A 1,153,433-nucleotide genomic window follows, 5' to 3' on the forward strand; every position below is an offset into this window, starting at 1 on the left:
ACAGATCTTAGAAGGCTCTTTTCTGGAAGCTGGAAAGCAGTCTGGCAAAGAGCAGAAAGTAAAGGACAGAGGGACTCTTTTGAAGTGTATCAGTTATCCAGTGCTGTGTAACAAATTTCCCCTAAATTTAGGGGCTTTTTCTCAAATTTCTGTGTCAAGAGTTTGGGCGTGACTTTGCTGGCTCCTTTGCTTCGGGCTGTCTCACGGGCTGCAGTCATGCTGCTGGTCATCTTCACACCTGCCTGGAGAAGGGTCAGCTCGAGGCTTACTCACGTGGTTGTGGGCAGGATTCATTTTCTTGCAGGCTTACAGGATTGAGGAACTCGGTGCCTTGCTCACTGCTGTCTGGAGGTGGCCTCCAGGTCCTCGTGATATGGGGTGCTCCACAGGGCAGCTCATCACACGACCGCTTGCTTCCCCAGAGTGAGCAAATGAGAAGGTCCAGAGAGAGGGCAAACAAGGCGGAAATCACAGTTTGTTTTTTGTTTTTTGGGTTTTTTTGGTAACAACTTTAATGAAATATAATTTATATGCCATACTGTTTACCCATTCAATTTGTACAATTTAATAGCTTTTAGGGTGTTTGAAGATTTGTGCAATCACCTCAGTCAGCGTTAGAACATTTTCATCACTCTCCAAAGAAACCCCGCACCTTTTAGCCACCACCCAACCTTCCAGCCCTAGGCAAACACATAATCCACTTTCAGTCTCTATAGACTGGTCACAGACTTTTATAACCTAGTTCCAGAAATTACATCCCTTCACTTTTGCCATATTCAGTTGCTTAAAAATGAGCCATTATGTCTTGAGCTTCCCTGGTGGTGCAGTGGTTAAGAATCCACCTGCCAATGCAGGGGACACGGGTTTGAGACCTGGTCCGAGAAGATCCCACATACCGCAGAGCAACTAAGCCTGTGCGCCACAGCTGCTGAGCCTGCGCTCTAGAGCCTGCATGACACAACTACTGAAGCCCACACGCCTAGAGCCCGTGCTCCGCAGCAAGAGAAGCCACCGCAATGAGAAGCCCACGCACTGCTGCGAAGAGTAGCCCCAGCTCACCGCAACTAGAGAAAGCCCACTCTCAACAGAGACCCAATGCAGCCAAAAAAGTAAATTAAATAAATAATAAATAAATTTAAAAAAATGAGTCATTAGGTCTCACTGTAAAGATGAAAGGATTCTCTGTGGCTCATAGGAGTGTCTTGTGAACAAGGCAACTTGAAACCAGATATGGCAAGACTTGGAAGGGGCTTGATTCTCCTGCAGTCACCTTCCACCTGATGTGACTTTGCCCTTCTGGGTGTGCTCTGGCTGGCTAGAGTAACTCAGAACTTGCAGGGCCCCCAGAACTGAATTTAGCAGTCCAGAAATCTGGTGTCCAGGGCAGATCACATTTTGATTCTTAGCTTTTTAAATGTAGACATTGCACTGATTAGCATAGTTGGAGGCTGTGGTGGTTTAGTTTTTCCCTGAGATTTTCCAGAATCTAGTTGCATGAGAGTCTCTGTGAAACTACTGTCCACTCTTTGATATTCCAGATACACACTGACATCCTGAAAGCTCATAGTAAAGAAACTCACTTAACCTCATCCGACTGTGTCTTTTCCACACGTATTTGACCATGAGATACTTTTTCCCACTCGTTGCCATCTATTAACATGGTGGGACACAGATGCTACACAGAACATTCTCGAAGGAGTAAAAAAAAAAAAAAAGCCATTGTAACTCTCAGTAACTCTCTGGCTCTTGTTCATACTGGGCGTTGAGACGGCTAGAACTGTTGGAGTTTATCACAGGGAGGATGGTAAGCCAGGGATTTCTCACATTGCACTTTCCCAGGTGAGGTTTTGAGCCTTTGTGGAGAAGTTTACTTTGATGTGTTAAATATTATCAGATTAAAGATCAACCATGTGCAAGTCAGCATGTGATACTGATGCTCAATTATGTCAACGGTTGCCCATTGGTTAAGCCTTAGGGATGATGTTGAATCTTAGTCTGTGATTTAGTTCGTGGACCTGTGTTTACAACATAGCCAATCCACAGACCCTTCAAAATATTAGTTTTAATATTGAGCCAGGCCAGTGCTGAGTGCTTTGTCTAACTGCCAGATGCCACTTTTCAGATTAACATCCATCTCACTTCGGTTGACGTGCTTCCGGGTACAGCAGTTAAGAAAAAAGAACACCTGAACACGTTACATCAGATGATATTTCTTCCTTTTCCCCATAAGGAACATCTCTGTGAACTAGCTTACAGTCAAAGGGGACCATAATTTCAACATTTTCTCCAAAAAGCTGTCAAAGGAATGGGTTAGACTGAAGGGAATGGTATTAGTAAACCAACACTAAGTCCTGGTAATTCACACAACATTTTCTAGGAGCTTACAAAATCTGTCTAATGTATTTTAGATTTTGGAGGAGGATTAATAATCAACTCATGAGTCTTTGGCTTTGAGTCTACTTGCTTTCCTTTTTTAGAGTTTGTCCACTTTTGTAAACTTGCCTGTATTCCAGGATTACAAAGGCTGGTTCTTTGTAGTTCCTGGGGTGCACTGTTCCAGTGAAGTCCAATGGACTTAGAATATTCACCTGAGTCTAGAATGTTGAACTAAGTTTAAATTAGATTGTTTCCTTTACTGTCCTTGGTTTTGGTGCCGTCTTAACTATGTTATTCCTTCCTTTCTAGCTATGGTAGGCCGAATGCTAAACCAGCCCCTGAGATTGCCATATCCTATAGGACATGCCCTGTATACTCCTCTCCCCTTGGGTGTGGGTGGGACCTGTGAATATGATGAATGCCATTCCCTTGATTAGGGCACCTTACAGGGCATAGATGATGGGATGGCACCCCATGATTATGTTATATAAGACTCCATTGGAGCAGACCGGAGAGAGACTCTCCTGCTGCCATTGAAGAAATAAGCTCCCCCATTATGAGAGGGTCACGTGGCTAGTGCCTGAGGGCAGACTCTAGGAGCTGACAGCCAATGAGAAAATGGGGACCTCAGTCCTACAACTGCCAGGAACTGAATTCTCTCAACAACCACATGAGCTTGGGAGAGGACCTCTGTCTCCACACAGCACAGGCCACTGACCCCTTGATGAAAAGCCTTGTGGAAGTGTGAGTACTGGGCCCTGTTAAGCCATGCCTGTACTCCTGACCCACAGAGACCGAGCTAATGACTGTGTGTTGTTTTAAGACACGAAGTTTGTGGTAACTTGTTCCAGAGCAATAGCTAACACATACCAGGTTAAAAACATTCTCGCAAATACCACACACTTGCTCGCTTCATCTGACAGTATTGTGTCTGCACCAGGCAAGACATCTGTTCCTACTGGGTCCGATTCTTCTCCGCCCACAGTTAGCAAAGCTTTGGAGGTTGACCTGGGGACACTCTATAAGCCCTAGCTCTTTGGGGGCTTTACCCTTCTCAGTTCAATTTCCACACTCCTCCTTCCAGCTTTTCTTCACATTCCTTTAAAATCCGAGCTCATTAAAGGGTTATGTCTGCAACCACAGCAGGGGTGTTACCCTCTCTATGCATTAGAATCATTTGCAATACTGCTGTCTAGTTGAAAGCGTCCTTCAAGGCTGCCATGCCCATCTTTCTTCCCTGAATTAGCATTTGCAGTGTTGCCCCAGAGCTTTTCTAGTTGCTGCACTTTTTAGTAGCTGCTAAAGCTTAGCAAAGCAGCAGAGGATGCTCGGAAGGGAAGCACCTGGGCAGACTGAACTGGGAGCCGTGTACCCTGTCCCCCACCATGTCCACACGCTGCATCCAGTTGGGCAGTGGTCAGGGGAGCTTACCCAGGTGAATTAAAGGGGCGTCTTCCAAGGGGAATCCCAAGGCCAGTAGGACCTTCACCTGTGAGGTCAGTGGGGCTGGGACTCCACACATATTACAGCCACCTACCACTGGACACCAGAATTCTGTTATTGAAAAGTCAAATATCTGCGTGAAAAAACTAACAGGGAGCCTAAAATACAACAGAAATGAGGCCTTGGTAAATGTGAACATTCTCTGAAGATCGGGTGCTGAAGGTTAATGGACCTTCTGCTGAGAAAATAGCCACCAGCGAGACATCTGCTGCGTGCGCCTGCGTTATGCTTACTTCCTCAGTGCGATGGCTGTGAAATCTGCCTGCTGCGTGTGCAACTGGTTTCCTTGCTAGAGGGGAAGGGAAATCAGTTTCTTGCTTGTAAATAAGAATGCAGTTTCCCTACCCAGGAAGGATACCCAATCTAAGAGGGAAGAATAGAAAAGAAAAAAGACTTGGAAGAGTCAGTGGGTTGTCAGATCTCGTGCAGAGATGATGTCGAGCAGAAGACTGTTGCACAGAAGCAAATCTCAGCGAGGAGAAACTCCCTGTCAGGCTGGCATAGACATACAGAAAGCTCCGCCTACAGGGACGTGTTGGTATCTCCTGAGAAGTCACCCATGTGTGGCAGGGCGTATGCCTAGAAAATTGCAGACCCGTTACCAGCTGCTGAACGAAAAGATGGCTTGGTTAGGGGTCCTGTTGTAAGTCTGGGGGTCCCCTTGTAGAGCTAGGGGTTGGCAGTTTTAATCCGGGTTTGACATAAAGTAGCGCGGTTGCCTAAGCCACCTTCTGCGAAACGTAAAGCCCCACAGATAAGGCTAAGAGATGGTGCCTGTTAACCCAAGTACAGTAGCCTGTCCAAGGGAAAGATGAACTTGTCTTCTTCTGTAGCACGGAGTTTCTGAACATCGTTTCTTTTTGTAGAGCACAATTTTACAACCATTTTATTTATTGGATTACTTTTCTCGGAGGTGGACAGGTTTCTCACTGTAATGTAATCTCCATGAGGGCATGCTGTGGGTCTCACTTGTCCAGCACTGCAGGCCCAGCACCTAACCCAGTTCTCGGCCCAATAGCTTTTCCTTAAACGTGTGTTTAATAAATGGAGAGAGGAGGCTTGATTGTTTAGAAAAGTTTTTTAAATTATATTTTCAGTCCTTCCTTCTTCCCTCCCTCCTCCCGTTTCTCCCGTCTTTCCTTCCATTCTTCCTCTCCTCTCTATCCGTGTAACACCTGACAGTCCCCTGTAGGGTTCAGTGGTCCTTGGAATGCTGCGTGGAAGTCAGTGCTGTAGCGGGCTCTGCCAGAGCCTCCCACACCCACAGCAGCTCCCCATTTCTGCTGAGTCATACGGGCCCAGGTGACATTACCAGAAGGGATCTGCAATGCATTGCTTGTCACTTTGAATTTCTGCTTCCAACACTAAAGGACTTGGAGCCACATTTCTGTGTTTTCTATTTGGATATCGTGGTTGTTAGAAGAAGGTGGAGATTTGGTGGGCAGAGTTCTAAGATGGTCCCAGAGATTCCCACCCCTTGGTGTATATCTACTCTGTGTGATACCCTACCTTGACCATGGGCCGAGCGTTTGAATGTGATGGACCATCACTTCCATGTTTAGGTCACCAATCAGTTGACTATGAATTCATCAAAAGTTGGGTTGTGATATGATAGCTCTGCCCAGCGAGTGGCTGTCTTCCGGGTGGGGTCCTGGAAACCTTTTGCTGTCCTGCTAGAAAGAGAGAGTCCATGGAGTGCCCTTGCCCCTTCATGCATGGATGTCTGGGTGTATGTCAACCGTTGTGACCATGAGGCCACAACCTTGAGAGACAAAGCTAGATGCTGAGGGTAGAGGGTCAGATATAGAAAGAGCACAGGTACCTGAAGGCATCAGTGAGCAGGTGTACCAGCGCTTGGCCACCCACCTCCTGACGTCTTGTTTTGTGAGGAAAAATAAGCCCTTCTTGTTCAAGCTGTTGCTTTCTCGTCACTGTGTGTTCTCATCCAAACACAGACCTTGGGGCTATGAGATACCTGTAGCTTCTCCTACTGAGGGAAGAAGGTTGGTGGTTGTGAAATCTCTAGAAATAATGAATAACAGCAAAAAAAAATTCATCCAAGATTTAGCACTTATCAAAGCAAGAATATGTGTTGCTCTCTAAGAAATGTAGTTTTAAGGGAGTCATACTTTATTTCTTAAAAAAAAAAGAATTGTAATTAGTTTTCCTTTCCTAACTGTGCTCTGGTATCTGATATCTGATCAAACCTCTAGTTATTTGTTGTGCTGGGTTAAAACCAGTTGCTTTTATTTATACTTTTAATGTACATAACATTAGGACTCCTTGTGAATGTGCTGCCTGTAATGGAGTTTTATTCTATGTAAATGATATCTAGTTAGTTACACAGATTCTTGTCAGGGTAATCACAAAGGGGGAAATAAAGCTGTCCGTGCTCCTAAATTTTGAGAATTACAGTCATTTGGGATTCCTATTATTTTACTATTATTTTTTGGAGACCCTCCAACACTAGCAGGTAGGTCTGGTTCAGTCTCCCCTGGGATCACTGCTCCTTCCCCTGGGTCCCTATGTGCACACTCCTTTGCGTGTGCCCTCCAAGAGTGGAGTCTCTGTGTCCCCCAGTCCTGTCGAAGTCCTACAGTCAATTCCCACTAGCCTTCAAAGTCTGATTCTGTAGGAATTCCTCCTTCTGTTGCCGGACCCCCAGGTTGGGAAGCCTGACATTGGGCTCAGAACCTTCACTCCAGTGGGTGGACTTCTGTGGTATAAGTGTTCTCCAGTCTGTGAGTCACCCACCCAGCAGTTACGGGATTTGATTTTACTGTGATTGCACCCCTCCTACGGTCTCATTGTGGCTTCTCCTTTGTCTTTGCATGTGGGATATCTTTTTTGGTGAGTTCCATTGTCTTCCCGTCGATGACTGTCCAGCAGCTAGTTGTGATTCTGGTGCTCTTGCAAGAGGGCGTGAGCGCACGTCCTTCTACGTCCGCAATCTTGGTCCCTCCTCCTCAGGAGATCTTTTTGAGAGCAGCAAATGAATTTTTTTCTTATTTATGAATCTTTAATCCTCGCACTGTTGTTATTATAGCTGCATGAGTTTTCCCAGTTATATCCTCATTCAGCATTTATTGATCCAGAATTAGTGCAGATTTAGAGCTTTAAAATTTTATAACAGAGTTAGAGAAGCTTGGAGTTGTGATCTTTCCTTTCAAGGTTACTGGTAGGGGAAACAGGTCGGAAAGGGTCAGCGTTGCTGGCCAGGTGAGGCGGTGGAGGTTAGACAGCGTTGAGGTGGGGGCAATACTATTTCTCTCAGTTTCTCCTGCTACTTACTAGTGCCCACGTGTGACTTTGTAGCTCAGGGGAGGCACAGTGGGTGGGTCGGTGGTGACAGTATCCATAGCTCTTCCGGATATTGGCTGTTGCTTCTATCATTTATGAAAAGCTGATGGGCGGTAACACCTGTGCATGTGGACATCTTTCTTAGACCTGGAGGAATTCCACTCAGACTCCAGTCGCCTCGTGACTTGTCACAGGCATGGCACACTGCTGACACCAGGCAGGGCCAGGCAGGCTAGAAGAGGCAGGCCTTGGCGCCGGGTGCCTCTGATGGGCTTGGAGAGTAGTTGGCACTGGCGAGGGAAATGGGGCTTCATTCCTGGGAGTTTTTGAGGCATGGAGGAAAGTCGGGCAGAAATGGGGGTTAGGAGAAAAGCAAAGGAAGATTGCACATAGGAACAGTTAGGGGTAATAAATCACAGGCAGGTTTGGTGAAGGAATGATTTTTCTAGAGAGGCATGTTTGCTTCATTGTATTCTTTGGAATTTTGACCACATTAGAAAGCCCTCAGAATTCCAAGACTGAATCAGGAAGAAATAGAAAATATGAACAGACCAATCACAAGCACTGAAATTGAAACTGTGATAAAAAATCTTCCAACAAACAAAAGCCCAGGACCAGATGGCTTCACAGGCGAATTCTATCAAGCATTTAGAGAAGAGCTAACACCTATCCTTCTCAAACTCTTCCAAAATATAGCAGAGGGAGGAACACTCCCAAACTCATTCTGTGAGGCCACAATCACCCTGATACCAAAACCAGAAACAGATATCACAAAAAAAGAAAATTATAGACCAATATCACTGATGAAAATAGATTCAAAAATCCTGAACAAAATACTAGCAAACAGAATCCAAAAGCACATTAAAAGGATCATACACCATGATCAAGTGGGGTTTATTCCAAGAATGCAAGGATTCTTCAATATACGCAAATCAATCAACGTGATACACCATATTAACAAATTGAAGAAGAAAAACCATATGATCATCTCAGTAGATGCAGAGAAAGCTTTCGACAAAATTCAACACCCATTTATGATAAAAACCCTGCAGAAAGTAGGCATAGAGGGAACTTTCCTCAACATAATAAAGGCCATATATGACAAACCCACAGCCAGCATCGTCCTCAATGGTGAAAAACTGAAACCATTTCCACTAAGATCAGGAACAGGACAAGGTTGCCCACTCTCACCACTCTTATTCAACATAGTTTTGGAAGTTTTAGCCACAGCAATCAGAGAAGAAAAGGAAATAAAAGGAATCCAAATTGGAAAAGAAGAAGTAAAGCTGTCACTGTTTGCAGATGACATGATACTATACATAGAGAATCCTAAAGATGCTACCAGAAAACTACTAGAGTTAATCAATGAATTTGGTAAAGTAGCAGGATACAAAATTAATTTACAGAAATCTTTGGCATTCCTATATACTAATGATGAAAAATCTGAAAGTGAAATCAAGGAAACACTCCCATTTACCATTGCAACAAAAAGAATAAAATATCTAGGAATAAACCTACCTAAGGAGACAAAAGACCTGTATGCAGAAAATTATAAGACACTGATGAAAGAAATTAAAGATGATACAAATAGATGGAGAGATGTACCATGTTCTTGGATTGGAAGAATCAACATTGTGAAAATGACTCTACTACCCAAAGCAATCTACAGATTCAATGCAATCCCTATCAAACTACCACTGGCATTTTTCACAGAACTAGAACAAAAAATTTCACAATTTGTATGGAAACACAAAAGACCCCGAATAGCCAAAGCAATCTTGAGAACGAAAAATGGAGCTGGAGGAATCAGGCTCCCTGACTTCAGACTATACTACAAAGCTACAGTAATCAAGACAGTATGGTACTGGCACAAAAACAGAAAGATAGATCAATGGAACAGGATAGAAAGCCCAGAGATAAACCCACGGACATATGGTCACCTTATCTTTGATAAAGGAGGCAGGAATGTACAGTGGAGAAAGGACAGTCTCTTCAATAAGTGGTGCTGGGAAAACTGGACAGGGACATGTAAAAGTATGAGATTAGATCATTCCCTAACACTATACACAAAAATAAGCTCAAAATGGATTAACGACCTAAATGTAAATGAAACTATCAAACTCTTAGAGGGAAACATAGGCAGAACACTCTATGACATAAATCACAGCAAGATCCTTTTGGACCCACCTCCTAGAGAAATGGAAATAAAGACAAAAATAAACACATGGGACCTAATGAAACTTAAAAGCTTTTGCACAGCAAAGGAAACCATAAACAAGACCAAAAGACAACCCTCAGAATGGGAGAAAATATTTGCAAATGAAGGAACTGACAAAGGATTCATCTCCAAAATTTATAAGCAGCTCATGCAGCTCAATAACAAAAAAACAAACAACCCAATCCAAAAATGGGCAGAAGACCTAAATAGACATTTCTCCACAGAAGATATACAGACTGCCAACAAACACATGAAAGGATGCTCAACATCTTTACTCATTAGAGAAATGCAAATCAAAACTACAATGAGATATCATTTCACACCAGTCAGAATGGCCATCATCAAAAAATCTAGAAACAATAAATGCTGGAGAGGGTGAGGAGAAAAGGGAACCCTCTTGCACTGCTGGTGGGAATTTGAATTGGTACAGCCACTATGGAGAACAGTATGGAGGTTCCTTAAAAAACTACAAATAGAACTACCATATGACCCAACAATCCCACTACTGGGCATATACCCTGAGAAAACCATAATTCAAAAAGAGTCATGTACCAAAATGTTCATAGCAGCCCTATTTACAATAGCCCAGAGATGGAAACAACCTAAGTGTCCATCATCGGATGAATGGATAAAGAAGATGTGGCACATATATACAATGGAATATTACTCAGCCATAAAAAGAAATGAAATTGAGCTTTTTGTAATGAGGTGGATGGACCTAGAGTCTGTCATACAGAGTGAAGTAAGTCAGAAAGAGAAAGACAAATACTGTATGCTGACACATATATATGGAATTTAAGAAAAAAAAATGTCATGAAGAACATAGGGGTAAGACAGGAATAAAGACACAGACCTACTAGAGAATGGACTTGAGGATATGGGGAGGGGGAAGGGTAAGCTGTGACAAAGTGAAAGAGCAGCATGGACATATATACACTACCAAACGTAAGGTAGATAGCTAGTGGGAAGCAGCCGCAGAGCACAGGGAGATCAGCTCGGTGCTTTGTGACCGCCTGGAGGGGTGGGATAGGGAGGGTGGGAGGGAGACGCAAAAGGGAGGGGATATGGGAACATATGTATATGTATAACTGATTAAATTTGTTATAAAGCAAAAAATAAAAAATAAAAAAAAAAGAAAGCCCATTTAGGCAGCGACAGTATGTAAAGGCAGAATGGGGCTGCTGCTGAATATATTTGAAGCATGCAGAGTTTGTCCTTCTGTGACTGCCTTACTTCACTTCGCATCATGTCCTTGAGAGTCATCCATGTTGTCACATGTGGCAGAATTTCCTTCTTGTTTAAGGCAGAATCTATCAGATTTTCTTTACCCATTCATCTGTTGATGGGCATGTAGGTTACTTCTACATCTTGGCTATTGTGGATAGTACTGTAATGCACATGGGAGTGCTCATATCTCTGTGAGATCTGATTTCAGTTCATTTGGATAAAAACCCAGTAGTGGGATTGCTAGATTTAGTCAACAGGAATTAAGTTTCAGCTAGACGAGGTGAGTAAGTTCTAGAGGTCTGCTCTACAGCGTGGTACCTGGTACCTTGTGTAGTTAACAAGACTGTACTGAACACTTAAAAATTTAAGAGGGAAGCTCTCATGTTAAGTGTGCTTACTACAATAACGTAAAATTTTGTAAAGCTGTATTTGAGTCTTAGTGCATGCTGTGTATTTGAATAATTGGTTTAATCTGGACTCCTAGGACATAGGTTTTATTACCTCCATTTAATAGCATCAGAGCTCAGAGAGGATGGTGATTTGCTCAAGGTCACACAGCTGAATCAGTGGCACAGATGAGTCACACCCGATCCTTTTGGACTCCACAGTCCATGTTTGTGGCTAGCTGGAAATAAATGGAGAGGGACCCTGGAAATACATAGTCAGGGTGAATAACCTAAGAAGCTTTGGGAGAGGCAGTGGGTTAAAATGTTGGTGTAGGGATGCATTGCCAGCTGAACTTCCAGGAAATTCTCATTTTTACCCTCATGCTTTTCCAATGGACGCTGTGAGACTTTGCTGAAAAAGATTTTCTTGCCCTCCTTTGAATTAGCTTGACATGTAAAATTTTCTCCTGTCAGTACTGGCTGATTTTCTAATGTAGCAGCAGGCTTGTGTCATGCAGATAATAGTTGTGGTAAACAACTTCCTTGTGTCCTTACTGCTTCTATTTTATGCTTTTATTACTTTTCTGGCTTGTTCATCTGTATCTTTGCCAGCCGGCTCAGGGTGGAGCCTGTGTGGCCTGCGAGGCCTCACCAGAGAAGGTTGTCTTCTGACAGTACTCTGTTGCATGGAATCCATGTTTCATTTCCAACTTAGAGACTGAAAAGAGTTTCACATTATTACCCCTGAAACTATCCAGAACAAAATAGTGAAGATATTGGTCTTCCTAGATCTAGACCTTCAGATTGAAAAAAAAAAGAAATTAAATTAATAAAATTGAGAATGTGAGAACCAAAAGAATAGACATAAAGATGAATCTAGTTGTCCAGGCTGTTTTTTACACAGATATCAGACCCTAGTGTAATTTTCCTGTCTAATTACTCAGATACAATGTACTCACACCTGCAGCGCCAGCGTGACAAGTCCTAGAAGTTATGGAGACACCAGAAAACACTGCAGAGAAGCCTGTATGGTGGTAGTAACCATCAGCTTTGTGTGGGTGCAGGTCCTTGGAACGAAGGTGGTGTCTTAGCTGCTCTGAGTGACAGACCGGCCCTACCACAAGCCACCCCAGCATGATCCTAGGAAGGGTGGCATTGGCAGCACCTGAGAGCTTGCCACCCCAGAGCCCCTGAATCAAAAGCTTGGACTTAGAGCCCGGGGATCTGGGGTGAAAAAGCCTGCCAGCTGCTGCTGCTGCTGCTGTGCTCACCGGAGCCTGAGAACCAGCGCCCGGACCAATCAGATCCCAGGCTGGTTTTTAAAAAAAAAATTTTTTTTTAACATCTTTATTGTGGTATCGGGTGGAGCCTTTTGTCTTAGAAAATGCCAGTATCTGTGATGCACCCAGGGCCCCCCCATGTGTGCCACACTTATTCAGTGATGCTGTGGAAAGTCAGGTTTGACCTTTCACTGAGGAGGACACTGAGGGACTCCCAGGCCCCTGCCAGGAGAGACTGGCATCATAGCAGACTCCGCTCTCTCTCTCTTCGGCAAGTAAGTTCAGATTCCCAGTCAATCTAAGGTGCTGACCCAACGTGCCCTCACTTTTCTCAAATCTGTGTTCACCTTAAAGCAAATAAACGAATCCCTCCTCGGGGGTCTTAATGAGCTGCAGGCGCCTTCAGTGCTGTTCCAGCTGATGGACTTTGAGAAGGCAACTCCACATGTGCCAACTAGTTTCCTTGGCTACGTCGCAAAACGAAGGCTAAGATGCAGCCATCTCTGTGAATCATGTCACCCCGAGTCTCTGAAGGTGGGCTCAGAAGTGCTGCGGGCCGCATTGGAGGCCATCCACTGCTGAGTTTCTGAGGCAGGTGTCCTTGGTCCTCAGGGACCAGGATTCAGGACACCTCCTAGGATGTTTACGACACAGGATGTGGCTTCCACGTGCAGCCACGCACGGCAGCTTGGTGCCTCTCACTGTTGTGGCCTCCCCCGTTGCGGAGCACAGGCTCCGGACGCGCAGGCTCCGGACACGCAGGCCCAGCGGCCACGGCTCACGGGCCCAGCCGCTCCGCGGCATATGGGATCCTCCCAGACCGGGGCACGAACCCTTATCCCCTGCATCGGCAGGCGGACTCTCAACCACTTGCGCCACCAGGGAGGCCCTCACTGCTGAGTTTCTGAGGCAGGTGTCCTTGGTCCTCAGGGACCAGGATTCAGGACACCTCCTAGGATGTTTACGACACAGGATGTGGCTTCCACGTGCAGCCACGCACGGCAGCTTGGCGCTCATGCTGCTGGTGTCATTTTCTCTGTCTCCTTTCACCTATTGAGAACCCCGTCGACACACAAGACCACAAGAATCTTTTTGCCCAATTAAACATGTCACCCTCACAGAGTGGGAGATGTCCCTGGGTGTTCTCCTGAGAGCATTAGTCATGCTTTCGGATGCATTTAGAACAAATGTATTGTGTCCTTTTCTAGGGTCAGAAAAGGTTTCTTGGAAGCAGTGTGCTTCCTATGTTATTTTTCTTGCAGTATCTTACATCGTTTGAAAGCAGCTTGAAATTTTTAAACTAAGTGATAACTTATGAACAGTAAAGGGCATGCAGAGTGCCAGTCTTTAGTGTACAGCGTGATGTGTTTTACCTCTGTCTGCACCTGTGTCACCGATACCAGGATCCACGTCCAGCTTCCGTGCAGCACCTGCCATCGCCCTCCTGCTCCTGCCAGGCTCTCTGTCTGCACCAGGCTGTGTATCTTCTGATTTCCCTCACCATCCATTAGTGTCCTGTGTCCTTGAAACTTCATGTGAGTGGAAGCAGGGAGTGTGAACTCTTCTCTGTCTGCCCTCTTCCCCCCCCGCCCCACATGTGTCAGTGACGCCCACCCACGTGGATGTGTGGATCACTAGCTCATTGTTTATTACTGGAAAGCACCTTGTGTTTTTATCTCGGAGAGGAAAGTAGTGAGAAAGCAAATTGGTTCTACTGGCCTTAGATGTGAAAGCAAAGTTACTAAATGAGTCAGTCCTAGGAATTTGGTTGGGGAAATAAATACCCCAAGTGGGAGAATACCTTTGGCTCCCTGAGTCTATAATATTCTGTTTCCTCTGCTTTTAGATTCCTAGGGTCTCTTGGTTGAAGGGTAATTGACTCCAGTAGGTGAGTGGGTGGTGTGAGGTGCTGGAGAATCTAGACTTGTGGACAAGTCAGAGACTTCCCAGAGGCAGGGAGTGTGGCCGTGCTCTGAGGCAGCCCTCCAGGGGGCAGGCAAGGAGGGGGAGGTGCGGCGGGCCACTCCTGTCTGCCCAGCCCCCGCACATCCGTTTCCCTTGAAGCCATCTTTGACTCCTCTCTGGGCCTGGGCCATGTTCCACAGCAACATCAAAAAGGCTCTGAGGAAGGCCAGCCTCGCCTTGGGACGTGGGTGTGATCTCGTGCTTTCTGTGGGTTAGCGCCTGCCCTGTGATTCGTGCACGTGGGGACTGTGGATCCAGCCTACTTAAACCTGGATCATCGAACCACACCTTTGTGACTCAGTAGGCCCCTAGCAAGATGGTTCTGTGTCATGCTTCGATAGCCTGCACCTGCCTTAGCCCAGTCCTCCTGCGTCTCCCCCGACCCCTGACTGCCTGGCCTGCAAACTCCATCCCTGCCTTTCAGCCCTGCCTACTTCTCCTGTATCATCACCTCCAAATGTCCCATCCTTTCTGCTCAGAGCGATGCCTGGGTGGCTGTGACTCCAGAGGGAGAGGACCCATGCTCTCTGGGCATTGTTCATACTCTAGTCACATGCTCAGGGCAGCCCCAAGCTGGTGTCTGAGGAAGCCCTTTGTTCAGCAGCCCAGATGACCCTGTTCCCCAAAAAGTACACTGGACAGACACAAGGAACCTTTTCCCCAGTGTTATGTGGCAGGTGGTTTCAGTGGGGTAGTGTGTGATTTTTGTCCCCTCTCCCCAAGGGGTGTTTGACAGTCAGGAGATAGAGCTGGGAGGTGGCCGGGGCTACCAGCATCTAGTAGCGGGGGAGGCCAGGGATGCTGCCGGACTTTGAATGCACAGGATAGACCCTGACAACAAAGAATTATCTGGCTCCAAATGCCAAGAGTGACAGGTTTGAGGGACCCTGATGTTAAACAACTTGGGATACCAGCTTGTGGTGAAAATGAAGTCATAGAGGAGGTAGATACAGAGAGGGATAAAGATGGGATTGTCATGTCAAGAAGTCACGAGCTGAATTGGCAGGATGAGAAGTAGTTTCACATATGCACCGAAGACAGGCTAGATGGGGTAAATGTAGATAAGGGTGAACATAGCCAATTAAAAATTATATCAGTGGCATTAAGGTCTGGAAACCTCGGGATGATGCTTGTAGGGTTGTGAGTAGGAAACCAATCTTTATAAGGAGAAAAAAAAAAAACTGTGAAGGAGAGCCTTGAACTTGGGGAAATCCTGTTGGTCTGTTGGGACATCACCCATAGGTAGTTTGTATCCACTGACAGGGCTGCAGGATGGGAGCAGCCTGGTTTGCGATTCTAAATCAATTGTATCAAAGCAAAGGCAAAACTGACAGACCCTTTTGTGCCAGATTTTAAAAAGGGATAAGAGTCTTGGAAGAGAGAACCTTCTCAATTATCAGCCGTGCATTATTAAAGGAAGCTAACGGGGTAGCAGAAGAAAAGCAAACTGTTTCTTCCCACTGGCTCGCATTGTTGCCTAGTTCTGATGCTTCCCATGGGAGTTACCACTTGTGACTTTGTTTCAGGCGCACGTGACTCTTCCTAAAGAAGCCTAAACATCCTCCTCTGCCTTGAGTGACTAAGATGAAGCATAAAGGAGACTGTCCTTGAAAGGAAAAGTTAAGCACAAATGCTAGGATTCTGAAGCAAGAAAACGGCTTGACATTAGACGTCAAATTGTGGAGAATTTTTGGACCATTCACATCACTGTTTGCTTTTGTTGGCAAGGTTAGCTTAGAGCAAGCAAAGCACTTTGAAGTATTTTGTTTAGACAGGAGGAATGAGGAATTCATAGACTGTGAGTTGGGGAGGACTTCAGAGGTTTTCAACCTGATCTCCCACCCAGTGGAAGAATTCTCTTCCATGGTCACCGTTGGCCTCCAGCCTTGGCTCAGTGTCCCGACGTCCCAGTGTTCCTGCCTCTCATGGGTCAGCTCTTTGTTTGGCAGCCCTGGTCATTAGGAATAGTTTTTCAGCCTTGGGATTTCACCTCCTTTGCTCTGGGCTTTCTCTCTGAGCAGGAGAAACGAGAGCTCCTGCATTGATGACTAACTGGGCAGTGGTTCAGGAAGGGTCCTGGGCAGGACTGAGGATTCTCCACTTGCTGAGAAATAAACATGGAACTAGTTTTATTTTCTCTAGTAACAGCTATCATGGGCATCTCTGGAGCCCCTCTTTTCTACTCGATGCTGAAATCTCTTGAGGATGTCTTTTGTGGTATCTTATTTAATTCCCGTTACTTACCTGTAGTGCTGTCCATCTTGAACTTACATTTCTTACTGAAGTAAAAACTCTTCCTTCTTGTCCAACCCCCAAGCTGGCTGGACTTGGGGACTCTGAGGCCTGGAGGGCGTGACAGTGAGGATAGGACCTGTACTCTGTCTCTGTGTCTGAACTCCCCTGGTATTCGTGCAAACATGAGCTGGGTGGAGGGAAAATACCAGCCGCTTCTCTCCGTCACTGCCCTTGGCCGCATGTTTCAACCCTCTCTGTTGTCTTTATACCACAGGCCTGCAAATATTTCAGCACAGCTTTCATGTATTCTTCCTTCCATTGCTTCTCATATAACAAGGCCTCACATACTTTATATTTTAGTTCCCTAAGATTAAAGAGTCTACCAGTAAAAAAAAATAATGTGAAATATTCATATTTATAAGACTATCAGCTCTTCCCAGAGTGTGTTCCACCTCACAAAACAGAACAAAATGTAACTGCCCACATGCATTCTATGGTGAAATGTTTTTAGGAAAATGCTTCCTTCTGTTTTTTGCCCGTTTTCACTGAGGATTTCCATGGCATATTAGCATATTAAAATCCCCAGTAGGCTTGTTCACGTCGACCCCAACTTGTCTTAAACTTAATTGGCCATGGAGCCGTTTTATCACATAAAATGTATTACACACACATTGCGTAACCCTCTAATACATGTTCATATACATCTAGTAACAAAATATGTAACCGGACAATGTGTGCCAATTATACCGTTACTGATATTCACCATCTTAAGTTATAGACAAAAGTAAAAATTTTGTTAGAAATCCTGAGTCTGGCTGAATCTTTAGGTACCCCATTAGGAGACCCACAAAGGTTTCCAGCTTGAGCTTCTACCTCTCTGAGTTCTAAGCCACTTGAGGGTTTAACTGCTGGCTTGAGCCATTTCAGGTTCATGATCTCACCTTACTTTTGTAAACGGACCATTTTTTTTTTCTTTTTACAAATACTTCCCCTCGCACATCATTTTCCTTTTCAGTCTCTCTTCACCAACCAGTTTCAGACACATACAAGAACCATGTAATGTGTTGCCCCAAGGTGGAGGAAAACCTGGCGAGAGGCTCAGAGCTCGGTTTTCTGGAAGGGAATTTGCTAAATTCCTTCATCTTCCTTTTCAGCATGAGTTCATGGGCTCAGCCTGGAATACCTACCTCCCAGAGGGCAGGGAAGAGTGAAGCCTGCCTTCAAGCATTAGCCAGGCGGTAGGAGAGAGAAAAGTAAACCTCTGAGCCTCAGAGCCTACCTGTGTTTACTGAAAGGCCCTCACCACTTGTGCCCGCCCAAGTTGGCTTAGGTCAGTTTGCAGTTTTAGGTGCTGTGAGCAAAGTGATATGTAGCCAAGAACCAGTCACACCTGAGCTGGAGGATTAAAAACTTCAGAAGAGGCAATCAGCATGTTAGTAATCTTCTGGGAAACCCAGACATGCTAAGGGGGCTGAAGAAGTTAGATATCAGGTATTTTGACAATGTAGCTTACATTTGCTGTCAAAACCAAGTCAAAAATTGCAAATAGCTGGGTTTTCAGAGAATTTGAAATGGCAACATTTAGATAATGAGTGCAGTAGGGACAGCTAGTTGTCCTGTAAATTATTCAGGAATGCTATTTTTCTTAATAATAAAACCTCTGATTTTTAAGTGGGCACATAGACTCCCAGAATGAAGACTACATTTCCCACTCAGCCGGGCAGCTTGTTGAAGTCACGTAGCTAAGCTTTGGCCAATGGGCCAGATGTGGACAGGATGTGAAAACCTGGACTGTGGCTTTCAAAGAAAGGAGTCTGCCTTCTCATTGGCACAGGGGTGGTTAGGGATTCAAACTGGCAATTATGCTCATGAGACACAGTCTGGTTTAATCTAATATTTACTTAGATTTTAAAGTATTTTTATGTTAAAAATAATTACAGATTCAAAAGAAATTGCAAAAAAAAAAAAATGTACAGGAAGTCCCATGTAAGCTTCAACTAGTTTCGCCAGTGGTAGTATCTTCTATAACAACTATAGTTAATGTAAACACTAGGAAATTGACATTGGTACAATCCGCAGAGCTTATTCAGGTTTCACCAGTTTCCATGCACTGACGCATGTGTGTATTTTATCACATATGTAGATTCTTGTTACCACCACCATAATCAAGGCACAGAACTCTTCCGTCAGCACAAGGGCCCCTCATGCTATGCTTTTATAGCCACACCCATCCCTAAACCTTGGCAACCACTCATCTGTTTTCCGTGTCTATGATTTTGTCTATGATTTCTGGAATGTCATTTAAATGGCATCATAGAGCACATGACCTTTTGAGACTGGCCTCCCCCCCACCGCAGTATTGTTCATTCAGATGGTTCGCTTGAGAATCATCCAAGCTGTTGTGTGTATTAGTAGTCTGGTTAGTTTTTTGTTTGTTTGTTTGTTTTAATTTTTATTGGAGTATGTTTGCTTTTTTTTTTTTTTGCTGTTAATTTTTATTGGATGGTTAGTTTTTAAGATGATGTGGGACAAGATCTATAAGTAGAAGAGATCTTGCATTTTCTCTGGAAGCTCAGCAGCTCCCCCCAAGAACCCAGCTTCCCTGGTCTCCTTGGCTACACAGAGCATGGATGGTTCATGCATGTGAAAACCAAGATCTTGATGTAGAAAAGCTGCTGCTTCAGTTTCCCATCTACCTTTTACGTCATGGCGGAAAAACACAAGAGAGGGGACCTCAATCCCTGCTGACTTTATGCAGCAGGGCCACCGTGCCAGTCTGGAATTAGTGCAGGACAGAAGTCAACCTTTATCTTGTTTAAACCATTAACAACACGAGCCTCCTTTACAACACTCTGACCTACTATACTTAAATACAAACTCCAAATGGAGGTTTTTTTCCCTTTGGGGTTGGGTGAAAACACATTCAATACACTTCTAATCATGAATAAGGCTAAGGGACAGTCTGTCAAACTACCCAGTGCTAAGTACATAGTTAATAGCCAGAGCTAGCAATAGAGATTTGCAGATCTGCAAATCATTGAAGGCTTGGAAGAGACAGGCGTCATTTGTAAGAGTCTACAATCATGCAGTTCATGATTGGAAAAGCCAGAGGGTCATGGAGACTTATAATAGATTATCTGTTATTAAATAAAGCAATAGAAAGGGAAAACTCTTTGATGTGGTCCACATTTCTAAATAAATAACTAATAAATAACTTTGCTGACATATACATGGCAGCAACCCAGTCCAATTGGTAAGATGTCTCAGAGTCAGATTGCCTTCATTTTACAAGTGGGCACAATATACCTTTGCTCACCTGGGCCAGGGTTATGCTAAAAGATAATAATTGCACATAACTCAGGTGGACAAGATACAGGACATAGGAAGGTCACTCTTAGACCTGTACATACTCCATTATATTGATGATACCCTTGTCAAAAGAAAATTTATGGGAAGATAAAACGTATTATTCAGGGACTGAAAACCTAGAGGATGGAGTCTTAACACAGAAGAAAATAAAAGGAACTCATAATTAAGATATATTAGGATATAATTTGGAGCTCTGAGGCAATGCAAATTGTAAAAGGAATTAAGGGGGAAAAATGGTTAAGTGAACAGACCCTCACTTCTCCTGCAGCAAACAGAAGCAGCTCTTCTAGGATTATTTGGCCTGTGGATGTCTGTTCTTAATATGGGGGTGCCATTCACATCATTTAAAAAATACCTTGGGGAGGGCTTCCCTGCTGGCGCAATGGTTGAGAGTCCGCCTGCCAATGCAGGGGACACGGGTTCGTGCCCCGGTCCGGGAAGATCCCACATGCCGTGAGCGGTGAGGCCCGTGAGCCATGGCCGCTGAACCTGCGCGTCCGGAGCCTGTGCTCTGCAAAGGGAGAGGCCGCAACAGTGAGAGGCCCGCGTACCGAAAAAAAAAAAAAAAAAAAAAATACCTTGGGGAAACAAGAATTTTATCTGGAATCTAGATTAGTTACAAATGGCTGTGGAGCAGTGTGCCTTTGGTACACCAGTCTTACATGAATCCACTTTTGAAGTGTAGGTGTTTGCATCTCACAGTAGGTGGATGGTGTCTTCCAGGTTGGAAAGGATTGATTAATTGCAGCTTGTGGGGTTTCAGGTCAGATTCCAGGGGCTTTAGGCAAAGTATACAATCTTAGAAAAACAATGACTATCTGAAATCAAGGCCTAGTGGGATGGCTGTTACAACGCTATGAATGGGGCACCTACTTATGCAGAGGTCTGATTAAATTCAGAGCAGCATGTAGGCATCGGCCAAATTTTCCCAACCGGAAAGCCAGTGGACATCAGGAGAGGCCCTGGAGGTGTGTCTGCACTTTATGATGGGATGAGCAGTCAACACCAGCATGGTCAGGACTCCAAGCACTGTCCATCTTCCTAACTGGAAAGAGACATCTGCCCATGGGGACAAGTCTGAGAGGATTATAGAGGGAACAGAAAAGGCAAATGTAGTCCCTTCATAACCAAGAATGTGTCTTAATGGAAGAGCTGTTCTCCACCTCATGAAGGGATAGTCCCTTGACATGAAAGGTCCTGGTAGCAGAACAAAAGGCAGAGAAATTACCTTACTCATCATTTCATAGTTTTGAAGGTTTGAGAGTGGAGGTAGAAACAAAACAGTAGATCTGTTTGGAGACAGGAACTCTGGGAAACAGAGATTAATAGGGCAAAACCAATTTGGATATTTCATGAAGCCCTTCCAAAAGGGAACTAAAAAGTAATTATTAAGTACATAACCTCACTAATGCCATAACAACTCCATGTAAAAAGAAAGGGCAAAGGCAACAGGAAGTACCCCATTATCTGGTCCTTTCACAGAATGGTTAAAAGTTGGGCTCACTAGAAATCTGTGCATTTCAATTTTAGCGTTATAAGCAAGTGGAGAGAAAAAAAAGGGGTGATTGTCATAAAGAGGAATTTTACTTTTATATAGGTAAGGTCAATAACGTTTTATTTTCTTTTATATCTTATTGATTTTATATTCGAGTAAAAAGACCTCCTCTATTCCCAGTTTATGAAGATATTTAGTTGTGTTTTCTTCTAGCACTTTTATGGTTTAATAACTTTAGACTTAAATGTTTGATCTATTTGGAATTCATCCTATTGTGTGGTGTGAAGTATAGATCCAGTACCTCATGGTTAACCCTTGTCTCAACATTATTTATCAAAGAGCTCATTTTTCTCTAGTAATTCAAGATGCCACCTTTATCATGTATTACATCTCCTTAGGTATTGTGTCTATGTCTGGACTTTCTATTTAATTCCATTAATCAGTCTCTTCTTTAAGCCAGAAGCCATCTATGGCTTCATGATATATTTTAATTAACCTGGCCTGGTTAATTACATTAATAGGGCCTGGCCTCTGTTTGCTTTTCTGGATTAAAGTTTTCCTGCTATTCTGTTTATTTTGCACATAACCATCAGAATCAGCTTTCTAATTACTCTCACCACTCTCTCCTCCCGCCCCCGCCAAAGTTGGTGTTTTTATTGGAATGTTGAATCTGTTAAAACATAGGGTGGGCTGACATCTTTACAATGTTGAGTCTTCTTCGCCAAGAGCACCATGTGTATTTCCATCTATTCAGACCTTCCGTCTATTCAGACCTGGTCATAACCCTGACCAGGATTTGTTAATGGAGTTTTTTTTAAAGTTTCCTTCTAACAGGTGTTCACATTTCTTGTGTGTTGTTAGATGTTTTACCTTTCACTGCTATTGTATAAACATTTCAGTCAATAGTTTTTCTAAGCTTTTTAAAGAACGTATATCAGAGCTATTGATCTCTGACTATTGATTTTGTGATCCTGTTATGTTACAGCATTCTCTTTAGTTTGTTGTAGTTTTTTTTAGTTTGTTTCCAAACCTTTTCCTGGTATACAGACACATTTGCAAATACAGATGATTTTACCTTTGCACTTTAACTTTATATTTAGTATTTTTCTCTTATATAATTTTTTTTTTTTTTTTTTTTCTTTTTGCGGTATGTGGGCCTCTCACTGTTGTGGCCTCTCCCGTTGCGGAGCACAGGCTCCGGATGCGCAGGCCCAGCGGCCATGGCTCACGGGCCCAGCCGCTCCGCGGCATATGGGATCCTCCCAGACCGGGGCACGAACCCGTATCCCCTGCATCGGCAGGCGGACTCTTAACCACTGCGCCACCAGGGAGGCCCTCTCTTATATAATTTAATTGGCTAATACCTCTATTAAAATATTATATAGTAGAGGTGACGGGGCAGATGTTTCTTTTTCATTGTCATTAATACTTAGACTAAGTTTACTATATTTTATCAAGTTAAAGGATATTCCTCTATTACTACTTAATTGAGTTCTTTTGATAAAGAATGATGCTTGAATTTTGAAATATGCCCTTTTCAGTATCTGTAGAGATGATCATTTAATTTTTCTACTTGGATCCATAATATGAGGAAATATAGGCTTCGTATTGAACTAGTGTTTAACTATCCTTTTATTTCTGAGAGACAATATGCTTGATCGTGTTGCATTATTTCATTAACCTGCTGTTGGATTCTGGTGCTCATACTTCACTGGAATTTTTGCATTAATATTTACAATTTACAATTATACTTTATTTACAATTTATGGCATTTACAATGATAATATTTATACTTTACAGTATTTACAATTGCAATATTGTTGATTTTGGAATAAATATTATATTCACTTCATTAAAAGAATTTTTCCTTCTTATTCTGTGCCCAAGAACAATTCAGATAACTTTGGATTTATCTTTTCTTTAAGGTTTGGCAGAATTTGTCTGTAGAACTCTCTGCCTGTTGTTGTTATTATTATTTGGTGAATTGCTGTATTTTCTCTATTATTTCCATTTAAATGATCTGATTTTCTGTCTTGTCAATTTTGATATTCTGTGTTTTCCTAGAAATTACTCATTTTCTCCAGGTTGAATCTCTGATCATCATTATTATTCTCTCTTTATTTTTATATATTCTCCTTTATTTATTTCTTTGGCTGCGTTGGGTCTTTGTTGCTGTGAGCGGGCTTTCTCTAGTTGTGGCGAGTGGGGGCTACTCTTGGTTGTGGTGTGCGGGCTTCTCATTGCGGTGGCTTCTCTTGTTCTGGAGCATGGGGCTCTAGGTGACCAGGCTTCAGTAGTTGTGGCTCATGGGCTCAGTAGTTGCGGAGCACAGGCTCTAGGCGTGAGGGTTTCAGTAGTTGTGGCTCGCGGGCTCTAGAGTGCAGGCTCAGTAGTTGTGGCACACAGGCTTTGTTGCTCTGCAGCATGTGGAATCTTCCCACATCAGGGATCGAACCCGTGTCCCCTGCATTGGCAGGTGAATTCTTAACCACTGCGCCACCAGGAACGTCCCTATGTATTCTTCTTTTTTTTTTTGCGGTACTAGGACCTTTCACTGCTGTGGCCTCTCCCGTTGCGGAGCACAGGCTCCGGATGCGCAGGCTCAGCGGCCATGGCTCACGGGCCCAGCCGCTCCATGGCATGTGGAATCTTCCCGGACCGGGGCACGAACCCGTGTCCCCTGCATCGGCAGGCGGACTTTTAACCACTGCGCCACCAGGGAAGCCCTGTATTCTTCTTTAAAAATGAGTTTTTCTGGGACTTCCCTGGTGGTCCAGTGGCTGGGACTCCATACTCCCAATGCAGGGGGCTCGGGTTCGATCCCTGGTCAGGGAACCAGATCCCACATGCCCCGCGACTAAAGATCCCGAAGGTTGCAACGAAGATCCCATGTGTGGCAAAGAAGATCCCGCGTGCTGCAACAGAGACCTGGTGCGGCCAAATAAATAAATAAATAATTTTTAAAAATGAGCTTGTCTTTTAAAATTTTTTTTTCAAAAAAACTCTGAAATTAGTTTATTAGTTGTATTGTTTTGTGTTGGCAACTCATTTACTTCTTTATGGATTCCTTATGATTTCCTTTGGTTTCTTTCATTATTTTCTTTCCAAGTGTTTGAACATCATGTTTAAATTATTTGTTTTCATTCTTTCTTAAGAATAAATATTTAAGACTACACATTGTCTTCTAACGTTACTTTAAGTGCATCCCAGGGGGTCTTAAAAATAGTGGTTTTACTATCATTGTTTTCTAGAAATTCTTCATTTCCATTCTGAATTTCCTTTGTGACTAAAGAGTCAAAAGTTGTTTTAAAATTTTTAGACCCCAAACCCATTTATTTTTTTTCTGATTTTGTTTATATTTTGATTATAGAATGTTTCCTGTACTGTTAATATTTTAAAAAATAAATTAAGATCTTATTTACAGCCTAATATATGGTCATTTTTTTGTGTCTGCCCCCATAGGCAACTGAAAAAACGGTGTTTTCCATTTTTAGGTTGCCAAGTTTGATGTCTTTCAATTAGATCTACCTTCTTAATCATGTTAATGAGGTCTTCAAAAGTATACAGGTGCTCTTTCATGGACAGGGAATGATGAATTTTTATCTCTGACTCGTCATGCATTTTTGATTCCTGTAATTTCTGTTTTATGAAAGTTACTTATTTGCTACGTTAATATTTACAGCTACTATGTATATCCTAAGAACCACAATTTTTAGTATTTTAAAGTGTCCTTCTTTGTTTTGTTAATGTCATTTTGCCAAGTTCTACTCTGTACACTCTTCAAATGGCAAGTTCAGCTTTTTTTTTTTTTTTGGTATACGTCTGGCATCTTGACCATTCTGTTATATTCTGCCTTTCTGAAACACATTGAGTTATACGTGTGGTTGTTAGTAGCAGGTGTCTGCATGAAATATGGCCCTGCCTTTCAATGAACCATGCCCCCCAGTATGCATCCCCTTATGTTGTCCCTTCCCGTTGATTCTTAAGGATTCCTGGCTGGCCCTGGGACTTGTTTGTTTCTGGTAGGGTGTGGTGGAAGTGATGCTGCCTGACTTCCAGTGCCAGGTCTAAAGAAGCCTACAGTTGTCACCTGGGTCCCTTAGAGCACTCATTCTGGGGAAGCCAGCAGCCACATAAGAAGATTGTTCTGAGACTGCCATGGTGTGAGGAATCCCAAGCTAAGCTTGTGGAGAGGCTCCTCAGAGAGAAAGAGATACCTGACCAGCCCCTAGTGTTCCATCCTTCTAGGTGAGAGGCAAGTCATGATGGGGAGGAACCTTCCCTATCTGAGCCCTCAGATGACTTCAGCTCCAGCCACAATTTGACTACAACTGAGTGAAGGACCCCAGGAACCTCCCAGTGGAGCCAGGTGTACCTACAGAGCTGTAAAAAAATATACATAAAGTATGGTATTAAGCCATAGTTTTGGAGTTGTTGTTATGCATGAATAGATTACTAAATCAGTGTGTATTTTAGAGGGTTTGGTTAAGGATGTGTTTATTAATGTTGACTCCATGTGCATTTGTTAATGAGTATTATTGTTCTCTCAAGTAAGTTTTCATTTTCTATTTTAATAGCTATGTTTTAAAAAAATCTTTCACTAAGTGATCTGTGTGCTTTGGTTTTTGTGCATACTCTGTCTTAGAAGACGCCTTTGTTTGTTTTAAGGGTTACCTTTACACAATACATTTAACCTTTTGTTTCTTTATACATCATTTACTATTTTTCTACTCTAAGTAATGTAAAAATAGCAAGTTTCTCTTCCTTCCTCTTTCTTTCTTCTACCATCTGATTTCAGTCAATAATATAATTTTTAGTGTTTACCTTTGTACTTTCCTAAATGATTGTACTTCCATGCTTTCTGCATTAAAGTGGCAAATCATTTTTATACAGTGATACTCTGAAGGCAGAACCAGACTACTTGACAGTTGAGGCAGTTTACTACAGGTTTCTCTTTCATGTCAAGTGATGGGATGGTAATGAGTCACATCTTGAACCCTTCTCCGAAGCAATTCTGCCGCCCAACTTACTGATTCTTATACGTCCTTGTACACAAACACGTATACCAAACAGCACTCATGTCTTTAATTAATATGCCTTCACCAGTTCATTTCAATAACAATATCTGAAGTGCCTGAAAGCTACCTCTGAGGTGTGAATTCCTGATTCTGCTAAGTAACCACCTCTGGTGTATGAATTAAAGTTAACTCAGACACTTATACATATATTCACTGCACTGTTCTCTACTGAACAGTTTTAAAAGTAAATTACCTCATGAGCAATACAACTTACCACCCTCAGAACACTTCAGTATGTTCCCCAGTTTTTCAGGCCATGTCTTACATACAAAATCATCACAGTTGTGGTGGAAGGCACTGGAGTAAATTAGGTGAGGTTCCTATTATTGGGACCAGGTTTCCTAGGCAAATGTGTGCTTGTAGAATTTTATCAGTGATAAACTCTCCTAAACTTGGAAATGCAAAAAAAAAAAAAAAAGGTGGGGGGAAGGGAAAGAAAAAAGATGTGAATATTGAAATAGTTCTCACTTGTGAGCGTCTCAAGCACACTACTTCTTGCACTCATTTTTCTGTTAAGTATCATCGAAGTCATGTTGCTTTCCCCCTCCCGCTTGAAGACAAGCCCATTAGCAGATCATTTATCTACATCTTTATCTTAGTGAGGAAACTGTGTTGAGTCTGTTTTCAGCAGATGAAAGGTCAGCAGATAGAAATGGTTGGCCTCTCTTAGAGGCCTCAGGAGCTTGCTGTAAGAATTTGCAATTAGCAGAAACTAAGGATGTTACAGACACGTTGGGTTGGTCACAAGAAAAGGAAAATGAAAACAGAAATGGGGTGGGGTGACGCAGTTCTGGTAGAATAAAGTATTATCAGTTTTTGGAAAAGATGGTAGAAAGATAAGTCTTGGGCGACTGTATTCTAGTTTTGGATTTATTAGGTAAACAGATCGTTTAGGCAAACCCGGGAAAAGTGTATTTGTGGTGTTGGTCTTGGTTATGTAAGTGTTCCTGACAGTCTCACTATTTACAAAGGCATGTGGTAACCAGATGGCCCAGCTTTGAAAAAAGATCCTGGATACCTCCCAGAGCAGATAACCGAAATAGAGATGATTGTGATTTGACTTTATTTATCTTAACAGAAATTGCCTCCTTAGAGTGAGATAAATTTCAAAACTTTTCTCCTCTCCTTTACCTCACCAAAAATTCTGACCACAAATTCTTTTTTTTTTTTTTTCTTTTTGTGGTATGTGGGCCTGTCACTGTTGTGGCCTCTCCCGTTGCGGAGCACAGGCTCCGGACGCGCAGGCCCAGCGGCCATGGCTCACGGGCCCAGCCGCTCCGCGGCATATGGGATCCTCCCAGACCGGGGCACGAACCCGTATCCCCTGCATCGGCAGGCGGACTCTTAACCACTGCGCCACCAGGGAGGCCCCTGACCACAAATTCTATAAGCGATCTTTAAAAAACCACTCTGGGGCACTTCACTCTCTGAGTAGATCCTAAGTAGGTATTGAGGTTTCTTTGTTTGTTTGTTTTGTTTGTTTTGGGTATCTATTTTACCTCCTGAGAGTAGACTGTCAGCTCCTTGGGTTGCTGTCTTCATCGTCTCTGATCTTTTCAGGATCACACGCATGCATTTTTATGACCTGAAGAAATCTCAGTGATGATCTGGTAAGTCAACAATTTAGTTTTAGAGATGAAGAAACAAGAGGACAGATGTTATGCTACTTGCCCAGGTCATTAAGCTATTCAGTTGAACCTTATGAATTTGCCGTTTTGTAGGTCAAAGCAAGTCTAATTGGCAGTTTCACATATTGTTTAATATACATGGCTAGGAATGGAACCAGGAGGGGAATGTGATGTGGGGTGTATTTACAAATCTTGTCACCTCAGATATTTATGGACACAGTCGTAACATAAGTATTTGCTGAGGGGTTAGCAGAAAATTCAGAAGCCTCCAAATTAAATACTATTTCTATAACCTGTTGAGTTTCAGAAAGGGCCTATTTGAAAAAAAATCTAAATACCAAATGAATGTTTAAAGTTGACATTTTTTTAGTTATGTCCTAAAAATTATTATAAATATTTATAATATTTAATTTAGAACCAGCATTACATAGATAGATCTATAAATATCTCTAGAGCCCAAGAAGTCTTCTGATCTCAAATGTGAATATGTTATGTAGTGACCAGTTATTGGAATCTAGAGGTGGAGAAAGATGGTAACAGTGTATTGTTTTTAAAAGAAGTGGAATTATGACTAATTCTTATTCTATAAACCTACAGGTATGTTATAGTAACTTTAAATTTGTTTCCATAGTGAGCATTGAGGTACTGCAGGTACATTTACGGAATTTTGGGACTGATTTCTCTCTCATGGGGAATGTTCATGTCATGCTGATGAAGCAGGCTGATCATTTAGTTTTATACTGATATATTTGACTCATGTTCAAAGACCAAAATGAAATGAAATGAAATTGCTTTTATTAAGCTTTTTCTAGAGAAGCTTTCCCTTTGTGTATCAGTAATTAAAGGTCAAAGAGGATAGAGTATTAAAAATGCAGGTCAGGAATGTGTGATTCAGTGTGAAGCTGAATTAGAATCAATAGCTTAAGTTGCTAGATGGATAATGTGACCTTTTGATTAGATAGCTTGTTCTTTAAACAGGAGGGCTCTGTGTCACAGCTTATTTTTTTCAAATCTTCAGTCATGTCTGTAACTAGTGTTTGTTCTAATAGTTTAACTTAATTTTTAAAAGATAAATGGTTATTCTTTGCATTTTATTGATGGTTATTGCTGGAGATCCTTAGAACCTAGACTGGATCCTTAATTTCCATGCTTGCTTCCATATATTTAAATATATATATTTTTTAAAGCCCTTAGGAAGGTCTGGTTTTTCCTTATTTCATGGTATATCAGTTATTTTACTGGTCTTGATAACTTATTTTTTATGATTCAGTTTTACCTCTACTGTTGCCTTATTATCGATACCTCTTAAAATTTTATTGATTGTCCTATGGTTTAAAATATACTTCCTTTATTAGTTACAATCTACCGACAAATAGTATTGTAACACTTCAAGTAGTGTAAAGACTTCACAGCAATATAACCCCTTTCCCTCTCTCACCCTTTACACTGTTTTTTTGGAATACAGTTTACTTTTACATATGCTATAGACACACACTACGTTGCTTCTATTTTTGCCTTAGAAAATTAGATGTCTTTTAGAGCAGTTAAAAGTAAGAAAAACATATGTTCTGCATTCATTTTTAAAATAATTTTATTGGAGTATAGTTGATTTACAATGTTGTGTTAGTTTCAGGTATACACCAAAGTGAATCTGTTATACATATACATATATCCAGTCTCTTTTAGATTCTTTTCCCATATAGGTCATTATAGAGTATTGAGTAGAGTTCCCTGTACTACACAGTAGGTCCTTATTAGTTATTCATTTTATATATAGTAGTGTGTGTATGTCAATCCAATCTCCAAATTTATCCCTCCCTCCCCCCATACCCCCCTGGTAACCATAAGTTTGTTTTCTACATCTGTGACTTTATCTCTGTTTTGTAAATAAGTTCATTTGTACCATTTTTTTTTAAAGATTCCACATATAAGTGATATCATATGATATTTGTCTTTCTCTCTCTGACTTACTTCACTCAGTGTGACAATCTCTGGGTCCATCCTCGTTGCTGCAGATGGCATTATTTTGTTCTTTTTTATGGCGGAGTAATATTTCATTGTGTATATGTACCACATCTTCTTCATCCACTCCTTTGTCATTTAGGGCAATTAGGTTGCTTCCACGTCTTAGCTATTGTAAATAGCGCTGTAATGAACATCGGGGTGCATGTATCTTTTCGAATTATGGTTTTCTCCAGATATATGCCTAGGAGTGGGATTGCTGGATCATATGGTAGTTCTGTGTTTAGGTTTTTAAGGATCCTCCATACTGTTCTCCATAATGGTTGTACCAATTTACATTCCCACCAACAGTGCAGGAGGGTTCCCTTTTCTCCACACCCTCTCCAGCATTTATTGTTTGTGGATTTTTTGATGATGGCCATTCTGACTGGTGCCTCATTGTAGTTTTGATTTCCATTTCTCTAATGATTAGTGATGTTGAGCATCCTTTCATGTGCTTTTTGGCCATCTGTACATCTTCTTTGGAGAAATGTCTTGTTTAGGTATTCTGCCCATTTTTTGATTTGTTGTTTGTTTCTTTGATATTGAGCTGCATGAGCTGTTTGTATATTTTAGAGATTAATCCCTTTTCAGTCGTTTCATTTGCAGATATTTTCTCCCATTCTCTGCGTTGTCTTTTCGTTTTGTTTATGGTTTCCTTTGCTGTGCAAAAGCTTTTAAGTTTAATTAGGACCCATTTGTTTATTTTTGTTTTTATTACTCTAGGAGGTGGATCAAAAAAGGTATTGCTGTGATTTATGTCAGAGAGTGTCCTGCCTACATTTTCCTCTAAGAGGTTTACAGTGTTTGGTCTTGCATTTAGGTTTTTAAACCATTTTGAGTTTATTTTTGTGTGCGGTGTGAGGGAATGTTCTAATCTCACTGGTTTACATGTAGCTGTCCAGTTTTCCCAGCACCACTTGTTGTAGAGACTGTCTTTTCTCCACTGTATATTCTTGCCTCCTTTGTTGTAGATTAATTGACTGTAGACTTGTGGGTTTACTTCTGGGCTGTCTATTCTGTTTCTTTGATCTATGTGTCTGTTTTTGTCCCAGTTCCATGCAGTTTTGATCTCTGTAGTTTTGTAGTGTATTCTGAAGTGCTATGTTCTTTTTTCTCAAGGTTCCTTTGGAAATCCAGGGTCTTTTGTGGTTCCGTATGAATTTTAGGATTATTTGTTCTTGTTCTGTGAAAAATATCATGGGTATTTTGATAGGGATTGCATTAAATCTGTAGATTGCTTTGGGTAGTATCACCATTTTAACAATCTTAATTCTTCAAAGCCAGTAGCAAGGGATATCTTTCCATTTCTTTGTATCATCTTCACTTTCCTTTATCAATGTTTTATAGTTTTCAGAGTATAGGTCTTTGACTTCTTGGTTAAGTTTATTCCTAGGTATTTTATTCTTTTTGATGCAATTTTATTTTTTTAATTTTAATTTTTTTTTTGCTTTATTTATTTTTTTGACTGCGCCTCACGGCTTGCAGGATCCTAGTTCCTTAATGAGGGATTGAACCCATTACCTCTGCAGTGGAAGCATCAGAGTCCTAACCACTGGACCGTCAGGGAATTCCCTTTTTGATACAGTTTTAAATGGGATTATTATTATTATTATTATTTTTTTTTTCTTTTTGCTGTATGCGGGCCTCTCACTGTTGTGGCCTCTCCCGTTGCGGAGCACAGGCTCCGGATGCGCAGGCCCAGCGGCCATGGCTCACGGGCCCAGCCGCTCTGCGGCATATGGGATCCTCCCAGACCGGGGCACGAACCCGTATCCCCTGCATCGGCAGGCGGACTCTTAACCACTGCGCCACCAGGGAGGCCCGGATTATTTTTTTTAACTTTCTCTTTCTGATATTTCATTATTAGTGCATAGAAATGCCAACAGATTTGTGTGTGTTGTTCAGCTGCTTGTGGAACTTATTGGAATGGTGGTTTTATATCATTTATTATTTTAAAAAAGTGTCTGCCATTATCTTTTCAAATAAATATTTTGCTATGTTTTGTCTCTGTTCTTACTCTAGGAATGCAGTCACCCTTATTAGATTATTTGACATTGTCCCACAACTCTTGTATGCTTTGGTCTTTTCTGTTTTGTTTTTCTCCATTCTTCTTTCTCTTAGTGTTTTATTTGGGTAATTTCTATTGAGCTATATTCAAGCTCACTAATTCTTGCCTTTGCTGTGATGAGTCCACTGATCAGCCAGTTGAAGGCATTCTTCATGTCTGTTACCATGCTTTTAAAAACAAATTCTAGCATTTCCATATGAGTCTTTCTGAGTTGTCATATCTCTGTCAAAATTCTCCATTTCTTTTTCTGAAATTTTGTTGAAGTATAGTTGATTTACAATGTTGTGTTAATTTCTGCTATACAGCAAAGCGATTCAGTTATATATATATATATATTTATATATATATTCTTTTTCATATTCTTTTCCATTATGGTTTATCACAGGATATTGAATATAGTTCCCTGTGCTACATAATAGGACCTTGTTTATCCATCCTGTATATAATAGCTTGCATTTGCTAGTCCCATACTCTCAGTCCTTCCTTCCCCCACACCCCCTTCCCCTTGACAACCACAGTTCTGTTCTCTATGTCTGTTTCATAGATATGTTCATTTGTGTTGTATTTTAGACTCCACATATAAGTGACATCCTATGGTATTTGTCTTTCTCTCTGACTTACTTTGCCTAGTATGATCATCTCTAGGTCCATCTGTGTTGCTGCAAATGGCATTATTTCATTTTGTTATGGCTGAATAATATTCCATTGTATATATAGACCACATCTTCTTTATTCATTCTTCTGTCGATGGACATTTAGGTTGTTTCCATGACTTGACTGTTGTAAATAGGGCTGCTATGAACATAGGGGTGCATGTATCTTTTCAAATTATAGTTTTGTCTGGGTATATACCCAGGAGTGAGATTGCTGGATCACATGGTAGTTCTATTTTTAGTTTTTTGAGGAACCTCCATACTGTTTTCCATAGTGCCTGTACCAATTTACATTCCCACCAACAGTGTAAGAGGGCTCCCTTTTCTCCACACCCTCTTCAGCATTTATTATTTCTAGACTTTTTCATGATGGCCATTCTGATTGGTGTGAAGTGGTACTTCATTGTGGTTTTGGTTTGCATTTCTCTAATAATTAGCGATGACAAGCATCTTTTCATGTGCCTGTTGGCCATCTGTATGTTTTCTTTGGAGAAATGTCTGTGTAGGCCTTCTGCCCATTTTTTGATTGGGTTGTTTTTTTGTTATTGAAAAATTCTCGATTTCCTCATGCATGTTTTCCACATGGTCCACTAGTACTTTTAACATATTATTCATAGTTCTTGCCTGATATTCATATATATACACATATGAATATAAATAGATATATTTATATAACTATTCCCTGTTTGATAGTTCCAACACATGATTATCTCTTCATCTGGTTATGTTGATTGCTCTTTCTCCTGAATGTGTTTTCTTTTTTCTTCCCTTGCTTTTTTTGTATGCCTCACTTTTTTTTTTAAACTGGACGCTGGACATAATGTGTAGATTAGTATGGAATGAGATAAATAATATTTATGCCTGGAACTGACACATGTCTTCTAGTGCTAGGCCATTAGCTTGTGGGTTGAGTCAGTCAAGAGAGGAACTGGACTTTTTTTCCTGTTGTTGTTATGGTGTAACTTCAGTGCGCCAGGAGCTTCAAATTCCTCTAGCATCATCTTTTGCTCAGGATTGAGACTGGTTTCCTGGAGGATTTTTCTCAGTGTTCCTGTCCACCCTCGGTTTCAGGCCTTCCTTGTATTCCTGCACCTCAGAGAGGGTTTCTCTTCTTGCTTTGTACCTCCTAAACTCTATTAATCACATATTCTTTTTTTTTTTTTTTTTTTTTTTTTTTTTTGCGGTACGCGGGCCTCTCACTGCTGTGGCCTCTCCCCGTTGCAGAGCACAGGCTCCGGACGCTCAGGCTCAGCGGACATGGCTCACGGGCCCAGCTGCTCCGCGGCTTGTGGGATCTTCCCGTACCGGGGCACAAACCCATGTCCCCTGCATCGGCAGGTGGACTCTCAACCACTGCGCCACCAGGAAAGCCCAATCACATATTATTGATGATCTATTTTGCTAAATGTAGTAGGGCATTCAGAAAATTATAAGGCACAGTCCCTGCCTCTCGCGAGTTTGTCAATCACAGTTGAAAGATGAAATGTAGATCCATAGAGCAATGTGTGATATAGACAAGGTGTGATGTCAGCCCAGGATTTGTGAAGGACGTGAAGACCAGAACAGGAAAGTCTCTGATTTAGCTTGCTCATGTACTTCCTCTCTCTTTACCATTTTTAGCAAAATATTTGACTTCTGTTCTTTTTTACTTCTGTACTTGGACAAGTTGTCAAAGGTGAGTGTCGGTGCTGTGAGTTGTCACAGTGATCCAGTAGACTTTCAGATCCATTAACCTCTTATCAGCCTGATGTGTGGGTTATCCTCAGGGGTGTGAGGAAGTGTGCCAGGGATCTGAAAAGCTATAGCATAAACCACTCACCTCTCCATAGACCTAGGTCTGTGGTTTATGTGACTACAAGTAAGTTAAAAAATCCTGACTGTATTAAAACTTAAAATTTACCATATTAAAACTCAGCTATAGGGACTTAACCTGGTGGTCCAGTGGCTGTGACTCTGTGCTCCCAATGCAGGGGGCCTGGGTTCGATCCCTGGTCGGGGGACTACATCCCACATGCCGTAACTAAGAGTTTGCATGCCACAACTAAAAGGTCCCCCATGCTGCAACTAAAGATCCTGTGTGCTGCAACTAAGGCCCAGCACAGCCAAATGAAAAAAAAAAAACAAAACCTCACCTATATAATGACTTGGATAAGTTGTCAAAGGCAAAATTTGTATTAATTTCTTGAGATAAATCACAATTAAAAAATATAATTCCTTTGAAAGAAATTCCACACTGGTAGTATTGCTATGGCCTTCTTGTTCCCAAGGGATGTGCATCTTGGTCTGGTGCTGTTGGGGACACTTGGAGGAAAGACTTAAGAAGCTCTTAGGTTAGTTAAGCCTCTTGTTGATATTCTGTGTTCTGTCTCTGGCCTAAGATGGGGGTGGGAAGAGGCAAAGAGAGGAACATTTCTCTAGTGTGGATACTTGTGTCCTTTTATAAAGAGGGGTAGGGTAGGTAGAAGGGTGGGTAGTTTCTTTTGTCTCCGTACTTGGATCATGAGTCCTTTTCCTTAAATGTATACACACTAGGTATGAAACAACAGGTGAGAGGATTTGTGTTTCCTCTTGGTTTAGTAGTTTCAGGATGGCAAATTTATTTGAAAGGAACATTTTCATTTTATTTTTACTTAGCATTTATCTTCCGTAGTTCATGTTAACTTTCTGTGTTCTGTTGATCGTACAGATTGGTTAATTTCTGTGTTTGGAATACAGTGACTTATTTTCCCACTACTTTTTTTTTTTTTTTTTTGCGGTATGCAGGCCTCTCATTGTAGTGGCCTCTCCCGTTGCGGAGCACAGGCTCCGGACACGCAGGCTCAGCGGCCGTGGCTCACGGGCCCAGCCGCTCCGCGGCATGTGGGATCTTCCCAGACTGGGGCACGAACCCGTGTCCCCTGCATCGGCAGGCAGACTCTCAACCACTGCGCCACCAGGGAAGCCCTCCCACAACTCTTAAACAGAAAAATAAGCACAGTTAACTGTGCTGGTTTTGTCTGAAGCATCTTCTGCATGAAAGGACTTTTCATTAGAAGTGGCAGCTGAGTCCTTAGGGGACCTTCACAGCTATTCTTGTCCTCCTTTTACCAGAAAGCCTTTCTGATGGGAATTTGGATGATTAGTCCCATCAGGAGGTTCCTTCTAGCACATATTTACATTCATACATGTAAATTTAGCAGCAGTAACATCTTCTGAACCACAAGCCATCCTCTCTCTAACTTGCTATGCTAACCTGAAATTAAACAGGGTGAAGGTATAATAGGGGAAAGAGACCATTTCTAAACTCCCAGTATCTAGGGTATATTTTCAGAAAGTTGAGTTACATTTTAGCTGAACAGGGGAGAATCGTGGCTTAAGATTTGGAAGTACTATTTTTAGAATGTAGAAAGTTTAATATATCTAGTTAATACTTACTCTTGCTTAGATAAAATTCTACTCAGTTATTAGTGGCTTACCAAAATATTTATTGCTAATTAAGTTCTAATTCTCAGGGTATATGCCTTAGTGTTCAAAAAGTATTTTTAATTTTATTACTGTACCTGCAGCTGTTTAGCTTTGATGTTGTTTTGGTGAGTCATCCAAGATATCTCATTTCTCAATTTATAAATATCCTATGTAGATATTTGTAAATTGAGGGATATTTGTAAATTGTTGTGTATGGAAGGCGTACACAACAGAAAAGTGTACCACGAGCTCCATTTTAATTTCTCTATTGTAAGAGAAATAATAAATTCTACTCACAATAGATAGGAAATTTGTTCAGTGCACTTCACTTAACAAGCTTTTACATTTATATTATCTCACAACAAAGAGAGTCAGGGCTGCTATCTGTACAAATGAACATACCTGAGTCCCTGCAAGCTGCAGGAGCCCCAGGAGTTAGATTTCTTCATCTCCTCTCTGATTCTGAAAGATACTCCAAGGAGATGAACTTGATGTTTCTGTAACTTTGAATGTAGTATCCCATATCACAGAATATAAGAGAAGGCCTGGAAAAAAACACAGAGAACTAATGCTTCAGTGACAGTTGGAAGAAGAGTCAACTCTGCTTTTTGGTTTCCCAGCTATTCAGGTTGTCCCATCTTGGTACTAGAACATGGTGGAGGTGAAGTAAGTTATGATTTTAGGTATATAATATAGTGTAATGAGGAAGGACACTAGTTCCAAACACAATATAATTTTTATCTCTTTCAGAAAGGTTGTCTGACAACCTTCTTTCCATTAGTAGATTGTCATTGACTATATTTTCTCATTTCTAGAAATTGACTTGTCTGATTTTCAAATAATCTTGTTCTTTTCACGTAGTGTCCTATTTTTTTTTGGTTGTTGTAGTTTCTATTCCTTTTTTTAAAAATCTGTATTAGGAACTTAATCTTTAAGTAATTATCTCAGTTTTTAGGGTACAAATGATCTCTTTCATAGTGGACCCTTTCATTGTGCACCTTTACATTTATTATGGGTTCGTCTTCAGTAGGGGTAGTTTTTTCCCTTCGTATTCCAGGTAAGGTTCTGGAGGAACTTCATAGAATGATTTTTGCATCTGCTTCTGCTGTGACTGATGAATTTTTTTTTGTTTTGGGATTCTCACACCATGCAGTTAATCCACATTTTGACTGTCATTTCTCATATAAGTGATTTCCCCCAACTCAGAAGTCCAGGAGGGTGGTTATAGTATACTTCCCTCTAGTAGGAAGTTTTTCTAGTCAATCTTTAGTTGACAGACAACTCCATTAGGTTCAATTCTGTCCTGGCACCTCATTAAGACCCAAGGCTACATCTCCTATTCCACTAAACCCTCATCTCTTATTCCCTGATGTACACTCTGTTCCAATAACTCTTTCCCCTCCCCTGAATTGAGCATCTCCTGTTATCCCCTGGAAGTGGGAAGGGTAACTGTAGTCAGTTGGGATTATTTAATGACATTACCTGGGACATGACATAGCTTCCACGCTTATGCCTGTCGAGGGCTTGTGTCTACATGGGAATATCCATTCTCAGTTCCCACTGAGCAAGGACCTCTCCAGGAGAAGGAGCCTGAAAATCTCTTGCATTTCTTTAGTACAGTAGCACACACTCAGACACAGGGCAGAGTGCTCAGAGCCAAGAAAAAGTACATAAGCATTAACGCAAGTTCCTACAAAAAAAGGGCAGCCTTTATAGAATATTCTGTTAATGGAGTTTATACTGGTACACGTGTGATAGCAAGATACCCACAGATTCTGTCCAGCTGGTCCTGAAAAAGATATCTGTCGTAGCTCAACAGCCTACAGATTTCAACAAATATTCCTGAGATCATTACTAGCAGATGAGAGTCTGCCCTTGAAAGCGCTTGTGAACTGCCAATGAGGAAGAAACACAGTGACGTAGCAGATAGGCAATGGCTTTGCAACATCATGGTTTGACCATTACATTGAAGAGTGTTAAGATGTCACTCCAGCCCTACACGTGGCGAATATTTTTCATTAGCATTTCAGAGCATAAGGAAGTTGCATAATTCTAGTAGAGGCCACAAAGAAACACAAAAATGCAGTTAAGAATGCCAGCAATCCTTGGAGAAATTAAAGTCAGACTATGGTGCAGTGTGATTTCAAAGAATTAAGACCTTCAGGGCAAGTGAACCAGTGAACAAAGCTCTCTAGATAATGGGTGTCTGGAGGAGCTCTAGACAGTCTTAGTCACATGTGTAGTTCGTCTTCTTCAACAAGAAAGCATGAAGCAAATGCAGGTGTTGGAATACAGGTGATCACTTCTCACTGAAATACTAAGTATCCCGTTAGACTTCATATATCCAACTCCAAGGAAATATTTTGAACTTTGGACTTCCAGAACTACATATTAACATTTATGTTGTTTTAAATCACTAAATTTGTTGTAATTTGTCCCAGCAGCCATAGGAAACCAATAACCAACATCTACAATATGATGTATTTTATTTACTTTGTCTGTTATCTATCTTCCACTGCTAGAATGTGGATGCCAGGAGGGCGTAGAATTTTGACTATTTTATTTCTTACTGTGGCCCCAACGGTTGGGCCATGGCTTGGCATAAACGAAGTTCTCCATAAATACTTTTCAGTGGGTGTCACGATGAGAGGCTGGCTTGCGTGTCCATACAGGTTTAAGACGTCCACCAACATGCCTGTTGCAGACAGGTTCGTTTATTATTCCTTTCACTTGCGTTAGGATCACAGTAAACATTAAGAACTACTGCTTCTAAGTGAGTTATATGTGTTTAAGATCTGTAATTCACATCTGCTAAATATGTGGGTTATTTAAGTTAATTTCTATCAAGTTTCTCTTGTTTATATTTCAGATGTGTATGGGTATTTAAATAAAACTGATTCTCCCTGCAGTGAGGGAAGCATTTTTGAAATTTGTGGACCATGATACAGACAGGTTTTAAGGACAAAAGGAAAATTTAGAGTCATATTATTTAAAAATACTTCTTTATCAGTTACGACTGTGTCCATCTGGGCTTAGAGAAGGTTAGCTGTGTGCATTTTTCTCATGGGCTCACTTTTGTTATGAATCTTGTTAATGACTCCATAGAGAGGACGCCTCTTCATGCGAAGCCCTGGTGAATCTGAGAATTGCCTTTGGTGGAGCGGAGTTTGCAAGCATGCCGGTAATTTCTTTTTCAGGGGCCCAGCCTGGATGTTTTGTAAAACCAGCTCTCTTTGAAAGCCGTCAAGTGAGAACTAAGAAAGCATAGTCCACAGTTAAACAGGACAAAACCTCAGGCAGTTTCTTTGAGGAGCAATGTTTTTTGCCAGCCAAGGCACCCCCTGTCTTTGTCTCTGGACTCTCTGTCTGTCTGTCTCTCTCATAGTTTGTTTTACCGGCTGTCCACTGGAATTTGGCAGGCTTTAGCTAAGAACCTTTGATTTAAACATAGCTTTCATTATTGTGACATATATCCCACTTTGAATATTCGTTGCTTTAGTATGTTGCCTTGCCTGAAATAATGCATTCTTCTTCTTCTTTTTTTTTTTTCTCCCAGAATATGGATCTTTCCTAGCCTTCTGGCAGTGTTGCGATTTTTATTGTTATTCAGTGAACTTAGAATGTTGTCTCTGCTGCTTCACAAATCGGTTTCCGTCTATTTGCTTCCATCCTTTCCATGCAGTTTTCTGCTGCGGTGATTGCACTGTTGTGCTTTGTTCCAGAAAGTTCATTCCAGTGGACATGGGAACATCTTGATGTGATCCTTCCCTTCAGCAGCAGAGACATCCACTGCATCACCCGGCTTGTCCCTGGCTTACCAGTTGTCCTCAGGGGCAGCCTTAACCCAAAGTCTTTGGTTTCAGAGGCTTTGTTCTTATGGAGGGAAATCAGGGCTGCGTGGAATGAGACCCCCACAGGCACACACCTGAACAGTATTAGAGCAAACGTAGTTCCCGTGTTGAAAGAAAATGGAGCTGTTTTGGGGACACGAGCTTGATTCCTGTGTTTCTGCAGATAGCTGCTACCCACCATCCAGGGAGATGAAGTCTTAATTCACCATGTAGGCCGCACTCAGGAGGGACATCTTGCATAGCCCCTGGCTTCATGTGCTTCATTTCTACTATTGTGGCAGCTGCTGTGGGCCTGCAAGTGAGGATTGTTTATGAGTTTTGGAAGTGTATCCTAGGCTGTGACCCCTAGAATAATTTTACTATCTTCATGTTTCATTATGGATAGATTCGGTGGAGAACTGGGCTACAGGACAACTGAGTTACCACCTCCATTTGGGATTTTAATTAGCCTTAGTTGTGATTTATGTGGATGAACTAAAAAGTTCATCTGTAAACAGTGCTGTGATTGAACTTAGCCAGTGCCAGGTTATACTGGCTTCATCTAATACCAAGTGGACATGTTTTTAGTGCTTTGGCTTTTATTATGTTTTCTTAAAACTGATAACAAAAGAGCAAAACCATAACAAAAAACCCCTCCAGACCATACCAGACCCCACAGCTGCATAAATGATAGGCAAGATGAATGGTACAGTTATAGCCTCCATTTGAACCAAGTAAAAAAATATGCAGGAATTATTTTGGTCTGGAATGAACTTTTGATTTCAAACACTGAGTCTATGTCTGACTAGTATGCACTCTGTATCTAAATGTCCCTCACTGTGTGTTATGGCTTTAATCGTGTCCCCCTCAAATTCATATGTTGAGGTCCTAAACCTCATGTCTCTCAGAATGTGACCCTTTATGGAGATTGGGTCTTTACGAGGGAATCAAGTTAAAATGAAGTTATTTGTTGGGTCCCAATCCAGTATGACTGGTATCCTTGTGAAAAGGAGAAATTTGCACAAAGAGACAGACACACACGAGGAAGACCAAGTGAGGAGTCGTAGAGAAAAGACGGTCATCTGCAAGCCAGAGAGAATGCCCTGGAACCGTCCCTCCCTCACAGACCTCAGGAGGAACCACCTCCAGCCTCCATAACTGGGAAACAGTAGATTTCTGTTGTTTAAGCTTCCAGGCTCTGGTGCTCTGTTATGGCAGCTTTGGCAAACTGGTACCTCATGGCACACTGTCCCTTCTCCACCGACAGTCAGCCAGATGGTGGATTATCCATGCCTCTTCCTCCCCCAGCGTGTGTTGTATCTTCATTTTTGAATTGCTGACTAGTGCCTCTATTTGCTGGCCGGTAGAAAAGATGAATGCTAACTGTATTAGTGGTCTATTGCTGTATAACAAATAACCCCCAAGCTTAGCAGTTCAAAACAACAAACATTTATTATCATGTATCATCTCGATTTTGTCATTATTACGCATTTATCCTTTCACCATTTCTGTAGGAATGTGGGTACAGCTCAGCTGGGTCCTCCAGCTCAGAGCCTCTCACAGGCTACAGTCAAAGTGTTGGCCTGCAGCGTCTCCAGGCTCCCTTGGAGGAGTCTCTGCTTCCCTGCTCTTTCCTGTGGCTGACAGCAGGATTCAGTCCCTTTTCCCCCAGCTTCTGTCTTTCTTGTTGAATATCAGCCGTCAGCCTGTCACTCCTTCCAGGCCATCTTTCTTTTTTCTTCTCTTTTTGAAGATTTTCTTTGGTGTTCTCAAATTTTGCTATGACTTGTTAAGGTGTTCATTTTTATTTATGAATTTTCCTTAGAATTTCTAGGAAATCTTGAATTTGTAGATTGATGTTTTTTTCCCAATTCTGGGAAAAGAAATTTTTTTAAAAAAAATATTATTTCCTCTGCCCTATTTGCTTTCTTTTCTTCTGAGACTCTGAGAAACCATTTTACGTCATCTCTGCCCTCTGTGTTTCTAAACTTCTCTTTCACCTTTTGCATCGCTTTGTTTTACTGTGCTGCATTCTGGATAATATCTGCCCTATGCTTCTGTTACCTAATTGTCTCTTCAGCCATGTTTAGTCTGCTGCTACACTCATGTATGGAATTTTAATTTTCTTTTTTAAAATTAATTTTTATTATAGTATAGTTGATTTACAATGTTGTGTTAGTTTCAGGTGTACAGCAAAGTGAATCACTTATACATATACATATACCCACTCTTTTAGATTCTTTTCCCATATTGAGTAGACTTCCCTGTGTGATACAATAGGTTCTTATTAGGTATCTATTTTATATATAGTAGTGTGTATATGTCAATCCCAATCTCCCAATTTATCCCCACTCCCCTTTTCCCCCAGTAACCATAAGTTTGTTTTTTACATCTGTGACTCTATTTCTGTTTTGTAAAAGAGTTCATTTGTACCATTTTTTTAGATTCCACATATAAGCGATATCATATGATGTTTATCTTTCTCTGTATTATTTTACTTTCCATTTCTGTTTGGTTCTTTTCAAGTGTGTTAGGTCACTTTTCTAGTAGTCTCTTTATATTTCATTCTTTTAAACATACTCAGCAAGTTTGTTTTGGATTTGTTGTGTGATAATGGCAGTATCTGAAGGTTTTGCAAACCTGGTTTTCTGTCTTGTTAATTCCCCCCTCACGGTGCCTAGTTATCTTGTGTGTTTGGTGATTTTCTCTTACTTGTGACATGTGCTTTTTCCTTGGAAAATGATTGTGAGAATTCCCTAAGGCTTAAGAGGAGAGTGTGTTCCACAGAGAGGAAGTGTACTTCTACTGGATTCTTGGGACCAGCTCTCATTCCACAAAATCTTGTAACCTTTGGTACAATAAGTATGGAAAATTTGAAAATTTTTATGGTAGCTTGACATTGCTATAGATAGCATCAGTGTGCTGTGTTTGTCCTTTTTTCCATAGCATTTTTTGTGCAGTTCACTTTTATTGCATTTTACAAATGGAAAATGAAACAAACAGCCCAGCACTTCACCGTAGGTAGTTTTAGAGGTTCTGTTTTGAGCTAAATTGATAGCTTAACATTATTTTGACTTCCCACATGATATGTATACTTGGGTTGCAAATCCATATGAGTGCTAGTTTTTATTACAGCTTCTCAGTATTTATTCTTTTGCTGCTATTCTCAGGATCCAGGAAAGTGTCCTTGTAGTCCTTTTATGGTGCAGTTTGGTTAAGAGTCTATTTTGCTCCAAACTTACACTGAGGGTGTAGCATTTCGGATATCCCACATTTGAGTAGAAATGTCCTCTGTTAGATTTCCCACCCTGGGTGAGCCCTGGGTTTTGTCTTCTATCTCCTGCACCCCATGAGAAATTAAAAACAAAAACTAAAATTCACCAGGTTGACCAGATGCCCTCAGGGAAAAGAATGGCTTTAACATTCTGGTATCCTTTCTTGATTCTTGGCTTCAGTTTGATCTTAGCCTGATAAATGCACATAATCTTGTCAACCCTTTAATATTAAAATGCATATGTATATGTATACGTGTAGTTGTGTCCTTTTAACAAATGCAGAAAGAGGCTCAGTAAGAATAGAGGACCTCACTCAAGTTCTCAAATCAGGGTGAAGAGTGTGAATCCAAAACTAGGTCTGCTGAGGGTCTTCTAGCATTGTTCCTCCTGCACTCACTTAGAGCAGGACTTCCTGGTGTCCCGCAAAGGGGACAGCCTGTGGGTGCATATCACTCACCTGACATTTACTTCAGGTACAGAAATGCTATAAAATAATGTTAAGGCAATAACACATGCAGAAGGTATGTGGGACAATGGGCGCTTTCATATACTGCTGGTGATGAGATGAATGTTTATAGCCCTTTATTATTTTTTTTGCGGTATGCAGGCCTCTCACCGTTGTGGCCTCTCCCGTTGCAGAGCACAGGCTCCGGACGCGCAGGCTCAGCGGCCATGGCTCACGGGCCCAGCCGCTCCGCGGCATGTGGGATCTTCCCGGACCGGGGCACGAACCTGTGTCCCCTGCATTGGCAGGTGGACTCTCAACCACTGTGCCACCAGGGAAGCCCTATAGCCCTTTTGATATTAATATGTTGATCGCTCCTAAAATGTTCAACATATATACTCTTTGACCCTGCCATCCCAGCTTGGAGCTTCATCCCTAGACATAAAGCTCAGTAAGTAAGGACCGGTGTTTCAGGATATATAGTGACCCTTGTTCAAGCTGACAAGAACCCAGAAACAAAGAACATGCCCTTCTACGGGGAAGTTAGACTAAATTAGAATATATTGACAACACGGCGTCTCATGTCATGCAGCCACTCAAAAGGGTGAATTTGAATATATCAGCTGGCGTACAGGAAGTTCTGCAAGACATTTTTGAGGGGGAAAAGCAAGAAGCAGAAAGGTGTATATAATGTTCCATTTTTATAAAACAAGGACAAAATTCTGTGTGCACGTGTATGATTAAGTATGAAGAAGAACGTGGAAAGATACACTGTAGATTCTTCACATGGGTTACCATGGAGGGCATTGGCAGCAGAGTGGGCGGTAAAGAGGAATGGTGTGGACGGCAGACAGAAGACAGGCGAAATGGCGTACACACATACACACACACAGAAGGCTGCCGAAACCGTGAACTAATATGTGTGAGATAATCACATTTGGGCATTATGTAAAATTGTATATATATATATATATATATATATATATATATATATATGTATAAAAAGATTTTAAAGTAAAATAAATTGACAAGAAAGACCTTTGTTAAGGCAGAAAAAGAGTGCTGCGGTGAAGGCTCAGGGCTGGGGGAGGAAGATAAAGAGGCTGCCTCTTGTCTCATTGCCTTCCGGGTGGTGGGCGTGGGCATGGGCCAGCTATGAGCGTCCTCTGCAACTTTGTCTAGCTGCCTTCTCCATACCTGGTGACGGTAGAGAACACCGCGGTGCATTCCCCCTCTTCTCAGGGGCACTGTGTGCGTATTGGCCCCATGTAGTCAGTGTATCTGGAGAGTCCATGGTGAGGACTACAGTGTTGTCCCTTGTACTTGGTAAGCATACATTGAGTACCAGCTGGCTGCTGGGTGCCATGCCACACACCATCCTCACACAACTGAATATGGAACCTTGGCCTCGAGCTTGCTCATGGATTTGCTCAACCTTAAAAAGGAACCTTAAAAACAATCAGAACAAGTAAAAACGGAGCTTCCTTAAGAAACGGAGCTGTTGAGTAAATTTCGCTGATCTTTTGAAAAAGAGAAGAAAGGAAAGGCGGGCTCTTCTCTGTCATCCTCTAACGTGGAGGAGCTGACCTTAGTGAAAAGCAGTTTTCGGTGTGTCATCCCTGTATTTCACTGTGCTTAAAGACATCGTTGTTGCTCATTTAGCTTTAAATAGTGCAGAGGCAGGCGCCGGGTTTATAGACTTGTTTCTGTACCATCTGAGTGCAGTAAACATGCCTGTTCCAATCAGGTGAATAATACACAAGCTATTGCTTTATTTTTGCTTCCGCTTGTGGAATCATAAAAAACCCAAACCCTAAAAACCATAAAACAAAAAACCCCCAGACCAAAAACTGCCCCCACAAGTTGCAGCCAAGTGTTGAGTTTGAGTGGCCTTAGCAATCTTAAAGTGTCTTGCTTCCCCTCCTTTTAGAGAGTGGGAGGCTGCTTGAAGACTGGAACATCCAGGATGATAGCTGCGGTAATTTCTGTGTTTGCTCACCCCTTCCCAACCCCGGCCCCAGAGCCCTGCCTGGTGAAGCGCTCATGCCTTTGTCTAAAGCACCATGTCTTCGGCCTGTGCTTTACCACTTGGGGAACATGGATCTAGGCCAGCTGTTTCCACGTCAGATGAGGCATGTTGGTGAAGTCACCTGACCAAGCCTGCACAGTGAGTGAATGAAGAATAGATACAGGTGAAGGAGTTGACTGTGCACCCTTGAAACCCGTACTGTCTAGCCACCAGCGATACGGGGCTTCCGAGCTCTTGAAAAAGCATGAGTCTGAATTGAGATGTGACCTAGGTGCAAAATACACATGAGGACTTCCAAGACGTCGTGAAAAAGCAGTGTAAACTACCTGTCAGTAATCTCGTATATCGATTACATGTTCAAATGATAAAATGTTGGATACGTTGGGTTCAGTAAAATGTATTATTAAAATACATTTCACATGTTTCTTTTGGCTTTTAAACGTGGTTACTAGAAAACTTAAAATTACATATGTTCCTCGCATTATATTTCTTTTAGAGAACACTGCTTTAAACAGTACTGACTCTTCTCTACCGAATTCCTACCCAAAGCATCTTCTTGTGCTATTCATTCATTCATTCACCCACTCATTCACTAGCAGAGGTTACTTGTTTGGGGTGAATTTGTGTGATGTTTTGGTGATTTGTTTTCAGTCCCCACTATTTGGGAACATATCACACTAATCTTTAATCATTGGAATAATTGTCGTGAGCAAGTCGGAGGTTTAAGAAAACTGTTCAGCCAGGGACAAAAAGGAACCCCAGGCACGGTAGCCATGCTTTTAGGGGCCACTTGGGGAACCAGGCATGGCCAAGCACTGCCTGTGGGGAGGGACCCAGACACTGGAGACAGATGGCCTGTGACCCTCAGGGTGCTTAGTACAGATGGATGTCTTTGGTTGATGTGCAGTGGTCCTCTCTCCAGTTGTGCCCGTCCTCTCATTCTGAGTGTCTCCCCATCGAGGACATGCATCACCTGCTTTCTAATTCTCTCTAGGTCCACCTCCTCCACAGCCCACTCCACCCACACGGCTCTCCCACCTCTACTGCCGTGGGCTCCGGGCAGAGTTTTCCCACATCACCATGTTCTCACACGTCTGCCCTTTTGACCCTGCTCTTTCCTCCTCCCAGACTGTCTTTTCCCATGTGGTCCCCTGGCAGATTCAGCCTGTCCTCAAGACTTAGCTCAGGCATCACTTCCTTGACTTCACGGACGAAGTTAGGGTCTGTGGAACCTTCCAGAACTTGGCTCCGCAACGTGTGCTCCGTGGACCAGCAGCAGCATCACCACCTGAGGGGCTGGTAGAAATGCAGAATCTTCAGACCCTCTGAAGAGCCCAGTCTTTCTGAATCAGAATCTTCATTTTAACAAGATGCCTAGGTGTTTTGGTTACACACTGAAGTTTGAGCAGCATCTCCCTAGAGCACCAGATTTACGCTGTAACTATAACACATACTGTGTTGTTACCCTTCCTGAGCTGATTAGCATCTTCCACTAGGTTGCAGCCTGAGGTCTGAGGTCATCTGGTTCATCTAGGCACTTAAGATGCCTAGGAACTTAGTAATTTAATAAATGTATCTGAAGAGATAAAAAGACATGGTTCCCAGTGGAAAGGGTTTGGCGGTGGATACAGATTGTGGTCAGTGGTGTGTGCATAGGAAGTAGACTCTTGCAAGTGCTGTGATTGATCAGGGAGGTTACACACAGCGGCAAGAGAAGGCACTTTTGATTACAAACAGTGTCAACATTTAGTAAGAAGATGATAGGTTAAAAAAAAAAAGAAATAGATGCTGTTGAAGTAGCTGGAGAGGGATCAGAAATATTGGAGGCAAGCCATCGTGACAGAGAGGAGGAATGCTCGAGAAAGAAGGGGTGTTCAGTTACATGGAGAGCCTCAGGTCATTGACATTCAATGATGCTTAAACTTCTGGGTTTGCAGTGAGTTAGGAGATCTCACATGGTTTCACAGGGCTTTCATTCAAATTCAAGAAGAGTGCTTGTCATGGGCTGGCAAGTGAACAGCAGGGGATGTGCGGTCATCTGGCCGTGTAGGTCATGAGGAATTAGGACCCAAGTCTGAGGGCAGAGGATGGTCCAAGCAAGGCTTTCCTTAGGAAGGAGAAATCTGCGTGCTCTCTTCCCTACTGGAGTGTAAGCCCTTTACAGCAGTAGCCACAGCTTCAGGGTCCTTGTTTGTGCCCCCAGGCAGTCCGTTATCTGTAGGAACCCACTGTCTGTGTTGTAGTTGTCATGGATTGAGTAAAAGATCCAAGGAGCACAATAGGTAGGAGTATAGAAGTCCAAAAACAAGGGAGCAATTTAACGGCTGAGTCAAAATTAGGTAAGAGGCCATTTCAGGGAGTATAGCTCAGATGTCCAACTGGGGCCAGGACGAGGGTGAGGCATGTGGGGCACCCCTTGAAATTTTGCGCCCTAAACACTTGTCTCACCCTCGCCACGGCCCTAATGGAAATATTTTTCTTTGAGATGACTGGGTTGAGTACCCTTTGGGAGAGTTGACATTTTGCAAGTTTTTCAGAAATATAGTCCCCTCCTCTTGAGTATTCTACATCCTCTTTGCTCCAAATCAAATATTTATTTCATGCTATCTCATTTCTTACCATAAGAACAAAAATTTTATGACTGAGGGTTTTTTTGCAGAAGAGATTAACTACAGAAATAACCAGCAATTTTAATATATCTGCATCAGGGAACAAGGCCATATTATCTTCAATTAACTAACGATGAGCTTCTTTTGTTAAGCCATATAATGAGTAATTTAGAGCTTTCAGCCTATCTTTGGAGGATAAAATGTTCCATGATGCTCAGAGTAGGCTTGCTCCTGAGAGACAAATTTAGAAAAATGTTTGTTCAATTTCATGATAAAGGCTATATTTACACCAAGGGAAAAAGTTGAGCATTTGGAAAATCTGTGCAGCATTGCTATGGAATTCCTTCATTTGTGTGGAATGCTTCATTTTTCTCTAAGCCCCAGTTTAGCTTTGATTACTATAAAAACAAAGCAGCAGGTTACAGAGGTTTTCAAGGGGTTTCAAAACCTGAGGGAAAATAGTGTACGTTTTTCTGGCCAATGTAGACTTTGTCATACTTGTTTTGATCATGAGGAGAGGAATAAGTATTGGGAAAGTGTTTTTAGCAATTTCTGAGAACATGTTTTTCCCCCCAAAAATATCAACAACAAAACTCCTGTTAAAGAAAGTGCATCATAACAACTCTTTTCTTCTGCTTCAAAAAATGTTGCCTTATGGCCAGTAGGATCAAATGGCTTGAAAGTACTTCAAGAAACTAAGGTGTCACCTCTCATTTGTTTAAATATTTAAAGATGCTCCTTTCCGACCTAGCCGTATTTTAAAATTTGTACTGTTGTGATGTTATCCTTGATCACTCTCATATGACCTCAGTACAGAAATGGAGCACTCTTCCATAGGTTTGCAATTATTAGTTTATTCACATGCCAGCAGAGAAGAAACCATCTGGATGTGGAGGTCAGGCAGCAAGGGATCCCTGGCAGGGCTTTTGAAAGACAGATTGGATAGAAAAAGCATCAACTCATAGAGAAAACTTACGGTAACAGTGACAATTATTAGCCAATGGACCCAGCTTTCTGGGGAGATCAAGTGACAAGTAATAGAGAAAGGCATGAACTTCAGTATAAAAGGGGTGAGAAAAGAGAAGCAAGGCAGAGAGAGAGTGTCTGGGACTCTGTAAAGAACTGGCACGGCCCATAGCAAAACAGTGATTTGACCAAGTGTAGCTAACGGTTAAATAGTATTCGTGATCACTGATGTTCCACTCCAGATATTCTGAACACATGCATCAAAAGTCAGAGGATAACTTTGCAATTTAATTTAGTTGTAGCTGTGTCCCCTATTCTGAATTGGATGAAAGATTCACTTATCAAGATGCTAAATAATTTAATGGTATTGATAGTCTGGTAGTGATGCTGTTGGCCAGAAGAGGAAGAGAGGGCCATGATTAATGCAAGAGGTGGTTCTCAGCAGGAAAGAGATAGGTGGGGAGAAAAATGGGAGAAAATCTACATGAAGGAATGATACAGGGAGAGATTATGAGTGACTGGGAAAAAGCCTGTGGCATGAGGACAGGTTGTGCACAGGATGCTGAAAAAATTAATACCACAGACAGGGAAGTTGTGAGGTCTCATGGGAACAATGTGGGTGGTGGTGAAGTAGACACTTGGTCAGTATACATCACAACTCAGTGGATCCCAAGCTGCATCTCATACATTGTAACATCAATTTCTACATCCTAGTAAAATCCATTTCCTCCCAGTGGCCCACCAGGCCCTATGTGTTCTCCCCCACTGTGGTAAGCCAACTTTAAAGATGGCTCCTGGGGACTTCCCTGGTGGCACAGTGGATTAGAATCCACCTGCTAACGTAGGAGACACGGTTTGATCCCTGGTCCGGGACGATCCTGCATGCTGTGGAGCAACTAAGCCCGTGCGCCGCAACTACTGAGCCTGCACTCTAGAGCCCGCGAGCCACAACTACTGAGCCCGTGTGCCGCAACTACTGAAGCCCGCGTGCCTAGAGCCCGTGCTCCACAACAAGAGAAGCCACCGCAGTGAGAAGCCCATGCACCGCAACAAAGAGTAGCCCCTGCTCGCCACAACTAGAGAAAGCCTGCGTGCAGCAATGAAGACCCAATGCAGCCAAAAAAAAAAAAAAAGATTCATGTGTCAGGGACCTTCAAGACGGCAGAAGAGTAAGACGTGGAGATCTCCTTCCTCCCCAGAAATACATCAGAAATACATCTACATGTGGAACAACTCCTATAGAACACCTACTGAACACTGGCAGAAGACCTCAGACCTCCCAAAAGGCAAGAAACTCCCCACATGCCTGGGTAGGGTAAAAGAAAAAAGAAAAAACAGAGACAAAAGAATAGGGACAAGACCTGCACCAGTGGGAGGGAGCTGTGAAGGAGGAAAGGTTTCCATACACTAGGAGCCCCTTTGTGGGCAGAGACTGTGGGTGGCGGAGGGGGGAAGCTTTGGAGCCACGGAGGAGACCGCAGCCACAGGGGTGCAGAGGGCAAAGCGGAGAGATTGCCACACAGAGGATCGGTGCCGACCGGCACTCACCAGCGGCACTCACCAGCCCGAGAGGCTTGTCTGCTCACCCGCCGGGGCAGGCGGGGGCTGGGAGCTGAGGCTCGGGCTTCAGAGTTCAGATCCCAGGGAGAGGACTGGGGTTGGCTGCGTGAACACAGTGAGAGAGTGGCATGGACTTATAAATACTACCAAATGTAGAAGAGATAGCTAGTGGGAAGCAGCCGCATAGCACAGGGAGATCAGCTCAGTGCTTTGTGACCACCTAGATGGATGGGATAGGGAGGGTGGGAGGGAGACGCAAGAGGGAAGAGATATGGGGACATACGTATACATATAACTGATTCACCCTGTTATACAGCAGAAACTAACACACCATTGTAAAGCAATTATACTCCAGTAAAGATGTTAACAAAACGATGGCTCCCGATGGTCCCTGCCTCCTGAGAGGCATAGCCTTCTGTGCTCCCATCCTTTGCAGTGTAGGCTATGACTCAGTTCTAAAAGGACATCCAGCAGAGGTGACGGGGTGTCACTTCTATGGTCAGATTACAAGAGATGGTGACTCCGTCTTGTTAGAAGGTCTTCCCTTGCTGGCTTTGATAAAGCAAGCTGCCCTGTTGCAGAGGCCCACGTGACAAGGAACTAAAGGTGACCTTCTGTCAATAGCAGCAAGTAACCAAGACACTAGATCCAAGAATCCTCAGGCAGCTAAATTCTACCGACAGCCACGTGAGCACATTCTTCCCCAACTGAGCCTTCAGATGAGGCTCTCAGATGAAATCACAGCCCTGTGGGACTCCCTGAATCAGAGGATGCAGTTAAGCCATGCTCAGACTCCTGGCCCACACAAACGTGAGATTATAAATGTGTGTTATTTTAAGCCACTAAGTTTGTGTAGTGTTACACAGCAATAGATAATATAATTTGGCTTATTGTCAGTTTCTCCTCCATCCCTACTAGGATGTAAACTGGTAAAAAAAAAAAAAAAAAAAAATGGAGGCACTGTTGTCTGTTTTTTCCCCCCCATTGCATTCATGGACCCTATAATCATGCCTGACATGCAGTATTTGTTGAATGTACTGGTTGAACAAATCAACATGTATTTAGTAAGGGCATAACTAAGCCATATTCTTTCCAAATAAGCTAAAACTATATTCTTTCCAAATTCATTTCATATGCAAATGAATCCTGTCTTTATTGGAATGTATATATACATACAAGAGTAGCTGAACCAAATATTTTAAGCATATACACACACGCACATACAAATACAGGTATATTACAAATATATGTGTGTACATTGGATGTGGATGCAAACCATTTCACTGTGTACCTAAGGGAACAATGGTACCACAGACGTTAGTCAGGAATTTGGTTGGTATTTCCACTCCTCATTACTCTGTTTCACATAATTATCGTCTCTGTTTCCAGAGAGTAGCTATGCCAATGTAAACCCAATTAGTGGATGTGGAAAGCTGCTTTCCCGTGAAAGGCAGTGCCTTCAAAATACAGACTATTCCTTCTTGGTGTTGACATGCTTTTGCATGAGAGAGTCGTCCATTTGCATTTTTCATTTCATTCATTGTATTTTTCAGCTCCAGAATTTCTGTTTGGTTCCTTCTTATGATTTCTACCCCCGTGTTAAGTTTCTTGTTTTGTTTGTATGTTGTTTTCCTGATTTTGTTGAATTGTCTTTCTGGGTTTTCTTGTCGCTCCCTAAGCTTCCTTAAAACAACTATTTTGAAGTCTTTACTGGGCAAATCACAGACCTCCATTTCCTTGGAGCTGGTTTCGGGAAAATTACTGTGTTCTTTGGTGGTCACGTTTCTCTGATGTTTCATGTTCCTTGAAGTCTTGCAATGCAGTCTTCATTTTTGAAGAAGCCTTCACCTCCTCCAGTCTTTACTGATTGGCTTTGGGAGAGAAATACCTTCTGTCAGCCCTGCTAGGGATTCTGAGGCTTTCTCAGACCTTCTCTATGGATACAGCTGCTCACACTTATTGTTCCCTCTTGGGGGGAATTCTTGAGGTTGTGTGTCTTCTCTTGATCCTGTGAAGCCAGGCTGAGTGCTGACAGCCTCCCTTTTCTTCTCCTAGGGTAACGCTGCATGCTCACGTTTATGTGCTTTCTCCCGATCCCGCAGACTCAGGCCGGCTTGTGCTCATGTGGACGCTAGCCACAGTGTGAGGGTGTGTGGGTGAGGCGTACAGAGTGTTAGGGGTGCCCAGGGGCCAGCTGGGGGGATCAGCTTCCTGATGGAGTCCATGAAGCAGTTCGTAGGATCTGCATCCCTTGGTCATCCTCTGAGAGCCTGTGGCTGTTGTCCTCTCCACCCCTCCCTTCCCCCAAGTCATGCAGCCCCTCTCAGTTTTCTGGATGGGGCAGGAAAGAGCTGGGTCTCTTTGGCAGCGTCCTGCACACCAGGGAAGGCCAGGTGCTCATTCACAGGCTCTTTCTGCCCCAGGAGAAATCATGCTGGGGTTTCTCTCCTGGGCACTGAGCTGTGCCGCCTTGGGGAAGGGATGATGTGGTAAAATCAAAGTGTTCCTCTTACCCTCTTCACTGTGTCTAACTGCAGATTTTTTTTCTCTCCAGGGCTGTGCTGGAACTTCTCTGCTGGACTCCTGGACTTCCACAAAGGTACTGTCCTCTATGAGTGGTGGTCAAAATCGGTGTTCCTTCTGGGGAGGGTGGTAGGAAACTCCTGCCGTTTTCCCAGCACTGCTCTCTCTGGTTTTCAATCTCTGCGTTTATGAGTTTAGATTTCTAATTTTCTTTTGATTATTCACATTTGAACTTTTCTGGACCAAGGTCTTTTCTTTCCATGTCCTAACAAGGGATTGGCACTTTTTTTTTTCTGTAAAAGGCCAGGTAGTACATATTTTCAGTTTGTGGGCCATGTAGTCTCTGTCACAACGACTCAAGTCTGAAGGCAGCCGCATCTGCGGTATGTGAACGAATGCGTGTGGCTGTGTTCCGATAAAACTTTATTTACAAAAACAGGTGGTGGGCCAGATTTGGCCCATGGGCCATGGTTTGCTGACCCCTGCTCAATCTGTGACATCTTCCCAGCCCAGTCCCACCCAGGGAGAAGAATGTGGATGAAGGAGTATAATAGCTATTTGGTTTTGGCCATGATAATTTAAAAGGGAGATGACTGGGAAAGTGTTGAATGGAGCACATCACAGTTCACATCGTGCCCTGTGACTTCATAGCTGTGTGACCCTGCGTGCATTCACTCATCTGTCAGTGTGCACATGTTGATTATGTTGTTCATCAGCGATAGTATTTTTTGGTATGTTTTCTGCTGAAGGAATTAGGCAGAACCCAAAGGGGATAGGTTTGAAGCTGACTATGCAGTCTTCCCGGGAATAAAAAATCAGGGTTGAACAGAAGATGAAATAAAGAGAACATCTGGTGTTTGAAAGGAGGGACCCTCCTGAGTTGATGTTAAAATGTCACATCATAGCTCTGGCTATCTCTCTTGAAAATCACTGTTCAACCTGGCTGAGGGCAAGGTCTCAGTGTTTGTTCTGCCTTTGTGTTCTGGTAATTTCATAGTCCTGGGTCTTGCCCTGGAATATACTTAATATTTGCCTGTTTACAGAGGCTTTCGTTTCTTATTCCTCTGTGTGGCTGATTTGAAATTACTCCAGACGTTCCGTGACGATCAACTGCCAGTTTTCCTTTGCAACTAGATAACCTGGAACTATTTTCAAGCTGTACAGGAGGTCAGCTTCCAATTTCTAGCTGTCTTAGAAAGTCTTAATTATTCATTGACGTTTGTAGAATTTGCAGTATAATCGAATTATCTTTCCAATCTGATGACATGGGTAATATTTTAAAAATAAGTGAACAATTAATTTTCTCTGATTGTGAAAGAACTGACAAGTTATGGAAGCTGTGATGCATCGTTGAGACTCTGGCTTTGGAGCTTGAGGGCTCTGGGTCTGACTGTGCCCTCACACTATCATCTTAGCTCAATGGCTTAATCCCTCTGAAGATAAAGTCATGCATCTAAAAAATGGAGATAATAATTCTTACCTTGTAGAATAGCTGTAAGAGTGAGAAATAATGTAAATAAAGCTACTCACACAATACATTGCCTAGGATACTTTCTCAGTAAATGGAAAATAGTATTATAATAAGAACATATGACTGGAATGCAATATATATTGTCCTACTGGGTGAGTGATGAAAATTCTTGATTTAGTTTAACCAAAGTGTTGCCGTGAAGCCATTAAGTTAAGAATTATATTGGAAACAAGTTTTTAATTAGTGTAAATTAATTAGTGTAATTAATTAGTAGTGTGAACATGAAGTAGGAGACCATAAATAACTGTAATCGTCTGTTATTTCTTTCTTTCTTTCTCTTTCTTTCCTTCTTTCTTTCTTTCTTTCTTTCTTTCTTTTACAACTTTATTGGAGTACAATTGCTTCACAATGGTGTGTTAGTTTCTGCTTTATAACAAAGTGAATCAGTTATACATATACATATATTCCCATATCCCTTCCCTCTTGCGTCTCCCTCCCACCCTCCCTATCCCACCCCTCCAGGCGGTTACAAAGCACTGAGGTGATCTCCCTGTGCTATGTGGCTGCTTCCCACTAGCTAGCTATTTTAAGTTTGGTAGTGTATATATGTCCATGCCACTCTCACTTTGTCACAGCTTACCCTTCCCCCTCCCCATATCCTCAAGTCCATTCTCAAGTAGGTCTGTGTCTTTATTCCTGTTTTACCCCTAGGTTCTTCATGACTTTTTTTTTTCTTAAATTCCATATATATGTGTTAGCATACGGTATTTGTCTTTCTCTTTCTGACTTACTTCACTCTGTATGACAGACTCTAGGTCTATCCACCTCACTACAGATAACTCAATTTCGTTTCTTTTTATGGCTGAGTAATATTCCATTGTATATATGTGCCACATCTTCTTTATCCATTCGTCTGTCGATGGTCACTTAGGTTGCTTCCATGTCCTGGCTATTGTAAATAGTGCTGCAGTGAACATTGTGGTACATGACTCTTTTTGAATTATGGTTTTCTCAGGGTATATGCCCAGTCGTCCGTTATTTCTAATTCACATGAACCAGTCATCAGTGGTCTTTTCAACAGGTTTTTGCTTACTAATAACTGTGAGAAACTTTATTGAGGTTCCCCCTTCTATGTTCAACTTTTGCTAAATCCTGAGGTGCAGAGATTTTCTCCAAAGCAGGACAGAGGGAGGTTCCTGATGGAATACCCTTTCATCATGAATAGGCAGTTAGCTTTTGAGCACGTGAAAAGCAGGTCTTTCTGCTACCATACGAAGGCAGCTTGCATTGCTGTTTAGACAACAGCAGTAATAGAGAAAATTATTTACATTCCCTGACTTTGAATTTTGTCATCTACGCAACAAGAAGGTTTGGTGCTTTTGGCCTCTGAGATCTTTTCTCAGTTCTAATATTCTATGATTCCAAGGCATTTCCACTGCTAGCATCAGGAAAGTTGGAATTTCTCCCCAAATGCCCATTTTACCAACGCAAACCCAATTTCATTCTTGGCTCTCTGAGACAAGGGAACTGGTTTATTTTGTATTCCCTCTTTCCTGACATCTATTTTAGTGCTAGGAGATTAGGGGTGCTTAGTAACTAGGATAAAGTGTAAAGAGACCAGAGTATATAATTCAGCATTAACTAGAGGGGAGGATACTGAGGTAGGTCCGTATCATCAGGATGTCACTGCTTTGCATGTGTAGACTCCTTATCTAACTTGAGACAGGATGAATTGTAGGGGCCATGCTGTACTGTGCTTTCTACCCACAAACAGGGCCCTGAAACAGTATGGTTCCCATGAATGACTTAATGCCTAGGCCATTAGCCAACTAATACTCGCTCAACTATGACCTCACACTTGGAAGGGCATTTGTTTGGCTTTGATTTCCTCAAATGAAGATTTGAAAAAAAAGCCTCATGCATATGACAACATGTCTCCCCATCAGTTCATAATCTCTCCAGGCAAAAGACAAAACCCCAAACTAACCAACAACAAAACAAAGCTTTCTGGTGCACACTCTGTGGTTTCAATCCTGGACTCTCAGCGCTAAATACGAAATAACTAGAGAGTGACTTAATACATCATTTTACAGTTGATTTTTCAAAATTTCTCTCAGTGTATGCAGAAAGTCTGCCATCATCATAAGCTCTTAAAAAATAAAATAAAAAAATAAAGAGTCCACTTCTACCTATGCATCTGTTCTCTAGAATGTTAAATAATCATGGAGAAAAGAAATATCTGAAATGTAAGTAACTCCTTTTGCTGTGGAAAGTAATTGGTCATGGGAGATTATCCTCAGCCAGCCCTTGAATTTCAGATATATAACCTCTGCAGAAAGGTTTCAAAACAACTAGAAAAATGCTACTGCCTGTTTTTACAAAAGTTATGCAGAAGACATCGAGGGGTACACGTTTATCTCCTAGAATAGCTGACCTATTTACTCATCTTCCTGCTGTTATTTCAGCTGATAGCTGCAATTATTCAGATTGTGTGAATTCATCGCATCATGTTCTTTGACTAAAGTCATGCTAGAATTAATTTCCTAGTCATTTGATATCGTCTAAAATACTGTGGGCAGTGGTGGATTCGTTAAGTACTGTAATTGCATTTAGATCAACCATTCCCCCTTTGCTTGTTTCTCTTTCCCCCTATTTTCAGTAGAAAACAAAGAGTTCTCTCTCCACTCTGCCCTCCTTTCCATGCCTTCTTTGAGATCTCTGGTCTGGCAGCTGCAGAATCCACACGGCAGCAAGGTTCTAACTCCTGCAGCTGTTGGCTGTGCATCCCCTGAGCTCTGGACTCTGAACTTCATCTAAGAGCTTTCTTGTCTCCATAGCAACTGGGACAGCCACAGGTCCTGACATTTCCTTTTGGAAAATGAGACTGTGGACATGTGCTTTGTATAACAGATACGTGTGTTCCTGAAAACATTCACTCTAAATCCCTGAAAATCAAGTGAAATTTCAGCATATCAGGACGATTTGGTTTGGGGAGATACTCAATGAAGAGTCGTTTAATGAATTGGATATTTCCATTCTCCCAAGAATTTCTTTTTAGTGTAAAGCCATGTCGAATGTGAGCAAGTTACATTTGTTAAGTTTTATCCAGTTCTGTTCTGCTAACTCCTTAGTGTTTAAAGATGGACCTTATAGTTATGGAAGATAGAGTTCTCCACCCACTTCCCCTGTTTGTTGTGAGTGACCTATGGCTCTGGAAGCCTTCACGTCTGTCGATATTTATGCTCCTCCCTGCCTCTCTGACTGTGGTTTGTGCCTGGAGGGGAACTTTCTATCCATTCCTACCTTTGGATTGTGAATGAAGAATCAGTTGCTGAGGTTTTCACACCCATTTTTTCAGATAATTGTGTGTCACTATTTGATATGTAGTATGTTTAATATTTACAGGAAGCACTCCAGAACTATGCATAGAGTTGCATTAAAGCCCTGCTGTGCAGGAGACCTGATTTGGAAAATGCTGACATCTTCTGAGCGTATCCTGTATGCCTGACTCTGCTAAGGGCACTGCTTTTTTTTTTTTTGCGGTACGCGGGCCTCTCACTGCTGTGGCCTCTCCCATTGCGGAGCACAGTCTCCGGACGCGCAGGCTCAGCGGCCATGGCTCACGGGCCCAGCCGCTCCACGGCATGTGGGATCTTCCCGGACCGGGGCACGAACCCATGTCCCCTGCATCAGCAGGTGGACTCTCAACCACTGTGCCACCAGGGAAGCCCAGGGCACTGCTTTTTAATCTCCTAATCCCCCCAGCCCTGTGAGCCAGGCAAGGCTGGTTGATGCCCCTTGGTGTGGCTTGCTGTGGTCCACGGCCAGAATGAGTTGTCACTGCCCTTTCTCGTTGGTTAGAGCCCACATCATATTTGTAGTTGAATATTTTGCAAACTTCGAAAGAGTTATCTTATCCCTCTTTTATAGAACCTAAAGAAACCCGCAAATTTATAGGAAAAGACTACCGGCACATTATCTTTCACAAATGGCTAAGCTATGTTGATTCACCTTTTAGATTCAGTTAACAGTGGTGCTTCAGTTATACATTTTTGTGAGCCGTGTTGCGTAAAGAACCTACGGAGCTTCCTCAACGTTTAAAGACAAAGGTGTTTTTGTATTTTTACAGGAGTACAGTTCACAGACTATTTATTGGGAAATATGTGTATACTTCTCTTTTCTCTTCCATTGTGTGTAGTTACCTTGAGAAACTATTTAACAAGATTTGTGATGGGATACGTGAGCAAGACTTTGTGCTATTGATCAAATGGCCAGGTGAGGGGCTGCTGTAATAGTGATGGGCACGTAATGTATATACTCAGACTTGAGGAATGTATTCTGTTCTCTAAGGCTGTTTGCCACAGTTGCATTTGCTGAAAAGCTGAAATGCAAGCTGATGAGTAAAGGCAGAGAATATAAAGTGATCCTCCGGCTTGTAGGAAGAATGCACGCCATTGTCTCAGTGAGGACACACGCAGTGTCGTCCAAATTATAAATTTAGATTTTGGTCTGATCGTTTTATTTTAAAAGCACAATAGGACTTGAGAGTTCTTGCTAACCACTTTCTCCATGCCTGACAAGGGGATAAAAATATATAATAAATCCAATTGCTTTGAGATAGCAAAGAATGTGCAAATCATTGGTATTTTTAGAAAATCATTATACTTTAAACTCCTCACGTGCTCTCCTCAAGTGCACACAATTCACAGACAGTGTTAAGGCAATTTAAATACAGCACATTTTGGTGGAACTGTATTTGAGATGGACTCTGTAAAAAACCGTTCAAAATGAGTAGTTACTTACTCTCAAATTAGAGAACTAGGGTTTGCATACTGAGCATAAAACCACTTGGAAACCTCTACTATTAACTTTAAATCTTCAGCATGGTCTTATAGTGTATGTTAGTCGTTTACAGTGTGTGCCGATCCTTTCCCTGTCTGCCGTATCTCATTGCTGAAGACTGGGAAACACAGGCTGGCATTTGACTCTGGAAATGAACAATTCAGAAAACTCAACGGGGAAACTCACTTAGAAATAAAATGTTCATTTATGTTTTTATTGCTCGTTACTTTCAACTGGTCCTTTGATGCAAATGTGAACATGATGATTAGTGATTCTAGTTAGGCTTTCCTCTAAAAGAGCAAGAAATTTGTGATCAAGTTTAGCAGCAAAGAAATACCTCTTCTTCAGCCTCCCACTTTTACTGACTCCCTCAAGGGGGAAGAAAGTGAAGAATCAGAGGATGCGCTTTGGGAAAAAAGCAGTTGCTGAAATGTGTATGTGTAGACTTATCTGCATATATATTTTATTTCGGAAAGGGACTGTCAGGAATTCTGTGCTGCTCTGAGTGACCTATAGAGAGTGTTTCTTTTGCATAACACCCAGCGCACCTAGAGGAAGTGCGTAATAATAGTCAGCATGAGGAAGGTGAACTGTGCTGAAGAATAGGAGTGGATCACAGAGGGGTAAGAGTGCCCAGATAGGGAAAACAGTTAGGGGACATTTGAGGCCCTCAGCAGCATCATTAGGAAGTCCAGCCAAGAACTTACAGTCATAAGAGGACTGAGCAGCGACAGAAGCTGACGTTCCCTGTTGTGGTTTCCGGGGAGCCTGGTCTGCCAGGATGAGAGAGCAGTGGAGGGGACTGCAGATACCTAAAGCCATGTCAGGACTCTGACCTGCATCGGTTCATGCCTCAGTAAGACCTGGATCATATGTCACGTTCAAGTGTATATGGTTAATGACTTTCCAATCCTGAAATAGTTTTTCTTAGTGGATTTCTGTTTGGGTTTTTCAAATACATATTTTGTTTTTATTATTGGCAATAGAAAATTCTCTCTCTACTTAAATATAAGACATGACACTATAAAACTCCTAGAAGAGAACATAGGCAAAACATTCTCTGACAAAATTGTAGCAGTGTTTTCTTAGGTCAGTTTCCCAAGGCAATGGAAATAAAAGCAAAAATAAACAAATGGGACCTACTTAAACTTATCAGCTTTTGCACAGCAAAGGAAACCATCAACAAAACGACATATGGACTGGGAGAAGGTATTTGCGAATGATGTGACTGACAAGGGCTTAATTTTCAAAACATACAAACAGCTCATAGAAGTCAATAACAGAAAAACAAACAACCCAATCAAAAAATTGGCAGAAGGCCTAAATAAACATTTCTTCAAAGAAGGCATAAAAATGGCCAATAGGCACAGGAAAAGATGTTCAATATTGCTAATTATTAGAGAAAAACAAATCAAAACTACAATGAGGTATCACCTCATACTGGTCAGAATGGCCATCATTAAAAAGTCTACAAGTAATAAATGCTGGAGAGGGTGTGGAGAAAAGGGAACTCTCCTGCACTGTTGGTGGGAATGTAAATTGGTGCAGCCACTATGGAGAACAGTGTGGAGGTTCCTTAAAAAAACTAAAATTGGAACTACCATACGATCCAGCAGTCCCACTACTAGGGATATATCTGGACAAAACTATAATTAAAAAAGATACATTCACTCATATGTTTATAGAAGCACTATTTACAATAGCCAAAACATGGAAACAACGTAAATGTCCATTGACAGATGAATGGATAAAGAAGATGAGGTGTGTGTATATATATACATGTATGTATGTATGTATGTAATGGAATATTACTCAGCCATAAAAAGGAATGACATAATGCCATTTGCAACAACATAGATGGACCTAGAGATGATCATGTTAAGTGAAGTAAGTCAGAGAAAGACAAATATCATATGATATCACTTACATGTGGAATCTAAAACATGACACATATGAACATATCTATGAAACAAATAGACTCACAGACATAGGAAACAAACTTATGGTTACCAAAGGGGGAGAGCAGAGAGAAATAAATTAGTAGTTTGGGATTAGCAGACATAAACAACTGTATATAAGGTAGATAAACAACAAGGTCCTACTGTAGAGCACAGGGAACTCTATTCAATATCCTGTAATAAAACATAATGGAAGAGAATATAAAAAAGAATATATGTATGAAACCGAATCACTTTGCTGTACACCAGAAACGAATACAACATTGTAAATCAACTATACTTCAATAAAAAAAGAAAATTTTCTTTCTTCTAAAAAATGTTATAAGAATACTTAACAACTTAGCATGGGATTTACACTCTTCACAAATCTCTAAGTGCACAATACAGGATTGTTAACTATGGGCCCCAACTTGTACAGCAGGTATCTAGAACCTACTCATCTTGTATAACTGAAACTCTATACCCATTGAACAGCAACTCTCCATTTCCCCTCCCTCTAGCCCCGTCACTTAGAGAATCTTATACTTTCCTGATAGTTCCTTACAGAGTAAAATAAAATTTGACTCTCTGCTTCTATGTGTTTGATTATTCTAGGTACCTCATTTACGTGGAATCATGAGATATTTGTACTTTGGTGACTGGGCTTATTTCATTTATCATAATGTCTTTCAGGTCCATCCGTGTTGTTTCAAATGACAGGATTTCTTTCTCTTTTAAGGCTGAATGTTTTGTTGTATGTATGTATGGCATTTTGTTTACCTGTTCATCTGTCAGTGGACACTTAGGTTGTTTCCGTATCTTGGCTATTGTGAATAATACTGCAGTGGACATGGGAGTATAGATATCTCTTTCACATCCTGATTTCAGTTCTTTGGGATATATACCCAGAAGTGGGATTGCTGGATCATATGGTAATTCTGTTTTTAGTTTTTTGAGTAACTTCCAAACTGTTTTCCATTGTGACTGTGCCAGTTTAATTCCCACCAACAGTGTACAGGATTCCCTTTTCTCTACATCCTTGGCAACACTTATATCCTCTCTTTTTGGTGATAGCCATTCTAACAGGTGTAAGTTGATATCTCATTGTGGTGTTGATTTGCATTTACCTGATGATTGTTGATGTTGACTGTCTTTTCCTGCGTCTCTTGGCAATTTATATGTCTTTTTGGGAAAATGTCTATTCAGGTTCTTTGCCCATTTTAAAATCAAGTTATTTATTTATTTGTTTTTTGCTATTGAGTTGTAGAAATTTCTTTTATATTTTAGATATTAACCCCTTATCAGATATATGGTTTGCAAATATTTTCTCCCATTCATTAAGTTGACTTTTTACTTGTCGATTTTTTTCCTTTGCTGTGGAGAAGATTTTTAGTTTTAAGTAGTTCTTCTTGTCTGTTTTTGCTTTTGTTGCTTGTGTTTTTGGTGTCATATCCAAGAAATCATTGCCTGGACCAATATTATGAAACTTTTCCCTTATGTTTTCTTCCCGGGGTTTAAGTTTAAGGCCTTAATGCATTTCAAGTTAATTTTCGTGAGTGGTGTAAGATTAGGGTCTGATTTAATTCATTTACATGTGGATATCTGGTTTTCACAACACCATTTGTTGAAGAGTTCTCTCAAGTTTTTGAAGTAGATATGTAGACGTAATTATAACCCCAGTGTGCTTACTAATCACTGCACTGGCCATATTATGCTGTTGCTATCCAAGTGGTATGCTGAGCAGCCCAGGTCACATACACACACACAAAGATACATCACATGCACACAGCACAAATACACGCTCTCAAGGCAACCTATAATATGTGCTTGTCACTGCTGTGACAGCTTCACCTTATTATTTCCAAAGCCATAGGCTTTCTGGTTTCCTCGCAGAAGATCAGTTTTTCCCCTTCTGGTTTTTTTTTTTTTTTTTTTGGAGATGCCTTTATTCCTTAAGTCTGAGGATTCTTCTTCCTGCAGCTTTGCTGGGTAACGGAATGAAGAAGCTGACACTGTCTCATTTCTCTCCTTTGCCACTCTGTCCAAAACAGAGAGACTTTTGTTTTGAGGATTTTTTTCAAAATTTATTTATCTATCTATCTACCTATCGATCTATTTATTTATTTATGACTGTGTTGGGTCATCGTTGCTGCGCATGGGCTTTCCCTAGTTGTGGTGAGCAGGGGCTACTCTTCGTTGAGGTGCTCGGGCTTCTCTTTGTGGTGGCTTCTCTTGTTACAGACAGAGCCCAGGCTCTAGGCGCGCGGGCTTCAGTAGTTGTGGCACGTGGGCTTAGTTTCCCCACGGCATGTGGGATCTTCCCAGAGCAGGGTACGAACCCGTGTCCCCTGCATTGGCAGGTGGGTTCTTAACCACTGCACCACCAGGGAAGTCCCTGTTTTGAGGATTTTTATGCTAATAACTTTAGGGGCTTAAAAAATGGATAAAACATTAGCGAATGTACAGTTTCAAGTCTCTTCTTAAATGTCATCCATGCTTGCATTCTTTGCATTTTCTTATGATTCCTTTATTGGAGTGCTTTATGGAAATATTTACCTCTTCAGTTTTATTATCCAGAGATTCGAGTTTCTCAAATGTACTTTTCCTTCTGCTTCTCCTTTAGTTGTAATTAAAGAATAAATGTGCAAATATACACAAAAAGTTTGTCAATATTTCAATGAGCAGTTACCATCTGTAGAGCCCAGGCTGGATCAGTCCTCTGTGGTGGTTATCAGGTCACAGATGTTCTGGTTCTCCTCCTTTTCTGGACACTGGGTGGATTTTAGGCCCTGTGACATAATTTGGCCAACAAAATTGAGTGGAAGAAACATGATTCCCTCCTGGGTCTCTTCAAGGCAGTGCATGATTCGTTATGCTTCTGTCTTTCTACCTAAGTGATCCTAAAAATACCTGCTGTTTCTGAGCCTTCGTAAGCCTGGGTCCTCAAGTGACCTTAATGAGTAGGGCTTACTTTGTGTTGGGCAAGGAGCATGAGTGAGTAACAAAATGTTTTATTAAGTCATTAGAATTTCAGGATTATCTGTTATACAGCCTAGCTTAGCTGTCTGACACAGCAGTCTGTGGAAACTCTCTGTCCTTATACAGGACTCTGTAATGTGCTCTCAGATCCCCCTTCAGGACTGAGGCACTGATTTCTCCACCGGTTGGGATGTTGATAGCTGGATCCCTCTCTAGGGAATGCACTTGGTGAGGGGAGAAACCTTGCATACGTCTTCTCGGCTCCCTGAGAACAACTCCCACTCAATTATTGACCGTTTGGGGGTAGAAATGTGCTGTCCCTTTACTTCAGTTTAGGACAACTCTAAAGGGCCATACAGCTCCAGAGTTTCCCTTTGGGTGCGGGGAGACCTTGGTGTAATGACTCACAGTTCAACGTTTCTGTGTCCCTCACTTTCCCATAGGTCTCGGTTTTAAGGTTGCTGCTGACTCGGCTCCCTGCATGTCTCCATCTCAGGGTGTAACTGCCTGGCAAGAACTAAGACAGTTCCGTATAGTAATCATCACATTTGGTCTTTTTTTTTTTTTTTTTTTTTTTTTTACAGTGACTAACGATAAAATCATTGTGTAAAGGAAGGCTAATTTCACATAATAATGATATTGTAATAAATAATTACATTGGTCTTTTTTTTTTACATCTTTATTGGAGTATAATTGCTTTACAATGGTGTGTTAGTTTCTGCTTTATAACAAAGTGAATCAGTTATACATATACATATGTTCCCACATCTCTTCCCTCTTGTGTCTCCCTCCCTCCCACCCTCCCTATCCCATACATTGGTCTTATATCATGTAGTTAAAACGAAGCTTTATGGCATCCGATAAGTGAGAACAGTGCTCTTTATGTAAATTATGCCATCACCCAGCACTGAACACGATGGCCCTCGGTCGAGCCATTGTAACAAACCAGAGTGAGTGGTGCTGTTATTTTAGTGCGCTGGTGAAGCTGCTCTGTGGATGCAGTTCAAGAGAAAAAGGCAGGTTTAAAACATAGCATGAGGAGGATTTAGGGTGTGGTGCAAAGAGGAATTTCCCAATGGACATGAATCATGAACTTTGCAAGAGCTTTGTTGTGGGTGCTGGTGAAATTGCATATCTTTTTTTTTTTTTTTTTTGCGGTACGTGGGCCTCTCGCTGTTGTGGCCTCTCCCATCGCGGAGCACAAGCTCCGGACAGGCAGGCTCAGCAGCCATGGCTCACGGGCCCAGCAGCTCCGCGGCATGTGGGATCTTCCCGGACCGGGGCACGAACCCGTGTCCCCCTGCATCGGCAGGCAAACTCTCAACCACTGCGCCACCAGGGAAGCCCCCGAAATTGCATATCTTTGGACCATTTAAACTTAGGAAAACGTGTCATCTGCCCTGAACAGTGAAGCTGTAGTACTTTCGGCAAATGAAGAAAAGTCCTTGATGAGTGGTCTTCTGAGAATGACTTTAGAATTAAAATAATAGTTTAATGGTAACGTATCCATTGTGCCTTGTTCTTTAGGAATGGATTTCAGCTTAAATCACAGGGAAGCCCTTCCACATGAAAGTGATTTCCAGCTAAACTTCCTGCCCTGACTCTGCTGTGCTTCTCACCCTATTACCTCTGAAAATCGACAGCTAACCTAATGCCACAATACGTTTTGAAGAATTTCACCTGATAGAACTAGCTAGAACACCACAGGTCTTTTGGTTCACATGAAAGTAGTGGCAGATCTTTCTTCTTCCACTTCCTGTCTCTGAGGCTAGGCGGAGACTCCAAAGCAAAGACTGAATTATAACTTTTCCAGGTAGCTGTTGTAACCCCCCATATTTGTGTCTGGACACCTGACCTCAGAAATATTTGGCAGGAAGAGGGCTGGATGGGGGCTGGTGGTTGCCTGCAGTATCCTGGGGTGGATGGTCACCATAAATAAAATGGAAATGCACCTGGAGGATTAGTTGTACACAGATGCCTTTGGAGGAGAGTGCGGATACTCTGGTGCTGGAAACCCAGGAAGATCTCATTTTCAGTATAGAAGGCAAGTGATAAGTGAACACTTGCTGTACGTTGAGATTCAAACCGGAAGCTGTGGATAGCAGTCAGTGGGTCTTAATGTAAGTAAAAGAATGGAATTTGAAAAGTACTCTAAATGAATATAGAGTGAAGATGAGTGTAATCCACGTGGCCTATTTGGGTACAGAAGCCACACATGGATGTCTCCTTTACATGTGATAAGTAAATAAGAACAAAACTAAGCAAAACAAACAGAGCCTATGGGAAAAGCTGCAGAATTAAAAGCAATATTACCCTGAACACTCAGAAGGAGAGTGAACTTCTAATGTTAAGCAAGTCAGGAAATAGAAAAGAATCCTAGGAAACTGTTTGGAATTCAAAATATGGTGCAAGGCAAAAAAGCCAGAGAGTGAAGTCCTAAGGGGAAGATAGGATAAAATAAAAACCAAAGGATAACATGAGAAAACAAGATAGGTGAGATAAGAGCGGAATACAAGGAAATAAAAAATGTAGTGGTAGAGTTAAAATGGGCATCAGAGACAGTTAAGGTTGCTTTGAGGTCAAAAACAGAAAAAAAAAAGACATAATTGAAAAATTGCTTTAGTTTAAAAAAAGTACTCCTAAGAAAATGGGTTGACAATCTATGCAGTATAAGGAGACAGAACGGTTATATACATGGCATGAAACATTCAGTGGAATTTCCATCTGTATCTGCAGCCCAGGGTCTCTTCTTCCTGTTTTAGGTGACACAGCCCTTCATGTATTTTGGGAGCTCTCTACCTGGGGTTGCCAATCAAATGAAACTGTCACCCCGTGCAAAATTGACCTTGGGATTCAAGCTCTTTGATTAGGATACCCATCCTCTGAACACAACCTAAGCGAGACCAGTGACATTCATACCTGGACTTCTGTGCCCACAGCCCCCTCTGAGAAGGTCAGAGAGGTCATCCTTTTTATAACACAAGCCTGGGACACAGGTCAAAGTTGTTTAAACCAAGGATGGAAGACTTCCACAAGTGGCATGTTGTGTGCTTGATTTACATCTCTGCCCGCAATCTGCCCCCTAAACTAGGTAATAATGGACTTACCTATGAGACATTGTCGAAAAAATTTGGATATGAATATGATACCTTCAGAAAGAGTCAGCAAACAGAGAAACACACAGAGAAAGCTCTATCTATACTGATTTAGACCATTTTTTTCTTTAAGTTTTTTTAAATTAAAAAAATTAACAATGAACACATTATTTATAAAATGATACCTGTTGATTTATAAAGTTTATGTAACTTTGAATATTCCATGTAATCATCATATGGAAAAATATCCATAGCAAACATCAAGTACATCCAAACACTATCAGTGTGAATGTTTATGATCTCTGTTTTACTACTTTTTGAAAGATTTCCAATTTCCATAAACCTGTGCTACTTTAAAAAAAAAAAAAAAAAAAAAAGATAGTCAGTTAAAGATGAGAAAAGGCCATCCAGGAAATACCTGAAGATACTCCGCTGAGGAGCAGCCCTGGATTTCTGGCCACGTGACCTGTGAGGAGGGCCTGGCTTTGTCTTTCTCTCTCCAGAGGATGGAAGTGATAGGGAGTCCTTGGCATCGAGATGTGCATTGGGGCTTTGCCAAGTGTGGGCATCCTCCATGCCCTGTCTCTGCTGATTAAGGAGAAGAAGCTGCCAGCCTCCTTTAATTGCTTTGTCATGTCAGCACTGTCCATGGGTGGTGTATAATTATCCATCTGTATGGATGCCTGATCATGATCTTTTCCTAAACCATGATCTTTTTCTAAACTACTCTAAGTTCAGTTATCATCATGGAAATCCAACATTTGGGGATATTTTGCAATATTTCTAAATGTAAAAATAACCGTAATTAACAATTTAAAAAGTATTTACACTCTCTCCTTATCCCATACTATCTTTTTGTGATCCACGTGGCATGTCAGTGCCTTACCCTCAAGTCAAGAAACTTCATTTAATTGGGATGACAGACTAATTTAAATTACATAGCACAGCATCAATCACACAAATGAATCTTATCACTTATTTCAAACCGTGGGCGTGATAGAAGTCCAGGGGAAGGCATGTGATAATGCTGGAAGTGAAATTCAAATCGGATGTAAATGGAGTTATAGGAGAAAGAGTTGCACCTGGGAACGTGGACACTGCCGTCATTGGAGAGACGCAGATATGCAGCCACAGAAACTTACTGCAGGCAAAAGTCCGCTCCCGTGTGTATACTTTCATTTTATAATAATTTACAGGCAGTTTATTGCCTGGCCATCTGCCCTTCCTGTCCTGGGGCTCAGGCGGGAGAGGTAATATTTGTGCCGATGTGAACGGACGGGCAAGCCAGCTTCCCACAGTGGGTCCTGGTGCTTCTTCCTTTCTATACAATTAACACTCAATATCAGATTTAATGAACCAGAAAGTTAAAGAAAAATCAGTTTTGTGGCTAATGAGCTTTTCAAATGTTATAAATTTTTAGTGGACTTGGTGATCTTTGCACAATTTCTGGCAGCTTGAATCCAAAGGATGTGAGGAAGATGAAATTCTTTCTGTTTTCAAGTTGATTTAAAAAATACACAATGCAGATCTTAAGTCATACATTTCAAAGCGTTGTGTTGTGAATACAAAGATGCTTATAAGTCACCAAAAAGATTTCATAAGTAAAATATTTTTGATTGATCAATAATTGGTTAGTTATACAAACCAGCTCTATATCAGTAGGGTGGCAAGAAACTAGTAAATTGGATTTTATGAAAGGAAAATAGGGTTTGATTGATTTTCGGACTATCCTACTGTATTGCGTCTTCCTACTCCTCAATGTAGACATTCTCCGGGGAACTGCACTTTCCTTCTTAGCTTCTTTTCCTTAGTGTATCCTTTTGACTTAATGGACTTAAGATTAAGATTAAGATTTCAAATATTTTGTTGACTCCCCCATTTTTGCCTGTTATTTATTAGTTCAATGTGTACCTTTAAAATATCTGCGCCATGCCAATCTGTTTTGGAGGTATAGAGGAAACAGTACTCAACAGTACAGATGGGGTCTCTGCCCCCATGGTAGAAGTCAGCATAGAACTTGTTTTGGGGGCATCGATAGGGACCGGAGCATGAGGGGGCTTCTGAGGTGCTGGCAATATTCTATTTCATGGCTCGGTGTTAATTACATGGGAGTGTTCACTTAGTGAAAATTCATTAAGCTGTACGCTTAAAAACCTTTCATTGCAGTTCCGTGTATAGAAAATGCACATACTGTACAGTTGGATGAATTTTTCACAAATGGAGCACAACCCGTAATCTGCAGCTACATGAAGGAACAGAGCCTGTTGACACCCTAGAATCACCTGTTTCACTCCTTTCCAGTCACTGACTTCTATCCTGCTTTAAAATAATATAGATGAACCGTGCTGCTTTTTGTACTCTGTGTATCACACAGTCTGTTCCCTTTGTATTGACTTCTTTCACTCAGTGTTACGTTTGAGATTCATCCACACTCTTACGTGTGGTATGTTGTTCATTCTCATTGTCCAGTAGTATTCCATGGTGCAAGTATAATGCCATGTATTCATCCATTCAAGGACTGACGGACATTTGGATCATTTCCACTTTTTGTTGTAATGATTCAGGCAGCTCGGAACGTGCCGTGCGTGTTTTTTGGTGAGCTTCCGTCAGCATATCTATGGGGTGTATTCCTAGGAATGGCATTGCTGGGTTCTAGGGGGCGTATGCGTTTAGTTTTATTTGATACTGCCCAACGGTTTCCCCAAATGCTGCAACAAGTTATGCTCCAGGAGCATATACGACTGTTGTCGCACATCCGTGCCCACAGTTGGTGTTGTCTGTCTCTTCAGTGTTAGTCGTTCTGGCATGTAAGCTGCACACGTACACAATTTCCTGTACATATGTTCTACATCAGTAAAAAGTTTGCTTTAAAAAATAACCTCATAGATCTTCCCCCTTCTTCTCAAACCTTATCCTTCTTTTTCTCTAATAGTTGTTCGCCATTATGCTTGGCTTCCAGGATCAGAACCCTAGAATTGTTTGACTCATCTTATGTCCAAACAGTTAAGTCAAATCGTAGGCTATTTCAAGGGCATTTCTCAGATCCCACAGGAGCACGGATTGACATTTTTCTGGGGGCTCATGAAATGCTTCCAAGAGAAGAGATCGTTGAGTTACACTTCAAGGGACAAGTAGGGCTACCATGTAGGCAAAGGTATCCTAAAGGCATATGTGGAAGGGAGAACAGGATGTGTAAATGTGTGGAGAAAGATAATGATATGATATGCTTAAAGGTAGTGTAAGCTTTTCAGCATGGCTGAGGCCTGGAGAAGGGCAGGAGATGAGATTGGAAAGATAGGTAAGAGGTAGATCATGCAGGAGGCTCTACGGTTACGCTGATCAGCGTGAGCTTTTGTGATTACAAAGTGGGAATAACTAGTGATCTCTTAAGTAGGAGAGGGACTTGCTTGTGCGTTAGCGAGATCAACATCATAACATAATGAAAAATAGATTAAAATGATGAGTCCGTTCTTAGGGAGACCAATTAGGAAACACTTGTCATATTCTCTAGATGATAAGTTTTGAAGATCTTGGCAAAAATAGTATATTGACTAAAGTCAATAGTATATGGTGAGGAAGAGATGGTTGTATAGTGTTAAGATGATAAAATTGACAGGAGCTAGTGACTGGAAAGGTGATGGAGAAGAAAGATGGTATGAATGACTCTGAAATTTTTTGCTGTGGGTAATGAGGGTATAGTGGTGCCATGAGTGGGAATGGCATCTTGAGGGTGATGAGAGTAGGGAGGAAGGAAAAATAATGCATCGAGTTTGGACTATGGTGGGGTTGACATACAAATAAAGCATTCAGGTGGAGAAAGTCAAGTAGGCAGTTAAAAATTTGATTCTATAGACTAAGAAAAAGATGGACTAGAGACATGTCATTGGCAGTTGTAGACAGTATGGGGGAAATGGAAACGAGAACGAGGTCCTTCTCATCTCAGAAAGGATGAGAGAGATGAGAGTTGAGGATGGAACCCAGTCTTTAAGTGGTAGGCAGAGGGATCAGAGCCCATGAAAGAGACTAAAGCTAAAATATATGTAGCCTTGACAACCAAGGGCGTAAACTGTTTCAGAAAGAAGGAAATGACCAACCAACAATGTCAAGAATTGTGGAACAGTCAAGCAAAACAAGGAACAGAAAGCAAACCATGGTCTTGACAAAGGCACTTTCAGTGGGCTGGTTGCAGGTAAAGCCAGATGGAAACAGATCAAGAAGAAGTGGGAGGTGAAGAAATGAACTTAACAATGACTGTTCTTTCAATGAAGTTCTTTCATGAAGTCTCTGAAGAGAGGTGAAACGGGAATATAAGTAAAGGAGTCTGAGGCGCTTTTCCATCTCGGTTTTCTAAAACGTGACGCGGTATCTTATGGATAGCAAGGATTCAATAGGAGAGAGCTGGAGTAAAATATATATTATTTCTATTCCCTTTGCTGGCTTATTCTAATGGTTTTTATGGACTAATGAGCATGAGATCACTGTTTAAACATATTTTTGCCTCAATACTATAAGTTAGACTTTTGAATTTATGTACTCTAGATTCAAATACATACAAATCTCTAGGTGTCTTTTTCCCAGAAATATTGTTAAGTGCTTGTATTTAAATATTTTGTGGGACCTCTAGTTCTCATAAAGAGGTAGATTTTATACTGACTATTGTCATTATGTATCGGTGATATTATAATTGAGAAATGGTTTCAATTAAGTGGAATTTTGAAATGGCAAATGCAGAGAGAAGGAAACATTGGTTTAAACATTTGACTAGAACTGTTTTTGCATTCTAGAGAGGAGGCAGAATCCATATCAAGATGGAAGCTGCTCTTTTGCTTAGGAAAACACTGTAATTGTTCTTTTGGTTATAAAGAGTAAAGCTCCTTGCCTAGGTTGAAAGGGGGAGGTTAAAACAAAGGGAGGTGAAAATGCTCAATGTACTAGGGCAACATGAGTTTTCCATTGTTTCTTTTTGATCCAGGGCTCAAAAAAGAAGGGATGGATACAGAGAATGTAATTTCGTAATGGCAGAGCTTGTTTTCTTTACTGCTGAATCTCTAGCACATAGACCCAGACCTGGTATATAAGTAAGCTTCTAACAAATGTTTGTTGGATGAATGAAAGATCTTTTTATAGAGTAAGGAAGAGCAGACTCCAGACATATGGGAAATTTTAATAAGGAATTCTCTGTAAAATAAAGGGTGATGGGCTTTTAATGTGGTACCTGATACTCAGTTTTTAGTCATTTTTTTAATTCTCTGCCACCATTCCCCTCTTTTTTCCAAGTCTTTGGCAAAGTGTGTTGGTTAAGGTAGGGTCGGGTTAGTGGTGCTTTAAGAAAGGAGAAGGGGGCTGGGGGAGGGAGGCAGGGGAAAAGGCCAAGGGGGGACAGCAGGTAGGTGGAAGGTCACAGACACTGTGAAAGCAAGTAAGCAAGAGCTCAGAGCAAGAGGTGATGGGCCACAGCCCAGAGATCCTCAGCCTCAGAGTCTGCAGAAATATTTGATAGCAACGTGAAGTTCCCGCAGAAATGGACGCACGTTTATTTACCTGGGTATCAAAGAAAACAGTGGTAGAGGATCGGTACCTACGTTTTACACAGTTAGGATTTTAAACATACACACAAACATACACGTGCCACCACACACTCACTTCCACTCACGCTCTGCTGCAGACACTTTACATACTGTGCGGTGTCGGGGAGCAGGGGGTGATTTAACACTCGGCCTTTTTCCGTTCTCGTTTGTCACTGTTGCGTGACGTGAGAGAAGCACGTCAGAAGGGCCATGCGGAGTTCTCCACGTCCCAGGATCTCAGGGCCCTGCCTGTGTGTTCAGCGTCTTGAAGGAGAATGAATTCCTGTGGAGGACTCAGAGATGGGGAGTGTGGATTCCTCCTCACTACCCCCATGGCCCTTCCTCAGGGGCGTCAAGGACCAGGTTGGCAAGCCACTAAACTCAGAGCCCATCGTTGGTAATACATCTGCATTTGGACAGGTCCTTTCTTAAGACTGTATCTTAACTGTCCCCACACCCACCCGCCCCCCAATTTCGACCACTTGGTGGGAAATGAGTGGTGCTGGTGAGAGAGTTTGTGGAGAAGGAGCGTCGAAGCATGTCCTTAATCCTCTGTTGGTAGAAAAGGACACCCTGCTATGTTGGGAAGTGTGGATCGTGGCCCTGGATCGGCGTTTAATTAACTGGATGACCTCGGGCCACATCAGTGGACTCTCTGCACCATGATGTCTAGCAGGGTATAGAATACTTGTTCTCAGGCACAGTCTTACTCAAAAGCTCTGTGTAGAAACCAGAGCTAGCTTTGCATGAAGCTGGTTGATTGGGCACAGGTGGTGGTGGTGGTGTTCATTCTTTCGTGCCCTAGTCTCCTGCAGGACCCCCCTGAGAAACCCCTCAGAAGTCTTGGGGCCTTTCAGAGCATGGGGTGGAGCTCAGTGAACTCAGGGACCTCCAGGGTCTCACCTAGCAGTAACAGCCTTGCTTCGTTTGTGGATGCTTGGGCTGCCTGCATGGAGTCTACCCAGTTAGATTAGGGTCCCCTGGGATGAGAACTAGTGAGTTTTGTTTTAGGCTGGATAGGTGGAAGTTGAGGATGTCAGCTCACCTGAAACATTAGGCAAGTCCTATCACCAGAAATGTGAGGAATGGTGTGGGCCAACCAAGGCTTTTATTGTCCTACTTAGAACTCTTCAGGAGAAGGATTGCATAAATGCCATCCATTATCTGCACCTCCAATGTGGTGGAAAGTCAGCAGTAACCTTCATTGTGCTCTTCCTAAGAGTTTTACTTCCGGTGCTGTGTGGGTGGGTTATACACAGGGATGCACAACGAATGACTTTTGTTAATCTAAGAGATTTTCTCAGCACATCTGAAGAAAATGGTACATGTGAGTGTTGGTATTTTCATCAGATTATATGTCAGATTTTGTTCCTTAAGCAATCAGTCAAGTGGAAGAAGAAAGAAAGTAAAACAAAATCCAGCTTTTGTTATATTGAAGGACAATAAAATGACAGTAAGGATCTAGAAATATACAAACAGTAGCAAAACGCAGCTAGACAATTCCATAGCTGCAAGCTGCATGTTAGAAGTCTGTAGGAAGGGCGTAATATTACGCATAAGGGAGAAAAATTACGTGCTTTTATGTTAATTGGATTCAAGGGACAGTAGTGTTTCCCTAAAAGACAGACAAGGAGGATGCGATGGCACGTCGGTGGGGAGAATTGACAAGGCACGTTCGTTCAGTGACACTACATTTTTGTGCCCTCTGAGCACTGTTTTAGCTGAATCCCACAAAACCTGGTATGTTTTATTAACATATGAACATATGTTCATTAACCTTCACTTCAAAATATGTTTTATTAACATATGAACATATGTTCATTATCATTCACTTCAAAATATTTTATAACTACAGTTGTCATTTCCTTTTTGGCCTTTGGGTTATTTAGATGTATGTTGCTAGGTTTAAAAATATTTGAAGATATTATATTTATCTTGTTTCATGATTGATTTCTATTTTAATTCCATCGTAGTCTGAAAAACATCATCTGTATGATTCCAATTGCTTTCAACTTATTTTATGGCCCAGCACATGGTCTGTCTTGGTGAATGTTCCAAATGCCCTTGAAAGAAATGTGTATTACTCAGTTGTCGTTTGTATTTGTCGTCTATAAATGCCAATTCAGTCAACTTGGTTAATAATGTTGTTCAATATTTCATGTTAACAGAGAAAAATGTAGAATGTTTAGACAGTCTTCAAAGGTAATGTCACATGATGGTAAGGATAATTGGATAATTTTCCAGTCAAACAAAAACACCTGCTCACTCAATAAAGCCAAACTGAACCCAACTTTTTATTATTGAGGTAAGAAATAAGGGTATTTTATTTAGATTATCTAAATTGACCACAAATAAGTTAAACTTCCAGTTTACTTTTAAATTACAGTGAGATGATAATTCTGTACTTTATAGTTAAAAACAGCTATTCTAAGGACACCAAATACTGGTAATATGTCAATATCTATATTTGTCAGACAGTAAAAAAGGATAATATTTACATAAGAATATATTCTGCATTTTACATAGACATTCTACAACTCTGTTGACAAGCTGCTCCTGGACCATGTAAAATATGACACCATTTTCAATACTCTGACATCATACATTTTACTAGTTTTCTGTTGTGTAAACTAGTTAAGCACATTAATCAGACATGTGCTGTTAATGCTGATCTAAGACTGCTGAAACGTATAACAATCCATACTTTTACCTCCATCTTTTCAAAGAACAAACTGTTTTAGTTGAATTTTAAATTTCACCAGATACTTTTAAAAATGCTCTTTCCTTATTCATTTGCATAGTTGCTGTCCTCTACTATAACACTAGAAATATGCAAATAGCTTGGATCACATAACTCTTTCCTGTATAATTTTATAGCACATAAGTTGGCATCTTCCCTTTCCATGTACTAGTTTTCTGTCACAATATCAAGTAGACTCTGTATAACAGGGATGCTTTCCCTAAACATGGGTCAAACTGAAGTTTGCTAACATGCTAAAGAAGACACTTTTAGTTCCATCTGTCCACCCTTATGCATATGTACCCACTGTCTCATCCACACAGAAAGCGTTCCGTTGAAACTTGTGACGTGCGATGGCCATTTTTTATCTTTGAGCTACACAAGGTTGTGTTGGGGTCACAAGAAGCACTGCTGCATGAAGAAAATAGAATATATTTTTAGTCCCAAAGAAAGGGCACCTCCTTTGAACTCTTACCTTTGCAGGAAGTTGGCATTGCATTTGGTATCTGAAGGAGGATGGCGCTCACAGGCACTGTACAGCTCTGCTGTCTGTTTATCAGATGCCAGTGGCATTTCTCCAAGTCAGAAACTCATTCACACTAGACGGCTTTCTAATTGACTGTGACACACCAAGCGTGTTTATCAGAGCCCAGGGTGTTTAATGCTTTGGAAATAAATGACCACCATGCTCCTTCTGTTTAACCTTTACACATGAGTCAGGTCATTGAAGGGTTTGTTCCAGCCAAGAAAGGTTTTTACACCAAACTAAAATATCTAACACATTACATGGCAATGAATTTTCACTGAGCTTGGTGGTTCGCCCCCAGGATACTTTTGGATATTTATAGAGTAGTCTTTTATTGCCTTGATGATTGGAGGGATTTACTGCATCTAGTGGGGGATATGGCGAGCCCGAAAAATACCTTGAACAATGCAGCATGATAATCCAGATGTTATTTTGACATCCAAGTGAGTAAAAAAAAAAAAAAAAAAAAAAAAGGTATAATTTGTATGTATATACAAAACTATGTATAATGTAAAGAAATACAAATTGGAAAAGAAGAAGTAAAACTGTTACTGTTTGCAGAGGACATGATACTATACATAGAGAATCCTAAAGATGTCACCAGAAAACTACTAGAGCTAATTAATGAATTTGGTAAAGTTGCAGGATACAAAATTAATGCACAGAAATCTCTTGCATTTCTATACACTAATGATGAAAAATCTGAAAGAGAAATTTAGGAAACACTCCCATTTACCACTGCAACAAAAAAGAATAAAATACCTAGGAATAAACCTACCTAGGGAGACAAAAGACCTGTATGCAGAAAACTATAAGACACTAATGAAAGAAATTGAAGATGATAGCAACAGATGGAGATATATACCATGTTCTTGGATTGGAAAAATCAATATTGTGAAAATGACCATACTACCCAAAGCAACCTACAGATTCAATGCAATCCCTATCAAATTACCAGTGGCATTTTTTACGGAACTAGAACAAAAAATCTTGAAATTTGTATGGAGACGCTAAAGACCCCGAATAGCCAAAGCAGTCTTGAGAGAATAAAACGGAGCTGGAGGCATCAGACTCCCTGACTTCAGACTATACTATAAAGCTACAGTAATGAAGACAATATGGTACTGGCACAAAAACAGAAACATAGATCAATGGAACAAGATAGAAAGCCCAGAGATAAACCCACGCACCTATGCTCACCTACTCTATGACAAAGGAGGCAAGGATATACAATGGGGAAAAGACAGTCTCTTCAATAAGTGGTGCTGGGAAAACTGGAAGCGACATGTAAAAGAATGAAATTAGAATGCTCCCTAACACCATACACAAAAATAAACTCAAAATGGATTAGAGACCAAAATGTAAGACCGGACACTATAAAAGTCTTATAGGAAAACATAGGAAGAACACCCTTTGGCATAAATCACAGCAAGATCTTTTTTGATCTACCTCTTAGAGTAATGGAAATAAAAACAAAAATAAACAAATGGGACCTAATGAAACTTCAAAGCTTTTGCACAGCAAAGGAAACCATAAACAAGACAAAAAGACAACCCTCAGAATGGGAGAAAGTATTTGCAAACGAATCAGCGGACAAAGGATTAGTCTCCAAAATATATAAACAGCTCATGCAGCTCAATGGTAAAAAAACAAACAAACCTATCCAAAAATGGGCAGAAGACCTAAATAGACATTTCTCCAAAGAAGACATTCACATGGCCAAGAAGCACATGAAAAGCTGCTCAACGTCACTAATTATTAGAGAAACGCAAATCAAAACTACAATGAGGTATCACCTCACACCAGTTAGACTGGGCATCATCAGAAAATCTACAAGCAACAAATGCTGGAGAGGGTGTGGAGAAAAGGGAACCCTCTTGCACTGTTGGTGGGAATGTAAATTGATACAGCCACTGGAGAACAGTATGGAGGTTCCTTAAAAAACTAAAAATAGAACTACCATATGATCCAGCAATCCCACTACTGGGCATATACCCAGAGAAAACCATAATTCAAAAAGACACATGCACCCCAGTGTTCACTGCAGCACTATTTACAATAGCCAGGTCATGGAAGGAACCTAAATGCCCATCGACAGACGAGTGGATAAAGCAGATGTGGTACATATATACAGTGGATTATTACTCAGCCATAAAATGGAACGAAATTGGGTCATTTGCTGAGACGTGGATGGATCTAGAGACTGTCATACAGAGTAAAGTAAGTCAGAAAGAGAAAAACAAATATCGTATATTAACGCATATATGTGGAACCTAGAAAAATGGTACAGATGAACCGGTTTGCAGGGCAGAAATTGAGACACAGATGTAGAGAACAAACGTATGGACACCAAGCGGGGAGAGCGTCGGGGTGGTGGTGGTGGTGGTGGGATGAATTGGGCGATTGGCATTGACATGGATACACTGATGTGTATAAAATGGATGACTAATAAGGAAAAATATAAAGAAAAAGAAAAAAATATATACCATTGGAATTTCTCTGTTTTCAAAATCATATACCTGGGGATCATTATTAAAAAGGAATCGGACCAAAACGAGAATAACAACAGGAATTCATCAGTGAGCGGAGAGTGTTAGGGGTCTCATCCCCCACACTCAGCAGCTGACCACACCGTGGCATCCCAAAACATGTGGCCTCTCTCTGACCTCAGAAACCTTCTGGGGCTTCCTCATTAAACTCTGTTTAGTGTCCTCACCATTCAACCATCCACCTGTCACATGTGGAGAGAATCTGTTGGCCGCTCTTGGATTCACTGCAGGCTTCTACTTTCCTTCTCCCATGCCAGCCACGGAGCTGGCCGAGGAGGTCCCTTCTGCGTGTGCTTTGGAGGGAAATTTTCACAAGAGATTGATTCACACCACCGTGAACAGACCTCCAAACCTCAGCACTATAATCAGTTACCCAACAGCCCTTGGAAAGTTTGTTTTGGAAGTAGGAGATGTTCAACTACTCATTATCAGTAGAAATGAAAAAAGAGAAACGTGATTAGTGTTGAGAGAGAACGCTATCTACCTGTGAATGGATGAGGACGGAAAACTTTAGGAGAGTCCACACAGAATCAGTGTTGTCAGGGTTAAAAGATAAGTCCTGAAAGGCTTTCACCGGGTCCTTAAGAATAACATTACAAAAAGGGGCATTAGCAACCATTCGAGAAGAAACACACAGCTGCCAGAGTCCAGCTCCAGCGAGTCCAGGGATACCCAAGGGATGGATAGTGTCGCGGAGGAAATAAATCGATTACACTTCTTAAAGTATCAGCATCTCATGTCTCTCTCTCCTTTATTGTTTACAATCACAGGTTTATATATTGTAGTTGATTACATTACCAGGTACGTGACCAAACAACCTTAGCACAATCTAACCTCAAAATGTTCTATAAAAATTAAAAAAAAAAATATCCCCTAGTTTCTAGATATCCCATTAAAATATTTCCCCATGTTCCCATGAAGCACAGGTTATTTCTTAATAATCAAGCCAAGCAGTTATATAATTTTTTAAATTATAGAAGTTGGATCTATTTGTTCCTATTTCTCTTCTTGCATGGGCAACCTTTTACAATGGTTCCACGAAAATATTTACAATATACCCTGCATGCCCTTTCTCGTTCTTTCCTCCAACTGAGACAGTGTCTTCTCCCTATCCTAACAACCAGTTCTGCTCTAGGCATTTGCTTTTCTATAATTAATCTTCCTTTATAATAGAACCATAAACTTCCTATGTCATCAGGAACTCCGGCCCATGGCCATAACTCCATACTAGAGGGTGTTTTCCATAAAAACATCCCCTTAGTTCCGGGCTCTTAATTCTTTTTTTTTTTTTTTGCGGTATGCGGGCCTCTCACTGTTGTGGCCTCCCCCGTTGCGGAGCAAAGGCTCCGGACGCGCAGGCTCAGCGGCCATGGCTCACGGGCCCAGCCGCTCCGCGGCATATGGGATCCTCCCAGACCGGGGCACGAACCCGTATCCCCTGCATCGGCAGGCGGACTCTCAACCACTTGCGCCACCAGGGAGGCCCCGGGCTCTTAATTCTTTACCCATCTCCCCGGGGCTTTAGTGGGTACTTCCCATTCTGTGGTAGTTTCAGGAGGGGGAGTCCTAGAGGAATTTTTCTTTCCCGTGGAGCAACATCCCCCCAAAATTGCCCCTATATGTAAATTTAGTATCATAAAACATAACAACAGAGCTGTAGTCCACCCTCCTGGCACGGCGCTGCCTTGCAGTTTCGCCTCCCGTTGCTTCATGACTTTGTCATGGTGCAATGGCTCCAGGATGGCTTCCGACACACAGCCTCTGTAGAAATACAAGTAAATTCGCTCTTTTTCCTTAAAGGAGCATTCAAGTGCATTTTGTTCATTTTTACGGTAATGAAAGAGAGTGCCCTTCAGTCAATTTTCTGTAATTTTCAGGACCTGGTACAAATTATTATCTTTTCTCCCTTTAAATGACAAGGGCAAAAAGTGGAGGGCTCCCCCGCCACCCAGAGCCAAGCGCCTGGGCCAGCAGAGGGAGCGGAAGGATCCCCTGTGCTCAGAACACAGGGGCGCCCCGCGAGGCCCCGAGTCCGCGGGGCGCTGGCCTGGCGCGCGCAGAACCTCGTGCCCAGAGGTTCCGACGCCGCACGAGCCATCACAGCCCGTTGCCAAGCGACGCCTCAGGGATGCTAAGCTTCGCGTCTACAGACTTCCGGGACCGCGCAGAAGCCAAAGCCCGTTGAAGGTCCGACCCCGCCGACCTGCGAGCATGGGCAGCTACCTGAGCAGGTACCTGGCCACGGCCAAGGCCAGGCAGCCAGCTTACGCCCGGAAGCGCCGGTCCACATGGTTCCGATGGTTCCCACGGACCACGCCCGCCCGCTGCACCTGCCTCCCGCTGGGCCGGGACGGGGGCCAAATGGTGCCCCGCCGCCGCTGCCGGGACTGCTGGCTCCGGGTCCGCAGGTCGCTCCCCGCCACCCTGCGCCGCTGCAGGCGCTACCCGGTCCGCGGGTCCTCGGCGCCCCAGGCCTGGAGGCGCCTTCCCAGCGGGCCTCCCCTCCGCACCTCCTCGGGGCGGGGGTTTTCCGGCCATGGCAACAGTTTAAGGATCAGGTCCCTGGAGAACGCCCGCCACACGCAGAGCCTGCTGGACATCCGTCCCGCCCCCCCTGACAGCCTAGGCAGCTTGTACACGTCCCCGGACCCCTGTGCCAAGGAGACCGTGCTGAGGGCCGTCAGCCGATGCGAGAAAGGAAGAAGGCGGCGCGACGGGCCTCTCAGGTCTGAGGGCCCCGAGCCCAGGCCATCGGCCTTCCGGCCCGTGGGCAGGCATGGAGTGATCAACGTCTATGCGCCCAGGCCGGGGCCTCTGAGAAGCAGCTTCTGCTCCCAGTGCAACAGACTCCGAGAAGAGGACACTGAGCCCCGGCCTGACCAGCAGCCCTGCCTGAGCCTTCCCTGTCTGCCGCCCACCCTGCGGTGAGGCCCCCCAAGCCCTCCCAGCAACGCCCCCCCACCCAGCCGCCTAGGGCACAGTCCCAGAGCCTCCCTGGAGAGGCTGTGGGACTGGAGAGATGGGAGCGGATCAGCACTCCCGGGCCTGGGCCTCCTGCAGCCTGACGTCCCCCTTGAGTCCTGAGAGCCAAGGCCACCTCCTCCTGACACTCAAACCCACATTTCTTTTTACCCAGCTGACCCCTGCCCTACCCCTGCCTGAGTCAGTGGCATGGACCGCCAGGCCAGCTCCCTCCACTGCAGCCTGGGGCTGCCAAGCCCCAGAGCCACCTCTCCTACCGGCAGAGCCCGCCCCGAGGAAGCACCGCTGAGGTCCAGGCCTGCACTCCCTCCTGCCCACCCACCCTTCCTGCCTTTGCCCCTGAGAAGACCCTTCTCGGAGGACCCTTCTCAGGAAGGCGTGCTTCTCCCCTATTGCCCACTCGTACGGTTTAAAGGTTGTTCTTATTTTAAATAATACTAAAATAGCTTCATTATCCTAGAGATTGTCATGGTCTTTCTTTGAAAGATTCAAACATTAGGATTTCATCCACATGATGGTTTCTCCACCCTGGCTCTGTTGGGGCCAGACAGGTCTTTGTCTGTGGCGTGCAGACCTCTGCATTGTAGGGTTTTAGCAAAATCCCTGGTCTCTATCCTCTAGGTGCCAGTAGATAATGCATATTGTAAACATACAACGTGTCTCCAGGCACTGCCAGATGTTTGGGGGGGAGGGGGCGGTGCGGGCGGTGCACAGTGGCACTGGTGGAGAGCCCCTGAGGGACAGTGACCTCTACTGGCAGAAACAGTCAAGCCCGGTCTCCCAAAATGTGCCTTTTTCAAAGACACAGAGAGGAACAAAATGAAGTGGTGTGTGCTTGGCAAAAACATATCCCCCATTTTGCAGAATGCTGTGGGGTGCGAATGACTCATGTTTTGGGCCTTATTAACAATCAGACACCGCGGTTTTTTTAAAATGAGCTACTCATTTATCATCTTCAGGTTGGCAAAAATTGAAAAGTTAAAAAATATCAAGTGCTGGAAATGATGCAGAGATTTGGCATCCCAGGCAGTGCTGGGGGTGTTGATGGGTCCAGCCCTTCTGAAGCGGCATTTGGAAGTGTTTCCTAGAACACAGTGTGGCCACCAGAAGCACTCTTACACACACACACACACACACACAACGGTGAGGATGTTCTTCGCAGCCCCCTTTGTCAGAGCAGAATATTGGAAGAACCTAAATGTCCACCGACAGGGGAAGGGATGAAGTAAATATGGTATTGCTATCAAGGGACTACTGCTCCACAGATTAAAGGAAAGAAAGAGCCCAGGGTTTCTGCACTGTTCGGTCTGGGCCAGATGATTCTATGATGTGGATGCCCTGTGCGTTGCAGGATGTTTAGAAGCAAAGCTGGCCTCTGTGGACTCCACATCATCAGGACCTCCTCCGGTAATAACAATCAAACATGTCTCCAGCCACTGCCAGACACTCCCTGAAGGACAAAAATCACCCCCAGTTGGGAACTACGGAACTAGAGTTACACATTTTTTTTAAAAGGTAAATCTCAAAAATACAGTGTCAAATGAAAAAAAAATGGGAAGTGGCATATTATGGGTAGCACAAGCCATTTATATAAATAATAAAAAAAAATACAGGGCCTCCCTGGTGGCGCAGTGGTTGAGAGTCCGCCTGCCGATGCAGGGGACACGGGTTCGTGCCCCGATCCCGGAGGATCCCACGTGCCGCGGAGCGGCTGGGCCCGCGAGCCATGGCCGCGGGGCCTGTGTGTCCGGAGCCTGTGCTCCGCAACGGGAGAGGCCACAGCAGTGAGAGGCCCGCGTACAGCAAAAAAAAAAAAAAAAAAAAAAAATACAAAGTAACATTGCTGGCATAATAGAGGGGCTGGAAACCAAGTAAATGGTCATTTGGACACTTTGCCTGTATTGTTCCTTCCACCTAAAGCCTCTTCAAATACTGTTCAAACATGAATTTCAAGGTTTCCCCTTAGGAGAGTCAGAGAATGAGCTGTAAACATAGCAAAGTCCCTTCTCCCTCCCATGGAGCACGCTTTCTAAGGGGGCGGAGACGGAAGGTAAACATTTAAATCCATGTCCAAACGGACAGGTGGGGAGAGGTGCTATGAAGAAACCAAGGCAGGAGGAGGGATGCACACAGCTGCACCGACACACTGTAGCCCAAGGGCTTCCTCTGTCCTCATCGCCATGGAACCCACTATCCCTTACTACGAATTCAAGGCCTTCATTCCGTGTTTCCACTGGGGGGCAACACGTCACGCTTTAACACGGCACCTCAGCAAATAAAAGGAAAATATGTTATCTACTTAGAAATAAAGATGTCCAAAACATTCAAATTGTTGGCTGAAAATATTAAACTCAACATTTTCAATGGAGACAGTTACTGTTACATACGAAACATCCTGGGCTGAAACTCTATACATCAAGCTTTGATTTTGAAGTTTACTACCTGCCATTTGCTAGACAGGAGACAAGGCATTGCACTCTGCATGAGTTATCAGAAAGGGCTTGAGACCTTCGTGTGTCAGTGAGGGTACGGTTCACTGCTTAGGGACTTCCTCAGTAGAAGAGGAGTAAGTATCCCTCCTACATGATGGTTTGGCCAGGAAAAGTAAGTCAAAGATTTTAAGGCCACAAAACAGTAAGCTTCTGCTCTACAAATATCAGCTATAGAAACAGAACTACAGAGATGTGTTTCCATTTGGTTCCGATCTAGACAGTTGAACTGCTAATGAGCAAACCCACTTCCCAAAGTAGCAAGCTTGTGGGGAAAGGACCAGGGGAAAGCACACCCCTGCTTCTGGAGCCAGCTGCAAGGCAGGGGCTGCACAGGACGATGGAGACACCCTCGTGGGCTGGGGCTTCCTCCTGGTCTGGATGATCCTTTGGGAAATTAACGGATGTCCTGACTACCGCAAGAGTAAGACATTGAGGTCCAACAAGAGAAAAAGTGCAGGCGGTGGGGAGCTCCTTCTACTGTGGCCATTCCCGCCACCTTCACCGTGGGAGTATCCGCCCAGGGGACTCAGGTGCAACACGAGGGAGAAATGGTGGGTGGGACACCGTCTGCTTGTGTCCACTGCAGCCCAGTAGACGGGCCCCTGGTTTAAGAGCCAGGACGTTAAGCCTGCTTCATTCACTCACAGATGTTTACCAAGCGCTAACACTGATTGGCCACTATGGTTAGGGAGCGTTAGGAAAAGAGCTCTACTGCAGGGGCATTAGATTGCAGGACCCTGCCCATAAGTGCCGGGTCTAGGAGTTTAGTACTATTAAGACGCTTGAAGATCAAGGTCACAGCGTGAGCTCACCAGAAGATTAAAACCAAAGTGGGGTATTTGTGTATTATAAAGGAACTAAGCCACTGGTCTGCGGCATTATTTTCAGAGACCCCTTCACCCCTCAAGTTCTGGTCACCACATCCTTGTGCCTCTATTTTTCTGTATCTGGAGATAATAATTTCTTTTTAATTATATTTTAGTATCCCCTTTAATTCCTTAATACATTTCCACTTAGATTGCCTTAAGAAAGCAAATGCTAGTTTGCACTCAAAAAATAAGTAAATGATAAGGCATTAGACAACTATTGTTTTTAGAAAAGTATTCATTTCAGAATTTACTAGTGAATTATATAAAGCATAGAGGTTAGAAGGAATATCTTTGCAAATTTTGAACTAGGCTAGTGCTATTCCTTCTAACTCTGTGTCCAGGTTTAGGTTCTGATATATATTTTATATATATATATATAAATATACATATATATATATAAATATATATATATATATATATAATAATTTTGAACCACTCCTGAAGCTTTCAGTGAGAAGTTGTTAAAAAGTTGAATTTTAAGGACTATGGCGAAAAGTAAGAGAGATGTATGGTTTTCAGTCTGGAGGAAATGTAGCCGGGTGTTCAGTACTGTATCTCCTACCAAGACTGAACTGTTTCTGCAGCTTCTAGAGCAGAGATTCAGAATGGCATGGGACTTCTCTAATGTGGCTTTTCTTCACCTTCCTTGAGCAGCAGTTTTCTTGCTCTTTTCTCCAACAGAATGCTATTATGCTTTATTTATTTTTATTTTCCAGAACATTTTTATTTTTAAATTTTTATTGGCGTATAGTTGCTTTACAATGTTGTGTTAGTTTCTGCTGTACAGCAAAGTGAATCAGGTCTATGTATACATATATCCCCTCTTTTTTGGATTTCCTTCCCATTTAGGTAAGAGTACAATGCTATTATGTTTAAAATGCATCAGAATGGAACACTGCCGTCTATGCTTTACTAATACTGAAGGAGAAAGAGCATGTGAACATTTCTTTCGAGTTGTGGAGTCTCTTTTAAAGATCATTTAGTGCTGATTTCCATTGTAAAGAAAACGTAGCCAGCAAACATGACATACATACATTCACATGTGGGCATGTTTGTAAGCTTCTCCCCAGCTTTGTAGTCCTTTGGGAAAGTGCAGCTGGTGCAGAATATAGTGCTGGTGGAGTAAGTACGTACAGGGTGGTAAGAGCTCGCTGGTCGAAAGTGAAAAAAATGCTCACTCCAGTGCAACGCCAAAAGAGCAATAGAAGATACCGCTGCTGTACAGATGGCACTAAAGAAAACATACCAGCGTTTGGTCTCCCAGGGCAGACAGGGATTGAAGTCTCACAGCACTATCCATTTTCATTGGATATGTTTCTTGTTATTTCCTGCAGGTTTTGTATTTAGGCATGTGGATGCTATGTGAAGCACAAAGTGATTTATGTCAGATTATTGCAGTGATTGTGCCCTCTCTATTTAATGTGCTTTAACTTTGATTCATCTTCTTTTGCATTATTTTAAATTTGTGAGATATAAATATCCAGATCCGTACTTTCTTTTTCTTTGCATTTTCTGACATGTCTTTGTATGCCTATAATGTTGCTCTAGTTGCATTCTTACATACAGCACGTACTTCATTCCGGTCCAAGATGGAAATTCTTTCCTTTTGGTATGTGAATTTATCCCATTTGTATTTGTTGATGAATCGATTCACTTGATCTCAATTCTGTCACTTTATGGTATATTATGATTGCTTTTTGTTATATTTTCTTTGTGTACCGAGTTTTGACATATGATCTGTTCGCTTTGTGTATGCTCTTTGTACAGAAATTTAAGGCTGTGTATTAGGTCTGATAACTGTCTTTATAGTTTAAATAACATAATAAACCTCAGTATCGTGGTTTATCAACTTCAGTCTTTAGACAATATCCATTCATTCTCAACTCTGGGATGACTTCCCGTCCTATTAAGGGGGAGCAGAGATGGGAAGATATTGTGGGTTTTTTAGTTGTTTTTTTTTACAGGATAGTCGTTACATTTATTTCCATCCCAGGTACACAGTTTTACAAATTTAAGAATTTTTAGTTTGTGTTAATGGTATATATTAAAGTACCAATTCAAGGGTGATTATTGGGGAAGATAAAAGTGTGGGGCATGAGGATGAGGAGAAAAAGTGAGGAAAGAAAAGTTGTGAACCGGTAGCATGTGATGTTTAATCATGCTAACTCCTGTTTCCTGATAAGGCCCCCCAAAGCACAGCACGTCTCTCTCTGTATATGTGTTCACAAGGCATGCAGGATTTATCTGGTAGATCTGCGAGCAGGAACTCCAACTTGAAGGAGTCCATGGAGTGGACAAAGGAGGGGAAGTTTATCCTCCGTTTCCCACAGGACTAGTTTCACTCCATGGGGGACGTACTATCCTACAGTTTCTGAAAAGTGGAGATAAAAATGCAGTGTCTGCCTCTAGAAGTATAGATCAATTATTAAGGTCCAGTATGAACTGCCCCCCACCTCCACCAACTTATCCAGTCCCTTTCCCCACCGTTTCCACATTCAGTCTCATCTTCACGTACGTCAATGTTATTTTTGCAAGCTGAATGTATTCTTGAGTCATGGCTTTTGGCTGCTTTGTCTCACTTCCCTCAGGGACCCACTCCTTTCTTCATCTAATTAAGCATTCAGTACCCTCTCTTTCCTCTGCAACCTTTGTACTCACAGTCATATGACATTAATCTCTTAATTGTGCTCTAATTATTTCACGTGTATGCATTTTATGTCCTCCACTAGAGCATAAGTGCCTGAAGGTCAGGCACCATGTCTATAAACGTAAAAGGGAGACAGGGGCAGGAGATGGGGACTGGGGTTAGTTGTGAGATAGATGCTGTGTGTGGGTCGATTTGTATGCCTTGAGAAAATGCTGCACGGTGTTAAGGGCTCCTGAATTAAGCACAAGGCATTTTTTTCACACCTAGGGATCTGAGAGTGTCTTTTTGAACTCCTTTGAAGACTTCTAAAGTGGGTAGGTTTTGCCTTTAAATACAATGACCTCAGCAAGGGATCTTAAATAGTTTCTGGAGCAAGAGTGAATATAAAATTTTTTAAGAACCTGCCACAGGTATTGGGGTTATTCAGACAAATCAAAGTGATTTATCTTTATCATAATTTTTTAAGTGGTCATAAAAATAATTTTGGTGACACTTTTTGGAATGAGTATTGCAAATGAAAAATAATTTTTCTTTAGCAAAAGGTGAACAATTAGAAAATTATATGAAAAGTATTGTTAGGTTTTTATTGTGTGCCAATTGATGTATTTGTATAATTTTATGAAATTATGTACCATTATATTCCGCAGAAAATTCTCCCTATGTGATTCTGTTTTTAAACTATAGTTATATAATAATGGTCCTAATGACCACTTTGCCTTCTTTTTGGAACTTCCAAGTTATTTTACAACTTCTTTTAGCTTTTACCAGTGTCAGGAGGATGGTGACGGTCATTAAGCATTTGCAAATGAGAAGGTCCAGTGACACTAATATAGAGCTATAGAAATTGTATTTCTTTAAAGTTTCAAAGTATTTCAGGACAAGGTATTTCGGGCTAACTTAGCATGACACCCTTGTTTTGCAGATAAGGAGTTGAGGGCTGGAGAAATTATGAACTTGGCCAAAAGAATGAAGTTAGTTTGTGGCCAATTTGGGAATAAATCCAGTTGTACCAAGTACTCGTCAAGAAGTATTAAAAATTCTGGAAGTTTTTGTCCTCATATATTGCCTGATGGCTAAGGTCAGACTTCTTTTTAAAACCAGGCTGGATATCTGCCTCAATTTATAGAACAAATATAAGGAGAAGACAGGAAGCTTCTGTCCTATTTTAGGTTCTACATGTGCATATACTTGGTTTATGATATGTCAATTCTAAGAAGTGTGATTTTTACATTACTGCCTATTCCAGGTAGTGATATACAATACTAGCTAAAATAGGTAAGTTGACCGATAGATAGATAAATAGATGAATATCACATGGCTCGGTGGAAAATGAATGAGGGCCCGGAGTTAGGAGGGTCTGGGTTACATTTCCTCCCACTAGTCCCACTTGATGGCTGTACTCCCTCGAGTAAATCTTTAATGTCGCTGACTCTTGTTATAGGGTTCCCCGGAGATAAAGGCTTTGGAGAAATATGCCACTTACGCTAAGCAAAGAGGAATCTGCTGGTCTGGATATTTCACAGACATCTTCATTTATTACCATTCATTTTGCTTTCATTCCATTTACTGTCCAATGCTAGATACCATTTCCCATCACCTGAAGTGAACTGATTCACGCTCATTTTTGCTTTGACCTGGCAAAAGTCAAGGCACAGAAATAGCCATCTAAGGAGAACGAAAACGTAAGGAACGGGCCCATTATTTCTCACTTGACGAGGGAGAGTGGCTGGGAGTGGGTGGGAGCGGATGGATGACAGAATGGGTTGTCTGTCCTGCCACCCCTGCGATGTCTTCCTATTTCCCACCCCGCCCAGCATCCCCACTGGGAGTCTACACCACTGAGCACGCCAGTGCTTTGGGCTCTTCCGATGGTGGTGCTTTGAGTTGATTCCTACAGGTCTCGGGCCTGCCGGGTTATCAGAAAGGATGCATCTGGGGTTACAGAGCCCGGTTTGAAAAACATTCCTCCCCCAAGCCAGGGGCAAAGGGCCTGTGCTGGCGCCCTTAGAGGTTAGAAGCTAAGGTAATTATTCAGTACATAGAAACATTGGTTATTTTACCTTCCTTAAAGAAACCATGCACCATCACGTCTCTCGTTTGGGATGGACAGTGAAGAAATGGTAGATATTTCAATAATAAACTCACTGAATGAGGGATACCGCAAAGAGTAACTCTCTAAATCCAGTCTGGTGTCACTGTGAACTTTTGTAACTGGGTTGACCAAGTGAAGGCAATGGCAGCCCATTCCAAACCTGTCTGTGGTACATTTTTAGCTCCTCCATATGCTCCATAGATATTAATGCAACTGATCTTCATATTCTCTTAGTGAGGACGGGCTAGTAAATGTGGAACTGAGAGTTGTGGCATATTCTATATTACTCAGTAAAACTACCAGTTATGCAGTTGTTCTCATAGGTAGATTTACTCCTTGACAATTTAAGGGAGTAGAAATAATAAATCCTGCAAGTTTGGAGCTCAGATTGAGATCGGATGTTCTGCTGAGCTACCAAACAAGCCTGGTCCAAGTGCCACTTGCTCTAACTTCGTGTGCCGTGGATATGCCCGTCGTTTAGTCACTGGTTTAAAAGTCAGCATTGCACATAAAATGGACCTATGCTGCCTGTAGAGCAATAATTGCCCCTGCAGCTTCCTCCAGGACACACTGTTTGCTTCACAGCCTCCTGCTCCAAATGTGATAAGCACATGGGCTGATTCTGTTTACTTGGAGGTTGACAGATAATTTCTGTATAAATGCAGACTAATGTCAGTCTCTTCAGCATTGTGCTTCACAGATGCACAGACAACACCCAGTGCCCAGGTTTATGAACATGTGGATCAGCAAACCTATAATCAAGTCACCCGTGCCTGAGGAGATGTCTTATGGAAGGGGCGAACCAACAGCCATCACACTCTAGAACTGTGTCTCCACAGACAAACATGCTCCCTGGGCTACATTCTTCACCATCCTGCCCTCAACCTCAACTCTTCCCTCCTGTCCCCACCCCCCACCCCCCCGGATTTCCCTTTCACTCCACATGATGTGCAACAAAAAACAATAGGATAATCAGGAAGAAGCAATTCAGAGCCTGGAGTGCATACTTAAAGGAGGCTGGTTGGGATGATGAGAAGCTTCTGTGGACAATGTGTCCTGACCTACGAGTCCCTTCAGTGGATATTGGGTTAGTATAGACCCTTGCTCCTTCTTGAGTCCTCATTGCCTGGGCCTTTTGGGGTGGCCCAGGGATCTGCCTGGTAACAGGCTCTGCAGGTGACCCCAGTGCATGCACGGTTGAGAAGTGCTGCTCTGTTGGCTGCTCTGTGAGTCTGGAATGGACACAACCCCCTGGACCCATGGCCTCTAAGGACTCAGCCCCTCTGTGGGGAGCAAATTCATTACCTAGTTAAGGATTTCATTTTCATTTCTCTTTCGTCAGATGATGTCACGTGGACATACATTCTCCTGAAATCAAAGAATGATACAAATTAACAAAAACCCTGCTTAGATATTTTATTGTGTAAATCTGATTTATCTCTCTAAAGAAAAAATAATAGCCAAACTGCATTGCCGGAACTGTGCCTGACTAAGCTGTCCATTATCCTATGGACAATGAACAGACTTTTCTCTCTTCCTAGCAACCTCTTGGAGAAAAAAAAAGGGAAGAAATGCTTAGAGAGGCTCTATAGCAACCTAATGGGGGAATCCCAGTTAGATTGAGCATAGAAACAAATTCATGAATGACCAAATAAATGAGGAATGAATAGGTGCTTGAAGAATCAATTGCTTTTTGGGTTTCCCTTTGGGGGCCAGTGAGATAAATGTTTCAATTATTGGACTGCTCCTCCAAGTTAAGGTTTCTCAACCTTGGAAGACATGGCATTTGGGACCCATATTATTTGTGCTGGGGGCTGTCCTGTGCATGGTAGGATGTTTACCAGCATCCCTGGCCTCTCCCCACTGGTTGCCAGTAGCAACATCCATCCCCAGTCCTGAGAACTAAAAATGTTTCCTGACGTTGCCCAAGGTCCCCTGGGGGTTGCAGAATGACCCCAGGTTGAGAACCGCTACTGTAAATGCATCTAGACCTCCTGTTGATATTTCTTAAATGCTTCTTAAATTTAATAGGAATGTTGCTTGTTCTCAGTGAGCCTGGCAAATTGACAGTGACAGGGAAAGCCTTCAATAATCTAAATTTAATGGGAGCTGCATACAACAGCTGAGGGCTGACCTCTATGAGCCCATTAGAAAAGTTTTGCTTGCATTTTAAAGAGCAAGCAAAGGTAGGACTCTGGAATCTGGAAGGGCTTTTCCTGCTCACTGGCCTGCAAAGCTTCTCCATTTACAGGCCTTCCTGGGAGACCGGGGAAGGCCGGCAAAGCAGCATTGAGGGTTGGGCGGTCTTATTAATCCATTGGTTTTGCTGGTTGGTTTAAAGGGATACACTAAGTTTAACTGTAGCTAGACCTTTGTTAAGACCGTAAACTCAGCCAGGTACGTCTGACATTTGTGGAAGATGACAAAGCCTGTGCTATCCGTCATTCCACCTTTCTTTTTAGGGCCTTGTTTTGGTGTTCTTTGTAACACAGTGGTCGTGAAATCAATCCGGTGAGTTAAGTAGAGGCCGAGGGCTCACCGTTGGTTGCATGGTCTGAAAATACGGCCAGGGTCGCATTCCTGGTACATTGGTGGCCCTTCAGTGAGACTCGGCTCTCTTTGCTCTCCGTAAATGAAGGATGGTGTCTGACGTGTGAGTCCTTCACCTGGAAAAGAGCAACAAAAGCTGCAGCAGGTGTTAGATACATTCTGCAAAATGTGAGCCTTTGTCTTGACTTGCAGAAGGACTGGACGCGCTGCTGCGTAGCAGGGAGTCACCCAGGTCAGGACAACCGTCTGCTCACATTCATTAAAGAGCCTACTGTGTGCGAGGCGTGTTCGTCTGTTTCTCCCTCTGTGCTTCCGAACAATCCTGGAATGCAGCCCTCTCCACTTGGCAGAAAACGACACTCAAACACAGCTCGCCTGGCTGGTCGTGAGGAGACTCAGGATCCAAACCCAGTTTGCTTATTGTTAAACTCTGAGATGTTCACAGCGCTGTGCTCCCAGAAATGGGAGAATAGGAGTCTGATTCCCTGGCATCAAGAGTGTTGTTTTTCTTTCTTGAGCTTTTTTTCTTTTTTAATGAGGTAGAATACACATAACTCAAAAATGGACCATTTAAATCATTACAAGGTGAACAGTTCAGTGGCATTTAGTCCATTCATGGGATTGTGCAACCCTCACCTCTAATTCCAGAGCATGTTCATCACTTAAAAATGAAACCCTGTCCCCATCGGGTCTTCACTCCACATCACCTCCCACCCCAGCCCCTGGTAAGCACTAATCTACTTTCTATCTCAATAGATTTACCTGTTGTGGATATTTCATATAAATGGACTCATACAGTATGTGCATTTTTCGTTACTGGCTTCTTTCACTTACCACAGTGCTTCCGGGGTTCAGCCATGTCGTAGTGTATATATCAGTACTTCTTATGGCCAACTAATATTCTTTTGTGTGAATGGACCACATTTTGCTTACCTCTTCATCTCTTTGTAAATCTTTTGGTTGTTTCCATCTATTGTGAATAATTCTGCAGTGAACACTTGTGTACAAGTATCTGCTGGAGCCACTGTTTTTTTAAACATTTTTATTGGGGTGTAGTTGATTTACAATGTTGTGTTAGTTTCAGGCGTACAGCAAAGTGAATCCGTTATGCATATACATATATCCACTCTTTTTTGGATTCTTTCCCCATATAGGTCATTACAGAGTATTGAGTAGAGTTCCCTGTGCTCTACAGTAGGTCCTTATTAGTTATTCATTTTATATACAGTAGTGTGTGTATGTCAATCCCAATCTCCCCATTTATCCCTCCCCCACTTTTCCCCCAGTAACCGTAAATTTGTTTTCTACATCTATGACTCTGTTTCTGTTTTGTAAATAAGTTCATTTGTACCATTTTTTTTTTTTTTTTTTTTTGTGGTATGCGGGCCTCTCACTGCTGTGGCCCCCCCCGTTGCGGAGCACAGGCTCCGGATGCGCAGGCTCCGGATGCGCAGGCCCAGCGGCCACGGCTCACGGGCCCAGCCGCTCCGCGGCATATGGGATCCTCCCAGACCGGGGCACGAACCCGTATCCCCTGCATCGGCAGGCGGACTCTCAACCACTGCGCCACCAGGGAGGCCCTGTACCATTTTTTAAGATTCCACATGTAAGTGATATCATACAATATTTGTCTTTCTCTGTCTGACTTACTTCACTAAGTATAATTTCTAGGTCCATCCATGTTGCTACAAATAGTATTATTTCATTCCTTTTTTTATGGCTGAGTAATATTGCATTGTATATATGTACCACATCTTCTTTATCCTTTGCTCTGTTGATGGACATTTAGGTTGCTTCCATGTCCTGGCTATTGTAAACAGTGCTGCAGTGAACATTGTGGTGCATGTGTCCTTTCGAATTATGGTTTTCTCTGGATATATGCCCAGGAGTGGGATTGCTGGATCATTTGGTAGTTCTATTTTTAGTTTTTTAAGGAATCTCTGTTCTGTTCTCTGTAGTGATTTTACCAATGTACATTCCCACCAGCAGTGTAGGAGGGTTCCCTTTTCTCCACATCCTCTCCAGCATTTATTGTTTGTAGACATTTTGATTATGGCCATTCTGACCGGTGTGAGGTGATACCTCATAGTAGTTTTTTTTTGTTTTTTTGTTTTTTTTTGCGGTACGCGGGCCTCTCACTGCTGTGGCCTCTCCCGTTGCAGAGCACAGGCTCCGGACGCACAGGCTCGGCGGCCATGGCTCACGGGCCCAGCCGCTCCGCGGCATGTGGGATCCTCCCAGACCGGGGCACGAACCCGTGTCCCCTGCTTCGGCAGGCGGACTCTCAACCACTGCGCCACCAGGGAAGCCCTTCTCTCTCTCTCTCTCTTTTTTTTTTTTTTTGAACCAGATAGACCGAAGGCCATTCTGGCCATCCTCTAGGTAGGAGGCAATGGGGAATTAACACCTAGAGGAATAGTCATCAACCAATGGTTTTCAGGGATTTGCGTTAAATACCTCCGTCTCTCACTCCTGGGGGCAGGTTGGGGGGTTGGGAAGAGGGTGGTAGGGCGAGGGGGAAATTGGCCTAATTCTGAAGGAGCTGTTGCACCATTTACCAGAGCTTCCCTGAGCGATTAAGTGTCAGGAGCCCAGGTTGTGGGTGGCTTCATGATGCAGATTGTGCTTGCTTTTCCCATCCCTGTATCTCTTCCCCACCCCCATGGATATCCTCTGGACCTCCCAAGTCACTCTTGCATGTGGATCCTTGTTTTAGGGTCTGCTTCTGAGGAGCTCCAAGCTAGACAGGTCTACACCCGTCTTATCCTCTTTCAGGATAATAGTTTGGGAAACTTGCCTAAGGCCAAAAGCTAGTAAGTGGCAGAATGGGTCCACATCAAGGCAGCCTGCTTCCTGTCCCCATCTCCTAACAGCCAGGCTGCCGTGATGCCGAGACATCACTTTGATTGCTGCTGTAACAAACTACCACAAACCTAGTGGCTTAAAACCACAGAAACATCTTATCGTACAGTTCTGGAGTCACAGGTCCAGAATTGGTCTCACTGGGTGTGAAGGTTTATTTTCTGTGTCAACCTCACTGGCCATGCGGTGTCTGGATGTTACTTCTGGCCGTGCCTGGGAGGGTGTTTCCTAATGAGATTAGCATTTGAACCGGTGAACTCAGTCAAGCAGATGGCTTTCCCCAGGGTGGGTGGATATCATGAATAAGTTGAGGGCCTGAATGGAACACATAGTGTAGGACGGAGGAGTTCATCCCTTGTTTTTCCTGCCTTACTAGGTGAGCTGGGATGTCTCAGCTCATCTTTGCCTGCCCTCAGACTGGGATGTACACCATCGGCTCCCCTGGTTCTCAGGCCTTTGGACTCAGACCCAGTTGTAGCACTGGCTCTCCTGGGTCTCCAGTTTGCAGGTTGCAGATCATGGGGTTTCTCGGCCTCCAGAATCATGTCAGCCAGTCCCTCATTGTAAATCTCCCACTGGTCCTGTTTCTCTGAGAACCCCGACTACCACACTATGCTAAAATCGAGCTGTCATTGGGGCTGTTTCTTTTGGATCATTCTCTAGTGGAGAATCTGTTTCCTTGCCTTTTCCAGCTTCGAGAGGCCGCTTGTATTCCTTGGCTTGTGGCCCCTTCCTCCATCCTCAAAGCCAGCAATGGCTGGCCGAATCTTTCTCACGCTACATCTCTCTGATACTCCTTTTCTGGAGTCAGATCTTCCCTTCTGCTGCCCTCCTATGAGGACACTTGTGGTGACATTGGGCCCACCTAGGTGATCCCTGCTTCTCTCCCCATCTCTAGGTTCTTAATTCAGTCACATCTGCAGAGTTCCTTTTGCTGTGTCACAGAACGTATTCACAGGATCTGGAGATCATGATATGCATATTTTGGGGGTCCCTTATTCAGCCCACCACAGTAACCTCCTCTGAGCCCTGAACAGAATACAGATCCCTACCTTGGAGTAAAAAAACAAAACCAAACCTCCAGGTGCTTCTCTCTTGGCCAGCTCTAGCTCTGCATCCCACATCACGTAGTGTTCTCTGAGAGCTTTCTTCATTTCCTCAGCGAGCCACTGCTCTTGGTCCCCACCCTCTGTAACCCCAGAACGATGGTGTCTCTAACCCTGATGGTCCCGAAGCCGCTCCTGGTCATTTGTATGCATGGAGTTTGGCGACACTGAATCACAGCCCGCTTCTCTTCAGGCAGAATGTACAATGAATGGTGTGCATATCAAGTATGAATTGAAAAGAGCTATTTTATATTATACAATACAGGAAAATAGATTCTTTGTCTTGGAGCACAAAACAATGGCTCTTGATTACAGGTACTGAGGCGCTTTGCTAAACATTGCATCTCATATTTTGTGGTACTAAATTTGATAAATGTATTTCCAAAGGGATTTATTTATATGTTAATTCATCGAGGCATAAAATTGTAAGGGAAAGACTCCAGCGTATACCGAGGAATTCCAGATTTGCATTTATTCTGTAGCAGCCCTCCTTGAAAGCGATTTAAAAAGTAAAATAGGAATTTTTTTTTTAAATGGTACTGCATCGCAAAGAAGATGAGATAAGAAATGGATGACAGGCCATGGCGGAAAGGCACTTTTTGTGTCTGTGGTTAGTTGAAATAAATGGAGTGTTCAAAACAAAAAGCAAAAACAGCAAGCAAGGGAAGTGTCCAATCTTTGCTTTGATTCTCTCAGTAAAACTTCGACAGGGAATGTCTTTCACATGTGCAAAATACAGGTCTCCGAAGACAATCCTTGGAAAGAATTGAGTTACCAGACCCCTGTGGAGAGCTGCAACTAGTGTATTAATGAAGCAGTAAAAGGGGAAGCCAGACCTTGCACGTGAAGAAGGAAACGTGGATGAGGAAGAATGCCCGGTCAGTGTCAGACCGTGAAAAATTAATCACAGTCACGAGGGTGTTTGGGTTGTCAGTCCTTCACTTTTTTCTGCAATTCCTGGAAAGCTCAGAGCACTCTGAACCGTGGGCTCATAGACGGAGCTCTGTGTTCTGAGCAGAAGGACTGGAGTCTGTTGGAGACTGTCGGGCTTGGCCACTGCCTCTTCTTAGCTGCTCTCTGGGGCCCCTGTGGAAGAAAGAGAGCAAACTTGGTTGATGAATAGCGGACGTTTTCATTTCGGTTGGGGGAAAAACCCCACCATGCCAGGCCCTGCTCTAGTTTTGCAGTACTCAGGCATTCTCTGTCGATAGCTCCCTGTCTCAGAAGGATAATTAAAACCTTTTGTTCATCTCATACCCACTGTGGCGTCGCCTCCTTTCAGATACGTCAGGCTCCTGTGTGGCGGTGCCTTCCGTCCTGGGCCCGGGCTAGGCCTGTGAGGTGTTCTGTCTGCGTTTCCCACTCCCACCCACGCTGCGCTTTTCCTCACTCCTCGAAACCCCCCTGCTCCCGCCCACCTCACCGTTTCCTTTTTGTACTCACACAAGCGTGCAGTGTCTTTTTTATTTCTCTTTGCTACAGCCAGGTTCAGATCTACCCACCAGCCCCAGCGCTCACTGGAAAAGTCTCAGTGAGCTCGGGAAGGTGCGGGTATCTAACCCCGTTGCCCAGACAGGCGCGGCAGTGTCACTCAGATGCGTCCCGTGATTATCTGGTACGTGCGGGTGCCAGTCATTACAGAGACCACTCGGGGCACCTCCTTCATGGAGGCACAGAGCCCCTGTCCTCCTAGAAATTCCAGTCTTGTTGGTGGAGACGGGCAAACAACCCAGCAATTGAGTAACATACACAACTTAATGCTGGAACGCAGCAATGGCTACGGGGAAAAGGAGCTCCGGGGAGCGCGCGTTTCGTCCTGTGACAGGGAAGGCCTCGCTGACGAGGTGGCTTTTGAGCAAAGACTTGAAAAATTGATTCCATGTGTGGCATCCTGGCATCACAGGACCACCTGAAAAAAAAAATCTTCGGGCTTCTCTGGTGGCGCAGTGGTTGAAAGTCCACCTGCTGATGCAGGGGACGCGGGTTCGTGCCCCGGTCCGGGAGGATCCCACATGCCGTGGAGCGGCTGGGCCCGTGAGCCATGGTCGCTGAGCCTGTGCGTCCGGAGCCTGTGCTCCGCAACGGGAGAGGCCACAGCAGTGAGAGGCCCGGGTACCGCAAAAAAAAAAAAAAAAAAAAAAATCTTAGCGTGGGTGTCATCAGACCACACAGGACGTCATGATTTGAATTCTCAGCCCGTAAAAGGAGAGACCTTCATTTATTAATACTCATGCCACCCCTTTTCCACACCAGAGCCCACAGTGGGTGCCAGAGGGTGCGTGTCTCTGAGTGTGCCCACTGCTCCTCCCCAGGGGCCCCAGCTCTCCACGGGGCATTCGAACTGCCATCTCCCTGGATGCCAGCATCTCTCCTGGCTCTGGAGGTGCTCACAGACGCTTACTCAGGACTTTCTTTTCAATGTCCTTGTCATGTTTGAGTCCCTGGGGGATGTCCTTACTGTTTTTGTTCCCCGGGTAAAACTAAACATTGAAAGGAACGTGGGTTATATTTTATGTGGCATTTTTACATGCTCTGTCGTGACAACATCTCAAGTTTAGTTTCCATATTGTCAGAGACAGAAGGTAAGAGTTACCTGTGTTGTTGGAAAACATCGTGGGCTGCACTGCGCAACCGTGGAGGTTGTCCTGACGCAAAATTGTGAGCCAGGAGCCTAGACTGTGTCCCCAAGGAAATCCAGTCTCCTGAAAGTATGCCCCTGTCCTAGGAGGTGCTCTGAATAACTTCATCTAGTGTGGCGGATTCTCCCTAAGTGAATTGGTGAAATTAGCTTGTGCTCAAAACTTGCCTTAGAAAATGTGTATTTTTGGATAAAGGCACTTTCATTGCATTCGCTTGCCTGGGTAAGCCAAGCTGTCTGAAAACAGCCGAGTCTGATGATCATATGGTCAAGGTTGTGATCACACTAAGAAAAAGGAAAGCTTTTTCATTTCAGGCAAATATTTGTTGAAAAGTTATTCAATTTTTGTAGATCTCTGCTGAAGGAAAAATACCACTTAAACCCTAAAACCCCAATCATCTAATCACAATATAAAGCTTTTAAAGAATGTTCTGCTCTTTGGAATACACCACTGGGATTAAAATGACCTTAAGGCATAAACTCATTTTAGCAAGAGTGTGCCTTTTATCTTTCCACTGAGATGGGGGTGGAGGTCACCGGCAGCTCAGCCAGACTCTCAAATTAACTTTACTTCTGAATTTCATGACAATATGACAGAAGAACGGGCCCTCTTTACTTTTCTGAATGCTGTTTGAATTGATCATTGTGGGCCAAATTCTTAGCGCCAGACAATGTCTCTTTTGAGGAGCTTCTTGCTCCTGGGAGTGAGCCGCTTGCTGCCAAGAACTCCAGCACTTCTTTGGCTTCATGGGAGAAGGAATGCCATTTGCTGCAGTTTTTTGTAACTGCAGGGAATTGAAGAATAATTGTAAGGGCCAAGAAGAGGGGGCCTAGTAAACCTTAGCTTCTGTGATTCATCTTCAATTTTAATTTAAACCAAAGCAGAGTTTCCATCACCGTGTATTTCTCAGCGGTTTGCAGAGAAACGTTAATAAGCACACATGAAGCATGTCCTGTTTTCAGAATAATTGAGGAATTGTACTCCTCCATTCTTTCTTTGTTCTTATTTCACGTGGAAAGACACTGATGCTCAGAGCACCGCCTCTTGTCACCAGCGTGTTTGGGTTCAGAAGCAAGAATTGGACAGTTATATGAGAACATAATGCATTGTCCCTCTCGGCCAAATTTGAGTCTAAGGACAGATGAATTTGAAGTTATAGTCCTGAACCCAGTGCCCTCCAACTCTCCCCTCCCCCTCGGGCTTTCTGATACATATTTTACAATAGAGCAGTTGAACATCTAGAACAAAGCCTCACAGTTTTTTTTTTTTTAATTAACTTATTTTATTTTTGGCTGCGTTGGGTCTTCGTTGCTGCACGCGGACTTTCTCTAGTTGCAGTGAGCAGGGGCTACTCTTCATTGTGGTGCGCGGGCTTCTCTTTGTTTCAGAGCACAGGCTCTAGACGTGCGGGCTTCAGTAGTTGTGGCGCATGGGCTCAGTAGTTGTGGCTTGCAGGCTCTGGAGAGCAGGTTCAGTAGTTGTGGCGCATGGGCTTAGTTTCTCCACGGCATGTGGGATCCTCCCGGACCAGGACTCGAACCTCTGTCCCCTGCCTTGGCAGGTGGATTCTTAACCACTGCACCACCAGGGAAGCCCCCTCACAGTTGTTTATAATTGTTTTTCATCCCTCAATTGCTAGTATTTAGGCCAGTGCCACACATAGCATTCTCCAGTACCTTAGTTCTCACGGAATTTTAATTCAACCGAGAACATACCTTGCTAGCTACATAGCCATGCAGAGCTTCGAATGAGGAGTTGGTCAGCCAGGATGTGCAGTGGGAATCCAGGCCAGAGAGTGGATTCTCACGGCAGAACCATCTCTGTGCTGGAGTCACAGCTCTTTCATTTACTGGCATGGACCTCTCTGTGCCTTGATTTCTTTGTCTTTAAAGTGTAGATAATGAAAGTACCCACTTTATAAGTTTGTTCTGGGGAGCAAATGAATCAATGTCTATAAACTCCCTAGGACAGCCCCCGGCATAAGGCAAGCAATGTATATGTGTTTATTAAATTAAGTGACTCCAAAGGCAGGCTGCATCTCCTTCACTCCAAAAGTTTTGGTTGAGGCAGCTCAGATTGCCTCTGTGTGTGTGTGTGTGTGTGTGTGTGTCCCTATGTACGTCAACCTTTGTTATTATATCTTAGACAAAAGCAAAAATGAATTGTTTTTCTGATTTCTGAGATTAAATACAAAATTACTACTAATGAAAAGATAAACTCTTTTGGTGACGTTCGTAATAGTTATTATTACACTAAATGTTACAGACTACTTATGTTCCAGACACTGTTCAGTGAAATTGCCACATAGTAACATATCTAATTATCAAGCAGATCCTGTGAGGTGGGTTATATCGACTCTGTTTATTGATGGGAAGGCTGTAATGAGCCATTATGAACTCTTCTTGTAAGTATAGAAATATACAAACCAACTGTCTGTAGCTTGTCATTTATTAATTGGGAATTAGTGATATGAAGGGATTCACTGAAGATATCTCCTGCCTTTATAAACAGTTGTTTTTTTTTTGTTTTTTTGTTTTTTTTACCGGTAGATATCACATGAGGAATCACCAAACTTCACAAATGATTTCTATAAATTTAAAGCTCTGTAGAATTATGTTGTCCGACGGTGGTTCCTACTCCGCATAAATATGCCTTTTAAACGTTTCCTTCATTGTTTACAGTTGTGGTGTATCGTACTGCACTGCATTGTATTTTCTTTTGCCACTTCACTCGGAAGACTGTGCCGTAGAGAATCCCACTTTAGAGTGGTTGTATCGAAGTCCTGGAAGGTGATGGCGGCTCTTAGTTCATCATCAGTTTTTTTGTCCAGGCTTGGATGGGACTGGGCTGGGTGGAGGTGTGAGGGATTTTTAATTTTTTGAAAATGAATTGAAATGGCCTTGGATCCTTTGCAACTCCTTTATCAAGAGGTAGGGTCTCTTTTGACTAGCAGAATGAGACACGGTGAACCTTCCAGCCAAGACCTCCAGACATTCTGCAGCTTCCACTCTTATACTCTTAGAATCCTGAGACCCCCCTTTCTGAGGCGTCTAGGCATGAGAAACCACATGGAGAGGGAGGCCAACCATCCCCACCATCCTAGCATCTCCACGAAAGCTTCAGACGGTTGAGTAAGGCCCTCAGGACATTCAGCTCATAACTGCTGCTGCATGAATGAGCCTGGGCAAGACCAGCAGAAGTACCCAGTCACCCCCCACCGTCAAGTAATATATCACTGTTGCTTTAACACACTGAGACTGGGGACATTTGTTATGCAGCCACAGCTAACTGACCCAGTGGTCTTGGGATATACCCACTTCTGAGGCACAGCTCCTCTAATCTTCTTTGAAAAGGCTCTGCCCTGCCAGAGGTCAGCTCTGCTTGCAAGGCCCTAGCAGCCCTGACGTTCGTAAGAGTTTCTAAGACATCGCTCAGAGCTCCAAGAGATTGAAAGGTCACTGCTTCTGAGTTAGTTTTGGCCAGATATATATGCTGAAAGGAATGGGATCTCGAAAAGATGAATCTCAGTAGAATTTCATTCTTTCCATTTAAAAGAAAGCCATGAGTCATTAAAAAGCAAGTTCTGTATTTCTTTTCCTTTGTAAAAATCTTGTGATACCTAAAATCACATTTTCAACGATCTGTTAGAATGACCAGTTATTAAATCTTTCCTGTCCTTGCCTTTGTAACTTTTCCATGAAAAAAGAAAAAACAGGGAATTAGAGGGCTTTTTTCCTGGCTTATTATGTTGGGGGAATTTAGTAAAAAAAATTATAAGTATTTGAATATTACTGAACTTACGCATTAGAGCCAACCAATTACATTTAAGGGTATGAATGAAGTGAATACAAGGTAAAATCAACATGACCTGCGCCCTCAAGATTACTGCTTGAGGGCACTTCCCTTCACCTTTGAAGAAAATGCTGAAGCAGAAGAAGAGGATTTTTAAAAATTCAAATGCTTTAAACAATGGGAAATAGTTAGTCTATGCAGGCTTTGCCTGGGGGCATGAAAACCAGGCAGCTGTTTAAACTTAAGAATATTTCTATGATATTTGAAAGAAGGCAGGTAGATACATTCAAACATACTCAAATTATCCAGTTCAGATATTTTTCAATCAACCAACCACCAAATAGAATTTCATTCACCTGTTAGTTGAGCATTGATTAGTGGGCATATTTGGTTACCTGTGCTCTTCTGGAAGGATCTAGGGTGTTTAGCTATTTAGGGGTGTTAGAAATACTCTCCTGGGTATTTGTGTGGTGTAAGACAGAATTGAATCTCTTAGAAATGCACCGCCAATTGCATTTTAATGTTTAACACAAATACTGGTGGTTCAAATATTGATGGTACTTTCCTTGCTCCCCTGTAACTATGCAATCCATATTTTGCAAACCAAAAGTTGACTTTTTGGAACGTAAGAATCAGGAGTTATTTATAAGATTTCCAGTGTTATAAAAATTAAAATGCATTTCGCTGTACATTTCATAAGCTGCTTTTATGGAAAGGAATAGAATTCTGTTTGTATACAATATATGCATTGAGAAAAGCTTGGCACAAGGCACATAAAACTGTTACCAGGGAGTGTTATAAAATTAGGTGGGGAGAGAGGAGAATGTTGGCTTCTTCTTCTTTTTTTTTTTTTTTTTGGTATTATTATCTTTTTTTCCATGAGCGTACTTTTGCAGTTTGGGGAAAAAAATCTAATAACCATATTTTTAAAGTTATGTGAATTTAAGAACCCAGAAAATAATAGTAAAAAGTAAGACTCAAACTTAGAGTCACTCTTCATGTTATGAAGAGAAGCTGGGGGCTCAGTTTTATGTTTCATTATGATTACAATATTCACCAGGCAGTCTACTTTTCTGCTGGTTTCCTGCCCAGAAATAGATGGGGCCATACAGCTTCTCATCTCTGTGGCTCTCTCCTAACGTATCTTTCTTTTTTTTTTTTTTTTTTCCCTTTTTGCGGTATGCGGGCCTCTCACTGTTGTGGCCTCTCCCGTTGCGGAGCACAGGCTCCGGATGCGCAGGCCCAGCGGCCATGGCTCACGGGCCCAGCCGCTCCGCGGCATATGGGATCCTCCCAGACCGGGGCACGAACCCGTATCCCCTGCATCGGCAGGCGGACTCTCAACCACTGCGCCACCAGGGAGGCCCTAACGTATCTTTCTTAAGTCCCATTGCCACATTGAATCCCTAGAGTTGTGAATTTTCAAAGTGGTAATTATACATATTTTCCAAAATTAGGAATCAAAGCAAGACCTGCATTTTTTAAGAAAAAAAAAAGAATATTTACTTAAGTAGATGCCCTGTAGGTGAATTTACAGTTTGACATCAGGTGAATTAACATTCACTAAATTACATAAATAAGGTTTCATGTTTTAATCAGATAAAATGTTACCATAGGGCTAACTCGTCCTGTATTTAATGTCACATGAACCAGTATTGGGTGAAATATCATCAATAATAAATGGTGAAATCAGCTGTGATTTCATGGGTAAGAAGAGACGACAGTCCAACATTCAGTGAATGTTCCCTATATTACTGGTACTTGAGTACATGGTGAGAGGAGCTAAGAATTTCCTTTTCTTTTATCAGAAGAGATAACTTGGAATCAAGAGTATTGTCAGAATTATATTCCTGGGACAAATATGCCTTCTTGGAAAGAAAACAAGCCACACTTTGGATAGAAAATTAATAAATGGGGGAGGGACGTGAGCATGCTGTCAGTATTAATCAGGGAGGAACTGATCCAGGAGATTGCTGGAGGCAAAGGCCCTACGTTCTCCTCTGCCCACATTTGGTGCCACAGCAGAGCCTTGCAAAGCCTGCAGAGAGACCTTGGAGGCACCAGCTAAAGCCAAGCTTGAGACACAAAATTGACCCCAAACTGAGAGTTCCTTTTCATGGAAGAGTTCTAGCAGTTCTCTAGGAGGGCTGAAGTCTTAATCATGCTCAAAAGAGAAAGACTGGGAAGACTGAGGTTATAGAAAGAAGGTGGGAGAGAGAGAGAGTCTCCAGATGGGTCACTCTCAACATTCGAAAGCTTTGCTTTCCAACCTTGGGCAGTACATTGGAATCTGCTTATGCAGGTAGAGTCACAAGCCCCACTCATGTTGCTTGGTGATGCTTACCTAATGCCTTAGTAAAGACTGCCTAAATCTCCATTGTAATTCAGCTTAGGATAACTGAGGCAGGTTCCAGAATGAACATTTATTACACTGCTTGAAGAACCTTTTCTAAGTATATGCGACTGTGGGTTCCACTTACATAATACAGTGGTCACAGCGTTATCTGGAGTTGTGGGGTCTCAGTGGTCCTGTGTCTTCACCTCTTCCCTTCTTCCTGTGGAACAAACTTCATATGATGATGCTTCAAACAGTCTAACCTCACACCTCTGACTTCCTTCATACCAACAGCTCTTACTTCCTTTCTGATTCCCATGGCCATGGCCATACACTTTCTTCAGACATAAATTGGGATTGCTTAAGGCCGCAAGTAACAAAAAAAGGGCAACTAGCAATAGCTTAAACACAAAAAGTTTTCCTTTCCTTCACAAAACAATAAGTCTAGAAGTAGGATGTTTAAAGCTGAGGCAGTGGCTTAAAGATGCCATCGGGGACCCATGATCCTTTTATCCTTTTGCTGTGCCATTCTTTGCATGTTGATTTCAGCCTCATGGTCAGAACACTGGACTCTGTTCCTACAATGTCATGTTTACATTCAAGCAGAGGAGGAGGAAGCCAAGATTCTGTGAAGTTTCATCTTTTGATTCACACATGGATTCCTGACTCCGGGACTTTTCCCTGTATCTCATTATCCAGAACTGTGTTGCATCCCACCTTCTTCCGTACCTCCTTCAGCTACAAGGGAGGTTTTGACAATGAGTACTGTTAGTTCAAAGTATTGCTGGTCTATGTAAATATGGGATTCTGTCAGTGAGAAAACAAAAAGGCAAATAGATATTGGGAAAATAATAAGTAGTGCATGCCAGAGCTCCAAACAACGAAAAGGGGATGGTTCCCATTGCAAAAAGGGGTTGCAGAGGTGAACCCCACTTCACCTGGCTCCAAGCAGCCAACACCAATATCTTGGAAATGTTCTCTGGCCACAAATTCTTATCATCTCATCTGTCTCCCCAGAGCCTCTCTCTCTGCCCCCTTCTCCAGCTTTTCTTCTCTTCATTAAAATGTTGATGTTTTCCAGTGTTCCACCGTGAGCCCTCCCCTCTTATTACTGTCATATGTTCGTCTTGGAAGCTGTTGTACAAATTGCACCCCATTAAATACAAAGTCGGGACCAAGGGATGCAGACCAGGACTAAGGAGGTCTGTGAGTGTCTGTCAGTGGGGAGAGGTTCAGTTCATGAACTGAGATGCCACTTTGAATAAAATGACCAGTACTGGAATTGCAAAGAAATGCCAAAATCCAGTCAGGGACATGCAGACATTTCTCCTGGTAGAGAGAGGTAGTAACTGGGATTTGGGGACCATAAGAAGGAGAGAAGGAGGAGGACATTTTCCCAACTGGGTCCACACCTCGCCTGGGGCTTCTTGAATTGCCCCTCTTCCAGGGGATGTGTTAAAAGAACCGCTGGATCTTTATCAAATTCCATGTGATGGTAGTGTTCAAGTCTACTTTCCATCTCTAGTCCTCTTCGGAGTCCTTTCCTAATTGCCTCTGGTCATACATACCCACCTGGATGTCCCACGTCCCACTCACGATCAGTGTGCCCCGGAGATGACATACCTGTCCCCATCAGGTTCCTCCCCACGTGCATCTCCTCCAGCATTCTGTAGCTCAGTGAGTAGTGACAGCCTCCAGTTTCCTAAACGAGGAGCTCCAGTCTTTGGGCCCCTCCTTCCTGAATTCACGCCTCCATTTGGTCATCAGGTGCCCTCAGTTCAGTCTGTAAATCTCTCAGATCTTCCCGCCTTCTACTCTGCACTGCTCTTGCCTGGATGATCCTCGTCATCACTTCGTCCCCCAGGTGGTCTCCGGGCCCTCAGCATCTCCTCCTTCTGATCATCCCCCACGCTGAGCTGTGGGTCGTAAAACACAGAGCCCGGCAAGCCACTCCGCGAGGATAAACTTTTGGTGAGTCTTCACGTCCTTGTCCCACTCTTGGCTTTCCAGCTCCTGCCCTGTATTCTCCTCCACGTGTTGTGTGCTCTACCTGCCTACCTGCCCTGGATTCATCATGGTGCCCAGGGCACATCCTCAACTCCATACCTTGTGCCTTGACTATTCTGCTCTTTCAGCCGGGAATATCCATCCCCATTTCTTTTAAAACCCAGAAGACTATATGCCCAACTCAAATGTCACTTTGCCTTTAACTTTCTGATATCTTCCTCAGCCTCTGGTGAGGCAAACAAAACTTGTTTTCTTATTCTTCTACGAGTAGCATTTATCATATTTCATTTTAATTGGTTGCTTATGTATTTGTCTTTCCATTAGGCTGTGAGTACTCAGACAGCAGGGATGCTATTTTACTCTTTTATCTGCAGCAGTTAGCACAGTGCCTTGTGATATTCAATAATTCTGTTGAATTGAATTATAGATCATCTTCTTGAGGCTAATGGAGAGTTAACTTGATAAAAGGTCATTCATCTAAGGAGACTGCATGCCCTATATTTATAATGTGCATTAAAAGCTAATGTTTTCACTTAAAAAAATCTTGAACAAACCTTGAGATAAAAATAGTCTGTTAGTGCTTTCTCTACAATAATACTTGTAACTCTCCCAGCCTCTGTAGGTTTTGCCACAGTAAATATCACTAATATAAATAAATGTTAACTAGCTCCAGCTCCAGGGAATCCCGCTTGTAGACTTCAGCTGGGAGAATAATGTACGGAATTCTCAAGGAACAGTCTTTTCAAGCCACCTCTCCCACTGTCTTCCTTGAATCTTTGCTGCAACTGTGCGTAAAACTGGCACAAATGGCATTTGACTTACTGGATATCACTTGTGAACATTTTTTATTTCGATTGCTTGTGAACACCTGTTCACCATCTTTTTCTTTAGGAATCCTTATAATTTCTTTACTAAAAGTGCTATTCACTGCAAGTAGATTCTGTGTGTTCTCTGAAAAATATATGAAGGTTATCTAATCGTGTTATAACTTAAGTGGGTCCAAATGAAACTTAAACACCTTGACTTACAGCATTCATTGAATTAGATTCTTGGACACAGAGGCCCAGGCTCTAGAATCCAACTGGCCTTGATTAAGCAATGTTAATCCAAATTAGGATTGTCAGAAAGCCTTAGGACATGTCTTCTTTTGCCAGGTGGTTAGAGAGTCCACAGTCAGTCACCTCTGGTGTAGTTCGACTTCCTTTAGAAATTGGATGCCAAGTTTCTCCTTGATTTTTCTCTTATTTAATAGGGTCATCTCTCAGATGTATAAGAGCTTTTAATAACAAAGATAAGGAGATTGTTTGATTTCTCTGTGATAGATTTAATGTGCAAGTAAATAAAATTATACATAATTGAAACAGGCAGCACAAATAGCAAAGTTATATTGAAAATTACGATCCTACTTACATATTTTGGTCGTGGGTGATTTTATTTCTACATTCTCAATGAGCAACATAAACTCTAAATTGCACTATTTTCTACACATGCTGTTACTTTATTTACTTATTTGTTTATTTATTTGGTTGCACTGGGTCTTAGTTGCGACAGGTGGGCTCCTTAGTTGTGGCTCAAGGTCTCCTTAGCTGTGGCATGTGAACTCTTTAAGTTGCAGCACGTATGTGGGATCTAGTTCCCTGACCAGGGATTGAACCCAGGGCCCCTGCATTGGGAGCATGGAGTCGTATCCACTGTGCCACCAGGGAAGTCCCTGCCATTACTTTTTAATCGATATGAACCATCCAAATTATTATTGTTACAGTGACTCACTAAAGTCCTAATAAGTGTAATGTCAGTGTTATTTTTTTGTTTATGAAGTTTTCTTGCATTGAAAATATATGTCTTGGGCTTCCCTGGTGGCGCAGTGGTTAAGAATCCGCCTGCCAATGCAGGGGACACGGGTTTGAGCCCTGGTCTGGGAAGTTCCCACATGCTGCAGAGCAACTAAGCCCGTGCGCCACAACTACTGAGCCTGCGCTCTAGAGCCCGTGATCCACAACTGCTGAGCCTGCGCACCTGGAGCCCATGCTCCGCAACGAGAGAAGCCACCGCAACGAGAAGCCCGCGTGCAGCAACAAAGACCCAACGCAACCAAAAAAAAAAAAAAAGAAAAGAAAATATATGTCTTGGTCCTTCTATAAAAGTAGGCTTTTTGTAAAATCAACGACTATAATGTGTAAAGAACACATTTAAAGAAAAACAGTACCCGATATGGATTCCATTGAGATGGACAAGTGTATTAACACCCAGAGAACAGGTTCCGCTGAAGCCAGCAGCCTGTGGACTGGTGAAGGACACAGTTCCCCAAGGAGATGGTGGAGGGAAGACAGGGGAGCTTTGGAAGGGGGATGGGCCTTCACATAAGCCAAATCCAAATAAAAACCCCTCTGTCTACTTATCATCAGGTGAACAAAATCAGAAGGGTGGACTTCTCCTCGGCTTTAGGGCCAGCTCCAGGGGGAATTTACAAAGGGGAAGCTCGTCTTGGCTGCCTTCCCATTCTTTCTCTCTACAACTCCACGCCTATCTGAATCCTGCTGATTTCTGATCAGCACCTACCTTGAGGTCCTTCCCAGAAGCACTGACCTTTTAAAGGGGAACATTACATTTTTTTTTTTTAATGAAGAATAAAAGGAAATGACTCTACAATGGTGGAAAGACAAGGGGCGAATTTCACCTCCGTAGTCGTCTCCTCAGATCTGGTCTCCAAGATCATCATAAAGCTTATGTGGCTCAAATATTTGATATTCCTATACATTTTAGTCTCCAGGAAGCTCTAAATGGTGGGGGGAGCTTGACATTTTCACAGTCATCTAGACCGTTAGTGAAATTTCCAGCCACATGATTTCTCATTCTCCTGACAGAACAGCCGTTATTTGATTTCAAGGAATTACAAATGGGTTTGTCTTATTTGTGTGTTTTTTCCGGGGAAAGCAAGCTTTCCTGGTTGCTTAGATCCTCAGTGTGTCCCACTGAAGGGCCCTGCCTTGTCTTTTGATTATATATTTTTGAATTTTCTTTCATTTGTACTGACAATATCATACTTTACTCAAGCCCTGAGCCTGAAAAATAGTGATGGTTAAGAAATATCTCGGGGCTTCCCTGGTGGCGCAGTGGTTGAGAGTCTGCCTGCCAATGCAGGGGACACAGGTTCGAGCCCTGGTCCGGGAAGATCCCACATGCCACGGAGCAACTAGGCCCATGAGCCACAACTACTGAGCCTGCGCATCTGGAGCCTGTGCTCCGCAAGGGGAGAGGCCACGATAGTGAGAGGCCCGCTCACCGTGATGAACAGTGGTCCCTGCTTGCCGCAGCTAGAGAAAGCCCACGCACAGCAACGAAGACCCAACACAGCCAAAAATAAATAAATAAATAAATAAATAAATAAACAAATCCACTTAAAAAAAAAAAAATATCTCCACGCTCTGTGTTCTGGAAAATCACTGACTGTAAGGAAGCAATCCCTGTATTACTCACGTAGGATTCACAGGTGTCCCCCTTGTTCACCTAGGACTCACCGATGGCCCCCCACCCCTGCTTCCCCTGTTTACCTAGGACAAGGCCACACACAGTCCTTCCAAATTCCCATTCTTTGCCTCTCAAATGATTAGCCAAACTGCTTGTCCCCAGTGATCAGTTGGGACAAAATGCACATTGGTATGGTCTGAATGTTGGTGTCCCTCTCCCCGAGTTCATGTGTAGAAATCCTAACCCCTAAAGGGGTGATACTAGGAGGTGAGGGCCTTTGAGAAGCGATGAGGTCATGGAGGTAGAGCCTTCTTTTTTCTTTTTTTTTTTTTTTTTGTGCGGTACGCGGGCCTCTCACTGTTGTGGCCTCTCCCGTTGCGGAGCACAGGCTCCGGACGCGCAGGCTCAGCGGCCATGGCTCACGGGCCCAGCCGCTCCGCAGCATGTGGGATCTTCCCGGACCGGGGCACGAACCCATGTCCCCTGCATCGGCAGGCGGACTCTCAACCACTGCACCACCAGGGAAGCCCCCCTCTGCTTTTTTCTTGTGATGAGAACTTTTTTAACAGGAGCACAGGCTCCGGACGCGCAGGCTCAGCGGCCATGGCTCAGGGGCCCAGCAGCTCAGGGGCATGTGGGATCTTCCCGGACCGGGGCACGAACCTGCACACCCTGCATCGGCAGGCGGACTCTCAACCACTGCGCCACCAGGGGAGCCCTGAAGGTAGAGCCTTCTTGAATGGGATCAGTGCTCTTATCAAAGAAACCTCAGAAAGCTGCCTCCCCGCTTCCACCCTGTGAGGATGCCAGCTGAGAACCAGGAAGGGGGCTCCTACCTGACCACCCTGACACCGTGATCTCAGACTTCCCTCCTCCAGAACTGTGAGAGCTCAATTTCCATTGTTTATGAGCCACCCAAGTCTCTGTTATTTTTCCCCAGCTTTACTGAGATGTAACTGACATGTAACATTGTGTAAGTTTAAGGTGATGATTTGATACAGGTATATATTGTGAAATGATTCAGGTGCCATTTTGTTACAGCTGCCAAAACAGACTAAGACACTTGTGAACCAAACTTGGGTTCAGCGTCTCTCCTTCCTCCAAGTCCCACCCTCATCCTGAGCCTGCAGGCAGTCCCCCCTGAGGACAGGCTGGCCTCCAGGTAAAATGTTCTCTGATCTCCTGTCCCATCAGGCCACCCTTTCATGCACTTCAGCACACCTGGTTCTTTCCAGCCTGGCTCACTCCTTCTTATAATAGAAACCCCCTTGCTCCCTAACCTTGGAGGCGCTGCAGTCCTTACGGTCAGCGTGTTTTCCTTCTTGCACTAGTCACTCTCCCCGATGGCAACAGTCCCCTTCCTCCCTCCCTTGCAATAATCCTTTCCAAGAAAGTCTCTCCTTCCTAAGTCCAGATTGGTTTATTTGACAGTAGCCTTTAAAAATGACAACACCTGAATCACTATTTGCGGCTTCTTGAATTCATGCCTCACTGTACAGAGGAAGACGGTACCCGACAGGAAGGAGAGATGATGAAAATCTTCATGATGAAGGTGTGATGTGCTCTCACCAGCAGAAAGGTTCCATTCCAATTAGTTCTGAAAGCCTAGGGAAATAGCTGAGAAGAACTGTATAAAAACAAGCAGATGAGCATAGAAAAGTATAAGTGGAATAATGGACCCCTCTTGTTTCTGTATGATTTAAGAGTTTGAAAAAGACCCACTTAAAACAGTAACATGAATCTTGTACCCTCAGATTTTGTTGCAGTCAGATCTCCCAGTAAGTGAATCTTATGGGGAATGTGACTTGGGCCTCTCCAGCCTCCTAAACGATGATATAGGACTCTCTCTACGGGACTTATGAATGCTGTGTTAGGCTTGAATGGAGAGGGGAAAACGTTCTCATTGACCAAACTAAATCCTGTGAACTTTGCCTTTGGGGGTGGGTTTGATTTACTGAGCTTATTATTTCCTTAAGCCAAAAGAGTTTTCCTGAATATCCAACCCCTGTCATTACCCCTGTCAGTGGTAGTTATGTCCAGACGAAGCCCTTTGGCATAGAAAATTTCCTCTTTGTTACTTGCATTTTGCTATGCAAATGGGTTGTAAATGAATGGATGCAGCTGATAATGAAAAATTTCAGGAATCCCCAAGTATCTTGGAAAGTGACCTATTTTTTTTTTTAATTGAAGTACAGCTGATGTACAACATTATATAAGTTACAGGTGTACAGTAGTGTGATTCACAATTTTTAAAGGTTATACTCCATTTATAGTTATTATAAAATATTGGCTATATTCCCCATGCTGTATAATATATCGTTGTAGCTTATTTTATACCTAATAGTTTGTACCTCTTAATCCCCTACACCTATATTGTCCCCTCCCCCTCCCATCTCCCCACTGGTAACCACTAAGTTGTTCTCTGTATCTATGATTCTGCTTCTTTTTTGTTATATTCATTAGTTTGTTGTGATTTTTAGATTCCATATATGAGTCATATCATACAGTATTTGTCTTTTTTTGTCTGACCTATTATTTCACATAGCATAAAGTCCATCCATGTTGCTGCAAATGGCATTATTTGGTTATTTTTTATGGACAAGTAGTGTTCCATTGTGTTTATATACCACATCTTTTTTTTTTTTTTTTTTTTTTTTTTTTTCGCTGTACGCGGGCCTCTCACTGCTGTGGCCTCTCCCGTTGCGGAGCACAGGCTCCGGACACACAGGCTCCGCGGCCATGGCTCGCGGGCCCAGCCGCTCCGCAGCATGTGGGATCCTCCGGGATCGGGGCACGAACCCGTGTCCCCTGCATCGGCAGGCGGACTCTCAACCACTGCGCCACCAGGGAGGCCCTACCACATCTTTTTTATCCATTCCTGTGTTGATGGACACTTAGGGTGCTTCCGTATCTAGAGGCTATTGTAAATAATGCTGGTATGAACATTGGGGTGCATGTATCTTTTCGAATTAATGTTTTGTTTTGTTTTGTTTTGTTTGATATATACTCAGGAGCAGAATTGCTGGGTCATAGGGTAGTTCTATTTTCAGTTTTCTGAGAAACCTTCATACTGTTTTCCACAGTGGCTGCACCAATTTACATTCCCAGCAACAGTGTACAAGGGTTCAAGAGGGACCTATTTTTAAGGAAAGACAGTGTGCAGAGCGAAATACATACGTGTATGTGTGTGTTATACTGTGTATATACACACACACGCACACTTATACCATTCCATGACAAACTCGCACCCCATCTGCACTGGCTATTCACCATCCTGGCTGTGAAGGCTCCATCAAAAATCCTTTTGATTTGTGAAAGCCTTAGATAGGTTACAGGAGTTTTATCTGGTGATGGACCGGACTGCCTGCTGACCTCCCTCCCTCCCTCCCTCCCTCCCCCCTCCCTCCCCCCCTGCCCTGTGCTCCTGTCCTCCCTCCTTCCTTTCCTCTTTCCCTCCAGAACACCCAGTCATTCAGTCTGTATGGGGCTTGCTGTCACTTTCATGGGGGGTTATATACCTGTTGTTGATGATGCCCCATTTGTACCTCAATCTCTGATCTCTTCGGAGCCCTAAACTAATTCATTCCAATATACTGGCTTTGCCTCTCTGGTCAGACTGTTAACAGGCATCTCAGACTTCAGACCTCCAGAATGAGCTCTTGGTTTTTCCTTGAGCCCTGCTCCACGTGCTGTCTGGCCCGTCTCACTCACTGGCACCTGCATGCTTCCTGTGGCTCAGGCCCCGGGTTTTGAATCAGCCTTGACCCCGCTTTCCCTCTCATTTCTGATATCCATCCCATCAACAACTTCCGTGGGCTCTTCCCTCAACATGTGTCCCGAACCATCCCACATGCCATCACCTCCACTCTTCCCAACCTCCTTTAAGTCACTTTTCACATCCAAGTAGTCCTCTTGCTGTCGTACTTGGCTCTGTAAAATGGCCACGGTATCTCTCTCTCTTTTTTTTTTTTTTTAACAAAAACCCTTTTTATTTTAGAATAAAAAAGTTTAGAAGAATTGCAGATACCACAGAGAGTTCCCATATATCCTTTGCCCAACCTTCCCCAATTTTAACATGTTTCATGACAGCACATTTGTCAAAACTAAGAAATGAACAATACCGTTAGCAATTTTACAGACTGTATTTGGACGTCCCAGGTTTTTCCACCAATGAACTTCCTCCATCCCAGGATCCTATCCAGGATCCCGTTTTGCATTTAGTCATCATGTCTCCTCCTCTCCTCTGAGCTGTGACCATTTCGTGTTCTTTCCTTGTCTTTCATGACACTTTCGAGGAGAGCTGCTCAGGTATTCTGTGGAAAGACCCGCCATTTGGATTTGTCTGTTGTTTTCTCACAATTAGGTTGGGTTTGGGGACTTGGGCAAGAACATCACAGAGGCGAAGGGCCCTCCACACCGTGACAAGGATATGGGGTATTCACTCAGCATTCTGTGATGTCAACCTGGACTGGCTAAGGAGCCTGTCTGTGCATTCCTTCCCTGTCAAGTTCCCCTTTTTCTCTTTGTATACGGAGTGATTCTTTCAGAGCATAAGTTAGTTCACGTCCACCCTTTCCTCAACATGTTCTAACAGCTTCCATGTCGTTCCTACGCTGACCTGCAAGGTTTTCCACGGCGGCCCCTGCTTCCACTCTGACTTCCCCTCCCATGATTCCCCCACCCTCCCGTCCCACCTCTCAGCTGCAGTGGCTTTTTGCTGGTCCTGCAGCAGGCTCTGTCTTGGAGCCTCTGTCTGGGCACTCTTCCTACTACCCTTGTATCTCCAGGACCCACTGCCTTATTTCTCTTCAGATCCCTGCACTGCATGCTCCATCTGTATAAAACCTCTCACCCACTCGGTACTCTCTATCTCCCTTTCTCTGAGCCATTGTGTTTTCTCCACCAGCATCCATGCTTTTTGATAGCAGCATATCAGATTCTGCTGCCTGCGCAGTTTACAGCCTTTACTGCTGGTCCGGCCACATAGGAGGCACTCAAACGTGTACAGTCAAGTGAATGAATAAGTGATGGAAAGTGGATGGCTAGAAATCTCTGTATTTAGTTTTCCATGCTTGTTGGGAAAATGTGGAACTTTCTGCTCTGGTGGTGTCCAAAAGAGAAATGTTCCAATTGCAAACGACGAAACCAAAAGGGAGCTCCCTTTTAACCAGACTTTCAAGTCTTCGTGACAAAGTTTAGAATTAGAGTAAGCTACATATGATATATACCTGGTTTTAAATATCATAATATTGAATCAGTTAGTTAAAAAATTGAGAATTTCCTAAGCCACTAAATAAGGCAGTTCTTTAATCAGGTATTTCTGTGCACAAACACCTCAGAGAATTAACCTTGTATGAGGTTAAGGAATTTGGGGCACATTTATAAGTGGCACTTGTAGTCCTCAAAGGGTTAACTTGTCTCACTCAGGTAAACCCTCAGTATGCCAGGGAGTAGTGTCCTTGTTCTGGGATTAAGCAATGAGTCTCTGTCAGTGTTCATTACCCGATAGAACAATGGGAATTCTCCCTGTGGAGCATCTATTTAAACAAAAGAAAACTGGCAGGGGCACTTTTCAGTAATATATTTTCATATGCTCATCTAAATTCCTGGATTTTTCCCTTCCAATCCTTTGGATCTCTGGTCAGCGAGGTTCACGACCACCTCTCCTCAGGATGAATTTGGGTGATCTGGAGGTACTTGCTTTTATTTTTACTAGAAAGAACCAGTTTGTCTTTCTTCTTTCTTTTTATTTATGAACAGATATTTGGAGGAGGACGATGGTACACCAAGCAAATACTATACCATACGGTGTTGATGGGCTGAAGGAATATTCTGAAGACAGGAAGCAAGAGAAAGGCAGAAGCTACATATAAAATGCTTTATGACTGACTTTCCCCATCATTTGTGTTGAGTTGGTTCATATAATGATTGCAGATCATCCCCCAAATGAGATCAGTACAGGCACTCTGCAACATTTCAAATAAAGAATTATAGAACTAGCAGTGAATATTTTTATTTATTATCCCAGTGGAGGTAAATAGAAACCTTGTTATTAGAAATGTCACTCCTGCTAATGATATGTTTGGAAAACATAAATAATAACTATAGACGCTCTTTATTTCCCCTTGTTACTGCACATTTCAATTTTATTTTACCAATTTTGAAACTCAGTATTACCATATTTACAATTTCAGTGTCATTTGGGGAAACGGAAGAGAGAAATTTTCTTACCATCTGTGATAATAAGAGCTTACTCAGGTTCAGCAATGCCATTACATAATATTCTTTAAACAACAGTGAGCAAATTCCTTGCTAACTAATCCAGGTCTGTTTTTGCTTTTTTTTTTTCCCTAGCGTTTTTCTCTTTTTCAGAAACTGCAACCCACATTTCTGTTCAAGAGATTTCTATGTTCCTTCTTATGAATAATACAGAACCACTGTTAATAAGGCATCAGATAAAACAGTAGGAAATGCATTCTCAGGTTACTAGACAATTCATAATTTTTTAAAAAGACAAACATGAGATTACTTGGGTAGAGCTTGAGGTCGCAATTCTTTAGGAAAAACAAGAAATTTTTAATAATATGTGAACACTGTTCATTATGAAGAGTTGTATTGTCCCTTCGGCAATGCAGCTGATGTCGCATTTATTTTTTAGCAACCAGAGTTCCCCACTAGTAAGCAGCAGTGACCGCTCCAGTTTCCCCCAAATCTTTCTGCTGCTGAGTTGAATTATGATTGCTGACAGAACCTTGAATGGTCCAGAATCTCATTTACGAATGGTATCTGAAGGGTACCCAGCAAAAAGGTTTAATGCAATTTTTACATTTTGTCATTTTGCTTTAGAGCATTTTAAAAGAAACACAGTGTTACAGGTATAGTTCTGTAGCCACCATTCCTCCCCTCCCTCCCTCCCAGAGTCGGTCAGTGCCATTTACATGATCTTTCTTAGATTTTTACAGCATGTGGATTGTTCTGAATTTCTAAAAATTCATACAAATGGTCTATTTTATCAAAGACTTTCCAACTTTTTTTTTTTTCATTCAACATAGTGTTTCCAAGTTTACCCGTGTTTACACAAGTAGCTCTGGTTTCTTTGTTTTAATTGTCATGAGCTATTTCACTTTATGAAAGCATCATAATGTGTCAATTTCCCTATTGCTAGATCTTAGATTTTTTTGCTTGATTTGCTGTTTGCTATAATAAGCAATGACAGTAAACATCTATGTCCCTCCCTCTTTGTGGGCGCCTGGGAGAACTGCTCTAGGGCATATGACTAGAAGAAGAATTGCTGGGTTGTGGATTATACCCGTCTTGAACTTTATTAGATTTTGCAAAATTGCCTCTAAAGGGGTCGTACCAATTCTCCTTTCCACCCAGCAAGGGTTCAGGTTCCCATTTCCTCATATTCTTGCTTTTATCACACTTGTCATGTCTTTGCCAGTCTGATATGTGTGAAATCACACCTCGTTCATTTATTTATTTACCTATTTAGTAAGCTTGCTTCTTTATCTTGGAAGTTCCAGATCTGGGCAGTTCCAGGCATCTTTCTATTCTGAGTTTCTGTTATAGCTTATGTAAGTGATATGCTCAAAAAGAGAAAATGAGGTGTGGTTGGGTATTTCTCTTCTTGGTATAATTGAATCTTCCCTTCTCGGATTGCACGTACAAGGCAGGATTCAGGGAGGAAGCTCATGCTATAAATGATGATGACAAGCCTTCCCCAGCAGGCTGATAACTCCACACGGTAGAGACTTCCCCTCGCCAGGGACAGGGAAGCTGTCCTGGATGAATGGATGTATGGTGGGCGTGAGGGTCCTGGATGAACGCCATGGTATTGTTATTAGCAGTGACATCCAAAGGCCATTATATAATTCCCTTACTTTTGTTGGAAGCCTCAGAGAGTACACCCCAGCTCCCTACTCCGGCTGCTGTTCGTGGAAGGGCTCTGCTACGTCTTCAACTTCATTTCCTATCTCCTCTGAGCCCCAAATTGTACCCCAGCCATGCTGGTCTTCTTCCTACATCTTCATGATGCCAGGCCATTCTTACCACAGGGCCTTTGCACGTGCCACTCTTTCTACTGTCTCTGGAAGACTTTGCTTCCTAGGTCTTAACACGACTGACTTTGCTTCCTAGGTCTTAACACGACTGACTTTGCTTCCTAGGTCTTAACACGACTGACTTTGCTTCCTAGGTCTTAACACGACTGACTCTTTTTAAATCATTCCGTTCTCTCAGTTCAAGTGTCACCTCCTTGGAGAATCTGTCCATGACCATTTGTCTATCTATTGATATTTATCCCCTTCTTTATCACACTCCCTGGTTTTATTTTCTTCAGAGTACCTATCGCTCTATGAAATCACCCCTTTCACGTGTTTTTTTTTTTTTTTTTTTTTTTTTTTTCTTTTTGCGGTATGTGGGCCTCTCACCGTTGTGGCCTCTCCCGTTGCGGAGCACAGGCTCCGGACGCGCAGGCCCAGCGGCCATGGCTCACGGGCCCAGCCGCTCCGCGGCATATGGGATCCTCCCAGACCGGGGCACGAACCCGTATCCCCTGCATCGGCAGGCGGACTCCCAACCACTTGCGCCACCAGGGAGGCCCTCACGTGTTTTTTGTTTGTTTGTTTTGTCTGTCTGCCCTATTAGAATTTAAATTCCAAGTGAGCAATGCACTAGTCTGCATGGCAAGGTCCCCATGCCTGAAGCATAGTTGGTTCTTATTTCATATTTATTAAGGGAATGAATGGTGTCTATTTTAGGGGAGAATATAAAATGATTCCCACTTTATCCAATACACATTTGAGAATCTACCCTGCACTAGGCTCTGAGCAAGGTTTTGAAGATATGAAGATACACAAGGCACCTTTCATGCCTTCAAGAAACTCACAGTCTGGAAATGTAGCATGCTTAGGAACATTAAATAAAACAACAGTCATTGTCTCAACTTTAGGGTAAAGCCTACTCCAGGCTCAGTCCTCAAGGGGAGAAGAGTGATTTACCAAAAGATGATTCCTGCTACCTTGGTTTGCAGCTTAGTTTGGACATCCAAAATTAGATAGAAAAAAAAAAAATGGAAGGAAAACAAACTCAAGTGGGAAATAAAAACCCTAGAGGATAAAATATAGTGAAATGGCTACTCAAAGAATGAGGTAGAAGAAATAGCAAACCTTGGTGAGGATGTGGAAAAAGGGGAACCCTTGTGCACTGTTGGTGGGAATGTAAATCAGTGCAGCCACTACGGAAAATAGTATGGAGGTTCCTCAAAAAATTAAAAATAGAGCTACCCTATGATCCAGCAATCCCACTCCCAGGTATATATCCAAAGAAATTGAAATCAGTATCTTGAAGAGACATCTGTACCCCCATGTTCATTGCAGCATTACTCACAATAACTAAGCTATGGAAACAACCTAAGTGTCTGCCATGGGTGAAAGGATAAGGAAAGGGTGTGTGTGTGTGTGTGTGTGTGTGTAAATGTTCAGCCGTGAGAAAGAAGGAAATCTTGCCATTTGCAACAACTTGCATTACGCTAAGTAAAATAAGCCAGAGAAAGACAAGCACTGTTTGATCTCACTTATATGTGGAATCTACAAAGACACACACAGAAAAAACAGAGTAGAGTGGTGGCTGCCAGGGGCTGGGGGTGGGAGAAATGGGGAGATGTTGGTCAAAGGATACAAACTTGCAGTTAGAAGATTCACAAGTTTGGGGACCTAATTAATGTACAGCATGGTGACTGTAAGCTAATAATACTGTACCATATACTTGAATGTTGCTAAGAGAATAATAGATCCTGAGTGTTCTCAGAACAAAAAAGAAATGCTATCTATATGAAGGGCTGGAGACGGTAGCTAATACTATGGCAGTAATCACACTGCAATTTGTAAATGTATCAAATCAACACATTGTACATTGTAAACTTACATGGTGTTGTGTGTCAGTTATATCTCAGTAACAATAAATACATGCTGAGATTATAGCAAGTGGGGTGACAGAGAACAAGGCTCTGCTACTACCATTTATTTTCTTCATGTGTACATTTATTCACTCAACAAAGATTGAATGGCTGAGAATGATAAAAAATGAGGCGCAAGACTGGCTGTAACTAGAGGCTTCGAAGCAGGGTCGGGCAGGCTGAGAGGGAAGGTCACAACTGGAGTCTGCCTCTCTCCTCCAGCACTGGAAGTCCCCCCCCCACATGGTGACACATTCTGCCTTTAGTTTCCCCGTAATAATAGGAAAAGGCATCAGTGAGTGTCCAGTGAGATCAAGAACAAGAAGCAGCTTATAGACGACCACAGGATCATCAAGATGACAACAGAAAGTCACAGTTGCTGAGCAAGAACCCAGATTCAAAGCCAGGGAGAGCCTACATTCCTTCAAGTTAGAACTTTGTCCAACCGGATGCTGGAAAAATAGGAAGCGGTGCCTAGAAACACAGGCTGTGTTTTTGGACAAAACCTGGAAATTCCATCTCATTCTTAAAGCTTGTTTTTGTGCAGGAGACGGGTTGGAGGTGGAGCAGGCGTTTTATATGAGTGCCAAGTGAACCTGGGTGATGGGTCATTTACGGTCACTAGTCATCAAGCTGATTGGAAAATAACGAAATAAGATGCCATTTGGGACATTAATAATTATTACGTGTCATTAGCGGCACTGGCTGAACAAAGGAGACTCACGGTGCCTTCCGTGCGGATAGAGAAAAGGTATTTACTTCCCTAAACCAAGGGCTGCGCTACCATTGCTGCTCTGTGGAGACACAAGACGTAATCCCTGGGTTGAAAAGAAACCCTGCAGCTTCGCCACTGGTGGGAGTCTGCACTGACTTGAGCATCATTCAGTAAATGCAAAACAGATTCAAGCTCCAGGGCTGCTGCAGGAGCCTCCTGGTCTCTCAGTCACAGAGCCGCCTCTGCGCCTAAGACGTCCTCTTTCCATCCTTCCAGCTGACATCTAGCTGGAAGCGTGCCTCTGAGCCTCTCGCAGGCCCCAGAGAAACGCCGCCTTGTGCGGGGACGTGACCCGAAAGGAGAAGGGAAGTTGGTGGAGCTGTTGAAGATAAGTACTCATCTAAGAAGCACAGAACCCAAATGATTGACTTTTAAATAAGGCCTGTGACCAGTGAGCACTTGAGGCGAAAGCTTTGCATCCTTTGCTCGAGTTGTCACCATTCAGCAGCAGCACAATCGCATGCTGATCGGCCAGGTCCTCGGTCCGCTTCTTATTACAAAGCATTGTGTGCAGAAGCTCCTCCGCCCAGACTTGGGGAAGGCTGCTCCCTCCTGCAATGCTCGGACAGCCCCTACTACACAAACCGATCTGGCCTGGGTGCCCCCGGCGCCAAGGTTTCCAGCCTGCTCTGTCTGAGCAGGCAGATGCCAGCAACGCACTCTCCAACAGTCGGCTTACCACTGTGTGCCACCGTCAGTATGCGAGCAACACCTGTGACCAGTTAGCGGCCTGAACTTGTACTAAGTAAACATGACCACAATTTCACACGTTGACACTGCAGTAGAAAACTGACACTGCATTGCGTGTTGCTGCGCAGAGAACGCATGTCAACATCACCTGCCTCCTCTTTGGGAGGCGGCTGCTGGAGCGTGTCTGCAGCTAGTGTGGATATAGGCAAGTTATAAGTGCATGGCCCCAGAGTCGAGATATGCTTTATTTATCCTCACCAGCAAGACCCAGGGTACCTGTCCTTTCAGCCAGATCATGTGTAAATCTTACGTTATCAGGGTTCTCCTCTTGATTTTGTCCAGCGCATTTATTTCACCAGCGTGGACATGTAACTTTCTGTGCTGATTTCCTCCCAGTACATGTTGAATGAGGGTCAGGAACTGTGCAACAGACGGGATAAAAGAGGGTGTGAGATGGACGGAGCACCTACCCTTCTGGGGAAAAGGTGATTCTCATTCAGGGTTGGGATGAGGGTCTGCAGACTTCAACAGCCTTTTTATTAAGGAGGCATAACGAGATGGTATTTAGACAGAAACCAGGGTTATATCTGAGTGGTACCTGTGCCACAAGTAAACGTAGCCCACAACAGAAAAGCTCTGTAGGAAGGATGACGCATGTGGCTGACGGGGTCTCCTGTCCCAGAATGTCTGGAGGCCCAGTGGTTAGGACGTAAGAAGGGGGCTGCCCACCCAGCAGGGAGCAGGGCGGTGCCACCCAACTTCTGGGCAGCATCAGCCAAGGCAGCCCAGAGGGAGACTGGATTCTCAGTATCGGGTTCGTTAGCAACCTGGAGGTTCCTGAAGTAAAGAACCTGGCAAATCAGCAGTGCTTCATCATTGATGAATTTAATTTAATTTTTAATTGAAGTATAGCCGATTTACAATGTTGTGTTAGTTTCTGGTGTACAGCAAAGTGATTCCGATATATATATATATATATATATATATATATATATATATAGGCACGTGTCTATATATATATATATATATATATATTCTTTTTTAGATTCTTTTCCCATATAGGTTATTACAAAATATTGAGTAGAGTTCCCTGTGCTCTACAGAAGTCCTTGTTGTTTTATGTCTTTTATATGTAGTAGTGTGTCTATGTTAATCCCAAACTCCTCATTTATCCCTCCCCCACTCCCTTTCCCCTTTAAGTTTGTTTTCTATGTCTGTGAGTCTGTTTCTGTTTTGTAGATAAGGTTATTTGTGTCATAGTTTAGATTCCACATATAAGCGATATCATATGTATTTGTCTTTCTCTGTCTGACTTACTTCACTCAGTATGATCACCTCCAGGTCCACCCACGTTGCTGCAAATGGCATTATTTATCCTTGATGCATTTTAAATGTGTAAGAGACCTGACAGTGGGGAGCCCAACCATGCACTTGGGCACATTTCCAGATTTGAAGGTCAGGGCTGTGCTGGTCTTTTTACCCCTCCAAAGACACCCTGCACTCTTCTCATCTCCTCTCCCCGCCAGGGGCTGACCGCCGTGGACTGCTATCCACTGGAAGCATGCCCTTGGGCTTCTGGTTGGGTCCCACCTAAAGTGGCCCAGCAGTGAGCCCTGGCAGGAGACAGAGGGTGGCAGAGAGGAGAGGGAGGTCTGGGTACTTTTCCCCCAAACCCCTCCCCAGGAGGTCACCTCCAGATGGTTGTGTTCCTCTACCTAGGGTGCAGCTCACTCGCTGACTGCATTTCTTCACAGAGCTGTTCACGGGTGGGGACTGTGCCCTGCGTCTGGGTTTGAGAACAAATCACTGTCTCTCCCTTGTGGAAGACGGAAGGTTGGAGGCCTGGTTAGAAGGCAGAGAGGTCAGTTAGGGGGGCACTGTGGCACAGAAGGAAGAGACGGGAGAGAACAGCAGGTATTTGTGATGTACTGCAGCAGGCAGACTCCTAAGGATGACCCTCAGCCTCAGATAATCCCTTAACCATTGAGTGTGAGGACATCTGTTATGGGATCACATATCACTTTCTTAATATGTTGCCTTCTTGGCAAAACAGAGATTACTGGGGCGGGGCAGGCTTAATCTAAGCACACAAGCCCTTTAAGAGCCGGGATGTCTTTCCAGCTGGTAGCAGAAGGGGAAGTCAGATTTGCAGTGTAACAAGGACTCAAGGTGCTGTTGGTAGTTTGAAGAATGGGGGGGCTGTGTGAGGGAGAGTATGGGGTGGGGTGGGCCTCTGGGAGAAGAGAGTGATCTCTGGTTGACAGCCAGCAAGGAAATGGGAACCTCAGTCCTACAACCAAAGCAACTGAATTCAGGCAGCAACCTGAATGGTCCTGGAAATGGATCCTTTCTGGACACTCCAGATAACATCCTGAACATTAGATAGTTTGTTGAGCAGCAGTAGCAAACAAATACAGACGTGAGGCTAATGGAACCTGGCACAGGGAGATGTGGTGGAATGGGGGAAGGGAAGAGAAGTGAGTTTGTGTTCTCTCTCATCCGAGGTATTCCACATCCGTTCTGCTGTGGTTGATTAAGTAGGCTGGGAACGTCCCAGCCGCACTTCCCTTTCAGGGTGATCCATGCATTGTCACCATGGGCCTGAGGGTGGGCCCTTCCTAGACGGGTGTGACACGGCTCTCTGCTTGCTCCTGGCGTCACCAGGGCACACGTTTCTCCTGATATTCAGGGACACACTTCATTAAAGCCACTGGGTCCTGGAGAATGAGGACATCCTAGTGAATCAGAACAGGACTTGGTTTTCGGTATATTGGAGTGGAGGTCTGGCTGCTTCCTTCAGTGTGACCTTGGGCAAATTCATCACAGTGAGCCCCAGTGCACTCATTCATCAACTGGAGCTGCTAATGGATATTGTTTGTATTCGCTCAGAGAATGTGCTGAGTGATGATGATAAAACCCGTTGTCCTGGGCCAGGCACATAGGAGGCCCTCAGTAAAGGGAGGTTCTGAAACCCCCCAAAATCCAGTAGTTGATGGGTTGGTTTGCCATAACAAAGCACCACAGACTGGGTAGTTTAAACAGAAATTTATTTCTCACAGTTCTGGAGGCTGGAAGTCTGAGATCAACATGTTGGCAAGGTTGGTTCCTCCCGAGGCCTCTCTCCTTGGCATGTAGACAGCCGTCTCCTCCCTGTGTCCTCACACGGTCATCCATCGCGTCTGTGTCCTAATCTTCTTCTTAAAAGGACGCCAGTCTTAGTGGATTACGGTCTGCTCTCCTGACCCCATTTTAACTTCATTACCTCTTTAAAGCCCTGTCTCCAAATACATTCTGAGGTCCTGGGGGTTAGGACTTCAACCTATGAATTTGAGAGGGACACAATTCAGTTCATAAAAATATATGTAAATGTTTTCTTTATAAAAAAAAGAATATGGGATGGTCAATAAGATAATGATGATAAAAGACCTTCAAAAAGTTTAAGGAACTAAATTAATATAGATGATGATATTTATATAGACCTAAAGTGAACATTTTTCCCCCTTAATGCTTCACTCTTCCCTTTGAAGCCTTGAAACACATTCACAGACCACAAGATGCAAAAATCGATTTGCTAATTTTAAAGCCAGGCTAACAATTTCTACTCTTAATTTTTGGTATATTTGCTATAAATGGATGCATAGTGGCCCCATTTACCCATTTGTCAATCATAACAGAGTTAAAAACGTGGGACACATCACCTGGTATCCGAAAGCATGCCATAGAGATAGATTTGCAGTGACGTGGAAGAAGCAGTCTAGCGCTTCATTTTGCAATCCTGTCAGTCCTTGGCATGATTCTTACACAGTGACCTAGCAGTTGATCTGACATAAAAGCTACTCTGTGGGGCTTCCCTGGTGGCGCAGTGGATAAGAATCCGCCTGCCAATGCAGGGGACACGGGTTCGAGCCCTGGTCCAGGAAGATCCCACATGCCACAGAGCAAGTAAGCCCGTGCGCCACAACTCCTGAGCCTGCACTCTAGGGCCCACGAGCCACAACTACTGAACCTGGGCTCTAGAGCCCATGAGCCACAACTCCTGAGCCTGCGTGCTGCAACTACTGAAGCCCGTGCGCCTAGAGCCCGTGCTCTGCAACATGAGAAGCCACCGCGATGAGAAGCCCACACACCGCAACGAAGAGTAGCCCCCGCTCGCCACAACTAGAGAAAGCTTGCGCACAGCAACGAAGACCCAACGCAGGCAAAAATAAATAAAGTTAAAAAAAATTTTTTATGTAAAAAAAAAGCTACATTATGGAAGGATGCCTTCTCACGTTGAAAACCTGACAGATATGTGGCCTTTACGTTCAACCTTATTGTGTATTGTGGGGCAGTCACAGATGAAAAAGGGTCCAATGTGGTTTTTGTTTGTTTACTTTTTTTTTTTTTTTTTTTTTTTTTTTGCGGTATGCGGGCCTCTCACTGTTGTGGCCTCTCCCGTTGCGGAGCACAGGCTCCGGATGCGCAGGCCCAGTGGCCATGGCTCACGGGCCCAGCCGCTCCGCGGCATATGGGATCCTCCCAGACCGGGGCACGAACCCGTATCCCCTGCATCGGCAGGCGGACTCTCAACCACTGCGCCACCAGGGAGGCCCTGTTTGTTTACTTTTTAAAGCGTTTCCTCGGTGTTGGAAAGAAGGAGAGGAAGACCACACCCCGTGTTGTGTGTGGCTAGGAGAAGGCACTGTGCTCCCCTCTCACCGTGATAAACTGTTGCCAGTCAGTGCCTCCCTTGCTGGCAGTGGGAGCTGAAACGTCCGCGACTACGCACTTCCATGGGGACCCTTCCCTTCACGGCTGCTGGCGTGTTCCTCACACCCACGCCCAGGGATGAGGATGGTGCTGGTGTGCTCCGCTGTGCCCTGGGGTCCAGGCATGAGCTGGGCAGCTGCCCCCGCAGCAGGGTCTCCCAGAGCCCGGCGGGATTCCAGGTCGGGGTGCTCAGCTGCTTGTGCTTCTTTCCACAGACAGGACCTCGCGGGGTACACACGGAGCCTCAGCCGGAATGGATTTTGTTCCAGCAAGACTCAGTCGCGGAGGCTTGCGCCTGAGCTCCTTCTGCTCTGCAGGGCCATCCTTACCACGTCTGACCCCATCTGCAATGCTCTGCCAGGTGTCCTCTCCACCTAGAAAGTGTGCAGAATCATTTCATTGTCTCTTAGTTATTTTTCACAAGGGGATTCCTTTCTTTGGTTGGACATGTGCCATTTATATTCGCCACGATAGTCACTTTGTATGCAGTGGTTTGAGCATGGGGCGGGTTATATGCACATTTCTGTAGACTTCAATAACTTTTCGTAATCCTTTCCCCAATTGTTGTCGTTGAAGTCTCACGTTTGAGCAACATTTGGGCGTATGTCCTAGTGAAAGCTGCTTCTTTGCTTGTTTATCTTTTGATCTCACCTGTATTGGTTAGATGTCAGTGTCCAGACATACGTAGGTCTGGGCAGTTTCTAAGACAGAATTAAGTAATGCGAAGTCCCTGCCTTCTGGGAGAGGCCACCTGAATAAGACTGAAACAATTAACAGTTGGGGAACGAACCAGGTGAAGGGCCTGTTACCCACATCACGTTCCAGGGCCAAACTCACCTCTCTGGAGAACGTGTGACTCTTCTCACTTTACAGATGAGGAGACTGAGGCTCAGAATGAATAAAGCAATCTCCCTCCCACGCCCAGAGGAACAGCAGAGCAGGTTCACCTGACCCTGCACTGCATGTACTTTCTATTAAAACTGCCCCAGGGAGGAGAGAACTTGTAGAAAACAACACGCTTGCTCTTTAGTTATTTAGACCCGTGGGCCACCATCTTGCTTTCCTACTCACAGGCTCTCTTTCTTCCTCGTCACCACCCACATACTCATTCACCACTCCTTCCAGACATTGCCACATGTTCCCAGGGCGGAAAAATCAGCTTCTTCCCCACCTGAGGAGCGCTGGCTTGCGAGTATCGTGGGTCACTAGAGAAATGGCGGAAACGCCGCTCCTTGCAGTTTTTCTTCCAAGTCTGGTCTGCAGATCGCTCGTGGTAGGCAGAGTAATGCCCAGTCTCTCCCCGCAAAAGATACCCACACCCTAATCTCGGGAGCCTGTGGATATACTGCTTTACAGGGCACAGGGACTTAGCAGATGCCATTAAGCTTAGGGACCTTGAGATGAAGAGACAATCCTGGATTTTATGGGGTGGGTCCGATGTCATCACAAGGATCCGTGTAGGAGGAGGAAGGCAGAAGAGAGATCTGGCTACAGAAAAGGAGCGTAAGAGGGACGCGGGGTGAGAGAGGCAGCCTTTCCTAGCTGAGGTAGGATATATATGTATCTCCTACATCTATGGAAGCAAGGTCAGAGAGCTGCAGCGGTGCCTGCTTTGGGGACGGAGGGAGAGAACCGTCAGCCAGGGCATACCAGAGCCTCTAAAATCTAGTTGAAGAGCAAAGAAACACATTCTCCCCTAGGGCCTCCACCAGGGACACTGCCCTGCCCACACCTTGAATTTAGCCCCCGTGAGGCTCTTGTCAGACTTCTGACCTCCGGAACTGTCAAAGAATGAATTCGTGTTTTAAACCATCCCGTCTGTGGTACTTGGTGATAACAGTGGTAGTAAACCAACACACCAGCTCCATCAGAATTACAAATGCAGCTTCCGAGTGCTCAGAGCCTTCTGGAGGTGGAGCTTGGGAATCTGCGTTTTCAACCAGCACGTAGCAGGTGACTTTTGACATCTTAAAACCTCAGAACCATCGAGTAAGTGTGTCTAAAAGTCATCCTCCACTTCTTAAGGAGAAAAGATTTCTAAAAAAAACTTTCTAAAAATGGTCAGCAAGTTTCCCCTAAAATTACAAATCAAGGATAAAATTTTCATATGATGTTTGAACCAGAGTTGGGTTTGGAGCAGTGGATTTGGCTGTTTTTCAAAAAGAGCTGCCACTTGTTTTTGTCTTGGAAGTCATCTGCTTACAGGCTGGGTCCAGGGCAGTTGTGTCCGACGGGACTTCCAGATTGGATGCTCTTGGTGTTAGTTAAGCCCTGCTTCTAAACACATTCAGACGAGTGCGTCGGTCTCCCCAGGGCCCCTGCCATCATGGAGATCTGAAGACCAGAGTGGACTTCAGAGTAGATGTTTGCGGGAGAAGCGCCGAGTTTCCTGGAATTCATCTGACAGTCTTGACGAAGGATCAGACAGGCTGTGCGCTCCCCGTGTTATCATCTCTTTTCAAGAGGCATCTCCACACCGACGTGGTTACTACACAGGGGTGTGCAGATGACATTGTGTTCTGACCCCTGCTTCGAGTGGGAATCGCCGCCTGGGAGATTCTGCACCTGTCTTGCCAGACGATCAATGACTTCCTTCTTATTTGTGAAGCAGACGCACAGTTATCCCCGATATTTTATTAGATTTAATGAGGGAGAAAAGCCTGATAGAGGAGCTCCGGATTGGGGCAGGGTGGAGGTTATTTTAGTGCAGGTGTGGGCTAAAAGATCGCAGGAGTGAAGGAGTTTAGTCTCTCTCCCATCTTGTCTCTGTGTGTAGGTGTGGCAGGGCTTTCATTTTCAAAATAAGGATTTTTTTTTCCCCACACAATTATATCCCTAAAAATAGTAGTATAAAACTGACTCTTTCACCAGAAATAAAGTTTAACAAGATGTTTCTGAAACTAGTTTCAAAAGAAAGATGATGTATCTGTTGTCACATTACTACATTGACAACAGTTATGTAATCAGCCAGGTGCCAGGAATTGGATCATTACCCTCCCTAAGTGCTATGTATTTTTTTTTAAAGCTCTGTAAATGGTTTCACTGGAAGTTCTCACAGGTTTAGTATCTATTTATTAAAATTACATAATAACGGATATGTTGGTCAAGGGTTTTAACCTTTTATTTTTTGTTGTGAGGAAAAGAACAAAACTCACGTGGAGATCCTCAAAAACTCAATACAGGATTACCATATGACCTAGCAATGCTAAGTTCTTATCCCACAGCGTTGAAAACTGGGACTCAGATATTGTATATTAATGATGTTCATAGCAGCATTATTCACAATAACCAAAACGTGGATTTAACCCAAACGTCCATCAGTAGACGAATGGATACGATGTGATACGTACATATCATGCAGTGTGGTCAGTCTTAGAAGTTCTGATACCTGCTGTAATGCACATGAACCTCGAGGACCTTACGTTCAGTGAATAAGCCAGACACGTGAGGCCAACTACCGTGTGACTCCACTTCTGCGAAGTACTTTGCGTCGTCACTTTCATGGAGGCATAAAGTAGAAGGTGGTTCCCAGGGGCTGGGGGAGGAGGGTTGCAGAGTCAGTGTTTAATGGGCACTACAGAGTTTCAGTTTGGAAAGATGAAAAAGTTCTAGAGGTGGATGGGGGGGGATGGTTGAAAAATAGCGTGAATGAATATCGCCACTGAACTGTACGCTTAAGAATGGTTCACGCGGCATAGTTTACATGTATCTTACCACAGTAAACAACACGAGAACCCTGAAAGGGAAGACGACTGTCCATGGCTTGTCCTGAAAGGGCTGTACTTCATCACAGGAGCCTTATCTGTAACATGGACATAGTTACCCTGTCTCCGTGGAGAAATGACAGGTGTCACCCAGATGTTGCCGGTCTTGGCATGTGCTAATAAAGCTGCATGGTCTTGCTGCTGCAGCACCAAAGCACAGAAGGCAGAAGCCTCAGGGGCTGACTGAGGGTGTGGACCAGATCTCAGGCGCTCCCCCAGTCATTCTGGGGACCCTCCATGTGCTGTAAATGCTCACGGGTCAGCCTCAGCGGCGGTCTCCCTCTCCTGTCCCGGGGCTGCCCGTTCCTGAACTAGAAGCCGGAGGCGCAGGAACCCGCAGATGCAGCCCGGGGAGGTCAGACTCGCAGAGCATAGACAGGGCAGCAAAGAGTAGAAAGTGCAGCTGGGCACAGACAAAACCCACACAGGTGGGCACGTGACGTGGGTCCAGCCCGTCCTCCTCTCCAGGGGAGCCGTGTGCGCACCCGGAGGCGGTCCGCCTCGGAGCTGGGAGGAGCCCCGACCCCATACTGGGCCCACTCCCTTCCCCCACAGCACAGCCCTGAGCCCCAGCCCGCCGGCCGACGTGGGCACCTCGCACGGATCGGGCCTTGGGCCGGAGCATTTCCTTTTCCTCTTCGATCCAAGGCTCGCTCTTCATCATCTGACTCTTCTGTCTCATCACTAACGAGCGTGCGAGATCCCAGTTTACCACTGCGCTTTTCTCTCCTGATGCCTCCTACGTGTGATAAAATAATCCTAAAAGTTCCTCTACCCTCTTGAGTGTCAAGACCCCAATGTGACGTTTCGTCTGTGTGTGTCTTTCAGAGCTCCTGTCGTTGGACTGAATTGACCTCACTGAGCCTTTTTTAAAAACATGGCTGTGTTCAGGACATCTCTCTCCCCATCTTGGGCTCCTTAATCAAAAGTACCAGAATTTTAAAAAAAAAGCACCCACTGTAGGGGGTTATGGTGGTGGTGGACTCATCACGGGAGGAGGGAATTCGTTAGGGACTGAACGCACAGTCTGGTATCTCTGAATTTTTCCATCTCCTTTCACTAACGTAGGCAAACACCTTTCTGCTTTGCATCTTACCAAACCAATGGCTTCTTAGGGCCATTTATCATTGGCTCTTTTTCCTGAGTACCTCTGGGTTTTATTCCTGAAATTATTCCCTTCTGGGTTACATTTTATCAGGTGGCTCACTCTGCCTTTTATGTCCCTTCATATTTTTTTACTAACTTAATAAATTAGCATCAGCAAGATTAGCTATCCCTCGACTTACCTTTTCCCTGAGGTCGTTTTAGTAAATTCATTGTGCACCATGAGTTTCGGTAACGTGCCCCTGTAGGGCGTCGTTGCTGCAGAAACGCTGTGTGCTTCCTTGTCATTTCTAGAGTTGAGTTCTTCCAACTGTTTACCATGAAGGCCTCCACTCTTCCCAGGCTGGCAACGCAGTTTGTGAATCATCTAATTTCCTTCCTTCTATCAGCCTTTCAAAAATTGTTTTCGTGTTTACACTAGTCTATAAAGGAATGGGCGAAATGAAAGGGAGAAAATGAAAACAGTATTTGGGCTGGGACACGGGTGAGGAGAGCGAAGCACTTATCTAAAGCACAAAATTTACACCCCCCCAAAAAAAAAAACCTTTATCATCAAGATATGTAACATGATAACGCAGTATTTTCAGACATCAAGTTGGTAAACTATGGCCCGGGGGTTGGCCACCTGGGTTTTTGTAAATAACATTTTATCACAGAAAGGATTAGGGGATTCTAGCTTACAATTCGAGAGCTTTTGTGTTCATTTAAATTTTTTTTTTTTTATTTTATTTTTTGCGGTACGTGGGCCTTTCACTGCCGTGGCCTCTCCCATTGCGGAGCACAGGCTCCGGACGCGCAGGCTCAGCGGCCATGGCTCACGGGCCCAGCCACTCGCGGCACGTGGGATCCTCCCAGACGGGGCACGAACCCGTGTCCCCTGCATCGGCAGGCGGACTCTCAACCACTGCGCCACCAGGGAAGCCCTAAATTTTTTAACTATTACATTACAGTATCAATTTTCTTGATGACTTTTGTACTGGAGGCCAGTGACTTTCTTCACCTAGTCTTCACCTTGCAACAAATGTTGCCAGTCAGAGACCGGAAGAAAAAAATGGTCCATGATGTTAAAAAGGAAAAATAGACAGAGAGCAGCTTTTGAAGGGTTTGTGAAATTTACTTTGACCGGTTATTCACGGAGCTAAACTTGGTGTGAGGGGTGGTAGGGGCCAACTAGGGGGAGTATGGGGCTTATTTCTGGTGGTGAAGTGCTTCCCAGTTGACTGTGGTGATGGCTGCACAACTCTATGAATGTGCTAAAAAACCACTGAATTGCACACTTTCAGTGAGTGACATATATGGATATGTGAATTACATCTTAATAAAGCTGATTTACCTGGTCAGCCCAGGTTGGCTGAACCCTGAGATGGTATGCTGCTCTAGGCGGCTTTGGGACTTGCAGGAGAAGTGGAGGCGTGGCTGGAAGCCTCTCCCCAGCCCCTTCCCAAGGGCTGTCATACCAGTGGCTGGCGATGGAACCTCCCCAAAGCACATTTGGCCTGGAAGGGGCCTTGATGGTGCATTGGGTCCATTTGCAGATGATGAGACCACAGGTCTAGGAGGCCCCGAGTCATGCAGCTGAGTCAGGCAACCTGCTGGTCAAGCTAAAATGGAGTTACATAGTGTTGCACTCCACTTGTTCACATCTACCAAGACAGTAAGGCTGGGGAAAAGGATCTGAGGGGATCAAACACTTGTTGAAGTCACACTCAGTGACAGGACTGTTTTAGTACTTTCCTTTTGTTATCCTAGGTTAAATCTATAGTGATCCTCTCACACTCATAGAGTCTATCTGAACTGAACTGATCTCAATGGGTGATTAGCAACATTTACAGTGTATTTTAAGATTCCAAAAGATAGTTTTTTTGTGTGGTGAAAAATGTGGAAATATTTGCTTTTTAATTATTTTTAGCATGGATGATAATCATACTAGGACTCTAGAAATAGCAGGGTTTTCAGGGGGAGCTTCAGAAAATCTTTGGACATTAACATTTTCTTAAGAAAAAAATCAGTGATGATTTATTTTGATTACATATTCACTTCCTTGATTTTAGGATAATACAGAATTACTCTTTTTGAGGGGTTTACTTGCCTTGAATTTTTGAGTCACTTGAGTAATATGCTGAGTTTGAATCAGTATCCTTTCTAAAGATGATGATGATGGTAATGATGATGATATAGGTATTTGTTGAGTATTTTCTGTATGTAGACCAGGGTTTCTCAACCTTGAAGTTAGTGAAGTCATTTGGGCCTGGATAATTCTTTGTTGGAGGGGCTGTCCTGTGTATCGTAAGATGTTTAGCAGTGTCCGTGGTCTCTACCCATCAGCTGCCGCTAGGAGGACCTCCCTCAGTTGTGACAACTGAAAATATCTCTAGGCGGTGCCAAGGTCCCTGAAGATGGGATTGCCCTGGTTGAGAGCCCCTAGTGTGGACTCCGGCGTAAATGCTTTAGCACCAACATCTCGTTAACTTACGTGAACCATGTGAAAAAAGAACCAGGGTCATCCCCATTTTTAAAAGTAGGTGACCGTGTTAGAGCCTGAAGGGCTTGCTCAAGAAGATCCCTCAGCCAGTACGTATGCGAGCTTCACGGGCTGGATGTTACTTCCCAATGTGGAAACATAATAAGTGCAGTGATTAGAAAACCTCTATAGTGGATAAAGGATTGGCAGTTTTGTATAAAGTAAAATATACCCTTACTATACAACACAGCACTACCAGTCTTTGGTATCTACCCTAGAGAAGCGAAAACTTACATTTCCAGAAAGTTCTCTAGCCGAATGTTCACAGAAGCTTTCTTTGTGTTAGTCAAAAGCTAGAAACAGCCCAAATATCCTTTAACAGGTAACTGGATTAAAAAAAAAAAAAAGCTATTTGGATATGATTGTTTACTACTCGGCGATAAAATGAAACAAACGATTGATATGTGAAACAATGTGGATGCATTTTTAAGGCATAATCCTGCATGAGGGAGAAAGCCAGTTTCAAAGAATTACATGCTGTATGATTCCATTTATCTGACATTCTCAAAAAGGCAAGCTGTAGTGATGGAGGACAGGTCAGTGGTTGCCAGGGGTTAGGGATTGGGGGTGGCTCTGAAAGGTCAGCAGAGCACAGTTGTCTGTCTTGGGAAGCTACTGAAAAATACAGCCAAACTCAACACTTTGAGTGACGTTTTCTGAGGCTGCGCACATGCATTTTAGTTTACTGTTTTCACTTCTCGAGCTGTCTCTGTTTTGGATTAGTGATGTTCTATTACAGGGGTCAGCAAATAACCAAAAATGGGCCACATTTGGCCCACCGTCTGTTTTTTTGTTTTTGTTTTTTTAATAAACGTATTTATTTATTTATGGCCGCGTCGTGTCTTCGTTGCTGCACTCAAGCTTTCTTTTAGTTTCAGCGAGCGGGGGCCCTTTACGTTGCGGTGCGCGGGCTTCTCATCGCGGTGGCCTCTCTTGTTGCAGAGCACGGGCTCTAGGTGCACGGGCTTCAGTAGTTGTGGCTCGCGGGCTCTAGAGCGCAGGCTCAGTAGTTGTGGCGCAGGGGCTTAGTTTCTCTGCGGCATGTGGGATCTTCCCAGACCAGGGCTCAAACCCACGTCCCCTGCATTGGCAGGTGGATTCTTAACCACGGCGCCACCAGGGAAGCCCCCATCTGTTTTATTAACTAAAATCTTATTAGAATATGGCCTCACTCATTTACTGACATATCATCTATGGTTGCTTTTATGTTATAATAGCAGAGGAAAATATTTACTACTAAGCCCTTAAGAGAAGAAGTTTGCTGACCCACTGTCTATATAGTATTACCTAAACTGAAAAATTGGCCTTTGTGTAGTTTCAATGCAATAAAAAATTATACACTTGAATTATCTAACTAAAGGGATACTTTAACATAATAGTATGATTTTACACCAAGTTCCATACCTTGTATGCTCCGCCCCTGCAAATCATCCGAGTGTCCCCTCTTTCCTTTTCTTCAAGTATGTAATTTTCCTTCACATGGGCTTTACCTTCTTGATACCACGCGTTTTATTTGCAACAATATAACTTGCAACTATCACTACAGAGAGGTGAGCAAAAGCGTAACTCAGTGTAATGTAAATATGATCTCAAACATATTTCACCTCTCTTCTAGCTATCCACAAATTGGCAAGAGAATCTTGAGTGTGAAAAGGAACTACTTTTATTTTATAATTCTCCTGTCCTCTGGTTCCTATTTGGGACAGCTTTTCATTATTTGGTGACTGGATCAAAAGCTTGGTAGCAGGAGGAAGAAAAATAGAATAAGCCAGTGACATGTGTGACTTATAAACCAGATCATCTCCCTTCAGTACACGAAACTAGAGGTTATTGGTATTTGAAACATCTTTCTTAATATTCTTCTGAAAGGCCAGTGAGAGCAGCGTTATTTACCTACATTAAGTCTTGGTATCTATTTTTTATTTGTCTTCATGGTTCCCAGAGTTATAATATTGTCAGTGTTTATGATGTATTAGCTTGCTGACAAATACCAATTCTTTCTCTATAACCTTTTTTCGTCAGTGTAGTTTAGAAAATTAACAGAGGTCAGCCCTGCCTTGTTTTGATGGCCTTAATGTACTGATAGAGTATGACCATGCTGTCTTCCAGGGCCAATTATGAATCACTTTCAAGCCAACTCAAAGCATCTAAACGGAAGCATTTTTCACTTCTGTTATTTCACATGGAATTGGAGCACTGTGTTTCCTGTGGTCCTTTCCCACGTCCTTTCATTTCCTCTTTGTCTGAAAATAAAAGACAAAAGTTATCAATTCACTTAGACGTAAAGCATGTCTCATACATAACGTGTAGACTTGAAGAATTGGATACACTGTCACTTTATAACCACAGGCATTAGCAACTAGGAAAATACCATACATTGAACATCCACCTCCTCATCCCCTAGACTTGGCAACAAGTTCTTCATGTGGATTATCTCAGTTAATACAGCTCTTTGGGCTCGTGAGCTACATTGTAGAGGAGAGATGATTGGCTCAGAGGAGAGCCGTGACTTGTGCAGGGTTGACTGCCCTTTGTCTTGTCACTCTTACCCCCTCTAGCTGGGCCTTAGGGAGGTCAACTCCCACGGTAGGAAACTTTCTGCTAAGTGGCCCATCGTTACGAAGCAGAAGGGACAAGTACGAGGGGTGTGAGTTTTAGCACCTGTGGTCTTCTCCAGTGGCCTTTCTGATATAAGATGGTTTCCACCAAAAATACATGAAAAATGGGCCTCCAGTGACCTTCTGAGTGAGGACCAAGATTGTTATTATGGTTTATTGACACTCTGTGAATCCTATATTGGCTTTGGCAGTGAGAGAAGTTCAAAAAGGCATCGTCGCGTCATATAGAAACTTTGTCTAATTTAGGAGGCAAAATTAATCCCTACGGATCTGTGAAACAAGAGACTCTCTCTCTAGTTTGCACACTTAAAAACTAGCATCTATTCCACTCCATGCCCTGTGCCTGGAGCTCAGAATACAAGGGTGAGCTTGTCTCCAAGGGGCTTGTATTCTAGCAGAAGGGTAGTCAGTGAACAACCAGACGTATAGACAAGAAATCTCAGACTGATACATGTGTTGAAGGGAATAAGCACTGTGACAGAATCGCTAGTGGGGACTGTGCAGTTTAGGTGGGATGTCTCAGAAAGGAGGTCTTTCTGAATGTGTCATTTAAGGTGGAGTCTTGAGGGAGCTTGTCCTCCAGATGACCACCATCAATTTTGCTGTCCCTGTGTATGCATGGCATCTCCCCGTTAAGAGAAGGTGTCTCTACCCCTGTCCCCTTGAATGTGGGCTGGCCAGTGCCCCTTTGATGAGTAGCTTACAGCAGACGGGACATTTAAGGACTTCTGAGACTTGGTTAAAAGACTCTCTGCAGCTTCTACCTGGAGCTGTGGTTTTCCTTCCTCTGTAAGGCACTCACGTAGGAAGTTTGACTGTTCTGAGGCTAACATGCTACGAAGAAGCCCCAGGTAGCCACAGGGAGAGAGAGAGAGAGAGATGCTGGTCAGCCCCAGGTATTTCAGCCGTCTCAGTCCAGGCACTAGGCACGCAAGTAAAGGGGCCATTGCAGCCCTAATAGATACTACATGGAGAAGAACCAAGAGCCCGCCCCTGTGACCCCAGCCGAAGCCCCAGATATCACGGAACAGAGACAGGACGTATCCTCTGACCTCTGCGTGAATTCCTGACACATAGAATCATGCATAAAATACAGTAGTTGCTGTTTGAAGCCACTAAGTTTTGGAAGGTGTCTTATACAGCAGTAGCAAACCAGAAGAAATCTGAATGTGGGACAGTGCCCGCCACTGAGTGTGTAGTGATACCTTGTCGTAGACTTGAGGTATAGACTATGCATGTGACCGTCGCCTTTGAAAAGCTCACGTCCTAATGGTGGAAATAGATGGCAAACACACCATTACAATGGGGAACAGAGAATAGTACATGGTATGATAGATCATCACCAAGGAGAGGCACCTAATTTAGCAAACACACCATTACAATAGGGAACAGAGAATAGTACTTGGTATGATAGATCATCACCAAGGAGAGGCACCTAATTTAGCAAACACACCATTACAATAGGGAGCAGAGAATAGTACATGGTATGATAGATCATCACCAAGGAGAGGCACCTAATTTAGCTAAAAGAAAGGGATGCCCTATCTGTGAGCAGGAACTGATCCGGAAGAGAACAGTGGTGATGACAGAGAGAACTGAAACATGTAGAAACGTATGTCGTCCATCCATGGTACAAATGGGAATTCGCAGAACAGAAATATAAATGTTGGTGATGTGTGTTAGTCCGAGTGTCCTGAGAAGTCGACATCAAGGCAGCGTTACACTCTCAAGGGTCTTATTAGGGAGAATACCTGTGTGCTGTGAAGTGAGAAAGGAGCTGGAGAAGGCTGGAAGGGGGCTCTGACCACAGTGAGGTCTGGCCTGAAACGAAGGAGAGAGAAGAGTGGCTAGAAGAACCCTGGACAGCCGTGAGCTCTCAGGAAGGTTCAGCTGAGCCAGGCGAGTCCTGGAGCCAACACAGGAGTCTCAGGTCTCCCAGAAATGGCTCTGGGTTAGGGTTTCCACCACGCTTAATCGTTGGCGGGGCGCAGCCCGTGGGACCTCGCTGCGAATGTAGTGATAGGTTCTAGAGCCGAAGCTCTCTGTCAGTCAGTTACTCCAAGGCAGTGGGAGGTCCGCAGGGGGCACGAAGTTCCGCTGGCTTCTCCAGGAGGCGCCTGGCGTGGGGACGGGGCGGTGTGAAGTACTGCCGACAAGATTTCGGCTTTAGGAAGATCCATTTGCAACTGCGGGGAAGGTAGATCGGAAGGAGTAAAGTCTGGAGGTCGTGGAAATCAACAGAGTGGTTATTTGCAATAATTTGATGAAGGTATGCAAAGAATCTTCTTTGTATGTGGCTGAAGTGAGTGATTCAACAAACATGTCCAAGGCAAACTTAGGTGACTTGTGATCAGCTTATTGAGAGCAGGGGATGAAGAGAAAGGGTGGACAATGGTGGTTCTTTGTAGCTAATGACAAATAAGGGACTGCGGAGTCTAACAGGGACGCCTGTAGGGGCAGGGGCTGGAGACGTGATGGTTGGGTTTTACGGAGACGCTAAGGAAAGGGGTCTCAGGTGGAGACACCCAGAAGGTTGTTGACATATAGTTTGGGGTTCAGAGGTGATGGGGGTCAAGATCTGGAGGCAGGGACACACGGCAGCAGAGGAGATGAGCCAGGGACAGTACTGCTGGGCGACAAGCCTGCAAGACGCCGCGTGCAGTTGTACTTTGGATTTGAATTGGAAGAAAGCCACAGAGTACACGTTGAACCAAGAGAGGTTTTTCAGACAAGGGCTAATAAAGTCCATGAGAAAGCTGTAGAGACGAATCCACTGCATTTAGCCACCAGGAGGGTAGGGGTCACCGACAGAAGCATCTGGTGTTACTCGAGCAGCCGTCATGTGCAAAAGCAAATTTTGGATAGACAGCAACTTGCCTTAATAAGGTGCTTTCAGGACATGGAAGCAACCTAAGTGTCCATCCAGAGATGAATGGATAAAGAAGATGAGGCACATATATACACTGGAATATTACTCAGCCATAAAAAGAAACGAAATTGAGTTATTTGTAGTGAGGTGGATGGACCTAGAGTCTGTCATACAGAGTGAAGTAAGTCAGAAAGAGAAAGACAAATACCGTATGCTGACACATATATATGGAATCTAAAAAAAAAAAAAAAGTTCTGAAGAACCTAGGGGCAGGACAGGAATAAAGACTCAGACGTTGTAGAGAATGGACTTGAGGACATGGAGAGGGGTAAGGGTAAGCTGGGACGAAGTGGGAGAGTGACATGGACATATATACACTACCAAACGTAAAATAGCTAGCTAGTTGGAAGCAGCCCCATAGCACAGGAAGATCAGCTCCGTGCTTTGTGACCACCTAGAGGGGTGGGACAGGGAGGGTGGGAGGGAGGGAGACGCAAGAGGGAAGAGATATGGGAACATATGTATATGTATAACTGATTCACTTTGTTATGAAGCAGACACACACCATTGTAAAGCAATTATACTCCAATGAAGATGTTAAAAAAAAGGTGCTTTATTTCTAGTGTTAGTTTTTCAAAGATCTTTTCATTTATTATGTCTTTTAATTTTTCTCTCTACAACATCCCTGTCACTGGTATTATTATTTCCATCTGATAAATGAGAAAAGGAAGATGTGGAGTAGTTGCACAGTGGTCAGAGAGGTTTCCTAGGGAACCAAGCTGCAAAGCCTCAAGCTCTGCCCTTGCTTTGGAAGGAGGGTCATTGCCAAACAGGTCTCACCTTCTACGCACTGAGAGGCTGCCCTGCTCAGGATGCCTCTGCTCTTTCCCCATCACTGGAGCTAGAAAAAGCCTTTAAATCTGCCCTTAGATTGTGTTTCTCTGTAACATTTAATGACTTTAAGGTGACTCTGTCATGCACCTTACGTAGATGGGCTCGCTTCTGCCATGCGTGCAGCTGAGATCATTTTACAGAAAGATTTCTCTTTGCCCGAATTGTCCAAAAGTGAAACGAGTCACTGAACTTTGAGAAGCTTCCATCTCTCATTACAGCTATTAAATCAAAGCCTCCCGTGAATGGAGAAACACAGTGGAAAATTAAAAAATCTGCTATTTGCATCTGCTCAGCAGGAAAAACCCACAGTAGCTTAGATAATCTGCTCCTTATTTGCGCAAACACATTGGATAATTGTGCATTTCGCTGGCCATTTGCACATACTGTTACCCAGTTGGTGCCTGCTCCTGCCTTTTCTCTGGTGCATCAGCATGTGTCTGTCTGTCTTTGATGCACCTGTATTATAAACAAATCCACTGGGCTCTTTGAGAAATTTAGCCCAAGGTAGAGTTTGGGTTGTTTTATTCATTCCCCCACCCCCACCCCAATGCCTAGAACATGCAGTTATTTTACGTCCAAATTATCTTCATGACCATATGGACAGTTAAGGTGAAATGGATTCTCGGCCTAGTTACAGTGGGTCTGGAAATCCAATTTAGAAGAAAAGAAGAACAAATTTAGTAACTGAAATCGAATACACTCCTGGAGGTCTCACATTCAAACAAAGACTGAAGAATATCCAAATTTTGCCGAGGTGACCAACCCAGTACAGCGACCACAGCCTATAGACAGGCGGTGTCATAGTCAGTGCCTGATGTCAGCTCGCTCTCAGGAGGACACGTGGGCAGTGGCTGGTGAGAAGAGACACGGAACAAGCTCAAGGCAGTAACCTTCTGAGGATGCTCCTGTCACCTGCAGAGCTGGGCCTGGGAAAAAGCGTGACGGTAGTCACTTATCTTTGTTTTGGACCCTTCCATCTTCATTTCTGACCTATTTCTTTTTGATCTCTCTTCCCTTGTAAGAGCCAATCCTCGCTTGGTCTTCCCCATCTCTTTTTGTCCCAGGAAAACCATCTGATAAACAAACAGCATGTGCGGGTAACAGTCCATTATCTTTCCCGTGACAATTGGCATTTGGAGACTCTGACGCTCAGTGAAAAATAACTTATTTCTCTCCGTGGCATTTCTGGTGTGTAGTGCTGAAGAAGGACCTCAGATTCTGCCCTTGAAGGTATAAATAGATCATACGCCCCAGAGGCACGCCTGCTTTGGCAGGGCAAGTCAGTAATCAGAATGCAACGCTTTTGTGATTGAATGCCTATTTCAGCCGAGGCAAGAAATGAGTTTAGAATCACAAGGAAGTCTCCTTCCCTGCTTTTAAGGAGAACTGGAGGAATAAGCTTTCAATACAGATAGATAAATATCAAGGAGAAGGTGATAAGTGTCGTTGGGAGGACTTGTAAAGAATCCTGGGGGTTGGCATATCAGAGAAGCCTACGTGGAGGAGGCGGCATTAGAGATGGGTGAGGGGGTAGGTAAACTCTTAACATGTAGGAATTGTGTCCTTCACACACAGGGAGAAGCACAGACCTCTGCACAAGGACCCAGAGTGCAAATTCTGGAGTAGAGACAGCGACAGGCATTTCAGGGGAGATTAAGGGGGTGGGGGGAGCAGCAGGGCTAGGGAGACCACAACTTGACAGCACGCAGTGGAGAGAGGACATTCACACGTCACTGGGTTTGCAAGGTCCCAGCCTGTACCTACGGCCAGAAACTCAGCTGCAAAGGGCGAAATCCTCAGCCAAAGCTATACTATGTTTACGTTAAGGGATTTTAAAAGGTTAGTATTGTTGATGTGGGCACAGGGAATAGCACGTGGACTATGAATTAAATCACGCTGGTAGTATTGGAAGAGAAAAACAATGCTGATTGCTGTAAAACCCACTCATTTGGAATTTTGAATGCCATCCCTGGCTGGTCTGGAATTTACCTTTCCCCTGCTGATGAAGATGTATGTAATGAGCGAATTAATTGTGTTAGCAGAGCTCAGCCTTCTCAAGCATCTTAAACCAGGGTGGGGTAGCTCATATGTGCAGACAAACATTAAGAAGGTGCTAAGGGATTTTGTCTATTCATGAGCATAGGTGCTGTTTGGCAATGGTATCTCATTGTTTTTGCTAGTATTTTAGTTGAGGGTGACTAGGTAGCCACAAAAGGAAGAGTAAATAGACAGAGATCTAAATTCCCTGACTCTGTGGTATTCAGATGAGCACAGAGAAGGCTGATTGCTTACCGTTCAGGCAAGGAAGTCACATGTTCCGCAGGCTTCAGGGAAAAGCCGTAGAAGTCAGGCGTGTTTCCAGATGCCTCACAGAAACTAGGCTGTAGCAGCCTGCCGCTTTGGGACTGCTGCTGACACCCGTGCCCCTGGGTGCATTTGTGCCGATGGTTCACTTTCTGTGATCAGGGAAGAGAGTCCAGACCAAGTCACAGCCTTTCACCTCATCCCCATTTGTCCTGTCATTGTCCCCAAGGTGAGGGGGCCTCCTGTGTTTGGCCAGAACCGGCTTTTCCCTGTCACCGTTCAGGTCCTGTCACGAGCCTGGGGCGCCAGCCCGGATGCTCCCATGCTCAAAAGGTGCCCTGTTCCTGCCAACAGAACCCCCTCACTTTGGCTAGAGCCTCCAAAGAAAAGGACTTTTTGACGTTATCCCTATGATGACACTCTTTGGTGTGTGTGCAAACCAGCCAACGGCTGTGATCATTGGAAAGGGATCATTGGAAAGGTTGCGGTTTGTCAAGGCAGATGGGGGAAGAGAGAAGTTCTGTATACCCTCCTCCCAGGGCCCTGGGTCCTGCTTGCCTTAGGTTTGCTTGATTAAGTTGTACTCGGTAAAACAAGCATCTGCAATTTCCACTTAGAGGAAGGCAATGAGAATTGCACTGAGAAAATGCAAATCAGTGTTGCATTAAAGCTTTTACTCTTTTCTTATCTTACTCACCAACCCCTAATCTCCCTTCCCTGCTGATACCATCATTGTTTCAACTAGTCTTTGCCCCTTTAGATGGAAACCTCATAATAAAATACTTGAAAGCAACTTCCTTCTGTGGCTTAGGGCTCAGGATGCTTATATGAACGTTAACACAAATCTGTACTCCTGTGGGTTATTTGATAAGTCATTGCAAATTTAGTACTGAAAAATATCTATTACAGTTTATTTTGAGAATCTACTGTTTTCCTTGAGATATTCGGATGTCTATGTGATGATGCCTTTATTTCCCTCTTACCCACCCTTTTGAAAAAGCAAAGAACCTCAACACATTTGAGTCTGAGGGAGAAAAGAAATTTTTGCCTGGAATTGAGTCTCCGTTTCTCCCTGTTTTAAGCCACGCGTCTTTTCAGGTGCTGGTTATGTAAGGACTGTTCTGCATTGCATCATCCTCCCTAATGCCTTTTGAAATGACAGTCTGCATGCGTTTTGAAGAGTTTTCCAAAGGTTAATTGGTGAAGACCTGTGGGCGTGGGGCAGCTCTCTCCGAGAACTCATTTCAGTTATTGTGTAACGGCCTGGCGTAATGTGTTTGAGGTAAGAGTGATGATTTTGCCTCCTTGAGGTCCCATTTCCTACACAGGCTCTCTGGGCCCTTCCTAACCAGGAGGAGGCGGATGCTGTGATCAGTTCAAACCTTTCTGCCATCACATCAGACCCCTCCCTCCTGCTCTGAGCCCTGTGCTGACTTTCTGAGTGGAGGATGTGTGAAAAAAGTTTTCACAGAGTTGCTTATGTTTTAAATTTGCTTTTCTGTAATCATGTGTTCAGAGTTCCACTGAGATGAAATGGCCTTTTTCTGAAGTGCTGGTCAAATTTCTAATTTGTTCCAGAGCCACGTAATATTCAAAAAGGCTCAGACTTTTTTCTAAGCTGGAAGTCTTCTTGGATTTGCGTCACCCTCCGTAGGAAAGTATAGGGGAAAAATCATAAACAGTCAAGCTCCGTAGACTGGGGTAGAACAGCATGGAAGGCTGAGGGGAGCTAATCCCACGCAGGAGAAGGCTGAGGGGTGTGCAGAGGAAGACAGCAGCGTCGCCAGGCACCAGAAAAAGACGGTGTCTCAGCGAATCAAATGTTTGTTGTAAAACATACAGTCTCATGGGAATGGCTTTGTGCTTAGACCGTAAATGCTCAGGAATAGCAAGGCTATTCAGAATGAAGAGAAGCCAGTCGGCTCCAAGAAAGACTAATTGGGGGCTAATTATGTGCAAATCTCGGGTCTAGGCACAGCCAACTCAACTATTCGTAAGGCAGAAGAGGTTTCAGCCCTTAAAAGATGTACATGTTAGTGTGAGTGACACTGATCATAAGCAAGCTATAACAGTACCCTCTGGAATGTGCCAGTGGGGTAAACCCTGGGTGTCTTAGGATCAAGTGGAAGAGAAATTAAGCCAGTTATTGGTAGTTGTGTTTGGAAGGAGGAGTGAGGTCTAAACAAGGCAAAAGCGAAGAAGTGTTTAATCTGCGATCTGAAAGAGGGACAAGAGGCAGCCAGGTAGAGGGGTGTTCTAGAAGAACACCGTCTCCCTGTAGCTTACCACATCATCTTTTTATTTATTTTTATTTTTTATTAAAAAAAATTTTTTTGGCTGGTCTTCGTTGCTGCATGCAGGCTTCCTCTAGTTGTGGCGAGCGGGGGCTACTCTTTGTTGCGGTGCGCGGACTTCTCATTGCAGTGGCTTCTCTTGTTGCGGAGCACAGGCTCTAGGTGCGCGGGCTTCAGTAATTGTGGCACGTGGGCTCAGTAGTTGTGGCTCGCGGGCTCTAGAGCGCAGGCTCAGTAGTTGTGGTGCACGGGCTTAGTTGCTCTGCGGCATGTGGGATCTTCCCTTACCAGGGCTCGAACCCGTGTCCCCTGCATTCGCAGGCAGATTCTTAACCACTGCACCACCAGGGAAGCCCAGGAGTTTCTTAAGAGACAGATGGCTGGAGAATGGATAGAGTTAGATGAAGTAATATTCAAAATTATTCAGAATTAAAATATTCCCATGAAAAATGCGCTCTATGAACTGAAAAGGTGAATAAATGTAAGTCTGTTCCATGGCATATAATAGTTCGTTGTAAACCATTGAGAATGAAGAGAAATTCTTAAGGTACAACAGTGAAACCTACAAGGAAATGACAATTCAGCTAACAGTGGACTTCTTTTGTACAGTAATCCAGGTTAGAAGGAAAGCACTGCCATCTTCACATTCAAGAGTAAGCATCAGGGGACCTCCCTGGTGGCACAGTGGTTAAGAATCCACCTGCTAATGCAGGGGACACGGGTTCAGGCCCTGGTCTGGGAAGATCCCACATGCTGCAGAGCAGCTAAGCCTGTGCACCATGACTACTGAGCCTGTGCTCTAGAGCCCGTGAGTCACAACTACTGAGCCTGCATGGCACAACTACTGAAGCCTGCACGCCTAGAGCCTGTGCTGCGCAACAAGAGAAGCCACCGCAATGAGAGGCCCACGCACCGCAACGAAGAGTAGCCCCGCTGGCCGCAACTAGAGAAAGCCCACACACAGCAACAAAGACCCAATGCAGCCAAAAAAAAAAAAAGAGAAAAAGAGTAAGCATCAAAGACGGGCATTTTTTCACAGGCAAACTTTATATGCAAAGACTATAGAGCTACCATTTTAAGAACTAATCAAGGATGTTCTTCAATAAGAAGATAAGTGAGAGGGTAAGAGAGAAGAGTTGGGGTTCAAGAAACAGTGTGTACAGAAATGGATGGAATGATACCAACTAATTTAATTAAATGCTAAATGTAAAAATAGCATTGTGCATTGAAAATAAAAGCTCTGGCAACAGTAACAAGATAGTGATGAAGTGTTTTGATGAAGCATTCAATTACTGAGTAACTTCAGATTTTATTAGATAAATTAGTGTATAGTATATGTAACGAAAATAACCACTATAAATATAAAATAAGATAAATAACCAAAATTGAGAAGAAATAAAAGGAAATGAAGTTAAAATAAAAAAAAATAAGTAGAAGGAGAGAGAAAAGAAAAGAAAGGGAAAGGATCGCAATATAGAAAATACAATATAAAGTGGTGGGAATAAGTCCCAGTATATCAGTAATTATCATCAGTATAAATGGATTTACCTACTAAAAATCCAGCTATATAAAGATGACACAGCTAAACAAAATCAAGGAGAACACTAATAAAAAGAAAGTTTAGAAATACTAATATCCCACATTATAGAATTTAATATAGAGATTGTTGTAGTAAAATTAGATGGTATATAATAAACGCAAAAGGGCAAATCTACCAAAAAGATACAACAATATGAAATTGTATGCACCTTGAGCTCCAGAAAGAAAAGTGACAGAATTACTAAGAGAAATGAACACATTCATCAGCAGTTTAAGATTCTAACATGCTTTTGTCAGAAACTGATAGATCAAGATAACAGAATATTAGAAAGTAGATAGAAGGTTTAAGTAATGACATTAAGAAGTCTGGTATAATATAAATACAAAAACTTGTACCCCAAATATAGAGAATGACCACAAGGCAATACATTGGAAATCAGTAATAAAAAAATAGTTAGTAAAACCCCATGCACTTGGGAATTTAAAAATGTGGTCCTAAATAACTCGTAGGTTGCAGGAGAAGTAACAATGGCAATTAAAAAATGCTTAGAACCATAACAACACTAATGATTTTGTAAATCAATCGTATGCTACCAGTATCTTGGAAAAAAACAAAAAAATCAATACCTTTCAGTATGCATTCACCCCATTTCCCTAATAAATCAAGACCATATCCATTTACAAAACTCTGCTATAAAGCTTTGTTGGAAGCATTTTAAATTAATGGCACCTATTTGATATTATTGATTCTAATCAAGGTTCTCATTTCTCCAACAAATGTATAAATCACTGCTTGTCCAAGCTTAACACAAAGGGAATATTTTTGCACATAATTTTAGAATAAGTCAAGAATGAAAGTGTAAGATCATTTGGAAGCTATTGGAAGCATCTCCAGTGTCAGGGAAGAGTGTTCATGCCAGCCCACAGCAAAAGAGAGTACTTGATAGTAAGATTCATCACATCAGAGATGCAGGGAAGGCTCCGAGACAGCCTTCCTGAGGTAGGGAGAACATTCCAACCACCACTAGAGGCGGAGCAGTGGAGAGCATGGCGGCCACTTCCATATGCGTTTGTATATTTGTTGCCTATGACAGCATTCAGCTAGCAAGCATCAAAGACAAGACTTTCTGTAAAGGGCCAGACAGCAAATGTTTTAGGGTTTGTGGGTCAGGTGGCCTGAACCCTGACACCTGCAGTGTGAAAGCAGCCATAGACAGTTTACCAGCAAGTGGATGTACTTGTGTTCCAATGAAACTTTATTTACAAAAACAATGGTGGGCCAGATGTGGCTTGAGAGTAGTGGTTGGCTGGCCCCTGAAACAGAGGGCCAGAATGGAAAACTTGAACTGGGAGACACTTGTTTTATCTTGGTTAGTGTTTGTGTTATCTGGAGAATGCACAAGTTTTGCATGCTTTCTTTACTTGTTTTTGTCCTAAAATATACTTTGTAGAACTACATTACATTTATTTGAATAAAACCTTAACAGCTATCCAGGTTACTCTTGCATTTACTCTGAGACTATCTATGTGCCACTTTCATCAACTTTGGGTTTCTTTTCTCCCCAGCAGTGCTTATGATACAGTGGAAGTTGTAAAAAATATTTGTATCCACAGTCGTTATTTCTAGAGCTTGATAAATAATTGGCTGTAGTTTACCAGTTGTTCTTAACTGGCAGTTTATGGAAAATTATTGTATTCTAAACCACCAAGATAAATGATTGGTGGATAGATAGATAAATAGATATTTAGGTGGAAAAAAATAAAGTAAGTTTTCCCTTAGCCATTTGAATATATACACACCTAATTTCAAGAAAGAGTATTTAAGCTTACTTTTAATTTTTTTCTGAAATGCATATTTGCATTGTATATTACCCATATATGTGAAAAACTGCTTCATCATGAAAAAGTGTTATTAACGTCTGAGTTGTAAGTTTGATTATAAGGCACGCAAGTAATTTCTAACAGTAAAATAGAGGGTAGGCCATGAAACCCGTCTTTGAATTTCCATAAGCTTCTTCTTCCTTTACATTGCCGTCACGCTACCTTGATATCCTAAGCAGTTTCCTTTCCCTGAATCAATGGCTAAATAATGGCAGTGTGGTCACAGGAATATATGACTGTGATAGATACCTAGTTTTTATAGATCATCTGTATTGTCCTTGTGTGTGTAAAGGAAAATTCATTTATTTAAATGTCATGAAAGACTGCTTTGATTAATGTTACTAGTGGCTAGGAATGAGATTGTGTTCCCTGAGATAAAAGAAGGACGTGTGATGTTAAACAGTGTTCAGTAGAAACTGAAAAGTGGGAAGTACATTTAGTTTTTCTTCTCATGTAGATATTTACGTGTATGGTAACTGTCACAGTTAAGAGAAAAATAATTTTGCATCTGAAGCAGGGGAAAATAACAACTCATAAATATATCCCACATCATTAAACCATATTTATAAGAATCTATGATATCATCTGTTAATGAAGAATGTAATTTATAGAAATATTTCAGTATCATAGTTTTCACAAGGCACCTACAGTTCATAATTTTTTAGGTAGTGAGTTTCTTATGAAACGTCAAGAACAAACATAGACAGCTATGGAAGCAGAAGGAAAGGCTGGAAGAGAGGGGATAACACCCCATAAAAAAACCCCACAGAGCTACCTGGGGTGACTGAAGGATGTTGGAAGTGGAATTGCATGTCTCTTGGGAGTGACAGGTGGGAGGTTGCTTCATTCAGCTAGAACCAGGGTGCCCAAGGGACAGTGAGAGAATTGGCAGAAAGAATTAATTTCTGCTCTTACCTCTCTCCCTGATATTGCTTTGTGTGTGTGTGTGTGTGTGTGTTGGTGTGTAGTCCTTGCCTGCCCCATTTGCTGCAAGGAAACCATTTCAATAGCCAGGCCACTGATATTCCTGGGGTGGGTGATCATACCAGGGCAGCACAGCATCCCCACTGTGGTGAAGAATTGATGAAAGGGGTCTCCTTGGGTCTGACCTACCCTCCTTGGGCATCTTCTCTTCAGCCCACACCCCTTCTAAGCCCCCAGCAGTGGTGAACCCCTCAACCTCCAGAGACAAGATTTAGACAAGAGTCTTAGAGAAGACCCTGGGCAGAGGATTGTCTGATATTGTTGAGGGAAAAGAAGTGGCCACAGTACTTCTGAGCTGCCAGGGGCTTTCTCCCTTAGGACTCAGCCACTCGCCAGCACACAGAGCAGCTGGGATTCCTAGCTCAGAGTTTATCAGCCTCGGCAGTAGTGACATTTGGGGTCAGATTTTTGTTTGTTGTGAGGCTTGGGGGGCATCCTGTGCATTACTGAGCAGCATCCCTGGCCTCTACCCACTAGATGCCAGTAGCATCTCCTTTCACCCAGTTGTAACAACCGGAAGTAGCTCCAGACGTGTCTCCTGGGAGGTGACAACGCCTCCAGGTGAGAGCCCTGACTTGGAATAGCACACAGTCCTAGACTGAAATGACTAGAGACACAAAGAGTACAACCTGTACAGAGAAAGCAAATGGAAAAACATACCTACTGAAGCAGAATTACAGAGAGAGATGGCCCCAGAATGTAAACATAATAACTATACTCAGGGAGATAATGAAAGAGGGTAGCAATATAAAGCACATAATGAAAAGTCACACAAATGAACCAAGTAGAAATATGTAGTATGGAAAACACTATAGTTAAAGAATAAAGGCATTGGACTGAGTAGCAGGATGAATGCAGCTGAAGAGCACATGAGTGAGCTGCAAGATAAGTTTCAAGACTCTCTCATGAAACATTAGAGAAGGCTAAAAAGGAGGGAATTACAATAGAAATGCCAGGAGCATGGTGAATAGAAATATAATCAGCAGGAAACAGAGGAGACCCAGAAAGTGTGAGTGAAAAATGGAGAGGAAACATTGCTTGAAAAAATAATGAGGAGAATCTTCCATTATTAAAAAAAGAAAGATGAGAGATCTTTGATGGAAATGGCTGCCACAGTTCCCAACATGATAAACAAGAAAAACCACACACGCATATTAAGAGGGAAAAATTTCCTTCAAGTGGCAAAGCAAAGCGTATTCAGGAAGTTCTAAGGAGAAAGCAGTAGACTTCCCAAGAACAAGACTCAAACTGACAACGCAATTCTCAACATCAACCCTAACTCTAAGGAGTTAGTCATGACTGAATGTTTGTGTCCCTGCAAGTTCCATATGTTGAAGCCCTAACGCTCCGTGTGATGGTATTTGGGAGGTAATCAGTACACAAGAGTGGAGCCCTCATGATGGGATTAGTGCCCTTATAGGCAGAGAGCTTGCTCTCTCAACCTCTGACTGTACTCACAGAGGAAAGGCCATGGGAGGACACAGCGGGAAGGCAGCCACCTGCAAGCCAGGAAGAGAGCTCTGACCAGGAACTGAATTGCCTGGCACCTTGATCTGGCGCTTCTGCCCTCCAGAACCGCCAGGACATAAATTTCTGTTGTTTAAGCCACCTCGTCTATGGTATTTTGTTACAGCACCTTGAGCAGACTAATACAGTCAGAGTAATATTTTAGAATAACTTCGAATGTAAAAACTCTATATCTAATCAAACTGTCAGTTAAATGTGAGAGTGTGATAATATTTTCAGGCGTGCTAGTTTTCAGAAGATTTTCTACACAAAAATCCAGTTTGAAAATAGTCTGAGAGGAATTGCTCAACTCTAGGAAAAGGCTGTAAGAAATATAGATGAAGGGAGGTGACACCTGTTAGGTACATTTATTGTTGTCTAATTAGACCAGGATAAGAAAAGAAAAAGGCAAACAAGATCTTAACCCAGAGCTAAAATTCTAGCCAGTTGCAAATAGTGAGAGACAGCGGGGAGATTAAAGGGATATGAGAACTTGGGCTTCCCTGGTGGCGCAGTGGTTGAGAGTCCGCCTGCCGATGCAGGGGACATGGGTTCGTGCCCCGGTCCAGGAGGATCCCACATGCCGCGGAGCGGCTGGGCCCGTGCGCCATGGCCGCTGAGCCTGCGCGTCCGCAGCCTGTGCTCCGCAACGGGAGAGGCCACAACAGTGAGAGGCCCACGTACCACAAACAACAAAAAAAAGGAATATGAGAAGTTGCTTAAACATGTATCCTATTGGGGAAAGATCTACACACTAATAAGTTTAAGAAATCAGTAGTGAATATGGATCTTAAGAAAGAGTGATCACGAGCAGAAGAAAAATAGAATGTGTTACATTTACATCAGCTGGGGGAGAAAAAAAAATTCATCTGTCAAGAGAAAGCAGAACAGGACAATAGAAACAAAGATAAAATATAGCAAGTGGACATGTGACATAAGATGGTAGAAACAAATCAATATAAAAATTTAGAAATCCTATACTCATCAGTTAAAAGTTGGAGCTTACAAAATAAGATTCAGTCATTTGTTGCCCAGAAGAGTCATGCTTAAAAGATAGAGAAAACATGAAAATAAGGGATGTCCATTATAAACCAGTGAATGATGGGGTAACAAAATGGGACAAAACAGATTTTAAGACATATCATAAAGGACAAAGAGGTTTACTAGATTGTATAAGAAACAATACTATAAGAATTCCAAATCATTGTGAACATATATTACGGAGAAATAGATCTACCAACAATTGTAGTTTGTGATTCTTCTAAGAAATAGTTTGATGAAGCTGCCAAAAAATAGCATTATAAAGATCTGAGTGATATAACTAAGAAGCTTGAAATATTATAGTTCGTTAAAACTCTACAACCAGAAAACAGTATATATAATTTTTGAAAACTCACAGAGCATATACCCAAATAGTCCAGTCCTTAAACTTACCATTTCTTTTATTCTTCCTTTGCTATGGAACAGGTAGGTCATTTGCAGATGAAACAATTATCTACATACAAAAAACAATACAATAAATAGACCATTATCATTAGAAAGAGTTCAACAAGCTTGCTGGAAATGAGATAAACTTAGAAAAATTGAAAGCACTTCTCTACACCAGCAGCTTGAGTATATAATCAAACATAAGATACCATTCACAATAGCAATAAAAACGATCAAGTATCTTTATGCACAATGGCTATGGAGAAAAATGTAAAATTCTCCTAAAGGAAATAGAAGGTAATCTGAATATGTGAAGAGGCATTTCTTTCTTGTGATGATACAATTTGAGTATTATAAAGATGTCAATTCTCCTAATTAATCTGTAAATTCAGTATGGCTGTTGGATTTCTCTAGAAACATGATGAACCTAATCTAAAATTTTTATTGAAGAACTTGATTTTTTTTGTCATTTCCATGGAAATGACAAAAGTCTGACAAAAAATACTAAAGGGGGAAGACTTGCCCTAACAGACATTAAGGCATACACAAAAGCTATTGCCATCAAAACAGCACAGTTTTGATTATAGACAAAAACATAGACAACTGGGGTACCAGAGAAAGACCCATATGAGAACAATATAAAAATATGTAGTGTTTAATCACCTTCAGTATCAAAAGATCCAAATTTATACTCTGAGTATTTACCCCAACAAATTCTCACAACAGGTCTTCTGGGAGCCACGTACGAGAAGGTTCATCCTGGTGTGGTGTGTACTGGCCAGGAACCGCAGGCATCCCTGGGGGCTGTGTAGAATGCAGAGGGTGCATACGGAGGGGCACTGTCCTACGGTCAGAAGCCAAGCACTGTGTGTGTACACTGCATCACACGAAGATCCAAACAGTACAGTGTGGAGTGAGAACAAGTAGGAAACAGGATGTAATCTATTACACAGAACAACTGTGCTCATCGTACAACGGCGCATACCAAAAAATACATCCTGTAGACGTACATCTGTAGCTGAAAACAGTGATGCACATTTTACACACACAGGTTTGACAGATGTACGTTAGGAAGGCTATTTCTGTGGGGACAGGAGGAGGAGTGTGGACCAAGGAGAACAGGCACATGTACACTTGGGGTAAACACACGTGTGCATTTATACCTAACACACTCAACCATGAGGAAGTTCCCTTATGCAGGCAAATAATGATCACGTGTCGTGGTCTGAAAGAAGATGAAAAGGTAGTGATCTCGGTCGTCCAACGTTCAGTTCATTTAAAAACCTTGTGACAAAAAGTGGGTTCAGACTGCACAGGGAAAACATCTCCGTATGTTTGACATAGCTGGAAGGCCCTGGGAAACTTAACCTTCCACCAGTGTATCCTAGGGGAGGTTTCTGCAGAAGAGCATCCTTAGCTTCATATAATCAGAGGAAATGGCTGGGAAGCGTTTGTTTATCTCCCCAAAGAATTGCAATTCCAGAGGAGCAGAAAAGATTGCCAGTTGCATTACTTTTCACTATGTGTGCCCCTCCTCGGCAGAGAAAATGACTTTCACAGGGCTCCTTGGGCTGATAAACTCATCGTGCATGAGTTGACCAAGAGTGTCGCCTACCTTCTTTTCCTGGAAAATGCATTTACGGTTTGAACGGCCAGCTCAACTGTTCAAAGAAAGCACCTCCTGGCTTAGCTTAGACAGGGGGTGGATGAAGCAGAGAACTCCAGGAAAAAGCAATTCTCTCCACACTGTACGAACAAAAGCTGGAGAGATGAAAAAAGGCCAAGGTTTGGAGCAAGTCCAGGCTTTCTCTGGCTTCTCGAAACTCTTTCACAATCCTAGGGGAAAACAGTGTATTAATAACGCGAGGGCCTGCCAGTGTCCTAAGGTTGCACTCATATTTTCAAAGGACATTAATTATAGGATCAAACACATGAGCATTAAACTTAGCCATGAAAATTACTTTTCCCTTCCCAGTTGCATAGAAAGGTCGACTCTGGCCACAGAAATCAGAGGCAGTGAAATGTGAGCACACTTTGTAAGGAACCTTTGGATATGTCCTGAAGGGAGTACTCAACTGAGAGAATAAAGACCAACTGTCTTTGGAAACAGAATTATCCCCCAACACAGGTCTGAAATGAGGCAACATTATAAACAAAGCCAGCGCTGGGTATGCTGCCTGCCGTACTCAGTCTCCCTTTTGTTGCCGTGTCTCTTGAGCCCCCCTTGGGCTTATTGATGGCCTGGCATCCTGGTGTGTGGGCTCTCAGCGTACCCTGGATGGTGTCTGAATACCCTGTTCCCCAGGACCAACCAAGACCCCCTTCTCAAGGCTTCAGTGGGATCCTCAGGGCCGCAAAGCAGAAGGGGCTTTGGATTTATCTGAAAGGAACACTGGGGTTCTGAACATTATTTCATGTTACGAAAATACCCTGCTGTTAAAACATTAGCAATCGTAGATTATCAGATTACCTTTTCAGAGTATGGAACATATATCTGGCGTGGTTAACCAGAGGATGTTGGTTTAAAACGCTTGCCCTCCATCCAGTGTGAGCTCGTTAGCATCCTTGAATAAGTCATTTAGCAGCTCTGAGGCTCAGTGTCCTCATCTTAAAATACCTGCAGTGACACCCACCACTTCTCAAAGATGTAAGACCCTTGGAGGTGGTGTCTCAGGTGGTCAGCAATGGGAACGGTCCCTCCGGGGCGCAGGGCCAAAGCAGCGTCTCTAGGAGGGAAGGTTAGGAGCAGCCTGGAATGCCCTGGGCAGGAGTTCCAGAGAACTAAACGCAATGACGAAACAGACTAAACGTCTGCCTTCTGTCTGTTATCACCATGCACTAGCACTTCTGTACAAGGTCAATGATAAACGATTCCACCTCTCAGGGTGGGTACCACCCACTCCAAGCCCCCACCCTCACAGTCACTGCTGGGAAGTTTAATGCTCTCTACACACATAAGAGGATTCCTTGGTATTAGGTACTTGTGGAGAAAGGGTTTAACCCAGTGGAGTGTATGTGGAGTGATCACTCCACATTCTTGCTGCCCACTCATATATATATATTTTTTGTGGTACGCGGGCCTCTCACTGTCGTGGCCTCTCCCGTTGCGGAGCACAGGCTCCAGACGTGCAGGCTCAGCGGCCATGGCTCACGGGCCCAGCCACTCCTTGGCACGTGGGATCCTCCCGGACCGGGGCACGAACCCGTGTCCCCTGCATCGGCAGGCGGACTCTCAACCACTGCGCCACAAGGGAAGCCCTGCCCACTCATATTTTATTTGAGGTCAGCTCACGTCAGTTCTCTGAGGTGATGACCACAGAGCAAAATCAACAGTCATCCTTCAAGTCCACTCATTCTTTGCCTGCAAGAAATATTCTATCCTCCACAATATGATATAATTGCTTACATAACCACTGACATCAATTAAAGCCGAATCATTACCTTGGAACACGGATTTGCACGTTGATTTTTCTTTATAGAAGCTTGCCATCAATCTGTATTTTAGCTCTTGGCTCTTTTGTTTGTGTCCTTGGAGATGAAATGAAATATTTCCAGTCGAGGGAGGGACAACAATACCCCTTAAGTTTATATGTAATTTGAAAAATAATTTTAATTAACATAGGGAAAAGTTAGCCAGTGAAAGAAAAATCTATAGATTCAAAGATGTATTTATTTGTAGCAGGAGATACACTGCTGTCCATTTTTGTTTTGGATTTATTTAAGTGGTCTCTTTTGGTGAGAGGATTGGGAGTTTTGATTTATAAAAACCTTATATACAAGCACTGACGTCCATAACCAAAGATCTTTTTACAGGTCAGATTTGCACACGAACATTCCCACCTATTGATATTCAGCGTTTGAGTTTTCAGTAGACATGTTTTGTGTTAAGCTTACATTAAGAACCTTCAAAATCATTTGAGTGTCTTGCTACACACATTCTACACTGGGTTTTATCTACATGTGAGCAGAATAAAGCACAGTGGAAAGATCCTAACAGACTCTCCTTTTGTTCCATTTCCAATAAGAACAATTATTCCATAGACTCACAGTTAGAACTGCTCTGACACTATCAGCTGCCCAGCTGGGAGAGCTCCCCCTGCAAGGGCAGGTCGCTTTGATAACAGGAAGAAGGCATCTCATAAGTTTAGAAAGAGAAACAGACACATATCCCCCGTTACTTAAGGGGGGATAATTTAGACGAGGAAAACGCTGAGAGCTAAGTGCTATGTGTGGTGGAGGGCACCTTGGAAGGGAGGTTTAAGTAGTTATGTCTCATTAGCGTTAAGTCAAGTAGTAGGGTAGAATTTTGGACTTGTAATTATCATTGTAACTCGTGCTGAAGTCATTTAGATTCCGAGAGCCGCGGTTACCCTTCAGGGCGCAGGACCAAACTAATGTCTGTAGAAGCAAAGGAGGAACAGTGGTGTGGATTTCCATCCCGCCCTGCGCTGTTGTATGGGGCTTCCATTTACAGTTCCCTTTGCGCCTAGGGATATTTACACTGTTTGGGAGGGAGGGAGGGATTTAAAACTGCCTTCCAGCAACCCGGATGTGCATGGTCCTGTTTGGACAGACCGGCTGGAACGGTGATGAGAGCCATACGGGTGGGCTGTGAGCAGAGACCCTTCAACCGTTTCCGTGTTCAAGGCTGTGGGCCTCAGAGTCTCTTTAGCATTGAGCAGAGCAGGAAGACAGGCATTCTTGCAGAGTTCATGATTTACTTGAAGATTTGCCTGAGTTTTCTGTTGAGGATCCGGACTCTTTTGACCAAGAGTACTTGTCATGTGGAGTTGAATCCAATTAGTTGTAAGCAGTGGGTGCCTTTCTCAGTGAGGGCAGGTCCTGAGGTCTGTGGGTGTCGCGTTTAACTAGAGACTCACCTCATGAAGTCTTGATGGCGCCTTTACAGGGGCAGTCAGAAGGCAGAAAAAGGCCTTTTCGAGCACGGTATTTCCCTTGGGTGGGGGTGGATTGTGTGTGCCTGAGTTGGCCAACCTTGGCGATTTAAGGTGGTGTGAGCGGGGTCCACCAGCAGGCGGAAGGTGTTCCTCAGAGGTGGGCATCGTTCAGGAACCCTTCCGGTGGCACTAAACACTTCTGGGGAAGGGAAGGTGGCGTGGACATAGAATTGAAGACTCTGGTGTCTTTAGAAGAGCTTGTTAACCTATTGAAAATCTGCCCAGACTAAGAGTTGGAGGATGGCATTGGCGTGTTTTTGTATCCACCTGCCTTTCCCCAGCAATGTCCTAGAGCCACTTGTCATTGTGTTTCCAAGTAAATCTACTCCCCAGAGCATTTCTGTGACTGTGCTGCTCAGCACAGTTATTACCCAGCAGGTGGCTCTCCTAGAAAATGCCTCCTTGCTCAGCCTTGAGGAGAGGTCTGTGACATAAATAATGCTCTTGAGAGCTTTCCTGCCTTCTGACTTGGATGAGTGACCCTAAAGGGTCCAGCAAAGCTGGGGGAATCAACACCAGAAACAAAACGAAATGGTTCTATAACGGTATCTCCTAGCTCCCTTCATCCCTCTGATTTAAACATTTTTATTTTCTGGTTTTCCAACTTCATTTTTATTAATCATGTTTTATTGAACACACACACATGTACATACTTAAATAAATAAAATAAAATTCCAAAGTAATCTAGAGCCACCATCCCCAGAAATTGCTAGCAGCCTTATGAGCGCTTTCTGAAATTATAAACGTATGACCAGGTAGAGACGAATGTATATGCATGGTGCTCATGCAAATGGGGCATGTTATACACACCCTGCTGTGAACAGCCTCCGTTTGTGAATGGTCTGGTTGTGTAATGAGGCAGGATGATGCGCGTCCCCTTAGTAATAACCTGAGATGGAGGGTGATGAGGCTCACGCCCCTTTCCTCCTGTCTGTCTTACAAAACTAGCCAACTGTGTCTTCAACCATGCATATTAATATTTGCCAATCTGGACTTGTGAAAATAAAGTTCTCTTTTTAAGGGACATTTCTTGAATCAGAATTAGACTATCGTTTTATGATTATAAGTCATTGTTGTTTCTTTTACGTGATCTGGCTGTTTGCATCCTTTGCTCATTTCTTTTGAGTTGTTGAGTTTTTAAAATTGATTTGAAATCTTTATATATTAAGGGAATTAGTCTCTTTTCTTTTGTGTGTGTTACATATATTTTGTCTGTTTCCTCATTAAGCAGGATACTGACTTTGAGATACACACAGTCACTTTTGACATCTTAGAGATGGGCACATGTATTTCTTCCTTAAAGAGAGTCTTCATGGTGAATAGATGTTGAATTTCCTCCAATGCCTTTTCAAATTCCTATAAAAAATGGCCTTTTGGGGCCTCCCTGGTGGTGCAGTGGTTGGGAGTCCGCCTGCCGATGCAGGGGATATGGGTTCGTGCCCCGGTCTGGGAGGATCCCATGTGCCGCGGAGCGGCTGGGCCCGTGAGCCATGGCCTCTGAGCCTGTGCGTCCGGAGCCTGTGCTCCGCAGTGGGAGAGGCCACAACAGTGAGAGGCCTGCATACCGCCAAAAAAAAAAAAAAAAAAAATGGCCTTTTGTAAAAAATGGTTAATGATTCAGTAGCTCTCCTTAAGCGACTACTTTCTTGGGGATGATGCTTTAGTCAATGAAATTGCTTCTGATTTCTGCTAATATTTTGCTTGTGGTTTTCGCTTGCGTTAATAAGTATGATTGCTTTTTTCTTTATTTTACACATGTGCCAAATTGATTAGAATTTTGTATCAGTATTAATTCAGGGGACTTCCCTGGTGGTCCAGTGGTTAAGAATCCACCTTCCAATGCAGGGAACATGGGTTCGATCGCTGGTCCGGGAACTAAGATCCCACATGCCGTGGGGCAGCTAAGCCCGTATGCCGCAACTACTGAGCCCATGCGCCACAACTAGAGAGGAGCCCTCGATCCACAACAAAGAGCCCGCGTGCCACAACTAAGGCCTGACACAGCCAAAAATAAAATAAATAAATAAATATTTTTAAAAAATATCAATTCAGATGTTACAAAGTTAAGAGAATTTTTATCTTGCTATACTGTGTCTCAATTTAATTAGTTTAATAGTCCTATTTAAACAGTAGAGTTTCATAGAATAAACTCACAACTTACCTTTAATGTATTCCTCAGTTTACTAGGTTTGTTCTTTCCCTTCCCCTGGATGAAATGTCTGGCAAGACCAAAAGCTTTTCTGTTTATTCTTGGGTAGTACTAGTAGTAGTACAGTATCTATATTAATTATTAGTGTGTGGGTAATACCATTAGTAATAGCAATTATTAATTAGTAAGTTAATACTTAGTTTTAAGTAATTAATTAAATAGTATTAATGTTAATATTAAAACTACTACTGTACTCAAATTCCTGTGTATTTCAATTTCAACAATCCTGGGGCTTCTTTATATTCTGTGCCCCTCTCCTCTCTTACACTGTTACAACTTTTCTACCGTGTATTTTTCCATTAATGTCAAGGGTTACATAATCATTCTGCCTTCCCACTACAGAAACAAGAAAACATCTTTTCTATTTTTAATTCTTCCCCTCACCACAAGTTGCTTCATACGCTTCACCATCATTATTTGTAATTTTATATTATGCCGCCTCTATTTTAAGAATACTTTAATAACATTTAGTATACTTCTCAGTGGTATTATTATTCATCATTTAATTTTGATTGTAAATTTTCCCCGTTTAATTGTGCACTTCTATTTCTTCTCCCTCTATTGTCAGGTCCATATTCTTTGCATTACAGGTTTTTGCTTGATTTTCTTTTCTCTGGAGAAGACACATGGTTGGATTGAGTCCTTGGATAATGATAGGATTTTTTTTTTCTTCTCTTTCATCCCCACCAAAAAAAGATAGATTACCCAAGTGGAGAAAGATTCCAGAGTTAGGAGGAGACCTTAAAAATAAACCAAAAACATAACTATAAAGACTGACCCTCACAAATCAAATTAATTTCTCTTAGCAACAAAAGGATACTCCCATCAACCTGGCTTGAGGAGCACTTAAAAACGAAAACAATCCTTGCTGACAAGACCACACATTTTCAGACAGTAAGAATTGTTTCAACTTTATGATATGTTTTAGATGTCATTAAATCTTAAATTTTAGCAAGTCATGATAGGGATGATATAGCTAAACCTTAAACTGCTTCTTCACCCAAGTATAAGAGTGTAACCTTATGACATAATCTTTTCTTTGGATTTCAGTATTTAAAAATTTTTGAGTGGCTTACCAACTTTAAAAAATGAGAATGTTTCACATTTTTAAAAAATCCAGAGTTTTCAGCTTTTCTTGAAAAACTGGAAAAGCCGGTAATACTGGTCTTGCACGTGCACTGAGTATCATCTTGCTGGCGCTAAGTAAACACCCACTGTGATGATCTTTGAATTTCTGCCCAGGTGTTTCTTTATATTTTGCACAGCCAGTAAGCACTGGAACCCATGATGCCTGATTCTGCGTGGTAGAGGTGGATGCGCCTCATGCAGCTGAGGGGAGAAACGCAAAGTGGAGTGCAAACGTCACTCCTTTGTGACTTCTGCTTTGAAAGGCCCTACCCCCCACTGCCCCGTTTTTCTCTTTCCTGTTTTCCTTTGTATTGTAAACACATAGCTATTTTAACACTTCTCCAAATGCACGGTGATTTTGTTTTATTACCAACACCGCAGTGAATGAACATTTCTTTCTCCCAGTTGTTCAGAGACAAACCACGGAGTGAGTCCATCCTGAGGGGCCTTGCTGACGTTTAAGCAGACTCGAAGGAGCCTGCTGAGGGTACCCGCAGGATGTCGGAAAGAGGGGATCGTTGGGCCGCGCCCTCGGGCAGGGCTTGTGTTGGAGAAATGACAGGGCCTCCAGTATATGTAGCTGGTCTTGAGTGACACATAACCTCAAAGCCAAGGAGGTTTGTTGACTGAGTCACACTGTAATGCTATTTTCCTCTAATCATATTTGTTGCATTTCTTTCCATTATTATTTCTCTAATACCCCTTAGGGGCCACTTTTCATTGCATTCTAGGACTTCTCTCCAGTAAAAGTCATCTTCTGTGGTGGAAAAAAAATAACGTCCTGTCCTGAAGGCATTCATCTCAACATGGTTTTTTTTGTTTTTATTTTCCCCAGTATGAAATTTTTGATGTTCAGTCAGGTCTGGGTGGTGCACAATGGTTGTTCATATTCAGGAGACCTTTTTTATCTTTCCCAGTGTGGATTATTCATATCTTAGATGGTGTGACTAACAAATGGAGCCTTTTCCACGTACAGTATATATTGACAAGACATTTTCCCCTTTATTTGGATCTGGAAAAAGCAGGAGCTCCTGTCCCTTAGAGGTGTGTGATCTTGGGGAAGATTCCTAATTTTTCTATGCCTCAGTTTCCCTCATTTGCATTGCAGATAATAGTAGTTGCAACTCAGCATTGTTTGGGGGATTACATGAGCTCTAACATACATAAAAATGGTTAGAACAGTAGCTGGCACAGAACAAACTGTATGTAAGTGTTTATTGTTGTAATAGTAATAATAATAATAGTTTAATAATAATAAAATAGTAATTAAATATCAATAAAAATTATAACATGTTCCAGTGGAAGCTACTTCCAGATTTGTTAGACTCCTGGAATATTTTTCCGAGGGAAGATGTATTTCTGAGGTGTTAAGCTGCTTGATTTTTCCCACTTTTTTTCAAAATTGCCCCTATGTTGACAACCTCCTCTGAAATGGAACTTCACAGTACCAAGGAATTGTGTCTTTTCTTTGTCATCCTCTGGAATGTGTCTTCTTACTTATTTTTAAATAAATTTATTTATTTATTTGTTTGTTTGTTTATTTATGGCTGCGTTGGGTGTTGCTGTGCGTGGTCTTTCTCTAGTTGTGGCGAGCGGAGGCTACTCTTCATTGTGGTGTGCAGACTTCTCATTGTGGTGGCTTCTCTTGTTGCAGAGCATGGCCTCTAGGTGTGTGGGCTTCAGTAGTTGTGGTGTGCGGGCTTCACTAGTTGTCGCTCACGGGCTCTAGAGCGCAGGCTCAGTAGTTGTGGCGCACGGGCTTAGTTGCTCCGCGGCATGTGGTATCTTCCCGGCCCAGGGCTTGAGCCCGTGTCCCCCGCATTGGCAGGCGTATTCTTAACCACTGCGCCACCAGGGAAACCCTGCAATGTGTCTTTAGGAATGTCTGCCGCGAAGACAATTCTTAGATCTTTGGCCTCATCTAAGTGTGGGCCAGGTCTGTCTTCACTGTTCAGAGCTTCTCCCTTTGCCCAGCAAAGCTAGCATTCAGGTTGGACTAATGAGTCTACATGAATCTCTCAATCTCTTCGAGCAGGTTCAGCCACTGCATGTTTCCTCGAAGAAGTCTGCCCTTGGGGTAAGGCTCTGAAGAACCTCACAGAGATTTCTTTTTCTTCCTTTGTCTTGGGAGAGGGCTGGGCGCTGGTACCATAGAGGCCCTTGATAAAGCAATGACAATCTGTTCGACCACAGCAAATGTATGGCTCAGGTGCACCTTGCCCCCATGTCCTGTAACCAGAAGCAGAACCCCGCTGTGGTGCTGGACCCCAGGCCAACCAGCTCACCTACTGATCACGCAGTTACAAAGGCAAAATGAAAAGAGCAGAGTCTATGATAAAAGAAGAGAAGGTGGTAAACTTTCCCAATCTTTGCTGTCATCCCGTGACTGTGTTTCTAGTGCAACCTATCTATGATTTCATGTGTGATTTTTATTTCTGCAGTGATTTTATGTTTCTCATTCATTTCTTTCCAAGCCTCCGAGGGCCCATTCTTCATCTCCATTTCTGTTCTGGCCTTTCTTGTAGTCCTTGCTCCTCTTCCATGCTCCTTTCCTCAGAGAATCCGTATTTAATTGCATTTAATTGACTCCATTTAGTGTGTTAATTCATTTTTTATTTTCTTGCCGTAGGTTTGTGTGGGTTCCATGTGGATGACTGTCTTATTCAAAAAAGGAGGGAATTTCCTTATTTTATGCTGGTTCTCTGGGGAAATGTTACGAGGAAAGGGGAAGGGAGAGCCAGGGTGGGGCAGCTGGGCTTCCGAGTTGATTCCTCAGAGCATTCCTCTCCAACACTCGCCCTGAAGCCTGGCTTCGCGTTTGCAGCCCCCACGTCACAGGCAAGGTACTGTCTGTCTGTCTTCAGCCCATCAGGGGCTGCCGAGCTGCTTGCCACTCTTTCTCCTCCACCCTGCCTCACAGCAGCCTGCTTCCTGCACGTGCGGGATGCTTGCATAGGTTCTCACTCATCTCTGTGTCCCTTGCGACTCTGTGGTATACGACATCTCTTTATACATGATCTAAAAAGCGTATTCAAATGACTAAGAGGTGAAATAGAGAGGTCAAAACAATGAGAGGTAAATACACATTTGAAGCAGCCACCTGAATTGAGGTGTTTAAACAGTCTCATTCTCTTCCCTCAAGCTTTGCCACATGGTTTGATTCAGCTAACTATTCCTTGGTACTCACACAAAAGGAAAAAAAAAGACTGTTTCCTTGGTAGGGACACAACTAGCCCTGGTAGGTATAGTGGACAACATAAAAAATCACTTCTTTCACTGACCTTTCACTTCAGGTCCCAGGTTGACCTGTTTTCAGGTTTGGCTGTTCCTCCCTAGGGTACCTGTGGCTGCCAGCATGTGACTGAAAATTCTAAAACCTCTCTGTAGCAGGGCCTTGGGTGGCAGACCTATTGTTGAGGGTGAAAATGGAGAAAACAGGAGAAAATGGAGGACATATTTGCAGGCAGAAGCAGCAGAACCTTTAAGAAATGTGCCTTTCCTGTTACCAAACTCAGGTTCAGCTGCTCATTGCTCAGGAATTCAATACTGAGAGATGAGTGTTGGGCGAAAGGCAAGATAGCTTTATTGAGGAAGCCAGCAGTCCTGGGGAGAAGATGGACTCCTGTCCTAAAGAGCCACCTCCCCAGGTTTTGCTCAGAGATTTATAGGGAAAAGAGGAAGGGGCTTCGTGCTGGGGAGAGAGCAGTCATCTATTTTCAGAGATGATTGTGTTGGTCATGCAATTCCAAGCAGCCATCAAGTCTTGCCGCTAGAACATCAAGTCATAAATCTCTCACAAGCAAGTCCTAAAAAGCAAGAAACAAGGAACAAAAGCAAAGAGCTGAGGGTCCCCAGCTACAGTCTCACTGCCTCAGTTACATTCCCTAGAACGGTACAGACTTTGGGAGTTAGAAGCACTCTGATTGTGGGACGTGCTCGTTTTTGGCAAGACTCTGCTGTAACAGGAAAGACCTATTAGAAGTGATTTCTCCCCTTATCATTAAAGGGTAAGAGGGATGCGTGAATGGGAAAAGCAGTCCCCAGATTCAGATTCTTTTTTTTTTTTTTTTTTTTTTTTTTTGCGGTACGCGGGCCTCTCACCGCTGTGGCCTCTCCCGTTGCGGAGCACAAGCTCCAGACGCACAGGCCCAGCGGGAATGGCTCACGGGCCCAGCCGCTCCGTGGCACATGGGATCCTCCCGGACCGGGGCACGAACCCACGTCCCCTGCATCGGCAGGCGGACTCTGAACCACTGCGCCACCTGGGAGGCCCCTGAAGTGGCCACTGAAGTCATTAGTTAAGGCTTCCCCATGTGTCACAATGCTGGGGGTTACTAATACACAGTAAGCTTGACTTACTGGCATCTCCTGTTTCCCCACAGTGCTAGAAAAAGCAGTGAGATGCAGTGAGATACAAGGTAGTCGCAGAGAGATGGGGAGATGTCAGTGGTCTGGAAAATCCACAAATTTGTAAATAGCCTATGGATAATTGTACCTTGCCTTGATCTGTGATATGCTTTGGAAGCAATAAAGCAGTATGAAGATGCAGGTTATTATTAGCGGCTGTATAGTGAATAACATTTTACTGTTTAAAGTAGGTGGTTCTGAAATGCATCCTTGCTTATATAGAGAGCTGACCCGTGTCAACATGACTTGCAGGAACGTGTAATTGTAGCTCTCAATCAATTACACTTATACTGACAACCCAAGATATTTATAGCCAGCAGACAGCTGGTTGGAATTTTCTGGAGCCCCTCTACACAGGCTCTCTCTCCTTTTCCTGTCATCTGAACGCATAGCTCTGGCCCCACCTTTCACCTGGCTTGTTCCTAGGGTCTCTTAGTTTAAGCCTCACCTGTAAAGTTACTCTTTTTCCAGAAATAGAGCAGGGAAGAAAAAGGAGAGGAGGGTGAAGCAATTTTGAGGCCAAGGTGAAATGACTTAACACAAAGCATTGCTTCTTTATCTCTCCAACAATGTGCTCAACAGCAAATGAAAGTAAATCTCCAGGGCCTTCCCTGGTGGCCCAGTGGTTAAGAATCTGACTGCCACCACAGGGGATGTGGGTTCGAGCCCTGATCCGGGATGATCCCACATGCTACGGAGCAACTAAGCCCGTGCACCAGAACTACTGAGCCTGCGCTCTAGAGCCCGTGAGCCACAACTACTGAGCCCATGTTCCACAACTACTGAAGCCCGCGTGCCTAGAGCCTGTGCTCCACAACAAGAGAAGCCACCAGAATGAGAAGCCCGCGCACCGCAGCGAAGAGTAGCCCCCAATCGCTGCAACTAGAGAAAGACCGCGCGCAGCAACGAAGATCCAAAGCAGCCAAAAGTAAATAAATAAATTTAAAAAACAACAGTAAATCTCCAAGTTTGGGGGGTAGGGATGTGAGTTGCTGTACCCATTGATGAAAACAGTCTGATATATTCACCCACATGTTCAAAGTGTTGGGATTCTTCAAGTTTTCTTCTGATTTAAAAAATTCATGCATACCTCTTCTATGTCATAGTATTTTTACTGGAAAATAATATTTTATCTTTTCATCAGGAAATTTCCTGCCTGTCTCTTAGTTACTGGTTGAAATACGATTACACTGAGTTTATAGATATTGGGAAACTGGGCTAAAATGAAGAAGGTGACATTTATGTCAGGTGTAACATAAGGACAATTTTTCTTGTCTGTCTTGGTTTCACAGTATCTCTAGAAAGAAATGTCATATAAATATGATATACAAATGCTAATACTGGTTTAATGCTTTACCACTTCTCAGGGTAATCTCTAAGGAAAGAGGTACAAATTTCCCGAAATGCCTGCAGGACACTTTGTAATATTTTTAGGTCACACTGGAGAAGTTTTTGATCAGTGTATTTGCTGAGAAATCAAGTCACTTACGCCATACACTGAAAGGGCCAGCTGGCTAGTCCCTTGTACTTAGAGATATGCTCTTTAAAATCTTTTCCAGCAGAGAGAGTGATGGGTGTTTTTTAACCAACAGAATAATTTAAAAAATACTAAGTCTCCAAAGATGCAGAATGAATGTTGAAAAACGCATGTCAAACTATCTTATTTGTTTCTGCAAGTGGTAGAAATTGGAGGGTAGTATGGGGAGGTCATTAATTTCTTCTGTAAAAATCTCTGATTGGTTCCATGATCCCAGGATTAATGGTCTTCATTCAAATGTCAAACTTTGTTATTTCAGTTTCCAGATCTTTCCATCTCTGCTTGTCTTAAATTCCCCAGATCTGAAGGTCATGTCATCATATTATTTCACCAACTTCCAATCATCTCTGCTATCATTCCACAAGTCCTGGGTCATCCATGCCAATTTCTGGATGGCTTTAGCTCCGGGTTCACTGTCATTTTCTTTAACATAATTTTGTTTTAATTCTTGGTCATTTAAAAAATATATATACACAGGGCTTCCCTGGTGGCACAGTGGTTGAGTGTCCACCTGCCCATGCAGGGGACACGGGTTCGTGCCCCAGTCCGGGAAGATCCCACATGCCGCAGAGCGGCTGGGCCCGTGAGCCATGGCCTCTGAGCCTGCACGTCCGGAGCCTGTGCTCCGCAGCGGGAGAGGCCACAACAGTGAGAGGCCCGCGTACCACACACACACACACACACAAAATATATATATATGACTTTCCCATAACTTTTCTTTCTTTAATGACTGTGTCCTCTACCCTCACTTAGCCACTCACGCCATTCTTTCTTTTTTTTTTTTTTTTACTGTACGTGGGCCTCTCACTGTTGTGGCCTCTCCCGTTGCGGAGCACAGGCTCTGGACGCGCAGGCTCAGCGGCCATGGCTCACGGCCCTAGCTGCTCCACGGCATGCGGGATCCTCCCAGACCGGGGCACGAACCCGCGTCCCCTGCATCGGCAGGCGGACTCCCAACCACTGCGCCACCAGGGAAGCCCATTATTTCTTAATACCAGTAACTGTACACTTTCATGACCACAATTTCATGAGTCAAGCTGTCCTACCACCACTGTCCATTTTGCCAGCATATGCCTCGTAGTCCTATATTCCAGCCAGTGTTTCTGTGGCTTCACTGGGAATTCCAACCCATTAGTCCGACCATCTTTGACTGTCCTTCAACTCCCTGAGACTTCTCTGCCCTCCATAACCATCTTCAAATCCATGTCAGTCATCACCTCTGCATATATCCCACATTCCTTTCTACTTGCTTGGCCAAATGACAATGTTGATGAAATGAAAACCTCTACCTGTGCCACACAAACACGCAGCTGAACATGGATGGAGAAAAACGGCTTTCTGGTCTCCTTCTACATCCATGACTCAAAGAATTGCCCTTGATGCTGTCAAAACATCATGTTGCAATTCCCTACGCTAGTTTATGGTTTTACTTCCTACGTGGCTATTTCCCACCTGCCATCTCTTGCTTTCTAAACTCTGACATTTCGTTCTCCCATGTTCATGCATAGCGTATGGGCTTGCTTCTGACATCACTAAGGAAGTTAAAGCCATCAGAAAAGGAATCCCACAGACTCCCACTAGCACACCTACCCACACACCAGCATCTGCACTGCTCCCACCCGCTGCCAGAACCTTCCCTCTAATTAGGGTGAATGATCCATGGTCACATCTTATGCCAACTCCTTCCTTCATTCACTAGATCCTACACTCCACTGACTCAAGGACATTGTCCCAGCATTTGTTTCCCCTGCCTCTCTCTTATAAATTATCCTTTCTTTCTCCCTGCTGGATCAGACCCATAAGACACCTTGCTGTTATTTCTCCTAACTGAAACCAAAATCCTTCTCTTGCCTTGCTCAACTGCTGGCAACTCAGTTCAACTTTTAATTTTTTGTTTCTAATATAGAGAAATATTGTTATATACAAATACAATTTGTATATTAATATTGTCTCTTGCAACCTTGCTAAACTCATTTTTTATTTCTACTGGCTTTTTAATGGATTATTTAGGATTTTCCACACATATTGTTATGTCATCTGTGATTAGAGAAAATTTTAATTCTTTCTTTAAAAATTTGTGTGCTGTTAATTTTTATTTCGTTGCTGTAGTATATTGGCTAGGACTTCAAGTACAATGTTTAATAGGAGTCTTAAGAGAACATGTCCTTGTCTTGTTCCCTCTTTTGGGGAGAAAGAATTCAGTCTTTCACTAATTTAGTAGTTCAGTAGATGTCCTTTATAAGTTTAGGAAGCTTCCTATTATTCCTAGTTTTCTGAGACCTATTATAAATTGATGATAAATTTTGTCAAATGCTTTTTCTGCATCTATTGAAATGATTATATGGCTGGGTTTTTTTTAGTGGGTTGATATGGTAATTTTTGTATGTTAAACTAGCATTGTATAATTGGTATTATTTCTTTCAAAACTATTTTATAGAATTCACCAGTGAAGCCATTTGAGTCTGGAATGTTTTGTCAGAACGTTTTTTTTTTTTTTTTTTTAACTAAGAATTCAATTTCTTAATTAGATATGGGACTACTTTGATTTTCTATTTCTCCTTAAATAATCTTTGACTGTTTGGACAAAGAACTTGTCCATTTCATTGAAGTGGCTGAATTTATGGCTATAAAATGTTAATATTTTTTAAAAAGTATCTTTTAAACATCTCTAGGCTCTCTAATGTTTTTTTCTTCTCTTTACTTTGTGATATTGATAATTTGTATTTTTTTCTCTCTCCTGTCTCTCTCTTTCATGATTTTTCTGGTTAGGAATTTATCAATCTCAAAGAGAAAGTTTCTGGTTTTATTGATTTTCTGTTTTATTGATTTCTGCTATTTATTTTCTTTCTTTTTTCCTGTTAGTTTGAGTTTATTTTTGCTTCTTTTCTTAGTTTCCTGTGGTGGAAGCTTAGATCAGAGAGCAGCAAACTACAGCCCATGGGCCAAATATGGCCCAGTGCTTGCTTCTGTAAATAAAGTTTTATTGCAATCCAGTCATGGTCATTCCTTTTAAGTATTGTCTATCGTCGCTTTTGTGATACAATAGCAAAGTTGAGTTGTTGCAGCAGAGACCATATGACCCACAAAGCCTAAAATATTTACTTTCTGGCCTTTTAAAGAAAAAGTTTGCCAACCTGTGGCTTAAATCATTGATTAGTGACCATTTTTGTTTTTTATACATATGTATTTAAGGCTGTAAAGTCCCTCCTCTAAGCACTATTGTATGTACTTCCTATAAGTTTGTCAGTATGGTGTATTTTCAATGAGTTGTTTAATTTCCAGGTATTTGCTGTGTTTATGTTGATTTCTGAGTTAATTCCACTTTGGACAAAGAACACACTCAGCAATATTTTGATATTTCTAAACCCCATGGCACTTGTTTTATGGCCCATCATATGATGTATCTTGGTTGACATTTTCTTCCAATAGGTCCTTTGTCTCCATCATGGCACGTTCACTTAGATCTCTGCCCTGTTCTGCTTCTTTCCACTTCTACTTTTTTGGCCTGGGCCTTGTGGATCTTCCCTGGGCCTGTGCAAACTGAGAATCAGCCGAGTGTTTGGGAAGATAGAGGGCTCACCCTCTGTGTTTGCCTTGCTTCTAGGGACACTATTCATTTCCAGCTGCTCTTCAGGGTTTGGGCTCTGGACGCTGACCCTTCTGGCTTTCTGTTGCCCAAGCTGTGCATGTTTAGAGAATGTTCTCATTAAAGAAAATCATTAATTTGGCATATTTTCACTCCCTGTTGCTCTAATGTTTCACCAGGGTCTCTCTGTACCTCTGTGGTTAAGCAGTCTGTCTGCTAGTGATTTAGGCAGGTTATGTTCTGAATTTGGATTTTAATCTGTCGAAGGTTCTCATGCTCCCAAGATTTCCCATTTGATTTCCAGCTGCCCTCCCAGCCTTTACCCAACAAGGCCATGTGGATGGGGCAAGAAGCCACAATCTAGCAGTTCTTACTCTTATAGCTGCCAGTGTTTGAGGTTTAACTCCCCTCCAGTCTGTCTCTTTTTAGAAGCTTTCAAGCATATTTGTAAAAAATTTAGCCAAGTGCATGGGATCACTTCACTCCACTGATATTACTAAAAGCCTATTACTGAATGATTGATTTTTAAGTAAACTTTTTATTGAATTAAAACACACAGACAACTACACATATGATTCTACAGCTGACTGAAATTTTCCTGGAATTAACACCTGTCTGTAACCACTGCTCATATAAAAAGTAGAAAATTATCGGCACTTAAGAAGCCCCCTGGGAACCTTTCCAATGACTAAACCCTTCTCCCCAAAGGTAACCATTCTGCTGACTTCAAATGCTGTCGTTTACTGGGTTTTTTTTTTTTTTTTTTTTTTGCGTTTTCTATAAATGGAATGATATAATAGGAACCTTTTGGTCTCTGACTTCTTTTGCTCAAAGTTAGGTTTTTGGAATATGTGCTGTTCTGTGTAGATGCACTTTATATATTTTCATTGCTTTATTGCATTACCTTGGGTGAATATAACCTAGGTTACTTTTTCTCCATTCTGCTGTTGACAGCCAGTAGTTGGGTTGACCATCTATGGACGAGTTGTCTCCAGTTTGAGGCTGTCACAGGGATGGGTGCTGTGACCATTCTTGGATATGATGCCCCCTGGTGTTCAGAGTCACATCCTGTTGCATACGATCCTGGGCGTGGAGTGGCTGGGTCGTGGGACATGTACATATCCAGCTATGACAGACATTGTGAAACAGTTTTCCAAAGTGGTTGTGCTTTTTCTACTCCTTCCAGCAATGTAGGGAGGTTCTACGTGATCCATTTTATTTTATTTTATTTTATTTTATTTTTTTTTTTTTTTGCAGTATGCGGGCCTCTCACTGTTGTGGCCTCTCCCATTGCGGAGCACAGGCTCCGGACGCGCAGGCTCAGCGGCCATGGCTCACGGGCCCAGCCGCTCTGCGGCATGTGGGATCTTCCTGGACCGGGGCACGAACCCGTGTCCCCTGCATTGGCAGGTGGACTCTCAAACCACTGCGCCACCAGGGAAGCCCTACATGATCCATTTTAAATTGTATTGGCCTGTGACGGTTTCATGCAGCTGCTGCTCAGGGTTTTCTTAGTGGAACAGTACCCCCATTTCCACCTCCCCAACCAAACGCACATTTAACAGCATTTAGGTACAGCCAACCATCTGGATTGACAGCTACTGCCTAGGACCCCCTGTGACCTACTTTTCTTTATGACAGGAGACTTATTTCTGGGAACCCCAGACATAAGTCCATGACTCTCAGAATCTCTCTACATGACAGACTGTTATGAATTTCCCTTATTATCTTATGTTTTATTTCAATTTTGAGATTCAAGCTTTGTATTTTAATCCTGGTAGAAAATAAAAACTTAACTTTGTATGCTTGCAAATAGTGTATGGACAAGGGTACTAATCATAAAACCCAGAAGTTTTGATACTTGTTTCATATAGATTTCTCCATAAGGTTTTTTTCCTTTTTACTCACCTATTTTCATTATCACAGTTGTAGCCGGACTCTGAAATAATTTATGGCAACAAGTAATTCTTCATGTGGTGCACAGATGTGTACCACTCACATCTGCTAGTAGGCAGAATTCTAGGGTGGTCCCAAGACTTCTGCCCTTTGGTGTATGTACACACCTTGTACGATGCCACACCTTGAGGGTGAGGAGGACTCATGAATGGGATGGGAGACCCCACCTGTGATGAGGTTACCGGTCGCTGCCCTTGAGTCACTCGAAGGGTGATTATACCCCATGGGCCTGACCTCATCAGGTGAGCCCTTAGAAGGAACTGAGCTTCTCCTGAAGTCAGAGGTATTGGGAGTGTGAGAAGGATCCTGGAGGGGCCTCCTAGCTAAGACCTGTGAGCAGTCTTGAGGAGCCGAGAGCAACTTCCAGCTGACAGCCAGGAAGAAAATCAGGACCTCCGTCACACAGACACAAGGAAATGGATTTTTCCCACAGCCAGTAAGCTTGAAAGAGGGGCCCCAGCTTTTGGATAAAGATACCGCTGCTGACACCTTCATTTCAGCCTGTGACACCGAGTGCAGAGAAAATCACCAGCCTTCCCCTTAACGCCTGATGGCAATCTATGAACTAGCGAAAGGGAGTTGTTTTAAGTTGCTGAGACAGTGGGAACTTGTAACACAGCAACAGAACACTAATAGGCCTCTCACAAAAATACTGAGTCACGGGGTAGAAAACCGTTTTATGCAAAAATGAGGTAGGATTCTGTTGACACTTCCCCCCAAATCACATGTTGCATCTAGAAAGTCACTGAAATAATTCGATTTTACTGTGGGGCTGCTCTTGGCTCTCAGGGATCTAAACTCAGAGCTCACACCCCAGTAAGGGAAGCTCCCGCGTTCTCTCACTCACGTGTGACAGACGCTGCAGTTTGTCTTGCTGAAGAGTCTTTGACACAGATTCAGACTTTCCTTCCCCAAGCTTTGGGTGAGTTTGGTGCTTCAGGCAGACCCTTGCTTATTCCGTGGCTTCTCCCACCCTTTGGTGAAGCGCGCTTCCCCAGGCAGGTCATCGCTGGACTTAAGTAGCTCGGCTGTGAAGGAGGAATGCTGGCCTCATGGCACCACAGGTCAGCTGGGTCTGAAGCCACTTCTGAGAATGAGGATGAGGGGCCCAAGTGGAGTGACCATGGAGGCCCTCGAGGGAGCACAGTGACGGAAAACAGGCACCTGCTTATGTAAACCCCGCTAGACTGCTTGAAATGCAGCTGGCTCTTTCTCTATCACAGCCCATGATCATGCTTATGCAAAAAAAAAAAAAAAAAAAAAAGGCACAATTAGAGTTGTGGTTATGGCACACAGATATAAGGCAAGGTGCAAATAGATCCTCTGTTTTGCAGATTTGAAATCATGTACATTTTTGTTTAGTTGCTGTTGAAACTTAGCTCTGGGACTTTTCGCCTCTGTAAAGCATGAATGTGGTAGGAGATCAAAGTAAAAACACACGTGGAAATAAGGCCCATTTCTACCACTGGTGAGGAACTCTGAGCCCAAGGGGGCTGCATTAAAAAAAAAAAATTGTCCAGCAGTAAATTTTTTTTATTGAGTTAGTTGACTTTTTTTTTTTTTCCAGCTAAAAAAGTAGCATTTTAAGCGTGCTAGCCACAATGTGCTGCAGCTGAGTATGTTTCAGTCCAGACCGGCCACCTGATTTCTCTGCCCTACCTGTCGTCTCGGTGACACCACGGCTGAGCATCAGGGACTCCTATCATTGGGTTGATGCTGTTTCTTTCTCCCACACATGTGGCCCAGTCCCTTGACGTACAGGAGTGTGACTGTGCTGTAGGCGTTCGGGCAGGGGCGGGGCAGGTAAGCCAGCCCTCATCTGCGGGCACAAGGGGCATAGTGAGGCCCGTCCTCCACCCCCCCGTGAGTCCTTCGCTTCCTCTCTGATACCATTGCCTTTTCCTTCCTTGCGTGTTCCCATTCGTCCTTAAGAATAGGTCTCAGAGCACTTAAGACCTCCCGATGATGCCCGTTTTTCACGGATTCTGTATTTGTGAATTCGCCGACTCGCTAAAATGTGTTTTTCACCCTAAATCCACGCTTGCAGCACGTTCACTGCAGGTTGTTCGGTAATGTGGGCACAGCAGCGGTCAGCTCGAGTTGCCTGATGCGCATGTTCCCAGCCGAGGTGGCACAGGGCGACGCGCTCTCTGCCTTCTTGTTTCAGCTCTCACACGGGAGGCTCGGGTCCTTTCTGTTGTCTATTTAGCGCCACAGGGTTTTTGTTCCGTTTGGGTAACGTTGCCGTTTCACATGGCCCCCAAGCGCAGTGCTGAAGTGCTGTGTCACATGTCCCCACAGAGGTGCAAGAATACCACCGTGTGCCTCAGGCAGAAAATACAAGCGTGAGACAAGCTTCCTTCAGGCGTGCGCTACGGTGCTGTTGACCCTGAGTTCAGGATTAATGAAGGTTTCCCCCTAGGAGCACGGTAGGTGACTTCAGAGAGGAGCTGCATCGTGGTGGCTGCCTGGCCTCTCCGTCAGCGGCAGGGTCGGTCCCCGTCTGCTCAGACCAAGGGCTCTCGTGTCAGTCTTGTCTTCTCTGTCTGTCTCTTTCACACTCCACATGGAGCTGTGATACACTTCTGTAGGCTCTACCATTAAAATGTATTACGCCTGAATGGAACTGCTTCTCACCGTCTCTGCCGCACCCACCCATTCCCGTTGCCTGGATGATTGCAGAAGCCTCGTACCCAACCCGCTTGCTTCTGCGCCTCATCCACAGCTACCGGTATCCTGCTCCTAAAGGATCACACGGCTCCTCTCCTCAAAGTACAAACAGAAATCCAGAACATATGCCGTCTGACGTCAGCCTTGACGGCTGTTTCCTGCTTCTCTCTGTCTATCTCTGCTTCTCGTAGCACGGTCGCTGGAATACAAGGAACAGGAAGATCTTAGGCCTGGGCTTGGAATTTCCCAGAGCACCACTTGTTCATTATTATTAATGAATAAACATAATGTTTAGAACAGGTTGAGGTTCGCAGCAAAGTTGACTGGACAGCACAGAGAACAAAGGCCCTGCGCCCCGAGCACACACAGCCGCCTCCACTGGCTCCACATCCCCCCAAAGGGGTGCATTTGTTACCGTCCAGGAGCCTGCCTGGTCACGTCACTAGTGCCCAAAGTCCATAGTTTCCATTCGGGTTCGCTCTTGTGGTCACCCTGTGAATTCTGACAAAGAGCATCCCGTGTTCTTTTGCCAAAGCGAGTTCCAAGACCAGCCCACAATCCAGGCAAGGGAAACAGGTCCATCTGTTGATGTACGGAGCAGATGTATATCCAGGAAGAGGAGATATTTGGGGGCTATCTTTGGAGCCTCTTTCCCACAGCGACTGAAACAAACAGACCTTGTGCTTGATAGCTTGCGTGGCTCAGGTCAGCATTTCTCACACCTAAGTGTATGTATAGAGTACCTGAGGACCTTCCTGAACTCCAGATCCGTTTAGCAGGTCTGGGAGGGCCTGCTAAGATAGGGCTGGGGAGTCTGCTTGTGTGCCAGGCTCCCAGGGGGTGCCATGCTGTTAGCCAGTGAAGCGTGCGGCCAGAGTGACTGACTCTGAAAGGTTTGCAGCCTTCCTGGTTGCCACGTGACATTCTCTCCTGACTTACCAGCTTTGTTCTCCTGTTCGCTCAACTTTTTTTTTTTTTTTTTTTTTTGGCTGCGTCGGGTCTTAGCTGTGGCATGCGGGGTCTTCGTTGAGGCTTGCGGGATCTTTCATTGCGGCGTGGGCTTCTCTCTAGTTGTGGTGCTCGGGCTTCTCTCTAGTTGGGGCGTGCAGGTTTTTTTCTCTCTCCAGCTGTGGTGCGTGGGCTCCAGGGCGCATGGGCTGTGTAGTTTGCGGCACGAGGGCTCTCTCGTTGAGGCGCGCGAGCTCAGTGGTTATGGCGTGTGGGTTTAGTTGCCCCCAGCATATGGGATCTTAGTTCCCCAACCAGGGAGTGAACCCGCATCCCGTGCATTGGAAGGCAGATTGTTTACCACTGGACCTTTACCACTGGGAAGTCCCTGTTTTCTCTACTTTTGACGCTGGTAGGCAGTGTCGATGCGGAAGAGCCTTAAATCCAAATTCAGGGTCACCCTCCCACACAACATTTCGCTGACCACCCAATTCTCTAGTCATTGTCCTATTTCATTTTAACCCACTTGGGGCTTGCAGTGCCCACTTGGCATATATTATAAAACCCTGACATTTTTATTTTATTTTTCCCACGTTTATGTCTCTGGCTAACTGATAAATCTTTTGGTTGACACACTTACTTAGATTATGGCCCAACAAGATTCAGCCCAGCAACTGCAATGATAATTATACCCACCAGATCAGGGATGCTTAGGATGTTCTAGACCTTGCTAAGTTGTTTTGTTTTTATTTTTGTTTTTGCACAACAAGGCGTTGTGGCGTTGGGATTATTGAGCAGCTTCCTGCAGTGATTATTGCAACCCTTGTGAGTATTGTTTCCAAATCACAGAGGAGGCAGCTGAGAAGTTAGCCCTGGGTGGTAAGACCAGCTGGACTGGAAGCCAGGTGTGTCTGACTCATTGACCTGTGTCCTCAGCCACTGTGCTTTTAGGCTTCTGGACATTTCTGGAGCAGATTTGTTGAATCATCCATTGTCTTTTGATCCTTTTCAGGAATGGTGTATTGGGTAAGTTTCAGGGATAGTTAGGTCCTTGTAGGGGCAGTTAGGTTCTTACAGAGTAATATCCAGCCCCTAGTGATAGCTCATGCTTCTGTTGCCATCCCTTCGGCCAATGAGAGTGTTTTTCCTTTAAAAGATCTCATACTTTTATGACCAAGTAATGAAAACTGAAGGGAAATAGCGTGTCCTTCACTTCCCATATGTCAGAGTTTACATTATGGAAATGATACCAGCTAAGCTAGAGTAGCAACATCCTCAGAAGGAATCCACATCTGTGTCTATTGCTTTTCAGATCCCCCACGACAGTTGTTTCCTGATAACGCATGTTTTGTCTGCTACCTTCTTCACCAATTAGTGTCCGTTTCTCAGTGCAGATCTTCCCCAGCTAGCCTCTGGTAAAACAGAAGAAAACTGTTAACAAGACAAGCAGACTCTGCTGAAGATACATTTCGTATAAAATAAATACTGTTGCCTGTAAAAAAGCAATTTTAATGGGGCTCTTTCTTGGAAGGAAAGAGAGTTATTTTCTAAGTAAGGAAGAAAAATAGCTCCAGTTGTCAGCTCGTGGTTTGATGGACGATTGCTTCTCTTGTTGTCTGTTTGCTCAGTATCTCCACACGTTCATGGTTGTCCTTGCAGCGAAGAAAGGAAGAACCGCCACCGTTATTGAAAGTGAAAATGGGGCTTCCCTGGTGGCACAGTGGTTGAGAGTCCGCCTGCCGATGCAGGGGACACGGGTTCGTGACCCGGTCCGGGAAGATCCCACATGCCGCGGAGCGGCTGCGCCCGTGAGCCATGGCCGCTGAGCCTGCGCGTCTGCAGCCTGTGCTCCGCAACGGGAGAGGCCACAACGGTGAGAGGCCCGCGTAATGCAAAAAAAAAAAAAAGAAAGTGAAAATGGCAATCTAGTCTATTTAAATTTAGATGCTATATCAAATTATTTTCTGTGCATTCATTTTCACTCTTAGGACAAAAACTCTTATGTCCTGAAGAACAGTTTCTGAAAGACTGCCGTGATAGTCACTTACCCTTGGAGTCATTGACTTTGATGTATTATAGACGATTTTTATATACCAACATGACTAATGATACTTAAAGCCTGTTTCTGGCTTGACGGCCGACCTTCCACTCAATGGCGCTGCCTCCGGGGTCACTGAGTGTCCCATCCCCACCCGCTGCCACGTTTTGGATGTCTATGCCCTTGCTAGAAGTCGTCCAGAATCGTACTTTATTTTAGAGACTGGCTTTATAAGGCTCAAGTGAACGTATGGCAGAATCAATAGAACCCTAACCGTCAGTAGTGGGAGAGAGTTCTCGCCTTAGAGAGTGAGGAACTGAAGCCTAAGTTGCTTTTAGGGGCTCTTTGCAGTAAACGATGTTTAACCCTTTAAGCAAAAGCAGAGAAAGGAGGTGCAGCTTGTCACGACAGCTGTGTTTACTTCTTCCACGGAGGGAGGCACTTGGGAGGCAGACAGTTCCCCACGAGGACCGCAGGAAGTTGCTCTGGCTTCCAGGGGACCTCAGAGACTTTTAGACCTTTCCATTGACCTGCACAAGAAGGCTTCAGGCGCCAGAGCTTTCCTTACACGAGGACAGAAGTTGTGGGGAGAGGAACTGGCTGAACAAGTAATTCCTTGAAGAACGTTAGCTTTGATGTGTCAGAGCAAGCTTTAGAGAACTTTCTCATTCTCTGCTGTTTTATTTGGACCAAACTGTTACTGGATTATGTTTAGAAGTGCCCCATAATTCTGCATTTTCTGGCTCCCTAAAATGAGTGTGTTTCCTTTTCTTTTAAAATCTCAAGTCTTTATACACACTGCTGTGTCATTTTCTTTCTTATCTGTACTTCAGAGTAAGTCACAGTGATTTCACAAACAGATGAAAAAAAAAAAATGTTCCCCAAACAGTATCATCTCTACCCAGACACCCCTTGTCTGGGCTTGTGTTTCAGAAAGGAAATAGGACGGTACATCACGGTGATCAGGCATCCTAGAGAAGAAGACATCTGAACCTTTTTTCTATTATTACTCAGCATCTCCAGCATTTGATATCTCAGTGAGCCCGTCTTGCATTCTTATTGGTGTCAGATTGCAGTGCTGCGTCTTTGCCCTGGTAACCTTCCCATCTGGTGGTTTAGGAGAAGTGCAGCTTGCTTGTGACAGCGCTGTAACCATCAGTGGAATATGCTTGGTCACCTTGGAGGGAGGCTGATGGTCTGGTGTAAACTTGCCCTTAATTATAAAAACACCGAGTCTGTGGGAGAGTGTTGCTACAGGCCGCTTAGGCATGTTGGAAAAAAACATGTGTGTCATGTGACAATAGACGGTTCGTGCTCCCTGTCTGTTTAGTGGGCGTATGCATGGGCTGGCATCTCCTTGTAGCAGGCAGAGAGTTAGAGCAGCGAATGGCAAACTCTTTCTCTCAAGGGCTACATACTAAATGTCCTAAGCTTTGTGGGTTCTGTGGTCTCTGTCACATCTGCTCAGTCCTGCCATTTCTATTAAGATAATAGTGACTTTTTTTTGCTCTAAAAAGATATATTTTTATTATGAAAATAATAAAGCAATGCAAAAAAGTATACATTAAAAAAACTCACTCCAATGACCACCATCCAGAAATCATTGTGGTCAGCACTTGATCACTGTTAACAGGCATCTGTCTTAAGAAACATTCAGATTGAAAGAGCCATAAATTGTTCCTAAATGATAGATAGCTAGGGGGAAAGTACATTAAAAATGGCATCAAACTGATACATGTTATTTTTAGTAACAAATATTTTATTAAGTTTTACTTAAGTTTAACCAAAAACAGTAAGTGGAAATAAAAGTAAAGGAACTGTTAAGTGTTAAATGAATATTTCTTTTTCAAAAGGTACTTCATTTCCTAGAAGAGTTATACCCAACTCATAAACTATGATGAAGGAGCATAAAATGTAAAAAGCTGGTTTTGTAAAAATGATGCTTTTTAAAAAAAATTTATTTTAAAAATTTATTTTATTTTAGGCTGCGTTGGGTCTTTGTTGCGGTGCATGGGCTTCTCACTGCAGTGGCTTCTCTTTTTTTTTTTTTTTAGATTCCATATGTATGTGTTAGCATACGGTATTTGTTTTTCTCTTTCTGACTTACTTCACTCTGTATGACAGTCTCTAGCTCCATCTACCCCACTACAAATAACTCAATTTTGTTTCTTATTACTCATGGCTGAGTAATATTCCACTGTATATATGTGCCCCATCTTGTTTTTTTATTTAATTTAATTTATTTTTTTATACAGCAGGTTCTTATTAGTCATCCCCTTTATACACATCTGTTTATCCATGTCAATCCTAATCGCCCAATTCAGCACACCACCATCCCCCCCCCACCCCCCGCTTTCCCCCCTTGGTGTCCACACGTTTGTGCTCTACATCTGTGTCTCAATTTCTGCCCTGCAAACTGGTTCATCGCTACCATTTTCAGTTCCACATTTACTAGCCCGTCCTCACAAAGAGAATATGAAGATCAGTTGCCTTAATATCTATGGAGCATATGGAGGAGCTAAAAATGTACCACAGACAGGTTTGGAATGGGCTGCCATTGCCTTCCCTTGGTCAACCCAGTTACAAAAGTTCACAGTGACACCAGACTGGATTTAGAGAGTTGATCTTTTCGGTATCCCTCATTCAGTGAGTTTATTATTGAAATATCTACCATTTCTTCACTGTCCATCCCAAACGAGAGATGTGATGGTGCATGGTTTCTTTAAGGAAGGTAAAATAACCAATGTTTTTATGTACTGAATAATTACTTTAGCTTCTAACCTCTAAGGGCACCGGCACAGGCCCTTTGCCCCTGGCTTGGGGGAGGAATGTTTGTCAAACCGGGCTCTGTAACCCCAGATGCATCCTTTCTGATAACCCGGCAGGCCCGAGACCTGTAGGAATCAACTCAAAGCACCACCATCGGAAGAGCCCAAAGCACTGGTGTGCTCAGCGGTGTAGACTCCCAGTGGGGATGCTGGGTGGGAAATATGAAGACATCGCAGGGGTGGCAGGACAGACAACCCATTCTGTCATCCATCCGCTCCCACCCACTCCCAGCCACTCTTCCTCGTCAAGTGAGAAATAATGGGCCCGTTCCTTACATTTTCGTTCTCCTTAGATGGCTATTTCTGTGCCTTGACTTTTGCCAGGTCAAAGCGAAAATGAGTGTGGATCAGTTCACTTCAGGTGATGGGAAATGGTATCTAGCATTGGACAGTAAATGGAATGAAAGCAAAATGAATGGTAATAAATGAAGATGTCTGTGAAATATCCAGACCAGCAGATTCCTCTTTGCTTAGCGTAAGTGGCATATTTCTCCAAAGCCTTTATCTCCGGGGAACCCTATAACAAGAGTCAGCGAGATTAAAGATTTACTCAAGGGCGTACAGCCATCAACTGGGACTAGTGGGAGGGGATGGAACCCAGAACCCTCCTAACTCCGAGCCCTCATTCATTTTCCACCGAGCCATGTGATATTCATCTATTTATCTATCTATCTATCCATCAACTTACCTATTTTAGCTAGTATTGTATATCACTACCTGGAATAGGCAGAAATGTAAAAATCACACTTCTTAGAATTGACATATCATAAACCAAGTATATGCACATGTAGAACCTAAAATAGGACAGAAGCTTCCTGTCTTCTCCTTATATTTGTTCTATAAATTGAGGCAGATACCCAGCCTGGTTTTAAAAAGAAGTCTGACCTTAGCCATCAGGCAATATATGAGGACAAAAACTTCAAGAATTTTTAATACTTCTTGACGAGTACTTGGTACAACTGAATTTATTCCCAGATTGGCCACAAACTAACTTCACTCTTTTGACCAAGTTCCTAATGTCTCCAGCCCTCACCTCCTTATCCGCAAAACAAGGGTGTCATGCTAGGTTAGCCCGAAATACCTTGTCCTGAAATACTTTGAAACTTTATAGAAATACAATTTCTATAGCTCTATATTAGTGTCACTGGACCTTCTCATTTGCAAATGCTTAATGACTGTCACCATCCTCCTGACACTGGTAAAAGCTAAAAGAAGTTGTAAAATAACTTGGAAGTTCCAAAAAGAAGGCAAAGTGGTCATTAGGACCATTATTATATAACTATAGTTTAAAAACAGAATCACATAGGGAGAATTTTCTGCGGAATATAATGGTACATAATTTCATAAAATTATACAAATACATCAATTGGCACACAATAAAAACCTAACAATACTTTTCATATAATTTTCTAATTGTTCACCTTTTGCTAAAGAAAAATTATTTTTCATTTGCAATACTCATTCCAAAAAGTGTCACCAAAATTATTTTTATGACCACTTAAAAAATTATGATAAAGATAAATCACTTTGATTTGTCTGAATAACCCCAATACCTGCGGCAGGTTCTTAAAATTTTTTATATTCACTCTTGCTCCAGAAACTATTTAAGATCCCTTGCTGAGGTCATTGTATTTAAAGGCAAAACCTACCCACTTTAGAAGTCTTCAAAGGAGTTCAAAAAGACACTCTCAGATCCCTAGGTGTGAAAAAAACGCCTTGTGCTTAATTCAGGAGCCCTTAACACCGTACAGCATTTTCTCAAGGCATGCAAATCGACCCACACACAGCATCTGTCTCACGACTAACCCCAGTCCCCATCTCCTGCCCCTGTCTCCCTTTTACGTTTATAGACATGGTGCCTGACCTTCAGGCACTTATGCTCTAGTGGAGGACATAAAATGCGTACACGTGAAATAATTAGAGCACAATTAAGAGATCAATGTCATATGACTGTGAGTACAAAGGTTGCAGAGGAAAGAGAGGGTACTGAATGCTTAATTAGATGAAGAAAGGAGTGGGTCCCTGAGGGAAGTGAGACAAAGCAGCCAAAAGCCATGACTCAAGAATACATTCAGCTTGCAAAAATAACATTGACGTACGTGAAGATGAGACTGAATGTGGAAACGGTGGGGAAAGGGACTGGATAAGTTGGTGGAGGTGGGGGGCAGTTCATACTGGACCTTAATAATTGATCTATACTTCTAGAGGCAGACACTGCATTTTTATCTCCACCTTCCAAAAACTGTAGGATAGTACGTCCCCCATGGAGTGAAACTAGTCCTGTGGGAAACGGAGGATAAACTTCCCCTCCTTTGTCCACTCCATGGACTCCTTCAAGTTGGAGTTCCTGCTCGCAGATCTACCAGATAAATCCTGCATGCCTTGTGAACACATATACAGAGAGAGACGTGCTGTGCTTTGGGGGGCCTTATCAGGAAACAGGAGTTAGCATGATTAAACATCACATGCTACCGGTTCACAACTTTTCTTTCCTCACTTTTTCTCCTCATCCTCATGCCCCACACTTTTATCTTCCCCAACCATCACCCTTGAATTGGTACTTTAATATATACCATTAACACAAACTAAAAATTCTTAAATTTGTAAAACTGTGTACCTGGGATGGAAATAAATAGTAACGACTACCCTGTAAAAAAAAAAACAAAAACACCCACAATATCTTCCCATCTCTGCTCCCCCTTAATAGGACGGGAAGTCATCCCAGAGTTGAGAATGAATGGATATTGTCTAAAGTCTGAAGTTGATAAACCATGATACTGAGGTTTATTATGTTATTTAAACTATAAAGACAGTTATCAGACCTAATACACAGCCTTAAATTTCTGTATAAAGAGCATACACAAAGCGAACAGATCATATGTCAAAACTCGGAACACAAAGAAAATATAACAAAAAGCAATCATAATATACCATAAAGTGACAGAATTGAGATCAAGTGAATCGATTCATCAACAAATACAAATGGGATAAATTCACATACCAAAAGGAAAGAATTTCCATCTTGGACCGAAATGAAGTACATGCTGTACGTAAGAATGCAACTAGAGCAACAATATAGGCATACAAAGACATGTCAGAAAATGCAAAGAAAAAGAAAGTACGGATCTGGATATTTATATCTCACAAATTTAAAATAATGCAAAAGAAGATGAATCAAAGTTAAAGCACATTAAATAGAGAGGGCACAATCACTGCAATAATCTGACATAAATCACTTTGTGCTTCACGTAGCATCCACATGCCTAAATACAAAACCTGCAGGAAATAACAAGAAACATATCCAATGAAAATGGATAGTGCTGTGAGACTTCAATCCCTGTCTGTCCTGGGAGACCAAACGCTGGTATGTTTTCTTTAGTGCCATCTGTACAGCAGCGGTATCTTCTATTGCTCTTTTGGCGTTGCACTGGAGTGAGCATTTTCTTTCACTTTCGACCAGCGAGCTCTTACCACCCTGTACGTACTTACTCCACCAGCACTATATTCTGCACCAGCTGCACTTTCCCAAAGGACTACAAAGCTGGGGAGAAGCTTACAAACATGCCCACATGTGAATGTATGTATGTCATGTTTGCTGGTTACGTTTTCTTTACAATGGAAATCAGCACTAAATGATCTTTAAAAGAGACTCCACAACTCGAAAGAAGTGTTCACATGCTCTTTCTCCTTCAGTATTAGTAAAGCATAGACGACAGTGTTCCATTCTGATGCATTTTAAACATAATAGCATTGTACTCTTACCTAAATGGGAAGGAAATCCAAAAAAGAGGGGATATATGTATACATAGACCTGATTCACTTTGCTGTACAGCAGAAACTAACACAACATTGTAAAGCAACTATACGCCAATAAAAATTTAAAAATAAAAATGTTCTGGAAAATAAAAATAAATAAATAAAGCATAATAGCATTCTGTTGGAGAAAAGAGCAAGAAAACTGCTGCTCAAGGAAGGTGAAGAAAAGCCACATTAGAGAAGTCCCATGCCATTCTGAATCTCTGCTCTAGAAGCTGCAGAAACAGTTCAGTCTTGGTAGGAGATACAGTACTGAACACCCGGCTACATTTCCTCCAGACTGAAAACCATACATCTCTCTTACTTTTCTCCATAGTCCTTAAAATTCAACTTTTTAACAACTTCTCACTGAAAGCTTCAGGAGTGGTTCAAAATTATTATATATATATATATATATATATATAAAATATATATATATTTTTTTATATATATATAAAATATATATCAGAACCTAAACCTGGACACAGAGTTAGAAGGAATAGCACTAGCCTAGTTCAAAATTTGCAAAGATGTTCCTTCTAACCTCTATGCTTTATATAATTCACTAGTAAATTCTGAAATGAATACTTTTCTAAAAACAATAGTTGTCTAATGCCTTATCATTTACTTATTTTTTGAGTGCAAACTAGTATTTGCTTTCTTAAGCCAATCTAAGTGGAAATGTATTAAGGAATTAAAGGGGATACTAAAATATAATTAAAAAGAAATTATTATCTCCAGATACAGAAAAATAGAGGCACAAGGATGTGGTGACCAGAACTTGAGGGGTGAAGGGGTCTCTGAAAATAATGCCGCAGACCAGTGGCTTAGTTCCTTTATAATACACAAATACCCCACTTTGGTTTTAATCTTCTGTGACCTTGATCTTCAAGCGTCTTAATAGCACTGAACTCCTAGACCCGGCACTTATGGGCAGGGTCCTGAAATCTAATGCCCCTGCAGTAGAGCTCTTTTCCTAACGCTCCCTAACCATAGTGGCTAATCAGTGTTAGCGCTTGGTAAACATCTGTGAGTGAATGAAGCAGGCTTAACGTCCTGGCTCTTAAACTAGGGGCCCGTCTACTGGGCTGCAGTGGACACAAGCAGACGGTGTCCCACCCACCATTTCTCCGTCATGTTGCACCTGAGTCCCCTGGGCGGATACTCCCACGGTGAAGGTGGCGGGAATGGCCACAGTAGAAGGAGCTCCCCACCGCCTGCACTTTTTCTCTTCTTGGACCTCAGTGTCTTACTCTTGCGGTAGCCAGGACATCCGTTAATTTCCCAAAGGATCATCCAGACCAGGAGGAAGCCCCAGCCTACGAGGGTGTCTCCATCGTCCTGTGCAGCCCCTGCCTTGCAGCTGGCTCCAGAAGCAGGGGTGTGCTTTCCCCTGGCCCTTTCCCCACAAACTCGCTACTTTGGGAAGTGGGTTTGCTCATTAGCAGTTCAACTGTCTAGATCGGAACCAAATGGAAACACATCTCTGTAGTTCTGTCTCTATAGTTGATATTTGTAGAGCAGAAGCTTACTGTTTTGTGGCCTTAAAATCTTTGACTTACTTTTCCTGGCCAAACCATCATGTAGGAGGGATACTTACTCCTCTTCTATTGAGGAAGACCCTAAGCAGTGAACCGTACCCTCACTGACACACGAAGGTCTGGAGCCCTTTCTAGTAACTCATGCAGAGTGCAGTGCCTTGTCTCCTGTCTAGCAAATGGCAGGTAGTAAACTTCAAAATCAAAGCTTGATGTATAGAGTTTCAGCTCAGGATGTTTCATATGTAACAGTAACTGTCTCCATTGAAAATGTTGAGTTTAATATTTTCAGCCAACAATTTGAATGTTTTGGACATCTTTATTTCTAAGTAGATAACATATTTTCCTTTTATTTGCTGAGGTGCCGTGTTAAAGTGTGACGTGTTGCCCCCCAGTGGAAACACGGAATGAAGGCCTTGAATTCGTAGTAAGGGATAGTGGGTTCCATGGCGATGAGGACAGAGGAAGCCCTTGGGCTACAGTGTGTTGGTGCAGCTGTGTGCATCCCTCCTCCTGCCTTGGTTTCTTCATAGCACCTCTCCCCACCTGTCCGTTTGGACATGGATTTAAATGTTTACCTTCCGTCTCCGCCCCCTTAGAAAGCGTGCTCCATGGGAGGGAGAAGGGAGGGACTTTGCTATGTTTACAGCTCATTCTCTGACTCTCCTAAGGGGAAACCTTGAAATTCATGTTTGAACAGTATTTGAAGAGGCTTTAGGTGGAAGGAACAATACAGGCAAAGTGTCCAAATGACCATTTACTTGGTTTCCAGCCCCTCTATTATGCCAGCAATGTTACTTTGTATTTTTTTTATTATTTATATAAATGGCTTGTGCTACCCATAATATGCCACTTCCCATTTTTTTTCATTTGACACTGTATTTTTGAGATTTACCTTTTAAAAAAAATGTGTAACTCTAGTTCCGTAGTTCCCAACTGGGGGTGATTTTTGTCCTTCAGGGAGTGTCTGGCAGTGGCTGGAGACATGTTTGATTGTTATTACCGGAGGAGGTCCTGATGATGTGGAGTCCACAGAGGCCAGCTTTGCTTCTAAACATCCTGCAACGCACAGGGCATCCACATCATAGAATCATCTGGCCCAGACCGAACAGTGCAGAAACCCTGGGCTCTTTCTTTCCTTTAATCTGTGGAGCAGTAGTCCCTTGATAGCAATACCATATTTACTTCATCCCTTCCCCTGTCGGTGGACATTTAGCTTCTTCCAATATTCTGCTCTGACAAAGGGGGCTGCGATGAACATCCTCACCGTTGTGTGTGTGTGTGTGTGTGTGTAAGAGTGCTTCTGGTGGCCACACTGTGTTCTAGGAAACACTTCCAAATGCCACTTCAGAAGGGCTGGACCCATCAACACCCCCAGCACTGCCTGGGATGCCAAATCTCTGCATCATTTCCAGCACTTGATATTTTTTAACTTTTCAATTTTTGCCAACCTGAAGATGATAAATGAGTAGCTCATTTTAAAAAAACCGCGGTGTCTGATTGTTAATAAGGCCCAAAACATGAGTCATTCGCACCCCACAGCATTCTGCAAAATGGGGGATATGTTTTTGCCAAGCACACACCACCTCATTTTGTTCCTCTCTGTGTCTTTGAAAAAGGCACATTTTGGGAGACCGGGCTTGACTGTTTCTGCCAGTAGAGGTCACTGTCCCTCAGGGGCTCTCCACCAGTGCCACTGTGCACCGCCCGCACCGCCCCCTCCCCCCCAAACATCTGGCAGTGCCTGGAGACACCTTGTATGTTTACAATATGCATTATCTACTGGCACCTAGAGGATAGAGACCAGGGATTTTGCTAAAACCCTACAATGCAGAGGTCTGCACCCCACAGACAAAGACCTGTCTGGCCCCAACAGAGCCAGGGTGGAGAAACCATCATGTGGATGAAATCCTAATGTTTGAATCTTTCAAAGAAAGACCATGACAATCTCTAGGATAATGAAGCTATTTTAGTATTATTTAAAATAAGAACAACCTTTAAACCGTACGAGTGGGCAATAGGGGAGAAGCACGCCTTCCTGAGAAGGGTCCTCCGAGAAGGGTCTTCTCAGGGGCAAAGGCAGGAAGGGTGGGTGGGCAGGAGGGAGTGCAGGCCTGGACCTCAGCGGTGCTTCCTCGGGGCGGGCTCTGCCGGTAGGAGAGGTGGCTCTGGGGCTTGGCAGCCCCTGGCTGCAGTGGAGGGAGCTGGCCTGGCGGTCCATGCCACTGACTCAGGCAGGGGTAGGGCAGGGGTCAGCTGGGTAAAAAGAAATGTGGGTTTGAGTGTCAGGAGGGGGTGGCCTTGGCTCTCAGGACTCAAGGGGGACGTCAGGCTGCAGGAGGCCCAGGCCCGGGAGTGCTGATCCGCTCCCATCTCTCCAGTCCCACAGCCTCTCCAGGGAGGCTCTGGGACTGTGCCCTAGGCGGCTGGGTCGGGGGGCGTTGCTGGGAGGGCTTGGGGGGCCTCACCGCAGGGTGGGCGGCAGACAGGGAAGGCTCAGGCAGGGCTGCTGGTCAGGCCGGGGCTCAGTGTCCTCTTCTCGGAGTCTGTTGCACTGGGAGCAGAAGCTGCTTCTCAGAGGCCCCGGCCTGGGCGCATAGACGTTGATCACTCCATGCCTGCCCACGGGCCGGAAGGCCGATGGCCTGGGCTCGGGGCCCTCAGACCTGAGAGGCCCGTCGCGCCGCCTTCTTCCTTTCTCGCATCGGCTGACGGCCCTCAGCACGGTCTCCTTGGCACAGGGGTCCGGGGACGTGTACAAGCTGCCTAGGCTGTCAGGGGGGGCGGGACGGATGTCCAGCAGGCTCTGCGTGTGGCGGGCGTTCTCCAGGGACCTGATCCTTAAACTGTTGCCATGGCCGGAAAACCCCCTCCCCGAGGAGGTGCGGAAGGGCGGCCCGCTGGGAAAGCACCTCCAGGCCTGGGGCGCCGAGGACCCGCGGACCGGGTAGCGCCTGCAGCGGCGCAGGGCGGCGGGGAGCGACCTGCGGACCCGGAGCCAGCAGTCCCGGCAGCGGCGGCGGGGCACCATTTGGCCCCCGTCCCGGCCCAGCGGGAGGCAGGTGCAGCGGGCGGGCGTGGTCCGTGGGAACCATCGGAACCATGTGGACCGGCGCTTCCGGGCGTAAGCTGGCTGCCTGGCCTTGGCCGTGGCCAGGTACCTGCTCAGGTAGCTGCCCATGCTCGCAGGTCGGCGGGGTCGGACCTTCAACGGGCTTTGGCTTCTGCGCGGTCCCGGAAGTCTGTAGACACGAAGCTTAGCGTCCCTGAGGCGTCACTTGGCAACTGGCTGTGATGGCTCGTGCGGCGTCGGAACCTCTGGGCACGAGGTTCTGCGCGCGCCAGGCCATCGCCCCGCGGACTCGGGACCTCGCGGGGCGCCCCTGTGTTCTGAGCACAGGGGATCCTTCCGCTCCCCCTGCTGGCCCAGGCGCTTGGCTCTGGCTGGCGGGGGAGCCCTCCACTTTTTGCCCTTGTCATTTAAAGGGAGAAAAGATAATAATTTGTACCAGGTCCTGAAAATTACAGAAAATTGACTGAAGGGCACTCTCTTTCATTACCGTAAAAATGAACAAAATGCACTTGAATGCTCCTTTAAGGAAAAAGAGCGAATTTACTTGTATTTCTACAGAGGCTGTGTGTCGGAAGCCATCCTGGAGCCATTGCACCATGACAAAGTCATGAAGCAACGGGAGGCGAAACTGCAAGGCAGCGCCGTGCCAGGAGGGTGGACTACAGCTCTGTTGTTATGTTTTATGATACTAAATTTACATATAGGGGCAATTTTGGGGGGATGTTGCTCCACGTGAAAGAAAAATTCCTCTAGGACTCCCCCTCCTGAAACTACCACAGAATGGGAAGTACCCACTAAAGCCCCGGGGAGATGGGTAAAGAATTAAGAGCCCGGAACTAAGGGGATGTTTTTATGGAAAACACCCTCTAGTATGGAGTTATGGCCATGGGCCGGAGTTCCTGATGACATAGGAAGTTTATGGTTCTATTATAAAGGAAGATTAATTATAGAAAAGCAAATGCCTAGAGCAGAACTGGTTGTTAGGATAGGGAGAAGACACTGTCTCAGTTGGAGGAAAGAACGAGAAAGGGCATGCAGGGTATATTGTAAATATTTTCGTGGAACCATTGTAAAAGGTTGCCCATGCAAGAAGAGAAATAGGAACAAATAGATCCAACTTCTATAATTTAAAAAATTATATAACTGCTTGGCTTGATTATTAAGAAATAACCTGTGCTTCATGGGAACATGGGGAAATATTTTAATGGGACATCTAGAAACTAGGGGATATTTTTTTTTTAAATCTTTATAGAACATTTTGAGGTTAGATTGTGCTAAGGTTGTTTGGTCACGTACCTGGTAATGTAATCAACTACAATATATAAACCTGTGATTGTAAACAATAAAGGAGAGAGAGACATGAGATGCTGATACTTTAAGAAGTGTAATCGATTTATTTCCTTCGCGACACTATCCATCCCTTGGGTATCCCTGGACTCGCTGGAGCTGGACTCTGGCAGCTGTGTCTTTCTTCTCGAATGGTTGCTAATGCCCCTTTTTGTAATGTTATTCTTAAGGACCCGGTGAAAGCCTTTCGGGACTTATCTTTTAACCCTGACAACACTGATTCTGTGTGGACTCTCCTAAAGTTTTCCGTCCTCATCCATTCACAGGTAGATAGCGTTCTCTCTCAACACTAATCACATTTCTCTTTTTTCATTTCTACTGATAATGAGTAGTTGAACATTTCCTACTTCCAAAACAAACTTTCCAAGGGCTGTTGGGTAACTGATTATAGTGCTGAGGTTTGGAGGTCTGTTCACGGTGGTGTGAATCAATCTCTTGTGAAAATTTCCCTCCAAAGCACACGCAGAAGGGACCTCCTCGGCCAGCTCCGTGGCTGGCATGGGAGAAGGAAAGTAAAAGCCTGCAGTGAATCCAAGAGCAGCCAACAGATTCTCTCCACATGTGACAGGTGGATGGTTGAATGGTGAGGACACTAAACAGAGTTTAATGAGGAAGCCCCAGAAGGTTTCTGAGGTCAGAGAGAGGCCACATGTTTTGGGATGCCACGGTGTGGTCAGCTGATGAGTGTGGGGGATGAGACCCCTAACACTCTCCGCTCACTGATGAATTCCTGTTGTTATTCTCGTTTTGGTCCGATTCCTTTTTAATAATGATCCCCAGGTATATGATTTTGAAAACAGAGAAATTCCAATGGTATATATTTTTTTCTTTTTCTTTATATTTTTCCTTATTAGTCATCCATTTTATACACATCAGTGTATCCATGTCAATGCCAATCGCCCCATTCATCCCACCACCACCACCACCACCCCGACGCTCTCCCCGCTTGGTGTCCATACGTTTGTTCTCTACATCTGTGTCTCAATTTCTGCCCTGCAAACCGGTTCATCTGTACCATTTTTCTAGGTTCCACATATATGCGTTAATATACGATATTTGTTTTTCTCTTTCTGACTTACTTTTCTCTGTATGACAGTCTCTAGATCCATCCACGTCTCAACAAATGACCCAATTTCGTTCCATTTTATGGCTGAGTAATAATCCACTGTATATATGTACCACATCTGCTTTATCCATTCGTCTGTCGATGGGCATTTAGGTTCCTTCCATGACCTGGCTATTGTAAATAGTGCTGCAGTGAACACTGGGGTGCATGTGTCTTTTTGAATTATGGTTTTCTCTGGGTATATGCCCAGTAGTGGGATTACTGGATCATATGGTAATTCTATTTTTAGTTTTTTAAGGAACCTCCATACTGTTCTCCATTGTGGCTGTATCAATTTACATTCCCACCACCAGTGCAAGAGGGTTCCCTTTTCTCCACACCCTCTCCAGCATTTGTTGTTTGTAGATTTTCTGATGATGTCCATTCTAACTGGTGTGAGGTGATACCTCATTGTAGTTTTGATTTGCGTTTCTCTAATCATTAGTGACGTTGAGCAACTTTTCATGTGCTTCTTGGCCATCTGAATGTCTTCTTTGGAGAAATGTCTATTTAGGTCTTCTGCCCAATTTTAGATAGGTTTGTTTGTTTTTTTACCATTGAGCTGCATGAGCTGTTTATATATTTCGGAGACTAATCCTTTGTCCGTTGATTCGTTTACAAATACTTTCTCCCATTCTGAGGGTTGTCTTTTTGTCTTGTTTATGGTTTCCTTTGCTGTGCAAAAGCTTTGAAGTTTCATTAGGTCCCATTTGTTTATTTTTGTTTTTATTTCCATTACTCTAGGAGGTTGATCAAAAAAGATCTTGCTGTGATTTATGTCAAAGGGTGTTCTTCCTATGTTTTCCTCTAAGACTTTTATAGTGTCCGGTCTTACATTTAGGTCTCTAATCCATTTTGAGTTTATTTTTGTGTATGGTGTTAGGGAGTGTTCTAATTTCATCCGTTTACATGTAGCTGTCCAGTTTTCCCAGCACCACTTATTGAAGAGACTGTCTTTTCTCCATTGTATATCCTTGCCTCCTTTGTCATAGATTAGTTGACCATAGGTGCGTGGGTTTATCTCTGGGCTTTCTATCTTGTTCCATTGATCTATGTTTCTGTTTTTGTGCCTGTACCATATTGTCTTGATTACTGTACCTTCGTAGTATAGTCTGAAGTCAGGGAGTCTGATGCCTTCAGCTCCGTTTTTTTTCCCACAAGACTGTTTTGGCTATTCGGGGTCTTTTGTGTCTCCATACAAATTTTAAGATTTTTTGTTCTAGTTCCATTAAAAAATGCCATTGGTAATTTGCTAGGGATTGCATTGAATCTGTAGATTGCTTTGGGTAGTATAGTCATTTTCACAATATTGCTTCTTCCAATCCAAGAACATGGTATATCTCTTCATCTGTTGGTATCATCTTTAATTTCTTTCATCAGTGTCTTATAGTTTTCTGCATACAGGTCTTTTGTCTACTTAGGTAGGTTTATTCCTAGGTATTTTATTCTCTTTGTTGCAGTGGTCAGTGGGAGTGTTTCCTTAATTTCTCTTTCAGCTTCTTCATCATTAGTGTATAGGACTGCAAGAGATTTCTGTGCATTAATTTTGTATCCTGCAGTTTTACCAAATTCATTCATTAGCTCTAGTAGTTTTCTGGCAGCATCTTTAGGATTCTGTATGTATAGTATCATGTCATCTGCAAGCAGTGACAATTTTACTTCTTCTTTTCCAATTTGTATTTCTTTTACTTCTTTTTCTTCTCTGATTCCCGTGGCTAGGACTTCCAAAACTGTGCTGAATAATAGTGGCAAAAGAGGGAATCCTTGTCTTCTTCCTGATCTTAGAGGAAATGCTTTCAGTTTTCCACCATTGAGAATGATGTTTGCTGTGGGTTTGTTGTATATGGCCTTTATTATGTTGAGGTAGGTTCCCTCTATGCCCACTTTCCAGAGAGTTTTTATCATAAATGGGTGTTGAATTTTGTCAAAAGCTTTTTCTTCATCTGTTGAGATGATCATATGGTTTTTATTCTTCAATTTTTTAATATGGTGTTTCACATTGATTGATTTGTGTATATTGAAGAATCCTTGCATCCCTGGGATAAATCCCACTTGATCATGGTGTATGATCCTTTTAATGTGTTGTTGGGTTCTGTTTGCTAGTATTTTGTTGAGGATTTTTGCATCTATATTCATCAGTGATATTGGCGTGTAATTTTCCTTTTTTGTAGTATCTTTGTCTGGTTTTTTTACCAGGGTGATGGTGGTCTCATAGAATGAGTTTGGGAGTGTTCCGTCCTCTGCAAATTTTTGGAAGAGTTTGAGAAGGATGGGTTTTAGCTCTTCTCTAAATGTTTGATAGAATTCACCTGTGAAGACATCTGGTCCTGGACTTTTGTTGGTTGGAAGATTTTTAATCACAGTTTCAATTTCATTATTTGTGATTGTTCCATTCATATTTTCTGTTTCTTCCTGGTTCAGTCTTGGAAGGTTATATCTCTCTAAGAATTTTTCCATTTCTTCCAGGTTGTCCATTTTACTGGCATAAAGTTGCTTTTAGTAGTCTCCTAGGATGCTTTGTATTTCTGCAGTGTCTGTTGTAACTTCTCCTTTTTCATTTCTAATTTTATTGATTTGAGTCCTCTCCCTCTGTTTCTTGATGAGTCTGGCTAATGGTTTATCAATTTTGTTTATCTTCTCAAAGAACCAGCTTTTAGTTTATTAATCTTTGCTATTGTTTTCTTAGTTTCTATTTCACTTATTTCCGCTCTGATCTTTATGATTTCTTTCCTTGTGCTAGCTTTGGGTTTTGTTTGTCCTTTTTTGCCCATTAAAAAAAATGAGTTGTCTCCTCATTATTGATTTTAAGAGTTACCTATATATATATATATTTTTTTTAATTTTTATTTTTTCTTTGCAGTACACGGGCCTCTCACTGTTGTGGCCTCTACCGTTGCGGAGCACAGGCTCCGGACACGCAGCCTCAGCGGCCATGGCTCATGGGTCCAGCCACTCCGCAGCATGTGGGATCTTCCCGGACCGGGGCACGAACCCCTGTCCCCTGCATTGGCAGGCGGTCTCCCAACCACTGTGCCATCAGGGAAGCCCTGTAACCATAATTTTATTCCTGAATCTAAAATTATTTGATTCTTCACCTCAGCCTGCTGATCACTGTTTCTCCATTCCTGAGTTATTCTAATTGGTCTTTTCTTGCCTGGAATTTGTCACCCAGGGACGTTTTGAAGACAGGTCTGTGTGTGCTGCATTCTTTCAGCATTTCCATGCTGCAGAATGTCCATCTGTGGCATTTATAATTGAAAGGCAGTGGGGCGAGGCATGAACTTTGGAGGACACTTCCTTGCCTTCAGCCTTCTGTAGTCATTGCCTGGTGATCTTCTGGCATCCAGTGCTGCAATTGGCAAATCTAAGATCAAATTGAGGCTTTCCTTTTTACGTACCTCTACCTTTTCCCACCTGCATTCCCACGTGATTCTTTGTTTTTGGAAGTGGTGAATTTCGTGATGTCTTCCTTGTGATAATTCCTCAGCTAATTCCTTGGGATATGGTGTCCTCTTTATCAACAGGTGTTTACTGCAGAATGAAATGTCATTTATTATAACTCTGAATTGATTTGCGTGCCTTTGCTCTCCCATCTCCTGCAGGAATATCAGGGATGCTCTACTGGACGCCTGTCGTGTGGTGCTCATCAAACCATCTTCATACTTCTTTTATATCACTGTTCTCTTCTGTTTGCTATATTTCATGGACTCACCTCTAGTGCTTATGCTTCTGAACTTGCTCTCTGTTACAGGCACTTGATCCGGTTGTTCTTTTCACTTATGTTGTATTTTTGCTTCTTTCCCATTTTTTTCCTAGGCTCCATTGGCTAGGTTTTTTCGATTTTCCTTTTGTTGTGTTATAATTTGATAATAATCTCATATCTCTTCTGTATAATTTATTTGAGACTCTGGAGAAATATTTGTCTGATATCTGTGGTTTTCTCTTTTGGGGGAGATAAGTTTGGTCATACATGTACTTGTGTTGCTTGTGATCTCTTCTCTCTCTTCCTCACTCCCTTCCTCTGTGTGCAGAAGAGTCAGGGCCCTCCTTTCACACTGTTGTACCTTGTTGAATGGGACCTGCTAGTCGCTCCAGACACTGGGAGGAGGCTCCGAGGGTGAGGAGGAATGGAGGCTGTGCACAGCCTCCGCCTGGAATCCATGGTCCTGAACACGCTCTTGCCAAAGCAGTTACTTCTGTGCCCTGGGACTGTGTCTCCCTTTGCAAAATTCAGGCGGCTTGGTGGGTTCACAGCGAAGCCCTCAGGAGCGTAGTTACTGGTGCGGTCACCAGTTCCTCGTGGCCTCCTCTCCGTTTCCCCTGAGCGTCATCTCTCATGGGCTTCCTCGCTGGACAGCTGCACTGCAGACCCTACGAAGTGCCTGTCACGATGGCAGCTTCTCTTCCTCCTCATCTGGCTGCTAGGTTAGGTCTCCTAGGTTAGGTCACCAGAACAGGGATTTGCGACCTCGGCACTGTAGACATTTGGGGCTGATCGTTCTCTGTTTTGGTGGGGAGGTGTCCTGGGCGCTGTAGGAGGTTTAGCAGCACCCCTGGCCTCACCCCGCTAACTAGGTGTCAGTAGCACATCCCAAACTGGGACAACCCAAGCACGTCTCCACTTACAGCCAGCAGTCCGCTGGGTGGGGAATTGCCCCCACTGAGAACCACTGATTAAAAGGAGCATTTTCTTCTCGCCCCACCCCCTGCCAAATTTGGGTCTCAGGACTAATCAAAGACGTTTGGGGAGGGACCTTTCAGGATACCGGCAATTAACATGGGGAAGCACATATCCTGTTAGGAGTCCAGTGTCCCACTCTCTGCCTTGGTCCAGACTTCACAATCCTTGTCAAGTTTGTTCTATTTGTGGTAGTTTCACTGATGAAATATTTCAAGTCATTGATTGTTTCTATTTTGCTGTTCTCGGTGGGATTCTGAGGCAGGGAAGAGATGGAAAATGGTCTCACTGGATCTCTTTAGCTAGAAGTCTCTTGCTTTTCTTTCAAAACACAACCCTGAACTGCTTCTATTAGTTTTTCTTGTTCGGAGGGAGAGAATGAGACATTCACGTCCAAATGATCGTTTTTGCCCACTAGACAGTTCTTCACAGTGAACGAAGAGAGTAAATGGAAGTAAAATGCGCCTGATAAGTTGTATGTTAAAACATTGACTATCTCAATAGTGGGGTAATCCATTTTTGTTCTGGACAAGACAGAAATGCAGTGCTATAGAATTGAAACACAATTGGTCTATGATGATAGTGTAAAATGTATTTTTTTTAAAAAAGTCATCAACCTCTTGACTCAGCCCTAATAACCCTTATTACCGAAGGGTTATTACAGAAGTGTGAGGCGTCATCCTAGTATTAAATTGATGCTAGACCTGAATCTAAGTGATGGGGTATGATATTCTGCAGATGGAAAAGTTGTCCTTTAATTTGAGGTGTTTTTTCTCTCTCCACTGAAAGCAATAGTTCCTAAGCATCTATATGGTTTTAGATTCTATAAGGAATAGTCTTTATTCACAGGGGGCTTAGCAGGGCTTCATCCTATAGATACACTGTAAAAAGATGACAGTTTTCAATTCCATGGAACTGAAGATCAACTTCAAATATGGAAAACATATACCTCTACTTTGCCTTAATCTCTGACTATATTTTATCAAGGCCTTAATGTTAGAATCATGTTTGCTGTTATTTTATGCTCTTAGCATAGAAAGTCTACATTGTGTATTCAGTGGGTCCCTGTGGCTTCCCGTGATGGGTTATATGTGTTATTGCATTGAGCATGCATACCTGCCTGTCAGTTTGTTCGGAAGTTGTGGGAAAATACAGTGGCTATCACCGTTGCACTCCATTGGCTTGGAGAGCAGAAATTGCAGAAAAGTTTGATGTCAGCTTAAATACATTTCTGTATTTGTGGACAGAGCTCTATTAAAAAGGTTCAGGGTGACCCATTTATGAATGGAGAAATGATTATTTTGCATTTTGGTAGATCTGGGATTTAGTGTTGGGCACTGAATAACATTCCAAGGTAAATTCAGTCTGGTATTTTCACTTCTGTATGTTCACAGTTAAATCAGTACTTGTGTAGGCTTTATATCCATCATGACACAGAAATATGATGAGAGGATAAGCACATGTGACTGGAGTTTGTTGTGTCAGTAATGTTTCTTATAATAAAATAAAAATATTGGGAATTCCCTGGTGGTCCAGTTAGTTGGATTCTGTGCTTTCACTGTGGGGGGCCCAGGTTCGATCCCTGGTGAGGCAACTAAGATCCCGCAAGCTGCGCAGCTTGGCCAAAAAAAAAGTAAAAAATTAAGTAGACCAGTTTAAAATAATTTCATAATTCTTATTTTGTAGGTAACTAGAGTTAAGTTTGGGTATCAAATAATAATACAAATCCAAATTAGTGGATTGTACCTAGAGACTTTTTATCATTTCTAATGTCCTCCTAATCACATACGAAAAGCCATTTAAAAAAGAACTCAAATTCCATGCTGGCCTGAGTGCCTTCCTTGGTCAGTCTATGTGAAGGCACACTTTTGTCTATGATCTGAGTATACATTTTATATCTTTACCTGATAAACTCTTAGAGACACACACATACATAAGCCTAAGTGTGTGAGTGTGTCTGTGTGCCTGTGAGCGTACCTCACATATTTTAAATACAGTGTCTGGTAGGTAGTAGTTGAATAAATGTGAGATGAGTGAATAGAAGTATCCATAAAGACCCGTCAAGTGGCATTTTGTCAACCTCAAGCATGCTTAGCTGCCAGTTTTCTTCCAATCCCTTTCACAGGCACTGAATTTTAAAAGGGCTGAGTCTATCATTAGATGCATTATACAACATATCCCAGAGCTGAAAACAATTACGTAGTTGCTGAATGCTGAATTCAAGCAGAATTGTTGAAGAGAGGTACAGGTTGATTGACCTCAGTTAGGAAAAAACTGCCTGAAATAGGAAAATCCTATAGAAGTTGAGCTGTAACACAGCGGTCCCAAACCCTTCTGGAGCCAAGGACTGATCTGGTGGAAGACAATTTTTCCATGGATGGGCGGGGAGGGAGGTAGTTTCAGGATGACTCAAGCGCATTCAATTTATTGTGCCCTTTCTTTCTATTATTATGACATTGTAATATATAATGAGATAATTATACAACTCACCATACTGCTGACAGGAGGCGGAGCTCAGGCAGTAATGCCAGCGATGGGGAGCGGCTGTAAATACAGATGAAGCTTCACTCGCCCACCGCTGACCTGCTGCTGCGCGGCCTGGTTCCTGACAGGCCTCCGACCGGTACCAGTCCGTGGCCCAGGGGCTGGGGATCCCTGCTGTAACAGGTAGTGAAGTTTGGGCATCCATTCGAGAAGGTTTGAAATAAATATAAATGTTTTTAAAGTTCCCCCTATGTTAAGGCCAGTTACAACCTAACAATATAAACTTTCTAGACCTAGAAAATGATCCTCAATCTTCTGATTCTTATATATCACAGTCAAACTCACTTCAGGTGACTTGTATGCGTGGCTCTGTCTTTGCAAAAACCTATAAAAGACACCATTTTGAATGCACCAATAGGGCTTGAAGCCTGTAGCCCAGGACATGAATTCTGTGTGTGCTTTGGATACGTGCACAGCAGAAGGTGCATGAGTGGCTGTGTGCAGGGGAACCTCAGAGAACGCTGCCGTGCCTGGCGCCTTCAGTCACAGCTACCTGTGATCTGGTCCGTGGAGCCTCAGCTAAGGAAACTCGATGTCTGGCGAGGGGGATTCATAGGAAGGGGGCTCTTAGAGTCCGTCCCCACAGAGACAGGTGGGGGCACGCATGCGTTTGCTGAGAAGCCTGGAGGCCCCCAGCACGTGTCAAAGAGAGGTCAGGAGACCAAGAGGTGGAGGAGAGAGAGGGATGGAGGACAGGCTACAGGGAGCTCAAGCAAGGGGATGCTGCCCACTCCGGTCCAGTGCACACTTGCTTGAGGGTTTGGTTCATTTAATGACGGGAGGAAAGGCCTGTGGGACTTGGCAGTTGTTCCGTGGTTGAATGGGGATTCTACAGGCAGTGTTCACACTATTGGCCACATCTCAGCGTTTAAGCCAGGCTCTGTCACTCACTGTTTCTGTTTGCTTGTTTATTTGCTTTTATTTGTTTTGTTTTAACTGCCTGAACTCCTACTAGAAAATTTCCTCAGTTTTCTCTCTGTGTATCTACAGCACTTTTCCCCTCAACTAACCTGTGTATTGTAACCAGCTCTTTATTGGCTCAGTTCTCCTGCTGGACTCTGAGCTTCTTGTGGAAGGTCTGGCTGTGTCTTCCTCATGTGTGCCTTCCATAATGCCTGGCACACAGAAGACTTGCATCCTTTGACACATCTCTCATTGAGAAGTGGGGTTTCTGTCTTCTCCCAGTGATTCTGGGTAGATGTGTGACGGCTTTGACCAATAAAACATCACAGAAGTGGCCCTGTTCCACTCTCCATGCCCAAGTCTTAAGAGACCGGCAGCTTATAGTGATACTTCCCGTCATCTGAAATACTTCCTTTTGGAACCCAGCTACCATGTTCTGAAGAAGCCCAAGCAGCCTCAGTGAAAGGCCCAGGTGGAGATGAATTGAGGCCCCAAGGCAGCAGCCCCACCTAAAAAGTTCCCAGTAGGGCCTCCCTGGTGGCGCAGTGGTTGAGAGTCCGCCTGCCGATGCAGGGGATACGGGTTCGTGCCCCGGTCTGGGAGGATCCCATATGCCGCGAAGGGGCTGGGCCCGTGAGCCATGGCCGCTGGGCCTGCGCATCCGGAGCCTGTGCTCCGCAACGGGAGAGGCCACAACAGTGAGAGGCCCACATACCGCAAAAAGAAAAAAAAAAAAAAAAAAAAAAAAAAGTTCCCAGTAAATAGCCAGCACCAGCTTGCCTGCCCAGGAGAGTATCTTCCGTCCCTTTGTTGAGCTGCCCCAGCTGGTACTACTGGGAAGGGAGATGAGTCATTGCCACCTAATCCTGCCCACATAAATGAATGTTGCTGTTTTAAGCCACTTGATGTTTGGGGATAGTTGTTACGCAGCAATAAAATACTGGAACACTGCTCAATAGGTATCTCTTGGGTGAGTGATGAGGGAAATTGACATGGTTAAAACTCTGGAATTAGGACAGTAAGATGACTTTGAATTATTTGAAGCATTTGAACAAACACTTGGAAAATGGAGAGACGCTGGTAAAATGTTTTTTGAAGAAAGGAGAGGAAAAGACTGACAAGAAAAAGATGCACTGGTAACACAGTTAACAGGCCAACAGTTTTGTGAGAGCTGTATACAGAGCTTTGACTAACTGTAATTTGATGTTTCTAATTTCATCATTAAGACTTTCCCTTTATCATGTTTACCCACATTAGAGAGACAGGCTCATTAGAATGCAAGTTCATCTTGGTTAGGGGTATTTTGCTTTGCTGTTGGCAGCTGTACTCTGAGAATTTGAACAGTGCTGGGCACATAATAGGCACACAATAAATATTTGTTGCATGAATGAACAAATTGCAATTGGCTGTGGTCCCACCTGAGAAAATGTGTGTATTAATCTAGGTTACTTGGTTTTGTTTGGTACATGTGTTTTGAAAAGTCAAGCTACTGAGAGTAGGCAAACTGACGAGTCCCAGGCTATAATCCAAGATGTTTCCCATTCACTTAAAAATTTTTTTACACTTTCCATGAGGAATGTTCTATGCCCCAAATCCCACGTTTGTGAGAAAGTGGTTGGAAATTATATCTTGAATACTCAGAGACTTCAAGACATCTCCAGAAATACAGTAGAGACACTTTTGGTGGACTTGCTTCCTTCTTTGTTTCCCTTTGTAGTCACGGTGCTAATAAACAACAAAAAGGTAAATAGCAGGAGTGACAGGTGCATAATTCAGTAGGGTGATCAGCTGGTGAATTGTCAAGAGCAATAATATAGGTGCGAAAAGCCATAATAGCATTTGTTCTGGTTATGCCATAGGCATTGTATTTTCATCATCCAAAAGGCAGGAACGGCTGTTGGAGTTGGGATAGAGGAAGCCTGAGACCATGGACGGAAGGACCCATCTCTGTTTATAATACTTCCCTTTGAAGGTTTGGATTCAGTGGTGCTAGCATCCAGATTGTTCCTTTGCAAACAGTAGATTTGAGGGTATGACTCAGGAAACTGACACGTGCTATACAACCAAATCCGTCACATACTGACTTTGCAAACGAAATGTTAGTTCACATTTACTGAAACATATCTTTTCAACTTTAAGGCTTGGGAATAAGTCAATATGTTGCATGTCCTGAAACCAACAGGTCAGATTATGAGAACAGAAATGAACAAGACCCACGATAGACATGCAGATACTTACATGTAAACGTACAGTTATTTAAAGCACCCCATATAGGTATGTAGTTCCTGAAATGTGGCCTCTGATCTCATTTCACGTTGCTTGTGTTGGACTCAAAGGTAAAGTGGATTTGTGGTTTGTTTGATGTGAAACTTGTGACTGTTTACATCCCACACAGGGATGCTATTTGCTGTCTTATGTCCTGAAAATTTTTTTTTTTTTTTTTCTTTTTGCGGTATGTGGGCCTCTCACTGTTGGGGCCTCTCCCGTTGCGGAGCACAGGCTCCAGATGCGCAGGCCCAGCGGCCATGGCTCACGGGCCCAGCCGCTCCGCGGCATATGGGATCCTCCCAGACCGGGGCACGAACCCGTATCCCCTGCATCGGCAGGCGGACTCTTAACCACTGCACCACCAGGGAGGCCCTGTCCTGAAAATTTTAAATATAATATAAATATTACGTGGGGATTATGTTGTTTGTTCTCGCTTTTATTGAGAGAGAAGCCTTAAAATAAGAGTTGGCGAATGTTTTCTGTAAAGGACCAGAGAGTAAATATTTTCAGCCTTGTGGGTCACATATACTCTGTTGTATACACGTATACTCTGCTCAGCATTGCTGAGGTAGATCAAAGCAGCCATATGTAAGTGTACTCTGGCTCTGTTACAATAAAACTTTATTTATAATGACAGGTGCAGGCTGGTCCTGAGTGACTTAACATATTGCCTTCAACTGATTCGCACTATGGTGTGAAGAATTACAGAGGCAATCCTGAGGGCAGGCTTTGGCAAGGAAGGGAGGGGAAGTACAGCTGAGAAAGAGTGGGAGGGGCTTCCTGAAGCTGCAGAATAAATGCAGGAAGCAGTAGTGAACATGTGGGCTCCCTAAGAGACTGAGACCAGTGGCTTGAAATTATTTATACCATCAGTGAGAATCTGAGTATATTATAGCTGTCTGAGCAACATTCCAGTAACGTTGAAAGGATCCACTTGTTTGGTTTAGATTCTGTCTTAACTATTTGACAAATGAAGTATTTTTAAGAACCAGAAGAAATAGAAATAACTTGCAATACTGATAATTTTTATGAACTTTGATTCTTGAAATATTTGGAGCCTATTTCATATTCCATGAGGAATTTTAATTTAAAAAACAAGGAGACTGTTTTCTTCAGTAGGTTTGAATGGGTCAAGAACCTCAACCCGGGGCACAGGAAATGGGTATTTGTTTAGTAGCACACATGAGTGGAAGAATAGGGTCATGAATATTTTTGTGCATAATTCTTAGAAACATTTTCATCTGAATATCGTAATTGATAGCTGCTAATCTGTAATGTGTCACCGGAACCAAGGCAAATTTAATATGTGTATTCTCCTAAGACTGTAACAATATATCACAAGCTGTGTGGCTAAAACAGCAGAAGTTTGTTGTCTCCTGGTTTTGGGAGCCAGAGGTTCAAGATCAAGGTGTCAGCAGTGTTGGTTTCTTCTGAGGGCTGTTGGGGACAGTCTGTTTCATGCCTCACTCCTAGTCTCTGGTAGCCTCAGCTATACCTTGGCTTGTTGGTGGCATTCTCCCTCTGTCTTTACTTTGTCTGTCTTCTCTGCCTGTCTGTCTGTGTGTTCAAATTTCCCCTTTTGTAAAGATACCAGTCACATTGGATTAAGGCTCACCCTAATGACTTCATCGTAACTCAGTCAGGTGAAAGCCCCTGTTTCCAAATGAGGGCACATTCACACGAGGGTTAGGACTTCAACAGCTTTTAGGGAGATATAATTCAACCCATAACAAACTCACATGGGGAAACTTCACTTCAGCTTTGAAACTATATTCATTATTGCAGAAATGGTTGTAAAAACAAGAGAAAATTTATGATCAATTATGATTCTGGTGCTAAATCAGCTTCAGCATTCATCTTAGCAATTAAAATTGCATTTCTGAAAAAGCTGAGATCTTTATGTTGAATACTTTCCATTTAGGTTTTAAGTGTCCTTTTGCAAGTAAAAATTACATCCAACTTTCAGAGGAATGTGCGTATCTTAGAGTTAGCCCCTTTCTTCACTTAATTGTCTCTGCATGGAAAACACATTCAATATTTTATAGAGATTTTAAAAAATCAGCTCACTTCTTTTCTTCTTGGGATGGAGAGTAAATGGTTAAAAATCTATAAAAAGCCATCAAAGCACCGTGCTCTTATACCCAAATCAGGTCACACTGGCTGTCCAATGACCTGACATGCTGACCAGGATATCTGAAACTGGGGGTTGTCCCTGAATGTGAAGAATGAGGGACATTCTGATCTCAAGTCTCCAGCTTCCGTCTTTCAAGCCCAGGATCTGTGCAGCAGGGAAGTCTCCCACCAACAATGGGAGACACTACAAAGTCACATGACAAAGGATGGGGCTGCTGAGAGGGATGAAAAGTCAGGAACAGAAGTTAACCAACACAGTGGTCATTGAATTGTATTCCTTGGTTAGCACATCATGGAATGATAGGGAGGAGGGGCAGAGTTTTAGAAGAAGCATAAGAAGCTGGCTGTCTTGCTCTTTGGGCAAAGGCGGGCACATAGAAAGGCATTCCAACATGATGTCACGCCGTGGACCACTCTATAGGTCTAGAAATGCAGTCTAACCTAGAGACTTGGCTGTACCGCAGACATCTCCACTGGCTGCTTGAGTGTTCATCCTAGGGAACTTTCAGTGACATGATGATATCCCAGAATATGGCCAACCAACTGGCATTGCAAATAAACTCATCAACACGAACCCCACAACTTTTTGATTTGGGCAGTCTCTGAAGATAAAGTAACAACAGGGTTCTCGGGGAGCGGGTGTATGGAAGAGATGTGGAGGACTGAAAGAAAAATATAAGGATTCAGGGCCAAAATAAGTCTTTAGGAAAGCTGACCTAAGTAAGCTACCTACATGGAATTTCAGTTGACTTTAGTAAAGGTTTATGGATCACCAAGAATCTATCAACGTGTGCTTAGTGGGTGGTTGTTAAGCTTCTTCATCAGGAAAGAGACAGGTTTCATGTTGAAAAAACTATTTTCCCCTTCAGACTGTAAGCTCCTTGGAGGGATAATGTGAGTCAGCTTTATTGTACCTCCAGTAGTAGAATTTGTGAAATAGGAAGTTTGATCGGTACAAGAAGATGTGAATTAGAGTCACTGAGAACTGGACCCACACATTTATTTTCACAAGCCCCACCATATTAGTTTCCTGTTGCTACTGTGACAGTCTAATAGAAACTGTGACTTAAAATGACCGAAATATATTATCGTTGTAGAGCTCAGAGTCCAGAATGGGTTCACACTGGGTTAAAATCAAGTTTCTGAGAGGCTTTATTCGTTCTGGAGGTTCTAGGGGAGAATCTGTTTTCTTGCCTTTTCCAGGTTTTAGAGGCCACCCACATTCCGTGGTTTGTGGTCCATTCCTCCATCTGCAAAGCCAGTAACATAACATCGTCAAATTTCTCTCTCTCTCCAACCTCTGCTTCCATCTTCACACCTCCTTCTCCCACTCTTATAAGGGTCCCCTCTTATAAGGACCCTTGTGATTATACAGGGCACACTTAGACAATCCAAGATCATCTCCCAATTGCAGATCCTTGACTAAGTCACAACTTCAATGTCCATTTTGCCATGTTAGGTAATATATTCACAGATTCCGGGGATTAGGAAGCAGACCTGTTTGGGGGGGCCATTCTGCTTCTCACACCCCCAAAGTGCTTCTGGTGGTTTGGTCTCACTACCCTCTTGTGTCCCTTGCAAGCGCTACAATTCTAGCATCATTAAACTGATAAGGCAAACCAGAGATAGGTATACATCTTGGGGGTTTAGGGGAGTGCTACAGACATTTTTTGAGGAAGTTGAATTAATAACGAGGAAAATCTGAGAAACTTTCTAGATAGTCTTTGCTGGAGCAGCACGAACTTCTTAATATTGGAAAAATCTTTGTCTCTTCTTCTGCATGTTTCACTTGCTGTAGCTTCTCTGACATCTGAAGACTAAAGAGTTGGATTCAGATCTGCCCAACATCATAAACAAAGCTGTGACTGCCGTAGAACCCCTACAAGGCCTGAGAAGAAACAGAGTGACCGGCGACTTCTAGTTTGTTGTTCAACTTTCATCACATTCCTTAGTCTTTCTGGGCCTTATCTGCCTTACGTGTAAGAATATGATGCTCTGCTAAATGACTTTAAGTTTTCTTACAGCGGCAAGATTTTTGTATTAATCAGGGCCCTCCAGAGAAGGAGAATCAACAGGATATGTATACTTTCAGAAAGAGATTGATTATAAGGAGTTGGCTCATGCGGTTGTGGAAGCTCGCCGGCCCCAGGATTTGCAGGGTGTGTCCGCAAGCTGGAGGCTCAGGAAGGCTGATGGTTTAGTTCTAGTGTGTGTCCCAAAGCCTGAGACCCAGGAAGAGCCAGTGTTTCCGTTCAAGTCCGAAGGCGGGAGAAAAGTTGATATCCCAATTTGAAAACTGTCAGGCTACCAGCATTCATACCTGTGGGTAGTCAGCCCTTTTGTCCCAGTCAGGTCTTCAGCTAATTGGACGAGGCCCATACACGTTATGGAGGACAGTCTGCTTTCCTCCGTCCCCCAATATGTTAACCTCATCCAAAAACAGCCTCATAGACCCACCCAGAATAATGTTTGACCAAATATCTGGGCACTCGATGGCCCAGTCAAGTTGACATAAAATTAACTCTCAGCATTTTAAACTGAGGTTTTTGAACTCAGTCCAGTTCAGTCTTCCAGCTGTGACCCATGCGTAAATGTACATGCCTGGCCTCTCTAGGGATGGCGGTGCATCAGCTTTTGAGCTGTACAAGAATTTACTTGGAAAATACTGACATCACGTTCAGCAGTGACCAGTGATGGTAGGAAAATTCACAGCATGGAAGGAAGATTCTTTACTATGTTACAATGTATTGCTTGAATGCTGAATACATAAAATTAGAACATTGCAGGCATTGGCAGGGTGATACTTTTTCTATTTATTTCATTTCCAGCCAGTGCCCAATTTGCCCTACCTATCTTTTCATGCAGCTGCTCGATCTCTCTTCATAAAAATAGGCAGAGCTGGGCTTCCCTGGTGGTGCAGTGGTTGAGGGTCCGTCTGCCGATGCAGGGGATGTGGGTTCGTGCCCCGGTCCGGGAAGATCCCACATGCCGCAAAGCGGCTGGGTCCGTGAGCCATGGCTGCTGAGCCTGCGCATCCAGAGCCTGTGCTCCGCAATGGGAGAGGCCACAACAGTGAGAGGCCCGCATGTCACAAAAAAAATAAATAAATAAGCAGAGCCTTTCTTTGTGATTGTCACAGCAGGGTGTTACTCATGATTTAGGCCACTGCTCATGGAATCCCAGTTCCACTGCTGGCTGCTCGTGCTTGCTCTGTGGACGTCACACAAGTATGTAAATAACTGATAAATTCAAGTCAGCACATCAGAGGTAGAAAGGAAAAGAGGGCTCGAAAGAAAAGAATGAAGCAGGAGGAGGGAGGACTATAAAGAGAAGGATAAAAACACCAGACAAAGCAGCCACCAAATTGAAGAAGACTGGGAAAGAGAAAACATCTAACGTCTCAGTAGAAGGGGGAAACAAAATGTAGGCAGGCCGATAAAAGTGGAAAAGTACCAAAGAAAAATTAAAAAAAAAAAAAAAGAAGAGAAAGACAAGCCAAAATGAAATGAGTAAAAATAGAATGGTAATTTCTTTTCACAGGGTAGTCAGTCCAGAGAGTCTAGAAAAACAGCTCTCGTTTTCTCTCTCTCTAACCTGATAATCCCCTATATAATATTTCTGCTCCCCTGACTCTCCTGCCTATATTTCAACATGAAAAGGAGGCCTTCAGGGCAACAAAAGACTGAAACAAATGATGCGATCCCATAGTAGCCCCAAAGTTAATACTTTTACAATTATTTCATAAAAAGGAGCAAAATAGCAGCAGGGGAGAAATACTGATGGGGGATTCCAATGTTATCACCTGCATTAATGTGTATTTGATAAAAGTGATGAGCTCACTGAGTCAAAACAAGTTTTATTTGAGATCTCTACTTCAGTGATACATTTTGTTGTGTTTGTTAAGCATCTCTTGAGTGCCCGGGTGTGTAATGTGTGTGGGGTTGTGAAATGAAGGCTCAGTGTTTGCCCTCAGGTAACATACAGCTTAGAGGAGAAAGCTTAGAGGTTTGGCAGGTGGTACTTTTTGATGAAAGGAGGGGGAAAGAAAGTTTGGCAATGACATTGGTTTGTGTTACTTGTGTTAATGTTGGAATTAAGGCAGTAGTGCCCAGAGGTCCCTGGCCAGTCCAATATAGGACAGCTTTATCAATGACCCTTGAATGTGGATTGATTTCCTGCCAAGTTTTTTGGACAGGGCTGCTTACTTTGCTGCCAAAAGAAAGGACAGAGGCTTTTTAGGGACAAGGCATTCATTCCTCATCCCATTTCCCCAAGAGTAACAAGAGACGCACTTGAAGTGATCTGGTGCCTTTAAGCCACTGTTTTCTGATTGATATCGCACAGGGTGGGAAACACCTAGTTGGAATTCAAAGGATAACTAAGGACTCATTAGATAGATCTTTGCATGTTCCTGTTTTATTCCATAGGGACTGTGTTTTTCAGTCTTGTGTTTTTATACTGCTCATGCTGCCCTGAAGTAAGAACATTCTCCAGACATTCAGAAAAAAACCCTCTATTTTACTTAAAAAGCAATTTTTGAAAGTACCGTCCTCTGCACACCATATCGAATGTTGTGGTTTTTTAAGCTATATTTTGGTCTATTCTCTGACAGTTCTCATCACAGCTGGTCTCCTTTGATTATTTTAATTACTCAGAGAGTAAGTAAAGGTCATTTCATTTCAATCACATTTATTAATCACCCACATTTTCTCTTCATTAACATTTTTTTCTATTTACACGAAGCTGGGCTCCTAAGTGATTCTGTCGGAGCTATTAGGATGTTAATGTCAAGTCTGGCTGCAGGAAAGTGAGTTCTCAATGAAGGCAGTGGAGGTTTATTTATTTCCCCTAAACTGTGTTTGTTTTCATTTGTTAAGTATTAATGATGGGGCCCAGGAACAATCCTAGGTCTAATGGAGCACAAATTACTGGCTACCAGTGGGAAATTAATCTCTTTCCCCTTTGGAAGGGGTACTGCGGAGATGTGCTTCCTGGTTTCACCAAATGGGGTTTTTCTTGATGATTCTGTAGGTTGTCAGTACCGGGTCATCTGAACAGCCTTGATCCTATAAAGGGTATGAAGACTGTGTTTGTATCCATTAGGATCTGCCACCCCAACTTCACCACAATAAATGTGTTTGTTTAATATGTAGATATACCCAAAATGTATCAGTTAAAAGGAGTTGAAACAACATTTTGGGTCATCTACTTGCAGGCTAGTAACTATGCAGTTACTAGATACACACACAGACACACACACATGCAGTGGTAGGCACGCACACACACACACGCACGCAGTGGTAGGCAGCTTCTAAAATGGCCTCTAGGATCCCCATCTCTTGCTATTGTAAAAGAAAAATTGCACTGGACCTTTTTTTTAAAGCGTCAAGAAAGATTTTATTCAAGACTATTGCAGTAGGGGAGAGAAATTGAACTCAACTCTTCTGACACAAAAATTGAGAGAGATTTTAAGTCCTGGGGAAAACTAGTTGAAAAGTATTGGAAGATGTTGGGGGAGGTTGGTCAATGTGGCGAGGCTGTCTGTGTTTGCTAATTGGTAGGAGTTAGGCTCCTGCCCTCCTACAGAGACTGGGAGATAAGGGCCCTATCTTCCTTGATGATTACATTTCAAAACCAGGGCTCCCAGGTGCTTGAGAAAGACTTTCCTGGGTGGTAAAACTGGCAAGAGGCTGGAAGAAGTTGCACACCTCAACGGGCCAGAGAAAGAGTCTGCAATTCCAGTTTTCTTAAGTGAGTGCTCTGAGAAAAGGGAGGTCAGCGGCCTTGAGTCAGGAAGCAATCTCTCTAAAGTTTCGACAAGCTGAAGGGAACGTTTTGGTCTTTTGGATCAGTATTTGTATCCCTGTGTAATCCCTTCCTCTTGAGTGTTGTCCAGATCTACTAACTTGCTGCCAACAAATAGAATAGACGAAAAGTGATGAATGTCACTGCAAGATTAGGATGTAAAAAACTGTGACTTCTGTCTTGCGTGCACGGTCTTTCTCTTGATTGTGGCTCTTCTTGCTAGCTTGCTCTGAGGAAACTCATTGTCACATTGTGAGCTGCCCCGTGGAGAAGCCCACGTAGTAAAGAAATAAGGGCATCCTTGGTTCAACAGCCAGTGAGGGGCTAAACACTGCAAACACCCGGCTGAGTGAGGTTGGAGCACGTCCACCCTGAGCTGAGCCTTCAGGTGGTCACAACCCTCGCAAACACTGGTTAGCACCTCACATAGGATCTGTGAGATAATAAATGTTTGTCACCTTCAGCCCTAAGTTTTGTGGTATTTGTTACGTAGCAGTAGATGATTAACACACAGAACACACGCACATGCACAATATCTACCTGTAAAATCATAAGTACTACATACATTCAGTACTGTGTGTTTATGTAGGTATGTTTATGTGTAAGAAAGACACGTAGGGCCAAATTCTCTAGCGGAAGGTGTAAAGTCATTCATGAGAGGTAGAGTACATAGGACTCCCAGATGGACTGAATATGAAGAAAACGGCTAAATCGAGGAAGGCTTGTGAGCTGCTTGAGCAACGGGGAGAATGGAGAATAGTGATAGTTATAGAAATAGGGAAAAAGTAGAGTCAGTATGTATTTTTGGACTTTTAAGTGAATATGTTAAATAGGGAGTTGAATAATCAATGTAGACATCAGGACAGCATTCCAGATTTGGACGTAGAAGTTTGAGTATCATTTTACAGGTGATTTTTTTTTTTTTTTTTTTGTGGTACGCGGGCTTCTCACTGTTGTGGCCTCTCCCGTTGCAGAGCACAGGCTCCAGATGCTCAGGCTCAGCGGCCATGGCTCACGGACCCAGCCGCTCTGTGGCATGTGGGATCTTCCCGGACTGGGGCACGAACCCGTGTCCCCTGCATCGGCAGACGGACTCTCAACCACTGCACCACCAGGTAAGCCCTACAGGTGATATTTAAGCCATCGGAGGTAAACTTGTAGCAAGAGAATTTAGAAAGAGAAAAGAAGAGGCCTGGTAATTGAATCCTGGGTTAGCCAACACTTAAAAGGTTGACATAGAAAGAGAACAGTAAAAAAAATGGAAGAAATCACAAAGAGATGGTTATAATGCACCTGTTCATTTAGGGGGAAAGTGCTGTAGGTACACAAGGAGAAAATTGAGGAACATTCTCTAATGTTAAAACAAAAATAAAAACAACAAAAAACCCGCAGTGAGTGCAGAACCTGGCTTAAATGCTGAGATGTGGCAATAGTGTGAACACTGCCTGTAGAGTCCCCATTCAACCACGGAACAACTGCCAAGTCCCACAGGCCTTTCCTCCCATCATTAAATGAACCAAACCCTCAAGCAAGTGTGCACTGGACCGGAGTGGGCAGCATCCCCTTGCTTGAGCTCCCTGTAGCCTGTCCTCCATCCCTCTCTCTCCTCCACCTCTTGGTCTCCTGACCTCTCTTTGACACGTGCTGGGGGCCTCCAGGCTTCTCAGCAAACGCATGCGTGCCCCCACCTGTCTCTGTGGGGACGGACTCTAAGAGCCCCCTTCCTATGAATCCCCCTCGCCAGACATCGAGTTTCCTTAGCTGAGGCTCCACGGACCAGATCACAGGTAGCTGTGACTGAAGGCGCCAGGCACGGCAGCGTTCTCTGAGGTTCCCCTGCACACAGCCACTCATGCACCTTCTGCTGTGCACGTATCCAAAGCACACACAGAATTCATGTCCTGGGCTACAGGCTTCAAGCCCTATTGGTGCATTCAAAATGGTGTCTTTTATAGGTTTTTGCAAAGACAGAGCCATGCATACAAGTCACCTGAAGTGAGTTTGACTGTGATATATAAGAATCAGAAGATTGAGGATCATTTTCTAGGTCTAGAAACTTTATATTGTTAGGTTGTAACTGGCCTTAAAATAGGGGGGACCTTAAAAACATTTTTATTTATTTCAAACCTTCTCGAATGGATGCCCAAACTTCACTACCTGTTTCAGTTCAACTTCTATGTGATTTGCCTGTTTCAGGTGGTCTTTCTTAATGAGGTCAGTTTGTTCCTCTTCTCAGCTCTGCTTGAATTCAACACCTATGTAATTGTTTTAAACTCTGGGATATATCATGTAATGTGTCATTTTACCTGTCTGTGGGTTGACTCAGCCCTTTTAAAATGCAGTGCCTTTAAGAAGCATCTTGACTAAAACCCACAGCTAAACATGCTTGTGGCTGATAAAATGTCAAATGACAGCTCTTATTTATGCACTTTTTTTTTTTTTTTTTCTTTTTGCGGTATGCGGGCCTCTCACTGTTGTGGCCTCTCCCGTTGCGGAGCACAGGCTCCGGATGCGCAGGCCCAGCGGCCATGGCTCACGGGCCCAGCCGCTCCGCGGCATATGGGATCCTCCCAGATCGGGGCACGAACCCGTATCCCCTGCATCGGCAGGCGGACTCTCAACCACTGCGCCACCAGGGAGGCCCCTATTTATGCACTTTTATTCACTCACTTAAATAGACAGAAAGCAATAGTGTTTTACTACACCAGAACTAACCAAATTAGTAAACATAAAAGGAAAATGATCTCATTCATTGTAGCAGCAAACTCTGTAAATTGCCTAGGAATATACCAAACAAAAGAGGTGTGAACTCTGCATAGAGAAAAATTATGAAATAATGCTAAACAATATAGACAGACCCAATAAGTGAATAACATAAGTTGTTTGATGGGTAGACTTTATAATAATGATATTGATTCTCCAGAAAGAGGTGAATAAGTACAAAGAGCATTTAATAAAAATCCTAATAAGTTTGTTTTGTTTGGTTGGCATTCGGCAAACATGGTTAAGTTTATGAATAATAGCAATCTTCCCAGAATCACTAGAATAATACTGAAAATTCTGAAAAATAAGAACATAATGAGGGGTTCTTTCATAATTTGAAATCAAGATTTTTGCAAAGTGCTGTAATAAAATCATGGATGTCTGGGTTCAGAAACTGACCCATAAATATATGCCCTTTCATAGATTTGAATTCAATATATGATTAAAACCTAAAGATGAAAAACAGAGCTTTGAAACTCTTTAAATGAGAATGGTTAATATCTTTATAATTTTTAGGGTAAGAAGCAACATTTTAAAGCTATATTCAAATACCAAAACTCATAAACAAAAGATTGCTAAATATGTTTTTATCAAAATCTAAAATGTTTTCATGACATATCACCATAAATTTGAAACTTAAAGGCACACAGGAGAACAGATGATGGTGTCTGCTATCTACATAGCTATTCATCTATCTATCCATCCATCCATCCATCCATCCATCCATCTATCCATCTATCCATCTATCCATCTATCTATGTGTCTCTACTGTGTATCTTATCAGACCAAGGGATTATTGTTTCGGATATAGAAATCCAACAAGTCAATTGGAAAAAAGATCAGAGGAAAAATAAAGACCCTGCAGGGAAAATTCACCAAAGTATGTAAATCAACAATAACAACAATCAAGTGGAATAGCAATAACAACGTGAAAGGATGCTCAAGATCAGTAGCATTGGGGAAAATGCAAATTGAAATAAAAATAAGACATTTTCAAATCCATCAGAGTGGCAAAATCTCTGAATCTGACAACACTGTATTAGCAAGGCCGGTACATGTGAACAGTTTGCAAACATCTAGGGAAGTGGCCCCAGTGCCTGCTCCGCGTCCCAGCAATTCCACTCCTAGGATGCACCCTAGAGAAGTTGACGGGTGCAGAAAGACACAGCCAAGGGAGGGGGTATCTGAGAAGGTGATGGCATGTCAAAGCAGACTAGAGCCATCATCTTTGCCCTCGTGGTATCTGGCTTACGCAACCACTACAGGAGTTACCATCTTCTGCAGTTATTTGCTGAAACGCGTAACAAGAGGGTCAGCTTGGAGGTTGGGTCAAGGCTCACAGAGGACAGATGTCAGACACAAAAGTGAGGTGAAAAATCAAACAGCACAAGAGATCCATTCAAAGATTTTGACATTCTTCTTCAATATCAAGGATATGTAGATAAGGGTTAGGAGTTAGACATTTTTAAAAAGCTCAGAGTCTTTGTCTTATAGTATTTAAAAGGGAACCTGTGAGTTAACAGGGCTTCCTGACTCGCAGCATGATTTTTTCCATGCTGTGAGGCTTTCTCTACTGCACTCCAGCCTTTCACTTTCCACGCCTAGGCTGCTGTACAAACTCACGCCATAAAAACATGTTGCAGTGGTTGGCGGTTGGCCAAATAATAACCTTCCAGTATTTGTCTACACGGAGAGAAGGCATTTATGCAGAAAGGATGTTTAAAGGTTAATTGCACAGCAGTCTGTCTTACTGAACTCAACCACTGAATCTTCAGTAAAGTACCGGCTACTGGCCAGGAGGTTTAAGGTACTTACGGAATGAAATTCTCAATTGTCCTCTCTCCAAAGTTGTTTTCTAGCTACGACCACACCCATACATGTCATTGATACAAGTGTGTAAGTCAAAAGTCAGCCTTCTGATGATGAACCACAGCTGATCTCGGCTGAGAGGATGCTGTGAACTCCTTACACCTACATCATGGTGATTGTGTATGTGGACATGCACATCCCGCCTTTCCTGGCACGGCGCAGGCTTATGCCTGCAGTCCTGGCGTAATTAATAATAACTTTCGCTTTTACTAGTAAAAGACTCCAGGTCTGGATGATAAAATTATACAGTCATCTTTTAGAAATTAACAGTGGTAACACTAGCTGATGTTTATTGGCTACTTTCTCTTTGCCAAGTCCATGGCTGAGCAATTAACTCATTTAATCTTGTTTAATCCTATTAAGTGGGACTTTACAGAAGGAGAAAATGAGACTTACGCATGTCAAGTAACTTGTTGAAAGCCACAGATCTAATGTACATGCATAAGGAAAACAAATTTGTGACATATATCAGAGAATCAGCGCTTCACACATTTTCCAAGTAACTGTCGTCTCTGTTTTGATAGTAATCTTTAGAAAAGTTAGTATTGTTTTAGGATTCCTTTTACTGTTCTCATAAATGCAGTTTTGGAGGGTGTGAATGAGAAAAACTTTTAAATATGCTTGAAATCCACCACAGTCTTGGATCCCTGATGAGACAAAAATAGAGCCCACAGCTGGAGCCAAGATCTTTGGTCTTGAATGACAGAGACATCTTGGAAGCCTCTGTGTGATGTGGTTCCACAGCACTGGGTTCAGGGATGTGTGTGGACCAAGGTGTGCCTGCCTGGGGAATCTGAGGGTAATAAATGCGGGCTCTGTGCAAGCCAGAGGGGTGTGGTCTCCCATACTGTGCCCTGCGGTCATGTCGTGTGCGATCCAACCCCGTGATTAATGAAGTAGTGTTGGCTGGGGCGGATGCTATGTCACACATATCCAGACGGGCCAGTATACGGGACTCCTTCAGTCTCGTGTATGTGAAGGGAGCCCGGTGATCCTTCCTCACTCAGTACTGTCTTCCACAGCTGTGCCCTAGCCAGACCCCCCTCCCCCATCCTCACTCTCCATGTGGATTTGGAGGTCCTGAAGCACATGACTTGTGCTCATCGCCCCACTGTGCAACCTGACTGCACTGACATCTTTCTTCTTCTAAAGAAGTAACCCTGGTTTGATGTCATCAAATCGGTTTCTGTTAAGACTTTCCTTCAGCTGAAGTTGTCTTTTATCACTACAGTGCTTGAGCAGTAAGATTATGCCCAGTAGTACATGCTGTCCATGTGTGACTCAAATCCCTGGGACCTTAACCACTTCACTGCACCGGTAACTTCCAGGGCCATAGAAGGCTGATCTGCCTTTGTGTGCCACGGGCCCCAGAGTGCCGGGGAGTTAACACTCCCTGGGAAGCATCTTCCACAGATGACAGATGCAAGTTGTTACACAGTGCCCCAGCCTGCTCGCTCCTGGGGTGAGATAATTCCAGAACTGGCATTTTGCCCCATTCTCCACGGCTTGCTGATGGGAGTAAGCTCCAGTTGCCACCCATGATGGCTTGCTTGCCAGCGCCCCCCGCTTTCACGGGCTGCCTTTCCTTCCCTAGCTCACCTCTCCTCTTCCCAGCCGGAGTACCAGTCCCTCTAAACAGACCACTGTTGCTGGAGCCTTTGCAGCAGGACCTGTTTCTGTGAGAACCCTGCTTAAACAGGTCCAGCTCTGAAATCCTCTCCAAGCGCTCCATTTCTTCATTAGCCCTCATCTCAATTGTGACTGTGTGGTTATTCGTGTATTGCACACCTGTCTCCCTCACTACGTGACAGGTGTCCGTGTGTGTGTCTGGTCCACGTGATGCTTGGCAGATGTAAATGCACAATAGGTACTTACTTGAAAAACAAATGAATGAATTTAGTGAAATCTGTATCTGTGGCTTAAACACCAAATGGGTCCTGAGAAGTCTAGTCAGAAACATAAGACGGTAAACCAAGGTAGATTGCATTCTTGGCAGGGGGCGGGGACAGGACAAAATAAGGTCTTTAGAATGGAGGCTTGAGGATGAAAGGGCACATAAAAACCACTTCCAGACCCCCGCTTCTGAGTAGCATTATTCCATCCTTTTTTGCCTATGTTTTAAAAAATATTTATTTATTTGGCTGTGCCGGGTCTTAGTTGTGGCACAACGGGATCTTTTAGTTGTGGCACGTGGGCTGTTAGGTGTGGCACGCGGGATCTAGTTCCCTGACCAGGGATTGAACCTGGGCCCCCTGCGTTGGGAGCGCAGAGTTGGAAGTCCCCCTTTTTGCCTCTTTTCATCTGAAGAGTTTCCATTGAATCTAAGGGTAATGCACTGAAACTCAAAGTAAGCCCATAGTTAGAAATAGTACAGCAAGGGCTCACTCAGGTGGCCAGGTTAAAAATCCTGGTGTCATTGATTTTAAGAGCCTTAGAAATCTTCCAGGAAGTTTTAGGAAAAGTCCAGACTGGTACGCTGGTACCCTGTCTTATTAAATATACTTGGACTCTGCAAACAAAAGGATGGACCTAATTCTGAAAAATTACTTTAATAGACATTTTATTTAATCTTTGAGATATTTTAGCTAGCTTCCCTGAACCATGGCTGTTTTCTTAGCTTTTATTATTGCTGCTCTTATTGTTCATATATTATTAAAAGTCCAATTTATTTTTTGTATGCTTTCCTGGCAAATGGAGGAGCCATAATTTACTTAGCAATACCTTAATCTTCTATGTTTACACTGTTTCTGATTTTCTACTATTATAAATAATATTCTGAGAAGAATCTCTGTGTACAAGATTTTTCTATATTTTTGGCTTTTCTCCTTAAATAAAAATCCTCAAAAAGATTTACTCCTTCTTAGTACTTCTTTAACTCCAGTTCTGCTCTTCCAAAGCCATGATCTTCTAGAGGAGTCCCATGACGCTTGGATAATACTTATGTATTTCTTCACCAAACAAGTGTCTGTTCTGTTTGTCCTGCTTTGTCTGCTGATCAAGCACTTGGTCGTCTTCACCTGGAATTTATCCGCAGTTCCAAATCCATGCCCTCGTTCCATTTTGCATTTGATAAATCGACCCAGATTCCAACTCTTGTCTGCCTTTTGCACTGATTTCACCTCATGTACAGGGTTTTACATGGAGCCTTCAGCCTTACCTGCTCTGGTCTTCTGCTTCACTACTGCTGTTTCATCTGCATAATTGACAGGTCTCAGCTCTACACCTTGACCCCAGGCTCAAATCCAGCACTAGTATCACTTCCTTCCCTGGAGGACTCAAATCTGTGGTTATACACGTGTCCTCAAATGAAGGAAGGCTTATTTGCAGACCATTAAAGACAATGGTGCATGAATTTCAATTGTTTTCAATAGAATACCTACTTTTTAAAATACAAATTGTGTCCTATTTAATTTTGTTGGAATTAATTGGGGAAACATAAGACAATAAAGTAAGATATATGATATTTAAGGGTCCACACCGAATTTTATGTTGTATACTAGAAATTTGAATTATCTGTATTTTCTAGAATTTAAAATGGATGCCACTTTTCATAGTTTTCTAACTCTATTTACTCTGACAGTAGGTCTAAAATAAACCTGTAGCCATGGATTATATTTTATAAAGAAATGTTAGTCGTCATTGTTTAAAATATATATACTCAGGAAATTAATAATTTGCTTTTGAAGTGAATGCAGAGTGAGTGTGACAGATCATTATGAAGTCATTTAATAAGCCAAGGTAATTATAAATCTCTTTTCCCAGGTACTGCGTAAACAAAGGTATTGTATTTTGATAGCTGGTTGTCATGGCTACCGTATTTTTAATATGCTCTTAAATAACTTAGTTTAAGTATTTTGGGCAAGTGTATACAAGAGACACTTCTCACACCTAGTCAACATCATGACTAATTAGAGCTCGTAGAACTAAGGCCACAAACTAATCTGAAGCATAGGTTGTGCTTCAAGGTAAATATTTATTTCATAGCTATGAAGACAAGACTGTGTTGCTGATGCAGCAGGTAGGTGCTGGGTAGACCGCGGTGCTCATCTTGTCCCTCCTCACCGCTTACTTTATGTGGGTCAGAGGAAGAGTATGACGATGCCTAAAACATCCCCGGAGGTGCGTCTGTTCAGTGATAGCACTGAACTCATGAAAACATGTGGGCGTTCAACTTCAATATGTTTGTCACTGTAAGTTGAAAGAACCCAGGAGTACCAGCCCAGATATTCTGTATCTTTATTTATGTCTCCACCTACGACTATGTGTATCTACACGTATAACGACTTCTATATCCACATCTATTTCTAAAACTATCTTTTCCTTTATCTGCGTCTATGGCTGTGATGATAACTTTTCACCGATATCTAATCTACATCTGTTCCTATGCCTAAGTCTAAAGTCACATCTACACGTGTAACTACATCTGCATGTATGTCTACATACCTCTCTCTGTATGTATACTCTCCGCCACCCCTACACTGTGTACATCCACATATGTGTGTACAGCTGCATCTCCATGTACGTCTGCATCTATGCCTACACCAGTACCCACATCTAAGTTTACATCTTCACATCCTCATCCGTGTCCTGGATGAACTTGCCCTGAAGCTGTGAGGCTGGTCTCCGTAAACCAGTGCATTTGTCACGTTTCATGCATCCAGGCTCCCCAAATCCATCTACCTCGCCTTTCTCCCGCCCCACTTCCTGGCCTGCTGCCAATTCCAGGACCTTGTTTTCGGCCACCACTGGGAATTCAGGATCTCTTTCCCTTCGTCCACAGAGAGAGCAGGAAATCCTTCCTTTCCCCAGTCAATATCACGATATGGATGGTCCCAGCTTACGGTGATGTGAAAGCAATACACATTCAGTAGGATTCGTACTTTGAATTTTGAATTTTGACGCTTTCCTGGGCGAGCGATACGGGGTATGATACTCTCTCAAGATGCTGGCAGCGGTAGTGGGCTGCAGCTCCCCGTCAGCCACGCGATCACAAGGGTAAACAACCTGTATACTTACTACCATTCTGTACCCAGACAGCCATTCTGTTGTTCACCTTCAGTACAGTTGTCAATAAATTGTGTGAGGTATTCGACCCTTTATTATAACGCAGACTCTGTGTTAGACGATTTTGCCCAGCTGTAGGCTAATGTAAGTATTCTGAGCACATGTAAGGTGGGCTGGGGTAAGCTGTGGAGGCACATACCCCGTTGTAAGTTGAGGAAGATGTGTTATCTCTCTGGGACCACACCTCTGCTCACAGGGGCAGAAGTCACCTATGTTGACATGCAGAATTGCTTAACTCCTTGCTACTTTGAACTTTGCCTTTTGAGAATATGATGAAGCTTTCTCTTTACATATCAAGACGACCCAATGAGATATTGATATTCCCAAATGAAAGCTCAATCTTCCTCCAATAATGAGATCTGTCTCTCCTGCTAGAATAAAGGAAGAGTGCTAAGAGCTATATATCCATTTCCACTTCTCAAGTGTACAGGAGTATTGGGGTCTGGCTGCAGAAATAAATATATCATATTTTTTTCATTGCCCCTAGGAAAACTTATCATCAAAGTGTTATTTAATTTCAGTGCACTGTCAGGATGCATCCTGGGTGCAGCCAGGCAGGCCTTTCAGAAAGGAACTATGGAGCCAGGGTCAGTTGGAAAAGGTAAAGTGCCAGCTGCAGCCCTGCCTACAGCTTCCTCCGGCTGCATCCGCCCGGTTGCTGAGCTGACTGACCGGCCCTGGCCTGGACCCGCTGCCCGTCCTCCATTCTGGTCCTTCTAGCTCCACTACCCACTCTGAACCCTCTCTTTCCAACCTCCACTGAACCATCTGACACAAATCTTTTGTTTTCTTTCCTGCCTCTGCTTTATGCTGGTCTCTTATCCCCGTGCGTGTGACCCCAGCTTGGGCTCTGATCCCAATTCTAACATCTTCATCCTCTTTTTTTCCCTGCATGAGATCCTCCAAAGAATCCTCTTTTCTAAAAGTAGGCTCAGACTCCCAGCAGGACCAGTTCTTCTTCATCGTCCTCTTACCACCTGGCACATCACCTGTTATAAGGAATTGGTGCACTAAGTTGCAGAGAACTCACCTGGCGCTCAAGTCACCTAGCCTAGACCCATCTAACTTCCCGGGCTCACTCAGCTCCTTTACACGGCTGACAACCTGCTGATGGGGTCTGCTGGCCATTTCCTGGCCAGACGTTGTCCCCGGCCTTTGTGTGCTTCCATATGTGTCCGTCCTTGGACCTGGAATTGTGTCCCTCATTGGCATCTGCTAAGGTCCAGCTGCGGCGCCCAGATGCAGTGATGCTGTGTCTCCCTCCCCCATACTCAGTGCTTTTCCCTCTTCTCCGTGGCTCGTTGTACTTCTTACACAGCACTTCCTCTCACGCTGCCTTGTGCTTTTGGTCGTTCGGCTTGCATCTTGTCTCTCCCAGTAGGCAAGCAGCACTAACTTCTCTTGAGAACTACTTGGAAAAGCAAATTCTCAGTCCCACCCCAACCCTGCTGAGTCCAAAACGCCGAGTGTGGGGCCTGGCAACCTGCATTTTAACACACCCTGCCCACGATTCTGATGCACGACTCTCGTTTTGAAAGTGCTGACTAGACTAGATAAAGGCTTTATTCTTCTCCTGACAGGGCAGTAATGCACTGCAGGTGATAGTTCTATCCCAGGAGCAATATTATTAAGTGACTCCTTTTTTCCCTTTTTGTTCTGTTTCTCATTTTGGGCACAGCCTCTCCCGTGGCTCTCTGACGTCATCCCTCTTCCTGGTAGTGATGACATTGTGGGTGAAGGTTCATCCTCTTATAGAAGAAACGAAAGGAGAAGCATCAAGGGAAGATTTGCTTTCTGATATCAAACATGGGATTTTCCAACCAGAAAGTAGCCTGTGAGCCAGACTATAGTGCCCAGTAAGAACTACTAAATTCCTTATTTACACCTTAGTATTTCCAAAGCTGTGCTGGATGGGTCCTGACCATTGAGTTTTATGCAAGGGAGAAAGATCCAGGAATGAGACAAAAAAGGGAGGAGGGTCATGGGTCTTATAGAAAGGAGCAAAACGAGTGAGATTGAGAAAATGAGTTGTATTCGTTTCCTGTCACTGCTATAACAAATCACCACACTTGGTGGCTTAAAATGACACAGATTTATTACCTACAATGCTGGAGATCAGAAGTGGGTCTTATGGGGCTAAAATCAATGCTGTGTCCCTTCGGGAGGGTCTAGGAGAGGATCCATTTCCTTGCCTGCTCTGACTAATACAGCTGCCCACATTCCTTAGCTCGTGGCTCTATTCTTCTGTCTTAAAAGTCAACAGGGTGGCATCTTCAAATGTTTCTTCTTTGATCTCTGCTTTCATCCTCACTTCTCCTTCTCTCAGCCTGTCGGTCCTTCCTCCCTCTCGTAACGATCCTTATAGTTACGTTGGGCCCATGCAGACAATCCAGGATCATCTTCCTGTCTCAAGGTCCTTAACTTCATCACATCTGCAAAGCTCCTTTTGCCACGTGAACTAACACTGTCGTTGTCGTTTTGGAGGTGTGCCTCCTGGTGAGGGATCTGCTTATCCCACACATACCTGCCCGGTGTCGTGTGATAGCTCAGCCGACTCTGCAGCTCCTGAGGAGCCCAGCAGTGGGTGGGAGTAGAAAGAGTTCACCTCTGTTGCTTGTCACACCGGTGGGCTGTTGACTTTTACCTCATCTGCTGTAAGAACGTGAAATTTGTAAAGTGGGAGCCTGGAAAGAACTCTGGAGGAAATTGCTGCTGAGAACCTCGGGAACATCTTTCAGAAAACACTAACCTCAAAGTTATCTTTTCCAGACTAGAGTGATGGGATTATATAAGCTCCTTTACACCATGGTGCCAGCAGAGTGCTCTCAGAGGAGATTATATAACCGGGTTCGCAAGGCAAAGTAGAGTCTTTGAGAATGTATGATTCAGCCGTATAAGACTTTCTAAAATTCCTCAATCTGCTTTAATTAGCATGGCGGTGTTTGGGGGAGACACCAGAGGCTGGTTGATACTGTAGGAAATGTGTGTATTTGGTGTAGAGCTAGGAGCATTTGTAAGAAGAATGAGCAAATAGATCTTTCAAGGGATATTGCAGTGACAGAAGTCATTTAGAGCAGCCTGGAGTGGCTGGCTAGCAAGAGCTTATGCTGGGTACCCTTTGTCCGCCCGTCACATACACCTTCATCCTTCTCCATTCTGTCTGTAATCTAAGAGGAACACCCAGTGGACTGCAGCTGTGGGCATCTGCCAACTGGCTTCATGCTGCTTCTGGGAGGAGGTTGGTGGGAAGCAGGACGCCAGCCTGGGGATGCGGCTACCACGGGGTTCTGGTCACCGTGCCTGTCCATTGTCACTGGAAGTCTGCAAGTAGTAGCTGCTCATCAGTGGTCCTACCCCCCGTGCTTCAACATTCCTCTCCAACATCTTTGAAAATAATCAGTTTATGAAACTCTCCTCAGTTTCATTTTTTTCTGCTGACATTTGTATACATTATTAGTATACTCTGAGGCTATATGCTGTAAAAATTCTGTAGGAAACACTGTGTACTCTATTCATTTCAACTAATTTCTTTAAACAAACTCCTCAGCTGAAAGCTTTCAGATGAGAACTGAAAGCAGTGTTAACCTAAACTGGTGTTTCTCCAGACCCTTACAATCAATGCTCAGGAAAGTGGCTCCCACGGATAAGGGTCCCTGAGCAGGACCCAGCTCCTGATGGAGAAAGCCCTGGCAGGTACCCTAGACACGGTGAAGAAAGGTGGTGAAATGCCCAGTTTCCTGCGTCAGAGAAGGTTAGTTTCAAGCTGGGCCTCCCTCACCTTGTGTGTGCAGAGTTGAGCAGGCTTGCACCCAGAATTCCTTGTCTATAAAGTGGAGGTAAGGATACATCCCTCGCAGGGTATTTGGGAGGAGGGAGGGATGAGATTAGAGGTACATGTCGTCATCATCACCGTCATGTCCTAACACAGTAATAGAACAGTTTGACCTGCACTTCACTGGAGAAAGATGATCTAATCGTATTTTAGATCTGCATCAAAACCATCGCTTTGTGTCAGTGTCACTGATACAAACCGAATTGCACACTGTAGGATTGTCACCTTAGATCCATGCATCTCATTAGTTCTTTACATTTTTTTTAAAAGAAAAAGTTAACCCTCTTATCTAGAGCGTCCTTTTTGCCAGGATGGCACCATATTTACCTTAGCCTGGAAATTTCTTACACTGCGCTCTTTAGAGATTATTCAAGTCATTCCATTTCTGGAGTCACTCTTGTTAAAATTGTGGGCATGGCCAAATAGTTCTGCTTCTGGAAAGCGTCCTGGAAAATATTTTTTTTTCCTTCTGAGTGCCAGCTAGCGACTCAAACCTGTCATTCTGGTGGAATTTTAAAAACCTTGTAGGCTGAGTAACATTGCTTGTCTTGTGCTTGGTTCCTAAGTATAAGAATTCAGGGTTCTGTGTGTGTGTGCAGAGGAATTCTCATATGGGGCAGTGGGTTTGTCATGATGCGAAAAAACAAGTCTTCACGGGTCCATCATTAGTAGATTGACCAACTCATCTTGGTTTTTAAAACCCCCTCAGTCCCGGGCAAACCAGGACAGTTGGTCACCCTACCTATTGAAAACATTCAACACATTTTCAACTTTAGGTCTATGATGCAATAGAAACAGGAAGCCAGAAAAGCAAAGGATGTAGAGTTGGGTCCTTCCTCTCTTCCAGCTCCACTGTCTTCTGGGGGAACATTTTTCTAAGCATCAAGGGAATGGTGTATTTTGCAATGTTATAAAACAGAGCATATGTGCAATCATTAAATTTCATGAGTAGGCTATTTGCATTTCCCAAATTCTCACTTTTTATCAGGTTGAGAAGTATGCAAATGGGGAAAAGACAGGAAGAAATGTAAGTTGTTGATGGGTCTTCTTAACGTTTCCCTAATGGTAAGTCATGTACAGGGTGCTTGCTGTCTCCTTGCCGAATGGCATCTGGTTGAGGAGAACGCTGCCCTGTCAGGCATCCTTCAGGATCCTTTATAGTTTCCATTTCTCTATGTAGAGTTTCCTTAGGCTATTTAATAATGAGCTGCACAGTGACATCTAGTGTAGGAAGGAGAGAGAAATTACAGAGAACACGCATAAGCTGCTCACCATTCAGTGCAAAGTCCAAAAGAATATAACGAATGCTACTGAGAACAGGGCTCCCTTTCCTGAACTACAATTCCCTGACTTTTCTAAACTAACACCCGTGAACAACCTCATGGATATATGCTCACCTAGGATGTCTGAGTCATAGCAAGGGAAAAAACTAACCTGTCTCTGTGGGTGCTGTCAAAACTAAACCTGTTACAGTGGTCCCACAGGATTCCAGGGGAGGATTGGTTCCAAGACCCCTGGTGAAACCAAAATCCCAGGATGCAAGTCCATAATATAAAATGGCTTAGTATTTGCATACAACCTGCACAGTCCTCTCATATACTTTAAATCATCTCTAAATTACTTCTAATACCCAGTACAAGGTAAATACTGTGTAAATGCTTGTAAATACAACGTAAATAGTTACTAGCACGTGGCAAACTCAGATTTTGATTTTTGGAAATTTCTGGAGTTTTAAAAAAAATAGTTTTGATCTGTAGTTGGTTGAATCCGAGGATGCAGAATCTGCGGATACAGAGAGCTGAGTATATGTAGCTCAGATATTTTCTATCGTGTGGTTCTCTTTTAAAGAACAACTATGTAGGGAGGTTGTCATATTAACCCACACATATAGTGTATCTCTGATCCCTACACAAAGCAGTGATTCACCACGGAGCTTTGTTTGGGTAGGAGCACCTTCGTCTTCAGATGGTGCTGTTTGGTGGGGTTGACCCAAGTCAGGAGCACAGCATGAAAAGAGTGGAGCGCTTGTGCCCTGTGATGCAGAGGGGAGCAGGGAGCAGAAAGGGAAAGAGTGTCGTCATCGTGACAAATTGCCAACCTCATCATTGTGCTCTAGGGCAAGCAGAACCCAGGATCATCAAGTACCAGTCAGCAGTAAGGGTATTTTGATCAACATAACAAAGAGGAACCATTTAATAAGTACCTACTTGCGTGCAGCACTGCAAATGCAACATAGTTTTCCAGAGTCTTTATGAGTTAATGGGCAACAATTTATTTTTACAGCTCTCCTGCCTGACCTCTGTACTCAGCCCACTAGCCTTTCTGCCAGAGCTCAATCACACCAGGTGTGTTCCCACCTCAGGGCCTTTGCACTTGCTGTTCCCTTGGAGCTTTGGAGCTGATGTGGAGCTTTGGTCCCTCTGATTTCACATGCCTGGAATCAGGTCACTATTCTGGTTTCAGCTCAGATTATCCTCCAGAAAAGCCTCTCTAATCAACCTGTTGTCATTTCCATAGCACATTATACTAGCAGTCCTACTGAGCACAAAATAAAAGGAAAACAAATAAAACCTAAAAATTGGAAAGAAAGAAAAACTGCCAGTATTTGCAGATGATATGATTAATTACACAGAGAACACTGAAGAATCTAAGAAAGTATCAGGATAAATAAGACACTTTAGCAGGTTGTCAAAAATAAGACCAAGATACAAAAATCCCATTTCTGTGCATCAGCAGCAAAGGTTGTCATTTAACACACAGACACACGACACAAGAATCATCAGAGAACGGTATGCAAGGATTTTCATGTACTTCAGTAATGCAGGTAGAGAGAAACACGGTATCTTTATTAAAATTTTGGCTTAGGGTCTTTTAGGCATCACTTGTACTGTGCCTTCAAATCTGGAAGCATGTAAGTGAGGACTTAGGGTTTGAGAATGTTTGGAAACTATCTTCTGCTTTTCTGCAGTCCATCTAGAGCCAGGTCAGACAAACGTAGTTCTCGGCCCCCTCAGAGCATTTTTCCTCGTCCTTTTCTCCCCGAAGTTCCTGCCCTTGGAGGCTCAGGGTTATGCAGGAGTCTCAGGATCGGTTTCCCCGCCACCTTGGCCTCATCTCCTGGGTGCTGAGGACATGGGCGCCAGGCCAGCAGGAAGCCGCAGTGCCCCACAGTGCTGTATGGGGCACTGTAAGGGCCTCCAGTGCCCTTGCAGCACCCAGGTCACGCATTCCTGTCGTGTCTGGCCTCACTTTAGTGTTGTGCATCAGTTATTCCAAAGATATTGTAAACATGCTTATCCAGAAAGTAGAGTTGTTCTACGCCAAAAATGCTTTCTGGAAAGGAAAGTCTCTTTTTTATTGTAAGTTGTACAGATTCACTTTATTTCACTAATATGTGCTTAATAAATATTTGATGAACGAACACATGGAGAGAGCGTAACTTCAATCTGAGTTAAGCTAGTCATTGATCAATGATGATGTGTAGATACTTACACGACATTCGCCGTGTTATCCTTGTAACACTATATCCTTAAAAACCTGTGCCACTCACGTTTTCATGAGACATCTAGCCTTGGTTGGCCAGTGTGGTGAACAGATGCTTCAGACAGCACTGCTGATCCCTGCTCCTGCTGTTCACATTCTTGTGGAATTCCCTCCCCGTGAGTGTCTGTGGGGCCTGTAACTTGCGTCTAACCAATAGAAGACGGCAGGGTTGAGGGGAAGTTAGTTTCATGATTGCGTTATGTGACAGTCGGACCTCTCTCTCAGAACCGAATTCTGCCCGTGACAGCTTAGAAGCAGACCCCTCCCCACGCCAGCCTTAGTGGAGTCCCCAGCCCGAGTTTCCTCCCTGCTTGCAGACTCACGAGCAAACAGTGAGGTAATAACTGCTGTTGTAAGCTGCCAAATACGGGGACCTCTTGTGACGCAGCAGTAGGAAACTAATACAGTGAGTGGATTGGTTATAGAGGCTGTTCAAACACAACCCTTTTCTGTAGGCGAGGACATTTTTCCAATAAGATACTTGGGTAATTGATATTAAACTACAGTATTTTGGGGATGACACCTAATGCTGTTAAATGAAGTAGAATTCCTGACCGTGGAAACAGCCTGGAAAACTCCCACCACAGCCGTCTTTATTAGCCATCCACAGAATCACAGGTCCTGAAGAGCTCCCCAGAGTTCAACTGCCTGATCCTAGATTAATACCTAAACCATTCCTCTTTGTCACTCCCTTCATGGCTTATCAGTACTGTCTGATGATGAGTTTCAGTCCTTGCAAGGCCAGAGAGGAATTAATGGAGGCCGTTAGGAAAGGTTAAGGGGAAAGGCAGATTAATCTGGTTGAAACGGAAGCTGAACATGAAACAGAAAATCACTGCACTCCATCTCCCTTTCCTTCTCTCCTCCCCTCCCCCTCCCCTCTCCCCCCTCCCCTCTCCCTCCCCTCTCCTCCCCCCTCCTCTCCTCCCCTCCCCCTCCTCTCCCTCTCCCTCATGATCTCCCCTCCCTCTCCCCCTCCCTCCCCTCCCCTCCCTCCCCCTCCCTCCTCTCCTCTCTTCTCCTCTCCCCTCCCCCTCCCTCCCCTCCCCTGCCCCTCCCCTCCCCCTCCTCTCCTCTCCTCTCCCTCTCCCTCATCTCCCCAACCCTCCCCTCGCCCTCCTCTCCTCTCTTCTCCTCTCCCTCATGATCTCCCCTCCCTCTCCCTCTCCCTTTCCCCTCCTCTCCCCTGCCCCTCCCCTCCCCCTCCTCTCCCTCACGATCTCCCCAACCCTCCCCTCCCCCTCCTCTCCTCTCTTCTCCTCTCCCTCTCCCTCATGATCTCCCCTCCCTCTCCCTCTCCCTTTCCCCTCCTCTCCCCTGCCCCTCCCCTCCCCCTCCTCTCCTCTCCTCTCTCTCTTACTTAAACATTTATTGAGGTCCCTTATGTGACAGGTATTAAGCACTAAGTTAGAGTATGACCTATGTCTAATATGTCTTATTTAATGAAAGACACAGAGAGGTCTTATTTATTAATGTATGTCTTCAAAGACTCACTTCCAAATCAGGGGTGGGAACAGATATATAGTCAAATAATTGTTACAATCAGATGCCAATAAAATCATGTGCAAATACTAGAGAGCCAGGATTTGGCTGAATGTGTTTGGCTGTTTTTCTTCCTTTCATACCAGGACTTACAGGAGAAGGGAGTAGAAAAGAAAGATTCACACGTACTTCAGTTAGGAAAATGCAGTGTATGGTGTCATGGGTTGAATGGTGTCTCCCCAAAAGATGTGTTGAAGTCCTAATCCTCTGGATCTATGCATGTGACCTTACTTAGAAACAGGCTCTTTGCAGATAAAATCGTGTTAGGATGAGGTCATCAGGGTGGACCCTAATCCAGTGACTGGTATTAACTGAAGAGGGAAATCTGGACAAGGAGACACACAGGGAGGATCCATGTAACAACAAGGCAGAGATTGGAGTGATGCAGCTGCAAGTCAGGGAATGCCAAGGACTGCCAGCTACCTCCAGAAACTAGGAAGAGGCAAGGGAGGGTTCTTCCTTAGAAACTTCACATGGACACAGCCCTGCTGACAGGTACACTTTCTACTTCTAGCCTCCAGAACTGTCCTGCAATCAGTTTCTCTTGTTCTAAGCTGCCCAGTTTGTGGTATTTTGTTATGGCAACCCTAGGAAACCAATACACATTGTGAAAGCACATGCATCTGGCCCAGGATGAGGGAATGATTGGAAATACGCTGTATGAATCAGCAAAAACTCACAGCCCGTGGAATGCAGGTGTCTGCCCTTTTTAAACCCAAGGCAGTTGAGATTCTAAAGTCTGTGGGTGCATTGCTGGCGTTCAGCGGGCAGTGTTTGGTACGCACAGTTGGAAGCAAGTATTCACGCAGCCCTTATCTTGAACTTGGTAGTTGTTGTGAGCCAGAGACAGTGTAGCTTCTTGGAGAGAGGCACAGGCAAAGACATATGCAGTCAGCAAATGCAACAGACTCCCAAAGGGTTCCTATGAATTATTGGGATTCATCATGCGTCCTAATGTGTGTTTGAAACACACACACACACACACACACACACACACACACACACACACACACACACTAAAGCAAAAAGAAGCTCTTCTTGTATCACTGTTGTGGAAAGATTGCTTTACTCCAGAAGTACGCTCAGCGCCCCCCGCGGTGGGCACTAGGTGACTCTGCGCCGGCCACCTCACCGTGTTCCCTGCAGCCCTCACAGTGCTCCTCTCGGGAGCCCCACGGCTTTTCTCCCAGCGAGTGGAGGCTCCATGACACCCCACAGGGCATCCCTGCCATGCCCCCAGCCCCCTCGTTACCTGCTCGCCTTCCTTCCCCAAGGCCTCTCCATGTTACCCTGCGAGTAGTTCTCAGGTCCGCTCGCTTCTTTCCTTCCCGGCTCTGATCACTCCCCTGGACGGCTGGCAGAAGCATCAAAGCTGGATGCGCCATTTACATGTGGCCCGCCAGCCTGTGTCGCCCTGGCAACCAGAGAGTTCATTTCAAACGCGGGGTGAGTTCTGCCACACCTCTAGTTCCCTACTGTCCCCTCAACACTCTTATCTTTGACTGCCCTCCCTTGCCCCGCGCTTGTCTGGGGACGGGGTCCAGAGCCCCTGCCCCAACTCTCAGGCCCAGTCCTGCACACACCGCCTGCCTCCGCGTCCCTCCCTCTCCTCCTCACTTGTCACCCAGGTGCTCCCTCGCACGAATTGGCAGCTGCTGCTACTCTGTTCTCATTCTTGAGACATCAGCCAAATATCACCCCTTCTTGGGCAGTGCCACGCCCCTTGGTCATATGCCCTCAGCGTGCCGGCACGTTTGCATGACTTGTAAATGGTTCTTTGTTTCTGAGGTTCCTTGGTGATAATGTCCGTCATCTGCGTGTGATGTCGGCTCCCTGATGCAGTATCTACGTTTGTTTCAGTTCATTCTTTTTTTTTTTTTGAGGTGCGCGGGCCTCTCACTGTTGTGGCCTCTCCCGTTGCGGAGCACAGGCTCCGGACGCGCAGGCTCAGCGGCCATGGCTCATGGGCCCAGCCGCTCCATGGCATGTGGGGTCTTCCTGGACCGGGGCACGAACCCGTGTCCCCTGAATCGGCAGGCGGACTCTCAACCACTGCGCCACCAGGGAAGCCCTCAGTGCATTCTTGAGTCTGCAACATTAAGGGTAGTGTTTTCTTGCATAAATAAGTGAAAGAATGCAATAAAGACAATGTATTTTTTAAAAATATTTATTGATTGATTATTTATTTGTTTTGGCTGGGCCAGTTCTTAGTTGCGGCATGCAGACTCTTAGTTGTGGCATGCATGCGAGATCTAGTTCCCCGACCAGGGATCCAACCCGAGCCTCCTGTATTGGGAGCCCAGAGTCTTACCCACTGGACCACCAGGGAAGTCCCAAGGCAGTGTCTTTTGAATAATAATTGTGTTCTCAATACATGAGCTTGTTTACTTTATAGCAGGATGGGGTTCTTCATTTTTGGTTGTTTAGTGTTCTGGTTCATTTCTTTCTCTCAGTGAACATTTGGATGAAATGATCTTTTCCCCTTTCTCTGAAATTAACCAATAAACAATGAGTGCTTGGGCTTCCCTGGTAGCGCAGGGGTTGAGAGTCCGTCTGCCGATGCGGGGGACACGGGTTCGTGCCCCGGTCTGGGAGGATCCCACATGCCGCAGAGCGGCTGGGCCCATGAGCTATGGTGGCTGAGCCTGCGTGTCCGAGGCCTGTGCTCCGCAACGGGAGAGGCCACAACAGTGAGAGGCCCGCGTACCGCAAAAAAAAAAAAAAAAAAAAAAAAAAAAAAAAAACAATGCGTGCTCAAATCTGAATCCTCTGGGTACAAGAGGAAAAAAAAGACACTTGGAAATTCACAGTAAAACCCATGTATGTTCATGGCAGGGGCATGTCAAATAGAAAAAGCTTGAATTACCTTCAGATAAATATCTAAAGTGTAAAATCCATTAAAATAATTTAAAATCATGAAAGCCTCTACCACTATGTGATCATGGCTCCCAGTTGCATGGAAAATTTTTGTCAATAAAAGCAAAACTGGGGCTTCCCTGGTGGCGCAGCGGTTGAGAGTCCGCTTGCCGATACAGGGGACATGGGTTCGTGCCCCGGTCTGGGAAGATCCCACATGCCACGGAGCGGCTGGGCCCATGAGCCATGGCCGCTGAGCCTGCGTGCCTGGAGCCTGTGCTCCACAACGGGAGAGGCCACAACAGTGAGAGGCCCGCGTACCGCAAATAAATAAATAAATAAATAAATAAATAAATAAAAATAAAAGCAAAACTGATTGCAATTATGTCTTACACTTTGTCATGCTATTTCATTATGTGTAGTGATTCAGTTTACTGATCATCATTGATATTTATTGAACTTCTGTGATGCTTCACGCTGTATATTTGCTTAGATGATAATGAGCTGCTTTGTGTGCAAATTTAATAACCCATCATGGACAGTGCATTCATGAGTAGAGTGGTGTGGAAGAGCCGTCCACACAGGACACAGTGTCTGTGGCTGTTCTGTCCAATGTGGTAGCCACTCAAGAGCTCTTTACCTTTAAATATAAGTTAATTAGAATTAAATTAAAAATTCAGGTGTTAATATGCATTCAGCATATTTCAAGTGCTCAGTAACCACAAGTGGTTAGTGGCTGCCATGCTGGGCAGCACAGACAGTTTTCCATGATCACAGGAAGTTCTGTTAGACATTGCTAGTCTAGGGAGCTTTGTTCACTGTACCCTCAATACACATGGGTAGTGTGCTTTGGGTTTTGTTTGTTTGTTTTAAGTTAAACTAGATTAGCAGAAGCGTAGTATGCAGAGAAGAGCATTCATAGTTTCCCAGGGATCTTTTCCGTTTCAGACTCATCTAGATGAGTGCTCAGCAGACCATGCACATCAAATCTAGCCTGATTGCTGTTTTTGAAAATAGGGTTTTATTAGAACACAGCCACCCTCGTTCATTTATGTATTATGTACATCTGCTTTTGCAGACAGTGGCAGAGTTGAGTGGTTGTGATAGAGACCATATGGCTTGCAAAGCCAAAAATATGTCTGCCAACCCCTGGTCTAAATACTTGTGTCCCACTCTAAACAGAATCTTGTTGGATTGGCGACCCACTAGAGGATGAGCAGCAGTGAGGCATCGTTAATAGAGACACTTATTCTAGAGGAGAAGTGCTTTGAGATGCTAGCTGTCTTCAAATACTTTAGAGGCATCTTTCACCTAGAAGAGAGAAGAAGACCACAGGGTAGAACTTATGATGAGGAAGAATTACAGTCAACATGTTGGGGCAAGTTTCTAACACATGCACTCTTCGATGGGTGATGGGACAGGGGCTCTTTCACAGATTAGTTAGAGCCTCCTTACTACGAACGTTGAAGACAAGTGGAGTAAACATCTGATGGGCGTTTGTAGAGCAGATTCCAGCCCAAGTGAAGCTGGATGATGTAATCTCCCAGGTGCACCTTTCTGCTTCACAAATCCACTGAAGACCCTTTTGAAAACCCCTTTCAAGAAAAATACCCTCCGCCGATAGCCACAGTGCCTTTCATGAAATGAGTTCATGAACCCTCTAACTATGCATCTCTTAACTCTCAAAAGAATTCTTCCATTCTCAATTCCTATGAAATAAAAATATTTTCACTTGTTCAAAATCTACATCTAAAAAGAATTCAAGATAACTCATAATTATCAATCCACTGTTACATGGTACAAAACTTGGACACACACATAAATGATGTGCAAATGCCTTAAAAACATTGTCTTCTAGGAATGTTAAACCAAAGACTGACAACATATGTCAAAAAACATAATGCTGACAACATTATCTTCTCATTTTCATGGGTATTTTAGCAGTATATTTAAGGTGAAAAATGGAATATATGTGAAATAACCACATTTCGTACAAACATTATCTTGCATTGTAGCCATTAATTTCTGTTTAGGGTCATTGTAATGACTGACTTTACACTCAACTTCAAATCCTTTATCTCTTCCTATCCACCTTCTCACCAAGGGTATTATGTTGGATAATATTCAGTTTTCCTTTCATTGAAAAATACTTTGGTTTCCTGTGTGACTGAGATTTAAACCCAGAAATTTTAAGAAAACCAAATCAAGTACTGAGAAAATTCACAAATGAAGAATATCTTAATATTGTTATGGGTATTTATTATATATCCAGATCATGTTATATTATCAGAAATCATAATAACACCATTATGCTCTGCAATTACATGCTTCAGTGGCAACTTATGTGTTTACTGTAATTACACCATTTGACTAATTACAGCAATTATGCCACTTAGTGGCTGAATTCTTAACTCTGAATTCCATTGATTGGGTGGACTTTCTCCATCATTCTGTGAGGTTTTGGGCCTTAAATTTGGTGAATGTAGACTTGAATTTTGTGGTGTTAGATTTCTCTCAACTTCCAGTGATGATTTTAAGGTTTGAGGATGAATCCGTTGTTTACATTTTTTATTACCGTATCAGAATGTCTAAAGGAGAACAGATTGTTCCTTTCTGACGCTGTGCTGAGCTGTTGGATGAAATCCTCTTCTTCAGAGCAGGGACTCAAGTCTGTGTCATTCCTGGGAGCCAAAGGGTTGGGTTGGACTGACAGTCTGCTTAACTGAAATGAGAAGCCAGTTTGGTAACTTGGTAAAAATAGTCACTCAGTTTGATTCTTTTTCATTCCACTGATCACTTGTTAAGCTAAATGGATTAAATAGATTTTTTTTCCTTGAGCCTTGTATAGCCAGAATCTAAAGGAGGGCAGTCAGTCATTAACACATGCTGCACGTAAGGTCCAGCTACAAATTCCATCCACAGGTAGCATCTAATGTCTGCGTCACACAAGGCACTTTACCAGCTTTTGAGGAACAAAAGCACTGAAGACAGACTTCCCATATTCAAAGACTGCCTGTCTATCCCATACTCTCCTCATGACCACTAGGATAACTTAGACTTCCAATGAAGGTCACATTAAAGATGGTTTACATTCCATGGTCAAGTTCAGTGTTATGTCCCTGTTCACCTTTGGGAAGAAGGGAAGCCATCATTGGTGTTGAGTCCGATCTTCAGTCCCTTTCTTCAGTCACAGCGGTGGCAGGGTAGGTCGAGTAGACCTGGCCAGTATTTCGAACACCTGGCTTTGCCATTTCAAAGCTCTTAGACTGTGGAACATTCACTCAATGTCCAAACCTCAATTTTCTCAGATCCAAGAAGGAAATTAAATGTAGCTACTCCATAGGACTCTTGTGAGCTTTAAGTGAGAATATGAAAGCTCTTGGTCAACGATGTGATATGTGAATGTATGGAACTTTTGCCTCACATGTTTCAAGGGGAAAATTGACTTTATGAAGGAACTCACGCTTCTCTGCCGGAGCCAGAGTTCTTAGAAATGATGCCGTTGGTTGCAATGACATAAATATCTGCACCTCTTTAGAGCCTTTCTCATCAGATGCATATATTGAAATAAGCAAAAGCTTTGGAATGGAAGGCTCTTTGGGGTTGAGTCTTTTTTTTTTTTTGCAAAATTAGAATAACAAGGATTCAGATGATCACATAGGACTACTTGGAACTTGAGATCTTAGAAAAAGTATCAAATATTTACCAGTAATCAAAATTTTATAAACAACCTGAGAACATAATAGAATGTCACCCCATATCAACTTTAGTATCTGATATTTAGGTTGCAGTGTCTATTTCCAAGTTGTGCTGAATCATTAATTACTTATGGAGTGACTGAATATGATGATGAAAGAGAGAAACAAGAGTGGAATAGAGCACACACATTTGTCTTCTTTTTAATTTGATGGTGGGGTATCAATAATAAATAATAATCGACATTGGGCTTCCCTGGTGGCGCAGTGGTTGAGAGTCCGCCTGCCGATGCAGGGGACGCGGGCTCGTGCCCTGCTCTGGGAGGATCCCACATGCCGCGGAGCGGCTGGGCCCGTGAGCCATGGCTGCTGAGCCTGCGCGTCCGGAGCTTGTGCTCCGCAATGGGAGAGGCCACAGCAGTGAGAGGCCTGCGTACCGCAAAAAAATAATAATAATAATAATAATCGACATTGATGGGTATTCCTAAAATATTCCAGCATATTCTGAACAAAACTTAGAATGTATTTCATTTGATTATTCTGTATTACTAATTCAAGAGTGGTAACAATTATGAAACTGTGTCCTGCATATTTATTTGCTTCTTTTGGCTACTCTTGCCCTCTTAAGAGCTCATTTTTATTGGCTTGACCTTTTACTTGGCTATTATAAGCATCCAAAAATCCTTCCAGGGTTTCTGGGGGCAATTCAAAGTGGCTTTATCTTTAGATTATGATCATTCTTTTCTGCCACATTTATAAATGATAATTCCCAAATGACAGTAATGATTGAAATAGGCCAGGTAGTTTTATAAACAACAGAATTGTGAATTAACAAAAAGCAAACAATGAAATGTTATTTCCTCTAATATTTCAAGCAGGACTTACTCCTGCTCAAGAAGTCATTTAAACAGTGTTTGTGTGACAAAATAGGAGGATTACATTTTGCTTTGTAAATGTATAGCCCGGCTCAGACGTCAGTGTGAGCAGCCATTTTACAGAATGTCTACACTGGAAGGCACCTTAGCATTCACCTGCTCACTGCCTCCAGCACCATTTGGTTTTCCCTTCTTTAGGTGAGTCAGCACCTACCTACACACTTCCTCTGAACACCTCAGGCAGTTGTGCTCTGTGGGTTGCCTTCCATTTAAGGGCTCGTTTCATCAGTCCCTAAAAGTGGCTCCCAGAACTGGACTATATTTTAGATGTGGCTTGTCAGGCACAGAATATTATTACCTTTTCTTCCACCAAACACGATATCCCCAGTGGTACAGCCTAAAATTGCATCCGCTGCTTTTGCACGACATGTTATTAGTTCTTAGGGTGATGTATACATTTTTCCTTGTTTTGCATAAAAGTGACAAAATATTTGGACATGTGAATTACTCTTCATTACTTAGGGAACACAATAAGGGTGAATTATTTTCATCACAAATTAGGATCCTTTTTTTTCTTTCAGTGAAATGTCCATTGTTTGTTTCTTTTTTTAGGGATATAGAATACCAGGTGTTAAATTTAGTCAGTCCAGGATTTGATTCCTGGTTTATCCATATACTAGCTAACTATGGGTACTTTACACACTTCCCATAACACACTTCTCATTGGAAAAATAGAGATAAATTAGTTTGTGTCTTAAAGGGTTGTCATAAGGATGAAAGTGGTGATAGATGTAAAGTGCTTACCACAGCATGGAGAACATAATAGTTACTTAATATAAGCTGTAATTGCCTTTTCAATTATTCTGGTGGCTTCCGTGAGAAAAATCAGTTCTTTTACACTGAATCTTTGTTCCTATCTTCTGTGTTTTTTTGTTTACTTTTTATTTCTGTTCTTTTTCTCTGAGTTCTTGGAGTGTCTCTTGTTGGTTTTGTACGTCCTTGATTTGGGTTTTTCTCTATGTCAGTTTTGTGGTTTTTTTGCGGTACACGGGCCTCTCACTGCTGTGGCCTCTCCCGGTGCGGAGCACAGGTCCCAGACGTGCAGGCTCAGCGGCCATGGCTCACGGGCCCAGCCACTCCGCGGCATGTGGGATCTTCCCGGACCGGGGCACGAACCCGCGTCCCCTGCATCGGTAGGCGGACTCTCAACCACTGCGCCACCAGGGAAGCCCTCTATGTCCGTTTTGATCTTTTGCTGATCATCCAGTGTGGGTTTTAATTCTGCCTTTCTCATTCTGGCTCCCTTGAAAGCCACGTGACCTGTATCACTCAGCTTACTCTCTGTCCCTGCTGGTTTTTGCATGTCACTCTCTTAGGCTTTTCATTTTCCCTTGTTCTCTCCTTGTGGACTTCCTGCCTCTTTTTCACAGAAACCATGTCTTCTTTAGAGGCAACACCTTAACTCCTTTTGTTCCAGTTCCGATAATAAATACTTTTGCAGAAGTTCCCGTATTTGAAGGTTTTCTGTTAATTTTCTCTTTCCTCATTCTTGAGAAGCAATTCATGTCCAACTTTAACTGACAGCCGTACCAAAGAATGGAGTTCCTGAGGTTTAACTACCCTGTTATGCAAAGGTCTGCACCACGGGTGAGCCAATTTGTTGTATACGGAACCAGAGAGTAAATAAATATTGTAGACTTTGTGCGCCATGTAGTCAACTCGGCCTACGTAGTGCAAAAGCAGCCACAGACAGTAAGTCAACATATGGGCGTGGTGTGTTCCAATAATACTTTATTTACAAAAGCAGGAGGCAGACCAGATGGGCTTGTAGCTTGCTGACCCCTGGTCTAGCCTGTCAGCACCAGGAGGGCAGGGACCATTGGCTCACTTCTGTGTCCATAGCACCCAGCATGGTGCCCAGTAAACATTACTTGACCAGCTGCCGTTATTTTATTATGAGCTGCTGAACGAGAGAAGCATGTTCTCCTCTAACCCAGTTTCCATCATCTCACATGCCTTCATCAAGTGGGGATCTGCTGGAATGTTTTAGGGTGTGGTCTGCCTTTCTGTCACTGGACTGTGCTGGTCACTCTTACATGTCCCCTTGACTAGTATTTGGTGACAAGATGTATGTTCAAACCCCAGTCTAGATGTTGCTGTGGAGGAATTTTTTAGATATGATTGACACTGACAGTCATTTGCCTTGAAAGCAGATTGCCCTCCCTAATGCTGTGCGGGTCTCATCCAATCAGTTGGAGGCCTTCATAGCAAAGACGGAGATTTCTCAAAGAAGAAGGCATTTTGCCTCCAGACTCTGCAGACATCCTGCCTGAGTTTCCAGCCTTCAGACCCAAGACTAGAGACTGCAACATCGATACTTACCTGAATCTCCAGTCTGCCAGCTTACCCTACACATTTCCAACTTCCCAGCCCCCACAGTTGTATATATGCATATCTTATTGGTTCTGTGTCTCTGGAGAACCCCAGGGAATACCTGCATTGATGGAGTGCATGAGAAAGTCTGGTTCCTTGCAGGCCCTGCCAAAGGCCTGTTCTTCTCGACCCCTTCGATCAGCGAGTCCCACGCTACTAGATGTGCATGCGTTGTCGTGATTCTCCTTGCCCTGTGGCCTTCCCAGAGCTGCAGTCTGCAGTGAGCGTGAGCACACAGTAACTGGTGTGGATGGGGCAAGGGAGAGGAAGGGGAAGCCTGCTTCAGCACTGCCTACGCGGTGCCAGCGGGCAGCCCGTCTGCTTCATCTTGTCTTCCCGTCTCCTTTCCCTTTCCTCGTGGTTCCATCGGAAGGGCCAGGCTTTCCTCTAGCTGCTGCTCCCAAGCAGAAAGGACTCCTGGGGTCCTGGAGGAGCACCCCAGTCAGTTGGTGGGCTGCACAAGCCCTGTCTTTCAGTCTCTCCACCATGCTTGGTGGAGCTGGTCGGGTTGGCTGTGCCCAGTGGTCCGACTTGGCTTCAACTCAGGAGAGACGGCTGCGGATGCCACACTTGGGCATCAGTCCTGGGCCATTTCTCCAAACTAACTTCGGCCACAGAAGTGTGAACTCTAGGGAATATGGAACACTGGCTTGGCCACTAAAGACAGTGTATTTTTGACTCCTGTTTGGAAATCAGTTCCTTTAGAGAATCCTAAAGGGAAAGGAGATCTTCTAATATTCATGGAAGCCCTCTGTGTTCTCACCTGGAATCTTATACATACCTGTGTGCTTTTCTGTAACAGCCCTTACTTATCACAGTCAGTGTAGCACATTCTAACCAGAATGCTGCTTTAGAGCAAGAGGTTGAATTGGAGTCCTCTTATGTACCATGTATCTATCATAGTTAGTGGCTTGGGTGGTAACCGTATAAGTAGTTGCTGAATGAATGGATGGATGGTTGGATAGATGGATAGTTCTACAAGGATCTTTCTCTCTAGTAGCATAGTAATCAGGGACATTTGCATTATTTGTTTAAAATCTACTCAGGAATTAGTGTGATTTAGTGTGATGCTAAAAAACAGGTAGTTGAATATACCCATCATTCCCTTTATGAAACCTGGGGTGTCTGCCTGAAGTCCGGAATTTCACCCACTCTCTATCATCCTCAAACTATTTGATGGTACTTCTGTACTCTCGTCTTCATGTCTCCCAGTAGCCACGATATCGTTTGTCCAGGCGTGGACATACTGATTTTAAGCAATTGAGCATTCTCTTATGCTCACTCATAGGAGACTTTGGTTTCCTGTGAATCATGTTTTCCTGCGTATCCACTCTGAAGACTTTTCAGCCACACACTCAAGACATAGTAATACAGAACTCTAAAGCTCTCTCTCTGCTTCATTCACCGCTCTTTCCTCTACCGCAAGCACTGGGTCTGTACTTCCTTTGCTCCACGTTTTCCTTCAAATCTAGCTTTCAGAACAATTTTGGTTTGAGAATTTTTGCCAAACCTGTTAAATGATTCCTAGGATTTACCACCTGGTGTATTATTTGGAGTGAGAAGCAAAGAAATGAACATTGTGACAATGTGTGATACAGTTATGATTCGGGGCCTGAGGGAAAAATACCCTTCGTGTCTTCACCGTTCCTAGTGACGTAGAGTCCCCACTACAGTTTTGTCTGCTGGAGAGAAGCACTGCATTACTTATGGAAACAGTCAAGGGAAAGAAAGACCTCCCTCTATCGAAGTTCTCCCAAAGGCAACTTGAATAGGCAGCATTACCCTTCCAACAAGCTTCTGACTGGTGTTATTTACTGGAAAATGTATATTAAGGCAGGTTTATCCAGAAGGCAATTACTCTTTAAATCACTTGAAAGAACTTAATTTTGGGGAGAGAGATCTAGAAATTTACATGTGAATGGGCTTGACTTCATTAGCATTTCATAGGCTTGCCTCTTCTCAGGCGTGAGGAGTGAGAGAATTTTCCAGCTGAAGTGGAAATTCCACTCTCCGTACTTGCAGTTTGAATGAGCAATCTCCTTTACTGCTTCCAAATTCCTCTCATTCTTTGGCGCTCACTCTCAAAAAGTCATCGTCTGTGGGGTTTGCTAATGAGGTGAAAAAAAGTGCCTTTGCTACGAGGAAATCTGTGCTTTTCTCTAGCGAGAAATTGTAGAGGCCATTCTTTGTTGGGTTCTAATACCCCATGTCGGGTGTGGGGTGTCTAGTCTGTTAAACTCCAGGCAGCTCACAGAGGCACGACTTACTCTTGTTCTTCTTGGCTGACAAAAAACCTGAATGGTGGAAAAATGGCATTTTCAGGGTATAGATGAATTGAATCATATCATAAATTATCATATTTGGTCCCATGTTTCCAGAGCAAGGGAATAAACTTTTATTGAACACTTGGTGGTTGAAAGGCCATGTGCAAGGTACTTTTAGATAAACTGAATCGTGATCTTCACACATCTCCTCGTGTTGTATGACTACCATTATATCTGGTGCAGAGAGGGTAAGCTACTTTCCATGCAAGGTGAAGACATTAAGTGGTATATCGGGACGTAAACCAGCTCTTATGATTCCACGTCCTGCCTTTTTGACCAGGCCTCTAGAGATTTTCACATCTGTTTGGGGCCATGGAACCTACCTTTCCCAAAGGACAGGTGATTCCGTGAGTCTCTCATGGTGCACAAGGTCCAGTGAGGGACAGAGACCACAAGGCCATGGGACATGACAGGATGTGGAAGCCAGAGTGGACAGCAGTGTCCCAGAACATCTTTAGTGTATCTCCTCGCTACCTGGGCTGGTCTGCCATCCAGGTGAACACGTAGGTGTCCACCTAACGTGTGGAGAGTGGAAGTGACATTTATTCTGCAGAAAAGTAACTCTTCCAACCTCTTGTTCTGCTCAGACCACACCTTCTTTTCATTCAGAAAGCATTTCTCCTGCTCTGTAGCATACTCAAGGTTATAAACTATTAATAACATAGTTTAATTTTACCTGTTTAGTGATAGCTAACTGAGCAATACTTTTTGCAAGGTGATGGATTTATTTTCTCTTGCTGCATAAGCAATGACCACAAACTTAGTGGCTTACAGCAACACAAATGACTGTTTCCCAGTGTCCATGAGTCATGAATCCAGGCAGAGTTGAGGTGTGTCCTCTGCTTTGGTCTTACCAGGTAGAAATCAAAGTGTGGGCTGGGCTACATTCCATTCTCATGCACAGGGGCCTCTTCTAAGTTCGCAGGGCTGTTGACAGAATTGGTTTCCTTGCGGCTGTTGCTTGAGGTCTCTGTTTGCTTGCTGGCCATCTGCCGGGCCGCTTTCAGATTTAAGAAGCTGCCTGCAGTTCCTCGCCACGTGGTCCCTGGGGGCACTTCACAGCATGGCTTTTGCTTTCTTCTTTGATTAGGACCGTATCTGCTGTTGCTGCGTGTCACTTTTCTCAGGCCAGCACAGATGATCTCCCTTTAGATTAACTCAGAGTTAATTGATGAGGGGCCTAATCATTAGAGGGATGTCCTTCATATTCACTGGTTCTGCCCATAGTCATGGGGAGGGGATGACATAGGATGCATACACCAGCGGGTGGGAATCTGGGGGTCCATGTTATACTTGTGCCCATCACAGATTGAAAATAAGAGGACGAAAGGATACAGGTCTCTGATGGGATAGGCCAGAGCTTTCACCTTGCTCACTTACAAGTGGCTGCCTGGAGAAGGATTATGAGACTGTATCAAGGCTTCACAGGACATAGTGTACCCAGGACTGAAGGGAATTGTTTTCAGGTCCACCCTTGCCTTTTGTGGTTGATCACAGCTCGTATCAATCCATGGACTGTGGCTCTAGAGGTTCCACAGAGTTATTGCAAGAAGTATATGAAGCTATATATGCATTGAAAGTGTGTAGATTGAATAAATAATCATTTTCACACTAAATTTGCACACTAACTTTTCAAATGTATTAGGTAGTGTATCAGTCTCCTATGGCTGCTATAACAAATTACCACCAACTTGGTGGCTTAAAACAACATAAATGCATTACCTTCCAGTCCTGGGGAATCAGAAGTCCAAAATGGTCCTTACTGGGCTAAAACCACAGTGTCAGCAGGGCTGGTTCCTTGGTTCTAGGGCAGAGCCTTTTCTAGCTTCTAGAGGCTACGTGCATTCCTTGGCTCCTGGCGTCTTCCTCTGTCATCAAAGTGCATCACTGCAAACTCTGCTTCTGCCATCACTTTCTCTGTTTATTTATTTGTTTGTTTATTTATTAATTTATTTTTGCTGCCCCAGGTCTTAGTTGCGGCATGTGGGATCTTAAGTTGCGGCTTGTGAACTCTTAGTTGTGGCATGTGGGATCTTAAGTTGTGGCATGTGAACTCTTAGTTGCGGCATGTGGGATCTTAAGTTGTGGCATGCAAACTCTTAGTTGCGGCATGTGGGATCTTAAGTTGTGGCATGTGAACTCTGAGTTGCAGCATGTGGGATCTAATTCCCTGATTAGGGATCAAACCTGGGCCCCCTGCATTGGGAATGTGGAGTCTTAGCCATTAGACCACCAGCGAAGTCCCACTTTCTCTTTCTGATTTTGGTTCTCTTGCCTCCATTATTGGGTCGACTCAGATAACCCAGGAAAATCTCCCTCACTTAGCGTCAACTGATTATGGACTTTAATTACATCTACAAAATACTGTCATTGCAACGTGTAGATTAGTGTTTGATTGGATAACTGGGAATTGTAGCCTACTCCATTGACACATAAAACTGACCATCACAGATTGGGGTGAATAAAATACAAATGTATTTGAAAGCATTACTGACTTATTAAAAAAAAGTGTACTTTGTTAGTCATGACTAGCATGTATTGTCACAGGGAAGAGAGTCTTTTGAAGCTATACAGTTGTCTTTGGCTGCAAAGAACAGGAGCACTGGTTGATGAGGGAGGCCATCTCTTAGGAAGGAGAACCTCTTGGGATCCTGCAGGGGAGCCTCAAGGCACTGGGTACTAAGCCACCCACACCAAAAAGCAGGTCGAAGAGAGAAGGAAAAACACAGATGACAGGATGCTTGGACAAATTTCACCTAACTCATAATTCCCTAGAAGTTAGTCTCTGCTTCTGTAGCCTTAACCTACTTTGCACGGATTCTTTTTGTTTGCTTTGGTCTTGGCCCAAAATGAAACGTGAGGCTGTCATCAGAAATTTAGTGCATTAGCATTCAGTGTCTTCAGAAATTTACTGCCTAAAAATCACAGAGAGAACCATGAGAACAATGATTTGATTTTTTTCAAAACCCTTCATCAAGCAATTAAATGTGATGAATATGTTATCCACAGTGGTGAATGTTGGAATTAATAAGCTGAAATGTCAATGCATGACTATTTGTATACTTGACATCTAACAATTACATCATTTATCATTAAAAAAATCTTGCAATCTTAAATAGAGAGCATTTATAATTAATTTTCCTGGCCTGGAAAGTCCAATTCATTCCACAGTCAAAAAGAGTCAGTGTTAATTTCTTTTCTGTCAGCCGTGGGCCACAAGTTAATGTATTAAAATCAGAACATTTACAAAAACAGACTAATTAAATTATCTCCTCTACGGTAGTAGACAAATGCATGGTTCTTATGCTGATAATCAGTCACCACAATAAACTCCAATGAATGCTCCTTGAAAGTCACATTCTTCCCAGTGGCCATTTTATACTGTCAAATGGCTTGAGAAATTCAGTTTGCTAGAGTAATGAAGACTATTGACTTTTTTTTTTTTTTTTTTTGGCAGTACGCGGGCCTCTCACTGTTGTGGCTTCTCCCACTGCGGAGCACAGGCTCCGGACGCGCAGGCTCAGCGGCCATGGCTCATGGGCCCAGCTGCTCCATGGCACGTGGGATCCTCCCAGACCGGGGCACAAACCCGTGTCCCCTGCGTTGGCAGGCGGACTCCCAACCACTGCGCCACCAGGGAAGCCCAAGACTATTGACTTTTGCATATCATTATAGTTACTATACTTTAAATGAGGCTGATAGGGAACTCATTAAAACAGTATTTTTCAATAGATGAGCTTGAGTTATCAGCAGATGAATGAAGCAAAAAAGAAATTATCTTAATTCTATAGAATGAGCACAGATTTTGAAATGTTTGTGCCGATGGGCTTTCTCTAATACATATAATTCAGCAAGTAAGATATATATTTTTAAAGAGAAATGCAGGGCATCTCCTGAGAACTTTCCACTTGAGGGCAAGATCCCCAGGAGCAATAGAAGAAACGTGAGGACATCAGTTCTGGATATTCAGAAGTGTGGCAGGAGAAAGTGAGCTGTCCGGAATAGTTGTTCAGAAAACATAAGCAAGAAGAAAGTGACACAGGTGGTATGTATGTGTTCTAAAAGTGTAAGAAAATCTTTGTGTGTTCTAAAAGTGTTAGGAAAAAAGTGAGTGTCTACATAAGCTGGTTTTTAAAAATTAATTAATTAATTTTTTTTTTTGGCTGTGTTGGGTCTTCGTTTCTGTGCGAGGGCTTTCTCCAGCTGCGGTGAGCGGGGTCCACTCTTTTTTTTTTTTTTTTTCTTTTTGCGGTACGTGGGCCTCTCACTGCTGTGGCCTCTCCCGTTGCGGAGCACAGGCTCCGGACGCGCAGGCCCAGCGGCCAGGGCTCACGGGCCCAGCCGCTCCGCGGCATATGGGATCCTCCCAGACCGGGGCACGAACCCGTATCCCCTGCATCGGCAGGCGGACTCCCAACCACTGCGCCACCAGGGAGGCCCGAGGCCCACTCTCCATCGTGGTGCGCGGGCCTCTCACTGTCGCGGCCTCTCTTGTTGCGGAGCACAACCTCCAGACACGCAGGCTCAGTAGTTGTGGCTCACAGTCCAGGTTGCTCCGTGGCATGTGGGATCCTCCCAGACCAGGGCCCGAACCCGTGTCCCCTGCATCGGAAAGCAGACTCTCAACCACTGCGCCACCAGGGAAGCCCCCATAGGCTGATTTTATGCATGACATGACAATAATGAGAATGACATAATGGCACAAATCTATTTCAGCGTCCCCAGAAGAAAAGAGAAAAGAATGATATTCTTTGGTGACTCTAGGTTAAGATTCAAAGACTCTTGTCTCATCTACTGTCTGGTAGAAAAGGAATTTTCCAGAGAATTTTGCGACTACACTAAAAACATTTCCTTAATAAGAATCACAAGGCCTCCCTGGTGGCGCAGTGGTTGAGAGTCCGCCTGCCGATGCAGGGGATACGGGTTCGTGCCCCGGTCTGGGAGGATCCCATATGCCGCGGAGCGGCTGGGCCCGTGAGCCATGGCCGCTGGGCCTGCGCATCCGGAGCTTGCGCTCCGCAACGGGAGGGGCCACAGCAGTGAGAGGCCCGCATACCGCAAAAAAAAAAAAAAGAATCACAGAGGCTCATCCAGGGAAGATGGCCTTCTTGATATGGCCAGTACTTCCCAAATTGCCTGGCATATGAGAGGTGTTTGATATATATCGGTGACATAATTGTAATTTCTTCCATGATTCATTATTTATCAATGTCATATGGTAGGCCAGCCAAGTTTTCATATGATATGCTTCTTACTTTGCAACAGCTCTGTGAAATCGGCATTGTCGTTAAGTGTTACAGACGGGGTGGGTGACATTCAGAAATGTTCATGAGGGTCACATAAGCTGGTACTTGGCAAAGCAAGGATTTGAGTCCATCCACTTTTCTTCAGTTCCAGACTTGATACCTCCCAGCTGTCAGCTATGCGTTATGGATGCAACAATCACCAAGGCACATCTTCCTACATTCAAGGAATTTTTTAGCACAGAAAGACTGGGAGGTAGCTTACTTTCTCTTATAGTCGATGAAGAATCTGTATATATCTGTAAGGAATAAGGAGGAGGAAAAGGAGGAGAAGGAGAAGGGAGAATTGAAGAAGGTTGAAGAAGGAGAGTTTGAATTAGAAGCAGAATCAGAATTAGAATTAGTAGTAGAAGGGTGGGTGGGAATTAACTCATGGCAAGAGAGACCCAACTACAACTTAGAATCAATATTTTACTTTTGGTGAAGATAAAGGGCCTAAAAGAAACTCATGAAGGAAGGTGTGCAATCTTTAGTACCTTTAAGATCTTTAATAAGACCTCAGGACTTTAATTCTCATTGAGGATGTCCTGTATGCCAAAGACTTTACTTAAGCGTCAATTTTGTTTGTTTGTTTGTTTTTTGTGGTACACGGCCCTCTCACTGCTGTGGCCTCTCCTGTTGCGGAGCACAGGCTCCGGACGTGCAGGCCCAGCAGCCATGGCTCACGGGCCCAGCCGCTCCGCGGCACGTGGGATCTTCTCAGACCGGGGCACGAACCCGTGTCCCCTGCATCGGCAGGTGGACTCCCAACCACTGCGCCACCAGGGAAGCCCCTAAGCATCAAATTTAATCCTCCTAATCCTGTAAGGCAACTCTCCTTATTTACATTTTACACAAGAAAAATAGTTTGCACTCCAAAGAGGTGAATTCACCCATTTAACAATGGACAGAGCTAAGGTTTGAACCCGGTGAGGATGCAGGCAGTGGAACTCCAAAGCAAGGGTTTTCGGGCCAGTTGGGATGAGTCTGGAGTTGGAGCTCCAGCTGTGGCCGTGGGTGTCTATCCAGTCCCCGGGGTCGCGTCCTGAAGTGGGCGGAGAGTATGTCCAGAAGAGGTATAAGCACTGGCATTGGTACTGGATGGGTCCCCTTCACCGTCCTATTTCCAGTTTTGCCGCCAGCAGCCAGGACCTGTGGCTCTTCCTCAGAGGCTCTGAGCGGCCTAGGAATTCCCCTCCTTCCCACCCAGAGGGGTTCAGGTGTCTCCATCTTCAAGGTACAGGGGAGGGGTAAGAACACATATTGTAAAGATGCTGGTCCTTCAGAGCGAGGCCAATGGAGAGTCAGAAAAAGGGTCTCTAGAAAGACAGCGTGGAGCATTTGGAAAATAAACCACCGGGTGCTCTTCGGGGAAGGCCTGGGTAACCAGACCTATTATTATTATTATTTTTTATGAGACTAAAGAATTTCTTGACTACCAGGGGAAATATAACTATTCAGCTGGATATGTAATATATGGTAATTTTTATACTATTTCATATAACCTGTAATATATATATACAGGAAAGAATTGTGGATTCTACATTAGAAATTGCAGGTGACGTTAATAAAATGAGCACCTGAAGAAAAAGAAAGATTTTATCCATTAGAGAAAAAGGTAACTGTATTCAACACAGAAACACTTTTAAGGAGAGGAGTTCGTCATGGAGATGAGACCTAAGGTTCCAGTGACTAGTTCTCCAAGCTAGACAATAAAGAGAGAGAGGAATCAAAAATAGGATACAATTTTCACAGCAGAGATTGAACAGGAACTGGAGCAGCGTTCCTCTGGGCACTCTGAATCCCCTCCCAGACATGCCTTATGTTGCCCTTTGGCTCTTGAATCCTCTCTTCCTTTAACTGTTCCTTTCAGTAAATTCCAGGTCCACATTCTCAACTCTGACACGAGCTCACATGCCCCAGGGAATGACCGAGGCTTCACTCTCCCGCTGGGGATTTTCATCCTTATGTTAGGGGAACTGTCAAGAGTCAGACACGTACTCTTTTCCTCATCTGCAAGTGAATCTCCTATCAGCATGGACTTCAGAATTGCAGATTAGCTCACAGGACTTCGTCTCAGCTGCAGCTACCTACTCTATGAACCATCCAGCTGGCACAACACCCCGACTCCTGGATTCTAGCCTAGGCCCCAGGACGGTAACATCGTCAAATGACCCGTAAGTTCAGGGTCCCCATTCCTACAGAATTCCATCACCATTCTTCCCTTCTCTTCTTGCTGTCTTGCGTAAAATCTGTTGAGCACCTCCTAGGTAGTAGGCACAGTAATTTAGAGAGAAAGTTGTCTTTATCCTTAAAAAGGTATTAGTCAAGGCTCTCCAGAGAAACAGAGCTAATAGGATACATAGAGATATATAAGAGGAGATTTATTATTATGGGAATTGGCTCACACAATTAGAGAATCGGAGATAGGCCATGTGCAAGCTTGAGAACCAGGAAAGCTGGCAGTACAGTCCTGTCCACATCCAAAGGCCTAAGAACCGGGGAAGCCATGGTGTAGCTCCCAGTCCAAAGCCAAAGGCCTAAGGACTGGGGAGGGACACGGGTGTAAGTCCCAAAATCTGAATCTAAAGGCCCTGGAGGCAGGAGCTCCAATGTCCAGGAGGAGGAGAATATAGATGTCCCGGCTCGAGAACAGAGAGAGAAAGTTCATCCTTCCTCCACCCTTTTGTTCCATTTGGACGTTAAATGAACCGGATGCTGCCTGCCCATCGGTGAGGGAAATCTTCCTTGTTTTCATTCTTTTCTTCCAATAGACTTATGTCATTGAATTTGAAGTGAGTTTCTTATAAGCACTGTATGGCTGGGTCACATTTTTTAATCCACTTTTTTTTTTTTTTTTTTGCGGTACGTGGGCCTCTCACTGTTGTGGCCTCTCCCATTGCGGAGCACAGGCTCCGGACGCGCAGGCTCAGCGGCCATGGCTCACGGGCCCAGCCGCTCTGCGGCATGTGGGATCCTCCCGGACTGGAGCACGAACCCGTGTCCCCTGCATCGGCAGGCGGACTCTCAACCACTGCGCCACCAGGGAAGCCCTTAATCCACTTTTTACTGATATATTTAGATCAATTACATTTAAGATAATTATTGATATGTTAACATTTAAGGTTGCCATTTATGATTTGTTTTCTATTCTGTTTTCTCCAGTCTCATTTCTCTGGTTCTCTTTTCGTACCTTCCTGCATAATTCTGAACATATTTTAGGATTTCATCTGGATTTATTCATAGTGCTTTTAAGTGCATCTCTTTGTATATTTTTAGTAGTGCTTGTTCTGAGTACTACTATATCTACTTATCTATATATCTATCAGTCTACGAATTATACAGTCTAATATAATAGCGTTTTACCACTTTGAGTGAAGTGTGGAAACCTCACTCTTATTTAAGTCTCTTTGTCTTCCCCATTTAAAAATATTATTGTCTAGGGAATCAGAAGGTGCTACAATTTTTGTTCCGGTCATCAAATATGTTTTTTTTGTTTTTAACATCTTTATTGGAGTATACTTGCTTTACAATGGTGTGTTAGTTTCTGCTGTATAACAAAGTGAATCAGCTATACACATACATATATCCCCATATCCCCCCCTTCTTGCATCTCCCTCCCACCCCCCCATCCCACCCCTCTAGGTGGTCACAAAATACCGAGTTGATCTCCCTGTGCTATGCGGCTGTTTCCCACTAGCTATCTATTTTACATTTGGTAGTGTATATATGTCCATGCCACTCTCTCACTTCGTCCCAGCTTACCCTCTCCCCTCCCTGTGTCCTCAAGTCCATTCTCTACGACCAGACCTATTATTGGTGAGGGCAAACATTTTCCAGAACTCTGTCATTTATACTGCTCCGCACTCTGTTAAATGACCCACATTCAGTTATTTAATATAAATGAGGTGACTTCAAATTGGGCTGCTTTCTGAAACCGACAGAAAAGGGTATTCCTCTTTGTTTTTCTTATTTATGGGGAAAAAAAAGCATATATGGAAGCGCCATCTGAACTCACATTATTCACAGGAGCCCTTTAGAATGTGTTCTTGAAACCATATTGCATAATCGAAAACCTGACTCACTTCAAGCTTTGCTTGCAATAGAAGATAAAGCCCTTCCTTCATTTTCCTCACATTTTCCACCATGCAACTTATGCAGGTTCTTGTAAAGCACACACACTAAACTATTACACACACACACACGCACGCACACACCTTGTAAGCCAGAATCCATGCAATGACTAACTCAAAAATCTTTATGGATTTTGTGTCTTCAGATGTGACTTTGCAGGATGAAATTTAGTAACTCAACCAGTATTGCTTAATCATCTCAGAAAATGCAATTGTTTATTTATCTTCTGAAGAGTTTCCTTGCTTCAGAAGTTGCAGTAATTGTTTACCTTATGCTTATTTTGACCTAGTATATGTTTGGCATATGTCGATAGAGGGTATAGAATTCAGCCAAGTTTCTATATTTCTTAGAAAATCAAACTAAAATAAAACTTTACCAGCTTATAGTAACAATTGATATTTCAAACTCCAGTTGAAGAAGATCTGGCTTTGAGAAAGAAGTGGTTCCTGGCAACTCTTGCTAAAATGAGTAGATAAATTATATGCTTCATTTTATGCCAGCAGCATAACCAGTGCATTTATACCAAAAACAAAAAAAGCTATTATGCCAGTCTCAGATAATTATACACTTTAATTTTGAGAACTACTTCTTATCACAAAAAGGTCATTACTTTCAATAGACTTGAAGTTTTTTAGAATGTGTTACCTCTGTTTTAGGCCACACATGTTACTTCTGTGTGTAAGGAAATTACTATGGAGTGAGCTGAGCAGTCATAAACCGAACTGGGCCCTGAACGTTTAACAACCATGCACACAGAGGGTAGGAGACCAATATTCATCGCCTTCTTTTTTTTTTTTTTTTTCTTTAAGCATTGACTAATTTAATCCTCACCTCCACGGTGGCATTGGTACTTTTGTTTTTAATTAATTTATTTATTTTTGCTGTGTTGGGTCTTCGTTTCTGTGCGAGGGCTTTCTCTAGTTGTGGCAAGCGGGGACCACTCTTCATCGCGGTGCACGGGCCTCTCACTATCGCAGCCTCTCTTGTTGCGGAGCACAGGCTCCAGACGCGCAGGCTCAGCAGTTGTGGCTCACGGGCCTAGTTGCTCCGCGGCATGTGGGATCCTCCCAGACCAGGGCTCGAACCCGTGTCCCCTGCATTGGCAGGCAGATTCTCAACCACCGCGCCACCAGGGAAGCCCCCATCGCCTTCTTGATTACATCTGCATTTCAAAGGGGAGACATTTCTGGGGACCAGCATGTGAATGCATGTTGAAACATGCCTTAAGGGGAACAGGAGAGCTGACGTTTTTCTTTCCTTTTTTTTTTTTCTTTTCTTTTTTTTTACGGCTGCGCCATGCGGCATGCAGGATCTTAGTTCCCCAACCAGGGATGGAACCCGCGCCCCCTGCAGTGGAAGCGCGGAGTCAACCTCTGGACTGCCAGGGAAGCCCCTGATGTTTTTCTTTAAAGTTTGATGCTTCCTAAATAACACCAACAAATAAATACTGTATTTCCTCAACTCAAAGATAAGGAAATATTTTATCTTCTTTCCCCATCTACATTTTTTGTTTCAGAAACCAAGACACATCTTACCTTCAGTTTAATGTAACAGGTTTCTTCTGTCTGAAAATCTTCAGTATTAGACTTTTGCTATGATATACAACTTGATGGTGTCTTGGAGTTAAAGGAGTACCAGGAATTTGTAAGCACTGTTGAGAATTCGGTATTCGTGGCCTACTGCTGCTATAAACATTTATCACAGACTTAGTAGACCACACACATTTATTGTCTCACAGTCCTGTAGGGGAGAAGTTTGACATGGGCTCACTAAAATCAAAGTCATGGCTGGGCTGAACTCTTTTTTTAAAATTTTTATTGGAGTATAGTTGACTTAACAATGTTGTGTTAGTGGCAGGGCTGAACTCTTAACTGAAGGGTCTGGGGGCTGTCCGCTTTCAAGCTGTTGGCAGAACTGAGTTCCGTGCTGAGGTCCGAGGTCCCCATTCCCCCCTGGCTGTCAGGTTCTCAGCTCCTAGAGGCCCCTCTCTTTCCCCGCCTCACGGTCCCTTCCGTCTCCCACGCGAGTACTGGCAGGTTGTGTCCTTTTCATGCCTCATCTCTCTGACTTTGTTCTGCTGCTGCAGCTCTCTGAGCCCAGCGGGGAGAGGTTCTCTGCTTTGAAGGGCTCCTCTGATTCGTTTGAAGCCCACCTGGATGATCCAGGGTACCCTCCCCTGTCAGTGTCCTTTACACATCTATAAGATCCCTTTTGCCATGCAACGTAACATATTCCTAGGTTCCCAGGATTAGAAGGACATGGGATTCTTTGGAGGCCATCATTCTGCCTGTGACAAACCATAATGTGTCCTGCGTGAACGGAAGTCTTCTTAAAGCCTCAAGGCAGACTGAAGGGCCCTGCAGAACAGCGACAGGGCCAGCGTGAGCGCAAGGAGATGCTGGAGAGAGGCTTTCAGTCCTACAGCAGAGAGCACTGCTAACCCTTTGTGAAGCACACCGGTGAACACAACTTGTGTGTATGTCTCTGTCGAGTTTTCTGTATACTGAAGGAATGTGTGCCAATGGCGCAGAAAAGCCGAATTCGGGTTACCTTACCTCTGGTGTTTTTTGGGTGCCGTTGACAGCTTTGGCTCCTGTTTACAGAGGAAGTGGCTGGCAGCCAAGCCCCTGAGCAGGTCACTTGCTAACATTCACTTCGTGGAGTAGCAAGAAAATAATAATGTGTTTGGTAAGAGTGGACCATATATCCAGACAATTGAACATTGCTTTATTACCTTTTCTTGAAAGAATTGGCCTAAAAATGTAGCTCCTCTTGGGGTCAGTGGTGTGTCCTACTGTTCTAAAATCTAATACTCTCTGCCGTTGTTTTGCAAAGAGTAACATTATTTCCATTTTGTAGATAATACCGCCCCTTTAATGAGCTGTCTCGTTTGTCCTTCAGTATTGGCGCTGCAGGTGACCCTACATGGGGAGGCATAATGAATTTCAAGGCCATGCTATGACTGCGTAAGAACCTCAGAAAATGGAAGGCACAACGCCTGTTCCATAAGGGCAGGAATGGACCCATAGGGAAATTCGGCTCGTAAATTTCCTCGTACCTATAGCTCCATGACTGTGCGCTAGAAACAGGAAAGCACTTTTATGACCCCAAACTGCCCGCATACGTTGTCTTACACAGGGCAGATTAGTCATATGAGTGAGTCAGACATCACCTCCTTAAGTAGAAGGTTTCATATAAATGGTTACCACACTTACAGGAAACTTATCTATGTTTAGACATGTTTAAACCCACTGTTTCACCACTTAAGCTCAGTAATATTGAATACTGAGTCTCCAGTTCTGCAAATGGCTATTTCAGAAGACAAGCTGTAATTTCCAGCTGAAGTAAGATTGGATAAGTGGCCGAAAGTAAGAATGTTCTGCCTTTCAACAATTTCCCAATCTTGAGAGGCAGTAAAAGGGGATTTTATGGGCTCCCCTGGTGGCGCAGTGGTTGAGAGTCCACCTGCCGATGCAGGGGACGCGGGTTCGTGCCCCGGTCCGGGAGGATCCCACATGCCGCGGAGCGGCTGGGCCCGTGAGCCATGGCCGCTGAGCCTGCGCATCCGGAGCCTGTGCTCCACAGCGGGAGAGGCCACAACAGTGAGAGGCCTCTGTACCGCAGAAAAAAAAAGGGGGGGATTTTATGGGACCAAAAATGATAGTATTTACATTATGCAGCTTAAAAAGTGCAACAAGGGCTTCCCTGGTGGCGCAGTGGTTGGGAGTCTGCCTGCTAGTGCGGGGGACACGGGTTCGAGCCCTGGTCTGGGGGGATCCCGCATGCCGCGGAGCGGCTGGGCCCGTGAGCCACGGCTGCTGAGCCTGCGCGTCTGGAGCCTGTGCTCCTGCGACGGGGGGGGGCCGCGATGGTGAGGGGCCTGCGCACCTTGATCGGGGGTGGCCCCCGCTTGCCGCGGCTGGGGGGGCCCTCGCGCGGAGGCGGAGACCCAACACAGCAAAAATAAATAAATTAATTAATAAACTCCTACCAACAACATCTTCTTAAAAAAAAAAAAAGTGCAACAATAGGCCTTTTTTCCCATGTGAAGAAATTTTAAGCAGAGACTATTATATTTCCGTAGATAACATGACTTTTGATTCAGTGACAGAATTGCATACCCAACAGGGGTGCAATGATAAAAATACCCAGCATCTGCTTTGGGGAAATATGACTCCTCCATTCTTCAGATGAAAGGTAATCAATTCTGGCACCCATTTTATTGCATCCGAATATGTGATGTGTACCTCTGTGCATTTAAACTATCTCAGTTCTGTGTGTTCTTTCTCCCTGCCGACGGTTAGAAATGCACTCTCCTTTCAACACGTTTCAAGCCCTGACTTCTCAGGATGGTTGTTTCCTCTGATTTGCTCCCTGCCCACTTCCCCAGGCAGGACCATCCTTTCCTTACAGGAAACTGGGTTCAAGCCCTGGATCCCGCTGCCCTTTGCTCTTCTGGGTTCGCCATTGGTGTTGACTGCTGGCCTACAGATGTGGGTAATGAGACCTCTGTCAAGTGTGATTATTCTGAATGGGCTACGACACTGTGGCTTTGCCCTGTGTCCCCCTAGTATTCTCCCCAAAACACCACTTTTTTTACAAAACAAAACATTTTTATTTGGTCCATCAGAGCCTGAGTCTGGAAACACCCATGGAGAATCATCCTACAGGGATGGTACTGACAATTGATAAAATAGCCTCTGTGTCAGAAGAGCTGCCATATGTACAGGGTTAAAAATACTCACAGCTCAGAGTAAAAGGAGGAATATAAAGGAGGCCCAAAGGGGTGTCTCGTGCTTCTGGGTGCTTCTCCCACCCGCCCTGCAAGCCCCATGGGAAGCGAGGGGCCACAGACTGGGCCACCCGCTGCCTGAGGGCTGCAGGACAGTGAGGCCAGGCGGCCCAGGAAGCCGGGTTCCGTCATCCTCGGGCAGACGCAGAACTCAGGGCTGAACTGCCCCCACCCAGACTGTGGACCACAGGGAAATCCCCGGTTTAGTGCAAAACCTGGGCACGTCAGCCAGAGTCCTTCATGTGCGCGAACCTCCGTGATGAGCTTGCACGGAAAGCTGGGGGCCTGGGATGGTGGAGCTAAGTGAGCAGAGGGTTGACGCTTGCCGAGGTGGAGGACGGGGAGAAAGGGTGCCCACGAGTTGGGTGATGGGGTGGCTGGTGGCGCTTGTTCCTGAGCTGTAGCGTCCTGGAGGGAGGGGCAAGTCAGGAAGAAGATGGGAAACACAGTGGGGCTTCAAGGGTCTGTGGCATATTCACGTGCAGCTTCCTAATATGTAGTTGGCTTTATGAGTCTGAAATATAGGAGACAGGCCACATGAAAAGGCTGTTAATGTTGAGAGGGCAGCTGGGGAGACTGGCGTAACCTGGGGCTGAGCATACTTTTTCTATAAAAGGCCAGAGAGTGACTATTTTAAGTTTTGTGCACCATAGGGTCTCTGTTGCAGCAGCTCAAGAGCAGCCATAGGCCATATGCCAAACAGTGGGTGTGGCTGTGTTCCAATAAAACTTTATTTACAAAAATGAGTGGTGGGCCTGAGTTGGTCCTTTGGCTGCAGTTTACCACCTTCTGCTATAAATTGTGCATTGAAGACATGGAACAGGTCTCTGAGGAATATAAGTACTTATAACAGAGGCTCTGAAAGTATAAAAGTATAAAAGAATCTCCTGGGAGCTATTTCAAAGGCAGAGATTTCTAGGCCCCATACAAGTTTCCCTTGCAATAGAAATCCAAGCTTGGATTTAAGGGATGGACAGTGAAATGAGCATAAAGAAAAAGGGGAGAGGGCAGCTTCCTGGAGCCTGGTGGAAGGGGCTGTGTACAGCACCCCTAAGAAATTAAGAGTAATTAGGACCACACTTCATCCATTGACCATAGCAACAAAAAGTTTGGGTTTAGTGTTGGGCGCAGAAGCCTGCCTATGGTGGGTGGAGAGGCACAGGGAAATGAAAACAGAAAATAGTGGCTCTAGCAGCTTTTTAATGAAGGAGAAAGCGAAGGTGGTTTTTAATTGGAAGAAGAGTTTCCAGGGAAATGTTTGTTTTAAGGTAGGAGAGACGTCATCACATTTAAAGGCTGATGACAAGAAGCCAGTGGAGAGGGGAGGTGAGGAACTCAGGAGAGAGGGGACAGCTGATGATCAGAGCCAGGATGCTGAAGATGCAGCTGTTGGGCGACCAGGGTTTCATGGGAATAAGCATCTTTATAAAGAGAATAAAAGTGAAGTGTCAGTTGCAAGTAAATTTAGAGGCAAGAAGATAAAGTGAAAAAAAAAAAAAGATAAAGTGATTGCAACTGACAGCCTCTTGGGTTTTCCTAAGCCAGGCCTTAGGTCATCTGCTGAAGGTGAGTGGGGAGGTCCTGTAGCTGGTAGGCTGGAAGGGATGAAGATCCGCTGCAGAAGGTGGGAGAGAGAAGCAGGTAGGAAAGAGGAAGAGTTGTGGGTGCGCTCTGCATCGGATTCAAGTCCAGGTCCTCCAACAAGCCTACATTATCCCCTCCTGGGTGGTTTTCACTTTCGTTCATTCAGTCTAAGAATACCCATGGTGTGCCCATTGCATGCCGGGCTACAGTGGAAGATGCAGCATCTGTGGAACATCATCCTTCCTCTCAGGAAGACATAGAATAAAGAAGTGCGAGGTGATACCTGTAGGAAGAGGTAACCAGAGCTCCACACAGACAGACAGACAGACAGACACACACACACACACACACACACATGTGGAATCTTCCCAGACCAGGGCTCGAACCCGTGTCCCCTGCATTGACAGGCAGATTCCCACCAGGGAAGCCCCAACAGGGTATTTTTGATACTGTACATATTGTAAGGTTACAGCTTGGTGAATTTTCACTACTGTGAACATATGCAACCACCACTCAGATAAGCGAGCAGAATATTCCCAGCCACACAGACCCTTTCTCATGCTCATTCCTGGTCACTAAGCATCTCCCTCTCCACAGCTAACTGTACAATTGACTTGACGTTGTACGTAACTTTTGTCTGTTTTGAACTTTACCTACATCATACATCATACTGTATGTTCTCTTTGTCCTGTCTTCCTTCGCTCAGTGCCAAGTGTGTGGGATTCTTCCATGTACCTCCATGGAGCAATAGTCCCTTGATTCTTATTACTGTCTTGCAGAATATTGTTGTAATTTTACCACCATTTATTTATCCATTCTACTGTTGGTACACATTTCCCTTTTTTTCTCTATTACAAATGGCACAGCTCTGAGTAGTTATTTATTTATTTATTATTTGTACATTCACAACAGTGTGTAACCGTTCCCTCTATCAAGGCCTGTACAAGTTTCATCACCTGCAAATGCTCTAAGTATCCTTCCTTGTGTGCGTTTTTGGTGGATGTATACATGCACTCTGTTGTGTATGTACATAGGAGTATAATTTCTGGGTCACAGCTATATATTTGGGTTGGCCAAAAAGTTCGTAAGATGCTCTGGAAAAGCCTGAACGAACTTTTTGGCCAACCCAATATGTATTTAAAAATAACAATCACGAGAGAGGAGATATGGGAATATATGGATATGTATAGCTGATTCACTTTTTTATAAATCAGAAAGTAACACACCATTGTAAAGCAATTATACTCCAATAAAGATGTTAAAAAAAATTTAAAAATACATAAAGATAACGATCATGAAACTGCCATGTAGCTTAGACACTGATATTTTACAGGATAACACTGTTTGGGTTTTAAAATACTGTGGTTCATTGCAGACAATTTGGACAGTTCAAAAGGTCATGAAGTAAAGAATAAAAATCATGCATAATGCTCACATCCAGAGACAGCCACTCTTAGTGAGTCAAGGTGTCCTAGCTAACCTTTTATGTGTGCATTTCACGGACTACTTTTAAACCATTTATTTTTACTCAATCTTGAATTTTGTTTTATAGCTATTCCTTTACAAAATATTTTTAGTGGTTGAATAGTTATTCTATACTACGTGTCTATCATGGTTTATTTTCCAGTTTTTGGACTTATAGGTCATTTCTAATTTTCACTGTTTTAAAATACCAATGTTGTGGGTCAATGTGCATCCGTCTTTGTGGGTATATATCTCTATTTTCTTAGAATTACTTCCCAGAGGTGGAATTGCTGGGAATAAGGGTATTATCAGTCTTAAGGTTTGGTATATATTTCCACCCTGACCGTCAGTTTGTGTCTCATCTTAGCAGTGTATGGAATGTATGAATCACCGTTTCTCCACACCTCAGCTCATGCTGGTGGTCTAATGAAAATTCTTCGGCAATTTGGTCATACTGGAATACTGTGTGTGTCCTAAAATACAGCAGCCAGATTGTTTACACAGAAATGCATCAGTTTCTTGTAGTAGAGACGAAAATGGAAGTTTAAAAAATATTAGAATGGTTCAAAAGAAATATGCTGATCTATAGGCAGTGTAAATGTTTATCAGACTAGTGATATGTAGAATGTTCTAGAACTGTCTCCTGTGCCTCCATTCTCATATAAAACATTTACCAGCATTTTATTATCAACACAAATATTCATGCTGTGCCTGCTGGGTATTATTTTAAAAACAGCACACCATCCTTGCCCTGTGTACAGTGTAGCAGGGAAATCTTACTTAAAGTCCATCAAAGAGTTAAACAACATTATAGGAAATAAGAATTCAGGACAACAGCAGAAGCATTTTCATGAGGCATTTGATGATAATAATCACAGGCGTTTCAAAGATAGGTGGCTGTTACAGCGAAGAAGGTGAATTGGACAGATTTTCAGGGAAGGAGGGACTGAAAGTCCCTGGACTGTTCCAAGTGGGGGAGGCCTTCTAGGAGTTCTGAAAAGTGTGAACAAAATCCCCAAAGAGGAAAACTCAAGGCATTTTTTTTCAGCTTTACTGGGGTATAATTGACAAAATTCTAAGATAATTAAGATGTACAGTATGATTTTATACACACACAGACACACACATAGTGAAAGAATTTCCCCCATCAAATTAAACACATCCATCACCTATCCTTCCCCCTTTCCTTCCTTCCTTCCTTTCTTTTTTTGTGAGAACAATTGAGTTCTACTCTCTTAGGAAACTTCAATGATATAATACAGGGTTATTAACTATAGTCACCATTTTGTACATTGGATCCTCAGATCTTATTCATCTTATAACTGAAAGTTTGGACCCTTTGACCAACATTCCCCTGTGTCCCCCACCCCAACCTTCTGTTTCTAGGAGTTTGATTTTTTTTTTTTTTTTTAAGATTCCACATATAAGTGAGATGATGTCATATTGTCTTCTCTCTCTGGCTTATTTCACGTAGCGTAACTCTAGATTCATCCACGTTGGCTCAAATGGTAGAACTTCCTTCTTTTTTATGGCTAAATAATTCAAAACATTTTGGAAAAGTGCAATTAAATCTTCGGACCCAAGGATTGACTTCTTTGAAAATCTGAATTCCGGAGTTGAAGAGTGGGTTAAGAAAAGAGAGTCCATCGGTACTGAGCCGCCAGAGACGCTGGTCTCAGTGCAGACGGGTTCATGGTCTTCTCCTGCGGGGCAGATCTTAGGTGACTGTGAGAAGTGGGATTTAAAGGAACAGAGAGACAGGACGCAGAGGGAAGGACACTTGTGAAGCCTAGTGTGGCTAGGTGATTGCTAGGCTAGATGCAATGGACAGAGAATTGGTCACCTGAGAAGTTAGTGTGCACAGATCAGGGGAGTGAGAACAACGGGTAGACAGGAGTATGCAGGCACCTTTTACTGATTTAGCGATTTTGCCTTGTGCTTGGCATCGTCATCTTATGATTGCCCCTGAAATGGGCGAAGGTTTCCTGGTGAAGACAAAAGAAGGGAGGTACTGTGCCGTATGTGTATAGGTTTTTGCAGAATTGCCGGTGCACACCTGTTCAGGAAATTATGGTAGAGCAGCAAATACATTTGCATGTGTACCTGTGTACAGCAGCTAAGGAAGTTATGAAAATGAATCAAAGTACAGGCTCCAGAGAATTCAAAATGCTACTTCTCTCCCTATTCTACTCTCCGCCAAAAGCTTTATTGATCATCTTTAGGACTCCAACTGTTTATTCTGAAATTTAATAAATGGAAGGAAAATATCACACGTATATTCTGTCTTTTCTGAATGGATTTTACTTCAAGGATTTTAATTCAAGATAATTTTACTTCAAGACTATCTGGATTTTACTTCAGATAGTCTATGATGGAAAGCCATTCTTTGTAGAGAAGCACATTAATAAACAAAGGAGGGATATAATAGAGTTAGAGCATCACGCTTTGCTACCCCTAATGATGTCATACATCAAGGCAGTGATCATTGGTGGCTGCTAAAATCTTTAGGTGCAAGGTTGATGGGAGCTTTCAGATGGCTCCATCAGGGTGACCCCTCCAGAATCCCATGTCAGTCTTATCCGTATTAGCAGTGCCTCCTGCTGGGATGCAATAAGCTTCACCAAGGAAGTATTCTTGCCTTCCCCCCAACAAAAAAAAATCAAGCCTCACTCTAATCAAGTCTCTAGAGCTAAACGGCACTTTGTATAAAAATACACATGATAAAGGAGCATGTAAAAAATCACCACAAGAACACAACGTGTAACATTCTAGATTGTGGGAAATCTTATAGGAATATTGACTCAGGTTCTGAACGATATAAGTGACATAAGAGAGGAGTGCTGGGGCGCTGAAAGAAGCTTAAGTGACGTATCAATCATAAGAATCCTGACGCAAACAGATTAACTGCTGAAATTTTATCTTTCTGCAAAAAGTCAAAAAATAAATGATGATGGCTGGTATTAAATGATGCTTAGGAATATTTGTTAATTTTGTTTGATGTGGCATTGTGGTTAAGTTTTTAAAAGCCCTGATTAGAGATATCTGGTGAAGAAGTTATAGGTAAATGATGATATTTTGACTCAGAGGGTAGTCAACCATTCTTGTTTACCTGCGACCGAGTGGATTCCTGAGATACAGGACTCTCAGTGCTATGGGCTGGTCCAGGGCAAATATGGACAGTGGGCCTTTCCATCTGAGGTTTGCTTTAAAAAGCTCCATTAAAGGAAAAATAGAGAGCGCTTTAGAAAAATGTTGATGGTGAAATGGAGCAATGGATAACTAGAGGTTTATGACTCCATTCTGTCTATTTGGGACTAGGTTTGAGAATTTCTGTTCTAATAAAAAATAAGATAGTAAAGATAATAAAATGATCTCTACTTTTAATAGTGTTTCTGAATGATAAGGGTATCTTTTCTCCATTTTGTCATCATCTGGGGAATCAAGGAGTCAAAATAAGAAGGAATCTCAGGCAATTTGTGGATATGATGAAGGCCACTCAAAGTGTGTGTTATAGGGAGAACTTCTGGCAAAGATGCAAAGCTGGGGAGATTTCCTTCTATTTGGACCATATGTATTTCCACCGGACACGCCACACCAATGATTTACTTGCTGGCTAGACGATGGCAAACTCAGGAAATAATTTATTTACAAAGAACATTATTTATATCGGAGACTGGGTGTGAGGTCTTGTTGGAAATACAGGGTCTATATACTCATATAGCATCTTTCTCCAAGGAGTGCTATCAACAGCGAGTTAATGCTGTGGTGCTGAATGTGAGGTCGACAGGAAACAGATATTTCTGCGAAATTGAATTGAATCTTTTGAGTCCAAATGACAGTTTAATGGCATAAGGAAAAACTCGTGAAGGAAACGGAGACCCCTGTCACGTCATCTAATATTTGACAAGTTTTGCACAAACGTTTTGACAACTTTCAGGTCAATGTTGGACAGTTTTCCGGTTATTCAACGTGAAAGAGGCAACCAAATGCCAGGTTACCTGTATAACGTTAAAGAGATAAAATAAAACGGTGTGAGGAGATTACAGTCAGCCCCAAATATTTTCGCTTTCTAGTTGCGTACAAGTTGACGCTTATTTCTAAAAACCCTTTCGGCTTACGTCAATAAAGAGGATGTGAGAAAAGCAAAGGCGGCTGAAAACGGCAGGGTTGGGCGGAGCAAGCCTGGAGGAGCCCCGCCACGCACCCCGGCCTCCGAGCTTCCGTGGACACCGCATGGGATGCCATCCACACGCGTGTGCACACGTGCTCGTGCCGAGCCCTGCGCCCGGCCAGCGTGCTCATGCGTGGAAATGCCCGACTACACGAGTGGAAGTGACCGGCCGGGCCCCGGGTCTCTGCAGACCAAGCTTCTTGGAACCGGGTCATTCTATGTCGCAGGATGGCTGTGTGTGGTCACGTGCGTGTCACAGATGTGCATGTGTCCATCCCCAAACCTAGACGTGAGCTAGGACACCACATCCGTATCTGTGGCAGGAAACCACAAAACCTGACCATCAGAACAAGGTGGCTGGGGAGAGAAGTGACTAGTTTTTTTATTTGAAGCTGCCGTCAGCACCCTGTGGGAGGAAGTACTGGGATCCCAGTATTGGAAACAGCCAGCTTTGCTTTGTTTTACTGACTACAGATCCTTGAAAGTCTGATGACTGGGATGAAATAGGACCTTTTGTCTGTGATGGCGTTCAGGTGAGACCAGCTGCGATTTGGCTTCTGGGAGCTCTGCAGTAATAGAAAATATCATTTGTTTCAAAGGCTCAGGAAGCAGGCTGTGCCTTCTGGAAAGGCCGGTTTGGGGGTTTACATGTACACAGCGCCATCACCAGGGCAATGTGGGACTTGCATGATCCCCAGTTGGGAAGAGCCCTGCAGGGAGGAAACACCTAACCTATCATCATCATCATCATTAGCAGCAGCAGCAGAAGCATCAGCATCAGCATCATCAATAGGACCAGGAGAGATCAGTGTCTGCAGCCTCCACGCCAGAGCTGCAAATAAATAGGGAGCTCCCAGTCCAAGGAGCTTCGCTGGGGAGAACTAAGAGCATGATCTGAGCAGAGTTAGGGGATGCACGTTTGGAGTCAGAGAAGAGGCGACGGGTGGAAGCGGGAGATGGATGGAGCGGATGGAGCGCTTCCTCCGCGATGGCTGGGCTGGGCTGGGCTTTGCCCCTGAGTTCCAGAGCAAGCCTCACTTGCAGATGATAAGCCCCAACTCCCAGCAGTCTTCTCCAAAACTTGTCTGCTCCGCTGGCCTCTGTGTTTCCGCTAAGGAGGAGAAAAAAATGTCCAAGGGCAGCGCGGAGGGTTAGCCAGTATTGTGGGAATTGCCAGAAGACAGAGGTTTGCCGAAATCTCGGGGATTCACCCTTTCCTTGCCCTGTGACCTAAGTCACAACACTTGCTCTGTTTGTGTTGTCGAATGACCACAATGGGATAAAATTTGCAAGTTTGTTTCGCAGATTAAATGAGATACAAAAAGCACCAACATAAAGGTGCTGAAATAGTCTCTTTTATTAAATAGTTAATAATAATGTATAAAATCCAGTCTTGATGGCGAGAGATCCTGGGTGCAAATTGGTCCAAAAAAGGGTGTAATTGTCTTGATATTGCATTTGTTGGGGCAGCAAAGTGTAGAAAGAAGAGGCTCAGAAGCTATAAGTCCCTGATTTCCCTTGGGTCGGCCTTTTTATTGAAGAATTCATACACTACATGCACGTTTTAAAGAGGATCCTAATAACAAGCAATAACTAATCAATGATGATTATTATTATTTTAATGAGCACCTGCTATGTGACGTGTGCTCCATTCAGCAATTTCCCACTGACTCTCTCTTTCACTCTTGAGAACCAGGTGGGTGAAATTATACCTCTTTTTAGAGAGGAAGTAATTGAATGAGGCACCAAGAGATTTTTTTCTTGTTGCTGTAAAGTTCATTCAACTTGGAAGGAGCAGGCCATGAGGTCTGCCTGGCTTTACAGACAGAAACTTTTTCAGGTGAATTCTGACATCAAAAGAGTGTATAAAGTATTTTTTACAATCAGTTATGGAATATGTATTTAAAAATTGTGACCCTTTCTTAAGTGTGTGTCTAATTTTCGTGTAATATATAAATGACTACAAATAATCGCCTATGTATTAGTCATCTATGTAATTATATTAGACTTGGGTAAAGTTACATGGTTTGTTACTTAAAGAAAAACAAACTTTAAGCCATAATTTGCTGATATCATATGCTAGTTTGTCAATTTCACTTTCTACTTTTTTCTTTATTTTTCCTTTTTACTCTCTGTCAGTATTAATATAGGTAACCTACCTATACCGTGTTGCCTTCATAAATTAAAAAAAAAGATTGATAATTGTGAAATACTTTTTAAGTGAACTCTGGGGAAAAATGTGTCACATATCTAAAGTATAAAGAGAATTCCCTGATTTAAACATCTGTACTTAATGGCAATACTGATTTTAAAGTCTCCCCACCTCACTTTTGTCACCGTAGAAACACCGACTCTTTTTCTACTTGAGTATGTATGGGAATTAAAGGATGAAATTACTGCCATCTTGTGTTGCATTTGTTAAACGTTTTTCAACTGCCTTAGAGAAAAATGGAAATAAATCTTCACATTTCCAGCCCCTGGGTTTCACTAAGTAGGGAATGCTCTTCTTCGTCAGAGGATGAGGATTATAAATATATCTTAAGTTCACTTAATGAATATTTAAATTTTAAATCCAACAAAGCACCTGCGTGATCATTTCTCTTCGTACAGAAGAATCACTCTTTAAGTCTGACAATGCAGAATTTTTTTTTTGCCTTGATCTCATTACATCAAAATATTCCTTACTTATCTCAATAACTTTATTTACGTGATAAAGTTACCTGTATTATTTAAAAGCTGTTAGGGTGAATGACTAGTACAGGCACACCTCATCTTATGGCACTTTGCGTTGCGTAATTGCACTGCTAGTTACTTTGAATTTTACAAATTGAAAATGTGGGTCAACCCTGTGTTGTCAATTGATGGTTAGCACTTTTTAGCAATAAAGCACTTTAAGGTATGTACATTGTTTTTCAGGGTTTTTTTGTTTGTTTTTTTAAAAATGCTATTGTACACTTGATAGACTACAATAGAGTGTAAACATAACTTTTTAAAAATAGATCTTTATTGGAGTATAATTGCTTCACAATACTGTGTTGATTTCTCTTGTACACCAAAGTGAATCAGCCATATGCATACACATGTCCCCATATCCCCTCCCTCTTGAGCCTCCCTCCCACCCTCCCTATCCCACCCCTCTAGGTCATCGCAAAGCTCAAAGCTCCGAGCTGATCTCCCTGTGCTATGCGGCTGCTTCCCACTAGCTATCTATTTTACATTCTGTAGTGTATATATATGTAGATGCTACTTTCTCTTTGCCCCAGCTTCCGCCTCCCACCCGTGTCCTCAAGTCCATTCTCTATGTCTGCCTCTTTATTCCTGCCCTGCAACTAGGTTCATCAGTACCATTTTTGATTTTTTTTTAGATTCCATATATATGTGTTAGCATATGCTATTTGTTTTTCTCTTTCTGACTTACTTCACTCTGTATGACAGACTCTAGGTCCATCCACCTCACTACAAATAACTCAATTTTGTTTCTTTTTATGGCTGAGTAATATTCCAGTGTATATATGTGCCACATCTTTTTTATCCATTCATCTGTCGGTGGACATTGAGGTTGGTTCCATGTCCTGGCTATTGTAAATAGTGCTGCAGTGAACATTGTGGTACGTGACTCTTTTTGAATTATGGTGTTCTCAGGGTATATGACCAGGAGTGGGATTGCTAGGTCATATGGTAGTTCTATTTTTAGTTTTTTAAGGAACCTCCATACTGTTTTCCATAGTGGTTGTATCAATTTACATTCCCACCAACAGGGCAGGAGGGTTCCCTTTTCTCCACACCCTCTCCAGCATTTATGGTTTCTAGATTTTTTGATGATGGCCATTCTGACCAGTGTGAGGTGATACCCCATTGTAGTTCTGTTTTGCATTTCTCTAATAGTTAGTGATGTTGAGCATCTTTTCATGTGCTTCTTGGCCATCTGTATGTCTTCCTTGGTGAAATGTCTATTTAGGTCTTCTGCCCATTTTTTAATTGGATTGTTTGTTTTTTGGTATTGAGCTCCATGAGCTATTTGTATATTTTGGAGATTAATCCTTTGTCAGTTGATTCATTTGCAAATATTTTCTCCCATTCTGAGGGTGTCTTTTTGTCTTGTTTATGGTTTCCTTTGCTGTGCAAAAACTTTTAAGTTTAATTAAGTCCCATTTGTGTATTTTTGTTTTTATTTCCATTACTCTAAGTGGTGGGTCAGAAAAGATGTTGCTGTGGTTTACGTCAAAGAGCTTTTTTCCTATGTTTTCCTCTAAGAGTTTTATAATATCTGGTCTTACATTTAGGTCTCTAATCCATTTTGAGTTTATTTTTGTGTATGGTGTTAGGCTGTGTTATAATCTCATTCTTTTACATACATGTAGCTGTCCAGTTTTCCCAGCACCACTTATTGAAGAGGCTCTCTTTTCTCCATTGTATGTTCTTGCCTCCTTTATCTTAAATTAGGTGACCATATGTGTGTGCATTTATCTCTGTACCATTGATCTATATTTCTGTTTTTGTGCCAGTACCTGACTGTCTTGATTACTGTAGCTTTGTGGTATAGTTTGAAGTCGGGGAGCCTGATTCCTCCAACTCCGTTTTTCTTTCTCAAGATTGCTTTGGCTATTTGGGGTCTTTTGTGTCTCCATACAGATTTTAAGATTTTTTTGTTCTAGTTCTGTAAAAAATGCCATTGGTAATTTGATAGGGATTGCAGTGACTCTCTAGATTGCTTTGGGTAGTATAGTCATTTTCACAATATTGACTCTTCCAATCTAAGAACATGGTATATCTCTCCATCTGTTTATGTCATCTCTGAATTCTTTCATCAGTGTTTTATAGTTTTCTGAGTACAAGTCTTTTGCCTCCTTAGGCAGGTTTATTCCTAGGTATTTTCTTCTTTTTGTTGCAATGGTAAATGGGAGTGTTTCCTTAACTTCTCTTTCTGATTTTTCGTTGTTAGTATATAGGAATGCAAGAGATTTCTGTGCATTCATTTTGTATCCTGCAACCTTAACAAATTCATTGATTAGCTGTAGTACTTTTCTGGTGGCATCTTTAGGATTTTCTACTTATAGTATTATGTCATCTGCAAACAGTGACAGTTTTACTGCTTCTTTTCCAATTTGTATTCCTTTTATTTCTTTTTCTTCTCTGATTGCCGTGGCTAGGACTTCCAAAATTATATTGAATAAGAGTGGCAAGAGTGGACATCCTTGTCTTGTTCCTGATCTTAGAGGAAATGCTTTCAGTTTTTCACCATTGAGAATGATGTTTGCTGTGGGTTTGTTGGATATGTCCTTTATTATGTTGAGGTAGGTTCCCTCTGTGCCCACTTTCTGGAGAGTTTTTATCATAAACAGGTGTTGAATTTTGTCCAAAGCTTTTTCTGCATCTATTGAGTTGATCATATGGTTTTTATCCCTTAATGTAGTGTATCACATTGATTAATTTGCATATATGAAGAATCCTTGCATCCCTGGGATAGGTCCCATTTGATCGTGGTGTATGATCCTTTTAATGTGTTGTTGGATTCTGTTTGCTAGTATTTTGTTCAGGATTTTTGCATCTATTTTCATCAGTGATATTGGCTTATAATTTTCTTTTTATGTGACACCTTTGTCTGGTTTTGGTATCAGGGTGATGGTGGCTTTGTAGAATGAATTGGGAGTGTTCCTCCCTCTGCAATATTTTGGAAGAGTTTGAGAAGGATGAGTGTTAGCTCTTCTCTAAATGTTCGATAGAATTTGCCTGTGAAGCCATCTGGTCCTAGACTTCTGCTTGTTGGAAGATTTTTAATTATGGTTTCAATTTCATTATTTGTGATAGGTCTGTATATATTTTCTAATACTTCCTGGTTCATCCTTGGAAAATTGTACCTTTCCAAGAATTTGTCCATTTCTTCGTAATTGTCCATATTATTGGCATATAGTTTTTTGTAGTAGTCTCTTATAATCCTTTGTACTTCTGTGGCATCAGTTGTGATTTCCCCTTTGTCATTTCTAATTTTATTGATTTGTGTCCTCTCCCTTTTTTTCTTGATGAGTCTGGCTAAGGGTTTATCAATTTTGTTTATCTTCTCAAAGAACCAGCTTGTAGTTTTATTCATCTTTGCTATTGTTTTCTTCATTTCTATTTCATTTATTTCTGCTCTGATTTGTATGATTTCTTTCCTTCTTCTGACTTTGGGTTTTCTTTGTTCTTCTTTCTCTAGTTGTTTTAAGTGTAGGGTTAGATTGTTTATTTGAGATTTTATTGTTTCTTGAGGTGAGATTGAATTGCTATAAGCTTCTCTCTTAGAACTGCTTTTGCTGTGTCCCATAGATTTTGGGTCGTCGTGTTTTTGTTGTCATTTGTTTCTATGTATTTTTAAATTTTCTTCTTTGATTTCTTCAGCGATCTCTTGGTTATTTAGTAGTACACTGTTTAGCCTCCATGTATTTGTGTTTTTTATAGTTTTTTTTCCTGTAATTGATTTCCAATCTCATAGTGTTGGGGTCAGAAAAGATGCTTGATATGATTTCAGTTTTCTTAAATTTTCCGAGACTTGATTTGTGACCCAAGCTGTGATCTATCCTGGAGAATGTTCCATGTGTACTTGAGAAGAAAGTGTATTCTGCCACTTTTGGGTGGAATGTTTTATAAATATCAATTAAATCTATCTGGTCTCTTGTGTCATTTAAAGCTTGTGTTTCCTTATTTATTTTCTGTTTGGATGCTCTGTCCATTGGTTTAAGTCCCCTACTATTATTGTGTTACTGTCAATTTCTTCTTTCATGGTTGTTAGCATTTGCTTTATGTATTGAGGTGCTCCTATGTTGGGTGCATAAATATTTATAATTGTTATATCTTCTTCTTGGTGTGATCCTTTGATCATTATGTAGTGCCCTTTGTGTCTTGTAATAGTCTTTATTTTAAAGTCTGTTTTGTCTGATATGAGAATTGCTACTCCAGCTTTCTTTTGATTTCCATTTGCATGGAATATCTTTTTCCATCCCTTCACCTTCAGTCTGTATGTGTCCCTAGGTCTGAAGTGGGTCTCTTGTAGACAGCATATATAGGGATCTTGTTTTGGTATCCATTCAGCCAGTCTGTGTCTTTTGGTTAAGGCATTGAATCGATTTACATTCAAGGTTATTATCGATATGTTTGTTCCTGTTACCATTTTCTTAATTGTTTTAGGTTTGTTTTTGTGAGTCTTTTTCTTCTCTTGTGTTTCCTGCCTAGAGAAGTTTCTTTAACATTTGTTGTAAAGCTGGTTTGGTGAATTTTCTTAGGTTTTGCTTGCCTGAAAAGCTTTTTATTTCTCTGTTGAATCTGAATGAGATGCTTGCTGGGTAGAGTAATCTTGGTTGTAGGTTTTTCTCTTTCATCACTTTAAGTATATCCTGTCACTCCCTTCTGGCCTGCAGAGTTTCTGCTGAAAAATCAGCTGATAACCTTATGAGGATTCCTTTGTATGTTATTTTTTGTTTTTCCCTTGCTGCTTTTAATATTTTTTCTTTGAATTTAATTTTTGATTGTTTGACTAATATGTGTCTTGGTGTGTTTTTCCTAGGGTTTATTCTGTATGGGACTCTCTGTACTTCCTGGACTTGGGTGACTATTTCCCATGTTAGGGAAGTTTTCCATTATAATCTCTTCAAATATTTTCTCCAACCCTTTCTTGTTCTCTTCTTCTTCTGGGACCCCTATAATTCAAATGTTGGTGCCTTTAGTGTTGTCCCAGAGGTCTCTGAGATTGTCTTCATTTCCTTTCATTCTTTTTTCTTTATTCTGCTCCTCGGCAGTTATTTCCACCATCTTGTCTTCCAGCTCACTTATTCGTTCTTCTGCCTCAGTTATTCTGTTATTGATTCCTTCTAGTGTATTTTTCATTTCAGTTACTGTGTTGTTCATCTGTGTTTGTTTGTTCTTTAATTCTTCTAGATCTTTCTTAAACATTTCTTGTATTTTCTCAATCCGTGCCTCCATTCTATTTCTGAGATTCTGGATCATCTTTACCATCATTACTCTAAATTCTTTTTCAGGTAGATTGCATATTTCCTCTTCATTTATTTGGTCTTGTAGGTTTTTACCTTGTTCCTTCATCTGTGACATATTTTTTCCTGTCTCATTTTTTTTTTTTTTTTATGAGTGGGATTGTGTTCCTGTCTTACTGGTTGTTTGACCTGAGGCTTCCAACACTGGAGTTTGTAGGCTGTTGGGTAGAGCTGGGTCTTGATGCTGAGATGAGGACCTCCATTAGAGCTCACTCTGATGAATATTCCCTGGGGTCTGAGGTTCTCTGTTAGTCCAGTGGTTCTGACACGGAGGTCCCACTGCAGGAGCTTCAGCCCAACCCCTGGCTTGTGAACCAAGATCCCACAAGCCGCGTGGGGTGGCAAAAAAAAAAAAAAAAGAGAGCAATAACAAAGTAAAAAATTAAATTAGACTAGGAAACTAACAGATACGTTAGAAAGAATATAAAAATAAAAATATAGATGAATCAACAACCGGAAGGTACATCAGTACCACAATAGTAGAAAAAAGAGTAGGAGGGAAAAGAGAAAAAAAAAAAGGGTGGGGGGGAAGGCCTTGGCTGTGAAGGGCGGGGCCTAAGCAAGTAGGAGTTTTGGGCAGTGGGTGGGGCCTATGCTCAGGACCCACAGGGCTGGAAAAAGCCCTGGGGACTGTTGGGGGTGGGGCTTAGGCTCAAGGAGGAGAAGGGGCCCAGGCGTTCCCCCCACCCCTGGTCTCAGAGGGCAGAGTTCCTGGGCTCCAGTGGGTGGGGCAAACGCCCTCCGCTCCTCTCTTCCCAGAGGGCCCCTCCCACCTGCCTCTCCTGTTCTCCCTTTGGCCTCCTTCCTATGCCCCCAGGACCAACATGGCTGGGGGGATGGGGGAGACCTGGAGGGCAGGGGACCGGCCTGGAAACTCAGCAGCCTCCCCAGCCAAGTGGGCAGGGCAGTCACCCTCCGCTCCTCTCCTGCCCCTCCTGGAGGGCCCCTCCCGCCTGCCTTTCCTGATCTCCACGGCCTCAGGGGCGCTGATCCTACCTGGCCTCCACTTCTCCTCCCCCCTCAGTCCTCCCCCATGTTCTACCGGTTCACTTGGGGGTTCCTCCCGTCTCCTTGGGCATCAGGTTCCCTCACCCGCGGCCAGCAGGCACCCTAGTTGTGGGGAGATGCTAACTCGGCATCTTCCCACACCACCATCTTGACTCTGCCGCATAAACATAACTTTTATAATACACTGGGAAACCAAAAAATTAGTTTGACTCGCTTTATTGCAATATTAGTTTTATTGTGATGGTCTGGAACCAAACCTGCAATATCTCCAAGATATACCTGTATATTTGGATGTGAAAACTTGCTATTCAAAATGCTTTTGGGCTACAAGGGTAGAAAAGGCATGAGGACTTTGACTGGGAAGGGGTTTATCCCTGCTCATCTGTCTGGAGCCCCCTGTGCTTTTTGTGAATTGGATTGGCCATGTGTCCAGCCATGGTCTTCAAACATCCTCGCTTAAATACTCTCTAAAAGGATCTTGTCATCCTGCGCAACTTCTAGCACACGTTGGTTACATCCAAAATTATACATCATCGTTTTAACTAGATAGAAAAAATAAAATTTCCAGCGTACTGTCCATATAGACAGCTTAACACAGAACTGTAAGATCACTCTTTTAAACATGTTCAGTGTAATCTAATCACTACAGCAATTTGATACCTATTATAAGCAATTAAAAACCCTGAAAAGGCACTTTTCTAACAGGATGAAATTTTACATCATTTGTTTGCTTCCTTGAATTTTAGTTTCCATTATGATTTCTGCAGAGAATTTTCTCTTAAAGTAATATTATATGATGCTCGAAAATCTTTTATTGATAACTTGTTTTACTTACTGCTGTGGTCTGAATGTTTGTGCCCTAGCCTGCCACAGTTCATGTGGTGAAATGTTAACCTGCAGTATGATGGTATTTAGAGATGGAACTTTGGAGGGGTGATCAGGGCATGTGGGTGGGGCCCTTATAGATGAGTCCCCAGAGAGCACCCTCACTGCCCCCCCTCCTCCCGTGTGATGACTCAGCTATGAGCCAGGAAGGGGGCCCTCGCCTGACCATTGTGGTGGTTTGGTCTTGGACGTCCAGCCTCCAGAACTGTGAGAAACAAATTTCTGTTCTTTATAAACCACCCAGTTTCTGGTATTTTGTTATAGAAGCCTGAACAGACTGAGACACTTACCTGAAACAATACTATAAATTATTTTAAACGTTACTTTTAAAAAATGCCTTGTAACCATAAGACTGAAGAGTTTAAAATTTTTTTCTAGTTTGTGTTTTCATTACATTTATTATTATTACATAGTTAATCAAAGCAACATAAACAGATATTGTTTAAAGCATAAACATGCATAATTATTAAATAAAATTTCTTTAAGTGAGTCTTTTAATAAGATAAATAGAGGTTTTTTTTCCCCATTTTAAATTTATTTATAAATCCATATATAAGGGTTTCTCAACTTGGACACTGTTAACATTTGGGACTGGATAATTCCTTGGAGGCTCAGGAACTGTCCTCTGCATTGTGGGATTTTCAGCAGCATCTCTGGCCTCTTCCACTAGATGTCAGTGGTATCTACTCAGTTGTGTCCTCCAAAAATGCCTATAGACACTGCCAAATCTCCCCTGGGGAGCAAACTTCCCCTCCCCTCCAAAATATCCCTGCTGGCTATTCCATCAGGTCATCCTTCAGTTTTATGAAAACAAACACTTGGAAATAGCGATCTTCCAAAGGATTTATTACCCATCACTAAGTTAATTTTTCTCAAATTCTCATAATTAAACCAAAAATAGTTATGAGGACTTGTAAAATGATTATTAATTTTACATTTTTTCCCTTAGAGGTACTCTTTTAACCCAATGAGCAGAGTTGAGAACAATCTAAATATTGTTGAATTACAATAAACCTTTCCCAACGCTACATTTTTTAATAAAAATGTGCCCTACATGCGCTTTTGTCAAAACCTTGGATCTGTGTATAAGCCTTTCTCAGTAAATGAGAAATTTCTACCGTGAAACTAATAAGCAAATCAGCCTCTTTTTCAAAGTAATCAACCATATCAGACTTCCTTTCCGTCAAAACATTCAGACAAAATAGTTCAAGTGAAATGCATGAGTTAATTTATGTTTCAAAGAACATCATAAGACCTACTGGGGAATAAATTACAGCAGACATTTGTAAGACTAATTATCAGAAGCAGTAAAGAGCTAATGAATTTATCCATTTTTATTGTAGGTTATATAAACAAGAATAAATCTATATCCTGTTACTCATTATTTATTTATTTATTTATAATTTAATTTAATTTTTTTTTGCGGTACGCGGGCCTCTCACTGTTGTGGCCTCTCCCGTTGTGGAGCACAGGCTCCAGACGCACAGGCTCAGCGTCCATGGCTCACGGGCCCAGCCGCTCCGCGGCATGTGGGATCTTCCCGGACCCGGGCACGAACCCGTGTCCCCTGCATCGGCAGGCGGACTCTCAACCACTGTGCCACCAGGGAAGCCCCTGTTACTCATTATTTAATTTGCAGTAAATGTAGTGTGATGTGTTGTATAAAATTGCAAGTTTTTATTAAGCAAGGGTTGTGATAAATGACATGATATTCCTTTGGTAAATATGTGTGCTGTTGATAGGCTTTTGGGAATAATTAAGAACCATCTATAAAAATGCAGACATAACTCTCTTAATTCTGTGAGACATCATGATCTTTTCCTCTTTGTTTAATGAAAAAGAAAAGATTAAAAAAACTAAAAATTAATTATCCCAGGAGCCTGTATGTTTTATGTCTTATTAATGAGAAATAAAATGTTAAACATTTTATATGATGAAATGAGGTGGGGTTGACTGTAATTTAAGGAAACACAGCGTTGCTTTTTTTGGTAAAGTAGGTTTCCATTGTTATTGGATAATGCACCAAATCCCAAAGAAAGCACATCAGATTTTTTTATTCTGAAGGTTTAAATCCAAAGTAATGTGAAGATCGGGTAGATCCTGACTCCCGTCAGTTGCATTTAATAAAATCAAGGTTACTAGCCTGTATCGATTCACCTGCTTGAAGATGTTTTTCTTTCTAACTCATGACACACCACTTGCCCTGGACCGGGTGTTGAGACCCTGAAAAGGATTGTTTGCATTGAGCTACATGGGAAAAATAACTTTTCTTATTCAACATTTTAAAATAATGTTCTTTTTGCTTTGTTAGTAGCAAAGGATGTCTCTTGAAAGACAGCCTGAGATAACGGGACAGGTGAGCCTGAGGTTGATTAAGGAAAGCTGACATCAGCGTCACACTGCCCAGCCTCTGCAGCGTATCTCAGGCCTGGCCTCTCTCCTCAAACGGAAACAGGGTGTGTGAGCAGAGCCCGGATGGTAATTCTACTCGCTTTCCTACTCAGTGAGCATCTAACATTCACTTCCCAGGTTCCAAAATGTGTTAAAATCTCCTCTGTTACCGTCTCCTCCCGCATTCCGTCTGCCATTATGAATTAATACATTGATTGACATACCATCATTGTGAGCTTTGAAAAGGAAAGAGGGAATATGTGTTGTTAATCCACCATGGGTACGTAGACCTCTTAATTTTTCCAAACTCCAAATTTAGACCTTAGTTAACAATCTAGTTGATTTCATTAACAAGGTAACGAACTCCTCCTCTTAACTCTAATGGAGAGTTTGAGTTTTTATAATATCACCAAACCAAATCCCTTGTTATTGTATTAGAGCAGATTGACAGCATTAAATAATTCTTGCAATTGCTGTTTCTTCCTCTGAGTAAAAAGCTCATCACTGGTGTAAGGAGCTCCTAACAAACTCTTTGTTTGCCCTAGGTCAGGGGATGGCACACTAGAGCCAGTGGGTCAAATCCACCCCGCCCCATGTTTTTGTAAATGAAGTTTTATTGGGACACAGTCACACGCCTTCCTTTCTATACTGTCTGTAGCTGCATCTGAGCTACAGTGATGGAGTTGTGTAGCTGGGATAGAGACTGTAGATTTCTACATAGGGCATGTTACCCCGCTTGCTGGTGTTGGCTTGGTCTGTGCCAAGCTGTGTTAATTCTTTGTAGGAGATTTCAGATGCTGCAGTTACGGCTTCGGAGGATCTTTCTGACTCTAATATATGTACCATGCTTTATTCTCACCATGCACATTAACATATGTCTGGCACATGTGAGCACGCCTTTCATTTTGCAGCTGATCAAAGGTTTGCTTTGATGAAGGGATTTTCTGTCCAAGTCTTCCTTGTTACAACCAATAGGATTATTGACTTGTATCCTACTTGTATTTTGTTATTTATATTATTCATGAATGGAAAAAATATTAATTCACTCTCCTCGAATGCTCTTTTATGGACGTGCACAATTTGCATTTATGGCTAGCTTGGCCAGATTTAGCAAGTAAAAATACAAGATGCCTAAAGCTGAATTTCATATAAAATTCATCAGATCATTTTTTAGGAGAAGTATGTCCCAAGAAAATGTAATTCAAACTTAATACAGCATCTTGGGTTATATCTAGTAACTCTGTTTATGAGTTAAATTTATAGTATGTGTTTTTCTAGCATGGTAGACCTCTAGGAAATTACCCCAACGATGGCACATAGACTTGAAATAAAGAACTGAAAACTCCACTTTTACAAATGCATGCCATTGTGGTACTTGAGGCCAGCCATTGAAGAAACAGATTTATGCAGACAGTAGTTGATTCCTTGTCGGAAAGGAATTATGCTGTAACCAAGATCGATTAAGTATTATATACACTTAGGAGAAACAAGGGAAAAACCCATGTTCCACAGGTAGGAAATTAACACAGAGTCCGGCACTTCATAAATACATGTGGAATCGTGTCTGGATGGTAGGTACAAATGGAAGCAAAAATGAGAGATTTGGGAGTGTGCCGAAATTGCCAGAAAGTAAAAACAACTTGCGGGGTCGCAGCTACAATGATTTCCTGCACGCTTCTGCCAGCACAGCTCCATTCCGTATCTCACCAATGTTTTTTTGTCTCCTTCCTAAATCTGTGTTCTACACTGTTTTCTTATCGGCTCGCTCTCCAAGAAATAGTAAGGGAAAACACCCTCAGATTTTACCATGAAAGTATTTTAGAAAATAGAGACGGTAAAGGAGTGAGTGAACGCGTGTAGCGTCGACACATGCTGCTCGTTGCTCGTGAAGGGTGTGCCGGGGACTTCCCGTCAAGGAGGAATCCTGCTCTGAGAAGAGCATCTGGATGCTGTCCTTACCGGAACCTGATATACTGAGACTGTAGGTTTCAAATGGATGTTAGTGAGCTCTGGTTTTGAATATATTTAATGTTTCATTCATTAATGGCAGCGTCTGTAACGTCCCATTCATAAACATAACCTTACATTCTATAAATCCGACTCTGAAATATTTTGCATGGGGCTCTTCTTAGCAACTTGACGTGACATTTACATCTAAGGATGTTTCTCATATATTTTCAAAAGCCCCATATGGTGAGAAATGCCTGCCAGATTTCTCTGTTTTGATAAACAGAATGACATTTATTTAAAGAGTTCTGAAAAATATCTTCTTTCTCTACTTTATACTCAGGAGAGTTAATGCAGTCCTGTTTCAGGCAACACAATGCCACATTGCCTGGACCTGTCCTACTGATGATTCTGATTTTCTCCCTCACATGTCATTCTGGAGAGACCCCAAGGACACTAGCCTTCAAAGATTTAAGGGTTTTAAACCAAGGATGGATGATGGCGAGTGTCTGTCCTCAGTGAACTGGTTGGCACTGAGTTTTTAAAAAGTGAGTTGTTGCTTGTTGCCTGTGAAACTTGGTATTCTCTAAAGAGGTTGTTACTTTTACCGCATGACATTCAATATATTTACCATAAATTCCAATAATAGAAATTCAAGCAGAATGGCTGAAGCAAAGCAGATAGGAAAAGGAGTAAATACTTTGGACATTGTTATGTTACGTTGACATATTTTCTACTCTGGCTCTACGGGTCACTGAACCCCATTATTTTAGCAAGGAAATCTAATTGAACTGAAAGCCTCCATCCTTGAAACATGCGCTGTTTTGTTTTGTTTGGCTTTTTCCCTGTCAACCTTCCCCATCTCTGAGGTTTGCTTTGACAGCTCGGAAGTTTGGTTTATATACAATAATACACACAAAGTAAGGAAATAATTAGGTTGTATGGTACATTTTCATCCAGAAAACCACAGCTTTAAAATATTCCTACTGTCTTCCCCTGTCCTTTGCTGCTTGCTGATAGTTAGCAAGGCCTTGTGGGCAAAGGGTTGGAGGCGTGTGTGCCATGCAGAGCTCTGCTTCTCCTGTCGTCCCGCCAAGGGAGTCAGCGTGTGCTGGATTAAGTACAGGTGTGCGAAAGTTACATCCCAGTGCTATCAGTGAATTAGAAAAAGGGCCTTTCATTCCAAACAAAACACGGAATAATTGGGAGAATTGTGTGTTGTAGCTGATTGTTGAAGGAAGTCTCCACATCGTTTACTCTCAAAGAAATGTGGGCAAGACATACCATGGTATCAGAATACCCAGGGTCTAGAAAACGTGGATTCATCCTGCAGAAGCCAAGGACAATCTAGAGAGTGAGCTCTGGCTGGCGCCCCACGAAACGTATTTCCATGGGAGTTTCCGAGCTGTTCAGCGGGTGTTCTCCGTTCTTTTTGGCTTCACATTTGTGAAACTGGGTTCTCACGGCTTAGTTTCAGGATTCGACTTCCATGTTTTCTTTATATTTATCTGTATCATTTCAATTTCTTTGAACGATAAAGTTTAAACGATGCTCCAATGACTCCTTATGAGAAGCTTCGTAAGAATGATAATACTTATTTTATCTTACACCAATACTTATTTAGGCTTATACCAATCCATACTTTGCCACCTTTTTATAACTCTCAGAGATTATGGGCGAAGCTTTCTTTTTCAATACTCAAAATGTCTCTTCAAAAATGTCATAGTGTGTTTTGATAAAAAGGGCCTACATTAGGTAGCCCTGGTAGTTACTAAAATGAATGCTTCACTCACTGAGATGATTTCCACTCAGTGAAAATGAAGCAATGAAGCAAGTTTTGAAAATAGACCAAAAGGTATTTTCAGATAAATTCAGGCAAGTCCATCTGCTACTGGAGATTGAAAATTTCTGTTTTAAAACTGCTGAATAGGGCTTCCCTGGTGGCGCAGTGGTTGAGAGTCCGCCTGCCGATGCAGGGGACGCGGGTTTGTGCCCCGGTCTGGGAAGATCCCACATGCCACGGAGCAGCTGGGCCCGTGAGCCATGGCCGCTGAGCCTGTGTGTCCGGAGCCTGTGCTCCACAACGGGAGAGGCCACAACAGTGAGAGGCCCGCGTACCGCAAAAAAACAAACAAACAAAAAACCCCCTGCTGAATAAAATGCTATTTTTATTTGCAATTAGAGAAAAAATGTTGATATTGCTTGCATTAGAGGAACTTCGGAGCCTAGAAATTTTTAAAAGAAAGACTTGGTCTCTGACCCAACAACTTCACTGCTGAAGAATCAGAAACAGACGTATATCTGGGATCAGGTGGGGTGAGCATTCTGCTTTTTCGCAGTGAACTGACAGAAAGGGCTTTCAGGGGATGTCTGTTAATCAGCCCTGTACCTGTCTGACAGGTGCATCACCGTTGCTTGCAATCCCATCATTTGTTTCAGTTTCCCAACTGCTAGAAAACTGTAATGCTGTTGGGGAGAAATGAATAATTCAGCTTAAATTTAAAGTAGCAATGTTGATTGTCTACATTTTGTAGAATTAGAAAATAATTTTGAGTAATTTCATAAGAAGATAAGACCAAATCTGTAGAAAAGGGAGCCTTTATTGTAAAAACACAACTCTTAGAAACAAATGAAAAATAACAATGTGAAGTAAAAATTAAAGAAAAAGGTAGGAAATAATTCAGGTAATCTCCACATATAAACACATATTTTTAAATAATAGAACATCTGACTACCTTGCTGAATTCAAAACATCTGAATATGTTGCACAGAAAAATGTTTTGCAAGTCTTATGAAAATGAGTAGCCGAATAGAACTTTCTGCTCACGGGCATTTCTGACTTATCTTTGTAATAAATTTTTGTTTTATAACATGAATAGGAAACCCATTATTCATGTTGTCAAAGGCAATCAATTTTTTAAAAGTCTTCCCAATACTGATGGGATATTGCATGGGGTTTTACTATTCTCTGTCAAAAACTGGTTCTACTTTAATGTCTGAAAACACTGCACCAGAGCTCCCCCAGATACAAATGTGAAAGATGTACAATCAGGTAACACTCCTTGTATATTCCAATAAATCTTGGCAACAAAATATTTACGAGGAGAATTGCATTTTAAAACAAGCAAACCGGGCTTCCCTGGTGACGCAGTGGTTGAGAGTCTGCCTGCCGATGCAGGGGACACAGGTTCGTGCCCCGGTCCGGGAAGATCCCACATGCCGTGGAGCGGCTGGGCCCGTGAGCTGTGGCCACTGGGCCTGCATGTCCAGAGCCTGTGCTCCGCAAGGGGAGAGGCCACAACAGTGAGAGGCCCGCGTACCACAAACAAACAAACAAACAAACAAACAAAAACAAGCACAAAGGAGAAATACAGAAGAATACATGAATATTTTATTATCTCTTCCAAGAGCCTTACTTGAAAAGACCATCAGTCCATGGCATATGGACCCAGCTGATCCTGAAATAACCTTGAGTTGGGTGTGTCCCTTGACCATCAGCAAGCCAACTGTAAGGCAACGAGAAGGAAGACCCAGGCCACCTTGGGGTTCCTGTGGCCAACTTAAATGGGAAGCAGGAGCAGGGGACTAGCTGACGTTTACTGAACAAGAAAGGGCAAAGGTCTTGCACTTGGTACCTTTCAGTCATCATTGCTTGGAAACAAAGTGTACTTGTATGTAGGACAATAAATCTAGTGTGCACTTTATAAGAGACCCAGGCAATTAACAAGTGGCAATGCCAGTCCCCAGAATCTGTATAGTCTTTGTGTTGGGCAGCATTTCGATAGAAGCCTGGTAAGAAACCCAAATCAGACAGAGGCAGGCAGGTGGCTGGATGTCTCTACTCTATGCAATCCCATCACTTCTCAGTGAACCCCCTAATAAACCCTCCTCACTGCCTTCCAGTTTATCCGAGTCTTTGCATCATTGCAGTACATCGCCCTCCTATTACTACTGATGAATGTTGCCCGTATTAAGGTCTGAAGATGATTTTGACTTTCTTTTCTTAATTAACAATAGTAAGCACATTATGTAACTTAGGGGCCTCTTTTGCATGTGAACGTCTCTTGTAATAGCCCTTGAAGAGTAAGGACTTGAGAAGAATGATATTTCAGTCTCTTTGCAGCTAAAAGGATTTTAATCATATTCCTCGACATTTTCTTGGCTTGTAAGTGGACTGTGTTCCAGAATGCAATGCACACAAGGACATTTATGTGTCATAGCATCTTTGACAAGTGAAATTCCCCCATTAGCCTATAAATAAAAACAGCTGTGCAATCTCAGACAGTTACATAAACTGAAGATGTGTCAAATGTAAAAATGGAACAGCTATTATGGAATTAAACTCCTCCAGCTTTTAAATATCATTACAGACAACTTAATAATGCATTTCAGACTGACTGTGGCTTTTCAAAAATAAAACCAGAGGCTTCCAACTTTAATCTAGAAAATTGTTTTGGTTGGAGATCCTTCCCTATTATTGTTATGAAACAGAAAGCAAAACGAAAAACATAGATAAAAATTATCTATGAGTAAGATTGTTAAATTTCATATTTGATTAGAGTTTTTTTAAAATAAATTTATTCATTTATTTATTTATTTTTGGCTGCTTTGGGTCTTCATTGCTGTGTGCAGGCTCTCTCTAGTTGCAGCAAGCGGGGGCTACTCTTTGTTGCAGTGCGCGGGCTTCTCATTGCAGTGGCTTCTCTTGTTGTGGAGCACGGGCTCTAGGTGCGCAGGCTTCAGTAGTTGTGGTGCACAGGCTCAGTAGTTGTGGCTCGCGGGCTCTAGAGCACAGGCTCAGTAGTTGTGGTGCGCAGGCTTAGTTGCTCCGCTGCATGTGGGATCTTCCCGGACCAGGGCTCGAACCCGTGTCCCCTGCATAGGCAGGGAATTCTTAACCACTGCGCCACCAGGGAAGCCCCGATTAGAGCTATTTTAAAGTAAAATCGGAAATCCAATGAGGCTGAGAATACATCTACTGAAAAAGCCAAGTTGAAAATGTTAAACAGTCTATCGTCATTTAAATAGAAGCCATTTATTATGTAGAGCTCTCTACTAGATGCTGTAAATATTTTATAAATGATGCATACCAGCCTAATCTACTGAGAGTTTAGCGATGCTCTCTTAAAAATCTGGGTGAATTGAGTCTTATTCAAATATAAAACAGAAGTAGAGATAAGTCACGAGAACAGTTTGAAAAACTGTATGTGGTGGAGGAAAGAGACATCCGTTAACCTAGTACAGGAATCCTGCAAAATAATATATGGTTCCCTAATGAAGACCAGAAGACTGCAGTCCATGACCTCATTACTTCATGGGACTTCAAGGTTAAATTAGTCAGTCCAGGCCCCTCCGTTTCACAGAAACTCCAGGTGCTTTATTATCTTGCCCAAAGTTGCACAGCTAGTTAGAAGCAGACTCCAAACTGGTCTATTTGTTCTACACCTGATTGATTTTACTGTAATAGCAGAATATTTACATTTTAATATGAAGGTTTCCAAAGGTTTGTATTGATCTACCTAAAAATGTTATAGTTGGATTCCTGAAGGTGTCCCAAGTTGCCTGTTGAGGGTCATTTTCTTTGATTCTCTTTCTAGTTGCATTTTCTTTAACCAATCGACCCCTTACACTGAGTAGTCCCAGGTATCATGGGAACAGTAAGCAGGACTGGTGGTTTTGGATGTTTCTGGTAGGAAAGAAGCTACAGAAACTCTGGAGCACATGCAGAGAAAGGAGTTCTCATTTTGCCCCTAAGATTGCAACTCCTGATGCAACCCATATAAATATCAGAGCATTGCTTGTAGAGATTTTCTGAGGCAGTGGGTGGTGAGGCTGTTCGAAGCGTTTTGTTCTCTGTTACTGACACTGAGGATCATAAAAGTAGATCTCAGTCTCCTGTGCATTTCCTACATGACCAGTCCCCATGCACATGCCCCCCTGACCCTGTCTAGTTGAGCCCCATGTGTGTCTTTGCTTGAATGTCCCTCAGCTCTGAGAAAATTGACTGGACCGAGTGTGGGCAAAATTCATGATTCACCTAAACAAGATGTCAGTGGTTGGGTTATGATAATAAATGATCCCTGCATTGCAATTGTCTGTAGATTTCTATGCACAAAGGTAAAATTAAATCCAGCCACAATGTTATGTACATACTTTGAGCCAAAAACTATAAAGTAAGCAAAGATTTTCCTTTTATTTTCATATAAAGGCTAAACAGTTGGGGTAATTATACTGATGGCATAAAATGCACATATTTAAGCCCTCAGATATTTGAGCCAGGGAATATACATAAGCAAGGTTTAAGAACTACTGTTGCATTGCTTCTCTTTGTAATTGTCTTGTCAAACATTATAGAAATGCTTATAAGTTTCATCTTTATTATCCGGATTGATTTTAACCAAAGCCTTCAGGTAGATCAAATAGATGTAATTATTTATTCCTTTTTTTAATTTCAAATTTGCCGAGGCCTGTGGCAGCCACGGAAGACATACGGAGATGAAAGTCTTGTTCCTGTTTAGGGAAGTCCCTTGAAACCAGGGACATGATATTTCATGTCTTTTAAACCATAAAAAGGTGACAAATACTCCATTTGAGCCCTCTTTTGATGTCCTAAAAGCTAAGGAGATCAGCCTCTCCTGGTTAACTAGACAGACCATCTGGTTCTGGACAGAAGTCTCAGCAGGTGTGATCCGTTGGCCTAGGCCAGACAGGTCGAGAGGGGTGATCACTAACAGGGCTCCAGGATCAGTGATTCTAACCTTATACAAAGTTCAGGAGACTAGATCTAGTGAAGAATGTCTTCTTGAAAATGAAAACCTGCCGGGAAAGGCAACACAGCCCACTCCTAAGGGGAGAAGAAAGTAGTAGAGCTGCTTTAGCAACTACCAAGATGGAATCATCGTATATTTTATTAGTAAGATGTTCACACTTCTGGGCTTGGATTCATAAAAAGGACATACTGATTAAACTACGGTATTTAGCTTAGGACCAGGAGGACGTTTTGTTGAAGAGAACGCATCAGGGATAAGTAGCATCCTGTCTTTGTCCATTTCTCTCTCACCTCCGGGCCTTCCAGGAGCCAACATGATGAGAGAGGGGTGTCATGTTGAACCTGTAGTGAGCTGGAGGTATGACCTTACCCATCTCGGTCATTATTTTAGGTCTAGTTAATTTCACTTGTGTACATCTTGCCTCTCCCTCAAAGTTGTGAAAATTGTGTTAACTGGGATTATATTCCTTTGCAAGCTTCAGCCCTCACATCACAATAGGTTGTGTAATAGATGTTTGGAAAACCTCCTTTTGGCAACTGAGGGAATTCTGCCCTATAAACGGCAGCTAGGTCACTTGCTATCTAACCTCAGCTCATTCTCTCTGCCCATTTCCCAGTCAGTCCTTTCCCTCTGCAGTGACAATCAACAGTGTCTGGGAATCATGGTGTCCTTGGAGAATCCGGTGGAAGCTATGGACTTTTGCCACAGGAAATATCCAGTACACACGAAGCTTTGTCCTCAGGGTGTTCCTGACCCATGACTGCCAATCCAGGATCCCATGAAACACCCAGCTGCTTGCCACCCAGCCCTGTACATTTTGGTGTGGTCTGAGGCACACAAGTACTCGTCCATGGCCCACCATATCCTCGAGTTCTTAGGTCAAGCAGAGGTGGCTGCTGCTGGATGCCATGATCTCCTCTCACGGGTTTATGCTTCAAGTTATATTAATCTGAAATCAGGAAAAAACAGGAAACAGGAAAAAATTCTGTTAATTTTTTTCACTAGGCATTTCTGTCTTTAAAACTTTTTTTTACTGAGGAAACATGGATATATAACATTATATGTTTCATGTGTTCAACATTATATTTCTACTTCTGTGTGCCCTACGACATGCTCACCACCCAACTTTAGTTTCCATCCATCACCATACACTTGACCCCCTTTACCCAGTTAACTCTCCCGTCACACCTCCCTTCTGGTAAACACCACTCTGTTCTTTGTATCTACATACTTGTTTCTGTTTGATGTGGTTTGTTCATTTATTCTGTGTGTTTGTTTATTAGTATTTTATACTCCACATGTGAGTACAATTATATGGTATCTGTCTTTCTCTGTCTGACGTATTGCATTTAACATAGCACCACCTAGGTCCGTCCACGTTGCTGCAAATGGCAAGATTTCATCTTTCTTTATGGCTGAGGAGTCTTCCATTGTGTGTGTGTGTGTGTGTGTGTGTGTGTGTGTGTGTGTGTGTGTACATACCACATCTTCCTTATCCATTCATCCATGGATGGGCATTTAGCTTGTTTCCATATCTCAACTCTTGGTAGATAATGTCATATGAACATAGGGATGCATATGTCGTTTGGATTGGTGCTTTCATATTCTTTGCATAAATACCCAGAAGTGGGATAGCTGGGTCATTTGGTAGTTCTATTCTTAATTATTGGTCACTCAGCATTTCTTAAAGGGATAGGTCTGAAACCTATTTTGAATGATGTTTACTAATAGCTGGATGCAGTGGCGTTAAGTGGCCAAGACCTCCCAGGCTGAGGGAAGAAACTTCCAGAATGTTTGGGTGAGGCGCTCAGCAAACCCTCTCGGCCTAAAGCCTTGATAAAACTGGAAGAGATTGTCAAAAGTAACATTTCAGGTCTCTAAAATCCAGCCGGAGGATGTACAAGATCCGGCAAAGCATTTCCCCAATAGTTCTCCCGCCAAAAAGTCGAGATCTCACATCGTCTTCCTGTTCTGCCCATTTTGCCAAGCCCAACCCTAGACTGACACGACCATCTGCTCTTTCTGATCCAGCATCAGACAACCATGCCCTGCTGGGAAAAAAAATAAGTAACCAACCAGAGCACCCCCGTGGGTGCCGATGGGGCACTGCTGTGGATTCCAATTCCACCTAGGCCCTTGACACCACTTAGAGATGCTTCCATTTTCTCCTCACAGCTTCTTCCAGCATCTTATCCAAGATGGTTATGCCACATTTCTACTGCTCACTTAAGCATCCTTTCCTATTCTTGCTTCCCTGGATTCTCAGGTAACAAGTTTCCCTTTTATTCTAGAGGGGGAAAAAAAAAAAAGATCAAGTCAGAGCTACCTGGAAGTGCCTGCTTATTTAGCCTCTTCTCTTTCTTGCCTGTCAAGGTCTTCTCCTGCTGGAGGGCAGAGCCCTCTCCTCAGCATCCCTTCTGAGTTCTGTCTCTCCCGGGTTCTCCAGCTTCAGCATTTCTATTTGCCCCTTTGCTTCAACTCATTGAAACCTATAGAAATGTACAATTTTCTCTTTCCTAGGGAAAAAGTGTTCCCATCACCTCACACCCGTCTCTACCTCTCTCATTATCCTTTCCTTTCATAGCCATATTTTTAGTGTGTGGTCAAACACACACAATGTAAAATAACCATTTTAACCATTTGAAAATGGCATTCAACCTTTTTTTTTTAAGTGGGAGGTTCTCCTTTTAATTATTCTTTTTGGCATGATTTGTTTCTGCTTTTTTTTATTCGTTTAAATTTTATCTTTATTGGGTTATTTTAGACATTTCAGTATTAAAATCTAAGCTCTTTTAAAAAATTTTATTGGCGTATAATTGATTTACAATGTTGTATTAATTTCAGGTGTACAGCAAAGTGAATCAGTTACACATATACGTATTATCCATTCTTTTTCAGATTCTTTTCCCCTATAGGCCATTACAGAGTACTGAGTAGAGTTCCCTGTGCTGTACAGTTATCGATTTTATATATAGTAGTGTATATATGTCAATCCCAATCTTCACCCATTTTAAAGTGTACGATTCTATGGCATTTAGTACATGCAGTGTTTAGCAACCATCGCCACTGTCAAGTTCCAGAACATTTTCAACACTCCAAAAGGAAGGAAGGTAGCCCTGTAATCATTAGTAGTCACTCTATCCCCCCGCCAACCCCTAGCAACCACCAATCTGCTTTCTATCTCTGTGGATTTTCTGATTCTGGGTGTTTTGTATAAATTCACAGCCCTAGTTCTTGCAGAGATGATAAAATCTACCAGCATCCATGAGTTCACTTTCCATGACCTTCTCATCCCGCTCTAACCTAAGCTTGCTCTTTTCCTGGGCTCCGTGCCCTGAACCTGCTCTCTCTAGGACCTCCCAAGACAGTCTCGGTAGCCATCCAGTGGGTTGTCTTGTCTTTTTCCTTCTTCATACCTCTGAAACACTGGAAATGGATCACTGGCTTATTTGGGGCTTTTGCTGCAATCCATGTTTCTTTTTGCCAGCCAGGAATAAAAGATACCAACATCCCTGTGGGAGCCACTCAGGACATCACATCCACTGGTGGAAAATTGAAAACTATTGCAGCTCTGATGCCAGGTACCAAGACTGACTTCTCGCCCCCTGTGCTTATCCCGTTGTACATTAGAAAACGCCATCTTGGGTTCATTTGCGTTTTAGATTTTTCGTATACGTTTTGATTTCATGTGTTAAGGCCAAAGTGATTTTTTTACATGCTACCGTTCTCTCCGGAGTTTATATTTTCTACGTATGTGAATGGTTTTTGAAGGTTTAGGGCATAAGCAAGTGTTGAATTGGCTGTTTGTAGACTTTCAGGCTTTAGGAAGAATGTTGAGGTCTCGTGAAGCTTCAGGAGAAAGACTAACCCTAAAGACATAGGTCCTGTTTTATCATGTACCTTTAAAAAATTTTTTTTAACATATTTATTGGAGTATAATTACTTTACAGTGTTGTGTTAGTGTCTGCTGTATAACAAAGTGAATCAGCTATACATATACATATATCCCCATATCTCCTCCCTCTTGCGTCTCCCTCCCACCCTCCCTATCCCACCCCTCTAGGTGGTCACAGAGCACCGAGCTGATCTCCCTGTGCCATGCGGCTGCTTCCCACTAGCTATCTGTTTTACATTTGGTAGTGTATATATGTCCATGCCACTCTCCCACTTGGTCCCAGCTTACCCTTCCCCCTCCCCGTACCCTCAAGTCCATTCTCTACAATGTCTGAGTCTTTATTCCTGTCCTGCCCCTAGGTTCTTCAAAACCATTTTTTTTAGATTCCATATATATGTGTTAGCATACGGTATTTGTTTTCTCTTTCTGACTTACTTCACTCTGTATGACAGACTCTAGGTCCATCCACCTCACTATAAATATCTCAATTTCGTTTCTTTTTATGGCTGAGTAATATTCCATTGTATGTATGTGCCACATCTTCTTTATCCATTCATCTGTCTATGGACACTTAGGTTGCTTCCATGTCCTGGCTACTGTAAATAGTGCTGCAATGAACATTGTGGTACATGGCTCTTTTTTTTTTTTTTTTTTTGCGGTACACGGGCCTCTCACTGCTGTGGCCTCTCCCATTGCGGAGCACAGGCTCCGGACACGCAGGATCAGCAGCCATGGCTCATGGGCCCAGCCGCTCTGCGGCACGTGGGATCTTCCCGGATCGGGGCACGAACCCGTGTCCCCTGCATCGGCAGGTGGACTCTCAACCACTGCACCACCAGGGAAGCCCTATCATGTATCTTTTTTTTTTTTTTGCATTATGCGGGCCTCTCACTGTTGTGGCCTCTCCCGTTGCGGAGCACAGGCTCCGGACGCGCAGGCTCAGCAGCCATGGCTCACGGGCCCAGCCGCTCCGCGGCACGTGGGATCTTCCCGGACCGGGGCACAAACCCGTGTCCCCTGCATCGGCAGGCGAACTCTCAACCACTGCACCACCAGGGAAGCCCGCCCTATCATGTATCTTTTAAAAAATACAATTTAAAATATATTCTCTCTTCATTTAGAAAGCGTTTGTGGGGCCACTACCTATGTACAGAGGAGGGAAAATATTTAAAACTGATTTTAAATGAAAAAAATTCAATATGATAGTAATATGGTAAAATGGGGGTGGGGTGGGAAATAGATTTATTTTTGTTCTTAAAATTTTTTTCCTAAAATAAGAGAGATTTTCAGTGCTGGTCTGAAGGCTAATGTCAGAAGTAATTAAGAGGCTTCCAGGGACGCTTTGGTCTTGCGAGAAGTTGACATTTACAGTTTTGGTGAAGGTCATCTTTTCCCTTCGGCCAGAAGACAACATAACATTAATTTTCCTGTATAATTAAATCAAACAAAGGGATGAGTAATCCCTACTGCCTAAAAATTATCCCCCAGTTTGGAAGAGTAATGGAGAAAACAAGAGGACATTATTTTTTAACGTCAGTGAATAATAAGGTGGTGAGTTTTGTTCTCACAAGTCATTCTCTCAACACACTGAGCTTTGGTTTCCTAGTATCAAGGTCATCAGCTTATGCTAAAGTCAATAGACTAGGTTAAAAATATTTCTTGATTTTAACATGTTGGCTGCTGAAGTTGCCACTTTCTTTATGATTGGGGTTTTTGGAAGTACTCCTTATATGTAAAATGAAATTCAGATAAAAAAAAAACTGTCTATGCTGTAAGGGACAAGTATTTTGATTGTTCAAGGGTTTTGGACCATACTGTAGTATTAAAACTTCTTTCTTGTCATCAGATAGACGAGATGTCTTTTTTCTCACCTATTTAAACCGTATTTTAAGCTTCTGTTTAATTCAGAATTAAGTAGTGATTGTCCATCAGTTCTAAAGATGCAACCGCCTCCGTCCTTCATAAATGAAAGGGGTGGAGTTGTTGTTTGCTTGTTTGGGGTGTGTGTGTGTGTGTGTGTGTGTGTGTGTATGTGTGTGTGTGAGAGAGAGAGAGAGAGAGAGGGAGAGAGAGTGCATTATTTATTTGTGACAACATGTGTGAAATGTCTCCTACCAGGGAAGCTCATTAAAGAATCATCACCCAGGGTTTTAACTGGGGCTGGTCACGTAGGCACCCTCTGCCTAGCTCGTACCAAAATTCCAGATTGTCAGGGGAGCAGGTGTTTATCATAAACCACATTGTTTGTACAAACAGTTTAGCGCAGTGAGCCATTCTTATCCGGAATGGCAACAACATTTCTGAGCTCCACGTTCCCAGCTGCCAGCCAAGGGCTGACCTTGCAAGTGGGGTTTCCTCGGAGCGCCCTCTCAGGTCTGCCGTGTGAGACTCTTCTGCATCACCATCACGTCCCTCGTGTCTGGCCCTGCTTACCCAGACCTCCAGGTCCATCCCCCATCCTACGTCTCATTGACTCTTATGCTCCATCTGCGGGAACTGCTTGCATTCCCTGCAGCCCTCCCTCTTCCCTGCCTCTTACTCCTGCTTCTGCCTGTGATGTAGTGGTGATGACGGACACCTCAGTAAAGCTAACCTAAAATACAATGCAGTCACCCTAGACACACAAACATGGGCTGATGGAACAAAAGGCCTATGTTTTTGAACATTAATATTTGGTCCATTGATGTTTTTGAACATGAACGTTTTGCATTATGTTTTGAAACAGGTATGTTTTTATACAGATTTTACTATTACTTCATTTTATAGATGATGCCATTAAGATTTCCTTCTGAAGCTTGTCTTAAAATTTGTTTCATTTTCCTCTGATCATGCTCTTAAAAGGATGAATTGAAATGTAGTTATATAATAACCAATTATTGCTAACAAATATTAATGTTATATTTTTCTTCTGATTAATTAAGGAGACTTGAACTTCCTGAATTGCCACACTCTTTAGTTTTTTCCCACTTATAATGTGAAAATCAAACATTAGGTTATTTTTGTCACAGTAACTCCTGTCTCTATGGAATATTCATCATTTATTCTCAGTGCTGAATTTCAAAGTGTAACAGAGAAACAGGTGTTGGTGATGATGTGAGGAGTTTAGACTCCTCAAATACTGCTGGTAGGAATGTGAAATGGAGCAGCCACTTTGCAAAACACTGGCAGTTTCTCAGAAAGTGAAACATAGATTTTCCATGTGACTCAGAAATTTCACTCCTAGATAGATACCCAAGAGAACTGAAAGCATATGTTCCCCAAGAAACTTGAATATGAATGTTTGTAGCAGCATATTCATGCAAGACAATATGTGGAAACAACCCAAATGTCCATCAACTGATGAGTAGAAAAACAGGATGTGGTCTACTACAATGGAATAGTATTCAGCCATAAAAAGGAATGGAACACCGATTCACGCTGCGACATGAATGACCCTAGAAAACAAGATGCTAAGTGAAAGAAGCAGCCATGAAAGGCCACCTATTGTATCACTCAATTTATATTAAATATCCAGAATTGCCAAATCCATACAGACAGAAAGTAGATTTGTGGTTGCCAGGGGTTGAGAGGAGGGGGAAATAGGGAGTAACTGCTAACGGGTATGGGCTTCCTTTTTGGAGTCATGATGATATTCTGGAATTCAAGGGAAGTGATGGCTGCACAACCTGTGAATATAGTAAAATCCCTGAATTGTGCACTTTAGAATGGTGGATTTTATGGTATGTAAGTTACACCTCAATAAAAAAAATGAGAAAAAATCATGAATTTCCATTTGAAGATAAAGAAAATAATATTTTAAGTTTCTCTGAAAGAATTTTACAACAGAGGATCTAACGGAAGTTTAAAAAGAAATGAGAAATGAGAACCAAGGTCAGTCCTACTTAATTCAACGACAATTTTTTGAAGAATCATTTAATTCAGCAATCGGTGTTTACTTTGTCAGAGAGTCCCCAGTCACACCTAATAATGCATAATGATGTACAGCTAGTGATCCTGTTAAAGTAAATAGCTTTCTTCATGTCAGTCTTCACTCTGCTTCCAATGTTTTGAGGTATTGCAGATTTTTTCACAGATGCATGAATAGTGTGAGGGAAAGACATATTGAGGGCGTTTGGAAAACCTCAATGTCTCCTACCACTCCATCACCAGTAAAAGTAAAAAATGTGTCTGATGATGTATACATAAAGCTCATGTCTTTCTCTCTCCTTACAACTCCACTGAAGCGCTGTTAGGTGTTTCACCCTCGCTAGCTTTGGTAGCTTGCGTTTGCACTAAGAACAGTTGGTCAAGGAGAGGAATTAGTTTAAGCAATGCCACAGTTAATATTGCATTTCCAGTTTCCGGCTTTTTAAGTCTGATGATTTTGTTGGACCATGAGGTAGTTTCTCAGTGTTTTTGGCTACTTGGAGGAATGTAATCATACTTTCACATTTTTTCAGTGTTGGTGCTTTTTTTTTACTTGCAACTTGTGCTTAAGATAATTTTATCTTTGTGCTGTGCTATGTGATAAGCTAAAATTGCAACAAACTACTTTACTGATAACAGGGAGCAGTTGGAATACCTTCACTCTGTGAACAGAGGACTAGTGGAATAGATTAAATGTCCAAAAATGATGACAGTTGTTTTGTTTTGTTTTGTTTTTGCGGTACGCGGGCCTCTCACTGCTGTGGCCTCTCCCGTTGCGGAGCACAGGCTCCGGACGCGCAGGCTTAGCGGCCATGGCTCATGGGCCCAGCCACTCCGCGGCATGTGGGATCTTCCCGGACCGGGGCACGAACCCGTGTCCCCTGCATCGGCAGGCGGACTCTCAACCACTGTGCCACCAGGGAAGCTCAATGACAGTTTTTAAAAGATCTTTTTTTTTGGTTTCTGTTTTGATTAAGATGTTATAAAATTAGTCATGCTCCTTTACAGGAAAGTAAGAATAAATATTCACTTACTTAAGGACTATTACAAACTAGGCACCATCTGTGAGACTCAGGGACTAAGAGAATGGGTAAGCATAGAAAGCAGCTCTTCAATCTGCCAGTGCACCAGAGGGGCCTCCAGTGGGCAGTGGGTGTGTCCCACATCCCTGAAGCAGCTGACCATGGACTTGCCCTTACTTTCTTTCTACAGCTCAAAGTTCCAGCAGCTTCCCTTGAACCTAGAATGAACCCAGAAGTGAAGTCATGCACTGGTGCCAGGAGTAAAAATTGCCGAAACCTAGCAATTGTATATGGTCCACCTTTGTTACTTGTAATCCCGTAAGATGATAAATCAATGACAAAATACCAGAAAATGTGAACTACTTGGGAATTGGAAATACTTCAAGAGAAATCTGAATCAGAGCATGAGTCAACATTTTAGGGAGGGGATCGGACCACAGTTCTGCCTCCTTGAAACCTTTTGCCAATAAAAGACAATGTAAAAAATGGTACTAAAATGACAAGAAATTCTAGAAGAGAAAAATCGGGGGTATGACATACAGTACAGTCTAGGGAGCCATTGCACATAGCTTTGGATTGCTTCATGTAAACAACAAGAACAGAACTTTCATTTCCTGCTCTGTGTTGTTTACAAAGTTACTTGCATCCTTCTTAGGGGAGAGGAAGAGAGAACAGAAAACCATTCACCCACCATTGGTAGTGGAGGAAGGGGCGATAACCTAACTAATTGGAATGTTCCCCAGGACCAGTCTTTCATGGCCATGCGCTAAGCGTTTAAGGCTTATTATCTCAATTGATCCTTTTAATAGCCTGTAAGTTAGGTATTATTAGTATCTCTATTTTACAGATGTGAAAACAGGATAGAGAGCTAAGTGTCGATATTTTGCCTGGGAATGAATTGTGAGTATTTGGTAAGGATGGATGTAATTGATGTTTAATCATCATAACTGGTCTGTTCTCTGTCTATACTACACTTTCTTTCATCTCCTGATTCGTTCAAGACTTGGGTCAAAAATCACTTTACACTTCACCTTTTCTAGGAGACATCATCTGTTGGTTCTCAAACAAAATTGTGGTTTTCCTTATTCTTCTCTCTGTAGTGTTTCCGTAGCTCTCAAACCACATATTATGGCTGTTATTTACCTAACTGGTGCCCAGAAGTTTTATTGAATTCATAGTTTTATTCCTGGAACCTGGCATACTCCCAGGCGTATAGAGGTGCTCGGTAAACATTTGCTGAGTGAATGATTGACCATTGAAGGAGTAAATTGGATAATGTTGAGCAAACGTTAATTCTCCATCCTCTGTGTTTACATACATATTAGAATTAACTTCACCTAATTAAAACGTTGTCTTGAAATTTATTCAAACTTCCCATTTTCTATGAATTAACCAGAAATCCTCTGTCTTTAGATTTTCACTAGTTAACGAGTTAAATCTCTTTTGAATTACATCATTTGAAAATATCAAGTGGGACAAAATCCGACAGTTCAGATAGTTCACGTCTCTTTAAGGAGCAAAGGTCGCCCAGCCGTTTGCTCCCCTGTCTCAGAACTCAGCCAACACTTGCCCTGATGTCTGTTAATGCACATTAAATCACATCTCCTTACCTGGCCTCCAAGTGTGCCTTATTCAACAGGTCACTTGGTTATTATTATCTTCTACCCAGGAACAAGATAAAATATGTGCCAGAGAAAGATGTCTTATAGAGATTCTCGAAATGGGCTAGTTATACATAAACAAATAAATTACCAGACCGAACGCTCCTACCTTTTCGAAAGAGAAGGTTTGTTCTAGGGGTTGAGAGTGAAGAAAATCGATCCCTGTTGAACTGATAAATGTCCCTTCTAGATAGTTTATGTTGCCATTAAAGCATAAAGTTGCCACTTTCCTTTATCTGTCAGCTACTTACTTCCTGCATGAGCTATTCAGGCTTTCTAAATCATATCTGTTGGTCTCTTGCCAAATGCTTGGCTGTTGGGTGCATATGGAATAAATTATACAATGAAAAACATCTCGATCTTTCCAGCTATTTGATCAAATGCACCTGTAAATCTTGAAACGCCTATAAAGAAATGTCTAACAAGCACCTTGGACACAAGATACAAAAATCTCACACAGGACAATAGTAACTAAAATTCAGAAGGTTCACTGGACTTAGGAGACTTCAATAGTTAGGGAGGAAACATCCCCAAACCAAGTCTTGAAATTCTAATAGATGGTAACCACTATTTATACACATTTACATTACTCTTCGTCTTTGGGAAACTGATGGGGAAATGGATAGTGGTATTTCCTTTTTAGGGTAGGAGGGGGAATTCCCCAATAATGGAAGGGGAGAAATACCCAGGAGAAAGGAGCACTCTTTCAAGGCCCCTCTTTTCTCAGCCATGGGAAAGGCTCCCATTTCTGAGCTGTGCTGTCCTGTGTTACTTGTTCTCCTGTAGTGGATACTTGTCGAGGCTGCCTGTTTTGCGAGAGCTGTGTCCTCAGGCCCAGCATACTAGAAGAGTATTAAATATTGTTGAATAAATGTATGTCGCTGCTGGTTCCTACCTGTGCACCTCTGTCAAGGCCATCCGTTCCTGCACCGGTCTCTCATCAATACCCCAGCACGGATTATCTGCATCCTTCAAGGGGAAGACTTTCTTTCTCTGGGGGACATTTTCTGAGCCTCCCTTGCAGCCTACCTGGGGGAAACTTCTCCATCTTTTTTGCTTTGTTCTCCAATTTGCATGTTGGAAACCTTTACTAATGCCCTTGTTACACTGCGTTGCTGTGTTTTACAGTATTTGTTCCTTCAATTACATGTGTTGTTTGCATTCTGAGAGTCCAGTACATAGTTTTGTTCAATAAATAGCAAACGAACGAGTGAGGTAATGAGGGAGTGAATAAGGATACGATGTCCCTCACTGCCTTTTCTCATTGAAATACGTCCTTGTTCTGTGGCCTCTTCCAAAGAAGTGCAAGTTCACTGAGCATAGGGTTGCCAGATTTCGCAAAACGAAACAAAGTCTTACCATACGATCCAGCAATTGTACTCCTTGGTGTTTACCTAAATGAATTGCTAAGTTCTATTCACCTGAAAACCTGCATGCAAATGTTTAAGCAGTTGTATTCATAATAGCCAGAACTTGGAAGCAAGCAAGATGTCCTTCAGTGGGTCAATGGATAAGCCAACTGTGGTCCATCCAGACAATGGAACATTATTCAGCAATGACCGGAAATGAGCTGTGGTGCCACGAAAAGACATGGAAGAACCTGAAGTGTATATGGCTGAGTGAAAGAAGGCAATCTGAGAAAGTTATATACTACGTGATTCCAGCTCTGTGACATTCTCAAAAAGACAAAACTGTGGAGACAGTAAAAAGATCAGTGGTTGCCCGGGGTTAAGTGTGGGGAGGAATGAACTGGCCGAGCACAGTGGATCTTTAGGGCCGTGAGACTACTTTATGTGGTACTGGAATGGTGGATACATGTCACCGTACATTTGTCCAGACCCATAGAACACAGCACCCAGAGTTAACCCTCGTGTAAACTATGGACTTTGGGGGATGATGATGATGTGGCGGTGTTGCATCACTGATGGTAACAAGCGCACCGTCTGGCGTGGGATGTTGATAGACAGGGAGCTGTGCGTGTGTTGGGGAGGGATCTATGCATATGGAAACTCTCCACTTTCCCCTCAGTTGTTAACCAAAAACAATTCTAAAAGGAAAGGTCTACCTCCAAAATGCAGGGAACCCAATTAAATGTGAATTTCGGATAACAAGACCTTTTTAGTATAAGTATGTCCCATGCAGTGCATGTGTGCATGTGTGTGCTTGTGTGTGTGTGCACAAAGACCTTCGCATACTGCTAAGTGTTATTTGTTTGTTTTAGTTGAGACATAGTTTACATACCGTAACATCACCATTGCGAAGCATACAGTTTGGTGGTTTCTCGTGTATCGGCAAAGGGGTACGACCATCACCACTGTCTAATTCCAGAGTATTTTCAACACCCTGGAAAGAAATCCCACAGCCACTAGCGGCTTACCCTCCTTCACGCCTCGTCCCAGCGACTGGCAGCCACTAGTCGTCTTCTTCTGTCTCTGGATTGGGGACTGGTTGCTATTTAAGGCTCCCTTGAACTTGGGGATTCCGTTTCTGTGTCCCAGCTCACAGACACAAGCAGGCCTTTCCTGAGGGCAGGGAAGGCTCAGCAACTGGAGGTACTGTTACACTCATGTTCTGAGTACAAAGAACTGACAAGATACCTTCCTTATTTATTTATTTTTTAACATCTTTATTGGAGTATAATTGCTTTACAATGGTATGTTAGTTTCTGCTGTATAACAAAGTGAATCAGCTATACATATACATACATCCCCATATCCCCTCCCTCTTGCGTCTCCCTCCCACCCTCCCTATGAGGCACCGTCTTTAAATCTCACATTGATCTCAGGGCACTCACTCTCCATCTGAATAACCCTTAAGTGTTTACTGCACATAAACATGCACTGGTGAGTCTGTGACTTAAAGAATCCTGAAGTCAAAAAGTGAAAACTCCATTTTACTCCTAGCCTCATTTGGTTCTACAGGAAATCTTAGTTTCTATTCTTTTCTGACTGTTATGCAGTTACGGCTTGGTTAAAAGTATGCGTTCCCTTCCCCTCTCCCTTCCTTCCTTCCTTTCTTTCCTTCTCTCTCTTTCTATCTTCCTTTCGGAACTTGTGATTCTGAAAAGGGGAAGCAGGAAATTTAGAGCGCGCTTGCACTAAACCTCCTTGACATAGAGTGACTGGAGAAGATGTCCCTGGTCACAGTCATGATGAAGACGGGGGCAGGTTCCCCTTGTTCTGTGAGGACACCGGGTGGCACCCATACTTGTGCTTCTTGTCTTTGCTTCAGCAGAGCATGCAAAGCCCGGCTACAGTCAGGCACTGAAGCGCCCGAGACATGCAGGATCAGATACGTTTTATGATAGGAGCATTTTTAGGCTATGGTGGAGAGATCTGCTTTTTATTCCCAATATATCACATCTGGGTCGTCCTTAGCCAGAGGACAGCCATGTTATAATTAAAAATGAATTTGAGTTCTTTTAGAATTCAAAACTAGCAAGAGCCATGATTGAAAGCACATGACAGTGACCGCTGGAAAAGCCAACACTTGTATTTATTTACTGTAAGGCTATCGTAAGAAAAGGGCTTACGTGGCAAAAGTAAAATACTGTGCAGCTAGACCCAAGTACTTTCCCTGATGCTGTTCCTACTCCTGGGGCTGTTCAGAGGGCTTTATACATATTTGGAGTCTAGGAGAAGTTTCTGTTCAGTTCATGTGTAAGTTATGCACTCTGTGACGAAATACAGCGGATTCTTGGCCTCTAAATTTCATGAACTCACTTTTTTTCCTTAAGGAACTATCTTTGAATTTGATATAATTGAGGACAGTTAGTAGAGTCACCTCATACACTTGGAGCCATACGAGGATCTCGTGGCATCAACTGTTGTACCACATAAATGCCTAGTGAATGGTGCATACGAGCTCTGGGGCTGCACAAGGAGAATCCTGACCTGCAGACCCGTGGGAAAGGTTTGCAAACCATTGAAAAACAGCACAAGGTACTAGTGGCTATGTCACTGAGAGGACATCCTACATAATTGTGGCAGGCCACGACAGCCTGTGCTACGGAGCATCGGGACCCCAGCATGGGGCACCGGAGTCCATTAACAGAGGGTGCAAGCCAAGATGAAACCACCATGTGGTCCTGCCATCACTAAGCACGGCCTGCAGCGTCTGCTGTCTGCTGGTCGGGCTGGCCACTCCTCCATGGACGTGGCCAGTGGGGACACAAGGAGCCCAGATGGATGCAGGCAGGGAGCAAGGTCAGCATGGCATTGGCTCCCCAGGACTCTGGTCTCGCACGACAGCAAAGAACTCAAGCACGCAGATGGCAGAGGCCTTGAGCTGTGGGTGGCTGAAACCAGGGACATGCAGCAGTGACCCTCGGTGGGGGGAAGGGCTGGGAACGTGCCTCATAGCAGCTGCTCCCCAGGCTTCACTCCACCAGCTCCCAAAGGAATTGCAGGGTCTTCCACCAAGACGTGGGTTGGGGTGTGGTCAGCCTTTGCATGGGCGGCCTGTGGAGCACACACGAGATGCCAGGACACCACCACGGAGGTGTTGCCTACAGAGAATTGCTCAGTGTCGGCAGGGGGGCATCTGTGCCTCCACGGCCCACAGCCCGGTCCCCTCGAATCTATCAGAAACTTGCAGTAGTAACTCTCCAAGGAATGTCTGGAGCCAGGCTTGGCTACGGGGGTGTTTAAGATTGCGCGGGGCTATGTGCTGGCGAAACTGGGACCAGAACTCAGTGAATCTTCCTTATCTTTCTTGGCTACTCATTCAGGCCTGGTGATAACACCCTGGACGACAGGGTAAAATAACTCCTCTGGCTTCTGTCCGCCCCCCACCCACCAAATCTCCTGTTCTGCGTCCTGCATCTATTTCAGTGTTTGTCCATGACATGTCAGTGCCCTGAAACGTGCATGGAAGCCATGGGGATGACCTCCCCCGTACAGGTCTGAGTTCTGAGTATTTCTCTCTCCATCCTGAATATCAGTCAATCACTGTGGCCTGTTCCAGGATGTCTGGAGACTGAGGAGAAGGCAATGACCACAGCTGTGGTTACTGGGGGTTTGGCCTGCGAGGTGCCCTGAGATCCACCAGAAAGGCCGTCCTCTCGTGATTCCCATGCATCAGTACAAACGTTTGCCCTCAGCAATTTCATGCTGCAGACTGGAGGGATTTTTCTTCATTCAGACGCTCATAGGTTGTCAGAATTCTTGTGCTATCTTATACTGTAATGCGGAAAGCGCAGCGGATGATGAGGACACCGAGATAGATTTAATGCGTCCCTTTGTGTAATTAAGGCCTCATGACGAATGACTTTGCCATATATGACTGTGATTCTACTGTACGTCGGATTATAGCTCTTGTCTACAATGGTGATTTATAGCGCATCTCTCTTGTGGTAATGGAGGAAACATTAAACCAGAGCTTATCTGCTAAACCTACTGAGAGGCTAAGTCACTTGGTTTTAGTCCGTGGTGAGTCATGAGTGTATCACTGGCCACTGCCTTGCTTCACTTTCTCCTACCTGACTTCCAAGAAGGCGTTAAACACAAGAAAGATAAATGTGTATTTCAAGGTCTACCAGGAAATCGGACAGTACTCTGAGTATTTAAAACAGAGGGCACTTAATTCAGGAAGGTGGTGGCAGGGGATGGAAGAACTAAACAGCCAACCCGGGATGGGAGGGCAACGCAGAGCACAACCTCCAAAACCAGTAAGCCCCCTCGGGATGGAATGCAGGACGGAAGCAATGATTTCCAAACCCAGGGCCAGCACCGCCTGCTGGAAAGTGGAGGCACTGGGATCTGTTAAAAGACACAGCAGCCCAGACGCACCGCCCATTGGGCAATCCCAGCTGGAAGCCTGCTCCTTGGAGAGCCTGGGGACCAGCCTGGGGGGACCAGCCCCAGTACCAGGAAGGGACGACAGTGCAATACACAGAATGTTTGTGCCCCCTTCCGCTGCCAAAGTCCCCTGTTGAAATGCTGTTGCCCAGTGTGATGGCATTAGGAGGTGGAGCCTTTGGGAGTGATGAGGTCATGAGGGTGGAGCCCCCCCATGAATGGATTAGCTCCCTCGAGGGTAAAAGAGACCCCAGAGAGCTCCCGCACCCCGCCACCATGTGACGTTGTATTGAGAACGCAGCTATCCATGAACCAAGACGTGGGCCCTCACCAGACACTGAATCTGCCTGCACTTGATCTTGGACTTCTAGTCTCCAGACTGTGAGAAACAAATGCTTGTTGTTCACGCCTCCCAGGCTAGGGTATGTTTATATAGCAGCCCACACAGATAGGTACAAGAAATGGAGCAAATTGACAAAGACTTGAGCCTTCTTGAAGCTTCCCTTTTAGGGAGACATGATAAACAATAAGCATTTTATATCATTCATCATTACATTGCACATTATTATTCTAGTTTACCTAATGATAATTTTATGCTGCATTTTTTAGACTTTAAAAGGGTGGTGAGTGTCACAGGGGAAAACAAGTTCAGCAGAGGAAGGGGGTCAAGAGGACTGGGGTGGAGGCAGTTCCCAGCCTTAGACGTGAAAGGCAGCGTGTGCTGACCTGACACGCTTGCCTCTGAGCAAAGACTGGACGGAGGCAAGTGTCGCTTACGTGAAATTCTTTCCCCTGGTGTATTTCAGGCAGAGGACACTGCAAGGACAAAGACCTCAAAAGAAAGGCCAGAAATGTTCCAGAATCACAAAGAAAGAAAGAACGAAAGAGAGAGAGAAAGAAAGGGAGGGAGAGAGGAAGGGAGGAGGGAAGGAAGGAAGGAAAGAGAGAGAGAGAGACAGACAGAGAGAGACAGAGAGGGAGGGAGAGAGGGAGGGAGGAAAGGGCAGTTTCGGAAGAGGTCAGAAAGGGAAGGGGCACCAGATCCCACACCCTGGGGAGAGGTACGGGCGGCTGTAAAGTAGAATCATCCCTTCAATTTGGTCCAAAGGAGGTAAATTATGTCAACAGAACAACAGGATCTGTGTATTATCAAGTAATATTTTATCTGTAAACATGGACAACTCACCCAATATTCGATAAATATTGAGTCCTTGTTGTGTGTCGAGTGGCAAATTTGATAGAAAAAAAGAAGTTCTTTCATGGAGATTCTATTCTAAGTAGACATAAAGAGCAAACAATAAAATAAATAAATGTACAAATGCAGAATACAACTTCAGGCAGAGATAAGTGTTAGGAAGAAAAATGAAGCAGGGTCCAGTGAGTGATTGGGGGTTGAGAGTATATACGTGACTAGAGATGGAGAAATCAGAACTTGACAAAAACATATTTTTCTTGGCTTCTTACAAGCCATTTTACAAATTTTTTCGGTTAAAGTGATGATAGGGAAATCAAAATCAACTTACGTACCATCTTTTATGTATTGAGGATTTTGAGGAAAGTTGTCATTTCTTGTTTGATGACATTCAAAATGCAGTTCTCGTAAAGACTAGGGGAATTTCTGCTGGAATTTGTGGAATTCTTTTCCTTGCGGCAAAGAGTGCGGTGGTGACACTGGTATGGGTGCCGGAGGATGAAGGGCTGATGGGGTGTAAAAATGTCTTTGGCTCTGGGAACATTTGCTCATCTTCTGAGGAGGGAACAAGCTTGAAGTACAGCAAGATATGCCCTGGGGCCGGTGTGAACAGAACAAGGAGAGGACACGAGGGAGCCCGGGCCAACCAGGAAGGGCTGGAGGACAGGAAAAGAGATGGGGTTTAATCTACAAGTGATGGGGAGCCATGGTGGGTGGGGAGGTGGAGAGCTACATCATCTCCTTTGTGCTTTGAGGGATCAGTCTGCTGACCTTGGTCAGTAGTGGGAAGGGTAGGTGTGAAGGCCAAGACCCCCTCGACAGCTCTCGAAGTAGTGAACAGAAAAGAGCAGTGTCAGAGGAGGTGCTAAAAGAGGTCAGGTGTGAAATAGGTGTGTCAGGGCTGTGTAACACCGTATCGTTGGCAAGACTCGGGCAAGAGTGCACAGGCAGGAGGCAAGCCACGTGGTTCCATCACACTGAGAATGCCATCTGCCCAACACGTGGTCTCTGCTTTATGCTAGGGGTGGGCAAACTTCTTCCATAAAGGTCAGGTAGTCCACCTTCTAAGCTTGGTGCATCATAAGGTTTCTGTGACAACTACTCACCTCGGTCCGTGTAGTGTGAAAGCAGCCATAGATAATATGCATATGAGTGGAAGTGGCTCATTTTTTGTTCCAATAAAACTTTATTTAGAGAAACAAGGCAAGCAGTATTTGGCTCCTGGGCTCTAATTAGCTGGCCTTGTTTTAGAATCTTGGACCACCCGTAAAATTCCCTGACCTCTGCTCCGTGTAAGAGATTGTGGCCATGTTCTCTGGCCGTCCATGTGTCCAGGGACCCATGCTTCTGCACATTTTGAGCCGTTCAGTACCCGCCACCACCACCCCCAACTTCTGACCTCTAGGTTCACTTAATCTCTGGACCACAATGAGTCTTTTGAGCAGTTCACTGAAATAATATTATTCTTCTTGGTGTTTACTTACAAATCTTTCACTTCTGTGTAAGATTTTAATGCTAGCCTTTAACTTCAGGTTATTACAGTTGAAGCCATAGGTGCATTTATTCTGCCTCCCAATTACTTTCTTCCTTCTATTAAATCCTTTTCTGCATTTTTGGTGTCTGGAGGGATGGTCTAATGCAAAACGCGTGGAATTTGGAGTACCTGGACCTGGGTTTGGATAACAGTTCCACACTTACCCACTGGGATTGGGCAATTGCTTAACTTCTGTGAACCTTCATTTCCTCATCTGAATACTCAGATAATATTTCCTTTGCAGCCTAGTTAATATTAAACGATAACCCTAAAGTACCAAAGTACCAGACATTGAAACAACTTAGGATTTCTTTCTTCTTTTTTAAATTAATTTATATTGGAGTATAGTTGATTTACAGTGTTGTGTTAGTTTCTGCACAGCAAAGTGAATCAGTTATACAGCAGAGTGAATCAGTTATACACATACATATATCCACCCTTTTTTAGATTCTATTCCCATATAGGTCATGACAGAGTACTGAGTAGAGTTCCCTGTGCTATACAGTAGGTCCTTATCAGTTATCTGTTTTATATATAGTAGTGTGTTTATGGCAATCCCAATCTCCCAGTTTATCCCTCCCCTCCCCTTCTTGCTTGGTAACCATAAGTTTGTCTTCTACATCTGTGATTCTATTTCTGTTTTGTAAATAGGTTCATTTGTACCATTTTTTAGATGCCACATTATAAGCGATATCATATATTTGTCTTTGTCTGACTTACTTCACTCAGTATGACAATCTCTAGGTCCATCCATGTCGCTGCAGATGGTATTATTTCATTCTTTTTTATGGCTGAGTAACATTCCATTGTATACATGTACCACATCTTCTTTATCCATTCCTCCGTCAATGGACATTTAAGTTGCTTCCACGTCCTGGTTATTGTAAGTAGTGCTGCAATGAACATTGTAGTACATGTATCTTTTTGAATTATGGTTTTCTCCGGATATATGCCCAGGAGTGGGATTGCTGGGTCATATGGTAGCTCTATTTTTAGTTTTTTAAGGAATCTCCATACCATTCTCCATAGTGGCTGTACCAATTTACATTCCCACCAACAATGCAGGAGGGTTCCCTTTTCTCCACACCCTCTCCAGCATTTATTGTTTGTAGATTTTTTGATGATAGCCATTCTGACCAGTGTGAGGTGGTACCTAACTGTAGTTTTGATTTGCATTTCTCTAATAATTAGGGATATTGAGCATCTTTTCACGTGCTTTTTGGCTGTCTGTATGCTTTGGAGAAATGTCTATTTAGATCTTCTGCCTATTTTTTGATTGGGTCGCTTTTTGGATATTGAGCTGCATGAACTGTTTGTATATTTTGGAGATTAATCCCTTGTTGGTTGCTTTGTTTGCAGATATTTTCTCCCATTCTGTTGGTTGTCTTTTCATTTTGTTTATGGTTTCCTTTGCTGTACAAAAGCTTTTAAGTTTAATGAGGTCCCATTTGAATATTTTTCTTTTTATTTTCATTACTCTAGGAGGTGGATCAAAAAAGATCTTGACGCGATTTATGTCAGAGAGTGTCCTGACTATGCTTTCCTCTAGGAGTTTAATAGTATCCAGTCTTACATTTAGGTCTTTAATCCATTTTGAGTTTATTTTTGTGTATGATGTTAGAGAATGTTCTAATTTCATTCTTTTATATGTAGCTGTCCAGTTTTCCAAGCATCACTTATTAAAGAGACTGCCTTTCCTCCATTGTATATTCTTGCCTCCTTTGTCATAGATTAGGTGACCATAGGTGCATGGGTTTATCTCTGGACTTTCTATCCTGTTCCCTTGATCTATATTTCTGTTTTTGTGCAAGTACCGTACTGTTTTGATGACTGTAGCTTTGTAGTATAATCTGAGCCTGATTCTTCCAGCTCTGATTTTCTTTCTGAAGATTTCTTTGGCTATTTGGGTTTTTTTGTGTTTCCATACAAGTTATAAAATTTTTTGTTCTAATTCTGTGAAAAATGCTATTGGTAATTTGATAGGGTTTGCATTGAATCTGTAGATTACTTTGGGTAGGATTTCTTTCTTAACACATATCAAATAGAAGTCAAATAGAAGGCAGTGAACCCACTAGAAAATGCTAAGATTTGTGAAACCTCCAATTAATACTTTACTGTTTTCTAATATTTTCATAAAGTTCCAGTGACCTCTTAATTTGACTGTTTATGAATATTATGCAAATAAAGCACATAAACTCTAAGTATATATTTAGAAGAGATATTCAACTAATTGGTTATTCTTAGGGAATACAAGATGTAGAGCAGGAAAACCACATTTTCTAAATTTTTGTTAAAATGTCCTACCAATATACAGTGACAGAAACAGTGAATAGCTCTATAAGGGCAGAGATTTTTAATGTCGTGAGATAGGTGACAGTCACAAAACTCAAAATGTTTTAAGCCATTTACCAGTGCTTCATACGTAGATATAAAAACAGCTATAAGCATCGACATTATAATAGCATCATAAAAAGCGCCACACGTTTTCTTTTATTCATTCCTAGTAGATCAACTTAATGTTTATGCTAGGCTTGGAAACCCAGCTAATGATCATCTACCAGCATCTTTATGTCCCAAGTTTCATTACATTCTTTTGAACCAACAATTTCTTTTTCACTTAAATTTCACAGTTACTAGACTAGTCATTTAGCATGAAAAATAAAAGTCAATACAGTCAGTCAGTGTAATTGCAAAGTCTGGGATGATGGTTCCATAATTGCTTTTATACTGTCTTCTAGGTATCTTGTGAGATTGGAAATAAATAATGGCCACACACATTTAGAGTATAGAGAGAAAACGCAGCCGAGTTGTAACCAGAGTGGCAGTTGTCGTCATACTGACGACAAGTAGAGTTGAGGTGTGTTCGAGCACCGTATTAGAAATCACAGCATCGGGTTAATTAAGGTTTTTGAAGAGACTTGCCCTCTTAACTCATTTTTATAGCTTAATTTTACAGAGATATTCCATTTTTCATCCTATAAAGGATATTAACATCATATGACAAATGTGGGTTCCTTTCTTATATTCTCTTCTGTCTTCATGGAAGGAACCAGGGTGCAGACAAATTCAGCTGGCCCAGAGAAGACAGCAGGCAAGCGGTGCATGGCTCAAATGAGAATGACGCTGAGTGTGTGCTGTGACGTCCCGTGCTTGTGTGCACGGGATAAAGATGAGTGCATTGCAGCCTCACAACCAAGCTGTGAGCAGGACTCTGCCCCCTAGTTCACAGATTCAAGAACATCTCTTTTTACACATATTAACCTCTCTGAAATGGAGGTGGGGCTCCCAGCACAACCACAGCGTCTCACGGTCACGGGTGGCCCGATGGCAGGTGGGAGACAGTCGTCTTCACCCGCACATCGTCACAGCCGTCGTTCACTTCTGCTGGGTTTTGTGAACTGGTGGTACCACACACGCTGGTTCTCCATGCCCAGCAGATGACACGAACAGTGGGAGAAGTCCCCGGCTCTCCCCTTTGAGGAGCGGCTGTCAGCGTGCTGCTGGGCCCCTGTCCGCGCTGAACGCGGGTTCCGCAGAGGTTCTGTGCGTCTCCCACCTGACAGCCCCGTTTCAGGGCGGGTCACCTCTGACTCAGTGCCTAAGGACGTGGGAAGGGCCCAGCAAGCCGCCTCGCTTGCCCCGCGTGAACGGGGCATTCAGGGAGGCACCTCGGCTTCCCACAGGGGCTGCTACCCCTTGGCGGGACCCTCTCGCTCCCACTGTCATCACCTGAAGCAAAGCCCTTGGTTCCCAGAGTTTCCCCTAAGTGCCGGGGTCTGGTTCACCAACGGCTTGGCCGAGATGAAACCCAGCAGGGTCCACCGGGCTGCAGTGGCTGTCCACCCTCAGCACCAGCAAGGCAGGTCCAAAGGTGGACAGCCCGCAAGGCCATTCTCACAGCTCTGAGCAACACTCGACTTGATGAACCCGTTTTATCTTACTGATCCTCGGGGGGTTGCCATTTAGACCACTCCAGACTTGACAGCTGTGATTAAACCCCGTGGCTCACCAACGCGGGACCCCAACCAGGGCCCCTTCTCTGCTGAGAGACTGATTGCAGTAAAGCTGCACCACCCAGATGGTCCCCAGTGCTACCTGGTGATGGGTGCCCTTGGCGCTGCAGCCCCCCATCCGGGTTCTTCAAGGTGCCCTCCCCTGCTTGCTGTCAAAGCATTCATCGCGTTTGAACTTACTCAACACAGTGTCAGGAATGCTTGTCAGACACCTCAAGACCAAGTGCAATTTGCTGGCTGGTTACAAAATAATCCCAGCAGACCAGTAACAGCCTTCACTTGCCTTCAAGTAGCTGGGTAGGCAAGTTCAACATTTTTTTAAAACCCTCGTTCTTAGCATTCTTTGGAACTAGAAAAGTTCATTGGTTGAATATTTGTTGAAAAGAGAAGCTCGTTCAATAAGGAAATGCAAACTGTAGGACTGAATATCATTGTCTAGAGTGATGTAAACATCTCCACCTATGAATAAGGAACCTCCAGAGGGTGGAGACTTTATTTTGTCTATTATTGCGACACAGTGTCTGGAACAGTGGTTGAAACATAGTGAGAGGCTCAGAGAGTCACTGAATGAATGAAGATTATTTTTAACTTGTTGCTGGACAAGTAAAATATAAAACTAATCATGTTAAAATCACGAGGCGGAGAGAGGAGAGCAAATGAGAAACAGAAACTGATTTAACTGTACTCCTGTCCTGCCAGGCGGAGGACAGGAGAAGGACAGCAGGTGAACGCATGGTCTTCCCTCCCGGGGGCTGCTTCTGGTCGCTGATTCAGGGGCAGAGGCCAGTCAAGTGCAGCCTGTGGGGACGGAGCTGTGGAGCCCTTAGCTGGAAGTAAGGCTGTGGAAGGGGGAGCTAGTTACAACCTTCCAGTAGTTAGCGAGAGAGAGAGAGGGAGAGGCTTTTATCTTCACAAGAAGCTCCACTGAGGCAATTTGAAGAGGGAGTGGAGTGAAGGCGGGGTAGGGGTGGGGATCCAGAAGTGAAACCGTACAAGAAACGGAAAGCTTTTATATGGTTCACTTCTAATTCAGAACATCCAGAACTTCATTTTGAAATATTGTGTCTCCTTTTTTTTTTTTTTTTTTTTTTTTGCATGGTTATATATTGTTGTTTTAATTGAAGGACACATTTATTTGTTTCATTTTTCCTAGAAGTACTGCTTGGATATCCTTCATGTAGGAATTAGTCACACTGGTGGTTCTCAACCTAGGAAAGGGAGCAAGATTGTCCCCCAGAGGCACGTGGCAGTGTCTGGAGACACCTTCGGTTGTCACACTGGGGAGAGGGTGCTACTAGCATCCAGTGGCTGGAGGCCAGAGATGCCACTCACCATCCTACAGTGCACAGGACAGACCTCGCAACAAAGAAGGATCCTGTTCAAAATGTGAATAGTGCTGATGTTGAGAAATCATGAGTTTCCTACCATATTCATCAAATTCTCATAATTTTTCGCAAATCTATCATTTGAATTCACGGACAAAAATTCTTGTCGATTCTCAACTCTGGTGGCATCAAAATCACCTAAACGCTTTAAAAATTACTGATACCTAAGCCACCCCAGACCATTAAATGAAGATGTCTTGAGTTGGGGCCTTGAGTTCGGCATCTGCATTTTTAAATTACTCATGGTCACAAGCATTGAGCAGCACTGATTTAAATGATGCAACACAAGAAATTAAAACCACCAGAGTTGATTTACCTTATCTGTGTTTAAAATATCTACAAATAGGGCCTCCCTGGTGGCGCAGTGGTTGAGAGTCCGCCTGCCGATGCAGGGGATACGGGTTCGTGCCCCGGTCCGGGAGGATCCCATATGCCGCGGAGCGGCTGGGCCCGTGAGCCATGGCCGCTGAGCCTGCGCATCCGGAGCCTGTGCTCCGCAACGGGAAAGGCCACAACAGTGAGAGGCCCGCGTACCACAAAAAAAAAAAAAAAAAAAAAAAAATCTACAAATAAAATGATACAACTCTCCAGCTTAAATGAGAATATAATAGCTACCATTACTCCATGGCTTCCTATGTGCTTGCTTATATTTTGTAAAAGGATTTTCTTTCACTTAGATATGGAAAAATGTGCATTAAAAATGTTTCCTGTCTTGTAAAGATAGATCTGGAATAGGATAAAAATATTTACTTCTTTGTCTTGACATGTTGGTAGCAATGCTTAATTTCTAAGTCCTTATTTTTTTTAGTGAACATTTCAGTGACTTATTGGAGATACAAAATAATAGTAATAATAATAAAAGTTATAGAGTATTTTATGCTATTAGTGTGCTAGGCTGCAAGTCCAAATATAAGACCATTATAATTTCTCTATAAATAAAAACTGGAACATAAAATACCTATGGCTTGGTAACTTTAAAATAACTTTTAGAATAATTGTGGTTTGGATTTAAACATTTTAGTTTTGGGTTGGATTATTAGTTTATTTACTTTCCTTTTAACTAAGTTTATGCTACTGTGCAAGTGTTGTGTTTTTGTTTTTCTTTCTCTTCAATGCCCTAGACTTTTCCAGAGTTACTTATGAGGTTAGAAATAGAAGCAGACTTTCATGTATTAGGATTCTCCAGAGAAACAGAACCGATAGAAGATAGGTAGGTAGGTAGATAAACAGATAGACAAACAGATGATAGATAAATAATTAGATACATGGATAACAGATAACTAGATGATACTGTAGATAGACAGATAGATAGACAAATATGCTAGATAAATAGAGATAGCTAGCTAGGCAGATAGATAGATAGATAGAAGAGATAGAGACTTATTATAGGAATTGGCTCATGTGGTTATGGAGTCCAAGAAGCCCCACCATCTGTCAGCTGCTATCTGGAAAACCAGGAAGGTCCATGGTGCAATTAGGTCTCAGTACCAAGACCTGAGAACTGTGGGGCAGATGACGTAGGTCCTGGTTTGAATCTGAAAGCCCAAGAACCAGGAATGTGGATGTGTGTGAGCAGAAGCAGAAGAAGAAGCAGAGAGAGAGAAAAGGGCCCTTCCCCTGCCCTTTTGTTCTGATCAGGCCCTCGGTGGATTGGATGGTGGCCACCTGCACTGGTGAGGGCCATCTTTGTTCAGTCTACTGATTCATACGCTAATATCTTCCAAAGACACCCTCTCAGGCACACCCCGAAATAACATTTTGCCAGCCATCTGGGCGTCGCTTAGCCTAGTCAAATCAACACGTGAAATTAACCATCGCAGTTCCTTTATCATATTAATAAATGGTTTCCCACTAACATGAAAAGGATCGTGTTTGAAGAGAGTCTTTCCTAAAACTCACTCAAGTAATCAAAAAGGTAGATAAGTCTAACAAACATGGAGAAAACAATTCAGTAATATCATAGTAACAGAAAACCCTCAGATGGCTCATAGAAGGATTTAGTTTAGGTTAGGTTGTATCTGATATAGATACAATTAGGAACATATCTTTTCCTAATATTACATTACTTGAGACCTTCCCCAGATTACAGGTCTGGGTTTTCCAGACATCACCAACCCATGAGTCTAGGGAAGGCTTTATTACAGTAGGAACTATTTTCCTGGCTTGTGATGGTCTTTAATCCTTGTAGCTCTTCCCTTTTACATATACCCATAATTGCTCCCCATGTGACCTCATTCAGCCCGTGGTTTTGAGTATCATCGGTATGACGATGAGCCTTAAAATTTTCTGTTAGGAGAGTGAAGAGGTGAGAAACAAGGTGTCCCCTATCAGTGGGCAGACAGGAGGTGCACAGGAGACCATGCCATGGGCGGTGGTTGTTTAAACCCTGCAGTTCTCATAGTCTCCCAGTGAGTCAGTTCCCTGTCTTGTACTTTTTACCTTCTCATTTTTCTCACAGTCACGTATTGTCTTCCTAGGGACACAAAACAGTTCTACACCGTCTGGAGCTATTGCATTCTCAAGGTCAACATTCTTCAGTCATTTGAACGCTACCTTTTTGTTCCTTATTACTCCCAAGAATAACTTTCGACTACTAAGACTTATTCTTCTCTGGCTTTGTACTCAGAAAAAACAAGAATTGCTTTTTGACTCATTCTTTCAACAAGAATACATTTAATACTGCTCTAGAAGACCTGGGCCCTGAATTGCGGCTTAAATAAACATGTAGTATCTGGTAGTTAATTTTACTTCATTATATATATGTATATATGTATATATTTAAATTTATTTATTTATTTATGGCTGCATTGGATTTTTTTTTTTTTTTTTTTTTTTGCGGTATGCGGGCCTCTCACTGTTGTGGCCTCCCCCGTTGCGGAGCACAGGCTCCGGACGCGCAGGCTCCGGACGCGCAGGCTCAGCGGCCATGGCTCACGGGCCCAGCCGCTCCGCGGCATATGGGATCCTCCCAGACCGGGGCACGAACCCGTATCCCCTGCATCAGCAGGCGGACTCTCAACCACTTGCGCCACCAGGGAGGCCCGGCTGCATTGGATTTTTATTGCTGTGCGTGCAAGCGGGGGCTACTCTTCGTTGCGGTGCGCAGGCTTCTCACTGCGGTGGCTTCTCTTGCTGTGAAGCACAGGCTCTAGGCACGCAGGCTTCAGTAGTTGTGGCACGTGGGCTCAGTAGTTGTGGCTCGCGGGCTCTAAAGCACAGGCTCAGTAGTTGTGGCACATGGGCTTAGCTGCTCTGTGGCATGTGGGATCTTCCTGGACCAGAGCTCGAACCTGTGTCCCCTGCATCAGCAGGCGGATTCTCAACCACTGCGCCACCAGGGAAGTCCCTCATTATATTTTAAAATTAAATTTCAGGAACATGGAGTTGGATGAATTATAATTCCTGGTCCAGACATTTCCACCATTTTCTAGATATGGCACCTTTTACGTGTTCAAGTAGCTATTTAATTAGTTATTGTTAAGAGTGTAATGGACACGAGAAAATCCCATTACCAACAACAAAAGCCAGGTCTTTCACAATCAACCAACCCTCTTGCTTTCTTCACCATAACCCTGCAATCTAGGTCAACTATCCCTTTTTCTTTCTTTTTAATGTAGATTTATTGCATATGTATGCTTACTAATTAATTTGATTCTACTTACCTTTAAGTTTATGAAAAGGATATCCTGCCATACTAATCTCTTGGCAGTTTTTTTCACTGCCAAGTTGTTTTCAGTTTTTAAGGTTGATCTTTAACATGTACATCTCAGTAATTAATTTATTTTGATAGCTGTATACGACTTCATTATGTGTATGCATCTGCTCTTCCACTGATAGACATTTTGTTGGTTTCAAGGTCTTGCTAATTTGAGCTGTGCTATTATAAAACTTGCTTGTCTGTGGTTTTTGCAATACACATGCAATAGCTTCTCTTGGGTTGCCCAGGAGTGTAATTGAGTGATCATCAGCTGTGTGAGTGGTTGGTTGTTTACAGGTGATGTCTGGCCCTTTTCCCGAGTCATTGCATCAATTTACAGCCCCACCAGCAATGAATAAAAGCTTCTGTGGAGCCACCTACTCTCTGAGACGTAGCATGGTCGGACTTACAGTTGTAGCCGAGAGAAAGGGTGTAAAATCACATGTGCTCTGGTCTCATTTTAGATATTTTTTCCCCTGATCATCAATGATGCCAAACATCCCTTCATCTGTCTTTTAGAAATATGTGTTTCCTCATCTGCCTGTGCTTGTTCATAACTGTTGCTTATTTTTCTTTTGGTCTGTTTGTGCTATTTTTATTGATTTGTAGGAATTCACTCCCTGGTCTTCATTCTAATATTTTGTCAGTGGTGAAAATATTTTTCTTCCACTTTGTAATGAGTCTCTTTTCTTTCTTTAAGATGTTCTTGATGAACACTATGTCTTAATTTTTAATAGAACTGAATATATCTTTTTTTAAAATAGTGAATGCATTGTGTGTTTTATTTAAGAAATGCTTTTCTAGTCTGTAGTTCTGGATTTATCTTTGATCTAACCTCTGATTTGTCCTCTCATGTCAGATGATGGTTTGAGGACTTCCTCACTTTCCCGGGCCTAATTCAGGTTTTGCTGGAGGGTAAAGCTGAAGCTTTGAGCTGGAAGCTCTCTCACCTGGGACCGAGCTTCTGGCCCCAGTTCCACGTCTCTGACTCTGGGGGCAAACGTTGTTGCTGCATCCCAGCCCTTTGCCGCCCCCTGCAGGCAGCTGTAACTAGAGTTGCTGCATTAAATCAGCCAAATTGCATGCTGGGAAGCAGAGAGAAGGGTGTGGCCTGATGAATTTCCATTTGTTTCAGGTCTCAATAATTTCAGATAATTCTTATGCGGTTCCTGAATCCCCACCTCCTACTTTCAGAACCTCCCATAGTTACGGGGATAAACTATTCCTGCATCAAACATGCTGAATTCAGAAACAGCATGCTCCGTGAAAAAAAGCCAGAGACAACACTTCATACTGTCGTTTATATGACGTTGTGGAAAAGAGAGAAATGGAAGGACAGAAATCAGATCACTGGGAGCAAGGGCAGGAAATGGATACAACAGGGCACAAGAGAACGAACTATTCGTGGTGCTGGGAATATTCTGTATCACAGTCACATCGGTCGTCACACAACTGCACACTTTGTTAAGGCAAATTACGTCTTAACAATCCAATTGCTCATTTAAAATTTACAAATTGTATTTTATATAAGTTAATTCTGTTTTTAGTAGATTTACCTCCATAAAGCTGACGAAAAAGTCAAGAGTTTACTGAGGAAAAAAAATGTATAATTTAACTCCCCAACGATCAAATTTTATGCAGCAGGCACCTAAAGAGGTGTGTTTAAGATCAGGTAGAGTGTTTGACCAGGTGTAGAAAAACGGCTCTGGTGTTCACATCTGCTGTGCGAGTTCTTTTTTGGATAACATCCGAGGTTTGACCGCTTGTCTTGGATACTCTGGAGAGGCAGGTGGTCGTTGTACCTGGGTATTTGCTTCTCTCTTTCGTCTGTCATCATTTATATATCGTCAAATAAGCTGTTTGGAGAAATCCTTTTAGAAAGTGGACTTGGTTTTCATGTTCGGAAGCTAATGTTCATTTCAGAAGTCATTTGAAAATCATCTTTACCTTTCCATTAGTGGGAACTGACTCCTTGCTCTAACACAGTGGTTCTCAGCTGGGAGTCATTGAGGAGACACGGTGCTATCGGGAGACAATTTTGTTAGATATGATTGTGTGGGGATGGGGTGTGGATGCTACTGACATCTAGTGGGTGGAAGCCAGATCAGCTTCCCATGGTAGAGGAAGCTCCCCACGGCAAATTATCCCCAAATGTCAGTAGCGCTGAGGTTGGAAACCCTGGTATAAAATTTATACTAAAGGAGTAGTTAAAAAACAAAAACAAAACGTACATTATAAATCCGTTGGTAAATACTGTGAATGCTGTATGTACCTTGCCTAGTTTGGGCACTTATTATCAACTGAAGGCCTGTACCTAATCTTTTCCAAGTATTACTTCAGAATAATCCTGGGAGGTAGTTTCTGTTACGATCTCTGTTTTGCAATGGGAAGATACGGGAACGCAGGGAAGGGAAGGAATTTGCCTGGGTGGCACATCCCTCGTTGCTCCTGTTGAGATTTTAACACCAGGTTGGTTCCGAACTGATATTTTTCACCCCTTCTGGTCTTCAAACTACATCATTTCTCACAATCCCTTAGCATCTGAAGAGGCACGTATGAAGTCACAACTTTATAATTTTTACAGTCACAGCTATCATTTCAGTTCATTATTTGGCAGGGAGGGAAAAATCTCTAGGGTAAAAAGTCTTTGATATGAAATTAACATTGATTAACACTGAACATGTGCACCTAATTCTCTGAAAACAGGAAGGGGCTTAGATCACGTTCATTTCTTTCATTGTTTGTAATGCCACGGAGCAGTAATGCACTTAGTGAGATCCTGCTAATGTGACAGAGTGAGCCAGATCTCGGTGATCCGAGACTCCGCTCACCTCCTCTTACTCTGCATCAGTGACCCAGGTACACGTCTGCCGGTATGGTTTCTCTCAACTGAACACTTTTCCTAGCACGGTCCTCACATATGAAGAACAGTATGAATATCAATATGTCGAACATACATTTCTCCAGGATGACTGTGGTCTGTAATCATCCAAAAGGGTAGCTACTAATTATTTGCAGGAGAAGAAAAAGAAACGGATTCAGAGTTCTTTTTGAGCTGAGAAGTTGTTGCATTGTCACCAAGGACCTTCTCTACATGGTGCAACATCCAGAAGGACTGTAAGAAAAATGTTCCCACTAGGAATCCCACTTAAACACTAGGGGAACCCCATTTACCATCTTTGATATCCAATTCTTGTCCACCTGTGTCCCAGAGAAGCACAGATTGCTAAGAAAACAGAGCACACAGAGCAAAGCAGGCTTGGCATTCCTTGTCTCGAACTCAACGTCAACCTTTTGTGTGAGCCTGTGAAGAGGGGTGGGCAGGAGAAGGTCCAGAATCAAGTGTGTGGAGAGAGGAGGGAAGGGAATGACCTTTGATTTCTGATTCCTGGAAGCACCCAAAGGCAATCAAAGGGCAGAATAGCCTCCAGCTGGTTCCTGTTAGCCACTATAGAAAATCCTGGAAGTAAACCAAAACGTTTTTGTTTTTTGTTTTGTTTTGGTGCTAGGGGACACTTTTTTTTTAGCCCCTGCAGATTCAGAAGAGAAAAATATTAATTCCGACCTTAGTTACATTCATCAGTCTATTTCCCTTGGTCCCAGGGTATCACAGTGCTTCCCTCAAATTCTTCAACGTGTTTATCTTAATCTCTTGACTGTTGGTTCATCTTGTGTAAAGTGGCCAGTGAGCGATGATGAAAGGCAGTTTCTGGGTCTTCCTTCTGTTTGCTAACACTGAAGATAAAGGCTGTCAACTTTATTTGCTTTAGTTTCCCCTTGTGTTGAATTTTATTCACCTAAGTCTCATATTTTAGGAAATCTTAACAAGCAAGCAACGCGTGAGCTGCAAAGGTGTTTGGAAAAGGAGCTACTTCAAATACAATTCACGCACAGGCTGCCTTTGTCATGTAGTTTTGTAGTGAATAGTTTGAGAAGTGCTTAAAAGCTGGGAAAAAATTCATTTGAAGACAGCTGTGCTCGTTTCCCTAGTTTAGTTCAGTGGGACCGTAGTTAAAGAGGAAAGCTTTGCTGTGTTGAAGTCCACAGTGGAATTAGTCTAGTTGCTATTAATTGACAACGTCGCATGATTATCCCAGTCAGATTTAGGCCTTAAAGTTGACGTCCTCAAATTAGCTTATCAGAGGATCCTGTCGACGGCCGTCATGTTTTATTTAGGTGGCCAGCATGTGGCGCTGTTTCCTGCTAAAAGTTGCCTTTTTCATTTTCAGAAACTTCTCCGAATCAATGGTATTTACATGGCTCAGTGGAAATTTCCATGGGCTGAACAACATCAAAGAACAGCCCCACTTCAGTCTTTCAACAGAATAGAGCTTCAGTTTTCTGAGGAGCACCTGTGTAGGTTTCTTTTCATGTTTAGGAATGAAAATCCGAATAAAAGTCTGATTATGTGAGCTTCATTTTAAAAAGCCAAAAAAGTCTCATTTTACAAAATTTTAAATATGAATTTTACTGCACAATTTATCATTCATTTCCCATGAAAAGCAGGCCCTTCAGAAGTGAGAAATGAGGTTTTTAGTTAAAGTTATCTCATTTAAGATTTGGGATAAAATTATATAATTTACATTTCTTTTAACTTGCTTATGCTGCTCAAAATGTATGTTTGGGGGCAAACTGGTCATATTTTGGTCATGTCAAGAACCTGAAATACACAAGTTACTTTTTATATTTTAGTGTCCAGCATTTGGCTGTTACATAGTATTTCTTTTATGGCTTTTTATATGTTTTTCAGTATCTACAGCTTGTCTATAAAATCAAAGGTGAGAACCCTGACTCTTTCTGGTTGCTCACTGTTGTGTTGCTAACATTAAAACTTGTGTAAAATCAGTTAATTGCCTGGTCTTTGGGACAAGTGTTCAATTCTACTGACATTGAACATTCTTTGAAACCATGGGGTTTTAAAAACCCAGTGTTCCTTGCATGGGCAGCAGCTGTTATGCTCAATAAGACACTAAAATCAACAAAAGCCCTCAAATAAGCTACAGTTAAAATTTTCTGGGGCTGGGAGGGTAAAAGCATTTACATTTGAACATCACCATCACCATACAATTGATCCCTGAAACATAAACATGCACACACTCCTATACATTTTTTTAGTAAGCATTTAAATTTTAGTAATTATTGCAGGAACAGAATAAAACTTTAGTGATGACTTAATCTAGAACAGGCTCTTAGCATGACTGCAGAACAGGCACCAAACAACTTTAACACTAACTGATGGATTGATGGTGACTTTGGGGGAGGGAAGGGAAAAAGGGCAAGGAGACAAATTCTTGAAGCGTAGTAGTAGCTTGAAATTGGGATATCTGACAATTTGTATATTTTGCAGAAAAAAGTTTAAAATTTTCATTAAAATATCCTTCAGCACGCAAAAGTAACAGCAAACACATTTCTGATACTTGTTAGTAATAGCTTAGTAAACATCGAGGTAATTAAAAATAATACCTTTAAACCTGTGTATATACTGCAACTGAATGTTTATAATCTTGCTGAGGAGGAACATGTCTTGTAAACTACAATTATCTCCAAATAGGATATTTACATTGCAAGATGAAAAAAGCAAGCAGATAATTGGAAATGGATATGCGTGTCCTCTTCCAAAAAGCTGAGTGTATATTCAGTGACCCAATGCAAAAAGCTGTAATTTTCGTTTGTAAATGATTAAATTTGCCATCAGGGAACAGATTGGTACAGCGCCACAGAGGTCCACCCCATTCTTACCTGAAATCATATTACAAAGGATACAAATCTGATATTTAGACATGCAGTTCTTAACTGCATCCGAGCTCCCCATTTCACGCTTTTTTTTCTTTTTTCTTTTTTTAAGAGCTCTCTCTATGTTCCCTGGATCATGCAGTTCAAAGCTGAGCAGACAAGAGTTAAGTCTGGAGGAGGGGGAAAGCCCAGTTGAAGAAGAGATCTGGAAGAGTCTGGCTACCAAATTCTGACAACTCCGCATGCAGATGTAGAGGTGAGTATGGGGCCAAGGCTCTAGCATGGCTCACTTCTTGTTTTTTCTCAAGATGTTAATTTTTAATTTTTAAAAATTAATTTTAATTTCTCTGGATGTTAACTGCAGTTTCTGAGAGAAGATGCATGTTATTGCATCATCCAATGAAAGCAATTAAAAGGAAACTGGGCCCCATATGTGAGTTCCCTGCCCTCACGTCACTGTCCCCTATAACCCATAACCAATGACCATGGACCACACTAGGTTGAAAACTCATAAATGCCATCGAATTAAAGTATTGGTCTTCTCCAGTTTTACAGCAAGCTCTCAATTTGCTTTTCCAAGAGGGGAATGTCAGAGAAAGATTGTGCTTGCTTCCTTCACAGTTTAGTCTTATTGAATGCAGCTGAAAAGCCTTTAAAAAGACAAGCCGCTGGCCCCCAAAATGAGTCTAAGAGTGTCTTGGCTAAATGTTTTGGAAAAAATATATCAATATGATTATTAAGAAGTAGATAGGTATGTCCAATCTATATCAACACACATACCTAAAAAAGGTACTTTAAACAAAATGCAGTCATAGATGCTACTGAAATCAAAGCTTCCACTCCATTTTAAATGGGGCACAGGTTTTCTAAATCAGTTCTCTCTCAAACCTGTCCGTGGCTCACTTGCTCTGGGATCAGGTGTTGTTTCGAAGCTGAGATTCCAGGGCTGCCTTACCTCAGATATGCTTACTTAGAATCTCTGCACGTGGCGTCTTGGAGTGCACCTTTAGCAAACCTCTCAGGGGCCTCTTATTCTCTGCTTAAGAAAAAAAAAAAAAGTATAAAAAGGAGAAGAAACTGATAACCTAAATCAATTGCAAGGAAGAGCATAGCTAACTTTTTGGAAACTGGGAATGGGGGCCTTGTTTTGTGTTTCTTCTGTAACCTGACTGAGATGGACCACACATTCTGGTCCAACTGTGTTCATATACATAGAGATAAGAGTTAATTAAGGCCCTTTTCTACTCTCTTTCATAGGTGGGTGTTTTGTCTGTTTAAGTCCCACTGAAGTCAATATGAGGTTCATTTCTTCTCCACATTCAGACCGTGAGGTCCAACTTGGCTTTGAGGAAAGACATACTAAGCGCTTTCTTACTAAGGCACCTGGACGAGTCTCACCCATTCATTTACCTGTCATTCCTTCCACACCTACTTCTGGTTCCCCTCTCATGTGGTTGGCCTTCAGGATCGTAGGGTATGGCTTACCCAGTCATGTCAAAAGTTAGGGAGTCTCTGTGCCAATTCAAAGGGTGAGCTGTGTAATAGATTGCGCATATGTGAGCAGAATAAAATAGTAGATTTTGACTGTTATTCTGACTTTACCAAAATGCTTTCCTTTTTAAAGTTACTTTAAACTGCAATTCAAATAAATAACATGAAAAAAGCCAGCATAATCACAGAAGATGTCTGTGATAATTCTAAAAGAAGAAAGCAATATAACCGCAAGTATTATTTTAACATATGCATAATAAAGCAGCCCTATATGTTTAATCCTAAGCTTTTTGTGCAACTCACTAGATGTTCTTTTGTGGCTTATCATAAAATGCATTTATTCATGGAAATGAATATATTATGTAACCCATATAAGCAGAACACACGTCGCTTTTTAAAAAAATACAGTGATTCCTTTGAACATTTAAAAGCTGTTTTAAAAGCTCAGCATGCTTGTCCTTGTGACTTCACTTTCTAGAATATAAATTTCACGATATAACATGCAGAGTTATAAATCAAAGATACCATAAGAAAATATAGGCATGCATAATATCCTTGCCTTCATGAAGACCAGGTATTTGCTTAACTTTAAAACTCAAACCCTGTGGGAAGGATCCACTGCAGCTTTTGGAAATGTTTGTAGTAATTCCTGAATGAAACCGATAACATTCAGAAGACAATCCCGGTATTTAGGTGCTTCTCCTCCGTTAGTTGACCTAAGGCTCAATGCACCTTCCTGCTTGGGGTCACCACGGTGAGCTTCTTTGCGCTTAGTCAATACTGAGTATGTTTAACATTCTTTAAGAATATTTCCATCCACAGTTCTGAGCATCTTTTAAACAAACTTATGAGTTCATGTGAGCTCATGTCTAAATTTTTTATGTTTCCGGCTCACGTGTAGCACTGTAATGCTAAAACCTACAGGTGCCGCCGGCTCTGTAATTCGTGGGACCTAGGGCGAAATGAGAATTCGGAGGACGGTGTTGAAAATGAACGTCAGGGTTGTGACAGAAGAGCATTACACAAGGTATGGATCCTTCTGAGGTCACACACCCATCAGGCCAGCTCTGCCTACAGAACCTTTTGAACAAAACAACTCTGGTTTTTAAAACTCATTGGGAAACACGCTAAGCAATTAATTTTATTGGCCTTGCTGATTTAAACTCTATGAAGAAATATATGTGTAAGATGATGTAAAAGAAACATGGGTATAATAGGATAACTGCAGATGCTTGTCTTTACCATTGAACAGGAAGATCTCAAAATCTCAGAGTGGAAAATCTGCAGAATTTTAGGGGGACAGGACTGGAGGTTGGAAAAAGCCACGGGCTCTATGGGAAGAAGACTCCAGCTTTGCGCGGTATCTTCGAGCAGGTTGCGTGCATCTAGACGCTCCAGCTACGCTTAGTGGCGTATTTAGGGAGATAGTGCGTTTTGGAATGTGTGAGTGCAATTCTGTATGAGAATGTGGCAGTGCCAGTTCCTGGGAGTATCAGTCAGTTGTCCCGCATCCGAATGCGTGTGCGTGAGTCTTTTGGACTCTGCTGCGTTACATAAATATCCCCAAGTTTGGAGCACAGACTTCCTCACATCCCAGCCCCTCTGTAGGCTCTCCTACCGGCAGGGGGCTGGAGCACAGTCACTTCCCAGTGGAGCTCAGGGCAGTCCAGAGCTTTGTTAGGGGTGGTGTGGCGTAGATGCTGCTGCGTCTCTTCCTCTGGTGGGGCCCTAGCTGGGGCTGGAGAACGCGCGTGGTGAAGGAGCATTGGAAGAGAGTACAAGAGGGGACGGGGCAGCAATTTTGCTGCTGAAAAGGCCCAATCAGAAGACTTGGGGCAAAGACCAGGAGAAGAGTGTAGGAAAGGTTTGTGTTGAATTAGTCACTCAGGCTGGGCGGGTGGTGCTTCCTAGAACAACAGACACCTGAGGAAACTAGCGGTGTGGGTCTCTGTAATAAATGCTCCCAGCTGCGCGCTCAGATCGGTTTCCACGGGACAATAGGAAGGAGGGAAGGAAAGGCCTGGAGGAAGGTCTGAAATGGAGGGAGGAAGAAGAGAGGGAACGAGGGAGGGAGGGAGGGAGGAGGAGGAGGGTCGTGTCGGTCAAACGTCCCCGCCTGGCCTCTGTCTCGCCGTATGACACCCACCACGGTCCTGTCACTTGGCTCCTTCCCACTCCTCGGGAAAAGGGAAATTCAGACAAGCGAAAGCGTGAGCGGAGCTGAGCGCGGGGTAGGAACCGGGGAGAAAGCCCACAGCGTAGGGGCGCTCCGCCCTTCCTTAGCCTGTTCCCATGCCCTTGTGGGTGCCGAGGCCCTGCTGCCCGAGACAGCGCCTCACATCCAGGCCCGGGCTTGCTCGCACCTGACGTTCACCTGGACGGCGGGGGGAGGTGGGGCAGGAAGGAGCGCAAGCGGACCGTGGGGGAAGCTGCGTGGGAGCGGACCACCTGGAGAGGGGCGCGCGGCGGCGCTCGGCCGGCCTCCCACTGCGCCGGCGCTCGCGGCTCGCTGCCCCTCAGACCTGCCCACGGCCCTCCGCCCGCCCCCCGTCACTCACTTCCCTTCCAGCCAATGGCGCGGCCGCCTGTCACCCTCGCCCCACCCCTGGAGGCAGAGCGGGGAGGGCCTTGGCGGGGAGGGCGCGGAGCCGGGGTTGAATGATTGAACTTTCCAGCGGAGTTGCGGCGGCCGCGAGGTTCCCGGCAGTGCGGCCCCGGCGCGGAGCTGGGAGCCTCGGCCAGCGCCCGGCGCCCGCGCCCCCGACCCGCAGCCATGGTGCCCGGGGCGCCCCTGACCCTCTGCCTCTGGCTGGCGGCCTCCGGGGGTTGCCTGGCGGCCGGCTCCGGCGCGACGGCCGCCCGGCGGCTGGACGAGTCGCTGTCGGCCGGGAGCGTCCAGCGCGCCCGCTGCGCCTCCAGGTGCCTCAGCCTGCAGATCACGCGCATCTCCGCCTTCTTCCAGCACTCCCAGGTACGAACCGCCGCCCGCCCGGGTCCTCCCCGGCGCTGCGGGCCGCGGCGGGTGCGCACGGGGCGCGCGCCTCCCAGCCTCGCCGCCCAAACTTCTCGCCCAGCTCAGCCGGCAGATCCGGCTTCCCCTCCGCGTGGATTTTACAGTCTGGGTGCGCGAACCTTCTTTTCCAGCCCCCTCCCTGCCCCCGAAAGGAAGAAGAAGCCTGCGGCGTCTTTACCTAACTCCCTTCTTCCGAGGGGGAGACGAAAGGCGGTTTCTCGGGGAAGGGAGAGCCGTTTTGTGGCTTCCAAGGGTGGGAGTGTGGGTTTGTTAGTTGCCCGGGACTTCCGCGCGGGACTGCGGGCTGCTGACCAGTCCCGCAAACTCCTGGGCGCTCCGGGCCCTCGGCGCGGCGGGCACAGCGAGCGAGGCCGGGAGGCGCGCACCGCTGCGCCCGGGGACCCGCGCGACGAGCCCCGGCCCCGCAGGTGCCGGCGGGCGGACACTTTTGTCTCTTTCGAGCTTTGCTTTCCCCCTCGGCGGGCCGAGAGCTCGCGGCCCACCCTTCGAGCCCCGGGCGGGGCACTTGGGCCAAGCCGTGCGTTCCAGCGCGTTTGTGTTGGGGCCCGGGGAGGCGGTGGTGATGGTAGCTGTGCGCGCCCCAGTTCGGAGCCCCAGAGCTTCCAGGTCTCGCCAGCGAATGGCGTGGGGAGTAAGGGAAGGGATGCAGGGGATACGGGACTTGGAGGCGCCGTGTTTGGATGCTCTGAGCGGACTCCCGGGGGCCAGTATCTGCCCCCAGCCCTCGTAGGTTCTGTCGGCTTGAGGGTAGGAGAGCTTGTTTGTGGGAGCGTGGGTGTTGGGTGTGTAGAAGGTTCAGAGAACGGCACGCTTTTGGTGCCGTGGATGGCCGGGATCCTGGGGCGGGGGGCCGGGGGGAGGGAGGGCGCCACAGAGGGGAGGACCCCCGCGGGACTTGCTCAGGGACACTGGCTGAGGGTGGGCGCACGGGAACCGCTCCCAGCCCCGACCGAGGTGCGTCCCACAGCTGCCTTCCGCAGCTGACCCGAGTGCGCGCACTCTGGAACCATTCACGCAGATATTAACCGAATCCCTCTCGTCTGCCCTGGTTCTCGCCCGCCCTGGTTCTCGCCCTCTCGTTTCGGTCCTATCCTTAGTTGCTCACCTGTTCCAGACTCCCAGCTTCTCGCCGCGGGGAAAACTGCGGAGGCCAGAAGGAGAGCCGGGCTCCTGGGTGGGCTTCTAAGCCGAGCCCTCTGCCCTTGAGAAATAAACTGGGCGTCTCTTCCACTCGGGCGGGATACATGAGCCTTCCCAGAGGCCCTGGGCACTAAGCTGCGACAGGAGGCCATCGTAATGACCGTGGAGGTGGGGACGAATTTCCGAAGTCTGAAGCGATGTTCATTCTGGCATGAGAACTCCAGAAACCTCGCGCCGAGGGGCACGAGGAGAACTAAAAGTTGGGCTCTGCAGAGAGTGAACCAGCAGGCGAAGTTTGCATGCGCCTGAGTGCGTGCTTCTCTGTCTTCTCCAAGAAGCGACATCGGTGGTTGTCAGAGAGCTCGGCGCGCTCTGCTGTCCTCGTGGGTCTTCGGGGAAAGGGAAAAGGCAGTGTGGTCTCGTGCGCTGAAATTACGCGGACATCCTGGAGAGGGCTCCTTCCCAGCCCGCTGGTTTCCAAACCGCCGGCCCTGCGCCCGCCGTCGCTGTCCTTAGGAGACGCCACACTCTTGTGTCAACGACAACAGAAAACAAAACGAAACGGCAGCCTGTTCCCAGGGAGAAAGAGTATCTTTTCTTTTTCTTCTTCCCTTCCTTTCTTTCTCCTTTCTTTCTTTAAATGGAATTGTCAGTTGCTGTAATTTATTTGTTTTACAGTTTCAGCGGCTAAAGAAGCAGTTTAGATCGAGCCAATTCCCGTGAAAGGCTTTTCTTGTGGTCTCTTGGCATGATTTCTCTTCGGAAGAAAAACTGCTGACAGAATACACATTGCCAGACAATCCTGATTACATTTTAATTAGCTGGGTGAAATAAGCTGCAAATTACTCAGTTAGGACTTAATAACTGCTGTTTTTGCAATCAATTGCAAAGCCATTCTTGGAGGTTTAACCCTCACCTGGTAATGCCTATCTGATTTATCTAAATTGCAGGGATTAAGCGTTCTTTAGATTTGAGAAGACAGAACCACACACTCCTCATAAAGCGTCAAGCTTCCCTGCCCCTCCCCCTTTTAAATAATTGGAAGGATGCGGAGGAATCAGCCTGCGGGCAACTCATTACGCCGCACGTGGGATTCATTAATGGGCGGGAGAGGCTGGGCTGGGGGAAGGGTTCGGAAGAGCCCCTTCTCTCAGGGTCACCCCGCGCACTTGTACAAATAAACTGGAGCAGAAGGCTGTTTCTGGAGCAGGTGCCGGTTCCCAACTTCTCCTGCACAGCTCCCGGCCTCCCTTAAAGGAGCTGCCAGGGCCAGTGACCTGGGATAGCAGGCCTGCAGAGGAGGCTGGGATCCAAACGTCCCCGCCCCAGTTCTGCACACGCTCCGGTGCCTCCCGGCCTTGCAGCTCGAGGCTGGAGGTGGATGGAGCGCACGCGTGCCTCCCCATGTGTGGGGCTAGGTCGGCTTCACTCGTCAATCATGTGGCTGCCAGCCTTGCCTGATGGCACAGGGGACTCAGTCCTGATGCCTGGAAGTGGGGGTGGTGATGGGGATACTGGAGTATCTGTATCCTGAATGGTCTGCCCACGGCCCCCCTACCTGAAGGCTCTTAGCATTTCATACTGCAAGGGAGATGGATTCTGAACTGAATCATTGATTTCACCACCGAGGGCTGCCTCTCAGTTGTGAAAAGCAGAAACGGCTAGCATCTCACAGGTTATCAGTACCCGGCTCCACGATGCCGTGCGCAGGGCATTGGGCACGTTGCCATTTCAAGTTCACACGTATCATGCGTGCACGTGGCTAAAAGCCTGGCAACGGAGGCAGCTGGGAAGGGCGTCCTTTGCTCAGTGAATGCAGCCGAGGTCCGAGCTGTGGGGTAAGGAGCAGGGAGGTGGGCTCTGCAGCCGGGCAGGTGGGCTCTGCGTCAGGCTGAGCCACTTGGCAGATACGTAGCTTGGGGAAGATCACCTTCCTGAGCTTCCAGCCTCTTGTGTGTCCGGTAGGACACCTGCCCAGCAAGGTGGAGGTCATAAAACCTGTTGGGGATAATGAAAGCGATGGTAATAAAGGGGTCACTGTTCTGGGGGTCTTACAAGTCTGTCTCATTTCATCCCCATCACCGTCCTACAAAGAAGGTACCGTTGGTGTCCTCCTAGAGCTGATAAGGACCCGGGATGCTGAGACGCTAATAGACGGGGGACCTGGGTTCCCAGCAAGGACAGCTACAGGTTTGGGATTTGTTCTTATTTTTAGGATCTTATTGGTTAGTGGTTTAACTTACTTCAGAACCGGCTGCCTTTTTCTCAGGCCGCAGCGCCAAATGGAAACGTGCCGTCCATTATTCAGACAGCAAGAAGTGTTGTCGAAGGAACTGAAGTATAAAGCTTGTTCTTTCTTCTGTGACCCGTCCCTCTTGGAATTTGCTATCCAGTGCTGTTCTCGGTAAAGCATAATTTAAACATGAAGTCATTCGCGTGGATTTCACTGTTCATCTTTCTCTTGTGCAGCGCCAGTGTTACACGCAAACATCAGAGCATTTCACTTGTATGTGGACTCACCAGCAGTACACAGTTTTGATGTCCTGGGTCATCCCTGGAGGGAAAAGCGGGGACCAGACTCAGGAAGGTGGGAAGGAGGAAGCGAGGACCCCCAAAGTGCCCTGTGTAGGGTGTGCCCAGTGGGTGCCCCACAAGGGGATCTTGCAGGTCATGTGCAGACCGTCCTGGGCACTTGGGGTCTGGCGAGCGCATACGCCTGCTCAGGCACGGCACTTGCCCAGTGCCCTGTTCTGCCAGCTGCTGGACCAGCGCACCACACTTTGTTCTAGCCGGATCCTCAGGAAGCTGAGCTAGGGCTCTCCCCCTCCTACGCTCAACCCATAGCAGATGGTCAGCCCCCAGGTGTGCTTAGATCTGCTTGCCAGATGCAATTAGCTACCTGCCTGAGGGACGGGCAATAGGCTTGTACCCGTGGAGTCTTGGACTCCGGCTGGCCATCCACCAAACACAGTATGATGGTCGCAGCCTGGGCCGGGGACAGCCACTACGAAATTCTGGGACACATCCACGCATGCATACGCCACCCTGACCCTCGTCGTGCTCACTCAGGCCCCTGCAGAGGGTAGAGGATGACAGTGACTTGGGGGTGAGCAGTGGGAGGCTGGGAGGGTTGGGGTGCCAGTGGGCCAGGGAGTGGGCAGCCGAGACTCTTCCCCGGGGAGGAGGGGGGTGGGGAGAGGCCGCATCATTCATGCCAAAGCCTCCGGAACACACTCCCATATCCCACCAGACCGCACACACGAAACACAAGCTCAAAGACACGGCCGTTGAGGAGTTCAGTGTGGCCATCTTGGCACCTTAACCCTCAGGTGTGGGGCCCCTTCTGAGCGAGGGCCACGTGCGCTGGTCATTTGTCTCTGAGGCTGGCCCCGGTTTGGGTATTTTAACCCTTGGAAGAGGTAGGTTAAGCCCACTTGTCCTGGCGGTTCTTCATAGTCTTGCATCGTGTTCAAGGGCGCAGTGCTGACGTGCTCACTTGGGAATAACCTGCCGTGCACTTGTTTTCTCAGCCTCGCTAGGAGATTAAAGAAGAGGGGGACAGTGACAATGTGCCTGGAATAAGCTGTCTCTGTTTGGGTGACTCTCATTTAGCTCGAGGGTGGCCGCCTCCTCTGTGCTCCTTGGGACCTTCAGGGTGGAGACTCTGCCCGTCTCGCTAGGTTCCGCTCATCCTGGCAGTGATGGAGCTGAGTCACAGAGCCTTTCCACTAAGTATTAGCAGACCTGCAACCTGCTCTTTCTCTGCCCGAGTTTTCTCAAAGGTGGCTCAGTAGAATTGGGCTTGAGGAAAAAGAGGAGCCCACGTGTCATAAAATAGGAAGAGTGCGTCTATTTCTTTGCCAGATTTTGGGACCAGAGGGGAAAAGTGGGTGGAATCTTGTTGGAAGATAAGTAGCAAGTTGCTGGCACCCTTGGTCCTAGGGCTCTAGAATTTTATTAGTGTTAAGAGATTCCAGCTTAATGGGACATTATTCAGTCTCCAAACTACTGCTGATAGACTCGTTTAGGTAGCTGATTAGAGATCAGAGGCTTTTTTTCTAGCAGTAATTGGAAGCTGTTTGTTTTGGCAAAAGAGAGAAGTAAGCTGGTGATTAGCTCATTCTGCTTAGAAGACTAGCCTCTCCTCTCAGAAAAAGTAAACAAACAATTAGCGCATCAGAAACCTTTAGCAGCCACAGAACTGCCCCAGGCTTGCAGGTTTTTGGAGGAGCGATTTTGTGGTGAACATACTCAGCTGTGGCCTGTCCGTTTGGCCTGCCGTGAGAAAGTCTCTGGGAAGAGAGGCCATCCTCAAGTTTGACCTTTATTTTTCCTGGTCTGGGTCACTGGATCTCTGGCTGTGTTTCTAAGAATTTCTGAATTTGACCCAAACTAAACATTAGGTTATTCATGGCAAATTTTCATGTTTTTAATACAGCATTTCTCCTTGAACCGTGATTTACCAGTGTATCTTATTGTGACTATTACAGAACATTAAGAAAACACATTAGAAAATACCGACTTATTTATTTATTTGTGCACTGTACTATTAGAGGAGAAATATATTTATATTTATATATCTATATGTTTATACATTGAGTATAGTATATATTTATATATATTTCAATATATTATATTAATAAATACATACATGTATGTATGTTTGGAGACCTACATTTAAAAGTTAATGTTGTTAGTTTAAGCATTCCCACCTTAATAACCTCCCAACTTACAATTTTTTTAATGTTTTTTGAAAATAGATTCATCAGATTTCACTGTATAACCTACCTGAGTATGTTTCGGCAAATGGGCATAAAACTTTCAGGCTAGGTAAAGAAACTTATCAAAGTGTCAGTGGGCGTGGCTTGTATTCACTCAGAAATGGAGAAGTTCCTACGTGTGACTTGCTATTGCCTTCCGGAAATCTGATTCTTACACGATTTTGAGGGTTGGGCTTGGGACGGTGATCAGTGAAGCGTATCTGTATTATTGAGAGACATGTTTTATATGAACAATAGTACTGGGGAAAATAGCAAACGCCCTGTTGGAGTGCTTTGTCACATTACCCCATAACTCATGCTGTTGCTCCAGTGTCTGAGCTCCAAGTCCTTTCGAGTGCTGAAGCCAGCCACCTTTCAACATTTCCACTCAGCCTGCCCTCCATATTTTGAAAGTATGTTGTCTGTCAACATATGGCCTTTATTAAGTATGACCTAGTTTTTCCTCTTCACGTTAATCAAAGATATCCATAACTCCTTCAAACCTCAGATCAGCGTGAGGTCGCCCACAGTACTACAGCAGACTGATAAAACTGACATTCTTGACATTTTAGCTATTTTTGTACTATCTATCTTAGGAGAACGTGTAATTTGTTTTGGATTCTCTGAATATTGCAAATGGGTCCTAGACACCTATTCCTTCTCAGGAGACGCTGTTGGTGACTTTCTGTCCCTCACCCCGCCAGCCCCCTGGCTCCTGGATCGGCAGCTAATAGCTTACAGCTGCTCCCCCTGAGAGACTAACCTTTAGCCCCTGGGCACCATCTTGCCAGCAGGGCAGTGTACCCTCCTTCCCTGATGAGGGCAGATCATGGCCATTGGCTCACTGCTGGGGGATCCAGGAGGCCAGCCCTCTGCTGGGATCAACTCTGGTGCACTTTATGCTCCAAAGCATTGCACGGGGCCAGGCTTATCAGGTCTCTAGCCGAGACCACATGCCTACTCAGGTCCTCCTGCATCCTTCCCTCCCCTTCCATTGAGAGCTTCCCCCCGGTACATCACATTCACAGAAAGACCCCCTTTCAGCCTCAGCTTCCAGGAAACCCAACCTCAGACACCTACCTTCAGATACCTCATCTAATTCAACCCTTCTGTTTTGCAGATTAGACAGCTTGATGCTTATAGGAATGATTCATTCAAGCACATACAGATAATAGATAGTAGAAGTAAAGCTATAACCCAGCGTTCACAACTCTCAGCTCAGACTTTCCCCACTATCCCCTTTGCTGGTTTTCTTCTTATTTATTTTTTTAACTTAATTTTTATTTTACATTGGAGTATAGTTGATATACAGTGTTGTGTAGTTTCAGGCATACAGCAAAGTGAATCAGTTATACATATACATATATCCATTCTTTTTCAGATTCTTTTCCCGTATAGGTTATTACAGAACATTGAGTAGAGTTCCCTGTGCTGTACAGCAGGTCCTTGGTGATGATGGAGTTTATATACTGTATAGTGGTGTGTACATGTTCATCCCAAACTCCTAATTTATCCCTCCCCCTCCTGTCCCCTTTGGTAACCATAAGTTTGTTTTCTAAGTCTGTGAGTCTGTTTCTGTTTTGTAATCCACCATTCCCTTTAAAAAAAAAAAAAGTGAGAGTTTATACAAATTAAAAAGAGAATCCTTCTAGACGAGGAAGCACGTAAGAGCCAGTACGTTTTCTGTTATTTGAATTTAGTTTCTCTCTCCTGATGATTTCAGTAAAAAGTCTCAAATCTTCATCCTAAGACATAAGCACATCATGCGCCTTCATTGCCTGTGTGAAAAAATATATATAGTCGGCGCTCCGTGTGTTCTGGTTCTGCCTGGCCGCAGCTGGTTGAATCCGCCAGTGAGGAACCCGTGGATACAGAGGACCGGCTATACTCTTATTATAATACGGACCGGCTGTCTGTATTACATAACGGACTTGAGCATCCGCGGATTTGGTATCCACAGGGGTCCTGGAACCAATCCCCCAAGGTCTCAAGGGATGATGGTGCTGTTAAAGCCAGCTTGAAATAGTGGCCTGGTAGGTGGACAGTAGGTGGGCTGAGGGGACATCATTAACCTCAGTACCCCTGGCAGGTCTAAGAGGATGGCAAAGAGGACCAGTTAGTTCAGATATTAACCAACTTTGCATTTACTCAGCAAGTGACCAGGCTGCCACATTCCCCGGACCTAGAGTCCCCTCCATATCTTTAAAAGATTATGCACATGGTTTCAAAATAGTGAGCAGAGGCATTTTCCCTGATGGTGATGGAGAAGGTTAGATAAAAGTGGTTACCCCTGATAGCCGATAAGTAAGGATAGATTTATGGAAGCAGTGTTTATGGCTCATTTTAATGTAAATCTCAGACCGTAGATGCTGGGTCTGTTTCTCCCTTAAAACAAACAAACAAAAAAACCCCCACAGAAAACGCCACTTGAATCATTTCTACTTATTTCAGCTAATATCGATGGATTGCTGCAATTTCAAAGAGGAGGTGGTAAAATCCCTACTCCTGGGGGATTTATAGTCTGGTAGGGGCTAAGACTTATAAACAGACCACTGCAGTCCACAAGGGAGGGCTCAGGGAGAGTTATTTGTGTGAGATCTCAGGCTTGTTGCTGTAGGGGACGTGTCCTAGGGGAGATGACACTTGAGCTGAGCCTCAAAAGCTGGGCTCTTCCAACATAGAGCAGCCGACGTGAGTAAACGCAGAGTCTTGCAGGAGTTCGGTCTGTCTGTTGGGGGCTCTAGGTGGCTCCTAATGGACGGGATGCAGCGTCAGCCCGCCCAGCCAGCAGCCAGGCCTTGGGAACTTGTTGGTAAGAGCTGTGACAAAACTCAAGTGCTTTGTTCTCCAGGACGGGTTGAGAGCAGGTCATCACACTTAGTGGTGTCTTCCTGCTTCTTGCTGATCTGGTTGAACATCGGGCCACACTACCAGCTGCCCTCATGCTACTGAGTTGATCTCTGTGGAGATCCTCGCCAGCACCCCTAAGAAAGAGCCCCAGATGAACATAAAAAGGAGAGAAGGGGGCTGCCTCTCCCATCTCCCTGCCATCGTGCTTTGGTTTACGGAAGGACCCCAGTTCCGATTGGTGGGGCTGGATCCTAAGTAAGAAACTCTCCTGAATCACTGAGCCACAGGTTAGAAGGTATTTAGCGTTCATCGCATTTTTTGCTGTCTTGGTGCTGAGAAAGTAGTTTCACATGATATATCTATTTGACCTTCACAACAACTCTTTGAGGTCAGGAGTGTTATTTTATTTTTACAGATAAGACAACTGAAGGTTGTGAGCTATTGGGAAGTGAGGTAACCAAGTCTTTGTAGCAGAAACTCAAGCCCTGATTGTCATGTTCCCAAATATTTATACTAAATGATCTGCTTCTCAGCATGTTGACAGTGAGAGAAGACAGAGTGAAAATATCAGCTGTAATGTCATCGACAATCATGGAGTTTTTTTGGGGGAAAGGGACCTCCATGTCTCACTCTCTCCTTGCCTCTTGGAGGTACCACTGCATCACAAAGTGGCACAATTGTGGACGACTGAAAGGTTGCTGGTGTGATAGAAAAAACCCATTCAAAATAGCAGTCCATCAACGACACCCGCTGTGCATCTGTCTACCCCAATCCTTCTTCCAACCAATATGGATCTGTCACACACAGTTGTTTTTCAGGTAGCTTAGATTCTTGGGACCCAGCATCAGTGACACGTGCTTCCTGCCCACAAAAGAATTATTTTCTACTAGAGAGAGAGGGAGAGAGAGAGAGGGAGAGAGAGGGAGAGAGACAGACATTTACACAAATAGTTGCAAAGAATTGTTAAAGTGAAGAAAGTGTTATAATCATGAATCATCTTTTAAATCTTTACAGAGAATTGTTTAACACATTACCATAATTTCTTAGATGAAGAACTTTTTTCCCCCGTATAAGTTGATTTTGTTGAGGTCCACCCAGAATCCCACTTGTCTAGCAAAATAGCGGAGTAGTATTGTGATCCTTGCAGGAATGTTTCACGAACAGCTGAACGCCTTGATGCCATGGAGGATGAGTTTGTTGTCTGGAAATAACAGAGGTCTCAGGGCTTCACCCTTGACCTTCATTCTTGGCTGCCTTTGCTGTTTTGTGCAGTGGTGGGACACATTTGGAATATTTGCAAGTGGTGTTCATGGCTTGTAGGTATGTGACAGCTACTTCTAAGAACTCAGTGTGTCTTATAAGTTTGCTTGCTTTTGTTTTGGTTTTGGGAGAGAGAGAGTGTGTGTGTGTGTGTGTGTTTACATTTTATCATTCTTTCCATCATCTCTGTAAGATATAAAAGTTGGGCAATAAGGAATTCTGAGAAGAGAATTTAGAAAATTCTCAAGGCTGCACATGAAAAGAAAATGGTGATGAATTGGGGTTCTTTAATCCCCCAGAGTGCAAAAATCTATCCTCAGGGGAATCTGAGAAACAATGGCTCATCAAGAGGGAAGAAAAGCTCTTAATTCACATGCTATTTATCCTTTTGTTTTTTTTTTTAACATCTTTATTGGGCTATAATTGCTTTACAATGGTGTGTTAGTTTCTGCTGTATAACGAAGTGAATCAGCTATACATATACATATATCCCTATATCTCCTCCCTCTTGCGTCTCCCTCCCACCCTCCCTATCCCACCCCTCTAGGTGGACGCAAAGCACCGAGCTGATCTCCCTGTGCTATGTGCCATCCTTTTGTTTTAAATTATAACTTTCGTCATTTAATAAGCTTTTCCGTCTCCAAGTGATTAATATCCTGCCAACTTGAGAAAATAGCATTCTGTTAGAGTGACCTCAAAATTTATAATTTTGTATTTCATATTACCTTCTTATTTTGAAAGATAAAGCACATATGCCGTCACCACTGAATGTCTGGTGACCGCCATCTTCATTTTAGGGAAGTGCGTGTTCTTACTGGCGTGCATAGGATCTCAAATAACCTTCAGAGAACAAAAATGGATGTTTCCCCTCAATTCAGTATCTAATTATCCTGGATGACTTTTTAAATTTCATAGCTAATTTCTGGTTATATCCAAAGAAGTGACAATTTTATAAGTCTGTAAGTGCAAACACAAAACAGAGGGTCCTTTTAATGAAACAAGAAACATTAATTTTGCACAGTAATCCATCACCTTACGAAAATGTCATTAATCCTACTGGTGCTGGGGACAAGAAAAATGCTGGGAATTCATTCACTTAAGCAACTTAGAGCTCTTTTCTCCATATTCTGTTTGCAGTTTACACCTTTTTTCAACCCACTTTAATATTCTAATGCATTAATAATTCTTATGTGTGAAACGCATCACAGTGTTTTTGTTCTTCCTCTCTCCCTCCAATGCAAATGATGGTCTTGTCTGAGGACTAACCAGGTGGATCACATTCTTGGGAGATTACTGACAGCTTCTCTAAAAGAAAGACTGAAACGGTTGAGAAATTCTAAGTGCAAACAAATATAAAGTTTTCAGGTTAAAGGTGATTTTTCCCGATTACTTATTGTGTCTCTGTTGAGTTCATATAAATGGTTCATCTGATGTATGTTTATCAACTCTTGTTTAATTCTCTGATAATGCATAATTGAGAGAGAGAGCACCTTCTAGACTTAAGTAAGTGCCTCTATTCCTCTCTTTAAATGCCTACACTACTGGAATGAATAGCACTCTTTTGAAATTTATGCTGTTTGTTATACTTTGTGGACTGGAAACAAAACTGACAAAGCCTTGCGATAGTGACAGATTTTGAAGGGGATGCACATCTTGTAGTGATATGTCACCCCAGCCGCTGAACAGGTTTCCAAGTGCTGTTATAGCAACTGAAATATGGCAAGGATCCTGGCATCTCAGGATCATTAGCTTGCTTTCCAACAGATGAGCAGACCCCTTCAGAATGCAAATGCCAAGACCATTTCCAATCATGAGGGAATCATCACCACCACCACCATCATCATCACCACCATCATCACCACCATCATCATCATCATCATCATCATCATCATCACCACCATCATCACCATCACCATCAACACTATCACCACCATCATCATCATTATCATCACCATCATCACCACCACCATCACCATTCTCACCATTATCATCATCACCACCACCATCACCATCATCATCATTATCACCATCACCACCATCACCATCATCATCACCACGTTTGAAAATATGACACTGTTCCTTGAGAAATCTCTGTACAAACAATTCTGTTGAGATACTCAGATTACCATGCCTATCCATCATGACAGGCTACTTGTTTTTGCTCCTGCTTACTGATGTCTGTTCTTCCCTTGATGGCCATTCCCCCAGGAAGAGGGTTTTGCTCACCATAGAGGAGAAACCTCTTGTGAAACAAGGATCAGAAGACCACCCAGGCATCTGGGGTGGCCCATTCTTGCCCAGCAGTCCTGCCATATGGATGATTCAAATGTAGGTACAGTTACGAGCTGCAACATAGCGTAACTTGGAGCTTGCTTTCTGGAGTGGAAACGTGTTAGCGATAAGGATGCCAAGCTTATGGAGAAGTTACTGATTACTTTGAGGAACGATGAGCAGAAAATAGGAGACCGGTCTCTGCTAAAATGTTTTCGTAACTGCAGTTCTTTTACATTTCTTCTGTGGCAAGGAAGTGCAGAGAAATCCTCCAAGATGCTGTCCACGATTAAAGATAGTCATTGGTTGAAGGTGAGCACTTTCTTGGCTTCTCATTTTCTCGTTCACGTTTTGGGCTATTATAGCCGTTTAGAACTAGAACTTTGCCTTTAAATCCTAAGATATGTACCCCAGTTCCTTTCTTCCTCTTTTAGACATAGGTAGGCCCTTGGTAGAGGTCTGGCAAATATCCCTGGCGCATGTTTGACTAGTAATGCACTTTCTCTCCCTTTCTGTCACCCCCTCCTCTCTCCCTCTCCCTCCTTTATTTTGACACTTGGCTGTACCATTCAGAAAGCAGCACAGCCAAACCCATTTGCTGATCATTCCAGAAATGGCCTGCATCTGGGAAGTTATTTTCCCATTGGGCCAGAATGTAAAAGAAAGTACAGAACATCTTTTCTTGTTGTTGTTTCCACATTTTTTGTATCCGGAATTATGAGATAATGTCCTCACAGCTGCCAAGAAATAAAAAAACACTTCTGGACAGGATATATTCACTTGTTAAGTATCACCAGAGAAAAATATATTTAGAGGTGAGACTCCATGAGAACAGACATCCATTTGTATTTTGATGTTTCTCTTACACAGGGGCCATGGACTTGTATAATATTTTAAACCTGTTTTTTTATTGGGCAAGATTGGCATACTCTAGTCCCATTTATGACTCCACAATTTTGAAAAAAAAGGAGGAAGTTTCTTCTTTTTTGAACAGCCGTATGAAGTTAGGGCCAAAATGTTTTTTTCCATATATATGTCTGTATGTGTATGATCCAGGAGTGTCTAGTTCATGGTTTCTCACCCTTGGCACTACTGACCTTTGGGGCCAGACTATCCTTTGTTATGGGGTCTGTGCTGTGCATTGTTGGATGTTTAGCAGCATCCCTGGTCTTTACCCACTAGATACCAGTAGCATCCCTCCTACCCCAAGTCATGACAAAAAAAATATCTCCAGACATTACAATATGTGCCATAGGACAAAATCACCCTTGTTGAAAGCCACTGGTCTAGTTCTCTCTCTTTTTACTTTACATCTGTCTCGGTTGATGTGTCTCTAGTTCAATATCTGTATTCAGATATGTATATCCATATCTAAATGTATATGTATGAGTCTTTTATTACATATTCAGTTACCCTCTTTGAAAGAAAAAACTCAGATATATGAGTCAATAAATTGATTGCAGTAACAGTGTTCCTTTTCACTTATAACATGAGAGTTTGGAAAGGTGCTCATTTATGTCTCCATTTGAGAATCTAGGAAAGAATAAGGCACTTATTTTGAAAAAAAATGCTTGTCTTCCATTCTATAGCAAACCTTCTCCTGAATGAAAACAACAGTATCTCTGTCTTTAGCAGTGATGATTCTGAAGACATGTCATGGCATTTGTGGATGTGATAGCCTATAAGAAAATCGGGGTTTTTCAGCCATGACCAGTCTAATGTGTAAAGTTGGTCATATTGCACCTTTGCCTTTAAATACCTGTTATGTTTTAAAATTTTGGTGAGCTGGTCCGAAAGTCTGATTCCCTTGGAACTTCTTTGCAAGTGAACTGTCCTTTCCTTTTAAGAAGCTTTTGTCTCTGAGCGTTCGTGCTGACTGCTCACGTGCTCTTCACCTCAAGTGCCTCGCCTGTAAAGCGGTGGCGATGGTAACACAGCTTCACTGGATCGTGCTGTGATGCCACACAATTCACTCGGAGCAGAACCTCCCGTGTACTTAGCTGTACAGAAGTACTGGCTGCTGTTGTTTAGGTGAGTGAGTGCTGGTGCTGAAGATCTTGGGACGGAAAAATGAGTCGTGTGCCCTCCTCGATCCTCCACAGGCTGGTCTGAGAGCAATAACAGGGAATTTGAACAACCTGATTTTCAAGTGTGCCAAAGACCTCAACTGACACCACACCGAAGAAAATATATAGATGGCAAACAAGCATATGCAAAGACGCTCCACATCACATGTCGTCAGGGAAATGCAAATTAAAACATCAAGATAGCACCACGTACCCATTAGAATGGCCATAATCCAGAACTCTGACAGCACCAGGTGATGCCGGGGCTGTGCAGCAACAGGGACTCTCCTTCCTGCTGCTGGGACTGCAAAGTGGGACACTCACTTGGGGAGGTAAGCAGTTTCTTACAAAACGAAACGTACCCTTACTCCTCGGTGTTTCTTCAAATGAGACGAAAACTTACGTACACGATGTAACTTGCACTTAGATGTGTAGAGCAGCTTTATCCATAATTGCCCAAACTTGGAAGCAACCAAGATGTCGTTCAGTGAGTGAATGGATAAAGAAACTGAGGTACATCCGGATTATGGAATATCACACAGCACTAAACAGAAATGAGCTATCAAGCCGTGAAAAGACATGGAGGAACCTAAAATGCATATCACTATGTGAAAGAGGCCCATCTGAAAAGGCTGCACACTGTATGATTCCAACTGTCTATCATTCTGGAAAAAGCAAAACTATAGAGACAGTAAAAACATCAGTGGCTGCCAGGGGTTGGGGCTGGGGGCTGGGTAGGAATGAATAGATGGAGCACAGAGGATTTTTTCAGGATTTTAATTTTTTGGGGGGGAACCAACATGGTTTTCTTGTCAGCAGAACCTGCCTGGGGAAGTAGGGGGCCCACTCTGCCCCAAGAGGGGCTATGGACCTTGGTGGTCTGGGGCCCGTAGGAGAGATGGGTCCACCCAGTGAGAACAGCTCTGGCTACCACTGGCACCTGGGTGGTCAGAGGCAGGGTCTGGGGGGCCAGCAGGGGGCATGGGAGCCCCCCGGCGACCTGAGTCTTGGTTCCCCCTGGCTCATCTGCAGGAAGCCAGTGAGGGCGATCAGCTCAGGCCCACTGAGCCAGGCGGTGGGGCAGCCAGAGGATGGAGTGGGGAGAACCCAGGGGGACATGACTGGGGGTGGGACTGGCAGCTTCAGAGAGCCCATCACCTGCTGAGGGGCCTGAGACAGGTGCAGGGGAACACACTGCCCACAGGGCAGCGGAGGGTCAGAAAGAAAGACATCTTCACAGCACATCCCTGAGTGGCTACTCTCCACTCTGATGTCCTGCTAGACTGGCCCTGAGGCCTCTGCCTGAGGCTGCTTCGTACAGAGGCCAGAATGAGGGATGGCACAAGGTATGATACTATAGTTACGGACATGTCATTATACATTTGTCCAAACCCATAGAATATACAGCCAAGGGTGAACTCTAATGTAAACTATAGATTCTGGGTGATAATGATGTTTCAGTATAGGTTCATCAATTGTAACAAATGTGCCCCTGATTGGGATGTTGATAATGGGAGAGGCTATGTGTATGGGGGAACAGGGTGGGTATGGGAATCTCTGTGCCTTTTAATTTTGCTATGAACCTAAAGTGCTCTAAAAAATAACTTTTTAAAAATAAATATTTTAAAATTTATTTTTTTAATTTAAAAAACCCTTTGAAGTTTCTTGGAAAGTTCTTAGTTCTAGGTGGTGAATGAAATTCAGATCTCTTATATGCTCTTGTCACTTAAAGATTTTCTGTTCCCGTATGATGCATGGGAATAGCTTAAGTAGATTTTTAAATTGAAATTTGAAATCCAGGATAGGTATTGTGTATGTAGAAAAGGCCATTGAATTCTAGGTCATCTATTCTATTAGGAAAACATAGTTGACTTCCCAGATGCTGGGTGCTTATAATTCTGCAGATAACATATTTTTCTTGAAATTGACTTTTTTTTTTTTTTTTTTTTTTGCAAAGCGAGGTCTTTTCTTGGGGTTATTGAGCTTTCTCTTGTATCCCATTTAATTCATCATGTTTTCTCAAGTGATCTCTCATTAAAACATACTATTTTTTTGAAGTTCATATTAAAATAACCCAGAATCATGATGAATGGACTAGAATATCATGTAAGTCAGGGTATAATGGACTATGAGGTGTTCTGTATTAGTTTGATTAATTATTCTGTACTCTCTAATGAATAGCATAAATTAGCACAATGAAGAAGCATATATCACAAGAAAACCATGTGACAAAAATCTGACTTAGTAAAGTCAATTAGAATGGGAAAACCATGCATCTCTAGTAATTCTTTTTTCCTGCTTAGGTTTTCTCCACTACAAATGAAAGTCAACTAAACTACATCCTGAGCCTTCCAGCCTATATGTGTGTATCAAGGTGGTAGACTTTGCTTTAGTATTAAAATAAGTCCTTCTAGGATTTATTGAGTGTATTCCAAAACGGGTTACTAAACTCTCGTGTAGGAATGCAAATAGTTTTCATTTATAGGGCCTTGTATGTTTTTTCAAGTAACATTTTTTAAATGGTTGTAGTGATAATAGCAATAGAATCCAGTTCATGTATCCAGTTCATGTTATCTGGCAACACATTGTCTCTGGTTACTATTAATGCTTCTGAGTAATTAGCTCGATAATTTAAAATTAATCCTTAGTCTCTGCTGGTCAACACACCAGAAACCAGGCCATAATGAGTCTCTTGGGAACTGCTTATTATGAACCACGGATCACCCCTGTCAAGTTTCACAGCTGCCAAGGATCTATTTTGAAAAATAATAGGGGACTTGAGAGTGCCTTTAAAGACTGCTGCGGTTTTTCTCCTCACCGTTTTCCCAATCAATACATAGCATCTTCCTCGAGTTGTTTATTTTATGAAGGTACCCAGAGACTGAGGTGAGGCCGAGACACAGTGGAGGCCAGCGTGGCCTGGACCTGCTGGGGATCATTGCCCTGGGTGATGCGTGCTTCCCGAGTTAGTGTCGGCCTTCAGGCTCAGAAGCAGAAACGGACTTGAGTTGGAGGAAAATTACATGTGTGCGCACACACACATACACACACACACACGCACACGCACACAGAGACATCCAAAGATCAATTTATTACTTGATCAAGAGGATTGTATGTCTCAGTACCCAGAATGCTATGAGATACCTGAAGAGCTGGATGAAGTACTCAGGACTCTTCCTGGTAACATGGAGAGAGAGAAGGAAGCAACACTTGGAGTGGGATTCCGTGAAGTGTCCTGTGTAGCAAAGTACGACCAACAGTCCTCCTCCCTCTGCAGCCAGGTTCCCTAGCTTCAGCAAGCCTCAGAATCATTGGGTAGCCTTGTTAAAACACAGCTCACTGCACCCCACCCTCAGAGCTTTTGATTCTGTGGGTCTCGGGTCACACTCGAGATGTGCATGTCTGACAAGCTTCCAGCTGAGGCTGACAGTGCTGGTCCCGGGACCCCACTTTGAGAACCACTGATGTAGGGTTATTTATGCTCTGGGGCTTCTCTCTAGGGTCCTTCTCTGCTTGGTAAGTTGTGCCACGTTCCAGCATGGAAACTTTACGTTCTCTGCCCCCTGACCTCAACATTCCTCTTCTGACCAACCTTCCTCCTTCGTTCAAAGTTACATAACATTTATTAAGATTTAGCTTATTAAGTAGGAGTCGGTGGTGGCTTCCTCAGCAGGAATGTCACCGAGGGCACAGTTTCAAAACAGTCACTTGTCTAGGGGGAGGGTTGGAGTCTCCGCTGGCCGTCATCTCTTTTGAAGCATGGGTCACGGCTCCAATCTGTTGATGGGGGAAGAAGCTCATCACTGCTTCCTCTGACCATATGTGTTCAGGAAATCTAGGTGTAGGGGGAAGACGCCTTCACAAAGACCTCAGAGGGCAAAAGTCATTAGCAGTCAAGGTTTGTTATGAAATGAAGTCAAGAACATGACGTTGGGGGTCTGGACAGGGTAGAAAAAGCACTGTAAGAATGGACTGGTTCCCCTGTGGGGACAGCAGATGCTGGGCATGCCCACATCATCTCCTTGTGCCTGTGTGGTTGCTTATTTAAGAGGGCTGTTTTCTCCACAGACTGGACCGCTTGATCCTAAAGAGTCTACTTTATGGTTCACAAGTGTATCCTTATGATGCAAGCCTATGCCTTAAGTCCTTTCTGTAAAACACGAGGGACCGGTCGTCGCTGGCGAGATGGACAGACGATGGGACGTACGGAGACACTGCGCTCTGACCGATGCCGGGGGGGTGGCAGGGAGGTCAAGGTGAGGGAATAAACCCCGACCGTGATTTTCTGAAGCAAGTGGAAAAACTGCGTGAAAACATGAAGGCAGATTCTCAGTTGGGGTGGAGGTTGGCGTTTGGTTGAGACAACGTAGCATGTCTTCCATGGCTTTGCTTTAGTTTTAGTCACTGTTATGGGATGAACTGTGTCCCCCACCCCCCAAATCCATATGCTGATGTCCTCCCCCGCAGTACCTCAGAAAATGAGCTTATGTGGAAATAGAGTTGTTGGACATAGCATTGGTTAAGATGAGGTCACACTCGAGTAGGCTGAGCCCCTAATTCAATATGACTGGTGTCCTTGTAAAAAGGGCAGATTTGGACACAGACACGCATAGATGTGAGGACGCAGGTAGAAAACCATGTGACGATTGGATTTGCAAGAAGAACAGGCAGCTAACGCTTAAAGGACCCGCACTCCCTGGTGGCTTTCAGAGGTGGGGGCGGTTTAAAGGCATCATTTGGGGTGAGGGTTCCAGGGTGCATGACTTTCTTCTGATGGGTTGGTGGTGAGGGAACAGGAATCTTAATCATCAACCTCTGGTTCCAGCCCGACTGGGTCTTGTGCTCTGTAGGCAGTCACCGTCCTCCACCCGGGTGGGAGCCTTCGTTTCTGAAGAACAACTCAAACATATGTGTCAGATGGTGATGTATGTTCCTTGAGCAGCTAGGACTCTGTTTTATGCTGAAGTAGTGTTTAAGCTATCATTACTTTTTTTGCTTAACTGCTTTTCCTATGTTTCTGCCTTCCCTCACTTCCCTAATTAGTAACTACTTAAGTCTGCCCTTTAGAACTTAGCGAAGGCTTAGAAGACTAAAGCCTTTTTCTGTAAACAAGGAACAGGGTACATGGAGGGGCTTTTGTACCAGGGAGGCCCCTGCAGGGTCCTGCTCAGTTCCAGTCCTCCCTTTTCTTTGCTACTCCTTGGCCCTAATGGGAACAGGGACAGGACAAGCAAGGGAATAACGTTTTGGATAGAGAGGTTAATTTTGTACTTGGCGGGGGAACTCGGTTTTAGGGGGACTCAGTTTGACCATAAAGCAAGGAACGGCTAAAAGTTAAGAGAAGGGCATGGACCACATTCTCCCCTAGGGCCTTCGGAGAGGGTTTGGTTCTGCTGACATGTTGGTCTCAGACCTCTGGCCTCCAGAGCTGTGCGATGATCTGTTTCTGTGGTTTAAACCATCTACTTTGTGGTACTTTATTACAGCAGCACTAGGAAGCTTATTGTCACTGTGTTTCATTTTGAGTTTTAAATACTCTTAGGAATAGTGTGATACTGTGATTCATAAGACTATATATTTGGTTGTTCAGGTGACCAGAATATTTCTCATATTATGTATTTGGTCTTCACCCACGGGTTCCTGACTCACAACTCTTAAAATCCTTGCAATTGGGCTTCCCTGGTGGCGCAGTGGTTGAGAGTCCGCCTGCCGATGCAGGGGACGCGGGTTCGTGCCCCGGTCCGGGAAGATCCCACATGCCGCGGAGCGGCTGGGCCCGTGAGCCATGGCCGCTGAGCCTGCGCGTCCGGAGCCTGTGCTCCGCAACGGGAGAGGCCACAGCAGTGAGAGGCCCGCGTACCGACAAAAAAAAAAAAAAAAAAAAAAAATCCTTGCAATTTCCTGTAATAAGAGTGACGAAGGTATCTTTTGTTATGTTAATGAGAAGGGGGTGACTTTTGGAAAGCTCCTGGGCAATCTAAAGAAGGGGGTTGGTTGCCGCCCCCTTCAGACATCCTGGGAGGGGAGGTGGGCTGGAGGTTGGATCAATCACCAGTGGCCCATGACTTAATCATACCTATGTAATAAAAATAAGCCCTCTGTAAGAACTCAAAAGGATGGGATTCAGAGAGGTTTCGGGTGGGTGACCACGTGGAGGTGCTGGGAGAGGGTTGAGCTTGGAGATAGCACGGAAGCTCCGTGCCCCGGCCCCATGCCTTGCCCTGTGCATCATTTCCATTTGGCTGTTCCTGAGTGATATCCTTTTATAATACACCAGTAATCTAGGAAGTAAAATGTTCCTCTGGATCCTGTGGGCCGCTCTAGCAAATTAATCAAACCCAAGAAGGGGTCATGAGAACCCCTATTTGTAGCCAGTTGGTCACACGTATAGGTAACAACTTGGACTTGGAACTGGTGTGTAAAGCCAAGGAGGGATTGTTGGAACCGCCAATCTGTAGTTTGTTGGTCAGAAGCTCAGCTGATAGCCTGGGCTTGCTGGTGGCCTCTGAAGGCGGGGGGCAGTCTAGTGGGACTGAGCCCTGATCCTGTGGCATCTGGCGCCGTCTCAGGGTAGATAGTGTCCTAATTGAATCACGCTGTTGATGTGCAAGAATTGCTTCGTGGGAGAAACTACCCTCCCCCTCGCAACACACATGTTGGAATCGGGTCCAGGAACTGCAAAGAAATAGTATTTGTTGTTATTAGATTTTTAATGTTCCCCCAAATGGGGTTATGAGTTATGAATTTAATTTAGTGCAGCTCTGCACTGAAGTACTGGTCTGAGCTATGCTTTGCATGGACCTCGTGCCTTTGCGAAGACTCCAACCAACCAGATGACATAGAAGTTCATGACTGACCTTATTCCTAAGCAGTTGAAAGTCACTTTCTTTATCATTAAATCAAAACTTATTGAGCGCTCTTAGAATTCTGACTTCTGCACAGTTAATCAATCACAGGAGCCAGGCAGGACTCCAGAACTCTCTGTGAACTTTTTCTAAGTTATTAAGAGTCACTGCTTGTGCGATGGATTTGCATCTTGCCAGCTAGACAGCAGCCTTGACTTTAGAGGATCCCAGGGGTCTTCATAAACATCTCTGTGAGGATCTTTATAAAAACACTCTTCTTCGCATTTTAGAAAAGAAGAAATTAATTTTTCCGAGAGCTCACAGTTTACGACGGAGAAGTGGCCTGGGATGCTAAGTAGGGTCTTCTGACTCCACATGAGGTGTGCTTTCTATTAGCGTATTTTGATTTGAATCCACAATGTGTTACCTATTTTTAGACTTCCTGGGCTCCACTGTCTGCATGTCTAAAGAGAGGGCATCGGTCTTGAATCTCCCTTAACTGTCCCAATTCTCATGACCTAGAATTTTCCTCAGAACCTGGTGTTGCCTGTATTGCTGATGGCTTTCATGTGTCATTCAAATCCATGATAATGAGTGACCCAAGTGGCGAGACAGTGCTAGGCCTGGTCATTCCGAGGTTTAGTGCCATCACTGGACACTTACAGCCTCCCTCCCCACCCATTCTGCACTTTCCTTTCTCCTCAGACCCTGGTGGGCGTTTCTCAAAAAGTTGCCCATTTCACGTTCACTTCCAAGATGCGGGTTGTCTGCCTCATTATCTTGGTCCCGCTGTTGAGTTTCGTGGGGTTGAGGAACATCTCTGTGGTCTTCTCTCTTGGGACTCAGACTGAATGGACCCTGTGTTGTGTCTTTCTCATGTGGGTTTGGCTGTTCTTTGTAGGCGTTGTAAATGTTTTGGAGAGTTATTATTAGAGGCGCTAGTTAATGAGAGGATAAAATATTAGCAGGCAGAAGGTCTGAAAGTTAGTAACTTCTTACCCCTTTGCTCTTAAATGGTTTTGAGAGGTTTAGGTAGGAATTCAGGGATGGAAGCGTCGATGAGACAGGGTAACATGCGACTGGGACACTGTAACCTCTTTCCTTTGGAAAGTGCCTTGTATTGTAAGACAATGGCGTGTCATTAACAACTTACATGTGTCTTGTTTTCAGCAAGAAGATGGATTAAATGACCCTTAAAGGTCTTCTCTGATTTGTAATTATATGGTAGCGTCTGAGTCAGAATTCTACAGTTTACAAACATTTTGAGTGGGTATTTGCCATCATGTCTTCGGTCCCTTTCCTTGTCCTGGTTGTACTTAGACAACAGGCTTGGTCTTGGTCGAATAGATCTTATACTTTCACAGAGAGGGATTGACAGAAACGCACACTGATGCAAATGCTTTGCACAGAAGGTGACTTACTGATGTTGAAGGAGGTCTCAGAGAGCTCTGGGATCCCACAGGGCTCATGGGATGAACAGTGGACAGCCCTCAATAAGTTTTTTTTTGTTTGTGTGTTTTTTTTTTTTTTTTTTTTTTTTTTGCGGTACGCGGGCCTCTCACTGTTGCGGCCTCTCCCGTTGCGGAGCACAGGCTCTGGACGCGCAGGCCCAGCGGCCATGGCTCACGGGCCCAGCCGCTCCGCGGCATGTGGGATCCTCCCGGACCGGGGCACGAACCCGTGTCCCCTGCATCGGCAGGCGGACTCTCAACCACTGCGCCACCAGGGAAGCCCCCCCTCAATAAGTTTTGATATAATAAATTGGTTTTCAATTGCTTATGAATAAGAGCAGCTTTTATATACTACCCATCCCAGGTAGGACAAGATTGAATCCCTCTGTAGCTCAGAGATCTTGTGAAGTCATTGTTTTAGTAGCTGACTACATCCCTTTAGATTCTGCTAATATTTCTCCTAATTTTCTGTTTTGTTCATGTCTAAAACATCCCACAATAAAAACACAACAGCAACAAGAGCAACAACAATTAAGGAAACAAAAGACCTAAGAAGTCTCCTAAACATTACTAATCATTTAACGTTGCCTAAGTATACTTCAGTGAGTTGTAAATATGTACCTTATCACTGTTTTTCCAGACAATGATAGTAAAAGATGTAATTAAGAGTTGTGTAGGGCTTCCCTGGTGGCGCAGTGGTTGAGAGTCCGCCTGCCGATGCAGGGGATGTGGGTTCGTGCCTCGGTCCAAGAAGATCCCACATGCCGCGGAGCGGCTGGGCCTGTGAGCCATGGCCGCTGAGCCTGCGCGTCCGGAGCCTGTGCTCTGCAATGGGAGGGGCCATAGCAGTGAGAGGCCCGCGTACCACAAAAACAAAAACAAAAACACACAAAAAAAGAGTTGTGTAAAGTTATGTTTATAAATTGCTGTTCCACATTGCTCTTGCATTTTTTTTGCCTTTGATGATGGTTTGAACTCTTCACAGGAACTTTGATGTGTCTTTTAAACCATATTTCCACTGTTCCTTTCAATTGTTTGGTACACAGCCTCACACGAAAGTTGCTTTCAAAAGTGCAGATTAACATAGCTGCCAATAACAAGTGGAAACGTGTTGGAAGAACAATACGTTCTTTGGTGAATGTGCTCAAGAGACCACAATTCTCTTAGTTTCAGGAAAAAGGTATTAACCTGCATTGAAATTGTGATGGCTCCTAAACTAGCTTGGTTGATTGAGGAGCATCTTGTTGGGACGTGAAATGAAGAGATGTGTCCTTGGGCTAAAATGCTGACCCCCTCACCAGCCTTTTCGTATGAACCCACTTTCCTCTTCTGCGCTGGAGGGGCTACACTTCCGTGCTGCTCTTAACACCTTCCCACTATGGGATTCATTTCTTCGACACCCCCATCTTTTTCGAGAAATACGCCTCATATCTGCTTGCCTTTTTTGAGACTTAGCTTCTTCCAGAAGCCCTTGCATTGGAGAAAGTGCATTCCCTCATACTTGATGTCTATGGCAAGATGCATACTTTTCTCGGGTTGTGTTATTCGTGCAGCGTATTCTGAGATTTTGAGATCTGAGCTCAGAACATTCCTGGGTGGTGTTCTAAGGATCAGCCCTGAGATGCATACTTTTCTCGGGTTGTGTTATTCATGCAGCGTATTCTGAGATTTTGAGATCTGAGCTCAGAACGTTCCTGGATGGTGTTCTAAGGATCAGCCCTGGAGGGGAAGTGGACGGAGCCTGGAGCGGGAGGCGGATTCGGGCTGCGGGCCGGAGCAACTGCAGCCACCGCGGGTCCCATCGCACGCCCTGCAGCTTAGGGTGCCTTGAAAGTTACCCTGAATGGGACAAGGTTGGTCCTTTGTTCCCCAGCATCAACCAGGCATTGGATATGGGCTTCTCCCTGAAGAAACATGGTCTTGGGTCGGCTCTCTTCAACCAAGTACCACTTCTGGGCGGGGAGAGAGGGAGCTTAGCTGTGAGCTGTCAGTTCTAACAGTCTCAGGAGCCAGGAACATGTTCATTTCAGTCACGTGGTTGGGATGTGGGGCCATCTGGGTGGTCCATGCGGTATTTCCTACAGACAATTACTCTTATTTTGTAGAACAGAATTCTCCTACAGTTCCAACCATTGGCACACCTTGGCCCTCTCACCCACCAGAACTCTTCTGTCTTACGCCTTTTAAACTCCACTTTTCCATGCTGAGCACAAGCACCTACCGTTTTAGTGCTTTTATTTCCTTTGCACAAGTGCTCTCTCTCGTTCACCGCAAGACCTTCATTCTGGAATCCCTCAAAGTTCAGATAGTCTCTTGGCCTAGTGTTTACCACATGTGCCACATTGTAAGGAACGTTCGGGGCATCTGTTAATCTACAGGTTCCAGGGTCACGTCTAGGTCTACTGAGTCAGTCCCTGAGAGCCTTTATGTTGAACACATTTCCCAGGTGATTCTTTTTTTTTTTTTTTTTAAAGAAGATGTTGGGGTAGGAGTTTATTTATTACTTTTGCTGTGTTGGGTCTTCGTTTCTGTGTGAGGGCTTTCTCTAGTTGTGGCAAGCAGGGGCCACTCTTCATCGCGGTGCACGGGCCTCTCACTGTTGCGGCTTCTCTTGTTGCGGAGCGCAGGCTCAGTAGTTGTGGCTCACGGGCTTAGTTGCTCCGCGGCATGTGGGATCCTCCCAGACCAGGGCTCGAACCCGTGTCCCCTGCATTAGCAGGCAGATTCTCAACCACTGTGCCACCAGGGAAGCCCCCCAGGTGATTCTTGAACCAGGGAAGTTTGAAAGTACTCTTACATTGACCCTTGTAATTTCCTGCTGAGTCCTGTCTAGGACCCGTGATGCATCATTTTAATCTTTTTTTTTTTTTCCCCCAGTAGTTTCATTTTCTTGCCCTTTGGCTACTCTCTAGCTATAAAATTCTAACTCTAAATCTGTCAGGCCCTAATAGCTGCCTACTTGGATGTCAGTTCAGTGCTGGCTACTGCCCGAGAAGATCGTACACCTGTATGGAGTGGTGTGACTGTAAATCCACAGTCTCAGCCGCAGGTAAACATCTGAACTGTCCATCCATCCTCCGAGTGTACCTCGGGTCCACTCCAGCTCTCATCTTCCTCCAGCAACGAGTGCACTTTTCACTTCTCTGCTTAAATTCCCTCCCCCATTACACTCACTTCTTGTGGAAAATCTCCTCAGTCCTGATCTCATTGGGAAGAATGAAGGGCACGGGAATCTCCTTCCTCCAACTTCCCGTCAGGACAGATGCTGTACTCACATCGCACGTAGACATCACCGGAGCTGACACTGGGTTTACCTTCGGTGTTTGTGATATGGGCAGACCTTCCTACATCCGCTGACCATGCCCTGCTCTTGATCAGCACAGGCCCACTTTCTAGAAAATAGTTACCAGTTTAATAAATTACTCACTAATTATTTCCTGGCTGCAGATTAGGGAAAGGGGGAATAGTCCCCAAAAGAGTAACTATGAAGATATGTCAGTATGGAGGAGAAAGGGATTTGTGGAGAGCTCACATACATCTGTGTACAAGATTTGACAGGATCTAAGAAGCCATGGGCAAAACATCCATTTTTACATAACCCTAAGATATTTATTTATTTATTTATTTATTTATTTTTGCGGTACGCGGGCCTCTCACTGTTGCGGCCTCTCCTGTTGCGGAGCACAGGCTCCGGATGCGCAGGTTCAGCAGCCATGGCTCACAGGCCCAGCTGCTCCGCGGCATGTGGGATCTTCCCGGACTGGGGCACGAACCTGTGTCCCCTGCGTCGGCAGGCGGACTCTCAACCACTGCACCAGCAGGGAAGCCCAACCCTAAGATTTTTTAAAAGTGATTGTAAATAATGACAGATGGTTTAATGATGGTCATTTATGAAGCATCATTTGGTCTCACTAATATCTTGTTGCTTTGTTTTTGTTTTTTTTTTTTGCCGTACGCGGGCCTCTCACTGTTGTGGCCTCTCCCGTTGCGGAGCACAGGCTCCGGATGCGCAGGCTCAGCGGCCATGGCTCACAGGCCCAGCCGCTCCGCGGCATATGGGATCCTCCCAGACCGGGGCACGAACCCGTATCCCCTGCATCGGCAGGCGGACTCTCAACCACTGCGCCACCAGGGAGGCCCTTGTTGCTTTGTTAACAGCTTTCATCTGGTCCAGCAGATTTGGTGATTTCTTCTGCCTTCATTTGCATTTTTGCATGAGATTGTGAATCCTTTTGTTCATATATTAGTAAGAATGTGTAGCACAGATTCATCTACCTGTGACATACTCCTTCCTTAAATCCTATAAAGTATTAGTTATTAATTACAAGAAAATACGAAAATGTGCAAGTTCAGTCTTTCCACCAATGAATATTTGCCGCACCTCTTTAGTCTTTGCATTTCTGAGCACAGAATAATTTTTCCTTTCAATGTCCAATCTTAGTCTAATTATTTTAATCACATTTTTTAAAATTAGTTTTTACTGGAACATAGTGGATTTACAGTGTTGTGTTAGTTTCTACTGTACAGCAAAGTGAATCAGTTATACATATGCATATATCCACTCTTTTTTAGATTCTTTTCCCATATAGATCATTACAGAGTACTGAGTAGAGTTCCCTGTGCTATACGGTAGGTTCTTAGTAGTTATCTATTTTACATATAGTAGTGTGTATATGTGAATCCTAATCTCCCGATTTATCCCTCTCTCCTTCTTTCCAGCTTGGTAACCGTAATTTTGTTTTCTGCATCTGTGACTCTATCTCTGTTTTGTAAATAAGTTCATTTGTACTACTATTTTAGATTCCACGTGTAAGCGATATCTTATGGTAATTTGTCTTTCTCTGTCTGACTTCACTCAGTATGACAATCTCTAGGTCCATCCATGTCACTGCAAATGGCATTATTTAGTTCTTTGTTATGGCTGAGTAATATTCCATTGTACACCTGTACCACATCTTCTTTATCCATTCCTCTTCAATGGACATTTAGGTTGCTTTCCTGTCTTGGCTATTGTAAATAGTGCTGCAGTGAACATTGGGGAGCATGCATCTTTTCAAATTACGGTTTTCTCCGGATATATGCCCAGGAGTGGGATTGCTGGATCTTATGGTAGCTCTATTTTTAGTTTTTTAAGGAACCTTCATACTGTTCTCCATAGTGGCTGCACCAATTTACTTTCCCACCAACAGTGTAGAAGGGTTCCCCTTTCTCCACACCCTCTCCAGCATTTACTATTTGTAGATTTTTTGATGACTGGTATGAGGTGATACCTCACTGTAGTTTTGGTTTGCATTTCTCTAATAATCTGTGACGATGAACATCTTTTCATGTGCTTCTTGGCCATCTGTATGTCTTCTTTGGAGAAATGTCTGTTTAGGTCTTCTGTCCATTTTTGGATTGGGTTGTTTGTTTTACTGATATTGAGCTGCATGAGCTATTTGTGTATTTGGGAGATTAGTCCCTTGTCAGTTGCTTCATTTGCAAATATTTTCTCCCATTCTGTACGTTGTCTTTTCATTTTGTTTATGGTTTCCTTTGCTGTGCAAAAGCTTTTAAGTTTAATGAGGTCCCATTTGTTTACTTTTGTTTTTATTTTCATTACTCTAGGAGGTGGATCAAAAAAAATCTTGACGTGATTTATGTCAGAGAGTGTTGTACCTATGTTTTCCTCTAAGAGTTTTATAGTATCTGGTCTTACATTTAGGTCTTTAATCCATTTTGAGTTTATTTTTGTGTATGGTGTTAGAGAATGTTCTAATTTCATTCTTTTACATGTAGCTGTCCAGTTTTCCCAGCACCACTTATTGAAGAGGCTGTCTTTTCTCCATTGTATATTCTTGCCTCCTTTATCAAAAATAAAGTGACCATATGTGCATGGGTTTATCTCTGGGCTTTCTATCCTGTTCCATTGATCTCTATTTCTGTTTTTGTGCCAGTACCATACTGTCTTGATGACTGTGTAGCTTTGTAGTATAGTCTGAAGTGAGAGAGCCTGATTCCTCCAGCTCTGTTTTTCTTTCTCAAGATGGCTGTGGCTATTCAGGGCCTTTTGTGTTTCCATACAAATTGTAAAATTTTTTGTTCTAATGCTGTGAAAAATGCCTTTGGTAATTCGATAGGTATTGCATTGAATCTGTAGATTGCTTTGCGTAGTATAGTCCTTTTGACAGTATTGATTCTTGCAATCCAAGAACATGGTATATCTCTTCATCTGTTTGTGTCAGCTTTGATTTGTTTCATCCGTATCTTATAGTTTTCTGCATACAGGTCTTTTGCCTCCTTAGGTAGGTTTATTCCTAGGTATTTTATTCTTTTTGATGCGATGGTAAATGGGATTGTTTCCTTAATTTCTCTTTTTGATCTTTCGAATCACACTTTAAGTAGTAATTAAACCCAACATGTATAGAACCAACAAGGTACACAACTCAGTGTCAGTGGTGGTAGCGTGCACAACTGGGACCATCACGTTCACGTGTGTGAAGTGTTGACCTCTATGTCATGATTGCCCCCTGGCCAGCAGTGATGGTGCACATTCATCTCAGTTGGGGTAAGAAGCACCCCGACTTCAGAAACAATCAGATTTTATGTCTTCATGGTGTGTTATCTCAGGACTTTTCCTTTCAACAGAAAGGGTTCGTTCTAGGTCCAAACAAGCGGATCCTGGTTACTAATCATGTTTCCAGAACCCATTGCCTCCTTGTGTCTACCAGACTTTCTTTCTGTGCTTTGTCTCTAATTCCTGTGGACTGCAGGTGTAGCTGGGATACTCAGATTCTCGTGGGGACCCCATATCCAAAGTTGGACACGATGGCCCGGTGGTTGCCATGGAGACCGAGCTGAAGCTACATAACTGAGCATAGCCTCCTAGTGTCAGAAAGTGCCACCTCTTCATTCAGACACCCACCAAAGGGACCGCTGAGAGGCAGCCCATTGGCAGCTGATGGCAGTCCTCATGCCAATGGCTTTAGTGTGGCTGGGTTATAATAATCTTAAAGAGTGCGGAAGGTTTGCTTCGCCTCTTGATGACAAAAGCAAAATGTGCTTTTATATTAAATTTTAGAGAGGTTTTAACATCTCATGTTTATGCCCAAGGACTTAATATGCCACTTACCCCAGACTTTTGGGACCTTTTCTATCTTTCTTGCCTATTTCATCCACTTCCTTCCCTACGGCTCCTTCTCTTCTTCCCAGTCTTGTCTTTCTCACCATCACTGAGACCAAAACAAATGATCAAAACTAAAGTCAGGGACCCTTCAAAGTAAGGGTTGGAAACAGAAGTGGGTGTGGCCACCTCAAGCCACCCACCTTGGAGATAACCCTTCCAGCACTTTGAAGCAGATGGTCATTCCTACATGATGAACCGTTGTACCTCTGCCCTGCCGGCCTGGGCACTTTATTCCATAGGCATTTACTTTCTAGACAGCAGGTGTGGCGACTGGGGAGAGGTTCCTGGAATTGGGAGAATCCACACAATTTACCAGCGAAGTAAAAACTTGAGAGTGATGTCTGAGCATGCCTGCCTTTATAATCTGCGATCATCTTCATCGACACTGTTTCTTGTCCCTGCTGTGAAGGAGGAGCTGGGAAGAGAATGAAGTTTATACCGACGTTTCTTTATTTTCTAGGTTTCCCAGGAACAAGGCTGTAGTTGTTTAATTTATATAGGTACTCTATTGCTTATGCTTCCCTTACTTTGTAAGACGAGTCATTTACTAAATTTTAGTTAGTACATTGAATGCTGCCTCTAAACCTGCCTAAGGTCAGATTTCTTTCAGCACAAGTCATTTATTCAGTCTTGAAATCCTCCAGGGCTTTATGTGATTTTGTGGAGAATGCACAGTTTACCAGAATTTTCTCCTGAAAATATAAATTTTACGACCAAACATGGTTCAGTGAATACATATCCAAAATCATAGCCGTGGTAAGAAGGAATTCAGAGCTCGCACATCCTCTTGGAGGAGATTACAGTCGGAAGGCTACTGCCTGAAGTGTGCTAACAGAAGCTAGTATCTCCGATTCTGTGGTGGGTCCCAGCCTTCTGTCAGATACAGTAAGCAGTAAAAGCTGCGTCCTCGTGTAGCGCTCTCCCACAGACAGAATTTGTAAGCATATTCCTGATTAAAATTCATAGTCAAGTGTTCATGAAAGTAATGTTTTCCCATATGGCATCGTTGAGCCCTTGCCGTTCTATACATTTTTCTTTAGATGACTCTATTTACATCTATAAAAAGCTAATGAGCATGATTCTTTCTTAAGTAATTTGTACTTGATTCTGAATACAAGTTTTTGTTCAGATTTTCATATTCTCAGGCCGAATCTCTTGGACATTGACTCTACAGGAAACAAAATAATGTAGCCGTTTCCTAAAAGCTCCACCCAGAGAAGATGAAAAATTTGTTCAGCTCCATCTATTTATTTCCTTCTTTTCAGTTCCTCATGATCTAATGATTACGTTTAAATGTATTTGTATGACTCCGTATTCCATTCATTTATTTATTCAGTCAGTATTCATTAAGGTCATGAGGGAGCCAGTGGTGAGGGGGAGATATAGACACATTCTGTCTTTAAGGAGGTCATAGGCGGGGCTGGGTGGGGAGCGGTGGTGATGATCACTAAGGAAAAACAACACGAATATGTTTCTACTTGACAACTGTGTAGAGTGCCTTGGAAGAGAAGTACAGGTAGGTGCAGAGCATGTGCAACAGGGGAGCTGTTGTAGTCAGGGAGTGGGCGTCAGGGAAGGCTCCTGGAAGAAGTGGCACTTGCAGCGACCTGAAGTGTGCATGGGAGTCGACTTGGGGAGGGGACAAGTTCTGGGTGGGAGGACAGCACTTACAGAGGCTCTCATTCCTGGACAGGCTTGCCAGGTGTGAAGAAGTGAAGCAAAGAACAACGTGGCCAGGCCCTGCATTCCATGGTGGGGGCCAGAGGGGAGGGCTGGGTGTCTGGAGAGGTATATTTGTATGGTCCAGTACTGTTTTCCTATAGAATTCAGTTCACTGTGAGAGATTTGTAGAATCCAGAGGGAAATGTTTTAGGGGGACTGGTTAATGAAAAGACTGTTTATTTACTGAGGATGATCCATAACATTTGAAAGAACTCCTACTGTAAACAACAAATGTAAACACAGAGCTTTTTTTTACCTTTTAAGTAGACTTTGTTTTAGAGCTGTTTTAGGTTCACAGCAAAATGGAGCAGAAAATACAAAGAGTTCCTATATACCCTCTGACCCTGTACATGCACAGCCTCTCCTGTTATCACCCTCCCTCCCTGGTGGTACATTTGCTACATTGATGAACCTTCACCGACATGTCATCATCACCCCAAGTCCATAGTTTACATCAGGGCTCGCTCTTGTACATTTTATGGGTTTGGACCAATGTATAATGTATCCACCATTACAGTATCATACAGAGTGGGTTCAGTTTCCTAAACACTCCTCTGTGCTCTGCCTGTTATCCCTCTCTCCCCTCAACCTCTGACGACCACTGATCCGTTTACTGTCTCCATAGTTTTGCCTTTTCTAGAATGTCATGGAGTTGGAATCTTACAATACTGTAGCCTTTTCAGATTGACTTCTTTCACTCAGCAATATGCATTTAAGTTCCCTGAGAAATATTTTGAATGAATGTATAGTTGTGATGATCACTAGCAAAGATTCATTTTAAAACATATTTTGAGGGCTTCCCTGGTGGCACAGTGGTTGAGAGTCCGCCTGCCGATACAGGGGACACGGGTTCGTGCCCCGGTCCGGGAAGATCCCACATGCCGCGGAGCAGCTGGGCCCGTGAGCCATGGCCACTGAGCCTGCGCGTCAGGAGCCTGTGCTCCGCAATGGGAGAGGCCACAGCAGTGAGGGGCCCGCGTACCGGAAAAAAAAAAAATTTTTTTTAAATTAAAAAATTTGAGCCATGGAAATGCTTAGTCTCAATTTAAGTCTCCTGAACTCCTCTTTTAGCTGTTGAATACATGAGAAACTTTGTGAGTGTATCGACAATAGAAAGGAATATCCTTATAACAATAAATGAAATCAACTATTTTATTTCTTAATTCCAAAGTAATAGGAAAATATTCTGGATTAAAATGAACTGCTAAATTCTAATCTATGCCTTCATTTTAAAAACCTTACATTTAACTATGAAAAGAAAGTGATCGGTTGAGTCACCGCTGATTACTTGTGGTTTCATAGGGTTGATTTGCAAAGTTTAGGTCTATGGTGGGTTTTCTGCAATGGTTCCAACTCAAATGTTCTGTCCTGCTGTTGGACGGTCACTCAGTGTTGAGTTTCCGAAACTGCACACTGGTTAGTCCTTGTGGCTCTTCCACACCATCACCTGCTTATGCTAAAAAAACAAGTGCGATCTGTTCTAATTCTCTTTTTTCTTTGCAAACGGTTGTATCTAGATAACTAGTTTTCATCTCTCTTTATCCTTCCCTTGAGGGCTGTCTTTGAGTGAAGTGTTTACTTGAAGCTTTTGAAGAATTGTTTTTCTTAAAGGAAAAAATCAAAAGGCTAGAATGGAGGGACTTTGAAAATATCATTGAAATAGTGTCTGGGTGCAGTTGATTGAACTTATGTAGACTCTTTGAAAGTTGGATTGACTGGCATTCATGTTTGATCTAGTTAAACCAATAAAATACAGGATATAATCTTTATATAATTACAAAACTCCCGCTGTCTGATCCTACCTGGAGGTTACAAGGATGATTCTAGAAGCAGATGTCTTTCATGCCTAATGTACTTTGTCTCTTTATTTTGCTGGCTTTTAGCCAGAGCGAGACTTTTTTATTTTTGTTGTCAGTTGGCTTTACTGGTGAAGGCTATTGTAATCCAACTAAAAACTTCCCCCAGGCGGGATGTTGAAATGTACCGGATTCTTGTCTTTTTCCATTGCTTTCCTGCTCAAAGAGCATTCCAGGTAAGCAGTGTAGGTGGATGGTGCAATGTACGTGCACACCTGGCCCAGACACAGTGGCTGGAGTTACTCAGCCACTTGATGCCATGAGGTAGGATTCGTAGAAGTTCTTTGTAGAGATAAATTGTATTGTATGGCCGATGCTGATTGATAAAGGCAAAAGCATAGGGCAGCTGCAATACCTTGACGTGGGTGGGGGGTGGGGACTGTTTTAAGAAAAATAGGAAACCCAAAACCCAAAAAGGAAATAGGGTGGAAATGTGTGTGTGTGTGTGTGTGTGTGTGTGTAGAAAATTTCTGCAGAGAGAAAACTCAATGAATAAATTCAAAAGACAAATGATGCAGTGGAAACATTTTACAACACCTATTACAGACAAGTTATTATTAAGTCTAATTGGTACTAATAGCTGCTACAATTGCTAAGAAAAGAGTAAACCATCCAAAATAGAAATGGTACAATGCATAGACAGTTCACCGTAAAGGAAATACAAATGGCCAATCAAAGGCAATTAAAGCAATTGCCGTCTCATCACATTGGCAAACATTGGAAAATTGCTACCACCCAGGGAAAAATCCATGATAATTCCCCCCGCCCCCCCTCCCACCCCCCAAGCCTCAGTAATAAGATGGAACCGTTTAGCATAGGATGAGTGCTACACACAGGAGTTGGGAGACTGTAAGTCCAGGATTACTCCTCAGAACAAACCTAATGGCAAACAAAGAAAGTAACATCAATAATCACAATGGCCTTTAAAAACCCCCCTTTTTTTTTTTTTAATCTAACTCTGTGCCAAATGTTTTGCTAAATACTTTGCATGGATTACCTTTTTAATCTTCCCAAGCAAACTATGACATACTATCTTCAGTAATGAAAAAAGAAATGATTATAATCACAATCATCTTTCATGCCTGCTTGCTGTTGCCCTGAATATTTCTTTCTAATGACAGCTTTTCATTTTATGATTAATGGGAAATTTTGCTTAAAATGAAAATGCTTTGGTTGAGGAGATGCATTGATATAAACTCCCAGTAAAATGTAGACAACAGATGGGCTTTGTGGCCATTGGGGTATACGAGCCAATAGGACAGGGAACACTGTTTCAGCATGGGAGGGGTTAGCAGAGTTCGTATTTGCTGGGCGGCTGAAGACAGGCTTTGCTGGATTCTTTTATTGTTGAGGTTGGACCATTTCATCTACAAAGGGAACAAAAGGATTCTAACCAAGGTGTGTCATGAACAGAGCGTCTCACAGATCTAATCCTCTTTTTTTTTTTTTAAACCCTCTGACATGTACTAAATAAAATACTTTATTTCCAATAAGTCAAAATCCACTGTAATCTGCTTTCTACCTATTCAGCCGACCTCCTCTCCTATTGTCTGCTCCAGCCCATCCATCCGATCTGCTGTTCCCTGAGCTTACAGCGTTCAGGACTGTCTGGACCAATTCTACTCTCCTTCCAAGATTATAAACCTGGGGATTCCTTCACAGCCCACTGTAAATCTCACCCTGTGTCTCACTCAGCTTTCCTCACTGGGGTTCTCACGGTGGAGTTAACCACTGGCTTCAGGATGTCCGTATTTTAGTTGCCGTCTTTGACTCCCAGTTTCTTAAGTAGAAAATGGGTAAATGAAACTTGTGTCGTATACGGGATGACTATGTGGGGCTGAATGTGTCTAGCACCAGGGCGAGTGCCTGCTCTACAGATGTGGATGGTCATGCAATCATGGTAATATTTATAGATAATAATTGGGTCAGTGGCATATTACCCCACGGGTAATATTTTTGTCAGCCACTAATTGGGGGCAGGCAGCAGTTGCCACGCCTACTTTTGCAGGCCCAGTCACCTTTGCGTGGCCTTTGATGGAGGCCACCTCTGTGAGAATCAGGAGCTGGTCCAGTGGCTCGTGTGAAACTTTGAAGCAGAGAACAAACAGGAAGGCCAGTCTGCTGGACCACCTCTAGCTGAGGAGCAAAGGCTTAGGTCAAAGAAAACAGATGCTACAGCAGGAGAGCGTGTGATACATCTCTCAGGAGCAGTGCAACAAATGCAGAGAGGCAGACATCCAGAGGTCCTGCCCATCTCTCCAGGAAAAGGAAGACCTGGAAGGGAAGGAGGTGGAAGCTGGTCCGAGGTCAAGGGTCCCAGAGCAAGGGGCCGGACCCTCTGACCTGACACAGGGAGGCAGAAGCTCCTCAGACCTGGTGCAGGAGGTTGTCAGGATGTGGCCCTGACCTAGTCTCTTAGATTGGCGTCCATTCACTTTAGCCCTGAGTCTCTTTAGAAGGAACCTCACTGGTTCCCATCTCTGGGCTGTGAGCACAGAGCACTGAAGTTGGGGCCAGGATGTTCTCTGACAGACGTGGTCCTCGGAAGTCCCAGCAGGACCCAACCCCGCATGGACCAGAGACCCTTCCGGGAAAAGACAAGGAGGGTGGACGTTCTCCCAAAGCTGCCCTGGACCCTGTTGTCAGCTTTCCTGTGATAATATACTCCTCAACGTTTGGCCCCTGCTTTTTGTTGCCGTTGTCACCCTATTTATGACCGACAGCTCAGTCTGCCTGACCCCCTCTGTGAACTCTGAGTGTGTCACCAGGCCCAGGGCTCCGTTTGTGAAACACCAATTTGCCCGTCATGCCCTCTCTCTTGCACCCTTTTTACTAACACGTCATTTCCAGTAATTAAACCATGTCCACTGTTTGTCCAGCTTTGGCCTCTGCCCAATCTAATTATTTCTCTGATGTCAGCCTTGCCAAAGATCATACTTAACCTCAGCCCAGGCTGTTCATATACTGCTCCAGCTTCAGCCCTTGTTTGTCGGACTGACGTACAATGATACGTAGAGAGAGATGAGGGCCCCCTGAAGATGTGTGGACCTTAATAAGGGGATGAGTAGGTTGATACCAGATTATCTAAAATTGCAGAGATTTTCAGCAATTTGGGGGCGTTAAGACTGTAAAGGAGAAAGTTAGGGCTGCATGGTGCAGAGATTTAATAGCTGAAGCCTTACTGTGGGACTGAGATTTATAGCGAAGTGGTTTTTAGATAGGAGAGGAAAATTTCTAATCCTAAACAGTTGAGATCTACCCAGTGGTTTTGGGAATCCTGTAGTATTAAGATATATTATTGTGAATGGAAGAGCAAATATCCATACAATGGAGCGTGACAACGAAAAAGAATGAAGTATTGACATATATGACAATATGGATGAAGCAAAAATAGTATATCATTTAACATCATGTGAAACATTATGAAGTGAAAGAAGTCGGACACAGAAGACTACACATTGTATGATTCCGTTTATAAGAAGTGTCCAGAGTAGGTAAATTTATAGAGAAAGAAAGTATGTTCGTGGTGGCCAGGACCTGGGTGGAAGGACTGCTAAGGGGTACTGCTTTCTGTCAGGGGTGATGAGAAAGTTCAGAAATTACTGGTGATGGTCGCACAACCTTTCTTCTGAAAACCACTGAGTTACATGATTAACTTTTGTGTTTGTGAATTATATATGAATAAACGTGTAATAAGAGTATTTTTCGAAAGATATATCATTGGTTCAGTTTTTTTGGGTTTTTTTTATAGTGTTTATTTTTGTTGACAGTTTGCTTTATTTATTTATTTATCTATGGCTGTGTTGGGTCTCCATTTCTGTGCGAGGGCTTTCTCTAGTTGCGGCAAACGGGGGCCACTCTTCATCGCGGTGCGTGGGCCTCTCACTGTTGTGGCCTCTCTTGTTGCGGAGCACAGTCTCCAGATGCGCAGGCTCAGTAATTGTGGCTCACGGGCCCAGTTGCTCTGCGACATGTGGGATCTTCCCAGACCTGGGCTCGAACCCGTGTCCCCTGCATTGGCAGGCAGATTCTCAACCACTGCGCCACCAGGGAAGCCCCTCAATGTTCTCTTAACTGCAGACAAAGGTGATACTATTCTGTTCATACCGATGTTCTTAAAAGTTTAGGCATTCATACATAGGAAATGGACTACTTTATCTCATACCCAACCTTGAACTTCAAAGAACAAGAGGCCACAGCATCTTAATTTTTGGGTGACTGTTTCTGTTATCTGTTACAACCACCCCAGCCTAGAACAATCTGATGTAAATATCACAGTCCAACCATCACCAAAATTTTAGTCATGTGGAGTGACAAGTTTCAAGCAGAAATTCAAATACTAGGGATAATAAATCATAGTCCTACAAAACTATATTCAAAAAGATACAGGCACCCCTATCTTCATAGCAGCACTATTTATAATAGCCAAGACATGGAAGCAACCTAAGTGTCCATCGACAGATGAATGGGTAAGGAAGATGTGGTACATATATACAATGGAATACTACTCAGCCATAAAAAAGAAGGAAACAGTGCCATTTGCAGCAACATGGATGCACCTAGAGATTATCATACTAAGTGAAGTAAGTCAAAGGCAAATACCACAGGATATCACTTATATGTAGAATCTAAAATGTGACACAAACGAACTTATCTACAACACAGAAACAGACTCACAGACAGAGAGAATAGACTTGTCGTTGCCAAGGGGGAGGGGTGTTGGGGACGGGAAGGATTGGGAGTTTGGGGTTAGGAGATGCAAACTACTGTATATAGAGAATGGATAAACAACAAGGTCTTACTGTAGAGTACAGGGAACTCTACTCAATATCCTGTGATAAAGCATTACTGGAAAAGAATATGAAAAAGAATGTATATATTTATATAACTGAATCACTTTGCTGGACAGCAGAAATTAACACATTGTAAATCAACTATACTTCAATAAAATACATTTTAATAAATAAATCCTAGTCCTAGTATTTGGTACATGTTGAGTAGCTGTCAAGCTGTGCGAAGTGGATTGTGTCTCAGTTATCCCACTGACCTCATGCAGAAGGTATTGTCCTTATGCTTTGCAGACAGATACAGACTGAGGGACAGACATAGTAAGCCCCTTGTCCAGAGTCACACATCCCAGTGAAAGGGAAAGAGGAGGTTCTTCCCGTGGGATTTGACTTCCAGGCTCAAACACTTATTACTGAATTGGTTAAAATTGAAAGCCTCCAGGATGCCAACTTGTACATTTACCACAGGTACTCACTACGGAAGAACCGTCTAGCGGTCATTTTCCTGTTGGTCTGTATTCTGTTGCTCAGCACACCTGAGAGATGGCTCAGACGCTTTTCCTTTTGAAACACCTTGAAATCTTCATTATTTTATATGTATTTGTATCATAAAGTCCAGGGCAAAAAATGATATCCTATTTTAGGAAGAGGGACATATATCAGGGTGCCAAAATCGGTCTTTCATTAATGCAGGTATTTTAAAATGATAGTAATACACACAGGTGTATGTAGATTTCAAGTAGAAAATTATTTAATGAGTCAATATTTCTTTTTCTTTTTGCAGAACAACGGTTCCCTGGTTTGGTGCCAGAATCACAAGCAATGTTCTAAGGTACGTTCCCTACAACTATATCAGTATTTTAAAAAACGTTTCATTTTGTAACAACTGTAGAGTCACAGGACGTTGCCAAGCTAGTACAGAGAAATCACATGTACTCTTCACTCATTTCCCACCAGCGGTTACCCTTTACGTATATGTAGAACAATATCACAAGCAGAAAATTGCCTTGGTACAAGGTATGTATATAGTTCTATGAGATTTTATCACATGTATGGATTTAGTTAGTGTAGCCACCACTGCAATCGAGGTACATATATCAACATTACTGTATACTACCTTATTTCTCTCTTTATTCTCGAATTATTTCAATCAAAAGTATTTTTAAGGAGAAAACATCTTCTGATTACACGAGAAGATTTAATGCATTCTCCTTACGCCTAAGTTGTTTTGTATGCGTTTATTGTGTTTGTGTGTGGGAATTGCTCGTTCGCTAATCTGATTCTTTAACTAAGCAGTCTCTTTTCTATCTCGGAGTATTTCTTGTTGCACACACATGCTCTAAAGTTATCATTATACTCATTCATATGTTTCATAGCATAGATTTCTTACCTCAGTCCCCAAACATCACCATCTTTAAATATATTTATATGTTTATAGAGAGAGTATATATGTATGTATATGCTTTAGCTCCAGTCTCAAAGTCGGTTTTATATTCAGAATACTGCAGCACTTTGGGATTGTAATAGCGTTTGATGAGATTTCTTTCATGGTTACAACTATTAGACCGAACATTGAAGCATTCCTTTATTTTACAACCAAAATTTCATCTGAGCAATACACGATAATATGGAACAGCATATTTATGAAGAACATTATTAGTTTGAAGGGTCTTTCAAACAAATTATCTCAAAGTAAATGATTGTAGAATAATGTTCCTAAACCTAAAACTTCACTATAATGATACATTCTGACATTCATGCATGCGTTGTGTCATTTAATCCGCATGAGCGTTATTAAAAACAGAACAGAATTATTATGTGAATGTGAAATAATTTGGTGAAAACAAACTTTGCTTAGCTCTGACTCTCTAGATCCTGGGCAGACATGAAATGTCTGGTTTATGATCCTTCTACTCTTTTTATATAATATCATACATATTTGCTCTGATTAGAGATTTTCTGCTTATCTATTATATTAATTGTTCTTCAGTTGGTGTTTTGGGTAATTTGTTTATGTCATCACTGCAGGAGAAGATATGTGTGTGTGTGTGTGTGTGTGTGTGTGTGTGTATTTATATGAATGTATGGCTATGAGGCTGACTAAATTTCATAAGTAGTGTTTTTGTCCAGTTTTGTTCGTTGGGTATTACTTGAATGATAATTTGTTGTATGAGTATTATTTCTCATAAGCACCTCTTTTCTCCTTATGCCATCAAGAAATTAATTTTTTTTTTACACACTTGAAATTTGAGTGGGACACGTTCATTTAAACTGCTTTTAAAATATCCTAATTAAAGAACATTGCAGCCCTAGGGAATACAGATTGTTAAACCATATTTTGTAATTGAATGATCAAGGCTGACATGAGAGACTGAACTTGACAAGAAAAGAAATCAGTTCCTTTTGCCTGAAAGCAGAAATGAATCAGTAAGTCATAGATAACTTCAACAGAAACTTTGGAATATATTACAAAGCCAACATAAATTTAAGGATTGTCTTTAGTCTGAATACTTGGGGATGAATCTTACATGTTAATCACAGTTTATCCCTTTTGGATATTATCACCATGGGATACACTTGCAGATAATTACAGTTTGCACTTCTTCTGAGATTCATGAAGCATTGTGTAGGCTTTTCCTTTGCTTTTTAGGTTAATGAGGTGAAGGGTGAGCGGTGGTAACTCCATTTTACACATGGGGAAATTCAGGCACATACGTATTGGATAATGTCCTGGAATCACTCAGCCAATCAGCAGAGGTAAACTAAAGTTTGGAATGCCATCTCCTAGGCTGTGTTGTATAGAGACCAACAACTTGAAAAACCGTTGTGAGCAAATATTGGGACCTAAGAGTGAAAACACCTCACCAAATCAAGAAGTAATGCTGATGATATAACTTTCTGAATATATGTTAAAAGGTAAAGTTCACATAACATTTTATAGAAAGTACACACTTTCTAATTCGTTCTCGTTGTGTTTGCAAAGCCCATCACCTTCAGGATCCCCCCAGAAGGTGAGTTCTTCTTCCCGTCTAACTGTCTGCCTTGTCCAATCTGCCATCATCTCTTGCCTGGACCAATCCAGGAGCATCCTCTTGGGTCTCCCAGCTTCTACTGCACCCACGTGGCTGCTGGAAAGACCCTTTAAACATATAAGCTGAATCTTGCTGCTGTCTGCCTCACACCTTTTAATATCTTCCTACCTCACTCAGTCTAAGACATCGATCGGCCCTGTCTTGTCTGCCTGTGCTCTCTCTCCAACTTCCTCCTTTGCTTTACCCCCATCAAGCCTGCTTTTCCCTCCACCAGAAGGCTCCTTCCGCAGTCCCCCAGCTCACCGCACCCCATTCATGTCTCAGCACAAAGGCCCCCTGCTCAGCCTTGCCCTCCCAGGCCACCTCCCACCCATTTACACACTTCCTCGGCCGTATATTATACCCGCACGACATTATATAGTTGTTCCGTTATCTCTGAGAGTCTGTCTCCTTCACCAGAAAGTAAGCGCCGAGGGGCATCGACTGAGTTGTCTTTGTTCACTGTGGTATTTTCAAGCCTAGAATGGTGTTTGGCACAGAGTAGTTGCTCACCAAATATTTCTGAATGAATCCATGAATGAAGTCCATATAGTACATGTTCTTCCTCCCCCAAAGTACATCACTACTGTATTACCTTCAGGAAAAAGGTTATAATCCATTTTGTATCCATGTAACTTAGCATGATTATTTATTATTAATTAGGAAAATCTTCCTCCTAGAATGAAGCCAGTACTATGAAGTCAGGGGTCTTTGGCATCATTTAGCTCCTAGATGATGGAGAGCAGTGACTTACTGTCCTGCATGGTTTGAGGCCAGTGGTTCTCAAGCTGGAGCCATTCTGCGCCCAAGGGGTCATTGGGCAATGGCGGGAGACATTTGTGGTAGTCACTACTGCCATCCAGTGGGTGGAGGTCAGAAATGCTGACAAACTACGATGCACAGGACGCCCTCACAGTGAAGAAGCTGTAAGCTCAATAGCGCCGAGGGAGGGTGAAAAACCCTGGTCTGTGCACTTTGCGCGTTATAAAGGAATTGAAGAACACACTCCTATTCTCAGCAGTTTTACTTTATTATATGAAGGGAAATAAACATATAACTTACCGAGCATGTGGTATGCACCAAGCACCTTTTCAGGGGCTCACTATATGTTAGGAGTTCTAATGCTCATCATATACAATTTCTTTATTTTAATATATTTATTTATTTATTTATTTATTTGGGGCTGCATTGGGTCTTCGTTGCTGCGCACGGGCTTTCTCTAGTTGCGGCGAGCGGGGGCTACTCTTCGTTGCAATGCCCGGGCTTCTCATTGCGGTGGCTTCTCTTGTTGTGGAGCACGGGCTCTAGGCACGCGGGCTCAGTCGTTGTGGCTCGCGGGCTCTAGAGCACAGGCTCAGTAGTTGTGGCGCCTGGGCTTAGTTGCTCTGCGGCATGTGGGATCTTCCAGGACCAGGGCTCAAACCCATGTCCCCTGCATTGGCAGGCGGATTGTTAACCACTGCACCACCAGGGAAGTCCACATCATATACAATTTCTGTAAAAGGCCAGATAGTAAATATTTCCATCTTTGTAGCCCATAAAGTCTCTGTGGCAACTACTCATGTGGCCACTCTAGCATGAAATCAGTGGTAGATAGTACCTAAACAAAGGACAGTGGCTGTGTTCCAGTAAAGCTTTATGTTTGGACACTGGAATTTGAATTTCATGTAATGTTCATGTCATGAAATTTTATTATCCTTCCCAACCATAAAAAATGTAAGAACCATTCTTTGCCTGCTGGCTGTACACAAACAAGTGCCAGGCTGGATTTGCCCATTTGCCAGAGTTTGCCATTGCATTCACATATGCAAAATCAGTCAAAAACAAAACAGTAAAGTTGCATTTGTCTCTCAATACAAAGACATATCTTGATGTATTCAAACTAAAAGATGGACAGTTTCTAGCTTCCTGTTTGGAACATTTTCGGTCAGCTTGCGAGGATTTGTTGATTGAATGAAGGAATGGTAAACAACAGTAAGAAAACATCAAATCACAATTAATTTTTGAAAATTCAGTGTTAAAACGCAATTATTAGAGCCAGTAAAAATTGCACTTTAAGATGGGCAAAATGATGGCTGGATGTCCCCTCTTGCCCCCTTGCAGGTTATCTGCATTGTTCATTGTCTTTGAGCTATTTTCGTACTCTGTAAATGTAGAAAGCTGATAATAATGCAGATGATTCTTGTCCATGGAAATGCAAGTGGTTGTGTGCAGTGTATTGCAATTGATGCTTCCCCCATCAATAGACTGTTTTGCATCTAGTTGTAAATCCATTTTAGCATTTGTTTTTGTGTGTGAATATATTTATATTTGTATTTCTTGGATTTCTCCTTTGAACCACACGTAACATACTACTGGTTCTTGCACTGTTTCATGAGTTAAATCTTTGAGACTTGTTCATTTTATATTTGCATGTGAGTCGTGCATTTACTTTATAAAATAAGCATCCTTTGACCTTACGCTGCTCAGTTACCCTTCTAAACATTGCATCTGAGAATGGCATTCTTGTTGACACGCACCCCTGTCTGGGGAGCAGGCATGCTCATCCTTCTCCTTTTGGGTGTTATAACTCACTCACTTGACTTTTGTTTCCCATTTGGTTGTGAGGATTTGAGTTGAAAAGCAGTAATTTAGGGCTCAATCTTGGTGCGGTGGCATGTTGCTTTGATCTCAGTGGGAGTTCGGTTCCTATAAGGGCTATAACTCCAGATTCTTAGTGATTTTCCAGGTTTATTCAGAGCCAAATTTAGAGGTGAGGAAGATTGGTTTTGCTTGTATGAACATCTGGACAGTTTCATTTGACATCTCTGAAATTTATTGGATAAAGGTCAAACCCCAGAAACATAACTGAATGTGACCGTTGAAGGTTTTTGTGTTGTGTTAGATGCTTTCTATGATTTATGTGGTAATGACAGTAAATCTATAGAGCCCCAGGAAAATACATCTTAAGGAGGAAAATGAAAACTCAGGCACCCATGGAAATGCGCTATGTCCAAACACCCAAAGAACCAAAGTCGAACAGTTTATTTTTTGTAATATTCTAGTATCCAACAGTTTGAAATTTCAGTTGTTTTATATCTTTTAAAACATTTAAAGCCTATTGTAATACTTACTGATATTCCTGCAGTTTTCCCTGACTTTGTGTAATCAACTTCAAGGACAAAGTTGATGTATATCGAGCATCTCTTGTCCAGCATACTGATATCTTTTGGGAGGTACCAATTATTTCATAGGCAAAGCCACCACTGACATTGATTGTCAAGAAAAGTTGTAGGTTTGTGCCACTGGAGGAGTAGAAAACTTCTCCAATATTATAATTAATTCCCTTTATTTTGGATACCGATGTTATCATTTCCATAAGTAATGATCATGATATTATTTCTAAGTAAATGGGATGTGATAATCTAGGAAGAGAAGAGAAATATTCTATTTCCTTACACCAGTGGAATTAAAATGTGTATGGAATGCATATGAAAAGAAATTGTGAGGTGTGTGAAAGTTTGGCTAGTGTTCTTTTGAAATACCAGTCTGTACATGCAGTATTGTACTAGCATGATGAATAAAAATTGTCAAATGCACATTTGTTAGACTATCCTATAACATCATGCCAGTACATGGCGTGATTTTAAGTACCCCAAAGGCCATTATGTGCTTTTGTGCTTACCAGGAGATGAAGTCTGTCCTCCGGGAGACCTGAGCTCTTGGATTTCCTGGTCTCCATGCAGCTGAAAAATCACATCATCAGCAACCTTGAGTCAGGGGTCCATGTGTAACTGCATTCTCAAGTACTCCATCCAGTGTCCCTGTAGGGGAACATTCAAGATTCAAGTCGGTATCATCTCTGAGGTGAAGGCAGAAATGGAGAAAAAAAGAAAGGACAAAGTGAGAGAATGTGGAGCAACAGATAAAAACAAAAAGAACTTACAAATGGGGGAGCTAAATGAATACCTAGTTTCCAAACTTCATTTCTGAAGTGGTAGGTGCTGAGGTTTGTGAGAATCAGCGAAGGCTCCCATCAGGGTCCCTGCTAGGGCTCAGGCAGGTGGATCGGTGAGTTGATGATTTTAACAATGAGAGATTTGCCATCTGTCACCGCCTCCTGGAATGCAAGCTCACAGCTCTAATTGGAGCCTTCAGCATGGAAGGCAGCCTGAACTGGTGTCACTGATTTGCTTTCCCTCACACTGTCATTCTTATGGTAAGTGTTTTCTGCCCTCACGCTGGGAACTTTTATCAAACATATTAGTGTGCTTTGGGGTGATCATTAGCCATCAGTAGCTGGAACATTCCAGGGTTTTTTTAGCCTGGAAACTAGCCTGTGTGCTGCAGTAACTTGCAAACCTTGGCCAGGCTCACAGCACAATCAATATTTAAGGAAAAGAACAGGTTCGTATTTGGATGTAAATCCAACATGTGACGTGTTAATAGCCCATCGTGTTTCTGATTTTCCATATCAGTTTTTACGGATGCGAAAGACTTCCACCTGCTGTAAACTTCAAAGCAAAGACATGTGGAGGGGAAAAAAACATCTGTATACAAGTCTTTATCCTCACCCCTTCCTCAGCTCTTCCTATTAATTTCTCCTTCCATCTGATGAAAGAAGATGCCAACGAAATCTCTTATTTGGTTCATGACTGATCAAGGGTTCTTGAAAGCTGGCTTTAGAAAGGGGATGCATTTTGAACATATGAAACACATATACATCAGGATGCGTCACATGGTGATTATGGTCTGACAGACGTTTTGAAGTTGTATTCATCAGAAGGTACACAGAGGAGCCTAGATGAGCTCCGATTGCTTGAAGATGTTGGGTTTGAGCTGGCAACTGGCAAAGAGCACCAGTGTCGATTGAAGGATAGGAATGGTTGTGTTTTAGAGAGAAGATAGACTTGGACTTCAGTAAGCTGGGGAGGGAAGAATTTGTGGGCACTGAATACGTCATTGTGCTGAGTTGCCCTGCCTTCTCCAAGGAGAAGTAGTCTCCCCTGAGGTGAAAACTCTCACTTGAATTTGGGGGGGGGGGGGCGCAGTCAGCATTTGTTTTTCTATGTTCATGATTGTGACCCCATCCTGTAGGTAATCCTTGACATGAGGGTCAAGTTGTTCTACCGAATCATACACAGGAATTCCTCTTAGAAGCCTAATATGTGTTGGTACATGGTCTGACTTGGAAACATTATTGCTTTATGTTTGTAAAAGAGCAGTTGTTATAGGGAAATAAATCTAGGTATTAATTTCAACTCTGTTTTTACTACCTGACACTCTCTTTAGTAGGAGATGCTCTTGTGTCTAATTTGCCTAAAGAAGGAATATAGGCTAATTATTTGAAAAATTAATTTTCCTTTCTCAAGATTTCTCACTTTTTATCTATTTGATGTGGAAGAACTTCCTTCATCCTATAAATAATCACATTCAGTTACCTTAGTTTATTTGTTTTCTAATCTTTGGGGTCATAGGACTTTCTGTAAGATTCATTGCTCAAAGCATGACGTTCTTTGGGTGATGTTGTTACTGAACCAAAAACTTGGGTCTGATTGCCTGTGCAGTAAACCCAGTCTACTGACACTGGGTTGTGGTGAAGGGAAGTGTAGTGTTGATTGCAAGGCCAAGAAAGGATCATGGACAGCTCATGCTCAGAAGACCCAAACTCCCTGATGGCTTTCAGGGAAACGTTTTTAATGACTCGGTGAGGAGAAGGGTTGCAGGTGTATGATCAGCTTGTGGACATAATTTTATTGGTTGGTGGTGAGGTAATCTGGTGGTATTTTGGGAGTCAACGTCATCAACCTTCTGGTTCCAGCTGGTCTAGGGTCTACGTGCTTGTGGTCAACGTGAAGTTAACTTCTTCCACCTGGTGGGGGTTTCAGTATCTCCAAAACAGCCGAAGGACATGGCTCAGAATATTATCTATAGCCCTTGAGAAGGAAACAAATGTCCTTGATTTTGTTTAATGGCTAAACTATTATTTTGTCTTGCTTGACTGTTTTCCTTTGTTTCTGCATTTTTCACTTCTCAGATTAAATTTGTTCTTTGGAACTCAGGGAAAGCCTAGGAGGCTAAAGTTTTTCTACAAAGAAGAGGAATGCAGAGGACATGGGGGGATGGTCTGTCCTGGGAAGGTCCCATAGGGTGCTGCTTGGTTATAATATGAAGTGTGTGTGTGTGTGTGTGTGTGTGTGTAATGGCTAAGCTGGGCATTTGTTCTAAACTCTTTTTCAGCCTAAAATTACCGTAGCTGTGCATGGGATCTACCATTGAGTTTGTACCTTTTGTTTTCTTCTGGGTTGGAAGAGAAAATTTTTCCTAAGGAGGAAGTATCAAGTACTCCCTTCATCTTCTTTGGTGCGTGTCTAGGCAGAGTTAGGATGACGTTTTGATTCAGGCAGTCATCCTCATTAGGATCTGTAATTTTTGCTGTGGATGTCAGAGCTCACAGCAGTTCTGCTGGCTGTGAAATGACAGTGATGTATCAACAAGCCGCTGCTCTCCTGCTACTTGCCAAGAACTAGGATATCAAACCTGTTGTATCCTTGCAGTACCAAAAGGCACCAGAGAGGAACAACGTTTATACGTGCCTGATAGATATATAGTTTCCAGATGCTGTACAATCCATGCTTCCATTACAGGACTAACTATGTCCTTTCACAACCTCAAAATTGTCCTTTGACAAATGACGTTTACTGAATCCCATGTTGCTGCAATGCAGCACGCGTAATATTCTCAGAAACTATCTCACAAACCCAGTCACCAAGGCCACTCTGAGGAACTTGCCAAGGACATCGGTCTGTTATTCCATGCCATCTTTAGGAGAAAACTTGGGAAAGCATTCATCGTGTTCACTTTATCAGTACTAATTATGCGTCCCTTAGAAACTGGTAGATATTTTAGCCTGTGGACACTGTGTTTTCCCCTTAGAACTGACTGTTAGAAAGCTGAATGATAAATAAAATCACCTACTTTAACAAGGTTACTGAAATTTATCCCGTGTATACGGGGACTAGCTTCATCCCTGACTCCAGTTTTTATTTTCCTTTATCTCGTTTTTATCACACACACGTAAGATTTGTTTTCTAGCTGTATCCCGTGGATCTTTGTAAACTGTCTTGAATCCTTTTAGGAGTGAGAAAGGCAATAGATAAATCCATACATCCCTAAAATAACAAATAACTAGAGAAATGCCCCATTGTGGCTGACCCTTGCCTGGTGCGTCCTTTAGTTTCCTGAACCATTTGATCCACAGTTTCATGGTTCACTGAGGTGAGATGACAAGACATCTCTATTCCTAGCAGGGCTCTTTCAGCTGGTGGTGACAACTAGGGTTTCATTCCTTGGAAAGGCGCGAAGGTGGCCCCTTGTCATTTAGGTAGTGGCTGTGACTGGGCCGAAGAAAGCAGAAAATGCAGTTTAAGTTGTGAAACCAGGGGGTGAGTATGGACGTGTTCTGAAGAAAATGCAGTTTAAGTTGTGAAACCAGGGGGTGAGTATGGACGTGTTCTGAAGAAAATGCAGTTTAAGTTGTGAAACCAGGGGGTGAGTATGGACGTGTTCTGAGGGGGAATGAGGTCAGTGGAACAAAGGTGAAAAGCTTTTGTTGGTGAGCGCCTTTTCGAGCCAAAGGGGTTTGGCCCTGTCTTCACAGATCTTAAGTCATAAATAGCAGAGGTCAAAGAATAGTCTTTAAAACCGCACAATAAAGAAAGAACTTCTCTCAACTGGGTCTTTTCAGAGCAGAGCTACCAATGTGGGTGAGTTCATTTTCCATTCGCATGGGGGAGGCAACGACTCAAAGTGCGCACTCTGTAAAGATGGCCCTCCCTCCCTCCCTCCCTCCTTTTCCCTTTTCTTTCTCTTTACTTACTTTTTCTCTCTCTCTCCCTTCCTCCTTCCCTCCTTCCCTCCCTCCCTTCCTTTTTTCTTTCCTTCTTTCTCTCTATTATAGTATCTCTTAGAGTAGCAAATGTTGATGTCTATGAAGAACCTTCCCAATCTGCCTTAGGTGATGGGAGTTCCTCTTGAAAATTTTAGGCGTAGAGTAATAGAAGTGGATGAACTGGGCATTTCACCTTCGTTAGCTACAGCAGAAATCCCACTCAAGCTACAGCGTGTGCATCTCCATGCGCTTTTCCTTACGCCACTAGCGCAGTTCACATGGATGTTGACGTATATTCGTGTTGGAAGCCAGGTCGCGGTAAGGCGGAGCTGAAGGAGAGACATGTGCTGGTGGTTAGAAAACTGGGGTCACATGGCATTGCCTTACTAAACACTGGGCGTTTTAAGTAATTACAAGTGACGGAGGCTGCGTCACATCCCACGTAGGGAATGAGAACCGTGGAAGCTGCCTGGGCCAGGACGGGCTTTGCGCTGTGCAAGCAGAGGCCACTGGGTGTTCGGCCGCCTGCAGATGTGGCCCGTTCAGCCTTTCGTAGACGTTTCTCACGTGCCTCGATGGCAGCTTTGTGGAGAGGGGCCGGGGAGCTGCCCGATCTTCCTCCGGACAGAATGCAGCTCTTCTGGAGTCCATCTGTGGATGAAGGTGGGGCTCTGGAGGGCTGCGCGCCTCCGGGTTCTCACAGCTGCAAGGTTGAACTTGGGCGGTTGCAGATGAATGAGCCGCCTTTCCCAAGAGAAGCTGCATAATGGCTTCGGGACTATTAAGCTGTGAAGATTCATGCTCTGGCGTTTGGGAGTGTGTGTTCTGCATCTTTTCCTTGGGGAGCGAGGGGGGCATTGCGTTTTTGGCTTTTTACATCCAACTGTATGCACATTTTCCCTTTTTGTATGAGGAAATAAAGCCTGCACTAAGGGTAAACCCTCCCCTCCTCCTAAATCCTTCCACAAAAAGATACTTATTAAGGCTGGCATTCTGAAGAACTAAATGCTTCTTTAACTTTGCTTTATCTGCTTCAATGAGCACAGTGTACCGAGTCCGGGGAATTCACATTATGGCCGCGAGCCGCCCTCCCTATTCTCTGGGGCCCTTTGGGCACAGAAATAATCCCTTCCTAGAAGCTTTTGAGAAAGGAACTGAACTATGCGGGCTAATCAACTGTAAATCTTGGCCATCCCCAAAGTCTTGCATGAAGTTGCATCGAAAAGTGTCCCGATCACCAAGAAGCCTAATTTCAAGACCTAGGGCAAATCTGCCGCAAACGTGTTGATTTGCTGTGTTTTAAAACTCTGGAATGCTGCTCCTTTCTGCAGCCATCCTCCGCTTTTGTTGTTTGCATGCTGTGTATGGTTCTTTCGTTTCTTTGTCATTTGGAGACAAAAAGACAATGAAACTCCTTAGAACTTTTGTTTTCCAACTGGTAATGGAGAATATTATAAGGAGAAGTGAACTCTGATGGAACGTTGAGTTACAAACACTCGGAGGCTTTTCTATATGACTTCTAAATCATTTTCTGCTCAGTCAGAGGACAATATTGGGGAGGAAAAAAATAACCTAGGTTGGGGGAGTCACATCTCCAGGCCTCTGTGAGCCACCGTGCTGGAATCCCCCATGTTTTCACAGAGGCTGTCATTCTGCTGAGAGGTTGTGTCTTGCTCAGGACGAAGGCAAAGCTAGGTTGCCTGCCTTCTCCTTGGACATCTAAGATAGTATCAGCAATGCATTTATAGTAGCATAAATCAGGCCTTAAGACACTTAACGTACAGAGGTGAAGGCTGTCTTTCTGAATCACCAAAACCTAATGGAAATGGGACAGTAGCATTGGCTCTCTGATATTTGGAAGGCAGGATGAGACCTTCATTTTTGGCCAATGAAATGCCCCCTCTTTACCTGCCTCATTCTTGCTGATAGTCCTCCGTCTCTACGTGCACAAACCACGGCCATTATTTCTATCCTGAGCTGTGGGTTCAGCTCCATACTGATCATTTCTGATTTACGGTCTGTTAAAAACCCTTTAAGTTGCTGTGTCCTCATGGAGACACATTTCTTCTGCCCTTTGCATGCGAGGTGGTGAGCGTCATGTGGAGAGTCTGGTCTTTGGGCTCCAGGGCTGAGGGTGTGACTTACAAGCTCTGTGACCTGGACCAAGTTGCCTCTTTGCCTTCTCCAAACCTGTCCCTCACCCTGGATTCTCTATAGTCATTAAAAACATGGATATTCCCTCAATCACTCAACCTAAAAACTCACAATTCTCTTTAGTGCCATCCTCTTCCTTTACCTTTATACCCATCCTTCTGCAAAGTTCTTCCGTTTCATGCCTCAAGCTAATTTGCCATCCTGTCTGCTATAACTCACACATGTATCGTCCTTGACATATACTTGTCTCATGGCCTCTGTTTTCTCCCTCTTTTGACTGTTTTATGGCTCCCAACTTCTTAGAGCAATGCTTCTCAAACGTTAGCATGCTTAAGCGTCTCCTGGTTAGCCTACTCTAGTACAGATTCCTGGGTCCCACCTCCAAAGATTCTGATTCAGTAGGTCTGGGCTGGGGTTTCAGATTCCGTGTTTCTAAGAGACTTCCAGTGGCTTCTGGTGTTGCTGGTCCAGGGTAGCTTCAAGTTTCTCACCATTAAGTCTGATGATAGCTGTAGGTATTTTTGTCAATAGTCTTTATCAAGTTGAGAAAGTTTCCCTCTATTCCTAATTTACTGAAAGTCTTTATCGTGAATGAGTGTCAGATTTTGTTAAATGATTTTCCTGCATCTATTAATATAATCATGTGATTTTTCTCTTTTAGCCTCTTATCGTTATGGATTACATTAATTGATTTTTGAATGTTGAGCCAGCATTGCATTCAATGCTGGGGTAAATCCCTGTTGGTCAAGTGTTGTGAATTCTTTTTATACATTTTTGGATTTGGTTTGCTAATATTTTCTTGAGGATTTCTGCATCTGTGTTCATGAGAGATAATTTTCTACAGCTTTCTTGTAATGTCTTTGTCTGGTTTGGGTATTAGGGTAATGTTGGCCTCATAGAATGAGTGAGGAATTATTCCCTCTGCTGCTATCCTCTGAAATAGACTGTAGAGAATTAGTATAATTCCTTCCTTAAATGTTTGGTAGAATTCACCAGTGATCCCTTGTGGGCCTGGTGTTTTCTGTTTTTGAAGGTTATTAATTATTGATTCAATGTCTTAAGATAGATATAAGCATGTTCAGATCATTGCTTCTTGTGTGAGTTTTGGAAGGTTGTATCTTTTAAGGAATTAGTCGATTTCATCTAGGTTATTGAATTTTGGGGCATAGAGTTGTTCATAGTATTCCTTTATTGTACTCTAAAGTTCCATGTGATCCATAGTGATGTCCCCTCTTTCATTTCTGATATTAGTAATTTGTGTCCTCTCTCTTTTTCTTTGTTAGCCTGACTGGAGGCTTAATGATTTTATTGATCTTTTTAAAGAAACAGCTTTTGGTTTTGTTGATCTTCTTTATTGATTTCCTGTTTTTAATTTCATTTACTTCTGTTCTAATTCTTTTTTCTTCTCCTCACTTTGGATGTAATTTGTTCTTTTTTTTCTAGTTTTGTAAATTGGAAATGTAGATTATTGATTTTAGATCTTTCTTTTCTAATATAACAGTCAATGCTATATGTTTTTCTTTAAGTACTGATTTCCGTACATGCCACAGGTTTTGAAAAGTTGTGTTTTTATATTCATTCAGTTCAAAATAATTTTGAATTACTTTTGAGATTTCTTCTTTGACCCATGTGTTATTTAGAAGTGTGTTGTTTAATCTCCATATGTTTGGGGGTTTTCCAGTGATCTTTCTGTTATTAACTTCTAGTTTTCATTCCATTGTGATCTGGGAGCAGACATTGTATGATATATCTTCTTTTAAATTTGTTATAGTGTATTTTACGGCCCAGAATGTGGCCTGTCTTCATGAGTATTCCATGTGAGCTTGAGAAAAATGTGTATTCTGCTGTTGTTGGATGAAGTAGTCTGTAGATGTCAATTATATACAGTTGACTGTTGGTACTGTTGAGTTCAACCATATCTTCACTGATTTTCTGCCTGCTGGATCTGTACATTGCTGAGAGAGGGGTGTTGAAGTCTCCAGCTATGAAAGTGATTGCACCTACTTCTCCTTGTCGTTCTACTTGGGTTTGTCTCATGGAGTTTGTTAAGAACCGTTATGTCTTCTTGGAGAATTGACCCCTTTATCATTATGTAATGTTCTTTTTTTATCCCTGATAATTTTCTTTACTTTGAAGTCTGCTCTGTCTGAAATTAATATAGCTATTCATGCTTTCTTATGATTAGTATTAGCATACTTTTAATCTATATGTGTCTGTATATTTAAGGCACACTTCTTATAGACAACATATAGTTGGGTCTGGTTTTTTGATTCATTCTGACAATCAATGTCTTTTAATTGGTGCATTTAGACTATTGACATTCAAAGTGATTATTGATTTAGTTGAGCTAATATCTATCACATTTGATACCATTTTGTTTGTTGCTGTTGTTCTTTGTACTTTTTGTGTTTTTTTAAAATTGAAGTCTAGATGATTTACAGTGATTCAGGTGTATAGCAAAGTCATTCAGTTTTATAGATAGATAGAGATACTCTTTTTCAGATTTTTTTCTGTTGTAGGTTATTACAAGATATTGAATATAGCTCCCTGTGCTATACAGTAGGTCCTTGTTGTTTACCTGTTTTACATGAACTAGCGTGTATCTCTTAATCCCAAACTCCTAATTTATCCCTCCCACCCCTTCCCCTTTGGTAACCATAAGTTTGTTTTCTGTGTCTGTGAGTTTATTTCTGGTTTTTTTAATTTGTATTATTTTTTTAGATTCTACAGATAAGTGGTATCTTGATACTTGTATATTCTGACTTCACTTAGTATGATAATCTCTAGGTCCATCCATGTTGCTGCAAAGCATTATTTCATGATTCTTTCATGACTAATATTCCACTGTGTATATATACCAAACCTTCTTTATCCATTTATCTGTCAGTGGACACTTAGGTTGCTTCCATGTCCTGGCTATTGTGAATAGTGCTGAAATGAACGTTGGGGTGCATGTGTCTTTTCGAATTATGGTTTTCTCCAGGTATATGCCCAGGAGTGGGATTGCTGGGTCATATGGTAATTCTATTTTTAGTTTTTTGTGGGACTTCCATACTGTTCTCCATAGTGGCTCTATCAATTTACATTCCCACCAACAGTGTAGGAGGGTTCCTTTTTCCCCACACTCTCCAGCATTTGGTGTTTGTAGATTTTTTTATGATAGCAATTCTGACCAGTGTGAGGTGGTACCTAATTGTGGTTTTGATTTGCATTTCCCTAATAATTAGGGATGTTGAGCATCTTTTCATTTGCCTGTTGGCCATTTCTCTTCTTTGGAGAAATGTCTGTTTAGGTCTTCTGCCCATTTTTTGATTGGGTTTTTTTTTTTTTTATTGAGCTGTATAAGCTGTTTGTATATTTTGGAAATTAAGCCCTTGTCTGTCACATTGTTTGCAAATATTTTCTCCCATTCTGTGGGTTGTCTTTTCATTTTGTTTATAGTTTCCTTTGCTGGGCAAAAGCTTTTAAGTTTCATTAGGTCTCATTTGTTTATTTTTGCTTTTGCTTCCATTACTCTAGGAGAAGGATCCAAAAAAATATTGCTGTGATTTATGTCAAAGAGTGTTCTGCCTATGTTTTCCTCTAGGAGTTTTATAATATCCAATCTTACATTTAGACCTTTAATCCATTTTGAGTTTATTTTTGTATATGGTGTTAGAGAACATTCTAATTTCAATCTTTTACATGTAGCTGTCCAGTTTTCCCAGCACCACTTATCGAAGAGACTGTCTTTTCTCTGTTGTATGTTCTTGCCTCCTTTGCCATAGATTAATTGACCATAGATGCGTGGGTTTATTTCTGGGCTCTCTATCCTGTTCCATTGATCTATGCGTCTGTTTTTGTGCCAGTACCATACTGTTTTGATGACTGTAGCTTTGTAGTATATTCTGAAGTCAGGGAGTGTGATTCCTCCAGCTTGATTCTTCTTTCTCAAGATTATTTTGGCTCTTTGGGGTCTTTTATGTTTCCACACAAATTTTCAAATATTTTGTTCTCCTTCTGTGAAAAATGCCATTGGTAATTTGATAGGAATTGCACTGAATCTGTAGATTGCCTTGGGTAGTATGGTCATTTAAATAATATTGGTTCTTCCAATCCAAGAACATGGTGTATCTTTCCATCTGTTTGTGTCAACTTCACTTTCTTTCATCAGTGTCTTATAGTTTCTGGAGTATAGGTCTTTTGCCTCCTTAGGTAGGGTTATTCCTAGGTACTTTATTCTTTTTGATGCAATGGTAAGTGGGATTGTTTCCTTAATTTCTCTTTCTGATAGTTCATTGTTAATGTTCAGAAATGCAACAGATTTCTGTATATTAATTTTGTATCCTGCAGCTTTACCAAATTCATTGATGAGCTCTAGTAGTTTTCTGGTGATGTCTTTAGGATTTTCTGTGTAAAGTATCATGACATCTGCAAACTGTGACAGTTTTATTTCTTTCTTTGCAGTTTGGATTCCTTTTATTTCTTTTTATTCTCTGATTGCTGTGACTAAGACTTTCAAATCTATGTTGAATAAAAGTGGTGAGAGTGGGCATCCTTGTCTTGTTCCTGATCTTAGAGGAATTCTTTCAGTTTTTCACTATTGAGTATGATGTTTACTGTGGGTTTGTCATATATGGCCTTTATTATGTTGAGGTGTGTTCCCTGTACGCCCACTTTCTGGAGAGTTTTTATCATAAATGAATGGGGAATTTTATCAAATGCTTTTTCTGCATCTATTGAGATAATCATATGGTTTTTATTCTTCAGTTGGTTAATGTAGTGTATCAAATTGATTAATTGGTGGATTTTGAAAAATTCTTGCATCCCTGGGATGAATCCCACTTGATCAAGGTGTATGATCCTTTTAATGTATTGTTGGATTCAATTTGCAAGTATTTTGTGGAGGATTTTTGCATCTATGCTCATCGGTGATATTGGCTTGTAGTTTTCTTTTTGTGGTATCTTTTTCTGGTTGTGGTATCAGAGTGATAGTGGCCTCGTAAAATGAGTTTGGAAGCATTCCTTCCTCTGCAATTTTTTGGAATACTTTGAGAAGTACTGTTATTACCTCTTTTCTAAATGTTTGGTAGAATTTGCCTGTGAAGGCATGTGGTCCTGGACTTTTTTTGTTGTTGGGAGTTTTTAAATTACTGATTCCATTTCAGTACTGGTAATTGGTCTGTTCATATTTTTTATTCCTTCCTGGTTTAGTCTTGGGAGATTGTACCTCTCTAAGAATTTGTCCATTTCTTCTAGGTTGTCCATTTTATTGGCATAGAGTTGCTCATACTAGTCTGGTGATCCCTTGTGTTTTTGTGGTGTCAGTTGTAACTTCTTTTTCATTTCTGATTTTATTGATTTGGGCCCTCTCCCTTGTTTTCTTGATGAGTCTGGCTAAAGCATTTTATGATTCTAGTTTCTCTCCTTTTTTAGCATATTAGTTATACTTTGTTTTCTACTTTATTTAGTAGTTGTGTTAGAGTTCACAGTCTACATTTACAACGCATCCAAGTCCACTCTCAAATAGTCCTATACCACTTCACTGGTTGTGTGGGTACTTTACAATAACAAACTAATCCTAATTCCTTTCTCTTGGCCCCTCTATCATTGCTTTCATTCACGTTACTTAAATATAAGTATACAGAAATATATATATCTACAATTATATAAATATATTTATATAATATATAAATATATATTTAGGTATAAATATATACATTTTATATACATATATTTTTATATATGTTATATAATAGATAAATGTATACATTATAAAATTAAAAAGCACATATAAATATATATTTATAATGTATAATGTATATGTAAGCACACACAAGTGAATAACTTGATGCTCTTATTATTTTGAAGAAACTTATCAATTAAGAATAAGATAAATAAAATTTTAAATTTTATCTTCACTTATTCCTTCTTTAATATTCTTTCTTGCTTGCTTTATGTAGATCTGAGTGTCTGATGTTATTTTTTTCTCTAAAGAACTTAACACTTCATGCAAGGCAGGTGTCCTGGCAAAAAATTTTCTCAGTTTTGGTTTGTCAGAGAGTCTTTATATCTCTTTCACTTTTGAAGTTTAATTTTACAGGTTAAAGAATTCTAGTTGGTGGTGTTTTTTTTTTTTCATCTCAACATTTTAAATATTTCTGTCCACTCTCCTTGCTTGCATGGTTTCTGAGGAAACGTTGGATGTAATCCTCTGTTGCTCTATAGGTAAAGTATATTTTTCTCCTTTGGCTTTTTTCAGGCTTTCTTTTTTTTATCTTTGATTTTCTGTAATTTGAAAGTGATATGCTGAGGTGTAGGTTTTGGGCATTTATTCCACTTGTTTATTGAGCTTGTGGATCTGAAATTTTGTGTCTGATGATTTTTTTTCCTGAGCTGTGCACTTACCTACTCATAATTCCATCAAAGGCATTCTTCATTTCTGTTACAGTTTTTGATAGCTAGCAGTTCTTTTTGGTTCTTTCTTAGGATTTCCACCTCTCTGCTTACATTGCCCATCTGTCCTGGCATACTGTCTCCTTTATCCATTTGCGTCCTTAGCATATTAGTCACAGTTGTTTTAAATTTCTGGTCTGATATTTATTTATTTATTTACTTTGTGGTCCACGGGCTTCTCACTGCTGTGGCCTCTCCCGTTGTGGAGCACAGGCTCCGGACGCGCAGGCTCAGTGGCCATGGCTCATGGGCCCAGCCGCTCCGCAGCATGTGGGATCCTCCCGGACCGGGGCACGAACCTGCGTCCCCTGCATCGGCAGGCAGACTCTCAACCACTGCGCCACCAGGGAGGCCCTGGTCTGATATTTCTAACATCCCTGCCATGTCTGCTTCTGATGCTCGCTTTTTCTCTTCAAATTGTGTTTTTTGCCTTTGGATATGGCTTGTAATTATCTCTTGAAAGCTGGATGTGATCTACCAGGTAAAAGGAACGGCTGTTAAACAGGCCTTTAGTTACGTGGTGGTGAGGTGCGTGGGGAGTGGAAGCATCCTTAGTCTTACCGTTAGATGTCAGTCTTTTTGTGAGCCTGTGCCTCTGGACTGTGACCTTCACACGTCTTTCTGAAATTTTTTCTCCTCCCTCAGGTGGGACAGAATGGCTGAAGCCAGCTGGCATTGGGTATTCCTTGTCCCCAGGTCAGGTAGGCTCTGGTAATACCCTGGCCAGTTAAGGTCTGGTGAACTAGTTTCCCTGAAGCTGGCCCTCTTGGGAAGAACAGAGTGCTCCAGCATATTTCAGAAGGGTTCCTTTTGGAGTCCCTCTGGAGTTTTAACCCTCAGACTTGTCCCCTGGAGCCTCCAGCAGTTGGTCAGTTAGGTTTGAGGTTCCCTGCCCTAGCCCTGGTTCCCACGGTGGCTTCCACCTGTGCATCTCCGCTCTGGGAAGCTGTGACTGCCTGTATCCGCCTGGCTGGCTCTCCAGTCTTGGGAGCACTGGTTTGTTCTGTGTCCGCCCTTGCCTAATGGGTCCAAGAGCAGTTGTTGATTTTTCAGTCTGTTCAGCTCTTTATTTGTTGTTAAGATGGAGAGGCAACTTCCATGTTCCTTACATGTGGCCCTGAAAACCGGATGTGCCCGTTCCATATGTTTTTGCTGTGAAATTCTCCTTTTCCTCCAATGGCCAGATTTAATTCCTTCTTTTTTTTTTTTTTTTTGCGGCACGCCGGCCTCTCACTGTTGTGGCCTCTCCCGTTGCGGAGCACAGACTCCGGACACGCAGGCTCAGCAGCCATGGCTCATGGGCCCAGCTGCTCTGCGGCATGTGGGATCCTCCCAGACCGGGGCACGAACCCGCGTCCCCTGCATCGGCAGACGGACTCTCAACCACTGTGCCACCAGGGAAGCCCTAATTTCTTTCTTTTGTGCAGCCTTTCCTGACCTTTATATTTCCTCAGCTCCAGGACTGATGACTCAATCCCTCCTGGGCGCTGACACGATGCTATGTTCATGTTAATTGTCTTGGAGCTTTCTGCTTCTGTGTGTTGGCGTGTGGCACCCGAGATTCTCGAGGCCGGGAACCTCGTTATCCTCACGCCTCTTTATTATAGTTAGTTTATCCTTCTTCACTCGCTTTATATTGGTCCAGCTTTAATTACATTATATCTGTGTGCCTAGTCCAGCTTGTGGGGGGATAAGTAGGACGAGGGGATGGGGTGTGGGTTGGATGTAAATTTCATCATCTGATCAGAATTCTTCAGTTTTCTGCTCTCAGAATTACTTTCTGATCAGTGTAATTCTTTCACTTCCTAAATGTACATTAATGGTAATTGGACATTTTTATTCTAGATTCCTTCCGAAATGTGTTGACAGCAACTTTGGCTTGGTCTTCAGTCCTGATGTTAATATCTTTTCGCTTGGTTAAGATTTACAGTCTGCAAAAGTCTTCACATAAATTAATACCATTTGCTTTTCAAAGCATCTTTCTGAAAAGAGAAGGGAAAATATTCACTTTCTTTTTTGTGCAAGATACGGTGTAGTGGATAGCCTTCTCAGTGTCTTGTGGCTAATAGGGTGTGAGGACAGTGGAATGTACCCCAGTGGCCTTGGTGACTTTGAAGGGGGGTGGTGGGAGAGCCTGGCTAGCAGGAGCCTGGCTGCCTGTGAGTTGAGGAAAATGTGGAAATGGACAGATTTATTTCATGTTACAGTGCCTCCTCCTTTTGATAGTGTGACCATAAGGAAAAGAGGGTAACAACGGAAATCAGGGTTTTGGGAGCCAGGACAGTCTCTCAAACAATAGATTTAGCTATATTTTCTTGAGTATGCATACATTAATATTCCTCCTCACGTTTTACTAGTTTGTATGGATACTGATTTTCATTGCCTGCTTTATAATTGCTGGTTTCCTAGACTAGCGTAGAGGGAAAACACTGTCCCCTTACCCTCTTAGGTTCCCCAGCTTGGTCTCTTGGCTAAACTTGACAAGTATGCTAGTTTTAAGGCAGGGCGTAAAGAACTATGGCAGAATCTTGGGATGGCTCTTAAAACTTCTGCTCCGATGTGGTACTTGGCACTTCTCACAGCCCATTGGCCAAGCAAGACACAGCACCCATGGACAGAGAAGTGTATGTAGTCATGGACCATCCCCTTCTAGGTGGGGCAGAAAACATTTGGGATCAGCGTACAATCTGCCTTACTAGGAAGATGACTTAGAATGATGAATTATTGGTTTTCATCATTAAACATGTTTGCAGGTCTGCAGAGAATGGCAGTAACGGGAGATAATTTCACTCACTCATGCTAACATATCCCACCTAAGCCATTGTTTATTTAGCTGGGTTGGAAGCCGTGTTCTCTTGCCCTGACATGGGCGTGAACCTCCTGTGAGAGAGGACTGGTTCCTGCACCTCACCCGGATGCAATGGTGTGATTTCTTTAACGTGTGAAATTTCAGGCAGTGTTTAGTTAATATGCACTATATGCATAATACTCTGCTACACATAATTTTTCTATCAGCTAAAATTTTTGAATTAGTTTACATGTTATTCTGCGTGACATCTTGACGTCTTAATAGTGCTTGATGATCCCAGGGGTGCAGACCTTTGGGTCTGGCTTTGGCTGTATCTTTTCCCTTCTCCCCACTTCGTTTCCCAGTCAAGGAACCTGATAGAGACGCAAACAGCTAAGATTCTCATTTTAGATGAAAAATCATGGATTTGCCCACATGTACGTATTTGACATTTTTAACTGTTTTTGCTATTACAGACCACAAATTATTAGTGCCATGTCACACAACATAGTGCAGTGCACCAGTGTGTCAAGGCCCCGTTTGGGGGCCTACTTACGTAGACCAGATTCCTCAAACTTGAGTGTGCGTCACTTGGAGATCTTGTTCACGTATAGATTCAGATTCAGCGGGTCCGGTGGGGCACAAGGGTCTGCATTTCCAGCAAGCTCTCAGGTGATGCTGGTGCCGCTGGTCCATGGACCACATTTTGAGTAGCAAGGGTCTAACCAATTAACTGGAAATACTGTGCAGGCCTTCAGGGGTGGCGTCATGTCTAGAATAACATTGCTCATTCGTTGCAAAGGTTATGACATGTAGTTGAGTGAACTTTCCATTTTACTATGTGTAACTGGGTTTCCTTTTCCTCCCTCCCTCCCTCCCTCCCTTTCTTCCTTCCTTCCTTTCTTCTCCTAATGGAAGTGATTCTGTTGCCCAAGGCATTCATTTATTTTATTTCACCACAAACTAAAATTAATCCGGACAAGCTGAGTTCCAGGAACTTTTAGTGTCATTATTTACAAAAGGAGATATGTGCCTAAAATACGGATTGTTAAAGTGTTTTTCTTCTTGTTAGCAGTCTGCTTGGTCATCCACCAGAAAAGCTTCTTTGATGTGGCTGCAAGACAAATGGGTCACGCTACACCACAGGACGTGGGCACCCGGCAGGAGACAGGGGCCCTTTAAGCATCGTACCCGCAGCAAGGAGTATCAGCTAATATTCTCTCCTTAGCACTGATTCTGCAGTTCAGCCACAGTCGAGATGCGTGCCACAGGGCGTACTTTCAGGACTGTTTGTTTCCTGTGGGTGGACTGTGCTGGGAGGGGCAACCAAGAGGTTTCTCTGCCGTTCTCTCCTATCTCAGTGCCAAGGGGCCCATAGGTGCAAAGTGTGTGTGTGTGTGTGTGTGTGAGCCTGTGTGTGTGTGCATGTGCCTGCCTCATAGCTAGGAGTGCTGCATAACCAGGCTGTTCATCTTTTTTTTATTGTGATAAGATACACATAAGATTAAAATGTTACCATTGTCATCACTTTTAAGTGGCATTAAGCACATTCCCATTGTTGGGCAACCATCTGTGCTATCCACATCTCTAGAACTTTTCCATCATCCCAAACCCGAAATGTGTACTCACTAAACACCTGACTCCCCATTTCTCCCTCCCCAGCTCCTGGCACCCCCCCTCCTACTTTCTGCCTCTGTGAACATGGCTCCTCTGAGTGCCTCATGTAAGTGGAATCGTGCAGTTTGTCATTTCGTGTCTGGCTCCTTTCACTTACATTATGCACTTCTTTTAAAGCCAAGTTGTTACTTACTTGACCATTATTGTTATTTTTTATGCTAAATTGTCAAAACAAAGGTTGGTGGGACAGGGTGGGTCATCATTTCATCTCTAGGACTGTTAAGTTGAATCAGTGCCCATGAATCAATGGTTTTGAACTATTTGTCCTTTGGAAGAGCTCTTGAAACTAACAGATGCTTGACCCTTTTTGTTTTACAATTACAGAGAGTTGTTTATTTTGCTCTCTTTTGGTAGCTGTTCACTTAGGGGGCATTTCCTCTCCAGATTATATGAGCCGTGGCGTCCGGGTTGCTCCCACAGTAAGTGGTGTGTTCCCACTGTGGACCTCTTTTATCTACTGCGGTGTTTATGTGCCTGTCTCCTTAGATGGGCGTCCCTGGAGCCGAGAGACGGTGCTGACAGCCACTGGGGCTCCGTGAGCTCCTTGCTGGGCAGGGCAGTCTTTATTCTTTTCTGTATCTTCTAGCACCACGAGCATCAAAATACCCTCGGTGAAGGGAAATTGAAAGTTAGAGCACGTGAAATGGGCGAAATGTACAGGGTGGCACATTCTGAAAGGTGCTCTTTTCAGTTTTTGCAGTGACCCCAGGAAGTGGCTATTATTTTTCTCACTTTACAGTTCAGAAAGCTGGGCTTTGCTTGGAATCACGAGTTGTCCAAGGTTCCCGAAACTGGCCAGTTGTGGGCTCGATGGCAGGACTGTTTGTCTCTACAGCCCATGTTCTTTCTTTGTACTTTAACTGTTCCTGGCATCAGAAGTGTTGAGTAGGTTCCCCCTCCAAGTACTTGGGAGGAAATATAAAACGTTAGTGTATACCAAACGTAAGGTAGATAGCTAGTGGGAAGCAACCGCATAGCACAGGGAGATCAGCTCCGTGCTTTGTGACCGCCTGGAGGGGTGGGATAGGGAGGGTGGGAGGGAGACGCAAAAGGGAGGGGATATGGAAACATATGTATATGTATAACTGATTAAATTTGTTATAAAGCAAAAAAAAAAAAAAAAAAAAGAACTCACTACTGATTAATGATCAATAGGCCAATTTCAGCTTAAACCAATCTGTAACATTTAATGATCCTTAACCATATTTCACTGAGATTACAAATGAAATAAAGACCTCTATTATGAAGTTGAAAAAAAAAAAAAAGTTAGTGTATTTCACCACACTGAATATTGTTTCTCTCCAGAAGTACCCGTATATTTCTTGGGATGTAGAACTGGGAAGCGAGACATTTCAGCCTCAGGGCTCTTGCTGTTCAATTGCCTTTGACATTCCAGAGAGGCGGATTGCTTTACGCGCCACTCCCTTTGAACTTGGACTCCTTCTGGGGCCCTTGGTTGTTTATGGAGTCTCTGACCTGACACAGTTATCTCATGTCCATGGGGGATTGTCTTCCCTCCTCCTTGTCACTAAACTTTACACGGTATCCTGGGATCCTGTGTAACCCCACTTGAAAGGCCCCGGCGTCGGCTCAGGGTCCAGTGATGGAAATGAGGTGACCGTGGCGGGCTGAGGGACAGCTCGCCGGGTCAGGTCACTCCTGCTGCCCCAGAGCAGCCGCACCTGGTCCCACGTGGTGGAGGTGTTCGCAAAGAGGGGACAGCCAGCCAGCAGGCACAGCTTGGGGTGGTCGCGGCTGTTAACTCCCTCTTTGGTTCCGGCCCCTGCTACTGACGGATCTCTGCTCATCTCATTATTCCCTCCCTGGGTGGCAGGTATGGATTAAAAAAAAAACAAAAAACAAAACAAAAACCTGTGGTGGTTTTTTAAAAATCTCCTTTTCCTATTAATTTTGTACCTTTTTACACATTGCTGGGTTAGGATTGCTGTCAGTGCTCTGAGTTGAAGACAGCAAATAAAGTGAAAGCTTACATTGTTTTAATCCTTAGCCCTTTCAGGAAAAAAAATTCTGAGTGTCCCATCATATTTGTTGACTGTCAGCCTAGCCTTTTTTTTTTAAAAAATAAATTTTATTTATTTTTTTATTTTTGGCTGTGTTGGGTCTTCGTTGCTGTGTGCAGGCTTTCCCTAGTTGCGGCGAGCGGGGGCTACTCTTCGTTGCGGTGCGCGGGCTTCTCACTGCGGTGGCTTCTCGTTGCGGAGCACGGGCTCTAGGCGTGCGGGCTTCAGTAGTTGTGGCTCGCGGGTTCAGTAATTGCGGTGCATGGGTTTAGTAGCTCCGCGGCATGTGGGATCTTCCTGGACCAGGGCTTGAACCCATGTCCCCTGCCTTGGCAGGAGGATTCTTAACCACAGCGCCACCAGGGAAGCCCAGTCTAGCTTTTTATACTAATTTCAGGAGTTTTAAGACAGTGCTGTCCAAAATAGTAGCTGCTTGACACATTTGCTATTTAAATTAATTTAAACTGAATGCAATTAAAAATTCAGTTCCGGTAGCCCCATGGTTCTCAACCAGAGATAACTTTGCTGCCCCCAGGGGACATTTGGCAGTGTCTGGGGACATCTTCGGTTGTCACAGCTAGCAAGAGGAGGTGCTGCTGGCGTCTAGTGGGTAGAGCCCAGGGTTGCTGCTCTAGACATCCTACGGTGCCCAGGACAGATCCCACCCCAAAGAAGTATTTGACCCAAAATGTCAGTAGTGCTCAGGTAGAGAAACTCCACATTAGCCAGATTGCAAGGGCTCGGTGTCCACTTACCGCTAGAGGCTGCAGTGTGGGGCAGCCCAGGCAGAGAACATTTCCAGCCCTCACTGTGGACAGTCTTACTGGACAGCACCATCTAAGGTGAGAGGGAAGATGTGAATAAAACTGAGGTGAGGAAGAGAGAGAGCAGGGAAGTAATATACTTCTAAAATAGATTTCTCTGGACAAGGTAGTACAGTTTCTGTATTGCTTCTCCAACCTCTGTCTTAAGTTTTGGAGATTACGGTCCTCATTGAAGTCACACCATTAGTAATGTTAGTGCTCATCCTCGTGTAGAAGTCCGTGACTGACCATTACTTTACCGTCAGCTGTCTCATTTAATTTTTGCAGACGTCTAAAACAGATAAGCTTTCCATTTTACAGATTTATAAAAACGAGAGAGCGATTTATTTGACTGTCTTCATACGTGAGTGAACTAATATATTTTAAACAGAAAACTGGTTTGGTCACGCCCGTGTCACAGGGGTGGAGCCCAGGTCTTCTGGTTTGGGAGCCGGTGCCCTTTCCACTTTGTCACCGATGTGTCCTTTGAGAAAGTTTTTAAAGACTGCACTAGTCAATGTCTAATGTTTAGAAATAGGCCAGCTCTCAAAACCCCCAATCATTTTTGCATCTCAATTTTCCATGGTCAGTCTTGGAAGGGAAAGAAAGGTATAAAGGAAAGGTCGTTCTTTTCCCCTCACTGAACATTTATGAGACAGTTATGGGTCTTCCTAAGTTTATAGACCATGTTTTCATAAATACATTTTTACTGGAACATCTCAACTGAAGAAGAGAAGACATACCCCGCCTCCCACCTCCTAAGTTCAGTGGAACTGATGGACAAATAATGCGACATTTTACAATAAGTATCAACTCATTTTATTTTTCATATTTGGAAAGCTCATTTTCCCCAGATTAGCTTATGCAAATAAAGATAACATATGCATGTGCCTTAGTTTTCTTAGTTTCTTTCCAAAGGAAAACCAGTTACAGTTATGCTCTTTCAACAAAATGAGCGATTTTGGAGAGGAAATCCAAGTATATGATATTAAACCATACATAAGGGAACCCAATTCTCAACTTCGGCTGGTTTGCCATTTGAGTTAAATGAAAAACAAATCCGTCAAAACAGCAAGACATATATACTCGGACACCCAAGGAGAAACTCCTCTTAACCATTTCTAAACAAAATCGTTGATGTCGATACGCTTAATTTTAGAGACCAAAGACATGGGCTTCTTATATTTAGATATCTTGATGATTGCGTTCTCCCAAAGGTTAAGACCCATGGCTGTTTTCAGCTCCACGTTCAGATAGAGACTGCCGTTGTCATTAATTTCTCAAGACTTTACCTGGCATCTGGGTGGACTCTCTCTCTGAACACCAGCAGAGAGGACGGGATTTCTGGGGTCATGGTTACCATGCCTTTCTTTGAGGAGATCCTTTGAGATCCTGCTTCTCTGCTTTGAAGGTTGAAGCCAGCATATGATCAGTTTATGTATCTATGTGTTACCACATGTTTTGGCCCAAAAACGATGCCTAGGAAAATACGGAATACATTGTGTTACAAAATACTTGGGAGATTCTCTCTGTTAACTTTTGTGCCAGTTCAGGGGTGCCAACTTTTGAAAGGAAATTTGTGCTAGTTGAGGGTGCTGCATTCATAGCTTTTGGATCTTGAGACATTCCTTTCTTGTATAGGATGTACGGTAGTTCATGCGTGTAAGACTCAATTTCTAGACTTCCATGGCCCACACACGCCTTTCAGATCGTATTTGGTAAGAATAACTCTACAATCAAAAAGGGGCTGAGGAAGTGGGAGCTTGCTATTATGTTACCCAGAGCTGATTGCATGGAGACGGGGCAGAGACGGCCTAGTCGGGAGGTCAAATGCACAGATACCACAGTTTGCCTGAGAAAATCTGTTTGGGATTCCTCTGTTGCTCCTGGGATCACCCACATTTTAGAGGCAATTCAGGGATTTCTGTGTGTGAATTATGAATTTCACATGGATGAGGCACGTGCATTTTATTAGGAACTCCTCAGGCCTAGAGTTTTATGCTCATCATTTGAGTCATCTATGTCTTTAAGACCTTAGAAAGTAGATAAAGCAATCCTATCACTCAATTAGTAACGTGTTACTTTCTTTGTGAGGCTTGTTGATTTTATAACTCTGACTTAAGGGGATCACAGAAATGTTAACACAAACAACAAAACAGACAAAGTGGGCATTGTTTTCATTTCTGAAAAGAATAAACAAGAGTAGTATTTTTGAAACCTAAATTAGCGGAGACCTTGAGGGAATGCTTTCTGTGCTTTTGCAACAGATACGCACGTGGATTCTGCACCTCCCTTTTCTATCACATAAAAGTGAAGGGGCTTTGTAGAGTCTTCCCATGTTAAAAAAATAAATAAATCCAGACCATGAGTTTCTTGGTGGAAAGTCAAGAAATAAGCCAAAAGGTCCTTACATTTGGTTTATGTGGCCCTTCTCGGGAGCTTGTGAAGTTTCCTTTACTGTTGGCATTTGGAACGCGGTGACAGGCTGGTTGACACCTTGGGCAGAGAGAGACAATAGGCACCCTCGCAGTGCAGAGCTTAGGGTGGTGGGGGTGGCCCCTCGCTGAGGCCGGCCTGCCTGCAGCGTCAAGGTCATCACAGTCTACTCCGCTTTCCCTTTGCCCTTGCTGGTTGCGTTCTCCAAGCATGTGCACCTTTGGCCCTATCAGTCTCACTCAAATGTTGACTGCACTCAACCTGGACAATGAATTAAGCATCGTCTCTGTGGTGATTTGGGGAAAGGACCCAACACAATCATTTCAAAAACGTGAGTTAACTTTACCTGACATTTCAAGGCAGAACAGAGTTCATTGGCCATTTCTTGACACTCGGACATGGGGTAGGACCGTCTGTAAGTAGGAGTTGGTGTGTGTGCCGTAGGGGAGACCCTCAGACCCACCTTTAAGGCGACATCACTGCCCGTGCCATCCTGGATCCAGAGGGCGGATGTGTCTGAAGGCTGCTCTGACTCTTTGTACAAACCAGGGTTCTGTTTTTGACAACGTTTGGAAAAACTCCCCAGCTCTGTCAGACAGAGATTTTCCTTTTCCATGGAGATTGTAGTAATGGCTAGCAGAAATGCGTACGATGGCCAAGTTCCATGGTTGCGAACGTTTTTGAAGCACCATCATGTCCTGTGAAATCTCTTGTCAGTTTCCGAAAAAGAACCAAAAAAAGTCATTCCTGGGGGCATCAGTGAACAGAGAAAAGAGCCAAATTCAGTGTGACACGCGTTTTAAAAATACATTAGATCAGCGGCAGGTAGTCAGTCATGCATGAAGCATTAAGTAGCGTTTACCAAATTAATGCCAAAAGGTGAACGGATGTTGGTGGCACAGAAACAGTTTTTAAATATGGGTTTTACCTTAAAATCATGTTACATCACCTTCCTATTTTTATGTTAAAGGACGTCTAAAGTAACAAATGATTTCAGTGTAAAAAAAAATAGCTGTCTTATTCCGTAATGTGCATAATAAAGTTGAATACTGCGTCGATACTCCATTTTAAGTAATATTTATTTAGTTATATGCTACCGAGATAAAGTTCTAACTTCTTTGTTGGTTCTATGATTTTATTTATTTTTATGTCCCCTGGAACAATTAAGAAAATGTCCTTTTACTCTTGTTTTTTGCTTCCTGGAAGAAGACTCATCCTGTTGAGATCCATCGTGATCTGCTGCTCTGTGAGACCAGCCACCCCCTGGGCAATGAGTTTTCCTGTTATAATCAGGATATGACTGGTGTTCAAGTTGAAGACCCCAAGATGATGAATTAACGGATTGGTTAGCCCTGTCATGGGCCGGTTAAGGGCGAGGGTGTCTGGCACTGAATTCTCATCCAGGGGACAAGAGATGAGCCCCTGTGCCCAGTGCTCCCGGCTGCTTAGCTGCAGCAAAGCTTGTTAGTAATGAATGACTCACATGCTGGGAGCAAGGGCACCCCTGGCCCTGGCGGAGATTATAAACTGACCCCCGTCCCTTGACGGGGAGCGCTCTGGCGTGGGTCGTTCCCACTGCTTCAGGCCAAGCCTAAACAGACCGTTCGTGGGAACTGGGCTGATAGATTTGGAGTTCATATGCACAGGTTAGGGCCTGAGCAGCAGATGGATTCCATGTACACTGATCCCCTCAGGCAGCGCACATGCAGCCACCACCGAGAACCTGACGCTTTCCTGCTGTAAAAGTAGGTTTCTAAACTCTCCTTGGCATGACGGGGTGGGTCCAAGTTTTAATTCTCTTTAATGTCAGGGGAGGCATGTGGTACAAACGTGTGTGTGTGTGTGTGTGTGTGTGTGTGTGTGTGTGTGTGTGTGTGTGTGTGTGTGTGTGTGTGTGTGTGTGTGTGTGTGTGTGTGTGTGTGTGTGTGTGTGTGTGTGTGTGTGTGTGTGTGTGATTTCTCTGGGGAAGTGATTTTTTTGATCCAGTCAGGAAAATTGATTTCTATCATTGGATTTTTTGAATGGTCTTCTATACACACATAGTATATATACATATAATATGTGCCATCATAATATACAGCATGTATAAATGTTGCTTTATTTGAGAGAAGGTTGGTTTTTATAAGCATGCCGAGGCATTTCCTAAGTCAGAGGAACACTCGTGACTACTGATGGGTCTGGGCATTTGGTCAGGTTACATCCTGGCTCAGCACAGAGGCTTCACAGCCATGTTCTTTTTTTCTCTTTTGAAACCAGCAGGAAATTACTATTCAGAAGAGTAATTTAGCACTGTATCCTCTGGTACCAACCAGAAAGGAAATGTAATTTGCACCTTTCTACAAATATCCTCTTATCTGATTTGTACATGCCTTGACCCACTTTTCTGGAAAAAAATATATTTGAATGTTAAATATTTAAATTAAGTAAATTAAGCCATTTCCCTTCATAGAGATGAAAACATCTTTCCCCAAAGTAAATTATTTGACCTTTTATAAATGCCTCAGATGAAACATGGAAATATTAGTAAGACGCTAGTATTTAACCTCTCTCTTCTGGAAGTGAGGTTCTCTCCTACACAACAGGTAGCTTGATATCATGTAATGAATGACAAATATTCAATATTATGAAAAGGGCTTTTCCCCTTCCTACGACAAACTGAGGGGGAGGATGGTAAATATTTACTAAATGAATGAATGAATTCTGATACCTAACATATTTCTCATGTTTAAAATCATTCATTCATGTATTCATTCATCCATTAACTTAAAAAAACACTCATTATGGCACATCATAGTGTGCTGATTCATTCATTTATTCATTCATCCATTCATTTAAAAAACACTCACTTTAGCACATAATAGTGTGCTAATAAGCCTTTTCTCTGCAGGTTGCTCTGCATATAGGTACAGACTCGGGCTTTATGGAGTAAAATCAGTATTATTAGCAAAGAAGGAAGTGAGGAAGGCAGCCATTTCAAAAATGGACAGACATTTTATCAAGTGTTTTGGAAAAAATAGGATACTAAGATAAGAAAGATAGGAGGGCTTCCCTGGTGGCACAGTGGTTGAGAGTCCGCCTGCTGATGGCAGGGGACACGGGTTCGTGCCCCGGTCCAGGAGGATCCCACATGCCACGGAGCGGCTGGGTCCGTGAGCCATGGCCGCTGAGCCTGCGCGTCCAGAGCCTGTGCTCCGCACTGGGAGAGGCCACAGCAGTGAGAGGCCCGCGTATCGCAAAAAAAAAAAAAAAAAAGAAAAGAAAAGAAAAGAAAGATAGGAGATGTGACATATTGAAAAAGTTCTCTGACGATGAAATTTCTTGGAAATTTTGAAGAGCAGGCAGAGTCAATGGTGTGTACCAAGGCACTGGGGCAGGAAAGAGCTCACTGTCTTTGGGGGAGTTTAAGAAACTGTTACATGGCCACAGGAGTCCTGGAGAAGAAGGCCAGGGCCTGCGCTCTACAGGGCTTTGGAGGATCAAGTATTTTATATCCTGTCTGAAAGTTCAAAAATAGAAGCCAATGAGGAGTCATAACTTGGGGGTGGGGTGTGATGTGATACAAGTTATATTTGGGGGAGGTTCTTAAGACAGAGACTGGGAACTGGGGACCCGTTCTGAAGCACATGAACTGATTCAGGCAGAAAAGAGAGACTGTGGTGAAGGCAGGGTGAAGAGGATGGATGTGGGGAACCTCCACTCAGAATGGGCCAGGCTTGGATATGAGGTCTGAGGGAGAGGGATGCCTGGGTTTCTTGGGAAACTGGGGAGAAGCGTGGGCCAGTTACTGAGATGGAAGAGACTGGAGGAGGGGCTGGGCTTTTCCTCTTGGGGAGGGGAGGGCCGTGTTGAAACTTCCTTTCGAACATGATACATTGAAGCCTGTGAGATAAGGAAAGGCAGCTCTTAGAGGTCGCTCAGGTCTCTGGCTCAGGAGCAGTCAGGACGAGAGACGTGAAGTTGAGCTGTCAGTGGTTGTGTGACGTTTACAGCTTCCTAGGAGAGCCCCTTGGGCAATTCCACTCTCTGTGCCCGTGGAGAGTGTTTGTCACTTTTTCCCTCTGTGGTAATTTAATAAGCACAGTATGTTGGTGAGGATGGGCGGGGACTCAACCTTGGCGGACAGTTAGGGTGGTTCATCGGATGGGCGGGGCCAGAGGCCAGGTCAGCGTGACGTCCACGTCCCATTCCTCACACCTGCTGTGTGGCCAACACCCGGTACCTTCATCTCCTTGCCTTTTTCTTCCCCAAAATGAGAATAATGAAAGTTAAGTTTTACCTTGCAGGTTCATGTAGTTTCAACCACATAGGGAAACCTGGGTTTAGGTAAGTTTTCTGGCACATCACGGGTGCTGTGCTGATAGATGCTTTATAAACGCACGGGGAGAAGGAAGTGATAAGCCCGAATGCGGGTGGCTGGTGGACCACTGCTGAAGCGGATTCATTTCACAGGCAATGTCATTCCACAATGTACAGACAGGGTGAACATCCTACTTTTAATGGAAGTAATGACATAGTTGCAATACCTATTTTAGAGGGCATTTCTGAATCCACAAAAAAAGGCAGGTGTTTACTTGCTTCTTTTCTTTCATTGATTTCCTATTTGACATATTACCTTCATGTCACGTGCATGTTGATGAAAGATACTTAATAATGTGTGCAAGCTAGCATTTTTACCATTTATAGATGGTGGTAAAATAATTCAAACAATAGTTTCTTGTGTTTTTTCTTGAATTTCTATGTAGAGTTCTAAATTGTGTTTTCTTTGTCGTCTACCTTGTCAACTCAGTCCATCCACCTACTTGGAGTGGCATTAATTTCAACACAGTTTTGGTACTTGTGTGATAGATTTCTTACTAGAGATATCGTGTTTGATGGAATGTTTGCATGTTTGCCATATGTCTGAGAACATTAGGAGATTGTGGATTTTTTAATGAATAGACTTCTATTGGGTTTTCTTTTTTTTTTAGCACTTCCACCCAAAAATTGAGTGGAAAATACATTGAGTTCCCTCTGCACGGTTTTCCCTACCATTAGCATCTTGCTTTAGTTTGGTACCTTTGTTACAATTGATGAGCCAATATTGATATATTATTATTAACTAAAGTCCATAGGTTACATTAGGATTCACTTTTTAAAAAAATATTTATTTATTTATTTATTTTGGCTGCGCCGGGTCTTAGTTGTGGCACGTGGGATCTTTAGTTATGGCTCACAGGCTCTTAGTTGTGGCATGTGTACACTTAGTTGTGGCGTGTGGGATCTAGTTCCCTACGCAGGGATGGAGTCCAGGCCCCCTGCATTGGGAGCCCAGAGTCTCACCCACTGGACCACCATGGAAGTTTCAGGGTTCACACTTCATGGAACCAAGAGTGGGGTCTGGCTGCTCACCCCTCAAAAGCCAGTAAAGAGGCCAGGTTGGTGCAAAGGAAAGCTTGCTTTATTTTGGAGGCCGGCAACCGGGGTGGGAGGGTGGACGCCTGTTCAAAGGCTGACTCTCCCCACCCCGCCAAAACTGACAGTCAGTGGGCGAGAGCTTTTATAGCTAGAGGGAGGGAACTGCATGTAGAAACAGCACAGTCAGCTCTGACCGTCATCTTGAAATTGGTCATTGGTGGTCTGACCAGCGTCATCTTGACGGTTTTAGGTACAGTTAGTCTTCAGTTCCAGGGTCGGTTTGTTCCCATTTCCTTAGGCCAGTTCTCGGAATTGTGGCAGCTTATATGTCATGGCTACAGTCTGGTCATCATGCAATTCACTTCTTCCACCTGCTGGGGGTTTCAGTATTTACAAGACAGCTCACAAGATATGGCTCAGAATATGATCTATAGCCCTTGAGGAGGAACTAAAGGTCCTTGACTTCGCTTAATGACTAAACTATTGTTATTTGGTCTCGTTTGACTGTTTTCCTTTGCTTCTGCATTTTGTTACTTCTCTCATTAAATGTATTCTTTGACTAAAGTATTTTCACAGACAAAAGGCTGTGTGGGTTTTTTTTTTGTTTTTTTTGTGTTTTTTTTTGCGGTACACGGGCCTCTCACTGTTGTGGCCTCTCCCATTGCGGAGCACAGGCTCTGGACGTGCAGGCTCAGCGGCCATAGCTCACGGGCCCAGCCGCTCTGCGGCATGTGGGATCTTCCTGGACCGGGGCACGAACCCATGTCCCCTGCATCGGCAGGAGGACTCTGAACCACTGTGCCACCAGGGAAGCTGCTCTGTTTCATTAATGTTGTGCATTCTGTGGGTTTTGACAAACATAAAATGCCATGTATGCACAAGTACAGCATCATGCAGCCTAGTTTCACTGCCCTAGAAGTCCCCTGTGCTCCACCTGTTCATGCCTCCCTCCCTCCCTCCTCTCCTGGGACCACCGATCTTTAACTGTCTTCTTAAGAGGCTTTGGATTTTTACTCTCACCTCGCTTTTTTGTTAGTTTTCATTGGGGCCCCAAGGAAAGGATTTGCTGTTACACCTTTGATGCTGAGACCCTCCTGCCTCAACCCAAAGCTTTCGGACCATAGTTGTTGATTCCAGCCATTGGGTTACGGGTAGGACAGGGGAAGGTTATGGCTCCCACAAAGTTGACGTAGCTTTCCTGGGTCAGCGTTGTTTTGGAAAGTGGCTCCACGCACTTTGGTTTATACTGTAATACTGACCCTGCTGCTGTGGACATAGAGGTTTTCCTAGGTGCTGTTGTAATTTAATGGACCTTATGTGCTCCAGGCAGTTGGAAGCACTTTGCAGGTATTAACTCGCGTGGACCCCATTGCAGGCCTACGAAGTAGCTTCTCTTCCTTCCCTGATTCTACACGTGGAGCATCTGGAGGAGACAGGATTTGAACCCAGGACACCTGGCTCCACAGTCCATGCTCTGAGCTTCCACCCGCTCCTGCTTCTGCACAGCTGCAGTCTCGCCCTCCTGACCCAGGCGGGATTTGGGGGAGAGCCTACCAGAAGGAGGGTGGTCCTTTCTGGTCTTTGGCAACTAAATTCCTTAAATTGCTCCCCCCTCCCCCAAAGAAACCCTCCATATCCCTGATGATGTGTGATATCAAATAAACTTCACAGTGGAGTTAAGTGGACAAGGACAGTGACCCGTGATCCCCTGGGTCCCCTGCCTGCTGTGTAAGCCAGGTCCCAGCGTCGTGTTCATTCTCTGGAACTCCGATCTTCTACTTGAGAACTCAAGGGTTTTCATGAGATGCTCTCCTGGGTTTGACCTCTAAGATAAAGTTCTAAAACTTGCATGAAATTAGGGAAGAATTTCATTTGTGCAATATCAGGAAGGCTTGAATCTCTTATAAAAAGCTAATGTAAACTCATTTTTCTCTTCATTTTAGACTTGAACTTTCTTAGATATGTCCTAGAATTTTGAGGAAAAGTGTCAGCAACGCTGAGCGTCTGATGGGGTAGGGCTGGGTGAAAGAATCTGGACAGAGTTGATAGCTCCCATACAGGTCGATACTATTCAGCCCAAGGCTGTGGGTGATGGCTGGGGTTTCCGTTCTTTTCACGAGTCTGATTGGCCTGGAGCAGGATGTGTTTTCCCCCACGTGGTTCCGCCTGTGGGCACTTGATGTGCTTGTTCGGGGTGGGTCGCAGGAGGGTGGATTGCTGGCGTGGGTGATCCTGTCAGCTCTCGGGCATCCCTGGCCCTCATCCCAGGGCTCAGAAGGAGAGTCGAATTTTCCAGTTATCAAGAAGTCTGGAGGCTGGGAGGAAATATGGAATTAAAGGGCACTTATCACAAGCGATGTAAATCTCCACGTTTTGGAGAGATGCCACTGTTTCATTTAGTACAAAACCAGTTTGTCCGTTTTTACTTCTCGGCCACTGCAGAATGTAGAGCATTTCCTCTCGAGGTTCTCACCATGTCATAGACACCAGCCCATGCACTCCTGAATTCCTAAATTCTTAAGTTCCTCTGTAACCAACTATAATGATGCGTCAACACGTTAAAAGCTAAAACTTGAAAACATCACAATTTTGCAAATTTTCTGACTCCATTTTCTGTGTGTGTGTGTGTGTGTGTGTGTGTGTAAATTTTCCTTCAGCTCACAGTAGCAGCATTACTTAATTTCTTGTTACAACACCTATGATATAGGAAAAGATAACCTGTTACTGCTTTGGGAATTCCTGAATTGTTAGTAGTGAACACTGAACACTATTTCCTCTTTCCTTCGATTCCCTGTATCGACATGTTAATCTTTCAAATTTGTGAAGAGTGAACAAGGAGATTCTTCATACTGGTACATATGTGACAGAGATTACACAGTAAGCTGGAAATACGAGACCCCTTCCCTTCCCTCTGTTTTTTCTTTTCTTTTCTCTCTTCTTTTCTTTTCTTTTGTTTTCTTTGTGGAGTGTTTACGAGTCAGACTGAAGAAATGTCAGTATTTTTAATTTCAAAAAATATCATCGGGCTTCCCTGGTGGCACAGTGGTTGAGAGTCCGCCTGCCGATGCAGGGGACACGGGTTCGTGCCCCGGTCCGGGAAGATCCCACATGCCCTGGCGCGGCTGGGCCCGTGAGCCATGGCCGCTGAGCCTGCACGTCTGGAGCCTGTGCTCCGCAACGGGCGAGGCCACAATGGTGAGAGGCCCGCGTACCGCAAAAAAAAAAAAAAAAAAATCATCAAAAGGTGTTCACTTTGGGGCTTCCCTGGTGGCGCAGTGGGTGGGAGTCCGCCTGCCGATGCAGGGGACACGGGTTCGTGCCCTGGTCCGGGAAGATTCCACACGCCGCGGAGCGGCTGGGCCCGTGAGCCATGGCCGCTGAGCCTGCGCGTCCGGAGCCTGTGTTCCGCAACGGGAGAGGCCACAGCAGTGAGAGGCCCGCGTACCGCAAAAAAAAAAAAAAAAAAAAAGTTCACTTTTCCAGTGTGAGCATGGTAAATACTGCCACAGTTACCTGCTATAATATTTTGAAGGTCAAATTAAGTGACCGCTTTATTTCTCAATAGTCACTTATTTCTCAGTAGTCGCTTATCCAAGAGGAGAATTTTTTTAAGTGGTTGCCTCATTGGGATCCCCAACATTTCAGCACCTGAAACATCTACATCCTTGTTGAGCAGTTTTAAGAAGGAAAAAATTTGATACTTTAGACTTCAACAGTTGTCTTAATGAGTGCATAGTATAAAAATGCTGCTTCCATGTTGAAGGCAATATACACCCCTTCAAAAACACGTAGAGAATGCGAATGGGGAGAAAAAATGTCGCCCATAGGTCCACTACTCAAATATGAGCCTTTGCTGGCATTTGCTTCCTGTATTTTTTTCTAGGACTAGGAAGCCCTTTGGTACCAGTGGAACCTTTTTGCTGGTGATTCTGGCGCATGGGGCTGAGACTAGCTCACGTCTCGAGCACAGCTCTGTCTGGCAGAGCTCTGGGAACCACTGGGGTCCTCTTTCCTTCTGCGTTTATTAATTTGCATCCTGTTTTAAGGACGAGTTTACTTTCATATTTGTGTTTGTGTTATCAGTGTGGACTCATGAATTTTTATTCACCTTGTGAAAGAAAACCAGAGCCTGAGCACTGCAGAAGGGCCGGCTGAAGCATGGACGTGCTCTTTCTCATGCTCTGGGAGGGGCACTGCTAATGGTGATGAATGCCAGTTGTGTGTGCGATGGCACAGGCCCACACCATCAGGACCGCTGGCCACACCGGGAGCCCAGGAACGGTGGCCTTTATTATTTTTACTATGGCAGCAGGCACTCTTGGTTAGCATCAGCTTTTTGAATTGTGGTCAGAGCCAATCCTTTATAAAAATTAAACAAGCAATAGAATTCCCAAAAGTCTTCCATTCTGGGCTGAATCGTGTCTCCTCTCTCCTGCTTTATATGTTGAAGCCCTAAGCCCCAGAACCTCAGAATGTGAGTATTTGGAGATGGAGCCTTTAAAGAGGGAACTGAGGTCAAGTGAGGTCATTAGGGTGAGTCCTAGTCCAGTAGGAGTGGTGTCCTTATAGAAAGAGGTGATCAGGGCACAGACACGGAGAGGGGTGACCACGTGAGGATACAGGGAGAAGACAGCCGTCTTCATGCCGAGGAGGGGGGCCTCGGGAGAATCCCACCTTGGTGACACCTTGATGTCAAACTTCCAGCCTCTAGAACTGTGAGACGGTGAATTTCTGTGGTTAAGCCCCCGGTCTGTGGTACTGTATCATGAGAGCCCTAGCAAACTATACATCTACCTAGATCCTTACACTTTCTTACCTGGTCGATCGGTCTATTGCTGTAACCTTTAGCATATTATTGAGAAGTGCCTTTAGTAGGTATTGCTGTATTTCTCTTGTGTCCTCTGCCTGCTGTTCAGCTTCCTGGTCTGCCCTGGCATGCATCACTGTCTGGGCCATTGAAGTTCTTTCTGTTTTGATAAATGTACAGTGAGGCCCTGCTGTTTACAGGGCACTCCCCACCTCCTCTAGGGTGTACATGCATCCGAAGTGTGAAGCACAGTGTGTATATGCAACAGGATTGTGACATGCTGTGGGTTAAGGTAGACATACCTCCTTGTTTTCTACGGTGTTCTGGTGTGTGCCTTTTACCTGCAAATCAAGAGCAGAAGAGGTGGACATCCAGGGCGTGTGAGCTGAGGGCCCGTGAAGATATTTTCCAAACGGCCCTCCTTCAAGGAGATTGCATCCTGTGTGCAGTTCTTCCCCTAGAGTTTCTTGGGATCCCTTCTAAAATGACAGTGCTTCTGAGACCAAGTTTTAAATCAGTTCTATACCATTATTCCCAGAATAAATTCCTTCATTTATACTATCAACAGGTATTCATTGAACAATTACTAAATATCTTAGTCTCTGGGGATAAATCGGACAAGTCACATATTATGGGGGGAAAACAGGCGATAAAGAGGAAATGGTAACAGAACTTGAGAAGTGCTGTGAGTGGATAGGGCACATCAGACAAGGCCCCCAGGCCCTGGGACGGCACTGGAGCTGAGCTGACTCCGGAGGATGAGTCGGCCAGCTGGGAGGGTGGGAGGTGGAGGGCGTGTCTGTGTTCCTGGGAGTTGAACGGCCGCTACAAGAAAGCCAGATGGACCAGGCTCACTGGAGGAAATAGAGCTGACCAAGCAGATGCAAATGGGGTCTCCTGTGTCCCCTCTGTGGCGCTGGCTGATCCCCTCACACCCACGGCTGCTTCTGCACGTGTATGTCACTCTGCCTGGGAGCCTGGACACAGGGGGGACCCCGCCCTCCGCCATCTGAGGGACGGCCGGGAGGGCTGGGAGTTGCCGCCCTGAGAGCAGCCCCCGAGCCCTGACGCCGGGAGCTGGTGGACGATAAGGACCTGGGCTTCCCTGTCACTGGGGTGGGAGAACAGTCCGCCGTGGTCCCCAGGGCCGCAGAGCCCCAGGTGCTCGGAGCAGGAGCTCTGCGTGGGTGCGTTCGGGCTCCTGCCCTCGCCTGCCTCACCCCCCTGCCCCTCCCTGCTCCGTCCCAGCAGCGCGCTGACCAGGGCTCCTCCAGACCGGGAGGTGACAGGCACAGTCCTCCTGACTGTCACGTATGTTCTGCTCGTGTGACACCGACTATAAGTTCAGAGGTTCCGCAGACCACCCTTAGGCTGGAAAATTCACTGAAAAGATGCAGCATTCGATGGTTCCTGTTTATTACAGGGAGGGGATGCACATGTGGACCAAAGGAAGAGACGCACAGGGCAGAGTCTGGGAGGGTTCCAGACAGAGCTTTTCCCTCCCGGCATCCCCGTGTGACACTAGGCACCGAACGTCGCCAAGCCTGAAGCTCACCTGTGCTTCGGTGCCCAGAGCGTTTTCTCAGGGCTTCAGCACGTGGGCATGGTTGGTTGAGTCACTGCCCACGTGCCTGAATCTCCAGGTGCCCCCGCTGACCTCCCTGGAGGCTGCGCGTGTACCATGCGGCCGCCACGAGTCAGCCATCTCATCAGTTAAACTGTCCATGAGTCAGAAGGGGACTCCCACCCCTCAGGAAATTGCAGGGGTTTAGGGGGAGGCCACCTCCCGGGAGCTGGAGGACCAAGGCTGGACCTCTCTGAGGGAGGCCACCTTCCTTACCACGCAGCTCCCACAGCATGAAGCTGGGGGAACCGAAGTCAGGAGCCTTAGGTCTCAGATGCTGGGGAGCGAGGGGCCTGCTTTCCAGCTCTGCTGACTGCGCTGATGTTGCTGGGCTGAGCTGAACGACACCGCTTCGGATAAAGCCACCTTCTCTCCTTCATCCTGGCTGGGGCGCTTCCTACAAGCGATAGACTTGCTTTGTATCCGCCAGAGCCCCGTTTTGCTGATGCTATTTAAGGTACTTTACGAGATAAAAGAAAACAATTTTGAGGTCTCAGATTCTTTCCAAAGGTCAGAATCCTGCTGGTTTGAATTTGATATAGGTTTGAGGGGGGCCCTCTGTGTTCCAGGTCCCTGCTGTATTGTGGGGAGGAGTGATAAACAATTGATAGGACAGGGCTTGGCGAGTTTTCTTTAAAGGGCCAGATAACAAGGATGGGGGGCTTTGTGGGGCTGAGTGCCGCGTTCCAGCTTCTCAACCCTGCCTGCCTGGAAGCAGCTGTGGACAGTATATCAATGAATGGGAGTGTGTGTCAGTCACACCTTGGTTTGGACATTGACATTTGATTTTCATGTAATTGTCACATACTATGAAGCTCTTCTTTTGATTTGTTTCAACCATTTAAAAATTTAAAAATCATGGTTAGATTGTGGGCTGTACAGAAACAGGAGTCAGGCTAAGTTTTGCTGTTGGACATAAGTTAAAGGCTTTTTATGTTCAGTTCTTAAAAACCTGCTACAGTTCCTATATTGGATGAATTAATGGATATAAAAAGGAAGAATCAAGGAATATAAAATCTTGTTTGCTGAACATGGACTTTTAAAAAATAATTAATTTTTCACTGCATTGGGTCTTCACTGCTGAGCACGGGCTTTCTCTGGCTGCGGTGAGTAGGGGCCACTCTTGGTTGTGGTGCATGGGCTTCTCATTGCAGTGGCTTCTCTTGTTGCTGAGCATGGGCTCTAGGCGTGCCGGGTTCAGTATTCATGGCATGTGGGCTCAGTAGTTGAGGCTCATGGGCTCTAGAGCTCAGGCTCAGTAGTTGTGGCACGTGGGCTCAGTAGTTGTAGCTCGCGGGCTCTAGAGCGCAGGCTCAGTAGTTGTGCCACACGGGCTTAGTTGCTCCGCGGCATGTGGGATCTACCCGGACCGGGCTCGAACTGTGTCCCCTGCATTGGCAGGTGGACTCTTAACCACTGCGCCACCAGGGAAGCCCCAGACTTTTTTCTTTAGGCCACAGCACGATGAATTTTTAGCAAAAGATCAGAAATATTTTTTGTTGCTCTTGGGCAGGTGGCGTAGAGACAGACCTTCACCAAGACCACAGTTTATCGTTTCTTTAATGGTGTTATATTTCCTACTAGCAGAGCACAGGTTTCTTTTTTGGGGAGGGGGAGGGGTTTTGTATTCAATTTTATTGAATGCTCTTTGTAAATATCCAAATGCTAATACTGACGTCCTGTACCGGTAGACTCTGCCCTCCTGATGCAGACCGATGGGGAGAAGACACCAGGTCCGGTTTCAAGGGGGCATGGCTGGCAAAAGAGGTGTCAGCTCTGGGGCTGGACGGCTTGGCCTTGAAAGTTAGAGCAGGGACAGTGTCTGAGGCTGAAGCTGAAATGCAGAGCCATTAATTTCATCCCGCTCAGGGCCAGTGCCAAGGGATTTAGCTGAGACGTTCCCTGGAAGCTACAGCCATGTCTGTTTTCGTCACCACTGAATCCTCAGCACCTGGCACCATGCGTGGTACTCACTACAGTTCGGCTGGAAAACAAAGACCTTGTTTCATACCTGGAGCCGCGTGTCAATCTGGTTTATTCTTCAGTCGTACATGGATCGTTTATTGAGTGCCAAAGACTGCGAGAGACTCTAGTGATTCTAGAATGAAAGGGTGGACACGTTCCACGTCCTCATGGGGGGACCTTCTAGTGCAGAAGAGAAACCAGAAACACAAGAAGCAAATCTAAATACTGTGGTTGGCAGGGAGCGCAAGGGAGAAAACTGAAGGCAGATTAGGGGAAGGTGGAGTTTGGCGAAGGTATGTTTATTGTGCAAAAGGTTCCCGCTAAAGGCCTTTCGTATCGGCACATCTGGAGAGAGTGAGAGAGAACGTAGGTGTTTGGGAAGGATTTTGAAGGTGGAGCCACCAAGACCTGAGAGGGTGGATGGATGGCAGTTGGGAGATGAGAGGGCAGAATGTCCAGGACGACTCCAGGGATGGAGGGGCGCCCTCCCCTGCTGGGGTGGACGCCACGCCTTCACCGTCTGGGCACTTCCTTGCCACCTGGGAGAGGAACCCAGCAAAGGGATGGTGGGTTCACAGAGACGTGTTCACGCATGGCTCTACGATGAGCTTGGTTTCTTCTCTGTTCCTCGAAATCAGCAAACCCAGAACACGTCTCACGTGACAAACGTGAGAATGAAAGCATCAAATCTCAGGGTGAGTGGTATGAATGAAATGGAAGGAAGACGGGCTTCATTCACTGGACAGAGGACTGGCTGTGCTCACACAGTTGGCCAGGCCCTGTGGAGTGGAGGCTCCTGACTTTGCTCTGGAGAGATGCTACCCTGCGGTGACACAGCCTGTGAGAACGGGCTCTAGGACACCCCCAGCGTCGCTCCTAGTAGGTTCCTCTGGCATATGTTCTGTTACCAGAAGGCACTCTGCCTGAACTTCAGCAGGACCTTCTACTTAGTATTTGTATCGGCAGTAATTGTTCCCGCAGGCTGCTTCCTTACTTTTGACTTCTACATGTGTGAACCATGTGGACCGGTCAAGGTCTCCTTTCCCTGTTGGGTCATTGAAAGCTGAGACCAGTATATGTGGCCTCTGTTCAGAGCGTGTTAAGGCCTTTGGAGGGTGGAATTTGGTATCAGATTATTGATTCCACTTCATGACCTCATTTCCTGTTATTTCTTCTCATTGACTTCCAATTTAGGTCATTTTTCTATTTTTATGAATATGTATATCATTTAAAGTTATTCCTAAGAACAAAACCCAAGGCCTCAATGTACCCCAGCCGTTGCTGGTGACCTCCGCCTTCTCTGTGGCTGCTGTCTTAAGTGCCTGTCCCCTGGGGAAGTTTCAACCTGACCCAGGACCTCTGATCCCTTTGCTCACTAACTATGATGGGAGCTTTAGGACAGTAAATGCAATTTCAGCTAAACTACTGGTTTGACGGGAGTTTATCTCACATAGGTAAAAACGTGGCAGCGATCTGCCGAGTTTTGTATGTGCCGTTTTCCACTCTGAAGTGTTTTATTGTGTGACCTTGTGGAAGCCAGTGCAGAAATCTCAATGGGGGAAATTGTTTCTTGATTTAATATCATTTTAAATGGTTTTTAGCGCACCCGCTTTAGTATTCCACAAATCAGAGGCCCGGCCCTCAGACACACTCCTGTTCTAAATCAGATAAAAGTGATGACGCTTGGTCGCCTATTACATGAGAATATCGTTCTGAAAAAGGTTTTCTCTTTAAGCCCTCCCAAGTAATCTTCTTTTCCTCCTACAGTTCCGTGACTTTGCTCATCTCTGGCTAATTTTATTTAACATTCCTCCCCCTCCGCCCCCCCGTTCTTCAAGGCCTTAACGTGTCCTGTGCTCCTTTTCCTGCAAAGGGTATAGTATTGGAGGGGTCTGGGAGGCGATTTGCATTGGCTTGAAGACAGAGGGCATGAGAAGGCCGCCTGCTTTGGAGCAGGCTACGTGTTTTGCGGTTTGAGAGGTGGCGGGCCACCTTGGAGCATCTCTGAGTCCCTCCGGTAGGCTGGGAGGGACCCGTGTGCTTGGCCGCCCCGTGCCAGCAGCCCCGGCGTTCCCAGGGTACGCGGCACAGGGCTCTGTGTCCCGGCCAGGCCATTTCTTCCCAGTCATCTGTCCAGTCTGGAGACACTGTGTGCTTTCTTTCAGGTGTCAGTGTGGATCAAAGCCACCCGAAGGACATTTGCATGAGAATCTGTGGAATGATTAATTAGCAATGGTCATTAGGAATTTTCCTTTTAAGGCTTTGAAATGTCTTTCATTGATAAACTGGTTCTGTTAAGCCTTGACTCCTTTTCGCATAGTTTTCACTTGGTCCTCCCTCTGTGACTACAAATTGGATTTCCCCCGTCTACACCTCTCCTGTTACTTGGATCCGGCAGTGCGGTTGAAAGGACAGCCTCCTGTGAGGGTGGAAGTCTTCATCATCAACCTACACCTCTTTTTCAGACTGTATTTTATAGGAGGGTATCTTCGGTCCTCTCTTTTTTGGTAATTCCTACAGTTCTGTTTACCCCATCTTCTGGTTCTCTCTGAATTGTAACAGTTCTGTTCTCTTTTTACAAATAGCACTGATGTGACGCTCTCATTCTCACCTGCCTTTTCCTGATGGTTCAGGAGCCCTTGGGGATGTTCTCGTAAAGGGCAGATGGAAAGTGCATCATCAGACAGGGTCACAGGCATATCCTGAGGCAGCAATTTCACACCCAGGAGAGACCCTGGAGAACTCTGGAAAACACTGCAGTCCCCACAAGGGGATGGTGGCAGGTCCCCCAGGCAGCTATCATGGGCAGCAGATCAAACTAATACTAGCCAACCCTTTGCCAAAAATGAAGCCTGTCGGGCTTCCCTGGTGACGCAGTGGTTGAGAGTCCGCCTGCAGATGCAGGGGACACGGGTTCGTGCCCCGGTCTGGGAAGATCCCACATGCCGCGGAGCGGCTGGGCCCGTGAGCCATGGCTGCTGAGCCTGCGTGTCCGGAGCCTGTGCAATGGGAGAGGCCACAACAGTGAGAGGCCTGCGTACCGCAAAAAAAAAAAAAAAAAAAAAAAATGAAGTCTGTCACCATCACACAATGGAGGTGTGTGGAATGGAAGCTTACATAGTTAAGAAAAACGAATGAAGCTATGTTAGTTTTGCAGATTTTATATGTGGACACATAGCAAAGACTTCTTCCAGGGCCTTGGAGGGGGCTTATATGGAGTGAGGTGCCGTGAGCTTTCGACTTGGGGAGCATCCTGTGAAATTCACTTCACCCAGGGAGGGGGGCTCAGCCACCTGCTGCCCCCGGGAGGTGTACCTCAGAAGTAGCTGGTCCTTGTGGGAGCTCCACTTGGTGCTGGTGAAGCGTGAGATGACAATTCCTGTTTGTGAGAAATGTTCAATTACAGGACTTGGTCCTGTGGAGGTTGGGGGCGCTGGAATCTGATTGCCGTCTCATTCGTGGAGTACGTCCTGCTCATGCAAAGTATCCCTGAGGACAGAGACAAAAATCTCGTCCTCGTGAGCATAAGAAAAGACGGTGATGGGGCTATGGCAGAAAATATAGTGAAGGATGTGTTGGTAGCCATTCTCCGTGGCTCAGGAAGATGCTGTGACCACTGGGTGAGTGAGTGCCGGGGGCATATGATGGGGGGCTGGAGGGGAGGTGAGGAGATGGGTCTTCAAGTCCTGGTTTTGTCATGAGACGGTGTTACTCACACATGTCAACTCCCTGGACCATAACGTTCTCAGCAGAAAAATGGCATCCTTTAGACGCTTCTGGATCATTCTTAGGATTTATGAAGTCTTGTATTTTGTTTTCTCCATCTCATGTCTGGTTTCAACAATTCCATCCCTGTATACCTCTTACCATCAGAGATGTTGGGATCCTTTTGATTTTGCATTTTATGACGTGTCTTGGAGTTAAGGATGAACCCCTTTGTAAATACCTGGGGTACTAAGGGAAGTCAGGTGTCATTCCTGGGAGAGACGTAGGCTAGAGCAGTGTAGCGTTTTTCTAGTGGATTTTCACATCTTTAAACCTTTCTCTATTGGAACCACTTTAATGGACGGTCTGGTGAGAAAGGAATTGCTGGCTTGGGACACTGCCATTCCTTGCTTGGTTCTTTATATTAAAGAAAGGAGATTTAAGGCAATGTTCAGTCATGGGTTCAGTTTTTATTCATTAAACATCTAGAGTGCACCTGGTTCTGTGTAGAATCCTTTAGAATACCATATGTCCATGTCTATAAGTATATATTAAAACTGCTTATTAATTTTTAAAAATTTAATTAAATGAGCATATGTGTTAACATTGGCTATTTAGTAACATATCTGGAAATTAAATTAATAAGTAAATTAATAAGTAAATAAGCATATATGTTAAAACTGACAGTTGAGTAACTGGTTCTCTTAGAGATTCATAGGAGTATTTTAAATACAGTGTTGTTGCTTAATATGAGTAACAAATTTCTATGGTTCTTTAATTTTATGAAGTGACAATATATACTGAAAATATAAAGGATATAAAGTTAACATGTGTTAAAGAATTGTTCTTCAACTTGGATTAGGTATAACAAAATGAGAAAAAATTGGCCCACTTTTGAATTACTTTGCTTCTTTTAGACTCCAGAATTATGGCCAATAGTAACTTAGTTTGAATGCTTATTGGATGCTTTCTTTTAGCATTTACTTGACCTGATTAGATTTGTTTCCTTTGCAATAAAATTATCTTGATATAATTATTCGGTTTTAATATATCATATTGGTCCACTTTATAAGGAACATATAAATTATTTTACACTATGAAGATTAACCCGGGAAGCATTATTTTAACTGGCTCATCTAACAATTTATAACATCATTACAATTTAATGCACTTCACCAGGTTTTGAATGCTTAGTGGAAATGGGAAGTTTTGATGATGTTTGTTGCCCTCAAGTAGACGGCTGAGTGGAAGAGAACAGAGTGACTAAATGATGTACAATCAAAATGTGTGCGTTTAAGGTGCTCCTTTGGCTAAAGAGAGTGTAATGAGGGAATTTCAGTGATGTAACGATTCATTTTTCTCTCTGTCCCTCATCTTCCTGGAAATCTTAGGTCTTTTCTCAAGGTTGAACATAGTAACTTATTTGCTTACTGCTTACAGCTAAGAGGGAAAGTATCTCTCAGAGAGCCTCTAGCTAGAAACATTCTGTTCACTGAAAAGCTAACAGATTTGACTTCTTTACATAAATATTCCAAAGTACCACAGAAATATTATTCAAAACAATGTTGATCTGCGGAAATACTTTTAAACTCTACAGTTATTTTCAAGTGTTAGTTATAATTGTTCTTTATTTTCCTTTTCTTTCACCCTTTGAATTGTTGCAGTGAATTACTTCTATTCTGACCTACTGGTTTTAACAATCTGGATTATATTGTTGAGAAAACCATGTTGTGGGGATGAGCGTTCCTATTCAGAATCAGTAGGGCGTGCTCTGAATGCTTTTCCCCTTGGTGCTGATGGTTTTAAACCCATTTATTCATATGCTCTTACCGCATCCTATTGGTTCTCTGTTGGGGACTTGGCAATATTTTGAGATATTTTGGGTTTTCGTACGTGGGGCTGGAGGTGCTGCCGGCCTTTAGTGGGTAGAGGTCAAGGATGTTGCTAACATCCTACAATGCACACGGCTCAGCCTCCCCCAGCAAGGATATAAAGTCCCAAATGTCCAGAGTGCTAAGGATGAGAAGCCCTGCCTGTTCCATAAGGTGAACAGTATATTACTTAGCAGAGGCCTGCTCAGAAGGTAGAAGAGAGTTTGCTTTGCATATGACAAATTGTGCCATTTGGGGGTCAAGCCCTCAACCTCGGTTTCATTAGTAGCCTCCAAATGACGCATGACGTAGTCTCTTAAAATATGATTCTATCTTCAAGACTTTCCCTTTTTTGTGGGGGCGGGGGTGAGGAGGGATAGCCTTTACTGATAATTGCAATCTACAAAAGATATAAAGCTTTTATCGTAGCCAAGTAAGGATGCAAGATGGGTGTTATGTTTTACATTTATGTTCATGCTGAGACATATGATGTCATTTCCTTGTAGCCATTCTTAAAGCACTTCAGTATCCTGGCAGCAGTTTCCAAAATCATTGGGCCACAGAATTCAAATTTCACATGGCTGAACACGTCTTCCTTGATGGTCCCGCATTTATTACTCTTGTTCTTGAACTCTGCAGCTTTTCCTTTGCTGTTTGTTACTATTTTGAAGCGTAGAGTCTACGATAGACACGTTGCATGCTACTACTCTTCTTCCCCAGGTAAAGACTCCCATAGGCTAAATGCCTAGATACAGCTAAGGATAGCCTTGCCTCTTTTGAAAAAGTAAATTATGGGGAATTTTAAAACAGTCTTTTTCCAGAATCAGAGGGAATCTCTATATCTGTATATAGCCACCCTCCCTCCCCAGATCTTTTTGTGTAAGAAGAAAAGACATACGAAACTACATCAGGTAGACCCAGCTTCCAGGCAATGTTTGAGTTCATGTTTCTTCTCTGAGAAGAGAAAGATAGGATGAATTCCAAAATAAATGGAAAAAACAAAAGAGCGTCACGATAGCACAGTAAAGGTGAGTGGAGAAATGTAATAAGAGGAAGCGATAGTAGAAACACAAAGTACACTGGTCTACGTCTACCGCTGCATTAGGTCGGCAGGGTTATTGAATATAGGATCTCAGGGTCCACACAAGAAGTCTTCCTCCAGGGAGGCCAGCAGTTGGAAATCTCAGTCAGTTCGTGCTTTGCCAGCGTCTGCAGAGAGCCCTTTGGGTCACCCTTCTGGGTCCGGCGGGCGTGGACGTTTCTTCTCCTGCTGGACAGCTGGACAGCCGGACACGTTGACCTCCCTCCGTTGATGGGAGGTTGCACACAGCGCCAGGGTTCCTCTGCCTCGTTGCACTTCTCCCCCAAGGAGCCTTGAATTGCATGTTGAGGAACATGCATTTGAAATTGGGTGCTTTTATGGTAAAAGCATTTCACTTCAAAATTACATATGGGAAGCCCATCCAATACAGTGTTGAGGCCAAAAGGTACACCACACAAGCCATTCCTTTCAACCTAGCTCTTCAAAAGAAGCAGAACAGAACACTAATATAACTTAGAATGGGAGGGCCCGATTCATGAGGGCAGTGGAGGGGTTTTAGCTTAAAATTGTAGTCACCAGTATCTCGGGATGATACGTCATTTTGCTACATTGATTAGAAGAGAGTCCAATGATTACAAGTTGCAAACGCACCTCCTATTTTTTTTATTATAAAGACCTTTGCTGGATAACGTATGCAATGTCAGGAATCCATAAAGGAGTGCCAGTTCTTGCACTGGTATGTCTAGAATTTATTTTTCAAGAGGTCATTTCATTTTCAAGAGGTCTTTTTTTTCCCCGGGTGACAAACAAATAGAAAAAAATGTTTTGACTGCCCTATAAAACTTAAGATAATGTCAGTGTTTTCTAGCATCTTCTAGATTTATTGCTTGTGGGTGGTTAAATATGTTGTGTGGAAAATAATTATTCCAAAATTAACATGGAAGTAGAAACATTGAAAGTTCTTCAGAAAGAGTCCCGTTTTTATGTGGCCAGGTCTTCTTCCGGTCTCAGAGTGATTTGAAGTAATCGTTGTCATTTGGATCGTGGTCCTCAAGTCCAGCCTGCATAAGCATCACCTGGATTCCCTGTGGACACATCTCCCTGGGTGCTCCTTCAGACTGAATCCCAGTCTTGGTGAGGTGTTGGGGAGGGGACCAAGCTCACACTCTGAGAAAGACTAATCTCTGTGGTCAGCCCACTGAATGGGATGGATGCGTCTGACAACATGAATTTATTCAAAATGGGACAAAGATGACTAAATTTTTAACCTACGTGACTTTCATTTTCAATTATTGTTCAATAAAATTATATATTGGTGGATTTATAAACACAATTTTAAAAAATAGTAACATTATTGAGATATAATTCACATGCCATACAATTTACCTATTTAAATAATTCATTGGTTTTTCGTGTCCTCGCAGAGTTGTGCAGCCATCAGCACCATTACAGGATATTTTCAGCACCATCCTCAGAAAACACCGTAGGCATTAGCAGTCACTCCCATTTCCCTCTCATTTCCCCAGTGCTAGAGAACCACTCATCTATTTTCTGTCCCTGTGTAGATTGGGTCCTTCTGGACATTTCATATAAATGGAATCGTACGCTACCTTGTTTTCTCTCTCTGGCTTCTCTCACCAAGTATAATGTTTTTAAGGTTCGTTTACGCTGCAGCACGTATCACATCAGTGTTTCATTACTCTTCATTGTCAAATAATATTCCATTGTACATTTTCATTTTTATTCATTCATCAGGCAATGTACATTAGGGTTGTTTCCACTTTTTGACTATCATGAGGCGTGCTGTTATGAACATTTGTTTACAAATTTTGGGTGGCACGGATGGAATTACTAAACCTACTGGACATATTTTATCCTGAAATTTTTGCATTAACTTTATTCTAGAGTTGTCTGTTATACTATTAATATAAACTCTTTTCATTGTTTGTCCTCACTGTAAGTTCCTGACATAAGAAAACTCACGCCTGACATTAAAACAATAACAAAACAAAACAAAACCAGAGCGGATGCCTTTCTGGAACACTAAACACTAACCTTAAGTCAGCTTGTGGGGAAATTTGCTTAGTACTGATGAGAAAAGATGAGGAGGCTGCGTGCACACACCCACCTTCCCTCAGAGTCACATTTCCTTGAGCACACGGGCATAACTGGGGTCTACATTTGGTATTTGAGGTGATATCTTGTGGGCTTTAAGAGATCCATGATGATTTCCAACAAAATAGCATGTGAATCTGTGTGTGTGTATGCCTGTGTATGTTATTTGCTTTTCAGTCTTCTGATTTTCAGGTCTTGTACTTTCTCTTTATACTATTCTAATGGGTCAAAGAAGGTTGACAGTTGTTAACGAGATGGATTGATTTTCCAGTGATATTGTCTTTCTTTTAAGAAGATTGGTGGGATAATTGCATCTACCTAAGTGACAGTGGGGAAAAAGGATCACAAGAAATAATAGTTTAATGAGAAGGTACATATGAGGATCCCTATTTTATTTCACTGACCACTGTCCTGAAGCCTCTTTTTCTCTCTTTCTACACGTGATCATTGATTATTCTCTCATTTAGCAGCGATGAATTAGATAGTTGGCAATGTGTTGCTTTTATTTCTTTGCTCTGTGTGTGTGTGTATGTATCTGGTTATGTTTATGACTCTTCAGAGTCATAAAATATATTATTTTTTATTGCTTTCTCCCCTGTAAAATTCCTTACTCTTTGGGCATTCCATATGTCTGACTAACCCACTTATTTCCAGTAGTTTCCTCATACTTTAAAAATGTTTCTTTTTCTTCATATAAGCTGAGCTATTGAAGTATAGTCTTAAAGAACATCGGAGAAGGAAGTACAGTCGTGTTACAGTGAGAAAGCATTGCTCTGTTGATTATAACGACATTAGAAAACTCTGTTTTTTAACTACTGACTTGGGTCATAGTCAGTGATGGGGCCATCTCTACCAATTGGTTTCTTTCTGGAGTAGAAACTGTAGCTATAACTTATAGAAATAATCAATGTGAATCGTGTCCTGTAAAGCTTTTCTCATAGAGACTGTCTTTAGATAGAATGGGCTCTTTATTCGCCTCGAATAGCAAATGTCTCTTCACAGTCCAACGGGGTTCCTGAATCGAGAAGAATTCATTTCAAAGTCCTGTGTACGATTTTATTGCAAGCAGAAGAAAAAATAGCCCAAGAAACAGATCTTCAATATTTCCAATACTATTTTTTGCAGGTTCTTTTTGCTAATTAAAAAGTGTGAGCAAAAGGCTAGGCTTTGCTTTTTTTTCTCTTTAGAGCAACACGTTGAGAGCCGAGTCTGCAAGACAGAGAAGGCTCCGTGTCTCACGGCTTAATCGCGTTGATTTGGTAGGGCCCTCAGTGCGGTGGGCAGCCGATTTACATGTGCCTGATTTCTGTCGAGTGGCAGGCGGGGACTTGCCCCCGCGAAGATGAAACCCCCTCCCTGCAACGGGTTCCCTCCCCCCCCCCCCCCATTAGGAGACCTCACTGAAGACAAACAGATGCCTGCTGCCAAAACGCAGGACTTAACCTGACCCTCCACGGCTCACAAAGGAGGGCTTTCAGGTCCCCCGGGAAACAGCCCCTGCATTTTATCAGGCCGTGAAATTCGGAGTGAAAAGCCCTTGCCTCTGGCTGCCTAGCCATGCGGGGCAGTGGTGAGGGTGTCCGGGAGGGAGGCGGGGGGGGGGAGGTTGGACAAAGTACCCCCGCACAAAGGCAGCCTGCCCCCCCTTCTTTGATTGCTAGGTGGTCTGTAAGTCTCCTGAGGAGCCGTCCACCCGGCCCAAGAGCATTTTGTTGTCACTGGGTCACTGTGGGGGGGGGGGTTGCGGGGGAGGGCTGGAGAGGAAGACTGGAGTCTTCTCTGCACAGGAAGGCCCCTGGCGTCTCCTCATTAACAAACAGCAAGGGCAGCTTCGTGTCCAAAAAATAAAAGCTAGAAGAGGGAGAAACTCCTCACTTCACGGGGAGGACTTACCTTATCGGACAAGCCTGGAGTCTCTAAAAGTGTTTAGCAAACTCTCTCTCCTGCAGGCGCTGGAATGCTCTTTGCAATGAAGTCTGTGTACGCGTCAGCCACATTTCCTACTTAAAGTTAATAACGGGGTACACGTTTCGAATGTTTTGTATCAACACGTAGAGACGTTGCGAGCGTGTTCAAGAAATGGGAGAAAAGCCTTCCTCAGAGTGTAAAAGTGCATTCATTAGGTGCCGTCAGGAAGAAAGCGGAGTGGCTGGCCATCCGTGATGTGGCTACATTACGGTGTCTTGGCTGATTTCACTTCTACTTTATTCTGCAGATTCAAGGTGTTTTAAGTCCCTCTCAGGAAATAACAAGTGGACAACACACTGAATGAACTGGGAGAAAATAATAGAACCTGTGGCAGAAATACCCTTTACTTTTCCTCTTGCGTGTCCTTGGCCAGCTAACCTACCAAATTTAGTGGTGCCCAGTTATATTGAGCTGCCAACTCAGATTTATGGGGTTTGTACACCTTCTCTGAAATTTCCAAAATAATCTTATGTGTGGGTGAGACGATTTTTAAGCTCCCCTAAAATGGAAGAAAGCCGTCGTAATATACCAGCTATGTCATAAATACCCCACGTGTCTGTTATAATATAGGAGCGTCCTAATATACGCTGTTTTCAAGTGCATGGAATCTTACTTAGGAATTTTACCATTTCATAAAGCAGCTCTCTCCATGCTGTATTTATTAGGTAATTGAAGAATTGGTTCTATGAACGGCGCTGGATATCTGGAGAAACGGAAGCTAGATCATTTGTCTCTGATAAAGGGAACATAAATTTCTTTAATAACAGAGTCATTTTCTTTCCTCTGTTCTACACTTTGACATCATGTCTGCTATGCTTTTGGAAACACATTCGGCAATTACTCTAAGGACTGCTAAGATCCCAGCTTCCATTTGCCCAGCAGCTAAAGTTTACTCTCAGTAGCCTGTGTGTTATAAATCATGTATGTTTCCCATCTCACAACCCAACAGAAACTACTGGGGTGGATCTATATTGCCGAAATTTACAGCTTTATTTTCATGCTTCTGAAGGTCAGATTTGACAAGAACATCCCACTTGCTTTTGCTACGCATTCTTCTCCCACTCATTATTCTTTTTACAGCCTAGACATCCCTTCACGCAGAGAGCTTTGTCCAGCTCTATGCTAGGGTTACGTTGTCCCCGTCTGTGCTTCTCTCCATCCTTATTCCATGGTATTGATCCCACGTGTTGCACTGGCTTGATTAATTTTGCCCTCCATCACACTTAAGAATGAAGCAGGCAGACTGCCTGTCTTATGTGCCCACGAACTTCCCGTGTCTCTCAGGGTGTCGGACACACGGATGTGGCTCAACAAATACGTTTGCAGGGGCTAGGGAGGTAACAAAGTGAAGGCAGAGTTTATAAACTAATGCGGGTGACACAGTAGACAATGGGAGAAGCCATGGGTACATTTTGCATTTTTGATGGCGTAGGGGTTAAACCTGAATGCACATCTGTCTTCCTAGTTGCTTGTGTCAGCCAGTGTCAGTGAAGAAAACAAACCACTCTAGGTACATAAACTAGAAGGAATTTAATACAGGGAATTAAATGCTTCTAAAATGATTGGAAGTGTTGAAGGAACGGGCTCTGTGCTAAACCTCCAGAGGTGACTCCAGAGCGATACAGAGCCAACCCCCTTGCTCGTTCTGAGGTTTCTCTAGAACAATGACCTCAGAGCTAGGAATCTCCCCCAGGGAAGTCTCTTCAGACATCCAGGAAGCTGAGGAGTGAAGACAGAAGAAAACCTGCACACATCCACAGTAGTTCTGAAAGGGTGAAGAGGGGAAAAGCAAGAAAATACCTTCTGCTTCACTTCCGCCTTCAAAGTTTGCCCTGGAGCGTTCATTACCGTGGCCAAACTGCATTCCGAATCTGAGTGATACAGTCATCTGGGAAATGTAGTTTTTATTTGCTTTCCCACTAGAAGGAGTATGTATAGTGGATATTGAATGTGCACCCTTGTACTTTCTTTTAACACTCTCCAAGGTGGTTGCCACTAGCCACGTATGGCTCTGCAAATTTAAATGAATTAAAATTAAGTAAAATTAAGTGTTTACTTTTTCATTTACACTGGCCACATTTCAGGCTCTCAATTGCCTCCGATGGCTGATGGCTCCCATATTGGACCATGCATACCTAGAGCATTCGCACTGTGGTCTTACGTTGGGTAGCCCTGGTCGGGATGATGCAAATGCCTTCTTCTTCTGGCCTTTTTGGTCCAGCAGAGCCACGGATGAATGAGCGGGTAAGGTGGTCGAGAGAGTCAGCATAGAGTTCATCAAACGGGGTTGAATTAGCTGAGTTGGAACATGCAAAACAGCAAGAGGAGACTTCTTTGGTTGGGTCCTTCATTGTGTGTTTCAGGTCAAAAGAGGTACAAGGGGAAATTGGCAAAGAAACCCACATCTGCATTGCCCACAGTGTAAAGAAGTCTATTCTAGACCTTGTGCAAAATCTGAATCGTTAAACAAATCTTCATTCTGATCCAAACTTACTAAGTTTGCTCTTGCTGCTAGTTTTGTTTTGTTTTGTTTTGTGGTACGCGGGCCTCTCACTGTTGTGGCCTCTCCCGTTGCGGAGCACAGGCTCCGGACACGCAGGCTCAGCGGCCATGGCTCACGGGCCCAGCCACTCCGCGGCATGTGGGATCTTCCCGGACCGGGGCATGAACCCGCGTCCCCTGCATCGGCAGGCAGACTCTCAACTACTGCGCCACCAGGGAAGCCCTTGCTGCTAGTTTTGATTGGGCTCACAAGTAGGTTTAATTGCTGTTTTATTATAATGGAATTCCACTGGACACAAGAACCTCAAGATCAGTCTTTAAAGGGAGAACAAAATTTAATATCCACGTGAGATTGTGCAAGTTCCAAGTTTGGTTTAAAGGGCAAACAGGGTCTATAGAAATAGGGTCTCCCACCCATAACTAACGTATATCCTCCTCCCCAGTGTTTTCAGCTTCCGGAAAGTTAACGAATATTACGACTCACTTGTTAATTTTGAGCAGACCTACCGCATAAGGCCTACTTGAATGGGTTTGTTCAGGGATGCCCTAATGTGCTAGAAGTCCTTTACTGTCAACAAAGCCGGGCTGATTTGATCTGGCCCGGGAGACAGGAAACATGAAAGTCCTTATGAGATTCAGCACCCCCCACCCCATCCTTTCAGGAGCACGCCATGCCTTCCTGGAGCTTGACGTGTCAGACAGCCGAACCACACAGATACATATTAAGCTGTCAGTGTAACAAGCTGCTTCTCTCTGAAAAGGATTAGCACTGACATTCCTGATGATTTGTCTGACTGTAAGGACTCGCTTCATTCCTGGGTCCTTGCTGAGTAGCTGCTACAATCACTCACCTCTCAGACAAATAGATTCGACTTCTTGGAAATAATTAGCCACAGTGTACATCTGCCTAAGCCATTCATATATATTGCTGACATAAATAACCTCATTAACCCAGAGCACGTATTATAAATAAGTTCAAAAGTACCTCCGTGAGGTTTACTATAGGGCCACATTGAAAACTCAATTACTCCTGTGACGTAGGCAAGATATCATAAGGCCTGTAGCTCAGGGCAAAAGGACAGCAGGCCACCCAGCTTGGGGGTACGATTGACACGGTTCTCTGACACCACCAATTACGTGATTTCTTAGGAATTGTGTATTGTTAAGAAGATGTGTAGAAGAAAATACATACAGAGATAAGGATCAACGTTGGACTTGCCTAAGCTTTTCAATGTAGCATGAAGGCAGGGAACTCCTAATCTCCATTCAGCCTGTGGCATGTCAGGAGCAGTCCCTCAACCTGGGCCTCCGTGCTGGCGGAAGCATGCTGTGCAGATTACATTCCGGCTTTCATGAGGGAGCGGGGCCTGGCTGGTTAAACCCGCAGGATGCTCTGACCAGGGATTCCTCTTGAGCTGCGCAGCATCCGATCGAATGAAAGCACAAGACCGTTCTTAATTCAGTCTCTAAAATCTGACGTATGTTGGGAGACAGGCTTCCCAAGTTATTTTGATTACCTGGGGGTCAATACTGGAGAAAGATGAGTCGTTGATTTGCTAGCCTGCAAAGGACACATGCCTGTAATCAAACTATAATAAAAAACGGTGTGTGTGTGCGTGCGTGCATGCATGCATGCATGTAAGAGAGAGAGAGAGAGGGAGATATCTGACTTTGAAATGACATAGAGATAATATTCTCCAGCCATTGTTGATTTGCTGAGCGCCCTGATGAAATATACATTTTTAATTTTCCCAGAGGAAAGGCTGTCTTGTCGTGTACATCATTTGGGTGGGCTGTCTGCTTCTGCAGTCCGTATCCCACTGAGGGCCCATTCTCAGGCGTCTTTAGGGAAATGTTCAAGTTAGGATGAGGAAATGGAACACACCCTTCTGTTACATCCCTGCCTTGGCCAAACACCAGGATCAGTTTTTCCTCGTTGGACTTGTAATAGGGATGGGCTGATTCTGCTGATTTTAGAATTTAGGTATGAATTTAGGCAGCAGGTGCAGATACTACTGGAAGCTGATAATTATGTAGGACGTCTCACTGACTGGTTTGCAAAGGCAAAATAAGTAGGTTATACTCATTTCCTACTTTCATTGTGAGAAACATTTTGCTTTGATGTTGTAAGAATGGTTCCTTTAGTACAAAGGAGGGAGGGACATTTTCAGAGGCAAATTGGACCACAGGGCTGAGTGAACTCATTTCCTGTGTTTATAATCAGAAACCAAGACAAGGGGTTGGGATGATTGGAGTCGTCACACCGCCCCCCCCCCCCCCCCCCATGGAATTACCCTGGGACTCCAGGATGACGGGGCTGCTCCAGCCTCAGCGCCATCAGGGTTCCTGAGGCTGTCCTTAAACCACCTGTTTATAGAACCTGTTAGATACAACTTTGCAGAGCCTAGACGGTTTTTGTTAACCATTCTGTGGGAAGACGTGCCCCTCAGTCACTGTGAGGTTTCAGGTCTCAAGCCTTTGTCCCTAAGTCTCCATTTCTTCCCACAACTTGTTTAGAACTGCTTTACTAATTTTAAAATCACCTTTTGCTCATAGGTCTATGTCCATAATAGATTTCAGTGATGCCTGCTGAAGAAAATTTGTGATTTTGAGTAATTTTAAGATTACTTGATGTGTTCATTTTTAAAAATTTGAAGTATAGTTGATTTACAATGTTGTGTTAATTTCTGCTATACAGCAAACTGACTCAGTTATACACATATATACATTCTTTTTTGTATTCTTTTCCATTATGGTTTATCTCAGGATATTGAATATAGTTCCCTGTGCTCTACAGTAGGACCTTGTTGTTTTGATCTATTCATTTTTTACTTCATTTAGAACACTTCAGAAAAGTTACGAGAATAGGACAGAGAACTTCCATGTATCTTTCATCTAGATCAGGGTACAGCAAACATTCTTACAAAGACATAAATATTTTTGCCTTTCTTGGCCATACAAACTGTTTCAACTATTCAACTCGGCTATTGTAGCCCAAAAGCAACCAGTGACAATACATAAATGAATGGGTGTGTCTGTGTTCCAATAAGTTTTATTTACAAAAACACATGGTGGGTCAGATTTGGTCCCTGGTTTCTAGTTTCTGACCCCATCCTAGATTTACCAGTTAAGTTTTATTTGCTTTATCACATTCTCTCTAGATAGATAGATAGATATAGGTGTATGTGTGCATTTACAATTGTTATTTTTTTCCCAACCGTTTAAAAGTAAGTTGCAGACATCATGACTCTTTACACCTAAATGTTTCAGCATGCATCTCTTGCATAACTGCCGTGGAATAATCAAATTAAGAGAATTTCACATTGATGTAATCTTAAGATCTCCCATTTGGTCTGAATTTTAAATTTCACTAATTGTGTGAATAATGTCCTGTCTGGCATTGTTTTCTCTGATTCAGGATCTGGCCCATCAGCGTGCTTTGCGTTTAATTGTCACATGTCTTTACTCTCCTTTCATCTGGAAGCAATCCTCAGCCCTTCTTTGCCTCTCATGATATTGGTATTTTTTTTTGAAACTAATAATATGAATTTTAATGTGGGTAAATTCAAAGTCCTACAAATACGACCACATAGATACAAAGATGAGACCAGTTCTTACAAAGGAATCGTCTCGTTGTGGCTTCTTCTTTGTCTTTGGATGTAAGGTCTTTTTTGGTAGGTTCCAGTGTTTTTGTTTGTTTGTTTTTGTTTTTTTGATTTTGGTGTTTTCCTAAGAAGGGGTGAGCTCACGTCCTTCTATTCCGTCGTCTTGCCAGCAAGTTCCCGATGTTGGTATTTTTTAAGACTAGAGGATTGTTGCTTTGTACAAGGCGCCTCGTTCTGGGTTTGTCTGATACTTCCTCATGGTTCAGTTCAGGTTCTGCCCTTTGGGCAGGACACTGCCTCAGTGATGGTGATGCTTTGTTTTTTACCAGTGCATCACATCAGGGGCACACCAGGTGGGTTTCCCTGTTCCTGGGGATGTATCCTTTATCACTTAGTTAAGGTATTATCTCCAGGTTTCTCCACTGTAAAGTTGTCACTTTCTCTTCATTATTAATATTTTTTACCTTTATTTTTAAAAACTTTTTATTACAAAAATTTTTAATTGAACTATATTTGATGTACAATATTATATGTTACAGGTATGTACACAGGTATACATAGTATCTTTTAAATATGAGAAGTAACCATGGGCTATTATTTGGAACTTCAGTACTATGCCAAAATGCCATAGCAGATGATCAGGTGGAAAATCTGGATGCTAAGAAAGTCTGTTTGGTCTTTAATGAAACAGAATCCCCTGACGGATCTATTTCAAGAGACTGAATAATAGGCATAACGGTATGAGAAAGAATGACAGTGACAGGATGGTTTTCTGATAATAACTACCTCAATTCGTTTCTTTTTTCCATTTTAATTGTTTTTGTTTGTTTCTAAATACTTTCGCTGAAACTAAAAGAGCTCTTGAAGTTAGAATTCCCTTTATTGTGAACAGTAGTTGTGATAAAATGAGGCCCAGATTTCTTTTTCCTTTCTTTTTTTTTTTTAACATCTTTATTGGAGTATAATTGCTTCACAGTGGTGTGTTAGTTTCTGCTTTATAACAAAGTGAATCAGTTATACATATACTTATGTTCCCATATCTCTTCCCTCTTGCGTCTCCCTCCCTCCCACCCTCCCTATCCCACCCCTCTAGGTGGTCACAAAGCACCGAGCTGATCTCCCTGTGCTATGTGGCTGCTTCCCACTAGCTATCTGTTTTACGTTTGGTAGTGTGTATATGTCCATGCCACTCTCTCACTTTGTCACAGCTTACCCTTCCCCCTCCCCATATCCTCAAGTCCATGCCCTAGTAGGTCTGTGTCTTTATTCCTGTCTTACCCCTAGATTCTTCATGACATTTTTTTCCCCTTAAATTCCATAACTCAGCATCGTGGCAGGAGAGTAACTATCCTTTGAGTGTTTCAGAGAAAGTTGACTTCTGATGTGAGATGTCTGAGGTGTGACATTGCTGTGCTGGGCTGGCATGCTGATCCTCTCGGGTATAGGCCCTGCTGCTTGTTCAACTGTACTTCCGTGGGCTGACTGCCAAAAGATTTCATTATTTTGGCAAGACATGGTACACTTTTTGACACAACGGGATTGTAACAATTTCTATACCAATTTAGAGCTGGAGAGAGTCAGTGAATACTTCTAAAGCCAGTATGGTGCACATATTTCAGGAAATATATTGGGGGAAAAAACGCTTCCATCTAAAAAACAGATCTACAGTTTCCTAGAGAAACTTGCTGCCATTAATTCAGGAAACAGAAAAGGTCTTTGGAAACGTCTATTGCTGGCATTATTATATACTATGAGTATATACCTGTATGAAATGAAAAGTGAATTTTTTTGTGTGGAACCCCAAATTTATTCTTTACATCCAGCCAACCATCGAGAGAAAAATTAAATATAAATCACTATTTAACTTTTTATTTTTAACAGAACATTTTTTGTGTGTGAGAGCATACCATATGTCCTATAAAACGTATGGTGCTCTAGTCTCAGATTTTTTCCTTCTGATTCCACCTTCCGGCCACATATGCAAGAACATGCCACCCCACCCATCCATAGCTGTTGGAATTTGGGCAAAAAATTGGCACTTTTAAAACAATTATTGGAACATGCTTGAGAGACTAGACTTAAAAGAAGATTTATTTTCTTCTTTAATTAAAAGAAACAAAGGTAGATATCAGGGAAATATGAAAGAACTAAAATTAATTCTCCTTTTTGGTCTTCTAGAAATGGAAGGGAATCTCATTCACTGAGTACCTACTACCTACGGGCATTTAAAAATGTGATCATTAAAGTTTTTATTCTGAAAGAATCCTCTTGGGCAAATGTTACTCTTTCATGTATCAGAAACCTCAGACCTGGCTGGAATCGTCAGTTTCTGTGTCCCTCACCTGTGTTGTCTATCAACTCAGGACCTCTCAAGCGCAGTCACCAGAATTGCCCCTAGAAGGGCACACACATCTAATCATCAGCACTTTCTCACCACACTGGAAAACTAGGGACAGATTGTGCTTCTCATGACCATTGTTGTGCGTCTCTGCCTCCAGATTCTTACATCCTCTAAGCTCAGCAGTGAATTGAATGGTCTGTGTCCAATCACAAATGGAGCCCTGGACTTGAATCCTGCTACCCAGCCATTGCTCCTGTAAAGATGCTTTAGTTCCCAAATCTGGAAGATGTAGGGTTGGGTTAGATGCCATCAAAGACGCTTGCCTTTCTAAACTTCTGTGTTTCCATGTTGTAACCCCTGCACAACTTCTGGGACCTAGATCTATTGATTATTTCCCATTTCTCCTACATCTTCAGTCAGACCCCCTCCACCTGATCCTTTTTTTCTGCCTACCAGTATGTTCCAGTCCCTTCTTTTTCAGTCTCCCCGGGCACAAATACAGAAGAGGGGGCAAGAGAGATCACACAGAAACATTTTGCTGAACTGTGAGATCGCCTCAGTGTTGCCATTCTAGCTCTCATATATCCCGGCCCCCCAAATTCTCGACCTGCCAACTTCATATTTTCTCTGCTTCCTTTTGACATGTATCATCTTGGACTTTTGCTTAAAAGTGAACATGCCTTGTTTACCTTTCTAGACTGTGAAGAACTTGAAGGCAGGTGTGTGTGTGTGTGTGTGTGTGTGTGTAATTCATACATTTAACAGACCCATCACTTAGCATGACGCCGTGGTGATGGCAGTCAGCACATGTTTATGAAAGAAATGAATGAATGATGTAGAAAGAAAGAGAAAAGAAACCTGTACATGCTTGTCATTAGCTTTACCCTTTCTCCAGAACTGTGTGTCCATAATTCCAGTAGCTCGGTGGGCATCCTTCCCTGTATATCCACTTGACAGCTCAAACTCATCAGGTTAAACGTTTAATTCCACCTCTTGCCCCATGTTTGTTTCACCTGCACCCTCCGTCATATTGACACAGTCAGCTCCTTTCCGATTGAGGTTAGAAAGTTGGGTGCCTTTCCCATTCTCACTTCTCCCACGTTGCCTTTCATAGGTTGATTTTTCTTTTCCTTTCACCCAAGGTCCTCTTCCATCCAAATGGCGTATTGGCACTAGAAGTGCTGGAGAGAAGGTTTGGAAGAAATTGTAAAAACTTTTGCTCTGGTTTCATTTGCTGCATATTTTGCCTCCGTAATCCATCTCCTGTTCTAACACTCAAGTCATTTTAAGCACAGATGGGGGCAAGCAACTCCTTTCTAAGACTGTCAGTGGCCCTCATTGAATTCCAAGGGCCATCTTCCTAGCCTTGGGTTTTATTGCGTCTTCTTTTTTAGCTCTCACACTCCACATATTTACGACATTGTCCAGGCCCCAAATCTATTTACAATTGATCAGGTCCTCCTCAACCTTCTAAGCTAATTCATGAGCCCTCAGTTCTGTGAAATCCTCTCCAGTTATCCCATATGGAACAACATACCACTTCTTTGGTTTCTTAGGGGACTTTATTCTTCTGTCACTTATTGTATACTTTGTTGCTGTAGACTGATTTATTTGCATGCTTTTCTCCCATGGAGATTATAGACTACCTCAAGGCGGAACAAATTTCGACCAGATTTCCCCCACCTTGGTGAGTCAATGAGCACTTAACACATAGGAAATATGAATCCACATTCATTGATTTAGCAGAAGTTAATTTGATCAGGTTGAAAAGTATGGAATGCTGGCTGCTTTGTTTTAACGTGGGTTCTGTCTATTTAGCATAATGTAATTATGGGTTCTGTTTCCTTGAGGATTGGGCATGTGTGAAAATTTGAATTTTATAGGAAACTTTTTTGCCTCAGAATATTTTGTGATTGCCATTTAGGTAATATAATTTCCTTTTCTGTACTTTTGCGTGGAAGTTTTGGGTTAAGTGTAAGGTATGGAACTTTGTGCTAAACTGTCCAGATGGTAGTTCACCAGAGCAATATCAATAATTTTCTTCTTTGTCAGTACTTTGGCTCAGAGGAGTGAGATCTCTTTGTCTGTGGTGTACATAAATACCTTGGAATTTGTAGCACCTAGGGCATTCTGGAACTGAATCCTCCTTGGGATCATAATAATTTAGTAATCTCATAGATTTGCAGACTGCTCTTCAGTTTCCAAATCCCTGTCGCATATCTCATCTCTTTAAGCTCTTGTAGCATGTGGCGTAAATGGGGCAGTGCTTTATAATGGAAATAACATTCCTTGCAGTGTGCCAAAGCATGGCTCCAAATTCCAATTCCCATAGCCTCACCCACAGTCACTTGCTTTGTTTCCTCAACCTCTCTAAACTGCAATTTCCTCTCTCTAAAATGTGAGAATAATAGCACCTAATTTTACACACTTCCGTAGTTTTGTTGCTCCACTGAACAAATCATTTTAAACATGCTCCACAAATCTGTAAAGATTCTCTCACATTCAGTAATAGTTTAACAAGTTAATATGGAGGATTGTGTTCTCATATTTGAATTATCAAGCTGAGGTTAAATAGATAACGTGATTTTCTCAGTTGTAGGTCAGACACATGGCCAAGTTAGGGCTCAAACCAAGGCTTTCCATTCCGTGGTGCACATGGCTTGTTTTTTATAATCTGTTCTCTTGTTTGCATGCTCAGTCCCATATGCCTTGTGAGGGATTATAAAAGGGTTAGCAGACATATTCCCTCCTCAAGAGGATCTGGAGGTAGTGTAACTTTAATACAAGTCACAGGCTCCACAAATCATTCAAAAATGTGAGAATTCTTGGGGGGAACTCTAAATGCTACATGGCTGCAGAGAGGGCAGATAGATCAGTGTGCGCCGTGTGGACAGCAGTGGCCAAACGTAGATGGTTTGAAGCAGCTACTGATCTGAGTGGAGAAGGCAGGATAGCTTGTCTGTCAGGAAGACATATCGTAACGGAGTGGAATTAGAAAGGATCTTGTTTTGGGGGAACAGAAAAGCAACCAGCTTCACTGGAAGCAATTCACAGGAGGTTGAAGGAGTTGGTTGGACAGGATTTGCTGGTTGACCAGACGTTTTGAATGTAAAACCATGTACTTCAGGTCAAATTCGATAATTCTTGACTAATTGTATCAGTGACCTCACATCTTCAAAACCGTGTTTTAGAAGGATGAACGTGCCCAAAATGTGTAGAATTGTTCCATGATTGCAGGTCATGGTGCTGAGTAGCATTTACTCCTCCATCCTGGGGAAGTTGATTCTCAGGACCAGCTCTGTTACTGTGGGTCCTTTGCATGTTGTTCAAAAATTCTCAACCTTGGCACTGTTAACATCTGGAGTCAGATAATTTTTTTTACCATGTGAGTGCTGTCTGGGCCCTGGAGGATGTTTAAGCAGCATCCCTAGCCTCACCCCCAAGAAGCCAGTACCTCTCCCCTTAATCATAACAAAATGATTTCACAGATTGCCAAAATCACTCCCATTTCAGAACCACTTACTTAGAGCAATTTAAAAAATTTACCTACTATTTTTTTTTTTTTAAGCCACGCCACGCAGCTTACAGGATCAAGCCTGGGTTCCCTGCAGTGGAGGCATGGAGTCCTAACCACTGGACCACCAGGGGATTCCCTCTAGTATATTATGATATAAATTAATTACAGTAAAAAAGACCTATACAGTGTTGTACAATATATTTAAAAATTGGAAGGGTTTATATAAATTCTGCATCATTGGCTTCTCTGTAAAGTTTGAGTGTCAGGCAATTCTGGAAAACAACCAGAAGGCAGTAAAGAGCAGCTGTTTCCTGGATATGGGCTGACCTCTCCAGTTTCCCATTCTTTTTGTCACCCCAGTTATCCAGAATTTACCCCCTTCACTCTTCCTCATTATTTGCTTCGTCTCTAGAAGTACTTGGGTATCCCAGTCCTAGGTACTAGTTCTAAAAACATTTCAATTTATCAATAAATTTATTCAGCAGGTGTTTATTGAGCTGCAACTAAATGATAAGAATATTATAGTAAATGTAGTAAATGTCACAAAGTCTCATTGCTCACTACGCCACGAGTGGAATATTGTATGAACATGTTTTATATTATGGTACATTTTATTTTTTATTTATGTATTTTAAACACAACATATCTCTCACTTTATTTCTTTTTCTTTTTTTTTTTTTTTTTTTTTTTGTGGTACGCGGGCCTGTCACTGTTGTGGCCTCTCCCGTTGCGGAGCACAGGCTCCGGACGTGCAGGCGCAGCGGCCATGGCTCACGGGCCTAGCCGCTCCGCAGCATGTGGGATCTTCCTGGACCGGGGCATGAACCCGTGTCCCCTGCATCGGCAGGCGGACTCTCAACCACTGCGCCACCAGGGAAGCCCTATTTATTTCTTTTTTAACTTCACTTAAAAGTATTTTGGGTTTTCAGCATATAGGTCTTGACATTTTTTAATCAGATTTATCCCTAATTTTTTTGAATTTATTTAATTTATTTTTCTTATACAGCAGACTCTTATTCGTTATCTGTTTTATATGTATTAGTGTATACATGCCAATCCCAATCTCCCAGTGCAACCCACCACCACCACCAACCCCCACCGCTTTCCCCGCTTGGTGTCCATACATTTGTTCTCTACATCTTTGTCTCTATTTCTGCCTTGCAAACCAGTTCATCTGTACCATTTCTCTGGATTCCACATATATACATTAATATACGATATTTGTTTTTCTCTTTCTGACTTACTTCACTCTGTATGACAGTCTCTAGGTCCATCCACGTCTCTACAAATGACCCAATTTCATTCCTTTTTATGGCTGAGTAATATTCCATTGTATATATGTACCACATTGTCTTTATCCATTTGTCTGTCGATGGGCATTTAGGTTGCTTCCATGACCTGGCTATTGTAAATAGTACTGCAGTGAACATTGGGGCGCATGTGTCTTTTTGAATTATGGTTTTCTCTGGGTATATGCCCAGTAGTGGGATTGCTGGGTCATATGGTAATTCTATTTTTAGTTTTTTAAGGAACCTCCATACTGTTCTCCATAGTGGCTGTATCAATTTACATTCCCACCAACAGTGCAAGAGGGTTCCCTTTTCTCCACACCCCCTCCAGCATTTGTTGTTTGTAGCTTTTCTGATGATGCCCATTCTAACCAGTGTGAGATGATACCTCATTGTAGTTTTGATTTGTGTTTCTCTAATAATTAGTGATGGTGAGAAGCTTTTCATGTGCTTCTTGGCCATCTGTATGTCTTCTTTGGAGAAATATCTGTTTAGGTCTTCTGCCCATTTTTTGATTGGGTTGTTTTTTTAATACTGAGCTGCATGAGCTGTTTATATATATTTTGTAGATTAATCCTTTTTCTGTTGATTTGTTTGCAAATATTTTCTCCCATCCTGAGGGTTGTCTTTTCGTCTTGTTTATAGTTTCCTTTGCTGTGCAAAAGCTTTGACGTTTCATTAGGTCCCACTGTTTATTTTGGTTTTATTTCCATTACTTTAGGAGGTGGGTCAAAAAAGATCTTGCTGTGATTTATGTCAAAGAGTGTTCTTCCTATGTTTTCCTCTAAGAGTTTTATAGTGTCCGGTCTAACATTTAGGTCTTTAATCCATTGTGAATTTATTTTTGTGTATGGTGTTAGGAAGTGTTCTAATTTCATTCTTTTACATATAGCTATCCAGTTTTCCCAGCACTGCTTATTGAAGAGGCTGTCTTTTCTCCATTGTATATCCTTGCCTCCTTTGTCATAGATTAGGTGACCATACGTGCATGGGTTTATCTCTGGGCTTTCTATCCTGTTCCATTGATCTATATTTCTGTTTTTGTGCCAGTACCATACTCTCTTGATTACTGTAGCTTTATAGTATATTCTGAAGTCAGGGAGTCTGATTCCTCCAGCTCCATTATTTTCCCTCAAGATTGCTTTGGCTATTCTGGGTCTTTTGTGTCTCCATACAAATTTTAAGATTTTTTTGTTCTAGTTCTATAAAAAAATGCCATTGGTAATTTCATAGGGATTGCCCTGAATCTCTAGATTGCTTTGGGTAGTATCTTCATTTTCACAATATTGATTCTTCCAATCTGAAAACATGGTATATCTCTCCATCTGTTTGTGTCATCTTTGATTTCTTTCATCAGTGTCTTAAAGTTTTTTGAGTACAGGTCTTTTACCTCCTTAGGTAGGTTTATTCCTAGCTTTTTTATTCTTTTTGTTGCAATGGTGAATGGGATTGTTTCCTTAATTTCTCTTTCTGATTTTTTGTTGTTACTGTACAGGAATGCAAGAGATTACTGTGCATTAATTTTGTATCCTGCAACTTTACCAAATTCATTTATTAGCTCTAGTAGTTTTCTGGTGGCATCTTTAGGATTCTCTATGTATAGTACCATGTCATCTGCAAACAGTGGCAGTTTTACTTCTTCTTTTCCAATTTGTATTCCTTTTATTTCTTTTTCTTCTGTGATTGCTGTGGCTAGGCCTTCCAAAACTGTTGAATAAGAGTGGTGAGAGTGGACATCCTTGTCTTGTTCCTGATCTTAGAGGAAATGCTTTCAGTTTTTCACCATTGAGAATGATGTTTACTGTGGGTTTGTCATATATGGCCTTTATTATGTTGAGGTAGGTTCCCTCTATGCCCACTTTCTGGAGACGTTTTATCATAAATGGGTGTTGAGTTTTGTCCAAAGCTTTTTCTGCATCTATTGAGATGATCATATGGTTTTTATTCTTCAGTTTGTTAATATGGTGTATCACACTGATTTGAGGATATTGAAAAATCCTTGTATCCCTGGGATAAATCCCAATTGATCATGGTGTATGATCCTTTTAACCTGTTGCTGGATTCTGTTTGTTAGTATTTTGTTGAGGATTTTTGCATCTATATTCATCAGTGATATGAGTCTCTAATTTTCTTTTTTTGTAGTTTCTTTGTCTGGTTTTGGTATCAGGGTGATGGTGGTCTCATAGAATGAGTTTGGGAGTGTTCCTTCCTCTGCAAATTTTTGGAAGAGTTTGAGAAGTGTTAGGTCTTCTCTAAATGTTTGATAGAATTCACCTGTGAAGCCATCTTGTCCTGGACTTTTGTTTGTTGGAAGATTTTTATTTTTTTATTTTTTATTTTTTTTCTTTTTGCGGTATGTGGGCCTCTCACTGTTGTGGCCTCTCCCGTTGCGGAGCACAGGCTCCGGATGCGCAGGCCCAGCGGCCATGGCTCACGGGCCCAGCCGCTCCGCGGCATATGGGATCCTCCCAGACCGGGGCACGAACCCGTATCCTCTGCATCGGCAGGCGGACTCTTAACCACTGCGCCACCAGGGAGGCCCTGTTGGAAGATTTTTAAATCACAGTTTCAATTTCATTACTTGTGATTTGTCTGTTCATGTTTTCTCTTTCTTCCTGGTACAGTCTTGGAAGGTTATACCTTTCTAAGAATTTGTCCATTTCTTCCAGGTTGTCCATTTTATTGGCAGAGTTGCTTTTGTTAGTCTCTTGTGATGCTTTGTATTTCTGCGGTGTCTGTTGTAACTTCTCCTTTTTCATTTCTAATTTTATTTGAGTCCTCTCCCTCTTTGATGAGTCTGGCTAAAGGTTTATCAATTTTGTTTATCTTCTCAAAGAACCAGCTTTTAGTTTTATTGACCTTTGCTATTGTTTTCTTTGTTTCTATTTCATTTACTTCTGCTCTGATCTTTATGATTCCTTTCCTTCTATTAACTTTGGGTTTTGTTTGTTCTTCTTCCTCTAGCTCCCTTAGGGGTAAAGTTAGATTGTTTATTTGAGATTTTTGTTGTTTTATGAGGTAGGATTGTATTGCTATGAACTTCCCTCTTAGAATTGCTTTTGCTGCATCCCATAGGTTTTGGGTCGTTGTGTTTTCATTGTCATTTGTCTAGGTATTTTTGATTTCCTCTTTGATTTCTTCATTGATCTCTTGGTTATTTAGTAATGTATTGTTTAGCCTCCATGTGTTTGTGTTTTTTACATTTTTTTCCCATGTAATTTATTTCTAATCTCACAGCATTGTGGTCGGAAAAAATGCTTGGTACAATTTCAGTTTTCTTAAATTTACCAAGGCTTGATTAGTGACCAAAGATGTGATCTTTCCTGGAGAATGTTCTGTGTTCACTTGACACAAAAATGTAATCTGCTGGTTTTGGACGGAATGTCCTATAAATATCCATTAAATCTATCTTGTCTACTGCATCATTTAAAGCTTGTGTTTCCTTATTAATTTTCTGTCTGGATGATCTGTCCATTTAACAATGAGGTGTTAAAGTCCCCCACTATTATTGTGTTACTGTCAGTTTCCTCTTTTTTTTTTTTTTTTTTTTTTTTGCGGTAGGCGTGCCTCTCACTGTTTTGGCCTCTCCCATTGTGGAGCACAGGCTCCAGACGCACAGGCTCAGCGGCCATGGCTCATGGGCCCAGCCACTCCGCAGCATGTGGGATCCTCCCAGACCAGGGCACGAACCCGTGTCCCCTGCATCGGCAGGTGGACTCTCAACCACCGCACCACCAGGGAAGCCCAGTTTCCTCTTTTATAGCTGTAAGCATTTGCCTTATGTATTAAGGTGCAGCTATGTTGGGTGCATATATATTTATAATTGTTATATCTTCTTCTTGGATTGATCCCTTGATCATTATGTAGTATCCTTTCTTGTCTCTTGTAACATTCTTTATTTTAAAGTTTATTTTATTTGATGTGAGTATTGCTATCCAGGTTTCTTTTGATATTCATTTCCATGGAATATCTTTTTCCATCCCCTCACTTTCAGTCTGTATGTGTCCCTAGGTCTGAAGTGGGTCTCTTGTAGACAGCATATATATGGGTCTTGTGTTTGTATCCATTCAGTGAGCCTGTGTCTTTTGGTTGGAGCATTTAAAACATTCACATTTAAGGTAATTATCGATATGTATCTTCCTATTACCATTTTGTTAATTGTTTTGGGTTTGTTTTTTAGGTCCTTTTCTTCTCTTGTGTTTCCTACTTAGAGGAGTTTCTTTAGCATTTGTTGTAGAGCTGGTTTGGTGGTGCTGAATTCTCTTAGCTTTTGCTTGTCTGTAGAGTTCTTGATTTCTCTGTTGAATCTGAATGAGATCCTTGCCTGGTAGAGTAATCTTGGTTGTAGGTTCTTCCCTTCCATCACTTTAAATATATCATGTCAGTCTCTTCTGGATTGTAGAGTTTCTGCTGAGAAATCAGCTGTTAACCTTATGGGAGTTCCCTTGTATGTTATTTGTTGTTTTTCCCTTGTTGCTTTTAATAATTTTTCTTTGTCTTTAATTTTTGTCAATTTGATTACTATGTGTCTCGGCATGTTTCTCCTTGGGTTTATCCTGCCTGGGACTCTCTGCACTTCCTGGACTTGGGTGGCTATTTCATTTCCCATGTTAAGGAAGTTTTTGACTATAATCTCTTCAAGTATTTTCTCGGGTCCTTTCTCTCTCTCTTCTCCTTCTGGGACCCCTATAATGTGAATGTTGGTGCATTTAATGTTGTCCCAGAGGTCTCTTAGGCTGTCTTCATTTCTTTCCATTCTTTTTTCTTTATTCTGTTCTGCAGCAGTGAATTCCACCATCCTGTCTTCCAGGTCACTTATCCGTTCTTCTGCCTCAGTTATTCTGCTAATGATTCCTTCTAGTGTGTTTTTCATTTCAGTTATTGTATTGTTCATCTCTGTTTGTTTGTGCTTTAATTCTTCTAGGTGTTTGTTCTTTAATTCTTCTAGGTCTTTGTGAAACATTTCTTGCATAGTCTCGATCTTTGCCTCCATTCTTTTTCCGAGGTCCTGGATCATCTTCACTGTCATTATTCTGAATTCTTTTTCTGGAAGCTTGCCTATCTCCACTTCATTTAGTTGTTTTTCTGGGGATTTTATCTTGTTCCTTCATCTGGTACATAGCCCTCTGCCTTTTCATCTTGTCTGTCTTTCTGTGAATGTGGTTTTCGTTCCACAGGCTGTAGGACTGTAGTTCTTCTTGCTTCTGCTCTCTGTCCTCTGGTGGATGAGGCTATCTAAGAGGCTTGTGCAAGTTTCCTGATGGGAGGGACTAGTGGTGGGTAGAGCTGGCTGTTGCTCTGCTGGGCAGAGCTCAGTAAAACTTTAACCTGCTTGACTGCTGATGGGCGGGGCTGGGTTCCCACCCTGTTGGTTGTTTGGCCTGAGGGGACTCAACACTGGAGCCTACCTGGACTCTTTGGTGGGGCTAATGGGGGTCTCTAGGAGGGCTCACGCCAAGGAGTACTTCCCAGAACTTCTGCTGCCAGTGTCCTTGTCCTCACGGTGAGACACAGCCACCCCTTGCCTCTGCAACAGACACTCCAACACTAGCAGGTAGGTCTGGTTCAGTCTCCTATGGGGTCACTGCTCCTTCCCCTGGGTCCCGATGTGCACACTACTTTGTGTGTGACCTCCAAGAGTGTGTTTGTTTCCCCCAGACCTTTCAAAGTCCTGCAATCAAATCCCAGTAGCCTTCAAAGTCTGACTCTGGGAATTCTTCTTCCCATTTCCTGACCCCCAGGTTGGGAAGCCTGACATGTAGCTTAGAACTTCACTCCGGTGGTGGACTTCTGTGGTATAATTGTTCTCCAGTTTGTGAGTCACCCACCCAAGGGTTACGGGATTTGATTTTATCGTGATTGCGCCCCTCCTACTGTTTCACTGCAGCTTCTCCTTTGTCTTTGGACGTGGGGTATCTTTTTTGGTGAGTTCCAGTGTCTTCCTCTCAATGATTATTCAGCAGTTAGTTGTGATTCTGGTGCTCTTGCAAGAGGGAGGGAGCCCCCTCTTGCAAGCCCCCTCGTCCTTTTATACTCCACCATCTTGAACCAATCTCTATTACTGTACATTCAAAAAACATAAATTTAATATACAGTTATCATCTGAGCAAGTGATATTGTAAATGTATCTTTCTAGATTAAGTAAAAAAAAAAAATTGATAGCTACCTTCCAAATGATGATCAATGTGATTAGCTTGCTCAACCTTTTTTTTTTTTTAAGTTTCTCTGAAATGTGAAGTTTTTCTTCACTGGGCTTGAAGCAGTAGCCTAGGAGGAAATGATTTCAAACAGTTGATCAGCCTAAACCTTGAAAGCCTTAACCACTTGCTAAAATACTAACTTTGATTACTGTTTTTGTGTGTTTGTTTGTTTTTGTAGTTGGACGCAGGACGTGATCATGGCCCTTAGAGTTGCAGTTGTTTGCTTGTAGTATTGGGTCTCTACTGCTCCCTTCACACATGGAAGAGAGTTTTGCGACTACCTTTTTTTGGCAGTACTTTTTTATTATTATTACTTGGAGAAATAGAAAGTGTTTTCTCCTTGTTCAAAGTGTGTGAGAAATGGCTGTCATGTTTTTCCTCTTTGGCTTTTGTTGAAACCATTTTACCTGGCCAGTAGCACCATAACGAAATAGAGCTTTGGAAAATTTATCCTGCAAAGATTTACTCAGATGTTTACATCTAGGCTGTTCTTGTCAGGTAGTTTTCACAGAGGATTACTAAAAGAAAATGTTGGCTGTCTTTAGTACCATTTTGAGATGTGTCTTTAGGTGCTACTGGTTAGTGGTGACTGGAAATGAGGCAAGCATGCGGTTAAAATAGAACTTTAAATGAATCGCCTATACCAATGCTAGACTTGACAGATGGAGATTCTGGATTAACAAGAAGACAAGTGCATTATGTATTGCTGTTGTTAGCATTTCAGAAATATGCCCACTTTTGTAAATGATATCTAGTTTTTATAAGGCATTTATTCCACAAGTTGTCAGGAATACGGTTATTTGGAATCGTGGACATCACAAAGGACTGACTTTTTTAATGCACTCATGCATGTCTCTAGTTGTGAAAATGCAACTGTATACATGTAATATCTTGTTTTCATAATTTACATTTTCAGCAGCGACAGAAAGCAAGAATCACATAATTATTCTGAGACATTTTTAGCCACATTTCACTGAACAGTTTTTATATGGAATAAATGCTTGTTGGATGTTTCCCAAGTGAAATGACAGATACTTAACTTATAAGTAGCTGAGCCTCTGTCCGTGAAAAATCCCCAGGTCTTGTGGTGCAGTCCTGCTCCGTTGTAGGCCACTTCTTCAAATGAAAAAATTGCAAGGTATTTTAAAGAGTGCCATTTATTCATTTCAAGTAGTCTTGAGAAGGAGTTAGGTCTAAGCATATTTATTAAATGACCAGTAAAGTTTTTTGGCTAGGAGCCAGTGTCTTGCAACAAATAAGGATAGCTCTGTGGTAAGGCATTGGATGTACCTTTAGGAAACAAAATTCACTGTTTAGGGAGCTCATGAAGTATGTAAGGTAGACAAGTTTTAAACTATTTCATTGCTATTAGAAAAATGGTATTCTTTTAAAATTGTTATATTGGTGAAAAATTGTGCATTTGTTTTAGAACATGCTTGGAAGAGCTGAACACTAATAGACTTGGGACAAGCTTATATAGGTCTTGGAAAAGCATCACTGACGAGCTCAAGTTTTTTTAATTAAAATAACTAAAAATGAATTGTTCATATGCAACATTAAATGATATAAAATCTAGAATATTCTCACAAGCAGTAGACTGATTCTTAAATGATATTTACATGAACCAAGAAAGAGCCATTACAGACTCTGTTTCCATCAAATTCTACAGCAGTTCTTTTTTCCCCCCAGCTTTATTGAGATATAAGTGACATATATAACGTTGTGTAAGTTTAAAGTGTACAGTGTGATGATTTGATACACGTATATATTGGGAAATGTCTACCACAATAAGGCAGTTCTTTTTAAAGTTTAGTGTAAGCACCAAGATTTTCAGGAGAACTTGCTGAAAGAGATTCTCAGCTCCCAACCCCAGAGACCTGACACTGTATACCTAGTGCCTTTCCCATGAACTCCAAGGTGATGCTCATATTCTTGGTCATTTATCGCACTTTGAGGGCAGTGCTGTGACAGACTGACAGCTGATACAGTCAGTAGTTTGTTGTTTTCGTATATGCATTTTTGATTGAAAAAAGTAGCAATGGATATTTGCAAAGTCAATTTCACCATAGAGTCTTCCAGTTCATCTTTAAACTGTACCTTTATTTTAAAACAGGGAGGTTACTAGAAAGTCAAGTGAAACTATAGTACAGGTGTATGTTCTGAATTCTACATTATATATGTCTGAAATTTAACTGAGAATTTTGATATCAACTGGAAAATTTATCAATAATGAAAGTCAGATACGTAGAATTACCATGAGCTTATGGGAACCAGGGTATGCCAATATTTAGATAACTGTCATTTAACTCTACGAGATGATTAATTTGTACTAATTAAAATTTGCATTAAAATATAATTTTGAGAATCACATATCCATTCATATGAATGTAAGATTTTAATTTCAATCATGAGGCCTGGCTGTTATCTCTTATTTATTACAATATATTATATAGATACTATATATAGTACTATATTTTAAGTGTTATAATTATACATTATATATAGTAGTATGTATACAAAACCTACATTTACACGTATATATACTTTGTTCATTCAATAATATATTGTTTATTATTACAATTGTTACTGAACAGTGGATCCTGGCTGTTATCTTTGATTTATTAAATCATATGTGTAAATTATATATATGTATTCAAACTTTATTCTGAAGCTCTTATGGCAGAGTCTCATATTCAGGTTTATTCCATATACTTTAATAGAGTAATTAAACTGGATAAATGTGAATGCTGCTGGATTCACTGAGATAAACACATAAGTTAACAATAATGGGTGTGATATATATAAACATATATATATATACATATACATATATTTAATGTAATACTTCAGTCACTTAGAGAAGAATATTCAAAATATAGCCCTATATTGTCAATTTAAAAGCAAGTTATTGTTAAGGTTGATGAGAAAAAAATTCATCTATAACAACAACCTTTAGAAAATATTTTTTACTGAATAAAAATAAATATCCAAACTGCTGTGCCTGACAGTGAATATAACTGCTTCTCCTACATGTCGCCTCCAGACTGTGCAGCTTTCCTTTTTCGACTGTGTGGAAACGTATGTCTTGCTGTCCCTGGTCGGTCATGATGCCCTTGCTCGGGTTCCTATGATACACACAGTTAAGATGAGCTGCTGATTAACTGGATTTCCTAAAGTCACTAGGAAAAGTAGGCCCTGAAAAGTCAGGAGTGTGCACAGGTGGGTTCTTTCCTTGTGGGCTTTGTTTCTTTCCCATGTTTACTGACTGGTTTTCACTGTTCATCTCTCCTAGTGCCTGGAGCCCTGCAAGGTGTCCTGGGACCTGCGGAAGCAGCCGTGCCAGAGCTTCTGTGAGGTAAGAGGCCCGGGGCGTACACAGCCACAGACACTCAGGACACACTTACAGGCTGACCACGTGCCAGTGGGTCCTTGCCATGGGAGGGCATCATGTTCTTCTGTGGCTGGGGAAGTGCACTTTTCCTTCAGGTGTGTGTGTGTGCATGTGTGTGTAAATTCACATTAAAAAAATTCTCGAGACTTCTTAAAACCTAGCCACCCACTGCTTCCATTATTAATCAGACAGTAAAACTTTTTTTTTTATCACCATTGAAGAGGGTACAAGCTGTTGCCATCCTCCCACCTCACATCATGGCTCTTCTGTGGGTGCTTCTCGGCATGATGATTCTCATGCCTTTTGGAGGAAGCCAGCATTTTATTAGTGGTGGGGCTTCTCAGAGATTTTCACCTGACTGTTCACCCTCTGGGCTGCCCATACTCTGGGCTGAGGCTTGCCCACGTTTTCCCGTATGGAAGGCACCTTACTTTCCCTGTGCTCTCAGGTAGATGATAGAGCGTTGCTGTCCCAGACAACCACTGTCTAAAATCATCAGTTGTGCTGACGAGGGGGAGGGCTGCTTTGCTGCACTGTGTCTTCCAGGGCAAACCAGGGACCCAGGGACCTGCTGTGAAGCAGCCAGGCTGATGGTACGGTGGCTGCTCAGAGTAAGAGCAGTCGGAAAGCCCACAAGGGCCATGAGCACAAGAGTTGGAAGAGTCCACTCTGGGGACCAAAGAAACACCGTGGAGGGTGGTGGTGAGGGAACGCCAGAAGACATGCCCGTGCGGCATCAGAGGGAAACGACGCTGCAGGGCTTCTTTGAGTGGAATTGGGGGCTGATAGGGCGCTTCCGAACTTCTCCAAACAGACACGGTGGTCCCACCACCGTGCGGGAGCTGCCAAGGTGGTCCTGTTGCCTGCGTTTCACCTTGGAGGGCACACAGATTCTGTTCTGCAAACATGCCTGTGGACCTGGGGTCATAACAGTGCCATCAGTTTTTTTGTTTGTTTGTTTTTAATTACTTTATTTATTTATTTTTGGCCGCATTGGGTCCTCATTGCTGCGCGCGGCCTTTCTCTAGTTGTGGTGAGCGGGGGCTGCTCTTCGTTGCGGTGCGTGGCTTCTCACTGCAGTGGCTTCTCTTGTTGTGGAGCACGGTCTCTAGGTGTGTGGGCTTCAGTAGTTGTGGCACGTGGGCTCAGTAGTTGTGGCTCGTGGGCTCAGTAGTTGTGGCGCACGGGCTTAGTTGCTCTGCAGCATGTGGGATCCTCCCAGACCGGGGCTCGAACCTGTGTCCCCTGCACTGGCAGGCTGATTCTTAACGACTGAGCCACCAAGGAAGCCGCGGCTCCATCAATTTTAAGGTGCGTGAAATACATCCTCAGTCCTGATACCGTCTGACTTTCCCAATAAGCATGGAGATAAGCAGGGCACACTGTAAGTCCACAGAGCTGTGTGTGGATGTGTGGAGGCCTGGGAAGCTGGAAATTATCAAGTCACGTGGCTCACCCACTGCAGGTGGCAAGACCGGCTCTCAACTGCATCTCTGACCCCTCTCCCCACGTCCATGTGCTGCTGTGGCTGGATTCCCCTTGGACGGTTACAGGGGCTCACTGCGTTACAGGGTTATTTTAGAAAAGTGTTTAGTGTTGTTTTGGAAAACTAGGATGGAAGTGTTTCTCAAATGCTAACGTAATCAGTAGGGGATCTTCCTAATCTCAGTTTTATTTTGCTCCAAAAGTTTCTACTCAGCATTTTGTGAATGGCTGGAATATGGGTGATTTGCAAAGTCTTACCTAATGACATCTGTTGCCAGAAGTACCTGGGGGCTGAGGATTTTACCATAAGTGAAGTCTTTGTAGTAGTGAACTTTAAAATGCTTCCAGTAATACATAGGACTGGCAGATATTTGAAGTTACATAGCCAACTGCTCTGCTGCTGACACACACAGCTAAGCTGATGATTCAGTGTCAAATCAAATAGAAGAGCTCTCCTATGTCTTTTTGTATCTTGTCCTTTTCTGGACGTTGGAGATGACGCAGCTCCCTCAAGGGAGCGGACATATTACACTTCAGGTTTTCCAAAGTATCTTCAGGCTTCTTTAGGGATCCAATCCAAACTTTCCCAGGAAACGTGCTCACCTGCCATTCACATGAATGTTTCTTTATATTACTTACCTCTTCCTGCATAAAAAATTACCCCCAAACTTAGTGGCTGAACACAGCACACAGTTTCTTTGGGTCAGGAGTTTGGGCACAGCTTAACTGCATTCTCTGCGCAGGGTCTGTCAAGTCTGTAATCAAGGTGTTGGCTGGGCTGCCTTCTCATCTGGGGGCTCGATTGTAGGAGAATCTGCTTCTAAGCTCATTGCAATTGTCGGCAGAATTCATTTCCTTGCAGTTGTAGGACTGCGGTCCTGTTTCCTTGATGACTCTTGGCTGGAGTGCACTCTTAGCTCCTGGAAGTTGCCTGTGGTCCCTCCCCATGTGGCCCCCCTCATTGGCAGGTCACAAAACAGCTATGTACTTCTTTAAGGCCAGAATCCTGATTTCCAGTCTGCTGAGATGGAGTTTTATATAACACAACATAATCTCAGGAGTGGCAGTGCTTCACCTTGGCCATGTTCTATTGGTTAGAAGCAGACGCACACGCACACGCGCACACACACACACACACACACACACACACGGAGGTGATTACACCAGCGCAGCTCATGACTCAGTGGGGCTCATTCTAGGCTGTGCAGGGATTCAGGTCCCTTGAGACACAGAACAGAGAAGATTGATCAGAAACGGAAACAAACAAGCAATAAACAAAACTGATGAATCTGTGCAAAGACAAGGGAGTAAGGCCATCCCTGTGTCTCCTACATTCTGTAAAGTGCACTCCTACTTTATTTTGTATTCTATCTGGTACACAAACTGTAGATATATATGCTGCTGTAGAATCTAGAGGAACAAGATGTGCCCTGCTGTTCGCTTGGTGAATACTTTATCCCTTAATATCACTGACTCTGTGTTGATAGTTTTCCCTCTGATCCCTGAGAAGGGAGATATAATTGAAACCTTTCTCCCTGAAATTCCAGATGTGATAGTGGGCTTCTGTAATTGCCGTTCTCTCTGAAGTAACCGCGAGGACTTCTGAACCACATCGGTTTATTAAAATGGGACTCGTGTGTACAAATTGTGATCTGCTGTGGCAGAAAGGTTAATTGAAACTTGAAAGGTGGGAAAAACAGAGGCCAGTTAATGTGAGGGACTTTGTGGAGAGACCTCAGCCCACTGGTCCAATGACTCAAAGCCTTAACGTTCAATTTTAGTTGCTTTGATTGTTTTTATCTCTCTCTGCGTTTTTTGGCTTCTGTTTTATTTTGCAGTAAATGTCTGACTATTATGCTTAAACAGACTGCATCCTGAAAGGACTCGTCCCTGTTTCAGTATTTTTAAGGCTAGTCATTCATTGAGACAGACCCATCCATCCCCCTGGTTATCACATTATGTACTAAGAATGCATACAAGTTCCATATTGTCAGGAACCTAAGCTTTCCCTTTGTAAGAGTTGGGACCCAGAAGGACTCCAGGTTTTATTCTTCTCCAACAGAAACAACTAGACTGTTAGATATATTTGGCCCAATGTGTATATTTGCAAGATGGTCTGAGCTTTATCTTCTAAGGCACGAGCTTGCAAACCACACCCCACAGAGCAAAACTGGTCTGCCTCTTGTTTCTGTAAGTAAAGTTTTGTCGGAACTTGGCCAAAGCAGTTTTTTTTTTAATATATCATGTATGGCTGCTTTTGTGTTACAACAGCAGAGTTGGGTAGTTGTGTTATATCGTATGGTCCACAAAGTGGGAACTTCCCAGGAAGTCTGGCCCTTTACAGAAAGCGCGTTCCAACTCCTGCTCTAAGAACCACAGTCCTAATGATGTCCCACAACCTACCTGACCATTCCGACTGTCATGATTTCTTAGTCTGTATTACCAGCACCAATTTCTAAACATAAAGTATTTATTTTCTTGGTAATTTTAGTCGTAAAGTTGTGCTATGTGGAAAAGATTTTCGGGGGCATGTTAATAATAACATACCTAGAATTCATTCATGGCCTCCTCATGTATTGATCTCTTTAACTTCTCATATGATTATCTATACAGTTCTACTTTTGCTACTTTTTCAGGCTGATGGCAGAGTTAACAATGTTATTTTTTTTAAATGACATAGTTAAGTATATTAGAACAGGAATCTTTTTTTTTTAATTTTTCACATTTATTAACTCATCATAGGGGTTCACTCCAGAGTATGTTTTCTGCTTTTGGATAACGTATGAACTCTGACAAAAGTCACCATCACCATTCATTGGGAATGTCTCCAGTATGAATCTTTGGGGGCAAATTAAGATAAACATCTTCATCTTGTCTCAAGAACCCTTTGGGATCCTGATGTAGCTTACAGGAAAAAGAGGCAATTCTGATACACAGAGTATTAGGACACTCTGTTCACCTTTCAGTGTTTGGGATAGATGACAGCGCAAGGCTATGGATGTCTCTCAAGCCTAGGTCTGACTCATAAGGGATGATTTCTCTGACTCATAGGGGATGAATTCTCCTGTGTCCTTTTATGAAACGTGTTATTTTCCACGATAGAGACATAGATAGATGGTGCTTCATCGCTTTAGTTTATTAACTAACCATTAGCCCCTTCCTCTTACTTTTATAAAACCTTAAGAAACATGATAAACTATTATAATTTTCATACTAGTCATAAAATGCATGTTTTCCCATGTTTAAATGTACTTTTCTTACAACTGATGTAATCGAATTATAAATGAACATGTCCTTTTAACTTGTTAATGGTATATAAAATAGTCACGTGTGTTCCAGCTGTTGTTGTCTTAGTTTCATTCTTTTTTTAAGAAGTAAATTTATTTATTTATTTATTTTGGGCTGTGTTGGGTCTTCGTTGCTGCGCGTGGGCTATCTCTAGTTGTGGCGAGCGGGGGCTACTCTTTGTTGCGTTGCGCGGGCTTCTCATTGCGGTGGCTTCTCTTGTTGTGGAGCACAGGCTCTAGGCGCACGGGCTTCAGTAGTTGTGGCTCACAGGCTCTAGAGCGCACCCTCAGTAGTTGTGGCGCACGGGCTTAGTTGCTCCACGGCCTGTGGAATCTTCCCGGACCAGGGCTCGAACCTGTGTCCCCTGTATTGGCAGGTGGATTCTTAACCACTGTGCCATCAGGGAAGGCCCCTGTTGTCTTACTTTTGATGACACCTGATACATCGTCGTTTATGAATGGCCTTCTTGCTGACGAAACACCTCCCATCTTTAATTCTGATGTTTTTGACTTCATAATATCCCCACCCTAGTAGGATGTCAGCTGAGATGTCAACCTTGGCTGTATGAAATGTGCACTAAGGGTCATGGAAAGGTGAGACCTCACCTGCATCATGGGTCAGTCAGTGAGGGAAGCATCCATTGTTGTTATTGAACTTGTCATTCGATCAGCCTGGATTCTCATCGATCCAGCCCTGGTCAGGATGAAATTAGGAATAAAAAAGAGGTTTTCACTCTGCCACAGATAGCATTATTGATTCATTTCTTTGTGCTTTTTTTTTTTTTTTTTTTTTTTTGCGATACGCGGGCCTCTCACTGTTGTGGCCTCTCCCGTTGTGGAGCACAGGCTCCAGACACGCAGGCTCAGCGGCCATGGCTCACGGGCCCAGCCTCTCCGCGGCATGTGGGATCTTCCCAGACCGGGGCACGAACCCGCGTCCCCTGCATCGGCAGGCAGACTCTCAACCACTGCGCCACCAGGGAAGCCCGAGAAGGAGGTTTTGATGATGCAGAATTATAGTTAGTTAAAGGTACTTCAAGGAACTGAAGGAAGAACAAGCCTCCTTACAAGGTTCTTCCACGGCAGGGTCTCTTTGGCCGTGGGATGTTCCAATGTGACTGGGAAGACACCTCGAAACTAAGGTGTCAGATGTATCACACTCCTCCGCCTGCTGTCAAAACTTGTCCTCCATCCGCTGCTCCACAACCCAGTGTTATGTCTTCAAATCTAGGGTATTAAGTAAATGCATCACTTCAAGAACTCAGGCAGAGCCATCACCTGTGTGGGAATGTCTCTACAAGAGGTAAAGGTACTGAAAGAAGCTGATGAGAGCTAAACAGGAAAAGGATGTAATCTGCCCCAGATGTTTGCATGCCAGGGGAGGGACCGGCACTTAGAATTTAATACAAGTTAGCAATCTTTTGCTTTCGTGTACCAGAACAACAGCTGACCTGATTAGAATATCCTTGTGAAGGGACGAGTGGAGATGGACCTTGGTGCTGTTTTTTGAACGTAGTCATGTCTTTTCTTTCTTGGGGGTTGGGGATATTCCAGAGCGTAATAAAATAAAGCTGGCTTTGGGTGCCACACCATGGGCGTCATGATACAGTCACCTCTAGTCTTTTGAAAAGTCAATTAGTGAATCGTTCTGAGTCCATTAAATTAAGGTCCAGTGTACAAGATGGACTCAATTTTTATTAAAAAGGTTTGCTATGTTGGAATATTTTCCCTAAGAAAGGTATATTATTATATGGCTCCTGAGTCCTCCCTTTAGGGGAGTCGTTCATATTTGGGGGGGCACCAGGATGGCTCTTGAGGTGTAGGACTGGTGGGTAAGAAGCACAGGTTCTTCTTACTTGTACAGTGTGAGTGCTTGAGCAGAAGAGAGATGTTGGTGGGTTAGCCCAGGGTGGCAGTGGTGGAGGTGGTCAGCACATATTCTGAAGGTAGAGCTGACAGGATCTGATGACAGGTTGCATGGGATGAATCGGGGGAAATGAAGCGTTGATGGTAATGGTGGGTCTTTGTCATGAACAGCTGGGTGAGGGAGCTGGCATGACCTTGAGCAGATACCGACATGTGGGGTGTGTGAGAGGCACAGGTTTTGTGGGGGAGGCGGGGAGAAAGGACGGCCAGAGGCTTGGTGTTGAGCTTGCTGTGTCTGAGATGTAAATCAGACCTCCACTCCAGATATGTCATGGGCACGTAAGATACCTGAGTCTGGCGTTGAGAGATCAGGCTGGACATAACAGATGTCATGGTTGATAGATGGTATTTAAAGTCATGAAGCTGGATGAAGTGGTAGGAGGCCAAGAACATCATGGGACATGTCCTGAATCACACCAGTGTAAGAAGGATGGGAGCCAAGGAAGAGCCAGCAGGTGGACTATGGGGGGCCGTTAAGATGGGAGAAGGTCCACGCGAGGGTGGAGTTCTAAAGGACACATGGCAACAGCTCTTCAAGAAGGAAGAGGTGGGCCTCCCTGGTGGCGCAAGTGGTTGAGAGTCCGCCTGCCGATGCAGGGGGTGCGGGTTCGTGCCCCGGTCTGGGAGGATCCCATGTGCCGCGGAGCGGCTGGGCCCGTGAGCCATGGCCGCTGGGCCTGCGCGTCCGGAGCCTGCGCGTCCGGAGCCTGTGCTCCGCAACGGGGGAGGCCACGGCAGTGGGAGGCCCGCATACCACAAAAAAAAAAAAAAAAAAAAAAAAAAGAAGGAAGAGGTGATCGGTTGCATCTGCAAGACTGTGGAGGTCTGGAGATTGCTCACTGGGTACCGTGATGCACAGGTCACGGTCGACCTTAACAAGAGCAGAGTTAGCGGGTGGCTGCAGAGAAAGCCTGACGGATGTGTTCCAGAGGAGTGGTGGGGCGAGAGGGAGAGAGGAGGGGGTATGAGAGCATTTCAGAGAGCGCGGATTGCTGTGGAAGGTTGTGGGTGAAGGGGTGAGCAGGGCGACCCCACATTACATCACGTTTGGGGTGAAGCGATCATCCCATAGTCTAAGCGGATGGGAACTGTCCTGAAGAGAGAGGGTGTTTGATGCTGGAGGAGAAGGGAGAACTGCAGAAGCACGTGACCCGAAGCGGCAGCGGCGTCCACTGCACCACGTGAGGAAGGTTTGACGTGGGAGTAAAGGACCGCGCATGCCTCCTTGTCACAGGACGAGGTAGCGAATGAGAGCGCACGGGCCAGCTTCCGGTGCGTAGGCGGGTGTGAAAGGGAATTCGTGGAAGTGTCCTTCTCAACACTTCACTTTTCTCCATGAAATGGGGTGTTGAGCTGAGAGCTATGGAGCCTGGGGTGACCAGCACGTAGCGCATTTCCCAAAAGCGCCAGCTTTTGAATAAACTTTTATTTTTTACAAATGATAAACATTTACCTTTTATATTTTTATAGTAAAGAAAAGTGTTAATGATATAGTCTGGATTGTGGTCCTTGGTCAAGGTGCAGATATGGTCCAAGTTTTCTTTTCCACTTAGTGAGGGTGGGAGTAATGGAATCGAAATGTTTCAAGGAAGGCTGAAGACTTCTATAATCGTTAGGAGATTTCCTTTACCACCATCTTATAAAGCAAGCTGTCCTTATGAGATCAAATTTCACAGTCCTGGAAAATGAGGATATCAAGAATATTGAATGACGTTTTATCGTCGTTCAGTAAATTATTTACTGGGTGGAACGTGTTCTCCACGGAATGCAGCCTTTTTTTTCTTTTCATTTTTTTAAACAGTGAGGCTCAATTTTCATTGAATTTTTATGTGTTGCTGGGGAGTATACCATGAGACTCTATTGAGGAGAATTGATGAGTTTTGAAAATTTATAAGAGGCTGAGACTGGAGGCTATTTGGAATGATTTAAAGCCCTATCCTGTCTGAAAAGAGGGACTAGCCAGGTAGCTACACAAGGCATTAGGGGAATATCATAGAAATGACAAAAGCATCTAATTTAGGTAAAAAATCAAAGGTGCATGTAAAGCACTTCAACGGTGTCTGAACATAACAGACGTTAGATAAATAGTAGCTCTTTTTATTATGAAGGCGGAGGGCCAGGTCGCCCCTTTGGAATTCTATGACGGGTCAGTAGAACACAGCCTTAAAAGGTCCCACTCGAATAGTGAACGTACAGGAGGAAATGTACAACAGATGCACACAACTCTGTCCACAAGTGGCTTGGTCAGGGGCTTTGATTTGGGGGAAACGGTTTTTGTGTTTTTACCTTGAGAAGACTTGAATACATTTATAAGCCGAGGGGAAATGACCGTCATCGGGAGTGTGAAGTGGGAGATTCGCTGGGGGAAAAGCCCAGGTTTCTGGAGTGAGAAACTAGGCTTGAATCAAGTTTCAGTGTCGAGATGGAGAGACTCAGCTTCTGCAGATGCCAGCTGCAGCTCCCCGGGTCCAGAGCAGCGCTTGCCAGACTTGGTCCTTCACACGCATCGCCTGGAGTCTTGCTAAAGGGCAGATTCTGTCTTAGCAGGCGTGGGCTCTCGGCACGAGAGTCTCCGTTTCCCCAGCAGTGCTGATGCTGCTGGGTGAAGTGTGGGCAAGTGTGTGGATGCTCCTTCTTTGATAGTGGGGTTCCCTGTAAGCTCTCACTTTGAGGTGCCTACTGATGAAGTCTTGTGGTTTCTTCTGTGGTATTCTATAGAGAGAAAATGTGCGATGGCCGAGAATGATTGAAAATAAACAGATGAAAGTGGTTTTTAAAAGTGGAAGGGCTTCCCTGCTGGTGCAGTGCTTAGGAAGATTCCCACATGCCGTGGAGCAACTAAGCCCACGAGCCACAACTACTGAGCCCACGAGCCACAACTACTGAGTCCACGTGCCTAGAGCCCGTGCTCCGCAACAAGAGAAGCCACGGCAATGAGAAGCCCACGCACTGCAATGGAGAGTACCCCCCGGCTCACCGCAACTAGAGAAAGCCGGCGCGCAGCAACAAAGACCCAACACAGCCATACATACATACATACATACATACATACATACATAAAGAAATCAACCCCTCACACTTTTATCATTCAAAACGCAGAATTATAATTGTCGGTTTGTCTCTGTCCCCAGACAAAAGGTATTTCACTGGGTACAGAATTTCCAGTTAGCAATTTTTTAAAAATTAGTTGTTTAAAAATCTTTTCTTCTGTCTTGTATATTTTCTGAAAAATCTCCAACATTCTTTTTTTTTCAACTGTTTATAAAGAATCTTTTTATTTCTCTGTCTGCTTTTAAGTGTTTCTTTCTATGTCTAGTTTTAATATGATTATGGTATACCTTGATGGGGTGACCTTTATGTGTTTTCTGTTTGGGGTCACTAAGTTTCTTCTAATTGTGGGCTTATACTTTTAATCAAATTTTAAGCATATGGGCCAATTTTTTTTCTGCCCCATCCTCTGTGTCTTGTCTTCTGGGGCCCTAAATATACATGACAGACTTTATGTGGTCTCCTGGGTCAGTCAATCTCTGATCATGTTCTTTGCTCATTTTTTCCCCCACTGTCTGCTTCATTTTGATCGTTTTTATCATTGTGTCTTCAAGTTCCCATCAAGTGATCTTTTCTTCTACAGTGTCTGAGACTTTTTAAATCCTCTCTGGCATGTTTTTGTTTCTTCATTTTTACTTCTGGAAGTTCCATGCAGGTCTTTCCTGCATCTTCTGTTCCTCTCCTCTCTGTGTCCATGTTTTCTTCTACATTCCTGGGCAAATAGAGCATATTTATAATATCCTTTTATCGATAAATGTCCTTTCCTGCTAATTACATCACCTGTGTTGTTTCTGGCTCTGTTTCTTTAGATTCTCTATTTCCCTTTTGGTTGTGTGTCATAGTTTCCTGCTTCTTTGCATGCCTGATGATTGTTTTTTTTTTAAAGAAAGTACTTTTTTAAAAATAATTAATTTTTGGCTGCATTGGGTCTTCATTGCTGTGCACGGGCTTTCTCTAGTTGCAGTGAGCGGGGGCTACTCTTCGTTGCTGTGTGCAGGCTTCTCATTGCAGTGGCTTCTCTTGTTGCGGACCGCGGGCTCTCAGCACGTGGGCTTCAGTACTTGTGGCACGCGGTTTCAGTGGTTGTGGTGCATGGGCTTAGTTGCTCCATGGCATGTGGGATCTTCCCGGACCAGGGATCGAACCCACGTCCCCTGCATTGGCAGGCGGATTCTTAACCACTGCGCCACCAAGGGTGTCCAGCATGCCCGATGATTTTTGATTGGATGTCACATTTTCGTGTTCTGAATTTTGCTGTATTTTGTAAAAAACATTCGATTGTTCTGGCATGTAGTTACTTGGGATCAGTTTGCTTTTGTAGAGACTTGCTTTTAAACTTTCTTAGGGCAGATTCAGAGCAGCCTTTAGTCTAGGACTAATTTGTCCCCATTACTATAGTGATATTTTTCTGAGGGCTGTATCCGATGCCCTGTGTATTATGTATCCTTTCTGCTCTGACGGTTAGAATGTGAGGTAGTAACCTCCCTAGAACTCCAGGACTTGCTTGCTCTAGTGCTTTCTGTCTGTTCCTTCCCCGGTCCCGTGTGCTTTCACCTCATGCATGTTCAAGAAACAGACTTGATGGACATAGAGAACAGACTTGTGGTTGCCAAGGGGGAGCGGGTTGGGAGAGGGGTAGAATGGGAGTTTGGGGTTAGCAGATGTGAGCTTTTACATGTAGGGTGGATAAACAACAGGTCCTACCGTAGAGCACAGGGAACTCTCTTCAGTGTCTTGGGATAAACCATAATGGAAAAGAAGATGAAAAACAAAAAAAAGAATGTTAAAAGAAAGCAGTATTCAGCCCCAAACTTGAGGGGTCCCTCACAGCTCTCTGGGTTTCTCTTTGCCTAGTTCCATCCTTCCTGATTTTCTGCCCACAAGACCTACTCGTTTCAGCCTCCTCAAACTTTGATCTCTTTCTCTTCGACTCAGAAAAGCTGCAGGACGACCTTTGGGTCACCCGTCCTCGCACTGTGGACTTGAACCTACCCCCAGCCGTGCAGTGTCGGCCATCTCCGGGCTCACCTCATTTGTGTGCTCTCTCAGGCCGTACAGCCCTGTGCTAGCTGTTGGCCATGGTCTGCTGTTACATATATTCTGTCCAGGTTTATGGTTGTTTCCAGAAGGTCAGTTCCCACATTCCTCAACGGGCCTACGTAGAGGGTTTTTGCCAAATAAACCAAATGAATTGAAGCCCTCCAGACTGTGCTCTGACTACTCCGGTTTTGCACAATTGATTCTTTATGGCTGAAAAAAGCACTGACATGCAAACGGTCCTCTTCACTCCTGCCTTTCTTAACTTAAGACACCTGTCACATCTCCTGAGCGCCTTCTTTGACCTTCCTGTGAGCTCGTGTCTCTCCTGTGTTTATTAACTGATATGGTTATTGACATTTTATCGCCCCTGAAAGGCAGGCAGCCTGGGAGCAGAAGCCGTGACTTCCTTCTCTCTGTCCCTGTCGTATGACACACTGCGGGACACTGTCGAGATGTTTTTTGAATACGTGCTACCAGTCGTTCTGGCTGGACGTGTACGTGTCTGTTACAGCGCTTATGACATCGTGGTTTGGTTCTTTCGATGTCTGTCTCCTACAGAGGATTCTGGACTTCTCCAGAGGGTGATGGGAACTTATCTCCCTTTCACATTTGTGCTTTTCTGGCTACTTAATCAATATATTGCTCTAATCCAGAGTCTTTGAACTCCGACACTATTGACATTTTTGGTTAAGTACTTTGCCGTGAGGCTGTCCTGTGCGCTGTAGGATCTTTAGCCGCATCCCTGGGCTGTACCCAGTCACGAGATGCCAGGAGCACTCCCCTCCCGGTTGTAAGGACCAAAAAATGTCTCCAGGCCTTGCCTTAGAATACTCTCTGTGGGGCAAAAGTCACTTCTGCTGAGAAGCCTTTTGCTAACCTATGGCATTTTTAATTTCCCTTGCACATTATAATGAGGAAATAACATTCTGTTCACATTAATTCCTAGTTCACTTGGCGATGGTACAAGCAGTCTAAAAGTGTGCTATCCATATAGTAGTGTATAAACAAAGGAAGAGAAATGTCAAGGAAGATTTCTGGGATCCTGCGATTTATAAGAAGAAATATATGCCTTTGGTCTTAGACTCCCTGCTTGGCACAGAGGTCCTCGGGAATGTCCTAAGTGGTGAGACCTCTCACCAGGTGTCTTTTGTTACTTTAATGAGGTGACCTTTGCAAAGCACCTGCTCACAGGGGGCTGGTTGCCGGTGGACCGACCCTGTAGTTAGGGGTTGGAACTTTCCTCCCACCCTCTGACTTAAGGGAAGGGGGGAAGAGCTGGACATGGACTTCAGTCCTCAGCGGCTCATGAGCTGATCAGTCATGCCTGAGTAATGAGGCCTCCATCAAACCCCCAGGGGACTGGCTTCAGAGAACTTCCTGGTTGGTGAACACGTGGAGATGTGGGAAAAGTATCTTGTGTCCTTTCCCCATACCGTGCCCTATGCACGGCTTCCACCTGGCTGTTTCCGCCTTACATCCTTTTGTAAGAAACTGGTAATACAGTAGGAAAATGTTGCTCTGATTTCTCTGAGGCACTCTAGCAAACTAATGGAACCTGAGTGGGGCTTGTTGGAACCTCCAATCTGTAGCCCTTTGGTCGGAAGCACAGGCGACAACCTGAACTTGGAACTGGCCTGTGCAGAGGCAGTGGGGGATGTTGTCCTGTAGGACTGAGCCCGTGACCTGTGGGGTCTGATGCCGTCTCCAGGAAGATAGTGTCAGAATTGAGTTGAGTTGTGTAAACACCCAGCGGGGGGGTCTGAGAATTGCTTGGTGTTTGTGCGGGGAATGCCCCCCGCCCCCGGATGACATTGGAATTGGGGGTACAGACCTTTTATAACTTCTAAGACTGTGAAAGTGTATCTCTTTTCTGAAGTATGATTGTGCTTGTAACTTGGCTGGGACAGTGTTTGCAAAATTCTCTGAGATGGAAACATGTTAGAAACTTAAAACTACAAATCAGAGTAAATATGTACATTTAACAACTTGACAATTTATTCCTCCCTGAAAGAAATTTTTCACATGAGGATGTTACGTACTCTATAATTAACCTCTTGTGTTTCTCATTGTTTTTTTGTTTTTGTTTTTTGGTAGAATTTCTAGAATGATGTTTTAAAACTCCAATACTTCTTTTCGGGGCTAGCCCTAATTTCAGCAGGATTATGTGGCCGAACCTGTGCCAAGTGTTTAATACACGTCAATGCTTAGGGTCATAGAACACAATAAGTATTATCGTTATTCCCCTCTTACATTTGGAGAAACCAAGACTTGGAGCACTAACTGCTGTCACCACAGCACGCAGCTGCTGCCTTACTGATGTGTTTGCCGTGCCGTGCATGGAGTGCCCTGTATTTGCTTCTGCCCTCGTACTTGTCATCGTTGCCTTCTAGAATAGTCCTCGGCCCTCCCACACCACGCTTACCCAGTTAACTCACGCTAAGCGTTGGCAGCCTATCTTAAAAGCTTCCTCCTTGTCTAATCATCTTTTGACCTCACGTGCGTGGACCTGCGTTACCTCCCGTGTCTCGCTCTATTTTAATACAAGTGAAAGTGCTTAATGATGTCACCTGTCTGTTAGTAGAGACATAAACTGCAAGCATAGTGCCTCCCAGCTGTCACGCTCGTCTTCTGTTCATCAGTACATCCCTAGTACCTAGAATGCCAGTTTGGCTTCTGAGTCAGTCTGTAAAGGCTTCGGGGTGGGGGGGGGCGCTCATTATTCATAGACATGCCTGGTAGCTCCTAGTAATGAAGTGCAGGACGAAGGAGAGAGCAGGAAATGGTGGTTTATCAAGTGTCCCTGATTCTCTAGAAAACTTGGAATTTTTGGAGTTATTTTTGTGCCTGGCGATCTTCCGAAGATCTTCCAGCATGACTCTGGAGGGATGCTCCCAGTGGAGGGTTTGACCGTTGTTACCCTCATACAGCGTGTCACATTTGCCTTCAAAATAAATAGAAGAGCCAAGGAAGAGGAAGCTGAGAGAAACACACGTAAAGAGGACTCTAGGGCCTCCCTGGTGGCGCAGTGGTTAAGAGTCCGCCTGCCGATGCGGGGGATACGGGTTCGTGCCCCGGTCTGGGAGGATCCCATATGCCGCGGAGCGGCTGGGCCCGTGAGCCATGGCCGCTGGGCCTGCGCATCCGGAGCCTGTGCTCCGCAACGGGAGAGGCCACAACAGTGAGAGGCCCGCATACCGTAAAAAGAAAAAAAAAAAAAGAGGACTCTAATGTAGCAAAAGGGGCATGTACTCATAGGAAAGTGACTCTTTTCAAATACATGTTTCTGATTTTCTCCTAATTTTACAGTATTCATGGCCAAGGTCTACAGTTTGCCTGGGAACCAAATTAACTGTAATCACATTTAATAAATTAGGATGTGTAGCTGAGTTTCCAAGCAAATTATAATTTCATTTCCAAGCATAAATTAGAAACATTTGAACTGAGGAGGCTTTTTCCTATTTCATGCATGCTTAGTATTTAGTTGCCTTCTTTGAAAGATACAACTGGCAGTGTGGGTTGTTTTTTTAAACAGTATAATGTCTTTATTTTTTATAGAAATTATATATGCCCATTGAAACATTTATATAACAAACTGCACAGGAGACTAAAACTTAACCTTTACTGCAAAGTCTACCATCTGGAAATAGCCATGGTTACCTGAGCGGAGGAGTTATCATAGCAAACCTGTCCTTAGAAATTCCTGCTTAAAAGGTTGGCCCTTGGCTGGCTTCTGGAAACTTAGACTTGGGCGGGGGGAGATTTTCCCACCAATCCCCAACTGAGAAGAGGGGCTCACTGTTCTAAACTATTTTTCTTTTCTTCCCTGTATTTTATTTGTTTATTTATTTATTTTTAACATCTTTATTGGAATATAATTGCTTTACAATGGTGTGCTAGTTTCTGCTGTATAACAAAGTGAATCAGCTATACATATACATATATCCCCATATCCCCTCCCTCTTGTGTCTCCCTCCCACCCTCCCTATCCCACCCTCTAGGTGGTCACAAAGCACCGAGCTGATCTCCCTGTGCTATGCGTCTGCTTCCCACTAGCTATCTCTTTTACATTTGTAAGTGTATATATGTCCATGTCACTCTCCCACTTGGTCCCAGCTTACCCTTCCCCCTCCCCGTGTCCTCAAGTCCATTCTCTACGACCTCTGAGTCTTTATTCCTGTCCTGCCCCTAGGTTCTTCAGAACCTTTTTTTTTTTTTTTTTTTTTTTAAGATTCCATATATATGTGTTAGCATACGGTATTTGTTTTTGTCCTTCTGACTTACTTCACTCTGTATGACAGACTCTAGGTCCACTACAATTAACTCAATTTCGTTCCTTTTTATGGCTGAGTAATATTCCATTGTATATATGTGCCACATCTTCTTTATCCATTCATCTGTCGATGGACACTTAGGTTGCTTCCATGCCCTGGCTATTGTAGATAGAGCTGCAATGAGCATTGTGGTACATGACTCTTTTTGAATTATGGTTTTCTCAGGGTATATGCCCAGTAGTGGGATTGTTGGGTCATATGGTAGTTCTATTTGTAGTTTTTTTTTTTACGGAACCTCCATACTGTTCTCCATAGTGGCTGTACCAATTTACATTCCCACCAACAGTGCAAGAGGGTTCCTTTTTCTCCACACCCTCTCCAGCATTTCTTATTTGTAGATTTTTTGATGATGGCCATTCTGACCGGTGTGAGATGATATCTCATTGTAGTTTTGATTTGCATTTCTCTAATGTTTAATGATGTTGAGCATCCTTTCATGTGTTTGTTGGCAATCTGTATATCTGCTTTGGAGAAATGTCTATTTAGGTCTTCTGCCCATTTTTGGATTGGGTTGTTTTGTTTTTTTTTGATATTGAGCTGCATGAGCTGCTTTTATATTTTGGAGATTAATCCTTTGTCAGTTGCTTCATTTGCAAATATTTTCTCCCATTCTAAGGGTTGTCTTTTCATCTTGTTTATGGTTTCCTTTGCTGTGCAAAAGCTTTTAAGTTTCATTAGATCCCATTTGTTTTATTTTTGTTTTTATTTCCATTTCTCTAGGAGGTGGATCAAAAAGGATCTTGCTGTGATTTATGTCATACAGTGTTCTGCCTTGTTTTCCTCAAGAGTTTTATAGTGTCTGGCCTTACATTTAGGTCTTTAATCCATTTTGAGTTTATTTTTGTTTATGGTATTAGGGAGTGTTCTAATTTCATTCTTTTCCATGTAGCTTCCAGTTTTCCCAGCACCACTTATTGAAGAGGCTGTCTTTTCTCCATTGAATACTTTTGCCTCCTTTATCAAAAATAAGGTGACCATATGTCCGTGGGTTTATCTCTGGGCTTTCTATCCTGTTCCATTGATCTATATTTCTGTTTTTGTGCCAGTACTATACTGTCTTGATGACTGTAGCTTTGTAGTATATAGTCTGAAGTCAGGGAGCCTGATTCCTCCAGCTCTGTTTTTCTTTCTCAAGATTGTTTTGGCTATTCGAGGTCTTTTGTGTTTCCATACAAACTGCAAAGTTATTTGTTCTAGTTCTGTGAAAAATGCCATTGGTAGTTTGATAGGGATTGCATTGAATCTGTAGATTGCATTGGGTAGTATAGTCATTCTCACAATGTTGATTCTTCTAATCCAAGAACATGGTATATCTCTGTTTGTATCATGTTTAACTTCTTTCATCAGTGTCTTATAGTTTTCTGCAAACAGGTCTTTTGTCTCCTTAGGTAGGTTTATTCCTAGGTATTTTATTCTTTTTTTTTTTTGTAATGGTAAATGGGAGTGTTTCCTTAATCTCTCTTTGAGATTTTTCATCATTAGTGTATAGGAATGCAAGAGATTCCTGTGCATTAATTTTATATCCTGCTAATTTACCAAATTCATTGATTGCTCTAGTAGTTTTCTGGTAGCATCTTTAGGATTCTCTGTGTATAGTATCATGTCATCTGCAAACGGTGACAGTTTTACTTCTTCTTTTTCGATTTGGATTCCTTTTATTTCTTTTTCTTCTCTGCTGTGGCCAAAACTTCCAAAACTATGTTGAATAATAGTGGTGAGAGTGGGCAACCTTGTCTTTTTCCTGATCTTAGTGGAAATGGTTTCAGTTTTTCACCATTGAGGATGATGTTGGCTGTGGGTTTGTCATATATGGCCTTTATTATGTTGAGGCAAGTTCCCTCTATGCCTACTTTCTGGAGAGTTTTTGTCATAAATGGGTGTCGAATTTTGTCAAAAGCTTTTTCTGCATCTATTGAGATGATCGTATGGTTTTTCTCCTTCAATTTGTTCATATGGTTTATCACATTGGTTCATTTGCATATATTGAAGAAGACTTGCATTCCTGGGATAAACCCCACTTGATTATGTGTATGATCCTTTTAATGTGTTGTTGGATTGTGTTTACTAGTATTTTGTTGAGGATTTTTGCGTCTGTGTTCATCAGTGATATTGGTCTGTATCAAGAAAAAAAGGGAGAAGACTCAAAGCAGTAGAATTAGAAATGAAAAAGGAGAAGTAACCACTGACACTGCAGAAATACAAAAGATCATGAGAGATTACTACAAGCAACTATAAGCCAATAAAACGGACAACCTGGAAGAAACGGACAAATTTTTAGAAAAGCACAACCTCCTGAGACTGAACCAGGAAGAAATAGAAAATATAAACAGGCGAATCACAAGCACTGAAATTGAAACTGTGATTAAAACTCTTCCAACAAACAAAAGTCCAGGACCAGATGGCTTCACAGGCAAATTCCGTCAAACATTTAGAGAAAAGCTAACACCTACCCTTCTCAAACTCTTCCAAAATACAGCAGAGGGAGGAACACTCCCAAACTCATTTCACGAGGCCACCATCACCCTGATACCAAAACCAGACAAAGATGTCACACAAAAAGAGAACTACAGACCAATATCACTGTTCCTAAACTATTGACACCTGTTTCCTTCTGGGAGTCTGGGTTTTGGTACATGGTATGCAGGAGGTGCCTATGTGACCAGCCCCCCAGAAAAGCTCTGGGCTTCAAGTCTCCCCTGGACTTCTCTGGTTGACAGCATTTCACACGTGTTGTTACAACTCATGGCTGGAGGAATTTAATGCATCCTGTGTGACTCCGCTGGGAACGTTTGCACCTGGTTTCCTCTGGACTTCTCCCCGTAGGCCTTTTCCCTTCTGCTGATTTCGCTCTGCACTGTTTAGCCGCAGTACATCATAGCCCTGAATACAGATGTCCTAAAATTAAGTTCAAGATTTCTTGCTCCATTCCTTCTAACCTACCGGTTTTTTAAGACATATTCTTTTAATTTTATTATATCATATTATCTTTTAAAACTGTAATTCCTAGTTTTTTCAATTTTAGTTTTACGTTTATGTGGATGACAAAATGATTAGTAATTCTTTTATGCTAATTTCTTTATTTTGGGCTTTCTAAATTGGATCATGTCTCAGTGTCTTTTTAAAATATACCATTTTCTTTGAGATTATTCATGACAGGCTCTGCCTACTGTTATACCTGATGTCCACATGGGTTTGCACAAACTTTTTTCTCACGTCATGTGTAAGTACACGCTTTATATTTTTTTTCAGGGGGTGCTGTGCTAACCCACCTACTCTTTATCTCTGAGAATTTGTGGAACAGCTGAAGTTTACCATTGCATAGTTTTGCAAGAAAGGCTCGTGAGTGTTATATTCTCTGAGTCTTTATGTCTTTGAGAATATTTCTGTCACATGTTTATTTGCATAACAACTTAGCTGATTATATATATATATATTCTTCAGTATTACATAGCCACTGCTGTATTGCCGTCACACATTAAATTTTATAGAGACAAATGAACCTGGGAGAAACCTTATTTTCTCCATCATAACCAACTTGCCTTCTCTACCTGGATGCCTGAAAAATTATATTTTTCTCGTCGACATTCAGTGGTGCTAACTATATCTCAATGTTGCTCATTCTTATCAGTATTTGTGGACTATAACTGCCCTTTTGATTTATATATATATATATATATATATATACACACACACACACATATACATATGATTTACATGTATACAGGTATGTAAGTGTGTGTGTTTGTGCACCCGTGTGCATTCTTCCCCTCTGGTCTAGTCCTGGATATTTCCAGAATGCTAGAAGCCCCCAGGTTATCCTAGTAGGGAAGCAAGTTGAAAGCCACTGGCTTAGCCATCTTCTAATTTTACCCGGAGATACGGGGCAGCCCTTAGATAAACACTGGCCCACACTCTTACTTGTTTGTGATTTTGGATACATTACAGCCTCCCCGAGCTTCTGTCTGCTCATTTGTGAAATGGAAATAATCCTGGCTGTAGGGCCTGGGGAGGAGTACGTGGGGTGAGCTAGGAAAGCAGCTGGTAGAGGTGACGGGGTGGGAGACCCTCGGCAGCTGTTAGCGATGACCTACCATGGCTGGTTCCTCGGCTCGTCACTGGTGAGGGTGGCGGGGATGGTGGTGATGATGGTGGAGAACTCATTTCAGGGGTCCACACTGAAGGTTGCATGCCTGTGTGTTGGCTGGAGCCAGGAGAGAGCCCCCAGGCCCTGGCTCCTTGCCAAGGCTGTGTATTGTGATTGCGCACATGTGCAGGTCTGGTGAATTGAACCAGACACCAAATGCAGAGTTTTCTCCATATCTGAGGCCTCATATTTATATGATTTCTAACGTATTAGTGTATGTTACTGAATTTGATGTGTTTGTGTTCATCATTCCATGATTGCTGCACAAATTATTTTATTGTGCAATACCTTGCATTTTACACCAAACAAAATGAAGATCATAGTATCTTTTTATTTTATTTATTTATTTATTTTTTTTTTTTGCTGTACGCGGGCCTCTCACTGCTGTGGCCTCTCCCGTTGCGGAGCACAGGCTCCGGACACACAGGCTCCGCGGCCATGGCTCGCGGGCCCAGCCGCTCCACGGCATGTGGGATCTTCCGGGATCGGGGCACGAACCCTAGTCCCCTGCATCGGCAGGCGGACTCTCAACCACTGCGCCACCAGGGAAGCCCATAGTATCTTTTTAAAAAGCACCCAAGAACAGTTAGTGACTATTGTTAGTATTTCATTTTGTTTTTACCATTTGCCACAAGAAAGATGAGCTTACTGTGTTGCCTAAGTGAGGCACTGAAAACACATTTTAGTTTTGGGCTAAGAGATGGGATGTAGGAGAGATTTATAAGAATTTATTAATATTGTGTAGAATGTTTATTAAAACATGGAGGAGTTTCCCCTTAATGCAATGCACCCAAGGGCATTTTCCTTCACCTCTTTGCTTTTTTGAGCCCGTCTTTGGATGCATAATGACATCTTTTAGGCACTAACTACTCTAGAAAAATACATGATCTTTGAAGACTGTTCCGCTCTTATTTTTGTGTATGGACAGGGCAGAAAAAAACAAACAAAAATTAATCAGCATAGTAACTACGTTTTCTCCAAATTTTAAACTCGAGCCAGTGACCTGGCGAAATGGTTATTTGTGTGAAATTATTCATATGAATAGTTTTATAAAGGAATTGTAGTTACATAGTTTTACAGTTCATAATTTGCCTTAACAGACTGCATGCAGTTGTATAAACAAGAAATGCAGCATTTAGTAGATGCATCTGTTGTTGCCATGCGTGTTTTCATTTCTGTAAAGTTGAGGGGCATGACACTCCTTGTGGTTTGGGTAACCCGCACCTTTACTAAAATGTTCACATCCCTCTTGACAAGTCTATGAGTTATTAACTTGTAATAGCCCAAGAAATATGACACGCTTAAAGGTCAGAAGTTTCTTTTCCTGCACCCAAATGATCTTTTGCTCACAGGATTTCCAACTGGTGATCAGGGGACCAATTTACACATTTTCTTTATACCTAGAGTACTCATGTTCACACATCGTTTTCTATCACCTATGAGCATTTTTGCCTTACTCCATTCAATGGTAAATTCTCATTAAGCAATGATTAAAGACATGGGCAGAGACCTTGTGTACAGATACCATATGTTCTCTAATTTATATTCAGACCATTAATAGTTTTCAACCTAATCCAAGAGGATTATCCAAGATAATTGATAGAGAACATCAAAATTTGCCTTCAGGAGAGCTGAACAAATAGAATTGTTAAGTAGAACGCCTCTATACGATTACTGTACCAAATCCACGTATTTGTAAGATGATCTTCATTTAAGTTCAAGGACTGAAGACTATTTCTTTATTATAAATTCCAAGGGGCCCCAGTTCCCTCCTTGCAGATTTCAGTGCTGGGCCTGGTGGGGGCATGTTGGAGACTTGTGGATGGTCATGCCGTAGGAGAAGTGGAGCCACCTCTATGTCTTTGGCTCTTGTAACGTATGATCAGAATAACAGAAGAATTTGGAAATGTTAAACAGGAAACATGGAGCAGTGGGAAAAGAAAAGATACATCCATGCGTGCAGTCCTGCTGAGTAGCTGTTAGGAGCTAACTTGGTACAGCCCTGCCTAGTTCTCCGTGTACACAATCTAATATAACACTCATAATGTCATCTGGAACACCGCAAGCTCAGGGACCAGTCTAGAAAGCGCCAGTGCAGAGAGGAATTTTCTTTGATTCCTGATTTGTTTCCATGGACCTCAAAACACCCACCCCCCCACACACAAAAGAATCACATGTTTGAATCCATAGCAAAAAGGAAAAGAATTGTACAGAACAACCCTACATCAACTGGAAGATCCAAATTACTGTGCTAAGTATGATCATTCTTCTTTTACACTCAGTGGGAACAAGTGTTGCAGATCTGTCTCCACCAGTGTTTTTGTTTATTTGTTTTTAATTCTGGCCCGTTAGCTCGGTGAGTAAATCAGTAAAGGGAGGGGATAGCAGCTCCTGCTTTCCTGTTCCTCCCAGTTCAAGGGCGTGGCAGTTGGCTTGAAGATGATTAGAGTCATATGAACAGACAGCCCTTACTTTATTATCTGATTCCCAAGTTATACTCCGTTTTCATGTGTGAAGAAGTTTGCCGTGAGTTGATTTGATTATACATAGTGCAAACTAAGTCCCTGTAATTGCTAACTTAGCAAGCAGTGAACACTTGCCAGATTTAATAAAATTATGCCTACTTGCAAATCTCAGCCGGTGTGGCAGGGGCCAATGATTTTAGTAACTTAAGTAGCTTCTTTTAGTGCATGTAATGTATACATGTTGTTGAAAGAGGAAAGCTGGCCAAAACTGTAATTGTTCCAGGTCCTTTCACGTGCTTCTTTGATTCCTAACTTAGATTTGGACCTGAATTTAGAACTTCAAAAACCAATGAAGGGCTTCCCTGGTGGCGCAGTGGTTGAGAATCCACCTGCCAATGCAGGGGATGCTTGTTCAAGCCCTGGTCTGGGAAGATCCCACATGCCACGGAACAACTAAGCCCGTGCGCCACAACTACTGAGCCTGTGCTCTAGAGCCCATGAGCCACAACTACTGAACCCATGTGCCACAACTACGGAAGCCCACGCACCTACAGCCCGTGCTCCACGAGAGAAGCCACTGCAATGAGAAGCCCACGCACTGCAACGAAGAGTAGCCCCCACTCTCCCACAGCTAGAGAAAGCCCGCATGCAGCAATGAACACCCGACACAGCCAAAAATAAATAAATAAATATATATATAAAAACCCACACCATACCAACTCAGTATCCTTAAAAAAAATAAAAAAAAAAAGGGACTTCCCTGGTGGTGCAGTGGATAAGACTCCGCACTCCTAATGCTGTGGGCCTGGGTTCAATCCCTGGTCAGGGAACTAGATCCCACGTGCATGCCACAACTAAGGAGCCCGGGAGCTGCAACTAAGGAGCCCACTTGTCACACCTAAGACCTGGTGCAACCAAATAAATGAATAAATATTAAAAAAAAAAAAACAAGTAAAACACATCTAGCAGCTAACAGAAAAATGAGCTGTGAAAGTGAATAAGAGAGAAAAGCCTTAAGAACTTAAGAACTGATGATGCTTTAAATGTTTATAAAGTTTTTTTTAATTTAAATTAACTAGCTACAGATTTGTGGTACTTCAGTATTGAAAGCATGACCTTTCTTCTGTTTTTACCTGGAAAGTTCTTGAATTGAGACACTGTTTTAATCCAGTCAATTTATGTTATTTTCAAATTTTATATATCATTAATATAAAAAAATTTTTAACTTTTTTTTTAAATGAATTAATTAATTTATTTTGGCTGTGTTGGGTCTCCGTTGCAGTGTGCAGGCTTCTCATTGCCGTGGCTTCTCTTGTTGTGGAGCACGGTCTCTAGGCGCACGGGCTTCAGTAGCTGTGGCACATGGGCTTCAGCAGTTGTGGCTTGTGGGCTCTAGAGCGCAGGCTCAGTTGTGGTGCAAGGGTTTAGGTGCTCCGCGGCATGTGGGATCTTCCCGGACCAGGGCTTGAACCCGTATCCCCTGCATTGGCAGGCGGATTCCTAACCACTGCACTACCAGGGAAGCCCTATATATGATTATTTACAATCAATTTTATTCTCATCTACAGTTCTAATTCAAACCTTGAAATTATACTTTTTCTAGCTAGAGTTTCTAGTTTTCTACCATTGGTAATTAAGAGTGTGAAATTTTCCCCTGGTATTTAATTGTCTGAGTATTTATGTCTCGATGTACATTAAATGTACAATATCAGAACTCAGAATGTAACAATAATCTGTGAATGCGTGTATGTGTAATTGATGTGTATCTGTTGCATGTAAAATAAAGTTCTAAGTCATGGGTCATAGTCCTTTAAAAAATTAGCATAAAAGATCACTTCTTTAGGGGGAAAGAAAGCAAGTACATTTACTCTGTAAACAATTCAAGGGAGAATTTGATGCAGTAAGAATTTTGACCTGCCTTTCCGATGTCTTGGAAATCAGACTCCGTGTGTCTTTAACGGGAGAATTTTTTTTTCTATTCTCTCCCAGCCTCTGTTCCCCAAGAAGAACTATGAATGCCTGACCAGCTGTGAATTCCTCAAGTACATCCTGTCGGTAAAGCAGGGGGATTGCCCAGCTCCCGAGAAAGCCAGTGGCTTTGCTGCCGCCTGCGTCGAGAGCTGTGAAGTGGACAATGAGTGCTCTGGGGTTAAGAAGTGTTGTTCCAATGGATGTGGACACACCTGCCAGGTGCCCAAGACTCTGTACAAAGGTAAGGGGCAGAGTGGAGTAGATGAGGGGACCTCCAGGGTCACAGGGGGATTTGTGTGCCTGTGAGGGAGGGTGTCAAAGATGTGACTTGGAAGGAAAGAGAGAACTGTAAGAAAATTTACCTTGTGCCACCTACTAACATCTGAAAATACTTACTGGGCTGTAGAAATCAGCCCCAGTGAACTCATATTGGGCTGGAGTAAATCCTTCATGGGAATTCTTCTTATTTTTTATTGAAGTGTGGTTGATTTACAGTATTCGTTTCAGGTGTACAGTATCGTGGCTCAGTATTTCTATAGATGATACTCCATTTAAAGTTATTATAAAATAATGGCTCTATCATATGAATTCTTTTAGAAGTTAACATGTAGGAAGGCCACCATCAATTCAGGAACTTTTTTTGTGTTTTTCTCCAACATGAGTAAATGAATGAAGCTCCACTGGCTACCTTGGAGTGACTGTATTCAAATCCTTGGAAAACAGGCTGGCGATGGGGCCCAGCTGAAAAAGGCTTAATAGACGCATGAATTTTGTGGGGTTTTCTGTTGGCATAATCCAAGAACAGAAGTGTGCTTGCAGGGAACTTTCAATATTTTGATTAGTATCTTAAGTTCCCAGATGGAGGAATTGCCCTCTTCCAAAAGATAGGGATGCAAGTTACCCAACAATTTAGCCGATGTAACGGTTTACATCCATAGGCAGTTTCTAGAGCGCTTAACTCCTTTATGCTGTTACATGCCTCTTTCTGTAAGTGTGACAAAGTTCTTGTATGTTAAACCGATGCTGTTGTATTATGTATAGTTAGGCATGCCAAAAAGTATACTATGGGAGACATAACATTTCGTTACTTTTTTAGGTCTAATTGGAAGAGAAAAATAGAATCAGTCGCTAGGCATTATTCATTATAAGTAGAAAGAGAAATCTGTCTTGCTTTCTCTCACTTTCCCTCTCACGCATCAAGCATATGTTGTTGCAATGCCGGTTCTGAATGATGGGCTTCTTGACTATTTTCACAAGTCCATTCTTAGGCTTATAACAATTCAGGTCTCCCAGAAGTCACATACCTGCGCCATCCTCCTCCAGCTGTCACTTGGAAATACTCTTATGTGAAATCTATGGAATCCATCCAGTTTTCCATTTTTTTCCCCTAAGATCCTTGGAAACCTGGCACAAATACTGTCTCAAATTCAGAATAATTGCTGCTTTCCCTTTCTTAACAGACTGACGTTTCCTTAATGGATTTAAAGTTTTATTGTTTCCATGCCTTTTATTAGAAACTACGTAAAATCACTTCTGCCCAATCTAACACCATTTAATTTTTTAAAAGTCTACTACTATGAAACCTGTTCAGTTATTATAGATCATTTGCTCTTTAAGTATCAGCATTTACCATAAAAATAGTATGCTTTTAGAATGATTGTTGAAAACCCATTTGTAAAACCTTTTTTGTTTTAAAAGTAAGGCGGTTAAAGGGCTCAATATACATTAAAATGTGCTTTTCATGTGAAAGCAGTGAAGAGTCAGTATGAATTTCAAGTATGCCCGGTTCACCGAGAATCTGGGAAATATTCTATAAAGGGCCAGCATAAATGATTAACGATTAAAAGATACCTGCGATTTAAACTTAATACGATGGGCTTTTTTCAAGTGCTGAAGTCACCTTTCTACTACAAGTAAGTCTTGACCTGGGTGTTTGTGGACAGAGGCAATTCACGGAGCACTAACCACAAATGGAATAAAAAAGACTCTCTTGACCTGACGGTGACTTTTGCATAATGAGCACAAGGATAAAATAGTAATATTTTGAAAATATATATATATATACACACACACACACTACATAGAGATTTTTTTTCCTTGCTCTCTGAATGAAGGCTGGCTTCCATGTCCTGGGAGCATCTGACCGTCATCAGAAGAGCGTTCTGGTGCTGATGGCCCCGGCCTCTCTGGGAAAGGGTCCTTCCTGACCCAGCGCTTGGCTTTGTGAGGAGAAAAACATGTATGCAGCCAGACAACATGCATGCAGATCAACCTGGCAATCTGTGGAGGCCCAGCTGTCCCTGTCCTTTCTCACCTTCATAAGGGGCCCTCTTACTGCTCCCGAAACAACTGGCGGGAAATGAGCTTGCCTGCCTGTCTCTGCTCACGCCACGTCTGTGCAGGCATTTTCCTTAGGAAGAGGGAGCTGCACCGCTGGTGCAGCTGGACCAGTCCCGCTGTCCGTTCACAAGGGCTGAGGCTGAGGCCACAGGCCGCCTCTGAGGGGACCCAGTGGTTCGCAGCAGCAGCGCCTCTCGTGCCTGTTCCCGCCCGGGCCAGCTCTCCTGTCAGTTTTCTTTTGACTCTATCCAGCTACTGTGATAGGACCCTAAACTTCAGGCCCTCTTTGGGCACCCCTGTATTATTATATTATAGCTCAAGTCAAAGATAGATCAAGATCAAATAGATTAAATCTGATACAGTCACTGATTGAACAGTATTTTTTAGGCTCATAAATAACATGGAGCTGTTTTTCTTTGAACTTTATTTCCAACTAGTTTGTGGAGTTGTAATATTTAAATTACATACAAAGGATCCCTCGTGAAGAACCAACTTCTACTGGGCAAACCTGTAAGTTCCTCATGTCCACTTCATTTATTCATTATTTACTTATTGAGGTGTCATCTCATAGGAAATCCCAGAGGGCACCTTCTTAATGTCTTCCCCATTTTGAGTGTAAGAGGGACTGATGTCACCTGGATCTACAAGTACTGACCCATTTCAGCTCAGTTGGTAATTACTGACTGTGTGTGAGGAGTTACGGGCAGTGCCTGACATTGGTTATGACCTGTACTGGGTGAGCACCGGGATGCAAAATCAAGGGACACCAACCTCCACCCGGCCCAGCAGTTCCTCGTCAAGGTGGTCACACACACACACTCACTGAAGTGGACCGATCACTTCCTTAACTTCTGCCATAAATTGCTACATGTGCCATCCGCTGTCCTGTTTTTCCTTTTATCGCTTATTGAGTTAATGAAAAAATTTTAAAATACATGGAAATGCATATATCCTTTCTGTCCGGTCCACTTTTGTAGAAAGGAAGATGGGCTGTGGGCTGATTTCATACCTTTGAAGGCTTCATATGCTGGAAACTTGAGTTTTTCAAAACACTGTGTATTTTGAAAAAACGATCAGCAGAATGTCCCGCGTGACATTTGCGCATCTAATTTGGGTTATGCTGTGAGAACTGTCCTTGGCTGAACGACGCCTGAGTTAAACTTTACAGACTGGTGTTAGGGTTTGAGACAAAGGAAAACAAAAGAGAGCTTTTCCTTCACCCTTCAAGTAAAGACGATGAGAAGCAGCCCCCTGGAAGACTTGACCATGTTACCGTGGGTAAACCAGGCCCAAAGGTGCTAGTCTCTGACACGCACACCTTCGTGAGAGTGTGGGAAATTCACAAGCTGGTCTTCTACGGGTGAAACACAAGCTCCAGTTCGTTGGGGCACTGGTTTTCCTTTGATCCTCTCCTATTTTGGGTCTGGTTTACAGCTTAGTTGGACTGTCCTCTGTCTAGAGGTGATGCTTTAGTACCTTACTGCCTCTCCTCACCCCCAACTGGGACATTTGGTTTGGGGAGGGAAAGAGAAAAGCTGAACTTGTTTTCCAAATGTAAAGATTCAGAGTAGTCTGTGGCCTTCGGTTAGGTAGCTGGCCGTTACACAGCAGTCATTTTTCTTTACCAGGTGCTAACCAGGAATTAATCCTATATCAGTTTGTTTCTTCCCAAAAAGATCTGATGTGATGATGGAGTTGATTTACTATTTCCATGAAACTCTTAGTATTTGAAATACATAAACCTCAGGATTTTAGAGGTGGGCCGCTTTTCACAAATTAACTTTTCACATTTTGAATATAGTGACTGAGTGCCTTAATGTGATGTAAACACAAATTCCTTGAGTACAGTTGTCCTTATGAGAGATATTATCCCTGGAACACAATATCTTTTTTTTTTAATTAATTTTATTTATTTTTGGCTACGTTGGGTCTTCATTGCTGTGCGCGGGCTTCCTCTAGTTGCGGCTAGCAGGGGCTACTGTTCGTTGCGGTGCACGGGCTTCTCATTGCGGTGGCTTCTCTTGTTGCGGAGCACGGGCTCCAGGGTGTGCGGGCTTCCGTAGTTGTGGCACGCGGGCTCAGTAGTTGTGGCTTACAGGCTCTGGAGCACAGACTCAGCAGTTGTGGCGCACGGGCTTAGTTGCTCCACGGCATGTGGGATCTTCCTGGACCAGGGCTCGAACCCGTGTCCCCTGTGTTGGCAGGTGGATTCTTAACCACTGCGCCCCCAGGGAAGCAGCCCTACAATATCTTTTTAATTTTAATTTTATTTAATTTTATTTATTTTTAGCTGCGTTGGGTCTTTGTTGCTGTGCGTGGGCTTTCTCTAGTTGCGGCGAGCGGGGGATACTCTTCATTGCAGTGCATGGGCTTCTCATTGCGGTGGCTTCTCGTTGCAGAGCATGGGCTCTAGGCATGAAGGCTTCAGTGGTTGTGGTGCTTGGGCTTCAGTAGTTGTGGCTCACGGGCTTAGCTGCTCTGTGGCATGTGGGATATTCCCGGACCAGGGCTTGAACCCGTGTCCCCTGCATTGGCAGTCGGATTCTTAATCATCGTGCCACCAGGAAAGCCTGGAACACAATATCTTGCTGCATTTTCATACCTAGACTTGTGACAAGTATATTTATATGAATAGTCAGATCTTGTGGTGATTTGCAAACTGCTGATGGTCTGTCTTGATTGAGTTTTCTGTCAGTATAGTTTCAACATTTTTTGAAGCATTGGGTTTCTGTTCCTTTGATTTCACCAAAATACTTGTTATGTTTTAAAGAAAACAAAAATGCACCAATATTGTCCTATATTGTGGGATGTTATATGATAGCATTTTTGAAGTTTTTAACAGAACAGTTTAGATTTCAGATGACTAATATGTTCAAAAATACTAAAAAAGGAAGATCCTAGTCATTTACATAATAAAAACCACACTGAGGACAGATCCATCCTCTGCATCTGGTTATGCAGCGGGGATGCTGGGTGAGCTCGCAGGGACTATGAAAGGACTGACGTGAGGGCTGAGGGTCCAGGCCTGAGCCCCATCTGCACACAATTACAGCAAGGGCTGCAGTTACTCCCAAACAGGGGAGCCAGCTGACCCTAATGCAAACCAGATGGACCATTTCTTAAAATGCAAATTGCAAGACCATTGCACATCATAATTAAAGAGATTCTCCAATGAAGGAATTTGAACTGACTGTGCCCTGACACTCGTCATGTTCCATGAAGGCTCTTGGTAGCTGAACGATATTCAAGACTGAAGCCTCAGAGCACGGGATGCGGATGCAACTCAGCAGCGGCAACTCTGCTGCTGACGGGTTCAGGGTGCTTCAGTGACTTGAGGATTTACTGTAGCTGCGTTTACGCCAGAGGATTAGACATGGAGAGCCAAGAAAGTGCTCTGTGAGGTTTAGGAACTAGCCAGCCGTCTTCTCTTCAAACAGTAAGTAAAGGAATGTTTGAGCCATAGGACCTTGACAGAAAAGGAGATGTGAGCTCCTTGAAAGGATACACACGCCAGAGAAGGTGGCACCGAACGCCTGCGATACGTCTTCTCCTTCCCCTCCGTGACTCTCAAGCAGAGAGGGGATTACCATTGTCACAAAGATGTGTGTAAATGTTCCGAGTCCTCTTACGTCCCCAGGTGTATTCTTGAGAGAAGAATAAGAAAGCGGGTTGGGCTGTTTCTTCAGCGAACAGTTCCGGGCCATTCCCTCTTGCACAGTGCTTTCTACGAGGACATGGTGACGTGGAAATTGAGGAGACGTGGTTCTTGACCTCTGAGGCTTTAGCTTTGTGGGGAAGACAGACATCATTACACGAGCTGGCGGTGGGGAGAGGCAGTTAAGTGTGCTTCGACGGTTACAGGTTAAACGCTGAAGAGCTAGCAGAAGAATGGAGCCTTTATTTCCAATTGGGAGCTTTAGGGAAAGTGGCTCCGAAGGGTGGCATTTGGCCTGAGCCTGGAAGTATTCCAGGGTCTGTGGTCAGAAAATAGAAGGAAGGAGATTTCAGAGTGAAGAAAACACCATGAACAGGCCATGGTCGTAGGGAGTGCCTGGCAGTGTGTTTGTGGGAAAGCTGGGTGTAAAGGCAGGATGTGTGACAGACACGTAAAAGGTACCACGAGATCAGCTGAAAGATAACTGGTAGGCGGTGGTGAAGATGGATGCCTCGAGTGAGATGCAGAGACGTTTCCCTCCCTGCTGTAGAAAACGGATGTGCTTGAACCTTCTGAGAAGGAGAAGGAGACCCCCTCTCCTCCACTTGAAGAAAATAACCACAAATACGGTGAAGAGGGAATTAGAGAAAAGAGATTGGCTTCCAGGGAGATGGGTTAGAGGCTACGGTGAGGGTCCAGACAGGAGAGGAAAGTGCCTAAAGCAGGTGGTCACCATGGAGACAGGATGACTGAGGTGTTCCTGAAATGATACTCTGCAGTAAAACACCAGGATGTTGGTAGGTGCAAGCACAAGACAGAAGGTTCTGGGAACCCTTCAATGTCCAGGACCCTAGAGATGTCATGAAGACCTGAGTCTCAGGAGGAGGGATGTATCCGGGGAGAGGCATTCGAGAGGGGACTTACGCAGGTGGATGAGGTCCCACAGCCCCGAGAGGGACTGGGGGTAGATGTGAGAATCACTCGCTCTGCAGAAATATTCCAGGCATGGAAGCGTAAGTGTAAGTTACGAGAAGTCTCTGACATGAGCTTGAAAAGGACTCTTGCAGGGGCACAGCAGGAGCAAAGACTAGGAGGGAAGTCCCACCCCAACCAGGAACTTCAAGGACGTTAGAATCAGAACGTCCAAGGGACTTGCAGAGCTACGGAAACCACTTCGTTTCTCTACCTTTCTAAGTGGCTTTTCCTCATCCAAAATGCGGCAGAAAAATTCAGAGAGAAACCGGGGATGGGTCATAGCTCCAGGCAATTTATTTAATCGTCCTCAGACTCAATTCCCTGGTGCTCAAAATGTAGCTGCTTCACCCTTCACCCACTTGATGAGGTCACAGCAAGGATCCCATGAGACAACTTTATGGTAAAGTGCAGGGCAACGTACAGATACAACCCGCCAGCAAATCAACACGGAGAATGCAATAGGGGCGGTGACCGTGGTTGTTTAGAAAATAGCTTTTTGGGTTTTTTTTAAATTTATTTATTTTATTTTTATTTTATTTATTTTGGGCTGCATTGGGTCTTCGTCGCTGCACGCGGGCTTTCTCTAGTTGTGGCGAGGGAGGGCTACTCTTCGTTGCGGTGCGCGGGCTTCTCATTGCGGTGGCTTCTCTTGTTGCAGAGCACGGGCTCTAGGCGCGCGGGCTTCAGTAGTTGTGGCACATGGGCTCGGTAGTTGTGGCTCGTGGGCTCTAGAGCACAGGCTCAGTAGTTGTGCTGCACGGGCTTAGTGGCTCCACGGCATGTGGGATCTTCCCGGACCAGGGCTCAAACCCGTGTCCCCTGCATTGGCAGGCGGATTCTTAACCACTGCACCACCAGGGAAGCCCTAGAAAATAGTTTTTAAGAGTCAGTGAGCTTTTGACGAGATATACATGTGCCATTTTTAAATTATCCAACTGTGTCCACCTCACTGTTTAATGACTTTAAAAGTTCCCAGCACAGGATTTGGCTTGGATTAAGATAAAAATGAAATGAGTTGAATTCAGCCACATCACTAACATGCATCAGAGCTCATATTTTATATTTGCACATTTTCTAGTTTTCTCAGTTTAAACTTAAGAAATGGAAAAATTAATGCCGCATTCTGAAGTAACCATTTCAAATGATAAGTCGTCAGTGCTTTAGGCAAATGCTCATTCTCAGCAGAGAATGATTTTAATGCAACTGGTGTTCTTGGTTTGGATGGCATTGAACATCATGATGCCATAGACTCTACCTAATTCAGTTAGTTTCATATATCCTCTTAGTATTATACATTTGTTTTAAAACTCCCTTTCCATAACGGCTGCTATTTTGAACCGTGGTTCTTAAATCTTTCAGTTACCAGGCAACTTGCATGCACTGTAGGGGGAAAAAGAAATCAAAATGATGAACTACTTTCCAATGAGGCACCTGTGAGGGGCTTCTGAAGCCAGGCACTCACTCATGCCAAAAGCAAACATTATAAATTCATCTTTTTCCAATTTTAGACGGTAAGTCAATAAGGCAGAGGCCCAGCAATCAGTTGGGGAATCCACAAGACCCATGCTTTGGAAACCATTCTTGTAAGATTTGACCACATGAGAGGACTGGGCTTTATAATGTTTTCCTTAAGAGGAAAACTCATTCAGATAGAGAGGAGAGGAAACTTGAGAACCGTGCTTGAAGGACCCTAGGATCTATCAGCAGAGACGGAGCGTGTTACGTGGGAAAAAGGACTCAAGACTCCTCATGACTGTCGCCTCGTGTGGATTCCGGGTTAGCCTCCAGTGCTGCAGCTTGGTAACAGGATGTCCTTGGAAGAACACACATAAAAGAATTGCTCTAGAGGTTACCTTGTCCAGAATCAGGAATCAGTTTAGAGCCTCTAAAAAAACTGGGAAAGCGAAACTGAACCTAGTGTCAGGAGATTTCAAATGTGAGCCCCTGATAGGGAGAAGCTGCTTTTAAGAAAGGAAATAGAGGATCTGTTGTTTAGATGAGATTTGTCTCTTCCGTAGATTTTCTTCTTCAACCTTCACCGCACTCCGAGTCACACACAGGCTGTTTTAACTGGCGCGGTTCTGTTTCAGGTGTCCCCCTGAAGCCCAGGAAGGAGTTACGATTCACAGAACTGCAGTCCGGGCAGCTGGAGATTAAGTGGTCCTCAAAATTCAATATTTCAATTGAGCCCGTGATCTACGTGGTACAGAGAAGATGGAATTATGGAATCCATCCTAGTGAAGACGACGCCACGCATTGGCAGACGGTAGCCCAGGTTAGTGCTTCCTAGGCTTTGTTTTCCCCTTGAGGTAGTGTCTCCTTCGCCTACAGAGAGAAACTTAGCTTGCTGGGCCCCAGTCAAAACAACCTGGGCCCCGAAATCACGTAATCCGAGGTGGACGTGCCCTGCATGTTGGCGGAAGACGGGGTGGGCTCTGTAGGCATAACCGGGTACCACGAGGAACTTGGCTGAATGTGTTCACGGCGCACGTGGAAGGGAGACGGTTTTCTAATGAGTGTTCACATTGGTTCCGAGAAGTACACTTCCCTGAGATAAACTTAACACCGACTAGAGTGAGGGAAATGCAACACCCCTAGGACTGGTCAATGTGCTATTTGACCATCTCAACGACTTCTCTGTTTCTCCTACATTTAAGCCTTTATTCCGCATGGGACTTTCGTGGCGGGAGGAAGACTTATATCACACAACTACTTAGTGGGAAGCAGCCAGCAGCTCATCAATCTCCCCTAAGTGCTTTCTTCTTCTTGGTCAGCTTACCAACTGGGAGGCCACCTGGATGGCAGCCCTCCTGGAGTTTATCTTCCCGGCGCTTTTCCTCCTCTGTCTTGTGGATGTGAAAAGCAAAATATTTTCTTTCTTTTTAAGAGCTGTTAAATGGACTACCAGCTGCAAGCAGACTCCACGGATGGAGAAGAGAATAAATTCTCAATATGCAACTGCTTCATGCTTTTCAGCAACTGAAATGCCTTCTCTACATGTAGGTCTGTAGGGGGAAATTCTTTCCTGAAGTTGATCAGGTCATTTTTTTTCTCCAAGGACAAGATTCCCATGATTTTTTTTTCAGTAAATATAAAATAAATTTCAGTATTCAGGTGTTTAGAAGAAGAATTTAGTCCCTTTTGCAATAGTAGTATCTCAGAGAGGCTAAACACTAAAATAATTTAAATACCACCCAAATCAATGAGAAATGTGATGTTAAGAGAAGCATCTTAAATTAGGGAGGGAAAAATGGTCAGATAAATTTAGCAATTCTATTCCATACCTATTTTGTTAAAAAATTGTGCTTTAACAAAACATAAAGATCTTCAGAATACAGCCTAAAAGTATATTTGGTTTACATGGCATTCTCCCTCAAACAGCGCTACGGTATCGTTTGTAACTTTCCCAAATTATGCAATTTCCAAATATTTCCAAATTACAAATATGAAGATTTATGAAAGTAACTGATGATAAGCCCTTCTCTTTCATATCCTCTTATTCGGAGAGAGGAAAGACCTTGCACTATCGTTTCTGTTATTATTACTATTTTCACTAGTTAATGCCACATGTAATGCTTCCTTTCTCTGTCTGCTAAATGCTGTGGCTAGCATGCTGGCTTTAGTTCCTTAAATTGAAGGCTAAAACTAGACAAACTAGTCAATGAAAATGTTGTCTCAAATTCTGCCAAACGAGGTAGAAAGCCACATTTGAGGTCATCTTCTTCCTTTGAGCTCGGAAATGCTTAGCTTCTTTTGAATGTTAAAGTACACATGACGATCCTTTTCAATAAGTTATTATGAACTCAGGTTTAGGAGGGTTTCCATTCAGTTCTGTTGCCCAGTTTTATCCATCGAGCGCCAAGCTGAGCTCAGCCCTTGGCGCAGATGAGGCATAGAACTCGGGCGTTTACCCCTCGGAGTCAAGGCCAAGGTTTCACGTCTACCCTAGGACATTGCTGGAAGCAGGCATATCGCCCTGAGTTTGATGAAGAGGAGGGCAGTGGGAAGATGCTCAAGTTGTTTGATATCTTGGGACGTAGCTGTAGGGACAGCAAGACCTGTGGACCTGTCCCATTGTCCAGTTTTCCTCTCTGGACCTTTTATTGGACGAAACCTACCTCACCCTTCAGGAACACGACTCTTGGCAGATCTTACATGATTTACTCAAATTAAACAAAAAAGTCTTGGGTTGCAATGTACTTCCAGAATTTAAGTGTGTGGGTTCACATACATACTTCCAAAATTATATTTGGCACGCAAGTAGGAGGCATTTCCCTTCTATGAACTAAAGTTGATTTCATTTTCTCTATACTGTAATGATTACTTCATGTATTTATTCATTCATAAGTATAATTTATTGATGAAATCTCTCCAATGCTGTATTTAGTCACCAGATTTTAAAACAGCCCAAGCATTTGTCACGAGATTTTGACTTCCGGAGAGCTTTAACTCTTCGAGGTAAAATACCTATGAATGGAATCAAGCAGTTGGAACCTTCCCTAGGAATTCCTTGGTCCCCGACAGCCCCTCCCGTACCTGAGCAGGATGGGCTGCCCTCATCCAGGAGGGCAGGGGAGGGCAAGGCTGTGTTGCATGGGCTGATGAGTGCGTGTGTTTCTAAAACAGACCTGATGGGCACGTCAGGATAAAGGGGGTCTCTGTGCTCTGTGACTTTCCCCTCAGACCACGGATGAGCGGGTCCAACTGACGGACATACGGCCCAGCAGGTGGTACCAGTTCCGAGTGGCAGCCGTGAATGTGCACGGGACCCGAGGCTTCACCGCCCCCAGCAAACACTTCCGCTCCTCCAAAGGTCAGTTTTGGTCACCTGCCCCTCTATGCCCAACTCGCCATGGGGGCACATCCATCTCATCTCCAAGTTGTTGTTTTTTTTTTTTTTAATTTATTTATTTATTTTGCCTGTGTTGGGTCTTCGTTTCTGTGCGAGGGCTTTCCCCTAGTTGCGGTGAGCGGGGGCCACTCTTCATCGTGGTGCGCGGGCCTCTCACTATCGCGGCCTCTCTCGTTGCGGAGCACAGGCTCCAGACACGCAGGCTCAGTAGTTGTGGCTCACAGGCCTAGTTGCTCCGCGGCATGTGGGATCTTCCCAGACCAGGGCTCGGACCCGTGTCCCCTGCATTATCAGGCAGATTCTCAACCGCTGCGCCACCAGGGAAGCCCCATCTCCGAGTTCTTATGTGTGGTTGGCCAACAGGTGGCTGTGCTGTGCTTAGAGAATGGGACCAGATGGGTCTGAAGGTGCCGGCGAATTTATGATTAGGACCATCCCTGGGCTTCTACCTCTGAGAGGCTGCAGAAGATAATGTGATGGGGTTTTCTCAACTCTGAAGTCATGGTTTTCCATGATCAACTTCCGTTGGCTGTCTCAATATCTTCTGAGTCGAGCAGCATTCAGTTAATTTTTGGAGAGAAAGGTTTAGTTTCTGCCACATCAGACTATGCAGGTTTCTTGAAACAACTGCTATGCTGAGTGTGAATTAATCTCTTTTGTTTCATAAGAGGCAGAATTTAAATCCCTCCCGGGTCACTTTATCATGGCTGTCATTTTGTTCAGTTCCTACTTCAGTGCTATTTTAAAACCTCTGTGGGATCCGATGAATACTAAGTATATTACATTTGTGGGTAGTTTAGTCTGTGACAGTGGGAGGACATCATTTGACTGGATATTCATAATAGCTCCGCGTTTATTTCTCCAGTTGTGTTGAGATGGCTGTGTGTGCTCTGAATTAATGATACATCTGCTTGGCTAGTAGTCCGTGAGGGCCAGTTTCATGGATGGAGATTCGTCAGGTGATTCCCTTACCAATTAGCAGTTATCCTCTTAGGGAGCTCGTTTAAGTTTATTTTAAGAATACATTATGATATTAATGAATAACGTGAGACTGGTAACATCAGTCATGTCTTTCAAAACGGGAAGGTTTGAACTGGCTGCTATAAATTGCAGTTTCCATTCCATTTTGGGTAAAATGTATGTTTACATTAGTCCATTTCTCACCAGATAATATTGCCACACCTTTCTCTGCATAATCATAGGTCTCAAGTGGAAACCTTGCAACCAGATCAATTGAGTATTTGAATTCTATTACAGTGTATGTTGTAGATTTTTAAGTCTTTCTTTTAAAAAAGTCCTTTTAAGAAAAGAAAAGTGCACTGCACACACCCCCGCCAACCCCGAGGCAAATACACTGAACAGGTCCAAAAATGAAATAAGAAATACAGACATCAGACCTTCCTTGTCTGAGGACTGCCTCCAAGTGGTCTGAGGACTGAGAGAGGCCGTGGGAATAAATAATTCACAGTGGGTTCAGAGGCAAGGATCGGTACAGGGCTCGAGAAGTCTTCACCTTGACCTTGGCAGTTCAGATGCCGTCCAGGCGCGCGGTGGTCACAGCGCGTTCCCATCTCCTCCCTTGCCGGCAGGCTTGGGGTCTGGCGCTCTCAGATCATGGCTGCCTGTCCAGACGTGACGCAGAGCAGCTCCCAGCCTCTGCAGACAGAGGTGGAATCCCTGTCAGAGTCGGACAGGGTCTGGGCAGAGGCCCTGCGACAGTCCCCAGGGCCGGCTCGGTGGCTGCCAACCAGCAAAGAGGCATCCGTCCTGGGCAAGGAGCAAGGCCGTAGTGTCCCAGCCCTTCCTGCATGTCTGAGGACCGTGTTATGTCTAGAATGAGAGCGGCACCCCTCAAATTTCAACAGGCTTTTGTTGAAGGAAAGTGCACCAGTTTGGGGAAACCTTGCAGTCACCATTTAATTGTTCTGTTTCTTGGTTTTACAAATATGCCCAACATTCAGCTTTCCAGACTTCAGTTCTTGCACTTCTGAAACCAAAAATACATGCCCAGAATTTATGGCAGATTGTACTGTTTCCACTGAAGATGCACCACAGAATGATGGGAATATAATAGACCCACTAAACGGTTGAAAGCATTTCCTCCAGGATATGGCTAAGGATACGTCACCGTTTACAAGGTGGTACCCCGTGTTCCCTCACCTTAGTCAGTTCTCATCAAGCGTAGAAATGTGTCTTACTGGGAAAATAACTTTTAACAGCCTTATTGAAATATAATTTACATACCATAAAATTCAGTCATCTTAAGTGTGTTAGCCAGTGATTTTTAGTATTTACCATAAAGTCGTGCAAGTATCCTTTATACAGTTTTAGAAGCCTCCAGGAGACTCCCCGCCTCACTGGGAGAATTTTAAGGTAGAAATAAAGTGTTGTGGGGTCTCGTTTTATCACTCACATTTCGTTCCCTTTTTTATTAAACAAGTGTTTGTTGATCACCTGCTCTGTGTCAGGCACTGTGCTAGGCACTGAGGTAACAAGTAAAAGACAAAAATGTCTGCTATTGTGGAAAACACACACACACACACACACACGGATTCACTCTAATTGGGGGCGAGAGGAAACAGTAAACAAGATTAATACATAAAATACTCTTTTTTTTTTTTTTTTGTGGTACGCAGGCCTCTCCTGCTGTGGAGCACAGGCTCCAGATGCACAGGCTCAGCGGCCATGGCTCACGGGCCCAGCCGCTCCGTGGCATGTGGGATCTTCCCGGACCGGGGCACGAACCCGTATCTCCTGCATCGGCAGGCAGACTCTCAACCACTGCGCCACCAGGGAAGCCCTCCCTTTAACTCTTACATCTCCCTATAACTTAATCTTAACCCCTTAGAATACCTGTTTTCTCTAAGAAAATTCTGAGTTGTTCATAGATTGGTAAGTCAGCTTCAGGCTTTTTCTTTTCCAGGTGAATACCGTTTCTGGATATTTTTATTGCTAACCCCTGCCAACCCCCCCTCCCCAAGGTTGAGGTGATTTCTGTATTTACTTATTTAAACGCTCTATACTGTCTTTATCCGTGGTACTTGAGAAGGAAAGTTGGCTACAACCTTAAAAACTAAAATTACAGATAATTTAATAGACTAATGTTTAATGTCCCTTTCTACTTTTTGTCTCTTAATGGAGAAAATGGAAATGGTAACCGTTCCACATGGTGAATTGCCTTCCTAGGCTACTCCTGGGATGAAGCGCTCGCTTTTCTGGGCACCAAGCCTGCCAGACCCTAGGGTCTTGGAAACTTTTCCATCCCGTGGCGTGGGGGGTGAACCCTAGGAAGCATCGGGAGACAGGTGTAGATACGTGTGGAATAACAGGGGCGTTTGCACGTGGGACTCCTGACGCGGGAGATGACCTGCCAGGGACATGATCCCCAGACGCCCATGCAAGTTAAGGCTCCGCATGGAAGCAGTTTACAGAGGCAAGGATCCAGGACACCGGGTGGGCAGGGGCGGGGGTGAGACGGGAAGGTGACCGGGAAGGGAAGGCGGAACACAAAGGCGTGTTCTCACGCTAGTTGCCACTGTGGGCAGCGCTTCGCCCTCTGGGGAACTGGGGCGTTGCAGGCGGGCTGCTCCGGGGTGTCTGTGTCCTGCACACGCACAGAGCCTGCTCTGGGTGCAGACAGAGGTGCGGGCGTTTACAAGCTAAGCGGACGTGCCCTGAAATAGCACAGGACAGGGGACGGGTGACACCCCGAGAGCGTCTGCTGTCTGCCTCTTGGTTTACTCCATATCTGCAAGATTCCCATTACAGACGTGTCTACTGTAGTTTGAATTATGGTTTAAAACAAAGATACAAAGAGTTTGATGGACGCAATTCGGTGAGATCATGAAAGGAGTCCCCCCCACCCCGTGTTCCCAAATGTGGGACAGACGTCATAGTAAGTGGAGACAGACAGGCCTTCCCAGGCTCGCTTTCTTCCCTCCCCCGTCTGCCGTCACCCTTCCCAACATCAGATCCATTTCACACTGTCGTCCGCTGCTTTGATGAAGACGCCCCTGACTGCTAACCCACAGAGCGCCCCAAGGTGGCAGGCATCAATGTAGAGTGACGCTTTTGCCAGCAGAAAACATACTTTGGTATACACTCGTCTTTAACATTTTCTCGATCATGTTGATATTTATGGACGGGGCAAAAAATGTGCATATACTGCGTGCTTGGTATTGGAAGTATATGTTACTAGTACTGCTTCCTGTTACAAGGGACTGCTTACAAGTTGACTGAATTTGGGAAATAAAGTGCTACCGAGACTTCTGTGTGTCGACATCAGCAGTGAAAGCAGGTAGACGGACAGTTTCGCACATTATATTAAGCAAAACCCAGATTCATTTTTTTGGGTGTTGCCAAAAGCAGGCAAACATTTATTTGGATGTTTGAGATTAGTCAGTATCCATTTAACACTAAATTAATGTGCTTTTAAGAGATCTTATAAAGAAAAATTTAAAAATCCACCTTCCATTGTCATTAACCTAATACGTCTTCTAATGTACATAATACAGTTATTATATTCACTTCCTTCCAAATTCAGAGTTTTCCATCCATCTTTTCCCCCTTATTTCCCCATGTGTACAGGATACATTAAAAAGGAGAAGAAAAGCAGACAACATTGTTTTCACAGCGTACAAGTATCACACGGGATGTTATTCCACGCATACGTTACAGAGTGTTAGGAAAGCGAGAACAGACTCCACTGTGGTCATAAAGTTCCCTGTTGCTCCACGGGGACCCGTGACTTTCTGCACAGCTGCTCTGTGTGCCATTTCCACTGGATAACACTGTGCTGAGCACATGTCCTGAAGCTATTTAATAGCTGGAAATTCGCCTGCCGTGCAGCTTCTGCAGCTTCTCTAAGCTGTTGTGTGTCTAGATACTGCAGGGGGATTTCTTCCTTCTTCCCTTTCCCTTTCCCTTCCATTTCCCTTCCCTTTCTTTCTTTCTTTCTTTCTTTCCTTTCTTTCTTGTCTTTCTGTCTTTCTTTTCTTTTTTTTTTTGTTAATGAGGGAAGTAAAATTATTCCAACTGCTGTGTCTGGAAAGAAAAAACAGTTTAAATACCAGAACTAACCTACTCATTAGCTGGAGAACGTGTGACTGGTTGTATCATTGATTTGAAAATCTAACTGCCCTTGATCACTGCCCCACACCTAAGAGGCAGTCCTCTGATGCATTTCACATGGGAAGTCTGTTCCCTGGACATCCTTTGAGGAACTCAAATAAGTAATAAAACGAACATTCATGCTCTTAAAGCATATCTTGTTCCTCTCTCTGTGTCTCTGTATATATACGTACATATATATATCCCTTCATGATCATGTATTTATAAAGGTCTCTCTTTTTTTACTGAAATAGTGTTGATTTATAATATTGTGTTAGTTCCAGGGGTACAGCAAAGTGACTCAGTTATAAGTATATATGTTTTCCGATTATTTTCTCTTGTAGGTCATCACAAGATACTGAGTTTAGCTCCCTGTGCTGCACAGTAGGTCCTGCTGTTTATCTATTTTATATATAGTGGTGTGTATCTGCTAGTCCCAGGCTCCTGATTTATCCGTCCCCGCCTTTCCCCTTTGGTACCCGTGAGTTTGTTTTCTGTCTGTGAGTCTGTGTCTGTTTCGTCGATGGACTCATTTGTGCCGCATTTTCGATTCCACGTGTACGTGGTATCTTACGATGCCTGCCTTCCTCTGTCCGACTGACTTCACTGAGCACGACCCTAAAGGTCTCCCTCTTCACTGCCATTGGCACCCCACTCTGCTGGTACGCTCACACGCACGGCTGGGTCTCCGTGTTTAACCAACAGGATCGTCTGGACACGTGGAGGCGCCTGCCTCACAGTCAGTGCTGGGCGTTCCCCTGGGATGACAGGAAGGGCCCCTTTCCCATGAGAGTTCACATCAGTGTGAGAACAGGCCTGCCTTTCTCCAGGGGTGACAAGTGATTTCATTTGGCACTTTACCCGTGGTAGGCGTAAAGCTGTTCCCCCGTGCCTGTTACTTTGTCACAAAAGGGTCAGAGATGAAACCGTAAATCTATCTGCTGAAACCCAAGGTTCCATGTTGCTTTGCCAAAAGCACTACCTATGATCGTTCATAGAAGGAACTATTTTTCTCCAAGGCTGCAGTTGGTTATTCCTGCTAAACATTGAATATATCTTTGCCCTGGAAATCATGCAAGCTGTAAAAGGAGCCGATACGGGCTTCCTATTACGTTTATCTTTGAAAGTGTCCTTGCCGTCTGCTTTGTGAGTTGTGTTTCTGCAGATAATTGGGAAGGTGGCAAAGAGGGAGTGGATGAAGCACAAAGAGAAGTGAGATGGGGGAGAAATGCTCTCATTTAAGCTTCAGAGGGAGGGGTCCGGGGAGCTCTGGTCTTGTGATGGGCCTCTGACCTTCTCCCCCTGCACTCTTGAACTAGTGAATTAAACTCTCTGATCCTCAGTTTCCTCATCTGCAAGATGGGAACAAAATGCCAACATTAAAAAAACAAAGTACAACCATAGGCATATAAAATTGGAAATAAGCTGTGCTTATGTCCAGTTCCAAGAGACGAAAGGGTGTCATTGCTTTGGAAAGACACTAGCTCAGGGGTTGACAGTCCATGGCCTGTGGTCCCTATTTGGCCTGCCACCTGTTTCCGCAGATAGCGTTTCACTAGCACAGAGCCGTGCTCGTTTGTTTCCATATTCTCTGCAGCTCCTTTCAAGCTACAACAGCAGAGTGGATTCGTTGCAACAGAGACTGTCTGGTCTGCAAAGCCTTGAGAGTCACTGTCTGCCCCTTTACAGAAAAAGGCTTTCAGTCCCTGTGCTAGACTGTAATGGGCACTTTCCCCAGCAAACGGCTTCACATGTTGACTTTCTGTAGAGACGGTGGCCCATCGTGACGATGATGATGATGATGATGTTGATGACACATAACAGATGTAGAGATGTGGCCTCAAACCCCCCTTTCTCCCCTTATTGTCATCCTCACGCCTGGTTCTGCCACCAGTTATGTGAATGACCTCGGGCAGGTCACTGTACCTATCCAACCCCTAAGATTTTTTTTTAAAAAAGGTCATATAAATAAATTATAAAATCCCTTAGGGCTTTATCATAATGTGGAGTTGCTCTATGCATATAATTTTTCCCACAAGCTTCCAACTGCATTTCAGTGTTTTAATAGAATGAAAACATTACGTAAACTGAAAGAAAAGATTTTGTGTATTTCAACAAAGTGAATATACTTGATTTCACACCGCAGGGAAGCATTTCACAAGGCAGTGAATAACAGCAATCTGGGAATTTGTTGGGCCTGAATGAAATCCTTCAGGTTAGACAACCAGGACAGACCCTCTCATCTGAAGTCTTCAGTGACTAGACAGATAAATGAGTAGCTCGTTTACAGAGGGTAATTGGGGTGATAAACAGATAACCTCTGCTATTCCCCTTTGGCTTCAAAATTTTAAAAAGTGGTAATTTGGGGGGAGAAAGATTGGGGGTGACTCACGTTGGTAATGGGAGTAGGCCACCTGGGTATTGTGAGTACTCAAACGGGCCTTACTTTTAAGAAAATGTGAAGCAAATATTACTAATTCATTTATTGGAAAGCACTGCTTCCTAATGCCATTGTCATAAGTTATGTTGTTTCATATTTTATCATGTGTCATAATAAACTAGATGATGTTATTCTGAATTATGATCACATCTAAGGTATGAGAAATTTTTCCAGGGCAGTAAGAAATGATATCGTGAATGAAGTAGATTAAGGAAATGATGAAATACCAAATACTAGTTGCCTTCCTTAAACCTGGAATTTCTTTAGAAAAGGAGATGATTTTGAGCTTTTCCTATGAACCTAGACTCTCTGGAAAATTCACATAACTACTTATTTTCAGCATGTAGACATCCAGGTGCATCACTGAAAACATGAATGGCTGTAATTATCTTTACACATTGTGATTTTTCTCTTGCTTTGAAGTGACGATGAGCTTGCCAACCAGCTTTCTGTAAGAAAGGTCTGCAGTAACCTGCTGTAGGTTAAGGGCTGAGTCATACCGCAGAGGTTGATCTTAAGGGCGTTGGAGAAAGCAAAGCAGGAGAAAATCACGGTGAAATTCTGCTGGTGTGCGGAGGAAATCACATGTAACCGTTTTGAATAGGGTGACATCTGGTCGACCTGCAGTAGGTAAAGACTCTCGGGGCGGGGGGCGGGTAGGGAGGGAGGCGTTTAGGCTAAACCGGTGGAAAAGCTTCAGTAGCTCCTGGTTCTCATCTGCACGTAATCAGATGGGAACCAGTGTGGCCAGGGCAGCAGGCTCAGGTGGGGACAGGAGAGGAGGTTTGGGAGGTTATGTGTGGTAAGAACGCACAGGACTTTGGGGAGGCTGCCAGCACTTGGACTGTAAGTGAGACTGGAGGCCATCGAGAGCTTCCAAGCTGAGGAGCCTCAGCTTGGGTCGTAAAGAACCACCAGCTGCCACACTGAGAAAGGCTCGGAGGCCTTTGCCGTCGTCAGGGAGCAAAGACAAAGGCTTGGCACACGGTGTTCTTCTGGTGGAAACAGTAAGATTCCAGATTTTTAAAAATTTATTTATTTGTTTATTTATTTTTGGCTGTGTTGGGTCTTCGTTGCTGCGCGTGGGCTTTCTCCAGGCGGCAGCGGGGGCTACTGTTCGTTGCGGTGCGCGGGCTTCTCACTGCGGTGGCTTCTCTTGTTGCGGAACGCGGGCTCTAGGTGCATGGGCTCAAGCTGCTCCGTGGCATGTGGGATCCTCCAGGTGCAGGGCTCAAACCCGTGTCCCCTGCATTGGCAGGCAGAGTCTTAACCACTGCGCCACCAGGGAAGGCCCCAGATAGATTTTTGAAGGTACCTGTTAGCTCAAGGAATGAAAGCAGAAGAAGTATACGACCTCGAGGTTTGGGGCGGGAGCAGCAGGAGAGAGGAGTTTGTGTTTCCTGAGACGGGGCGTCTGTGGTGGCAGCAGGGGCTGGGAGGGACGGGGACTTTGGTCTTGGGCACATTCCTTTCAAGCTGCCTCTGGGACCTCCAAGTGTAGCTGACGCAAAGACCCTTTAGTACGTGAATCCAAGTTCAGGGGCAAAGTCTGTGTTGAAGCCATACCTTTGAGAGTTATCAGCTCAAAGACTTTTTAAAGCCGTGACTGGTGAGATCTCTAGAGGTAGGGTATAGATGCTGAGAGGCCCCCGAGTTCAGAGGCTGGATGCTCCCCCGCTTAGCCACGGTGGGATGGGGAGGTCAGGAGGGGGAGGCCGAGGAGGGACACGGGACCAGAGGGACAGCCAGTGGGGAACGGAGGCAGGCAGAGAGCACGATGCAAGGTGAAAGCGGTGAGGCGTGTGGCGCCTCCATGGGGGTGACCAGAGCGGGGCTCCCAGGGGCTCCGCAGAACCTGCAGAGCGAGGAAGGCCATGCCTCCTGAGCCCGTGATAACAGGACCCAGCACTTCCCTCCTCGCGGGAGCCGAGGGCTGTTACGCCTTTGCTTGGCCGCCACCAGGTGCAGGACTGTTCAGCTTCTGACCTGTGGATCATCTCCTTCAGAGTAACGTGTGTGCTTTACATAAAAGTGTATTTTACATAAAACATGAATATATATTTAACGTGAATATATCAGTGGGCCACACCTGTGCTCACTGAATCGGCATGCCTCAGTACAAGTCTCGGGCGCTCCCAGAGGGTTCCCCACAGTGACTGAGAACCGCCTTGGTCAAGCATGTCAGGTAATGTGCTTCGGATGAGCCATGAGCCTAGGAAAGCAACTACAAAGCTTTTAAAAATGACACAGCCCAGCACACCTCCAAAACTTACCTATCTTACAGAAAAGCAACAGATTTTTAAAAAATAATTCATGTTTCCATCATCCCTGAAACACAAGCCATCCCAAGAGTAAAAACCATGGGTATTTTTCCCCAGTCTTCTTCATTTATAGGGAGTTAGATATAGCGTCTTTGCCCCTCTGATGCAGATGGTATTATAATTAGAATTATTGACAGCATTTTCCCGGGCAGGCGTCTTAAAACAAAACCATCTGTAAATCATCTGTGGTGAGTGGCATCTATACTTGCTCAATTTGGGGCAAAAAATGAAGGAAAGACCCTCAGCTTTACAGGTACTTGTCATCTTCATGTATATATTTCAAATGGAGGCTTGTAGAGAAATCACTCCAGAACCTAATCTCTCCCTTGACAGCTGAGATGGTTTTGGCTTATGCGACAAACTAGAAATGGTGAAATTATAAAAATGTTACCCGTCTGTCATCCACTTTGTAATGTGGATAAAAAATAAATGGTTTGTTTTTGCTGATGTTTTCATGTCACTCTTAACTTCTGATTCAAGGATCTAAAGCTCCAGGACCGCTCGGATGAAAACAGTTACTTGAATGAGCTGGTCGTAGACTTCTGTCTTGTCTTTTCAGAATTTTCAAAGGCATTTCAACCTTGCTGACCTAGTTAATGCCAACCAACCTAAATGGAATTTGACCGTGTTTTACCGAACTTTATCAATTTCGGACAGTGAAAATTTGGCTGGGTTGTCTTGGTGTGGAAATGCCTAGATTACAGATATGGCCCAAACACATTGATCTTACTGTTCTATATAGGCTGTATTTCAATTTGAGGCTTAAGAAGGGGACCTTCGGGCCTCCCTGGTGGCGCAAGTGGTTGAGAGTCCGCCTGCCGATGCAGGGGATACGGGGTCGTGCCCCGGTCTGGGAGGATCCCATATGCCGCGGAGCGGCTGGGCCCGTGAGCCATGGCCGCTGAGCCTGCGCGTCCGGAGCCTGCGCGTCTGGAGCCTGTGCTCCGCAACGGGGGAGGCCACAACAGTGAGAGGCCCGCATACCGCAAAAAAAAAAAAAAAAAAAAAAAAAGAAGGGGACCTTCCTTAGTGCTTATCTTCAGCTATTCTCCATATCAAGGGCAGTCTTCCTGCGTCAACCCTGTAGTCATTCCATGTCCAGAGGCGATGCTTTTGTGGTCATCCTGGGCCCTTGTGTCTTTCTCCTGGGATTTCAGATCCATCTGCACCACCGGCCCCAGCCAACCTCCGGCTTGCAAACTCCACAATAAACAGTGACGGAAGCTTGACTGTGACGATCGTTTGGGATCTCCCCGAGGAACCGGACATCCCAGTGCATCACTACAAAGTCTTCTGGAGCTGGACGGTCAGCGGCAAGTCACTTGTGCCTACGAAGAAGAAGAGGAGAAAGACCACGGGTGGGGTGAGTGAGAACTAGGGGAAAGAGGCCCATGTCCTCGCAGTGGTGTTTGAACTCAGGCACCTGGTCTGAGAGTGGCCTCTGCTGAGCCACAAAGAGGGACGCATGAGGGTTCCCATCCCTCCCCTTTGAACGAGGAAGTTCAGAAAACAGAGGACGACGCCAGCCGTTTAGCCGTGCACATTTTAGGTGACAACGGTTGAATTTAGTCTGTCGACTTACTCATATCCAAATGGCTGGCACCACTCCAGAAATCACAGGAACAAAAATGTCTCCATCTTAACCTGTCTAGCCATTGAAAACGAGACAATTCAAAATGTCCTTGACATTTAGGTCTCTTTTTTTCTAAAGAGATCCTTGTAAACTGAAGAGTAAACGTTCATGGCTTTATCTGTTGTGTATGGTAAGGTGCTCCCATCTATAATCTAATCAGTGCAACAGCAAACAGTTTAGAAAATGCATGTTGGACAATATGATTTTCTTATGGATTAAAAGACCTTGGAATGGCTTATTTTCCACATGCCAAGAAATAAAATCTTCACTGAACCGTTTTATGCGATGAGACCTCTATAACACTGAACATTTTGCATCATATGAAATGCTTAATGCATAGAAATGAGTGTTCGGTGTCCTTTTAGTACACATTCTTTTATCTTGTTGTTATAAAACTTAACACCTTTTCCCCTAATTCATAAGGTTGAATTCCATAAATAAATGTTTGAAAGTGCTTTAGAAGGACACCAAGACTTTTTTTTTTTTGCACTGAAGATTCCAATATCTGTGCCATTGAGAATTATAAAACATATCTCCACAGGTCCATATCACTGATGTTTAGCTGTGATACTGTTTTGGTTTTATTTTCAAGAAACTTTCTGACAGTTCCAGCTTTTATTTTGTAGGACTTTGTGCAACAAGTGACCATTGGTAATATGTGCTTATCTCACAGAAAGTGCTGAAAGAGATAAACTTGTTCAAGCACAGGGGTGGAAAGCAAAAAGTGATGTGATGAAATGCTGACAGACCCCTGCCCCTGCCATGCCCTTAATAACCAAACAGCATCAAGGATTAGTAGGGAAGTTTGCAATTTATTTCCAGTATATGTCAATTAGATAAATAAAAAATGAACTGCAAATTTAATTATAATTGTTAACAGGCCCAGAGTAGCCTTAATCACAGTTCACTGTCTTACGGGTGACATGTTTTTTTGGATCCACAAGAGGCGCGCTGTAGGTCATGTGACTCATTAAAGTTCTCAGTATTAAAATTTGACCAACTGAGAATTAGGATCAGGAAGTGGAAACATATAGAAGAACATGAGAAATTGTGAAATTTTCTTCTTGGGGATCAGTGTCTTTTCATTTCCTAAGAGTCCATCCTAATATCCGTGAAAACTAAGAGGAGTGGGGATTTTCAAGGAAATGCTCTTTCGAAAGTGAATTTTATTTTACTTGTTTGAAGATAATAGTTTAGGAAGAGTGACGCAGAACATAACAAGAAACCCTAACTCAAAAAAATTGGGAATTGGTAGTTCATAGACATACTGTAGGTAAAAGGCAGAAAGGACACGAAGATGCACGGTTCATACCACAGTGGGTGTGGCTGAGAGGCGGCCCAGCCTCCCCTGGGAACAGGGACCACGGTCCACAGCCTGCCTCTCAGCCTCCACTTGTGAAGTGCAGTCCTTTCAGCCATCCAGAGCCAACCTGCTGCAAGGTGGCCGAGTTCTGATAACTGATCCCTCAAAAGCCTGAATCATGTAAGGGTGCCAAGCTATTAATTTACAGGGAGCGTTGTGCTCAAGGGTCTGAAATGCCCGTGGAAATCATGTTCTCTCCCTGAAAAGAGATCTCACGTGACCCAAAATGATGCGGAGAATTCCGACAGGTCATTGTGGTATTTAAACAAGGGACCGGCTTATGTGATTCAGTATTTGACAGTTTCAAGATGACGATACCTTCATGTAGCACAATGCACGCATACAGCTGGCCTACTCTTTGCGGGGAAGCACGTGCTACTTACTGACTGCCTGATGTCTGGTGTCGCGTTAGTGATGGACACATTTTTCCCTTCATAGGTGTTAATACCACCAATTAGACCATTTAGGGCCATGTGATATCACATGTACTATATTTTGATGAATGTTTGAATTCTAAGACAATAACCTTCTTTCTCTTAATTCTGAGTACTTGTAAGGGACTTTATTATGATACCTGCAAGCCATAAAAAAGTGCTTTAAGCATTTTGTCAGGTTGATTTTTCTTACAACTTTTCGTGGAAATTTACTCATAGAAGATTTAGGATAAAATCAGAGAAATACAGGGAATGCCAATTCATAATCTTTCCAGGTGTGTGCTAACACGAGCCTTTACAGCTCTCTTCTCTCTGTAAGGAGGGAGGGGACATAATTATTCATTTTCTTGCTACCAGAAAGCATCCAATGATGGGATTAGGAATACAATTTCAAAAAAAACCCTGTTTGTGCTTTTTGTATGCCATTTATTTCGATCCACGGTAAAAGTGGATTTTCAGATGCTGAAGATGTAGAACGATCTGTGATCTTAGATAGTCCGGGCAGACCTCAGAGAGGAGCTGGTGTGCTTCATGGGGACACAGCAGCTGGGCAGGGAGGCGGAGAGGCAGGGAGGCTTGTAACGGAGTCTGTGTGTGTTCCCTCCACCTGCAGTCTCAGAATTCTGTGACCCTGGAGCCACTGCAACCCGACTGCGACTACACGGTGGAACTGCAGGCTGTCACCTACTGGGGCCAGACACGCCTCAAGAGCACCAAGGTCTCCCTGCAGTTCACGTCCACACACGCCGTCCACAGCAGTAAGTGCTTCGAGTTCCTTTTTCTTATTTGCGGTCTTTACATGGAGAATCTTCATACCCGTGTACACGTAAATATGTCCTTTGAACTATGATGTGTACAAATTTTACCTTTGAGTCTTTCTTAGGGTTTTTATCCGTTTTATGTGCAATATTTTGGCGTCATAATGGAAATTTAAGAAGAAAGGGTGTCTCATTCAAACAGATGTTTATACTTCCATGGTTTGGGGTCCTTATGCATATGCGTACTTGTTTTTAAGGAGGGTCCACACAGTTAAACTGTTAGAAACTGTTGCTTCCCTCCTAAAAATGCGACATGCCCCCCCCCCCTTTTTTTTTCTACTGGTTTTACACAGTGGTCACAATTACTGCAGAAGGCTACCTAATTCTCCACTGGGGGCAGCGACCAAATCATTCCCATACCCGCTTCCTGTTGCCAGTGGTTCTAAACTAGTCTGTTTGCCATGAACTGAGCAAAGCAAAAGGAGAGTCTTAGGAGACATTCATCTCTGAGCTGGAAACTGCGTTACGTGGTGTTTCCGGCTTTGCTCAGAGGTGGGGACTGGTGAGAAGAGCTGTGGGGAAGTTCCTGGTCAGGGATCTGGGGACGGGCAGATAGAAGGCGAGCCTGAGAGAGGCCGCCAGGGGTCTCCGCGGGTGCTGCTTCCCCAGGCTCGCAGGGTCCCGTGGGATCTGCCTTTCATCCCGGCACGGGGCCTGGTCAGACACGGAAGGTGTGACAAGGTTGTTGAATTTAGGAAAGGCAAGGCTGGCTCCGCACTGTTAGATGCAGGGATTGCCCATAAGTATCTTCTACCACCTGGGAAACAACAGGATCGGAACGAGCGGGTCCATTTGAAATGAAGCTTTCAAAATAGTTCTAGAAACAGAGCTTCCTACCTATTTGAGAAATAGTCCTTTTGGAGATTAAATGGATTTGAAAAGTCTACTATTTCTATGTATAAGTTTACATACAGTACAATTTTTACATAAAAATTCTCATGGAAACATTTCTATGTGTTTAGTAACTTCACTGATTTTTTTATCAATATTTTTTATTGAAGCCGAGTTGATTTACAATGTTAATTTCTGCTGTACCGCAAAGTGAGTCAGTTATGTGCACACAGATACACATACACACACACACACACACATATATATATATTCTCTTCCATATGGGTTATCCCAGGAGATTGAATATAGTTCCCTGTGCTCTACAGTAGGACCTTGTTGTTTATCCATTCTCTATATAATAGTTTGTATCTGCTAATCCCAGACTCCCACTCCATCCCTCCCCCTTGGCAACCACAACTGTGGTCTCTATGTCTGTGATTCTGTTTCATAATAGGTTCATCTGTGACATATTTTAGGTTCCACATGTAAGTGATATCGTATGGTATTTGTCTTTCTCTGACTTACTACACTTACTATGATCATCTCTAGGTCCACCCATGTTGCTGCAAATGGCATTATTTCATTCTCTTTTTGATGGCTGAGTAACATTCCATTGTATATATGTACCACATCTTCTTTTTATCCATTCCTCCGTCGATGGGCATTTCGGTTGTTTCCATGTCTTGGCTGTGCTGTGACTGTGCTGCTATGAACATAGGGGTGCATGTATCTTTTTTTGGATCTGTAAAATTTTTATTTTACATTGGAGTATAGTTGATTAACAGTGTTGTGTTAGTTTCAGGTGTACAGCAAAGTGATTTTGTTATATATATACCCGTATCTATTCTTTTTCAAGTTCTTTTCCCATTTAGGTTATTACAGACTATTGAGCAGAGTTCCCTGCACTGTACAGTAGGTCCTTGTTGGTTAAAACCACCGTTACACAATTCAGTTTTAACAGCATTAATTTGTGTGCCTAATTTCAGCTTGACTGTCCTTAGGGAGGTCCAATCTGACAATTTGTAAATAGGCCCAGTATGTCCATTATATGATTATGAATCAATTTCAAGAGTAATTTTAGAGTCAGATTTAGTGATATCTATGATAACACTTATGGAGTACGTGGCATGTTAAAGGCAAGATATTATGCATGAGAGACAGCTTTCAGCTGAGCGGAAGAATGAGGCATAAGTCAATTCTAGTGTTATAGGTGTGATGAAACAGGGCCAGAAAATCCTTATATGCATTGGACAATATATACCACACGTGTAGGGTCTCAATAGCTTTGTTGCTTGAAGTCATTTTTTCTTTAGCCTGGTTGCACATTATGGTCAACTAGAGAGTTGTTTGTAAAAATGTTAGTGGTAAGGCACCATGCCCAGAGATTATAATTCAATGGTGGCAGGAGGCGGGAGGGTTGGCGCAAGATGCCTCTCAATTTCTTTTTCTTTTCTTTTTTTGATTCTACTGAAGTATAGTTGGTTTACAATATTGTGTGTTTAATTTCTGGTGTCCAGCAAAGTGACTCAGTGATACATATCTATTCTTTTTCATGTTCTTTCCCATTATGCTTTATCACAGGATATTGAATATAGTTCCCTGTACTGTAGGGTAGGACCTTGTTGTTTATCCATCTTATATATACTAGTTTGCATCTGCTAACCCCAAACTCCCAATTCCTCCTTCCCCCACCCTCCTTCCCCCTGGCAACCACAAGTCTGTTCTCTATGTCTGTGAGTCTGTTTTTGTTTCGTAGATAGGTTCATGTGAGTCATATTTTAGATTCTACATACAGCTGATATCACTTGGTATTTCTCTTTCTGACTTACTTCACTTAGTATGATCATCTCTAGGTTCATCCGTGTTGCTGCAAGTAGCATTATTTCATTCCTTTTTATGGCTGAGTAGTATTCCACTGTATATATGCACCACATCTTCTTTATCCATTCATCTGTTGATGGACATTTAGGTTGCTTCCCTGTCTTGTCTATTGTAAATAGTGCTGCTATGAATATAGGGGTGCAGGTATCTTTTTGAATTACAGTTCTGTCTGGATATATGCCCAGGAGTGGGATTGCTGGATAATATGGCAACTCTATTTTTACTTTTCCGAGGAACCTCCATACTGTTTTGCATAGTGGCTGCAACTTACATTTGCACCATTCATTGATTTCTTTAATGCAGTCCTCCATTCATTCATCAAACTGTGTCTAATGATGGGAATAATTACTACCTTATGCCATTGTACACTGTATTATAGTATAAAGATATGTACACTGTAGGATATATACTGTATAGACTGTACATTATATAGTATATGTGTACCATGTATTTATATATGTATGTGTGTTCATGTATATACACACATGCCTACATATACATGTGCAAACACGCTCATACACACACATTACTGCAGCACTAGACACATTTCCATCTCTGCCTTCAAAGCGCCTACTGTTGAATTTGGGAGATAAACATGTCAGCATGATTACACAAAGACCAGTCCGTTGCACACAGGGCTGCAGGGAAACGTGGCGCAGACAGAGAGACATGGCGGTGGGGACCAAGAGCACAGCACTCCTCCTGGGTCCTGAAGAATGGGTGCTCCGTGGGACACAGGGCACAGGGTGTCACCCCACACAAGCGCAGAGTTGGAAGAGAGCATCGTTTGTGCAGAGAATCAGCTTGGGGGTGGGGAATGGGGGGGGGGCAGTTCCCTCCCTGGGAGACCTCAGTGACTCCCGTGGGTGTCATAACTATCCACGTGCGAAGGCCACCCTGTGTCTCCCACCTGATGCTCCCTGAAAGCCGAGGTATGTGTTCAGCTGCCTGCTCAGCACCTCCACTGGGATGGCTAACAGGTACTTCGAGTGTAACATCCCCAACACCAAGCTCTTCACTTCCCTCTCACACCTGTTCCTCTCCCAGGCTCTCCTGCCCCCAGAGTTCCCACCGTTCCCCCTTTTGTTCAAGCCATCCATGGAGGTCATTCGTCATGCTTTGCTTTTCTTTCTCTCCAGAAATCCAGTCCATTAGGAAGTAGTCCTTCTGACTCTTAATTTCAGATTCTGGGTGGGATCTGTCCAATTTTGCCCGTGTTCAGCCCATTGTCACCTTTCTTATAAAATAATCTCCTAATTAATATTTGTTTCCACTCTTTCTTAAATATCCATTTTGTAGATAGCTGCCAAAATATTCTTTAGAAAATATTAACCATATCTCCTGAGTTGCACTCTCAAGACTGTCACCTACATCTTCTCTTTGCAGGTCTCCACAGGTCTCATCCTTTATTGCTTTCCCATGTTTTCCTCCCCAAATGTCTTCTCAAACCAAAATCCTTTAAACTTCTGCTTCTCCTAAGAGCCTTTTTTTTTTTTCTATTGGTGATGGGGATTTCCTCTATTGTGTAAAATAAGTTTGCCTTTTAGTCTCCTGGCTTTTCCAGTAAACCACATTCCTTCCCCATTAGAGACTGGTATGGGATTGCAAACGCCCATAATTTAACATGTGTTTCTGCCCACAACCAAGAACGAGGTGAGGAAAACCCAGCCTCGGCTTGCCATTGTTGAAGTCACGTCATCGAGAATCTCTTCACGGTCCAGCCCACAGACACAACTGTTACACACTCTGGGTCTCCAGAGCACATCTAGGGCTTTCTCCCTCTTCCCGGGGCATCTCCCCACACACCCCTGGTGAGATCCTCTCTAATTAGCCCCCTCTCCCTTCCTCTCAGGTATGATTACAAACCCTTCTCTCTCCCTTTAAGCCATACGGCATCACATAGACTGAATTCTTCCCTCTCAGTGAGCCACTCAGATCCCCCCCCCCCCAGATACAAACACATCTGTCCTTCACCCCTGTCTTCCCCTGTCCTGTGGACTCTCCGGTGGAAGTGTCCTTCCTGTTGCACACGACAGATTCCAGTCTGGGGGGTCTAGACCCACCCCTTGGAAAGTACATCCGCTCAACTAAGGTCTCGTGTAGGTCAGAGAACAGGGACTGTCTGCGTGTGTGCCCACAGCAGCCGTCAGAGCCCACGTGCTCCAGAAGCCTAGGCGTGGCCTGTAGCACTGCTTCAGGAGCTCCTGTGACTGCAAACCGGTCAGGTGTTCCCGCTCTTACCTGCACACGCAACCAACTCCTGTTCCCGCAAGACGCTGGTGCTGAGCGTTACGGCCACTTTCTAATCATCGTGTACAGTGAGGTAACGTTTTACCTGACCAATACAGAGATGTGACACTTAACCTACCAAAGGCCACTGTATGCTAGGAGTAACTGGTGCCTGTCATGCGGATTCAGAAAAATAAAAAAAGAAGTGATAGTGCAAAGGACCTGTCATAATACGTATTATTTGGGTGTCAGCATAGCCGACAGAAGAGACTGGTTTTACAAAGGATGAGGCAGGATATAGCTGAATATGTGTCACGATGTTCTTTATAACCCAGTGTTGATATATAATCTCATAAACACTAGTATATGACTTTTACAAGAACACTATATATTTCATCATGAAGCAACTAAAAGTAAGGAATAATTACAACTTTATAGTATAAGCAAGGGAACTTATATTTTATAGGAATGAGTGTAGTAAATGTCAGCACATAAATTACTTTCTGAATTATAGTTTTCCAGGTCTGCGGGCTGCTAGGTGTTGTAATGATAAATATTTCGACGCAAGCAAAGCCTGAATGTTCATACAGTTTTATAAAAGGGTCCCTTGAAGGAGGAAGGACATAATACTATCTTTAATGGAAACGTAACTTGCTTTTTTGGACGCAGGAGGAGTATTTCCAGGGTTGACAGATTCCAAATGTTTTTCATAGTTGCCTCATGCAACTGGAATATACTTCCAGCTCTCCAAAATAAAAATGGAGTGGAGAGAAAATACTCTGAATCTCTCATTCTGAAAAGGTAATCGGAGTTTTGACATCTGGAGAAATAGCACAGTCACTCAATTCTTTTAACTTTTAGGACTATTAAAGAGTATAAATAAAGCAAACCTCATACCTCTTCAGAATGTGAAGGAATTTTATTCCATTTTTGTTTCCTGCTTGAAGTGGAGGACACACTCCGAGTCAAGAACGTGCTCCCAGGACTGAACTATCACGTCTGTCCCTACAGGGGGGATGGGGCATGTCCATGTGTGTCTATGCTGGAAATATTCAATAAAGCAGCAAAGATTCAATCTTGAGAGAGATATATATATATATTATATATTTTTATATATATATGATCTATATAATAGATATATTCTTATATTCATTATATATATATAAATATATATATATATTCATACGTTCTTACTTCTGTAATGAGAAGTGAATGTTTCCATGGCATATAAAAGACAGCAGGAAGACAGAATTCACAGAGAGATGAAACACGGTTATCTAAACTGTCTTGGTAGTCTGCTGGTGACTTCTTCCCATCCCAGGTTCTTAAAGGAATTAGAAGCATAAATGGGCTTGTGAAAATCTGAAGCCTTTAATTCTTTAAAAGAAAAATGCTTTAGGTGTTAGCAGCAGGATCCTTTAACCGCCTGGTGGTGTCAAGAAAGGGATGCGTTTGGGGGCGGAGCCTTGTGAGGGCTCCAGCTGCGCTGGCGTCTGCAGGCTGGGAAGCAGCGCCTCCTGCTATCTGGTCTCGGCACATTCCTGGCCCCCAGAACGCTTGGAATTTCCTAAGTGAGGAGGAGCGATAAAGGCATCTTCTGGGATGTGAGAGAGGTGACTGGGGGGAGCGGCTGAGGATGGGGGTGACCACAGAGGAACCAAGGAGTGACTGGAAGCCTGGAAGGTTCAGTCTCCCGTTCCCACCTCCACCTGCGAGCTGAGGATGGAGATCAGTCATCAGTGGCTAGTCATTTAATCAGCACGCCCGTGTGATGACGCCTCTGTAAAAATCCAAAAAGACGGGGTTCAGGGAGCTTCCAGGGTGGTGAACACATGCTGGGGGAGTGACTCCCTTAGACCCTCAGAGGTGGAAGCTCCGCCCCCTTTCCCACACCCTGCCGTTTGCATCTCTTCCAGCTGCCTGTTGCTGACTTACAGCCTCCTTTTCCCACTTACTTTCCATATATCTAAATCAAATTTTATGCTTAGACATTATTAACTTTGAAGATAGATGTTCTTGTTTACGTGAGCTAAATATGAGCTTACATGGCAAGCAATATCGATGTGAACATTTCTATACAAGGTCTTCTACGTTATAGATCCTCATCCCTAGAACGGTCTTGTTTGTTACCGTTGTCTGTGGTTTTGTGTTTCTTTTTTTAAATTGAAGTATAGTTGATTTACAATGTTGTGTTAGTTTCAGGTGTACAGCACAGTGATTCAGTTATACACATGCACATATTCTTGTTCAGATTATTTTCCATTATAGGTTATTACAAAATATTGAGTATAGTTCCCTCTGCTATACAGCAGGTCCTTGTTGGTTATCTCTTTTATATAGAGTAGTGTGTATATTTTAATCTCAAACTCTTAATTTATCCCTTCGCTTCCCCCCTTTCCCCTGTGGTAACCATAAGGTTATTTTCTACGTCTGTGAGTGTTTCTGTTTCGTAGATAAGTTCATTTCTGTCATATTTTAGATTCCACATGTAAGTGATAACATATGATACTTGTCTTTCTCTGTCTGGCTTACGTCACTTAGTATGATTATCTCTAGGTCCATCCATGTGGCTGCAGATGGCATTATTTCATTCTTTTTTATGGCTGAGTAGTATTCCATTGTATATATGTACTGCATCTTTATTCATTCCTCTGTCGATGGACACTTAGGTTGCTGAGTTATATCCTTTTATTATAAACGGGTAATCTAGCAAGTAAAATTTTTCTCTGAGTTCTGTGAATTGCTCTTGCAAATTATTTGAATCTGAGGAAGGGGTCTTTGGAACCCCCCATCTATAGCAGGTCATCAGAAGCACTGGTGGCAACCTGGACTCGTGACTGGCATCTGAAGCTGGGGGGGCGGGGCAGTCTTGCAGCACTGAGCCCTTACCCTGTGGGATCTGATGCTGTCTGCAGGTAGAAACTGTCAGAACTGAGTTGAACTGTAGGACACCCCGCTGGGGTCTGAGAATTGGTGGTGTGGGGAACCCCTCATACACACACTGGATTTGGGTGCAGAATCCTTAACCTAATCAATGTCTGAGTTATCCAAACATTCATTTGAATTATTTAAACTAAAATGTAAGTACCAAATAATGTACGTATCCCATTCCTTTTAATCAGATCCATTGCATGGATGGTTTGACAGGCACACACCCCTGTAAGGAGAAGTGCACATTCGATGTGCTTTTTCTTCTGGGTCCTCAGTTTTCCCTTCCTTCTCCTGATTCACCGCAGGTCAGCATTTCTCTGCATTCATCCTCATATTTCCCTCTTCCTCCCACCTTCTCAAGAATGCAGACCTCACAGCTCTATCGGAAAAGTTTTGATAACACGTTTCTGACTGCTTTATAACCAATACAGCTTAAGCTGTTATCTCTCAAAAGGGCTACTTGGAATTCTGAAAGCAGAAAAGTCTTGTCTCCAAGGACGAAATTTCTAAATGTGCAACTTCTAAAATCAATGAACTGGTAAAGGAGAGATGTGAGGGCAGGAATTTTTGGTATTCTTCCTACTAAGCCGTATAAATTCTCATTTGGCTTTCTAAAGATGGAGGAACATAACATGCTGGTACTTCTGTGAAAAGCCACCTATACTGTTTTCATGAAATGGTATTTTAATATTACTTCATTTACTTCGTAACGGCAAAAAAGTCTATCTATGGTGAGAAATACTACTTCCCCCTATTACTGAAATCAGAGCATCTTTCTGGGCTGCTGAATGTATGTTGATTCCCAATTTAAGTTCGGGGGATTCCGTGTAATATATACAGTCTACTTTTAGGTATGCATTCCAGCGTGTGAGGGGGGAGGTGTCATCAACCTGAGCGGAAAGGAACGTGTAGTCACATTACATTTTACTTTAAACATCAGGCACTAACTATGAATGAATAGCAGAGTGAAATTAAATACACTGGGATTACTATCAGGTTACAGATTTATTTTTAACAAGTAAATCAGAATGTTGTGCTTTGTTGTAGAAGAGCAACTTGGGAAAACTAGAAAAAGTGTGATGCAAATCCAGCCTCCGTTTCAAAGACGACGGCCCACTCGCCTCCTGGAAATCGGAGCTCCGTTCTATCAGGACAACCAGCTGCAAGTGAAGGTGTACTGGAAGAAGACCGAAGGTGGGCAGATGCTTCTGTTTATTTGTTGTTGTTCTTGCTAAGTGTTAGTTTATATCGGAGTCGAGTTGATTCACAGTGTTCTTTTAGTTTCAGGTGTACAGCAAAGTGATTCCATTTTACACATACACGCGTGTATTCTTTTTCAAATTCTTTTCCCATTTAGGTTATTACGGAATACTGAGCAGAGTTCCCTGTGCTACACAGTAGGTCCTTATTAGTTATCGATTTTATATACAGTCGTGTGTGTATGTCACTCCCAATCTCGCAATGTATCCCCCCCGGCCACCCTTCCCCTTTGGTAACCATAAGTTTGTTTTCTAAGTCTGTGAGTCCGTTTTTGCCTTGTAAATAAGTTCACTTGTGTCATTTTTTTAAGATTCCGTACATAAGCGACATCAGATGATATGTCTTTCTATGTCTGACTTCACTTAGTATGATCATCTCCAGGTCCATTCAAGTTGCTGCAAATGGCATTATTTCATTCTTTTTTATCGCTGAGTAAAATTCCATTGTATATATGTACCACATCTTCTATATCCATTCATCTGTTGATGGACACTTAGGTTGCTTCCATGTCCTGGCTATTGTAAATAGAGCTGCAGTGAACACTGTGGTGCATGACTCCTTTTGAATTATGGTTTTCTCAGGGTATGTGCCCAGGAGTGGGATTGCTGGGTAGTTCTATTTTTAGTTTTGTAAGGAACCTCCATACTGTTCTCCGTAATGGTTGTACCAACTTACATTCCCACCAGCAGTGCAGGAGGGTTCCCTTTTCTCCACACCCTCTCCAGCATTTATTGTTTGTGGACTTTTTGATGATGGCCATTCTGACTGGTGTGAGGTGATACCTCATTGTGGTTTTGATTTGCATTTCTCTAATAATTAGCGATGTTGAGCAACTTTTCATGTGCGTCTTGGCCATTGGTATGTCTTTGGAGAACTGTCTATTTAGGTTTTCTGCCCATTTTTTTCACTGGGTTGTTTGTTTTCTTGATATTGAGCTGTGTGAACTGTCTGTATATTTTGGAGATTAATATCTTGTCAGTCACATCGTTTGCAAATATTTTCTTCCATTCCGTAGGTTGTCTTTTTATTTTGTTTATGGTTTCCTTTGCTGTGCAAAAGCTTTGAAGTTTAATTAGGTCGCATTTGTTTATTTTTGGTTTTATTTTCATTAATCTAGGAGGTGGGTCAAAATGATTTTGCTGGGATTTATGTCAGAGAGTGTTCTGCCTATGTTTTCCTCTAAGAGTTTTATATTTGTTGTTTGCTTTGAAGAGCGCTGTGATGTAAGTAAGGGTGCTTGTGCAAACGTCACCGTCAAGCCACACTATTAAGGAAACAGTAGCTGAACAAAACACATGCACGCTTTTTTAAAAATTATTACTAAATGCCTTGCTCTTCTGAAGTCTGAATGGGTTGCCTTTGATTCCCAGGAATCTGTATCACATACTGAAATCTGCTGCTTACATTTTATCATTTCAGGGATATTGACCTGTCTTCATGTCTTTCCTAAGAAGGCTGATCTTGTGTCCCAAACACTTAAGGCAGTCATTATTTTGCACTGTAAATTCTTGTTCTAAATTAAAAGACCTATAATGCAAATAATTTGGAAAATAGAATAAAAAAGCCAATTCTCTTCTCAATATCATTTCATGGAAATAGCATTTTACTGGGTTTTCTTTCAGAAGTCTCCTATACCTCTGTTTCTCACTCAGTTGTTTTATATGTATATGTGTGTGTTTATAAAGCACAACACATTTTCATAAAATACTAATTTGCATTCTACATTGTTAGTATTTTTAATAACATTTTTAAATGGCTGCCTTGATGGATATTATGTCATAATGTCAAATGTCAAACATTTAGCTGCCTTCAGAATTTCCATCTTACAATCAATACTGCAATGAACAGTCACCCTTAGAATAGATTCTTTTTTCTCTTTATCTTTGGGATAAATTCCTTTTGTTTTTTTGTTTTCTGTACTCTTAGAATATTTATTTTGCATTATTGAAATAGTATTTTTAGAGTTACTTGACATTTTTATATTTTTCACTTTTGTCCATTTTAAGGCATAAACTCTATTTTAAGCAAAAAACAATAGATTGTTTCAGCAATTCAGTTTTAAAAATTCTTATTTTTTTGAAGTGCTATTTTACTCAGGGTATCGGCTCACGAGCCATTGGGGATATTGGTGTTGGAGCTCTTCTTGTTCCGGAATTTTCTTCCAAGCTGCTGAAATTCATTCTCTAGCTAAAATAACATTACCAATCATGTTAATGTTTTATGACTATCATATGTTAATTTAAATTAAATTTTATTTATTGAATATTCATTATTAAATTAAAATTGTTATATCCATATTATGACATTTAATGATAGTTTTAAGTTAATATTAAATTGTAAAATTTATTTGATCTATTGTATAGTCAAGCCCCCCACATCATTGGGTTCTGTATCTGCGAATTCAACCAACTGGGGATTGTGTACTATGTTTAAGATTGGCAGTTGGTTGAATCCAAGCATGCAGAACCCACAGATACGAAGGGCTAACTGTGGGACTCGAGCAGCCTGGAATTTGGTATCCAGGGTGTGGATCCAATCCCCACTCTCCAATGGGTACCAAAGCATGACTGTATTTATCAATTTCAAATTAGAATTGTATGTCAATATGACATATTAATATTAATAAAACAACATATTAATATAATACTGAAAATGTACACATCTCACGTAAGGAAATGTACACACACGGGAGGTGCAAACATCTTAAGCACAGAATAGTAACCACCATTTCCTGACTTCTAAAATTGAAGATTTGTTTTATGTGTCCTTGAATGTATACAGATGGAATCATACAGTTTGCATTAGCCTTCTCACAGGGAACACTGCATGTGGGAAACCCATCCATCCTGTTGCAGGAAGCAGTGATTCATCCATTTATATCACTGCATAGTCGTCCCTGGTACAGCAGTTGACGGAGATTTGGTTTGTTCAGATCTCTTCAGCAGTTGATGGAGATTCGGTTTGTTCCAGGGATGGGCTATTCAGAATGGCCCTGCTGTGAAGAGCCTATGAATACATGTCTGTTGATGCACATGTGTACTTGTTCCCCTACAGAGGTGGGATTCTTAGGTCACAGAGGATGTTGACCTTTAGAAGATAGCGAGAATTTCCAAAGTGGCTGGACCAATGCACATTCCCACCAGGAGGGTAAGATGGTCTCCACTGCCCCACATGCTTTCCCCCATGAGGCATGTTCCGTCTTTCTCAGTTGAGCCTTTCCGGTACGTGTGACGTGATGGCTCAGTGCTGTTTGAATTTGCATTTTTCTGGTCATCCAGGCATTGAACACCTTTTCATAAGTTTACTGGCAATGGAGCTCCTGTTTTTCAAAGCACTTTTCAACTGTTTAGCCAGCCTGTCCTGTAAGAGTCCTTTACATGTGGAGTGTATGAGGCATCTGCTGGTTTCATCTTAGTATCTTCTACTTTTATTTTTTTCACATTCTTAATAGTTCTTACTTTTAGAGATGATCAGTTCATCATTTTGTTTCCTTGAGGCTTACCGCTCTTTGTGTCCTGTTTAAGAAATCTTTGCTTAGGCCAGGGTCACAAAGATACTCTTATCTCCTAGGACTTATACTGTATCATCTTTCTCTAGCTTTTACCCAGACTTGATTATTGTTGTAAGCAGCTAGTGTAGGGCATCAATGTCCTTTCATTTTTTCTTTCCCTCTTTTTTTTCCCCAAAACAAAGAACTTTTTATTGAAGTATTAGTTGATTTACAATGTTGTGTTAGTTTCAGGTATACAGCAAAGTGATTCAGTATTACATATATATATATTCTTTTTCACATTCTTTTCCATTATAGGTTATTAGAATATATTGAATATAGTTCCCTGTGCTAAAAAGTAGGATGTTGTTGTTTATCTACTTTATATACAGTAATTTGTATCTGCTAATCCCAAACTCCTAATTTATCCCTCCCCCACCCCCTTTGCCCTCTGGTAATCATAAGTTTCTTTTCTAAGTCTGTGACTCTATTTCTGTTTTGTAAGTTCATTTGTATTATTTTTTTAGATTCCACATATAAGTGATATCATATGGTATTTGTCTTTCTCTGTCTGACTTACTTCACTTAGTATGATCATCTCTAGGTCCATCCATGTTGCTGCAAATGGCATTACTTCATTCTTTTCTGTGGCTGAGTAACATTCCATTGTATATTTGTACCACATCTTCTTTATCCATTCATCTGTCAATGGACACTTAGGTTGCTTCCATGTCTTGGCTAGTGTAAATAGTGCTGCTGCGAACACAGGAGTGCATGTATCTTTTTAAATTATAGTTTTGTCTGGATATATGCACAGGAGTGGGATTGCTGGATCATATGGTAGCTCTATTTTTAGTTTTTTAAGGAATCTCCATACTGTTCTCCATAGTGGCTGCACCACTTTACATTCCCACCAACAGTGTAGGAGGGTTCCCTGTTCTCCACACCCTCTCCAGCATTTATTATCTGTAGACTTTTTAATGATCGCCATTCTGACTGGTGTGAGGTGGTACGTCACTGTAGTTTTGATTTGCGTTTCTCTAATAATTAGTGATAATGAGCATCTTTTCATGTGCCTATTGACCATCTGTATGTCTTCTTTGGAGAAAATGTCTATTTAGGTCTTCTGCCCATTTTTGGATTGGGTTGTTTGTTTTCTTGTTATTAAACTCTACAAGCTGTTTGTATATTTTGGAAATTAAACCCTTGTTGATTGCATCATTTGCAAGTATTTTCTCCCAGTGCATAGGGTATCTTTTTATTTTGTTTATGGTTTCCTTTCTGTGCAAAAGCTTGTAATTTTGAATAGGTCCCACTTGTTTATTTTTGCTTTTATTTCTATTGCCTTGGGAGACTGACGTAAGAAAACGTTTGTACGATTTATGTAAGAGAATATTTTGCCAATACTCTATCCTAGGAGTTTTATGGTGTCATGACTTATATTTTAGTCTTAAAGCCATTTTGAGTTTATTTTTGTGTATCGTGTTAGAGAATGTTCAAATTTCCTTCTTTTACATGTAGCTGTTCAGTTTTCTCAGCACCACTTATTGAAGAGACTGTCTTTTCTCCAGTGTATATTCTTGCCTCCTTTGTCATAGATTAATTGACCATAAGTGTGTGGGTTTATTTCTGGACTTTCTATCCTGTTCCATTGATCTATATTTCTGTTTTTCTGCCAGTACTATAGTATTTACTGTAGCTTTGTAGTATAGTCTGAAGTCAGGGAGCTGTGATTCCTCCAGCTCTGTTCTTCTTTCTCAAGATTGTTGTGGCTATTTTGAGGTCTTTTGTGTTTCATAGACATTTTAAAATTTTTTGGTCTAGTTCTTTGAAAAATGCCAGTGGTAATTTAACAGGGATTACATTGAATCTGTAGATTACCTTGGGTAGTATGGTTATTATAACAATATTGATTCTTCCAGTCCAACGATATGGTATAACTGTCCACCTCTGTCAACTTCAGTTTCTTTCATCAGCGTCCTATAGTTTTTGGAGTACAGGTCTTTTGCCTCTTTAGGTAGGTTTATTCCTAGGTATCTTATTCTTTTTTTCTGTCCCCCTCTTCACGGAAATCTTTAGTAAAAGGCAAAAGATTTATATGATCTGAAGAGAAACCAGAGTATGAATGGTATTTTATTCTTTTTGATGCAACGGTAAATGGGATTGTTTCCTTAATTTCTCTTTCTGATAGTTTGTTGTAGTGTATAGAAATGCAACAGATTTCTGTATATTAAGTTTGTATCCTGCAACTTTAGTGAATTCATCGATGAGCTCTAGTAGTATTCTGGTAGTATCTTAAGGGTTTTTTAATGTATGGTAGCATGTCATATGCAAGCAGTGACAGTTTTACATCTTCCTTTCCAATCTGGATTCCCTTTCTTCTCTGATTGCTGTGTCTAGGCCTTCCAAAACTATGTTTGAATAAAAGTGGTGAGAGTGGGCATCCTTGTCTCGTTCCTGATCTTAGAGGAAATGCTTTCAGTTTTTCACCATTGAGAATGATGTTTGCTGTGGGTTTGTCGTATACGGCCTTCATTATGTTGAGGTAGGTTCCCTCTATGCCCACTTTCTGGAGAGTTTTTATCATAAATTGATGTTGAATTCTATCAAAAGCTTTTTCTGCATCTATTGAGCTGATCTTATGGTTTTTACTCTTCAGTTTGTTAATATGGTATATCACACTGATTGAGGATATTGAAAAATCCTTGCATCCCTGGGATAAATCCCACTTGATCATGGTGTATGATCCTTTTAATATACTGTTGGATTTGGTTCACTAGTATTTTGTTGAGGATTTTTGCATCTATGTTCATCAAAGGTACTGGCCTATTATTTTCTTTTTTTGTGGTATCTGGCTCGTTTTGGTATCAGGGTGATGGTGGCCTCATAGAATGAATTCGGATGTGTTCCTACCTTTGCAGTTTTTTGGAATGGTTTCAGAAGCACAGGTATTAACTCCTCTCTAAATGTTTGATAGAATTTGCCTGTGAAGCCATCTGGTCCTGGACTCTGGTTGTTGGGAGTTTTTTAATCAGTTTCAATTTCAGTACTGGTAATTGGTCTGTTCATATTTCCTATTTCTTCCTGGTTCAGTCTTGGGGCATTGTACCTGTCTAAGAGTTTGTCCATTTCTTCTAGCTTGTCTGTTTTATTGGTATATAGGTGCTTGTAGTAGTCTTTTATGATTCTTTCTATTTCTCTGGTGTTGGTTGTAACTTCTCCTTTTTCACTTCTAATTTTATTGATTTGAGCCTTCCTTTTTCTTCTTGATGAGTCAGGCTAAAGGTTTATCAACTTTGTTTATCTTTTCAAAGAACCAGCTTTTTAGTTTCTTTGATCTTTTCTATTCTTTTTTTAGTCTGTTTATTCAAAATAAGGATTAGTCAGAAGCACTTTTTTTCCTTGCTTTCTTCTTAGTTACTTAGTTGCTTATTTACTAGTAATTCACCAGAATATTTATATGGAAACAAGCTAACAGTATTATTTACAACTAAGCAAAGTCACTGCAAACAAGTGTCTGTAAGCAACTATTACAGGTAAAACATTGTACAGTTGTAAAGTAGTACTTGGACCTGAATAAGGTAGACTTTAAGAATAAGTTCTTAAGTAAGCGTGGGATCCCCTAGAGAGAAGAGGGGCCAGGACCGGGTGTGAAGGAACTCCAGTTTCAGGACAAAGAGGGGTGATGCAGCAGAGGACAGTGCAAGTGAGTGCGGGGAGACGTGAGACGGAAGCCAAGGCGGGCCAGGGGCTTAAGAAGAGGGAGGGGGCTTCCCTGGTGGCGCAGTGGTTGAGAGTCCGCCTGCCCATGCAGGGGACACGGGTTCGTGCCCCTGTCCAGGAAGATCCCACATGCCACAGAGCGGCTGGACCCGTGAGCCGTGGCCGCTGAGCCTGTGTGTCCGGAGCCTGTGCTCCACAACGGGAGAGGTCACAACAGTGAGAGGCCCGTGTACCACCAAAAAAAAAAAAAAAAGAAGAAGAGGGAGGGATGTCAGACACTGCTGAGACTGCAGGTAAAGTGCCGGAAACATGGGCCTGCAGTGATCACTATTTAAATCAAATGATAGCACTGGAACCACTTCAGTCAGTACCTCTGCAGCAAAGGGTGAGGACTGGCTTAAGGGTAACATATGAAAAGGTTGTGGAATTGGTTTTTTAAAAAGCTACCTTAGGGCTTTCCTGGTGGCGCAGTGGTTGAGAGTCCGCCTGCCGATGCAGGGGACATGGGTTCGTGCCCCGGTCCTGGAAGATCCCACGTGCCGTGGAGCAGCGGCTGGGCCCGTGAGCCATGGCCGCTGGGCCTGCGCATCCGGAGCCTGTGCTCTGCAACGGGAGAGGCCGCAACAGTGTGAGGCCCGCATACTGCAAAAAAAAAAAAAAAAAAAAAAGCTACCTTATGCTACTGATTTTAAAATGAAAGGGGACACAGTGGATGCTCACTACTCACAGAGTGTGTATTTGAAGATTCGTGTCGTCACTAAGATTCATTTGTAACCCCTATAACCAGTACTGGGGAGCGCTTGTGTGGTCCTTTGTGGGGGTGCTCGTGCAGGGCGTGGCGATGGGCTTGAGTTGCCCCACGTACACGTTCCCACCTGACGCTGAGGGGACGCTGCCCTCTCGTTTCCGCTGTCATACTGGCAACACATCCTTTGCCCGGTCTGTTTAGCGCCGGGGGTTTCTGGTCTGTTTTGTTGCATTTCCTTGCTTTTTGTTGGAGGTTTGTTCTGGTTAAGTGGCCCCAAGCACAGTGGTGGAGCGCTGCATGGTGTGTCAGCCTTCTCAGTAAGAAGGCGACACGGTGCTTTCTGGTGAAGATATGTGGCTGGCTTGTCTTCCTCCAGGTGTGAGTTCAGTGTGAAGGAATCAGTAATATGGTGCACCCAGAAGGAGGAGAAAAATTGCTGATTTATACATGAGGCTGCCTGGGAGGTGCTCGTCACATTGGTAGTGTGTGATGAAGTTCTGAAAAGGTAAAAAAGTGGCTAAATGTGTCATTTTTGAGATGGTGATGGATTAAAAAAAAGAAGTACAGTGGAGGCGTTATTGTGAGGCTGAAAGCAAAAGAAATTTACTGTCCTGCTACCCAGGATCATGAAAATAATTTCAACTAGAGTTTTTTCAGTAAAGAAATATTACAATTAATTATGACTTTATTAAATACGTTTTTGAAAAAGAAAAACACACATAAAATAAGATTATGTATTGACTGGCTGGCAAAAATGTGGTGACCAGAAGCTCACGGGAAACTTAACACTGTATTTCTCCAAGAAACAGCCATCCAGGATTTGCTAATTCGGCATTCACGGTGATTTTCTAAACCCTCACTTGTGTGAATAATGAGAACCGATTGTGTAGACCTGCATGAGGAACGCATGCCAGTTTTTGATTAAGTTTGGAAGAGAGTGGACTGCTGTGTATGTGCCTGAAAAAGTGCCATGAAGGACTGCTTAAAAGACGGCCTGTTCATTTTAATCATGTCTTAAAGAGTGGGTTTTATTCGGGTTTGGTGAAGGCAACAGATCCAGAGACAACGGCCACTGAGAAGATAGTTTGTTACTCACAGCTCCCAGGAGGGGGGACCCTCCACACCACTCGGGCCAGACGGGGAGGCACCAGGGTCGGTCAGGAAGCAGGAAACTGTGCTCAGGAGCCTTTACTCTGGCGCGTAGGAAAGGCAAGATGGTCTCAGGATTGGCTAGTTTGAATACTTGTGGTGGGCTCTGGCACTGTCCCCAGCTGCCTGGCCCTGGGGTGACGAGGGTGGTGGCCCAGAGTGTGAGGGCCCCATAGAGGAGGTGCTGGGGAGGGGCTCTGGGTCGGCTGGTCTGCACGGGACACACAGGCGTGCGGGTGCGTTGTCTGCTATCTGGGCAGCAGCCACCCTGCGAGGGTGGTCCCGGCAGGGTCAGCAAGGCTGCAAGATGTCAGAACATCACAGATACAGAAAGGCGTGATTAAATAAGAGGCAAGCTGAATGCAAGGGCAACTGAGGGCAGGGATCAAGGGTGTGGTTTTAGAAGCGCTGAGTTTGAACAGCATCTACATGGGACAGGAAGTCGGGAACACCAGCTCCTCCAGGGAACAGCTCAGGTGAAGGGAGAAACGCAGAGCCTACTTGGAAAGCCTCGGGCTTGGGTGACATTCTTCACGGAGGTGGCAGATCCAGAGAGCGCGGGCGTGGACCCGGGCGGGGCAGCCTTGAGAGCTGAGGGGTCCGATGTGCCGCTCGGTGCGTCCTCTTGTGAAAACACGGTTACGCCGTCAGATACGTGTGGGGTTCTTTGGAGCCACGGGTATCAATTACACATCACAGCACTGGAGTGCAGCGAACTGGACTCCAGCCCCGGCTGCTCCAGACCAGGGACTGTCAGGCCTGCTCTGTGCCCGACTTTGGAACTTGCTACTCCTCTATCCAATACGCAGCTGAATCTTAAATGGATTTCAGTGATTTAAGAATTTGATTCCTCAGCGGCAGCAGCAGTGTGGTGACGCGGGGTCACCACATACAGAAGCTTTCGTCACGGCAGACCGTTGTGTTGGGCGGTGCCCTGCCCCCCGTCATCCACACCGACCAGGCCCAGTGCCAGCCTCCTTCCAGGTCCCCCTCCGAGGTCAGCGCCTCTGTGAGCTGCGCCAGCGCTTCAGTGACAGCCGCAACCCTCTGCCGGGACGCCGTACCTCTCTCGCCCTCCGTCTTCAGCTGTAGGCTCATCTCCCTCCGCCCTGGCTGAGACCTGACTCATGCGCTTTATTACTTGTCCAGCCCCCTTAGGATTTAAGAGGTGTGAGGGCAGCTGCTCCTGGGAGGTTACTTCACGACGATGCCTAGAGCGGCACCACTTGTTGAAAGAAAGGGTATGAATTCACTCAGTGATTGACTTCAGACTTAATGTATAACGTGCAATTCTTTTCTTAAAAAAAAAAAAGCCCTTGATGTCTGCCCTATAAAGAGTTAAAAAAAACCTCTAGTTTTAGCTAAACACCATCGGTGCCCTCTTGCTGTTTATTTTCTCAGATTGAAAGTTCTTCTTTTCTCGTTCCAAAGTGCTCGGAGCAAGTTCCCACCAGACGCACCCAGTTTCATCCAAGAGTTTTCCCCTCGGAAAACCTCCATCAAACGCTTGGCGTGAGCATTCGGACGAGATGCTAATCACCCAGGGAAGCAACGCCTTTCCCACCCAGGGACACACTGGGGTGATTATTAAGCCCAGGATTGCCCGGATCTCCTTTCCCACACTCAGAGACCGGCTTCTCATCACGGTGGCTTTTTCCCCCACTCGGTCGGCCCGAGTAAAGACACGTGCAGAAAACGCGCTGCGCCAGCTGGAAGTAAACGTTTAAGGAGCCCGTGTGCTGGGCTGGCTCTGCGAGCAGGCCTTGTTTCCGTAGCGATCGCACACACGCACTGCAAGGATGCACTTACCGTAAGGCTCCGGGAGGCTGTTCACCCTGTATCTTCTGGTGAGGGGACCCTGTCACAGCAAGGCTTGAGACAGGGCACATCTGAAGGGCCAGGTCTTCAAGTTGAGGGAAAGGCTTGTGTTCCTGCCTGGGCTTGACAGCCTCTCCATCAGCTTCGTCAGAAAAACGTAGGATTCAGAGACTTGAGACGAGTCTCTCTTATAGCCTAGGAAGTAAGAGAATGGCTGCTGAGTGTTACCCTTTGTTGGGGGATTTACTTCCTGTGGACACCATGGCTAGGTTATTCTCAAGACCTCTGTGGAGTCATTTTGCTATGCCTTTTCTAATTTTTTTCTATGTGGTTCTTGTATTTCAATTCACTTTTCCTTTGATGGTTTATTACTTTCCCCCCCGACTTAACTCGAGTCAGAATTTGGGGAGACCCACCTCCTCTGGTTGGTGTACGCAGTTCTGGATCACCTGCAGGACTCTGTCCGTCCTTCCTGGTCTGTCGTGCTTTAAGAACTTGGGGCTGCGTGCACTGTGACTTGCAGACTGTTCTTTTTTGCTGATTGGTGTTGACCTTACAGATCCCGGTGTCAGTCGGTATCACGTGCAGTGGTTTCCAGAAGTCTGTGCCCACAACGAATCTGCCGGGGCGGAGGCATCCTCGGGCATGACCCAGGTGAGGAGGTGGCTGAAATGCCGGATTCTGAATGGCTTCTAGACTCACCTGATCGGGGGCAAAGCTGGACAGAGAGAGGTGCAGGCTGTGTGTCCAGTGGGTAACTCGTCCTCACCGGGCTCCCTACGGGACCCACGACCAGGTGGGAGCGGGAGACACAGGGTCACCTGTTCACTCATCCCTCGGCCCTTCACAACCTCACACGTCATCAGTCAGCATAGGGCGGGCCCTGAGATGCAGACATTCAGGACACAGCTCGTGGGGCGCTCCCAGGACACAGGGGAAACGCTGCCAGCCTCTGGGTATCTCAGCTTAATTGCACGAAAGTTCTGAATTGTTTTCTGGATTTTGACTCGGGAGGACGACCTAAAAGGTCTCATTTCCCCGGAGAATTTCTATACGACGCTATCATTCAGCATCTCCTTTGCTGCGTCCCTAACTTCCACCAGCTCATCCAGGTGGTGAGAGGTACGGCCCGTCCTGTGATGCTCTGCCTTTAAGGGTCCCAGAGATGCTGCAGCTCTCGTACATGTACACGAAGCCCTGACAACCACACCCAACAGCCAAAGGCGAAGAAACCTCGCACAAGCTCGTGAGGCCCGTCAGCTCTCCTGTTAGCGTAAGGTTATACCCTCAGCCTCTCACTCCGCCGCAGTTGAGGCTGGTTTTTGTAATCCTGTTTAATCGCAAAGTTCCGGCCGGCAGCAATCACAGTCTCCCCCCAGCAGGGGAGGAAATACACTGCTCAAGAATGTCTTCCTTTCCGTAAGGAAAAACTCACAGCTAAAGCACGCCTGTGTCTCAGAGAAGCCCACGTTACTTCGGTGTCTGTTTACAGCGTTGCCCACCTCCCCGCCTCCCACCTCCCCCCACTGCTGCTCACCCAGGCTGGTCACGAGGGCTGCAAGTCGGCTGCTTTGACGTGAAAGCGCTGCCATCCTGTTGGGTTCTGGAGCCTGTGTCCCACCCCATGGGAGCCTCTCACAGCTGTAATAAATGAAAGCAGGGCCCCTGTCTCCTTTGCACTTGTTATGAAAGCCGTGTTGCACACGTCCCATATATAGGAAGACAGCCTTGGTGGAGGTAGGATTTCCTCTCCTGCCAATTTCGTACCCTCGTGAGAGTGACTGTTCGCATATTCTCTCTCTCTCTAGGAAAATTACATGATTCTTCAAGATCTGTCATTTTCCTGCAAATATAAGGTGACCGTCCAACCCACACGGCCAAAGGGCCGCTTGAAAGCAGAAACCGTTTTCTTTACGACCCCGCCGTGCTCCGCTCTGAAGGGCAAAAGCCACAAGCACGTCAGCTGCCCCGGCGACGCAGGTACGTTTCACGCGAACTTCCAAGGTTGCGGCTGTGATGCTGGCAATTCTACACATTTCCGGACCGCATTTCACAAGCGCCTACAAACCCAAAGTATCGCCCTTTCTAAACTGCAGCGTGCCGGCCCAGTTGGGAGGTAACATACGTATGACGGCACGCATCACTTCCTCATTGCAACAGCTTTGGCGAGACGGCCTTTGCTGGCGTAACAGCCCTTTACAAATGAAGCCAAGGGTCTGTGTACCACTTGTGCTCTGGCGCACTTTATGTCAATGATTTCACTTTTATCCTGGCCCTCTGCCGTGGGCGTTACCTCCACACGCTTTCCGAACGCCCCGTCTTTACCTTCCCAAGCCTCTCCTACAACGGGGGCAGCTATTCCCAGATGCAGACCCCTGAGCGCCTTCTAGTAACTTCTGACGACTCGTGTAGTACCTTGAATATTCACCCGTCTCACCGCAGTCTCTCCTGTTCTCTAAGTGGCCAGGTCCCGCCAGATCACAAAATTCTTCCTCCGTCTCCCACCTCCAAAGCAGGACTCTCAACATAGCGCCCAAGGGAGCGGAAGCATGTGGCACGAAGGCGCCGGCCTGAGGCTGCCTCCGCACAGGGTGCCAGGGCGACCGTCGGACCCCGTGCTCCCGAGGCGGCCGCCCGAACCCCACGGGACGTACCTGCTGCCCAGGGCCCCGCTCATGCTCTCCATCCCCTGACCCGGCCTTCCTCTTCCCGCTGCTCCAGGTCACATTCATTCCAAAGTGCAGGCCAAGCCCGAGAACCTGTCGGCCTCCTTTGCGGTCCAGGACACGAACGTCACGGGGCGCTTCTCCTGGAAGATGAGCAAGGCCACCGTCCAGCGGCCCGTGACCGGCTTCCACGTGACGTGGGCCGAGGTCACGACCGAGAGCAGGCAGAACGGCCTTCCCAACAGCCTCATCCTGCAGTCCCAGATCCTCCCGGCGGTGGGTGCCCCTCCCTCCCGGGCCCTCGGGCGGGTACCTGCACCGCAGGGGGGTTACTCACTGTCGGCGCCCACGTCCCGTCACGCTGGGGCGAGCTGTTGAGCCGCGTGTGTGCGTTTTCTTCTCCCGAGTGTATTATTTCACAAGTACTGAAAGACACCACAAGTGTGGCTGTGAACAAACTGTCATCTAGATGAACTGTGATGACTAGAGCCCCGCTTCAACACACGTCTCCTGTCGACACGGGATGCACGCGGTGTAACCATTTTCTATTCCTTTGTGAAGCCCGTGTCCCTCTGGCCCAAGTGGACAGGCCCTGTTTGAAGGGTTAAATTTGGGGGAAAATAGCCAAGAGAACCTTATTCTTTCTCTTCGTTTCCCCGCTTCAGATCTGGCCAGAGCCCATAATGAGTTGGCCTGTCTTCCAGGCCACTAATTCCTTGGCTTGAAAAAAAAACCCATGTATGTACGGGCTTTTACCTGCTCTAAAAATGCCGTTAGAATGTCCAACTCCTGCTCCAAAAAGAAAAACAAAAAACAAACAAAACAACCCCTTAAATCCTGGAAGGAAAAATTCCATGGAATTGGAAAGTAATTTTTCTATGTGTGTATATATTAGGTTATATTGAATTTTGAGAAGAATGTGTTGGCATAAAAATAAACACTGTTGGCTATGGGCACTGACAGGTAGATACTGCATCTTAAGGAACACAGTTGGCTCGCTCACGGAAATGTGGATTATCAAGCATTCACATCACAAGATGTGCAGATGAAAACTTTAAACCAGGGGAAAGTCTTGGGTTGAGGAATACAAAATGCGGTCCCAGGGGTGAGCCCTGAGACTGGCCCCGGCCCATCTTAACTCTGCAAGTGGCCCCGGCTGCCAAGAGCTGGCCTCTCAGCGTCGAGGCTGCCCGGCAGGGCAGGACTCTAGCAAACAAGGACAGACGTTCGACCGACCACGCTGGGGTGTCAAAGCAACCGCACCCGTGTCTACACGGTGATCGCGGGCGTGCGGGCGGGAGGAAACGGGCAGAGAATGAGAGAGTCCGTCGTGCGCCTTTGTGGTCAAGAGGTGCCTGACGGGCCCATCCTCTCCTGTCCCCCCCCCCCCCCCGTTCCCCCTCAGGATCGCTCTGTGCTCACGGTGCCAGGTCTGCGGCCGGCCACCCTCTACCGTCTGGAGGTGCAGGTGCTGACCGCGGGCGGGGAGGGACCCACCACTATCAAGACCTTCCGGACCCCTGACCTCCCACCCTCAGCTGCACACAGTGAGTGCCAGGGGCCCCCGCCAGCCCTGGGGACACAGAGAAAGTCTTGGTGAAAAAACGAAAATCAACAGATCACTGCAGGTTCCTACGGACAGGGAATTCTCTGCACCTGAACTTCTTCCAGCCCTTTGTATGTGCTTTTCCTGGCGGCCACGCCTGCTGCCCGCAGCCCACCTTACACGCTTCCTGGTCCTGCTCCCTCCTCCCTGCCTTCCTTTCTGTTACTTCCTTTTCCATACTTCCATTTTTTTTCCCTACATGATGCATGCTTTCTCCTTGTCTTTTAACCACAGATACACATGGGGGGGGGGAATCTATCGTCTCATATCAATCTGAATTTTTTTTTAAAATTAAGATGTTCAAATATGACTAAATAGCAAATAGTATTTGGCTACAGAGCTTATCTTCTTATTACCTATATTGTTACTATAATCTATATTACATGAATTTTCTTCATAACATGACCCAAATCAATCTACTTGACTTACTGCTACGTTAAAAATAATTGTCATGTATTGTTTCAAAACAATGAGCCTCTTGTTGGTTTTTAAATTATGCACTTTGCTTTTCTAGCTTAAACCTCTGACATGGCTTTTTAAGTTCATGTGTTGATAAGAAAACTGAGAAGTCGTTCTAGTTTTACTTCTGTTTTTTTAAAAAATGATGGATCAAATTTGCCCCCCAATAGCTTTCTGCACTTTGCATTTAAAGGAAAAAAACCATCACGTGGGAGAGCTCGATGGCCCCTTACATTTATAAGGGTGAATGCGGTCCCCATGTGCCTCCACTGAAATTCTCTGTAATAAGAGCATGGGTTAAGTTTTAAACTTTCTTGAGGAAATGCAAAGGATTTTGGCTTGCTTATATAATGGTGAGCCTAAAGAAAGGGGCTTGTCTTCTTTCTCTTGTGATTTTTGGCATTAGGGAGGGAACCAAAGAGCCGGGGGAAGGCGGAGAGAAGAGAGGGAATGTCTGTCCCCCTGCACGTTCAGAGCCGGGAGAGGAGGGACCTGGCCGGGAGGGAGCGCGTGCCCGGGGCCAAGGCGTTCACCAGAGTCAGCGCGTTCCTACTGTGCGTTCAGCCAGCCGGGGAAAGCGTCACGACCGCCGCATGTGTCTGTTCTGTCCCCCTAGGGCCCCACCTGAAACACCATCATTCACACCATTACAAGCCTCCTCCAGAAAGATACTGACCTGTTCCCGGAGATGTCTGAACCCCGAGCGAGCGTGTAAGCTTGCAGACCTTCGAGGACCGGCCGCGCCCGCTTCCGGGGGTACCAGGCCTTTCCCATAGGACCTCCCGCCCCATCTAACTTTACTGCACTAAACGCTTCTGTCTGTCTCGGACGCGCCTGGACACCAGGGACAACTGGTGAGACGGTGGACGTGGACACGGTTTCCTGTGAGAATGGAGAGAACACGAAGGCCAGGCCTGTTTCACTGCAAAATCTGTTTCCATACATGGTTTAGCTATGACCTCAAGTGAGTTACTACAGATCTGAGACGTCCCTGAATTTAGAGCGGCAAATTCTCAAGAGAAACCGGCGTAACAAATACACAGTTTATACACGTAATAAGCATGCTAAGCGTACACATAGTAAGCATCACGTTACTCAATAAACATTTTAAAATTAAATGATTGGTTTGCTTTGCAAAATCGACTGAAGACTATACAGTTTTTTGGCCCTATTTATTCAAATACTACTTAAGATGATTTTGATCACGTGATTTTTTTAGCTGAAAACTTGTAACCTGAAATATGCCAATTAATTTAGATTTAAAATGTTCCCACTTGAAGCACCTAGCTTCATTTTCTACAAAGGCAAAGAAGAATGCAGCCTGTCAATGGGGATTTAGGGAAGACATCCACAGCAGAAAGGAGTCAGTGCCTTACGCTGCTATCCAGAGTCTGCCTTGGAGAAACTGAAAGTCTTTTCTGGGGATGCTTTTTAATATTTCATCCTGTACTGTAAGAGATTCTCCTGATACGCTACTTAACGCTTTTCCTTAATGTGGGAAACGGCTGCTGATGTGCTTTGTTTTGCAGCTTTCACGTATCTAAGACTTTACAAAACCTCTTGCTTGAAATGAAGGAATCCCAACGATTGAATATTTTCAAATCTTTACCGAGATTTGCCTTTTCTTAACGAAAGCAAGCTCTTTACATGGTAGAATACTGTCCGTAATGTAGAAAAGGCGGAAGGGCTTTGGTTGCTGGAGAAGGACAGCTACTTGCCTTTGACTAACCTTCCTCCACTCCTACAGATGTATTATAGCTTATTTGAAAAATTTCCCAGGTTCCACGCTAAGCCCTCGGAGCATGAACGCAAGTCAAACGCATAGTCAGTATATAGTATAGCAGGGTATGTCGCGGCAGCCTTAAACCAAAATGTTTAGTTTAATATAGTTTTTTTCTGGAGGGAATACCCATATGTATGTTTTGAAACAGGCATGTATGTATGTGTGTCTGCGTGCTTCCGTGTGTGTACGTATACACATAGGCGCAAACACACATACATACACACACTCATAGATTCACACATACACACATATACACCTTGAGGACAGATCTCTGAAGAAATGGTTTTCCCAGCTTGGCAATGGTGGATAAAGACACAGTTCTCCTAACTATCATTAGGGTCATCTATTTTCCCCGTCAGTATTGACACTATGAGAAAAGATCAACTTATCAAAATTGAACATTTTAAAGGATAGGCCTCCTCGTTTCATCACCTACACAAGTAAAACGAGGAAATTTTCAGTACGCTTTTCTTGGGTTTTCATGGTGGGACTTGGAACTGGTAGTTTTGTTACGTTTCCTGAAACCCTGCGGGCGCCCTGACTACTCCTGGTGGGGTGAAGAGGAGAGAGAACGTGTTGGCTTTGTGGGGCTTCCCACGCTAAGAGCAGAAGCCATGCAGAACGCAGACGGACTCTGTCTGTTAGCAAAGCGATGCCTAGCCTTAGGGAACACAGTCTGTAGGCATGGATCCCTGAAAGAGGATATTGAAAACTGCTTCCTGCACGTTAAAAGTGTTTAAAAGTCGAGAAGGCAGACGGTGCTCTGTGGCTTTGGACACGCGGCTCCATGGGAAATCTCAGAACGGAAGTTCACGGTGCTTCTGGCTGTTTCTCTGCAGCTCCTAACGTGGCCTGGGATGGACTTTAGCACAAGGTGTCCTGAAATCACCTGCTTCCAAGAGTTCCAAATTTTGAATGGAGAGAACAGGAACACCCTTCATTTCAAACGCCCTCGAGCTTGAGCAAACGCAGAGATCTTCTCTGAAACTATGATCTACTCTAGGGCCATTCCCAACATCTGAATTTCAAATTCTTAAAACTTCAAAAATGAAAACTCCACATTATTGGCTACAAGTTTATCTTTTACCTTAATTTGTCATGAAGAAATCCACCAGGTATTCATGCCAGCAAATTTTTGTACTGTTGTATAGTTTAAAATGCAGGAGTATATACATAGATACAAAATATTATTAAATTATTAAATAAGCTTAATTTTATAAAATTTAATTATGTTTCTTTTGTCTGGGTAAGAGACATTGAGCAAATATATTTTCAGTTCAGATAAAGGGTCTGTAGCTTACACCTTCCTTAAAAAAATCTGAAGCAGCTCTTATGAGCATTTCATTCTGCTGTAATATTCAATAATTTAAATTTTATTAGTATTATTGGAAGAAAATGCTATTAATTAGGCAATGAAAGAAACCTGAGTTTCTTTTACGAATTTCAGTAATCTCCAATAATAGTCAAATGAACAAAAATATAATTACTACTTTTTGAATTTTTAAAATTTGAGAGCCCTAATAAAGGGCTAAAAAGATCTGTTTCTTATTTTAAAACATAGCTTTAGTGGCTGACTCTCTGATACGTTTTATCGAAATTAGATGCATTTCTCTCACGAGAAAAAGTATATTAACTGATAGTATTTACTCTTTAAAAAACTGAGCTCGTCAAACATATGACGTCATCAAAGACAGGCGGCTAATTCCATGTACATCGAGGCTACACGTGCTCTTTTTACTTAGAACATTCACTCCTCAGTGATGGATTTATCTGTGCTACCCCTTATTCTAAGTGGCCTCTTTGGAGCAATTTTTATAAACGAATGTGTGCCCTTCATGTCATCCAGTGTTTTAATATGACATATTTATGACAGGTAATTTTCTGAAATGTTTATTAAACAAAATTCAAAGTTGAAAAACAGATCTATGTCCTAGAAAGCTGAAAGAACCTATACCCAATCTATAGAGCAGGGTTTCTCCACCGCAGCGCTGTTGAGATTTGGGGCTGCACGTTTCCCTGTTCGAGGGGCCTGTTTGAGCGGCATCCCAGGTCTCCACCCAGCAGCTGCCACGAGCACCTCCCCCAGGGGGTGACAGCCACAAGCTCTCCAGTCATGGTCCACGCCCTCTGGGGGGTAAGGTCACCCCCAGTGGAGAATCACTGCTTCATAATGTTTACTGAACAGATGAGAATTTGAGGAACCCAGTAATTCGCAGGTATAGGAACGGCTAGGAAGTGATTACACTGGACTTCAAAGCCCTTGATTGTATCTTTTATCGCCACTGAAAAATCCGATTAAAAGGCTGAATTTGGACTTGTGTCTGTATCACGTGAGTACAAATATTAATTTTGTCCTACGAATCGGTCAGTGTCATTTGTGATAACAGCTTATTTACTTAATGCCCTTTCTGACACCGCGTGCTGTGGGGTTCCTCAAGTTTACTCCTTCCTACGATTGCAAATATCTCAATCTTGTTACTCAAACTTTGACGACGTGACCAGAACACAGAGGCTACATATCTGTTGCATGGACTTTAAGATTCATTTAAAATATAAATGCATAAAGATGGCGACTCTTACCTACGGTTTTGCATGGCCAGACTGAGCTGCTTACCTCTACTGAACATTTTATAGCAAGTTATACCATTCACAGGGTGATTAACAGAGGCCTGTATGTAAAGCTGTTATGACTTTTTCTTGACTTAATTATAGTGTGCAGATAACACAACGGCTACCTTCTCATCCAAATGGCCTGTAGAAACCATGTCCCTTAGAGAGGTCATTTAAAGTCAATATTTATTTATGTATGTAATAAAAAATGTTTGATTTCTGTGTGTCTATTATGTTATTTTAGGGAGAAGTAATCTTGTAAAAAACATTTGTAAAAAACAAAAAAGCCCTGTAAATAGGCTGATACCCTGTGACTCATTATTTTCATGGTAGAGTTTGTACATACTGATGCCATAATAAAGGATCTTTAAACCCGCGCAGTGGACTAGACTCGTTTCCTGAAAACACACACACACACACGCACGCACATTTTCTTTCCATTTAAAAAGAAAAATTAGCAGTTTCCTACGGCCCTAGAGAGATGCAAAAAGCCTCACTCTCCTGTCAGTATGAAGGGAATTTGAGGTCTGGTAAGTGCCACAAGGCAGCACGTCATCCTGAAGAAAGTACCCTGGCCTTGGACAGTCAGCGCTTCCGAGTTCTTTCATCGCGTTTACAACCCTGACTCCTGATGGTTTGGTGGCATTTTCTAGCAATAGTCTACAAGTTTACATGGCTCCCCGCCCCCAGGATGTATCCATAAAAGGCTAGGTATGTGCAGTGCTAATAAGCTTTCACCCACACCCCGGTGTTTTCAACACCAGAGGCCACTGACGGCTGCGGTCTCCACTCCCCATGCAGCGTCTGGACAGGTTCCTGCAGCCGCCACGCTGGCAGGCGCTACGCCCACAGCATCTCCACAGGGGACTTAGAATGCTGTTCCATAAAACACGAGTAGGAAGGTGTTAACCTAGGTAAGCCGGGATTCTTTTTCTCTCCATAAAATCACCTATTTATTTATTTATTAGACACTCACTCAGCAGAAATGTCCTTGGTCTCTGCCGTTGCCTGGTCCTGCTCTACAGGTGGGACACTGACTAAGCACGGCAGGTTCCAGGTGTTCAGGGGTCTTCCTCTAGGAGAAAGACTGGCAGTAAGTAAGGACATCGTACATGTGAAAAGCCAGGGGTGGGAAGGATGCGCGGCGCCGGGCTAGGGGGCGGCCGTGGGGTGCTGAGGGTGGAGTTTCAGGCAGGACGCACTGTGGGCTCACAGGTCAGATAAGCCCCGAGGGACGGGAAGAAGCCGGGGCAGGGGGCGGGGGGGGGACCCACACTGAGCCAGGGGCCCGGCCCTGGGGCACGAGCCTCTCAGCTGTGCGTCTGGGGTTACTGCTGAGGGTCTTCCAAGCCGTGTGTCCTTCCTTGGGTCTTTCCTAGTCGCTACTTCAAAATGATGGGGTTTGCCTGACAAAAATTATGTAATCGTTTCTTTCCTTTCTTTGTAATCAGAAGCCGTGACATGGACAGAGACGGAAAATTACTGGGCGCTGCCCCGAATGAACAATGGTGATAGGTTCTTTGTAAAGAGTATTAGCAACACCTAAGAACCTGGACACAAACGGTTCCCTATTGCATGACTGCATTTTTGTGAACATTCTAGAACAGGAAAGTCCATGGAGGCAGAAAACGGATGGGCGGTTGCCTGGGGCCAGGGGGACGGGATGGGAAGTGACTACTTCATGGGGGGCGGGATTTGCTTTTGGAGTCAGACCGTTTTGGAACTGGCTGCGCACTGGAACGTGAACTAAAGGCCACTGAATTATACACTTAAACTGGCCCAGTTTGTGTCATGCGAGTCTTAACTTCAATAGATACAAATACTGGCAATACCACCTAATTTCCAAACACAGACACGCGCATATATCATATTCAGTTTTAGTAGTAAGTGAAACTTATTTGCAGGATAACTTATCCCTCTGACTTTCAAATGAAAAGTAAGCAGAAGTGACGCCACAGACGGAACGTTCCTGGTCTTGACCTTGACTAGGGAGCGTCTGGGTTTCAGTCCCACTCCTCCCGGGCATCCTGTGGGAGGTGGTGGCCCTCCGGCCGCTGAGCCCCACTGCCCGCTGGCTGAGCCACCGTCACCACCGAGGCTTCAGCGCCGAGGTCCCGCCGGCCCCGGCCCCCCAGTGTCCTCCCCGCTGTGATACTGCCCTTGTACAAGCCGGGGTCTGAGGCGTCACCGCCCCACAGCTGCAGGGCCGTGGCCCCTCTGACTGGCGTCCACCCTCCCTGCTTCTAGCCACCCCTGCCAAGAGCGGAGGGACCGTGGGCTCCTGGCCCAGAGCCCGGGCTTGCGACTTACAAGAGAGACTCGACTTCCACATATTCTTGAGCCCCTGAGCTAGACTACGGGGCCCACAGCGGTGGAGGGCTGGTGGAGGGCCGTGGCAGAGACGCGAAACCAAGGAACGTTTTCAGTATGGTTTCCTTTGGGGAGAGGCTTCCACACAGGTGTGTCTCGGGAACATGACTGTTATAAATTGGAGAACGTGTTTACATACAAGAGCTGCTTACGGAAAATGTCATGCTCGGCGAGGTAGCTGTGGGTGACGGAGAATTTTTAAAAGAGTAGGAACTGGGCCCCCTCTTGTGCTGCGGCACATGGAGTGTGATGGTCCCGTTCCACCCCCCCACCCACCCACTGCAGTTTGCGGCCAGATCGGGGCTGACAGGTCCCGGGAGACCCAGGCCCCAGGCGACGAGAGCACCAACAATTCAACTCCTGCAGCCACTGCGCCCCGGCCCCAGCGCCACCCAACTCCACACTGCAGCCACGCGCTAGGTCTGCAACGAACTCAACGGACAAGGGGACGCGACCTTGGCCTGCCTCTGGGCAGGACCGCAGATGCCTGCACAGGCAGTGGGTAGGGTGCTGTGACCATGTGGGCCTCATTGCTGCACCGCTCACCTCCTTGGGGACACAGCACACACTTAAGGGCGATGGAGCCTCATCACACCTGACCTTCAAGGCTTCTACGCCAACGCCCAGGGAGCAGACCCTGCCCCCGATAGGGCTGTGACAGCCGTTGAGCAAAGAGAAGGCCCCGCCCGACATCCAGTGCAGGCTCTGGTCACAATGCCCGTCGCACCCCCTATCAAGGGGATAACGGCCAGCACTCCAAAGAAAGATGTGGCTGGCAGCCATACCAAAGAGAGTCCTCACGCCAAAAATACTGGACTCACAGTTTACGTGGAAACACTCCCACATACAAATACCCCTTCAGACCACAGAAGATAACTGTTTCTCCTAAATTGACAGAGACAAAGAAAGTAAAATGAAAAAGCAGACAAACGACACCCAATTAAAAGAACAAGAGAAACCCCCTGAAAGAACAAATAATGAAACGGACCTCACCAGTCTACTAGACCCTGAGTTCAAAAAGAAGGTAATAAAAATGCTAAAGGAATTAAGAAAGATGATTGATAGAAATGCCGAGTACTGTAACAAGGGGGCAGAAAGTATAAAGAGGAACCAGTCAAAATTAGACAACTCAATTGCCAAGATAACAACCGATCTAGAAGCAATGAACAGAAGGCTAAGTAATGCGGAAGAATGAGTAAGTGATCTGAAAGACAGAATAAGGGAAATCAGCCAATCAGAATAGCAGAGAGAAGACAAATGAAAAAAAATGAAAGCAACATAACGAGATCTATCGGATAATACAAAGCATGCCAACCTACACATAATAGGGATCTCAGAAGGAGAAGGAAGAGAAAAGGGAATTGAAAATGTATGTCAAGAAATTACGGCTGAGGGCCTCCCTGGTGGCGCAGTGGTTGAGAGTCCGCCTGCCGATGCAGGGGATACGGGTTCGTGCCCCGGTCTGGGAGGATCCCATATGCCGCGGAGCGGCTGGGCCCGTGAGCCATGGCCGCTGGGCCTGCGCATCCGGAGCCTGTGCTCCGCAGCGGGAGAGGCCGCAGCAGTGAGAGGCCCGCATACCGCAAAAAAAGGAAAAAAAAAAAAAAAAAAAAAGAAATTACGGCTGAAAACATCCCAAACCTAAAGAAGGAAACAGATATCCAGGTACAGGAAGCACAGAGGGTTCCAGACAAGATGAACCAAACAGACCCACACCAAGACATACCATAATTAAAATGGCAAAACTTAATGAGAGGATTCTAAAAGCAGCAAGAGAAAAATAGTCAATTACAAGTGAATCCTGACAAGGCTACCAGCTGATTTCTCTGCAGAAACGTTGCAGGCCAGAATGCAGTGGCAAGATATATTCAAAGTCCTGAAAGGGAAAAACCTGCAACCTAGCACACTCCACCCAGCACGATTATCATTTAGAATAGAAGGAGAGAAAGAATTTCTCGGTGAAGCAAAGACTGAAAGAATACAGCAATACTAAATCTATCCTAAAAGAAAAATGGAAAGGCCTTCTCTACATAGAAAAGAAGCAAGAATCTATAGGAAAGGGAAAATCACAATAGGAAAAGCACATACGTAAAAGGATTGAAGATCACCTAAGTAAGCCAGTACACAGATTAAAAAAGAATCAAAACAATTCTGTAAAAGTGATTATAACTACAATTAACAGCAAAAGGATAAACAACATTAAGATATAAAAGAGGACATTAAAATTACAAAATGTAGGAGAGGGAAGTAAAAAAATGTAGATCTTTTAGAATGTGTTTGAACTTATATTACTATCAGTCAAAAGCAAGTAGGTGTAGTTATGGGTTAACATACCCAGGGTAACCACAAATCAAAAATATACAAGAGATTCACAAAAGCCAAAAAGAAAGAAACTCAAGCATATTATAAAAGAAAACCATCACATCACAAAAGGAAAAACAAAAAAAGAAGAAACGAACAGAGAAGAACTACAAGACAAACTGCGAAACAAAGTTTAAAAGGGTAATAAGGACACACCTATCAATAATTACTCTAAATATCAGTGGACAAAAGGCTCCAGTCCAAGGACACAGAGTGGAAGACTGGATAATAGAACAAGAACCTACAATATGCTGCCTACAAGAGACACACTTTAGGGTGAAAGACAGATACAGACTGAAAGTGAGGGGGATGGAATACCTATCAGAACGGCTATCATCAAAAAGAACACAAATAACAAATGTTGGTGAGGATGTGGAGAAAAGGGAACCCTTGTACACTGTTGGTGGGAATGTAAATTGGTGCAGCCACTGTGGAAAACAGTATGGAGGTTTCTCAAAAAACTAAAAATAGAATACCATATGACCCAGCAATTCCACTCCTGTGTATATATCTGAAAAAAACAAAAACACGAATTCAAAAGGATACATGCACCCCAATGTTCATAGCAGCACTATTTACAACTGCCAATATATGGAAGCAACCTAAGTGTCCATCAACACACACACACACACACACACAGGAATACTACTCAGCCATAAAAAATGAAATTATGCCATTTGCAGCAACATGGATGACTTGGAGGGCATTATGCTAAGTGAAATACGTCCGACACAGAAAGACAAATACTGTATGGTAACACTTATGTGTGGAATCTAAAAAATAAGACAAACCAGTGAATATAACAAAAAAGCAGCAGACTCACAGATATAGAGAACAAAGTACTGGTTACCAGTGGGAGTGCGGAGGGACAATATAGGGGTTGGAGACTGGGAGATACAAATTATTGGGTGTAAGACAAGGATGTATTGTGCAACACGGAGAATATAACCAATATTTTGTAATAACAGAAAATGGAGTGTAATCTTTGAAAATTATATAAAATTTTTAATTAAAAAATAAAATATTTAAAAATAAAAATCATAAGTTAAAAAATAAAGATATTTTCCTGCAACCTGAAACAAATGGGTCAATGATCAAATTTAAGAGGAAATCAGAAAATACCTTGAGACAAATGACAATGAAAATACAACTTTACAAAAATCTATGGGATGCAGCAAAAGCAGTTTTAAGAGGGAAGTTCTTAGCAACACCTGCCTTCCTCAAGAAACGAGAAAAATCTCAAACAACCTAACCTACCACTTCAAAGAATTAGAAAAAGAACAAACAAAACCCAAAGTCAGAAGGAAGGAAGGAAATAATAAAAATCAGACAGGAAATAAACAGAGATCACAAAAACAAAAAGATCAATAAAACCAAGAGCTGGTTTTTCGAAAAGATAAACAAAACTGACAAAACTCTAGCCAGGCTCATGAAGAATAAAGGAGAGAGGACCCAAATAAACAAAATAAGAAATGAAAGAGGAGAAATAACAACTGGTACTGCAGAAATACAAAAAATCATAAGAGAAAACTATAGTTTTCTATAGTTAGTTACATGCCAATAGTTACATGCCAACAAACTGGACAGCCTAGAAGAAATGGGCAAGTTTCTGGAAACACACAGCCTGCCAAAACTGAGTCAAGGAGAAATACATAACTGTAATAGACTGATCGCTAGAAGTGAAATAGAATCTATAAAACAAAAACAAAACAAACAAAAAAACCTCCCAGCAAACAAAAGTGCAGGACTGGACATCTTCACTGGGTAATTATACCAAACATAGAAAGAAAAACTTATACCTATTGTTCTCAAACTATTCCAAGAGATTGAAGAGGAGGGAACACACCCAAATTCTTTCTATGAAGCCACCATCACCCTGATACTAAAACCAGACAGAGACACTACAAGAAAGAAATATAGATGCAAAAATTCTTAACAAAATATTAGCAAACCAAATCCAACAATACATCAAAAGGACCACACACCATGATCAAGTTGGATTCATTCCAGGTTCACAAGGATGGTTCAGTATACACATATCAATCAACATGATACACCACATTAACAAAAGAAAAGACAAAAACCACATGATCATTTCAACAGAAAAAACATTTGATAAAATTCATTGTCCATTCATGATAAAAAAAAAAACCTCTCACCAAAGTGGGTATAGAGGGAACATATCTTAACATAATAAAAGCTATTTATGATAAACCCACAGCCAACATAATTCTCAACAATGAAAAGCTGAAAGGCATCCCACTAAATTCAGGAACAAGACAAGGATGCCCACTCTTGCCACTTCTATTGAACATAGTATTGGAAATCCTAGTCACAGCAGTCAGACAAGAAAAAGAAATAAAAGGTATCCAAATTGGAAAGAAAGAGGTAAAATGGTCACTATTTGCATATGACATTATAATCTATATAGAGAGCCCCAAAGACTCCATACAAAAACTATTAGAACTAATAAATGAAGTCAGCAAGGTAGTAAGATAGAAAATCAACATACAGAAATCTGTTGTATATCTTTACACTAACAATGAAATATCAAAAAACAAAAAATCAACAAGCCAATCCTGTCTAAAATTTCATTAAAAAAAATACCTAGGAATAAAGTTAATCAAAGAGGTGAAAGACCTATACGTTGAAAACTATAAAGCATTGATAAAGGAAAATGAAGATGATTCAAAGAAATTGAAAGATATCCCATGCTCTTGGATTGGAAGAATTAATATTGTCAAAATGGCCATACTACTCGAAGGAATCTACAGATTTAATGTGATCCCTATTAAAATACCCATATTTTTTCACAGAACTAGAACAAATAATCCTAAAATTTTTATGGAACCACCAAAGACCCAGAATTGCCAAAGCAATCCTGAGGAAAAAGAACAAAGCTGGAGGCATAACTCTTGCAGACCTCAGACTCTCCTACAAAGCTACAATAATCAAAAACAGTGTGGTACTAGCAAAAAAAAAAAAAAAAAAAAAACCCAGACATATAGATCAATGGAACAGAATAGAGAGTCCAGAAATTAACCCACACACCTATAGTAAATTAACCTACGACAAAGGAGACAGAATATATAATGGAGAAAAGACAATCTCTTGAGCAAGTGGTGTTGGGAAAGCTGGACAGCAGCATGTAAATCAATGAATTTAGAATACTCCCTCACACCATACACAAAAATAAACTCAAAATGGCTTAAAAAGCTAAATGTAAGACATGACACCATAAAACTCCTAGAAGACAACATATGCAAAACATTCTCAGACATAAATCATATCAATATTTTCTTAGATCAGTCTCCCATGGCAAAACAAATAAAAGTAAAATAAACAAATGGGACCTAATCAAACTTAAAAGCTCTTACACAGCAAAGGAAACTATCAACAAAATGAAAAGACAACCTAATGAATGGGAGAAAATATTTGCAAACAACACGACTCACAAGGGATTAATAGCCAATATATACAAACAGCTTATACAACCCAACGACAAAAACAACAAACAACCCAATCAAAAAATGGGCAAGGGGGCTTCCCTGGTGGCGCAGTGGTTGAGAATCTGCCTGCCAATGCAGGGGACACGGGTTCGAGCCCTGGTCTGGGAAGATCCCACATGCCGCGGAGCAACTAGGCCCGTGAGCCACAACTACTGAGCCTGCGCGTCTGGAGCCTGTGCTCCGCAACAAGAGAGGCCACGATAGTGAGAGGCCCGCGCACCGCGATGAAGAGTGGCCCCCGCTTGCCACAACTAGAGAAAGCCCTTGCACAGAAACGAAGACCCAACACAGCCAAAAATAAATACATTAATTAACTAATTAAAAAAACAAAAAAAACCCCTAGAAATCCAAAATATCAAGCTTGCTGTTAACATTTGCCTCTTAAATTTCAGTTAAAAAAGAAAGATGGGGCTTCCCTGGTGGCGCAGTGGTTGAGAGTCCGCCTGCCAATGCAGGGGACACGGGTTCGTGCCCCGGTCCGGGAAGATCCCACATGCTGCGGAGCGGCTGGGCCTGTGAGCCATGGCTGCTGAGCCTGCGCGTCCGGAGCCTGTGCTCCTCAACGGGAGAGGCCACAACAGTGAGAGGCCCACGTAACACACACACACAAAAAAAAAAAAAGAAAAAAAAAAAAGAAAGAAAAATGGCATAAAATTATTTATAATTAAAAAAAAATGGGTAGAGGACCTAAATAGACATTTCTCCAAAGCAGACATACAGATAATCAACAGGCACATGAAAAGACACTCAGCATCGTTAATTATTAGAGAAATGCAAATAAAAGCTACAATGAGGTATCACCTCATACAGGTCAGAAAGGCCATCATCAAAAGGTCTACAGTTAAAAAACGCTGGAGAGGGCCTCCCTGGTGGCGCAAGTGGTTGAGAGTCCGCCTGCCGATGCAGGGGATACGGGTTCGTGCCCTGGTCTGGGAGGATCCCATATGCCGCGGAGTGGCTAGGCCCGTGAGCCATGGCCGCTGAGCCTGCGCGTCCGGAGCCTGCGCGTCCGGAGCCTGTGCTCCGCAATGGGGGAGGCCACAACAGTGAGAGGCCAGCATACCACAAAAAAAAAAAAACGCTGGAGAGGGTGTGGAAAAAAGGAAACCCTTCTACACTGTTGGTGGCAATGTAAACTGGTACAGCCACTATGGAGAAAAGTATGGAGGTTCCTTAAAAAACTAAAAATAGAGCTACCATGTGATCCAGCAATCCCACTTCTGGGCATTTATCTGGAAAAAATAAAATCTCTACTTCAAAAAGATACATGTACCCCAATGTTCATAGCAGCACTATTTACAACAGCCAAGACATGGAAAAATCCAAGTGCCCATCAGCAGACAACAGATTTAAGAAAATGTGTCATACACACACCCGTGAACGCAGGCACACATGCACACAGAGGAATATTACTCAGCTGTAAACAAGAATGAAGTATTGTGACTTACAGCAACATGGATGGACCTAGAGATTATCATACTAAGTGAAGTCAGTCAGACAGAGAAAGACATATGTTATATCATATCATTTACATGTGAAATCCAAAAAGTAATACAAATGAATCTATATACAAACAGCCTCACAGACATAGAAAATAAACTTATGGTTACTAAAGGGGAAAGGGAACAGGGGGATAAATTAGGAGTATGGGATTAACAGATACACACTACTATACATAAAATAGATAAGAAGCACAGATTTACTGTATAGCACAGGGAACTATATTTAATTTCCTGTAATAACTGCAATGAAAATTAATCTGAAAAAATATATATAAATATATAACTGAAGCATTTTGATGTACACCTGAAACTAACACAGTATTGCAAATCAACTATACTTCAACAACAACAAGAAAGAAGTAAAGGGAAATTATTACCCTAGAACTTCATCCGGTTTCCCCCAATGGTTATGATACTGTAGTACAGTATCATAACCAGGAAACTGCCATCAACACCATCCACAGAACTTATTCAGCTGTCACTGGATTTACATGCACACGTGTGTTTGTATTTAGTTCTATGTGATTTTATTATATGTGTACATGCCATTGTTTTTTAAGCAAAAGAATATCTAAAATACCATAATTTAAAGAAATTCGTTTTAAGGAAGTATTGTATATTTTTGCAATTTCCCTCAGGCTGAATGCTATTTGCTTCATGGATGATTTTAACTTTAATGCTATCGAAATGATCAACTCAATATGCATTTGATACTGTCTTGAATTTCAGGCAATGAATTGTTTTCCTAAAGCTGCATGCACACCAGTTCTGTCTATAAAGATCTGTCTTGGGCCTCCCTGGTGGCGCAAGTGGTTGAGAGTCCGCCTGCCGATGCAGGGGATACGGGTTCGTGCCCCGGTCTGGGAGGATCCCATATGCCGCGGAGCGGCTGGGCCCGTGAGCCATGGCCGCTGAGCCTGCGCGTCCGGAGCCTGCGCGTCCGGAGCCTGTGCTCCGCAACGGGGGAGGCCACAACAGTGAGAGGCCCGCATAATGCAAAAAAAAAAAAAAAAAAAAAAAAAAGATCTGTCTTGTCCAATGAAACTAAATTTATGTATAAGTAAAATCCACAGATTTGAAAACTCATTTCATGGATTGAGAGGAAGGTAGGTGCATATTTATGATCTAGAAGTGGGTTTTAGGGAGGAAAAAAAAAGGAACAGTGAAATTCATTCCTGTTTAGAAAGTCAGACCTTGCCTAAAGTAGGAAATAGATTTGGGTTTCAGATGAACATAACACTAAAAGATAAGGTTTGAACAAACACCTCCAGTTGTGAGCATGAGTCCCGCCCCGGCTCAGATGCTTTCAACACTAGTTGCCTATTAGGTCCCAGGGGAGTTTTAACCCATGTCCTCCGGCACTTTCAGGTCTGGACTGAAGCGTGGACATCAGGGCTGTTTTAAAGGGTCCCTTGGTAATTCTAAGATGTACCCATGGTGAGAACCAGTCCTCCTGACCCCGAGGAGGTGCTGAATAGTACATGTTATAAACATCCAGCTTGTGGAGCTGAAGAAGTAAAAGTCATACCAAAGCATCACATTCTGATGACACCAGAGTGAACCGAAGTTTTTCTCCCCTAGTTTATGCTTGAGTAAATGATACCTAAAGATGTAGCTGCAGATCTGAGGATGCATGCAGATATATACAGGTGTAGACGGATGGAGGTATTCCTATCCACAGACGTCTCCCATTCAGTCTTTTGGTTGTAATTGAGAATTTATTGTGGGACCCATTGATAAAACACAGGGTAGTCAAATATAGTTTTGGAGATTCTAGTGTGTGTGTTAGTAGAAATTACATTGCTTTCCTAGCTGTTGTGGAAGACCTTTCACAGAGGCAGCTTAAGTGGTTTAAATGCAGTCCTGGGGAGCCAATTAGAATGGAGCAGGCGGTGTAGTTACAGCCCCAGGTCGTGTGGGATCCAAACCTGACTCTGACTGACCTTTTCACCCTGGGTATCTCTCTCCTCATCTCAAACAACAGCCCATCACACGCAGTTGGGTTCATTACCAATAATGGAAACCATCCCTCATCACTTTGTTGATTGGACACGCCTGGTATTGCACTGGGCTGATCGTTTGGTTGTAAGACACCCTTTGTATTTTACTAGAGAAACGGCTAATAGAATCAACCCCAGAGCTAACACTGAGAGGACCATCTGTAAAGCCCTTGGCTAAAGGTGCTCTTTGCATTAACTCATTCATTTCTACCATCCAGGAGGCAGACAGCATCTGAAAGCTCAGAAGTATGAGACATAAATTGTTTAAGTCAATTGCTCAGATCAGGTAGCGGGTGAGTTCCTGAGTATGAAGATGAACCCAGGCCATAAACGTCAGGCCAGCATCCTGGCCGTTAACCACTGAACTCTGCCTGCCAGCCTGTCTTCCATCAGCTCCAGTTACAAAAGGTACCATGTAGCCTTTATAAGTAAGCACGTGATCTTATATATGTGTGTGTAAATAGATGCTTATGAAATACTATGTATATATGTTTATAAAATACTATGTATATATGTGTAACATACATAGATATATATATGAAATGTAAATGATACTAAATATATCTTTTTATGTATATATGTGACTTGCTAGGTAGGAGGGGTTTTGCTTGTTTGTTTAACCTGTTTTGTTTTTGTTTTTGGAGTTACCCTCACAGATTCTCTGACAATCTTGATGGTGGAATGTCCCTAGGGCTTCTGGATTGATTGTAACATGCAGCAAGACAGAGAACCACTGCCTTACGGGGTTGTCCAAACTCTCAGACAGAACTGAAGCCTTCTGCAATGTGCCCACAGCATAATTTTCTGGCAGTATGGCTTGGGTTTGGCGACTGGAATGCAGACTAATAAATATGGGTAACCGTGAAGTTCTTTTACGAAATCTTTTCCTTTTTTCTCTCCTCCTTCCCCTACCCAGATAGCAGGGGAGAAATCATAACTGTTTTATTATTTTACACAGAAAATCGTCCTTACATGTTTGTTTCTGAGTAAATTTGGGAAACCAAGGAGACATACTTTTAAGGACTTGGTTGACCAGCTGAATAAAAGTGCTGCATTTATACAGTCATCAGTTTTGTTTGCAATGACTCACTCTGGGGTTGGCAAATAATTTGCCAGTCAGATGGTAAATTTGGAAGTCTGCCTAGAGGTTTTAAGAAAAGAATGAAAAAGAAGCTCCTTTTTGCAGGTTTGATGTGACTGAATGTTCCGGATGGTCTGGAATATAGAACAGGTGGTGAGGTCTGTACTCTCGGCTCATGCCATGTTTCTGAGCTCTCGATATCTGCCCAGTCCTTAGACTGCAAGTTGAAGATGCATTTACAGGGGCAGGTGTTTCCCAGTCCTTTTTTTTTTTTTTCACTATATTTGTATATAAATAAGTGATTATTGGATGAACTCTATCAAAGGTTAAACACATATATCATGGGGTGATTATTTTCCTTAAAACACGTTTATTGACTAAGCAGTAGATGGAAGACCCAGTATCACTGTTTGTCTATGTGAGGATAATTACAATTTCTTCCAAAATAATTGCATGCAGTGGTTTAAGATTTAACAGCGAAAGGATTTACTAGTCCTCCGTTCCCAGAGGTAGTCATGCAAGAGGGAAGAGTGCTGAAAGACGCCCCAATATTTGCAGGAACAGTGACGCAAAGCATTTCCGTGCTTTCCTTATCATCAGATTCACTCACACTTCTTCCTCCAAAACATCAGGGTGTGACTCTGGTTCCAGGCTGACTCGTTGTCACCCGCCTCCCCCCAACCCCATCTATAAGACTGTCCCTTGGGATCTCCCAGAGGCTCCCAGAGGTGTTCCAGACCGAAGCCCAGGCCCAGTTCTGTTCACGTGGCAGGAAAGGCACAGGCTGGCCCTGCAGCTGTGGTCCAAGTGCTGGCATGAACGCGCCACACGGCGTGCACAAAACCCCTGGGCACCTTCACCCCTGTGCGTTTACAGGTGTGGACTGTCATCTGGCCACGTGCCAGCTTCCTCAAGGAATCCCTGAAGCCAAAACATCAGCATTTATCCAGTTGCTGACGAGCCAGCCCTTGTAAGAAGCAAAAGAAAACACCGAGGGATGGGGGTGGCAGTCACACAGGGCGCAGCATCTCCATCCCGCCCACGGGCTTGGCATCGCAAGCTGGCCAACGGCAGCCCCGCTGCGTTACATGAGATCAGCTTAAATCAACACGCATTTTACAGCAGACAGCACGGCTGAGGGCCTGAAACCTGCCTCTTATGGAGATGGACGGTGAGCTCTGTGGAGTCTCCAAAAGTCTTCAAGAGATGAACCTTGGGCATGATTTTTTTTTTTTTTAACCGCCTTCAGAAGTCATTTTTGAGGGTTGCTTTTTGCTGTGGAGTTTTCAGTCCCTCCTCAACACCCCCCCACAGAGCATGTAGGGCTTGGCTGGAGCCTGTTTTCTTGATGTCTGTCCAGAATCAAAAGGCAAGGAAGCTTTAGTCCCAGAAACAAAGGCTGGGCTTTGGGGGTGGGAGGGGGGCCTTCCAGTCAATGCTGGCTTAAAGGGGGAGAGCTTATTCGTGTCCACAAGCACAGCTTTGTCGACCCAGAGAGGCCTGTACGGCTGACCGCCCTGCTCAGTGATGAACTGCTGATGGTGGGTGGGAGGTGGGAAATGGAAGCGGGACATCTGATCAGGAAATCAATCGGAAGCTCCCGCCCACTGGGGAGCCAACGCAGACAACGGGCCGCGTGCCAATGGCACAGCGGCGATGCTCCCGGCCACCTGGGAAGCTCTGAAAATGGAGCTTGGGGTCCAATCCAGTAACTCCCCAAGCCACGCTTTCTCGAGAAAGCCAGAGTCTATGCATCCCCATGAGTGTCTACACTTTATCACTGCATTTGAAATTTGTAAGCCACTCCTTATTACCTTGCTTAAAAATTGGTGCTCTCAACCACTGCATGACCTTCCAGATTTTTCCGTACAACGGTATTGCAGAAGAAAACTTTGATTTGCTTCTCTCTTTCCCTCTGTTTTTTAACTGCAGCAGAACATTTGGTGCTTGACATGCCATAAACTCTATTCAAATGCAGCCAAAGTCCTTGACTAGACAGATCCAGAAAACCTGAGGATGTGAGGCCAGCCCTGGAGAACCTGTTTTCTTGCCTCTTCCGTCTTCCAGGGGCCACCTTGCTCCTCGGCCTGAGGCCCCCTGCCACACCTCCAAAGCCGGCCACGGTGGTTGGAGTCCTTCTCACGCTGTATTCTTCTGCCTTCCTCTTCCACCTTTATGGATTCTTGTGGATCCATCCAAATGAGCCAGGATGCTTTCCCTGCTTTCAGCTGGTTAGCAACCTTAATTCCATGTGGAACTTTAACTCCCCCTTGCCCCATAAGGTAATATATCACAGATTCCAGGGATTAGAGAATGGACCCTTGTGGGGCAGCATTAATCTACCTTACACAGGACCTGGATGTGTTCTCAGACTACAACATTCAGGTGGGAGACACACACATCTCTATTAAATACGAAAAGTTCCTGTTTCTTACTCCCTATCTTCTCAGTGACACAGAGGTACACGTTGCCAACATTTTCATGTGTATCCTTGCATCCCTTCCTCTATGATTTTACAGAGCAAAATCTTTTTACATAAATTCAAACGATATGCATTGTTCTTCAACTTGCCTTTCTCATCCATTAATACATCTTGTTGAACTGTCCATGTCAAGGCATATAAATCCATCTTCTTCTAATCAGAATGTCATGAATTTGAATGCCATGAATTACATAATCATTTTTCAAGGGATGGAGTTTGAAGAATCAAAATTCTTCCCTTGAAGACTGGTTAGCTTTAGTGATGCATTTTTTTTATGAACACAATAGGGGTGAAAGTGACCCTGCATGACTTTTAAATCTAGGTCATGCTTCAGACTATACTACAAAGCTACAGTAATCAAGACAGTATGGTACTGGCACAAAAACAGAAAGATAGATCAATGGAACAGGATAGAAAGCCCAGAGATAAACCCACGCACATATGGTCACCTTATTTTTGATAAAGGAGGCAAGAATGTACAGTAGAGAAAGGACAGCCTCTTCAATAAGTGGTGCTGGGAAAACTGGACAGGTACATGTAAAAGTATGAGATTAGATCACTCCCTAACACCATACACAAAAATAAGCTCAAAATGGATTAAAGACCTAAATGTAAGGCCAGAAACTATCAAACTCTTAGAGGAAAACATAGGCAGAACACTGTATGACATAAATCACAGCAAGATCCTTTTGGACCCACCTCCTAGAGAAATGGAAATAAAAACAACAAAAACAAATGGGACCTAATGAAACTTGAAAGCTTTTGCACAGCAAAGGAAACCATAAACAAGACCAAAAGACAACCCTCAGATTGGGAGAAAATATTTGCAAATGAAGCAACTGACGAAGGATTAATCTCCAAAATTTATAAGCAGCTCATGCAGCTCAATAACAAAAAAACAACCCAATCCAAAAATGGGCAGAAGACCTAAATAGACATTTCTCCAAAGAAGTTATACAGACCACCAACAAACACATGAAAGAATTGCTCAACATCATTAATCATTAGAGAAATGCAAATCAAAACTACAATGAGATACCATCTCACACCAGTCAGAATGGCCATCATCAAAAAATCTAGAAACAATAAATGCTGGAGAGGGTGTGGAGAAAAGGGAACACTCTTGCACTGCTGGTGGGAATGTGAATTGGTACAGCCACTATGGAGAACGGTATGGAGGTTCCTTAAAAAACTACAAATAGAACTACCATATGACCCAGCAATCCCACTACTGGGCATATACCCTGAGAAAACCATAATTCAAATAGGGTCATGTACCAAAATGTTCATTGCAGCTCTATTTACAATAGCCCAGAAATGGAAACAACCTAAGTGTCCATCATCGGATGAATGGATAAAGAAGATGTGGCACGTGTATACAATGGGATATTACTCAGCCATAAAAAGAAACGAAATTGAGCTATTTGTAATGAGGTGGATAGACCTAGAGTCTGTCATACAGAGTGAAGTAAGTCAGAAAGACAAAGACAAATACCGTATGCTAACACATATATATGGAATTTAAGAAAAAAATGTCATGAAGAACCTAGGGGTAAAACAGGAATAAAGACACAGACCTACTTGAGAATGGACTTGAGGATATGGGGAGGGGGAAGGGTAAGCTGTGACAAAGCAAGAGAGAGGCATAGACATATATACACTACCAAAAGTAAGGTAGATAGCTAGTGGGAAGCAGCCGCATAGCACAGGGAGATCTGCTCGGTGCTTTGTGACCACCTGGAGGGGTGGGATAGGGAGGGTGGGAGGGAGGGAGACGCAAGAGGGAAGGGATATGGGAACAGATGTATATGTATAACTGATTCACTTTGTTATAAAGCAGAAAGTAACACACCATTGTGAAGCAATTATACTCCAATAAAGTTGTTAAAAAAAAAACTAAAAATAGAACTATCATATGACTCAGCAATCCCACTACTGGGCATAGACCCTGAGAAAACAATAATTCAGAAAGAGTCATGTACCACAATGTTCATTGCAGCTCTCTTTGCAATAGCCAGGACATGGAAGCAACCTCAGTGTCCATCGACAGATGAATGGATAAAGAAGATGTGGCACATATATACAATGGAATATTACTCAGCCATAAAAAGGAACGAAATTGAGTTATTTGTAGTGAGGTGGATGGACCTAGAGACTGTCATACAGAGTGAAGTAAGTCAGAAAGAGAAAAACAAATACCGTATGTTAACACATATATATGGAATCTAAAAGAAAAACAACAACAACAACAAAATGGTCTGAAGAACCTAGGGCCAGGACAGGAATAAAGACACAGACCTACTAGAGAATGGACTTGAGGATATGGGGAGGGGGAAGGGTAAGCTGGGACGAAGTGAGAGAGTGGCATGGACATATATACACTACTAAATGTAAAATAGCTAGCTAGTGGGAAGCAGCCACATAGCACAGGGAGATCAGCTCGGTGCTTTGTGACCACCTAGAGGGGTGGGATAGGGAGGGTAGGAGGGAGGGAGATGCAAGAGGGAGAGGATATGGGAACATATGTATATGGATAACTGATTCACTTTGTTATAAAGCAGAAACTGACACACCATTGTAAAGCAATTATACTCTAATAAAGATGTTAAAAAAAATTCACCTCCTTGAAATGTACCATAATGCTAATATTTGAGAGAAACTCTGCAGTTCAGGATGGAGAGAACAGAGAATGAAACTCCAAAGGGAAATCTTTATTACCAAGTTTTACCAAAACACTATCTCATGTCCAATGCCAAATGATTAGCAGATGCATTATACCTTTCCTTAGAAATAATCATGTAGACAAAAATGTTGACTAAGATCAATGATGGTATGCATCCTTGGTTTTTTTTCTTGATTTTAATAAGAAATAGCCCATTGCTTCTTTCTTTCTTAGGATAATTGGTGGTAAGCAGCCTTCTTCATGATTAGGTTGCTTTCCTCTAGTCCTATCTTTTTCTTAGGAGTAGCTGCTGAATTTATCACATGCCTTGGATCATGAGCCACCATGAATAGGAACAGATGGTTTTCTCCTTTAGTTTGTTAGGACAAAAGATCTTCAACCATCACTGCATCCTGGACTTAAAATATCAGTCATCTTCTTAAAATACCTTAGACTCTACTGAGTAATAATCTATAATTTTTGCATCTGATCATAAATGATAATCATATATATTCTATAATGTTTCCAATTATTTTGTGCCCTAGCAAGTATTAGCATTAAAATTACACTAATATCATGGAACTGGACAGTTTCCCAGTTTTCTTCTATAGCCTAGAAAAGTTTACATTACATAGAATTGATCTGTACCTTAAAGCTCAAATAGACTTCAGCTGTGATACCATCTGGGCCTGAGGTATATTATTTTGTGAAACTTGCATCTCTTTAAATTACGTTTTCAGCACCTTCCTTGATTATTTGTGGATTCAGTTTTCTGCCTCTTTGGGAAGAAAGTTTGGATATTTCTTCAGGAAATCAACCGTTCTCTTCAGAATTCTCATATATATAGCAATAGAGGTGTACAAAATATGCCCTTAAAATTCTTCCCATCTCTTTAATATGTGATTACACTGCTGTTTTTATTCATAATCTCATTCTTTTTTTTTTTTTTTTTTTTTTGGTGGTACGCGGGCCTCTCACTGTTGTGGCCTCTCCCGTTGCGGAGCACAGGCTCCGGATGCACAGGCTCAGCGGCCATGGCTCACGGGCCCAGCCGCTCCGCGGCATGTGGGATCTTCCCAGACCGGGGCACGAACCCGTGTCCCCTGCATCGGCAGGCGGACTCTCAACCACTGCGCCACCAGGGAAGCCCTCATTCATTTTTTGCTTCATCTAATTTTCCCTAATCTAACTTTCTGAAAAAAAAATATTTAAGTTCAAAGAAATGGCATTCCAATGTATTTATGACATGTTTATGATTGCTACTATTTATACTACCTTTAGTAATTTATAGTTTTATCTTTTTTTTTTTTTTTTTTTTGCGGTACGCGGGCCTCTCACTGTTGTGGCCTCTCCCGTTGTGGAGCACAGGCTCTGGACGCGCAGGCTCAGCGGCCATGGCTCACGGGCCCAGCTGCTCCGTGGCATGTGGGATCTTCCCGGACCGGGGCACGAACCCGTGTCCCATGCATCGGCAGGCGGGCTCTCAACCACTGCGCCACCAGGGAAGCCCTATCTTTATTTTTTTACTTTGCCTTTATTATGGATATTTTTTATCAAGTTGAGGAAGTTCACCTCTATTGCGAGTTTACTGAGAGTTTTTATTATGAATATGTGTTGGATTTTGTTAAATGGTTTTTGTGCATCCATTGATATAACTACGTGGTTTTTCCTTTTTAGTCTGTTGATATCATGGATTACATTAATTGATTTTTGAATCAATTGCACCAGCATTGGATTCAATGCAGGATAAATATCACTTGGTCACGGTGTATAATTCTTCGTATACTTTTTTAGATTTGATTTGCTAACACTGTCTTAATGATTTTGCATCTATGTTCGTGGGAGAGCTACCTGTCTACAGTTTTCTTGTAATGTCTTTGGTTCTCATAGAATGAATGAGGAAGTATTCCCTCTGCTGCTATCCTCTGAAGGAGACTGTAGAGAATTAGTATAATTCCTCCCTTCAATGTTTGGTAGAATTCACCAGTGAACCTGTGTGGGCCTGGTGCTTTCTGTTTGGGAAGATTATTCATTATTGATTCAATTTATATAAAAGAGATAGGCCTGTTCAGATTGTCTCTTTCTTCTTGTGTGAATTTTGGAAGATTGTGTCTCTCAAGGAATTGGTCCATTTCATCTAGGTTATCAAATGTGTGGGCATAGAGTCATTCATAGAATTCCTTTATTATCCTTTCAATTTCCATGGGCTCTATATGATGTCTCTCTTTCATTTCTGGTGTTATTAATTTGTATCTTCTCTCTCTTTGTCTTAGCCTGGCTAGAGTGCTTTGACTGATATATTACCAAAAAAAAAACACCCCAGTTTGAGTTCACTGATTTTCTCTATTGATTTTTTATTTTCAGTTTCATTGATTTCTGCTCTGATTCTTTTTTTTTTTTTTTTTTTTTTTTTTGCGGTATGTGGGCCTCTCACTGTTGCGGCCTCTCCCGTTGCGGAGCACAGGCTCCGGACACGCAGGCTCAACGGCCATGGCTCTCGGGCCAAGCCGCTCCGCGGCATGTGGGATCCTCCCAGACCGGGGCACGAACCCGTGTCCCCTGCATCGGCAGGCGGACTCTCAACCACTGCGCCACCAGGGAAGCCCTCTGCTCTGATTCTTATTATCTCTTTTCTTCAGCTTACTTTGGACTTACTGTGTTCCCCTTTTTCTAGTTTCCTAAGGTAAAAAAGTTAGATTATTGATTTTAGGTCTTTCTTCTTTCCTAACATTATACATTCAATGCTGTACTTTCCCCTCCAAGCACTGCTTTCATTTCTTCCCATAAATTTTGCCAAGTTGGGTTTTCATTTTCATTTACTCCAAAATAGTTTAAAACTTTTCTTGAGACTTCTTCTTGGACCTATGTATTATTTAGCACTCTGTTGTTTAATCTCCTTGTATTTGATTGTCTTCCTGTTATCCTTCTGTTACTGATTTCTAGTTTAATTCTACTGTGGCCTGAGAGCAGATATTCTACGATTTCTACTCTTTTAAATTTGTAAAGTTGTGCTTATGGAACAGAATAGGGTCTATGTTGGCAAATGTTGCATGTGAACTTGAGAAGAACGTGTACTCTGCTGCTGCATAAAGCAGCCTACAGATGTCAATTATATTCACTTGATTCCTGGTATCTGAGTTTCTTTCCCCTTCCTCCTACTGGAATCATGAGGCCATTTTTCTCTGATATTTATTTTAAGAACCTAGTTGAGCTCCTTGCAGTGAACTCACAGAAATCCCCCACTCCTGGACTTTTTACTCTCAGACTTGTCCACGTGACCCTCCAGCAATCCATCATCCTGGGGGCAGTGGTTTGGTCGTGTCCTTCTCTCTGTCACACATTTAAGAAGAGCTGTTGATTTTCCTCCTTTCTTATGGAACCAGAAACCAGACGTCTTATTCTGCATTTCCAATTATGTCTTCTAGTTTCTTATACTGAAGATGTAGTTCATTTATATTGCATCTTTTTCATTTTAATAATGAAAGCTTAGGTGGATATAAATGGGTCTGTCACAGGCTTTGCCAGATGGATTAACCTTTTCAGTACTTGCTAGATAATTGACAGTTCTGTTAGGATTTTCCCTTTGATCTGGGTGTTGTTTCACAGAACACCTCCCCCCGTTTTTTCCCCCAATTTACACATGAATCAATTTACAAATGACTAGGTTTGTGTGTGTGTGTGTGTGTGTGTGTGCAATTTGTACTGCTGATATCTAGCTTTGTGTATGAAAGTGTTTTGTAAAATCTGGACATTTTATATTTTATTAGGATTTTTTTTTTTACCAAGTCATAATCAGAATGTGGATAAACATATGCAGACATACCTGTATGTACAGATATAAATGTATAGCTATAGATGCAATTATAGATGTAGATTCTGATACAGATGCAGATATCCTACCCCTAGTTCCTTAGCCCTTATGATTTTCATGCACACTGCTCTGGTCCGTCTACCAGTCTTCCAGCACCTGTGTCCCCTTGGCAGGGCCACTGGAACCTGCTCCGCAAACCACACAGCATGCCGGAAGTGCCCAGGGCTTAAGGCCTCCTACACTGGCCCCAGCCAATGGCTGATGGGAGTCGATGCAGCTCCCTCTTCCCTTGGGAGTGAGAACTCTGAGGTTTGTGTTCTGTACCACCCCCCAGAGGCCCTCAAGGGAATTAAGCTCCAGTTGCCCACACTAGAAACTTGCTGGAAAATCCACCTTTTCTTAGCTTCTTTCCTTACTTCCCTTTTCTCTGATATTTCTTAACACCACACCCTAAATAAATTTATGACATTCAAAATCACTGTCTCAACATCTGTTCCTGACACACACAGACACATACACACACACACACCCCACATACTGGAAAATAAAGAAAGCACCGCTTTGTCTCCCACTATACTAATAAGGACAGGTAATTCCATTACTTAATTTGACCAGAATAGAAAGATCTGGAATGATCTACTCACACTCTTTGGTGAGTAATACATACACTACAGAAGTTAACATTTGTATTCTAAGTCACATCTCGACCTATTCTCTTGAACAAAGTCACATGACATCAAGCTCGGCAAACTGCACAGAAGGACCTTCTCCGTCTGTTGCGTAAGCAGCTGCGTCTGGCGTCCCTCCCTCTTGGTCTGATAACGCTTCGCAAAGCAATAGCTGACGGGGTTCGTTATCCCCACCTTCCACTGGGGCATTATTTCGACCTGGCTAGAAGCTGATGTTATCTCAGTTCAGTGCCTTCTTCTAATAGAAATCCAAGTTGGGACCATCCAAAATCAGTACTTGAGGCTTTGAGGGGGTAAAAAAACAGCATGAAAAGTCTGGCACACACCATGATGTATATACAGTACGACTTAGCCTAGGTCAATGCACAGTTGCTGGATTGAGAAAGAAAACCCGAGAACCCAACCAACCAAAAAACGAAAAAAAAAAAAATCAAGTAAATCTAATACATTCTGCTGAATTACACTTCAGTAATCATTTCAAACTAGATGCAGCTGAAGTTGGACAAAGTCCATCAATGTTTCCTATCTCTGTAGCATCCAAACTGATACAAATTGACAAATTGAGGGATTCCTGGAATGTAAGCCTTTTAAAGTTCTTCATGAATGGTTTGGAGCTCGGGCAGTGCCACGCCGGAGGCGGTTTCCCGGAGGACCGGCCAACTACTCTTCCCTCTATCTCCTCCCCATAACCGCCCTGGGCCGATCCGAAGTCCTGCAATGCATGAACTGCTACCAGAGATTAAATGCTTAGAAAGGAAATGGATACAAATTGAGATGAAAGCCCCTATTCTGCTATCTGGTCTTTCTCAAGGGGTATTTAAAAGAACAACAAGAGCATTTCTACTTTAATACATTGAAGCCTCTTTGAGGCTTATCCAGTCATCCGGTGTATATGAGGATTTTCAGGAGTTCTTACTCAACGCTGATTGCAGAGGCCATGAGTTCACCTGCATGGCCAAGTGTACACCGTGACCAAGGTATTCATCTGATTCACCTCACTCCATGAAAAACTAGTCAGAATTATTAAGTAGCCTTCCTCTTTGGGGTCACGTGGATATGATGTTTAAATAGTTAAAGTATTCTCCTATTCCACTGAACAGTTCCCTACTCAGTTTGTGGTTATGTTGATGAAATAAACGCTTGGTCTTTTTTTTTTTTTTTTTTTTTGCGGTTCGCAGGCCTCTCGCTGTTGTGGCCGGTCCCGTTGCGGAGCACAGGCTCTGGACACGTAGGCTCAGCGGCCATAGCTCACGGGTCCAGCCGCTCCATGGCATGTGGGATCTTCCCGGACCGGGTCACGAACCCGTGTCCCCTGCATCGGCAGGCGGACTCTCAACCACTGTGCCACCAGGGAAGCCCTTTTTTTTTTTTTTTTTTTTTTGCAGTACGCGGGCCTCTCACTGCTGTGGCCTCTCCTGCTGCCAAGCAACAGGCTCCAGACATGCAGGCTCAGCGGCATGTGGGATCTTCCCGGACCCGGGCACGAACCCGTGTCCCCTGCATTGGCAGGCTGACTCTCAACCACTGTGCCACCAGGGAAGCCCAACGCTTGGTCTTTAAACAGTCCAGATAATGTTACATTCTTTGTTACCTAAAGTTTCTCAGTGCACACACACTGGGTCTATGTGGATACAAGCAATTATTATAACTACGATTACGTTACTTGTAACAAACACTCTCAATAAAGCCAGAGGACAATGTTTGATTTTCCTCTAGTGTAATGTAGTTTAACTCAGACTTGCTGTTGGTGTTGTTTTTGTTTTTAATATACGCTCTTACTAGAGCTGGGGAGACTAAAGCAATGGATAAACACATCGCAGGACCTCCAGAGACTTATGGAGAACAATGCTAAGTAATCATGAGTGGAAGACTGCATCGCTGTTTCCATTATTCCAGCTCTCCTGGTCCTAAAATTATACACCTTTCCACGGGAGTGTGAGCTCCAGCATCTGCCCTGTTGATGCTGGGCTTGGAGAGAGGACTTACATGGGCCCATGGGAAGTGAGTGACATAACAGTGGTCCAGCTTGGGGTTGAAGCCTCAAGAAGCATTACGTGTTGCCTGCGCTCCTGTGATCTGCCTCTGGGAGATCATGTCCCAGGTAGTCACTGATGAAGGGAATGGGGTGGCACATGGCACCTACGTGGAACACCAACCCCCGCTTGAAGCAGAGTGGCCCAGCTCACCTACACAACCACGAGCCTTCAAATGTTTGCTGCTCTCGGCTGGGTTTTTGGATATTTTTTTCTCTCGGCATGATTATGGGAAGGGCTCCACAACAAATGACATAACCATGGTGTGGCCGTGTTGCCACAACCTGCCTGCAAGCAATTTGGCTAAAATCGTTAACAGTTCAAACAAAATAATCATCTGGCCCAAGCCCTTGGTGCTTGCACACGACACATACCGCTGTGAGGAATGCTCCATCACCCACAGCTTCCGACTGAGCGCACACGCCTAGGTCGTTTCTCACACCTAAGCTCCTGACCTATATTTTGGAAATCTTGGGCAAAAGGAGAGAGCCACTGTGTTGGAGATATGGAACATGTAATAGAGAGAAAAGAAAGCAAAAGTAGTGAAAACTATTAACTTCTGAGGCCAGGAAAGCAACAAAGAAATGGTTGATCGAAACTGCCTGTAACTCTTAATTTTCTCCACAATTCTGGCTCTGTTTGGGTCGCTGTTCTTTAGTGAGACCGCTATGGGTGATCTCAGTGGAACACCTATTCAGCATGGTGGCCCCCTCATGGAGATTCTGCAGGTTCCTTATTTTCATATGTATCCTCACCATTTGAGGTAAACGGTGGTATTTTCTGGCTTTAAAGCTGGCAAAACCTACTTAACATGCTTGTCAAGATAAGGCTGCTGTATTAAGTTGCTGATGGCTCTCCCTAAACTAATGCTAATACCAGAAAATATCTATATTGCAAGTTCAAAACTGTTGCTGTTATGTTTAGTGATGGTTTTCTGACATTTGAGCATCTGGTCAGTGCCAGGCGTTGTATTACGTGCTGGGGCACAAAGATGCTGAATCCCTTCTCCCAGGAATCTAGTTGGACATGCAGACATACACAAAGATAGTTTCAATGACGTGTATTAAAGACTAGTTTATACTGGATGTTAAGGAACTGTAGGGGAGAGACAGACCAACAGCTTCATGGAATTTTAAATAACTGGTTGGCAACTCCTCTTTATGAATTAAAGAAAAAAAGAGTACTCAAGTTTCCACATGCACGCTAGTGCATTTATACCTGCCTTCTGAAAGCGAACGTCCACAAGTACAAACTACATAGAAGGAGCCTAATGCATTCCTCCTACCACAGACCCTTGTAACCATTTCAGAGGTGATGAAATCTAACGAAGAAGGGAAGAGTGGGGACATTTTAACAATACTGATTCTCCCCATCCAAGAACACAGTATATCTTTCCATCTGTTTGTGTCCTGTTCAATTTCCTTCATCAGTGTTTTATAGTTTTCCAAGTACAGGTCTTTTGCCTCCTTAGGTAAGCTTATTCCTAGGTATTTCGTTCTTTTTGAGGCCATAGTAAATGAGATTGTTTCTTTATTTTCTCTTACTGATAGTTCGTTGTTAGTGTATAGAAATGCAACAGGTTTCTGTATATTAATTTTGTATCCTGCAACTTTACCAAATTCATTCATGAGCTCTAGTCGTTTTCTGGTGACGTCTTTAGGATTTTCCATGTCATCGGCAAACAGTGACAGTTTTACTTCTTTTCCAATTTGGATTCCTTTTATTTCTTTTTCTTCTCTGATCGCTGTGGCTAGGACTTCCAAAACTACGTTGAACAAAAGTGGAAAGAATGTATATCCTTGACTTGTTCCTGACCTTAGAGGAAACAGATTTTCACCATTGGGTATGATGTTGGCTGTTGTTTTGTCATATATGGCCTTTACTATGTTGAGGTATGTTCCCTCTATGCCCACTTTCTAGAGAGTTTTTATCATAAAAGGGTGTTGAATTTTATCATAAAGCTTTTTCTGCATCTTTTGAGATGATCATATGGTTTTTATTCTTCAATTTGTTAATGTGATGTATCACACTGATTGATTTGTGGATAATGAAAAATCCTTGCATCCCTGGGATAAATCCCACTTGATCATGGTGTATGATCCTTTTAATATATTGTTGGATTTGGCTTGCTAGTATTTTGCTGAGGATTTTTGTGTCTACGTTCATCAGTGATACTGGCCTGTCATTTTGGTTTTTTTTGTGATATCTTTGGTTTTAGTATCAGCGTGACTATACCAACCAATGCAATCTACAGATTCAGTGCAGTCCCTATCATAATACCAATGACATTTTTCATAGAACTAGAACAAATAATTTTAAAGTTTGTATGGAAACACATAAGACCCTGAAAAGCCAAAACAATCTTGAGAAAGAAGAACAGAGCTGGAGGAATCATGCTCCCTAACTTCAGACTATACTACAAAGCTACAGTAATCAAAAGTAATCAAAACAGTATGGTATTGGCACAAAAACAGATACATAGATCAATAAAACAGGACAGAGAGCCCAGAAATAAACCCAAGCACTTATGGTCAATTAATCTACAACAAAGGAGGCAAGAACATACAATGGAGAAAAGACAGACCCTTCAATAAGTGGTGCTGGGAAAACTGGGTAGCTACATGTAAAAGAATGAAATTAGAACATTCTCCAATACCATATACAAAAAACAAAACAAAACAAACAAACAAAAAACCATCAAAATGGATTAAAGACCCAAATGTAATACCAGATATTATAAAACTCTTAGAGGAAAACAGGCAGAACACTCTTTGACATAAATCACAGCAATATTTTTTTGGATCCTTCTCTTGAAGTAAAGGAAATAAAAGCAAAAATAACAAAAGGGACTTAAACTTAAAAGCTTTCGCATAGCAAAGGAAACCAGCAACAAAATGAAAAGATACCCTAATGAATGGGAGAAAATATTTGCAAATGATATGATTGATAAGGGATTAATATCCAACATATATTAACAGCTCATACAACTCAACATCCAAAAAAAAAAAAAAACCACAAGCAACCTGATTAAACAATGTGCATAAGAACTGAACCACATTTTTCCAAAGAGGAAATGCAAATGGCCAACAGGCACATGAAAAGATGCTCAACATCACTAATCATCAGGGAAATGCAAATCAAAACCACAATGAGATATCACCTCACACCTATCAGAATGGCTATCATCAAAAAGACGACAAATAACAAATGCTGGAGAGGGTGTGGAGAAAAGGGAACCCTCCTACACTGTTGGTGGGAATGTAAAGTGGTGCAGCCCCTATGGAAAACAGTATGGAGGTTCCTTAAAAAAACTAAAAATAGAGCTACCATATGACTCAGCAATCCCACTCCTGGGCATATATCCGGAGAAAACCATAATTCGAAAAGATACATGTACCCCAATATTCACTGAAGCACTGTTTACAATAACCAGAACATGGAAGCAACCTAAATGTCCATCGACAGGGGAATGGATAAAGAAGATGTGGTACACATATACAATGGAATATTACTCAGCCATAAAAAAGAATGAAATAATGCCATTTGCAGCAACATGGATGACTTGGAGGGCATTATTCTAGGTGAAACAAGTCTGACAGAGATAGACAAATACTGTGTGATCTCATTGATAAGAGGAATCTAAAAAATACAACAAACTAGTGAATATAACAAAACAGAAGCAGACTCACAGATACAGAGAGAACAAGTGGTTACCAGTGGGGAGAGGGAAGGCTGGAAGGGCAATACATGGGTAGGGGATTACAAGGTACAAACTATGATGTATAAAATAAGCTAAAGGGATATATTGTACAACACAGGGAGTATAACCAATAGTCTACAATGAATATAAATGGAGTATAATCTTTAAAAATTGTGAATCACTATATTGTACACCTGTAACATATAATATTGTACAGCAATGATATTTCAGTTTTCAAAAAAGAAACATCCCCCCAAAAAAGAAGGGAGAAGGACAGAGAGGTTTGCTGAGAAGGGTAGACCAGAAGGCTGAAAAATCTGGTCAGCTTGAATCCAGTCTACATGGCTGTATTTCCCATTTGTGTTTTAATTGTCACGAGTTCCTCACATATTAAAGATGCATATTCAAATAAATCCCAAAATGTATTCAAGTTAGACATAAATTAGTTTTTCATTATCTTAGTTTTAGGATAATCTGTCTCACTAGAGTATTCTTTCCAAACACTGCAGAAATAAAAGTTAAGAAGATTCTAATTGAACTTGAAAAGCTTTCCCTTAGAAAGACATTAGTATTAATAGCATTTGAACTATTGAGTTAAAATATTAACATTTTCCACTTAAAGTGAAATTTAATAATGTATAGTAAAGTAATGTATACACTAGTGGTTCAGAAGTATAAACGATAAAAGATAATGAGGCTCTTGTCTTTGTAACATGACTAAAACTCAGAATCTTCTAAAATGGATTTTATAAGCCTTGATTCTGTCATTCATTAGTGTACAGTTTCCAGGCTGATCTTATTGAAAACCTCAGGGGAACATATTTTAAAACTTTCTAGTCTAATATGCTTTGTCACTCATGAAAAGTGACTTCTTCACAGACTTGTGGCTGCCAAAGGGGAGGGGTGAGGGTTGGATTGGGAGTTTGGGATTAGCAGAGGCAAACTAGTATATATAAAATGGATAAACAACAAGGTCCTCCTGTAGAGCACAGTGAGCTACATTCAATATCCTGTGATAAACCATAATGGAAAAGAATATGAAAAAGAATTTATATATTGCATATGTATAACTGAATCACTTTGCTGTACAGCAGAAATTAACGCAAATCAACTACACTTCAATAAAATAAACTTAAAATAAAATAAAAAGTGACTTCACATAGTTTCAGATAAGGTCTGTAATGTGTTACATTGTTAAAAAAAATAAAACTAGGGGGCTTCCCTGGTGGCGCAGTGGTAGAGAGTCCGCTTGCCAACGCAGGGGACACGGGTTCGTGCCCCGGTCCGGGAAGATCCCACATGCCGTGGAGCGGCTGGGCCTGTGAGCCATGGCCGTGGAGCCTGCGTGTCCATAGCCTGTGCTCCGCAACGGGAGAGGCCACAACAGTGAGAGGCCCGTGTACCGCAAAAAATAATAATAATAATTAAAAAAAAATAAAACTAGGTAGTTCATTTTTTCATATTATATTCTATACACACACACACTTTTTCTCACATTTTTAAAAAGCTTTCAGAGCTGAAGTTCAAGAGGTAACTCCAGCTCTTTCTCTGTTTGACAACTCAGTAGTGACAGGCAATAAAACATCATAGTGCTTACTTAATTTGCAAAATGTCCATGGCTCTGAAGAGTAAAATATACATATTATATATATATATATATATATTATATATATTTACATTTATAGTAAATGTCTAAAAAGAAAGGTCTTGCAATGATTATGCTTGAATATTATTTAAAGGTATTGATATGATTCTGGTTAAAAGACAACTTTTAATGTTGCCAATTGGGTGTCAGTTGGAATTACAATCTCAAAAAATTCACCCCACTCTTTCCTATATGGGGAACTGTAAGTGTCCTGCTCTAGACAGAATGTTCCAAGCCTTCCTTTTTGTGTTCACTGGTGTAGGCAGCCTTCTGAGATGACCCCCAATGATCCCTGCCCTCCTCACCTTCGTGCCCTGGGTAACCCCCTCCTGTTGAAGGTGGCGCCTTGCTTCTAAGGAACAGAATACTGCCATGTATTAGGATAACACTTCTGAGATGAAGTCACAAACGACTGTGACTTCTATTTTGAAGGAGGGACCTCTCCTGTTTGTTTTCATGAAGTGATTTGTGAGCTGCCTTTTGGAGAACCCCATACGCCAAGGAACCGAGAATTTCTAACCAGGAGCACACGAGGGGCTGAATCCAGCCATCCTTCCCACAAACACGGGAGTGAGCTTGGAAGAAGATGCGTCTAGGCTTGAGATGTCTCAGGTCCCAGGGGAATGCAACCTCATCAGGAACCCTAAGCCAGAGGACCCAGGTAAGCCACACAATTCCTGACCCACAGAAAGGGTGAGGCAATACATTTTGCTCTTTGTATCCATTACATTTTGGCATAACTTGTTACAAGCTATAGATAACTAATGCATTCACCAACACCATCTCTGAAAGTGGTACTTTCCCACGGACTAGATCATTTGTAAGTAAATACATAGAAAGCCCTGTGTCCTATCTTTTGGTATGTGGAAAAACCTCAACTGGATATTTACTAGATATTGGTTGGAATTACCTTAATTATAGATCAAGCACAGGCCAGCTCCTAGGAGTACTAAGATTAATACAAGTAATCCATGGCGGTTCTTACAATGTCTCCAGTGGTGATTTCTGGCAGGGCTGGTTTCAAGTCCAAAACTGACCACGGATCTGTGGTAAGATCTTGATCAGATAACCTGACCTGATAAAACTTATCATGAAGCATTTTTTGTAAGACTAAAATAATATGTGTGGAGGATCTGACATCTAGAGGGGTCTTAACCCACCACAAATATTATTTTTATGTTCCCAGTCACCAGAGCGCTCTTAATTTAACAAGGAAGGCAGAAATGATTATGGGAAAATGTAGTATGTGATTTAATACAGGTAGATGCATTGTACAGTGGGAACACAGGCTTAGAAGCAAACATTCTTCCATCTAAATACTGAGAACGTTTCTAGTTGGTTGACTCTGAAGAGAGTAAAATGAAAACCGTATCGGGCTATGATGGCCCCCCTCTTACTAAGACTTCATTAGCTAGCTTTGAAGATGAGACCAGACTTCTCACATACTTACGCGTTTTCCTAAGTCAAGTTAGAAGGAAGAGAACATGCAGGTTTGATCTGAAATTAAACAAGTGATGCCAAGATGTTTTTTGAAATACACACACACACACGCACACACACCCCTTACCAAATAAATGGCTGCCCTTAATTCATTGTACAATGTACAGTCTTTGACAGTAAATGCTAGACCTATATAGTTTTAAAAGCTTCATTAAGTGTTTCTTCACTGCAACCTTCAGCAAATGGGAATTTAGAACAGGCACAAATACCTCATAAAAATGGCTTATTGCACACTGCTTTGTTTTAATGTTCAATTAGCATTCACTGAGCTGCATTTCTCCACCTTCACCAGGCAGCTGCAGTTCCTCACTGTTTAGCTCCTTCGAAATTTTTACATATCCAGATATTTATATCATCAGCTGAACACATTACAAGTATTTAGTGAGAAAGCTTGTTTGTTTTTCTTTTTTTGTCTGGCTGCTGCACTGCACTGTCTTAAATAAACCCCATGTTGCTTCAGAGCACTGAGGCGAATCAAACGCCAGGAGCTTTTTTGCAAGAGAATAGCTAAGCCTCAGGCTCTTTTTAAAATTAATTAATTAATTTATTTATTTATTTATTTATTTTGGGCTGTGTTGGGTCTTCGTTGCTGCGCGTGGGCTTTCTCTAGTTGCAGCGAGCGGGGGCTACTCTTCGTTGCGGTGCGCGGGCTTCTCGTTGCGGTGGCTTCTCTTGTTGTGGAGCATGGGGTCTAGGCACGCAGGCTTCAGGAGTTGTGGCACGTGAGCTCAGCAGTTGTGGCTCGCGGGCTCTAGAGCGCAGGCTCAGTAGTTGTGGCACACGGGCTTAGTGGCTCCGCGGCATGTGGGATCTTCCTGGACCAGGGCTCGAACCCGTGTCCCCTGCACTGGCAGGCGGGTTCTTAACCACTGCGCTACGAGGGAAGCCCCTCTGGCTCTTTCTTGCCTCTTCAGATGGAAAAGGGAGGTGGCCACCACCTCCTCAGGTGTCAGGAAGAATTCTAAGGTCTCCCAGATACTGAGTCTGTTTTCTCATCCCTCAGTCTAGTCTGAATGCAGCATGAGTGCCCCAGAGTAAGAAAGCTGCACGCCAGTGTTCCCGTCTGTTACACGAATGGAAGATTCCATGCAAACGTAAGCTATCATTATTATGGTTCTTGTTCTTGTTGTGTAGAACGGTCTGTTTACCTCTGTCAGAACTGTATGGGGTTGTGAGGGAGAGTTCCTTATCACCAGGTTCTCCTCCATGTTGACAGGGGGACACTGAGACAGGTTCCTTCTTTTTGGGTAGAATTCCCATTTCTGCTGCTTCATCAAAGAGAATGAACACAACCTGGACAAACTATCTTCTAGAGCCTTTCCTATAAAGAATACCGGAATTTTTACAGTTTTTAAAATCATGATGGACATTTTAAATTAAAAATCAAAGTGACCAACTGTCAAAAGTATGCACTTCCTAAAACAAACAGTTATCTTTAGGAAGACGGAATTCTTGGGACTATTACCGTGGGGTTCTCTTGAGTGAGTGCTTTACAGAACACGAGTGACTCAATGTGTTGAAATGAGAAACTGTTTTCACAGGTAGAAACCAAAGTTTTTTTGCTTTCTTCCTTCAGCAGCATCTCCCTTTATCATGTAGTTTGCAGCAGCTTTGCACTTTTCTAAAGTTATCATTTTAGACTACAGGGCTGTGGATATAGCTTACTGTACCTTCTGAAAAAATTTAAAAGGCTTTCTAACACCTATCACATCTGAAGCAAACATTTATTTAATCAAAGAATAAGCCCCTGAGCAATCTTTTCTATTAGGTTGAATGTTTACTGTCATGGCTTATTATTTCTCCCCTAAAAATCTTCATTCACAATATAGGATGGAGAAGCCCATGAAACAAAAAAATAAATATGTATGTGTTCTAGGATAGTGAGACTTTATGAAAAACGTTAGCACAGTATAATTGTTTCATGTTTTCAGCTTGGTAAGCATCAGGTAAAGATTAAACACGTAAATAGAGCTTTTTTCCCTTGAAAATCTTGACATACTTTTCTTGTGTTCTGACACACTCAAGATCATTTTCATATAAACAAAAGTGAAGTAAATTCGCACCTCTTTTGCAGTTTGGCATGCTCATCTTTTAAAGCTAAATAAAAAGCTGATATTTATTCCTTTAATTTCACCTCATTATATCTATTTTCAGTTTGTCCAATTAGGACACTTTCTAAGCCTTCTGGCAATAATGAGATTACATAATAGACCATGATCCAGAAAGCATGCAACAGGGAAACAAAAGCCCTGACATGTCAGTTGACTACAAATTTGTTCTAAGCTAGCAATGTGATAAAATCGAAATGGTTTTAAACATCAGCACAGTAGAAGAGTAATTTAATTTCAGTGTCAAGTACGCCAGCCTGGTTAGAGCACATCTCCTGTTTCCAAACCGCCGCCTCTATTCACAATATAGGGTGGGCCATGAACAGCACACTCTCCCTGGGATCCTGGCAGACAGCAGTAATCAAGAGCAACAGTGTTTCTGAAAGAGCCTGAACCACAGTAGTGCAGGTAGTCACAGTAATTCATCAGCACTGGTACCTTCTGGGATACAGACTGGACAGGCTACGCTGAGTAAAGCAAATCAAGAGCGAACTCAGGCCTTTGACAATGAAGATGGGAGACCTGGGAATGTTTAGCCAAGAGTGACCAGATCCAGAAGAGCCTGGGTGCTCTTCAGACACTTGAAGAGGTACCGCCCGAAGAGGAGGGAGACGGACTGTGTGTGTTACGCCTCTTCAAATGGAAACGAAGAACAGGGAGAGAATTCCAGGGAGGGTCCTAGCTCATAACCAGAAGGAAATGCCACTTAGTAAAATTAGCCAAACAAGCACTCTTAAAATGTAGCAGGTACCCTCAACCACTGTAACTACTCAAAAGCAGCTGGGCGGTCAGTGCTCCAGAGGAATTTGGTAACAGTAAACAAGAATGTCACTCAAATTCACAACCCAAGTCTAGATTAGGACATTAAAACACTCTTAGGTTTTCATGAAAATAATTATTTTGTCACCATCTATACCAGATTAGCTCTCATTAAGTTCAAATACTTCAGTTTGGTTGCAGGCCTGATTTCTACGTTCATAGTAGACTGTGGACACCTCTCCTGTTGAAAGCTCTTTGGGTAAAAACTTGAAATAGATCCTACATATTGTATGAATTTATCTGCACCACTTTTGGGCGCCACCAACACTTGGAAGCATTAACTGGACATAAAAGTATTTATCATCATGGAAGCCAATGAATTCCCTTAATACATTAGTAGGTGGAAATGGTCATTCTACATTTATTTCTACCTCCATTTTGACATGTAAGAAACTGTGATAATATTACGTAAGGAGGTGCTCACAAAATGCTGGGAACATCTCCAAAGTGCACAGACGCCGGTTTGAAAGGACTCACTTAAAAACAGCTGCAGTTGTGTTATCCACAAGTCCATACTGACGGTAAATAAAACCACAAAGGACAAAGGATAGCCCTTCTTTTGCCACTAATAAATGCCAAAGAAATGCAGTTAGCAAATCACCATTTTGCAGTCATCACACTGGCATTAATGCCAGCTAGACGTCAAAGTGAGTGTGATCAACAAGATACACAGGTAGTCTCAAAATATCTCACGGATTTCTTATCAGTACCATAAACTTCTTATGAGTTACCAAGGGAAAATTAGTAACTTTATGGGAGAGAACAGAGCAAAGTAAATGTGGCAAAGTTTTAACGTGTCCTGAATCTGGGTAAATGCTTACTATCAATTTTTCTATAATTAGACATTTTCTGTATGCTTGAAAATATGTCAAAATTAAAAGTGACTAAAATAAAAGAGAAATAGGGATGAAAATGGAGATAAATGAAAAATAAATTGGATAATGCTACTTGCGTGAACATTTTCTGCAAAATTTGGAGTAACCAGAGAAGGAAGCATATACCACATTATGTTACCACTCACCATATATAAATAAGCACATTAAAAAATGTGTATGATTAAAGTCTGAATTTAGAAGAGGATGGTAGTTTCCAGCTTTTACATTTGGCATTGGCCTTGGTAGAGATTCTGCACTTGCTTCTGAGAAGTTCAGGCATCCGCAGGGACAATGGGATAATCCCACACAGCTTGGAAACCTAAATATTATTACGCATGTTTCCGGTTAAGGTAAGTTCCACTGCACTTCATGTTACAAGGTGTTCTGCTGTGTTCCTCTTCAATGTTTCCTATGAGTCTTTACGCTTCCTTTCCGCTTCCCTAGAACCTGACTTTTGCATATCAGCCTAATACGACAGTGCACATTGACCAGAAAGCAACATCTCTCTCCTGAGTCAATTCCTCACAGAATTCAGTCAGAATGACCTCAAAAACAGCTTATTGGTTTCCCAGAGATGTACAATTATTTATATTTTAATTCAAACTTAGCTTCCAGAGGCAGAATCCAAGTTAAATTAGATGTATACAATTTGCTCATATCATTTATGGAGTTCATTGTCATTACTGATTTTCAGAAATGTATCTGCATGACATGTATGTGAGGAATTTAGGCCCGAAATCCTTGGTGCCCATTGTCTTTCTCCATGTGGGAAAATGCATCTCTCAGTCCCCTTGTCCACGAGGGCAAAGCACAGGGGAAGCAGAAAGACTAGAGGCAGAAAATAGGTTTGAATAAAATAAATGACCATGGAGTGTCTTACTTCTATTTTGAATGGGTTTTAAGAATATTGTAAGTAGTTCTCAATGAAAATACTAGATACTGACCAATGGCCCTGATCCTTGAGACTTGGTCTCGAATGGTTTCTTCTCCCTGTGTCCTGGAAGGAGCGTAGGGTCTTTTCTACACTGACGCCTGAGCCTTAGACGGTAAATGAGCAGGAAGCACTGGGCCCAGGGGCTCAAGCTAAAGCGCTAGGGCCTTACGTATCTCTGGCTTTTGAAATCCCGGCACTGTTGAGCCCCCTCGAGACTGAAAATAGCATCGTGGAAGGGCCCTCCGTGATGGTGGGTCTCACAGAAGAGCAGCCTCCAGGGAGATGCGGAGGGGGGGTAACTATTCACCACGTGGTCAAAATTCCTACGCTGTTGGAAATGGTTCTTCCTGCAACTAGCAAGTTATTGGTGGTCTCTGGTACCCAAAAAACATCAGGCTAAAACTAAAAGCTTGTTCCTAGAAAATAAAACATGTCACTCACTGAAGTGTGTGCTATTCACACGAAGATGGCGTGAATGGTCACTCCAAGACGAGACTCAACCCCACCGTCCCCCGCCCCATCCATTCTGAGCCCTCCAGCCGCCCATGTATCTACTCTACTTTCTAAACAAGTCATCTCCCCACCTGGCCCTACTTTCCAGATCCCTGCCCCAAATTCTTGCTCCTTTCTGTGAATTAGGGCCAAATGTTGAAAAGTAACAGGTCTTGGAATGATTTTTTTTAGTTGTGAACCTGATTTGCCCGCGGAGGCTGTACCTCATTCATGCGGTGTGCTCTCCAGATAAATCTGTTATCCCAGAAAGCTACGCCATTGAAATGAACATCAGAAGAACCTTTCACATAGATACTGAATTCCCACTGGAGATGGATTTAACAGGAACTATGTTTCCCATGAAGTCCCATAGTGACACTGCTAACCTAATATGTATTAGGTTCTCTGAAAGCTTGAGACACTATCTATGATGTTCTTTGCATCCAGGCTCTTTCCAAATTACCATGAACTTTCTCATCTCAAGAACGGATAATGCTAAGATGGAGAAATGGAGAACTGCATACTGAAGTCTTCAATGAGTCATATATATTTTGGGAAAAGAGCTGACACTGTTTTATTCTTAAGATAATAATCCACGAGGAGACATACATCATTGTGTAACACCAGAAATGTGAGTCCTCTAATGAGAAGTAGACATCCCTTGACGTGTAAAGAACTGGAGAATTCCAGGTGGACATATTGTATCCCTAAGCCTGCAAGTTTTACTTGTGGTTCCGTTTTGCCCATGATTCCGTAGGAAGCATCCCTAGGAGAGAGGAGTGGAGAATGGGAACTGCTAAGTGACTTTCCATACCTCCCCCAAACGCAACGGTAAGCACTTTAAACACTCAAAGCCCCCAGCCTTCGCTGCCTGCCTACAACGCAGTGTTTGGTGTCGTCTTACGTAAGTAACAGGAGTAATAAGATTTGTGTTCCTGACTTTGGATTCAGGAGTCATAAACCTTGAGCGAGTTAAAAATGCATGTGTGGAGATTTCATGAGAGGCTGGCGTTCCCATGGTCTCTCTGCTCTATCAGACATCTGTAGGCAATAGCTCACCAAGGTATTCTAGGGGTGTTACAAGTCACACGACACCCGTTTCCTCCACAATAACTCGGTGAGACCCCAGTGTTCCTCCTGGCCCCTCCGGCGTCATGTGAAACGTTCTGCAAACTTGTCAGCATGAATTCAAGCAGGCGTATAATTTTCCTTTCCATTTTAGCAAAATCCCTCTGTTTTCTATCACTCACAACTTTGGTTAAAAAAAAATCTTTGGGGGCTTCCCTGGTGGCGCAGTGGTTGAGAGTCCGCCTGCTGGTGCAGGGGACACGGGTTCGTGCCCCGGTCCGGGAGGATCCCACATGCCGCGGAGTGGCTGGGCCCGTGAGCCATGGCCACTGAGCCTGTGCATCCGGAGCCTGTGCTCCGCAACGGGAGAGGCCACAACAGTGAGAGGCCCGCAAAAAAAAAAAAAAAAAAAAAAAAAAAAAAAGTCTTTGTGGAAAAAAATCATTAATTGCCAATGTTTATGCTATTAATATAAATTACATCAGTTTACCTAGCTTGGGGATTTTAAGAACGTCTAGAAAACACTTTAGTTTTTAAAAACTGAAACTTTCCTTCAGCAGTAATTCAAAAAGACAGGGAAAAAAAAAAGAGAGATTCATCCTAGATTTGGGAGATTATATCCAGATTAAGAAAATCTTAGTAAAAGAGAATGGAAAAGAAAAACAAAACAAACAGGAAACAAAATTTTGATTTGTCATATCAACACCTTCAAAGTGTTTCAGGGGACTCATTCAGGACTTCTGTAAAACTTGGCTGACATTTCGTCTCAGATACATCCCTTCTCTTTTTAGCTTCAGATAAAGTTATAAAAACCTAAATGTTTCCATTAGGTGAAGCTTCTTGATTCAACCTCTTTCATGTAAGTGTACATGAAAAAGAAATGTGTCAGCTTCTTAACTATCTTCTGGATGATCACTGTCCAAAAGCATCTTGTTCAGATTTGTACTGTTATTTCCAAACATATGAATGTACCCTACTTGAATTTTTTGGAAATGATATCAGGTACGTGTTTTCTTCTTGGTGCTTTTTTATTTTCTGTAAATCCTCACCATGAAAATCAGCCTTTGGCCTGAAGCTTATTGCTTCAGGATGAGCACAAACAAATATCAGAGTTAAATTCCTGGCTTTGAAGAGCTAGGTAGAATTCTCTTTTACTTTGTAGCAGAAATATGGGTCTTGAAAGCAAAGCATTTCTTCCAAGAAATTGGTGCTTGAGAAACTATTTTTGTAATTCCAGATTTTGTATTTGAATATCAAGAGGTGAATACCAGAGAACTCAAAACACTTTAACCCTGGAGTGAGAGAAATGCACACAGAGCTAAGCACCTCCCTAAGCCAAGGGAGATGAGAATCCAACAGAAAGGAAACGACTGCAGAACCAGATCTGCAGTAAGTGTCCTGTGGGTAGGGGAGTGTGTGCCTTTACCAGGAAGCAGCGGAGACATCAACATGCATTTAGGCATCCTCGCCTCACCTGAAACTCTGACAGGAAGCAGTCTCTTCCTGCAAAAGGAAACACATTATACATAGGAGATGGTGGTAAGAAAGAGGGATGGAGACCAGTTTTGTGATTCTCTGGGGACCCCAGTGACACAGGGGGAGCTTTAGAGCAGGAGAGGTACTGGCGGGGGCGGGGGGCGGGTACCAGGGCCCAGATGAACTCACAATTCAGCGGAAACGAACAACAGGTAAGCTCCTAGAAACTGAGGCTTCCCCAAGAGGAAGGAGAGGAGAAGACAGACAATACACTGGCATAATCACTTCCAGGAAGCGACAGCCTTCAGACGGGCAAAGCGGAGGTTTGAGAGCTGAGCTGCAGCCCGATACAGAGGAAAAAGGAACAATCTGTAGGCACTTGAATCTCCGATTTCACTTTAACTCGCTATACATGATACAAAGAACAAACCAATGAACCTCTCAGAGCTTAGTATCATCACAGCAAAGCTAGAATTTGATGCAGTTACACATCAAATAACACACAGAAAGCATTCAATAACTTGCAGTTAATATTATAATTGCTATCATTATCGTTGTTAGAAAAAATAAGCCTCTGAGGTAGGTTATGCACTATGATCACCGTGTCTGAATTTGACTACATGAGGGTAATCTGTGCGCATCATCTTTCCCCATTAGCCTACAACTGTTATTACACTAAAAGAGGGAAGAAATATGGGAACATATGTATATGTATAACTGATTCACTTTGTTATAAAGCAGAAACTAACACACCACTGTAAAGCAATTACACTCCAATAAAGATGTAAAAAAAAAAAAAAGAGAGAAAACAAATAACAAAATGTTCCAATCCGTCTGCAGGAATAAGTTTAATGTAGATAGATCACTTTGTAAGGGCAGCCGTAAAGATCATGACAGGCCATGCGAAACCACTCCAAGTTGCCAATGATCCCTCAAAATTAAGAAATCCCTTCAAGGGACTTCCCTGGTGGTCCAATGGTAAAGACTCCACCTTCCAATGCAGGGGACACAGGTTCGATCCCTGGTCAGGGAACTAAGATCCCACATGCCACGGGGCAACTAAGCCCGCGGGCCACATCTACTGAGCTCGTGCGCCTCAATGAGAGAGCCCGCGTGCTGCAAATGACAGAGCCCATGCGCCCTGAAGCCTGCTTGTCACAACTAGAGAGAGAAAACCCACACGCCACAACTAAAGAGAAGCCCGCGCACCACAATGAAGATCCCGTGCACCGCAACTAAGACCCAACGCAGCTAAATAATAAAAAAATAAATAAAAATACTCTTTTAACAAACAAAAAAAAAGAAATCCCTTCAAGACAAACTGGTGTAAGGAAATGGGACTTGGGATGAGAGCCTGTGTAATTCTGTGGATCTCATGACACTGATCTTATCTAAGTGTGTTGTAAATATGATTGAATATTCCAAGTCACCAGGACCAACAGCAGAGATGGTTTAAACAAAATGGATCAGACCTAGAGTTCTGGATCACTTGCTCCAAGTGTGACCCATGGACCGGCATATCAACATCTCCTGGGAGATACTGAGAAATGCATAATCTCAGGCCCCAGCCTAGTCCTGTTGAATCAGCATCTGTATTTTAACACAACCCCTGAAGCTTTACACACAATGAAGTTTGAGAACTGCTGGCCGAGACCATTCTCCATGTTAAAATTCTAGCACTTGCATTACACAGCACAGGGAAGTCTGCTCGATATTATGTAACAACCTAAATGGGAAAAGAATTTGAAAAAGAATAGATACATGTATATGTACAACTGAATCACTTTGCTGTACACCTGAAACTAACACAACATTATTAATCAACTATACTCCAATATAAAATAAAAAGTTAAAAAAAGCAGGAGAAATAATTCTGAGTAGTGTCTTTTAATAAAGCTTATTTGTATGTAATATAACATGAATAGGTCAATTATCTAGTAATATACAGCGGCACAGATGAACATACTTTGACATAGAGAAATGAGTAAATAAACTCTGGTGAAACGTTGTGTTCATATCGTGTAAAAGTGAAATGTGTACTCCATAAGTGTTCTGTTTTGCTTGAACTTATGACACGGCTTTCAGAAATTGGCAAAATTAAGGCCACTGTTCTGAAAATAAAATATCTGTGCTCTTTTCTGTGGTGTCACTTTTTCACATATTTATGTACTGTAGATGTCCCTTTGTCTCCCAGCCTGGACACTAATGCGTTATAATCTTTCCTGCAAAACTACAGGCACAACTTTCAGCGTAGGATCATTAAAATAGTTTGCAAATAAATAATTCCAGCATCCAAGATGTAATTTTTTTTTTTTACTTATCTAATGAGAGTCACTGATTCTGTTATAGTCAACCTGATCTCCCTACCGGTGAGTATTCTACCACATCACCTGCTAAGATGCTTGGAAACTAACGCTTAGAGAACCCACATCAATGACCATATTGTACCAGCACCATTGCATGCATGGTCTTGTTCTCTCACCAGGCAGGGAATGTGTCTTCTTTATGTATCCATGCATTAATCATTGCCTGGCACACAGAGGATGCTCACCAATGTTATTAAATTAAAATGAATGATTTCAGCAAACTGTATGTGCTCTTCTGTCTTTGTGATATTTTTAGTAATGACCTGCAATCGGTCACTTCCTATCAGGTGCTTTAAGACACAGTTTTCCATGTAAATTCAGCTTGCCTGCCTCTGCTTTCATTTTTATCATTTTTATGCATTGTTTCTTGAAATCAGTTCAGTACAATAATGAATACTGCACTATCTTTCAGGAATTCTAACGCCTGTGATACCTACTGGCTGAGAGGTTGGTGGTGGTTGTAAGCTATGGGAGAGGAGAGAGCTGTTGCTCACTTTGTACTGTCAGGCAGGCTGCCCAGAGCTGAAGATTTGCAAGTCCCTGCCCACCCCCAGGGCTGCAGTACTGGCTGCAGCCCAGACCGTTTACAACCAGGTACTAACCAGCAGTTTCCTTGTAACCTGCCCTTTTAGTTCACTGCAAAGTCTGTTTGGAACAAACTGTGTTCCATTCTGCATACAAAGTAATACGTTTCTGGGCAGTCTGGCATTGTAAGTGGTACTGTAAGCAGTAATGGTGTTTTCAAACTCATTTTTTCTTCCTGGAAGAAATACATAATTTCTGTTTTCTAAGGATTCTGTCATTGCTTCAGCATCAACCAGCTTCTACTTTTTATGTTTTTCTTCCATCCCATGTCTTTTGGGGTTTAATTTTTTTTTTTAATAGTTTTTCACCCTTGATAATTCAGAAGCTTTTAACATGGCAGGGACAACAGAAGTAAAACCAAGACAACAATTTCCTGTTTAATCCGGAATTCATTTGTGAGAGTTCAAATAAATTTTACTTACAATGTCAGTGTTCACTGTAAAATAGCAGCATTGTTTACAATTGCCAAGATATGGAAGCAACCTAAATGTCCATCGACAGATGAACGGATAAAGAAGATGTGGTATATATTCACAAGGGACTACTACTCAGCCATAAAAAAAGAATTAAATTTTGACATTTGTAGCAACATGGATGGACTTGGAAGGCATTATGCTAAGTGAAATAAGTCAGACAGAGAAAGACAAATACTGTATAATATCACTTAAATGTGGAATCTAAAAAAATACAACAAACTAGTGAATAAAACAAAAAAGAAGCAGACTCAGATACAGAGAACAAACTAGTGGTGACCAGTGGGGAGAGTGCGGGAGGGGTAGTTTGGGGTGAGGGAATGGGCGGTACAAACTACTGGGCGTAAGACAGGCTACAAGGATGTTTAGTAGAACACGGGCAATAGAGCCAATATTTTGTCATCACTGTAAATGGAAAGTAATCTTTAAAAATTGCATAAAAATTTAAACATGAACCTAAGTGGCAGTACCATTTTACTTTTTAAAAACTAAACCAAACCACCAGAACACGTGCATATCTCCTCATGGGCACAACAACACAGGTCAGCACCCCTCCTCCAATTCCCTGATGCTTAATGGACACAAAACAAAGCCTCTGATGGATGCCTCTGATCACCCCCATTAAACACGATGCCCAGAAGTTAAAACTGCTATTAAAATGTGAAACCCTTCGCTGCAATTTTGGCAATACAAATAACACCCATTCTACGTAATGTTATTTTTAAGAGTGCGTACATAGGACGTGAAAAAAAAATCAGCTGATTCTAGTCCAGTTAGCTATTTGCCCAGTTAAATGAAGGGAAAGAATTCTTAGGCAATCCCTCGACCAACTGATAGGTGTTCTACAGAACTAGATAAATTAGTGAGTCAAACTCTTGACCAGTGGGTTCTGGAGAAATGTCCAGAAACAGTTGTGGTTTCCAGGGCCGTTGAAACAGTGTGACCCAGACAGTGCTTACTGGCAGACCAACACCAAGGGCACACAGAGCTAATTTAAGGAGGCAGTGACGTCTTTAGGGTCACCTAACCTTTGGTTACTGTGATGAATTAGCCAGTTAAGTACCTAACCATTTTCCTTCTTCAAAGCTGCTCAAGTTCACTTTAGGTACATAGTGACCATCAGCCCCCCAAAATACATCCAGAGTACAAACTCCTGGGAGAATCATGGAGAGCTCTCTCACTGATTTGAACTTGTGTAGGAGTTAGCGGGCCCGAGATTCTAATTATGAGGGTTTATAAATTAATTTGGATCAATCTGTTAACTGCTCTGTCGTCTTTTTCTCTCTCTGTGAATTGAGACATACACTCTTACCCCCATGGAAGCTGTGCTAACCAGACGACAATGAAATGGCATCCAGCAAGTGCTGAAAAGGAAAAAACAAAAACAAAAACAGCCAGCCACCTGTCAGTCTATAATTCTACACCCAGTGGAAATTTCTCAGCTTTTGCAGCAGACCTGCATTTTAAGAAACAGTAAACAAAATTCCTCAGGCACAACAGAAACGATACCAGACGGAAAATGGAATTTATACAAAGAGTGACAGAATGTTAAACCTGTGGGCAAATATAATAGACTTTCACTTACTTGTTTTAAAATTTCTTTAAAGATAATTAACAGTTCAGAGTAAAATTTAATAATAAATTATGGGTTGAATATATATGTTGAAGGAAAATGTGTAACAAAAATTGCACAAAAGACAGGGTGGGTAGTATACTGTTATAAGCTTCTTACATAGTAAGGAAAGGGGTAAATTACTATTTGAAGGTGTTAAAGATGCATTATAAACGCTAGAGTAAGTGCTACAATAATTTTATTAAAAAATTTAAAAAAAGTATATCTAGGGCTTCTCTGGTGGCGCAGTGGTTGAGAGTCTGCCTGCCGATGCAGGGGACACGGGTTCATGCCGTGGAGCGGCTGGGCCTGTGAGCCATGGCCACTGAGCCTGCACGTCTGAAGCCTGTGCTCCGCAAAGAGAGAGGCCACAACAGTGAGAGGCCCATGTACCGCAAAAAATAAATAAATAAATAAATAAAAATAAAGAATTATATCTAATAATCCAATGGCAGAGACCAATGAGATCCTACAAAATGAATTTTTATTTTGTAGAAACACTTTTACCTTTATTTCTCTTAAATACTACTTATAATTTTAATACAAATAATAAGAGGCCCAAACCAGATCAATGTCAAGGTCTTCCTAAGATTTCTATGCAGATTAAAGGTGTACGCTGACTTCACTGAAGAGTTTAAAATGGATGAATTGTTGCTTTTTACGTTGGCTAACTGGCTTCTTAAATGTGGCAGATCTAATATCATGCCTCATGCCTCATGCCCTAAGTAACTGCAGGGCTGGGTCAGTACTATGTGAGTCTCCCCAGTCCCCCAACCCTACCCACTATGGCATCACACCCAGCATGGGCAGGCGGGTCTTGATTTCCAGAGCAACCACCAATCAGGCAAATCCTGCTCTCTCTCCCTCAGTGACTGCCTGAGGTACCCCAGACCTTGGAGACCAAAGCCGTCTTCTTCCCTGGCTCTCAACTGATTCAGAGACAATCCACCAACACTAAAGTCTGGCCTTATGCTGGAAATTCCTGGACTGATTTTCAGTGGTGTTAACTGGAAGGGGCATGAAATAGGCCAGAATGAGGAGAGGAAAGTCGGAAAAACCAGGAAAATTGCAGAAAACCAGACCCAAGGCCCCAATTAGTCCATCCATGAGCTAAACGAAGACTTTTATATGACATGAGCCATGAGTTAATATTTAAGAGAATGGAAAATAGATCTTCTGTTACTTCTGATGGCCAATCCACAACAAGAATACTTCAAAATAATTTAATAAAAACTTTGGAAGGTACATATGATTAAAAACCAGGAGCCGGGGGCTTCCCTGGTGGCACAGTGGTTGAGAATCTGCCTGCCAATGCAGGGGACACGGGTTCGAGCCCTGGTCCGGGAAGATCCCACATGCCGCGGAGCAACTGGGCCGTGAGCCACAACTACTGAGCCTGCGCGTCTGGAGCCTGTGCTCCGCAACAAGAGAGGCCGCGATAGTGAGAGGCCCACACACCGCGATGAAGAGTGGTCCCTGCTTGCCACAACTAGAGAAAGCCCTCGCACAGAAACAAAGACCCAACACAGCCATAAATAAGTAAATTAATTTTAAAAAAAATTTAAAAAAAAACAGGAGCCAAATTATCCCAAGTTTAAATTAATGAAGGAAATACCAACAGTGAAACGTTGACCCTAAGCTGTATACAAGGCTTGCTGCCTAGTTTGATGGGGAGTCGAAGGACAGAGAAAGACATAATTGCTGCTCTTAGCTGAACAACACACTCGTGGAAGAGACAAAACTTATTAAGCATGAGAAACACGACAAGGATCTCAGGACATATTTAAGCCTCGTTTACTAGGGCCTACTCCAGTTTCAAAGAGAAAAAAATACGATCTCCATCGTCTAAAGAATGAGTTCAGAAATTTTCTCCCAGGAACTGGCTCTTCAGTTGGGCTTAAAGTGACGAAATTGAATGGAAAATGAGTAGAAGAGAGAACGTAACTCTAGAAATAATGTGGGCAAGAACGCAGGGGTAAGTACTCATACACATAGAGCGTATTTTGAAGAGAGGGAGAAGGCCGGTCTTCTGGAACAGAGAAGTATATCTGAATGACTCTATTACTTCAGTCACGGATTTTTGAAAAACGTATTGCTTCTTCATTCTTTCTCTCTCACATCTGCATTGAGATGCCTTTTACCTCACTTTGTTTCTCCCTTGGATTACAAGTGAATACAGTCAGGAATGAAAATATTTTAGCAAGTGGGGAAAACTTCACCCCAAAATAAATCATTGCTAGTTGTAAATTTCAGCAACGAAAAATACTTTATAGACAAGCTACCCTAAATAAGACATAATGATAGATGCTTAGACATATGATCCCTGCCCTTAAATAGTTTATCTATAAGGGTAAAAAACCCATACACATGTCTGATTATATTTGGAAGCAGGTTATGACAATAGCAGTAAGATAGTAAATACAGAGACGTGGTTACCACTTCCTGCTGTGGGGATGATAAACTGTAATAATGTATGTATTAGTCAGCTAGGGCTACTATAACAAAACACCAGAGACTGGGTGGCTTAAACAACAGAACTGCATTTTCTCACAGTCGTAGAGGTTGGGAAGTTGGAGACCAAGATGCCAGCAAGGTAAGTCTTACTGCGACGCCTCTTCTCTTGGCTTGTAGTGGCCGCCATCTTGTTGTGTGCTCACATGGCCTATTTATGTACGCTCTTGGGGGGAAAAGAGCAAGGTCTCTGGTGTCCCTTCTTGTATGGGCACTAATCGCAGCATGGGGCCCCACCCATGCAGCCGGAAGGTGTGGAGATGTGCCTGTTTTTCATGCCCCATGCTAGGGGTCTGAGATGGAATCCCATCCAGGCAACTGTGAGAACAGTTATTTTGAGAACTGTTCATGTGAATATTGCAGTTTCTCAAGGTTCAGAGGAGGGCAAGTTAGCAAAAAGAGGGGAAAGGGAAAACAAGGAAGAGAACAAAATAGGGGAAAGGTTTTAGGGTCCAAGGGAAGGAAACTGGGTTGTTTTTATCCATTCACACCCCCTTGGGATGTTTCCATGGACGTGCTTCATGGTTTCAGTTATTTTCTACCAAAAAGACTGTGCTCAAATACACAGGGAAGACTCTATTCTGAACATTTCCTACTAAAGTAGAAAAATAGTTTCGTGTTAAAAAGACCCTGAGGTTTATCAGGTTTTTCTTGCTTTGCGGTTCAAGCTGTCCCTCCTTTTTGAAAATATCTTTGGGTCTCATCTGTAATTCTTCTAAAGATCTCCAGATTTACATAGAAGTGCAGGTTACAGGTTGTCTTTCCACATCTTTCCTCTTTTACGTGGCTCTAAGTGGATCACTGGGATGAGACAGATTTCCTCTGGTCAGTGATGTCAGCAGGCATGGAAGGTTCTTTCTTTTCTGTTTCCCAAGGAAACACGTCTGGTCCCTGACGTGAGTGTGGGTTGCAGACAAGTTGTTAAAATGGAACCTTCTGTTTATGACAAATAATTATGGGCTTAAGGTTAGAGTTGTGATATGAAGTCTATCTTTCAGATACAGTTACTTAAACTTCAGGAAGAGTTATTTTAAAGGAAAACATTATTAAACAGCAGTACCGGGCTGTGAGGATGTGGCATACTTCTTGACACTGGAACTCAGTGACTGAGTTTGGGGAAATGGTGCCGGAGATTCTGCTCTGGCCATATAGGTTCTCTCCCACAAGTACGCGTGGCCTGATAGCAACCTCACTGTGATGATAGCAACCTCTGCTACTCCCTGTGCACACGGAGCACGATGACGGTCCCTTCCCCTGGGTCCCCAGTCTGTGTCCCAAGCATCATGTTCTCCGTGAGACACGAGTCATACACTTCCTCCCCATTCGTAAGGCGGTGTCCTGACCTGCACGGACATGAGCCGGAAGATTGTCTCAACCCTGCCTGGGCCATATCATGGCCCTTGATGCAAACCATAACATTCGATGTGCACAGAAAACATTTCCTGTGAAGAGTTCAAGGTTTTAAGCTCAGCCCTCGAGTCAGCAACTAGCTAGTGTGACAAAATGTCCAACCAACAGAGGAAGAAAACAGGACACGTGGAGCTGTATCAAGGACAGAGATTGTGTACAGACAGCAGGATATGACAAGAAGAAAGAAACCCCAGGAAAATTTAGTGGACATCTCCTTTTTTTATGATATTAATTTTTATTGGAGTATAGTTGATTTACAATATTGTGTTAGTTTCAGGTGTACAGCAAACGGAATCAGTCATACATATACATATGTCCACTCTTTTTCAGATTCTATTCCCATACAGGTCATTACAGAGTACTGAGTAGAGTTCCCTGTGCTATACACACAGTAGGTCCTTTTAGTTGTCTATTGTATGTATAGTAGTGTGTATATGACAATCCCAATCTCCCAATTTATCCCTCCCCTTTTGCCCCTGGTAACCATAAGTTTGTTTTCTACATCTGTGACTCAATCTCTGTTTTGTAAATAGGTTCATTTGTAGCCTTTTTTTAGATTCCACGTATAAGCGATATCATATGGTATTCGTCTTTCTCTGTCTGACTTACTTCACTCAGTACAACAATCTCTAGTGATGGACGTCTCTTAACCAGTGTTACCCTATTCGATGTCGTCTCCACAGTGCTGACGGGCTAATATTTTTGAGTGTGTGCTCTGGGCCAGACCCTTTACAAGTCTCACTGCTCCTCTGAGCTAAGGGAGAATCAACTATCCCTGATTTATGCACAGAAGGCAGCACAGCATCATGTAATGAGCAGACACTTTGTAAATCTCAGGACTGCGCATTATCTGTTGTGTGATGCTGGGCAGTTAGGAAAAGGGATTACCAACCATGCCTGCCTTATAGGGAACCTTTGAGGATTACATGGGATGCCCCACAGAAAGCATTTAGCTGCTAGTCCTTAGGAGAAGCGCAGTGGATGCTAATTATTATTATTTGCCCAGAAAACGACATTGAGGCCTTAGAGAAATACACTACTCTGTCCAATTTCATGTAACTAACAAGCTTCCTGGCTATGGCTGTAAGCAACTAACCATAACATAATAATGAAGGGCAGGGAATCCTTGTTTTGTATACATCTGTCCACACAGCACACAGTAAGAACTCAAAGTTGCTTTCTCCACAACACCTCGTCTTTCTGTTCCTATTCTCATTTGAAGAGGAACTGTGCTCGTGTTACGGCTTTTTGAAAAATGCCGTTCAGTCCACTTCTGTGGCCAGAAGGCCAGACCAAAGAATGCTTTTCAGCGGAAGGGCTGCAAAGGTTAGGCTCAAGGTAACGATGCAAAGAAGCACCTGCACCTTCTGGGTCCGACCACCATGGAGGGGAGACTGATTGTCAATGGAGTTATAGACCCCTACAGCTGGAGGGGGCTTATAGTTCAGCTGGTCTAGCCACACCCTTTTCCCCAAAGGTAGCAGGAATGGAAACTTCAGCTTGTACCTGCCGTGCACGAGGCCACTCTGTCCTTGGGGGAGAGCGACTCAGCAGGACCAGGGATGAAAGGGACATAAGGATCACACACTTTCCTACAGGGAGGGGGCAGTTATGTGATGGTGCTAAGGACACCTTCATCTCAAGAGCAAGCAAACGATTTCTAAGGGCTGGAGCTTCTCTGTGATACCTTCCAGTGAGACATGAAAGCCCTTTAACTGGATTAAAAACAAAAACAAAACAGAAAGTTGATTGCCAATCAAGATAGCTCAGGGCCCTGAAACTCCTCTGCATTACACGCAGCAATGCGAATAAAAATTAAAAGAGAAGATTTATATATCGGTAGGATAGAGCCAGAGGTCTGCCAACGGGGCTCATGATTTCCCATGAGTTGGTCTCCACTGAAACAACAAGACTTGCATTTTCCTTACCCAGGAAGGAGGGGCACTGGAGCTAAGTGTACCTGCATGAAACTAAGAACTCAGGAAAGGAAGCTGAGAGAAGTGGTGGCTCTCTTATACTGCCTGATGGCTATGGCTTCAGTACTCAGATGCAGTGGACACACTTCCAACCAGGAGATAAAGTGACTGCCTCACTTAGCGATACAAGGATCAGCCATGTTCCCAGGCTCACTGTGCACAGAGATTAACAACCACGATGGACCCCTGGACTAAAGACTCCTTCTCTAAATAAACTTGCAAATACACGTTCACAAACATTCAGAGAAATTATGAGACTACGGAAAACAGCCAATGAAACCAAAGGTTGTAAAATAAGTTTAATCCACTTGACAGTAAAAAAAAAAATAGAAATGTGATGATTTAAAAATAACTGTTTTGGATGCCCAAAAGGATAAATGGAAGGTGAATCTTATAAAAAAAATAAATTGGAAAAGAAAGCAAGATATGGAATAAAGGTGGACTTAAGAAAAGAACGAGATAATTGGAAATATTGAAGATGAAAAGGACATTCTTGAAAATTTAAAAAGAAAAAAAAAACACTAAAGGAATAGGATAAATACTAGACTGGACAAATCCAAACAGAGAATTTGTAATGAGGAAAGTGGTGTGTATAAATTTACTCAGAGTCAGCACAGAGACAGAAGAAAAATATGAAAAAGGAGTTAAGCAATATGGGGAATAAGCTGAAAACCTGCTACATATACTGAATTAAAGTTCCAGAAGAATATAAACATTTAAAAAAGTAATAGCTGGTAACTTCACAGAAATTAGGAAACAGTATTCCAATCACGAGTGCAATCAAATATCAAGCAGGATCAATAAAAACCAACCAAATCCCTGGCAATCACAGTGAAACTGCACAACTTCAAGGATTCATATAAACTGATAGAATGAACCAAATAGAAAGCACAGCTTACCTGAATGAGTTGCAGTGCCAGCAGATTTCTCATTTACAAATTTATAATTTCTAGTTTATAAAAATTGTGCCAGAAGGTAATATAAGGGAAAATATACAACTGTCAAAAATCTCTCAGGAATTGTTAGAAAAAGTAGGCAGAAAAAAAAAAAAAAACCCAAGAAATCATTACAGACACAGAAGAGTTGAACAGCACTCTTGGCATCGTAACCTAACTGCCATTTATGGAACCCTCCACCCGACAGTAGCAGAATACACATTCTTCTCAAGGGACAAGCGGAACATTTCAACATTATCAAGACCGGTGATGTGTGTGGGAGGGCATGATAAAAATGTTTCCATAAAGTTAAAGGGACTGAAAATGTACACAGTATATTTATTGATTGAAAAATTAAAAATCAATAGCAAAAGTGTCATTAGGTCCCATGTGTCAATTTTTGGTTTAATTTCCATTTCTCTAGGAGGGGGGTCAAAAAGGATCTTGCTGTGATTTATGTCAAAGAGTGTTCTGCCTATGTTTTCCTCTAAGAGTTTGATAGTGTCTGGCCTTCCACTTAGGTCTCTAATACATTTTGAGTGTATTTTTGTGGGTGGTGTCAGGGAGTGTTCTAATTTCATTCTTTTACATGTATCTGTCCATTTTTCCAGCACCACTTATAGAAGAGGCTGTCTTTTCTCCATTGTATATTCTTGCCTCCTTTATCAAAGATAAAGTGACCAAAGGTGTGTGGGTTTACCTCTGGGCTTTCTATCCTGTTCCACTGATCTCTTTGTCTGTTTTTGTGCCAGCACTATACTGTCTTGATGACTGTAGATTTGTAATATAGTCTGAAGTCAGGGAGCCTGACTCCTCCAGAGGAAACCATAAACAAGATGAAAAGACAACCCTCAGAATGGGAGAAAATATTTGCAAATGAAGCAACTGACCAAGGGTTAATCTGCAAAATATACAAGCAGCTCATGCAGCTCAATATCAAAAAAACAAACAACCCAATCCAAAAATGGGCAGAAGACCTAAACAGACATTGCTCCAAAGAAGACATACAGATTGCCAACAAACACATGAAAGGATGCTCAACATCACTAATCATTAGAGAAATGCAAATCAAAACCACAATGAGGTAACACCTCACACTGGTCAGAATGGCCATCATCAAAACATCTACAAGCCATAAATGCTGGAGAGGGTGTGGAGAAAAGGGAACCCTCTTGCACTGTGGGTGGGCATGTAAATTGATACAGTCACTATGGAGGTTCCTTAAAAAACTAAAAATAGAACTAGCATACAACCAAGCAATCCCACTACTGGGCGTATACCCTGTGAAAAGCATAATTCAAAAAGAGTCATGTACCACAATGTTCATTGGAGCTCTGTTTACAATAGCCAGGACATGGAACCAACCTAAGTGCCCATCGACAGATGAGTGGATAAAGAAGATGTGGCACATATATACAATGGAATATTACTCAGTCATAAAAAGAAACGAAATTGAGTTATCTGTAGTGAGGTGGATGGCCCTAGAGTCTGTCATACAGAGTGAAGTAAGTCAGAAAGAGAAAAACAAATACCGTATGCTAACACATATATATGAATCTAAAAAAAGGAAAAAAAAAGGTTCTGAAGAACCTAGGGGCAGGGCAGGAATAAAGACGCAGACATAGAGAATGGACCTGAGGACACGTGGAGGGGGAAGGGTAAGCTGGGACAAAGTGAGAGAGTGGCATGGACATATATACACAACCAAATGTAAAATAGATGGCTAGTGGGAAGCAGCCACATCACACAGGGAGATCAGCTTGGTGCTTTGTGACCACCTAGAGGGGTGGGATAGGGAGGGTGGGAGGGAGACACAAGAGGGAGGAGATATGGGGATCTATGTATACATATAGCTGATTCATTTTGTTATACAGCAGAAATTAACACACCATTGTAAAGCATTTATACTCCAAGAAAGATGTTAAAAAAAACATCAATAGCAAGAGTGTCTAAGAAATTCCAATATGTTTGGAAATTCAACAACATGCTCCTAAGAACCCATGGGACAAAAAAAGAAATGACAACAGCAATTAGAAAACATTTAAAACTGAATGATAAAGAGAACTCAACACATCAAAATTTGTGGTAAAGTATGCTTATATGAAAATTTATAGATCTAAACACTCACACAAGAAGAAAGGTTTAAAGTCAACAAACTGGGCTTCCCTGGTGGAGCAGTGGTTAAGAATCCACCTGGCAATGCAGGGGACAAGGGCTTGAACCCTGGTCCTGGAAGATCCCACATGCCATAGAGCAACTAAGCCCATGCGCCACACCTACTGAGCCTGTGCTCTAGAGCCTGCGAGCCACAAATACTGAGCCCATGTGCCACAACTACTGAAGCCCACATGCCTGGAGTCCGTGCTCCGCAAGGACAAGCCACCGTAATGAGAAGCCCGCACACCGCGAACTCTCCACAACTAGAGAAAGCCCGTGTGCAGCAACAAAGACCCAATGAAGCCAAAACTAAATAAATAAAATAAATAAATTTTAAAAATAAATAAATAGAAATAAAATCAACAAACTGACCTTCTACTTAAGCTAGAAAAAGGATAGCAAATTATACTCAAATTAAGTTAAAATGAAGAAAAGATAACTTTGGAACCATTGAAATAGAAAATAAATAAGAGCAAATACTAACCAAACTAAAATATGGCACATTGAAAAAGATCAATAGAATGCACAAACTTTATCCAACATGGGGGGTGGCATGGGGAGCAGGGGAGATGTGAAGGAGGGAGAATGAGGTAGACAGAGGGAGCAACCGCCAGTATTAATAAGGGACATCACTGAACTTATTACATGACGTTAAGGAGATGCTGTGAAAAAATTCAGGGCAATAAATTTAAACACCTAGATAAAATCGACATGAAAAAAATCTGCCAGAAAGAGACATAACAGAAACAAATATCAGAACAGCCCTGAAATTAAATTTGTAAAGAAAACCTCCCTCCAAACAAAATGTGATACCAAACAGATCTACTGATGAATTCTAAGAAACATGAAAGGAAGGAACAATATGAAACTTACAAACTCCTTCAGAAAATGGAGGAACAGAAGACACTAAACATATGATTTAATAAAGCCAGAATAAGCCCAATACCAAAACCAGATCAGAATAGCGTATGAAAAAAAACCCCACAACAGTCCTTAGCAAAATCAAATCCAGCAATAATCAGGAATAGAAGATAATATATTATGGCCAAGTGAGATCTTCCACAAATGCAAGGCTGGATTAGCCTTACAAAAACCAACCAACGTCGGGACTTCCCTGGTGGTCCAATGGTAAAGCATCCACCTTCCAATGCAGGGGACACAGGTTCAATCCGCAGTCGGGGAACTAAGATCCCACAGGCCTCGGGGCAACTAAGCCCGTGCGCCGCAACTACTGAGCCCGCGCGCCTCAACGAGAGAGCCTGCATGCCGCAAACTACAGAGCCCACGCACCCTGGAGCCTGCGCACCACAACTAGAGAGAGAAAACCTGCACGCCACAACTAGAGAGAAGCCTGTGCCGCAATGAAAGATCCCACATGCCTCAACGAAGATCCCACATGCTGCAACTAAGACCTGATGCAGCCTAAAAAAAATAAGATAAATATTTTAAAAAACCAACCAATGTAACCTGTTGTATTAATAATTTAAAAGAGAAAATAAGGTAATTTGAGTAGACGGCTTTTGATAAGTTCGAGACCTAGATGTGATTATGGGAGTCTGATGGTGAAAGACCAAATACTTTCCACTAAAACTGTGCACCAAGACAAGGATCAAAAAAGAAAGAATATTCACTCTCATTTTCATTTGATATTATATTAGAGATCATAGTTAGTGCAGTAATACAATAAATTGTATTATTTAAGGTAAGAATATTAAGAAGGTAGACGTAAGCTTCTATCACTGCAGAAACACGATTTTGTATGTAGAAAATGCTGAAGTATATAAAACAGTTATTCATCCTAATTAGTGAATTTAGTGTGGGTACAGAATCAAAGGTTGATATACAAAGGTTAGTTCTATTTTTATACAATAGTAACAAATGGAATTTTAAGTACCAAAATGCCATCCATGATAACATTGTAAAACACAGAATAATAGGGATAAATTCAAAAGGGGAGCCAAGCCTCTACCCAAAAATAACAAAACATTGCTGAGAGGGAATTAAAGTGGATTTAGATAAATGAAAAGTTAAATCATGCTCATGGATTAGAAGACTCAACATCGTTAAGATGTCAGTTCTCTTCAGGTTACCTATAGGTGGAATGCAGTTCTAATTATATTTCCAGCAAGTTTTGCTGACAAGCAATTCTCAAAATTTATAAAAAGTTGCCAAGGATCCAGAATAGCCAAAATAACTTTGAGAAACAAACCTGGAGGACCCACATTACTTGCTTTCGATAGTTATTCTGAAGCCAGAGTAGTCAAGGCTGAGACCAGGTCTGCATGGCGGTAGGGAAAGGACACACAAGTGGATCAAGGGAATAAAAGTGGGTGTCCGGAAAGGGACACACACACACTGTACATACTGTGAAACGAAACCAGGCCAAAATATCACTAATTTTATGGAGGAAGGGAGAGATTTTTCAAAATACAATAATGGGGGCCAAGAGGGAGTCAGCTAATCAGAGTCTCCTTCTTCCACTGAATACAGCTAAAGCCTCTGGACAAAATCCCCCCAACGATGACCTGAGCTAAGAAGTGAAAAACAGGCATGTGAGGGACTAAAATAAAAGCTTGAATAAGTTCCTATAACAGGACTGAGTTTCCCATTTTTTCCTTCTTGGTTTCCTGGCTTAGACCGGAAGGCTGACGGGTCCGGAACCGAGCAGTGAGCACGGACAACGTAACTGCAGGACTGAGCCCGTGTGTCCAGCCGAAGACCCAGAGGAAGGGGCTCCTGTGTGCCGAGAGTGAGGACGGAGGGGACACACGCGCCTCTGCACTCTGGATTGTCCCCTCTCTCTCCTGCCCGACCCACACTGGACAGCTGCACTGCTGTGGCGGCAGCTCCCGGGGCAGACAGCTCAGATCCATCCCAAAGGGAGACCCAGCCCATCTCTTTTCTCCAGAGAAAGAAGGAAAAGAAACTCCTGTGGCCTGTGGAGTGTTGACGAACCCCTGTTACCACTTCCTCTCTTTTATCTCTCTGTTTCACCCCAAAAGCAGCCCCAAGTCACACAAAACCTCACCTAACGGGCTGGGGGGCAGGTAGGCTAAAACTCTGATAAAAACCTGTCTTTGTTTCTGGCCAGAGGAATCAGGTACAGGGGTGTCTGGGAGCCACAAAGTGCGCGGTATGCTTGGCAGACAACGAAATGAAAATACAGGATTCCTAGTAAAGTTAAAATTTGAGATAAGCAATACGTCTTTGATGTAAGTATGTTGCATGTTCTATACTAAAACATTATTCGCTGTGTATCTGAACTGGGCATCCTGTATTTTCCCTGGTGACCCAATACGGGGCTAATTCCACAGAGAGGAGAGCTGGGAAAGGCATCCCCTGTTCTGTGTATGAGTGAACTGAAGTCTCAGTCTTATCTTACTCCTGAACTGTGCATGCACGGAGCAGACCCAACCAGAGCAAAGGCTCTGGGACCTTAACCAGGATATCAACCCCTTCTGGAAACCCAGACGACCCTCTAAGGGACGCATGCGTCAGGCAGACTCAGAGTGCCCAGCACAGGCTCTGAAACTTGATCTGGGTTGGGATTGCCACCCACAGAAAGTAGCAGACGAGGTAGGGTTTGAACTGAACCAATTGTAGGCCAATTAAAAAAGTAATAAATTCCCCAAACTGGTTATGAAACAACTGGACATCTACATGGAAAACCAGTAAATCTGAACGCATCAGACACCAAAACGTAAAATCTGATGTTATGAAAAACTTCTGGAATAAAACAAAAGCATGTTGTGTGATGCCAGGTGGCCAAAGACTTCTCAGACAGGACACAGAATGCATTCATCATACAGGAAAAGGTAATAAATTAGGCTTTTCAAAATTAAAAAAACAAAAAAACAAACTTCTAGTCATCAAAAGATACCTTTAAGAAAAGGAAAAATGAAGACACCAAATAGAAAATAATCGCAATACATACATGTGGTCCATCCTTGCCTTACAATACTATATAAAAATATCCATTTATCTTAAGAAAAAGGAAAGGAATTAAGGGCTTGGTCAGACACTCCACATAGAAAGATACTGACATGGCCAAGAGAAAGTCCTTACCATCCTTATTCATTAGAGAAGGGCAAGTTTAAATCCCAGAGAGAGACCACTCAACACTCCCCGGCATGACTGAAACGCCCCAATGCAGCCGAGACTGTGGAGCGACTAGAACTCTCACACTGTTGACGGGGTGTGTAGGGTGTGCTACTCACAAAAACAGTGTGGCAGTTTCTCACAGTTAGACATACACCATGATCCGGCAATTTCCATTCCTGAGTACTTACCCAAGAGAAATAAAAATGTATGTCCGCACAAAGACTTGCTCACGCAAGCTTTATTCATCAGAGCCCAATGCTGGAGAGCATCTAAGGTCCAGCCACAGGAGGAGAGACCAACAGACCGTCTATTTATGCAAGGAACGCCCTCAGCAGTACAAGGAATGAGCTATTTATACATACCCTCCCATGCACGCATCTCGAGAACACCACCCTCCAGTGAAAGAAGCCGAACGCCAAAGAGAACACTCTGTAAATTACGTTTATAGGATGTTTTAGAACAGGCGAAGCTAATCCACAGTGAAAGAACTGAGAACGGTAGGCTCGGGGGAAGGGTTGGGTGGGGTGGGAAGAGACCAACTGGGCAGGTGCACGAGGGAACTTTCTGGGGTGGTGGAACGTTCTGTGTCTCGATAGGGGTGTGTTTTGCACAGGTGTATGTGCTTTACACTATTCCTCAGACTAGCACTACGTAAACATTTTTTAAAACCTCTTAAAGATGTTGAAAATTTGACATTATTTCCTTTTATTTTGCACAGGGGAAGACACCACAAATGAGGTAAAAATCAAGACACAGACAAGAACACAGCTTATGCAACTTCAACTTACTGACATGGATGGTATCAGGATATGTATTTTTTTAAGCAACAAATTCGTCATTTTAAAAATCCTCAAGACATTTAAAAGTGGGACAATTATCTGGAATGCAGTTTTTTTTTTTTTTTTTTTGCGGTATGCGGGCCTCTCACTGTTGTGGCCTCCCCCGTTGCGGAGCACAGGCTCCGGACGCGCAGGCTCCGGACGCGCAGGCTCAGCGGCCATGGCTCACGGGCCCAGCCGCTCCGCGGCATATGGGATCCTCCCAGACCTGGGCACGAACCCGTATCCCCTGCATCAGCAGGCGGACTCTCAACCACTTGCGCCACCAGGGAGGCCCTGGAATGCAGTTTTTGAAGAGCAAACCCGAATGGACAACGTCCCGAAAAGAGCTTGACCTCACTGTGAGTCAAAGAACTACAGAATCTCACGAAGGCAGGCACGTCCATCCCAAATGAGTAGAATATCACCGTGTGTTCAGGGGAACATCAGAGTTGGTGTGATTCCTTTGGTGGGCAATTGGCAACACTGAGCTAAGTCAGTCATGCGCTGGATCCTACCAGCTGGACCACCTGGGAAATCCACCTCCCCGTGTATACGCTGGAGCACAAGCTCCCAACCCTGTCTGCAAGCCAGAATCACTGTTCTACAATGTGCTCTACCAAACGTTCTTGGGCCTCATTCCTGGCCCATCAAATACAAGTGCTTCTCTGGAGGAAGAGTTTATCTCAGTCCCAGGTGCTTGTTAGACTCTCCCGAAGAGTTCTTCACAAAGGGCAAAAGCTGGTCATGCTTCACCCACTGAATCTGATTATGCTGGTCAGCAGAGCTCTGGTCAAGGAACCTCAGCTACCCAGTATGTTCTCCTGGGGAACTCTTGAAAATCTTGACACCCAGATTGCAACCCAAAAATCTCGGATTTGGGCTCCATATACTGTACAAGCAAACTACAGTATCGTGTGTAATAGGGGAAAAAACTGAGAGCAACTTAGATGTTCGCTGATAGGATAATGCCTAAGTATATTATAGTAGACATATAATAAAATCTATCCTGCACTGAAAATGAATGAATTTATACCCTCACCTAACAGCATGACTGAAACTCAAACACACAATTTTGTGGAAAAAAGCAAGTACAAAACAATATAGACACTGGGATGCCATTTCCATCACTTAAGGATATTGAACCGTACTATGTATTGCTTACAGATGCACACGTACAATAAAAGTGTAATAGCTCACACGAGGATAATAAAAACCAAGTAAGGGTTAGGCGTTATGTGTGGGAAGGGAAGGAGAGAAAGGGGATGGAAGCGATGTATGTGGTCAATGATTCTGTCTGTATAATACTTTAAAAATGTCCACAGCAAACAAGGCAAAATAGTAAAACTAAGTGCAAGCTGCAAAACTGTTCATTATAACATTCTTTATACTTTTGTGTGTGTTAAAAAACATTTTATTATCAGAAAGCATTTATAATAAACACTACTAAAAACAGAACCAACAAGAAAGCAGAACCAACAAGAAAGCAGCAGAACTAACATACATACCCAGGTGTAACACCAAAGTTGTGTAACTCTTCCTTCTTAAAATTTCTTCCCTTTTCCACTTTTCCTACTTGTTACTAACACAATAAGCTTCACAAAGGTGAAAACACACACACTTTTAAACTCTACTGTGTTTACAATATGGTTTATTCATCCGTAGAGAAAAATGCATGTAATAGGATCTAATTTCACTGCAGAACGGAATACTTCTAGCTCAGTGTTGGAATCTGGTCAATTCGTGATTGCTTCCAGACCCTAACATCCAAGCATGATGAAGTGTGAACTCAGGATACCTTTTAGTATAATAAGTACCACGATCCTGGCTATTTCCAAGGAAAAGTCTCTCAAAGAAGATTCTCAGCTTACTAATAGGTTTAGAAAGGATCAGTCTTTGCCATAAAAAGCAACTTTTCTCTTCGACTCAACAGCAGTGTTTAAATAATTTACAAAAACCTTGCCTTGCTTTCTTTTCTCTGTTGGAAATGTCACTTTGTAGCTGTCAGACTCCTTACATCAGAACCAAGAAATCCAGGGAGGTGGAGAAAGAGGTCTGGCACTGAAAATGTTTCAAAACGGCTGCTACTTTTCAAAGCTGAAACGATAGCAGTTACTTTATACCGGGGACATCATGCACATCTGCATCACCCACGTCCCTCTGGAGTCCAAGATCGCCCACAGTCACCACCGTGGAATGACCGAGTTGAAATGAACTGCCCAGGGCATCATGCGCCATCCGTTTCTTTCTGCAGTGACAGGGGTGCAGCCTCCAGGTCCACGCATTCTCTCCACGCACATCCCAATTCCTACGGAGCACGACTCAGGGATTCAAATATTCCTGGTGCAGCAGGGACTCCTCGGAGGGGAAAGAAACCTTACGTCTAAAGTTGCATCCTATACAACTACAGACTAGCACTATGTAAATCATAGTATAGCACCCTATACGCTACACGCATGAGACTATTTATTTTATTAAATTCCCAACTGGTACGAAATCACTTCCTTACACTCGTCTTACCCAAGAGGAACATGAGGTTGGGGGTGCAGATGTTCTAGCCCTTGCAGCGCAGCTTGTGTGTGGTGAGCCCTATGCTCACAGAGCCTGCGCTCCCCCAGTTCACGCTTCAGCCCCGGTGCTGCTTCTCCAGGGTCTGTGTCTCTGCCCACCCCCAGCCGCTCCTTACCCCCCCACAGTCCGTGCTTTCACTCTGCCACCTGTTCCCTGCACTGCCCGTCTCACACCTGCCCACTTGATCCCGCTGCCTCTACGTTGGCAGCACGCTGGAAGCTCCCTTGACTCTGCTCAGTTTCCTCACCTGTGTCCTATGCTTTTGCACCAGTCCTGCCTTGGTGGGAGGATTCCTGGATATACAGAGAAGTTGGGGAGACTCTAGTAATAGAGAGAGTTCTCCCGTATCCCTCAGCCGGTTTCCCTCACGTTATCTCACGTGACCACGGGACGTTCGTCACAGCTAAGAACTCAGCTACTATTAGCTACACTCCAGACTGTATGTGGATTTCCTAGTTGCTCCACTAAGGTCCTCTTCTTGTTCCAGGTTCCATTTCGTCATCGTGTCTCATCCGCCTCCTCCGACGTGGGGCAGTGTTTTGTCTTTCCTTGTTTTTCATGACCTTGACGACACTGAACAGTTCTGCTCAGGTACTTGTGGAATGTCCGTCCATCCGGGTTTGCCAGACGCTGCTGTCAGCATGACCGGGGGGTTAGGGGTTTGGGGGACGAATACACACAGGGGAAGCACCCTTCTCACCACGGCGCACTGGGCGCGTGATAAGGGTACGGTGCGAAGACCCTTGAAGCCATCGTGTACTAACAGGGAACGCCTGCTTCTCAAAGAGTCTGTGAAGCTTCTGGAAACTCTCGTTTTCATAATGTCTCGTCGAGCACAGCATTCTCGGCTGCAGCCGGATCACGGGATGTCACACGTTTCCAACAAGACCAGTGAGAAGTGACCTACTGGGCAAACAAATGAAGAAACAGACCAGCAGGCGGGCGACGATGACTCTGGAAAATGCCCCCCGGCTCCGTTGGCTGTGAGACCAGGGCCGCCACCGTGATTCTGTTCCTCTAGCATCTGTTATAAACAGCTGCACCCCTCGGCAAACAGTGCCACCTCCCGTGCACAAATACATCTCCCCGGGTACTTGTGGCTTTGTGTGTGGCCCAACTCAGCCTGGGATCTGGGCCTGCAAAAACAGGATAATTCTTCCACTTTGAGAGGGAATGAGTCCTTGTGAAACTTTAGCTTGGTTGAAAGGACACACACAAGGCACACATTTCCTGTCTACAAAATTCATCCAACAGATACCACGGGGGTGGCGTTCTGAAGTGCATTAATGCTGGTGGACGGAGTTTGAGATTTTTACAAAGTAGAAATAGATGCAAATATCTCCTTCCTTTCTTTTTATCCGCTCGAGTCTTCTCTCCCTCACAAACTAAACTTGAACTCCACATCAGTCGTTCTCACCCCTCCTGACTGCCCCCCAGCTCCCCAGGGCCCCGGCCAGCGGGATGTCTGGCAGATGTTTCTGGAGCCAGATTTGATCATCACAGGTGAGGGGCGGGGAGCGGTACTGGCGCCTGGTGGGTGGAGCCCAGGGGTGCCGCTCACCATCCCGCAGGGCACAGGGCACCCCACGATGAAGACCCATTGGCCCCAAAGGTCAGTAGTGCCAAGGCTGGGAACGCCCGCAGTGGGCGTGCTGATTCTCCACGTTCTCATGTCTCCATCCCAGTGCTGCTGGGGCGCAACACCTCCCTCTCTTCTCCCCTCTCCTTAGCGTCGCGGTTTGAGCACTGGCTCCCTTGGCTGCGACCTGCCTCGGCCGCACTGGGGCTTGTGACCCTGCGGAGACCTCACGGTTCCTGTGGACCCTGCTCCTGGGTCTCCCCGAGACCCTGGCTGCCTTTACGTTCTCTGCTGGTCCAGCCCCAGTCCTCCCTGCCCGAGCACAGGGCTAGGAGGGCCCCAGCGGAGAGTGCCAGCCTCAGCTACACACTGTTCGTAGGTTACGGTACTTTGCGTTCTCGCACGAGACGCCCCTAAAAGTCATTAGACTCGCTTCGGCTTGGGCACCATGTCCTTCACATAAGTCAGTATGCCCCAACCTGAGTCCCCCCCCCCACAACTCTCCTGTCACGCGGCTTCACTTCTGTAAACGACACTGATTGCCCAGGCATCCAGGCTCAGACCTTCACTCCTCCACTGGCTCTGTGCTCAGTCATTCCGATCTATGACATCAGTCATCCTCGCCCGGATACAAAACTCACGGCTTCCTTCTCGGAAATGCCTTCCCCAGGCATCTCTTTCTCGCCACCTCATCGGAGAATATCACGTTTCTCGCTCACAATGTCTCTGTCTTTAGTTCATCAACCTCCTAACTAGGCTGTCATTCCTAATCACCGCGTCTCCAGTGGTGGATAATTTTCCTCGCTGTCCCTGGTTCATGTCCCAGCCTCCACCTGTCCCTCCCTCATCTCACTCCCTTCTGTGTCACCCACCGGTCCCGCCAATTTGAAAAAGAAAATGAGAACTTTTCACTTGGGAGCATGTTTAGATTCACAGAAAAGCTGTAAAGAGAGTACAAACAGTTACTGTTCACCAGTCATCCAGTTTCCCCTCCAGTTCAAGTTTTCCATCCTGTAAGCGTACCCGCTAAGGAACGCTAAGGGACCCACATCGGTGCACTGCTATTAACTAAACTAGATTTTCTTTGAGTTTTAGGAGTTTTCCCACTGAAGTTCCTTTTCTGTTCCAGGATCCAGTCCTGGACACACCACTGCCTTTGCTGATGGCGCCTGAGTCCACTCGGGATGGGAACTTTCCTCAGGCTTCCCTTGTTTTGGATCACCTTGACCGATGTGAGAAGCACGGGTCAGATATTTAGCACAACCCATTCAATTTGGGTTTTACTAGTTGTTGTTGTGACGATGAGACTGGGGTTATGGGTTTTGGAAAAGAAGACCCGAGAGGTGCAGTGCCCTTGGCATGACACCAAATCAGGGGTGCGCGCTGTGCACACGGCACCTCTGGGTAAGAGAGTGTTTGCCCAGCTTTCCACCACACTTACCCTCTTCCCTTTTCCACGTGCTCTTTTGGAAGCAATTCATCAAGTCCAGCCACACTCAAAGACTTAGTGGTGAGAGCTATCCACTCTATGCTTGCAAACTTATTTCTAATTTTTTTTATCCCACCCAGCACACATTTATCGTTTCTCCAACTCAAATTCTCCATGAAGGCCTGAAAGCTACTTTGTACCTGGGGCATTCTTTGACTTCCCCTGTGATGGAATTCTCTTATCAAGCTCCCACGTGACGGTTCATTTTATGTGTCACCTTCCTTGACTGGCCAAGGGGTGCCTCAACTACACATTATCTGGGTGTGCCTGTGACGGTGTTTCTGGATGAGATGGGCATTTGAACGGGTGGATTCAGTAAAGCAGACGGCTGTTCCCAGTGTGGGTGGTGGCATCACCTAATAGGTTGAGGGCCTGAAAACAACAAAAGGCAGAGGAAGGAGGTATTCACACACACACACACACACACACACGCCTTTTTTTTTTTTTTTTTTTTTGGTCTCACTGCCTGAATTGGGACGTCTTATCACATCTTCTCCCGCCTGGGATTCACACCATCAGCGGCCCTGGTCCTCAGGCCCTTGGACTGAGACTGAATTATACTACTTGCTTTCCTGGGTCTCCAGTTCACAGAGGGAAGATGGTGGGACTTCTCAGCCTCCATGATCACATGAGCTAATGCCTCATAATAAGTCTCAACACACACACACATATACATGGCTTCTATTGGTTCTGCTGCTCTAGAGAATCCTGACGAACACAACATAGAAACTAAGTGCAGAACTGCACTCAGCATATTTTGAGGATGCTTCCTTTCCTCCATCCCCCACACACCTCTGCTGTGTTTTGCTGCCTTCCATTGCACTTCAGAGTTTTGTGTTTCTCTGATTATCCGCTGCCTCTGCTCCAGGATTCCTTGCTTTCCTGCAACAGAAGTCCTGTCTCATGCAAAACCGTGTCCATCAGAAACATTCAAAAGATACTTTGCCGAGGGAAATGAATGAGCCATTCAGTGACAGCGTGCGTTTATATCCTCGCTCACAAGATCATATTTCTTGCACCGAAGCACCACTAATGCGGGTTTAATTAAGACAGTGTTGAAATATTTTTTACTGCAAAGCATGGAAGCATGCAAGGGCTCCCAAATGCAGCCCAGTTTTACACAGGAGGCAGAGGCACAATATATTTTTTAAAATATATATTTTGCTGTTAAAAAAATTCCAGGAAAATGAAAGCCTAGGTAAGCATAGCAGAACAGAGCAATTCGGAGGCACCAATATGGGTTGAGTGAACCCCAGGGGCACAATGGCATGAACTCAGAGATGCACCCTGCAGAACCAGGCTCAGCTCTGAACCTTCCAGAAAGGCTTCCCTTGGTACCCTCGTTGGAAACCAATCTCTCCTTCCTTTGAAACCTGAAAAAATCTTTCCTCACGCTCCTTTCCACCTCGTCTTTATTCACTTACGCTGTTACTTTGCGTTGCATGTATGCAGAATGAATATTTTTGCCTGTTGTTTCTAGAAATGGCTCTCCTTGGGGTAAACCCCCCTCTCCATGTGCTTTTTCTCCCTGGGCACAAACGATACCCACAGAAGATGACTCTATGTCAACAGATTCTGTGAGTTCTGACAGTCACACGTCTTCACTTTGCTTCCCTCAGCGTGAGGCGCTGATCTTGAATGTTTAGGAGGAAAGACCAGCAGCTGCTCCTCTTCTATGAAAAGAGACCTGAGAAACTCACATGGGCCTTTTGTTTAAGCAAAGTGAGCTACTTTTTCCAAGTAAAACCCATACAGCAGGGGTCCCCAGCCTCCTGCTGCCTTGGGACTTGTTCAGTAGAAACCTGCAGGCCAGGAGACTCCCTTCCCCAGCTTTCCACCAGTGCATTTATTCCAAGAGCTCTGTTCATCTTTAAAACTACCAAAAATATTTCCAATTCGGCTTCTCATAAGCAAACACAGAAAGACTTAGTGATGAGAGCTATCCACTCTATGCTTGCAAACTTATTTCTAATTTTTTTATCCCACCCAGAACACATTTATAGAAATATACCAATATAGAAATATAGAAAATATACCAACACTACTTTGATCACGTTCAAATTATGGGGTTTTTTTTTGAGATGTTTGTCACATTCCTTTTTAAAAAATTTGTATTGGAGTATAGTTGATTTACAATGTTGTGTTAGTTTCAGGTGTACAACAAAGTGACTCAGTTAGATGTATACATGTATCTATTCTTTTTTAGATCCTTTTCCCATATAGGCCATTACAGAGTACTGAGTAGAGCTCCCTGTGCTATACAGCAGGTCCTTATTAGTTATCTATTTTACATATAGTGGTGTGTATCTGTCAATCCCAATCTGCTCAGCCACAAAAGAGAAGGAAATAATGCCATTGGCAGCAACACGGATGGACCTAGACACTGTCACAATGAGTGAAGTAAGTCAGACAGAGAAAGAAATATCATATGATATTGCTTACATATGGAATCTAAAAAAAAAAAAAGGGTACAAATGAACTTACCTACAAAACAGAAATAGAGTTACAGATGCAGAAAACAGACTTATGGTTACCAGGGGGGTGACAGGGAGGGGGAGGGATACATTAGAAGATTGGGATCGAGAGATACACATGACTGTATATAAAACAAATTATATATAGTAAAACAAATTACGTTTTCTTCACAGCCTGAACTAGATACCGGGCTCTCCAGAGGTATCAACCTAGTGTATTTTTACTCCAAACAAGATCATTCACGCTTAATGATTAAATAACTGACTTCATGATTTAAAAGACCACACCTGTTAACTGCTGAGTCTGTTTGGAGTGACTGTTCCACTTTTTACCTCATGCTTTTCTGGGCTTCATCTACTCTGCATTGTTAACGTGTATGTGTCCACTAAATAGTTCTGGAAAATACAGACATGGCTCAAATAAGACCGCCGCCCTTGCCTAAGTAACACTGTTGGCTTTGGGAGAACGATTCTGTCCTGCTCAGACCATGCAATGAGGCCGTGTCTCGGGAGCTGTCCCTCAGCCTGCTGTCAGATGCAGGAGACCCGCACTCGTCACTGTGCTCTCATGACTCTGAGCTCACCCAGTGTGACGGCACATGTATGAACGCCTCGTCACAACCCATCCATCAGCAGGAACAGCTCAGGGCAGAGCGCTCTGAGTTTAATTATTGTTGAAACTGTGCGTTTCTCACGTTCAGCTATCTATGAACAGTCAAGTAAAGAAATGAGACAAAAATTCAGATCATTCAAAAATCCCTAATCTTGGGCTTCCCTGGTGGCGCAGTGGTTGGGAGTCCGCCTGCCGATGCAGGGGACACGGGTTCGTGCCCCGATCTGGGAGGATCCCACATGCCGCAGAACGGCTGGGCCCGTGAGCCATGGCCGCTGGGCCTGCGCGTCCAGAGCCTGTGCTCCGCAATGGGAGAGGCCACAGCGGTGAGAAGCCCGCGTACCGCAAAAAAAAAAAAAAAAAAAAAAAAAAAAAAAAAAATCCCTAATCTTTATCAGTTATCTGAGTATGTAAGGGAAGGACCTGAAGACTAAAAAACAGGGCTTAATCTTTTAAATGGGCAGAGATAAGGGGTAACTTCCAGGGTTAAAATACAATTAATGTCTTTGTGGTTAAGATGTTAACATTTAATCTAAATATCTTAAACACGATGAAACAAAGACAGGATAAAAGACAGAAGAAACACTGTATATAACCCGAATAAGAATCATAGGACAGAAACGTATTAATGAATGAATGAAGATTTACACACACAAAACGTTCTCGAGGTCACTGAAATGATCAAAATCAAATACTGAATTTTCAGAAATGGATTCATTTCAGAGATACATATATTAGTAGTAGTATGTGACTAATTCTCTAAACCACTGAAGGATCTTTCCAATGTGTTTTACTTTAAAAGTAGAATCCAATATGTGAGAAACACAGAGTCTAAATCTCTTCAGAAATGAGTAGATCAGTTTTCCTCTTGTCCTCTGAACACATTTTGCCCACCATGTTCATGTGCGCATTTCACGTGCTTTCAGTAAAGAACCAAGGCAGAGAAGCAGACTTATTGAGCGCTGGCCGGCGGGGAGGTGCTCCTTAGATGCTTCTTGACGACACGCTTCAGCTCCCCGACAGGTATCTACTTAACAAAAGAGCGAACGTTTTTACTATCTATGCCAACATGAAATGATTTGAAAGCTAAGAAAGACATGAAGACATCAGCCTGGTAATCCTCCCATATTGGACACGTTCTTGGAATTTTTCAACAGCGCTATTTCTCCGCCACACTGAAAGGAAAAGGACTGGTGGCAAATTACCATTTCTCAAAGGGAAGAGGCTGTGTTTATGTACGCTCTCCCACACGAGGAGACCTGAGATGCAGCCGTGTTCAGGACAGCGAGAGATGCTATTTCAATTCCCTAATGGCTTGCTATGTCCATGAATTCCACTCTTTATTAAGTCTCTAGGTTTACATGCTTATATTGGACCTAGAAAGGGTAGGGCTGATAACTGGACTGGTGCTGTGTGGGGAGCTGGACTCCCTTGCAGGCTGCACAAAGAGCACTGCCGGACACGAATGCTCACAGTGGACTAGTGAGTGACCTTAAAATTCCACAGCCAGTAAGGAGTATGAATTTTGCTGAGGCATCGATTCAAAATTTGGGCAAATCTGGCCTGCAGATTCCTGGTGATGCTGGCAAAACTCCAGGTTTCCCTCCTCAGGTTGGCATGGCCTTTGTTTGTTTTGGTTCTCTACTCGTCATTGTAAAAGCTGGTTCTCTACTCGTCATTGTAAAAGCTGGTTCTCTACTCGTCACTGTAAAAGCTGGTTCTCTACTCGTCACTGTAAAAGCTGTTTTTCTTCTGGAGCATCTTTATTTAAGCTGTCTTTGCCTGACACAGACACTGACAGTATCTTCGCCAAATTTGTGGGTTAAAGTATGCCTTCTAGTGTTGTTCGTTAATTTGGAAGTTTGCAAAGATCTCAGAATATATCCTTTGCAGAAACCAAGGCTCTTATTATAATACCATGTGTTTGCATGGCTCTGTTCGTTTACAAAGAACTGCCACTTAAATTATCTTTCCAAACCATCATGAATAATATGCCTTGTTCTATGTTTACAGGACTTTATTTCTCACCAAGTTGGATACAGTAAAATTTCCAGATGAACCATTAATTTGTGTGTGTGTGTATTCATGCAAACCTGTAGTTCTTAAAAGAATGACATTTAAAGTAGGAAATCTGCATTTCTGAAATACAATTGAGGAATAACAATGACGTGATCATGTTAAATCTTGAAGAAGCAGCAGAATCCACAAGTCAGTTGAGGAAGACAGCAATTAGTGAAAATCAGGAGGGATGCCGAAATGATTTCGGGTTAATTAAAACAGGGTTTGACCTAACCGCCCTAGGGACCTCCAGTTGCTGGTATGACCTGGGTCAGAAATTCCCCTTGGTAGCCTGGCTTGTCAATAAATAAGCCACAGTGCTTCCATCTGTATTTTCAAAACTAAAGCAGCCAGGCCTTCTGTGCTTTAAAATCAAAGCCACATTAACGAGTGCACAATCAAATGGAAGTCTATACTCACATCATCCATGGCAAATTGCATCATGGAGGTCCAATCAAATAAGCATTGAACAATACCTCAATTTCCACAGTGCTGTCTGTCTTTCAGGCCATGTCTTTATACTTTAGAAGCTGATTTCTTTTAAACACAGAGAGGAACTAAAGAGAAATCTATACAATCCATTAATAAATGAAATTAAATGAGCTGTCCCCTGAAGAAGGATTCAATATACATTTTCTGGGTGACTCTTTGGAACTAGTGTGCATGTTGATGAGTGCACATGCATTTTTATTATTAATATGCATTAGCTACATATTAATAGAAACATTAAACGGTATAATATAGTGCTTCAACTTTGAAGATGGGACGGTTTTGAGGTTTTTTCAATGTGTATAATGTAAACCCCATACACAAAGCGAGGTAAGAAAAGTGAAATCGTTAAAAAAAAAAAAGAAGTAACTGGTTAATAATATTTTTTAAACTAAATTTCTTTATCTCGTACTCCTCCAAAAAAAAGTCTGAGGATGCGTTTGTGGCTTGATGCAAGGGGCAAATTGGTAAAGCTGTCTCAGATGTGATGAGCAAGGGGACAGCCGCAGAACAAGATGTGGTTTGCTTTGATGGAGAACCAAACAGGACCACTGCTTGCGTGAAAAACTGGACTGTAGCTTATATTTTCAGTTGCTTGTGGATAGAAAACATCATGTAATTGGTAGGTGCACAGCAGACCTGAGTGTATGCAGGAATGAATATTCTGAACACAGTAAGTCCCCTACATATGAACGAGTTCACTTCCAAGAGCGTCTTCATAAGTCCAATTTGTTCCTAAGTCCAACAAAGTTAGCCTAGGTATCCAACTAACAAAATAGGCTATATACTACTGTACTGTAATAGGTTTATAATACTTTTCACACATAATAATACAAAAAAAAAACAAAAAATAAAGAAAACTTTTTTTGTGTGTGTGTGGTATGCAGGCCTCTCACTGTTGTGGCCTCTCCCATTGTGGAGCACAGGCTCCGGACGCGCAGGCTCAGCGGCCATGGCTCACAGGCCCAGCCACTCAGCGGCATGTGGGATCTTCCCGGACCGGGGCACGAACCCATGTCCCCTGCATCGGCAGGCGGACTCTCAACCACTGCACCACCAGGGAAGCCCAAGAAAACATTAAAAACTCTCACAGTACAGTCACTTGAAAAGTATAAGTCCAGTACAATAGCTGGCATACAGGGACTGGCATCGAGTGAACAGGCCAGAAGAGTTACTGACTGGAGGACAGAGAGGAGGTGCGAGATGGTAGAGCTGAAGGATCGCCAGCCATAGGAGATGGAGGGGGACTTCCCTGGTGGCGCAGGGGTTAAGAATCCATCTGCCGATGCAGGGCACACGGATTCGAGCCCTGGTCCGAGAAGATCCCACATGCCGCAGAGGAGCTAAGCCCGTGCGCCACAACTACTGAGCCCATGAGCCACAACTACCGAGCCCGCGTGTCTAGAGCCTGTGCTCCGCAACGAGAAGCTCGCGTGCCGCAACCAAGAGCAGCCCCCGCTCGCCGCAACTAGAGAAAACGCACGTGCAGCAACGAAGACCCAACGCAGCCAAAAATAAACAAAACTAAATCTTAAAAAAAAAAAAAAGGAGACGGAGGGCAAGCTGCAATTTCACTCACGCCTGACGTTGATGGAACACACATTTGCATCTTTGAAAGTTCGATACTTGAAGAAGGTTCATATGTAGGGAACTTACTGTAATACCACGAATTCATTGCTTATCAACACTGTCGACAACACGGACGGCACTGACCCTTGGGGGGTCTCCAGGATGCCTCCTGGTTTTAGCCCTCAGCATCCACTTCTGCCGTCCCTCTTAACCTAAGCCCCGGGCAGGACAAGAGTGAAGAGCCACCCTCCTCAGGCTACCTCGTAACCCCTGAGCCGCCTCCCATGCCCCCACCCGGGTACCTCTGGGACACCAAGGCCACTGGCTGAGCAGCTGTTAACTATACCACTTATCTGTGATCTGCATGACCCCTGATGTTGAGACCTTTCACTTCCGGCAAGTGGATGTTTAAGTGATCAGACTGCAGCTACTGATTGGAGAAAAATCTCTTTTTTTAATATATATATGAGAAAATATGGTAAATCATAAGTAAAGATTAATAAAATCATGAAGAAAAATTCATTATTATTAAGAGTTACACTAAAGGCCTAAACACTGTCAAAGACTTCCAATACGTAATAATAAAAATAAACTATGTGTAACAGGTTTTTTGTGTATATTCTATATTCTTGTATTAAAGAGGATAAGTTTTTGATATGTATATTTGAAATCCTTCTTCCCACAAATTTTCATTTGACTCTTACTGTTTCTGATTTTTTGACATTTTTATTTTTATTCAGTGAAGAGTTAAGATCGGGGATGTAGAGTTTTCTGTGAAGTCCACACGGTGAAAATTTTAGGGTTTGTGGGCTGCATGCAATCTGTGTTGCACGTTCTTCTCTGCTTAGTTTCATTTTTCTCTCTTTTCTCTTTTTCTTCCTTTTGTCCTTTCTTGTTTTCTTTCTTTTCTTTTTTACCACCCTTTGAGCATATGAAAACCATTCTTAGATTAGGCCACACCAAATCCACCTCCAGGTTAGAACGGGTCCACCTGCTGTAGTTTTCTAGCCCCTGGTATATACACTATCAGTTTAAAATAGTTACACCTATTGTTTTAATCACTGGGCAGGTTTTAGAAAGATTAGCCCCCAATTTTTAAAAACTATCTATGTTTCTGTTGTTAGTATTTCTTTTTTTTTTTTTTTTTTTTTTGCAGTACGCGGGCCTCTCACTGTTGTGGCCTCTCCCATTGCGGAGCACAGGCTCCGGACGCGCAGGCTCAGCAGCCATGGCTCACGGGCCCAGCCGCTCCGCGGCATATGGGATCCTCCCAGACCCGGGCACGAACCCGTATCCCCTGCATCGGCAGGCGGACTCTCAACCACTGCGCCACCAGGGAGGCCCCTAGTATTTCTTATATATAGTTTTTGAATCTTTACTCCATCTGGATATTATGTTATGTATCATGAGGTGAGACATAACTTTGTTTTCAAAACAGCCAGCTGCCTCAATCCCATTTACTGGTCAATGTGACCTTTTCACACTGATGAAGATGCCACCTTTAACATATCTTAATTTCTTATCCATCTTTGGAAATACTTCTGGAAGTTACATGTGTACGTTTATCAGCTCCTGAACAATTAACCTACTGCTTTATGAGGGTCACCTTGCAACTCTTCTCAATACTTGTTAAGCCCCATTCATTGCTGCTTTTCAAAAATATTTCAACTTTGTCCTACACTTATTCTGTTTTTTGGGGTTTTTTTTTAATGTTATTTCATCATTTCTGTGCTCCAGGGCCCCTACCTTCTTCTAAATCTTTTGATTAGAGTTGCAGGAATTATATATCATCCATTATATAGAATCACATAAAGAAATGATAATTTAAATGAGAAGAGAATCTATTCTTACCCATTTTCACGCCCCTCATTAACAACTACTAAAATTTAGTAGTAACTTTAGTTTAAAATGTCTTCTCTTATAAACTAGGTTGAGCAACCACATAATATACAATATACCTTTTGGGATTGCTCTACATTCACAAGTAGCCATATAATTAAAATTATTGATTAAATCTTGGAAAATGTATCCATAATAATTCATCATTATTCATTAATAAGAGTTTTTATGAGCTTTATGAAGTCCTAACGTTTTTATATAAGCAGATTTTTGCTTAGCAGATGACTACTTAGGAAACAAATTATTAAATAAGATAACACCATTTTTAAAAAGCATATGTTGATTTTTGAGATCATCGAAAGGTCTTCAAAATATCAAAGAAATCAGGGCAAGACTGCAGCAGAGTCTGGACTAATAGCTCAGACTTGACACATTCTGCTCATCATGTCAACATGCCTCATTCATTAGCCTTGTTTCCCAGAAGCACATAACTTTTAGGTATCACAAAGCCATCGCTTTGACATTATGGAATTTAGTCATCAATGATTAGGACTGTTCATAATGCTTGCGATCTCAAGCGTACTCTCAATCCTTCTTCAAGCAGAAAACCAGTAGAAGGGAAGTAAAATGTAGACAACAGTATTAATACAATTAGTTAAGAGGAAAAAGGTAGTGAAATAGAAGATGTAGGATGTTACTGAAAGCATTCTTCCTTCCGGGAAAATCCCACATGCCGCAGAGCAACTAAACCCGTGTGCCACAACTACAGAGCCTGCGCTCCAGAGCCCACGAGCCACAACTACTGAGCCCACGAGCCACAACTACTGAGCCCACGCACCACAACTACTGAAGCCTGCGTGCCTAAAGCCCATGCTCTGCAAGAGAAGCCACTGCAATGAGAGACCCGCGTACCACAACGAAGACCCAACACAGCCAAAAATAAATAAAATAAATTTATAAAAAAACAAAAAACACCTTATTTTTGTTGCTAACATTTCCTACTCTTTCCTCCCAATGGAATAGTCTCCATATAACTTATGACATTTTTCAGAATTCCAAAGCCACCTTTATAAGAGTTGTTTTAAAAACGTTCAAAGGAATATGACTTGATTCTTTTTTTAATAAAATTTTATTTATTTATTCATCTATCTATCTATCTATCTATTTATTTATGGCTGCATTGGGTCTTTGTTGCTGCGTGCGGCCTTTCTCTAGTTGCAGTGAGCGGGGGCTACTCTTCGTTGTGGTGTGCAGGCTTCTCACTGTGGTGGCTTCTCTTGTTGCGGAGCACGGGCTCTAGGCGCATGGGCTTCAGTAGTTGCAGCACGAGGGCTCAGTAGTTGTGGTTTGCAGGCTCTAGAGCACAGGCTCAGTAGTTGTGGCACACGGGCTTAGTTGTTCTGCGGCATGTGGGATCTTCCTGGACCAGGGATTGAACCTGTGTCCCCTGCATTGGCAGGTGAACTCTTAACCACTGCACCACCAGGGAAGTCCTTGCCTTGACTCTTGAAGAAAATTTGAAGACATGATTCCCAAGACATTTTGGATTACTTGAATATCATTGAAATAATTACATAACTTAAACTTACCCTGCTATACACTGCTTGAGTCCAATTAATCGTCATTTTCTTGTATGTACAATTTACTATTTTATGTTTTATTAGCTTTTCATTAATTACATTGGAGTATAGTAATATAGTCATGTCTGACTGTGATCAGTTTTCTTATTCTCAAGTAGCAGTGTTTTGCAAAATGTCTACAATGGAGCAGCAAATATATTAAGTTTATCTTCTAAGAGACAACTATGAAGAAGACATCTGGTTCTATTTGTTAACGTAAATCTGTCATGCAAACTGAGAAGTAGGTGTGGTTAAAAAATCCTGTATGATCTCACTTAAAATAGTGGAACCTAAAATAGTCTAACTCATCAAAGCAGAGAGTGGAGTGGTGGTTGCCAGAGGCTGGGGGAGGGGGAGACAGGAATTGATGCTCAGAGGGTACAAAGTTTCATCTGTACAAGATGAGAAGATTCTGGAGATTTATTATACATAGCTAACAATACTCTAATGTATACTTAAATTTGCCAACAGCTACATCTTACGTTAAGTATTCTTAACACACACACACACACACACACACTCACACACACACACATAATAATAAGGAGGGTGGGATGAAACTTTGGGAGGTGATGGGTATATCCAAGGCCTTCATGGCAGTGACAGTTTCATGGGTGTATGCTTATCCCCAAACTCACTGAGCTATATACATTAAATAAGCACAGCTTTTTACATGCCAATTATACCTCAATAAAGTGGCTTTAAAAATGTATAGGAAAGTACTCAACTCACTATTGAAAGAAGCACATATTGTAAAAAAAAAAAAAAAAAAAAAAAGTCCAGGCTTTCCATTGGTTAAAGTTAAAAGTGTTTTAGAAGTTAAGACTGTCTCTTATTTGAGTGTGTGCACTGGATATAAATTGTAATTTGGTAGGCTTTTTGGCATTATGCATCAAGTACCTAAAATATGAATATGTCTTTATTTGAAAATTTTACATTTGGACATTTATCCTAAGGACATTAAAGTTAAAAGGCTATAATAATACAAAACTACCAAATAATTACCAGAAGAATACCAATATTAACAAACATCAACAAGCATCAAAAAAATTTGCCAACGTCTTAGTCAAAATAGGAATTATTAGCTAAAGAGAAAAATGTCCAGTAACAGAAAAATATGTAAGTAAAAACATAAGATGGTATATTATGCAATTATTAAATGTTTCACATGGGTATTATAATATAAAATGAAAACATAAATTAATAGACTTTGATAAACACAGAATACATACAAAGCAACAAATTAGTAAATACAGAAGGCCATATACCAGATAATGATTGTCAACAGCTAGCCAACTATATATTTTTTCAAAATTGCTTAGAAGTAACATAACATAACCACTTTAAATTCATTTCATTTAAAAACAGCAGTACCAGGGGCTTCCCTGGTGGCGCAGTGGTTGAGAGTCTGCCTGCCGATGCAGGGGACACGGGTTCGTGCCCCGGTCCGGGAGGATCCCACATGCCGCGGAGCGGCTACGCCCGTGAGCCATGGCTGCTGAGCCTGCGCGTCCGGAGCCTGTGCTCCGCAACGGGAGAGGCCACAACAGTGAGGGGTCCGTGTACCGCAAAAAAAAATAAAATAAAAAAATAAAAAATAATAAAAATAAAAACAGCAGTACCAAATCACGTGTATCTTTCCAACCTTCATTTATCTGTTAAGCATGGCCAGGAATTTGTTCTGAAATCTACTCTCAGATTTCATAATATACCCTAGTGGATACGCCAGCACTAGGCCAACCTCTAGCTTTCTACTGCATTTATTTCTACCATTTACTCAGAAGATGCAGTTAAAACCGTCTAACAAGGTTCTCGCAAGTTCCCTGAATATCAACCATATGCCAGGTGGAGCCAGTTCATTTCACCCAATGGGTTGATGCATTACATAAATATGCAAAAGGTCTGGTTGTGAAATGGGGTGAACACAGGCAACGCCTGTGACTTACTCCCTTTGGTCTTGGAAATGGAATTGGGGTTGTGAGCTTGGTGCTACCACAAAAGTGAGACTCTAAATCTCTCATCTGTCTGCAGGTGTCTTACCAGGCTCCAAGCCTACATGCTCCGACCACAGAGAGGGAAACGTGGTGGCCCACCCTCTACCGTGGCAAAGGAAGTGATAAGAACAAGAGCACTCTGCTACTGAGGATGAACACTAGCCTAATACGCTCAGTCGTACGCTGAAACAGATACATTCGTGAGTACTCTGGTTCTAGTTTTCAAAATCACGTGCCTGTAATGTTTCTTCAAAATATTTTGAGGGGCAACCATCTCCAGTTTTATATAATTAAGCGAAAGCTTGAGTTATTTAATTAAATTTAAAATTTTTTTTTTCTTTTTTTTGGCCATGCTGTGTGGCATGTGGGATCTTAGGTCCCCAACTAGGGATCGAACCCGCACCCCTTGAATTGGAAGCACAGAGTCTTGACCACTGGACCACTAGGGAAGCCCCTTGTTTGAGTTATTTAACTGAATGGTAACTTACACTCATAATCATATAGAGTGACATTCAGGTTACATCGTGCCAACTGCAAAATCATTGGCAGATTATGCTGTGTAGTCTCCCCAATGATGCAGTGACAATGGCCTAGCTTTATCTTATTTTCACAGATGAGAGAAGGTGAGCTGGAGAGTTACATAAGAGGTTTCTACAATTTTGTGTTTTTCATAAAAACATTGAAAATATATTGCTTGTGTTTTTTTATATTAATCCACAAGTTCAATTAATAAGAATTAATTTTATGGGCAGAAGACTAAAATAGACATTTCTCCAAAGGAGACATAATGATGGCCAACCAATAGGTGACAAGATGTTCTATTGCTGATTATTAGAGAAATGCAAATCAAAACCACAATGACGCATCACCTCAACATCGGTCAGAATGGCCACTATTAAAAAGTCTACAAGGGCTTCCCTGGTGGCGCAGTGGTTGAGAGTCCGCCTGCCGATGCAGGGGACACGGGTTCGTGCCCCGATCCCGGAAGATCCCACATGCCGCGGAGCGGCTGGGCCCGCGAGCCATGGCCGCGGAGCCTGTGTGTCCGGAGCCTGTGCTCCGCAACGGGAGAGGCCACAGCAGTGAGAGGCCTGCGTACAGCAAAAAAAAAAAAAAAAAAAGTCTACAAATAACAAATGATGAAGACGGCGTGAAGAAAAAGGAACCCTCCTACACTGTTGGTGGGAGCGTAAATTGGTGCAGCCACTATAGAAAACAGTGTGGAGGTTCCTTAAAAAGCTAAAGATAGAACTAGCATATGATCCAGCAATCCCACTCCTGGGCATATAACTGGAGAAAATTCTAACTCAAGAAGATACATGCACCCCTATGTTCTATTTAGCGCTATTTACAATAGCCAAGACAGGGAAGCAACCTAAATTTCCATTGACAGAAGAATAGATAAAGAAGATGTGATATGTGTGTGTGTGTGTGTGTGTGTGTGTGTGTGTATACACATACACACAATGGAATATTACTCAGCCATAAAAAGGAATGAAATAATGCCATTTGCAGCAACATGGATGGACCTAGAGAATATCATACTTAATGAAGTAAGTCAGACTGAGAAAGACAAATATTATATGATATCACTTACACGTGGAATCTAAAAAATAATGCAAATGAGCTAATTTACAAAACAGAAATAGACTCACAAACACAGAAAACAAACTCTTGGTTTACCAAAGGGGAAAGGGAAGGGGGAGGGATAAATTAGGCATATGGGATTAATGGCTACATACTACAATACTATACATAAAACAGATAAGCAATAAGGAATTACTGTATAGCACAGGAAACTATATTCAATATTTCATAATAGCCTATAATGGGAAAGGTATGTATATAAATATATAACTGAATCACTTTGATGTACACCTGAAACTAACACAATATTATAAATCAACTATACTTCAATAAAATAAAATATTAAAAAAGATTAATTTCAAAAATAAAAAAAGAATTATGTAAAGAAAAGTTGGCCTTTGTACCTTTATCCCCCCACCCCAATTCCTGTCCCTCCAAAAATACACAACATGCCTAGCCTAGTACACATTATGTTTCTACACACATGGTGCAGGTATGATTGCCCTGAATGTATATATTTTCTAGTTTTTAAATTTACTGTACCGAGCTTAATTTACTGTACTATTTATTTTAAAATGTAAAAACATAGTAAATAACTTTCTGTAAGCAACAGAGATTTATCACCTTCTTAGCAGCTCCTCATGCTGATGTATGATTTCTTTAACCAGCATGATAATGTTGGTCTCTTAGGAAGGTTACTATTAATACTTTTACAAAACAACACTGAAAAGAATATCTTGTCTATTTATCTGGTGTGACTGTGGTACAATTTTTGAAAAAATTTAATGGAACTCTTTATCCCAAGTATGCAAATTCAAAACTGGTATTCTCCCCTAATGCTCCTCCACTAATGCCTTGTCACTTTGCACTCCCGCTAATGGTGCATACAAATACCAATTTCCTATTTCCAATATTGCATATTACCTTTCTTTGCTGACTTTTTTCAAACCGATGGATTAAAATGTTATCCCTTCCAGGGGAGAGGTAAAATTGTCACTATATGCAGATGACATGATGCTATATAAAGAAAACCCTAAGGACTCCATGCAAAAACTACTAGATCTAATCAGTGAACCCAGGAAAGTAGCAGGATACAAGATTAACACTCAGAAATCGGTTGCATTCCTTCACACTAACAATGAAATACCAGAAAGGGAATGTAAAAAAACAATACCTTTTAAAATGGCACCAAAAAAAATACCTAGGCATAAACCTGACCAAGGAGGTGAAAGACTTATTTGCTGAGAACTATAAAACATTAATAAAGGAAATAAAAGAGGATTCAAAGAAATGGAAAGATATCCCATGCTCTTGGATTGGAAAAATTAATACTGTTAAAATGGCAATACCACCCAAAGCAATCTACAGATTTAATATGATCCCTATCAAATTACCCATGACATTTGTCACAGAACTAGATCAAATAATACAAAAATTTATGTGGAACTATAAAAGACCCAGAATTCCTAGAGCAATACTGAGGGAAAAAAAAGAAAAACAAAGTCTGGCACAACTCTCCCAGACTTCAGACAATACTACAAAGCTACAGTAATCAAAACAGTTTGGTATTGGTATAAAAACAGGTATATGGATCAGTGGAACAGAACAGAGAGCCCAGAAATAAACCCACACACCTACGGTCAATTAATCTTCAACAAAGGAGGCAAAAATATAAAATGGGAAAAAGTCTCTTCAGCAAGTGGTGCTGGGAAAGTTGGATAGCCACATGTAAATCAGTGAAGTTAGAACACACTCTCACACCATGCACAAAAATAAACTCAAAATGGCTTAAAGACTTAAACGTAAGACATGACACCATAAAACTCCTAGAAGAGAGCACAGGCAAAACATTCTCTGATATAAATCATACAAATGTTTTCTTAGGTCAGTCTCCCAAGGCAATAGAAATAAAAACAAAAATAAACAAATGGGACCTAATCAAACTTACAAGCTTTTGCACAGCAAAGGAAACCATAAAAAAAGAAACAAAACAAACAGAAAAACAAAACAAAATGAAAAGACAACCTACAGAATGGGAGAAAATATTTGCAAACAATGCGACAGACAAGGGCTTAATCTCCAAAATATACAAACAGCTCATACAATTCAACAACAACAAAATAACCCACTTGAAAAATGGGCAGAAGACCTTAATAGACATTTCTCCAAAGAAGACATACAGACGGCCAGTGGGCACATGAAAAGACGCTCAACATCACTAATTATCAGAGAAACACAAATCAAAACTACAATGAGGTATCACCTCACACCCGTCAGAATGGCCATGATTAAAAAGTCTACAAATAACAGATGCTGGAGAGGGTGTGGAGAAAAGGGAACCCCCCTACACTGTTGGTGGGAATGTAAGTTGGTACAGCCATTATGGAAAACAATATGGAGGTTCCTCAGAAAACTAAAAACAGAATAACCATATGATCCAGCAATCCCACTCCTGGGAATATACCTGGACAAATGTGTAATTCAAAAAGATACGTGCACCCCCATGTTTATAGCAGCACTGTTCACAATAGCCAAAAGATGGCAACAACCTAAGTGTTCATCAACAGATGAATGGATAAAGAAGATGTGATACATATATATAATGGACTGTTACTCAGCCATAAAAAGGAATGAAATAATACCATTTGCAGCAACATGGATGCAACCAGAGATGATCATACTAAGTGAAGTAAGTCAGAGAGAGAAAGACAAATACCGTATGATATCACTTACATGTGGAATCTATACTATGACACAAATGAACCTATCTACAAAACAGACTCATGGCCATAGAGAACAGACTTGTAGGTGCCAAGGGGGAGACGCGGGGGAGGGATAGAGATGGACTGGGAGTTTGGGGTTGGTAGATGCAAACTATTACATTTAGAATGGATAAACAACAAGGTCCTAATGTAGAGCACAGGGAACTATACTCAATATCCTGTGATAAACCATCATGGCATACAAAAAAAAAAGAATGTGTATGTGTGTATAACTGAGTCACTTTGCTGTGCAGCAGAAATTGGCACACATTGTAAATCAGCTATACTTTAATAAAAAAATGTTCATCTCTTTTTTATTCTAATGTGTTTTTTTAAGTGTAAGCATTTCTTCAATAACCATTCTATATGCAATTCATAATTCTGAAAATGGTCTGTGATATCCCTTGGTTCTTTTTCCCACTGGGTTTGCCTTTTTCCTATGGATCTTAACACCTTCTGTATAATTATGTGGGTCAGAATGTTATAGTGGTAATTATCATCTGCCTTCCATGTCCCTTTATGCTTATGCGATTGTAAGGGGTAGGGAAATTGATGAATTTTAAAATACTTATACTCTACCTGAAATACAATAATTTGAATTTACAGAAAAATTGGTGAAAATTTCAAAGACTCTTATCAAAATACAGTTCCCCAAATCTCAGATGGAGACACACAGTTATCATGAGAAGTAAGGACTGCCTAGTGTCCTATCTAAGCAATGGATAGTCATCCATTCATAATGCTAAACAAATTCAGTAATACACATTTGTAAACTAGTAAAAAAGAAGTAGCCAAACTGTTTTCAGATAATTTGTAGTCAGCCACCTTTTCCCACTCTCTAAACTAACAGTGGTGGTATTATAAGAAATGGGTATTGTTGAGGATAAATTTTAAGATATGGAAGAAATGAAATTCATACGTGAGTCTCAAAGGCATGCTTACATTAGTGACAGCTAACCTCTGCATGACATAGTTTGCAAAATGCTTTAACACTTCTTCAACTTGCATGAATCTAAAAAAATCTGAGTTGCTGTTGCCCTGTAATATTAATCAAGAGAAAATATTTTCTATGCCAAGAAAATTTTCTTAATGTCATCTAGCATTTCTGGGGTCCCTCGCTTAGTTTATCAGCTATTGAGAAGCAACTTGTACATATATTTTTCATGGAAGAGCAAGAAAATATATTTTGCTGTGATGACAGAAGTCACCGCCCACAACTCTGTTATTTTATGGGCATAGCATAGGTTCATAGTCCCAGACACCCATCTGAACACAGCATAGAGGCAGGCAGCCATCCACCGTTGTCTGAGACCAAAAGCCTTTCCATTTTTTCCAATTCATTTAAACTGAATAACAGAAAACTCCAAGCCAACAAATTTGGAACAGTGATTTAATGCACCCAGATAGGCTCCATGCTTTGACATACATCTTCATGCAGGAAAATAATAAAACAAGTCAACCTGGAGTTATGGGCGTTGACTTTCAATCATTTGGCTTGTTCTGAATGTGTTGCAGAATCTCCCTGAATAAACACTTTGGGTGGAATCAGTCATTTCTTCAAAAATATTCCCCACCATCACCCGTCACAAACCAGACTAAATGTGCTATTCGCTTACAAACCACAGAACCTACATCCGTATGCTACCTACCGCATGCCAACTGTTTCCCAATGCAGCATTACAAGTCACAAGCAATGCTCTGCTGCTTCCCATGGTGCCTAGGACAGTTGGAATGGGCTAGAACTGACCAGGGCCAAGTGGACAGTTTGACTTTGGCCCAGGTCACTTACTGATGTCTGTTTTCCATCTGTCCCAGAAAGGAGTTATTTCTGCCTTGCTGCAAACACGTGAAAATGCACAGTGAGAATTCTTTTGATGGTGCAGAACGGAAACTCCGTCAGTGTAGCACGTGCACACGTGCACACACACACACTTACACAGAGGTATTTAAATGTACTAAGAAATTTCATGGGGATCCAGCAAAACCTGAACCCCAGTACTTAGGAAACTCAGGCACCTCATGAAATGTGCACTCGCCATGTGTCTCCACCATTCACACCTCAGCTTTCGGAGAGACCTGCTCTATTTCTTCCAGATTGGAAACTTTCACACAGTCTAAGTGGACCCAGCAAGACCCTACTTACTCAGTCTCACCATGGTCCAACCTTCAAGTCACATGCCAAGTCTTAGAGACTTGTTTTTCAGTATGACAGGAAAATTATGACAATTCTGAAAGACTGCCCCAGAACATGCCATTATGGTTTTATAGCAAGAATATGAACACAAAACAACATTTATTCCAGGGGAAAAGAAGTCAATCTCTTTATCCCATAAGGCACTTAATTGAGACGTAATGGGTGTAAAGAATTCCTCTCCTTTTTTTAAAAAAAAAAGTTTATTTATTTATTTGGCTGCGTCGGGTCTTAGTTGCAGCATGCAGGATCTTCGTTGCCGCACATGGGATCTTCTAGTTGCGGCCGGTGGGATCTAGTTCTCTGACCAGGGATCCAACCTGGGCTCCCTGCATTCGGAGTGTGGAATGTTAACCACTGGATGGCCAGGGAAGTCCCCGTAATTCCTCTTCTTGATTTGAACAGGGAGGAAGGACTTGTTTGAGGGAGCGGGGGACTGATTACTTTATTCTCCAGGTACCCAGCACATTTACATTTCCGTACCGCGAGATAATACAGTTGCAAGATGCTAGCAAATTGAGGTTGGCTCTCTCCCCGTGAAGGAGGCATCTCTTACATTTCAAGTCGCGAGCTGGTTTCTTCCTTTTCCGTACTCAAGTTAACTCACTTATTCTCAGTAGTAGTCACCTATTTTGCTCGCACAAACCTCGCCTCCCCAGTGACACTTCTAGAATAGATTATTTTCTTACGATTTAGCTACTTTGACTTGAACTGTGAATATTATGACTTATTTTCCTTGCTCTCAAAGTAACCAATTTGTATAGAAAGATGTTTTTAGAAATTTAAACTAACCAATCCTCAAGAGTGCCTCAACATTCTACCCGCCAGAGAGAGGCACAGAATATATTGGAGGTGCATATCTGCACACATTGGATCTTCTTACACATTTACCTAACAATAAACAGTATTATTTACATCTTTTCACAACATCTTTCATGTTCTAGGATTACCCTTAAGTGCTAGATGCTATTCTACTGGATGAATGTACGACAAGTGACTTAATAATTTTCTATTGTGAACAACTATGGGTTCACTTTTTGCTTTATAAAAATAAATACCTGGATTTGTGTATCTGTATGTTTAAATTTATTCATATTTTCTAGATCTTTGTTTACTTTCCCAAATATCTTCATAAACTAGCTCATTTGAAGTAAATCACATTATCAAGGAGTATATACACTTTAAAAATGAACATATAGTGGGGCTTCCCTGGTGGCACAGTGGTTGAGAGTCTGCCTGCCAATGCAGGGGACATGGGTTTGAGCCCTGGTCTGGGAGGATCCCACATGCCGCGGAGCAACTAGGCCCGTGAGCCACAACTACTGAGCCTGCGCGTCTGGAGCCTGTGCTCCGCAACAAGAGAGGCCGCGATAGTGAGAGGCCCGTGCACCGCGATGAGGAGTGGCCCCCACTTGCCGCAACTAGAGAAAGCCCTCGCACAGAAATGAAGACGCAACACAGCCATAAATAAATAAATAAAAATTTTTTAAAAGGCAAAATTCCTTAAAAAAAATGAACATATAGTGAACATATATAATGTAAGTTTGAGTATATTCATAAATTTATAATACCACCAAATTGTATAAAGGTTTCCATTTTCAGCCCTGCCCCCCTTTTTTTATTGGCGTAGAGTTGCTTTACAATGTTGTGTTTCTGCTCTACAGCAAAGTGAACAAGCTATACGTATACATACATCCCCTCCGTTTTTGATTTCCTTCCCATTTAGGTCACCACAGAGCACTGAGTAGAGTTCCTTGTGCTATACAGTAGGTTCTTATTATCTATTTTTTACATAGCCCTTTTTTTAAAAAAAAAAAAACCATGATATTACTACTTTGTTAAATCTTTGCCAAAATAATAGGAAAAAAAGTAAAATCTTGCAAAATTATTTTTTGGCAGGAGGGATAGCAGTGAGGTTTGATTAGTTTATATGTTTATTGGCTATTTTTTGTCTTATTCTGGAAATTGCCTGTTCACGTCTTTATTCTTTTTTTTTTTTTTTGCGGTACACGGGCCTCTCACTGTTGTGGCCTCTCCCGTTGCAGAGCACAGGCTCAGGACGCGCAGGCTCAGCGGCCATGGCTCACGGGCCTAGCCGCTCCGCGGCATGTGGGATCCTCCCGGACTGGGGCACGAACCTGTGTCTCCTGCACCGGCAGGCGGACTCTCAACCACTGTGCCACCAGGGAAGCCCAAGATATTAGTTTTCTGCTTATTGATGTATGACCATTTCTTTCCAGGTAACTGTGTCATTTGAATTTTTATGTAGTGCATTTTGCATACAGAATAAATAAAACATCACGTTTTTCCTTTACACTTTCATTTCTAATTGTCATACCTGAGAATACATTCCTCGACAGCACACTGCGGAAGTCACCCCTGGTTTTGGTTTTTTTTTTTTTTTTTGGTTTTTCTGGTAGTGTTAAAGTTTTGTTTACTACATGTAATTTTTGAAAATCTATCTCTAATGCATTTCGTTGTGTGGCGTGAGATAGGCATCCAGTTTTCATTAGAATAATCAATCTTTCCAGGAGCGATGTGGAATGCCAGCTTCATGAACTACTGTTTCCATTGTTACCATACCCTTGTTTTTGTTACTTGTCTATTCTAGCATGTGTTTATTATTGTTTTTATTTTATAGTCCTCTATGTTCCAATGCCCCATCATCTCTCTCTTCGGTATTTTTCTGGCTGTTCTTTCACTCCAGATGGATTTTAGAAGTCAACAAAGGGAATCTGGCTGGGGTTGTTTTGAATTTTTGTAAAATAATTTAGGGCATATGAACATTTCTACAGTATTGAGGCGTCTCAGGGACAACTTATGCCTCCAGTTTCCGAAGCACTTTAATCTTCTTTAGCTTTATGGATTTCTTCATATTTTTCATTCATAGTACTTGTAAGTTAGTTTACTCCTGGGAATGTAATTATTTTGCTTGCTACTATGAATGCAGTATTTCTAATGCATTTTTTGAGTGTTATTTGGATATAGAAAACCTTTTTATATAAGTACCTTTCCTAAGTGAATTCTTTTTTTTTTTTTTCCTAATCCTTTTCAAACTTTTCTTTAAGGTTTTTAGTGACTAGCACTTTTATGAGACGGTTTAAACATTCTGGTGATAACAGAACACTTCTCGTAATCTGACTGTGCTTGGAAAGGCTTCTATTCTTTGGCTGCCTCGCCTGAGGCTGAGATTAGTTTAGTTCTCTCTCAGATTAAGAAAGGAGTAAGCACTTTTGATTTAACTAAGGAATCTGATTAAAATGAATGTCTTTTTCAGATGTCTGCTTTTGTGCAGTGGGGCGGGAATCTCATTGTTTTAACTTTGTCATCGTGACCATTCTCATCAATGGGTTTACTCATTTTATCGTAGGCTGATCCTTAGATTTCTGGCATGTAACACTGTCATGATATGCTCTTTATTGTGAAGTACAGATAGGTTCATTCCTTCCTGTATTCATTCACTCATTCAACCTGTATTTGACCATTTCAAATTAATATATGTACTACAATGTAATGAATGGAACGGAAAGGAATGCAATTCCAGAGTGTGCAAGGATGACACAGAGTAATACAATGGGGTGGTGTGTGACTACCTTAGTCACGGAACCCAGGGCACCATCTCTCTGAAAAGGTGACAATTTCAGCAGGTGAGTAATGAGGAAGATCCAACTTTGACCTAATATGAGCTCTTTGAGTGGGGAATGGGTTTGGCCTCTTCAATGCACAAAAGGAATGCCACTTGGGCGGTGGATTAATGACTGGTATTGAATTTGCTGTAAAACTAATGAATCTTTGGAAGGCCCCTTCTCTTCTAAGGCCCTGCACCTAAATTCAGATTTTTTAGTTTTATATGCTTTTTAAAAATAATTTAAGCTTTACGTCTCACAACATCTTTATCTGTGTCTGCTAATGACAGAAGGATAATGATAAAAGATGTGGTCTGTTCAACTTCTGGCCAAGTTACGCTAAGAAATATAGACTTTCCTTTAGGGATAATGGAAGATTTATAAACAAGGGAGTTGCTTGACCTGATATACATAATCTACGTACGTATATGTGTTATATATACTATACATATTAGACTTTGTTTTTAGAGGACTTTTAGGTTCACAGCAAAATGGAGAGGAAGGCACAGAGAGTTCCCATACGCCCCCTGCCCCCCACGTATGCACAGCCTCCCCCATTGTCCACACCCCCCTCCAGAGGGTACATCTGCTACAGCCGATGAACCCGTACTGATACATCATCATCACCCGAATCTGTAGTTTACATTAGGGTTCACCCTTAGTGGTGTACAGTCCACAGGTTTGGACAAAGGCACAATGGCATGTGTCCACCATTACAGCGTCATACAGAGTCATCTCCCTGCCCTGAAGTGCCTCTGTGCTCCGCCTGTTCCTCCCTCCCTCCGCCCCAATTTATAGTTTCAAAACAACATTCTGCTTCTTGGGCAGATAATGTACTAGACAAAGGGAACACTGGAAAAAAGGAAACGAGTTTCTACGAGGCACAATTTTGCTTGGCTCTTTGCATTAATATTTTCAAAGTGAAACTAATCTAACTTTGGTCAGACTTGGCACTTGTAATATCTTTCAAAAGGTCTTTGCTCCAAAACAAGTCTGTACCTATGTAAAATCTTTGGCATTACGGTATTCAAGAGAATATTTTAATCTCCTTTTTATTGTTTAGCCATCAGCAGACCAAAACAATCCAGACAATGGTTACTGCTCAGGTAACTGTTCAGGAGGTGGAAGAATCAAACTACAGATAGGCCATGGTCACCAAAGAAAGCAGACCATCTTCTACAGCTGTGTTCTTATGGCCCTGAAGGACAGTTACATTGGGGCCTCACACAGCCCTTCCTTCTCTAGATGTGGCTATTTTGTGTGTTCTCATGACACCTATGTATGCTTCCTGTAGCATCATAACATGCTTATACACACACACACAGAGTCAACCCTCATTATTCATGGTACTAGTGTTCCATACATCACCACAAATACTGAATTAGCAAATATTGAACCATTGCTCCTAGAGGAAATACAGGGTTACATGCCTATAAGTCTCTGGTCACATTTTCATCCACTGCCCATATATAACTTTGTTTTATATGTGTTTTACGTGTGTTTCTGTTTAAAGACACCTTATTGAATATATATTGCAGATACACTAACGTTGAAAGCATGTCCACCCGCACTATAAGTCAACCCTGAATGAAGCTTTTCCAACACCTATTTTCTCTATAAGACACGTCACAAACTTCTTACACTGAGGAGCACTACCTCAGTACTTCAGCACCACACCCAAGGTCATTTTAGGCAGCAAAATCATCAACCAAAAGGACAAATGTGCAAACAACTGTTTAGACCATGTAAAGGACACCTGTTTATAGTAGGAAACCTGAAAAAGGCAGAGCCCTGACCTCAGCTAGGTACATGGGCGGCACTGAATTAAACATTTTTACCACTGTGCACGTCCATGGATAACTGCAAACACGCTGCAAGTATTGATTTGGGTTGCAAATAATTTAAGGAAGACAGCCTGCAAATACGGAATCTACAAGAAATGAGACTCAACTGTGTATCTCTTCTGCAACAGACTGTGAGCTTTCGGAGGGCGGGATGCAGACACGACTCATCCTGTTCCAATGAAAACAGCATCATGTCTAACCCCGGCTCATCCATAGACTGTTGTTTCCAAACTTTAAAAAGTTATAGCATTCTTTTTTTTTTTTAACCTGAAACCCCAGTAAAACGTAAACTTGATAAAAGTGGGCTTTCTCTGCTTGACTTTTGTCCTTCTCCTTGCCCTTTTGGGAGGGTAACATGAATTGAACAAGCCGTTATTACAAGCAGGCACCAACACTCTAGAAATCATGCTTTTCAGATTCTAGAATCTTAGCTCAGTATGTTTTTCCTTACCCAAAGCCGACTCACTCCTCAAGTGCAATTCCAGTGAAAGACCATGATACCTCCTCTCCCAGAAAACGAGAGATGAAAACACCATGTATGATTCCTAGTTACATGTCATTCCTGAGCTGTTTGCAGTGTGAAAATGTCTAATATACAACAGCTGGCACCCCCGGAATGAACACTTCACCACAAACTGTAAGTTGTCCAGTTGGGATTGCAAATGTCCCTTTTCCCATCAGGAATTAATTAATTAATTCCAGCCTCCTGGAAGTAATTAATCTCTGCTCTGTGTGGAGTCCTGCTACGGAGATGTGAGTCCCCAAGATCAGTTAAGACGCCTGATTTAAAGGGAACTGCACAAAAACCTGCTACTGACATAACCATCTATGTAGGAGGACTTCTGGAGCTCTTTCAATGCATTTTTGTCTTATAACTCAGCCCTGTGTGAAGCTCTAGGAGGACGGCGCTTAAACACTTGAGGTTCGATCATGTAAAATGGAGCAAAATTAGACCTAAATCTATGTCAACACCAACACGATGAAGTTTTCAGCAGACTTCATAGCTGTTTCTGGCAGAGGATTGGGGTGACGTAGCTGACGACTCACACGTCTGCCAGCCCTGCTTTTCTTTGCCTACGACGGCTGTCTTAGGAAGTGTTCCCACAGATCCGACAGCTCCAGAAGCTGTCTGTGGGCACATGGCCCCTTTCACAAGCCCAACGTTCTGGAAGATACACGACCTAAAAACGAGACTCCAGGAGAGACAATGGCCAAACTGTTCCCTCGTCCCATTACCTGGAAACCCACGTGAGGAAGCATCTAGAGTTTCCTGGCGTGAAATTCTAGGAATCGGTGTGTATTAGCGATACGTCCCCAAGATGACTGTTCAGAGTGAGCGAGGGCCAAGCACACTGATGGGGGAAGGATGGGAGGGTTAGAAGATCCAGGCTGTGAGGAGAGGCAGGACTATGCTCCAAACCATTACTGCTGGTTCCGATCGGAGCCCTCAGTGTGAGCAGGGGACCTGGCTGGCATCTGAGACCTGGGCCTAGAGCCAGTTTGATGGGCCACTGCAGACCCTCAGGCACCTGTAACAAGACCAGTTCCAAATCCCGACTACGGGTAGCACAGGGCTGTGAAAATGCCCCTGGGCACAATCAGGATCCGGGCATCAAGGTCAGGCTGACCTCCCCGCTAAGACCGAGCTGTAGAGTAGGTCAAAGGACGCATATGTCTACTGCATGTGTGGTTCACTCCTTCCCCAGGCGTGTGTTATTTTCCTTTATTTCCCATCCAGGGGAAATAAACTGACTTCCTGGAAGAGCACCTAGATAGTTCCTATCCAGACTCAGAATAAACGCTGTTTGATCTAGAAGGATTCTAACACTCACACAATAACCAAAGACTGCTGTATTTCTGGCACCGTTGTAGTGCATTTGGACGAAGATACAGTCTTCCTAAGAATAAACACTGATGACATGTTTGCCCACTCTGTATGCATCATCATGTCAGCCTCAGTTGGCAATAAAATTTTCACGGCGCGAAAAATCATTACATACACTAAAAATGTCAGTCCAGAAACAGGACAATTAGGACCTTTCGTACTCTTCATTCACTTTCTAGTCTTAAGCAATTCATGGTGGCAGAAGAGTATGTAAGACATTTACCATATCAATTTTTTTCTCTTTCAAATTCAACTAAGCTTATCATGTAACACGGCTAGAAGGAACAAAAGTAGAACTATAAACTTTGTTTTTAAGAATTTTCGTTTTTACAATTCAAGTTTGTTTTCATTTCTAAATGAGACCCAAAAATTCTTTCATTGAAGAACCCTAAATTGTCCAACATTTAATTAGACGCCTAAGTCTCTAGCATTGTAGATTATTTTTTAAAATGCTCTATCTTGAAAACAATAGGTTAACTGCAATGTTTTTTTATTTCTTGTTTTGTTTTGTATTTTGTCCATCTCAAAGGTTAGACCATGGCTAATTTTGCCAGAAAAGCATGTTGTGTTAATAAATCTCTAGATAAATCTGTCTTTGTTCTTGTCAGGAAGGAAAAAGAGCTATCACACATACTTAAGCCTTCTAAAATGTGTTTCAGGAGGTCAAATGCATTCTGAGTTGTGATTTTTCTTCGATGATACAAATTTTCCTTTGCTATTTTAACAGGATAGCAGTTAGTAATGGAAAATGGTATAGAGTGGGGTTTTTTCAATTTTTAAAGGATTTGGTTAACTGACTTTGATTAAAATAATTCAATCAAGTGATAAACACACATGAATTAAATCTACACAGAAGAAAAGCCAATGAAAACTGCAAAGCTTAAGACAAAGAAATTAAAATCTAATAAAACATTTTAAACTGTTTCTCCTGTATTAAGTAGGTTGGAAGAGAAAACATGATGTGATGGGAAGAAACTCAGCTGGAAATGGATCTGGAAAACTGAGACCTCAGTCCCCAGGGTAACATCACTGAGTTTGGCCACCTCAGAGCTTCACTGCCTACATCTGTGTGATTAAGGAACTGGCTTAGATGACTTGGTCTTGACACAGAAATCTTCACTTACCTCCTTCTGACTTCACTTCAAGTGTCGCTCTCAAGAAAAATGACTCGCTGATCCCCAAGTCTACATGAGTTACTCCTTCATGTCAGGTAACAGATACATAACTCACCTTTTAAAAATCGTCTGCTTAACATTTGTCTTTACCAAGTGAATACACATTCCATGAGGGAGGAAATAGGAAGTTTGTTTGGAATTCTGTTTTGTTCACTATTTTTTCCCCAGTGTTTAACCCAATCCTTGGCACATGGTAGACAGTTAACAAATATTCATTGTAGGACTCCCCTGGTGGCACAGTGGTGAAGAATCCGCCTGCCATTGCAGGGGATGCGGGTTCGAGCCCTGGTCCGGGAAGAGCCCACATGCCACGGAGCAACTGAGCCTGTACGCCACAACTACTGAACCTGCGCTCTACAGCCTGCGAGCCACAACTACTGGGCCCTCGTTCCTAGAGCCCGTGCTCTGCAACAAGAGAAGCCACCGCAATGAGAAGCCCGGGCACCACACTGAAGAGTAGCCCCTGCTCGCCACGACTAGAGAAAGCTCGCACGCAGCAACGAAGACCCAACGCAGCCAAAAATAAATAAATAACTTTCAAAAAATTCACTGTAAAAGGGATAAGTGAATTAATGAACACTAACTGTTTGAAACAGCCCTTCCCTTTTCATGTTGAGGAAACGATTTATGCAACACTTTTCCAGATAATCAACCACATATTTTTTTAATCCCTTTTTGGAGCGCTACCTATGTATCCATTATTTTGAGATACCAATAACCCTCAGCATTTAGCTTCTCAAATTTGGACATACATATCCTTTTTTATAATGAGCATATTCCCATTGTGTTATTTGTCATTTGAAATGCCAAAAGGGAGGAGCAAGACTTTTTTTAAATCTCAGACTGTTGTGTTTTCTTTTCTTTTTCCCAGCCTTGAAACACTATTGAACTGTACCTGGTGGGAGGATGAACGCAATTTACACTCTCTCTCATTTTCCCAGTTGGTAATATTAGTGCTTATATCGACAACCCATGCTGTCTACCTCACAGGCTATGTGTGCCAGAATTATAATGATAATGATGAGGAACCTTTTTTTTGAAAGCACCATATGTAACAGTTATTGACTGAACGTGTCTCCACCCACCCTCCATTTGTATGTTGACATCCTAACCCCCATGTGATGCCGTTAGGTCCTTTGGGAGGTGATGAGGTCATGAGGGTGTCACCCTCCTGATGGGATTAGTGCCCATAAAAGACACCCCAGAGAGCCCCCTCATACCTTCTACCGTGTGAGGACACAGTAAGAAGACGGCCATCTATGAACCAGGAAGCATGTACTCACCAGACACCGAATCTGCTGGCACCTTGATCCTGGACTTCCAGCTTCCAGAACTGTGAGAAAGAAATGTCTGTTGTTTATAAGCCACCCAGAGTACGGTATTCTACTGTACAGCCTGAACGGACTAAGACAATAACATGGTATTACCATTCAGAATACCGTAGCCCTCGCATATACTCTTTGGACTGATGCAAAATACAATGAATAACCTCCTAAAATGTAGAATGTTATGGGGCTTAGGGACAAAATGAAAACATTGATAGAAGATCATTCATTCCTATCTTGGTCATTAGTCAAAGTTCATTCTCAGTTGTTCACACTGACAATATTCTGTAACGTCAAGACGAAGTGACTATATTAAAAAACCAAATTGCTAGGCAACCAAATTACAACTACCTTCCTGAAGAATAATTTAAAATGTCAAATGGTAATTTAGCCGCAGCCGAACTGGAACAATCAGTTCTCAATGGCCATTTCAGCCTTTCTAGGAACTGAAATGATTCAAGTCGTTGAAGCTTTCATTTGCTTTTTGGGATATTCATATTCGGAGGTCGGAATTTTAACCATCACTGTTAGAAAGCTTCTTTCTCTAGCTTTATACAAAGTCCTGAGGTTGGTTTGGAACCCTGAGAACCTGCTTTCTATTAATCTCTCTTCCTTTTGGTCCATGCTAACTCATATTGGAAGTGAGAGGATATGACAGACTAAACCACACTTGAGCAAACATTTCATCATTGCATTCAGTGCAAGTGATGTGGCCTGGAATCTGAGAACTGAGCCTGTAGCGAGGAACCCAGGATGACAGAAGATTGGACCTTTCTCAATGCACTGATGTCAGTTACAAACACTGGGCTTACTGATCTTTCAGCAAGGTGGTGGAGATGGAAATATAGCTGGCTTTCAATAATCACTCGTCTTCTGTTTTGTCTATTTTACTATAATATTATATATATATATATAGATGAGATCATATATCATCATATGTATAACACATATGTGATTATATATGTTGTAAATAAAATACATATGTAAATAAAATTATATAAATTATATACCTACACATGTGTGTGTATATATATAAACTATATACAGGATTTTGTCTGTAATCCACTTTTACAGGCATCTTTCGGTGTCTAACATTATTCACGCAAGAACACAAACACTGTCCAAATCTTGTTTCCCGTATACTTGGTTTTTGATTGTAATATTTTGGAGCAGCAAACAAAACCATGCTGAAATGAAATCATGGTGCACATAGACCCCTGGAAGGCCCGGAAACTTCCCAGCAATTCACTTGCCAGGGTCTAACAGAGAAATTGCTCCATGGGATAAACATATTTGTTGTATTAGTAACTAAAACTACTTGGGACATTTGATACAAGTCTACAAAATAAAGTATTGTTTATTATGCATATTTACTTCAGCCCATAGCTAATCTGACATGACTCATCTTGTAGGCGGCAAACAATCCAAGATACGAAAATGTTTATGAACCTGTGTTTAATTACATAATAGTACTGCTTACATTTAAACACCTGGGAAAATAATATTTTTAAATGGAACAATGAAAATAATTTATCTTTAGGTCTCAGTTCTATAGCCGAGCCAAATGCTGGCCATACTGCATTTGCTAAGGTCAGATGTTGTTTTCAAATATTCTGTAAAAGGAGGAAAATTCAGCTTATTTCGTGAAACCTCGGGGTTTAGAAGGAGAACTGTATGTTATCTGATAAGAACGAATGCTTTATACTCCAGTGTAGATAAGGTTTAGGATTTTTCTCTGTTCACAAATAAACCCTGCACCAAGAAATAGGATCAAGATTAAAAATAATCTTATTCAATCCTTTTAATTTTAAGGATCTGAGACCCCTGGAAACGTAATGGAGTCATGACATAGAAACCAAATCCCCAGTGAATGGATGTAAAGGAAACACAGAGACGCTTTCCAATCACCTTAGACATGTGCTATCATTACCAGGCTTTGAAGTGTTCCCAAGTGGCAAATTTGCAAAGCTCTCCAAGCTCTGGCCTTTGCCACACTTTGCTTCCTGCAGGAATCTGAGGAACTTAAGGCATGTTGCAAACACTAACTACATGTGAGTAGGCAAAGCATGTAAGAGGGCATAACTCGAAGAAGATAAATATTAGCCCCACTTGACCGTGATGGCAACTAAGGTATGGAGGCTGCCTCAACTCACGCCAGGTGTGTGGACCTGGAAGACAGTCCACAGATGCCTTCACTAACTGGAACCACACCCTTCCTGGTTCCCCCTGAACCTTGTGGAAGGAATTATGACCAAGCTCTACTGGAGCACCATGTCCAGAATTACCATGCCCCTGACAAGTTCCTTAGAACTGACATGTCAAATAACCATTTAGATTGTAGGTCAGGTCTAAGTCAAGCTGTGTGCCCATTACACATGCATATTCAGAAATGAGGAATAGGGACCTAAATATCCAACGACAGATGAATGGATAAAGAAGATGTGGCACATATATACAATGGAATATTACTCAGCCATAAAAAGAAACGAAATTGAGTTATTTGTAGTGAGGTGGATGGACCTAGAGCTTGTCATACAGAGTGAAGTAAGCCAGAAAGAGAAAAACAAATACTGTATATTAACGCATGCACGTGGAATCTAGAAAAACGGTACAGATGAACCTATCTGCAGGGCAGGAACAGAGACGCAGACGTAGGGAATGGACATGTGGATGTGGGTGGGGTAAGGGGAGGGTGGGACGAATTGGGAGATTAGGATTGACATATACACACTACCATGTGTAAAACAGATAGCTAGGGGGAACCTGCTGTATAGCACAGGGAGCTCAGCTCGGTGCTCTGTGGTGACCTAGATGGGTGGGATGGGGGGAGGGAGGAGGGAGGTCCAAGAGGGAGGGGATATAGGTATACATAGAGCTGATTCACTTCACTGTACAGCAGAAACTAACACAACATTGTAAAGCAACTATACCCCAGTTAAAAAAAAAAAAAGACAAAAAAAAAAATAAAGGAATGAGGAACAGGGACCTACCCATCCACATGTTCACACATTGGCTGTGAAATGAATATAGATGCAAGTCTCAAGTTTTCTTAATTCCTTGAATAAGGGGCCCACTGCAAGCAAACTACTTAACCTCAATGAAGAGAACAAAATGAATGTATACGCATGTGTCCTGGGGCAAGGTCTATCTTCAGCAGGCCTTGTGGCCTGTGAAGAATAAACCCTGACTCCTGTCCCTCGGGGGCTTGCATCTAAGTAGGAAGGATGGGCCTCATGTGACCAAAGAGGCTTAAGTAACAAGCTGGAAGCGACACCAACAACAGAGGGATGGGAGTCCATCTGTATGGGGCTCGGAGCAAGGGATCAGAGGGCCGAAACCTCACCTTTCTGCAGATTAAGTTAGTCTGGGTGTGTGGAACCGACTGGCCCAGCTGACGTTCCTTTATCAAAGTAGCAACCGGAAGGCCGTACCCTGTCAGGGTCAGGCAAACGTCACCCCTGCAGCTGTCTCCGTCCCCAGGACCGAATTCCGTGACGCCAAAAAAGGGAAGGAGTCCTCCGCTCAAGGGGGCCAAATGATTCTCCTCTTATTTCTAATTTCGGCCGCTGTATGTGCATCTCTCAGGGTCAGCTGGGGATGGGAAATCCCTCTGTCCCAGGAGAAGTGCCTCCTACCACGCAATGCGGGGGGCGACAGGGGGGCTGCCCTTGCTTCTGGTCCCACCAGAATAATTTCATCAGAAGACCACAGTTTGCTCATCTCTTCACTGATATCCATCCATTCATACAATGAGTACGTGCCAAAGATCTGAGCGAAAAGCTCATTTCCAACACTGGATTCTGTAACCACAATGCAGAACAACAGAGATGGGCCCCCGCCTTTTGGGACTTTGGTGTGACATAAATAGGCTTTCCTGAGTGTAAAGAGACGGGTCGTTCAGTCTTAAATAACTGCATATGGTCCAGGCCAGGCCGGTATGGTCCAGGATGCCCATCTCAGGTCTGCACCTTTGGAAACAGCTGCTCACGCTGGGACACACAGAGCTGGACCAAGACCATCAAAGCCTTGATAACCAAACATCTCCAGTCACCACCTATTTTATATTCACACTGAGAAAAGCAAGATCCTCCTGAAAAAAAAAAAAAAATCCACCTTCCAGAGAGACACAGCTGAGGTCCAACCAATGAGAGCAAGTTCCTACACTGAATCCTATTTCCTGGCCCTCTCTACCTCCAGGCCCGGGAATCAGCCTGCAAATATTCACAGAACAGCTTTCGAGAAAAGGTGGAATTCTCAAGCAAGGACAGACTTGGAAATGCTTGTACGGCCTCAGGTGAGAGGGGGGAGCGTCACAGGATAGGGGGCCTGGGATTGAAAGAGGGGCCTTACCACACGCTTATCCTGTGCGGTAAGGAATCCGTGGGCCTGGGTGTGGCATGGGGGCTGAGGACGTGGAAGGAGCCTTGTGGCCTTGGAGAACAGAGAGGCTGCTCCAGTGAACTGACTGGGCTGGTGAACAGTCCATTCATGGGGACGGGCGGCAGTGGAGAAAGGGGACAGAAGTTGTGACCAACCCGTGTGAGTCTTGACAGTTAGCCTATATTGATCTATTTCCCTTTTTCCCCAGCGTTCTGGAAAGCCCTGGGTCTCCCGTGGAGGTGTGTGCATTTCTCCTGGAGAAACTGGGGCAGCACGAAAGACAACTCTAAAGAGATCAAAGCACCACCGGGGCAGGGATGGGCCTGTGTGGTCTGCTACCTGGGCGGGGGGGGTGGTTCTAGAAGCACCTGGAGGCCATGGCCTCCCATTCCTTCCACCAGCCTGCATCCCAGGCCATTCCTCTTTCCCCGACACATCTCCTACTGACTTGTACCGCATCGGGTGCAAAAATCTGCTCCCACTTTCTAAGCTTTGAAAGGAATCCTGAGCCATGTCTTTCAGACCCAGGGCAAGGACATTCTGACAGCTGCTTTACTGGAAGGGCATTTTGGACCCTCGTGAAGCCTGGAGAACAGAAGTGTCAGGTTGACAGTGATAGCCACATAACGCAGAAAAAAAACCCCAAACAAGCATGCTGACAAACTGTGCACACACAATACAACATTCACTGATGATCTCTCTTCACTGTTTATCTGACATTGTGTATTATAAGAATTTCAGAGCTTTCTTTAATAAACCTTATCTTCATCTTTCTGCCCAAGGAAACACTAGTTAAGACTCAACTGAACTACGGAGAATTCCAATACAGAGAATCTCCCTCTAAGCCGGACCACATTTAGTGCAGAGACTGGAGCTAACTGAATGCTATTTTCAATAAGTTTTTTTACACAAAACACCAGCAGTCTTGGTAGGGGAGGGAAACCAAGAATTTTGTTTTAAATTTTCTAGGAGAATATATACAGGAAGTTTTACTAAGTTCTCTTAGCTATAAAAGGTCCTACATACAGAAAAGTCAGTTAAAAACTAACCAGTATCCTGTCCCTGACATCCTAGGGGTGAGAACCTGTCCTGGGCATCGTCCAGGACACAGATTTGCGGAGCACCTCCAAGTACTGGAACTCAGGGTTGTCAAGCTGAGGACAGCTTTCCTAGGAGTACATTTAAAATTCTATCAAGTCCATGCATGCTTGGGACCTGCTCGTGGGTGGGTACGTGAGGCAGAAGCTGAAATCGGAACCACATATCTGTTATAAAACAAAAACAGAGCTTTTGAATTGCAAATTTTGAGGCAGAATCCTGGCTCATGAGAGTGTGAAACCATATTATTTGCAATCTTGGATGTAAAACTATGCGGTACAGTCTAGACCTGTTCTATTTACTTTCTTTTTTTTTCTGCTGCAAAAGTTTTTTTTCCCCCCCCTTTCTTCTCTTCCCCTTAAAAGAAACTAACTGGGCTGGCATGTTCATCAAAGCAATTTACTGAGAATGCATTCTGACAGGCTGCATTAAGAATGTTGACTTGTGAAACAAAGGGGCTGTTTTATCATGCACATAAATTACATGCTTTAAAAAAACGGAAGGTTCAGAATTCTTTAATGATACTCTAGCCAGAGCAGAATGGAGTTTTGCCTATTTTTTTGGGTCAGTACTTCAAAAGGTTTGCTCAGGAACCCGTGGCTTGCAAAACTCACACAGAAAAGACTGCATCGTGCGTGATGGGCTTCTCTTTGCGTTGATTCCAATTAAATTTAAGTCAACGTGTATTTATTAACTGTTGACCACAAGCCAAAGACTACACTGAATACTGTTAGGGATACAAAGGTGGATTGGACAGTGTCAGAAGAGGTTTCGGGGAAAATATCTCCTCAAGATGAGTAGTGTATGGGGAACAGTGAAAAATGTGTACTACATGATTTCAAAGAAGCACTTAATTATACTCGGTTAAGGGCTCATAAAGCATCTTATTTTAAACCAACTTGTGATCTACATGTTTCTTGAGGGAGGGATACAGAAGGGACATATAGGGATGGAGATTCTGTAAGCATAAAGCAGCATATGAACAAAGGTCACATCTTCTCATGTAAGGTGTGTACAGGTGGATGGTTTGGTTTGGTGCCTGAAACACAAGAGGATGAAACGGAGATAAGGCTGGAAAAAAGGGAGGAACGGTACCACTGAACATATTAGAACACTATGGAGATTTGATAAGAAAATGCTATGATTAGAGCTATGCTTCATAATGGCTAATCCAACAACAGTGTGCACACGAACAGGTAAGAGATACAACAAAAGATTCATTGTGGGGCCGTCATAAAAATTTACTCTTTACTTTGAAAAACAAGTGAGACGCCAGGAAGATGGACTGAGGGTGCTGTCTGTATATCTTTTTTTTTTTTTTTTTTTTTTTTGTGGTACGTGGGACCCTCACTGCTGTGGCCTCTCCCGTAGCGGAGCACAGGCTCCGGACGCGCAGGCTCAGCGGCCATGGCTCACGGGCCCAGCCGCTCCGCAGCACGTGGGATCCTCCCGAACCGGGGCACGAACCCGTGTCCCCTGCATCGGCAGGCGGACTCCCAACCACTGCACCACCAGGGAAGCCCTCTGTCTGTATATCTTGATAAATGTACAGTGAAGGAAGCGTTTAAACATTACTTCAATTATGAGCGGCTTGACCAACGTTGACGGTCAAATTGTTTTTTTCATGATTTAGGAACACCTGAAAGTGATACAGACAACAATGAATTTGAAACTTAAATGCAAGGAAAGAAAGAAAGAAACACATATAATTGACAGTATCATCAGATACACCAAATACCAAGAAATAAGTCTAATTATGTGAAATATTTTACACGGGAAACAACACAAAATGCTGAGAGAATTTAAAGAAGACCTAAACAGAGAAACCTATCGTGTTTCTAGATGGAAGCACTTGATATTTTTAAGGTACCCATTCTTCCCAGCTTGATTTATAGGTTTCAATGCAATCCCTATCCATGCTTCACTCAGGTTTTGTGGCAATTGGGAGAAAATCAAAGGGCCTACATTAGCCCAGGTTAATCTTGAAGTAGACCAAATGTCGGTGGTGTAACTTACCAGATATCAAGATATACAAAAGAAGCTACAGAAACCAAGACACTAGCACAAGAGACAAACAGTCTAGAATCTAGATGACTCACCGATACAGTCAACTTATTTATGAAAAAGTATCGTATCAATTCATTAGAGGAAAGGATTGTCAATTAAATAAGTCATTTTTGTTCAATTGGATATTAATATTTTTATTAATTTATTTTTATCTAATTTTATCTTTTTATTTTAGTAGTTTATTAATTAATAAAAAAGGAATCTTTATCACCTTAAATAAATTAATATGAAATAAATTACAGACCATCTGTAAAATGTAAATAGTACAACTTGTAGAAAAGAAACAGAAAAATATGTTTATGAACTTGAGGTATACAATAATTTCTAAACTGCACACAAAAATCACTAGGCACCAAAGAAAAAAAACTGATAAATTGTTTTTCATTAAAATTAAGAACTTTGGTTCATCAGCAGACATCAGTAAGAGAGTTAAATGATAACACTGGGCCAGTATCCAGAATATAGAATATATAAAGAACGCCTACAAATTCATACAAAAAAGACAACTGAATGGAACATTTTCAAAAGACTTGAACAGACACTACAAATGAGGATTTCTAAATGGTCAATAAGCATAAAAAAAGTTACTCAAGATCATTACTCACCAGGAAAATATAAATGAAAGCCAGAATGTATACCACTACCCAGCGACTAGAATGGATGAAACTGTAAAAAGATTGGCCACCTCAAGTATTAATATGGCTGTGAAGCTAATTAACTATACAGCTTGTGGGACTGTGAATAGGACAACCTCTCTGGAGATCTGTTTGGCAGTGTCCACTAAAGCCAATCGTGTACCTACCCCACAAATATCCACATAGTTCATTCCTAGGGGTGGACCTAAGACAACAGAATATGCTTGCCCAACAAAAGTACAAGAGCGTTCATCGTGGGTTTATGCATGTGAGCTCCAAACTAGATCGACTCAAACACCCACCAATACAGTGGATTAAAAAAATTACACTACATTCTTACAAAAAAATATTACCAAGTAATAATAAAAACAGAACAAAATACTGCTGCATGCAACACCATGAATGAATCTCACAGAGGTAGTCATGAGCAGACAAAGCTGGAAACGAGTGCATCCTGTCTGACCCCATCCATCTACAGGCTAAGGAAGGCTGAACTAACCCATAATAGTAGATGTGAGACTGCCAGCAACTTCTAGGTAAGAGGATGATATCGATGGAGAAGGAGCACGAAGGCAACTGCCGGGCCCTGGAAATATTTTGACCGGAGTATTGGTAACCTAAGTATATCCATACATAAAATATCACTGAACCTCACACTTAAAGATTTGTACAGTTTATGTACGTTACACCTAAAACATGAGGATAATTTCTAAAACTCTGATTTTCCTTTACCTAGAATGTTATAAAATGTTCCATTTTCACAAAAAAACAATTAGAAAGGAACCAAAACTCTGGTTCATTTTTTCCCCCTAGAATTCCATTCACATACTCATTTTCACATATTACACATTTTAGTAAACAATGGAGAAATACATTTTCCTCACTTTATTTAGAAAAAAGGAACCCTGAGGCTATTAAAAAGCATAGCAATGATTGAAAGCATAAAAAGGAAACTATTCTTCTTTTATAAAAATGATTACCCTGATAATATTATATAGTGGTATCTTAAAAGAAATGTTACCCAATAGAATTATACTGTACCTGACCCTTCACAGCTCTCATTTCATTTCTAATAATATCTTATAGTTATCTCTGAAAAGAAAACGGTCCTTTGCTAACATACAAGAGATCATGTGCTGAATTTGCAAAGATGGGTAATTTTGACTGGAATAAATTCATAGTAGCAGTTATAAGTTTCAAATAGATAGGCCAATATTCTCTTTAACATATATATATCTTTTTGCCACTCTTTGGCATATGATGCCATTTATGGAAAGCCTCACAGGCTGATCTAAAGGCTCATATTCTAAAATGATTCAAGTTTAACTAATTTAAAACAAACTAAAGATGCAAAATGCAATCGCATCACTGGAAAATTCCCTTTGGTCAGTAGTTTTTGGTTCCAAATGATTTTGAATAAGTATACTCGATAAATCTCTTGGCATATAGAGACGTCGTCTCATAATATTTTAACAAAAGTCATTTGATATTAAAAGAAGCAGGCGGTACGGAATGCTTCCTGCATGCAGGCACGTCAGAAGAGGTGACTGCCAGTCAAAACTTGCATTCGAGGCACAGCCAAGATTTGAACACGTGTCTGTCTGGGTCCAAAACCTGTGACCTTTTTTGGTTTTGTTTTTTAACTCAAATAAAATCAGGAGGCAATGGCGTGGCTGTCAAGACCAAATGCTGTGGAGTTGAAGCCGGTTTCCTTCCCAGCATCTCTGGGACCTTGGGTAGACCTACACCTGGTTCCTCATATAAAAAGGGCCAATGATAATGTCAGCCTCACTGAGTTATTATGCAATCAGAGGGAGAAACAACATGGCAAGAATGCCGGCCATATGTATTACCCCATTATGTTTGGGGGGTAAGTTTTCTTGCTGTGTTCTCACGTGGTCTGTAAGCACGCATCCCTGGTGTCTTTCTCTGTGCCTGAATTCCTCCTTATAAGGACACTAGTCATACTGATTAGGGCCCACCCTAATGAAGTCACTTTACCTGAATTACCTATTTAAAGGGTATCTCTCCAAATACAGTTGCTTTCTGAGATACTGGAAGTTAGGACTTAAACCTATGAATATTAGGGGGACACAGTTAAGCCCATTACTCTGTGTGTGTGTGCAGGTGTGTCTTAGAATCATTGATGCAAGTTATTTTTTTCAGGCTGCCATGTTTTAAATGCAGCAGCTTAATCTTTCATTAATGCAGTCTTTTCTTTCAAAGAATGTTTGTCCCTAAGTGTCATATTCATTGATTTCCTGAACACCTGGGGATATCTGAAATAGAGGCTAAGAACTCTATGTAAACCTTATTTTACTTATTTAACGTACCACATGAGAAGTTAGGGAACTGCAAATACGTCCTCGAAATTCCTGTGGGTCTTTAGTCAGAAAAATTCAACCACCTCCATTGCATCCACCATCCACCAGGGTGGAGGCCCTTGCTAATTCAGACCCTTAGAACTTCCTTGTGTCCTGCATTCTATACATTAACTCAATCATGTATTCATTCATTCAAAAATATTTATTGGACTCTGTGCCCCGAGTGGGCCTCTCCAAGCTCAAGGGCTATCAGTAGCAAACAACATACACACAGACACACACACACACACGTGCATGCATGCGTCGTGAGAAGGACCTACGAGGGAGATTATGAAGTATATGGGGGACAGGAAACTTAGCAGAGAAGAGGACAGTCTGTTTATAGAATGTAGCCAGAGAATGTCAGGCTGATAAAATGACATTTGAGCCCAGACCTGAGGCAAGTGAAGGGGCAAGTCAAGTGGGAATCTGGAGAGAGTACTCTGGGTAGAGGGGCACGACAGGGACGTCTCAGGGCAGGAGTGGGCTGGGCTGACTTAAGAAACAGCAGGGGGGAGCACGGAGTAGAACTGAGTGAATAAGGATGCACATCCTAGGAGAGGAAGCTGGAGATGATGGGGAGGCATGGGCCCATCACCTAGAGCCTCAACGGCCATGGCAAAGACTTGCCTTTGGTTCTGGGGGAGTCAGGGTGCCACTGGCAGGCTGTGGATGGAAGAGTGATGCTCTGGCTTCATCTTCAATCAGCGAGTGCCCTGTGAAGCAGCTCTGAATGCTCTGTGAAGAATAAACAGGGGCCAGTTAGGGAGCCCCGTTGGTAGCCAACGAAGGGAAGATGTGAAATAGGGAGACGAAAAAGGTCAGATTGAGGGTATATTATCAGAGTAGAGCTGAGCAGCTTGGGAACTGAAAGCATACTTCAGCTCAGGCGAGTAGAACCACCTCTCCTCAGGGCCGTGGACCGTGATGCAGCCCTCTGGGCTTCAGACCATGGTGGAGACACCAACCCAGTGGGTGCTCACGGACCTCTAAGTGTCAGAGGAGGACGGCTGCAGGGATCTCTCTGAGATTCGAGAACACGTAGGGGACACTGGGATGAACATATACACACTACTCTATTTAAAATAGATAATCAGAGTGGGGACCTTCACGGTGGCAGAGGCGTAAGACATGGAGATCACCTTCCTCCCCATAAACACATCTCCATGTGGAACACCTCCTACAGAACACCTACTGAACGCTGGCAGAAGACCTCAGACTTCCTAAGAGGCAAGAAATCCCCATGGACCTGGCCATGTGGCCGACAGGGTCTTGGTGCTCTGGCTGGGTGTCAGGCCTGAGCCTCGGAGGTGCGAGAGCCGAGTTCAGGACACTGGACCACCAGAGACCTCCCAGCCCCTCGTAATATCAATCACCGAGAACTCTCCCAGAGAGCTCCGTCTCAACGCTAAGACCCAGCTCCACCCAACTGCCAGCAAGCTCCAGTGCTGGATGCCCCATGCCAAACAACTAGCAAGACAGGAACACAACCCCAACCATGAGCAGCAGAGAGACTTCCTAAAGTCATACTAAGTTCACAGACACCCCAAAACACACCACCTGACACAGCCCTGCCCACCAGACAGACAAGATCCAGCCCCACACAACAGAACACAGGCACCAGTCCCCTCTACCAGGAAGCCTACACAAGCCACTGAACCAACCTTACTCATTGGGGGCAGACACCAAAAACAATGGGAACGACGAACCTGCAGACTGTGAAAAGGAGACCCCAAACACAGCGAGTTAAGCAAAATGAGAGACAGAGAAATATGCAGCAGATGAAAGAGCAAAGTAAAAACCCACCAGACCAAACAAATGAAGAGGAAATAGGCAGTCTACCTGAAAAAGAATTCAGAGTAATGATAGTAAAAATGATCCAAAATCTTGGAAATAGAATAAATACAAGAAACATTTAACAAGGACCTAGAAGAAATAAAGAGCAAACAAACAATGACGAACAACACAATAAAGGAAGTTAAAAATTCTCTACAAGGAATCAATAGCAGAATAACTGAGGCAGAAGAACAGACAAGTGACCTGGAAGATAAAATAGTGGAAATAACTACTGCAGAGCAGAACAGAGAAAAAAGAGTGAAAGGAACTGAGGACAGTCTCAGAGACCTCTGGGACAACATTAAACGCACCAACATTCAAATTATAGGGGTCCCAGAAGCAGACAAGAAAAAGAAAGGGCCTGAGAAAATATTTGAAGAGATTATAGTTGAAAACTTCCCTAACATGGGAAAGGAAATAATCAAGTCCAGGAAGCACAGAAAGTCCCATACAGGATAAATCCAAGGAGAAACATGTGAAGACACATAGTAATCAAACTATCAAAAATTAAATACAAAGAAAAAATATTAAAAGCAGCAAGGGAAAAAGAACAAATAACATACAAGGGAATCCCCATAAGGTTAACAGCTGATCTTTCAGCAGAAACTCTGCAAGCCAGAAGGGAGTGGCAGGATATATTTAAAGTGATGAAAGGGGAAAACCTACAACCAAGAATAGTGTACCCAGCAAGGATCTCATTCAGATTTGACAGAGAAATTAAAAACTTTACAGACAAGCAAAAGTTAAGAGAATTCAGCACCATCAAACCAGCTTTACAACAAATGCTAAAGGAACTTCTCTAGGCAGGAAACGCAAGAGAAGGAAAAGACCTACAATAACAAACCCAAAACAATTAAGAAAATGGGAATAGGAACATACATATCGATAATTACCTTAAATGTAAGTGGATTACATGCTCCCACCAAAAGACACAGACTGGTGGAATGGATACAAAAACAAGACCCATATATATGCTGTCTACAAGAGACCCACTTCAGACCTAGGGACACATACAGACTGCAAGTGAGGGGATGGAAAAAGATATTCCATGCAAATGGAAATCAAGAGAAAGCTGGAGTAGCAATTCGCATATCAAACAAAATAGAGTTTAAAATAAAGACTATTACAAGAGACAAAGAAGGACACTACATAATGATCAAGGGATCGATCCAAGAAGAAGATAAAACAATTGTAAATATTTATGCACCCAACATAGGAGCATGTCAATACATAAGGTAAATACTAACAGCCACAAAAGGGGAAATCGACAGCAACAGAACCATAGTAGGGGACTTTAACACCCCACTTTCACCAATGGACAGATCACCCAAAATGAAAATAAATAAGGAAACACAAGCTTTAAATGACACATTAAACAAGATGGACTTGATATTTATAGGGCATTCCATCCAAAAACAAGAGAACACACTTTCTCCTCAAGTGCTCATGGAACATTTTCCAGGATAGATCATATCTTTGGTCACAAATCAAGCCTTGGTAAATTTAAGAAAATTGAAATCATATCAAGTATCTTTTCTTTTTTTTTTTTTTTCTTTTTGCTGTACGCAGGCCTCTCACTGTTGTGGCCTCTCCCGTTGTGGAGCACAGGCTCTGGACGCGCAGGCTCAGCAGCCATGGCTCACGGGCCCAGCCGCTCCGCGGCATGTGGGATCTTCCCAGACCGGGGCACGAACCCGTGTCCCCTGCATCAGCAGGCGGGCTCTCAACCACTGCGCCACCAGGGAAGCCCCCAAGTATCTTTTCTGACCACAACACTATGAGACTAGATATCAATTACAGGAAAAAAAAACTGTAAAAAATACAAACATATGGAGGCTAAACAATATGCTACTAAATAATGAAAAGGTCATTGAAAAAAATCAAAGAGGAAATCAAAAAATACCTAGAAACAAATGACAATGAAAACACAATGACCCAAAACCTACAGGATTCAGCCAAAGCAGTTTTAAGAGGGAAGTTTAGAGCAATACAATCCTACCTCAAGAAACAAGAAACATCTGAAATAAACAACCTAATCTTACACCTAAAGCAATTAGAGAAAGAAGAACAAAAAACCCCCCAAAGTTAGCAGAAGGAAAGAAATCATAAAGATCAGATCAGAAATAAATGAAAAAGAAATTAAGGAAATAATAGCAAAGATCAATAAAACTAAAAGCTGATTCTTTGAGAAGATAAACAGAATAGATAAACCGTTAGCCAGACTCACCTAGAAAAAAGGGAGAAGACTGAAATCAACAGAATTAGAAATGAAAAAGGAGAAGTAACAACTGACACTTCAGAAATACAAAGGATCATGAGAGATTACTACTAGCAACTGTATGCCAATAAAATGGACAACCTGGAAGAAATGGACAAATTCTTAGGAAAGCACAACCTTCTGAGACTGAACCAGGAAGAAATAGAAAATGTAAACACAAAATGGATTAAAGACCTAAATGTAAGGTCTATCAAACTCTTAGAGGAAAACACAGGCAGAACACTCTCTGACATAAATCGCAGCAACATTTTTTCCGATCCATCTCCCAGAGTAATGGAAATAAAAACAAAAATAAACAAATGGGACCTAATTAAACTCAAAAGCTTTTGCACAGCAAAGGAAACCATAAACAAGACGAAAAGACAACCCTCAGAATGGGCAAAAATACTTGCAAACAAAGCAACTGACAAAGGATTAATCTTCCAAACTTACAAGCAGCTCATGCAGCTCAATATCAAAAAAACAAACAACCTAATCCAAAAATGGGCAGGAGACCTAAATAGACATTTCTCCGAAGAAGATATACAGATTGCCAACAAACACATGAAAGGATCCTCAACATCATTAATCATTAGGGAAATGCAAATCAAAACTACAATGAGGTATCACCTCCCTCACACCGGTCAGAATGGCCATCATCAAAAAATCTACAAACAATAAATGCTGGAGAGGGTGTGGAGAAAAGGGAACCCTCTTGCACTGTTTGTGGGAATGTAAACTGATACAGCCACTATGGAGAACAGTATGGAGGTTCCTTAAAAAACTAAAAATAGAACTACCATATAACCCAGCAATCCCACTACTGGGCATATACCCTGAGAAAACCATAATTCAAAAAGAGCCATGTACCACAATGTTCACTGTAGCTCTATTTACAATAGCCCGGAGATGGAAACAACCTAAGTGCCCATCGACAGATGAATGGATAAAGAAGATGTGCCACATATATACAATGGAATACTACTCAGCCATAAAAAGAAATGAAATTGAGTTATTTGTAGTGAGGTGGATGGACCTAGAATCTGTCATACAGAGTAAAGTAAGAAAGAGGAAAACAGATACCACATGCTAACACATATATATGGAATCTTAAAAAAAAAAAAAGAAAAGAAAAGAAAAATGGTTTTGAAGAACCTAGGGGCAGGACAGGAGTAAAGATGCAGATGTTGAGAATGGACTTGAGGACATGGGGAGGGGGAAGGTTAAACTGGGACGAAGTGAGAGAGAGGCATGGACATATATACACTACCAAACATAAAATAGATAGCTAGTGGGAAGCAGTTCCATAGCACAGGGAGATCAGCTTGGTGCTTTATGACCACCTAGAGGGGTGGGATAGGGAGGGTGGGAGGGAGACTCAAGAGGGAAGGGATATGGGGATGTATGTATACATATAGCTGATTCACTTTGTTATACAGCAGAAACTAGCACAACATTGTAAAGCAATTATTCTCCAATAAAGATGTTAAAAAATATATAGATAATCAACGAGGACCTACTGTACAGCACAGGGAACTGTCCTCAGTATTCTGTAATAACCTATATGTGAAAAGAATTTGGAAAAGAATGGATAGATATAAATGTATAACTGAATCACTTTGCTGTACACCTGAAACTAACACAGTATTGTCGATCAACTATACTTTTATAGCTTAGAGATACACATTTATATCAACTATATAAAATAAAAACAAAAAAAATAATAACACATAGGGGAAACCAAGTCTTTTACTTGCCGCCATTCTATTTTCTCCCCATCATCTCGAGAGGTCTCCTTGATCTAACCAAACAAGTTATGGGATCTCCCAATAACCTTCCCACCACTCTCTTTTTCAATATATAGTCTGGATCTTGTAAGCGAATCATTTCACTGTGGCTGGCAAATGCAGAAAGCATGGATTTTCACAGCCCAGTGTATGTCCGAGGGTGAAATTTATCCGTAATTTGCAGGACAGTACCTAAATTACTATGCCATAAGTTGTTACTGCTGTGTAATGCTTAGAAACGATTTGAATGACACAATTGCATCACTGGAAACTTGATAAATGTCAATCTAAGTGATTTTTCCCCAAAATAAGACAGATTGGAAATATACCAGATACTTTACAGAGAGCTGCATTTTCCTTGGATACATAATGTGCTTCATGAAGCCTCCTGGATGGTTTTGCTAGTGGGATTCACAGTTTCCTTTCTGTATAGTAGCAAGGGAGCCAGCTCATCTGTACATCACTGAAATTAGTAAGCTTGCTTTGCCATACTCCTCAAATTAGTGAGGATTGGCCTAAGCTGCTTCAAGCAATGACAGTAAGTGAGACCTTGGAGAAGAGACAAATGAATCCAGAATCAACGTAACCACCACAAAAAAGTGCAGCATAACCCAAGTTTCTTGTAAGATTTTTCTACAGTTTTTTTAGCAGATATTCATTTTTAATTAATTAATTAATTAATTAATTAATTTTGGCTGTGTTGGGTCTTCGTTTCTGTGTGAGGGCTTTCTCCAGTTGCGGCAAGTGGGGGCCACTCTTCATCGTGGTGCACAGGCCTCTCAGTATCGTGGCCTCTCCCGTTGCGGAGCACAGGCTCCGGACGCGCAGGCTCAGTGGCCATGGCTCACAGGGCTAGTTGCTCTGCGGCATGTGGGATCCTCCCAGACCAGGGCTCGAACCCGCATCCCCTGCATTGGCAGGCAGACTCTCAACCACTGCGCCACCAGGGAAGCCCCCCTACAGAATTCTTTGGGGAAGAAAACGAGGTTTTTTTTTATTACAGTTCCAAGATTTTCTCTGCTCTTACTGACAGGCTGTTAGCAACCCTGACTGTCTTCTAGAGACTTCTGGAAACTCTGGGTTTTATCGTGTTTGCAAAATGCTTCTTGCCGAGCAAATTGCCTGATGCGATGGCAGCCCACTGAATGAATACACTGGTACTCTGATCACGCTGATTAAAAGCTGGGTGTTTTGACCCACTTTGGAAAAGGCTCAGCTCTTGGAACCATAGACAATCATAAAACAGCTCAGCCTTGTTCCATGTCACACGATATCATGATCCATCCTCACCAAGATGACGAGGACATTTAAGCCTTTTTTCTCCTCTAAATCTGGATTTTGTAAGACAATGTACATATATGTTTCAAAAAGCATCACTCATAGCAAAATCATTGAGCAGACGGTTCACATATCCAACTTTTAACAAACTGTGCTCTGTGACCTTCACTCATAAGTTGAGAACTCTGACGGCCACCCTTCAAGACATGGGTTACTTCCTGAACCCTTTCCCGGCTCTTTCTAAAGCAGCTACTGGATGAGGAGTAGCACTGGCCCTGGGGGTTATTCGCTCTCCTGATGTTGTTCCTGCCCATTTAGCACCAGATAGAGAGTAATGCACTTTCTGTTTTTCTTTTTTTTTTTTCTTTTTTTGCTGTACGTGGGCCTCTCACTGTTGTGGCCTCTCCCGTTGCGGAGCACAGGCTCCGGACGCGCAGACTCAGCGGCCATGGCTCACGGGCCTAACCGCTCCGCGGCATATGGGATCTTCCCAGACCAGGGCTCGAACCCGTGTCCCCTGCATCGGCAGGCGGACTCTCAACCACTGCGCCACCAGGGAAGCCCCCGCACTTATCTGTTTTTCAAAAAAATCTTTAAAAAAATTACCATAACAGGATAAAGTTTACAAAACACTCTATTTGCTGGCTTTAAGAAAAGTAAGGAATAGAAGCATTTGAGTACCTAATTATCGGGTAAATCTTTAACCCAATAAATCTAAATTTTTATCAGTTATTTCTTAGTTTCATCCTGGTTTCCTTTTCTCCTTCTGGCTAACCATCAACGTATGCCATAGGAGGTCCCTGCCCAGAGCTGGCCTAGGAGCTCTCTGGAAGGGAAAGCCATGGCTTTACACTAAGTAGCGATTTTTTTTCCCTTTCTTTCCCTGTCTTTGCAGAATAGTGGAACAAGAAAAACACTAGTGCTTTGGCATATACTATATTGTATACTTGAAAACTGCTGAGAGAGCAGATCTTAAATGTTCTCGCCACACACTCACAAAAAGGTAATTATGTGAGGTGATAAATGTGTACATTAACTTGATTGTGGTATTCATTTCACAAAGTACCCATGTAACAAATCATCACACTGTATACCTCAAATACATACAGTTTTTATTCGTCAACTATACCTTGATAAAGCTGGGGGCCAAGAGCAAGGCTGACATTTCCATGAGAGAAGAAAAATTCTGCCTGTGTAGAGCAGCCCCAGACTGCCCTTTCCTGCTGGTCTGCCCTATAGATTTTTTGTTTTTTGTTTATTTGTTTTGGCAGCGCTGCATGGCTTGTGGGATCTCAGTTCCCCGACCAAGGCTTGAACCCAGACCCTTGGCAGTGACAGCATGGAGTCCACTGGACCACCAGGGGATTCCCAGCCCTGTAGAGTTTAGACTTGCCCATTTCTCCATAGATAAATGATGACAGGTACATAGATACAGACAGAAAAACGGATAGGTAGATATATGTCGATATCTATTTTTCTATCTATTTATCTATCTATCTGTGATAGATAAATACTGACCCATAGATATCTATCTCCATCTGACAATGGCTTTCCCTTCCTTATCTATATCTATCTATACATTGTGAATAATCCATAATTAATATCTACATTGTATTATAATAATCTATATATACTTAATATAACCTATAGATACATAAGATAGATATTATAGGTATCTATGCATCTCTATCTATGTAGAGGTTATATATTGTATATAATTACGTATCATATCTACATAGCTACACCTGTATCTATCTATCATCTGTCTATCCTAGGAGTTCTGCTTCTCTGCTTGAATCTTCATTTATACAGACATGATATTGCACAGGTGAGTAAGCAAAACTGAAGCTATAAAGGTGCATTAAATGCCTGCAGGAAAATGATGATTTTACTACTGAATCCTTGAAAACTCACCCTAAACAACCAGAGAGTGGTCTTAAGCAGGTGACTCATCGAATTTCCTCATTATATGCCGCTGCAGCTGGCAGGCATCCTGTGAGGTCAGATGTTGGCATCCCCTCTTAGCTTTGATTCATGGAAAGAGAACGTGAGTGCTTTCTTGGGGTCGTGGAGAAAGGCTGGCACACGTGTGGTAAAAGTAACCACTTCGCTCAGCATGAAGTCTCTAATCCTGAACAGTAAAATCAATCAGCCTTGGGGATGGTATTCTAGAGACCTCAGGACCAACAGTGAAATACAAAGATATGAAACTACTCATTTATAAACTATGAGAAGTTCACTCTGTAGTTTTTGGGAGCGTAGAGAATCTTAGAGCCATATACTTCCAAAGCCATTGTTTTAGAGCCAGCAGAGCTATCACGAGGTGAAGGGACTCTTCAGGTTGACTCGGTTTGCTAGTAACAGTGACACAGTAAAAATCTGGGTATTATCATGTCCACCCCATGCCATCTCTATGAAAGTTCACTGCTTCTAGTAACGCGCCTACTATTCGATACTCACGGTATCAGCATTTTGGACGTGGAGGTGGGGAATGCATTCTTTAAAGCCAAATAATTTAGGATGGACTGTGATTTAACTATAGAAAGTACAGTCAGCCTATTTTAATCCTCCTTAATCCAGCCACTGGTATGGACAAAACCGAGCACTCTTAACACCAGGAGCATTGGCACTTGATAGACAATCTTAGCTGTCCAAACTAAGGGAGGGGAAGGGGACAGGAAATGATACAGCATTTGAACTGAGTCTGCGTGGAGCAAGACGTTTCCCAGCCCTGAGATCTCCTCTTGGACCCTGCTCCAAACTCTCTGCCCCATCCTCCTACAATTCGTGCCTCTCTCTTCCCCAAGGATGCTTCCCTCACTAACCTTCCTGCGTCCTCTCACTTATTTCATCCTATTCATATGAAGCGTGCTTCTGTGGACATCCTTAGATGAGTCTGTCGTGTACACGTGCTCTCATTTCTCCTGGGCATATGTCCCTAGAGGTTGAACTGCGTTGTCAACAGTCACCCAAAGGAAAAGGGGGAAACAAAACGAGAGGCTCTCCTACAGCGGAGCACATGAACGAACGCGGCGACGACAAACGTCAACGGCGGATACAGGTGGTGCTACGGAAACTTCAAGTCTTTGAATCTCGAAAGCATCCTGTTAGAAAGAGACCCTGTTCTTAGAGCCCACATGCGGGAAGAGAACAAGGTACACAGTCAGGGCAGAGGGCAGACCCCAGCTCCCCAGCGCGGCGGTGTCCTCCACAAAGGAACACTCTTTAGGAAAAGGAGATCAAAGGTGCCAGACTCCAGGGCTGCCAGGCTGTGAAATATCACTGAACAGAAATTAGTCAGCTTGTCTACGGTGACTGTGTCCTTTTTCTCCCCCTCTGTTTTTCATGCTTTAAAATAAAGCTTGATTAGCATTTCGACCCAAGGGTTGGTTTTTTCCAAAGAGCCAGCAAACCGCAACCTTGAGCTTGAGTTTTGATCAGTTCACAAGCCAGATTTCAGCATTCACAGTTGTAAAAGAAAGCGACCCAGGAGACTCAGGATTCCATTTTAGCGCCGGTGCTAATAGCCAGGACAACCGCTGGTGCTGTCTATTCAGTCCGGGCGCCAACATTGTGTGTGTGTGTGTGTGTCCGCGTCAAGGGTGGGAAACCCTGGAGACATTCCTTTCAGCTGTCATAATCGTGGCCTTGTTATTTGATCTCTCTCCTCAGTGAGACATAGGATTTTCCAACCTTCCTTCAGCCCTCTGCTATTTAATCCCTGGACCCTAAAGATCACGTCCACCTTCTCTGCCTGCCTACCCTCCGTGGACACTTACAAATGCTCTTCAGGACATGCATCTTCCTGCTGTCTTTCTGCCTTCCTTCACAGAGTGACTTTAATTGCATTTTTTATGTCGAGGAACTTGCAGGTCCACATGCAAGTGTAAGAAATAATGCAGGGGGCTTCCCTGGTGGTGCAGTGGTTGAGAGTCCGCCTGCCGATGCAGGGGACACGGGTTCGTGCCCTGGTCTGGGAAGATCCCACATGCGGCTGGGCCCATGAGCTATGGCTGTTGAGCCTGCGCGTCCAGAGCCTGTGCTCCGCAACGGGAGAGGCCACAACAGTGAGAGGCCCACATATTGCAAAAAAAAAAGAAAAAAGGAAATAATGTAGAGAGAGTCCCAAGTCATCTTCATGAATTTCCCCAAGAGTAACATCTTGCAGAACTGCAGTCCTATGGCACCACCTGGAAACATATCCACCAACCTCCCCGGTTCTAGGTCGTGTACAGCTAATGCAGTTTTTTTTTAATTAATTAATATATTTATTTTTATTTTTGGCTGTGTTGGGTCTTCGTTTCTGTGGGAGGGCTTTCTCTAGTTGTGGCAAGCGGGGGCCACTCTTCATCATGGTGCGCGGGCCTCTCACTATCGCGGCCTCTCTTGCTGGCGGAGCACAGGCTCCAGACGCGCAGGCTCAGTAGTTGTGGCTCACGGGCCTAGTTGCTCTGCGGCATGTTGGATCCTCCCAGACCAGGGCTCGAACTCGTGTCCCCTGCATTGGCAGGCAGACTCCCAACCACTGCGCCACCAGGGAAGCCCCAGCTAATGCAGTTTTATCACATGTGTAATCATTCCTCCATATAATTTTTACTTTAGTTCACACATCACTTTGATTAGGTATCTCAAATTTTAACACGTATACATACATTTGACCAAACTCTCAGGGAGCCTAATTCCTGTCTGCACTCAGCCTGCAACCCTATGTGGATGGATGTAAACATTTCTGGACTCTGAAATTCCTTTCACTTAACTGGTAGTCAGTGCTTTGTTGAGATGCCTTCCCTGCGGCGGTGTGGGGAGTCACTGGGATTTGAAGTCCTATGTCTCAGTAGTGGATGGTCTCACCTAAATTTCTCAAGCATCCTTCACTGTGACCCACATTGTCCTATTTTTAAATTATGCCCTGGTGCAATGTTGGACTCAGAAATCACAAAAATATAAATGTAAGTAAATCTGGGGACAAACTTTACAAGGTGGCAGAGGAGAGTCCTTGCTATTTGATTTCACTTGATTTCAAAGCCCCAAATTATACAGCCCCAAAGGCTGTATAACGAAAAAAAAAAAAAAAAAAACAGAATTTCAGGTGATTTCCAGAGCATGAGATGGATTCTGCTGACCAACACGAACACATATGTAGTATTTCATTTGCGTGCCCAGCAGGAAGTTTCCTGAACTTGCCAGAAAGGTAAGAATAACAGGATGCACGCCACCACTCCCATGTGAAGGTCGTCTTAAGTTGTGACAAACTGCATGAGAAAGGTGGGGAAACCCTTGTGGGGAGTAAGTGATGGCTTCATCTCAAGTTGAGAGATTCAAGTTCTCCTACGGTTCTTCTCTGTAATCACTTCCTCTGCTCAGGCGAGGCACGAGGCAAAATCCCAATCAGATCCAGGAGCCTGGAGAGAGCGCCACGTCCTACCAGGGCTGTAACACTGGGAGGTGACACATAACGGGCCACGTTAACAACACGCCTCTGGTGGCTCCTTGTTCAAGACAGCCACGGGAACCACTTCCTGGTCAAACAGTTGGCAATGTCTTCCTGCGGAGCCCAGTGGAGACGTGAAAGATCGTGGTCCTGCCTGGCCACGCACATCTGGATCTGTGTGATGTACTGAGGTGCAGATAAAGCAGGTAGCTGGTTGTGCCTGGGTGTGTGTGTGTCTGTCGGGCATGGCTGGAGATCAGCACAGGGTGGGAAGCATCTGGACTAGCTGCCCTGTAAGTAGGAAAGGCTAAGGGCAAAGTCTCCATGGAGAGGAAACTTTTCCACGGTTCTAAAATAACTGTTAAAGCAGGAACAGCAAGTCCACAAGCCAGGGTTATGCTTTCATGATTTAGACGGAACTGTGGGGATCAAGCAGCCCAGATTTCTAGGAACAATTCCTCTAATGGAAAAAAAGAAATTGTTGACGGGCAGAATCAGTAATCATCTTTAGGCATACGACATACACTGGACACAAATTGTCTCTTAATTTTATGTCCCCTTGACTCCTGAATCCACAGTATAAACAAATCATCCTGTTACATCAAGATTCCAGCCTTCCTCCCTGAGGTTCCTTAGAGAAATGGCAGCTCAGATAATCCCGTATCTCGGTGTTAGGCAAAGGGAGAGATCATGCTGGATTCCCCTTTCTTCCAGCAGCCAGACTCGCATTTCTCAACCTTCTCTTCACACACACAAGAAGCAGAGAACTTCCTGCCAAAGAAAGGGCCTGGATGTGCACAGCCAGTTGCATCCTGAGCCAGGAGGGAGATGATCTTTCTTTGGAAGCTCTGGGCACAGGACATAGCTCCCCCTTCCTCTGTGTCCGGTTTCCCTCTCTGCAAACAGGGATACACTTCCTACCTGCCTAGCAGGTAAATCAGCGACTATCATGTCAGATAACAGGGCGGAAACGCTGACAATGCCAGCCTAGGAAGCTCCATGCACGCTGAAAAGTACGGTTCTCGTTTTCACTGGTGCGACCCTCGGAATGCGTACAAGGCGGTGTATGCAAACTCGCAAAGCTGTGGGCCGTAACTTGAGAATGCCAACGGCCGCCAGCACTTTTGTTACTGTGCTCCGAGCGGCAGCCAGCGACGACGCACAACTTCCCTTCTGCGTGGTGCTCCCATGCTCAGTCGACGGCCTGGTGGAGCCGGCCCCTCCCTGTGTTATCAGGAGACTCGAGAATCTTGGACACATCTTTGGTGTCTGCTTGGCACGGAGGCCTGGAGCAGTTTCACCTCTTCATCTGGATCGTCTTTCAGTCTCGCAAACACAGTCAGCGGCTTCAACAGAGGCTGTGCCTGATTCTAAGGCTTTGCAGATCACGCTGGGAAGACGAGAATCAGTGGGCAGACAAGAACTTAAATCAAGACACATATTTTTGTGCAATGTAGGCTTGGCAGAGTGAGAATGAGAGATTTTGAAAACAAGAGACTGGTTCCTTTTTTTTTCCCCTCCGCAAATAACCCTTGTTTCAGATGCTACCTTTTTAGGTTACGTTTAAGGAACAAATTTCTGACTGGAAAGATGCTCCTCTTAAGTATTTTCCGGGAGAGGCTGGACCATGAATTTGTGATTTTGAGAAGAACACCTAGCGGGGGAGTGTTGCTACTCACTTTGGAACTTTCCTGGCAACACGCCCGCTGCCTACTTTCTTAGAGAATGGGGCCTCTCTTGGGGCAAGAGAAAGAGCGTAGACAGAAGGCAGTTTCGCTATTAAGCCAGAAAAATAAAAGGGTGTTTTAAGGACAACTCCGGCTACTAGCTTCTTTAAAAGGTTTAAGGCAATAAAAGAGGTCTGTTTGCTGAGCTGAAAGTAAAACCCTCTTATACCTTCACAAATGTGGAGACTTTCCCATTCTAGGAAGATGGCCCTGGAATATGGAAATACTCACTGGTACCAAAAAGAGTTCAAAAAAAAAAAAAGAAAAGAAAACGAAAACCATCGTCTGGACAGGTTAGTTTCTGCAAATAAATTTTACTGTTGCAATAGGGACCGTGCCATGACTAGGGGATGCATCTTTCTGCCCTGGAATCTTCTCCTTGGATGCCAACCTCAAGATGGATGGGGGTGTATTTGGGGTCTTCTGACTTTATTCAAGTCTTGGGTAACCTGAACTGACAGGTAAAACCATCACACGCTTCAGCTGACACCAAGACGGCGACCTGGCCCGTACAAGGCATGGGTGTCACAAAGCCATGGATACCTGGGCTGTACAGGCTAAAAAGATCTAATCATTTTAACTGCAGTGGGATCTTTTTCAGTGTGGCCAGTAGCCTCAGTTTGGGATCTTTTCCATAGCTGTAGTTTTGGATAACAGAAGTAAGTTACCCCAACTGGCATCCTGAAGGGTGTCTTTGCTTGCACTTGTCCAGCACAGACTTCTAGGTGAAGATCTTTGTTCAGACCCTGGTCCAGGAGATTTTCTGCTGACTTTTCCTGCAAGGTGCTAGACAGGAAACAGTTGAGGCTCTGCAGCGTACGTGGTGTCACTTGCAACTGCTTGATGCTGACATTGTAGCACAAGACAGCCACAAACAACACACAAACAAGTGCGTGGGACTGGGTCCCCATAAACCTTTACTTCACCAAACAAGTGGAGGGCCAGATCCGGCCCACAGACTGTCGTTGGTTGACTCCTGCGTTAGAAGCTGATGTTGTCCAGGTATCCAGACTCTGGTGTCCTGGGCATTGGGGCAATAGCTTAAAGCAGGGGTTGGCAAAGTGCAGCCCGTGGACCAAACCTTCCCAGTTTACCCAGTGGAATGTTACAAACAAGCAGGATAAATGAACTACAGTGAATCATACCAACATGTAGCAATATCTTAGAAACCTGACACTCAATGAAACAAAATCAAGTCACTAAACACTGCATATTGAATACCACTTTTTATAAAGCACAGACGCAATTAAAACTGACCTGCTTCAGTGTGGCTGTACGTCAGCCTCACCTGCTGTAAAATTTCATAGAGATGGAATTGTGCAGTGTGTGCTCTTTTTTTTTTCTTTTAAATCTGGTTTCTTTCCCTCAACATATTGAGTTTGAGATTCATCCATACTGCTGCAGGTAATGATGGTTTCTTCATTTGTATGCTGAGTCACCATCCATGTACCACCATTTAGCCTTTCTCCTGTTGACAGACACTGGTGTTGCTTCCAGTGTGTGTGTACTATGACAAAAGCTGCTGACCTTGGTGCCTCCATCTTCGTATGTCCATATACAGTATCAGGTCTGGGGTAAGTCCTATGAGGGATGTGCTGAGTTGGACCACGGGAGGTGTGTGTAACTCTGTAAGAAAATGCCCCGTTGTTTTGCAGCGTGACATTTCACGTCCCCAGCAGCCATGATGAGTAATCCAGCTGCTCAACGTCTCCACTGACACCTGCTACGATCGGGCTTCTTAATGGCCATCATTTTGGCCAGTGTGTACTTACATCTCATTGTGGTTTCCATGTGCACTTTCCTGATGATAAATGATAGTGAAAATGATCAGTCAACAGTTCCCTGGATGTGAGGAGGAGAATGGTGAAAGTGAAGTACAGCGAGGGGTGAAATGACATTTTGGGGTGACTGAAATATGCTCCATTCCATTATGGTAGCTGTTACGTGAGTATACACCTGTTAAACTTGAAAACCGATGTATCTCACTAGATGTGACCTAACCTCAACAGAAGTAATACTGACATATGAAATGGATTTGAAAAAGTCACAAAACAAAATCTACGTGGGGACAAATATACGTGTAATGAAATTCTATTTAAAAAGATAATAAAAAGCACAAAAATTAAATATAGTGACCGTTACTAGGAAGAGAAAAGATGACATGATCAAAGAGGAATACAGAGATCAACTTAGCTTCATAGGCATCTGGAGGGTCCATCGGTGTTAACTTTATTCTTCTGTGACGTAACTTATACATAGAATAGTACGCTGTCTGGATACATAAAGCGCTGCATAAAACATTCTACTTATAAAAACAAGCTCTTCGGGCCTCCCTGGTGGCGCAGTGGTTAAGAGTTCGCCTGCCGATGCAGGGGACACGGGTTCGTGCCCCGGTCTGGGAGGATCCCATATGCCGCGGAGCGGCTGGGCCCGTGAGCCATGGCCGCTGGGCCTGCGCATCCGGAGCCTGTGCTCCGCAACAGGAGAGGCCACAACAGTGAGAGGCCCGCATACCGCAAAAAGAAAACAAAACAAAACAAAACAAAACAAGCTCTTCGGGTTTGGGTTAGAATATTGTAAGTGGTCACATTCCAAGTACTTTTTTTACACCCACGTCTTTGTGATGTGGGATACACTGTGGTGGTCGATAATGTCAGGGTCTCGTCCGACAGGACAAGGTCGTTCAGAAAACGCGCCGAAAGATTCTGAGGATCCAGTAAAACGTTTTCAATGGGAGTAAATAAATAATTTTCAATTGAAGGGGGGCCATATGATCTGATTTATGCTTTTACAGGGGACATTTAAACGCACATCAGGAAGTGAAGAAGCCAGTGTGAGAAGGTTACCTGTTGTAATGATTCCAACCATATGACATTTTGGAAAAGCCAAAACTAGGGAGGTGGTAAAAGAATCAGTGGTGGCCAGGGCTTACGGGGGAGGGAAGGATAAACGGGCAAAGCACAGAGGATTTTTAGGGCAGTGAAAATTCTCTGTATGACATCCTGACATCCTATGGAAGGATACATGCCACTACACGTGTCGGTTCCCACAGGATGGACAACACCACGTGTACACCCTAAGGTAAACTATGGACTTTGGGTGATCGTGATTGTGATGTGTCGATGTAAGTTCATTCTTGGTAAAAAAAAAAAAAAAAAGTACCGTTTTGCTGACTGATGCTGATAACAGGAGAGGCCATGCGTGTCCGTGGGCAGGTCGGGGGGTGTAGGTGGGACATCTCTGTACCTCTCTCTCAATTCTGTTGTAAAACTAAAACTCTCCTAAAAATAGCCTTTCGATAAAAATCAGCAGGGGCTGCTGCACGGTGACCAAGAGGAGGGGAAGCAGAGAAATGGCTGAGGTGTGACTGCAGGGCGCCCGGGGCGTGGGGGGTACAGCTGAAGTTGCATAAAGGAGATATGGCTTTGAAAGGCATATTCTAGATTTCTTACGGATGGAATTTGCTGGCCACAATTTAAGAATACCTCTCATACGGTACACCTCAGCTAATACTTCACCCCTAGGAAGCTTCTACATAACGCTGGGCTCTTATTAGAACCTACTTGGCCAGCTTGCTGGGTCATTCTATGAATTCATAGTGGTCAGTTCCATCTTATGTTGCCATGAGATTTAGAGGCCAGGTTTGACAGCTAAAAGGCAGAAATCGTAACCACGTGCCAGCTGCGATTTTCTTTTGGACGTTAATCTTCTATGAGTCTTGGACCAGGGGCAGGCAACACATGGCATTGTGGGCAATTCACACACGGAGGGCTTCCCCTGACATTCTCCACTCAAGGAATGGCGGTGATGAGAAAGTCCCATCACTCCAAAATAATTCATTCAGAACTTTCTCTACAGAGACCATGATACTTGGTTCAGCAGCTGCAGAATGATACTGACTTTGCATATCACAGAAGTCCATCTAGCTATAAAAATATATCAGTTAAACTTTCATTGGTTAACAGAGAGCTTTTAAAATAAGGGTCGAATTATTCCTAGAAAAGAAAAACAAACAAGCCCACAGCCTGCCGTAACGCTTTCACTTGTCCCCACATTCACTAACCCCACGGGTCACCTCCACCCGCAGGTTGTAGAAGCCTGCACTTTTTGGTCACCACGCAAGTTGTCATTTTCTGAGGTCAGCCCTCCAGGCTTCTCTTCCACATGTTCACGTGAGCCTTTCACTTGAGCATCCTGTTCCCCCAACCACAGTCCATCCCCTCCAGCCTTGGCTTAGTGATCAACGTTTGAGGAATTTCAGGACAGAAGTTTTAGGAAATCAGTACTTTTAATTCTGTAAGTGAGGACCTTCCTGTCTTGTTTTGTTACAAGAGCATTTCAGTTTCACAACAAGGCGCTCAGCCTGGGGAATGAACATTCAGAAGACAAACGTCTATGCATAAGCCAAGGTCAAAGTTACTGCAGACTGGCCCTCAGTTACTGCCGTTAGTGAAGAGAAGGCAGGTGTGTAACCGAAAGAAATTCAACTTCCCGTCCTCCTAAGCACCTGCGTTTTACTCTCAGGGTTACTAGTCACAGAGTTACTGGGAATTTGAATGCAGCCAATTCAATACTAAACTATCTAAATAAACAGGAAAGAACTTTTACTGACTGTAGTTTGGTGAAAACAATGGAAAAGCACAATGCCGTGTGGACTTCATCTCCACCAATTGCTAATGCTGAATGGAAGTATGGCAGGGAGTGTACAATCCAACCACAGCACGTGATTTACAAGCCAGCGAAGCCTCAAAGCCCACCAGGGAACGATACAAGTGCAACTTTCCATACCCCTGCTCGCCTTTCACACATTGCTGGTTTACTGAAACACCACACAGTAAAAGAAAACATTTCTCAAAATACAGATATTCTAGGGAGCGTCAGGAGGGCCAGGAGAAGATTGAGGGTTTGTCTGTTCCTCGTATCACATCCTCAGTGGGCCAGGATGACGGGAGCCTGATTCTGAACATCTGTTAAGAACTCTGTGCTTTCTCTCAGTAACTTCCGCTCCTTGTTGAAAGGACGGTCCCAATGCCATGCAATCAAATACTCTGACCGCAATTTGAAATCATCTATTCAATTGTTTAGAAACTGAGGCACACTTTAACTTAGAGTGAACTGCACAACTCTTAAGAGTGCAGCACTATGATCCTTCCCTGCTTGTACACCTGTGCAAACAGGACTTAGGTGATGCTACAGGACAGTCTCTACACAAACTTCCCTCTGCTGACACATTTAGTGCACCCAAGACAACCTCGATTCTCACTGCTATCGTCATGGGTTAGCTTAGACTGATTCTGAATTTTGTACAAGTGTTTCCAAAGTACAGTAAACCATGTATAGCTAGACACCTAGACATATTCCTCTATGTAAACATCTGTATTTACATTAAGCCACACGTGAGGTCTCCAACCCTAATGCACGACCAGCCTCCTGCCTGGCAGTCTGCAACCTTCCACATCGACACTGAGAAGTCTGGCTCGTACCACCCACTACGGCCTTACTTCACATTCAATTCCAACATATATACGTGTACCGCCCCATCACAGCAGGTGACCCATAGCCGCATACACTGAGGTGGAACTCTGTCGACTAGTGCTCATGCTCATGCAGCTTCTTCTGCCTTTACTCTCAGAGGCTCCGGTCATTCCCAAGGTTACTTAGCTCAGCACTTGCGCCTCCATCCCCATCGCCCAGTTGTTTCATACACAGTGTTTGCAACACAGATTGTTTTGTAACAGTCTGCATTCTCTCCTGAATCTTCTAACTTACGTGATCTTGAAAAGTACGGCGTAGGTTAAAGTTTACTCTTTGTGCTGTAAAGTGCTAGGGGTTTTGTCCAACGCCTCGTGCCATGTATCCATCACGGATTATAGCACCATACAGGGCACTCTCACCACACGTAAAGGCCCTGTGCGTCACCTGATCAATCTATGAATACTTCCCCCAGCCCAACCCTACAGACTACTGACACGTCACCACTCTAATTTTCCCCTGTCCAGAATGCCACACAAACAGAATAAAACAGGATGGATCCTCTGAAGACTGGCTTGTGCACTTAGCAATACGCATTTAAGGTTGCTCCATCTTTTGTGGTCAGATCGCTCACACTGTTTTTCTCTGTTACTGAATCATATTCCATGGTGTGGATGTTTACCATCCCAGGTTGTTTACCGTCCACCTGCTGAAGGACATCTCGACCACTTCCAGGTGATTCGGGTGATTATGAGTAAAGCTGATATAAACGTGCATGTGCAGGGATTTTTTGGGTGGACAAAGTTTTCAAATCAGTTGGGTCAATATTCAGGACGGTATTGTCAGCCTATGCTTAGCTTTGTTAGAAACTGCCCACGCGTGTTTCAAAGTGGGTCATTTTGCATCCCTGCCCCCCAGCACTGCATGAAAGTTCCTGTTTCTCCACATCTTCTCCAGCAATTGCTGGTGGTGGTTTTTTTGGGGGGGAGATTTATTGTTTTGTTTTGTTTTCACTATTCTAATGGGGCAGAAACAACTCATAGTTTTAAGTTTTAATTCCCTTAAAAAAGATGTTTAACATCCTTTTTAATGCTTACCTGGCACCTGTGTATCATTTCGGTGACAAGTCTGTTCAGTTTTTTTTTTCTTCCTAATTTTTCATTGAGTGGTTCTTGTTGACTTTTAAGAGTTCTTTGTATATTTTGGACACAATTCCTTTATCAGAAATGTGTTTTGCAAATGTTTCCCTCCAGTCTCTTATATTTTCATTCTTTTAACAGGGCAGTTTCTAATTTCAATGAACCCTTTCTTATTCATTTTTTTCTTTCATGGGTCATGCTTTTTGTGGTATATCTAGAAAGTCACTGCCAAACCAGAGGTCACCGAGATTTTGTCCTATGTTAGTTTCTACACGTTTCACAGCTTTGCATTACACATGTAGGCCTAACGGTCCATGTTGAGATGGTTTTGAAAGGCGTAACTTTTTTCAAAGTCTGAGGCTAAGTTCCCTCTTTTTGGTTGGGTGATGTCTAACTGTTGCAGCACCAAAAAGATGATACATTCTCCTTTGAGTTGCCTTTGCTTATCAAAACTCAGTGGAGTCTGTGCGGTTCTGTTTCTGACTCTCTATTGGTTCCTTTGGTCTCTCCATCCCTGGATTAAATCAAGGAGCACGTGGAGTGTCAAGCACAGACACACCCTCAGTAAATGTCAACCACTGTGTCCCCACGTTCTCTCTGCTCCCTGCGTTCTGTGACCGCATCTGTATAACGGGCCAAAGAAACTAGTAAGTATAACAATAGACTTATTAATATTGTTATTTTTAATAACAATATTAACCCTAATAACCAGCAGCTTTACTCACTGCTACCTCCTGTATTCCTCTGCTCACTGTGGGAATAACGAGACCCTGCAGGAGAATGACAGCGAGTGCACGTGATGAAATCCTCACTGAGCATGTGCCTCACCACAAGCCACAAGGAAGCTGCCTGTCAAAATTGATGGCAGAAATTGTATTTCTTGCCTTTGCCCGAAGCTTTCCAGTATAACCTCCTTATCTCATTTTCGATACCGACTCTTTTTTTTCTAAAAGCAAGGCACGCCAAGGCCATGTGCTGTATGTCCCATTTCTATGAAATGTGTAGAACAGACAAAGACATAGTAGGGTAGTGGCTGCCTGCTGGTGTGGCTGTGTGGTACACAGCAAAAAGGTGCAGGTTTCCTTTTTAGGGTAATAAAAATGTCGTGCAATTAGACAGTGGTGACGGTCACACAGCTTTACAAATAGACTAAAAATCATCGCACTGTAGATCTTAAAAGGGTAAAATATATGGTATGTGTAGTATATCTCAATTTTTAAATAAAGATCAACAAGATACTTGCTCTATTTTAAAAAAATCTTCTTAAATCGGCCTAAACTCCAAGGGTTAAAAAAAAATGCTAAGTTGCCTGCTAAATGGGGCTCAAATGTTTTCTTCTTTATTGTAAAAGCAAGGCAGCATTCCAGAAAGAGAATGATAGAAGGAGAAAGACCTCACCGATAGTTATTTCACTTAATTTTTGCTAGGCTTTTCCTCTGTTTACTAGCTCTTAAATTACAAGTTTCCCATTATGTCTCAAGCTTATACTTTTAATCTAGAAAAGTGAGAGTTCCAAAATATAACTGATGATTCCAGAGAGGCTTCCTGAAACTGCAGCTACATAGCTCGTTAGCATCTATAAGATCGTGCTGTGGGGCTTCCCTGGTGGCACAGTGGTTGAGAGTCCGCCTGCCGATGCAGGGGACACAGGTTCATGCCCTGATCCGAGAGGGTCCCACATGTTGCGGAGCAGCTGGGCCCATGGGCCACGGCCGCTGAGCCTGCACGTCTGGAGCCTGTGCTCCGCAACGGGAGAGGCCACAACAGTGAGAGGCCCGCATACCGCAAAAAAAAAAAAAAAAAAAAAAAAAAAAAAATGGTATTCTACTTCTATTTCACTCTAATTAAATAACCAGGGCCCTTCTTAGAGAACTTGAACTTATGGTTATGGGATGGGGGGGAGGTGGGGGGGGGAGGGATAAATTAGGAGTTTGGGATTGACAGGTACACACTGTTATATTTAAAATGGATAACCAACAAGGCCCTACCGTACAGCACAGGAAACTCTGCTCAGTGTACTGTAATAACCTAAATGGGAAAAGAATTTGAAAAAGAATAGAGACATGTATATGTATAACTGAGTCACTACTCTGTACCCCTGAAAGTAACACAATATTGTTAATCAACTATGCTCCAATATAAAATAAAAATTAAAAAAAAATAGAACGGTAGGTTCTGCAAGAAGCAATCTTTTTCATAAGGTTAAACCAACTATTTCTCTTTATCAACTGACTTTTTATCTTCTAAGAGTGCTTTTGCCACAGAAACTGCAGTAGCAAAGTGCTGGGTGGTGAATCCTGGTGAGAAGTGAACTCAAATGGCACGTGGGTTCTATTCAGAACAGGTTTTCAACAGGAACACCAGTGCCTGGAAAACAGGTGTCATCTAACACTTTATAATGGGTGACATTAAAGGTTAAAATAATTCAACTTGTTGACAAAGTTCTGTGCCCAAAGTGTGCTTTGAAGATCACAATAAATGGCTTTTTAAACGACGCCACGACCGTCATAATGCTTTGTCTATTACACATGATCCCACCGATCATACACTGATGCAAGCACGTGCTAGACACAGCAGCATGCTCAAACACCTGCCTTTTCTACTTCCCCAAATGCAAGCCCTAACCCTCTGTGACGAAATGACCCAGCGTGTGAACTTGGACCATGTGAGAGAAGCCAGAGTGATTCCACAGGCTGGAGATGCCCCACAAGGCAGTCTCAGGACTGTGCCGCAGCGGCTCTGTCCTGGGCGCCACAGAGACGCCCCAAAGGCAAGGCTTTAACACCTGCAACCAGATATGGTCTCGTTTGCAGTGTCCCATTCATTTCACCAGATTGAAAGGGACCCTATCATACTTTGATCTGCTCTATCCTCAAGCCGAAGCTGAGGGCACTGAACAGAGGAACAATCAGAGCCTTTCATGTATCTGTGAACGAGCCAGGCATCAAGAAGGCGGCAGCAAAGTATTTCCAGTGATGTGAAAAAAGAGACTGATTTACGAGAGTAAATACATATTCAAAACGTACACTGCACGTCCAGGTAAAACAGAAACGAAAACAAAACTCTTTAAAATATTTCTCCAGTGTGTCAGCTGGGCAACATCCACTGAAAGAAATGTCAGCATCTACCTGGTAAGACCCTGCCTGTATTGCCAGGAGTAATTTCTCCACCTGGAAACCAACAGATATTAAGAAGAGTAACATTACAAAGTTTGACGTGGCCCAAAATTGACAAATTAGAATCCTATTGTCTAAAGAGTGATGTAATTTACTTCCTTATTATGGCACGAGTGGGCTTCACTGTCAGCAGGGTAAGTTTTAAAATCTTCACTGGGACCTTTGTGGGAAACGGATGCCAGTACATATTAGCTACATTACCTCATACACATATTTTATATTGACGGGATACAAGCTATCTTGCGTGATGGTGAAAATAATGTATCCGAGTATATAAAGCTGAGTAGCTTTCCCCTGCTGAGAAGGATATTATTAGTGTTGAAAATCTGGTTATCATGTGGAGTCTGCAAGTCTTCTATCCTAACAGATAATCAAATTCAGTAGGAGAGAGTTTCAATTATTCACCTACTAAGCAAACAGAGCAGGCACTTAAAATGTAGTATCCCCGTTAATACTGAGACTTGGCTCTGTGTTTAGTTCTTCCTGCCGTCCCCCTACAATGTGTGTAACCTTTTACTGTCTTAAGCAAATGATATTTTGCTCTAATGTCATTTGGATGATGAGTAAAAGCTGTGAGAATGTGATTTGCCATAGGAAGACTGAAACTCGGAGGTGACATGCATGAATTAGCATCAACAGAATATTTGACCAAATGGGGAGAAAGATAGCAACGGCATACACTGCCCAAAGAGCTAACAAAAACTAAGACACACAGGGAGAACACTGGTGCGAAACAAATGGGATGCAGGCATTCACAATCCTTCCTTGAAGCGGTTGGTGTGTGCGTATTTCGGAGGAAACCAGGTCTGGTGAACACCACGATGTCAAATATTACAGCCGTGTCTACAGGACCACGAAAGCTTTTCCGGTGGCCACGTTGTAAACTGTGCCAAAAGCGAGCCTGACTTCAAAGGTACTAAGACCTACGCCACGTGTTTGAAGTTCAGAAAACAATGACTATATTCATTTCTACAAAGTAGTCATTTAAGGGAAAAAGTTACTTTTTCATCCTGTGGCTATCCAAAACTTCAAAACGCATGGCAAAATACATGATCCCGACGCTACAGAAGGGAATTAAGACTTTGATGCTACGTTTCTGCAAGTTCTAGCGAATGAAGTCTTTCTGTAGAAAGCTGTTTCAAACAAGGGAGTGACGACATTATTATGAGATATTTAGGCAATAGTGGTAGGCGGAAACCTATAGCTTTTCACTGGATTGTTTCTCCGGATGAAACATCATTTTGCTACGATGTGTCTTTTACATCTTTCCCAGCCTAATAAACAGAAAGGGTACAAAATGGCATAACTGTTGTGTGTGTGGGGGGGGGGGCAGTGTTCTCTAATATTTATAAAACAGAAGCAAAAGATATAGGTAGACTGAATTTTGTAAATAATGTAAGAATAAGGTTGCCAAACATTCATACATATATATTATAAAAAGTATATATATTATATATAATATGTATATATAATTATATATACACACACATATATATAATATATATAATATATATACACATATATATAATATACATATATAATATATAATATATATATAAAACAGAAGCAAAACATATAGGTAGACTGAATTTTGTAAATAATGTAAGAATAAGGTCATCAAACATACATAATATATTATAAAAAGTATATATATTATATATATTATGTATATATATATTATAATTATATACACACACACACACACACGTATAATATATATATATATAATCTGGGGGGGGCAAAAAGCTGATTTCCCTTTGCTTTACTATCTACATACAGTCACCAATGTTTAAAATGTAAAGTAGGAACCTGATACACTGACAAATGATCTAGAAACCTGTGTCCCCAGTGCATGGAATTAAGCTCCCCTTTGATATAGGACATGGAACCATGAAAAGAGTCGCACTTCTTTTTGGTCGCACAGACCAACCAGGTTCAATGAGGGAGAGGATGATACAAGAGTGTGAAGACCTTGAAGACTGCCTAGTACGGTTTATAAATGCATTTTACAGACCATTCATCTTAACCTAAAAAGTCTCATTCATTTCAGAAGTGTCCAAATGTACATTTTCCCTTGGGCTGTAAAGAACTAAAATCTCTGGATAAAATAAGACATGGTTTTAAGGCTTGTGGGAAAAAATGCTTTAGGCTCAACCGAGAGTTCAAATTATTTTTGAAATATGTTTGGTTCAGCCAACTCTGAGATGTGGTGTGCCAAAGTCAAAATTCCTTTTACTTCAAACTCTAGAGAATTTTCAGGAAATCTAAATCGCATGGCTATTGTTCACTCCTTTGCTCGACTCATCAAATACTTTCCTTTATAAGCTACTTGATGTCCAAAAATTGTTCACATCTGATTTCTTACAGACAGAAGGCCATGTGTGCCAACAATCTATCAAATCATGCACCCAACGTTTTGGGTTTGGTTTATATTTTCTACCTGCTTGGAAAGTTTGGTGTTGGCCCCACACTGTTTCTTTACTAACTCTGCTTCTCTTCAAAAGCCTTTCTATATATCTAGATGTCTATTCTTGTTATCTACAACTTAAGTGAAAGACACAGGCAAAATGAAAACACAAGGAGAACACCCAAGTCAATCCAGAAATGCAAATTCCAGTAAAAATACAATGTAAGGAATAAAAATACACAACACATGGAGCATCTTTTAGACCCACGGTGAGGCATCACTGTGGCTGTCCCATCTCCTTGACTTAAGGACCTAGATGTTGGACCATGTTTCCATCACACATTTGCATCTATATAATGAGGAATTTTTTACTTAAAACCAGGAAATCATAAAACCACCAAACCCTTTCCAGCCCTCTGTAATTTTGACTGCTTAAAATTATTTGATTCTTGACCTAACTCTGAAGAGCACAGGAATTCCATCAAGAGGCCCCTACGATCCACAAAGGAGGAAATTAGATGCAAGAGGAATGTGTCCCAGTCCACAGAGCTGGAGCTCCAGAACAAGGATCCAGAGCTTCACATTCAAGCCGTCATCAACAAAGTTGTCCTTAGGAGAGGAACCTGGAACTAGACCTGCATTTAAACCATGAATACGCTGTTGTGGACTTGGGAACGTGAATGAACATCTTAGAATATTGTTTTCTACACGTATAATGACAGCAGAAGTGAACGCTTCTATAGCAGTTGCCACATGCCACAAACTGTTCCACTGAGCTTTTACTTCATGGTTCAATTCTCACAGCAATCGCCCATAAAGGTGTACTGTCATTTTCCCCATTTTGCAAATGAGAACACTGAGGCACAGAGAGGTTAACAAATTTGTCTGAGGTTACACAGCAAATAAGATGTGAAGACATCTTCTCCCAAAGTTTGTGCTCATAACTGGTGCACCTAGGTCCCCTGCTTTAAATCCAGCATACAGTTGTTGAGAGCTAAAACAGGTAAGGAATTTTGAGTTAAAGTAACCCCGTGGACATTTTCTTCCTTCCTTAAAAGTTAAGCAGTCAAATGTGAATGTTTCGACATAATTATGTCTATACCTACACCTACACGTACACCTACACCTATATCTACAACTATTCTTCCAGTCAAATGACATCACATATACCAGAATCCTGTATAAATGTAAAAGAGAACGTCTAGAATCCTGTTACTTTTGGTAACATAAATTCAGGATGGTTTGTGAAAGTGGTGTTTTATTAAGGAAGGAATCAAACTTCCAGAGCAAATAAAGAAACTCTTTCAATGAAAAAAAAAATCAAAGATTAGACAGGTCACTGCATTTCAATGAACAAAACTGAAAACAACCTCTGCTTTTTGCCCTGTGAACACCCATCAGGAAGGTACCAGAGTCCCAGTTCCCTTCCTAGCATGAATTTGTTTCTTCTCCACCACAGTAAATAGAAACTAAATATGCAATTTATAATTACTTAATTGCATTTGCTTCTCAGGATATACAGCGACTCATTACCAAATTGCTGGATGCAAATTTTAAAATAAAAGAACACTTCTCTTCTTTTGGGACCAAGAACCTATACACATCACACTGGGAAGACTTGACATTTTCAACAAAAGTTTTTTTTTCCCTAGAGTCAGAATTTTGTCACTCATTTTGTCCTTTTTCACTAGGCAGGGGATTTCAGTTTTACCCATTGCTCCATCCCCCATCTCTGGGCTCACCCCTTTTTCTTATTGGGATACAGTGGGTATACACTATTACAAAGTTTTTATAATATTTTTGACTATATCCCTTATGCTGTATATTACGTCCCCATGGCTTATATGCCGTATAATTGGAGCTCTGTACCTCTGAATCCTGTTCACCTATTTCGTGCACCCCCTCCTTCCCCTCCCCTCTGGCAACCACTCATTTGTTCTCTGTACCTACGACTGTTCTCATTTTGTTTATTTGTTTTGGTTTTTGGATTCCATATTAGTGACATCACGTGGTACTTGTCTTTCTCTGATGTTTCACACTTAGCATCACACCCTTAGATCCATCCATGTTGTCACAAAAAGCAGGATTTCATAAAGTTGCAGTATACAAAATTAACATACAGAAACCTGTTGTTTTCCTATACACTGACAATGAACTATCAGAAAGAGAAATTAAGAAAACAGTCCCATTTACAATTGTATCAAAAAGAATAAAAGGGCCTCCCTGGTGGCGCAGTGGTTGAGAGTCCGCCTGCCGATGCAGGGGATACGGGTTCGTGCCCCGGTCTGGGAGGATCCCATATGCCGCGGAGCGGCTGGGCCCGTGAGCCATGGCCTCTGGGCCTGCGCATCCGGAGCCTGTGCTCCGCAACGGGAGAGGCCACAACAGTGAGAGGCCCACATACTGCAAAAAGAAAAGAAAAAAAAAAAAAAAGAATAAAATACCGAGGAATAAATCTAACCAAGGAGGTAAAAGAACTGTGCTCAGAAAACTATAAGACTATAAGACACAGATGCAAGAAACTGAAGATGAAACAAATGGAAAGATATATCATGCTCATAAACTGAAAGCATTAATACGGGTAAAATGAACTTACTCCCAATTCATCCCACCACCATCTGTACCATTTTTCTAGATTCCACACACATGCGTTAATATACGATATTTGTTTTTCTCTTTCTGTCATACTTCACTCTGTAGGACAGTTTCTACGTCCATCCACATCTCTACAAATGACCCAGTTTCATTCCTTTATGGCTGAGCAATATTCCATTGTATATATGTGCCACATCTTCTTTATCCATTCATCTGTTGATGGGCATTTAGGTTGTTTCCATCTCCGGGCTATTGTAAATAGAGCTGCAATGAACATTTTCGTACATGATTCTTTCTGAATTATGGTTTTCTCAGGGTATATGCCCAGTAGTGGGATTGCTGGGTCATATGGTAATTCTATTTTTAGTTTTTTAAGGAACCTCCAATACTGTTCTCCATAGTGGCTGTATCAATTTACATTCCCACCAACAGTGCAAGAGGGTTCCCTTTTCTTGACACCCTCTCCAGCATTTGTTGTTTGTAGATTTTCTGATGATGCCCATGCTAACCAGTGTGAGGTGATACCTCACTGTAGTTTTGATTTGCACTTCTCCAATAATTGGCAATGTTGAGCAGCTTTTCATGTGCCTCTTGGCCATCTGTATGTCTTCTTTGGAGAAATGTCTATTTAGGTCTTCTGCCCATTTCTTAATTGGGCTGTTTTTTTAATATTGAGCTGCATGAACTGTTTATATATTTTGGAGATTAATCCTTTGTCAGTTGATTCATTTGCAAATATTTTGTCTCATTCTGAGGGTTGTCTTTTCATCTTGTTTATAGTTTCCTTTGCTGTGCAAAAGATTTTAAGTTTCATTAGGTCCCATTTGTTGATTTTTGTTTTTATTTCCATTACTCTAGGAGGTGGGTCAAAAAAGATCTTGCTGTGATTTATGTCAAAGAGTGTTCTTCCTATGTTTTCCTCTAAGAGTTTTATAGTGTCTGGCCTGACATTTAGGTCTTTAATCCATTTTGAGTTTACTTTCGTGTATGGTGTTAGGGAGCGTTCTAAGTTCATTCTTTTACATGTAGCTGTTCAGTTTTCCCAGTACCACTTATTGAAGAGACTGTCTTTTCTCCACTGTATATCCTTGCCTCCTTTGTCATAGATTAGTTGACCATAGGTGCATGGGTTTATCTCTGGGCTTTCCATCCTATTCCATTGATCTGTAGTTCTGTTTTTGTGCCAGTACCGTATTGTCTGGATTACTATAGCTTTGTAGTACAGTCTGAACTCAGGGAGTCTGATTCCTCCAGCTCCGTTTTTTTCCCTCAAGACTGCTTTGGCTATTCGGGGTCTTTTGGGTCTCATACCAATTTTAAGATTTCTTTTTCTAGTTCTGTAAAAAAATGCCATTGGTAATTTGATAGGGATTGCAGTGACTCTCTAGATTGCTTTGGGTAGTACAGTCATTTTCACAGTATTGATTCTTCCAATCCAAGAACATAGTATATCTCTCCATCTGTTTGTGTCATCTTTGATTTCTTTCTTCAGTGTCTTATAGTTTTCCGTGTACAGGTCTTTTGTCTCCTTAGGCAGGTTTATTCCTAGGTATCTTATTCTTTTTGTTGCAATGGAGAATGAGATTGTTTCCTTAATTTCTCTTTCTGATCTTTTGTTGTTAGTGTATTGGAATGCAAGAGATTTCTAGGCATCAATTTTGTATCTTACAACTTTACCAAATTCATTGATTAGCTCCAGTAGTTTCCTGGTGGCATCTTTAGGATTCTCTATGTATAGTATCATGTCATCTGCAAGCAGTGACAGTTTTACTTCTTCTTTTCCAATTTGTATTCCCTTTATTGCTTTTTCTTCTCTGATTGCCGAGGCTAGGACTTCCAAAACTATGTTGAAGAATAGTAGCGAGAGTGGACATCCTTGCCTTGTTCCTTATCTTAGAGGAAATGCTTTCAGTTTTTCACCACTGAGAATGACATTTGCTGCAGGTTTGTCCTATGTGGCCTTTATTATGTTGAGGTAGGTTCCCTCTATGACCACTTTCTGGAGAGTTTTTTAATCATAAATGGGTTTTGAATTCTGTCAAAAGCTTTTTCTGCATCTATTGAGATGATCACAAGTTTTTCTCCTTCAATTTGTTAATATCGTGTAGCACATTGATTGATTTGCATATACTGAAGAATCCTTGCATCCCTGGGATAAACCCCACTTGATCATGGTGTATGATCCTTTTAATGTGTTGTTGGATTCTGTTTGCTAGTATTTTGTTGAGGATTTACGCATCTATATTCTTCAGTGATACTGGTTTGTAATTTTCTTTTTTTGTAGTATCATTGTCTGGTTTTGGTATCAGGGTGATTGGTGGAGATTGGGATTGACATTATACACTAATATGTATAAAATAGATAACTAATAAGAACCTACTGTATAAATAATTAATTAATTAATTTAAAAAAGAGTTTGGGGGGTTCCCTGGTGGTGCAGTGGTTGAGAGTCCGCCTGCCGATGCAGGGGACACGGGTTTCTGCCCCGGTCTGGGAAGATCCCACATGCCACGGAGCGGCTAGGCCCTTAAGCCATGGCCACTGAGCCTGCGCATCTGGAGCCTGTGCTCCGCAACGGGAGAGGCCACAACAGTGAGAGGCCCACGTACAGCAAAAAAAAAAAAAAAGAGTTTGGGATTAGAATATTAATTAATTAATTAATTAAATAAAATGAACTCATTGCCCAAGGCAATCTACAGATTCAATGCAATCCCTATCAAAACACCAATGGTATATCGCACCAAGCTAGGACAAATAATTCTAAAATTGTATGGAAACACAAAAGACTCCTAACAGTCAAAACAATCTTGAGAAAAAACAAAGCTGGAGGTATCAGAGTCCTTGATTTCAAACTATACTACAAAGCTACAGCCATGAACATAGTATGATACGGGCAGAGAAACAGACACATAGATCAATGGAACAGAATAGACAGCCCAGAAATAAACCGACACTTATATAGTCAGTTAGTCTATGACAAAGGAAGCAACAACATACCACAGGGAAAAGACAGCCTTTTCAATAAATGGTGATGAGGAAACCAGATAGTTACATGCAAAAGAATCAAACTGGACTACCTTCTCACACCATATACAAAAATAAACTCAAAATGGATTAAATGTAAGGCCTGAAACCATAAAACTACTAGAAGAAAATAGGTAGTATGCAGTATTTTTTGGATACATCTTCTCAGGCAAGGGAAACAGAAGAAAAAATAAACAAATGGGACCACATGAAACTAAAAGGTTTTTGCACAGTGAAGGAAACCATCAACAAAACAAAAAGGCAGCCTACGGAATGGGAGATGATATTTGTAAATGATATATCTAATAACGGATTAATATCCAAGAGATACAAAGAACTCATACAATTTGACATCAAAAAAAAAAACCCAAAAACAAAACCTGATTTTAAAAAATGGGCAAGGGATCTAAATAGAGATTTTTCCAAATAAGACACACAGATGGACAACAGACATGTGAAAAGATGCTCAACATTGTTAATCATCGTGGAAGTGCAAATAAAGCCACAATGAGACATCACCTCACCCCTGTGAGAATGGCTGTTATCAAAGACAACAAATAAGTGTTGGAGAGGGTGTGGAGAAAAGGGAACCCCTGTGCACTTTTGGTGGGAATGTAAGTTGGTGCAGCCGCATGGAAAACAGTATGGAGGTTCCTCAAAAAAATTAAAAGTAGAACTGCCATATGATCCAGCAATTTTCACTTCCGGGCATTTACCCAAAGGAAATGAAAACACTAATTCTAAAACATACATGCACTTCAATGCTCCCTGCAGTGTTATTTATAACAGCCAAGACATGGAAGCGACCTATGCGTCCACTGATAGAGGAGTGGACAAAGATGTGGCTCACTCTTGAGCTGAGAATGTCACTGCTACTCCAGGGAGCCCAAACTCCTTGCAAAGGAGATGCTAAGAGATGATGCCATGCCTGGGCACAGGGAACGCGTTGTACATTGAAATGCCCCGCACACCACAAAACCGAGTGGTTTGACTGTCCATCATTTGGCATAGATCAAAGTTTAGAACCCCTGGGAGTGACAGCCCTTAGCCAAGCCTGGACACAGATATGAGGAGTCTGCTGTATTAGAAGGTCAGTGACAGCTTGATGACTCAAATAGCATTTGTATCTTCACTGGCATAGCACCACCATAGCATTTTTGGTTTTGAAAGAACATCTTTTAGGACGGAAATTACATGAGAAGATACTTTGGAATCTACTTCTGGTTCTTGTAGGAACTTCCTTTGTTTGACGTCTGAGCTTTACTTGCATTTCAGGTGATGACCTTGTACCCACTTCACACAGTTGCATATACGTGCTACGGAGATCACATAGTATTTTATAAATTGTGAATGACACTTTTATTGGAGAACAAACTGTTCGGATGTAACACTTCATACAAATAGTGCTAGAGGCTACAAGTAAACCCCGTTAAGGAAAAATACCAACATATTTTCTCTGAAGCTTTTATGATCTGCATGTTTGTGGTTTAGTCATTAGGTAGTTAAAAAAAAAAAAATCCTGAGCATTCCAGGAAATAATACCATGGAACGTATCTTATAAGGAATAATATTCTATGTCCCGAGGCTTTAAAATATAATCCTTTAATTTTTTCCTTGTGTACTTTTCATAACTTTATGATAGTTTTATTATTTTTTCCCCCTGACGAATGCTCTCTATTCTGAGAAAATTAAGTAAGGGCAATTTTCGTCTCTCTGTGGAGTCATCCTGATGGCCTTTAACCCTCATTGCACCAGAAATAACAGAAATGACATTTAATTGAATGTGACTACTTTAGGGCAAAACTCTATTTTAAGGATAAACAAAGAGATTAACTCGTGAAGTCCATATTAAGTTCCTGATCATATTGTTTAATGTCTGGTATTCAGTCTCAGACCAAAAAAATTTTTGAAGGAGTAGCCTTAAGCGGGGGGGCGGGGGGGGAGAAGCATCAGCCTGTGTTGGAAGCAGCAGCCTGGAGCTGAACACGGGAGAAAAGCTGTCATCAACCCCGTCAAGCCCCTCCCCTCCCCCAGAACCAAAAGATGCTCAAAGGCTGCACTTGTTGCTCTTGTAAAGCCAGAGGCATCGCAGGCAGCTGGCAGCACAGGATGGAAGCCTGTCCTTGGGAACTGCTAGCTTCGTTCCCAGTGAGGTCTTTTCACAATGAAAGAAACGGGGTGTTCTCCTAGGGGGCTTGCTCTAGCTGAACCAATCACGATAGAACACGATACTATCAGGGCATCACTTTCATCTGCAACTGACTTCAGGGAGGCCTCCAAAAATAACTGTGTGGGACGAGGGTCCCCTTCCAAATGGATCTTGTGAAAAGAGGCATGTTTGTTCAGGGCCCTTCAAGAGGATCATTCCCAAAGTGGTGTTTCTAAGAAGTCCTAGGGAGAGAGTTTTTTAAAAAAAGATTTCATCCTTATGCATGAACTAAAGCAAAGAAAGTTTAAACAGAAGACGAAGATTAAACAATATTGAGAATTACAGGAGTACAATACAATTCTCTGCTATGTGAGGTTTTCCAAATACGCTACTATGAATGATACATTGCAGACACTGAAAAATACTAATTGGTCCACTAATGCAAGTGGAAGAGAACTTGGGCAAAAAGTACGGCATTCGGCCAAAATTTCAAACCCAAGAGCAGAGCTGTTCCAATTCTCCATTGCCGTGTAACAGCAGTGTCCCCCAGAGTGGCTGACAATGACAACAGTTGCTTTGCTCATGAGTACAGGCTGACCGAGCCGATCCAGTTAGCTGGGCTTGACTAGACAGTTCCCCGGCTGGCTGACCTGCAGTCACAGGCAGACGTGGCCAGGGCAAGGGTCGTCTGCAGGGTCTCTCCACTCATGTCTGGCTTCTGGTCTGGGATGGCTCAGACAGCTGGTGGCTGGAACAGCTGGGGCTCCTCCACCAGTTCACTCCCCCATCTAAACGGGAGGGCTGGCAAGAATTTGTGGGCATATTTGAAAACCTCCATGGTCTGCTTTTTGGTGATAAGTTTACTTACATTCCTCTCACGCGCTATGTATGAGTCTACATAAACTTATCCCTTCTCAAAATGCTCCAACAGTCCTGTCTGTTAGGACATGGACATTCAGCTCAAGGACCAGGCTCCTGGCATCTAAATATGGGTCAGGTGCAGAGAAGGTTCCTTTTGATCTGAAGACCTGGGACATAGTGACAAACTAGCTACCCAGATCTGCATACCCCACATACACGGGGGACAGTCACAGGATAACCACCGCAGGTAATCCCATTCAGCATGGAGGGGAACCGGACACACACAGCTGTCACTGGTCCACAGCATTTCTGAAATCCAACTAGCCACCTGTTTCTGGCTTCTTGAGGTCTGGGGATGGTTTTACTATGGCTCGGGGCTCTGCCTTCTGGGCTTTTGTTTTCTCCTCTGTGTTAGTTTTTCTTTTGCCATAAAAAGCCCAAGTTCAAAATGGAATATTTTTCTCAGCCTGTATGGCCAGTGTCCAAAGGCCTTTGTTTTTTATTCTGAGCTGGTGGTGCTTCAACTGATACAAGTCCTTTAAAACTTCATATGATTTCTATGCATCTTATTGGAATTCACGCTTTTAAACAAAAGCCTCACCCCCAAATCTCATCAACGTAAGCCCCTTTGTATTTTGGGTTCCCTGTGGAATTATTGGCAGTCAACTCCCTAAAGATTTTTAGCAGCTCTATTATTTAACAGACAAGATCTGTGGGCATGCCTTTAAGATCATTAGACGGGAGAAATACAGCTACACGTGGAACAACTCCTACAGAACAACTACTGAACGCTGGTAGAAGACCCCAGACCTCCCAAAAGGCAAGAAACTCCCCACATACCTGGGTAGGGCAAAGCAGAGAGATTCCCGCAGAGAGGAGCGGTGCTGAGCGGCGCTCACCAGCCCGAGAGGCTTGTCTGCTCCCCCGCCAGGGCGGGCGGCGCTGGAGCTGAGGCTCGGGCTTCGGTCAGAGCGCAGGGAGAGGACTGGGACTGGCGGCGAGAACTCAGCCTGAAGGGGGCTAATGTGCCACAGCTAGCCGGGAGGGAGTCCGGGAAAACTCTGGAGCTGCCGAAGAGGCAGGAGACTTTTTCTTCCCTCTTGGTTTCCTGGTGCGCGAGGAGAGGGGATTAAGAGCGCCGCGTAAAGGAGCTCCAGAGACGGGCGCGAGTCGCGGCTGAAAGCGCGGAGCCCAGAGACGGGCGTGGGACGCTGGGGCTGCTGCTGCCGCCGCCAAGAAGCCTGTGTGCGAGCGCAGGACACTGTCCACACCGCCCTTCTGGGAGCCTGTGCAGCCTGCCACTGCCGGGGTCCCGGGATCCAGGGGCGGCTTCCTTGGGAGAACGCACGGCGCGCCCCGGGCTGGTGCAACATCACGCCGACCTCTGCCGCTGCAGGCACGCCCCGCAGTCCGTGCCCCTCCCTCCCGCCCGGCCTGAGTGAGCCAGAGTCCCCGAAGAGGCTGCTCCTTTAACCCTGTCCTGTCTGAGCGAAGAACAGACGCCCTCCGGCGACCTACACGCAGAGGCGGGGCCAAATCCAAAGCTGAGACCCAGGAGCTGTGAGAACAAAGAAGAGAAAGGGAAACCTCTCCCAGCAGCCTCAGAAGCAGCGGATTAAAGCTCCACAATCAACTTCATGTACCCTGCATCTGTGGAATACATGAATAGACAACAAATCATCCCAAATTGAGGAGCCAGGAGTCAGTGCTGTGCCTCTGAGGTGGGAGAGCGAACTTCAGGACACTGGTCCACAAGAGACCTCCCAGCTCCACATACTATCAAACGGCGAAAATCTTCCAGAGATCTCCATCTCAACACCAGCACCCAGCTTCACTCAACGACCAGCAAGCTACAGTGCTGGACACCCTATGCCAAACAACTAGCAAGACAGGAACACAACACCACCCATTAGCAGAGAGGCTGCCTCAAATCATAAAAAGTCTGCAAACACCCCAAAACACACCACCAGACGTGGACCTGCCCACCAGAAAGACAAGATCCAGCCTCATCCACCAGAACACAGGCAGTAGTCCCCTCCACCAAGAAGCCTACACAACCCACTAAACCAACCTTAGCCACTGGGGACAGACACCAAAAACAACGGGAACTACGAACCTGCAGCCTGCAAAGAGGAGACCCCAAACACAGTAACATAAGCAAAATGAGAAGACAGAAAAACACACAGCAGGAGAAGGAGCAAGATAAAAACCCACCAGACCTAACAAATGAAGAGGTAATAGGCAGTCTATCTGAAAAAGAATTCAGAATAATGATGGTAAAGATGATCCAAAATCTTGGAAATAGAATAGACAAAATGCAAGAAACAGTTAACAAGGACCTAGAAGAACTAAAGACGAATCAAGCATCGATTAAAAACACAATAAATGAAATAAAAAATACTCTAGATGGGATCAATAGCAGAATAACTGAGGCAGAAGAACGGATAAGTGAGGTGGAAGATAAAATAGTGGAAATAACTGCTGCACAGCAAAATAAAGAAAAAAGAATGAAAAGAACAGAGGACAGTCTCAGAGACCTCTGGGACAACATTAAACGCACCAACATTCGAATTATAGGGGTTCCAGAAGAAGAAGAGAAAAAGAAAGGGACTGAGAAAATATTTGAAGAGATTATAGTTGAAAACTTCCCTAATATGGGAAAGGAAATAGTTAATCAAGTCCAGGAGGCACAGAGAGTCCCATACAGAATAAATCCAAGGAGAAATACACCAAGACACATATTAATCAAACTGTCAAAAATTAAACACAAAGAAATCATATTAAAAGCAGCAAGGGAAAAACAACAAATAACACACAAGGGAATCCCCATCAGGATAACAGCTGATCTCTCAGCAGAAACTCTACAAGCCAGAAGGGAGTGGCAGGACATACTTAAAGTGATGAAGGAGAAAAACCTGCAACCAAGATTACTCTACCCAGCAAGGATCTCATTCAGATTTGATGGAGAAATTAAAACCTTTACAGACAAGCAAAAGCTGAGAGAGTTCAGCACCACCAAACCAGCTTTACAACAAATGCTAAAGGAACTTCTCTAGGCAAGAAACACAACAGAAGGAAAAGAACTACAATAACGAACCCAAAGCAATTAAGAAAATGGGAATAGGAACATACATATCAATAGTTACCTTAAATGTAAATGGACTAAATGCTCCCACCAAAAGACACAGACTGGCTGAATGGATACAAAAACAAGACCCATATATATGCTGTCTACAAGAGACCCACTTCAGACCTAGAGATACATACAGACTGAAAGTAAGGGGATGGAAAAAGATATTCCATGCAAATGGAAACCAAAAGAAAGCTGGAGTAGCAATTCTCATATCAGACAAAATAGACTTTAAAATAAAGACTACTAGAAGAGACAAAGAAGGACACTACATAATGATCAAGGGATCAATCCAAGAAGAAGATATAACAATTGTAAATATTTATGCACCAAACATAGGAGCACCTCAATACATAAGGGAAATATTAACAGCCATAAAAGGAGAAATCGACAGTAACACAATCATAGTAGGGGACTTTAACACCCCACTTTCACCAATGGACAGGTCATCCAAAATGAAAATAAATAAGGAAACACAAGCTTTAAATGATACATTAAACAAGATGGACTTAATTGATATTTATAGGACATTCCATCCAAAAACAACAGAATACACATTTTTCTCAAGTGCTCATGGAACATTCTCCAGGATAGATCATATCTTGGGTCACAAATCAAGCCTTGGTAAATTTAAGAAAATTGAAATTGTATCAAGTATCTTTTCCGACCACAATGCTATGAGACTAGATATCAATTACAGGAAAAAAGCTGTAAAACATACAAACACATGGAGGCTAAACAATACACTACTTAATAACGAAGTGATCACTGAAGAAATCAAAGAGGAAATTAAAAAATACCTAGAAACAAATGACAATGGAGACACGACGACCCAAAACCTATGGGATGCAGCAAAAGCAGTTCTAAGAGGGAAGTTTATGGCAATACAATCACACCTTAAGAAACAGGAAATATCTCGAATAAACAACCTAACCTTGCACCTAAAGCAATTAGAGAAAGAAGAACAAAAACATCCCAAAGTTAGCAGAAGGAAAGAAATCATAAAAATCAGATCAGAAATAAATGAAAAAGAAATGAAGGAAACGATAGCAAAGATCAATAAAACTAAAAGCTGGTTCTTTGAGAAGATAAACAAAATTGATAAACCATTAGCCAGACTCATCAAGAAAAAAAGGGAGAAGACTCAAATCAATAGAATTAGAAATGAAAAAGGAGAAGTAACAACTGACACTGCAGAAATACAAAAGATCATGAGAGATTACTATAAGCAACTCTATGCCAATAAAATGGACAACCTGGAAGAAATGGACAAATTCTTAGAAATGCACAACCTGCCAAGACTGACTCAGGAAGAAATAGAAAATATGAATAGACCAATCACAAGCACTGAAATTGAAACTGTGATTAAAAATCTTCCAACAAACAAAAGCCCAGGACCAGATGGCTTCACAGGCGAATTCTATCAAGCATTTAGAGAAGAGCTAACACCTATCCTTCTCAAACTCTTCCAAAATATAGCAGAGGGAGGAACACTCCCAAACTCATTCTACGAGGCCACCATCACCTTGATACCAAAACCAGACAAGGATGTCACAAAGAAAGAAAACTACAGGCCAATATCACTGATGAACATAGATGCAAAAATCCTCAACAAAATACTAGCAAACAGAATCCAACAGCACATTAAAAGGATCATACACCATGATCAAGTGGGGTTTATTCCAGGAATGCAAGGATTCTTCAATATACGCAAATCAATCAATGTGATACACCATATTAACAAGTTGAAGGAGAAAAACCATATGATCATCTCAATAGATGCAGAGAAAGCTTTTGACAAAATTCAACACCCATTTATGATAAAAACCCTGCAGAAAGTAGGCATAGAGGGAACTTTCCTCAACATAATAAAGGCCATATATGACAAACCCACAGCCAGCATCGTCCTCAATGGTGAAAAACTGAAACCATTTCCACTAAGATCAGGAACAAGACAAGGTTGCCCACTCTCACCACTCTTATTCAACATAGTTTTGGAAGTTTTAGCCACAGCAATCAGAGAAGAAAAGGAAATAAAAGGAATCCAAATGGGAAAAGAAGAAGTAAAGCTGTCACTGTTTGCAGATGACATGATACTATACATAGAGAATCCTAAAGATGCTACCAGAAAACTACTAGAGCTAATCAATGAATTTGGTAAAGTTGCAGGATACAAAATTAATGCACAGAAATCTCTGGCATTCCTATACACTAATGATGAAAAATCTGAAAGTGAAATCAAGAAAACACTCCCATTTACCATTGCAACAAAAAGAATAAAATATCTAGGAATAAACCTACCTAAGGAGACAAAAGACCTGTATGCAGAAAATTATAAGACACTGATGAAAGAAATTAAAGATGATACAAATAGATGGAGAGATGTACCATGTTCTTGGATTGGAAGAATCAACATTGTGAAAATGACTCTACTACCCAAAGCAATCTACAGATTCAATGCAATCCCTATCAAACTACCAATGGCATTTTTCACAGAACTAGAACAAAAAATTTCACAATTTGTATGGAAACACAAAAGACCCCGAATAGCCAAAGCAATCTTGAGAACGAAAAATGGAGCTGGAGGAATCAGGCTCCCTGACTTCAGACTATACTACAAAGCTACAGTAATCAAGACAGTATGGTACTGGCACAAAAACAGAAAGATAGATCAATGGAACAGGATAGAAAGCCCAGAGATAAACCCACGGACATATGGTCACCTTATCTTTGATAAAGGAGGCAGGAATGTACAGTGGAGAAAGGACAGTCTCTTCAATAAGTGGTGCTGGGAAAACTGGACAGGGACATGTAAAAGTATGAGATTAGATCACTCCCTAACACCATACACAAAAATTAGCTCAAAATGGATTAAAGACCTAAATGTAAGGCCAGACACTATCAAACTCCTAGAGGAAAACATAGGCAGAACACTCTATGACATAAATCACAGCAAGATCCTTTTTGACCCACCTCCTAGAGAAATGGAAATAAAGACAAAAATAAACACATGGGACCTAATGAAACTTCAAAGCTTTTGCACAGCAAAGGAAACCATAAACAAGACCAAAAGACAACCCTCAGAATGGGAGAAAATATTTGCAAATGAAGCAACTGACAAAGGATTAATCTCCAAAATTTATAAGCAGCTCATGCAGCTCAATAGCAAAAAAACAAACAACCCAATCCAAAAATGGGCAGAAGACCTAAATAGACATTTCTCCACAGAAGATATACAGACAGCCAACAAACACATGAAAGGATGCTCAACATCTTTACTCATTAGAGAAATGCAAATCAAAACTACAATGAGATATCATCTCACACCAGTCAGAATGGCCATCATCAAAAAATCTAGAAACAATAAATGCTGGAGAGGGTGTGGAAAAAAGGGAACACTCTTGCACTGCTGGTGGGAATGTGAATTGGTACAGCCACTATGGAGAACAGTATGGAGGTTCCTTAAAAAACTACAAATAGAACTACCATATGACCCAGCAATCCCACTACTGGGCATATACCCTGAGAAAACCATAATTCAAAAAGAGACATGTACCAAAATGTTCATAGCAGCCCTATTTACAATAGCCCGGAGATGGAAACAACCTAAGTGTCCATCATCGGATGAATGGATAAAGAAGATGTGGCACATATATACAATGGAATATTACTCAGCCATAAAAAGAAATGAAATTGAGCTATTTGTAATGAGGTGGATGGACCTAGAGTCTGTCATACAGAGTGAAGTAAGTCAGAAAGAGAAAGACAAATACTGTATGCTGACACATATATATGGAATTTAAGAAAAAAATGTCATCAAGAACATAGGGGTAAGACAGGAATAAAGACACAGACCTACTAGAGCATGGACTTGAGGATATGGGGAGGGGGAAGGGTAAGCTGTGACAAAGTGAAAGAGCAGCATGGACATATATACACTACCAAACGTAAGGTAGATAGCTAGTGGGAAGCAGCCGCATAGCACAGGGAGATCAGCTCGGTTCTTTGTGACCGCCTGGAGGGGTGGGATAGGGAGGGTGGGAGGGAGACGCAAAAGGGAGGGGATATGGGAACATATGTATATGTATAACTGATTAAATTTGTAAAATAAAAAAATATATATATATAAAAAAAAATAATTGAATGAAGGAAAATGATGACAGCAAATAAATCATGAACTATCAAAAAAAAAAAAAAAAGATCATTAGACGGATGTGATAAAGTGTATGAGGACCCTCCATAAATCTTACTGAGATCTTCACAAAATGATTTACATTCCCCCTTGCATCCATCTTTGGACCGTGTTTTCCTGATAGCACCCTGGATTTTATCTTTACCTTAAGATATTTCTTAACTTGAGAATCATGTGCCATCTGGAAATCCTGACTATGAGAGTTTTTACTTCAGTTCAGCAATGCCTGGCTCTTTTTCTATTTAATGGTTCACTCCTTAACTTATTTCTCTCCTCTTCAATGTCACTAGAGGCAGGTAGAGGAACGCAAGTGGCGCCTTAGACACTGAGACTGGCAATCTCTTTAGCTAGTTCATCCAGTTCGGTAGGGGTACTTCTTATTTACCGTGTTACCTCAGGTGACAGTGCTGCTGAATTACCTGACCCCTTTCTTTGAGTGTCCAGCAGCATTTTTCTCAACTTCCTTTGAGCTTCTGACAACGGCTTCTTCAAGGATTATCAGGTTTCAGTGTCTCCAAGGACCTTCTGACCTCTGCCACCAATCCTAAAGCCATAGTTTGGGTTTCGTTGTGACACTGACCCATGCTGAAACGCATGACTTAAAACAACAGACAGTTATTTTGCTCACATATGTGCAGTCTGTGTCTGGCTCACTGTGGAAGGCTTGTCTCTGCTCAATGCGGCATCAGCTGGAGTGGCTTGACTGAAGCGTCTTTTCCACAGTGATTTTCCTCATATCCATGGCTGGAAAGATGGCGCCGGCTGGCATCTGGTTGCTGGAAAAGCTTCGGTCCCTCCTCACACACGGGTCTCCATGTGACCTGTGCTTCCTCACAATAAGGTGGCTTGGTTCTGAGGTTGAGTGTCCAGAGAGAACCAAGTTGGAGCTGTTTCACTTTTTGTGTCTTAGACTTGGAGGTCGTGCAGTGTCACTTCCACTGTCCTTTATCAGCCGAAGTAGACATGGGTGCCCCCTCTTGATGGGGAAGGGTGAAGGCTCTGGAAGAACACCTGGGACTGGAAATCCTGCTGGGCATGTTTGGAAAGTACAACCTTCCATAGTAGCAATCGATGTGCAATTTAACGTTAACAAGAGCAGAAGTCTGTGCTGTTCTTGCTGTTCTGCTTCCTAAGAATGGGAGGATAACTTAACAGTCCACCTATACCCATTATAGTTTAATACTCAGCATGACACTTGTCCTTCTAAGCAATCCCCTGTACTGCAGAGTACAAAGCCTGAAAATTACTTTGTTCAGACTTTCGTACCACGAGGGTTCTGTTTAGATGCAGATAATGAAGGGCACTTTTGCAAAATCTGGAAGGTGGAAGGGAAAAGAAGACATAGCTCCTGGCCCTCCCTGCAGCAGCTTCTGGTGCCGGCTGACAAGAGACAGGATTTTTTTTTCCCATGGCTTTCAGATGGCCTTCTGAGAATCGCTCCTTTGAATAGAGTGCTGCACAAGGCTGAGGACATCGATGGTGGCTTCTCTGTGACCTTTGTACTTTCACAAAGCTGCCCGCCTGACTTCAGTCCCCCAAGGCTCCCTGCGCTGTATGTCTCTCTAATCTCTGCATGAGAACCCCGTCTACCCTCAGACCTCCGCTGGCTTTGGTTCTCCTGACTGTGTGATATGCGCCGGGCTTCGTGCAGGACTCTCCTCCACGGGGTGTCAGCTGGCAGCTAGGGCAGCCCTTTCATGACTCAGGGTGGCAAGCCGTGTGCCGGCTAAGGTCTGGGGGCTCGGCTGGGGGCAAACCTGGAGAGTTTGATTCTTTTCCACACAGGCCTCCTCACAAGCCCTGGGCCTCCTCACAGCAGGGCAGATGGCTTCCCAATCCAAGAGTCCTGAAAAGTCATCCCAGTGACCCTGAAGAGTCATCCCAATACACATGGAAAATTATGGTGTGTGTATGCACATGAAATATATACATATGTGTGTGTGTGTGTGTATATATATATGGCTGTATATAGTACATCTACCTAGATACATATCTAGATGTGTATGAACATTGTGATATATATGTATATAGATTTTATATAGATCAAAATATATTTTGAGAAAAAAGTCTAATGGCAAAAAATGTGTCCTTTGAAAGACAATTATTTAACAAGCAGAAGATTCTATGAAATATCTGGTATGGAAAATTATCCTATGTCTCTAGGTACACAGTAAACCATGCTTTAAAATAATGAACGAAGAAAGTCTGCTGTGCCCACTTGCTCCTGTTCCTTCACTGCCTCTGTACCGATGAGCTCTTATCTTTTCACTAAATACTCCCCTCTGAACAGCTAGGTAAAATTTTATCGAACTTTGTCTCTCAACGTTTGGGTTAACCTGTGCGCTCAGGATTTGCTAAACACAAACAAACAAACCCAGAAACAAAACGCACTGCCGCGCTGCCTTTCCTGAAGAGGTGGGAAAGGAGGTGCCCACTCTCGATGTCCGGGGCCACAGGGCCCAGCGTGGTGGCCAGCTCTGCAGCTCACCACGGCCGACGTGCACGGAGTTCTCCTGTGTCTACCCCGTCATCCATGAATTGTTATGAGTAAGTTTGTATTAAATCGGACCCTGGGGCGATTGAATTGTTCTCCCACAGAAAGCACGGACAGCGGAAAGAAAACTTCTGGAGGAGTGAATCCAACCTCTGTGGAGACCAACCCGGCAGACAGGAAAGACTGCGATCGTCACTGAGGGCCACTATACGAACTAAATGAACAGCTGAGACGGTCTTAGCACGAAGCTTGATTTTTGGTGATTATTGCGAGTAAAATCTGGGGACCTGGACTTCTCTAACAGTCATACACACGATAAGAGCAAATGATTGTTAAAAACCTTCCCTCTCCACCCATGAACATACACTATGACTTTATTTTTTTATTTATTTTATTTTTTTTATTTTTTGCTTTATAACAAATTTAATCAGTTATACATATACATATGTTCCCCTATCCCCTCCCTTTTGCGTCTCCCTCCCACCCTCCCTATCCCACCCCTCCAGGCGGTCACAAAGCACCGAGCTGATCTCCCTGTGCTCTGCAGCTGCTTCCCACTAGCTATCTACCTTACGTTTGGTAGTGTATATATGTCCATGCCGCTCTTTCGCTTTGTCACAGCTTACCCTTCCCCCTCCCCATATCCTCAACTATGACTTTATATACTGCATCTGGATTCAACTTCCAGACCATGACATCAGTCACAATATATCATCCCAATGTGCCAACAAAGTACCGTCATGTGTTTGCTGAAGAGAAAATATGTCCATGGTGAAAAAGTACAGCTCAGGGTGCGGATTTGTAACTGTTATTTCAGTTGTAAGAAATATGTCAGCTGTCAGGAAACCAGGACTCACTGACTCTCCACTGGGTCACTGGATACAAAAGTTCAATCGTTATCTATTTGCTCCACGCTGGGGACAAAGCCATAGGTAACTTCATGACCATCTTCTTTTTCTTTCTGCATGGGACCTATATCTCTAGTATTTTTCTCTCTCTCGGGCACAAATTTCTGCATTTTAAGCCTGTCACTAAGTGGTACACAGAAGGCCATGACTCCACTCAGGGAGCATAGTATCAGACAGCAATGACCTGATTCCCAAGGCCTCTAGGAGATAAACTGGGCCAGAGGCCGACGTTCTAGAAAGTATCGGTATTGCCTCGTTTCTCAAAGGCCCCTAAAAATGCACACTTTATACAGCTGGCTCCTCCAGCCTGAAGCCCCAAATCCTAAATCCAGACGCTCCACGATCTCTGATTACCCGAGTCTCAATCCATCAAGCAGAGGTTGGACACTCTTCGGGTGGGGCAAGAGTTGACGGTTAGCAAACAGGCAGGGTCCGTGTACCTGAGAGCTGCCCGAGTGGCAGAGATGTGGAGCTAGTGGAGTGGGCGCTCAGAGACCAGAAATCAGGACGATCCCGAGAGAGTAACGTCCAGGAGGTCCTGGCGTGGTGACCACAGTGCGGTCGCCCGCCGGGGGCCTGGGCATGCCGTGCTGGGAAGGCTGACTGGAGGCCCCCCACGCCCGGCACTCCTGATGACGGCATCCCCAGGAAGCTGCAGCATCTGCTGGGCCCTCACACATGCAGCGCCCGGCTGGAGTCTCCTCAGGTCTCTGCGAGGCCAGCAGAAGCAGAGGCACTTCCCTGGGAGGAGATGCACACCGCCCACGATGCCAACCCGCAGCTTCCTTTCTCCTTGCACGTGCCCTCTGCCTGCATCTCAGCACCACTACGTGCTCAGTGTGTGACATTGGGGAACCTGTACTGATCCCTGCTCTTCCTCCTTTGCCTGGTACATAAAAGATGCTACATGGGCTTCCCCGGTGGCGCAGTGGTTGAGAGTCTACCGATGTAGGGGACACGGGTTCGTGCCCCGGTCCGGGAGGATCCCACATGTCATGGAGTGGCTGGGCCCGTGAGCCATGGCCGCTGAGCCTGCGCGTCCGGAGCCTGTGCTCCGCAACGGGAGAGGCCACAACAGTGAGAGGCCCGCGTATACCGCAAAAAAAAAAAAAAAAAAGATGCTACAAACGGACTTATTAAAAGAAGGAATGGGGCCAGATAGTGAGCCATTTATACAAAGTAGCAAAGCTAAGTCTCCAATTTCTAACCCTACCTTCTTTCTAGAAGTGACTGACTAGGTCCTAGAGTCCATCTGCTGGACTCCAGAATGAGGAGAAGATGCAAAGGAATACAGGAGGGAACCTGAGAGAGGGAGCAAGGCAGAGCCCTCGATTCGTGGAACTGCGGCTAGCGGTGTAGGATCTGGCTGCCAGTCCGTGTCGGGCGCACAGAAAACTGGACTCAGAGCCACCCTACCATGTACTTTGCTTTTCCCTGTTTATGTGTCTGCTCCGCTCACCCCAGTGGCTGTCTTAAAACTGGTCTACTTTCTTTAAAGTTTCCATCACTACGTCTGTCTCAGGCTCCACTGATGAAAAGAATTACCACGCACGCACTGAGTTCTTACTGAATGCCAGGCACCGTGCTAAGCCCTCTGAACACACTTATGTGTTCAATCCTTAGTCCAGCCGTAGGCATGACTTGTGTCCCTGCCGTTTCCGCCTAAAGGCAGGTAGAGGGCGGTTAAGTCTCCCGGCCCGGGAGGCAGAGACCTGAAGGAGTGGAGGTGGGCGCTGAAGCTTCAGCCGTTCCTGAGCCCCATCGAGCGCAAGGCGTTCCTGCTGTTAGTAACTTCTCGAACTTCCCTCCTGCCTCTACTTCTCGCCCAAGGGTACCTGCTCCACCGCAGCTCAGGACACATCCCCTCAATCCCGCTTACGGACCCCCTGCCTCTTCCTGTATGTTTACTCCCTCCCCCTCTCCGGTCACGCTCTATAAGGATCCACACAACGTAGTTTCCATTAAAAAAAAAAAAAAGTCCCCCCACCCAGCCTTTTCTTAGATGCACCAAAAAATGTCTCTCCCCGCTTGAGATCAAGTTTCCCAAAAGATGTGTCTTCCATGTTCCACATCTCCTTCCTTGCATGACATTCGCCTCTGAACCCCCCGTCACACGGCTATGCCACCACTAGGCCAACATAACTCTTCCTACCGAGGTCCCCACTGATCCTCCAACTGTGCGACCCAGAGGACTCTCAGTCTCCTGACCAGAGATCGAAGCCTTGCCCCCTGCGTTGGGAGCATGGAGTCTTAACCACTGGACCACCAGGGAAGTCCCCCAGTGGACCCTTTCTCGGTCTCTTTGTACTTGCTGTCTCTGGGACTCTGACCCTAATGTCTAGGTCTCTAACCCCTGGCTTCTATGACAACACAATGTCTTCATCTTCTATGTCCCTGGCTGTTTTTTCTTTCTTCTTTCTTTCTTTCTTCTTTCTTTTTCTTTCTTTCTTTCTTTCTCTCTCTCTCTTTCCTTCCTTCCTTCCTCTCTCTCTCTCTCTCTCTCTTTCCTTTTTAAACAGCCTCTTGCGTGGGATCCTTTGCTGCTCATTTCCCTTCGCTGTCAGAGCACAGCGGGATGTGGCTGTCACACGTTCCTCCTGTATTCCTAGGCTGTGCATCATGGCTTCTCAACCTGTGTCCAGGGACCTCTGGGGCTGGTTCTTCTCTCCCGCGGGGCTGCCCTGTGGCTGGCAGGGTGTTTAGCAGCACCAGAGGCTGGGGGCACCCCTTGCTCCGACTGGAAGACGTAAGATGTCCCCGGACATCACCGCACGGTCCCCGGGAGTAAAGCCACCCGTGGTTGGGCTGTACCGTTCCACACACTCCCCGTCCGTCTATCTAATGAGTGTGTGTGTTACACTCCGTAACTAGGCATTCTCACATTGTGTTCCCAACCCAGACCTTGCTGTTGAGTGCCAGAGTCTTCATTGCTATTTCCTAATTCCCTGTGGGTAACCCCAAAGGCCTAAAATGGAGGTTCAACCTCCCCCATGCTGAGCCCGTCTTCTGCCCTAGCTTGTCTGTCTGAGCTCCTCTGAGAGTCCCCCCCTCAGCAGAGGGCACCACCATCACCTCATCTTTCTGAGCCAGGACCTCAGGGCCTCTCCTCCCCACATCTAAGCCAGCCCCCAGCCCCTTGGGTTCCTCTTCATTAATACACAGGCTCTTGGTCTTCGCCCACTGCCTCTACCTCTCCTGGAGCTCCCATGGTCTCTCCTCCCCTGAGCACCCGGCTTCCTGACCTCCCACCTTTCTTTTTAAACTTTCATTAGTGTAAACATCACCATGTTAAAGTTTAAGCCTGCCCATGCCTTGCAAACAACATCTCCCATACCTTTCAACATTGTTACAATAAACTGTGAACTCCAGAGCATGGTGTGTGAAGCACTCTGCCACACAGCCCTGCTGGACTCCGGCCCCTAGCCGTTTACATCGCCCATGCCTTTCCTAACATCTCATCACGCAGCCACTGACCTACTTACAAAACACCTGCACCTCTGCGTCCCTTCCGAGGCTCTGCGTTGAACGTTCCTTCAGCCTGAGAGCCCGCCTCCTTATCCTCTCTCGCCACTCCTTCCTCCCACCTGGCGGACTGCTGCAAACCTCAGCTCACCTAGGACCCTTCCCAGGGAAAGGCTTCCATCTCTCACATGCCATCCACACACACGTCCTTTTACTTAGCTAGTTCCCTCCCCGGGTTGTAAGACCCTAGACCACACGCCAGTCACTTGATGACTGTTTGTTTTTTAGATCCTATTATAAACATAGTCCAGAGAAGTGATCAATTAGTAAATTTAATAAACATAGGAATAAAAAAAATGCATGGGGCCTCCCTGGTGGCGCAGTGGTTGAGAGTCCGCCTGCCGATGCAGGGGATACGGGTTCGTGCCCCGGTCTGGGAGGATCCCATGTGCCGCGGAGCGGCTGGGCCCGTGAGCCATGGCCGCTGGGCCTGCGCGTCCGGAGCCTGTGCTCCGCAACGGGAGAGGCCACAACAGTGAGAGGCCCGCATACCGCAAAAAAAAAAAAAAAAAAAAAAAAAAAAAGCATGAATGATCCATCTGGGCAATAATGTACTTTAGCACCCAAGGACAATTTTATTGCACTGTGATCTATGCTGTTGCAATTTAAATTGGGGAACAGAAGTTTCCTGCTATATTGTTACTAGTGTTTCTGTTTCTCCTTATAAAGGACACAGAATTAAAGGGAATGGGGGCGAGGTGGAGGCCAGGCACTAGCCTTTACTCAGTATCCATTCGAGCAAAGCTCTTTCTTTGCTATCTCTTTTAATGCTCATGCTGACCCCTGGAAGTAGTCAAGCAGGCAGCACTTTAGAGAGGGGGCATCTAAGGCTCACAGACAGTAACTAGCAGTTAGTGGCTTATAAGCACATATATGAATTATCTCACAGTTTCCCTGGGTCAGGCACTTGGGTATAGGAAGCGTCGCCTCATCATACTCACAGGTCCTGACCCAACTCAAGACAACAGGATTATACAGGGCATGTGCAGGAGCGGGTAGGAATCTACCTACTGAGTCAATAATCTAAAATGACAGGAGATTTCCTGTCAAAAGAGCTAGGTTCAAATCCCAGAGCCTTAGGTGGGTGAGTTCATCACCTGTGAGTCTCAGTAATTTCTAGTAATTCATGCTAATCTGTTACCCAGCAATAGATAACTAAGAAACTGCTGTATCTGTACAATAACACCACAGTCTGCCAGCAGAACAGAGAAATTTTTTTTTTTTTTTTGCCCTGGTTCTGAATACCCATGACACTTTGTAAGGGACTGTTAATCGTCCCCATCAAAAAAGAAAAAGTCCTCAAATCTGGTCTGCCAGCAAACCTCGTTTTGCCAGCAACAATGTCCCTTTCTATAAAAATTATACAGTAATACTAGATCCAACTGCATTGCTGTGCCCCTAAGTAGTTTCCCATCTCCCGGAAGGGCTTTACAAATGGCCAGGGCTCAACAGCAGAAGACCTGACTGAAAACACAGCTGCACCACACAGGGTCTGGTGAGGCGGCCCCGTGTACAAAGGAGCTCCACTCAGCTGGGCTCCAGGCACAGATTTACGGGGCCAAGCTGGCATGCCATCAGACACCAGTTACAGAGAAGCAGGCTGGGCATTGCTTGCTACGGTTAAGCTGAAGAGCAGGTAGGTCTGGACTCACACAGGTCTCTTTCCTGGAAGGTAGAGGGATCCAGTCCCAACTGGAGTGGTGCCTTGCCAACAAAAATCCAAAGCTTTAGGAGGTACAAAACCAGCCTTCCTGTAGTCTAGGGTTTCTCATCCTCAGCACTGTGGATGGACATTTGGGGCTGGATCATTCTTTGTTGCTGGGCCTCCCTGTGCACTGTAGGACATTTAGCAGCATCCCTGGCCTCTACGCACTAGATGCTAGTAGAACCCGCCCTCCTTGCAAGCAAAATGTCTCAATACGTCGCCCCCAGGGAGGGGTGCTAGGTGACCCCCCAATTGAGAACCTGTGCTTTACACAAATAGAGTCACTCTGTTCTCAGTGCCCAGTTACAGTCAAATGGTGCAGCCTGTATGGGATCAGACAAGTTAACAAAGGTAAGGATTTGAGATACGCTGCTGGGATTTCAAAAGACAGGAGTTTCCAACATCCACCACACCTCAAGGTGCCTTTTACATGTGTCCATAATTGTGAAGAAACAAAGCAGGAAAATAAGCATGGCAATTACAGCTACACCATTTGTCTTCTTAACGGGGTTATGTTTTAAAGGGGCAACCCAGTTGTGGACTACACAGGGACAAACCTACTTTAATTGAGAATGGGTACACTACTAAAAACATATATTTCTCAGGAGCATCCTTCAGGGATTCTATTTGATTTTTAAGACAGATGAACTAATTGCTTTGAAGAATAGCATAGTGTGTTCTTTACAAAGAGGATTATTGTTTTGAGTCACATAATCACCTGCTGGCTGGGCAGCTTGAGCTCAGATTTCTCTATGCTCTGTTTCCCTAAGCAGGCTGCACCTTGATAAAGATGGATTGTCATGAGATTAACCTTGGTCCTTGGAACATCAGGATCCTATTTTATTACATTCAGTGTCTACATAATCATGAAAATCTTTACATTTCCTTTGCTTGCTTGAGGAAAGTCCCTCATTAATTTGTCACTATTCCTGTGGACATCTCAATTTATTTTAGAAAAATGTGAAGTAGTTTCCTTTATCTTAAGTTACATTCAAAAGTTTTCAAAGCAGGAAACAAAAGCAACACTGAAACGAGGTTTTTTTTTTTCTTAATTGAATGACTTACTTTAGGTAAAATTACTATCCTCTCTAATTTTCCATTTTTGAATGGAAAAAGTTTTCTGTTCCTTGATGGGCATATTCTTAAAATGAATACATTTCTTTTTAATTTTATTCCCACATCAATACATGTAAATCACATGTATGTTAAGGTGTATTAAAATATTTAATTGTGTTTTAAAATCTTTATTCACAGGAGGGAGACTATGAATCCCAGAGGTGTGGGGTTTATTTTAATAGAAACTTCCTCTTAACCCAAAGTACAGCAATGTTATTTCTGGACTGAGCATTATATTTTAAAAAGAGAGAGTGAGAAACATCTTTACACAGCACAGTCAGAGGACTGCTGGGCAGGAAGTTGGGGACTGAAAGATTTTTCTAAAGTCATGAAATTAGGGACTTCCCTGGCGGCTCAGTGGTTAAGAATCCTCCTGCCGGGGTTTCCCTGGTGGCACAGTGGTTAAGAATCTGCCTGCCAATGCCGGGGACATGGGTTTGAGCCCTGGTCCGGGAAGATCCCACATGCCGCGGAGCAACTAAGCCCATGTGCCACAACTACTGAGCCCGCACTCCAGAGCCCGTAAGCCACAACTACTGAGCCCACATGCCACAACTACTGAAGCCCGCACGCCTAGAGCCCGTGCTCCACAACAAGAGAAGCCACCGCAATGAGAAGCCCACGCACCGCGATGAAGAGTAGTCCCCGCTCGCCGCAGCTAGAGAAAGTCCGCACGCAGCAACGAAGACCCAATGCAGCCAAAAATTTTAAAAAAAAATTTAAAGAAAAAAAGACACACACACACACAAAATAAAGTCATGCAATTAGATGTGCCAGAATCTGCCCATGTTGAGAGAGAGGGAGTTAGTTAGTCGAAGGCTGTCAGCATCCCTTTATTTCAAATACAGTAGTTTGTTCACTGACCCATGACGACTACCTAGATCCTAGAACGTGCAGAATAACCATGTGCCTTGCATTCACTATTTTAGACACTTTTCTCTCTTGACCACGAACCTAATCAACCTGTCTATTCAGCAACTGCTAGCCTCTGGCCGCCAGAGCAAAGAGGAAGGTTTGGTGTCCTCCCTGGGAACTTGGCTACCACGTGATGTGGCACAGCAAAGCCAGCTTTAGAGACCACGGTGGCTGGGCATGCGCGCATCTGCAGGGGAGCAGTCGCAGACACTGTGGGACGGGCTTTCCAGAGCCACGCCATTCACTCCAGAACGACGTCTGTCGTTTACTGCCGTTTCTAAGATCGCTGATGGTATTTACCCAGTTAACTGATGCCGTTACAAACAGCCATGCTTCGGGGCTAAGTAACCGGCCCCCGACTGGAGGCTCCTGCTTGAGGCCTTCCTGTTCAGAATCACCCCTGAACTGTGATTTCCCAATAAAAGTCCTTCCAAAGCTACATACCTTCTCCTGAGCTGTACAGTGGGGATTACTTGCACATCCACACGTGTGTCAACTGGATTGTTTTTTTTTGTTTGTTTTGTTTTTTACAGAAAAGGACAACAGAGGATTTCCACTTTCCTTATTAAAGACAGAGCCCTAAGATTCATGTGGGAATTCTGTATTTCTACAAATGGGTGATTTAAATAGCAATCAGAAATTAAAATGTGTTAAACGCTTGGAACACACTATTCCACTTCCTTAAGTTTTACTGAATTTCTCATCCAAGTGCATTCTGGTTTTCCCATTGCTATGCTGGTTGTAACAGCTGAACACTGGAAATAACATAAATGCTGTGGTTAAATACATTTGGACGGAATCGTAAAATGGTGTGATTTTTCAGTTATTAGAGCACAAGGAATAGCTAAATACAAAGACAGGGAAAGAGCATGGCCAAAACGTTTTGGGTGAGGGACTTCCCTGGTGGTCCAGTGGCTAAGACTCCATGCTCCCAATGCAGGGGCCTGGGTTTGATCCCTGGTCAGGGAACGAGAGCCCACATGCATGCCGCAACTAAAAGAGCCCACCTGCCGCAACTAAGACCTTGGGCAGCCAAATAAATAAAAACTAAAGATATTTGATGGAAAAATACCAAAAAACCCCCGAAATTATATCCATTAAAAAAACATTTTGAGTGAAAAGAATCTGAAAACTGTACACATTTTAGGGGACAGGAGGAGAGACAGACAGAGAGGGAAGGGTCTTTACTGTTCCATTTCTACCTTTTGACCTTTTTGAACTTTTTCACAATGCGTGTCTTACAATGTTTTCCGGTTTCTTTTTGTTGTATATTACAGACATGGTTTTTCCTTCTGTGTTAACAATTTTAGGGGATTAAAAGAAAAGTTAACTGGAGACTTTTTCCTCCAGACACGTAGCACTGTGTTAAGTGCAAGAATGAAAAGAATTTAAGGTAATATTTAAATATTTAATCCAAGGCTGATGGTTGTGGTCAGGACAAAGAGGGGAGGAAGGAGGAGGGAGAGACAGACAGATGAGACATTGATTCATGAGAGTTGTGTCAGAATCATTCACGGAGGAATTGAGACCCTGAATCTGGCAGAATTCCAGGAGAAAAATTGAGTTAAGGTATGAAAACATCTAAAAAAGAAGTATATTTGTCCTACAGATCTTTGAGAAAAGGGACAAATAAGTGTTTTTCTTTTTTTTAAATAAATTTATTTTATTTATTTATTGGCTGCATTGGGTCTGCGTTGCTGCACGCGGGCTTTCTCTAGTTGCAGTGAGTGGGGGCTACTCTTCATTGCAGTGCATGGGCTTCTCATTGCAGTGGTTTCTCTTGTTGTGGAGCACGGGCTCTAGGTGCACAGGCTCAGTAGTTGTGGCATGCGGGCTCAGTAGTTGTGGCTCGTGGGCTCTAGAGCACAGGCTCAGTAGTTGTGGCACACGGGCTCAGTAGTTGTGGCTCATGGGCTCTAGAGAGCAGGCTCAGTAGTTGTGGCTCATGGGCTCTACAGCGCAGGTTCAGTAGTTGTGGCACGTGGGCTCAGTAGTTGTGGCTTGCGGGCTCTAGAGGGCAGGCTCACTAGTTGTGGTGCACGGGCTTAGTTGCTCCGCGGCATGTGGGATCTTCCCGGAGCAGGGCCCAAACCTGCGTCCCCTGCATTGGCAGACGGACTCTCAACCACTGCGCCACCAGGGAAGCCCACAATAATATTTTTGATTTGATTGAATTTGGTTTTCAACATCAACAAATATTAGTATTGCAGTAACAAGAGTAAAGATGTTTCTCGAGATTAATGATTCTCAAGATGTGGTCCCTGGACCAGCAGCATCACCGTCACCTGGGGACCTTTTGCAAATGGAAATTACTGTGCTGCACACAGACCTATGGAATCAGGAATTCTAGGGGTGCTCCTGGTTCTGTCCCATTACCACACCCTCTGGGTGATTCTGATGTACAATTAAGTTTATCAGGATTGTCGACATTCTTTAAAAAAGAGCCCTTTGCTGTGTGTGATACAAGATTTTCAGGGATACACAGTGTCATTTCTATATATACATTTCATAGTTGAAATATTTTCTATTAAAAAAACACCTATATTTTATAATTATGGTTAGTTGATTGACTTACTTAGAAGTAGTGATATGTTTGTGGTTAACTAATAATATCAGTGTGTGAGAGCCTGTACAACTTTCTCATCTTTGAAGGCTTATCTGAAGAACGCCCAAAATGAGTAAACAACTAAAAAGACTGGCACTGCTTCAGGAAAAGAATGAGTTCTGCCAGTTAATGGGTACACACGGGCTTTATACCATGCTAGATGCTGGGCATCGATTATTTCACTTAAGCCTCACAAAAGGCCTATGACATCGATACTCATACATCTTCATCTGACACAGAAGAACTGAGCGTCCAAGGGGCTGACGACCTCATCACCTCAGGACACATGGCCTGTGGATCCCGGGTTCATATCTTAGGCTGCAAAGCCCGTGCCTCCCCCTCTGTGGCTCTCTCATTCACCAACAGAACTACACTCAGGTTCTTTTTGGTTAAAGGCGACAGGTTTTTTTTGGCCTCCCCTTAACTGCTTGCAAAAAGATATCTTTATTGTCCATATTCTGATTTAAGAGGCTGAAGACAAACCACTGTGGCCAGAATCACAAAGGAGCACCGTGGCGGTCCCCCGGGGTCAGACTGCGGGTGGGAAAAGGTCAGAGTGAGCCGGGGCACAGGCTTCAGGAGGGGATGATGGGAAGAGGGGCCTCCCTCCATTGCGACAGGGATGATAATTCTATGCCCACCACACTCACATTTCGCTGTCCCAAGCATGGCTCAGGCAGGAATGGGGCTCTAGTTGGAGGTGGCCTCTGTCCTAAGATGTCACTTCTCATAAATCGTTTGCCAGCACTTGAGTCTCCAGTGTCTACCAATAAAAAGAGAGGGGGCTTCCCTGGTGGGGCAGTGGTTGACAGTCCGCCTGCCAATGCAGGGGACACGGGTTTGTGTCCCGGTCCGGGAAGATCCCACATGCTGTGGGGCGGCTGGGCCTGTGAGCCATGGTCGCTGAGCCTGCTCATGCAGCTCAATATCAAAAAAACAAACAACCCAATCCAAAAATGGACAGAAGATCTAAATAGACGTTTCTCCAAAGAAGACATACAGATGGTTAAAAAGCACTGTACTGGTCAGAATGGCCATCATCAAAAAATCTACAAACAATAAATGCTGGAGAGGGTGTGGAGAAAAGGGAAACCTCCTACACTGTTGGTTGTAATGTAAACTGGTACAGCCACTATGGAGAACAGTATGGAGGTTCCTTAAAAAACTAAAAACACAGCTACCAAATAATCTAGCAATCCTACTCTTTGGCATATATCTGGAGAAAACCATAACTCAAAAACATACATGCACCCCAATATTCATTGCAGCACTATTTACAACAGCAAGACATGGAAGCAATCTAAATGTGCACCAATAGACGAATGGATAAAGTAGACGTGGTACATTTATACAGTGGAATATTACTCAGCCATAAAAAAGAACAAAATCATGCCATTTGCAGCAACATAGATGGACCTAGGGATTGTCATACTGAGTGAAGTAAGTCAGACAGAGAAAGACAAATATCATACAATATCGCTTGTATGTGGAATCTAAAAAAAGGGTACAAATGAACTTATCTACAAAAATAAAGTCACAGATGTAGAAAACAAACTCATGGTTACCAGGGATGGGGTAGGGATACATTGGGAAATTGGGATTGACACATACACACTACTATATATAAAATAGATAACTAATAAGGACCTACTGTACAGCACAGGGAACTCTACTCAATACTCTGTAATGGCCTGTATGGGAAAAGAATCTAAAAAAGAGGGGATATTTGTATATATGTAACTGACTCACTTTGCTGTACACCTGAAACTAACACAACATTGTAAATCAAGTATACCAATATAAATTTTAAAAAAACTACTGGATACTTTGCATTTAGACTATATAGAATAATATAGCTTATGCTTCAACTATGTGTGTGTGTGTGCCAGAGAGTATGTGTATTTTGTGTAAGAGGAGCTACAGTGAAAACATACACCACTAGCAATAGGTAACTTTTCTGTGTCCGTGTCTGCAATATATGCTGAAATAAGCTGGATCTTCTGCTTTCAGCTTAATCGGGATTGATTTTGATTTTCTGGCTTGAACAGCCATTTCTCTGGCTCTGGAGGCGTCTCCTGGTGAAGTGGGTCTGGGCGATCCGTATCTCTCACCAGAACTGTTCTATCATTCTCGCTTCATTCAACCTCCCCCTTGCCCTCAAGCCAGAGTAAACCTGTGAAAATGTAAGTCAATCCTGTTCCACCTCTGCTCAAAACCCCCCACTGCCTTCTCAGCTAGTTCAGTGTGAATAAAAGGGCCGCAGCCCTGCGTGGTCTGGCCATCCACACATCTCTCCCCTGCACCCCTCCCTCCTGGCTCCCTGCCTTGACGTCTTGGGAATCTTTACATTTCTCAACCCCCGTGGTCTGACCTTCAGCTCTCTCTAACCAGCCTGCTGTTATTTATACAGCTCTCCTCACTACCAGATACATCTTATCTTTCTTTGTTTCCTCCCGCCCCTGTAATGAAATCTCTAGAACCCAGGCCTTGCTGGGGGGCATCGAGAACAAAGCCATGCCCATCAGAGGCTCCCAGTAAATACCTGTGTCATGGGTAGCTACATGGTGGGGACACACGCCAGCATCCAGGAAACCCCAGCAGAAGCGCCACACGAATCCCACGTGTGAAGCCCTGGTCTACACATGGTCACTCCAGGAGGGTGGTCCGTGGACTCCAGTGGACACATCCCTGGAGGTGGTCCTCACGTGGAGCAGATTAAGCCCCCGGCTTCCTCAGCCCTGGCAGGTCGCACACAGCACCTCCTCCCTGGCCTGGCCCCGTCTCAAGAGCAAACACAAGGCCATTTTAACCTCTGTCCCTGTGCCTAGCCTTCTGTAATTGCCTCCCCTCCTCCGTCCTGGCCCTCAGACCTCTAGTATTCCAATCTCAAGGGCTGATAGGAAGGGGACAAAGGTGCCTTCCTGAGCTCTTCTACTGCACTTTTTGGAAAGTCTTTTCACCTCTCCTCCTCCATGCCTGCGTACGTCCTGTACTCACTGACAAGGGGTGAGACATTGCATTTTCACCAGAAATCTACTGAGAAAGAAACAGATTTCCCAAGTTTTCTTTGGCTTGGGTCACAGCAGAGTTTCAAGCAATTTTCTTTCTTTTTTTTTTTTTTTTAATTTTTGGCTGTGTTGGGTCTTCGTTGCTGTGCACAGGCTTTCTCTAGTTGCGGCAGGCAGGGGCTACTCTTTGTTGCAGTGCACGGGCTTCTCACTGCAGTGGCTTCTCTTGTTGCGGAGCATGGGCTCTAGGCGCATGGGCTTCAGTAGTTGTAGCACTCGGGCTCAGTAGTTGTGGCGCACGGGCTTAGTTGCTCCGCAGCATGTGGGATCTTCCCGGACTGGGGCTAGAACCCCCCGTGTGCCCTGCATTGGCAGGTGGATTCTTTTTTTTTCTTTCCATTCATTCATTCATTCATTTATTTATGGCTGAGCTGGGTCTTCATTGCTGCGCGCAGGCGTTCTCTAGTTGTGGCGACCGGGGGCTACTCTTCATTGTGGTGCACGGGCTTCTCATTGTGGTGGCTTCTCATTGCAGAGCACGGGCTCTAGGTGCGCGGGCTTCAGGAGTTGTGGCTCGTGGGCTCTACAGTGCAGGCTCAGTAGCTGTGGCACACAGACTTAGTTGCACCGTGGCACGTGGGATCTTCCCAGACCAGAGCTCAAACTCGAGTTCCCTGCATTGGCAGGTGGATTCTTAACCACTGCACCACCAGGGAAGCCCTGCACTTTTCTTTAAATCATGTGAATTACACGATTTTGCAATTCTCCGAGGCTCTAAGGTTAGCTAAAGAACCGTGTCCACAGAGAACGTGTGAACGCCAAGAGCATCGACTGCGGGGCTGGGAACAAAGGGTGAACAGGGCATCTGAAGTGTTTATAATTATACACAGTTGTCTGATCAAAATTTAGTATCCTTAAGAGTGGACTGACTGTTAATGATTTTATTTCTGGTTTCAGAATAGAATGATGGACCAATTTGCATTTCCCGCAGTACATTCTTCCCCTGGAACTATCTGCTTAGTTGGTTTAAGCGACTTCAATACAAAAATGATGGAAGCAGCAGAACGTAAGGATGTCGGGGCCTCGCTGAATTATCCCGGTGCTTCCTCCCGCCCCCCGACTCTCCCTCACCAGCCCCATCTAGGTGAGGAGCCCGCGGACTAGACCGGCTTTCAAAGCCTTGCAGGTCAGCCCTCACGTTATCCTGATGTCATCAAATCCTCTGCCTCACCCTGAGGAGGACCGCATCCATGCCAATCGCACCCAAGTTCCCAGAGGTCTCCTGTGACCACGGGATAGGCTTAGAGCCCCTCTCAGGTCGTTCCATGAAAGCGGTCCTGAGCATGAACAGCAGAATCCCGTCAAACAAGAATAGCTGTAGATCTGCAACGTCGAAGGTAAATTGCATGGGAAAATGGGTTGAAGGGCTGTGTTAAACTATGCATTAAACAACATAGTTAAAACTACGCTGAAGCCACGGCATACTGAACTTTCTGGACTTTGACTCGAGCGTGTAAAACAGAAGGGTCCTCCTCATGTCTATTTCCTTCCACAACTGCGAACGGTCCCTGACGGTCCCTGAATCTTCACCACAGCTGCCCGGGGAAAACTCCACCAGGCTTCACGACGCCCGTCAGCCTCAGAGCTGGTCACCAAGTCTTTCCTAAGCGAGCACGAAAGACTTAGGGACTCATCAATAAATGAGGTACACGTGCTCTGTCTTTTCTAAAACAGGGGTTTAATTTCAATTCTCTCGTAGAGAGGGAGTTTCCCGTTGCTAATGCAGCATCACCCAGTGTAAACAGCACGTACCCCAGGAAACCCAAGTGCTCAAGGCACGTCAGCTCCTCCAGCAGTGAGCCTTCAGGAGCCAGTCTCCTTGCCCTACAGTGGATGACTCCTGCTACCCTCCTCCCTTGAGACGAAACGTGCCTGTGCACCTTGGTTTCTGATATTTCATTTTGTTGTCACCATGACACAGACTGTAGTTACTTATCTAACTAAGGACTAAAGAGAAGAATCTTTTGGGTTGGAAGTTATCTTAAGGCTTTGGAGATAAGGTAAAGTTATAATACCTGAATCTACACTGTCTTTGGGGGGTAATCTCTCCCGTAAAACACATCTCCATTCCTTTATGTGCCTCGAAAGCTGTAGCTCTTTCTCAGCTAAGGGAGAGTCTGTTTCCTTCCGCACCCCAGGGACATCTGGTAATACCCAGGGAAGGTTTTCGTTGTCACGACGAGGGAATGAAGGTGGTACTGGCATCTAGTGGGGAGAGGTCAAGGATACTGCTAGACATTCTGCACTGAACAAGAAGGCAGCCCTCACCATAACAGACTGATCCACCCCAGACGTCAGAAGGGCCCAAGTTCTGAATTCCTCACCAAAGCAAAGGAAGACAAAATCACCTTCTGTTGGGACTTCCCTGGGGGTCCAGTAGTTAAGAATCCGCCTTCCAATGCAGGGGATGCGGGTTCTATCCCTGGTCAGGGAACTAAGATCCCACATGCCGCGGCACAACTAAGTCCATGTGCCGTAACTACTGTGCACCTCAACTACGGAGCCCATGTGCTCTGGAGCCTGTGCACCACAACTAGAGAAGCCTGCGTGCCGCAACAAAGATCCCACGTGCCACAACTAAGACCCAAGGCAACCAAATAAATAAATTAATTTAAAAAAATGTTTTGTTGGACTATTTTACTAGCACTTTTTTTTTTTTTAACATTTTGGGTATTTGAAATTATTTTATAGTTTCGTATTTTCAGCAGTCAGTTTCCCATCCAATTTGCTCCGGCCAGGACCCCAGTCCTGGAAGTGTTAGGCATGCTTTGCTGTTGCTCTTTCACAGCTGTCAGCAGCAGTGACTGGTAACACACACTGACACTGAACGTGAGTCCAGTGCCTGTGACTAAAGTTCTGCTTCTAGAAAAACCAACATCTCCTGCTGCAACACTGGTGGAAACTTCACTTTCTTGTCTGAATGAATCAGTATCTACTGCATGGTCTCATGGATGAGTGGCAATGCAATCACAGATAAGTGGGCCAATCAACGTGCACTCTTTTTATTTTTAATCATTCTGTTTTCTGATAACTTTAGTAAGTCCCTTGGTTTGGACCTGGGCCCGATAGTCTAACTTCGCATGCTATGTTCTTTTCAAAATGCGAAGGTAAGACAAGGTTCCTTTTACTTGTTGAACGAAGGAAGGAACACTTCCTCAGATTGCACATTTAGGGCGTTTCCTTGTCTTCTGTCATTTGAGTTGGGTCAAACCTCCTGAGGGAGTGCGGAAAGACACTCATGGTGTTGCTTGCTCGTTAGACATGCGCTGTGCTTTCTGAGCATTAGTAAACTTTACCATCGGTTTTTTCACGGTAGGAAAACCGTTCCTGCTCACTGCTTGTATGAAATTGAATTTAGTAAAGAAATATATCTATAGGAGAAATGAATTTATTTTTATGATGAAATTTTCAGCAGGTAAATAAACCCGTTTTCCTGTTTTAAACCATGTTACCTTCTACCTACAAAAGTATGTAGGTCTGTATGTCTAATTAATTTAATTCATGGGATAAAAAGATAGATTTGGGTCAAATGTATAGACATACACAGTGACCAGAAATAAACAGATATACTTTGTACCCGCATCTTAGCATGATACCAACTGACATAGTTATAGATGAAACGATGCAGCGCGTGAAAATTTCTTCCACGTAATGTTATGGGCGTAGGATGAGGTGTGGATTTGGCAGGGTTGACAGAGGGTCAGTGGCTGGGGGGGCTGAGGGACAGAAACAAGGAAGCCATAACACAACTCTGTCTGTTTTTGTATGTGCTCGAAACTCCCATAATGAATATATTTCTTACACGGTCCTTTAAAGATATACCTTCCACAATCATCTTTTAAATGAGGGAGCTAGACAGAGCATCTTGTGGGCTTCTAAGATCACGGGGACATTCTGGATATGGTGAGATAAAAGTCCCGGCATCCAATTCCAAAACCAGTCGTTGTCCAGTCCTGATATGATGACCGTGTCTGTCCTTATCCCTTTCTTAGCTCTTCTGTACAACATATTCACTGTTTCCTTCCTATGTAAAGTTCAAGGGATGTCACTTGCCTCCTTTAAAACCTTCCTTTCTTCCCCCTGCTCACAGTAACAAGATTCACCCTGGTTCATGAGATAGTCATATGTTTATTCTCCTAATTGATAGGCATTATTCGCCAACAATAGAGGTTTGTATGTTTCTTGTACTCCATCAGTCAGCAAACTACAGGTTACAGGACAAATCCTGGCCCACGAGTTGATTTTTGTAAATAAAATTTTATCGGCACACAGCCACGCTCATTTGTCTATGTAGTGTCTATGGAGGCTTTTGTGCTAAAAGGGCAGGTTGACTAGTTCTGACAGAGTACGCAAAGTCTAAAACATTACTATCAGGACTTCCCTGGTGGCACAGTGGTTAAGAATCTGCCTGCCAATGCAGGGGACATGGGTTCGAGCCCTGGTCTGGGAAGATCCCACATGCCGCGGAGCAACTAAGGCCGTGCACCACAACTACTGAGCCTGCGCTCTAGAGCCCGCAAGCCACAACTACTGAGCCTGTGCGCCACAACTACTGAAGCCCATGTGCCACAACTACAGAAGCCCGCGCACCTAGAGCCCATGCTCCGCAACAAGACAAGCCACTGCAACGAGAAGCCCGCGCACTGCAACGAAGAGTAGCCTCTGCTCGCCGCAACTAGAGAAAGCCCGCGCGCAACAACAGAGACCCAACGCAGCCAAAATATATATACATATTAATAAATAAATAAAATTAATTTATTTTTTAAAAGTTTTAAAAAAATAAAACATTACCATCTGGCCATTAACAGAAAAAAAAATGTTCACCTCTTACTTATCTCATAATTTTTTAAGTCTAGGTGGAATTTTTAAACATTTGACATATATTCATGGTATTTAATTTTTATTACACATTGAATGTGCATACTACTCAAAGAAGTTCTATTATATTTTGATAAAATAACATAATTGCTAAGAAAGTGAGAAATTTATACCTCAGAGGAAGGAAAATATCTTGATTTCTTTCTTTTGTACTTGAGGTCTTTTATTTCTGTTTATTCTACTTTTATATATTTTCAACGCCACTGAGCAACAGCTCAGGATTTGGGCTTCACTTGATCAAAATATTTCCCTCTGAAAGAATTACCGTCACCGAAACAAATAAATGCCTAAACTCTCTGGAATTCTTTAGCGAGTTTAGCCTCTCTTTGACAAAAAGATGTCTCGACTGTTTATAAATGCATAGGTTGGCTTTTCAAGCATTGAGGGCAGTCGGGGCTTTGCAAGGAAAAAAGCAAAGGGTTCAAGAGAACTGATCATACTTTCTCGATGTGAAGGAGATTATTCCCCAGTCAGTTTCTCTTCCTGAACATGTATTTATATTAGATTGCATTAACTTTGAGAACTGCTGTTGATTCTTGGCAAGTGTCCGTGTGTGTGTGTGTGTGTGTGTGCATCTGCGTGTGCGCTAGGTCTTTTTGTTTTCTGATAATTATCTGCTTGAAGAGAAGAAGACTGAGGGGTTAAATCCTCCAGTCACAGTGACAGAGCGACCTTGAAGGGACTTAACCATGGCATGTTTCAGCAGGTACAGGAGCTGTCCCACCCAGTACTACGGCCACTAGCCCCACGTGGCCACTTACATTCAAATTAAATAGAATGAAATACAACGAGAGGTTCAGTTCCTCCGTCCCACGAGCCACGTGTCAAGGGCTCAATGGCCACGTGAGGCTCGTGGCTACCGTGTGGGACAGCACAGGGTCACAGAGCAGCGCCATCACCAAAGAAAGTCCTGCTGGACAGCGTGGTCCTGGACTGTTCTCGGGAGGAGATGTGCCAACCCCCTTCTACTAACATCCGCACGACCGAATGAACTTGACTTTGGACTTCCTTCTCTTGGGCCGATGAACTGCCAGTCACTGCAGCCTGCAGTTCTCTTGTTCTAACTGGGAAACTTAGCCCTGGTCTGATGCGTCCAGCTTGAGACACACAGCCTGAGAATGATCTGACTTCCCCCTCTCTCCCAGACAATTTTTCAGGGTGAGAGGAGGACAGGGTAAGTTGAGAGGGGACACTGAGGGCAGAGTGTCAGAGGTGGAAGAGGTGTAGATACAACGACACAAAGTTTCTTTTTAAATTCAAGAACATCCTGCATTCTGTAAGCTCCTGTAGCTTTTATCCAATGTCCTATTTCAGAAGATCCATATGTACAGCGAGTGTGAGACACATTCACCCGAGCTGCTGGCCATGTCTCACTTTTAAGGATTCATATCCCACGCCATTCCTAGACATTGTAGGTTCAAATAGTTGAAAGTTCGGCAATTCTTTTTTTTATTGCCCCAGTACTTTGAAATTCGTAGATTTGCATATTTTTCACATAAACAGTAAAGTTATTGCCATAATTTATGTAATTATTTTGTTTGACTTACTTTTAAAAAAAATTTTTTTTTTATGTAGAGGCTTTCTTTGCATTTAAATCTTGTTCTACATTTTTTATTACGTAATAAGGCCCGACTCCTGGATACAGAATCATGAAGCCACATATAAGAATACCTTTAGGGCTTCCCTGGTGGTGCAGTGGTTGAGAGTCCGCCTGCCGATGCAGGGGACACGGGTTCGTGCCCTGGCCCGGGAAGATCCCACGTGCCGCGGAGCGGCTGGGCCCGTGAGCCATGGCCGCTGAGCCTGCGCGTCCGGAGCCTGTGCTCCGCAACGGGAGAGACCACAGCAGTGAGAGGCCCGCGTACCACAAAAAAAAAAAAAAAAAAAAGAATACCTTTAAGGCATGTGACACATATTGTCCTGTATTGTTCAGACTCCGCCTTCCTCACCAAAGTCCTCTTTTGTTTCACTTTAGAGCTGTACATCTAAACCTCTTTCCTAAAACAATAATGCTGTTTGAGTCAAAGGGCAAAACATGCAAAATATAAGCTTCTTTCAATTTCTGCTATTATAAAGTTAATGCGCAATTTGGCAACCAGGACCTGGAAAAACAGGTAAGTGGGCAGAAGCATGATGCTTTTAGATGCTCTTCCCCGAGCTGAAACTGGCCCCTGAAATACGGTCCAGGTGCCCCAACCTGCGTTACTTCAGCACCTTTCCAAAATATGAAAACATGCTCAGGTCACGCAGCTTGGATTCATCATTATTTAAAATATACACATACTGAACTAATCAATTATCAGTATATTCTAAATGTCTCCTTTTTGTGTGTCATAAAATCAAAGTCCTACCTTCAAACAGTGGTGTACCCTCTGCCCAAACCCCTGCATTGTTTTATGTAAAAACTGATCACAGAACACCGAGATAATAATTTTTTGTATTGAACAAACATCAGCTATACCTACAAAGAGTTTTTAAATAAATCATGCAAATGTTTGTAACTAATCAGAATAAACAGCACTGTTTCCAAATTGGTGTAATATTTCCACTAAAATCCACATTTTATATTAACTTATTTTATATATATACACACACATATAGCCTATTTTATATATTTATATAACTAAAAGGGTCATATTGAAGTGACATATTAAGTCACAAATTTATTACATAAAAATCCATTATTTTTTGGAATCTGATAGTTCTCTCTAAATGGAGAGTTATGCTATAGATCTCTCTAAATGGAGAGTTATGCTAACTTGTAAATGTAGTTTACTAAGAATTATAATATTATAAACTATTTTAAATATTATTGGCATTTGTACATATTGAAGTCCAAACGGCCCAAAGAATTGACATGATACTTCAATAGCACAAAGTGGCTATGAACCAGGAGATATTAGTGCATCAAGTAGCTTCCAACACCACAAAACCTCACATGTATTTATATCTAGACTTGGCGTCTAATATTTAAAGTACCTAGAAATCCAGAAAGATTTAAATGAACAGCTTCCACAGTGGTTTTTGTTTTTCTTTTTTTTAATCTATAGGTCACTATGGTCAAGCTATGTACTTCAGGACTCTCCAGGTGGAGGGGCTCAGAGGTGGCCTGTAATCTGAACATCTTAGGAAAATCTAACTTTATCAGGAAAGTTTCTACGTTTTTCTCTTTGGGTTCGGCCTTGCTCTCATCCTAGCCTTGTTTAAAAGCTTTAAAGCTCTTTAGACTGAAGAGGATGGTGGTTCCAGCCAAGAAAGAGTGGGTGGGAATTCAAGGCCTTAAGTTGCAACTAGAAGGCAAATGCTATTCTAACATAATTTGAACCTGATTGAACGGCCCAAGTTTCAACCATCCTCGAGCAAAAACAGGAAATCTGAACCACAGTCAGAGAGAGATTCCCTGAATTCCAAGCGGAAACAGAGGGTTTCTCCATTCTTTGAAGTTGTACTGCGTCCAAACGTATGGCCTAGAAAATAATAATTAAATGTTGCTTTTGGCCCAACGGATGAGTTTTAAAGCTCCTATCATAAAAAAAAAAGGAAAAAACTACTCTTATATAAAAAGACACAGAATCAACCTGTCTTTTGGCTCAAATTTTTTTCAGTTTTATTGAGGTCTATATTCTTTCTTGAAATAAAATTTTCTGTTGCTTTGGTTCCAAAAGAAAATATGAGTTTACTCTCATTTAGTCTGTTGCCACAGCATAAAGGAAAGGACATGTTACCATGATTGCACCCCCAAGAAATGGATCCCTTAACTTTTGATAAAGAAATGAACCAAATAATAGATAAGGCCTCTTTCTTCTTGAATAGTGGACACAATTCCGAATGTTTTACTCAACCTTCATTTCTGCCATCACTATCTTGAATGTAGAGTATAAAGTATACCAGAATGGTTATAATCAAAAAAGATGAACCGTAACAAGTATTGATGGGGATGTAGAGAAATCAGAGCCCTCATATGTTGCTGGTGGGAAGGAAAAATTCTGCAGCCGATTTGGACAACAGCAGCTGCACGATTTTTCCTTCCCACCAGCAACAGTTCGACAGTTTCTTAAAAAGTTAAGTATAAATGTATCGTGTGGCCCAGCAATTCAACTCCTAGGTATCTACCCAAGAGAAATGAAAACATATGTCCACACGGAGACGTAGACTGAAATGTTTACAGCAGCATCATTTCTAATAGCCAAACAAATAGAAACAACGCACATGCCCACCAGCTGACGAATGGATAGACAAGATGTGGTCTATCCATACAACGGAATACTGTAGCCGTCTGGGTCCAGCTGGTGACGGAAGCCATGCAGTAGGTTAAACGGGGTAAAGAAGTGTGAACTATGATTAACAAGTAACCAGAAGATAAATGGAAACTCTATATGGTGCACTCGGCCTCAGGGAGAGCATCCAAGAAAGGACAAACCAGGAAAGGGTTTAGAATTGCAGGACCTGTGGTCCCGCTGCCAGACAGCAGAGATGCCTGCTGGTTTACTCAGCCCACAGTGGGCCTGGAGTTGCTGGGCAGACTGCAGGCCCACCCCTGCCATGTGGGTGAAGGGTCAGGTGAACAGCAACCAGCAGGTAAGGGCCGCCTGTGCCCTGGAGGACACAGAAGGTGTTCCCGGGGAAGGGGCCCCATGGGGAGCCTGCAGAGTGTCACCTCCAGGGGACGCTGGTTTTCTGCGTTGAGAGGGCTGGGGAAAGGTTATCGCCAGACCCAGGCGTCAGGGCTGCTCAGGTGTCGTAGTCGCACAGCTGGGGCTGGCCCACCGGACGTTCCCACTGCACGTGTGATGTCCCCCACCAACCTGCACCTGAAATTGGAGGAACCTCTTCCCCTTGCAATGTCCCTCCAGCGCCCTCTACTGAGAAAGCCGTACGTGGTGCTCAGGTTCAGGGGAGACAAGTTCAGGGCATCACAGCACGTATACTGAGGGGAGCACTGGGGGCTGAAAGGCCAGAAAGGGATGCCTGACAACAATTCTGCTCAGCCAGAGGGAGGACTGTAGCGCTGGTTCTTCTGACAACATGGATGAAATGCAGAAACTTCATGCTCAGTGAAAGAAGGTTGTCACAGAGAAACACATGCTGTAGGAGCCCATTTACATACACTGTCCAGAATAGGCAAATGTATAGAAACAGAGAGCAGACGGGTGTTTGCCAGGGGCTGCAGGAGTGGAGAATGGGGCATGAGTGCTAGAAGGGGCAAGGTTTCTTTTGTGGGTGATGAAAATATCCCAAAATTAGATAATGATGAAGGATGCACAGCTCTGCAAATACACTAAACAACACTGCAATGCACACTTTCAAGAGGTGAATTGTATGGTATTTAAATATATCTCCATAGTGCTATTAAAGAAACACTACTATAGAATTGGGGGGAAAAAAAAAAACTTCCATGAGACCTAGCTTCATGTGTTGTTTTTAACTCAAAGAAGGGAGGGTTGGCAGCAACATGAAAATTTCTTTAATGAGTGTTCGGAATGCTTTGTGAGTTACTCCTGGATAATTAAAATGATTTTAAGAATCACCCTCTATATGCTTGCAATGTGGCTAAATTTCAATTGTTATCCAGCTCTTTTTTTTTTTTGCTGCTACCTATTTTTAATCGATATTTATATTACACAAATTTTTAGAGTCATCATATGAATTCACATTAAGTCATCTTCATTTGTGTGATTTTTTTTCCCTATCAGCTAATAATACACACAGAAACAGGAGAGCCCTAACCCTGTAACCTGCTTCCAGAGTGTTCACGGCGGAGGAGGGCTTGGCATGTGGAGAGATGACGGGACGGGGACGTGTCTTGCCTCCAGTTGCCCTTTAATACTTGGTTGCGAGTTTAGTCTCTGCAGTGCGTCCACCTGACAGACAGAAGCTAAGCTCTGTGTTTACCGACAGCTGGGATGGTCACTTCTGGGAAAAGCGAGGTTCGCTGTGACTAAGAAAAACTGACCCACGGAAGTGGCTTCACTTCAACAAATGCAAGTCCAAGCAGACTCACGCGCCCTGGTGTGTGTGGTCTAAATTCTCTAACAGTGTGGCCTGACACCCAGAGAAAGAGGACAGGGAGAGACCGTGAATCACACCTGCTCTATATGATCAGATTCTTATCTTTCATTGCTGATATCAAACCTCTGTTTTGCCACACAGAATTCTTGCTAAGTCCCATAATGTATTTCTTCATCTTTCCGAAGTAGCTCACGAGACCTAGCCAAGCTGCCTATAGCCATTTGGAGTCATTCTCTTTGGTCTTCTAATCACTGCAGAGACACAGACGGCTGGTTTTGTGAGTAAAGGGCAGATTATGAAGAGAGGTGAGACCCCAAACAGGTCCAAAGGCCATGCACTTATGATGCATCAAGGAGAGAGGAGGAGAACTAGATGGCGCTGTATGTATGGGGCCGTCTTCCCCGGGGTTTACACGGACGGGGCAAGGGCTGCCGAGTGACCAGGCCTGGGCTGGGTCAGAGCCCCACTACGTGCAGAGTTCAGCTACCTCTCCTGCGTCATAGTAGGGCCACTTTATTTCCACTCTCTCTGCTGCATCTGGAGACAACAGAAGACAGTATTCACTGAAGTCTGCCGGAGGAAGACAAACAATGAACACACTCGGATCTCCAACTCTTTCGTTTGTCAATTAAAGGAGAGCCGGGAGGTTCTTTTCCTTCTCTCAGGCAATTAGATGAGCGATACTGGAATGTGAGCATGGAATCCTTGTCTGAAGTGCCCAGACTTAGCCACAAAGTAACGAAAACTGAGATTTGAGAAAAACGCATTTTAAAAAGCCTGCTCTTAGACAAAGATGATGGGAGAACACACCTGGCAACTCAGGAATCCTGGGCATGACTCTCTGATTTAAGGATAAGGGAGAGACCCTGCCGATGTTACTAGGCTTTATAACAGCAGAGGGCTAGTCATTACAGATTAAGGAAATACCCAGAGTAGACTGAAAAGGAAGGAGAGGCATAATTTAGCTGTTATTTTAGCACCAGAAAATTGGTACTTATGAACATGGGGAGCTTCCATTTCCCTTCTCCCAGGTCTGTCCAAATGGACTCAACACCATTCTCTCGGTCTTCCTGGCCACCCAATAAACACTTCATGTGGCCACAGTACTGGGTACTTTTGGAGTGCTATTCTATCTACTCCAGACATATTTATTATTTAACTAGGGCCTTCTAAAAATTCAATTTCTTGGGGCTTCCCTGGTGGCGCAGGGGTTGAGAATCCGCCTGCCGATGCAGGGGACATGGGTTCGTGCCCTGGTCCGGGAAGATCCCATATGCCGCGGAGCAGCTAGGCCCGTGGTTGCTGGGCCTGTGCGTCCGGAGCCTGTGGTCTGCAACGAACCGGAGAGGTCACAACAGTGTGAGAGGCCCGCATACCGCAAAAAAAAAAAAAAAAAAAAAAAATCAATTTCTTTACCCACTTGCGTGACTCAGGGTGGAAATTTCATGCACTGAGAGGGAAATGGAAAAGATACTCTGAAGCAGCTGGACTTCTTAAAAAGATTAATTTTAAATAGAATCAGAAAAATGCAAATATGTCATCTCACTTGACCATAGTAATAGCATCCGATTTAACATTTTCAGTCCAGACCATCTGGGCTTGATTCTCATCGTTTGAAATTCTATGGGAGCTATTTTGGTTGTGCTTGGGAAAGTTTCGTTTGAGTTACAAGTACGATGAGAATCTAGTCCTATTGCTGAAATGGAAAGATGTCTCTCATTTTCCCCCCTCACTCTCGGTTTGAGAAAAGTTGCTTTGGGAAGAAGAATTTGGGGCATTAGAACACGTTTAAGAGCTGAAGAACATTTCACATGCCACCAGCTATCAATGTAGGGCTCAAACGAATGGCATCCTTTATCTAGGAAGGAGACAGCCTATTTCCTCCATATTGGAAGAAACCCACTTTTCCCACACTGCTGCTGATGTTTCTATGCCATTCCTTACGGCATACATGTTTGGATAAGTTTACTCTGTTTCCTAAGAAAGTTCTGGAAGAGGACACACCCTGCATGGTGATAAGACTTAGAGTAAAGGAAAACGGTCCTTCACCTTTCTTTCCCTCCCTCTCCCTCCCTTCCCCCTCAGGCTCAAATATTGTGGAAGATGCGAAAATAGGTTTTGAGTCTCTGATTTTAGAAACATGTTTTCTCTTAAACCTTGTACAGATACTGTTATAACACCAACATCAAGAGAAAAACACCACCCACAGACTTTCCACCCTAACACATCTCTTCGTTTAATTTAAAAAAAAGTCCCAGGGCTTCCCTGGTGGCGCAGTGGTTGAGAGTCCGCCTGCCGATGCAGGGGACACGGGTTCGTGCCCCGGTCCGGGAAGATCCCACATGCAGCGGAGCGGCTGGGCCTGTGGGCCGTGGCCGCTGAGCCTGAGCGTCCGGAGCCTGTGCTCCGCAACGGGAGAGGCCACAACAGTGAGAGGCCTGCATACCGCAAAAAAAAAAAAAAAAAAAAGTCCCATCTTCTCCTAGTCCATATAGGTACATAATTTTTTAAACGGTTCAATTATAGTAATAACATGTAGTACAACCTGCTCCTTTTTTTAAGCAATTCTTTTTACTTGATTTGGCCTCTTGCAGAATTGGATTTTTACTCAAAAAATTTAAAAAGATCCATCAAATCCAGCAACATTCATTGACTATTCCCTAGAAAGATTCCTTAACTCAAACATCAGGAAATACAGAATTTTGTATTCTTTTAAATAAAGAAACAGTTTTAAGATTATAAAAAGCAAGTCAGTGTTAACACAAAAGTCCCGAGTAATGCTTTGGGGATTGAATATACGTTCCGTTTAAAAATTATTTCTTTGCCACATAGGAGTGTGTACATTTTCGAGGACATTTTCTATCCTTCTGAAAATTCAGGATGCTCACTTTTGTCTGTAGAAATCTAAGGTGGCCACCGGCACAACATTAGAGAATTACAAGTGGGTCACAGGTCTTCTAAGCTACAAATTATTGGGTCAACCCCAGGCAAGAGTTATGCAGGTGTTTCTACCTGCTCATCTATGGCCTGTGGTGACCTTCAAGTTGCCTCTCCTTTCATTCATCAGTCCCCACCCCCATCATGGTGATTATTTAACCTTGTTCACACTCCATAGTTTAGGGTCCCGCTGAACAGCCAAAACTAAATGACTGCTATCCAGTCACTGTTTCACATGTTAGAGTCCAGAGTCAAAGTTTTGTTGATCTTCATAACCCAAATCTAACACAAGACCTAGAATATATCAGCACTTGTCAACTGTTTACTGAAGAAAAGTATGTCAAATTAATACTCAAGAGACATTATGAGTATCCCTGAAAATAATTTAATACTGTTCTATTTAGAACCAGGTCCCTCTCCTATAATTATCAATGACAAGAAAGGGCCTCCTCCAAGTTTTTTAAATGCCAAAAGAAGCGTAAAGTCTTTGTTTAATCCCTAAAGGCTCTTTTATCTGGAGATTTCTGTACCTTTTAAGAAAATAGAACTGGGTCAGCCTTAGGAGAATTATTTGCAATTTCAAAAGGTGGTAATGACATGGGAAGCTTGTTTTTTTCCCCCTTTCAAAGCCCTTCTGGTCTTCTAGTTGGGTAGGTATTTGATTTCACTTTAATACTTATGCAAATGATTATAAGACTCACTAATCTTGGATGTATGACAAACATGAAACATTTATAAAGATAAGATCTTAAGTAAAAAGTGCTTATCCTAGAACCTTAACCAAAATCACCATACAAAGTTCACTTAAGGGAGTTTTGCCTGTGGACTGCCTTTATCCAGCTCCAGCACTGGAAGGACCCATAATGTGGATCCACATAGATAACAGGTGTGGGAAAAGACAACAGTCAATTACCAGACAATTAGCCTGAACTCTGCAGAGAGAGGGACTTAAATTCTATTCGTCAAGGCTGAAATGTATGTAGTCATTAAACGAAGAAGCAAATACCTGTTGACCCATTTGGGTTCATTCAGGGACTCAGAATAGTTAGCTATGAAAATAGAATGAAAATAAGCGCATGTGCAAAGAAACAGAACTTACTTGTACTGAGCAACCCAAATCACTACACAGAGAGCCAAAAGCTTTATATAGACTGATGGTTGCCCAGCCGACAGCATATTAAGTCACTGCTAGGCCAGCCCCTCGAGGTCAATCCAACCAGAATCTCTGGGGAAACAGTCTGCTTTAAAGCGCCTCCCCCGGCTTCAGAACGACTAAAAGGTCATCTCCTCTAAGGGGGGGGTCCCCAAATCAGCAGCATCAGCATCACCAGTGTCCCCAAAAGAAATGCAAACTGTGAGCCTGAATCCAGAACAACAGAGGGGAGCTTCTGGGGGTGGGGGTGGGGTGGGGGGCAGGGATCTGTGTCTCCCAGGCCCTGGATGCACACTTAAGATCTAGAACCACTGGTACAGGCAATCTTACGACCATTTTACAAATGAGGACGCTGAATTTAAGCGGTGATCCTGGACATTCAGCAGACTGGTAAGGGACGTGAAGCCTGCTTTTATTTAACCAAAAAGTTTGAGCTCTTTTGATGGCACCACAAGGTGAACCAGGAAGAATTTAAGAATTTTTTCACAAACAATTTCTGCTGATAGGCATGACATTATTATTTTAATAACTTGATTGACGATTTTTAGTCATTCTCCTTAAGACCTGTGATAAATACAAACAACACAAAGTAGGTCATAAGAATAACTTACAGTGCTAAGTAGGCTATATTCTGTATCAGAACGCAGCCCCTTTGCTGTCGTACGTTTGCTTCCTGATTACTTAGAGTAACGCTCTATTTATCTTCATAATGCACGTGCTTACCATACATTCTTAATTGTGCCTCCAATAAAAATGGATTTACCATTCATTTTATGTCAATTGTGTAGGAAGCTCTTTATTCTAACTGCAACCAAAATGAAATGCAAATGATTACATTAAAGTTGACAGATGAGCCAGGCAGTATTTAAATGTCCATTTGAGACAGTATTTTGTTAACAGCATACTAAAGAAGATTGCAATGGTCTTGGATCTTAAGAGTACATATTGGAGTAATTAAATTCCTTAGTCCAAAAGAACTATCTTTATTGATCCTTCCATGGCCTTCATTTGTGTTAGTTATTTGATTATTCATTTTATTAATACAAAGAACATCTTATTTTATTTTTTATAAAATAAAAAATATTTTTATTTTTTAGCCTTTATTATTTAGGCTAAAGTTAAGATACAGTGACAGTGGACTTCCTGGGTAGCACAGTCGTTAAGACTCCGTGCTCCCAATGCAGGGGACTGGGGTTCGATCCCTGGTCGGGGAACTAGATCCCACATGCATGCCACAACTAAGCCCAGTGCAGCCTAAATAAATAAATAAATTCATTTAAAAAAAAAGAAAGATGCAGTCAGAAAATAGTAGGAGAAGGAAGGCAATAAACACCATTCACAGTGTTATGGTGTTTCTTAACAGAAAGAAAACAAAAGGAAAAACGAACAGAATTACCAGTGCTGAAACACAAAAAATGTGAACACATTCCATAAACTTCAAGAAGTGGCAAAAAAGGAAAGAGGAATGCTTCTAGTGAACTGAACTGTCAAAAGGCATCTTATTAAATATGCCTCAGTTTGTGTCTCAAAAGTATCAAAAATATAACTGAAGAAAACCTGCCTGAGCTTAAAAACAAAGTCTATACACAATTAGCAGATCCACTGAGTTCTTGGAAAAATGAATGAAAATACATGTACATTCTCTATGAATATTTTAAAAATTGAAGTATAAAGAAAGACAGTGCCTCAAATATCAAGGAAAATAAATAAGTTTATGACGGCATGAAATAAAGCTGACCTCTCCCTGTGAACTAGCAATGGTAAATATCAAAAGACAAATAATCGGGCTTCCCTGGTGGCGCAGTGGTTGAGAGTCCGCCTGCCAATGCAGGAGACACGGATTCGTGCCCCGATCCGCGAAGATCCCACATGCTGCGGAGCGGCTGGGCCCGTGAGCCATGGCCGCTGAGCCTGCGCGTCCGGAGCCTGTGCTCCGCAGCGGGGAGAGGCCACAACAGTGAGAGGCCCGTGTACCGCAAAAAAAAAAAAAAAAAAAAAAAAAAAAAGACAAATAATCAATGTATTCAGGACCTGGATGAAAGAACTTTCTACAACCAAGATATGTGTAAATGTAACAGGGACACACGAGCTCAGGGAAGACGAGGATTAGGTCTACTTCATTCACTAGGATGCATTCACTTGTTTTCTTTAAAGACATATTCATTGAGCATCTGCTACAAGAGAAAAAAAGAGGCTTTTACTGGAAAGCAGGCAATAAGCAAACCAATACCCAATTAATTTTTACTTCTAATTATGAACAATGTTGTCGAGAAATAAATCATGCCACGGGGGTTAGCAATGGCCACGTTCAGGAAGTATGGTTTGTGTCTCGGGGAAGATTACCAGCTTAGCAGGCAGACAGGCTGGACGGAATGCTGATTCCAGACACCGAGGGTGATGCTCATGCAGGAAGCAGGAAGCCTCACTGCATTAGAGAATTCAAGCATGGTGAGGGATAACTAAGGCAAAGTGATCCGAGAGAACTACATCAGCTGTAGGTTCCAGAAAGCACGGCAGGAGATGAGGAATGTGGCAATTCATGCTCAGAATCATGCAACGCCATCGATGAGTTCTCAGTGGTGGAGTCACAAGATGAAGTCTTGTGTTTTTAAAAGATCTCTCTGGCAAGTGGAGAGTGTGTTGAGGAGTGGAGAAAATGTGTGGAGAGACCAGTTAGGAGGCCCCTGATGTAGTCCGGGCGAGGCGTGACGGCAGAGTGACAGGAATGAAGAGATTTGATAAAAATCCACAGGATGCAGCAATTGAGTGCACATTCAGAGAGAGGAGTCTGGGACGGCTGCCCCGAGGGGCCGTGGGGGGTGTCATTCAGTGACACGTGCAGCAAGAAGCACGTTGGGAGAAGAGCATGAGTGTCATTTTGGGAAGTGCTGAGTTTGAGGCACCTTTGAGATTCAGATGCAGCTGGACGTGGGGAACAGAGTTTGAGGAAGAATCTGGACCTGAGATATTATTTGGAACTGAAAGGTGTCTGGTTGATGACTTATGCCACAGGCAAGAAAGCCTGTGATCAAGCCTGGAGGAGGTCTATATTCAAAGGTCATAATAAGTTCTCAATAAGTATTTCTTTTTTTTCTTTTCTTCTTTTTTTTTTTTTAAAGATGTTGGGGGTAGGAGTTTATTAATGTATTTATATTTATTTTTTTGCTGTGTTGGGTCTTCGTTTCTGTACACGGGCTTTCTCCAGTTGTGGCAAGCGGGGGCCACTCTTCATCGCGGTGCGTGGGCCTCTCACTCTCGCGGCCTCTCTTGTTGCGGAGCACAGGCTCCAGACGTGCAGGCTCAGTAGTTGTGGCTCACGGGCCCAGTTGCTCTGCGGCATGTGGGATCCTCCCAGACCAGGGCTCGAACCCGTGTCCCCTGCATTAGCAGGCAGATTCTCAACCACTGCGCCACCAGGGGAGCCCTCAGTAAGTATTTCTTGAATGCTTGATTGGCTTTCTCAGAGGTGAAAATCCACTCTTGGTAAATTTAACACAGATTATTTTCTCACACAGTTTTTGGGTGGGAATAGGATTTGGAGAGGTTTGAATGGAGGCTCCCAAAGCTATCATGTCTTAATCCCTGGTACCTTCCAAATGTTACATTTTATGCCAAAAGCTTGGCAAATGTGATTAAGGGTTCTGAGGTGGGGAGGTTATCCTGAATTACCCAGATGGGCCCTAAGGGCAATCACAAATGTCCTTATAAGAGAGGCAGAGGGTATCTGAGACACATACAGAAGGAGAGAGAGTGCCCTGATACCAGAGCCATGGAGTGACAGGGTTACAAGTCAAGGAACTCCAGCAGCCACAGGAACCTGGAAGAGGCAACACAGATTCTCCCCTAGAGCCTCCGGAGGGAGCACAGCCCTGCAGACCCCTTGATTTCAGCTCAGGGATGCTCATTTTGAACTCCTGATCTTAGAAGTGCGAGAGAACAAAATGTGTCTAGTTTTAAACCATCGTGTTTATGATAATGTGTTACAGTTGCCATCGGAAACTGATACAAGATTAGTAAATGTATGTAAGAGGGACTTGAAACCTACCACTTCCTTCTTGACTTTGCTAAACAAAAAAATATAAACTGAGGGTTGTGTGTAACCTCTATATGAGTGTCCATGGGCCTTAGGAGTGAGGGAGAGACTCCGGTAGGTGAGGACAGTGGCCTCAGTGCTCTTGGCAGGAGAAAGGCAGCTTGCCATGGGCATTAGAGTCTACGGGGACGGTACCATCCTTGGAGAGTACTGGGGCTCCTTGGGGAGGTACCAGTCCCAGAGGAAGAACTGGCAGCATTTTCAACACAAGGAAGCCTCACCCCCACTCCCTGGAGTAGGATAATCAAAGCGGTGGAAGTGCTCGGAAAGCCAGTAGGACTCGTTTACCAAACACGCAGGAACACTTCACTGAGGATTACCAGAACCATTGGGTAACATGTGAGAGGAACGAGATTTCCAACAGAGACGGAGGCCAAAGAACCAGAGAAAATGGATTTTATAACTGGGACTGTGTTCCTCCATTGACTTTCCAGGCTGTTGTGTTCTCCTATCAGTTATCTCTTGCTGTGATGCTTCTGCATATCAAACAATCACGAACCCACCCACACATACCCCCCCTCCAGCCCTCCCCACAAGGCACACAATAATGAGTGTTTATACTCATGTGGCTGATGTGTGTGTGTGTGTGGGATGTTGCTGGGCTCGTTCACAGCTAGGAATTAGCTGGTTGGCTGGCCTTCCTTGGGGCAACAGAGGTGCAAGAGAAAGAGAGGTCCAGGCCAAGCATGCAAGCACTTCCCAAGCTGCTGGCAGCTGATAACCTCCCATCAGGCAAAGCAAATCACATGGGTGAGACCAGACTCCAGAGTGGGTAAGAACACCCAGACCACAACAGAACAGCACCACCCAGTTACAGGAGAAAGATGGGGAGGGGATCTGGGGACAAGGATGCAACCTAATACCCATGCCTTAAATACTAAGTAACTACACAGGACTGGATGATTACTCTCCCTCAATTTAATACACTGGCGTCATTTATAGCTACCTTTCTGTTTCACACAAGGGCTATTTTTACAATTTTTGTTTATCTCAACTTTCCCTCTCTTTGAGACTAAACCTCCTGAGTTCCCCAAAGAAACACGTATGCATTATTGGTGCCTCCCATTTTGCCATTAAAGTTTCATAGGTCACCCAAGAAGCCACCCAACATCTCCCGAGCTAATTCATGCCCCATCTTTCACAGGCAGAGCCTCCCTGGAGAAAGTCCGAATCTTCCATGAGCTCAGAGCCACAGTTAACTGCCCTGAAGGTATTTCCCCTCCGCCCCACACCCCCTTTTTTTTCTTCTCAGTGAAGTAACTCACCCGTGAATGCTCTCTTTATAAGCTATTCCTGAAGGTTTTCCACGTTGGTTAAAACAAGCCAGGCTCTGATTTCTCAAGGCTCACTGTTCATCTCCTCTCCCCCAACTTCTCTCCTTACACACCCACCATATTCAGCTTTCTGCCTCCTAACAGAAGCAAGCGTTCAACATTTACTGATCACCTGATCTGGGCTGGATACTCATTTGAGTGCTGAGGTAGGTCCAGGTTTTGCCACTAGAAAAAGTCCACGACACTGCGTTAGATTTAAAGGTCAGAGGAATAACAAATATCTGAAAAATATGAGCACGATTCACATATGGCATGGGCTATACTTCTACTAAAATCCAATCACATTATTGCTTCTCTGACCTTCAAATTTAGCTGAGTCTTGTACTTGTATTGGCTAAATCTGGCAATGCTAGATCTGGAACAAGAAGCAGACACCATCATTGCCTTTCCAGACTTCATCGTCTAGTAGACACGACAGGAACATAACAAGGTAATTACAAGGTTTCTTTTTTTAAGTAAAAGAAAGTGGAAGGGAAAAAAGGAGGTACTGGGTATCTGGGGCTATTTAATGGGGACCGACCCACATCCAGTGTGTGCGTTTCAGAAAATGCTTCCTCCTATCTCTTAAGACTCAGTTATTAAAATAGTTAGCATGGAGTCATACTGTATTACACTATAACTGCTTTCACAGTCACTAGGTGAGGGGTTCCTAGGACACAGGTATGTGATGAGGAAGCAGGGATTTCTGCACACAAGTCGTGAGAACACGGAGCCTCGGGCGGTGTCCCCGAAGTGCAGTGCTTGTGTCAGTATTGTGCACCTGCCCAGGGCTGCCAGCCGAGCCTGCCTGTGTGCACAGGAGTCCCTGGGGGTGTCTGCCGTAGGGTGGGTGACGTTCGTGCCTCTGCAAAGGGATCCAGAGCTGTCAGGCTACTTGTAAGAAGCAGCTCTTCTCCCCAGCCTCCCCCGCGCCAGCATGTCTACACACACCCCACGCATACAGTTACTCTCACGCAAGCAACACAGAAGGGAGAGGTGGACAGAGAACGTCACGAAAGCCGATCCTGCAACGACTGAGATCACAGAACGTGGCTGCAGGCTGGGCGGTGAGCAGACAGACGGTGCCACAATGCAGACGCGGCTTCGCTGGGGTGGGGTGGGGTGAGGATGGGGTTCTAGATGTCTAAGCTGCGCCCAGGGGAGATGGGCGGGACCACACGCTGAGTAGCAAGGCCCCGATCAAGGGGTTTTGCCGAGAATTTTCCACAGTGCCCTTCTGCACCAATAAACATACATAAACATCAACAGTGGATGGGAAAGCTGAAGTGACTCTTCACGGGAAGCAGCCTGAGCCCTGGTTGAGCGAAAACACGTTACTGCGGTGCTGGGTGGTCTGGCCTGGCCCTCGATTCAGCTCACTGGCTTGTGGGACACTCGGCCTCGCTTCCCGAAGGGCTGAGTCTGCGTGGGTGCCGGGGAGGTGCTCCATCGTGCCTCAGGACCCCAGCCTGGGGCACAGAAGGATGGCCCCAGCTCTGGTTAGCACTCATTCATTTAGTGCCCCTTTAGGCAGTGGTGGGCGCCGGGCAGCACTCAGCAGATGTCAAGGTGAGCCGAGGAGACCACAGCCAGCGACAGCGTCAACGGGATGAGCCCTGACGGGAGGATGACTTGAATTCCGGGCCAGAGAAGGCTTCCCCGAGCAGGAGACCTTTGCTATGGGAAGAGGAACGGCACAGAAACTCAGAGCATCTAAGAGATGACTCATGGCCCGGATAATGAAGCTGAGTTTCAGGTACGTCATGAGACCTTCCGACGGTCACGCCAGGACCGGCACGTGACCTCCCGGGTGACAATCCGGCGCCCCTCCTTTGTCGTCCGGAACCTGACACCGAGCGCTGTCGAGGGCCGCTGGCTGGAGTGTGACCCTCGTTCAGCTTCCCCAGGGGGTATTTTCCTTGCCAAGCCTCACCATGCAGCTCGGTTTCTCCCTTGTGTTTATCCCCACCATGACGCAGTATTCAGCACAGACGTCTTTCCTGTGATGAAAGACTCTGGTATTGCCAGGATCTCTTTTCTCTCTGTGAAACTAGAGTGATTTCATACCTTGGAGTCCACCAACATCTTCCATATTTCCCCAGGTTGGAGGCTTAGACATCAAAGGTACAAAAAAACTGCAGCCTGCATCGCCCAGGGGATGATTTTGGTTCACAGAAAAATAAACCGTGTTTTCACCGCCTTGTCTGAGCTGGTGGGAGCGAGCTACAGCGCATGGATGTCTGCCGGGCAGGACGGGCCTCCCGGGGGTGGATCGTGGGTGCGCGCCCACACTTTCTGTGGCACTGGCGCAGCCCCCAGGTCCCCCGCAGAAAGCTCGGGATCTCCCTGAGCTGCATCCACGCTGATGGATGAGAGAGATGACTGAAAGGCAGGAATAAGTCCGCCAACATGAAGATCGGTGCTGTGATTCGCCGCACATCACAAAGTTTGTCTGCAGGGCTTGGCAGAGAGGCGGATCGTGTGTGGAGAGGCTGGTGAAAACTCAGAATTACGGCACTCAAAAGTTTTAGCTGTTTTAAATGCCAAAGACAGTTTTTTTTTTAAATTAAATTCACGAACGTAATCTCATGCATTTAGAAGAGTATATCAAAGTTGATGACCTGTCTAAGCCTAAAGTATTCTGGAGGATGTATTGCATAGTTTTGAGAAACTGGAACATAATCATATTCCACAGGTAACATTCTTAATTCCCGGAGGATCTTAATTTATGCTGGATTTAAACATTACATGATTTACTATTACAGCAAACGAGCATATCAAAGCAGAATAACCATTATTCAAGCATAGGGAAATAAAAGAGGTAAGAATGAACCTCCTGCCTTCCTGACAATCTTGCATGCATAGTTTGTTTCAAGACAAACTACCTCTCTGTCAAACAAACACAGCTTAGCTTGTCGGGAATTTTGAATGAACAATTATTTCTGGGGCTAGTTTGATAAATCCCATGTAAATCACCCATTTCTATGCCTGACATATAGAAGGTTTACAGAAAGTATTTGTTCTCTTCTCCTGGACTATATTGAGGCTGGAACCCATCCTGTACACTTTTATCGGTGGAAAGAAACTTGAAAATTAGTTCAACTTTCAGTTAAAAAAACAAAGACACAGGAGAAAAACCTTTTGTGCAGATGTGTTTGTTGTGTCCACATACGTTAAGAATATATCAATGTAGATAAGGGAAAATTACAATATGGGGAGGAATGAATGGGTATGCACAAATACATAATTTAAGGAATTGAAGCTGGTTTGCTTCTGGCCCAACTGCCTTTAACTGAACAACTGGGCTTTCCTTTGCTGGAAATAAAATATATAAAATGACTCTCGCTTTAGTGCCCACGCATGCACCCATATATATGCTGCGAGCCTACCTGGAATGCTCTCCCTCTAACTCTTAGCCTAGCTCCTGCCTACTTACCCTTCAACTACTGGCTTTATCCCATTCTGTATTTGTGTATTTGTTGAAATAACTACGTTTTGACTCCCACTGAGCTGCGAACACAAGGAGAGCTGACACGACGAGTCCTTGGCTTACCAAAGTCCACCCTGCTCAGCAAGTAGAGCGCACTGGAGACACATCAGCTGTATAAGGGGGTGGGGTGCTTCCAATCCTTGTTTACCTTGGTCCTTGAATATAATCAACCTACCAACTCAATCCTAGGCAGGGGACGTCCTGAGATACTCCCAGGAACCGAACGCCCAGGTTAGGATCTGGTCGCACGTGCCGTGGGGTGGAGCAGCCCAGCCAGGCAGGCATCCCTGCGCGGTCACCTGCTGCATGCAGCTGCGGTAGGACCAGAGCTCCCGGGGAACTGACCCTCGTCAGCCGCCTAAACGAGGGCTCTCCAGTGCAAAGCCTTCCAGAGGTGGGCTGTGAAGAGGGAGCGGCGTGGTTTCACAGCCAAGAGCCTGGGGAAGATCGGCACTTCTTTCTAATCAGCGGGCGACGCTGTGCACAGCTAACCCCCAGACCCGGGTCGCGAGCTTATTCCAGGGGTGGGTGTGGCTGCAGGGAGAGGGCAAGAGGCTGAGCTTAATTCAAGATGATGTGGACCAGGGGAGAAAGCCAGTCAGTGGACAGAACCTCAACTCTGTCCGGGGTGGAACGGAAGCTTCTCGGGACCTTGAGGAGAAAGCCCTAAACCAGACAGTAAACGGGCAAATGTAGGAGTTGAAGGTGGGTGGAGGTAGTGCTGGGCCAGGAATCTGAGAAATTAAATGGGAAGCAGCGGGAGGAGGAGGGGGAGGGGCGGGGGAGGGGCGGGGGAGGGGGAGGGGAGGGGAAGGGGCGGGGAGTGGACTCCAGGTGATCGTCTGCAGGCAGCCCTTCCTGTCCAACAAGGATCTGGCGCACGGACGCTGCCTATTAGTGACCCCGCCTGCTTCTGGGGTCCTGTGTGGTTTCTTGAAAGGAAGAAGTCCCATCACTAAATCTGTTCGGCATGCTGAGACATTCGTCACATTTCCAGCTCGGATATTTGTTTATGTAGAGAGTTCCCGACACTCTTGGCCAACGTGTAAAGAGAAGAAGAGCACGGCTTGGGGATGGTGTTTGCCCTCATCCTGTTGGCACGTTACGGTGATACAGAGGGTCACGACTGTGAACTCCATTGAGTTATTCATTGGTTCACTGATTTCCTGAACAAGAATTTATGTATCACATCCTATATTCATATAGAGAGTTCTATATGAATATAGAAGGTGATACATAAACGCTTGTTGAATACACACACACACACACACACACTTCTCTGTACTATTCTTTATACCGTTGGATGCTGGAGGTTAACAGAAAAGACATAAACCCTGTCCTCAAAGAAACAGACCAAGAAGGATGACCAGAAGCGCTGCGGGGATGGAGGGAGGGCTGTGCAGAGAGGCGGGGCAGGGGAGCCAGTCTGGGGACTCACAGAGAGAGCCCTTGGCCCAGGTGGCCCTCAAGATGGCTTTCAAACTACAAAGGAGCCGGGCAGAGAAGTGACGGCACAGTGTCCCAGGCAGCGGGGAGGGGCACGTGGGAGGGTCTGGAGGCATTCAACAGCAGAAGGAGAGAACCTCAGGGGCGTTGGTTATATGGGTGGGAAAAAAAATAAGGCTGGACCACATGGGCTGACGGGGAGTCAGACTCATCCTGAGGCAGGGGGTGATGTTTACAGAGGGGAACAGAGTTTGGAAGAGAAAGCGAGGGGTTCCAGTGGAATGGGGGTCTCCTGATCTCGGGCTGGCGATACACGCTGTGTTCAGCGTATCAGGCTTCCCAGAGCTTTCTGCTCGTCACCTGTGCTCTTTCTATGTTACCTGTCGGTAACATGTTTCTCAAGGAAAGAAAGCTACCGCTTGGGTCTGAGAGCCTCTGGATCCCTGTGAAGGCCTGGGGAGGGGAAGCACATGATCAGACCTGCATCGTACGAAGACCCTTCCACTGGAGGATGGAGATGGATCCGCAAGCGGCCAGGAAAACACGCCTTTGTGTCTGAGCCACGAGGAGACTGGACAGAGGCTTGGAGGGCTGCATGGCGGTGGTGACAGGAAGGATGGGAGAAGGCAGGGAGTGAGACCCTCTGCTGAGTGGCCCAAGCTGGAAAACCTCGTGTACTACGGATTCGACCGTCACCAGGATGCACAATTCACGGGATAACCATCTCTCTCAGAGTGACAGTGATAGCAGCCTTTTCCCTCAGGATGATTCCAATTTACACTCGTTGCTCCAGAGTAATTAATAGAATGTCCCAATGTGGACGGTTAACAATGCATAGCTACGTGCGCACACACGGGTCCACATGGATCCCCCACAAGTATCGCTAATACAAATTGCTCCAGCATCACTAGGTTTAGGGACCTACATGCTCACGGGCACCTTTTCTCTGAAGACCATCTAGCTGCAAACGTTAGGTTTGTAACATGTACTATATGTACTGATGTGCTTCCTTCTTGCAGGATTTCTGCTCATTTCTCCAGCAAACATGCAGGGAGTGGAGATAACCTGACTCCCCAGGCTCAGGGAGGGGTCAATATAAAACACAGAGAGGTGCAGGGAGAAAACTGGGATGACGGCAGTGGCTTGGCTAAAACCTCAGACGTGCTTTTCGGCCACATACGCATTCATTTCACAAGCACCAGCTGAGGTTCTCGTATGCGGAGGAGATGTACAAAGATGAAGAGGGAACGGATGCTGCCCATTGTTTGACATCAGTGCTGATCTCTCCAAAGGGCATCTTTCTCCGATGTGCACCCTCCCCTCCGAGAGGAGGGGTCTTACAGTACGGAAGTGCCCCGGGGTCATACGCTCAAGCAGGGAACGGGAGCAGTGGAGGGGGTGCCTCCACGCGAGGGTTCCACGTTAGACTGCGGGGTTCACAGCACACAGGCCTGGCCGGCCTCGCCGCTGGCAGGTAACAGGGGCCTCCTGGGTCTGAGCCAAAGGGGCAGACGGGACAGCATCCAGCGGGGGAGGGGGCAGCGATGGAGGCAGGAGAGGAAGGAAAGCTGGAAACCCAAAGAGAGGGCACCTTTGGGGAGCCTGTGCGCGGCAGACACCACACCTGAGAGGCACGCTGACGAGGCCAGAGGGCGGTGTGAGTGCATCGTCCAGGCCCCAGGGGTGGCGGCGCAGCCACACAACACCACGTGTGGACACAGACATTTTCTCTAACAATAAGAGGGTGAAATCTGAGTAAAAGGAACACGCCAGCTGAGGGACTGAGCAGCATCCTGAACGCCGCAGAGCTAATCAGCTTCCCGACCCTCAGGGGCTTTCCCTAATACACACACAGACACAGCCTCAAGCAGACAGACAGACAAAACATGGTGCCTTCTACCAACGAAAGGCACAGAGATCTGCCGGACGATCGGAACACGTCCCAAAGCCACACTCTTCTCATCGCGCCGGGAACGTGCTGGACTGTGCTGGCTTGAAGACTGTACCCGCAAACTCACGTGCACCCAGAACCTCAGAAGGTGCCGGTATTTGGAAACACTGTCTTGGCAGATGTAATCAGATCAACTAAGATGAGTTTATACTGAGTTCGGGTGGACCCTAGCCCCAGTGACCGGTCTCCTTCCTAAGAAGAGGGGTGAACGCAGAGCCGCAGGCAGGGAAGGAGGCCACGTGACGATGCAGGCAGAGACGGGGGTGATGTGACCACAGGACAAAGGGTGTCAGCATCGCAGGGAACATCGGAAGCGAGGAGAAAGGCAGGGGACACCTCTGCCCTAGAGCCTTCAGAGGGACCCTGGACACACCAACACCCTAATTCTGGACTTGTGGCCTCCGGAACTGAGAGAGAACACAGTTCTGTTGTCTAGGCCACGCAGTCAGTGGTAGTGTCTTCCGGCAGCCCTGGGAAACGAATCCACCTTTCAGCGGGATAACTGCTAACACCGTTGTCTCCGTAAGCAGACTCACCTTAAATATCTCCCCACCAGCAGCAGCGGGGTGGAGGTGGAGTGACCAAACTTACGGGTGCTGAGCGCTTCCTATGCCCCAGGCTCTCGGCTGGAGGGTGACAAACTCAACTGCAGGGGTCCCCCAAAACAACTCTGCAGTGGGTAGATTTTACCCCATTGCCCAGGTGAGAAGGCTGAGGTCATGGGCCTAAGTGCCTTTCTTGCGTCCACACAGGCCAGCCACCCTGTCAACTCAGTTTTCAAAAATTCCAAACCATGCATCCTCACCACCACGGTATGTCCCGGTCATCGTGATACTGGGTATTGCCTAACAAGTTCTGGATGGGGATTAATGTCACATTTGCAAAAAAAAAAAAAAAAATAGGCTTCGTCCCGGAATACAACCTGGACTCATATCGGGTCTCGCCGACTCTGACACCTCATTGAATTCAGGAGGCGATGGGCTCCCCAGCAGAGCTAACGGAATGGAATCAAACGGAAAGCCTTCTAAACGGGAGGCCCTCACCATCCTGACAACGCTTAGCTGTTCCCGTTACACACGTAAGAATGGAAACCTCTCTGTCCTTGCATGAGTTTCCCAGGGCGGCTGTAACTACCACACACTGGGCAGCTGAGCCAACAGGGATTTTTTTTTTTTTCTCTCTCATAGCTGGAGGCCTGAAGTCTGAGATCATGGAGTGGGCAAGGCCCTGCTCTCTCTGAAGGCCCCGAGGACGATCCCTCGTTGCCTCTTCTAGGTTCTCATGGCTGCCCGCAATCCTCGATGTTCCCTGGCTTGTAGATACATCACTGCTGCCGCACGGCGCTCTCTGTGTGTCCGTGTGTCTTTGCCCATATTGACACTTTCTCATAAGGACACCAGTCGCTGGATTTGACTCTCTCCACTCTCACCAGCAGGACCTCATCTTAAACTGACTCCATCAGTAAAGGTCTTGTTTCCAAATGAGATGGCGTTCACAGGCCCGGGTACCCGTGCATTTTGGGGTGATGTTATTCAATCCAGTACAATGCAGTATTTCTTAAAGCACTAAATACAGGTTTACTTGCTTTATGTTCGTCTCCTAATTAGCCTCCTACTTCCCACCAGTGTTACAAGAAAATCGCACTGTTTCCCGTTTAAAATCTCATTTAGAGTCTTTCCGGGGAGACAGTGACCCGGGGGGAACCTGTGTCTGCGGTCTCCTCACGTTCTGAGTGCTAGCCACTCACGAAGGAAGCGCTGTGTACGCTCACATCTCTTGTTCCCTGTTCCCTGTCCTCTCCTTAGCTGGCTTAGTCCAAGCTGTGCTTCCCTCTGGTCCAGAGTATTTCCTCAACTTTCTATCTGCCAAGCCCACCTTTTTTTTTCATCACAAGAAAAAATTAAATCTATGGTAGTTTTTGTGTCATGTCATTGAAGATATTCCTCCTTGCATAGAAATGGGATTTTACTGTTAAACATTTCATATCCAAGTAGAGTGGATCTAATGTACATTTCGTGCATGGCCACATCTAGCATAAATTATAAATTCATGGAAAAGTGAAATAGACGTTACAAATTATCTTTTGTTTGCATTATTTCACCTTGTTTATCCTCCTTGTATCTAGAGAAAAGTTTGCTTGAAATTAGAAATTTTCTTAAGAGTCACATTTCCAAGGTAGTGACTTTTCTTGAAGTGATATATAGTCTGTGGGGAATAGAGGCTCATGGTTTAACTGTTAAACAGTGTACATCACACACCAGTACACCCTGAAACTGTACCCAACCAACCAAATACCACGGTCACCACTTTATGAGGTAGAAAGCATGCGCAAGATTTCTTATTATAAAAGAACTTTTTTCCCTTTACCAGAGAAATCAGTAATCAGAGTAAAGGTAGATATGTTAGTTAACATTTTAACAAATTTGTTTAGCCAAAAAATAAAATTAAATAAATGAACGAAAGAAAGAATGAACAAGTAAATAACACAGCAATCAGCCAAACCTGAAACTCTACTGTGTAGGATGCTAAGAGGATACAGTGAGTGGACCAAGAAAACAACTGTCGATGAGATACAGAGAATAATCCCCACCGCGAGCTCCACATTTCATCCGTCCCAGACAAGCAAACACAAGCCCCAAATGCTGAGAAACACTGTTTCACAAAAGGTGAAATGATGTCTTAAAATTATAGGGATTCAGTACAAAGGATTCTGTTCCCTTCCTTGTGTTTTCATGACAGCCCTGTCTCCAAAGCTTCCTTCCCAAGATGACTCAAGCCCAATACACCCTTGGCTATACCCAAGTGGCAAAAGCAAGTGGCAAGAGGGGATCTGAGGACCACTCAGGCGGGGACGCATCTCAGAGAAGAAGACATGGTTTCTTCCTTTTGCATGAACAACAAGAATAGTGCGGTAGAGAAACGGAGGGAAGATTCCACCCGTCTCCCACGTTCATCACAAGTTTATGTAGGAAAAAACAAATTAACCAGATCCCAATGAGGGAGAGAACTAAATTTTTAGTAAATGTCGTTTTTATGGGTAAAGGTATTTAGACCACCTCTGCAAAAAATACGCTGCTTGCTTTACAGGGAAAAATACTATGAGGGATACTTTAAGCAAATAACTCAACTGCATACAAGTAAAATGTTTTGAAACCATTTTAAAATGGAAAATCCCAAATCCTGTAAGCAGAAACAGATGGATGGTCAGCGAACACTGCTCCCTAGGAGAGGGATGATTAAGCATGCACTGCCATGCACATGTTTTCACATTTGGCCCACTTGCTGAATCCTGGAAGGCCCTCTAGTCTTTTTTTTTTTTTTTTTTTTTTTTTTTGCAGTACGCAGGCCTCTCACTGTTGTGGCCTCTCCCGCTGCGGAGCACAGGCTCCAGACGCGCAGGCTCAGCGGCCATGGCTCACGGGCCCAGCCACTCCATGGCATGTGGGATCCTCCCAGACCGGGGCACGAACCCGTGTCTCCTGCATCGGCAGGAGGACTCTCAACCACTGCGCCACCAGGGAAGCCCAGGCCCTCTAGTCTTGCACATCAGTTAAGAGTTTGGCTGCTGGAGAGAGAGAGAGTCCCTCGTTTCAAATTCCAACTCAAGAGTCTTGGCTAGGTAGTCCAAAGTAAACTAGTTACATCAGCTAAGGCTTGGCTTTCTTATCTGGAACTGGGAAATTAAGAATTGATATTCCCTGTAAGTTGGTGCGGTTTCTATGGAGTATGGAGAGTCCTCAAAACCCTAAAAGTAGAGTTGCCCTATGATCCAGCAATCCCACTCCTGGGCATATACGTGGACAAAACATTAATTCAAAAAGATACATGCACCCCTGTGTTCACAGCAGCACTATTCACAACAGCCAGGTCATGGAAACAACCCAAGTGTCCCTCAACAGCAGAATGGCTGAAGAAGATGTGGTGCATGTATGCAGATGTGGGTATTTCCTGTCTGCAAAATCATGAGATTTTCACTACCAGCCTTCAATGAACCCTGATTTAGCTCAAGGACTCCTTTAAGCCAAACTGAAGTTTACTTGTTGGAACACTGGGCATCCATCAGCCAGGTTAAGAACATATGCCAGGATCTTTAAGTTTCATGCTCAATTATTACCATGCCACCTACTTTCCTGCTACTGAGAGGAAATGAATGAGATGCCGTTTGAAACCACAGGGGCAAATGGTCTATTGACTGAGTTCCTACTTGGGCCAACCAGGGGCTGAACACTTTACCCACATCACTGATGTCTCACCACAGTCCTACCAGAGAGGAATTATTCTCTTTTACAAAAGAGGAACACAGCACGTCTGAATGTTACACCTGTGCCAGCAATCTTAAATTTGGATAGCTTTCTACATAGCTTTAGTTAAAGGTAACCTTTCTACTGAAGTGTAACGTAATACAGAAAACTGCAAACATGAATTTCACAAGAAATGATGATGTACATTCACAGATGAATTCCACAAAGTGGACGCAGGTAAGTCAAAAAAAAAAAAAAAAACTGGAAAATGACCAGCATCCCTCAAGCCACTCTCATGCCTGTTTGTTCAATTTCTATTCGTTTCTCTAGAACGTCGGACACGCGTCTGATTTATTTTAGCACATTATGCAGGGAGATGGCGCATACTCTCTCTTCATTACCTGAGATCGTCTAAACTGCATTCCTGTAACAGAGTGGTTCAGGACACAGCTGCTGTGGATGATGCTCTATGGCTTACCTCATGTCCCCACAGAAAAGCCTTCACGAAGGTACAATTTATCAACGTGCTTTTGACTTTTAATGAAATCTGTCTTAGTGTGGATTCTCCCAAAGGAGACAGTGAGTCCAGGACTTACGGGCAGGTAGTTTATTTGGAAAAGGACGCTAGGAAGCAATGCTGAGGAAGTGAGAACGTTGAACAAAGAAAGGAGAGAAGCGAGAAAAGGTCCTCATCATGGGTATCGTGCAACTGAAGACTCAGAAAATTCAGAATGATTCCACCGAGGGTCACTTCACCCCTGAGGGTTGCTTCAGGGACGTTAACCCCTCTCTGCTGGCTAGTCAAGCCTGCCCAGGGGGGGATCCAGCTCCAGTGGGGTCAGGGAGAAGGCCTCCCGCCCTGCCACGCCAGGGCACGGTGTGTCACCTTCCCAGAACCTGAGCCAACGACGAACGCCTGCAGCACCAAGACCTTCTGTCTCAAGGGCCACTGGAAGTCAGAATTACACTGTGTTTTGGAAGAGCTATCACTGACAATCTTATCTCTTCACGGTTTATATAAAAGTACGTGCCATAAACACCACTGAGACCCAGGACGACGTCAGTATCTTCCGGGGTACAGCTGGCATCATCTCATGAGAAAACAAGCACCTTCAATTCCTCGTGTCTCTCGGCCTTGCGATCACTCATGGGAGCTCCAAGTGCACTTCTTAGTTGCCCTCCAGTAGCTTACCTTGCCCTTACCTTTCTCTCATAATTACTGCTCATCTCCTGATTAATGTGCAGGCTTTATCCGAAATTTTTCAGATGTAGTACACTGCCATGTGTGTTAAATGTTGCCCCAAATACATTTCAGAAAGAGACCTGAATTAGAAATAATAAATCAAAGGGCAAAGGGGAAAGAAATAATTCATGATGTACTGTATGGCAGTCAAGAGAAGTGAGTCAAAATAGAAGATACTTGTGTGGCGTCTAAACCTTGTTCAAGGCGTGATGCATGATGTTTATTTTAAACCCCACATGTCTTCAGTGTGCAGACGAGGACCCCACGGCTCAAGGGATCTGCCTGCCTGCCTGAACTCAATCATTTGGTGACGGGGAGAGCTAAGACCTGAGCGCAAGTCTGTCTGGATCCAACCACTTCATGCCATGACCCACAAATACAGAAGACAGTGATGGATATAATTCCTGATGTTGGAGAGATGCAATATATACGTGTACTAATACGTCGCATATTGTTATTTCTGCTTTCCTTTAACTTTTGGAACTTTTCCCAAAATCATCGAGACAGTGGAGAATGAAAGAGATTCAATCTGGGGTCAACATTTCCTCTGCTCTTGAAATGTTTCTAGAGCTAATCTATAACTGTAAGACGGCATACTACCCGGTTTGCCACATTATGAAAAACTTTGGAAGTTAGTAGGCTTTCTGTACTTATTGGATGTAAACATTTAGAAGCAATTACAAAAGAATTAGGGTATCAATCATTTTAATCTGATACTATTTATTTTGAAAAGCAGATTCATGATGGTGGAGTGAGTATAAATTTCAGCTGAAGTTTGCTTGTGTTTTGGGGGAATCTGGCTCTTCCATGGGGCTGGCACAGGGAGAAACAACCCCTAAGAAAGCTTCCCACTGACCTACACCATTTGTTTTGAATAAAACTCAAGCTGGAGAGCTTTCTTTCACAAAAACGTTAACTTTCCTAATTCCAATTATGTTACAGCCTGGGTTTAACAATGGGTATGAATAGATTTACATCTCATAAATCAGTTTTATGGGAGCCACTAAGTTACAGTTTTTGGATGATAAACTTCCTCAATTTGGTCAAAATGGACATCACTATGTAAAGAGTTGCTTCTCTGATGCGTCAGTGAGTTCCCAAAAGACTTTCCTGTCTCGGTTACTCAGGGTACTTGCACTGCCAAATCTTTGTTTATTCTGGACTCAGAGGGTATACCTGGCCCAGTTCACAAAGTTTATATGAGAACACAGGCACAACAAATGAGTTCTAATACACAGGGTGGCTTCAAATATTGAATAACGAATAGAATAAGGGCACACAGTGATCATAGTGGAATAGGCTTGATCAAAATGACATCCATAACAGACAACAGGTACACCCATACTGTTGTACTCAGGTGGGATAGCCCTGGGATTAAATATATCTAAGGATGCTTCATCTCGGCCCAGATCTTAAGAAATTCAAAGAGGCAGCTGAGTTCAAATTAGTAACTCAGACTTCAATAGAAAGTGTGGAATATGGATGTTTCCTGTTTCTAAATTGGATTGAGATGGGTCTACATGTGTTAATTTGCTTCAGGATATTATCTAAAAATAACAAGTGAGAGAAATTTACAGACCAGTAATAAAATTCAGTTTGCTTGAGAACTGAAGCATGGTTACATGCCTCACACCCTCAATTATTCCCAAACAGCTGGCAAGGATTTAAAAATCATCAAAGGCCTCTATTAATAACAAACTCCATGTCAAACATGGATGGATTAGCATAGCTTTACTTGTGTTTTCATTTTACCACCATTTTTGTGGTTGCGGGAGTATTGACACATGCTGAAAAGTTGTAGCGGGTTCAACAGTGGTGCTCATGAATGGAAGAAAAATGTTCACACGTAGGTTCAAAACACAAAGTTGCTGATGGACAATACCGCTCTCTCACATCTAACTAGAGACACAGAAAAACAGATGACATTACTTTTCATACTAGCTGTCATCAACGTCTGATTTGCTGTATCCTATCGTGTGGCTAGATCTAGGCCATATTTGGAATGTGCAAATGACTGGAAATAAGTGTTCACTAAACAGGACTTGCTAAGTATAATAAGCTACACAATGAAATACTATGCATCTGTACAAAACGGAAGCATCAGATCTTTATATACGGATATGGATAGACGGTAGTGTTTGTTTACATTTGCATAAAGAAACTAATAAAAGTAGTTATTCATAATGGTTGGGTTGGGCTGAACAGAGGAGAGAGGAGAGGGAGGGAGGGAGACCCTCTACAAACTTTTTTAATTCTTTCAGTAAGTTTATTTATTTACTTTTGGCTGCGTTGGGTCTTCGTTGCTATGTGTGGGCTTTCTCTAGTTGCGGCAAGCGGGGGCTACTCTTTGTTGTGGTGCGTGGGCTTCTCATTGCAGTGGCTTCGCTTGTTGCAGAGCACGGGCTCCAGGTACGCAAGCTTCAGTAGTTGTGGCATGTGGGCTCAGTAGTTGTGGCGCATGGGCTTAGTTGCTCCGTGGCATGTGGGATCTTCCCGGACTAGGGCTCGAACTCATGTCCCCTGCATTGGCAGGCAGATTCTTACCACTGTACCACCAGGGAAGTCCCCATAAACTTTTTTATTCTTAAATAAATTCATTGTCCTTCCTGTCCAGGGCTTTCCAGTCATGGTGTCCCTCAGATCCAGATATTGCTTCAGGGGTCTTAATGTCCAGGAAAACCTTCCTTGAATGTTCTGGCTAGATCTGTTTTCCCAATTGTAAGTCCAACCATAAAATGTTCGTAGAGCCCTGGACTTTTTCTTCTCCGCACTGTTGTTAGTGCCACAGTGTGTGTGTGTGTGTGTGTGTGTGCATGTGCGTGCGTGTACACACGTGCCCACATGTGTATGATCATTTATTTGACGTTCCTCCTCCAACACTAGGCTGTGAGCCCCTCAAGAACAGGGTCTCGGTCTTGTGACCACTGAACCTTCAGTGCCTGACACACTGCTTGGCTTTGAGCAGTTTCCAATCCCTGTTTCTCAACTGAATACACGGCAGTATGTCGACATCAATCAACCAATACAGACACATTGTCAGTTACTGTCTATATGTGCTTTTTTATTTACCTGTTTTATTTGAAAAATAGATTGCATTGAGTTTCATAGGAGAAATTCTTCAGAAACATTCATCAGTTCATCTTTTTGTGTAATAAATTTTATCAAAATACTTCTGCATTGTATTTAGAAAATATCTGTTCTTATAAAGTTTTCAAATTTATTTCCATAGAATAGAGTAAAATAAGTCCTTCTGTAATTTGTTTAATCTCTGTTATTTCTTTAATTGTATTTCAAATTTTGGATTTGTGGTATCACCAACTTTTAAACTGTATCATCTACTGACTTTGTTTTACTCATTTTCACCAAGAGTCAGTACTGGATTTATGTTTCATCATTTGTCTGCTTTCTAATGTTTAATTTCATTTTTATACTTTTCTTTATTAGTTTTATATTTTTTCATTTTTTAATTCAGACTTAATTTTTAGAGTAGTTTAAGGTTCACAGCAAAATTGAGGTAATGCATTAGTTTTATTTTTAATTGCTTTTTCTAACAACTTCAGTTGAATGTTCTTCACATATTTTTTTCTATTCCGTAATTACTGAAAGTCATTCAGTTTCTTCTGAGCATGTTGTAGCTATCTACAACAAATTTATTTTCTATAAATTCTGCATTTTGAGTTTTTAATTTCTTTCACTCAACGATTAAGACACAGATTGTAATTTATTTTACTTAAAATTTTAAATACTTAAAATTTTCAGGGTGGTTTTTTTTTTTACTTTCTGTTTTTCTCATTTTATTGTTTGTGATGGAATATGGTGGTGGTTACTATTTCTACTCACTTTAATCTTTTTAAGTTGTGTGTGTGTGTATTTAAGTGTGAGAATCTTTTGTTTTTAATAGGCAGATAAATTATCTCATTTACATTTTTTTTTTTTTTTTTTTTTGCGGTATGCGGGCCTCTCACTGTTGTGGCCTCCCCCGTTGCGGAGCACAGGCTCCGGACGCGCAGGCTCCGGACGCGCAGGCTCAGCGGCCATGGCTCACGGGCCCAGCCGCTCCGCGGCATATGGGATCCTCCCAGACCGGGGCACGAACCCGTATCCCCTGCATCGGCAGGCGGACTCTCAACCACTTGCGCCACCAGGGAGGCCCTACATTTATTTTTTAATTGACATATAACATTACATTAGTTTCAGGTGCACATCATGATTTGATATTTGTATATATTGCAGAAAGGTTACCACCATAAGTCTACTTAATATCCATCACCACATAGTTACAATGTTTTTTTCTTGTGATGAGGACTCACACTTACTGCTGTGACAGATATATTTGCTATTTTTTCTATATTTCCTTTTATCTTTTAGGTTTTGCTCTTAAAAATTTTTCACTATATATATATGGGTTTGTTTTTGTTTTTTTTTTTTTTTTTTTTGCGGTACGCAGGCCTCTCACTGTTGTGGCCTCTCCCGTTGTGGAGCACAGGCTCCGGACGCACAGGCTCAGCGGCCATGGCCCACGGGCCTAGCCACTCCACGGCATGTGGGATCCTCCCGGATCGGGGCACGAACCCGTGTCCCCTGCTTTGGCAGGCGGACTCTCAACCACTGCACCACCAGGGAAGCCCCTATGGGGTTTTTTTGATAGAGTTTTGTTAATGGTAATAAAAAGGAAGGAGGTTCTGGGGTATTTCAGCAAAGAAAAAAAAAACAAAAAACAAAACTGATATTGTGCCCTTGTACTAATCAAAAAGAGCTAGAAACTATTACTCATAAGACTGTAAAAAACTTTACAAACTATTTGAAAAGGAGGCTAATTTACATTTATCTTTTGTTCCTGATATTCTATTTTTTTAAAATGCAGCTTCAACAATGATAAACCTCTTCTCTTATGTAAAGAAGAGAGAAATAGCCACATTGGCTTTTGATCTTGGTAATAATTCACAAAGATTCCAGAAAGAAATCATTTTTAGGAAATATCTCCAAGCTTTTTAAGAATAAGCTTCATGTTTAAGGGGGAAAACAGTTTTTACGTTTTTTTTTTCTTTAAGTTGCTTATGGCTACGTCTAGATGAACATAATTGATTTTTCAAGGGAAGATTCTGACTTTCTACCCTGAGACCATTTGAAACGTGCTATGTGAGAAATTCTGTACAGAAATTCATTGACTTTGACAGAATTTCAAATTGTTTCTTCTATCATGATCGCTCATCAACTGCTTTTGCTTTATCAGAATTGAAGTATTTTACCATCAAATGGTTCTGCTGAAATTCCTCTTTTAGACTAAGATTCCCTAAACATAAAATTCATTTAGCATAACATTGTGCTTTGCTGAACCTATTGTATTTTCCCCCCTGAAGCTAGTAAAAGAAAAATAGAATAGAAATGAACCTTAAGGACCATCCTTTTTCAATAGAGAATCATACTTGAATGTAAATGCTCATATATTTTTAGAATGTTTCCTTTTCATGGAAAAACTTTTTCAATGAATTTTATCTTTAATAGCTAAAGAAAATTTTAATATCTCAGACACTCTTCTGGTTTATTGGTTAAAAATATTTAACATGATCTTTGATGTTGGATATGTATTTTTAAATGTTTACTAGAAGAGAAATGGCACATTATGAAAATGAAGTCAAGCAGGACCCTGTGAGTCCTATTCAGCTTCCATGACCTTCCCTGAGTTCCAAAGGGCAGGTTAAAACAGTTGCCAATCAGGGAAGGGAAGCTGAAACCCCCAACAAATGGAAGATGAAGCATTCTTCAGAGAAGATCAGGAGACCACCTGAGGCCAGATTAAAGGAGTGCAGGCCCTGCACACACCCTAATCTTCTCAGCAACCCCGCCCTTGAACCACTGCTATCAAACTCCTCAGCAAACCCTCCTGGGTTGGGACACACAGTTTCTAGGGCAGGAGCCCACTGTGTCGCCCTTTGCCTGGCAAGGCAATAACGCTATTCTTTTCTACTTCACCCAAAACTCGTCTCCGAGATTCAATTCAGCACTGGTGCACAGAGGCTGAGCTTTCAGCATCAGAAACAGCAAAGCATGAGGTGTGTGGCCCCAGTGCTAACAGTAATTCATGGCATATCCAGGGCACGTTACTCGATTTCTCTGGAATCACCTTTCCTTACAAGTTAAGAGTTTTAGGCAATGATTTCTCAAGTCTCTAATGGGTTGAAGGGAAAATATGACACCACCAAATACACCTATTTGGCATGAGGATTATCTTGAGGCTGATCATTTTTAAGAAACAGCAGACACAGGAGAAGCTCTGAAAACCCGGGAAGAAGTTACCCTTTTGTAAGAGGCATTTGCATTTACAAGGGAAACCTCCATTTGTAAGGGTGTCTTCCCTTCTGTACCAGGAAGAAAAGGATGCCTCTAAATCTCAAGAGTCTTATCAAGCGAGAAGGCAAGGACTCCAGTTTGCACGACCACCTTACCCTTGTTTACTGTGCTTTTCCTGGTCCCCTCCCTTACCTGGCTCTCTTCACTCCAACACCTTCTTTTGTCTTTAGCTGGAGCTGGTACTTAAGGGCGTGGCTTGGGCCATTTCAGGGAGTTACTCAGTTTGCCTGGCTATCTCCCCTGTATATGGGGGGTATACACGTTATTCAACTTCTGTTTGTTTTTCTCCTACTAATTTGTCTTTTATTACAGGGGGTTCTCAGCCCGAACCTGGAAGGGTAGAGGGAGAATTATTTCTCCTGACCCATGGGGTCTAAATTATAGAAGGAAAATAGGTTCCATTTCTGTAGAACACTAGAGTTTCAGATGGTTCTATGATGTAAATCAGTGTGGACTGGGGTCAAAGTGAGACTGACTTCAGATGATGAGGCTGCCCTTGAAGGACACTGAAATGAGATAGATGGTCACCTCCACATCTCCCGTATTTGGGGTAAGCTCTGATGTGGGGCTGCTCGCATCGTCAGGGGATGCGTGTCCACCGACGTGATGAAGACGGCTCTGTTCTATTGATAGGATGGGGGGTGGTGACTCCAGACTTTTTTTTATCAGCAATGAGAAGAGGAACTCTAGACAGGGAAAGGGAGGGAAGGAAGCCCCTGGAGATCTTGCACTGGTGCCTGGGAGTCTGCAGGATGCAAGCAATTTGCCTTTCTACCTCAAGGGGGCTCAGAGTTGTGTTATATTTAACTAAAGAGCACTGGGAAAACTTCAGCCTTGTAAGATTAAAACTGGTCATATTGGCTTAACCTGAGTTAGAGCTTACCCCAACCTTTTGTATTGCTTTAACTTTTCAAAACACATTATGGAAATGATTGAAATTAGCAGATGTGATTGTTTCAGTATGATTTTAATAATTATATATATTATACATAGAAAAATAAATCAAGCAAGTGACAGAAGATTATTTTTTCCCTTGAGACCCCAATTGGCCCTGTGTACATTTGCTCAAGAGCATCCTGATATGTGAAGGAGGATGATGAGCTCCCAAGGGAGAGGGCTGTCTAGACCCTAACATCGTAACTTATATTGGACCAGACTTCAAATATCAATGGCTACAGAGACATTGGTCTGGGTGAACAGATGCATAACCCTGTCATGAGCCCCAATACACAGACGGGCAAGACGAGTTTATGGAGATTGCGTAAACCTGCTGACTGCAGTTCTTTCCGGCCCTGCGCTCACCACACGTAGGGGCACTGATGCCAGCATGGTGGTACAGTGCCCAGAGCCCAACAGCATCCTTGACTACCAGTCACACAGAAGGCAGGTCCTACACTATCATCACCTTCCTTGTTTCGGGGGGCAACAGACAATAGTAGCAAGTGGACAGAGATACTGTTTCACAGGCAGTCTCAGGTTTAAAAAGCCACTTTCCGGATAAACAACAAGGTCCTACTGTAGAGCAGAGGGAACTGTATTCAGTATCTGGTGACAAGCCATAATGGAAAAGAATATGAAAAAAATATAGGTATATATATGTATGTACAGCTGAGTCACTTTGCTGTACAGAAGAAATTAACACAACATCGTAACTCAACTATACTTAAACAAATTTGTTTAAAAAGCCATTGCCACACCTAAAAAAAAAAAAAAGCTATTTTCCATTACTGCCATTTTACCATTTTTATAATGACAGTGGTGATTATCATCAAAATGTCCAGTTTAGTATGTAGGCATGTATCATTTCAAAGGCTTGACTTTTAATCTTAAGAGACTGAAGTTTTCCCAATGCTCTTTAGTTAAATATAACACAACTCTTAGCCCTCTTGAGGTGGAAGGGTAAATTGCTTGCATCCTGCAGACTCCCAGGCACCAGTGCAAGGTCTCCAGGGGCTTCCTTCCCTCCGTTTCCCCGTCTAGAGTTTCTCTTCTCATCAATGATAATAAAGCCTGGAGTCACTACCCACCCCTCCTATCAATAGATTTGAGGTTACAGTTTAAATTCATCATGTTATATGTGGCCAACGTGCAGTTATGGAAAAATGGGGGAAACAGACATAACAGTTGGAAAAAAAGTCACCTATGTTCTTCTTCTCCAAGTCACTGATGACAAGAGGTCAAGCAAGAAGTCAGTGGACATATTTCCAAGCCCAGAAGTGGGAGAGAACAGAGCCAGAGCCCTCAGAAATTATTAAAATGTATTTGCTGGAATGATACCCTAGTGTATAAACAGTGACAAAGTTTTTTGAATGTGAATACAATGATTTTCTTCTCCAAGGTAATGGCCAAATATGTGTGTGTGTGTGTGTGTGTGTGTGTGTGTGTGTGTGTGTGTGTGAGAGAGAGAGAGAGAGAGAGAGAGAGAGAGAGAGAGAGAGAGAGAGAGAGAGAGAGAGAGAGAGAGATGGGCTTACTGGTGTTACAATTTGCCTGAGCCTCCCTGGAACCTAAGTTAGAAGCCAAAGAGCAGGATCAACTGCTAGATCAGAAAAAGAAGGTTCATGAGCAGTAGGGATAAGAATTACTATACAAAATTTAAAGAAGTCCCGAATGAAAGCAGTTTTTCCTTCTCATCTTTGTTAAAAATAACATTTTTTTCCCCACCTACAGACTTTGATCATCCTTGGGATTTGGAACATAGAATAAAAATATTGGGTTTCTTTAAGGTTTGCTTAGATACACAATCAAAGTGACACTTTCTCTCATGAAAAGTGCTTTTCTAACCAACACACACATTAAAAATTTAAGATCACTTCTAACCAATGCTTCATTTAAAAATTAATTGAGAAGAAACAGGTCTCAAAAGAGAATTCTCTGTGAGCTGTAAATGCTGGTACCAGTCGACTGCACACGTCGGAGTTTGACAGCATCCCTTTGAAAGGCATGTTCTAACTGGGCTTTTTAACTTGCTGGAAGCAAACACATCTCTAAACTAAGTGTCTATAGCATTTACTGTATTGCACTCATTGAAGAACTATAAAAAGATAACATCATTAAAAACTGACTGAGGGAGTAAAACATATGTCACATTTCTAAGATAAAATGAAAGTATGGGAATTGCAACATTGAAATGTCAGCTTATGAATTATGCTGGAAAATGTACATTTTGATAAATGTTTTAATTCCTTCAAGTGGTTACAGGTATAATGGTATAAACTGCACAAACAGAAGATTACTACTGTTTCTTAGAGCCTCATGAATCTAGGGAAGGAAATCTTCAACTTGGTTCAACCTAGAGTAAAATTATTTGTTTACATACTGTTTTTGACAAACTGAAGAAATTAATGATCTTTCATCTAACACAACTGCTGTACCAGGAACCAGGATATGTCTTTTAAAAAAAATTACCTAGTAAAGTAATCCTGCTTATGATTAAAAAAATATCCCTTTCCCTGCACCTACCATTATGTACGCCATTCCAAGGAACAAATACTGTTGCAAAATCAGGATTTTAATTAACCTATGATTCTGTCTCGCTAACTCTAAGCTGGTGTGTATACCTATTTTTCTTGATGTATTATCTTGAGATAGAGACTATTAACTTTCAGCTTTTCTAGCTTCCTTATATTGATATTATACCCTCTCCTCTCCCATAATCCTCATGATTTAATCAATAATTTTAGTAACTCTTTAATTATATAATTTAAAATTTTGGCCACTACCCAAATCCATATAGAGGGTGGCTTAGGACCACCACTTCAGCACATACGGATGTAAATTTTCCCTAACCTTCTACCAATCCCCCCCTAAAAAGTCCCATCACCTCTCCTTTGCTTGAATCCCACCGCTACTGATATTGGCCATGTTTATTTCTGGAACTATAATTGTATGTTCTGTGCCTCATAGGTAGGTTAATTCTAGGCACTGAAAAATCAGTAAACGTGATAAACATCAGCATTATAAATATTACTTCTGCACCAATTTTTTTCTCATATGGTATTTTTTTGTAGAATGTATCTTACATTCTTACGTTCATAACTATCTTCCTTTTCTCCTTAATTTCTGTATATTTATCGTATTTAAAAACTCTCCCATGTTTCCTCATCATATACAAAAGGATACAGGATACTTTTTCTTGCCATAAACTACAGTCCTCGCTCCTGAGACCCCAGCCTTCTGCTCCAAACACAGCTGCTTGTCACGGACATTAACGTGCATCACTCTTCTATGTTTAAGTTTCTTAGATTACAAAGCTTCTCTTCTCCTGATTTAGTCATTTTATTGAAGCCCATACTTGGAAAGGATTAATGGAAGGCGGTATCTATCATTACATAACAGCATAACAAATAACCCCCAAGTCTGAGCAGCTTAAACAACAATCATTTATCTCACACAGCGTCTGAAGGTCAAAACGTGGAGGTCGCCTAGCTGGGTGGTTTTTGCTCAGGGTCTCTAATGAAACTGCATTTAAGCCATTGGCCAGGGCTGCAGTCACCTGGAGGCTTGACTCTGCCAGAGGATCCGCGTCTAAGATAGCAAGCCACAGGAGACCTCGGTTCCTTGCTGGCTGCGGGCAGAAGGTGGTAGTTCCTCACCACAGGGGGACCCTCCCCAGGGCAGCCTCTTCACGGGGCAGCTGGCCTCCCCCAAAGCAAGTGACCCAACAGATTCAAAAAGACCAAGGTGAACTATGCAATGCTTCTATATAACCTAGATTCAGAACTCACACACCATCACTTCTGCTTTGCTGGGTTAATTATGAAGCAAGTCACGAAGCCCAGCCCAGGGGAGGGGATCAGGCTCCACCTTTTGGATGGAAGTATCAGTGAATTTGGGCACACAATTCTAAAGCCAACTTACGATTCTCAACCCGATCCCCCTAAACCTGAGGTCCTCTGCTGAGTTTATGATTCACCTCTCTATCCAAAACTGTATTCCCTGTCTTGACCAATAACTGCTCCCCTCAAGACCAAGGGGAGGAAGATCAAAGAGAAGAGGAGACTGAAACCAAGCAGGGTCCTGAGGCGCCCTCCCGGGTACAAAAGCCTATCCACGTCCCCATTTCTTGTTTGCAGGAAAAAGGCTCCCACCTCCTAAAGCTTCCCTGAGCTCCAAAGGGCAGATAACTAATTAGGGAAGGGTGGGAATGCAGAAACAAGGGAGGAGCCGTCAAGAAACAACAGTGCAGCCTTGGGGCAGGGTCCTGGTGCCTCCTCAAAGGACACACATAACAATATATCTCTGAGTTCTTCCACAGGAAAAAAGGCCCCCACCCAGGTGGAGGATGGTAACTTCAGGCTGAGCATAAGCACGTGGACCCCAGACTCACTGGAACCAGAAGGCTGATGACTTGAGATTCCCAGAACACCACCCAGTTACCTCCCCACCTGCCCATGAGAGGAAGGTTTCACACCCTGCAGCCCTCCCCGCAAATGTTGCCTATAAAAACTCTTCCCCCAAAACTATCAGGGAGTTCAGGTCTTGTGAGCCCAAGCCACCCATTCTCCGTGCTTGGCTCGGCAACAATCCTATCCCTGCTCCCAACTCTGACACGTGCGTTTGTTGGGCCTTACTGTGCATCGGGCACATGAACTTGGGTTCAACAGCAATTCATTATTCCGTCCTACAACTTCAGTGGGTACCACATTATAGTTTGAAAATCATTTTCGTTCAGAACAGTGCAGGTATTGTGCCATTGTGTTTTGCGAGGAAGTCTTGCGTATGAAAAGTTTGGCTTTGATTCTGTTGTAGGTTTTCTGAGTTGTTCTGCTTTGCTTTGTGTCCTGTCTGGATTTAGAATACACATGCCATTGATTCTGGTAGTGATGTGCTACGAACTCTTCACGAGCAATGAACTTGCAGATACTGAATGCTGCTTACGAGGGGAGAAACACAGGGTTAGGTTCCGGAGAGCCTCTGGTCACAACATTTCATCAACTGATCAATACATGTGTGATCTTGTTTATTCTGTGCTTCTTTGGAAAGACACCTTATTTACCATATATTGTTGATTCCTTAACACTAGACTCATAGCGGTGTAAGTCATGCCTGAATGAAGTCTATGGAGCGCATGCATTTTCTCCATAAGGCATACCACGGGCTTCTTGTGCTTAGGGACATCAGATAGCACTATACCACTACACATGGGGCCACTGTAAACAGCAAAATCACTGAAATAGGGCTCCCCTGGTGGCGCAGTGGTTGAGAGTCCGCCTGCCAATGCAGGGGACACGAGTTCGTGCCCCGGTCTGGGAGGATCCCACATGCCGCGGAGCGGCTAAGCCTGTGAGCCATGGCCGCTGAGCCTGCGCATCCAGAGCCTGTGCTCCGCAATGGGAGAGGCCACAACAGTGAGAGGCCCGCGTACTGCAAAAAAAAAAAAAAAAATCACTGAAATAAACCACAAGGATGCCAAAACAGTCTGCACTAAGTAGACCACAAGTGCAGGTTCATGTTTACAGTGTGGGAAATGAAACAAGAAGACATAGTGTGTCTTGCCTGACCCAGCTGGGCAACTGTGTGTCTGGTGACACAAATCTTTCACCACCGCATGCACGTCCACTAATGCCTGTGAAAGAACTGTGAGCACTGATTTTGGGGTTACATGTAAATTTTAGTGCAGACACAAAATTTTGAATCAGATTAAAGGTATGTTTTCTTTCTTCTTAGTGCTCAGAAATTTCACGGTGAGGCATACAGTGGGTCTATTTTTATTCACCATGCTTAGCTTTCAGTGGGGTTTTAGGATGCAGGCATATCTTTTCTGTGCACCGTTTCTTTGACCTCTCCACCTCTCTGTTTGCTCTGGTCATCCTTTCGGAAACGTATACTAGTCACGAGTTAGAAAGGTAAACGGGAGTAGTGGTAGGAAGATGAGAAAAATGTTTGTGAAAGATTCCAAGGAATGAGGAAATAGTTAAAACACTAATGAGAAGGGGATGATAATGAGATTTCAATGGAAGGAACGGGTAATCATATTAACGATTAGAGAAAACTTTTATTGCTTCCATGTGCCAGGCAAGGAACCGACCACGCTGTATAAAGGCATTAACTGAGTTCTCCTTTACAGCCCCAATCTGCAGACGAGGAAAATCGGGCTGAGAGAAGGTGAGGAATTTTCCCAGTGCCCCACACCAGCCAGCGGCACGGCTGCACTGGAAGCCAGGTCTGTCTAACTCCACTAGACACGCGCTAAACTCACTCCTTCTAGATTGCGTAGGGAAGCAAAGCTGGCCACCCCCAAAGCTTTGCCTCTTTTGCATGAGGATTATTTCTAGCCAAGAACAATCAAGGCCCCAAAGACTCAAAGAGAACGTCTGACTTTCCTCTAACTGCATGAGGAATGTAGACAGAGGACCAGCCCCAGAAAGGGAGCCATCACCCTAGATAATTATACTGTGAACTGGGTGTGTAGGTGGGGAGGAATCCAGCAAATTCTACCTGTTACAATCCCTCTCTGTGTCCCCGTCTCTGCAGGCCCAGCAAACACTTGTTTACAAACACTTGCTTCTCCGTCTCCATGGGAACTGCCTTCCTCCCCTTTGAGGTCCCAAACCACAACCCCAACAGGCTCTTCTGTCGTAACTGAAGACGGTATTTAAGCGGAGGGGTTCTGCCATTTTGGCGAGTGACTGAGTTTTCCTGGGCCTCTCCCATGTGTACATGGTATTAAATTTTGATTTTTCTCCTGTTGATCTGTCTCAGGTCAATTTAATTCTTACACCAGACAGAAGAGCCTGCAAGGACAGATGAAAATGTCCTTGTTCCCGACAGAGGACACAGGTCCTTCACTCCCATTCCCCACACAGGTGCTGCACAAACACTGTGGTTTGATTCCCACCTCAGAGACCTCCTGCAGGCGTGTATTGCGAATACTCTCAGCGTATACCCTTGAGGGGCTCAACATAACATACTCAATAACTCACCCTTTAGGGGACCCTTTTTTGTGTCCCACTTTTCCGTTCACCTACCAGGCTTTAGACAGCACGTCAGCACATTTGAGGGTCGTTTTAAACAGCAAAACCACTCAGATAAGGCACAAAGTTCCATAACCTGGCACTAACTAGACAGCACAAAGGACACTATCTACAGTGTGAAAGCTGGAACAAGAAGGCAGAGCATCACCTGCCCAACCTAAGCTGGGAAAGCAAGTGTCAGGGACTCAAATTTTTGACCACCAATTCGAGGTTACCTCTGCAGAAAGTTACTTGTACTACAATCCTTGCTTTGGGCTCTGCTGGTGAGAAAACCCAAACTAGATCAGTGTTACTCTCAGGATTCCAAACTAGATAAATGGACACAATAATTCGATGAGGGCTGGACTAAGACTAGCTCGTCCATGGCTGTGTCCTTTCTGCCTGGTCCCAAATCTGGGTGGGTGTAGGTCTCAAGAATTACTATTTTTTATTAAAGTATACTTTACTTAAATATTACATTAGTTTCAGGACTACAACAGAGTGATTTGATAGTTTTATAGATTATACTCCATATAAAGTTATAATAAAATATTGGCTATATCCCCTGTGCTGTACATTACATCCTTGTAACTTATTTATTTTATACCTAGCAGTTTGGACCTTTTAACCCCCTTCACCCATCTTGTCCCTCCCCACGTGATAACCACTAATTTGTTCTCTGTATCTGTGAGTCTGTTCCTGTTTGGTTATATTTGTTCCTTCGTTTTATTTTTTAGATTCCACATATAAGTAAAAACATATAATATTTGTCTTTCTCTGTCTTACTTATTTCACTAAGCATAATACCCTCAAGAATTATTTTTCAATCAATCATTTGCAAAAAGTGCAAATGACTGATAGTCTGTTTCTTTACCTATCCATACCTTTCTTTTGTGAATGTGAAACTACCTCAGCTCAAAATTTAATGTGAGAGGTCAAACAGAGCATGCCGTGTACAGAAGACCGCTGACCATCTGGTTGACTTTTTAAATACAGCAGAAACTATGATTTGAACACCAAAGTACCTCTGACTGACAATACTGAGGCTCTGATGAGAGGGACGAGCATTGGTGGATTCTAAGGAGTCAGGGTCAAGAAAAGTGGAGTCATTTTTTTTCATATCAGAGGCCAGAGTTTATGGAAAGATTGGTGATGGCATCACAAGTATATTTCCTACCAAAAGAAACAAGTGTGTGAGCAGAAGGCTGGAATAAAGTAATCTCGCCAGAGTCTATTGTACTTGGTCAGGACGCATCCGTTCTTTCCAAGCCCTGTGGGTTTCTGCTGTCCCACCGTTGTCACTTCCTTCCCCCCTGACTACTCCTCCTCTGTGGGGATGTGCAGCCTTCTTCCCGTCACCAGCCTTTAAAAGTGGACGTCCCCACGGCTCTCCTGTTCTCGCCATCCTACCCAATTCGTGGGTAAGCCCACAGATGTGTCTAACTCCTTCTTATACATGACTGACTTCTAAATTTATTTATGACTTTATTCTGATTTCTAGATCCATATTTCAAGTTATCAACAAGGCGTCTCTACCTGAACCCCCAACAGAGGTCTCACATTCATGAAATCCTACCCCTGGCTGATTCCTTCACTTCTACCTGCTTCCTCACATATGCCATCCTTACTGTGTTCCCTGCTTGGGCCAAACTGAGGAAAGGTCACAATACCTTAGTCTCGGGACAATCTCTGGCCTAAACCATGGATGTGCAAGCATTTCTAGTGGCTGTTGTGTTCATGACGTAGTGCCCCCGTCCACAAGGGATAGATACGCTGTAATAATCACAGTGGATGCCTGAAAGCATGGATAGTACCAAAGCCTATAGGTCCACGCCTGTACATACACACCTATGATCAAGTTTAATTTATAAATTAGGCACAGAGATTAACAATGATAACTAATAATAAACTAGAACAATTACAACAATATATTGCAATAAAAGTTATGTGAGTGAGGTTTCGTTCTCTCAGAATATCTTACTGTACAAACTGAAGGCCTTTTCCAGCCTAACTGAGCACGTATCATGCCCAGTGGCCGTCACTTTTGTAGTCTGAGGGACAAGAGCAAAATGAGCACAGATTTATTTTTCCTTCTTCACAATTTCACAGACAGAAGGTTACTTCTTGCTGTTGATCTTAGCAAGCTCAGCATATTTTTGTCTTTATTGACAACATTCACCGTTTTGCTGAAAGGAAGCAGTCCACGGATGCTCTTTGGCATGTGTGAACTGCGTGCATCACTACTCTTGTGCTTTGGGGTCATTATAAAGTAAAATAAGGGTTCCTTGAACACGAGCACTGCCATGACACTCGACCTGATAACTGAGGCACCTACTAAGTCACTAACGGCGATTCCCTGAAGACAAGGACGATGCCCAGCCGGGGAGGGCAGGACGGTGAGAGATTTCCCCACACCACTCAGAGCGGCGTGCAACTTGGAACTCATGACTTCTTTATTTCTGGACTTTCCCAATTAACATTTGCCAACCTCGGATGACAGCAGGTAACTGAAGCCTTGGCGAGAGAAACCAAGGGTAAGAGGACCACACCAAATGCTACCAAATCACGGTACACACCAAATGCTACCAAATCACGGTACACACCAAATCCTACCGGTCGGCACTCTAGTGAACCAGGTCTTCTGAACATGTGCCTCTGTGGGGATGTTCAGGGGCTGCACTGGACGAGCCTCTTCATTCCTGTCCCCACAAGTGCACAGCACTTGTGGTCGTCTCCTTTCTGCTCCCCCAGGCTACCAAGGCCTTCCATCTCTTTCCCTAGTCCATCCACTGTACTGTTAACAGAACAGCCACCCGAGTATGTGAATATGGCCGTGCTAGTCTCTGGCTGACAAATCGTCCTCAGAGGGTGCCTATGTCAGTAAGCATGAAGTCTACATGGATTTTCATGGTGGAGCGTATCTTTCACGAACTGTCCCACTGAAGTCCTTCTCCTGCTTCCTGTGCGCCTGCCCATGTGTTTCGTGCCGTGCGCATACTTAGTTATCTCAAAGTCTCCAGTCCTAGACCCGTTCCCATGGACACTGCAGATATGTCTCCCGCCATCTTAAGACGCATTTCCTGGGCCAACTCTTTCTACTTAAGGCTTAGCTTAAAACTCTCTCTTATGGACCTAGAGATGATCATACTAAGTGAAGTAAGTCAGACAGAGAAAGACAAATACCATGTGACATCACTTATATGTGGAATCTAATTTTAAAAAAAAGATACAAATGGACTTATTTACAAAACAGAAGCAGACTTACAGATATTGAAAACAAACTTACGATTACCAAAGGGGAAACGTGGGGTGCGGGTATAAATCAGGAGCTGGGATGAACACACAGTACTATATATAAGACAGATGACCGATGGGGACCTACTGTGTAGCACAGGGAACTCTGCCCAATATTCTGTGATAATCTATATGAGAAAAGAATCTAAAAAAGGAATATACGTATATGTATAACTAAGTCACTTTGCTGTACACCTGAAGCTCACACAACATTGAAACTCAATTATGCTCCAATAAAATTAAAAAAACAAAAACCAAAAAACACAGCTGTACGTGAATTTCTCTGTGACTATATCCCCATATGTTTTCTCTTCACCTTAAATATACCTTCACTGAGTACTTATCATTTTGGTTTTATTTGTTTTCATAGGAATCATCCCACTAAACACTACATTATCTGGGGACTTCCCTAGTGGTCCAGTGGTTAAGACTCTGAGCTTCCACTGCAGGGGGCATGGTTTTGATCCCTGGTTGGGGAACTAAGACCCTGCATGCCGTGTGGCATGGCCAAATAAATAAAAATAGATGCAAAAAAAAAATCCATAATGAACAAAAAAATCAAAATTAAAAAAAAAACTACATTATCTGGAGAGAGGATCTTTCATCTTAGTTTTTGTTGAGTGGGCCAAGAACACTCTATTTTCTATTTTCTCAGAGGAAAATTTAAAAAAAAGGGATGTTGACATTTTTCTCTCACCTTGAACTAAACGTCTGACCTGAAATACCAAAAGAAGAGTCTGTCTTACTGGTAATGAAAGTCTCTTTAGTCCCTCAAGTTACTTCTGTTGATTAAATCTAGCACTTCTCCACCCACACTTACTCTTCAACCTCAGATCAAAACACTCAGTGCAATAAACAAGTTGTTGGGAAGATTTAATGTGGCTTCTGCAGGCCCCCAGTTAGTTTCCAGACATTAAACTGGGGAACTCCTGTTTAATTTACATCTAGACTTAGTACAGGAGTCACTGTGGTAAAGCCATCATTTTTGAAGACCCAAGAGTTCAAACGGAGCTGGGTTTCCAAACCATCATTAATGATGACACACGGCTACAGCATTTCCTGAGATTTCCACACAAAAAGGATTTAGAGCAGTTCAAATAGACTCATTGCTTCTGAGCTTGTTAGGAAGAAAAACACAGACAAGAATTCTTCACTCCCTTTACCAAATCTTTTCTGGCGATGAGGTCACAGACTCAGGAAGACGCTCGACTCAACATCACAGAACAGAGAGCCTAGGAAGTCAGGGCTGGCTGAAAACGAGAAGCCTGAGTGTCTACTTGAAGAATGCACTTATCACCAAATTGGGATTCTGACAAAGTTCGCTTTTGCTTCATTCGTTTTCCCCATACAGTGGAAGGAGAGGAGCCTCATAACATATAACAAATGCATCAACAAGTGTAGTTGCAATGACTTTAACGTGTAAGGACGATAAAGCCTGGATACAGAACTTGGTTTCCAAGCCTGGAATGTCTGATGAGAAGTTCCTCTCAACACTTGCCAACACACATTCATTTTTTGTAACTCTCAGTTTTATAAGGAAAATTGCTTCTCTGTGCCCTTTCTGGTCCAGACTAATAGCAAAGGGATCATGATAGCATCAGCATGGAAGAAAGAGTACAGTTAATCATGTACAAAGTAACTATCCAGCCCTGAGAAGCACTGGGCTGTCTGGCTGGGGTGAGGGGTACATAGGGTCGGTCGGCAATATTCCATATAATAGTGATTTGAGTCACCAAAACAAGTCTATTTTAACTGTTTACGTCTATCAACAGGGGAAGATTTTTGTCTCTTTACTTTTATTTTAATGACCTTTTTGGGAAAATATGTTAACTAGTACTTTAAAACACAGCCCCTTCTCCCCTTTTGAGTCTCTGGTGGGGAAGGATGGGTGAATTATATTCCACACAGGTCAGATCACGGGGCATCATCACCACTGGTCCAGGTAAAGATCCTCTCCTCTTTAGCATGGGTTCCTTTTCATCACTATTCCTCACCCCAATGTTGGAAACTATGTAATATGTTTCACAGGAGTTATTTGGTCATCTGTTCTTATGAACTGTGTAGCGTTTTATGTGGGTTTCATGTTTATGTAAATCATATTGATATAGATCCCATTATGTGTTCATATTTTCACCCCCAAACTGTGCTTTTAACTTCCATCCAACTTTTTCCCTTCTTTTGCTCATGGAAAGAGTGGCAGCTTCTTCCTGACATCACAACCACAAGGTTACCTGGAAGCTTCTGTATTCCCTTTTAGTTCCGCCATGAACTCCACAACCACAAGGAATCAGATTCCCCCCAACAAACTGAGGGGGCTTAGAAGTGGATCCTTCCCTCGTCACGCTTCCAGATGACAACACACCCCACCGGATACCTTGACCATGTGAGACCCAAGCAGAGGACCCAGCCAAGTCGCACCGAGACTCTTGACCCATAGAAACCGGGACCATGTTTGAAGCTGTTCAGTGTGTGGTAATTTGTTACACAGCCACAGCTAACTGATACAATTTCCCATAGTGACTGCAGTCTCCTCAACATCAATTCTCTGATCCAAAGACAACCTGGTGGAACAGAAGCACAGAAGCTCTTTGCTTCCCTTGGTCCTCAGTGCTCCCGGATACACCAAGGTCTAGGACCTAGGCACCTAATTCTCTTGACTATGATATCAAGTTTACAGCTCTGGGTTCACAAGGTTCAACTATTTTGATTCAAATCAGTGACTTTGAGCAACTGACTGGCATTGTTTGTACAACAGTTATTAGAGCACCCATCCCATATTTACACAAAGAAGTTTAATGAGATCATTCGCGGACATTTTCAAAGCACCACTCAGCACTTGACAAGCGCTCATCAAACAGTCACCATTAGGGTCATTGCAGTCTAACTAAATTTAATGAACGGGAGTTTGTGTGCCACAGGCAACAACACTAGGTTCTCAACAGTGGATGTTAAAGCTAAATGAATAAATTGAAAGAAATAACAATGGTGTTTGCTTGGGAGAGATGAATTGAAGGAAAATTATGGAATCCATCAAGACCTTCCACTTCTGGACACAGACAAGTGATTGGACTTTGTTCTCCCTTGACTTTTTGATTCCAAATCTAAATCTGATTTGAATATTAGGTCTCCACATGTTTAATCTTAGGTGTCTATAGCATCATGGACCACAGGAACATTCTCCTCCCACTGGAGGAGATGCAACAGTGACATGCAGACCAACATTTCACACTGAGCCTTGTCGGCCACTTCATGTTATCCTGGAGGAGGTTTACCTTGTGGCAAAAGCTTGAGTCTCAAAATGCAAAACCGAGGAGCAGAAAAAGGGCCAATCCGAATGCCTCCCTGAATTATGTAAATTTACAAAACAGTGTTTCGTCACATCAAAAGGAGCTGCCTACCTGGAACTTTTCACCGTGACAGCTGCAGACGACACTGGCCTCTTTTCTCTTTCTCCACTCCCAGAGACATGAAGCATTTTTCATCTTTTCCTGCAGAATCTTTCGTCCAACAGTAGCCACTTCCTGTTCTGACCCCTGAGCATGACTCGTTCACCCTGTGTTTGCAATAAACACACATTTTCATGAGCTCTCCAGTTCTCTAATCTCTCCCAGGGTCATGCCAAATAGAACCACAATGAAGTCTGTTTAAGAGACAATCTGGAACACGATAATACATTTCTGACATAAGACTAACCTTGCCATGAAGGATGGTGGTGACACAAACTTAGGAAAGTGGTTTCCTATTGGGGGATTTACAAGGAACGGCAATGCGGGGGGAAAGAGCCACTCTCCACAGAGCATCATGATGCGAAGATGGAAAATGTGGACAGATCAGAGGGGAAAAAAAGTGTTTGCTGTTGGAGAAAAATCATAGTATCATGTAGGGGATGGATCATGATGGCTCTTAGGGCAAACACAGGCCCCACCTAGTTTTGTAAATAAAGCTTTATTGGAACACAGGCACACCTAGCTGCTTACATGTCACGTAGCTCTGGATGCTTACTCGCTACCCCAGCAGAGATGAGTAGTTGAAACAAGGACCGCACAGTTCATAAAGCCTAATGTTTTACCATCTGACCCTTTACAGGAAACTATACTGAGCCCTGCAGAGCAGGTAGAGCACAGGGATTTTGGAACCAGTGAAAGATTCAGATTCCAGCTAGTAATTGCATCTTGTGGTTTTGGTATTGTTGACAGGACTCAAACAGGTAGAACTACATCTAGCCCAGAGCATTAGAGGTGTTTACCAAAGGGCAGTTATTTTCCCATCCCTCATGTAAACAATTCAACAAAAAGCAAATCACCAGTGTTTCCGTACCTCTCACAGTGGGTATTATTTCAGAGGAAAGTAAACATAGCAGAAGACATCATGAGTCAGTGCGCTTCTGTGTGGATCAACTACATATTTTCTATATAATATTCACCAAAGTTCAGCTGGGAATTTCCCAACTAGGGTTTAATGTAATAAATTACCTTCCATCAGGATGGTAGGTAATTTATTAAACATGACATTTTCTGATCATTTTTGGAGAAGAAAATTTATTGAAAATTGGATCCCCAATACAGGTAAAGATATAATGGAAAATCAATGTGGATGGCCTACTATTTATACCTTTAGGTGAATGGGATCCTAAGAATATTATCATGGTCCTATGAGTTTTATCTTTGGTATTCAATTCTAAGGTACAATTTAAATGGAATAAAGGTGACATTGTTCTTGGAACAAAGGAAAAATAGCAAAGTAAAGACAGTTAAAAAGCTATAAATAGGTTGGAAAGGGAAAAAACTACCACATGTGGGTCAGGCTTTAGATTTGACTTTTATTTTTTGCCACTCTGAGCAACAGAGGCTGGGGTGAGCTACCTGTTCTTCTAAAAGCAGCCCTGCGTAGGATCATGCAGCAGCGTCTGTTGTTTTCACCCACCTCTGCCCTCCAGGGCTTCTCTTGTACTCCTGTGTCTGAGCATCGATACGCAGGAGATGGCCCTGTCTTTGGCACACCTCCTGCTTCCTGGACTGAATACACCTGTTTTTCCCCAACTCACTCATCCTCGGCCCCCACCTCTTCTCCTCCACGCTGTTTTCTGGTCCCAACGATACACCTTCAATAATATTCACTTGCATAACCTCGATCTTGGTGGCAAATGAAAGGGGCATTTCTCCAGCACCTTTAACCAAAGTGCCCAAGAACTCTGTGAAGCCTGGCCAGCATGGAGGGCATAACGTCTACTCAAAACCTCCAGCCGGTGACAAGTCAGAGCTCTAGGGTTTCCTTTGCAACGGGGTGCCAGTCCAGGGTCTCTGGCTGGGGAGTCTGGGAGTCAGTGTGAGGGACTGTGTCAGGCTTGGCAGTGGTCCTGCCCCAGCAGACAGCCAACAGCACCACCGGGGTGGCTGGGTGATGCCATCACTGGCCCACTGGAAGAACTCCGGTTGGACGAAATAAACATCCTTCGATTAAATAGCCATTTGGATGATGGAACTGCCACAGAGAGGTAGCTCTGTGGGCAAGAGCAGACTTACTGATGGGAAACATGTGTTCAAACCCTACTGTTCACTGTACCCATCTCAGCACTTGAACGTACCAGAATGTGTGTGAACGAGTACGTCTGGGATGAAGACATCAGTCTTGGCTTCCGTCTTGTGTATGTAAAATTGCTCCAGGAATGAATAGCCTAGGCTGTTTGTGTGCCAGGCTCTTCAACTGGGATCAAGACACAAAACATCGTTGTTGGGTGAGGAAGATGAGGTGCCTGGAATGTGAAATCTTCCAGACAGTGGGGCAGGAGGAGAACCCTGCTTGTGCCAGAATACCTGCAAAACAGGAAGAGGACAAAGACTTAGCAGCAGTTTACAGCTATTGCTCAAGATCCCTGGAAGAACTTTTTCCTTCAAATGGAAATTTACCTCTTTGAATAGTCCCTTGGAAGAGGACTTCTTATTAGCAGAGAGTCTGCTGATGGGGACCATTTGCAATAGGGAGGCAACGCCCTTTGCCATAAATATTGAAGAGATTAAAAAATCGAGTAACAGTAAACACACACACACCTCTCCTTAAAAAAATAAAAGCTTCAGGGAAACCTAGATAACCCGTTTAGCCCATCGACAATGAAGCTTGGCAGGTTGCTAATTAGAACAATTCAACAAATTCAACGTGTACATTTAAGAACATGTTCAAGCTGCAGTGATTCAATTTCGCAAAACATGCATTCCATCAGGTCTGTTTGAGCATGGCCTCTCCCATGCCATGATCTTAGAGAAACCGGATTTGATTTATGAGGACTCCAAGGAGAATAGTCAGGGTTCGCCAGGCCCTCCCTTCTGTTGTAATCACAGAGGAGTCCTTGCTGCGTGGCGACCACACGCACAGTCCTGGGAGGGGTCCTTCAAGGGTGACGTGGGTGACGGCAGTTTGGCTGTTGTGTCTACATTGATTTTTTTTTCTTTTTCATAAAAAAAAGGAGACTCACTTTTTATTTGGAAGTAAAATGTCTTTTTCCCTACAGAAAATGTCTGTTTTCTTTTTTCCATCTGTAACAATTCATTTATATCTCCTCAAAATTAAAGTTTTTGGCAGGCTTTCCGTCCTTGCAGAAATACATAACACAGAGAGTCTGCTACGAAATAACTAACTGAGAAGAAGTCGGAGCACACACGCATCATCTTATTCCCCCAGACCCTCTCCAATGAAATTCATGGGCTCCCTTGGTGGATACGGGTCTCCACTGGGAAAGGTCTACTCTTCTAGTGTCTGAAAACCATCCTGCTAATTCAAGGAGTGATTCGCCAGGTAGGTTTCAACTGGAATAAGCTTATGGAACATTTCAGATGGTGTCAATTGTGTTGCAACCAAGAGATCAAGAAACAGAAATGAGGGTGATTTCTCCGCCTCGACAGTGGGATGGATTACACAACGGATGATAGTTAATTACTTACACGGTGTATAAGGATTCTGCAGCAGCCATGCCAGTTCTCTACATGGTAAATCAGAACCAAAGAATGTTTTGTTGCGTGGATAACTGGCTGTATTCACAGAAGAGAAAAAGATCTCTTATCTCAGAGAACCACATCAAAGTGCTCTAAGAGATCGGTTTCATTTTAGAGAACCGTTATCTATGATGGAAGCCCTGCTTTATTTAGCTACAATCTTGAACTCATCCCTCTTTTATGCTACAGCAGGGAGATAGGAGCAACGGGCCATTATTTTTTCAGGAGTCTTTCAGGCTACCAAAACAAAAATAATAGTAAGCTTCTTTCTTTAAAATAAACAAGTAACCATCAGCACAGGAGAAAATTGCACCCTGCTGCGTAATCAACAGAAGCAATAAATAGAGTCAGATTAAGAAACAAAACAAAATACCTGAGGGGTACAGAGGGAAAAAATGACGCAAATGGTGCATCTGGGACCCGGCGACGCAAAGAAAGACTCAGAGTTCCAGTCTGCGATGGGATTTGAGGATTCCCAAGGAAATCTCTCTCCAAATATCTCCCTGACAGTATGCCTAAAACTGCTTCCTCAGGCATCCTCTCACTGGGTTTGAAGGCTTCCATTTAGGGTCTCTCAGAGATAGTTCTGCCAACCTGGGAACACAGTGGCTTCTGGAAGAAGCCATGAGTAAATATAAACACCCTCTGTGCCGTTTTGCAAATCACAGATAAATGGTGGCTCTGAGAGGGCGGGTTCCTACCAAGGAAAGTTTTGTTTAAAGTACGGGAGGGGGCAGACGGCACAAAAGAGACCTCAGAGGAGCTGGGTTCTGAAGGACCTAGGGACCGGCTGGCTAGAAAGGAAAGAGTGTGGACCAGAGTTCCGAGATGAGAGATGCGAAACCTTTCCACCTTCTGTATGCCCTGTAGAGGCAGGCTGGGCTACTTCAGGATGGAACCCTAACTTATTTTTGCATGACAAAGAGAGCACTTCTATTTTCATTCCAAAAAAAACTTACCCTATGTGTTACACTGAACAATTTTAAAAAGAAGTTTACTTAGCTGGGGTATAGTTGGACACGACTGTTTTGTAGAATTCTACATTCTAATGTAGAATTTATCGGCCCCATGGCTCAAAGGCTTCCAGGTAACAAAATGAAGGTTCTTTAAGGAGGCAGAGGGAAGAGTCGAACCCTATACGCTTCCCTCTGTGGGTCCCTCAGCCACAGGCTGGGGGAAGAAGAGATGATTCGCATTGGACCCAAACTCGAAAGCGGGCGGGACCTTTCAATACCGGAAAAACGAGACTTCATCACAAAAAAATGAGACTCGTTTCCATAATTAGAAATGTCTGGAAAGCACTAGGGTATGGTCAAGTTGTCTTTAACGGTTAGGAAAAGGTCCTTAAGATGTAATGTGTGACGGCAGCGTTAGAGAAAAACAAAGTGTCTTCCTCTGCGTCAGTTCAGAACTGCACAACCCACGAGCTCCATTTTCATCCTAGGAGACCACAGGCACACACACTGCTTCTCTCTGTATCTCCAGCAAACCCACTTCTCCAAGCAGCTGGGAGTCACACTGCATCTTACCCTCTGCGTCACCAAGCATTACCCCATCCGCTACTCTATCCAGCAAAGAAACCTGTTTCCATTATTGCCCTCCAAAGAGATTTTTGAAATGTTTTTCTCCTAATCAACACCCCGATTGACTAGCCTTACAATCCTACTCCTGGGCATATATCCAGAGAAAAACATGACTCAAAAGGATACACGCACCCCAATGTTCAGAGCAGCACTGTTTACAATAGCCAAGACGTGGAAGCAACCTGAACGTCCACTGACAGATGAATGGATAAAGATGTGGTACACGTATAGGATGGAACATTTCTCAGCCATCAAAAAGAATGAAATCATGCCATTGGCAGCTACATGGATGGACCTAGAGATGATCATACTAAGTGAAGTAAGTCAGGCATAAAAAGACCAAGATCATATGATATTGCTTATATGTGGAATCTAAAAAAAAGAAAAAGATACAAATGAGCTTATTTACAAAACAGAAACAGACTCACAGACTTAGAGAATGAATTTATGGTGACCGGCGGGGCGAAGGGTTGGGGGGAGGGATAGACTGGGAGTTTGGGATTGACATGTACACACTGCTACATTTAAAATAGATAACCAACAAGGACATATGGAAAAAAATACAAAACAAAACAAAAAACACCCCGTGAAATTCTGATACCACGGATATCCCTGCATCTGTTTATATACTGTGTTATTTCATGCTTTATACGTAACATAATAAGATTTCTTTCCACTCTCTGTCCCCAAGAACATCTTCTGAGGATGCCTGCCTTAGGCAAGTCCGTGACTCCCTCTGCCTCGGGTAAAATAAAGAAGTGAGTCTGGAGTTGGTGGTTTTCCACGCTGTATACGAAAGAGGCACAGGCTTGCACAGAGCAGTCTCCACGACCACCCAAAGGAGTGCCGGCGAGGCGCCATTTTGCCCATCAGCCACAAGGGCCCCGATCCACCCGTCCCATACTCTGCATGCACACAGTGGAGTGGGCCTTCCAATTCAACCTCAGAAGCTCTGCCGTCCTAGGTCTCCACTTCAGGGTTCTCTGCTTTATGCCAGTTTATAAAATTGGTTCGGGGTTTTAAAAAAAAAAGGGAAAAGTCCTTTTGTCTAAGTGTACCTGAATGGCCCACACACTTTCAGCTTCTGGCTCTGTTTAATAAGGTGACAACGCCTACATGAATTTTACTAAAAAGGCAAGTATATACTCACAAGGCCTCAAAAACGTTGGTGGGGTCCCACCAGACAGGGAAAATGTATCCTTTGTGGAGGCTGTTCTGTGTGCCCCTCAGATCACTCCCACTGGCCCTTTGCTGATAAGCCCACTCCAGTCACCCCTGGAAGACTCCTACCAGTGATGAATATTTATAGCTCTATATATATTTTGGAAAAAAGTTGAACCTATAATACAGCACGTAGCTTTTTTGGATTTCATTACATTTCAACTGCATTACACTCAAGGCACTATAATGCATTCAACGCATTCCATTCAACTGCATTCCATTTCAATGCTAACTGAAATTAAAATATGACAACGCTGTGACATTTGATTATGATCTTTCTGGGCCCTATTTCACGGCGAGCAAACTTCCATACAAGAGGTCAACACCGTAACAATTTCACGGCTCTTCCCATTGGTACAGCTTGAGGCAGGATGATCCAATCAACCACAGCATTCAGCTGATTCGACACAAAAGCAACAGAACTGCAGACATGGATCCCCGGTGTAAGTCTACCTGAAATTCTTGCCCTGCTATGAAGAGCTGTTAAGCAGCAACAGACATATCTTCTTGTTAATGAACGAGATGTCACGGGAAGACAGAGAGGGGAGTGACTGACTCGGCTTCGAGGCTCCTGTGACAGGGTCAGGTGATTTTGAGCTGGGTTTTGTAGGGTCTCGCCAAGAAGAGAATGCAATAGGATTCCAGATACAGGAAACACCTTGATTAACACATCCCAGGAGGCTTCCCGTGTATGGTATTGCCAGCTAGTTCTTGGATTCTGCAGGCAAAGTTGATATGAGACGTGGCAGAAAGAGGCGGGGGATGGGAGCAGGGCTGGTGGAGAAAAGAAACCACTCAGTAAGCTTTCCTCATCCTCAAGAATTTTACACGACGCCAACACGCCTGAGGTTTGCCCTGTAGGTGACGGCAGGTCCCTGAAAGCTTTACGCAGGGGAGAGGGGTTTGTTTTTTATTACTTGGGCAAGTCCAAAGTCGCATAAAACGTAGACAGTAAGTATAAAAGCCATGCGGTGTGAGTGTGTCAAGGTTAGGTCTGGTGATTCTTACATCCTAGACTCAATATTACGCAGAAGCCCACGCCACTGAACTGAGTTCTACCAAGATTTCTACTGAGGGTAATATGATTAAGTTCCACTTAAAATAAAGCCATTTGCAATCATTTAAATACAACTGACCCCATATTTGGTTTTAAGTATTTCTCTGAGCAGAGATACTTGCATATAGATATAGGTGTAAATCAATAGGTGAGGGCGAGGGAGAATACGTATATATCTATGCGTATATTTGAAAAACGACAGATTTTATGCTATTTTAACTCACTGACAAAAGTCTTTGAAAGGTTTTGAACTCCAAAAGAAAGTACAGAATTTAAATCCCAAACAAGAACAGTGAAATACTGAATTCAGGAGAAAAACTTCAGGCAGAGCCCTAAAGAGATTTGAAAATTGCAGAATTTCTTTAAAAATTCAGCAACCTACAAATCTCAGACAACCGCGAAGGGTATTCTCTATTGAGTCTAGTACTAGATTGGATCTTGATGGATACAATTATACAACTAACTGAGGAGATGTGAGTTTATTTTGTTTTGATGAGCAAGAGAGATTTTGCTCCAAATATAATCTGTGCCAGCTGGCCAATTCAGGTCTCTTCCCCTCTTCTGATTTCCACAAACCAAGTATGTGCGTTCTACACACCGTGCTGGTAACCAGTAAATGTTGCCTGTAACGCACACTGGTTGGTAGGACATATGCGAGCATTTCCATACATCTAATTCCAGAATGAGTATCGTACTGTGGGTGGAAAAGTTCTTAGCATTTATGAGATCACTGCCAATCACCATGTATATTTTCACAGATAATTTCGTGTTCAAATGTAAGCAAAGCCACGTGCACATTTTCCAACTGGACGCATGATGGCAGGCTCATAGCACATGGTTGGGAGAGAGTATGTACAAGCTCCATTACTCTGATGACTGATCAAATATCATCAATTTAATCATCTTTCAAATTACACTCTCTTTACAAAAGTAGAGGTTTTTGTTTCTTTGCCGTATATAGCAAGCTGAAAGCTGTGATTCTTCCAACATGGAAAATAAGCTTGAGCTTCTTAAAATCAAATTAATTTTTGAAGTGGCTCTTCCTTAAAAAAATTAAATATAGAAGAACAAAACCAAAGTTTACTGAGAGAGATGGATAACTTACTTCGTAGAAGGATGTTTTACTTTACAAGAAGATTCACAGCAGGATTCCTTGAAATACTGGACACACCTAGTGCCCACGCATGTGCAAAGAGTTAAAAGTCACGATCTGGAAATCATCCGGTGCATTATATTATCAAGGAAATCACATAAACACGTCAACTCATTTATGTTTAAACTCTGCCAGCGTCTAGCATTTCTTCTCCTTAGTGTCTGTCCACAATGACGGAGAGAGAGTTACACAATGTTGCCCACAGCTGCTTATAACCTTCTGAGAGCCGCTCGAGAGAATCTATTTCAAAGACACTCAGTGTAGGCTGGATAAATGGTTTGATGAAATAGCTCGGGGGGTGGAACCATTTCTGAATCTAAAGTCTTTTCCATCCATCTCTTTCCCAGGAGGTTTACTGGCCACTGCTTGCACATGACTTATGCTAAATGACCTCATGTACCAGAGCGGCCTGTCCGATCACTGTTAGACGGAAGTGACAGAGTTCTAGCAGATGATTAAGCCAGGAACACAGGCTCATCCTATGGAACTGGATGCTACTCTCTGATGAGCTTAGAGACATAACATTGAATATAGGAAGATGCCAAGGATGATCTAACTGGACGTGGACTTGGCTGAGGGGCCATGTTTATACTAGAGGTAATAGGAAGCTCATCATCTGATGTGTACTGAAAACTGAAAAACCAAGCAGCAAGGAATGTCATAGCACTATTGTTATGAAAATAACATGGGGCTGTGTTTTCGATTAAGGAGCTGTGGAAGCGTTTGTTCATAGCTCACTCAGGCCAGGGAGCAGATTTCCAGGTGAGGTGGGGCACAGAGTGCCCTTTAGATCATCCGGCTTGACTTGTGTCGTCTCTTTAAACAACAGACACATGGAATACTTCTAATCAGACACATTTTAAGGAGGCTCCGTCATTTACTTTCTGGTTCCGGAACTTACTCAAATTTTCCGGTTACAACTGCCACGTCACCCTTCTTCCAATACAGAGAAATTCGGGGTCTTAGCTCAGGCTGCTGTAACACAATCTCATATACTGGGTGGTTTAGAAACAACAGACATTTACTTCTCACAGTTCTGGAGGCTGGAAGTCAGATGAGAGTACGAGCATGGTCGGGTTCTAGTGGGGACCCTCCTCCTGGTTCACAGACAGAAGAATTTGGGGTACACAAACATTCAGCCCATAACAGTATTTAATAAACTTTAGTCACTAAAAGAAGAATCAGTGATTAGAAATTATTTGCTTTTACTGATTCAGATTAAGTTGCCTTTAATACACAAACATTCCTTTAAAATGACTCTTTAGAAGTCATTGTATCTCTTCATGTCTGATGGTAGATGATAGACTAGATAAAATGATAGATTACAAAATAGATTAGATAGACAGACACACAGAGAGAGGGGGAGAGAAGAAAGAAGGAAGGAAGGAGAGAGGGAGAGAGGGATCGAATGAAGGAAGGAAGCAAGGAAGGAAAGCAGCAAGGAAGAAAGGAAGAAAGAAAGAAAGGAAGAGAGAAAGGAAGAAGAAAGAAATAGTCATCCTGGGTTCCTCCCAAAAGAAAGCTTCAAAAAATAACTTTTGTCCAGGTGGCTTATGTAGGTGGTGATCTCAGGAATCAGGGTAAAGAATGGAAAGCGTGGTGGATAAATGGGGCTAATCCTCCCCTATCTGCTTAGGTCTGTATAGATAGGCTTTTGGATTTCACCTTCAGGTGGAGCATTTACAGCTGATCCTAAACAACTCAGGAGTTAAGGGCACTGACCCTCTAAGCAGTGGAGAATTGGCATACAACTTTACAGTCGGCCCTCTGTATCCATGGTTCCTCCATATCTTCGAGGTTCTGCATCCCTGGATTCAACCAACCGGGCATCCTGTAACACTGTAGTATTTATTACTGAAAAAAATCCACGGATGAGTGGACCCGTGCATTTCAAACCCGTGTGGCTCAAGGATCCAGTGTATCCAACAGCATTCAGGCCCTACAGACGGTGGGCCATCCCAGGGGTGTTAACCCCTTTCACGTCTGGATTAGGAAGCATGCTCAGAGCTCTCCCCTGCGGTCCTACACAGCACAAGCCTGAGAAGGACCAAGGGAGAAGGCACAGGATGACCAGCATGGACTTCTAAAGGATGATGCCGTCAGGAAGAGTGAATCAGCCCTGCAAGGACCGGCTCAGCACAGCAACCGCTGGGCTCCCAGAGAAGGAAGGCAGGCCAGTGGCTGTGTGGCTGTCATCCGGAGGACGGGTCAGATACAGAAGATACAGAATGTACGGTTGCTTGGTTTCTGACAGGCATTTTTCCTGCTGACAGTGGTGTTGGAGTCTTGTTTTAGTGGCTAAAGTTCATTAAAGACTAAGTGTTACAGACTCGATGTTTGAGCCACAATCACGGCTCAAAGGAGGTGACTCCCTACTCCACTTGGACAAAGCAAGATCAGGGGTGCTTCCGGAAGATCTTCTGTGTCATCATTGCTAAGCCATGTCCATCAGCCGTAAGAAAACAGAGGTGAAAACAAGTTTTCTTTCTTTTTTTTTAAATAAATGTATTTATTTATGGCTGCATTGGGTCTTTGTTGCTGTGCGCGGGCTTTCTCCAGTTGTGACGAGCGGGGACTATTCTTGGTTGCGGTGAGTGGGCTTCTCATTGCAGTGGCTTCTCTTGTGGAGCACAGGCTCTAGGCACACTGGCTTTAGTAGTTGTGGCACACGGGCTCAGTAGTTGTGGCTCGCGGGCTCTAGGCACACAGGCTTCAGTAGTTGTGGCACGCGGGCTCAGTAGTTGTGGCGCACGGTCTTAGTTGCTCCACGGCATGTGGGATCTTCCCGGACCAGGGCTCGAACCCGTGTCCCCTGCATTGGCAGGTGGATTCTTAACCACTGCGCCATCAGGGAAGCCCCCAAAGGTGAAAATATATTTTTTTAGTCATTAAAACCGATAGAAATTTCTATAGCATAATTGGTCTGCATCCCAAATGTAGTGATCTCATCAAAGATAACTTATGCCATTTTCCGACACGGTAACATTTTTATCACATCATTTCTTTAAGACAGTGGAAAAAAGCATAAAAATCACCAGTCTGTTTTTCAAATGCAGTATTGAAACAGGAATACAAATACATAGTGTTTATTCTAGATTCCACCAACACCAGAGAGGATCATATAACTTGTGTATGGCCAGAAAATAGAAAAATTACTAATAGTCTTCCAAAGGTTGAAATTCACTCTTGGGCATTTTTGGGTTCTTATTAAGGTTCTGTCTCCACAGGACGCCAGATATTATGAATGAGTCAAGAGAGCATGAAAAATGTGCAGGGGGAGTAAATTAATATGAAAGACAGTAATGGTATTATTGCATATGGATTTTAAAAAGACTAGCATGATATAAAAATTATCTTCTACATTTATATGCATTGTCATAAAATTGGAGCATCTTTTCTTCACTGAAATTCAAAAACAAAATTACAATGTTGCTGCTGGAAGCTGCTCCCTGTAAATCTTCAAGAATTTGAGGGATACCCATTTGTCCTGTAAGAGTTAAATAGTTCTGCCTTGTAGCAAAGACACATAGAAAATGACTTTTTGAGGTCCCTTGCAGTTTTTTAAAATATGACTGAAAATTATTTCAGGAGCCCATAGAACAATTGCTTTTCCTATTTGTAATAAATAGGTTGTAAGAATAATGCTTTAATGATGGTTTCTGGATCATTCAACCCATCCACAGGGTCTTGGCATCTAAGTCTGACCTTTCCTTGCCTGGGTTGGGTGGCCCTGTGGAGCACTGTCCAAGGGTCTCAGTGGATTGACTGAGTTTCCTGACTCAGGCTGAGACTCTCCGTTCAGGGACACAAGGGTTTCCATGTTTAGGCCAAGGAGTCCTATAGAACACAATCCACTGGCACACACTTCCAATGCACAATCTGGTGGGGTTTTCTTTGTCTTTTAATGGTACCTGAGTCCCTTACAGTCAAGTGTCCTGAAGCATCAGTGTCTAAGACTTCATTATTTTTTTTTTAAATCCTGAGATTTTTCTTAAATTATGTTGGCAGTATAAGAGCAATGCAGGTACTGAAAGTTACAAAGGAATAAGGTTTCAGAGGCACGACAGAAAGCAAAATAGTACAATATCATTATCACCACCAAATTTTAGCACTACGTGTCAATTCTTCATGTGTTAGAAAAATGTATAGTGATGGTCTTACTTGGGTTTTTTCCATGCATCCTAATGTTCACTGCAGCGCTATTTACAACAGGCAAGACACAGAAGCAACATAAATGCCCATCAATGTAGGGAAAAAGAAGATGTGGTACATATATACACAATGGAACATTACTCAGCCATAAAAAAGAATGAAATAATGCCATTTGCGTCAACAGGGATGGACCTAGAGATGATCATACTCAGTGAAGTAAATCAGACAGAGAAAGCAAATATCATATCAATTACATGTGGAATCTTTAAAAAATGATACAAATGAACTTACTGACAAAACAGAAACAGACTCATGGACTTAGAGAACAAACTTACGGTTACCAAAGAGGAAAGGGGGGCCAGGGATAACTGAGGAGGTTGGGATTAGCACATACACACCACTATATACAAAACAGATGAACAACAAGGACCCACTGGATAGCACAGAGAGCTATATTCAATATCTTGTGATAACCTATAATTGGAAAGAACCTGAAAAAGTATTACATACAAGTGAATCACTTTGATGTAGAGCTGAAACTAACAAACATTATAAACCAACTAGACTTCAGTAATAAACAATAGTTTGCAGCTTCCCTGGTGGCGCAGTGGTTGGGAGTCCGCCTGCCGATGCAGGGGACGCGGGTTCGTGCCCCGGTCTGGGAGGATCCCACATGCCGCTGAGCGGCTGGGCCCGTGAGCCATGGCCGCTGAGCCTGCGCGTCCGGAGCCTGTGCTCCGCAACGGGAGAGGCCACAGCAGTGAGAGGTCCGCGTACCGCAAAAAAAAAAAATAAATAAATAGTTTGAGGGCAAGCAGCTCATCCAGGCGGCAACTGCAAGAATCGTGATGAAACAACGAGGCGAGGTCGGAAAGGAGCGGAAACGACAGTACTAGTAACTGGAATGCTGATGACCGGGAAACCGCCATGGACGACAAAGCTCAACCCCCAGGGAACCTATACAAGACTTGAGGAACAGGTCTCAGAATGTCTTCCTCCTGGGACAAGGAATATGAATCCTCTACCTCTTACCCCTCTTTATCTGCGGGTTACTGCGGATTAGGGTTCACCAGGGACCTTACTCTCCAGCACATGCAAAGGCCAGGAATGCTCTAGCAGCCAGAGAAGGCCTTGGTCTGGGGAGATGCAGGTACATGAGGTGAGAAGCTGTGGACGCATGAAGAAATCGTTCACCAAGATACACACGGCCTGGGAGAGAGCTGGAAAGAATGTCCGGGGTGGCCGCAGGCTGCCCTAACCCACCCAGTCAGTTATGACACAGCACTTACTTCACGGCAGACCATGTGCCAGACGTGGGCACCACGTCTTCTCCTCTTGGCAATTTTCTAATGCTCCAAATAAAAACTTCAATCCCTCTAGCCAGGCTTTCCCCACCAGCCAAATGTAGGGCTCTCTCTTTTCTGTACCCCACAGCATTTTGGTCACATTTCCATTTTAACACCCACCGTGCCACAGAATTGAGTAGGTGCCATGTCTCATTTATCCAACACTCAAAAATGTTTTCTGAACTAATGAATGAGATGGTCACTGTGTTAGTTTTCTATCACTGCTGTAACTAGCTACCAACCACAAAGGTAGTGGCCTAAGACAAAGGGATGTTGTATACTTCTGGAGGTCAGAAGTCCCACACAGGTCTCCTGGGCTACACTTGAGGTGTCAGCAAGGCTGTGCTCATTCTGGACGTGGATCTGTGTCCTTGCTACTCCCCGCTTCTGGCTGATGCCCGCACTCCTTGGCTTGTGGACCATTCCTCCCTCTTAGAGCCATCAGGGCCGCCCGTCCCCGACCATCCTTGCACAGTCACATCCCTTGTCTGACTACAGCTCACTCGGTCCCAGAGACTGCAAGGGGAGATGTGCGAACCCAGTAACCCGCAGGTTTTTACTCCGTTCTACAGGGTCCGTGGTTGCGTCCCCTGGGCAAAGGATTGCCAATGAAAGCACAGCATTGTTCTCCTCTCCTCGGTAGAAGGAGAGGCAACCCCGACCCTTGGTTTCCGAGTTTTCTTCCCACTCCTTTCACTCTCCTCTTCCTTTATGCTACTTTGGCCAAAGAGGAATGTGCAACATGATTGCCTGCAGTTGATAATTCTGTCTATAACATTCATCAGGTGATTTCTTGCCTTCTACTCATCTGTGCTGGTCGAATGTGATGCCGCTTCATGGGTTGAAGAGGCAAGCCCGGGGCACAGTGGGTCGGAGATCACTGGCTTGCGACACCTTGTAATGAAGGGGTAACGCTCTCATGAGTTCAGGAGGGCCCCTCTTGTGGAAGAATGGAGCCCAGGAACGGAGGTAACCTTATCAAAGTACTCCAGCGTATGCCGATTATAACACCATGTCTTTCTCCTCACCCCCACCAAGCAGTGTCGAAAGCAGTATTCATATATCAGCATGGTGTTACCACTAGTATTAAAAGGAAAGTCGGACACACAGTTCAGCATTAACCATGCGCGCGTGCACACACACACACACACACACACACATATCATGAAGGTATGGGATTTAGTGTAATATTTTTCATTCTGTATTGAGTGATAATAGAGATACTGTGATATTAAAAAATTAAATATATTGCAGGCTCAATATGAAATACCAAACCTGATTATCTTAAAATATTAGTATGCATTAGAATAAAAATGTTAGATATTAAATATTTTATATATGGATTATAAATTGTGATAATGATAGGAAAATTAGCAACACGTATCTCAGAATAAACGTTTAACCCCAAAGGGTAGCAACTAAAACCACTATCACATATTCAAAAATGCCTCCCATGTGCATTCAAAATGACTTCATGCGTATTATTTCCTATCTACACGTCATACCTCTTCAAGTTACGTTCCCCTTGTATGGATGGGAAAACGGAGGCCCAGAGAAGTTAAGAAGCTTACTAACCATCCCAAAATAACCAGGTCCTCCAGCTGTACTTAAAAAGGACCTGAAGAAGTTAAGTTAATTATATTTTAGCCAAAGCTACCGATGGCAAAGGACTATGAATAATTATAGGAATTATTTCCCTTGTTGTAATAGCCTTTGTTTTTTAGAGCCGATTTAGCTTCACTGCAGAATTGAGCAGCAAGTAGAGAGAGCTCCCATATACAGCCTGCCCCCTATACACCTACAACCTCCCCCTTTAGCAATATCTTCCACCAGAGTGGGACATTTCTGATCATCTGTAAACTTTCACTGACACGTCATCATCACCCAACTGCCAGAGTTTACATTAGGGCCCACTCTCAGTGTTGTACATTCTATGGGATTTGACAAATATCTAATGACTTGTATCCACCATTAAAGTATCATGTAGAATAGTAGCACTGTACCAAAGAGTATCAATCCGCTTCACTCTGTTTATTCACAATTATTTCCTTCTGAATGTTATATCCTATATTATTTTTTTACTAATTTTTTTAAAAAGTCTTTACTGAATTTATTACATTATTGCTTTTGTTTTATGTTTTGTTTCTTTGCGAGGCATGTGGGATCTTAGCTCCCCGACCAGGGATCGAACCCACACCCCCTGCATTGGAAAGCGAAGTCTTGACCACTGGACTGCCAGGGAAGTCCCGATCCTATATTATTTTTTAAAACCTTGTTAGATCATGGTTCTCTCAATTGTAAAATGAGGTATCAAATTATCCCTCTGTTTCCTGCAAAAATATTATGAATGCATTTGCAAATGGAAAAATCTATCTCATCTACAGAATTTTGAAAAAAAAAACTATGGATCAGGTTTCTTCAATATCACATAAGTTATTCAGTATTAGTTCTAGCTCTATGAAATTCAAAGAAACCACGTTGCACATTGGCAGTAATCCAGAGTTACAGGCCTAACTCACCCACAACAGTCCCAGAAGGAAGCTGAAGCCATCTCTACAAAGTGTCCAGTACGTTCAATCTAATATATTAAATGACAGCAAATATTAAAGACACAGCATTCCCTCAAGGCTCAAATTATATATCAATCTCAGGATGGATCTGACTTAAAGAAGGAATTAGGTATATGAAAATAAACAATTTTACTTCAAGCATGGAGTTGGTAACAGAGTTACATGGAGCTATAGCTAATTGGTTATGCATAGTTGATTGAACTAAAATTCATTCACTGGGTGAGCTGTACGTAAGGAAAATGGAAAACAGTAAAAGAGGAAAAATGGAGACTTTTAATAAAGTACAGTCCTTGCTCTTAGAGAAAGAAGTCGACAAATAAATGTTTTCCCCAAAGCATGCCAAACTTTAAATAAACCCTGTTATTTAAAGTTAACGGCTGTAATAAAGAATACTTTGCGTTCAGTGTATATACGTAGCATGATTTGAAAGCTGGATGCTTCCAATTAACATGACTAATGCCAGCTACTAAACTACTGAATAAAAGAACTACAAGTATGATACCAAAATGGGTCATGGAACTATCACCCAAATGAAATTATAAAACCCTCTTTCTGTCCCATGGTTGTACAGTGTCTGAATTCCCTTCCACCGGTCGTGTCTTTGAGGCGAGGCAATTGTTTTGGGGAGGATGAGCTCGTTAGACCATTATTAATCACCAAAAAACCAGCGTAGTGCTCAACTGTTTATTCTCCTACTCAAAGAAAAATATGAAAGAAGCAGTTTTTAAGGTGAGCAGCACCTCATACTCATTTTTGTAACGTCATCAAAGATAGAAAAGTGCACTGTACACAGTAGGTTTCGCTGAGTGGATGAATGAGTGAATGGATGGATGAATGAGTGAATGGACACACGAATGATTATTATATACTAGGACACAGAAGAGGCTTTTACAAAAGTTCACAGACTATTGGGAAGCAAAGAGATGAGACTGCTCATTTGTAGCAAGGACATCATATATAGAATTACATATCCAAGTACTAAGACATAAGTAATTTCAGCAGGAGGTCGTGTGCCTCAGCTGAACTAGGTAGGCAATCAAGTCACACTGAGGTCAGCTGTGTGTATCCCATGCAAAGCTGCCGTTCTTTTAGTGCCTGTCTACAATGAGCAGCTACCAAGCACTAGCTCTGCCTTCATCCAGTGAAGTGTTTTACTGGACAAAAGTCACTTTTGAAAGAAGAAATAAATTACTCATTTGCTTCCCAAAGATAAGCCTTCAAAATATCTGCCACCTGGAGACCTTACTAGACATTTTTCCAAAGAAGACATACAGATGGCCAGTAGGCACATGAAAAGATGCTCAACATCACTAATTATTACAGAAATGCAAATCAAAACTACAAGGAGGTATCACCTCACACCAGTCAGAATGGTCATCATCAAAAAGTCTACAAATAATAAATGCTGGAGAGGGTGTGGAGAAAAGGGAACCTCCTACACTGTTGGTGGGAATGTAAATTGGTGCAGCCATTATGGAAAACAGTATGGAGGTTCCTCAGAGGACTAAAAATAGAACTACCATACGATCCAGCGATCCCATTCCTGGGAATATACCTGGACAAAACTATAATTCAAAAAGATATGCTATGTTCATAGCAGCACTTACAATAGCCAAAACATGGAAACTACCTAAATGTCCATCGACAGATGAATGGATAAAGAAGATGTGGTACATATACACAATGGAATACTACTCAGCTATAAAAAAGAACAAAATAATGCCATTTGCAGCAACACAGAGAAAGACAAATACCATATATCACTTATATGTGGAATTTAAAATATGGCACAAATGAACCTATCTACAAAACAGAAACAGACTCACAGACATAGAGAAGGGACTTGTGGTTGCCAAAGGGGAAGGGGAGAGGAAGAGGAAAGCACTGGGAATTTGGGGTTGGTAAATGGCAACTATTACATTTGGCATGGATAGGCAACAGGCTCCTAATTATACCACAAGGAGCTGTATTGAATACCCTGTGATAGACCACAGTGGAAAAGAATATGAGAAGGGAGTGTATATATGTGTATAACTGAGTCACTGTGCTGCACAGCAGAGACTGGCACAAAATTAGTTCAATAAAAAAATTTAAAACGAAAATCTGCCTCCCACTTGTAGAACAGAAAAGTCATAATCGGCGCAGAATTATCAAAAAATGAAAGCCTTGAGTGTGCGTTTGTAACACATGAACTTTGCCAGCTGATTCTATAGATAGATGCCAAAGAGAAATCTGTCCAAGAAAAAGGCCTACATATATTTTTAATCCCCAGCTTTTAAAGAACTAATATCCCACATGTCACGCAGCTTGGCCAAAAAATAAAGTTTAAAAAATAAATGGTTGACATTAACTAAGCAAACTATGCCATGTACAGAGGCTTTAAATCATTCACAAAATAAAGGTGCATGGCCCTGCATATTCCTTGAATCTCAATCAGGGGGCTAAGATTTTTTTTTTTCTCTTCTTAATAAATTATCATTTCATTGCCACGGCACATAAGGCTCTCATTTTATCTCCATTTGCAGAATGGATAGAATGCTCTATTGTGAGTACACACACACACACATTTTTTTAATATTTTTTAGAGTAACTTTAGGTTCATGGCAAACTTGAGCACAAGGTGCGAAGACTTCCCATGTATATACCATGTCCTACCTCAGGCCCAGACTCCTCAACTATCTCCATCCCCCGACAAATCATATTTGTTCTAATTGATGAGCCTCCCCTGACACATCACCACCACCCAAAGCCCACAGTTTACCTTAGGGGTCACGCTCGGTGCCGTACATTCTGTGAGTTTGGACGAACGCATAACGACACGCATCCATCTTCTAGCATCGTGCAGAGTGGCTGCACTGTTTCACGGACACATCCCTTCCTCCTACCCGCCCACCCCCTGGCAACCACTGATCTTTTTACTATCTCCATGGTTTTGTCTTTTCTAGAATGCCAAAGCAGGAATCATACAACATGTGGACTTTTCAGATGGGCTTCTTCACCTAGTAACATGCTTATTAAGATTCCTTCGCATCTCTTCCTGGTTTGATAGCTCTTTTTAGCACTGAATAATATTCCACTGTCTGGATGGACCATAGTTTATCGATCCCCTACTGAAGGACAGCTCTGTTGCTTCCAAATTTTGGCAATTGGGAATAAAGCTGCTATAAGCATCCATGTGCAGGTTTCTGTGCGGGCATAAAGCAGAGGCCTGAGCCATGAAATCGAGGGGTATCGGTATTCTTTTTGAAGAGCTTTAGGGCACTTACCAAACTCATAAGCCCAATATCAACAACACATGTCACAGACACAGACACACACACACGAAAAACAAACCACAAAAAGACATACACAACGCTTGGCCTTGCTATGTAAACTTGCATACTACACATTAGTTACATATTTCCCACTGAAGTAACCAGATTATCGCTCAGCGTATATTTTCCTTTTCTTTGAAAAGCAAACGAAAGCACATTAAATTAGTACGATTCCCCTTTTGTGGGGTATTTGAATTGTTATTATATTTTGAGGTAAAGTAGGTCATTGTGCAAAAATGAGATTGATGACTTGGCTTTGAAATAGCTGGCATTTCTGAAGGTTGACTATGAACCACCTTAGAGTACATTATTACGCAAGTTGTCTGCAATAAAATTATGGAGTTTTGTGGCCGTGAGGTTACTTGATAACTCACCATGCTATCGTGTTAGAGCACCGTCATGTTAACTTTCAAAGTCAGAAACCACAGGTCAATTGTACTTCCCTTAGCACAGGAGATCAGAAGAAATTCATCTTCTCTCATCTGAAGGACTTAAAAATATCTTCTCTTACAAATGGAAAACAGCAATAGGTAGGATAATTTAAAGGTGTGAACAAATGTCCTCACAGACATTGATCTAAAACTAAAACTTATTTTTGAATATTCATTACGTTTCCTTGACCTCTCAGAAAGAGTTGTAAAATCTATTTTGTCATTTATTTTTCAAATGTATGTAAAACAAGGAGCTTTGTATCTTTTAAGTATCTCTTATATAATATCATTAGTGATAAGAGAGAAAACACCATATCATGGCTTCGATTTAATGTTATGTCTCTGAAACTAACCATATATAACTTAAAATGGAATATAAAATAACCACGTCTCAAAAGCAGTGCAAATTTAGAATTTAACGAAGAAAACTAATATAAAATTAGATTGACTACATCATTCCATATGGTGTCTTTTTAAGTAAAGTGAAACTTTTTTTTTTTCTTTTTGTTGTTCATTTCCTCCCCGCTCTCCCTGTCATCAGAAATGAAACTTTCGATTTTACTATTTGGGGCCTCATGTTAATAGTTTGCATGGTATTTGCTGGCATTAAAACTCTTCTTCAGAAGACAACACAATTAGGAAAAATAATATGAAAGTAAAGATTTCCAGGGCAAACAATTTATGAGGAAAAAAACTTTATTGTACTTCCATATTCATTTACTATTTCTAAACCTTCAATTCGATGATTATAGAATTACAGATGTTTAACATGGAAAGCAACATTTTCCAAACCCTTCACATCACAGAACCAATGAAATTTTTTTCAAATTGATATTTAAAATAAAGTGCAATTTTTCCAGAAAAAAATAAATAGGAAAATAAAATAAAGAATCCCAATTATCTGGAAAGAATTTTTACTGCAGAATATCTTATTCTCTAATTTTCTGGGATTCGTTCCCCCTCATGCTTCTGGGAATTTAAAAGTTGTTTTAAGCCATGCAATAGAAGGTCTTTTGAAATACAGTAAATGATTATTTTTCGAGGCAACTTGGGGGTAAGACAGTGAGGCAGATATGTTTCCAATGCAGTGAGGAGAGGGATTTCTGTGTCTTGGGTCTGAATCTGTGTCCTAGTGAGGAGGACAGATGGGTGAGAGTGACCATTAACCCAACACCCTGCACGGAAAATGGGAAAAGCAGATGCTCATACAGACAGAAACCTGAGGACCCAGGGAAACCGAGCTTGTTGATGAGGACACTCAGGATGCGAAATTTCCTACACTCTTCCCCCAACCCCACAGCATTCCTGACTCTCTCTCTTTATCACTGATTTTCCCCTTGGTACCGAGTGGTAGCCAAATCCCCTTACATAATGGGTGGAAAAACTCCAACTGCAGTGCTAAAAACCAGGAAGTAAATTCCAGCTCTATCACTTAGGAGCTGAGTGACCTGCCTGAAAGCAGCCCTCAATGCCTTTGAAAATTAAAGACATGATAACTTAAGAAAGTGCCAGAAATGGCTTTTGTAAACTGTTGGTTGAATCCCATGTTAAGAGAAAGGACATCCAGTACTCGGGGCAGATTTGGATTTCTACTCCAAGTTGCTCTTATCCGATGACAGGGTTGGTATCGTTTCCATTACAAAAACACGATTTATTATTGTATCACTAACTAGATTGTTTCTCCCAGCACAGCAAAAGCCAAGTTAATTTTAGCATCAAGCAAGTACCAGTTCATGGAAGTGGAATCTTAGGATCTTCGCAAAAGCTCCTTCCTACAATCTTGTATTCCCAGGAGGCTTAATCGTGTTCAACTTTTCCCTGTCATGTCAAAGCCCCTGGCACAATCATCGCCTTTGTTAACATCTGTGTCAAGTAAACATTGTGTCGAATGCCAGGAGACCTTTGAATAACCAAAAAGTGTGTTCCAAAAGACGCTTTCCCACAAAACCAAAGGAGACTATCCTTAAAGGACATGTCTATTTCCTGATCATTTTAAAATCCAGCCACTTGAGGTTCCCGTAAAACTGCAACTATGATTTCTTTAAAATATTAAGATGTAAAAATTATTCCAGGTGAGTATTTTTAGGTAACAAAGAGTAAGTATTCCCTCTGGAATTATCCAGAATTCCTACAAAAAGTTTCCTGACTTTATCCTCACTGATTTTTCATTATTAATGAGTATAATTAATTTTTGAATAAATGTTATCTGGTTATGCAAAATATTATTATTGAAATTTATCTGGCATAGACTTTTAACGATCACAACTGTGAAAGTCTTAATCTTTTGAGGCAAGCTTGGAACTTCAAAAGAGCTACAGCTAATTTGGCATTCAAAAAGAATGAAACGGGACTTCCCTGGTGGCACAGTGGTTAAGAATCCACCTGCCAATGCAGGGGACACGGGTTCGAGCCCTGGTCCAGAAAGATCCCACATGCCATGGAGCCACTAAGCCCGTGTGCTGCAACTACAGAGCCTGCGCGCTAGAGCCCGTGAGCCACAACTACTGGGCCTTCGCGCCACAACTACTAAAGCCCACACGCCTAGAGCCCGTGCTCCGCAACAAGAGAAGCCACAGCAATGAGAAGCCCGCGCATCACAACGAAGAGTAGCCCCCGCTCGCCACAACTAGAGAAAGCCCGTGTGCAGCAACGAAGACCCAACTCAGCCAAAATAATAATAATAATAAAATAAAATTAATGTTAAAAACCCAAAAAGAATGAAATAATGTCATTTGCAGCAACATGGGTGTATCTACAGATTATCATACTAAGCGAAGTAAGTCAGAAGGAGAAAGGTAAATACCGTATGATATCACTTACATGTGGACTCTAAAATACGATACAAATCAACATATCTATGAAAGAGACTCACAGACACAGAGAACAGACTGGTGGTTGCCAAGGCGGGTGGGTAGGAGAGGGATGGACTGGGAGTTTGGGATTCGCAGATACAAACTATCATATACAGGATGGATAAGCAACAAGGTCCTACTGTAGAGCACAAGGAACTATATTCAATATTCTGTGACAAACCGTAATGGAAAAGAATATGAAAAAGAATATCCATATACATGAATAACTGAGTTACTTTGCTGTACAGAAGAAATTAACACAACATTGTAAATCAACTATACTTCAATAAAATTTTTTTAAAAGTTTACTTGGTATCGAGATGGATAGGTGAAGAGATTTTTTTGGATGATATTAATTTGTGAATAGAAAAGGAGAAACTATGAAATATTTCAATCAGACTTTTTTGACAACTTACATTCTCAGGACTCATTTCTTATTTGTAGAAAACAGAATAATATTTACTTCATCTGAGATATTCTATGTGAAAGTATTTCAACAGTGTCTGGGACACATTTTTCCAATGCATGTCACTTATCTTCCTTCACATGACTCATAAACTGGTTCTGATACCAATTAAAAACACACAGAAAAGGTTTCAGCATTGTTTAGGGCCATAATAACATTTCTGGAATACAGGTGTAGCCTCTCGAGGGACCACTTTGAAGGAAAATACTCATTTATATGTGTAAGTTCTCACATCACTTTTTTCATAGTCATCTCTCAGGTTGATGGCATTCCAGAAACCTTGTTTGTAGACACTGGACTGACTGGCGTTTGGTATTCGTGGCATCCAAAGGGAAGGTTTTGAGAGGTCAAACCTTCCTGCTGCTTCTGATTCCTATTCCCCTGAGATAGTTTAGGAATGGGGAGGGTTAAGGACCTACCAAAATTAGGAATGCATTTCCTTCCTGGAAGGAGCTTTCAATGTTTTGAAATGGATGTATGTGGTGACCAAGACTGAGAGGACAGGCAGTCCCGCGTTTCCACATATGATTTACGTGCTAAGGAATTAGGACCCGGATCCTGACTGCTGGCCAATGCTTTCTGAAGGTGGGAGTGTGCTGCTGGCCAGATCCAGGATCCCACGAAGGAGTGCCAGCCTCAGGGCTTGCCTATGTATCCCCGTGACCTCCACGGGAAGACTACTTCTAATCCGTCTACTCATTTAGAACTCTTCTAACGCTGAGAAGCACCGTTTCCTCTCTGCTCCAATAGAGCCATGACACAGCAAGCATGCACGCCCTGCCAGCAAGAAGATACCTCCCAGGGAACTTGACAACCCATCTTCTCTTTCCTTATGACTCTGCTTTGTAGAAAAAGACACACAAATCACTGGAGTACCTTGCTCAAGTGACTTCCTCTATGGCATGAAGGAAAGAAAAACAATATCATAAGGGTTTCCTGTGGCTTGCTCGTGAAAGGAGATTTGTAGCACAAAACTGCTGGGAACACGGGACACTTATGGGGAATTTCGAAGTTGAAGTCACTATGGACTCTTTTGATTTAAATGACCCTCACGTATGGTGTTCATAAGTGAGACGGTCCAATTGCTTTTTTAGGTGAGATGGTTCTATGATTTATGTGTGCAGCTTCCTGACGTTTTAATTTTTTTTCCTAGAACAAGCTATATACAAAGATACACCACAGGGATTATCTTCTCATTGACATGGGCCCTGGTACTGTTTGGGAGAGAGTTACTTATTTACCCTGTGTTTCTTTTATTATCCTAGATTTATTCAGGGATTTGACTGCTTCTTGGATCAAATATGATACTTAATATTTTGATTTTATCAATATCTCTTCTTGGTTTTTACAGTGTTCTGAGCTTGGTTTTGCCTCACATGACACTGATGTCATCATGCTTGCTTTTTTGATGTTTGCCTTTGGCTGATGAGACCTGGCCCAGGCCATTCTATTTAACCTTCCTTCCTCAGTTAGTTTTAGATGTGACGATTGCACAGAAGGAACACTGCTTAGTATGTTAACCTAATCTGACTGCCTTTGCCTTTTGATCAGCAAATCAATCAAATATCACTCTAGTCATTTATTGCGACAGCTGATATATTTGCTTTTTATTCCTCTCATTTTATTTTATATTTAATAAATGTGTGCATTTTTATTGAGGCACAATTTACATACAGTAAAACGCCCACATCGTGAGTGTGATGTTTGGGAACTTTTTAGACAGGCACCTGCTCAAGCAACTACCACTCAGATCAAGGTACAGAGAACAGTTCAATGATCACGAAACGGTGTCGTGCCCCTTCCCAGCCAACAATCCCCTCTCCCAGGTAACCACTATTCTGAATCGCACTCCGGAATTTAGTTGTGCATGCTCTGGAATCTGATGTAAACGTTTCTCATACGGTATGTCTTCATTTTGGTCTTTTTTCACGCAGCATAATATTTTCAGCATTCATCAGTGTTGTTCCAGGTATGGTTTGTTGGCGCCTCTTTTTCCCTAAGTAGTATTCCATGGTATGATTATATGGAAGTTTATTCATTCTCCAGGTGATGGGTGTTTTGGTTGTTTTTATTTCTGCTTATTATGAATTAAGTTTCTCTATATCTTCTTATTAACTCTTTTTGTGAAAAAATGCGTTCATTTATTTTGTGTATACAGCTAGGAGCGGAATTGGCAGATCACTCAGTGGGCATCTATGTAATTATATCAGAGACTGTCAAGTAATTTTCCAAAGTATCATTTTATAATCCTACCAGCAAAGTATGAGAGTTCCAGTTACTCTGTATCCTTGCTAATGCTTCACATTGTCATTTAAAGAAACTTTTTACATGTTCTGCTGTGTATGTTCTGGTATCTCCTTGTGATTTTAATTTTAGTAAGCACCAGCTGGTCATGATACATCCTCTTTAATATATCACTGAATTCAATATGTTGTTGTTTTATTAGGATGTTTACATCTATATTCATGAGAGATATTGCTATAATTCAGTTTTTCACGCAACGTGCTTGTCAAATTTTGGTATCAAGTGTCAGTTGGTGTCATAAAGCTGAGAAGAAATCCTTCTTTATTTTCTGAGAGAATGTGTGTATGATTGTATCGTTAATTAAGCTAGTTCACTAGTGATAAATCTGAACTGTTAAAGTGAAGTATGGGCTTGTTTTTATTAAGGCTTTTTAAAAAATTAAATTTATTTTACAGATACAATAATACTCAGTTTCTTTTCTCCGTTCCCTGAAGTTTAATAACTTGTTTTCCTTCTAGAATTTTCTCCATACCATCTAAGATGTAAATGTTATTAGCATAACATATGTTAATAAATAACATTTCTTTAACACCTATAGAATCTCTAGTAATGTCTTCCACATATTTTTGGTATTTGTTTTACTTGTGTGTGAGTGTGTTTATGCATGTGTATGAGTGCTGTAATTTCCAAATATATGGATGTTTTTTAATGTATCTTTATGTTATTGACTTCTACATGAATTGCATCTGTGAAATTGGTTCTGGGAAATTCGCAGCTTTTCTATTTAAATTTTGTTTGCTCTCCACTGTCTCCATTCTTTCCTTCTGGGCTCTCCACTTTTACGAATGTCTCATTTTCTTTTTCAATACCCTGAATCTCTTAACTTGTGTTTTATATTTTCCATTCCCTTTTCTCTCTGAGATACATTCTAGGGGAATTTCCCTAAATAACTGTGATGGTTAATTTTATGTGTGTCAATTTACCAGCTAAGGGATGCCCAGATAGCTGGTACAATATTATTTCTGGGTGTGAGGGTGTTTCTAGAAGAGATTAGCATTTGAATCACAAGGATGATCCATCCTCACCTCTGGGGTGGGGCGGGGCGGGGTGGGGGTGGGGATCATCCAATTCCTTCAGGGCCCAAAAAGAACAAAAGGCAGAGGAAGGGCAAATTTGCACTCTGAGCTGAGACTTTGGTCTTCTCCTGCCCTCAGGCAACAGGGACCTGGCGTTTGGACTGAGCTACACCACGGGCTTTCCAGGGTTTCCAGCTTGCAGATGCAGATCCTAGGACCGCTCAGCCTCCATAACTGCATGAGCCCATACTTCATAATAAATCTCTTTCTATTTATATATAGCCTACAGGTTCTGTTTCTCTGGAGAACCCCCGCTAATGCATTACCTTTTCCAGCGAACTAATTTTCAGTTAAGTCTTCTATTCATATTTAGCCTGTCAATTGAGCTTTTTTAAATTTTAGCAATCATGGTTTACATTTCTAGTTCTTTCTTTAAAATTTCCAAATGTTTATCTTCATTCCTAATAACCTCTAGTTACATCCATATTTTTGTGAACTGATTCTTATTTCAACATCTTACAATCATCTGTCCTATATTCCGTATCTAAAGGTTCTAAAATCTATAACGAAATCTGCTCTTTACTCTATTTCTTAACTCCCAGTACAGGGGTTTTCCTTCAGGTCCACCCAATAATCTCCAACTGTGAGCTCACTGCTGATCTGAGTCATCATTAGTCCTGAAGGCCTAAGGTGAGATATGCTTTTGTTTCTACTGGTAGCGGGAGAGTAACACACACCTGTAAGCTTTCGGTGCCCTCCGTAGGGACTAGGCTAAGGGTGGGGTCATGGGTTAGGCTTCCCCACCTCTTCTGTGTCCTAAGGTTTACTGTTTCCATTGCATATGCCCTTAGGAAAGCTTTATCTCTACCAGAGCTTCTTCATCAGTCCTCAGCTCCCTGACTCTGGACACAGCTCAGGTTTGTTTTCTCTTTGTAGGATGCAGTCCGTAAAAAATTCCACTGCTTTTGCACAGCAAAGGAAACCATAAACAAGACCAAAAGACAACCCTCAGAATGGGAGAAAATATTTGCAAATGAAGCAACTGACAAAGGATTAATCTCCAAAATTTATAAACAGCTCATGCAGCTCAATAACAAAAAAACAAACAACCCAATCCAAAAATGGGCAGAAGACTTAAATAGGCATTTCTCCAAAGAAGATATACAGACTGCCAACAAACACATGAAAGAATGCTCAACATCATTAATCATTAGAGAAATGCAAATCAAAACTACAATGAGATATCATCTCACACCAGTCAGAATGGCCATCATCAAGAAATCTAGAAACAATAAATGCTGGAGAGGGTGTGGAGAAAAGGGAACACTCTTGCACTGCTGGTGGGAATGTGAATTGGTACAGCCACTATGGAGAACAGTATGGAGGTTCCTTAAAAAACTAAAAATAGAACTACCATATGATCCAGCAATCCCACTACTAGGCATATACCCAGAGAAAACCATAATTCAAAAAGAGACATGTACCAAAATGTTCATTGCAGCTCTATTCACAATAGCCCGGAGCTGGAAACAACCTAAGTGTCCATCATCGGATGAATGGATAAAGAAGATGTGGCACATATATACAATGGAATATTACTCAGCCATAAAAAGAAACGAAACTGAGCTTTTTGTAATGAGGTGGATAGACCTAGAGTCTGTCATACAGAGTGAAGTAAGTCAGAAAGAGAAAGACAAATACCGTATGCTAACACATATATATGGAATATAAGAAAAAAAATGTCATGAAGAACCTAGGGGTAAAACGGGAATAAAGACACAGACCTACTTGAGAATGGACTTGAGGTTATGGGGAGGGGGAAGGGTAAGCTGTGACAAAGCGAAAGAGAGGCATGGACATATATACACTACCAAACGTAGGCTAGAAAGATAGTGGGAAGCAGCCGCAGAGCACAGGGAGATCAGCTCGGTGCTTTGTGACTGCCTGGAGGGGAGGGATAGGGAGGGTGGGAGGGAGGGAGATGCATGAGGGAGGGGATGTGGGAACAGATGTATATGTATGACTGATTCACTTTGTTATAAAGCAGAAACTAATAAAAAAAAAAAAAAAAAAATGTTCAAAAAAAAAAAAAAAAAAAAAAAAATTCCACTGCCACTTGTGAGGCCAGGTGTGTTTTTTCCCATTGTCTTTCTACCATTTAATTTTCAGTCTATAATGCAATATACATATATATTACATATTAATAATGTTAAATATATCATTAAGTAATATATTATGTATATTTGTTAATATAAATATGATATTTAATATATTATATAATATATAATTATATTATAAATAAATGCATAATATGTTCACATATATGTTATAAATATTAAAATACAAATATATGTATTATATACTTATATATAATAATGTATTATATACATATAAAAATATATTTACTTCCTTGTCTTGTATTGCTTTTCATGCACTTGTTACTATTTTCTTAGAGGCCAAACCCCTCAATAATTTTTTTTTCAATTCACAGAAACAAGGGTAATGCTATGTAACACCACAACAAAAAAGTTTGTGTTTTAAAACAAAATGTTTGAACTTGTGACTAGTTTTTAATTCTAAAATTTATACTTCATGAAATATTTATAAACATTCAAAGGTACTGGTGTCAACTTTACTCATTCTATTAGGACAAACCTTGTTAATGGGTTGGTTGAAGGGATTAAATAATGAAATTATACATTAGGGTAAAAGTTAAAAAGAAAAGGAAAAGTTTTATCTTTGAAATGAAAAGCTGGTTCTTTGAAAAGATAAACAAAATTGATAAACCTTTAGCAAGACTCATCATGAAAAAAAGGGAGAGGGACCAAATCAATAAAATTAGAAATGAAAAAGGAGAAGTTACAACTAATACTGCAGAAATACAAAGGACCATAAGAGACTGCTACTAGCAACTATATGCCAATAAAATGGACAACCTAGAAGAAATGGACAAATTCTTAAAAAGGTACAATCTCCCAAGACTAAACCAGGAAGAAATAGAAAATATGAACAGACCAATTACAAGCACTGAAATCAAATCTGCGATTAGAAAACTCCCAGCAAACAAAAGTCCAGGACAAGATGGCTTCACAGGCGAATTCTATTAAACACTTAGAGAAGAGTTAACACCTATCCTTCGGAAACTGTTCCAAAAATTGCAGAGGAAGCAACACTTCCAAACTCATTCCATGAGGCCACCATCACCCTGATACCAAAACCAAAGATATCACAAAAAAAGAAAATTACAGGCCAATATCACTGATAAACATAAAAACAAAAATCCTCAACAAAAATCCTAGCAAACCAAATCCAACAATACATTAAAGGGATCAGACTTCCCTGGTGGCACAGTGGCTAAGAATCTGCCTACCAATACAAGGGACATGGGTTTGAGCCCTGGTCTGGGAAGATCCCACATGCCACGGAGCAACTAAGCCTGTGTGCTACAACTACTGAGCCTGCACCCTAGAGCCCACAAGCCACAACTACTGAGCCCACGTGCCACAACTACTGAAGCCCACGCACCACAACGAAGAGTAGCCCCCGCTTGTCACAACTAGAGAAAGCCCGTGCACAGCAATGAAGAGCCAACACAGCCAAAAATAAATATTTTTTTTAAAAATGCAAGGGCTTTTCAATATCTGCAAATCAATCAGTGTGATACACCGCATTAACAAATTGAAGAATAAAAACTATATGATCATCTCAATAGGCACAGAAAAAGCTCTTGATAAAATTCAACATCCATTTATGATAAAAACTCTCCAGAAAGTGGGCACAGAGCCTCAACATAATAAAGACCATATATGACAAACCCACAGCTAACATCAAACTCAACAGTGAAAAGCTGAAAGCATTTCCTCCAAGATCAGGAACAAGACAAGGATGTCCACTCTCACCACTTTTGTTCAACATAGTTCTGGAAGTCCTAGCCAAGGCAATCAGAGAAGAAAAAGAAATAAAAGGGATCCACATCGGAAAAGAAGACCTAAAACTGTCACTGTTTGCAGATGACATGATAGTATACATAGAAAATCCTAAAGACACTACCAGAAAACTACTAGAGCTCATCAGTAAATTTGGTAAAGTTGCAGGATACAAAATTAATACACAGAAATCTATTGCATTTCTATACACGAACAATGAAAGATCAGAAAGTGAAATTAAACAAACAATCCCATTTACCATCACATGCATAAGAATAAAATACCTAGGAATAAACCTACCCAAAAGACAAAGACCTGTACTCTGAGAATTATAATTTGCTGATGAAAGAAATTAAAGGTGACACAAAGAGCTGTAAAGATACACCATGCTCTTGGATTGGAAGAATCAATACTGTCAAAATGACTATACTACAGGCAATCTACAGATTCAATGCAATCCCTATCAAGTTACCAATGGCGTTTTTTCACAGAACCAGAAGAAAAATTTTTTAAATTTGTATGGAAACACAAAAGACCTCGAATAGCCAAAGCAAGCTTGAGAAAGAAAAACGGAGCTGGAGCAATCAGGCTCCCTGACTTCACACTATATTACAAAGCTACAGTAATCAAAACGGTATGGTGTGGGCACAAAAACAGAAATATAGATCAATGGAACAGGAAAAAGAGCCCAGAAATAAACCCACACACCTAGTTCAATTAATCTGTGACAAAAAAGGCAAGAATATACAATGGAGAAAATATACAGTCTCTTCAATAAGTGATGCTGGGAAAACTGGACAGCTACATGTAAAAGAATGAAATTAGAACATTCTCTAACACCATACATAAAAATAAACTCAAAGTGGATTAAAGACCTAAATGTAAGACCGGATACTATTAAACTCCAAGAGGAAAACACAGGCAGGACACTCTTTGACATGAATTGCCGCAATATCTTTTTGGATTCGTCTCCTAGAGTAATGAAAATAAAAACAAAAATAAACAAATGGGACCTAATGAAACTTAAAAGCTTTTGCACAGCAAAGGAAACCATAAACAAAAAGATAACCTACAGAATGGGAGAAAATATTTGCAAACGATGCAACTGACAAGGGATTAATCTCCAAAATACACAAACAGCTCATGCAGCTCAATATCAAAAAAAAACAAACAACCCAATCAAAAAGTGGGCAGAAGATCTAAATAGACATATCTCCAAAGAAGACACACAGAGGGCCAAAAGGCACATGAAAAGATGCTCAACATCGCTAATTATTAGGAAATGCAAACCAAAACTACAATGAGGTATCACCTCACACCAGTCAGAATGTCCATCATCAAAAAGTCTAAAATAATAAATGCTGGAGAGGGTGTGGAGAAAAGGGAACCCTCCTACATTGTTGGTGGGAATGTAAATTGGTGCAGCATCTATGGAGAACGGTATGAACATACCTTAAAAACTAAAAACAGAGCTACCATATGATACAGCAATCCCACTCCTGGGCATATATCTGGAGAAAGCCATAATTCGAAAAGATACGTGCACCCCGGTGTTCACTGCAGCACTATTTACAATAGCCAAGACATGGAAACACCCTAAATGTCCATCTAAAGAGGAATGGATAAATAAGATGTGGTATATAGATACAATGGAATATTACTCAGTCATAAAAAGAATGAAATAATGCCATTTGTAGCAACATGGATGGACCCAGAGGTTATCATACTAAGGGAAGTAAGTCAGAGAAAAACAAATATCATATAATATCACTTATATGTGGAATCTAAAAAAAATGATACAAATGAACTTATTTACAAAACAGAAACAGACTCACAGACACAGAAAACAAACTTATGGTTACCAAAGCAGAACAATGGGACTGAGGGATAACTTAGGAATTTGGGAGTAATACATACACACTATTATATATAAAATAGGTAAACAACAAGGACCTACTGTACAGCACAGGGAATGCTACTCAATATTTTATAATTACCTATATGGGAAAATTATCTGAAAAAGAATATTTGTGTGTGTGTATATAAACATATGCAAACATGTATACATATGCATATATATATACACACACACACATATATATAACTGAATCACTTTGCTGTGCACCTGAAACTAACACAACTTTGTAAATCTACTTCAATTAAAAAAATAAAGGATAAAAGTAAAATAAAATGTTTGAACTTGTGATTTTTTTTTTTCTTTTTTTTGCGGTATGCGGGCTTCTCACTGCTGTGGCCTCTCCCGTTGAGGTGCACAGGCTCCAGACGCGCAGGCCCAGCGGCCACGGCCCACGGGCCCAGCCGCTCCACGGCACATGGGCTCCTTCCCGGACCGGGGCACGAACCCGCGTCCCCTGCACTGGCAGGCGGACTCCCAACCACTGCGCCATCAGGGAAGCCCCTGAACTTGTGATTTTTAATTCTAAAGTTTATACTTCTTGAAATATTGATAAACATTCAAAGGTATTGGTGTGAACTTTATCCATTCTGTTAGGACAAACCTGGTTGATGGGTTGACTGAAGGGATTAAATGAAATTTTACATTTGGGTAAAAGTTAAAAGGAAAAGTTTTATATTTTCCTTTATGTATTTTATGGAATGGACTGAACTGGTACTTAACTGGAGTGATTTATAAAGGATATTTACTGATTTAAGCAGGGGTTTTAACTATCAAACTCCAAGTGGATATGACAACCCTTTGCTCTGTTACATCCATTTATAACATAACCTGAAAAGGTAAGTGCTACGCATCACTTTGAAATGCTTCAAAATTTTAATCTTCTATAAATGGCACTTACACAAAAATTATATAACCTTAGAGAGCAGAATGCAACTATTTATGAACAATTTTTATTTTAGCACCTTTGTTTTATCATCACACATATCTCTTCATTACTTTTGTTACCAGCAATAGTGTGTCAATGCTAAAACTTTAAGGAAGATATATTTTCCAGGAAATATAAGGTTGTGGAATTTACCATTCAAGAAGACGTTTGGATAATTATAGAGAGAAAGTGATGAGCCAGATTTGATTTCTATGTAAGAAAATCAAATCTGGGTCATCTATTTCCATATCATGCTCATTATCTTCATACCATTACCTTTTATTAAAACTCAAGTACTAGCTTTCAAATGAAAATGGTACACTGACAATATTGAACTAAGGGGAGCAATTCAATGGAATAGACAGCTTCTTAAATCTTTAAATTATCTGAATTCAATTTTTGGTATATGTTTTTAGGCAAAAGTAAGACCTTTAAAAATTTCCCATGAAATAAAACAGTGATAAGTTGTGAAAATACAGTCCTTTTATTGATCATGACCTTCTTAAAAATTTCAAGCGCCATTGTCCACATAGCAAACACTGAAACGTTCTGACACTCAATTTCAGGTTGTGACATGACAACTATACAACCTACTGTATGGCTCCTGCTCACATGTTCTTTGTAGCTGGGCTAAAAGCTCATCCATCTACTTTCTTCATGATGTTTTCAGATCATCTCTCTCACTTATAGAGAGACTTCATAAGATTTCCAACATTCATATGTTTTTGCTCCTATCCTCATAAACTTGCTTGTGCATGTTGTCTAAACATTTTCAGGCCATGGTTTCAATACTAGTGTCTTTGTAGAGGCATACACACTAAGTAACTCACCAAGAAAGCATCTGGCAGCCTCGTCATCTTCACATTTGTGAAAATATACTAAGATTTTTTTTATATGAGATTATGGATTTTCCAGGTCGAACGTCTACATCTTTCCTCCAACGCATTTCCGACAACTGTTCTCTTAGTTCCGGGAGTACAAGGGGATACATCAGCGAGAACCTCCCCGGCTCCACCTCCATACACACAGGAACATTAAACTCTCTGTGGTTGTTCCAGTTAGAATCACACCATCTGCAAAGCTTCATAAAGTGTCTGATTTATTCCAGCTAACACACTCCTAACCTTCACCCCACATTACTCAGAAGAATACAGTCCAGACCTGCATCTCTGTCTGCCCATCACCTACTCCAGCCTGACTTCAGGCTCCATTTCTGGGCCGATGAAGGGTCTTCCTGGGTCCACTGGTATCTTCTCCTTCACTGAATTTAAGAAGGAGAATAAAATTTGTAGCACATTGTGTGCTGTTCACATTTACTAGGTAGCTCGACATTTTTTCAAAGTGCTATTAATATTTTATTCCCCCAACCATGGTATCTCACCATTTCACATCCTCTCTCATACTCATAAGACATTTAGATTTTGGCCAAGCAGATGAATGCAAAATTGTACCTCATCATAGTTTTAATTTGCATTTTATCCATTAATAGTGAGAATGGGCATCTCTTATTTATTAGCAATTTGTGTTTCTTCTTCTATGAAATGCTTTCTCAATTATCTTCTTATTTTCACTTTGTTTTGTTTGAATTTTCCTTACTGATTTCTAGAAGTTATTTATCCAGTTTGAAGAATCATCTTTTGCAGACAATATGTGCCGCAAATACCTCCTCTCAGCTTGTGGCTTTTTTCTTTTGTGGTATCACTTTTTAAATTGGGTCATACATTATACATGATAAAATTCACTTATCTTAAGTACAGTGTTCAAAGGATTTTGACAAATATCTCCAACCAGATAACCACTTCTATGTAATGTGATGATTGGGAATGTTGAGGGTAAGGCTACTGTCTTGCTCTCTGATGGCCATGGGTCCATCTATTCCTGTTCCCTTTTCCTCTTTATCTTCATTTTGTCTTAATTATTTTTATGATTCCCTCTTTTTTAGGATATTAGCTATAACTTTTTCATTTTAGTAGTTGCTGTAGGATTCACAGTATGCATCATTAACTTATTATATCCTACCTTTAATGACATGATACCACTACACACTTAGTATAGGAACCTTAAAATAGGTTACTTCAATTTCCTATCCTGGAGTCTACGCTGCTGTTATTATGCATTTTACTTCTACAGGGGTTAAAAACCTCACAGTGCATTCCTATTATTTTAGTTACAACAGTCAACTATATTTTAAATATATTTAAATAATGAAAAATATTATACATTTACGTGCACAATTACTACCCCCAGTGTTTTCATTCCTTTCTGTAGATGCATACATTTATCCTGATAATTGACATCTTGGGCCTAAACCCACACTATTGTTTGCAACGTCTTTTTGTCTTTTTCTCCTCTTTTTCTTGCCTCCTTGATCATTCATTGTGTTTTATTTATATTATTTTAGTGGCTTCTTTATGGGACTTACCTGCATGTTTACCTGCATGTTTATCTTAATAAAGCCTGGCGCTAACAACTATCTTCATTTTCTTCGCGCCTGAACAGTTCTAATCTCATTTTTATCTTTCAAGATAATTAAAATTTAATAAACTCAAGAGTACAGTAGGAAGAATACTGGCTATCAAATAAGACAGTCCTGATTTTTAATTTAGTTTTATCTTTTCTTGGCTAGAAACTTTGGTAAATAACTTATCTTCTTTGAGACTTGGTCTTCTGATATATAAAACTGAGACATAATATTTAATTACATAATTGAAGGAACAGGATTAAAAGGCACATGGTAGGTTCTCATAAATTCTAGTGACCTTCCCCTTCCTACAAAATTTAATGAGGCAGATTTTAATAAGGGAATCATATCCACCTGATTTGAAATACTCACGCTAACACTGAAGCACATTTCTACCAACTCATGATACAATGTGAACCTAGCATCATGCTTACACAGAGAAGGAAATGAAAAACTATGCCTCAATGGATTAAAGAATGAATGAATATACTAGACTTGAGCACGGAAGTGATAGAATAAACACCAGTAACCGACTATACTTCAAAACGAGACACAGAATCATGGAAAGTAGTCTATTTTCATCTTGTTTGTTGAATTACCACATTGGACAAGTCCTTTACTTTGATGAGTGTCAGTTTCTTAATCTATACAAATGCAGATATTAGATTATAACATATTCAATGTGGATTTGCAAATTTTTAGGATTTTCTGATTTGACAATTTGGGAAAGTAAACTGTATGTCTCTTTGTGAATGAAACCATAAACATGTCTAACATTTCAATCCGTAACATAATCCCACAAAGATACTTTTAGAAATACAGTTACAATCAAGGGAATATTTTAGATGAATAAAATTACCCCATGTATTTTTTTAACATCTTTATTGGAGTATAATTGCTTTACATTGTTTAGTTTCTGCTGTATACCAAAGTGAATCAGCTATACGTATACATGTATCCCCGTATTCCCCCCCTCATGCGTCTCCCTCCCACCCTCCCTATCCCACCCCTCTAGGTGGTCACAAAGCACCAAGCTGATCTCCCTGTGCTATGCGGCTGCTTCCCACTAGCTATCCATTTTACATTTGGTAGTGTATATATGTCAATACCACTTTCTCACTTTGTCCCAGCTTACCCTTCCCCCTCCCTGGGTCCTCAAGTCCATACTCTACATCTGTGCCTTTATTCCTGTCCTGCCCCTAGGTTCTTCAGAACCTTTTTTTTTTTTTTTTGATTCCATATATATGTGTTAGCATATGGTATTTGTCTCTCTTTCTGACTTACTTCACTCTGTATGACAGACTCTAGTTCCATCCACCTCACTACAAATAACTCAATTTCGTTTCTTTCTATGGCTGAATAGCATTCCGTTGTATATATGTGCCACATCTTCCTTATCCATTCATCTGTCAATGGACACTGAGGTTGCTTCCATGTCCTGGCTATTGTCAATAGAGCTGCGATGAACACTGTGGTACATGACTCTTTTTGAGTTATGGTTTTTCTCAGGATATCTGCCCAGTAGTGGGATGGCTGGGTCGTATGGTAGTTCTATTTTTAGTTTTTTAAGGAACATCCATACTATTCTCCATAGTGGCTGTATCAATTTACATTCCCACCAACAGTACAAGAGGGTTCCCTTTTCTCTGCACCCTCTCCAGCATTTACTGTTTATAGATTTTTTGATGATGGCCATTCTGACTGGTGTGAGGTGATACCTCACTGTAGTTTTGATTTGCATTTCTCTTATGATTACTGATGTTGAGCATCCCTTCATGTGTTTGTTGGCAATCTGTATATCTTCTTTGGAGAAATGTCTATTTAGGTCTTCTGACCATTTATGGATTACGCTGTTTGTTTTTTTGATATTGAGCTGCATGAGCTGCTTGTACATTTTGGAGAGTAATTCTTTGTCAGTTGCTTTGTTTGCAAATATTTCCTCCCATTCTTAGGGTTGTCTTATCGTCTTGTTTATGGTTTCCTTTGCTGTGCAAAAGCTTTTAAGTTTCATTAGGTCTTATTTGTTTATTTTTGTTTTTATTTCCATTTCTCTAGGAGGGGAGTCAAAAAGGATCTTGTTGTGATTTATGTCATAGAGTGTTCTGCCTATGTTTTCCTCTAAGAGTTTGATAGTTTCTGGCCTTACATTTAGGTCTTTAATCCATTTTGAGTTTATTTTTGTGTATGGTGTTAGGGGTGTTCTAATTTCATTCTTTTACATGTAGCTGTCCAGTTTTCCCAGCACCACTTATTGAAGAGGCTGTCTTTTCTCCATTGTATATTCTTGCCTCCTTTAGCAAAGATAAGGTGACCATATGTGCCTGGGTTTATCTCTGGGCTTTCTATCCTGTTCCACTGACCTATATTTCTGTTTTTGTGCCAGTACCACACTTTCTTGATTACAGTAGCTTTGTAGTATAGTCTGAAGTCAGGGAGCCTGATTCCTCCAGCTCTGTTTTTCTTTCTCAAGATTGCTTTGGCTATTCGGGGTCTTTTGTGTTTCAATACAAATTGTGAATTTTTGGTTCTAGTTCTGGGAAAAATGCCATTGGTAGTTTGACAGGGATTGCACTGAATCTGTAGATTGCATTGGGTAGTATAGTTATTTTCAGTGTTGATTCTTCCAATCCAAGAACATGGTATATCTCTCCATCTGTTTGTATCATCTTTAATTTCTTTCATCAGTGTCTTATAGTTCTCTGCATACAGGTCTTTTATCTCCTTAGGTTTCCCCATGTGTTTTAAAGACTTTTTTCAGTTGAAATAGGTAGCTTCTTGCTCAAAAGCAGTAAGGACCCTACTTACTGTCCTCTGATCTCTCAGAGAAAAGTGTTTCATTAATGTGTGTTAAAATTGTGCCTTTCATCCTGTAGACGCTACACTTTGATGCATTTTTGCTATTCCTCTTCAGAATGCCAGTACATAAAGCCCTTTTATGACAGTGCACTAGGCTGTGCTGTTATTAATTGCTTTTTCCATGTTACGTTTAGATGGTGTAAGACATTATTGACTTTCTTTCTAATGAGGAGTTGAATCTCATTACTGTCCTGACTCATGGTTATTCCTTTAAATTAGCGATAATGAATCAAAATGTGTTGCCATCAGTTGACTGAATCCTGAAAAATATGACACACTTTTTACATCACAGTAAAATCACTTTATCTAGTGCTGCTTTTTCAAAAAAATGCAATACTGTTTGAACATCCCTTTATTGTAGAAACTAAATGCGTCAATTTCCTCTACTCCTGCTTGCTTGTCATATCAAGAGGGATATATTAATAACGTGCTCGATCTAATATTTACCAGCATTTCTTTGTGTTACTAAACTAAGTGAACATGTTTGTTTTATGCTTTATTTCATGGCATAGTAATTAACAATTTTTATATCACTGAATAAATAAATGAATATGAAGTGCTAATCATCAGTGTTCAGTTTTGCATAGAAAACTAATTTTATTTTTATGCCTGAGAACATTCTTTTTCACAGAGGTCCCTAACTCATAAGAAACAGATTTTTCAGATTTTGAATTCTGTGCTTTAATACTATGATTGTCATCCAGCGCAATATCACTTGCTATCACCCCTTCCATCTCGAATGCTCCGTGTATTGTTACCCCTTCCTTCACATCTGAGCAAAATTCACAGCCCTTCTCCACATCAATACAAAACCTCTATCTCGGGCTCCCCTGGTGGCACAGTGGTTGAGAGTCTGCCTGCCGATGCAGGGGACACGGGTTCGTGCCCCGGTCTGGGAAGATCCCACATGGCGCGGAGCGGCTGGTCCTGTGAGCCATGGCCGCTGAGCCTGCGCGTCCGGAGCCTGTGCTCCGCAACGGGAGAGGCCGCAACAGTGAGATGCCCGCGTACCGCAAACAAGAAAAAAAAAAAAAAAAAACCCTCTATCTCTTTCCCTCCTCTCCTGTCCTTCAATCTCCTCTGGAATTTTGCCCCATTTACAACCCGACTTCCCTCCATCCACAGTTTCTACTCTTCCCTCACTCACTTCCCTCCAAATTTGAAGATACGCTCAACTTTTCTGCATTCAAAGAAACCCACCTCAATTCCTTTTTCTTAAATTTGTACACTCACTCTTCCCTTTGAGGAAAAAAAAGAATACTGTGAAATAATATTCTAGCACCAATAACGCCTCCTCTTTTCCCTCTCCACTAACTTTAAAGCTTCTTGCAATACAGATTCCTCCTCTACTGTAGAACTGAAGTTGTTTTTGGAGTTAGCTTCACCAGATAATTTTTTTAAATCATTTTTAACCTGATGGGTTTTGCAGCATTTGAAACCATAGACTGTACTTCCTGGTTTCTGTTCTTCTCCGCTTTCCCAGCTCCCTCCCTCCCTCCCTCCCTCTCTCCCTCCCTCCCTCTCTCCCTCCCTCTCTCTCTTTCCATGCTTGCACTTTCTAAAGCTATCCAGCTGGATCCTCTGTCTTCTGACCCCGCATGCCCCTCAGTGCTGACATTTATTCAGGGTTTATAACCCGTTCTCATCTTTTCACTCTGAACCCTTGGCAGAATCACCAACCAGCATGGCTACAACTACATCCCCAGCCCAGTAACTTCCTCTTTTTAGCCTCATATTTTCCTTCCAGATTTCTCTTTCCAACTGCCTCCTGGACATGTCCACATGTATGTGCCCCAGATGACTGACATGCATTTTATTGGAGAGAGAATTCATATTCAAATGTCCAAACATACTACTCTTCCCAGGGCACGCCTTGATTATGAACACCACTAAACACCCCCAGCCCCCAGAGAGATGAAAGCTAACAGCGCTGTGACTTCTCTCCTGTGACTTCTAACCAACCAGGTGTCAGTCTGTCTAGAGCTCTCGTCTTACTTCACATCCACGCTAACAGCGCCCTCTCAGGTCTCTATCACTGTTCTCTTGAAATATCCCTTATTTACGTGTGTGTTCATGCACAAGTATTCGCTGAGAGCCGACAAGGTGCCACATATTAGTGCAGACTCTGGGTACGGAAGCGCTTTAGCAGGTAAGCAAGAGGAGGTGGTAAAGGCACAGAAATAAACAATTATGAGCACCGGTACAAATGCCTGATGGCGATGCCTGGAGGGCACGACTGGGCACGTGTGGATGTCTGTGTACCTAAGAACTCTACCCAGGGGAGGGGAGACTTCAGTGGGGATTTGAACGTTAGCATAGACAAGCACACAGGGGAAACTGCAGGTCATTCAGAAGGACCAGAACACCTGGCTATGTGCGGTGTGACCCAGGTGGAAATTTAGAGGTTGGCAGGCACAGAATTAGGAAAGGTCTTTTCCAACTGTGCTGAAGAAGTTAGATTTTATCTCAGTGTTAATGAGGTGCCACTGAAAGAACTGAAGTAAGGGTTTTAGGCAATCGATTTCTTTGTGCTGCTCACCCCAGCACTTGACTGCAGCGTGGTTTGGTGTGGAGGTAGTTTAAAGATACAGCTGCTTTTTTTGTTAAAAAGCAGCAGCTGTACGAAAGAAGAGATGGCTTAGAGAATAAGGAGGATGAATCTTTTAGGACTTGTAATGTGATTAAGCATCAATTCATTGAATGTAAGTGGTAAGCCAGAAGGTGTAGGCAACATTTGGGACTTGACCCATCACGTGGACGGTGGAGCTTTTAATTGAGGAGAAGAATGTGGAAGGAGGCACGGATATAAGGGAAATATAAATAATGAAATTGAATTGAGAATCTTTAACTTCAGGGATCCTTGGTAGAAACAGTCTAACAGTTTCTAGGTTAGAAGGATGAGGAAGTTAGAGAGTTTCAGAGGGACCGAGTTAGAAATGTGTGGGTTTTCAGTCATCGGTGTGTATGTACTATTGGGAACAATGGAGATTTGGGAGAAAGTTTCCATTACTGAGAAAGTGTGGAATATTTTTCAGAGCCTTAAGTGTAACAATGTAGCTGAGAATGCCACTCTGCTTCGTAAGAAAGTACAACAGAACTTTGTAAGGAGGTACATCCTGAAAAGAAAATTGAGATGGAAGACGGGAAAAAAATGTTATGACAGAAAATGAGGGTGGGGTCATAGGAAGAGGTACCTGGGAAGAGTTAAACAGGATGGAGCCTGGACATCCTTCCCCTTGGACCAGATTTGTCCACTTCCAGCATCTCCGTTGGAATCATCTCAATCACTCTCTGACCCAAGTCAATGTAAACAAATCTACTGAGATCCTCTTCCTGAAGCACAGGGCTCTGCATTTCATCCCCTCACGCTAACCATGATATGGTTCTCATCAAGTTACCAAGATGGACTGAAACTTGAACTCGACATCCAAAACGTCTCACTACTTGGCCCCAACCAATTGGTGCCTCTTCCAAAAAGCAATCAAGAAAGAATCTCCCTAGTTTGAATCCCTCTCTCCCTTTCTTCAGCCTCTACATCACTGACCGTGGGACTGTGTAAACAGCAAAAACAATTTTATTATCCACTTCGTTCTGGGTGCACTTATTTGTGCCGCTCCCTGTCTCACTGGAAATCTGAAAGCGTTACTTTAGTGCACGTCTGCCCTTAATTAGTGGGGGAATTATTGTCAATTTTATTAAGTCCTAATGGCAACTGTTTTAAGCACTGATTTCCATCTAACATTTAGAATTATAGTTTTCAAGAGTCAAAGCACCTTAGAGATCCTTTAGCTCAAACAGCTCATTTTCCAGACAAAACCAAGGCCAAAAGTTATTGCTCCAAGACATGAAGCAATCGGTGTCAAAGCAGACATAAACACCAGCTCTTGTGGTACAAAATGGAAATGAAAATTATTTCAGCTCACATGATTAATGTGACTTTGGCACAATCCGTACTGAAAGATCTCGTATAAAATGTCATAAATTGGAGAGCTTATGAGAGTATCCTGACCAGAAATGTACTGAGAGTGGTTTGTTCTGCAAAATAAAATGAGTTATTTACACATATAAAGTTGATTATGAGTAACTCTCACACTATACCTTACAGGTTAGGAAAGTTTATGTTTTAATTTTTATTAATTTTTAAAATATTACAGCTATGTAGTTACATTTATAAAGTTCCTTGTTTTGCCTGGCATCTTAAAAACGTTTCTTTATATCATTTTAGGTTTTCAATTGACAAAGGTCAACTAGGTCTGCCCAACACTGATGAAAAACTTAGTCCAAAAACTGGAGAATTTGCCTTCAAAACCAGGTATTTCTACCAACGTAGAAAAAAGGGTACTGTTGTTGGATTAAACTACAATTTTATTTTAAAATGTCACAGCCCCTCAGCAAGCATCACCATAGCTTGAAAAATCACATTCCCTTACAGCTCACAATCTTGATCCTTGAAGTGACATTTCGTAACTCCAATATATGGCATGCTTCTCTGAGTCAGTCGTTTTATCTTGGATGCCCTTTAAAGCAGCATTCCTAAATGTTAAAATGATGTATGACTTCTTATTAAGTGTACCAGCCAATACCGCTATCAAAAGTAACATTTCCTTTTCTTAAAAAGAAACACTTAGTTTTAATTTACACGGTTAGAAATGGTATGTGCTTGAAGTTCTAAATCATGCGGTTTTATCATCTGCACGAGCCAGTAATGTTGCGAGGAAGAAACCGTAGTATTTTAACGGACATTTAACTTCTTGGGCCCACTGTCACTTTAGATTCAGCCAAACAGCAAATGAGTTCCTGCCCTCCACCGCTGGCTGCCTTCTGCTGCACTAACGTTGACGATCTCTAGACAGAAATTTCGTGCAAGTTGTCTGTAACCTATTAGTTCTGGAGCTTAGCATCTATACTTCACTGCCTACTTAGAGAAGAAGGTAATTATCGAGTTAACAGGAAAAATAAAATTTGACCCAAATTAAGAAAGCCACCGCTTTGTTTGACAGAGACGCCCCGACTGGTATATAAATTGCACTGAGAGATAAGTTACACATGGAGGTGGAACAACGGTATCAGGCTGAACCTTCCGTCTGCTGCGGGTTAGGTGGGTCGCTTATGACACTGTGCTAACAAGGTCAAGTGCAGGTTAAAAGCCCAGATGGGCATCTAACTTTGTTCTGATCCACGGCCGTAAAAGGCACCTTCAATTTCAGCTGTTTCAGAATCCTCTTTTTAGGGACAACAATTCTTAAGTATAGAAACACAGCAAGTATTTACATATGTACTCATGGTAAATTATCCAACTACAAATGACACTCTCTCCCATATGAGTGCCATCAGAAGGGGACCCTTCCACAGGCTCTATGATGGGCTGCCGACAGGGCAGGCGTGTATTTAAAGTTCCATCTTTCCATAACCAGTTTCCTTCATTTTCTTAAGAATGTGCCAGCGTGGCTCTCTGTTAGGTAAGTCATGCAGACCGGCCTTTAAATGTTAACAGGACACACTCCCAACTCTTTTCTTACCACTGGCTGCAAGCATACTTTCTGCAGCCAGATTTTCAGCAAAACTAGGTTATCAATTTTCATATTCATGGAGAATTGCTGGAAGGTTATGCAAGCTGTACTTTAGAGGGTCACCCTTGGTTCCTGCCTTTAGAAACGGGATTCGACAATACAGCTTCCGTTACAACAAACATTTAGCTCAAGCTCAGGTTTATTGTCCTAACTTTACTTTCTTTTACTCTGATTACATCTACTTTCCCTAGCCTTTGAATGTTTCTGTAAGTTACCACTAATTGTTTTACAGTGAGGTAAGCCAAGTAAACCTAATTGAATGAGCTAAAACCAATAAGAAAAGTAACTGCAGACACAGTGTCCTCTGGGAACTAGTAAGATTTGTTTATCCATCCTGGTCTTTCCTCCTTCTACACCTCTGACATCAGAGGGAGAATGTGAATACTTGTTTTGTAAAATGCATTGCAATACCCTGGAAAGGACCTTTTGACTGTACTGAAATTGAGAGTGGAAAAACTAGGCAGAGAACAACGCCAATATTCTCATTTTCAGCTTCCTGGCCTCTCAAAGGATCTCAACACCACTCTGAATGCCGGGAAATAATTTATCCCATTGGTAGATGTATCCATTTTGACGACAATACAATTCAGTCCAGTTCACATTACTGAATCCAGGAAAAACAAACAAACAAACAAACAAAATTGTCCCTAAAAGAACTCCTGGTTGAGGAGGTTGACCTGACAGGAAGAAAGTAATTACTCCTTTTAATGCTACTTCCAAACACACTGGCTATTCCAGTTGGATGGTGAAGAAAACCTTCCAGGGGCTGCCCGATAGAAATTTCTACAGTGATGGACATGTTCTACAACTGTACTTTCCAAGAAGGAATCACATTTTGAAATGTGGCTCATGCACCTGAGGAAGTGATTTTTAAATTTTATTTTGTCTTCAATAATGCAAACGTAGTCCCTGGTGGCTGGTGTCTACCATACCGGACAGCACAGCTGCAGACTTTGGAAGGATACACACTGGCCCGTCTCCATTCCGACATCTCACTGTGTAGGTTTGCTGTCCATCACTGTTACCTCTTCTAATTATTTAGTAGTTAACTGTGTCAATAAAATTCTCCAGTTCTATGCTTTTAATGCCTAAAGGCACTGTACCCACAAAACTAAAATTTGTCAGGATTACCTAGTGTCCCAAAAGAAAATTTAGGACTGATACCTTAAAGGTTCTCTAAAGTAACTGATGTAATTTAAGCTCTAAATTATATCCTATCACATTTATCTCTTTAATCACATAGATTTTTGAAAACAGGAGATATCTGAGCACTGTGCCTATCAGTTTACAGATATAAAATTATATAAATAAATAAAATAACTCCAATCCTACAAATCTCTATATCGGCTCCTTAATATGAAGCCATTCCCCTCAGGCTTGGTAGAACATGCTAGTAAAGTTGATTACAAGTTAAGGACATACTGGTTTTGATCATTTGATGTATTTTTTAACTGAGTAAGAAGCAAGTGATGGTGATTCTAATGTGAGTGCTGGTGGCATTTCTGTTGTTTACACTCAGGATTTCCTTGTATAATTTCTAAATTATCCATCTATTCACACTCCATGATCTAATATATGATTGTCTTTTCAAGACACATGGGGACAATGTGAGACAAATAATCTTGTCTATTTCTCCTTTGAGACATAAAAGCAGCAGATTTATCCTAGTATGTATGACCAAGCAAATACTGCAAAGGATTTTTAATTTAATAGCTTTTTTTTCTCTTCCCAACAGATTTGAAAAGATAGACTCTCTCTTTTAAATTAGTAAAAACAGCAACATGCACATGCATAGCCTTGAAAGTCAAATCCTTATATAAAAGTATTAAGATAAACATGAACAATTCCAATGTCAAGTATATTCATCATATGGAAATGGTGGGCTAATTTAATATTAAATACACATACGAATTCTGTTTCTTTAAAAAGTACACAAGTCGGGCTTCCCTGGCGGCGCAGTGGTTGAGAGTCCGCCTGCCGATGCAGGGGACACAGGTTCGTGCCCCAGTCCGGGAAGATCCCACATGCCGTGGAGCGGCTGGGCCCATGAGCCATGGCCGCTGAGCCTGCGCGTCCGGAGCCTGTGCTCCGCAACGGGAGAGGCCACAACAGTGAGAGGCCCGCGTACCACAAACAAACAAACAAACAAAAGAAAACTACACAAGTCAGACAGTTCTTATTCCTTCCTGGCTATTTCCTTTGTTACATTGGGCCTACTTGAGCTACTAGGGGAAAAATCAAGAAATATCCTCTTAGTGAAAGATTAATAGGTACATACACATTTTTAGCAGGGTGCCCTATCAATTAAAAATAAACCTGAGACTTCCCTCAGTGTCTGTGCAATATGAAGCAGGATATTTCTGGGCCACCCTTTCAGTCTGTGGTTGTGCTAGGATTTTGATGATTTTTCTCCGTTTCCAAGGAGTCTCCAGGGAACCGGATTGAGTTTTACTTCTGGGTTTCCATGGTTAAAGCCTAATTTGATTGACAACTGTTTGTAGAGAGCCTGCCGAACGCCCAGGAATTTGGCATTACGGACCGAGAAACAACAGACAGCCTCTCTCCACAAGGAGACGCACAGATGCATGCAGTAACGACAGCGCGAGGCAACGTGTGACGTAGAGTATCTAAGACGATGGTGTTCTAATGGAAGTACAGAGTCCAAGGAACAGAAGAGGAACGGGGAAAATGTGCAGAAATGCCTCCTCGTGACATGGCTGTGAGTCCTCCCCGTCTCGACCCGACTGCATCATTGCCTGGAGGCTCTCACCCCTGAGAAGAGGTTTCCTCTTGGAAGTCACCGTTCATTTTTCAAAATTAAAAGAAAGTGTTACGAATGGAAAAATAAACACACAAAGATGAAGAAAACACACAACAGGCAAAACACTAGCTTTAAAACGAGAGTAGTAGAAATCAAGCTGAGAGTCATACACATTAGACTGGAAGTTGATATAAACTCATGAGAAGGAAAGTGTCCTCTCTACCAACTGACGGACCCCGGGGCTTCCCATTTTTCTTGGGATTTCATTAGGTCTGACTTGACTACTGAGTCCAGAAGTAGGTGGTGGCTGTCCGCTGAGTCACAGAAGCCCCGGTGCCCTGAGGCACTGGCTCACATCTTCCTCCCACTCCTTCCATGTAAAATATATTGCCTCCCTGTAGAGTTCCATATTTATATGATTTTTTTTTTTTTTTTTTTTCTTTTTGCGGTATGTGGGCCTCTCACTGTTGTGGCCTCTCCCGTTGCGGAGCACAGGCTCCGGACGCGCAGGCCCAGCGGCCATGGCTCACGGGCCCAGCCGCTCCGCGGCATATGGGATCCTCCCAGACCGGGGCACGAACCCGTATCCCCTGCATCGGCAGGCGGACTCTCAACCACTGCGCCACCAGGGAGGCCCATATTTATATGATTTTTTTTGCGCCTAAATCAGAGGTTACCCAGGACAGATCAAACCTGACTCATTGTTTCCTCCATCGTGCGCCTCCTGGACTCTTGGTGAGTTTCTCACTAGTCTCACAGAGTCCAAACGTCTTCCACTGGCAGAAAGATCACGTGTGGTCTGGCCACCCCTTCCGTCTGCATGCCTGTCGGTCGTGGAGCCCTCTCCCTTCAGGCCCTTTCTGCTCCAAAAAGCTGAAAAGGGCACTAACTGTTCCCTGTCACTCCACCCTGCCAAACCCGTGTCAGCAGGCGGGCATCTGCTTACCCTCCTGTCCCCAGCTAAACCCTAAGACTCCGGGCAGTCTTTCCCGCCCACCAGCAGGTGGGTCCCCCAGCTTTGTGTTTACAGGACCCTGTGTACCTTTCTGTCATAGCATTTTTCACACTGTTCGATCAAACACAGAGCTGAATGGTAATATGAGTTGTACCTGTTTGCCAAACTCACCGTAGGTTTCATAAAGATGGACACATTTCTTGCACATGTTTTTCATTATTTCAAACCCTCAAGCAGCGTGACTGCTGCAGAGAAGGTGTTCAGGATGTTTTTCTAACTGAATATTAATATGTATAATATCAGTTTATATAAATAAATGTTTATGAATAAAAGTTTATAATATCAATTGAACTCCAATCCTTCACACGGAGTGAATTTTCAGACTTAAATTTAAATGTCCCTCAGACGAGTGCAAATCCAACATACAGTTCTTGTAGAAGGGAACCAGTAACTCAAATGGAATGGGACCAGTATTCAACTTGATGTTTTTTTGCACCTGACAGGTAATTATCAACAACAAGAAGTGAAAACATGCCTCCTCAAAGTGCCACGCAGAACTTTAGAACCTTTACTAAATAGGGACATTATCAAGAATTTCAGGAAATGTTTGTCTTAATTCATTTGTGATCAAGATTTAAGACCAAAATTATACCAGATTATTGGAATGTAAATTGGTGCAGCCACTACGGGAAACAGTATGGAGGTTCCTCAAAAAAACGAAAAAAAGAACTACCATATGATTCAGTGATCCCACTCCTGGGCATATACCCAGACAAAACTATAATTCGAAAAGATACATGCACCCCTATGTTCACAGCAGCACTATTCACAGTAGCCAATACATGGAAGCAACCTAAATGTCCATCGACAGAGGAATGGATAAAGAAGATGTGATACATATATACAATGGAATATGTCTCAGCCATAAAAAAGAATGAAATAATGTCATTTGCAGCAACATGGGTGGACCTAGAGATGATCATACTAAGTGAAGTCAGACAAAGAAAGACAAATATCATTATGATATCACTTCTACATGGAATCTAAAATATGACACAAATGAACTTATCTACAAAACAGAAACAGACTCACATAGAGAGCAGACTTGTGGTTGCCAAGCGGGAGGGGAGTGGGGTAGGGAAGGACTGGGAGTTTGGGGTTAGCAGATGCAAACTACTATATATAGGATGGATAGACAACAAGGTCCTACTGTATAGCACAGGGAACTATATTCAATATCCTGTGATAAGCCACAATGGAAAAGAATATGAAAAAGAAAAAATATATATATATATATATAAAATGAGTGACTTTGCTGTACAGCAGAAATTAACACTGGAAGCTGTAAATCAACTATACTTCAATAAAACTAAAAAATAAATAAAATTATACCAGATTACCATAAGGCACCCTCACCTGTTCTATGTGACACAAAAGAAAATAATCTTAAAAATAACTTCACTGGGGCTTCCCTGGTGGCGCAGTGGTTAAGAATCCACCTGCCAATGCAGGGGACACGGGTTCGAGCCCTGGTCCAGGAAGATCCCACATGCCGCAGAGCAACTAAGCCTGTGCGCCACAACTACTGAACCTGCACTCTACAGCCCATGAGCCACAATTACTGAGCCCACGTGCCACAACTACTGAAGCCTGTGCACCTAGAGCCCGCTCTCCGCAACGAGAGAAGCCACCGCAATGAGAAGCCCGCGCACCACAACAAAGAGTAGCCCCTGCTCACTACAACTAGAGAAAGCCCATGCACAGCAACAAAGACCCAACACAGCCAAAAAATTAAATAAATAAAATAAATTAAAAAAAATAATTTCACTTTACAGAAATACAGATGAAACATTATATACACAAAATTGTTTTGGCATTTTCCTTTCAATCACTGATTTCCTTTTAACTCAATGTGTTAAAATACACATTGAGATATGTTAGCGCTACTGAATACACATAACAATCATGTGAGAAACTTGCCCACGGCATGCCCTAGACTAATAAAATACAAATCCCTGGCAGAATGTGACACAGGTACCAGTATTTTAAAACTTCTCAGGTAAGTCCCACGTACAGCCAGGTTGAGAAGCGCTGGGCTGGATCAATACCTCTCGAAATTTAATGTGCACACAGGTCACCAGGGCAAGTGGATAAAATGCTGATCCTAATTTCAGGGTGAAATCTGAGATTCTGTCTCTTAACAAGCTCTAGGTGATGCGTGGAATACACTCTGAGTCGCATGGGGCCAGATGACCCTAAATGGGGAGAGACATCCTCATTCTAGAATATGCAGGGGTATTTAGAATTGAGTTCTCAATTATTTGGGGTCTTAATTCTTTATGACCAACCTACTTTAACCAAGTATTCCATTTGCTCCCATTGAAAAAGAGGACTACTGTAAAACCATAACATGCAATGTAAGAGGGCATAATACAAACGTGGTGAGCCACATGGTGGGCCAGGCCCCATGACCCTCCCCCCCACTGCTGTTTATGTCCTTGTAGAGTCCCCCTCCCGGTCAGGTGTGGGCTTCAACAAGCGAGTCCACTCTAACTCGGTGAAGCATGTGGAAAAGGTGACGGGAGCTCACTCCTGTGATGAGGCTATCGAACACTGTGACTTCCATCTTGCTAGTAGATGCTCTGTGTTCTGTGCTAGGATTGTAGGCTGACAAAGCAAGCTGCCATGCAGGAGAAGCTCACGTGGCAAGGAACTGCAGGCATCCTTTAGCCAACATCCAGCTCGGAACTGAAGCTTGCAGCCCAACAACCTGGGAGGGACTGAAGCCTGCCAACAACCAGGGAACTGGCTCCACTAACGAGGCAGATACTGAAGCATGCAGGGCACACCACCCGTCATCTGGAAATGAACGTACTATGTCCTGTCTGTGTACCAAATGGGTAGGCCCTTCAACACCATTAACGTGTTTGACTCTTTTCTTTCTCAAAACTGCTACAAGATGTAAAATTGCTTCTGTTCTTTTTCAACTGCTATTTTGGCATCTGAAATTACAGGGTGAAGAAAATTTTCTGTTTATTAAGACAGAAATTTTAAAAACACTGATGCTGTAATTATTAATTTAAATGCCTAATGTATACATGTTTTTTGAGTTTTAACTACCTGACCACCCCCCCGCCCAGCTGCGATCCCTCTTTTATTTTTCCTTTATTCACAGTACTCTCCGAACTCCTAACCGTAGCTGGTTTGATACCCAACCTGTGACTATAAAGGGCGCACACCCACTTAGTCACCAAGATGGTGGTAATTGAATGGAAGCTTCCATCTGGATTCATTACTTCGTCTTTAGCCAGCAGTTGCTTTTCTCCATAAACTTTCTTTCCCACTCGCAAGAAACTCAAACTGCATGGTGATATCAAAAAACTGTTGTGTGCCCAGCTCTTCTCAGATAACCTGCTGCCATGTTTTCAGCTTTGCCTATGTCCTTGCTCCATCTGAGAAGTACTGGGATTTATCTCCCTTGTAAAAGGTAAGGAAATAAAACAGATTAAAAAAAAAAAAGAGTCTAAACCATGCATTGCATATGTCAGAGTCCTCCAGGGGAGCTCTAAGCCCAGGTGGACATTCACGAATAGATAGGAGAACCAACATATACCCAATTTATTCTCAGCTTAACTTTATAATCTGAGGTGTAAATTATACAACGTTCAGGTTATAAAGTATCTTTCAAAGGTTGTATTTTAAACATTGTTTATTTAGAGATACTGTTATCTCTTTTACAATGTATGCCAATAATTCTGAGCCCTTTGAACATCTTTTATGAGACATCTGTCATATCCAATGGTTCACTCTTGAGTGATGCTTTGAAAGTTTTAGGACCAAACTGAGAGATCACACACAAACGTATGCCAGTCATCTTTAACTGCTGCGAGTCAAAGTGATTTTGAAACCATGAATATTGTGTGATATTACTCATTGTAACTGAGTTATATATGAGGGAGAGGCATCATGCCCAAGAATTTCTTAGCTCACGCTCTTCTGTCTACACAGATGCCTGTTTGGTTGTGCCTGGCTCCTGGGTGCCTGAATCTCCCTGTGTACCTCTCAGGTGCTATCATCTTTTAAGGACACAGGCGAAACCTGGACTCTGTCCAGTATCCTCTGGTGCTAATTATGAGCATGACGCCCAAACTTTCTCACACCTCTTTGGTTTACAAAAATGCTGCTTGTTTTCCTTGCTATGAAGTCACATATGAGATCCTCTCAGCCATGGTAAAAACATGATGGGGGTCCCATCTCTATGAAGACACGTTTCACGTCCTTTAAAGAAAAATGTAATTGTCCGTGGAATTAGAGAATTCTGCATGGGACTCTGCTGTTCTATGGAGTGTGAAAGAGATTTAATGTTTCTCTGGGGTAAAATCCTTTCTCAAGCAATACTTGACTGTTAACTTGCCATTCCATGGTAGTGGTTCCATAGGCTGGAATTTCCCCTCTTCATTCTCACTTCCCTGGTTCCTTCTCCCAACCACAGGCATCTAATAAGCACAGATTCCAGGGCATTCCCAAGCTTTTGAGCCAGCTCTTATGTGGGCGTGACAATATGCTTCTTGGGTTCATAATGCATCTGTGCTTTGGTTCTGGAAAATGAAGCCAGCTACTAGCTGGCGGCTGCGTTTGAGGTTTCAAAGTTTACTTTGAGAAAATGTAGGCAAATAAGCCTACACACATCTTTCTCTTTCCCACAAGGAGAAAGCTGACTGTGTTCCAACGTGATTTTCCCTTGGGCTAAGAACAAAATGTGGAACACAACGTGGGGATTACTTCAACTTTAATGTTGGAATTTTGTTCCAAATCCACACTCATGACAGCTAAGAAATACTGTACAGGAGTATGTTTACAACATCTAACAAATGTCACTTTGATGCCATCATCTATAAATTACTCAGAGATTATAGAGAATGTATCTACAGTTAAATAATTTGCTTCTTTACTCATTCAGTTAAATAGCTAATGCCTAAAACAAGATTTCAGACAAGTAGAAGCAATGTGATTTAAATTTGAAATGTGATATAATTCTGTTAATAGCACCACACTTTCATATTAAAGAGGGCAGACCACAGCACTACATCATATTTTAAAAATACTTAACTCCATTGTATAGATCTGTGAAATTTGTTTTCCCATGAAGACAAACTCACGCTTCTCAAAGGTAGCTTTCATGTTAATATGACTTCTTTTAGTCTATCCGTCTTTATCCACATGTAGTTTCCCGTAAACTAAGTTTAAAGGCATAAATGGTTCTGTAGTTATGTATGGGTCTATTATTAATATCACAGCTGGAATTTTATAACACTTTGAACTGATCTGAAACAAGCTGGTTGGATAATTGCATCACTGTTGAAATTATGATAGCCAGTTGTCAGGGAAGCTACAGCTTGCTATGATATTTCATAGCAATATCTGAGCCCCAGAATGAATATATTGAGAATAAACAGAGCCATCTTGATCAGAAGAAAAACTATAAGAGATCTGACATAAATGTGTGGCAAAGAAAAACCAAAGGTTGTAGGAGAGTTTTTAAACTCCAAGAAAATCTAAACATAAAATCTAAATGATAAAGATTTTAAAAATACACATGGCAGAGCATGTAAAGAGAGAGAGAGAACAAAAGTAAACTATAAAGAAGGAATATGTGCTTTCTGATTTGCCTCAAGGTCAATGGGAAGGCCCCTTGGCTGTCCTGTCAGAGAGCTGTCTTTACAGCAACTGACTCCAAAATCATACCATGACTTGCCATCACAATCTGGTATTATATTATTAAAGTTAAAAAAAATCTCAAGGAAGGAACAAGTCCCATTAGAAATTCTATTTTCATTCAATATCAATTCCATTTTTGACTCTCCAATCCTTTTGCTTTTCTAAATATGGAGCCAAGTTGACACCCCATCCTAGAATTTACTTCCGCAATTTCTCTTAATGTGAGCAGCCAGCGATTAAAAGACAAAGATCATGCTATCCAGTGGAATGCAATGATTCCACAGCACAGTCCTCACAGACAGACAGATGGAGGTAAATAGTCTATGGATTTTAATCCACCTCTAGGAGACAGAAGACCATTATAGCCACACGCACCAAAAAAAGTCAGAATTCTACACTTGCGATGGTTATAAACTTCAAATGACTGGGTTTTTTTGTTTTTAATCTTGTAGCCGTAAAACAAGCACTGTAATTCTCAGGTTGTAGATCGGGCCAGTTTTTAAATCTACATGTATAATTCTCTATTTTTATCACATTACTGCAACCCAATTCATACACCCATGGCTGATACCCATGCTGGTCTGAAGTTTCTGTTGGCACGAGCTGAGTGGTGACAGATTTCTTCATTTTTGAATATCTTCCCAGCCTGACAAGCTCGATTCTGCACCAACTCACAGCATATGTGCTTATCCTACACTTTTCAAAGATGACACCATTTTAAGGCACCACTTTCGCCTGAGTGCAGCTCTTTTACCTCCTCACCTATGCATTTGCTTTGCCTTTGTTTCTTATTTATTTATTATTATTTTTTTTTTTGCGGTATGCGGGCCTCTCACTGTTGTGGCCTCCCCCGTTGTGGAGCACAGGCTCCGGACGCGCAGGCTCAGCGGCCATGGCTCACGGGCCCAGCCGCTCCGCGGCATATGGGATCCTCCCAGACCGGGGCACGAACCCGTATCCCCTGCATCGGCAGGCGGACTCTCAACCACTTGCGCCACCAGGGAGGCCCTGCCTTTGTTTCTTGAATGAACATGTAAAAGGAAACTGACTACACAGACGGTGAGCAGGAGAAAGTGGCAGAGACATCAGGCTGCCCCTGAACTGGAGCAATTCCCTAACAGACACCAGGCAAGCCGACCTCGAAGACGCCACCACCCCAGGATACCCTGCGCTGACCCCCAGAACCGCAAACGCAGGACTTCACTCCCTGTACAAGGCAAAGGCGCAGTGGGAGATGCAAATAAGGGTACCAATCACTTGATTTCGAGTTAATTAAAATCCCTTTCTCTTTTTGATATTGAGCTGCATGAGCTGCTTGTATGTTTTGGAGATTAATCCTTTGTCAGTTGATTTGTTTGCAAATACTTTCTCCCATTCTGAGGGTTGTCTCTTCATCTTGTTTATGGTTTCCTTTGCTGTGCAGAAGCTTTTAAGTTTCATTAGGGCCCGTATGTTTATTTTTGTTTTTATTTCCATTTCTCTAGGAGGTGGGTCCAAAAAGATCTTGCTGTGACTTAGGTCATAGAGTGTTCTGCCTATGTTTTCCTCTAAAAGTTTGATAGTTTCTGGCCTTACATTTAGGTCTTTAATTCATTTTGAGCTTATTTTTGTGTATGGTGTTAGGGAGTGTTCTAATCTCATACTTTTACATGTAGCTGTCCAGTTTTCCCAGCACCACTTATTGAAGAGGCTGTCTTTTCTCCACTGTATATTCTTGCCTCCTTTATCAAAGATAAGGTGACCATATGTGCCTGGGTTTATTTCTGGGCTTTCTATCCTGTTCCACTGATCTATATTTCTGTTTTTGTGCCACTACCATAATGTCTTGACTACTGTAGCTTTGCAGTATAGTCTGAAGTCAGGGAGCCTGATTCCTCCAGCTCCGTTTTTCTTTCTCAATATTGCTTTGGCTATTCTGGGTCTTTTGTGTTTCCATACAAACTGTGGAATTTTTTGTTCTAGTTCTGTGAAAGATGCCAGTGCTAGTTTGATAGGGATTGCATTGAATCTGTAGATTGCTTTGGGTAGTAGAGTCATTTTCACAATGTTGATTCTTCCAATCCAAGAACATGGTATATCTCCCCGCCTGTTTGTATCACCATTAATTTCTTTCATCAGTGTCTTATAACAACAAACAACCCAATCCAAAAATGGGCAGAAGACCTAAATGGACATTTCTCCAAAGAAGATATACAGATTGCCAACAAACACATGAAAGAATGCTCAACATCATTAATCATTAGAGAAATGCAAATCAAAACTACAATGAGATATCATCTCACACTGGTCAGAATGGCCATCATCAAAAAATCTACAAACAACAAATGCTGGAGAGGGTGTGGAGAAAAGGGAACCCTCTTACACTGTTGGTGTGAATGTAAATTGATACAGCTACTATGGAGAACAGTATGGAGGTTCCTTAAAAAACTAAAAATAGAACTACCATACGACCCAGCAATCCCACTACTGGGCATATAGCCTGAGAAAACCATAATTCAAAAAGAGTCATGTACCAAAATGTTCACTGCATCTCTCTTTACAATAGCCAGGACATAGAAGCAACCTAAGTGTCCATCATCCGATGAATGGATAAAGAAGATGTGGCACATATATATACAATGGAATATTACTCAGCCATAAAAAGGAACGAAACTGATTTATTTGTAGTGAGGTGGATGGACCCAGAGTCTGTCATACAGAGTGAAGTAAGTCAGAAAAACAAATACCGTATGCTAACACACATATATGGAATCTAAAAAAAAAAAGCCAAAATGGTCAGAAGAACCTAGGGGCAGGACAGGAATAAAGATGCAGATGTAGAGAATGGACTTCAGGATATGGGGAGGGGGAAGGGTAAGCTGGGATGAAGTGAGAGAGTGACATGGACATATATACACTACCAAACGTAAAATAGATAGCTAGCGGGAAGCAGCCGCATAGCACAGGGAGATCTGCTCGGTGGTTTGTGACCACCTAGAGGGGTGGGATAGGGAGGGTGGGAGGGAGGGAGATGCAAGAGGGAGGAGATATGGGGATATATGTATATGTATAGCTGATTCACTTTGTTATACAGCAGAAACTAACACACCACTGTAAAGCAATTATACTCTAATAAAGATGTTAAAAAAACTAAAAAAACAAAATAAAATCCCTTTCTCTTGTGGGTCTCTTGTGGGTCTAATCCTGTCACCCAAGCCCTTCACAAGCAGAGCTTTTTCTCTGGCTGTTAGCAGAAGGGGAAGTCAGAGATATTCCAGGCGTAAGAAGGAGTCAATGTATTGTTGCTGGCTTGGAAGACAGAGGGCCACATGCAGGGACAGGTGGGAGGTGTCTAGAAACAGAGTGTGGCCGCCGCCCAAAGTCCAGTAATAAAGCAAAAACCTGCAGGCTACAACGGCAAAGGGGCCGGGTTCTTCACCATGGGAATGGGCTTGGACACACAGCCTTCTCCAGAGCCCGCAGCCAGAAGCCTACCCTGCAGGGCACCATGTGACTTTGGCCTCGTAAGACCCTAAGCTGAGAATCCAGCAATGTCTTGTTGCGTTTTTGACACACAGAACTGTGAGCTAATAAACAGATGTTAAGTTCCCACATCTATGGTCAGCAGTAGAAAACTAATAGCAATGTCTTCCATTACAACTTAGGATCTGCTAGGCATAAAATAAGCTACAAGGATGCAATGTAAAACACAAGGAATATAATCAATATTTAATAACTTTGTATGGAGTCTAATGTATCGAAATATTGCATTAGTTTGTTGTACTCTTGAAACTAATATGATACTGTAAAGTCAACTGTACTTCAATGAGAACAAAACAAAACAAAATAAACCTCCAAAAAACCTTAGGATCCACTATTTTGAGATGACCATGAGCAATAAATGTCTACTTGGAGATTAATCCTCTCTCCTTTCTTACAGCGAACAAATCACACTGCTTCTACCATGTACACATTTCTTAAATCTATCCCCTTTTTTTTTTTTTTTTTGCGGTACGCGGGCCTCTCCCTGCTGTGGCCTCTCCCGCTGTGGAGCACAGGCTCCGGACGCGCAGGCTCAGCGGCCATGGCTCACGGGCCCAGCCGCTCCGCGGCATATGGGATCCTCCCAGATCGGGGCACGAACCCGTATCCCCTGCATCGGCAGGCGGACTCTCAACCACTGCGCCACCAGGGAGGCCCTATCCCTTTCTTGATTCTCAGCCTGGCAACTTTCATCTAAACTTCTCCTCTTCTCATCTCCAGCCTCTGCTCTGAGCTCCCTCTAATAATCCACTGCTAAATTCATCATCCAGAAACATAGCTGTGACCATGCTATGCTGCTAACTAAAAAAAAAAAAAAAGGAATCATCACTACCTCCTTTATTAAGTAGGAAACCATCCTGTTGGAACTCAAGCTCTCGAAGACCTGACTCCACTCTTCCTTTCTGGCATTATTTCCCTTCTGGTGACATCAAACTGTTGGCTCCAGTCAAACCTATGCCTTTGCTGTTTTTGCAGCATGTTCTAACTTGTGCCTTTGCACAGGTGGGTCGCTGGTATACCTGCCAAGATGCTGCCCGTTCTTTACAGCTTAGCTCAGATATCACCTGCCATGTGAGGATCTTGTGCATGGTAGGAGTGTCTCTTCTACTGTGGGTTTCCATGGCCCAGGGATGTAGCCCTGGGCAGTCCATGCCTCATGATCTAGCATGTCTTGTAGCCTTAACAAGCTCACAGAAGGCAAAATCTATACTAGATTCATCACTGTATTCCTTCTAGCACTTGGTTCAATGCCCTATGTTATGAAGATTCCCCAAGAGGATGAGTTTGTGCAAGCTGTAAAGAATATCTAAGGCTGTGGGAGTCTCCTTAAAATACACAGGCAGTACGCACTTAAGTTCAAAAAATGCCAGAGTACAGAACATCCTGCACGAGATGATCTGTGTTTCTGTTGTTGTGGTTGCGTTGGTTCACTTTCGGAAGAAAGGAAAAACAGGAAAAAAGAAAGGGAGGTTGGATTCGAGTGGTGGAAAAATACCAAATGCTAAGAGTGGCTACTTCCTGTGAGCAGACGAAATGAAATATAAAATACCTTACTTTTATACTGCGCACATTTCACAAATTACTTCTTTATTGTTATCTCACATATTACGGCTACTTGTATTAGCAATTCCCAGGCTGAGGTAACGAGTCCTAGGTCAAAATGCCCAGCTAATGTTTCCTCTGCTCTTTTCTCAAACTTCCAACAATGAGCGGTTCATTGCCACAGGCATCCTTTGCTTTTTAATTTCCAGTCAATTTAGGCAAACAGTAGGGGTCAGATGGAAAACGTATTTGATGAAAGTATGATAGATATAAAATCCAAAGTCTAAATAAGAGTCCTTACTTGGGAGGCACTTTCTTTGCTTTTATTTGAAAAGCGAAGGCACAGTCTATAGTTCTGCAGCCCTGCGTTCATGAGGCAGGATGCAACCTTCCATTTCCATCATTTCAGAAAACAGTGAAAACAAAACTATTGATATTTAAAATAAAACTGTTGAAAAAGTAGGTGTTTGAGATGTGCTTTCATATTGAAAAATCAAACTATTTTTCTTAAAGTCCATACAAAAATATTTTTAGGTTCTCTCCTTTCAGACATAAGGCTATGTTTTTATTTGTGAAACTTAATTCCAATAAAATTGTGTCAAGTTTTAAGTGATTAATGTAAATGTCACATAAAATGGAACTATTTCATAGGAATGGGCTGTCATTTGTAATGAAGTGTTTTTGTTTGTGAATCAAATTTCAAAAATGGCATATGTTATTTGTGTCTTAAATGTTTTCCCTGTGTTAGAGGGGAAGAAAATAGAATATTCATGTAGAAGGAATACTACAGACCATTTATCCCATCTCTTCACTTTACAAGAGAAGAAAAGGAGTCAGTGAAATGAGGGGTTATTGGGCAAATTATGTTCTCTGTGTCTTAGTTGTGAATCACCAAATTGCACTGCATATACATGAAATGTGTTGATGGAAACATAAGTTCCTGTAAATTAAATTATTTAAACATAAACTCTCAGTATCTTCTGGTTCAACACTGTGGATGGAAAGCAATCATAGGTCTTCCCTCACTCCCAGATGCCCATTTAAAAAGAAAAAAAAAAACAGGAAGGAATCCATAATTGGAAAGAAAAATGGAAGAAGTTTAACACTGAACAACAGATTTCAATAGGTTTCTGGAAGGACTCTTAGTGTCAGAAAGCGAGCAGCGCACCAGAACATGTGTTTCATTCTCCAATGTCAATCAGACTCAGAGAACAAGAAGAGGCTAGTGGGGGGCCTCCCTGGTGGCGCAAGTGGTTGAGAGTCCGCCTGCCGATGCAGGGGATACGGGTTCGTGCCCCGGTCTGGGAGGATCCCATATGCCGCGGAGCGGCTGGGCCCGTGAGCCATGGCCGCTGAGCCTGCGCGTCCGGAGCCTGCGCGTCCGGAGCCTGTGCTCCGCAACGCGGGAGGCCACAACAGTGAGAGGCCCGCATACCGCAAAAAAAAAAAAAAAAAAAAAAAGAAGAGGCTAGTGGGTAGGGAAAAGGAGCTGGGTAATACTGCTGCCTAGAAGGGAAAGTCCACGGTTTCTCCACCTGCCTTCCACATCGGCACAAAAACAAACAAACAAACAAACCAAAGGACTCTTCTCTTTATAATTGGAAAGACTACCTGGAGAAAGTGAGTAACTAGGGTGAGTTTTGATATCCCAGAGAAAATGAGATCCTGATTCTATCATTCAGGGGCTCTGTGACATCGAATGCAACCCTCAAAAGCTCAACCCAGCAAAACCTGATAGCTCACAAACCCCACTCATCTATACTGAGCATCTGGAGAGCTCTCACTTTCCCTGGAGAAAACTGATGAAAGCAAAACGTCACGAAACCACAGTGAAAGAAACTCACACCATCCACCCAGTATAATCAACCTCGTCTTCTGAAAACCTAAAGTCAATAGTCAAAAAGAAGAAAAATGGTATATATGAACCTGTTTGCAAGGCAGAAATAGGGACACAGACATAAAGAACAAATGTATGGACACCAAGGGGGGAAAGAGGGTTGGGGTGGGACAAATTGGGAGATTGGGACTGACACATATACACTAATATGTATAAAACAGATAACTAATGAGAACCTGATATATAGCACAGGGAACTCCACTTCACTTTGCTGTACACTAGAAACTAATACAACATTGTAAAACAACTATACCTCAATGAAAAAATGTAAAAAGTTAAAAAAGGAAATGACTTGGGCACACTAAGGTCAAAAACAGGTATGACTTACGGAATTAGAAAATTTCATCAACCAACAAACTATTGCCTAGCATATGGCATGGAATAATGTCTATAATAGGCTACCTAATAGACAAATGTCTATTACTAGGAAGTTGTCAAAAAAAAAAAAAAAAGAAATCAGGCAGAAGGTAAGGTAAAAGATTATGTAAATTTAACATAAACACTGATCTCAAAGAAAATAGACATGATTTAGGGAAGAGAATGTAAAACACACTGACTTAACGCTCAGCAACATTCCAGTCATTTTGCATCCATTAGCAAAGATTAGATTTAAATGAAAAAGAAAGAATGAAGATGCCAGAAAGAATACTTGAAAATTAAAAATATAAGGATGGAAATAATTCATTGGAATGATGGATGACAAAGTAAGGAAACTCCGAGAATGTCAAACTAAAAGATAAATGTACACTATTTGACATATAAGCGATTTACTTGCTCAATCAAGAGCTTGTATTGTACGGGTAGAATTTTTAGAAAGAAAACAAAAGGGAGTACATTATTTTAAAAGATATAAAATTTGAAACGGGGTTTTAGGTCAAAGGTAAGAGGAATGAGAGAGAAGTCATGTCCTTGTGAAATCTCAGAACCTCAAGAATTAAATCAACTCCCAAAGTGGTGGGACATACAGTCAGTGTAGATTATCTACAAAGTCACGCTATGGCCTGATGAATGCTCTGTTCTTGTTTTCACCTTTTAGAATCAACTCACAGAAAAAGCACAAAGGATCAAACTGTATTTCCAGAACAAAATCTAGGTGTCATAAACACTTGACAATGGATAATTATATATATATATATATATTATAAAATATTTTATCTAATTTTATTACTTTACAATTACTATATAAAATAATATATAATTATTTTGGAATTATATAAAAATACATATATCCATCTCCAAGAGGTACAAGGTTAGATAAGAACTGGAGGAAAAGTAGGGGTGTTAGAATTCTCACCTTATTTTATAGAGAACCAACAGAAAGTGTCAAATGGAAAAATACATTTTTCAAGTTCAAAAGTTAATCAGTAAAAACAGTTATAGTTGTCAGATAGAAACTGATTAAGAACTGCCTAGAGAATATTGTAGTAGACAGAAGAACTGCCTCCTCCAATCATGTCCATACTCCAGAAACCTATGAATATGTCACCTTATAGGGCAAAAGGGACTTGGCAGATGGGATAAAATTTAGGATCTTGAGACAGAAAATTATCCTAGATTATCTGGATGGGCCCAATGAAATCACAAGCGCCCTTGTGAGAGGGATGCAGGACAGTCAACGGTGGAAAAATGACGTGAGGAAAGAAGCAAAGATTAAGTGATGTGCTTGAAGACAGAGGAAGGGGCCGCGAGGTTAGGAATGCAAATGCCCTCTAGAAACTGGAAAAGGCAAAGGAATGGATCCTTCTCTGGAGCCTCTGGAAGGAATGAAGCCCCACCAACACCTGGATTTTAGTCCAGGGAGACCCATTTAAAACTTCCGACCTCCAGACCTGTAAGATAATACGTGTGTGCTGTTTTAAGCCACTAAGTGTGTATTTGTTTGTAACAGCAACAAGAGGAAACCAATGCAAGTATGTGCATGAATTAATACATGGCTGAATAAATGAATGGATGAATAAATAAATTTACAGAGCTGGCTGTACAGAGCGTCTCCAAAAACAGGGACTAGTACCACCTAGGTCCCAGGGTTGCTGGGACTATTTTTTATGTATCTATCATGTCTGGACACACTGTCAATGTTCAGTGGATACCGTGCTTCTTGCTCTCTCCTTCTACAGGTTTACTTACTTTATCACCACTGCATATACTCATTTAAACTAGGGGAAGGCAACAGAGAGAAGATGCCCCTCTCGCTATTTGTTTTGAGACATCTCATTAAACTGTTTCTGACTTCGGAGTATGCATACATTCCTGGCTTGTTACGAAGCAGTAGGATGGTTTCTTAACATTTCCCAAGTTTCCCATCATTACAGCTGCAAACCACGTACCAGCCACTTGAAAAGAAACAAGAGCCAGCCAGCTGACATCCTTAGCTGCAAGTGACACCAATCCTTTGGTGAGTCTGTAACCACCTTCTATTAATTTTTTTTTCTTTGTGGTACGCAGGCCTCTCACTGCTGTGGCCTCTCCCGCTGTGGAGCACAGGCTCCGGATGTGCAGGCTCAGCGGCCATGGCTCACGGGCCCAGCCATTCCACAGCATGTGGGATCTTCCCGGACCGGGGCACGAACCCCTGTCCCCTGCATCAGCAGGCAGACTCTCAACCACTGCGCCACCAGGGAAGCCCACCTTCTATTAATTTAACATGGGGGTGCCTGAAACCTGTTTTTTTTTAAGACCATGACTGTGGGTCACTTCTCAGGGAAAATGCTCATTTAGAATGCACTATGTGCATTCTGATATTAAACTATCATGAGCAAAGATGTTTCTAACATATGTCGGAAAATAACTATATTTCACACCAGGTCTTGCTAATCTAATAGAAGTGAAATAGAAAAAGACACAAGTATGGAACTGGTTCTATTTATAACTCCAGGCAGGAGTTTCAGCTCAGGTTGCATATTCAAATCAACTCTAGGAGATTTTGGAAATGAAAAGGCATCCTCCCACCCCTCCCACCACTGAATTAGAATCTCTGGGCATGGTACCCCACAAATAGCATTTTTACAAATAAATCCCTAGTTGACCATAATGTGCAACCAGGCTAAAGAAAAAAATGACTACAAGCAACTAAGCTATCGAGACTCTACTTTTGTGATTTATGGTCCAATGAATAGAAGGATTTTCTGGCCCTGTTTCATCACACCTATAACACTAGTATTGACGTATGCCTCATTCTTCCGCTCAGCTGAAAGCTGTCTCTCATGCATAATATCTTGCCTTTAACATGCCACGTGCTCCGTAAGTGTTGTCATAGATATCACTAAATCTTACTCTAAAATTACTCTTGAAATTGATTCATAATCATATAACGGACATATTGGGCCTATTTACAAATTGTAAGATTGGACCTCCCTAAGAACAGTCAGGCTGAAATCAGGCACACAAATTAATGCTGTTAAAACTGAATTGTGTTACAATGGTTTTAAAATATTTCATTCTGTTTAAAAATTCATGAAACTGTTTGAATCCCTTTTTGAACTCACTTTCCAAATCAACTGGTCCTTATTTTGAATAGATACAACTGAAAAAGTATAAGTAAAGAAAGTAGATTTCAAAATATAGAACCTTGAAAAAAATATATAGTTCAATCTAATTTTTCCCCCCAATTTTAGTTCATATCGCTTCCAAAGATCTAATTATTTTCTGGGTGTTGGAACATTTTTCTCCATGGTAAAAGCACCTTAAATGCCGCATTGTGTGGGAGTTCCGGTGTGTGTTGCTTATTTAATTGGGTGATTTCCCCACCGTTCTCTCATCTTTCTCATCCTTGGCACAATTTCGGATTATCCATATTTTCAAACACCTGATTAGCTCTTGATCCTAGTCTTACAGGCACAGTTTAATAGATTAAAGTGAGCACTCCACATCCCCTGAGAAGATCAAAGGAGTCGCTTGTGAGTATCTACTTTCTCCCCTCCATCCTTCACACTGGAAAGGATTAGTAAAAAAAAAAAAAAAAAAAAAAGTTACTCTGTAGCACTTGCCTAAACATTGTTAAGTGAGCAACAGATTGAATGGTAAGGTGCCCTGTCCGCATAATCTTATGTAAGGATCTCCAGAGCTGATTCTTCTAAAGTTTACCAGCCAATCTTAATGCCTTTATTCTTAGAGGTCTGAGATCTCGGTTATGCGCTGCCCAAGGATAGACTGATGAGTGTTGAGAACATCAGGTTTAGCAACACTGTTCATAATATTCAAGTTATAAATATTCCTCTGCAATGTCTGTGGCATTTTCTTTCTCTGCACTTAGTTTCCCCTTTGCATTGAACTCTTTTAAGAGATTACAGTAACATGTATCCACCCAAAAGGGATTGTCAAAAAGGGAAAATGACCATTTTCATCAGTATCCTGAGACAGAACATTTTCTTTTCTATCTGAAAGTTAAAATCATCAATACCTGTGCACTTTTACACATTTAGGTAGAAGGGGAAGAGAGGTAATATGCGTTGGGTTGCTGACTCAATTTTCTGCTTTAACTTACTACAAAGTACTAGAGTCTCTGTATCTTTTTTATAAACAAAATGACTCCATGAAAAGGGCACATTGCATTCAATATATTAAAACACAAAATATTCTCAGTGGACCAGGAAAAGGATTACAAGTTACGCTCAGCTATTTTAAGCGTAAAATCAGTCACTATTTATGTATTATACTGGGTATACACATGTCCAATTACATGTATAAATATATTTTGCCTTCTATTCCCACAAAAAATATATCAAGTAACAACAACAATGGAAAATAATTACAATGCTTGCCATTCTATTTATAAGACACTGACTGAACTAGCAGTTAACGTGAAAGCCATTTTTCTACTACTCTAGGAAATACACATAACTATGACCACACAACGTAATAAATGAGTCCTTTTGTTAAAACCTACACATATATAAAAGATCGGAGAGAACTACGTCTAAGTATTAACAGACTGTAAAGGTGGAGAGGGCATATGGGTGGTTTTCCGTGGATGAAGAGACAGTGCACAGAGGATTCTTAGGGCAGTGAAACTACCCTGAGTGATTCTATAATGATGGATACGTGTTATTATACATTTGTCCAAGCCTACTGAATGTACACCAGGAGTGAACCCTGGGCTTCCCTGGTGGCGCAGTGGTTGGGAATCTGCCTGCCAATGCAGGGGACACGGGTTCGAGCCCTGGTCTGGGAAGATCCCATACGCTGCAGAGCAACTAGGCCCATGAGTCACAACTACGGAGCCTGCGTGTCTGGAGCTTGTGCTCCGCAACCTGAGAGGCCGCGACAGTGAGAGGCCTGTGCACCGCGATGAAGAGTGGCCCCCGCTCACTGCAGCTAGAGAAAGCCCTTGCACAGAAACGAAGACCCAACACAGCCCAAAATAAAATTAATTAATTAATTAATTAAAAAAAAAAAACAAAAGAAGAGTGAACCCTAATGTAAACGATGGACTCTGGCTGGTGATGATGTGTCCATGCGGGGTCATCTTTGATAACAAATGTACCATTCCGGTGAGTGATGTTGATAAGGGGAGAAGCTATGCCCGTGTCAAGGCAGGAAATACATGGGACATCTCTGTACCTCCCTCAGTTTTGTTGTAAACCTAAAACTGCCATTAAAACATAAAGTCTTAAAAAAAAAAAATCACCAGGCAGGATGGCTCTGAGCTCAAGCAGCGTAGAGTCACATACGGCACATCAGCGTCACCCACTGCTCTCATCATTGCTGAAACTGGCTCCTTCACAAAACTGAGCGATGGCTCTTGAAACGGCCATCACACACAGTTGATCTCAGCATCTTAGAATGGGTACGGCATAATGTCTCCTCATCATTACAGGGGCTCCAACTTCTTCCAATGGGGGGTGAGGACCCCACGTATCTCTTCAGATTTTCTGGGGTTTTAAATGCTCATGTTCTTTTTCCCCCGCCCCGGATTCCAAATGTTTTGGACCCAATATTTTACGCTTACTTCATATGATTAGAGAAATGATATGTTACCTGGGGATTCTAATGGGCCATTTAAGCCTGATAAATAGTCATTAAAATATTATCTGGAGTCTTAGTCAATGAATAGGATGGACATTCTCTTTATGCATTATTTTTTTTCCTAACATAATAACTACTTGATTAATTTGAGAAGGATAAAATCAGAGAAAATTAGAGAAATCAAAATCAGAGCAAAGTTAATATATAATTTTAGGTTCAATACATAAGCCAGATATTTTAAAAAGGGATGTGCCCGGACTTCCCTGGTGGCGCAGTGGTTAAGAATCCGCCTGCCAACACAGGGGACATGGGTTCGAGCCCTGGTCCGGGAAGATCCCACATGCCACGGAGCAACTAAGCCTGTACGCCACAACTACTGAGTCTGCGCTCTAGAGCCCATGAGCCACAACTACTGAGCTTAAGTGCCACAACTACTGAAGCTCGTGCACCTAGAGCCCGCTCTCCGCAACAAGAGAAGCCACGGCAATGAGAAGGCCGCGCACTGCAACGAAGAGTAGCTCCCGCTTGCCGTAACTAGAGAAAGCCCATGCATAGCAACAAAAGACCCAACGCAGCCAAAAATAAATAATAAATAAAAAAGATCCCACATGTCACAACGAAGACCCAATGCAGCCAAAAATAAATAAATTTTAAAAAAAAACCTGTATGTCATAAAAAGGGATGTACTCCAGGTGCACAGTAGGAGAAGAAAATACCACAACACTTTCAGAAAGGAGTATCACAAGAACCATGAAGAAAATGTTAAATATCATTAATAAAACACTTGCCCTATTTTGCCACTGGACAAAATATTTTATTTATAAAGTGCCCTAATAACATTCGTGTTTGATATGTGTGTGTCTACAATCATTTTACCAATAAGAAACTAAACTTTGAAGGGCTATGTGAAATGCTGAAGTCACACTGCTACAGGGATGAGGTGGGATTCACTGTGAGGCCTTTCCTTACCTATCCACTCTTGTGTCTTGTATTCAAATGTTTTACTCATGCTCTTGAAACTTAATCCCAGTAACCTCCCTCCTAAACCTTTACCAAAAAGAAACTGTTTTAACAAATCCAAAGTTGGGTGCATCAAAATATTCATAACAGTAAAAATTGTGACATACCAACAGAAGGGAAGAGTAAATAAGGTTTGGTATATGGATCAAAAGACAAGAATTAACTTATGATTTATAATTCTGAAATGCATTCAAGTATTGTAGAAAATGATGTTGATGAACTAGTAAACGAAAAAGCAGACTAAAACATTTTATGAAGACTATATTTCTAATATATGAAACACAACTCTAATGCAACATTTAAAAATCATTTAAAGTGTGATTTAAGTATGCGAGAATTCTTTTTGGGGGGATCAAACCATTTTATTGAGGGGCTTTGGGCTTTTGACATTGAAAATATTAGTGTTAGTTGTATGTAATTTGAACTTAATGAAAATCTTCAAAGAATCCAATTTAGGTGTGATTAACAAAACAGAGACCCATTAAGCCTGGAGTCTTATAATGAAAAAAAAAATAATACCATTAAGGTACCTTTTTGCCATTTAACAAACCCTAGAGAAAGCGTGAGGTGTCTTTTGCTATAAACAACCTCTGCATTTTGGAATCGTTGGTGTAACCTCTCTGAATATGCTTCATTACCTGAAAAAGGATGGGTTTGGAGGCAATCTCTTAATTTGCCTTTAGTGGTAATAGTCCATGAATTTATAAATCCAAGGAATATAAAACAAGAAGCAAATTCACCAGCATGGTACTATGTGTAATAATAAGAGAACAGTTTTAGAATAAGTGAGATAATCAAAAACATTGAACTTGGCCCATTTCAGCTAAGGATAAATTACATACCCCTGTATAGATGTGTAAGAAGGAAGATAGTTTATTTTTCTATTGATGGATACTTGGACAGTTTCCAGTATGGGGCTGGAAATCGAATATTCAAATGGAAAATCTACTTCATGCGTGTACCTGTTCCTTGGCTTAACCCAAGCAAACGATGGCCAAAAAAGTGAGGCATGACATGGACAATGGAGATGTAGTCATGCAGGATGAATTTCTTTAAATCCTCTTTGCTATCTTGAAACTTTTATTTTTTGCCTGTAGTTATACATTCAAACCCTTTAAAAAGGAGTGGTCCACAGCCAATGCCTCTGTGCTCAACATTAACTAAGTATGCAAATCAATTCCAGGATGTTCAAACCAAGCAGTTACACACGAGATACACTGAACTAATCTATATGCAGTTTCATTCTCTTCTGAATACTTTTTTATATTCTTCCCATCTGTTACGAACACAACTTACATAAAAAGCGACATCTCACACAATTCTATGTATCTATGGATTGCGCTTGATCCTAAAGATCCTAAAGCTTCTTAGGAGTATGATTTTAGTGGCCACAAGTAACACGCCCTTTGGAATAATTACCTACCTTCTTCTCCGTCTTGGATAAGAGTTAAGTCCTTTCCTCTTACCTCACTAGTTTACAAAGTGCCCAGTCTAGATGGCATCCATACCTCATAGGCTAATGTTAGGAGGTTCTAAAAAATGGTCAAAAACAACACTAATATACTGACTGGACTTCTGGACCTACGTGAAAGAATGAACTTGACACATTTTTCCAAGGAAGCCAAGAAGAAAAGTGATTTCGGAATTTTGGGTTTGTGGAGTGGCCTAGATGTAAATTTCTTTTTAAGTGATTGAATTTCATCTTGTCTGAAAAACTAAAACAACAGGAAATAACTAACACCAAGAAGTGAATTTCAAAGGCGATAACAGCACCATACGATTTTTAAATGTCTCCCATTTTATTTGAAAACCAAATAGGTATTATATTTTTGTAGCATCAAACTAGACAAATAGGTCTGTAACAGCAGATATCCTTAATTCTAAACTTTTCCCTCAATTTGCCTTCTTAGGAACACCGACTCTATTACATGCAGAATGTTCCAACAAAGACCATCACTTTTGAAGATATAAAATGACGAATGCAGTCCATGTCTGTCTTCAGTTCAATTATTTGGTATATTATCTGCATGTTATCTCTCTGCAGGGTGCCATTATGAAAATTTGTATATTCACTCTTTTTTCAGCAAATATTCCTTGAGTCTCTGAGCTAAAAAAAGTGATTATTATGGTGGTGACAGAGACTCATGAAGTTGGTTTTTTTTGTTTGTTTGTTTTTAGTGAAAAATGACTGTAAAGGTTTAATCTTCTTCCAGGTTTTCAGACAAGAACATGCTTGAGGCATATGTGTTTTAAGACTTCCAAATCTCTACATGACCATCCCTTAGAGACTTTAACTGAATACCTTTATGTAAGAATTTAAGTCTGTACCTCATTCTCTTTGTAACTGAAGGACAAGGTGACTTTATCTTAGATAGAACTTTGAGTTTTCTTATTTTCACCCTTACAGCCTTATTTTCTCGGTGTGGTTTTCAACTGACTAGCCTACAAAGGATTTATTCTCCAAGTTACTGATCACTTTATTGCTTGAATCTGAGAGGCCTCCTGAACTCTTCCAAATATCAGAAAAATGTCACTACTGATGTTGGATTAATACTAAACCTTCTTATACTCATTATGAATTTCAAATAATTTAAATGAATTTACATGAAGCTCACGTAATTTATTGTCTGACGTATTAGTGCCCTGAACACTGGAAGGCAAGACACTCTTTCTCAAATGCTGATATTCACAATCTTAGTATCTGGTTTTATTTTTTTAGCCACTTACAATAATACCGTTGAAGACTTGGAAGGTCTTCATTCCTAGGACTGTTCATACACAGCTGGATGTACATGTAGCAGAAATGTAATAGCAAGTTTCCAAACAGTGGCAAATTTTAGTCTAGAAAATATTTAACTTCCCTTCAAATACTCACCTATTCTAATGTTCTGTGAGTCTAAGGATGAGTGTTTTTGCTTGACTTGCATTCTGAATCCTCCTTGGGGAATAAAAGGTCTCACCTTTATTTCCAGGGATCCAATAAATAGAGAACTGAGATCTCAGGGATTGACCCAATATGCTGATGACCGGTCACTGAGACAGAACTATAATCCAGATAACTAATGTATATCTATACAAGCAATTTCATTTAAAGGGTGGATAATCTTCCACTTTATTTTTGTTTTTTAATGATGATCCTGCTTACACAGAAAATGTAGTTAATTTTGCTTTTACAAAATGCAAAGAAGCCAGAGGCAAGCAGATGAAGCTTAGCACCCCCTTTGTTATTTTGTGCAATTTGTTCTTGAAGTATTTCAATGTTTCAATAACAAAGTTATTTCTTATGCAGTGAATTTTTGCCAGCCAGGAACAGGAAGACAAGAACAGGGCAATAGTCAGCACTCTGACCTCAGAAGACACAAGAAAATCTGTGGTTCCCATACCCCAGAATTTTCTTCCAAAACTAACTAAAAGGGATGTTCAAAACTAACAGACTTTGGGACTTCCCGGGTGGTGCAGTGGTTAAGAATCCGCCTGCCAATGCAGGGGACATGGGTTCGAGCCCTGTTCCAGGAAGACACCACATGCCGTGGAGCAACTGAGCCCATGCACCACAACTACTGAGCCTGCGAGCCACAACTACTGAGTCCATGTGCCACAACTACTGAAGCCCACGTGCCTAGAGCCCGTGCTCCACAACAAGAGAAGCCACTGCAATGAGAAGCCTGCACACCGCAATGAAGAGTAGCCCCTGCTCGATGCAACTAGAGAAAGCCCCTGTGCAGCAATGAAGACCCAACACAGCCAAACATACATACGTACATAAATAAAGAAAGAACTAACAGACTTTAAAAACCAAATTAAATATAAAGGTTGGTCATAGACTTGAGTCAGTTTCCTCACCTATTCCCATCTCTATTTTTAGGTTCCTCAAATGGAGGTGAAATATACATTTCACAGATGGATGACATATACTTAAAACAGTCATAACATGTATTTCATAATAAGTGATTCTATAATATAGGTTTCCTCTTTACAAAATTCCACATGAATTTTTTTTAAATTGTAGTTGATTTACCAGGTTGTGTTAGTTTCTGGTGTACAGCAAAGTGATTCAGATATATATTTGTATTTTTTTTCTTTTTCAGATTCTTTTACATTATAGATTATTACAAGGTATTGAATATAGTTCCCTGTGCTATACAGTAGGACCTTGTTGCTTATCTGTTTTATATATAGTAGTGTGTATCGGTTAATCCCAACCTCCTGATTTATTCCTCCCCTCCTCCTTTGCATACATTTGTTCTCTACATCCATGAGTCTGTTTCTGTTATGTATATAGATTCACTTGTATATAAGTGATCTCATATGGTATTTGTCTTTCTCTGACTTACTTCACTTAGTATGATCATCTCACATAATGTTTCTAAACAATTCTGGAAACAAAGTTTACTCCTTCAGTCCACAAAGGTTGCTGAGCACCTACTAGGTGTTAAGTAATGGGGATACAAAAAAAAAAAAAGAATGAGTGTCTCATACCTATAAACAGATCACTGCAATCAACAGAAAGATCTACTATCCACCCACCTCTCTCTGTGTCCACCTGTATATCCACCTACCCACCTCCCTCCCTCCCTACGTATATATCAGGAGAGTCACAAAGGAACAGAGGGAAAGCACTTCTCTTTGCGGGGAGTCAGATTAGGCTTCACCACACTAGTGAGAAGTAAGCTTTCTCCACCCAGGCAAGAAGAAATCATATTTCAGAGGGAACAGCATCTGCAAAGCTATTTAGGAACAGACATTGTGCTCGAGGCTAATCATATACAATTTGGTGGTGATTACAGCCAAAATAAGTAGGGCCTTTTTACTGCTATATTACGATACCAACACTCTGTGTCTTATTAAAACAATAATTTTATTATCTCTCATGATTCTGTGGGTTAACTGGGCTCAACTAGGCAGTTCTTCCTCAACATGATACTGGCTGAAGCTGCAGCTCTCTGAAGGGGCTCAACTGGATGGAAACATTTAAGATGGTTTAGTCGTCTTTCCGGCAGCTTGTCAGGGATGTCTGGAAGGCTGGTCTCTGCTGAAATTTATCAATATATAATCTCAGGGTCTCTTCCTGAGCCTCTCTCGGCTGTCTCTCCAGCAGGGAAGTTGGATTTCTTACATAGTAGGCTCAGGGATTACAACATCACAAAAGTAAAATCTGCAACACCTTCCTGAGACTGAGGCATGCATTGGCACACCACCAAGTAGCCACATGCCTTTGGTAAAGTAAGGTCACAGAGAGCGCAAATTCAGGGGGGAGGGGACTACATTACGGCTTGCCTACAAGAAGTTGCAGTTCAGTGGGAGTTATCTTTGGAACCAGCATCTAATATCTGGCTTCCAAATATTCACTTCTCTTCCAAGACCCCAAAGTCATGTCATTGCAGAGCCAAGGTCAGACTTAAGTTAGAAGAGCATGTCTCCTTAGTAACCTTCAGGTGCAGACAGGTTTACTTGGGTGCGGGCCCTCTTGATCTGAAGGCCTGTGAACTAAAGTGATGAGTCAATTGCCTCTCAGATGTAAACATACAACCATGAGACAGGCAAACAGGCGGGAGAACTGCCACAGACACATTAGGATGAACGCTCAAGTTTCATACAGACTTTTCAACTACATGAAAATTCTTAGGAACGACTGAGTGGCCATGGCCCTTCTTAGCACTCATATTTTGGTTTTGATATACCACCACCTATTTCAAGAAGGCAGAGTTTCTTAGAGAAATGACTGCTTCTCGTTCAGGATCAGGGGGTAAACAAGATGAGACTAGAACATCTGGACAAATCAGAGAAATAAAGATACCAAAGACAAGCAGGGTTTTCTGTCAAAAAGACGCAGTGGCCAAGCTGAAGGAACTTGCACTGGCCGAAGCTTAGCCAGTCTGAGCTTCACTAAGCATAGATTTGTAAATGAGTGAAACCCAACAAATACATTTAGATCCGTGAATTTATACATATATTTAAAAAATAAAACTAGTTGATCACATGTGAATATGAGAGGTGCCCAATTTATTACCTTGAAAATCTAAATGTATATCTTGCTTTTTCCATGTAAGCAACAGAATGTTAGCAGAGAGTTATACTTTTACTACAGTTAAATAAATGAATAAAAAGTCATCAGATTAGAACATCACATTTTGCAGGCCTCAATGAATTCATAGATATAGGCATTGGATACCAAATGCTGATCAGAGCAAAAAGATTAAAAGCCAGACAACATGCATCTCCTGATGAAAGAATTTAACTCCAGCTACAGTCTTGCCAAATGGACCAAATCTGATTTTGATTGAGCCTCTGAATTCACCTGATGATCATGTGGAACTGCAGGGAACAGAACAACCTGTTTAACCACAGCTTAAATATACAGTAAGGAACACTCAGACTGTGGAAAACACTACAATTCAAACAACCCAGGTTCTTCAACAGATAAGCTGTAATAGGGGAAAAAAAGGGGGACAGTATAAGCAAGACTGCAATTTAAAGACACACAGACCAACCCCTAAGCAGCCCACTCCCTAACACCCACAGCGTTCCAACAAAGGGAAGGATTTATGAGCAGCATGTCATCTAGCCTGACATTCTCGTGCTGTCTGCAAAGCTTTGCTGGGTGCAGCTCCATGTGGCCTCTCCTCTCTTCCTCCTTTAAGGAAGGAGAGAGTTTAGTAAGACTAAAAACCTGTGAAATGATCCACAATTACCCTCAACTTTTAAGAGAGGCATTAGGATGGACAAAGAATTTGGCCCAGGAGGGAGTGGAGGAAGTTTTTCAAGAAGACAAGCTCCTTGGTGAAGATCACATACTATCGAAGACCTGAAAAGACCAATGGAGTCCATGGTGAGATGAGAGACTGGGAAAGGAATACAAGTCTAGTTCTTTCCTTTTCCTTGCTTTTCTGGCTATCAGGAACTTAGGGGAAAGGAAAACTGAAGAGAAATCAAGTCATTCAAGATCTTCTCAGCGAGTTGGGCCACCCAGAGAGCCCCACATGAAGTTGACCTCCCCTCCCTTGGAGAAGGAAAGCTGGGACTAGATACCAAGTCTCCCTCCCCTTTTCACTTTCTGAGAGGGGTTGTGGAAACCTCGGGGGAAGCAGTGTGGCCAGAAGGAGAACCAAGCTGACTGTGTAATGCAAGGAAAGGCTCCAAGGGGTTTCCTTTGAATTCAGAGAACACTCAGATACCTGAGAGTAGCACCTTGGCGGGGCGGTGGGGGAGAAGCCATCCCCTACAGAAAAGAGTAGAATACTGCTTCACAAAGAATGGCATGTCCCAGAAGGGCAGAGACCAGCCCTCCTTGAATCCAAGGGATCAAGAAAACGGTATTTAAAACCCATTCCATAGAAAAAACAAGGGGAAAGGTGTTGAGAAGCATTTGTTCATGTCCCATAAGTAAAAGCAAGATCTCTGGACACAGCTATACCCATGACAAACATGACCGAAATGGAACAGTAAACCAAGAATCTCTGAGAATGTAGGAGGCTGTACAAGTGTCAAGGAAACTCTTCTAAGAGACTGGAAAAAACTGTGATCATGTTTTGCAGTCACAATCGATGCACTGGTAGAACCGTTGTCTCTGGTAACTTTGGAAGACAGAAAATGTACCTAAGAAATTGGTGCCCTGGGACAGACAGCTTTAGGCAAATTACTATAACAGGCAGCTGGTCCTTACTACGTGTGTATGAGGAGGTACTACTATAAAAAGGAATAGATGCAGAAGCAGCACGTTAAAACCTGGAGACAGAATTTAGAGAAAATAGAGATTCTGGGAACAGCAAAACTGGGAAACAAATATGTGTCTTAACACCACCTGGTTTAGTGAGAAAATGATTCCCCAAAAAAGTGAAAACCCTGGGGAAAAAAAAAAAATCCAGCAGACGACCAGAAAGTTGTAGCCTCAGGGTAAAGACCAAAGCAGGAGTGTAGCGCTAAGACCCTGTATTAAGACTTCGGAAATCTAGTAGAACCTGTTGGCTGGGCAAAATAGCTACTAAGAATGTGAGGGCATTGTTCGAGCACAGCCTTGCACACCCAAAGTAGTGACTGAGTCCAAGAGGAAAGTAAATCTCAAGAAGGGGTGCTAATTCCATTCTAGCACCAGCATGGAATCCAATTCATAGGAGACCCTCCAAAATTTTGGGACAGTTGTACTGGCCAAAGTGTTACCAGTCTGGAATAAAACAGAATGACTTAGTTCAAAATGTAAACGTGAGCCTCAGCATCCTCAGCTATGTATGGGCAGGAAGCAGAGAAACTGAGAAATTTGTTCAAAGGGTGTAGTTTCCTGTTATTGAGCAGCTAAGGAACACACAGAAAAGAAAGAACATTCCAGATGGTGGAGCCCAAAGCACTGGAGAACAACAAACTAGGTAGCCACTTCTGGGAAGCTGACTTAATCTAGAAATATTTCCCACCCCTACTTATCTAGAAATATTTCCCACCCCTGGGTAGGGGCTCTTCAATAATTCATAGCCACGTAAACAATGAATTAGATTTGCATGTGCTCTTATGCAGAGCTCTCCGATTTATGTATTTCAAGAAAAGGAAAAGAAGGAAGTTGTCACTTGTCACTTTCAATTTTTTAGTGCTCTATGAATTTTTAAACGTGTCTACTTCTTAAAGTATCAGTGGCGTCATCTGGATGGTGCTATTAGGAATCATTTTCTCTTTTCACTGTACTTCTGTATATTAAAAAATAAACTCATGTTATTGTTAAAAAGCATAACTAATGAAAGAGAAATCCTGATTCTAGGATCTTCTGTTGAAACACTTCAGACAAATATTCAAAGTTTATGAAAAATAGCTGCCATAACATTGCTTATTTTAGGGAAATAAATGAACCACTTTATTGCCCCAAAGTTGAAGACTGAATTTTTTTCAAAGTATACATAAAATATTCTTTAGCCATTAAAATGCTCTAGATGCATTTTATTATCAGCAACCCACGTTTCTAAATATCATACTAACTGGTTAAAAAAAAAGATGATCTGTTAGCAGATACAGTTACAATCCAGTTTTTGAATACATATATATGTTCAGAATTTGAATATATATATATATTCCAATATTCTAGTATTTGAAAAAAATATATATATACACCTTTCCACGCAGGCAGTAGTATGAGTGCACATACACTTCTAACTTAAATACATATAAAAATAAATCAATTAGGTAAAATGTCATACTATTAAAATATTCCACCAAGTTTAAAATATGTAATTAATTTTCAGTCCTGAACTCTGCCCATTGTTAGAAGCCAATATGAATGTTAAGTATTAAATTGATTATAAAAAGAAATAACTCACACATTAAATCTTCAGATGAAAACCTAGCATCACTGTCAGTAAGGTGATGATTTCCAAATGTATGAGCCCAACTCTCACTCCCCAGGTGAGCCCTAGAACTGCCTTTCTAATGCTTCTGAGGCATCTCTACCAGGATATCCCATAAACACTATGTGAAAAAAAATATATTATTTTTTTCTCCCAAACCTATCATTTGCATTCTCTAGTATTTACCTATTTCCCAAGACTATTCTCTGGTAATCACCAAGGAGTGTTGTCATCACAGGCTTTAGTCAGTATTTATGGTGAGTAACATCTCTGGCCGGTAAAATGAGAACAATATTTATCTCACGGGGTTGTGAAAGATATTTAAACGCAGTGCCACTAATATGCCCAGAAAAAGTCCTGAGACAAAGTAAGCGCTAAATGAACAGCAGATACCATTTAAATTACCATCATTATCATTCTCTTTATTCTTCATGTCATATTTACATACGTATGCTTCTTTTGTAACTGGCCACCTTATTTAACATGCTTGTGTTTTCTATTATCATTACCATTATCATATAGTTCATTATCATTATCACAATGAATTATTTTGGCTTTCCTATCTTTAAAAAATGTTAATTTTGATTTCCAAAATTTTAAACGATTGTATTGGTTAATACTTCCACACTGATGTTAATAATAAAAATGACATCAGGCACCCTTCTTTCTTATTGACTCTAGTGGAATGTTTCTTTCATCATCAAGACATAGTTAAGCAACTGGTTGAAGTTATTTTTATTACTTTCATGTCTATTTTACCTAGAACTTTTGTCTGAAATAGTGGTTGAATTTTATCCAATTTTTTGGCACTTACTGAGACTCCGAAGTTATTTTTTTCATTTAACTTAATAATGTCATAAATTACATTAATACATTTCCTAATACTGAATCATTCTGGTATTCCTAAAATGGATGTTATTTCATCATGGGGTATTACTTCTTAATATACTGCTGGTTTAAATGTTCGCTTAAAGCGTCTGCGTTAATATTTATATAACTGAGATGACACATTTTATGCATATAACTTTTTTACTTTGTGATCACTGTCAGGTTTTAATGTCAGAGTTAATCTACCTTCATAATGTTTAATACAACTACTCCTTCTTTTTATATGGCCTTGGTCAGTTTTAGTACCATAGGGATTACTTGTTCCTTTAAAGTTCAATAGCATAGAAATTTCACTTTCCCTATATTATGGGGGGAAATTACCTGTGGAATAACCTTCATCTGTCGCTGTGTGAGCAGAGAGTGGAGGGAGGCTTTAACAACTGTTTTCAGTTGGGACCATGACTACCAGTCTGTTTAAACTTTTCTAACATTTCACCAAGAAAAAGACGCACCTCATAACTTATAAATATTCTATAGTTTCCCGTATATTTTCCAATTTTACATTCTTACTTATCCTTTATATTTCTCTCTCCCTCCCTCTCCCTTTTCCTCACTTAGACTGGTGTACACAGGATTTCATCTACAGGTTCTGCAACGTGCACCATGCCTTAGGAAATTAGACTCTACTAGTAATTATCAAGTTTGTTTCTAGACTATAAGACCAGCTCTTAGGACAGCAAATGTAAATCTACAACCTACTAATCCTTGGCTTATCATAAATTGCACGGAGAAATTCATTGGAACCAACAGGAAACAATCACTAAAGTGAATATGGTCATCTCGTCCTGGAATAAGACAATGAGAAGCAAGCTCCCAAACCTAATGAGACAAGAATCAAGAAAACAAAGCAATGAACAAACACTGGGCTCTTTGCAGAACCAAGGCTGCTGCAGTGGACATTGCTGGTTTGTTGTCTGGAGGGTGCTTTGAACCCTGACTCTGCCCTGGGAATTCCCCAGAACGTGGATCTGCGGTAGGTACCCAGCTGCAGCCCAGCCGAGAGAGACCAAGTCACTTGTATCCCCTGGCAACCACCCGCATCCCTAGCAGAGCCCTGGATCCTGAGGATGCCTAGCACTGGGAATAAGAGCTACAGAGTGCCCCCTGGGTCCATCTTCTCCTCCTCTTTCCTCTGTACCCAAGTAAGTAAGTCTGGGCAAAGAGTCTGGATTTCTTAAAATACTTAGTTTGGTCAGCTCAGGTTGGAGAGCTGAACAAGCCAGATTGGTATAAGCTGATCCTACCGCTGGTGCAGTCAAGTCTTTCCACATCCTGGGAACCGGATCCAGGACTTAACACTCTTGGTGAGGTGCACCCAGTGTGGACCACATGAAGCTGTACTGAGCCACATCTAATGCTCTGACCACAGGGGAACTTTATCCCCTCCAAGCTCTCAGAATTAGGCCAAGGGACTTCCCTGGTGGCACAGTGGTTAAGAATCCGCCTGCCAGTGCAGGGGAAACGGGTTCGAGCCCTGGTCCAGGAAGATCCCACCAGGATGTGGATCCCACTTAGACGCGGAGCAACTAAGCCCGTGTGTCACAACTACTGAGCCCGCGTGCCACAATTACTGAAGCCCGCACACCTAGAGCCTGTGCTCTGCAACAAGAGAAGCCACCGCAAGGAGAAGCCCGCACTCTGCAACGAAGAGTAGCCCCTGCTCGCTGCAACTAGAGAAAGCCCGCGCACAGCAACGAAGACCCAACGCAGCCAAAAATAAAAATAAATAAATTTATTTTAAAAAAAAGAATTAGGGCAAAATACTTGGCACTTAAACTGACTTTAGTTCCAGAACAGGTGGACAGCAGGTAACTCTACAGAGTCCTATGAATCTACCCCATAATCTCCTACAAACATTCCCCTACTTCCTGTTCTGGCCTTATGTGTTCTGTTCTCCACGTCCAGCACCTTCTCTCTTAAGAGGACCGGGGATCAATGGGGACAAGGAGAGTATCGCCAGATTTTAGTTGTGTACATTGCACATTTGTTGAAAGAAACTGGCAGAGTATTCATTTATAAATTCTACCCTGTCTTCCTACTTTCTAAGTACTACTCTTGTTTTTAACTTTATTAATTTTTCCTTCCTCCTATTTTTAGGGCTATCTAGTCAAATTACTGTAAGGTGTATTTTATCGAATGAGAAACGAAAACAATTCTAAGGACACTTTGGACTGGACTGTCTGCCAGCGATGTCTGGAACTAGCTCACGCAGATTTATTAAACGTTCAGGAATTCGGGGAGCCTGCTGTTCAACGCTGTCATTATTAAAAATTAACTTAGATAAACTTTCAGTCAAAACTCTATTAAAACCATAGTAATAAATTTTAAAAAGGCTGTAAGTGTCTTATCATCTCCCTACTTGTTATCTCTGCTTTGGAGGTTAGTGGCGTCTATGGTGGAAACGGTACATACTGGCGGCTACTGTCCATCTCCTCCCAGTTCTGTGTCCAGTGACCATGGTGGGAGCTTGAGATCGACCATGGTGGGGGCATTTCCACCACAGAAACTGACAAGTGCTACGAATCAGGACTTTATTGTTTTGTTGATTTCCTAAAGAAAATGCTAGAGAAAATAATAATAGTGCAGATTAACCATAAAAAGAGTGTTGAGTCTTCAGCCATTACCCTGTGAGTAACAAACACAAAAAAATGGAGGAAATATCTCCCAGCATTTGAAGTTTATTATCTACCGAACTCAGCAAACAAACTGCTCAGCTAGGGGATGCACAAGTAAAGTTCTCATGTATACTTTCCCTGTTTTATTTTTTCTCTCACTCATTAACATAAATGAATACACAAACACCACTCAGGCTTGAAATACATCCACAAGAGCAACTGTTAAATAGTTACCAACCCACCACTAACCATGCCCAGCTCGTTTTGATCTGTACTCTGCCCAGCAGCATTATTTTCTAAATAACTTGCAATTACATTTTAAACGTTCCCTTGTTTGAATGTCCTTCATCTCTAAATGCCCTCTTAAATAACTCACTACTTCAAGAGTGCTATTTTTAAAAGAACACACCCACTTAGGATTTTATTGCACTTTTGGGTTATTAAGTTCTCATTTTATTGTTCCCTAGTCGTAGAATGTGGTGTCTACTACTGCTCCCTTTATTGAGTGATTGCGGGGTGACCTTGTGGCCAACTATAAAGCCAAATTTGGAAATGTTCTGTGGGTCCTGGAGGGGAAGGCAAGGTCTGCCTAGCTTGGCTCACGGGTATTAAATCTACAGCCGCACATGCTCAATTCTGCTAATTATTCTATTGGGGTCTTCTGCCAAGTTTCCAAACTTTGTTTACATGATCTCTGGAGGTCTCAGCCTCCCATTCTCCCTGTATTTCTAATGGTTTTACCCATGATGATTAAGCACAGTCATCGTTTACTGATGCTTGTTGACACTTTTCCTAAATGTGTGGATCGATTTGTCTTAGGTGTGTCTCTGGTAGACAATTTATCACTTGGTTTTAATCTGTCATGGGTGCCTTTCTGTATGAAGAGAGACCCTATTGGCACTTACTGTCCAAAGGCAGTTAAGATTCAATTGCGTCATGTTACATGGTGTGTTATGGACAGTGAGATGTCTGTGCTCTCCCGCCCGATTTCGGTTTCGTTCGTGATATGGGGAGCGTGAAGTGAGTTTTTAGCGGTGTAAATTTAGGACATTTCTTTAGCTGTCTTAAGAGGACCACAGAAGTAGACTATCTTCTCAACGGCAGTAAGATGGTCTACTCATCTCTACCTGGTTGACAGCTGACGGAAGGCTGTGTTTTCTCTCTCTCTCTCTGATCTTCAGTTAGTCTCTGAACCACATACACAGCATGGACAGGCCAAATCTCACTGACTCACTGCCTCACCGCGCTCCTTGTGGAGCGCAGGCCCTTCTCTGCCTCACCGTGGGTGTCGCTCCCCTGTAAGACCAGCCTTCCCATGGGGGTAGCGTGAAAGTCAAGGGAATGTTGGCCATGTCAGTCTTTTTAGTGGAGCTGAGCTTTCCTTTCTCCACCAGTCCTCTGTTTTGCTACTGTCCCCAGGGGAGACAACTGTTGATGATTTTATGGATGCTAAAAAGTATCCCATCACCAATGTCATGCAAAAATAAAATGTCTTGTAAAGATTAAACCACCTGTGATACCTTTACGTGTTTTTACCTCTAGAACAACCTGTTTTACTGGGAGCCTCGTGACCTCAATTCAATAACCCGTATGGACTGTTATTACGCATCCAGGCTTCAATCAAGGATGCAGACTGAGTTTCAATGCACATGGCAATATATTTTCAATTTGCTGTTCATGACTTTTGTAAAACATCTATTACAGCCAACACTGTTTCCTTAAAAACTTAGGAAGTGGATCTAAAACTTAGTTAAATTCAAAGTTATAAAAAGCTAGAAATAAATCACTGAAAACCTGAAAAGAAGGAAAAACTAATAAACAAGACAACAATCCACTAATTTCGTTCTCTCTTTATTCCAAATACGTATGTATTTCCTAATTTATGAGGTATAGACATACAGGTATGCCTTTGTGTATGTGTGACAAATATACAATATGTATAATATGTAATACACACATATCACATTTTTTGTGAGATATATATATCACAACAATTAAATCACTATTCTTTTTGCTTTAGGGTTATTCCCTAATTTATTGCTGAGACCTTAGTAACTGCAAGGCAGAAAATTACTTTATAAGCTCCTGGGAAGAGTAAACCAGAATCTATCCTCAACTTACTCAGAGTACCAGAAAACCAAACATACAAAGAAAAAGCTGCAGATACACCAATTATTATGATTCGTGAAGACAAGGTAGACTATGACACGGTATCTAAGAAGCGCCCCCATTTCAATGACTCCACACAACAAAGATGTATCTCTTGCCTACTCATCCTTGGTGGTCCTGCTCATCTATCAGCTGTCATGTCTACAACTTGGTGGCCTCCCGGGTCCCCAAGCAGGGGACGTGAGGCTGAGGCATTCTGCAGGACGCCGGTGCAGAGCAGGCCTGCCCAATCAAACAATGGGCAGAAGACCTAAATGGGCATTTCTCCAACGGAGACATACAGATGGCCAACTGGCACATGAAAAGATGCTCAACATCGTTAAGTACTGGAGAAATGCACATCAAAACTACAACGAGGTATCACCTCACACCAGGGTCAGAATGGCCATCATCAAAAAGTCTACAAATAACAAATGCTGGAAAGGGTGTGGAGAAAAAGGAACCCTCCTACACTGTTGGTGGGAATGTAATTGGTGCAGCCACTATGGAAACAGTATGGAGGTTCCTTAAAAAACTAAACATAGAATTACCATATGATCCAGCAATTCCACTCCTGGGCATATATCTGGACAGAACCGTTATTCAAAAAGATACATGCAGCCCAATGTTCATAGCAGCACTATTTACAATAGTAAAGACATGGAAACAATCTAAGTGTCCATCAAAAGATGAATGCATAAAGATGTGGTACATCTATACCATGGAATACTACTCAGCCATAGAAAAGAATGAAATGATGCCATTTGAAGCAACATGGATGCAACTAGAGATGATCATACTAAGTGAAGTAAATCAGAAAGAGAAAGACAAATATCATATGATATCACTTATATGTGGAATCTAAAACACGACACATATGAACCTATCTACAAAGCAGAAACTGGCTCACAGACAGAGAGAACAGACTTGTGGCTGCCAAGGGGAAGGGGGGGTGGGGGAGGGATGGATCAGGAGTTTGGGGTTAGCAGATGCAAACTAGTATGTATAGGATGGATAAAGAAGGCCCTACTGTAGAGCACAGGGAACTATATTCAATATCCTGGGATAACCCATAATGGAAAAGAATATGAAAAGAATGTATATATATGCATAACTGAATCACTCTGCTGTACAGAAGAAACTAACACAACACTGTAAATCAACTATACTTCAATAAAAAAATTTTTTAATGAATCATGTGTTTTTCTAAACATGACACTTACGTAATGGTTCGTCCACATTTTTAAAGTCATATTTTATCCAAGTCCTTCAGGACATATTTCTTTAAAGTAAAATCACAAAGAATCCCATAATTTATATTTTCTTTCTAGTACACGCTATAATTTTTTGCCACTTTTGTCTAGGGATACTTCATGATTTTCATTATTATTAAAGAAAAAAATGAGTCCATTAACATTTGATGAAAGTGGATTTTTTTAAAAAACCATGTTACATACGACAAACGAATATATGATCTGAACCGGAAACTACTGTTGCAATCTCTTGGTGTTGGTCAATTTCAGGAAAGTTGATTAAAGAAAAATATTCAGATGGCAAAATTTACAGATTTAAAAGCTAAAAAAAAAAAAAAAGAAGAAAAAAAAAGAAAAACAGAGATGGTAAAAAGATCGGTGGTTGCCGGGGGCTAGAGGGGAGGGAGGGATGAATACGTGGACTGCCGAGGATTTTCAGGGAGTGAGGCTCTTCTGTTTGATACTGTAATGGTGGACACGGGATATGGTGTATTTGGCCAAACCCATAGCACACTCAGCACAAAAAGTGAACCCTAATGTAAGCTAGGGACTTTAGCTAACAATCATGTGGTTCATCAATTTTAACAAAATGGATGAAACTAACTCAAGATGTTAATAATAGAGCGACCAGAGGGAGGAAGCAGCGTGCGCAGGGACGCTGGGCTTTCTGTTCAATTTCTCTGTAGACCTAAGAGCGCTCCGAGAAACAAAGTCTACTACTTTTTAAAAAATTCCATCTGTAGAGGTCAGGAAATGAAATGTTTAGGATGAGAGGAAATTTAAGTGATGCCTTCATCAGTAATTTGCTGAGACGATTTAACTGAATGGTGTGGTATGTCATGATATGTAAAATATAATCCTGAATTTAACAGTCAGAAACTTCCCCCGCAAACCCTAGCTATCCAAAGTCAGAGGAGAAAAAGAACGTTGCATCTGGTTTGCATAAAAACCTACCTGAAGGGCTTCTAAGAAGATTTAGAAGGACTCCCAGCCCTCCTTCGCTGCCTAAATTCCTCCCCACGCTTAGATCCTTTTGTGTAAAGAGGGCACCGTCCTCCTCATCTATACTCCTGATTTGCAAAGAGCACATGAATTGCAAATAACTTAGACTTAATAAATTTATTAGAGGGCTTTGTTCCATGGCAGGGGGGAAAATCAGGCCAGTGTGACCTCAGCGTGAGCAGGCAGTGGGGCACAATCCCCGAGTTTCCTCCCATGGCAGATCCCTGCATCTGACCGGGAGCCTTCACAATAGGAGCAGGGAGGTGTGCTTGCTTCTCCCCATCCCAGGCCCTGAGAACGTGTCCGAGCTGGCGAAGCTGTCTCTAGGGCTGGTGAGCCGGCCCTGAGCATCCTAATTGCACCCTCAGCTGCTGATGACCCCAAAAGGCTCCTTCAAGCCCATTAACTTTGAATGTGGTCCCCACCAACAAGGCCGCCCATTGTTAACCACAGCTGAATTCCGTGAAATGCTGGTTTTGAATGTTTTGAGTAAAAATTCTTCCCAAGCTGTGAAAAGTTGGCAAGAGCCTGATTAATGGGACTGGAGCCGAAACAATGCACCGTGCAGCTGAGTCATCGGGGAAGCTTGGAAAACGAAGAAGAGCTTGAAACACAGACATCAGCCAAGGCCAGTGACGCCAACCAGACCGAACAAAATAAGGCCATCATCTTGGGGAGAGAAACATACAGATGGGCTGCAAAGCGCTCTGGGATGATTCAAAGATAAAACAGCCATGTCTTCAAATGAGAGCCAAAAACAAACAAACAAAAAACAAGATTAGGGTCGCCATCCTCCAAATGTGAGGACTTACCTTATATCATTGGTTTTACCACAGTTAGGAGCAGGACTCCTGGTTCTAGCTGAGTTAAGCCCGCAGCTACTTGTGCATCTCTCTACAAACTCCTCAAGCAGCCATACTTACTGAAGGGATTGACCTCACATCCCTTGGGCTTTGCAAAGTTGACCCAGTCCGTTTTGTCCTCTAGGCTGTATCCCTGTCTCAGACTCCTGGAATCCTTTCGAACGGTTTGTCTTCAAAGCTCTCCCAAACACCTATTCTCAACCAAAGATGCCACCTTCTGCTTCAACTGGAAAACAGGAAGCCATCAGCCTCCAATTCATACATGTACCCGCTATTAGAATCTTATGTATGTTACCTGTAGCCAGACTCTATTCTGGATTCAGGAAATATTACTTGATTCAAGAATACAGGTACCAGGGCCAGATCACGCTCACAATTTCTCTCCATCAGTAACCCTCTCTGAGTCAGTTATTTCGCCTTAACAGTAGTACCTGCCTTCTGCTAGGGTCGTTTTGACAAACGAACTCTGACACACGTGAGATGCTCAGCACAGTGGTATGTGATGCGGGGCCTTCCCTCACAGGCTCTGAGTAAAAGTCAACTCTGAAAAGCCCCATTGATATGAACCTTGCCATATGAGAAAGTCAGATCAACACCGTAATCATATTCTAATTTCCATTCTGCATCCATTGTTTAATACCCTACACCCTACATATTAAACACCATGGAAGACCAGGGATGTCTCCTCAGCAACGTTCTCTAATTTCTCCGCCTGATACAACATGCTCATAAAGTTACAACTACATTCCACACGTAGAACGGTAACTACTTACTGGATATCTGCTGTGTGGCATGAGTTATATATGAAAACAACGAATCCAGGCAAAAGGACGGCATAAATGCAACACAACTCATTCATCCAGTAAATGTTTACTGAGCCCTGCATACACCAGCCTGGTGATAGAGCAATGATCGAAACACATCAATTTATTCTCACTGAGGACAGATTTTAACGTGAAGGGACAAGTAACAAACCAAAATGTCCATCAGGGAGGGACCATTTCCGGGAAGAACAGATCAGACAGGGGAGAGAGCTGTTGGGAGTGTGAAGGGACAATGACCTTTGTGTCTTCACGGAGAAAAGACAAGGGGAGGAGCTGGGCGGGGTCAGGTGTAAGGGCGTACTCATTTTTTCCCTACACACTCACATCATGCTTGACTTGATGCGTGCTGCATTATCACGCTTTGATTAAAAACTGTAATACAACAGTGGGAAAGAGCAAATGAGATTTCTGCACTGTCACGAAATAAAGGATGAAATGCATCCAACTCATATGAGTTGGTCTGCTCCAGACGTCACATATTTTGGAGGTGCCCTGGCTCCACGGAGCAATGAACCTGTCTTCCACGCTTATGACATCCTGTCCTGGAGTTGCTGTCCGGAGTGGATGGGGTCAAGGGTTAATGAAAAACAGAACAGGAGTGTGCTCTTTCTCCTAGAGTCGACGATGCCCTCCCCCTCCCCCGACCGTCCCCACCCCTTCTCCTCCCCTCCTGTGGGGACCATTAGGTACTGGGCTGCCACTGTCCAAATGGGAGATCGTTGCTCTGGAACCAGAGTCCAAAAATGTCAGTTTTGCTTTAAAAAAAAAAAAAGCAATAATGCAGATGTATGACAAAAAATTTTGGAAAAATAAAAGCCAAGTGCTGAGTCAATTCATTTCTCCTCCTCCTCTCCCCCTCCTTCATTCTTTTTCTTTCCTCTCATCACAAAAGAGAGGATAGAGGGACCTCCCTGCTGGCAAAGTGCTTAAGAATCCGCCTGCCAACGCAGGGGACACGGGTTCGAGCCCTGGTCCGGGAACATCCCACATGCCGCAGAGCAACTAAGGCCACAAGCCACACCTACTGAGCCTGCGCGCCTAGAGCCCGTGCTCCTCAACGAGAGAAGCCACTGCAATGAGAAGCCTGTGCACCACAATGAAGAGTAGCCCCCACTCGCCGCAACTAGAGAAAGCCCATACGCAGCAACGAAGACCCAACGCGGCCAAAAATAAATACATTAATTTTTTAAAAAAAGAAAAAAAAAGAGAGAGGATAGGAACTCCATGCAGTGTGAAGGCCACCCAGGGGCAAGCCAGTGACCAGAACTGATGCCTCATCCCAATGCAGTGACTACAAACAGCCTAGGTCTTCTGATGCCATTGCAGGCAAGAGGAAAAGAGACCAGGCAGGATTTAATTGATCCGAAGTGAACGAGTTGACCTATAATTTTGCTGCAGCCTAACTGTCTGTCATCTGACACGATGAGGACTCACAATTTAGCTTATGTCGAGTCACAAATAATAGAAAAAGATTTACACATAACTCACTATTTGATCTAAATACACACTCACTCTTTGAAGGCCTCGGTAATATCACTGCTAGTAGTGGTGATAATAATAACACCAAGAGTAAGAAGAATAGAAAAACTAGAGAAGTATCTGAATCCTAGTTTTGGTTAAAAAAAAAAAAAGCTATGAATGTGCTGAGGCAGCAAAGCGTCTACTTAATTCGCAAAGCATTTATAAGTTGCTGAACTTCCGCGTCCCCCCAGAAGGGAGAGACGTTTATAACCAACTGAGCGGGCACCTGCCCTCAGCTTGACTTCACGTGGCATCCTCTTCCACAACGTGCACTTCTGTTTACCTACAATGGAGCCCTGAAACGACAGCTAGTCAGAGTGGAGCAGGAGGCTGTAAAAGAGAACATCTAGAAAGGTTCTCCTCTCTCTCTCTCTCACGGTTTACACTCATTCTTTAACCAAACCAATAACGCAGAAGACAGAGGTGACAAAGCAAGGTTATTTAGGGTCACCTGACGTGAGAATCAAGGGTCTGACTTTACAAATGGAAGGCAACCTGAGTTGACCTGTTCTCTTTCCGTTTCTTTTTCAGTCTGTCGTTTTCTCCTCCCCCAATATTGAACCAAAAAGACTTGCTCCCGTCTAGCATTCTTGCCTCCCACCAGGGCTTGGCAAATAGCTCATGGATCAATTCAGCCCACTGCCTATTTTTATGGATAGTTTTATTAGAACACATCCTTGCCCATTCACCCACACAGTGTCTGGCTGCTTTTGCACGACAGCAGCAGAGCTGAATTATGGCAACAGAGACTGTACAGTGTTCACAAAACTGAATATATTTACTCCACGGCTTTTTACAGGAAAAGTTTCCTCTACATTGCAGTATGGACCGACTCAAACTGAAGGACATTCTATGTAGTACCTGAGCAGTACCCCTCAAGATTGTTCTGCAAAATTCTGACTCCCTAAGTAGTTCTGAGAAATGCCTGACGTGACTGAAGGAACCTGGATGAAGATCTTGTGAACTGAAGCAAAGGTTACTTTCGGCACGTACCTCCAGACCGGCACGAAGCCAGTGGTACAGACCCACGGCCAGCACGAAGTCAGCGGTATAAAACCCAAAGAGGGCCTCTTACAGTGAACCCATCCCACTAAAGAAGGCCACGAGAAAGGCCAGCCTCTGCACGTCAAGCCACCACACCACCAGCATCAGAGTCAGGCTGCCCGGCACACCACTCGTTTCCACACGTGGCCAGTGTACGCTGGAAACGTGGCACTTCCAAACTGCGACGTGACGGAAGTGCAAAATACACACTAACCTCAAAGGCTAAACAGGAAAAGAGGTGGACTACAAAGCATCTCATTCAACATTTTACAACGTATGTAGAACTGATACTTGGGGTATACCGTATTAGATAAAATATACTGTTAAATTAATTTCACTAGTTTCTTTTTACCTTTTTAACGTGGCTACTAGAACTTTTACAATTACAGAGGCACTTCAAATTTTGGGTGACGTATAAATTCTACTAGACACAGATGATTCAGAAGAACCAGGGAAAGCTTTCATGTACTATGGCAAGTATCATTTCATGTTTTCATAGAAAACTTCCAAGTGTAATATAGGAAATTGATCAGGATACTAAGTATACATAGACACACACAGACATATTTATTTATATACACACACACATACACACACACACTAGGGTACATGGTATGTCAAAGTCTGACCAGTTTAATGTGGAAAAAAACAAAAAAGCAAAACCACTGTTCACTTAAAAGGAGGACAGCATTACTTACACTTCAGTTTTCCTAGGAGTGTCCATCTTTACACCTTTCTGTAAAAAAAAAAAATACACGTGTAATTAATAGCCAATGTATGGAGACAATCTAAGTGCCCATTCAGGGATGAATGGATAAAGAAGATGTGGTGTGTGTGTGTGTGTACACACACACACACACACACACACACACACACACAATGGAATAGTACTCAGCCATAAAAAAGATGGGATTTTGGCATTTCTGGCAACATGGTTGGACCTTTAGGTTGTTATGCTCAGTGAAGCAGGTCAAATAGAGAAAGACAAATACCGTATGATTTCACTCACATGTGGAATATAAAAAAATGTATCAACAAACCAAACCAAACAAAAACATTTACATACAGAGAACAGAGTAGGGGTTACAAGCAGGCGAGGCGAGGGGAGGAGGTGAAATGGAGAGAGGGGATCAACCGTACGGTGACACATGGAAACACAATGTTGGTGGTGAGCACGCTCCAGTGTACACTACACAGAGTAGAACTATAATGTTGTACACACGCAACTTATATAATGTTATAAGCCAGGGAAGGAAATAAAGTAAAACCTGTGTGGTGAATTTAAAACAATTTTTAAATACACACACATTCTCCTTCTTGGGAGAACCTGGCCTTCATCTTGAAACGAACATACCCTGCCTGGCAGACCACTGGACTTGCCTAACCAATAACCGCAAAGGCAAGGTAAAGAAACTCCAAGGCTTTCCGAAAAGCACAGCGTGGGTCCCCGAAGCTACGAGCCCCCATGGACTGGAGGTCTGACCCCAATAGGAACAGTGTCGATTTCTGCAGGTAAGTATAGTGGGTTTCGGTGTGGTCTCCCAGACACCCCGTGACCGTGTGCAGAACTGCTGTGCTTCCAAGGTGATTCACCATCCCCCAGGCATTCCCAGGAGGGTCTCAGCCTCTCATGCCCCCATGCCCACAATGAACTCTCCAGTCTACCAGAGATCAAGAGGCAACCAGGCCTCTGTTCACAAATACATGGACTCCACAGGAAAAACGGGGGAGGTACGACCACTATGAGACACTTTATAAAATTATTATTAATATTAGTTTTACCTAAGGGCAAACCTGAGCTTTCTACCACTTCAGCAAAACTCATGACCTAGAGCTTTCAACCTAACCCCTTCATGTTGAAGACGTATTAGTTGGGGTTGGCCATTTTACAAATGTTAAAGAAGTTAGTTATTCTTGGCTTCAGTATTTATTTACTCCAGCAAATAATGGGGAAAACACTGCTGCAGTGAAACAATTGGGCTTTGCAGAAGTTAAGACTTGTCTGTCTTCTGCAATTTTTTATAATACGTTCTCAGTTACATAACGGTTCACGTTATCTGGTAAGTGCCAAGGTCAAACTAAGTTCATATTTTGGAAATACCTGTATAAATAGAGTGCTGTGAAATGATTTTTTTCCGTGGCAGGGGGAGATGGGGAGTTGTGTGCAGACAGAAGCTGATGTGTGCTCTTATGGTGCCATTTTATCAAACGAGCTAGAGCGTTTGCTTCAACTGACTGACCTCAAGCTATGCCTCAGCATCTTAATTGCTGGGAGAGATGAATACCTGATAAAAGATGGTTACAAGATTAACCCTGAAGACAGCAAACAACTCAGAGCCCAAGAAACCTAATTCTGAACACGGCACCAACATCATTTAACCACACACTGCAGACAAAGGGCATATTTCACTGTCGGTAACACGTGTGCCTGCAACCAGTCCTTTCCCAATCTTGCCATTTTAATCCGTAGCACAGATAGATACACTCCCTACTGCAGAAGGCACGTCCCTAAACCAAAGTCTCCTTTTTACGTATGGGTCAAAGGGTCAACCACCCAGTCCCAACACTTCTGAAGTCCCAACATTCTTCTGTTATTGGTCATTTGATTAAGTGGCATCTTCATCTGAAAATCTATTTCAAATATATTTTAAAGGAATTTTGTTCCTTAAGGACCCCCCCTCACAGCTCCTGAGTTGTGTGGAAGCCGTGGAGAGAACATGGATTCAGGAAACTTCTATTCTTACAGGGGAAGATTCATGGAGCTACTTTCTGCAGTGTGCAAAGGTGAATTAAGATGCAGAAGAGTACACGAGAGACCACTGTTCCCAGAGTAGAGAATGCCACTAAAAATACCACCGGAACCCTTGCTTGACACTTCCAGCTACTCAGAGAACCAGGGCAGAAAAGGCCCTTTTTGGTAAAATCCTAGCTCACTTATCACGGGAACCACGCACAGCAAGAAATGATACTGATGTCCTCACCTACTAGTTCTGTAATACACAGCACTGTGAAATATCGTTAATTCTGCACCGTGCACTTGAAAGTTGATGAGAAGAGTCCAAGGCCAATGTTCTCACCACAGAACAGAAATGGAATCACGTCACATGATGGAAGTGTTAGCTAACCTACAGTGGTATCAAATCCACACTTTCTACACCTTCAACTTACACAATGTTCTATACCAATTATATTTCAGTACAGCTGGGAAAAATATCATTAAATTCTCCCCACCCCCGGACCTGGACTCCCTTATTCCTGTGCCTGCACTGGCTCTTTCAGGTCTCACCTCCTTTCCAGCACCTGTGAAGGCTCGATTACACCCCTCCAAGCGGTGCTTCTTGCTCTGGAGTACACGGTACTTAGGACACCGCTGATCTGGCAATATTACAAGCAGCCCGTCCAGCCACCTCTTTTGTAATGTGAATACTGTGTCTCAGTTCCCACTTGCATTCTCCTTAAGACCATAAAATGTGTTCTGTCAGTATTTTATCATCCCTGCACAGAAATACGCAAGTGAAGGTGCCCAATGCAACTCAACAGGAAAAATAACACAGAGTGCGTGTTAATTACAAAATGGAGTTTTAGAGGTTGGTGAGAAGACTGTGCCTTGAAACTTCTTCCAGACACTCGTGGCTGACCACCTGGACTCTGCCTGCGAGGATCTCTCAGCGACCCGCACATCCTCGGCTTGTAGCTACATTCACTGCTCTAGATTATACTGCTCATGTCTCTCCAGTTATTTACTCTATGTATCTGTTTTTCACATTCATGGCTCTTCTTAATCATGTCTACCACACATATTGTACTGCAGATACGTGAAAGGTTCGCTGTGATACGATGTGACTGATGAATCACAAACTGATGCCTGAAGGAGCAACAGTCAGCCTCCACCTCAGCTATCCCACTGCCTCGTCCTACATCTCCAGCTTCAGGACACAGATGTTCGTCTCTCCTCCCAGGATATTAATCTCAGAAAAATACACAAGGAGTTTTCAGGGAACATGAGGTAAGCATTAAAACTTTATTCTCCAGATAACTAAACATAAACAAGAGTAATCATGCTTTGGCAAAGACTTGAAAATACATCTAGTGACATTTTACCTTTAAGTTCAATTTTTTTCCCCCTAAGTAGTTGTAAGATTAAATCTAGAACAAATAACCCTTTAAGCACATGGGTAGACATTTTTCCTTGATTCCAAGAGTTTGAAGTAAAGCAATTTTGGTCTCCAGTGATTAGAGCGGGGGCACTGAAATTCATCCCTGCTCTTTTTTTGTGTTTCTAGAAAATGATCTGTTCATAACATGTGCTGATATAATCCTGTATCCAGGTAGAACAATTATGTTGTTATCCAGTGTAGTTTAAGAAAACATTTAGGCTGTTTTCATACACATGTTAATAACTATGTGAGTTAAGCATGGTGGAGGTATTAGGTTTCCTTATGAACTAAAAAGAGTTCTCTGAGATTTCAGGCAAAGATAGGGCATCAGGCTCCTTAAACAAGCAAAAATTCTTAACTCTATGTTACTGTGGTCACCAGACACTTGTGGGGTTTAACAATTAACGCATTTGAATAAAGCAGAAATCCTCAAATGTTTCACGGTAAGAAATGACTCAAATGACTGAAAGAGTCCTACATGACGGCAACTCAACGCATTAAAAATGATCCTTTCCGAAATGGCCTTAAACAAGCATCTGATCTCTTAAGTCCAATGTCAGCGAGTGTGTATCAGCTAAATTCCCAAAGATAACAGCACTTTCTCTGACCTGCTACTCCGTTCTCCTCACCCCCATTTGTGTGCATGCACAGTTCACAGACACAACGATGCTGCTTCAAGGTCTCTGCCTTCTAAGATGAGATTTAGCTAATTAGGTTGCAAAAGACATTATATTACCACAATTATAGTTGGTGCAGACAAAAGATAGCTTTCTGACCAGGGGAAAAGAGGAATCAGGCAGATGTGTCCCTGAAGAAAATACTTGGAGCAGCATCTCTACCTGTCCATCCTGGACTTGCCTGCTGTTTCTCCCCAGCCCTCTTCTTCCTCCGTGTTCAACTCTTATCTCCCTGGACTGGGGGGGTGGGAAGTCAACCCATCCCAGCCTCAGGCATAAGTCTGATTTAATTAGGACTTGGGTGGTGCCAAGGATCTCAACCGGGGAGGGCGACAAGCGGCCAGATGCTCCAGGGTACGCCAGGCGAGTGACAAAGTCTAGAGCAAACGAGGAAGTGGGTCCACTGCCTTTGAAAGCGCTTGGCTTTGGCTCAGGACGCCACGCGATCCATTCAGGCTGGTGAGACAGGAGGAGACTCCCTTGGGTATTCGGGGACCATGGGACGGAACAGCCCTTCTCCTCCCTGCCTGTGGGCACTAAGTCCTGCCTCTCTGCATGCTCCCCCTACCAGGCGGGCCGAGGAGGACTGTACTCCCAGAGTCTCATCAACAGAAGTCAACATTCAAAAACATCTTCCAGAAAAAACTGCCTTTTTCTGAGAACCATAACATGAGTTGAGTGGAAACTACCAAGTGATTGAACGAGTGGTCCTTTTATTCTTAGTATGCGTCTGGGGGAAGGAGTAGCTGTACAACCAGCTGAAGCCCGAGGACTCACGTAGAACCCCTTCCACGGGCTTCTCAGGAGCTTAAAACACATTTCCCAAGTAGACACCCCACAGACCGGAGTTTCAGGTCCCATCTGTGCTACTAAGGAGCTTGAACTGGGATTAGAAATGCACTGGGCTCTTCTTTGCTTTCTTTGAAGTGTTCCCCGTTGCTGAGATAGAAAATTCTGTATTGATAGATCAAGGTCATTTTGATAGGAATTCTCAGTTTTATGGCATCTACGAGATCTTAATTTTTTTATCTTTTCACTTGGAAATGTAGTACACATTTTAACTAGTTTTCCTATCAAATGCTAATCTTTTTTTTAAAATAAATTTATTTCTTTATTTTTATTTCTGGCTGTGTTGGGTCTTTGTTGCTGCAAGCGGGCCTTCTCTCATTGCAGCGAGTGGGGGCTCCTCTTCGTTGCGGTGCATGGGCTTCTCACTGCGGTGGCTTCTCTTGTTGCAGAGCATGGGCTCTAGGTGCGCGGGCTTCTGTAGTTGTGGCACACAGACTCAGTAGTTGTGGCTCGCGGGCTCTAGAGCACAGGGTCAGTCGTTGTGGTGCACGGGCTTAGTTGTTCCGCATCATGTGGGATCTTCCCAGACCAGGGCTCAAACACGTGTCCCCTGCATTGGCAGGCAGATCTTAACCACTGCGCCACCCGGGAAGCCCTCAAATGCTAATCTAACCATAAATATCTCAGACTGCCATTAGACCCTTCTGGATTCTCCTCCACAAACTGAGGGTTGGGTTTTTGTGCTTTGCTTGTTTGGATTACAGCATCTTTGAATTGCCCTTGCTTGTTCTTCACTCTTCTGGGTAACCCTGGGGAGAACAGGCATTTCTGCTTTCTTCCAACACAGCACTGAGATCACTTCTTCTAATTTAGACACAATTATTTTGTCCACCTCTGTTCTCTGTAGACCCTGGGCTCCACGAAGATGCCCGAAGGCCGATGCTGAGTGGGAGAGGGGCCGCTGAACGTGTGTCTTCTGATCCATTAGCCACCGTGTTACCGTTTATAGGAGAGGAGGTCCCACCCCCGAGTTTGCTAATAGGCTATCGGTCCATTTCCACAGGAACATGTGAAGGTCTTCACGTCTGGAATCCTTCAGTTTGGTTCGGTTTTTCTTTAACCTCCCCACCCCCACCCATCACCCTCGCTCCAGCCTGTGGTCTCTCCAGACCGTGCTCTGTGTGTGCACACGTGTATCCCCTCACCTTGACTGTTCCGCCCAGCACCTAAATCAATCACGACAGCACAAATCTCCGAGCGTGAAATGACTTTCTGGAGGTGCGTTTCTCTCAGCCACCAGAAGAAACCCACTCTCAAAAACGAGCTGCCACCAAGCAAAGCATTTTAGAAGGTGAGGGTATTTGATAAACAGGACACAAAAATGTCCAATTAAAACTGGTCAAGTAACTGTCACAGACAGAAAAGCAGAAACTGTGAATTGACAAATTAGACTGGGCCTAGACTACTGGTCCACGAACATCCTCCAGGGTGCCCTTGATAATGGTCTAAACATCAAGCTTCATAACAAGGCAGAAATCTCCTGATAATGAACTTGACAGAGTACCAGAAATGGATACAGGAGAAACGTCGTAACCTCAAAGGATCAAAATCTACCTGATACTATTTAACGTGCTTTATAAGCTTTCTTTTTCACTCTATAACCTAATATAGTTATATTAATACAGAACCCAGTAGCTACATGGCTATTACAGTTATATTTAAGTGAATTAAAATTCAATGAAATTAAAAATTAAGCTTCTCAACCACCTTGGGCACCTGTCAAGGGGTCAAAAGCCACATGTGGCTAGTGGTTACCATACTGGACAGCACAGATCTGGAACCTCTGGGTCATCATGGGAAATTCCACTGGACAGCGCTGCTACAAGGATATACTGTGTCTGAGGACCGTTGTCAGGGCTGGTGTCTCTGTTCTGTGGGGTGAGCCTAGATTATCTCCTCTCACATCAGCATCGGTCTTTGGAAGAAGCGTGCAATCCCCCAGTTCTCTAGCTGCGCTGTGCAACCCGCTTCTTCCGCTCTAAGCCACCAGTGGTCCCTCCTGCCCGCCAAGAGCCCCCCAACCTGGTGTTCCCGGTCCTCCCAGGTGTGACCCAGCCCCTGTCCCTCCGCCCTCACCCTACATTCACCCTGTGTTCCAGCTGGTGAGACTGCTCAGTCCTCTGTGAATTCTTGTCCCTACGAGACCCATAGAAACTTTGCTTCCTTAACCATCTGCCTCAGGTTTTTACTCCCAACAGAGTCCGTTTACCTGTTTCTCTGCAGTCAGCTATAATGCTCCCCGGATGGGAACCCCCGAGTCATTAAACACTCTCATTTGAGAACATACATCTTATTCTCCCTCGCACTGCAGTGACGAACAGACATGCTTGGGGGTGAAATTACCTGAGGACTCTGGCACGTCCCTGGGCCCCGTGCTTCGGCCTCTCTCTCTATGCCTGACATGCATTAGGCCGTCCATCCAGGCGCTGAGAAGTAGATTTAAACACCGGGATAACACTCCGGAGACTTGTTTCGGTCTACACAGAGTTAGCATGAGCACTGAAGGCTACATTTCATTGATCAAAAATGTTAACTTTGCTCGCTTACAACTTCCATAGGACAATACGGCAGGAGGATAAAAAAGATACCTACTTTTATAATTCTGTAATTGGGTATCATCCTATACTGATATAACGGGGGGGATGGCACGTAGAACTATCCACTTTTTAAAAAAGCTCCCATGAAAATCCTGCTTGTCTGAATCGAGAATATTTAGGTATAAGGGCGACAGGACCCCTTCCTTCTCTACGTCTCTACTTGTCTCTCTGTGTCATTCTCTCTCTCTCTCCACACACACACACACACACACATATGCCTGGTTCTCTTCCTGTTGCAGTTTGTACGTCACACACACACACAGACGCCTGGTTCTCTTCCTGTTGCAGTTGTTTGTACGTCACACACACACACACAGACACCTGGTTCTCTTCCTGTTGCTGTCGTCTGTACGTCACACACACACACACACACAGACACCTGGTTCTCTTCCTGTTGCTGTCGTCTGTACGTCACACACACACACACACACACACACGCCTGGTTCTCTTCCTGTTGCTGTCGTCTGTACGTCTCTCTGTGGCTGATCTTCTCTCTCGCTCTCACTCAGGTGTCCCTGTGCTTGTTTTCTATGGCTCTTCTCTCCTCAGCAAACCCTGCCGTTTCCATCCACATTGTCTGCTCAGGCTGCCTGCTGGGTTTGAGCCTCTCCCTCCATGCTCTTCCCTGACCCTCTCGCATCTCTGAATGCTGTCCCACTCTTCCGTGAATGCAATGCAGCCTCATAGCAAGGCCCCTTGCAGCTCTGGCTGTCTTGATTGTTCAGGCGTAAGTAACTACATCGTTCCTGAGATATGCATCTAGGCTACACCGGGTTGAGAAGATGGAGGGCGCCCTTTTCAGCTGTGTTCCAGAGGTTGGATTTTAGCTGACATGGGGGAAGACCAAAAGTACACCCAGATATGCATTCTGGAGCAGCCAGAGCATTCCAGGGTAAAATTCTGGGAAATCTGTGAAAGGCAACAGCTCAAGTCCATGGGGCTGGAGCACTGGCCCTGAGCACGGCTCTGCTGTAGAGCATCTCAAAACTTCGTGGTTATTGCAACTGTTCAGGTTTTCTAGTGTGCCGGGGGGACTGATCATTATTATACATATTTAAATAAAGTGTATTTAGCTCGAAAATATCTGATGATCAATTAAAGTGACATGTCCAAGCTTACAATTTTATAAGATTTTATGCATAACGATAAATTACCCAGCGGACCCCACTGCCGATACATAATCAAACACACACAAAGCCAATTTCATGTAGAGGTGATCTAAACAGCCCTGCACCTCTCATCCTCAAAGTGGTGTGTGACAGAAGTCACACTGAGTCAGTACCGCGAGGTCCTGTGATAAAAAGCATCCTTCCTACTGTGCCACTGAGCTTTTATTTCAATTCAAGCTGAGACACTCCTGTAAAGGAACTCACGAACGTGTCACTAGAATCATTTCTGGCCCTACGCTGCCTTTGCCCTGCTGTAACAGACACAAACGCTTAGCACAGACACCACCATGCTCTGCTTTTCGAAATGTGACCATCAGCCCTGTGGAGTCAGACCCTAAGAGGACGCAGCAGTCAGGGGTCTTTACTTCCGATTCATCCGTAGTAATAAATCACAGGACACGAGTCTAGAGAAATGGGCTGGTTCGCTTATTTCTCAGGTAGAAGCCCCGAATGCATTTGCCAGGACCCAGTGGAACAACACAGCCTCCCTCCTCCGGGGACGGCCCCGTCGTGTTGGCGTGGTCAGAGTGCCAAAAGAAGGAAATAACTGACGTGTGCTTTCAAGAGCCTAGGCAGGGACGAAAGCTTTTAGCACATACACACGAGATTTTATTTTAAAATAATCTATTTTGAAACCGAATTTTATGTGACAGATCACTTCAAGGCTAAATAAGTTGGGGTGCACGGGAGTTCACGGCCAGACCGCTGGATCCGTAAAGAGAGTGACTTCTCCATAGACGAGTGGTGGCCTAGACAGACACCCCTACGCTGCAGGTGAGGACGGCTGAGAGGTAACAGAGACGAGCGTGCCACAATCACACGGGGAGCCAGAGGCTCATCTTCCAGTAACGGACCACCTGCTGCATTTCCATACTGGTTCAAAGTCTGTTTTGAGTATGTGTTTTCCCCCATTAGACAAGGATTTCAAGATGGGAGTCATCGGAATGCCCTTGCTGAGCTCAAATAATTGAGAAGACCTTTCACTGAAGCTACGTGTCTGTGCTCCCCGCCAGGTTGTACAATATATAATGGTTTTGCATTTGTCATCATGTTGCCTCAATAGGTATTAGGAAAACAAACAAACAAACAGAAAGATCTGCCCAAACTCGCACCAGAGCCCCGCCCTGCAAGCCCTCTCCCAGCATTACCCGTGCCTCTTCCACTGCCACCACGGTGAGGAACAGATACCACGTTCACATTGCAGCCCAGTTCAACCAGTGAGTCCCTGAGGATAAAGTCAGCGATTACTCTAACAAACACTGAATTAGCTCACTGCAGAATGAGCATGCGAAAACTGAGCCCCACTGTGATGTCGTGTTTTCCCCAGTTCATCTGCAGGTGGGTCCGAATGAATCAGACTACAGGTCACTCACCCACCAACACAAACCCGAGGTAAACGGAGAAGCAGTAAGAGAAAGACCCTCTGCGGTGGCTGATGGCCTGTCATGCATCCACTCGTATGCCCAGCAGGGCCAGGGTCCAAAGTGCATCCAGTGTGCAGAATCGTGCTAGGGCTTCGCAGCACTCTATTTTTTTAACTGACGCCACACTCCTTTACATGTCTCTGTTTCTTCCTTGCGTCTCCCACAACTGCCCACACTGGAACTGCATCTGTGGTCATCTACTTGTTCATTTCATTTGTCCATGACTGCTCCCTCTCCAAAAGAGCAAACTGAAGTCTCTCATCTTCAGACCTCTGCCTTCTACCTTACGGATGGCTTGATCGACCACTCCCACTAAAAAGACCGCTCAGGGGCTTCCCTGGTGGTGCAGTGGTTGGGAGTCCGCCTGCCGATGCAGGGGATGCAGGTTCGTGCCATAGCCCGGGAGGATCCCGCGTGCCGCGGAGCGGCTGGGCCCGTGAGCCATGGCCGCTGAGCCTGCGCGTCTGGAGCCTGTGCTCCGCAACGGGTGAGGCCACAACAGTGAGAGGTCCGCGTACAGAAGAAAAAAAAAAAAGTGAAAAAAAAGACCGCTCAGTACCACCTGGTCCAAATACGCACGGGATCCATCACCCCTTGTTATTTTTCTTGTTTGCGTATCCACTTAGGTCACAGGAAACGTTCCTCTTTCTCAGAACTTCCCTGCCAATAAGCGAACCTGCCTTGACTCTGCATTTTCTCATACTTAACAGACAACACGTTCTCACCCAAATCTTTCTGCTCCCTTTCACCCAGACAGGTGAGGACGACCAGGAAAACCACACCCAAATGGCAGACGGGTAACAATGCACTGCTGATCAACGAAATCCACTAGGGGCTTTAAACTATCCAGAAAAACGAACTCATGTTTTACTTCCACTCCATCCCCGCGGTTCACAACTATTCTTTTAAAGGTTCACCGCTGTCCAATCCATTCCTGCCTCGCTGCTTATACTCAGTAGAGGACACAGTGCTTCCGTCGGGGTAAAACCTCATCCCTCCAACAGGAACTCGCGTCCTCCCACTTCAAGTCCACCAGCCACTCAAGCCTGCACCGTCCCTCCTCACCCCTCCTCACCCCTCCGGGGTCCTCCTGAGGGCAGCCCTCCTCTGTCCTCCGGACTCGATTCTCTCCTTGTCAGCGACGTGACTCTTTTCTACACCTTTGCTCTTTAGTTTTTCCTTTTCTACCAGAAGAATCATGAAAATATTTAAATATCTTTCAGTTTCTCATCAAGAAAGAAAGGCAGGGGCTTTCCTAGTGGCGCAGGGGTTGAGAGTCCGCCTGCCGACGCAGGGGACACGGGTTCGTGCCCCGGTCCGGGAGGATCCCACATGCCGTGGAGCGGCTGGGCCCGTGAGCCATGGCCGCTGAGCCTGCGCGTCCGGAGCCTGTGCTCCGCAATGGGAGAGGCCACAGCAGTGAGAGGGCCGCGTAACACAAGAAAAAAAAGAAAAAAGAAAAGAAAGAAAGGCAGGCAGGACAGCAGGCAGTGAGGGGGGTAAAGGGGGAGGAAGAAAGGGAAAAGGGAGAGGGGCGCGGCGGCGACAATAAAAGGGGGAGTGTCTCTGTATTCTGACTTCCCTCCCCAGCTCGCAGCTTGTCGAGCGCAGCTGTGGTCCCCGCACTGCCTGTTCCCACTGCCCCACGTGCAGCTCAGCCCTCAGGCTGCTGCCAAGCGTCTCCCACCCCGTCGCTGCAGAATCGGCTCTGCAGAGGTGCCCACCGTCTCCGGCCAGTGGGGCCCTCCCACTCCTTCTCCTTCCTCCAAACCCAGATGTTCTTCCTCCTTTTTCTCAGCGGGCTTGGCTGCCCTCACCCGTCCCCGCCAGCCAGCTCTCTCTCGGTGTCCAACGACAGAAGCCACGCCGTAACTAACAGAGGCGACAGGAGGGCGTGTGGGTGTCGAGACGCAAGGAGGTGGGGGAGGGGCTGGCGCAGCAGACGCGGCCCACGACTCCCCCGGGGGCCAGGCTGGGCCGCCTCCCTGCGCTTTGCCCTCTCTCCACGGCGCGAGCGCACGAGCGCCTGCTTCTCTCCAGACACAGGTTTACTCTTTCTGATGCGTGGGTCTAGCTGCAAATGCGGTCACCCGGGTGTCCCTCGGCTGCAAGTCGCCACGCCTCATACCTCCGAATCTGTACATCGGAACAAAGGTGAGCCTTCTCTCGGCTCCAGTCTGGAGCCTTCCAGAAAGAACATTCAGCTGTCCCCGCGGATCACACTGGACCCCTGCATCAATCCACTGTTGTCAGAGCAGTGGCATACAAAAAACTACAAGGCAGCCTCACGGAGAATCTGGTTCCAGCCCATCTCCAAGAAGAAATGTGCACATTTATTTTCGGCGAGGAAGGAGCACCTCGCGGCGGGCCGAGGAAGCACACGCTACGTGGCTGCACATGCTGTGAGGCTCGCAGTGGGGGAGTTTCTCCAGAGTCCTTCCTTGCCTGGCTGTCTCCTCACGCTGTATTTCCCACCTAAGCAACTCCGCGGACGTCACGATAACCATCCCTATTAGCCAGGGCTCTCCAGAGAAACAGAACCAATAGGAAACGTAAGTATCTAGAAAGAGACGTATTCTAAGGAACTGGCTCATGCTATCAGGGAAGACTGGCAAGGTCCAAATCCACGTGGTGGGCCACCGGGCTGGAGACCCAGGAAGAGCAGATACTGTAGTTCAAGTCTCAAGGCCATGTGCTGGCCGAATTTTCTTCTGCTCAGGAGAGGTCAGTCCTGTTCTACTCAGGCCTCTAAATGATTGGATGAGGCCCCCCCACATTATGGAGAGCAATGTGCTTTACTCCATGTCCTCCAATTTAAACATAAATCTCATTCAAAAACACACTCACAGAAACATGGAGAATAATGTTTGACCACGCATCCAGACACCACGGCCCAGCAAACCTGACATATAAAATTAATCCTTATTCCACTCCTAGCTCATGTTTCTCTTCAGAAATTCAGACCAGTAACCAAATGTCTATCACTACGTATCTCCACTAATGTTTCGAAGGCGCCTCAAGTTCACCAACCCCAGACGGAATTCATCACCTTTTCTGTTAGGCTTGGATCCTTCAAGCATCCACTTCCCACGCACCCAGTTAATCCAACCACAAACCTGAGATGTGTTCCTGAGGACCCCCCCCGCCCCGCCAACCTCCTCCCACCATCCAGTTACGAACGATGCCTGTCTGGTCCACTTCACCTGCAAACCTTCTCTCAGCTGCATCTGATGTGCTCCGAACGCCACCACCACCCTCATACGAGCTCCAACCTACGTTACTGTGACGGCCTTCTCACTGCCCTCCCGTTCCCTTCTGTCTCTCCTCCTGGAGGGATGTCTAAGATGCTCAGAGCTTCTTACACAGCCCTACAAGACACTCCCTCCTCTCTCCAGATTATCGCCTGCGATGCCTCCACCTTGTAGTGGCCGGCCTCCTCCCATCCTGTAAATACTCCCTGCAAGCGACAGTCTCTCAGTCCCTCGACCATCCAGGCGCTTTGCCCTCAAGGCGTGTCCCCGAACTACGCGCACCACGCTGTCCCAAGCTCTGTTCCCACCGGCCGGAAGAACCAGCATCAATTCATCAGGGAAACCTTCTCTGCACCCCAAGACCAAAAACAGGGCTACCAACACGACATGTCCCATTTTAACGACATATCTTTGTATTTCAGTATCTGACTCTCCACTAGTTTGACAGCTGCCTGAAAGCTGGGGTTGCGGTGAAGTAGAACTTCGGCTTCATTCCAAGAGTAAGTGCCCTAAAAATGTCTGTTAAATGAGTGGGTTTACATGTTTCTTGGTCTTTATCTCATTTCAAAAAATTTTCCTATTGACACTTGTAACCAAGAACAGCACCTCTCCATTTTGTCACTGATTTTTTGATCCCTCCCCTGTCACCATCTCCACAAACAATACTGAACATGGATAGGAAAGAATTGGGCATTGGCTGTGTTTTTCCAACTAGAAAAATTCTTCTCATTCAAACAAAAGCAGACTTTCCACGAACCCACACGTTTTGCTAACTCCTACTGTTGTACCTTTCTCAGTAATTCTTTTTATATAAATTTATTTAGTTATTTTTGGTTGCATTGGGTCTTTGTTGCTACGCGCAGGCTCTCTCTAGTCACGACGAGCGGGGCACTCTTCGTTGTGGTGCGCGGGCTTCTCACTGCGGTGGCTTCTCTTGTGGCAGAGCACGGGCTCTAGGTGTATAGGCTTCGTTAGTTGTGGCAGGCGGGCTCAGTAGTTGTGGCTCGTGGGCTTAGTGGCTCCGCAGCATGTGGGACCTTCCCAGACCAGGACTGGAACCCGTGTCCTGTGCATTGGCAGGCAGACTGTCAACCACTGCGCCCCCAGGGTAGCCCCTGCAGTGCTTTTTAAACAAACTCAGCAGCATTTCTGTGACAGAAGAAGCACAACTGTTTTTAATGGTCACAACCACTCACCTCCATCAGACTTTGTAGGCTGGACCACATCCACAAGGAAGATATATGGCTCTCTGGTTCTCATTAATGGTACGCTTTCATACTACATCTGCCATCACACATGTATACACCAGGTCCCGATAACATCAAGTAGATGCTCAAATACGATCATTATGTCTAAAAATCTGTACCTCTTTGTACTATGGAAATTCTGTAGAGCAAAGAGTTCTTTAAAAACGTACCCTAGCAGGTGCATAAATGCACTGCACAAAGTCTTCAGGTTTGAGTTTGATACAATAAAACCTAAGTATAATCAACACAACTATGTAATTCCTGGACATTTAAATATTTAGACATTAAAAATATATATTTGGGGCCTCCCTGGTGGCGCAAGTGGTTGAGAGTCCGCCTGCCGATGCAGGGGATACGGGTTCGTGCCCCGGTCTGGGAGGATCCCATGTGCTGCGGAGCGGCTGGGCCCGTGAGCCATGGCCGCTGAGCCTGCGCGTCCGGAGCCTGCGCGTCCGGAGCCTGTGCTCCGCAACGGGGGAGGCCACAACAGTGAGAGGCCCGCATACCGCAAAAAAAAAAAATATATATATATATATATATATATATTTGGAGATTTAATCCTCATCAGCCAGTTTTAGGTAGAAAATAATACGGACAATGTGTTTTAAACAAAGCATAGTAAACTGAAAAAGGATTGTGGCATAGTTTAATGAAACTTGCCATTTACACTGCTAATCCCTGCACCGGAAATACAGGAACCCCTCAAATATCAGTGAAGGGTTAATGATTACAGGGGAAAACCATGACATCCAGTGGCCAAAGACTTTCGATGCTGCATAAATTTCTCTGTTCCCTCCTCATCAGTCACCCATCCATCCATCTAGCTGCTCATCTAAACAGCTGTTTATGTACAGAATGAAATTCACCATATTGAAATAGGCAAGGCTTTCATGAACAATTTTGTATTTTCACAGGCATGCATAAAAATTATCCTTTTTATTTGAGAAATCGTGGATGCTAATGTATAGTTTATGCACGGATATATGGTACCTGCATTAACAAAACTGTGAGTGTATCTCTTAACTACATACACCCATTTGCAAAGAACCCCTTAATCTTCATTCATGATTAGAATTCATTCTCTCCTGGCCCACTTTTTTTCCTTTGGAAAAAACCCTCAGAGAAAAGTGAAATGAATTATCTCACTTAGTGAACTAATAACAGAAGCGGACCTTGTTTATATACCGAATAGAGCATTGCATGATAAAAAGGGGGCCTTCAGGATGGGTAAACTTATTCATACATTTGTGGCTTCTCTTTCCTTGGCCATTGTCATTGATTACAATTGTTCCTCCTTCATGTCATTACTTATGTAAACCTAAGAAGTTATATTAGCGGTTTATAAGGAACAGTTCCAGATTCCGACCCTGTCACTACTGATTTGTAACTTTGACCATGCTCCTCAAGCCCCTGAAATTTTAGTGTCTTTATTTGAAATCAGGGATATTTCTTATGCATTATGCAAAGACTATACTCCCTCTGCTTCACATTACACCCCTGTGACTTATTTATTTTATAACTGGTATTGTGCACCTTTTACTCCTCTTATTTTGCCCGTCCTCCCACACCCTCCCTTCTGGCAACCATTAGATTGTTCTCTGTGTCTGTGAGTCTATTCCTGTTTTGTTGTATTTGTCCATTTGTTCTGTCTTTTACATTCCACATATAAGTGAAAAAAATATAATGGGTCTTTCTGACTAATGTTATTATGGCTGAGTAGTATCCCACTGTGTGTGTTTGTATGTGTGTGTGTCTATATATACACGTGCCACATCTTCTTTATCCATTCCTCTGCCGATGGTCACTTAGGTTGCTTCCATGTCTTCACTATTATAAACAGTGCTGCTGTGAACACTGGGGTGCACGTATCTTCTTAAATTAGTGTTTTCATTTTCTGGGGATAAATACCCAGGAGTGGAATTCTACATCATATAGTAGTTCTACGTTTAATGTTTTTGAGGAACTTCCATTCTGTTTTCCACCGTGGCTGCACCAATGTACATTCGCACCAACACTGCATGAGGGTTCCCTTTTCTCCACATGCTTGCCAACGCTTGTTATTTGTTGTCTTTTTGATGACGGCCATTCTGACCGGTGTGAGGTGATACCTCACTGGGGTTTTGGTTTGCATTTCCCGGATGATTAGTGACGTTGAGCACCTTTTCATGTGTCTATTGGCATCTGCATGTCTTATTTGGAAAAATGTCTCTTCATACCTTCTGCCCACTTTTAAATCGTTTTGTTTGTTGTTTTTGACACTGAGTTGCATGAGTTCTTTATACATACACCCACAGAGGTCTCTATGGGTTATATATTAAACCTTCTATCAGGCGTATCATTTGCAAATATCTTCTATTCAGTAGGTTGCATTTTTCTTTTGTTGCTTTACTTCACTGTGCAAAAGCCTTTTACTTTGACCTAGTCCCATTTATTTTTGCTTTTGTTTCCCTCACCTAAGGAGACAGATCCACAAAAATACTGCTAAGACTGATGTCAAAGAGCAGATTGCCTGTGTTTTTTTTTTTTCTTTTAGGAGTTTTATGGTTTCAAGTCTTACATTTAAGTCTTTAAACCATTTTGAGTTAATTATTGTGTGTGGTGTGAGATAGTGGTACGGTTTCTTTCTTTTCTTTTTTTTTTTTTTGCATGTAACTGTCCAGTTTTCCCCACATCATTTATTAAAGAGGCTATCTTTTCTGCATTGTATATTCTTGTTCTCCTTCATCAAAAATTGACCATTTTGTGTGGCTTGTGTCTTCAGTTCCAGAATACTCTAATTAGCTTTCAATCACCTATACCCTGACTAACCCATCTGAGCCAGAGTGTCTGTCACACAGACGGTTAGAGAATAACAGAGGTCTCCACGGGTTATATCATTTCTAAACCAATTTTTAAAGGCAAGAAAACCTGGCCAGCAAGAAATAAAAAGCACACACTAAAAATAAAGATAATGTAGCCAAATTCAGAAAAAAAATGAAGAACATAGTTGAAAATGATCCAAAAATAACAATTTTCAAATTTTGGACACAGGAGGAATAGAGTTGATTATTTTCTTTTGGCTTTAGTGCCTGTGGAAACTTCATCATAAACTAGCAGGCTTTTATAGTAATTTTGTTTAAAAAATACAATATAAAATAGACTAACCAAGAGAAAAATACATACATAGTGTAAATTAATATAAACATGTTTTCACATATGAACACAGGGCAATTATCTATCATTTTGGAGCAGTTACATGGAGCTGTTTTGTTAAAGCTCCATGGCCTCAAAAAAAAAAACTGTCCTAACTTCAGATAATGCTTCACAGATTGATTCATTCATTAATCCATTCACTCACTCTGTATCTCAGCAAATATTTATAATGGTTTTCTTCTCAGTAAAAGACTATGCTAGCACTATAAGATATCCAAATCTATTTGATAATAATCCTGGGCTCTGTAAACTTAGAAGAGTAAGAAATAATTTTATCAATAAAGTATATAACTGCACTTAAAATATTTCCTACCAGCTTTAACTTTAAGAAATCGGAGGGACTAGGGACTTCCCTGATGGTCCAGTGGCTAAGACTCCACGCTCCCAATGCAGGGGGCCCAGGTTCGATCCCTGGTCGGGGAACTAGATCCCGCATGCCACAGCCAAGAGTCCGCATGCCACAACTAAGAAGTGCACATGCTGCAACGAAGATCCCACATGCTGTACTAAGACCTGGCACAGCCAAAACAGATAGATAGATAGAAAGATAGATAAATGTTTTTTAAAAATATAAATGGAAAGGACAGAAAATAGTTTATATTTACCACATAATGCATGTGTAAAGACACAAATATTATTATGTAAACAAATACACATATTATTAAAATGCACACATGGTATATTATTAAATCATGCTTATGGATTTAGAAAAAAGGAATTATACATATTGAGAACTTTCCTTACACTAAAAAGTTTTGGGAAACCGTGAATGTGAGCTCTCTACATTAGTGTTTCTATGTTTGGCAATATTGGTATTACAACCCAAAAGGCAGTAACAGGGGACAGGATACAAGATGCAGGATACAAAATTCACACACAGAAATCTGTTGCATTTCTATACACTAACAATGAAAGATCAGAAAGAGAAATAAAAAAAAATCGCATTTACCGTCACATCAAAAAGAATAAAATAACTAGGAATAAACCTACCTAAGGAGGCAAAAGACCTGTACTCTGAAAACTATAAGATGCTGATGAAAGAAATCAAAGATGACACAGAGGGAAAGATATACCATGTTCTTGGATTGGAATAATCAATTTTGTCAAAATGATTATACTACCCAAGGCAATCTACAGATTCAATACAATCCCTAACAAGTTACCAATGCCATTTTTCACAGAACTAGAACAAAAAATTTTTAGATTTGTATGAAAACACAAAAGACCCCAAATAGCCAAAGCAATCTTCACAAAGAAAAATGGAGCCGGAGGAATTCAGGCTCCCTGACTTCAGACTAGACTACAAAGCTATAGTCATCAAAATAGTATGGTACTGGCACAAAAACAGAAATATCGATCAGTGGAACAGGATAGAAAGCCCAGAGATAAACCCACGCACCTATGGTCCATTAATCTCTGACAAAGGAGGCAAGAATATACAATGAAGAAAAAACAGTCTCTTCAATAAATGGTGCGGGGAAAAGTGGACAGCTACATGTTAGAAAAATGAAATTAGAACACTCTCTAATACCATATACAAAAATAAACTCAAAATGGATTAAAGACCTAAATGTAAGACTCTTAGAAGAAAACACAGGCAGGACACTCTGACATAAACCACAGTAAGATCTTTTTCAAACCGTCTCCTAGAATAAGGGAAATAAAAACAAAAATAAACAAATGGGACCTAATTACACTCCAAAGCTTTTGCACAGCAAAGAAAACCATAAACAAGACACAAAGACAACCCAAAGAATGGGAGAATATATTTGCAAACGATGCAACTGACAAGGGATTAATCTCCAAAATTCGTAAACAGCTCATGTGTGGCTCAATATCAGAAAAACAAAACAAAGCAAAAAAACCCCAAAAGCAACCCAATAAAAAATGGGCAGAAGATCTAAAGAGACATTTCTCCAAAGAAGATATACAGATGGCCAAGAGGCCCATGAAGAGATCTTCAACAGCACTAATTATTAGAGAAATGCAAATCAGAACTACAATGAGATATCATCTCACACCAGTCAGAATGGCCCCCATCAAAAAGTCTACAAAAAGTCTACAAACAATAAATGCTGGAGAGGGTGTGGAGAAAAGGGAACTCTCCTACACTGCTGGTGGGAAGGTAAGTTGGTGCACCTACTATGCAGAACGCTATGGAGGTTCCTTAAAAAACTAAAAAAAGAGCTCCCATGTGATCCAGCAATCCCACTCCTGGGCATACATCCAGAGAAAACCATGGTATGAAAAAGATACATGCACGCCAGTGTTCACTGCAGCACTTTTTACAATAGCCAAGACATGGAAGCAAACTAAATGTCCATCAACAGAGGAACAGATAAAGGTGCGCTACATATACACAATGGAATATTACTCAGCTATTGAGAAGAATGAAATAATGCCATTTGCAGCAATATGGATGCAACTAGAGATTATCATACTAAGTGAAGTAAGAAAGAGAAAGACAAATATCACATATCACTTATATGTGGAATCTAAAAAAAATGATACAAATGAACTTATTTACAAAACAGAAACAGACTCACAGATGTAGAGAAAGAACTTATGGTTACCGGGGGGAAGGGGGGAGGGGACAGATAGATTGGGAGTGTGAAATTGACATGTACACACTGCTATATTTAAAATAGATAACCGACAAGGAACTACTGTATAGCACAGGGAACTCTGCTCAATATTTTGTAATAACCCAAATGGGAAAAGAATTTGAAAAAGAAGAGATACACGTATATGTATAACTGAATCACTTTGCTGTACACCTGAAACTAACACAACTCCAATATAAAATACTGGATATATACTCCAACATAAAATTTTAAAAATTAAAAATAAACAAAAAAAGAACACAAGAAAAAACAAAAAGACCTAAGGTAAGATTTTGCTCCTTATGTATTAATAATGAATTTAAATACAATATTAATGTTTTAAATAAATATATATCTTCCCTTAATTATCATAAGCATCTCCTTTTCTGTTTACAAACAAAAACCTTACAAATTCAAATAAGAAAAAGATGTTTTCAATTTGCACTCAGTAATAGACATATTTTGGATAAAGAAAATCTTTAAAAAAAAAACATATCATCTGTGTGGAAATTCCCTGGCGGTCCAGTTGTTAGAACTCTGCTCTTCCGTTGCTGAGGGTGTGGGTTCGATCCCTGGTTGGGGAACTAAGATCCAGCAAGCCGTGTGGTGCGGCAAAAAAATAAAATAAAATAAAAAATTTAAAAAGTAAAAAATCATATGTGGATAAACGTCTTCAGTTCAACTCACAGAAAACAAGCCAAACTGATCTAAAATGAGTAACTGAGGTTTAGAATAGGGGTCAGCAAGTGTGATAGCCTGCTGACCAAACCCAGCTACCATTTTTATAAAGGTTTTGCTGGAACATAGACACGTCTGTTAATCTATGTACTGTCTATGGCCACTTTTAGGCTCAAACAGCAGAGTTGAGTAGTTGAGACGGCGACCACGTGCCTGCAAAGCCAGTAACGTTTATTATCTGGCCCTGTTCAGAAGAGGCTTGTTGGCCTCTGGTCTAGAGCTGTGGATCTCAAGCTTGAACTCGCATCAGAATCCCTGGAGGTTTGTTAATGTACAGACAGCTGCTCCCACCCTGCAGCAGAGGTTCTGATCCAGCAGGTGGGGGGTGGCTGCTGAAAATCTGCATTTCTAACCAGTTCCCAAGTAATACTGATGCTGCTGGTCTGAAGACCACACTTTGAGAACCCCTAGTGAAGACAAAACATTAGTCGCCATAGTCGTATCAGTTTCCTCTGCTTAAATGATGGTACTGTTAAATGGCTAAATATATGCTGTTGAAGTAGCACCTTCCATTGCACCTTTCATCTAAGCATTATCCATCCCAAATTATTCTTATCAGTAGCTCTGAAGTGTAGGTAATCATTACCCACCTCCCTCACTGGACTGAAGAGGGGCTTATGTCATCACAGGGGCTGAACGACTCGTCCTGGAATAGACCCAAAGTCAAGAGTACTAGGTGACTAAAAGCCCAGATGTCTTCAGCAATTACTGGGCTCTCCGGGTCACGTGTTGTTTTTATAGGAATTCTAGACTCGCATAATGGAAAAAGAACCAGAGGTCAACTGGACAGTTGCCTTGCCTCTAAGGCCCAGGCAGACATAGAAGTTCCCAGCTACTCAGGGTCCTCGGTGCCATTCTCCAACCACGGAAACAAAAGACAGCAACTTGCCATGCACATTCAAAGCTGGAGCTCTCAGCAAAATATAGGTGCCATTTGCTCACAGTTTCAAGAGAATTCAACAAGGGTAAAACGACCTTGAAAAATAAACTAATTCTCTGGCAGTCAAGTGGTGATTCTGTTTTCTGTGATTACATTCCACTGTTTGGAAAGGAATTTTCAATGCCAGTGTTATCAGAACTATCTATCATATTAGTAGTAAAGAGTTAAGTTTTTAAAGACATGATCTGGAATCAATTATATTGTATAATAGCTTTGCAATCTGGGACAATATAGGAGGTCTTTTCACGAACGTCACATCCAGTCAAAATACAGGCTTGATTTGAATACCACAGCCACCCAGATTAGTTACATTAGTAACCTTCAAAACTCTTGACATATATAGCCCTTGAAAGAGAATCACGTTTGGTTAGTCATTTTAAAAAGATGAAAAGGAAAACAATAGTAGTTCTGAGGTCAAGTTCACTGTTGGTTAAAAGAAACAGTTGAGAACACACTGAAAGATTAAAACTGCCATGTGACACGTGAAGGTTGAAGCCAGCCCTTGATGAAGGGTTCAGATTTTATCTCCTTCTGCATATGCAGAATGGCACCACTAAAGTTACAAGACAAAGAACCACAATTCGATGACAATCGTTTTTCTTTGGCAACTACGTCTGTCCCTATAAAACATGCCCTTTTCCTGATGGCTGGCATCTTCCACAACGGAAAATTCAGCACGGATGAGAAAGAACATGAACACATCCCCTGCCCCCCGAATTACGATGCTGTTCAAAGGCGTAATCAAGCATCCAACAGATAATGAGCACACTGACCTTCCAATGCCATACACCAACCTTCAGAAATCCAAGACTGTTCACACCCCTCATCAGCCGAAGTAAATCTAATACCATGTACAGAGCCATACATTATCCTTAAGAGGAATACGTACATTTATATTTCACTTTGATGGCAACCTGGAACCAAACCAGTTCAGAAGAAGTAATGTACTTTGATATGGTGTCATATTAAGTAAATTTCACTTCCCTAACACTGTTAAAAGTCAGTGACACTGTACTGATTACAGTTCCAGTTTCCCAGTGGTATAGTATCTCCTCTCTAGTTACCAGCCGCTGACCCCTCACCCTCCCTCACCTCCCCTGCTTCATCAGTCGTGGTCCTCTCTGTGAGGCTTGTTCCTCTTTCCACCTTGTTCCTCTTTCCACCTTCCTGCTTCTTATTAACGCTTTCCTTTACAGAACCAACACACCATTATGGCTCTGTTATTTGGATGTCCCCAGACACTGCCTGCTCCAAAATTTACCCGCTGTCCTTCCACCCATCTGCCATCATTTGGGATGCCTTCATCTCAGACATCTTTTATCAAGTACTCCTCTCTCTGGCTGTGCGCACTTCTATTCCTCTAGCTCATGTCCTCCTGCAAACATCTTCCACCTCCAGCTCCTTCACCTCTTTGTCTTCTCCCATACACCGTCCAGCTATCTCCTGTTCCCTCAGGTACCCAGCCAATGCCTTCAACTCCTGTGGTCCACTGTCTTACACACATTCTCTATCAACAGTCTAATACTAAGTTGATCTATGCCCCAAATATTGGCTTGTGTGCTCTGTATTTGTTATTTACTTATCTCTGCCCTCAGGGATATGCACCGTCTTCATTGTAGAGATGAGAAACCTGAGAAACAAAGCACCTGCCTAGAATTACATCAAAGACTGGAATCGGGCAGCCTGGCCAGAGCCCTGACTTGGTCACTAGGGCTCCCATTTCTCTGCCTCAGTGAAAAGTACCAACACGTCTCTTCCCGTGAATGTGTGAGTGGGGTGCAGGGGCCCTGCTACCCATGTTTCCCCAGCAGTGGCCATGATCAATGTATCTAACGAAACCAACAAGCAGGGAGAAAGATACAAAATGTGGAGAATTAAGCATGGAGAGAGTAAACCCTAGCAGTACTCTGTCTTTGGTTCTAGTTTCTTGGGCACTTACTACATGCTTATACCTCTTGCACTTTTCTGAGTCTTTGGATAGGTGATGCTTTTTTTTTTTTCTAATGTCTAAACCTTACATCCGATGACTGTATCCCTCATTCTCAGCCAAATAATGTCTTTTCTACATAAAGAAAACAGAAGTTCTGAGATTGGAACTTCTTAGTGTGAGACCGACTCTTATCTGTGAGAGGGGCAATCTTTTCTTCCTTATCTCCTGCTGCAAAGAGTCCTACTGTCTACCTGTATTCTGGATCCCACTGGCTACTGACTTCTCGGGATAGTCATCAAAACTATTATCTATTCTCCTTCCAGAACTTTGTCCTCTCCCTCCAGTGCTTCCTTCCCACCCACATTTAAATATACTCATTTTCGGACTTCCCTGGTGGTGCAGTGGTTAAGAATCTGCCTGCCAATACAGGGGACACGGGTTCGAGCCCTGGTCCGGGAAGATCCCACATGCCACGGAGCAACTAAGCCCATGCACCACAGCTACTGAGCCTGCACTCTAGAGCCTGTGAGCCACAACTACTGAGCCTGCTAGAGCCCACGTGCCACAACTACTGAAGCTTGCACGAGTAAAGCCTGTGCTCCACAACAAGAGAAGCCACTACAATGAGAAGCCCGTGCACCACAACAAAGAGTAGCCCCCGCTTGCTGCAACTAAAGAAAGTCCACACACAGCAACGGAGACCCAATGCAGCCATAAATAAATAAATAAATAAATAAATTTTAAAATAAATGAATATACTCATTTTGAAAATAAGCAAAACAGAACCTCTCCTTCAACTTCCATCTGCTTCCCAAGCTTGTCCTCTTTACACAGCCAGGGGTCCCTACATTTGCATGCTTTGCTTTCTCGTCTCTCATTAAACTTCACCTTTAAATGGAAAGAAATCACCATAAGCAAGAGAGAGAAAATGTTAAATCACATTTTTTTAAAATTTAGTCAAAAAAAATTAGTAAACCTTTTGTTATAGCACAGTTTTAGGTTTACAGGAAAGTTGCAAGAATGTTGGAGAGTTCCCCTATTTTAACATCGTACATTCATCCGGTACTTTGTTACAACTAACGAACGGATACTGACACACTATTATTAACTTATGTTTATACTTTATTTGGATTTCCTTAGTTTTCCCCTAACGTCCATTTATTGCACCAGGATCCAAACCAGGACATCACATAAACTTTCAGTGGCCATAGCTTCTTGGTCTCATTTAGGCTTTGACAGTTTCAGACTTTCCCTGTTTTTGATGACCTTGACAGATCTGTAGAATGTCTTTCAATTCTGCTTTTTCCAGTGGTTTTCTCGTGATTAGGTTGGGGTTACAGGCATCTGGGAGGAAGACCACAGAGGTAAAGTGCCCTTCTCATTACATCATATCAAGGTCACATGCTATCAACATGACATAGCCCAGCTGACATTGACCTTGATCCCTGGGCTGATCAAGTGTTTCAGGTTTTTCCACTGTAAAATTACTCATCTTCTTTTACTACTGAGGAACAATTTTTAACCATAAAAGTTTCAAGTACTTAACTTTATAGAGTATCTAAACCACTAGTGAATGTGGTTACAGCTACATGTCTGTGTGAGTTGTCCTTTGCGGAAGGGCACCTTGATTTTGTACCGGGATGGAGAGGCACACAGAGCGCGAGAGACACAGAGAAGCCCAAGCACTCCAAAGAACACGGCCTTCAAGTGACCAAGAGAATACAAGCATCTGAGGTTGAACAAACATCCTAGGCTAAATGTGGAATCATGAACTTAAGTGGACCGACAGGGCTATATTCTCATTATTTGGGAAGTAAAGTTACTGTAACACACAAAGACTCTAAATACAGAAGTTCAAATAGACTACACATTTGCGTCTCTCTCATGCAACAGCCCAGAGATGGCTGGATGGCTAGCTTTGCCATCCTCAACCCATGACTCAGCACCTGTGAGTTAAGGTCAACTGCTCCATTTGTCAACACTGTTAAGTCAACAGGAAGGAAAGAAGAATGGAAGGTATCTGTCCTTCTTTCTCAAGAATTGGAGGCAGAAATTGTTCATGTTGTTACCATTATATTCCACTGGCCTGAACTTAGTCATGTGACTGCATACCAAGCTACAAACTAGTGGGGCAATGCAGGATCTAACTGGACGCCCGTCTGCTTGCTAAAACTTGGTTAGGCTTATAGGAATGAAGTATCTAGAAGAGAATGGATACTGGGAGAATAAACACTGGTCAAAATGAGATCTTTAACTGAATACCTGGTGGCAGGTTGTTTGTTTTTTCTTCCAATAAAAAGACAACATCTGGACCACAGTTGCAAATCGAATCAGCATCTTGTTGTGCTTACGAAGCTACATCATTCTCCAAGTCCCACCCACACATCTCAAACAAGCGAGTCAAATGGGGCTGTGATAGAAAACAATACACCTGACACTTTCCAGTTTTGATGGTGGCCCTAGTCTCTGCTACTCTCCTCAGGGATGCAATATTAACTTTCAGTCTTTCAGTAGGGAAGGCAATTCTGTGAGCTTCTATTCTTCCGACCATGCAAATCTTCACTCCATGGATTATGGAGACCCAGGCGCCTCCTGTTTCTGTTCTGACTGTGCACTGGAGTCTTGGGAAGATGAGCCCACTGCTGCTCCCCGTCCCCCAGAGATTTTATTTTTACCTGACTCTCAGAATCCCACTCTGACTGGGGGAATCATCTGTACTCTGGGACCCAGCAGTTGGAATCAGCTCACAGGCAGTGTTAAGTACCAGCTAAGATGCAATACATTTTCCTTTTGCCATTTTCAGACACCCAGGGAAAGGGCCACCAGCCCCTGGAGGAAGGCCAGAGGAGGATTTGTAGTTCATACCTGAGCATCGTCTCAGGTACCTGGTCTAGGCGGCATGGCTTGCCCGTCACACCAAAGTCTTGAGGTTGACGGAGAAACGAAGACTACTTCTGTGCTTAACCTGGCTTCTGGTTACTAGTCCTAATGTGCTTCACGTGCACAGGTCAAGTAGGACAGTAGCAAAATTCTTAAACTCTCCGTCACAAAGAAAATGAAAAGAGGATGAGGCGGAGAGTAAGTAACGAGTGGACCTGATGTGAGGACTGACAACAACTAGGAACGTGGAAAATGCACACATCTTGTCCTTACACCCTGCTTGGGTATAAGGTTGGGACCTTCTGACCTAACAGGGTCAGAGCTCTATCACATGCTCAGCAAAAGCTACCCTGTGCTATCACGCTGAAGTGACTGAACTCAGGAATCCACCGTAGCGAGCAGTGATAAGACATAGTTATGCTGAGCCTGCTGCGTTCAACAGGAATACATAATACCTCTCCACAAGCAAGAAAACACACTAGCAATAATTCTGCATTCTCTGAGCATTTTGGAGTGGTTTTTATAGGTATTATAGTTAAACTACATACATTCAACCAGTGCTTCATCACTTACCCATCTAAATGACAAATAGGGAAAAACATACAGGAAAACATATCCATAATTTTCTGAGTTACAGGCAAAATGCAGTTAACGATAACCATTTCAATATCCAAAATTAACTTCTTAATTTCAAAACTAAAATTACAACTGAAATAAATTTTGTAGTATAAATTAAAAGAGTCTGACATTCCCAAGGAGTCTGAAGTGAACATATGTATCGTGATAATTTGCTGAATTTACTGAAACAATGTTTTGCATGTCTTGAAAACGTTTCACCTTATTTTTAGCCTCATTAGTCGTCAACAACTTGATTTACTCGCTTATTGGTGAAAAGAAATGGGGATGGCTTTGTTCTGTTATATAGGAAACGTTATTTTTAGTCAACAAACATCAAAATATGTTTCCTCTGTGAATGTAGGGCAAAATCATCAAATACGACCTGTGCCTTTCCCTACGTAAGTGACACACTGACAGATTCGATTTAGTTTTAAGATCTGCTCTAGCACTGACAGAATGCTAAGCATTCCACTGCTATAGATCTGCGCCGTTTTCATTTTTCAATTTTTTTCTTCCTAATAATGAAGTTCCAACAAAACAGCTAGCCAAGTCAATGCCATGTGCGTGTTCGAGCTGGATGGATTACACTCAGGAATTCTGGTTAATGAGGCACTAAAACGATAAGCAGAGAGACCGAGGAATTGGCGATAGCTTGGCAGTGCTGATGACTTCTCCAGGGAGAGATACCAGGAGAAGCACTCAGGAATAAGCAGTCTGCACTCTCTGTAAACAACCAGGGCATTAACATAGCAGGTCAACAGGCAGATTTCAAGAGTGGAGAGGAAAACTTACCTTAGGGCGTCCCTGAAGCTCCTACATTCACCTGTACCTCTCCTCACGATGGAAATCAAAGCCTTCTCTTGCTTCAGGTGACTAGAGTTGGTTTTCACTCTCCTGAAACCAGAGGTTTCCTGATCAGTACGGCTAACTCACCAAGCTGAATTATCCCCTTTGGTGTGGATTGGTTGGATACGATTTCCAGCCCACTTGCTCAGCTCGTGACCACAACAAAGTTGTGATTATAAGTTGTTCTGATGTATAAGAGAAATTGTCATCAGGATGTCATCAGGCATGCATGTGATTAACAACAAAAATATGGGAAGCAGCAGCAGCAGCTAGGGCGATGGCCCTTCAGACGACACACGCCCAGAGTCTGTGAGGACTGTCCCAGGGTGTTTGGTCTGGGCAAGGCGACTGCTGACCTGAATGGCTCCCTGAAGACCCGGGGGCATCAGCTCCAGCCTGGGCAAGGTGACTCTCTGCCGGCAGTGCTGGAAACCATGCGGCAGCCCCAGGAAGGAGGTCATCTCACCCACAACATCTGCTCCTTCACGCCCCGGCAAGGCGCTCCAGCAATGGACCCATCGCCAGCACTGACACATGGCTCTCAGCTGGCCAAGCGACTCTTCAGAGAAGCAACTCACAGAAAGGTACACCTCACCTAAACCTGGACTCTGTTCCTTTCATCGTCCCCTTGCCTGGAACAATAGCGTGATTAATCTATTATTGGTTTGGACTATGTTACTTCTTTAGTGGCTTATTAAGAGACATTATCCAGTACTCTACTGGCTTGTGAAATGATGGGTAATTTCCGCAGTGAACCTGTGTGAAATAAATGACTGGCAAAGACAATCTCAGTCTCTGAGCATAATTTGCTGCCCCCGACCAAACACCCCTTCTAAAGAGCATGGTTTCCTTTTATGATTAAATGTTTGCTATCCATAAAAACTGACCTTGGGGAGATCTAAGAACTCTTTCTCTTCCTAGACTGGGGCAACAAGAACAGCAATGATGGGAAGGTTTTGTATGAATTTCACAATGGTTAAGACCAGGAAACTGACAACGTTGATATCTGCTGATACAAAACTCAGTAATGGTTTAAGGATAACTCAAGGTTTTTACCTTTCAGAAATAAACATGAAAGTAACAAGTCAACACATATAATTCTCCTGTTTAAACCTTAATTAGGAAAAAATGCCCTAGGATATTATTTTAGAACCATTGAAGAACCATAGGCTTCTTTCAGCTTCTTAGCTGCCTTATTTTGACATCAAATTGCACATAATTGTCCCTGCATGTGTCTGCATGGACTCATATAAAGACAATTGAATTTAGTAATTGCAAGATATTACCTTTTTAATTGAATGTATCAGCAAGTTTGAATCTATAGCCCCTGGATAGCACTGGGATGAGAAAAAATTCACTGATTTTGTTATTTCCTGGGGCAGCAAGGGGTCAATGGTGTCTGGCCTCTTTCAGCATTACATTAGAGTCTGCACTTTTAATGCAGTAGATACATTAGAGTCTGCACTTTTAATGGTTCCATTTTGAACAGGGCTGTAAACCGAAATGCAAAGCTTTTCTTTGTAAAGTTTTGCAAAGTTATATACATATCGATCAAACTACATTCACTCACAGTTTCTATTTAGAATCTGGCTTAATGGAATAATTTTCCTTCACCTGCTCTGATGTAACACGGCTGAGAAATGCTGCATTAGAAGACGGGGTAGAATCTCATGGAGAGAAAATGCCCAGAGAGGCTGCCTACCCTTGCTGGTAATCGTTCCTATCAGGGGTCCTCCATCCCGGGAGAGGAATGAGGAGTTGGCAGAGATGACCGAAGGGTATCCGCGCTGGGCCATCCCTTGAGAGGCCGGCACAGAGCCCTATCCGACTCCTGCCATACTCTTCTGAGTGTTCGAACGCCCCTGACCAGGTACAGTCTGCTCCCTGGGGCAGCACATTCTTTCTGCACCGCCGGTTCCCAGCACAGACCTACGCACGAGGCAGACACTTCATGAACAGTTCCTGAAGCAATGGAAAGTGCTTCCGTTCCTAACGCCAATGACTAGGGCCAATACTTGGACTTTTTTTTTTTTTCTTTCTTTCTTCAGTTAAACACAGAGTAGTATCTACCGCTATTTTCTTTTACTGCCATTCCCACCTTTCTATTGGTTGAAAATGAGAGCACCACGTAACCCCTTAGTCCTTTATTTATAAATTCCTTATGGAATACCGATAGATTAGTAAAACGAGGGCCCCTATGAATTTCATTGCCCTCTACTCAGAATTTCCTGTTGCCTATTTTTATTTGAATAAGAGCTCAGATACATTACGAACTTAGAAAGAGCATCGCCACGGTAAATGTTTTACTTGCGTGATTTATGAAGGCCCACAGGTGACAATTACTAGCCCCGTTTGACATTTGTCAGCCAGTGCAGAGACGTTCAGATACAGAGCCCCGAGGCGGAGGCCTGCAGTTTCCCACCCAGGCAGTCGGCCTGCGGTCCCGTTCCCCTTCCCCAGCACTCTATGTCTCCCCTCCAAGCTCGTGCATGAAAGACTGCAGTGCTGTGACAAAGCAAGAGAGAGGCCTGGACATATATACGCTACCAAATGTGAAATAGATGGCTAGTGGGAAGCAGCCGCATAGCACAGGGAGATCAGCTCGGTGCTTTGTGACCACCTAGAGGGGTGGGAGAGGGAGGGTGGGAGGGAGATGCAAGAGGGAGGGGATATGGGAACAGATGTATATGTGTAACTGATTCACTTTGTTATAAAGCAGAAACTAATACACCACTGTGAAGCAATTATACTCCAATAAAGTTGTAAAAAAAAAAAAAAAACACTGCAGTGTGTTCTATGAGGTGGTTATTTCATCCCCGTCTCACAGTCAGGACTGAAATCCCGTGTGGTTAAGCAAGCTGGCTCAGACCCCCCCAGCAGGAAACGGCAGAGTCGGGACTCAGGCTGTTTGACTTGTCATGCTTCCAGCGCCCTCGCTGCAACAGTGCGCCTTCTGTGCGCCCAGACGTCAACCAGCCACCAGCACAGCCAGCTACGACTGTGGTTTGAAAGGCATGAGACCCCTTTTCCCAGTTCCTTGTGGGGAGAGGGCACTGGCAGGGAGAAGACGGTCAAGCCAAACGAGGCTAGTTACTCCACCTGTTATTGCTCTGATAACCAGGCCATGTTCTCCAAAGACACCTCAGAGAAAACCTTAAAAAGTAGACCCTATTACGTCCTCAGCTGTTGCTCCAAATGCTTCTTCCACCTGGAGCAGGGGCAACAGTGACTTGCCAGAACTGAGTTGCACCTGGCCTAAAACATATCTTCAGTCTCCTCTCCAAACGGGCTTTCAGGAAGCACAGAGGAACATCTTTGAAAAGCACTAGCGTTAGCTATTTGCAAACAGCAGATGCATCCGAAGAAATGGGAGTGTTTTCTTTGAACATCGGAGATACTAATACCTCAGAGATCTCTCCTAAGCGTTTGGTTTCACCGTGTGATGTGCTTTGCCAGGCGTATTCTATTTGAAGTTTCTTACTCATCAGCGAAGCCCTCTAGACTTCAAAGGCACTTCAACATCGGTTGACTTGAGTCAGAAATCTTCTGCATTCACACAGCATGAGTCACGGCACCCGAAAGAGTTTGCTGGAGTATTTCTCAGTCCCTTTCACTCCAGGGAGAGTGAGTGCAACAACTCTCCTTACGAAGCCCTTCACAATTCTTGCTGAATGTTTTTAAATGGCTCTTGCATAAATCTATTTGGTTTTCTATTAGGAATCCTCTCCTTAATTTGAAGACTTTTTTCTCTTAACCTATTTATAGTTGAACCAAACTTAGAACAGCAATAACAAAACGTTACACTAAGGTATATTTCATGCCCATTTAACTGAAATATAAGTCAAAGAAATGCTTCTGTATTTTAGAAACAACTATAATGACTGAAATCTAATGGAATTTGGGATTCAGTCTTACTGTTCTAAAATCAATAGGAAATTTTACGAATTTATATTTTGACTGATATTCAGGAACGCCAAACTTCCTACGAGATTCTAAGTGACCATGAATACAAACGTGATTATAGCTTGGTAGCCTGCAACAGGCCAGGATTCATGAAATTTTCCATTCTGTGGGCTGTCCTGTTTAATCAGTAACTCTTGGCCTGGCCTCATCTCTCTGTCAGGCTTAATAGGTTGAAGTGGATTGAAATGGATTAGGAATAAAGTACCTTTCTGCTTGGAAAAAGCTAGATCTTTGATTGCACTTTAAACTCATATTAAAATTAATTTTAAAAAATACCAAACACAGACACCACAATCCCCTTTTTGCAACTTCCAGTCAACCATAAAGCCACACAATTAAGGTATATATGTTTTTTAAATGCAAAGCAAATTTCATTTTTTAAAACAAGTTACTACCACTGAAAGGTTATATTCCCTGCAGCCCCAGGCCCGAAGCATTCTGTTTCAGATGACTAAGAAGCTAATTAGAGAATTCTACATGTTTAACCAACTTTAAGACAGAACTGGAAAATGTGGAAAAATATTCTAACAAATTTGTTTTCTTATAGCCTGCGGTACCAGTCAATATTTTTACCAGTGACGCTGTTCATATTCTGCTGTTTACTTTGGTTACAAGTTTACAAAAATCTATGAAATAACAAGAAAACTTTCCAACCCTTAACTCAACTTTGTAAACCTCCAGTGTGGGATTCCTGTCCCTTGGACTATAAACCACCTCCTTTTTTTATTCCCCCTTTCGCCAGAAATAATTTGAGAACACATCCACTTGGTCTTTAGAACGTTCTGAAAAGAAGGAAGGCCCAGACATGTCTTCAGTTTATACACTCAGACAGGGCAACTGGAGACTCCAAGCACAGTACATTGACACTGTGTTATAAAATTGTGACCTTGTGCTGCCAGAGAAGTGGGTGCAGTCTGAGGCTTCAAAGCACCTATTTAGCATGCTTGGGCTGCTGTAATAAAATATCGGACTGGGGCCTTAAACAACAGATACTTATTTCTTACAGCTCTGGAGGCTGATAAGTCCAAGGTCAAGGTGTTGGCTGATTCCATGATCTCCCTCCTTCCTCTCCTTATAAAAACACTAACCTCAGCACAAGGGCCCCACCCTTACAACGTCATCTAACCCTCACTACTTCCCAAAGACCCCTACCTCCATCTGCCATCCCACTGGGTGTTAAGGCTTCCACATATGAACTTAGGGAACACAATTCAGTCCATGGCAGCACCTTAGCCTTCCCAGTTTCCATTTAGAAAACAGGGTCTTGAGAAATGAGAGCAGGGTGCCGAGTGTACAGAATTCTGAGAGGCTCTGAACAAGAAACCTCAGCAGCTGTGGTCCTTCCCCTTGGAAAGAAGCACTCTGGGGACAGTGTATGTGTGTGTGTGTGGGGGGGGGGACAAAGCTGCCACTTTCAGGAGAGGATCCTACAGTGGAGAAGGGTTGTCCTCAAGAGCATGGAATGGGCATCCAGGCTTGGAAGACGGGGAAAGTGCCAAGGAAGAGAGAAAATAACCACCTGGGAGTGATGACACACTTTCTGATATGAAGAATGGAGAAGAGAGCGCTCCAGTGGAGTTGACGGACAGTGAGAGGCCCACTCAGCGGGACATGTACAGCAGAAAGAAAGACACAGAAGAAGAAAATAGTTATTCTGGAGAACAAGCGTGACAGAAGGAGAGGAGAAAGCAGGCATGAAAAGGTGCCAAGGGAAGGAGCACACAGTGCCAAGACACCAGAAGGATATTGTCCTGAGAGTGCAGGTGGGAAAACCTGACTGGAAAAGGAGGGACCGTGACAGAGAAGCAAGTCGGGGAGTGGGCCGTCACAGACTGGGTGTCAGGCTGCAGGGGAGAAAGGGCAGGGCACTGGGTGGAAAAGTGGAATGAAAGGAAGAGTGAGTTGCCGAGAAAACAGGATGGAGTTTCTAGAAAGTTTAACATTCAAGAGCGTCAACACCAGGTTTAAATACTTGGGAAATCATGATATCATCAATGATATCATCTGCACCTGGAGGTAGTGGGTTTCCTCAACTCCAAAGAAGCCGAAGATACTGGGTATTCTCTGCCCATCCCCTCCTGGGCTTACTGAATGGCCAATGCCCATCTCAAAAACGTTTTCAGTTTCTAAAGACTGCACAAGCCATGCCAAGTTCGTAGCATCATCTGAGCCTTTCTAACTCGCTCTCACCTCAAGGTCTTTCATTTCCTCCTCTCCTTGTCTTTCTCCCTGCCTGTCTCTTCCCTCTGCTTTAAGAGGAACTGCATGCTCCTTACGCAAAGCCTCTCTCAAGAGCACCTTGGACTCCTCAGAGTAAAGGAGCTAAATTAAGCTAATGAATATAAACAAATACACATCTCAGATTCTGAAATGAAGCAAAAGCATCTTCCAGACCCACCCAGTTGAATCATTAAGGGTGGTATTAAAGAGTTTCTACATCTATCAAATGCATAACCATAATAGAGGGATTATATTGAGACAGAAAACGAGGCTACCGTTCTCTGATTTGAATAATAGCAAGCCAATCTGGAATAGCCATGGGTTTACAGTTCCATTACAGTTCCTGCTGCATTCTCGCAAACATCACCTCGCCCGCCTGCTGGTTCACTGACATATTTCACGTTTCCCCCAAAGTCTCTGAAGGAACGTTTTTTGAATTGCTGTAAGCATGACCCTTGATGTTTCCAGGGTCTCACCCTTCCAATAATTCAAGAGAAAAATGGTTTGAGTTTTCTTCATGTTTTCCCCAGCATACCCTACTTATGTCAAGTTCAGCCTTCCCACGTAAACACCGAGATCTGCCACAGTCTAGAAGTTCAGGGTCTGGAGAAGCACATTAGTCATGCAGGCCTTGCAGCAACACATGGTCTCCAGTTCTGACCCTGGAGATACTACGAACAGTATTAATGTAGCAATGCCACCAAATCAAAAGGGAGTTAATACTAAAAGGACTCTGACTTACTTTATTTTAGAAATAACTATGCCAGGAAGAATGACCTCTATGTCTCTATTACATTTTTTAAAGTCACTTCTTTAATTACTAGAACTTTAGTTAATAATCAGCTAAACATGTATGAGTTTGGAGGAGGAATAGGAAATCTGGGGCACCTGACTCTAGTTTGGTCAAGATACCAGTTATAACAATGTACATTATACCGTTTTTCCAGTGATGCCTAAGGTATTCACGGATCTGATTTACTCTCAAAAGACAGAACACACCTCTAAGGGACAATCAGAGGACTGCTGGGTCGGCAGAATTCTGGAAGTGGAATCTGGAAGTTTGCCCTCAAATTGCTAAGATGCAGAAGTCACTAACACACACGATTACGATTCTTCTTTAAGGCAGCGGGAAAGTGTTCATCATGGCCCCCCCCTTCACGTTCCTTGATGTTTAATCACATTAAAAGGTGAAATATTTGTGCAACACACAAGCAAGCAAAAGACTGCCGATGGATTCAGCTGGGTTGATGGAAAACCTTTTCTATTTACAACTTTATATTAAGTTCTAATTTTCAGGAACCACACGAGATGAAATTTTTTTCTAAATCAATCCTAATACTTTAACACAAGGTTTATCTGTGAAAAAGTAAGAAGTAACTAGGAAAAATAAATAGAAAGTGGCTCAGAGCAAATTTGCTCTGAGATGACTTTGGAAGGATGTCCTACAACAAGCATTTCACCTCGGACTTGCTCACTACGGCTGTACAAATGGAGACACGGAGAGACTTCCAGATAGTAAGTTACATCTTTTTAAGTGCTACATATGTGTATCACCTGCACGACAGGCTCAGATACATCCCTCCCACGCTGTTTAATAAGATGTATCTGCTCAAAACGAATGTCTGTCAGCCCGTCAGCCTGTCAGTCCCAAATGCCCCACGCTTTCCCACTTCATAAAGATTCAAGGCTGAGCCCTTTTCACTGCAAACAAGGCTGTTCCACGGCAGACCGAGTCTTGTTTCAACTTCCCGCCTCACCCCCTGGATCCGCGCCCCTGCCCCCTTGCGTCTCCCCAGCCTTCCTGCTCACGGAAGCTGGAGCTCTAATCACAACGCGCTGTCTCCCTGAAGTGCCCTTCGGTCCCACTGCCGACACCCAGCTCTCCTTCAAGGCTTGGCTCACATACTGTCTCTCGCATCAAGCCTTCCTCCAGTCCCTCGCCACAGCCAGAATTAGTGAGCTGTGCCTCTGCGTGCGACGGAAACAGGAATTCGCTTCCGCTGCAACGTGCAGACTCGAACGCTCTGGCGTGTCCGCGGTGGATGTGTGAATCTACCAGCTGGGCCAGCAACCAGCGCTTCCTTGGTTATAGGTCTCACCCTCGTGGGCCCGTAACCCAGGAGAGCAGAGTGCTGGGCGTCCTGGGGCGGGGGGTGGGGTGGGGGGGGGAAGCAGAGGGCCCAGAAAGGGGCAGCAATGCCGTGGGTCACAGCCGGCTCGCCTCGGCGGGAGGCTGTCGGCATCCCCTCGCGGGCAGCCCGCTGGAGAGGGCGGGACGCCCCGGCCGAAACGGCCCGGGGGGTGGAGGGCCTGCGCGCGGGACACCCGACACTGGAGCCGCACACAAGGCGACAGCAGCTTGTTAGTCGCATGCACTCACGTTTTGGGGGAGAAGGCCATCCGCCAGCGAGGCGGGGGGGGGGGGGGTCCCCTGCGGCTGCGAGGCGGAGCAGCGCGAACCCGCCGAGCCTCCGAGGCCCGCCTGGCCGACACGAGACGCGAAGCGGCGTCTCGCTCTCACGGGAGGACGGGATTGGCTCCCGTTAAATAAGCTCGCACGGCGCACGCGGGTGAAACTCGTGAGGCTGAGGGCCGACAGCTGCGGCTGGCCCGTCTGTGCGGAGTACCTGCCGGGGGGGGGGGGGGGGGTAGGCTTTCCCGCCGGGAGGCGGGCGCACCTGGGGAGAGCGGGCCAAACACAGAGCCAGACCTTCGGGGTCCCGGGACGCTTAAAGGTGAAGGCAGTACTTGCCATTCTGGACACTACAACACAGAGGCTGGCAAATGGGGTTTTTTTTCCTCTTATTCTAAAATAGTGTTCGAGTTCTAGGCAGGTGGCCCTGTCTGGAGCAACGCTGACGGACGTTAATAAAGTGTGGGAATTGAGCAAAGTAATGGGGCGCCTTGGAAAAGCCCCATCACTACAATGCGTGCTGGCGTGCTACTTGGTTTTCTTCTTCAGCAGTGATGGTCCTCGGGAGAGGAATCCATTTTCCTAACATCCCCTAATCACCGTTGTTTTAACGAGCACTGTTTTTTTTGCGTTCTGTGAACTTGGAGGAAAACACACTGGAAAGAAAACTAAGGGCCTCTGGGTCCAGTCGAGGCTTGCGGTAGAGGAGGAAAGGCAAAACGAGTCCACAAATAAGGGCTAATAAAAAGAGGTGTCTTGGGAGTGAAATAAAGGGCAAGCAGAGTAGAAGTCATTAGGTGTACACGGAGCAGAACAGACACGGGTGGCTCCCAGCTGGATGGCACGCGTGACATTGAGCTCCTCGCATGGGGGTGTCCCACTTGGCACGTTAAGTACCTTGGGCTCTTTACTGCCTGTAAGAAACAACAGGGCATTTCGTACCCTTTTTTTTTTTTTTTTTTTTTTTTGGTACGCGGGCCTCTCACTGTTGTGGCCTCTCCCGTTGCGGAGCACAGGCTCCGGACGCGTAGGCTCAGCGGCCATGGCTTACGGGCCCAGCCGCTCCGCGGCATGTGGGATCCTCCCGGACCGGGACACGAACCTGTGTCCCCTGCATCGGCAGGGAGACTCTCAACCACTGCGCCACCAGGGAAGCCCTTACACAGTACTTCTTACATAGTGTTTGGATGTTGTGTGGGATGCATGCTGCATGTAACCTCACGAGATGGCTTCCTGTGTGCATTAGTTTTCTACACTGAATAGCAACGCCCCACGATCTCAGCATGTTCGAGCAACAACCGCGTACGAGATGGCACAAGTCCAGGCCGAGGGGCGGTGGGTGGGTGGGGGAACTCGGTCCTCTGCTCACGGTCTCCCCAGGCTGAAGTCAAGCTGTGCCGGGCTGCATTTGCATCTGAGGTCTGACCAAAAAACACTCCATTGTCAAGCTCATTCAGGTTATTGACAGAATTCAGTTGTTTGCAATTTTAGGGCTGAGGCCCCATTTCCTGGCTGAAATCACCTGTGCCCTATCTCTTGCCTTTCGCCACATCCTTGGTATAACCACAGGAGCGCCTTCATCACATCCACATTCAAGGGGTGGGATCGTACAGGGGGTGGACACCGGGGGTGGGGGGCCGGGGCAGAATCGGGGGCGGGGGAGGGGCGAGGTTAAAATTCTGCCGACCACACCCTCCCCTTCTCACACTGAGCTCTGTTTGCAAAACAGTACACACACTCAAAATTCCTAGACCACTAGCAGACGCACAGAGATCGCTCAAATTGTGCCACCGCTAAAAATCAAGATCAACACAACACTTTCTCCAAATATTCACCGTCTCTCAGTTTTATGAAACACTATACAGTGGAAGAATAAACAGACCTTTTTCTCCCTCAGCACTTTCAAATTTTGAAAGGCCACCCCATCAATCGACAGCAGGCTCTAGCTCTGGTGTACCATGGCAGGCACCCTGCAAGATGGTTCACAAGACACCCCACAACTCCTGCCCTGAGAAGGGGCATCGTGACATGCAACCCTCTCCCTCTGTGTTTACGGGCCTGGGCTGTACCTTAGAGAACATACTACACAACCAGAGGGGACAACAAAGCAAAGCAAAATTAATGAACGTGTTCTTAATATCTGAGGATAAATATCTCAGGCAGCACTAGGTGTCTGAATGAGTCAATGAGCATAACCGACTGATTTTGCTTTGTTTTGTTTTTTAATTTCAATCAATACTTTACTGGCATACATGAGATAATCACACGATTTTTCCCCTTTATAAAATTATTGTGGAAAATTACATTAAACTGATCTTGTGCTCCTGGTTTAAACTCAGTTCGCTCATGTGTTAAGCTTTTTATATATTAATTGAGTTAACTTGCTAACATTTTCTTCAAAAATTTTATTTAAAATTTTATTAAAGTTGTTGGTAATATCCTCTTACATTTTCAACGTCTGCAAGGAACTATAATGATATCCTCTTTTTTCACTCCTAATACCGATTTTATTCTCTTTTTCCTTGTTTGACCTTGCCAGTATTTTTTTTTTGAATTTCCATTTTAATTTCTTTCTTTTTAAAATTAAAGTATAGTTGATTTTAGAACTGAGTTTTAAAACTTTGCCCTGAGAAAGAACCCTTAGGTTTATAATGAAAGACGATTTCACAATGCCGACAGTCAGGGTATCAGCAGATGCCAAAGAGACAACAGATGTGGACACTTGTCCTTTGTAAAACTGCACATGAGGTGTTTCTCTTTTCTTTTCCTTCCTTCTCCTTTTTTTTCCTCCTCCTCTTCTTGTGTACAAGTTTTGTTAAAATTTGTAGAGAATTTCATTTCTGTGGCCGTGTGATTAACTATTTAAACCAAACGCAGCTGAGAGCGAAAAGGAGCCCTAAAAATCATTAGCACGGGCTATGGATCCACAGAGGGCTAAATCAGGGCCGTCTCCAGCAAACTGGAAGCGGCGTATCCTAGCTGGACCGCACACAGCTAGATCATTGCCCTGAAGCACGTCTTAGCTTTTGAGCCAAGTGGTCCCGCAGCAGCCTCCTGGCTGCACACCCATAATGTGAAATCTTCACCTTCTCTGAGTATTGAAAGATTGATGCTCTAAAAGGCACTCCTGCATTCACTCATTTGTTCATCACTTGACAGATAATTACGGACACCTGGGATTCCCTCAACTAAGGCCTCCCAGCAGTGGTGTATTAAACCCAGCGTGGGTTGAGGGTTAGGTGAGACCTGACTCTAAGCCCAGCACGTCTACCCCTTTGTAAGTCAGGCGGCCTTCCATAGGAATAGGAATACCTAGCTTGCAGGACTGTCAAGAAATGAGAAATTACACACATAAAATCCGTAGCAACATTGCTGGCCTATGATAGGAGCTTAATGAAAAGCAGATTCTGTTAGGCACTGGCACAGTTCCTTGGTCCTCAAGAAGGCTACGGCAGCCCTGAGGTAACGAAGAGGTTGCATAAAGGAAGCGGCTCCAGCTCGCAGGCAAAGCCCCCCTCCCGAAAGGATCTGCCATCTCTCAAAGCAGATCAGAAAAGTCCACTTGAGGCATCAGATGGATGGGCCCCAGGCGGAGCCACGGGAGCCTGTCCCCTGTGGACAAACAGTCCAAGAAGAACAGGGACGGAAGAGCCGAGCCCTGCCCAGGTTAAGAGGTAAATGACCACACAGTCCTCATTCTCGGGACCTCCCCCACGACACATGCGCAGAAAGCCTCCTCGGAGGTCAAAAGGGAGGGGGCGCCACCCCATGGTAGGTGACGTCAAGCTACCCACAGGCCTCTTCGCTAGAATCCGTGCTGGCTGAGAGATGCGCACGCACACAGGGGAGGACCCTGAGATGAGCCCAATACGGACTCAGCACCCGGCAAAGCAAGGTGACTGGCCAGAGGAAACGCGGCGGAAATGCCCCATAAACGTGATGCAAACTACCGCGCGGGCGCGACTCTCTTGAGTCCACCCGTGTGAGTCTATTCACACGTACCTGTTTTCCTCCTAACAATCACCTTACTTGTTTCACTACGTTCCGTCTCTTTGTGGGAATTCATTTCTACAAAGCCGACGGGCCAGGCGCCTCGTCACTGGCCACTGTCGCTCATGGTGTAGTGGCTTGGATTCAGCGCTCTCACGGCCGCGGCCTGACTTCAGTCTCTGGCCGGGACCTGAAATCCTGGCTTCAAGCCGCTGCAGGCGGAGGCCACCCGAGATCACACTCGTGAAAGCAGTCTAGGGCAGTGTATTGGGATAGTCACCTGGGATAGGGGGCTCAAAGGAAGAGCCCAGGACAGTCTTAGAACAGAGAGGTCACCTCGAGCTGGTGCGATGGAACCATGAGTGCTCCGTGGAGGATGCAGCATTTGAGCAGAGCCTGGAAGAAGCGTTGCAACAACTAAATGTGAGGAGGAGGGAACTGCAACAACGAATACAAGTGATGGGGAGGAAACCACAACCAAAGGAACATCAGTCACCAGTACTCTGAAGTGGGGAACTGCACGTACTTGTAGACAACAACAGTCATCTGGCTTGGTGCCCCGAAGTGGGCGGAGAGGAATCCAGAACACCCGGCCCTAGGCCAGGTGTGCACTATGGAACAGGCGATCTTCAATACTACGGTCTACCCATGAAATGGGCATAATAATATCTGCTCTGGGGACTTCCCTGGTGGTCCAGTGGTCAGGACTCCGCGCTTCCACGGCAGGGGGCGCAGGGTCCATCCCTGCTCGGGGAACTAAGATCCCACAAGCCACACAGTGCGGGCAAAAAGAAAAAAAAAAAATTCAATATCTGCTCTGCTTTCTGGAAAAAATATCGATCAGAACACACAGGTAAGATCATCAAGCAAACTGCATAATCCTATTACTTGCTTTTTAATCGCCCTCTTTGCCAGTTATGCTTTGATGTTGCATAAGGTTACATAAAACAAGCCTGTCACAAATCTCACACCACTTAAAAAATACTCTAGGGAACATCTTTCCTATCACTTTATTTATCCAGACCCGTCTATGCCAAATATTCTGTATACGCATTTCCACATATCACGAGGCTTAGAGCGGTACTGTCCACACAAAATGATGCTCACGTGGGTCTGTCTGAAAGTCACATGTAAGAATATGACACTGTCGTTGCCTTTTAAGGGCGAGCTTGACTTTTGCATTTCTATATGCACAAAACTCAAGCATGCTCTAAAAGACAATCAACAGCTTTATTTAAATCTCAGGAAGAATTAAGATTTTTAAAAATTAACTTTATCATACATTTGCACAGGTGCTGCGTGACTCTAGAATTAAAGTTGAACTAGTGTTTTTGAACAAGAAGTCAAAGCCCACAGTTTCATGTACATCATGAGCAGCAAAGTTCCACGGCATGGTGGAAAAATACCCATCTGTAGTCAAGGTTGCATTTCATTTCGGCTTTCATAAATAAATTATGCCTGTCATTTCCATTAGACACGGTTCTTACTGTAAGTCATTACAAAACATCTTTGAGAACCTTGGGGCATTTCCTATGTTCCACTTCAGATATAGATATAATTCACTGAGCTGTTAGAAGTTTTGATCAATGAAGCTTAGAAAATGTTTCAGTATTTGGAAACATAAAAATGCCCGAAAATTCTCAGGGAAACTAAGATGAATGTATTCTTACTGTGTTCATCCCTGACTCAGGGAACTTCCTTAAAGAGAAAAAAATGATTTTTGGAATTCTTTAGGCCATAGTAAAGGGTCTTAAAACCACTTGTTTGCCCAAAGTTTCCCAAAGTAATTTGATTCTTTGTCCTGGGATGAGAATAAAGTTACATTTCACTTACTGCATCTGCCAGGGTCTGATGGGAAGACATTAGCGCTCTATGGGTTCAAACAGAGGCACTTTGCTGAAAACAAACTGTTTACAAAGGGGTAGGAGGCCCAGAAGGAGCTCAGAGGAGAGGGGAGATTGCTCAGAGATTAGTAACCACTGGAAGTTCCTCCCAGCCTCTGCCCAGAGCATAAAGAAGCCCATGCAGCACTAGTAGTGACATACCCTCCTTCCATCTGGAGAAGGTCACAGTTCTAATATTCTCTGGGATGTCATGTGCCTGACGATCTGAGATAAGGCACAACTTACACAGTGCAGAGAAAGAGGAAGACGGTCTGTTAAGACCTGGCGAGGGAAGCCCTGAAGCGCAGCGCAGAAATTTAGAAGTCACCCTGCCCTTGAGGGAAGAGTGTAGGGTGCAGGCTGGGTATAAGAAGGCGCGTGTGCACAAATGGGGGCTGTGATGCCCACCTGGCAGCCTGTCAGGTACATCAGATGCAATCACACCTGTAACACCGTCGTCGTGGCCGGGTCCTATCCAGCTCCTCTCTGCGCTGGCCTTTATCTGCTGTCCATGACATTTGCGGGTGGGGGTGGCATTCTATTTTTGTTTCCCAGAAGACTTGGCATCACCCAGGAGAGGATGGCAATGGAATTCTAGAAGAGCACGGAGCAGGAATGTGGTGGGAATCTGGGTTGGTCACAAGGCAGATTCCCACCTGGACACAGTGGGGTACACAGCGTGCTAGCAACCCGTACAGCCTCCTCGCTAAAAGCTTCTGAAAATCCTGGCAAGGGCCAACGGTGCTAAACGAAAATTAAAATAGTACCACTCTTTTGTCTTATTATACCAATCAACACACGATAATGTTCTAGCAGTATTCAATATCATGATCTTGTACTTTTTCAAGGAAATGGTGATTTTATTTATATGGTGCAAAACCCATTTCAAGTTTCTGAATGTTTGGAAGGGGAGAACCCCTTCTTTAGGACTCTGAACTGCCAGTCACAAGAGGATGCCTGACAGGATCTTTACAAGTGATTTAAACTGCCTGGGTCTCAAACAGCAAGATGTTTGGCAACCGGCTCTGAATGGATGGAGGCATTGCAGAGGAATGCCTCAAAAAAGACAATGTTCAAGATATGAAGCAGAAATGCATTAATGAGAAACACTTGGGTCTTAGCCTCCAATTTTAGCCATGGATGCCAGGTTAAAACTATTGACCTGGATGTGTGGAGTACAGATTCGCTACACTGATTGAACCAGGCAGTGTGAATGGATTTCTGGTTTTCGACATGTCTGATATCCTGACCAATTAGCATACAGGCCGCCTGACAAATGAAGAGGTCCAAGTCTAGGAAATCTGCCGGAATCTAAAACCAAACCAATCAGTGGAGATCTGTCTGCTTGAATCATTGCTGGGCATGAGTTTGTATCCCAATGAAGGATGTATCTGAAACTATATGATGTTCATAATGCTTTTGGTTTTCTTTGTCAGACGTGGATTTTATTTTTCACCCTGAACTTACAACAGATCCAATTCAAATCAAACCACATGAAGTGCATGCTACAAGCCTTAATTAAACACACATACACACAATCTGGCTTTGGCTTCCATCAACAGACACACACACATACACACATTCACAAACGACAACAGGATGCATTAAAAAGTTATTTTATTTAAGGAAAGGGACAGCATGTATAAGTACTTTTATTGTATTCGCCAAAAAATAAAGTTAATCAAATTTGGATGCAAAATAGACCTAAGATCAGTCATATATATATATACACACACACACACACACACACACAAATTTTTTTCCCCTGTGGTAATCTAAATGATTGTGGTAGCCAGCTAAATGATTCATACTTTCTTGAAACTCTGCAAACGCATAAACTTGAGGCCAATCATAAAAATGAGGCTGCTGATTTATTCAGGAAAGATTTATTGATGATCCACTACTGGGATTAAGAGGGCTTACTAAATTACTACCGGTTTGTTCTTGGCTGAATTCGGAAACAACCGAGACCGAGAACTCAGACAACTGGAATTAGAAATGTGCAATCCGTGCCTGATGAACGCTGACTTGGAAGACCCAGGTAGGAAAGGCAGGGGCAGGGACCCTCGCAGTCAGCCTCTGCAGGTGGCTCTCCACCCCAGCCTCCGTGGGCGGGGGTGGCCCTGTGCGCAACGGGGCGGGGTGGGGGGCGGGGGGGACCGGCAGGCCAGCCGCCCGCCCTCGGGTGGAGGCTACCGCAGTCAGGACGGGAGCGGGGTGCGGGGAGAAGGCTAGGCAGACCCACTTCTCCCTCCCAGGCCCACCAAGCGTGCAGGCCGCACCTCTCCTCTGCGCGCAGAGGCTGGGCCAGCCCGCCCACCCGGTGGGATACGGGGCTACTATCAGGGCAGAGGCGACGTGGCCTCCAGGCAGAAGCTGGGGATGGAGACAACAGGTGTGGTGTCTGTTTCCCCGGGCTGTACAGGGCCCGGCACCCGAGCCTCTCAGCTCCCCTGGGAGCGACACCCAGGGAGCGTGTCGCTGGGCAGGAAGGAGTTGCCCCGCAGGCGGTGCGTGGGCGGACGCTGTGTGAGACTCAGGAACGCACACGTGTGTGCACGAAATACTGCCACTCCGTTGTCTTTCATATGCCGACCGATGCACCCCCAAATCTTCTCATCACGTTCAAAAACTTGCACAGTAACGGAAGGGCCAAGCCAGTCCCTACCCTCTTCCCCGTCGACATCCTCCCGGCCCTCTGATTCCTCTGAGCCCCGTGTTTCTACAGCCAAGGCTGCCTTCAGGGGAGTCAGCCCGTGCAACCTTTGGTCCCAGTAGCTGCAGTCGCGGACTCCCGCTTGGGCCTGCAAGCCCGCGCTCCCGAGGCCTGTCCCCTTTATCCCAGGCTCTCACTGGTGCGGAGGCCGACTTCCGCGAGGCAGGTGAGTCTGAAACTCTGACTCCACTCCACTAGCCAGGTGCGTGAGGCAGGCACTCTGGGCAGAGAATCGAAGGGAGGGCCCGAAAAGTAAGACATCAGGGTAAATAATATTTCAATACATTATTTTTTTAAAAATGTAAATTAATGCAAAAAAAAAAAAATCCCACAAGGAACAAAATATCAAAATATTCAGTAAGGACAGACTGGACCTTGGACTTGAGTGGCTCACTGGGACCCTGGCCCTGGGCCCTGATAATGTGTCCAGTTCACAGGGCCATTTGTTACTGTGACAGAAGGAACACACTTCTTCTGCAGTCCGTTGTGATCTCTACGCAGCAGTACTCCCAACTCCTGTCCCACATTTCCCTTTGTGTGGGACAGGGTTGGACTATTCAGGTGCGTGCTGGGGCTCATATTTATGGATGGAAGAGTTGGGGTAACGTTTCAGTTTCAGTTTAGTGGAACATTTTTAAAGATCTCAGCATGTTTTTCTATGTTTAAGTTATTGCTAGTCAATTCTCTTGGTTTCGTCTTCCTCTGTAACAAATGATCACAAATGCAGTGACTCAAAGCAACACAGGGCTTCCCTGGTGGCACAGTGGTTGAGAGTCCACCTGCTGATGCAGGGGACACGGGTTCATGCCCCGGTCCGGGAAGATCCCACATGCCACGGAGTGGCTGGGCCCGTGAGCCATGGCGGCTGAGCCTGCGTGTCCAGAGCCTGTGCTCCGCAACGGGAGAGGCCACAACAGTGAGAGGCCCGTGTACGCAGCACCCCCCCCCCGCAAAAAAGCAACACAAAGTCATCATCTGAACAGATCTGGAGGTCGGAAATCCTGAGTGGGTCAGCAGGGCTGCACCCCTTCGGAGGCTCTAGGGGAGACTGCATCTCCTTGCTTTTTCAAGTTCTAGAGGCTCCTGGATTCCTGGGCTCCAAGCCCCGCATCATTCCAACCTCCGCTCCCCTCCTCACGTCTCCTGCTCTGACTCTGACCCTCCAGCTCCCTCTTACAAGGACCCTTATGATGACACTGGCTCCCCCTCTGAAGAGTCCAGGATCATCTGCCCATCTCAAGGTTCTTAGTTACATCCGCCAAGTCCCCTTTACCGTGTAGGGAAACACAGTCACATATTCTGGGCGTTAGGACAGGGACATCTTTGGGGACCACTATTCTGCCTACTGCAACACCCTAGTGTGGGAAAGGCGCCCACCACCTGCTGTGCTGATGCCCTTGGTGACACGACAAAGGAGCTAGACCAGTAGGTTTCTTTCTATATGAAAGTGTTCTTTGGGTGCCAGCACTGCATGTGTATCTGAAACGTAGGAGACACAAGGTGGGAAATAGAAGCCAGCCTGTGGAAATCTCTTCCATTCTTGCAGCACATACGAAAGGAATTTGCTAGACATCTTCCTAAATTTCACACAATCCCAGAAATTTAAATCATATCCCTTTGAGTTCTGACACCTAGGGCCATTTTATGAGCTTAAACAACATTCAAACCCAAAGCCAACCTAGTCCACGTGACGCTGAGACTCTTAATAACCTGAAGACACGAATCCCAGAGCTCCGCCCTGCACACCTTCCTCAGGTGGCTGAGGTTAAGAACAACTTTAAATCCCACAGAATTGTCTGCGGCCTTGTTTTCCTTCTGCCAATATCAGCGCGATACTCACGGTTTTTGAAAAGCTGGAACTTTGCACGCTCACACTCGCCCACATGCACGGAGCTTAGGTGCAACTTAAAATCCTGGCATGATTCCATGAAGCTTTGGCTATGAAATGCCTTATTAAAAACAAAGGCAGATGATTGCCAGTTCCCGCCTCCACAGTATCTGAAAATCAACAATATGAAAATGAGAACATATTTTCCTAGGACGAGTCCTTTCCTGTTTCAGGATGCCTTAGAAGTCTTAAAGTGCAGTAGCAATGAGGGTCTTCACATGTCCAGGGCCTGTGGGAATGGAGCTCAAGCCACCTCTCCCTATACCCTAAGGCCCATAGCTTGCTCAGGCCCACACAAGTATGCTCAGCCAGTGTCCTTCCTGGGGCTGGTTTTTGCATAAAGTAACCTATCACTATGAAAACATTTTCTGTTCTGTTGTCAGGAATGGCCCAAACTGGCATGGCTCACCAAAGAGAAAATTCAAACTCTAGTAAGGCCCCTTGGTAATCCCAAGGCCAGGAAGCTTTGAGCCCAACCCCTAGTTGAAGCTTCAGTAACTTCCTGTTGAACTGGTCCTCAAATTCTAATCCATGTCTCAAGGCTCCCAACCAAGGGCCAGAGCTTAGTATTTGGGCTTTCTCAGATCATTTCACTTTTTCTTCTGCAAGGTAGGCGGGCAGGTGGGTGGCGGACTGCCGCCTTTATCGGTGATAAGAGACAGATTAGAAGAGACGTATTTGATGTTTATCAGTAATGGGCTACGACCGACTCCCAGAAGATTTCATTTTCCCCCCAAAGGAAGGACGGTGCCCAGCGAGCGCAGCCTCACCCCCAGCCCTTATATCATATGTGGACCTGAGACCACACAGGCTCAGACCAGAACACATGCTCTCTCTCGCCCACCGGCCAGGCCGCCTCCCAGAACGGAAGTGCGGAGGGGAGAAGCAGAGTTATTCACCCCTAAGCCTTGTCCTAGAGTCACAGGAGGTACATGATTTCTTTCCCCTACGGGAAGAGGGAGTGAGAGCCAGAGACATCACGAGTCCTGCGCTAGAAGATGTTCTTCTTGGTGGAAATGCAAAGAGACAGAGAGCACGGAAAGGAAACTACAGTCTCCCTTCAACACCTCCTTTGTGCCCGGAGTTATTCTAGTAGCCAAAAATAAACTGGATATATATATATATATATATTTTACTATTTACACATGTAAATTATTAAAGTCCATCTCAAAATGTCAAGATAGGATGGAAAATTCCCAAAATCAAAAATCATACTTAAAAATAAGCTTGTGCCTCCGGTTGTTATAAAATTGTGTCCAAAACAAACTAAATAACCTAGAAATTTGTATCATAGAGTCACTGGGAACATACAAGAAAGAAGGCTAGGCAAATTGGCTGGACAGCTGCCACAGTGACCTTTGAAATAAATATGGTCAATTCTTAAGAACTTTCCACATGGATAAGGAAAAATAAACATCAGCCCAATAGTAGAATTAAAAAAGAAGGAAAGCAGTCCCCTTTCTTACAGTATAAATAAATGATTGCCTTTGGAAAAACTCTGAAGAGATGCATTTTTCATTTAGAAAATATTTTCCTGTTTTTCGATAATGCCAGTTACCACAAAGTAATATGATGATGATAAACTCCTTTTATGACTCATCTTTAAAATTAATTTAAATTCATATTGGAAACTATTTGTCCACTGACTTTCCATTTCAACAGCCAGAAGTGAACAATCTTTTGTAGCATCTCAGTAGGAAAGATTTAACAAATCTGAAACTCACACAGGGCGCTTCTTCCCACAGTCATTTATAGAGGAATTATCCGCCTTCCCCAACGTAATCCAAGAATCTCAGTACAGTTCAGTGGGAACTGGGTATTTGTAAAAGGAAATTTTACAGATATGTTCCTCAATACCAAAAAAATTGTGCCCATGCCTTTATACATCAACGAAACCATTCCTCAAAGCAAGACCATTACAGTCTGGCCATCATTTTAACAACTTTTACAAGCTGGGTAGCACTGTTGCTGACCATTTGGAACTACCTCTTATACCCTCCATTCCATTTCTGATTTACCACTGGCTTCTGATTCTTTGCCCAAAAGTACTGGCTTCTTTCAACAGACTTTAAAAGCATCCCTGGCAGGATATTTCAAATATAAACAGATCCAGCTACTTACTAAAGGTCAACAGCTTTTGATGGGATCGGCAGGATTTCCCCAACTTGTTTTCAACAACTAGTCCAGTCCCACATAATAATTTTCTTTAAAATGCTTAGATTCCATAGTGTCTACTGAGCATAAAGCGTGTGACTCTAAGACAAATTAGTAAAACTATCCCATGTGGAAATTGGTACGGCAAGTACACCACTAGATAACAACAATAACCAAAAAATGGCACTGGCTTATTGCCTTGGTAGCAAGGAAACTCATATTTTAGAATAGAAAGCTGATGACCTTGAACAAACCTTGAAAATATTTGGTATATGTGTCACATATGGTAAATTAAAAGGAGGAGTATGTGATTTTTGCAGGACATGAATGGAAAAAAAAAAGAAAGTTCTTATGTTTGCTGACCCTAATTGTTTTTACTAAGGCATTACAAAAAGGAAATTAACTTAGGCAGTAATTGGCCAATTTGCCGGCAGAGATGTAAGGAAACAGTGGGGTGAGAAATTGGGGTCATTAAGAAAAAGAAAAAAAAAAAAAAAAAAGAAAAAAAAAAAAAAAGAAAAAGAAACTGTTTCTGTCCGCCATCACAGGAATTACGAATGTTGAGCAATGCCTTTCTCAAAAGGCCATATTTAGTCATTTTAAGCCAAAAAAAAAAAAAAAAAAAGAAGAGATCAAGCCCTAAGACAATGATCTGATTCACAATGTTGTCTAATATATTAAATGATCTCATGGTAGGCAGAGTTAAGACGAGAGAGAAAGTCTTGGGTTAAACTAAGAAGTCAAATACACAAGGCAGACTCAAGACCTTTTTCCAGAAAAGGACTATGGGAATGAAGACAGACTCATGAGCCTCCTGGGCAGTAAATAAATTGGAAACCTATGACATTTTTTGAGGAATTTATATTCCTAATTAAACTACAAGCCTTGCCTGCAAAGGAATACCTTCAAAAGCTCTCAAAAGAGGAGTTTCTAAAGATCTACAGTAACCCAGGCATGTCGTGATGGCCAATGTCCATCTTATATGTAGCCAAGGAGAGTTACAAACAAGGATATGCCTCCCAGAGACCCAAGCAGCGAAGCCACCACCAGAAGCACTGCTGTCCAGTAAGATTTCATGATCGCTAGCTATCTCTTCACTATATCTGCTTCTCATTCTCCCCTTTTCTGATGAAAGATCATCGTATGTACGGTGTTACTGCAATGACATTGTATATGGAAGAGGGCAGGGAACTTGGCTTTTACTTTTTAAATCAAAAAGTGGGTGATGATGGGGCTTCCCTGGTGGCACAGCGGTTGAGAATCTGCCTGCTAATGCAGGGGACGCAAGTTCAAGCCCTGGTCTGGGAGGATCCCACATGCCGCGGAGCAACTAGGCCCGTGAGCCACAACTACTGAGCCTGCGCTCTGCAACAAGAGAGGCCGCGATAGTGAGAGGCCCGCGCACTGCGATGAAGAGTGGCCCCTGCTCGCTGCAACTAGAGAAAGCCCTGGCACAGAAACGAAGATCCAACACAGCCAAAAATACATACATACATACATACATAAATAAATAAAATACATTAAAAAAAAAAGTGGGTGATGAGGAGTCTCATATGGACCTGAAGAAGCAAACTACACCTCTCTCAAGAGCTGGATGCTATCACTGCATGCGACTTGGGGTTGTCCTCCCTTAGAATGGGTTCCTATGGATGGAAAACAAGCAATGTGCATATATTTCAGGGCATAGAAGATTGGACTTTGGCTGACTTCTGAATGTATCCCTAACCAACCCCCCCCCCTTTCTTTTGCTGTTGTTGTCCTATGGCTACGGTCACAGTATACTTTATTCCTGCTCTCCAAGTACAGATGTGGTCTGTACCTAGTTCTCAGAAGTGGGAATGTGAACAGAACTGCTACGTAACACTTCTGGGTCCTTATGGGTGCTTCTGCTGGCTTCTCTCCCTTTGCCTTCTTGCTGGCTAAAATTTGCGACCCCTAGAATAGCACTGGGAGTCACGTGATGATGTAAGGGTCTCCTGCTCTCCTGGGGCCTTGGATGATGACCATTTGGAGCCAGATCTGCCTGCACGCTCTGGGTGGGAGAGAAATGCATGTCTGTCTTTTGGACTGGCTGTCCTGTGCTCTTAGTTATAGCTACTTAGCTTTTACCCTCCTGTAGTAAATAAGAGTCAGGAAGGATGCTAAACAGTCCAGAAACTAGAAAAGTTGGTCTTTACAAAGCTATCTTGTTAATTTTGACCTGGCTTCTGTTGTCTCTGTTCATTATTATCGGTGGAAAGAGCCCCAGATGGTGCCGGCCGTTCCTGCCATCACTTCAGAAGTATGGCTGAGATGGGCCTTGCTGTAGTCTAAGGAGAAGAGCGTGCATCTGTGGTGGGGGAAGGAATCCACACGGATCCTCTCTGCTAGAGAATGTAAGCCATCATTGCTGCGTGGCCCTCACTGTGATCATTTGTCACACAGGGTCAGTGGACATGTGTGTTCAGAACAACCCAGAAAGGACGCCCTCTGGAAGCATTCAGTGCTCTCTGTCAGCACTACACCCCTTTGCAGTACTCAGCCTGGGCATCGGGAGTCAACAGTCCGCCTGCAACCGACAGTCCGGTGCCAAGCCCAGCCGGGGCTGCCACAACAGAGGCGCCCAGCAGCACTGCTCATCACCTGTAGAAGCTGACCTCCTGAGAGCCCACCCTGGCTGGCAGTTAGGTTGCAGCAGCCGTGCCTTTCATGCTAAGGTAATAAAACGGCAGGGGAGGTGCCTCACCAACTGTGTCCCCACAGATCACTGGGCAACCAAAATGCCTCTCTGTCTGCCACAGGTGCAACCCTGTCTCCGGCGATCGCATCTTCCTGTGAGTGTCTGACAAGAGACAGGGGAGAAGGGCCAGGTGAAAGGGCTTCAGAGGCGACAGACACTCTCACACTTGCACACGGCACAGACGCTCTCCAAATGGTCATGAGGCTAAGTGCAAAGAGAGCCAGTCACAAAAGGATGAAGAGTGTATGACTGCACTCATATGAGGTCCCTAGACTTGTCAAACACATGAGGCAGAAGAGAGAATGCCGGTCACCAGGGGCTGGAGGGAGGAAAGCATGGGAGCTGGTGCTTAAAGGGGACAGAGTTCCAGTCCTGCAAGATGAAACAGCTCTGGACACGGACGCTGGTGATGGCGGCTCCCCACGTGAATGTGCTTAATGCCACTGAATGGACACTTCCAAAGGGTTAAAATGGCAAACCTTATGGTATGTACATGTTACGTTAATTTTTAAAAATTTAAGTAAAAAAAAAAGTGACCAAGATGTCTTCAGTGTCTGCAAGTACACAGAAACTGTGGTACAGCAGCACAGCTGAATATGAACCGGGGTTAAAAGGAAATGAACTAGGTGAAAAAGCCACAAAAAGATGTAGAGGAATCTTAAATGCGTATGACTAAGTGAAAGATGCCAATCTGAGAAGGCTACGTACTGCATGATTCCAACTATAACGTTCTGGAAAACGTTGGACACGGTAAAAAGAGCAGTGGTTGCCAAGGGTTGGGGATGAGGGAGGGGTGTACAGGTGGAGCACGGGATTTTCAGGGCAGTGAAAATACCTTGCATGATGCTACAACGATAGAAACGTGTCATTATACATTTATGTAAACCCCTAGAAGGTCCAACACCAGCAGTGAGCCCTAATGTCAACTATGGACTTTGGGTGATGACGTGTTAGTATAGGTTCATCAGCTGTAACAAATGTACCCTCTGGAAGGGGGTGTGGACAATGGGGGAGGCTGTGCATGTGTGGGGGCAGGGGGCGTATGGGAACTCTCTGTGCCTTCCCCTCCATTTTGCTGTGAACCTAAGACTGTTCTAAAGAGTCTTAAGAAAGAAAAATAATAGCAGTGAAAACAATAAAGTTCTCCTCCATCTCCAGCACTGACTAAAAGGATCATCTTCATGTTACATAAATATATGCAAACATAAACTGATTACAAACTCCTTAATCTCTAGCATTACACAAGAATGAAACCAAATGAAATTTACAAAGTAAAGCAAACAAAACCCATAAAATCCAAGTTATTGTTCATTTAATGGGATCGAAGCTTCTGCGCTGCTGAAACCGAATGGCTGCTTAGAACACGCTTGTGGATCTGGCCGCCATGTGTGAGGCATGGCCCACTGCAGAGTGATGTACTTAACTGCAATGCCCCCCAAACTCACCACCCAGGCATACTTCTCTCTTCTCGGAAGAACAAAGTGCACTCAAACAACCTGCACTGAGGTCCTGTGGTATTCACTGGGAAAAACGCAGCATTTATGTACTTAGCCCATCTCTCTTCTCTCACTACGCGACAAAAGCAGAAGGTACCACTTGGCACCAAGGCAACTGTAAACACAGACAAAGGTACTGCACTGAGACCTCATACTGAGTCTTGTGTAAAGTTAGCCATCTTGACAATGCAGGGTGTGGTTCATTAATTTTTAGATTAAATGACATGTAAAATGAAGACAAAATGAAGACAAAAAAAATAAGAAGAAACAATGTGGCAGAAAATCAGCTAAATACCAGAAATTTGTCTGTAGGTCCCCAGATTAGATTCAATGATATTTGGATCAATTCTGAACTGCTTTCATGTTTCTTCCAAGAATATGTTCAAGTTGGTTCACAGGCAAAGAACAGGAATAGTAGTTGACACAGAATGTAAATTTAGTTCTGTTATTTAACCACAGTGTGATTGTGAGGAAAAATATTTAATTTCTCTGGCATGTTTTCTTTTCCTCTCTTCAAAGAAGGGTCAGATTGTGTCTATGATCTGTTCTATCTTTAAAACTCTATTTTAAATACAATAGTTTTTTGGCTGGCACATCTATATGCTAAGTATAATATAATTTTAGCCGCTATAAAATGATTTTTAAAAAACGGCTTTAGCCCTATACACTAAAACACTGTCACCGTCTAAAACCGAATCACTGTGAAATGGACATTGATATATATTGTGTAAAAACGTCTTTAGTTTAGTCTTCTCATTCATGGTTGCATGAATATACTTTTTGTACTTTCTTTAGCAGAGCTCAAAACAAAGTTAGAGCGCCCCCATTAGTGCAGTCCTAAACTGAATTCATCAGCTGTGCTTCTCATACATTTCCTGTGTGTGCTAAAGGTCCTATAAAAATGATGTCAATTGATATATACCAGGGATCTGCAACGCATTCTCCGTAAATGGTGAGTCAGTAAATACGTTTGTCTTTTCAGGCCACATGGGCAGCTCTCCAACTCTGCCACGGCCTCAAAAAGCAATTATAGACAACATGTACATGCATGACCTTGGATGTGTGTCAGTAAAACAGGCAGTGGACTGAATTTGGCCAGAGGCTGCCATTTGCTGACACCCAGTGTATAGGAGGGACCCACGAACACAAGGTGAACGTAAGAAAATGAAGAATAATTTTCACACTCACATAACTGTTTAGATATTGAAACAATGAAACTTTAAAAGGAAATTGTATACATTTCTTAAGTGTTTTAATGTATGAAAATCAACCTGATACAATGCAAAGATATGTTTATTTCTCTCATATGAATTATGCCTGCACTTTGTGCGTTCAAAGCATCTAATGTAAGGTAACCTCCTTTCAAACTCTTCTTGAAATGAAGTTGAAAAACAGACTCAAAGGATAATTTGATATCAGTGAACAGTTAAATTTTCCGAGTATTTTCTTTTCTTTAACAAGCAATCTTAGAGGATAAAGATATGACAGCTTTTTTGCAAGGAAAATTTAGTATTTTTTAGAATTTTAATAGTAAAAAGTTCTTCCTTCTCCTTAGAAAGAATATTACCTGCTTTAAGGTAGTAGGTTATTTCTTCTCAAAGGTTTTGCTCTAGTTGCAAGTCACACAACACCTTAAACCCACTGGGGAGAGCAGAGAAGCTGGCAGAGTAGAAAGACCCTGAGCTCACCTCCTCTCAGGAGGACACCAAAATCACAACGATCTGCAGAACAAACATCAATGAAAAAAAAAAAAAAAACTTGGGACGTTTTGTCAGTTTAGAACAGGCATCTATGAAGAGAAAGTCCTTATACAAAATGAAAAACAACAGCTTTAGCATCATGTATTAGAACGCTGCTTACTGTCTTAAGTTATTGTAAAAAGGACATTGACATATAGCAGATGAAATATGCTATGCCATGTCAAATTAAAACCATTTAAAATCCCAGGCTAAGTCAGCATGACGGTTGTGAACTGAATTAAATTTTATTCATGGCTTTAAAGTGTTTTTCAGTCAATGTTTTAATAAGTACAATTTCAATCTTATGGTCCATCTAGAATTGTTTAACCAAGGCACACTGAATAATAATATCTTAAAAGAAACTGATCCAAAAGGAAATGGTATATGCCAGTACCCCTAATTCAGAAAGAATGGTAGATAAAAATGTTCCTAACCGCTGACCTTGAGGGAAAATTAAATTTGGGTACAATAATAATACCTTGAGGCGGAAAGCCTTTGGAAATGCAAGGGAACTCCCCATGCCAAACACTGCCCACTATTTTCTATTTCCCTGTTGATATATACGTACGTGCCTACTCTCTTAGGGGTTCACAGAGATTCAGGCAGCCTGGAACAAGACAAGGAAGGAATTAAACATTTACATTTTAGGATCACTGAGAAATTTAAACCCATCTATTCAACTTATTAATATACATTCTTCCTTCAGAGTTTCAGGCTTGGATTTAAATAATCTATTTTTACGCAGAATCAACAATCGAAATACATATTTTTATTTCTGGTAAATGCTGGCCAGATAAGGAATGACGGGGAAAGCCCAAACTAACTCTGAAAAGAGAAACAGAAAATAGATGAAGTTATTAAACTGGGTCCTGTTTTGTAAGTAACATCCTGGCATCTCAGACCTGACTGCAATGTTCAGAAAGCACAGGTACCTAGGATGAATTTGAGATCCACAGAGACACAAATGATTGTCAGAAGAATGTGAGGCAAAAATTTAAGAATCCCCAGAAGAAACAGATGGGGAATAGAAGGATTTCTGCAGGGTCAGTTCTTAAAGGAAAAAGAAGTTTCACTACCTGCCCCCACCCCCCGCCAAAATCATAGGATGGCATGCCTTAAAAAAAAAAAAATTCACATGTAAAGAAAAAGGGCGTGTTTGATGTCTGTGAAAAATAAAACTTTTTGGACATTGGAATAAATATGTTCTGGGACAACATAACTACAAATTATGCTTGTCACAGCGGAGAAATGCTTAGTCTGTCTCATTCTCTGTCTACCGTACAGTCGCCTTCCTCGCCCACTTGTGAACCTGTTTTGCATGTGTGTATTAGTAGATCCTACACTACTGTAGACTACTTCAACGGCTTTGTTTAAAGTGACTTTGGTCTATCTTTATACATTTCTCCTGGTTTGTCCGTTTTAGCTGACAGTTTCTTGATTTTATCAAAGGGAGTGTGCACAAATTAAGGTTCCAGGGCTTCGCTGGTGGCGCAGTGGTTGAGAGTCCGCCTGCCAATGCGGGGGACATGCGTTCGTGCCCCGGTCCGGGAAGATCCCACATGCCGCGGAGCAGCTGGGCCCGTGAGCCATGGCCGCTGAGCCTGCGCGTCCGGAGCCTGTGCTCCGCAACGGGAGGGGCCGCAACGGTGAGAGGCCCGTGTACCACAAAAAAAAAAAAAAAAGATTCCAAATAAAGCAACATAAGATCATTGATTTTAAAATAAATCAATACCGTAGAATGAGCTAGGGCTTTAGCGTCCGAAGATCTGGGTGAAAACGCCAAACTCTACCAGCAGCTGGGCACTTGGGATGCAGTTAGATTCTTTCTCTCCCTCTCTCTCCCGTGTATATTTATCTGATCCAACTCCCTAGAAGATTTTTTTATTTTGTAATAGAAGGCCGAGATCTGTGAAAGTTCTCAGCCAAGTGAGAAGTCCTGCACGATGACGTCAAGAGAGTGTAACAGAGAGGTGCCAGAATGCAAGGCAGAAGACCACGTTCTAGATGGATGCTGACATGTAACCAGCTGTGGGCCCCTGAGGAAGCCATGTAGCCACAGCAGTGCTGTGGAAACGGTGCAGATGTGCAGAGATGAGACCCCCTTCGAATCCCTGTGTGCCGTTGAACATATTTGTGAGCTTTTCCCTCTACGTCCAAATTTGTAAAGGGCACATGATACGTTGGAGTCTCAGGGTTTTGGTGGGAATTAAATCACGTAAGGTGGTAAAGCATGGACACCCGTGCCCAGTGACTGGCATCTCTTCCATGAGCGCACGTCCCCTCTAAGGCCCAGATGGTGACGATACACCTGCCACCTGTGCTGGCAGGGGACACCCTCAGCAGGCCTTGTACCTGCCGACGTGCTGTTGCTCATGACTCCCCTCCTGCAGAGGGCTGCCCACCCTGCCCTGGATGCACAGGCCGTACCCACCCCTCAAGGCCAAAGTCAAAGTCATCTTCCCAGGAGAGCCCTCACTGTTCCCCAGCCTCAGCCAGCTTCCCCTCTGAATTCCCAGAGCGACTACCACGGCCTCACGCCCTCTTTAACCCTGCCATGCTACCAAGCGCTGTGTGCTGCTCCCAAGGATTTGAGATTCTTATTTAAGTACTGACTTGTGGGCTCTTCATGTTTTAAATTACTCTATTTACCCTTTTACAGTCCCTCACAGCGTTGTAAGGAGCACAGGGCTCAACAAGTAATTTCTGACCTCACTTCTTAGGACTCTTCCGTGTGTGCATTTATTTATTTATTTATTTATTTATTTATTTGCGGTACACGGGCCTCTCACTGCTGTGGCCTCTCCCTTTGCGGAGCACAGGCTCCGGATGCGCAGGCTCAGAGGCCACGGCTCACGGGCCCAGCTGCTCCGCGGCATGTGGGATCTTCCTGGACCGGGGCACGAACCCCTGTCCCCTGCATCGGCAGGCGGACTCCCAACCACTGCGCCACCAGGGAAGCCCCCATGTGTGCATTTAAACTTACCATCTTTAGTTTGCAGCAGGTTGACAAAAACAGAGGTAACTATAAAACACTGTAAAATTTATTTCTCCAGCTTTTATTTTCAAAATACATTTGTTTATGCCTGTCCTTTCATGCTTCTACCCTCTCAGCAGTGAAAGACGTTTCAGATACACTGAATTCCATTTTTTAAGGTGGGATCATCGTTCATCAAGAGGTGCTGATCTGGGCTTCCCTGGTGGCGCAGCGGTTAAGAATCCGCCTGCCAATGTAGGAGACACGGGTTCGAGCCCTGGTCCAGGAAGATCCCACATGCCGCGGAGCAACTAAGCCCGTGCGCCACAACTACTGAGCTCTAGGGCCTGAGAGCCACAACTGCTGAAGCCCGTGCTCCTAGAGCCCGTGCTCCACAACAAGAGAAGCCACCGCAATGAGAAGCCCACGCACCGCAATGAAGAGTAGCCCCTGCTCGCCGCAACTAGAGAAAGCCTGCACAGCAACGAAGACCCAATGCAGCCAAAAATAAAATAAATTAAATAAAAAAAAAAGAGGTGCTGATCTGACTTGATCAACATTTCACATAAGGGACACCGTTGCCTCTGTTTGTTATCAGTTTTCATTATGATTACTTCTCAATCCAAAAATCACATTAAAGATAATATTTCTCAATTAAAAAATCAAAATACACAGTTTAAAAAAATAAATTTTAAAGCAAGACTGTGTAATTTATATATACCTTAGTAGTTCTAGAGAAAAGTTTACATTTAATTTGCATATTCAGATACCTGTTAACACTGACCTGTTTACTTGGAAGGTTTTGTTGTGCACATCTGTGGACCTAGCAGTTCATATTCACTGAACTCAAAAAATAGGGGGCAGTTTGTTCTAGTCATATAGCTGCAGATGCAGCCCACGTGTGTGTGTGTGTGTGTGTGTGTGTGTGTGTGTGTGTGTGTGTGTTATTTTCCACTGAGGATATTTAGACACTTGACAAAGTAGAGAGTTCTCTATACAATATATTACTGAGTTTGACCACAGCAAATCCCCTGCCCAAGAACTCTTCTGAAGCATATTTTTCTGTCTTTCCAGGTCTTATGTCTAGTTCCCAGTTCAGTACAGGCAAAAAAAAGATGCTGATGTTAAAAAAAAATGAAACTGACACTTGCAGAAGTAATCAATAAGGCTTCTTGGCTGTGGCTCACAGTACCAGTCCCATAGCTGTACTCACAGTAACTGCAAGATGATGGTTGTTGTGGGAAAGCCCTACCTCAACACACTGCGCGATGCAAAGATGGGAGATGAAATAAAAGGTAAATCATTTGAAAATTCACCTGGTCTGACCGTGCTGGAATACAGAGTTGGAATTACTGATGGCAATGCAATTTTAACGTTCTTAAAAGCAACAAGCTTTTTTCTGGGCTGGGGAGTGGTGCATTAATTTAGCAAATGCAATAAAACCCCCTGTGTTGCATTTGAACATCTCTTGAGATCAGAGTACAGCAAAATCATTCTCAAAACTTACCCAGATTAATACTCTGCTTTATCACCATGCTAATAAGTATGACTCAGCCAGGTTATAGTATGGGATGTGGTCAGACTACAGCATGGAGTTGAAACAGTCCTTATTCACCAACAATATTTTAAATCACTCATTTGAGAAAGGAGGAAATATGGTTCTGTTCCTGGTAAGTCATTAGAATACTGTATCTGACCACTTTTCCACTGACAGATGAGGATATCTTCACTTCACTATGAGAACAAATTCAAAGAGCTTAGACAAAGAGATTGTGATACTATTTTTCTCGACAAGCCAGTACCTTCCTTATCTCCAAATGTGAGGGCCTGAGTATAACACATTCGAAACACCCTGATGTAGATGGGATGGAAGAATTTAATATATTTTAGAGGAGAGTATCATACCCAAAGGGGTTTAAAAGATGACAATTTTTTCACTTCAAGTGCAGGAACCATTTATTCAAAACAATGTTCATATAGAGAACACACGGCTTACCCAATGGAGCTGGATGAAACAAACTCTTCTCATACCACTAAGCACAGCTACATATGGATTTAGTAGTTTTTCAGTGTGCTACCCCAGGAATTTTTCTAGGGTTTATAACATAATTTATATGAGAAAATGTGTTCTGAGTTCTGAACCACCGCTTACAAAGGGATTGCTGGAACTTTTCTAATGTAATAAACACATCACCATGACAATATACAATGTTGCTTAATATTTGGGGCAGTCTTTATTTACCTTCAGTGATGATGCAACTTGCAAAACCATGTGGTATTAAAAGAGTAGGAGTCTGATTGTCTTCAATGAAACCCTTATGAAACTGGGAAGGTTTGCCTAATGTGTTTGACTCTTAAGGAGTTATTTATGGGAAATAAGAAAAATGCTTAATAGGTGCTTCCACATATGTGACAGGAATATGGCAGAGCTGGAAAATGACAGAGATGTGCATTTGTCTTGCAGGGGCCACAAAAGACTTACTTAAGTGAAAATCTAGGTCAAAATGGACTTTGGAACCCTGCTCTCCTCTGGGTATTGAAATAGAGATTATTGCTTTATATCTCAGGACCCTGCCAGGCATGGTGTGAGTATCAGGGATGGGACAGGTGACACCAGATTGGAAAACAGTTAGAAATTAAACCTGCCCAGTTGTTAAAGGTGAGCTGCTCAAAACCCCAATCCAACAAAGCCCAATCCAACAAAGGGAAGACACATCCACTGGTAAGAAGAGAGCCAGCCAGGTGTACAAGAAGAGCCAAGAGAAGTCATCCAGAAGGACGGTAGATCGGCCTCAGGTTAAAAACGCAGGCTTTGGAATAGGTCAATCTTGAGGGTACAATCAGACGCTGCCACTTCATAGGTATGCAACCTGCACCAGGTTTTTAAACTCCTGACTCTGAATTTCTTCTTACATAAAGTGGGAATAACGCTTCAAATCTGATACAGTTGTTGTAGAGTTCAAGGGCATGAGGTGTGCTAAGGGTCTGGTGCACCACAGTGACTCATATTATTGCACCAAGCAATAGGACTTGAGGGAGAGGCACTCAGGTCTCATGGGTCACTAGACCCACGCAAACCAGACGAGGAGATGTAGCAGGACGGGGGCAGGCAGGAGCACCACACAGCTCTGTAAGCTGACGGCAGTGCCTCAGAGAATTCGGCTTGGGACCCACACCAGTACCAGCACCACCACCAAGGTGGCCTCCAAGATCGCTCCAGGAAAACAAATTCAAAACCAAAGGCATGTGAGCTACACAAATGCACCTTTCAAAGAAGTCCGCTGTTCCTTCCCTTCCAATCACCCCCAAGCCCTTACCATGGAGACAGACGCTGGGAAGATGCTTACTAGGTCGCTCATCCTCAAAGCAAGGTCTGGGAGATTTCCAGCTTCTGGAAGTTTAGGGTTCCAGAAAGGACAGTGAGGTCACAGAGCATGGATCTGGTGACCAGAACCAGAAAAGGCAGGCAGCATGTCCCAAGAGAAGGGCAAACTGGAATCTGGTTACTACATCGTTTGTGCAAAACCAAGGTTACACTAGTAGATGGGGGCTTGAGGCCAGATACCACAGTGGTCCTACAGCTAGAAGGGGACTGAATTTAGAGGATTAACTGACCCAACCAAGGGACACAGAGCGATGCAAAAGAGCAGAAAACTGGCTCCACCAACAAGGTAGATACCCAAGCGTAAAGGGCACTGTCAGTGTACCAAATGTGTATGCCTTCAAGACCATTAACGCATTTGCTTCTATTTTATTTCTCAAAACTGTTGCAAGGTGTAAAATTGCCTCTGTTCTTTCTCAACGGTTGTGTTGGCATCTAAAATGACACGGTAAGGGTAAATCTCTGGTAACTGGGACAGGGATGCTTCAAAAGCTTTGGTGTTCTAACGACTAACTTAAATATCTCACGTATAAACATTTGTTGTGTTTTAACTACCAGATCTCCCAACTGAGATTTACGTGTTTCCCTCTTTCATTTTCCCTTTATTCATAGCACTCTCCCAACTCCTAACTGTAGCTGGTGTGATATCTAACCCATGATTGTAAAGGACACACACCACTTGGCCAATAAAGATGGTGATAATTGGATGGAGGCTTCCATCTGGATTCATTGCTTAATCCTTAGCCAACAGTTGCTTTCCTCCCAAAACTTTCTTTCCCCCTCAAGAAATGCAAACCACAATGTGACATCAAAAAACAGGTGAAGGCTCAGCTCTTTTCAGATCATCTGCTGCCATAGTTTCAGGTTTGCCTGCATTCTTCTTGCTCCATTCTGAGAAACAGTGGGATGTAGCTAGCTCCCTTCTAAAAGGTGAGAGTAAGCCACACCATGAGACTTCCAGAGACTTCACTCTCTTTGCCTTTTCCGTAACGTTGGACAGGAGTTGTAGCAGGACAGGGGGCAGGCAGGAGCACCACACAGCTCTGTAAGCTGACGGCAGTGCCTCAGAGAATTTGGCTTGGGACCCACACCAGTACCCACCCCAGTACCAGCACCACCACCAAGGTGGCCTCCAGGATCGCTCCAGGAAAACAAATTCAAAACCAAAGGCACGGGCTTCCCTGGTGGCGCAGTGGTTGAGAGTCCGCCTGCCGATGCAGGGGACACAGGTTCGTGCCCCGGTCCGGGAAGATCCCACATGCCGCGGAGCGGCTGGGCCCGTGAGCCACGGCTGCTGAGCCTGCGCGTCCAGAACCTGTGCTCCGCAACGGGAGAGGCCACAGCAGTGAGAGGCCCGTGTACCGCAAAAAAAAAAAACAAAAAAAAAAACCAACCAAAACGCAAAGGCATGAGAGCTACACAAATGCACCTCAAAGGAGCTGTAGCAATTAGGCACAACAGAATGTCCTCCACATACTGTTTTATCAAATGACTTCCCCAACGGTGCAGCATTCAGAGTTGTAACTACCACGTCGCCCACGGTCAGCCAACAGTGATCTACACCAGCCCTTGCAGATCATCTATCTTTTTGCTCCAAGTAATCAACATAGGAAGAGCAGGACTCAGTCCAGAGTTTTATGCTTTTAAATACGATATATCCAGAAGAGCGGTGACCACAGTCAGTAGCCACAACATGGGCAGTGCACTGCTTTGTTTTGTTAGTGGATCGAGTTGATGCTGTTTCTCTCCATACACGGTACACGGGGAAAGCGTTAATCCACTTCAGGGCAGTTCACAAAAACCGGCGACGGGAAAGAAATGGAAAGCCAACTCTTCTGCAAATATTCATCTGCACACCTACACATGCCTACATGTAGGGAATCCACACGGCTGCATATAGTGTCTCGGTTCCAGCTGGTGAACTAACTATAGATCGTTAACTAGCTATCTTCTCATCAGTCAGGGCTCAACAGCATGAAAATGCTTCCACTTTTTAATTATTCATGTTCTGAGCACCAGTTTAGCCACCACATTGGCTAATGGCTGAAACTGCTGTACCAACTTAGTGCCGGCTTCGTAGTCAAAGGGAAGGCGCCACGAGAAGTCCTAGGGGCTGAATTTACACCAGTGTAAATAAATAAACAGTGGATGAAGTCCTCCCCTCACAAGCTACACTTGAGGACCCCCAGCCATCACCCCATCACTGCTCTCAACAGGACCTGGATCCCTGCCTGAATCAGTACTTGAAATCTACAAACCATGATGCAATTATATTTTGTTTGGCTTTCACAGAAAATAAACCCCAAATCCTTCCGGCCCATTTACTTGAATGGGAAGCCTTCGTAAGATTTTCTCTGTTGGAGCAAAGCTGTTTGTTAGGTGTGCCTGGTTCACACAGACACACGACATGGGTCAACTGGTGATAATGCACCTACAGGTTGTTAACACCAAAGGATTCTCCCTGTGGCCAACGCTCTGTGTGGCTCCCAGGCTGCTAATTGTCAATCACTTACACCAGACAGGACAATGCTGTGCAACTCCACTGCTGCAAGCAAACCAATTCTTCTGAAGGAACGTGTGGGTTCAGTGACTTGTACTGAGCAATGAAGCTCAGGGGCCTGGCAACCTTTCTCTCCATGCCTCGGTGCTGCAATTCCACACGGCTGGGCCCACGTCAACTTCTGTTAACTCACTCACAATCCTCAAATACATCCAGTACTTGCCCAAAGAGGAAGACTCTTAGGGTGAGGATTCTTTGTGTGTAAGTTTAACTTTAATGTACTTCACAAATGAAAAGGAAGCTGAGTCTATTTTGTTTGTAAATCTAAAGAAGCAACAGAGAACACAAGTTGAGACACATTTCAGTGTTTAAAGGGGAGAAAATTGGAACCGTGCTATAGTGGTACTTCCACTCATTCTCCACATTTACCACTGGGGATAAAAAAAAATGCACTGCACTTTGAAAGTTCTACTAAACAATCGTCTCTAAAGTCTGGGGAAGACACAGTTACCTAGCAATAAAAGAAACTATTTTGTGGCTGGTTAACAACTGAAAAATAATCCACTCAACACTGTATCAGGTTTCACTTTACAGTTACTCTGTATCAGGGTTTCTCAACATCAGCAGTACTGATACTCTGACCCAAATAATCCTCTGTCATGAGGAAGTACCCTGTGTGCACACTGTAGGCTGTTTAGCAGCCCCCCTGGCCTCTGCTCATGATGCCATAATCACTACCCCACTCAGGTTATGACCATCAAGAATGTCTCCAGGGCTTCCCTGGCGGCGCAGTGGTTGGGAGTCCGCCTGCCGATGCAGGGGACACGGGTTCGTGCCCCGGTCCGGGAAGATCCCACATGCCGCGGAGCGGCTGGGCCCGTGAGCCATGGCCACTGAGCCTGCGCGTCCAGAGCCTGTGCTCCGCAACGGGAGAGGCCACGGCAGTGAGAGGCCCGCGTACCGCGAAAAAAAAAAAAAAAAAAAAGAAAAAAAAGAAAAAGAATGTCTCCAGACACTGCCAAGTGTTGCCTGGAGTGCAAAATCAAGACGAGTTGAGAACCGCTGGCTTACATGAATAAGTAAACAGGAATGTCAGCATTGGAAGCCTATCAGTTAGACAGTTAATTAGTTAGCCATTCATGAATTTGTTCAACATTCACTGAGCACATTTCACGTGCCAAGCGCTGTGCAAAGGATCTAAGAGGATCTAAGAGTGAACAAGACATCTCTCCTTGAAAGGCATACCGTTTACAGGGAGGGGAATGATAGACCAATGGTGGGAAACCAAGCTGCCCCTGCAGAAGGGCTGGGCTGACACCTGAGCTGTGAGGCACCTCAGGATGCGCACGGGGCCACCACGGGCTCTTAACTTGGAGATGCTGTGAGTGGCCTGAGCTGTACCCCAGGAAGTGTTGCCAGTCTCTGCTGGTACGGTGGGTTGGCAGAGAACAAGTCTGGGGCCCCAGCAGAGCTATCAGCCTGTTACTACATCCCGGGAAATGGAGAGAAGGGAAATACGTCGGCAGAAAATGCCGTGACACAATGAAGGATTATGGATGGGTGTGTGCTGGGGTGGGGCCCGCTGAGGGGAAGAAAGAATCCAGCAAGAATGGGTCTTCCTGTCCCGGTTCTGGCACGGCTAGATGGTGACCTTCGATAACCCTGGAGAAAATGGGGTCTGAATGGGGACTTCTGACGTGAAGCTGATGTCTTAGCGGTCAGCTTTCTCCAGACAAAACCCAAAAACAAAAACCCAAACAGTATTTTCAACATTTAAAAAAGTAATGTTTGAACCACTCAAATGACTTTGATATTCTAACAAAAAATGTCTCCAAGAAGTTAAGTAATTTTTTGTAAATCAAATAAATTAAACATAAGCTTATGAAGTCTCTGGTTTGCAATCATTCCAACATTTTTTTATGAGCTTGGTGAAATACTTTTATACCTTTCATCTCAAATGTATATTTTATATTGGAATTATAGAGCCAATATGTTCAGGTTTTTATTGGGCACTGTTCTCTTAAGCACTGCCCTGATTTACTCCCCAAATTAGCACAAAATGGGTCTGAATCCTATGGGTTCCTCTAATGCCTCTATGTATTTGGTGTCCAGCTTTCCCAGGTAAGGACACCATTTACCTGGGAAAGTGGGATTCTGCTAACCAGGGTAATTTACTTACCTTCCTAAGCGTCTTCCTAGGCTGTCTCCTCAGCAAGCAGGCGTGTAATGTGAGACCTGGGGCTCATTTTCTCCAAGAGTTCTTCTCAGTCCCTCATCTACTTGGAGACAGACTGCATGTTCTCCACATTTTGTGGTCTCACAACCCGCACCCCTTATCCAGGCTGCAGATTACCTAATCACCTACTCCGGTTTGAGATTACAACACCCCAATCCAGTTCCATCACCAGGATGCTCCAACTCATGTATTCAGTGTGTAATTTTATTCTCAGTTCTTTACAGACTCACTCTGTTGGAGGAACCAACATTCTTAGGATCATCGAAGTGGTCAATGATTGGATTTTGTGTCTCTCTTGATCTACTTCACAACACAAACGTGAGGCAAAAGGCAAGGCCTTCGAATAGTGAATTTCATTAGACACAGAATGCGTGTGAAGTGCTGAGTAATTGAAAATGCTACTCTCTGGAGGCTTCTGTCCATAAGCTGCTGAAATAGAATTTTCAGTTAACACATGCATGGATTGTTTAACAATATACCCGGTTGCAACCATAAGTATGAGGTTATTTAACTGTATTTTTAAATGCTATATTTCAGAAAAAAGGAACAATTCTACCTTTTAAAAAAGTTGTTTCCACATATAAGCCACTTCCCAAACATCTCATTCTGAGCAAAAATGTGACCATACACTAGTACCTTTATGAATATCACATGATTCTCAGAGGTTTCTGTCTTAGGTAACGAAGACAGACTTGCTCCCCCAAGTGAGATCACAAAGGGAAAAAGAAGAACGTACAGAGGATGGGGAAGATAATGGATTCAGTTTGGAACATGTTGAGTTTCATAAGAATTACAGTAAATCCATAAATTATTCTTTACGTCTCTAAAATATCCATTCCTTCCTTCCAGGCAAAGATAGTAAAATGAAGTCATGTGATAAATTACCCATATTCCAATGACATATGTCAAAAAAAGTGAAACTGATCACCTCCCAAATTGATCAAAATCTACACCACAGACTTTCAAAAAGTACTAGACAAGGAAAAAAACTAGTTCTTATAGAACAGAACAGGACTGACTTCTAATTAGTTGCCTATTCCCATCCCTCTGAGAACATACTTGAGAGTCAGCAAGTTCTTGAGAATTCTTAATAACACTCCTGCATTTGGAAAGCTGCAAAGAAAACACTCTGGGTGGGGGGGGGATGAAATGAAAGGAACAAGCAGGTGAGCCTGACTTCTGTGCAGGAAGGGAAGACTCCAGGGCCACATCTTGATGGGTACCAAGTGTCTTGTGTGAGAAAGAGAAAGAGAAAAGGGCATAAATCCATTCTGGAAGAAAATATAAGAGAAGCTTAAAACTCCCCCAGAAATTTATGTTAGCTCTTTGAAAAACCTTTTAAGAACACGACTTCCAATTGTTAAAAAAAGCTTAGAGGTAAGATGATAAAAGTACTGAACTGAGATAAAAAAGGAAGACTGCAGAACCAAGGGAACAAAGGCATCATGATTTACAGAATCAGTGAATAAAGGAATCATCAGAAAACAAGACAGGGTTGACCATAAACTGGATTTAAAGGAAGGCTTTAAAGGAAAGCCATCAGAGAATCACAATGAATGAGCTGAAAAGGACAGTATGATTGAAGTAAAATCTGAAAGAGAGATGACGACCATTAAGAAAGATTAAGATGATCCAATGAAAAGATTAAGGACTGCCCCCAAATAAAGTAGGATTTTGAAACACATGAATTTATGGATACATACATACTATAGTAAAAGTACTTTAAAACCTTTACGAGGGCTTCCCTGGTGGCGCAGTGGTCGAGAGTCCGCCTGCCGATGCAGGAGACACGGGTTCATGCCCCGGTCCGGGAGGATCCCACATGCCGTGGAGCGGCTGGGCCCGTGAGCCATGGCCGCTGAGCCTGCGCGTCCGGAGCCTGTGCTCCGCAACGGGAGAGGCCACAACAGTGAGAGGCCCGTGCACCGCAAAAAAAAAAAAAAAAAAAAAAAAAAAAAAAACCTTTACAAGAAGAACAAGTGTCACTTTTACAAACTGATTTCTTTGAGGAGGGAGGAGAAGAATGGGAGAATGTCAATGTACCTTTTTTTTTTCATAGCACATCAGCACACTGCAATATAACATCAGGTTTCAGTATTAAGTCTCTTGGTTGTTCATCACATGCGTGTATCTTTTTTTAAAAATCTGAAGCAAATATGGTGAAAATGATTTTAAAAATATGTGAAATCAAGGCATTTACATTGTTTTATACATTAAAATGTGAAATGGATGATTATGAAAAAAATAATTTTCTCCTGAAATAATATAAAAGGAAACACGGGAATCCAAAAAACACAAGTTTGGGGAGAGATTAGGTAAGACTTAACGGTGCTGGGATACATTCCAAAGCTTTTGCTTTAAGGATAAAAAGCCATTCAGGTGTTTAGACAGAAAAGCGAGACACCTTCACTGGAGGAGGAGAAAGTCAGGTTAGGCTCAGACTTCAAAGTCAGAAGGCAACAGCGAGGTATCTATAGTTTTCAGCGGGGAAATGTGTCACCCAATAATTTTATACTCCGAGGGTATTAAAAGAAATATAGGAGTAGCAGGCACCCTGAAGTGCCAGAGAACCACACCGTCCCTCTCTACAGCCTCCATGTCAACCAAAACCTGTGGCTGGAGAGGGCAGGACACGCACCTTCTCTGGAACAATAGCACCGTGATGTGCAGAGCACAGGACAGCCTCGGGTAACACCCTCTCAGGTGAATTCTGGGACCACACTTCGAAACAAATGTCTCCATTTCCCACCGTGTTTCCCACCCAGCAGGGGTGTTTGACAGCTCAAGCCGCAGCGGCAACAACACAAACCAGAATAAAACAGCAACAAGCAACACAACACTAAACATACGGCCCCTCCACGCAGGCTGAAGGACACGCGTTACCTCATGCCATCCTCAGAAGCCTCGGAGGGAAGCACCGTTTCACACACAGATGAGCTAACTGGGGAGAGAAACTTCCTATGTTGCTCAAGGTCACATAGAAAATCAGTGGCAAAACCTAACTTTGGATCTAGGTCTCAGTCCAAACCCATAACCACCATGAAAAACCACATGATGCTCTCAGAATTGCTGAATTTCAGACTTCAGCAAATAAGGAGAGAAAGACTTTTCAAGAGTTATTTTCAACACCTTGGAATTACACACCATACACAGGTATGGATGATCGCACAGGGCACAAGGGTAAGGTGTTGGTAAAATTCCACAGCTGAGCTGAGCCTCTCAAAAGTTGACCCTTTCTTGTTACTTAATATTCCACGTGTTCTCCTTTGTAACATTTCTCACTGTAGATAATGTACATTAGCTGCAGTTCACATTCAGTTTACCAGAAATACATTTGAAAATAAGGGAATCTTATTTTATAGGAGTCCTAAGAATGACTCAAAATGCACATGAGAAAATCTCCTCCCTTTTCACCTAACTGCCAAGATTTCGGGAGACATGTGGGTGAAAGGAAATTAAAGGCAAAAGATATTTTTCATGTTGTGTTGGAATACAGTGAAATTATCATCTCAGAATTCATATTCATTCCTATTTCCTAATATTTCCCAGGGGCCTATTATGCAATCACGAGCACGCATGTGCATGTGTACACACACACACACACACATGAAGTACCCTCCTCCCCTCCCTCCAAATGAAGGCAACAAATCAGCTTCTCTGGTAAAATATGATTAATCAATTCTGGGCTATAGAAAAAATTTTTTGTTTCCCCAGTTTAGAAATTCTTAGAGATATTAACGTACTAATGTGAATTTTGAACCTTCAAGAATGAATTACAATATGCTCTATTTCCCATACTTACATGACTTCCTCTCCAAAACACATTACTTTGTACTATATTTTCCCTCATACGGAGCAGCTGCTATGCTGTGATACTGAATCCACTTTGCTTTTATTGACCAAATAACTTCATATGTGGGAAAACAGGTACCACTTCAAGGGTTGTCAGATTTAGCAAATAGAAATACAAGATATCACATTAAATTTAAGATTCAGATACACAGCAGTTAATTGTTTAGAGTATGTGTATCTCGTGCTCCAATGAAAAAACTGTCCGTCTGAAATTCAGATTGACCTGGGTGTCCTGTGTTTCATCTGGCAGTCCTAAACACTACAGAAGAAAAAGGACACAGAGCTGTGGCATTTCCTGGGGATGATGGAAACCTAAAGCGCTTTGAGTCGGTGTTGGTAGACTCCCACATATGGACAATATTCTGAAAACGGCAACTACCTATCCTCAGCCCCAAACTTTCATGCCACTCTCTCCCTCGGGTACATGTTACTTTAAAACATCATTTTGACAAGTTTTTTTCTTTTTATTTACTCCCTCACTGAAATGTATCCTCACAGGATAAGGAAGCAACCATAAAGGGAACTTACTGGCTAACAGTAAACTCTGTAGGTAAAGTTTTTTTCACTGCAAAATCGCACCTCAGAGGGGCACGAAATAGCCGTAAAGGCCAAAGAAATTAGTCGTGGGATATTCTGAGATGTACATGATGCCGTTACACTTGAGTCATGATTAACATTTTCTCAGAGTTTTCTTTTTTTACAGCGACGAACACATCATTATTCCTCTTAAGTAACGAAAAGCTGGGAACCTTGCCAAAAGTTACCTTAACAGATGCCATTTTATCGTTTCAGTGAATTCCATCATTTTTCACATCTTGGTCATTATATTTCAGAGGCAGAATTCATGCTGAGTACGGTGGGCTGCTGCTACAAAACTAGACCCCAGAAATCAATTAACCAGATAGCTCCAGCAAGCCTGGGGACGGAGGGGGCCCCGGCCTGACTCACCTGCGGCTTGGTTTTCGGGAATCCACTGTTTCCTATGTTGTGCTTCATATTTCAACTCACCTTTTCACTCTTGCTCCAAACTGGATTACCTGTGGGGAGCCATGAAACTCTTGGTTTCCTTCTGAGAAGATGACCTCAGTGCACATATTCTGGAGTTTGGAGAAAAAAGAACTGCAGGTTCTATCTCATTAGGTACTGCTGCTTGAACTAAACCACGCTAACATTCCCAAAGAACGCCAGGAGCACAGACGGGCAGGCTTATTTTTAAGTGTTTGCTGAGGATGATAATAGTTAATATTGGTCTCATCTGACTTCCAATCACTTCAGACCCGAATCCAACTGGCCTGAATATATAATAATGCCTTCACTAATATTCATTTGTTTCTTCGACATACCCGCCAATTCACACAAGGAAACTCTCGGCTTTCCAGAGGTCAGTGCTCATCGGGCCAGATGGATTATCTGTCCTGATAGCAGGGGATTCACAGAACGTGCAAACTCAGGGCCAAACCAGCCTAGACACTAAGAGTAATGCTACTGATACTGGTCGGTGAAGAGGTAATAGCAATGGCTCAGGCAGATGCACAGAGCTGCCCACCACTGCACTTAGGACCAGGCGGAGAGGAACATCTGCTGTCGCACAAAACCCTCACGTTTGTGAGACCTGGGGGGACGGTCGCTTTTCCTCCTGAGTGTCCTTCATAACCAAGGACCATCATTCCTGTGCTAAGGCAGTGGGAGGTCATCTACGTGCGGTCACCCTGGTGGAAGTTTGCTTTTCCACTGCTTTCGACATCAAATATCAACACCGTGGGGACAGACTCGCTGGCAGACAGCAAGGGATCCTTGTGCGTGGAGGGAACGGAAGCTCTTTAAGGGGAAAAAAAAAAAAGGAAACAAACGTCCAGCTGACAAGGTTGTATGGCCTCGAAAGCTGGCTGGGTGTTCATTCGCTTACTTTATTTGTTCTGGAAATTAGTAGGATGCTTTCATTAGCTGTCCTTTCAATTTGGCTCAAGAGCCAATTTAAGAGAATCCTCATCTGAGAGGACACTCCTAAGTGTGGGACATAAGAGAGACACATGACCTGAAAAAAATCAAGAATCCTCCTTCCTTTCTCTACGATTACGGTAAAAGTGGGATGTAGAGGTGTATCGACCTGCTGCTGAAAGCAAAGAGAAGGATTTCTTCTAGAACAGGCAGTTGAAGAGAAAAATCTACCATCATCTTTAAATTAGAAAATGTCAGATGTGAGAATGGGGCAGGGGTCCTAAGGGCAGCGATTAACAAGCGCTTTATAAAACTGGCGAGGGGGGCCTCCCTGGTGGCGCAAGTGGTTGAGAGTCCGCCTGCCGATGCAGGGGATACGGGTTCGTGCCCCGGTCTGGGAGGATCCCATATGCCGCGGGGCGGCTGGGCCCGTGAGCCATGGCCGCTGGGCCTGCGCGTCCGGAGCCTGCGCGTCCGGAGCCTGTGCCCCGCAACGGGGGAGGCCACAGCAGTGAGAGGCCCGCATACCGCAAAAAAAAAAAAAAAAAAAAAAAAACTGGCGAGGAAGGAAGAGGCACTCCTTTGCCTCCGCCCACAGGACTGTGAAACGGCTACATTTGCAAAGTGGAGCTGTTGGATCCTTGAGAAGCAGGAAGAAGTTATTCACGCTAATAAACGGGCCATCTCTGAACTGTTTTTCACGATACCTTCCTGTACATCTAGAGGTTAAAAGGTTTTCTCTCCCCTCCCCCCTTTCCCTTTTATTTGTTTTTTCTCTTCTAAGTCTGAAGTCCAAAAGTTTACAGCCTGTTCTAAAACACAGTTGGTTATTTTGCATTAGTATTAATTTGGCTGTGTTGACTAAATATTCAGCAGCAAATTGGATGCTTTACATGGTTTGAAATAAAACCCATACAAGTTATGGAAATGTTGAAAACTAAAATGAGCAAGGCTGTTTTGGCCTGAACATATTGTTTCCAAATTAGATTTTATGTGTAAAAATGTAAAATTTAGTCTCTATAAAAACTGTATGAAAATATACTTCTATGAGTTATGGCTATATATATATATATATATATACCCACACACATATATATAATGGTTCTATCTATTGTGACAGCTATAAATATAAAAACAGTATATAATCAACAGTAAATTATGTATCACTCATCCTTTCTGGGAATAAATATTTTCTTTAAAAAATTATTTCAATGGGCCAATATTTGATTTATGTTTATTTTATTTCAAGTTTTTAGTTCTTCTCAGGTTTATAAATTTGGATCTTAAAAACATTTATAGTTCTGGCAAACAGTTTTATGGAGTTTATGTATATAAATACATGGATACCATTTTTAAATCCATAATCCCTGATTCTGGGATAAAAGTATGCCAGTCGTTTCAACCCAATGGTTTACTGTGACAAAAAGTACTAAAGGAAATCAGCAGGCAAGACTGCTGGGGAAATAGCTGCAGCATAAGGAACAGCCTTTACTGCATAACCTGCAGAGCAGTCTGTATCCCGTAACTTACGTTGAAGAATTCACACAATCACCAATTTCTCAACACTCATTCTCAAGATCATCCAGAAACCTAGAAACAGATCACCCCTTGGCAATCTTTTAAAATAATAATTTGGGATGCAGTATCACCAATCATTCCCTTTTGACTCTAAATCAAACGTGGTAATTGTAGATAAGCTACAATGGACATTGCACATGTAAATGCAATATTTGCCTTTTCGGCATAACCCCCAACTCTCCTAACCCAGGAGGACGAACTGCGCGCAGGGACCTGTAGCTTGAGGTCTTCCTGGTAGCGACACGGCCTGTGCCATGGGCAGAAGGCTGCTTGCATGTCCATCATCAAGTAGTCGCTCTCCACTTCTGGTCACCCTTCTCGGCCCTGCCTAGTGAAGCCTGGAGCTGGGCCCTGCAAACACTCTTCCTAACGTACATGCACGATGTCAAGCTTGTCAGTAGACAGTGCAGGAGGGACCCTGCAGGGGGAAGGGGCTTCTTCCTCTCCAGGTTCTAATGTCTCCCCTCCCTTGTTGCTCCTAGGAGCAGAATTCCAGGGGTTGGCATGGGCCACCCAGCGGTGGTCACCCTGCAGCAACTTCTGTTCCTCAGTAGCTTCAACCCGCTAACTTGGACCAGTCCTCTTCCCGGGCAAACCAAAACTTATCCACAGTGGGCTGCAACCGCACCCTCTCCAATGAGTCTGAATCCCATCCACGGGGAGGAGCTCCCTCCCAAATGTATTCCCTCCCGCCTTCAACATCCTTCCTCGGGCCCTATCGTATTCTTTAGATAGATTCTCTTCTGTCTTTTCTTCACAGTTGACCTTCATTGGTTGTCAAAATAATTGTTTACTTGTCCCTCTGCCAATTACTGGTGCGGTATTTGTCTCCTGTCTGGAGTGTGATGGGTAACTTTCCCCAAATCCCTTTCATGGCACCAGGTCAAGGTCCACCCTACAAGAAGTAAGCCTATTTTAAAAAATCTTTTCCCAAGTGGAACTCAAAAAGTATGCGCACTCCCACAAACAGTTTCCCTAAAATAAACTAGTCCCTTCAGAGTCTCCCAAACAAATCCAACAACATGGAGGCTTCTGGGGAGATGAACAATACACAGAAATTTCTTCTTTTGACCTCTTGATAGTGATATCTTCAGACTGACCTCGATGGCTGGAGCGACCTGCATCAAGGCTGCCTCCCCTTAAACACAGCTTCTCCAAACTCCTTACCACTTATCCACACTTCGTGTCTCATATTCAGCTTGTATATCTTATTTCAGCAAAACCGAAGTTAGGTTTGGAAGTGACCCTGGGCAGTTCCTGAGGGAACCTCAGTTTCTGCTGCCATGAAAGCCTTCCCTCACTTTGATTTGGATGAGTATGTTTATTTTCCATCACTGTGCTACCCTTTTCCAACAACCGTATCCCTTATTTAAATCCTTGTGCTTTCCAAAGACACAAAGAGGTATTCTGCATCGTTACGTCTCTAAGGTATTTCCATAACATAGTTTTTAAAAATGTATTCCTCAGCATTTCAGGCTAGGCTATTTTTTCCCCTGCGGAAAGGTTCCTATCTTTGAAAAATGGCACATCTCCCCCCAAATCGTAAACTACGAGCTAGCATTACGGTCCACAAAGATAAATTAGGTCTCACCATGGGGCTATCCCCTCTCCCTCCTTCCCACAAAACAAGCTTATGTTGAATGACGACTATTTCCCAGGGGCTGTGAGGGGCACAGCATTAGAACAGAAAGGTCTCTGTGCTGAGAGCGAAACCTGCCTCGTCAATAAGCAAGTCCACAAACTAATCAACCACCTGAAGGAAGCAGGTCGAGGTGGGCTTGAATGTCTCAGCAGGGCTGGATGTGCAGAGTCTTGCAGAAGTGCCAAAGGAAGTCATCAAAGGCTTTACAGAGACAGAGGCTTTTGTCCAATTGTTTTTAAGGATTGCTCGTGGAACATGAATCGTAGGAAAGCAGGAGAGAATCATGGGGCCATCTAGGAAGTTATCACTAGGTCCAGGGAAGAGATGGTGGACATCTGAACCAGATGCAGTAGAGATGACGAAAATGGACCCGCTGGGATACACTCGAGAGACCAAGCACGGGGACTTGGGGGTTGAAGGAAAGGAATTAAAGGGTGACTCAGAGATGTTTGGCTTAAGAAACTGGGCAGATCGTGGTATCATTTATTAAGATCTGGAAAACTGAGTAGATACTTTTAGACAAAATTAAATGATCAGTTTCGGATACCTCTAAGCAGAAATGTCAAAACAAAACAGAAACAAACAAAAAACCCCCAACCAGTTGGATACAGTTCTGTAGCTCGTAGGAGAACTCTATGCTAACAGGATACGTTTAGGTGCTATGAACCTGTAACTGGCATCTGACGTGAGGAGAATGGATGAGACGGCAGAAATGAAGAGAAGACCCTGGGAAGCAGAGAGGCCACGTATAAAGCTGGGAGGAAGAAGCTGTGGCTACAGAATCAATCCCTTTTACATTTAGAATGTCCCCCTCAGCTCAGTGGGGATTCCCCTCATCCTGTACCACTTCCTGGCCGTTTCTCTGCTGCAGGGGCTGCGTTTTAGATTTGCCCAGGCACTTTGAAATAACGCTGATGCCTGGGTCCCCTGCCCAGCTACTTCTCGTAATTCGTCCACCCAGGTGGTTCTAACGTTCAACTCAGGTTGAGAACCATTGCTGGTAGCTGTGGACTTAGACGATCCTGGTTAGTTAGATGGATGCAATTGCTCTCTGGCTGAAGGTATAGAAATAGCTTCGCTGTTTTCCAATATATACGTGTCATTAAAGCATCCCCTCATCTCTCCATCAAAATGTCAAGAAGTTTTATTAGGGGATGAATTTCATTTAAGTATTCCATGTTCTGATCTAGAAAGGCAACTTTTTTTCACTCAGATTTAAAAATAGTGCTAATAGTGCTAATTTGAAATGGTGGGTATGGTCCTATGTAGGTAGCTGGAGGATGCTACCAGAATCCAAGTGATGGACAGTACTCCCAACTAGAGAGGACTTAAGAAAGAGTTCCTGAGGATAATGATGCCTGAGCTACGATAAGGGTGCCTGAGCCTGAAGGACAGTGGGAGCCGTGCAGATGAAGATGGATGAGAAGGGAATCCCAGACACAGGGAAAATGCAGGGAGACGGCAAAGAGCACGGCCTAAGAGAACTGCCACCTAGTTTCAGCTGGAATGTGAGGGACACGGAGAACGGCAGGACAGGGAATGGATCACTGAACACCATGCCTGCGTGGCAGCCAGCCTGCACTTTATTCTTCAGGTGATGGAACCACTACAAGGGTTTTAGCAGGGCAATGATAAGACCTATTTCTGTTTGGGACAGATTACAAATCATGAGTGGGACATGGGTTTAAGGCGGTCAAAAGTATATTCAGTGACACCGGTTAGTATAATGAATTGCCTCTTGCAGATGAGAAGTGACAAGGGCTTGAACTAAAGCAGTGGCAGAAGGAACGTGAGGCAGATGCAGGTCTGGAATAAACGCCTGGGTACGGAAGACAGAGAGAAAGAGGATAACTGTATTTCCTAATGAGGCACAGAAGGAACAGGCTGCTTCCCAGTTAGGGAATTGGAGAATTCACTTGGATGCCTGTAACACGTCCAGGTAAATGTGTCCATCAGAAAGCTGACCTATGCACTCGTTTCCTAGGGCTGCTGCAAAAAACTATCACAAACTCAGTGGCTTAACACAGCACAAATGTATTACCTTACAGTTCTGAAGGTTAAAAGTCCAAAACGGGCTTCACCAGGCCAAAATCAAGATGTCTGCAAGGATGCATTTCCTTCTGGAGACACGGGGGAGAACACACTCTTTAGCCTCTTCCAGCACCCAGAGGCTGCCCGCGTTCCTTGGCTCAGGGCCCCTTCCTCCACATTCAAAGCCAGCCATGGCGGGCCACGTGCTTCTCATATTGCATCACTGTCTGCCTCGTCCACTTTAAGGATCCCTGTGATTACATTGGATCCACAGGGATAATCTATTTTGTGTCGGCAGACAGGCAGCCTTAATTCCATCTGCAACTTTAATTCCTCTTTGCCACGTAAAGCAACAAGTTCACAGATCCCAGGAGTTAGAATGGAGACATCTTTGGCGGGTAGGGTCACTAGTCTGCCCTTCTACAGTCTGAAATACGGGGTAGCTGTGAGGACCGTAGTCTGAAACACGGGGAAGCTGGGAGGGGTTGGATATCCAACTTGACACTCCACAGCACAGAGCCCAGAACAAGAAGCTGAGATTTCCCAGCAGGTTGAGGAGGAGAACTGTCTGGGGATGAATGTTCAAGGTAGAGAAGAGAGAGGTGGCCATGCAGCAAGTAAGAACAAGCAGCTGGAGGAGAAAGTGGAACCAGGCGAGAGCAGCAGCTGTAACACATGGGTGAGGGGAAAGGTGTGAGTAATGGTTTTGAGCTGGATACAAATCTACGCCTGGAAACTCTTGACATGTCGAAATAGCCCTGGAAGTAATGGCTTTAATTCTGAGCCACAGCAAAGACACATAAAACATTCCTATTTGTTTTATACATTCATTGTACAAAACAGAGCAAACATATATACATTACTTCACATTTCTCTTCATGTCTGAATCACAACGAAAATCCTGTACCCATAAATGGACTGTCTGACTGAGGAGCGCTATTCCAAGTAACAATTCTCCATGGATTTGTTATGGCTGGATGCAGTGAAGTTGAAATAAAAAAATCTTCTTTGTGGTTCCTTTAAGATTAATGCGGTCCATTCCTGTGAAATGGCTGTATCTAACAATGAATAATCAACCCTTCTTGACTCTAACAAAAACTTTATCATGTAAGGGACATGGTAGTTGTAGCAGGGGTTAGCAAGTCTTTGGAGAGTAATTTTTTCTTGTTGCTCTGTAAGTTTGTTCTTATCTCCTTTCATTAAGTCATTAAAACATCCAGGTAATTTGGTAACACTTTTAAGATGCAGTTACACACGTGCGCGTGCGCACGCACGCACACACACACACACACACACACACACAAAGCAGAGTTGATTCAAGGCTCATGGAATGAAAAGACAAAGATGAGGAAGACTAATGGGATTAAATTAGGTATCTAGGGCTTCCCTGGTGGCGCAGTGGTTGAGAGTCCGCCTGCCGATGCAGGGGGCGCAGGTCTGGGAGGATCCCACCTGCCGCGGAGCGGCTGGGCCTGTGAGCCATGGTCACTGAGCCTGCACGTCTGGAGCCTGTGCTCCGCAACGGGAGAGGCCACAACAGTGAGAGGCCCGCGTACCACAAAAAAAAAAAAAAAAAATTAGGTATCGAAGGTGTGGTCAGGGAAACATATTTACTATGCTGAAAACCTCAAGGAAGAGTCAAGGCTTTTGTTAGAATTTTTAAACCATTTTTTTTAGATAATACAAATATTAGACAAAAATATACAAATTATAGGGCCTCCCTGGTGGCGCAGTGGTTAAGAGTCCGCCTGCCGATGCAGGGGATACGGGTTCGTGCCCCGGTCTGGGAGGATCCCATATGCCGCGGAGCGGCTGGGCCCGTGAGCCATGGCCGCTGGGCCTGCGCATCCAGAGCCTGTGCTCCGCAACAGGAGAGGCCACAACAGTGAGAGGCCCACATACCGCAAAAAGAAAAAAATATATATACAAATTATATACACATGAATATAGGCAAATTATATATATACACCTAGAAAGAGGGAGAGAGAGAAAGACAGAGAGAGAAAATCTTCTGAAGCATGTGCTGTGATAGGCTGATGCCAAGCTGGCCTCCATGGTGCTAAAGATCTGTATCCCCTCCCGTTCAGTGTGGGCAGGAGCTTGCTTCTAACCACAGAATATCAAGGACTGCAGAATCCACTGATGACACTATACGAGACTCCATCTTAGCAGACTGTCTGCTTACAGTCCTAAAGAGAACCCCATACCAGCCTGGAAGCAGCAAGCGGCCCCGTTGTGAGCTGCAAACAGAGAAAGGCATGTGCCTGAGAACTGTGGGCAGCCTTGAGGGTGTGAAAGTGGCCTCCAGCCAAGAGCCAGTAAAAAGTCGGGGCCTCGTGCATTCAGCCCCAAGGACATGACTTCTGCCAACACCCTAAGTGCTCCTGGAAGTAGACTCTTCCCCATTCGGGCCTCCAGGTGAGAACACAGCCCAGATGACACCTCGGCTGCAGTTCCGTGAGACTGAGCAGCACACCCAGCTAAGCCACATCTGGGCTCCTGCATCACAGAGATGGTGGGATGATAGATGCGTGTTATTGTGAACCAGCACATTTGTGACAACTTGCTAGGCAGTACAGAAAACTCAGAAGAGGCACTTTTAGAATTAAATTCCATTATATTTTTGTTATGAAGAAAAAAACACATTTGCTAAAATAGTTATTTAAAATTAACTAAGTTTTCCCTCTGATTTGTATGAATGGAAATTGGATAAATACTTTTTTTTCTAAATTGGAAGTCTAAGTTTGAAGATGGGAAATTGTGAAGAGTTTTAAACAGCTGCCCTCATATCTAGCAAGGCAGTCTTGGTAATTACATCTGTGGACCTAGAATCTCAGTGTAGCTGACCTATCCATGTCCTTGAATTTTGGTAGTTTAATTTCTTAAACAGACAGCAATTACTAATTATATGTTATTGGATTACTGAATTTTTAATTTTACTGATTAATGGTTTTCATAAAGGTAGATACAATCTAAAGGTGTGTGTGCGTGTGTATATATATATATGTATATATATATATATAAAACTATGAGATTATTTTCATCCAACATCAACGTTTCTCTAGTTTTTATTCAATGATTTATTTACCATCGTATACAAACATACGAGGAAGACTTGGTAGGCATAAGATAAGAAGAAGGAAGGTACTTTATCTCTCAAAGGATCATAACTCATTGTAGACTCTTTTCATTTTATTTTTTTTTAAGTTTATTTATGTATTTATTTTTGGCTGCATTGGGTCTTCGTGGCTGCGCGCGGGCTTTCTCTAGTTGTGGCGAGCTACTCTTCATTGCGGTGCATGGGCTTCTCATTGCAGTGGCTTCTCTTGTTGTGGAGCACAGGCTCTAGGTGCATGGTCTTCAGTAGTTGTGCCACACAGGCTCAGTAGTTGTGGCTCGCAGGCTTAGTTGCTCTGCATGTGGGATCTTCCCAGACCAAGGATCTGGGAACCCGTGTCCCCTGCATTGGCAGGTGGATTCTTAACCACTGCGCCACCAGGGAAGTCCACTGCAGACTCTCTTCTTATGCAGATACTGAATTCATTCTTCATTAACCCTTCTTTTCTTGATTCTACACAGAACCTACCAAAACTGCTCTCTTTCTACAACTCGACTACACGTTGGAGAAGAGAAGAAGTAGTTTATCCTCTCGGGTAGAATTTGAAGGGTGAGTGAGCTGTAATATCATCTGATCCCAAAACTGAATGTCTCAAACACACTTGCTCTTGTTAACAGCTGGTGAATCAACAACAAAGCTCTGCTGTGCTTTCACAACTGTGCTAAGACCTGTGGGAGATTTAGATGTGCCTCTCCTTGGCTGTACCTGGTTCAGAGAAGTGCCAGCATTCTGACCCATGAACTCACCTCTGTGATGTGGGTTAGAGGTTCCTAAAAGTGCCCCGGACCACACATTTCTCATCACCACCCAGTCTCAGTGCCAACATTTTCACAGGTAGCTTACTGAACTTATTCAGTAAGGAGCCAAACTAAAATGGAACTAAAACTAAAACTAAAATGGAACTGACCTATATGAGAGAAAATATATGAATTCATTATCAGATGCTGACTTTAGGATAAATTGATTTTCTAGGGTAGGTGCTCCCCAGTTAAACTGATCACTAGTTAAAGCCAGGATAACATCAGATAGAGAGTAGTTTATTATGGAGAATATGATCAGGGATACATCCTGTGTTTTTCTAGGACAAACCTCAGTTATGAATCAAAAGGAAACAGCACAAATATTTTATTGAACTGCTATTATGTACAAGGTATCTTCTTAAGTAGTGGGTATGTTAAAATGATGACTAGTATATGACACACTCACTTTGTTTTTATTTTTTTGCAGGGATAAACTGATTTTTTAGGGTAGGTGTTCTGCAATTAAACTGATCACTAGTTAAAGCCATGATAATATCACACAGAGAGTATTTTATTATGGATATCAGGGATACATTGTGTGTTTTTCTGGGACAAACCTCAGTCACGAATCTAAAGGAAACAGCATAAATATTTTATTGAGCTGCTACTATGTCCAAGGTATTCTTTTAAGTAGTGGGTAGGTGACAATGATGACTAATATATGACAAACATACTTTATGTTTTTATTTTTTGCAGGTATCCGTATCTTATTCTTTTTATTGCTGAGTAGCACTGATTATGGGAATATACTACCATTTGTTAATTCATTCTCCTGTTGGTAGACATTTGGGTTGTTTCCAGTTTGGGGCTGTCTTTTGGGGAGCGTACACATCTCCCTTGGATATATACCAAGGAGGAGAAATGCTAGGTCCTAGGGTAGGTGTATGTCTATTAGGAACTTCCAAACAGCTTTCCAAAGGGGTTGTATAAACTTACACTGCCACCAGCAGTGCATGAGACTTCCAGTTGCTCCATATCCTCTCTGACACTTGGTAATGTCAGTCTTTTTTTTTTTTTTTTTTTTCTTTGCGGTATGCGGGCCTCTCACTGTTGTGGCCTCCCCCGTTGCGGAGCACAGGCTCCGGACGCGCAGGCTCCGGACGCGCAGGCTCAGCGGCCATGGCTCACGGGCCCAGCCGCTCCGCGGCATATGGGATCCTCCCAGACCGGGGCACGAACCCGTATCCCCTGCATCGGCAGGCGGACTCTCAACCACTTGCGCCACCAGGGAGGCCCGTCAGTCTTTTTAATTGTAAGAATTCTGAGGGGTGTGCAGTGGTGTCTTTATTTATCTTTTGGTTGAAGTATAGTTGATTTACTGACACACACACACACTTTAGAGTGTGGCCGTCTGTGATGCATACAAACATGTAACAAGATAATATAACATCAAGATGTTGATGATGCTATAAATCAGTTAAAAACAAAAGGTCAGGGTAGTCATAGGGTTTGAGCAGGTTTCAGGTGTTACACAGCTGGAAGAAGGTCACCAAAGTGGGAGTGTGCTCGGTGTACTTGGAGGATGGGCAGGTTTCTGTGGGGCTGAGATTTCAGTGTCGGGGAGGGCGGATGTGAAATGAGGATAAAGGGTGCACTCGGCCTGCCTAGGGGATCCGCACGTCAAGTTGAACGCTGGAATATACTTTATAGGTGTGAGAGGCAATTAGAAGTTGAACGTTGGAGTATACTTTATAGGTGTGAGAGGCAATTAGAAGGCTTAGCTCTACGAAGGTAACTCGCTTGACATATTCAGGATGGATCAGAGTGGGAGAGACCGGAGGCAGAGACAGCTGTCGGAAAGTGAAAGAGAGGCTGTAAGCCTGAGCAGGGAGGCGGGGAACTAGAAGTTTACGAGTCCCTGAGAGATCAAATGGGCAGAATTTCACTACTGAAAGACATAAGCAGCAAGGGGGAGGAGAACGGAGGTAGTTCTGAGGTTTTGAGAAGAGCCAGCGGCCAAGTCACCAATTCAAACGGGAAAAAGAAAGAGTCGAGCTGTGGGGAGACACTGACCAGCCAGCTGGCCACGTTAAGACTGACAGAGCCTAGGGAGCCGAGCGGAGAAGAGGCAGGTTTGAAACAGACACCAGCCGCCCAGATGCAAGCGGTCACGGGAGAGACACACCTTTTTAATTTACGGGAGACCTAGCTTTGATCTGACCAAGCCCCGACTCTTAAGAGTTTCCCTTGTCCAACTTGACAGTTCGATAAAGGGGGTTGTACCGACATGGTATGTCACTGACTTCTTGCTTAAATATCACGTGTAAGGATTTTACTAGCTTGTAATCAAATGTGGTCTTAGATGAAGCTAACAATGCTTCAGAACCACAGGGCAAGAGTGAGGGAGTACATTGACAAGAGACGATCAGCATGACACAGCCGTATAAATCACCTCGCAGCCAACCAGCAGATATCAACGCCATCCAGTGTGACAGTACGTGAGGCTGACTTGGTTGAAATGCTAGCTTGGTGAATCTCCCTGTATACTCTTTTTTTTTTTTTTTTTTTTTTGCATTACATGGGCCTCTCTCTGTTGTGGCCTCTCCCGTTGCGGAGCACAGGATCCGGACATGCAGGCTCAGCAGCCATGGCTCACGGGTCCAGCCGCTTCACGGCATGTGGGATCTTCCCGGATCAGGGCACGAACCCATGTCCCCTGCATCGGCAGGCGGACTCTCTACCACTGCGCCACAAGGGAAGCCCTCCCTGTATACTCTTTTACGATGAGGTTCTAAATTATTTTTGTTGGCTTCACCCACAGTTAAAACTTGCGTCATGGAATATCATTTGCACTTGTTGACCCAATATTTTCTCCTCTTACACAATCAAAAATAAACCTTTCCCCTTAACGTTATGCTATTGCTTTACATATTTTATTTGTAATTTTTATTTATGCTTATTCCTTCAATGCTACATTGTAAAACATTAATATGTTTTTGCCTCTTCAAGTTTAACGATAAATTGTTATGAACCAAAGACATTTCACCAGTCATGAAAAACATAAGTCAAACTGGCAGTCTGTTCTGTCCTCTATATGTGTATTGGCCTTCTCTTAAGTCAATGCATTTGAAAAGATAATGCATGTGTCCAGCACTGTGACTGGCCGATGTGCAACTGATAAAGAGTTCTACTCTTCCCTTGCCTCCCAGGTCTCTTACTTCTAACTCTTGGAGGTGGTGTTATGTTTCACACAGTTCAAAGACAGTTTTGGTCCTAGCCAGGCTGCCACGTAGTTGTTGGAGCTTAAAAGAGCATTTACGTTCTCTGGTCTCAAAGTCTTCACGTACGGATTAAAGTGCAACTCAGCTCCTTGCTCTCTGACTTGCTGTCCAGCCAATCACATGCTTATTTCATGTTCACCTTGTTCCCTCTCCCTTTCTTTGCTCTTCTTCATGAAACAAAATTGACTTTCTCTCCGGAAAGACTCTATCTTTAAGCCAAGTCTCTAATGACTTTTATGGAAAGGAACCAAGCCATCCACTCATTTAATTTACCATCATTAAATACCTATTAAATAACAGGCCCAGTTTCAGAAAGGAATACAACCATGAACAAAATAGAGAAAGTTCTACTCTCATGGAGCTTACGTTCCAACGTGGAGAGACGGAAAACAATCAGGCAGTTACAATATAAATATACAGAATATATAACAGGGCAAGTGATAAGGAAAGCTAGCAGGAAAAATGTGCCAGCTTATGGGGATAAAGAGCGATAGGGTGGGTGGAATTTACGACAGAGCAGCCAGAGAGAAAAGTCTCTGATAGTGGCAGTAAAGGAGGGGGCACTGCCAGGACCTGGCGGGGGGAAGGTCTAGGTAGAGGAAACAGTAGGCAGGAACACCCACGAGTGCACAGCAGTGTGCTTGGCTCCACCTGTTTACAACAGGTAAAGAGGCTGAAATGACATCGGAGAGACCGCTGGGCACAAGACCACGTAGCTGACGCTGGTACAGACTTTGGATTTCTTTCCGATAGAGAAGGAAAGCAACACAGGGCCTTGTTATGACTGACGCTGAAATATGTGAGTACCATAACATACAGTTGAATATGTAAGAATGATCATTTATACATTAACAGACTCACTGTGGCTGAGTTGTAAGACAAGAGTAGAAACGGGTAGACCAGTTAGACGGCCCTCACGGCCCTCAGGGTGAGTTATGCCGCTTGTTTGGGAACTTGGTTTAGGGTGGTAGGGGCAGCAGTCGTGAGAAGTGGTTGTATTCTGCAGGGAGCTGCAAGACACAGCCTGCGAAGCACGTCAAGGATTTCGATACAGAGTGCAAGAGCCGCAGGGAGCTCAGAAACGGCCCAGCTACCGAGGAGGAGCAAGCGGACAGAAGCTGCCCTTTGCTGCAAGGCGCAAGGCTGCGGGAGGATCCAGATGCTTCTGTGGGTTCAGAAGCTGGGTGGCTGTGGGGTGATGGAAATCAGAAGTTCTCACACACGGACCGTTTCTCTGTGTGAAAAACAAAAATATAACTACAAATCCAAATCCTGCTTTTACACAAGCATCGAGGTTATGGGTTTTGAGACGTCCTGGGCAGTGTGACTTAGTTTATACCCGGTGTGCCGGGGAGAAGAGGCAGTTTCTAAACTCCCCTCGCTCCAGGTGGCGTAAGACTAGACACAGAAAAGACACACTGCTCGTGATTCATTCAGGAAACGTGGATGGGGCGCCTGCCATGCGCCCTGCACTATCCCATGGCCTTGGGGTGCAGCAGTGAACTAACGGACCGTATCCCTGGGTTCAGTGTTGAACTCGACACCGCCTGACAGAATGTGTCCTGTGCTAGGCGTCCTGCCCCTCCAGAGCTGCGGGGAGTAAAGGGCCGCCCGGTGCCCCCTTCCCACACTGTGTCCTAAGGGGCTGTGAGAACAAGCAGCGTCGGGTGCCATCAGGGGACCCCGGCGGGTCGCCCGTCTGCCTGCCCTCATCCTTGTACCGACCCTACCCCTCCTTTAGCTTGCCTCCCGGTCCCTCCCCACCCCCCTTCTAAAGTCCCCCATGGTGCTTCTGCACCAGGCTTGCATGCTCAGCAACCCCTCTTCGTCCTCACATCTTCCCCGGAGACTCTCTTCACCGTCTTTCCTTGGCACAAACCTAGTTTTTGCAGGACGACACGGCTTCATGTGCAGCCCTCCTTCTGCTCCCACAGCTGACAGAGGCGGCAAGGCCCGGAGTGCCCTTCAGTTTGCTCTAACCTCTTTCAACCGAGCGGTCTCTCCTCCTTTGCGCTCCGTGTCATGGCCACTCTTCTCCGTGCTCAGCCCCAGTGCCCGCTAGCGTCCTTTCCTAAAGCACAGCTGAGCACCCTCGTGTGTTCCGCCTTGATCGCGCTCTCCTTGACCCGCCTGCCTCCGAGCCCTGTGCACATCTGTCTTTCGCTTCATTTACCAGCTGGAGAAAACTGTGCTTTCGTAGGCCCCTGCGATTAGGTCAGTCCTGTCCTGATCATCCCCTCTCTTAAGGTCAAGTGATTGGGAACCTGAATTCCATCTGCGAAGCTCCTTTTGGCATGTGCACAATGCAACAGAATAATGACAGGAACACCTGGGGCGGACGTCGCAGGTGCCGTCTAGAAGTCCGCCTGCCGTGCCTCCCGATGAAAACTTCCAAGCTGATGTTCTGTTCTGACCAGTGGGAGTGCGACTTAAGGGTCCTAACCCTGAAATGGAAAAACTAGCATATGTGTATAGGAGGAGATTGCTGACTGATTGAACTCACTTCCAGACTGTATTTTCATCTAAACATGGCCGACAAAGTCTGCTAGCAGCTGACAATACTTCCAGACGATACAACAAAGTCAGGCCACAAAGACCAAGAGGAAGCAGCCAGATAAAATGAATAAGGGGGCAGGGAATGAGAGCAGAAAAAACTGTGCATCTGTAAAGATTTTATTTTTTAAAACAATAATGAGAAGAGAGCAAGTGCCAGACACTTGAGGTCTATGTTTTCGGCTGATCTCAACTCATTGATCTAAGGAGCAAAAGGTCAGACGTTTCAAGGGATCATTACATGGTGGTGAGTTGGATGAATCACACCATTCGTCATGGTGACATGGATGAGGAGGCCCACAATGAGTGATGCTAGGCTCAAAATAATACTCTTTTTTCACATATACTTTTCATAGACTCAAATGTTTAAAAACAGTGGGGGAAATTAAACAAACACTAGGTGGCTGTTTCTTCTATGCTTTTAAAACAACAGTTATTAAACTTTTTTTTTTTTTTTTTTTGCGGTACACGGGCCTCTCACTGCTGTGGCCTCTCCCTTTGCGGAGCACAGGCTCCGGACGTGCAGGCTCAGCGGCCATGGCTCAAGGGCCCAGCCGCTCCACGGCATGTGGGATCTTCCCGGACCGGGGCATGAACCCGTGTCCCCTGCATTGACAGGCGGACTCTCAACCACTGCGCCACCAGGGAAGCCCGAAAATCCCTCTTTGAGTAAGCCCCTTTCGTCTTGTTGCTTTGGGGCTTTACCCATTCTGGCGTATTGAAAGCAATCTTCCGTGAAAATCTCCTTCAATATTCACCACAGGTTGCTTCCTCTCCATCTGGCTCCTTTCTCTTACCTTCTCCATCAATGTGCTCTGACAGACCCGATTCACCTTGTCCTTGTCCATTTTCCTTACCGCCTGAAGCAAATCTAGCATCAGTGCCTACCAATTCTGCCTCTATAATATCTTGATAATTCGTGGTTTCGCTCTCAGACACACTGTGCCACTTTTTGCCTCTATTATTTGTAGCAGTGTCTTTGCCTGTCTCTGCCCCTACAATACTGTACCTACAGCAGTATGGCTGAGTACTCCATCATGAAACACTGTTCCCTTCTGGCTTCTTTTACTGTTACTTTTCTCTTTTGTTGTTACTGCTATTGTTGAACAGCTTTATTGAAGTATAATATAGATACAAAAACCGCATGTATTTAATGCATACAATCGATGAGTTTGCATATGTGGAAACCTACGTATGCATATACTCAGGAAACCACCACCAGTCACTAAAACTCTCTGCTCTCAAGGAGATTACGAGTTCCTTTGAAAAATAAGTCAGGCTCACTTGAGCACCAACAACACGTTAGAACTGGAAGAATTCCAGAAAGACCGAGCCGTGTCTGTGTGCACATCAGCAGTCTTGGCCCCCATGGGAGACTGGCTCAGGCCCCCAGGGTGGAGTGACAGCTCATTTCTACCTCCCTGAGCTGGATGCATGGACAAGGGGAGGAGATCACCTATTTTCAGCGCTGGAGTCAGAGGACCCCAAAGCCTCAGCACTTAGCCATTCGACTGAGCTCCTGCAACCGTTCATTTGACCAATGGCTTCTCTGCGAATACCGTTTCCTCAAGGTGACTGGCCTCTGCATTTCCATCTGGGGTGGGTTCTCTATCCCTGTCAGCCTCCAACCTAGTTTAAGACAGTTGTGTCTAGGGTTACCACGGGCTGGATGGCTCAAGCCTGGACATTTTTTGAGCAAAAGGGTTTATACTCAGGCCTTGCTCTGAAACAAAGGGCAAAACCTAAGACTGTCCTGGACAAGCAGGGTTCTTTGGCCACCTCATCTCTTACCCTATTCTGATCTACCCAAAACCTCTGTTTGTCACAAACAGAAAATGATCAAAAAAGGTTTTGTCTAATGTAGTTGTGTGGAAAATACTGTCTTGATAAAGAGGCTATGGCAATAAGCTAAGGCTGGCGTCGTTAAGAAAGGTGTCTCGGGCTTCCCTGGTGGCGCAGGGGTTAAGAGTCCACCTGCTGATGCAGGGGACACGGGTTCGTGCCCCGGTCCGGGAGGATCCCACATGCCGCGGAGCGGCTGGGCCCGTGAGCCATGGCCGCTGAGCCTGCGCGTCCGGAGCCTGTGCTCCGCAACGGGAGAGGCCACAGCAGTGGGAGGCCCGCGTACCGCAAAAAAAAAAAAAAAGAGAGAAAGGTCTCTCTTGGAAGGAACGAGCTTTGGAAGAAAATGTGGAGTAAGCCATGCACTCTGTTCCTCTAGTTCACTCAAGGGACTGCTTCTGTCTAATGAGTCTTTTTACTCAAGGCACACACATCTGCACCGCATCTGTTGTCTGTGGATCCTGACGGGCTCTGAACCTCACAAAACAGGCTCCAAGGCTCACACTTGCTGTCCAAATTCACACACTCAGCAGACTACATTCTGCAGTCCTACGTTTTGGAGGTGAACACTGAAATGTTTATTGAAGAGACAATGTGAGTACAGACTTGGCTCCAAAACTATCCAGACTGGAGGGAGGGGAGATATAGCTGAAACAAGAGCGACCGTGAATGCATGTTTCGAAGCTGAGTGATGGGAAGTTTATTATACTATTATACTGTTTTCTTAAGTTTTGTTATTTGTCTAAAATCTAAAAATTTTTTAAACATGCTTTTTACCAGCCCTTTATATCTCTTACACCCAAATTCAATCATGTCTTCACGTCTTGAGTCAGCCGATTTGAACTTGGCTTATTGGTGATTTCCATTTCCACTTTCCAGCTCTTTATAAAACATTAATATGCTGTTTAATCATTTCACATTTGCACAATGATTACCTATCATGGGTTCCTTACTGTCCTAGCACTGTGTCTAGAATAACCAATACAACATGACTCCTGCTGGCAAACAGCTAACAGTTGCGCAGGTGCCCACAGGCATGGAGGTATGCATACAGGTAGGCAGGTGTGACCAAGTGTCAAGTGTGCTTGGCTTGTAGTCCACAACAGGAGCTGTGGTGCTTTGTAACTGGGGTGGCATGGGGTGTGAGAACTCAGCAGACAGCAGGTGACCGCTGAGTAAGGAGATATCTGGTGACACCATGCTAGGCAGATGGAGATTCAGGACCAAGAATCAAGAGATGTCATCTACAACTGGAAACAACTCTAAGTGACCACAATATTGTTTATTTTGTACACTATATATTGACAGTCATCATTCTACCTATAAAAAAAGGATGAAGAAAACTGAAGAATTATCCTAGGCGCAAGGCCATCATCGTATGACAATTTACAATATCTCAAAACAAAGTTAATTTTAAAGATCTATTTTTCTCCTTAAATTTTTCATTTTACTAATTTTGCTAAAGTCCAGCTCCTCCTTTCTTAATATTCAAGGCTTACTGCTCTGCATAACTTGGAGAAAGAGATATTTTGAATTGAAATAACACTGCCTAGTTCTCTGTGAAAATCCCAAGTGAATATTAATTATGAACAGTGACAGAAAGTTTTATTCCCACATGCTCCATTATTTTCTGACTGCACCCAAATCATGGTACACCACAATGTACAAAGTACATTAAACAGACGCACATGCCCTGCTGCAGCTGCTTGGGTATCAGCATTCTGTTATCTTCATGGACAACTGCCATTTCTTCTCATGATAATGGTAATAATCAAGATAACAATTATGCCACTATTCACAATAGTACTAAGAGATAGTACTGTTTCTTGAATACTTAACCTCCTGAAACCAATTTATGTAAGTTATCTGACTTTAGTATCAACACATTATGATCAGAGGAATTATTTAGTCCATTTTACAGGAAAGAAAAATGGGACTCCCTGGAGTTCATATAAGTTGCCCCAAGGTGCTCATCCAGTAAGTGACACAGGTGATGAATCTACAGCTCTGGAGCTGAGCTATTGCTTCTTCCCCATAGACATGTCCCCACATGTCTATGTCAGGGACACAGCAAGTACACAATGATCTTTAAGCCAGTAGATAACACGCATTCCAAGATAACAAAATTCTAATTAGTAAGGTGCTTTTCTCATCCCATGTGGGTAACAGCTTAAGAACAGTGATTGAAAATCAATGGAAAACAAATTAAAAGGTTCCACATTATATGCGCAAATGAGATTATTTATGAATTCATATTCTACGAGAATTTTGCAAATTTCCAAGGGTGAAATATATTTATCTTGTATCTTGACTTAGGAAAAAAATTATTTCACAAGCACCTAGGTCATTTTGTAAATTGAGTGTGTGGTTAATGGAGCATGAATTCCCTCAATTAGTGCTTCCCTGACTTGCCTGATGATATAGGAAGCACTTTGGGAAACTTGTAAAAAGTACGTATTTGGGTATTAAACCCGGGAACACCAAACCAAAGCGTCTATGGGAATTAGTTCCCAGCTTAGTGTGTCAGTCGACTAATCCACGTTGATTCAGGACAAGCAGAGAAAGGAATACACAAAAACAAAGATAAAAACACAAAAGCATTTTCAGGTTAGTCTACGGTCCCTCAGTTATCTTTCACCAAAAATACTAAAAGAAGGTAGAAACAGACATCTGCCCATCCATGTGCTGCATTTGCAATTTAGCAAATTTCCAAAGACCAAATATATTAATTTTGTAACTTGACTTTACTGCTTAATAGGAGAAAAAAAAATCTCCCCAGGCATAAAGATAATTTTTTAAAAATTTGCATGCAGATCCTGGCTTGAAGTATGCACGCAAAAAGACAACTATGTGATACCTTTCTAAGCTTGAGGATGATAAAAAGTTTCCACTGCCCAAGACTTATCTTTAAGAAAACTTGCCTTTGTACAGAAAAGCAAAGCCATCTTCTTTATTCTACAAACACAATGCCATTCGACTAGAGGAAAACTGTCAGGGTAGAAGATGATGAATGTGTCCCAGACTAACATTATCAACATCTTCAAGTATTCTGGATACTAGGTCATACTCAGAATCAGTCTCTAAAAAGAGCACAAGCTTTTCCTGCAGTCTCCACCTCTGTTCCTTCCCACCAACCATGTACAGTTTATAGATTTCACAGTTTGAAGGCTCAAAGGCACCTTTATGAAGTGTCTCTACCTCATAGAGACATATCCAAAAAATTACATTAAAAAATTACAAACTGTATGATTTCCCCCTACCAAGAGTGATAGTCATTAGAATCAAACAGTAGGATATAACCCCCAAAGATACCAGACATTAAAATTATCAATGCAGAATATAAAATTAAGATGTATTAAATATCTAAACAAAAACAGAAGGAGTTAACAACATGAGTAAGAAACAAGATACCATAAAAATGGCCAGGCAGGGCTTCCCTGGTGGTGCAATGGTTAAGAATCCACCTGCCAATGCAGGGGACACAGGTTCAAGCCCTGGTCCTGGAAGATCCCACATGCCACGGAGCAACTAAGCACATGCACCACAACTACTGAGCCTGGGCTCTAGAGCCCATGAGCCACAACTACTGAAGCCCACATGCCACAACTACTGAAGCCCGCGTGCCTAGAGCCTGTGCTCCATGACAAGAGAAGCCACCGTAATGAGAAGCCCGCGCACCGCAACAAAGAGTAGCCCCCACTCGCCGCGACTAGAGAAAGCCCGCACGCAGAAACAAAGACCCAATGAAGCCAAAAATAAATAAATAAAATAAAAATGGCCAGGTAGATTTTTGAGAGACTACCAAGTAAAATGTTTTAAATGAAAACAAAAAAAAGTTGAAATTAAAAATAAAAATCAATGGAAGGATTATAGGCTGATTAAGATAGCTGAAAAGAATACTAATTATAATATAATATATAATATATAATTATATATATAATTATATAATATATAATTATAATATAGATGTGTAGAAATAATGCAGACTGAGCTACAGAAAAGTGAAGAAGTATAAAAATTAAACAGAAGTTTTAGATTTAACTGACCATATGACAAGATCCAAAATATATTTAAGTGGATTTTTTTTTTTTGATGCAGAAGAGGCAATACTAAAAGAAAAGGGTTGAGAACTTTGCAGGTTTGGTGAAACACACAAACCTTCAGAATCAAAGATCAACCAATCTCAAGCTGGAAAATTAAAAAGAAAGCCGAATCATATGCTAGTCAAAATGACAATATCAAAGACAAGGAGACAGAAATTTTGAGCCAAAAATGCATGTAACAGAAAAAAAATAGTTAAAGATTCCTGTGCTAAGAACTCAAACAAAGCAGTTGAAGAAATAGAATAAACTCAAGGAAATTACTCAAAGAAAGTAAAAGGATGGTAATAATAAAGATAGCACCGGGGCTTCCCTGGTGGCACAGTGGTTAAGAATCCACCTGCCAACGCAGGGGACACGGGTTCGAGCCCTGGTCTGGGACGATGTCACATGCCGTGGAGCAACTAAGCCCGTGTACCACAACTACTGAGCCTGTGCTCCAGAGCCATCGAGCCACAACTACTGAGCCCACACGCCACAAGTACTGAAGCCTGTGCACCTAGAGCCCATGCTCCGCAACAAGAGAAGCCACCGCAATGAGAAGCCCACGCACCACAACAAAGAGTAGCCCTGATCGCCGCAACTAGAGAAAGCCCGTGAACAGCAACAAAGACCCAACGCAGCCAAAAATAAAGATAAATTTATTTTAAAAAAAAAATAACACCAACTGATAAGTAGAGCAAAAAGACATGAAATAGAGTAGAACAGAGCGAAGTACTCAATTTTTTAACAGAAACGTAAAATTAATAATCAACTGGAAAGTTGACCCAGAAAAAAAGGAAAAAAATAAAGCACAAATAATTGATGCTGGAAAGAAACTGGGAAGGTATCTACATTATACGCAAAATTTCAAAATTTAAATCATACACATTCCTTTAAAAACATTAAGACGAACTCAAAAATAAAGTGAAACCCTACATCATCTGATACACGTTAAGTAAAAATGGTATAATTACGTTTCTGCATAACGTGTGTATGCGTTACATTTCACAAAAAAAATTAGAAAAGGAGTATCACAGCAAGGTAGCAGGATACAAGATTAATATACAGAAATCAATTGATTTCTCTATGCTAACAATGAAATATCAGAAAGGGAATGTAAAAAATAATACCTTTTAGAATTGCACCAAAAAAAAAAAAAAATCTTAGAAAAGGAATATCAGTGTGACCACAGCTCCCCAGATTTCTTCTTTCCTTAGTTTGTGATGCAACCAAAGAACTCTTTCATGCACCCCACAGAGCAGCCAATAGCCATATGTAGCCACATAAATTAGTTAAAACTAAATAAAATTTAAAACTCAGTTCTTTCGTCATGGCAAGCACATTTCAAGTACTCTCTAGGCACATGTGGCCAGTAGGAGGCTTTTTTCTTTTTTAAGACGCTTTTGATGTGTACCCTTTTTCAAAGTCTTGATTGAATTTGTTACAATACTGCTTCTATTTTACGTTCTGGTTTTTTGACCACGAGGCATGCGGGGTCTTAGCTCACCGACCAGAGATCCAAAGTGCACCCCCTGCGTTGGAAGGCGAAGTCTGAAGCACTGGACCTCCAGGGAAGTCCCGGGATATTTTGCTAAAGAGATGCTGGGTTAGCTTCTGCCAAGGAGAAATTCGCAGATGAGACAGTGAAATGCAGACCGTGAGCAGAGGAAGGGTCCTTTGCACGGTCAGCAAAGTTTTCTGTAAATCTTAAATAAATATCGTAGGCTCTGTCAACCAAAGAATGCTTTTCACAACAACTCAGCTCTCCCGGTGTCTGACAAAAGCAGCCATAGACTGCTCGCCCATCAGTGGCCATGGCTGTCTTCCAATAAAACTTTATTTACAAAACAGGCCATGGGCCACATTCGCCCCAGAGGCTCAAGTTTGCCAACACCCAGAATAGCGGGAGGGGCACACAGTGAGAACAGTGGTTTCACATTTCCTCGGAACGCTGGTCTGCTAAGATGAGCCAGTGACTGCATTACAGGGGGTTCATATTTATCTCCTCGTGGTACCTGCTGAAGCACAACACATCCAACCAAAAACAAAAAATCCGACCAGGCCTTTTCTTCCTCTCTCTCCCATGAAAGCAGTCCTGCACTCTAAATGCGAGTAAGGCCAGTTGAGATGTTTATCATCTCTTTCCCTCACGTTATGCTTCACAGACTCCCTTAAAGAACGCACAGGGATCACATGGGTCGGGCTGGCTTGAACTGTAAGCTACCTGGGGAAGGTCATGTCCCTTTAACACCAATGTTTTTCAAACCTAAGAGGCTCTCCTAAGAGGCCAGCAGCTCTGATGAGGCGCTGGACTGAGGAGCCCCGTTGGAAAGATGGCAGCAGCTTGTTAAGCAGAAGCCCTTGACCTCTGCCTTCCACGCCTCGAGACGAGCCTCCTGTCATCTCTGGCCGCTCATTCTACACCTGCTCCTTACTCCAATGAGGAATAAAAGCTCTGCGCCCTCTTGACTGTCACAGAGACGCCGTTTGGAAGGCCTGAACTCAGAGCTCAGGACATACAGATTCAAAAAAAGCCTCCCGCAGCCTCCCCAAACCAGAGATTAATTTAGCAGCAACCTTGGCCCCCTAGAGACAGAAACACTTAAGGCTATGCTGCTCTATCGGACGCCTTTACCAACAGCAGGGGTTGCAGGCACGCGAGGGAAAACACCGCTCACTGCTCAACAAATGTGAAATACAACACCAGCGCAAGACAAACAAAGCCTGTGTTTATTGAGAAACGATTTGGTGAACCGCAGTGATTTCCTTCATGTGTAGGGCTGGGGTTCAGGCATGGGTTTCCCTATAAAGACACGGTGACACCGTCTTTGACGTAACTCCTATGCCTGTCTCCACTCAGCTTTGTCTTCCCGGTTGCTTGTGAACAAAGACCATCTATGTGGAGAAAACCCAAGGACAGCAATAATAAAATCTGGACTGCTTTCTGGGTGCGTAAATTTAGGAAATGTGCACTATAATTCTTCACTAATTGGGGGTAATATTTAGTCACCTCTTTTATGAGCTTTGCACAAAGTTGATACTCATTAAATAATTGCTGAATCCATAAATAACTCTCCAGCTGATATTACTATCTGACTGTACCTGTTAATACATACTGTGTCTCAACCACACACTGCATCTTCAGAAATGCCTTAGATAGACAGATACATACATACATACATACATAATACATACATACATAGACAGATGATAAATATAGACAGAGGCATACATAATACATGACAGATAGATGATAGACTGATAGATACGAATAAAGTAAAGGAGCATTTATTCAACAGCGCTAAGTCTCAAAGTCTCTATATATAATCTATTTTTCAGTTATCCAGATAAACAAATTGAAGCTCACAGAAGTTAAACTGGGATCCGATCACATGGATAAAAAGGAAATGAGTCGGATCCCAACCCTTGACTTCGCTTGACTCATACCTGTTTTCTTCTTCTGTTTCCTTTAAGAGTGGGGTTACAATGACTGATTCTTACAGGGTATTTACATAGATGAGATAGCTTAGGACTATGTATTGCTTCTACATAAAAACTGCTACCATGATACATATATGTGTATCATATACATGTGTTCTTTTTTTTTTTTTGCAAAGACTTCCTTCATTTCACATAAAGTTGACGTCAGATGCTCCCAAAATTCAAGATTAATCTGGAACAGAAAGGATCTTTACAGGATCTAGCACAGGAAGAACCATCTTCCAAAACTTTAACAGATTTACTTAGAGTATGTATAGGTTTACCTTGAATTTATATCTTCAGGACAGGCTCAAAAGAAGTCCTGCATGCAGCCGTGTGCAGACGTTGTGGAGAAAAGGGATACAAAGTGTGTAGTTGGGAGTCCTGGGTAACGGGGACTTGCCCCACTTTACTCCTGAGGTGTTTGAATTGGGTGGTTCCCAGGCTGGGAGGAGCCTCCCGGCACCGCGGAAACGTCCACGTGTGGGCGCCCATCCGGGTCTGGCTGTGCCACTTCAACCTGCCACTACACCTCTAAGCCTGGCTCCACCGGCCTGCAGCGGAGGGCACTTTTTCTGATGTTTGCTCAATCAATCACCTTTTTCTGCCAAGACAGGAATGTCCTTGGCCACTCTCCCAGGCTTTTCAAGGCGTCAGCAGCACCTCTGTGTCTGCAGAGGGCCCACAAGTCCAGTCAGAATAGATACAATACACTCTCTTCTGAATTTGTCTACATGCGTCGCTCTGATCAGCCAGCTTTAGCTGCTGCTTTAGAAGGTAACCTGATTCGTCCTTGCGATCAGCCTTGCGTCTGGAAAGATGTGTGTGTTGTGAGCATTTGCCGTCAGCTCTAAATTTCATGTCAGTCCCTACCACGAGAGAGAGCCATGCTTGGCCGGAGGGCAACTCTCCTAAGACTTTCTAAGCTTTATTAGTTATGGTTACTATGTTTCTCCCGGTCCCACGGAAACTGATATTCTTCGTGACGCTGCAGAGGCCAACCTACAGAGTCAAATGTCTGTGTCACATTAACTGACGTTTGCAACAAGCAACCTGTCCAGCATCACTGGAGACCTGAGAAGCTACAAAGGAAACTAACCACATGGCACTTACATTGTTTAAGAAGTGAACTTATTTTTTTCTATCCACGGTAAAAAATATGATGTTCCAAAGCATACGGACATATACATTTTCTGACAAGATCTTTGCCTCCATTCTTGAGTGCGTTTTGATGTGAAAGGCCCTAATGTCCAGTAAAAATGCAAAACATGCATTGTCAGAGCACGGCAAATATACTCCCTAAGTTTTTTCTTCAAAAATAACAAAGTTTTGTCTTGCTGCTGCTTATAAAACCCACCTTATGGGGCTTCCCTGGTGGTGCAGTGGTTGAGAGTCCGCCTGCTGATGCAGGGGACACGGGTTCGTGCCCTGGTCCGGGAGGATCCCACATGCCGCGGAGCGGCTGGGCCCGTGAGCCATGGCCGCTGAGCCTGCGCGTCCGGAGCCTGTGCTCCGCAACGGGAGAGGCCACAGCAGTGAGAGGCCCGCGTACTGCAAAAAAAAAAAAAAAAAAACCCATTTTATGGTTACCGGGGGGAGGGAGGGGGAAGGGATAGTTATGGAGTTTGAGAGTGACATGTCCACACTGCTATATTTAAAATGGATAACTAACAACGGCTTACTGTAGAGCACAGGGAACTGAACTCGATATTATGCAACAACCTATTTGGGAAAAGAATTTGAAAAAGAATAGATACATGTCTATGTATAACTGAATCACTTTGCTGTATACCTGAAACTATCACAACATTGTTGATCAACTATACCCCACTATCAAATAAAAAGTAAGAAAAAATGAAAAACAAACAAACAACCCCCCCTTCCCCCCAGCAGGAGAGGCATGTGGCAGGAAGGCTTGGAGTTAGGAAGAGGCCAGACTTGCAACGGGACAGTAGCCCTGCAACATAGTTTTTGGAATGACAGGAAACTATTTTTGAGGGGACGTTCAAACTCTACATTGTTTCCTTTCATCTAAAAGAAAAGGTGCGCTATACATCCTCCACCGCCCTCATCTCTACCTCTTCATGCACCTTCCAACAGGGCACAGAGAGAAGAAACCACTCCCTTGTCGCAGCCTGCAGGTGGGGCCCATGATTTTGCACACATGCGTAGCAGGCCTCAAATTCTGCTAGCGTGATTGTGTACAATGTGCTAACAGGAATCCAACAGAACTACAGCAATGCCGTGAGCGGAGACCCTGAGCTTTGGGACCTGAACAGCAGTGGAGACGGATCCTTCTCAGAAATGACTGTATCAGCCTGATAGCAAAGGTACACATATCCTGACTGGGATGGGACAGGGACCAAAACAGATCCCAGAAAAGGGTCTGGCAACACAGAGGACTGGACAGGTAACAGAGGAAGGTGATGTTCTTTCTCCCTCACCTTTTCCTTCCACAGATCTTTATCAAAGGCCTGCCCTGGCCTGGGCAACACAGCCCTCATAGAGCTTAGCCTACAGGGGATCCCAAGCAGAAGAGTCCCCACCCCAAACCTTGCTGAGACCTCTGTCAAGTTCCTGACTAACAATAAATTCTCAAATGTGAACACAAGAATCACACTGTGTTTTTGCTGTACATAAGCTGTGTGCAGACATGCACACATACGCTCATGAGGAAACCGTGTCCATTTTGCTGTGCTCACCTAATACCTCCTTTACAGCCCTACGTACCTGAACAACTTCCGGGATCACTAAGGACACGTTCCACACCAGGAGGACGCCGTGGAGGGCGGCCGCTGGGATGAGTGCCAGCGAGGTGACTTACAGGACGTGCCTACTGGGCTTCACTTCTCTTTGCAGGAGCAACTGTGAAGTCAGCCTCTCGTGACCCAAAAAGAGGAGATCTTCCTCCCCAGTCTGTCAGCGGGCTCTCCGTGTAACTCTTCTTTTCCTGGATGCACTTGCCTCGCTCCTGCACAACTGCCTTTTATAAGTTTATACTCTCAGATAACACAGTCTTCTGGCACAGAAGCCACAGTGAATAAATAGGAACTGTGGGTGAACTAAATACCTACTAGACATAGGGATATAATTTGAATTTTTGAGAGAGTAACCAAGTCAAAACAATTTCAAGGGCCAATGGCGCCAATTGTACCAGCTTATAAAGCCTGTGGGAAAGGGGCCGTGATTTAGATTCTCCAATACGCTGCGTCCAGGCACTGGAGCCCTGGTGGTAAGAGGCAGCCAGGAATGGCATTCTAAGCTGTTTCCATCTATTAACTCATTGAATGGAGAGCCAGGCTGCAGACCTTCCAGTCAACGCTCTGATCAACCTCATCAATATCATTCCCTTCTGTCTATAAAGCTTAGTGAAGACAGCATTCATCACATGGTAGCTTTATTTTCACAGCATTGTATACTTTTAGCACTAGAGGTGATGTCGTTGCATCATGTTCTCAAGCTTTTATTATTTTATACATGAAAAGACTGCAGATCCCAGAAGATAAATGAAATCCTAAGTTTCATAATCCTTTAGTGGTGAAGGAAAAACTAAAGCAAGATGCCTGGTTCTTTTTCAGCTAAATGTTGGATGGTCTTCAGCTTTTATTTGTTTCCATTTCAGTTAAATTCATATTTTTCACAGTTTTTTAGCCTAGACCTGTGTAAGTCTTCTGTTCTGACCTTGGCTTGAAGCAAGTTGACAGTAAAGTTTATGGCTTATGGACCTGGGAAATAAATAATATGCTATTTGCAAAGTCAACATGAAGGTTGCCTCAGTAAGATAAATAAGCCAAAGATGTGATTTGGCCTCAATTACATAAAACAAGAAAGGATTCAGTCATTCTTTTCCACTTAACTAGTGTTGTTGAAGCATGATACACATACTTAAGAGCTAAACATGTTTGAAAGCATGAGCTTAGCTATCTGTGGGTACATCCACCCTCTTTCTTCATACAGTTCCAGAAAATGATGAAATACTTGCTTTGTTCTCTATGTGGAGGAACGCTTCACAGAAATACACCCTACTTGACAGGATGATGCTCCAGGACACCCCTAAATCCTGCCCATTCCTGACTGGACTCCTCAGCATTAGACAGAATCTATGAAGCACTGCACCACCCATAAGCAAAACTGACGGAACTGCAACACTCCCACATGCCACTGGGGAAAAAAGTAGGGCCCTTGCAGGCTTGGAGTGAGTTCTGTGTACTTTCACTACACATTCACACCTTGTATACACACGTAAATGCGGCCCCTCTTACAGCTCATGCACGTATACCCCTGAAGAAAGCTAAATTCGCACACAGGGAATACCATGATAGGTCCTGGGAGGAAGGTCCTTTTGCTTTAAGGCAAAAACAGATTTCTGCAAAGAATGATAACTTCTTGTCTTTAGGGGAAAATTTCATCTCCACATTTAAACAAAATTATGCAATAAGAATAGTACATTGAATAGGGCTGGCACTAGGTTCACATTTGCCTGTATCACCCCTCTGGCAGGCTGTTAGAAAACGTGGAGAAACTCTATTTCTCCAGAGCCTGCTCCGCTTCTCTGTACAGGCCTTTCCCTCCGTCTTTATATATGCTCAGATCACCCCCACTTTAAGGGGGGGGGAGAAAAAGGGCTTCCCTGGTGGCGCAGTGGTTGAGAGTCCGCCTGCCGATGCAGGGGACACGGGTTCGTGCCCTGGTCCGGGAGGATCCCACATGCCACGGAGCGGCTGGGCCCGTGAGCCATGGCCGCTGAGCCTGCGCGTCGAGAGCCTGTGCTCCGCAACGGGAGAGGCCACAGCAGTGAGAGGCCCGCGTACCGCAAAAAAAAAAAAAAAAAAGATTGCACTAAAGATCAACACCTCACTGCTTCTTCAAAGCATGCTGCGATTTTTCTGCATTTCTGCTCTGTGCCGATAGCCACTCTCCACACCCTCCCTCCTGAAATGCCTGTGATACGACTACTATCTCTTAACTATGGACACAGATCTCCTGGTGTCAGGAAGTGCCTCCAGTTGTCTGTTATTGCTCATCTCTGGACCTCTGGTCCACCCCGAACTCTGCTGGCAGCCTCTCCTGCACTGTGGCACTCTCCTGGCCCCATCGTGCTGGCCCCGTATCAGGTCACCCCCTCAACTATCTTTCCTTTGCAGCAGGCTGTGCCTTAATGCTGAGCTTATGCAAGGTTCTGTTGTGGTATTCTCTCTAGTTCTCTATATTCTCCCCTTTAGAAAATAAATCCACTTTCTTCTTCCACTGCGACCTCCATGATACTAAATCCCATGTAATCATTTGCAGACCCCATCTCTCACCCATGTTCTGCTCTTATATTCTTGGTGCCTATAGCCTGCTTGACTATTTCTTTGTCAACTTGAGCATATTGACCATCTTTATCCAATCAATCTTGATCGACCTTCCCCAAATGTGTTTCACTCTTCTCCTCCAAAATATGTTTCTTCTTTACAACTTTCTTGCTAGTCACACCACAATTCTGCTAGGCTGCTAGAAAACTTAGAATGCATAGTTATCTTTGATGGTTCTATTTCCTGTTACTTCTGTTGGCACAAGTTTGCTGCATACCTATTAATCTAAAGTGACAGGCAAGATTCTTTGAAATATTCTTTTGATTTATTCCTTCCTCTATCTATCTCAACAGTCAATCCTTTTTTCCCTTGGTCTACATGCAAGACTTCTCAATTCAGAGCAGGAAAATTCCCAGAGTCTAAGTCCCCAAGTCATTGGTCTGCAAAGCAGTCCTGGGCTACCTACATCCTGAGTTCTTGATATATGGAAAAAATTAAATAAAGCCCCACTTCATTACATCACTATGGCCTCATTTTGCTTTTACAGCTGGTATACCACATATTCTGGTTCTGCAACGTTGCCAACTTCGTACATTTTATATATTGCATTCCCAACTATATTAAAGAACTTATCAAGTAAAAAGAAACTAAGTATAATCTTCCTAGACTCAAATGGCTAGTTTCTTTAAGCTCAGTTTCATCCATTAACTGTAGAACTTGCTTTTCAAATTGCATGAGTTCCCTGACATCTAAGAGTTCAGAAGCTAATGAACGACTTCTATAAATAGTGAGAGTCATTAAATTAGGCATCCCCCCTCACCTTACTTTAGAAATCACAAACTTTTGCCAAACACGTGGAAAATTGTCCGGGTTAACATCATGTATCAGTGAGGCTTAAATATTTTAGGTATTTTTGGCAATCCAGTTCGGCTTCTCCACCTCAACCCACCTTGCATTATGTTCTTTTACTGTAGTACACGGTTCTGTGCCCTCCCTGACTCCATCTTTGGACAAAGAGCCATGCTCACTGGGTATCAGATTAGAGCAGGTGTCGTATTAGGTGTGGGGTCCAATCTAGGTGTTTGTGGATGGCTCTGATGTTCTTTCGAGGGGCTGTGACCAAACCCCTTTGCTCTCTTTAAGGCAGCTCTCTAAGGAGAATGTCACCATAACTGGGGTAAAGACACAGATTTTCCGGAAGGCCCAGTGGACAAGGCAGGACAGAACAGGAGAGCCTCAGGCTCTCTGCTCTTATCTTGTCCAACGGTTTGCTCTCAGCAGTCAAGAAGTGCTGAGCGTCACACAGGAGAGATGAAAGACATCCCTGTAAGGCTTCGGACCCCTGAGATGACCCCTTTGTCATCTTCTGGAGGACAGCTCTTTGAGGGTGAGTGTCATCTTCAAATGGAACCTTTAATCTGTCCCGTGGAATCCGCCCTGCTCACTGATCCCTCTGTGATAAGGGCCATCAAGAAAGGAGCGCTGTTCACGCAGGACCTTCGGAGGAAGCTGAGCTCAGCCACACACCTGTCACCAGGAGTCTCTGCCGGGGGTACCTACCGAGCAGGGGCGCTGCTATCAATGGGAGCGGCGGCCCGTGTCAGCCTTAGTCTGTGGCTTTCCGGCCATCCGGGCAACTTCTCAGGCCAGACAGGAGAAAGCAGAAGACGAGAGAATGAGATTATGGGTTGAGAGAACAGCGTTCACGTACTGGACTCTCAGTCAAGACAGACTCAGAGGCACATATACACATGCCCCCCCAGTGGGGAACACTCTGCCCTCTGACTCCAAATACCATCCGCCTACTCTGAAATGACAGAATTAGCATAAACCACAGAGCCTATGCAATTTAAATCATTTCAGTTGCATCATATATATTTATATTTTTCAAATAACGTTAAACTTTGTTAAAACTGTCCAGGATAATAATGCAAAAAAAAAAAAAATGAAGAAAGAGATCTGTGTTCAAATCAGCAGGTTCTATTTGCAGAAAGAGGGGTGGGAAGGTAAAACCCAAGTTGTTACTTGCAACTATAAATGTAACAAACAATAAAACTGTAGAGTTCCTAATTAACCCTGGACTAATTAACTAGGTAGTAACCAATTAGCTATTATTCGTTATCCTTCCAAATAATTTAGAATTAGCCGTAACTCCCCAGAGCTCCAGTGGGTTTTTACAAATCTTATGGTGTACAGATGTGCTGTGCATTGCAGGATAAGTTCCAAATAGAAGCAGAGAGATTCCTTTTTTCCTCTCCTGGACAGTTCCCACATGGGGACATCTGAGCCATAGTTTGCTTTGCCCTTAAAACGTAAGGCACAGAAGCTGATCATCAGAGGTCTTTTCCTGCTTCCACAATGCGTCCTGGCTGGTCTTTGGTAGAGTCTAAACCTGTCTGAGACTCAGACTTTCACCTTTCACAAGGGACTTCTAGGGTGCTTATGGGGCTAGTGTCGAAAAGCCATTTTCAGAGTAGATATTCAAATACTAAATCACAAATGCCCTCCACTACACACCCTGTAAAGACTTCAGGTCATTTTTTTCAAACTGAGTATATTTACAAAATTTATAAATAAGTTTGGGGCCTATATTTTTAAGCAGGAGATTAAATGCTATGTTCTCTCAGGCTACATTAGTCCACCTTATTTAACCCAAATTTGGTACCCAATGACTACACTGTTCTTCTCCAAGTATTTCCTGATAACTGCCATACTTTGGGTAATCAGCTTCCCTGTCAAATGGACATCCTTTGTCAATGATAAGGACGGCTGTGCCTTGTTACTGACGGAAGACAGAAAAGCATCAACATTTGATACAAGGCATCCTAGTCTAGCTCTTGGAGTGTTGAGTTCTCTACAGAAAGCAAAATAAAATAAAACCCCAAACTTCAGAAGACAGAACGCCGGACTTCATAAGTATTTCCGCAGTTGAGAAGCCTTTCTCTTCAAGGATGTAACACAACGCAGAGAAGAAGGAAGAACAAGAAGGAGACAGGAGGGAGACGGGAAGCTTATTTACGTCCCATCTTCCTTGTCACCTGCCTTCGTGTTCGTTCATTTATGAAATACAGAAACTGCAAAACATCTTGAGAACTAGTTTGTCTAGATTCACTTTTCTACGGTCAGCTTGATTCAATAAGCATCATCTCCAAAACTTCATGTGAATCTTGAAAAACTTGGTGTGATTTCCCACAATGGCCAGAGTTTCATCAATGTAGTCTTAACCTTCCAAATGATTCTTTAAGATATCTTCCATTTCCCCCAATCCATCATTTTCCCTTAAATATAAAATTTTCACTTTTGTAAAACTTTCTCTTATAACTGGCTACTTGTGTGCGTCTAATGCATTTTACTTTTTTAGTATGAAAAAGAATCTCAATGCGTTAGAAATCCAGATGCCTCGTTAGCACAGTACGTAGCATGTCAGCCTCAAAAAGTATTAAAAATCCCATTACTTCTTTCAAAAGTGACTTCGATAAAATAGTAGTTAACCTGGGCAATTCCAGGAGGAGCTAGGGCTTCTCAGAACAGGTACTACTAGGTCTTTCCAGGGTCTCCAGTTCTAAGACATAATCCTTAATCTCAGTGTATTTAAATATTGATCTGAAGAACTGACCTATTCAGTACTGAATGGAGCCCCTGAGATGTGATGAAGGAAAGAAAATGGAAGTAACAGTGTAGATACAAACCTCAATTCACAAACTTGGGTATGCACGTAATTGAATCACCATTATTTTACTTACTTTACCTTAGCATTTATTTGTTCCTGTAATTCATGGAGCTGATGAAACTGTTTAGCTTTAGCTTCTCTTTGTGCTTAGGGGGTCATGGGGGTGGATTCAGCCTACTTCCCCAAGGTTCTGTTAAGTGTCTGGAGCTTGTGTTCTGGGCTCACACAGTAACAAAGGAGAGGATGTCAGGTGGCTGTGAGAGTGACAGTTCATCCGTCAGGGGTCAACCCAGTAAGCAGACCAGTAGAATGCCAACATCTATAGTTAGCTCTGGATCCATGGGAAATATACATACACATATGTGTGTATATATATATAAAATTAATATGGAGATGGATGAGATATACCTATGTATGGTATCTGTATCAATACTATATTGACAGATAATATGTATCATATAGATATATCTATAGATATGTAGTATGTAGACTGATAAATGTACATAAGATCTAGAAAGATATAGATATTACATATATTCCATATACATAAATATAGGGCATATCCTTCTATCTATATACCATATATATTCTCCATATTTTATATCTACATCATATATACACACACCACACACATATATACCTCCCTATCCAATATACCCTATAGATACAGATAAACTGATTCTACACATAAGCTATACTTCTCTCCAACCCGTCACAGGTGTTGTAGAGTTATACCCAGTTAGAGGGATTTGTTACAGAGCTTTGCTGACACCCCTGCAGGGCTGGGCGAGCTGCTGCCGTGAGGCCGTTGTCTCTGCGCCCGATGCTTCCAGCTGGAGCCGGAAGCCCACAGGGCAGCAGTCAGGAAGGGAAGAGGAGCCCCAGGTGGGAGGGCTGGGAAGCAGGCTGAGCCCACAAGCACTAGTGGAACCACGCAAGGGTGAACCGACGCTGGACATGATTGCTGCCTTGACCCTGGCGATGAGGGCTTCCTGCGGAACGCGGGGCCCCTCCTCAGAGAGCTGACAGACATCCACGCCGGACCTGTGACTCGGAGAAGCTGCGGGGGGAGCCGGAGAAAGTGGAGGACGTGCAGACCCAGCCGCTGCTTCACACCAACACGGTGAGTCAGTAGATCAGAGACAATGGGGGTGACCCGCAAAATGGCGGCTGCTTTCCTCCCACCCTCCTGATCCCCTCCCCCCCTCCCCCAAGGATGATCTCCTTTGTGGTGATTCATACAGGAAAGGGATTTCTGGGAAACATAATTCAGCCTAGCCATGCTGACATACTGCAGAGCCAACACAGAGGAGGATATGGAACAGGCTTCCAATAACTATGCCCCAAATTTTAGTAACAGAATCTCCATATGCCCATCAAGTTTCCCATAAAAGAGACTGCATTTCCTAGCCTCCCATGCAAATACATGCGGCTGTGTGGTTAAGTTGTGGCCAATGAACAGAAGCGAAGGATTACTTCCGGATAATACCTTTTGAGGACTAGGAGGGATGGCATCCTTCCTCTTTCTCTTCTCTCCTTCTGCTTTCTAGAATGTGTATCTGAGGGTTAGAGACCCAGCAGCCATCTTAGTGCATGAGACATGCTAGAATGGAGTGCACGAAGAACCCTGGGTCTTTGATGATTTGGGAGGCCACTGCATCAGCCCTATATGGCCTCCTATATGTGAGTTGAGAGGAACTTTTATTGTTTCAAGCTACTACTAAATAATGTGTAATGCTAAATGGACACAGAAGCCTTGGGAATCAGACATGGGTGCACCTAGGAGGTTTCTTGGAAAATCCTAGACTTATTCTCTAGCCCTATTCGCATGACTCCTGATACTCTGAGCTTGAAGAACAGGGGAGCCCTATGCCTTTTCTGTGCTGGGCAAAGAAATCTTTTGCGGGAGTCCCTAAGGTCCTATGCTGCCTGCTATCTCCCTTGGGATCTGCTGAGGAAGCAGGGTTCCTATCTTAAGGATTTCCTGAAAAGGGGTGTGGTAAGGTTGCCAGGTAAATTACAGGACTCCCAGTTAAATGTGAATTTCAGATAAACAGTGGAAAAAAAATATTGACACGTCACACAGCTTTGCAGTTTCCATCAGCTGCAAAAACACAGCAGTTGCTGGAATGAAAGAGAAGAAGGAAGCAGGGAAACTATAAAATGAGAGCCGGAACTCAACAAACAAGGCATGGGAGGGCTATTGAATGTAAAGGCAAACATTCTGACGCAGCCCCGTCTATCTTGAGAAAAGCCCTGGGTACCACAGGCTTAAACAGAACCAAAGGTTCATGGTGGTGATGCTGGATCTCTGGCCACATACCTTAAATCTCCAGGTTCCACTCGAGGGTAAAAATATGTTATAAGTATTTTTCTTTTGCAAAAATGGATAATATGCTTTAAAGACACACGTGTTTTAAAAGGCTTCTGTTTTTGATAAAATTCACACCTATAGGAAAGCCTCAAAGACACTTGCTTTTTCTTTTTTTGCTTTATTTTCAATAAAGAGTCTTCAAATAACCTAAAATATTAATATGCTTTCCCAGGTGCCTAATTTACTTAAAAAAAAAGAAAAACATGGTTTTACCTGTATTTACATGTCTCCATTTTGTACAGCGCACGGATATTTTCTGACATGTCATTTTAAAAACCTGAAGCATTTTGATCTGGAAAAAAAATCAGGCCATCTACCTCAGTAAAATGAAACGAAGATGCTGTTGAGGTGTAGTCCAGGAAGAGGAGGGACGCTCAGCGAGTTTTGAATCACACTGTGTTCATCGTGAATCCGTGTGTGATGAACCATCCTCCTCCTGTCTGTCTGCTTTCCCCGGGAACAGAATCTGTTTAATGTCTTTAGAGGCTTCCATGTGCCCATGTATTTCAACAGCAACAGACCTGAATGGCACACTCCTTGCCACTTGATTGCAAAGTCACAGACAATATCAACCTTTTGTTTCCACTTCAACAGCCTCTAGCACACTGGTCCTTATATGAACTTCTTCTTTTAGGAAATCAAATGCCCGTGATTTCATCAGACTATCATGATTTCCCACCTACTGCATTCTTCACTGAATGAAACCTTCCCACAAACGTTTTCGTTGCTCTGGTTGTTGATGGTGAAACCAAAGCAACAGAGAGCGTACAAGCACGCAGTGCACAGCTGTCGGGAATAAAAAGACGCACAGGCAGGAATATGAATAAAACCTTTGCCCTAAATTGTCACTGGCATCCAACGGATGCTTTAAGGTAGATGGCCTCTTGACGCTAACGGCTATAACCTAATTAATACAATTCTTCATTACTCACCCAAAACCAGAGACAGATTTGAAAACAAAACAAAGAAGGAGAGAACACCCGTAAGACACTTTTGATGACCTACCAAAGCTTGTGCCAAAAGCAACAACAATCATATGCTGAAATCTCTACTTGAGACACTGTCTGGCAGAATCTCTCCTGCTACTGTTCATAAAAATGAAAAGCAACACTTTTCAACATTCTTAAATATCAGAAACGCCTTTTATTGAGTGTGACTCTGCTGCCTTATTAGATAGGGCTGGTTTATATCACAGACACTTGGGGCCTTTGGTGCTAAAGTTAACAGTTTACTGAAACAAACGCTTCTAGTGTGTAGTGCAGGCCTGTCCTTATGAAGAAGTTGTACTCTTCACCATTTTACACCAAATCCTTCAGTTCACCTCAGTATTATACAGTAAATGACCCGTGTGCTGATGACTGTCATAAATTTTCACGGTTTTAAAAAGTTATATTCTGAAATGATTGCTTTTGTCCAAGGTATGTTTCTAAAGGATAGCAATAAAGGGGCTTTATTTCTTCCAAAGCAGCTCTGTTCCTGGGTGCAGATATTCGGTGTGTTATTTATCCAAGGGAATCCAAAGGAAAATATCTTTAAAAGTTTCCTCCAAATAATCGCACCTCAAAAACTACCTGAATCCATTCTGCTCATGAATTTGGAGAGCAAGCATTCAGGTTACAAGAATTTGGGTAGTGACGGGGGCTTCCCTGGTGGCGCAGTGGTTGAGAGTCCGCCTGCCGATGCGGGGGACACGGGTTCGTGCCCCGGTCTGGGAAGATCCCACGTGCCGCGGAGCGGCTGGGCCCGTGAGCCATGGCCGCTGAGCCTGCGCGTCCGGAGCCTGTGCTCCGCAACGGGAGAGGCCACAGCGTTGAGAGGCCCGCATATCACAGAAAAAAAAAAAAAAAAAAAAAAAGAATTTGAGTAGTGAAGGACGATGTATATATCCTGTTTAGCTCATATATGTTTGTCATACTTATTATAATGCCTTCCCCCCCCAGTTTTTCCATTAAACTTGGCATGTGTGGTGATCATGTATAAGTCAGAGCAGATATCAGACTGTAGGTCTCATGCACAGCGTGAAGGAGAGAACATCACAGCTCATTTGTTTTTCAACAAACTATTCAACTCTGACAATTTGTACTGAGTCTACTCAGCATTGTTTCATTCAGTTTTATATCTATACCTACAATTTATATATAGTTATATAAAATATACACATAAACATATAAATATCTATGTTTATATAGATCACATACACCTTATAAAGGAAAGATTTAACTTGTGTTATGTGGAAGTTCTAGTTAACAGCCCAAAACAATTCTGAGTCATAAGGATTGAAATCAGAGCTCAGAGGGTAAATGAAAATACAAATGGAAAGGCAAAAGCCGCAGGGGGAGGAGGCCCCGTGGGAAGGGACTTGAAGGAGGGGGTCTGCAGAGGTCTACTAACCCTAAAACGTACACGGCGTCAGAGCTCGAGCTGGGCGTGGGACAGTCACCGAGGCTCACAGTCCGCCGAGTCCAGACGCTGCCCCTGACTCGCTCACAGCTAGGAATCACCTTTTCACCACCAGGACGCTGACCTGCTGACTCCGGGCAGGTTTCAGAGAAGCCGCCGTCCCCCCCATATCCGCCCCTGGCCAGGGTCCCGCCCTCTTGCTGTCCCGCAATCACTCAGCACCCGAGGGCTCAGTGTTCCACAGATTCTCACGCCCACTGATCCCAGGAGGTGTGAGAGAACACGCATCACGAAGAAGGTACGCTGACGTGGAAAGGGGGCACAGAGCGGAGAGACACAGTCCCAGGAGGAGACAGAGAAGGAGGGAGGGAGGCGCCCAGGTCTGTGCGCAGGGCTGCACGTGCTCAGACTGTGCAGGACAAGACAATGGACTCAAAATGGAAAAGCAGGGCTTCCCCGGTGGCGCAGTGGTTGAGAGTCTGCCTGCCGATGCAGGGGACACGGGTTCCTGCCCCGGTCCGGGAAGATCCCACATGCCGCGGAGCGGCTGGGCCCATGAGCCATGGCCGCTGAGCCTGCGCGTCCGGAGCCTGTGCTCCACAACGGGAGAGGCCCGCGTACCGCAAAAAAAAAGGAAAAGCAAAGAGACAAGAAGGGAAGTGCTCGCCATCCAGGCTCCGGAAACCCCACCTCCATTCCCTCAGCACATCGAACTTTCCCGATCTTTAGAAAAGTACACGTGCATACACAAGATTCACACCCCAAGCCACAGAACTTTCCAGAAATTTCTTTGAGAACCTACTTACAACCCCTATTTACATTCAAGAAATGTCTTTGGGATTCACAGAAGAGACAAGTCCCAGATCTCAAAAGTAAACATATTTCAAAAGGGTATTACAATGGTAAATGGGAGTGTTTCCTTAATTTCTCTTTCAGATCGTTCATTGTTAGTGTATAGGAATGTAAGAGATTTCTGTGCATTAATTTTGTATCCTGCCACTTTACCAAATTCACTGATTAGCTCTAGCAGTTTTCTGGTGGCATCTTTAGGATTCTCTATGTATAGTATCATGTCATCTGCAAACAGTGACAGTTTTACTCAGCCATAAAAAGAAACACAATTGAGTTATTTGTAGTGAGGTGGATGGACCTAGAGTCTGTCATACAGAGTGGAGTTGAGTCAGAAAGAGAAAGACAAATACCGTATGCTAACACATATATATGGAATCTAAAAAAAAAAAGGCTCTGAAGAACCTAGGGGCAGGACAGGAATAAAGACGCAGACGTAGAGAATGGACTTGAGGACACGGGGAGGGGGAAGGGTAAGCTGGGATGAAGTGAGAGAGTGGCATGGACATATATACACTACCAAACGTAAAATAGATAGCTAGTGGGAAGCAGCCGCATAGCACAGGGAGATCAGCTCGGTGCTTTGTGTCCACCGAGAGGGGTGGGATAGGGAGGGTGGGAGGGAGACGCAAGAGGGAGGGGATATGGGGATACATGTATACATATAGCTAATTCACTTTGTTATACAGCAGCAACTAATACACCATTGTAAAGCAAGTATACTCCAATAAAGATGTTAGGGCTTCCCTGGTGGTGCAGTGGTTGAGAATCTGCCTGCCAATGCAGGGGACATGGGTTCAAGCCCTGGTCTGGGAAGATCCCACATGCCGCAGAGCAACTAGGCCTGTGAGCCACAACTACTGAGCCTGCGCGTCTGGAGCCTGTGCTCCGCAACAAGAGAGGCCGCGATAGTGAGAGGCTCGCCCACCGCGATGAAGAGTGGCCCCCGCTCGCTGCAACTAGAGAAAGCCCTTGCACAGAAATGAAGACCCAACACAGCCAAAAAGAAAAGAAAAGAAAAAAAAATGAAATATAAGCATTGTAAAATCAGAAAAAAAAGAAAAAAGATGTTAAAAAAAAAAACAAGCAAACATACTGCATGGCCCCGTGCCAGCACCTGAGCTCCTCTGCCTGAGGGCTCCCTCTCCCTGTCAGAGCCCACTTTACCTGCCTGGACCTGCTCACAGACTGACACACCGCACAGCAGCTCCGGTCAGTGACACACAGTTGAGCCTGTGTAAAAATGCTCCATCTTCCTTTGCCCTCAGATGGGATGATTACGTGGTACGTTCCACTCTCCTGTGCAGAATCCCCAGGGGAGATTAAGCTCCAGTCACCTGTGGGGTCACCTGATAGCAAACACCCTAATGGCCACCCTTCCTCCCTTGTCTCAGCCCCCAGGCCCCCCACCCACCATTCCACTGGACCCCCTCTCAAGTAACTAATGCATGGGCATCTTCTTCTCCAGGCTTTCTTCTGGGATAACAAAAACTCACACAAGAAGTCACTTTACACAAACACATGAAAGAATGCTCAACATCATTAATCATAAGAGAAATGCAAATCAAAACTACAATGAGATATCATCTCACACCAGTCAGAATGGCCATCATCAAAAAATCTAGAAACAATAAATGCTGGAGAGGGTGTAGAGAAAAGGGAACCCTCTTGCACTGCTGGTGGGAATGTGAATTGGTACAGCCACTATGGAGAACAGTATGGAGGTTCCTTAAAAAACTACCAATAGAACTACCATATGACCCAGCAATCCCACTCCTGGGCATATACCCTGAGAAAACCATAATTCAAAAAGAGTCATGTACCAAAATGTTCATTGCAGCTCTATTTACAATAGCCCGGAGATGGAAACAACCTAAGTGTCCATCATCGGATGAATGGATAAAGAAGATGTGGCACATATATACAATGGAATATTACTCAGCCATGAAAAGAAATGAAATTGAGCTATTTGTAATGAGGTGGATGGACCTAGAGTCTGTCATACAGAGTGAAGTAAGTCAGAAAGAGAAAGACAAATACTGTATGCTAACACATATATATGGAATTTAAGAAAAAAACAAATGTCATGAAGAACCTAGGGGTAAGACAGGAATAAAGACACAGACCTACTAGAGCATGGACTTGAGGATATGGGGAGGGGGAAGGGTAAGCTGTGACAAAGTGAAAGAGCGGCATGGACATATATACACTACCAAACGTAAGGTAGATAGATAGTGGGAAGCAGCTGCATAGCACAGGGAGATCAGCTCGGTGTTTTGTGACCGCCTGGAGGGGTGGGATAGGGAGGGTGGGAGGGAGGGAGACGTGGGAGGGAAGGGATATAGGAACAGATGTATATGTATGACTGATTCACTTTGTTATAAAGCAGAAACTAATAAAAAAAAAAGTCGCTTTACAGAAGGTAAGATACACATTTGAAAAGAAGGGGATTTCCTTCCGAAGACAAAGGGATATGATCACACAGGTCCTGGGAATGTAAGAGTAAAGATTTCTTTGTTAACTAAGGTCTTCTGTAGAATATAGGACTTGGCGTCCTGATGGTTATGGAGAGAATGATTTCATACATTGAAGGGCCGCAAGCCAAGGCATGCACGTGGCCTCTAGAAGCTGGCAGACAAGAAAAGACTCACCTCTGGAGACCCCAGAAGGAACCAGCCCCGCTGACACATCGATTTTAGCCTGTACAACCAATTTTGAACCCCCAACGTGAAGATCTGTACGGTAACAAAGGTGTGTTGTTTTAACGACCAAGTCCGTGATCGTTTGTGACAGGAGCAACAGCACAGCCACCAAGCTGATGTCTCTGGGGACACTGGGTGCTAGGAGTGAACTCATGTGACAGCTCACTCATTTGGGGAGGAGCGCTCTCCTGCCCATCTTCCCTGGATACCTTCCTCTTCCCTACCTGCCTTCATTTTCTGCTGCTGTGTAACCCGCTACCACAAACTAGGCGGCTTCCGGCAACAGTCAGTTATTAGTTCACCATCCTCTAGGCTGTGTCTCTCATGCTGGCTATGGTGAACAATGATGAAGTGAACATGGGGATGCAGTGATCTCTCCGAAATCCTGGTTTTAATTCCCATGGCTCATTACCCAGAAGTGGAGTTGCTGGATCGTGTAGTAGTTCTGTTTTAGTTTTTGGAGGATCCCCTGTACCATTTTCCGTACAGAAGATGGTACATAGGATCCTCTTGTAAATTGGCTGCGCCCATTTACATTCCTACCCACAGTGCACAAGGTTCCCTTTTCTCCACATCCTCACCAAGCCACTCCCCCTCCTCCTCACAGCCTTGGCAGAGGTCTGATTTTTGGTTGTTCTACCCAGAGGAGTTAGGCTGAAATTATGCTGTTACTGTTTCTGGGTTTGTACATTTTAAGAGCGAATCTGTTTTTCAGACTAATCGTTTTGTGGATACAGAAAAATGTCTTCCGGACCATGTAATCCATGAACTCATGGCTATGAAAGACTGCTAATTTCTTTGATAGATATTTAACTGACTCCAAAAAACGACGGCCGAATAATAGGCCAATGTTATAGCTGATGTTGACTTGTGGAGAAATGGGACTTGGTGGCCATGGATTCATTCCTCAACTTGAACTTTTCTGACAGCATCTTTGGTCACCTGGATGATGATATAGGTGTTCCAAAGGACGGGATTTGGAAAGAATAGTCAATGAGTTAGAAAAGAGAAACCAGGTCTCAACCATCTGGAACAAGCTCTTAAGACCAACATAATTTTTGTTTTTTCTAAAATGCGAGGGCACGAATATTATATCAACATGAACAGAAACTCAAAAATAAGAATTAAAAAGGTAAAAAAACTCTACCCTCAACCTTGCAACCCCATAACATCTTTTATATATTTTTGACTCCGTTTTCTCAACATTATTTTACTCATAGATATTATTTTAACAGAACAGGGAAATATATAAAGCCTTGAATTTACGATTTAAAAAAAATCCATAAATATTAGATGTGGGAGAGTAGCATATAAAGTTACTTGAAAAAGTTACTTCACTATGAGTTCAATATAAATCAACAGAGTAATTATTGTCTCAAAAGCTAATGCCATTCTGACTTCATTAATGAATCTAGGAACATGAGAAAAATAAATAAGCAATAACTCCATTCCTCAAGTTTAGAATACCCCGAGGGTGCTGTTCTCAGTTCTAAGCTATTTGACACGGGTATTAACAATTTGGACAGATGATCTAAAGGGTGAAGCTCACAGCTGGAGCACGGGAAGCCCTCCAATGGAAAAGAGAGCTGGAAAAATGGAGCAAAGACCTGGAGTAGAGACACGGTCACAACCCTCAAATAACAGAAATTGTTTCATTTAAAGCTGTTCAGTGTCGCTGGCAAGGGTGGCCCAAGAAATAAGGCAGCGGCGTTCCAAAGAGATCTTCCGTTTCAGAACAAGCAGGAACTTTCAATCTGTTTAAAGCTGGAAGTGATTGTCTCAGAAGGTAATTGGTTCCTCCTGATTCTGTAATGAAGGCCTCTGTAGGGATTTTGGTGAGAGTATCTAGGAATGGGGTAGACAGCTGGATTGGAAAAATTGAGTCCCTTCCAAATATAACATTCTGTACTCCTATGAGATACAGATTTCCAGAAACTAAAAATTAAATTTTGGGGCTATTCTCCTTCCCTCTTCTGCCCACCCTCCCACTGTAGTCTGTGCAAAATGAGTACCGTGGCTTAATGGACCAGGAGAATCCATGACTTGCCTACTTATAGAATTCTAGAATTTGTTGCTGCTGTAGTTCTCTGAAAATGTGGACACCGGAGTATGTAACCCTACTTTTATAATGTAAACAGTTCTCTCTCTTCTAACGCACAGGAACAATGTTGAACATTTAGTCAAGTGATGGAAAAGAGACGTATTAAAAGACAATGGAATTGTGTTTCAAATTTTGGCAAAATATCAGAGTATTTCTCAACTAAATGAAGGAGAAAGCATTTGGCTAATCCAATATTTTCTAATTTTTATTTAAGACTCATTTTTCTCTTCTACTTGGCTTTGCTGTAACCTATTGAAGCCAAGAACAATTAGAACACAGAGGGGGTTTTGAAAATATTGGAACTTAATTCACAAAGTTAAAGGTAAGTGGACGTTATAGACTTAGAAGCCAAGCTGTGAGTAAGAAGTAAAATACATACCATAAAATGATTCCCTTGAAATTTCCTACTGTAACAATGGTCATAAAAATTCCAAATTTCATGAAGCCAAATATAACACTAAACACCTGACTAAAAGGCACCATATGAAACACACCATAATTTTTATTTTTGTAATGTTGAAGTAGGGTGTGTCAACACTGAACAGTTAGAACATTCCAAAGTTAATTTACCTCAACATTATTTAAATAGACACTTCTCCAATCTAACGAATGTTTGTGTGTCTCCTTCAAGCACTAATTGAAGGTCTTCCCACTTGACAATGGCATAGAATAGCATGGAGCCAACTGGGTGCTACTCAGGATAGCTGGGTTGGCACCCAAGAACAGAACAGGGGAGATTACAATTTAGGAAAATGGCCACTAGCAAAGCAGTGCCTTATGCCCCCAAGACTCCACGATGACAATCCAAGACATTAAACCATTTACAGGGGGTGTCTCTAAGCCAGTATGTTTTTGGCAAACACACTGAATTGACACACCAAATTCACCCACATCCTTCTGAGCAGTCATCTTTAACACTTATTTAAAAATGCTTCCCCGCCCTTAATCATTTTTGGATTCTCTCCTCTTTTATAGTATCCTTATATAGAAGGATGCAGCCAAAAATCATTCTGGGCACAGAAAGGTTGGCAGATGTGGTGAAATAATGACTGCTAATTCAATTTGCAATATAAAAAAAACCATGAAATGTGTTCTTGAAATAACACTGGACAGCAATCACAAGACTTTCCAAAAATCATGGTTTGAAAAGTTTAGACACTCACCCCAGGCACCTCTGCAAAAACCTATCAAAATTAGGAAACAGTGTTTTGTAAATACCAGTCTGAAAACTGTCACTACTGAAAAAGAAATTTTTACAAACCCACAGAAGATTGACTCTGAAAACCTAATTTTCTAACATGTATTGACTCACTGAATGACTATACTAGGATTTCTTTGCTGTTGTGTTTGGGAGATACAGGGAGTCCTGTAACTATACTGAAGGCTCGAAAAGGGACAGCAATATATTACAGGCATGTATTTTTAATCTTAAAAAGATCATTTTGCATGAACACTCCAATCTGCTAAACGCACGGACCAGCAACATGACGGATTTCAGTCGTTTTCCCGGAGCCACGCCTCACTGCCGGCAGGGCAGGACCTCTGTCTCCTAGGACTGCGGTGCAGCTCTCACGTTCTTCCCCGCAGCTCACCAGTCAGGCTGCCCTCCTCCTGCCCTGACACCCCAACTTTACAAAAAGCCAGCACCTCTCCCCACTTGTCTCTGCGGAGGGCCCTAGCAGTCCCTTTCAACCGCTGAACACCTCCTGGCTGCTGTCAGAGCTTGGCCTGCCCTGGAACTGCCGGCCTGGGCTGTCCATGGGTCCCCACCAGTCAGCTGCGGACTGTTGACACATCACTCCAACAGCTCCTAAGGGGCCTCCCGTCGCCTCTCGGGCGCTCTGCCCTGCAGCGAGTGTCGTTAGGGTGGGACATAAAAAAGGCTCGTTTGATGCCTTTTCCGGTTAGCGCTCATCCAGTTCCCCACTTAATCAACTGAGTGCATCAACCCCTGCAGCAGTCCTCATGTTTTAACAAGAGGTAGTAAATGCTTCTTTGAGAAATTATATGGTGAGTCAAAAACTCTCCTGAGAAAAGCTTATGATGTATAGAAACTCCTCTGAGGCACCACCTTTAGAATAATTGATCTAAAAAGAGTATGTCTTGGGGCTTCCCTGGTGGTGCAGTGGTTAAGAATCTGCCCAATGCGGGGGACACAGGTTCGAGCCCTGGTCCGGGAAGATCCCACATGCCGCGGAGCAACTAAGCCCATGCGCCACAACTACTGAGCCTGCGCTCTAGAGCCCGCGAGCCACAACTACTGAGCCTGTGTGCCACAACTACTGGAGCCCACGCACCTAGAGCCCGTGCTCCACAACAAGAGAAGCCACCACGCAACAAGAAGCCCATGCACCAAGAATGAAGAATAGTCCCTGCTCGCCGCAACTAGAGAAAGCCCGTGCGCAGCAACAAAGACCCAACGCAGCCCAAAATAAATAAATTTTTAAAAAAGAGTATGTCTTACTTTTCTTTCTTTTTTTAAAACCTAACATAATCCCTGACACTCTGCTCTAATCAATACGTGCTCTCTCAACTGAAACTTTTAATTAATCAAAGAAAGAAAGAACGGATGGATGGATGGATAGATGGATGACTCACTCATTTAATCAAGCAATCAATCAATCAGTGAAAACCTGGCTTGCTGTAGTGCTGGCTTTGCTACTGGCCAGAAAACTCCCTTTTTATATCATTTCCCTCATTTGTTGCAGGGACTTAACATGAAAAACTGAGATTCTGCATTTTATTTACAAGTTACCTTTTAAACTCACTTAATTTTGTTGAAAACATATTTTTACCAAAAAAAAAATTGCCTATCTTGAGTTTAAATCAGTGAGGGGTCGTCAATATTGACTGTCTCCAAAGCTAGTGGTCAACTCAACCTCCTATAGTAAACATTTTTTTTTTTTTTTTTTTTGTGGTACGCGGGCCTCTCATCGCTGTGGCCTCTCCCGCTGCGGAGCACAGGATCCAGACGCACAGGCTCAGCGGCCGTGGCTCACGGGCCCAGCTGCTCCGCAGCATGTGGGATCTTCCCGGACCAGGGCACGAACCCGTGTCCCCTGCATCGGCAGGCGGACTCTCAACCACTGTGCCACCAGGGAAGCCCAGTAAACATGTTTTAAACACTTAGGTAAACAAAAAAGTTTTCTAAAGCAAATGTTCTAACAAGTGTCTGTCAATCATAAACATATTCTAGACTCCAGGTTATATAGGTCAATGATCTTTGGAGCTAGGAAAAAAAGTCTTTCAATGCTACAGAGAGGGCACACTTTCAACTTTATGAAGATGAAATTCAGAATAAAAAGATATCTCGGGCTTCCCTCGTGGCGCAGTGGTTGGGAGTCCGCCTGCCGATGCAGGGGACACGGGTTCGTGCCCCGGTCCGGGGGGATCCCACATGCCGCGGAGCGGCTGGGCCCGTGGGCCATGGCCGCTGAGCTTGCGCGACCGGAGCCTGTGCTCCGCAACAGGAGAGGCCACAACAGTGAGAGGCCCGCATACCGCAAAAAAAAAAAAAAAAAAAAAAAAAAAAAAAGATATCTCTTTAATTTTTAATAGCACTTGTGTAACTATTTATTGACCTTCGCCGTGTCCATCTAAAGAATGTTAAGTTACTATCTCAAAACAAAAGTGTGCACATATTCCCTTTTATCTTCAGGGATTTCTAATAATTGCTGCTTGAAGCCCATTGCTACTGCTTTGGCAACAAGTCTAAACCAAGGATGAATTTAAATTTGTTTTTAATTTTAAAATAAATTTTTAAAAAATAAAAAAGGGACCAATGTGGGGCTTATAATTGGTCTAGGATCACTCGTAACCCTACCCATGAGTGGGGTTCTGACCAATACGTTTCTTTACGGTGGGGCTCTTGTGTGATCAAGTTTTGAATCTTCCACCGTGCCCAGCAGTGTCCTCTACAAATATTAGAGGCTCAAAAGTTCTTGATGAATGAATACAGAAGTGACTCTTGTTCCTACCCTTGTTTTCAGATAGGACCATCCATCACATCATCAGCTGCTGGACCAGCCCCACATTCACCAGCATTTGGCAAATACTCTATTTATATAGAGAGAAGACTGCAGTGGGAGGGATGCACGTTACAGTTCACATTCTCTGACTTCAGGGGGTTTTGAGATCAAAGACAAGTGCACTACTTAAGAAAAGGAACAACATCAGAAGGTGCTAGATGAGAAATACAAAGAAGCTACAGAGACCATGAGTGTTGAGGGACTAAAGCATGAGGAACCGTCGGGACTTCCTTGGCGGTCCGGTGGTGAAGACTCTGTGCTTCCGCTGCAGGGGCGCGTGTTTGATCCCTGGTCGGGGAACTCGGGGATGTCTCCGGGTGGTTAGCTGATGACCACCTGCGAGTGGACAGAGCCTGGCTTCGTGACAGTGTGCAGCAGATCTGCCGGTACGAGCAGCTACATCACAGGTCAGAACTCAGGACTGGGGCAAGGCAAGTCCTAAGCCCCTCGGGAATTAAGATACTACTAGGACACAGAGACGGACACAAAATGATGACTCGGTGGCTAGCGGCAAGCACAGCCCAGTTGCGGATCACAAGTGTACACTCCAGGCAGACTGGTTTCAAGCCCCACTCTCTCTCCACGTCCCTCTCTACCTTTCCACCATCCCCTGCCCTGCTCCACAGGCGTATTTACTTCGCAGGGAAGCAGGAAGCTTGGTTCCAGAAACCAGTAGAGCACAGGATGTGCCTTGATAACTTGAGAGTCCTTCTCACCCACAGGCTAACACAACGTAATGCAGCTTCTAAGTATTAGACTCAATTTCCTTTGTGTGCTCCTCCAGTCCTCCCCCCGACCCCCCACATGACAGCATTCTGTGCCTGGTGCCTCCTGAAACCCTCACTTATAAGGCTTGATGATTTCACCCCAGCTCCATCAATGTGTTCAAGAATCAGAAGCCTCCATGTCCTGTTCAACCCAAGTATTCGAGCACCTCCCAGATTTATCTAAGCTCTTGGCTTGTGTATTCAACTACCAACTACATTTATACAAAGAAATGCCCTGCCATGACCCCAAACGAGTATATCCCTAAACTAGAATTATTTTTTCCCATGTGACGGTCTTCCTTCGCCCCTTTTTTCCAAGCCACGCAACAAACAACCTTGGACGTCTCCCTTCCCTTTCCTAAAACCTCCCTTTGACTCTCCTGAACATGCACTGCATCATCCCTTTGTTCTAATCCTACCGCTGTGTCTTAGCTCTGGGTCTCAAAATCTCCCTCCTGGAGGGGCACACCCATGTCCTAAATATCGTATCTCCCCTCACACACTAAGTTTATCCACACCGCCAACAGAGGGGTTTTCCTAAACATGACCCCGACCGTGGAACTACCCAGCTGAGACTCTGGAATAGCTCCCCAGGGTCAACTCGAAAAGATACAAAGCGGGGCATGCACAGCCCCCTGCTGTGTGTCTCGACCAGTGCCACAGCCCCGTCTCTTGCCACGTACCCTTGCTCGCTGATGCATGTGACAAACTGCTGACTTCCATCTGCCCGAAGTCACAACTGTGTCACGGGTCCAGGCCGCTGTTCCTAGCGCTGCCTGTACCAAACTACTTTTTCCCTCGCTGCCTGGACTGTCCTTTCCCAGTTCCAATATCACCTGTTAAGAAGCCGTCCAGGGCCTCCCTGGTGGCGCAAGTGGTTGAGAGTCCGCCTGCCGATGCAGGGGATACGGGTTCGTGCCCCGGTCCGGGAGGATCCCATATGCCGCGGAGCGGCTGGGCCCGTGAGCCATGGCCGCTGAGCCTGCGCGTCCGGAGCCTGCGCGTCCGGAGCCTGTGCTCCGCGACGGGGGAGGCCACAACAGTGAGAGGCCCGCATACCGCAAAAAAAAAAAAAAAAAAAAAAAAAGAAGCCGTCCAACTGTCTCCACTGGGAAACTGTTCGTAAGCCTCTTCTCAAGCATCACACAGAAGCCACCTCTCCGTTCTCTGAAACCCCAGGAGGTCAGAGGGCACACCTAGCCCATCTATAAGTACCGAGAGCCTCATGCGGTGCCAGGCCCTTACCAGCCACTTGAGAGAAGTTTGAAGGCATAATGTAAACAACATTTTGAAGAACTGCGAGTCAAATGACAGGGCTTACATTTGTTCTTCCATAATCAAATCCTCCAGTAAGACAGAAGCGAAATATAAGGCCGAGTAAACACAACTACCCAAAATAGGCAAAAATGTATTCCCAAGAAATTTGCAATATTATCTGACATAATTCATATCTCAGGGCAGACCGTTAACTGCATATTGTTACTCCCGGGAACTTTAGATAAAGAACTATTTCTAATTTTACTAAGAATAACTGTTCCATAATCATGTGATACATATTTAAGTAAATACTTTAGTTATTGTAAACAAGAACAACTTTTACAATTAAAAACTCTATTACCTTTAAATAACTTTACAGAAACCTTTTGAATTAAAGCTTCATGCTGCTCAGTTAAATGTAAAACCCTAGACATTCATACAAGAAAATGATCCACCATAATATCCATTCAAATTCCCTTCCCCAGATTGTTTTTCAAAAAATAATGAAACTGTGTCCAAAAGAAGTTAAGAGAATTTCCTGTGGTTACAGTCTTGTTAGCAACAGAATTGAGATTTAATTGTTAGCAACAAAATTGAGATTTAAATCTTTTTTTTTTTTTTGGAAACCTAGTTTAATATTTTCGGCCTACTTCTCTATGTCACAAACAAAAACAACTATTATTAAAACAGCAAGAAAAATACAACGTTCTCTGCTTCAAACACAAACATTCATTCATTCGAAAAAATAGTTAACAAGTGTGCCCCGTATATTTGGCAATATTCAGGGACAGAGGAGGTGAGACGCAGGGGAACTGCACTGGAGTTGGCATTATAGAATGTGATTCTAGCACTGATGAAGCCACCTCCTAGTTATTAATGTGTTAGGAAAACCTAAGCGTTAACTGACATCTTACTCCTTCACAGTCTATTACTGGAATCTCAAACATCTTCAGATATCAGCCAGGATCTTTGGTGAGAGCTGCTGAGTTGCTCAAAGCCCGCAAAGTCAGATGCAACTGACAAACATTTTACACTGATTACTGTTCTAAATGTCTAAAGGAAGGAATTCTCGATTTCCTTTTATCTTCCCGACCAATTCATGGTATCTGTTTAAACAAGAATAGGAGACAAAGTTCCTGAATCTAATAGTTTAGGTAAGGATCTGTGCTGCCTAGGGGTAAGTTACAAATTCTTAATTGGTGCACTGCTGGAAGCCACAAAACAGGAAATTGCCTTTCTGTAAGAGTGTGCTATATAAATCAACCCAAACCCACGGATTTTGACAACTGTGCTAAGATCTAAATGTGGATCTATTTCTAATCAGCTTTTCTTCCCTCAAATCCAGGTGTCTGGGTTTATGTTTTAAAGTCCCTGAGTTCCTATAGTTAGCAAGGACCATATGGTCATTTTGGAAAACAGTGCAGCCCAGTGTGTATGGATAGAACACTGCCCGAAAGCACACAAGGTCTTCACAATTAAGTAGAAAACAATAAGTGATAGTGTTCTCTTAGAATAACAAAAGGAGCCCTAAAGTGCCTTTACAGTACGATTCAGCTCGACACAGAATGCACTGATGCGGCTTGTAAAACCAGCATGAAAACACTCCACGCGGAGACTTCCTTTCTCTCCTAGCTTGGACATAGCTAATCTTTTCTCCAGAGGACAGCTCTTTGTATTCCAGGATGAAGCTCAACTGTCCACCAAGTGGAGGATATGGAAAGCTGAAACACCGACTTCCAGTTGTATTTTTTTTTTAAGTGAAAGAAAATTGTCCGATGACACATATCAACTGTGTAATATTTATACATTCCAAGATAACTAAATAAAATAAAGTCAGCTAGTGTCAATAGGAGAGCTATTTCTACAACCTAAGTGGATAGCAATTAGGCTCAGGCCTCCATCTTAAACGGTCAGTGACTCGAAGTAAGCTATGCAAGTTTACCACACTTCCTCCAACTTGAGTCCGGGGGGCAAAGGGTGAATGTCAGAGAAGAGAAAATAAACAATGAGATAGAGAAGGTTGAAATAAGTCTGGAACAATTTGCATATAGAAAGCATAGTAAGTAATCAATTAAGAAAATCAATTTTTGAAAGGCTTCAGGAAACATGGAAAGAACGGTAAATGTAGAATTATCTCAAGACAGTACTATTTAGATTGAACAGCGTTTCTGAAACTTGGAACTATGAACAGTTGGGGTAATTTTTTTGCTGGGAGGGACCATTTAGCAGCATCACCATGGCCTCAACCTACGAGCTGCTACAAGCATGCCCCCGTGGTGCGGGGGAAAAAACCCCACCTCTGGTTTAGAACCACTAAGAGTTAAGTATTCCAGGGGTCGTTAAAATGTCTCTCAAGTCAAACAAAACATTAAGAAGTGGGTTACCCACTACACGTGTGTGTATTTTCACTTTTCATTGAGCAGTCAGCAAAAGTGAGCCTCGGTTGGGCTTCCCTGGTGGCGCAGGGGTTGAGAGTCCGCCTGCCGATGCAGGGGACACGGGTTCGTGCCCCGGTCCAGGAAGATCCCACATGCCGCGGAGCGGCTGGGCCCATGAGCCATGGCCGCTGAGCCTGCGCGTCCGGAGCCTGTGCCCCGCAGCGGGAGAGGCCACAACGGTGAGAGGCCCGTGTACCGCAAAAAAATTAAAATTAAATTTTAAAAAAGTGAGCCTCGGTAGTACTTTAATGACTAGAAACCAGACCAAAGACCTCCCGTGAGCCCCTCAGCCTTCAGTCTGGGGTGGAAAGGGAAGAATGATGTGGGAAAACTGAAGGAAGCTGGCGCAGGACATGGTCTGAAGGAAAGCAGGGGGAGAGAGGAGAACTGCAATGAATCCTGTTGGGGCTGCGGAAACACTTGGTACAGGGGAGAAGAGTGGGGTGTGTGCTTGTCATGGGCCAGCACTCATTCCCTAAGTTACCAGCCTGGCAGCCGTCACCAAGCTCATGGCTGACATAACAATGGACAGAGCCCTAGGTCAGCCTGGGTAGGTGAGTGTGTGATTGCAGACAATGCTGGATTCCCCTTGGCAGTGACAGTCCTGTTGCTTAAGTGGTCTGAGGGCAAAAGGGCAGGAGAAACCAGAACACGGCAAGGTGAGAACTGGCATGTGATTCCTTCTCACCTTGGGACTTCCTTGAGATGCTGGAACTGTGGATCACGAGCTCGTGAGTCAGTTGCAAAGGTGGCAGCACCGTACTGCTCCAAGAGAACCCAGGCGGAACGTGTATCACTTAAGCACCCACGTTAAAACAAGAGAGGCTGACAGAATTTAAAGAGATTCATTGCACTGATCTTGCACAGCATACCATTACAATATGTAGAGATGAGTACAGACTAAAAAGTTAAGAGAAAAAAATCTAAGAAAAACACTGCCTGAAAAAAGAGTTAATGCATGAAAGAATGTATGAATACATTGTTGATTCAGTGGAAAATAAGCATTACATAAATAATGACAAAAAGAAATTATAATCCTCCAAATAATATAGGAATCTGATAGCTAGTGGGAAACAGCCGCATAGCACAGGGAGATCAGCTCAGTGCTTTGCATCTACCTGGAGGGTGGGATAGGGAGGGTGGGAGGGAGACGTAAGAGGGAGGGGATATGGGGATATAAGTATAGGTATAGCTGATTCACTCTGTTATACAGCAGAAACTAACACAACAATGTAAAGCAATTATACTCCAGTAAAGATGTTAAAAAAATAATAGGAATCTGAGTCCATACTGAGATCATTAAATATGGAAAGGAGAAGCCTCTTCCATACAGTACAATGTTACCCAAGGAAAGTAGAAGAAATGATGGAATTAGCACATCATTCTCTGGCAGCCATCATTCAAGAAATATCAATGGATGATAAAACTAGTGGTTGCAAATTTGATGAAGAGCAGAATGTATTCACACCCTCAAAGCCCCTCTGCACAGCACACTCATTGGTTACAACAGAAGCACCTGTAAGTGTCCTCCTTAACCAAGTGATCACGTTTAAAAATCACAAGTCATGGGACGAACCTAGCACCACAGGGGGCTCAAGGAGAGTGCAGAATCCCACTAACGCTGGTCCTGCTAAAGACACACAACCCGAATCTAATCAAAAGCAAAGACAAGACAAACTCCAAGTGAGACCCAGCGGACAAAATACGTGATGTGTAACCTTCAAAAATATCAAAGTCACAAAAGGGAAAAAAAAGGCTGAGGGAACCTATATCAGGTTGAAAGAGACCACAGAAACAGAAAAACTAAATGCAATGCACGATTCTGTACTGAATCTTTTTGCTATAAACATCACTATTAGGACAACTGGCAAAACTTGAGTAGGGTCTGTGGTTGTCCCGTGCCAACATTAATTTCCTGATTTTGATGGTTGTATTGTGGTTTTGTAGGAGACTGTCCTAGTTTGTAGGAAACACACACATAAGTATCATGTCAACAGTTGGCTTCAAATGGCTTAGGAAAAATAAAAATTCCTGGAATTTTTTTTGCAACTGTGCTTAAGTTTAAGATTATTTCAGGGACTTCCCTAGTGGCAGAGTGGTTAAGAATCGGCCTGCCAATGCAGGGGGCACAGGTTCAAGCCCTGGTCCAGGAGGATCCCACATGCCATGGAGCAACTAAGCCCTTGCACCACAACTACTGAGCCTGCGCTCTAGAGCCCTCAAGCCACAACTAGAAGCCCATGCGCCTAGAACCCGTGCTCCGCAACAAAGAGGAGCCACTGCAATGAGAAGCTCGCGCACCACAAGGAAGAGTAGCCCCCACTCGCCACCACTAGAGAAAGCCCGCACACAGCGACAAAGAACCAACACAGCCAAAAATAAATAAATAAATAAATAGATAAATAAATAAATAAATAATTTTTAAAAAAGATTATTTCAGTCAGCTCTACCCACCACCAGTCCCTCCCATCAGGAAACTTACACAAGCCTCTTTGATAGCCTCATCCACAATAGGGCAGAGAGCAAAAGCAAAAAGAACTACAATCCTGCAGCCTGTGGAACACAACCCACAGTCACAGAAAGACAGACAAGATGAAAAGGCTGAGGGCTATGTACTAGATGAAGGAACAAGATAAAGCCCCAGAAAAACAATTAAATGAAGTGGAGATAGGCAACCTTCCAGAAAAAGAATTCAGAATAATGATAGTGAAGATGATCCAGGACCTCAGAAAAACAATGGAGGCAAAGATGCAAGAAATGTTTATCAGAGACCTAGAAAAATTAAAGAAGAAACAGAGATGAACAATACAATAACTGAAATGAAAGCTACACTAGAAGGAATCAATAGCAGAATAACTGAGGCAGAAGAACAGATAAGTGATCTGGAAGACAGAATGGTGGAATTCACTGCTGCGGAACAGAATAAAGGAAAAAACAATGAAAAGAAATGAAGACAGCCTAAGAGACCTCTGGGACAACATTAAATGTAACAACATTCGCATTATAGGGGTCCCAGAAGGAGAAGAGAGACAGAAAGGACCCAAGAAAATATTTGAAGAGATTATAGTCGAAAACTTCCCTAACATGGAAAAGGAAATAGCCACCCAAGTCCAGAAAGCGCAGCAAGTCCCATACAGGATAAACCCAAGGAGAAACACATAGTAATCAAATTGGCAAAAATTAAAGACAAAGAAAAATTATTTAAAGCAGCAAGGGAAAAGCGAAAAATAACATACAAAGGAACTCCCATAAAGTTAACAGCTGATTTCTCAGCAGAAACCCTACAAGCCAGAAGGGAGTGGCATGATATACTTAAAGTGATGAAAGGGAAGAACCTACAACCAAGATTACTCTACCCAGCAAGGATCTCATTCAGATTCGATGGAGAAATCAAAAGCTTTACAGACAAGCAAAAGCTAAGAGAATTCAGCACCACCAAACCAGCTCTATAACAAATGCCAAAGGAACTTCTCTAAGTGGGAAACACAAGAGAAGAAAAGGATCTACAAAAACAAACCCAAAACAATTAAGAAAATGGTCATAGGAACATACATATCGATAATTACCTTAAATGTGAATGGATTAAATGTTCCAACCAAAAGGCTTGCTGAATGGATACAAAAACAAGACCCATCTATATGATGTCTACAAGAGACCCACTTCAGACCTAGGGACACATACAGACTGAAAGTGAGGGGATGGAAAAAGATATTCCATGCAAATGGAAATCAAAAGAAAGCTGGAGTAACAATACTCATATCAGATAAAATAGACTTGAAAATAAAAAATGTTACAAGAGACAGGGAAGGACACTACATAATGATCAAGGGATCAATCCAAGAAGAAGATATAACAATTATAAATATATATGCACCCAACATAGAAGCACCTCAATACATAAGGCAGCTGCTAACAGCTATAAAAGAGGAAATCAACAGTAACACAATAATAGTGGGGGACTTTAACACCTCACTTACACCAATGGACAGATCATCCAAAATGAAAATAAATAAGGAAACAAAGCTTTAAATGACACAATAGACCAGATAGATTTAATTGATATTTATAGGACATTCCATCCAAAAACAGCAGATTACACTTTCTTCTCAAGTGCGCACAGAACATTCTCCAGGATAGATCACATCTTGGGTCACAAATAAAGCCTCAGTAAATTTAAGAAAATTGAAATCATATCAAGCATCTTTTGTGACCACAACACTATGAGATTAGAAATGAACTACAGGGAAAAAAATGTAAAAAACACAAACACATGGAGGCTAAACAATACATTACTAAATAACCAAGAGATCACTGAAGAAATCAAAGAGGAAATCAAAAAATACCTACAGACAAATGACAGTGAAAACACGATGATCCAAAACCTATGGAACGCAGCAAAAGCAGTTCTAAGAGGGAAGTTTATAGCTATACAAGCCTACCTCAAGAAATAAGAAAAATCTCAAGTAAACAATCTAACCTTACACCTAAAGCAACTAGAGAAAGAAGAACAAAAAAAACCCAAAGTTAGCAGAAGGAAAGAAATCATAAAGGTCAGAGCAGAAATAAATGAAATAGAAACAAAGAAAACAATAGCAAAGATCAATAAAACTATAAGCTGGTTCTTTGAGAAGATAAACAAAATTGATAAACCACTAGCCAGACTCATTAAGAAAAGGAGGGAAAGGACTCAAATCAATAAAATTAGAAATGAAAAAGGAGAAGTTACAACAGACACTGCAGAAATACAAAGCATCCTAAGAGACTACTTCAAGCAACTCCATGCCAATAAAATAGACAACCTGGAAGAAATGGACAAATTCTTAGAAAGGTATAACCTTTCAAGACTGAACCAGGAAGAAACAGAAAATATGAACAGACCAATCAGAAGTAATGAAATTGAAACTGTGATTAAAAATCGTCCAACAAACAAAAGTCCAGGACCAGAAGGCTTCACAGGTGAATTCTATCAAACATTTAGAGAAGAGCTAACACCCATCCTTCTCAAACTCTTCCAAAAATTGCAGAGGAAGGAACACTCCCAAACTCATTCAATGAGGCCACCATCACCCTGATACCAAAACCAGACAAAGATACTACAAAAAAAGAAAATTACAGACCAATATCACTGATGAATATAGATGCAAAAATCCTCAACAAAATGCTAGCAAACAGAATCCAACAACACATTAAAAGGATCATACACCATGATCAAGTGGGATTTATCCCAGGGATGCAAGGATTCTTCAATATACGCAAATCAATCAATGTGATACACCATATTAACAAATTGAAGAACAAAAACCATATGATCATCTCAATAGATGAAGAAAAAGCTTTTGACAAAATTCAACACCCGTTTATGACAAAAACTCTCCGGAAAGTGGGCATAGAGGGAACCTACCTCAACATAATAAATGGCATACACGACAAACCCACAGCAAACATCATTCTCAATGGTGAAAAACTGAAAGCATTTCCTCTAAGATCAGGAACGAGACAAGGATGTCCGCTGTCACCACTATTATTCAACATAGTTTTGGAAGTCCTAGCCACAGCAATCAGAGAAGAAAAAGAAATAAAAGGAATACAAATTGGAAAAGAAGAAGTAAAACTGTCACTGTTTGCAGATGACATGATACCATACAAGAGAATCCTAAAAATGCCACCAGAAAACTACTAGAGCTAATGAATGAATTTGGTAAAATTGCAGGACACAAAATTAATGCACAGAAATCTCTTCCATTCCTATACACTAATGATGAAAAATCTGAAAGAGAAATTAAGGAAACACTCCCATTTACCATTGCAACAAAAAGAATAAAATACCTAGGAATAAACCTACCTAGGGAGACAAAAGACCTATATGCAGAAAACTATAAGACACTGATGAAAGAAATTAAAGATGATACCAACAGACGGAGAGATATACCATGTTCTTGGATTGATAGAATCAATATTGTGAAAATGAGTATACTACCCAAAGCAATCGACAGACTCAATGCAATCCCTATCAAATTACCAGTGGCATTTCTTACGGAACTAGAACAAATCATCTTAAAATTTGCATGGAGATACAAAAGACCCCGAATAGCCAAAGCAGTCTTGAGGGAAAAAAACGGAGCTGGAGGAATCAAACTCCCTGACTTCAGACTATACTACAAAGCTACTGTAATCAAGACAATATGGTACTGGCAAAAAAACAGAAACATAGATCAATGGAACAAGATAGAAAGCCCAGAGATAAACCCACACACCTATGGTCAACTAATCTATGACAAAGGAGGAAAGGATATACAATGCAAAAAAGACAGTCTCTTCAATAAGTGGTGCTATGAAAACTGGACAGCTACATGTAAAAGAGTGAAATTAGAACACTCCCTAACACCATACACAAAAATAAACTCAAAATGGATTTGAGACCTAAATGTAAGACCGTACACTATAAAACTCTTGGAGGAAAACATAGGAAGAACACTCTTTGACATAAATCACAGCAAGATCTTTTTTGATCCACCTCCTAGAGTAATGGAAATAAAAACAAAAATAAACAAATGGGACCTAATGAAACTTCAAAGCTTTTGCACAGCAAAAGAAACCATAAACAAGACAAAAAGACAACCCTCAGAATGGGAGAAAATATTTGCAAATGAATCAACTGACAAAGGATTAATTTCCAAAATATATAAACAGCTCATGCAGCTCAATATTAAAGAAACAAACAACCCAATCCAAAAATGGGCAGAAGACCTAAATAGACATTTCTCCAAAGAGGACATACAGATGGCCAAGAAGCACATGAAAAGCTGCTCAACATCAGTAATTATTAGAGAAATGCAAATCAAAACTACAATGAGGTATCATCTCACACTGGTTAGAATGGGCATCATCAGAAAATCTACAAACAACAAATGCTGGAGAGGGTGTGGAGAAAAGGGAACCCTCTTGCACTGTTGGTGGGAATGTAAATTGATACAGTCACTATGGAGAACAGTATGGAGGTTCCTTAAAAAACTAAAAATAGAATTACCATATGATCCAGCAATCCCACTACTGGGAATATACCCAGAGAAAACCATAATTCAAAAAGGCACATGTACCCCAATGTTCATTGAAGCACTATTCACAATAGCCAGGTCATGGAAGCAACCTAAATGCCCATCGACAGACGAATGGATAAAGAAGTTGTGGTACATATATACAATGGAATATTACTCAGCCATAAAACGGAACGAAATTGACTCATTTGTTGAGACGTGGATGGACCTAGAGACTGTCATACAGAGTGAAGTAAGTCAGAAAGAGAAAAACAAATATCGTATATTAACGCATGTATGTGGAACCTAGAAAAATGGTACAGATGAACCGGTTTGCAGGGCAGCAGTTGAGACACAGATGTAGAGAACAAACGTATGGACAACAAGGGGGGAAAACCACGGTGGGGTGGGGATGGTGGTGTGCTGAATTGGGCAATTGGGATTGACATGTATATATTGATGTGTATAAAATTGATGACTAATAAGAATCTGCAGTATGAAAAAATAAACAAACATAAAAAACAACTAAACTTTCTTTGGGTTATTTGTATAGAAATATGTTAATATAAATGTTTCAGACATTACATGAAATTTCTAAAAATCATATATTCTGGTATAATGTTATAAGTCATAATTCTAGTTATTACTTTAAAATGTATATCTCAGAAGTAACTAAAAAAGATTATTTAAAAATAAAAAACAAAGTATTATACTTGGATTAAATTTCTTTCAACCAATGGGAACTTTAAAGGACTTAGAATAATTAGAAATATTTTGCTAACACGTTGGTGAGAATACATGTTCCTAGTCAGTAGAAATAACTTGGGAAATAAGTAAAGTTTACTTCTGCATAATAAAAATAATTAGTACTCAAAAACACTGGATTTGCTAAGGAGTTTGAAAGAAGAAATATTGCCTTACAGGAAAAATACCCTTGATTATTTTTTACTATATATTTTTTAATGCCAAGGATAGCTATATTGCTGGTACAATTATCTGCTTTAAAATATTTTTCAGAGCCCAGCTGTTTTATCTGATTAAGCTCATTTCTAAATGGATGTGTGTATGTGTGTGTATGAAACACATATTATTCAAGTTCAAATAGCTTTACATTAATGATTGTTGAACACCTTGTTTGGACCACAAAATCCTGAAGCACATTAATTCTGAGTTACTAGTCAGGTAGAGTTCAAACAGTCCAGGTAGCTATCTGGAGCAACACCAGGAGGGATCTTTAAGCAATAAAAGTTATGTTAGAGAGATGGGTCTCTCCGTAGCTTCTAGACACTCTTTTAAGTGGCCAAGTCTCCCACACTAAGGGGCTAGTGACAAGCCTTGGTATGAGGAAGACATTAATTCAGCTCAGCGATTCTCCACTGGGGGTTATTTTGTCCCCCGGGGACAGCAGGCAACGTCTGGAGACATTTTTGGTTCCCACAACTGGGGCACGGGTGCTACTATCATCTAGTGGGTGGAGGCCAGGGATGCTGCTCAGCACCCTCCAGTGCCCAGGACGGCCCCCCACAGAGAACAATCCAGCTCTGACTGTCGATAGTGTGGAAGCTATGAACTGCTGACCTAAGCTGTTGTCAAACTCACCCCCTTTGACAGAAGGGGCTTAGCATAGTTTGGTCCCCCTGGTTTACCCACAAAGTGGGTAGATTCCCACTTTGTAGAGTCAGGGAAGGAGATTCCAAGGGACTCAAAGGGGAACAGGGAAGGATTTGAAGAAATACTGTAGAGGTGTCGGAAAAGGATATTAGTTTTGATCATACTTTCAACAACCACGTTTTTAGGATTATTGAAAATTATTCTCTGGCGTGCACAGAGTAACGGGCAACAGGATCTCATGGACTTTGAGTGCAATGATGCCACGGTCCCACAATATTCAGTCTACAATCAGAGTGATGCAGATCTCAAGGAAGGTTAAAAAAGTTTCTCACATTTGAAAATACCATACATTTCACGAGCCAGAGGTCATATGGTAGGGAGCTGGGTTGCTATAGAGGTAGCGGCAGAGAGAACTGTGAAAAGAAGACACAGGAAAGTGAGGGGGAGACATTGCTGGGCACTTTCCAAAGAGCTGTGGAATGTGAACCTTGAGAACAAATCCTCCGAGCGAGAGCCTGTGCTCTCCTCCATTCACACAGCAGCTAAGCCTTCCAGGTAGGCCATACTCTCTTGCATCTTGTTATCCCCGCAAGACGGTTGCCTCTTGATGGGTTTTAAGAAAAACACATGTGTGGCAAATTCTGATTTAGGGGTAAAACAAGTGAATTCATTATATATTTGTCAATAAGTAGAATTTAAAAAAATTTTCAGGCAACCTCAGCTCTTTTTACTTGATCCAAAATGATGAATTACGCTACCTCTACTTGATTTCTAAACGTTGTTTGAAATAATAGGTTTTTAACCCATAGCTACTTTTTTTTTTTAATTTTTAATTTTTTGGCCACACTGCACACCATGCGGGATCTTAGTTCCCTGACCAGGGATCAACTCCTCACCCCCTGCAGTGGAAGCTCGGAGTCGTAATCACTGGACCACCAGGGAAGTCCCGACCCATAGCTACTTTTAAAATTCATTTATTTCTTAAAATACTACCATTCTTGCATTAAATATCAGAACCTATATTTCAAACTTCAAGGTCTGTAACTTAGAAGTACCGTTCCCCTGAAATGCATTACATCTCAGATATTTCAATGGAATGAATATCGTGTTTCAGATCATGGAGAACCACAGGGGTTAAACCCAGTCAAGAACCTTAGGGGAAAACCAAAACCAATACAGAAACTGCCCTGTAATTATTTCAAACCTGAAGACCCAACGCAGGTACAAACAAGGCAGGAAATTTGGGGCCAGAGATTCAAGATGTGGTTGAGAAAATTCCAGAGGAAAAGAAGTGGCGGAGAGGAGGAATCATCCAGGGTAACTGACCTTTTTTTATTTTTATTTATTTATTTTTTTAATTGGAGTATAGTTGCTTTACAATGTTGTGTTAGTTTCTACTGTATAGCAAAGTGAATCGGCTATACGTATACATATATCCCCTCTTTTTTGGATTTCCTTCCCATTTAGGTCATCGCATAACTGACTTTCATGGATAGAAGCCTGCACATTTGAAGTTCATCTTTATGGGCGAGAAGCTGCAAGACCCATAGGAGAGGTGGGTGATGGCCAGAGGGGAAGCGGGAAGATCTGGTCCAGCCAGGACTATGACTCGCCATGTGTTACCATGTTTGCTTAGTAATGAGTCCCCTTGGCATCCACATAGCATTCATTCGATAGCTGTTTATTGAAGCCACCTGCGGGAGAGCTCCTGCACAAGCCATCAGTTGCCTTCTAGTCTCTGACACACCTTTTTCCTACCCTGCAAATACTAATGGCAGTTACTAGTCACCGAACGCTCACAAGAACTAGAGCCATTGCTCATGACTGTATGATGCAGACATTGCTACTTCCTAATCACACTCACAGAAACAAGGTTGAGAAACAAATGTGGCCCGAATCACAGAGCTATTAGAAAATGCAGCCAGGCCTGGAAAGGTGACTCCTGTGATTTCTCACTTCCCACTGAAATACCTTTGAGCAAAAGAAAGACAATCTCTCTCACTACCACTGAAAGCTATCTGACCATGCCTGTCCTCAGAAGACACACGAAGAACCTCCACTCACGATAAACATAATGGAGGTAAGCAAGAAAAAACAGTAAGTAGCTACCTAAAGCCAAATCAAGCTACGTGGAGACCATGGATAATCTAATAAGTGGGGACATCTAGAAAATATATTCCCTAAATATCTATGCCCGTGAACTATTTTTTGAATGGAAGAGGAAAACTCTCTTAATACAGATAACCATGTGCATATTCTTCTGTGTTTGAGGTAAAAAATGTATTTCACGCATGCAACGTAATATCCTAACTTAGTTGGCAGAGAACCACTCATCCTTATTAAGGACAGAATTTAGCCTCGCGGATAGAATTACAAAGTCTGCTTCTAGTTTACCACACTGCCCCATGCATTATTAATTTGCAGAATTTCACATGATTGAAACAGAATATTTCATTTGACTGTCAACTGCCTCAGAGTTTGAGGGTCAGCCAGAAGTCTCTTTGTTTAACAGGAGGAGTGTCTTCTTGTTTAGCATCTCCACTTGAAGACACTGCATCTCCTTCAAGGGGGAAAGCAGTTACACTCCTCTGGTCACTTGAGAAGTTATATGTAAAAACAGGAATTAACTGACTACTTACATCCAATTTAATTATTTTTTGCTCAGGAGCTGGTATTCTGGAGAGTTAGCTGGCTGGTCTTCGGCTTAATTCGAATTCTGAGAATTCCTGCACACAAGTCATAAGTCAAAGGACCTTGCTGACCCACTGTATTATCCGTAGTTCAGAGTCAACTGCAATTATTCCGCTAGGTAGAAATACGGTGAGGAAGCAGGCTGTGAGGGCCTGGTGTGCTGTTCCAATCCCCTCCCATTGCCTGGTCTTTCTACAGCATCAGGGCTTGTGACACCCAAATACAAAGTGGAATTAACAAGGCAAAGAAATGAGTTACTGAGAGAGAGGACCAACTTTAGGCACACTCTCAGGACAGAAAGGATATGGCAAGTATATAAAATGTCTCCAGAAAGAGGAACTACACAGAGAAGAGAGGGCTGAGGTGGGACTTTGGGATTTTCCTGAGTTGGAATTCAGAATGGTGTAGAGATCGTAAGGACTCATTTCCTGCAGAACAAAATGAGTGTGAGACCGACACCCACACCCGAGCCAACAAAACGTGTGTGTTCTAAAGGTGGCAGACCTCACTGCAATTTAAAAAATACAAGTTCTTTTTAAAGTGCATCAAAAGAACAAAGTCAGACTGGCTCAACACTCTCCCCCATCATGTTAAGTACCAAAGACATTAGACCCAAGTTAATCCGCTCTTGAGGAAACAGCTCATGATCCGAGAATTTTCTGCCCATCTCACTTGTCATTCAGGGAACGGGAACAATGAAAGATCATTTTAGGACGTGCGGGGGACTGACAGTATATTACCCGTGAGAAGTAAATTACACTAACCTCTCTCGTATAAATAAACCTGAAGTCAAGAATATGACAGTTGATATGGAAATAGTTGTGGCAACGTCAAAAAGCTTGTAACAGAAAAAACTCAACACACATGCTATTTATATGGTCATAACACTTAATAAAAATGTATAAATAATGCTTGAAAATCAATGTAAAAGATCATTTAAAGAGAATCCAGATGCAAAATTCTACAAGAAGCAAATGATAACGAACACCTGGGAAGACGGAGGAAACACAAGAACACTAAAAAGTAAAATTTTATTAATCCTGGTGACCACTGAAGACAAGGGGATTAAAGTGTATTCTTTAAAATATAAGGGTAACCTCCAGTAGAAAGACCACAAGAATCACACGCATTCTAGAATTCTAGGGAAAGAACAACAACAACAAAAGAGTCTATGTAGGGGAATGGGAACATAAGCACACACACAAGAAACTATAATAATCAAAATAATATATGCAGAAAGACATAATTAAGATTGCACACATAAGCTTAAAGACTCCAAAGTTCACCTATTGAAAAGTCACAGACGAAGTGAGAGAGTGGCATGGACATAGATACACTACCAAGTGTAAAATAGATAGCTAGTGGGAAGCAGCCGCATAGCACAGGGAGATCAGCTCGGTGCTTTGTGACCACCTAGAGGGGTGGGAGAGGGAGGGTGGGAGGGAGATGCAAGAGGGAGGGGATATGGGGATATATACATATGTACAGCTGATTCACCTTGTTATACAGCAGAAACTAACACACCTGTAAAGCAATTATACTCCAATAAAGATGTTAAAAAATTAAAAATTAAAAGTCACAGATGAGAAAATATACAGGGGCTTCCCTGGTGGCACAGTGGTTGGGAGTCCGCCTGCCGATGCAGGGGACACGGGTTTGTGCCCCGGTCCGGGAGGATCCCACATACCACGGAGCGGCTGGACCCGTGAGCCACGGCCGCTGGGCCTGCGCATCCGGAGCCTGTGCTCCGCAACGGGAGAGGCCACGACAGTGAGAGGCCCACGTACCGCCCCCCACACACAAAAAAAGAAAATATACAGATACATAATTTCCTACTTTACCTAACAGGCAAATAAAGGTAAAACTAATGATAACAATAAAATAATAATGATAGAATTAATTACCATGAAAAATATCTCGAGAATGTGATGAACATATAAAATTATAAACTGTAACCAAAAAGTAACTGGGAAAAATAAATGTTTGAAAATACTCTTGAAATTTTTAACAACAACAACAACAAAAGTAACATACGATATACACCATCATACGTTAAGGGTACTATCCAGATGCAACAATTATAATAATGTTTTTATTTAAGTAAATTCATATGGATAGTTTCAATATCAATAGTACAAATAGCTAACCTTGTTATGGAGGATCCAAGTTTAAGCGTTCCATTCAAGATAATAAGGAAGGCTATATTATTCACTGATACCTTTTTTTTTGTTTGTTTTTTGTTTTTTGTTTTTTGTTTTTTGCAGTATGCGGGCCTCTCACTGTTGTGGCCTCCCCCGTTGCGGAGCACAGGCTCCGGACGCGCAGGCTCCGGACGCGCAGGCTCAGCGGCCATGGCTCACGGGCCCAGCCGCTCCGCGGCATATGGGATCCTCCCAGACCGGGGCTCGAACCCGTATCCCCTGCATCGGCAGGCGGACTCTCAACCACTTGCGCCACCAGGGAGGCCCCTGATACCTTTTTGAACAATAAAATTTGAGCTCATGGGCACAACAAATTCCTTTTGCGATGGCTGAGAAATTAAATATAAAAGTTTTTGAGAACTAGATGAAAATATGAGTGAATATTTATCTCATATTGCAATACACAATGATCTTTACAAACAGAAAACAAAATAGGTTAAAATTTTCACTACATATGAATTTAACTTTTTGCATTTTAACAAAAACATGGGGAAAAAATTTACTCATTAAACATGTAGGGAAAAAATGGGCAATCTATGTAGTGGAAAAGATTTTGTATGGACTGAATGTTTGCATCTTCCCCAAAATTCATATGTTGAAGTCCCAACATCCAATGTGATGTATTAGGAGGTGGGGCCTTTGGGAGATGACTGGATCATAAGAGAGGAGCCTCCATTGTGAGGTTAGTGTCCCCCTAAGAAGACACATCAGTGCTCTCTCTCCCCTGTGTGATGCCATAAGGACAAGCTAGCCATCTGAAAGTCGGGAAGAGAGCTCCCACCAAGAACCTGACTATGCCAGCACCTTGATCTGGGACTTCCAGTCTCCAGAGCTGTGAAAAATAAATTTCTGTTGTTTAGAACCCCCAGCCTATGGTATTTTGTTATGGCAGCCCAAGCTGACTAAGACAGATGTTAAAATACCTTTAAAAAGTGAAGAATATTCAAGTCACTAGGAAAGTGTTGTAAAACTCTGTACACCAAAAAAGGTGCCAGTAGCTATTTAAAATAATTTAATCTCAATATTATTAACCAAAATAATGAGATATTTCTCATCTATTAAATTCAATAAGCATTAATAGAAATACGGAATAACCAGTGAGTGAGAGATCATGGAAATAAGCCCGTGCATATTCTATTGTTAGGACTTTAGTCAGACTTTCATTCGTATAATGTTCCTGAGTTGAAACTGGAAAAATATATTAAACATAATTCCATGGGGGGACAGGGGAGAGGAGGATTAATGACCAGAACCATCCTATTAAGAGAGAAAGAATTGTGCAGTAAATGGTATCAGGACAACTGGCTAGCAATCTGGGTAAAATAAAAGATTCAGAGTTTCACATCATATCAAACAGTGACTTTAATCCTCAGTGATTTAGTGAATTTAATTAAAAATATAGAATGCCAAGGTGAGTGTCTCATCTCTTCAAGGTGAAGGATTTTTAACCTTTTAAGTAGTGGAGGCAAAGAATCATTTTCTATTATAACAATACATAATAATTGTAAGTATATATAATTATATATAAACTAAATCACAAGTTTTTTAGAAACGTATAAAGGTTATCCTAACCCTTCAAGAATTAGCCCATGTAGCAACGTTACCAGTCATATTTCTTACAAACGTGAATTCCACTCTTAAACATTTGAACCAACTGTCTTCTCCTACATCAGTGTTTATGTATTTTCACTCAAATTAGGATGTGAATTCCTCCTAAGTAGGAACTGTCTTAGTCATCTTTGTCTACTCTACAGGACACAGCTTTGTAATTAATAGGTGACTTCGGGCTTCCCTGGTGGCGCAGTGGTTGAGAGTCCGCCTGCCGATGCAGGGGACACGGGTTCGTGCCCCAGTGCGGGAAGATCCCACATGCCGCGAAGCGGCTGGGCCCGTGAGCCATGGCCGCTGAGCCTGCGCGTCCGGAGCCTGTGCTCCGCAACGGGAGAGGCCACAGCAGTGAGAGGCCCGCGTACCGCCAAAAAAAAAAAAAAAAAAAAGGTGACTTCTATTTAGATTTAGAAAAAACATTATATATTTATTTTTACTTTATGTTCAACATTTTGCTAACAGTCCATGTCAGAGTGACTCCATTCCCATGCTTCCCTGGAATCCGCTTGGCCCCCTTTCCATAATTATATGGATTTTTTTTTTTTTTTTTTTTCGGTACGCAGGCCTCTCACTGTTGCGGCCTCTCCCGTTGCAGAGCACAGGCTCCGGACGCACAGGCTCAGCGGCCATGGCTCACGGGCCCAGCCGCTCCACGGCATGTGGGATCTTCCCGGACCGGGGCACGAACCTGTGTCCCCTGCATCGGCAGGCAGACTCTCAACCACTGCGCCATCAGGGAAGCCCTGGATTTTTTTTTTAAAGCCTAGACCTCCGTGACTTTCTAGAGCTCCACTAACGATTACAGCTCCTCCCATGTCCTGCATCCTTTACATCAGTGGTTCTTTTCTCTGGACCATCCCCCTCTCTGTACCAGAAATATTTCACTGTACCTTTTTAACTCTCCTGAAATAAAATTCATAGGTACCATAGTCTACCTACGTATATTATTATAAATATTATAGGAAACAATGCCCATTGCAACGCAAAGCAGAAACAAAGACACTATAATTTTTTATAATTCTGTTTTTAAATATATAAATACTTGGGCACGATGACAACAGAATGCAGAATGAGGTTGTTACAGGGTTTCTCCTGTTTTTAAAGAACAACTTAGATATAGGAGACGTAAGACACTGTTCAAATGAATAATGATACTTGCGAAAAAAACGGACATTTTGAAAACGGATAAGTATGTTGGTGCCTAGTTGTAAATCTACCGAAAATACATAATACCACGTGCAGCCTGATATGTGAGTACCTACCCACAACTCAGGGAGCAAAAGGGGGGTTTTCAAAAATGACGAGATCCTCTCAAGCAGTGAACTCTCAGTGGTATTCCCAACGAACCAAAGTAAAATCTTTCTTCGAGTGACCTGCAGGTTGCATTCCTCCAGTACTCAATATATGTTAGAACCATAAAGAGAATGTCTTGGGTTTCTATGCATAACAAAGTTAGCTTTTGGCTTTGGAGAATCGTATACTACTTTACCCTGTGGGGCATTCAAAAGCTGTGAGTGACCTGGGGCCCTTCTCTATTGAGTTACTTCATTGCCTGTGGAATCGGGCCAGGACTGTGGCCACTAAAGCACCTCTGAACACTGTTTCAGAATGTTGCTGTTTCTTCTGATCTTTCTTTTTGTTTACTGGGACCATTTTGAAACACAACTTGCTCACATTCTCAGCCTCTTCCCCCTCTTGTTAGGTCCTTCATCTGCCCCTGTGTTTACCTTTGTATGGATTAACATTTGCAAATGGACTCTATTTTTAGTAACACACATAGATACCTCTCCTCAGCAGGAAATATAGGTGATTTTTTTAAACATCTTTATTGGAGTATAATTGCTTTACAGTGTTGTGTTAGTTTCTGCTGTATAACAAAGTGAATCAGCTCTACGTATACATATATCCCCGTATCTCCTCCCTCTTGCGTCTCCCTCCCACCCTCCCTATCCCACCCCTCTAGGTGATCACAAAGCACCGAGCTGATCTCCCTGTGCTATGCGGCTGCTTCCCACTAGCTATCTACCTTACGTTTGGTAGTGTATATAGGTCCATGCCACTCTCTCACTTCGTCCCAGCTTACCCTTCCGCCTCCCTGTGTCCTCAAGTCCATTCTCTAGTAGGTCTGTGTCTTTATTCACGTCTCTTGCCCCTAAGTTCTTCAGATCATTTTTTTTTACGATTCCATATATATGTGTTAGCATACGGTATTTGCTTTTCTCTTTCTGACTTGCTTCACTCTGTGTGACAGACTCTAGGTCCATCCACCTCACTACAAATAACCCAATTTCATTTCCTTTTATGGCTGAGTAATATTTATAGGTGATATTTTTATTAGCTGAGTTAATATGAATCTAGTCAGAAGGGTTTTGGTAGAAAGAATGCAAGGAAATTCGGCGGATGAAAACTTAAAGAGATATAAACTGAGAAGCTCATCTACTTCATTTATTTCATGTGAAATGGTATTGAACGAAGATACATTTTTTAAATCTTGTGTCACAATACACAGTGTCATACTTCCGTATGCCAGAATGTTCAGTCATCACATTAGAAAAGTGAAACTTACTCGAAAGCATTAGCTATTTGTGTTCTCCTTGCGTAAAGCACTTAGCTCCTCCTATGAATGAACTGGTTCTCATTCATCCAACAAACAGGCTGCTGTTGCGTGACTGGCCTGGGGTGACACTTGTACGGGGATGGAAATCCGGTAACAAATGCCGACGCTATCAGTGCAGTGTTGGGTAGCGGGAAGCCTGGGTCTCAAATGCTCCTGGACAGTGGCAGCCGTGTATTCCTGCTGTGGCTGTGGATAACATTTCAGGACGGAAGGAACTCATCTGTCCCCACTGATACGGTGCTGACGAGACTTCTCAGCGTCTCCCAACCTATGAATGAGTCCTAATAGAAGGGTGGAATGAAGGCAAATTCCTCCAGCATTTAAACTTGATTACGAATGCTTATCTGCACGATGACAGATGCCAGCCATGCTCTCACAGTCCAAACTGTCACCATACCATGAGCTTTAGGGAGAGCAATTTCGTCTCAGATTAGCTCATGGTGGTGAACATTTATTGAGCCCTATCCATGCACGAGGCACTGCACAAAGTGGAAATGCAGAAGCGGACATAAAAGGATCACGCACGTTGCTGTACATGAGGAACTCCTCGGTTATTAGCCGTCAAAGTGCTTTCACTCCTCAGCATGAAAGAAACGAGAGCCCTTTCAAGCGTGAGCTGGTCATAGCTCCGCTCAAGTGCAGAAGAGACTGCAGAGGAATCACATCTGTCTATTTGGCAGCACAGCCCAAAGGTGGCTGGCACCTTCCCCCAGGCCATACGTGTCATGATGCATCCAAAAGAGCCAAGGCACTGACAGTGACTGTAAAATAAAAGCTTTGGGGTGCCACAAAGGAGACAGCTTCATCAAGAGATTAGAGAGGGACAGGAGGTAGAGAAAATCCTCCCCTTCTAGAGTCACACGTTTTATTGTCCAGCGAGAAGGAAGTCTATTACATCAGCTGAAAGTCTTAGAACATGTAGTTCAAGCACGTGGCTGTCCGTACACCATCTGTACCCCAGCAGTGCTGCCTTCAGCTAAACCGAGGGGCGGCGGTTACGTGATGAGGAACAATCAGCTGGAACCAATGTCAGCAAGCCAGTGTGTGCAAGGGAGGAACGGGAGGGTCTCAGCACCACCTGATCTAAGCAGCCCATCGATGTTCCTTTTCCCACCGTAAATAGAAGGTGAGATGGGGTCACCTGCTCTCTCTCTCTCCTGCAGCTCCCCTGTAGGCAGCCATGCCTCTGAGGTGGCCACAGGCCAAGAAGCAGAGACCTGAAATGGGGCGTCCAGCCCAACCAGAGAGAAGAGAGACGAGCTCGGGGTCAGGGACATCTGGAAAAGGAGAGAGGGTTCCAAGAGGCACAGAAGACAGGAAGATAGGGACAAGCAGGTGCCTCTCACAGAAGAAGGGGGTCACAAGCTCACTTATTTGATAACAAAAATGACGGATTATATTTATGTCGCTCCAGGTCATGTGAGGGAAAATCCTAGAAGCGGAAGTGTTATTTGTTAGCTTTCTGAATAAAGCTAATAAAACCTACAGGTATCAGATTTCCAACTTGAATAAATCTGGGTGTTTTGGGGTTTTTTTGGTATAGAAATTTTTAATTTTTTTTATCAGAATCATAGTTACCAATACTGTTAAGCCACTGACATAAACTATCACCTTTATTACATATTTTCTTTATGTGCATATGTGTTGTGAATACGTGTGTGTGTGTTGACAAATACAGACAAGCCTTAAAAAGTTCTTAGGATTTTGTTAGGTACAAAGAATCTGGAGATTAATGTGGGGCCTACTAACATCTGTATAATACTGAGTCTTATACAGTCTTATATCCCCTACGGAAGGATAAAATATCTATTCTTCTTTTCATCCTACACTAAACTTTCATCATTTTCTCTGGGTGTTTTTTTTTTGTTTTTTGGTTTTTTTTTTTGGTCATACTCCAAAAATTGATGCTGAGATACTATGGGTGGGAGATGATCTAGCTTTTTTTTTTTTTTTTTTAGGTAATTGCATTAGAAATGTAAATTATGGGACTTCCCTGGTGGCGCGGTGGTTGAGAGTCCGCCTGCCGATGCAGGGGACACGGGTTCGTGCCCCGGTCCGGGAGGATCCCACATGCCGTGGAGCGGCTGGGCCTCTGCGCCATGGCCGCTGAGCCTGCGCGTCCGGAGCCTGTGCTCTGCAACGGGAGAGGCCACGGCAGTGAGAGGCCCGCATACAGCAAAAAAAAAAAAAAAAAAAAAAAGTAAATTATTATGAAAATAAAGCAATTTTAATTTTCCTCCATATCTCTTCAATCTAGGTGAAATATTTCTCTCATGGTCTTTGTTGTGCTGAGTTTTGTCACTCTATGTGCCTTGATTACATCGTAGGATAAATTATGTAGCAGCAGAAATAAAAATGCAACTATACATGGAAAACCCTCCCAGTCTTGGTCACTCAGAATTCAGCACTCCACTTGTGCGCCGGGGGCCGCCAATACACTTGTCTTCCACGTGGGTTTCACGGTTCCTCACCTCAGCTCACCACGTCTAGATTGGTATCATTTGCTGAATCGTCTTTTCTTTCCTTTACCCAAGACATCCCGTGGAATCTCATTATTAAACTGATTTCGTTCTTGTCTTTAGGGCTGCCAGCTACAAACTGGCACTTGCCATCTGCCTCTACAAGGATGAGGTCACTGGTGACTGCAGTCGCTGACCTCTAACACCCCCTGAAAGGAGTTCAGGGCAGAGATCAGAAATGAGGCATTTGTGCTCTGGAAAAACTGGCAGAACAGGCCTGCAGAAAGTTAGATCTTTTCAGGAGAAGATTTTATGAGCCCAATTTCGTGCATCTTCTCATATCTAGAAAAGCGCTAAAATCATTAATGGAGACGTCTGCCCCTCGTGACCGGCAGCAACGTTCCGCCAAAATGTACACTTTGCTGCACATATCCTCCTTCACTAAAATCACACGTACACTGGCCTCCGCTCTCCCTCCTCGGAGCAGTTCCTCAGAGCTATCTGAGAGGCTGTATCCCAGCTTACAGTCCTCATTTTGCCCAAAATAAAACTTAACTCACAGCCCTTACGTCGCGCATTGTTTTTCAGTCATAGTCTCATTTGTTCATAAATCTAGTTTAGCCCAAACTTATATTCACGTCCAACCAAAGCCTGCCTTCATACTCTTATCTACCCACTTTCCATGGTCGCCTCTGATACCTGAGAAAGGGAACGTGGACAAAAGGAAACTTAGAACAAAGTGAAATTCCTTGTTCCCGTGAAGCTCCTTCTCTTGTTAACTTCCATTAGTCTCATATCTGCCTGTAGTTTTTCTCCAGTTTTTTTTTTTTTAAGATGTTGGGGGTAGGAGTTTATTTATTTATTTTTGCTGTGTTGGGTCTTCGCTTCTGTGCGAGGTCTTTCTCTAGTTGTGGCGAGCGGGGCCACTCTTCATCGCGGTACGCGGGCCTCTCAACTATCGTGGCCTCTCTTGTTGCGGAGCACAGGCTCCAGACACACAGGCTGAGTAGTTGTGGCTCACGGGCCTAGCTGCTCCGCGGCATGTGGGATCCTCCCAGACCAGGGCTCTAACCCATGTCCCCTGCATTAGCAGGCAGATTCTCAACCACTGCACCACCAGGGAAGCCCTTTTCTCCAGTTTTTATCTTCGGGGTTCGTGTGTTCTCTTTTTTAAAATTCTTAACCCTCTGCAGCAAGAATTGCCAAGAGCTGTCATCTTCATGTAGCAATCAGATGGGCTTCTTCGGACTTCCTCGGGTATTTCTTTGATTCCAGAACCATTTTAACACTCGCCTAACCCCCAAAGATTTCTTCTTCAGGGGAATGAAGGAGCCACTAGGTGAGAACTAACTTGAAAAGCATTTCCCAAACATTTTTTTTCCTCTGTTGAGCAAACCATTGAGTAATAGCAACCTTAAAAGCCAAATAAAGGTTTCCAAAATAAATGCTTGCTTTGCCAGAAAATATGTGTAAAGGTATTTCAATAGCTGCAATAAAACAAATACTTGCAATGATGGGTAAACAACACATCAGAAATATTTTTGCATTCCTTTCTGAGCACCTGTGGTTACTCAAGCTTCACGTCTGACCTGTCCAAGGACTCAGGAGATACTGGGGGAAAGTATTTTTCCTTCCTCCCTACCACATACAGTGAATTTAGTTAAAAAGTATTTCGTTTGCCAAGAGGATTTTTCTAGTTAATACACACCCATTTCAAATTGCGTGCAGTTCCTTGCAATTCAGTCCTCACAGTGGCAATGTGACAGCAAAGGATTGAAAAAAGTAGAAGTTGGCGCCACTGAAAAGCAATTACAGCAGGTAATTTGATTTGACTGTGAAGTGCCTCGGGAAAAAATATTCCCACCTAAATTCCCATCAGGAATGTGTGCTGTGCTCACCGGTTATCACCAGCACAGTGTCATTTTGCTGACTGCAGTTCCAGACAATTCATCCTTCTATGTGACAAGAAATTCTATCAACATCTAGTCAGGGATACAACAGTTGGCTTAACTGACATGGAAAAGGTTGATTCGGTGTCTAAACTCTCATGAAGTTTCACAAACAGTAAATGTCATCCCTATGGCACCTACTTTAAAATGTGTTATAGTGAAAAAATATATCTCCAGAAATACTTAAAATTGAACCTTATCTGGTCTACTTTTCTCTGGAAACTAAAACTTACAATCCCATACATTTAATACTGTTGAAAATTCTACTCGAACAGAAATCTCAATTATAATTCCACCGATAGTTTCTAAATGGCAAGATTTAAAAATTATATAAAAATCCTACAATTTGCTTCAGTGGTTCTCAAGCAGAGGCAAGTCTGTTTGTCTCCTATTTTCCTAAAGAAACACTTAGGAAGCTCTTACTCCAAGACATCTCAGTTCGATGAATCTTCCAGAAAAAAAACGATTCAAACGTTAAGTGACATTAAATCAGAAATATTCAACTTCTGTTCAATTTCTTTTAAAGTACTACATGGACTTCAAAGTCAAAGGTGACATCTACATGACAAATGAGTTAGCGGTCAACCTGCATTCTAGGCATTACGGGTACTTGTCGAATGGAGGAATTGATGTTTCTCATCTCTAAAACTTTGATAGAATGATTTTATTACAGACTCTAACCTTGGTTGCTTATTGAACTACCATTACGTAAAGAGCTAACCTTATATAAAATAAGAGTGTTAAAGTTGGGGGCCACCTTAATCCAATCAGCAGCAGCAACGGGACTGATGAAAATAATGTGCCTTCTGACAGAGTGCAATGAAAAGAACAGTGCCTCACTTCTGTGCTACCCCTGGCAAAGACGTGCAGCCCAGACATAACCATGAGGAAATACCAGATAAACCCAAACGGAGGGGCATTCCATGAAATGACTGGCTTGTAAATTGCAACTGTGCCAAGATCAAGAAAGTCAAAGAAAGATGAGGAACCAGATCAAAGGCGAGTAAAGGGACGTGACGACTCTCGGCAGTGCGTAATTCTAACTGGCTCCTTGTGCTCTAAAGGACACTATTAGGACAACCGGTGAAGCTTGAATGGGGTCTGATCATTAGAAGGTAGTAATGTATCTGTGTGAGTTTCCTGATTCTGGTGCTTGTACTCTGTCTACATACTACTGACATGCACACTACACTCTTCAGGGTCCAAGGTGTCAGATGGGTAACTTACCTCCAAAGAGAAAGTTCTTTGTACTCTACTTGCAACTTTTCTATAAGCTGGTGATTGTTTCAAAATAATATGTGTAATATTTCTCAAAAAAAAATATATATATATATAATCTCAAAATATATATATATATATATATATATATATATATAAATTATTGTTTTGGGGCCTCCCTGGTGGCACAGTAGTTGAGAATCTGCCTGCTAATGCAGGGGACACGGGTTCCAGCCCTGGTCTGGGAGGATCCCACATGCCGTGGAGCAACTAGGCCCGTGAGCCACAACTACTGAGCCTGTGCTCCGCAACAAGAGAGGCCGCCATAGTGAGAGGCCCACGCACTGCGATGAAGAGTGGCCCCCGTTTGCCACAACTAGAGAAAGCCCTCGCACAGAAACGAAGACGCAACACAGCAAAAATAAATAATTAATAAACTCCTACCCCCAACATCTTCTAAAAAAAAATTATTGTTTCAAAATTATGTCTATGTACCTTTAAGTTGTACCAACTCAACCCCAATGTAACCACACACTGTTCAAGAAAAAAAATTTAAATTAGCCACACCACAAAATTTAGAAACCAATATGAAAGGTGCTCACTTAAGGTTACACCAGTAAGACTATCTCACTTACCACTGAATGAGGCAGGTACTTCATAATAGCCAATAGGTAGAAACAACCCAAATGCTCATCAGCTGATGAATGATAAACAAAATGTGATATATCCATACAAAGAATATTTTTCAGCCATAAAAAAGAATGGACTTGTGATACATGCTATAACGTGGATGAACCCTGAGAACACTATGCTAAGTGAAAGAAGCCAGGCACATATATGATTCCATTTGTAGGAAATGTACAGAATCAGGAGACCAATAGAAACAGAAAGTAGCTTAGTGGTTGCCTAGGGCTACTTGGGGGCTGAAGGCACTGGGAATCATAGATGAAGGATACAGGACTTCTTTTTGAGGTGATAAAACTATTTCAAAATGGACGGTGGTAGGGTTTCCCTGGTGGCGCAGTGGTTAAGAATCCATCTGCCATTGAAGGGGATACAGGTTTGATCCCTGGTCCGGGAGGATCCCACATGCCACCGAGCAGCTAAGCCCGTGTGCCACAACTACTGAGCCTGTGCTCTAGAGCCCGCGGACCACAACTACTGAGCCCGCATGCCACAACTACTGAAGCCCGCGTGCCTAGAGCCCATGATCCGCAACGAGAAGCCACCGCAGTGAGAAGCCCGCACACCACAACGAAGAGTAGCCTGTGCTCATCGCAACTAGAGAAAGCCCGCGCACAGCAACAAAGACCCAAAGCAGCCAAAAATAAATAAATAAAATAAATTTATTAAAAAAAAATACACTATGCTAAAAAAAAAAAAAAGGACTGTGGTAATGGCTGCACAGATTTGTGAATATATTAATAAAACACTGAATTGTACACTTCAACTGGGTCAATTTTATAGTATGTGAAATATATCTCAATAAGGCTATTAAAAATAGGGTCAGGCTATATTTCTTTTCTCCTAAAAAATGTGTAAATTACACAATGTACTCTGTTTATCCACTTGTTCATTTATTCTGCAAATACCGTGCAACTGAATACTGCTGAACTCAAACACGGGTAAGAACAGACACAGCGAAGTGGCTGCCGAACATTCCTTCCTCTGTCACTATTCACGTTTATAAGTTACTCATGAACATGAATGGGCACATGAACATGAATGAGCACAGGTGAAGAGAACCACGTATACGGACTAGGCTCACAATCTTGGGTATCCACAGTACCGTTTAAACCTTTGTTTATTGAAGAGGGACAGCTTAGTGCATTCACTTAAACAACCTGCACCTTTAAATTGTGGCTTGACAAAACTGCCACATTCCCAGGGTATGAAATATTTGGAAATCTACTAAATACTACTGTGTTCTTGGTTTAAGCCACACGTACACAAAAACATACAGTTGTAGTGATTATGGTATCAGATGGACCCATTCTCCCAAATCCTGTTGTCCACGTCATTCTTTCCTTCATACTCCCATTTCTCTCTCTCCCACCATTTTTCAAATACACTGATGAGGGTACCAGAAGCACATGTCTTTGGAATTTGATTTTGATTTCTTCTCTTATTTTAGGAATGTAGCCTCCAGAGAAATTTGTTTTAGCTTCCTCTTCCTCAAAGGCTACTATGACCAAGTGAGTGAGTGTCATTTTTCTCTCAGAGTCTCAGATTTAAACCAATGGTTCTCTAAATCTAGTCTTCCAATCAGCAGAAACAGCGTCACCTGGAAGCGTGAGAGAAATGCCGATCACTGAGCTCCACCCCAGACCAACTAAATGGGAAGCTGGGGGCGCGGCCAGGCAACCCGTGTCTTCGCAAGTCGTCCAGGTCATCTGATGAACTCTAAGGTTTGAGAAACAATGACCTGGATCATTACTTCTCAAAGTCAAGTGTGTGTAGATGTCACCTGGGAACTTGATGAAAAGGCAGGCTCCATCCTGATTCAATAGGTTCTGCTAGGGCACAGAAATCTGAGTTTTTGGAAGAGCTCCACTTGCTTCTAGCTTAGGTCACTGGGGCATGGGGGCATGGTTGGCAAGGTCAGGGTCACTCTCTCTGATGCATCAGTGTTTACGAGAAATCTCACCACATCACAGTGTGGCTTAAGGAATGGGATTCATTGGGAAACAGGGCAAGTTCCAAAGCCTAGGGCAGTGAGAAAAGAGAAGCCATTGCTTCCATCCACTCGTCATCCTCCAGAGAGATGTTCAGAGGCCAGCATGGCCGGACACACAGTTTGGGCACTTATAGCCCCTCCTGTCATGAGGAGCTGAGTGTGTGTGCAGCCCTCCCAGCCCCCCACACACACACTGGGGAACGGAGGGAGAAGCCCTTGGATCCCACTGTCCATGCAATCCAGAGAGACCAGTGAGGGCCACACTGAAAGCTCAGTTCGTTGCACCGCAAACGTCTACAGACCATGCTTGGAGAAGTGCCTTCCTAGACTAGTATGCAAGCTCTGACCTTCTGGATTTCCTTAATACGTGGCTTTTTCCACCTCCCATCCTAGAGGAAAACAATTATTGAAGTGCCTTACTTGTGAGATTTCATTTCCTTTCCAACCCTGATCACAGGCTCCCTCCTACAAAGGGAAGGATGTGAGGTCACGGATGTGTTGATTAGCTCTATGGGGGAACCCTTTCACCATCTACACGTACACCAAATCATCACCGTGTACCCTTTACGTATCTTACAATTTGATTTTTCAACCATACCTCAAAAATACTGAAAAAAAAGAAGAGGAATCCAAGTTAGAAGCACCCCTAAAAGATTTGGTCCCAACATGGCTCGGTAGATACACGATATATTAAATTCATAGAGTCCGTATCTTCAAATGAAATTGCAGAAGAGGGTTAGGAGAGCCAGTAAAATGCAAACACAGCCTGGACACATGAAGCCTTGGGGTGACGTGTCTCGACTGAGGTTACCAGTAGAAGGGCTTCCACAACACAGCCAGCAGCCCAACACAGAGCCTCAGGTGCTCAAGATGGGGATGGGGGTGAGGACGGAGGGTTGACACAGATGGGAAAGGGCAACGCATCCCGTACCACAAAGCCACCAGACGCCTGATTCCCAGGCTGCTTTGTTGAGGGCGTACATGAAACATCTTTGCACAGACGGAGTGTGTTCTCTACTGGGGCAGGGTTGAAAAGACAGGAGATAAAATGAGGGCCTCCACCCAGTTCTCGGAACCTCAGGATTCTGTTCATCCTCCCACTGCGGTCGGGCAGGCGAAGTCATACTTGCATTTGAATCCCAGCACAGGAGACTGAAAACGACAAGCATTCTTTTTTACTTGAAGGGGGAATTCAAGTTGGTAACAATATTCCAACTAGGGTCTTTCCAAGGGGACGGACTCCAAGGTTTTGAGCGTAGGATTAAGTTCCTCAGTCCTGCGAGATGCTACAGGGTGAACCACTTGCCAAAATGTTTACTCTTCCAGCTGACAGGAGAAAAGTCCTAATGCCTGTCAAAGGGGGACTGGCACGATTCCCTCAGAACCACACAAGGATCAAAGCACCCTTCCCCACATCTTCCACTAGAGACCAGCAATTTAGCTACATTTAGGACAAGTCAACATCACTTTTGCCTTATTAACTTTGTAACAATAATAATAATAAATGAAGCCCAGAAAGCTAAAACATTATTTTACTATTTGGATACCGTTTTAAAAATACACACTAAAAGTAAGAATCTGGTGTTCAATAGCAGAAGTTCAAACTATATATATATATTTTTAATAAAGGACCAAGATCAGCTGCTAGTATATTACCACAAACAAAACATGTTTGTGGCCACATTATGGGAAATATGTTTTTTAAGCATTAAGTCAAGAAGCCTAGTATTAAACTTATAACCAGAGGGCAGGGCAAACCCAGTACCAGTGCCTAGATTGGTCTTTTATATTGTAGGACAGTGCCCCCTGCAGGAACAACAAATATCCTTTACTTCACAGTAAAGGTTTTCAGCCACCTAAATTTTCTGTTAGATTTGGTTACTTAGTAAAGTAACAGACAGGTGAGAAGTCTTGTTAGTATATTTCATACTGAAATCATACTGTGTTTGTAGCACTAATTCAGATCACATACGATGTGCAAAAACAAATCTTTAGTTTCTTCCTAAGAAGAAAATATTAAACCGCATTATAAAAATTTCCACAAAGGGAAGCTGTTTGCCAAGCATACATAATAAACAGATACAAATCACCTTTAAAGCAATTAAAAAACACAAACTAAAGTTTACCACTACATGCCATGTCTCTTCACTGTGCAGTGGGGAAATGATTCCCACAGTCAGAAAACTAATTAAAATACATCATAGGGGACTTCCCTGGTGGTCCAGTGGTTAAGAATCTGCCTTCCAATGCAGGGGATGCGGGTTCGATCCCCGGTCAGGAAACTAAGATCCCACATGCCGCGCGGGGCAAGTAAGCCTACGCGCTGCAACTACTGAGCCCGTTAGCTCTGGAGCCCATGCACCACAACTAGAGAAGCCCACGTGCCACAATGGAGATCCTGCGTGCTGCAACCAAGACCTGACACAGCCAAATAAACAATTAATAAATAAATATTTAAAAAAATAAAAATAAACTACATCATAGTGTATTTCCGATTTGTTCTCACTTTAAAATAACACTTTATCTAAAGTTCTATGTTTACCAATGAATTATCCCTACGTTCTATTTATGATAGATAAAATAATCCCACAAATCCAGTCTATCCTCAGCAAGCACAGTTAAATTCTGAAAGGGGTGGGGAATAAAGCAATTAACAGTAAAAAATAGATATTAAATAAAAAATTAGATATTTTATTGTCAACTAAATCGACAATAACAAAGTACATAATCATCCAAAATATTTCTCCTTAGGAATTACTTTGAGAGAGTACAGGTGCTGTAGACTGAGTTCTCTGGAAGCAGACACTGAGATGGATCCAGCAGGGGGGTACTGTCAACTGAAATTTTAAAAACGCACACCGTGAGAGCTGCGAGTTTCAGTTTTATTCAGGGGCTGTACTGAGGACTACAGCCAGACAACAGCGTCTCGGGAGCTCCGAGGGGAAGCTCCAAAGAGGCAGTGGGATAAGCCAGAGTATATGTGATTTTCTGAGGAATACACACAGTCAAGCACACCTCTCAGGAGGTGGCTACTGCTGGTCACGAGGAACAGCTCTCTCCGCCAATGATTTCGGTGCTTTTCTAGGTGTGGGTTGATAATTGTTTTCCTGAGATCTCTCTAACTACCGAAGGGCTTGATGTATCCCAAGCACAGAGCACCTCGGGCTGGTTTTCACCCTGAAGCCCTTTCAGCGTGCACTGTTGGTCAACTACGGCAGTGGTTCATGACCTAACGCTTGCAGAACCCAAGCGTGAGCATCCGTCTTTGTTTTACAGCATGACTTACGGATCGACACACGTGGAGAGGAGGAGAAAAGCTGAGCTGCCAGGCAGCCCTGACCAAGCTCTGGCCGAGCCCCGGGGGTGCAGGAGTGGATACACCTGTGACAGTTGTCCTGTGCCGCCCTGGAGTGCTGGGGCTTTCTATCCCTACCCCAAACACTCTTTGCATGGGGGTCACCCCGGGAAAGATAAGCACTTGAGCAAAAGGATGCTCTGTAGCTGAAGCAACTCCGTCCTAACCACCACTCCCCACCACCCACGCTGGGCTGCAAGACCTCCCTGGAAGGGGCATCTGGGCGGACTGCTGCGAGTCCCCGAGTCCACCTCTGCTGTCCATCCCTGCTCGGGGACCACGTCTGCCTGTTCTAGATCCTGGATCCTCCTCCCAGAGGAAATTTAGCACAAAGCCAGTAGGACGAACCCCAGCCCCAAGTGCTGCATCTGACCTTAGACACGCCCACCCTCCGCGACCACCTCTGCTGGCCGGCTAGCTCTGCCCTGATGGAGCAACACAGGTCCTCATCCCTGAGGGGTAGGAGCCCAGACACGATGTTCTTCTAAATGCAGTCTGGCTGCACGTCTTCATTTCGGGGAAAATAAGTCACTTTGGAGACACACCTCTTTCTCCCTCCCTCACCGGGTTAACAGCCACCCTATCTCATCTCATGACGAAGGTCTCCTCTTCTTGACTATTGGAAGCAGAGAGCCTCAAGTGCCCAGGCAGCAGCTGTGGCTCATCCTCTCACTGGATTCTTCCTTGTACCCTGACAAATGTGTAGCGTCTTTGGCGACCAGCGCCTGTAATCCTGCAAAGCTGAGCACTACAGGGGCAGGAAGCATAGAGTCCCCCGGTGGATCGGGAGAAGGGATCGTTAAGTGGGGACCTTCCTGCTTTTACTCCTGGTTTCAGGACGTGTGTCATCTCATCGGAGACACAGTACCATATCCAGTCTTTGACTGTGTATACCACATACTGACGGACAGCAGCCCATCGTCGCAGGCAGCCTCACTGCCTGCCGTGAATTGATCTCGTCCTCTGACACCTTGCATTGTCCAGCTTCTATGGGACACGGGGTCAGGCTTTAGCTTCTTATTCCCGAGTTTGTCTCTTCTCAGATTCCTGCCCTGACGCTGTTTTCCATTTTTTTGCTCACAGAATCAGGGCCACGGCCGACAGCTGTGCAATGCTGCATTGCCCAGCACCAGGGGGCGCACTTTATAAAGGATTATCTATGTGAACAGCTGGTGGTGCAGCACGATGCCATCTCTATTGAATAAAAAGAACATCTCAAAGTCCATCACCGTGGCTCAGAGATGCTTTTTTATATTGAGAGTTGGTGTTTGGAGAGAAAGAAATGAACATCATCAGTGATTTTCACCAGGACAAACTGTTAATCTAATATTTGACTACTGGAAACGTTATACAATTTATAAATCATTCATATATAACTAAAGAAACACCAACACATTAAAAAAATCATTTAAAAAATCCATCATAAAAAAATCAGGGGCTTCCCTGGTGGCGCAGTGGTTGAGAGTCCGCCTGCCGATGCGGGGGACGCGGGTTCGTGCCCCGGTCTGGGAGGATCCCACGTGCCACGGAGTGGCTGGGCCTGTGAGCTGTGGCTGCTGAGCCTGCGCGTCCGGAGCCTGTGCTCCGTGGCGGGAGAGGCCACAGCGGTGAGAAGCCCGCGTACCGCAAAAAAAAAAAAAAAAAAAAAAAAAAATCAATAAAAAATCATTTAAAAATCATCATTAAAAAAAAATCAATATGCCACTAGTATGAAAAAAAAGAGTTTTTCTGAAGGTCCATTCTGTGAGACCATATGTTTTAAACAGAAAAGATGGGAAACTGCCTCTCTTTATGTTTTATAGTTTCCATCTCCTATGCTTTTTCCTCTCTGATGGTTTGTATGGGTCATAAAACCTTTGAGAAATTTGAAATACTGAGGTGCTTTCCCTGAGAAAGTGTAATGATGGACATGCACACACAGTTTTCAGGTGTTTACGACCTCCCTAAAGACCATGCACAGATTTGGGGAGATGCTCTGGGTGTTAGAATTTGGTGGCCAGGGTGCAGTGGAACACTCACTGAGTCTGGGTTCAAAACCTGGTGGTGATCCTGGTTCTGCCACTTACTGATGGCACGGCCGTGTGTAAGGCAACATTCTCAGGGAGATTTTGTCAACTGCAGCATGAATATAAGTATTTTACGTAATTATACTGTACAGTGTTTATGGACATCACATGAGAACACAAAGAGGAAAACCTCTGCACAAAGCTGGCTGCTTAACTTTTTTAAAAAAGTCAGATTAGGGCCTCCCTGGTGGCGCAGTGGTTGAGAGTCCGCCTGCCAATGCAGGGGATACGGGTTCGTGCCCCAGTCCGGGCGGATCCCATATGCCGCGGAGCGGCTGGGCCCGTAAGCCATGGCCACTGAGCCTGCGTGTCCGGAGCCTGTGCTCTGCAACGGGAGAGGCCACAACAGTGAGAGGCCCGCATACCGCAAAAAAAAGAAAAAAAAAAAAAGTCAGATTAATAATAATGTTGTTTATGTAATACTTATCACTATGATTCTCTACAAACAGTTGCCTTCCTCTAATCTCTTCTATGCTTATTGATTGGACCCATCAATCCCCAAAACAGTTAGACCTTTCTCATAAAATGAATGAAGTGTTTGCCTTTAAGATATTTTCCCCCCCATTAAATTTGGTGAAAAAACCTTAATAACATCCACATTGGATTTAGGCACCTGTGTGCCTAAAAATACAGAAAATTTGATTGTGCATATGCCTTGATGGGCTATTTCAGGGCTACGCACGTCTAAAGGTACACAGTATGAACTGTAAAAGTGCTGGTGAAAAGCCAAGAAGATCTCCACGATTAGAGAGCCGTTGGTAGGAGAGAGATGCTGATATTTGATGAAGTGTCCTCTGGTATCCACAGCTTAGCTATATTAATTCAATGAACCAATTAATTAATGCATATTCTTTGGACATCCACTAGATTCAAGGTACCATCATAGATAAGCTATGAGGGTACACTGCCGTAGGAGACACAGAGCCGCCCTCAAATATTTTACAAGAAGCCTCTTTCCAGAGATGCCCCATGCTCAGTCACTCACAATGAACACCGGGTGGGGTAGGGAACTGTGTGCTGTGCTGGGGAGGACTGGGACAGTCAGAGCTTCCGCTCCCCCCCAGCCACCCCCCCACCCCCCCCCACACACACACGCTCTGGCAGGCCCACAGGGAGCTTCAGCTGGCAGCTGGGACAGAGGCTGGAGCTACAAGCAGAAAGGAAGACTAGCTGGAAGAAGCTGGATCATTCCTGGCACAGAGAACCAGAGAAGGGATGGAGAAAGAACGGCAGGAAGGTGGGACAAAGGGAGGCCTCTTGACGGAAATAAGATACCTTTGCATGCTTAGTCCACTGGACGGATGGAAAGGGGATTAATGAAATAGTATTTGCAGGAGTTTAGAGATCTTTGCAGTCTGAGAGAGAGAGAGAGAGAGAGAGAGAGACAGAAGAGAGAGAAGAGAGAGGTTTCACATTAACTCCAGGATCTGAGAGCCACTGGACTCAGGACAAAGCACTTGAGTAGTTACTGACGCTTCACCGTGAACTTGTTTGCCAAAGCTTGCTCTGCTGAGAGAGCTAACCTGTACACAAGTCCCCAGAGCTGCACTGGGTTTGATTTGAGATATGACTTGAGAATCTAGGCTCAGCATCCCTGAAGTCTCACGCCCTGAAGTCACTCTTCTGAGGCACATATGAGATTTCTATCATAAGAAGAAAAGTGACCTATGCTGCACAGAAGAGTTCCAAGTTCCAGATGTCTGCTGTAAGTTATGTATCACTGTCAACCACTGCTTTCAGGGAGAGTCACACGCAAAGGTCAGGGGCCGCAGGCCATCCTTTCGTGAAAATTCTCTGGGGCACCAGGGCTTTGAGAGGGTGTGGTGGAGACAGTGCCTGTGTCACAGCAAATAGGAAGATGAGTTAGAGGACTTGGAATCTTTTTGTTTTCTGATGAGCAAAAAGGCTTGAACATAATAGAAGAGGTTGAGAAGAACTTAGAAAGGAACATTTTGCCTATTAAATCCATGCCACAGCCAATTTCACATATTTAATTCTCTCACTTCAGTATAATGTGAATGTATTTGTCACCTCCCCAAGTGAGCATCTACATTCGCTACATTTGACAAGATGTTTGCAAAAAGTCTTTACATGTATCCATCTCTTCACAGAGTTTCTAACCGGTGATTCGTACCTTGCCGTCCCCAAAGATTCAGGCAACTGTGGTTCATCCCTTCTTGGTTACAAACAGATGGTTTTCACCAGCTCAGAGTTTTGCTATCTCTAGAATGGTTTTTGAAAAGTACAAATCTGTTACTTACAGGGAAGACACCCTGGAATGATTTCAATATCCATAACAAGAGTGTTGGTAAAAGGGGATGAAAAATTGAACACAAATTTATTTTCCTTTGCTGTAAACACTGAACAAGCTGGGAGTATTTTCTATAAAAACAGACATTTAATTTAAGAGGCAATATCATGAATCCCATTTTCTTACCCATAAAATACCGCTTCCAATCACGGTTTAGGGGAGGAAAATATTTGATAATCTGCATTCATCTTAGTCCTATGCCCTAAAGTTTAAACAAATCATCAGGATCTCGGACAAAGGCAAGATGACAGTAGTGAGGTTTTTTAAATCTCCATAAGTCCTTTTGCAAAAATAGAAAGAGCAACTGAAAACAGAAATGGATACTGTATTGATTTCCTATTGCTGTTGCATCAACTGGCCAACACATTTCATGGCTTAAAACAACCCAAGTTTATTATCCTATAATTCTGGGGATCAGAAGTCTGAAAAGATCTTATTGTCCTAAAATCAAAGTGCTGGCAGGGCTGTATTTCTTTCCGGAGGCTTTAGGGGAGGGTCACTTCCTTCACTTTCTTTAAAGTCTGATCACTTTGTTAGAATACATCTTTATGTGTATCATTTGGGGATTGGTTTTCCTAGCTATCACGTGTACCTTTCCGATGTGGAGATTCAAACCATCCTTTATTTCAAGAAAACATCCTTGAATTATCCGTTTTAGTATTGTTCCATTCTATCGCCACATGTTTTATCTCTTGAAGATTATCATGAAGGGTATGCAATGCCTTCATCAATGGTTTCATCTCTTGAAGATGAAATACATGGCAACAGAAAGGAATTAATAGTAAAAATTATTCAAATAGTAGTCTAAAAGAAAAATAAATTAATAAAAAATAATAATAAGCCACATACAAATAGCTAAATCAGGTTAAAATCCAAGCAGATGCTAATTACTGGAGATGACCTGGTGGCCCTCAGTTGTCAGGGACAAGGAAGCCCTGAGGGTCAGACCTCTTACGGTGGAGGCTCAAAGAGAAGAGACCCTTGGAATTGACCTCCATCTCACCTGTGCAGATTTCATTTGCATCTTACGCAGGTGAAAGTCGTTATTCCAGGGCTACTCAACATATTTTTCATTACTATTGACACAAGAACATCATCAAGGCAGGAGCTCCCTAACCTAAGAACACCCCAGCCAGGGCACCTTGTACATGGGGACACCCAGCTTGAACTGAGCCAGAGAAAAGCAATGACAGAGGTCAGGGCGGCTCTGCTACATGTCCTGTTACAGATCCTTCTGTCTCCAGACGAGCCCACAGACTACGCCAGATGTGCAAGCCTCACAAGACCTCTACCTCACTCTCCCAGGGGCCAGGCCAGATGGCAGGGAGATGAGATGCTATCTCTCCGTCTTTCTTTCTCAGTCACTTGTCAAGTGTAAGCCTTTTGCATGTTAGTCCCCAAGTAACTGAGAGCAGGACAGTGGCCAGGTGTGGCCCATCCTCTATAGCTCCCTCCCAACTAAGAAACGAGATGCTCTGAAGGTGTCCACGGTGAACACCTGGCAGGGTACCGGGGGCTGCAAGTTTGGCAGGGGGAGGAAACGGCTGAGAATCCTCCGTCCCCCAAATCTCTTTGCGTTCTCCCTAGATACCGGCCTACACCACCTCCTGAAAGCTCCCCAGAGAGGCCCTGCCACACAGGAAAGCTCCGCTGAGCCAGAGTACGTTTTTTAGGACACCTGGAGTTGACAGGCCTCTCTGTCTGAAAGGCCAGCAGGAGAGTGTCTCCCTCTCAGCAACAGCTTCCTCATTTCGGATGCTGTAAAGGCATCTGAGAATAAAGAGCACCCTCCCGTGCCGGCTCACATGTCTTCACTGCAGCTCTTTCTCCTACGCATGTGCTTGCGGAGTGTGAGCTCTCAGTGGGGTTACCCTGCTCCTCTATCTCTCATCCTCATACCTAAAGGCAACCTAGAGAGATTATTTTTTAATTTTGTTTCGTACTTATTTATTTATTTTTTTGGCTGAGCTGGGTCTTAGTTGCAGCATGCGGGATCTTTCGTTGCGGCACGTGGGCTTCTTCAGTTGCGGCATGCATGCCGGATCTAGTTTCCCGACCAGGGATGGAACCCGGGCCGCCTGCATTGGGAGGGCGGAGTCTTACCCACTGGGCTGCCAGGGGAGGCCCCAGAGAGATGACTAGGGGTGCAGTGTCTGCCAATCTATCGTTCTAGAGATTGACAACAGAAATCTAATTGGAATCCACATAAAACCTACTGGCGTTCTGCTCTCCCAACGTTTCATCATGGGAGCCACTGCACACCCTCAATAATCACCCTCAATATATTTGCAATCCAAGAAATACTGCACTTGTCCCAGTGCTCCATGACTTCTTTGTTAAAAGTGTAGCCATGCAACGAGTGAAGGGATATGGGAACAAATGTATATGTATAACTGATTCACTTTGTTATAAAGCAGAAACTAATACACCATTGTGAAGCAATTATACTCCAATAAAGTAGTAAAAAAAAAAGTTTAAAAAAGTGTCACCTAGGGCTTCCCTGGTGGTGCAGTGGTTGAGAGTCCGCCTGCCGATGCAGGAGACACGGGTTCGTGCCCCGGTCTGGGAAGATCCCACATGCCGCGGAACGGCTGGGCCCGTGAGCCATGGCTGCTGAGCCTGCATGTCCGGAGCCTGTGCTCCGCAACGGGAGAGGCCACAACAGTGAGAGGCCCGCGTACAGCAAAAAAAAAAAAAAAAAAAAAAAAAAAGTGTAGCCATGGACGTTCTCAAGTGCGTACTTCGCGATTTGAGCAAACTGCCTTTACACAATCACACTGGGGTTTATTTGCGTGAATCCTTTTGCTCTGGGTGCCTCTCCCTACCCCACAATGGTATGTGGGTTTCACTCCCCTCCCTTTCTCACCAAGAACCGCCCAGCGGGCCCCATTCAGGGCTGCCCTGACCCACCAAGCCTTGCCTACCCTCCTCCTCTCACTCTCTCTGCCTGGCCTCTGGCACCAGCAGCCCCTCCTATGATCCCATTTCTCCACACCCTCCCTCCTCAGAGGCTACCTCGTGAATTCTAGGGTAAGAGGGCCACACTAGCTCCCGGACACCCTGCCTGCCCCTGGCGCCAGTGGCCTGGGGAATAAGCTCTGTGGCCACGAGGAAGCTGAGGCAGAAAGGAGTTTGTCTTCACGCTCTCAGCCAACCTATGGAGGGCTTCCTGGTTCCCAGTGGTAAAAGGATCACTGAGGGCTGAGATGAAGGAAAGATGTTACGGAAGAAGGAAGTCCTGCTGGATCCTTTACGAGCGGACAAGGAACTTAGGAAATGTCAAGAACTGATGTGCCCTATCTCTGGTTTTGGTCCCTGTAAACGGGTAAAGTTGAAATCGTGAGATTTTCTTTTGAGTAACAACATTGCTCACCCCAACTTTCAAAATGTTTCCAGAAGAGCTAAGCCTTATAGGCATGTGGGTATGGGGCCAACCAGCCCCTCTTTCCACCACTAAACAACCAGCTATCCCCAGATTCCATGGGGCCGGAGCAAATATCTATGCTGGTGATACTGGGTGAGTGAAAAGGGGCAATTTCCAGGTCGCCTTGTTCCTTGGTCAATGTGCAAAACATACACTTTGACTGCATACTATAAAAATATGCATAAATGGTAGTTTGACTTCCAAATACAGAATATTTAAATCAAACAAATGCAGTTGAATTCTTTACTACTCCCATGTGTATTATGGTTTACACACATTTGTACAAACTGACCAGGAACACTTCTATTTATAATTTGTATCCAAAAGAACCACAAAATTACAAATTAATTTCTAAGTAGACTGTTGGGATACAGCTTCTTTGTAAGCTAGTTTTCTTTCTTTCATTTGCAGTATTTCTCCTGTAAAGCAGGAGGAGAGGACGGGGAGGGGGAGGGGGAGGAAGGGAGAAGGGGGAGGGAAAGAAGAAAAAGCAGCAGCAGAATTCTTCCCGCATTGTGCTGAATGGCTTGAGGAGATATCCAGATAACTTGAGCTGTCTGTCTCCATAACAACACCAAGAACAGCATCCCAGTAATAATAACGATGACTGACTAACGTGCTGACGTGCGTGCATAGCAGTCTTCTGGGCAGAGAGAACCCCTTGTGAGGGTTGTTAAAGCACTTGAGACTACACCCCTCTGAATGCTGACAAAACCAACACACCATGTTTAGAATAATGCTGTTCAAAGGCCCTTTAAAGAGGAGGCGGATGAGAGGCCTGAAATCTGACTGACCATCTGATTGATCTTATGGCCGCGTGGTCAGACCTAAAGTAAATCCACCCCCTGCTGGAATCCAACTGGATCAAGTTTCTGAAACTTCAAAGCTATGGATGAAACCCTGGGCTTCTAGGACTCAACAAAGTCAGCTGTACTCCATGAGGCCTTTGGGGACCAACCAGCTGGCCATCCCCCTAGTGACACCTGACATCCAAACATCACCCCCATGAGCCCAGTTGAGCCCTGCTGTTCTGTGTGCTTGGACTGCTACCAGCTGTGTGCCTATCTTAATAAAGGGAGGTCAAGAACTAAAGGATACCCAGCAAGAGAAAGGATGCTGTAATGACATCTAGGTTAATTATCCAAATCTCCTAGGATCTACAAATCCCAAAATGCTTCTGTATTATTTTGCTGCCATAACAAAGCACCACAGACTGGAGGGCTTAAACAACAGAAATGGATTTCACAGCTCTGGAGGCTGCAAGTCTGAGATCAAGGTCTCCGCAGGTTGGCTACTCCCGAGGCCTCTCTCCTTGGCGTGTAGATGGCCGTCTTCTCCTTGTGTCCTCCCACGGTCGTCCCTCTGTGTGTGCCTGTATCCTAATCTCTTCTTATAAGGACATGGGTCAGAATGAATTAGGGCCCAACTTAATGACCTCATTTTACCTTAATTACCTCCTTAAAGCCCTATCTCCAAAAGCAGTCACATTCTGAGGTCCTAAGTGTTAGGACTTCAATATATGAATTTTGGGGGTGACACAATTCAGACCAGAACAGCTTCCCAGAAAAATAGCTGTATTTCAGGAAACTATAATCATTATATGTGATGGTATGGTCACTTTATTTTTCATTTGACATAATAAAAGGAATTAATAAAGCTAACCTCCATATTATAATCAGAGTAGAGAATATTCCTAATGTGCATTCACATACTTCACTGAATGGAACACTGAAATCCTTGTCAGATTCCTTCTTGTCCTTCAGTGCAATGCAGATGTGCATTGGGGTTTAAGAAAAATAATAAATTTCCCTTACACATGCTCCAAACTGCCAAAACTTCAACAATATGAAATTCCAAATAATCATGTTTTTGGGCAAATTAAATTTAGGTAAGAACTACCTTTCAGGATATTTTATTATGAAAATTCCATAAAGCTCTTCCTACAAACAGTGTTCTTGACAAACCAATTTACTGCCTATGTTTTTTTTTTTTTTTTTTCCTTTTTGCGGTATGTGGGCCTCTCACTGCTGTGGCCTCTCCCGTTGCGGAGCACAGGCTCCGGATGCGCAGGCTCAGCGGCCATGGCTCACGGGCCCAGCCGCTCCGCGGCATGTGGGATCTTCCCGGACCGGGGCACGAACCTGTGTTCCCTGCATCGGCAGGCGGACTCTCAACCACTGCGCCACCAGGGAAGCCCTACTGCCTATGTTTTAAGGGTCAGCTCGTTTCAAGAAAGAGAGAGAGAGAGAGAGGAGAGAGAGGGAGAGAGAGGAGAGAGAGGGAGAGAGAGGAGAGAGAGGGAGAGAGAGGAGAGAGAGGGAGAGAGAGGAGAGAGAGGGAGAGAGAGGAGAGAGAGGGAGAGAGAGGAGAGAGAGGGAGAGAGAGGGAGAGAGAGGAGAGAGAGGGAGAGAGAGGAGAGAGGGGGAGAGAGGAGAAAGTGTCAGTTTATAAACAGTAATTGACAAAGAACACTAATATTTAAAGATTTAAGATTAAAGATTCTAAAAGTTAGAAAAAAGAGGAAGATAGGTATTAATTTTTCAAGCGTATAATAAATGCAAATTTTATCAGTATGTATTACCAAATATTCTTGCTAAAGAATGTATAAGCATGAATGACAAACGGAGATTAGACAAAAAGTCATAAAATCATTCCATAGTACAGGCTCAATGAAAAACATGTGAGTTTGGGTCTTTAGTTCCTTTATAATATAGCTTAGGTGCACATAATATACTATAACATCTTAATTCAACGAAGAATCATCAAGCACCTGTTATTTCCAAAGCAGTGAGGCTAGATTTTGAGTGATAAAGGGGGTTACGGAATGGACTATATTCTCAAATAACTCCCCGTTGTGAGAGGAGACCAACAATGAATATCCATACTGAGGTAGCTGAGGAGAAAATGCATGAAATATGAAAACTCCCGTTTCTTCTACAAGTCCACTCCTACAAGGACTACTTCCTCTCCTTCCCTTCTCTTCCTCCTGCCCCATATGTCACCTACTCTGCACCCCACTGCCTCTGCTGTGAGGTCACCGTGCCCCTTGCCACACAACACCATACTGAGTCACCACCAGGAACCACTTTCCGTGTCCCCCGTAGAGTCCCTACGACCACCTGGGTCCCCTCCGTGCCACTGCGGAACAGAGGCCCATCTCCTCAGCAACAACGCCTGCGTTTCTAGTCAGCCGAGCATCCCCTCCCCTCCTGTTCACATGGGGCAACCCCTAAAGCTGCTGTGTTCCAGAATTTCCAACTGCAAGCAGGGCAAACACCCCTGTGCCTTCGGCTTCCCTTCCTATCAAACTTCATGCGGCCCTTTCCCACTGCGGGTAGCTCCAAAGGATGGCCAAGATGTGCTACCGCACCATTCAAGCAGCTATTTCCTTTCTTGCCTCCTATGCCGACCTAAAGTCTTTATGGGGAGAGAATCTTCATTGAAGTCAGGAGTTTCCAAACTAGCCCAAGGAGGACCAAATCCAGGCCTGGCCCTGCTTTTTTATGGCCCAAGAGATAAAGACTATGTTTTTTTCCTCTTTTTTTAATGGTTGAAGAACATCAAAAGCAGACTTGGTGACACACGAAAATTATTTAAATTCAAATTTCAGTCCTAAACAACGTTTCACTGGCACACAGACACGCTCAAGGCTGTATGCATTCGTCTGTGGAAGCTTTTGCGCCAGAATACAGAGCGGAGTGGTTGCAAAGCCTAAGATATCTACCATCTGACACATTACAGAGAAAGTTTGCTGATCCCTGCCTTAAGTCTGGCCCTCTACGCTATCTGTTCTAGGACTTGAGTAAGACTTGACGTGCTGGCCGCCCAGCCTTGCTTTTGATATGTGAAGCTGGCTATAAAACCCCTTCTCCCCAGAAAGCCTGCCGTTCAAGATGGGCTGCTTCACCTCGGGTTCTCAAAAAAAAAAAAAAAAAAAAAAAAGAGCGGGCTCTGGGAGTTGGGGGTGAACAATGACCTCATTATTTCTTCCTTCCACTCCTGCTTCAGAAGCCCTTATCGGCACTTTAGATAATGGATGACTCTGGTTCCTTGGAGGGGGGAAGCTGTGCCCAAAGACAAGCAAGAACACAGGAATATTTTTCAAAAACCATCACCTTCGGTGCAAACACAAATGACACCAGGGAGGGTACGGAGGGGCACGCGCACCATAAGGCAATAAGGAGACGGGGACAACGGAGGGACTGAATGAGACCCTGAGGGCCGGGGAGGATGGTGGGGAGTGCAGACAGGAGGGAAGGGCACAGCCCGAGAAAATAACACAGGCAAAGGCCTCAGAACCTGGGCGCTCGGGCCGTTCCTCCGGGAGCCTGGCAGTATTTGCAGACGAGGAGATACCGGAAAGGAGGGAAACACAGTGACCTCTTAAAAGGCAAACGCTTACAGTCGCTCAGGTTCTGAGGCAGATGAGCCAACGCTGCAAGGACTCCAGATACATATTGTCAGTGTGCGAAAGGGGATGCAATACACCTCGCAGCCGAGATGCTCGGATTTAATTGCCTGCAGGCAGAACGTGGGAGAAACCAAGAGAACATATTCACATGAATTACACCCTATCTCGGGAACACAAAGAGAGACATAAATGAAAAGGACAATGAATACACAGCTCAGGGAGAGGGGACTCCGAGCATTTTTTACAGCCTCTTCCTGTCTCACTTTCCCCACGTGCTTCATGGTCGCTCTTTCCCAGTCAGATGCTCTGTGACCCCTTGTGTCTATCCGTCTTGTTTATTTTGGCAGCCCCCTCTCATTCCTGCTTAGTAATATGAGGTATTCGACAAACATCACTGAAGTGAACATTCCAAGATATGCAATTCCCAACAAGAAATCTCAAAGGAATGAAAAACCAGTCCATAAGTGGTCATGACTGTCGTGTGACCAAATAAAATAGGAAATCCTAGTGAGTCTAGTTTATCCTAATTTATAGAGCAGATGTGTTCCTGAGCGATTGAGTGAAAAGAAGTTATATAATGCCATCACAGAATTCCTTTAGAGAACTATATTGCATAGTCTTGTAGAACACATCTGAGCACCACGACAGAAACATGGGATTTAAGTTCAAGAAAATATCAGGTGTTTTTCTTATTAAATGATCCAATACAAGATGTTGACTTTTCTCACTGAACGTGTTTCATAGCCAGGTCCAGTCATACGGGGGGAATGGCACGGCACAGACTCAAGGGCACTGGATCGAGAGTAAGAAATGGACTTAAATCCCTTGATCTGTTTGGATTTCAGCTGATGGAGTTCAGGACACACTACTCCAAAATAGGGTACCTTGGTATAGGGAATATTTCCAGCTGAAGGAATCTGAGGAATGGCCCTCGCAGAAAACCCTCACTGGACGGTCAGCTCCCTATGACCAGAAGAAAGGAGCATCTTTACCTGGGACGACAAAGGCACACATAGAGGAATCCGCAGGTGCAGGGCTGGCAAAGGTTCCCCCAGATCACTCCACTCAGCTCACCTCTCTTCTATCATCTCTTCCACCATTTTCCAGTCTTCATCAAACCTGGCATAAAAGCACTCAGGTTTAACCGCTTCTTTGGGTCTGCATTTCCTTATGAAGGCTCCCATGTCAGGGAAACCTTACACTAAATGAATGTGTATGCTTTTCACTTGTTAGTCTCTCTCTTGTTACATCGATCCCAGTCGATAACGCAAAAGGAAAGAGGAAAAAGATGAGTTTCCTCCCCTACATGGCGCTTCGTCTGCCGAATCTGAAGAGGATGTTTGAAGAGGCTGACAGCTAAAATAGCTTCTAGTTTTAGAGCCCATGAGATTATTCCATCGGATTCTTAAATATTTAACCCAATTTGCTGAGTGGCCGCTACGCAAAACATCATGCCGAGCATGTGACTGGATTCAAGAAGAAATGGTGGAAAGGAATGAAGAGTGGTTCCGCCCAGCCTCAGGAAGCTTCCAGGCTCTTCGCCCTCGGGCAGCAATCCATGGGACGAGGAACTGCTGTTCAGTTCTCTAAACAATGTCCCTAGATCTGGATTTAAGTGAATTATGCCTTTTAATTGCTTTCTTCAGCTTTTGCCTAGATGATGCCATCCTTTCTAGTTGTAACACCCCTAGTAATTTGTGTTTTAATGAAGAAAGTCACACAGAGGCAGGAGATTTCTTTGCAACGTTTTTTGTTTGCTTGTTTGGCTGCGTTGGGTCTCCGTTGCTGTGTGCGGGATTTCTCTAGTTGTGGCGAGCAGGGGCTGCTCTTCATTGCGGTGCGCGGGCTCTAGGCGCGCGGGCTTCAGTAGTTGTGGCTCGAGGGCTCTAGAGCGCAGGCTCAGTAGTTGTGGCTCACGGGCTTAGTTGCTCCACGGCATGTGGGATCTTCCCAGACCAGGGCTTGAACTCACGTCCCCTTCGTCAGCAGCAGGCGGATTCTTAACCACTGTACCCTCAGGGAAGTCCCCTGCAACGTTTTTATTTCCATAAACGTTATGTTTCCACCATCACGTGGCCTGCACTGGTACGGCTCTGTAGTCATCTCCATCAAAGCCACCTCTAGCAAGCGCAGTATCTGTCTCCCGACTGGCCTCCTTCACTTCACTCGGGTCACAAAGCTTCTAACTCAGATACCATGTGAAGCTACACAGTGCTATGCTAACTCGCCTTCTTGATTTGCAGGCACTATAATTTCACTCTGTGGAACACGTGCCTTCTTAGATTGGCCGTGGCCTCTTTCTTGCTTGTCACTGAGCAAAATCTCAGTCACATGTTCTTAGACTAGCTTGGCAAGTAATTCCAGTCCCACTTTCCTCTGACTCTAACTCGTACAGGATTTAGCAATGTTTTCTAGCTGGCAGGTTAACTGATGATGGAGTTATTAAATTTATACTTTCACCCCCTCCAGGAAATTCATTACATCCCACTGAACTTTGCTCCTTTTAGCTTTTATGATGCACCTAGGAAAGATAGTTCTAATTTATTATGCATCGCAATATCAAAAAATTTTGGATCTAGAAATATAGTATACTGGAAGTACAAAATCCTCGTATCTTCTTCTTAAAGACCTCCTTGTCTCATTTATCCAATTATCAACTGATAAAAGTTCCAGTGAATACAAGTATGACTAAAATTACATAAATACATCACACAGGTGCTCTCATCACTATGCATTTATGTCATGCCTTGTATTCCACTTATTTATTTACCTATTTCCTCCTGAATACTAACCGTAAGAGCCGTTTCTACATTCCAAATTGGATCTGGGAAAACCTCCAGTGGGAGGAAATGTAAAGCGCCGGTGGTGTTGGTAGAGCTGAATTCTGAAACGTACCCCCTGGGGGTGGTGGAGTTGTGGAGACGTTCAATGCATCTTCTTAGTTTCCACATTTACTCCTCGTGCACTTTGGAGGCTCCTAAGATATTTCTTGTTATATTTGAAACAGAGGTTAGTTGTCTGCTTTCAACGCAGCATCAGTGTAAGCAGCAAGTAATACTACAGTTAGCGCATATTATGTTCTGATCATTAGAATGCTCTCACTATCCCGCGTGCCTTAACCCTGGCCACCAAGAAATGTACCATCAGACGTTCTAATCTTACCCTCCATCTACCTCATCTACCTTCACATGCACGTATGTGCACCATTTTGGACTGATAACCTTTTCAGAAGCTTATATTAGTTAACCACCTCTAACAAGTTATTTATCCACTTGCAAAGTAAAGGGAGAGAAGTACAAGAGGAAGGGAAAGGATTGTATTCTGCGTGTCTACTACCCACCTAACCTGTTAGGTATTTTACACGCGTTTTCTGTCATTAGCTCACATTTATGGCTGGACATTCAAGCGTTATGAAAAATAAAACACATAAATTCTGCATAATTAAATGAGATTCCTGAGTGAAACATGCTTTATCTTCTGAAACTGGCAGCCCAGTTTTGTTCCAGGGATGGACTCCAGTTGTGATCTGCAGGATATATGCTTTCTGGCTGATCGACAAGCTTGGAGATCAGCCAGGCAGCAAATCTGAAAACAAACCAAGAGTGGGTGTTTGCCAGTGACTTCTTGGAAGGCAAACATCACAGCCCTGAGCTTAACTCGGACACCACAGGCTTAAGTAAAAGTTCTGCCAAAACTAGAGTCAAGCAGAGAATCACAGTGTTGGAAGGAACACCCAAAGGAATCATTTCCAGGAAGAACGAATTCTAAGGTGGTCCAGGATGCCTGGCAATGCTTTTTATGGTTTTTGAGACAACGTCTTTATTTTTAATCTGATGGGTGTAAACTCCTGGCCAGGAGAATCTGTGTGATCTTAGAGCAATCCAGCCCTCTCACAGGATTTCTAATTCTCCCACCATGTCTCTGAGCACGTACCAGCAATACGACACGCTTTTCTTTCTCCCTCCCTCCTTCCCTACCTTCCTTCCTTCTTCTTTTTTGGCCGCATTGCAGCATGCGGGACTTCCCCGACCAGTGATCGAACCCACACCCCCTGCAGTGGACGCGTGGAGTCTTAACCACTGGACCACCAGGGAAGTCCCACAACATGCTTTTCTTTTCCATCCTTTTTTGAGAAGCCATTGAGAAGACTGGTTTAGGAAGAACATTCTCATCCAGATGGTATTTCTACTTTATGTTTCCTTTAAGCTTTGTGGTTGAAGACACCAGGTCTACTCCTTGGCGTAGGGTTCCCCAGTAACCTACAGCATGACTAGCATGGAGTGGATTCTCTCTGCATGGGCATCATTCATTAACCAAGGTGTGTGTTAGGACAAGCTCTCCTCAAGGAATCAAGACTGCATCTAGAAATGGGGATCCGAGACAGCGTGAAGGCAGAGGCTGACCAGAGAGAAGGAAGCAGCAATGCTATAATTCCTCTCTTCCTCACCTCAGTCCCTCGTAAGATACAGGCAGCGGTGGAGAGAATACAGGCCAGGTACGTGCAGATGATCCCTGTCATTTCTCCCTGGGTCTTCTAATAACCCACATTTTATCCAGGAAAAAAAAAAGACATATCATGTGGGACGATTTCAGCTCTAAGTCAGGAAGTCTTAACTCCAAAGTGCTTTTATAATGAGGGAAATTATTATTTCATAGAACAGGAAATGGAACTGTGGCAGTTCCAAGACTCCCTTCGCCCCTCAGGGCACAGGAGGAGCTACTGCAGGTCTCCAGGCCTCACGAAGACTGGCTTACATCCAGGAGAAGACGGTGTACTGCTTTCTAGTAGTCTTCTACCTTCCCAGAAGTAGCTCTTTTATCTCTTACTGAGTTCTGCTTCCAAGCACCCTCACATGTCATCGGGACGGTGGAGGAACCTGGAACATGCCTGCCTTGCCAGCATTCTCACCGGGGCGCTGAAGGCTTCCTCCCTTTATTACGACCGAGCGTGACCTCAGGGGCCACGCCAGCCACTTGTGGAATCTGGCTCTTAAAGCTGTCTCAGTCCCTCCCTTCCCATCCTACCCCAACCCCACCCCTGCCCACAGTCCACCAGACAGTTATCTCTGTGTAGCAAATGTTGGCCCTGTTTTGAGGTTTCCTGTCCTGTCTCTGGTGTTCCTACCGCCCCAAATAAATCAGCTCATTCAAGTGAAATCGAGGTGGGTAGAGAGGGCAAAGCTTTACCAAGCTTCACCAGAAAGTTCCACTGTTTTCTCATTTTGAGCCCCATCAAAATTCCAGTTATATAATACTTTCTAGATATTCTGCACACTATAGACACTCATTCAATGTTGCTTACCTTGTGTCTTTCTAAAACAGAATCCTTCCCTAAATATCATTTTGTGAGTTTCAAAAGAGCTATTCAATGATTTTTTTAGGAAATAGCTCAGAAAGTTGGGATAAGAAAAGCCAACTGAAGGCTAAATTGACTGCAATGTCTTTTTATTATTCAAGGACAAATTTAATCATTTTTTAAAAGAGTTCTAATCTTCATTATCTATTAAACCCATGAAAGCCTTAAACATTATTGTCTTGCTATCAAATGGCATATGCAGGAAAAGAAATTACACTTAGTTTTACTACTCAAGGAATTAGAATTACTATTCCAGTAACAGAATTGCTAGTACTATTCATATTAATTTCTTATGAATAAAGTTCTAAAAGAAAAATGTATATATATATATTGCTATTTAAAGCAAGGACCATATACTTGTATGACACCTCTAAATCCGCACTGAACTCTGCAGCTGGCTACATTCTTTTACACACACTAGTTCTCTGTGAGGCTCTTGCAGGAACACAATGGAAGCATTGTTATTAGCGGTACCTCTTTATGGATGATTTAGCTGAAAGTCCTGTGTGACAATGAACTGACCGAGGATGAAGAGTCTGAAGGTCAACCCAGAGCCCAAGACGTCTAAGTCAAAATCTCATGCCCTTTCACATAGTATTTTTAAATTAATCTTTAAAGAATTACTCTTGTGCAAAATATGTGAAAGCAAAGTATCTCTGTCATTGGAAATACTGTTTTGTAACTTTCAGGCTCGTGAGAAGTCTATTTGGACGAACGATAAAGCATGATGGCTAGTTCACTTACATGCTAATGTTCAAAGTACAAGGATGTAATGTAATCATTTTGCATTTGATTTTATTTCCAATCTACAAGCAGTTACTAGTTTTTCCATCCTTGCTATCTGGGTCTTTAAAGTCTAAGCTGATATCACACACGTGAGGCAAGAGAGAGAAAGGTGAGACAGGGAGGTTGTCAGGATAGTACTGCGTGTCCCCTGAGGATAAAACATCCAGCTGACAGAGACCGGCTATTCTGCTATTTCAGAATCCACCATGTTTTCTGTGTTGCCCCAGGGGGACTGGTGGACACAGCATGCTCTCGTACGACCCGCGTGAGAAAGCGGACTGCAGATCCTATTTTGAAGTTCTGTCTCAATAGAATGGCCAGGGCCTAAAGGCAAAGGAATGAAACGAAGGAGCTTGTTTTAAATGCCATTCTAGCATCATGCTTGAGGATCTGCCATAATGTCATGGAATCCATAACCAGAGACGTGAAAGTCCCTGCGCACCAACGCTGGAGATGACTGCGGTCCTTCCCCTGCAGCGTGCCCTCACTCGCGCCATCTGTTACTCCTGAGCGCTGCTTCTGAAGCATCACGCACAGTGGATCTTCCTGTTGCATTTAGGCACACTGATCTGTTCCTCTTGACGTTTCCTGGCTGGCTCTTAGAGTAGCTTTCAACCAGCCCATCTTTCTTGGACTGGAGTGTATTTGCAATGCCAAGTTCCACTGCTGAGCTGGAATACCCAGTTCGGACTTTTGGACACTGCATTAAGAATCTGGACCCCGAGAAAAATGGCAAAGAATCCACAAAAAGTCATGAAAATACAGACTTTGTTCATTTATCAGAGCCTTATTTTGACACGTGCCCTGATCTTCTGTGGTCATAAAAATTATGAAGAAATGAAGCAGTGGTACCTGCATGGACAGGAGGAATTCAGGCTCCACGTTACCCTCCGTGAGGCCATTTCCAAAATGAAGCTAGTTCCTCAGCCTGGCCCAGTTCGTTCCCATCTCTCCGCCTTTGCCCTGAATGCCAGACACTAAGATCCATGACTGCCTGGCAGCTAAACCCATGAATAGTGTCACTGAAAGGGACACGGAACCTCACTTCTCTCAATGTCTGTCCTTCTAGTGTGGCCATCAAATGCCACGTTATGTGCATTCCACATCCTGAGAGCATGCAAATCTTTCTTTTCATTTCCACCCAGATCATTCCATGAGCATTTTGAAAAGCGTTTTTCTCAGTGAATACACATTTTTTCTTTCTTTTTTTTTTTTGGATAACAATAAAGTTTAGAAACTGCTGAGCCACAGGCCCACTTACAGCTAAGCCTTCCTGCTGACCTGTGCTTTGATTTCTGCTTTCCAACACAGTCCCCTATGGGTAATAGGCTGTTCACCCAAATTCCAAGCTGGATGGTTTGGACAATGACCCACAGGGACTGTTCCTGCTAAGCGTCTCCCTCCGTCTCACAGGTGGACTCAGTTTCTGCTTTCTCTTGCCTGAATCTTTAGGGATTCCCCTAACCTTCAATGGCAACTACTGAAGCTGTCAAAAAGCCCTTGTTCCCCACAGCCCTACATCCTAGGTTTACACTCTTTCCTGTCCTAGAATCAGCTAGAAATGGGTGTGACGATGGGGACTCCTCTGGCCTTGTGCCCTTCAGCTCTTCCTCACCTCTACACAGATCCCACTGCCAGCTATATTAGTTATGCTGCAGCCTAACTATGCATTACTATTACTCATGTATGTATGTATACACACACGTAGGTATGACAGATATGTATGTATGTGGGTGTGCACATGTGCAGACATATATAGCTATGTATATATTTGTGTGGGTGTGTATGTGGGTAAGTATGTATATGTCCCACCTCCTTGCTGGGGAGCAAATAAATTTTTTAAGTTGTCTACTTTATTAAGTGCCCTTAGAGAAGGATTAGATAAGCAGATATGGTTTGAAATGAGAGAAAAGAATGTCATCAGTGAACTGCTAAACTCTAGAACCACGGCTCTTTCCAGTCAACTGTCAATATTTCAAATGCCCCTATTTTTGAAATATCACTTTATTTTCCAAACAAACATCTACAAAGATCTGTTGATTTTATTTTCAAAACAAATGTTATGAAAGACCTAAACACAAGAAACTGACTCACAGGGACACGTGTCCTGTCAAAAAGACACGAAAACCTTTTTAAGGAGAAAAATACAAATAGATGATGCTATACAGGATTGTTTTTTATGAGTTTTCAGAAACACTTAGGAAAAAAGTGGGAACCAATGCTGAGGGGTCAACCAACCTCACCAGTGTCAGACATTCCACAGAATTCCCATGTGGCTGTGCATGCGTGATGCAAGGGGCAGGTTTGGAATCAAATAACCATGAGATGCATGTGAAAATGTATTACAGCATGCTTGTTGCAGAGAAATTAAACAAAGGGGGGGAAAGCCATTTGCAGGAAAAACAAAGGTGGAAACATATGGCAAAGCAGTGATCTCATCAAAGAAGAGAACAGTAAATAAATTACAAAGCAGCGGCAAGGTGGAGGAACAGAAAAAAGGCCCCACAGAAAACAGCCTTTCCTTGGAAAGAATTCATTATCTTGAAGGAAATTAAATAGAGGTCTTTTACTTTTAGACAGAAGAAGATTTCATATGGAAATGTCAGTTCCAACACAGATAGGAAAAAGGAAAGAAGGTGAATTAGTGTGCCCGCTGTCAGGAACACTTTTCTCTCTGCAGAATTTTTTGTTATTTATATTAAGTACTAAGCTTGTCAACAGTAACCAGATAAGGAGCCAGAATAATTACTTGGACCCAACAGTTCAGAACAGAGCCAAGGGCGCAGCTAGGTCATGTGTTGTATGAATCCCACAGAAAGATTTGGGGAAGACGCCCACCTATGAAGACTGAGTTTGATTTTTGTTTTTTTCCACCAGGGCCCCCGAACTACTCTCCAAATGCTGCTAAATGGTGAAATGCATCAAAGGCACGCATTAAATTCTCCTGCACAGGCTTTGGGTAGCACGCTGGTGATGTTCCTCCCTGCAAACGGAAGGCAGCTCTGTCCACCAGAAGGGCTGAGAGGACCAAGTGAATCACTGAGCAGAAAACAGCAGGAACACTTTCTGAGATGGGGAGGTGGCCCGTAAATGGGAGCTGCCTTTCCTTTTATCTTTCAGCTTTCTTCTGTAAAGAAAAGTGTATTTGACTAAAATTCCTGAAGTCCCCTTTTGTAGGGAGCATCTTAGTGAACTATAGAGCAAAAACCTCACGTCCAGGTGAGCAAGAAGAAATAAGAATATAATAATAATAATAATAATAAGCAGCTGAAGTATATATATTGGAAAATGCAATGGAGTAAGTTTGAGTAACTAGATATTATTAAACCCTTATGGGGTTTTTTGGGGGGGGGTTGGGGTTTTTTTTTTGCGGTACACGGGCCTCTCACTGTTGTGGCCTCTCCCGTTGCGGAGCACAGGCTCCGGATGCGCAGGCTCAATGGCCATGGCTCATGGGCCCAGCGGCTCCGCGGCATGTGGGATCTTCCCGGACCGGGGCACGAACCCGTGTCCCCTGCATCGGCAAGTGGACTCTCAACCACTGCGCCACCAGGGAAGCCCGACCCTTATGTTTTTATACCACTTCATGTTTATAAATCATCTTGTAAAATTATGAGATGAGATCAAAAATTATGATATATTTTACAAATGAGGGAATTGTTCCTTGGAGGGACACACCCCGGTCGTACACCAGATGGAAGGCAAAACTGAGATGTCCACTGCAGTTTCAGGAAAACTAACCTAGTGTTTCCACAAAGTCATGTCCCTCAGGAATTGGTGAAAGCAGAACTCTCCACGGCCCTCTAAAATACCTGCTTTTTTAAGGAGCTATATAATAACCCCATTCTAATGAAACTCTACCAACACATACCTAAAGAAAATTACCAGCTCTCTCATTATGGTTTGGGTGAAAGTCACTAATTCGTTGACACATAAAAATGGGAAGGTTTTTCTAAAAATAAGTCATTCAATTCTTGAGGCAAAAATGATTGATGTTGATGTTTGTGCTTCTTTGTTCATGAAAGAAGGTCACTTGTTTTCCATCACAAGGTAGCCCAAGGCTGGATAAGTAATCAAGTCTTTAAAGTGTATCCGCAGTTGGAAGGACCTTTCAGTAACTGCTTCCTGGCCAGGATGGACTAGGCAGCTCGCATGGTATTTGGACACAAAGAGGGACAAGATAAAATCCAAACTCGGTTTGTAAATAAACAGTGATATACATAAATATGGTTATGTAAATAAGCAGCGATGAGCCGGTCGGTAAATGTAATAATAGTGGATCAAGAAGACAGGAAGGAGGGAGCATCTCTGTCCGCCTCAACCAGGAAGGACACAATTTGAGATGCCAACCCAAAGGAAGGGAGTCTTAGCTGGTCCAAAGAACCAGATTCCAAACAATCAAGACAGAGGAAGGAGGAGGACCTGCTCAGTGAAGTCAACGGTGTGTGCAAAGGCAGAAGCACAACAAAACTCACGATCCTTGAAAACTGAGCATGTAAGCTGATTAGGCATTTGACACGTGGGTGGGTGCCAGTGAAGAAAGACAGCGATGCAGAATCATGGAGGGGGGCAAAAAGAGGGACCCTTCTTATACGTGCCCACCAGTGGCTATCCCTGTATTACAGGTAGGTATTATTTACCACTACCTTTTAAAATTATTTTTATTTAAATTAAAATTTTTATTTATTTTTAAATTTCTATTTCTAATCTGTAATTTGAAGATCAGAGATCAACACTTAAAAAGAGGAAGGAAGGGGCTTCCCTGGTGGCGCAGTGGTTGAGAGTCCGCCTGCCGATGCGGGGGACACGGGTTCGTGCCCCAGTCCGGGAAGATCCCACATGCCGCGGAGCAGCTGGGCCCGTGAGCCATGGCCGCTGAGCCTGCGCGTCCGGAGCCTGTGCTCCGCAACGGGAGAGGCCGCAACAGTGAGAGGCCCGCGTACCGCAAAAAAAAAAAAAAAAAAAAAAAAGAGGAAGGAAGAAGGAGGGATGGAAAGGGGTGGCGAGAGATAGAGAGAGAGAGCGAGAATGAGAATAACAGATCTTCTATTAACTCCAGATGCTGAATACACAGTTACTGGAGCTTATCGATGGACTAACACAAGGCATATCACCATCACTGAAAAAAAAACTATACCAAGGGGCAAAAGACAGGTGTTTCAAGGTTCCCAAGGTTCTTCTATCTTGCTGGGAATACAGGAGACCACACACAATAAGGTCTCATGGCCAAGCCAGTAAATTCATGCCACAGGGTAAAAGCATCACCAAGAAGCATTCCCAAGAATGCACAGGGCAAAGACGGGTGCCAAGGCAGACACTGATGGAGAAGTAGGACACGTGGAATTTGATGAAGGGTGAGGTCGGAGGCCAGGGTCTGTACACAAGGAAGATAGTATCAACAAAAGCTTTGAAGGCAAGTCGCCTATAAGATGTGCGCCATCTATACCAGAAGTGATGAGATGCTGAGTTGATCACTTTTAAGACAGTGGAGAAGATGCAGTAGAGAGACACTCTTAGATGCCATGACATTTTGATGATGTGACCTTAAGAACTAGCGTCAACCAGGGCTGGGGGAGCAAAGTGGCAGGAAATGTTCACATGGATAACTTGAGCAAGTATTTATTACACCAGTTAAGTACCAAGGTCTCAGCACTGGGGGTGGTCTTGGAGATAACACAGATGAAGGAAACATGATCTGGTCTGTAAGGAACTCAGAGTGTCACAGAGACACACTGGAAAGAAACCACAACTCGACGCATGAAGCCACAGAAGAGAACTCAGAGCGATGAAGCTAGCTTAGCAGGCGACGGCAGAGGAAGCGTTACGTGTGATGGGTGAGGTTGGTAGTGGGCGCCTAGGATGAGGGAACAAGACAGAGGGGGAAGCAGGCGGTACAACCGAGGGAACCACGTGTGCGAATAAGGCCTGAATGGAAGAACACGGATGGTGGAACAGGAGCAAACAGCTCTGAAACTGGGTGCACCGCACGCACACAGGAGCACGGGATGCTGCCGCAAACAGGGCCGGGGTCTGAGACGGCTTAGACCCCACTAGACCTGGCAGAAAGCCAGTGATGGAAGCAAAGTGCTCAGCTCAGAGGCATCGTGGTGATTAAAAGTGCGGGCTTTGGGATCATACAGCTCTTTGGCTCAGGCTGGTCCAATTCTCAGCCGTATAACCTTGGGCAAGTTACCGAACGCTGGTAAATTTTAGGTTCCTGATCTCAAAAGGGACAAAATTAACTGCGCACCTCTTGTCCAGGCTGTTGGGCAGAACACATGGTACTGTGATGTCTAGTGTCGAGTGGAATAGCTAGCTCGCAGTGGGTCCGTAGTAAACTGTTTCGAAAATTATTAAAACGCCACACATTTGCACAGAAAGATGGAAATAGGGGTTCCTGTGGATTCTGGAGTAGAAATTCATGTTGAGGTGCCTGGCAGGGTGTAGCATCCAGGGAGACCCGTGCCAGGACACAGAAAGGCACTGACTCAGACGGTTTCAAAGCAACCCCAGGGAAAGGCACGGCATGCAGCCTGGAAGGTACCGGCAGGAAGCATGTTTCTGGATCTAGGACACACAGGTAGATTCATAAAATAACCCAAACACGGGCCTAGAGCCAGAATGTCCGCAAAGAAACTATGCAGTAAACCAAGAGAGAGGAACACAGGGTATTTTTAATTTTACAACAACCAGAGGATTAAACTGTATTTAAAGATAATCCATTAAGGCTCCAACCTCTTAAAATCATCTGACATTCTACACCAAACTGTGACTACTCTACTAGTTTTGTTTTTGTTTTTATTGACTATTTTTTTGAGAGTTTTAGGTTCACAATAAATTTGAGAGGAAGGTACAGGGATTTCATATGTACATTCGGCCCCTGCAGATGTATAGTCTCCTCCATTATCAACCAGAGGTGACTGATTTCAATCGACGAACCTACACTGACACGGCATTATCACCCAAATCCGTAGTACATTAGGGTTCACTCTTGGTGTTGTATATTCTGTGGGTTTGGACAAGTATCCACCATTATAGTATCATTAAGAGTATTTTCACTGCCCTGAATTTCCTCTGTGCTCTGTTTACTCATCCCTCCTGCTTCACCTCCCCAGCCCCAACCCTTGGCAACCAGTGACCTTTTTACTGTAGCCACAGTTTTTCCTTTTCCAGAATGTCCTCTAGGTGGAATCATACAGCATGTAGCCTTTTCAGATGGGTTTCTTTCACTGAGTAACATGCATTTAAGGTTCTTCCATGTTTTTTCATAGTTTGAGAGCTCATCTCTTTTTGGCATTAAATAACATTCCACTGCCTGGATACACCACCGTCTACGTATCCATTCACCTACTGAAGGACATCTTGGTTGCATCTGGGTTTTGGCAATTATGAATACAGCTGCTACTAAGACCCATGTGCAGGTTTCTGTGTGGATGTCTACCTTAGGATAGACACAAGGAGCACACTTGCTGGACTGTATGATGAGAATATGTTGCTTTGTAAGAAACCACCAAACTGTCTTCTGAACTGGCTGCACCCTTTTACATTCCCACCAGCAATGGATGAGAGTTCCTGTTGCTCCACTTCCTCATCAACATTTCGTGCTGTCAGTGTTTTGGATTCGCACCATGTTAACGTTGTGTAGCGCGATCTCATTATTGTTTGAATTTGCATTTCCTTGATGACATATGCGTGTCTGCCATCTGTATGAGTTTCAACTGACAGAGATTCCTTGAAGTGTAACAGAAATACCTGGATAGATATGAAAGAGAAGCTGTGTTTACAGTCACAACATTTTGCTCTCCTTATGACTTGTTTAATGGGATTTGAAAGCAGGTGGACCTTCTGCCAAGAGAAGGACAGCAATAAACTCAGACACCAGGCCACAGAGGGGCTGCAACAACTGCATGGAGTGTGGGCAGCAGCACCCTGATTTGAAGAGGCTATGACTGCTTCTTGACAGTGTGGACAAGGACAAACGAATAGCCCTAGTGAATCACCAAATACCGCAACAACTTTTATTCAGCTCTATCTGAAATTCTGAACTTAGCAGAACACACTGGTCTACGAAACACAAAAGAATATTCACTATGATTGTGAGGAACAAGTTGCCTAGGAATAGTAAGCCACATCTCTACTAGAATCTTATTAAAAGGCTGAAGAAACAAATTCTTGGGTCTTGCAGTCACTGTAGACTCCCTATCAAGCCACTTAAAAAATGGATTCTAACGAGTTCTCCACTGTAGAAAGGTATGCACTTTTGCTATCGCCAGAGCAGCAGGAAGCTCTAAAAGTAACGCTTCTTGAAATTAATTTAGTATACTTATTTCCTCATTACTTTGAAATCTGAAATTGATCCTATCAGGGATATTAGAGTGTACATTTTATTGAAAAAAAGTTTTATTCCTGGGAAGTGTAACTCCATTGCTTGTGCAAAAGCCAAAATGTGACTTTTTAGAAAAATCATCTCAGAAATGTCTATTTGGAAAATTAGAACTGGATGTCAGAGCCACCTACTCCTAAAATACATCTTTTTTTTTAGATGAAAAAATATGAAGAACCACCAAAATATAAAAATAATGGAACAATATTCAGATGAAATGTATTAGACAACTAAATATTCTTTCACTGCAGCTTATGTATAACATATTCCTTTTTTAATATGTATTTCATTTATTATTATTTGGGCTGCATCGGGTCTCAGTCGCGGCACGCAGGATCTTTCATGATGGCGCCCGGGCTCTTCGTTATGGCGCACAGGCTTCTCTCTAGTTGTGGCGTGCACGTTTTCTCTCTCTAGTTGTGGCGCACAGACTCCAGAGCGTGTGGGCTCAGTAGTTGTGATACGTGGGCTTAGCTGCCCTTCGGCATGCTGGATTTTAGTTCCCCGGCCAGGGACTGAACTCATGTCCCCTGCACTGGAAAGCGGATTCTTTACCACTGGACCACCAGGGAAGTCCCACACATAACATATTCTTCTTAAAAAATCACACTGCTTGTCCAAGGTTATCATATTTTAAAGTCTCTCCTGTTTTTCGAGAAACAGAAATATACAATCACCATTATGCAAGTCATATTAAAAATTCACTGCTCGTGGTAAATTGTGAAGTGGGTTATTTGAAAGATTTCCTTTCAAGGGGACAGTGGAGGATGGGAGATAATCAAGCCCCGCCCCTTCAAGCAGAAAGGCAGAGAAAAGACCTCTGAAGAAAGGCCAAGTGCGGTGGTCAACCCTGCCACCAAGCCCAGGGCTAACTTCAGGGAAATTTTCCACTACCATATGGTTTGGGGACAGCAACATAGTTCCAAATTCCTATTAGTTTTCTTAAAATGTTGATGGCTTGGATGTCCGAGAGCTAGCTGTGTGTGAGGTTCCCAGGAGTCGGAAGTTGCCACTTGGTTCTTACATCATATGCTGGTTTGAGATCCAAAGGAAGAACTTCATTAATCTTGTAAACAGGTAGAAGCACAGGGCAAAATACCTCAGTGATGTATAGATAGATAACAAGATTAAAGGCACTGATTTATCCTTGGAGAAAAATAACCAAAGTGGTCTGTAAACACTATGAATTGTAAAAGTGTAGAACCTGGCATGGTTATAAAACTTCCCTAGTCCCACGATAACTGCATAACTTTATCAATCTGTGCATTAACCTGGTACATCGACGACATCGCTTTTGATTAGTAAGCAAAGCTGGTGTCTTGGGGCCATCTGATGCTTGATGCATAGGCGCAACTCAACTCAGCCAGGTGGTTTATGCTCCCTTGAATGCACACAGGAAAATCAGTAGCTGCTTGGTATTATAAAAAGCACCTCTCTGTTAAGGAGTCCAACTCCATATACAGCTATTTTTTTGCCATGTAGGTGATGCAATGCTCAGAAACCGATACCTTTAGGTAAGAAAAACACATTGAAAGCCTAACGGACTCAGGAAGGCTCAGAGTTCTCTCATTTTGGGGGTGACAACTGAGCTTTCGCAGATGAGCATTCTAAGCAGGTGACAAGGGACTTAGCAATTAACGTTCATTGTTATGTGTGCAGTGGTTTTCACCCAGGTAATGAGCCAGAATTTTATAGGGCTTCTTAAAATCGTTTCATCAGGTCATCCTTGGTTGGTCTCATAATCCCACTATTCCAGAAAGTGTATCATGAAGCTTTGGACATTTCCGTGTTGTAAGACATTCCACACTGATCAGATTAACTCAAAATGGACTCTGATGAGCATGACTGTTTCAGCATCTGTAGTAGAGAGGCGTCAAAACATACTGATTAATTTGAGCAAAACCAGACTTTGATAAGCTCTCCCTACCTCCCTCGTTCTTTCAAGCAGGTACAATGGGGAGTCGATTCTCTCCAAATACTGAATGAGTTTAAGCTCCTTATTCAGAGGAAATGTTTGGTTTCCATGATGTTTCATTCTGTATTTCCATTTCAGCATGAATATCGCAGCTTACTATGTGTCCTCTCCAAGTGAAATGGAGCAGGACCCTATGGCCCCTTCCCCTCCATGTCCTCCCCCTGCCTTTTGTCTGTGGAAACACTTTAGCCAAAGAATAAGTTTAATCAGAGAAGTAAGATAATGCAGAAGCGAAAGAAAACAGTCAAAGGAGACCCAATAATAATAGTTTAGTCATTAAGCAAAGTCAAGGACCTTTTAGTTCCTCCTCAAGGGCTATAGATCCTATTCTGAGCCACATCCTGTGAGCTGTCTTATAGATACGGAAAGCCCCAGCAGGTGGAAGAAGTTAACTGCGTGATGACCAGACCGTAGTCATTACATAAGCTGCCACAATTCCGAGAACTGGCCTCAAAGAAATGGAAACAAACTGACCCTGGAACTGGAGATTAACTGTACTTAAAACAATCAAGAGGATGCTGGTCAAACCACCGATGACCAATTTCAAGATGACGGTCAGAGCTGACTGTGCTGTTTCTACAATGCAGTCCCCTCCCTCCGCCTATAAAAGCTCTTGCCCACTGATTGTCTGGGGAGAGGGGCGGAGTCAGCTTCTGGACAGAAGTCCACCCTCCTCCCCAGTTGCCAGCATCCAAAATAAAGCAAACTTCCCTTTCCGTCAACCCTGCCTCTTTATTGGCTTTTCAGTGGCGAGCAGCCGGACCCCACTTTCGGTTACACAAGGACACAATTCCTGATTGATACTCAAGCTCCTTTTTGTTCTGTAGTCAGTTATTAATTCACTCAAGGTTCTTTGTGTGTCCAATACGTGTTCATTTCTTTGCTAAGTGCTGGGGATGCAAAGACAAGTACCGCATGGTTTCTGCTCTCCAGTCTAGCACGAGAGAAAGACTTGCAAACAAGTAATTCCAGTACAATGTGCTATGAATCATGATAAAGGAATGTGTGTGGTGCACTAAGAATACAGAGTAGGGACAGCCAGCGTGTCTTGGGAGAATCTGGAAAGAGAACTGGAAGGCACTAAATGTCTCTTAATTGACCCCCTTCCTCAGACAATGTCTGGGGAAATTTGCTAACCTTTCTTTTTTCAAACTAGGTAATAATAACAGTATGAACTTCTTGGACTCCAACTCCTAACAATAGGAGTTATACTTTTCTTTTTTGAGTAACAGGGGCCCACTGTTTGCCAAGGAGCCATTTGGGACAGCCAAACACATTTCCAACATCAGGAGTGAGACCACTGCAATTTTGAAATCAAGGAAAGTGTCAGTATATTTTGCAAAGAGTTTTTCTGAGACTTGTAAATGAAGGAATCTCTAATACATCAAAATCAATCTCTGGGGCTTCCCTGGTGGCGCGGTGGTTGGGAGTCTGCCTGCCGATGCTAGGGGACGCGGGTTCGTGCCCCGGGTCAGGAGGATCCCGCATGCTGCGGGGCGGCTGGGCCCGTGAGCCATGGCCGCTGAGCCTGCGTGTCTGGAGCCTGTGCTCTGCAACGGGAGAGGCCACAGCAGTGAGAGGCCCGCGTACAGCAAAAAAAAGAAAAAGAAAATCAATCTCTGACTTTCACCTACAATATATGACAAACAAAACTGAATACTCCAGTCTCCTGGACAACACATTCGATCTTCAGGGTACCGTACAATCCCTGGATTCCTCAAGGAGGTAAAGCCATCAATGCTGGGTAATAGGAACGTCTACTGTCCTTGGTTTCACTCTGATGGATGTCAATGGAAACATTCCACTTTCCAAGAGCTGCACTTCTGATGGAGGCATCCTAGAATAATAACTCCAATGATGAGGAGACGTGCTTACTATTGTCACAGAAACATACCCACATCCATGGATTCATATGTGTACTGAACACAGACTTCCAGTAAAGCCAGACTACTGGCTGAGAAGTACCTTAGTCATTCTGGGGCATGTATATCCTAGGTTATGCAGACCTTAATGCCAAAATCAGATTTGACATTGGCTGAGAAAGTCTCAACCAAGAAGACAGCACCAAGGCCTGTCAGAGCAACTACAGGTCAGATTTCTTGGTCAATGTCAAATTTCCTTTTGGACAGAGGTCTCATAAATGTCGTCATCAGGCATGTCATATCCAGCAGGGTCCATGTTGCCCTGCATGGTGTTAAGAGAACTAGTACTGAGACAGCTGATAAAGCTGTTGATCTGCTTTCTTTATTTTTTTATAAATTTATTTACTTTTGGCTGTGTTGGGTCTTCATTGCTGCACGCGGACTCTCTCCAGTTGTGGCGAGCAGGGACTACTCTTTGTTGCGGTGCACGTGCTTTCATTGCGGTGGCTTTCCTTGTTGCAGAGCACGGGCTCTAGGTGCGCGGGCTTCAGTAGTTATGGCGTGTCGGCTCAGTAGTTGTGGCTCATGGGCTCTAGAGCACAGGCTCAGTAGTTCTGGCGCACAGGCTTAGTTGCTCCGCGGCATGTGGGATCCTCCCAGACCAGGGCTCGAACCCATGTCCCCTGCATTGGAAGGTGGATTCTTAACCACTGCGCCACCATGGAAGTCTCTCTGTTTTCTAAATTTAATTTCCTAAATAACAACTGCTAGCATTCACGAGAAGGTGCTTTCAGGAACCAAAACAGTGATGACATGTTGCCTGCATAAATGAATCAGATGAGATGATGAGACCTCGGTATTGCAAAACTTAGGTGGGTCACGTGGAAACACAGCATAGTTCTGTTTTAAAGATTTCTTATTATCATAGCAAAACTAAGAAATTCTCTCAGCTTAAGAATGTCAAGAAGCATACTGCTTACTTACATGGTGTCCAACACGACTCCAAAGCAACCCCTGAAAGCCCAAGGTGGGCACTATACTCAATTCCCTTTAGAAGGAAAACAGCCTTCCATAGCCTCAGTTCCTTATCAGCAGGAGATGGTATAATTTATCATCCAAACCAGGACACATGAGAGGGAAAGGGGGTGGGCTTATCAGCTGGGTCAATGGGCAACAGGTGTCAGCTGCAACTGTCCTGGGTAAACAGAAAGTTACCCCAGTTGTCAGAAACAAGCTGGTTGGTTCCATTCAGTCATTTTTGCCCCTGACCACACATTAGAATCATCTTTGGAGAAAACACACATACACAAGCGTACACCTATATCTACATATGCATACACGTTTCCATGCACAAATACATATGCATATACATATACTGAGATGTCTAAGCCCTACTCCAGACCAATTAAACAAGATTTCTAAAAATGGAATGAACCTTGGGCATCGACAATTTTTCAAAGCCCCCCAAGTGATACAAATAAGCAGCTGGGCTGAGAACCACTGAACTGGACACTCTCCAAAGCTTTTCCAGATCTCAAATTCTGGGAGTATAATTCCTGGGAATGAAGTTCCCACCCTTGCTATGGTCAAACTTTTAGTCTCCTTTCTAGAACACAGAATACTTCATACCAGTACGATAATAACCAACACGTATTTATGAAGAGTTTATACTTTACAAACTACTTTCTCAACATCATCTTTTTTTTTTTCCTCACATTAACTCCATGAGAAAGTCAGGTTGGTTTTTCTTATAATTGACTTTCTACAGGTGAGGAAATTGAGGTTTCAAAGACCAAATCAGGTACCAGGCATCTTATACAAGAAGCAGAGGGCTGCCGCTGCAGGCTCGCCCCGCACTCCGTGCCCCCCCCCTCCCGCCCGGCCTGAGTGAGCCAGAGTCCCCGAAGAGGCTGCTCCTTTAACCCTGTCCTGTCTGAGCGAAGAACAGACGCCCTCCGGCGACCTACACGCAGAGGCGGGGCCAGATCCAAAGCTGAGACCCAGGAGCTGTGAGAACAAAGAAGAGAAAGGGAAACCTCTCCCAGCAGCCTCAGAAGCAGCGGATTAAAGCTCCACAATCAACTTCATGTACCCTGCATCTGTGGAATACATGAATAGACAACAAATCATCCCAAATTGAGGAGCCAGGAGTCAGTGCTGTGCCTCTGAGGTGGGAGAGCGAACTTCAGGACACTGGTCCACAAGAGACCTCCCAGCTCCACATAATATCAAACGGAGAAAATCTTCCAGAGATCTCCATCTCAACACCAGCACCCAGCTTCACTCAACGACCAGCAATCTACAGTGCTGGACACCCTATGCCAAACAACTAGCAAGACAGGAACACAACGCCACCCATTAGCAGAGAGGCTGCCTCAAATCATAAAAAGTCCGCAAACACCCCAAAACACACCACCAGACGTGGACCTGCCCACCAGAAAGACAAGATCCAGCCTCATCCACCAGAACACAGGCAGTAGTCCCCTCCACCAAGAAGTCTACACAACCCACTAAACCAACCTTAGCCACTGGGGACAGACACCAAAAACAACGGGAACTACGAACCTGCAGCCTGCAAAAAGGAGACCCCAAACACAGTAACATAAGCAAAATGAGAAGACAGAAAAACACACAGCAGGAGAAGGAGCAAGATAAAAACCCACCAGACCTAACAAATGAAGAGGTAATAGGCAGTCTATCTGAAAAAGAATTCAGAATAATGATGGTAAAGATGATCCAAAATCTTGGAAATAGAATAGACAAAATGCAAGAAACAGTTAACAAGGACCTAGAAGAACTAAAGACGAATCAAGCATCAATTAAAAACACAATAAATGAAATAAAAAATACTCTAGATGGGATCAATAGCAGAATAACTGAGGCAGAAGAACGGATAAGTGAGGTGGAAGATAAAATAGTGGAAATAACTGATGCACAGCAAAATAAAGAAAAAAGAATGAAAAGAACAGAGGACAGTCTCAGAGACCTCTGGGACAACATTAAACGCACCAACATTCGAATTATAGGGGTTCCAGAAGAAGAAGAGAAAAAGAAAGGGACTGAGAAAATATTTGAAGAGATTATAGTTGAAAACTTCCCTAATATGGGAAAGGAAATAGTTAATCAAGTCCAGGAGGCACAGAGAGTCCCATACAGAATAAATCCAAGGAGAAATACACCAACACACATATTAATCAAACTGTCAAAAATTAAACACAAAGAAATCATATTACAAGCAGCAAGGCAGGGCCTCCCTGGTGGCGCAAGTGGTTAAGAGTCCGCCTGCCCATGCAGGGGGTGCGGGTTCGTGCCCCGGTCTGGGAGGATCCCATATGCCGCGGGGCGGCTGGGCCCGTGAGCCATGGCCGCTGGGCCTGCGCATCCGGAGCCTGTGCTCCGCAACGGGAGAGGCCACAGCAGTGAGAGGCCCACATACCGCAAAAAGAAAAAAAAAAAAAAAAAAGCAGCAAGGCAAAAACAACAAATAACACACAAGGGAATCCCCATCAGGATAACAGCTGATCTCTCAGCAGAAACTCTACAAGCCAGAAGGGAGTGGCAGGACATACTTAAAGTGATGAAGGAGAAAAACCTGCAACCAAGATTACTCTACCCAGCAAGGATCTCATTCAGATGTGATGGAGAAATTAAAACCTTTACAGACAAGCAAAAGCTGAGAGAGTTCAGCACCACCAAACCAGCTTTACAACAAATGCTAAAGGAACTTCTCTAGGCAAGAAACACAACAGAAGGAAAAGAACTACAATAACGAACCCAAAACAATTAAGAAAATGGGAATAGGAACATACATATCAATAATTACCTTAAATGTAAATGGATTAAATGCTCCCACCAAAAGACACAGACTGGCTGAATGGATACAAAAACAAGACCCATATATATGCTGTCTACAAGAGACCCACTTCAGACCTAGAGACACATACAGACTGAAAGTAAGGGGATGGAAAAACATATTCCATGCAAATGGAAACCAAAAGAAAGCTGGAGTAGCAATTCTCATATCAGACAAAATAGACTTTAAAATAAAGACTACTAGAAGAGACAAAGAAGGACACTACATAATGATCAAGGGATCAATCCAAGAAGAAGATATAACAATTGTAAATATTTATGCACCAAACATAGGAGCACCTCAATACATCAGGGAAATATTAACAGCCATAAAAGGAGAAATCGACAGTAACACAATCATAGTAGGGGACTTTAACACCCCACTTTCACCAATGGACAGGTCATCCAAAATGAAAATAAATAAGGAAACACAAGCTTTAAATGATACATTAAACAAGATGGACTTAATTGATATTTATAGGACATTCCATCCAAAAACAACAGAATACACATTTTTCTCAAGTGCTCATGGAACATTCTCCAGGATAGATCATATCTTGGGTCACAAATCAAGCCTTGGTAAATTTAAGAAAATTGAAATTGTATCAAGTATCTTTTCCGACCACAATGCTATGAGACTAGATATCAATTACAGGAAAAGAGCTGTAAAACATACAAACACATGGAGGCTAAACAATACACTACTTAATAACGAAGTGATCACTGAAGAAATCAAAGAGGAAATTAAAAAATACCTAGAAACAAATGACAATGGAGACACGACGACCCAAAACCTATGGGATGCAGCAAAAGCAGTTCTAAGAGGGAAGTTTATGGCAATACAATCCCACCTTAAGAAACAGGAAATATCTCGAATAAACAACCTAACCTTGCACCTAAAGCAATTAGAGAAAGAAGAACAAAAACATCCCAAAGTTAGCAGAAGGAAAGAAATCATAAAAATCAGATCAGAAATAAATGAAAAAGAAATGAAGGAAACGATAGCAAAGATCAATAAAACTAAAAGCTGGTTCTTTGAGAAGATAAACAAAATTGATAAACCATTAGCCAGACTCACCAAGAAAAAAAGGGAGAAGACTCAAATCAATAGAATTAGAAATGAAAAAGGAGAAGTAACAACTGACACTGCAAAAATACAAAAGATCATGAGAGATTACTATAAGCAACTCTATGCCAATAAAATGGACAACCTGGAAGAAATGGACAAATTCTTAGAAATGCACAACCTGCCAAGACTGAATCAGGAAGAAATAGAAAATATGAACAGACCAATCACAAGCACTGAAATTGAAACTGTGATTAAAAATCTTCCAACAAACAAAAGCCCAGGACCAGATGGCTTCACAGGCGAATTCTATCAAGCATTTAGAGAAGAGCTAACACCTGTCCTTCTCAAACTCTTCCAAAATATAGCAGAGGGAGGAACACTCCCAAACTCATTCTACGAGGCCACCATCACCTTGATACCAAAACCAGACAAGGATGTCACAAAGAAAGAAAACTACAGGCCAATATCACTGATGAACATAGATGCAAAAATCCTCAACAAAATACTAGCAAACAGAATCCAACAGCACATTAAAAGGATCATACACCATGATCAAGTGGGGTTTATTCCAGGAATGCAAGGATTCTTCAATATACGCAAATCAATCAATGTGATACACCATATTAACAAACTGAAGGAGAAAAACCATATGATCATCTCAATAGATGCAGAGAAAGCTTTCGACAAAATTCAACACCCATTTATGATAAAAACCCTGCAGAAAGTAGGCATAGAGGGAACTTTCCTCAACATAATAAAGGCCATATATGACAAACCCACAGCCAGCATCGTCCTCAATGGTGAAAAACTGAAACCATTTCCACTAAGATCAGGAACAAGACAAGGTTGCCCACTCTCACCACTCTTATTCAACATAGTTTTGGAAGTTTTAGCCACAGCAGTCAGAGAAGAAAAGGAAATAAAAGGAATCCAAATGGGAAAAGAAGAAGTAAAGCTGTCACTGTTTGCAGATGACATGATACCATACATAGAGAATCCTAAAGATGCTACCAGAAAACTACTAGAGCTAATCAATGAATTTGGTAAAGTTGCAGGATACAAAATTAATGCACAGAAATCTCTGGCATTCCTATATACTAATGATGAAAAATCTGAAAGTGAAATCAAGGAAACACTCCCATTTACCATTGCAACAAAAAGAATAAAATATCTAGGAATAAACCTACCTAAGGAGACAAAAGACCTGTATGCAGAAAATTATAAGACACTGATGAAAGAAATTAAAGATGATACAAATAGATGGAGAGATGTACCATGTTCTTGGATTGGAAGAATCAACATTGTGAAAATGACTCTACTACCCAAAGCAATCTACAGATTCAATGCAATACCTATCAAACTACCAATGGCATTTTTCACAGAACTAGAACCAAAAATTTCACAATTTGTATGGAAACACAAAAGACCCCGAATAGCCAAAGCAATCTTGAGAACGAAAAACGGAGCTGGAGGAATCAGGCTCCCTGACTTCAGACTATACTACAAAGCTACAGTAATCAAGACAGTATGGTACTGGCACAAAAACAGAAAGATAGATCAATGGAACAGGATAGAAAGCCCAGAGATAAACCCACGCACATATGGTCACCTTATCTTTGATAAAGGAGGCAGGAATGTACAGTGGAGAAAGGACAGTCTCTTCAATAAGTGGTGCTGGGAAAACTGGACAGGGACATGTAAAAGTATGAGATTAGATCACTCCCTAACACCATACACAAAAATTAGCTCAAAATGGATTAAAGACCTAAATGTAAGGCCAGACACTATCAAACTCCTAGAGGAAAACATAGGCAGAACACTCTATGACATAAATCACAGCAAGATCCTTTTTGACCCACCTCCTAGAGAAATGGAAATAAAGACAAAAATAAACACATGGGACCTAATGAAACTTCAAAGCTTTTGCACAGCAAAGGAAACCATAAACAAGACGAAAAGACAACCCTCAGAATGGGAGAAAATATTTGCAAATGAAGCAACTGACAAAGGATTAATCTCCAAAATTTATAAGCAGCTCATGCAGCTCAATAGCAAAAAAACAAACAACCCAATCCAAAAATGGGCAGAAGACCTAAATAGACATTTCTCCACAGAAGATATACAGACAGCCAACAAACACATGAAAGGATGCTCAACATCTTTACTCATTAGAGAAATGCAAATCAAAACTACAATGAGATATCATCTCACACCAGTCAGAATGGCCATCATCAAAAAATCTAGAAACAATAAATGCTGGAGAGGGTGTGGAAAAAAGGGAACACTCTTGCACTGCTGGTGGGAATGTGAATTGGTACAGCCACTATGGAGAACGGTATGGAGGTTCCTTAAAAAACTACAAATAGAACTACCATATGACCCAGCAATCCCACTCCTGGGCATATACCCTGAGAAAACAATAATTCAAAAAGAGACAGGTACCAAAATGTTCATAGCAGCCCTATTTACAATAGCCCGGAGATGGAAACAACCTAAGTGTCCATCATCGGATGAATGGATAAAGAAGATGTGGCACATATATACAATGGAATATTACTCAGCCATAAAAAGAAATGAAATTGAGTTATTTGTAGTGAGATGGATGGACCTAGAGACTGTCATACAGAGTGAAGTAAGTCAGAAAGAGAAAGACAAATACTGTATGCTGACACATATATATGGAATTTAAGAAAAAAATGTCATCAAGAACATAGGGGTAAGACAGGAATAAAGACACAGACCTACTAGAGCATGGACTTGAGGATATGGGGAGGGGGAAGGGTAAGCTGTGACAAAGTGAAAGAGCGGCATGGACATATATACACTACCAAACGTAAGGTAGATAGCTAGTGGGAAGCAGCCGCATAGCACAGGGAGATCAGCTAGGTTCTTTGTGACCGCCTGGAGGGGTGGGATAGGGAGGGTGGGAGGGAGACGCAAAAGGGAGGGGATATGGGAACATATGTATATGTATAACTGATTAAATTTGTAAAATAAAAAAAAAGGGCCAAAAAAAAAAAAAAAAAAAAAAGAAGCAGAGGGAACAATCACGCCCACATCTTGATTAGCAATGGCAACAAACAGGAGCAGGTGCCTGGGATTCCTGCCACACGGGTTGGAATTCCACTTCTATCATTTACTAGCTCGATAAGCTGGGGCAAGTTACTTAACCTCTGCAAATGTCACCTGTAGAATTAAAACACCACCAATGCTCTTGTTCCCTAGCGCTGTGGTAAGTACTGCATAAGAGTTTACACGGCAGACCTTAGCCCCATATCAAAGAAGCAGTAACAACTGTATCATTGTTTTTGTTGTTGTTACTGTTACTCTTCTTCCTCTTCACCCTCCTTTTGCTGCTATAACTATTACTATTACTACTGCTGCTGCTAGAACTAATAATAATCATCCCTGCTATAGGCAGAGTCAATGGCCCTGCAAAGAGACAGCCTTAATCACAGTAAAACCCTTTGAGCTAATCTTTACCCCCTTCCCACATACTCTGCCCCCAAACCAAAAGGAAACATGAATATTCTTCAAATGAGACACTCTGTGAAATCACACACCCCCAGCCATGTAACACTGTTGAACTCTGGAAGTCTTTGGTAGACACAGCAAACCCTCAGACCCTAGACAGGTGCTCAGCTGGATTTAGAAACTGGGGTGAGAGCAGCCGTGGAGATGTGCTACGCAAATATGCCTTCGAGGAAGAACCTGTTGGGTTGGCCAAAAAGCTCGTTTGGGTTTTTCTGTAACATCTTACACAAGACACCTAACGAACTTTTTGGCCAACCCGATATTTATCAGCTGCAAGGAGCACACTTAGCTGGCAGCCTCCAGTGGCAGCCCCCTGGGGTCCGCTCCCGGGTTTAAATGGAATCCCCACACTTCTGGGGGAACCCCCCGCTTCCCCATTGGTGGACTATGGTCATCAGTACGAGGGTCTGGCCATTTCTGCCCAGTGCCTTGCTACTCGAGGGCCATCTTTGCCCTGGAGCTGCCGCTGGACCGGGAATGCAATCTGTGGTTCTTTGTCCTCCACCCCCCCTTTCACAGTATCCGATTACACTGTGGTGTCAAGACTTTCTGGTGAAAAATAACACAAAGCACCCCCATACCTGTCAAACAACCCTGTCAAGGATGGTGGGGTGGTACCCTACACAACTGAGAAACAGTGAAAACAATACAAAATGTTTTGTTCCAAAATTGTATTATTTCATGACTTTCTAAGAGTTTATTTGGAAAGCTCTATGGAGTTATAAAACATGTCTGATTTGTCTCTCTAATGAAGTGCCTACAACATGAGGCTTTAAAAAAAGTGATTATGGATCATGTTCTATTCATGTCACCTTTGTTTTGCAAATTAAATTTGTTATGCCACATGAGCTCAAAGACATGAATATTATAATAATGCCAGATCTATAAATTGCAAGAAGAATGAATTAGAATTTTAAAATGCATTCAGTTCCAAGGAACTGGATTTCTTGAGGATAGATTTTTCACCTACAGAGAAAAGGTATTCTAAATTACTGTGTTTCCATCTTAACCATTTAATTTCATTCTCATTTTGGTAATTCATATTTTTCAACATAATGAAAACATTAAAAACAAGCAAAAGCTAAATGGTAAACTATTTTAAAATACTAGTTGGACTTGGTAATCTAAATGTTCTTAATATTAATATTATTATGGTTAAGTATAATAACAATAAAATAGTTACCATGTGACAAAAGGTATTCTATACTTTTTGCATGTATTAATCCATTTGGCTTCAGAAACATTTTACATTTTAAGTATAATCATTATCTTCTTGTACATACTGACAAACATCTTATAGGTTATGTGATCTGGTAAATTACATATTTTTAATGTTAATATTGTTATGGTTGAAGATAATAATTATGCAACAGTTAAACAGTTCTTACTATGTAACAAACAAAATTCTAGGCTCCTTACATATATTAACTCATTTAGCCTCATACACATTCTATAATTTAGGTGTAATCATTACCCATGATGAATGAATTAAGGAACTGAAAAACAGAGAGGTTAAGTAACCTCCCCAAGGTCACACAGCTATATGTGGTACACCCTGGATTTGAACCAAACAGTCTGCATGAACCAGGAAAACAAATGCCGACTTCCCTTAAGCCACATCAATTAAACTTTCGGTCTGTGTGTCTGTATGTAAATGCACATGCAAACTGAGTAATTTTAAATCAAACTGATTTGACTTCAACAAATGCATCTGAATTTTAAAATCCAAATGAGTATGGTCTTTGTCAAAGTACTCACCCTGAATATCCGAGGCAAGTTCAGTGTGCTTTAGCAGCCGCCTCTCTTGTTCAAATGATTCTCAACTCGCGGAAGAGATCCTGCAAGTGATGAAATGAATCAGCAAGCTCCACAAGAAAGGCCAGCTCAGCACTCAGACCTGTCTGGTTCTAGGCCAGAACTAGAATTTTCCAGTTGTGCATCAATCATCTTGTCAGACCTCTTGCATAGTCAATTATCAGTAAACAGTCATTAAGTACCTACTGTATGCCGTTCCCTCAGCTAAATCCCAGAGCTTTTAAAAGGTAAGTATGCCTCTACTGAGGTAGCAGGATTCACAGAAAAAGAATCCAATTTATATCAAATATTTATCATTTGCCCCTCTACGGGATAGTCAATAAAATACCCTAAACTTTTGAAGACGATTCCAAAAAAAAGAGCTCCCTGTCTTTTCTGTGACTATGCTGCAGTCCTGATAGTGTACTTTTTCCCCGTTTTATTGAGATAGAATTGACATACAGCACTGTGTACGTTTTAAGATGTAAAACATAATGATGTGATGTACACACATCATGAAATGATGACAATATGTGTAGTGAAGATACATCATCTCATAGAGATACATTAAAGAAACAGAAAAAATACGTATTTTTTTCTTGTGATGAGAACTCAGGATCTAGTAACAGTTTTATATAAAATGTGCAGCAGTGTTAATTATCTTTATTATGTTGTACGTTACATGCCTATTACTTATTTATCTTAGCACTGCAAGTTTGTACCTTTCCACTGCCTTCATCTCACTCTCCCTCTTGCCACCCCCACCTCATAATCACAAATCTGATTTTTTTTTTTTTTGCAAGTTAAGTTTTATTTGGGGCCAAATGAGTACTGCATCCCAGGAGACACTGTTTCAGAGAGCTCTGAGAAACGGCTCCGAAGAGGCAAGGGGGGAGCCAGGCAGTTTTGCAACAAAAGGGCAGGTAGTCTGAATGTCATAAGATGATTGTTAATTAACGAAAACCAGGTATCTCAAGTTAAGGAATTTAGCGCTTTTCTATGTATGGGAAGATGCAGGAGTCTGGGCTCACTGAAATCCTTCCTTTGATCTGCACCTCAGCTATCTGGGGCCAGTATCCTGTGTTTTCATATCCTGAGTTTCCTCAGGGCTCACCGCGGGGAGCGGCTACAGCCTGATGGCTGCTAGATGGCAGGTATTCTTCCCTTCCTGAGTTCCCTCAGGGCTCACCCTCCCACCTGGCTGCAATCACTGATGACTGTGACATCCTTTGTTTACTGATACGGCAGGAAATATCCGATTTCTCAAATCATCCTCTTGGTCAGGAATTTGACCAATACTTGGGAGACATTTCATGACCAAATTTAGTCCCATGGCGCTGGGAGGCTCATCCCAGATCAGGAGAAAACTCTTGCTGATATGCCACTCCAGGTGCTAATTTCCGGATTAGGCCCTGTTGATAATTAAAGATTCTCTGGATCCTCTGTCTGTTATGATCCAGGAAATGTTCTCCCTTATTGCTTCTTCCCATACCTAGAACCACATTATTACAATTATTTTATAAGAGTCATAAATGTGATCTATTTCCTCAAGATGTTTAGTCATCATCAATTTTGTTGGAGACCTGGTTACACACTGGGTACTGTAAGAGACAACAATCTTATAAAATAGACAGGATATAAGTAATGCAGCTAGTAACACTGACAAAGCCATAGTGTAGCAGGGAGGCATAAAGCACAATTTGGAAACAAAGAACAAATTAAAACACTGATTAGTAGAACTAGTTGTAATCCAGCTGCAATAAACCATCAAGTCCACAGGAGAGCCAGCTGGAGAAGCCAAATTCTGGCAGGTCTGAACTCTTTTTCTATGAGTCTGTTTGTTCTTGAAGTATAATTGACCTTCAACACTATGCCAGTTCCTGTTACACAATGCAGTGATTTGATACTTCTATACATTTCAAAATGATCACCTTGATTAGTCTGGTTACCATCTGTCACCACACAAAGATATCATATAATATTGACTCGCTGATGAATGCACTTTTAAACTCTTTACCCATACTCTGAAATTCCATTGGCAGGATACAGCTCAGGAGTCATGCTGTTTTAACATGTGACCTGACCCCAGGGACTGGGTATGGCAGGATTCCACATCACTGGTGCCACCTTAATTTAATGCTTACACTCCTGTCTTGCAATGGCTGGTGTCATCTTTTCTCCCTCATTAGACCGTAGCCTACCTGCCTCATTCATTATTATATCCACAGGCCTGTGAAAATGCCCACACACAGAGCAATCACAGGTGATACTGCTGAAAAAATACATTCATAGATTAAGGAGACAGTTAATAACCTCTTAACAAGACTGTGTGGAATAAAACACTTACTTCAAAGTATGAGTTCTGATGGGTGTGTTAAAAAATCTATCATATTACTTTACAGACAGCCTTGCTCTTCGTGCATTTAATACTTCTACCACTGACACCCGTAATTTATAAATTTAGTAAGACACAAGTTCAGACAGCATTGTTAAAGCTGTTGGGAAGACATCATTTAGGTGGTGAAAAAGCCTAGCAAATAATCAAACATCGATATCTAATATAATCTTTCTTCTCTTTATAGCATTCACAAGGGGACACTATTACACGTTAAAATGATGTTCACAAGTCTAGGTTATTGATAAGATGTCTGGAAGCAAGATATGCAAACAGGAGTCTTACATACATTTACTATTAGGTCACTGACTGTATCATCAATTAAGTTATTGGCAGTTACTGGGTTAGATTATCTCATACTGATGGCTTTTTATATAATGTTTCATACTAAGTTTGAGATAGAAATCTCTAGAAAGTAAATTATACATTATATTTACCTATGTGTGTTGGGAATATACATCATACATATTAATTTTACATGGGTAGTCATTATTTTGTTTCTCTAAATTTGTATTTGTTTGTATTCTCTAAATTTTCTATGAAGAATACGTGTTTCTTTAGAAATAAGACAAATATTTTATTTCTTAAAAAACTAAACTCTTACAGGAGTAGAAATAACTCGCACTTCTTTTGTGAAATGATTCCCCCTTGAGTGTGCGTGTGTATAGCGATATACAAACATAGTTCAAAACCTTATTTTCATGACCTAGAAGTCACATTAGCAATAGCTCTAATTATGAGAGCTCATTAATAGGAAATTATTCTAGTTAATATAGAAATTATTTTTAAATTTTAGTTTTCCTCACTAAAAAAAATGAGTTCATAAAGTGGACTCTAAGTAACGGCTATTTAGAACCTCAATGAACATTTTAGGTACAAATAAACATAGAAACAGTCTAAACAAGTAACATACTCTATAGCCATTTGACTTTTATTCAGGACAGAACCTAACTCATCTACCTTTGAAATCAATCAGTACTCTATAAAGGTGAAGGAGGCAAGAGATGAGAGGGACAAAAATGACCATATTAATCTCAGCTTTCTTTTTTTTTTAAACATCTTTATTGGAGTATAATTGCTCTACAGTGGTGTTAGTTTCTGCTTCATAACAAAGTGAATCAGTTATACATATACACATGTCCCCATATCTCTTCCCTCTTGCATCTTCTTCTTTTGAATGTTTACATATTTGATTTTATATCGGGATTTCAGTCATGTCTCAAGGAAGGCACACAGAGCATGTGTGCCCTTTGATGCGTGTGCAGACTCAAGTGGATGATGATAACTGGGTCTGAAAGCTGACTGTCCTCTCTCTGGAGGTGATGTGGGGAACGATAAAGCACAGGCAGGGGAGAGTCCGCTGGTTTCTAACTGGACTAGGGCCGTGTTAAAGTGAGACCTCCCTGGCACTCCCAACCCTGGGAATTGGGGCTTCTCTCTGCCATTTACATGCTTCTGGGATCTGCGGTGTCCCACTCGCATCAGCCAGCAGGGGGCAGCCTGGAGACAGTTATAGAAAACAATAAACACGGACCGTGTGCGGAAACCTATTTTCACATATGGGTCAGTTCCATCGGGCATTACGTTTGTGGGATTTTGCACATCATCTTGCAGGATGCAGGCCCACTCTTCTGAAAGTCACTCAGCAACTAAAGGCAAACATTTCTGAGAATCTGCTGTGCTTAATTGCTACTATCCCTTTAATCGAGTTCCTTGGACAAAATCAAGGATCAGAAGTTGTGTCAACACTTTGAGAGCAGCCAATGAATAACCGGGGGGAAGGGAAACGATAAGATAGTGATAATAGTCTCTCAACAGTGTGCACTAAAACAACCCCCGTTTACTATTTTGCAGTAAAACAGTTAAGGGTACAGCTTTGCCCTCTGACGAACCTGGGGTTTCTTTCCTTTGCTCCCTTCTGTTTGGCCAGGTGATCTGGGAAAAGTGCTTTAGCGTGTGTGAGGCCACTTTCTCTACCTGCTTCAGAGCATTTATTGTGGAGATGGAGACAAGGAACGTAACACAATTAGCAAAGGCTCTGGCACACAGTATGGGCTCAGTAACTATTACCTGATTACTATTAATTATGATTATTCTTCATGCACAGGACATTTAATCCAGTGCAAAGGTGTAGCAGAAAGTGTCAGGAGTATCTGTCCAGCCCACGAGCCTCCAGGCCTTGGCACCCATCCCTCGCCATTCCTCACTGCTTGGACCAGGGAGGGATCGTGATACACATTTGGCCAATCATATATTCTCTCTACTGGACACGCAGCCTAGAGGGAGAGGGAGGCTATTCTTTGTGACATTTGTCTAAACCGAGGGGCTCCCACGTTTGCTCACGTGCACCTTGAGAAGCAGAGAGCAGATCTCCTGAGAGGAAGGGAAATAAAAGAGATGCTGACAAGACCCTGGCAATCTACATTGGCAGCAACATGGATGGACCTAGAGACTGTCACACTGAGGGAAGTAAGTCAGACAGAGAAAGACAAATATCGTATGATATCACTTATATGTGGAATCTAAAGAAACGGTACAAATGAACCTATTTACAAAACAAAACTTGAGTCACAGAAGTAGAAAACAAACATGGTTACCAGCGGGGAAGGGGGGGGCAGGGATAAATTGGAAGATTGTGATTGACATATACACACTATTTTATATAAAATAGATAACTAATAAGAACCTACTGTATAGGGCATGGAACTCTACTCAATACTCTGTAATGACCTAGATGGGAAAAGAACCTTAAAAAGAGTGTATATATGTATATGTATAACTGATTCACTTCGCTGTACACCTGAAACTAACACAACATTGTAAATCAACCAAACTCCAATAAAAATTAATTTTAATTGAAATGTTAAAAAAAAAAAAAAACGACCCTGGCAATCCAAAGCAGAAGCATGGTTTCTGCAAGCTTTCATCTTTTTAGTGCCCATCCCCTCCAGACTTCCACCGTTCCTTGGGTTCTGTATTCTAACAATAATTTTCTTTATCCACATATGATGATTTTTGGTTTTTTCTCTCAGCAACCAAGGGAGCCTTAACTAAGGCAACAAATCTCAAAAACAGAGAATCTTTTTAAAGAGCTCATTCTTTTACAAGTAGGACCCAATGATCCAGACAGACTCATTTCAGGCGTAGCGAAGAATTGCGTTTCTCCCCTTTTCCTCCAAGATCATATCTGGGTATACGGGAGAGGACTCCCGAGCAGGGCTAGCTGGACGGGCCCCGTGCTCAGAAGGCTCTCACAGGGCTTCCCTGGTGGTGCAGTGGTTGAGAGTCCGCCTGCCGATGCAGGGGACACGGGTTCGTGCCCCGGGCCGGGAGGATCCCATATGCCGCGGAGCGGCTGGGCCTGTGAGCCATGGCCGCTGAGCCTGCACGTCCGGAGCCTGTGCTCCGCAACGGGAGAGGTCACAACAGTGAGAGGCCCGCGTACCGCAAAAAAAAAAAAAAAAAAAAAAAAAAAAAAAAAAAAAAAAAAGAAGGCTCTCACACCTGGTTTACTGCTCTGCTGTCATCAGCTTGAAATTCTTAATAATTTTACCTCTGAGCTTGCGGTTTACGAGTGAAGTCCAATGGGACAGTGGAGAGCGTACACACGAATGAGCAGAGCGGATGCATGCGATGTGCATTTCTGCTTTCCCTTGCCACCGCTCTCTTGCACAGGGCCTGCGGTGCCTATGAACAGGCGCAGAATCCCAGTGGACCCGCCACGTGGGGGAGACACCCAGTCTCACAGCCAGCACAGGGTAAGCACGCCACACCCGGAACTGAGCCGGCAGGGGTGTTGCCAGCCTCAAGAGGACACGTTACTCATCCCCACCAGAACGTCCTACAAATGCAGAAGGAAGGCACACGGGTACTAAGAAACACAAATGACCAAGAGAGAACCCTAGTACTCCCTTTCTTCCTGAGGTCACTTCCCTGTATTGGCCAATCTCTTAACCTGAAAGTGATGACATAGAAGAAAAGTGAAGGAGTAACTCTAGTTGTTTTCTTGCAATCCGTGCATATTGGTCAGGTGGAGAATGACCAATGCGGACCGGTCAACAGGCTGTGCAGAATCTTCTAGACGCCCTGATGACCAGGCTGAGGCTTATTTTAGCACTGGCTTTCTATGTGGGCACCTCCGTCGACCAAACCTGCAACAAGGCTCTGGTGTCATGGTGGCCAAATTGAGAACTTCTCAAGAACAGTGGTCCTCAGCCCTGGCTACACCTTAGATTCACCTGGGAGCTGTGTCTTCCTAATGATAATATTGAGGTCCAGGCTCCATCCTACACGCATCAAAAGGAGCAGAATTAAGACACTGTACTGGTGTACCACAGTTCCCAAGGCTATGTCTGCAGAAACAGGCAGGGCGATCTTTGTCTACAAACCCCATCCCAACACACAAACATGAGAAGTGGGGGATGCGCACACTGATTTTCTACCTCAACACCCCTCCTTCCCTCACTCAGCTGGGCCAGAGGCTGGGATGGGTTTTCCCCCTTTGCTTAGGCAGGGACTTGCCCTAAGTCATAACCTGAGGCCCCTTCATCCACAGGTAGCCAAACCAAATCAATAGTCATGGTGCCATCACAGCACGTGACGTGGAGGCCCTAGGCAAAGACGCTGCACCAAAGCTTTGGGCACGAACAGTGCTGCCTTGTGTGAACAAATAGAGAAGGAAAGAGACCCCCAAGCCTAAGACGCGAGCACTTCCATGTTTAACGGTTTGCCGCAGGACGAGCCTCTAAAGATCCTGGGGTGACGGTGCAGCTGGACAGGATCACTGCTGCCTTCACTTATTTATGACAACGATGTTGTGAACGCCCCGTGAGTGGACATCTGCTTTTAAACATCTGCCACTACGGGGACAGTAGAGCAAAACAGTCAAGGAATGAATCCTGGCTGAGCCAACGATCAAGCGTGCGATCTCGAGAAAGTTACTTTGTCTCTCGGTGCCTCATTCAGCCATCGTCGCCATGTGAGCGCCACTGTCGGTCACCCCACAGGATTCTTAGGGACGTTGAATGTGCACTGGTGCGGGCAAGGTCCCTGGAGGAGACAAACAGCAAAGACCACGCAAGTGCGCGTTCAACAAGCAGCAGCGAATGCAAATTTGGCGTTGCTCCACGCCTTTGAGCACGGAAATAGAAACCAAATAAAAAGCACGCCCAGAGAGCCTTTGCGCTGCAGAAAGTATCAGTCACTTGCCACTCTAACATAGAAAGTACAGAAAAAAAAAAAAAGAAGGCATGAGTCAAATGTCAAGAAAAATGTGTAACTAATAGAAATGCCTCTGATTTCAACAATTACGCGTCAACACCTGATGAAAATACACCTCGGGTGGGTGGCCCATACGAGTGGGGTCACTGAAATGAAGTCTACGTGGTTAGGAGATCCTTCTCACACAATATTAAGCAAAAATGTTTAGTTTCTTTGCTAACTGAAGGAAAATAACCTTTACACTCGTCTGTGTTCACAGAATGCTGAAATGAAGCTAAATTATATTTTAAATATTATCTTGTGAATGCTTCTGTACCCTACAGAATCCAAATCTTTTCTATAATACAACTGGGAAAAAGGGGTCATGTTGGTGATAAGCTGATTTTCTAAAATTTGGAGTATATGAAAAAAGTAAATGAAAAATAAAATTTGGAGTACATGTGCATGAAAAAACAGGAAAATTAAATTTCAGAATTACAAAGACCTTTTGGAGACCCCTGACCTTACAATTTTACTTTTACAGCTGTTTTTTAAGTGTCATGTGGCCATGCAGCTACTCCAAGGACTCTGTTAAGAAAAGTTTACTTTCTGCAAATGGCCCTTCAAAAGCATGCTAAGAGTGCAGTCCTGCTCCCTCAAGGGGAGAGAGTGAATGAAATATGGGAAAGAAAGTTTGGCGCTTAAAATGACAGCTTAAATAGGGCTCTCTGGCTTCCATGTGGGAATTTAGAAATACAAAACTAATGTTAGGCTGGAGGTAAACTTCCCCAAGCAAGGAATGCTGTTGAAATGACTTTGAACTTGCCATCTCTTTTATTCACAGAGAATGCATTCTGTGTGTTCATTATTTTAAATATATTTGCCTACTGGGAAACAGCACAGTTCATCAGAACTTGGGATTCTTTCCCCCCCACGAAAAACTGAATCAGTCCATACGATTCAACAAGCAGGGCTCCATAATACTACCACATTCTAAGTCACTGCTCTGCTGCTAGTTTTCTGAGAATTCAAGCCCTAACAGAAGACTCTGAAATTACAGCTGTCTTTTCCATGTCAGCCTGGGTCCTTTCAAAATTCCACTTTGACCTCCACTTCAGACTTCTCACCCATTTTACCCATTCATTCTGTAGCTTTGTGCCTAGGGAATGTATCTGTGTATAGTTTGCTGTAACACATCACTTTTGTCTTAGAAATTCTGTGAAGATGTTGTAAAGAATGATTTTGAAAGTTTATGTTAGTGGTGTATTTCTTATGGTTTTCAAATCAAATATGAAATACATTAGTGGACACCCACTAACTGGTGACTCTCATCTTCTCCCAAACGCTCAGAAGTAAGGGATGATGGGAGGACCTCTGAGATCACTTCCCACTCTTCAAAATGCTTTTGGTAGAAGGGCACTGGCATTATTGTCACAGGTGTTAAAAACAAACATTGATTTAGCATCTACTTCTCTGACCCTCTGTGTAGGGTAAGATCCTTGGTGGCACCTCCAAGAACCACAGCTCCCTACATGGAAACGTATCACAGGGAAACATTCGCATCCATTTACACCGATTGGGTGAGCAACAGTCTTGTACCATCTCTAATATCCAAAATAGCTCATTTAATTCAAAAAAGGCGAACAAAACTATTGATTAATTCAATGGTGAACACTTATGCCGAGCAGCATGTACTGTTCCTCTAAACATACCTAAAATCGCAACCAACTTTTCAACGCCCCAAACATCACAGTCGTGTTCTTATTTGTTTGGGGAAATACTCGCCAGATGAATACGTATCATGAAGTTTTAAATATCGAAAAGACTAAATTTCCCTGTCTTATATGGAGATTCTAGCTGCATGTCTGCTTGTTTAACTCTGTACTGCAGCGGATGTGTTGGCTTAGGCTTGCCCAGCTGACTCCATCTGCACTCGGCAATGCGTCCCTTCACTCTGTCCGTCGTCTGCAGTACTCGCTCCCCCGTTCACGGGCTCACATCACTGTATCACCATTTGCTGTTCACGCTGACTCTTCCAGGGACACGCATGCGACAAAAATAGAACCAGCAGGAGTCTTTTTCTAAGTTTGAGAGGTGGGTAGTGAAAGAACTTTTCCACTGATATGCTGAGAGTCGGTGAGGCTGCCGGCAGCCTCCTGGGGATGTCCGGACTGCAGAAGGAAACTAAGATGAGAAAAACAGGAAATGGCACCATGGTGGCCTTCCAGCACCCACTGCATGCTTGTCCAGCCATCTCTACAGTCAGTCCTACCTCTAAACCTCCCCATATTTGATATTTATCCATTTTGGCTGCGCTGGGTCTTAGCTGCGGCACTCGGGATCTTCGTTGTGGCATGTTTAGTTGCGGTATGTGCAGCATACGAACTCTTAGTTGCGGCATGCATGTGGGATCCAGTTCCCCGACCAGGGATCGAACCCAGTGCCCCAGCCGTGGAAGCACGGAGTCTTACCCACTGGACCACGAGGGAAGTCCCTAAACCTCCCGGTATTTGAACTAGCACATTCTTTTTGCTTAAGCCAGTTAGATATCTGAAACATAAACTAAAGATTCCCAACTCATATAAACATTTAGCTACTTTCTAGATGCCAGGCAAAAAACAGGAAGTAGAGACTTCCCTGGTGGCGCAGTGGTTAAGAATCTGCCTGCCAATGCAGGGGACAAGGGTTCGAGCCCTGGTCTGGGAAGATCCCACATGTCGCGGAGCAACTAAGCCCGTGCGCCACAACTACTGAGCCTGCTCTCTAGAGCCCGTGAGCCACAACTACTGAGCCGAAGTGCCACAACTACTGAAGCCCGCGCGCCTAGAGCCCGTGCTCTGCAACAAGAGAAATCAGCTCAACGAGAAGCCCGCGCACCACAACGAAGAGTAGCCCCAGCTCACCGTAACTAGAGAAAGCCCGTGTGCAGCAACGAAGACCCAACGCAGCCATAAACAAACAAACAAATAAATAAATAAAATCCAAGAAGTACAAGACGGTCCCTGCTCCAAATCAACTCTGAACACAGAAGGCGGAGCAACCGCATTTCTAACCAAAATGAAAGGTGAAGAATACTACCGCAATGCCTCAAGTGTGGTAACAAAGAGAAGGGTGTGGTTAATATTGACAGAAGGTGTTTGAATTTAATCCAAAAGGACAAACTGAGACAAAAGAGTTTTTTAGGCCCAGAAGAATAAGTAGAACTTAATAGAGTAGAAAAATGTGAAAGTACATTCCAGTAAGAAAAAACAGTGAACTAAAAATGGACAGTTTATCCACTAAGATTTTTTTTTTTAATTTTCTAATGCCTACTCCAGTCCTTGTCATATATTAGACACTAAAGTATATTTAAAGAGTGAACATGGGCTTCCCTGGTGGCGCAGTGGTTGAGAGTCCGCCTGCCGATGCAAGGGACACGGGTTCATGCCCCGGTCCGGGAACATCCCACATGCCGCGGAGCGGCTGGGCCCGTGAGCCATGGCCGCTGAGCCTGCGCGTCCAGAGCCTGTGCTCCACAACGGGAAAGGCCACAACAGTGAGAGGCCCGCGTACCGCAAAAAAAAAAAAAAAAAAAAGTGACCAAAGGCATGAATACAATTGATTAGATACATAATTTATCTGGAGTTAGGACCCTGGTCAATGACATGACTCCCTTCTACAACACTGTTCCTAATGGAAATTATGTTCTCTTTACAATAACCTACTTTATGACACAGCTTCCAGGAAAAGGAGTAATCAGAGTGACTTAGTGCTGTAATTGATAAATGCAGAAAGGGTAGCGAGTTAATTGCTACACTTGCTTTTTTTTTTTCTTTTCCAGATGCAAACAAGTTTCCTAAATGTTATCAATTTATACATCACATTTATGAAACACTTTTACCACTTTTTAATAAAATTATAAATGCCTAAATGTGAAGACCAATTATAAATTCTGACCAAAGAAAGGACTGAAGGAATAACAAGTTTCTAAGACCCGTCAAGGGCCAAAGAGCACAATCCTGGGCACATAATAAGAACTTACTAGCTCGTTAATTCAGTTCTGAACCCCTGTAGGGGAGGAAGGTCTGTCAGCACCGTTGTAAAAGTCATAGGAGACAGTGGGTGCAAAGGACTGGCATGGAGTGGGCCCTCAACAGGTGTAATAATTATTAACAATAAGCTTCCAGCAAATAGGAGTGGATGCAGAGACAAAATACACCAGAATTCTTATTGTCTCCCTTGGAAATGAAGTGATTAGATAATTGGATGTTTTGGCCGTTAGGCTGTTTCTTTTGACGATAGCATTAGTAATGATGAGATCCTGTACTCCACATTAAAACGGAGGAGTATTTTGGTGAATCTGATGATGCATACGGCACCAAAGCTGACACTGTTTATCACTCAGTGCTATCACCTGTTTGACACTGATAGTATTTCCCCAATAATCCCCTCCACTGGAAGATAATTATCCAAAGGGGAACGAGAAGGAGTATTGCCAACCATCTGTACAAATGGTGGACCACAAGCAGCCAGGTCAAGGGCAGAGCTGTTCAGCAACAGAGAAAACAGGGCAGAGAGAATACAGATTTTCTTTTTTTTTTTTTTTTTTTTTTTTGCGGTATGCGGGCCTCTCACTGTTGTGGCCTCCCCCGTTGCGGAGCACAGGCTCCGGACGCGCAGGCTCCGGACGCGCAGGCTCAGCGGCCATGGCTCACGGGCCCAGCCGCTCCGCGGCATATGGGATCCTCCCAGACCGGGGCACGAACCCGTATCCCCTGCATCGGCAGGCGGACTCTCAACCACTTGCGCCACCAGGGAGGCCCCAGATTTTCTTTTATTGGGCTTTTAAAAATATTTAGGACTCTGTCAGGCATCTGGTACCCCACTCCCACCATCACTTCACAACACCAACACCTGGCTACCAAAGATCACAACACCAACCCCTGGCTACCAAAGATCTAAAACCCCCTTTGTATAAAAGATGTCTCTTAAGTATGAAAATTTTGAAAGCTCCTCTGCTCTATTTCACACTTAGGCAGAATATCAACTGCAAGCACTGTAATTAAGTAATTCTAATACAATAACAAACACTCAGAAAATCTTTCTACCTTGATCTCTCAGTTCAGTGTACATTATATTTGGAACCTTTCATATATTAAATTAAAACAAAGCTTATACATAAAGGTTACATTTTTCTTAATGTTTTTTCTAATAGAAATAGCTTGATATTTAGTTTCTATGCCATGTTAAGGTGATCTATAGTGTACACTTTCAGATGTCTCCAATCCCAAGTAAATTACACTTCTTAAGGACGCCTAGGTTTGAATTGTTTTCAAATGTCACCAGTCTGGTTACATACAGACATTTACATATATATGTATATATATAACAGAAAATATATTACATATATAATTCATATACTTTTTGAAAAAAGAATTCTTCCATTTAGAAAAGAGTCACTCAAGGGACTTCCCTGGTGGTCCGGTGGTTAAGACTCCATGCTCCCAATGCAGAGGGCACAGGTTTGATCCCTGGTCTGGGAACTAAGATTCCTCATGCTGCACAGTGTGGCCAAAAAATAAAATGGAAAAATAAATAAATAACCATAATCACAAAAGTACCACCGCAGCTCTATGCAAGAAAGGAGTTACCCAGTTTTACTTCAAGCAGTTGCTTCTTCTAGTGTATTTCTAACAGAGAGAAAACAGGTGTAATGGAAAAGGCCCTTACATTAGTGAGATCTGTTTAGCTTGCAAGATTTAGCAACTCGGTTCTAACTCACTCAAGAAAACAAAGAGCAAAGGGTGGCTGCGGTGTGGGATGAGCCAGGGATGGTCGCGGTTGCATCCCCAGGCTCAGGAAATGCCATCACACCTACTAGGCCAGCTTCTCTCCCTTTCTCAGCCCCGACTCCCTGTAAACTGCCTCTATTCCCGGGCTGCCCCTCCACACGGTGGCCTCAGCTGATGACCAACGCCTCCTTAGAGAAAACAACAACCTGTGGGAAGGGATGGAGCCTCCTCTGTGGGCTCACGTGGGATGCTCTACTGCAAGACTGCAGAACGGCCTTGCTCAGAATTCTACGGTGGTCTCAAAACAAGGGAATGCTTCAACAAGGCACAGAGGGCGTGGTGACCCGAGGTATCACCTTGAGGCCCCTGTGGCAAAGGGCGCTGCTGTGTGTGCCAACGGTGTGGCCACAGTCCTCTGAAATTAAAGGCTGTGCATCTAATCTTTAAAGTGCATCAAGTTCAGCGTGCAGGGCTCTGGGAGGGGGTGACGGGGAGGAGTTCGTACACGGAGGGAGGGTACGGGTGTCGCGGGGAACGGTGGCATGTGCCCCACAGAGCTGTTCACCTGTGCTAAGATGCCAAGGTTGTAAAATAAATGCCACCGCATGGACAGTAGACTGGAACACGAGATTACACTCAGACACTTTGCGATAAGGCTCAGTCCTTGGGGCAGAGCTGTGGCAAGCATCCCTTATCCCTCCCTTATCCCATACCTTTCTCTCTTTAGGAGAATACATGATCAAATCTTGCGGGAGGAAGCTGGGGATGTGGAAAGCCTTGGGCACTTTGTTTCTGTGCCAGCTGCTCTTGTAGGTACCTCCCAGAGCTAAGGGTTTGCTGCCCCCCAGCTCAGTGTGGACATGCACAGCACCTGTGTGTGGCTTCGTACGAGCACACGATCACGCCTCTGCAATTACACCTCGACTGTCTCCCTACCCTCTAGGCTCTAGATGAGGAAGAACTGAATTCCTGTCAACTTTGTGTGCCCTGAACCAGCACTGTGTTTGTTAAACAATGGATACTTAAATGTTCGACAAATGGTTAGAAAATAAACCAGTTGAAAACTAAATTACGCGTTTTCCCTGGTGGCGCAGTGGTTAAGAATCCACCTGCCAGTGCAGGGGACAAGGGTTCGAGCCCTGGTCCGGGAAGATCCCACGTGCCGCGGGGCAACTAAGCCCGTGAGCCACAACTACCGAGCCCGTGAGCCACAACTACTGAAGCCTGCATGCCTAGAGCCCATGCTCCACAAGAAAAGCCACCGCAATGAGAAGCCCGTGCACTGCAACGAAGATCCAATGCAGCCAAAGATAAATACAGATAAATAAATTTATAAAAAAAAAAACAAAACTAAATTACTAAGGAAAATAGGCAAAACCAGGCAAAAGATTTACTGAAAAATGTCCTGAAAAGGCAATTAAATTACTATATATTCACATCACAAGAGTAATTTACTTAAATCCAACAATCACAACAAATATTTATGAATCACACACTATGTGCCAAGTGCCATGCAGGGCGCTGAGATTATAAAGACAAACGTGAATGAATCTGATATTCTTCCTTACCTTAGGAAACGGAACCGTTTAATTAGTTGCATGTGGGTATGACATGGGGTAGAAGGGAGAAAGAAGGAGAGAGTTTTAAAAAAAAGAGTTTAAATTGTTAAGAATTACACTATGGAGCTTTGTGGACATTTTTCCTGTGACCCTTAAATTTGGCGGCAGGGCTGGTAATAACCGCTGATCTCATCTTTCCTTGAAGCAAAGGATCCCAAAGCCGTGGTGTGCGTCCTGGCTGCCCCAGCGACAAATTTCTCACCTGTCTTCTGTGCCCCAAAGCAGGAAACAGGTGACCCTACCACCACTGCAAATTCTGGCTCTGTGGACCTTGTCTCTCCTTAAATTTTCGATGTCACCGCCTCACCTTACACCAGACCACCCCAGGAGTCAGACCGGGGCTTTGCAAACTTTAGTGTGAAGAGCAATGCCTGGGGATCCTGTTAAAATGCAGACTCTGCTTCAGGAGATCTGAGGCCTGGGATTCTTCCTTTCTAGTAAGTTTCCTGGAGGATGTTCTCTTGGGAAGACCACACCCTACCAGAGACTTAGAAGGCAAAGGAAGGCTGAAAGAATGAACAGCTTGTCCTTCTATATTTCCTGGATATACACACACTTGCCCTTCCTGCCACTAAATTCGAATGGTAGTAAAGAATTCAGAGTAATGCAGGTGTGCTATGCATAGGCATTAGGGTGCCTGCAGGATCAGCTGTCTCAGAAGTCTACTTACAAGAATAAACACGAGATCTCTTCCTTAGTCACGACATCCAGGGTTCTTGCTTACAGAAAGTGTTGTGGGCCAGAGCCCAGGTCACTAGCATCCCAAATGAGGGAGAAAAGGAAAAAAGTCCAAGGTAAAGGCCATCTGGGGAGCTCCCACCCACTCCCTCTCCTGCTTAAGGTAGAGACACTTGCGTTTTTCGGATTCTCTTCTGTACTTCAGTGAGAGTAAATCTGTCCTTAAACAAGGGGGCCTGGAGAACCTACAACCAGAAACTCTGCAATTCCTTAAGGCCTGCTTGTTAGGATTAGATAGGGAAGACACTGTTGAGAGAGAGAAGGAATTGTCAGTCCTTTGAATCCGGGCGGGAATGCAAGCCGAGTGGGCTGCCTTAGAAAGCTGCTTCTCAGATCTACCCAGAGCCAGTGGTGCTACCAGACGACACAGGCTGACCTGCTGAAAGCCTGCTATGCAGCATGAACGTTACGACTTAGCACCAGCTCGGATTTTACCATCCCATTTTGCAGAGAAGTCACCTGGGAAGCTCAGAGAGGTCATATAACCCACCCAAGGACACACAGCTTGAGGCGGGCTAAGGATGTGAACGCTGCCCAAAGCCATAGTGCAGCCTTTCCAACAATGCTTAAGGAAATGTCCGAGGTAGGCTTCCAAAAGCTGCGGGGCATTCAGTCCCAACGTAGCCCCTAGACCCCGCCCTTACAGGGAGAGCTGGACCGCCCCGAGGCGGAGGGGGAGGGAAACCACTGCCGGGGAACAGCCGCCAAGAAGGCCAAGCACTTCCGGTACACAGCAAACGAGGGTCGTTCAGGGTCAGCAGACTTGCAAGTGAGGGCCGGCCCGCAGGTGGCGCATACGGACTAAAATGCATCCCGAGGTATCCGAACACAGTATGACTCGAGTCGAGAAAGTCTTATCCCTTACCCGCCCTAGCGGACACCAAGGTCAAGCGGCCGAACGCGCGCCGCCATGTCGAGTCCAGAAGTTTAAGTGGAGCAGGCGGAGCCTAGCGGACGCCCGCGTCGGCGCGATGACGTCACAGACCCGCGCGGGTAGTCCGGTCTCAATCCCTTCTGCGGAAGCTTCCTGGGCGGGCGTGGTCCGGCCCTGATAGGCGGGGCCGGGTTGAGTGACGGCCCGGCCCCGCCTTCCGGATGAGGGACGGGGTCTGGCGTGGCGAGGACGAAGTTCTACACGGAAGTGCCTCAGGCCTGCGTTGGTAGGGTGGAGCGCGGGGTGGGCGGGCGGGGGGCAGATTCCGGCCCCCCGGAGGTGGCTCCCGGGCGAGTGGGTCCGCGTAGGCATCCCTGGGGGGTGTTTCAGCAGCGACCCTCGTCCCGCCATCCCCAGACCACAGGGTGGGGGGACACTGGGCCTGCGTACGCTGGGTCGGCCCCCCTGGAGACCCATCCCCTTCTCTCCTCTCCAATCTGAAGAAATTGAACCCAAACCGGGGCTCGGCTGCAGCCATTGAGCCTCCTTTCGCATAGGGCCTGGCTCTGCGCATCAGAACGAGGGTTTTCGGTTCCTAAATTCCAGGCCGGGGCCAAGTGCCTAATCTGAAAGTCCCGGGACCCCCGAGAAACCCCTGAGGGCATCCAGGGGGAGCAGTTTGGGGGGGGCACTGTTTTATACACGTGGTGCAATCGTTTCCCCTTAAGTTTCATGAAATATAGTTTCATTGTTAGATTTGTTGCAAGTATCAGGTGATGCAGATGTCATTTCTTTGAACCTCCAGTTGCCCTCACCAGTCATGACCTCAGTTTGTCTTGAGAAACTTGGGTATGAAATACACTGCATCGTTGAATAATTGAGTATTGCATTCTTGAATAATTGAGAGCATCAGGTTAAAAAAACAAAACAACAGCAACAAAAAACGGATGCTCACGATGGAAACGGTGGGGAGGCAAGACAGGTTTTAAACTCACTGATGCACTCGCAAAGAGCAAATGTGTCTTTCATTTGAAGTTTGCTACCGTCTCTAATGATTTTACCAGTACCCCACACCCCCAAAAGTATCAAGAAAAAAGGACCAAATGCCTTGCCAATGGGAATTTAACCATTTGGTCTTTACCAAGTAATTAAAAAGTAGGTTGCATAGTCTATGTACTGAACAAATGTAGACTGTTGTAATTTTTTTTTAATTAATATGATTGTAGTGGGTCAAGACGAGAGAGGGAAAACTTTCCTTGAAAGATTTGGGTGTTTAATTAGACTTTAATTGAAAAGATTATGCTTAGAACAGAGAATTCTGTATATAAAAGAAAGCCTTGGAATGATGACTAGCATAAGAGTACACAGCGTGTGGAACAAACTATACCAACTTAACGGGCATTTTTGGGTTTTGTGTCACCAATTTCACAGCTAGAATGAAGCACATCAACTTGTCGTTTGCAGCGTGTGGGTTTCTGGGCATTTACCACTTGGGGGCAGCATCCGCACTTTGCAAACACGGCAAAAAGCTCCTGAAGAATGTCAAGGCCTTTGCCGGGGCTTCTGCGGGATCCTTGGTTGCTTCTGTCCTGCTAACAGCGCCACAAAAAATAGAGGTAATTAAGTAGTAACTAGGCTGTGTTTCTCATCCAGACATGACGCCCAAACAACGAAGATGATTGTTAACTATATACTAAGTTAACTGCAGAGAGATAATCCTTTGCCTGGGAAACAGAAAAGGTTGACTTCTTTTAAAATTTAATCATTCGGGATCTCTTCTCTCCATTTGGAAAAGATTATTATTTTGAGTGACAACAAGACAAGGAAATAAAACCCCTTCTTTTACTCTTGAGTGTTTATTTAGTCTTAAGATTCCAGCTTTGTTTCTTTCAAGCAAAGGATATTTCTCCATTAACTGATCATGAGAAGAGCACAGAGCCTGTTCTCAAGGCCTTGAACATGTGGCTGATAAGTCTTTGCTTGCTCCTATTTACAGACAGGCATATAAACTAAAATGTTGGCCTGTAATCTCTTTTTTTTAAATTTTTATTTATTTTTGGCTGCACTGGGTCTTCATTGCTGCACGTGGGCTTTCTCTAGTTGTGGCGAGCAGGGGCTACTCTTTGTTGTGGTGCGAGGGCTTCTCATTGCTGTGGCTTCTCTTGTTGCAGAGCACGGGCTCTAGGCACGCCGGCTTCAGTAGTTGCAGCACACGGGCTCAGTAGTTGTGGCGCACGGGCTTAGTTGCTCCGCAGCATGTGGGATCCTCCCAGACCAGGGATCGAACCTGTGTCCCCTGCATTGGCAGGCGGATTCTCAACCACTGTGCCACCAGGGAAGTCCCTGTAATCTCTTTTAAGAGGAATGATTTTGGAATTTAATTTGTTTTTCATTCCCACAGTAAGAAGACACCCTGAATTCCAAGCAGTTTATCTAGAAGTAATAAAAATAAGCATTAAGTATTTCATTTAATGTAATCTATGTTTTTAAAGTCTGTTTTCTGCTTCTAGACAGCCATCAATGCATTCTCTGTGAGAACTAGCTTCTGCAGGTGGAGAATATTCTATTTGTTAATTACTTACATTCTCTAGCAGCTTGGAATAGTAATCAAATAATGATTAACATTTCCTTGCCCAAGGATGAGTTTGTTACATTTAAATGTTGAAATCCACAACATTTTAAACATCAGAAATCTTGTTTTCAAATCTCTGATGAGCTGCTTATAGAAGAGAAACTGGACTTTAGACCACTTATTCAGAAATCCACTGCTCTTTTTCTTTTTTATATACTAGAAAAGTGATGGAAAATTTTAGAGATTGTACAGGATGAAAACCTGAAATCAGGGAAAGTATACATGAAGTGTGCAAACTCCCCCCAGAGTAGCAGACTCATGTTCTTTGAATTGCAAGCTAGTCCCTCCCAGCTCTTTATTTCCTTTCTGAAGCAGGGGGCTCCTAAGGGGTTGTTTACTCCTGTTCAGTGCAGTCTTTCCTTCAGGTGGGAGCAAATCCCGAGCTTTGGATTTGGGTGGATTTGGTTTCGAATCCTCAGCAGATTTCGAAATATATTAAGTGTGATTTAGAATTAGACTGATTTGGAAATACTGTGATCATATAGCCCCTTCATTGAAATTCTGTGACGTTCAGACATTGAATCCTTTACCTGAATTTGTGACTTGATAGCAGTCTGATTACCTGTTCTTATTTACATTTTCGATAAATTGGAGATCGAGTCGTATTGTCTCATTGTGTTGGTCAGACCTTAGGGGTAACTCTTTATCGGGCGCTCATGCTGGCAGGTGGAAAATGATCTCTGGATTCACCTAGGGCATCCTCGTTTCTCCTTTCTCAAAATCAGTTTTCAGCCATTTGCCTTGAGGTTATTTTATTTCTTTTCTCTTGAGCATTTGAAATCTACCCCTTGAAGGATGGCTTTGAGCTTTCTTAGGAAACTGTTTTCTACCTACTCAAGTCCCTGTTAGCTCAGTTCTCCCTGTTGATATATGTTCTTCCAGCTTCGTGGTGTTGTGACAGAGATGTGAGTAATGAATCCAGTTCCGAGCTGGTGCACGTACAATTAAGAGCAGCACCTGACGCTGGTGTATTTTAGGTGGCAGGCAGATTTAGACTTTGATATGTTAAAAGCTCAGCGCAGCCAGCCTTTCCTCAGCCCTCAGAATTTGCCAGGCATGGCGTTAGACACAGCGGGGGGCTAACTCAAAGATAAGTGCATTCCTTAATAGGTTTCCAGTGGCCGTGCATGTATGTGTGTGTGTGTAACCAAAAATAACACAAGAAAATAAGCTGGGTGTGCAGTGTGGCTTAGTAGAAAGAGCATACACTGGGGGGGCACCCCCATTTCTCACCTAGAAGTCTACAGCGGCTTTTTTTTTTTTTTTTGCCGCCTGTTAGCCCCGACTGGGGGGACTTTTATGAAAGACCAGTGCCCCAGGCTAATCTCCAAGGACTCTGATCCGGTAGAGTCATCGCAAGTCCCTTCTCTGTTGGTGGCGGTTGTGTGAATCGTCAGCACTGTTGTAGAGCTGCAGTCCGAATGTTCTCGAGGCCACAAGATTGGGGTGGGTGAGGAATTTAATTATATTGGAGAAGCCTGTAGAGAAATGTGCTCAGTTACAATTAGAACCCAGCCGTCAAGGATTTTCCACAGGTGGGCAAAGAGCCATGTGAGGTGGTTTAAAAAGAAAAAAAGAAAAACATATTGCAATTGGCAGACCATATAGCTTGCCTGGGGACCAGGAATGGTGGGTGAGGAGCAGGCCTCGTGGGGATGCGTGCCTGTGCAGCATCCGACATCTGGGATTGGCTTTATACAGTCCAGGTGCCTTGTGTGATAGGCACAGGGTTCTGGAACCAGAATCGTAATGTTTTTGACAAAACATAGGGTCACCTATTAATTTTCTTTTTCAGGAATGTAACGAGTTTACCTACAGTTTTGCCGAAGAAATCCGAAGGCAGACTTTTGGGGCCATGACACCCGGCTATGATTTCATGGCCCGATTGAGGTACATATAGAGTACATTTCCCCTACCGCCCCCCCCACCCCGAAGCCTGTGAAGACAGAGGATGCTCTGCATACCTTGTAGCAAGCTCAGTCAGCATTCTCTCTCCTGGAACATTTACAAGGCGGTCCGTAATTCAAGGTGAATCGTGCAGTGCGTGGCCAAGCCACTCAAGATGGCTGTGCGCTTGCTCTCTGTACATCCCCTGCTCGAACAGTCCTTGCTTCATCTGCACCCACTACTCTCACAAACGTGCTTCCCTCCTGCCCCAGCTAATCCTGGGCCAGAGCGGCTCCACCTGGTAGTTTATTAAAGGGAGATACCTGCCCTCCACGATGGGTGTTAAGCTGGCGGGCTGTGAGCTGCTGGTTTCTATGGTAACAGACGAGCCCACCTGCCATCCATTCCCCATATAAATGGTGGCGTCCTTCGCCCCCGGCTATCCAAGATGGCTGCCGGCTGCCGAACGCGATGGGGTGTGTCTCCAGGACTCTTTTGCTGTGGACATGTAAGATTCCCCCACCCAGTAAGCCCTAGGTGTCGCTGTCACCGTCTCCGGGCTCTTTCTCGGGTCTCCAGTCTGGGCAGCTACAAGGCTTGCAGGCCCGTGGGGCGCAGCCCGACACGCGGGTCCCTTTTTCTTCTTCAGGAGCGGAGTGGAGGCGATTCTCCCTGCCAACGCGCACGAGCTGGCTCACAACCGCCTGCACGTCTCCATCACCAACACCAAGACCGGAGAAAACTACTTAGTCTCCAGTTTTCCCTGCCGGGAGGACCTCGTTAAGGTAACATGGCCGCTTTCCTTGTTGGGGGAAATGAGCAAGTGCTGATACACGTACTTCCCCCCAAACAGTGAGCGCGCCCGCGTTCTTTAGATCCAGCATATTGCATACCACGCCTGATAGATGGTACACGCTCCAGAAACCATGCGTCTGACGGATGCATCCGCTAGTATCCCTCCGAGGCTCCCAGAGGCCTCCGGAGTTGCTCAGTGTCTTTTTGTTTTGTTTTTTGCGGTACGCGGGCCTCTCACTGCTGGGGCCTCTCCCGCTGCGGAGCACAGGCTCCGGACGCGCAGGCTCAGCGGCCATGGCTCACGGGCCCAGCCGCTCCGCGGCATGTGGGATCCTCCCGGACCGGGGCACGAACCCGCGCGTCCCCCGCATCGGCAGGCGGACTCTCAACCACTGCGCCGCCAGGGAAGCCCAGCTCAGTGTTTTTTTCTTGTGATGTTCCGTGTGCTCACGTTTATCCTGGGATTAAACTTGAGCAGCAAGAACCTTTCCTTACATTGATGTAGATAATACTTCTGCAGTTTGTGTAAGACTTCGTCTCAGCACTACCGTATTCGGTCCTTCCACAGCCCGGTAAATCAGGCAGCACAGGTGAGATTACTGTCCTTTTGTCGCTTTTTTAAGAGAAGAAACGGGTGGAAAGGTTTTGCGTGACCCACCCCAGGGTGTACTGATTGCCAGTGGGAATCCAGGTCTCTTACCTTTTCACTCTCATGTTCCCTTTCCTTCCTTCCATTTTGCGTGGATGCCTTTCTATCCAAACACATGTGAAAGTTGTTTGGGAAATCATTGCCTCTGGGATAGGTCAGCTGATTTGCAAATAACAGCGCATTGCTAAGGTAATACATTAAATATTTTAAATTTGAAAGGGTGCACTTCTCTTAGAAAAGCCAGGCTATTTTCTTCTTTGTCCTCTTGTGGGAATCGTAGCAAGCTTCAGGTGATACAGAGGACGTGTGTTTGGATACAGCAGCAGGCAATAGATTGAGAGAGCTACAAGTTCCACCTGAATTAGATGATAAATGCATTAATTTTTACTATCAAAACTCACTGTTCGAATTTTGTGTTTGAATGATATGATTTGAAATACCTAATGAAATGTTTAGCTGACAAGTAAAATTACTTTGTGACTTAAGAGATTAGCATATTTTCACTCCCGTCTCTCACTTATACATTAATAGTCATTCCATCTTAGAAAAATATTTTTCTATAACATTATTATACTCTTGTGTAGACTTAAAAAATAGAAAGGGAGAAGCTGATAATCCGTGCCTGAATTGTCACAAATTGTCAATGCCAACGCAGATATATCAGGCTTGCGGTGGTTAGAATACCTCTTCTTTTTGGTAAGAGAACAAGGTTGGGAGCAAAAGACTATCATCCTATCATGAAACAAGAAGGGAATTCTACCCACAGTTAGTACCTTCTCCTTGAGTCTGTCCGTGGCTACTGTATCTACAGTGGCCGAGCCCCTGATGTTTCCAATATTCCGCCCTGATTTACTTACCACTGTTCCGCATACGAATTTTACTGCTCTGTTTACGTAGTTTTTGTCTATCTTCCTTCATGAGAGTGTAAGCTCGGGGTGGGGGTGGGGGTGGGGAGGAGGGTCCAGGGCCTGCTGTGTTCTGTCCACTGCTGTATTCCCAGCGCCTGGTACAGTGTCATGTCCATCAACCTGTGCTCCGTGAGTGAATGGGAATGAATAAATCAATGAACTAAGATGGCATCTATTGAAAGAATGAAGAAGCTGGATCCTTCATGTTCAATGATCTGTCCAAATGTAATTGAGCTCGTTAGTGGCCCAGCCGGGACCACAGTCCAGGCCTCTAACATTCTGCTTGGTAGCCATGCCCCCCTCTCCCAACGCGAGATAAAATCACCCTCTTAATTCCTTTCATGTGGGAGTGTCGTGAGCTGAATAACGTCCCCAAAGATGTCCACGCTGTAATCCCCAGGACCTGTGAATACGGCGTCTCCCATGGCAAAAGGGATTGTATAGATGGGGTGAAGGTGAGGGTCTTGATGGGGGAGGTGATCCTGGGTTATCTGGGCCGACCCAAACTAATTTAATCACACGTGTCCTTAAAAATGGAGACGTTTGCTGGTTCTGAGACTCAGGAGCCTTTGTATGAGGAGGGCACTAGGGGTGCTCCCCTCGACAGCCAGTGAGGTAGAGGGACCTCAGTCCTACAGCCAATGGAACTGAATGCTACCAGTATCTGAATGAGCGGGAAACCAAGTCTTCCCTCAAGCCCGCAGGAAGGAATGCAGCCCTGCCAACACCTGGATTTTTTTTGCCCAGGTGGATCCGGGCCCGTGCTCATACATTTATTTGTGTGGTTTTTAGCCTTTCAATTTGTGGTAACTTGTTATAGCAGCCATAGCAAACTACTGCAGTAAGCAAACAGGACTTTTTTTTTTTGCGGTACGCAGGCCTCTCCCTGTTGCGGCCTCTCCCGTTGCGGAGCACGGGCTCCGGACGCGCAGGCTCAGCGGCCATGGCTCGCGGGCCCAGCCGCTCCGCGGCATGTGGGATCTTCCGGGACCGGGGCACGAACGCATGTCCCCTGCATCGGCAGGCGGACTCTCAACCACTGCGCCACCAGGGAAGCCCAGGACTTTTTTGATTTGCTTTGTTTTGGATAATAACTACTCAGAGAACTGGTGTCATTACTTGAGTTCATTGAACAGAAGAGAACTAGTTGGCACAAACGTATAACACCTTGTAAGGAGAATCATTGAATAATTAACATATATCCTAGGTTATACGAGAAGCAGTTTAAATGTTTAGTAGAATGCTCTAACCTTTTGCAGAAACTCACAGAAAGGAAGGATAGATGATTCCTTGACAGCAGATGGTGGCTATAAAAATGTATGAAATGTATGCCTGGAATACTCATGAGCATGTAGTTCAAAAAAGTAAGACAGGTGAAGACTGCAGGAGGGAGGGAGAAGAATACGAAGGGAAAATAAAATATCTCCCCCTCCCCCCAACACACACACACTCTGGGCAGTGACATGCTGTGTTCTGAAGAAAGAGGCCAGTGGGAGACCGCTGTCTGGGGTGGTGGTTCTGACCGCCTCATTCAGTGTCGGGGAGAGAAGAAAGGCACTGGCCACTCCCCCACTTCCTTAGCTAGAGACCGGAGGGCGCTGAGTTCCAGAAGCCAAGAGGAGAAGCAGCCCACAGTTTGTAACTGGCGTCTCCTGGGAGCTTTGCTTGCCTGGCTCTGATCCCTCAACCTTGGGTTTAATGTCTATGATCTGGGAAGTCTGTAGGTGACAGACGGAGATTAAATCAATTGCTAGCCAGGACAGGAATGTGGGAGAGTACTAAATATTGGTGATTTTAAATCAATGCCTCATTTATTCTCTTAATTACTAGATTTTTTTTTCTTTTTAATGTCAAGCTCTTCATTATCCACCAGCCGACTGCTGCCTTTTATTACAGATAGGCTGTCTGTGTACCTGAAAATCAAACTAGAAACCTGTATCTCAAAGTGTATGCATGGGTGTCCGTGTGTCTGTGTCTTGTTACACTGTCTTGGATTATCACTTGTTTTTTGTGCATCTCCCAGTGTTCCTGTTTAGGTCTGTCTTTCCCTGATAGTGTCCTCTGAGGCTAATTACGTTTGAGCCTCAGTTTTCTCAACTGTGAAATGGAGATGAAAGCTAATCAGTGTTACCATGGCGAGTAAATTGAAAAAATCATGTAAAAGTGTGCTTGAAATAGTCAAATCCTATAAGCTTGTTAATTACAGTCAATATTTAGTAAATAATGAAGAAATAAGATAATAAGCCACACACATCACTGGTCAGCATCCCTGTGTAAGTCTGTCATGAAATTTTAAGGTCCCAGCTTTCTTTTTGCAGACTGGGTAGGCTTCACCCTTTCTTAAACATTTTCTTCTTTTACCCCTTATCTTTGTTCATGAGCAACATGCTCACCTACATCTATAAAATCTCGGGAAATGGATTACGACCAAGTTTTTGCTGCCTTTAGGCATCTGATTTTTACACCTCTTCAACCATTGACCTGGTGTACATTCACCAATGTGCTTGTGTGATGATTCATACTTAAATTATATTAACTTCACTTTTGGTGGCATGAAAAAATTATTCTTTCATCTGATAGTTGCAGTGATAGTTGATTATTTTCTGAGAACCTCTTTGGACCAATTATGTGGTCCAAAGACTCATTTTATTTGGGATTGGATTTCCATAGTATTTGGGATCTTATGTGCATGGTGATTTCATTCAGTGCTATGGTCTGAATGTTTGTGTCCCCCCCCAAATTCCTGTGTTGAAATCCTAACCCCCAATATGATGGTATTTGGAGGCAGGGGTCTGTCGGTCATGAGGGTCATGACTGATTAGGTCATGATGAGGTCATGATGAGGTCATGAGGCTGGAGCCCTCATGAATGGGATTAATGCCCTTGTAAAAGAGACCCCGGAGAGCTCCCTCACCCCTTCTACCATGTGAGGACATAGAAGTGGGTTCTCAGTAGACACTGAATCTGCCAGCCCCTTGATCTTGGACTTCTGAGATTCCAGAACTGTGAGAAAATAAACTTGTCCTTTCTAAGCCACCCAGTCTGTGGTATTTTGTTGTAGCAGCCTGAGCAGACTGAGATAGGAACTTGGCACTGACAGGTGAGGATGCTGCTGTAACAAATACCTAAAAGTGTGGAAGCGGCTTTGGAGCTGAGTAACAGGCAGGGGCTCAATGAGTTGAGAGGTGCACGTTAGAAGAAGCCTGCATTGCCGTCGGTGATTCTGGTGATGACTCGGAAAGAAAAAAAAACAAACTGTAGAGAGAGCCTCCGTCTTCTTAGAGAGACCTGGGTAGTAAAGGTCATAGTGATGAGGTCTCAGATGGAAGCGAGGAAATGTTATCAGACAATGGAGGAAAGGTCGCCCGTGTTATACATTGACCAAGAATAGCAGGATTATGTTCATGTCCTCGTGTTCTGGGGATGGTAGAACTTGCAAGTGATGACACTGGATATTTGATGAGGTGATTTCTAAGCAAAGTGTTGAAGGAGCAGCCTGGTTTCTCTTGGCTACTTAGAGTAAAACGCAAGAAGAGAGAAATACTTATAGATGGAATTGTTCCTCAGAAGCAAAGCAGAACTTAAAGATTTGGAACCTTCTCAGCCTATGCATACTGAAGAGAATAAGAGAACCTGTTTAGGACACAACAGGAAGTGTGTGGCCATCTGGCCAGATAACCTTGTGATAAGGAGGTTCGATGAGTTGGCCGTCTAGACAGATGCCAGGACCTATATGTAGTCGAAGACCATGGACACAGGCCATTCAGAGATCATCAGGGCAGCTCCCTTCCACGAGAGGTCCCCGAGTACCAGGACCCCCGCCAGCACAGGGCACTGCAGAGACGTCCCACTAGGGCAGTGCCCTGCAGAGCCATGGGGGTGGGGCTAAGCCCCACATTGCCCCGAAACCCCATACTGTAGAGCGCTGATTCCAGCCCTGGGGAGCATCGGCCAGGAGGCCCAGGCACAGAGGCAAATACTCGTCATGGGTCTTTAGCAACTCCTTGATTCGTGGGCCCGTTTACATATTGTGCCCTGAATGTCCCAATGTATACATCTTGCACCTCAACTCACTCATTTTAAGCTCCAGATTTAATTCTGGGCTATCCTTCTTCAGAAGGAAACTTGCAATCAGGAAATCCAAACATATTTCAATATTAGCCTCCCACAACGCATACTTAGGGAAGTAAACCCTTTATTTAAAAGAAAGTCGTACGCCACAGCCACAGCTCAGCAGGAATGACATTGAAATCAACCGTGCCACGGAGGGGGAGGGCTAGTGTTCTGGCGCTTGTCTGAATTGGTACAAAGCATCAAATTTGTGTTTAAAACTGACACCCCGCGTATGTGCTCTGAGAGGGTCTTTTGACATCCCTGAATGCTCTTTGGCACACATACACCCAGGAAGGCGTTCCTGCAGAATGGTGGCCCTCTTGGGAAAAAGAACCCTGTCTCCATTGCCAGGATGGCCTGAATTTCCTTGCACACAGTGAGCGTATGCTCTTACAGCAAGACCTTCTCACGTTTAACCCTGTGAAGGTGAAATAAGGACTGAATTTAAGATTGGTCATTATCTTGAAGACTGGGTGAGACAAATTTGAATCTGTCTTTGAATTTCAACTACACCAGCAGGTTCTGAATACACAGCCAGATTCTCATTAAACTCCACAGTCAACTTTAGGCGTAAATGAAACTGGTTGACAATTTATGCTCTAAGGAAGCCAGGCCACGTAATTTTCTAAACACCCCTTTTCTATAACATGTAAAATGAAAAGAGCTAGTCTGAACGTGTATTGAATATACACTTGGCCATGCTTTATACAGTTGCTACAGGAAGTCGCTGACTTTTATTTTTATCCTTGTGTATTTGGTGAGAAGGAAACAGAAACCAAATCAATGGTTTAACATACATGTAATTCTTAAAGTGCTGGGCTAAGTGACAGGGCAGGAACACTAACTAGGTCCCTGCCTTCTGTATCGGTGTCCTCAACCAAAACAGCCTGCAGACATGGCTAAATGTCCCCACGGGGCTCAGACCCCCGGCCCCCCAGCTTGAGAACCACTGCCCTAGATGTATCGATATTTGTTGGTGAGAAAAATTTCACTGGAACACCAGTGAGGTAAGACAGTAAAAGCATGTTGAGGCCTAATAGTACATGTTTCATGAACTGTCCCCTGCCTTAGAAAATCCTGTTTGCTTGCAGTAAAATGGCAGTAAGCTGACATCGAATTAAGACAAGCCGCTTAGTTCCTATCTATCAAAAGCTAATTTTTCCACTAACCATAGTTTGATATACAAATCACTAGCCCATATAAACTATGACAGAACAAATACACTGATTTTGGGGGGAATGATGAGTATTTTCCAGTTCACTGCACTTTTCCTATCAGTTCAGAGGATTCTTACTGTTACTATATGTATCAAAGTAATTGGATAGCATTTTTCATCTAAACAGCTCAAAAAGAGTTCTAAGCATTAACTTGTGAACTTCACATTATAATTTGACACACGGGAGGTAAAAAACCCACATAATTCTGTTTCTAAGGGTAGTGATTTTTTTTCTTTTTTCTTTTTTTTTTTTTTGCAGGCCACATTTCTGCTTGTTATAGTGAAGTAAGTCATTACAGTTATAGAGTGTGTTTGGCTGTCTAAAGGCGTCTAAGTACTGTAATTTCCCAATATGTGTGCTATCCACAAATTGTTTCGGTTATCGCTATGGTGCAGTGTTGCATTTTTGCCGAATAACTTCATTAAATAGCTGCATTGTGCTTGCAGAAGGTACCTAGGGTCTGTAATTAATTTTTTAAAGGAGTAGCCAACTGATGATAGGGCCAGATTAGTTAGGGTGAAGGCAGTGACCATAACTGTGAACAGCCTTGCTCTGAAAAATGCTCAGCTGCCCAGGTCGGGGCTACCAGGGGGCTGACGAGGTTGGGCCTGAAGAGGCTTGGTTTCTATCCTGTTGGCCCCACGGATGGATGTGATCTTCCACAAATCACCGGAGGGGATGCTCACTCCTGCTTGGCGTCTTTGTGGAGAGGGTGTGGGTAACGTCATGGGGGCCCCACGCCGAAAGCTGAGATTTTGAAATGAATACCTAAGTGGGGGGCTCGTTTGCGTTGACCCTTCTTAGAAGGCTGAGAAATCTTGTGCAAGGGTGTCATCACGCCGTGGGTTAATGCTTTGCTCTCGACACCTTACAGTTCGGAATACCTGCATTATCACTCCACACGGGGCCCAGATGTTGTGTAGCTGATTCTGGCACCCAGCGTCAGCCTGGCACAGCAGAAATGTGCAGGAGCACCTGGCATGATCCCTTCCTGTCTCCTGCTAGAGTCCCTTTGTTGTGCTTTGACACCATTGAGTTTCCTTCTACTGCAATCTGAAGCCCCACCACGCTGCTCGGGCCAGCTGTCAGGGGCCCGTGGCTGAGGCCGTGCTTGCACCCAGGACTGATGCCCTGGCGCTCACGTACACCAGCAGCACGGGAGGATGCTGTTTCCCCACTACGGAGGGTCTTCATTCCTACTATGGCGAAGGGGGGGGGGTACCTGCAGGTATCAGTAGCATCCGGCTGTGAAGGAGATGCAGACCCTTTCCCGTCTGTGGGATCTTTGGTCACGAGGAGCCATCGCATAAGAAAGTCTGTGCCAAAGTCCCAGCGGTGTCGCAATAGAGTTGTGTCAGGTCGCCGCCCACAGAGGAGTGTCCTATAGAAATCACGTTATGCTGGTGACTGGGTCTCTCATTTACTTGCACTTCAGAATAAATCAGCTATGTTTAAAAACTTTTATTGGAGTATAGTTGCTTTACAATGTTGTGATAGTTTCAGGTGTACGGCAAAGTGAGTTAGCTATAGGTATATGTGTATCCCCTCTTTTTTGGATTTCCTTCCCATTTAGGTCACCACAGAACATTGAGTAGAGTTCCCTGAGCTATACAGTAGGTTCTCACTAGTTATCTATTTTATACATAGTATCAATAGTGTGTATATGTCAATCCCAATCTCCCAGTTCATCCCATCCCCCGCTTTCCCCCCTTGGTATCCATAGGTTTGTTCTCTACATCTCTGTCTCTGATTCTGTTTTGCAGATAAGATCACCTATACCATTTTTCTAGATTCCACATATATGCATTAATATACAGTATTTGTCTTTCTCTTTCTGACTTACTTCACTCGGTATGACAGTCTCTAGGTCCATCCACGTCTCTACGAATGACCCAGTTTCATTCCTTTTTATGGCTGAGTAATATTCCATTGTATATATGTACCACATCTTCTTTATTCATTCCTCCGTTGATGGACATTTAGGTTGCTTCCATGTTCTAGCTCTTGTAAATAGTGCTGCAATGAACACTGGGGTGCATGTGTCTTTTTGAATTATGGTTTTCTCTGGGTATATGCCCAGTAGTGGGATTGCTGGGTTTTGAGAGCAGACCTCACAAATCATACTTATAGCATTCTTTCTTTGGGGGAAATGCCCTCTGATCTCTAAAGAATTCTAAGTGGATGATGTACAAATCATTTTGGGGATCACAATCCAGTTCTGAATAATATCTACTTGGAAAAAAAATCTCGTGAACTCTCTGACAACAAACAGCCATGGAGTCTTCAATTATCAATTGAAGGATTGGAGCTTAAGTATTCCATATCTAATACTGTATCTTTCCAAATAGAACACTAGCGATTTGAAAACTGCATTGCAGAATAAAACTTGTACATGTCAGAAAATTTCCCAGAGCTCACCTTCTTCTGTGGGAAGAAATGGCAATTTTTTTTTTTTTTTTTTTTTTTTGCGGTATGCGGGCCTCTCACTGTTGTGGCCTCCCCCGTTGCGGAGCACAGGCTCCGGACGCGCAGGCTCCGGACGCGCAGGCCCAGCGGCCACGGCTCACGGGCCCAGCCGCTCTGCGGCATATGGGATCCTCCCAGACCGGGGCACGAACCCGTATCCCCTGCATCGGCAGGCGGACTCTCAACCACTTGCGCCACCAGGGAGGCCCAAAATGGCAATATTTTAAATGGCAATCTTTTTCGACTTTTTAAATGGAAGAGAAAGTATAACTGGTGCCCCTCCCTGCCAGCGTCTCATTACATACCCAGGCATGTAACTAGCCCATGATATGTGCTACATCCTGGTGACATAAATGAAAACATCCCCTGAGCTGTAATAACCAGAGGGGTTTGCTTCTCTGGAAGATAGAGTGAAACTTTCAAATAATTCTTACAGTGTAGGATAGAACGTCGTAAATAACTTACTTGCAACCTGTACACACTCAGGAATTTAGACTTATCTGGACTTTAATTATGTAATGACTTGGCTGTCTACAATTTAAGTGCCAGTATTACTCGGGTGAAGTGGATGGAGATGGAGAACAATGAATTGTGCATATCTCTTTAAGGTCTTTTCTGATATCAATAAATGTTATCTTCTATTTAAGGGTGTCCCACTGTGCACTTGAAATACATGGAACTTATAGTAAATTTTTGTACGTTTAAACAATTTTAATATCATAGTAGGTGACATGAAATGTATTGTAGGAATGTTAATGCCTCCTTTCACAAGCTGTTTCTTTATCCGTCTAGGTCCTGTTAGCCAGCAGCTTTCTGCCCATTTATGCAGGACTAAAACCAGTGGAATACAAAGGACAGGTAAGATGCTTACAACTGACAAATGATCAGTAAATCCCGTGTTCATACGTTTCCTTCGAAAGATCCGATTGTATTATTATTCTGGTGGCTCCAACTCCATTTGTATGACTTGTTTCCCCATAGTTTTGTTTCTGTTTAGCAGAAAAAACAAAAAAAATCAAGTGCAGGTGCTGTGGTGCCCTATTGCCTGCACACTTGCACACACACACCGATAACCAGACACAATATCTATTCAACACACACCAGAGTTAAAAGTTGTGTGATCAAACACAGTAGCTATTTAATACATACACCGGAGATATGCATCTCAGAACCAAATACAGTATCTATTTAACCCACACCAGAGATACATACTTTTTGTCATCAAATACACTGTCTCTTTAACACCTACTCAAGATCAGGCACATATTCATGGATGATTAATGCCATTTGTCTTATATATACATGATATGTACGTATTCATTCATAAATGTGCACAGGAAAAGTGTTTAATAGCTGTCACTCATTCTTTCACTTTGAAGGCCCAGCACAGGGCCTGTGCTCAGTGAATGCATGATCTTACAACCAAGGAATTGACTTTTGCAAATCTCTTAGCTGATGTGATTGGGGATCTGTCTGTGTTCTGACCTTGTCAGGCCTTGTGACTTTCTTTCTCTGAGTTTTCCTGGTCATTCCCGCCCTTTTCTGTGCTTCTCATAGGATCCTTGGCCCAAAGCAGTCTGCCCTGGGACGGTTGTCTCAAACGGGCAGATGAGGAGGGTGAGGCTGAGTCACTGGATGAGGCCATGTAGATGGACAGCCTCAGAGTGGACCATCAGGTCCCACGTGGACTCTGTTTATTACCTATATGCATACAGTATGTTGTTTGCAGTGATGGGCTTACATGTTGTAGGCTAAAACCCTCTTTGTGACCAAGTAGAAACATAATATACATTGAATTTTTTAAAGCAGCATAAAATAAACATAAGCTCATGGAAACCCAGGTGTTTTTTTGTTGTTGTTGTTTTGGGGTGTTTTTTCCTATTTTGGATACTGCCCCTCAGAGCTAGCAGGTACTCAGTTACCAAGGAGTATGAACTTTGCTGTTATGTGAAGATTTGGGAGGTAACCCCTTTACATAATGATTTTAAAGTCAGTTAAGTAGTATTTTCTCTTAGAGCCGTAAAAAAATCAACATTTATTTTTACATATAAATTTCGAATACAGATGCTATCAAAATCAACTTTACATTATGATTATGAACTTTGTGTGTGTGTGTGTGTGTGTGTGTGTGGTATGTGGGCCTCTCACTGTTGTGGCCTCTCCCATTGTGGAGCACAGGCTCCGGACGCGCAGGCTCAGCGGCCATGGCTCACAGGCCCAGCTGCTCCGCGGCATGTGGGATCCTCCCAGACCGGGGCACAAACCCATGTTCCCTGCATCGGCAGGCGGACTCTCAACCACTGCGCCACCAGGGAAGCCCCTATGATTATGAACTTTAATTTTATGATCTGAAATGTAATGATTTTACTTCACGCTATTGCTTGATAATATATAATCATGACAGAAATGGCTAAATGGTAGAAAAAAATATGCAAAATGCTCAGGTGTTTCATGAGATTGTATATGATCATGAAAAGGGGATTCAGAATCCAAGAATCAACAGAATTTCTGTTGTGATAGATAAATTAAGAGGTGGTGACTGAGAACGTGGGATGTAGGTATAGTAAGGAAGTGATGGAAAGGAGATGGGGGGAAAAGGAGGGATGGAATCAAGGCTAGAACAGAGCTGAGTCCCAGAAGCCTAGTATATTCCAAGACTATGCTGAACATTTCCCGTGTTTAAATAGTAATAACTGTATTATGAAGGAGATGCGGGTAGTAATGGCTCCTAGTTTCTTCCAACATACACTGTCCTCTTCTTCCTTAGTAACAGAAACCCAATTTTTTTCTGGGCCTGTTACCATGTAGATAAAAGGCCACATTCTCCAGCTTCCCTTGCAGCTAGGTGTGGCCACCCCCCTTATGTGCTGGCAGTGAGAGGTAGGCCGAATTACTGTGGGACTTACAGGAAGGGAGGTTGTGTACCTTTCTTTCCTTCCTGCTGCCTGGGACTTAGATGTGATGACCAGAGCTCTGGCAGCTGTTCTGGATCATGAGGTCACAGATCACACCCTAGACAGAGACAAATAATGAGATGCAAAGACCTGGGCCCTGAGTGACTTGAGGAGGGGGATCTTACCAGGCCACCTTCTGTATTTCTTTTACCAGGAAAAGTAAAACTTCAGTATTTATTGCTTTCTATTGGATGCATTAGAGTCCACTCCCATGTGCTGTAGGGATTATTACTCCCATATTTTACAGATGAGGAAACTGAGTTGTAGAAACATTTTCACTTCACTGAAGTCACCAGGCTTAGTAAGGGGGTCACTTTCCCAGGATGATTTCTAATGTTTGCATCTGTGCTGTGCCTCTTGCTTTACTTTGCCTTGGTCATTCCTTTAAAAAAACATCTCCCTTATTTTATTTCTGTCCCTCCCCATCCCCACTGCTCCAGGTGTATGACAGGAAGCCTAGGAATAGTTAAAGGGTGAAATGTTCTCAGATGAATTTCCTGCTATGTGATTGAATACTTAGATGGGAACGTGAAAGGGCAGTCTCAATTAAACAGGGAATGCAGCACCTGGAGGTGTGAGAGAAAAAAGGGACCTTGGGAGGCGGGACAGGCCTTGCTGATGACTGACATCTGTGCACAGTTGGCACGTCATAATTACTTGTTGAATAGAACCTAATGTCTCCAGAAAGCGTTCGGTTTACCTTGGATGTTTAATGAAGTCCAGGAAGAGGGGCCCCCGTGCACACAATGATTGACAGTGTGCTCCTCGGAGACCTGGCTTTGTGTTACAGCCACATGGTGGCGACTTGCCAGTGCCCTTGTGTGCTTGCTATGGACTCTGTCAGCCCCCTCCCTTCCCTCAGCTGAATACGCTTTCTAGACCAGGTTAGTCTGGAGAATCGCTCCATTTTCAGGGAAATGCGAACTTTGCTTTAAATGCAGTGTTTTGCTGTGGGTGTGAGCTTTTCCTAACTCCATAAAACTTTGTGTCACGCTTTCTCCTGTTCTGGGTTTTGATGCTTTTGTGGGGGTCAGGTTTTGATTTGCTGGTTGGCCTTGGTGGTTTTTCTGCAGCGATGGCGGTTGCAGCAGCAGCGGGGCAGAGAGAGCTCAGCATCGCTTGGGTTTGAGGCAGACCAACAGGTGTCCTGAGCTGCTTCTGCATGCAGCTCCTGTCCAACCCGCTGACCACTCATCTCCACGTCCGGTGTCACTTAGCTATGGAACATACTGGGTTTCACTAATACTTATTTGTGGACCTGATATTTTTATTGAAAAAACTCTTTTATTAATCACGTAGAAGTTTCATACCTTCATAAGACTTAAAATTGACTTAAGCCACAGTAAATAACAACATGATTCCTTCCTAAACTGTCTACCAGTTGTTCGAAGTGGTACAACATCTTGGAAAATGGCTTGGTTTTCCTAATGTTTTATTTTTTGAATTTTTAAAATTAATTAATTAATTAATTTAAAAAGTTTATTTATTTATTTTTGGCTGCCTTGGGTCTTCATTGCCGCGGGCGGGCTTTCTCTACTTGCCGAGAGGGGGGCTACTCTTCACTGCAGTGCGCAGGCTTCTCACTGTGGTGGCTTCTCTTGTTGCGGAGCACGGGGTCTAGGCATGTGGGCTTCAGTAGTTGTGGTAGGCTGGCTCAGTAGTTGTGCCGCACGGACTTTGTTGCTCCACGGCATGTGGGATCTTCCTGGACCAGGGCTCAAACCTGTGTCCCCTGCATTGGCAGGTGGATTCTTAACCACTGCACCACCAGGGAAGTCCCTGGTTTTCCTAATTTTTAAAAAAGTTTTTGTCACTTTCTCTGGCTTTATCTTAGGAGACTGTTTTTAGCACCGTACTTATACTTGATATTCATTAACAATTGCATAAATGAATAAATGGAAATAAATTGAAGTTCAATCTTATCATTTTTACCAGTGGATTTTCCTTCTGTGTACATGGCCTCTTTCCAGTGAGTGAATAAGCTGTGGGAATGTGCCTACTTTCAGAGCTCGTTTTCACAGGTTCTGGTCATCAATGTGGAACAAGAATAAGGATTTTCAAGAGGAGCTCTTAACTGATCAGTTTTTGTTTTTGTTTTTTTAATATTTATTTATTTAGGCTTTGCTGGGTCTTAGTTGCAGCACGCGGGATCTTTTTAGTTGCAGCATGCAAACTCTTAGTTGCGGCATGTGGGATCTAGTTCCCCGACCAGGGATCAAACCCGGGCACCCTGCACTGGGAGCTCGGAGTCTTACCCACTGGACCACCAGGGAGATCCCTGATCAGTGTTTTTTTGTTTGTTTTTTTGTTTCATTTTAAGACATGGCATTAGTGTTGGCAAGTGACTATTTTATTGTTATTTTGATATTTTAATCTGTGGAACTGTGATGCAGATCACAAGAAGAGCTATAGGTTTGGTTTTTGCTCTGGGTTAGATTTCAAGTAATATTTTAACAGTGTATTGTATAGAGAATATTTATCATTGTATTCTAGTCATTGAGCCTTTTGCATGGGTTATGAATTATTAATCTTTTCATTATTGGCATATCTGTGGGAAGGAGAGTTGTAGAATACTCTGTTACTATGTATTTATATACAATTATTATTACAGTCCTTTGGCTTGTATTTCTTCATGATTTAGACATGTCACGAGGATACATAGCTCAATCACTGTCATAGCGAACGGTGGTGGCTGGCTGGGCGACCAGCTAGATTTGGCTTGATGGAACTCTGGTTATCAATTTACAGCTATGCTGAAATAGAAGCTCTTATTTTTCATTGGCTTTTTAAATTCTGCATGTCTATTTGATTTTTGAAAAAATAGCTTAGTTTTCCAAGGAACATCTTCTATTTTTTTTTTTTTTTTTTTTTTTTTTTTTTTTCTTTTTGCGGTATGTGGGCCTCTCACTGTTGTGGCCTCTCCCGTTGCGGAGCACAGGCTCCGGATGCGCAGGCCCAGCGGCCATGGCTCACGGGCCCAGCCGCTCTGCGGCATATGGGATCCTCCCAGACCGGGGCACGAACCCGTATCCCCTGCATCGGCAGGCGGACTCTTAACCACTGCGCCACCAGGGAGGCCCACATCTTCTATTAATAAATAGCACTTGTAGAATTTCAACTGCTAGAGCTTCCTGAAAGTTGGGTATATAGAATCACCATTTTTGAGCAACCTTCAGAAATCCAAAAATTAAGTTGGCAATTTACCAAAAATCATTATTTAGTACAAGTCCGTACTGCAGGTTTTCTCAGGCAGTTTTTAATTTTTAAAATTTTATTTATTTTAACCTGTCACCCTTTCATTAAAAAATCTCCTATGTCTCTTGTCCCCTCCTGTGTTTCTTCATCCCAAATGGTAGATTCTGACCTGTGTCCTGGGGGGTGGGTATCTATTTGACATGAACACACTCCCTCTCCCTTCTCCCCCTCCCCCCTTCATCCCTCCTCCTTCCTCCCTCTCCCCCCTCCCCCTTTGTCCCTCTCCCCCTCCCACTTCCACCCTCTCACCCCTCCCCTTCCTCCCTCTCCCCTCACCCCTCCCCCTTCCTCCCACTCCCCTTCTCCCCCTCCCCCTCCCTCCCTCTCCCCCTCCTCCTCTCCTCCCTCTTCCCCTCCCCCTCTTCCTCCTTCTTAACCTTCCCCCTCCCACCCACCCTCTCCCCCTCCCTCCTTCCTCCCTCTCCCCCCTCCCCCTTCACCCTTCCTCTCTCCCCCTTCCTCCCTTTCACCCCTCCCCCTTCCTCCCTCTCCCCTCCCCCTTCCTCCCTCTCCCCTCCCCCTTCCTCCCTCTCCCCTCCCCCTTCCTCCCTCTCACCCCTTCCCCTTCCTCCCTCTCACCCCTGCCCCTTCCTCCCTCTCACCCCTTCCCCCCTCTCCCCCTCCCTCCTTCTTCTCCCCTCCCCCTTCCTCCCTCTCCCCTCCCCTTCCTCCCTCTCACCCCTTCCCCTTCCTCCCTCTCCCCCTCCCTCCTCCCTCCCTCTCCCATCCCTCCTCCCTCCCTCTCCCCCTCCCTCCTTCCTCCCTCTCCCCCTCCCCCTTCCTCCCTCTCCCCTCCCCCTTCCTCCCTCTCCCCTCCCCCTTCCTCCCTCTCACCCCTTCCCCTTCCTCCCTCTCCCCCTCCCTCCTCCCTCCCTCTCCCCCCTTCCTCCCTCTCCCCTCCCCCTTCCTCCCTCTCACCCCTTCACCTTCTTCCCTCTCACCCCTGCTCCTTCCTCCCTCTCACCCCTTCCCCCCTCTCCCCCTCCCTCCTTCCTCTCTCTCCCCTCCCCCTTCCTCCCTCTCCCCTCCTCCTTCCTCCCTCTCCCACTCCCTCCTTCCTCCCTCTCCCCCTCCCCTTTCTCCCTCTCCCTTCTCCTCCTCCCCCTTCTTCCCTCTGCCCCCTCCCCCTTCATCCCTCCCCCTTCCACCCTCTCACCCCTCCCCTTCCTCCCTCTCCCCTTCCCCCCTCCCCTTCCTCCCTCTTCCCTTCCCCCTTCCTCCCTCTTCCCCCTCTCCTTTGCTCCCTCTTCCCCTTCCTCCTTCTCCCCCTTCCTCCTCTCCTCCCCCTTCCTCTCCCCCTCTTCCTCTCCCTTACGCATCCCTCTCCCCCTCCCTCCTTCCTCCCTCTCCCCCCTTCTTTCCCCCCTCACCCTTCACCCTTCCTCTCTCCCCCCTTCCTCCCTCTCACCCCTCCCTCCTTCCTCTTCCCCCTCCCCTCCCTCTCTCCCTCTCCCTCTCGCCCTCCTCCCTCTCCCCTCTCCCCTCTCCCCCTCCCCTTCCTCCCTTTCCCTCCTCTCCCCACTCTGTTTTGAGTCATGCCCAAGAACCTTGTGTAGGCGTGACTGTTTGTTCTCCATATCATGACAGCAAACAAGGTATGTTTGTAACTCAAATTTTTTTTTTCAAACCTCCTTCACTTCCCCTGGTCCGCTTCCCCTCAGCCCTGCAGAAACAGTTCTGGTCTTCCCCGCCTCCGCTGTGTCTTACAGTGTGTGAGGAAGAACAGTGAGTGTGGAGTGAATGGACCAGCTCCACCCCTTTTGCCAGCGTGCTTTCCAGCAGGGCTGGCAAATATTTTCTTTTTTTTTTAATTGAAGTAAAGTTGATTTACAGTCTTGTGCCAATCTCTTCTGTACAGCAAAGTGACTCAGTTTTACACAGAGACATTCTTTTTTCATATTCTTTTCCATTCTGTTTTATCCCAGGAGGTTGGATATAGTTCCCTGTGCTGTACAGTAGGACCTTGTTCATCCATCCTATACATAATAGTTTGCACCTGCTAACCCCGAACTCCCAGCCCATCCCTCTCCCTCCCGCGCTCCCCCTTGACAACCACAAGTCTGTCCTCTGTGTCTGGGAGTCTGTTTCTGTTTCATAGATAAGTCCATTTGTGTCAGAGTTTAGATTCCACATATAAACGATATCATATGGTATTTTTCTGACTTACTTCACGCAAATATTTTCTGAAAGTATCAGATACTAACTGCTGTCTGCATTGTGGGACATACTGTTTGTATCAGCACAGTTCCTCAACTTCGCTGGGTTTTTTTTTTTTTTTGCGGTACACGGGCCTCTCACTGCTGTGGCCTCTCCCGTTGCGGAGCACAGGCTCCGGACGCGCAGGCTCAGCGGCCATGGCTCACGGGCCCAGCCGCTCCGCGGCATGTGGGATCTTCCCAGACCAGGGCACGAACCCGTGTCCCCCGCATCAGCAGGTGGACTCTCAACCACTGCGCCACCAGGGAAGCCCAACTTTGCTGTTTTGTGGGAAAGCTCTGTGAAGTGGGAAATGTCATGGCTGGGTGCCAATAAAACTTCATTTCCCGAAGCAGGTGGTTGCCCAACCCCTGACCTAGAACAAGTAACCCTGCCAGCATCAATTTCCTTTTCTGTAAAATGAGGAAACTGAACATACTACTAGCATGACCCTCCTACCCAGTAGGGTCATAGTAAAGATCAAATTAAATGATACATGAGAGGCTGTTTAATAAACCATTAGGCCCTGTGCCATGGTATTTATAATAATTATAGATATAAATGTCTCATTCAGTCTTCCAAAAAAAGTGCTTTAAAAATTTATTTTATTGAAGTATAGTTGATTTACAATGTTGTGTTTAATTTCTGCTGCACAGCACAGTGACTCAGTTATACACATAGATACATACTTTTTCATATTGTTTTCCATTACTCTTTTTTTTTTTTTTTTTTCCTTTTTGCGTTATGTGGGCCTCTCACTGTTGTGGCCTCTCCCGTTGCGGAGCACAGGCTCCGGACGCGCAGGCCCAGCGGCCATGGCTCACGGGCCCAGCCGCTCCACGGCATATGGGATCCTCCCAGACCGGGGCACGAACCCGCATCCCCTGCATCGGCAGGCGGACTCTCAACCACTGCGCCACCAGGGAGGCCCTCCATTACTCTTTATCACAGGATATTGAATATAGTTCCCTGTGCTCTGCAGTAGGACCTTGTTGTTTATCCATTCTCTATATACTAGTTTGCATCTGCTAACCCCAAACTCCCAATGCCTCCCTCCCCCACCCGCCTTCCCCCTGGTAACCACAAGTCTGTTCTCTGTGTCTGTGAGTCTGTTTCTGTTTTGTAGGTAAGTTCATTTGTGTCACACTTTAGGTTCCACGTGTAAGTGATATCATATGGTATTTGTCTTTCTGGCAAAAGTATTTTTTGTTGACTTGGTTTTTGAGCAAAATACACTTAAAGCAAATTCAGCCCTGCATCGCCGTTCCATCGTGAGCATATCACAGTGTGGAATGCACATCCAGGCGCACACTGCGTGTTGTGGAAACACTTGCTAGATGAACAAATAAGCCCTTTCAGCTGAAGTGACCACCTCGGGTTTTAAAGTTTCCTCTTTAATTATGTAACAAGAGTTGCTGGAATTCGTGAGCCTCGCATGTACCCATAACATGTCATGTGTAAGGCAGAGGTCGACACGTACTGACAGATGAATACCCTGCCGGGCTTGGGTGTGACAGGTGCCATTACCCTTTAGAATAAGTGCATTAGCTCTGGTTTCCAGTGCTTTCACCCTCAGAGGACAGTCACACTAGACCCCCTACCCCACCACGGGACACGAGGTTTTCTTCCCTACTGAGTAGTTGTGCCTTCACAACTCTCTGGGCTTAGGCAGTGGACCTTACGATGGAGCACGTTTAGAATATGGTCAGAGATGGGAATCAAGGGTATTAGGACAAGTGACAGCAACTGCGGGGACAGAAGCTAGTTTGATTTTTGAAACACATTTTGCCCGGGAATTTTTTTTTTTTTTTTTAACGTATTTGGGCCTTCCCTTTCCTTTGAGGATGACAGTGCTAGGTACTGAAACTAACCAACACAGGGCAAAACTACCCTGGGAAGACCCATGAGGAAAATTGTGGAATCCTAGGACTCATGGCAAGTAGTTCCCAGCTTATGGAGTGCTGTCCACAAGGTGGGAATGGGGGACTGACCTGGAGGAATGTGTTGCCAACAGTCAGAATCATGGCCGGGAGTATATAAAGTGCAGAATTTCAAACCGTCTGTACCACACGCAGTATATTTGCAAGGAGGAATGTTGGCTGCTGTTGGCATCGTTTCCAGAAGTTTTGCTAGAATCTGAGTGCCCGAGTGTGTGTCTGTGTGTGTGGTTGTTGGGAGTGATACAGCTCTGGAGAGCATGAACCAGGAGTAAGATGCACACTGCATTGAGAACATCGGAGCTGGTGGGCTTAGGGTGACACAGGAGTCAGTAACGCTGAAAATCGATCAAGTCATTTGATAAGCTATGTGTTTTCCCTAGTCATTTATCCAATCAGAATAAGCTAACAAGAGCGAACAAAACTTGGAAAAAAAGATCTTCAGTTCCCTGGAACCTCAGTCATTAGCCCTCTGGTAGATTAGAACACTTAGCAATTTAATGAGCCAGACTGACCTTCTCTTCCTTAAGTTGAACAAATCAGGTGAGTTCTCAGTTAAGTTATATGACCCTTGGTACATAGTTTTAATTTCCCTTGATGAAACCTGTATGAATTTTTATATCATTAGTGAGATATTCTACTGAGGATAAGAAAGGCAATTTTGGAAGGTGTCTTTTTTGTTCTCTCTCTAGGTACTATCCTATTCCAGAAATTGGTATCTACACCCAAAGCAATCAGGGAAGAAAAAAAAAAGCTCCAGGTCAATAAGGCACAGAACCAGATATCTGGGGGCCTTCTCACTACAAACCTCCCTTTTGTAGACTGTGTTTGTATAGTTGTGTGCATGTGTATATATGTGTGCGTATTTCCACATACACATATTATACACAAACGTGTGCTCTATAATAAACATAATTATATGTGTTTTGTTCTTTTAAAAATAATGACAATAAGCGAATTAATCTAGGTCAGGTTCATTTTAATCTAATCTATTTATGTTTTCTCCTCCACCAAAATGCAATTCCCTCAACAGAAATTTTCAACACATTTTCACCTTTTATTACTTTCTTTTATTCCCTTTGGGGGGAGTTGGTGGCTGGCTGAGGCCTTTGTAAACAGTGCGGTACTGATCATTTAGTAACCAGCTCTAGAAGTCAAAACAAGAAAGACATTTAAAAAAAGACATGTTAGAAAAGAGGAATGAACAGTTTTAACTGAGTTAAGGATGCTTTACTTTATTTTTTTATTTTTTAAATCTTTGGCTGTGTTGGATCTTCGTTGCTGGGCGTGGGCTTTCACTAGTTCCGGGGAGCAGGGGCTACTCTTCGTTGTGGTGCACGGGCTCAGTAGTTGTGGCTCGCGGGCTTCAGTCGTTGCAGCACGTGGGCTTCAGTAGTTGGGGCACATGGGCTCAGTAGTTGTGGCGCACGGGCTTAGTTGCTCCGCGGCACGTGGGATCTTCCTGGACTGGGGATCAAACCCATGTCCCCTGTATTGGCAGGTGGATTCTTAACCACTGCGCCACCAGGGAAGTCCCAGGATGCTTTATTCTAACTGGTTTCTTGCTCCTCAGCCCACCTTCTTGCTGTCTCCACAAAAGATTCTTTTGTGCAGCATTCTCCACAATTTCCAGCCCCCCCTTTTTCTTTTCACATCCCCTGCAGGGTATTTCCACTTCAGATACAGCTGGGAGCATTTGAACTTCAGCGTTGCATGTGTGCTTATTTATTTATCGTTAGAGCTGATTCTGTTAACATGTGGGCTCAAGGACCGATGGAGACTCTTTTGCCTTGAAACAGTGTAAGGAGTATTATCATCTTCGTGTTTCTTCAATCCTTTCCCAGTGTACCATTCTGCACAAGCCTCTAGAAGCTTCTCTGACCTGCTCTGTCCACGCCTTTCCTTTGAGCTTGGGTCTGAAAGCACAGAATCTCTTCTGAGTAATGTTCCTGTTTAACACAGCGCCCCTCCTCCCCAATTCTTCAAGGCTTGAAGACCTTACATACTCAGGAACCGCTTTGGCAATGGAAGGGTTTCGGGCGGTTCTATTTATTTTTAAGTTTGCTACAGAAAATGCCGATTTCCAGTTCTTAGGATAAAAGTAGAACCTCCTGGGACTTCCCTGGCAGTCCAACGGTGAAGACTCTGCGCTTCCACTGCAGGGGGGCACAGGTTCCATCCCTAGTCGGGGAACTAAGATCCCACAAGCCACGCAGCACAAACTCCCGTTTTGGGGACGGTTTGCTCAGTGTCACAGTAAACCTGGCTTTGCATTCTGATTAGATCATGAATCCCAGCCTAATTACCCATGGCTTCTTATGCAAGCACCGTCATCAGTAAAAATTTAGGTACTTCTTATGTGAAATGATCCACTTAAAGCTTTTAAACAATTGGAGAGACTTCCTGATTCCGTTCAGGGTTCTTATTATATGGGTTAATGATATGCATACAAAGATTTGCTTTGCTTCCAAAACAAACCTAATCTGACGGGTCCTGATAAATCGTAAGTTAAGGGCGTTCCCAAGGCATGCACATGTTAGAGGAAAGGGTCCTTTTGGGGAAATGCATGCTCATTTTCTTCACATGGGAGGGATGCTGTCGACAGGTGCTGATGAGCGGTGTGCTTTCCACAGAAGTGGATAGACGGAGGCTTTACCGACAGCCTACCCCTCCTGCCTGTAGGCCGGACAGTGACCATCTCACCATTCAGCGGGCAAATGGACATCTCCCCGCAGGACAAAGGGCAGCTGGATTTCTATGTGACCATCACCAAGCAGGACATACTGGTGAGTAATGATGTTCACTGGTAAGTGAAGCCTCTTCATCTCCGAGAACTTTCCACGTGCTTCCAGAACTTTGGCAACTCAGTTTTATGTACAAATCGCATAAATATCTTAAATAATCTACACGTGTCACGCATATGGACATGACTGTTACTATCAACAGTCTATTTGTGAAACATTTTCCATGTCTTCACTTATTTCTCAGGGCAGTCTACTGGGCAGGATTTCAGTGCACTTTTAAATTAGATCATTTAGTTGTTTTAAAAGCTGGCAGGAATTAAGTAGGTAAACACATCAGAGAAAAACTTAGGACCTAACAGAATAACTTACATAAAAATGTGGATTCCCTTCATCTCGTCGCATAGTTCTCAGCAGGAGGTGATATTGTACGCAGGAGACACTGGCAGGGTCTGGAGACAGTTTTGGTCATCACGTCTGGGGTGTGTGCTGGCGTCTAGTGGGTGGAGCCCGGGGACGCTGCTCAGCATCCTGCAGTGCACAGGACGGTCCCACCACAAAGAAGCATCTGGCTCAAAACGTCAGTGGTCCCCAGGCTGAAAAGCCCTCATGCAGTGTATGGGTGGGGGTGAATTTTTAAATTTAATTTTCTTCCTCCTGATTTTTTTTTTTTTTCTTTTTGCGGTATGCGGGCCTCTCACTGCTGTGGCCTCTCCCGCTGCGGAGCACAGGCTCCGGACGTGCAGGCTCAGCGGCCATGGCTCACGGGCCCAGCCGCTCCGCGGCATATGGGATCCCCCCAGACCGGGGCACGAACCCGTATCCCCTGCATCGGCAGGCGGACTCCCAACCACTGCGCCACCAGGGAGGCCCCTCCTGATTTTTTTTTAATTGCTAGTAGCACCTATGATAAGAAAGCTTAGGTTACAGAGATGATGTCCATTTACCTGTACTGTGATATCCTCCAGCTTCCGTTTGTCTTTCTGTCCTAGTTGTCCATGGCAAACTTGGTGAGGCTTCACCAAGCCCTTTTCCCACCAAGCGAGACGATAATGGAATCACTATATCATCGTGGCTTTGATGACACCATCCAGTTTTTACGCAAAGAAAGTTGGTTTGAATACAACGCTTAAAACTTTACAATGCAAAACACATTTCAGACCTTTTTTTTTTTTTTCTTTTTTGCGGTATGTGGGCCTCTCTCTGTTGTGGCCTCTCCCACCGCGGAGCACAGGCTCCGGACGCGCAGGCCCAGCGGCCACGGCTCACGGGCCCAGCCGCTCCGCAGCATGTGGGATCCTCCCGGACTGGGACACGAACCCATGTCCTCTGCATTGGCAGGCGGACTCCCAACCACTGCGCCACCAGGGAAGTCCCAGACCGTTCTTGATGGGGGTTTCTAATTAAATCCTTTTTTAAAAGCCTATCATAACTCTCTATCTGTTTTGTTATTAGTTTTTGTAATATTTGTAATTTTTCATATTTAAATCATTACTTGGTGCAAGGAAATGAGGCATTTTGGTTGAATTTGGCAACGTCATTAAGAAGGTTCCACTCAGGTGATAAGGAATCGTTTTAAGAGAACCATCACATCCTTTGAAAGCCCGTTGGAAAGGTAAGGGGTTCTCTGGGGAAACCATGGAAAGTTGAACATGAGGGTCGTGGTGTGCACATGCTCTGCACGGATAATGTGTCAGCACCCTTTAGACGTGAAGCACGGGTGTTTCCAGGAGACAACGGTGTCCTGTCGTTCCAGAACGGAAGGAAGTATGTTCTCAGGCTGCACCCCACTCCCTCTCAGTTGGGCCAGGAAGGATGTGAGAAATAGTCAGCATCATGAAAGGCCTTTAACAAGGGGTGGAGCAACAGAGGCTTGCTTTTCCTGGGTGTGTACAGTTGTTTCTGGTGTGGAGGTAGAAAGGTGAATAGCAGAGAGTAACCGGAAGCCCAGAGTTTGCAATTAGCTGTGTCTTCCCTAGTCCTCGTCCTCCGTAAAGCTGCTCGCCAGCTAACGTGATTGTCAGGCTCTTCTGACGCCTCCCTGTTAATATTCTCTGTCCTTACCTCCCCAGCTCTTTCTCTGTCCTGGTTTCTCTGTCTTTCTCTCCCTGTTCCTTCAAGGCCATACTTCACCAAGTGTTCAGCCATTACTGTGTGTACCAGACATAGGTACTCTAAGAACTTAAATGGATAAAATACTACTAGACACAAAGAACCAAGTCAACCAAGTAGCCTAGCAAATAATAATTCAATCCAGAATCATCGTTCCTTCATTATTTTTAAATCATGCTATACTGACCCCAGGTCTTCCATGTTTTGAGTAGTTGTCCTGTCACTTGACTCGTGTGTAGGTTTACACTGACTCATGTACACCCGTTTTAAATCTTAACTCGTTTTTATGGTGCTTTTCCAAGCATGAGCTCTTAATTACTATGAAGCAGTGAGACACAAACCAGTTTAATTGCACGTCTTTAATTGTTTTGCATTTCTCTTTTTACCGTTTGAAACCGTTCTTTAAGTCAATTTTATGGTTCTTAGAAGCCCCAAATACACAACTTTTAGCACAGAAACACCAACGACTGCTTGTTTTCTTACGAGTCATGCCAGGACTCGGAGAGTAGTGATGTTTCTTGGGGGTCTGTGTTTTTCCTACTCTAGCAAACGTAGTTAAATCTTAATATGTTGTTCTCATGAGTGACTTGAAGTGGATGGATTCTCCATTCTTCCATCTGTTTATTCACTAGATTTTCCCCTTACCCATTATTTTATGTGAATAATCTATGTGTATACTATTTCAATAAATTACTCATCGATTCCTCCCCCTGAGCAAAAACAAACCTTCATATGTTAGACTTTTAAAAACTGTATCGTACCTTCTACGTATGTCTCTGACCATGTGAGTGGATGGTACTTGCCTTGAAAAATCCTGTAAGATGGTCGAAAGATGGGTCTGCAGGGCAACAACTTTCTAACACTTGGGGGACGTGGCACCGTAATACAGTACCTCATCTGTAGCATCAGTGTCCTCCAGGTGTGCTGTGCCTCAGCTGAGGCCCATCACAGCCCGTGCTGCGTGGTGGTTACAGTGCGTCCTCATGCAGCTATAGTGACAGAAAAGGGCGCTAACGACAGGGTGCCCATGTTATTGGGACCAGCCCTTCAGAGCGCTGTAGCACTGGTGTATGGAACGTCTGAAGAGACTTTCTGACCCAGATCCTGATAGGTTTGCTCGGTAATTACGGTGACTGGCAGCTTGATAAGTGCCCATTTCCCTGTTGGGGTAATTTCCTAATATCTTTGAATCTGTCATTTAAAATTTCATTAGTCTTTTCTTCTTTTCAGTAACACTCTTTACTTTGTAACTATGGTAACCCACTGCTTCCACTGACAATTAGAGAAAATAGATTTGGTTTTGAAGTTAAGTAATGTGTGAAAGGACCAAGCAGTATATTAAAAAAAAAAAAAAAACCCACAAAACTCTCTTACATTCTGGTTTCCCAATATGGGTCATTGTGTATGCATATGAGAAGCTTGCAAAGAAAGAGCTTTGAGGCTCTGAGCATCGAATTATGATTCTAAACAGACATGGGCAGTTAACATGGACACATTTCATTTATGCTGCTTTTTTTCCTGATGACTAAAACACATACATATAATTACATATATATATATATATATATATATATATGTCATAGAAGTGTTTCTGGATCTAGGGCATTACTTTTATAGTTGAGGAACCAATAATTAGGGAAATTCAGAGTTTTGAGGGTTTTTCTGGCCTGAGTTATGTCTACACTATAGCAAAATAAAACTGAAATTTGAAGTAATTATCCACATAACTTGAAGTGGGAGGAAAAGCAATAACTGCAGATGAGGAAAAGTGGATAAACTTCAGTAATAATAATAATTGCTATTATATAAGAGTAACAGTATTATTATTTCATTATAACTTTATATTATAGTACTATTAAAAGTAGTTATTATCATTGTTCACAGATTGACAGTTTAGGTGGGCTGAATTCACATAATTGCTCACCTCTGCACTTAATTTTGCCCCTATTGACACAACTCAAAGCTTTGCTGACTAAATGCTAATACATATAGTTATGTATCCTCACATATGTCCCCTTGGGATAATTCTCCTGCTCTCTTCTTTTTTTTTTTTTAATATCCCTTTCTCTTGACGGACTTCAAGAGGGGCAAGAATAGGATTCAGTCTTTTCCTTGTTATAGAAAGCATCTCTGAATATGCAGTCTTGCCCAACTCATAATAGCATATCCAACTTGATCTTGAAATAAGGTAAAGGTAGTTTGTTGGAAGCACAGATGAGGGAAGGGATGCATTTCACTGCCACTTTTCATGGCTCCTTGTACGGGATGCACAGAAGCAATGGTAGTAGACGGAGGATGTCATCATCCCTAGCAAGGCATCTTAGTCCATTCAGGCTGCTGTAACAGAAAACCACAGACATTGCTCCCTGTTCTAAAGACTAGGAAGTCCAAGATCAAGGCACTGGCCGATTCAGTGTCTTCACAGGGTGGAAGGGGTGAGTAAGCTTTCCAGGTCGTTTCTGAAGGACTCTAATCCCATTCATAAGGACTCCACCCTTATGATCTAACCATCTCCCAAAGGCCCCACTTCCTGTTACCATCGCCTTAGGGGTTAGGATTTCAACCTATGGTTTTTTTGTTGGGGGGACACAGACATGCCATCTGTAGCTCAAAGGGAGATAGATTTGCTGCTCTACAATGAGGGGAGGGAGGAATGTCCATGAAACCCAGGTAATTCCCTTGGGTATCCCCTCTACTACCATCTAGTGGACTAGTTAGTGGAAAACTACTTCGACTGTCTATGGCAGAAGCAGGAATACAGATCAGTCAGGACTGAGCATTTGGGTCATTGAGCTGGAGGACGGGCTCTGATCACCAGAGGTGTGGGTGGAAGCAGAGAGAGTGCGTGATGCAGAATGAGAGAGCGGAGTGAGACTTAGCTGGGGAGCAGTGACACAGCCTCAGGCGGATGTCCTGCAGCACAAGGCAGGAGCAGTGCTCTGGGACAGCCAACCTGATGCAAGACAGTCAAGCCCTGGCACTGTTCAGACCCTGGGGCCTCCATCACTGCTGACTGTGGGAGCCGCCTGGTCATGTCCCTTGAGTGCACTCTCTGTGTGACTGTGTTTATTTGGCTCCAACCACCTGGCTTGTGGGAACTCAGTTCCCTGACCAGGGATCGATCCAGTGAAAGTGAAAGGGCGGAATCCTCATCACTGGACCGCCAGGGAATTCCCTCTCTCTGACTTTAATATAGCCAGAGCCACTGTCTTCTACTTGCTACCCAAGTATAGTTGATAGAGTTAAAATGCATCAATTCCTCAACAACTAGGGGAAAAGTAGATGAAGCCTTGCAAATCATATTTCTCTTAATGTCTTGTGTTTAAAAATCCCTGTGAAGGGGGGCACTGTTTTACAGTAGGATCTCTGTCTTCCTAAAGCATTAAAAGGTTGGTAAACACAAAAGGATTTCAATTAGGTTGTCAGTTACAGAGACAGAGACTCACCATTTGTCTCCGAATGAGAGGTTTGATGCTTCATTGGAATTTACTTGCAGTATGAGGAGGAGAACCATCATTTGAATATGATAGTTTTAACACACTAAAGCTGAAGGAGATTGTATGGGCTGCTCTACTCTCATTCCTCATGTTTCACTATCAAGTGTGTTGTTAGATTAGCAGCTTTGTAAATCCCTGCCTAGCACACTGAGAACTGAATACATGATTGAATTTGAGAGGGTTTTCTGGTTTTACAATCTGAAAACTTGTTTCCAAACACAGGAAGGTTGTTTGATTGCCCGTTAAAACCACCTATATATTGTGATGCTTGGTACACCATTCTCTTCAGAGATTTCCAACCTCTCTTTTCTTTTGTAAATGACTTTTTTTAAAATTAATTAATTAATTTAGGCTGCATTGGGTCTTTGTCGCTGTATGGGGCTTTCTCTAGTTGCAGCGAGCGGGGGATATTCTTCGTTGTGGTCTGTGGGCTTCTCATTGTGGTGGCTTCTCTTGTTGAAGAGCACGGGCTCTAGGAGCATGTGAGCTCAGTAGTTGTGGCTCATGGGCTCTAGAGCGCAGGCTTAGTAGTTGTGGTGCACGGGCTTAGTTGCTGTGCAGTATGTGGGATCTTCCCGGACCACAGCTCGAACCCATGTTCCCTGCATTGGCAGGCAGATTCTTAAGCACTGCACCACCAGGGGAATCTGTAAATTTCCAACCTTTCTTGAATATGACCTACTTTATATGGTGATCCAAGACCTATATGCATATATTTTACATACACATGTGTATACATAAATTAAAAAATTAAAAATAATTTCATAAGACAATACTCATTATGTGTAATTCTTTTTGATATTTTTATCACATTTTATTAAAAAATATTGTCATGACATTTAAATGATTTCACAGCTGCTAACGAGTCAGGAGCTAGAGTCTGAAAACACTATTCTAAACAAATTTTAGAACATCAGAGTCACTGAAGTTCTCAATTTCTGTTTAAAATGCCTTTATTAAAAAAAAATCACCCTTCAAATATGGCATGGTAGAATAAATAATCAGTACTATGTTTGAAATATTTATTTCTTCTCTCACCCTAAGTTCTTTTTTTGTGTGGGAGGGATTTTTTTTTTCTTTATTCAAACAGAAAGTCACGAAAATTATAATCATCCTCATCAGTTCACTCAGTCCCATTTAATTAATTTTTTTTCATCTCGATCTTTTGTTAGCACTTTTATGAATTCATCAGTTTTCCTTTAGAGTTCTGAAAATGCTTATTCATTCAGTTCAGCAGTATGGTCAGTTACCAGAAACCTGTACTTGTCAGAGTCTTTTCCATGAATTCTTTGAAGATGAAACCCTTTTATAGGAACATTTTGCAAAAGCATCAGAGTACAACCAGAACTGTCTGTAAATGACAAAAGACTTAAAAATGACCACGGTTAAAGATTTGCTGAAAGTTCATAATAATGCAATTGACATGGAAATTTAGTTATTTCTGAGATATACATTTTAAATAACTAGAATAATGACTTATAACATAAGATATTTAGAAATATCATGTAATGTCTGAAACATTTATGTTAACATATTTCCATACAAATAACTCAAAGAAGGTTTAGTATTAGTTGTTTTTTTGTTTGTTTTTTTATATTGCAGGTTCTTATTAGTCATCAATTTTATACACATCACTGTATACATGTCAATCCCAATCGCCCAGTTCAGCACACCACGATCCCCACCCCACCGCAGTTTTCCACCCTTGGTGTCCATACGTTTCTTCTCTACATCTGTGTCTCAACTTCTGCCCTGCAAACCGGTTCATCTGTACCATTTTTCTAGGTTCCACATACATGTGTTAATATACGATATTTGTTTTTCTCTTTCTGACTTACGTCACTCTGTATGACAGTCTCTAGGTCCATCCACGTCTCAACAGATGACTCAATTTCATTCCTTTTTATGGCTGAGTAATACTCCATTGTATATATGTACCACATCTTCTTTATCCATTCGTCTGTTGATGGGCATTTAGGTTGCTTCCATGACCTGGCTATTGTAAATACTGCTTCAGTGAACATTGGGGTGCATGTGTCTTTTTGAATTATGGTTTTCTCTGGGTATATGCCCAGTACTTGGATTGCTGGATCATGTGGTAATTCTATTTTCAGTTTCTTAAGGAACCTCCATACTGTGCTCCATAGTGGCTGTATAAATTTACATTCCCACCAACAGTGCAAGAGGAATCACTTTTCTCCACACCCTCTCCAGTATTTGTTGTTTGTAGATTTTCTGATGATGCCCATTCTAAATAGTGTGAGGTGATACCTCATTGTAGTTTTGATTTGCATTTCTCTAATGATTAATGATGTTGAGCATTCTTTCATGTGTTTGTTGGCAATCTGTATATCTTCTTTGGAGAAATATCTGTTTAGGTCTTCTGCCCATTTTTGGATTGGGTTGTTTGTTTTTTTGTTATTGAGCTGCATGAGCAGCTTCTAAATTTTGGAGATTAATCCTTTGTCAGCTACTTCATTTGCAAATATTTTCTCCCATTTCTGAGGGTTGTCTTTTGGTCTTGTTTATGGTTTCCTTTGCTGTGCAAAAGCTTTGAAGTTTCATTAGGTCCCATGTGTTTATTTTTGTCTTTATTTCCATTTCTCTAGGAGGTGGGTCAAAAAGGATCTTGCTGTGATTTATGTCATAGTGTTCTGCCTAAGTTTTCCTCTAAGAGTTTGATAGCTTCTGGCCTTACATTTAGGTCTTTAACCCATTTTGACCTTATTTTTGTGTATGGTATTAGGGAGTGATCTAATCTCATACTTTTACATGTCCCTGTCCAGTTTTCCCAGCACCACTTATTGAAGAGGCTGTCCTTTCTCCACTGTACATTCTTGCCTCCTTTATCAAAGATAAGGTGAACGTATGTGTGTGGGTTTATCTCTGGGCTTTCTTTCCTGTTCCATTGATGTATATTTCTGTTTTTCTGCCAGTACCATACTGTCTTTTCTTTATTTTTTTACATCTTTATTGGAGTATAATTACTTTATAATGGTGTGCTAGTTTCTGCTTTATAACAAAGTGAATCAGTTATACATATACATATGTTCCCATGTCTCTTCCCTCTTGCGTCTCCCTCCCTATCCCACCCCTCTAGGTGGTCACAAAGCACCGAGCTGATCTCCCTTTGCTATGAGGCTGCTTCCCACTAGCTATCTATTTTACATTTGGTAGTGTGTATATGTCCATGCCACTCTCTCACTTTGTCCCAGCTTACCCTTCCCCCTCCCCATATTCTAAAGTCCATTCTCTAGTAGGTCTGTGTCTTTATTCCTGTCTTAACCCTAGGTTCTTCATAACTTTTTTTTTCTTAAATACCATATATATGTGTTAGCATGTGGTACTTGTCTTTCTCTTTCTGACTTATGTCACTCTGTATGACAGACTCTAGGTCCATCCACCTCATTATAAACAGCTCAATTTCGTTTCTTTTTATGGCTGAGTAATATTCCATTGTATATATGTGCCACATCTTCTTTATCCATTCATCCGATGATGGATGCTTAGATTGTTTCCATCTCCTGGCTATTGTAAATACAGCTGCCGTGAACATTGTGGTACATGACTCTTTTTGAATTAACTCTTACTCAGGGTATATGCCCAGTAGTGGGATGACTAGGTCATATGGTAATTCTATTTTTAGTTTTTTAAGGAACCTTCATTCTGTTCTCCATAGTGGCTATATCAATTTACACTCTCACCAACAGTGCAAGAGGGTTCCCTTTTCTCCACACCCTCTCCAGCATTTATTGTTTGTAGATTTTTTGATGATGGCCATTCTGACCGGTGTGAGATGATATCTCATTGTAGTTTTGATTTGCATTTCTCTAATGATTAATGATGTTGAGCATTCTTTCATGTGTTTGTTGGCAATGTGTATATCTTCTTTGGAGAAATGTCTATTTAGGTCTTCTGCCCTTTTTTGGATTGGGTTGTTTCCTTTTTAACTCATTTTTCTCACTTGACCTTGTATTGTCAAGATGGATCCCTGCTATAACTGTACGTCAGGCTCAATCCTTTCAACTCTCGTATCAACAGATCACAATTTCTTTGTCTTTGTTTCTATCGATGGACATTTCAGTCATTTCAAGTTTCCGAGATTCACAAATAACGTTGGTACGACCCTCCTCAGACATGTTTTCTTGTACAATGTGTGTAAAACTCAAGGGTACGTATGCATAGGTGGGACTGCTGAGTCGTCTCAGGTTGCACATAGCTTGAACTTGAGTAGATACTGCCAACTCCTCTCTAAGGCAGACGCACCTCTTTCACACACATAGCACTGAGCACGAAGTCCTACCACTCCTTATTTTTATCGATACACGGTTTCCTCAGACTTACTAATTTTTTCTAATCCTACTTTTGCCTCAACTTACATTTCCCTGGTTACTAGACAGGTGGACATTTTTAAACAATAGCAACTTTAAAGAATCATAAATATTGGCTATTGAGTAGCAAGTTATCCCCAATCACCTGTGAGTCAGTTCCCCACCTGCCGTCCCACCAACTGCCAAGCACTTTCCCTTATACTTCCTATAAATAAGGACATTCTCCTACACATGCACAGTATAATAAAATCAGGGAGTTAATATTGATGTGTGTCCTCAGGGTTGATTCATGTTTCACCAGTTGTCCCAAGAATGTCTTTTATGAGAAAAGAACTCAGGTAAGAATCATAGGTTCCACTTGGTCTTCACATCTCTTCAGTTTCCTTCAGTCTAGACCATGTTATACGCTTTTTTTTTTTTTTTTTTTTGACATCCTTTACCTGGGAGTTTGGAAAATTATGATTCTGTTATTGTATTAGTTTCCTAGGGCTGCTGTAACAACTGCCACAATGTGGGTAGCTTAGAACAGCACAAAGTTATTCTTTCACAGTTCAGTAGACCAGAAGTCCCCAAATCAAGGTGTTGGCGAGTTTGGTTCCTGCTGGAGGCTTTGAAGAAAAAGCTGCTCCAGGGCCTCTCCCCTAACTTCTTCTGGTTGCTGGCAATCCTGGGCGTTTCTTGGCTTGTGGCAGTGTCACTTTAATATCTACCTCTGTCTTCACAGGAGCTTCTTCCCTTTGTGTCTCTGTCCTCTTATATTCCCATAAGGACATCAGTCACTGGATTTAGGACTCTCCCTAAATTTAGGATGATCTCATCCTGATATTCTTAATGAATTATATCTGCAAAGACCTAGTTCCAAATAAGGTCACATTCTGAGATGCTGGGTGGACATGAATATCAGAGGGATATACTATTCAACCCACTCCACTTATTTTATAGGATTTCCCTCCTTTGGAGTTTATCTGCTGTGTCCTCATGATTGGCAGGAAAATCACAGGTGATTTCCTTCTCATTGAGGTAGGTGGTGGTACCTTCTCATTGCATCTTAGCAGATGAGAAGTGGCTTAACCTTGGTTAAAGGTGATATCTGCCAAGCTTCTTCCCAATGAACTTACTCTATTCCCTTTTACGTTAAGTACCTTGTGGGGAAGTATTTTTAAATCACAAAAATATCATGTTCTTTACTAAGATTTCCATTTGTTTACATGTGTATGGACCTGTGGTTTCCTCTTCTAATGGATTATAATCTATGATCATCATGCATTTTCATGCTCTAATTTTCCTCAGTTTCGTCAGTGGGAGCGTATTTTGGCTGATTCCACTTTCCTTTTCTTCTTTTTAATTGAAATATAGTTTACAATGTTGGATCAATCTCTGCTGTACAGCAAAGTGACTCAGTTATATATATATATATATATACATACATATATGTACATAGTTTTTTATATTATTTTCCATTATATATATATAGTTTTTATATTATTTTCCATTATGGTTTATCACAGGATAGTGAGTATAGTTCCCTATGCTATACAGTAACACCTGGTTGTTTATACATTCTAAATGTAGTCGTTTGTATCTATGAACCCCAAACTCCCAGTCCATCCCTCTCTCTTCCCCCATCCTCCTTGGCGACCACAAGTCTGTTGTCTATGGCTAGGAGTCTGTTTGTATTGCATAGATAAGTTCATTTGTCCCATATTTTGGATTCCAGATATGAGTGATATCACGTGGTATTTGTCTCACTTAGTATAATCATTTCTTGTTCCATCCAAGTTGCTACAAATGGCATTATTTCATTTTTAATGATTGCATAGTATTCCACTGTATTGGGTTGGCCAAATTGTTTGTTTGGGTTTTTCCGTAAGATGTTATGGAAAAACGTAGATGAACTTTTTGGCCAACCCAATACATAGGTACCACATCTTCTTTATACATTCATCTGTTGATGGACATTTAGGTCGTTTCTATGTTTCGGCTGTTTTTGAGAGATCCTCATCACTCTTTGAGCAATTCCTTGCTCTCTGGAACAGTACTGTCCAGGCTGATCTTGTCTCTTCTCTGCCCCAGCTCTGGAATCAGCTATTTCTCCAAAGGTTGTAATTCCTTATAGTAGAAAATGGTATTTATATTTATAGTAGGTATAAACAAAACTTATCGGCCAAATAACAGTCTTATTGGTGTGATGCAGCTCCCAGGTCCTCTCAGTGAATAGTGATAGGGAATTTGGACATATATGTACGTGTGCATGGACATACCAACATTTACATCTAAGTATATTGATTTCTGTGTCCCTGTATCTGTGTACCTATCTATCTAATATATGTCAGCTCTCCTTCTGTGCCAACTTGGTTGTGATGTCTTGCCTGTCCATCATGCAACAGTTGGATTTTCATAGTTCAGCAATAAAATTCTAAATTAAGTCATACGCAAATTGCCAAAAAGAAAAAAAAATGTTTTGGTTTGATGCATTAACTTGATAACTTGCAATATGCATGCTAGATTAATAAAATAGTGACAATTAGGAATAAAGAGGTTTCTTTTTTTTCCCCTTAAATTTCATACATATGTGTTAGCATACGGTATTTGTCTTTCTCTTTCTGACTTACTTCACTCTGTATGACATGCTCTAGGTCTATCCCACCTCATTACAAATAGCTCAATTTCGTTTATTTTTATGGCTGGGTAATATTCCATTGTATATATGTGCCACATCTTCTTTATCCATTCATCAGATGATGGACACTTAGGTTGTTTCCATCTCTGGGCTAATGTAAATAGAGCTGCAATGAACAGTTTGGCACATGACTCATTTTGAATTATGGTTTTCTCAGGGTATATGCCCAGTAATGGGATTGCTGGGTCATATGGTAGTTCTATTTGTAGTTTTTTATGGATCCTCCATTCTGTTTTCCATAGTGGCTGTATCAATTTACATTGCCACCAACAGTGCAAGAGGGTTCCCTTTTCTCCTCACCCTCTCCAGCATTTATTGTTTCTAGATTTTTTGATGATGGCCATTCTGACCGGTGTGAGATGATATCTCATTGTAGTTTTGATTTGCATTTCTCTGATGATTAATGATGTTGAGCATTCTTTCATGTGTTTTTTGGCATCTGTATATCTTCTTTGGAGAAATGTCTATTTAGGTCTTGTGCCCTTTTGGGCAGAAGGATTGGGTTATTTCCTTTTTAACTCAGTTGTGTCAGTTGACCTTTTATCGTCAAGAAGGATCCCTGCTATAACTGTACGTCAGGCTTAATCCTTTCATCTATTGTATCAACATATCACAATTTCTTTATCCATGTTACTATCGATGGACATTTCAGTCATTTCAAGTTTCCGAGATTCACAAATAATGTTGGTACGACCCTCCTCAGACCAGTTTTCTTGTACAGTGTGTGTAAAACTCAAGGGTACCTATGCACAGGTGGAACTGCTGAGTCATCACAGGATACACATAGCTTGAACTTGAGTAGATACTGCCAACTTCTCTCTAAGGCAGACGTGCCTCTTTCACACTCATAGCACTGAGCACAAAGTCCTACCACTCCTTATTTTTATCGATACTCGGTTTCCTCAGGCTTACTAATTTTTTCTAATCCTATTTTTGCTTCAACTTACACTTCCCCGGTTACTAGACAGGTGGACATTTTTAAACAATAGCAACTTTAAAGAATCATAAATATTGGGTATTGAGTAGCAACTTATCCCCAATCACCTGTCAGTCATTTCCCCCACCTGCCGTCCTAACAACTGCCAAGCACTTTCCCTTATACTTCCTATAAATAAGGACATTCTCCTACACATGTATAATATAATAAAATCATGGAATTAATATTGATGTGTGTCCTCAGAGTTTATTCATGTTTCACCAGTTGTCCCAAGAATGTCTTCTTTGACAGTTAACTCAGGTAAGAATCATAGGTTCCACTGGGTCTTCACATCTCTTCAGTTTCCTTCAGTCTAGACCATGTTATAGTCTTTTTTTTTTTTTTTCACTTCATGTACCTGGGATTTTGGAAAATTGAGTCTGTTATTGTACAAGTTTCCTAGGGCTGCTGTAACAACTGCCACAATCTGGGTAGCTTAGAACAGCACAAAATCCTTCTTTCACAGTTCAGTAGACCAGAAGTCCCAAAATCAAGGTGTTGGCGAGTTTGGTTCCTGCTGGAGGCTTTGAAGAAAAAGCTGCTTCAGGGCCTCTCCCCTAATTTCTTGTGGTTGCTGGCAATTCTGGGCATTTCTTGGCTTCTGGCATTCTCACTTCAATATCTACCTCTGTCTTCACAGGAGCTTCTTCCCTGTATGTGTCTGTCCTCTTATATTCCCATAAGGGCATCAGTCACTGGACTTAGGACTCTCCCAAAATTTAGGATGATCTCATCCTGATATTCTTAATGAATTATATCTGCAAAGACCTAGTTCCAAATAAGGTCACATTCTGAGATGCTGGGTGGACATGAATATCAGAGGGATATACTATTCAACCCACTCCACTTATTTTATAGGATTTCCCTCCTTTGGAGTTTATCTGCTGTGTCCTCAAGATTGGCAGGAAAATCACAGGTGATTTCCTTCTCATTGGGGTAGGTGGTGGTACCTTCTCATTGCATCTTAGCAGATGAGAAGTGGCTTAACCTTGGTCAAAAGTGATATCTGCCAAGCTTCTTCCCAATGAACTTACTCTATTCCCTTTTACATTAAGTACCTTGTGGGGAAGTACTTTTAAATCACATAAATATCATGTTCTTTAGTAAGATTTCCAGTTGTTTAGATGTGTATGTACTTGTGGTTTCCTCTTCTAATGGATTCTCATCTATGATCATTACGCCTTTTTATGCTCAAATTTTCCTCAGTTTGGTCAGTGGGAGCCTATTTTTACTGATTCCTCTTTCCTTTTCTTCTTTTTAATTGAAATATAGGTTAGAATGTTGGGCCAATCTCTGCTGTACAGCAAAGTGACTCAGTTATCTATCTATCTATCTATCTATCTATCTATATATATATATATAGTTTTTTATATTATTTTCCATTATGGTTTATCACAGGTTATTGAGTATAGTTCCCTGCGCTATACAGTAACACCTTGTTGTTTATACATTCTAAATGCAGTCGTTTGCATCTAGCAACCCCAAACTCCCAGTCCATCCCTCTCCCTTCCCCCATCCTCCTTGGCAACCACAAGTCTGTTGTCTATGGCTAGGAGTCTGTTTGTATTGCATAGGTAAGTTCATTTGTGCCATATTTTGGATTCCACATATGAGTGATATCACGTGGTATTTGTCTTTCTCTATCTGACTTACTTAATATGATCATATCTTGGTCCATCCAAGTTGCTACAAATGGCATTATTTCATTTTTAATGGTTGCAGTGTATTCCATTGTATTGGGTTGGTGAAAAAGTTTGTTTGGGTTTTTCTATAAGATGTTATGGAAAAACGTAAATGAACTTTTTTGCCAACCCAATACATATGTACCACATCTTCTTTATACATTTATCTGTCGATGGACATTTAGGTTGTTTCTCTGTTTCGGCTATTTTTGACAGATTCTCATCACTCTTTGAGCAATTCCTTGCTTTCTGGAACTGTACTCTCCAGGCTTATCTTGTCCCTTCTCTGCCCCAGCTCTGGCATCAGCTATTTCTCCCAAGGTAGTAATTCCTTATGGTAGAAAATGGTATTTATATTTACAGTACGTATAAACAAAACTTATCAGCCACATAACAGTCTTACTGGTGTGATGCATCTCCCAGGTCCTCTCAGTGAATAGTGATAGGGAATTTGGACGTACATGTACGTGTGCATGGTCATACCAACATTTACATCTAAGTATATTGATTTCTATGTCTCTGTATCTGTGTACCTGTCTATCTAATATATGTAAGCTCTCCTTCTTTGCCAACTTGGTTGTGATGTCTTACCTGTCCATCATTCAACAGTTGGATTTTGAAAGTTCAGCAATAAAATTCTAAATTAAGTCATATGCAAATTGCCAAAAAGAAAAAAAATTTTGATCTGATGCATTAATTTGATAACTTGCAATATGCATCCTAGATTAATAAAATAGTGACAATTAAGAATAAAGAAGTTTCTTTTTTTTTTCCCTTAAATTCCATATATATGTGTTAGCATACACTATTTGTCTTTCTCTTTCTGACTTACTTCACTCTGTATGAGAGTCTCTAGGTTTATCCACCTCATTACAAATGGCTCTATTTCGTTTCTTTTTATGGCTGAGTAATATTCCATTGTATATATGTGCCACGTCTTCTTTATCCATTCATCGGATGATGCACACTTAGGTTGTTTCCATCTTTGGGCTATTGTAAATAGAGCTACAATGAACATTTTGGTGCATGACTCTTTTTGAATTATGGTTTTCTCAGGGTATATGCCCAGTAGTGGGATTGCTGGGTCATATGGTAATTCTATTTGTAGTTTTTTAAGTTACTTCCATACTGTTCTCCATAGTGGCTGTATCAAATTACATTCCCACCAACAGCACAAGAGGGTTCCCTTTTCTCCACAACCTCTCCAGCATTTATTGTTTGTAGTTTTTTGATGATGGCCATTCTGACCAGTGTGAGGGAGGTGATACCTCATTGTAGTTTTGATTTGCATTTCTCTAATGATTAATGATGTTGTGCATTCTTTCATGTGTTTGTTGGCAATGTGTATATCTTCTTTGGAGAAATGTCTATTTAGGTCTTCTGCCCTTTTTTGGATTGGGTTGTTTCCTTTTTAACTCATTTTTCTCACTTGACCTTGTATCATCAAGATGGATCTCTGCTATAACTGTACGTCAGGCTCAATCCTTTCAACTCTCGTATCAACAGATCACAATTTCTTTGTCCTTGTTTCTATCGATGGACATTTCAGTCATTTCAAGTTTCCGAGATTCACAAATAACGTTGGTACGACCCTCCTCAGACATGTTTTCTTGTACAATGTGTGTAAAACTCAAGGGTACGCATGCATAGGTGGGACTGCTGAGTCGTCTCAGGTTGCACATAGCTTGAACTTGAGTAGATACTGCCAACTCCTCTCTAAGGCAGACGCACCTCTTTCACACACATAGCACTGAGCACGAAGTCCTACCACTCCTTATTTTTATCGATACACGGTTTCCTCAGACTTACTAATTTTTTCTAATCCTAATTTTGCCTCAACTTACATTTCCCTGGTTACTAGACAGGTGGACATTTTTAAACAATAGCAACTTTAAAGAATCATAAATATTGGCTATTGAGTAGCAAGTTATCCCTAATCACCTGTGAGTCAGTTCCCCACCTGCCGTCCCACCAACTGCCAAGCACTTTCCCTTATACTTCCTATAAATAAGGACATTCTCCTACACATGTACAGTATAATAAAATCAGGGAGTTAATATTGATGTGTGTCCTCAGAGTTGATTCATGTTTCACCAGTTGTCCCAAGAATGTCCTTTATGACAAAAGAACTCAGGTAAGAATCATAGGTTCCACTCGGTCTTCACATCTCTTCAGTTTCCTTCAGTCTAGACCATGTTATACTCTTTTTTTTTTTTTTTTGGCTTCATGTACCTGGAGTTTGGAAAATTATGAGTCTGTTATTCTGTTAGTTTCCTAGGGCTGCTGTAACAACTGCCACAACTGGGTAGCTTAGAACAGCACAGAATTATTCTTTCACAGTTCAGTAGACCAAAAGTCCAAACATCAAGGTGTTGGCGAGGTTGGATACCACTGGAGGCTTTGAAGAGAAAGCTGCTCCAGGGCCTCTCCCCTAACTTGTTGTGGTTGCTGGCAGTCCTGGGCATTTCTTGGCTTATGGCAGTGTCACTTTAATATCTACCTCTGTCTTCACAGGAGCTTCTTCCCTGTGTGTCTCTGTCCTCTTATATTCCCCTAGGGATATCAGTCACTGGACTTAGGACTCTTCCTACATTTAGGATGATCTCATCTTGATACTCTTAATGAATTATATCTGCAAAGACCTAGTTCCAAATAAGGTCACATTCTGAGATGCTGGGTGGACATGAATATCAGAGGAATATACTATTCAACCCACCACACATATTTTATAGGATTTCCCTCCTTTGGAGTTTATCTGCTGTGTCCTCAAGATTGGCAGGAAAGTCACAGGTGATTTCCTTCTCATTGAGGTAGGTGGTGGTACCTTCTCATTGCATCTTACCAGATGAGAAGTGGCTTAACCTTGGTCAAAAGTGATATCTGCCAAGCTTCTTCCCAATGAACTTACTCTATTCCCTTTTACATTAAGTACCTTGTGGGGAAGCATTTTTAAATCACATAAATATCATGTTGTTTACTAAGATTTCCATTTGTTTAATGTGTATGGACCTGTGGTTTCCTCTTCTAATGGATTATAATCTGTGATCATCATGCATTTTTATGCTCAAATTTTCCTCAGTTTCGTCAGTGGGAGCGTATTTTGGCTGATTCCACTTTCCTTTTCTTCTTTTTAATTGAAATATAGTTTACAATGTTGGGTCAATCTCTGCTGAACAGCAAAGTGACTCAGTTTTATATATATATATAGTTTTTTATATTGTTTTCCATTTTATATATATATATATTTTTTTATATTATTTTCCATTATGGTTTATCACAGGATAGTGAGTAGAGTTCCCTGTGCTATACAGTAACACCTTGTTGTTTATACATTCTAAATGTAGTAGTTTGCATCTACCAACCGCAAACCCCCAGTCCATCCCTCTCCCTTCCCCCATCCTCCTTGGCAGCCACAAGTCTGTTCTCTATGGCTATGAGTCTGTTTCTATTTCATAGATAAGTTCATTTCTGCCATATTTTGGATCCACATATGAGTGATATCATGCGATATTTGTCTTTCTCTGTCTGACTTCCTTAGTATGATCATTCCTTGGTCCATCCAAGTTGCTACAATTGGCATTCTTTCATTTTTAATGGTTAAATAATATTCCATTGTATTGGGTTGGCGAAAAACTTTGTTTGGGGTTTTTGGGAAGATGTTATGGAAAAACGTAAATGAACTTTTTGTCCAACCCAATACATACATACCACATCTTCTTTATACATTCATCTGTCGATGGACATTTAGGTCGTTTCTATGTTTCGGCTATTTTTGACAGATCCTCATCACTCTTTGAGCAATTCCTTGCTCTCTGGAACAGTACTCTCCAGGCTGATCTTGTCCCTTCTCTGCCCCAGCTCTGGAATCAGCTATTTCTCCAAAGGTTGTAATTCCTTATAGTAGAAAATGGTATTTATATTTATAGTAGGTATAAACAAAACTTATCGGCCAAATAACAGTCTTATTGGTATGATGCAGCTCCCAGGTCCTCTCAGTGAATAGTGATAGGGAATATGGACGTATATGTATGTGTGCATTGTCATACCAACATTTACATCTAGGTATATTGATTTCTATTTCTCTGTATCTGTGTACCTATCTATCTCATATATGTAAGCTCTCCTTCTTTGCCAACTTGGTTGTGATGTCTTGCCTGTCCATCATTCAACAGTTGGATGTTGAAAGTTCAGCAATAAAATTCTATATTAAGTCATATGCAAATTGCCAAAAAGAGAAAAAATATTTTGGTCTTATGCAATAATTTGATAACTTGCGATATGCATACTAGAATAATAAAATAGTGACAATGAAGAATAAAGAGGTTTCTTTTTTTCCCCTTAAATTCCATATATATGTGTTAGCATATGGTATTTGTCTCTCTTTCTGACTTACTTCACTCTGTATGACAGACTCTAGGTCTATCCACCTCACTACAAATAGCTGAATTTCGTTCCTTTTTATGGCTGAGTAATATTCCATTGTATATATGTGCCACATCTTCTTTATCCATTCATCCGATGATGGACACTTAGGTTGTTTCCATCTCTGGGCTATTGTAAATAGAGCTGCAATGAACATTTTGGTACATGACTCTTTTTGAATTATGGTTTTCTCAGGGTATTTGCCCAGTAGTGGGATTGCTGGGTCATATGGTAGTTCTATTTGTAGTTTTTTAAGGAACCTCCATACTGTTCCCCATAGTGGCTGTATCAATTTACATTCCCACCAACAGTGCAAGAGGGTTCCCTTTTCTCCACACCCTCTCCAGCATTTATTGTTTGTAGAGTTTTTGATGATGGCCATTCTGACTGGTGTGAGATGATATCTCATTGTAGTTTTGATTTGCATTTCTCTAATGATTAATCATGTTGCGCATTCTATCATGTGTTTGTTGGCAATCTGTATATCTTCTTTGGAGAAATGTGTATTTAGGTCTTCTGCCCTTTGTTGGATTGGGTTGTTTCCTTTTTAACTCATTTTTGTCACTTGACCTTTTATCGTCAAGACGGATCTCTGCTATAACTGTACGTCAGGCTCAATCCTTTCAACTATTGTATCAACAGATCACAATTTCTTTGTCCATGTTTGTATCGATGGACATTTCAGTCATTTCAAGTTTCCGAGATTCACAAATAACGTTGGTACGACCCTCCTCAACATGTTTTCTTGTACAATGTGTGTAAAACTCAAGGGTACCTATGCACAGGTGGGACTGCTGAGTCGTCACAGGTTACCCATAGCTTGAACTTGAGTAGATACTGCCAACTCCTCTCTAAGGCAGACGCAAGCAACTCTTTCACACACATAGCACTGAGCAAGAAGTCCTACCACTCCTTATTTTTATCGATGCTCCATTTCCTCAGGCTTACTAATTTTTTCTAATCCTATTTTTGCTTCATCTTACATTTCCCAGGTTACTAGACAGGTGGATATTTGTAAACAATAGCAACTTTAAAGAATCATATATATTGGCTATTGAGTAGCAACTTATCCCCAACCACCTGTGAGTCACTTCCCCCACCTGCTGTCCCACCAACTGCCAAGCACTTTCCCTTATACTTCCTATAAATAAGGACATTCTCCTACACATGCACAATATAATAAAATCAGGGAATTAGTATTGATGTGTGTCCTCAGAGTTGATTCATGTTTCACCAGTTGTCCCAAGAATGTCTTTTATGGCAAAAGAACTCAGGTAAGAATCATAGGTTCCACTCGGCCTTCACATCTCTTCAGTTTCCTTCAGTCTAGACCTTGTTAAAAGTCTTTTTTTTTTTTTTAACTTCATGTACCTGGGAGTTTGGAAAATTATGATTCTGTTATTGTATTAGTTTCCTAGGGCTGCTGTAACAACTGCCACAATGTGGGTAGCTTAGAACAGCACAAAATCCTTCTTTCACAGTTCAGTAGACCAGAAGTCACAAAATCAAGGTGTTGGCGAGTTTGGTTCCTGCTGGAGGCCTTGAAGAAAAAGCTGCTCCAGGGCCTCTCCCCTAACTTGTTGTGGTTGCTGGCAATTCTGGGCATTTCTTGGCTTCTGGCATTCTCACTTCAATATCTACCTCTGTCTTCACAGGAGCTTCTTCCCTGTGTGTGTCTGTCCTCTTATATTCCCATAAGGACATCAGTCACTGGACTTAGGACTCTCCCTACATTTAGGATGATCTCATCTTGATATTCTTAATGAATTATATCTGCAAAGACCTCGTTCCAAATAAGGTCACATTCTGAGATGCTGGGTGGACATGAATATCAGAGGGATATACTATTCAACCCCACTACACATATTTTATAGGATTTCCCTCCTTTGGAGTTTATCTGCTGTGTCCTCATGATTGGCAGGAAAATCACAGGTGATTTCCTTCTCATTGAGGTAGGTGGTGGTACCTTCTCATTGCATCTTACCAGATGAGAAGTGGCTTGACCTTGGTCAAAAGTGGTATCTGCCAAGCTTCTTCCCAATGAACTTACTCCATTCCCTTTTACATTAAAACTACCTTGTGGGGAAGTATTTTTAAATCACATAAATATCATGTTCTTTACTAAGATTTCCATTTGTTTAGATGTGTATGGACCTGTGGTTTCCTCTTCTAATGGATTATAATATATGACCATCGTGCACTTTTATGCTCAAATTTTCCTCAGTTTCATCAGTGGGAGCGTATTTTGGCTGATTCCACTTTCCTTTTCTTCTTTTTAATTGAAATATAGTTTACAATGTTGGGTCAATCTCTGCTGTACAGCAAAGTGACTCAGTTATTTATATATATATATATATATACACACACACACATATATATAGTTTTTTATATTATTTTCCATTATATATATAGCTTTTTATATCATTTTCCATTATGGTTTATCACAGGATATTGAGTAGAGTTCCCTGTGCTACACAGTAACACCATGTTGTGTATACAATCTAAATGTAGTCGTTTGCATCTACGAACCCCAAACTCCCAGTCCATCCCTCTCCCTTCCCCCATCCTCCTTGGCAGCCACAAGTCTGTTGTCTATGGCTAGGAGTCTGTTTGTATTGCATAAGTAAGTTCATTTGTGCCATATTTTGGATTCCAGATATGAGTGATATCACGTGGTATTTGTCTTTCTCTGTCTGACTGACTTAGTACGATCATTTCTTGGTCCATCCAAGTGGCTACAAATGGCATTATTTCATTATTCATGATTGCATAGTATTCCACTGTATTGGGTTGGCCAAATTGTTTGTTTGGGTTTTTCTGTAAGATGTTATGGAAAAACGAAAATGAACTTTTTGGCCAACCCAATACATAGGTACCACATCTTCTTTATACATTCATCTGTCGATGGACATTTAGGTCGTTTGTATGTTTTGGCTATTTTTGACAGATCCTCATCACTCTTTGAGCAATTCCTTGCTCTCTGGAACAGTACTGTCCAGGCTAATCTTGTCCCTTCTCTGCCCCAGCTCTGGAATCAGCTATTTCTCCAAAGGTTGTAATTCCTTATAGTAGAAAATGGTATTTATATTTATGGTACGTATAAACAAAACGTACCGGCCAAATAACTTTCTTATTGGTGTGATGCAGCTCCCAGGTCCACTCAGTGAATAGTGATTGGGAATTTGGACATATATGTACGTGTGCATGGACATACCAACATTTACATCTAAGTAGTTTGATTTCTGTGTCTCTGTATCTGTGTACCTATCTATCTAATATATGTAAGCTCTGTTTCTTTGCCAACTTGGTTGTGATGTCTTGCCTGTCCATCATGCAACAGTTGGATTTTGAAAGTTCAGCAATAAAATTCTAAATTAAGTCATATGCAAATTGCCAAAAAGAGAAAAAATCTTTTGGTCTTATGCATTAATATGATAACTTGCAATATGCATGCTAGATTAATAAAATAGTGACAATTAGGAATAAAGAGGTTTCTTTTTTTCCCCTTAAATTTCATACATATGTGTTAGCATACGGTATTTGTCTTTCTCTTTCTGACATACTTCACTCTGTATGACAGACTCTAGGTCTATCCACCTCATTACAAATAGCTCAGTTTCGTTTATTTTTATGGCTGGGTAATATTCCATTGCATATATGTGCCACATCTTCTTTATCCATTCATCGGATGATGGACACTTAGGTTGTTTCCATCTCTGGGCTATTGTAAATAGAGCTGCAATGAACAGTTTGGCACATGACTCATTTTGAATTATGGTTTTCTCAGGGTATATGCCCAGTAGTGGGATTGCTGGGTCCTATGGTAGTTGTATTTGTACTTTTTTAAGGAACCTCCATTCTGTTCTCCATAGTGGCTGTATCAATTTACATTACCACCAACAGTGCATGAGGGTTCCCTTTTCTCCACCCTGTCTCCGGCATTTATTGTGTGTAGATTTTTTGATGATGGCCATTCTGGCCGGTGTGAGATGATATCTCATTGTAGTTTTGACTTGCATTTCTCTAATGATTAATGATGTTGAGCATTCTTTCATGTGTTTGTTGGCAATGTGTATATATTCTTTGGAGAAATGTGTATTTAGGTCTTCTGCCCTTTTTTGGATTCGGTTGTTTCCTTTTTAACTTATTTTTCTCACTTGACCTTGTATTGTCAAGGTGGATCCCTGCTATAACTGTACGTCAGGCTCAATCCTTTCAACTCTCATATCAATATATCACAATTTCTTTCTCCATGTTTCTATCGATGGACATTTCAGTCATTTCAAGTTTCCAAGATTCACAAATAACATTGGTATGACCCTCCTCGGACATGTTTTCTTGTACAATCTGTGTAAAACTCAAGGGTACTTATGCACAGGTGGGACTGCTGAGTCGTCTCAGGTTGCACATAGCTTGAACTTGAGTAGATACTGCCAATTCCTCTCTAAGGCAGACGTGCCTCTTCCACACACATAGCACTGAGCACAAAGTCCTACCACTCCTTGTTTTTATCGATACTCAGTTTCCTGAGACTTACTAATTTTTTCTAATCCTATTTTTGCTTCAACTTACATTTCCCCGGTTACTAGACAGGTGGACATTGTTAAACAATAGCAACTTTAAAGAATCATAAATATTGGCTATAGAGTAGCAAGTTATCCCCAATCACCTGTGAGTCAGTTCCCCCTCCTGCTGTCCCACCAACTGCCAAGCACTTTCCCTTATACTTCCTATAAATAAGGATATCTTCCTACACATGCACAGTATAATAAAATCAGGGAGTTAATATTGATGTGTGTCCTCAGAGTTGATTCATGTTTCATCAGTTGTCCCAAGAATGTCCTTTATGACAAAAGAACTCAGGAAAGAATCATAGGTTCCACCCGGTCTTCGCATCTCTTCAGTTTCCTTCAGTCTACACCATGATGTAGTCTTTTTTTTTTTTTTGACTTCATGTACCTGGGAGTTTGGAAAATTATGAGCCTGTTATTATATTAGTTTCCTCGGACTGCTGTAACAACTGCCACAATCTGGGTAGCTTAGAACAGCACAAAATTATTCTTTCATTGTTCAGTAGACCAGAAGTCCCAAAATCAAGGTGTTGCCGAGTTTGGTTCCTACTGGAGGCTTTGAAGAGAAAGCTGCTCCAGGGCTCTCCCCTAACTTCTTGTGGTTGCTGGCAATCTTGGGCATTTCTTGGCTTGTGGCAGTGTCACTTTAATATCTACCTCTGTCTTCACAGGAGCTTCTTCCCTGTGTGTCTATGTCCCCTTATATTCCCATAAGGAGACCAGTCACTGGACTTAGGACTCTTCTATATTTAGGATGATCTCATCTTGATATTCTTAATGAATTATATCTGCAAAGACCTCGTTCCAAATAAGGTCACATTCTGAGATGCTGGGTGGACATGAACATCAGAGGGATATACTATTCAACCCACTACACTTATTTTATAGGATTTCCCTCCTTTGGAGTTTATCTGCTGTGTCCTCAAGATTGGCAGGAAAATCACAGGTGATTTCCTTCTCATTGAGGTAGGTGGTGGTACCTTCTCATTGCATCTTAGCAGATGAGAAGTGGCTTAATCTTGGTCAAAAGTGGTATCTGCCAAGCTTCTTCCCAATGAACTTACTCTATTCCCTTTTACATTAAGTACCTGTGGGGAAGTATTTTTAAATCACAAAAATATCATGTTCTTTACTAAGAGTTCCATTTGTTTAGATGTGTTTGGACTTGTGGTTTCCTCTTCTAATGGATTATAATCTATGATCATCATGCATTTTTATGCTCAAAGTTTCCTCAGTTTGGTCAGTGGGAGCCTGTTTTGGCTGATTCCTCTTTCCTTCTCTTCTTTTTAATTGAAAGATAGTTTACAGTGTTGGGCCAATCTCTGCTGTACAGCAAAGTGACTCAGTTATATATCTATATATAGATATAGATATAGATATATAGTTTTTTATATTATTTTCCATTATGGTTTATCACAGGATAGTGAGTAGAGTTCCCTGTGCTATACAGTAACACCTTGTTGTTTATACATTCTAAATGTAGTCGTTTGCATCTACCAAGCCCAAACTCCCAGTCCATCCCTCTCCCTTCCCCCATCCTCCTTGGCAACCACAAATCTGTTGTCTATGGCTATGAGTCTGTGTGTATTGCATAGATAAGTTCATTTGTGCCATATTTTGGATTCCACATATGAGTGATATCATGCGGTATTTGTCTTTCTCTGTCTGACTGACTTAGTACGATCATTTCTTGGTCCATCCAAGTTGCTACAAATGGCATTATTTCATTTTTAATGGTTGCATTCTATTCCATTGTATTGGGTTGGCGAAAAAGTTTGTTTGGGTTCTTCTATAAGATGTTATGGAAAAACGTAAATGAACTTTTTGGCCAACCCAATACATTTGTAACACATCTTCTTTATACACTCATCTGTCGATGGACATTTAGGTTGTTTCTATGTTTCTGCTATTTTTGATAGATCCTCATCACTCTTTGAGCAATTCCTTGCTTTCTGGAACAGTACTCTCCAGGCTTATCTTGTCCCTTCTCTGCCCCAGCTCTGGAATCAGCTATTTCTCCAAAGGTTGTAATTCCTTATAGTAGAGACTGGTATTTATATTTATGGTACGTATAAACAAAACTTATCAGCCAAGTAACAGTCTTACTGGTGTGATGCAGCTCCCAGGTCCTCTCAGTGAATAGTGATAGGGAATTTGGACGTATATGTACGTGTGCATGGACATACCAACATTTACATCTAAGTATATTGATTTCTATGTCTCTGTATCTGTGTACCTGTCTATCTAATATATGTAAGCTCTCCTTCTTTGCCAATTTGGTTGTGATGTCTTGCCTGTCCATCATTCAACAGTTGGATTTTGATAGTTCAGCACGAAAATTCTAAATTAAGTCATATGGAAATTGCCAAAAAGAAAAAAAAAACTTTTTGTCTGATGCATTAATTTTTTAACGTGCAATATGCATGCTAGATTAATAAAATAGTGACAATTAAGAATAAAGAGGTTTCAGTAGAAAATCATTCAAAAAAGTTATTCGCAGGCAAATGACAAGCGTATGCATAGTAATAAAGTGTGAAAGACATTCCATTAGGTCAGGAATAAGACAAGTATGCCTGGCATCTCTGCTACTGTGCCTCTGGTTTTGGAAGCTCTAGGAAATAGGGAAGCAAAGATAAATAAATAAAGGCTAAGGAAATGTGAAAAAAATAGCAAAACCAGTGTCATTTGTAAGTTGTGTCCAGCATTATGCACGTGAGGTAACACACCACAGATGCTCAATAGTTGAGTAATCAGTGAATGATTCTGTGACTATAAATCCAAGATAATCGACTGAAAAAGTATTACAAAAAGTTAAATAATTCATTAAAAATGCTATAATAATATACAAAAATTAATAGTACTTTTATACCAGCAGAATTTAAAAAGTGGAACAGTGAATTCACTGTAGCAAAAAAGATTCATAACCTCTTAAAAACGTGCAAGACATATATGAAAACTGTACATATTTGCCTACTTATGAGATGACATAATATCTTCTGCTACAGGAAGATTACACCCTGTGTGGTGTATAGTCTTATTAAGCTACACATTTTATACACTTTGATCACATGACCAATATTTTTATTTTCAAAATGTGACAAATAGATGGTAATATTCATCTTGCAGAATAAATGCTCAATGACAGCCAAGAAAGGATAAGTGATTTTTTTCTTTATATTTTACTTTTTATTAACTTATAGTTGCTTTACAATGTTGTGTTTGTTTCAGGTGTACAGCAAAGTGATTCAGTTATACATATATATGTATGCATCTATTTTTTCAGATTCTTGTGTCTTATAGGTTATTACAAAATATTGAGTAGAGTTCCCTATGCTATACAGTAGGTCCTTGTTGTTTATCTATTTTATATATAGTAGTGTGTATCTGTTAATACCAACCTCCTGATTTATCCCTCCCTCCCTCCCTCTTACCCTTTGGTAACCATAAGTTTGTTTTCTATGTCTGTGGGTCTATTTCTGTTTTGTATGTAAGTTCATTTGTATAATTTTTTTTTAGATTCCACATATAAGTGATAATCATGTAATACTTGTCTATGTCTGGCTTACTTCACTTAGTATAATAATCTCTAGGTCCATCCATGTTGCTGCAAATGGCATTATTTTATTCTTTTTTATGGTTGTGTAAGATTCCGTTGTACATATATTACCACATCTTCTGTATCCATTCATCTGTTGATGGACATTTAGGTTGTCTCCATGTCTTGGCTATTGTAAATAGTGCTGCAGTGAACACTGGGGTGCATGTATCTTTTTTGGGGGGGGGCTGTGTTGAATTCTCTTTTCTGTGCAAGGGCTTTCTCTAGTTGCAGTGAGCGGGGGCCACTCATCACGGTGCACGGGCCTCTTACTATCCCGGCCTCTCGTTGCGGAGCACAGGCTCCAGACGCGCAGGCTCAGTAGCTGTGGCTCACGGGCCCAGTTGCTCCATGGCATGTGGGATCTTCCCAGACCAGGGCTTGAACCCGTGTCCCCTGCATTGGCAGGCAGATTCTCAACCACTGCACCACCAGGGAAGCCCCACATATCTTTTTGAATTATGGTTATCTCAGGATATATGCTCAGGAGTAAGACTGCAGGATCATATGGATTGGCAGGCAGATTCTCAACCACTGCACCACTAGGGAAGCCCCACATATCTTTTTGAATTATGGTTTTCTCCGGATATATGCCCAGGAGTAAGACTGCAGGATCATTTGGTAGCTCTATTTTTAGTTTTTTAAGGAAACTTCATAACTATTCTCCATAGTGGCTATACCACTTTTTACATTCCTACCACCAGTGTGGGAGGGTTCCTTTTTCTCCACACCCTCTCCAGCATTAGTTATTTGTAGACTTTTTGATAATGGCCATTCTGACTGGTGTGAGGTGATACATCATTGTAGTTTTGATTTGCATTTTTCTAATAAATAGTGATGTTGAACATCTTTTCACGTGCCTACTGGCCATCTGTATGTCTTTTTTGGAGAAATGTCTATTTAGGTCTTCTGTCAATTTTTTGATTGGGTTGTTTCTTTTTCTGATATTGAGTTATATGTGCTGTTTGTATATTTTGGAAATTAAACCCTTATTGGTCACATCATTTGCAAATATTTTTTTCCTATTCTGTAGGTCGTTTTTGTGTTTTGTTTATGGTTTGCTGTGCAAAAGCTTTTAAGTTTAATTAGGTCCCTTTTGTTTATTTTTACTCTAGGAGATGGACCAAAAAAAGATATTGCTGCAATTTATGTCAAACAGTGTTCTGCCTATTTTTTCCTCTAGGAATTTTATAGTATATGGTCTTATATTTATGTCTTTAATTCATTTTAAGTTTATTTTTTGTGTATGGAATTAGAGAATGTTCTGATTTCATTCTTTTACATGTAACTGTCCAGCACCATGTATTGAAGAGACTGTCTTTTCTCCACCATATATTTTTGCCTCCTCTGTTGTAGATTAATTGACCATACGTATGTGGGTTTATTTCTGGGCTTTCTATCCTGTTCCATTGATCTATATGTCAGTTGTTGTGCCAGTACCATACTACTTTGATGACTGTAGCTTTGTAGTATAGTCTGAAGTCAGGGAGCCTGGTTCGGCCAGCTCTGTTCTTCTTTCTCAAGATTGCTTTGGCTCTTTGGGGTCTTTTGTGTTTCCACACAAATTTAAAATTTGTTTGTTCTAGTTCTGTGGGAAATGGCATTGGTAATTTGATAGGCATTGCATTGAATCTGTAGATTGCCTTGGGTAGTATATTCATTTTGACAATTTGAATTTTCCAATCCAAGAACATGGTATATCTTTCCATCTGTATCATCTTTGGTTTCTTTCATCAGTGTCACAGTTTTCAGAGTACAGGTCTTTTGCCTCCTTAGGTAAGTTTATTCCTAGGTATTTTCTTTCTGATGCAATGGTAAATAGGAATGTTTCCTTAATTTCTCTTTCTGATTTTTCATTGTTAGTGTGTAATGATGCAATAGATTTTTGTGTATGAATTTTGTATCCTGCAACTTTACCAAATTCATTGATGAGCTCTAGTAGTTTTCTGGTAGTGTCTTTAGGATTTTCCTTGTATAGGATCGTGTCATCTGCAAACAGTGACAGTTTTACTTCTTTTCCAAATTGGATTCCTTTATATTTCTTTTTCTTCTCTGATTACCATGGCTAGGACTTCTAAAATTATGTTGAATAAAAGTGGCAAGAGTGGACAACCTTGTCTTGCTTCTGATCTTAGAGGAAATGCTTTCAGCTTTTTACTGTTGAGTATGATGTTAGCTGTGGGTTTGTCATATATGGGTTTTATTATGTTGAGGTAGTTTCCCTCTATGCCAACTTTCTGGGGAATTTTTATCATAAATGCATGTTGAATTTTATCAAAAGCTTTTTTTGCTTCTATTGAGAGGATCATATGGCATTTATTTTTCAACTTGTTAATGTGGTGTATCACACTGTTTTCAAATATTGAAAAATCCTTGCATCCCTGGGATAAATCCCACTTGATCATGGTGTAAAATCCTTTTAATGTACTGTTGGATTCAGTTTGCTGGTATTTTGTTGAGGATTTTTGCCTCTATGTTCATAAGTGATGTTGGCTTGTAATTTTCTTCTTTGTGATATCTTTATCTGGTTTTGGTATCAGGGTGATGGTGGCCTCACAGAATGCGTTTGGAAGTATTCCTTCCTCTGCCATTTTTTGGAAGAGTTTGAGAAGGATGGGTGTTAACTCTTCTATAAATGTTTGATAGAACTCTCCTGTGAAGCCATCTGGTCCTGGACTTTTGTTTGCTGGGAGTATTTAAATCACAGATTCAATTTCAGTATGTGTAATTGGTCTGTTCATATTTTTCATTTCTTCCTGGTTTTTCTTGGAAGATTGTACCTTTCTCAGAATTTGTTCATTGCTTCTAGGTTGTCCATTTTATTGGCATACAGTTGCTAGTAGTAGTTTCTTATGGTCCTTTGTATTTCTGTGGTGTCAGTTGACACTTCTCCTTTTTTGCTCCTAATTTTATTGATTTGGGCCCTCTCCCTTTTTTTCCTGATGAGTCTGGCTAAAGGTTTATCAATTTTGTTTATCTTTTCAAAGAACCAGCCTTTACTTTCATTGATTTTTTTCTATTGTTTTCTTAGTCTCTATTTCATTTATTTTTGCTCTGATCTTATGATTCCTTTCTTTCTACTAACTCTGGGTTTTGTTTGTTCTTCTTTCTTTAGTTGCTTTAGGTGTAGGGTTAGGTTGTTTGAGATTTTGCTTGTTTCCTGAGGTAACCTTGTATTGCTATGAACTTCCCTCTTAGAACTGCTTTTGCTCACACGTTTTGATCAAAGAGCACCAAAGAAGGAAGAAAAAAGAACTACAAAAACAAATCTAGGAAATTCCCTGGCAGTCAGGTGGTTAGGACTTGACACGTTCACTGCCATGGGCTGTGATTTGATTTCCTGGTCAGGGAACTAAGATCCCAAAAGCCGAGTGGTGCAGCCAAAACAAAAACAAACAAAAAAACAAATTCAAACAATTAGCAAAAAAGGATAAGTAATTTCTTAGTGTCTTTTGTCTGTTTTCCTAAGGAAGCATTAGGGATGTTTCTTATTTAAGGGAAGCCAAATAAAGAGATAATTTTTAGGAACATTATCAAAACTTTTTGTTGCACATGAGGGAACCCCGGTTCAAATGACCTTCAGCCAAAGAGGGTTAAAAGAAAGAAGGAGGAATCACTGGAACATCTGGCACACAGACCAGGCTCTATCTGGAACACACAGCTGCCCAGATGAAGTCACCAGGTATTCACTATCTTTAGTGCTGGTTCTCCCCAGAAGGTGAGTAAAGTGGCTGCTCTCTGAGCAAAACTTGTATTTTACCATATTAGTGGCCACAGGGCATAAGGAGAATATTGTTTTTAATAGACTTAATAGAAAATTCCAAGAGGCAATTCTGATTGGGCGTGATTGGGTCACATGCCATCTCTGATGTCCTGTGGGCTTGGGGCTGGATATTCTGACACTTCAGGCTTTGAGGCCATGTTCACCTTTTTGGCATGAGGCTCAAACACTATGGAAATAGGTAAGTACTGAAATATCTTCATTACTGGCTTTCTATAAAGAATAAAATTGATGTTTGCTCAGTAATGCTATTAAAAGGATCTCTTCCTCGTGGGAAGCCAGAGTTGTACATTTTCATCATGTGAGTAGTCAACTGTGTTGAATTCAACAGAGAAGGTCATTTAAAATACAGATGGGAAAGCCTCCGGATGTGACATCATAGAGACAGACTAGTGGTGAGAGCCTGTTTTGTTGGAGGGATGGGCTCTGGAAAATAAGAGCAATGAGTTGAAGAGTGAAAAGAGATGAAAATATGAAAACAAAGTTCTAGTCTTCATTTTGAAATGACAGCTGGTGGGAAAAAACCCAATATGTCTTTGAGTAATGATCCTTTAGGCTCCTGCATTTCAAACTGCGGTCCTGGGCATTGCTTAGCAACTTGTTAGAAATGTAGAATCTCAAGGTTCATCCCCAACCTCACAAACAGAGTCTGCATTTTAACTACATTCCCAAGAGATTCCTTGAGTCTTGAGAAATGCTCCTTAGATGGTGCATTCCACAGGGATGGGAATAAGAAATTGTTCTGCGAGGGTAGTAAATGGCAGGTTATACAGTGTTGCTATATTTTATAGACCGATTTTTCCAAGGTGTTTGTTATTAAAGAGATGGAGAGAGGAGAGTAAACCTGAAAGTTAGGTGTGTGGATAGATATTATTTTTGGTCGGGGTCAGTAGGGACATTGGGAAAGAAGTGTCTAGCATCTTTATCAGCACATGAGGAAGATCCTGTGGATGGAGGAAAGGAAGAGAACACCAAGAGTGTCCATTTATTGAGCAAGTTTCTGGTGAAAGATGGAACAGGCTGAGTCGAAGGCACCTGGTGCACGACTGAGAAGGAGCTCCTTTACAGCATCAAGATCTCAGGCAGGGAGACGTGGACTAGAAAAAACAGATTGGTTGGATAGAAAAGAGAGAGTGAACAGGGTGTTGGCTTTCATTTCAGAACAAAAGACAAAGCATCTAAGTGTAGAACAGCTATGTAAAAAAAAAAAAAAAAAAATGTGAGCCTGCCAGAGGAGCCGAGATCATTTATTTTGACTATTCGTGAAACCAATAAATTGCTTTGTACCACAATTCAAGAGCCAACATGTGCAAACAGAATAAGGACTCTGAGTGGGAAATTGGAGATAGGAGAGTGGAAGGTCACGGTGTGAAGGATCCTCGGATGCTAAGAAGGCACTGTGGTACCAGAGCAGCCCTGGAGATGGCTGGATGGAATAACTGATTGGGAGAGATGAGGTGTGGGTCTGGGAGAGAAACATGGAAATACCACAACCGCAGGATGCATTCTTTCTGATGTGAAAGTCCATAAAACATTCCGTACATACAACTGGAGTGTTGGTGAGCCAGTCTCTAAACTCATTAGAGAAAACTGCTTTACCTTTGACATGAATAGAAAATGAATATCCAAATTCCATGACCATTGGAGGAAAAAGTCTATTAATAGGTGATAGGATGTTTCTGCAGTAACTTAGTTTAATGGTTAGCAATGGCAGCATTCATCTTGCTACCGCCAATGGTAGAATCACTTTAGCAGTTGACTTAATAATTTAAAGTTTAAGACTTTACAAAATAGTTTGTGTTATACTTTTATTGTACCCAAATTTTGCAAAAATCAGTTTTCTGATTTTAAACTGAATTTAAAATTTAAACTGATTTTTCTGATTTTAAATTCTGTTAAATTAATTTTTAAATTTTATTTATTTATTTATTTATTTACGGCTGTGTTGGGTTGCGTTGCTGTGCCCGGGCTTTCTCTAGTTGCCGTGAGCAGGGGCTACTCTGTCGCGGTGCGCGGGCTTCTTATCGCAGTGGCTTCTCTTGTTGCGGAGCACGGGCTCTAGGCATGCTGGCTTCAGTAGTTTTGGCTCACGGGCTCTAGAACGCAGGCTCAGTAGTTGTGGCTCACGGGCTTAGTTGTTACGCGGCATGTGGGATCTTCCCGGACCAGGGCTCGAACATGTGTCCGCTGCATTGGCAGGCGGGTTCTTAACCACTGTGCCACCAGGGAAGCCCTTAATTAGTTTTAATGTTTCAGAATGTTTCCTAGTGAATTCACTCTTCTGCTACTCCACGGTGGTAAGTTTTGTTCCCTTCCTCATCTGCTTAGATATCATGCTTCCCCCAGTCCTTCTCAGAATCAGCCTGTATCCTCACCTTCCACACCATGGGGCAATAAAATGCATCGATGGGAACTCCATCCCCTTCTCATAGTCCATCTATTAAATCTTCCTGTACTCACTCCTATTTTCCTTTCCTTCCGTCTTACTCAAATGGAGAGAATGTCTCTCCCCGCACTCACTCCTATTTTCCTTTCCTTCCGTCTTACTCAAATGGAGAGAATGTCTCTCCCCGCCTCAAAAACCAAAATGTGTGCATTAGTCTGTTGCCCCACACCTCTTACCCTTTCAGGGAGCTCTTTCTGTCATTCACCTCCTCTCTGCTGCATCATCAGCCTCTCCCCTTCTCTTTCATACTATGCGTCACCAGCAGGCTTCAGTATCTCTCACATGACAAGTGAAATAGAGTTCTCCAGGGCCCCCCTCCCCTTTGAGGCACCACCATTTCTCTCTGCTCCCATTCAGAGCCAGACTCGTCCCACCTCCACTACTTACTTTCCATAAACCCTCTTCCATCCTAGTCTGGCGTGTGCACGGTCCCTCCATCAAAACTACTCCTGCCAAGTAGAAAGGTGTAAGGGGACACACCCAGGGGCATTTTCATTGCTGATCTTGCTTGATGTCCTGGCAGTATTCCACATGCTGTCCCCAAACAAGCATGCTCTCCCATGATTTTCCTCTTATGTTCCTAGATGATGTTCTTAGCGTCCTGTGTTAGCTTTTTTTTCCTTCAACACAACCTCTTAATGTTGGGGCATCTCAGATCATCTTGCGAGCCCTTAGCCTTTCCCACTCGCTCTTAGTAGGTTAGTGGATCTACAGATGTGATCAGTGGATGACACCCAAGCTCTAGCTCTGGTCCAGTCTTGCCATTATATGACCCCTAGCCCCATTTATCCAACTGCCTATTGAATATGCCTCAACGGGGCAGTCTCTGACACAGCTTAAACTTACCTTTATCCCCACCATGGCTTTGAAACCCTCAGTTATGTTTTTCTTTTTCAAGTCGCACCCACCTCCCATCCAGATGTAGGATTAAGCATATATAGTCTTCAATTTTACTTATTGTCCTTTTTCGTTTTTTTATCTTATTCTTTCAAATGCTGAATTATACCACCTACTTTCCTTTTGATGGTGAACATCTGTTATGAATTAATTCTATTAATAACCAACAGATACTGTCATGGAATAATCTTGTTTGGGTCCTGTTACCTAATTTAAATATTTTTAGATCACATATTTTCAATTAGTGATGATATCCTCTGCATTTACAGGATCTTACTGACCATATTCCAGAGGACACTGTATCCTTAGTTTTATCTGTTCTTTACCAACATGTATTTACAGAGTTTAGTTTTAATCTTATCCATTTCTACTAGCTATAAACAATGTGAGATATTGATGCATCCATCCTTTTTAATTTTGATAGACCACTGTTTTTACTTTGATACCTAATTTACCTGTATAGCATTCTTCTAAACATCCCTGTTTTATTTATATAATCAATAAAGCAAAAGCTTATTAAGTAAACAAATTAGATTTCTATTGGCATTTAAACAAACATCGATTGCACACCTAATGAATTTTTCTCTATTTAATTCAAACCACAGTCTGCTGTATCTGATTTTCTTAAATGCTTTAAGTGCTGTATGAAGCAGACACAATACACACATACTATTAAACTTGTTGAAAACTGGATTGGTTCACTTAGGCTAATCAGGTCAAAAGTGCTAATAAATTTAAGGGTGTTTCTTTACTTTTATATTCTTATTCCCTCTTACTCATTTTTAGGGTTGTCTGTCTTGTTTTCATCAATTTTACCAACTGTACACGTGTCCAGTGCTTCAATAATCCTACACACCCTAAAGATGAGCAGCATTCCAGCTGCCCATAGTTGAAAGATTTGATTTATCAACCAGTTTATTCCTGGTGTAGGTCATGAGGATTGTTTGCCTCTTCCAAGGTGATTTTACCTGAGTTGCTTACTCAACAAGAGAGGCCCTCCTTTTAGAGGTCACTATTGTCCTTTATATAAGGAACTTTCCAAATCACTGTTCCCGACAGTTGGTCAGTGTTATTTTCTGGTAACCCCAGCTTTTATCCCAAGCTGTCACTTGATCTGGACATCTCAGCTTTTTAGTACAATTCATTAACACCTTAATTTAGTACCACTTCACCTTTGTTATACAAACTGGAGTGAGCCTTCTTTGCCATTGCTTGTTCTGAGGGGGACCCAGTCAAGCCCATTTACGTCGGAAAGTTTAGGTCAGTGCTGCTCTTCGAAATTACTGTTCTTGCCCATCTGCAATTCAGTCCTGGGTATTGACTTCTGTGATTATTGACCATTATTATGATGAGATTATCATCCTTGGTGTTTGGTCCCTTAGACTAGTACATGCTTACGGTTATCCCTGATGCATACGGACGGAACACATGTCCTGCACTGTTTAAGCTGAAATACTGCCAGTTCTGTCCCCAGGAGTCTGTCCAAATTCTTGGAGGGTGGTAAAAAATGAATTATGAAGTTGCTTTTGACTGCCATCTGCCTAGCTCGAGAAATAGTATCTGAACACCCTCACAGACTATCACCAGCTGCGACTTTAGAACCAGATTGGTCCCTTGGAAATTAAAACAGGTGTTTTACATACCATAAATATAGTTAGACAGATGGAATGTTTAGGATAGAGAAAAATACTCCTTACCTACTTATTTTAGTTCCCATTATCTTTCTTGTTCTTCCTGAATAATCTACGACCATCAGTAGAAGGTTGTTTTTGGGAGAACAGGCATAAAAAAGGGAAACAAATTTTTATTTATGGCTTATGAAAATGTAGAAAATCAAGGAATACAGAATGATACAAAGCAGAATCGATGGCTATAGAATAACGCAAGGTACTGAATTACTACACATAGGTATTGACACCTGTAGTACCCTTAGTTTTGTACTGGCTAATGTCTTTGTGTGTGTGTGTGTGGTACGCGGCCCTCTAACTGTTGTGGCGTCTCCCGTTGCGGAGCACAGGCTCCGGACGCGCAGGCTCAGCGGCCATGGCTCACAGGCCCAGCTGCTCCGCGGCATGTGGGATCTTCCCAGACTGGGGCACAAACCCATGTCCCCTACATCGGCAAGCAGACTCTCAACCACTGTGCCACCAGGGGAGCCCTGGCTAATGTCTTTTGACTGTGGTGGTGTTTTTATAAACGATGTATCTTCATACTCTTGATGAATATTCTTAAAGTTCTGTTCACGTTTTGTACATTTTCCATATCTTTTTACCTCTTATAACACCAGATAATCTGCAACAATATTCACAAAAATATTGTAGTCCTAAAATTTTGCAGAGGAAAATGTCACTTATTTTTACATCCCCCTTCTACATGCAAAGCATTTCCAAACTGTTATCACATGGGCTGAAGTATTTCCCCCTCAGGGTTATTTTGAAGATAGAGAAGTTTCCGAGCCTGACAACATGCGGCGTGTTAGTTTCAGGTGAGTTTACTTCCTTCACACAAGTCAGAAGACTTAGTAAAAGAAAAAAAAAATACAGGAAAAACGTTGAGGCTCTCAAGCTACAAGTTTTGCAATGGATAGCTGCCTTCTACAAAATGGATTCTGAGGGTTTTTAGAATCTTCACATCTGACAGAAAACCTTACTTGAAAATATGCCTGGTGTTTTCATTCAGAATGGTAGAGGCACATTGGAAAAAAAGTGTATGTACATTAAAAAACAAACAAAAAGTCTTCAAATCGTCCCCAATATCCATATATTAGGAAGATTCATTATTATCTGTTAGGCATATGATTGTATCTTTGCATGTAGAAATATGGACACAAAAGTACATCTTTATCTTTTTAGCACAAAAATAGATTTGGTTCATACTTTCTATAGAATGTATATTCTCCTGAAACTTATTTTTTTCCCTGTTCAGTACCATTTCAAAGAAATCTTTAAGTTTTATACTTAATTTACAACGTGTTAATTTTTGCTGTACAGCCTAGTGATTCAGTTATATACATATACATTCTTTTTCATATTCTTTTCCATGATGGTTTATTACAGGATACTGAATATAGTTCCCTGTTCTATACAGTAGGATCTTGTTCTTGTTTGTGCATTCTATATATACTGGCTTGCATCTGCTAATCCCACACTCCCAGTCCTACCCTGCCCCCGCCTCCTCCTTGACAACCACAAGTCTGTTCTCTGTGTCTGTGAGTCTGTTTCTGTTTCATAGATAAGTTCATCTGTGTCATATTTTGGATTCCACATATAAGTAACATCATATGGTATTTGTTTCTTTCTGACTTAGTTCGCTTACTATGGTAATCCCTAGCTCCATCCATGTTGATGCAAATGGCATTAATTCATTATTTTTTATAGCTGAGTAATATTCCATTGCATATATGTACCACATCTTCTTTATCCATTGACCCATGGATGGACACTTAGGTTGCTTCCATGTCCTGGCTATTGTGAATAGGGCTGCTATAAACATAGGGGTGCATGTATCTTTTTGAATTAGAGTACTGTCTGGATAGATGCCCAGGAGTGAGACTGCTGGATTATATGGTAGTTCTATTTTTAGTTTTTTTAAGGAACCTCCATAATGTAACCACAGTGGCTGCACCAACTTACATTCGCACCAACAGTGCACGAGGGCTCCCTTTTCTTCCCACCCTCTCCAGCATTTGTTATTTGTAGACTTTTTTTGATGATGGCCATTGTGACTGGTGTGAGGTGATAACCTTGTCATAGTTTGTTTTGATTTGCATTTCTCTAATGATTAGGCATCTTTTCATGGGCCTCTTGGCCATCTGTATGGCTTCTCTGAAGAAATGTCTATTTAGGTCTTCTGCCCATTTTTTGATTGGGTTGTTTGTGTTGTTGTTAAAGAAATAATTCTTTTGAATTAACTCGTTAGTTTTAAGTTGCTGTGGTCTGAGTGCCCGAACACTGACACGATCATCTCCTACTCGTGGTCTTTTAGAGTCCCTTCGGTCTTTATGCATCTATCACTGCACGCTGCAAATATTTCCATAGGAGAAACCACTACGGGAAGAAGTGCTGGCTTGAAGGGAATACACAAAAGTGTATACACTTTTCAGTTTATACACTGAAAAGCTCTAGGCAAATTCCCCTTCCAAGAAGGCGGTGGGAAGACACACTCTCTAAACAGCTTCTGAGAGCATTTCGCTCCCCACCTTGAGTAACAACGGATAGTATCAATCTTTTCAGATTTTGGTGATCATGGAGACCAAAGTAAATGGGATGTGCACCTTGTTTTAATAGAACATATTAATCTTCTATTGGGTTTGTGGATCCATTTTGTCCATATTCAGAAACTCACGCGGTAAGAACACCATGTGTTCTTTTGGAATTCCTTAGGAATGTGTTTCTTTGCTTCTTGGTCCTGGTGGGGGAGGTGGGGCATTATTCCTTTATTCCATGATTCCTATTATTCCTTTTCCTATTTCCCGCGAGAACAAAACCTCTGCTCTGTGGTTTAAAAGGGAGGCCTGCCAGGGACAGACTCGCATTACCTCTTTTTTACTCCTCCTTTCACGTCTGTCTCAGAGAACTTTTCTCCAAGGTGATCCCCACATAGAGGACGTTTGGCGTAGCCCTGGGTTCAGACTCTCATTCATTCCCTTTCTCTCTCAGAAGCTTACCCTGCCTTCAGAGAGAGGCCAACTCACTCCCTGCCAGCTCCCCCTGCCAAATCCACACACAGGAGGCCCACCTCCTTCTGGTTCTCTTCTTTGCGTGAAAGATGTCACAAAGACCATGATTTTTCATGTGTCCGGCTTTGGCAGCTCTGTTTGGAACTTCCTCTGCTGGCTCCGGTTTTTCCAAAGGCAGATTCTAAAGTGGGAATGGGGTCGGGGTGCTTGGGAGGTGAGAAGATTCTTCAAGGCTAATTCATCCTCGAATACATAAGACATCCTACAATTTGGAGACAGAATTTATGCCAGTCCTCACATGAGTTCTTTTGTGTGAGCTTTAGCATATGTCTCCTGTTCTCTTAATTACTAACACCCCCTGGTCCTCAAAATATCTGAGCCAAATATTGTGCTTGTACATGATTAATCTGATTTGTGAAATTTTACTGTATTGGATTTCTTTGTACCCAAAGGGTATCCAACTGGAGGACAGTTGCTACATTGATTCAGATTGTGTATATATAACCAAAAAGCATAAGCATGATGTGATATTTGAATTAATATTTCTAATTTTACATACATTTCTAAAATGAGATCATAAAGAATACTTTTTTACATGACAAAGGGAATTTGCCAGTTTCCCAAAAGGTGCCTAAAATCTAAAGACAGCCTTTTTTTTTTTTTTTTTTTTTTTTTGCGGTACGCGGGCCTCTCACTGCTGTGGCCTCTCCTGTTGCGGAGCACAGGCTCCAGACGCGCAGGCTTAGCGGCCACGGCTTACGGGCCCAGCTGCTCTGCGGCATGTGGGATCTTTCCAGACTGGGGCACGAACCTGTGTCCCCTACATCAGCAGGCGGACTCTCAACCACTGCGCCACCAGGGAAGCCCTGAAGACAACCTTTTGATAAGAATGTTAAATTTCTGTGTAAACAGGTATTTCTCCGGGAGCTGGCTCATCTCACAGTAAGTGTGTTATTCATTCTACATAACACTAAAACATCTCTATCATTCAGAAGGAAGGTGATGTATATATGTCATACTTTTACAAATAGGCTCTGTCAATAAGTGTTTAAGTACTAATCAGTCAACATTATACAAATAATCAGCCTAACAATTTGATATTTGTTTAGGTTTCCTGTAAAATTACTCACAGAAAATTATGAACAGAATTGGAAAGCAGTGCCATGCCCAAGAAGATAATAAATCCAGTTTCTCTGCTAATTTAAATCTTATTCCAAGTGTAGGTAGGATCTGAAGAGGAAGAAATGCAAATGAGATGTTCATAGAACATTCCAGTAGTCATTCACTATACATTGATTCCATGCCGAGGTCACAGTGCATCCCCAAGTACAGTGTATAAGCATATGGAATACTTTTTGGATGCAAAATTTAAGACCGTATGGAAAAACAGTTTGAGGAACGAAGGTAACAAGTAAATCACTGACATCTCAGATGGTTACAATCTTTCATTAAAAAAGAACAAGCCAGCTTACTGCCTGCAGGGCATGTTAATGATATTAACATAGAAGTAAGGGCAATTCTGTCATTGATTACATTTTCCATCTCTTGCTCATGAGATCTGTTCTTCCTTGGGCTTCCAGTTAATGCTTAGAAGTTGCATCCTTTATGGTAAAGGAGGGACATAATTTTCCTGTCTTTGCCTTGAGCCAGGTGTTCTTGGTCTTTCTGAGTTGAAGACTTGCAGTTATTATGCTTTGTCTGCTTTGTCCTTCTACTGTCCTAGAAGAAATCTGTGAATGCTTCAAATGGACAAACAACCAAGTGCAAACTGTTTTTAACCGACTCAGCCTGCCATTCCAATTTGTCTGATAGCCTTAGCTCTGACCATGCTAATTTTAGGCTGACACACACATGCTCGGTTCCCCTTATTTGTGGTTTTTTTTTTTTGGCCACTTGGCTTGTGGGATTTTAGTTCCCCGACCAGGGACTGAACCTGCACCCTCGGCAGTGAAAGCACGGTGTCCTAAGCACTGGACTGCCAGGGAAGTCCCTCGGTCCCCCTTATTTGGATCTGAGCGTTCTCCCTCCTAACAGACACAGGAAGGCAGTTAAAAGACCTGGATTTGCTTTCTCTCAGCATCTCCCTTCCCAAGGTCTATTCTAAAAGTCCACTTCTATTTAGGCTTCCTTTTTTTCCCCGTTTTACCCCTCCTCAGGATTTTTAAGCACCTGGTTTGTTTGGCTGTTAATGGGGTTAATGCCTAATTAACCCTGGTAAGAGTGACACTCACCTGCATTGACATTTTCCTCGTTGTTAAAAAGGCATACATAGATTAATTCATATGTGCTAGAATAGTTTTCCAAAAAAAGGGTAGCTTCAAATGAAGGATGGGTCACTCCATGTGTAATATATACTGTGCCACGTGTAGTAGGGTGAGAATGGGTACCCAAATGGTACACAGCTCAGTATTCAAGGAGGTGATAGCTGTATTACAGAGAACCCTGGGATACCAGTTGGCGTGTAGAAGATAACAAGTCTTGAGAAAAGCAAGCAGCGAGAACTTTCCTGCAGAGAGAGAGGGAGAGAGAGAGGGAGAGAGAGAGAGAGAGAGTGTGTGTGTGTGTGTGTGAGAGAGAGAGAGAGCGAGAGTGAGTGAATGTTTTGTGGGCTAGCCTGGCTGGTGAAGAAGCAGCAAGAGGACCTCTCTGGGCAGAAGGAACAGGTTGTACAAAGATACCTGGAAGCAGAGCCCATGCTAATGTGTAATTCCTTTACCTGAAGCGTCTTCTAAAACAGGATGGTGAACCGCAGGAGATAAGACTAGGGCATGTCCTGGACATAAACTTGTGCTGGCCTGAGGAGCGTGTGATGACTCCCTGAACAGTGGAAAGACACTGATGATTCCTGAGTGTGGAAGGAGGAAGGCATCACAGTTATATTTCAGGAAGGTAAGTCTGAAATCACCGAGTGGGAACGAAACAAGGCTTAAGGAACCAGTTGTAGAGATGATTATAATTCTGTGAGAGGATTTGAGGGTCTGAATTAAAGTAATGGTGGAGAAGGGATATCACTGAATGTCCTTTTAAAGGCTTCTTAGGAGCATCCAAGAGCTGTAATGACCCTGTAGATCCATCCACAGAGGGATGGATAAAGAAGATGTGGTATATATGCACAATGGAATACTACCCAGCCATGAAAAAGAATGAAATAATGCCATGTGCAGGAACATGGATTGACCTAGAGATGATCATACTAAGTGAAGTAAGCCAGACAGAGAAAGACAAGTATCTCATGATATCACTTACATGTGGAATCTAAGAAAAATTATACAAATGAACTTATTTACGAAACAGAAACAGACTCCCAGACATAAAAAACAAACTTATGGTTACCAAACGGGAAGAGGTGGGGAGGGGTAAATTAGCAGTTTGGGATTAACAAATACACACTATTATATATAAAACAGTCAACAAGGACCTACTGTAGAGCACAGGGAACTGCACTCAATACTCTGTAATAACCTATATATGGGAAAAAATTCTGAAAAAGAATTGATACATGTATATGTATAACTAAATCACTTTGCTGTACACCTGAAATTAACAAAACATTGTAAATCAAGTATACTCCATTATAAAATAAAACTTTTCTAAAAACTAAAAAGACCCTATGGAATTGCCAGACTAGTCATTTTGGGAAAGAGCCAAAACCCAGAGAAATCAGGTGAGTGTTAGAGCTTTCAAGCTGCTTTGGCTCAAGAGACAATGAGCTATGACCCTTCATTGGGGTTTGGGTTTCAGTGGCGCCTTCACCCTACCCTTGGGGCCTGGAGTCTCTAAGTTCGAGCCTAAGGTAGATGCAAATCAGAACTGAACCAGCCAAATCCTACTCCAACCTCAGCACCGCACAGAAGGCTGCTCTGGGCCAGAGCAGAGGAAAAGAGGAAGGACATGATAAACAACAACGACCCTGCGTCCTTGGGAAACTGGGGTCTAGGTGGGGTAGATTTACTTTTGTACAAATGCAAAGTGGGTACTGTTGGCATCCGGCTGAAAACAACCCAGTTGGGAGCTAGGGGAGAAAGGTTAGATTTGAGGACTCGATTTAGGCTGTGTTGCCATGGATAGAACTGTGGGAGGGGTGAGATTTCTGAAGGAGTCGGGGGGACGCACTCACCAGGAGAGGACGAGACCCAAATATGCGACAGGAGGGGCAGAGATGAAGGATAAGGAGACGGGGCGTGTCACCTTCTCCCAGCACCAGGTTCACGTGCAAGGGGTGTATTCAAGTGAAGTGCCCTCGGGAGGAACCGAGAGTGGACAGAGAGGGAGACCGGGAGGGCAGGCAGGCAGGTAGCTCTCTTCACCAGCGGTGGAGCTGTCGGAAGGAGCCCGCCGCGGCTGGGGCGCAGGCAGAGAGCCGGGCTTCAAGGATCCGGGGAGTTCAGCCACGTCAGCGTTACCGGAAGAAAGGCAGCAGGAAAGTGGCTCAGGCTCACGTGGTCCCGACGAGGAGGGGACAGAGAGGCAGCGGGATCCCCGGCGGCCAGGCGGAGACCGAGAAGTCCAGGAGGAGTGCAGGTTCACCAGTGACCCCAGAGAGCCGCTGCAGGAAAGCCGTGGGAGAAGGAAGAGGGTTTTAAAGGAGGAGAAATGAAGGGGTAAGAAGGGAATAGATGCAGCAAGAGGAAGCTCCCACCTGGGTTGTTCGGCCATGAAATACGGGGGCAGGAAGTTCTGTCTTGAGGGGATATTTTGGGAAGCATCGTCCTCCCCGAAGTGCAGCTGAATACATGTATCGTCAAAGAAGACATAAGAACTTACATGTGTAGAAAGCTCCCATCACGTTGCAAGTGGAAATGATTCTGATTACGTGGCATTCCGTAAGAGGTCATCACGCCTTGTCCGCTGCAGGAGCTGCAGTACAGGCGCCACGCAGAGGAAGCATGCTTCCGTTCTGGGGAATTCGGTCTGAAAAATGCCGGGGAGGGCCCTTTACACTCGGAACGTTGTGGAATCCATAAAACAATGACTCTGCACATACTCTGGATTTGCTACTGGGTAATCTGTACTTTTAACTTCAGCGTAAAATCCATGAACGATCTAAGATTTCTATGTTTACAACGTATATCCTGTTCTCCCGTTATATTCCTTTCTCCCTCCATCCCTTTCTCGTTCCGTTCTCCCTCGTTCCAGAACAACGGGACCAAGTTACCCTTGGGCCCCCAAAGGCAGCAGACAGTGCGTGTGTCTGTGAGCCCGCAATGAGCTGGAAGGGAGACGGCCCAGCCTGCAGGGCCTGCCACGTGCCTACTGGCCACCGCAGCCTAAGAGGTTCCTCACTTCATGGCTCTACTACAACTGGATGAAATCTTCAGAGAAAATAAGCACGAACCCCCCAAACTAGACACCCGAGGGTCTTAGAACACACTTACGTGAGAGCCCCTCACGGCCCTCTGAGGCAGCCAGACTCTGAGCCCCCATGTCTGCATGCAGGTTGGAGCCCTGGCACCCAGGAAGGCTGAATTCCTGCCCCACCCCTGCTCTCCAGCAATGGGGAGTTTCTCTGCTGCTGGGAACCCCCAGCAATAGCCGCCTGCTGTTTCCAAACCTGCCAGCCCTATTCCACAGTCTCACGGATATAAACACGTTAGATTTCAGATACTGCTGGCACGTCTCCTGGCCTTTGAGCTTTGCAACTTCCGACTGAGGTTAGCACGCCCGTCCCCACACCCTTGGTGACTGGATTTAATAACCGTTGCGCCCTCATTTTGCTCCCACCCTCGACCCTCTGGCTTTCCTGGGGAGCGTGTCCCGCAGCTGCCTTCAGTCCTCCATTTCCTGTGAGGACTGTGAGCCTGTGAGCTCCTTCACCACGGATGTCTCCGCGTGTGTTAGAACGCGTCACTTCAATCCACAGAACGTCCCACTGAAAAGTAAGCAGAGACAAACAACAGTTTAAATGTGGGCATTGCTTCTTCCCTTTCCATCGACAGTATGCCTCAATTCTGTAGTTTTCCCCAGATTATAAATTGCAAAGCAATCACAGTATCTGTTATGTTTCTTACTTAGTTCTCTTGCATACAATGGTCATTAGATGAGTTTCTAACCCAATTAGGAGACAGGACACTGGGTAAAAGTGAAAGATTTCTATTATTTGTAAAATCCATAAAATTCCATCTGATACAAAGCTGAATAACTCGCATAGATTTAAACATATTGTTAATGAAATCACGTTTTATCCACCCAGGTAAAGCACGAGCAGATTTATTTTGATTTTGTTTCTACCCATTTATTCAAAAAGTATTTACTAAAGCTGATAAGCTCTGAGTACGCTAAGTTGGACAAGCTTCCTGTTCTCAGGGAATTTACATTTTCTGCGAAGTGAGAGGAGGAAGCTTTCGGATGATAAGAAATATGAGAAAAGGAAAACAAATCTCCCTAAGAGCAGAATCAAAAGAAACAATGTCATCTCTCCAAAACAGCGGTTCGTTCTCACCTGGGGCAGTGTTGCCCACAATGGGACAGCCAACAATGTCTGGGTCGTTTTGGGTGTATCACCTACAGTGGGGGGGTGGGGGGCTGCTACTGCATCCAGCAGGTGGAGGTCAGGGGTCCTGCTCACCATCCTGCAATGCACAGGGAGGCCCTCCACAAACAAGTATCCAGACACAGATGGCGGCGGTGCTGAGGTTAAGAAACCCTGCTAACTTCAGAAGCTAGAGTTATAATGCACGTATAATTTCCTTTTATGCTTATTTGCTCTGATAGACACATAAAAGACCTTGTCACTGCTTCAGAATTCCAATAGTGTTTTTAAGATTAAAAATTGCAATTTTTTTTTCTCAAAAGGAGTATACCTTTAAGATTTTTTTCCCCTTACCGTATATAATAGCCCAGTGTCCTTTCATTAAGTGCGTTCTGGAGCAAGAGATGTGACTTTCAAAATCTCACAGTAATGACCACCACCATCATTTACCTGAAGCTAGACAAATGCCAAGACTCTAGTCTTTAGACATGCTCTTGTCAATCTGAATTTGCGACTTCTGAAAGCGGGAGAAACTCTGGGAAGATTCCAGGCTCTCTACTATGTAGGAATCTTTAATCCAGCATAACTGGACCCTCCTACTAGTTGCAGGCGCATCTGTGTAGTCAGATGAGCAAATTACCAGAGCAGGTGCATCAAGAGAGACGTTGCTTTCTTGAAGGTACTGCTGAACATACATTCTGGACTCCTGACTCCCTGCAAAATAGAATTAAATATACTAAATCTCCAGGATACAGACTGCCATTGACTTGTATTCATTTGTATTAGATTGCCAGTGAAGCCGTGAAATTTACCTAGCACCCCAGAGAGTGTTTCTCTCATTCAGGGGGTCTCCTTTAAGGCTCCCTCAAGTATATTCACTTACCTCACCTCCTTCCCTTTCCCCACCAACACCGCCTGCACCCAGCTCCACATTTACATTGTCCTTGTCCTCCTAAGCTGCCTCCTCTCTTTTGATTTTTCTTTTTTTCTTTAACGGACAAGAGGCTGCAGCTAGTGCTGTGTCTCAAAAAATCAACTCATTACAGTGCTGTACATTCATAATGGTTGTACGTTTCCCTCTATCCTTTTTATATCTTTAATTACATTTAAGCGTTTCAGGAATCCATTATGTATCATAATCAAACATCATCTTCCCCTGTGCATCTATTCCTGTTTCAAATCTAGATTCCTAAAATGACTGTGCTATTTTTATCTGTTTAACTCCATCCTCTCTAGTTTTCCTAGAAGAAGAGGGAGCTTTAAGTGGTTGGTGTGTGAATCCTGCAAACCGTACAATGAAGTGAGTTGCCCAGTTAATCATATTTATTCTCTGACAGAAAATAAGAGAGAAGACAGACACAAAAGCCCGGACTTTATAGAAAGACAAACCCAAATTCTAATCCTCTCTTAGCTTGTAAATAATCACTTAATCTCCTGAACCAAAATGTATTCATCTGTCAAGTGAATATAGGACTTATTTTGAAGTTGTTATGAGGATGGCAAACATGGGTAAGGATGGCAGCCCAACAAACTTATTTCCTTTCCTTTTAAAACTAATAAATGCAGGCTCCCCTTCAAAGGGGACCAGCAACCAGGCAGACATGGCTTCCTTTCCCTTTCATCCTAAAATACCTGTCAGTGCCTTTGTCGATTTTTCAATCAAAAATGCCATCTGGACATTTGGGCACCAAAATGCCAGTCAACTTTTTCTCTATTGCAGAAATTAATTACCTACAGACCTCACTCTTGAAGTCACCTTGACATAAGGAGGATGGGAGAAGAACCCCCAAAAAGGTTTAAAATTCCTTTAAGATTTGTAACAGAAGAGGTTTTTGTGAGCTGGCAAAACTCTGAAGCCTTTGTTTTTAAAAGATATATGCAAAGACAAAAGGTAGGAGGAATTGTCACAGGGAGAAAGCATCCTTACATACATATAAAAGAAGGAGCCATGTTCAAACTTTACTTCAGGAGGAAGATAGATCTGCCCGTAAAATAGCTCCACTCAGTCGGTCTTTTCTTACGTGCAAAGTTTCTTACCAAAGTCAGAGAAACTGAAAGTACATTCCCCCCCCTAAAAAAATTCTTAAATTTCACAAGAGGAGATCCATGTTACCTGTGAATCTCCTTCTGTGACATCTAGGTGGGTATAAGCAATACATACTGAGGAAAATGTCCCTGCATAACCTCCTTGACGTTTGCTTTCCTCCTGGAGCCCTGGGTCGTTGTACCACACTGCGTTGTAACCAACACCAGACACTAAAACAGAGGCAAAGCCAGGACTCGTATTTGCTCAAGAGAGCACTGTTTCAAAGCTCAGCATCATTGCAACCAATAATATCTTTCCCTATAATGTGAAGGAACAAATCAATAGAGTTGTGGTCAGTTGTCACAATTTCAGATCTAGGGCTTCCCTGGTGGTGCAGTGGTTGAGAGTCCACCTGCCGATGCAGGGGACACGGGTTCGTGCCCCGGTCCGGGAAGATCCCACATGACGCGGAGCGGCTGGGCCTGTGAGCCATGGCTGCTGAGCCTGCGCATCCAGAGCCTGTGCTCCGCAGCGGGAGAGGCCACAACAGTGAAAGGCCCGCGTACCGCAAAAAAAAAAAAAAAAAAAAAAAAAAAAGTTTCAGATCTAAATAATGATATTTCATAATATAGCCACAATAGCATGCTAACAGGAAATAAACGTGGGGCTTTATAATATTTTATAATATTTTAAAATTATAAAAATAGTTTTGACAAGAACTAACATTTTAAAACAAGAAGACTGGAGATACACAGACAAACGCACAGAGAAGGGGGTGCTTTACTAGACCCCACATAAAATGAAATCATTGATACATGAGAAAATTCAATGATGCCTAAAGGAAGTCATTATCTAGGAGACTTTCTGCTAACTTCAGAAGCGTGCTTCATTTCATTACTACTACGAACTAAAAGAAAATCATAACATAGAAAGCAAAATAATTAAGCTCTTACCCTTGTATTTCAATCTAACTGTAGCACGGATGTGAGCAAGCAGGGACAGCCGTGAGCAGGACACAGAACGTTTCCAGTGAAACTCTCAACCCATGAGCTTGCAAAACTGGAATCATGTTACCTTTTAAAAAATGGACCGTTTGAACTCAGCATGGAGGGTGTAAAAGAAGTTCCCATAGAGCTGTTTTGTACAAATGGTGACCCCTCCCCCCAGGAGCCATTTCTTGACTTAACCATTACTCTGTGGCTGTGAGGAGAGAAGTAGATCAACTCTTGACACCCAGAAGGTCTGCTGGCTTTTAGGCAGATATTGACATTGTAAGCAAGTGAACCTACTAAGTGCACATGGATAAACAAGAGAAACGATAGACACTTACAGAGGCTCTCACAGTTCTGGGGTTGACTGTCTGTCTTGGGCTTCTCAGGGCTGACGGTTCATAGGCCAGCAAAGCTGAGGTCCTTTCTGGAGGCCGTATACAAGGACACGTTTCTTGCCTTTTCCAGCTTTTACAGGTGGATCACATGTTTTGGTCTGGGGCTTCTTCCGTCTTCAGAATGCCAGCAAAGACCCCATGAATCGCGAGTGTCACTTCTAACACTGACTCCGCCACCCACTGCTCCGTGGAGGGACTTTTACGATACCGTTGGTCCACCTGCATAATCCACTATTCCCCCTATTTAAGGTCTGCTCCCCTAAAAGCCTTCCTGCCATCAGCAACTTTAACTCCCCTCTGCTGTCCAAGGGAACATATTCACAGGTCTGGGAATTAGGACGTGGACGTCTTTGTCGGAAAGGCCATTATTTTTGCCTACAGTAGCAACCATCTAATTCCTTAGATGTCACATATTTGAAACTGAAATGTATAGAGTTTATGTGGTTGATGTTTAAGGAACAACATGTTTATTTTACTCCTAAAACCACATGATATTGACGGTTTTAAAACTATGCTCTTGTCACCTGCACATGTATATATAATTTTGATCTATATTTCCAATATGATAATGGTTGTTAAATGAATTCTGTGTGCCTTTTGCACACTGTACACTTGAAAACATTGCATGCATTTATTTTTAAACCTCTAAGAGTGCAAACACTAACATTTACCAATTTGCCAAGTGAAATAATACATAAATGCAACAAAACGAACCGTGTCATGCTATGATAATCTCTAAGGTGGAATTATATCAGATAGTAAAATGGAAACCATGATCTCATCAGACACTTGAAAGCAGTGTGAATAAAAAGTATCAATATCTTAACCAAAAAATGTGTATATCAGTGTTTTTTACTTATTCATTCTTTTTTTAAAAAAATGTGAGCTCAGGTTATTCATCTTTTTTCATTTTTCTCTATTTTAATAATCTGAGATTGATTTTAAGTAATTCTATCTAGTTTTATCTTTTTTGAAATCTTTTTTGAAATTCATAAAAAACGAATGTTCCAAGTCTTTACCCAATTCATCTGCACAAAAAGAAGGTTTAAAAAACCAGGACTCTTAGATGGATGAAAGCTTGATTTGCTCAAACATTTGATACTAAAATATCTCAAGGACAAAATTCGAAACTACTCATCAATTAAGATACAATGTCAATGGAGTTATTATAGTCATGAATATTTATGAGGTGAATGACAAAGCATCCAAATATATTTGAAATGTACTTAACAAAATATATTTTGAAATGCAAAGATACGGTTTGCAGTTCCCAGTCTTTGACAGAATAGGTCAACAGAAAAATGAAAATGTAGAGAGTATGTATACTGTGATCAATAATGTCTGTTAATAGTTACAAACTAAATTGTGAGTCCTAGAAGCAGAGAATGCTATTTCTGGTTTTGCAAGTGTATGCACATTGAGTCACCAAAGGAATCTTTATGTTAGGTGATAAGGAATTTTATACTAATTTTTTTAAAAAGGAATAATTCTGAAAATATTCTTTGACCTGAACACACACTCACATACAATTTGATAACAATATGGTAATAACAATACTACCATCACCACAACAGCAGCAGCAGACGCTGGGATATTAGACAGCCTCTTTTCACCCAAAATAGAGGAATTTAAATACCCTTAGAGGTATAACCGATCAAAATTTGTTCCCTCTACCTACATCCTATCATATTAGCTTCAGGCATTTTCTTCAAAACACTTACCTGAAATACCTTTTTAAAATAGACTCCAGGGCTTCCCCGGTGGCGCAGTGGTTGAGAGTCCGCCTGCCAATGCAGGGGACACGGGTTCGTGCCCCAGTCCGTGAAGATCCCACATGCCATGGAGCGGCTGGGCCCATGAGCCAAGGCCGCTGAGCCTGCGCGTCTGGAGCCTGTGCTCCACAACGGCAGAGGCCACAACAGTGAGAGGCCCGCGTACTGCAAAAAAATAATAATAATAAATAAATAAAAATAATTTGCAAATTAACAGAAACATGACAGTTGAAGATGTAACATTTTCTGCTTGTGACAGATTAAAAGGCAAAAATAAGGAAAATGTGAATAATGAATAAGATTTAATTAATTATTGTATATGAAACTGTGTGGCTCCAAATCCATTTATTAAATAACCAATTTTTCACAATTTAATTCATCTAATGCCAAATTACTGAAAACCAGTCAGTTCTTCTAAGGCAATTTACTGCCTTTGAATATGTTCAATTCACCAAATTTTCCAAAATCATTTTTAAAGAAAATTCATTTTAAATATATTAAATGACTTTGAATCAAACTTTCCTATTTTTTTCTCAACCAGGTAGTTTATGTGCACGAGAAAATAGTAAAAACATGATTTTAGTGATTATTTTCTTAAAACTAGTAGTAATGTAGATACACAGAAGAAAAATCATTACTTTAGGGCCCAATTCAAGGAATCTGGGTTGGAGAGAGCTACATGGACTCACTTTTCATGGGTATATTCTTACTCAATATTCCTGAAGAATAGATGTTTAAACACCCCACGTTCAAATGAGCTCATATTGAAACAAGGATTTGTTTCACCTATGAAAGTGTGGTATTATACTGTCAAGTATTGTTTATCATATCAACTATTGAACTTTCAGAAGGGTTATCAATTTAAAACCCTTTCAGGCCTTTTATTGACCAACTGGACTTCTAGAAAATGCAAAGATTGTCAGATAAATACTCAAAATGCCTACTGAGGGATTTAGAAATAATTTGTTTATAATAATAAGGATCGAAGCAAGCTAAGGTATAACAGGCGATGCTTGTAAAACGACAGTTGACACCGATGCCTATTTCCTAATGTAGAAACTGCTCATCACCACAGTCTCCTCATCATCCCTGTGGGGTAGGTGTGACTATCTCTGTCTTCCACAGAAAATACTTGGGGAGGGGGGAGCCTTTCAGAGTGGATAAGAAATGTGCTTCTTGTTACAAAGCACAGTGACAGGCTGAGCATTTGAATTCCAGGCTCCCTAACCCCATTGCTTTCTCAACTATTGAACTGAGATGAAGCAAACAGAGGTGTTTAAGACAGTACATATATACTATGAGGCTAATTTAAATACATGTAGGTGGATGGCGTCTGCACATAAACGCACAGGAAAACATCTTTGCAGAGAGCTATCAAATGTCACACAGGTACTCTCTAATGACTGCTTGTCCCTCCTTGTTGCTACATGTACAGTCTAATTTGTCTACTAGAAAGATGTTATATATAATTTTTTAAATTTCATACAATAGAAGAAGAAAACTGAATGATTATAAATAAGCCCAGGAAATTATTCTTCGAATCAATCAGTAAAACAGACAAAACTCAGGACTTCCCTGGTGGTCCAGGGGTAAAGAATCCGCCTTCCAATGTAGGGGACGTGGGTTCGATCCCTGTTCGGGAAACTAAGATCCCACATACCGCAGGGGGCAGCTAAGCCCGTGCACCACAACTACTGAGCTCACGTGCCTCAAAGAGAGAGCCTGTGTGCTGCGAAGTACAGAACTCACATGTCCTGGTGCCCACGCACCACAACTAGAGAGCCCACGCGCCCTAAACCTGTATGCCACAACTAGAGAGAGAAAACCCGCATGCCACAACTAAAGAGATGCCCGCGTGCTGCAAGGAACAGCGCAAGCTCCGCAATGAAAGATCCCGTGTGCTTCAATGAAGATCCCCGATTGCCACAACTAACACATGGTGCAGCCAAAAATAAAATTCAATAAATAAATAAATAATGTTTAAAAAAGGAAAAAAAATACTTTTTAAAAAAATAGACAACTTTGTAAAATTTAATGAAAAGGCATGAAAAAAAGCAGAAAAGCAGAAAAAAAATCAATACAATCAATACAATGAGGAACTGAATATGGCAGACACGGAGAAGAGATGAATGATTTATAAGGCACTACTATGTACAAATCCCTACAGATAAATTGGAAAATTTTAGAGAAGGGACAATATCTTTGAAAAATAAAAATGGCCAAAATTAAATCAACAATTTTAGAAGAAGTTGGAAATCTGTATAAAGCAATAACAGTTTTAAAAAAAAGGAAATAAAGCCACAAACCAAAAAAGAAAAAAAATGATAGTAAAGGCTCTGGGATCACATAGATTTACTGATGAGTTTTTGAGTTTATTCAGCTCAAACAATAAAATCAATCCCATGCATACATGTACACACACACACACACACACACACACACACAGGATGGGGAATCCATTATATTATCAGATGTTTGCTTAACTCTGATGGGAAAATCTGATGACTACAGTAAAAAGAAGCATAGTTCAAAGCAGTACATTCAACTCTTAAAAAACTTCCTTTTACATCATTTTCGGAAAACTAAAATGTAGAACAGCTACAAATGGAGTGCAAATCTGAGAACTTAGAAATCACCTAGACATCTTGATAAAGTGCAGATTCTGGTTTGTTCAGCGCAGGAGAGGCTGGTGATAAATACATAGCCCCCGGGTCATACTGATGCTGCTGGTGTGTAGACCACACTCTGAATGGCACAGATCTAGAGGATCCCACCTTCTCCTCTCTCCTCCAGGGTCCAGTAGTCCAATCCCTTCTCCCCATCCTTGGTCTCAGTTCATGACCTTCCTACGTCGGGGGTAAAGTCCACACTATCAGTAGAGATTCCTCAAGCTCTGCCTTCCAGTCTACCCACTTACCAGCCTTCAAGCCCACAGCATCCACCGTTCCCTCTCATGACCTCAGACCACCCATGCTCCCATGACTGAAAACACACCAGAATGGACTTCTATATCACCCCCACGATTCTCCCTCTCTTTCTATGGTTATCCCTATGCATGCTGAGCTAGAGCCCTCCATTCAGAAGTAGGCTATGGGGTTTCCCTGGTGGCGCAGTGGTTGAGAGTCCGCCTGCCGATGCAGGGGACACGGGTTCGTGCCCCGGTCTGGGAAGATCCCACATGCCGCGGAGCGGCTGGGCCCGTGAGCCATGGCCGCTGAGCCTGTGCGTCCAGAGCCTGTGCTCCGCAACGGGAGAGGCCACAACAGTGAGAGGCCCGCGTACCACAAAAAAAAAAAAAAAAAAAGAAGTAGGCTATGACTCTCCTAGGATAACCCTGCACCCCCCTAAAAGGGAAAACATAAATCTCTTCCTATGCCCACCTTCTCTTTCAGGAAATGCCCCAAAGCTCTCTCCTTGACCTTAAGGCACCTCAGGAAAAAATGATTGATTTTGTCACCTTCCAATTAATTCTCTTTTCCATGTTTCTCTTAAACCAGGATTTCTTCACACCTATCCAGCGACACTGGAGTTTTTGAGGTCACCAGTGACCTCCATGCTGCTGTAGGCAATGCCAGACTCAGTCCTCCGTGGAGTGGACCTACCAGCGTCATTTGGTACAAGCATCACTTTCCCTACCTTGGAAAGCTTTCCTCAAGTGCATACCTTGGCCGCTTGCTCTCTGCTCTTTTCCTCCCTCCCTCACTGGGTGTTTCTCCCCAGGCTCCGTTGTCTCTTTTCCTTACCTTCACAACCTCGAAACGTTGCTGTGGTCCAGTCTTAGTCTGTGAATATTTATTATTTCCTATCTACATGTACTCCCTCCAGGATCTCAGCTAGCCTGATGGCTTGAAACCTTACCTCTCTGCTGATAATACTTCTCTCTTCAGGTTGCATCTCTCCCCTGAATGCTAGATTCGTGCATTCAACTCTCTGTTAGTAGTTTTACATGGATGCCTCATACTCATCTCCATCTTTTTTTCCAGCTTTATCGAAACATAATTGACATATAATATACTGTAAGTTTAAGTTGTACAGGGTGATGATTTCAAACACATACATATAGTGAAATGATGACCACAATAGGGTTAGTTAACACCTCCATCACCTCACATAATTACCATTTCCTTTTTATGGTGAGAACACTGAAGATGTGCCCTCTTAACAGCTTCCAAGTACATAATACAGAACTGGTAACTACAGTCACCATACTGTACGTTACACCTCAGAACTTCTACTCATCTTAGTAACTAGGAAGTTTGCATCCTTTGACCGTCATGTCTCCGTTTCCCCAATGCCCCAAAGCCCTAGCAACCACCGTTCTAGTCTCTGTTTCTGTGAGTTCTGCCTTTCAAGATTCCAAAAAACAGCATTTCTTTCTCTGTGTGAATTCTTTCACTTAGCAGGATACCCTCAAGTTTCATCCATGTTGTCACAAATGGCTTATTCAACCATGAGGAAGAAGAAATCACTCATCCTAATCTCAACATGTCAAAAGCCAACGTAGGGACTTCCCTGGTGGCGCAGTGGTTAAGAATCCGCCTGCCAATTCAGGGGACACGGGTTCGAGCCCTGGTCCGGGGAGATCCCACATGCCGCGGAGCAACTAAGCCCGTGAGCCACAGCTACTGAGCCTGCGCTCTAGAGCCTGCAAGCCACAACTACTGAACACGCGGGCCACAAGGACTGAAGCCCGCGTGCCTAGAGGCCGTGCTGTGCAACAAGAGAAGCCACCGCGATGGGAAGCCCACGCACCGCAACAAAGAGTAGCCCTGCTCGCCGCAACTAGAGAAAAGCCCGTACGCAGCAGTGAAGACCCAACGCAGCCAAAAATAAATAAGTTAATTTTTTTAAAAAAGCGAATGTCCTCATCATTTCACCCACACCATAATCCCAGCCCCCCCTCCCACCAACACACACATACACGGAAAAAGGAAAAAGAAAAGGTCTTTGCTTCCCTTGCACTCTTCTCTACCTTTGTGTCACTTCTACTCAGACCAAGACTCAGGAACTATCTGTGAGCTCTTTCTTTTCTTCATAGCCACCCATGCATTGTTTTCTGAAGCCCTATAGCATCCATCTTCCAAGGACACAAAGCATCTGCTTCCTTCACCACCCTCTCTAGAGCATCATCATTGCCCTCCTGGGGGACAGCGGTCACAGTCTAATTGGATTCCTCCCTCCAAACTCTCCCTCCTACAGATTACCACCAACACAGCAGGCAGAGACCCACTGAACAGATGATGCCAGCCTCTGGCCCAAACTTCCAGTGGTTCACCATGTTCCTGCCAGTAAACGTCAGCGTCCTTAAAACGTGCTGCAAGGCCCTACATGACCCCCTTCCGTGACTTCTCATCACTCTTCTCTTGATCATTCCACCCACGGCAAGGAGCCACATAAGCCCTGAGCTGACCCTTGGACACTCCTGTCACCCTTCCAAGGCACGGACGATGCCTGCTTCTCAGAATGCTCTTCCCCAGAAAGCCACATGGCTGCTTCTTCACCACCTTCTAGGTTGTCTGAAATGTGACCTTCTCCATGGTCCAGTAAAATAGGCAGTGACACTTTCCACCAAGTATTTCTCAGTATTTTGAATTTACAGTAAGAAAACTGAAAGTGGTGTTAGCAGTATCAAGTACATCTTTTCTTACTGGAGACACGTTTTGTTAGATATTAAGACAAAATGTGTTGGAGTAGTGCTTCTCCAACTTAACTGTGCATATGAAACACATGGGGATCTTATTAAACTGGAAATTCAGATTCAGCAGCTCTGGAGAGAGGACCAAGGAAGTGCCTTTCTAACAGGCTCCCAGGTGATATCCAGAACATAACTGGGCTACGATTTGAGCACAGGGTCTTGAGAGGGTTTTTTTAACCTTTAGAAATGTAAAGACATACTGAAATGTGAAAATAAAAAACAAGAAATTATTTTCTTTTTAATTATCACTATCAACATGTTGGTATATTTGAGTTTTCTTCATCTATAGAGCCTGCCTTTCTCTTCACTACATTAATTCATTTTAAAAAATTAATGAGCACATACTATGCAACACACAATCAGTGTATTGGGTGCTGAGTATGTAAAAATAACTGGAGACTCAGCCCCCCTGGTCAGTGCACTTACAATGATGTGCGTGAAAGACAGGATGGGCGGGGGGAGAACACTTCAGTTTCCATTGCTAAGATGGGACGAGCCCAGAACTCCATGTAAACGTGAAGTTTTATCACCACTCAACATGCCCTTCCACACAGTAAAAAACCAGACAAGTTTAACAGCAGCTCCCAATCAACTCAAAGAACTTTGCACATAATTTCCCTGGAACATTCAGAAACGATTTCTGTAACTGATATCCCATCTGTATAATGCATAATTATATGGCGAGGACAGGGAAAGTGTAAAACACCAATAATATCTCAAGAAAACGATTTCAGGAAGTTCAGGCTGAGTAACACGTACATCTTGTGGTATGCTGTTTGATTTCCATTATAGAAACAATTTTATTCTCTGGATAGACACAATTACCTCAAGTATGACAACTATCTCATTATAATGGCATCATATTTTAGCATAAAATGGCATGTTTCGAGAATTGATAAAGGAGCTAATTCTTTTCTGTCTTGGTATAAACAGTCTCTGAACAATGGTTTGTGTCACTGTGGACTTTGGTTTTTTTTTTTTTTTAATGTTTTGTTTCCAGACACTGCAGACAGTAGTGCCCGGGCAGATATTACATGTACGAGAAGAATCGTGACCCGTCTCTCCTTACACTATATGGAGGCTGGTCATGTGTCCACTAACCCCCTTGCCATATATTCACTCACTGTTTATTCATTGACTGCACTTCTGCTAAGAGTCTGGTACGGTGCTGCGCTGACCTTGGGAACAGAAAGATGATGAAGGCTCCTTCTCTACCTTTGAGGTTCTCAGTTCAGAAAGAAAAACATGTAAATGGTTAAGTATTAATTCCTCAGGGGAAGGGAGAGAGAATGGAACTACATAGTACTGTGGGCAGAGAAGGCAGGAAGGGATTGACTGGTCTTGAAGGAGTAAAAACTTACCAAATGCATTGTAAATTCTTCATTCTCTTGGGGTGAGTCAAGGAACTTAATGAAGATGCACGGTGTGACAAAGCTTAGGGGCAGTTTCAACATGGCCAAGGTGGAGACAAGGGAGAGGATGGAACAAAGGTAATCTGAAAAAGAGTGAGGCCAATAGAAATAAAAACAGAAATAAACAAATGGGACCTAATCAAACTGACAAGGTTTTGCACAGCAAAGAAAACCAGAAAACAAACAAACAAAAAACCCAAAAAGACAACCTATGGAATGGGAGAAAATATTTGCAAATGATGCGACCGGTAAGAGCTTCATCTGCAAAATATACAAACAGCACATGCAACTCGACAACAACAAAAAACAACCCAATCAAAAAACGTGCAGAAGACCTTAATAGACATTTCTCCAAAGAAGACATACAGATGGTCAACAGGCACATGAAAAGATGCTCAACGTTGCTAATTATTAGAGAAATGCAAATCAAAACTACCATGAGGTATCACCTCACACCAGTCAGAATGGCCATCACCAAAAAGTCCTACAAATAACAAATGCTGGAGAGGGTGTGGAGAAAAGGGAACCTCCTGCACTGTGAGTGGGAATGTAAATTGGTGCAGCCACTGTGGTACATATACACGATGGAACATTACTCAACCATAAAAAAGAATGACATAGTGCCATTTGCAGCAACATGGATGGACCTAGAGATGATCATACTAAGTGAAGTAAGTCAGAAAGAGAAAGACAAATACCATATGATATCACTTATATGTGGAATCTAAAATACAACACAGATGACCTTATCTACAAAACAGAAACAGACCCACAGACATAGAGAACAGATTGGTGGTTGCCAAGGGGGAGAGGGGTAGAAAGAGAGGGATGGACTGGGAGTTTGGGGTTGGTAGATGCAGACTATTACATTTAGAATGGATAAACAACAAGGTCCAAATGTAGAGCACAGGGAACTGTATCCAATCTCCTGGGATAAACCATAATGGGAAAGAATTTTAAAAAAGAGAATATCTCTACGTGTATAACTGAGTCACTTTGCTCTACAGCAGAGACTGGCACAGCATTGTAAATCAAGTATACTTCAATTAAAAAAAAAAAAAAAAAAAAAAGGGAGGCCAGATTTTGACAGACTTTGTTCCCCAGCAGAGAACTTCAGAACAAGGGGACACAGCTTTGCTGAATGGCACCAAAATTTAGAAGTGACAAAATTTTAAAAGGTTATGCAAATTAAACTATTTCATTTACACAGGACAATGCATGTACTCCTTTGGCAGTATGGGAAAAAAACCTGAGATTGGTTCGTACTTCCCAGAAAGAGTTAGTAAGATAAAAACACCATGACATGATGCCCCAAAGTGATTATACCCTCCTGTGAGTCATTTCATAAATTGAGGATGGTTTGGGTGCTTGTGGTGGAAAAGCCAGTCAGGAGTTGGAAATTGAGGGTGTTTCTGGAAAGCGGGAATGTCTCAATCTTTTTATTTTGTAAAAAAGGTTAGTGTAAACATGTACTAAAGTTATGCATATATTTAATAAAACTGTCCTGCTTTCACTATGATGAAAACGATTCTATTTTAAAGTCCACCATGAGAAAACAAAAGCTGTCAGGTGACATTTTACTGTGTCACTGTCCAAATGGACTAGATAGCTCAGGATGACCAAATAGCCTAAGTTTTAACAAGGTGAATAGACCAAAAACAAACAGAAAGGAGATAAAAACGGAACTCAGAGGAAAGGGAAATTTACTCTAAGGAAACCTATCTCTACTTTTTCTTCTCTTATCTTCTAAAGTTGGATGCTTTGTGCTTTAATATTGAGTCTTTCTTCTTTAAAAAAATATGAGAGAGCTAAGTGAACATTATGGTACGAAATATTAAAATGACATATTTGTGTTTACGGACAAAGGTGAGGAATATCTACTAAAATAAAATCAGCGTGAAGATAAGATGCACTGGATTATCAAATGAGATTCACTCTGAAATCTTACCTAGTATCAAACTTCACTAATAATTCCACACGGGCAAAGCAGGTTTAGGATCATTAACACTTGTAGAATCCTTTTTTGTTTCATTTGACACTCTGATCCAGGTTTAACATACAAGGTCTCTACGTGATGCTTGTGAAATTGTGGAAGCATATCCTCTATACAGAAGGGAGCAACTACTTTCATGAACCACCTTTTTTTTATACTCAGATATTTCCATCACTTATGTAACATCATCTGGGGAGCCCTGTCCCTAAAGTCATAAACAATACCAGGTAGACCAGTTACATTCTGCTAAAAGTGGATGGATATAGACTCTACCATAAGGAGCTACCATTTCAGTGTTTGCCAAGAGGTCTGACATTGACAAGCTCACAGGGAGTACTACCCTGGTCACCTTCATTCTTTTTCTGTGTCCCCAGTTAAAAAAAGACAATGGATTCCCAGACTGCCACTAATCCTTTCTTTTCCATGTGTGTTAAGATTATGGCATTTTTTTCCTGCACTATTTAAATTTTATTTTTTTTTAATTTGCAAACATTAAAAAGTACAGAATGAGGGACTTCCCTGGTGGTCCAGTGGTGAAGACTCCATGCTCCCATTGCAGGGGGCCTGGGTTTGATCCCTGGTCAGGGAACTGGATTCCGCGAGCCACAACTAAAGATCCTGTGTGCTGCAACTAAGACCCGGCACAGCCAAATAAAAAAATTAAAAATAAATAAATAAATATTTTTAAAAAAATACAGAATGAGCCAAGATTTGTGTTCAGATAACTTCAGGAAGTTACATGAGCTAATATCCATATTTTAAGACAAGCACAAGAAAGCAATAGTAGAAGTTTCCTGTGGACTTCTTAGTAGGGAATGGGCACTTGTCTAATATAAAAAGTGGCAGGTGGGCTTCCCTGGTGGCACAGTGGTTGAGAGTCCGCCTGCCAATGCAGGGGACACGGGTTCGTGCCCCGGTCCGGGAAGAGCCCACATGCTGCGGAGCGGCTGGGCCCGTGAGCCATGGCCGCTGAGCCTGCGCGTCCGGAGCCTGTGCTCCGCAACGGGAGAGGCCACAACAGTGAAAAGCCCACGTACCGCAAAAAAAAAAAAAAAAAGTGGCAGGTAGTTCTGTACATATCCTATTTGTCATCTCTACTGCCGGAAGGTCTAGAAATGTCTATATGGCCTTCAGATTTCTTCATGTAAGCACTGGTGATGAAATAATTTCTGATTCTGGGTAAGTCTTTTCACTTTAATAGTTGTAGCAATTTCTTTTCAGTTGTTACTTAGAGAATTTATTCGCCAAACAGTCCACACATGTTTCAGGTTATTATTCCTACAGAGCATTCTTGTTTGGCTAAACCAGAAGAAACCCACTACAACAGTTTCATGCATTGGGAAATAGTAGCCTCGCAAACGGTTCCTCTTCCTGCAGTCAAACTGGATATGGGGCCAATGAATCACTAGACTTCTGACCGAGGAAAAGTTGTATAAATCAATGGTACTCTGTAAATAATATATGAGACTGAATACTCAATGTTTTACATTGAGGTCTGGGAGGAGGGGGCCCTGAGTCAGGCAGAGTAGAGATTAATGAGGTTGTTTTTATTTCCTGCTCTGTGGGTAAATAACTCAATATTTGCGAAGGAAGTCACTGATGGAAACAGTAGACCTTGCATTTACGTGTTAGGTATTTTGAGACCATAGGCAACAGACATTAATTAAGTGCTACACTATCTATGATTAAATATGTCTTTAGGGAAAACTAGAAAAGTCACCAAAAAGGAAATGGAAGAAAAAGGAAGCAAATTCTAAGCAACAGTAGCATAAATAATGATGAACTAAGTTGTAAACAGTAGCTGAAACAACAATAAACTAAGTTGTACACACAGCTCATTCAAGGCATGTCAAGAACAGCCCTGTGTTCCATATATTTTTCACATTCTTGTGTCATTCAATCAGTATTTATTGGGGCTTGTTCCCATAAGGAACGATACTCAAGCCCTCAAGTAGGAGAGTGAGTTTGTCAAAGGAAGGCCCAAGGCTGGCGGGACAGAGGTCTTGGAAGGGGAAGGGGTCAGTTAACCAGAGAGAGTGGTGGAGGAATGGGGAAAGGATGGTAGTGTGGTGAAGCCAGTCCTGTCTGCGATGCCAAGTGCATGGGAGAAACAGACACATTTTCAAAAAGCTATTGCAGGATTGTGTGATGAATGTCTGGATCTAAGGCCACGTGCATTCACCCAGAGGCCCCAAAGTCAATTCCAGGTACAAGCCAAGTTTTCTGAAGAGCATCACATCTGTGATGAAGCAGGAATTTGAAAAGGACTAGATGAAGTGCATCTCAGAAAAATGAAAGAGGTTCCATCTTGGGGAAGCTGATGGTGAATTAAGACTTGAAATAGGAGTTGGCATTAGACATGTAAAGATGCAGAGAGAGGGGCTTCCCTGGTGGCGCAGTGGTTGAGAGTCCGCCTGCCGATGCAGGGGACACGGGTTCGTGCCCCTATCCCGGAGGATCCCACGTGCCGCGGAGCGGCTGGGCCCGCGAGCCATGGCCGCAGAGCCTGTGTGTCCGGAGCCTGTGCTCCGCAACGGGAGAGGCCACAGCAGTGAGAGGCCCGCGTACAGCAAAAAAAAAAAAAAAAAAAAGATGCAGAGAGAATAGGCAGGAGTGAGTGGAGATGGGACAAAAGACGTCCAGACAGAGGGAAGAACAGGCTCAAAGGTCTCGCCCTGTAGGGTCAGGACTGGCTTTAACTGAATACGACCTCAGGCTCTCCATCACCTAGACCCTGCCGGGCTGTCAGCCTCATTGACCATCATCTCTCATCACCCACCCGCCTGCGCAGTCTAAGCTTCAGCCATACAGCCCTTCTTCACTCTACTCTAGATCCAAGAGTGGGAACTTAGCAGCTGCTTGGTTATGGGCCACGAGGGAGAGGATTCAGTGGAATCCCACATGGCCCCGGAAGGCTGTCAATCGCTACAGCTATTTTGAAGGGCAATTTGCCTTCCACTCTGCTAACTGCTTTACCGATATTTTTTGAAGTCTTACTGTCTCTGTCCCACAGAGGATGGAATGGTAGCCTAGAGAGGTAAAGGGGTGGACTTAAAGCCCCACGTCAGAGCTTGGTCCTGAACCCACATCTGCCTGGCTCCAAGCTCTTCTTCTTACTATTGCAGCTCCCTCCCACCAAAGCCGAGATACAAATACGAGTCACACAGTGTTACGGTGCTTGAGTTTTGCTTATATAAAAATGGGACTTTCTTACAATGCAAGAACTAGGCACCAGAATGCACATCTATTTTAGAAATAGCTATTGTATACCAAAATTGTATAAAATATCATTGCTGGTATTCCTCTAAGAAATGACAATGTTATGGGGAAACACATATTGCCATAGCATTCTGATTCCTTCATAATGATGCTTTCTTTGTGTTATTGAAATGTGTTCTGTAGACTGAATGTTTGTGTCCCCACCTCCTGCCAGCTCCAGATGTTGACATCCTAACCCACCATGTGTTGGGATTAGGAGGCGGGACCTTTGGGAGGTGATGAGATCATGGGGGTGGAGCCCTCAAGAATGGGATCAGTGCGCTTAAAAAAGAGATCCCGGGGAGAAGACACAGTGAGTGAGAAGATTATGAACTGGGAAGTGGGTTCTCACCAGACAGTGGATCTGCTGACACTGTAACCTTGGACCTCCAGGCTTCCAGGTACCTGAGAAATAAATATCTGTTGCTTATAAGCCACCCAGGCAAATGGTATTCTTTCATAACAGCCCGAATGAACTAAGGCAAGGGGTTTGGGTTTTTCATGGATTAGGATACAAACCACCTGTGAAGAAGTTTAGACCAACACTGGGCTTATGTTCCAAATGGATTTAGTTTCTATCCACTTCTAAATCCACAAGGGAAAAGAAAAGCACACGTTCCAGACAACGAAGCGAAACTGGCCACTTCCCCCAATATTGAGCCTGTGAAAAATGTATTTTTACTTTTGTAAGACTTGTTTCTTAATCTTTATAAATTAACGTACACCAATTTAAAGATGCACAAGAAACAATACAAACAAAAGAGGAAATGGATAAAAAAAAAAAGGCAGCTGGAAAACACAGGAAGAGAATGAATTTAGCTAAAAGTGGGCTGTTGATGTAGTTAGAATCTGGTTAAACAGCAAAAGCGAAATGTCAAACTGAAAATAATTAGCAAACCTACACATTACCTGGGACAGTGAGTTAACCAAACAACACATTGCATACAACTCAGATGAAGTATGTTGTGCTGGTAGGCTGGGAAGAACTACCAAAATATAACAAAGTAATAAATTTATAATACTAGCTCCAAATCATAGAAGGTTACCTCTAAGGATTTTAATTTTGGAGGAAAAGTGAAGGAGAAAGGCACATTATTAGATTCAATGATTATTTCATACCACAATCTTTGAAATTCTGTCTCAAACACAGGATATTACTATTCAAAATTGTTTTCAAAATATTCATTTCTCTTATTGAATAAATGTATTTGTCTACTTAAAGAAACTGGAAAATTATTTATTTACCTAGGGAGTCAAATGAAGGCAATATTAGATTCACATACAATAAAACCCCAATAAAACAATTACAGAATATCATCTTCATGTTTAGTTATCTTTAAACCTTCCAGATGGTACAATCACTATGAGTGTTGCAGTAATAGCATAACTGCATGTGATAAAAATAGAAATGCACATGAGCTATCATCCTAACGTTCTAACCTTCTGGTAAATCTACCTTAAAGATGTTCACCTTCATCCTAATGATGTATTTATGTGGGTTTGAAATTCCTATGAGCGTTAATGGAAGCTTTGATCATTTAATGAATCCAAGAGCGGGATGTTAGGATGAGCTATTCAATGATATATTTAATTTATTCCTAAAATATATAATAATACTTACTGTGTCTATTCTGACTGGAGTAATTGGTTGCAGTTAAAATAATGAGATATTCTAAATGATTCATGCAATACAAAGGCAGAGTGATATGTAATTTGTAATTTCTTTATCATTTTTATGCTGATACATTTCTTCTTAATTCTCATAAGCTTTTGAGCTCATAGGAATATATTTTGTCATATGGATTATATTCTGGAGGACTTATTTCTCAACATTGCTAATGTGAAAACCATTTGACTGAACCTAAAATATAATGTAAACATGTAATTGGGACAATAAACTTTGGAAAACTGTAGGGAGCTATGTACAACTGAAGACATGCTTATTCTGTGACCCAGCATTCCCACTCCTGGGTAAATATGCAAAGCGTTTTTATGTGAGTTCACCAAAAGACACATGCAGGGATGGATAGAGGGCCATTCTGTAGTATTTTTAAGCCACAGACTTTTGAGAATAAAGTTAAGGCCTTGGTTGGGCACTTCATTGCAGAATTATTGCCTAATTATTACTTGTGATTTAAAACAAGTTAGTTCAAACTACTAGGTAGAAAAAAAATACAAGGATGTAGTGTGCAACACAGGGAATATAAACAATATTTTATAATAACTTTAAATGGAGTAAAATCTATAAAAATACTGAATCGCTGTACATCTGAAACGTATATAACATTGTAAATCAACTGTGCTCCAATAAAAAGTTAGTTCATATCCTTGATAATATGATACTAAATACTAGCCAGATAATATTTATTGAATTCTGTGTATACAAATAAGTGTATTGATTGCCAATGTGAATACTGCTCTAATTAACTGCTGTGTATGAACTCCTTTAATCCTGAGAGCAGCTTTATGAAATATCATTGTCCCTTTTTTAAAGACCAAGAAAATGAGGTGTAAAAAGATCCTTTGTTCGACGTCAAATAAATAGAAAGTGGTAAGTGCTATGAAGAAAATAAATCAGGAAAACGTTCTGGAGACTGACTGGCAGATTTCCTTCATATTGTACGGTTAGGGCTGGCTTTTTTAGAGTGGATATATAAACTGAAACCTGAAAGTTAAGGACTCAGGCATGTGGACACACTGGGGAAGATGATTCCAGGCAGAGGGAGCCCTCAGGGACGGGGTCCATAGGCAGGAATTAGCATAGCATGTTTGAGGAACCTGTGGAGCTGAAACCTCGGGTTGGAGGGATGAGCTTGAAGAGGTGAAGAAAGGCAGGTCATGGAAGGCCTTCTATGCTAGTCTAGGAGTTTCGCTTCCATCAAAGTGTGATTGAAGCCCTGCAGGGTTTGGAGCAAGAGTGATAATTTATCACACAAACTGTGGAATTTTTGGCAAACTGATACTGGATTGTGTAGGAGTGGTGACTGGGAGACCCCTAGGAAGCTCTTGTAACAACAGAGATGAAAGGATGGCGGCCTGGAGAAAGCTGTCACTAGTAGAAATGAAGAAAACTGGACAGATCTGGAATACAATTTAAAAGTAGAGTTGACAAGGCTTATTAATGGAGTCTGTGAATGGATGTGGGAAGAGAGAAAGGAAGGAATCACATGTGTGAATCCGGGTTCCCATGCTGGTGAATGACATGGAACTACTGGGGAAAAGAGAGTTTGAGTATTTGTGGGTTATGGAAGCAGTAGCTTTATCTTGGATATGTTCCTGTTGAGTTGCCCTGTAGGCGTCCAAGGGTAGAGATCAATTAGGTAGTTGGATTCAGGATTTTAGGGTCGAGGTCAGAGATTAGAATTTGGGAGTCATCATGATGTAGATGCTATATAACATTGCCTCTGGAAACAGCACCGCCAGAGGGAAAATGGGGGCCAAAGCTGGAGCCCTGGGAAAGTCCACCATGAGAACTCAGAGGAAAAGGAGGTGGCAAAGAACATGAGAAAAATTGTGTAAGTGTGTGCCACCACCAGAGATGAGAAAACGTGTTTACAACAGAAATGGTTTGATGAAAAGCAATAAAACGGAAGAATAACAGCTAAAGAATTTAAAACGCTTTAAAAAACTATCCGGGTGTAACTTATAGCAGTCAAAATTATAATAAAATATATACACATCTCTATTTTGCATACCTGTTTATGTGTATGTGTAGGTGCGTGTATCAAACAAAGGAATCTCTGCTATTTGAAAAATTTCTGAAAAAAATCTTTTTCACATAGCACGAGGAGTTTAATTTTCCTGATAGTTGTTCCAATGAGAGATCTAAGTTCTGAAATATGTGCCTTTATTTTCTCGAGCTGACAGAAAGAAGTCAAGGGCAAGGTCTTGCTTCCCATGTCACTACCATCATCTCTACACCTTCCAAGTTCATCTTTCGTTGCTTCAAATCCAGAGTGCCTACCTGAAAAATGATGGTACCCCATTACCTGATCCCTGCCACGTTGTTAATTTAGGTTTCCCAGGTGACCATCTCAAATGAATGCCAGATGGCAACTTAGCCTGATGTCAGACATCACAGAGAGGCTGAAACGACACCTGCCTGGCGATTATGCATCTGCTGAAGTTTAGTCAAGATCATCTAAGTTCCCTCCTAAAACAACACCTTGGAATAGGAAAACTGTACAGATTAGCAGTAGTTGTGTAAAAGCAGAGTTCTTTGGGTGTGCATTCAAGCCACAGATTTAACGATTGGCATTTTCCTGATGCATGTCCAAAGCACACGTTGCTATTCTCCCGGATGAGCAGGGCAAGAGGCCCTTCTGGGGGAGACACAGCAGGATACCAAGTCAACTGTGTGCAGGATAGGCAGGTTTATAGCAGTGTTCACTGGCTTCTGGATCTACCAAATGTCCTGTCTACATTGACGGTGGCTGGTATCGTTCCAGGGCTAAGTTCTGTTGTGACCTTTCTGTGCCTCCTGGCTAAATAACGGGAGCTTGCTGGGGATACAGGGGCCATGCTGGGCCCTGGGATGTGTTAAAAGGAAGCCTTAGTCCCTAATCTTGACTCTTAGATGAGCATGCAGTGTCCTGCCCTCCATTACTGAGAGCAAGGGTAGAATCGCACGTCTGATCCCCAGTGTAACATCAACCAGAAAACACTGACTCTCTCATACTTGGGGCAGTACTTCTTTTTCCTCAGCAGGTTTTGATTCCTATGTCATGCTTTTCAGAAACTTTGCAGTTTCAGCATTGTCATACATGGTTGATTTTACAAAATCACAAGTCAGATCATATTTAACTGTATTTTAGAAATCCTGAAAGGCAAAGAAGAAAGTAAAAGTAACCTATGATGTCTTCACCAGAGATACTTAGTAGTATCTCTCAAGATTCTGAATGTTTTTCCTTCCCTCCTCCTCCCCAACTTCCTCCCTCTTTCATCTCTCTCTGTTTCTGTCTCTGTCAGATGTGGATGGGGATGTACATGAGGGAGTGTCTATAGCGGTCTCAAAGACATAGGTCTTCTAGGTATATACATACACATCTTCCAAAATTTAATTAATTCTATAGAGATAGCATTATAGCCTGTATTTTTTGATTAATATTCTATTTTTGGACCTTTACCCATGAACTTAAATGCACTGAAAACATGATTCTTAGCAGCTGCAGAATATCCATTTTATGCAGGTACCATGGGTACTTGGACCCTTTGCTTTTCATTTTCCCACATATAACAACACGGTGTTGAAGATCCTTCTGTGGGGTGACTTTGACCCTGTCTGCTCTTCAGCCAGAGTCCTAGACATGTGGATGTAGAAGTTCTTGGCTTTGTGAGATGGAAGAGGATATCCAGAAGGCCACAATATATTAATAGTATCATTGTCATCATGGCCAAGATTAAATAATGAGTATGACTGACTGGTGCCCAAATGAGGTAAGCTAGGTAGCTCAAGTCCAAATACGTGTCATCAACACATATGCATGATCATTTATAAAGCAGTATTTACTCTGAGAAAAAAGAAAACCTTTAAGAATTCTCATCACCTCAACCCAGTATAGATGGTGTCCATCAGGACGAGACTTGTCTATGATTAAGAGGAAGATTTGGTGCATGGGAAAATGGCAAGGCTTCTTTAGAAGTCAGGGGCAACTGATGAGGGCTTAATTTCCAAGATACACAAACAGCTCATCTAACTCAACAACAAAAAAACAAACAACCCAATAGAAAACTGGGCAGAAGACCTAAATAGACATTTCTCCAAAGAGGACATACAGATGGCCAGTAGGCACATGAAAAGATGCTCAACATTCCTAATTATTAGAGAAATGCAAATCAAAACTACAATGAGGTACAACCTCACACCGGTCAGAACGGGCATCATCAAAAAGTCTGCAAATAATAAATGCTGGAGAGGGTGTGGAGAAAGGGGAACCCTCCTACACTGTTGGTGGGAATGTAAATTGGTGCAGACACTATGGAAAACTGTATGGAAGTTCCTGAACAAACGAAAAATAGAATTAACATATGATCCAGCAGTCCCACTCCTGGGCATATATCCAGACAAAACTATAATTCAAAAAGATACATGTACCCCTATGTTCACAGCACTATTGACAATAGCCAAGAAAAGGAAACAACCTAAATGTCCATCAACAGAGGAATGGATAAACAAGATGCGGTACATATATACAATGGAATACTACTCAGCCACAAAAAAGAATGAAATAATGCCATTTGCAGCAACATGGATAGATCTAGAGATGCTCATACTAAAGGAGGTAAGTCAGACAGAGAAAGACAAACACCATATATCACTTATATGTGGAATCTAAAAAATGACACAAATGAACTTATCTACAAAACAGAAACAGACTCACAGACATAGAGAACAGACTTGTGGCTGCCAAAGAACTGAATCACTTTGCTGTACAGCAGAAATTAATACAACATTGTAAATCAACAATACTTCAAAAAAAAAAAAAAGGTGGCAGGGATGAGAAATGCAGATTGTGTGACCTGGCAGGTCTGTTGGCTGCCATCTATTTCTGAGTTAATCTGTGAATAGTTTAGTAACATCTCTCCCTTCCAGTTCATTAAGTGAGGCCATCTTTTTTTTTTTTTAACATCTTTATTGGAGAAAAATTGCTTTACATTGTTGTGTTAGTTTCTACTGTATAACAAAGTGAATCAGCTCTATGTATACATATATCCCCATATCCCTTCCCTCTTGCATCTCCCTCTCACCCTCCCTATCCCACCCCTCTAGGTGGTCACAAAGCACCAAGCTGATCTCCCTGTGCCATGCGGCTGCTTTGCACTAGCTATCTATTTTACATTTGATAGTGTATATATGTCCATGCCACTCTCTCACTTTGTCCCAGCTTACCCCTCCCCCTCCCTGTTTCCTTAGGTTCATTCTCTACACCTGTGTCTTTATTCCTGTCCTGCCCCTAGGCTCTTCAGAACCATTTTTTTTTTTAGATTCCATATATATGTATTACCATATGGTTTTTTTTTTTTCTGACTTACGGCACTCTGTATGGCAGATTCTAGCTCCATCCACTTCACTACAAATAACTCAATTTCATTTCTTTTTATGGCTAAGTACTATTCCATTATATATATGTGCCACATCTTCTTTATCCAGTTATCTGTCGATGGACACTTAGGTTGCTTCCATGTCCTGGCTATTGTAAACAGTGCTGCAATGACCATTTTGGTACATGACTCTTTTAGAATTATGATTTTCTCAGGGTATATGCCCAGTAGTGGGATTGCTGGGTCATATAGTAGCTCTATCTTTAGTTTTTCAAGGAACCTTCATACTGGTCTCCATAGTGGCTGTATCAATTTACATTCCCACCAACAGTGTAGGAGGGTTTTCTCTTCTCCACACCCTCTCCAGCATTTATTGTTTGTAGACCATTTGATGATGGCCATTCTGACTGGTGTGAGGTGATACCACATTATAGTTTTGATTTGCATTTCTCTAATGATTACTGGTGTTGAGCATCCTCTCATGTGTTTGTTGGCAATCTGTATATCTTCTTTGGAGAAATGCCTATTGAGGTCTTTGGCCCATTTTTGGATTAGGCTGTTTGTTTTTTTGATACTGAGCTGCGTGAGCTGCTTGTATATTTTGGAGATTATTCCTTTGTCAGTTGCTTCATTTGCAAATATTTTCTCCCATTCTGAGGGTTGTCTTTTCGTCTTGTTTATGGTTTCCTTTGCTGTGCAAAAGCTTTTAAGTTACATTAGGTCCCATTTGTTTATTTTTCTTTTTATTTCCATTTCTCTAGGAGGTGGGTCAAAAAGGATCTTGCTGTGATTTATGTCCTAGAGTGTTCTCTCTATGTTTTCGTCTAAGATTTTTATAGTGTCTGGCCTTACATTTAGGTCTTTCATACATTTTGAGTTTATTTTTGTGTATGGTGTTAGGGAGTGTTCTAATTTCATTCTTTTACATGTAGCAGTCTAGTTTTCCCAGCACCACTTATTGAAGAGGCTGTCTTTTCTCCATTGTATATTCTTGCCTCCATTATCAAAAATAAGGTGACCATATGTGCACGTGTTTATCTCTGGGCACTCTATCCTGTTCCATTGATCTATATTTCTGGTTTTGTGCCAGTACCACACTGTCTTGATTACTGTAGCTTTGTAGTACAGTCTGAAGTCAGGAAGCCTGATTCCTCCAGCTCCATTTTTCTTTCTCAAGATTGCTTTGGCTATTCAGGGTCTTTTGTATTTCCATACAAATTGAGAAATATTTTGTTCTAGTTCTGTGAAAAATGCCATTGGTAGTTTGATAGGGATTGCATTGAATCTGTAGATTGTTTTGTGTAGTATAGTCATTTTCAGAACGTTGATTCTTCCAATCCAAGAACATGGTATATCTCTCCATCTGTTTGTATCATATTTAATTTCTTTCATCAGTGTCTTATACTTTTCTGCATACAGGTCATTTGTCTCCTTAGGTAGGTTTATTCCTAGGTATTTTATTCATTTTGTTGCAATGGAGTGTTTCCGTAGTTTCTCTTTCAGATTTTTCATCATTAGTGTATAGGAATGCAAGAGATCTCTGTGCATTAATCTTTTATCCTGCTACTTTACCAAATTCATAGATCAGCTCTAGTAGTTTTCTGGTAGCATCTTTAGGATTCTCTATGTATAGTATGTCATCTGCAAACAATGACAGTTTCACTTCTTTTTTCTGATTTGGATTCCTTTTATTTCTTTTTCTTCTTTGATTGCTATGGCTAAAACTACCAAAACCATGCTGAATAATAGTGGTGAGAGTGGGCAACCTTGTCTTGTTCCTGATCTTAGTGGAAATGATTTCAGTTTTTCACCATTGAGAACGATATTGGCTGTGGGTTTGTTGTATATGGCCTTTATTATGTTGAGGTAAGTTCCCTCTATGCCCACTTTCTGGAAAGTTTTATCATAAATGGGTATTGAATTTTGTCAAAAGCTTTTTCTGCATCTATTGAGATGATCATATGGTTTTTATCCTTCAGTTTGTTAATATGGTATATCACATTGATTGATTTGCATATATTGAAGAATCCTTGCATTCCTGGGGAAAAAAAAACCCACTTGGTCATGGTGTATGATCCTTTTAATGTGCTGCTGGGTTCTGTTTGCTAGTATTTTGTTGAGGATTTTTGCACCTATGTTCATCAGTGATATTGGCCTGCAGTTTTCTTTTTTTGTGGCATCTTTGTCTGGTTTTGGTGTCAGGGTGATGGTGGCCTCAAAGAATGAGTTTGGGAGTGTTCCTCCCTCTGCTATAGTTTGGAAGAGTTTGAGAAGGATGGGTGTTAGCTCTTCTCTAAATGTTTGATAGAATTCGCCTGTTAAGCCATCTGGTCCTGGGCTTTTGTTTGTTGGAAGATTTTTAATCAGAGTTTCAATTTCAGTGCTTGTGACTGGTCTGTTTATATCTTCAATTTCTTCCTGGTTCAGTCTTGGAAGGTTGAGCTTTTCTAACAATTTGTCCATTTCTTCCAGGTTGTCCATTTTATTGGCATACAGTTGCTTGTAGTAATCTCTCATGATCTTTTGTATTTCTGCAGTGTCAGTTGTTACTTCTCCTTTTTCATTTCTAATTCTATTGATTTGAGTCTTCTCCCTTTTTTTCTTGATGAGTCTGGCTAATGGTTTGTCAATTTTGTTTATCTTCTCAAAGAACCAGCTTTTAGTTTTATTGATCTCTGCCATCGTTTCTTTCATTTCTTTTTCATTTATTTCTCATCTGATCTTTATGATTTCTTTCCTTCTGCTAACTTTGGGGGGGGTTGTTCTTCTTTCTCTAACTGCTTTAAGTGTAAGGTTAGGTTGTTTATTCGAGATGGTTCTTGTTTCTTGAGGTGGGATTGTATTGCTATAAACTTCCCTCTTAGAACTGCTTTTGCTGCATCCCGTAGGTTTTGGGTCGTCGTGTTTTCATTGTCATTTGTTTTTAGGTATTTATTGATTCCCTGTTTGATTTCTTCAGTGATCTCTTGGTTATTTAGTAGTGTATTGCTTAGCCTCCATGTGTTTGTATTTTTTACCGTTTTTCCTGTAATTGATACCTACTCTCATAGTGTTGTGGTTGGAAAAGTTATTTGATATGATTTCAATTTTCTTAAATTTACCAAGGCTTCATTTGTGACCCAAGATATGATCTATCCTGGAGAATGTTCCATGAGCACTTGAAAAGAAAGTGTATTCTGTTGTTTTTGGATGGAATGGCCTATAAATATCAAGTCCATCTTGTTAATGTATCATTTTAAGCTTGTGTTTCCTTATTTATTTTCATTTTGGATGATCTATTGGTGAAAGTGGGGTGTTAAAGTTCCCTACTATTATTGTGTTACTGTCGATTTCCCCTTTTACGACTGTTAGCATTTGCCTTGTATATTGAGGTGCTCTTATGTTGGGTGCATAAATATTTACAATTGTTATATCTTCTTCTTGGATTGATCACTTGATCATTATGTAGTGTCCTTCTTTGTCTCTTGTAATAGTCTTTATTTTAAAGCCTATTTTGTCTGATATGAGAATTGTTACGCCAGCTTTCTTTTGATTTCAATTTGCATGGAGTATCTTTTTCCATCCCCTCACTTTCAGTCTGTTTGTGTCCCTAGGTCTGAGGTGGGTCTCTTGTAGACAGCATATATATGGGTCTTGTTTTTGTATCCATTCAGCCAGTCTATGTCTTTTGGTTGGAGCATTTAATCCATTTACATTTAAGGTAATTATCGATACGTATGATCCTATTACCATTTTCTTAATTGTTTTGGGTTTGTTATTGTAGGTCTTTTCCTTCTCTTGTGTTTCCTGCCTAGAGAAGTTCCTTTAGCATTTGTTGTAAAGCTGGTTTGGTGGTTCTGAAGTCTCTTAGCTTTTGCTTGTCTGTAAAGATTTTAATTTCTCTGTCGAATCTGAATGAGATCCTTGCTGGCTGGAGTAACCTTGGTTGTAGGTTTTTCCCTTTCATCACTTTAAATATGTCCTGCCACTCCCTTCTGGCATGCAGAGTTTCTGCTGAAAGATCAGCTGTTAACCTTATAGGGATACCCTTGTATGTTATTTGTTGCTTTTGCCTTGCTGCTTTCAATATTTTTTCTTTGTATTTAATTTTTTTTTTTTTTTGCGGTACGCAGGCCTCTCACTGTTGTGGCCTCTCCCGTTGCGGAGCACAGGCTCCGGACATGCAGACCCAGTGGCCATGGCCCACGGGCCCAGCCGCTCCACGGCACGTGGGATCCTCCCAGACCGGGATACGAACCCACGTCCCTTGCATCAGCAGGCGGACGCCCAACCACTGTACCACCAGGGAAGCCCCTGTATTTAATTTTTGATACTTTGATTAATATGTGTCTTGGCGTGTTTGTCCTTGGATTTATCCTGTATGGGACTCTCTGTGCTTCCTGGACTTGATTATTTCCTTTCCCATGTTAGGGAAGTGTTCCATTATAATCTCTTCAAATATTTTCTCGGTCCCTTTCTTTTTCTCTTCTTCTTCTGGGACCCCCATAATTCAAATGTTGGTGCATTTAATGTTGTCCCAAGGTCCCTGAGACTGTTCAAGTGAGCCCATCTTAATGATCAATCTCCCTCATCCCAAGTGGTTCTGAATATAACTTTTGCACGTATTTGTTTTTACTTTGTGTCATTTTCCTTCATAGGTGTAATATGTCACTGATCCATGTGATAGTGTATTATGTCGATGTCACCCCTTTTGGTGAATCATCTTAGGAATGAAAGAGGGTCCATGTGGGAGGCCCAAAGATGGGTTTGACAGGTCGGCTGCTGTATGTCTCCGAATTGTGTCCTCAAAGTAACTGAGAAAAAGACTCTGGACACACCAAGAAACTTGAGACTCTCTGGGAGATGAGGCATAAACAGCCTCAATAAAAGGCAATCCTGTTCATTCATCTGATGTTTGTATCTGCTGACACTATTATGAGTCAACTCCCAGGTGAAGACAAAGCACAAAATGAAAACATGAAGAATTAATCAGGATGCAATCCATCAGGAACCCCTGCGGAATTTGGTGCTCCTAGGAATGCAGATTCAGTCACCTAAGAAGCTTGGATTGTGAATTCAGGTCAACGTTTGTTGAACGACAAGCCAAAGAGAGATTCATCAGTCTCATATTTTCTTTTGCTCATAGGAGAAGACATACACATTTATTTGCAGAAACCTTCCTTCCCCTGCACGCCCTGCCAACCCCCAAACTAAAATTCTAGGAATGTTTTATTATGTGGGCTTTTATGAGAGACAGATGATATGTACACTGATTCATTTGCCAAGTTCCCAAAACCTCTACTGAAACAGGCATCTCTCTACTACACTCCCTAGAAATGACAGGCAGAGAATATCAACCTGTCTCTCAGTTAACACATACTTGAAGATCCAGGAAGTGCATCGGTGATACCCCGAGAAACTCTGTTGACTCCAGAAAGAGTGCACATGTTTCTCCCAAGCATGCACAGTCACATGTGGGGCCCTTTGCCCTTTCTTTCTTCCTCAGTCTCCAGACGTTTCTGCCTCACCAGGAACAGCGTTTCCCCTGCAACAATAGATTTCGCTATTGCCGCTGTTTCAGAGCTTTCTCTATCTGGTATTTGGGGAAGCAGTTTGGTAGGGAGGGAGGAGAGTGACAGAACAATTTTTGAGTGTCCTTCTCTGTTTTTTATCCCTTCGGAGAGGCTCTCCACGCAGAGTTGGCTGGGTGACTCATTCTTGACAACTGCACGCAATTGCAAGAGAGTTTTCTTTCCTTTCTCTGAGGCTGCCCGTCCTTATTCAAACTGCTCTTCTCTATTGCTGCCAGAGGATTAATGATATTCGCCCCCAAGCTTCCCCTCTCTCTGAAGGCAGAACATAATGAGGACATTCTCAGCCTCATCTTCTGAACAAGTTCCTGGTTCCATCAGCACAGCAATACTTCCTTGTCCTTTTTAGATACGTTGAAAAAAATCCAAATGGAAATGGTTCATAACTCAGGCTCCACGTCATCGACGTGGCCACTGGAGCCCACACGGCATAACTTCAGGAACCATGACAGAAATGTCCTTATGCAAAGCTTTATAGAATCATCTTTCCTCCTTCTAAACACTTCTCCAGTCTCATCTGATGGGTCTTCCCTTTACCTAACTGAAGACCCCCTTGAAGACGCCAGCCTGGGAAGCTCACTGTCGTACCCATGCATGTGCCTTCATTTAAGATTTAATTAACTTTTAAGACTGACTTACGCAAAGTGATAGAGGTGAAATTTTACAGCATCCCCATTGGCTTTTCAGACCTGTCTTCCTAGTGTTGCCCAATCATCTGTTTCTGTGAAGCTCTCAGAAAGTGCCAGGGCCTCAGGGATCCCCCCTCCTGCGAAGCTCTTAGGATTTTCTGGTGGTTTTGGGTCAAATTCAGTGTTTAGCTAGATGCACTGTCAGGTAGCAAAACCAAACCAAAACAAGTTTTAAAATAGATTTAATATCATTTGCATTTTCACCAAGCCGATTCTTGCCTAAATTTATAGTAGATACATTTCAAACAAGAAGAGAGAGAGAGATTGCTACGCAGGAAGCTGGGCGGGGTTTGCTAGCCCTCAAGTCACATGACAGTGATAGATGCTGAATCCTCTAGGGCTTGTCTTGATGTTCTAAACACACGGTAGAAGGTTCTTGATCAGTTAGGTATTCAAGGGGTCATGAGACACAAGACTTGACACCAGAGGCTGTGTGCAATCCACCATTTCTTTAAAGGGACTACCCTGTTTTATACGTATTTTTTAATAACATCAAAGCAATATTATAAGCACGTTTTTCTCATTCTCTTCCCTCCTATACACTCCATGAACCGCCCACCCATCTATCAATGTGGCCAGGCATCCATCTCATCACTCAGTATATTCACTCTCATTCACTTATCAAAAAAAATATTCATCCCGGACCCCTTACACCAGATCCTGCACTGCGTTTCAGAAGCAGACCCAGGACCTGCCCTCCCAGCAACTGCCGTTCAGCAGGTAAGAACACTGCATTCCGAAGGTACAGTAAACCTGGAGGATACACAGACCGGAGTAACCCCTCACCACCTCTGTTTACAGCCCCCATGGCCCCCGCTGCACACAAAACAACATTTTCAATACAAATCAATTGCACGTTCACGCAGCATTGCTCTCCCTCGCGGAGAAATATCCCAGGTAAAGTTAAATCCGGGCCAGGGGAAGGAAGCTGAAATAACCGGCACCTTGTCCATCACAATAAGGGTCTGTCAGCGGGATGGCCTCACCAGGGAGCCTTCAAACACATGGATTCCCTGTCTTCACACAAAAGCACTAGACAAACTTCCCACAGGCGCCCCAGTTCTGGAAGGGCCTAGACTCCTATCCCAGTTTGTTGGATGCCCCTGGGGGCATTTAGCAGTCAACCTGGGTTTCCCACAGCCATCCTGGACTTCACAGCAAACACATCAGGTGAAGGCTTTTATGCTTTAGTCCCTCAGAGCAGGCACCCACCCCCTTGCCTGCTTGAAAATCACTACCCCCTCAGGAACCATTCTCAGTTGTGTCTTCCCTTTACCTCCATAACTGACTGTAGAACTCCCAGTCTCCTTTCCATTTGAATTCTTGAATATCCAGAGTGGCTTGTTTTACATGCAATGAATCAGTAATAAAAGCCAATTTCAGGGCTTCCCTGGTGGCGTAGTGGTTGAGAATCTGCCTGATAATGCAGGGGACATGGGTTCGAGACCTGGTCTGGGAGGATCCCACATGCTGCGGAGCAACTAGGCCCATGAGCCACAACTACTGAGCCTGCACGTCTGGAGCTTGTGCTCTGCAGCAAGAGAGGCCGCGATAGTGAGAGGCCCGCGCACCGCAATGAAGAGTGGCCCCCGCTTGCCACAACTAGAGAAAGCCCTCGCACAGAAACGAAGACCCAACACAGCCAAAAATAAACAGACAAATGAGGGTTAAAAAAAAAAGCCAATTTCATTAATTCGCTCACTGTATTCCTCCAGAGGGAAAGGCAGGTAAGAACACTCGTCATGTTAGGACGGGTATATTATGTGTCTCTGTTCCAGGGTATCATGCTTTTGCTTGGTTTGTGATGAGCTACAGACTATACACATAAATACTTAACAGAAATTAATTCTTTTGTTTGTAAGATATTATTATACTAAGCTTTATTGGATTTTAAAAACTGTATGGTTAACCACAGGAGTATAAGACTTTCTCCACTGGAAGTATGCTGTGTAATAAGGGAATTAAAGTTTAAAATCATGGAAAACTTTAAAATTCTGTGACTGCATTGTACTATTTACTGATTTAAATGGCAAGTTTTTAAGTGAATTATGTATACAGTATAAATGAATTTAATCCATTAGATTCCATACAAATACGGTCAAAGCTTTCTGGTGGAACATAACCTTAAAAATTTTTTTTCATATCATACATATATATGATGTTTAAAGTTACACATGTCCTATATGTATGCATATACATACCCACATGTTTACATACGTATGTACATATACACACATGGAGGCACTTGAATCATTAAATCATATACTGTATGTAGAACAGTACATTAAATAAATTTAAATATGGTTTTATTACAAGTTGGTAAATATTCAATATAGGTACACTAAGTATGCTAATTCTCAAAATGTATTCAAGTGAATAAATAAAAATATGACCAGATTCCTTACTCCAGGACACAGGACAAATGTTTTAACAATAAGCAAACAAGACATAAGTCAATAGAGGGAGTTATAACAATGCTTTGTTCGTCACTGACAGGCACATCAGACAGCAGAGTATTAAGTAACATGATTTATCTTGGGCTTGCGATCTTTTTTTTTTTTCTTTTTGCGGTATGCGGGCCTCTCACTGTTGTGGCCTCTCCCGTTGCGGAGCACAGGCTCCGGATGCGCAGGCCCAGCGGCCATGGCTCACGGGCCCAGCCGCTCCGCGGCATATGGGATCCTCCCAGACCGGGGCACGAACCCGTATCCCCTGCATCGGCAGGCGGACTCTTAACCACTGCGCCACCAGGGAGGCCTGGGCTTGCGATCTTTAATGTGAATCTGTAACAGAGAAACCCTAGCTTGCCAAAATAGAAAGGTTTATTCACACGCATTTTGGTGTGTTGCTATGTTTCCACGTGGAGGTTAAAAAATGTTTTCATTAAACACTATACTTGAAATGTGATTAGGCAAAAAGTTGTCTGCCAGTTTTATGGTCATCAATAATAAAACAGATAAACTCTTGAGGCAAGTATCTGTAACTCATGTTTAAGGCTGCTCCTACTAATAAGCCACCATATAAGCTATGCATTTTTAGGACACAGCCATGATATGATATTAGAACATGTTATTAAACAGTACAAGGAAGGGTGGTAGATTATTCAAGAAAGGCAAAGTAAAGTCTTTCTTGGTTGATGCCTATGAGGAGCACATGAAATGCTCTTAATTTAAAAAGAAAAAAGGAATTTAAAAAAATTAAATAATGCCTTTATTTTTTTAAATTGGAGTATACTTGGTTTACAATGTTGTGGTAGTTTCTGCTGTACGACAAAGTGAATCAGCTCTACGTATACAGATATCCCCTCCCTCTCTTGGACCAACCCCCCCCCCCAATCTCACCCATCTAGGTCACCACAAAGCACCGAGCTGATCTCCCTGTGCTATACAGCAGGTTCCCACTAGCTATCTATTTTACACGTGGTAGTGTATTTATGTCAAACCTAATCTCCCAATTCGTCCCACCCTCCTCTTCCCCTATCCCATGTCCACAAGTCTGCTCTCTACGTCTGCATTTCTATTACTGCCCTGCAAATAGGTTCATCTGTACCATTTTCCTAGATTCCACATATATGTGTTAATATACGACATTTGTTTTTCTCTTTCTGACTTACCTCACTCTGTATGGGACTCTAGGTCCATCCACATCCCTACAAAAGACCCAATTTCATTTCTTTTTAGGGCTGAGTAATATTTCATTATATATATATATGTACCACATCTTCTTTATCCATTCACCTGTCAATGGACCTTTAGGTTGTTTCCACGTCCTGGATATTGTAAATAGTGCTGCAATGAAAACTGGGGTGCATGTGTCTTTTTGAATTATGGTTTTCTCAGGGTGAATGCCTAGTAGTGGGATTGCTGGATCCTATGGTAATTCTGTTTTTAGTTTTTTAAGGAACCTCCATACTGTTCTCCACAGTGGCTGTATCAATTTACATTCCCACTAACAGTGTAGGAGGGTTCCCTTTTCTCCACACCCTCTCCAGCATTTGTTATTTGTAGACTTTTTAATGATGGCCATCCTGGCCAGTGTGAGGTGATACCTCATTGTTGTTCTGATATGCATTTCTCTAATAATCAGTGATGTTGAGCATCTTTTCCTGTGCCTCTTGGCCACCTGTATGTCTTCTTTGGTGAAATGTCTATTTAGGTCTTCTGCCCATTTTTGGATTGGGTTGTTTTTTTCTTTTTGATATTGAGCTGCATGAGCTGTTTGTATAATTTGGTGATTAATCCTTTGTCCATTGCTTCATTTGCAAATATTTTCTCCCATTCTGTGGGTTGTCTTTCCGTCTTGTTTATGGTTTCCTGTGCTGTGCAAAAGCTTTTAAGTTTAATTAGGTCTCATTTGCTTATTTTTGTTTCTAGTTTCATTACTCTAGGAGATGGGTCATAAAAGACCTTGCTGTGATTTATGTCAAAGGGTGTTTTTCCTATGCTTTCCTCTAAGAGTTTTATAGCGTCCGGTCTTACATAGAGTTAACCTGAAATTGTGACAGAAGGAAGATTTGGGTTTTCATGTCTATTCTGCTCAGCAAGTTATTTCTCCCTATAGAATGTAGAGAGCGATGCTGTTCCTAAACTGTTTTGTGAGCAATTCATCCATTTACTTTAACTTGAGATGGTATTTTAAGAGGTCTTGGCACATAGTAGGAAGGCAATCACTTCCAGTCCTTTTCTTTCACGGGAACGCAACATCAACATCTGACGTACGTATACGACCCTCAAAGTCTCGCTTCATGACTTCAGTGGGGTTGGGAGAGCGGGAACGTGGTTTGCATTTACCATGCCTTCCATCCTCTCCTCCAATGTACAAACTGAGACCCTAGGAAGTTAAGAGCCTTTTTCTGCATCAGCAGAGCTTAAGCTTGGTGACACCTTCTGGCCCCACCGTGTGGCATTCACATCTCAGAGTTCTCCTGGAAAGACAAGAACCTGGGAGTCTGGGAGTTCCTGACGGAGGTGATGAGTTCCAATGCGTCTCATTTTCACAAAGACAGAATATATGTGTTATATCCAGAAGCAAACATGTGCCCCTTGATCTTATGCCAGAAATTCTGAATGTCCACCCAGACAGTCCACGATTCTCAAACTCTAAGGTGACAAATAACCACTCCAGGTGCTTCTTAACAATAAGGTTGCCAGGAGGTAGGATTCAGGAACCTGCCCTTTAAATAAGGTCCCCAGGTGATTCTGATGCACACGGCCTGAGGATGCTCTATTGGGAACCACTGAGTCAGGTAGTGGGTAATGCAGACTATCCCCCAACATCCAGAGGTGCAACCTGGTCTCACTGAAGGTTCCCACCACTTGGCCTCAACTAAGTCTCCATTCTCTAGTAAACAAAGTCTCTGTTAAAATTAGACCTAAATATTGCTTAAAGACAAATTATACTTACCTTTTGCGAGGTAGACATTGTATAGAAATATACCATCCAGTAGAGAATGATACTTCCATTAATGTTTTTTCTAACCATAAACAGCATTATTCTGGGTTTGCTACTCTAACCAAAATTCTATAAAATTGTCCATGCTCCCCCTTACCCCCTCTCAACCTGAAGTATGGAACTCTGTTTATTTTCTTAATGGCATTTAACTCCATTTAAAGCAATAATCTTGTGAAGTATATACTTCCTTGATAAGTCTATGCCCCTCACCTCAGTAGAATGTACATCCTATTGTACTCCTAGGTTCTAGAGCAGTCTAGAAGGGTTCAATGAGTACTTAAAATTTTGTGGAATGAGAGAAGGAAGGAGGGAGGGAAGGAAAGGTTTTATTCATTCGTAAAGTAAGAGGTTTCTCTTACCTAGATGTTCTCTAGTTACTGAAAGCACAAATCACCCAAATTTTGCAGTCTGACTTTGCTCCTATGTCAGAATGTTCATTTCTGATGAGTTTATTATCTTTGCTACAGTTTTTAAAAACCTGAGGGCCTTTGTTATTAAATGCATCAATGATTCATTTTGAATCAGTATATTTGCATGCTGTGGGTAAGGGTTGAGGTTCCTGATATACATGAAGCATATCCCTTAAAAATACTGTAAGGGAATTCCTTGGTGGTCCAGTGGTTAGGACTCTGTGCATCCACTAACAGGGGTGCAGGTTCCATCCCTGGTCGGGAAACTGAGATTCCACATGCCGTGCACATTGCAGCCAAAAGATAAAAATAAATACTGTAAGAGTTTTAGAAAACTCTAACTTGAAAAGATACATGCAGCCCAATATTCCTCCTAGTAGCACTATTTACAATAGCCAAGACATGGAAACAACCTACATGTCCATCAACAGATGAATGGATAAAGGAGATGTGGTACATATATAACAATACAATGGAATATTACTCAGTCATAAAAAAAGAATGAAATAAGGCCATTTACAGCAACATGGATGGACCTAGAAAATATTATACTTAATGAAGTAAGTCAGACAGAGAAAGACAAGTATTATATGATATCACTAAAAAAAATACAAATCTAAAAAAATAATACAAATGAATCTATATACAAAACAGGAACAGACATAGAAAACAAATTATGGTTACCAAAGGGGAAAGCGATAAATTAGGAGTATGGAATTAACAGATACAAACTACTATAAGTAAAATAGATAAGCAACAAGGATTTACTATACAGCACAGGGAACTATATTCAATATCATGTATGAACTATAATGGAAAACAATCTGAAAAAATATAACTGAAACACCTTGCTGTATATACTGTGACACTAACACAACACTGTAAATCAACTATACTTCAACTAAAAAAATGAGTTTAATTTGCTCCTAAGTTTTCTGCACTGCACTGTCCTGTGCCATGTGAATATACAATTACCACATAAATACATGTGTCTCTGTGATAAACAAACTCACATACGTTAGCCCATCGTTTCAAGATGCAGCTCAAAAGCTGCCTTCTTCACAAATGCTGCCTTCTCCATAAACCCTCCTGTGACTCTCCTTCTCCACTGGAAGACTCTTTTCCTACTCTACACTTAGCATCACAGCCCTGGGATGTGGCTGGATTTCTTATGCCTGACATCCAGGTCATTGTGAAAGCCTGTCACGTGACCAAGCTCAACCACTGCTCACCCCACAATGTCTGCCTCTCAACTGGACCTCCTGAAATACAGCCCATTCTCAACATTCTTGCAATTATGTTCTGGAGAGTCATCGCAGATGCTGAATTAGTGAATACCAAACCGTTGCTGCTAGGGAGGTACAGGGTTAGCTATCTGGGAGCCTCTGGTCGCAACATTTTCACCAGCTGATCAATACATAATCTTGTGTTAAGTGTGTACCTGTTTAAAGGCACCTTATTTATTTTTTTTGTGGTACACGGGCCTCTCACTGCTGTGGCCTCTCCCATTGCGGGGCACAGGCCCCGGACACGCAGGCCCAGCGGCCAAGGCTCACGGGCCCAGCCGCTCCGCGGCACGTGGGATCCTTCCGGACCGGGGCACGAACCCGTGTCCCCTGCATCGGCAGGCGGACTCTCAACCACTGCGCCACCAGGGAAGCCCGAGGCACCTTATTTAATAGATATCATTGAGTCATCCACAGGGAACTTGGGGCCATCAGCGCTACAACTCACGCCTACAAGAAGCTTATCTAACTCATGTATTTTCTCCCTAAGGCATTTCTTGGTCTTTCTTCCCAACAGCAGACAGCACTAAAGCACTGGGCTTGGGTGTCATTTCCAACAGCAACATCATCAACGAAAGACACATAAATGTGAAAAGCGTGGCCCTAAGCAGTCCCCAGAAAGGACACTTGTTTACAGCCTGAAAGCTGCAACTAGAAGGCACTGCTAGCCTGTCCAACCCCAGCTGAGCACGTCTGTGAATGACCCCAAAAGTACCTGGAGCGTTCACTTAATGGTTAAAAATAGATCATAGTGGCGCGGATGAACTTGCAAATAGGGGACCTGCGAATAAGGAGGAGGGACTGCATCCTTCTAAGTGGGGTCCCTTTTTCCATTCTGGCCCTGCCACCATGGGGCAGCCAGGCCATTGGCAAGCGACGTCCGTGAATCATTTAGACTTTTCCAGGTATTGTAATCACAATAATACAATTCAAGTACCTTTCCGGGGCCTGTGAGGACCCCAGAGATTTTCCTTCTGCAGAAGATTTTCCTTTCCCTGCTCCTCCCTTGCTCCTCCATCCTTTGTTTCTCGAAGACTCCCTTCTCCCTCATCCCCGCTGTGTTGCCCTTACCCAGACCCCTCTCATCCCAGGTCTCAGCTTCAAGGCCACTTTATCAAAGAATTCCCTGATACTTCAAGGTCATGGTTCCCCTCAGCCCCTCCACCTTGCTGTGTCCTGGACTTTTCTTTATCAGAAGCACTTTTATTTATTTGCTAGTGTGTTATCTACACCTGTCAGAATATAAAATCCTTGACAGCAGGATCCTGTAATTCCCCGCTAGATTTATACCACAGAGGCCAGTGTTCCTGGCACACAGCAGGTCCCAACATACAAGTGTTGAATGAATAACCTGCAAAGTACTCCTGGGTGCCACTTTATCGTACTAATTTAGGTGTTTGACCCCATTTTCCCTATAATAATGTAAGCTCCCGGCCAGCGGAAATGACTTAGGTTCTGGTTTCATGCAAAGATGTTTACACTAAATCTCCTTTCCCTACTGAGTCATCTGTGGTGAGCAGGATATGGGTGGCAACAAAGCCACATGTCTGAATAGCTTTTGTACATCATAAGCTAAAAATAAACTTATTGAATAAGTAGCCTCAGTTCTGGTGCTCGTGTGTGTGTTATGTTTTACTTCCTAATAAGCAATCCCAATAGGTACTGGCTGAAACCAGCAGCCATCATTTATTTTTTATTCTGCACACATCTGCAATTTGGGGCATGTCTCGGCGGTCAGAGCTTGTGGCTGTTCCTGCGGTGACAGCTGGCTCTGGCAGGAGAGCTGGGGGTTCAATCATCTGATCCCTCACATGTCTGGGGATGATGCTGGCGGTCCCCGGACCTCAGCCGGCCTGCTGGGCGGGCACTAGTGAGTGATTACTGGCTTCCCTGAAGCATGATGGCTGCCCTCCGAAGTGTGGATGCCTAGGAAGAAGCTGCACTATCTTGGGTACCGAGGCTTCAAGGATGGCATCCCTTCCGCCCTAGCCACATGACAGACCCACCCAGATCCAGGAGACCGAATATTAACCAGACCTATCGTCTTGAGAAGATCATCAAAGCAGTCGGCATCAATATATCACAAGATAGTTCATTTCCACCCAGACAAAATGGTGTTAACTCAGTGCTTTTCTTCTTTTGTTTCCGGTGTGTGTGGGTCTGGCTTCCGGAGGTGGCAGTGAAGTTGAGACAAACAATAACAGAATCCGACCTCCCTTAGACCAAAGGGGCGTTTCAGAGCACAGTAAAGGTAGAACGCAGGGGACTGCAGAGTTTAATCTCAGAATGGAACAGAGCCCTAACAAATAGTACATTTGCCCCAGTCAGCTTTCTAGAAGAGAATACCAGAACACTGGTTATTGTAAGCACTTCCCACTGACTCTTTGGATACTCTAATCTGTCTTCACAAGCCAGGTTCCTACCAATTCCAGAAACTCCCTTTGGTCTTTCCATTGGCCCCCTAAGAGAAGGAGGATGTGTCCTCTTGCTCCCCTCTTAATAAGAGACATCCATTTACTTTTAGCCAGCAGTTTTCTGTGGAGCTCAGAATGCTCACCCCTGGACCTGTATCTCTTGCTCTTTCTGTAGGGCAAAGAGTTTCAGGCATCCTTGCAAGGAACATGACTGAGTTACTCTGTCAGGAGCTCTACCAGAATTTGGAGATGCTGAGACTTCTGTCACAGTCTCTACCCTCAGCTGCTTCCAGCGTTGCAGGGGAGAGAGACAACTAACTTTGGTTCTTATGATCTGTCTCGAAGGGAAGGTACCATTTTGTAAAACTCAAGGGGCGTTTAAGTACTTGAATGATGTGAGTTCCTTCACAGGGTCTGAGCATGTGCTCTGAAACCCCAAAGTCTTCTTGAATTAAAACAGCTCGATCAACACTGAGCTTTCCAGCTGACACCATTCCCTCCTGAAGTGGAATCATTACAATTCACGTGTGGACCTAGAAATAGATACTTAGACCATGAATATAAATCTAATATAGAATAATCAAAATACAGTAAATATACATTGATGTACATCTGTATACATAAAATGGCTAAACTGAAAGAATTGGTGGAATTGGGCCATATCAATTTCCATAACATTTTCTTCTTGGGCAAAAATGTACTACATCTGCAGGCAAACATTTCCATGAAAATTCAGGTGGATGGATATTTGGCTCCATGTGTGGCAGCTTTTTTTGTTGTTATGCTTTGATAAACCATCACCAAACTTCTCAGTGAGCAGGCATCTTACTCACTAATTGAATATTTTAACTTTTTTCCTCTGTAGATATGGTGTGTCATTATATTTTCCATTTTGTGCCTTGCTTTTTGTGAATTTAAAGTGCTGGAGCAGCTGTTTATTTGGAAAGCTTCCATTATGGCCATAATAATATGCAACTAATTGCACATCAAATATTTATTCCTTGCACATTAAATTAATGAAGCAGTTTCAACAAGAGAAAAATTGGATCAGGTTGGCAAATGGTGCCTATAAATCCATGAAAAATTCCCAGTTCTTTTTGGGCAGGACTCCTTTGATACAGATTAACAATTTTTTAATGGAAAAAAATTCCCATTGTCTAGATGTGACTTTTTAAATAGGCAAGCTTTCTTTATTAATGTGCTTTTCTCAATGTTTCCTTGATAGATCATATTATCACTTTCAGAAATGAAATAAATAAGTCATACTATTGATTTTCAAATAAATTATTTGGTATCCTCTTTGCGTTGAATTTAACATGTTTTTATATTCTTTTTTTTTTAATTGAAGTACAGTTAATTTACAATGTTATGTTAATTTCAAGTGTACAAGAAAGTGATTTCATTTTATATATATACACACACGTATATGTGTGTGTATATATATATTCTTTTCCATTATAGGTTATTATAAGATATTGAATATAGTTCCCTGTGCTACACAGTAGGTCCTTGCTGTTTACCTATTTTATGTAGAGTAGTGTGTATATGTTAATCCCAAACTCCTAATTTATCTCTCTCCCTGCCCCCCCCAATTCATTCTACTTTTGCTACTGTAAATGCTTTCAATAGGTTAACCTTATCCAGCTGTATTAAGAAATGGCTGATACACAAAGAACAGCACATATTTATTAACATGTACAATTGATGAGTTTGGACATGTGCAAATGACTGTAATACCATCCACACAATCAAGGTAACAGCATACCCAACACCTCCCAGTTTCCTTGTGTCCATTTGTTGTTTGTGTGCTGAGAGCCCTTGACATGAAACCTGCTCTCAACAATTTTTAGGCACACAACACCACACTGATAACATAGGCACTATGTCACATATGACGACTCTCTAGAACTTATTCATCCTGTGTAACTGAAACGTTATTTCCCCAGCCTCGAGCATGGCAACCATTATTGTATTCTCTGCTTCTATGAGTTTGACTATTTTAGATACTTCACATATGTGGAATGCAGTATTTGTCCTGTAAATGTGGCTTATTTCAGTTCAACAGATATTTCTCTGAAGAAGACAAACAAATAGCCAGCAGGTATATATGAAAAGATGTGCAGTATCAGTAATTATCACAGAAATGCAAATCAAAACTACAGTGACATATCACTTCACACCTGTTAGCATGGCTACTGATCCAAAAATAAATAAATAAATAACAAAAAATAAAATGTTGATGAGGATGTTGAAAAACTGGAACTCTTGTACATGGATGGGAATGTAAAATGGTGAACACTACGGGAAACTCATCCTCAAAAAAATAATAGAAGTACCATATGACCCAGCATCCTACTTCAGGATATATCTAAAAGAATCTTGAAGAGATATCTGCATTCCCACATTCATTACATAGTTATTCACAATAGCCAAGATATGGAAACAACCCAAGTTCTATCAACAGATGCATGGATAAAGAAGAAGTATATACATACAGTGGAATATTATTCAGCCTTAAAAAGGAAGGAATCCTATCCTTAAAAGGAAGGAAACATGGATGGACCTGGAGAACATTATGCTAAATGTTAATTAAAAGTAGCAGCTGAATTATTAGAGAAAAATACAAATCAAAACTACAGTGAGGTACCACCTCACACTGGTCAGAATGGCCATCACTAACGAGTCTACAAATATCAAGTGGATGGGTTGTGGAGAAAAGAGAGCCCTCCTACACTGTTGGTGGCAATGTAAATTGATGCAGCCACTATGGAAAACAGTATGGAGGTTCCTAAAAAAAAATGAAAACTAGTGTGCCTTATGATCTAGCAATCTCACTCCTGAGCATCGATCCAGACAAAACTATAATTTGAAAAGACATGTGCACCCCTATGTTCATAGCAGCACTATTTACAATAGCCAAGACATGGAAACAACCTAAGTGTCCATCAACAGATGAATGGATAAAGATGAGATACATATATACAATGGAATATTACTCAGCCATAAAAAAGAACAAAATAATGCCATTTACAGCAACATGGACGCACCTAGACATTATCATACTAAGTGAAGTCAGAAAGACAAATACCATATGATATCACTTATATATGGATTATAAATTATGACACAAATGAACTTATCTATGAAACAGAAACAGACTCACAGACATAGAGAACAGGTTTGTGGTTGCCAAGGGGGAGGGGGTGGGAGAGGTATGGACTGGGAGTTTGGGATTAGCAGATGCAAACTATTATATATAGGATGGATAAACAAGGCCCTACTGTATAGCACAGGGAACTATATTCAATATCCTATGATAAACCATAATGGAAAAGAATATTTTAAAAAAGAATATATATGCATAACTGAATCACTTTGCTGTACAGCAGAAATTAACACAACACTGTAAATCAACTATACTTCAATAAAGTTTATTTTTAAAAAGTAGCAGCTGGAATCCCACTCCTGGGCATACATCCAGAGAAAACCATAATTTGAAAAGATACATGCACACCAATGTTCAATGCAGCACTATTTACAATAGCCAAGACATGGAAGCAACCTAAATATCCATCAACAGAGGAATGGATAAAGAAGATGTGACACATGTATATAATGGAATATTACTCAGCCATAAAAAAGAACAAAACAATGCCATTTGCAGCAACATGTATGGACCTAGAGAATATCATACTAAGTGAAGTAAATCAGACAGAGAAAGACAAATATCATATGATGGCACTTATATGTGGAATCTCATAAAAAATGATACAAATGAACTTGTTTACAAAACAGAAACAGACTCACTAATCTTGAATTCAAACTTATGGTTATGAAAGGGGAAACATAGCGGGAAGTGATAAATTAGGAGACTGGGATTAACATACACACACTACTGTATATAAAATAGATAACTAATAAGGACCTACTGTATAGCACAGGGAACTCAACTCAGTTTTCCGTAATAACCTATATGGGAAAAGAATCTGAAAAACAATGAATATCTATATATGGATCTATATATACATTGATATACATTATATATATATATATATATATGTATAAAAACTTTCATTTTGCTGTACATGTGAAAGTTACACAACACTGTAGGCCAACTATATGCCAATAAAATTTTTTTAAATATATAAAATTGTAGTAAATAAATAAATAAATGTCATTTCTATTAAAAAAAAAAAAAGGTAGCAGCTGGCTAACGACTTATTTTGAAAATCGGGACTTCCAACTTACATTTTCCTTTTGATACATTTTCCAAAAGATGTCTGATACTGTTTGCTTTTGGACCCATTACTGGTGTATAGAAAAAGAATTTCCCTGAACAGTAGGCCTGTCAACATTAAAGATAATGCCTACAGGTTTCTTTCATCAGAAAAACTTACAATTTTACACTAAGATAATAATACACAGTTGCCACCAAACATTACTGAGTGTTTACAGTGCTTACACAGCTCCAATAAAAGTGTCCCTGACAAAGGAGTTCTTATCTAGTTACTGACTGACTGTTAAGTTTTATGAGTCACTAGGTGTCCCTTTTTGCATTATACTTTTGAGTAGGGTTTTTGGTATCAGTTACCTGCGAATGAAACATAGTTTGCATTCGTTCGCAGAAAGGTCCTTTTAAAGCAAGTTATGAAGTTCTCATCATGCGGTTTCCTTAAGCCAGAAGCCAGTCCATATAGTTATATGGTTTATTATGGGCGTATCTCAGATACATTTCAGGTTTGGTTCCAGACCAACACAATAAAGTGAATATGGAAATAAAGCAAGTCACAGATTTTTTTTGTTTCCTGGTGCATGTAAAAGTTATGTTTACGCTATACTTTAGTCTATTAAGTGTGCAATAGCATTATGTCTAAAAAAAATCTCAATGTACATGCCTTATGTTAAAAATACTTTATTGCCAAAAAATACTAACCATCATCTGGAAACGAA

The 1,153,433-nt window shown here is 43.0% G+C and overlaps 2 protein-coding genes, 3 long non-coding RNA genes, 2 other non-coding genes and 1 pseudogene across 11 annotated transcripts; 2 read left to right on the forward strand and 6 right to left on the reverse strand.

The window, feature by feature from the left end:
• The first annotated feature begins 321,690 nt into the window (after positions 1-321,690).
• On the forward strand, positions 321,691-513,049 carry ANOS1 (anosmin 1). Its single transcript, XM_060087089.1, has 14 exons — positions 321,691-321,888; positions 360,909-360,956; positions 436,618-436,680; positions 461,432-461,654; positions 470,474-470,658; positions 473,067-473,196; positions 484,263-484,468; positions 487,149-487,293; positions 496,273-496,419; positions 507,973-508,067; positions 509,222-509,393; positions 510,135-510,355; positions 511,485-511,626; positions 512,761-513,049. The coding sequence occupies exons 1-14, from the start codon at positions 321,691-321,693 to the stop codon at positions 512,817-512,819; spliced, it is 2,034 nt and encodes a 677-aa protein (XP_059943072.1). The 3' UTR covers positions 512,820-513,049.
• LOC132482596 (histone deacetylase complex subunit SAP25-like) lies at positions 337,162-340,045 on the reverse strand (annotated as a pseudogene).
• Positions 484,130-508,879, reverse strand: LOC132482064 (uncharacterized). The gene is made up of 4 exons (XR_009530866.1): positions 507,830-508,879; positions 507,405-507,608; positions 504,146-504,340; positions 484,130-484,433 (listed from the first exon to the last, which is right to left on the reverse strand). It is a non-coding gene; the product is annotated as an uncharacterized LOC132482064 (long non-coding RNA).
• LOC132482809 (U5 spliceosomal RNA) lies at positions 501,981-502,097 on the reverse strand. Its single transcript, XR_009530975.1, has one exon. It is a non-coding gene; the product is annotated as a U5 spliceosomal RNA (small nuclear RNA).
• On the reverse strand, positions 508,956-851,106 carry LOC132482063 (uncharacterized). The gene is made up of 7 exons (XR_009530865.1): positions 851,010-851,106; positions 822,644-822,681; positions 734,563-734,791; positions 732,377-732,531; positions 609,246-609,295; positions 510,417-510,504; positions 508,956-510,222 (listed from the first exon to the last, which is right to left on the reverse strand). It is a non-coding gene; the product is annotated as an uncharacterized LOC132482063 (long non-coding RNA).
• Positions 851,107-891,394: 40,288 nt separating this feature from the next.
• LOC132482793 (small nucleolar RNA SNORD82) lies at positions 891,395-891,464 on the reverse strand. The gene has a single exon (XR_009530961.1). It is a non-coding gene; the product is annotated as a small nucleolar RNA SNORD82 (small nucleolar RNA).
• A 110,329-nt stretch (positions 891,465-1,001,793) lies between these two features.
• On the reverse strand, positions 1,001,794-1,034,256 carry LOC132482062 (uncharacterized). Its single transcript, XR_009530864.1, has 3 exons — positions 1,034,184-1,034,256; positions 1,017,561-1,017,640; positions 1,001,794-1,005,367 (listed from the first exon to the last, which is right to left on the reverse strand). It is a non-coding gene; the product is annotated as an uncharacterized LOC132482062 (long non-coding RNA).
• Positions 1,034,257-1,034,401: 145 nt separating this feature from the next.
• Positions 1,034,402-1,063,366, forward strand: PNPLA4 (patatin like phospholipase domain containing 4). 5 transcript variants are annotated; one of them, XM_060087312.1, is made up of 7 exons: positions 1,034,402-1,034,478; positions 1,035,624-1,035,808; positions 1,038,620-1,038,714; positions 1,039,361-1,039,496; positions 1,049,652-1,049,717; positions 1,061,807-1,061,987; positions 1,062,935-1,063,366. In XM_060087312.1, the coding sequence occupies exons 2-7, from the start codon at positions 1,035,629-1,035,631 to the stop codon at positions 1,063,021-1,063,023; spliced, it is 747 nt and encodes a 248-aa protein (XP_059943295.1). In that variant the 5' UTR covers positions 1,034,402-1,034,478; positions 1,035,624-1,035,628; the 3' UTR covers positions 1,063,024-1,063,366. The 5 variants fall into 5 exon arrangements, with proteins under 5 accessions (XP_059943295.1, XP_059943293.1, XP_059943297.1 ...); XM_060087310.1 differs by having other exon boundaries at positions 1,061,835-1,061,987; XM_060087313.1 differs by having other exon boundaries at positions 1,034,431-1,034,478; positions 1,035,657-1,035,808; positions 1,061,835-1,061,987.
• Positions 1,063,367-1,153,433: the final 90,067 nt, after the last annotated feature.

This window comes from Mesoplodon densirostris, chromosome X (assembly GCF_025265405.1).
Source record: "Mesoplodon densirostris isolate mMesDen1 chromosome X, mMesDen1 primary haplotype, whole genome shotgun sequence".
NCBI classification, from domain to species: Eukaryota; Metazoa; Chordata; class Mammalia; order Artiodactyla; family Ziphiidae; genus Mesoplodon; species Mesoplodon densirostris.

Coding starts and splice junctions, on each gene's coding strand:
- PNPLA4 (XM_060087310.1), top strand. CDS start 1,035,629: ATGAAGCACATCAACTTGTCGTTTGCAGCGTGTGGGTTTCTGGGCATT. Junction 1,035,809..1,038,619: donor CAGCGCCACAAAAAATAGAG/GTAATTAAGTAG, acceptor TTTCTTTTTCAG/GAATGTAACGAGTTTACCTA. Junction 1,061,988..1,062,934: donor TCACCAAGCAGGACATACTG/GTGAGTAATGAT, acceptor TTTCTGTCCTAG/TTGTCCATGGCAAACTTGGT.
- ANOS1 (XM_060087089.1), top strand. CDS start 321,691: ATGGTGCCCGGGGCGCCCCTGACCCTCTGCCTCTGGCTGGCGGCCTCC. Junction 321,889..360,908: donor CCTTCTTCCAGCACTCCCAG/GTACGAACCGCC, acceptor TTCTTTTTGCAG/AACAACGGTTCCCTGGTTTG. Junction 473,197..484,262: donor ACACTTCCGCTCCTCCAAAG/GTCAGTTTTGGT, acceptor CTGGGATTTCAG/ATCCATCTGCACCACCGGCC.